The sequence below is a fragment of the Ochlerotatus camptorhynchus genome, unplaced genomic scaffold (assembly GCF_037179485.1).
Source record: "Ochlerotatus camptorhynchus isolate MF236.1 unplaced genomic scaffold, CSIRO-AGI_Acam_v1.1 ptg000056l, whole genome shotgun sequence".
Taxonomy (NCBI): domain Eukaryota; kingdom Metazoa; phylum Arthropoda; class Insecta; order Diptera; family Culicidae; genus Ochlerotatus; species Ochlerotatus camptorhynchus.
In genome coordinates, this window is record NW_027040546.1 from 1 (window position 1) to 960,425 (window position 960,425).

At 40.2% G+C, this 960,425-nt stretch overlaps 13 protein-coding genes across 16 annotated transcripts; 6 read left to right on the plus strand and 7 right to left on the minus strand.

Annotated features, from left to right (window-relative positions):
* The first annotated feature begins 17 nt into the window (after nucleotides 1-17).
* On the plus strand, nucleotides 18-674,375 carry Dop1R1 (Dopamine 1-like receptor 1). 3 transcript variants are annotated; one of them, XM_065239581.1, is made up of 7 exons: nucleotides 18-706; nucleotides 520,729-520,897; nucleotides 521,043-521,222; nucleotides 522,313-522,442; nucleotides 619,048-619,302; nucleotides 652,226-652,748; nucleotides 674,306-674,375. In XM_065239581.1, the coding sequence occupies exons 1-7, from the start codon at nucleotides 650-652 to the stop codon at nucleotides 674,342-674,344; spliced, it is 1,353 nt and encodes a 450-aa protein (XP_065095653.1). In that variant the 5' UTR covers nucleotides 18-649; the 3' UTR covers nucleotides 674,345-674,375. The 3 variants fall into 3 exon arrangements, with proteins under 3 accessions (XP_065095653.1, XP_065095652.1, XP_065095654.1); XM_065239580.1 differs by lacking the exon at nucleotides 18-706 and adding an exon at nucleotides 459,337-459,499; XM_065239582.1 differs by lacking the exon at nucleotides 18-706 and adding an exon at nucleotides 459,424-459,513.
* Nucleotides 101,416-102,292, minus strand: LOC135717454 (uncharacterized). The gene has a single exon (XM_065239543.1). The coding sequence runs from the start codon at nucleotides 102,229-102,231 to the stop codon at nucleotides 101,416-101,418; it is 816 nt and encodes a 271-aa protein (XP_065095615.1). The 5' UTR covers nucleotides 102,232-102,292.
* LOC135717455 (cystinosin homolog) lies at nucleotides 443,951-445,599 on the plus strand. Its single transcript, XM_065239545.1, has 5 exons — nucleotides 443,951-444,247; nucleotides 444,309-444,744; nucleotides 444,803-445,211; nucleotides 445,263-445,365; nucleotides 445,434-445,599. Exons 1-5 carry the CDS (start codon nucleotides 444,102-444,104, stop codon nucleotides 445,501-445,503), a joined length of 1,164 nt encoding a protein of 387 aa, XP_065095617.1. The 5' UTR covers nucleotides 443,951-444,101; the 3' UTR covers nucleotides 445,504-445,599.
* Nucleotides 674,376-806,253: 131,878 nt separating the features above from the next.
* LOC135717480 (hydroxylysine kinase) lies at nucleotides 806,254-819,033 on the minus strand. Its single transcript, XM_065239585.1, has 3 exons — nucleotides 818,750-819,033; nucleotides 807,008-807,332; nucleotides 806,254-806,945 (listed from the first exon to the last, which is right to left on the minus strand). Exons 1-3 carry the CDS (start codon nucleotides 819,016-819,018, stop codon nucleotides 806,322-806,324), a joined length of 1,218 nt encoding a protein of 405 aa, XP_065095657.1. The 5' UTR covers nucleotides 819,019-819,033; the 3' UTR covers nucleotides 806,254-806,321.
* A 33,431-nt stretch (nucleotides 819,034-852,464) lies between these two features.
* On the plus strand, nucleotides 852,465-903,766 carry JhI-21 (Juvenile hormone Inducible-21). The gene is made up of 6 exons (XM_065239566.1): nucleotides 852,465-852,912; nucleotides 864,259-864,454; nucleotides 902,421-902,791; nucleotides 902,857-903,181; nucleotides 903,245-903,369; nucleotides 903,426-903,766. Exons 1-6 carry the CDS (start codon nucleotides 852,734-852,736, stop codon nucleotides 903,763-903,765), a joined length of 1,536 nt encoding a protein of 511 aa, XP_065095638.1. The 5' UTR covers nucleotides 852,465-852,733; the 3' UTR covers nucleotide 903,766.
* Nucleotides 903,767-903,931: 165 nt separating this feature from the next.
* Nucleotides 903,932-911,153, minus strand: MetRS-m (Methionyl-tRNA synthetase, mitochondrial). The gene is made up of 4 exons (XM_065239564.1): nucleotides 910,996-911,153; nucleotides 905,017-905,985; nucleotides 904,765-904,959; nucleotides 903,932-904,704 (listed from the first exon to the last, which is right to left on the minus strand). The coding sequence occupies exons 1-4, from the start codon at nucleotides 911,084-911,086 to the stop codon at nucleotides 904,298-904,300; spliced, it is 1,662 nt and encodes a 553-aa protein (XP_065095636.1). The 5' UTR covers nucleotides 911,087-911,153; the 3' UTR covers nucleotides 903,932-904,297.
* A 264-nt stretch (nucleotides 911,154-911,417) lies between these two features.
* Tace (ADAM 17-like protease Tace) lies at nucleotides 911,418-917,494 on the plus strand. The gene is made up of 7 exons (XM_065239557.1): nucleotides 911,418-911,561; nucleotides 911,646-912,400; nucleotides 912,458-912,652; nucleotides 915,976-916,114; nucleotides 916,197-917,102; nucleotides 917,169-917,328; nucleotides 917,391-917,494. Exons 1-7 carry the CDS (start codon nucleotides 911,450-911,452, stop codon nucleotides 917,425-917,427), a joined length of 2,304 nt encoding a protein of 767 aa, XP_065095629.1. The 5' UTR covers nucleotides 911,418-911,449; the 3' UTR covers nucleotides 917,428-917,494.
* A 9-nt stretch (nucleotides 917,495-917,503) lies between these two features.
* Nucleotides 917,504-919,231, minus strand: LOC135717469 (tRNA (guanine(10)-N2)-methyltransferase homolog). Of its 2 annotated transcripts, none has more exons than XM_065239558.1 (4): nucleotides 919,127-919,231; nucleotides 918,208-919,069; nucleotides 917,946-918,144; nucleotides 917,504-917,881 (listed from the first exon to the last, which is right to left on the minus strand). In XM_065239558.1, exons 1-4 carry the CDS (start codon nucleotides 919,190-919,192, stop codon nucleotides 917,533-917,535), a joined length of 1,476 nt encoding a protein of 491 aa, XP_065095630.1. In that variant the 5' UTR covers nucleotides 919,193-919,231; the 3' UTR covers nucleotides 917,504-917,532. The 2 variants fall into 2 exon arrangements, with proteins under 2 accessions (XP_065095630.1, XP_065095631.1); XM_065239559.1 differs by having other exon boundaries at nucleotides 918,208-919,080; nucleotides 919,127-919,208.
* Nucleotides 919,232-919,350: 119 nt separating this feature from the next.
* Trs33 (trafficking protein particle complex subunit Trs33) lies at nucleotides 919,351-920,098 on the minus strand. Its single transcript, XM_065239588.1, has 3 exons — nucleotides 919,934-920,098; nucleotides 919,595-919,858; nucleotides 919,351-919,539 (listed from the first exon to the last, which is right to left on the minus strand). The coding sequence occupies exons 1-3, from the start codon at nucleotides 920,006-920,008 to the stop codon at nucleotides 919,414-919,416; spliced, it is 465 nt and encodes a 154-aa protein (XP_065095660.1). The 5' UTR covers nucleotides 920,009-920,098; the 3' UTR covers nucleotides 919,351-919,413.
* An 8,290-nt stretch (nucleotides 920,099-928,388) lies between these two features.
* LOC135717470 (uncharacterized protein DDB_G0283357) lies at nucleotides 928,389-932,537 on the minus strand. Its single transcript, XM_065239560.1, has 5 exons — nucleotides 932,067-932,537; nucleotides 929,538-932,003; nucleotides 929,368-929,470; nucleotides 929,051-929,301; nucleotides 928,389-928,988 (listed from the first exon to the last, which is right to left on the minus strand). Exons 2-5 carry the CDS (start codon nucleotides 931,988-931,990, stop codon nucleotides 928,880-928,882), a joined length of 2,916 nt encoding a protein of 971 aa, XP_065095632.1. The 5' UTR covers nucleotides 931,991-932,003; nucleotides 932,067-932,537; the 3' UTR covers nucleotides 928,389-928,879.
* Nucleotides 932,538-943,543: 11,006 nt separating this feature from the next.
* On the plus strand, nucleotides 943,544-952,318 carry Acph-1 (Acid phosphatase 1). Its single transcript, XM_065239584.1, has 3 exons — nucleotides 943,544-943,815; nucleotides 943,885-943,983; nucleotides 950,946-952,318. The coding sequence occupies exons 1-3, from the start codon at nucleotides 943,690-943,692 to the stop codon at nucleotides 952,017-952,019; spliced, it is 1,299 nt and encodes a 432-aa protein (XP_065095656.1). The 5' UTR covers nucleotides 943,544-943,689; the 3' UTR covers nucleotides 952,020-952,318.
* Nucleotides 952,319-953,454: 1,136 nt separating this feature from the next.
* Nucleotides 953,455-955,860, minus strand: Nthl1 (Nth-like DNA glycosylase 1). The gene is made up of 3 exons (XM_065239586.1): nucleotides 955,765-955,860; nucleotides 954,999-955,703; nucleotides 953,455-953,960 (listed from the first exon to the last, which is right to left on the minus strand). Exons 1-3 carry the CDS (start codon nucleotides 955,807-955,809, stop codon nucleotides 953,529-953,531), a joined length of 1,182 nt encoding a protein of 393 aa, XP_065095658.1. The 5' UTR covers nucleotides 955,810-955,860; the 3' UTR covers nucleotides 953,455-953,528.
* On the plus strand, nucleotides 954,409-955,007 carry LOC135717484 (ubiquitin-like protein 4A). The gene is made up of 2 exons (XM_065239589.1): nucleotides 954,409-954,523; nucleotides 954,598-955,007. The coding sequence occupies exons 1-2, from the start codon at nucleotides 954,476-954,478 to the stop codon at nucleotides 954,949-954,951; spliced, it is 402 nt and encodes a 133-aa protein (XP_065095661.1). The 5' UTR covers nucleotides 954,409-954,475; the 3' UTR covers nucleotides 954,952-955,007.
* Nucleotides 955,861-960,425: the final 4,565 nt, after the last annotated feature.

The window sequence follows — 960,425 nt, forward strand, 5'->3', positions numbered from 1 at the left end:
TGAACATCGTTGTCCATTCCCACTGGAAACACCGAATCGAATCCCAATGGCCAAAGAGCTCAACATGGAAGAAAAGTTTTAATTGAGGAAAGGAAAATTTATCCTTCCGACAGTTACCTTGGCAGTGGACAAGTGGTGAAAAGTGAAGTGATATTAAAAAAAAAATTGAAAAAAATGAACTCCCGTACTTGAAGAAGCAGAATTCAAAGTGATAACGATCATCATTCGGTAGAATATTTGCAGCATAAAGAAGTTTCACCCGTTTCTCAGAACGTTTTCGGAGCGAAGGCGAAGAAGGCGAAAAGTTGACAGTCGAGATTTGCTCAAGTGAAACTGGAGACTGGCTGGGTATGATTCTTTCGCTCCAATAAATTTGGCTAGGTGTACCATTCGAGAAGGGAACGAGGGTGGTTTGGAGGATTGAATCGAAGAAGTGAACCGAAAATCTGCCGTTTCCAGCTGCAAGGACACACGGACTGTCTACGGAGCAGAAAAGAACTGAACTACTGATTTGCATCGACTGCTTAGGGTTGGTCCTTGCGACAACAGCTGGGCGGACTACCGTTGGAGTGGAAAATCGATCCGCAGTAGGTGGTGAAAGTTTTTCTTTTCGATTTTGGACCCACAAGCAGGACGGACCGGCATCAGCATGGACATCGATATCATCGACATTCGGACGCTCGGATATCTCTCCAGCACAAGCACGGTAAGTGATATTGTGATTTTTTTTTTCTAATAACACTCCACGTGTCCACAAAATGGAGAGCTGTTTTTCCTATGTGAATCAAAGCTACGAATTGAGGTTGTGTATTCATGAAAACCTACAGCCTGGGCAAGGCCAACCAACGGTGGCTCCATTTTGATTAACCACAATTTCTCTTCTAACCCTATCGATCACAATTATTACCATCGCGGTGACAAACGTATTTTTCCCTCCCTCTTTGACCGTCATCGGTGACCAAATCCCTCCTGGCCAATTTATGGCTCAATTCATTTTGGTCATTCTGTAAATGAGGGACAACAACCAGTGCCCGAGTACAAATCATACATCACGCACACGCTCGTTTATCCAAAACATGTTCTCGTATCACTACCAACAAAGATTCATTCACAAAATTTAGCTACGTGGTCTAATCAAATTACTAACCCCGCCCCATAACCATCAATTACAACCGGGAGTAATATGTTGTAGCTTGCGGAGGTGTTTTCATCCCTCACGCCCTCGTACCTCTGCTGGCTAGTACTACTTGACGCCGAGAACATCATCACAGAATATTATGGCAGTTTTGGACACCCACTCGCCACATTTCGGGGAAATCTGTCCCACGTTGGACGAACGGTTGGGTTGCGAACCTCGGTCTGACCGTGAATAATCAATCTGGTGGAAAACTAATTGCCTCTTTTAGGGCAGCGTTCTTGCAGTGAGCGCCGGCTACGTCACGACACAGTCAGACAGTTTCGGATTCTACAGCTTTACTGTTCGTGCCCTATGTCTTTAGAACCTGTGTCACAGCATAGACTGTGGGGCGTCGTAATGGGGGTGGAGTATCGATCTGCCTGGACTCAGAAGGCACCTTTGTGTTTCAGGCGAAACACGGAACATAAGTGTTGAAAATTTTACAAGCTTTATTCCCGTGACTTATTATCAAGCGACTTCTTCTTCATTCTTTATTCGGAACAGGGAACTACCCATTTCAGTAGAGCTTACATCAAAGCATTTTTTTTTCTTAAATAGGCATAATACCTCCTCCTCTTTTAGCATCAACAGATTCAGATCTAAATTATTAAATTTTTCTTAAAACTAGACAAAAATTCTTACCATTCAAAATTGAACAACTATCTCTGCAATCCTACCGGAGCAATTCACGGAACTTACTTTCATTAATAGGACGGAACAAGTGAAAGTCGAAAACATGATAACAATGATTGACAAACGACACATAGGGTAAATGTTGGCTTCGGCACCCATTGACTGTTTTCGGCAACCAAAATTTAAACGTTAATTTCACTATGTTTTCCCATCAACGCACTTCCCTGAATGTGTCCAAACGATTGTTTAGCCTTTCAGCTTCAATCTGATTATATTTGAACGATCGAGCAATCCAGTAATGCTACATTTTTCTTCAAATAAAGCATACGCACTACAAAATGAGGTTGATTTCGAGTTGCCGATAATAGAACAGCTGGTTAACACGCAGTTCTAATGGGAAGGTTGCCGAAGAAAAAGAGACTGCCGACAATAGTCACACTCACCTGAGAAGTTTGGAGCGTTGTAAAAACGCTTTCAAAACGTTTTGAAAAATTCTGTCGATTAGAATGGATAGAGAAGCAAGCAGCAGATGAATGTAAACAAACAGACACATCATATATATGCATGACGCTGAGAAAATGCTAGTAGAAGTGCAGACGCTGCTTAGATTGACGAGAATACGTAAATTCCCCTACTACTAATAGGCTCATTTTGTTTTTTTTTTTTTATTATGTGAGCGGAGGGTATGACGACGAATATCGAAATTCAACTCAACTAATTGGCAACCGTGCAAAATTTTAAAACCATCATCACTCTCATAGTTTTTCTATTATTTGATTTGCCAATACAGCAGGGCAATCGACACACTTAGAAAAAGTCATGTAAATTTCGGTGCTCTGAGACTGACATAGACAAGCGTCAATTTTGACATAATATTGAGTCATAATAGGCGCGAAATTCAGCTCAATCAAATGTACTTTTCGTCGAATAACGAACTTTTCAGTCTCGGAGCACTTCATTTTACATGACATGTTTGTTTACGTCTCATCCTTTATGTCAAAGATGGATTCCGTCACGTGTAAAATTAGGTATTTCTAAGTGTGTATGTGAGACTGTAAAACGTCAGATACGAAAGAAGCCTTAGTTATGTTCCTACGGCTCTCGAGAAGATCGATCTTCATTACTAGGGAGGTTGAAAAGATCGTTCAAAGGCAACAGTCGAAGAGTGGACAAACTTGCGTTGAAATGCCTCCAAACACCGAGGGGTTTCTACCAGCGTTATTTACCAGTCAGTGCCAGATGAGATTAATTTAAATTACTTTCTTACTTTTAAAGGGTGTCCACGATGAAATTGCCACACTATGAAATTGCTCTAACTTTTTAACCGTTGGGTAGAATTTAATGAAAATTTGGGTGGATTTAGTTCATAGTGCATTATTTACATCCTGCAAGTTTTAAAGTACTGTGATCAAAACTCGCGGAAATGGAGTCGAAAGAACAGCTCGTGCGTGATAAAATCTTGCGCATTCATCACGAGAACAAGGATCTCTCGCATCGTTCCATCGCTAAAACGTTGGGAATCGCGAATTCCACGGTGTCGCGAGTGATTAAGCGGTTCGAGGAACGGTTGACCACCGATCGGAAGCCCAGAAGTGAAGGAAAAAGTATTCCGTACAACACCAAAAATCACAACCGCGTAGTTGGGGCCTTCAACCGAAATCCGAACGCCTCCGTTAGGGATGTGGCTAAGAAGCTGCACCTAAGCCGAAGTTTTGTCCAGAAGGCCAAAACTAAGGCTGGGCTTCGAACGTTCAAGGTACAAAAGGCCCCTAATCGCGACGAGAAGCAGAACAAGTCCGCCAAAACCCGTGCCAGGAAGCTGTACCTCAACATGCTGACGAAAGTTGAATGCTGCATCATGGACGACGAAACATATGTGAAGGCCGACTTCAAACAGATCCCCGGCAACCTGTTTTTCACGGCCAAGGATAAGTTCAGCGTTCCGGAGCATGTCCGCACTCAGAAGATGTCCAAATTTGCGAAGAAATTTCTGGTTTGGCAAGCCATCTGCACGTGCGGGAAGCGGAGTGCACTTTTCGTGACCCAGGACACGATGAACGGACAGGTGTACATAAAAGAGTGCCTCCAGAAGCGGCTGCTTCCTCTCCTGAAGGCCCACAACGTCCCAACAATCTTCTGGCCGGATTTGGCCTCATGCCACTACTCCAAGGACGTGCTGAAGTGGTATGCGGACAATAAGGTCAATTTCGTGCCGAAAATGTTCAACCCTCCCAACACTCCGGAGCTCCGCCCCATCGAGAAGTACTGGGCGATTATGAAGCAGCACCTTCTTAAACGACCTAAGGTAGTGAAGACAGTCGAGGAACTGAAGAAAGTATGGGTTTACATGCAAAAAACGGTTGATTCACAGGTTGTGCAGAATCTTATGGCCGGGGTTAAGGCCAAGGTGCGGGCATTTGCGTATGGACTGTAAATAAAATACGAGTAAAATGGTAAAATGAAGTTAAATAGTTATTTCTCAATCCCTGAAAATTTGATGGCAATCGGATGAAAACTCGAATTTTGCGAATCAATTTTGTGTGTGGCAATTTCATCGTGGACACCCTTTAAACTACTTTTATTACTCTCGATTACCGAAATTACTACGATTACTTGAATAATTTTAGGAATTACTTTGGAATTACTCAATTATTCAAGAATTAACAATATTTCCAACGATGGAATTGCTGGAGAAATACGAAAACATACATACATACATTTAATTGTACAACATCACATTTAAGATAAGATATAATCAACAATAGTACGCCACAATACTCGGTTTGCGGCTGCCGCTCTCCATCCTTGGTCATGCCCAATGCTCGCTAGATCACGCTCTACCTATTCCGCCCATCGTGCTCTCTGCGCTCCACGCCTTCTTGTGCCAACCGGATCAGTAGCGAACACCAACTTTGCAGGGTTGTTGTCTGGCATTCTTGCAACATGCCCTGCCCACCGCATCCTTCCGGCTTTGGCCACCTTCTGGATGCTGGGTTCGCCGTAGAGTGCAGCGAGCTCGTGGTTCATTCTTCGCCGCCACTCACAGTTCTCCTGCACACCGCCGAAGATCGTCCTTAGCACACGTCGCTCGAAAACTCCGAGTGCTTGCAGGTCCTCCTCGAGCATAGTCCATGTCTCGTGTCAATAGAAGACCACCGGTGTTATTACCGTTCTGTACATGGTAAATTTGGTGCGAGGGTGAAACTTTTTTGACCGTAGTTTCTTCTGGAGCCCGTAGTAGGCACGACTTCCACTGATGATGCGCCTTCGTATTTCACGACTCACATTGTTGTCAGCCGTCAGTAAGGATCCTAGGTAAACTAATTCCTTCACTACCTTGAAAGTATCCCCGTCTATCGTGACATTACTTCCTAGACGAATCCTGTCATGTTCGGTTCCGCCTACTATCATGTACTTTGTTTTTGACACACTCACCACCAGTCCGACCTTTGCTGCTTCGTGTTTCAGGCGGGCGTATAGTTCTGCCACCGTTCCAAATGTTCTTGTTCCGCAAAGCACACAAATTAACCGGATTTCGTGAAAATCGTACCCCAGCTGTTGAGCCCGGCTCGTCGCATTACACCTTCTAGGGCGATGTTGAAGAGTAGGCATGAGAGTCCCTCACATTGTCGCAGTACCCGGCGAGATTCGAATGAACTGGATAGTTCACCCGAAACCCTTGCGCAGTTTTGCAGACCGTTCATCGTTGCTTTGATCAGTCTGATCAGCTTCCCAGGAACGCCGTTCTCGTCCATGATTTTCCATAGCTCTGTGCGGTCGATACTGTCGTATGCCGCCTTAAAGTTGATGAACAAATAATGCATTGGGACTTGGTATTCACGGCATTTCTGGAGGATTTGCCGTACGGTGAAGATCTGACCGAAGATGATCTGGGATAGCACTTTGTAGGCGGCATTCAAAATGGTGATCGCTCTGATAGTCGCCTTTCTTGTGAATGGGGCAGATTACATCCTCCTTCCACTCCTCCGGTAGCTGTTCTGTTTCCCTGATCTTGACTATCATCCGGTGCAGGCAGGTGACCAACTTTTCTGGGCCCATTTTGATGAGTTCGGCTGCGATACCATCCTTACCAGCTGCTTTGTTGTTTTTGAGCTGCTGAACGGCATCCTTAACCTCCTTCAGCGTGGCAGTTGGGTCAGTTCCGTCCTCTGCTGCACTGACGTAGTCGTTTCCTCCATTGCGCTGGTCTCCCGTGCCTACGTTCTCCTCGCCATTCAGGTGCGCATCGAAGTGCTACTTCCACCTTTCAATCACCTCACGTCCGTCCGTCAAGAGGCTCCCGTCCTTATCCTTGCACATTTCGGCTCGCGGCACGAAGCCGTTGCGGTATGCGTTTAGCTTCTAGTAGAACTTCCGTGTTTCTTGGGAACGACACAGCAGTTCCATTTCCTCGCACTCCGCTTCTTCCAGGCGGCGTTTTTTTTTCTCCCGAAAGATGCGGGTTTGCTGTTTCCGCTTCTGTTTATACCGTTCCACGTTCTGTCGGGTTCCATGCTGCAGCATTACCGCCCGCGCTGCGTTCTTCTCCTCCAAAATCGCTCTGCACTCCTCGTCGAACCATTCATTCCGTCGACTGCTTTACACGTACCCGATGGTGCTTTCGGCTGCGTCGGTGATGGCTGCTTTTACTGTACTCCAGCAGTCCTCTACAGGGGCCACATTGAGCTCGCCCTCCTCTAGCAACGCTGCCTCGAGATTCTGCGCGTATGCTAAGGCGACATCCAGTTGCTTCAGTCGGTCTAGGTTGTATATTGTTGATGACGGAAAGTTTTGGGCGCAGTTTGACCATCACCAGGTAGTGGTCAGAGTCGATGTTAGCGCCACGATAGGTCCTGACGTCGATAATGTCGGAGAAGTGCCGTCCATCAATCAGAACGTGGTCGATTTGCGATTCCGTCTGCTGTGGTGATCTGCAGGTGTAACGATAAGGGAGGCTGTGTTGGAAAAAGGTGCTACGTATGGCCATGTTCTTGGAGGCGGCGAAATCGATGAGTCGTAGGCAGTTCCCGTTCGTCAGCTGGTGGGCGCTGAACTTTCCAATCGTCGGTCTGAATTCTTCCTCCTGGCCTACCTGAGCGTATAGGTCTCCTATGATGATCTTGACGTCGTGGCTTGGGCAGCGATCGTACTCGCAGTCGAGCTGCGCGTAAAATGTGTCCTTGTCGTGGTCAGTGCTTCCGGAGTGAGGGCTACCAAGTAACAATTTTGGTTTTATAAGGGTTCTAAAGACCGTGATTTAGACTTGTAGCATGCTTTAAAACCTCGATAAAACTTGCAATGTTACTTTTGCTGTGCACGTTGATTATGCTAAAGTTGAAGAATCGGCCCTTGATCCTCAACCTGCACATTCTTTCGTCGATCGGCCACCAAGCGATCACGCGCTTCTGCATTTCGCCCATCACGATGAAAGCTGTGCCCAGCTCGCGTGTGTTGCCACAACTCTAGTAGATGGTATGATTAGGGTAACTGATGATGGTTGGACCTATTTAGGCCGGTTTCACACGACGTCAATATTAATGTCGTATTTTTTTTTAAGGATTCAACATATAATTATGAAAAATGCGTGATTAGGGGGAAGATCAACCTTTCTTGTTTCTAATAATAACATAAAAAGTTAAATATTATGAACAAATAATTTTATAAAACGTTTTTATTCAGCAAAGAATTATGATGTTGGTTGGACCTAAAAAATGATGATGGTTATTTTTGCAAATGCTAGTTTAGCCCATATTTGTTCAAAAACTTTGTTGAAAGCTTATTGGTATAATGAAAAAAAAACCCTTTTTAAACAGTTTTTATGAATTTGCTATTTAAAAAAATCAAGAAATCTGAGTTTAACTTCGTTTTTAAAAAAGTTCACTTTCCACGCATTAGCTATTCATCATGGCTCATTTTATCGGAAATCATTGAACCGATTTGGAAATTTTTTAGCGTCAAACTATAGGTATTGTGGTCCCATTGTAAGCTATTGAATATTTTTAGAATCGGTCAATTGGTTCCAGAGATATGGCCGGAACAAGTTCCAGGGTATATTGAAAATGGACCTAATTTTGACATGGAAGGAATAAAACCTATCATGCGACACTTTACATTACTTCCAAATTCGAGAACAAGATCAATAACAAAATTGAGTGCCTTGGACCACATTGGCCACTTCTGGGCCTGTTCTGGGTACCCCGGGGAATTTAGGCGCTTAATATGACAGAATATCAGAACATAATTCCGGTTTTATAGTTTTTTTTTCTACTAGGAGTTTTTTTTTTCGGAAATAAGTTTCAGTTAGCAATTTTTAGTTTGTTAACATTTTATTTCAAGTTAATTCACACACAGAAGGTGTATGTGAAGTGCTTAATGTAAATTCATATTAACAGATTCTTTCGGCGCTTCCGTGGTAGTTCGGAAATCGGTGATTACCCTTTCAACCAACCTGACGATGGAATTCCTCCTTCAAATTTACGCCCAACTAGTGACGCAAGGTCTTTAGCAGCTTCCAAGATCTTTTTGGCTGTCTTGGGACTGCCAGAAGCAGCGCACATTCAAACCCAATCCGCTAGCTGGTTCTACAAATCAACACTCAACACTATTTCCCTTCCATATTTCTTGCCGTGGCTTCCCTTAATTTTTGCGTCGTTTTCGGAATATTGTACCTTTTCTGTGCCTGATACGCGGTAAGTGATTTATTTCTTACTAGAAGAAAAGCCTCTTGAAGATTTTCGACCGTATAACTCTTTTCTTTAGCCATTTTTTCAATCGAAAAAACTGATCACTCGGAAAAAAAACGAAATCGAATTTCAAATCAGCTGCGCATGAAGGATGTAGACAAACCGAAGCGCACCTAGCGGCCGTCTTAGGAAACACATAGGTCAAACCATCATCATGCGTAGGTCCAACCATGATCATATTTATCTATTCGAATTTCGTCAATTATTCAAACATTTTAGTGAAACCAATCGATAAATGGCGTACTAACGTGCTGTTTACACCTTAAAGCAGTATTTTACTGCATGATACTAAAAATATATGTGAAAAATATTCCCTTTTGTATGTTTGAAAGTAAGGCATGATGACGAGCTAATGCGTGAAAAGTGAACTGTTTTGAAAACACATTGAAACTCAATTGTTTTGAAGTTTTTTCAATAAAACACCCATGCAAATTGAAGAAAAAGAGTTTTTTTTTTATGATAGTAAAGTGATCTTTGAAAATAAAAACTTAGCGAAGATTGACTAAACTAGCGATTGAAAAATAGGTCCAAGCATCATCGGTTTTTGGATAGGTCCAACCAGAATCAATTACCCTACCTATAAACGTTCGCACCATGGATCCTGTCCAACACAACTCCTGCAGCGCTACGATGCCGAATCCGCGGTCCTTCAGTAGATTGGCGAGTATTCGGGTGCTCCCGATGAAATTGAGAGATCGACAGTTCCACGTGCCAAGTTTCCAATCGCAAGTCCTATTTCGTCGCTGGGGTCGTTGCCGTTGGTCTCGGTTTGTATTCCTCTGTTGCTGATTTTCCGTTGCAATGCTTTTTTACGGCTGGCTCGCAGAGCCTGACACCAACCCCCTAACTTTCCGGAGAACTAGGGTGCACAGTTGAGCTTAGAGTCCTTCACTGACACTCGGACGTAGATCAGCTGCCCCTAACATGGGGAACAGACGCTGTTGTGAGCAGCTCCTCCTGGAGAACAGACGCTCAGGCTTGCCGAAGCAAATCCCCCCTATGACCAAAGTTCCCACCGGGGTTGGTTTCCCGATCTTCCCTAAGGTTGCTCACAGTTCCCGGCCGGTACCACGGGGAGGTAGGGATAGGAGTTGCTGGGAAGAGGCTAGTGATCTCAATGGGATCTGTATTGCGCATTACCCAGCATTTACCAACCAAATACGACAACATCCAAGCTCGATTAATAAAAATGAGCTGCACAGCAAAAAAAAATCTGCACTCATGTTAAACTAATTCATTCATTACGTTTAAAACACGTTCCATTGAAAAATCGGAATTTGAAATTTTACTGTAAATACTGTATTTCAATGCAGCGAGACTCGTCTGTTCCTTTTGTTTTGATTTGGATTTGGACATTTACGCCTGCGGGGAGACGTGCTGTCAAATCATCATACTGATCATGCTTTTAGAAGCTGGTTCCAAACGTAAACATCATGTAGGTTTCTTATGGCTTGTTTACGTTTGAAACCAGTTATACCTAAGGGTTGATGCATATATTATGTCACGCTCTAAGGGAGGGGGGGGGTCTAAGATTTTGTGACAAGCAATGCATTAGGTATAGGGAAAACGTCACGATAAGGGAGGAGGGGGTAATTGTTTGCTCGATTTAGCGTGACTAAATTATTTATGGGCCCTAAGAGGAAGAGGAGACAATACGGGGTCAACGGTCCCAACCAATAGAAGAGCACTTTTCTTATGTAAAAATGTGCAGGGAATCGATTGCGCTAGGTGTCGTAGACTGCAGATCACAGAAAATTCCCGTTTTACCCCTATTTCCCTATGATTTGTGAGTATAACCAGACAGTTTCCATTATTTTTCGTAACTAATCCAGGTCTAGATGGATCTTCAGGAATGTTCAGATATCTAAGCAATAGTCCCAATAAGTTCAGTGAAGTACAGACCTTCGGGGAAGTTTAAATATCATTAAAACACCGACAAACCGACATGACACATAATTCTGACTTATGCCCGGCCTATTTAAATGCGCAGTGATCCGAACTGTCAAAACCATAGGATATTTTTATCTAGATAAAAATAGTTTCTCCAGAATATATCAGACACGAACCAATTAATAACTTTTGCAAGCGGGTTCATGGCTTAGCTAAATATTTCCAGCGAACACGGAGCCAGATGTCAGTAGTGTGCTTTGGACAGAAATGTTTTTGTTTTTGCTATGGTCATTCATGTCGGTTTGTCGGTGATTAAAGGTTAGTTCAGGAACATTTATAGAATCTTTAAGGAACTTCAGACAAATTGCGAACCACACAGCATGATCAGCAGGATTTGGTGATTTACATTTTTCCTTTTATTATCGTGTTAAAATACCATAAATTTATAAAAAATTAGAAAATATTGTTAGCAAAAAAATAAAAACACAAGTCAATCAAACAAAAATCTCATTTAATAATGGTAGTTTAGAAAAAAATAATACTAAAATTTAGTGTAACGACAAAACAAAATTAATTACAAATTTTATAGGGTAAAAACTACGTGAAAATGGGGAAATCAAATTCGAAAAGTGCTCACCAAGCAGGTGACACTAATATAAGTATCATGTAACATTTAGAACAGTATGACAATCGCCATGATAATCATGAAATTAAACTTTGGCTAATATTAGCAATTGTTATCCTACAATTAATGTTGGTCCTTAACAAAACACTTAAGAAAAAGTGGAAGCGACAAGGATTTGGAAAAGGACGTGCAATGTCGTCAGCTAACATTGCAGAAGTATAAACTTTTACAATATTATTAAAGTAAACCAATGTCTAATTTACAGGGTGATGTTGGAATACTTATAACGCTACAAAAGAATTTAAAGAAATCGATAAACCAACGATTCAAACTTGGAACACTCCAAGCTAAATTAAACTACGCAAATGCGTTGTATAATCAAATCGACTGCACACTGATTGAAGAGGAAGACACTCTATCAAGTTCGGAACTAACATTTCTAGCTAAAGCAGCCAGAAATGCAATAACTGACATTCGAAACATACTCAAATTAAAAATAGATCAGACACCACCACTAGCAATGGCGAATGATCCTACTTTTGACTTTAAAACCGCAACAGCAATCGTACATCAGTATGATGGAAATGCTGACGGTTTGGATGCATTTTTGGATTCTGCAAACTTGTTGAAAGATATGACCGTAGGACCTCTGCAATTAATTACAGTTAGGTTTTTGAAAACACGACTTACTGGTAAAGCCAGATTAGGCCTACCAGACGGGTTAGCAACAATTGACGAAATTATACAGAATGTCAAAACAAGGTGTGCAGCAACAACCACACCTGAAAACATCATTGCTAAATTGAAAGCAATTAAGCAAAAAGAGACTGTAGATAAATTTTGTGACGAGGTAGAAAACCTCACAAATAAACTGAAAGCAGTTTATTTAAACAATGGAATACCAGAACCAGTGTCAAAAACAATGGCAACAAAAGCCGGAGTAGACACATTAATAAGCGGCATCCACTGTGCCGAGGCAAAGATAATTTTAAAAGCAGGTACATTTAATGATATAAGGGAAGCTACACAAAAGGTGCAGAGCATTTCCAGCCCAAAACGCAAACCGGTTGGTCATGAGTGTTTCCGATTTGAATGAAACATTTCTCACGTGTTCGCTGCTACTAATGGTTGCATTTCTCATTTAAATATGATTTTTTCCTCCAGAGTAACTTTTGAAAAGGGCGTATAAAAAAATGGATTATTTTTTTTTCAAAAAACCATAACTTGAAAACTATTGATCTGATCAAAATGGCATATGAGAAGAAGTTTTAGGTAGTTAAATTATCTTTGCGGAAAAAAATACACTGAAAGAAAAACTTAGTAAATTAGTATTTAAAAAATGTAAAACGATGATTATCTCAAAACACCCCCCCTTCGATCTTTATAAATTTTTTTTTCAAGAAAACTGAAAAAATGCCCTAATATTTGGTGAAGAGTGTATACTGGTAACTTTCTTAAAAAAAAAATTATGATTTTTGAAATTTTTGTTGGTTTTTACAAGTTGGTGAAATTGCATATGTTTTAGTAAAATAGTAATTTATTTGGATTTTACGCATAATTTTCAAAAACATTGCATATAAAAATATTTTTCCTAAGTCCAGCCGTTCTCAAGTTAATGCAATTTAAAAAAAATAATTATAATAATTTTCTACATTTTGGGTCATTTTCAAATGTTAGTCGTGATGTCCAGCAACGAAATGTTTTTCCATGAATATATATTAAAAAACAGACAATTTATTCTCAAATATGGTAGCTGTCAGACTTACCCGTTTCTATTTAGACGCAGCGGAAAAGAAACAAGTTTATAAATAAATACTCTCAAATATACCCAAATAATCAACAAACCCACTCATGTGCCTTTTTTCTGTCCTCTATTAGTTGTATACTTGGATAGAATTGTGTATGTCATAACATAGGCTCAAAACATAACCAGGTAAACAAATATGTTATTAAACCTGTAATTGAGATAAATTCTCTAGGTACTTCTCTGACGTATACCATATTGTGCCTTAAGAGCTCATCCCGCGATATCACAACTACATAAAAAGGCACCCCGTGGAGGCTTCTTACACTCACACTTAAAAAAGTTTGCTATAATCAATTGTACCTAATGAAGATAGGTATAATGTCAACATTGTAATTATTCTGCTACATACATATATATATACATATATATATATATTGGGACGATCTTCACCTGTTCCATTCAGTTCATCTCTCTTAGTGTTTCAAGTTAAAAAGCAAGTAGTTTTTTACGATGGATAACAATTTCAAGTGTTGTAAACCTCCACCTAAATCAATTTCAAAGCATGACACAGTAGCAGTTCAGTTGTTTATCTCAAAATGATTAGAATTTTTAAAGTTGCAAATAACAGTCCAAAAGTGTATTTTTATGTCAGATGGAGCAGCATCACAGTACAAAAACATAAAATTTTTTGCTAGCATTTGTGATAAGCAAGATAAGCATAATGTAGAAATTGAATGGCATTTTTTTGCAACTTCACACGGCAAAGGTCATTGTGATGCGATTGGCGGTACCCTTAAGAGAATGGCAATCAGAGCAAGTTTAGCTAAGCAACACGAGCACCCTATAACGAACCCTTAACAACTGTACGACTGGGCAAATAGTCGTAAAGAAGATCTTCAAACAAAAATGTCATTTTGTTATGTTTCTACGGAAGAATACAAAAAGGCTGACACGGAATTTGATCCAATTTTTAAGAAAGTGAAACCAATTCCTGGAACTCGAAAATATCATTGCTATATTCAGGGTGCCTTCCATTCATTTTGACTAAAAAAATGTTTTAAGAAATTATGGAATAATAAGACATAATGAAAATATTTTGATTATGTAAACAACAAGAAAAGATTGTTAAGTTTGTGTTTGACACATAATACCTGCCAATTTTGCCACATGAGAGTCGCAATAAGCGATTTTGTAATTTATCTCACCCACTCTTCGCTCTTCACTCTTCGCGAAGAGGCGATCAGAAAAACGCTCATTGTGACTCTGTAAAAGCTAAATTTGCTGGTTTGATGTGTGAAACACAAACTTTACAATCTTTTCTTATTACTTACACATACAAAATATCATCATGATATCCTATTATTCTATAATTTCATAAAACATTTTTTTAGTCAAAATGAATGGAAGGCACCCTGGCTATATTCCAGTTTCAAACAACCAAATTGCAGTAAAAATATTCTCTAATTCAAACGATACACCCAAATTATTCAATGTATTCAAATAATATGAGTTGTAAAATAAAATAATAAATATATACTGTTTTTTATCTCAACAAATCTTTCATTTGACCACATCAACGTGCTTCACTTCCGCTGCCTCTAGATAGAAACGGGTAAGTCTGACAGCTACCATATCTGAGAATGAATTGTTTGGTTTTTAATATACAATCATGAAATAAAATCTCGTTGCTGGACATCTCGACGAACATTTGAAAATGGCCTAAAATGTTGAAAATTGTTATAATTATATTTTTTTAATTTGCATTAACTTGAGAACGGCTGGACTTAGGAAAAAAGTTCCTATATGCAAAGTTATCGAAAATTATGCGTAAAATCCAAATAAATTGTTATTTTTCAAAAAAATATGCATTTTCATCAACTTGTAAAAATCAACAAAAATTAAAAAAATTATAGATTTCTTTTTAAGGAAGTTACCAGCATACACTTTTCACCAAATTCAAGGGTATTCCATCAATTTTCTTGAAAAAAAAAATTATAAAGATCGAAGGGGGGGTGTTTTGAGATAATCATCGTTTTACGTTTTTTAAATACTAATTTACGAATTTTTTTCTTTCAGTGTATTTTTTTCGCAAAGATAATTTAATTACCTAAAACTTCTTGTCATATGCCGTTTTGATCAGATCAATAGTTTTCAAGTTATGATTTTTTGAATAAAAAATAATCAATTTTTTTATACGCCCTTTTCAAAAGTTACTCTGGAGGAAAAAATCATATTTAAATGAAAAATGCAACCATTAGTAGCAGCGAACACGTGAGCAATGTTTCATTCAAATCAGAAGGGGTCGAGACAAAATTGACATTTTTTTTAACGATTTGAGCTAGAAATGCTCTGCAAGAAAATGCTTCTAATGTACCCCCGCAAAATGCGCAAATATTGGCATTTAAAGGAAAGAAGCCAAATAAACAATACCAACAAAACCACTTCAGTCGTAACAATGACAACCGTACTGACCGATACCAAAATAATGGTAGGAATAATCTCCAAAGAAATCCAAACCATCATACACAACATGGAAACTTTTCTCAGCAGCGAAATAATTTTTCCCATAATAGGAATAATTATTACCAAAATAGAGATAGAAACGGAAGATACAATACAAATTTTCAACGTCGAATTTATACTAGCAACGCAGTGCAAGTACAGAATGTACCTCCACAAATGCATACATCAGAGTATGTACCTGTACAACTAAATCCATTCCACCAGCAAGCACAGCAAGAATTTGTACAAAATAATAATAATAATAACAATAATACTAGCAATTTTTTAGATCAAATCAGCACCATCAACATTAATTTATTTAAAAAATTTAAACGCTGTAAATTTTATTACCATAGATGTACATATGACTAATTCTAAGTGTACATTAATAATAGACAGCGGAGCTGATATTTCACTGTTTAAATGTGGAAAAATATCGTATTATCAACCTGTAAACATGAATAAAAGATATAGAATTTCAGGAATAACTAATGGTCTTACTGAAACTATTGCAGAGACTACCACTAATTTAAGATTTAACGACTGCGTAAATGTCAGTCATGCGTTTCAAATTGTTAATGATGATTTTCCAATACCAACAGATGGTATATTGGGACGTGATTTTTTTTACTAAATATAAGTGCAATATTAATTACGAGTATTGGTTACTAAACTTCAACTTTCAAACCCATACAATTACAATACCGATTGAAGATAGTCTTCAAAATAAAATAATTCTCCCACCACGATGTGAAGTACTTCTAACTACTACCAAATTTTAATATAACTAAAGACTCTATCGTGCTCTCGCAAGAGATTCAACCTGGAATATTTTGTGGAAATACGATAGTATCTCCATCAAACACCTTTGTTAAATTCATAAACACTACGAATAGTCAGGTTTTATTACAAAATTTCAAACCTACTACGGAAGAACTAGAAAATTACCAGCAAATCCCATTAAATAATGATAATTCTAACGGAAGTTGTAAACGTAAACAAGAATTATTATCTCAAAACGATTTTTCTAGCATGGCTTCATATGTACATAAACCGTTACAAAAATTGATTGAACAAAATGCAGATATTTTCTGTATGCCAGATGAAAAGCTAACCACTAACAATTTTTACAGTCAAAATATTCAATTAAATGACCAAATTCCAGTTTATATCCCAAACTATAAAAATATTCACTCACAAAACAATGAAATTCAAAATCAAGTAAAAAAGATGTTGGATGATGATATAATAGAACCATCAATATCTTCATACAACAACCCAATTTTGTTGGTGCCGAAAAAATCCGACGGCGGAAGTAAAAAATGGAGACTGGTAGTTGACTTTCGCCAGTTAAATAAAAAGATCTTGGCAGATAGATTTCCTTTGCCAAGAATAGATACAATTCTGGATCAGTTAAGAAGAGCAAAGTATTTTTCAACTTTGGACCTGATGGCTGGATTTCACCAGATTCTATTAGATCCAGAAGCAAGAAAATATACAGCTTTTTCTACATCACTTGGACATTTCAACTTCAAACGATTACCATTTGGCTTAAATATAAGTCCAAATAGTTTTCAGCGAATGATGAACATCGCTATGGCAGGATTAAATCCTGAATGTGCTTTTATATATATTGACGACATCATCATTATTGGATGTTCCGTCAATCACCATTTAAAGAATTTACAAAAAGTGTTTGAGCGCTTAAGATACTATAATCTCAAGCTCAACCCTGCTAAATGCAAATTTTTCCGTACAGAAGTTGTTTACCTAGGGCATCGAATTACAGACAAAGGAATTTTACCTGATAGTAATAAATTCCAAGTAATTAAGGACTTCCCTGTACCCACAAATGCAGATGAGGTACGACGTTTCGTAGCCTTCTGTAATTATTATAGGAAATTTGTTCCAAACTTTGCACATATCGCAAAGCCTCTGAACGAATTACTGAGAAAAAATGTGAAATTTATTTGGACCGATATACATCAAACCGCTTTTAACAGATTGAAACAAATACTGATATCTCCAACTATTTTACAATATCCCGACTTCACAAAAGAATTTATCGTTGCTACAGATGCTTCTGACGTAGCATCCGGAGCAATCTTATCACAACGATATGGAAATGATGATTTACCTGTCGCCTACGCTAGCAAAAGTTTCACGAAAGGTGAACGTAATAAACCAACCATTGAAAAAGAATTGACAGCCATACATTGGGCTATCAATCATTTTAAAAGTTATCTATATGGAAAAAGATTCACAGTTCGTACGGATCATAAACCATTAGTCTACCTATTTAGCATGAAAAATCCCACAAGTAAATTAACTCGAATGCGTCTTGATCTAGAGGAATTCGATTTTAACATTGAATTCTTACCTGGAAAAAGTAATGTAGGAGCAGATGCGCTCTCACGCATTCCAACAAAATCAGAAGAATTAAAGAGTTTATCAATATTAGCAATAAATACCAGGGCAATGACCAGAAAAAAACACAATATGCAATCAAATAATACCAAAAAACACAGGAACCAAGCGATAAGATTGATCACCTTAACGTTTGGCAAACCGAAAATCCATCTGAAACATCAAAACTTCTTAAACTAGGTTGCGAAGTGCACCGGAACCAGTTAAGACTTAACCTGTACAACCATAGTTACACAAAATTGTTAGGAAATGTTGAAATATCGATTAATAATGGAAGTCATCCACTAGAGTATGCTCTTCTAAAAATCGAAGAAATGCTACGAAAATATAAAAGAAATAAATTGGCCATGTCACTTGAGGATAAAATTTTCAACCTAATAAGCGCTAATACATTTTAGGAAATCGCTAACAGAGCCATTTCCATGTATGAAATCATTTTATTCAATCCTCCAAAGATACTGACAGCAAAAGAAAAAATTAAAGAAGTAATAGAAAATTTCCATATGAACCCGACGTCAGGTCATATTGGTCAGCATAGAATGTATCTTAAAATACAAGAACTGTACAAGTGGAAAAATATGAAAACAGATATTTCAAATGTTGTAAAACTTTGTAAACTATGTAAAATAAACAAAGTACACAGACATACTAGAGAAAAACAAGTAATTACAACTACACCTTCGAAACCTTTCGAAGTACTTTCAACCGATACAGTTGGACCTTTTATGAGAACAAGTAACGGCAATAGATACATACTTACTTTACAATGCAATTTAACCAAGTATGTAATTTGTATTCCGATACCAACAAAATATGCTCACGTAATAGCAAAAGCACTTTTTGAAAATTTCATACTAATTTATGGAAATTTCACAGAACTCCGAACAGACCAAGGTACTGAGTACAATAACGAAGTCCTTGGAAAAATTTGTCAACTTTTATCAATCAAACAAACTTTTTCGACCGCTTATCACCCACAGTCTATCGGAGCATTGGAGAGAATTCACAGATGCTTAAACGAGTATCTGCGATGTTTCAGCGATGCACATCAGAATGACTGGGATGATTGGATTAAGTTTTACACATTCAATTTCAATACAACACCCCACGTAGAACATAGTTATACACCATTCGAACTTATATTTGGTCACAAAGCAAAATTACCACATGATTTTCAGAAGAATACAAACCATGAACCAATTTATAACATCGAGCAATACTACAACGAGGTTAAATTTAAATTCATAAAGCAAACGAAATTGCCAGGGAAAATTTGTTATCCAAAAAAGAAGCGAGACAAAATACAAATTGTGATAAACTCAACCCAATACATTTGAAAATAGGTGATAACATTTATATAACAAATGAAAACAGGAAAAAACTAAATCCATTCTACATAGGACCATACATTATAAAGGAAATAAACGATCCAAATTGTACAATAGTAAATGAAAAATCAAACAAACAATCAATTGTTCACAAAAATCGAATTATTGAAGCATAATTTCAAGCTAGAATGCAAAAAAAAAACAAAAACAAAAACAAAAAAAAAAGAAAAAAAAATCAAAATTTTGTAACAGATTGAATAACTTTATTCCATTTCATTACATTACATTATTCATTTTGAAAAGGGAGGTGTCAAATGTAGCTTAAATCATTTACACCACTGTAAGAATTGAACTTACTAAATTTGCCGATAAGACAGAAAAATGCATATCATGCAATTGCACTCACGTCAGTAGCGTTCACTTCTACCATAGCCATACCATAACAGAATTATTCATTTACCTTTCCTACACCTAGAACAGTGAACCCGAATGCGCGGATCATGTTACATCTTTCAATACGCTAATAGCCTAGCAAGCACATTGACACCAATGAAACAAACATAGAATTGTCACACCGTTATAGGCATCTCACTTTGCCTACAGTAATTAAATATAAATCACACCATGCCAATGCAACAAATTATAAAATGTATTATGACAATAACTCCGTATATAAACCCCAGCAGTTGATTAATAAAGACAGATACTTTCGATCAAAGAATCACTTTGGATTGCGATCCTCTCCTGCCCAACTTGGGATACACAGGTTTGGACACCGCTAAACGGAAAAGAAATTCCCCAAGGTTCTGCGATCCTCTTCTGCCCGCTGGGATAAACAGATGAGGATACCGCATCCATTCTTTGATTATGCCGCGAGCCTGCATACTGTAAAAAGGCATAATAATATTTTTTTAAAAATAGTCCTATTCATTGCAGGGCAGTTCCAAGAGCTTAAAACCATACGAGAACTTCAGGTTGGCTTAAAGTGCATCATTGGAGATCAGAGATCCTCTGGGCAGTTTAAATTTTCTAGAAGTTTCCAGAAAGTCAATGAATTTTTCGAAATTTTTTGCAAAGCTCCGAGATGTTCAGGGAAGAATGATCAAAGAATTTCTGACCGGTTCCATCAGTTGGTTGCATGAACTTTGGTCCGAAGAATAATGAAAAATTCCAAGAATTTCAGATATTTTCCATAAATTCAGGAAAATTGCTGGAATGAAGCTAAAAAAAAATCAGAGTACTTTCTTAAAATGTAGGGAATTTAAGAAAGGAACGGAACCGTCGGGTAAATCTATAGAAGGTCAGGAAAGTTAAGATATTTTAGTGAATGTTCCATGAATGAGTTTTGAAAGCTTTCCGGATAATGCATAGTTAAACAAAAGACTGTCTGGGGGAGCAAATGCCCCGAAAATTGATTTTTACTGAAATACACTTCACTGTACACTACCAAAAAACAATTTCAGCTGAATAAAGGCTGAATAAGCTATGTTTTACCTGACGAAGCATATCTTTACATGAATAAGCTTTTTATTGAGATTTCAATGTTGGTTAGGTTGTCCCTAACGTCGGTCAAAAATGTCCTTTATCCGTATCCTATCGCGTTACGAAAAGTGGTCTGGTGTTGACCACTTATAACTCTGTCTGTAGCGGATGGATATTAATTATAAACAAGCCAATCGATTGGAATGTCATCCATGAATCTGCTTAAATGAACACTTTATAAAATTGATAAAAGGTCACTATTGAAATTTGCACGAATGTGCAACTGTTGTTATAATAAGGAAAACTATTACCGATTGATTGCGAAAAGCGAAATCACTCCGATCTCACCGGACGGTGTTTATTCAATCACCGCGTGTGGTGAGTGGTGGAGTCCAGTGGTCATCAACAGCACCAGCAGTAGTGCTTTCGGCGCGTGGCGTTTTAAATTGTTCTCCAGTACACGACGAAATGCTGCCCGCAAGCGTCGAAGAAGGAGGAAGAAGTTGCACCGCTACTGGTCGGATTTCAGTTGCTCGTCGTGATCCGCTGTGGGTCATCTATGCCAAGCGTGCCATTCGTGTGAAAAGAACATGGTGACAAGTAATTAACGGTCTTCACATTCCAAAACACGTTCCATTCAGCGTCATTTTTTTTTGAGTGCATTAGCGTTTACCGGTATAAACAATCAGATCGAGGTTCACAAATATCCAGAAGAAAGATGTTAACAAGAAGTTCAAACCATTTTCACTGTCGAATTGTGTGGCTGTGTAGAAATTTACAAATCATGTCTGACGCAGTTTTCTCCTGGGAAACGTCATACATGTAGTGAAAACCAGAAACTTCAGAATCTCTCCGAACCGGCTGACGAAATTAAGGATCACTTTGTTGCCAAAAGCATTAGAGCAGCGTTTCTCAATCTATGAGTCGCGACCCATCAGTGGATACAGGCTACCCTCAGGTAGTTCGCATAAATTCATAAGTTTTTTTTAACTTGCATGTAGAATAAATCCGATTTTAAAATTATGCAGGGGTAATCAATTTAAAAGCCGTTTTGGCATTATACAGCCAGTTTGGAAATTCTAGGCCATTTTGACTTATTTGAACCATTTTTGGGTATTTTAGGACCATTTTAACGTGTCATGATTATTATAGGAGTTGTCATTTTTAGACTGTTGATAAGATTTGCCGATTTTACCGATTTACCATAAATTTGTCGATTCTAATCATTTTATCTTGTTATGCATGTTTGGGGTGTTTTGGCGTTTCAAGCCGTTAAAAAATCACGGATTTTCAACATCATTTTGGCCTAATAACATCTCCATCTAATATTGGTGGGTCGCAAGCTCATACAATTCCTAAAAGTGGGTCGCAATCGAAAAAGGTCAAGAATGATCCCAATAATGCTTCAAATGGGGTGACTGCCGCAAATGCGAAATATAGTATTTTGTTTGACTACTTTAATCTCTTTTGAATCATTTTCAGCAGAATTTGTTTCGATACGTAACAGTTGTGTATAGTCAATAGTCCATATACGCCTTCATAAACGGCTAAGTGTACTTCAAAACACTTTTTCTCAAAAAACCCAGGATGAAATATTTTAAAACCTTCACAGATTTGATCGTTAGGATCAATACTAAATTCCTGTGAAGAAAAAACTTAGGTACATAAAAGTTGCAAAAAAAGTGCTTTCAGACATAGCGTGAGTGGTCATCAACAGCACCAGTAGTAGTGCTTTTTTATTTTTTATTTTTTTTTCTTTATTAAAGAGACTTTCAGCCTTGGGCCTAAGTAGTAGTGCTTTCGGCGCGTGGCGTTGTAAATTGTTCTCCAGTACACGACGAAAGGCTGCCCGCAAGCGTGAGCTGCAGTCCACTGAGCGGTCCATGCGTCGAAGAAGGAGGAAGAAGTTGCACCGCTACTGATCGGATTTCAGTTGCTCGTCGTGATCCACTGTGGGCCATCTAAGCCAAGCGCGTCACCATTTTAAGCAACATACAGCTCACCAGCCTTATCTGTGTAAAAAATCTTAATAGCTCAGCCTTACTCAACCATCACGGCAAAACGGTCCTTTTCAGGACCACCAACAATTTGTTAAAAAGTATTCTCTGGACACTTCTCGCGTTACCTTTCAAATAGACTAATCTACATCGATCGATTCTCTTCATCGACTCCCTCTTTCGTTAATAACTAGGTTCCAAAAACTTGCTCAGCTGTTATTATCGTGTAATAAGCTTAATAAAAGTTTCTTTTAATAGACTATGTATGTTTTGTATTTGGCCGTGAACACTACGACGATATAGGCTGAACAGTGGACTGGGAGATACGGACAGCACAAGGTTCACCACCGGGTACCACTGGTGGCACTGGTTGACTTTCAATTTTATTCTGAACATCCTCGGTTTACGGGTCTCATATTTATACCAAGTCTGGCTTTCTTCGAGAACATTCGAAACAGGCCTGTTACTAACGACGTTGTTACTGTTATTAACCTACGTTGTTTGTTCGTTGTTGTTCTCAAAGGCGTTGCTGACTTGGATCGCTTTAGGAAGTGCTCGTCTCGTACAATGTAGAAAGATTAGCCCGAAATATTAATGCAGCTAAGTAATCAACGAAAGAGAGAGTCGATGAAGAGAATCGATCAATGTAGATTGGTCTGTTTGAAAAGTGACGCGAGACTTGTAAAGGTTATCAATCGGATGTCAGTTCCCATATGCATAAATCTAACATACCATGTATTTTTAAGGCAACATTGCATCGGTCCTTTTCAGGAACACAAATAAAAGAGTTAAGTAAAGAGTTTAAGTAAAAGCTTGGTTTCCAAGACATTTCGTCCAGGATTGGCTTCATGGACACCGACAGAGCACCTCAAAAACAAAACTCTCCAATTGCTTCCGAATTTCAACCTATCGAATTGAAGTGATAACTTACCCCAGCAGGTCTGGGTTCAATCCCAGCTGTCGCCGCCGGGATGTTCTGAGCCATAACATCTGGGATCACGCCTTCCTTCGGAAGAGAAGTAGAGCCGTTGGTCCCCGGTTCATCAGTTGTTGGGTCGATAGGTAGAGTCCAGCTGTGGGAAACAAGATCGGTGGAAAACAATTCAAGGAAAAAACAAAGATATGAGAAATCTATTTAATATTTACTATACTTTTGCTGCGTGTGCGTGTGTGTATTCCCTCTAACCCCCACTGACCGGCAGTGTTATTATTGGAAAATTCTTTCAACAATGTCGCATTTATGGTAATTGTAGACAGCTTTAGTCCGGGAATTAGAAAGTGATAGCTCTATTGCAGATCCAGCAACCCATTTCCGAATGTCTGGAGAGTCACGTCCATTCCTAGGTTACTTTTACTTACAATAAGCCCCGTATGTATGCATCACTGTTATCAAATGGATTTTTGTATTACATGCACGCTTCCAGGTTCGAAATAATCTTTTCAAATCTGGCACGTATTTAGTATATGTTTTTTAAATTGTAAAATGTATTTGGACTGGTCTCACCATGTTAATTTGATCCTCCAATCCATGGGTTCCGTAATTTTGGAGAAATGCTTTGCATCTCATTTCGTGATGCACCTTTGTCGTAATGCTTCCTCTAACGAACACAAACACAAACTGTTCCCCAGGAACAGTTCGCGACCACCAACTGCCACCCGTCCAGCCTTGGGCGTATCCAGCGAGGCATCTTTCATATTGCTCGCAATCTCCGACATCGGCGAGGGAACAGCAGCCGAGCACTTTTGCAAGCGGAAAACTTACTGATTCACGGCAACGTTGGCCACCGAATCCCCACCAAAACTCGCGACGGACACATTATCAACACGTTCCCGGTTAATTCACCAACGCCGAAAGTGTAGCATCCGAACTTTGAGAATCTGCCTCCCGGGAGGCAATGAAAATCGACACCGAACAATAGAACACATGCAAAACACGATATATTACTAAATGATATCTTTATGAATACTTGAAACTAAATTTTAGCACACAAATTAACAAATTTAAAGCCAAAATGTGTTTAATTCGCTTAGGAAAAATACGCAGCAAAAGAAAGACATGTCAGCTTTCAAGCGCGGCCTACTGCAATCCTCATTTACTATACTTTTGCTGTGACATCAAAATTGCCTTTCGTAATCCTACGTCAACGGTTTGTCTAGGATATAACCTCTTACTTTTAAAAGATTTACAGATTTTAAAGATAGGTCCAATCTTTAGATCGATTGGTCCAAATTAGAGCCCCAACTTATTTAAAAAAAAATGAAACTGCCTTCGCAAGGCGGTAAGGTTGGCTCCATTTATCAATTTGTAAATTTTTAAAATTTGAATTCATCTGAGGCAGCTATCAACAAGTTGCACCGGATTGCTGCTCTATTTTAAGCCCATCCTTTTTCCAAAACGTAAAACCTGTTTCCGAAGATTAATTTCGAGCTGTACCTACAACATAGGATTCCCACAAGACAACAAAACCCGCACACGAAAACAACAACATCGTCATCAAAATTTATTTACTTATGTCTGTGGCAATGTGGTGTTCGGGTGGGCTGCAGTCGACCTAACCGTTCTCTTGCAATGGAATTTAAGAGCGTACATATACTAGGACGACGACGACGACGAAATGAACGAACATGTAGGGAAAGGTTGGTGAAGGGGTCAGCCCATAAATAACTTTACATGGTACATGAAGAGAGATGGAGAGCTGTAAATCCAGCGCCCATATTCGTACCCTTGTGAGGAACATCATGACCAACAAGCCGGGTTATGAGCATTCTAGCCATGGATAGTGGCCAGGTTGGGGCTTTTGGGTGACATATGAACGAGGTGGTCTCTACATATGCATATATCCTTTCGAATGCATTTGTCGAGGACAGGTGACAAGCAGTGAAGGTTTTAATTTTCTACTCGTTACACGGAAATAAATCTGTCATGTGAGTTGTGTCCATTTTGTCATAGAGGGACCTTAAAGAGAGATGATGCATGGATGATCCAGTTGAAAGCTGGTGCTGAGGTGCGTTTGAGTATTCCTCAAAAATTGGTTTGATGAATTTGCTTTTAGAAACAATGACTTCAGCCCTCAATTAGTCGAAATTTCGTGCTCGCCCAACCCCGCACCACCAACCAACACCGCCATCAGGTTGGGAATGCTTTGCCTGCATAACTCTAAATTATTGTTTGTAGGCGTTGGAAGTAAATATTGATGCCCACCATTTTTCGACTCCTACGACTGTCACTAATGGGTGATGAAAACGTGCTGTCACACACACATGAAGGAAAAATCCAATGCCACTCTCAAGAGCTGAAGAGGCTGTAGGTTTGTTTGGCATGCCATGTCAAATGAAATATGGCAACTAGCAAAGCAGAAGGCGAACGAGCAAACGATTCATAAATGCACTTTTACTGCACTGGAATGGCGCGTGGATCAATGGGGGTGGTGGTAGAACGGCAGGACCATATGCCAACCGTCATGATGGGCTATGGAATGCTTGCAGCATCTCACTGGAAAAAGCAGATTTTTATGCGACTGTCGGCAACAGAAAGACACCCACCGTCGTAGGTTGTTTGTGTCCGTTTGTCGTCGCTTAATGCAACATGACAGTCTTCGAGTTTTTCCAATGAAAAAAAAAAAGAAATAAAGAAAGCCAATCGGTTTCCCAGTGCACGTGTGCAGCTATGCATTATTCGAAGAGTGTTTGTGCTTTTTTTCCTGTCGAATAAGTGGGAAGAAAACAGTTTTGTATTTTTTTTTGTGGCGTAGTTGTCGATTTGTGATGAGAATGGTCTTTGTGGCGCCTTGGTAAAGAACCGAATCGGTTCGTTTGTCTGGAAACTATGATTGATACACGGGGTACGTGACGTTGGATGTGGCAGGAGAATGACAGTCAATTTTTGAGATGTGTTCTTGGTTTTGATTTGAGGTGATTTGATATTTTCATCGATATAAGCAATGATATTTTTTGATTAATTTATTTGTTACGCATTCAACATTCCATTTGACGTTTTCTTCATTTTCATCTTTTGTCTATTAGACCTAGATTTCTAATCCAATCGATTTTAAGTTCATTTACCTTTTGTATTTCTCATTTTGTCCAATTCATCTTTCGTCTTACAAGCTGGATGAACGATGGTAAGACTTCTGTTCATGAAGTGATAATTCAAATAAATGATTTTGATTCTGGAAAATGTAGCAGCCCGAATTGAATCTCCGCATCTTTTATCAAAAATCACCGCTGCATATAGTGCTTTTTTGTTTTGAGAACAAAGCGTGTTCGTTTTGAGTTTAGCTCCATTGACAGTACTCATATTCAAAAACTGGGCCAACTGGTTGAAAACACGCCGAGAAAAAGCGCTGCGTAAAACTCGGGAGGTAACGCGTTCTTTAAATGGTGAGTTGACAACCTGGGAAGAGCGTTTTACTTAGCTCTGATCCTCAAAGGTTCCTACCTCACACCTCCCCGCGGAGTAGCCTGGACAATGTTGTCCTTCCGACATTAGAAAAGTGAGGGGGTGTGACGCGACTGACAGTCGTGCTATTCTGCTCCCTGAGTAAAGAAGGATGACACCTTCTTGAAATGGCGAGTGGGCTAATAGCAACAATCAATACGAAACTAACGATTTTAAATTGGCTCACTACTTGACTAGCCTATTGGTCCCAAGCAAACCGATTAACGTACCTCATTCTAGTATAAATTCCAGTACTACACTATGTTTGTTTTGATTCGCTTTGAAAGTTTGACAGATAAAATGAGGGGCTCGTGGATTTTCCTGTGTTTCGAGGGGTGCATCGATTAGCTTGGGACCGAAGAGAGTATCAGAGCTAAGCCAAAAAGTAGAGCTCGTTTCTTCGGGACTTTCTGGTCTTAGAGTTACCTCTATGCTAATAGTGTGGCTGCACCCGTCCCGGTAAAACCTTGGCAGGCCTCCAGATACGTTTAAAACTCGTCACCAATTGATGGTTGATGAGTAGTAGGCTCAGATGTAACATTCCTGACTTACGCCGATCTGGCACTTAATACGGCCCCCATAAAGGATCGTGTCAACCCTAGCATAGTCTCCCTGCTTGCATAGATAACCATGGGATCACGATAGGCGACTACATACAACGAGTGAAGATAGCGGCCCGAAGAGAGGACTCAATAGAGAAAAACCAAAAAAGAAGAAAATGAAAAAGCCCAAACAAATATGAAGAACGACGGCAACACGCTAGACAGTGAAAACGTAGGAGCAAACGTGTTCGCAAGAAGTGGGCTATTGCAGGGATCACCAGTGTTTAACCTGGTGGCTACAGCAAGTTCCACCAGCAGCAGTAAGCCCAAATGTGTGCAGCAAAGACTCCAAGCAGAGCTAGCCCAAGTAACCAAAAGTTCCGATAAAAGGCTATTTGTGGCTTAAGCAGCTTGGTTGGTGTTGGTCTATAGAAATCTAAGCAGCCTCATTTTCAAGTCGTTATAAGAACTTGAAAGTTCCGGTATCATAATTGAAGAGCATTCTAAGCAGCTTCTGGCGGAACTTGAACGGAACTTTTAGAAAATATTAAAAAAGGTTTTTGTTCTCTACACCAATTCTATATTTAGTTCGCTTTTTTATGAAAGTTATTTTCTTAAGGCTGGTATTAATGTGTATTGATTTATCAGTATTAGTAGTAGAGAACTGGAGCTGTTTGAAGAGCTAAAACCCAGTTCTTCTGCGTGAGAGTTCCAGCATGAACCGCTGCGTCATCTGAGATATAATAATGTGAGCTGTTGTCCCGCCTACTGTTGGAGTTTTCAGTCCAGCTGACTGACTTGAATACGAAGCACAAGACCTTGATGAATTTTAAATTGGTGTTTGACCGCATTTGTGGCGCAGTGGTTAGCGTTCGTAGATCGCATGCCGAAAACACGGGTTCGAATTCAGGAAATTACTTTTTATTTTTTTTACGTTTGGATAGCATGTTGATGCATTGCATAAATATAAGAATTATGATTTATTCGGGCCACTGATCATTTCATAATTACGTACATTAAATTTTGTTACTAATAAAGACTTGTGCGGATTGCTTCATGTGGCTTGAAAGTTCTGTCAGAAATTTATTTGAACTTTATGGAACTTGAAAGTTCTGTCGGAACTTTATTTGAACTTTATGGAACTTGAAAGTTCTGTCGGAACTTTATTTGAACTTTATGGAACTTGAAGGTTCCGTCGGAACTTTATTTGAACTTTATGGAACTTGGAAGTGATTTTAATCGTTGAATGCGGAACTTTTGGTAACTTGGGAGGTCTTGTGCTAAGCCAGATGTTCACACCGACATCCAGCAATAGCACACCCCAAGAAGGACTGCAGTTTTGTAAGACCAATTATGGAGGTCAGGAGGAAGATCAATGAACTCCATGACTTCGTCAAGAGCAGTGTCCACAAGGCAATAAAAGAAACGGCGACGGGTATCAAATCCGCCATGATTGCTGCCGAACGTGAACAGGATGCGCTGAGGACGAAGACGAGAGCCGAAAGGGTACTGATTGACGCCAAGGTGAAAGCAGCAGCTAAAGAACGGGAGACGCCGAAGAGACCCCGAAATCCACGCTCGGAGAATAGGAAAAGGGAAGCGCCAGGAGAAGAAGAGGAGTTGAAAAAACTCAAGAACGACAAAGACGACAACAAGGAAGAAGGATGGCGTACCGTCGAGAAGCCGAAGGAAAAGTGGAAAAAACTGAAGGAAAAAGAAGTGCAGAAGAAAAGAAAATAGAAGAAGGAGATACCCAGGACTCTTTGGAAGCGAAGTAAGGGCGATGCTCTGATCGGCGAAGCAAAAGACAAAACGACGTATGCAGCACTCCTTCGTAAGGTTCGAGAGGATCCGGAGTTGAAGGAACTAGGAGAGAACGTTGTCAAAACCAGGCGTACCCAAAAAGGCGATCAAAACTCGTCAAAAAGCCTCTTGGCGAAGGAGCGAGTGTAATAGCTCTATCCCAGGAGACAATGGTCGAGTACAGGGATCTGGATGAGATCACTTTACAAGAGGAGCTGTGAAATGCGTTTAGAGTGCACTGCGATCTGAGAGATGTGCCGATGTCTTTTTTTTTTCCTTGATTTGTTTTCCGTCGATCTTGTTTTCCGTGCTGAGCACCAATGCTACCGACGCCAGGGAGGCAGCTCCCCCACCTGGGACCAACGGATTTACTTACCTGCCGAAGGAGGCGTGATCAGAGATGTTATGCCTCAGAACATACCGGCGGCGCCGACTGAGATTGAATCCAGGTCTGCTGGGGTGAGAGGAAATCACGCTTACCACTACACCACTGGATGTGCCGATGTCAATCTGGAAGAGGAAGGCGTACGGCGAACGGTGATACGTCTTTCGACAGTTGCAGCGAACAAGCTGTTGTAGACGGACAAGATCAAGGTTGAGTGGTCAGTGTACTCGCTGAAAGTCACTCCTCGGATTACCAAGCAACTGGAGCGATGCTTCAAGTGCATGGGTTTTGGTCTCTAGGCGAGGATCTGAAATGGCCATGACAGATCCGATATGTGCAGGAAATGCGGGGAGAAGGGTCACATTGGAAGAGGCTCAACCGAGGTGCATGCTCTGCAAAAAAGAGGACGGAAGGGACTATATGACAGGAGGCTCCATACATAGGAGGGACCATATGACAGTAGGCTATGACAGGCCAACAGTAATTGAGGTAACCCAAATAATTGGCTGACAAATGTCATTTGGAATGAAAGATCTCACGCGATATTTACAGAGATACTTCTGTCACTGTCATCGTATGAGAAAACAATGATAGAGATTTTCTTCAAAATATCATCGAATTTTTTGTCATAACAGAACGTGACAGTGTTGTGATCATCGTAATTACTAGCTCATTTATTGCTATTAAGGTTACTTGTACCAAGGAAATCTTAAAAATACATTCACTCTACCGATTACACACGGTTACTTGCTTAAATTAATCTAAATCAGTTAGAAATATTGATGTCAACACCGCATAAGCATTATCCTCATGAGTGCTTGATCATTGTAAAATGACAAGATATCTAATGATAGATATTTTCGTCTCGTGATAGTGAGAGGACCTGTTTTCTCATTGTCACATGACGGTCGTGATATTTACCAGCTTTGGTTGTGGCAGTCGACAACAGAATCAAAGTGCGACGTTGCAATCATCGAGGAACCGTATCGAGTCCCTCTCGATAACGGTAACTGGGTGGCGGATAGAGCTAGGATGGCGGCAATACAAGCTATGGCAGATACCCCATTCAATAATTGTTAAAATCAATGGAATCTTTATATGTAGTTGTTACGCATCCCCCAGATGGACAAAGGAGCCATGAGATGCTGGATGAACTTTCCGAAGAGCTGATCTGACGACGACCGGTAGTCATCGGAGGAGACTTCAATGCTTGGGCAGTGGAGTGGGGAAGCAGATGTTCTAGTGCAAGAGGGCACAGTCTGCTGGAAGCTCTGGCAAAGCTTGAAGCTATGCTGTCCAACGATGGCACCAGTAGCACGTCACTTACTGCAGTCCACCACTGGTGACAAACATGATTTGGAGAGTGTACAAAGGATATACCCATAGCGACCATCAGGCGATCCGATGATGCCAACGGAATACTGTGGCAGTACGGAGGACGAGAACTTGTGACCAGAAGTGGAAGACGAAGGCTTTCAACAAGGATCTTTTAATTGAAGCTCTCACTGTGGACAGAGGCCCCGCGAATCTGAACGCGGATGAGCTGACAGAAACGTTAGTGAGAGCATGTGACACGACCATGCCAAGGAAACTGGATCCAAATAATAGACGACGTCCAGCTTACTGGTGGAACGAGGCACTTCCCAACAAACAATTTTAGCTGCAGCTTAGCTTATACAGGCAAAAATTAGCTGCATAAGGCAAATTTTGGCTGTATAAGCTAATCTGCAGCTTAAATTGTTTGCTGGGTTAGCACTCTCCGCGCTAGTTGTTGCAGAGCCAGAAGACGTGTTTAGAGAGCAAGGTCAAAAACAGAAAGAGAGCAAGTCAAACTGTGTTAAGAAGCTAAACGACGCATATCGAGTCGTGATGGCGAAGATCAGAGGTCCAACGATGCCCGCTGAAATGTATCCAGAGAAGTCATCGTGGAAGGACTTTTCCCAAAGCACGACCCAACGATCTGGCCACCTACACCGTACGGCAGGAAGGTGCTGCAGAAATGCCTGGACGAGCTAGTGTTGCTGCCGAAACCAAGAAACCACCGGGGGATGCTGGATACACTTGGAAAGCTCTTGGAGAGGATCATCCCAAACAGGCTGACGAAATGCACGGAGAGTGAGCACTGGAGATCGTCGGTGGATGTAATTCGGACAGTGGTCAAGAGAGCCGATTAGGCAACCAAACAGAAGCGGAGAGGAAATCGATATTGCGTCGTGATAACGATCGACATCTAGAATGCGTTCAAAAGCGCCAGCTTGGAGGGCATCGCCTAAGCGCTGCAAAGAATGAGGGTCCTTGACTACCTGTGCAGGATCCTCGCAGAGACTGGCATCCCAAGTAACATTACAAGTTTTATAGTGGTTTTAAAGCATGCTACAAGTCTAAATCATGGTCTACAGAACCCTCATTAAAACAAAATTGTTACTTGGGATGGGACAGATATCGATTAGGATCACAGCGTGAGTTCCACAAGGCTCCATTCTTGGTACAACGCTCTGGAACGGTATGTACAACGGCGTGCTAACGCTGAAGCTGCCCAAAAGAGTTAAGATCTTTGGCTTTGCGTACGACGTCGTCTTAACGATAACAGGTGAGACGCTCGAAGAGGTGGAAGTGTTGACGACCGAGGCGATCTTGTAACCGGCCAGCCTAACGAGTTTCTTGGGATTTAAGTAAGATGGCGTATGCGCCACTCCTTCCGGAGACCACCTACCAGTTGACGGTTTGCCCGGCCGTTGAGACCCTCAGGGAAGGGTCTAATTACTCCCGAAAGTGGGAAGGGAAACGATCTGGCTAGCGCAAAGTCTCGGCAAAGGCCTCATTGGTTATACGACCTGAAAGTCGTGGAAAAGGAAAGTCTACGTGATAGCAAAAAAAAATCCAGCTGACAACGGAAACCATCGACTTCTCATCACTGGAAGACTTAGACGACCACCTCTTCCAACAGTACAAGATTTGAGAGTGGTCTTGGTTCATCTCGGGGCAACCTCCGAATAAAACGAATAAAGTAAAGAAGAGAATTACGACGCGATTAACAGGTATCCCCTCTCAGTGTCTTTCTTATCGGTTCGAACTTATCAAGGGGAATTTGGGTTTCAAATTAACTTCTCCTGTATTTATTTCTCCTGCATTACCATTATCGACTAACACATTTGGAAGGAGCAAAACAGTTTATTTTTTCATTTTAGAGTACCCATATATTGTTCTTCTCTCTATTGCCTAGGCCTACGTACTACGGGCTTTCCCTCTCTCTCTACCTAACATTCTTCATTGTTCATTTTGGGAGTGTGGTGCGTGCGCGCGATGTGTTCATTCTACAGTGTGTGTGTGTGCTCAGGGTGGCATTCGGCGCAAGCGCGATTCGAATGAATGTCACTAGAATTCTGCGGTCGTAACCACGCTACCTACTTGTAGTCATTCGGTAGCGGGAAGAACTGAGCCATGCGCATGGTCTTATATTATATCAGGCCTGATAGTACTCACGGTTTTACAGCGTACCTACGCTCTGAGGCGTGGCGCGAAATATCGCCGTCGGTATCACAACGGTCACTACTACGCAAGTAAGTGCACCGCTGATCGAAGTCGCGTCGATGGATGACGATGACGTTGATGTCGATGCCTGATGAACTTCCACCAGATTGTGTCTCCACGTTGATTGGCGCACGAACTGGCGAACGGATGTCTTGCCAACCTGCCTAGGGCGTGATATTGGCGAACGCAACCCTCTTCCGGTCACCGTACGTCTGGAAACTCCGTAGCAAGCAGGTGGAGTCAGAAGCGATCGATACTATAGGTGTGATGTGCTGGTTGCGCAAGACTGCCACAAATCTATAGAAACACGTGATGCCGTTTGGCAGCGGAATAATCACACGCACAAAAAACACAATTTGATCGCACTGTTACCTGTTTTTCCAAAACCACTCGCACACAATTTTCCAGCAACGCACAAACTTGTTCGAGAAGCCTACTAACTGCTAAAGGGAAAGCCTAAGTTAGTCACAGAAAGGTAACACATGTCAATTTTAAATCACCTCCAATTACACAGCACGGTGCGAACTAAAACTGATCACTCCTGCCTCTTCCACAAGCCAGAACGAAGTGATCGAACCAAGTCCCAAATCCTCAGATAAGGCGCGAGATTCAAATCATCTCCACTATCAGTTTGCGTCATATCCCGAGAAAAATGACGAAGCTCTAGATTCGTTTATTATCACGAAACGTGACAGGATAAGGGGAAGTGGGGTATCCTTTAAGGTGTATTCAGATCTGAGCGATATTTCACGCGCGGAGAAAGATTTTGCGAAGGTACGAGAGGGAGAAAAGTACTAGTTGTCTCTCTTATTCCAACGCAAATTTTGCTCCGCTCCGCTAATGTACGCTTAGATCTGAATACACCTTTATCGAGCAACTTTGCATTATCCAATCTCTCGTTTCCCTCCCAAATCCGAAGAGAGACAAAGGCTACGACCGGGTCAAGGAAATCTGAATACGTTTTGCTTGGGTCAACGGTCAGAAGCAAGCGCGCAATTTTTGGTGATTTTTCCTATCGTTCTACTTTTTAGGCGGCGGATTACATGTGCGCTATAGGCTTAGGTAGGGAACTCATTATCTACATTTTAAGTGGTTGTGTTGCTCCTGAACCGAGTGATTGAAGTGAACTCTATCTGATTGATCGTGCTTTAGGCTGGTTCATAAATATTTATTTGAATATTAATTAATTATTTAACAAGAAAACAAATATCTAACAATTAACAACATTCATGTTCATTACAATCTACATGATTGGTAACTGGATTCATAGAGCAAAGCTGCAGATAGCCCACCACAAAACGGAAGCGCTATTGGTCAATAACTGTAAAGCGGTACAGCGGGCAGAAATCACCATCGAGGAGCACGCCATAGCCTCGAAGCGTGTGTTGGAATACTGGGGAGTGATGATCGATGATCGGCTATACTTCAACAGCCACGTCGAATATGCCTGTGAGAAGGCTTCGAAGGGTATCAGCGCGATAGGTAGAATCATGTTGAACAAGTAGCAGTAGCAAGAGGCGTCTTCTGGCTAGTGTGTCGTCGTCGATGCCTAGGTATGGAGGTCCAGCCTGGGTTGCAGCGCTGGAAACGAAGCAGAACCAAAGTAAACTGAGCAGTACGTTCCGGCTCATGGCCATGCGAGTCGTGAGTGCTTACGGAACCATCTCATTGGAAGCAGTTTGCGTTAAGCCGGAATGATCCTTATCGGCATCACCCTTGCGGAGGACAGCGAGTGCTACATGCGGAGAGTAGTCGCAAGAGTACCGAAAGTTGTTAGAGCGGAGTCGTTGGCTAAGTGGCAACAGCAGTGGAACACGGTGGAGAACGATAGATGGACACATAGACTAATACCAATTCTTTCTGTCCGGAGTGTGGGAACGTGGAAAAAATGCCAGAGCATGTGGTCTTCGACTGTCCAAGGTTCGAGGCAGTGCGAAGGGAGATACCCGTCCTTAACGTGGAGAATGTCGTCGATGAAATGTAGCTAGAGGAGAGCATTTGGAATGCCGTCAGCAGGACTGTCACTCAAATAATGTCGGAGCTGCAGCGTAAATGGAGAGAGGAGCAGTGATCTAGTAACGCTGCTGTCTTTGGGTGGCCCACAAAAATCTCTTCATACTCACGTCCTGTGAATGTTCATGTATTATGGAAGTCCTTTCAATTTTACCCCAAGCGATTTTTGGTTTCCTTAAGCTCCCAAGTAACATTGAAAGTTTTATCGAAGTTTTAAAACATGCTACAACTCTAAATCATGGTCTACAGAACCCTTATAATCTCATCTAATCTAATCTAATCTTTCACAAACGCAGCCAGTACGAGAAAGAATCCTGGAAAATGATTAGGTTAGATGAGGTATAATCATTTTTCTTGTCTAATTGATGTTTACAGCATATCTGAGATATGATATAAACATCAATACGGCCAGGCCTACTGCGTTGTATTTGCCGCAAAGATGATTCTTGGAAATGAATGGGAACATTTTTCGAATCTGCAGGGGTGGAAGGATGCGTGGACATACCGTACCAAACGCTCCGAGTTACTATGTGTAGTTGTGTGTAATGTGTAAATATTTGTACAATATTGAATAATCATAAAATAATGCAATGGAAGGATCTTTCCGAATTTTTTCCTATGTTGGTAATGATTCTTTTGTGCTTAAAAGTTTAATTACCGTGTGGGACCGAAGTCCGTACAGCACCGAAATCCGTACACCCTGTTGAATTTGTTTATTTATATGCATCATAACAATGTACATATTATACATGAATACATATTCATGTTCATTCATGCATTAGCTTAATGTTTACGTCAACAATTAAGCAGAATGTCATGCAATTAAAATAAGAAAAATAAAAACCTCAACACGTGTCGGGAATTTCTGTCAATCGGTTGTGTTCTTAACGATTTTCTAAGAAAATTTCTCGGATTTACTTCAGTTCGTTAAGCGTATTTCAGTGATGTTTGCAAGTAGTTTCCTGAAGGTCGATCGAAAAGGTTAGTGTTTATCGTTTTATATCTCAATTCTTAGCAATGGATCGTTCATATAGTATTTATTTATCAAAATTAGTACTGTACGGATTTCGATCCATATATAACAGCTGATTCTAAATCCGTACACTTGTGCATCACTAATGACGATTCTACTTTATCCAATGTTTTTCAGCAGATCATGGAAACTAAATACACGCTGGAGGATTTGGAGAAGACTGTGGCAATGATGCGTGCGGAGAAATCTTACCGAGAAGCATCCAGGGATTTTGCCGTTCAATTCACCACCATAAGAGATGCCGTATTGAATCGCTACTCTCTTATTTTATTCGTATTGTAAACGTTATATTATTAATATCTTTTAATGAAGAGCGTCAAGAACCGGCCGAAAAGTAAAACAACGCAGCTCCCCTACAGGATATCACCAACACGCATATACAAATTAGGGACCATGCATAAATGACGTAGCATTTGAGGGGGGAGGTGAGGGTTTCAGAATTTGTGACCGGCCATGTATTGGATATAGCCAAATACGCTACGATGGGGGGGGAGTATAAAATTGATCAAAAATATGCTACGTCATTTTTGGATGCTCCCTTACAGAGAGCAGACAGAAATGGGCCAGAGAGCATTCCCAGCAGTAGCTACCAGCGAGGAATGACCGGAAATACACATGAAAGTAGTGCGGGCGAAAATTGATAAAGAGAACGCAAAGAAACAAAGGATTGAGGAACGACAAAAGAAAAAGGTTGAGCGAAAGAGGAAGAGGAGGAAGAAAAGGAAGAAGAGCAAAGAAAGTTCCCTAATAAACAAATACCATGAACGAACTTTATCCCGGATGGGTTAAGCTTTCTATTATGGTTATTTTGATTAGGGTTGGAAGCAAGAAAGCATTATAACTTGCAAAGGCAATGGTAACAATGGAGAAGAAGCAGAAGAAAGCTGTGGAAAAGAAGCAATGACAGATCTGTATTTTTATGATTATTACTCTCTTGACGTATTAAATTAAATTTAGTTATAGTCGTTATTTTACCAATTTTAATTTTCATGCACAAAACGAAAAACTAATCCTTGATGTCAGTTCATTGTCTTTTTTTGTTGGTTTCTAAGATGGTTGTATTTTTCTTTTCCTTATCCGCCATTATAGGGCTACCATCTTAGGAACCGGTTAATTTATCGCTTGATGCCAGTGGGTTGGTGGAGCGTTTCCATTATCGTTGTATTAAAGATGTTTCGACAGTCTTCTCTTCAGTTTGCTATTATTGATTCGACAACATTGTCCAGGCTACACCGCCCAGTTTAGTCCCGGTTAATAATGTTTTATAGCGTTGATCTGGAGCACCCCCAAGTTCCAAAGTATGGCGCATCTTGCACGTTATCACATGTCAAATTTCAAAAACCTCGAGGTTGTGATCGGAGGAAAACTCCAGTAAGAATATTTAACCCAACACACCAAAAATCTGAATCAAGTTCCAGCAAAATAGATTGCTGATCTGCTTCCAGCAAAAGTAGTTTTTACTGACTAACCAGCAATCTAAACATTTTTACTGGAAGCTCAGTAATATGCATGATCTGTCAAATATGGGATCATTTTTATGTTTCACATTCCCACGGCATTTTTTTTAGGATCAAGAAGTGCTTTTTTAAGCATTATATTGCTCATGCTTGTGAAATTCACTACGAACCAGTAAGTAAGTGCATTAAGATTATCACTACGTGAATTTAACTAGGTTTATTATTTTGATTTCAGCTAAAATCCTTGCGAGAAGTGCTTCTGAATCTTTGAGATGTGTTATGGCAATGTGAAAAAAAAACACATGGATTATTGTTCTATCAAGCAATTAAGATAAAAATTGGATTCACCTAATAAACGAACTTTACATATACTTAGAATATATTTATATTTAACTCTTAATTTGACACAATCTATATAGAAAAACAAATTAAATTGCTGGTGATTCAGTAAAATATTTATTATGCGTTTTGCTGGTTTTGTAGCAATGAGCTGTCAAATGAGCTGCAAGATGTTTTGCTGGTCGTTCAGTAATAATATTTTGCTGGAAGGATTGCTGGATTTCCAGCTCGGCAAAATCCAGCAAAATTTTGCTGGTTTACGGCAATAAAAAATGGGTGTGAAGGCACTGATATAGAATAAAATTTGGAAGAAATTAATCCTTAAACATGATATTAGTTAGCATGAAAATCCAGAACAGTTACCTTCTTAAATAAAAAGAAATCAGTTACCTCTCCTTTGAATCGATTGGAGCATCAATTAATCTAACGCTGATATCATTAGTTAAAAAAGTAAAAGTAAAAAAAATGAACTTGAACCTTCTTATGTAAAATCGTACACTAAATTCAACAATGTAGTCGAAAAAAATGTCAGTAGGATAGTTTTTGAGATACAGCTAAAAATGAAAATTCACTTTAAACAAGTTTGATTACTATAATACAAATATCTCGGGTTGTAATGAGATTATATCAATTATTTTAACGCTAAATTAGAGGTAAGAAATTTTTTCGTTCGATCAATTGAACATCAATTGTCAGTGAAATTGATGGTATTGTTGTTAGTTAATAGTTTGTTTTTTAAGTTTTCCTAAGAAAAATTGAATTTCTGCTAAGTTTTAAGCATTGTAAATTAAAATGTTTATGGTGGTTCTACCATTACTCTCACGGAAAAATAGTGTTAGAACGATCGAAATAAAATTTTATCACGTTTAATTTGGCGTTAAAATAATTAATATCACTTCATTGCAGCCAGAGATATTTGTGTTTTAGTTTTTTTAACGTGAGATTTCATTTTTTAGCTAGGTGAAGGAGGGGCATAGTGAACAGGCGGGGTATAGTGAGCATCCCGTACTTTGGCTCTGGATCTCCAACTGCATGAAACAAATCAACTGGTAGTAGGATCAATATCATTAAGATATTGATCCTACAGCCAACAAATTTGTTCTGAACGGCCGGAAGTCCAAGCTGGAGCACGCGCGATGCTCACTATGCCCCACCTGTTCACTATGCCTCTCTTACCCCTATATCTCCAAAACTATCCTACCTAGATTTTTTTGGACTACATTTTTGGATTCAGCGCACGATTTTACATGGGAAATGACAATCAGCGTACAAAGTTCAAATATGCTGTAAACTAGTGTATTTAAACGAATATAGCTGTTTTGGACTCTTAGCCAAGCAACTAAAAAAAAAAATACTTTATTCAAAATAGCAACACGTTTTTTTTTTCATTGATTTGGATCGATTTACATTCATGTACGGATTTTGATTCATGACTGTACGGATTTTGATTCATCCTCAACACAGTGTACGGATTTCGATTCAAAACTGTACGGATTTTGATTCAATCGTAAAACGCTGTACGGATTTTGATTCAAGATATGTGCAATTTAAATCCTTTTTTCTAATAATTAAAGGTAATTTTAAGACCTGGTGTTTGCAAATATTGGAAAAATAAAGATAAATGTAAAGGAAAAAGATGTGATACAGAGCATAATGTGATAGCATTATTTAGTATTGACCGTTAATGATTCTCTCGTGCTTAGGTGTATGGATTTCGGTCCCGCACGGTAGATGCATCCGCTCCTTGTTTATCATGGGGATTGGGATGCAGTTCCTCGTCATTGCTCGTGGTTATGTTTAGTGATGTGTTGGAGATCATTTCTTTCACTAGAAACTACTACTCCTGGCTGATCCGCCAGCCTTGCATCGAGCTGGAACCACAAGAAAGCAAATCAATTGCCTCCTCGCTCGAATCCTTCGTTGAGTGGTCCCGATAGATAAGCGCCCATTTTGGCTTGCAGGCAGCAGCACTTTGCAGGACAAAATTTGTTCGATATTATATCTTCCGGTTTCCGGATCGTTATGCACTTGTAACCAAACGGACACGATTCAACAGCGTACATTAGAACATTCAGCGGAGATCTGCTTTTTCGCAACGTTTCACGGCGGTGGCAAAGGAAGTAAAAACCCGGTTTGTTTATTCGCGGTAATCTTAAAAACTCTTTCGATCCTCGACACAGCACGTATAAACACACGCGAAATTATTGAAAAAGTTTGGTGTCCAAAATGCATCAGCTAAAGGACTTATTGCACTAAATTTTCAATAAAAATCTCGGAAAATAAAGCAGCAGCAAATTCAAAACACGTCAGTTTCAATGCACGGCCTACCTCGATCCTTCTCATGGTCTACAGAACCCTTGTAAAACCAAAATTGTTATTTGAGCTGGCTTCTGGCTATGGAGGTTCTTTGAATTTTCACCCCAAGGAATTTATTGTTTTCTTCAGCTGCCTTATGTTCACCCCAGGAATCATGGTAATACGATAAATCGATTTTTAAGGGATTATCGAGTTATTGGAATATCGACTTGTAGAATTAATCAATTAAATTTTATCGTCTATAATTTCAGTAAATATACCGAAATTATCTTTTTACTGTAATATCAAGCATTATTTACTGATCTGAATTCGAAAAATTATTCAAGGATCAATTTATCGATGTTCTGAGTAGTTAATATAGTGACTATAGTAAGCACGTGAATGGTTGATTGCGTCCAAAACGTTAATATTTTACAAATGATAAACCAATAAATGATTGAAACTAAACGAATCTTACATCAAATTTGAATCAAATGGTGTGAAAATAAAAGAAATTCAACCATAAGTGGCCAAGATATAAGCGTTTGAAACCTGACACTATTTCGTCACATTTTTTTTTAATTGCTCCATAGTATAGTCCACAAAGACGTAGTACCAACAATCAATACGAAACTAACGATTTTAAATTGGCTCACCACTTTAGTAGCCTATTGGTCCCAAGCAAACGATTAACGTACCCTATTCTAGTTGAAATTCTATTACTACACTATGTTTGTTTTGATTCGCTATGAAAGTTTGACAGATAACATCAGGGGTGTGTGGATTCATGTAGAACATGCAGGGGTGAGTGAAATAGCTTGGGACTGCTTGGGACCGTTGTTCTGGTACTGAGTGAGCCAAAAATAATAATGATTTTCTTCGGGACCCAGTGGTCTTAGAGTTACCTCTATGGTAGTACTATGTCAAAAACAAATCAGCTATCGGAGATGGTACTCACGGAGTAACCATGCATGACCATTATGACAGACAGACAGATGGGTATGTTTGGAATAAGAAGTCCGATCATGTCTTGAAGCACATGAAATTCCAGCAGTTGAAAAACGATCGGTTTATAAGGCACAGTTACAAACATTTTACTTATTTGGTAATTTATGATCATCAAAACTCTAAAGCGGCATGTTAGTGACGTCGTTGAACGCAAAGAGTGAATGTACGTATACAATTCAAGAACTAAGCAAGCCAATTGAAAGCTGACACTTTTTCCTATAAGATGCATATCAAATAGCGATAGATCACTTCGTTTTCCGTAAGGAAACAGAAAAAAAAGGAATCGAATCATAAGAAACTGTATGGAATTATCTTACCTCTTTTTTTATTTTTCTGCTGGTTGCTTACGATGAATAAATTCCTCCATCATAACGTGATATGTTGAGGAAATGGCTCTAATGTTGGCCTATGGATCTAAAGATTGGGGCCATCGATAAAAAGCTCCTGTGATTCAATTTTTCTTAGAACAATGCGTCATCTGAATTGTAATTGTAAAAATGTTTTATTAGGATCACGTGGGCTAACATTGGGGATAATAACCCTATTTTATGGGAAAAAGTCTCAGCTTTCAAACTGCATGCATATTTTTTACACTGGTGGGAGAATAACAAGTTTCTTCGAAAAACTCAAATATGGCGACAAATTTCAATATGGCTGCCAAATATTCTAATAATGTCAATTGAAAGTCCAGACGTTCATCTTTCGAATTGTAACCTCGAAAAATTAGTGGGCCTATTTAATCGAGAATTGCTCAAAGTAAGCAAATGTGTTTGCCGTCATTTTATCAAAATGAGGATTTTCAAATAGGCACTGATCTGTTAGAATAAGCTGTGTGCTGTTCAAAGTTAACTTTATCAATTTTCACTTACCTAAGTGTGAAGAGCGATCATTTGCCCTAGGATTGAAATTCGCGGATCTTTCGGTGAAAAACGAGACTTTCAAGTTACGAATTTAGATTTCCATGTACCTATATCGGAATGTTGTCTTTATACTTATGCGACTTCTTGCAGTTCCAGCTATGTTTAATATCATTGTTGAAATAGCAGAGCATTTTTCTTTTGCAATGCCATTTCCTGCTGTCTTTTCGCATTCTGATGCACTGTCAAAAATATGTTCTAGCAGTTTTTTAAATTGAAAATCACGATCAATAAGTTTTCATTTATTTTAATATGCAGCCATCTTTAATATGCTAACCTTTTTTCCAAATTGGAACCAGTAAATTTCTTCCGTTTTGAGAAAATATGTTTTACAGTGCCCTCCCAGCATCCGGTATCCTTTCAACCGCACTATTATTGTGATTGATGTCGTCATTTTCATCCCTTTCTATCCCAACGGCGTCTCAGGGGTCGTACAATAATAACGTTAGCACTTTTTGTGATTGTTGAACCCTTCTCCCCCCATTGTAAGACTTAGCTATATTTAAGAAAAAGCCCCCTTTCGCCTTTGAATTTCAATGGGTACTTGCTTACGTACGATATTTCATCGGAAAAGTAAGACAAAGTGCCAACGTAATCATTGAATGACCCCTCAGCGGCAACATCTTCCGTCGAGCTTCGCCGGATTGTCGGATTCCCACACGAACATTATAAATAGCACTACAAGATTACCCACTAAGACGTGCTTGTAACGGTTCGTCGTTGGACCCCTTCAGGACTACTTTTCGTATCATTTTTCTCCCATTCATTTTCCGGAAGAAAATGTGTGCCGCACCACTTAGACGTCCAATATATGCAACACACAAACACCCGCTCACTCGCTGGTACCTAGTGCGGTGCTTGTACTACCAAGATACACTATGTACTCCCACTCGTGTGGGAAGAGCTCTAGCTTTCCTACACGGCCGATTAAACCAACTTAAATTTGAGTTTCGTTCAATGACAATTTTCTCGATTTTCCTGGAAAGAGATTTCACTCAGTCTATTAGTATGCTCCTCGACTGAGTAAAGTTTTCGACGATTTTCCTCGTATTCGAGCAGATTTGAGTCTATGAGCAACCTACGGTTTTTGCGATTTTGAGTTGTTCTCATCGACCGTGTAGCTCGTACAAGTCGTTTGTTATCATTAGGGCAGTTCAGTTGATTTGAATAGAATGGACTTTGCTGATGTTGTTCAACACACATTCCCACACATATATTCGCTGCTCAGGGAGTGTGCCGGAGCGAACAGCTGGCTGCAGAGTTTGGTGCAAATGTGCTTACAAAAGGGGTGATAATTTGCTTATCTAGCTCCTATAGGACACGAGAAAGGCGATGCTGGCCCTTCGGTTGTTTCTTTGTTCTTATTTGTGTAGGCGAAAGCGTATGGTTGCCGACGAGAGGAATAAAAAGTTTTGTTGGATTGTTGGCAGGTCTGAGAGCGTCAGAGGTGTGAAGTGTGAGGATCTTTTCAGCTTTGATGTGTCCTCGAGCGGAGACAGCAGAAAGCAAACTTTGAACGGGGGGTGCTATATATGTGATGGGACTGATTGTGGAGCATTGTGTTGCATGCCTGCTGGTGATTTGATGATTGTAATTTGCTTCAATTTCAACATCAAATAGAAAATCCGGTCTCCATACCGTAAAAACATGTGCGTAGAAATCAATCGCATTTATTTTAAATGTGTTAGGCAGGAAAACAGATAACAATTTTTACTTTTGTCACCCAATATAAAACATTTATGGAAATCATTAGCAATCTATTTTTACACTTCACTATTTTTGCATGTTCACGGCTGATAATTGGCCTTCACCTTTTATTTATTTTTTTTTTTCATACCGTCGAATACCGTGAACGCACTCGTCCACTGAAAGTTCTGGACGGCAGCTGAAGATATCGACAGTGAGCATGCATAAGGGCCTATACGCGATGATCGATTCTCTTCGTCGATTTTCTCTTTTGTTAATAACTCGCTAGATTTAACATTTCTCGGTGCGGTTGCTGTTGCTTTTGATAGCCAATACAACCTGTTACTACTCTGCATTGAACAAATTCTAGAAAATTGTTTCGCTTAGCTGTAGCAATGCAAAGAGAAAGTCGATGAAGAGAATCGATCATCGCGTATTCGCCCTTATGCATGCTCACTGTCGATATGCCAATATTTGACTTATGACTTAGATTATGTGGCTATGTTAGCTATGTATCAATGGAGACGCATGGTAGTGTAGTCGCATAGGAGCGTATTGAGCGAAAACCCAAAACTTAAAAAAATATAACTCAAAATCGAAAAAACGCATCTCTGAATTTTTTATATGTTGTGTAAAACAGCTAATATTTTCATGGAAAATGTTAAATTATATTGCACCCTCTCTCTATAAACCATGAAAACAATAAAAAAAAACATATACAATCAATGTTTTTCAATATAGAATCGCAATTTTAATATCATTATATTTTTCCTTAAACATATTTTTAATTTCTTTTCATTTGATATTTTGGTCATTGATATTTGGTTTTCCATAGTAATTTTCATATAAACTTCAAATGGTTTGTGTCAAGTCAGTTTCTTAACAAATTAGTTCGCTTTGGAATCATTTGAACGAAAATTAAAAAAAAAATTGAATCAGTCTAATGTACATAAATAGCGGTAAGCTCCATCGAGGATAATATTGGATTTTATCCAGATTATCAAAAATGTTCATTCTTTACTTGCACTATAACTTGAGTAGACGTTTCTATCAGGGTATGGGCCCAGGGAAGTTTCCATGGTTACGGCCGTTGTTACCGGCCGAAAGTGAATTTATTTTTCTCTTAGTCACCAAAGAAGCGAAGTCATGGGAAGAACTTGGCGTTCCGGAGATAACTTAGAGCCTTCTAGAAACCAGACTGCAGGCCAAACTGGTGGCCAGGTTTGGGAAAATATCAAAAAATCAAATCTCACCAACGCCCAAGATCACGCCGTATTTTCGTAGACAAAAATCAACAAGCAAACAAATGCGGTTGATTTTGCAAGCTGTGATATCGCAGCTCGGAATATCAAACTAACAAAACTCACCAGTTGCAAATCTCAACAAGCTGTGGTGAGATTGAGCTTCATGATTTTTGCTTTACCACCCGAACGCAACCGAAACATCCACAACGGCTGGCAGCATTCACCGAGGCAGTCACTTCGTGTCTGCCATCGGTGAAGAGTAAAAAGAGATAGCAAACTATACTTTCTATTTCTAAGAAAACGACGTGCAACTGAATCATTTTTGTGTCCAGTCAACTCTCAGCTTGATTTTTGCACGTTGTGAATAGGCTCGCAATATCAAAGGAGCTTGTAAAATCAATGTCAAGCATGATATTTTGTTAAAGTATCACGCGTGATATTGCGAGCGCATGAGAGCGGAAAAATATCAATTGATTGCTGATTTTGCCAACACTGCTGGTGGCACTTCAAGTCAGAATGCACCAGTGGTGAGCGATGAAAGGATTCCAAGCGGCAGGATTTCGCTTCCGGTGGTGCAGCAACTCAAAGGACGGGAGAATTACGTGACCAGGACCTTTCCGATGCGGATGGTGATGATCCGCGAGAGAACCTGGTGCGCAGTAGGTTCCCCGAAAGGTGTTCAAGTCGACCAGGATTAGTCGGACAGGGCGTTGGTAATCTGCTTACTCGGAGACGAACCAGCCCAGAGCTGAAAGTCTCCTTAATAAAGATAAAAAAAAAAAAAAAAAACCATCTGCTTTAGTGTTGAACCGTACAACTACAGCCCTGTCCAGCGGGGCAAGACTGCGAAGGAGGCCTGGAACAGTATGAAAACGGTGTTTCAAGACTGCGGACGATACTGGAAGATTAGTTTGCAGAGGAAGTTGACCAGGCTGAAGCTGAAAGATTGTTCATCCGTCGAGGAGTACGTCGACGAAATCATGACCACGAGCCACAAGCTGGGAGAAATTGGTTTTGTGTTGGATGATGACTGGTTGTCCCTGATCCTACTCATGGGCCTCCCAAAGAACTACGAGCCCATGATCATGAGACTGGATGCCTCAGGTATCAAGCTCACGGCGGATATGGTGAAATCAAAAATTCTTCAAGACGTCGCCATGGATACCAATGTCAAGTCAAGCGGTGCTGTCGGAGCGCTAGCCCCTCGTGAAAGGAAGTTCCAGAACAAGAAAGATAAGACTGGTGTAAGATGTTTCAAATGCAACAAGCTTGGGCACTACGCGTCCGAGTGCCAGGTGAAGCTGAAGTCGAAGCCCGAGAAAGGATTCCATGGAAAGCAAACGGATTTGATGGCGTGCAAGGAATCGAAGCTGGAGACGGAAGACTGGATTTTGGATTCAGGAGCAGGACGGCACATGTGTAAATCCGAGCAAGCGCTTATCAAGAAGATAGACTACATTCTTACAGTGTGAACTTCATCTTCAGGAGATCTACATGGAACTACGGGAAGGGTTCCGGGACGCGCGGGCACCGACGAAGGTGTGCTGACTCAAGAAGGCCCTGTACGTGTTGAAGCAGGTGAGCCGTATCTGGAACCAGAAGGACGGCGATGGAAATGTGATAATCATTTCTGTCTATTGGACGACTTTCTACTGTTCTCCAACGATCAAGTCCTGGTGGACGAAATCAAGCAACAACTGTGTTCAGAGTTCCAAAGGAAGAACCTGGGGGACGTCAAGCACATCTTAGGGCTGCGGGTTAACCGATCCGATGGCATGATAGCCATAGACCAGGAACATTACAATGACAAACCTCTGCAGCGATTCCGGATGGAGGGATCCAACTCCGTATCGACACCCCTGGACGTGAACCAAAAGTTGACGAAAGTGATGCAACCCGAATCTGTGGAAGAGAAAGAGAAAATGAGAAGCACTCCGTTCAAGGAACTCGTCGGTGGTTTGCAGTGCACTCGGCCAGATATCAGCCACGCGGTGAGTGTCGTCAGCAGCCTCTTCAACACAAAGCTGTTTGAAGATAGAAAAAAATGTTAGGAATTCAGGATGTCCCGCTTTTTTTTTTCCTTGATTTGTTTTCCATCGATCTTGTTTTCCGTGCTGAGCACCAATGCTACCGACGCCAGGGAGGCAGCTCCCACACCTGGACTCTGCCTATCGACCCATCAACTCATGAACCGGGTACCAACGGGTTTACTTCCCTTCCGAAGGAAGGCGTGATCAGAGATGTTATGCCTCAGAACATCCCGGCGGCGCCAACTGGGATTGAACCCAGGCCTCCTGGGGTGAGAGGTTATCACGCTTACCACTACACCACCGGCGCCAGGAAATCTTCGAGAACACAGGAGCCCAGAGAACTTTGGGAACTTCATATAAGTTCAGAAAATTTCAGGGGAGGTCCGAGATATCTCTTCGGCAGTTTCGAGAGTTGAACGAACTTCAGGGAAGATGATTGCAGTTCCATTAATTACAAGTAAATATTGAGAGGTTTTAATAAGCCCCTGGCACTTTCACCACCAATCCCGAACATACACTCCAATCAGCCAAAGTCCAAACTCAAACACTGCATGAGCGAACTTGTTCTTGTTTTTTTTTTTTTTTTTTCGTTTTGGAAAACACTACACTCTTTGTTCACTTGAGCCAACACATACTCGAATGGCTCATCACACCAATCGAACAAAAGATCACGCATGATCGAAGCCATACCGGGTAACAAAGAGAATTGCCGGCGCCGGTGGTGTAGTGGTAAGCGTGACTGCCTTCTAACACCCCAATGGGTATGGGTTCAATCCCAGCCGAGGTCGGTGGGATTTTTCTGAGGCATAAAAATCTCTGGTCACGTCTTCCTTCGGAAGGGCAGTAAGCCGTTGGTCCCGGCCCATGTGTGTTGAAGGGGTGCTATATCCTACGCAGATGTTGAAGCTGCCTTTCTGCACATTCGATTGCCGTCAATGGATGGCAATCGATGTCCGTCGGTGATTGGCACTAGATTGCGGAACAGAGTTACCTTACCTTACCAATCAGGCTAAGGCCTTGTTGTCCTCTGCTGTCCGAAGAAGTCGTCTCCACTCTACTCGATCCATGGCCACAGTTCGCCAGCCTCGTAGTCTGCGAAGGGTCCGCAGGTCACCTTCTACTTGGTCGATCCACCTTGCCCGCTGCGCGCCTCTTCTTCTTGTTCCTGTTGGGTCGCTTTCTAGAACCATTTTCACTGGGTCGTCGTGCGGCATTCTTACGACGTGCCCAGCCCACCGTAGTCGCCCAATTTTTGCAATGTGGACGATGGATGGTTCTCCCAGCAGCTGGTGCAATTCGTGGTTCATTCGCCTCCTCCACGTTCCGTCATCCATCTGCACTCCACCGTAGATGGTACGCAACACCTTCCGTTCGAAAACACCAAGGGCGCGTTGGTCCTCCACGAGCATAGTCCAGGTCTCGTGGCCGTAAAGGACCACCGGTCTAATCCGCGTCTTATAGACAGTCAACTTCGTGCGGCGGCGAATTTTATTCGACCGGAGCGTCCTCCGGAGTCCAAAGTAGGCACGATTCCCTGACATAATGCGTCTTTGAATTTCTCTGCTGGTATCATTTTCGGCGGTCACCAGTGAGCCCAAATCACCCCGGGAGCAACTGAACAGCTCCAGTGTAATGCTAATGTACCCCGAAAATTCTGGTACTCTGGTTCTGTCAAATCGAATAATGGTGGAGTAAATTTACAATTGGTCTTATTTTTTATCAACTTTTTTTTTCCCCGTTTTTAAGTTTTTTGTTTTTTTTAACTTTTTATAAAAACATTGATATTTTTTTCTAACAGTCTTCCAATCGACTCAGCATGACGGGATCGGAAAATGTCTGTCTATTTATGTGTGTGAGAGAGCGCGTAAGACAATTTTCTTATATGTATTTCTCGGCAACCACTCTACCGAATTGAACGCAACAACAACCAAATGAAAGCTACCATGATTCTATAGAATGTTAATTAATAGACTTTCAATCGATTAACTGGTTCCGGATATATGGACGGAACAACACCCTAAAATCCGGGAACTAAGTGATGTTTGTCGGCAACCACATAACCGAAATAAACGAAACCCTTTAATCGGGTTACTGCCCAAGCGATGATGATGAATTTTGATATAATTAAATCGATTGAATTCCAAGATACAATACAACACCAGTAATACGTCTCACTCAAAATTTATTCTTGGTTTGCTTTCGACGTCCACATGAAGTGAAACAAAAACATGTTTTCTGATGTGAAAAAAGTTGTGCCACCAACGATGGCTGACCCCATTGTTTACGTACGGTGGAGACATCTACAATTTGCAAGTGGGTACGTGAAACTAAGGTTTTCTGTCTAGATGCTCGGGGGGTGGCCCAAATACACGAACTCATCGACCACCTCGATTTCGTCACCGTCAATCTGAACTCGGGGTGGGAGGCTTACATTGTCTTTCCTAGAACCTCTTGCTTTCATGTATTTTGTCTTTGATGCGTTGATGGCAAGCCCAATCCGTCTAGCTCCAGCCTTCAGTCTGATGTACGTTTCCGCCATCATCTCAAAGTTCCGTGCCATAATGTCAATGTCATCGGCGAAACCAAGGAGCTGGATGGACTTCCTGAATATCGTGCCACTCGTGTCTATCCCAGCTCTTCTGATCACACCTTCTAACGCGATGTTGAACAACAGACACGAAAGTCCATCACCCTGCCGTAACCCCCTTCGAGATTCAAAGGAACTCGAGAGTGTCCCCGATACTCGAACAACGCACATCACTCGATCCATCGTCGCCTTGATCAATCGCGTCAGTTTATCCGGAAATCCGTACTCGTGCATAATCTGCCATAGCTGATCTCGATCGATTGTGTCGTATGCGGATTTGAAATCGATGAACAAATGATGAGTGGGTACGTTGTATTCGCGGCATTTCTGCAGAACCTGCCGAATCGCGAAAATTTGGTCCGTGGTAGCGCGGGCACCCATGAATCCCGCCTGGTATTGCCCCACGAACTCTCTTGCATATGGTGACAGACGGCGGCATAGAATTTGGGAGAGTACCTTGTAGGCGGCGCTCAACAGTGTGATCGCGCGGTAGTTGCAGCAATCCAACTTGTCACCCTTTTTGTAGATTGGGCATACGACACCTTCCATCCACTCCTCCGGTAACATCTCCTCCTCCCAAATCGTGGCAATTACCCAGTGCAGCGCTCTAGCCAGTGCTTCATCACCGTATTTCAATAGCTCACTTGGTAGTTGATCTACACCAGTTGCTTTGTTGTTCTTCAGCCGACCGATCTCCTCCTCAACTTCTTGAAGATCAGGGGCCGGTAGCCTGTCGTCTTCTGCGCGTGCTCCAAGGTCTGTTGCCGTGCCACCTTCGTTTTCTGCTGCTTCACCGTTGAGGTGCTCGTCATAGTACTGCTTCCACCTCTCAATCACCTCACACTCGTTCGTGAGAAGGTTACCGTCCAAGTCCTTGCACATATCGGCTTGTGGCACGTAGCCTTTGCACAAACTATTTAGCATCTCGTAGAACTTCCGTGTGTCGTTTACGCGGTACAGAATTTCCATCGCCTCGCGATCTCGGTCTTCCTGCTGACGCTTCTTCCTTCGGAAAACCGAGTTTTGTCTGTTCCGCGCTTGTCTGTATCGCTCCACATTCAATCTCGTGCGGTGTTGCAGTATTCTCGCCCGTGCTGCATTCTTCTCCTCTACTAACAGTTTGCATTCGCCGTCAAACCAGTCATTTCTTCGGTCCGGGATTGCAGTACCTAGTGCCGCTGCAGCAGTACTACCTATAGGTGAACGGATGTCCCTCCAGCCATCTTCAAGAGAAGCTGCGCCAAGCTGCTCTTCCGTGGGTAGTGCAACTTCCAGCTGCTGCGCGTAGTCCTGGGCAACTCCGGTGTCCCGTAGTTGCTCAATGTTGGGTCGTGGCGTTCGACTTCGATGTGTGTTATGCACCGTCGAGAGTATTGAGCGCATGCATACTGCAACAAGGTAGTGGTACGAATCTATGTTCGCACTGCGGTACGTGCGGACGTTGATAATGTCGAAGAAGAATTTCCCGTCGATTAGAACGTGATCGATTTGGTTTTCTGTGTGTTGGTCAGGTGATCTCCAGGTGGCTTTGTGGATATCCTTGCGGGGGAAAAAGGTACTTCGAACTACCATACCCCGGGAGGCTGCAAAGTTCACGCATCGTTGGCCGTTGTCGTTCGATACGGCATGCAGGCTGTTTGGCCCGATTGCCGGTCTATACATTGCCTCCCGTCCTACCTGAGCGTTCATGTCGCCGATGACGATTTTGACGTCCCGTTGCGAACAGCCGTCGTACACCTGCTCCAGCTGCGCATAGAACGCTTCTTTCTCGTCGTCGGGTCTCCCTTCGTGTGGGCAGTGCACGTTGATGATGCTGTAGTTGAAGAAACGGCCCTTAATCCTCAACTTGCACATCCTCGCGTTGATCGGCTGCCAACCAATCACGCGTTGGCGCATCTTACCCAGCACTACAAAGTCGGTTCCCAGCTCATTGGTGGTGCCACAGCTCTGGTAGAAAGAAGCCGCTCGATACCCGCTTTTCCATACCTTTTGTCCCGTTCAGCAAAGTTCCTGCAGTGCTACGACTTCGAAGTTGCGTGGTTGAAGTTCGTCATAGATTAACCTATCGCAACCCGGGAAGCCGAGCGATTTGCAGTTCCATGTTCCGAGTTTCCAATCGTAGTCCTTATTTCGTCGCGTAGGTCTGTGCCGATTGTTCCGATCCGTATTTCTTTCTTCGGTATTTGCAACTTTGTTTTTTTTTCCAGGGCGGCTTGTTGGGCCTGCCCCAACCCCCTGTCTCGCCGGGGGACCATCGTGCACAGCTCTGTTTAGAGTCCCACGCTGGCACTAGGACGGTGATCAGCCGCTCCTAACATGGAGAACAGACGCCGTTTTGAGCCGCACCTCCATGGTGAGCAGACGCTCAGGTTTGGTGAAGCATTTCCTCTAGCACCGTACTATGGTTACCGCGCTAGTGTTCGCGTCGCACCTCTTCACTTTGCTATTGCCGGACTGGCAACATTGCCCAGGCTACGCCAACCAGCTGTGTCCATGTTTCAGCTGGTAGTCTTTTGTTATCATATGACTCGAGGAGGCGTGAAGTAGGAACTTGTGAGGACCAGGGCTAGGCATTCCGCTCCTTCCAGGTTGTCAACTCACCATTTTGTATTCCACATAACCCACTGCGGAGCAGAGACCGACGTTAAATAAAGGAAAGAAGAAGAACAAAGAGAATTGCAAGTGTACACCAAGCCTCTTTGCATCAGCAACACGAGAACTAACAAAATGCTATCACCGTTCCATAATAACACAGCAGAAAAATTCCAACCACTTGAGAACAAAACGGATGCGAAAAAATACGCGCTTAGAAAGATTCATGTAAATTGAGGTGCTCCAAGGCTGACATACAATCATCAATTTTGACATAGCATTGAGTCAAAACAGACACGAAATTCAGCTTATACTCGTTGTGGAGTAATTATAAGATCAATTCAGTTTAAGAGCACTTAATTGTACAGAACATAGAGTAGAGAACTACTTCGGCCTAAGCGCCCATTTTGGACCTATCAAGCAGAAAACATCAAATAAATCAATAATTTCGGCGTTAACAGGTAAATTATGCGTTTGGTACTATACTTTAGTTCAAATGCTACCGAACGAAGTCAATAAGAACGCGTGATATGAATGTTTGCCCCCAATATTCTCAAATACAAATAAAGCGCTTCGACCAAATCAATCTTTATCTTCATCCGATAGGCCGAAGTAAATTAATTGGCGTTTCAATGCGTTAGACCGAGTTTAGAATCCGTAGGCCGAGTTTCGCGTCAAGAAGCAGTGTTAGACTTTTGACAATATCTCAACGATTGGTTTTCTTTATCAAATCTTACGGTACGTACGGAAAGGTAAATAAATTTGGAAGCCATCAGTAATAATAACATTCCGTTTGGTGCTAAAATGCGCTAGATTAAGATAGACTAAGTGCGGGTTATGCTTAGTAGGCCGGAAATGGGGTAGTTAACCCTATGTCATCACGCCTCATCCTTTGTGTCAAAAGTGGATTTCGTTATTTATAAGTGTGTAATTTAATCAAATTGTCAAGTGTTAGGGCAAAACGCGACTCGAGAACAAAACGTATGCGAAAATTTAGTTTAATCAAATTGCCTCTAACATCCGCACAATCATTAGGAATCAGAGCAAAATTTTAGCCATACAGCATAGAAAAGATTAACTATGCATATGTTTTTTTTAATTCGCCCCTCATAGTTTTCAGAAATTCAGAAAGGCTTACATAGTAAACATTTCCATTTGTTCCGGTCTAATTCAACCATTACAAAGACTACGAAATTTGAACCATACAGATATCTCTATAAATGGATTTGTAAGTAGTTCATTACCAATAGAACGCCTGCGGAGCGACAAAATTTGAAATGCAAATAAGTTTTATCCAAATGTAGTTCAACTAATTCGTCACCCTTGTTCCACACTATGAGGAAGGGATACCAGTTTGAACAATGAATCCATTAACCCTTCGTTGGATGCAAATTAGCATTTTTTTCTTCCTGATGGATGTGTTGCCTTTGATAATTTTTCGCAGAACTTTTGGCGCCCCTCCGGACCTCTAAGGGAATGCTTTTATTAATTAATATTAGTGCGAAGTGTGATTCCTCCTCACCCTCCTGGAAACAGCTGCCATTGGAGTTTCGAACGGCTCGTGTGTTCGGTTAGAAAACTTCCTGGCAAAGGTACCTTCTGTGTGTGTGTGTGTGTGTGTGTGTGTGTGTGTGTGTGCAGGAAAGAACAAACTTTGTGATACGAAGCTGCTTCGCTCAACTGCTGAGGATTGCCTTAATTCCCTATACCACCAGCCTCGGTAAGAGATTAGCCCAGAGTGGGATGAGGAAAAGTTGGGAAATATATTAGCAAAACTTTTGATGTTTGCTTAAAGTGGATGTTCTTTTTCGCTTGTTCCCGGTAACGGAAGAATGATAGCAGTCAGATCAAACAAATAAATTTCGAACAACAAGCAAAATTTTCCCAGATTTTTGTACAAACATTGATTCACCTTGTCCCGGTCGCAAAATTAATGGCACTCATGACTGTAGAAGCGAAGAATGATTTCTTCCCAGGAGAACCTTCGTTTCCGCCACTACCAAAGGCTGCAATTAATCATTCCGAAAGGTTTTCCAACCACGACGGAACGTATTTCTCTCGCAGTTTGTCTCCCCGCCCCAAGACCTCATGGGAAACAGAAACCAACCGCGATGAGTTTGAGATTCGTCCGAAAGAAAATGGACACAAATTCCTCCATCAAATGTCAGCAAATTTGCAAGCACCTTGTGAAATTAGTTTTTTTTTTCATTTAACCTTACCGAAAAAAAAAACGATGGCGGAAAGAAAAGTACCGTGACTATAGTCGCATCAGCCAGATTAATTGAAAGTAATTTGTTCCGGGGCACAGAACAACCACCGCCCACTCACGGCTGAAGCGCGTTTGATAAAGCCTTCGGGAAAAAAGATTGCCAACAAAATGCTCTCTTTTTGCCAGCGAATGAAGAGAGCTTCCGTACAAAAGATAACGCATTTTTTCCCGCCTATTGCTGTCACTTTGACGGCGGTGGAGGTTATGACTCCTGATTTTTAGGAGCGCGTTTTTACATCACCGTATCGCTCAAATGAGTAATGATAATGATGTCATGAGTTTTTTTTGTAGTATTTTTCTTCAAGAGATACCGTAATCCGAGGGCAATTGATCACTTAATAATAAAAATATGTGTGTTAATTTCTAGTCTAGTCTAGTCTAGTCTACACATACACAGCCAGTACTTGAAAGAATCCTGGAAAATGATACATCTAGGATGTGAAACAAACAATATAGCGGCCAGGCCTACTGTGTAGCGTTTAGTTAATTTTTGTGGAAGTGAATGTTTACCATGTCTACTTAATAAGTATAGACAGTGGTTAACATTTAATCCACAGGTAATCAAAGAGCGGGGACATACCGTACCAACCGCTCCGTATGCAGGATTTGAAAATAGGCTATATAAATCGTTGGGAGTGACAGAGCTAAGAAAGTTAATGTACACTCCTTGGTTGTCCGATCTCCTGGGATGGAACACAGGTATTTACCCCTTGTGTTCGAGCGTACAGTCCTCCCTCCGTACAAGCGTGGACGGCACCGCCAACCCACTGCCACCCCTCTATCGATCCAGCCGACCTCAGTCGAAGGACAACATAGAGCGGTGTGCGGACGTAACCTATACGGAGGGAATGCTGTATTCGCCTAGGTTATAGCGCCCTTGCTCGCTACCATTTTCTTCTAGCGGTTGGGACCTGAGCACTAACTCTTGTCCTAGCCCTATATGACATATGGTTATAGCGCCATTACTCGTTTTCTGAAAAGAGAAGAAGGGAAGGGAAGGAGAGGAAAAGGACTTGGGAAAAGGAAATGCGGAATTCCTTTCCTCATTAGTATTTGTATCGTCAACTTTTATGAAAACTATATAAATCATTTTTCCTTGGTCAGAGGTATTATTACGACATTATTACGATTATTTGAATAAGATTGTCTTATCATTTGTTATTCAAAATTTTATGTTATAATGATCAACATAGCTTTGGATTATCCAATATAAATCGGTAACACTGTCCTGCAACCGATGATTTTTCTAATCCGAAAACTAAAAGTTACGAAAAAGCACTGATGCCTTCATTAAGTTCCACTTTCACGCGACGTTCAATGGTTAAACAAGTAAACAAGTTATTAAAATGAAATCACGTTCCCGAAAGGAGTCAACAATGTATCTTAAACCGGATCAAGCGTGCGCCCTATTTTTCTAAATATTCCGACGCATTCCGCCCACTATCTATCAATTACGCTTTTCTACAATAGTAGCCTGGGATAAATCCTAATTCGACCGACACGTTTTTGTTGAAAAATTATATTCTGCCTAATATCAGTAGTCAGTAGTCATTAGGAAACCTGTTACTATATTACCACATATGTATCCTTCTTTCATGAATTTGTTTTACGAACATGATCTAACACAACCTTTTTCTATGACAAAACTATATTCTGATAAAATTGGATCATTGCCTAGACCAACTATTGAAACTAAAGAACAAAACAATTGGCCACGTGTCTGGAATAATATTAACTTAAAGAACCTGAACTCAAATGAAAAATCTATTCTTTATTTACTTTATAATAGGAAAATTGATCACAGAGCTCATTTGTATCGCATAGGTATTGCTGACAACCCTAATTGCTTATCATGCGGATTCCTCGAAGATCTTGAGCATATATTTTGTAAACGTTTTTCGGTCAATCAGTCATGGAACTATTTTATTAGACATTTACTAAACAGATTTGATCCTCGTTTAATGCGCTTCTTAACCTTTTCCAGTTTGATAGCTCCAACCTTAGAAGAGTTTAGCAGGGATGACAAAATTATGATTCTAAGAAAATTTGTTCAGTTTAGTCAATATATTTTGGAAACAGAACGACATATGATCTCCTTGCCTAGCTTCAAATTCTTCTTAGAAATAAATGCCTGTAATAAGTTTAGAATAGCTTAGCTTGTAAGACATGTTTATATGTTAGGAAGACAGAATAAAAATTTTATAAAAAAAAAACAGACTAATTTTGACACATTTGACTGATGCAATTTTTCATTCGTTCATTTATTGTATGTACTGTATGTATCTACAATCACACTCCTGTCTGGTAGTGGTCTGGCAGTGGTATTATGTATAAAATCTACCTGTAACCATTTTTTTATGACTGCAAAAAGTTTGAACTCTGGAGTTCGAAGGTGATAGCTTTACCGTATACCCATTAGCCCATTTCAAGATCGCATGCTTCCAAAGATTTTGCTTACAATAAGCCCCGCTCCGGTACAGTATCGATGCTGATAATGTACTGAAACTTTCTATAAAACAGTAGCGCAAAATTTGATTAACGCGTATTTAATGATTTAAAAAAAATATTTACGATAGAATTACCACAAAAATTAAGGAACGAGCTCACCAAATTAGTATCCAGAAAAGAACGGCACGGCTTAACAGGGTTTAACCAATGGGAATCTTTTCTTTCCATGCTGATTTCACGGTCTAAATCACTAACACTGGCACAACACGGTTACTGAATACGTAAAAACTGAACTGGACTATACATTTGGAAATAATTCAACCGAAAATTCTTCCGGATGGCGTAGCGCCACCAGCCAAAACGCTGACAGAAGATTATCGCAAAAATCCCGACAATAGAAAACAAACCATAAAAATATGTGTGTTAATTTCTACATTAAACTAAATTGACAATCTTATGGTATTAAAATCAATATCTATGAGGTTTCTATCGTTCTACTAGATTGTCTATCATATTGAGTGTAATGTTTATTTTTATAACATTTTTGAAATCTAAAATTTTAACATATCGGTATGGGTTGAAATTGATCAACTCCTAAAATGACTTTTGAGTTAATTTTAAGTAACAGTATTACTGAATTTGGCTTCCCTGAATCCAAATCAGATGCTTAAAGGGTGTCCACGATGAAATTTCCACACTATGAAATTGCTCTAACTTTTTAACCGTTGGGTAGAATTTAATGAAAATTTGGGTGGATTTAGTTCATAGTGCATTATTTACATCCTGCAAGTTTTAAAGTCCTGTGATCAAAACTCGCGGAAATGGAGTCGAAAGAACAGCTCGTGCGTGATAAAATCTTGCGCATTCATCACGAGAACAAGGATCTCTCGCATCGTTCCATCGCTAAAACGTTGGGAATCGCGAATTCCACGGTGTCGCGAGTGATTAAGCGGTTCGAGGAACGGTTGACCACCGATCGGAAGCCCAGAAGTGAAGGAAAAAGTATTCCGTACAACACCAAAAATCACAACCGCGTAGTTGGGGCCTTCAACCGAAATCCGAACGCCTCCGTTAGGGATGTGGCTAAGAAGCTGCACCTAAGCCGAAGTTTTGTCCAGAAGGCCAAAACTAAGGCTGGGCTTCGAACGTTCAAGGTACAAAAGGCCCCTAATCGCGACGAGAAGCAGAACAAGTCCGCCCAAACCCGTGCCAGGAAGTTGTACCTCAACATGCAACAACGAAAGTTGAATGCTGCATCATGGACGACGAAACATATGTGAAGGCCGACTTCAAACAGATCCCCGGCAACCTGTTTTTCACGGCCAAGGATAAGTTCAGCGTTCCGGAGCAAGTCCGCACTCAGAAGATGTCCAAATTTGCGAAGAAATTCCTGGTTTGGCAAGCCATCTGCACGTGCGGGAAGCGGAGTGCACCTTTCGTGACCCAGGACACGATGAACGGACAGGTGTACATAAAAGAGTGCCTCCAGAAGCGGCTGCTTCCTCTCCTGAAGGCCCACAACGTCCCAACAATCTTCTGGCCGGATTTGGCCTCATGCCACTACTCCAAGGACGTGCTGAAGTGGTATGCGGACAATAAGGTCAATTTCGTGCCGAAAATGTTCAACCCTCCCAACACTCCGGAGCTCCGCCCCATCGAGAAGTACTGGGCGATTATGAAGCAGCACCTTCTTAAACGACCTAAGGTAGTGAAGACAGTCGAGGAACTGAAGAAAGTATGGGTTTACATGCAAAAAACGGTTGGTTCACAGGTTGTGCAGAATCTTATGGCCGGGGTTAAGGCCAAGGTGCGGGCATTTGCGTATGGACTGTAAATAAAATACGAGTAAAATGGTAAAATGAAGTTTAATAGTTATTTCTCAATCCCTGAAAATTTGATGGCAATCGGATGCAAACTCGAATTTTGCGAATCAATTTTGTGTGTGGCAATTTCATCGTGGACACCCTTTAAATTCATGCGCAAAGTGTATTTTCAGCAGAAATACAAAACATATTTATATAAATGCAGTTCTTTTTTTTTTTTTTTTCCTTGGTTTGTTTTTTTCCGTTGATTTTGTTTTCCGTGCTGAGCACCAATGCTACCGACGTGCCAGGAAGGCAGCTCCCACACCTGGACCCTACCTATCGACCCATCAACTCATGAACCGGGGACCAACGGCTTTACTTCCCTTCCGAAGGAAGGCGTGATCAGAGATGTTATGCCTCAGAACATCCCGGCGGCGCCGACTGGGATTGAACTCAGGCCTGCTGGGGTGAGAGGTAATCACGCTTACCACTACACCACCAGCGCCGTTGCACAGGTGCGGCTATATGCAGGAAATTTATTTAATTTTTTTGTTTAAGTTTGCACAGAAAACCTTTGATTTATCAATCTTTAAACATTGTGACGTACCATTCAAATTAATGAGAACAATCGTTGCAACCCTATGACCATTTGTTTGAATAAACGTCAGTTGAATATAATTTAAATTTGTGCAGTACAATATGTTTTTTGTTATGAGACATTCGTCAAAGTAATACGTGTGGAGACGAACCAGCTGAAAGTCTCCTTAATAAAGATATAAAAAAAGCAATACAGGGCGGACTCGATTATCCGGAGTCTTGAAAAAAATTTCACTCCGGATAATCGAGCCCTCCGGATAATCGAGCCAACAAAAAAAATATTTTTTTTGGTCTTATGTGGTCTCATTTAATGTTTTTAGTGGTCCCATTGGACGCTATTGAAGGATTATGTAATCGGACCACTGGTTTTGTAGATATGGCCGGAACAAGTTCCGGCGTTTATGGGCCATGAGGATAAATTTGACTTTAAAGGAACAAAACCCATTAAGCGAAACATCAAATTAAATCAAAATTTGATATCAAGATCAATGGTGGCAAAAATTAATTACCTTGGACCATATTGGCCACTTCCGGGCAAGTTCCAGATGCCTCCGGAAAAGTGGCCAGAACCAAACTTGAATAATAACCTATCATGCGACACATCAGATTATATCAAAATTCGATAACCAGATCAATGGTGGAAAAAATTAAGTACCTTGGACCATATTGGCCACTTCCGGACAAGTTCCAAGTGCCCCGGGAAAGTGACCAGAATCGGACTTGGATAATAACCTATCATGAGGCACATTAAAATACATCAAAATTCGATAAGAAGATCAATGGAATTGAACCCATGGACCATCCGCTTGAGAAGCGAACGTGTAGCCAACCACGCCATAGGACCCCTCAACTTGAGAAAAATCGTGGTTTGTTTCGAGATCCTGACCAGATAGAAAGTTACTGTCTTCGACAAAGTTGTTCACGAGGACAAAGAATTTTTGGCTGGTAAACAGTAGTTAAGAATTTTCTCACCACGTGGCATAGATGTACACTTCTCGCATATGCTATATCTCGAGATCCTAATCAGATAGAAAGTTACTGTCTACAACAAAGTTATTCAGGAGATCAAAGTCTTTTGGCTGGTATAGTTAATAGTTTAGAATTTTCTCATAAATTCTAGGCTTTAAGCTCCTGAACAACTTTGTTCAAGACAGTAACTTTCTATCTGGTCAAGAACGTGAGATATTTTATATGCGAGAATTTCACATGTATACTAGCATCATGAACTACTGTCCACCAGCCAAAAGACCTTGACCTCCTGAACAACTTTCTATCTGATCAGGATCTCGAGATATAGCATATGCGAGAAGTGTACATGTATACTAACGCCACGTGGTGAGAAAATTCTTAACTACTGTTTAACAGCCAAAAAGTCTTGACCCCCTAAACAACTTTGCCGAAGACAGCAACTTTCTAGATGATCAAGATCTCGAGCTATTGAATATGGGAAGAAGGCACGTATATACTAGCTACGCATAGTGAGAAATTTTCTAAACTATTGCCACCCAACAAAAAGATCTTGACTTCCTGAAAAACTTTGCCGAATACATTTATTTTCTATCTGGTCATGATCTAGAGATATTTTATATGCAAGAGTTTCACATCTATAGTAGCGCCGCAAAGTGAGAAAACTCTGAACTACTGTCCACCTGCGAAAAAGCCTTGACATCCTGAACAACTATGCCGAAGACAGTACCTTTCTATCTGGTTGGAAACTCGAGATATTTTATATGAAAGTTTCACGTGTATACTAGCGTCGCGTAGTGAGCAAATTCTGAACTATTGAGCACCAAGCAATAGGCTTTGATCTCCTGAAAAACTTTGTGAAAGACAGTAACTTTTTATCTGGTCAGGATCTCGAGATATATCACATGCGAGAATTTCACATGTATACTAGCGCTACGTAGTGAGAAAATTCTGAACTACTGTCCGCCAGCGACAAGGCTATGATCTCCTGAACAACTTTGTCAGAGACAGTAACTTTCTATCTTGTCAGAATCTTAATATATTCCATGTTGTAATCAATTAAGTCAAATCCCACGTAGTATGGTCACAGTTTTCGCGGTTTCCATTTACATTTTCCCTATTATCCGCATTTTTTAGGTTTAACTTGTTTACATCAAAACAAGTTTTTAGAGGAATACTCATTGGTTTCAGATCGATTGGTAACTCAGCAACAAAATGGCAATGGAAAACTCATGTGTGTTGTACAAAGTACAACAGCGCGAGTAACGGAGGGTTAAAGGCCCTTTGGTACATATTTTTTACGGATCATCAAAAAGTTTGTTCGGTTGCCATTCCCCCCCCCCCCTGAAACGTGACGTAATTAGTGAACGGACCATCATGGGATTCAGTTTTTGTATGTTGTTGTGGCACATGATATGTTTGATTCCTTTCAGGTCAAAGTTAATCCAAAACCCCTAACGCCGGATTTTGTAACAAAGGCACACAAACACTTAAATATAGTCATTTCCCGATCTTGTCAGACTGAGTCGAACGATGTGTGTTACTCGTCCTCGGATCAAAAGTCGGTTTACCAAGCGGTTTATGAAAAATAATTTGCAAGATAGGTAAAAAAAAATATGACTCCGGATAATCGAGCCATTTTCTCCGGATAATCGAGCCCCGGATAATCGAGCCTCCGGTTAATCGAGCCTCCGGATAATCGAGTCCGGCCTGTACGTAGAATCTCACGATGAAATTTTATCAAGATTTATCTTGATATCTATTACCGATAATTTTCTACATGACAACTTAAGACGCATTCGATAATGATCAATTTCTATAATATTAATATTTGTTTCTTGTTCTCCCATAAATCCAGATGATAGGGGTAGAGTTGCCATGATTCTGGTGGAGTGCACTAACATTTTGTGAAGTGTACCTGGCATGGGATACCATTCGTACATACATCTGGTATGTTGCATTGCACAATTGGTCGAAGTCGTCCAGGTTTACCCTATCTAGACTGTTTATTATCAGCAAGATCGCGGATAGGTTCTTAACTAGGTTCTCTTCTAGACCGAGTATGCAAGTTTACATGGCTCCGATAAAAGCCCACGGCATAATGCTCTGATCGGGGGCTCGCTCTTCCCCCATCGGCCAGTGCACAAAGTCACGTGGGTTTCCCGTGATGGACATACCGAAAATCAGATCGACCACACCTGCATCAGCCGAAAATGGAGACGGAGTCTTATTGATGTCCGGAATAAACGCAGCGCCGACATCTCGTCTGACCATCACCTTCTAATCGGCGAAATCTGCCTACGCATGGCGCGGATCCAGCGACGGGAGGAGAGACTCGGGCGGCGGTTCAACACACGCCGACTTGAAGATCCAGCGGTAAAAAGGTCTTTTGTTGAAGAACTAGAGACTCGAGCTGCGGACGTTCCAGAAGGTGGCAGCGTGGAAGAACAATGGACGGCCATCAAGAACGCCTTTATAGAAACAAGCGAGAACAACTTGGGTGAGCTGCGCACCCAGAGGAAAGAGTGGATCTCAGATGAAACCTGGCGGAAGATTGAGGAGCTTAGGGAAGCAAAAGCCGCGATAGAGCGAGCGAGAACCAGAGGAGCCAAGAACGAAGCCCGTCAACGGTACTCGGCACTAGAGAAGGAAGTCAAGCGCCATTGCAGACGGGACAAGCGAGCGTGGGTGAACTCCCTGGCCGACGAAGGGGAGAAAGCCGCAAACACTGGCGATATACGCCTCCTCTACGATATCTCACGACGCCTGAGTGGAGCAATGATGAACCCGAGGATACCAGTGAAGGACACGACTGGACAATTGCTTACCGACCCCACTGGCCAGCTGAAACGCTGGTTTGAGCACTTCGAACAGCTTCTTCAAGTTTCGACGGCCAACCAGCCATCAACATCTCGGCATGATCCGCCTAGGGTGCGGCGCATCACTCGCGTCAATTCCGAGGCCCCATCACTGCAGGAGATTGAAGCAGCTATCCGAAGCATGAAATCCAACAAGGCTCCAGGGGTCGATCGCATATCAGCAGAGATGCTCAACATTTGTGCGGATAGCATGGGATCCGCACAAATGTTGCATCAACTATTCTGTAATATCTGGGACACCGGGACTTTTCCGGCCTTTAGTGAAGGTCACAAAGAAGGGGGATCTGACTGTGTGTGACAATTGGCGAGGCATCATGTTACTGTGCATTGTTCTCAAAGTTCTGTGCAAAGTTATCCTGAATCGGATACAGGAGAAGATCGACGCGACTCTCCGACGGCAACAGGCAGGATTCCATGCCGGAAGATCTTGTGTCGACCATATTGTCACGCTCCGCATCATCTTGGAGCAGGTCAATGAATTCCAAGAGTCCCTTTATTTGGTATTCATTGACTACGAAAAAGCTTTCGACCGACTCAATCACGAGAATCTGTGGGGCACCCTGAGACGCAAGGGAGTCCTGGATAAAATCGACAACCTCATCGAAGCGCAGTATGAGGCTTTCACGTGCAGAGTTCTGCATAACGGAGCCTTGTCCAACCCTATCCGGGTAGTCGGTGGTGTGAGACAAGGATGTATACTATCACCGCTACTGTTTCTCATCGTAATCGATGAGATCATGGTAGGTGCAATTGACCGTGTACCGAACCATGGGTTGCTTTGGCAGCCTATCACCATTGAGCATCTCAAAGACTTCGATTTGGCACAACGGCGCTCTGAGTAAGCAGAGTAAGCTCAATGACCTAGCCGAACGCTCCTCTGCGGCGGGTCTCACCATCAACGTCAACAAGACCAAATCGTTGGATATCAACACGGGCAACCCTTCCAACTTTACGGTAGTGGGGCAAGCAGTGGAGAAGGTCGAAAGTTTCCAATATCTTGGCAGCCAAATAGCGTCGGACAGCGGGACCAAGAGCGACATAGGTGCACGAATCAAGAAGGCTAGGGCTGCCTTTGCGAGTTTATGAAACGTATGGAGATCCAACCAGATAAGTCAACGCACCAAAATCCGACTGTTCAACTCGAACGTGACATCTGTGTTGTTATTCGCCAGCGAGACGTGGGGTGTATCAGCGGAGAACACTCAAAAGCTGCAGGTCTTCATCAACCGAACCCTGCAGTATATAATTCGTGCCTGGTGGTTTCACAACTGAATCTCGAATGCCAAGCTCCATCGTCGATGTCATCAGTAGCCGGTAGCAACAAGTCTTTCACATTGCATCTTTGCACCGCTGGTGGTGCACAGGACCCTTAAGTAAGCATAATCCTCTTGTTGTTGTCGATCCAGCTCCTTGCTTAGAAATATCAACGTGTGCTTTAAACTCTTCGAGTAGAATCTTTTGAATATCCGCTTTTCGTTGTTTGAAGTAATCCTTTTCATCAGGTTTCCTGATTTGATAAACACGAATTCCTATTCTGTATGAAATGCGCAGCAAACAATTGAAAATACTGTGCTCACGGTGCACACGATGAACGAATATAAGAGACATGAAGCGAATATCAGTAGCCTTGCGTTTAACGACTTTTCAGTCAATTGTTAGTTATAAAATACTGACAGGTACGAGTTGTGAGAAATTTCCGAAAAAATTTCCGGGCACCGGTGGGATTCGAACCCACAATTTCCCATTCAGCACACGAGCACATGACCATTTATGCAATGGTGGATCTGATTGTCTACGGATTTATTTGGCTAATTACATTTGATTTGAGTGGTGTTGAGTACTTGGCTCTGATGAAATCTGCAAGTAGTAGACGACATACGCGTATCTGTCAAAAGATAAGCAATTATAACGGAATTTAAAGGAAATAAACCAACACACTCAAAGCTCTTCATAAAGGGATTCCGTTAAGAGGTTCGACAAATTTAAAGGATTAACTGTATTTGATTTTGCGTTGAAAAAAATGAAGTGAGAAATGCTCGCTGCACATCTCAGACTTGATGTGTAAAAATTCATTGGTGTTGATTCAAATGTTAAGGTTTACCTACTCTTTGCATGTCTATAGTAAACTATGATTCTAATCTATCAATTACTTTAAAGAAAAATAAATGTCTAAAACTTATAGAAAAGTTATTAACAAATGATCAGTTGGTGTGTACAACTGTGCATGCCAAACATACCTTTAAACAACATTTCCCATAGTTGCCGTCATACAAAAGTTTGTTTGTAACGCCCTAAGCAATTTGGAGGATGAGCCTCCAGATTTCATGACAAAATGCTATTTTGGGGCTCCCTTCTACACATTGTAGTCGAAATGGGTATGTGTCATGGATACAAAATTCTAAGTGAAATTAAATGGAAAATAATCATCTTTTTTGCTCCGGTGAATATTCCACTAACAACCCAATTCATAACTTTTATTAATCCTATGATGGTTTATAGGTGTAACCTGACATGTTTTCCATTTCTTCCGCAATGCTACGTCTTTACAAAGCAGTGCAATGGTTTTCCTCAGTCTGCTGAATTGGTTGGACTCCAACGGCTTGGGTGCCTTGATGAAAAAGGTTTATCGTGAAACAATATTCCAAAATATGGCACTATTCAGTTTTTGAATCAAGCTTCTCTCATGCAGGCTGCCCATTCTGCAAAACACCTCACATTTCATCATATGGCCAGGAATGATAGAGAAATGGCCGAGTAGCAAACACATAACCTTCCTACTGAGCTCCCGATTCTTCGGTTTTAGAAATCCAATACCCTCCTCGTACTCGATGGAACGCACTGCATACTAAACGTAACAGCGGGACGCATGGCCATACGATATGCCGTAGAGTCCGTCGCAATCCTTTTGGGAGTGACACGAATGACGATATGTATAATGTAGTGCCATACCTGACATGCAGGATAGGATGTGTCTGAGCACAGTCAGTCACAAACCTGCTTCATTTCGTATGCACACCGAGATAGATGCCGGGCCAAGTACCTACATTCGAGAATCGGTAGCCGAAAGAATCCTTTCGTATCACCAACAGGCAGCACGCACTAGCCAGAGGCACAAAAATGGAACGGTTTCTGGCCGAATAGCCATACCATTAGGAGTGTTGTGTCGTTTCGCAGAATCTCATCGTGCTGCACTGTTGTTTGTCGTCCTAGTGCGGCTTTACGAAGAATCGATTGAATTGTTGTCATTCACAAGGATTGCGTTATTTTGACTTTGCGTTCGCTGGACAATGGGGAAATATTGTTGCAAGTGGACGAGAATGGCCAAGCCAGCCTCCCAGTCGGTGGTTGTGCATTGACAGAAGAAGATGGTTTGAATACTTTCCCATTCAGAAGTGGAAGCAACGAAAAATTTAATCCTCTTTCTGAGGAGGGGGCAACTGCGGCAGCTGAAGATAGAGTTTTTCAATGGAGCTCGAGTTTTGCTCAGAAGCATCAAAAAAATTAAATTCTTAACTCCTCCACACTATTCACTGCTTATGCCGATGATGGTTTGCAAGTGCAGGATGATGCAGATTTAAGTGCAGCTTGAAGAAACTCATAATCAGAGTTTTTGCATGCAATTTGTGTACTTTCCAAGGGATGGTTTCGGTGTAATGCGAGTGTAAACTGGGTTATTAAGGAGATTAAAGAGCAGCGTCTTCTTTTTTTTTTGCTGCAGAAAGTTTGATGGTCTGTTTTGCTGGTAAAACTTTTGCCTTTTACATGTTTTCCCTTTTTCTGAAGATAGTCATACAAGAAATGCCTTGACCCATGGCATAATAAACAAAAACTAGCCTTGCAAACAGTGCAGTGGTAGTGGGTGGACTACCCATTGACTTCTTAACCAATAAAAATCAACCCAATAAAAAAATACCTCAGACGTTCCACGACATAATGATCATTAAACTGTCTTGTTTCAAAAATAATAACAAAGCAGCTCGCAATCCCTTCATAACACTGTTCTGCAATTCAATCACAAACTTCATTATCAATTATTTATTAAGTTCGTGATAAAATACTCTATACACGTGTTTTTAGGTTGTTTAAAGTGTATCAAAAAATCGACAATTACTCGGCTTACAAATTGTACTTAAAATATGGATCCTCATAGTGAATAACAATCAAATTTACGGAGGATAGTAGTCACACGAAGGATTTATTACTAACCCTGTTAGTAAGGGATGTCAATGAATAAATTTAGCTATAATGGCAAATACAGCTCCTATTCATTAAACATAATGGAAATGAGCAACAACAAAATATGTATCACGTAAAACAATATCAATTGAAGAATAAGCAAGAAAAAATCCTGTTAATCTTTCAACTTTAAATAAAAATCAAATTCTTATGATCAATGTAAAGCAGGGCTATCAATAATTAAACTTTTGCATACCACCACGGCACTTGCGACAGAGACATGAACTAATACAAAGTTGCATGAATTTAAGTGAACTAGTGTTTAAGATTATCAATGTAACAAAAACATGGTTGACGATAAAAAATAAATAAATATATATCTTCATGTCACTCTTTGGACCCTTATCCATGATATTTCATATTCTGTTGACTGTAAAAAAAATCCTTTGTCAGCTCGGAAATATCTGATGGCACATAATATATCATTTTAGTTCACGTCAGATTCTGGACACTTCCCTTATAGTCCGCACAATGTGACCAATGCCTCATCTGTTCGGGATTTTGAATATGCTTTCAAAATATGCGACCAGGTGGCAAGGGCGAAGCCTGGTTTTGAGCTAGAGAGGGGCGAAAAAAATTTACTATGGAAAATTTGACCGAATGCCATTTCTCCGAACGCCATTTCCCCAAAAGCCTTTGTGTTTCTGAGTTTAGGGGGGAAGTCAACCTGGCTACGCCTATGCCAGGTGGATTACGCCCTGGGTGAAAGTCTTTCAATTGATGTGCTATTTTCATGTCGGTCTGTTGCAATTTAATGTCCACGTTCAGTGTTCTTGTTCGCAGCGATTTTCAAAGAAATACAAAGAATAAAATCACCACGAGTGTGGGAAAGTATTCTGTAAGTGAAAATTGTTCACTGTTTCTACATATAAGGACGGCCACCATGCTGAAAAATTAAAAGGTTTTTTTTATATTAGAGACGACCGTACCGAAAAAGCTAAGGAAAAAATCAAAGATATTTAAAACTCAAAATAATAGTAACCTCACAATGTATTTAAAAACATATGCGATCATTTGAACTGTGAAATAAAAAACGCATACGAACGGTATAACACTCAGATTGAAGACAACATTAAATCAGACCCAAAATCATTTTTTAACTTTGTTAGAGACAAACAGAAGTTAAATAATTATTCTTCGAAAATTTACCTAGACAACAAAACAGGAAAAACGACTAGCGAGATCAGTAACTTATTTGCTGAGTTTTTTTCAGGATATTTACACAAATCATGATGACCAATACCGGGATTATCAGTATTTCTCATACCTTCCTGAGCCAATGAGAGATATTGTAGTTAATAATGTTACCCTCAATGAAATCTTACATTCTCTAAATACATTGAATGCATCAAAGGGTGGAGGACCAGATGGATTGCCACCAGTATTCTTGAAATCAGTATCGCAGGAGATAGTGAAGCCATTGTTCTGGCTGTTCAACTCTTCTCTCGAATCCTGCTTTCTACCGAGGGGGGCGACTCTATCTTCGATACAGAAACGATTTTGTTTTGCTGTGCTTAGCAGCACGTACGATGAGTAGATTTTAAGAAGATTGATGAAGATTTTGAAGATTTCCTGCAAAAAGATGGAAGTCGATGCGAGTAGATGGATTTAGATGCTTAAAATGGCAAGAAGATTTTTCGTAGATTTATTCGCTGGCGTGAGATTTTTCGAGCATCTATGATTGATATTTATATGTGTCGCCCCCCTCGCTTTCTACCGTCAATTTGGAAGGAATCGTATTTCCTCATTTTCCGGCAGATTTTTTAGGTTTTCCACAGGAAAACATGAGACGAATTTAGTACCTGCACTTTTGGCGATTATGAGTGAACTAAACTCAAATTTGGGTCGTTCTCATTCGCCGTGTACTTGAGAAGAGAAACGTCATTTTTCACCTGCTAGGAGAAATAGAAGAGAATGCGAGAAGCGAGAGAATATTATACGCTCCCAGCAGTTCTCGCGAGAAAAGCAACAGCGATTTATTTTTTTCGGAAAGCATGAGCGGCAGATCAATCGTTTCTTTTTCAGTGAATTCTTGATGCCGATAATGATTTTTCACTTCTTTCATACACCTGACAATTATTCACTTTCCGCACGCAAACGATGATCGAAAATTAAGAGCCAAAACAACAGTTAGGGCACATTTCTGGATCAACAATAGAAAAGGGCCCATTAGCATTTGTAAACAAACCGTTCCAAAGCCCTTTACTCACAAAGCGAAGGCTACCCACGGAAACCAACACCATAATCGGATAGGGGAAACTTCTATCTACGCGATGATGGTGTTGGTTTGTATGGGCGGCCTTCGATTTATGATGAATGGGCTTTGGAACGGTTTGTTTACAAATGCTGATGGGCCCTTTTCTATTGTTGATCCAGATTTGTAACGGACCATGCATATGGTATAGAAAAAACGCCACGAAGGGGGAGGGGAAGGTCTAAAATTGGTAAGAAAATTGCATCGTCATTTATGGATGACCCTTATGATTTGGCAGAAGGTATAAAAAGGAAAACTAAAAAAAAATCTACCGGACTGGTTAAAACTAATGAAATGCAAACAGGTGAGGCTATGTGAAATCGTTGTCCCTTTCGTTCTGCCGCTGTTTAAATGGATAACACAGTATGACGTCATACTCCGTCAACCATTTAATCAGCGGAAGAACAAAAGAGACGGCGAATTCCCAAGCCTCAACTGTTTACATCACATTGGGTTGGAACCGAACAATTTGGGGTGGTATTTTTTTCGCTCTTGGTAGTTTTCAGAGCCAAATGGGCGATGAAAAAATATGTTCGTTGGGTTTTGAAAAGAGATATTTTCGGATTATGTATGAGGGAGGATAATGAATTATCGATGCAAAAGAAGAACGGTGAAAATGTGAACGGTTCACAACTCACCGAAAAGTAGCTTGAGGGAGGAAATGCTTATCGTGCAGCTGGGTGAGAATTTCTATCTCTGGTTATGATGTTTTGGAATCATAAATTCCAACGCTAATTTTTATCTACTAGCAGAATAAGTACAAAGTAAAACTACACAAATCAGTAAGTTTATTACAAACCAATAACTTTATGAGATCTTATCTTAACTTTCTTTATTAAAGAGACCTTCAGCCGTCGTCTTTACGAGATATAATTTGCTCTGATTTTTGCTATTTTTTATGTTGAAAATTTACCATCAAAAATACTTTAGCTATAGCAACAGTTGACCTTGCTATTACTCATTTATGGTCTTACAGATTTTATGATATCATTTTTGATATTTGACCTCTTATATAGATCAAAATAAAAGCAACTGTTGATGTTCTGTTCCCCAATAGTAATAGAGCATTTCCAGCCCAAAACGCAAACCGGTTGGTCATGAGTGTTTCCGATTTGAATGAAACATTTCTCACGTGTTCGCTGCTACTAATGGTTGCATTTTTCATTTAAATATGATTTTTTCCTCCAGAGTAACTTTTGAAAAGGGCTTATAAAAAAATTGATTTTTTTTTTCAAAAAATCATAACTTGAAAACAATTGATCTGATCAAAATGGCATATGAGAAGAAGTTTTAGGTAGTTAAATTATCTTTGCGGAAAAAAATACACTGAAAGAAAAACTTAGTAAATTAGTATTTAAAAAACGTAAAACGATGATTATCTCAAAACACCCCCCCTTCGATCTTTATAAATTTTTTTTTTCAAGAAAACTGAAAAAATGCCCTAATATTTGGTGAAGAGTGTATGCTGGTAACTTTCTTTAAAAAAAATTTATAATTTTTGAAATTTTTGTTGGTTTTTACAAGTTGGTGAAATTGCATATTTTTTAGTAAAATAGTAATTTATTTGGATTCTAAGCATAATTTTCAAAAACATTGCATATAGAAACTTTTTTCCTCAGTCCAGCCGTTCTCAAGTTAATGCAATTAAAAAAAAAATTATAATAATTTTCTACATTTTGGGCCATTTTCAAATGTTAGTCGTGATGTCCAGCAACGAGATGTTTTTCCATGAATATATATTAAAAAACAGACAATTCATTCTCAAATATGGTAGCTGTCAGACTTACCCGTTTCTATTTAGACGCAGCGGAAGAATAGGAAAGCTGACACTGCTTAATTTTTATTAAAGAAAAAAATATACTTTTAACCTTTTGTCCAAAGTTGACGAAATAAATAAATAAATTTAAGAAAACAAAACTGTATTCTAATATGTACTAGTCTACGTTGGTTGACAAAATAAATAAATAAATAAATAAAAAGAAACAAGTTTATAAGTAAATACTCTCAAATATACCCAAATAATCAACAAACCCACTCATGTGCCTTTTTTCTGTCCTCTATTAGTTGTATACCTGGATAGAATTGTGTATGTCATAACAGAGGCTCAAAACATAAACAGGTAAACAAATATGTTATTAAACCTGTAATTGAGATAAATTCTCTAGGTACTTCTCTGACGTATACCATATTGTGCCTTAAGAGCTCATCCCGCGATATCACAACTACATAAAAAGGCACCCCGTGGAGGCTTCTTACACTCACACTTAAAAAAGTTTGCTATAATCAATTGTACCTAATGAAGATAGGTATAATGTCAACATTGTAATTATTCTGCTACATACATATATATATATCTTCACCTGTTCCATTCAGTTCATCTCTCTTAGCGTTTCAAGTTAAAAAGCAAGTAGTTTTTTATGATGGATAACAATTTCAAGTGTTGTAAACCTCCACCTAAATCAATTTCAAAGCATGACACAGTAGCAGTTCAGTTGTTTATCTCAAAATTATTAGAATTTTTAAAGTTGCAAATAACAGTCCAAAAGTGTATTTTTATGTCAGATGGAGCAGCATCACAATACAAAAACATAAAAATTTTTGCTAGCATTTGTGGATTTAAAGATAAGCATAATGTAGAAATTGAATGGCATTTTTTTGCAACTTCACACGGCAAAGGTCATTGTGATGCGATTGGCGGTACCCTTAAGAGAATGGCAACCAGAGCAAGTTTAGCTAAGCAACACGAGCACCCTATAACGAACCCTAAACAACTGTACGACTGGGCAAATAGTCGTAAAGAAGATCTTCAAACAAAAATGTCATTTTGTTATGTTTCTACGGAAGAATACAAAAAGGCTGACACGGAATTTGATCCAATTTTTAAGAAAGTGAAACCAATTCCTGGAACTCGAAAATATCATTGCTATATTCCAGTTTCAAACAACCAAATTGCAGTAAAAATATTCTCTAATTCAAACGATACACCCAAATTATTCAATGTACACTGGAGTCGCTTTTTACGCGGTTTTTTTACACGGTTTTTTTTAAAAGGTTTTTTTTACACGGATTTCGGAATTTACGCGGTTTTTTTTACGCGGATTCCGGAATTTACGCGGTTTTTTTTACGCGGATTTTGGTTTTTTTTTACGCGGATTTCAGAATTGACGCGGTATCGCTTTTTACGCGGTTTTTTCTTACACGGTCTTTTTTTACGCGGTTTTTTTACGCGGATTTCGGAATTTACGCGGTTTTTTTTACGTGGATTCCGGAATTTACGCGGTTTTTTTACGCGGTTTTTTTTTACGCGGAACGTATCACCCGCGTAAAAAGCGACTCCAGTGTATTCAAATAATATGAGTTGTAAAATAAAATAATAAATATATACTGTTTTTTATCTCAACAAATATTTCATTTGACCACATCAACGTGCTTCTCTTCCGCTGCCTCTAGATAGAAACGGGTAAGTCTGACAGCTACCATATCTGAGAATGAATTGTTTGTTTTTTAATATACAATCATGAAATAAAATCTCGTTGCTGGACATCTCGACGAACATTTGAAAATGGCCTAAAATGTTGAAAATTGTTATAATTATATTTTTTTAATTTGCATTAACTTGAGAACGGCTGGACTTAGGAAAAAAGTTTCTATATGCAAAGTTATCGAAAATTGTGCGTAGAATCCAAATAAATTATTTTTTTTCAAAAAAATATGCATTTTCATCAACTTGTAAAAATCAACAAAAATTTAAAAAATTATAGATTTCTTTTTAAGGAAGTTACCAGCATACACTTTTCACGAAATTTAAGGGTATTCTATCAATTTTTTTGAAAAAAAAAATTATAAAGATCGAAGGGGGGGTGTTTTGAGATAATCATCGTTTTACGTTTTTTAAATATTAATTTACGAATTTTTTTCTTTCAGTGTATTTTTTCCGCAAAGATAATTTAATTACCTAAAACTTTTTCTCATCTGCCGTTTTGATCAGATCAATTGTTTTCAAGTTATGATTTTTTGAAAAAAAAATAATCAATTTTTTATACGCCCTTTTCAAAAGTTACTCTGGAGGAAAAAATCATATTTAAATGAAAAATGCAACCATTAGTACCAGCGAACACGTGAGCAATGTTTCATTCAAATCAGAAGGGGTCGAGACAAAATTGACATTTTTTTTAACGATTTGAGCTAGAAATGCTCAATAGTAAAACTAGCTATTGATTTGATATTCTCGTCTGCTCGGGTATCTTACAAAACATATCTATACTTCAGTAATCGTTGCCACAAAATCATACACCGTGTGGATGACAAAAAGCGATCCCATTATACACGACGCGGCTAGAAATTTTACGAGCGACGCAAGGCAATCCATCTGAGCATCAGCGTCGTGAGAGCCCTACGTGCGTTCGCAATTTTACACGTACAGCATCCGACCAACGACACCCGTCAATAAGCTTGAAAACAGCGGTCCCACCACATAGCCTATTTACTGCGGGTGGAAAATCATCTCATCACTGGGGCGTGTAATTCAATTGAAAAGCTATTTTTCACACCCAACGCAACAGCACCCGATGGGAAATATGGAGGGTGAGGAGGATTGAGGGGGCTGCTCGGTTGCTTTGAAGCTTGTGCTGTATCACGCACCGCATGCCACGCTTGGAGCCGTTGGATCCGGTTGCAATCTACAAACTTCCTACGTTCCAATGCATGAATTTCCGTTTGGCCGAACAAACCCAACATTTGGTCGATGGAGGGACCTCATTGGGGAAGTCGAAACGAACCGTTTTACGTATGAACGCTTGTACGAAAACATTCGTTTCGACTGGGTTCCATAATGTGACCCCCGGGTAACAAGAGTGTGCGACTCTTGCAACTCTGGGAGTTCAAACCACGTGTGCGTTCCGTTGCGTTCCGTTGTGGGTTACCCACCCAGTTCATCGGTGGACGGAAGCGAAAAATCATTCCAGTGTGAAATTGTCCCGATTCCTCCCCTCGAGTGCGTTTCGCGCAGCCAATCAACAGGCTCTAATCGAAAAATTTCAATATCCAAAGCATTTACCATAGACCACCGCCACCAAGCGAGCACCGGACGGATCTCAAACCAATCAGAAAAGGTAATCGGCAGGGTTCGGTTAAATACATGCGATTCTCGTGACGGATGGAAATTGGCCGGCATTTTCCAGAATGGTGTTTTTCCTCGAAATATCGTTAATGTGATTCGTGATTTGACAGTAGCAGTAGAAGCATGTTGAAGGCTTAGAAACAGCAATGAATATGTGAATGAACGGCGTGAGGGTGTGGATTTTAGTCGGAATATGTTACACCTGACGGTTGCTGTCGTATTTTGATGGGTTCGATGTAGGTACAGTATTATGGAATCATTACCGTGATTGCCCGGGGATTTGTTTCAGCATCATGTGCTATTTGTTTCTGCAACAGCTACACACTTTTGTGTTGTTCTGTTCGGGACATAACACCACTGGGACTAGTCATTTGATATATTGTAGTATATCCCGGGTCCATAGCTTAGTGCATGTCGTGTTACTCCAGCACTATGGAGAAATGGCGAAGTATTCGGTTTTGATACAGTTGTCATTCTTGTTTTCATCACAAGGAACCGATTCTGATTGAAAGGTCCTGCTATTTACACCCTTCAAAGACGCACCTCTTTGTCAGTCAAAATTGGATTCCTTAGCAACAAAAATAAGTAATGACACCAATAATGACCACACATTAGAACCCTACACACTTTTACACGTGACGGAATCCATCTTTGACATAAAGGATGATACGTAAACAAACATGTCATGTAAAGTTAAGTGCTCCGATACTGAAAAGTTCGAAAGTACCTTTGATTGAGCTGAATTTTGCGTCTAATATGACTCAATTTTATGTCAAAATTTACGCTCGTATATGTCAGTTTCAGTGCACATAAATTTACATGATTTTTTTTTCTAAGTGTGTATTCTTAACCACTTTAAACTAGAGAACAACGAAGAGAAGATTACACACTACGAAAAAGACGTGTAAATGTCAGTGCCCTGAGGCCGACACATGCAAGCGGTCCTTTTGACATAAGAATCAGTTGAAAAGGATGAGAAAATCAATTCAATCAAACGCACTTTTCGTCGAGCTGCATATGTTTCAGTCTCAGGACACTTAATTTTACATGCCATGTTTGTTTACGTTCCATAATTTACGTCAAAGCTGAATTACGCCTCATGTAAAAATAATAATTTATAAGTGTGTGAGAATCACATAGATGAAGACTAACTAACTAATGTTTGTCCTTGTTTCAAGATCATCCGTGCTGGAATAACCTGACTCTCGTCACTATTAACAAGATATGAACAGTAACAAGAACTATTATGTGTTACTTTGATTACTGAAAAATCCTGTATCCTAGTTTGAAGTTGTCAGAACTAGGGTTCAGTAGTAGATCGCAGTAATGCACTACGAAAAGCGTTGCTGGTTAGCTACACACTTAGCTGCGTTTTCGTTGTTCGGTAATTTTTAAACGGCGGAAAAGGTTAAACATATCGATAAATTAAATAAAAATAGGTTATCGATTCCGAACCTGTTCAGGCTATGTTTTGATAAATGTGTTTTTACCTCAGCTATTTTTATCAAAACCATCATCCCTAGCAGCACACTTGTCACTGAGCAATTGTGGTTACTTGTGTGCAACTCATTCCAGTCACAATCAAGTGACACTTAGTGACACAGTCACAATCAAGTGACAGTTGTGAACCATCGGGTCTGTATTTCCGCGAACGTGGTAAATCGGTTCCACTTGTTTCAAACAAGTGTATGAGTCTCGTCCACAATATCCGTTCACCAGAGTGCCGACTGATCTTACTTATTGGTAAGGCAACAAACACACTGTAAGCAAGCCGGTGGACTTGCATCAAAAATAATCCATACAAAAACGACAGTGCGTGGTCGCGTGTACAGTCTGCGATCATATCCTTTCCGTGAGTGACCTGTGCTATTTTCGCGTAGTTATCACGTACTTCTCACTCAATATGTTTTTATGACAGGCAGGAACTCACGATCTCCCAGTGTTGGTGAGTTCTTTGCCGTTTAATGTTCACGAAAAGTTCACTATTTTGCCATACAGAAAATCAAAATAAAAATATTTATGGGTGGATTTGGACAGTTTTTGACCTGTTTCATACGACCAAAAGGTGTATGCTGGATACAAATGCCGTGCCAAACTGATTTCCTACGCAATTAATCAATCATTGATGTGAATTTCGCTAATAAACACGAGGAGCATTTCTTTTAGCAACACTTGCCATAACGAAATGGGCATAGTTCATTTTAGTAAACAAACTAACACTTGTTCCTACTGTGTCACCTATGTATTAGGCGCCTAGCTTTTCGCTCGCAACGAAGAGAACAATCAAAACAAAAACTGGCGAACTTTAAACAATAGCGGCGCCGGTGGTGTAGTGGTCGGTGCCACCGGGATTTTCTGTGGCACAAAATCTCTGATCACGTCTTCAGAAGTAAAGCCGTTGGTCTATGAGTTGATGTGTCGATAGGTAGGGTCCAGGTGTGGGAGCTGCCTCCCTGGCGTCGGTAGCATTGGTACTCAGTACGGAAAACAATGTCGACGGAAAACAAATCAAAGAAAAAAATAAATATTTAAACAAAGTGGGTGAAGTAAAATCGGCGCTGTGTAGAATCAATCCTGATTCTACCTGTCGTACACTTTCCGGAGATACCTATATTGTGGGCTATGTTAGAGTTTTTCTTGAGTCAGGGATCGGGAGCTACTCCTTTTTATGCGAGTAAAACACACGCTGTTGCGAGACTTCACTTTCATTTCCAAAGAGACGTGAAAGAGCATTTTAAATCATGCAGCACATTTCTCGATGAACATTTCAAATGGTCCTATCTGCTTTGATCGATTCTCTTCATCGACTTTCTTTTTTTCATAACCACTCCTATGCAAATAGATTTCGCGCTAATTCTACCACATAGTTTGATAAAGGAGGTTCTTATCTAGCGTCCAAAACGTCAAATACAACAGGGAAAGGTTTTGCAGCTGAGTTATTAACGAAAGAGAAAGTCGATGAAGAGAATCGATCAAAGCAGATAGGACCATTTGAAATGTTCATCGAGATTTCATTCTTCTTGTGTTCGAGAGCTGCCGCTCCAACGGTGTTAAGTCTCTTTCTCTCTATCTCTTTGTTTCTCCGACAGTGTACTTTCTCTATAACTGTAGCGTTGTAGGATAGCTAGCATCAGTGCTGTTAGTTTTTATATCATTCGATTGAAGACGAACCAATACAACTCTTTAATCGATTCTGTGAAAAAGAATTATCTCGTACCCATAATTTGAAAAGCCACTTTCTCATTCGAACCCTATCGTCACTGTCAGTTGAGTCACTCACCTTCATTTGATATTCGACAGTGGAGTATGAAAGAAACCCAGCAAAATGATCCCGAACAGACATTTCGACCCGATGTTGGAGCAATGTAAGGCAAATTTAAGGTAGATATCGACTCAATGTCGGGTCAATTTTGGGTGTATGTCAGGTCAATGTTAGGTCAACATCGGATTGGGTTTGATACCAGAGATAACCCTCCTTGTGAAGAAAATTACACATCGATCTTTAAAAAATCTCTTTAAGAAAAGCATCAAAATTTACGTTTTCCTACGCTTTTGAATATCATACAGTCACTGCAACGTATATTATATGAGTGTCAAACTAATATGCACCCAGCCTAAAATATGCAGCCATTCTTGTAAATCTCTAAGCCACGTCTTTCCCGATTGAAGGTCAAGGTTTTGAGACAAGCAATGCATTAGGTATAGGAAAAATGCCACGATAGGGGGGAGGGGGTAAATTTCTCCTCGATTTAGCGTGACATAATTAATGCATGGGCTCTCACACCTGAGTTGTCCAATTACTCTCTCCTAAATATGAAATCTAACTCTCCTTAGTCTCTTTCTCCTTCCAAATATAAGGGACGCGATTCCTTATTTTAGAGTAGCACCAATGTTTTTTGCGCCACTATGAGTTTTTAGTCGATCCCTTCTCATTACCGCCATTTTGGTTTCCAAAATGGTTCCTGGCATCGATTTCTGGCCTCTACACGTCAACCGCTTTCCGGAAATACCATTATTGTAGGGTATTTGACAGTTTTTCTTGAACTGATGACCACCATTTTGGTTTCCAAAATGGTGCCTGGCATCGATTTCTGGCCTCTACACGTCGTTCCCTTTCTGGAACTACCAATATTGTAGGATATTTGACAGCTTTTCTTGAATAGATAAACGCCATCTTGGATTTAAAAATGGCGTCCGAAATAGCTTTGCAGTCGCTCTACACGTCATCCCTATTCCGTTTCATGTCCTCACATTGCACAGCAACATCTTATATGGACAAGATTTCCAGACATAACATATAAGGAAAGTTCATGTGCACACTAGCGCCGCGTAAAGAGAGAATTCTGAAATAGTACGACCACTATCCGAAAGGACTTGTTTACCTCAGCAACTTTGCTCGAGACAGCAACTTCCTATATGGCCAGGTTTTCAAGATACAGTTTATGTAGTAAGTTCACATGCACACTAGCGCCGCGTAGTGAGAGAGTTCTGAACTAACATGTACACCATACGAAAGGCCATGATCACCTGAACAACTTTGCGCAAGACTGTAACCTTCTATATGACCAGGATTTTTAGATACAGCTTATATACGTAGCTCATGTGCATACTAGCGCTCTGAAGTGAGAGAGTTATGAACTAATATGGCGACCATTCGAAAGGACTTGGTCACTTGAACAACTTTGCTGAAGACAGGATCACGAAATATTCTATGTTGGACCTAAGATCCATATATATAGCGCCCGTCATAAGCAACATAAAAGTGATGCGCCTCTAACGGCCTAGTTCCCAATTAAACCTGAATCCAATGACACAGACTTGTTGGTCTATCACAGTACAACAACTTTGTCTAAGATAGTATAGCTCTATATATTGAAACAAATGAGATAATGCACTACAGCCCCTATTAGTGCACATCCCATGCGCTATGGGTATCCTTATTCGTGGATAGCCCGGCAATAAGGGATACTGGCCATAAGGAATCCGGCAATAAGAATTCCTGGCTGTATGTTCAAGTTTCTTGGAGCTCTCATGATGGTGTTGACATCACTCGGCATATTTAAATCAAGGTTGAAGATGAGAATCCCTACAAGACAATTCAATTCATTGAGTAATGTGGAACTCAGCAGACGAAAATAAACGTGATTTTAAGCCGTGATTTTTCATCACGTAGGACTCGATAAAATATATAAATAAAGTTTGTCTTCTTGATAATTCATTGTGTCTCTTTCATTACATAGTCCATAAATGATAAAAAAAATTCTTTAAGAAAAATCCTAGCTTGACGGTTTCTAAAAGTGAGTATTTTGTACCCATTAGTACCGTTTTAGTTTTGCAATGAATGAATGAATTGAATAAATTCAACGTTTAGGTATTTTGTTTAATGAATCAACAAAATTGGCGAACACGTGACCTCAGACATTAAAGAGTTACTCCACATAACAGGTTAGGCTTTAAAGCGGCGTCTCCATAGGAATTCAGAATCCCAAGAATTCATGGATTTATGAGACTTGATATTAGATAAACTACTGTAAGCATTCAGGGCATAACAGGTTTTTATTTAATTTATTGCTTCAGAGTGTGATCAAATACAAAGGACAAACATCTTACTGCAAACGACTTAATTCAAGTTCCAGGATTCTCTGTTTGACTTTAAGTTTATCCAGCGTGATTTTTTCCAAGGCCATGTTGTGTCTTCTTTGTTCTTTGACATTTTCATTAAAAAATTTGTGAATGTCAGTCAATCGCTTAGAGATCTGCATGTTGTAGTGTACTAAATCACCCGACCTTTTGCTGTACGATTTCAATGCATCTGTAACAGAATCATGAAATTTTCTTTGATTGTCCACCTGCGCGTCCAGCAAACTGTGAATGAAAATCCGCTTCTTATGTGGTGTAGAATCTTCGTTGGGGTCGTTATCGTCAGCCGGGATTTCGTTTTCTTCATTTTCGACATTGTTGTTGGAGGATGCATCCCGATTTTGCTGCTCCGAAGCAGACCCGAGCCCAAAGCTGCCCTCAACTGCTGGTACCAGACTCTCCAGTGCGAAAACATGCTCCTCCAGTCCACTAAGCTGAATTAGCTTACTAGGACCGCCTCCTGTAGCTAGCTGCTCACGGCGGTTGTGAGCTAGCTTGCGCTAGGTATTCGATTTGAAATCGAACCAAACGTAAAGTAAAAACATTAGAAGCACTAGGGGAATTTACGTATTCTCGGCAACCTAAGCAGCGACCTTCTTTCTATAGCCTTTTTCTCTAAGGAACGCACATAGTATTGGTTTGTTTACAATCTTTTGCTGCCAGCTGCTCTAACAATTTCAGTCGAAAGAATTGCCAAAAACTGTTTTGAAACGCTTTTACAAAGCTCCAATCTTCTCTAGTGAGAGCGAGTATTGTCGGCAACCAGTTTTTCTTCGGCAACCGTTCCATTTGAACTGCATGTAAATCTGCTGTTCTATTATCGGCAATTCGAAATCAGCTACAATTTGTAGTGCGTGTGTTGCATTTCAAGAAAACCTTGCTAGATTGCTTTTTCTCAGTGATAAAAATATAGTCAAATTGAAGCTGAATGCATAAAGAATCGTTTGCATGCATTCAGCTAAGTGTTTTCGTAAGAAAATCCAGTGAAAATAGTGTTTCAATTTGGGTTGCCGAAAATAGTCTGTCATGCCAAAGCCGTCATTTCCCCTATTTCATATTTATCGATACTTAATGAAATTATTCAGTGAATAAATTTTTCCAAGCCGTTGAATCCCAGTCGATGGCACAATACTATTGAGTTCTGATGCCACGGCTCCCCAAAACGGTGTAGTATTAAATTTGGTGAACCCTTTAGCAATATCCGGTTGGTCTTCCAATAGCTCAAGAAGTGTATTAAACTGCTCCTTATTAGTACTTTTACTTTTTGACTGCTTTGCCCTAAGTGAAAAAGAAATTTGTTTGAGAATGGAATTAGTGAATAAATCTATTTCATTAAATTTTTTGTACTTACATCGTTGCAAAATTGCGGCTACGCACAGGGAAATTCACGGAATGTGAATCACAAAATGGAGCTGGTTTCCCTGCTTTTTCCTTTTTTACAGGTGCAGCGACGAAGATGGTCACGACGAATGACGGTAACTGAATTCTTACTATTCTCAGGCTACTTCGTAGAGTCCGGTGCGAATCTGGTGATTCCGACTGCAGCACTAACCGAAATTTTGGAAACTTTCTTCTTAGCTGAAACGTAAAACACACCGAATAACCACTTTCGATTATGCGATTCGCGAGTTCCGAGTGACGTTTCTCTGGTTGACAAAAAAACACGTTCGAACGAAAATGGGAATTGGAAAATTCGTTCGAACGAACAATGTTCGAAGATATTAATGGTTCGAATTGATTGGGGGGGGGGGGGCGACCCCGGCGTAGTGGTTAATATCCATACCTCTCACGCCAAAGTCACGAGTTCAAATCTCACCCCGGACAAGTCACGAATGACCCCAGAGTGTTAAAGTGACTATAATTTAAAAAAAATTGGTTCGAACGAAAACAGGAAAACGAATATAGGATACTTTCGTACGTTTTCAATTCGAACGAAAGCAATAATAAGGGTGAATGACAACCAACTGAATTTATGATTGTAAATTTAAACACGTTTAAGCTTACGGATTCCAGCCTGAATTTTAGGTAGAAATTCATCCGGATGCTCTATGGCACGTTCTATCTGCTCACTAGGATCTGGGTTGTTGTTCCTAGAAAGATTCCACTTCTTTCCATATCGCTGAAGCAGTTGGCTATAGGTTCCGCTCTTTCGAGCCTTGACTATTCTCCTTGTTGTAAAATAATCACGCATATTTTATTAAAACTTACTGATCGTAATGCACACACTCAACCTTTTATAATTTTGATAGTGTGCTTTACGAGTCAAATTTAGTCATTTAGTCATTCATCGTTGTGTGAAATATTTACGAATTTCCACACACACAACATAGGTTCATGCGTAAGAGGGTCAACATTTTTCCCAGTGTGCCGATTGTGCCGGCAGTGCCTGGCATAGAGCAAGCTGCGATTTTTTGTAAAATACGAACATTATGGTAGATTTGGCAACCCGGTTTTCTGACAGCTTGAATGTTTTGGTTTGCAATCGCAAGGATAACATCGGTCTAGCGACAACCAAGGAAGAATGCTGGCAAGATGCACCGTGAGCGGTTTCAGCCATTCAACAGGACACAACAAAGAAAAAAAGCCGGAGAGCAACCGGAAGTGTCTACGCATCGAAAATAACGGGATGCGACAATTGAACGGCCTCAAAAATGTCGAATAAACCGCCTCTACGCCAAATGGAAGGAACCAGAGTTTTCCCATGTTGACGCAGAATGAGGATTGTATTCTGACGGCGGTCGGCGAAAAGTACATCTTTTTCCTGATCAGCAAGAAGAAGATCGACTTCTTGAAGCAAATCGAGAAGCACGGTGAGGAGGGCATTCCATCGGAGAAGCTGTTGGTTCAGGATAACAAAGGATGATAAAGATAAGGCCAATTTAGTAAAGCTCCTGGAGGCAACCAAGGGATTCAAGGAAGGCAAAACGTTGGGTGTCTTCTCCAAGGTCAACTTCCCGGGTGAATTCTGTGGGTCAAGGACAAGAGGTTCGACACGGTGGACATCAGCGTCCCAATCGGGTACATCATATGCTCCAACGAGGACTCCGAGGTTATCACCATCAAGAAGGTCTGCCTGGTACAACAAGTACCTCCATGATCCCATCATGGAGATTATCGATGCTGATTAGAAAGTACATGCCAAACTGTGTCGAGCAGGCTCTGACGGACAAAATGTACGTCTCTGGTGTGGATACCAACTATTTGCACATGTGCTACCCGGCAACTATCCAGTCGGACAGCTTGATGTTCAGTGCATTCAACGACAAGACATATCTGCACTTCGGATCGATCATCTGTACATGGGTACGCGTTACAAGTCCTACTGCTCCAATGTCGTCCGAACGTTGCTGCTCAATACGACTGAAACGATTCAGAAACACTACACCTTTCTGCACAATCTGGAAGAGGAACTGCTGAAGGTGATGATTCCGGGCAAGAAGCTCTCGAAGGTTTTCGACGTCGGAATGGATTATTCCAAGAAGGAGGATTCCATGCTAAGAAGTTCAGTTTTGCCATCGGGTTGAAGTTCCGAAATGAAAATTGGTTAAATTTAAAGTTAATTAGGTTGAGTGGAAGTAATAAAAATTCATAAACTTTTATGTTGAGATAACGGCCCGGGAGTGGCAAGATGTGGTCTTTTCAGCAGCACTTGGTCAATTGGACATCTACCAAACCTAACTCACTTAAACAATACCGAACTACTTTTTACGGCACAATCACATGAAATCTATATTTGCTTCCATTCAACATTAACTTACATTTTTTTTTATTTTTTGACGTAGGACTACGTCTTTGTTTTCTATATGGGGGTACACTTTGTGAAAACCGAAAATGGAACATGTAACAAAATTATGAAAGATTTTGAACGTTAATAACTCAGCTGCCCCTGGGCAAGTTTCAATTAATTTTATCACCAATCGATCAGAAATATATCTACGCATCTGTTAAATTTAACACTTTATCATTTTTCAAAATTTCACTATTGAAAGTTGCATGAATGTGCAACTGTTGCTATGATAAATAAAATTATCACCGATTGCCTGCGAAAAGTTATTTCCCTAACACAGATTTCAAAGTTGAATTCCATCCGGTCTCACCAAACGGTGTTTATTGAATTACAATGTTGAGTGGTGGTGTTCTCCAATACACAACGAAAGGCTCCCCGAAAGCAGCTAACCATCAAAGCTGCCCCTCAACCGCTGATCGGATTCAGCCCAATCACCATGTGAAAGACTGCCTGCAATCAGTGAGCTGCAGTCCACATGAATATCCATAGAAGAAGGAAGAAGCCGTACCGCTATTGATCGGAATCAGGAGCTCTTCGTGAGTCGCTGTGGGCCATCTTTGCCAAGCGCGTCACCCTCATTCCAAACAACATACAACTCATCAGCATCATCTGTGTTTAAAACCCTAATAGCTCAGCATTACTCAACCATCACGACGAAACGGTCCTTTTCAGGTCCACCATAAATTAGTAAAAGAGTATTTTTTGTCATTTATCAAGGTCATCAATTGGACGTCAGTTCCCATATCAAGGTAGAGCTGGAATTAGGGCTTAACAGATTTTGTAAACAATGACTTATTTCGATAGTTTATAAAAAAATGTTGTGGTTAATTCCAGCTAGATATGTTTAAATCTAACATACCATGTTTAAATCTAACATACCATGTTTAAATCTAACATACCATGTTTAAATCTAACATACCATGTTCTTGAAGACAACATTGGGAGTGCAATTTCAAAAACCAAAGTCGGTCACAGCATGAAAATGGTCTGATTTTGATCCAGAGATGATGGATTTTAATTCTTAATACGCCAATCGATAGAAATTTCTTCTACGAATCTGTTTAAATTAAATTAAAAAATGTCACTATTGAAAATTGCACGAATGTGTAATTGTTGCTATGATAGTTAAATTTTCACCGATTGCCAGCGAAAAGCGATTTCCCTAACACAGATTTCAAAGTTGAATTCCATCCGGTCTTACCAAACGGTGTTTATTAAACACCGCGTGATGAGTGAGGATGTTCTCCAGTACACAACGAAAGGCTGCCTGCAAGCAGCGAGCTGCAGCTCAGATGAGCATCCATAGAAGGAGGAAGAAGCCGCACCGCTATTGATAAAAATCAGAAGCTCTTCGTGAGTCGCTGTGGGCCATCTATGTCAAGCTCGTCATACTAAAGACCATAAACAGAGAGAACCCCTCTCAAATTCCTATTCCTACACAGAACACAAGCTCCCGCTGCAGTTAACAAATAAGATTTATTATGTAAGACCACGTAGTCCTACGTCACCATTGCGTACAACCCCATAGGGCTGTCCCTTGCAGTTTTTGTTACAAAAATCGAAAACCATTTATTCCATCTCGTATAAGATGACACGTATCCGAAAATAAAGCTACTCTGTTACTTAATTTTAAATTAAACAGAAATCTCACTTCAAATTTACATTATCCTTCACCGCCATCATATTGAAGATGCTATTATAGCATATCCAACCTTGCCCCAGTAGTTTATTATTATTAATTTATTTAATAAGGCTCAACCGACTTAACTTTACAGAGCCGAGGATTCTTGTTCACTATACAATACATCTTAAAACTGCAGTCAAAAGGTTCAACACAATAAACATTTTATCTACCGTTATCCAATAAGCCTTCTCTACCAGAACGGGAGCCGCTTCCAGTGGTTTACTTGTATGACAGATTCGCCAACGAGGGTTAGAGCGCTTCCATTGTAGCAATGGACGCAAAACGTGGTCAGCACTCACACATTCATCACGAAACGGTTGCTTTGCAAAGTTTACGACGCATCGACTGAAAGAACTGCTGATGAAGAACAATGAGGAGGACCAGACAATGGTTGCTGCCGAGTAAACAGACGATCGCGTGACATACATTGAGAGTGGTCTGCTTCTGTCGACAGCCGAGTGAACACTGACCCCAGTAGTTGAACCCCGAGCTCTTGATTAGCCAGTAATCTTCTTCTTTAAGTATTCCGTATCCAATCTATGCAAATTGTTCTTGCATTCCGGTTCGTAGTACACTCGATTTGCGTAGTAGCTGAAAGACTTGTGACCGGCATCGATAGCAATCGACAGCCCTCGGAAGCGTACATTTAGAATTTAAATGTGAACCGAGAATTGAATAACTGGTCTGAGTTCCTCTAGTATAATAAATTAGAGTATGTTTCTGAAATACACAGTAAAACAGCACGTAATGTTGCGAACAACTTCAATGACAGCTGTCCAGCAGTGCTCCAATTTTATTTAATGGACAATCCAATGCCTACGAGCTTGTACCGAAGGTGTGCCGATGGATGTGCCCAACCTGTGCCGAATCTACTGTGTTGAGTGATTTACCCCTTGTTCGTGCGTGTATTTCTAGATAGAGCTGGAATTAGCGCGTAACAGCCTTTGTAAACAATGATTTCTCTCGTTGATTTCTAGGAATTCAAGGCACGCCTACACAAACCAACACATCCAACGGGTAGGGGAAGTCTTCTCCTACTCGATGGTGATGTCGATTTGCCAGCCGGAGGCATGACTTTCAAGAAATCATCGGGAGAAGTCATTGTTTACAAAAGCTGTTACTCCATCATTTCAGCTCCATCGAGATTTATGCGAGTCTTAATTATTCATCGTGATAAGTTCGTAACAAGTCATAATAGGTATGCGATAAATTTTACACATCGACCATACGTAAAATTGTGATTTAAATTAACATTTTAAACGATGTAATCTACACAAGCTAATACGACTTCTGGGCTGGCTGGGTTGTATATAGTGATTGACAAAATTAATAAAAGTTTCCAAGTGACGAGCTTAGTCAACCACGACATGTCGGGTACTCCATCAATCGCAACCCCGGAATGGTACTAACAATGATCGATAGGAAAGTGCACTGCACACTCTTTCTGCGTCCTTCCGTCCCTTATCTGTCAACCGGGTTCGATGAAGATGCCATTTCCAAACACCGGTTGCTCTGAAGGACTCACGTTTCTCCTTTTCGAGGTTAAGCAAGCACACGGAATGTTGAATGGCATTTGCATTCCTTTCTCGAGTGCACATACATCAGGAAGCTCTAAGCTTGCTGTCACATGTCATCATATCGAAATCGCTCGATGAAATCGCTATCAGCAGCAGCTTAGAGAGATAGAGAGAGAGAGCGCAGTACCGAAAACCACAATCAACTCAGAGTATGCATATTGCATTCTGGAGCAGAATAAACATAGCTGACTTTGTCACTCACGACCACAACTTATGTCAAACCTCAACATGACAATTTGAATCCAGTGAGAATTATGCATGTTTGGGGGCTTAGTGTGGTCGGTGGTTAGCAAATGCTGCATGCATGAAGATCTAGATGCAGTCCGTTAGTGACACACAATTACGCCTTGTGGGTGGTGGCTCTTATCCTAGCAAAAATTATGTTCAGTTTATGAAAGGTATCAGGACCACTCGAATTTCTCCGTCCGTCCGTCCGTCCAACGAGGGGCTGTTGTTAACTGTGCGAATTTTCGAATTTACACAACACTTCCACATCCCAGATGGTCGAAACCACTAAATCCCTCTTCATTAAACCTCTATTGTATCGTTCAATTAGACACGACCGCCGTGATCCAAGATGCCGCTGTATGGCTAGATCCATCCAGGCTTCCCCTGTGCGTGTGGGTTCGAATATTGAACCGACACAATTCCCCATGACTTGCTGGGAGCACATAGATGCCTTTTTCGTTCCGATGCGTTGTACGATGTGTGCTACCCTCTGCTGACTACTACCTACAGAAGCTTATTGTTGTCGACGTTCGCCTGTGCAGGAACGAGTTCACAAGGTCCTAGCCATAGACAAAAACGCTTCGTTCAGAGACCTGCTCAAGAATGTGCAATAAATTGATAAAACTGCATTGATCCGAACAAACGAGCATAAACCCTCCACCATCGACGGAAGGGCACCAGTGACGATGTCGACGATGAGGAGACTCATCGTGCTGCCGATGCTGATGAAGCAGATTCCAGCTTTAGGATTGTACGGGGATGAAGCACTTCCGGCGGGGAAAACTTTTCAAATTTATCTTCTTTTTTTTTTTGATCCCACGATAATGCTTCCGAACTATGTGGAGTGCAAGTTAGACGTGTTAACATTCCTTCCAATATTGGCAATAGGGGAGACTTGACCCTTTGGTTGGGACGGTAGTAATAAGTTATTAGCGCTTTGAAATGGGACAACGATTTCCCACTCAAAATACAGTCAATTCTCCCCAATTCGATGTCCACTAACTGGATACCGAGTTATATAACCATAGTAAAACTGAAGAGATTTTTAAATAGGATTGGTGATCTATAACTCGAAAATTCTGTAGCCTGATGATTACTTCAAGATCTAAATTAAGAGAGCTCACTGCATAAGTTTTCCTAACGAATGTTAAAGACAACTAGAAGTCGTATAAAAATGTGTAGACAGTATCGTAAGTTGCTGCAGTTCGCATAAAAGAATGATATGCATCGAATTATGTTTAAGTTCAATCGTATGAAAGCAATTTTTTAACTTAAATTCAAGGAGTCATTTTTCCATCGTTAGACTTTTCAATTTGAATTTGTTATTACAGATTAAATCGTATATGATGCCAAAGTAACTCATTGAAATATAAATTAAAAATTTTGACGTATATGAACACCACTTTTGCAATTTTTAGATTGTATATTGTAAATAAATCACAGAAAAATCTTTGAATATACGTGAATTCCCCCCACTGCACTATCAATTCGTCTGCTAATTTTTGGAAGCCTGATGAATAGTTTGAAGCCCCAAAAATGCAGCAGCTTGTTCAGCTTTTCCAGAAACAAGCAGGATGCATTGTGAATGAACGTTGGATTTCATTGACTGACAATCAATTCGAACATAAACTTGTTCTCGTTCATTCCTAGCGTTCAGAATCATAAGGGCCCAACAGCAGCGATCGATTCTCTTGATCGGGTTTTTTCTTTTGCTAATAACTCGGCTTGATTTACATTTTCCGGTGCCCTTATAAACGGGTACGATACACGAACGATATCATAGATGGTGTGACCATACCGCATATAGTTGGGATGAAATCTTGGGTTGGTGGTTAGGCGCTTCCTATGGTTATTGTTTGTTTGCTCTCTAAACTGTACGAATTCAAATCAAAAATCGATGAACAGTTACAGTTAGGCCTAAATGATTCTGAAAGCTTGATTTAATACCAGTTGGCATATTGAGTGAGATAATGTACCCGCAGCAGGATGAAAGTTGCATCAAGCTTACGTTGCAGAATGCATATCTATAATCGAATTTTGGGGCTTTCGGTTTGCTTTCGGCAACACCGACCATGTGCTATGAAAGTTATTGCTTGGAGCAGCTACAAGGATGCTCGAATATCTACGGTAGCATTTTGGACATGCCACTCTTTAGAACTTGTAATAATACACAGTGTCCCGGTGGCGGTGACCGTTATCATTGCAGCGAAGGTGTAGACCATGATGTTTCTATAGACAAATGCGCGTTCTGAAATTAACCTCATTTTGCCTTAAGCATTTAACAGAATTCTGTGGATATGAAGGGGTGATGGGTGTTCGGATTTGCGACTAACACTACGCGGTGAAACCTGGGGCTTTGAAAACGGTCGCTTGAACTTTTATTACTCGCCTGTTGTTTTGTAAAAATAGCACGGTAGATGCGTTCGATTTGAAGATATATTTTTCACTGACTGTATTGATTTCTGGCTATCTTATATATCTATACGATCAGTATCAGAGAGAGTGTGTAGAGAACCGAAGGAACGCGATTTCAATAGGCCTTTTGGATCATCTGCGATACCTACTCTAGCTGATAAGATTGATAAGCAACGAAAGTGTTGCATTGGAGAAAAAGAGAGAAATCTATTCTAGCTACATAATGTCAATAGGGTTCACTATCCAACTCATTCTTCAACAATGGGGGTAGGGAAATTTAGACTAGAACCAGGTCGTGCACTTGGATCGTTGAAAAACCGACGCACGTGAAAGTAAAATCTCATGTTTCCCAGGTAACAATTTGATGCTTAACAAGTGTTGTTAAATTGATTTTAATTCAGCCGTAGTTTGAATATTTGTTGTACATATACCACTTTAACCTTTGTTCAGCTTTTATACATCTAAATCTAATGATTTTAATTAGCCGAAAGCTTGACAGTAATAGTTAAATTATAGGCTTTTAATGGCATTAAATAACAGTCTTTTCCAACCCTTGTTCAGCCGTCTAGTTTTAATAAAAAAAATGGAAGACATATCTGACTAATTGGATTAACATATTTATTTCGGGATTCGAACCCGCAGTCGCTGATTCATAGGCATCAATCATACCTACTGGACCATTTAAGTATATGTGTGACAAAAAGTGTGATCATTCACTTGAAACACGTCAAATTTAAGTTGAACAGCAACCGGAAGAGTATTATACAGCAATGCTGAATTTTAAACAATAACTGGTGACAGTATAAACATTCCTCTCATTTTCAAGAGTAGTTGTCACAATGTGGACACAAGTGCGCGATTTATTTCGAAGGTCATGTGGAAGCTAATTAAGTGCCATATTTGAGTTATATTTTTTGAATGCTGTCTGAAAATTCAGCGCAATATAGTAGTCAAAACACATAAATAGAAATGTTAATACTTCCGACGTTGTCGGAGCCCACTTCTACCTGCAGCTATTCCTAAAAAGCTCCTCTACTTTGTCTGTACTGCTGCCGCTGCTTGCGATTAGAAAGGTAGGCAGTGAATTTAGAAGAACTAAAATAACGGAAATGCAACGAGTACCACTGACTACATTTAACAAATCAGGCTATCAAAATATTTGTAGTGCATTGTTGATTTGTGGGGTAGTGTTAGGCTAAAATAAGGCTTGTTCAATCTTTAGATCAGCTAACATATTGAGGTTGAAACAATTAGCTTCATGCACTTGTAATCAACAATATATTGAACCTGCTGTTAATCAGCTTTGCACATCTTAAATCAACCAATAATCAGCTTCTGTTCTTACTGTTCAGCTTGAATTGTAACTTGGGTTGTACAAAAAGCTATTCTCTAAATGTGCTGTGATCCGATCTTTCAACCTTCATTTAACTTTGAATGTTTGCATTAAAATACTTTTTAAATAGAAGAAAAGCAGCTTGCGTTTCAATAAATAGTAGACTAGCTCCAGAAATGTGAATCAATTCGACTTTTTGTATTTGAATACTTAGCTTCTTCACATTTATATCGCTGTGAAGCAACCGTAAACTCCAGAAGGAATTTATATCTGTCACTGTAAAAAGTTTGTTTTTGTTTGCTACCTCCTCCTCAATCAGGCTAAGGCCTTGTTGTCCTCTGCCGAAGAAGTCGTCTCCACTCTAATAGATCCATGGCCACACTTCGCCAGCCTCGTAGTCTGCGAAGGGTTCGCAGATCGCCTTCTACTTGGTCGATCCACCTTGCCCGCTGTGCGCCTCTTCTTTTAATTCCTGTTGTGTCGCTTTTGAGAACCATATTCACTGGGTCGTCGTACGGCATTCTTACAACGTGCCCAGCCCACCGTAGTCGCCCAATTTTTGCAATGTGAACGATTGATGGATCTCCCAGCAGCTGATACAATTCGTGTGGTTCATTCGAGTTTTTTTTGTGATTTTGGGAAACTGGGATATACTGTGAAATACCCCACAAAATGGGTCTTGTTGGAATCGGAGTGACGTGTAGGGACCGGAAATCGATGAGTGACGCCATTTTGAAATATAATATGGCGGCTTCCGGTTACAGGAAAGCATGGAAATTCTGTCAAATACCCCTCAATATGGGTATTTTTGGAATCGGAAATCGGTCTCTGACGCCATTTTGAAATCCAAGATGACGACTTCCGGTTGCATAAAAACATGGAAATTCTGCCAAATACCGCACAATATGGGTATTTTTGGAATCGGAGTGACGTATAAAGACCGGAAATCAATGTCTGACGCCATTTTTAAATCCAAGCTGGCAACTTCCGGTTACATAAAAACTTGGAAATTCTGCCAAATACCCAACAATATGGGTATTTTTCGAATCGGAGTGACGTGTAGAGACCGGAAATCAATGTCTGATGCTATTTTTAAATTCAAGATGGCGACTTCCGGTTACATAAAACTTGGAAATTCTGCCAAATACCCCACAATATGGGTATTTTTGGAATCGGAGTGACGTGTGTAGACCGGAAATCAATGTCTGATGCCATTTTTAAATCCAAGATGGCGACTTCCGGTTACATAAAAACTTGGAAATTCTGCCAAATACCCCACAATATGGGTATTTTTGGAATCGAAATGACGTTAAGAGACCGGAAATCGATGTCTGACGCCATTTTGAAATCCAAGATGGCGGTTTCCGGTTAAAGAAAAATTGGCAAATACCACCACATCACCCCGATTCTTAAGATACCCATATTGTAGGTTATATAACATTATTTTTATGTTTTTATGTAACCGGAAGTCGCCATATTGAATTTCAAAATGGTGTCAGGCATGGGTTGTCAGTCCTAATAAGTCATCCAGATTCCAAAAAACCCATATTGTGGAGTATTTGACAGTATTTTCCAGTGTTTCTGTAACCGGATGTCACCATCTTGGATTTCGAAATGGCGTCAGACATGGATTCCCGGCTCTCACAGGTCACCCCGATTCCAAAAATATCAATATTGGTGTGTATTTAACGGTATTTTTCTTTTTTCCTGCAACCGGAAGCCGCCACCTTGTATTTCAAAATGGCGCCAGACATAGATTTCCGGTCCCTACGCGTCACACCGATTCTCAAGATATCATGGGTTATTTAACATTATTTTTCTGTTTTTATGTAACCGGAAGCCGCCATATTGGATTTTGAAATGGCGTTACACATCGATTTCCAGTGCCTACACGGCATTCCGATTCCAAAAATACCCATATTGTGGGGTATTTGACAGATTTTCCATGTTTTCCTGTAACCGGAAGCCACCATCTTGGATTTAAAAATGGCGTTAGACATCGATTTCCGGTCCTTACACGTCATTCCGATTCCAAAAATACCCATATTGTGGGGTATTTGACAATATTGGCAGAAACCTCTTTTTACGAAGTAAATCCCAAATAACGAGTTTTCTTTTTACGAAGTAAATCCCAAATAACGAGGTTTTTACGAACTAATTCGATTTACGAACCCCCATTTTGGTTCGTAAATGGAGGTTCCAGTGTATTAGTATTACACACACACACTTCCAGTTTGCTTATTTTTTAAATTGTGAAAAAGTATTTGGACTGGTCTCACTGATGGGTTCCGTAGATTTGTTTTTCTCAACGCTTTGCATCTCATTTCGTGATTCACCATGTCGTAATAACTCCTTCAAAGAACAGGATGGATTGTCATGGTCATCTGGGGGTCTAGTGCTTTCCACAGGCACTGTTCGCGGTCACCAGCTACCACCCATCCAGTCTTGAGCGTATCCAGTGAGGCATCATTCAGATTGCTCGCAATCTCCGACACCGGCGAGAGACCAGCACTCGAGCTTATTTGCAAGCGGAAAACTTTCTGATTCACGGCAACGACGGCCACCGAATCACCACCAAAACTCGCGACGGACACATTATCAGCACGTTCCGGGCTAAAAAAATCTAGAGTCGGATAAAGGCTGGAGATAACACTGCAGCGCTGAAGAGAACAGTAGCCGAACTGTCGGACTACCCGACCCATGCCCATGGTTGGAATTGAAGTAGCCGAAATTACAGCACCGATGAGTAGCAGCCTACCGCCACAATGTTCGATTTTCTCCGCCAAAGCTGCGGCCATCTTTGTTGCCGTTACAACACCCTCGGACCGGCCCATACTGGTGCTATCCGATTCGTACAGCGTGCTACAAGCCCTTACATCTGAGACCCCGGCTCACCCCTGGATACAGGGTATCGTGGAGGCCACACCTCCGAACATGGTGTTTTCCTGGATCCCTGGGCACTGCGGTATTCCAAGAAATAGCGAAGCCGACAGCATGGCAGGGTCTGGACCAGCTTGCCCCCGTTACACCGACGAAACGCCACTACATCTAATCTAATCTAATCTAATCTAATCTAATACAATCGCAGCCAGTACAAGAAAGCATCCTGGAAAATCATTAGGTTAGGTAAGACCTAATCATTGTTCTTGTCAACATTATGTTTGCAGCATATCTGTGATATGACTCAAACATCAAATCGGCCAGGCTTACTGCGTTGCATTTGCCGCAAAGATGATTCTGTGAAAGGATTCGAGTTCAAATAAACCGTGGAGGCGCCGTATTCGAAGCAGTTCCTAAAACGAAGCACTCCATAATGTTCGACTATTTTAAATAATTAAAATTTGAAATGTTACTTCTGCAAATATTAGTCTCAGTGCTCTAGGGATGATGGTGTTACAAGGTTTTAAAAAATATCTTGTCAAAATAGACGAGTGCGTCATCGTTAGGAACGCGTCAAATATGGTGCTGGCACGGTATATCCTAAACAGCGATGCATTTCGTGAATCTTCAGGGGTGGAAGGATGCATGGACATACCATACCAATCGCTCCGAGCTAGGTTATGAGTGAATGTAACAGTAATATGCAATGTAATGAATGGTATATAAAGTACAGTGTAATGGAAGGATCTCACCAAATGCCTCCAATGTTAACCAAATTCCCGTTTCCATTTGACGTTTGTCAGCTGTATGCTTCTCTCTGGCACTTGAAAGTCCTACCTCGGCAACATGATCGCGCTGAAGGATGGGACGTTGGGTGTTTGCTGGCTTGATAGCGGCTTCAGGAACAAGCTGGGGGATATTGTAGGTCCTGCAGACCGTCGATGTACGTGCACTAACGGTGTTCCGAATGGAAGATGTTCCGTTGCTGATGATTCGCCAATTGCGCCAGGAATTGAACTGTTCGTGAAAATAACTTCTTGAATCTCGGCTTTGGTGGCGACCCAGAACCGGGCAATCGAATCCAGGTCCATCTATGGTAGTTGTTGACCGGATCAGCACCCAAGTATAAATATAACACAGGTCATCACTGGGATTTCGAATCGCGGAAAATGTGCTCCAATTACGAGACAAACTATCTCACATAAATTATTAATTTTAAATTTTTCCAAATTTTCAAACGCGACAAAGAAAACAAACATCATGGCCGTACGGACGCACAGCCTACTCTTCTACACACACCGACGAAGTACCACTGCAGGACATAAAGTGATGGATATTTAGTCAGCAAAATGTGGAAAGCCTGGGAAGCAGAGTGGTGCCAATCCAAGGGGTAAGTCACTCAGCACATTATGCCGAAATTAGATTCGGCACTGCTTGGGCACATCCATCGGCAGACCTTCGGCACAATCTCGTAGGCATTGGATTGTTGCAAATAAAATGGGAGCACTGCTGGACAATTGTCATTGAAATTGTTCACAACATTACGTGCTGTTTAACTGTATGTTCAAGAACATCCTTTAGTTGAATTTACCAAAGGAACTCAGACCAGCAGTTCACTTATAGATCTAAATACGAAATGTAGGTTCTAGAGTGAGCTCAAGTGGACTTAATCAGACCCCATTTGTACCCTTTATTCAAATAATGCTGCAACTCACACTAAACCAACTTCAGAAGTCATATTCATCATCCTCTATAGTCGGTCTCCAACAATGTTCCCCACCGGTTTCGGCCGCTGATAAACCGTTGTTTTTCACATCACAAAAGGTTAGGCTTCTGGTCTACCTTTGAGGGCATTATAATACCCTATAACACAGGACTTTTATTATCCTATGAACACAAAACACCAACATTTTCCACTCCTGCCACTTCCCGCGTCATCCTCAATCCGATTTATGCTTGCGATTTCAAACCAAAACATTCAAGGTGTCAAAAATACCGGGTTGCCGGGATGGGTATTTTACAAACAATCGCAGCTTGCTCTATGACCGGCAACATCAGCACACATGCGGTACACTGACAAAAGATTGGTGTGCGGAGTGACCTACCCCTTGTGCCAATCCCAATCCCAAAGAATCAAAGGAACGACGAGCAAGTGGACGGATATGTCGAAATTCCGGGACCAGAAGGTGGTTTCTCGTCTTAGGACAGGCCATACAAGGATCTCACATAGTGTTGGTGGGACGCAGTTCCACAGAATGTGCTACGTTTCTGGAACCACTACATCGGTGGAACACATCCTGTGCCTGTGTCCGCAATACCAACATCTACGGGAACAGTACGCACTTCCCAACAGCATTAGGGCGACGAACCTTCCACTTTAGCGACAGTTAGTTATTTCCACAAGGACGCTGGGCTATACAACAACATTTAGGTCCTTTTAACTTTCTTTTGGCTAACGGGACATCTCTGCCGGATAACCTGCTACGATCTCTTTCAGAACCCTACATAACTTTGATGTACCAGATTGTAAGCCAACTCTTTAACACAATTTACAGGCAGATCCCCCCTCTGGGGTCTCCTATTTTATAGAGATGAACTAACCAACGGCTAAAAATCTCTCTAATAAAGACAAAAAATGGGCACTCATACATAGGATTTCCAGGGAAAACTAGATGTATGAGTGCTCATTGCAAGACAGCCTACATGATATAAGCCATAACATTGTCTTTCCTAGAACCTCTTCCTTTAATGTATTTTGTCTTAGATGCGTTGATGGCTGATCCGTTTCCGCCATCGTCTCAAAGTTCCGTGCCAATCAGGTGTGATGATTATCGAGCTTTGGTACAGACGATGATCGGTCCATAGCTAGGGGTAAGACACTGTACTCAGAGTTAATATATTTGCAGTGAGTAAATTTGAGATACTCATATTTAATCAAAAACAAACAAAGTAGTCTAATATTTTTCATTAAATAATGTTCAAACAATCCCCGTCTGACAGAATATTTTGATATTAAGGTTTAGTTTTCATTCATTAAAAGATCCAAGTTAGATGGCTCTTGTCCAAGCCAAGGGATGTTTAGGTCTCATTTGCTTTCAATGATGGATGGCTAAAGTGTAATATCTTTGTAGTTTTTGGTGATATGGTGGTGTTAATGTTTCCATATCCCAGCCATTTATAATTACCCGGGAATCTTAAAATAGCTGAAGAATCTTCCCGAAAATCGGAAAATATTGTCGGTAGCTATTTATTCAAACTTGAACTTCGTCAGGATTTCTCCCGGAAGATTTTTCCGACAATTTCTGGAAGTTTCTTCCAACTTCCCCTTAAAGATTTCGATCAGCTTCTTCGGAAGGATTCTTATGATTGCTCTGGGAGGTTTCGTCTGACTTTGCACGAAAGTTTCTTCAAACATCCCCTGAAAGTTTTTTTTTAAACTTGCCCTGGAAGAATCTTCCACCTTCGTCCATTGTTCAACGGAAGTTTCATCATCTTTTCATTCCAACAGTATCAGATTGCAATCAGAAGTCCTAGATAACAATCAAAAGTCCAACCGCAGGAAGTGGAAACTATTTCTCATTTCATCCGGGCTTCCAAAACTTTCCTGAATTATTCTGAAAGTTTCATCCGGCTGCCTAAATTTAAATGTAAGTCTCTTCTAACTTCGTCCGGGAGTTTCCCACAGATTGTGTCAGAAGCGTCTACCGATTTCGTTTGAAAGATTCTTCGCCAGGAAGCTTTCCTGACTTCGCACTAAAGATTCGTCAAACTTTCTCCGGAAATTTCTATCAATTTTCCCCAAAAGTTGTGTGGTAATTTTTAATATAACATATGTTTAACATGTACAAAAAAACTACTTCTTGGGAAGCCAAACTAGTTTTCTGGGAATCGGGAAATGATAATTCTGGTAAATTGCCCGGGAAGGAAACACTAGCTGGTGTGATTTCAAGACTAAGGAAGTAAGAATTTGGTCAAATGTTTTCAGAAGATTAATTTAGCTCATGAAAATTAATACTCAGTCTCACAAAATCGGTCAGAGGTTTCATATTTTGTTGCACTACATGCCTGAAATGAGGAAACTCTTTCGTGATAAGCAACATTTTATTTACCAGCATTCATTAAGGAAGAGGGGTTTAAATCTCTGAGAATATTTAGCTAGAAAATGTCAGAGTTAGGGTCAACTATCTTCAGAAGGGTTCGTTGTTTTCCCTGACACTCCTTTTTGCAGGCATCAATAGACACGAGTTGAAAAGTTTGAACAGGAACGGATTGAATTTTCATCGTCTGGTGTTGTTGTGTTTATCGATATTTAACACAAAAGGAGCATTGTTGAATGCAGTCATTTATTTAATTCTTTATTCTAGGTCCAAATAGGTTAGTTCTGGCCAACTTCATAGTTGATTCTATTCTGAAACTTATATGAAATTTGTCAATGAGCGATCGTCGAAAGGATGCAGGAACCATCGCATTACATTTTTTAATGCTGGGACTGTCCAGACTCTACATTTGGATTGACTGGATTATTTGGAATTCCCCCTGGATAGTCATGAATCCCCCTTAATATTAAGTGCGATTCTTCCTGTGATTGTCCGGAATCCTCCCTGGGATAGTTCTTATTCCTTCTTTGGATTTTCCGAAGTTATCTTTGATATTGTTGGGAAACCGAATTGGGATTGTCTAAAATTCCCCCTAGGCTTGTTCGGAATCTCTACTGAGACTGTCATAAATCCCCTTTGCGATTGAATGAAACTCTCCTAGAGATTGTACAAAATCCCCCTGTAATAGAACGTTATCGGCATGGCAGTAAAGCCAGACAGCTCTGACTGTTCCGTAATGTCACCATAGAAATCTTCCATCGATTTTGAGGGGACAGCTTGTAGTTCCTTTCATACACGTGCAGTTGCCCTTTCATTGCTGAAAGATCTCTCCAGTAAAGTATTGCAAGCGCACCGTTTAAAATGTTGTTGCTTTGCTTTGCTTGACAGTGTCGGTTGCTATGTGTATTTTATGTTGAGCAACACGTGTTACTCAGAGTTACTCAAAGTTAACTACGATTTTACTCATGATCAAAAGCTGTCTTGCCCCAAGGTCCATAGAGCTCCTACTTCTACGAATATAAGAACTTTTGAAATCCAGGAACATTAAGAAATGCAAGAACTAAAGGATGGAGCTGTACTAAACCTTAGAAATCTTGATAATTTCATACTGCTATCGATACTGCTAAAACACCACAATTTCTGCGACTGCACAGCTTAAAAACTCCTTGCATTATTTAGAACCACAAAAATTCTCAGATTTTAGGAAACTTTATCCAGAAACATATATATATATATATATAAAACTCCTTAAAATTCTGATAGGGTTAACTACCCCATTTTCGGCCTATTAAGCACAACCCGCACTTAGTCTTTCTTAATCTAGCGCAGTTTAGCACCAAACGGAATGTTAGAATTACTTATGGCTTCCAAATTTATTTACCTTTCCGGTACGTATGTAAGATTTGATAAAGAGAAACCAATCGTTGAGATATTGTCAAAAGTCTAACACTGCTTCTTGACGCCAAACTCGGCCTACGGATTCTAAACTCGGCCTAACGGATTAAAACGCCATTGAAACGCCAAAGAATTCACTTCGGCCTATCGGATGAAGATAAAAATTGATTCGGTCGGAGCGCTTCTTTTGTTTTTGCAAATAATGGGTACAAACCTTCATATCACGCGTTCTCATTGACTTCGTTCGGTAACCTATGAACTAAAGTATCGTACCAAACGCATAATTGACTTGTTAACTCTGAAATCATGGATTTATTTAAAGTTTTCTGCTCGATAAGCCAAAAATGGGCGATTAAGCCGAAGTAGTTCTCTACCCTACTCAGCAACTCTCAGTGCCCCATGATCTTCTTAATCTCCAGCAAACCTTTCGAACTCTTGGAGCTACGACTGCAAGGGCTGAAGATCTCCTGGATCATTTAGATCTGCAAGAACTCCTTAAACTCTAACAAATATTTCTCAAGAATTTGGAGGAATTCTGGTTTTGTATGTTCAACATTTTCATCGCTATGGAACAAGTAAATTTCGGAGTCACCAAGTAGATCCACTAAACGGCGCCGGTGGTGTAGTGGTAAGCGTGATTACCTCTCACCCCAGCAGGCCTGGGTTCAATCCCAGTCGGCGCCGCCGGGATGTTCTGAGGCATAACATCTCTGATCACGCCTTCCTTCGGATGGGAAGTAAAGCCGTTGGTCCCCGGTTCATGAGTTGATGGGTCGATAGGTAGGGTCCAGGTGTGGGAGCTGCCTTCCTGGCACGTCGGTAGCATTGGTGCTCAGCACGGAAAACAAGATCGACGGAAAAAACAAACCATAGGAAGTAGATCCACTCGGAAACTACGGAATTTAGTAGCAGTAGTTTTTTTTTTTTTTTTCTTTGAGGCTTCTTACGGATGTCACTTCACGGTGGAAATTTGTCACTTGTCGTCACGGTGAAGTGATTCCCATTTGATTTGTACGGCAATCACAGCTCTTATTCTGAGTATCACTTCCTTATCACCGTGTAGTGACACCCGTAATAAGGCTCAAAAGTTCTGCTGAGTCAATACGCTCTGAAACGATATCTGATAATTAAATATCTGGTTCCATCGCAGGGGGTGCAAAGGGAGCTCTATAGGGCGCATAGCACCTGCTGTACCACCGTTCCTACGACAATGAAGCTTCGCGAAAATAAAGTAAAGCATGCTGGAAGTGCTGGGCTTTCAATCGCACCCAAAACATCTAGAAAAAAACCTGATGCACACGAATTTAGTATATTGAATCGGTTATCAAAATAAAAACAAGAATAAACACTTCAAATCACAACGCATACTTCCTGACATCGATGCACTTCTGCTGGGATCGTTTCTGTTTCCTTCGCTCTTCAAAGTAATTCGTCCTGTTGATGATCTCTTCGTCTTCACTGACATCCCCATCTAGGGGATTAACCTTCATTCCGACTGCATCATTCTCGGCAAATGATCCTTCGTTCCGGTGGTTCTCGATAGATTCTCGCAAGCGATGGTTTTCGGAAATCAGCTTCTCGATAACTCCTTTCAACTTCCTTCGGGCCGCACGATACTTCTTCAGATTCCGTTCCAGATGTTCAATCGTCGGGTTGGGTTGATTCGGTTCAAAATCCTCTTCCAAGCACAGAATATCTTCGCTCTGCTGTTTCCGAAACGTTTCGTTCTCTTTCCTCAAGGAGGCGTTTTCCGTAATCAGGTTCTCAACTTGACGCCTCAGCTCATCTCGGTTACGATGTAGTTCGGCGATGCTCTCCGTGCCAGCGATTTCACTTCTCATTCGATCCATTTTCTCGGTCATCTGTTGCAGAGTGATCTCCAGCTGCTTATTCCTCTGACTCTCTGTTTCAATTATCTTCAGCCGCGACGCCGATTCTTCCTGGAGCCACTGATTCTGTGCCAGGAGCATTTGCTTCTCTTCGGTCAAGTCCCTCAACGTATCTTCTAGCTGCTTCTCAACATCGGTAGGAACAATTTCTCCTTTGTCGTCATCCTTTCGGTTGAATGTGCCTTCCCTTTGCAATCGTTTCTCAGTATGACCAATTTCACTGGGAACAAGTGGCGGTGGAGCTTCATCTTCAAGCCGGTCTTCAGTTTTCCCTTGATTCATGGGCTTCCCAAGTGATGCTTGGGAATGCTTCTTCTTTATGTACGAAGGAATATGGCCCAATTTCCGATTAATCACAGGATTTGGATCATGCTTCTCGCTATGCCCGGTGGAAGCTTTCCGATCAACGAAAACGCTACTGGACCATGGACGGCGCTCAGGTGGATTCGTTGCCCCACAGCAATGAGTTGCACTTTTCGGGCGCACCGGAATACGGCTACGGCTGCAACATGGCGATGGTTTGCCTCTGGATAAGTTCGACGCTTTCCGCTCTTGGACTGGCTTCAAAATTGCGGAATCAGTTTTCGGGACAACCGGTTTACGCTGCATCCTAACCGAAGACAGTATGACAGAAAGTGACCGGAAACAGCAGATGGCTACTGTGGTTTGTGTGTAGTTAATGACACGAGCAGTCCGCATCGTGCTCAATCCTCTGCCAAGAAAGAGGGTTGCTGAAGCCAGCACCATTGGTGGTGTCAGCACTGTAGCCTACAGTTTTTATGTTAAGTACGTTCAGACTACAGAGTTATAACATGTTATAGCGCTTTCTTGATGGTGGTTTCTGTGTTGCAATTATTTGACAACCGTTATAACATGTTATTACTCTCCAGTCTGTACAGATCCCTTCATGAAATGCACTAGGAACAACTGATCACGGAAGCTGGTGTTGTGGTTGGTGCGCTGGTTCATCGGGTACACTGCCTCAGGCTTGAGCCCAAACCCCGAGCTGTCACCTCGAACGACGGTAATCCACGCAAAACCACCTTCAGTGGCTTACTAGATGGCAGAACATGCGTGAAGAAGTCCACGTTGTTGTCCTTCCTTGTACTCCTCCCGGCTGTAGCACATGATTTTGGTTCCGATGCTGCAAAGCTTGAAGCGAGGCAGCAGCTTGTGTTTTGTCAGTTCGGCACCCAGCTTGGCAACATCCTTCATCGGCGTGAAAAGCGGGGGAATCCGCTCTCTTCTTGCAATGGGAACGGCGTCACCATTGCCATTTTCTTCCGGGAGTACTGCATACTGGTTGGCTTGCAGTACTCCGACTGCGACGCACTGGACTTGATTAGCACCTTCTTTGATGGGCCCGCTGCTGACTCATTGGCACGTTTACGCACCATTCGTTTCGTGTTTGCAAGTTCAAGTAAACTTGCCAGAACGCGGGAAGGTGGCGACACTTCCACGGCGCAACCGGACGGCACAAAACGAAACTGAACAGCTTGACAGTCGAGCAGAGGCACGACAGCAGCGCTGTTTCATATCTTTTCAGGTTCAAGCAGAATGATGTGCAACCAATTGGTATTCGTTTATGATGACTGGGTTTGGGAAAAACGTTTAGTTCATGAAAACAGTGATAAAAATAGCATTTGTGCATTTTTCAAAAGTTTTTTGATTGAAAATTGGAAAAGTATCTATTTTAGCAGATTTGTTAAGTAATATCCTATCGATTGGCGTATTTGGATTTTAATTTCATCAATAAATGACAAAGTTGCAAGCGTTCAAAACCTAACACTACTTCACCACACATATCTTTTGATTTGCACCCCAGTATAGCCGACAAAGACGTAGTTCTACGTCAAAAAAAAATATAGAGTTAAAATTATAGATCTTGAACAATTTGGAGCATCAAACCCCAAAAACTAATGCACCGACCAATGCGGTCCTAAAGACTGGAATGCGCAAAAATTAGTCGACACAAAAATCGTTTCTTTCAGTCAAAATTCGTAACACAAAACTCTTCTTATTTTTCTTTTGGTAGTTCAATTCATATATTTAAAGGAAAAAATGTTCGTTTATTTTTTTGGTTTGCCAAATCCGAACTGCCGTGCCTTTCGCTTTACCCCTTCCATTAAATTTTACACAGTGGTCTCATCGAACTTATTCGCCACCGAACGCCAGTTAGATTTAAACTGCTGCTCGTTTTCCATGGATTTATTATTATTATTTTTTTTTTTTTAGATTCCGTTTGACCAAGGCCCAATACCGTTTGATAGGGCGGAGTTCTGGGCTGTTGGGAGGGTTGTGGTCTTTGGGTACCACAACCACGTTATTCGCATCGTACCACTCGATTACCTTTTCCCCATAGTGGCAGCTCGCCAAGTCCGGCCAGAACAGCACAGGTCTATTATGTTGCTTTAGGAATGGTAGCAGCCGCTTTTCCAGGCACTCGTGGACGTAAATCTCTTGATTGATGGTTCCCGTAGTAATGAAAATGCCGCTTTTTAGACCACACGTGCATATGGCCTGCCAGACGAGATATTTTTTTCGGAAACTTCGATAGTTTGATGTTTTTTTTTTTAATTTCAGCCACCTTCCCTTTTCCTGATGCGGTATCAAACTCCTGTCCCGGAAGCTGCTTGAAATCCGCCTTTACACAAGATACAGTCGAACTTTGTGAGCAGATTCGTATACAGCTTTCGGGACCGCTGCCTTGCCGACGTGTTTTGTTTGTAATCTCGGTTCGCCACCTTCACCTTCTTAAATGTCGACAACCCGGCTTGTTTCTTGGCCCGCTGCACAGTAGTATGGGAGACATTGAGCTTGCCAGTGACTTCCCGGATGGGGAGGTTAGGATTCCGATTATATTTCACCGCCACCTTCTTCGTCGTCGCTGCCACGTCCGGATTACGATTGTCACCGCTTCCAGTCTTCCTGGTGGTCAACAGACGCTCTCCGAACACTTTTAAAACGTTTGTCACGGTCAATTTGGCCACATCCAGCCATTTTGCCAACTTGGCGTTTGAGAACGTCGGATTCTCTTGCTGCGCGAGCAAAATTTTGACACGCTGCTCCTCTTGCTTGGAAGTCATTTTGAAAACTGGAGAGCAAACGGTGAAAACTCATCATAGCCACCATTGTATATACACTCAACTTTCAAATGCAGCATTTCAGGTTTTTTTTATGCATTTTTAACAGAAATACACCAATTGGAAGCTGACCAATTTTTGCGCGTTCCAGACTTTACGTCAAGTTTCCGTTCGTGCCCCGAGGCACAGACTCTACTTTTTTGACGTAAGAATACGTCTGTGATATCTATATGGGGGTACACTTTGTGAAAACCGAAAATGGAACATGGAACGAAATTATGAAAGATTTTGAACGTTAATAACTCAGCTGCCCCTGGAGCAATTTCAATAATTTTATCACCAATCGATCAGAAATATGTCTACGTTCAATGCTTTTGACTGTTATTTGTTTACAAAAAAACTATTAAAAAAGTGGTAAATGTAAACCATTGTCCAAAAGTATCTAAATAACTAACAAATCCACCAATTACCTACGCTGTCCAGTAGCACTCTTTTGGATAGTATGGATTATTTGTGCCTTGGCCAAAGGAATCTTGTACGCAATCCGGTTTTTTGTTTGCCTGATTGTGCGGCTAATGTGAATAGCTGCTCAGCTCCGTTGCTACCCGTTGACTCTCACCACCCCCGCTTGAGATCTCTCTACCAGCGCTTGTGGTGTGTGACGAACCTATTGAAAGACATGAGGAGCGACCTCTAAACTTTCGAATGATTGATTTTGCGGCCCTTTCGAACTTTTTGCTAAACGTTGACTGGAATGCGATATCTACTATCATAGATGTCGATGAAATGGCGGAAATGTTTTGTTCCATTTTGAACGATTGGCTTGTTTCGAATGTTCCATGAATTCGGCCGTCAGTTTCGCCTGCCTGGAACACTCTCCATTTACGGGATTTAAAACGCACTCGCAATGCTTGTCAACGGAAACTACGTCGTCAACGAACGCCTGGCAACAAACGAAGTTTTCAACAAGCCAGCAATGCGTACCGGTTTTTGAATGCCACTCTCTACAAATCTTACGTATTGCGTGTGCAAATTGGTCTGAGAATAATTCCATGTGGTTTTTGGCGCTTTGTTAACTCCAAACGGAAAAGTGCAGTGATCTCAACGAATGTCTACCTGAACGAAACGACTGCAGCGTCAGCTACAGAGTCATGCCAGTTGTTTGCCAAGCATTTTGCATCCGTATTCGCGACGAATCCCGCCTCAAACTTGGAAATCGATGAAGCCACCAGTGATGTTCCCGCTGATTTTGTTGAGTTTGGACTATTTGCTGTAAATCCAGAAATAGTTTCATTGGCTGCAAATAAACTGAAACGTTCGTTTGTCCCTGGTCCTGATGGTTTGCCTGCAGTTATAATATGCCGTTGTATTGCCGCTTTAGCACAACCGTTGTGTGATATCTTCAATCGCTCACTTCAGCAAGCAAAATTCCCTCGCATTTGGAAGCAATCGTTTATGACACCCATTTTCAAACGTGGTGATCGTTACAATGTTGTTAACTACACTAGTTTACAAAACAACATAAAAAGTGTGAACTTTAGTGGTTGACCAACGTTTCTAATGCAAAATCCTACGCTGAATTCAATGCCGTGGTCAGAAAAAAAATTAAAGTAGAGCCATTTGTGAGATATACAATAATTTTGATTTTTTGAATTTTGGACAAAAGTACGATTACTAAAATGTCAATATCTTTGGAACTAGTGCACCAATTTTAAATCTTTTTTTATGAAAGTGAAGCTAAATAAATTTGCTATCGTTCGCTAGAGTATTATGTCTTAAGTAATTTAAAAATTTACAGCATTTTTTTTTTATTTTTCCTTCGAATTTTCCATAAAAATCTTGTTTTAATCAACATTTTAAATGAGATAAAAAGATTCAAAAAATCATTCCATAATTTATTCTTAAAGTCCATTAAAAACTGGAGAAAATGAGCCTTTAATGGATTCAATCGGTTGGAAATTGTCGAAGTTATGAGCATTTTTGTAAAACACTTAAAAATGTTGCTGAAATACAACAGCTTTAGAGTTCCTTTTCTAGGTGTCGTTGTAAGCATCCAAATCGCATGTAAAGTTTTCATGGGAGATTCTTTTCTCTACATATCAATTTGATTAAGGCATATCAGGATTTAAAACCGAGTTGATACAAAAGAAATTTATTTAGGTTTTATTAAAAATGATTGAGAATCGAATGACTTTGTCTTCGATGTTTTGAACTTGTTTCTCGAATAAGAAACCAACAATAGTCACCCATCATTGCTTCATCCCAAAACCCTTGGTAACGACGTTCCATCATCTTCATTTGTTGGTGAAAACGTTCGCCGTGCTCATCACTCTCGTCACCAAGATTTTCCGGGAAAAAATCCATGTGAGAATGTAGGAAATGTATCTTCAAAGACATATTCACACCTGTGTTCAGTGAAATAAAAGGATTTGAAATTAATTATATGTAACAAACACAATATTTTTGATTTATACCTATTTTCTCATATTTTTGAGCAATTCATCGACGGCTTCCTCATAATCTGGGCTTCTGAAATTTCCTAAAAAGGTTGTGACACCACGCTGGAACGATTTCCACGCTTCTTCCTCATCTGGTGTCAAAACTGTATTGAATGCGGAATCATTGAGCAGTTTTTTGATCTGTGGGCCAACAAATACACCTTCCTTTATCTTTGCGTCAGATAAATTTGGAAATACTGATTTCAAGTACTGGAATGCCGGCCCTTCTTTTTGCAACGCTTTGACGAAATTTTTGAATAGCCCAAGTTTTATATGTAGTGGTGGAAGTATTATGCGTTCTTTTACCACAAGAGGATCATTTTTAACGTTGTCTTTACCAATTGTGAAATTATCCCGTTTTGGCCAATCTTTTCGGACGTAGTGTTCCTTACGAGCTCGACTGTCCCATTTACACAAAAAACACATATATTTTGTGTATCCCTGTTGCAATCCAGTCAACATGGCAACAACTTAAAGATCGGAACAAATTTTCGATAATAAATTTATTTAGCTTCATTTTCATAAAAAAAGATTTAAAATTGGTGCACTAGTTCCAAAGATATTGACATTTTAGTAATCGTACTTTTGTCCAAAATTCAAAAAATCAAAATTTTTGTACATCTCAAAAATGGCTCTACTTTAATTTTTTCTAACCACGGCATTGAATTCAGCGTAGGATTTTGCATTGGAAATGATCATCACCTTACCGAGTTCAAAAATGCTGTAAACTAGTGCTATCAGGGAATCACGAGTCTCTCAGCTGTCTCGAAATTGTTTGAGATTATAGTGGGTGGAGTTATTCTCGATGCCACAAAAAGCTACATATCCACTGATCAACACGGATTCATGCCCGGACGATCGGTTACCACCAATTTGTTGAATTTTACGTCGAAGTGCATAAAAAGTATGGAGGAAAAAGCGCAAGTCGATGTAATTTATATCGACCTGAAGGCGGCGTTCGATAAAATTGATCATAACATACTGCTACACAAGTTATCTCGTCTTGGAGTTTCTATGCAATTGGTTTTTTGGTTGGAATCCTACCTTACAGAGCGTGTGCTTCGAGTGAAGGTTGAGGGTTTTGTATCTTCGCCGTTTTCAAACAAGTCTGGAGTTCCACAAGGTAGTAATCTCGGACCGTTGCTGTTTATTCTGTTCTTCAACGATGCTGCTTTGGTTTTGGGTGAAGGATTCAAACTGGTCTATGCAGATGATTTAAAGCTGTACATTGTGGTGCGCACACAAGAAGATTGTTGGCTTCTGCAAAACTCGCTGACTTTGTTTGCCGATTGGTGCCAGAGAAACAAACTGACTTAGTGTGGAAAAATGTCAGATAATCTCGTTTCACCGCATGGTACATCCATTTTTGTTTGACTATCATATCGACGGCGATACTCTTACCAGAGTTACCAGTGTGACTGATCTAGGGGTTCAACTAGACACAAAAATGACTTTTGATTTACACCGTTCAGCGCACATATCGAAAGCAACGCGACAGTTGGGTTTTATTTCCAAAGTTGCGAAGGATTTTTCGGATCCACATTGTTGGAAGTCATTGTACTGTGCACTTGTCCGTCCAATTTTGGAAAATGTGTCCGTCGTTTGGCATCCTCACCATGTCACGTGGTGCCTAAGGATCGAACGGGTTCAGAAACGGTTCATTCGTCTGGCACTGAGAAACTTGCCGTGGAGTGATCCTGACAATTTGCCGCCGTATCCTGATAGATGCCGACTGTTGGGCTTAGACACACTGGAACAACGACGGAAAGTACAGCAATCGTTGCTTATTGCTAAGCTGTTGAATGGTGAAACTGATGCCCCCGACCTGCTTGCGATGTTGAACTTTCGTGTGCCGAGCAGATCTCTTCGGAATACAACGCTACTGCAACCAAGTTTTCACCGAACCATGTTGGGGAACAACGAACCAATCTCAGCGTGTATTCGTGCGTTTACGGTTGTCGAGGAGTTTTTCGAGTTCAATGAACCAACCGAACGTTTTGCAAATCGGATTAGGTCTGTGTTAAATTAGCTCTAATATATTCATGAAGACTAAATTGTCAGATGAATTATTTTAAAAACAAATACAAATACAAATACAAATACATGCATATGCTACTTCCCCAACACAGCCATCAGAGAGTTGTTGGTAGACGAATCAAGTCGAAGTAGCATTCGCCGTCGATCTTCGGGCGTGTGCGAATAGGGAGGATGCAATTGCGTAACATTTTGCACACTCATCGCCATATTCAGAACCCCACGCCCCCAACGACCACACAAAATGCTCTCCAAAGATGTAATCTTGTAACCAAACTTGGAAGCAGGGGTGCAAGTGATTTTGATCGATTTTCTTCATCGACTTTCTGTTTCGTTAATAACTCGGCGGCAAATACATTTATTGATACGTTTGTTGTGCTAGATGATAGAAGAGCATAGCAGAAATAGTGCGAAATAGTTTAGTGAAGCCATGGTCATCAAAAGGGGAAATCGATGAAGAGAATTGACTTTGACCTTCTAAGGGGCTTTTTCAGTCGCCGTCACAGCAATGAAAACTATCATCGTAGCGCTTTTGGTTCTTGGGTTACACTTGCTGCTTGCAATTCTTTTGTTTGACATTTTCGAAGAAACACCAAAAACCATGAAATTACACTATTTTCTAGGGATGCCTACAAGCTCAATTAACGAAAAATTGTCTTGCAATCGTACAGATTTTTCCAGTAGAGAAAATAAATAAAAGTACTAATTTATTTGAACAGGCATAGAGAAGAACCATGTCGTGAAACAGGATCATATATTCGCCGAAAAAAGTGTTAAACGTCTTTCTGCTTAAGGCTAAGATTTACCAACTTGTTGAGAGAAGGAGTTTAACGAGAAAAATTAAAAAGGGAAGGAACTTTAGCTGGGTGGACACTGATATTCTGCGGCCTTTCGACTTGTCGCAGACACCAGTCCAACTCCTGTCCAGCAGCAGACGGGCCGAGACTCTTGCGAGTGCCCGAAGAATATAGGATTGTCCGATTTGCTGATCCAGCTGCCGACACGTCAACATCATCTTCCAAAGGTTTTAAGCCTGTACTACCATCGGCCCTTTTCAGGGTGTTGCGGCCCAGAACTTATAGTACTAACATTAAAGCACTAAATTACCAGCAAATTATACATACAAAATGAATTATAAATTAACTTAAAAATACCCACCACCCAGAACACCGCTTCTACACTTCTACATATATATACATCCCAAATGGATTACCCTCCACCTCACACTGAACACGACAAATAAATCAGTTACCTAAGAACTACAAAGCAACACAGACCAGTTTTTGCACTCTCGTCCGAAAACTATCTCGGTTCGCGCCAGTCCGCCCAGTGATTGAAACCACAATTTCGCCGTTGTTCACAGGTTCGCCTTTGTCGTCGTGCCGGCCAGATTCCGGCACTCAAGCAAGAACATTTGGGCCGAAACCCGGGATCACATCCCGGACAGTGATTGCGTTCCATTGGAACAATCAATTCGTCGCGAAAATTTGTAACCATTCGAACCGTCCCGCGTGGGCTTTCACTGCGTGTATCTGCCCAGTACAATAGAAGCTACCGTTTAGTGATTGTTTCTCCTCACGCTGAGGTTCTACATTGTTAGTGCGACTATTGTGAGAAAGATTGCCACGCCGCTCCCGCAAAGAGTGTTGTGCTGTTGGAGATACTTAATTACCGGTTGCTGCTGTAGCTGTTTTGGACTGCATAGGATTTGGACCGCCCCAGAGTGCCGTCGTCAAAGTACCCGTTCGGCCAACCATCGTCGCAGTATCGCCGAGAAGATTTCCTCCAACAAGTCCACGTCGTAACGATCGAAAGGTTAAGTACGGTCGAAGCAGGTGAGTGACCTCTTTTTCTTTGTTGAGGCAGAATGGCTACCGCCACGCGGAGCAAAAAGGCCAAGCAGCTGAAACAACTGGGTGCCAAGCGGGGCAATCTACTGCAATCAGCGCAATTTATTCGCGAATTTGACCAAAATTATGATGTTTCGCAAGCAGCCGAGATTTTATTTCGGCTTGATCGTTTGGACAAGTTATGGGATGAGCTGGAACACGTTGATATGGAGCTTGAAGCACTTTGCGGTGAAGACCCTGGCGCCGCTGAAACTCGTGCCGAGTTTCAGAACTTGTACTATCGATTGAAGGGTTCACTTACGAGAAAGCTTCCAGCTCCTACCCAAGCCAATCCGCCTGCTCCCGTACAACAACATCAGATTATGCTCCCTTCCTCTGGTGTGCGCCTCCCAGAGCTAAAAATCCCAGAATTTGATGGGAACCCTGAAGATTGGTCTGGCTTTCATGACTTGTTTAAATCCATGATCCATGACAACTACCAATTAACAAACATTCAGAAGCTACATTATCTTCGAGGATGCTGCTCGTATCATCTCATCTCTTGTCGTTTCTACGTACAGCTACACTGTTGCGTGGAAGTTGATAACAGATCGTTACGAGGACAAAAATTTGTTGATCAAGCAACACATCTCTGCGCTTTTTTCGGTTTCTCCGCTGCGGAAAGAGTCCGCTTCTGGCCTTTCTGAACTGGCAGATGAGTTCGAGAAACTCGTGAAAATCTTGGACACTCTAGAAACCAAGGCGCAGCATTGGGATTCTGTGTTGGTGGAGCTCCTTTTCAGTCGTATGGATGCCACCTCACAGAAACAGTGGGAAAATAACCGTGACAAAACCCAGCGTCCTTCGTACGACGATCTCATAAAGTTTATCCATGATCACTCACGCACACTGCAGTCCCTCAAGCTCTCCCAATTAGTTTGTACACCGTCGATGGAGGCCAAGCCTACGAAGTCACGACAAGTGTTGGCCCATTCGGCCATAGAACAAAATCCTAAATGCGCTGCGTGCAAACAAGCGCATTTTCTGTTCCAATGCGAGGTCTTTCGTGATCAAACTCCGCATCAACGTTTCGATTTAGTTAAACAGAACAACCTATGCATCAATTGCATCAAAGCATCCCACCAAGCAAGAAACTGCACCAGTGGGTGCTGCAAGTATTGTCGAAAGAAGCACCACACTTTGCTTCGTCGCCCGTCGTCCGCCTCCTTGATGACGGGTGGAGCTCCACCACACAGTCAACACACTGAATTCCCAATGCATGAAACAAATCCCAATCTGTCGCATTCTCCTCTGGTTCCGTTCAATAGTGGCCCGGATGTCACTTCGGTCAATCGTGCGTACCCGCTCTCGTCGCCGTCGGTATTTGCGGAAATAGTCACACCTCCTTTCACCGCCTGTCAAACCGTCGCACCAGCAAATGTTGGTGAAAATACAGTGATTTTGTACACCGCACTAGTGAATATCCACGATAACCTCGGGCACAGTCAAATCGCTCGTGCACTCCTAGACAGCGGCTCGCAGTCAAGTTTCGTTTCCGAGTCGTTGTGCCAACGTTTATCGCTCAACCGAGTGAAGATCAACATGCCTGTAAGCGGCATTGGGCAAGCAATTGTCAACGTACGTTACGTAGTCTCGGTGAGCATCTCATCCCGATTTGGGTCACAACAATTCCCATTGCATTGCCTGGTGTTGCCGAAACTAACGGTGAACCTTCCAACGAAGACGGTGGATATTAACACGTGGAAAATTCCCAAGCATCTACCGTTAGCAGACCCACACTTCTATCAAAGTCACGGTATCGATTTAATTATCGGTGCCGAGCTCATCCCGTTCATTCTGCAATCCGAGCAGATTCCGTTCGATGACCAGCTACCACCACTCCAGAAGACAAGCTTCGGATACGTATTCTCGGGAAAGGTTCCCACTTCGATGACCACTCCACTTACCTGCTTGGTCTCCGTGTAACGGGAGTAGGAGAAGGAAAGGGTAGGTGCCGAATACAGCCTTCACTTAAGCGCCAGGCAAGTGTTTTTTTCTTGCCGTGAAGGAGCGTGGTTTGTATCTCTCTTTGTATCCCGTGCCCAGCTGGGAGACCTCAAGGCGAGTCCTGGTCCTCAACCTACGACCCACGACCGAAACGTTCCACACCAAACTCACGGAAGGAGTTATCGAAAAGAACAAATCGGAACTTCCAACAACTTCAGGGTGGACCCGGTTTCCTTTGAAGGTTTTCCAAGTCCAGAGCCTATTCTAAAATGGCGAAACAAAAACCGAATCTGCATAAACCGATCTCACACATTTAACCTAGGGAATTGCTTTGTGAACAATAAAAACTGGCATAAGCTGCTATTCTAACTCATAGTGCTGTTGCTGTTTATTCGGCCTTCAATGGCAATTTAGAAACGAAGGATATGAGCAACTAATGCATTTTGTATAAAAGCTTGTGTCTTAACGTAAGGGTTAGTTATGTACATTTTGTTTTCATAGTCGTTTTCCATGGTTTTACTTGCCCTACTGCAACGCGACGGTGGAGGCGTCCCTCGTGATCCCTCGTAGTCCAACGTTGCGTCGACGGAGTGCACTTGGTGGTGGGTGGCTTGCGGGGCGATACACCCAAAACACGTGTAGGATTTTGCCACGGGAGGCCCTTCTCACACAAGCGGGGGGTATTGTCACGGATCAATACGAACGGTCAGTCACTTCACTGATAGGTTCGTTGCATGCAAGTGGGTGGTATACCCTATAGTTTTTCCAACGGCGTTATTGGTTCGGCAGTGGTGGCCCTCTAGAGACGAGCGCGGGCACTATCACGGAGATAGCAAACGAACTTCTTCGCTCGGTGGTTCGTCACACGGCTAACGGCATCGATCGACTGCTCCCACCCTTGGCGCACACGTGTCCCACGGTTTCGGGTGATGTCGCACACGGCCAAAACGGTCTGTTTCTTTGGGTCTGCAGTCGTCGCACGTGGACGTCACTACGACGAGTTCCGTTGACGGGTTAACCTAGGGGTGGCACCTTCGTTCGAAGGAGTTCTTCGAGCGAAATTCAAAGCGAAATTAGGTTTCTGCTAAGCACTGTCGCAGACTGGTTATAGTTACCTCTTTCTCACAACTATTTTATTTTATTTTAGTTTTTTTTTTTTTTCTTCACACAGCTATCAGCCGACTATTGGGGAGACAATGGTTGAAAATTAATTGTTCACACAATGCAACAATGGCGCCTACTTTTGAGATCTAACGCGTGGTCTCCTTTAGTCTGTTTTTCACCGGTAGCCTTTGATAATTGGCTTCTGCTTGACCCTGAATTCTAATAACTGTTTCTGGCTGATCACTACTTTTAAATTTATTTCAATTTACTCCTAATTTTAAATAATCGCGGATCGGCAGTGTGCACTGTTTGCTAGTCAAACTCTTAGAGAACGGCTCATGCAGATGAGGGTATGCTTTAACCCCCGAGAACGAACCCGACGACCACTCCTTCGGTACTTTTCGTGTGTTTAATTCCGAGAGGAGTCGTTTATGGACGACCCCCCCTTTTATCGAAAATCGAAAATCGCTGACCGAACCCCTTTGGCGTTTCGCAGCTTGGATGGATTAGAGACTAAGAACGCGGACTATTGCATGCAAGTGAAGGTTGTTTTCCAATTAGATATTTTTTTGGGTAATTTCGGAAATCTGTAACCACGTTACATCCGCTTTCGACAACCTGGACGCACAGGTGAAAAAGTTCTGGGAAGTGGAAAACTTTGATGTCGGGAAATGCCTGACTGCCGAAGAACAACAGTGTGAAGCCCACTTCGCATCTACACACAGTCGCAATACCGACGGTCGTTATGTAGTGCGTCTACCAGTTAGGCAAGAACTTCTACCGTCTATTGGATACACGTGGAACATAGCAGCTCGTCAATTTTCTGCCCTTGAAAGACGGTTCCGCTTCGATGAAACACTATACAAGAGCTACACCGATTTCATGGAGGAGTACGAACGGTTAGGCCACATGGAGGAGGTGAAGACTCGCGTCGCGTTACCCCAGTATTTCCTGCCCCATCACGCAGTCCATCGTCCCGACTCGTCAACAACCAAAATAAGAGTCGTGTTCGACGGCTCGGCTAAAAGCAGCAACCAGCTCTCCTTGAACGACCTTCTTCTCACAGGACCAACAGTTCAGCCTTCCATGTTGTGCATCGTTGTCAACTCTCGTTTCCACCGATTCGTCATGAAAGCAGACGTGGAGAAAATGTTTCGACAGGCCTTGGTTCATCCGGACGATCTCCTACTACAGCAAGTTGCGTGGCGCTGAAACGAATCAGAACCACTGAAAACCTATTCCTTGAACACTGTCACCTACGGCACATCTTGTGCTCCGTATCTAGCAACCAGAGTCCTAAACCAGCTGGTGGACGATTTTCCACTTGCGGCCCTCATTGTCAATTTTTATGTAGACGATGTTTTAACTGGAGCTGAGAGCATCGGAGCTCTAGTTGAAACCAGCACACAGCTGACCGAATTACTAAAGCGAGGTGGTTTCAATCTGCGGAAGTGGAGCGCGAATCACCTCATTATTCTGGAACATTTTCCAGAGGAACTAAAGGAGCATCAGTTGCCACTAGAACTCGACCGATCTGCATCGATCAAGGCACTGGGCCTACTATGGTTTCCAAAGGAGGACGTATTTGGATTCAGGGTCCCTGATTTTCCAGCCCTGCCACACGTTACGAAGCGCCTCGTACTATCGGAGATGTCGCAGTTATTTGACCCCTTGGGTCTGGTCGGTCCATTGGTGGCCAGTGCGAAGATGTTTGTGCAGCGATTGTGGCAGGAGAAACTTAGCTGCCAGACGTTCTGCAATCATGGTGGCTGTCCTTCCGAGCAGCAATTGGTATCGTTCGGAATCTTCGAGTCCCTCGGTGGGTGTTCGAAGAGAGTGCAAAGAGCTACGAGTTGCACTGTTTTGTCGACGCTTCTTCCAAAGGGTATGCGGCGTGCATCTACACAGTATCAACAGGACCTTCCACTAAACGAACAAGCCATGTGCTCATAGCAAAATCACGTGTTGCTCCAGTATGTGGTTATTCCATCCCACGGTTGGAAATCTGTGCAGCCGTACTGGGAAGCCAGTTGGCTGATACTATTCGTAGAACAACCAAGTTTGACTCTACGGTCACGTTCTGGTCAGATTCATCGATCGTTTTGCACTGGATTAATTCACCACCTTCGTCCTGGAAGATATTCGTGTCCAACCGAGTATCGGAAGTCCATAAACTCACCCAAGGATCCCAGTGGCGGCACGTTCCAACCCTAGAAAATCCCGCCGATCGTATATCTCGCGGGGTACAACCAGATGATATCAAGAACGATGCACCAAAAGACCTTGATGTGTGCTGAGTGCTGATATCAATACTGTTTGTTGACAATCGTTTACAGTTTTCTGCTCGATACTTTTAACCGTTTTATTGAGTATAAATAGTGTTTTTATTCGTCCGACGTGTTTCGTTCATTTGTTTACCTGTTCTATTTTATTCCGCCGGTGGAGTCTCGTCAGTTTTCTGACTCGGAAGATTGATATTTCGTTATATAAAAGTGAAGTGAAGTTCCTCTTGTTTTTCGTGTTGCGATAATATCATCTGCCTACCACCTCCCCACGCCGATTTTTTCTTTCGAAGCGACATCTGCTGTTGAGTCGTGGTACTAAAGTTGCGTTCAACATCCTGCTACAACTTAAAAGCACACGGACCATACCACACAGTTCTGCGTGTAGTCTACTGAGAGGCGAAAATTAATTTAAATCGTGTTTTTCACCACTTGTGCATACACTGCTTGCGAGTGTTCAACGAGATGGCAAAAACCTGCAACAAATGCTCAGATGCAATTACAGGTATTGACTTCGCCACTTGTCGTGGTTACTGTGGATCCACTTTTCACATGACGTGCGCCGGAATGAGTCGCGCTTTGCTGTCGTATTTCACATCCAACAAAAAGAACTTGTTCTGGATGTGTGATGGATGTGCGGAACTGTTCGAAAACTCACATTTTCGGACAATGACTATGCCAACCAACAATGCAGGGCCGATTTGTTCATTAACAAATGCTATCACGGAGCTACGCAACGAAATACAGCAGATGGCCGTTAAGTCCACTGCTCCGACAACGCCATCGAGGAAAAGGTGGCCTACAGTAGGTCCTTTCGTGACATCCAAACGCCAACGAGATGTTGATGGTGAAACACGTGCTCCTGATGCATGTCAGGTGGGTAGCAAACAACCAGCTGACAATGTAGTTGTTGTTCCCACAAGTACTGACCAGAGAGAACTAAAATTCTGGCTGTACTTATCTCATATTCATCCGGAAGTTACCAATGAAGCGGTGTCTGCCATGGTGAAAGCTAATTTGGAAACAGATGACAACCCTGTTGTCATAAAACTTGTACCCAAGGGAAAGGACATCAGCACACTGTCATTCGTATCCTTCAAAGTTGGCATCGACAAAAGATTGAAGACTAAGGCACTGGATGCTGCAACCTGGCCCGAGGGCATCATGTTCCGCGAGTTCGAAAATTTTGGTGCGCAAAAATCTCAACATCCAACGAAGCTGGCAAAACTGGATCCAAATACGCAAACACCCATAACGGAAACCCCTACAATGGACCAGACATAGTGAAGTTAAAAAACATTCTGGGACGCACCGATGTTAGCACCATGGAAGCCACCAATTCTCTCACCACAGTCGAGCCATTCGTGCCAGCGTTCTACAGTCGTCCCGGCCCTGTGTGTGAGTTGAAAAGGTGGTCTTCCAGTCTGTTACGTCAGGCAAGTATCATCTGTTTCTCGACCAGTACCACTCCTGATTCGTTCATTGGTTCCAGCGCATTATCAGTCATCAACCATCCATCGCCCGCCTGTCACCTGAACACTCTGGGACGCATTGAAGTTTGCACTACGGAAGCCCCTTCTTCTCCCGCCACAGTCGAGTTAATCCAGTTATCGTCCTGCAGTCGTCCTGGACCTGTGTGTGGGCTTGGAGAAGGGGTCTTCCAACCTACAATTCAAGGCAAGTATGTTCGTGTCATCACCAGTTCCGCTCCTGATTCGTTCGTTGCTTCCAGCGCCTCACCGCATCAAGAGCAACAACCGGCTGGTTCGACTGAAACACGACGATTGACTAACGGAGTAATCCATGATGGACTAAGGACCCCGCGACGCATGTTAGATAGCATTTTGGAGGCCTCTTCTCAGCCCGACACAGTCCCGTCTCTTGCTGCCAGCGATCATCTTAGTCGTCGCGGTCCTGTTGTCGAGTCTGCAGTTGAGGTCCTCCAGCCTGCTCTTCCAGGCAAGTACGTTCAATATCATATGCTTTCACTACCTGATCGACATTCCGTTTCCAGCGTGTGTCTCGTCGAGCACACTATTGGCTACAATACACCGACACTTAGTCCTCCACGACTTGTCTACGCTTCCTCTTCACACCATTCTCCAACGCAACCAAGATCACCGCCATCGAACCCGGGACGCCTGACACAAAGCAGTACGGAAGCCCCTGACCCGCCTAGCTCAGTCGCGCCTCCAGCCATCATCGAAAACCTGTCGCAGTTCTCTCGTTCCTGCCATCCAAGTCGTCCCGGCCCTGAGTCTAGCGCTGGCGATGGGGTCTTCCAAGCTGCCTGTCATGGCAAGTATGCTATTAGTAACGGCAATCCCCGCTCTAACGAATATTCAATTCCTAGAACTGCGCCCTTAGCAAGTAATGCTGCACCTGCTTCTTCGAATGTCCTGATGTACTACCAAAATGTTGGTGGGATCAACAGCTCTCTCTCCGAGTACCAATTGGCCTTCAGCGACGGTTCCTATGATGTTTACGCACTTTCTGAAACTTGGCTCAATGGACATACCTCAACGAATCAGTTGATTGGCGAATCATATTCCGTTTATCGCCAAGACCGGTCGCCTTCGAATAGCAACAAAACCACTGGAGGTGGTGTTTTGCTGGCTGTTCGCTCGAGTTTTAAATCCCGTACGCTCGACCCACCTGATGGCTCGGCGGTTGAGCAAATATGGATCGCAATTGCCACTGTCGATGCAACACTCTACCTATGCGTTGTGTATATTCCCCCTGATCGAGTAAACGATGAATCTTTGATCGAAAAGCATATCGATTCGCTTAACTGGGTGATTTCGCAGTTAGGACCAAGAGACAACGTTATCATCCTAGGCGATTTCAACTTGAGCTCGATCTCTTGGCAGCGTAGTCCACATGGTTCCCTGTACCCGATTACATCACGATCCTCGATTAGCTTGGCATCACGGAAGCTGCTTGATGCGTATAGCACCGCTGGACTCCGACAAATGAGTGGAATTGCAAATGAAAACAATCGTACGCTTGATCTATGCTTCGTCAGTGAGGAACTTTGCGAGCACAGCACAGTTATGCAAGCTCCATCACCGCTCGTTAAAATCTGCAGGCATCATCCTCCTGTACTGATGGAATTAAAGATAAGTCCACAGCAACGCTTCCAAGATACCTCTGAAAGCATCGCCTATGATTTCAGAAAGGCTGACTTCAACAGCATGAACGAGTTCCTCGCACATGTCGATTGGGACGAGGTGCTTCAAAATTGTGATGCCAACCTCGCTGCGTCGACCATATCTGGTATCCTGTGGTATGCCATCGATCAGTTCGTTCCCGTGAAGTCTAGACACGAACCGGCTAAGCCAGCCTGGTCAAATGCTGACCTCAAGCATCTTAGGACTGTGAAGCGGGCAGCTCTCAGACGACATAGCAAGTATCACACGGACTCCACGAGAATGAGATATATGGCGGCGAGCACTGAATACAACCAACTTAATAATCGTTTGTACAACGCATATCAGGACCATTTGCAAAGGCGCTTCAAGACAAATCCCAGAAGTTTTTGGCGTTACGTCCATGACCAACGGATGGAATCCGGACTGCCCTCTACGATGACCAACGGATTGTTCGAAGCTGATTCCACCACTGACATCGCCGACCTGTTCCGTTCTCAATTCAGCAATGTTTTCACTAATGAACACATCGACCCGCAGGATGTAGCCGTCGCCACCAGAAATGTTCCTCAACTTTCGGCCTCTGGGCTACAGTTCGTGATCACGAACGATATGGTTATATCAGCCGGAAAGGATTTAAAATCCTCCACGGGATGTGGTCCGGATGGGATTCCATCGCTTGTCCTCAAATGCTGCTCGGATACACTTGCAACACCACTAGCAAGAGTATTCAACCTATCTTTGGCTACTGGTGTATTCCCAAACTGCTGGAAGCAGTCGTATGTTTTCCCAGTTTTCAAGAAAGGCTGCAAGCGGATTGTTTCGAACTATCGGGGCATAGCTGCGTTGAGCGCCACTTCTAAGCTGTTTGAGGTGATCGTTCTGCATAAGCTGGTTCAGAACTACGCACACTACATTTCGATTGATCAGCACGGATTTATGCCTAACCGTTCGACGACAACTAATTTGACTTGTTTCACTTCGTTCGTGATCCGCCAAATAGAAAATGGTCAACAAGTAGACGCTATTTACACAGACTTATCCGCGGCGTTTGATAAAATGAATCATCAAATCGCAGTTGCTAAATTCGACAAGCTGGGAATGAACAGTAACTTGCTTTCCTGGCTTCGATCCTACCTAACCGGTCGAATTATGTCCGTCAAAATTGGAGACCACGTTTCCCCCTCCTTTCCGGTTTGGTCCGGTGTTCCCCAAGGAAGTCACTTGGGGCCGTTTCTATTCTTGCTGTATATGAACGATGTCAATTTCATCTTGAAATGCCTAAAACTCTCGTATGCCGATGACTTGAAGCTTTACTACACGATTAAGCAACCACAAGACGCGTTTTTTCTGCAACAACAACTGGAAGCCTTCGCTGAATGGTGTCATATTAATCGAATGTCGCTGAACGTGTCCAAATGTTCGGTTATTTCATTTGGCCGCAAGCAATCACTCTTCCATTTTAGCTATGCTTTGGGAGGCGTGAATCTACAACGTGATTCGACAGTCAAGGACCTGGGGATTCTGGTTGATACAAAATTAACCTTCAAGGATCACGTTGCGTACGTTGTGTCTAAAGCCTCATCGCAACTAGGATTTTTATTTCGCTTTGCAAAAAAGTTCAAGGACGTTTACTGCCTAAAAGTTTTATATTGCTCAATTGTGCGCCCTATCTTGGAGTATTCGTCTATCGTCTGGTCTCCTTATTACCAGAATGAAACTCAACGCATCGAAGCTGTTCAGCGAAAATTCGTCCGGTTCACTCTACGTCATCTTAGGTGGAGAGATCCATTCAACCTGCCCAGTTATGAAAGCCGTTGTCTACTTATAAATCTGGAATTACTAGAAGCAAGACGCCACGTGGCAAAAGCGTGCTTTGTTGGGGATCTTCTGCAAGGCAACATTGACAGTCCTACGCTGCTTAGTTTCTTGGACATCAACACACGTCGTCGTAATCTTCGGTCGCACTCGTTTATCACCATCCCTCCGGCAAGAACTAATTATGGCTTTCACGAACCTTTGCGAAGTATGTCCCGTGTACTCAACCGGTGTTCTTATGTGTACGATTTCAACGTGTCACGAGAAACAAACAAGCGTAGTTTTAAACAAATTTTATGTTAATTTATGTTATTCGTTAGTTTTGTATTTAGTTGTAGAACAGGTGTCATTGGGGTAAACATTTTACCTGTTGACTCATAAACAATAAACAATGTGTGGATCGATGAACTACCAGTTCATGGCTCCACTACCATCAAGCCGTGTCACTGCAGCGAAAGTATTCGAGCATACGGGGCTGGATTACTGTGGGCCGTTTTTCGTTCGACCATTGGCAGGTAGAGGCGCGTCGGTAAAGGTCTGGATCGCAGTGTACGTCTGTTTCGCCTTAAAAGCCGACGGACGGAGTCGTGCGTCAATTCGTTGAGGCGCTTCGCGAGTCGTGTCGGGCGTGTTCGTACAATACACTGCGACAACAGCACTACGTTCGTCGGAGCGCGTCGAGAAGCTATGGAGATGCGACAAGCTTTGGTTGATCAACTCAACGGCACTGCATGGACCACCGAATGTTTGGAGAAGGGCATCGAGTTCCAGTTTATTCCACCACGTGCGCCGCATTTCGGCGGCCTATGGGAGGCTGCAGTAAAGGCCTTCAAGCGGCATTTCTGGAAGAACATCGGAGCAGCTCCACACCACTACGACGATATGCGCACAGTTGTTTCCCAAGCTGAATGTATACTGAACTCCAGACCATTGACGCCTCTTTCCAACGACCCGCAGGATCTCTCTGTCCTGACACCATGTTCTTGGTGAAGAAAGATAACGTCCCTTCGATGCAATGGCCCCTTGGCAGAGTTGTGGCCATCTATCCCGGAAGTGACAACATCGTGCGCGTAATGGATGTGCGCACGCAACTAGGTATTCGACACCGTGCAACATCTGAACTATGCGTCCTTCCCATCGAAGATCAGGATCCAACGAAGGCACACGATTGTGAAACCGTAACCACCAACTCTTCTTGAATGCTGCGCTTCAACGGGGCCCGGTGATGTTGCGGCCCAGAACTTATAGTACTAACATTAAAGCACTAAATTACCAGCAAATTATACGTACAAAATGAATTATAAATTAACTTAAAAATACCCACCACCCAGAACACCGCTTCTACACTTCTACATCTATATACATCCCAAATGGATTACCCTCCACCTCACACTGAACACGACAAATAAATCAGTACCTAAGAACTACAAAGCAACACAGACCAGTTTCTGCACTCTCGTCCGAAAACTATCTCGGTTCGCGCCAGTCCGCCCAGTGATTGAAACCACAATTTCGCCGTTGTTCACAGGTTCACCTTTGTCGTCGTGCCGGCCAGATTCCGGCACTCAAGCAAGAACACAGGGCCACCGAGATTTTCCATAAGAGTTAAATGTCTGAACATGTCCCAGCTAAAATGTGTATAGAAAGGTTCTTTTCAGGGCAATCATAGTCATACTAAAGATTATAAACAGCGAGAATCCCGCTCAAATTCCTATTCCTACACAAAACACAAGTTCCTGCTGCAGTTAACAAATAACATTTATTATATAAGACCACGTAGTCCTACCTCACCATTGCGTACAACCCCATAGGGCTTTAGTTTTTTGGCACATACGAAGGGTTAAACCACAGAAACTCATGGAGGTACCACAACTCAGCGTCTGCATCTCAAATCGTGCTACGTCCGAAGGCCATAAAATCTGTTCCTAATGTATTCATAAATCGTTTATTCAAAAGGTAATTACGTCTTGTGTGCAAACGATTCACAAGTCATTATTGGAAAAGCCATTAAAATGTTCACCCCATCTCATCAGAATCATCCATGTTCTGCTTTCACACTTCCTAATTCATAAACAGGTAAAAACGTCACTGCTTATGATTGATTATTTTTATGTAGCCTACAAAAACATCCATCGACAAGAAATGGCATCATTAAAGGCCAAAAGAAACGGCATTAAGCCATTCGGTAAAAAAAAACTGGGGCCTTCAACGATGATGATGATGAACAGTTCACTCGAACGGCTCGTGTATGGTGAAGGCTCTCTCTCTTACCCTGGTTAAAATTTCACGTGCGCCTTCAATGACGACGGTCACAAACAGAAGAAGCGTTGGCGTCGGTCTTAAAACAACTAAAGTAAAAAGTAAATTTTCCCATCACATGTGAAACCATTTCAGTTTAACACGACTGACGGGCGTGACTGTTGCTGAACGACTTGAACCGCTCGCATTCGATCAAAACTGGCAAAAAGCGCTCCGGAAATGAGGAATGCTGTGTGCATGTGGTTACTTACTCGTATTAAGGTACCACCACAACTCTGAAAATTATGATGGAATGCGATGGGGCGTTTATATTCCTTGCTGCGGGGATGGAACCGCGGCGAGGCGTGAAATTTGCTCAGTCATTTTAAAATGAGTCAAGAATGTTTGGGGGTGGGTGGAGGAAAAGGCTTTCCAGGCAAAGTGCGATCGACTCGATCTAAAAATAATCGACTAATTCGCTATGAAACTCAGCTGGTTGTGAATCATTGGCTTAGCTAATGGGAGTGCCTAGAGGGCCAAAATTGGTTGTATAATTTAAATCAAACCAACAAGAAACATCTGGAGGGGCCTGGCTCATTCTGGAGGAGGTCAGACACCCTAGGAACCCCCGCTAGCTCCGTCAATGGTTTTGATGCAAACACTTTAATCAATATTTATAAGCACCATGTGGCCCATGTAAGTCCAAACTAGGCCAAAATTCACCTCACTTCGATACCGCCTCGGGCCATTTCCGCCATTGCCGTCGGTGGGTAAAGTGAGCTGCAGCACCTAATAATGTACAACTTTTCGCCCAAGTGTGCTAATGAAGAGGAGAAAACTTTTCCCAACTCCACCCACCTTTTTTCAAATGCACGCTGCCCGCCCGCACTGCCCACAGCACGAGACTTCCAGAGAACAGCAAACCCCAGCCCAAGGCAAGGCATCCGAGAACAAAAGAAAATTATGTATTTATCAGCAACAAACTTTCTTCCAGTCGGATATTTTGCATCCTGCTTTTGGTGGTTGATTTTCTGGGCTGGGCTGGCCTGGCCTGGCACTAAGCCGTTGGGGTTGGTTGGCTGGCTTGCTGGAACTTAATCAAACAATTCGCGCAGAAGGTGAACCTAAATGTTTGCAAATATTTTAAAAGCCACCCACCCTTTCCAGCTTATACCTGCCCAAGTGAAAGACAAGGTCAAGGAAAGCTGCAAACTTCTTGTGCACTAATTCCTATCGAAATGTTGCTGGGGTGCCGAAGTTTTTCATGTTATGAACAAAACAGACATACGCCCAGCATAGAGAGAGAGTAATCATCCAGCCAGACCTTGCTAAGGAACGTTTACCAGCTGGTGTAGGATCCGGTAGCAGCTGTTCGAGGGAATCAAACATGGAAAATCCCTCCGGCTAGCATTCTACAAGCACTGAAACTCTCTTGTTCAAACAAACAATGCATCTCAAGAATCATGCTCAAGTTCTCGATTCCTGATTGCTTCTGGCTTGGTTTTGGAACAGGAACATCGGGAGAAATATTCATATGTAGGTACGTTGATGATGGGTGCCTTTGTGGTCCGGTTGTTGGTAAAGGAATAAGGGAGCTCGAAAATGTGTTCAAAAGTAATGTTATCGAAAAATGCCAAGTATGTTGCATGCAGGTGGAGAGCTTTGAGGAGTTTGTGCTGGGAAGTTTTATCAAGGGTGATCTTCTCAGCATTTGGAAGAAGATTGCAAAAAGGTGAAGCTGATGAAAGGAAAGCCGTATGTAAGCTATGTTTGTTGGGATTTCGAGACTAAAAATTATTGTTAGTTTTTCACATTTCGTTAATCGATATTGAATTTGTGCTTCTCCGAGGCAGGAACTAACGTCGAATTCTTTTAGTGGAATCAGATAAACGTGGTAGTAATGAAACAGGTTTTACACTTCCCAATGCCCAATTTATTTTATCCAAGCTTACATACACAAAGTCACAGTCTAATTACAGCATTAATCTACGGAAGAGCTTTACGTTCTAAAACCTTAACTAGCCCTGATTTGAATATAATTAAATATATAATCACGAGTGTCTGGCCGTGATAACCTTTTTAAAAAAGGACAATTCAACTAACTAACATTTATTCACCTTCACACAGAATTATGCACTTCACACGTAATTCACCTAACTCACAATACTAACTGACGACGTTCCTGTCATGCTTAGTCCTACTTATAAGCTAAATCTGCTGACCGTGCTCCTCGATGAAATCGATGAGGCTGGCCGTATCAAAGTCCGTTGCCAGGTTGACGATCCGCTGACTCAGGTGGTGCCTCGCTGTGGCAAAGTCCGCTGCTGGGTTAACGACCTGCTGACTCGGGTAGATGTTCCAACGTAACTATATCTCCTAATGACAAAATGACAAACGATCAACGAGCCGAATGATAATGCCATGTCAGAAAAGGAATGCAATAATGATATTATCTTCTTTCCTGTTTTTCATGACAAACTGTCTTTGGAGTATAGCTCGCACGGACCGGTAGAAGGAAACGACCAAATTGTTGACAAGTTGCTTCACGAAGTAACGCCGAAGATGATACACGTGTGATAATGGAAAAATCGACCGCGTTACGAAAAGTGGTCAGGCTTCGACCACTTATAACTCTGTCAATAGCGGATGGATTTTAATTCTAAACAAGCCGATCTATTGGAAATTTTCACTTGCATGAGTTTATGTTCCTATTTACATGCAGTTCGCTTTAATTTCAAGAAGTTCTCGAATTTTCAGCAGTAGTAAAATTACGTTTGTTTTCTATTGTTTATGATTTTACTTCGTTCGTACATTCCAATTGACTAGCCTAAAGGGCTTTTCATCTTTGTTTCTGTTGGCACCACGGATCAGCACGTTCAGTACCACCCGCGAAAAGTTACCAAAGGGACGTAGATGAGTGACTTGCGAAGCGTTTACTCCGATAGGGCAGAGAAAGGTAAAACTTATTCCGATAGGGTCGCTCAATTGTATTCAAAAAGTAAACAGTGACAAGAGATAATCACGACTTGTTGGATAAAAAATGTATTGAAATTTCATGAATTTGTGCTAAGTTAATTAATAGAACCTACTGTAAGTACCCTGAATATGATTCCGTAGCATACTTAACATCTAAATATTAAACTATACAGCAGATACACAAATCGGAACAAAAAGCTGTTTAAGTACGGTGGATTCACTAAAGTAGAGGACAATAATTGTAAGTTAACCTAAGAATGTAAAATTTATCAACAAAAAAGTAAAACATAAAATTGAATTTCAGCTTAAAGCTAACTCACAACAACAATAACGAGTTTGACTCGAAGAGGTCCGAAAACAGAATCCACTGCTGCAACAACAAACTTTAAGAATTATTTCTTGAAAGTAATTTCGACTTCTCAACACTGAACTATTATGCCTGGAGTTCCACCGATGCCGGATGAAGTCCCAGCCGATGCTCAATTCATTTTATGCAAGCAACCGAATACGGCGGATGCGAAGATGGTCCAGTGCGATGGATGCAGCCGATGGTACCACTTTTCGTGCGCTGTTGTCGGTGATAGCATCGAGGCTGATGACCAAAGCTACCAATGTGTGTTATGCCGGCCAAGGGGTTCCCGTGCACCGTCGTTGGTAGGATCAACACCATCGACGACTGCAAGTGCAAGAGAGGCAAAACTTCAATTGGAAATGCAGCAATTGGCTGAGGAAAAGGAACTTCAAGCCAGGAAAAGGCTTTGAAATTGGGAAAGGACAGGAGGGAAAAGATGATGGAGGATCTGATGAAACTGGAGAAGGAGTTCCTGGAACGGAAATTCAAGTTGCTTCACGCGCGATTGGATTTGGATGCTAAGGCAAGTTCAAGAGCGAGCATGTGTAGCGGTGACAGTGCAGCCGATAGCGTCGATAAAGTTCGATGCTGGATCGACAACCACCAAGTGATCCTGAGTGCCAAATCTGGAAAAGTTATTTCCACTGGGCTCACATCGCAAGCGGGTGGCCACATCGTGCCAACGGAATCGATGCCGGTAGCAAGCACAGCGCAAAACAGCTGGAATGTAGTTCCAGTTTCAGCAGTTACCAGCAACGAAGTGGGATCGAAACAGGTTAGCACACAAGGAGGTGTGTTTTCGAAAAACTTTGATGACGTCATCTCATCGACCATACACCAGGGAAGTTTCACTAGTGTCGCAGATCCAGTTCTATCACTTCCAACATTGCTTCAATCAACGCCCCGGGCAGCACCTGTGTCGCTGACGAGTATTCCAGCTGTGCAGCCGACAGTAACGTTGCAGGCGAATACCAATCTGATTCCGCCTGCAGTCAACCAGCTGGTTCCGGATTTAGGAACAACAGTCGGTGGCAGTACGATGTTTCCTCAGATCCCTGTTCCCGTATCATACGGCGGATACAATCAACCACGAGAGGACCGACGTTATTGGATGGATCCTCGAGTTGGTCAGTACAATCCGTATGTAGTACCTACTTCGAACATGGTGAGTACTACCAGCTCAGAAGTTTTCGCAAGAAGAACTGCAGAACCAACCAATCAAAACTATGTCCAACCATCACATACTTTCCAGCCAAGGCAGTTAGGGCACTCCGAAATACTTAGAAACGTATCGCACTTAGATTCCGATAGCTATTTCTTAAATAGCTATACCAGCTATACCAGCTGTACCAAACCCACAGTTGCAGTATGGGGTGTTTCAGCCATCGTACGGCCCGAATGCGCAGCAGTTGGCAGCACGCCACGTTGTTCCCAAAGACCTTCCATGTTTTACTGGGAATCCAACAGAGTGGCCGATGTTCTGGAGCAGTTATGATACGTCCACGCAGATGTGTGAGTACTACGATTCGGAGAACCTGATGCGACTACAACGAAGCTTGAAAGGGGACGAGAAGAAAGCAGTGGGCAGTTTTCTTCTTCATCCGTCAAACGTTCAGGAGATGATCAACACGTTGCGAGTTCTGTATGGACGACCGGAAGCAATCATCAACTCTCTTGTGGCTGAGGTGAGAGCAACACCGACACCACGAGCAGAAAAACTGGGGACTATAATCAGTTTCGGCCTGGCTGTTCGCAATTTCTGTACGCATCTACTTTCGACTGGACAACAGGTACATTTGACTAACCCGATCTTGATCGATGAGCTGGTCGAAAAGCTTCAAGCCAACATTAAGCTGGATTGGGCTATGGATAAGCAACGAGTGCAGAACGTGGACTTGAGGACATTTTCGGATTACATGAACGTGATCGTAACGGCAGCTAGTAGTGTTACACCAGTCACTGCCAAATCCGAAAAGTCGAAAGGGAAAGCCGAGATACACACGGTGAACGTCCGGAACGACAAGTCAACCAACAAGAAACCAGAAGCTTTCATCCAAACGGGAAGCGAACGTCCTTGTGTGGTTTGTCAAACAGCCGGCCATAAACCAAAAGACTGCAGCAGCTTCAAGTCGAAAACGTTGGAAGACAAATGGAAGGTGGCCCAAGAAGTTCATCTGTATAGACGCTGCTTGTATCCGCATGGTGAATGGCCGTGCAAAGCTTCAAACTGCGGGGTCAACGGTTGCCAACAACGCCATCACCGATTGCTCCATCCGGGCGATCCACGAGAATGCAAAGCAAAGGGTTCGACTCCGCTTTCTGGCGTAATCTCCGTTCATCAGCAACATCACCAAATTCTCTTCCGTATTGTCCCTGTAGTTCTTCACGCTAATGGTCGATCGGTTCAAACCTTCGCTTTCCCGGATGGTGGTTCCGATTCCACTTAAATGGAGCGGTCTTTGGCAGAGCAGTTGGGTGTACAAGGTCCGACTTCTCCTCTGTGTATGCAGTGAACTAACGGGGTCAAGCGTGTGGAAGAAAAATCCCAGCAAATTCAGCTGAATATTTCTGGAGTTACCACAGGCAAGCAGTTCACCCTACAAAAAGTGCAAACCATCGATGGGCTAGAACTACCGCGACAGTCTATACATTTTGAAGAGCTGAGGATCAAATATCCGTACATGAGAGGTTTACCTGTTCGAAGCTACAACGACGCTGTTCCAGGTATCCTGATAGGTTTGGACAACACAAGGTTGAAGACAACGCTAAAGTTGCGAGAGGGCCGTGAACACGAGCCAGTAGTCGCCAAAACTAGGCTAGGCTGGGTTCTATATGGTCACTCTGGAAATGAAGTCAGAAGTTTATCACAGAGAGTTCTTCATATTCGTACCAAGTCCCAAGACAACGAATTACACGAGCTAGTGAAGAGTTTCTTCTCTATGGAGAGCATTGGGGTTTCGGTGACACAGGCGAAGGACGACAAGATTCTACAAGCAACCACAACCAGGACTGAAACCGGCAGATTCGAAACCGGACTTCTGTGGAAGTTCGACAACGTTGAGTTTCCCAACAGTAGGTCCATGACCGAGCAGAGACTGAAGTGTTTAGAACGTCGTCTTCATAAATCACCAACCTTGTACGACAACGTTAGGCAGCAAATCGCAGACTACGTATCCAAGGGCTATGCACACAAGGCAACTCCACGAAAACTGGATGAGATGGATCCGAAGCGGACGTGGTTTTTACCTCTGGGTGTCGTAGTGAATCCCAAAAAGCCCGATAAAGTTAGGGTCGTCTGGGATGCCGCTGCATCGGTGGAAGGCGTTTCCTTGAACTCCGTTCTTCTAAAAGGACCTGACCTGCTGACAGTCTTATGTCGTTATCGACAGAAGGAGACCGCCATCAGCGAAGACATAATGTAAATGTTCCATCAAGTACTCATTATACTCCAAGATCGTACAACTCAGTGGTTCCTGTGGCAGGACAATCCATCCGATCCGTTTCAAGTATACGTCATGGACGTCGCTATTTTCGGATCAACGTGTTCTCCTAGTTCAACGCAATTTGTGAAGAACCTGAATGCGGATGAGTATGCAGCGGAATTCCCAGAGGCGTCGGAGGCGATAAAGAAAAATCACTATGTGGACGATTATCTTGACAGCGTTGATTCTGTCGAAGAAGCAGTTCAGCTGGCATTGGAAGTTAAGGAAGTGCACGAAAAAGCAGGATTCCTTATTCGGATTGGGGAGAAGAACACGAAGTCGGTGAGGAGTTTCACCATGAACAAGGGTAGCAATCTGGAACGGGTATTGGGGATGGTGTGGTGACCACAAGAGGATGTATTCGTATTCTCGATGACTTTCCGGGAGGATCTGCAACGTCTAATGGATGGATCCGTTGTGCCGACCAAACGCCAAGTCCTGAGCTTAGTCATGAGTGTGTTCGATGCATTAGGGATGATCGCTCCCTTTGTAGTTCATGGAAAGACGATAGTTCAGGAAGCGTGGCGATCCGGAATTGGCTGGGATGAGCAGCTACCTGCAGATATCGTACCCCGGTGGGAACAGTATGTAAAATTACTTGGAACACTGGATATGGTGAAGATACCCAGATGCTACTTTCCCGGCTACAGCGCTGGAGGCTACGATTCGCTCGAATTGCACGTTTTCGTTGATGCTAGCAGTACTGCATACGCCGCCGCAGCCTACTTCCGGATAGTAGATGGTGGTAAAATACGCTGCAGTCTCGTGTCTGCAAAAACCAAGGTGGTGCCGATTAAGTTACTTTCAGTGCCACGGTTGGAGCTACAAGCAGCCGTAATTGGAACACGACTTATGAAGTCCTTCATAGCAAATCACACGTTGCAGATCAAGCGCAAAGTATTGTGGAGCGATTCTTCCACGGTCTTGAACTGGCTTCGGTCAGACCCGCGAAAGTACAAGCAGTATGTAGCGTTCCGGGTAACAGACATTCTGGATGAAACGGAGGTCAGCGATTGGAAGAAAGTGCCCACGAGAATGAACGTAGCCGATGAAGCCACCAAGTGGGGTCATGGACCACGTTTCGAAGAACAGAGCAGGTGGTTCAAGGCCCCAGAGTTCCTGTATAAGCCGGAGTGTAGCTGGCCAGAGGAAGCGGTCGAGTCGACAACAGCCGAACAATTAAGGATGGTCCATGTGCACCAGCTGCCACCGACGCAGCCAGTCATCGAGTTCAAGCGGTTTTCAAAGTGGGAAAGGTTTTAACCCGCACAGTAGCATTCGTTCTACGGTTTGGCTGCAGGCGGAAGGGCAAGGACGAATCAAAGAAGGACGGAGATGTAACCTTGAGCAGTGAGGAGTGTAAACTAGCGGAGTCGACCGTGTTTAAGCTGATCCAAGCGAGTGAATACCCGGACGAATGCAAAATTCTGCGGAAAAATCACCAAGTGCAGCTAGAGCAACGTAAGCGAATCCAGAAGAGCAGTCGGATATTCAAACTATCTCCGTTTCTAGACCCAGCCGGAGTCATGCGAATGGGATCACGCATCGCTGCCGCGGAGTGCGTTTCTGATGAAGCCAAGTTTCCCGTGATCTTGCCGAAGGATCACTACGTCACGCAGCTAGTGATTAACTGGTATCATAAGAAGTATGGACACGTGAACAACGAAACGGTGGTGAACGAAATGCGAGACTTCCACGTTTCAGAATTGCGAACAGCCGTCAAGAAGGTGGAAAGTTGCTGTAACTGGTGTAGAGTCTATAAATCGAAACCATAAGTCCCACCGATGGCTCCACTGCCTTCGGCTCGTCTTACACTGTATGTCAGGGCTTTCACCTTTACGGGACTGGACTATTTCGGTCCGATCACTGTTCGCTTTGGCCGTGGTGGTTTCAAAAGGTGGGTAGCGCTCTTCACCTGTCTAGGAACCCGAGCCTAGAAGTCGCCTACACTCTGTCTTCCGAATCCTGCAAGATGGCGATACGTAGGTTCATTGCCCATCGAGGTGCACCACAAGAAATCTACTCAGATCAAGGAACCAATTTCCAAGGTGCTAGTACGGAGCTAAGGCAGCAGATCAGTGCCATCAATCGAGATCTAGCGGGGACGTTCACGAACGTAGACACGCAGTGGAAGCTCAACCCTCCTTACGCACCCCAATAATATGGCATTGCGGTCGAACTGGAAGCAGGTTCAGGTAATGCTGGATCGATTTTGGGTGCGGTGGATCAGGGAGTACCTGCCTGTCATCTCCCGACAACCAAAGTGGTTTGGAGAGGCACTTCAATCAACATTGGAGATTTGGTTGTCGTTGTGAACGAGAGTGTAAGGAACAGCTGGATCAGAGGAAGAGTCCCTCGGGTGTATCCTGGGCGAGATGGACGAGTCCGCAGCGCGGATGTTAAGACATCAGCGGGTATCATGATATAACCTACGAATAATTTGACCTAATTAACAAGATCACGTATAATCTCGTGATTTGATCTTAGACAAGCGTCTTTGATCCTTTCGAGGATGATCGTACTCTGTTCCTCTAGTGCCTGAAGACCAGCCAGGCGGTGGATGTCAGAATTCGAGTCCGCGGGGGACTGTTGAGGATCATGCTAAGGATCTTGTTCTGGACCCTTTGAAGTTTGAGGTGATGGCACTTAGCGCAGCTCTTCCAGACTGGCGTTCAGTACTCAATGGCGATTTGTTTGTGGACGTCAAGCTTGTTTTTTAAGGGATAGGGTGCATTAGAGCGTAGAGGGGGGTAGAGCGACCTAATCAAGATGTTGCACTTGGTGGATGTTTTGTCCACATGAGAACGGAACAGCAACTTGCTATCAAGGGTGAGACCAAGGTAGACGACTTCACTCGACCGTTAAATGGGAGTATTATCAAGGTGGGACAAGCCGAGGTGAATTGGAGTGCGGATACAAATCTTCCAATTTTTGAAATAGTCGGACAGAACATCCAGGCCTGATTGGAGTTTTCTCGTCAGACCACGTATCACTCTACCCTCATAGATGATGACAGTGTCATCCACAAACATTGACAAAATACCACCCGGAAGGGGAGGCCCCAGCATCAACGTTGAAGAATGATCTTTCCGACAAGTAGTTTTTGATGATCTTAACAAAGAAGATCGGGAAGCTGTATCGATACAGCTTAGCCATCGAGGCCATTGTCGAACGCGTTCTCAACGTCCAACAATGCCATGGCAGATGTATTGGACATGGACTTCTTCCGCTTGATGATGTGTGAGTTGGTGGATGATAGAGTGGACTTTGCTAAGCCTGAATTACTCTTTGAGAAAGATGTTATTATCATTTGAAAACACCAGCAGATGGCTGAGTATCAACCTTTCGACTAGCTTCGTGATGGATGACAAGAGGCTGATGGGGCGATAGCTTTTGGCACTTGGTCTCTGCCAGGCTTGTGGATTGGAATGACTTTGGCTAACTTCCAGCATGCAGGGAAGTAGCCAAGCACCAAACACTTATTGAAGACCGCTGAAAGGAGCTCGAAGAAGTCAACACTCAAGTTTTCCAACTCGATGTTGACCAGCGGCCTTCATATTATGATTGATTTAATGGCTGCTATCACCTCATCAGCTGATATTGTACTTTCGTCTGGGACCACTTTGGGGGTTGCCTCCGATACTGCAGGCTTATTATAGCTTGGCCAAGGTTATGTGAATTCACAAAGTGTTGATCAAGAGCACTGGCCTTTTCAACTGGGATTATGAGTAAGTAAGAATGCATTATATATTTAAGAGAGGAAAGGGTTTCAACTTTTGACGTAGGACTACGTCTTTCATTTCTATACTGGGGGTACACTTTGTGATAACCAAAAATGGAACATGAAACAAAATTATGAAAGATTTTGAACATTAATAACTTAGCTGCTCCGGGACCAATTTCAATAGTTTTATCACCAATCGATCAGAAATCTTTCTACGCATTTTAGAATTGCTTTCGAGTGATAATTTTTAACGTGAAGCTATTGAAAAAGTGGTAATGTCATGCAAGAGCGCTGCTGTATGGCATTAGCTCATTTTCGCTTCGGACGGCGTGGTGAACAGCAATAGCAGCAGTAGGAAGGTGGTGGCTAGTCCACTCCTTCACACCCAACAAGCAACAATTGACTGGTCGTGGCAAAGGAGGAAAAGGTCTGGTAAAGGAGGTGCCAAGCGTCATCGCAAAGTTCTTCTAGATAACCACCATCCGTCGTCTGGCTCGCCGTGACGGTGTCAAACGTATCTCCGGTCTGATACGAGGTGTGCTGAAGGTGTTCCTGGAAAATGAGGTCCGTGATGCTGTCACCTAAACTAAACACGCCAAGCGTAAGCGGCCATGGATGTCCTCTACAATAAAACGGCCCTTTTCAGGGCCATCAAGCTTATAACAGTAACGAGTTGGCATAGAATTTATCTGTGCCTGTTTGTCCATAATAAGAACCACAGGCCCCCAAAGACCACAAAAATCGATACGACGATACTGACAAAACAACTTTCGTCACTCACTTGAGCTAACAATCATCTCCAAGGAAAATCATGCCAATTTTCCGTGACAATGAAGTCTGTCACAAACATGTGCAGTTTTTCGTATTGCCTAAATTTGTTACGCAACTAAATGAAATAATCAAAATAAAGCCATGTCTCCTTAAAAGTGTTCAAGCATCTGCGTCCGTTAACAGGTGAATAATTGTCATTGAATGAGATTTTGATGCAGGTTTATGTGAGAGTCCATTCTTGCAGTAACAATGTAATAAATAAATCTCTGGAGACGAACCAGCCCAGGGCTGAAAGTCCCCTTAATAAAGATATAAAAAAATATAAATCTGTCGATATCGCGTGAAACCTTTCAATGACAATGAAAATTATCAGCACTGCTGAGAACACCTCTAATGGAAGATTTTTCCCTCCACTCATTATGCTTTCCAACCCATTAGGGAATGACAATCAGAATCGATTAAAAAAGAAAAAAAAAAATATTAAACTCCACCAGACCATGAAGAGGAATAAGTCGATTAACGAGCATTCCACACTACTAAACTGGTCTATGGATACCTTTATCTCTCGAAGTCTCTTAGACAGCGACTCTGACGACAGTCATTTTGCCTCTAAAATCCATTAACATAAAACGATGATGTCTTCTCCTTTGTGGTGCTTCTGTCACATCATCATTTCCCTCTACATACCTTTGCCCCGTGCTACCTATTTCCTGTTGAGATCAAACAGATTTTTCTATTCGTCTTTTGGGGAATTTATCAAATGGCTATTTTTAATAGCAACCGTAGCCTGGTGTAAAAATGCCATTCTACATGCCTCTTTGATGATCACCATCAATTATGCGAAATTCCTAGCGGGTGGCTTCTTTGTTGAGGAACACATTCCGTCTCATTCAAAAGTTTGAAGAATTTCCAGTCGTCAGCGCAAGCAGGCATTTTAACACGAATGCCGATCATCCCGACAACCGAGCGAGCAAGCATTACAGTTTCCTTTATTGCCACAATCCAATCAAGTCGGAGAGCATGTTTCCGAACTATGCAAAGTGCTCTGCTTGCAGTATCCGCAAACACTTTCCATCTATCCGTCCAATGCAATGGTGGCAGTAGCTGAAGCAACAACAGCACCACTTGGCAACATTCCAACAGAGGCTAATGCTGAGCTGAACGGCAAAACTAAATTGCATTGCTCATCGATACGTGCGCATTAGTGGTGTGCTACCGGAATTGCAAATGTTGTAATATTTTCCCCCCATTTCCCACCGGGTGAACCCGCAAAGTTTGTCAGCGTCCTAGTGTGTTTGTGCGGTGTGTGAGACTTTGTGAAACGAAATAAATATTGCGGTTACACTTTATTGATCGTAGAATACCGATACCTAACCTTATAGGGATTTTGATTTTGGCAGTCCTTCATCCAATTGAGCTGATTTTTTGTATATTATTAGGGTCGACCATAAACTTATCTTCTTATTATTATTATTCTTCTTCGCATTTAAAGTTTAATGCTTATCGCATTTTAGTTTATTGCGTTCTCTCAAATTAGTGTTCTAAATGCACTTCCACAGTTATTAAAGGCTGACTAAAAGTAAATTGTTACGCACAAAAAGACCTGTAATTCGTGATTCAATAAGTTTAAAAAGGCCATTAATGGTTGCTTTACAGTACTTTTATTAAAACTTCATAGCGACAGTATTAGATGGTTACATTTCTCCAGGTCGAACGAAATCTCGAACCTTCCTCTTGATGGAGCCCATCAGCGCCCGTACAGTGGAAACGGACCCAGAATCAGCGCATTCCTTCCATTTTGCCCGCATTTGCTGGATGTCCTTGACTGCCCCGCCGCTTCGTCGAAGTCGCCTTTGAAATTGCCTAGTATTTTTCGAATGGTTGAAATTCCGGGAAATTCGGTGGATTCATTAGCTTGGGGACAAAATCGATCTTTTGTTGGCAGCATACCACTCCAGAACCACCTTGGAGTAGTGGCAGCTGGCCAAATCGGGCCAAAAGATGACTCTGGCATTCTTCGATGTAAAATTGGGATGTCATCGTCGAGGATGTGACCGATGGTTCATGTAGTAATGAAGAAACCAATATTTATTGTAATCGAAATTCACGTTTATTATCCCCCCGTGCACAGGGTGGGGCATTTGTCCCTCCTTTTATATATAAAATGTTTATTTCCACATTTCTAAATTATCATATAAAATAAATTGATTCCTTGATAACTTGATTTGAAGGAAAATAACTTTATTTCTTACCATAAGGGCACTGAAAACCTTTTATTGCGTCAATTCCTTTGAGATGGTGTCTGAAAATTGAACCACAAGGGTGCATGAATGGACAAACTTCAATGAATTTTTTTTGGTCAAATTCTTTTGTAATTTATTTTTTAATTGAGTAATTCTGGTGTAAATATCATCAATTAATAATTCTGGTGTAAAAAATTGAATTACGCAAACGAGTAGATGCTGTCCCTCCGGAAATGGTCCAAGGTAATCGATAGCGATGTCTTCCCAGGTTGCATTAGGCAGTTCCTTGCGAATCAGCATCAACATCGTGAGCCAATACTAAAATGCATCCTCTGCAGCCTGTTACGAAAGACTCCACATCAGCGTCAAGCTTCGGCCACCACACAGATGTACGAAGATGCGATTTCATCATGTTCACGCCAGGATGACCATCATGGGCAGTGTCGAGAACACGTTGGCGTAAATAATCCAGTACCACGATGCGATCTCCCCGCAACAGCACTCCTCCAACGTTGCAAAGCTCTACAGAAACAATACGATATGCAATAGGCAGTAAGTCTAGAGAAGCGTTATCCAAATAGTTGAAAACAGTTGCAATATCTGCATCATCTCGCGAAGCATCGACCAGTTTCGAACACGAAACTGCAACAGCAGAGGCATTAAGAGAAGCAATATGTTTCACAATAATTTCTTCCGCTGAATCAAATGGTTCAGGGACTTGTGCTTGAAAGTCGTGAAAGAGCATCAGCAGCATTTTGGTCACCGCGAATGTGAGTACGCTAGTAAGGGAACATCAGACTCTCCTTATCCAAAACGCCCTCCAGCTAGAGTGACCTCAGAGATCATCTGCTTTAATTGTGGCAAGCACGGTCATTATTCGTTTTCAGAAGCATTTCCTGCAAAAGGAAAGCAGTGTAGATTTTTAAACGTATTGGACACTTCGAGTTTAAATGCAAATCTTCACGCAGCGCGAGGAATCCGTCTCTGACCCTAAACCTTGCTGACCTTTTCCTCAGCAGGAAAATGCATACTGTCGAAGAAACCAACGATAAACCCAAGGATAAACCATCAGATGACAACAATGTACACTACGCGTTCTTTTCCGGGAGTCAATCCAACGTTCTCAAGTTTGAAGTTGGAGGTGTCCCGTTGGAAATGCTCGTTGATTCAGAGGCAGACGACAATATGGTAACCGTGGATGCTTGGGAACAACTGAAACAAGCTGAAATTCGGGTTATGTCATCTACAAAGGATACAAATCGTACATTCCTCGCATATGGCAACGATACACCTTTGAATATTCGGAGGAAATTCACGGCAGAAATCGGAATTGACGGTAGATCTGCGGTAGCCGATTTCTATGTGGTTCAAAAAGGACAAAAATGCTTACTCGGTGACAAAACTGCAAAACAGCTGGAGGTGCTCAAAGTGGGAACGGATGTAAACCAAGTGGAAAAGTTGGAGTCTTTCGCCTGCATTAAGGATGTTGCAGCCACACATCAAGCCCGTTGTTCAACCTGTTCGACGATATGCTGAGCCGTGACATAATTGAGCCAAAGACCGGTCCAACAACGTGGGTTTCCCCATTGGTTGTGGTCGCCAAAGCCAGTGGAGGGCTGCGTCTATGCGTAGACTTTCGAAGAGTGAATCAAGGCGTCTTGCGGGAGCATCACCCAATGCCGGTGATCGAGCAGATACTCGCTCGTCTGGGTGGTGGCACCATTTGGAGTAAGTTGGATATTAAGGATTCTTTTCTTCAGGCAGTGGTTGATGCGGAGTCTCGCGACATTCTTACTTTCATAACAACGAAAGGGTTGTGTAGGTTTAAACGGCTTCTGTTTGGCCTCGTAACTGCACCAGAAATATTTCAAAAGGTGGTTGATGAGATCCTGTGTGGTTGCGACATTGGTATCTAGACGACATTTTTGTAGTAGGCAGAAATCTTGAGGAGCACTAGACTTAAACAAGTTATCGATAGGCTGGAGCAGAGAGGGGTTCAGCTTAACTGCGACAAGTGATTGTTTAAAGCTAAGGAAGTTGAGTTTCTTGGTCACCAAATCACAAAATCTGGAATAGCATCATCTGAAATAAAAGTAGCAACAATCTTAGCTTTCCGTCGACCTACTAGCGATAGCGACGGGACTCGGGGCAATGCTAGTGCAGACGGATAACTTTGGGGTGGAAAGGGTCATCAGCTTCGCTTCCAAGTCTTTAACGGAGACTGAAAAGCGCTACTGTCAGACCGAGAAAGAAGTTTTGGCTTTGGTGTGGGCCGTTGAAAAGTTTCAATTTTACCTTCTTGGGAAGAAGTTTGACCTTGTCACAGATTGCAAGGCTCTGTTACACTTGTTTATACCTCGGTCACGCCCATGTCCCAGAATAGAAAGGTGGGTTCTAAGGTTACAGTGCTTTGACTATGAAGTTGTATCGACCGATAACCCTGCAGAGCTGCATGGGAAAAACACTCGAGCGGATGGTTAATCGTCGTCTGTCAACCGAGCTGGAGAGGCAAGGACGGATCCATCCACAGCAACACGCATTTCGATGCGGCTATGGATCGGAGACGTTCTTCTCTGAGCTCGATCATTTATTGGACAAGGCCTCGTCGGAAGATTTGCATGTAGATGTAGTCTCCCTCGATTTGTCCAAGGCATATGATATGACATGGAAGCTTCCTATCTTGACTTCCCTCAAGAACTGGGACTTCCAAGGATGTATGTTTAACTACGTAGAAAACTTTCTACAGAACCGTAGGTTCCGAGTTTTGAACGCTGGCGAAACCTCTTCATCGAAGTTTCTGGAAAATGGCATCCCACAAGGGTCTGTCACCTCGGTTACACTGTTTCTCATTGCGATGAACTCAGTGTTTGAACGCATTCCTACATTATTGTGTACACCGATGATCTTACGTGTTAGGTAAATACGGTAGGGTGGTTAGGCATAAAATGCAGGATGCAGTGCAGTCTGTTGTTGACTGGGCAGATAGTGTTGGGTTTGTGATTTCCCCCGAGAAGTCCAAACTGTTGCACGTCTGCTTTGGTCATCATCACAGACCGAGTCTTCCATTTGTTCATGCGGTCAAGGCCGTGCGCGAGATGAAACTGCTTGGTGTGACTATTGATAGCAAACTCCGATTTGTTAAGCACGCCAAGTTGGTGAAGGATATCGTCAACAACAAGTTGAATATCCTTTGGACCCTAAATGGTCGTTTCTCTGAAGCCTCTCGTAGCACGTTGACCAAGGTTGCCAGGGCTCTGGTTGTCCCTAGCATCCTTTACGGAGCGGAATTGTGGAGCAGGGGTGGTGTCTCTCTGCTCAAGATTCTGGAACCTCAGTACAATGAGGCATACAGAATTTGTAGTGGAACGCTGAGGTCTTCACCAATAGCTTCCCTATTGGTGGAGAATGGAAAGGTACCTTTGGTGAATGTTGTCACCGAAGGCCTGGCCACTAAGGCGCTGAGGTTGTTAGAAAGGGATCCCATCCTCAATGACAGGCCCACAGTTGCGAGGGCGAGAGCGCGAGAGGATGGTGGAGCGACTTGACGGGAGTAGATTTTCCCACGTTAGCTCAGCGAGTTAGGATGTGGCAACGGGCATGGGATGCTACTGCCCCGAAAGTTGATTGGAGGGTTACAGCTATGTGCGGGCAGGGGGCAGCTCTGGTGTGGCGAAAGCTGCATTCAGGGAGGTTGCTGCTTCATACGAGGGAAGGCCCATGCTATATACTATGCTATTAGCCGCTGCGGCCGGATATCCGGTCTCTGTGGTATCTTCTCAGCTGAGACCTATGCTCTCCTGCAAGCTTGCAGGCTAGCAAACGGGTCTCAGGCCGTTGTATTCACAGACTCTGTGAGCTGTCTTCCTGCCCTTGAGCATGGGTGGGTTGGACACCCGTGGTTGTTGGAGGTGCAACGGTACGCTAACATAACCTTTGTATGGGTACCTGAGCACGCAGGTATACCAGGGAATGAGGCTGCTGATAAACTAGCTAACCAGGGTCATCTTGCTCAACTACAGGCCACTTCGGTGCCCTATAGTGACGCTACCCGCTAGGTGAAGCAGACCTCGCGATACGCATGGAATGTGTCTTGGCATAACAACCGTGATGCATTCCTGCGTAGAATCAAGAACACTACACAAGAGTGGAAAGATGTACCCAATTCTCGAGATCAGAAAGTTTTGACTCGGCTGAGGATTGGTCATACACGGCTCACTCATGGACCTCGTTTTAGTGGCAGTGTGGTCTACTGCCAGGGATGCGGTGCGGTTTTAGATGTAAATCATCTATTAGTGGAGTGCCCGGCTCGAGCACAATTGAGGGAAGATATGGGTGTCGTTGGTTCAATCCGTGAGGTATTGTACAACGACAGGAGTACAGAACAAATTGTACTCAATTTCTTGCGGGCGGTTGACTTGTACGATATGATATAAGCATAAGTAGGTTGAAGTGGTATTAGAAAGAAAATGATTTGTATAGTCACTTCAGTTCTTTTTGATAAGAGGGTAGTCTTGAGTCCTAAGGACAATGGTGTGTGAGGGTAAGTGACATTGGGAAGCTATTTGAAGCTCGGAAAGGTGAAGCCTTATGCCGTCTCGAATGAACTTAGTTCTCCTCTACCAGGGGAACAGTTAAAAGAGACGTAAATAGACGGAAGCACGGAAGCGCTGTCAAAGATTTTCTATTCCCAGATGCGTGCTAGTGGCGCGCGAGGGGCGTACCAATTAACTTTTAGTCAGCCTTTAATTGAGAGCTTTCGATGTCTGCACTATTTTTGCATTAGTATAATTGATCATTTTAGATGGTCAAGTTTTGAACCCACCACAGCATGCTTTTGGCGCTACTGTATATAAACAATCAAATGTAAAATACTGTGGTAGCCACGCCACAGCATAGTTATGTCAAAACCTCAGCATTTGCATTGATCCATTGTTTGACAAGTACAATCATACTCTATGCCCAGAGAAGTCGAGAAATTTTCTAACCCGAAAAATTTCTAGACCGGACCGGGAATGGAACACAGCTACCTCCAGCATGATCTTGCTTTGTAGCTGCGGCTTTACCAACTGAGCTAAACTTGTCCCGTACAGAACATCAGCTCAATTGGTTGGAAGACTGTGGTGGGTGGACGGCACAACCCACCACGCTATTCGGAGAATTCCTGTAAGTGTGCACTAACAATTCTTTCTATCCCCACAAGTTGCAAGGACGTGGTCAGGACAGTTCTCGATCGTTGGAGGTTGTAGCAGTTACATCTAAGAGTCTTTTTCATCGTCTTCAAGTAGGTCAAACTTGAGTGATCACAGTAGACGGTAAAGTGCGTGCCTTCGAGACTTCTATATCGACCGAATTACTGCGAGGCACACTCGCTGCGTTACCCAATACTTCCGTTCGGAAAACACTCGCATCCAACCATGGGAAAATTCATTCACTCGCGCGAGCACCACAGAATCAAAATATCCATCATCGCCTACAAACAGATTGCCGAGCGAGTGTAAATTCTTCCTACCAAGTGACTCTGCAGCTCGACTCAGAACTGACAGCAGTAGAAGGAAATAAGAATAAACTGAAAGGCAGCCGAACAATTTTCTCTAGCGAGGGAGAACCAGATTGAATGCGTAAAATCCGAATGCTAACGATTTAAATAGCCGAGTCAGATAGTTTTTGGCTCACTGATTTAAATCAGTTGAATTGGCCACAGCAGTGTTGAGTTATTTGCGTGACGCTTATGTTTATGTGTTACAGTATAACAGTTTTCTCGTTATTAATAGCGATATCAATGTGTCAATGTATGTTTAAAGCTAGAAAATAAAAGGTGATTCTTTCTGCAAAACTCTCATTCAGCTCACTCAGCAGAATGCAATCGTAAAAGGCTCAGCATGGAAAAAATAATAAGAGAGGAATCATCCACACTACTACACTCAGAATCATTCATGTTACACTCAGCTGTCTGTTTTGCTCAATTCTGCATTCATCGAAGAAAATAGAAGCAATGCGAATACGAACGATATCAGTGCGGCTCGCACAAGCTGCTGTTCGTTTCTGATGTTGATGCGTGTGAGTGAGTTGAGAATGCAAAATGGAACGATTTTTCCCATGCTTGCTCGCATCACTTAAAATAATCCGGAGTTGCAAGAATCGGTGCCGAGACGAGATAAGTCTTGACAGTCTGGAACGCTTTCTTGCATTCTTCCGTCCACCGAAATTTCGTTTTGGCTTTCGCTAGTTCTGTGAGCGGAGCAGCGGTTCACAAGAAATATTTAACACATCCCAAGGGGTTAGTCACAGTGTGCCAACAATACAGATGGGCACACTTGGGCACTTTCATTGGCACCCCTGCTTAGACATTTTCATCATATTTAAAGTTAGTGGCAACACTGTACCATATCTGCACCTGCTCGAGTGCATGTGTTAAAATGTTGACACAATCCAATTTTTGGTTTCATAACTTCAACCGCGAATTTCCGGCAAAGTTCTGCCATGGATTCCTCACAGCGCACATATTTTCTGAACATAAGTTGAAAACCGGTCAAAAGTCAACGCGGTATGCTTGCGAGATGATGGAGGTCATCAAGGCAATGATGGTTGCCAAGTACAACTGTAATCCGGGGGTGATACTGGAATTTTTCCGGATGGTGCTGGAGTCGCTACCGGAAGACTTCGAGATCGGAGAACCTCCACTCAAGACGATCGAACTGTTTGAGGATATGGTGCTGAAGGCTTTGTTGTTTAAGAACAGTGTGATCGAAGTTGGGAGGGGAGGAATCGTTCCGGAAGCTGATTGAAAAGATGACCATGAAGGGACTGCTAGTTACCTATATGCTGCTACTGGTCATAATGTCGATTGAAAATGTTATTAGTGAGTTGGTTAGTGGGGAGAACAAGACCCTAAAGGAGGAAGTGAGGGGAACGTTGAAGATGTTGGTAGATCGATTTGGGGCCGGGAGATTCGTGGCGGAGCTGAAATCGCAGTCGAAGGAGGTTAAGTGGAATTGTAAGATGTTGATTGGACAGTTGTTGGGCTTGAAGGTGAGCTCCAGAAAGTCGACATCGGTGAGTTGGTTGAAGGATAGGTTTAGCTCTCGGACACGACCCTGGCAGCCCAGCGCTTGAAATAGAATATTTATAGGCTTGGCGTAGAAGAAGTCCAGGAGAAGTGTAAAGTGACTGGTGTTTTTCATGGTGAACTCTATGAGGTACGAATTGATAATGGAATCCGAGCCACACAGAAGGTCGTAAGGGAATCGGTGTCCACGCAAAGGCCACCATCTGGTCGTAGTAGTTTTATTAGTGGTCGTTTATCATGTTTGATTCTGTATCGCTTCACCACATCTTTGATCAGCCAACGGACATTCAGTTCCATGATTCGTTCCTCATCGTAACTGACATCGATGAATTCGCCTTCGATGATCATTAGGACCATGTTCGGAGATAGAATCTTCACCGGTGTTTGCCACCAGTGACAGCGCACCCGCTTTCACAGGTGTGCTCTGGCCGGCACTGCTTTTCGCCAGAGACATCATACTTCTCTCCATTTGTCCGATCGTGTGGACATATTAAACTCCACCTCCACCAGGGAAGTCTGATTCCGGTCGAAACTCCCACTAGAACGCTGGCGACGCATCTTTGACTGAGTCGATGGCTTTCGGGAGAAACTCCTCCCGGAAGCGTTTATCAGAATCTGAAGAGCATCTGGACCAGTTTCCTCTGATGATGCACGCTCGCTTTGTATACTTACCACCGCGACCTGTGGTTCATTGTGCATTTGCACATTTTTCTATACGGTGATTACACCTTTGCTCAATCGCAGCGTAATTGTATTTGTTCATTGGATTCTGATAAAGCTGCCAGACTTCTTGAAATGATGTCTTCATCTTGATCCAATTTAGTCCTTGTGAAAAACAAAGATGATTTCTCTCCAATATTGCTGACTCTAACATAGCATTTCTACTTTCTATTTACAGGTAATTAACCCAATCAAGGCGAAGTTGAGGTTTGTAAAATTTATCGACATAACTCTACAGGAAACTTCACGAAGAGCCCTCGCTCATAAGCAACGCAATCAATTTTGTTTGCAATTACAAAAAAAAATCCAAACCACCCATCGGCGCCAAAAAAAAAATAAAATCGGATATCCGCTTCAATTTCTACCTTTCCAATGGATTCTGGACTCGCCGAAACTGTAGAATCAATCGACACCCGCACTCAAACGAGCTGCACTGCACAACATCACAACAACAAATCGAATCACCCTCACCAAAGTGCACTAGCTGCACCTACAAATGTGCGATCTCATCAATCTTCATCGCTTCGCGCTCAACCATCAGAGAGTAGCGGGACATCGTGATGCGAAAGGTAGTTAGCTAGGTAGTTTGTCAGTCAACTTACACCAAACGCCACGACGGACGATATGGTATGGAGTGCACACAAGAGGAAGTCAGAATCACTCGTCCTGCTGCTGCTGATGCTGAAACACTACTCGTTGTTACTTTCATGGTGGAAAAACACACACACACGGATGCGCAATTTTCACTAAATGAACGAGAAATGCTTCCGGTGAAAAAGCTACGACTGCAGTTGGGAAGTAGAAGCGATGAAAAATCGTTAGGATCGTTACGGAGCGAAAGAACCCGACCATGTGGGATGTGAGATATTTATTTCAATTTACGTTTGGATTGGTTGTGCTCGTTTCAGACGCAGTCCTTCCCTCTCACAGCTGAGAAGATATCAATTTTCCGTTTAATGTCTTGATTCGTTGGGATTTCCAAGAGCTGATAAGTTCCGTAGTTAGCAAATAAATCATTCCATTCAAGGTGTGCTGGCTCAGCCAGGTCAGCACTGAGGTAAACATGTTCCGTCATATGTGTTTACGGTTGTACATTTTCCTTCGACGATGGAAAACGTTGGTCACTGCCATAGTTACTAGCTGTCAGTCACGTTTTGATAAATGGATAAAGTTATTTAGCACTTTGATTGTACTGTACCGGACAGATATTATTGTATTTTACAGAGCAGAGAATTTTAGATGTCTCATACAGAACGCAGATGGAAGAAACACTTTCTAAAATATGCTTACCATAATTTACATCGGAAGGGATTAAACTTTGCGAAAACTGAAAATGGAACACGTAACGAAATTATGAAAGATTTTGAATGTTAATATATTAGCTGCCTCTGGATCAAATTCAATTATTTTATCACCAATCGATAAGAAATATTTCCACGTATCGATAGCAATGTTTACAGCTATTGATTTTCAACGAAAAACTATTTAAAAAGTGGTACATGTCATGCATTGTCCAAAAGCGTTAAAGTAACTAACAAATCCACCAATTACGTACATGCATAAGCTACTTCCCCAACACAGCCATCAGAGAGTTGTTGGTAGACGAATCAAGACGAAGTGGCATTTGCCGTCGATCTTCGGGCGTGTGCGAATAGGGAGGATGCAATTGCGTAACATTTTGCACACTCATCGCCATATTTAGAACCCCACGCCCCCATCGACCACACAAAATGCTCTCCAGAGTTGTAGTCTTGTAACCCAACTTGGAAGCAGGGGTGCAGTGATTTTGATCGATTCTCTTCATCGACTTTCTGTTTCATTAGCAATTCTGGATGATAAAAGAGCATAGCAGAAATAGTGCGAATTAGGATAATGAAGCCATGGTCATCAAAAAAGGAAATTGATGAACAGAATTGACTTTCACCCCTCTGCTTCTAAGTCCCTTAATTGAGTCGTCATCACAGCAATGCATGGAAACTAGCATCGCACCGCTTCTGGTTCTTGGGATACACTTGCTGGTTGCAATTCTGCTGTTCGACATTTTCGATGGAAGTTGATGGTGAATCCCCCTCTGCGGTCGATTTTGAAGCAGCAGAACGAAACACACCACACACACACACAATTTATCTACCATAAGTACACCCATAGCTCAAAATTCATCGTCAGAGTTGTTTCTGGCCAACATAAGCCACCAACCATCATCAACGGCACAGGTCGTCATCATCATCTTTGTCGTCAGCCGTCAGTAACAGTCCACTCACGATATGTTTTGCCCTCCAGTGGAATATACGTGCTCTACGTGGTAACATCAACGAGCTCAAGCTGCTCATCAGCCAGCATGAACCGTCCGTTATAGCGTTACAAGAGACGAAAGTGGACAACCGAGTCATTGCGCTAGACTTTGTCGACAAGAACTATACCTTGCTTCTTCAAACCGGTAATCGTCTGTACTGGCAGCAGGGAGCGGGCCTTGCCATCCGTGAACGAGTTCCATTCAAGCGCATCGACTTCGCAGCCTTCCGTCCCCTATGCCGGTGGTGTCGATATATATCCCTCCGAATTCCCAGCAACAATGCCAAACTGGACTGAATGACTTTTTCGAGCGACTGCCAGCGCCACTGCTGCTGCTTGGCGACTTCAATGCACACCATCCCGCCTAGGGATCCACGATGTCAAATGCACTCGGCCGCTACATCGCCGAGAAAACGCTAACTAAGCAGCTGATGATCTTGAACGACGGATTGCACACACGAATGGACCCTGCAATCTTCAGCTATAGATTTCTCGATCGGTTTGGAGGTGCTAGCTCCCAGATTAATCTGGTGAACTCTTCCGGACACCCACAGCAGCGACCACTTTCCGATCATCGTCTCTTCACCTGAATACTCACAGGTCACAACGAAGCGGAAAAGACGGCTCTACGACCAAGCGGATTGGACAAGGCTGACTTCCCGCGGCATCAAATCAGACGACGAGCTTGGCGTTTATAAGTTCGTCGATCGGGTACTATCAGCAGCAACAGCAAGCAACCCTCGAACATGAGGACGAGTTGGTCCCAATTCGGTACCATGGTGGTGCCCGGAAGTGAAAATGGTGATTAAGCAGCGCCGAAAACTTCTGAGAGCATTGAAACGCAGCAGAGAAGCGGGATAAGACACGGCGGATGTATTGGAGCAGTTCCAGAAAGCGATGGCAGCGGCTAAGAAGGCAATGAAGAAAGCTAAGGAACGTTCATGGGAGGACTTTTTCGTAAAAATATCTCCGAGCAGCACAACGGTAGAAATGTGGCAGACGATGAACACCCCGAGAGGTAAGCGACAGCACAGCAAGGTGGTTATCAAACGACCCGACGTTTACACAGATAAGGCAGAAGAAGTAGCGGAAGAACTGGCGAAACACTACTGCGAGAGATCGGTGACCTCTAGCTATTCCCCACTGTTCCAAGCAGCGAAGGAAAGAGCGGAACGGGATCGCGTGGACTCTCTTCCAAACACCAACGACATCTATAATTCGGACTTCACCCTGGAAGAGCTTCTGTGGGCACTGAACAAAGGACGTAGTGTCTCTACAGGTCCTGATTCGGTATGCGTCAAGATAGCGTTACTGGAGCTTCTAAACAGAGTCTGTTGTAGTGGCGTGTACCCTATCAGCTGGCGAACCGGAATAATAGTGCCGATTCCGAAGCCACATTCATCTGAGTCTGGTCCTGCAGCTTTCCGACCTATCACTCTGACCAACTGTATCGCGAAGGTGTTCGAGCGCATGGTGAATCGTAGATTGACGACGGAGTTGGCGTCAAAAGGACGATTAGACAAAAGGCGGCACACTTTTAGAGCTGGACGCGGGGTTGAAACTGCTTGATAGCATCACTCGACATATTGAAGGCATATGATACCACCTGGAGATACGGCATTTTACGCACTCTGCGGAAGTGGCAGATAGGTGGGCGGATGTTCTATGTGTTGAACAGTTTCCTCGCCGACAGAACATTCCGAGTGAACGTGGAAGAACATTTATCGAGTGAAATGCCATTGGAAAAAAGGAGTTCCCCAAGGGTCAGTGCTGTCGGTCACGTTGTTCCTCGTCGCGATACAGCCAATCTTCAGAGCGGTGCCACATACTGTCACCGTGCTCTTATATGCGGACGATATTTTGCTGGTGGTATGGAGACATAAGGAACGACCGCTCTATCGCGATCTGCAAGCCGCGGTGAAAGCTTTCGATAAGAGGGCGAAGTGCGTGTTTCTTCTTCGATCTAGTCACTGGTGAAATAGCACTGGTTTGAGGGGAGCACAACTCAGAAGCACATTGTATTTTGAACTGATTTTATCGTTACTGATCGCCAGTATCATGCCTATCGGTTGCTCTTTAGATTATAATTTCGATCTGCAGGATGCTGCGAGAGTGAGAGTGAGTTCTCGCAATCATCATTGAAGCTGATGATTGTTGTAGAGTGGGTTTGATATCATTAAGGATGATTTAAATTAAAGAAATAATTTACATAACCGGCCGCCTTGAAATATGCGGAATTTCAATTTGACTATCTAAATTATCTAATCTTAACTTGATTTTAACTATCTACTACGAATCATTAATAAACATTTAGAAACTTAATGATTATCACAAGACTACTAAAAGTGTACATAACAACGGGGCTGGTGCTCTGGATATAATCAGTGATATGGTGTGTACGGAATACTTATGCAGGCGATACCGATGGGGTCCAACCACTCGGTGTTGATTGAAGTCGTCAATCGGTTAGCATCTGACTCATACCGGCTGGCTTCATAACGACATCGTCTCGTAGATCGTTTGTAGCGGACCTCTAACGCGGATTCTCCTTCGGCTGCGCACTCTGTCAGAGCGCCGTGATTGAGGTGAGCGACTGAAAAAGATGAAGGGCAATTTTTTACAAGTCAAAATCAAGATTTAAACGCCTTCCCTATCGCTCCTGCGCTGATGATGATGTATTCACCAGGTTGAACGTGTCCGGTTGGATAGTTGCTGTTCCTTGGAGCTAACTGGTGTAGTGATTCTTAACTCGGATGCTGGGTGAACTTCATGGATGGTAGATTGTGGTGGCTGGTCTTTACTGGATGCTCGTGCAGTGGCTCTTTCCCTGGATTGCTGCAGGTGGCTTGCTGTACCGTAGATGATAGGGGCAAGCAAGATGAACGTACACAGGCACGAAATCGTGCCGGATTCCATGATTTGGCCACAATCAAGGAATCGAACCGGGTATTGGAATTCAGCAAGTGTATCTGAGTAATCGGGGTGAGCGGTTGACGTTGCCTAGCAAGACACAGATTTCGTGGATGATTTCGCAGGAAAGCCAGTGGCCTTCGGCGATCAGCGGCTATGAAGACAAAACATTCCATAAGATTGTTGAAATTTTTGTAAAACATAAACACTTAACTGGCACTCCAGCGCCTTTGATGAGGGAAGGTCTAGTTCTCCCCAAGTGTTGGTGGTGGGTCGTTATCGCTGATGGGCAATTTGCAGATTTTGGAGATTGCCCGAACGAAACTTCCATCCTTCGTCTTAATGCCTACGACCCTGATGTTTCCGTCTGCTCCCGGGTAGATATGCGTTACCCTTCCCAAAAGCCACTTCAGGGGTGGGAGATTATCCTCCTTGATAAGAACCATTGTCCCTACAAACATGTTGCTCCTGTGCCTGGTCCACTTAGTCCTTTTATGCAGGTCAGACAAATATTGCATCGACCATCTGGACCAAATGCGCTGAACGAAGTCTTGAGCCTGCTGCCACCCAGAGAGACGATCTTGAGGAATATCCTGCAGCCACGGTTCTGCGACAGCCATTAGCGGTCGCTGGATAAGAAAGTTTGGGTCTGTGTGAGTGGCCTGGAGTTCAGACACGCTTCATTTTGTGCTAGGACAGTGCGTAGTTCATCAGGCGTAACAATCTTCAATCCAATGGTCTTCCTCAGGTGCTGCTTCATTGATTTAACTGCAGCCTCTCACAAGCCGCCAAAGTTTGGGGATTTGGCAGGAATGAACTTAAATTCAATTCCGATGTCAGCAGCGCGTGCAGCTATGGATTGCTGGGATTGTTGGTCTTCAAATAGTACGGCGAGCTCATTTAACTCCCGTTTTGCACCCACGAAATTGGAACCGTTATCGCACATGATCAAGGTGGGCTTTCCTCGCCTAGCCACGAACCTTTTCAATGCAGCCAAAAATCCTTGCATGGTGAGATCGGCTACCATTTCCATGTGTACCGCCTTAGTCACCAAGCAAACGAAGATAGCAGCGTAGTACTTGACGGAGGTCCTTTTCCGGAAGGGATAGTTTATCAAAAAAGGACCGCAATAGTCTACACCGACCCGTAGAAATGGCGGAGCTGGTGTTACCCGTTCAGCCGGGAGATCAGCCATCAGTTGATCCTGCACGGTTGGTTTGTTTCTGAAGCAGGTTATACATCTATGCACAATCTTCCGAGCAAGACTTCGAGCACTGAGTGGCCAAAACCGTTCGCGAACACTTGCTATCAACAGTTGAGGACCAGCGTGAAGATTTTCGTAGTGGTATCGACGCATGATCATGGATGTTAGCGGATGATCTTTATCCAATACAATGGATGCTTCCGGCTCTGCGAGATTAGTGCATTCTCCAACCGGCCGCCAACTCGGAGTACACCTTCGACCAGCATCGGATTTAATGCATTGATGCGAGAAGTTGGCTTAACCTCCCCATTCCTTTCGAGATCTGCGATTTCCTGAGCAAAGCATTCCTGTTGTGATAGCTTCACTAGATGCAACAAAGCGCCTTCTCGTTCCGCAAATGTCAGTAGACCCGTCTTCTTAGATATTGATCTACGAGCCTGCAGTGCGTTGTACTTGAATCTGAGCAATTATGCAACGGAACGCTTGCATATTTCCGACGAACTCCATTGCGACACCTTGAATCGAAAAACGTCTAGCCTAGGTTCCCAGATCAGCCCTAGTGTTTTTTTGGTAGCGCTTGAATCGTCCAGCTCGAAAGAAGTGCGGTCATTCCTGAGTTCCTCGGGTATTTTTTCCAAGACAGCTGAACAGTTACTGCTCCATTTCCGTAGGTTGAATCCTCCACCTTTCAACAGATGCTGAATGTCACTGCACAGCTTGATTCCTTCTTGTACGTTGTCAACGCCGGACATCATGTCGTCAACGTAGAAATCCTAGCTGAGGATTGTAGCTGCTTTGCGATATTTGTGTCCATCAAGCTCTGCGAGCCGCTTAAGGCATTTGGTGGCCAAATATGGCGCTGATGCCGTTCCGTATGTAACGGCATTTAGCTGGAAGACATGGATCATTTAATTCTGGTTGTCCCACCAGAAGATTTTGTGCAACTTCCGGTCTGCCCACTGTTGCAGCACCATACGGTACATTTTTTCAGCATCTGCAACGATGGCGATCCAATGGAACCTGAATCGAAGGACGATCGCGATGATATCATCTTGGACAGTCGGACCAACCATCAACGCATTGTTGAGAGAGATTCCGGACGATGTAGGGCATGACGCATCAAACATTACCCGCAACTTGGTAGTTGTGCTGTCGGGCTTGATAACACAGTGATGTGGAATGAAGTACTGTGGCATAGCAGCGTCCTCTTCGTTTTCCAGCACCTCCTCCATATGTCCCATACGCAGATATTCGTGAATGAAGTCACTGTACATCTGCTTCAATTCGGCATTACCATCCAGACGACGCTCGAGAGAAAGGAAGCGTTTCAATGCCGTGGACTTTGAATCTCCGAGTTGTTGAATGAGGTAATCCTTCTTTGGAACCGTTACAATGAACCTTCCAGATGCTTATCGGACTGTAGTACGGTCGAACAGCTTCTCGCAGGCATATTCCTCTAACGATAGTACGCTGTTCGTTTTACACGACTCCAATTCCCAGAAACGAGTGAGTAACTCGTCCAAGTTCTCCGTACACGTGTTGGCAACGTGTGGTCTCAGCACGTTTGACTCGTCAGGAAGATTTCCACAAACTATCCAGCCAAGGAAAGTGTTTTGTACAATAGGTCCATTATCCCCGAGCTTGATTTTTTGGTTGCGCAGCAGGTTAAAGAAAAGTCCTGCTGAAAAGTGGATCGGCGAGTACGAAATCCTCCGGAAGATCCAACCTTGATGAATCAATCTTCCGAATGGGCAAATTCAACGTAACTTGTGGAAGTACGTATAATACTTCCTCCCCAGTGAAGGAAGTGATACGAGAGCGAACCCGAGCGAAGATAGATTGCTTGCACTTTTTTGCAGCTTGACCAAAACCACTAATAGAAAGTGCTTCGCGTGACCGTTTGAACTTCCTTCCGGTTCGAAAGACCAATTTATGTTTCTTCTTCGATCTAGTCACTAGTGAAATAGCACTGGTTTGGGGGGAACATAACTGGTCAGAAGCACATTGTATTTTGAACTGATTTTATCGTTACTGATCGCCAGATCATGCCTGTCGGTTGCTCTTTAGATTATAATTTCGATCTGCAGGATGCTGCGAGAGTGAGAGTGAGTTCTCCCAATCATCAGTGAAGCTGATGATTGTTGTAGAGTGGGTTTGATATCATTAAGAATGATTTAAATTAAAGAAATAATTTACAGAGCGTTGGGTTCAAAATATCAGCTACGGAATCGAACATCTACCGCAGTTTCAACGCTCGTCGAGAACCTAGCAGCAATATCAGCATCGACCGTGTAGTTGTACCGAAGACGAATCGTTTGAAAGTCATCGGTGTCACCCTCGACCGGTCACTGACTTTCAAACAGAATTGTAAGACTGTGAAAACTACATGCGACTCAAGGCTGCGAATTCTTAAAATGATTGGGGCTAAACTTCCACGAGGGCAACGCGAATTTCTTTTGTGCATAGGATCGGCAGTTGTTACGTAATGCATTCTTTGCGGCATCGGACTTGTCAGCAGAGCGAAGGATAAGGCTGCCCAAACTCTCGCACCCATCTACAACCGGATGGTGCGGTTCGCCTCAGGAGCATACGTCACCAGCCCGATTCCAGCGATCATGGCTGAAGCGGGCACATTACCGTTCGATCTCCTGGTTTTTAAGCTACAGCTCGAGTTGCCATTCGCTTGCTGGAAAAGAATCACAGAAATGTCGATCTTCCAACGTATATCCGATCGTCTGGCGGCGGTTGATATAAATTTTCCGACCATCGCTGTACGGACACGTTTCGCCAATCGAGTGTGGCATGCTCCCAAGCCACGCATTGTTTGGGACAATGAAACGACAGGTGAAAGCGGGAGATCCCCCAGATACAGTGCGTCCCATCATTCTGGAGTTGCTGGCAAACCGGTTTCACCGTGCTACAGCTATCTATACCGACGGTTCTAGGTGTGAAGACAGAGTAGGAGCAGAGAGCAATAGGCATTCCGTCACAATGTAGCGGTTTTTCGGCGGAGGCCTATGCGATCAAATCGGCTGTCATCGAGGCGAGTACAATAATTAACGCGATCATTCTGTCCGATTCGGCTAGCTGTCTTTCAACAATAGAGAGTGGCAAATCGCAGCATCCCTGGATCCAAGAAATTGAATGCCTGCTTCGAAACCGTCCGATTCACTTGTGTTGGGTTCCCGGCCACGCCGGCATCCGTTGCAACGAAGAAGCGGACCGACTCGCCAGCAAAGAACGAAATAATCCGCCAATCAATATCTGTATTCCAGGAAAAGATGCCATTAAGGCAATGAACCAAGCCGTCCGTCAACAGTGCGAGGCACGATGGGCGCAACTTACAGAAGTCAAGCTGAAGGACACGAAAAAGTGGATCGATCAGAAAAGTTCTGCCGACCAGCTAGTACTCACTCGTTTGTGCATCGGCCATACCAGGCTGACACACGAATTTTTATTAAAGAAATCATCGCCACCGACATGCGAATGCTGTGGAACGGTTATCGATGTCCAGCACGTAATTCTACTCTGCAGGACGAAACATGAAATCTATCCAACTAGTCTTTATACGGCTCTATGCAACGATGACAGTAAAAAGCGGTTACTGAAGTTCCTGCATGAATCTAATATCTATCAAACATTGCGAAAACGAGGAAAAGAGAGAAGCGGATTCAGAGGACGTTAAGGACAACAGAAGAAAACAGAAGATGTTGGAGAAGAAACATACAAAGTGGGAGCAGAAGAAGACATTAATGGAGAACAAGATGAAGAAAGCGGGGCAGAAAATCATGCGAAGAACGAAGGAACATAAAGAAGACGAAGGAGTAGAGTTGCCGCTACCTAAGGGCAAAAATGGAAGCTGATGAAGATGACAGAAGATGATGTGAAGAAAGTAGAAGAAGATGATTATGCAGAGGATGAAGTAGAGCACGAAGAAAAACGAAAAGGGGTGAAAGGTGAATACAGGCACAATCACGGATGAAGAAGATGGCGATAAAGAAGGTGAAACCGGGTATCAAAAGAAGATTAAAGCGGATGGAAATCCAAGAAGCAGTGATGAATATGTAGTGGAACGAAGCAAGGAAAAAAGATGAAGCGATGAAATCTGGACCGGAGCTGTAAAGAAGCTAAGAGTGAACTTAACAACTAACACTAACACCACACAAAATACACTGTACACTAACATTTTTTTAAAGACACGAATGCAACAACAACAACAACAACCTCTATTTTCTAGGAATGCATAAAAGTCCAATTATTCAATTAACGATTAATCGAAAATATTTTTCCAGCTAATCTATTAAATATTTACCTAATTTTCAATTAAGTAACCGACGTAGCTTCTTATTACACTCGTTTGATTTAGCGCAGTAGAGAATAAATAAAAGTACTAATTTATCTGAACAGGCATAAAGAAGAACCATGACGTGAAACAGGATCATAAATTCACCGAAAAAAGTGTTAAGCGTATTTCTGCTAAAGGCTAAGATTTACCAACTTGTTGAGAGAAGGAGTTTAACGAGAAAAACTAAAAAGGGTAGGAGCTTTAGCTGGTTGGACACTGATATTCTGCGGCCTTCCAACCTGTTGCAGACACCAGTTTAACCCTGTCCAGCAGCAGACGGGCCGAGACTCTTGCGAGTGCCCAATCATTGAACCGAAGAATATGGGATTGTCCGGTCCGATTTGCTGATCCAGTTGCCTACACGTCACCATCATCATCTTCCAAAAGTTTTAAGCCTGTGCTACCAAGATTTTCCAAAAGAGTTACATTTCTGAGTCCCAACTAAAATTCAAATCAAAAGGTTCTTTCCAGGGCAATCATAGTCATACTAAAGAGTATAAAAAGAGGAATCCCGCTCACATTCCTATTCCTACACAAAACACAAGCTTCTGCTGAAGTTAACAAATAACATTTATTATACAAGACCACGTAGTCCTACGTCACCATTTCCTACAGCCCCATAGCGCTGTCCCTTGTAGTTTTTTGTTTTTTATTTAATTGCGACTATTGGGTCCATCTAGATTTTTAAATCAAGATTTAAAGCAAATAAACCTCTTCACTTTTTGGGACAAAACTAACAAATTGGCAGGTCGCTTCCATACAAAGTACCCCCAAGGGGCGCTCAGATGAAGTTTTTTGCTAATGTAATCACACTTATTTACCACAGTTCCAGTGCAATTGATGAAATTTTACCAATATGCAATAACCTCAATACCCCTGAAGAAACCAATTGACAGCTGTGAAACTTGCTAAGTAGAGTAACTCATTTAAATACTTGGATTGCTCATCAGTATTGTATTTATATTAAGCCCGATTTCGTAGAAATGCAAAGGGGGCGTTTTGCACCTTCCAACCCTATATGTATTCTAGATATTTGTTTCAGAAAATGCCAAACAAATCCAACAAGCGAACCCAACGTTCATCTGGAGAAGATTCCTTCGACTTGCATCTCACAACACGGTCTGTAAAAAGTACACCTTCGTCGTTAATACCTGTCGGAAAACGTTGTTGCTTTACGACTATCATGATGATGATGATGATGATGAGATATCATTTGCAGACGCATCATTTCACACAGGAAGATGCCAGCAATTTTGCCCCTCGACAGTGATTGACTGACAGTTGCTTTCTTTGATCGTTCCTCAGCTTCTTGGCACTGGAACACATTCTGAGAAATGCGTCGTTTCCAGGAGCGCAAAATAAGCCATTTTGAAATGTTTACTTGAAGCAAAGCTAGATGAACATTCCAAAAAGTCCTATCTGCATTGATCGGTTTTCTCTTTCGCTACTAACTAGGCTGCAAAAACGTTCCCTGTTGTGGTTATCAAAAGAGAAGGTCGATGAAGAGAATCGATCAATGCAGCAGCTAGGACCTTTTGAAATGGTCATTTAAAAACGATGGCTTTGCAGTAATATCCCATTGACCAAGTGGCAACATGTACCCATTCCAAACTTGCGGGATAAACATAATTAATTTACGATGCACGCGTTGAAATTAAATCGTTTCGTTAAATTAATTCGCCAAACAGGACGAGGAATTCAAACTGAGGAAATTGTATTTAATTTCCGCAGAAGTACCATTGACCTACTGTTGTTGTTGTTGTTAACCAAAATTGTCTGGCGACAATTTAATGTTCGCAATTAAAATTAAAAATAATATTTATGACAATGGATCTTTGAGGCAGTATATTTCCAGGATGCAGTTATCAGCAATGCAGCAATTGAATTGCGGTTCTCGGCTATTTTGCGTGTTTTCTTACTTTTGAGCAGCTGAAAACATTTATATCCGATAGTAGGCAACATAGTGATCATATTTTGTGTGAAAACGCAATTAAAAACTCCAATAATTTATGTTAAGTAAATTGGTAAGCATGTTTGGGCTTACCGATTCAGTGCAATCAATGGCGTGAGTCGCGGATAAAAGATTGAGCAAAGACCTCAGATAGCCAAGTCAGAAAGGGAACGGTATTACCAAATCGGAGGTGGCAGGTTGAGGAAATCTTTCGGGTTGGACATTTTAAAAACTTCCCTGGGCAAAGAGTGTCATTGGGCTTTGTAACGTCGTGCGTTTATTTCATTTCAATTTTAAGTTTAGTTTAGAATAACTATGGTTAGTAATTGAATCCCGTAATTAATTAAGAATTTCGATGCTTAAAAAAAAAGAGTGATTCGTTTTCAATTTCAAAACTGTCTTGGCAACGTGCACTTTTCGGGATTGTATAGCATGATTCGTGTCCAATGTATTCGTGATACGTATATTTGTCGGTGGCAAGATAAAAGTGAGCTTTGTAAATATGAAGGTTTTACAGCAAGTTAGCAGAGGTAGCTTTTCTCTATAGTTTGGTAAATAAGTGAAAGAGATAGAATTCAAATGAACACCTGAGTAAAATGGCTTAGCCGAACATTGATTTTTCGCGCCAGTTCCGATCCCAGGGCTGATAGCGGGTCAATTTTTAGTGACTTTGTCACTTTTTTGAAGGTGGTCACTAAAAAGTCCTTATTTTCGACAAAAAGGCACACTTTTATTCGCGATTTCGCACCTTTAAGGCATCCAGTTGCAACTGCAAAATTAAATAATCAGGGAAATCGGGATAATCAAAAAATACCGGAAATTCGTTGTCACTGGGATAAACTCGTAAACGTCGATGCCAAATTGAAAAAAAATATTGTGCCTCTACCTCTCTTTAAAACATCACAAGACCCTTGAAATGGACTAGATTTTCAGGATACAGTTTTTTTGAAGAACTATTAAAAGATCTTTTTTCCAAAGCAGTTTTGAACAGATTTTAGATTAGATTCTAGAGATATGAAATACCAAGGTACTTTGGACAAAAAGTTCTAGGGAGTTTTGGATGAACTATACGAGGGTTATGACTAAAGCTCCAAATCAATTGTGTGCGATCAGGGTTTTTTTAAGTAGTCGCCATGTGAACAATTTCTTGGGTACAACTTATACTAGGAACTACTTGGAAAGCATTTCCAGATAATTTTAAGGAGAACTCCATGTGAATTTTCAGTAGAGCTTAGAAGAGAACTCCAAGACAATTCAGATTAAATATTTATATGAACTCAGTGGTAAACAGCATGGACATTTCTAAAGAGGTGAATTCGTTAAAAACAATTATAATTCAAAGAGAATCTAAGGACGAATTTCATGATTTTATTAGTGTTCTGCAGATAATTTCTGCACTGTTATAAAGAAAATTCAAGGCACTTCCAGAGATAGACTCGAATTTATTGTAGAAGAACTCTTTAAAAAGAAATTCTTTTGAAATAAATACTTGAACTTATATATAGTGCTGCTAAGCTCTGTATTGCTTCTCTGGAACTTTAAAAACGGCAAGTTGGAATTTATTTTTTTTTCTTGATCTGTATTTCGTCGACCTTGTTTTCCGAGCTGAGCACCAATGTTACCGACGCCAGGGAAGCAGCTCCCACACCTGGACCCTACCTATCGACCCATCAACTCATGAACCAGGGACCAAGGGCTTTACTTCCCTTCCGAAGGAAGGCGTGATCAGAGATGTTATGCCTCAAGAACATCCCGGCGGCGCCTACTGGGATTGAACTCAGGCTTCTGGGGTGAGAGGTTATCACGCTTACCACTACACCACCGGCACTATTAATGAAATTTTAATTGTTACCCATAACTGAAGAATCTCAATTATCCCTGTCATATATTTATTTCGTTACAATATATATGAACCTTATTGTAACTAAAATCAAACACTTCATCAATAAGTAGCTTTTGGTTTTTATATAGTTAATCTTCTGAATGGTTTAGGTTAAATTTCAATCCACATATCTAAAATTTCATTAAGTTCATGTATCTGAAGATTTTAAATATTTATTTTTGTCAATGTCTACAAAATTGAATTCTTTGATCATTTTCGTTAATGAACAAGAACTCTTGTTTTGTAGATAATTCTGAGTTGGAATACGATCAACCTTGAATGGAATTCAAAACAAATTTTAATGAAAATTCATAACAGCTTTTGACGTTCATTCTTGAGGAATTATGAGAAAAATTGAACGAGAAGGAGGATTACACCATGATCATTGTGAGGAGAACTTCAAAATAATACAAAAGAGAAATCGAAGGATTTTTTGAGGATAATTTGAAAAAGACTCTGGGACAAAAGGAATCCGGAGCATATTTCGATGTGATTTTTTGGAGAAAACATAGGATTACAATTGAATATGAGTATAATTTCTATCGAACCTCAAATGAATTCGGTCAAAAATTTCATGAGGGTTCTGACAAATTTTGTGCATAAATCTAAGAAGAACTGCAAGTTCGGATTTGCGGATTTCTTATGAATATCCTTAGAAAATTCTTAGCTAAATTTCAAGTGGATTTCCGATGTTTTTGACGTAGACTACGTCTTACGGGAAGGTACTGGGGGTAAATCGAAAATCTAAAATTGCAACCGTCACGAAAAGGTGTAATTTTTTGAACACTATAAGCTTTGTCATTTATCGATGAAATTAAAATCCGAATACACCAATCGATAGAAAATACCTTTCGTAAGCTTTTTTCTCATTTTGTCATAAAAACTGTTTTAAAAATGGACAAATACAAGTGATAATTTCATCACTGTTTTCATGAAATAAACATTCTCCCCAAACCCAGTCCTCATAATCAAGTACAATTTGGTTGCACATCATGCTGCTTGAATCAGAAAAGTTTTAAAACAGCGCTGCTAATGTGCCTCAACTCATTTTCGCTTCGGACGTCGGGTTGCCTGAATGATAACTACAAATCTCGATTACTTTTCGGAAGGGGACATATCAGCTTCTGTAAACAACATATTTTATCGTCGGTTTGGCATAACTTATAGCTCGCCCCACATACTAACACCGCTAACAGGTTGGGAAAATTTTCTCCTATCTGATGGTAGTACTAGCATGCGTGAGCGAGCTACCAGTTACGCCAAATCGACGATCAAATACGCTGTTTACAAAAGTTGATACGTTCCTTCGAAAAAGTAATCGAGAAATAGGGGAATTTACGTATTCTCGGCAACCTAAGCAGCGACCTTCTTTCTATAGCCTTTTTTTTTGAGGAACGCACACATATGCAGTATTGGTTTGTTTACAATCTTTTGCTCCCAGCTGCTCTAACAATTTCAGTCGAAAGAATTGTCAAAAACTGTTTTGAAACGCTTTTACAAAGCTCCAATCTTCTCTAGTGAGAGCGAGTATTGTCGGCAACCAGTTTTTCTTCGGCAACCGTTCCATTTGAACTGCATGTAAATCTGCTGTTCTATTATCGGCAACTCGAAATCAGCTACAATTTGTAGTGCGTGTGTTTCATTTCAAGAAAACCTTGCTAGATTGCTTTTTCTCAGTGGTGAAAATATAGTCAAATTGAAGCTGAAAGCATAAAGAATCGTTTGCATGCATTCAGCGAAGTGTTTTCGTAAGAAAATCTAGTGAAAATAGTGTTTCAATTTGGGTTGCCGAAAATAGTCTGTCATGCCGAAGCCGTCATTTCCCCTACTTCTTGGGCTGTGTACCAATTGCCGAGTTAAAATTCAACTCGTGGTTAAACGTGACATTTCGAAAATGCCGGAAATTGATCAGTCTTCACACAACCTTGGAAGTAAAATTAGAGCCATCCATAAATTACGTATATTGTTGATCCCTTCCCCCTCGGAGCGTGTTTTGCAATACACCTAATACATGGCCGGTCCCAACTTCTGAAACCCCTCTCCTCCCTCAACTACTACGTTATTTATGAATGTTCCCTAATCATTGGGCAACACTGAAAGACAGCAGCACACACCAGACAAAATGGGTTGGACATTTATGCGAAATTTCGGTATTGATAGTCAATATTTCGCGATCAGAACATTTTAGCTTGAAATCCCTCCATTTAATTCTCGGTACATCTTTGATCTATTGATTGAATTAAATTAAAATCTTAATATGTTTTTTTTTTTAAGATTTCGTTCGTTTTGTGAACGCACATTCATTTTGCATAAAAAAAACGGGAACGGAGTGTTTCTGTGGTGATAAAAAGGATTTTCCTACACAGATTACAGTTTTCTGTACCAAGCACTGAAATTATCAGACGGTACCTCTATTAATGCTTTCAGATTAGCTATGAAAGTCCCTCCTACTTGGAAAATTATGCTATAGAACGGTTTATACAACCGCAGTTTTATTTTGCTGATGGGGGCGAGGCATAGCAAGCCGTTCGATTGCATAATTTTTCAAATAGGAGGGACTTGCAATGCTTATCTCTTAGCATAAATAGAGGTACCGTCGATTTTTTTTCAGTGCTACACTGAACCAATTTGACATATTCCTGTTATGTGGAAGTCTAATAAATTTGCGCCATAAGATGATCCATTGAAAATTATATGATTGAAAATGATATGATTGAAAATGTGTCAGGTAAATTATATATGAATATCTGAAACATTTACAATGCTGATAATTTGGTAACTTTTAAATGATCGTCATATGATAAATGAAAATCGGTCAAATTATAATAATTAACTGAAATGGATTTGAAACCCATAAGCATAAGCTTTACTTTTCACCACAATATAATATATGTGTCATAAATCAATCGAAGTAAAGTTTATGTGAAAATCACATGAAATTTACTTCTTCTTTTGACACATATATTTAATCGATTTTTAAAAATAAATCGAAAAATGAACATCAGGCAGCTTTCACAGTTGTGTCTTTTTTTATTGTAGCTGATTTGGGATTCGATCCAGAACAGTTGAGGTGTGATGCTTTCGGTGTCTGTGCTCGATTCCATTGGGCCACGGCTGACTTTAAGATTGAGCTCGTTCAATTAGCATGAAGTAAGAACAGCTCTTCCGACATGGAATGTAGTGCAACGTTATGCTCGTTTTGCTAGAGTGAAGAAAAATAACACTGACAAATTTATGCTCCGCTTCGGTGCTGTCGTGTATTCAAATCTTTCTTAATGCTCCTGTGTGCAATAAAACAACGACTACATTATATGAGTTCATGGAACTGGTTCATGAAGTTCGAGTATTAGTGCTGGAATCCGAATTAGCCGTACACACTAAGATTTTGTTTTCGTGTTCGGTAAATTTTACCGAAATCAGAACAACTGAACATTCGGTAAAACTTTGACCTTCATTTTAAAGGCAATTGAATTTGATAATAGTTTCAAAACATGTTCAACCTTGTTTAAATGATCAAATCTTGTCATTTTAGTAGATATTTAGTTTCAAAGTAGCTTTTATCGAAAGGTTCAGCTATTCAGATTTCGATAAAAATTACAGAAGTCGGCGATAATTTCTAAGTGTGTGTAGAAGGCTTATAATTAGAATCTTAGCAAAGTAAATATTCCAGTAGAATCATTTTTTTTTCAATCTCAATACATTCTTTTCTGGAACCCCTTATCTTATAGAACAATAACAAACAAGGATTATTCAATACAGTATCATTGTTGTTAGCTATATATAGTTCGACTAATAATTTTAATGAGTCAATGATAACATCGTTGAAAATTGTTTCAATAATTTATGAAGAACAATCATGTAAGATGTATTTTATTAGGAGTGATATTCATCCTAGAAAACCATGCCAAAACAAATGTTTGCTGTTGGATTTCATAAAAGGCAAATTTATATGACTATATAAATAGATCTGCTTACAATCTTTAAACGTCAAAAATCAAAGGAAGCTATTACAATGAGGTATACATGTTTTCCTATACTGCAAAGTTAAATGACTATCCAATAGTTTCTACATGTCTGTTTACACGCGACATATCAACACACGTCAAAATCGTTAAAAGCAACTCCAATAAAATAAACATAATTATATTATAAGCAAGGAATCAAAAATATCTCCAAATGAAAAAATGACAAGCGATCAACGAACCGAATAATAACGCTATGTCAGAAGTGGAAAGCAATAATGATATAATCTTCTTTGTACTTTTTCATGACAAGCAGCCCGTGCGACACAACTCATTCGGGGCGGTAGAAGGAAACGAGCAAATTGTTGGCAAGCTGCTTCACGAAGTAAAGCCGAAGATGATACACGTGTTCTAATGGGAATTTTTTTGTTATGTCTTTTCCCGATTCATATCAAGCTATGTCCTCATCCGTGTATATTGCAACAAAGCAGGCAAGCAATATATCATTATCCTTCTATCACTCGGATCGAGCTTTGTTACAGAGCGAGTTTGTCATGGTAGTCGTAGCAACCGTTTTGTCTGTATCGTTGGTTGCTTTATGTGTTTGGATTCGCTGATTATAAGATATGTCTTAGTAAGCAATATATATCATGAAAACAGGTATATTTTACTGAATTTTCTAATAGTGCAAACTTATATGGTTTTCCATTAGTTTCTAGATGTCTGTTCCCACCCATTACATATCACTAGTTTTTCACCATGAAATATATCAGACAATATTCATATACATCTTGTCTAACGCTAACAACGCTCGAAGCAAAGTATTGTCAAGTACTAAGTATGTGAAATTATGATAGAAATCATTCCATATATTCAATCTATCAATCATCACATAGAATGAATAAATCTGCGGACATTGCTATGTTATAAGATGGATCCAATAAACGGTACTTGTCGATTTATTTCAGTGTAGGTTCTGAAATTCGACAGTGAGTGTTCAAAAGGGCCTATCGATTCTCTTCATCGATTTTCTGTTTACAGCTAAGCGAAACAATTCAAGCTGAATATGGCATTAGGTCCTAAGTAACATTGACAAGATTCTCTTCGTCGACTTTCTCCTTGAATCCACTCGGCCCAGGTATTTTCAGCACACATATCGATAAAAGAAGTTTTTATCTAGCAGCTAATACGACAAAAAACAACAAGAAACGATTCTGTGCTCAAGTAAGCCTTAATACTGTGTTCCATTTGGTGAATTTTTACTTAAATTTGACAGATGGAAAATTTTCAAATAAACCTGCTATTCCAGCAGACTTATTTCTGACAGACAAGTAATCAATTTGACAGACGCTTTCTCGAAAATCGGCCGATGTACAACAGAGGTATTTTCGAACATCTTAATTGATTTTCGAAGTGTCAAATCTAAGTGAAAATTTTTCAAATGGAACACAGCCTTAGATTTTTTTTTATTTGTTCAATCGGTAGATAAAAGATGTACCGAGAACTTATTGGAGGGATTCATGGCTAATTGATATCATCTCGATCAACTATGAAATGTTGCATAACATTGATGCAAAATTGTGCACTCCGTTTTTGTGTGTGCATTTATTTTTAGCGTTTTGAAGTTGAATCGCTGAGGATCAATCTCATTACCATAGAAAAATTTCAAGAGTAATAATAAAGAAACTGGAACTTCACGTTTGTTGCAGTCCAGTACACAAGGAGTTTCAATTTCATGAGTGATGTCACAACCGTCCAAGATTTGTGTCCTAGAAATCTTGAAGTGATAGGGAATATCAGCCATCATGACGGTCATTGTTGGACGCTTCAATGAATCACTTGAAGAAAGCCTTACTCATATCTGATTGTAATTTAGAAACCAAAGAAATTGAATATGTATTCGCATTTTTATGAGGTCCTGAAATTAACCAAGTTTTACTTAGAAGGAAATCCAAAATATGTACATGGGACTGCATTTTAAATCAATATCTAGGAAAACGCACGATAATTTCATTACACAGCTTAACGTAGTCTACGTCAACTATGCGGTCGTGTCTTGTACACAACCCCACCAATTTTTTTTCTTCAGGAGAATCCCAGTTGCATTTTGAAGAATTTTTGGGATTTCCTAGCAGAACTAAAAAAAATATTCCTTAGATAATTCATAATAATAAAACCTACAAATGTATAGCTATTACATTGAACTATGAAAAATAAAACATATTTTAAGCCCTCAACAAGATTTTCATATCCGGATTTTTTCGTATTTAACCTTTATAATGGTGCTTTCGCACAGTCAACCTAATGACTCATTCAGCCTTGTTCGGCCCAGTAGAATAAATAGCAACTCCTGTTGTAGAAGAATTATCCTTTCTTTCAGTATTTCAAAAAATAGTTCTGGGTATTTATCTATATCATTTGTGTGGAATATTTTATAACACTATCTCAACGTTACATTCATTTTTATCCGAATGCGCGAACCTTGGCCTTAACCCCAGCCATAAGGATCTGCACGACCACAGACAGTTGTTTGCATATTAACTCATTCTTTCATCATCTCTTCTACATTCTTCACCACTTTAGGTCGTTTTAGAAGAAGCTCCTTCATAATGGCCCAGTATTTTTCTATAGAGCACATTCAAAGTGTTTTTATGTTACTTCATACGCGAAGTTAACGATTTTCAGAGTTGGTTGGAAATGCTAACATGAAGCTTTAGTGTGATGATTTATTAGCTAGAGAATGATCTTTAGAAGAGGGTAGGTGGATAGTTCCGTTAGAGTACGGCAGTATGAAAATTGAATAGAAGTTGAAAATGAGCGAAGGGCCATTAATGCGACAGTTTTAAGATCGACGCACATTTTTGCCTAACCCGTACGATGTACGCGGGGACTTGAAGTATGTCTCCAAGTCCACAGTCCATAGAGCACAGTTCCGGAGTGTTTGGGGGATTCAGATCTTTCGGCACGAAATAGACATCATTCGCTTTATACCCCTCTAGCACGTTCTTCGTTCATGATACCATGATACCAAATCCGGCCAGAGGATCGTCGGACCGTCGTGAGCCTTCAGGAGAGGGAGAAGCCGCTTTTGAAGACACTCTTCCAAATTCACCTGTCCATTCAAGGGGCTTGCGGTAGCAAAAGGTGTACTCCGCTTTCTGCAAGTACAAATCGCTTGCCAAATTAAGAACTTCTTAGTGAACTTTGACATTTTCTGCGTCCAGAGGTTCTCGGGAACATCACACTTATCCTTGGCAGTCACATACAGGTTTTCTGGAATATGGTTTAAGGCCACCTTCACATATGTTTCGTCACCCATTACGCAGCAGTGTGGTTTCGCTAACTTCTGGTCGTACAACTTCCGAGCACGGATTTCTACGACCGTATTCTGTTTCTCGTCACGGTTTGGGGACTTCTGAACCTTAAACGTAGGTAGTCCAGCTCGAGTTTTGGTATTCTGCATGAAAGTATTGCTCAAATGCAACTTGTTAGCCACATTTCGAACTGAGGCGTTCGGTTTCCGTTTAAAGCCCTCAACCATGCGTTTGTGATCGTTCTCGTTGACCTGACGGCATTATTTTCGGCTCTTCGCTTCCGATCAACAGTCAGACTAATCGTTTTATGATACCAGACAACGTGGAATTCGCGATTTCCAACTTTTCTTTCCGAGGGCACGATGCGACAGATCTTTATTCTCAAGGTACTCGTGCAAAAATTTTTCGCGCACGCACTGTTCTTTCGTCGCCATTTTGAAAATTTTTGCACACCCGATAAAATCAGCTCACAGAGTGTAAACAATACACATTAAACTGTCTACGCAAAAGTTCAATTAATTTTACCCAACGGATCAAAAGTTCAACGGATTTTAAACGGTACACCCTTTAATCTTTCAGAAGTTCTTGGAACTTCACTGAAGTTCTCGTTATTTTTCTGAGGATGTTTCGGGTATAGCCCATAAAATAATGAAACTGCCCTGAAGATCTCTGATCTTCCCGACGTTTTGTGCACTTACTTGGCTGCTGGACTTACTTCTGTAAAGTTTCCGGAGTTTTTTTAACTTCACCGATCTTCTCTATAATATCTGTGATCGCGCACGGGCAGAATTTCCCTACGTTGTGTGAATAGATGGTGAAAATAAAACACGATCGTTTATCGGGCCATCCAAGCCGTTGTTTCCCGGTTCAAGAGTTGATGGATCGATAGTTAGGGTCCAGGTGTGAGAGCTGCTTCTCTGGCGTCGGTAACATTGGTGCTCAGCACGGACAACAAGATCGACAAGTTTCAGAAATTCCCCTTAAGTTTACACAATTTTTCAGATGTTCTTGGAACTCTTTAAGCTTACTAGAAGTTCTATTGAATTTCTTGAAAGATCCTGAAATGTTCTTAAAGCTATTAGAACTGTCATGAAGTTCTGCAACCTTCATCAAGTTCACTTTATTTTCTTGGAGTTCATGGAACTGCATTGACGTACTCAGAAATTGCCCTTGTAGATCTTTAAACTTCTCCAAAGTTCTGGACCTCCTGTAGTTCTTGGAACTTCCGTGAAGTTGTTGATACTTCTCTGGATATTTAGAATTTTGTTCAAAGATCTTGGAGCATCCTAAGATCAAAGTAATGGTCACGGTCCCCAACCTAGGAAAAATCATCCTAAGCCGATATTTCCACGCCCAATAATAAACAAATCGGATATTAAAGCTGGTAACTCTTGGAGTAACAAGAGATTTAAATTTTTGACGATCTTTTGGGACACTTTCATTCAAACTTTAAAGAATTTGTTAATTAGATTTATTTTTCCACGTATACATTAATTAATTGTTTATCCTTATATTTCATTGACAAGTTCAACAAACTAACAGAACATTTTCGACTTCATCAATTGAATTATCACATCGTATATTGGTGAAATTTTCTAGTGAAAATAGTTTGATTACATAATACTAATGAATGGATATTTTGTCACAGTGAATTGCATCCGTATCAAGTTTTTAAGTTTTAACAAAAGTTATGTAAAACTGATCGGAGCGTAAGCTTTATGGTCAACTAACAAGGTGGAAGAACTTTCATTCATTCATTTGTTGAATATATTATTTTCAAAAGTCTATTAGAAATGATGAATACAGTATAATCTGAAACACTAAAACCAGTTTGAATATTTTTTTTTCATAATTATGAAAGTCTACGTAAATTTTACGGGAGTCGGGAGGGGTTTCAGAAAAGTACTATTTTCTACGAGGGGGGGAGGAAGGTATTCAAAAGTATCAAATTTTAGTCTACGTGGATTATGAACGGCACCTAAATGCAAAATGCAACGATTTTTCCCCATGTTTACTCTTGTCCATACTAATTGTGCTTGATCGCTAGATTCAAACAGCTTGTGGTGAAGTTTGATCAAATCATACTTCACAGGCCTACCACCGTAAATCGGGCGGATGATGGAACATATTATTTTTATCAAAATACCATTCTACTTAAACCTTAAACCAACCTTCAATCAAAAACTGAATAAAAATAAATCTCAAAACCAATTTTCCACGAAAAACGTCCACACCTCTCTGGTGGCTCGCCATTGCAGCGGAAATTGCCATTGAACCATGAAAAAAAAAGACTCCAAAACATAACAACTGACTGAAAGAGAAACTTTTTAATTACACTTTCTTCCGGACTGCTTTCGTTCGCTTCCGACCCCCCGCGATGGCGCGCGTGTCCTGGCTGTCTTTCTTCCTCCCACCTTCGTTTTATGATTATTTCCATCTTCCAATGACAGGCGCTTACAGATTCAAGCGAGGAAGGTCACATTTATCAGACCTCCCGACGTTTTGCCCGCTCACCACGCTTTCAGAAGCCAACAAATGGTCCCAGATGAATGGGGTCCCTGCATGAATGCTGCGCTGCCGTGTCTTTCATATTTTCACCGTTGCTTTTTTAATCCTTTAATTAAGAATTTCCGCACACCCTTTTCATCGACCTTGAGGAGGTAGCCGTCGAATGAGTGGTTGAGGAAAGAAGAAAATTTTGTTGCTTTATCAAACATCAGCAATCCTTTTCAGCCGGGAGGGTTAATTAGGTGAAAAGAGGAAAATGTTCACCCTTTCATGCAGAAAGTGACCGGAAGCAGCACGTCGTCCCATGGGATACGATCCCGACAATTTGTTAAATGGATTTACTCTGATTTTCGACGCATTCACAAGTCGTGCTTCTGGGGTAGGAAGAGGGATTAAGTTATTGTTAGTTAGTTTGTGTCATGTCATGGATCAATTTTTTTTTTCGTATGCCAATAACTGGTTTTCATCTTTTTGGTTAAGGAAAATGATGCCGTCAGAGAGTGACTTTTGAATTCCCCCAAGGCCCAAGCTCCTAAGTTCCTATCAGAGGTGTGTTGGGAACTTGGCGGCGTCGACTGATATAGAACCCAGGCCTGCTGGGAAGAGAGGTAATCACGCTTACCACTACACGACCAACGCCGCTAACTTTCAAGGTGTTGACATTGGCAAACTACGCAAAAGGAAAGGAGTCAGTGTCGCTACTTGATAGCAAACTACTCATGATGGGAGGAGTCTTTGTAGCTTACCGGCGTCGTCATAATCGAGTACCACTTGGTTGCACATTATTCTAGATAGAGCTAGAATTAGAGCGTAACAGCCTTTGTTAACAATGACTTCTCTCGTTTATTTCTCGAAATTCAAGGTACATCTACATAAACCAACATATCCGTCGGATAGGAGAAGTCAGTGCTAACATTTGAAAACGGCGCAAAAGCCATTTGTAAACAAATGGTTTGTGGGCCCTTTACTCGCTACCCGAAGAACGCCCACGCAAATCAACAGCATCGTCAGGAAGGGGAAAATTTCCCCTACCCGATGTTGCTGTTGTGTCGCGTGGGTGTACTTCAAGTAGTGAGTAAAGGGCCCACAAACCATTTGTTTACAAATGGCTTTTGTGCCGTTTTCAAATGTTAGCACTGAAGTCTTCCTTTACTCGATGGTGATGTTGATTTGCTTCCGAGAAATCATCGAGAGAAGTTAATGTTTACAAAAGCTTTTACGCCCTAATTCAAGCTCTATCTAGCATTCTGCTTTAACCTGAAAAGATATAAAGGAGCGCTGCTGTCTAGGCTCAACAAACTACCTTGGTCTCACCCTCGATAGCAAATTGCTATTCCGATCCCATGTGGACAAGACATCCACAAAGTGTAACCCTCTGATAAACAGGAAGTCCACCATGTCCCTCAAAAACAAGCTTGCTGTCCACAAGCTGATCATTCTGCCGGCTATTGAGTATGGTATCCCAATCTAGGAGAGTTGTACTAAGTGCCACCACTTAAAGCTTCAGAGGATCCAAAACAAGATCTTCAGAATGATCCTTAACAGTCCACTCCAAACTCGTAATTCTGAGATTCACCAGCTGGCCGGTCTTCAAACACTCGAGGAGCGAAAGACTTCCACGCTGGAAAGGTTCAGAGGTTCACATTTGTTCCGTCCACTAGCAGTCCTACGTTAAGCTTCTGTTCGTACCCCTAGACACAGACTCTTTAAACACATCTTATCGAACTTGTTCCACTCAAATTGGTCCAGCCATTTCTTCAGCGAAAATTGAGTGAGATACACGCATGCGAACTTACATACATACATTCATACACACATTCATACATACATACATACATACAGAAACATTTTACGATCCCATTGAGATGAGTCTATTGGTATATGCCATTCGTCTCTCCGGGTCTTGGAACGAAATTGTGTTTTTCAAGTGATATTATAGCCCTTCGGTAAACCTTAGTTTACGAGAAAGGCAAAAAGGTTGGTATCATTAAATTGTATTTTATTTAGTCAAGTTTTTCTCCCCCAGGTGTGCAATTATTTTGCAAAATGTAATTAATATGTTGCCTGATATATTTTATACTTTATTTGTAAAATCGTTACAACAGAGCTAGTGTTTAGCGTCAATTCATCGTACTTGGCTTCGTTGTACAGTACTCTCCATTTCTCGATGATCTTTATTTGATATTCCTTCCTATCTGAGTCGTTTCAGCAACCCTGATCCTGATTCATCGACACTTTTTGAGCGCGAAGTGCTTAGAATCGTATTAATAAGCTTATAGATTGCTCTTTTGATTGTCGATTTCGCCATGTTTAGGTGGTGGAAAGTTGAATCTCTCACTAAGATGTGCTCGTTTTCCCGCTGCTGGCGTGCAAAAGGACCAGTTCTTAGTAACTAACGGATTTGCACACTACATGGCATATAAGATCGACTCAAATTTAAATTTAAATTACTCAAACTCTAGAAAACGTATTTTACTTGTAGACTGAGTAAAATTTAATAAGTCTTTTCGAATGTGACAAAACTCGACGAAAAATCTACTCGTTCTAAAAATATACACTCAAAGAATAAATCGTATATCCAATTGAAAATATTCATTAGAATTTCACATAACTTTCATGTGATATGATAAAAGGGATTTGCACGAAAAAATCATATGAACCTTATGTATTAAATGAAATTCAAGTGATTTATCATGTGATCACATGAATGGTATGTGAAATTGTTCGGGTGTTAAAAATAGAGACACTATTCTGAAATACGTTTCGTCTGTATGAGAGGATTTAAAGCGTCACGCGCAGTATTCAAATATTCAAAAAGGAGACCGTCTCCTGTTGCAGAATCTCGTCTCAGCCGGAAAATTTACTCCAACTATTGGAAGACATGAATAGAAACGGAGTGAAGATTCAAGATCCTGCGGTGGGCAGTGTTCTAGAAAGAAACACCGCTCACCTCAAGGAAATCTCCTGCTCTTGTACTATATCTATTGAAGAAACACCGTCGAACTCTGAAGACAATGTCATAAATCCTAATCAACATGCGGAACCATTACAGGCAGCTCGTCCTTCTTGCTTGGTGCGCATACCATCATGGCATTTCCAACTCCAATTAAGTTCAATTCGTTAAAAGCAGGTCTTTTTTGCTCAAACATGACTTCGCATCTATTTCATGACCCCCTCCCCTGCAAAACTTCTGCTAATTTAATGCATGAGCATGAGCATTAGACTGATGCAAATTTTGACATTTTCGCTCCACAGTGCTCATACGGTTCAAAATCGGATTCTGACTAGCCTCCCAAAATTTGAACTCATTCGATAAGAAACTGACTTGGCACAAACCATTTGAAGTTTATATGGAAATTACTATGGGAAAACAGAATGTTTTGTTCATATCCGTCTAACAATTAATCATATCCCTCTGCTTTAAAAAATGATAACTGAGCTCGCAGCAAATTTTCTCAGCTACAACTTTGTCCAAAACCACTTTTAAATATAATGTAAGTATCAAAAGCTATCAATAATTCAAGCCACTAATGTCTTATAATTATGCTCAATCAACTGTTCAGCAGGCAACATTGGTGTTTCTGGCGCTTAGAATACAGTACAAAAATCATGGCTACTATGTCACACTGCAGAATACAGTGTTGCCCACAAAACAGCTGCTTGATCATGTCATAAGATTATCAATCTCTTAAACAATTAATAACTATTTTATTTGACGTTTGGCTCAACAACTATATTCTACTAAGTTGTAGCTGAGAAAATTTTATATAAGTATAGCTTTTGAATTTTTGAACAGTGCAGTATGGAAAAAGGTAAGAAGACAATGAACAAAAAGTTTGGATTTCCCATAGCAATTTCCATATAAACTTCAAATGGTCTGTGCCAAGTCAGTTTCTTATCAAATGAGTTTAAACTTTCGGAGGCTAATCAGGATCCGATTTGAAACCGTTTGAGCACTGTGGAGCGAAAATGTCAAAATTTGCATCAGTCTAATGAGCATGACCATGATTGACCGCCCACGGTTGCTACTCTGTTATTGCCAGACCTGCTGTAATTACACAGAGAACCAATAGACGATGTTTGGGACTAGCAATCATCCTCAATGTGTAAAAACTAGTGATCTCGAATTAGGAAATAGCAGCGCCAGCCGCACCTGAACGCAGGTCAAGAAAGGAATGGGTAGGAATGTGTTGACGTGACACTCGCTTTGATGGAAGCCGATGAGTCCTCTGCACTTCCACGAGGAATCACAGGGATGTTGGGTAAGAGGGTTGGGTTTGAAGCAGGGTTCGTTTTGGTAAACAGCTGAATTGATTTCCTAACGATCGTATAACGCGAAGGAGCTTGGGATTGAACCCATGGTCTTCTGCTCAGTAAGCAAAAACGGTTGCTCTAAGGCCACCGAGCCTCTCAAATCACATTATAGCGTTACTCAAGTTTTTATAACTATTCAAACCCGGCACCGACGACAACGAAAAGTTTTACAAAATACACGATAAACAAGTGATCGATGCATTTTTAATATGAAAGGATCTGGAACTGCGTTTTTCTCCTCAGTAAGCAAGCCACTGCAACCGAGGATCTTTTAAATCCTATAACTAAAAGCTACGAAAGAGTACTTAGGCCTTCATTAAGATCCACTTTCACGCGACGTTCAATGTTTCGATTTTTTCTTTATGCATGGTTCAGACAATCATAACAAGCTATGACCGACGTGACGATTGTTTAAGACCTGGTTGAACAAGCTATTCAAATGAAATTACGTTCTCTAATTTTACTAGGAATGTAATGAACAACAGAAATACGCGATAATTCATATTTTCAGCGGTTGCTGGTTAATTTTAAATATACTAACGGTACTGCCTACGACTACGACGGCGATTACGACAGCGACTACGACGGCGCCTAAGACAACGACAACAGCGAATTTGTAACTTACCATTTGTCTAGGATAAACACCTTTGCTCGGCACCTCCACTGGTTCTTCATGTCTGCTATCTGTCACTGTTTGCAAAATATCTAATAGCAATTACCTTTGTTGTAATACTACCTATATTGCCATGGTGATCTGGGAGGAGGTTTGCATCTAGTGCTTTCCTCAAGAACCGTTCACGGCCACCAGCTACCGCCCGTCCAGCCTTGGGCGTATCCAGCGAGACATCCTTCAGCTTACTCACAATGTCCGTCACTCGATGCAAATCGCAGGCACACTTACGCTAGTTACAAAAAAAAACATCCGTGCAAAGAAACGGATCCAATAAACGTTACTCTTGCGAAAGCACACTCGTCGTCGTCGAACGGCAAAAAAAGGAATCGGTGGGCAATTTTGTGATACGGATTTCCAAAACCAAACGGGAATGCACGAATTTCATCACACCAAACTGCGAAACACGTTCAGAAGCACTTAGGGTACACTTTCATTCGAAAACACTTAATTTTTTCAAAAATAGTTGCGAGTAAACCCACATCATCACCGCATAAATAAACTAAAATTAAAATTATAACTCGCGATGCCAAAAATTTCTGGACCGGGAGAAAAAATCAAACAACGCAGATAGCGTTAAATCTTCTGTTGCTTGCAAACATGATGAATCATGTTTTCTTTCTCGATTCTACAACTTCTCGCAAAGCGAGAAAACCACCACTCACACACGTATAACCGTCCGGGAGGCAGAGTACCAGCGCTAATTCGGCAAATGCAGCCAAAAACTATGAAAGCGAATGCACGCACAAAACAGAGAACACACTTAATACACACAACCGTATCCAAAGGCGTTCGAAACTCGACTCGGTCTTGTTTCGAGGTGAATCTTTGTCATTGACTAAAAAAATGAATGATATTTTGACGAAGGTTTTTTTGAGGATCAAGTCTGTCAGTGACTATGTGAAGAACAATTTTGTCAATATCGCGCGAACGTCCGTCAATGACAATGCCAAATCGCAGCACTGCTTCTTGCACCTAATAAAGATATGCAAGTCCAAAATATGAGGAAAATAGAAGAAAATTTATCAATAACTCATCATGTTCTAAAAAGCTGTGTATTTTAGTATACCAATCAACTTTGTTGAAAACAATGAAGACCTAAAATTAAAGAAAATATGTGTTTTGGTGAAAAACGTGTTTTTGGGGGTCCATCCTCAAACAACGCTCCCTATCTCGATTTGAGTGAAATTTAGGACTTTTATGTCTTCAGCAAAGTTGTTTGTCATCATTTTTGCTACAACTTTGTTGAAGACGACATTGTGAAAAAATATTTTTTTCATTTCACTTTTAGGGGGATTCAAAATATGAAGCATGTCATACTTAGAGTCGGTGTATAATGAGTCACGCCAAGAGAAAAACAGTTGAACTTGCATCACGGTTTTCGAAACATTCCCTTTCTTTTCACTTGGCAACAGAGGACTTCTACATCAACTTCAAATGACTTCTAGCGAGAAAAAAAAATAGCGGCTGTAGTAAATTATTATATCAGTGATTTTGTCAAATTATCTTATCAAAAAATAGTAGAAATTCTCATTACTGATCATTACCAAACGTATCCCATGACAATTTAATGCTCACTGCGTGTTCATGATCATTTCTTCAATTGTATTTTATATTTTATTGCAATACCTTTCATGGACCTTTCATAGCATCGTAATGTTTGTTTACTTTGCACGATAGGTAGCCGGTTTGACAGTTCAATAGGTAGACTTGGATTCACTCTTGGCGTGACTCATTATACACCGACTCTAGTCATACTCATCAACTTTGCTGAAGACGTCCAATCCGCTCTCCATGGTGCTATTAATTAAGAGCGTCAAAATGGAATTTTCATCCAATGTGCGCCGCCGGGATGTTCTGAGGCATAAAACGCCTAATCACGCCTTCCTTCGGAAGGGAAGTAAAACCGTTGGTCCCCGGTTCATGAGTTGATGGGTCGATAGGTAGGCTCCAGGTGTGGGAGCTGCCTCCCTGGCGTCGTTAGCATTGGTGCTCAGCACGGAAAACAAGATCGACGGAAAACAAATCAAGGAAAAAAATCAGCTTAAAGTCATATTAAGCTATTTTGCACCAAAGTATGTCAGTCTATTTCTGTGTTGGAAATAATCCCTCAAAATTATTTTTACTCATAGAAATAAAAAAAAAACAATATTTTAAAATTTGAGTCCTTTCACCGCTAGCATGTTTTTTTTTTAAATAAATGTAGTAGTAAATTAGAGACAAGCAGCCACACACCGAGTTAGTTGCAGCAACATTGTGAGCAGGAGCAATCTTGAGGGATGAAGGACCAGGAAAAGTAAGAAAGTAACGTACACGGTAAACATAATTATCAACTAGAGAAACGACATCAATATACAATTTAACCTTGTAACATGTTATAACTGAGTAGTTTGCACATTATATTACGGTAACGGTCAAATTGCATTCCCAGGTTATTCACTAGTACATGCCGAACAAACCTGAAATAATGATGCGCTGATGCACTTCCTGTATGCGCATTTCCAAACTGTGTACATTATTATTTTACCAAATTTTTTAAAATAATTGACTACATAGGGGAATTTACGTATTCTCGGCAACCTAAGCAGCGACCTTCTTTCTATAGCCTTTTTCTCTGAGGAACGCACACATATACAGTATTGGTTTGTTTACAATCTTTTGCTGCCAGCTGCTCTAACAATTTCAGTCGAAAGAATTGTCAAAAACTGTTTTGAAACGCTTTTACAAAGCTCCAATCTTCTCTAGTGAGAGCGAGTATTGTCGGCAACCAGTTTTTCTTCGGCAACCGTTCCATTTGAACTGCATGTAAATCTGCTGTTCTATTATCGGCAACTCGAAATCAGCTTCAATTTGTAGTGCGTGTGTTTCATTTCAAGAGAACCTTGCTAGATTGCTCTTTCTCAGTGGTAAAAATATAGTCAAATTGAAGCTGAAAGCATAAAGAATCGTTTGCATGCATTAGCGAAGTGTTTTCGTAAGAAAATCCAGTGAAAATAGTGTTTCAAGTTGGGTTGCCGAAAATAGTCTGGCATGCCGAAGCCGTCATTTCTCCTACCTACTGTACGTTAATTGAAAAAGTAACCCCTCAAAAATCTTTGTATGCCACAAACACAACCAAAGTCTGGGGTGATTCTCTCTGGTGAAGCAATCGAACTCTCTACGGTGCTCCCTAGTGATCACTCATACGCTCCGGTGTGTTGGATTGGTGGAGGTGCGAACGACAAAAAATGTGTTTATTTGCGAAGTGGGAGAAACGGTAGAAAGTGAAAACAAAATAGGGTTTTAGATCTAATTTCCGTCCTACTAAGCACAACCCGCGCTTTACCTCTCTTTTCTGAACGAGTTTAAACAAAAAAATGTAATATTCTTATCAAAAATGACTTGCAAATTTATTCACCTTTTCATACGTACCGTTGGATTTGTTAAAGAGTCACAAATTGTTGAGATATTGTCTAAAATCTAACACTGCTCTTGATTCTAAATTGGTTCTACGAGTTTCAATTCCGTCCTAACGCATTGAAACGCCATTAGATTTTCTTCGTCCTATGGATAAACGTAGAAAAAGGGGATTCGCTAGGAGCGCTTCTTTTGTTTTGAGAACAATGAGCGTAAATATTCATACAATGCGCTCTAACAGAATTTATGTTGTAGCTAATGAACTAATGCATCGGAACAAACCTATTATTGATTTGTGCACGGTGAAATCATTGATATTATTGATCTTTTCTGATCGATAGAACGGAAATGGGCGATTACGACGAAGTGAGTGAGTTATCGGGTGAGTTATCTTTTGGCATAGTGCGAGGTGTCTTTTCAGCTCATCACCCTGCTTACACTGGAGGGAATGGCATCCCTTTCTGAGGATGCAATCTTTGCTATCAAATTCGTTCGAAGCATTTACCTTTGAGCGGTAGATGACGCGATTGTACCTGTCTCATAGCGTTCGTATGAGAAAATGGAAGAGTTGCCAGTCTTCTTTATTTGATGTCTTTGATATTAGGTAGATATAGAGATTTTTCTTTGATGAAATGCATGCCCGGAACTCCGCTGCAGATTATAAAATTTATATTTTTTCCCATGCCTGTGTTTGTCATAGACAATTTCATCACAAATTTTTTGAGGTTTCGATCAAAACTCCTGGCTTTTATATTTTTATATTATATTATATTTCAAACATCCTGGCTTTTATATTTCTCAACCTTGAGCCTTAAATTTCGAAAAATGGTGTCAATGATGTCATGTTGGATAAAAAGCTAATATACACTCGCCACTTCTCAACCACGATCGACAAAGCAAATCGTCAGCTTGGATTTATGTTCAAGATCTCTAAGGAATTCCGTGATCTTCTATTTTTTAAAGCCCTTTACTGTTCATTGGTACGATCACTACTGAAATTCGCGATTGTTGTCTGGAATCCCTACCAAGCAGTATGGAGTGGACGATTGGAAGCTGTTCAACACAAATTCGTCAGATACGCACTGCGCTATCTTCCTTGGAGTGACCCGCTGAATTTACCACCGTATGCTGACCGCTGTCGTTTGCTGGGTTTGGATACTCTTGCTGAGCGACGAAACATATCGTTGCTGAAGTCTTGCTAGCAGATTATGATGTTCCTGAGGTATTGACCAAAATTAATCTGTATGCTCCTGCCCGAACATTTCGTCCGAGAGCCTTGCTACATGAAGAGGTACATGCAACCAACTATGCTGGAAACAGTTTCTTTGTCACCATGATTCATCAATTCAACGAAGTATCTGATCTGATCTACTTGACTTTGACATCCATGCCTCCAGATTTCATCATCGTTTGCTGACGGGCAATTTTTAATTTTTAATGAGTGACTACATTTAGACTTTCATAGCGCCTCTCGAATGCTTCAAACTCCCTGTTCCGTGTATATTGCTGAGGTGGTGGCTATATACTATACGCTAGAAACTATCGCCTTACTTCCACCAGATCACTATTTCATTTTTACGGGTAGTCTTAGTTCTGTCGAGGCTATTCGCTCTATGAGGCCGGTAAAGCACTCCTCGTATTTTCTCATGAAAATACGAGAGCTTCTAAGTGCTTTATCTTTATCTCGATTCCGGGCAATGAGATGGCGGACTCACTTGCTAAGGTGGGCGCTACGAAAGGCGATATTTACGATCGACAAATCGCCTACGATGAATTTTTCTTCATTTATCGTCAACAGTTACTCGTCAGCTGGCAGAATAAATTGAACGAAGGAAGTTTGAGACGATGGCTATATTCGATCATCCCTAAGGTGTCAAAGAGTCCTTGGTTCAAGGGGTTGGATGTGGGTCGAGACTTCATTCGTATGATGTTTCGCCTCTTGTCCGTGTTGGGCAGATCACATTATTTGGTCTTGTGCTGAGCATCGGGGAGTCAAATCCGAGTTGTATGATTCCCTTCGGGCTCGAGGTAGACAACCTAATATCCCAGTTCGGGATATTTTGGGTTGACGCGATCTGGAGTTTATGAAACTTATATATGTTTTCTTAAAGAATATTAACCTTGGATTGTAAGTTTGACTAACCTTGTTTTTAGTTTTTGTTTTGTTCGTGTGGTTTTTTTTTTTATGTTTGTTTATGTAATAATTGTATACTTACACGGCGGATACCAAATTGAATAGGAATAAGTTCATGTTTTAGGAATAATGAAATATTTGTATCGTAAATCATAGCTCAAACCTCCTTCTCCCTCTCCCCATCCATAAAACTGTAAATCTCTACCAACCTCGAGACGACCGCGAGTAATCGGTTCAATTCCTTTAACTCTAGATTTAAGACATTAATTATGTATAACTCAAATGATAACTTGGCTCTGTAAAGTTTATTCGATTGAGCCTGTACAGATAAATGAATACAAAAAAAACATTTAGATTTAAGTGTTTCATTGAGACTAGACTACTCGTCATATGGAGTATAATAATAAATAAATAAACAAAAAATTAAATGACATGGTATCCGTTGAAGATCATTTTCGTTTCGTGATAGTGACGAAAGCTGCTTTGTCATTATCGTCGTGTACAATCGATATTTTACAACGCCGCGACGAGAGAGATAGCCCAAGCGAATGATGAAGTTTTCATGACTTCATAAGCACCATTCGTTGTCGTGATTCAACGGTCCATCATCACGACGTCGTCGTCGTCGCCATCATCGTCGTTTGACCGTAGGAAGTCACGTACTGGTTCGTGTTCCGGTAAACCAATGCCGCGAAGAACTCAGGACATTATCGTTGTTGAATTTTGAATGGATGGAGCAGCGAAGCGTTGAAAGTGCTGCAAACAAACCGCCTCTTAATTAGAAACGGTGATTTATATTTGATGCACGAGTCGTTTCAAGGAGTTTGCCTGATTGTGCACCAACCTTTAGCAAAACCAGAATGAGCTTCAAGATTTAAAGTTCGTTTAAGTCTTCATCCTTACCCCCTTAATGAAATCAATAATATTCCGCTGCTGCATTCTTCCATTGCCAGAAGCGTGCCCGATCATCCCTTTGAGACTTTCAAACATCGATAAAAAGAAGTTGATAAATTCTAATTTCATCTCGACACCCAGAGTCGACAAGAAGGGGACAATACCACCCACCAGAGAAGCTGTCCGTGATTCCGAGAAGCTCGTTCACTGGAGCATGTTTCCGATTATGACGACTGCTTTGCGTTTCTGCAAAACGGCTACAAAGCTTGCCAAGGCGTCGCGACACGTCGGGTGCAATGCCGGGGGAGGTTTGAAGACGTTAAATGGGAGGAAAAGTGCCGCGTGATAAGAAAATTATTTACAGCTTGGTTTGTCCCACGGCCTCGATCGTTGGCGCCTTGCAAGGCGCAACCAACGCTTTCATACGACAACGACCGATGACAGCCTGTGCAAAGTGCCATCCATTTCCGGCTTTTCTTTTCTTATGGTAGCTGTTGCAATATTAAAACCATGGCTAAAGGTAAAGTGCAAGCTTTGTCGGAGGGGGGGGGGGGGGGGGATTGAAAATCGAGCAGTGAGATTTTTTTTTCCAGTTGTCAGTGACTGCAGGGAAGTGACAGGCAGTCTCCTGACAAAGGCGTTTCCTCTACTCTGCTCTACTGTTCACAGCGGACAAGGAAACAGATGTTTCCTCCGTAAATTGTTCCATCCGGCGCCCTACTGACGATGTAAAATTAATGTAAGCCAAAAGGGATATTTTTTAATGTCTCGCTACATTGCCGCTGGCAATAAAATTTCCATTTCCGGATTGATAATGGAAGAATTGAACTGAACATTTAAACCCTTCACTGGTAATTAACGAGCCTCAACCGATTGGCATATTCATGGTGATACACTCTACAAGAGCGATACTCTCGACAGTTTGGTTTGAATTTTTTCCTTTTTAAATTGATAGCTAATTAATTCCATCAATTTGTTGGTGCCACAATGTATGGCGAGTCTTTTCAATGAAAAAACAACCACAATATGTGACCCCATAAATTTTTCAACCGATTGCCACAAGCGTGGGTTATGTGGGTATGATTGTTCGTTTAATGTGAATATACAAATACCAATTGCTGATTTCGATGGGGAACCTATGAGTTGATAAGTTATTTATGACTTTTGATTTTCAATAATTGAGTATACTAGCGGTACAGCTGCCTAAGAAAGCCAAATAGCTATCCCAACCGGGAGTTGAAAGATTCGTATCAGTTGTGTAGAAATTTACCAACGAGATCTGTTAACTAACTATCGAGATCTGAAGGCTAAATCATTTGGAGAGATTCTGTTTGGATATCATCTTGCTAAGGAGCTACTGTACTTTTTTTTTTGCATACTGCAGAGACTGAGACAGAGACGTCCAAAGCGAAAATGAGTTGAGGCTAGACAGCAGCGCTCTTTTATATTTTGTCTGGCTAAAGCAGAATAATGTGCAACCAAGTGGTACTCGATTATGACGACTGGGTTTGGGAAGAAGGTTTATTTCATGAAAAAAGTGATAAAATTATCACTTCTTATTTGTACATTGGACAATGCTTTACATTACCACTTTTTAAATAGGTTTTTGTTGAAAATTATCAGTTGGAGGCATTGCTGCGTAGAAATATTTCTGATCGATTATAAAATTATTAAAATTGGTTCAGGGGCAGCTGAGGTATTAATATTCAAAATCTTTCACAATTTTGTTACATGTTCCATTTTCGGATTTCACAAAGTGTACCCCCATATAGAAATCACAGACGTAATCCTAAGTCAAAATTAAATGTACATAAATATGAAATGATCACTGGCCCGACTTAATCATAATTCTTATATTTATGCAGTGCATTAACATTCTATGCAAACAAAAAAAAAATAAAGAGTAATTTCCTGGATTCGAACCCGTGTATTCGGCATGCGATCTACAATTGCAACCCACTGCGCCATAAGTGTGTTCGAATACCATGCAAGCAAACACCAATTTAAAATTCATCAAGTCAGTCAGCTGGCACTTAATATATCTCAGATGACGTAGCGGTTCGTGCTGGGGCTCTCACGCAGAAGGACTGGGTTAAATTTTTCAAACAGCTCCAATTCTACTTCTAATGCTGATAAATCAATATACATCAATACCTGCCTTAAGAAATAACTTCCATACAAATATAGAATTCGTGTCGAGAAAAAAAAACCTTTTCTAATTTATTTTCTTAAAGTTCCGTTCAAGTTCCGCCAGAAGCTGTTTATAATGCTCTTCAATTATGGTACTTTCAAGTTCTTATAACGACTTAAAAGTGGGCTTCGTGGTCGTGCGGTTAGCGGCGTCACCCGTCGTTCAGGCGTATTGTGAGTGCCACGAAGTGAGGGTTCGATTCCCGCTCCAGCCGGTGGAACTTTTCGCAACCCGGAAATTTCCCTACTGGTCTACTGGGTGTTGAGTGTTGTCCGTTGTCTAGTGTTAAGTATTCAGTCTGTACAACCTCTGGTTGAAGACGGTGTCAATTGTCTTTAAAAAAAAGTAGAAGGGTCTGTGCCTAGGGGCACGAACGGAAGCTTGACGTAGAGGACCGCTAGTGGACGGAATAAATGTGAAGAGCATTTAGTTCTTTTAATTGATCAATTATCTATTATCTCAACTCTTTCCGTTTCTGAATTGTAGGCGTACCAAATTTGTAGTATTTTTTTTTCAAATAGAAAGTTGATTAAGAGAATCAATCGAAATCACTTGCACCCCTGCTTCCAAGTTTGGTTACAAGATTAAAACTCTGGAGAGCATTTTGTGTGGTCGTTGGAGGCTTGTGGTTCTGAATATGGACAAAGCACAGATAAATTCTATTCCAACTCTTTACTGATGTAAGCTTGATGGCCCTGAAAAGGGCCGTTTTATTGAAGAGGACATCCATGGCCACTTACGCTTGGCGTGTTTAGTGAGGTGACAGCATCACGGACCTCATTTTCCAGAAACACCTTCAGCACACCTCGTAGATCAGACCGGAGATACGTTTGACACCACCACGGCGAGCCAGACGACCGATGGCGGTTATCTCTAAGAAGTTTGCGATGACGCTTGGTATAAAAGCTACAAAGACTCCTCCCATTATCAAGTAGCAACATTGGCTCTTTTCCTTTTGCGTACACGGCGAATGAGAACGACCCAAATTTGAGTTTAGTTCACTCATAATCGCCAAAAGTGCAGCAACTCAGCGATGAGTAAATGTGTCGCATGGGTTCCTGTGGAAAACCTAAAAAATATGCCAGAAAATGAGGAAATTGACGAAAATTTTATTCAGTTTCGGAGTAGTACCAATAGACTGAGTGGCTTCAATCTTTACTTTTCTCAAATTCGGGATTTTTTCCCTGGAAAATCCTGGAAAAATTTTTTATTTCTGAGATAACTAAACTCAAATTTGGGTCGTTCTCATTCGCCGTGATATCACCTTGAAAGATATCGGCGCCGGTGGTTAGCGTGATTACCTCTCACCCCAGCAGGCCTGGGTCCAATCTCAGTCGGCGCCACCGGCATGTTCTAAGACATAACATCTCTGATCACGCCTTCCTTCGGGAAGTAAAGCCGTTGGTCGCCGGTTGAGTTGATGGGTCGATTGGTAGGGTTCAGGTGTGGGAGCTGCTTCCCTGGCGTCGGTAGCATTGGAGCTCAGTACGGAAAACAAATTTCGCGTCACTTTTCAATAGGTCCTATCTACACTGATCGATTCTCTTCATCGACACTCTCTTTCGTAAATAACTCGACTTCATAAATGTTTCCTGCCGTCTTCGTTGAATTAGATGCTAGATTGTTGCTTCTTCCATCGAAAATATCCGGCCGTGGCGATTCAAAGTTGATCAAGGTTGATCAAAATAATTTGTACCCCTGCTTCCAGTTTGATTACATGAGCATTTTGTGTGATCGTTGGTTCTGAATATGGACAAACAGGCAGATGAATTCTATTCCTCCTCTTTACTGTAATAAGCTTGGTGGCCCTGAAAAGAGCCGTTTTGTTGCCAAAGTTGGTGATGATTTAACCTCCGAAATCAAACGGAATGCTCTGCCACTTCAAAACGTAGATGACATCCATGGCCGCTTACGCTTGGTGTGTTTAGTGTAGGTGACAGCATCACGGATCTCGTTTTTCAGGAACACCTTCAGCACGCCTCGTAAATCAGACCGGAGATACGTCAGACACCGCCAAGGCGAGTCAGACGACGGATGGTGGTTATCTCGAAGAATTTGCGTTTGGTTCTGAATAAAGCGATGAGTGTGCAAAATATTACGCAATTCCATCCTCCCTATTCGCACGCGCCCATCCTCCCTATTCGCACGCACCAGTTTTTCAATAGTTTCTTGTTGAAAATCAACATTCGGAAACATTGTTATCGATGCGTAGCCATATTTCTGATCGTTTGGTGATAAAATGATTGAAATTGGACCAGGGGCAGCTGAGTTATTAACGTTCAAAATCTTTCTTAATTTGTTACATGTTCCATTTTCGGTTTTCACAAAATGTACCCCCATACAGAAATCAAAGACGTAGTCCTACGTCAAAAATGAGGCTGCTTAGTATTCTATAGACCACCTTCAACCAAACTGCAGCCACCAATAGCCTTTTATCAGAACTTTTGGTAACTTGGGCATTTTTGACTGACTTGTATTGATTTCTGGCTATCGTATATATCTATACGATCAGTATCAGAGAGAGTGTGTAGATAACCGAAGGAACACGATTTAAATAGGTCTTTTTCCTCATCTGCGATACCTACTCTAACTAATAAGATTGATAAGCAACGAAAGTGTTGCATTTGGAGAAAAAGAGAGAAATCTATTCTAGTTGCATAATTTCAATAGGGTTCACTATCCAACTAATTCTTCAACATACGCTGGCCACCGTTAAAAACCCTAGGTTTTAACCTATCTACCCTATTTAATTCTAATTGGTTAACTAATCAATTCGGGTATCTTCGTCTCCTACCATGTGACTCTTAGGTTTACTATTTACGTTTGAGAATGCCGAACTTGCGATCAGTTGTGGTTGCGGTTAGCGACCCTGATCATCAGCAGCTTGCATCGGGTCAACGGTCGTCTGCTGTTCTTCGATCTTCTCGTCCGTCGATCTTCTGCCTCGTTCGTTCATCCTTCCTTTAATACCTTCATCAATCGTCATCCATCATTACCTGCGCTGTGGTTGTTGGTCGTAGCGCTTGTGCTCGTACGTCCGAGCACGAGTCCGTCAGCCGGGCATGGTGGGAGACAAAATTTTCTTAAGTTTTTTGAAAATTAATTTACTAAACGTACTTAAAAGGTCCGGAGGCCCGCGGGCCCCCGGTTGGTGCGCAGTGTTAACACTGCGATGGAAGAGACGAAGTACATCAAAGGTCACCAGCGGCTTCGCTTGGGGCGAGTGGCAATGACTGGTCGATGGGCAGCACGCAAATTTTGAAAATTGTGCGCCTGTACTCTCCGTCCTTGGTCTTCACTACGACGACACGGATGTTTCCGTCGTCTCCCCTGAAGTTGTGAACCACTCTGTCATAGCGCCATTTAAGAGGTGGTAGTTCATCGTCTTTCACCAGAACTAAAGTTCCGATAGCTGTCCTTTTCGCGGGTCCATTTCGTTCTTGACTGCAGCCCGGACAGGTATTCCATGGCCTCGCGCTTCCAGAGCCGACGAAGGAATTCTTGAACTTCCTGCCAACGATCAAATCGATTGGGAGGTAGCTCTTCTAGCAAAGGTTCCGCAATGGCTGTGAGCAGGCGATGCATTAGGAAGTGTCCTGGCGTCAGGGCATCGAGGTCAGTCGATAAGTCGGGTTAGAGGCCGAGAATTCATGCAACTCTCGATTTGTGCTAGAAGTTTCGTAAGTTGTTCGACCGTTAGGATCGAGTTTCCAAGAGTGGCTTAAAGATGGGTTTTGAACGATTTGATGGTTGCTTACCACAAACCACCAAAGTTCGGGGAACGAGGAGGAATAAATTTGAATTCTTTGCCGAGTGACAACGTTCTGCAACTGCTGGTCTTTAAGCTGCTTGGCAAGTTCTGCTACTTCCCGAGAAGCACCACAAAAATTCTGCGCGTTGTCGCACTCGATGAGCTTTGGTTTGTCTCGACGTGCGATGAAGCGCCTGAGGGCAGCAAGGAACGATCCCGTTGAGAGATCTCCCACGAGCTCTGCCTTTATCAAACGTAATCCTTGATCGGCTGCGACTTACGTTGAGGATAGCGAAAGTTGATCGGACCACACAGATTTGCTGTTGGATTATTGGACGACATCGGAAGCAGTTGACACAGGAATGCACGATTCTTCGCGCAAGGTTCCGAACGCGAAAAGATCAGAATTTCTGCCTGATGCTTGCGATGAGTAATTGCGGTCCTGGATGTAGCATTTTCTGGTGTGTTGGTCAACGAAGCGAAGTCTTCTCGAAAGGTTTCATGATGAGTTATTCGAACGAGATATCTGTTGGCTTCTTCGAAGTCTATTGCAGTCAGAAAACCCATACGACGTTGTGTTCGGTTAGCAGGATTCGAATTGAAGGAAAATCTTCGAACCCACGCAACTAAACACTGGAGTGCTGTATACGATGACCGTAGAACGAATATTGGATTTGGTGAAACAATCTGGATTGCTAAGGCAACTGGTCGTTCTTCGAGGTCTTCAACGACGAAATCTTCATCCGATATATGCACGAAAGTAGGCCAAAAGCAAGAGGGATGCGCTAACCAGTCGGGTCCGTGCCACCAACGTCGATGAGAGTAGCTCGGAATCCATTCCACGAACAGCAGGAGCAGCAGCAGCAGCAGCACGAACAGCAGGAACAGCAGCAGCAACAAGAATAGCAGCAGCAACAGGAACAGCAGCAACAACAGGAACAGCAGTGGAAGCTTAGCATCCGAGATTCGTGTAGCCGTGACCGAGGTTGGAAACCTCGGTCCGGTCACGACAATTATAACTGCAGGGTTCTCTGTGCCAGAAACATGAGCCCATAATCCACCAGCCGTTGCATGTTGTATCTCCGAGACCCGGTTTGCCATAAACGTCTTCCACCGGGACGGAGTAGAGGCTAGTCAATGGAGGACAATAGTGGAATCTGACCAGAAAAACGACTTAGTATCGAGACTGATGGCGTTTAGCATTTTGTGGAACAAGTGTGCGAGGAACAGTGCTGCCGAAAGTTCCAGCCGAGGAAATCAGACCCGTTTCTGCTTTCGAGAGTCTCCAAGGGGTGCTACTTTTGATTTTGCGACGAGGAGGTTTACTTTGACTGATCCATCATTAGCTACGACACGAAGGTAAATGCATGCACCATAGGCCTTTTCTGGTGCATCGCAAAATCCATGCATTTCAATCAATAATGGTTTGATAACAGGTATAGCCCATCGAGGAACAGAAAGATTCCGGAGAGCGTTGAGGTTTTCCCGGAATTCAAGCCAACGTTGCTGAAGTTTATCGGCAAGAGGTTCATCCCATTGCTTCTGGCACCGCCACAAGTCTTGGAGGTAGATTTTGGCTTGTAAAATTACCGGACCGACCAGTCCCAGAGGATCAATAAGTTTGGCAGCATCCGATAGAGCGATTCTTTTAATGATTGTAGCTGTATCGTTCCATTTGGGTACGTCTGCCATTTCAGTCCTAGCGTTTTGATCGGAGCGGAGGATGAATTAAGGTCGAAAACTGTTCGTTCGTCTCGTAGATCTGCTGGAAGGTGTTCGAGGACCTCCTGACAATTCGAAGACCATTTCCGAAGACAAAATTCAGCAGACTGAAGCAGGTTCAACAACTGGGAACAAAGCTGCTGCCCTTCACTGGCGTCATCAACGCCAGTTAAAAGGCCATCAATGTAGAAGTCATTGGATACGACTTTAGATGCTTCTGGATGTGCGGTTTCTCCAATTCTAGCAATTTTCTCGAGGCACCTGGTTGCCAGGTGGGAGCGCACGAAGTACCGTAAGTCACGGTCGTAAGTTGGAAGGTTCGCAAAGGTTCCGATGGAGAATTTCACCAGAGAATCTTGAGATAACGCCCATCGAGCAGGAAAAGTAGGATTTGCCGGTACATGTATTCAATATCCAACACAATCACGTACCGAGGGATCCGGAACCGTAAACTGATCGACACCAGATCGTCTTGAACGACGGGACCGACCATCAATCCGTCGTTGAGGGATACTCCGGTATCCGTAGCGTACGAAGCATCAAATACTTCCCGAAGTTTGGTAGTCCGGCTGTCAGGTCTAACGACACAATGGTGGGACCATAATACGCTTTTTTCAGCAATGGATTAGCGTTCAGGCGTCGCTCCAGAGCGAGAAAACGACGAGTGGCAATCTCTTTTAGTTTCCGGGTGTTGAGAGGACTGTCGATCTTTTCGGAAATTGAACTACGAAACGTCCTGTATTATCCCGAGTAGTTGTAGCTACAAAATACGCTTTGCAACGCGTTTCTTCGATGGATAGAGTACTGCTAGATTGGCACGACTCTAGTTCCCAATAGCGTACCAGTTGATCTTCGAGCAAACTGATTGTGGGTGACGGAGATGTGTCAACCTTGTCGGAAACGACTCATCCGAGTACGGTTTTCTGCAACTCTGACCAAGACGTAAGAAACCTTCTTCGACGAGTTCATAGTAGACCTCCATCCCAAGTATCATGTTGATGGTACCAGGTTGATGGAAGGTAGGATCAGCGAGAACGAGACTAACTGGTATGCTCCCCTATTGGGTGCTTAATGCCCTTGCAGGATGATCGCGAGTGATCCCCGGTAATACACGGAAAGCATGAAATCAAGGGCATATTTTCATTACGTCGAATGTAACAAAGGTAAACAAAGTCGAGCTATCAGTGTCAAAAGATGCTCCTGCTATTACACTATATACTCGCCGAATATAGAATCGCATCCCATTTTTAAATTTATTTGCCAGTCAAATTACTTTTTGACGTAATTAACTTCCGATCAAAATATTTTACGATGCTACTTAAGCCACCCGATTTCTATGGAGATTCCGTTTGTCTTAAGTAACAGCGCGGAGAAACCCGTGAAAAGTGTACGTTCGTCCTTCAGAAAAAAATCAACAAAAACAAAAAAGGGCATCAAACGAATGTAATTTTTTTTGGCAGTGCTGCCAGAAAAGATTGAGAAATTGGTTCTTATGGTGGTTGAAGGGTGGTTGAACGGTGTTTGAGTGTATCGAAGAGTGTCGAAGAGTGTTGTTGATGTGTTCAACACAAGGTGTCAAAGAGACTTACCCCCTGAATAGAACACACCATTTTCCACTCGGTATTTGCAAACTTGTAATGAACTGGACAGATGTGCCCGAGATGTTTAAAAAATAGACGCCTAATATATGAAAAAAAAATTAAATCAAAAATGTCATGTTTTGGTCCCATATTTAACATTTGTATTTTGATTTATGGCTGACCATAAAAAGTTATTTTGGCAATCCTGTACCAAAAAAATCTAGATTTAAGTCCGTTGTACACTTATCTTCTAAAAACATTAAAAGTAATAGGTATGGATATTATTTCCATTGCTTTAGACAATGCGTTCTTTTTTTTTCCAAAATGTTACATCGCGTTGAACTTTGTTTTAATCAGTCTATCTTATGTAAAAATGCTGTGGGACACGATGGTGTAATCAAACCAAATATTTAGATGCATCAACTTAAAAAAAAATCAAGTTTAAAGGTTTTAGTCGCTAAATTATATTTAAATTTGGCAACACTGTATTGAAATCTGTTCTTGATAATGCAATCGATTTTTTTTTTCTTAAAATATTATTTCACAAAATAAGTCATGAGAATAAATCCACCTATTAAGAGGAAATGGAAAAAAATTAAAAAAAAAGTTTTACACTCATAATTTATTAATTTCGTTCATTCAAAATGCAATATCTCACGGACTACGCAAATAACTTTTTGTCGTTTGGTTTTTCTTATGTATAAAAGGATGTAGATGGTGTCCTCAAACTGAAAATTAAACGACACATTTTATGAGAAAACTGCATTTAAAGTTTTCAAACAAACATCAACAAATATTTGGCAACACTGTACAGAAACAAAAGTTTCATATTTGGATATAAGACAAGAAATTTCATTATTAAAATAATACCTAATGTAATTTATAGCTTCATTTGTTCCGGAGATATGAAGAAAGTGAGTAATGGCGCTATAGCTATGTGTCATAAAAGGCTAGGACAAGAGTTAGTGCTCATGTCCCAACCGTCAGAAGAAAATGGAGCATCACTTAACCTTTCTAGCTTTGATGTTTCCAACAACCAGCCAATCATATAATTACCAAAATCGGAACGTACGGTACGAGATGTCCACGTTTAATCCATTCATTTGATTCTGAAGCATCGTGTTTTAATCTTCGATTTGAACAGGCCCGATGTTTTCTGAATCATCTTTCCCCTTAAATGCTGCACAGTAGGCCTGGCCGTTTTGATATGTGTAACGCATCTTCGATGTGAAACATACATCAAATAAACAAGAAAAATGATGTAGGTATATCCATCATTTTCCAGGATGCTTTTAAGAGCTTGCTCTGTTGGTGTAAGATTACATTAGATTAGGCTACTTTTTTTGCTGTTTATAGTCATAAGATACAACACAATAAACACTTTATGGTCTACTTTCCAATAACCCGGAAAAAATTACAATAAAATTACCATAAAATAAAATACAATCACATCAAAATCTATTGCCAAAAATCGATCAGATTGTATCGATCAAACAAGTAAATATAACATTTTGTTATCATAATAGATCTTCAATACGTCCTATATAATATGAATTTTAAACAATAGAAAAACAATAAAATTTATTATGAATGACTCAAGTTTGTTAGGGGAAAAGGCGATTTTCTGTACGGTTAAGATATATAACAACCCTCTTGTTCTATTGGTGATTTCCACATTTACCATTACTTACTAACTTACTTACTTACTTACTTACTTACTTACTTACTTACTTACTTACTTACTTACTTACTAACTTACTTACTTACTTACTTACTTACTTACTTACTTACTTACTTACTTACTTACTTACTTACTTACTTACTTACTTACTTACTTACTTACTTACTTACTTACTTACTTACTTAGTTACTTACTTACTTACTTACTTACTTACTTACTTACTTACTTACCTACTTACTTACTTACTTACTTACTTACTCACTTACTTACTTACTTACTTACTTATTCCAGGGTTCTTTCAAGTACTGGCTGTGTATGTGTAGACTAGACTAGACTAGACTACTTACTTACTTACTTACTTACTTACTTACTTACTTACTTACTTACTTAGTTACTTACTTACTTACTTCCTTACTTACTTACTTACTTACTTCCTTACTTACTTACTTACTTACTTACTTACTTACTTACTTACTTACTTACTTACTTACTTACTTACTTACTTACTTACTTACTTACTTACTTACTTACTTACTTACTTACTTACTTACTTACTTACTTACTTACTTACTTACTTACTTACTTACTTACTTACTTACTTACTTACTTACTTACTTACTTACTTACTTACTTACTTACTTACTTACTTACTTACTTACTTACTTACTTACTTACTTACTTACTTACTTACTTACTTACTTACTTACTTATTTACTTACTTAAGGGTCTTGTACACCACCGGAGGTGCAAAAGGCCAACGTGAACCTGTTCCACCTTCTGGAACGGCCGCAGCTCGAGTCTCAGGCTCATCAACGAAAGACGTTTTTACCGCTGGATCTTCAAGTCGGCGTGTGTTGAACCGCCGTCCGAGTTTCTCCTCCCGTCGCTGGATCCACGCCATGCGTAGGCTTGCTTCAACCTTGCTTCAAACTCAATCAATAACTAATTATATTGACGCTCAATCAAAAAGTGGTCTTGAAACATTTTGGCAAAAGGCTTGGATGAGGAGAACAAAAAGTTTCTTTTTCCCACCTTATAACCTTCAAAGGGCCAGGCAGTATGAGTTCGCCACCAAAGGACCTCAAATCTTGGGAGAATGATCAGGACCTGTTATGAAATCGATATAGCTTGGTGGAGCAAAATAGATATTCTAAACCACCTTAAGGCTGAAAGCCTCTTTAATAAAGAATGTTAACTAACCACCCTTATATCTTAGGGTAAAATCTGCATTACTTGACTTACTGCCATGCAAATCTTGCCTCTTATGAAAAACACTTCTCTGTTACAAGGTTGCAAATAATCATTTCAGCTAAAATAATGTTTTTCGGAATAATAAAACCAAATGATGGTATGATGACATGTTTTACTTATAACTTACAAGAAGAGGTTACACAGTATGCGTTTGAAACATAAAACCTGTAAATTTTGCTTTCTATCAGTCACAATCAGCGATTTGCTGATCGCTGAGTGATTGAGTGAGTGTGTGAAAAATCGCTGATTGTGACTCTCAAGAAGTGAAATAAACAGGTTTAATATGTCAAACACGTTCTTTGCAACCTCTTCTTGTATCTTACCAATTCAAAATATGATGAGTATTTGCAACCTTGCTCTGATAAAAACAGTGAATATTTTAGTTACAGTAAATTGAGACCTTAGATACAATACAAAAAAACAAAACAGGGTAATCTGTTAGCATAAAAAGCATGAGCTTCCATTTTATACGGGATAATACATTTCTGAGTCGATGTTTGCAGACTCCTATTTATATTCGCAGAAAAAAAAAATTTCGTTCCAGTATTCGTAAACGGGAGTCGTGAACTATAGTTCACGGCTACCATTCACGAATGTGGAAACGGATGTTTTTTCCGAGTCCAAACATGATAATCTACCCCCATTCAATCCATTATAAAGATCACTCCCATCTATTCCAAGAAACCAAACCTACAGAGGAAAACTTTCCTACCACATCGTTCCCAGCATGCTATCCGCTTTAAATCAATCGCCCATTGCTGCAGCTGCCATTCCACCTTCGCCGAAGAGAGTGTAAAAGTTTTATCAAAACCTTATCACTTTCACCAATCCTCCCACCAAGGAAGAAAGCGAGCGAGTGTGCAAAAGAGCCATTCGCTTCCCTGCTGCTGATGTCTAGATATCTAGCACTGCGTCCCAATTTTAGCATTCCAGAACGTGTCTGCCTGTCTGCTGAAGTTAACATTTACTGCCACCAACCACACAAGCCTCACTCATACACGTGTTGCTGAACGCTCTTGCAGGAGGCTCCATCTTCCATATTCGCTTCGCATCGATCTTGCTGTTAATATTAAATTTATTTTCTTCGCCTTATTTCCAATTTCCGATGGCAGCAGCAAACTGGGAGATATGGAAAACACACACAGTCAGGAAAAAAGGTGAAGAGTTGTAAGGGCCCGAACTGGTAGGTGGGGTGGGGCGTTTTGATGCCACGGAACGTTTGGTGTATATACAAAATATAAAAAAAGTTAGGCAAATGAATTTAGCAGAGCATCAATTTGATTTCATCAGTTTATGGATGATGTTGAATGATTTGATCTATGGGTAGAAATAACGAGGTGAATAGATTCTCGTTTCATGGAACTTTGTCGACTATAGAGTAAACGCTCCTTGCTGTGACTACCAACGGAAGGATCAGAAAGTTTGGCGAAATCGAAATGGAGATTCAGCATCAATCCATCCCTGAGTGGCAATGAATCACAATTTTTCCTAATGTGTGACATTTGTCATTCCTAAACCGACATCAACAACTATAGCACAATATTTTCAATTTTCCTCGTTCGCCTTGGATTTCGTGAGGCAATACGATTCAGACTGGAAGTGAACGAGCACTGGTAACAATGATGGTAGCATATATCATAAAATATGCCATGGCTAACAAAGGACGTGTTCGGATGAGATAAAAAAAAAGGTTTTCTTCAAAACCCAACCGTAAAGAGACTGCATTAGGTATCACCACATAAACTATGATAAATAGGCTTTCTTTGATATTTCTATGTTTAGGCAAAATGTCGAAAGCCCAAGCTAGAGCTACTTCGACATTCAATGAGTAAATCAATTCTTAAATTGCTTTCCTCGGTACCAGAACTTCGTGGCCCTGAGCCTAATGGTCCGAAACAAATCGGATCAGAAATCTTAAATCAAGTAGAATTAAACATCTTTTCCCCAGACGAATGCCATTGCCTTCTGCTCGGTCCAATTAGTTAGGCATACATTTTTAACGACTCGAAATGACTTTTGTATTGCTTTCCATTTTTTGCTGTATCAAACGAGTTTGACGTGCCAAACAGTGAGTCGAATCTTCTCCTGTCCATTCCGATTTCATTCACATACAGGAGGCTAGGAAAATCGCATAACTTTAGTCCTTTCCTGGCATCGTCGTCGATTCGACACTGACAGGACGAGAAACTCTGACCATTCAGTGGACATTCCCATTCTCTCGTCGTTCTCAGTCTGTTGTCGGTTCGTACAGGTCAGCTTCACCGAGGGCTACAAAATGTTTATGAAAGCACACTCTGACTCACCTAGATGCCAGAGTCCGATGAAACAAGTGGACCAACTTTTCTCCATGCACCAACAATTTCTGCAACTGTAGGTCCCGGTTCTGATTTGCATGTGAAGTACATTGGGTCAACCATTCACAGCTAGTTCTTGGGATGGACCCGGATGTACGGGTGTCAAAAGTTGTTTATTCAGGAAATGCCCTAACTAGATGACACACACACCCACCCCGACCAGGCTGGATGGTGAGGCACAGGGACCGGACGGTGCCGCTGCCTGCCTCAAAGTCATTATTCATTTTACTAATTATTTGAAGTTGAACACGATGGAAGTGTCCGGCGGGAAATCCTCCTGGGACGTTCGAGGGTGATCCATTTTGAATAGGTGGAACACGTGAACGGGAGCATGTGAAAAAATGCGCATTAGGAATTAGGACAAATGCTCTACTAGCAGTAACCTTGCCACGGTGTGGAATGCATAATGAGTTAAACCTTTCTGGTTGGTAGAGTCAGTCATATAGGGATCCCTTCTATTTAATAAAAGGTAGTAGATAGCTACATACTTTATGGATAAATATGATAAAGTATGAAAGTCCAGGTTTAAAGCTTGATTGTTGACCTACAACTCCAAGATCTTATGGAAGTTTGGTGTCTAAAAAATTTGGATTTTATTTGCATACATTAACCATCTTTTTCTCTATGTGCAGTACCCGTTTGATTTCAACACGGATTCATTTTGGCACTGTCCTTTAAATAAGGTCAAGACAACCAGGCTTATTGGTATTTACGAAATGTGCATTTGTTTAGTGGTAGTCGAATCTCATTTCAATTTTGTTTTTTTACGTAGACTACATCTGACGGGAAGGAACAGGGGGTCAATCAAAAATCTAAAATTTGCGACCGTCATGAAAATGTGATAGGTTTTGAACGCTAATAACTGTGTCATTGATTGATGAAAATAAAATCCAAATACACCAATTGATAGGAAATAACTCTACAAATCTTCATAAATATTTTTTCAATTTTCCATTAAAATAAACTTTTTTTTTAAATGTACAAATAAAAAGTGATAAATTTATCAACTTTTTCACTAATTCAGTCGTCTTAATAGAGCAGCACTCGGTTGCACATCGTTCGTATCGGACGACGTGGTGAGCAGGTCGCTCCAGGTACCATCACTAGCAATTGTAGCATCATCGCCACCGGTAAGAGATAGAAGTTTTTCTTAGATATCGCTGCCGTAGAAAAACTTCCCCGCAGCGGATGGGCGTGATGAGTTATATCACCTTGACAACAAGTGGTGGGGTGGAAGGAGACTAACCTTTGCAACGAGCTATTTTTGCATTAAGCTCAATTTGCATCTACTCGATATCATCCGGTCCGACTTCCGACTTACTTTGTATATATCTCGCTCTTAGAGATATAGGGATGTTTTAACTTTAACACCATGAATTTTTAAGTAGCTCTGGGGAAAATTCAACGTTGGATGCTTCAAAGAAAATCTATGGATGCGTTTTCATATTGATCTGTAGATAATTTTTAGACAGTTATAAATACATTTTGGTTTTGAACTCCTACCCGGGTCGTTCTTGGTTTCAGTGAATTCGGTTCGTTTTCTAGGGAATTAGTTATTTTTTTTTATCACAATAGACATTCTGGTAAATTTGGTTTATATTTCCGGAGGAAGTCTGAAGAAACGTTCGGGATATTGGGAGTAGTGAGTATAAATTTGGATGGAACTTTCGAGGGAAATTGAAATAAAATTCTGGTACAAGTCACAGCGTGAAATGTTTTTTTCCTTTATTTAACGTCGGTCTCTGTTCCGCAATCTAGTGCCAATCACCGACGGACATCGATCGCCATCCATTGACGGCAATCGAATGTGCAGGAAGGCAGTTTCCACACCTGCGTAGGCTATCGCACCCATTCACAACAACACACATGGGCGTGGACCAACGGCTTTACTTCCCTTCCAAAGGAAGACGTGACCAGAGATTTTTATGCCTCAGAAAAATCCCACCGACCTCGGCTGGGATTGAACCCAGACCCATCGGGGTGTTAGAAAGCAGTCACGCTTACCACTACACCACCGGCACCGGCCTACACCGTGAAATTATCGGGGTTCGTCTGAAAAAGCTTTTGAAGAATTTTCTCTTTGCTAGAATTATCTTCTATTTTTTCCTTGATTTGTTTTCAGTCGATCTTGTTTTCTGTGCTGAGCACCAATGCTACCGACGCCAGGGAGGCAACTCCCACACCTGAACCCTACCTATCGATCCATCAACTCATGAACCGGCGACCAACAGCTTTACTTCCCTTGCGAAGGAAGGCGTGATCAGATATGTTATGCCTCAGAACATCCCGGTGGCGCCGACTGGGATTGAACCCAGGCCTGCTGGGGTGAGAGGCAATCACGCTTACCGCTACAGCACCGGTGCCGCTATTCTTTCTTTAATCATGACTAGTTCTTTGGGAGTATTTTTGTGAAGATTTTTAAACTATGAGGGCAAATTTTCCAAACAATATTTTGTCGATTATGATGTTGGTTTTAGAAATTTTTGTCTATTTCGATTTTTTGTCCATTTGCACCTTTTGTCCATCAGAAGTTTTGTCCACTTCGACCTTGTTAGAACCATGTTCTTTTAAACTCCGAACGCATTGTTTTCCATTCGAACTTATGTACATTTTGACCTTCAGTCATCTTCGACGTTGTTAAAACCTTGTGAGCATGACCATGAGCATGAGCATGAGCATAATTGACCGCCCACGGTTGCTACTCAGTTATTGCCAGACCAGCTGTAATTACACAGAGAACCAATAGACGATACTTGGGACTAGCAACCATCCTCAATGTGTAAAAACTGGTGATCTCAAACTAGGCAATACCAGCGCCGGCCGCGCCCGAACACAGGTCAAGAAAGGAAGGGGTAGGAATGTGTTGACGTGACACTCGCTTTGATGGAAGCCGAGAGCACCTCTGCACTTCCACGAGGAATCACTGGGATATTGGGTAATAGGGTTGGATTTGCAGCAGGGTTTGTTTTGGTAAACGATAAGCTGAATTGATGACCTTACAATCATATAACGCGAAGGAGCTTGGGATAGAACCCACGGTCTTCTGCTCAGTAAGCAAAAACGTTTGCCACTAGGCAGACGAGCTCCTCTTAAATCATCGAGTTGCTGTTATTACCATGTAGTCATGTTAACAAATAAAACGATTGACAAATCTTGAATGTGGATGGGTTTGAGATTAGACTCATGATGTTCTGTTCAGTAAGCAAAACCGGTTGCTCTAAGGCCACCAAGCCCCTAATATCATATTAAAGCGTTACTCAAGTTTTTATAACTATTCAAACACGGCACCGACGACAACGAATTTTTTTACAAAATACACGATAAACAAGCAATCTTACCAAACATATTTAATATGAAAGGACCTGGGACCGCGTTTTCCGCTCGGTAAGCAAGCCATTGCAACCGAAGACCTTTGAAGTCCTAAAACTAAAAGCTACGAAAGAGTACTTAGGCCTTCATTAAGATCCACTTTCACGCGACGTTCAATGTTTCGATTTTCTCTTTACGCATGGTTCAGGCAATCATAACAAGCTATGACCGTCGTGACGATTGTTTAAGACCTGGTTAAACAAGCTATTCAAATGAAATTACGTTCTCGAATTTTACTTGGCATGTAATGAACAACAGAAATACGCGATAATTCATATTTTCAGCGGTTGATGGTTAATTTTAAATATACTAATGGTACTGCCTACGACAACGACAACAGCGAATTTGTAACTTACCATTTGTCTAGAATATAACACCTTTGCCCGTTACCTCCACTGGTTCTTCATGTCCGCTACCTGTCACTGTTTGCAAAAATATCTAATTGCAATTACCTTTGTTGTAATACTTCCTGCCATGACAATCATGGTCATCTGGGAGGAGGGTTGCATCTAGTGCTTTCCCCAGGAACCGTTCACGGCCACCAGCTACCGCCCGTCCAGTCTTGGGCGTTTCCAGAAGGGCATCCTTCAGCTTACTCACAATCTCCGACACTCAATGCAAATCGTAGGTACACTTACGCTAGTTACATCAAAAAAACACCCGTGCAAAGAAACGGATCCAATAAACGTCACTCTCGCGAAAGCACAGCCGTCGTCATCGAACAGCAAAAAAAAAAGGAATCGGTGGGCAATTTTGTGATACGGAGTTCCACAATCAACCGGGAATGCACGAATTTCACCACACCCAACTGCGAAAATCGTTCAGAAGCACTTTTGGGACACTTTCGTCCGAAAACACTTAATTTTTTTCATCACCGCGTAAATAAACTAAAATTAAAATTATCACTCACGATGCCACAAATTTCTGGTCCGGGAGAAATGATCAAACAACGCAGATAGCGTCAAATCTTCTGTTGCTTGCAAACATGATGAATCATGTTTTCTTTCTCCTCTTCGACCTTGTTAAAACCTTGTTCTTTTAAACTGGGCGCAAATTTTCTAATTAATATTTTGTCAATTTTGATGTTATTGTTTTGAAATTTTGTCCGCTTCGACTTTTTGTCCATTTTGACCTTTTATCCATTTCGATCTTTTGTCCACTTTGAATATATTCCTTCTTTAATCTTGACTAGTACTTTGGTAGTATTTTTTTTTAATTTTTTTTCAACTCTGAGGGCAATATTTTGTCGATTCTGATGTTGGTTTTTCAAATTTATGTCTACTTCGACTTTTATTCCATTTAGATCTTTTGTCCATTCCTACCTTTTTTCCATTTTGACTTCTCGTCCACTTGTTAAAACCATGTTCTTTTAAACTCCGAGCGCAAATTTTCTAAGCAATATTTAGTCTATTTTGATGTGTTTGTAAATGTTTGTTCAATTCGACTTTTTGTCCATTTGACATTTTTGCGATCGAATTTTTGTCCATTCGTCATTTTTTCCATTCGACCTTATGTCCATTTTGATCTTCCGTCTCTTCGAACCTTGTTCTGACCGCAAATTTTCTTATGAATATTTGATCAATTTTGATGTTGGTATTTTGAACTTTTGTCCACTTCGACTTTTTTTTCAATTTTGACATTTTATCTATTTCAATATTTTGTACGTTTTGAATAAATTCGATTTTTATTGATGAGAAGTTCTTTGGGAGTATTTTTTTAAAGTTCTTTAAAACTCTTCTTTTTTTTTAATTTTGTCCACTTCTACTTTTTGTTAATTTCGACCTTTTGTCCACTTCTATCTTTTGTCCATTTCTATATTTTTTTTCCATTTCGTCCTTTCGTCTACTTTGACCTAGTTAAAACCATTCAATATTTTGTTGATTAGGATGTTGGTTTTTTTTTTAATTTTTTGTGAACTTCTACTCTTTGTCCATTTCGTTCTTTTGTCCATTCCACCTTTTGTCCATTTCTAATTTTTTTTTTCCATTTTTACTTTTTGTTCACTTCAACCTTGTTTAAAACCCTGTTCTGAGATTTTAAAACTGAGCGAGAATTTTCAAAACAATATTTTGTCAATTTTGAAGTTATTTTAAATTTTTTGTCCACTGTGTCTTTTTGTCCGTTAGATTGTTCACCCATTCGACCTTTTGTCCATTCGATCTTTTGTTCATTTTGATCTTTTGTTCACTTTGAATCTATTCCTTCTTTAATCTTGACTAGTTCTTTGGTAGTATTTTTATTTTTTATTTTTTTTAACTCTGAGGGCAATATTTTGTCGATTCTGATGTTGGTTTTTATAATTTTCGTCTACTTCGACTTTTTGTCCATTTCGATCTTTTGTCCATTGGACCTTTTGTCCATTTCTACCTTTTTTCCATTTTGACCTCTCTTCCACTTGTTATAACCATGTTCTTTTAAACTCTGAGTGCAAATTTTCTAAGCAATATTTAGTCTATTTTGAAGTTTTTGTAAATGTTTGTTCAATTCGACTTTTTGACCATTTGACATTTTTCCATTCGAATTTTTGTCCATTCGTCATTTTTTCCATTCGACCTTATGTCCATTTTGACCTTACGTCTCTTCGAATTAGTTAAAACCTTGTTCTGACCGCAAATTCTCTAATGAATATTTGGTCAATTTTGATGTTGGTATTTTGAACTTTTGTCCACTTCGACTTTTTTTCCATTTTGACATTTTATCCATTTCAATATTTTGTACGCTTTGAATATATTCGTTCTTTAATGATGAGAAGTTCTTTGGGAGTGTTTTTTTTAAAGTTCTATAAAACTCTGATATTAATTTTTTTTTTAAGTTTTGTCAACTTCTACTTTTTAATGTTAATTTTGACCTTTTGTCCACTTCTACCTTTTGTCCATTTCTATATTTTTTTCCATTTCGTCCTTTCGTCCACTTTGACCTAGTTAAAACCTTTCAATATTTTGTTGATTAGGATGTTGTTTTTTTTTAATTTTTGTCAACTTCTACTTTTTGTCCATTTTGTTTTTTTGTCCATTCCACCTTTTGTCCATTTCTAACCTTTTTTTTTCCATTTTAACTTTTTGTTCACTTTGACCTTGTTTAAAACCATGTTCTGAGATTTTAAAACTGAGCGAAAATTTTCAAAACAATATTTTTTTGGTATTTTAAATTTTTTGTCCACTTTGTCTTTTTGTCCGTTTCGATTTTTCACCCAATCGACCTGTTGTCCATTCGATCTTTTGTTCATTTCGAGCTTTTGTCCTCTTAGACCTTGTTAAAACCTTGTTCGTTTAAACTCTGAGCGCAAATTTTCTAATCAATATGTTGTCAATTTTAGTATTGGTATTTTGAAGATTTGTTTACTTCGACTTTTTGTCCATTACGACCTTTTCTTTATTTGGACCTTTTCATTTCGGCCTTTTGTTCACGTGAACCATTTATCCATTCGACCTTTTGTCTCTCTATTTTCAATTTGACCTTCCTATTTGACGTTTTTTAACATTCGACCTTGTCCATTTGGATCTTTTTTCCATTCGACCTTTTGCCATAGATTTTTACTTAAGCTCCAGGACGAATTGGATTACCTGGAATATTTGATAAACATAAGAATGGATTGCAAATGATGCGCATTGGCATTGGCTCTATGAATCTGCTTGCACACTAAGATTAATTTACCGAAATCTGTGAAATTTTACCGAAATCTCAACAGCTGAACGTTCGGTTAACAGTTCGGTGATTTTTCACAGATTTTCTGTGATTTTTCGCAGATATTCGTTGAAAAATTACAGGAAATCTGTGAAAAATCACCGAACTGTTTACCGAACGTTCAGCTGTTGAGATTTCGGTAAAATTTCACAGATTTCGGTGAAATAATCTTAGTGTGTGAGCATATGCTCAATTCTGTTTTTACGCAATTTTTCTTTCACCTCTAGTTTTGATCGTGTGATCTTAAATTTCAACCAAAGTTAATGCACATTGATTCAAAATTCACAAAAAAATAAAAGAAAATACGCTGGAATTCAACATCCTGGATTCTGCATGAGGGCAAACTAGAAAAAAAAATAATATCGCTAAACACAGAATTGAGTTTATTTCGTTACATCAGAAGTCTTGGTTGCTCTAGTAGATCAGTTGAAGTGAACTTCCACCATGATATGGAGATCTTGCAACATTTTACTTACATTGAAATGCATTGCAATTAATGCACATTGACTCATCCTCTCGATCATGGCTCCGGAGTTTTAACGATATAGTCAATAATTAGTACTCCAGGATAGTTTAGATGGACGTACTGAATCTTTTCCTAGTATCTTACTTGCGAAAATCGGTTGAGGAAACTTCTATACGACTTATTTCAGTTATAAACAGGTTACTTCAACTTTTCGCGATGCAAGCGTGCTTCTTGGGATTGTTGATGTGTTTGCTTCTTGTATGCTCTGTGCAGGGATGGAAAATCATTTGCATTCATTTAGTGCATTCATTTACATTTATTTGCCTCTAACTTTTTTCATCAACAGAACTCCGTAAAGTAGTCTTTAAAGCTTTTGTAGGCTTTGATATTAGCTACATCTTTTGTAAACAACTCAAATCTGTGTCTCTTATGCATAATGAATCAAAGCGATAAGAACCCACCATTTTTTTCAGTGAATGTAATTTGCATTCACTGAAAAACAATAACATGTTCTGCCAGTTCTATTTCGTCATGCATAAGAGATTCAGATTTTATTTATTCACAAAAGTTGTAGTTAATATCAAAAGCTACAAAACTTTCATACGTCATTTTACGGTAGTATGTTGATGAAAAAAGTTAGAGGCAAGTGAATGTAAATGAATGCACGAAATGAATGCAAATGATTTTCCATCCCTGGCTCTGTGACAAAAGAAAATCGAGAAAAGCAAATTCAAGATAAAATCGTCCCAGTTAATGGTAGCTCAAAATAACGCTCTCTTTAGAAATTGAAAATTGAACGGTGACGAACTGAACATTGACCATCTGAGAATTGACGAATTCATCGACCAACCATTTGAAGATTTTTATTTAAACATTCACCAATTGAAAATTGACTAATTGAAAATTGACCAATTGAAAATTTACCTATTAAAATTCCACAAATTAAACATTGACCGATTGTAAATTGACCATTAGTTTTTATTTTTAATTGAACGTGGACCAATTGACCAGTCAAATATCTACAAATCTGATTTCATTAACTGAAAAGTGCCCATTTGAAATTTTTCAATTGGACATAAACCAATAGAAAATAGATCAATTGAAAATTCACCAATTGAACATTGACCAATTGGAAATTAACCTTTTAAAATTTCACAAATCAGCCATTGACCTATTGGAAGTTGTATAATTATTTTTTTTTCAATTTAACGTTCACCAATAGAAAATAGACCATTTGAACATTGACCAATTAACCATTAATTAACTGAACATTGACCAATTAAATATTGACCACCCAAGCAACTCAACTAGTTTACATAACTTATATATGACAATCTCAGATGTGAAAATTAACGTTTAGTCACTTATATTGAATTCATTAATAGCGAAAAAAGCGCAAGAGGTGGGGTCTATATATAAAATATGTCAAGTTATATATGATTGACTTGCAAAACTTATGTATGACTATAACGTAACTACTGTTTTGATAATGTTCTAAATGAATTTAATCCTTCCAACGAATGGCATTTGTTCATTTTTCCATCATCATTGTGGGGAGGAATTATATTGTGCGAATAAAGTATGTACGCGCCACGCACTAATTTCCGGGCATACGCAGGCTTTCTTGACGGCACTGGTGGCCTCTGGGCCCAAAAGCGTATTTGCGGCACGTTGAAACAAAAAACGTCACGATGGAATTGAACGAAGGCGTTCGCTTCCCACACACGCGGCGATGGGGTTTTCCTAACCCAGAACTTGATCGTTGCTCGCCCTCTTTTTCACTAAAGATCGGCTGACGCACATATGGTCAAGTTCTCACCATCAACGGCTAAGTCCCCCGTTAATTTGGGACTTAGTAGAAAAATCTTCTTCGACCACACAACCGAAGTGACATAGTGTCTTGCTAAAACGGCACTTAGCAAAAACCACACGGCGGACACCGACCTCGGTCAACCAAGAGGAAATCTTTCGGATCACTTTGAAAAAATAGCGTTTCTCGTTGGAACGTTAATATTTCCCGAACTTCTGATGGCAACTAACTCTACGTACAAAAATGATCGCAGTTTTAAACTGCTTTTGCTTTCTGCTCTGCATGTATGTATGTGTTTGAAAGGAAAAAGATCGGGATCGAGTAGTATAATCGCGATCGGTGTATTTGCATGTTTGCATTGTGTGATTTGTTCGTAGTTCGTAGGTACTAGTATATAAGAAATTAGATCTGTTTCGTAGTTTGTAAGGTAGACAGCAAATAATGTCTCTAGGTTAAGTTAGATGTAAGAAATTCAATTTACTTCTAGGAACAAATTCTACTTTTAAGCTATTAGATAAGTTTAGGTTTAGATCAGTACCTAACAAAGTGTATAAACTGAAATTCCGTACTCAAAAAAAATTTCTGCGGATGAAAATTTATGGGGAATCATTACATTCTACTTCTAACAAATTCATTAGCTTTTTTCTAAGGTTGATACAATAAATTGTATTTTTAGCAAAACAAACAGAATTTCAACCTGAACCAATCTGCTTTGCAACCGGGACGCATCGTGGAAAGCTTTATGGAAGCCCCCGGTTCCTCTAACTCAGTCGTGCTAATTCCTGTCAGCGTTCATCATAGTCGTCCTGGCCCTGATTTTAGATGTGGATTGGGGGTCTTCCAACTTGCTAGAACAGGCGAGTACATAATTAATAGCGCAAATACGATGTCTGATGCCGATCCAAATTTCAGCACCTTGAATGCCGCCGAATCAACTCTCGTACCTCGGAGCCCGGAACGCGCCGTAGAAAGCCTCGTGGAAGCCCCTGATCCTTCCGTCTCAGTCCAGCCATTTGCTGCCGCCGCTCACCTTAGTCGTTCCGGACCTGTAGTCGGATGTGGAGAGGGGGTCTTCCAACCCAGTCATAATGGCGAGTATCCGCATGGTATTGTTAATGTTCATTCGCTGCCTGATGCTTCCGTGATTTCTAGGGAGAACAGACGTTCGATTGTAAGCCGCAAGCAGGACATCGTGATTTTCTTCCAAAACGCCGGCGGAATGAATTCTGATGTTGACGACTACCGGCTTGCTGTATCGGATCGTTGCTATGATGTGATTGTCCTATGCGAGACGTGGCTCGATTCGCGAACGCTTTCCAGCCAGGTGTTCGGATCCGATTATGAGGTTTTTCGTTGCGATCAGAATCCAAACAACAGCCGAAAATCTACTGGTGGTGGCGTTCTTGTGGCTGTCCGTTCCGGATTGGAGGCGAGAGCAATCGAAAATGAATCGTGGAACAGTGTGGAACAGGTTTGGACAGCCATTAAACTGGGCGATCGCACATTATTTTTGTGCGCATTGTACATGCCACCAGATCGAGTTCGTGATCTTGAACTCATCGAGACTCACTGTCAATCAGTCTTCACAGTAATGGAAAGAGTGACTCCAATTGATGAGCTATTCATTTTTGGGGACTTTAACCTAGCAGGCGTTTCGTGGAGACCATCCCATAGCGGCTTCCTCTATCCAGATCCAGAACGTTCTGTTTTTCATGCAGGAGCTATCGGCCTTCTCGATAACTATAGCGTAGCAACGCTTTCTCAAATTAACTACGTAGTCAACGAGAACAACCGTAGTTTGGACCTCTGCTTCGTGAGCACTCAGGACAATGCTCCGTTCATTTCCACAGCACCTTGTCCACTAGTTAAGCTTGTTCCGCACCACCCTCCTCTGATTGTCACTGTTGAGGACAATCTCGTTCGTGATTTCGATAGTCTTCCTGCTGCGGTTTCTTATGACTTTCGAAAGGCCGACCATCGAAGCATTGTAGATGTGTTGTCAAACATGGACTGGGAGAACATTCTCGATCATGACGACGTTGAGGCCGCTGCGCAAACTTTTTCTCATGTCTTGGCATATGTCATTGACAGACACGTCCCGAAAAGAATTCAACGCAAAGACTCTCACCCTCCCTGGCAGACGATTGAGCTGCGTAGGTTGAAGTCGATCAAGAGAGCAGCATTGAGAAGATTTACGAAGTATCGCACGCTTCCTCTGAAACATCACTACGTGAGGCTTAATCACGAGTATCAGCGAGCCAGTCGTCGATGCTTTCTGCGATTTCAACGAGGTATTCAGCGTAACCTTAAACTTCACCCGAAATCCTTCTGGAACTACGTGAACGAGCAACGCAGAGAATCTGGCCTCCCATCGTCAATGGAATTGAACAGTGAAGTCGCTTCCACTCCGCAGGATATTTGTCGCCTTTTTTCTGTCAATTTTGCCAGTGTGTTCACTGATGAGAGACTAAGTGACGACCATGTTTCCCTCGCAGCCAGCAACATCCCACTAAATGGTCAAACGCTGAGTGCAATTGATGTCAACGTTGAGATGATTTCTAACGCTGCAACGCAGCTCAAATCGTCCTTCAACCCTGGACCCGATGGAGTTCCGTCCGTGTTTTTGAAGAAACACCCAGACAACCAGAATGCACATATATTCAAAGTTGTTTTTGTGATATACAAACATATATACAAACAAACAATTCGTATAGAATGCAAAGAAATGGCTTATACGTACAAAAGTGGAGGCCATATACGTGCATATTTTAATTTAATTTTAAACGGGTTGATTTAACATCATATACGATTTAATCTGTAATAACAAATTCATTTTGAAAAGTCTTAAGATGTAATCTGATGTGATTGTGATTCAGTACGACGGAAAAATGAGTCATCGCATATAAGTCGGAAAAATGCATTCTATACGATTTAACTTATACATAATGCGAAGTATGTCATTCTTATATGCGATTTTGACTTAAACTGCAGCAATTTACGATACTGTCTGTACATTGTTATACGACTTCTGGTTGTCTGGGCATATTGCTTGCTTGTTAACTCCACTTCACCGTCTATTCCGGATGTCTCTCTCCAGTGGTATATTTCCATCCTTCTGGAAATGTGCACACATGTTTCCTGTCCACAAAAAGGGAAGCAAACGAGCCGTGGATAACTATCGTGGAATTACATCGCTGAGTGCTGTTTCGAAACTATTCGAGCTTGTTATTATGGAACCGTTGCTCTCTCACAGCAAGCAGTATCTGAGTGCTGATCAACACGGGTTTACTGGCGGTCGCTCTACAACCACCAATCTGCTATGTCTCACATCCTACATTACCGATAGTATGACTGAACGGGTACAGACGGACGTTATATATACCGATCTATCCGCGGCATTCGATAAGTTGAATCATGACATTGCGATTGCTAAACTTGACAGGCTTGGGGTGAGCGGTAATCTCTTGAGTTGGTTCCGTTCGTATCTTACTGGTCGCCAACTTATGGTTGCTATAGGAGATTGCAAATCAGCTAGCTTCTTTGCCACATCAGGTATACCGCAGGGAAGCCATCTGGGACCGTTGATTTTTCTACTCTACTTCAACGACGTGAACCTGGTTATGCAGACGACCTCAAAATATTTTTACGAATTTGCTCGATCGCTGACTGCCACAATCTTCAACATCAGCTTAATGTCTTTGCCAGTTGGTGTACTTTAAATCGAATGGTAGTGAACCCAGCAAAGTGCTCTGCCATAACGTTCTCACGAAAAAAGCAACCGATTGTATTCAGCTATGACCTGCTTGGAACGACACTCGAACGCGTGAATCAGGTGAAAGACCTGGGTGTGGTGTTGGATTCACAGCTAACATTCAGGCAACACATTTCTTATGTCATCAATAAGTCGTCTAGGACTTTAGGATTCATCTTCAGGATAGCTAAGAATTTCACCGATGTCTACTGCTTAAAATCTCTTTACTGCTCCCTCGTACGATCGACGCTTGAGTATTGTTCTGCGGTTTGGAATCCGAATTACAACAATGGTGCCGAGAGAATCGAATCTGTTCAACGTCGCTTTCTTCGTTTTGCGCTTCGTAGACTGCCCTGGAGAGATCCGCTTCGGCTGCCCAGCTACGAGAGTCGCTGCCAACTGATAAACCTTGAACCTCTCCGGATTAGAAGGGACACCAACAGAGCTTTGATTATCGCCGACACTCTACAGGGACGAATAGATTGTGAGGCTATCCTAAGGCAAATTGACCTAAACGTGCAACCCCGACCACTCCGTAACAACCTCATGCTGAGACTGCCACTGCGTCGCACGAACTACGGGGCATATGGTGCGATTTGCGGACTACAGCGTGTGTTCAATAGAGTCGCATCTGTATTCGACTTTCACCTCACACGTGATGCGCTTCGTCGGAGATTCTCATCTGTTTTCGCCGGCCGCAGTGACTGACAGAGAAAATTAGTGTATTTCCATTTATGTTTTTTTTTACATTCTGACCATGTTGCTTTGTTTTTCTTTCTGTGATTATTTGACATGTAATTTTACTATTATTATTTTTATGATTAGGATTATTAACATCATTTGGGCTACAGCCAGCCTGTTGATGTATGGCAACAATAAACCTTTTTTTGATTATCATACTTTTCTCTTCTACATAATTCGGTATTGTAACTCTCAATTACTTGTTTATAAAACATTTATAACTGATTGTATTTGATGAAAACTTCCTAGCCTTATATAAAACATGTTTTCATATGTTATTTTTTGGAAACATGAGTAGAACTGAAATATAGCTTATTAACACATGTTATAAATAAGTAACATTCAAGATGTATTCATGTTTGCTCATGGTTCTAAAACTGACATATGAAAACATGTTGTATATAAGGCTAGCAAGTTATACATGTGTTATGAACAGGTAATTGAATCATGCAATACCGAATTATAACTTCAAGATAACAAGTGCCTTTCAGAAAGGTTGAATACATCACAAACAACAATATACTGAGTTTAAAACAAGATGTTTTTCAAGCAATCAATATATAACTTATTTACAACTAGGATTTGTTACATTTTTCATAAACGATGTAGCAAGTGTTACTTGGGCAATTCATTGATCAATTGAAAAGTTACCATTTGAAATTTTTTAAATTAAACATTCACCAATAGAAACTATATCAATTGTAAATTGACCAATTGAACATTGACCATTTGAAAACGGGCATATTGAAGAACTCCATTCTCAAAAGCCAATAAACCGTCGTCATTATCGTGAAGCAGAGCTGCACGAAACGATAAAGTTCCTGGAACTAAATGTTATGCACAATCGGATAGTCACGGCTTCTATGTGGAGTAACTTTTTCTACGAGCCACAGTTTACAGTGGATTATTTCGGTCAGTTTAGTGTGGCTGGTGCTTCAAAATTCATAAACTTTTAGTAAACTGAGCAATTATCAAAGTTTTTCAACTGGAAATTAGGAATGAATCGGTCATTTTTCCGAAACAAAATTCAACACTTTCCCATAACACCCACCGACCGTAATTGTGCTATCGTTGTTTCTGTTTGCGCAACATCGGAAGCAGGTGTCAGATTGTTAAAATGGGGCAATGCACTCTGATTTTTATTCCGTGAATCCATTTAACCACTCGACCAGCCACCGTCGCAGGCAGACAACGGAGATGAAAGAATTTTATAATATGCATATTTTTGCCGGAGCCCACTCTGCTGCATCGGTGATTCTTGGCATGGAACAAACCAGGCTGCTGCAACTGCTACCACTTCCTCTAAATGCGTACTTCAATCATGCACTCCAAACAGCCAGCACTCCAGAGCGGGAGGAAAGCTCTAGGTGCAATCTTCTCAAGTATCGAAACGACCAACCAACAACGGTAACGAAGACGACGCCACAGTGGGACGAATTCAAAAAAAGTGGGACATGGCTATTTGCGACGAAACTATTGAGTATAGCTTTTTGTTGTCTTCTAGAATGTTTCTTTATTTTTTAAGTACTTTATTTAAGCAGTGAACATGTTTGATTAAGGAGGGTATACACTAAGATAAAAAAAAAAAAAATTTTATGTCTTGTTAAATTTGATGAACACCTATGGAAACATTAAAGATGAAGTCTTTTTAAGAAACTTTGTCCAAGGTGTAAACTTTCTATCTCTCAAGTGGACGAAGTTATAGGGTGAAAATGGACTACAAACGGTAGTACCCCCTTAAAAAACGTTTTTTCACCATAACTTTTTTCTTTGAATTTTCTCGTTTATTAAGTTTTCTACAAAGCTGTAAGTGCTTAAGAAATTGCACATTTTTGCAGAAGACAATAAATCGTTATCTCTTTGTTGAAAAGATTTACGCCAGTTTTAACAATTTTTTTAAACTAACTTTAAGGAGGTGTACCTTGCAGGTTAGCAGGTATTAGCAGCTAAAAACAACGTCATTTCATTCAGCAACTTATACCCTACTGTTTCATATACAATTCATAGGGGGATCAAAGGGGATGCTTAATAAATTTTCAAAAAATGTACATCAATGTTTTGTTACGTTTTGCTGTTTTCATGAAGATTTTTCCAAGTATGTACATATATGAAGACAAAAAACGTGTTGTTTACTGTTAATTATGACAAAAGAAATCATTATGGTGCACATTTGCTCTAGCTATCAAAAGTAAACGGAAATTAAGCAGGTGATAAAACATTTATTCAAACTCTTTTGATTCTTGTTTGGTTACAATTTTTATTACAGTTGATAATTCTCTTTCCAATCTTCATCGCTGCATAAACATGGCATCTCGTTCTTTAAAATACTCGGTTCGTTCAAAAACTTCAATACCATCTCCTCTGAATGGAATGCTTTTCCTTCTTGGAATCTTTCGCATTGATGAAATCAATGGGTCTGAAGACATCATCAGTCGGCTTAAAATGTCTTGATTTGTGGCTACACTGTTGAATACAATAACAAAACATAAAGCTTAATTATGATTAGAAAATATAAAAAAGCACACACACTAATCCAGGCCTCCGTCGTTCGGTAAATTTTGAACTACAGAACTGTTCGGTAAAAGTTTAAAAATCAGTGAAAAATCCAATTATTTAAAAATTTATCCCGAACTTGTATAGAAGTTGTTCCGTTTACCCCATTTATTGATGAAAAATAAAATTTATAAATTTTCTTGATTTCTTACGTGTAACGGTCATTTGAAAATTTTACCGAGTTCTTCTGCTGTTCAAAAACCCGGTAAATTCCTACCGACTTCGGTGATCTGAATTAAGTGTGCATATCTGTACCGTTAACATTTCTTTGCCCGATGTTCTCGAAAGTTTTTGATGTCATTATATCGGCATTATTAAGGTTCTTCTGATAGAGTACCAACAGGAAGAATAGAAGCTCTTATAATGTCTGCGCCGTGAATCATGAAAATTCCAGAATTCGTTAGTGTCAACATCAATTACGGGATTAAACCCAAATAAGTTCAAATAAATGTGTTACCACCTGTTGTATTGTCATTTAATATTGATAGCTAGTGCAAATGTTCACCATAGTGATTTCTTTTATAATTAACAGTAAGCAACACGTTTTTTGCCTAAATATATGTACATACCTACTTAGAAAAATCTTCATGAAAACAGCAAAACGTAACAAAGCATTGAGGTACATTTTTTGAAAATTTATTAAGCATCCCCTTGGATCCCCCTATGAATTGTATATGAAACAGTAGGGTATAAGTTGCTGAATAAAATGATGTTGTCATAAGCTGCTAATACCTGCTAACCTGCAAGGTACACCCCCTTAAAGATAGTGTAAAAAAATTGTTAAAACTGGCGTAAATCCTTTAAACAAAGAGGTAGCGATTTACTGTCTTCTGCAAAAATGTGCATTTTTGAAGCACTTATAACTTTGTAGAATATTTAATAAACGATAAAATTCAAAGAAAAAAGTTATGGGAAAAAAAACGTTTTTTAAGGGGGTACTACCGTTTGTAGTCCATTTTCACCCTATAACTTCGTCCACTTGAGAGATAGAAAGTTTACAATCTGGACAAAGTTTCTTAAAAAGACTTCATCTTCAATGTTTTCATAGGTGTTCATCAAATATAACAAGACATAAAAAAGTTATTTTATTTTATCTGAGTGTATACCCTCCTTAACCAAAAATTTTCACTACTAAAATAAAGTACTTAAAAATAAAGAAACATTCTAGAAGACAACAAAAAGCTATACTCAAATGTTTCGTCGCAAATAGCCATGTCCCACTTTTTTTTGAATTCGTCCCACTGTGCGACGGTACAATGATGATGATGATGATGATTATGTTGATGTTGATGATGCAGGGGGTAGTGCTGCATGATTATGCAATTTTAAGCTAATATTTTTCTTACAAGCAATTTGCATTTAAATGCTTGCATTTGGATCGTTTCCCGCTTCGTGCAGAGAGTGAGGTTCGTGGTTGAAGAAGGAAGCGAATCAAAGCTTTCTGTTCGTGCGACAGGATGTTGATAGCAGCGTTGGCTGCAGTTGCTACTAATTTGAGAAGGTTGCATTCAATTTGCGTGGCCCACAAGGTTGAATAGATTGCTAGAATTTGAGGCAACGGTGTACGTTTGGAAAAAAAAAAATAGCTGGGTTTTCATTATTTGCATCCAACGAGTGGCACTGCTCTGTCCTCAGAACCATTCAAGCATTGAAGTGCGACTACAATTAACAGATGAGACATACACACACAAAAAAGCTTGAACGCGATACAGTTGAACTGATGATTGTCCTACTCGTATTTCTGCTAGTTTCACTTAAGCCAGTGTAGTTAGCTGTGTAGATGATTGTTATGTCGTTGTCGTTTTTGCGGTATACCTACACCGGTGCTACACACGGCAGTACACCGAAATATTTTAGGGTGTAGATATAGGATGCATCTTTGTTTACAAACAAATGATGTTGGGCTGTCAAAGACTCGCGCTTATTACTGCTTACACTACACCAGTGCTACACGAAAACGACATTAGTGTGACTGGTAGGGTAGGGCAGGCCAAAACGCACACATGGGGTAAAATGTTCCCACGTGGTTTTTCATAGCTCTCCCATAATCAATACGAGAATTCAACGTGCTGCCAGGGTCGTATTTACGATTATGGGACCCCGGAGCCAAACATGTATCGGGGCGCCAAAGTCAATTTTTACAGTCATTAATTTTCATAATCTTTAAACAAAACTTGTTAATCTGTGTTTCAATATCAACGCCATTTATTTATTTTTTTGAGTCAACAAATGGACTAAAAGCTCAAAATTGAGATCCACCTTTATTTATTTATTGTTAAGTCAATGTTACTCAAATTCACAAATCCCAACTACTCATGATTTGACGTTTCAAAAGTAGTTATGAAAATAAGTACGTCTGACTCATTTTTGAGTAACCTCAAAGAAGCATGTATGAGGCAGCGATTGTCATTTAGTTTTTTGACGTTAGTTCGCACTTTCTCTATCGAGCACACAGATGAATCATTGTTCGAGAATGTGTTTTGGTGCGCTGATCAAACGTCAAAGATCTCAGTTTAGTGGTTTCGTCTCGATCAGCGAACACCGGATGAATGAAACAGTGGACTAGAGTTTCCTTCTGCCTCACCTATAGATCCTGCGCATTACGTCATACCCGAACAACGTTGTAGATGGAGATATTCTATGCTTTTGGAAAATTAGAAAGCTGCAGTATCCTTGGTTGGCAGTTTTGGTTCGCAAGGTATTGTGTGTGCCCGCCACCAGCACGCTAAGTGAACGAGTTTTTAACAAAGCACGTCAGTCAGGCATCCACCCTAACAATGTGGATAAAACAATTTTCATTCATGATAATTACAGCGTTGCAAAAATAGAGTTTTGCAGTAAGCAGTGGCTTACTGACGAGGATCGGATTTACATAAAGGTGAATAAGTGACTATTATTAACAACACGTTGATATTTGACCTTTTTTGACTTATTTGACCGAAAGGCATCATCTTCAAATACATAAACAAAAAGTTATATGACTACAATATGTGAAAATTCAAATATGTATCAGAGTAATAAAAGCATTCAGTTTATCGCTATCAACATATTAATAACATAGAGGTAACTCTAAGACCAGAATATCCTGAAGAAACGTGCTAAATTGTTTTGCTTAGCTCTGGTACTCTCTTCGGTCCCAAACTAATCGATGCACCCCTCGAAACATAGGAAAATCCACAAACCCCTCATTTTATCTGTCACACTTTCATAGCGAATCAAAACAAGCATATTGTAGTACTAGAAGTTTGACTAGAATGGGGTACGTTAATCGATTTGCTTGAGACCAATAAGGCTAGTAGTGAGCCAATTTATAATCGTTAGTTAATAACGTGTAAAGCTCAATAAATGAAAGAATTCTAAGGGCCAATTAAAATGTTACGTAATGCAACAGATTGCTCTTAAATACTATCCTCCCCTACTTAACACACTAAACCCCCTGCAATTTTAACAACCACTTGACAAACTTTTCTAAACAAATTCCGCTTGCACGGTCAATGTAACTGACTCAAAATTGAGTAAGAGTTACTCATATTTGAGTTCAGGTTACTCAAATTCGCGAAAACGTAGGTCACTCATAGAATGAGTAAATTTTCCGACACTTTTCCGAGGAAAACTTCTCGAATATGAGGAAAAATGATTGTGGTTTTAGTCTGTCATTTAGTACACTAACATGTGTACAATTTTCTGAAATTTTCCCCATTTTCGAGAATTTTTCCCCGGGAAAGTGTCGAAAATTTTACTCAAACTTTGAGTGACTTACGTTTTAACGATTTTGAGTAATCCTAACTCAACTATGGGTAGCATTTTTTGTCCATGTGCGATTAGTTTGTACAGTATTTTTTTCTAAATCATTAAAAATAAACTCACGCCAACCCACGCTGCCACGCCGCCGCCGCCGAAAGCAAACGGCGTGATGCCGTCACGCCGCCGCAACTGCCGGCAGAAAACAACATATCACGTCGCCGCCGAAAATATTTTGATCGGCGTACAGGTCTACTGGCAATAGTTAAATCGTTTTTCAGTCGACATAGAATTCCATACTTCTTGGCAATTTTCTTGATGAAAATGTCAAATTGAGAGTTGAACTTAAGTTTGTCATCAATAATCAAGCGATCGATAGTCTCATCATCAATTACAACAGAGACGTTCTCATTTACTCGATTCAGCGAAATTACCATAAATTTAGTTTTACTTGCATTCAATTTCAACTGCTTATACTTCAACCATTTACTTAGAGAACGCAAATCTTTATTCAAGTATAAAACGGCATCATCTAAATCCTTAACTGCAATGAATAACACAGTATCATCTGCTAAAAGATTAATGTCGCAAAATCTTAAGACACGTCGCAAGTCATTAATATACATAATAAATAACAGGGGCCCTAATACACTTCCCTGGGGCACTCCAAGGGTATTCCCCACGGGACTGAAACAGAATCAGTAAAAACAGTCCGTTGAGTTCTGTCAGACAAATAGCTTTCAAACCATTTATATGCAGTACTCGTAATTCCAAAGCGCTTGATTGATCTTAACAATAAGGGCCTAGAAATTGTTTCAAAAGCGCGTTTAAGATCCAAAAAACAGCAACAATCGTATCTTTACACTCCAAGTTATTTTTCCACTTTGCTAATACCAAATTCAACGCGGTTTCACAAGAATGACAAACTATTACTATTTAAATACTCCAACAGCTGACCTTTAACAACAAGTTCTAAAATTTTCTCAAATGTGTGCTACATGTTGGTGGGACAAAACTCTTTGGCTTTAATCGTTCCACCACTAAGTATTCCTTCCACATTTGTGGCACTTGTCCAGTTTGGAATGATTCATTAATAAGGTCCAGCAAGATGTGGCCAATGACATGAAAGCAATCTTGAATAACTCTAGCATTAACATTATCTACTCCAGCCGATTTTCCTAATGAAAAACAAATAACTCTAAGTTCATCTAATGTGATTGGGTGAAAAACTTTAAATCCACAACTACTATTAACTGGCTGTTTTATTTCGTCAGGTTCATCGACCAATTCAATAGATTGATTAATTAATGAAATGCTATCTACGAAATAATCATTAAACTTAGCTGCAATTACTTGTTCTGACTGTTCTTATGTGCCATTAAAAGTTATGGACCGCGGATTTTAATTACTAGGTTTTAATAAAGATTTCAAAATTTTCCATAACTCTTTGCTGTTGTTTTGATGCTGATCAATCTTCCTTTCAACATATTCACAACGAGTTTTCTTTATCGAATGTGAATACTGATTACGCGCGATAGTGTACCTATTCCAATGATTGTCATTATTTTATATACAAAACTTTTTGTGCCATTTGTCCCTTTTCCGTTTAAGACGCAAAAGATCCAAATTGTACCAGCTGTTCGAGTTTTTCAAAGAAACAAACTTTTGCTCAACTAGTTGATTGGTACACGTTTTCAAAGCGTTATTAAAAACAGCTGTAGATTCACCTAAGTTACCGGCCGCGAATGGAAAATCCAGGCTTCTCTCAAACAGCTTGCTTTGAATATTTCCTCCAGCACTTCAATTTTACAAAATTATCGTTATCGTTAACATGGTCTAAGACATTAATAAGTAAGATCTCATGATCGGTTATTTTCAAATCAGTATCCGTAACTGAACAAATGGAATCAAAATTGGTATAAACGTGGTCAATTAAAGTTCTACTGTGCCTGGAAATACGCGTATATTCATTTACCGTTTGCTTTAATTTGCTTGCTAAACGCTTCAAATGATTCGAATTATGGTTATCACGCCATTTAATATTAAAATCACCAGCCAATATATTTAATTTACTAGAATCAAGGAATGTCTCAAACCAGTTCTCTAAAACTTCAACAAAACGCTGGTCACTAGAACTGGGAGAATGATACAAAACACCATAATTACCCATCTTCATGCCACGTACAACTGTAATGCCCAAGAACCAGTTGCCATCAATAACTTCGTTGGTACGAAGGTTGAATTGAACTGATTCTTTGACATAAATAGCAACACCGCCAGTGTGTCTAGAATGTGATAAACAAGCAGCAACAATATATCCTGGAATACTATACTGATCAAAAGCTTCAGATTCTACAATATGATCTAAAAGTCTTTTATAGAACAAACATTCAGAGCTAAATGATGCATGGTTGACGTCCAAGTTGAACTAAATGAACTAAAACAATTATATGGAGATCATCCTAGTTTAGATTTCACTTCCCAAAGATCGCTAGAGCTTAACTTTGTTTATAGTTTTTGTTTCATTTGACATTTTAACTAATTAAAATAACGCTCTCTTCAGCATTCCTGGTCAGAAAAACATAATCCATTAGACGCCAGCCCTGTTCAGAAGATTCGTGTCATCCACATTTCGAAAAAAATACGCAATTCAATTTAAGCATCCATTTATTTAAAAAAATCTCAAAAATAAGATACGGTTCATATAATCAATATCATCAATAGTCTAGTCCATCTGAACAACTTTACCGAAGAAGGAAATCTTCTGTCTAGTCCGTATGCTAAGTAAGGGCACACAATTCAAAATGAATGTCACACTAGCGCTGCCTGGTGTGTGAATTCTGAACTAAAATCTACACCACAAAATAGGTCATATCCACCTGAACAACTTAACTGCAGACGGAAACCTCCTATCTAGTCCATATGTTAAGTTAGAGCAAACAATTAAAAATCAATGTCCCACTAGCGCTTCCTGGTGAGAGGATTCTGAACATTTTTTTTTTCCTTACAATAAGTCTTGCCTATTTCGACAACTTTACCAAAGATGGAAACTTTCTATCTGATCCGTATACTAAGTTAGGGTCAGTGCTGAGATTTGTCATTGTCATTGACAGACTTTTGCGCGATATTGACAAAATTGTTTTTCACATAGTCAATGATAGACTTGATCCTCAAAAAAATCTTTGTCAAAATCTCATTCATTTTTTCGTCAATGACAAAGATTCACCTGGTAACAGAAAGTGTAATTTCTTGCATTCTGAGACACATTATTGTTATCCAAGCGGTTCAGGACGTAGATGCTTATTCACTTTAATGGCTCCATGTAATTGTTTTGCTCAAGCCATTTAATTTCATTTCAAATTTAGCTAATAAACAAATCAGCACATGTTCGTCACTGACTAAAATGCTACTGACAATTGACATGGTTTGCCTTGACGATGACTGTTAGCTCAAACGAGTGACCAAAGCAGAATTTTGAGTATCACCGTGTATTGTCGAAATTTTGCAGCACTGGTTAGGGTTAAAAGTTCAAAATGAATGTTACACCAGCGCTGCCTGGTGACTGAATTCTGAACTAAACTCTTGTATGTGTGTAAGGTAGTCACCATCCCTTCGAAGATCGTGTCTTGTTTGCGGCTCCACTTAATAGCAAGATCGAATTGAGTTACCGGTCCGAATTCACAATAACGCTGTGGTAGCCACCATCCCTTCGAAGATCTTGTCTTGTTTGCGGCTCCACTTAACAGCAAGATCGAATTGAGTTACCGGTCCGAATTCACAATAACGCCGTATGACAGGCTAAAAACGGAGGAGTGGACCCATAAGCATAGTCAATAACGCGAAACCCGTGGGAAAATGAGAGTCTCCTTCTAAAGATACGATCCAACAAACCGAATAACACCATTCGCAATAAAATTCTGAACTAAACTCTATACAACAACATAAACAAAATAGGTCATGTCCATCTGAACGGTGTCCGGCCATTTGGTCGAATACCGTTTTGCCTAATGCCATTTGGCCGAATGCCATTTGGCAGAATGCCGTTTGACCAAATGCCGTTTGACTGAACGTCATTTGGCCAAATTCCGTTTGGTCAAATGGGTCGTTTGGCCGAACGCCGTTTGGCCGAATACTTGAAAAGAGATTTCCTATTTTTTAACATTACTAGATTCCTAAATGGCAGTCCTGTGGAATTTATTTTTACTTTCCACAATTCTGGTTTTTTTACATTAATAATATGGGATTTTTTTTTTGTAAAATTGTATGCTGTATTAAACTAACATTTTATATTGTCGATGGATTCATAAGTTTTTTAAACATAAGTCACGCTTTTTAAAATTAAAAGTTGCTTGGAGTTTTGATGATCTTTTAATTTTTTGCACAATAAATGCAGCTTGTTGTAAAATTAAGACCAATCAGAATTTAAAAAAATTGAAATAATTGCTTTTTTCCAACATGAGCAGTTCTTCGGAATTTTAATATTCTAAAGGGTGTCCACGATGAAATTGCCACACTATGAAATTGCTCTAACTTTTTAACCGTTGGGTAGAATTTAATGAAAATTTGGGTGGATTTAGTTCATAGTGCATTATTTACATCCTGCAAGTTTTAAAGTCCTGTGATCAAAACTCGCGGAAATGGAGTCAAAAGAACAGCTCGTGCGTGATAAAATCTTGCGCATTCATCACGAGAACAAGGATCTCTCGCATCGTTCCATCGCTAAAACGTTGGGAATCGTGAATTCCACGGTGTCGCGAGTGATTAAGCGGCTCGAGGAACGGTTGACCACCAATCGGAAGCCCAGAAGTGAAGGAAAAAGTATTCCGTACAACACCAAAAATCACAACCGCGTAGTTGGGGCCTTCAACCGAAATCCGAACGCCTACGTTAGGGATGTGGCTAAGAAGCTGCACCTAAGCCGAAGTTTTGTTCAGAAGGCCAAAACTAAGGCTGGGCTTCGAACGTTCAAGGTACAAAAGGCCCCTAATCGCGACGAGAAGCAGAACAAGTCCGCCAAAACCCGTGCCAGGAAGTTGTACCTCAACATGCTGACGAAAGTTGAATGCTGCATCATGGACGACGAAACATAAAGGGTGATACGGTCAAAATTTGGTCAATATCAACTTGACGTATTTCTTTCAATTTTGCATTTAAAAAACCTGAACACCCCTCATTTTGAAGGTGTGTGTGTGTAGAATGTTGCTCCTATTTTGATTTTGGAATTCACTCTTCAGTTGTCAAAATGCCGTCCAAGCAAGAAGAGCAGCGTATCAAAATTTTGCTTTGCGATGCGAAAATCCGAGCTACTCGCACGCAAAGTTGGCAAAATCACTAAAAGTTGCCAAATCAACCGTTACAAATGTAATTAAAGTGTTTGGGGAACGTTTGTCGACAGCCAGGAAGTCTGGATCGGGGGAAAATCGAAAACCGGAAGCCGCTGAGACGACAACCGTGCATCGAGCCAAAAAACGAGCCGGACTATCGACTTACAAGAAGGTAGTGACTCCAAATCGCGATGATAAACAAAATACGACGGCCAAAGCGCGATCCCGGAGGCTGTACACGACGATGCTGACGAAGTTTGACTGCGTGGTAATGGACGACGAAACCTACGTCAAAGCCGACTACAAGCAGCTTCCGGGACAGGAGTTTTATACGGCAAAAGGAAGGGGAAAGGTAGCAGATGTTTTCAAGCACATGAAACTGTCAAAGTTCGCAAAGAAATATCTGGTTTGGCAAGCCATCTGTACCTGTGGCTTGAAAAGCAGCATTTTCATAGCTTCCGGGACTGTCAACCAAGAAATTTACGTGAAAGAGTGTTTGAATAAACGTCTGCTGCCTTTCCTGAAGAAACACGGTTGTTCCGTACTGTTTTGGCCGGATTTGGCATCTTGCCATTACGGTAAAAAGGCCATGGAGTGGTACGCCGCCAACAACGTGCAGGTGGTTCCCAAAGACAAGAACCCTCTCAACACGCCAGAGCTCCGCCCAATTGAGAAATACTGGGCTATTGTCAAGCGGAACCTAAAGAAGACCAAAAAAACTGCTAAGGGCGAGCAGCAGTTCAAGGCAAACTGGCTTTCTGCGGCGAAGAAGGTGGACAAGTGGCTGTACAAAATCTGATGGCAGGGGTCAAGCGTAAGGCCCGGCAATTCGTATTTGGAAAAGCGGAAGCCTAACTGAATATTTTTCCTGAATTTTATACTAATTGAACTTGAAAAGGAATTTAATTTGATTTTTTAAATAAACGATTTCACCGATTTACACGCGTTTTCCCTTGACCAAATTTTGACCGTATCACCCTTTATGTGAAGGCCGACTTCAAACAGATCCCCGGCAACCTGTTTTTCACGGCCAAGGATAAGTTCAGCGTTCCGCAGCATATCCGCACTCAGAAGATGTCAAAATTTGCGAAGAAATTCCTGGTTTGGCAAGCCATCTGCACGTGCGGGAAGCGGAGTGCACCTTTCGTGACCCAGGACACGATGAACGGACAGGTGTACATAAAAGAGTGCCTCCAGAAGCAGCTGCTTCCTCTCCTGAAGGCCCACAACGTCCCAACAATCTTCTGGCCCGATTTGGCCTCATGCCACTACTCCAAGGACGTGCTGAAGTGGTATGCGGACAATAAGGTCAATTTCGTGCCGAAAATGTTCAACCCTCCCAACACTCCGGAGCTCCGCCCCATCGAGAAGTACTGGGCGATTATGAAGCAGCACCTTCTTAAACGACCTAAGGTAGTGAAGACAGTCGAGGAACTGAAGAAAGTATGGGTTTACATGCAAAAAACGGTTGATTCACAGGTTGTGCAGAATCTTATGGCTGGGGTTAAGGCCAAGGTGCGGGCATTTGCGTATGGACTGTAAATAAAATACGAGTAAAATGGTAAAATGAAGTTTAAGGCTCCACCGGAATGAGAAAATTGGTGAATTTGTAAAAAAATCATCTGGCATCAAGGAAATGTATTGCGACATGTAGTGCGATTCTCTACATGTTGCACTAACATATTTGCATATACATTCGGGGGTAAAACATATATTGGGAATTTAGTGATGGGTGAATATTATGGCTGGAGGAAGTGATCGGTCTGTATATTTCAGAAAACCATGTTAACAATAACTAGTTGGCTTTGTAGTAACATATTGGCTAAGGTTTTTGTTATTAATTTACTATAAAAAAAATTGTGAAATCATTAAATCTTCAGAAGATATTTTGCACTTGTCAGTTAAAAGAAGAGATTGTATAATAAGTGGTTGACACATGAAACCTGTCAGTTTCACTTTCAGAGAGGCACAATTTTATGATCGTTGAACATTCATTCTTCATGAAGAGAGTATATTTACCAGGGTTGTGGCCATTCGTTTTCTATAAAAACTGGTTTTTCAGCATTGTGAAATCAATTGATTTTATACTTGTAATTAACAAGAAGAAGTTGTAATTTATATATTTGGCACATGAATATTTTCAATTATGCTTTTAGAGAGTCACAATCAGCAATTTTATGATCGGTGAAAATTCACTCTTCATGAATAATTAATAATCATTGATTATCAAATTATGAATCTCTGAAAGCAAAATTGACAGGTTTCATGTGTAAAACACATACTTTACAAACTCATCTTGTTTCTCATATGTGCAAAATATCATCATATCATGTCATCATACATCATATCATATGATGTAATGACTCCATAAATCCGAAAAACATTTGTTTTATAGCAAACGAATGGCTGCAAGCCTGAATGATATGCAAGGATAAAGGTTGATTAACAAGTTTTTTTAAAGAACTTCAGATTATCATAAACCTGCATTCTGATTAATTACTTATTATTTTGAAGATATCTAATTGTTCAATAAATAAAATCTTGTCTCTTAGTAATTCTCGGAAGAGAAGATTGAAACGCAATTTGTACATTATATTTTGGAGCTTTTTCTATATGATCGATAATTATTCTGACATTATGGCTCTTAGATAAGAACTTTTCATATTATAAAACGGTTACCAAAAATAGTCTGTAAATTTTTAATCTTTCTCTGCATCCGTATTCTTTTAATCAGTATTTGTTTAGATTATGATAAAAACATATATTCATTGCATAAAGTAATGATATTGATATTCTAAAAAAATGCATTTTCAAAATACAAAAAATATTCCACTCTTTTTTTTTAAATAATTAACAAATATTTCACCCTTTTTGTTTTTTGCGTAAATGAACAAGGTTATTTTTCATTTTTTTTTTTTTCAATGAGATCCACTTTATACACTTTAGGTACAAAATAATAACCATTACATTTGTCAGATCATTTAATTAGAACAAAATGTGATAAAAGGTATGTTGACAAAGTTTATAATCAGAACGAAATTTATTGTATGTGTTTCAAATGTTCTGCTTCAAAAATATAGTATATTATTGTTGCTATGTTGCTTATAAGAAGAGTTTAAAACTTGCCAATGAAAGCATTAAACTAAGTAGTCAAATAAAAAAAATGGGACTGGTGTTGTGTGTTCGTTCTATAACTTGAACAATCCTTAGCCTCGCAAGAAAGTAGGTTGATCCGCAATTATTATTACAATGAACATCAGAAGATCATAAACATGTACTAGGTCTCTGGTTATTTCTGGTTAGTAACTTATGATTATGAAGACCTCTAATTTTTCAATAAATCCAGTCATGTCTCTTGGAAATTCTCGCAAGAGTAGGTTTATCTGTAAGGAAGGAAATGCATCTAAAGACCTTCAAAAGATCATACACCTGCTCATCCTGGTTGATGAATTGATGATTCCTCCTTATATCTGGAATAAATTGAACAGGAATTGTTTCAAAGACCTTGAGAAAATCATGGACCTGGATGTTTCGGTATATATTCTCGAGCTCTCTTATTGTTCAATAAATAAAATGTTGACTCTTAGATATACTAGCATGAAAGTAGATTGATCAAAATTATTACAAAGAACTTCCTGATCTGTATCCATCTGCACTAAGGTCTATGGATATTCCAAGTGTTATTAATTATTCTGAAAACCTCTAATTTCTCAATAAATCACACCAGGACTGTAAGAAAATCTCCCAAGAGAAGGTTGAACAGGATTTTTCCCAAAGACCTTCAGAAATTCATTGGCCTGCAGTATGGTCTCTGGATATTTTGAAAATTATTCTGGCTGATTGATATTTTTTTCTTAAATCTCTTATTGTTCAATAAATCAAATCATGCTTCTTAGACATTCTCGCAAAAAGGAAGGTTCATCAGAAATTATTTCAAATACCTTCAGAAGACTAGACCAGCATTATGTTTTCTTAATATGTTGGCATTTTTTTATGATTGATTATTAATTGTTTTGAAGATCTCTAATTGTTAAATATATCAAATCATATCTCTTAAATATTCTTGCTAGAAAAAGGATGATCCGAAATTATTTCAAAGAAGATCAGTAGATCATAGATCTGCTCTGGATGTTTGTTTGTGTCTGGATATTTCTGGTTATTTTTTTTTCCTTGATTTGTTTTCCGTCGATCTTGTTTTCCGTGCTGGGCACCAATGCTACCGACGCCAGGAAGGCAGCTTCCACACCTGGACCCTACCTATCGACTCATCAACTCATGAACCGGGGTCCAACGGCTTTACTTCCCTCAGATCATCCCGGCGGTGCCGACTGGGATTGAACCCAGGCCTGCTTGGGTGAGAGGTAATCACGCTTACCACTACACCACCGGCGCCGCTAATATTTCTGGTTCGTCACTTATTATTCTGAAGACCTCTAATTGTTCAATAAATCAAATAATAAATCTTAGATATTTTCGCAAGAGTAGGTTGATCGGGAATTATAGCAAAGACCTTCAGGAAATCATAGACTTGCACTATGGCAGTTCTTCTGATCTATTGGTAATTATTTTGGAGATCTCTTATCGTCCAATAAATGAAATCATGTCTTTTAGACATTCACGCAAGTAAGTAGGTTGATAATTTTTTTTTCTATATACCTTCAGAAGATCATAGACCTGCACTAAGGTCTCTCGGTATTTTAGAAATTCTTCTGGCTGAATGATAGTTATTCGGAAGATCTCTAAATGTTCAATAAATCCAATCATGACTATACGATACTCTCGGAAAATAGTAAGTTGATCAGAAATTATTCATAAACCAGAAGATCATAGACCAGCATAATTTTCTGTGAATATTTTAGGAAATCTTCAAGTTGATAAGTACTTATTCTGATAATCTCTAATTGATCAATAAATCCAATCAATCATCTTAGACATTATCGTAGAATAGGTTGATAATGAATTTGACCAAATTTCTTCAGAAGATCATAGACCTGAAAGATGGTCTCTGAATATTTTGGCAATTTTTCTGGTTATTTGGTTTTCATTCCATAGATCTTCAATAAATCAAATAATGACACTAAGATATTCTCGAAACGGGCCTCCCTTAGCTCAGACAGTAAAAGTGCAACTACAAAGCAAGACCATGCTGGAGGTGGCTGGGTTCCATTTCCCAGTCCGATCTAGGAATGTTTCGGGTTGAAAAATTTCTTGACTTCCCTTGGCATAGAGTATGATGCTACAATATACACAAAATTATACTAATGCAAAAATGGTACAGGCATCGAAAGCTCTCAATTAATAACTGTGGAAGTGCATCTAGAAAACTAAGTTGAGAGAACGCAATAAGCTAATATGCAATATGCAATAAGCTTAAAATGCGAAGAAAAAGAACATTCTCACAAGAAAGAAGGTTAATCAACATTATTCTAAAGAACTTTAGAAGATCATAGACCTGCACCACAGACAAACAGACGTAACTCTTTGATAAACTTGTTATTGAAAACATAGTATCTCAAAACATATAACCTCAGTAGCGACATCTATCTGGCTTCTCGCGGAAAACAAGCTTGTTCGATAACTCGTAAACAATATTGCATAAAAGTTATATACATTAAACGTCAAAGTGATCCGATGCCAGCGCTGCGGCGAGTAGTTCGCGGAACTGATAATATTCAAATCAACCGTTAAATGCATGAACGAAGATACAAAATGAAGAGTTACGTCTGTTTGTCTGTGCCTGCACTATGGTATTTTTTATATTTCTGGTTATTTACTTATTTTTCTTAAGACCTCTAATCTAATCTAATATCTCTCTCACTCTCTCGCAAAAGTTGGTTGATCAAGAATGTTTCCAAAGACTTTCAGAATATCATAGACTAGCACCAAGCCGAAGAAGTGTTCCACCCTAATTATTCTGAAGATCTCTAATTGTTCAATAAATATCCTCTTAAATATTCTCGCATGCAAGTAGGTTATTTATAAATTATGAAATTCTACCAAAAGTTGATGATCATAAAATTTACAAAGACCTTTAAAAGACCATAGACCAGCGTTATGTTCTCTTATTATCATGGTAATTCAATGGTTGATTAGTAATTACTCTAAACATCTCTAATTGCTCAATAAATCAAATCTTGTATCTTAATCTTATTTTCTATTCTCGCAAGAAAGTAGGTTGTCAGAAATTGTTCCAAAGAACTTAAGAAGGTTATAGACCTGCACTATGGCGTCTTGATTTTTATGGTTAGTTACTTAATAGTCGGAAGACCTCTAATTGTTCAATAAATCAATCAATGTATGTTAGAAAGTCTCCCAAGAGTAGGTTGATCAGGATTTTTTTTACAAAGACCTTCAGCACTATGGTCTCTGATTATTTTGGTTGATTTGTAATCATTCCGATGATTTCTAATTGTTCAATAAATGAAATCATGACTCTTAGATATTCTCGCAAGAAAGAAGGATTAGGATTTTTTCCAAAAAATTTAGAACATCATAGACCTGCACTGTGGTATCTGGATATGTTTAATTAGTTAATTATAATTCTGAAGACCCCTAAAAAAATCCAACCATGTATCTTAGAAATTCCAGCAAGTGTACGTTTATCAGGGATGTTTCCAAAGACCTTTCGAAGATCATATACCTGCTCTATGGTACATGGATACTTTAGAAATTCTTTTGGTTGATGGGTGCGGCTCCATTTCAGTATACCTTATTTCATACAGTTTTTCTCTACAGCATTCATAATTTAATTCGTGAGAAATTTTTTTTTCTTGGATTTATTTTACGCCGATTTTGTTTTCCGTGCTGAGCACAAAAAAATGTCAAAAGCAGTTTTTTTTTCATTCAAAACCGAATTTCTGTTCATGAAAATGTTTCCCTTCAGTTCTACTTGTCAAGAAGATATTAGAAAACCTTTTCATAAATAGAATTTGGATTTTGATCAGAAAAGCCAGTAAATTTGTAGAAAACATGTCTGCGTCCCCTTGCATCTAAATAAAAAAAAATAAATTTGATTCCAAACCGCAGCAACTTTTGAATTGTGCTACCACAATTTGCAAAATGCTAACACCCACAATTTCAAAACTTCCGCAGTCTGATATTAAATTTATTTCATCCCAAATATAAGTGCAGATGGTCCATTAAAATTTCAGTAAAAATTAAACTTTTGTAGCTCTCAGAAAAAGCCATATGAACCATCTTTCAAGGTTCTGTACCGGGAGGATTCTGTTGGTCATAAAAATACTGACTACTACATATATTCCAACCCAAATATCACTGAAGGAGAGCACCAGCTAATGTTTAAAAATTTAACATTTTGCTACATTATTAATTACATAGAGACGAATTGTGGTGTACATACTACAATCCAATACAATAAGTATTTAATTTTCAGGATGATCCGGATCTTCCAGGAGACCATCCGGTGACCACTCAGTATGACCAGGTCAAAAATCAACATACTTTTCAGTTACAGATACAAATCAACGCATACTACAATCTAATCTATCACTCAGAGTCTAATACCAGCTGATGAATATAAATTCAGTGCTTTACTACATTGCATAATGATCACAACCAAATACAGGAAGTATTTAATTTTATGGATGTTCCTAGGACCATTCGGTGAGTCTTTGACTACCTGATATTTTAACAATCAGTATTTTGCTACATAAAAATATTGATATATAGACAAATCAAGGCATACTACAATTAAACTATAAAGTAATAAGTTTTACGGATTAGAGATGAACTAGTCTTGGGCTAAAAATCTCTAAAATAAAGATTAAAACACTTTTCTTATCATTTTCAATTGATCAACGAATCAGTATCTAAGGATAAAAGGAAAATAGTGCCGAAAGTAACAAACAGTCCTTCCGAAACGCCTGCATGTATGTTTTTTAGTTTAGTTTTGCATATACATGTCCGAGTGACATATTTGTGTATTGTGAACACTACAAATGTTTTGTCTAACCGTGAAGCAGCAAAGTGTGCTCATTATATAATCGGATAAATGAATGGTCGTAATGATACTAGATTTGAGTATTCAAAAAATATTTCAATGGAAAGGGCATCAAATCTTCATGAATATGTGCAGCGTATTGTTCAAACTGAGAATAAAGTTAAATTTTGTTTCTTGTGGTTATCACATTGTGCAAGCAACAAATCATATTTTGATATATACATCCAGTGATAAATTTTTACGTATGTATGAATTTAAAACGATTTGATTTTAAAAGGTGTTGTTCACTCCTGAAAGCGGTATTATTTAAAATTATGCCAAAAATTCATGATTATAATGTTGATCAAGTAGAAAATGGACCACTGCATCGTCAATAGGGAAGTTATATGGAGTGAAATCAAGAAATATAATAAAAATATAATATAATATAATAAAAAAAAAAAACATTAAATTAATCTATTAAATCGTGTTTATGATTTTGGAGCATTATCAAAGTAACCCCAAGTCAAAATATTGAGGTCGGTCACAAGACTAAAACAATAGTGCAAATGCAATAATTTCCGTTAAACATATTACTAACGAATTGACTCTAGACCTGAGAACATGTTTTAAAAATATAAAATTTGGAAAAAACTATCAATGTTACCATGTTTTACGGTACTTTTGCCAGCAATAAATTGGACTATATTTGAGAGAACGGTGAGAAACAACTTGTTAGGTGTGTGTCCTTTGTTGTTTTTGTGTGGATCATGGAAGATAATTTGTTTTATTTTTTATTTTCGTTTTTGTTTTCCCCATTTTTGGGTATACGCTAATACTGGATTATCAATCTGATCAATACATAAAAGTGCCACAATAAAATGTGTATGGTTATTTAGCTTAACGACATCTTCAGAGTACCATTTATGGAATAATTCTATTATTTGGGATATGGGGGTATTTCGGTAATATAACTATAAAGCAAGACGATGCTGTATGAGGCTGGTTACAAGCCGGATACAAAACTTGATACAGTTTATGGGCTAAATTGTTAACGTATTATAAAACGTACAGCTAACAATCAATTAATTGTAAATTTATAGAGCCGGGAAACTTTTGAAAACTGTTTCTACCATACATACAGTAACTCAAAAATATAATTTTATCAATGAAACTTCTATTCATTTTATGCGATTCATTGGCAAATATTGATCTAAATTTATATGTTATTTCGTAACATTTATATGAAATTATTTGATAGCTAAAATGTATAAAAAATTCATTTTATAATGCAAGAGACCAATACGAAGCATTTGTTGTAGATAATCGGACATTTCACTCGTACGATATGCATATATATATAAACAATAAGTTTTATGGTAATATATTAATACAATAAAACTTATAGTAACACAATGTAAAAACAATATAATTAATAAAGAAACACTAAAAACTATAATGGATTTTCTTTCCAAAGGGTATCAGAATCTTATGAAATTTTTCCAACAGTTACAGTTTATGATTATTAAAACAAAAAATAACATATAACACGAACTTTGAAAATTCATACTTTTGGAACTAAACATCGTAGGAAGAAACTGTTGTAGTGAAATTATAAGTTATTTATCACAGCAATTCAGAAAAAAACATGAAAATTAGTTTTTTAACGATGATCACACAGAAAAACAGGAATAACCTTTTTTTTAGCAATTCAAATTCTTAAAAATTAATTTAAATGCTCTCTAACGGCTTGCAAACTTTCAGTTCAATTTTTCCGATTTATGATTCTCTTCTTTGGCTTTTTTATTGCGTCCCTACTGGGACATTACGCCGTGTTCTTTGAGCACATCCACAATTGTTAATTGAGAACTATCGAGGTCTGTACCATTTTTGCATTAATATAATTGTGTGGCAAGTACAATCATGCTCTATGCCCAGGGAAGTCGAGAAATGTTTTAACCCGAAACATACCAAGAACATCCCAGGAATTGAACCCAGCAGCCTCCTTGATCTTGCTTTATAACTGCGTCATTATGAAAAGGAAATTGCGTCAGATGAAAAGGAAATTATTTCAGCAATAAATAAAAATACTAATTTCCCATACAAATTTTTACTATGGAGGAAACATGATAAAAACTCACTCCATGTTTGATGCTATTCAAACTGGAGTTAAATTTACAAACAATATTTTCATGACATTTCAATTCAGTAATGGATTTTAAATTATGAAATATATTAAATTGGAATGCTCGATCTCTTAAAGATAATGAAGACGAGCTATTTAACTTTTTGAGAGTTCATAACGTGCATATCGCCGTTATAACTGAAACGTTCCTTAAACCTGACCATAAGGTTAAAAGGAACGCAAATTATTTCATTTATAGAAATGATCGTCTTGACGGAGCCAGTGGTGGCGTTGCTATCATTGTTCATAGACGTATCAAACATAAAATTCTTTCTTCATTTGAAACCAAAGTTTTTGAAACTTTGGGGGTTTCTGTCGAAACAAAATTTGGACAACTTACGTTTATAGCTGCCTATTTGCCATTTCAATGGGTAGGCCAGCAAAAGAATGTGCTCAAGGGTGACCTTCAGAAACTTACCCGTCATAGGTCTAAATTCTTAATTATTGGTGGTTTTAATGCAAAACACCGCTCATGGAATAATGCTCAAAGCAATTCCAATGGTAATATCCTGTTTGATGATTGTTCTGCAGGTATTACACTATTCAATATTCAAACAGCCCAACATGCTTTTCTTCAGGAAGAAATCCCTGTACTATTGATTTGGTCTTAACTGATTCATGTCAACTTTGTAGCCAATTGGTTACCCATGCTGACCTCGGTTCTGTAACTTTTGAAATATCCCAAGAAATAATTTCTAATCCCAACAGCTCTACTTTCAGTTACCATAGAGCTGATTGGGACCTCTATCGAACATTTATGGAATATAACTTTGATACAAATATGCCTTTGCGAACCAAATTTGGTATTAATAATGCTCTTGAATCTTTGACTACTTCTATAGTTGATATCAAAGAACACGCGATCCGCCATGAAAGTTATATGGCGGGATTTGCAAAAACAAATTAAAAAGCGATTCTCTACCCTGAGGAACAAAACTTTGAAAATAATGTTTTGAAATTAGACCCGAGTTCCAAATTCTTTTGGAAGCTCACAAACATTTTGAAAAAACCTCAAAAGCCTATTCTAGTGCTTAAAGAAGGTGGTAAAATTTTGATCACAAATTCGGAAAAACTCAGAAACTTGCTAAGCAATTCGAGAGCTTCCATAATTTCAGTTTGGGTCTTACTAGTCCTATTTAGAATCAGTTTACTCGGAATGATCTGAATATTTTCTTTCGGGAAAATATTTTTGATGATTCCTGGGGGACGGTTTTCCTGATTTGGACGAAATAAGATCTATAACTAAAAAGTTTCAAAATATGAAAGCTCCAGGTGATGATGGAATTTTTTAAATCCTCACCAAAAAAACTGTCTTTCTTGGTAAAATTATTTAACAGATGTTTTCATTTGGCATACTTTCCTGCTAAATGGAAAAATGCAAAAGTTGTTCCAATTTTGAAGCCGGATAAAAATCCAGCTGAAGCTTCTAGATATCGTCCAATAAGTTTACTTTCTTCAATAAGTAAACTTTTTGAAAAGATAATTTTGAATAGAATGATGCTTCACATCAAAACGAACTTATTTTTTTGGAAATGAGCAGTTTGGATTTCGCCATGGGCATTCCACTACTCATCAACTCTTAAGAGTTACCAATTTAATTCGTTCAAACAAATCTGAAGGCTGCTCAACTGGAGTTGCTCTTCTAGACATAGAAAAAGCATTCGACAGTGTTTGGCATGAAGGTTTGATTGCTAAATTGAAAAAAGTTTAATTTTCTACTTTATATTATGAATTTAGTTAAAAATTATTTAACTGACAGAACTCTGCAGGTAAATCATCAAAATTCCAAATCTAATCGACTACCTGTTTGAGCAGGAGTTTCTCAGGGTAGCATTCTTGGGCCTATATTGTATAACATTTTCACTTCGGACCTCCCTGATTTGTCTCAGGGTTGCCACAAATCTTTGTTCGCTGATGACACAGGCATTTCCGCTAAAGGAAGAAGTCTTCGTGTTATTTGCAGCAGACTGCAGAAAAGTTTAGATATTCTCTCTTCTTATTAACAAAAATGTAAGATTTCTCTCAACGCTTCCAAAACTCAACTTATATTATTCCCACATAAGCCTAGAGCTTTCTTTTTGAAACCTAATAGTGGATTTTAATTTTAAGATGACAATTGTTAGAGTTACATACAGGTACAAGAAACCTGTTTAAAATAATGAATGTCCAAAGCAGGAACAATGTAAACACACTTTGATATATATCATAATAATTAAGGTTGGTAACTTACTGTAGTAGCTGAAGCACCTAGATTAAACTGAAATGTAATTATATTTGAATTTGAAACAATAAAAATTTAAAAAAGGCATACTCTAATAAAAAATAAGAAATATTTAATTTACCGATGTTCCGGTTCTTCCAAGGGACCATCCGGTGACCACTCAGAGTTTATGACTAGCTTATAAATCAAAAATCTTCATTTTGCTACATTTCTAGAAGCAAATGAAGGCGTACCACAATCTAATATAAAATTCCGGTGACCAATCAGAGTCAATGACCAGCTACTATATGGAAAATCAGCATTTTGCTACATTACATTTTGATATAGAAACTAATTCTGGCATACTATAATAAAACTATAAAGTAATACTTTTTCCGGATGATCCGGATCATCCACAGGGTGAGGTGACCACTGAATCGATGCCCTCCTGAAATATTAAAAATCAGTATTTTGTTGCATATTGATATAGAGACAAATCAAGGCATACTATAATCACTTTTCTTATCATTCATTCAACTGATCAACGAGTTAGTATCTAAGGATAAAAGGAAAATAGTGCCGAAAGTAACAAACAGTCCTTCCGAAACGCCTGCATGTATGTTTTTTAGTTTAGTTTTGCATATACATGTTCGAGTGACATATTTGTGTATTGTGAACACTACAAATGTTTTGTCTAACGGTGAAGCAACAAAATGTGCACATTACATAATCGGATAAATGAATGGTCAAAATTATTACGTTTCAATAAGAAACATTACTTCGACTTTTCATTCATACATAATGTTTCTAAAATTAGTTTTGAGTATTCGAACAGTATTTCAATAGAAAGGGTATCAAATATATATGAATATGTGCAGCGTATTTTTCAAACTAGGAATAAATATTGATTTCGACCTTAATCTTATGGATAGCACATTGTGCAAGCAACAAATCTATGTTGCCGCATGGTTGCCATTATGGCTATGATTTTTATAAATTCATATTTGAAATTCATTGGTGAGTTTCTCAAAATTCTTTGAGAATATGCTCGAACATTTAATAATCGATTAAAACTTATGGTATAGAATAGGGAATAGACTCATTTATAAGTTGATCCTTTTAGCCATTATGGTTTTATAATCGTTACAAGGAAGCGTGGTATGGTTTCCCCATCTAAAATAAAAAAATAATAACTTTCACTAGTTTTCTCCAGAGAGTTTCTTTTGCATGAGTGGGCAGATAGCCATGAATTTGGGCTCAAATTAACCTTAGGTATCAATTTAGGGAATAGACTATATCTGATTACAATGAAAATCATGATTTTTGAAATTCATGCACAAACGTGCAATGAAGTCAGGTTTCAGATTTTTTCATTCCGGTGGGTCCTTAACAGTTATTTCTCAATCCCTGAAAATTTGATGGCAATCGGATGAAAACTCGAATTTTGCGAATCAATTTTGTGTGTGGCAATTTCATCGTGGACACCCTTTAATTATTATTTTTTGCAAAGTAGACGCAGCTTGTTCTAAAATTCAATGAAAAAAATTAAACAATTTTAAGAGTTTTTTTTTCTAATATGAGAAGTTCTTTGGTCATAAAATTAAAACACATCTGAATATATAAAATAATATGAGATTTTTCCTTCTTTCAAACAAAAGTTTGGAGTTTTGTTGTACGGCATTTAGGAAAACGGAATGTCGCATCTTATACGACAAAAACGACAGGAAAAGTTTTTGTAGCCAAGTTATATACGAAAGAGAGAGTCTATGAAGAGAATACATTGATCATAAAAATATCATACATCCAGCTTTCTATATTTCGATAATCTCTCTATCTCAATCGATCTCTATGTCGATGGTCGTTAGAAAACATTCTTTCATTTTCCGATTCTAAGTATTTGCGTAGTTGGAACTTTATAGGCATTAAAACACCCTTTACATCATCTTCGAACATTTCTAAGTTTTGATGTATTACAGCTGGTTTTAGTTCGTTACTTATTCTAAAAATACACCGGTTCTTCGTACCGTATGCGTGATAATGTTTGCACCATCGTACAAATAAGGTTCCCGTTTCACCTGTGCATACAATGCCTTGGTTTTCTTTGCATGCACGTAACCTATAGTTCATACCGTAGTAGGCTGTGTATAAAAGAAAATGATTTACTTAGTTTGACAGTTGCACCTTGACGAAGTGGCAGCGTATTCGTGATTTGTCCCACGCGCAAATGTCGCAAAAATACATTTCAATCACCGTGGGAGTGACCCGGTGGACCGTCAAAAGGGTTTTAGACCGAGAAAAGAAAGGACAACTATCCGCGAAGGTGGCCACAGGTCGTCCGAGGTCAGCTCGGGTTCCGAGGGTTATCGCTGCTATCAAAAGGAAGATTCGGGTGAATCCAGTGCGTTCAATAAGGAAAATGGCAAAGGAACACGGGATCAGTGACTTTACAGCACGGAAGATCGTAAAGGAAGATTGCGGGGCGAATTCGAAGGCACGGAAAAATAATCACATGGTTACCAACCGCAGCAGGGAGCTACGAGTCGAACGATGCAAGAAAATCTTGAACTTCCTTAATAGAAAAAAAAAAAAACGATAATATTGTTCACCGACGAAAGCACGAAGCAAATTCCAGAACCGACCGGTATATTAGTTCTCTTCTGGTAGAAGACGTGGCCGACGAGCACACGTGAACGTGTATCTGACCAAGCATCCTGCTAGCGTTATGGTGTTTGGATTGGTGGCTTCCGATGGTAAAAATATTGACCCGGTGTTCATTCCAGAAGACAACAAGGTCAACACGGAGGTCTACATCGGGATTTTAAGTAAGTATGCTCTTCCGTGGATCAAAGAACAGTACGGTCCTAAGCCAAATGTTGTATTTCAACAAGATGCCGTGCCACACCTCGAACCGCACTCACAAGTGGTTACAGGAACATCTTCCGTTCTGGGCGAAGGATATGTGGCCGCCATCCAGCCCCGATCTTAATCCGCTGGATTACTCAATATGGCGTGCCATCCGCCACCCGAGTACAGCAAGCCTCAGACAAACATTGACCTGTACCTGGAGAGAAATGGATCCAGACTAAATTATTAGAACTTGCTATGCATTCCGGAAGCGTGTGGAGGCCGTAATTGTAGCAAGTGGAAACTCGGTCGATGTGTAACATAGTTTAAGACTCTGAGAAACATCCTCCCTTTGAATAAATAAAAAAAAAATCGAAAACGAAATTTTTGAGAATTTTTTAAAATGTTGACATGGCTAAATGGTGCAAACATTATCACGCATACAGTACATGCCTATTTCTTTGAGGTCTCGTTTAAATTTGTACTCGGTCCGTGAATTGTTCATCACTGAAAATAATGATTTTAATACGGTACTACCAGAACGTGAAATTTAACCGGCATCAGTCATTACTCCTACAATTTCATTAATGGGATTCAGTACATTTGTTCGTACATCATCTTGAAACTGAAATACCAACTTCCGAGGTACCGTATCTTTATTTAACCACTTTAAGTTAAAACCAATTCTTAAACGACTAATTTCTAAAGATATTCTCCTTAGGTTGATAAACTGTTGTGCTTCAATGTTTTTAACTTGGATAAACTGATCATCTTCAACGTTTGCTATGCTTTCTCTATGTACTTCTATACTACCGTTTTTATTTGATAATCTGTGCTATGGTACGGATGGTAACACATGATCTTCCGAATCAAACCTATCTTCGTTACAAAGGTTATCTGCAGCATGGTTGTTTCGAATGTGTTTCTTGATATGAGATGAGGTGAGTTCCGAAAAGCGATGGGCATTTAGTCTTCCATCGGCAACCGGAAATGAAGCACACACTCATTGTTACACTTGTTACGCTGAGTTGCAGCTTGAGTTAAGATCCTTGGTTTGTTTCCGTCTTTTGGCGGCTCGAAGTGGTACAATGAATGTGCAATGAAATTCTACGAGTTGATTCGCTGGGGAAATCTATCTCGTATGCCTTGTAAATTTTGAATGTAGCGGCAAGTGCTTTGAGGAAAGTTTCCGCTTTATAAGCTATGTCTTTATATTTTATTCGGTTTTGATACAGTAGTCATTCCTGCCTTCATGGCAAGGAATCGATTCTAGTTGAAAGGTCCCGCTATTTACCCCTTTGTCAGTCAAAATTGAATTCCTTAGCAACAAAAATAAGCAATGACACCGATAATGACCATGCATCAGAACCCTAGTCTTAACCACTCCAAACTATGGAACAACGAATAAAAGATTAGGAATCACATAGGTGAAGCCTAACTAACTCATTTTTTCCTTGTTTCATTATCATCCTCGGTCTAGGCAACCCGAGGACTTATTACTATCAACAAGGCATAAAAAGTAACAAGGACTAAGATGTGTTCCTTCGATTACTGAAAAATCCTGTTCCCCTAGTTTGAAGTAGTCAGGACTAGGAATTGGTGGTAGATCTTACGTATCACGAAAAGTTGTATTACCTGTGTATTACGTGTTACCTGTAGAGCGTGAACGTAAAGAAACATAATTTATCAGTACGATGATTAAATTAAATATTACATAGAAATACTTACTAACAAATTGCTTGATTGCTGCATCAGTTAACTCAAACGATTTATAAATCTCCAGCAATTCATCGTCCACCACAAACTCAGCAACAAATTCTTCCTGATGTGTTTCCTCTTGGGACGCCATGATGAAAATGAACGCAAAATATCAGGTTGTTGTTTTGACATTTTGTATAGCTAGATCAAGCATAAACACTGGTTGGAATAATAACATTTTTGGTTTGCTTTAACCCAATGAAAGATGTGCAAAAATGATAGCAATTTTAACTTTAAAATATGTTTGACTCAATTAAGAGCTGGTTTTAAAATAACATATATTTGTAATTGAATCAAGCATATTTTTATTGAAGATATCAATTATCGAAAACGTTATTTCAATAACCCACCATTTATTTCCGTGCACTAGTGCTGTCTGTTGAATGAATTCTGAACTTAATTCTTTACCAAAAAATAGCTCTTGCCCTTCTGACCAACTTTACCGAAGACGCTTATGCTAAGCTAGTGCAAACCATTCAGCGCTGGCTGGTGAGTGGATTATGAACCAAAGTTTTACCTTAGGATATGTCTTGTCCATTTGAACAACTTTACCGAAGATGGAAACTTTCTATCTGATCCGTAAGCTAAGTTAGGGTAAACAATTAAAACTGAATGCCACACTAGCGCTGCCTGATGAGTTAAAGACCTTATATTCCTGAATATCTTTGCTCAAGGAAGCAATATCCTATTTAGTTGAGATCTCGTGATATAAGCATCTCTAACAACAAAATATACCACTTCAGGGGTTCCTTTGAACAATGACCCCTAAATTTGAATATTACTTCTAAAAGGATGCACTTCAATCATGTCGAAAATCTCATGTAATTTTTATGGCCACAGAAATAAACAAATGCAGTAAAAGCAGCGTAATGACAGTTCATGCACTCTATTAATGATAATTTTGACCTTTTTGGTAAGTAATATTACACAATATTTTTGACACGATTGAAGTGCATTCACTTTGATGTGATATCAAAATTATTTTTTTGCTGTGTATAATACAAAACATGTGAAATTTCAAAAATCCGGTGAACCTTCGCTGAGATATATGACACTTTGAATTTGAGGTCAAATTGACATCAAGGTACAGACAAATTAATTTTTTTTTTGCACATACGAAGGGTTAAACATCAGATTCATGAAAAAATCACACATTTAAGTGAACCGCGACAAAAAACTGTCTGTCACAGCCTCGGTTCACTACCCAAGACTGCTTGGAAATGGTCGTCCAATAGCCTAAAGATAAATTAAAAGTAAACCTCCCTTAAAATACCATTACCATCTCAGCTTGCCTCATCACATCGCGTCACAAAGTTCACAAAGTGAAAAAGTCATGGGAATTCCTCAAAGTTCCCCACAATTTCAACCACACCGAAAACAACGTCAAGAATTCCATTTTCATGGGACACCTGCCGGTGTTTTTTTCTGTACTGTCGTGGTGTCTACGTAGCTTCTTATGCCATTTCGCCATGTTTACGTGCGAGTGATAAGCGAATTTCCCATTCTCCGGCAAGCCACAACCAGCATCAAGATGTTTAAAGCGTGTGCGCTCCTCTCCGAAAATAGATTCACTCGTGTTCAGCTTCCAGCTCGCTCCAGTGAGCATTCTGAATTCACTTATTGATGAAAATCGTTCCTAAATCAAAAGAAATATATTTACGGTTCGGATGACGAAGCTGGAAATAAACATCCACCCAGTCTTCGGTGCGGTTGGTCCTAGCTGTGCCGAAGGTGAAACGTTTTGCTATGCAGCATTGGGCCACTAGCTTCAACCCCGTTCGCTGCCAAAGATGGAGGAGACACCCACATCCGATTATGGAGCGGAAAACGATTACGGACAAGATAAATTTATCTTTCAGAGCTCGTGTGTCTGCTACTACCCGGTACGTGGTGCGGTGCGATGGCTGGTGGGTGTCATCGGCGGGCCCCCCAATCGAATAGATTCCCGGAACGGGGTACGCTTTGATGAACTTTGGTTTGATTATGAAGATGTGATTGCTTGGTTTGGTGCGGTGATACGGCCGGCTGAACCGAACATACACGTGGAAGAATTTCATCAAAACGGTTGCCTTGCACGTTTCGGCATCCAGCAGGGCGAACTGAACTCGGTTCATCCACCACCGGTGCGGAAGAGATGAATACATAATAAAGCGGAACTTGCGGGATCAATGAGATTATAATAATATTCGTGTTTGAAGGGTTTGGGGAGGCGGGAAATTCTTCATAGAGTTCTTAACTTACTGGGTAGGAAAAAACAGAGGTAGGTTTAGTGACAGCACAGCTTCACACAACTCGATCCTTTCGAAATGGAAATGCGGTCAATTTGAAGAAGAAAAAAATCAGACGATCCTGTGAATGAGGACGTCTATAGTGGAATACCTGTGTAGAGAAATAGAGAAGGATTAGTAATTTCCGTTATATTCCACTACCGTCATTGCTTATCCTTACCAGATACGCGTATTTCGTCTACAATGAGCAGACTTTTTCAGTGTCTGGTACTAATTCAAGTCGAGACACTGAAGAAGTCTGCATACACAGGAATCCTTCGAAACTGTGACGAGCCATACAAAAAAAAATTAAGGTCCATACAAAAAATGTGAAAAAGGGGGGTGGGGGTGAGTTGAAAATGGGCCAAATTTGGCTGAAATAATTAATGGACCTTCAGTGTTCACTCGGCTGTCGACATAAGCAGGCCACTCTCGATGTGTGCTACGCGATCGTCTGTTTTCTCGGCAGCAACCATTGTGTGGTCCTCCTCATTGTTCTTCATCAGCAGTTCTTTCGGTCGATGCGTCGTCGACTTTGGAAAGCAACCGTTTCGTGATGAGTGTGTGAGTGCTGACCACGTTTTGCGTCCATTGTTGCAATGGACGCGCTCTGACCCTCGTTGGCGTACAACAATTTGCCATACAATGAAACTACTGGAAGCGGCTCCAGTTCTGATGAAGAAGGCTTTTTTGATAGCGGAAGATAAAGTGTTTATTGTGTTGTACCTTTTGACTATAGTTTTAAGATGTATTGTAAAGTGACCAAGAATCCTCGGCACTGTAAAGTTAATTCGGTTGAGCCTTATCAAATAAATTAATAAAAAAAAAAAATTAATGGACCTTCCCTTAACTGAAATTTACAATATTTTGAAATATTGGAAGGGCCGGAAGAAAGAAATACTGGAAGGGCCTTCTTCCGAGATGGAACATCCAGAAATCATTGATCAGTCAATAGAACAACCCAGAAAGGTAACAGTAAAATTAACAGATGTTGGCGGTACACGGTCCATGAAAACAACTCTAAATTGAGTAAGATTCACTTTTTATACAGCTATTCTGATTCTACCCAGAGACTGGGTAGATGATACCCATTCTTATGTGCAGTAAGGAGTTGTCAAAATCTGGGTAAACCAGTTTTGTTATGATGAGTATAATCCACCCAGATTCTAAGGAAATATGGCGCCGGCATGAAAGGGAGATTTTTGCGCTGTCTAATTATCCTATAATACCGTGGACCCCCGTTAATCTGAACGACACTTCATGCATATTACGGGGTTCATTTTTAATTTGAACTTCTAGTAACCCTATGATCATCAGAAATTTATGTATTTGGTAGCCTTTGGCCAATGTTTGTTGTTGATTGTGAACCAATTCACAATAGACGATATCCTGACTATTTTTATTAAGGGGTTATTGTAAAAAATTCTGGTAAATTATGTGGAATTGGCAACCTTATTTCCATTTTGGAACTTCGTTGAAGCTATGGAAATCTTGAAAAGTTTTAAGAAACTTAATAAAATTATTAATAAGACGTCTTAAATGCTTAAGACTTCTTAAGGCTTCTTAAATTCTTTAGACGTCTTAACTTCTTAAGACTTCTTAACTTCTTAAGACTTCTTAACTTCTTAAGACTTCTTAACTTCTTAAGACTTCTTAAATTCTTAAGACTTCTTAACTTCTTAAGACTTCTTAACTTCTTAAGACTTCTTAACTTCTTAAGACTTCTTAACTTCTTAAGACTTCTTAACTTCTTAAGACTTCTTAACTTCTTAAGACCTCTTAACTTCTTAAGACTTCATAACTTCTGAAGACTTCTTAACTTCTTAAAACTTCTTAACTGCTTAAGACTTCTTAACTTCTTAAGACTTCTTAACTTCTTAAGACTTCTTAACTTCTTAAGACTTCTTAACTGCTTAAGACTTCTTAACTTCTTAAGACTTCTTAACTTCTTAAGACTTCATAACTTCTGAAGACTTCTTAACTTCTTAATACTTCTTAACTTCTTACAAAATCTTAACTTCTTACGAAATCTTAACTTATAACGAAAACTTAAATTTTTAAGACTTTTAAAGTTTTGTTTAGCATCTAAAGACTTCTTATCTTCTTAAGACTTGTTAACTTCTTAAGACATCATAACTTCTGAAGACTTTTTAACTTATAAAAATTTCTTGATTTCTTAAGACTTCTTAACTTCTTACGAAATCTTATCCTTTTAATACTGTTAAGGACTTCTTAACGGCTTAAGACTTCTTAATTTCTAGAACCTTATTCAAATTTGGAACTTCGTTGAATCCATGTGAACTTAATAAAATATCTTAAGTTAGCTTCATGGCACTTCTTAGAATTTGAAATAACTTAATAAGACGTCTTAAACGCTTAAGACTTCTAACCTTCTTAAGACTTCCTTACTTCTTAAGACTTCTTAACTTATTGCAAAATCTTAACATTTTAAGACTTCTGAACTTCTTACAAAATCTTATCCTTTTAAAACTGTTAAAGACTTCTTAACTGCTTAAGACTTCTTTACTTTTAAGCCCTTCTTAACTTCAATATAATTATGTTGAATTGGAAACCTTATTCAAATTTGAGAACTTGGTTGAATTCATGAGAACTTAATAAAAGAAATTCTTTTAGCTTCATGGTACTTCTTAAAACATGAAATAACTTAATAAGACGTCTTGCTTAAGACTTCTAAAATTCTTAAGACTTCTTAACTTCTTAAGACTTCTTAACTTCTTAAAACATCTTAACTCCTTAAACCTTCTTCTTTCCTTTATTTAACGTTGGTCTCTGTTCCGCAATCTAGTGCCGACGGACATCGATTGCCATCCATTGACGGCAATCGAATGTGCAGGAAGGCAGCTTCCACACCTGCGTTGGATATCGCACCCATTCACAACACACATGGGCCGGGACCAACGGCTTTACTTCCTTTCCGAAGGAAGACGTGACCAGGGATTTTTATGCCTCAGAAAAATCCCACCGACCTCGACTGGGATTGAACCCATGCCCATTGGGGTGTTAGAAAGCAGTCACGCTTACCACTACACCACCGGCGCCGGCTCTTAAGACTTCTTAACTTCTTACAAAATCATAACCTTTTAATACTGTTAAAGGCTTCTTAACTTCTTAAGACTTCTTTACTTCTTAAGATTTTTTAACTTTTTAACCCTTCTTAACTTCAAATAGATCAGGAAATTCCATTGAAACTTTGTTTAATTTCAGGAAAAACAACTAAATTCGAAAAAAAAAATTCAGGGAACTTTGAAGGAGTGCAGCTAACTTAATTAAAATTATAAGAACTTTGAAGAACTCAAGCAAATTAGATAGCAGCTTCGAAAAACTTCATAGACTTCTTATCTTATTAAGACGTCTTAAATTTTTAAGACTGCTAAACGACTTAAAACTTATCCTAAACTTCTTAAGACTTTTCTGTTTTCCTTTGTTCGGGACATCAAACCACAGTAATTTGATCTATTGCAGTATATGCCGTGTCTTTAGTTTAGTGCATGTCGTATTACTCCATCACTATTGAGAAATGATGAAGAATGTGATTTTGATACAGTTGTCATTCTTGCCTACATCACAAGGCAACGATTCTAATTGAAAGGTCCCGCTATTTATACCTTTCGGTGTGTTGGAACACCCTCCAAAGGCGCGCCCCTATGTCAGTCAAGATTAGTCAGAACCCTAGTCTTAACCACTTCAAGCTAGAGAACAGCGAATAGAATATTAGGATCACTTAGATAAAGTCTAACTAACTAATTTTTTCCTTGTTTCAAGATCATCCACGGTGGACAAATCCGAGTCTTATCACTATCAACAAGGCATAGAAAGCAACAAGAACTAAGATGTGTTCCTTTGATTACTGAAAAATCCTGTTCCGCTAGTTGGAAGTAGTCAGGACTAGGAATCGGTTGTCGATCTTAACATTCCGTATCGTAGCACGAAAAGGTTATCGCACGTTACGGAGCACTTCTAAACTTCTTAAGGCTTCATAACTTCTTAGGACTTCTTAACTTCTTAAGACTTCTTAACTCATTAAGACTTCTGATCGCAGATTCAGAAGTTCCTATAGTATCTAAAGTGTATGATATTCTGAGCTCAGGAAATGTCTTAAGTTGTCGGTGAGTGTCCTTTGCTGTCGATCGCTGGCCGCATATCACATGGCTTAAACCTGGTCGATCAACCTGTGCGACAAATTCAACTCCAAGGGTGAGCAGTGACTTGTGTAAATATTTAGTTAAAGGGTGATACGGTCAAAATTTGGTCAATATCAACTTGACGTATTTCTTTCAATTTTGCATTTTAAAAACCTGAACACCCCTCATTTTGAAGGTGTGTGTGTGTAGAATGTTGCTCCTATTTTGATTTTGGAATTCACTCTTCAGTTGTCAAAATGCCGTCCAAGCAAGAAGAGCAGCGTATCAAAATTTTGCTCGCGCATCGCGAAAATCCGAGCTACTCGCACGCAAAGTTGGCAAAATCGCTAAAAGTTGCAAATCAACCATTACAAATGTAATTAAAGTGTTTGGGGAACGTTTGTCGACAACCAGGAAGTCTGGATCGGGGGGAAATCGAAAACCGGAAGCCGCTGAGACGACAAAGAGAGTTTCCGGTAGTTTCAAGCGAAACCCTAACCTCTCTCTCCGAGATGCCGCAAATAAGCTGGGTGTATCGTCTACAACCGTGCATCGAGCCAAAAAACGAGCCGGACTATCGACTTACAAGAAGGTAGTGACTCCAAATCGCGATGATAAACAAAATACGACGGCCAAAGCGCGATCCCGGAGGCTGTACACGACGATGCTGACGAAGTTTGACTGCGTGGTAATGGACGACGAAACCTACGTCAAAGCCGACTACAAGCAGCTTCCGGGACAGGAGTTTTATACGGCAAAAGGAAGGGGAAAGGTAGCAGATGTTTTCAAGCACATGAAACTGTCAAAGTTCGCAAAGAAATATCTGGTTTGGCAAGCCATCTGTACCTGTGGCTTGAAAAGCAGCATTTTCATAGCTTCCGGGACTGTCAACCAAGAAATTTACGTGAAAGAGTGTTTGAATAAACGTCTGCTGCCTTTCCTGAAGAAACACGGTTGTTCCGTACTGTTTTGGCCGGATTTGGCATCTTGCCATTACGGTAAAAAGGCCATGGAGTGGTACGCCGCCAACAACGTGCAGGTGGTTCCCAAGGACAAGAACCCTCCCAACACGCCAGAGCTCCGCCCAATTGAGAAATACTGGGCTATTGTCAAGCGGAACCTAAAAAAGACCAAAAAAACTGCTAAGGGCGAGCAGCAGTTCAAGGCAAACTGGCTTTCTGCGGCGAAGAAGGTGGACAAGGTGGCTGTACAAAATCTGATGGCAGGGGTAAGCGTAAGGCCCGGCAATTCGGATTTGGAAAAGCGGAAGCCTAACTGAATATTTTTCCTGAATTTTATACTAATTGAACTTGAAAAAGAAATTTAATTTGATTTTTTAAATAAACGATTTCACCGATTTACACGCGTTTTCCCTTGACCAAATTTTGACCGTATCACCCTTTATATCGATCAATAGCTTTTGTCTGTCCAAAAACTGCCCATTTACTAGAGAAGAAGTCAACTTTAAGAGCGATAAATGACTTTTGTACATTTCAGTTGGTTTTTTCAAATTGGCTATTTACAAAACTCAATAAATCGCGATTTTGATCACTTGTCGATTCAACCTATTGTCTTTCTGCCTAGTGGCCTAATGAGACCTGTTGCTTTTTTGTTTTGACCTTTTGTCTTACAACTTTTAGAATGATTATGTAGTAGGTTTGTTTTTTTACTGATTTCTCATGGGCTGTCATAAAAAAAAGTGGGATGATTTCAGATTGAAATTTAAGAAGCAACTTTGCCTTCCCATATTTCCATTGCACCATTTCGTTTAGGTTTCTATTTTTAATTGCTTAATTATATCTAACCATTTACAACATTATCTTTCTTTCCAGGTACGGACCACTTTTTGACATTCTGCTTTCAACATAATTGTCGCCTCTGGCGGTAAGCTAAGTATAACAATAAAGCTACAAGAGAATGTCACTAGACCGAACGCCATTTGGCCGAATGGGTCGTTGGACCGTTTTTTTTTTTTAATAAATGTTCCCTTCTCGTAATCTTTGATCTTATTGATAAATGCTCATGAAGCGAGCAGAAGATCAAGAGCCCACTGGGAAATTTTTAAACTTTGCTAAATTGCCAATAACGGTTACCAAACTTATCATATGAATTATCATTTCTACTAACAAACAGCCAGTGTTCACTCGGCTGTCGACAAAAGCAAGCCACTCTTGTTGTGTGCCACGCGATCGTCTGTTTTCTCGGCAGCAACCATTGTCCGGTCCTCCTCATTGTTCTTCATCAGCAGTTCCTTCGGTCGATGCGTCGTCGACTTTGGAAAGCAACCGTTTAGTGGTCAGTGTGTGAGTGCTGACCACGTTTTGCGTCCATTGCAGCAATGAAATCGCTCTGACCCACGTTGGCAATACTGCCATACAATGAAATCACTGGAAGCGGCTCCCGTACTGGTGGAGGAGGCTTATTGGATAGCGGAAGGTAAAGTGTTTATTGTGCTGTACCTTTTGACTATAGTTTTAAGATGTATTGTATAGTGACCAAGAATCCTCGGCTCTGTAAAGTTAATTAGTTTAAGCCTTATCAAATAAATTAATAAGCAACTGACTAACAGCCATCCCATGACACTTGGAAAAGGTCGTAGAGGCAGTTCCAATAACTTTAAGAATATGACAGGATCTTAATAGAAGTTCTTTGAAATTTATGGAAGTCCAGAAATAATCAGAGATCTTTAAGGAAGTGTGCGTGTGTGTGTATTTACAATCTAACTCCCACTGACTGGCAGTGGCATTATGGATAGAATGCTCCTGCAACCAGTTTTTTATATAAATAATTGCAAAAAGCTTAAATCCGGGAGTTAGAAGGTGACATCTCTATCGCAACTTGAAAAACCCTTTTAAAAAACGCAAGCATTCAGAAGCCATTTTCGTATACGATATGCCCCGCTTCAATTTATTTCAATGTGGGAATCATTAATAATGTACTGAAACTTTCAATCAAGCTGTATTACTTGATTTACGCGTATTTAATGAGTTGGAAATGTTTGTAGTATCACTTGTACTCGGAAATTAATTATGAAAATATTATAAAGGCAAAAAGGAACGAACTCACCAAACCTGGCCAAGTGAACCCAACAAGCTGGCCTGATGTATCAAAAGGGAAGTCGCAATTGTAGACGGTTAGCTTCACGGGGTAATCCGATTTGTGGTAAAGCTTGCATGGAATGTCCCGAATATAGTCTTGAAACACTTCTTGGCCGTTCGACACAATCCGCACACTGTGGAACTCGATTCAGGAAATTCAAGTATCCGTTCGTCACCAATGAAGCCTAACTAACTCTTTTTTTTTTTTCATTGTTTCAAGATCATCCTCGGTGGACAAATCCGAGTCTTGTCAGCATCAACAAGGCATAAAAAGCAACAAGGACTAAGATGTGTTCCTTTGATAACTGAAAAATCCTGTACCGCTAGTTTGAAGTAGTCAGGACTAAGAATCGGTTGTCGATCTTAACATCCCGTATCGTAGCACTAAAAGGTGATCCCACGTTACGGAGCACTTCTAAACTTCTTAAGGCTTCATAACTTCTTAAGACCTCCAAACACATTAAGACTTCTGAACTTCCGAATTTCTAAAGACTTGTTTCACCCCGATGTTTAGGAAAATTCGTAGAAAAGTTGACAAGCATTTCCTGTCGTTTGGAGACGGTCATGGATGTTTCCTAAACACCCATGCTGAACAGCCAGGAACGTCGAAAGATCACTCGTACGGTACAGGAGTGCCAAAAACAAAAGGGGAGATGAAAAAAGCGAACGCTCACTCTTGTATTGTTTGTAAAGGGGCTTGTAATTCGCTTGCCAAATGTGCACGCTTCCTGCAGCTATCATACGATGGAAGATGGGCGACGATACGCGAGGCGAGGACTTGTCGCAAATGCCTCAAGCAGCACAAAGGTGGATGTGTCTCGAAGGAATGTGGAGTGAAAGGATGCACCTTCAAACACCATCCCTTGCTGCACAAGGAGCTGAACGCCGAGTCATCGGTGGTCAAAGATAGCCTGAAGCTGGAGGAACGATCATGCAACACCCATCAATCAGGGTCAGGCGCTATCCTGTTTCGTTATGTTCCAGTAGTTGTGTACGGTAGTTGTGGTGCACTGCTACGCTTTCCTAGATGATGAATCTTCTCTGACACTCATGGATGAGAAGTTGGCTGAAGAACTAGACCTCACTGGAGAGCCACGTCCGCTATGCTTGAAGTGGACTGGAGGATCTCACCGATCGGAGGACAATTCACAAAGTGTTAACGTTAACGTTAACGTTAACGGAATAAAAGGGAAGCGGTTCTTTCTTAGCGACGTTCGAACTGTAAAGGAACTTCAGCTGCCGTGTCAATCGCTCGAAGTGGAGCACCTTCAGAAGGAAAACTATTATTTGAATGGTCTCCCTATTCAATCGTATCAAAATGTCCGCTCACGCCTTTTGATCGGAGTGCAACATGCCCACGTAATGGTTGTGAGGAAGAGCCGTGAGGGAAAGCCTGGACAACCAATCGCGATTAAAACATACCTTGGCTGGTCGATTTACGGAGGAACACCAGTGGGACAAACCATGAGTATGGTTCACTACACAAACCACGTCTGCCGGTGTGACCACGAAAGTGATAGAACTTTAGAAAGCGCGGTGAAACAATATTTTTCTCTCGACAGTCTTGGTGTTATGTCACCAGTCAATGCTGTCCGTTCTCAGGAAGATGATCGGGCCATGAAGCTGCTGCGTGAACTCACCCATTTCAACGGAGAGAGGTATGAAACGGGCTTGATATGGAGACATGACGACGTACGGACAACAAGTCTATGGCTTTGAAGCGGTTCTACAATCTTGAAAAACGTATGGAAAAGGACCCAAATCTTTCGCGGGTAGTAAAGGACAAATTGGCGGAATACGCATCGAAAGGCTATGTGCGTAAGCTGACTGCCGAAGAACTGGAGGAAGACCACGAACGTGTCTGGTACTTGCCAGTGTTCCCAGTCACGAATCCCAACAAACCGGGAAAGGTGAGGCTGGTATGGGACGCTGCTGCGAGGACAAACGGAGTATCGCTTAATTCAGCTCTACTCGCCGGACCCGATCTACTAACGCCGTTGGTATCCGTCCTTCTCCAATTTCGTGAATTCCATTTCGCCGTGGCAGGAGACTTACGTGAAATGTTCCAGCAAGTCGGTATGCGGAAAGAGGACCAACATAGTCAGCGATATTTCCAACGGGACGATGAGAACGAGCTCAGTACCTATATAGTTCAGGTGATGACGTTCGGGGCATGCTGTTCCCCAACAAGTGCGCAGTTCGTGAAAAATCTAAATGCAGAACGCTTCAGCGAACAGTACCCAACGGCCACGAGAGCGATCGTACGATGTACGTACGTAGATGACATGCTGTGCAGTACGGAGACAGAGCGGGAGGCTATCGAACTAGCAAAATCCGTCTGGTTCGTCCATAATCAAGGTGGGTTCGAGATCCGTAATTGGATGTCCAATTCGGCTGTTGTTCTTTCGGCGCTTCGCGAGGATTCAGGTGCGGAGAAAAGTCTCGACTTATCGTCCAGTCTTGCAACCGAAAAGGTGTTGGGCATGTGGTGGTGCACCCAAACCGATTGCTTTACCTACAAGGTAAACTGGAAAAGATTAGGAAGAGACCTGCTGAAGGGCAATCGTATACCCACGAAGCGTGAAGTTTGACCATGATGACCATCTACGATCCCTTGGGCTTCATAGCACACTACAAGTTTTACCTTAAGGTGCTATTGCAGGAGATTTGGCGCACGGGCGTAGGCTGGGATGATACAGTGAATCAACAAAGTTTTGAAAAGTGGCAGACATGGTTGAAACTTCTTCCGGAGATTGAGAACCTGAAGATACCGCGATGCTACAGACGTCTAACGCCAGCTGGTAGTCAAACGGAAATACAGCTGCATATCTTTGTAGACGCTAGTGAAAACAGCAGTGCAGCAGTAGCATATCACCGATTTGCTGAAAAAGGGATAATCGAACGCTGGCTTGTCAGCGCAAAAACTCGTGTAGCTCCGTTCAAGTACCTCACAATCCCAAGGATCCCAAGTAACATTTTAAGTTTTATGAAATACTACAAAGCAACTATAAAACAACATTCATAAAACCCTGGTCAAGGCTATTTTGTCATTAATGCATCCACCAAAACCTCATTAAGACTAGAATATGTCTAGTTGGCCCACCCTGGAGAAGGTTCTGAAGGGTGTATTCTCGAAGCTCTTCAAGATTGATCTACTGCAAAAGGTTGTATGACGAACGCATTGATAACCATTTGAAAGCTACAATAAAAGCTATTTAGCAACAATAAAAACCCTTTCCGAGCCATGTCCCCTAGCCGCATGCTGAATCCACTAGGAAAGCATCAATCAAGATAGAAAAGGATGTATGAATCCGATCTTATCAAAATAATGAAAATAGAAACTGATGGTATAAAAATCTTGTTGAATATCCAAATTTATTACAATAGTTCTCATTAAGTGGCCTAGTTTAAAGTGCCATATTAAATTTTATGTGAAATGTACGTGAAAAAATCGAAAAAATTAAGTCCACCCTCGTAAAACGTCGATTTGACTAATTATTTAACATAGAAAAAAAAAATATATTCTTCAGATCGAGCTTGGCCGAGACTTTCTTTTTATTATTTTCGCATTTAAATGTTTGCTCATTGCTAAATTTACCAAAATATAGTTATATCTAAGAAAATATTGATTTAAAATCGAAGATTGTAAAAAACAAGCAAACTAATTGTAACATGGCGGGGGCATAAAAGTTGATTTTCATGGGTCATTTGTGAAAAAGTTGTTTTGCTTTCAAGAATTCCTTGACAAATTAATAGGGGTTTAAAATGGCTTTTATGAAGAAAACTTGCAGGCTGAATTGTATTTATCTAAAGCCATTTTGCTTGATCCTAACCCGTTCCGATTTATGGCAGCATTTATGGAGGCAAAGTTGCCTGCAAAAAGTTAAACGACAAAGTTTGTTTATCTTTCGATAGTTGCGCTGTGAGATCCAGGATTCTTCCAGGCGGTTTTCTTCCGATGGATTGGAAGCAGTTACTCAGATAGTTTGCGATACTGTTTTACAACATTTCGCATGTCGAACAGCTGGAAGTGCAATCGTTCCCGAAAAAGATCCCCTTCTTCCGGATGGTTACAGAAGTGCACCATCCAACGATGCAGGGATGTACGCTCGAATGAAATTTTCGAAGATTTGATTCTAAAATCGCTCCTATGGATCGGAAACCAGCTTATCTCCGCTAACGAACAGTTTCAGTGGTTTGCTGTCGGTTGATACTTCGCAAGATCTGGAGAAGGCTGGTATGTGTTTTAACTTTCGACAATGTTTTATGGCACCGCTCAGTTTACTCTTCTCCGCCAGATGGTCAGTCGTTGATGGTGTGCTGATTCTTCTAAGGAAGTAAATTTTTCTGAAATCGACTTGAATTTTTCATCCTACTTCGTCTATTCTATGAGATTTCCTTGTCATAAAATTGGCATTTATTAATTATGAGGAGCCATCTATTAAGCTCAATTTGTAAACAGAGTAATTGGGGAGTTAATGGTGCACTTTAAAAAGCCTAAAAAGTAACAATAAATGCTTTTTGCTCTAATGCAAAACCAAATGATTTTATGGTTGCTTTTATAATGATAGAACACGTTTATAAAGTATTTAATTAAGACATTAATAAACAATTGCTAATGACGTTTATGCTTGAATTACAGAACAGTTTTAAGGAGGGATTGATAACTGTTTTAAATTTATTTTTAAAACAAGACAGTTTTTGACTTTCTTGCAAGACTATAAAAGATTTTTACAACAACAAAAAGCTGAATTACTAAGCAGGAATGTTTTACACTTTTAAATGCTATATTTAAACTAATTGGATTGTTCATTGTCGTTATAAAACCATCATAAATCAGAGTGGATGCTAAATGGTTACTGGATTGTTACTTGGGATGGAACTGCAGGCTGCGCTCATCGGTGCCAGATTAGCACATTCTATCGTTCAAGGATTATCCATCAGGGTGTCTCGGTGTGTTTTTTGGTCAGACTCTAGGAACGCGCTTTCTTGGATTCGTGCTGATCATCGTCGATACAGTCAATTCGTTGCCGCTAGAGTCAGCGAAATTCTGGACTTCTCAAGAACGCTCGTCCAACTAAGTATACTCGGAACAGTGGAGGCATCACGAGTGAAGAGTACCGCCATACTGAACATTTTCAACTTTGCACAGCACAGCAAGACAGGTTGCACGAAGAACGTACGGTCTTGACACAAAAAGAGAACTATGCAGTGCTACCAAAACGAAGTCCTCTCTACAAGCTGAACCCTTTCATCGACGAGCATGGATTACTGCGTATGAAGGGAAGAACAGGAGCGTGCGAATCAGTGCTGATAAAAATCCTTTCTTCTACACTCAATTTAGCTGAAAATGAAGAAAACCTTAACAGATAGACCAACTACCTGCATGAATTTCAATTTTGATATAAACAAATTCCCTTGATCTAGGCAACCTCTGAGTATCAAAAATAACATTTGTTTTTCTTCATTCGTGGCTGGATTCTCATTATCGCTTCTGTTGTTGTAAATATTGATATTCGTCTTCATCTTGGTCGGGATGATATTGAGGATCAAATGAAAAATGATTATTTTCATTTTAAACAAATATAGCGCTGAAGAACGTGGTTTTTAGACATAAGTCGACGGTAAATTATTGCCTCAAGCTGATCTGATGATAATATCGATGATTTAGGCAGTGTGGTCGACAATATTCAAAATAATCATTTTGCCCAAAATGTCGTTGATTATTTTGCTTTTGAGGATCACTTCTGATTTTGACAATTTTGGGTTTGATAATTGAGCTCTGGTGATTATCAATAAACGCGTATTCGTTGATGTATAATAAACTCATTTGTTCATTTCGCTCGTTTCGTAACTACGAAGATGTTCAAAACAAACACAATTCATCGACACTGGGTGGAAGCGATACTCCTTGCATGTGATAGTAAATGATAGAAACAGACACTGGTGCGAATAACTCCCGGCAGACGCCATCAACCCGATTATTCTTCCGAGTGACCACCCGGTTACGCAACTCATCGTCAAAAGCTATCATGAGAGATACCATCATCAGAACCATGAGTCAGTCATTAACGAACTCCAACAAAGGATCTGTATCAGTAAACTACGCAGGGTGTATGCAAAGATCAGATCAGACTGCCAACGTTGCAAGTTGCGTTATGCTCGACCACGCCCTCCAGCGATGACGGATTTACCCCGAAGCAGATTAGCAGCATTCGTCCGTCCGTTTACTCACACCGGTGTTGACTACTTCGGGCCAAAAGAAGTAGCTATCGGGAGAAGGGTTGAGAAAATATGGGGGGTTCTTTTAACATGTCATATTGAATTAGCTAGCTCTTTAACCACAAATTCTTGTATAATGGCACTACGCAATTTCATTGCACGGCGTGGAACGCCAGCTGTATTCTACAGTGACAGGGGAACAAATTTTATTGGCGCTGAGCGTGAGCTGAAACAAGTATTGCTAGCGGTTGACCAAAACAAAATGGCCCAAGAATTTGTATCTTCGAACACTTCCTTGCGTTTTAACCCTCCTGCCGCTCCCCATATGGGTGGAAGCTGGGAACGACTGATTCAATCCGTTAAGCGAGCCTTGTAAGAAATCACGCCCTCTCCTCGTCCAACTGACGAAGAACTTCGGAATGCACTAATTGAGGTTGAAGGAATCCTTAACGCACGACCACTAACACATGTGCCTATCGAGGATGAAGCAGCTCCTGTACTTACTCCAAACCACTGGCTGCTGGGCAGCTCCGATGGGTCCAAACCTTGGTCCCTTTTGGACGATAACTCAATTGCTTTGAGGCGAGGCTGGCACCAATCTCAAGCGATGGCAAACCACTTCTGGAGGAGATGGCTTCGGGAGTACCTGCCGGAAATAACACGGCGTTCCAAATAGTTCCAGAAGGCTCCACCAATCAAAGAAGGCGATATAGTTCTGATCGTTGATCCAGATCATCCGAGAAATTGTTGGCCAAAGGGTCGTGTCATCGGCACAGTCAACCGAGATGGGCAGGTACGTACGGTGACCATCCGAACAGCGAATGGTGTGTACGAGAGACCAGCTGTTAAGGTCGCGGTGCTGGACGTCAAGGGCAATGGAGAGTTAGCTAACTCAGAGGCGGAGTCACCCAACCAGGGGGGAGTGTCACTAGACCCCTCGACGTCGATCGCTCCCCATCAGCTGCTACAACAACCCTGCAAGCGGGCGCGTTCTGTCCGGTTTGACAACGAACGTCATAGTGAAAGCGAGAAGCACGAAAACGTCAAACCAAATGATATTGCATAAAGAAGTGAAATGGTCAGTAAAAGAGGAATTACAGTTAAGCTCATTATAATACCTAATCTAATTTTTCTTAAATCTAAGGTTGGAAACTAAATTTATGAGAGTTGTGCTTATAATTATAACCCTATATTTTTCATTCAGATATTTGCGTATTCTATTAAATTTACTTATGCTAATAGTACGGAGGAGGAATTTCACATTACGGTCGATTGAAGCGAGGTGAGCAATTAAACTAAACTTACCTAAAATACATACTAAAATAATCGGCACATAGTATAGGATCACGTTTAGGACAGGAATCAAGCGAGGCGTTGTTTGGAACGAATGTTGACGTACAGGGAATGCACTAAAACGTAAGCTATTAAAACTTAACCTTAAACTAGTCCTAAATCTGAATCTGTTTATGCAGGAATTTAAAACGATCCTTTACACTTCGGACGAATAAAGGACGATAAAAATTTGGAACAGCATTTACCCTCTCTTTTGTTACCGCGGCCCGTAACGTAACAAAGACCTTTAAGGTTAAGTTCCGATAGCTTCAGGGCAGTTGTATAGATTGCAAGAACATTTCTAAAAATGCAGTGGAGATCAAAAATCTTCGGGGCAGTTTCATTAATTTCGGAAAAAATACAGAAGCTTTACAGAAGTTTCTAAAGCTTCAGTTAAGTTTAAATATCTTAAGGGAAGCTGAGTAGCTTCAGGAAGTTCTGCGAACTCATGAGGGCAGTTCCATGATTATCAAGAAAATTTCGAGAAGTTTTAATATCTAAAGATATTCCAGAGAACATGAGGGATGTTTAGGGAAGATAAGGAAAAACTTTGAAACTTCCAGAAGTTGCGAGAAAATCATGGAAGCTCAGAAAACGTCGAGGGACATCAATTTCAGGAAAATTCCAGGAAAATCAGGAACCAGGAAAGATTAGAGATCTTTAAGGTGGTTCTATAAAAATGTAGTAAGAAGGTCCAATGAATGAAAGGAAATACTGTGAATTTCAAGTAAGTTTTAGGAACAGACTACATCATAATGAGAGATCTTCTGTAAAATTTCAGGCATTTCAGGGAAGCTTTTAAAGCTTCAAGGTGGCCACATCAGGAGAAGAAGTTCCATGAACTTCAGGGATACCCAAAACAACATTAGAGACGTCAAGAAAACATCCGAGAGGTTAAAAAAACTAGAGAAAAATGATGAATACTTTAAAGAAGTTTCCAGAACCTCATTGAAGCTATGTCTAGAACCTTCAGGAAAGCTCATAGATCTTCAGGGCATTTTGGAGTTAATTCAGACTTTCTGGTTAATTTAAAGCTCTGTTAAGGTTAGTTTCTACATATTCAAGACAACACCATGTGTTTCAGGCAAATTTAAGAAGTTCCATCTGTGAGATCCGAAGAACTCACAAAAATTTAAGCAATCTTCAGACATATTTTGGAACAGAAGTCCAGAGGCTGTTCATGCCAATTCGATTTATTTCAGGACAGTACCAAAAGCTTCAGGAGAATTTTGAGAACTTCAGGAACGATCAGAAAACCTCAGGGCAGTTCAATTTACTTCGAAGAAATTACAGGAACTTTTCAGAAGTTCCGAAACATTCAGCAAATTTCCAAATACCTCAGCAATGTTCTAGGAATTTTAGGGCAGTTTAATTACTATCGAGGATGATTCAAGCATTTTTAGTAATATTGGAGAACTGCAGAGCTGTTCCAAGAATTTCAGGAATGATCCAAAAAGTAATGTCCAAAATGGGTGATTAGGCCGAAATAAATAGTTCTCTACTCTACTTTGCGTTAATGAATGATCGTTTGCTAGAAATCGCCGACAGTAGTGACAAATGTCAATTACCGGTAATCGAGTTTGGTCTGCACCCATTTGATGATTGAAGCTGTTTTACGACTCTGAAGTAATGCTTAAAGCTGCCTACGATATTCCACAGTTGGGTAAGGTTAGTATATGAATCATTTACACAAAACGGAAACCAAATCAAATTAAAATAAACTCCCTTTCCGGAATCAAAAAAATTGGCACCAACTGAAAATGGTACGAATGTCGTCCTAGCACATGTGCTTTTATTAGGTTTCTAAAAAAGATCTTCCAATCCTCTCTAGAGATACATGTTGACAAAACTCTTCGAAATTAACTTAGCTTTACGCTTCCAGGCCGTGTGCGGGATTCTTCATTCATTTTACTACCGGTTTCAAACCTCAACTCACCACAAAGTTTCCCAGCAAAATGTGCAATTCTGTCGACCGCTTTGAATATTTAACTAGCAGTCGAAAATCTGCTCCAAGAAATCACGTTAGGATCCGAACAAAGCGATAAAATTCATTCCACCTATGTGTACCCTACCTTCGTCTAGTTATACTTTAAGGTGTCATGAGACGACGATTTCAATCGAACGAAGAAGAGCATCTCGTTTGAAGATTCAACGAAACGTAAAAAAAAAAAAACACGATTGCTACTAGAAGGCTCAAGTATGATTAGCCGGTGTCTGTGGTGAGGCGCAGCGGCGTGGCTCTTTTTTCATTTAATCTCGGTCGTCATTTTGAATGCGGCGTGCAGGCAACAAGGCCTCTTCAAACGAGATGATGACGACGACGACGACGACGACGCCGACGACCGACGGTGCTGACGACAATGAGAATGGAGACTCTTCTAAACTCAAGTTCACGGGAGATTGCCGCTAAGGACGGGCGAAGAATATGGCCTATTCTAGAGCCGCAGTGGAGGATGAAATAGGCGACGCCTTCCAAGCTTATACAGGTAGTGAAGGGCTGACAAGTTCAAGTTGACAGGTTCAATACAGTGGAGGGTGAATTCACGTTTAAAGTAGATCAGAATTCGATACTGATGAAGGGAACCATTGTAAGCTTTCTGATTTGATGATTCAATTGCAATCTGTTTAAGTTCAAAGTTTTTATGTTGCCTTGGAATTTGTGGGAAGCCTCGAATACTTGAATCTCATCCTGAAATGTTTAAAGCCACTGCGGGCTAATCGATTTTTTTCATATGAGATGAATTTCAAGTCACGAAAGAGTTTCCCATGGGTGAAATCCAACGGGAAACTCCCCCAGACAGATAATTGTTTCTACACTAATTACGCGCTCGTTCTCGGTTGTGTGTTTCCTCCAGGATGAGCATTTGGTAGCAGCAGGAAGCGGATCTTTTTCCAGTGCAACATCACCCCATTTTAGTTCCAGCAGAAAAAGTAGATCATAATCTTCTTCATCTTGAACTCGGTGAGCGCTCGTCTGCTAATCGCGCTGGGGTCGTCTGCCGATCGGTACCTTCTCACGTCCCAAGTGTTGACCTCGTCATCATCGTTGTCGTCGTCGCCTTCATGATGCCATACGACGAGAAGGGAGATATTCTCACTTTGCCACCAAGCGGCGTTAAGGCGTCGTTGAGAGGCAGATAGCTTTAAGATGTTCCATTCCCAAGGCGGTCCGGGAAAACATTTTGCCAACCATTTGTTGCTCTCCTTTGTTTTCCGGCAGGGTAAGCCCGTAATTTAGACCCTCATTCATTTTAGTCCGTCTTCTAATAAGGTTAAGGCTGTTCTTTAATGAAAAGTTTTCTGTTTTTGTTGGGATCTGGTCTGGATAAATTGGTGTTAATCTTTGCCCCTTGGAGGTGAAAAAAGGTTTTTTTTTTCTCAAGAACATGGGAACAGTGGTTCTCATCAACGTTATAGATGATGAGTTTTGTTCTTTTTAACCATATTAATCCACTAATCCGGATGGTGCGGCACTCGAATAACACCTGTCCCGCAATACTCATCTCCTCGCTCTGCTCCAAAATTCCACGACCAATTCCCACATCGAATTTTTCCAAACGTGCATTTTGTTTTTGTGTGACAAACACAATAACGAGATTGCATCTTCCTTCGCTCCTGTAGGGCAGCACAATGTATATGGCATATGCAGTGACATATGACCATTTGTTTGCTCCTACATGCTTCTCCCTCTCCAGCCACAGGATGACAATCGGAACTGCTAGCATTCTTCTGCTAACTATCCATCCATACCGATGTGTACCAAACTACATTTTAATCTGACGTGAGACAAAATGGATTCTGCAGATTCGCTGTTGCACAAGCACTGGAATGGAAGCGCCCTCTTAAGAGCAAGAGAGGGAGGGAGGAATTGATGGCAGACATTGTCTATTGTGAGCTTTTCGGTTTTGATGCACTTGTAAATGAGCATCTGATGCAACGGAATGAGCATCTCATTCATGTAAGTGAAGTGCGTGAGAAGTTTTGCTCAAGCATACGAAACTTGTGCAACACTCAGAAATTATTGTCATTACAAAAAGCGCACAAGCAAGTTTTTCCAGAATGTACATTTTTGTAAAAAAAAAACCTTTCGAGATAATTTTTTAGACGAAATGCAGCGACCACATCACTGAATCTGTCAAAACATGGCATATTCGGCATACTATCCATGTGCCCAACCAGAGGATGTAAGATTTGCTTACAATAATGTGGGATTCATCATCGCAGGATGTTAGTTGAGACCGCATGAACCAAGGATAAGCTACGGTCCAATGCAAAAAAATTAAAATAGTAACATATGGAGTGCATTAGTGGGTGAAATTAATCATGACGAAAAAAATAGCACAAAAGTTGCTGGACTGGACACGAACCACGAACGTTTGCGATTATTAGACCTGTGCTTTATCCACTCCATGCTTCGGAATATAAATCGGCTAAAAGCGAATAAGAAGCGCTCATTTCCTCTCATATGCTTTTTCCGCTGCATGGGAATTGAAAAGAATCGTGGCAAGTGTGTGCGTCACTTTACAATGTTATAAATATAATGCTTGCTGGTATAGTCGAAAGCGTAGACCGACCACGAACAGATAAAAGTTAAGGGTTGTGTCAAAAGCACGACCGCATTGATGACTTAGGACTACGAGATTATTGTTGCTGCTCTTTTCAATAATATTTATTTACTTATTTATTTATTTCAATCCATCGGACAAGAAGTTTAAGACTTTATATTCTTTAAAGTCAACAAACAAAATGTATCTTACGCAGACAAGTTGAAGACTTTAAAGCGACTTTTAAAAATACTAGCAGAATGGGAAAAATCAAACATATGATACCTAAAATTAAATTCCCGATACATATCTTGAACTGGCTCATTATTCCCGTAGACCGTTCTCTTAAAACAAAGTCTTAACAATTATCTCGATTTTAGGAACACTGCTGGCAATCAGTAAAGAAAAATATATAGAGATAATTGATAAACATGGTAGTCAAAAATATCAACTATTTGGGACATCCTGTGCTAGATTACTGATTATTTCATAAATTTACAAGCAGTATAGATAGAGGGAACATTGTGGAAAAACAAGGAAGTTTTTCTACTCCTCAGGATTTTTGTTGGTTGCAATTGCTTGCTTAGTATAGTCTATGGTTGCCCTAGGGGAAGTTGCCATTGTACAAATACAAAAAAAATAAAAAAAAAAAATAATTAAATTGATAGGGGAAATGGGTCTAAAGACTGGAACGCGCAACAATTGGTCAACTTCAAATTGGTGTATTTCTGTTAAAATCGCATAAAAAACTGAAATGCTGCATTTGGAAGTTGAGTGTACATACAATGGTTGCTATGATGAGTTTTCACCGTTTGCTTTCCAGTTTTCAAAATGTCGGCACCGTCGGGATTTTCAGAGGCATAACATCTCTGATCACGGGAAGTAAAGCCGTTGGTCCCCGGTCCATGAGTTGGTGGGTCGAAAGGTACACAGTTCGAAAAAGTAGAGTAAATTTCTGTTCAATATGATGCACATAAATGGAGCGTAACATATCATATACGTTTACATTATATATCATGTAATGTTCTGACACATTTCATGCAATGTAGCAAATATTGTATACAAAACCCCATCTTTGTAAACAACATTGTTTACAACTTGCTCAGTTGCGTGAAATGAAATACAAGTTTACGTGAATGAATGTTTAGATCATAATTAAAATTCAGAATTTTTATCTGTGTACGGTACAGGTTTGAGAGCTAGCGGCGCCGGTGGTGTAGTGGTAAGCGTGATTGCCTCTCACCCCAGCAGGCCTGGGTTCAATCCCAGTCTGCGCCACCGGGATGTTCTGAGGCATAACATCTCTGATCACGCCTTCCTTCGGATGGGAAGTAAAGCTGTTGGTCCCCGGTTCATGAGTTGATGGGTCGATAGGTAGGGTCCAGGTGTTGGAGCTGCCTTCCTGGCGTCGGTAGCATTGGTTCTCAGCACGGAAAACAAGATCGACGGAAAACAAATCCAAGGAAGAACAAAAAGGTTTGGAAGCTGCCATTCTGGCGTCGGTAGTAATGGTACTCAGTACGGAAAACAAGATCGACGGAAAACAAATCAAGGAGAAAAAAAACTCTATGGAGAATATCAAGGGAGAGGTAGTTCTGAACATAATTTGAACGTAAAAACTTACAAAACCAGGTAAAAATTACAAATAATAAACTTTCATTGAAAATTTCAAATAATAAGATTAAACTGAATAGAGACCTTCTAAAAGATCTTGCATCATACCTAAGCATATATTAGATTTTATAAAAAAATGTAGCAGATCAAATTTAAAAATAATCCAGTAATGCTTGATACCAAGGGATTTTCAGGAAGCGATTAAAACTAAATTCCAGCAAAATTTACGCATCCCAAATCCCAGGAAATTGGTGTGACGAACTAAGGAAAAGCTTTACTATACAGATGATATGCGAATCAAACATTTATGGAGGATATTAAGAAAACCCCCAAAAAACATTTTTTAGGGAGAAACTATAAGCGAGTCAGAAGAAAGTTCAAAGGGATGCTGGAAGAGTGTTTCAGGAGAAGTAAGGTGAACTTTTCCACAGAATCAAGAAGAATCTTCCAAGACAAATCGATAGAATGTTCTGTGGAAAAACTGATAAAAATTTCCGTTGGATGTTTGAAACTTCAGGGAATTCGGAGGAATTCCCGTTGGACCTCTGAATAAATAGCAGTAGTCAAGAAAGTCAGAACTACTAGTATCTGTTCTTTTATATCTGGGGTAGTTTGAACAAACCATCAAAAGAAGTAAGAAGAGAAATCCGTAAAAAAGTCAGAAGGATTTTCCGTGTGAAATAGGATACCCTTTTCACTTCCACAGGAATTCAGAAGGACTTCTAAAAGATACTTTAGAGGAAAATTTTGATGAAAATTCCCACAACCTTTGACCGAAATTTCTTCAGAGAGTAGGAAGAAATTTCTGCTATATTATAAATAGGAGGAAACTTCCGAGAGAAATCACAAGCATATTTTTCCGAACAAGCTCGAAAAAACTTCTAAATGATGTCGGGAAAATGTTCCGGGATAGTTTGCAAAACCATCAGAGTAAAATATATTCTCATCTTAATAGTCAAAATTGGCGAAACATATGTAATGCTTCATGAATCAAACGACATGTAGAATCAAATGAATAACTATCAAAACATAGTTGAAGATGCTAAGTGTCAGATAACAGACTTAAAGTGGCCATTTTATACGATAGATGAGGGGATGAGAGTATAGAGTTGATAGTTCCGTTTGAGTGCGGCAGTGTTAAAATTGTATATAGAGAGTAGAAAGTGAGCAAGGACAACTTTGAGGATTGATCATCTTTCTTTAAAATCGTTTTCTTCTCGCAGAAGTAATACAAAACAAAATAGTTAAAGTATCAAAACATATCCCAGGTCACAACACAAATAAATTTCCCGATTCTCAGGAATTTTTGGTATCCAAAAATGACTGGTAAATTGAAACTCTACTTTGAAGCTTAAGATAACCATGTAGAAAAAGAGTTTTCAGGCGTATTCCAGCCAGAGTTTTATCTGATGGATCTTAAGAAATTTTCTGATTATTTGGATAACTTTGAAGTAGCAAGATGGCATAAAGCATGACTAAATATTTTGAAATAGCAGGAGGACGTTCTAAGTGACTATTGAACTTATAAACGGTGCACCGTTTAAAATCCGCACACACACTTTTGAATCCTGGCCCGTATTTAGGTTATGTTTTTTTTTTTCATTGTAAAATGTATTTGGACTGGTCTCACCATGTTAATTTGATCCTTCAATCCATGGGTTCCGTAGTTTTCTCTAAGTTTTACATCTTATTTCGTGATTGACCTTTGTCGTAATAGTTACTTCAACGAACACAAATTGTCTTGCATTGCCATGGTCATCTTGGAGAAGGTTCACGTCTGGTGCTTTCCCCAGTAACCTTTCGCGGCCGCCATCTACCACCCGTCCAGTCTTGGGCCTATGCACTGAGGCATCTTTCATATTGCTCGCAATCTCCGACACCGGCGAGAGACCAGCAGCCGAGTACTTTTGTAAGCGGAAAACTTGCTGATTCACGGCAACGACAGCCACCGAATTACCAGCAACACTCGCGCTGGACACATTATCAGCACGTTCCAGGGCTAATTCACCAACCGACTGGGTTCAAAATCGCCCACGGTGACGATCTCTCAATAGAACATAACTAAACGTCGATAATGTGGCATCCGAACTCGGAGAACCGGGCAATTTTCGACACCGAACAATTAAACTGAAGCTACGTCGTAAATTTTGGAGGTTAGATTCAAGGGCAATCGAGTAACTCAAGACAAACATAGGCAAAACACGATAAATCACTAAATGATAACTTTATGAACACTTGAAACTAAATTTCAGCACACAAATCAACAAATTTAAAGAAAAAAGTGTTTAATTCGCTGACGAAAAATACGCAGCAAAAGAAAAACACGACAGCTTTCAAGCGCGGCCTACTGTGATCAACGATCACAAACGCGTGGTTTGGGCCTTTAAACGGAAACCAAACGTCTCAGTTCTAGATGTGGCTAAAAGTTTTTTTTTTATATCTTTATTAAGGAGACTTTCAGCCCTGGGCTGGTTCGTCTCCTGCTAAAAGTTGCATGTGAGCAAGACTTTTGTGCAGAATACCAATACTCGAGCTGGACTACGTACGTTTAAGGTTCAGAAGTTCCCAAACCGTGACGAGAAACAGAATTCGACCGCAAAAAGCCGTGCCCGGAAGTTGTACGACCAGAAGTTAACGAAACCACACTGCTGCGAAATGGATGACGAGACATATGTGAAGGCGAGCTTCAACCAGATTCCAGGAAACCTGGAAGGATAAGTGTGATGTTCCCGAGAACCTCCGGATAGAAGATGTCGAAGTTCGCCAAGAAGTTCGATTTGTACTTGCGGAAAGCGGAGTACACCTTTCGTTACCGCAAGCACCATTAATGGACAAGTGTATTTGGAAGAGTGGATTTGGCATCATGCCACTACACGAAGGACGTGCTAGAGTGGTATAAGGTGAATGATGTCGATTTCGTGCCGAAAGGTCTGAACCACCCAAACACTCCGGAACTGAACCCAAGAGAAAAATACTGGGCCATTATGAAGGAGCTAGAAGGTGCTCCTAACGTGATGAATAATGTAGAACAAATAAAGAAAGCATGGGTTAATATGCAAAAAACTGTTGATTATGAGGTCGTGAAGAAGCTTACAACTGGGGTTAAGGCCAAGATTCACACATTCGGATATAAAGGAGAAATAAATAAAATGAATGATGCCAAAACTAACTTTAATTGATTCTTTTTACTCCCTGAAAATTTGGTGATAATCGAATTTTGGGAATGATTTTTGTGTGTGCGGATTTAAAACGGTACACCCTTTACCAATATTTTGAGAGGTTTAACCGCAACAACAGGGATTTTTTGGATGACTTCGAAGTAGCAGAAGTACGTTAAGGATGACCACAGATTTCCTACCAAATTTGATGGAGGATGATCTGCAAATGGCGTAAACGGTGGCGATAGAAAATTTCTGATTTTTGTTTTTGATAATTTTCAAATAACAGGAGGACGTTCTAAGTAACTATTGATTACCTTTGAATATTTCAGGAGGCTGAACTGCACCAACAAGGCGTGTGTCTTTAGAAATTTGAATATTTTTTTATTCACTACTATTTCAAGCAAAATAGCTTGCAGGATGACTACATGTTACCGAAAAAAAAATAGTTTGATCTGCAACAGCAGAGCATTTGAGGTTTCTATAGAAACTAAAAGACGTTCGAGACCATCAAACAGGAAAATTTACATGAACGAGTGTCTGAAAAAAAAAAAGTCTGCTGCCTTTTCTGAAGCAATACGATTGTTCCGTGCTATTTTGGCCAGATTTGGCATCCTGTCATTACGGAAAAAAGGCCATGGAGTGGTATGCCACCAACATCGTGCAAGACAAGAACCCTCCCAACACGCCAGAGCTCAGCCCAAGCGAAAAATATTGGACCATCGTCAAGCGGAACCTGAAGAAGACCCAAAAGACTGTTGGAAGCGAGAAGCAGTTGAAGGCAATTTGGCGTTCTGCGGCGAACAAAGTGAACGATATGGCTGTACAGAATCTAATGGCAGGAGTTAAATGAATGAGAAATTCGGATTCGGTCAACTGGAAGCTTAGCCGGAAAATAATTTGATTTTTTTTAAATAAAAAATTTAATTAATTTTCACTGATGATCAAACAAAGACAAATTCTGAGCAGAAGTGCAAGGAAATATGGAAAATAATCTTATTATTAATGTAGCTCAAAAAACTATATGCACAATTTGAATCTATTTTAGGATATAATTCATATGAGAAATCATAAGAATTATGAAGAAATTTTAAGAAGTTTTCAGGAGGGTTTGGCTAGAAATTTTGAGCATATTTTAAAAGAAATTTTAAGAGAGAGTTCCAAGAGATTCTGGAGAAATGTCCAAGGAAATACTAAGGAGATTTTCAAAATAATTCAAACGATAATTTATGAGAAGAATTCCAAGGAAGTTCTGAGATAAATTTCCATATAATTTCAACGAATTTGGAGAGAATACATTTCTAAACTCTAAATAGCATACCAAGAGGTTTCCGAGGAACATTCAAAGCAAAATTTAAAGAAAATTATAGAGAGAAATTAAAAAGTTCTCGCAATAATTATTAAGAATGTGAAGATACATTAAGAAAGAATTTCAAGAGTTTCCAGGAAGGAACTGCTTGAGCGTTCTAAAAAGATTTCTTAGACTGTTATGGTGAAAATCTCCAGGGAACACCGGACAGAATCATTAGATTATTGAGGGGAATCCTGAAGACTTTTTGGAATGATGCTGAGCAAATCCTTGACAAATTTTCAAAGGCATACTAGGATGAGTTCCTAAGAAATAATTAAGTTAAATCAAACACTGAATTTGTTTTAAGATTCCATGCACAGAAATTCATGATCAAGAATTGCTTAGTAAATCAGATTTTGTTGCCCAAATACCAACTCTCGAAATCATTTTCAAAGGGAAATATCTGTTTTTGTAAACAAAGATTCAAACGTCAATTTGTCGAAAATCTTAGCACTCCCTCGCAATTTAACACATCAGAAAGCGTAATGTTTCCTCAACAAGATGGTGTTGTTAGTTTGCGTGGGAGTGTTAAGAGTTTCGACAAATCCAAGGTGTTGCCGCAAGTCTACCGATCTACCACAGGGATGGTGATACTGGTAACCCGATGGCTCGAGGCGACGCGTCCAACAAAAACGTCATGCGCTGTCACCGATGATCAGCCAGGCTGAGGGACGATCGATCTGTCAAACGGACACATCACCACAACTTATATGAGCATCCACCGTGACTTGATATATAGTGGAGTGACTGTAAATTTATTAAATTAATTGATTTCTACCTAAGAGTACTGAACATTGTAAGAATGCATATGATTGCCTAGTATTAAACTATAAAAGTGTAGTGAACTAACTATAATTTGTTATTCTAGAATTTGAAACACACTGTTCGTGGACAAAGCTAATGTTGTGAAGGTTACTAACCTTAAACTTGAAGTAATGCACTAAATTGTAAGATTGAATTATCCGCAATGTATGACTATAATTTCTAACTAATCCTATGATTTACAGCTTTGAAGCTGATATAATATACTGCTATCGAAAGTTAGTGCGAGGGGTTTCATTCCGGCAACACAAGGTTTAATCTTTGTTTACAAAAGCAGATACGTCCGGGTCTGCCATAGTGGTTTCTCATGGTTACTCCAAGAGTAACCAGCTTCACAATCCGATTGGATATTGTTTTACTGGGCACAGTAATATTGACCTAGGATGTACCAAGAACTTTAGAGAATATCCAAAAAAGTTTCAAAAACTTCAAAAAAAAATCACGGTTGCTGCTCTGTTATTACCAGATCAGCTGCAATTACACAGAGAACCAACAGATGATGTTTGGGACTAACATTCATCCTCAATGTGTAAGAACTGGAGATCTAATATTTTGCAATACCAGCGCCGGCCGTGTCCGAATGCAGGTCAACTAGGGAATGGGAAGGAATGTGTTGACGTGGTACTCGCTGTGAAGGAAACCGAAAAATTCTCTGCGCTTCCACTAGAAATCACTGGGATGTTGGATGTGGGGAAAGGTTGCACACGCACACGACGCAGGGATTGTTTTTTGGAGGAGCGATTATAATACAAAAACACACACACACACACACACACACACACACACACACACACACACACACACACACACACACACACACACACACACACACACGCGCGCACTCATCCAAATTCTATTTTTAGATCAGGACCCACACTGTGGTAAGTGATGCGATCGGTGTTAAAGAAGAATTTGTTTTCATTAAAATCTAGTGGGTATAGAATAAGGCAAAGTGAAAAATTGCAAGGAAGGGGACGGGCCTGGGATTGAACTCGCGACCTTCTGCTCAGTAAGCAGAAATGGTAACTACTGAGCTACCGAGCCTCGTACCAAAAAAGTTTCAAAAACTTCAGGCAAGTTGAAAATTCTACAGGAAGTCTAGAACTTTGGGGAAGTTTAAAGATCTTTAAGGGTAATTTCTCAGTACAACAGGGCAGTTCCAAAAAGAAAATTTCGTGAACTGGATGAAAATTGCTGAACTACCTGACAGTTCCAATAACTTTAAGAACACTACAGGATCTTTAATAGAGCTTCAAGAAAACTTCTGGTAACTAAGGAGCCTTGAGTGTAAAATTGAACGCATTCTCGTCTTTGACTGTCTTCTTGCTCTTCCGAAGTTCCCGCTTCATTATTGCCCAGTACTGCTACACCGGGTGCAGCTCCGGACAGTTTGGCGGATTCATGTCCTTTGGAACAAAATGGACAGAATTGGCCTCATACCACTCCAGGACACTTTTAGAATAGTGGCATGACGCCAAATCTGGCCAAAATAGCGGAGCTTCGTCGTGCTGCTGCAAGAACGGCAAAAGGCGCTTCTCGAGGCACTCAGATTTGTAGATCTCGCCATTTACTGTGCCCTTTGTCACGAAAGGCTCACTCCTCAGTCCGCAAGAGCAGATGGCCTGCCAAATGAGATATTTGGAGGCGAACTTCGACATTTTCTTCTTCTTAAATTTGTCCTCCACATCGAACTTGCTCTTGCCGGTGAAAAACTCCAACCCCGGAATTTGCTTAAAATCGGTTTTTATATATTCACACAGCAGCCATATTTTGTCAGCATCTTCTCGTAGAGCTTCCGTGCCCGAGTTTTAGCCGTCGATTGTTGCCGCTCATCGCGGTTTGGGAAGTTCTGTACCTTGTATGTATGTAGTCCAGCTCTCTTCTTTGCATTCTGGACGTAGCTCTGCGACATGCCGATCTTTTTAGCCAAATCACGGCTTGAGACGTTGGGATTTGCTTTAATCATCCGCTTCACCTTTTCCTCCGTCTTTTTGTTCTCCGGTCCCGGTTTTCTTCCAGCTCCTTTGCCGTGGTCCAACGTCAACCGCTCCTGGAACCGCTTCAACACTCTGGAGACGGTTGAATGGTTAATGTTCAACATTTTTCCCAACTGCCGGTGCGACAGGTCAGGAAATTCCAGGTGTTTGGGAAGAATTTGTTCTCTCAACTCGCGTTGGTTCACCTCCATTTTCGTTGAATCGAAAAACACGACTTCGAGTTTGACAGCATGTACACAATACACATCAATGAGAAAGTTTGCAAAATTTGGTTGATTTTTACCCAATGGTAAAAAAGTTATGCCCTGTTGAATGTGTCGCAATAATTTCGTGTTCGCCCTTTATTTGCAACTTTGTTTTTTTTTTCCAGGGCGGCTTGTTGGGCCTGCCCCAACCCCCTGTCTCGCCGGGGGACCATCGTGCACAGCTCTGTTTAGAGTCCCACGCTGGCACTAGGACGGTGATCAGCCGCTCCTAACATAGAGAACAGACGCCGTTTTGAGCCGCACCTCCATGGTGAACAGACGCTCGGGTTTGGTGAAGCATTTCCTCTATCACCGTACTATGATTACCGCGCCAGTGTTCGCTCTGGTCTGTTGGAGGGAGACACATCCTGTATCTACACCCAACCGGGGGATGTAAGATTCTTTTACAATTATGTGTGATTCATCATCAGAGGATGTTAGTAGAGACCGCATGAACCGAGGATGCGATATACCTAGCTGCGGTCCGATGTAAGAAAATTGGAGACTGAAAAGTGTGGAGTGTATTAGTGAGTGAAATTAATTACGTCGAAAAAAATAGACAAAAGGTTGCCGCCGACTGGACTCGAACCACGGACGTTGCGATTATCAGACCTGTGCTTTCTTCACTGCTCTCTACATGCTTCTGAAAATGGTTAGCCTAAAAGCAAACATGAAGCGCTCATTTTCTCGCATGCTCGACTTCGTATGCTTTTTCTGCTGGAGAGATTCGAGACAAGTGTGTGCGTCGTTCTACAAGCTTACTGGTATAGTCGAAAGCGTAGATGGAACACGAAATAAAAAAAGACAAAAAACCATTACATCGCCTGTATGGTCAATTTCTAACATTCGTTGCGATGTTCATGAACAGAGGATGATAGGAAACGGAACTAACATTCATTGTAATAGATTTTTGATTTGCGTGTAGTAATTAATCACAGGTAGTAATTAATCACAAATTACTATCTGACAGCAACGGATGAAGGTGGGTCTCCTTCTTAACAACAGTTGGGAGCTCGTACCACGTACGACATTGTGCAACCTGGTTTATGCTATGCTATGCTATGCTAACTCAGGGGTGGCTGACATGATTGCAAACATTTCTGCCAAAATGATAACCATGACATACATTCAGCTTATCTAATTCATTCGCGGATACTTAAAAAAAATATTCATCTGATGAACCACCACAGACTGTAAAAAAAACTGGAAGGAAATTGAATAAATTCCTACGTTTGCATTCCACGTGAATATCAGGAAGGCACACTACCACTCACAGCTGGAAGTCTTCCTATATTGCTACCCTTTGGTCGTTTCATCACGACACCACCCACAGCCACTACTAGGCTATACCTAAACCTAGGTGTGCTACGTGACTACGAGTCTGTTTTCGCTTTGTGGGAACACGCCAGAAAATGCAATTTCGCTTCCATCGCTGACTTATTGAATTGAGTTTTCGCCATCTCTCGCCAGGTGGTAGAATTATTATTGCTATTATGTTGGAGAGTTTGGTCCTGTTTCCGCACTACAATATGGGTGCGCTTTTGTTTCTTCCTGGATATACGGGAGAAACAGAAAATCCCAAACAATCCCGGAGATGGGAAATTGAATTAGCCGAGCCGAGATGAGGTTGAACTTTTTTCGCTGTTTTTCGGGAGGGAGGAATCATGAATCAAGTTGGGGCTGCGATGATGAGATTGTTATGATTTGTTTTTGATTGTAGTAGTCGAATGGAAATTCCTGCATAGCGGATTCAACTCATGGCTGTAAATTGAGGGAGTTGCTACGCGTATTAAAAACTCAGTCAGTAATTCATTTTTATTGCTCTGGGCAGCATGTACAAGGAATTCCAACAACCGTGTTAGTCACCACAGGGAGTGCTTCTGCTTTTATGAAGCATTAGAGAAAGCAAGAAAAATTAGACCTACCCCGGGTACTTGAGGAGAAAGTTTAACAGCTTTCGCTAGAAAGTAGCTACATTTTATTGCAGTTTAGGAGGATCAGAAGAAGAGAAACTGTTGCGCTGAATGGTAATCCCAGCGGAAAATTGTCCTACCTCAGCAAGTTCAAGTTTGCTCAAGCCATGGCCGCCGGCTGATGATGAATTATGATGAGCTGTAAAAGCTCCTGGCTTCTTGTTCTGAGGCTGTAGAAACAGATACTCATAGATTAACACCTTCAAGATTGCTTTGGTTTACATAATCGCTGCTGTAAGCAAAATAAACATCGCTTCTGGAAATCCGTTCCAAGCAACACTGATGTACCACAACACAACATAGTATATAACCAATCGACCCACTGAGAACATCAGTTTAAAATGCTCCGAAGCTCCTTGTTTGTTGTTTACCACAATAAACTGGTACACGACTTGTAAAGTCCAGCATTTACAATCCGTTGGCTGCTGGTTAACCGAAGGTAGGGTGACCAGCATGCAATCGAAAGATCTCATCTCAACTGCTGGTAACTCATCTAGACCGAGAAAGAACGTATCACCATGGGCGAACGAGTGCAAACGTGTGAGAATGGTTCACCATTTCACGGCTCGGTTTTCCGGTCAAATGTCGTCTTTCTGTTGGCGAGTTGGCTGCTGAGAATGATGGCCGGCTATGGCTGGAAGGAAAAAGCTTGCTCCGGAAAACGACCGAACGTAATCGACCACGGAAAGCACACGAGGCACGAGAGAACCGCTACTGAATAAAACATGAAGACTCCCTTCTGCTGAGTGCCACAGAGTTTTTTTTTCACATTCTCTCTCGACGAGCATGAGAAGAAGAGTTCTTCCGATGCTGGATGAAATTTTTCCCTTGTTGAATGCATTATTTATTCGTGTTTTTGTGTGCTAAGGGGATTTCTAAAATATCGGATCCGATGGTCGTTTGGCCCACTGGGAATCTGCTGTCGTTGAACGGAAGAATCAACCGAACCGCTTCTGATTGCGATCTTAAAGTTTAGAAATTTAAAAATGATATCGTCATAATGCACTCCTCTGTCCGATTATCAACTTCCCCTCAAAGTCATTAGCATAAAGAAAAGCTCATTTGACGCAAATAGTCTTGTTTCAACAAGAAGACGACAAGCAAAAGACTATCGTCTTGTTACTTGCCCTGGTCCGCATGTTTCCGACAAGAAGCGATGAGTGCTAATATTTAATGAGCCTCGTCAGACTCATTATGCGAGTGTCATTTTCATTATCACTTGGTAGCAGCAGCAGCAGCCAGGTTAAGCGCGCCGCCCCTTCTATCCTAGGGCGGTTAGAACACGGAAAAGTCTAGGTCCAAACAGACTGTCAAGTCATCATCAACTGGCTGGTGACTGGTGATTCCCTGTGGACTAACCGCACTCTGACCACACCAACGCGTCGAACTGGCTGAAGGAAGGAGATGAGCGGAGTGAGCCATGGGATGTCATTATCATTAACACTCATTAATGCGACCGGCAACACGCTGTTCGTGGTAGTGGCGTTGGTAGTGGCTTTGGTGAAGGGAAGGACCGGAAACGGAACGTGACATCGAAGCTGATTCAGTGCACTAACCTTTGCTTTTCGATGCCGGATTGGCTATTGGCAAAATCATTCTGAAACTGTCAGTTTTAGCATTGAGGCTTCTCAGAACCGGTATTGAATCTAAACAGCGAAAGCTAACAGTTTGCTCCGAGATTTTTTATTCTAATTTACTCTGGATATCTTCAATGTTATCTAATATCTCGGTTGATTGGTTGGTTGGTTATCTTTATTAACGAGCAGAGATGGATCGCTATTTAGGAACTTTTTCGTTACTTTTTAATATTGAATGCCTACCTTAAATCCACTTGAATTTTCAGTTAACGCATCTTAAAATAGATGGTTCGGTGCTATTAATCTCCCTATCAAAGTTCAAATTATGAGCACCGTAGAGCCACACTTTACACTCAAGTCTTTTTTTACACGGGGGATACGTACCGCGTAAAAAAAACCGTGTAAAAAAAACCGCGTTGTTTCAAAAAACCGTGTAAAAAACCGCGATATTTAAAAAAACCAGCTGCTCCCGTAGCTGAGTAATCAACAGTAAAACGTTGTAGGTACATACATATGTGTATGAATTAAATATCTACGTGGTGCAAATGTGCATACCGTGGTGCATCCTAATTTCAATTCATAGTGATAGCAATGTTTAACATATTAAGCAGGGGTTTAATCATACAAAGCAGATCACTAGCTTTCATGCTAAAAAGTACTGGTTTTCGAGTCAAAAGTTATTATACGTCGTTTAGTGACCCCCTAAGGTTACTTAAGTCAAAGTTTTTTTTACCAGGATATTCGGGAGAATTATCAATCACGTCTCCTTACGTGCAGCCCATTCATCATTTTAGGACCACCGAAATCATCTTAGCAACAAACAGTTCGATTTATTCACTTTAATATTGAGAAAGCAAAACGACGAGGGCAAACATACTTTTGAATATAAAAACTAATTGCTTTGTAATGGAAGTTTGCTCTTGAAATATGGTACATTACGGTACACATAAACTTGCTGATTATGGTGATCCTCAAAATTTCGCCAAATAGCGAAAAATTAAACGATTTTCAGATTTTACCTATCAGAATTACATTAAGCTGAGGGGTCAGAAGGAAAGGGTGTAAGTGACTTTGATCGATTCTCCTCATCGACTTTCTCTTTTGATAGCAGCTTTATAAACAGATTTCGCGCTATTTCTGCCACATAGTTTGATAAAGAAGCTTCTAATCTAGCATCCAGAATGGCACACGCATCAAGGCATGTGTTTGCAGCTGAATTATTAACGAAAGAGATGAAGAGAATCGATCAAAGTCACTTACACCCCTTTCCTTCTAACTCCCACAATTGTAATTGTTCGGTAGAGACAATGAACCAGGTTTGTGTTGGAATTCATCCATTTGACCCATTTCACTCTTGCATGGTATAATCTAGACGTATAGAGGCCGGAAATCGATGATTCATGCCATTTTGGAATCCAAGATGGCGGCTTCCGGTTTTGTGAAAAACTGTCAAATAGCCAACGATATGGATATTTTCGTAACCGAGACGACATGCAGAGGCCGGAAATCGATGATTCATGCCATTTTGGAATCCAAGATGGCGGCTTCCGGTATTGTGAAAAACTGTCAAATAACCAACAATATGGATATTTTTGGAGCCGAGACGACATACAGAGGTAGGAAATTGATTGATGATGAATTAACTTTTTTTTTTTCGATAATCTGTAATTAATCTTCTTACATTTACAAGAACTTCATATCTTCAATGTTGAACTACATGTGATACCAGTGACTTGGTTGTGGAATGCATGTAGCACTAGAGGTTATACAGGTACAAGTGGTAATGGCCTGCCGAGATTTGCTCAGCCGAGCTCGGTAGAAAAAACTAAGATGTCTTATTGGCTAAATATCGATTTCAGTGACAAGGATTCTTCGTTCACTGTGTTTCATGACTTTGACTATTCGGTCAGCGACAACTTCAACCCCAGTTCCTGTTATGTTAAGTACTATCCACACACTTAGTTTTTTTTTCTACCGAGCTCGGCTGAGCAAATCTCGGCAGGCCATTACCACTTGTACCTGTATAACCTCTAGTGCTACATGCATTCCACAACCAAGTCACTGGTATCAAATGTTGTTCAACATTGAATTTATGAAGTTCTTGTAAATGTAAGAAGATTAATTACAGATTATCGAAAAAAAAAGTTAATTAAAATTTGTTGCATAACATTTTTTTGAAACATTCACAAACCGTAAGCCACCATTTTGGATTCCAAAATTGCGTGAATCATCGATTTCTGGCCTCTACACGTCGTTCCCGTTCCGAAAATATCCATATTGTTGGCTATTTGACAGTTTTTCACAATACCGGAAGCCGCCATCTTGGATTCCAAAATGGCATGAATCATCGATTTCCGGCCTCTGCATGTCGTCTCGATTCCGAAAATATCCATATTGTTGGCTATTTGACAGTTTTTCATAAAACCGGAAGCCGCCATCTTGGATTCCAAAATGGCGTGAATCATCGATTTCCGGGCTCTACGCGTCGTTCCCGTTCTGAAAATAACCATATAGTTGGCTATTTGACAGTTTTTCACAATACCGGAAGCCACCATCTTTGATTCAAAAATGGCATGAATCATAGATTTCCAGCCTCTTCATGTCGTCTCGGTTCCAAAAATATCCATATTGTTGGCTATTTTACAGTTTTTCACAAAACCGGAAGCCGCCATCTTGAATTCCAAAATGGCGTGAATCATCGATTTCCGGCCTCTACACGTCGTTCCCGTTCCGAAAATATGTATGTACCCAGGTTGTCCGGTGAATCCACTCGAATTACACTTCCAAGTTTGTTTTTTTGGCTAAGTCCATTCCTCAGAAAACACTTAGAATGTTTTAACTATTTAACCGCATTATTTCAAAAAACCGTGTAAAAAAAAACCGCGTTATTTCAAAAATCGTCGTAAAAAAACCGTGTAAAAAAAGACTCCAGTGTATTTTTTCACTGAAAGCACACTTGAGAGCGCTCTCGAGTGTAGCTTCAGTGAAAACACAGAGTGTGGCTCTACGGTGCTCATAATTTGAATTTTGATAGGGAGATTAATAGCACTACACTAACGTAGGCAGTCTATATTAAACAGTAATTAAAAAGCCTCAAAATAGCGATCCATGTCTATTCACGAGACCTGCAGCCAAGGGTCAAATCTCTAGTGTTATTGTTTTTTATCAAATTATTTATATGAAGCAGCATATATATATAAGGGTGGTTAAAATATTCCAAATCAGGTTCTGATCATTCTCCAAGCAATTATAACTCATTTGATTGCGATTTCATACTACACTGGCCCATTCAAGTGTATAGTTTAGCTTAGACTGACTGCACATATCAATTCACAGTGGGGATTATAGGGACCAAAAGGATTAAAAATGCCATCCGCAGGAATCCATACATGAAATATTTTATCATTTAGGTAAATAGATAAAGGAATCTTTTTCGCATAATTTCATACAACGTATGCTAAGAAATGAACCAGCCTATGGCTTGAGCATGAGCATGAGCATGAAAATGATTGACCGCCCACGGTTCAGCTGTAATTACACGAAGAACCAATAGACGATGCTTGGAACTAGCAATCAGCCTCTATCATATCTAATCTATTCTTGTCTAATTGATGTTTACAGCATATCTGAGATATGACGACTCCTGCAAGAATTATATTTCTACGGATCAGCACGGTTTCTACCCCAAAAGATCAACATCTACCAATCTCGTCCAGTTTACTTCGTTTTGCATACGCAACATTGATGCTGGTGCTCAGATCGACACCGCATACACTGATTTGAAATCAGCTTTCGATAGAGTTGACCACGGAATATTACTGAAACGTCTAGGAAGAATGCGGATCTTGTTAGCTGGTTTGGATCATACCCTACGGACCATAGTCTCACCGTTAATATCGGATTTGAATCTTCGGAACAATTTTCAAACTTATCTGGCGTGCCACAGGGTAGCAACCTGGGTCCTTTGTTATTATCACTCTTCATCAACGAGCTTTCTCTCGTACTACCATCTAGCTGCCGTGTCAAAATATACATGATCATTAAAGGTATCGAGGACTGCTATGTTCTACAATTGCTGCTGAATAGTTTTGCTGATTGGTGCACCCGGAACATGCGGACGTTGAGCATCCACAAATGTAACGTTATATCGTTTCATCGCAAGCTCAACCCAATTACGTATGATTATTCAATTAATGGTCAGTCCCTTGAGCGTTGTCTTCAAGTTCGTGATCTTGGTGTCATCCTGGATTCAGCGCTGACCTTCCGATCGCACTACAACGATATTATCTGTAGAACCAACCGACAGCTGGGATTTATGTTCAAAATATCCTGCGAATATACCGATCCTCTCTGCCTCCGGTCTCTGTACTGCGCACTGGTGCGATCGATTCTGGAATCCAACTCTATAGTATGGTGCCCGTACCAGTCAACCTGGACTGGTAGGATCGAAGCAATTCAGAGAAAATTTGTGAGATATGCCCTACGACGCCTTCCGTGGCGAGATCCGTTAAACCTTCCACAATATGGAGATCGATGCAGATTATTGGGACTGCAGACGCTTGAGCAGAGACGGAATGATGCCCAAGCGGTGTTTGTAGCTAAACTTCTCACAGTAGAAACTGATGCACCGGAGTTACTAGGTCAACTTAACCTTTACGTTCCTGAACGATTACTTCGCCAACGGAACTTTTTGCTGCTTGAGCCCCGCAACTCCTTGTACGTCCTTCATGATCCTGTCCGCTTTATGTCGACTAGGTTCAACGAAGTCTACATCCTCTTCGACTTCAACTCTACTGTGGCAACATTTAAGCGTTGACTGACTGAATTGCATTAATGGATCGAGTGAGATTCGTTATTGTGAAAGGGGAGTAATATTCCATTGCTCCTAAATTGTAACGATTATGCTACCTGTATCCTTTTTTTTCTCGATTCGCCACTGCCGACGAGGATTGCTTCGGATGATGGATGTCCAATGGAGCTGATAGAATAATATTTTTTTTTTATGTTTTTGACTACAGTTGATATTTGAAGCCATGTTCACTTTATGTTATGTTCACGGATGTGCTTGTTTTGTAATGTTTGTACTGTATTGTGAAAAGATATGGGGTTTTTACGCCATTTAAATTGGCTTTTCCCCATCACATTCATTAAGACGACAAAAGGTCAGATGAATGAATAAATAAATAAATGATATAAATATCAATACGGCCAGGCCTACTGCATTGTATTTGCCGCAAAGATGATTCTTGGAAATGAATGGGAACAGTTCTTGAATCTACAGGGGTGGAAGAATGTGTGGACATACCGTACCAAATCCTCCGAGTTACTATGTGTAGTTGTGTGTAATGTGTATATATTTGTACAATATTGAAGAATCATACAATAATCCCTCCCCTTGGCTAGTTTTTGCACCTTGCTGTTGGTGGGCGGGCTTAATTTCATGCTAGTGGAGTGTTGGAGACGGTGGGTTTGTGGCCGACGTTGCTGGCTCATGCCGCGATAGAATGGCGCCATGGGCAGGCAATGAGGATTACTGAGCTTCCCCTCTCTGATAAACCACTGCATGAGAGAACAAAAGATCTAGTCCAGCAGTGATAGTATCACACTTGTTACTCCTTTTATTGAGAGCCGCGTCGTGGTACGCTTACGTATAGGCACTGACGTTGGGTGTGATACTGGCGGGTTTTGCCGCAAATCACTCTTATTTTATTTATTTTTACGCAGATAGATTTATTTGGGTTTGCAAGGGAATTATACTATTGAAATATTTCAGAAAGTGCCCAACGGTGCTCCTTCTATTTGCGTGACAAGCTTTCATTGTTGTTTTCATTGAAGTATTACTCAGGGAACAATGTTAAACATCATTTTTGTACATGGTATTGTAACTAATCTTATATGTGCTTCATTTTGATTTGGGATAAATGTTTGAACTATGGCTCGGGATTTCCACTGTTGCGTGCTTCTATTGTGATATATCCATACGTAATTTTGTGGGACGACATAGTGGAAACGTGTGAGCGTAGTTGGAGCATATACCCTATATAATTTAAAATCAGCTAGGAAACTAACTTCAAAATGAAGCATTTTAGTCACTTGAGGGTGTCACCTGGGTCCAACTAAGATATAATAAATAGGTATAGGTCAAAATCAAAAGTACTTGAAACACGTTTAATTTTAGATTACAAGCACAAGTGCAGGTACTTAATAAAGCATGGGTTATGATTGATTAGGTGACTTAGAGCTTTTAATAATTTATTAATTTAGACTAATGAGATATCATAACCATCAAATGAATTTAAATAATAAACTTCAGAAAGTTTAATGACATTAAGTAGATTAACAAAAGAATTAGGATGCGGGTGGTCCGCTTAGGGAGGCAACTAACCTTTATAGTTGTAGAATAAATCTTCTTATTTAGTATTGAATTTAAAAAAAAGAAAACGCAGGCAGACCAATAGCATTTAGCAGATTAACAAGGAAAGGAATAGTTTAGGAAAAAAGTAAAAGTAGAGTTATGTGACAGTTATTAGCTTTTAAACTTTTGGAGGTATTGTATTCCCCTGAGTTTGTTGTACTCGATTACTATATAATTCTCTCAATACGCGAAATCTCTTATATATGCGATTAAAGCATTTGAGTTAACTTATTTCTTAGTGTTCAAGTACTTACATTTGTAAACAGCAATCAATGTTAATCTATGAACTAAACCATACGTAAAATCGATCTTTCCTTATGTGGTATTGATGCATGTTTAACTTTTCGCGGCTTTCGGAATCAACGCGCCTACGTCTACGGAGCTTACGCAGAAGTGATTTGCAATGCGGTAGAGCTCACCAAAAGTTTTTTTTTTTTTTTTTTTTTTTTTTTTTTTTTTTTTTTTTTTTTTTTTTTTTTTTTTTTGAGCTTCTGTAGTATAGAATTTGTTCGGTACGGTCGCGAAATCTTGAAATGATTGATACGTGCGGTAAAATAACTAAATTGAAACAAAGCTCAACAGTAAAATAAGTAGAATATTTAGGGAGGAAACCAAAATTTATCAACTTGCCAACATAGGCTATCACATTTATTTTGGTGGCACTCTTTAAGTGATAATAAGTTGTTTTTTTTTCTCTACGGTTGTTTCGCGTGGCGTTCACAATTTGCGCGATTTTCGTATCTTACGTAATTTAGATGTTTAACTATAAACGGTTTCACTGACTCGAGGTCGTTCCTTAAGCGGTGTTGGTACAGGTTAAACCTTTGCCGACTGTCGGATTCAACGCGCCTACGTCTACGGAGCTTACGCAGAAGTGATACGCAATTCGGTAGAGCTTGTCAAACGCTTTTGAGCTTATAGAATTTGTTCGATGCGGTCGCGAAATCTTGAAATGATTGATACGTTCTTTAAATTAACTAATTTGATACAAAGCTCAGTAGTAAATAAGTAGAATATCTAAGGAGGAAACCAAAATTAATCAACTTGCCAACATAGGCTATCACATTTATTTTGGTGGCACTCTTTAAATGATAATAAGCCTTTTTTTTTCTCGCTTCGGTTGTCTCGCACGGCTTTCGGAATTCGCGCGGTTTTCGTAACTTACATAATTTAGATATTTCGTTCGAAACGGATTTACTTATTCAATCGGTTTACTACGCGGATGTATCTACGCGCTCACGTCACAGCATTTTTTCTATAACTATCTTGAAACAATACATACGGAATCCAGTGTTCAAGCGGCCAACATAGGCTAGTCCTTCTGCTGTATTGTCAAAGATAGAAGCAAAATTTATTCAAATGGGTCAAGTCTTGAAAATTAAGCTGTCACGCAGCTCCAGCTTGATACCAAAAAAAAAAAAAAAAAAAAAAAAAAAAAAAAAAAAAAAAAAAAAAAAAAAAAAAAAAATATTGAAGAATCATACAATAATGCAATGGAAGAATCTTACCGAAATTTCTCCTATGCTGGTAATGATTCTTTTGCGCTTAACAGTTTCGTTGGATGCATCCGCTACTTGTTTATCATGGGGTTTCCTCCAATCCATGGGCTCCGTAGTTCCGAGCACAAATTTTCTTGCACTGCCATGGCATTTGGGAGGAGGTTCGCATATAAATGCTTTCCCCAGGAACCGTTTGCGGCCACCAGTTACACCCCGTCCAGTCTTGGGCGTATCCAACGAGGCGGAAAACTTGCTGATTCACGGCAACGTCTGCCACCGAATCACCACCAAAACTTGCGACGAACACATTATCAGCACTTTCCCGGGCTAATTCACCAACCGGACCGGGTTAAAACTCGTCCACGGTGACGAATCCCTCAATAGAACTACACGCCGAGGGACTAGCAATCAGCCTAAATGTGTAAAAACTGCTGATCTCAAACTAGGCAATACCAGTGCCGACCGCGCCCGAACACAGGTCAGGAAAGGAATGCGTAGGAATGTGTTGACGTGACACTCGCTTTGATGGAAGCCGAGAGCGCCTCTGCACTTCCACGTGGAATCACTGGGATGTTGGATAAGAGAGTTGGGTTTGCAGCAGGGTTCGTTTTGGTAAACGATAAGCTATATTGATGTCCTAACGATCATATAACGCGAAGGAGATTGGGATTGAACCCACGGCCTTCTGCTCAGTAAGCAAAAACGTTTGACACTAGGCAAAGGAGCTCCGTTTTAATCATCGAGTTGCTGTTATTTACATGCAGTCATAATAACAAATAAAATTATTGACAAATATCTAACGTACGTCATATATTATCTCAACTAATTTTTGTCCGTACAGTTCAGCCCGAATTATATCAGTAATGGTTTTTTACAATAAAGGCCCGGGATAGATTAGACTTGGGTGCTAACCCATGATCTTCTGCTCAGTAAGCAAAAACGGTTGCTCTAAAGCCACCGTGCCATTTACATCCAAGCTACTACCGACAACTGGAACGCGCAAAAATTGTTCGACACAAAAATCGTTTCTGTCAGTCAAAATTCATATCACAAAAATCTTCTTATTTTTCTTTTGGTAGTTCAATTCATATATTTAAAGGAAAAAATGTTCGTTTATTCTTTTGGTTTGCCAAATCCGAACTGCCGTGCCTTCCGCTTAACCAATTCTATTAAATTTTGCACAGTGGTCTCATCGACCTTATTCGCCGCGAACGCCAGTTAGATTTAAACTGCTGCTCGTTACCATGGATTTATTAGTTTTTTTTTAGATTCCGTTTGACCAAGGCCCAATACCGTTCTGGGCTGTTGGGAGGGTTGTGGTCTTTGGGTACCACAACCACGTTGTTCACATCGTACCACTCGGTTGCCTTTTTCCCATAGTGGCAGCTCGCCAAGTCCGGCCAGAACAGCACAGGTCTATTATGTTGATTTAGGAATGGTAGCAGCCACTTTTCCAGACACTCCTGGACGTAAATCTCTTGATTGATGGTTCCCGTAGTAATGAAAATGCCGCTTTTTAGACCACACGTGCATGTGACCTGCCAGACGAGATATTTTTTCGGGAACTTCGATAGTTTGATGGTTTTGAAAATTTCAGCCACCTTCCCTTTTCCTGATGCGGTATAAAACTCCTGTCCCGGAAACTGCTTGAAATCCACCTTCACATAAGTTTCATCGTCGCTCACAGGTGATCTTTTTGAGCAGATTCGTATACAGCTTTCGGGCTTTGCCGACGTGTTTTGTTTGTAATCTCGGTTCGCCACCTTCACCTTCTTAAACTTCGACAATTCGGCTCGTTTCTTGGCTCACTGCACAGTAGTATGGGAGACATTGAGCTTGCCAGCGACGTCCCGGATGGAGAGGTTAGAATTCCGCTTATATTTCGCTGCCACCTTCTTCGTCATCGCTGCCACGTCCGCTTCCAGGCTTCCTGGTGGTCGACAGACGCTCCCCGAACACTTTAAAAACATTTGTCACGATCGATTTGGCCGCATCCAGCAATTTTGCCAACTTGGCGTGTGAGAACGTTGGATTCTCTTGCTGCGCGAGCAAAATTTTGACACACTGCTCCTCTTGCTTGAACGTCATTTTGAAAACTGGAGAGCAAACGGTGAACGCTCATCATAGCAACCATTGTATATACACTCAACTTCCAAATGCAGCATTTCAAGTTTTTTATGCATTTTTAACAGAAATACACCAATTTGAAGGTGACCAATTTTTGCGCGTTCCAGACTTTACCAAGCCCGGGTAAAAATCAATGCAAATAAAATGACGCTCCTGAAAGCAGTTAATAAAGTTTTTCAAACCGGATCAAGCAATTATAATATACTTATTCCTTTTTCCGTACCGTCACACCCGAGTTCTATCTGATACTATCTTCTACAATAGTTGCCTGGGATAGATCTTAACATCCTTTCCCAGCAAGACTCAAGCATGTGTTTGAACCTAGGTCGAGCAAAAGTCAAATTCTAACCGAAAATAATGCTCTTGTATTTAAAAATGCTCTAATAATTTGCCCGCACATTCGGAAGCAATAATAATACAATAATACATTTTAAATAAAACTTCAAACTAAACCTTAATACAAATAAAGCGTAGCACACGGATCACACGCGACTGAAAAATATACAAAAAATGAAACTAGCGCACACCTACATACAATGCATCGAAACCTAATCAACCGAGTGCCAAACCGGCATGTCCGATACACTCCGGTGGCAGAAACGTCATCTGGTCAACAAGTACGTAAATGTAGAAATTAAACATTTATTATTTAAATTTTTCAATCAGGCAAGCTAATCATGAAAAATTCAATTTTCATTAATGATTATTCACATAAGATTTTTTAACGCATACGTGTCGTTAATGCACATATAAACATAGCATAAACACTATAGGCTACAGTGCTGACACCACCGATGGTGGTGGCTTCAGCAACCCCCCTTCTTGGCATAGGATTGGTCCGATGGCGGCGATCACGACATCACACACATCAGACCTTACAAACCGATCAAACGCGCCGGGAAGCAAACGAAAATCATGATACAAATCTCAACTGGAACACACTCACCAAATCAATACATGTATGTATCCCGACCACATACTGTCCGGGAGCGTATTCCAGAAAAGCTTCCATGCTTTCCTCCAACCAAATTCACAGCTGCATGGCAACTGGCACGCACATCTTTTCCAGCACGCAGCACCGACAAATCTTTATCGTTGTCCTCAAAATTGTGACCAAGCAGTGTTTTTTTTTTCAATTGAATATCATGAAATGATTGAATTAGCTTCTGAATGAAGCTTATGGACGAAAGAAGCTCTCCTGGATGAAGTTCGACAAAAGCTGAAAAAACCTCCGGGAAACTTCCAAGACACGAATTGAGAAACTTGTGGCGAAAATATAAATAAACTATCGGAAAAAAAATCGGATGTCACATCCAAAGGAAGCCAGAAAAGTTTCGGAAACCGGAGGGAAATTTCCAGAAGTAGCCATTTCCGAAGAAAGCCAGAAGAAGCTCGGAAAAACCTTCCAATAGAAGTCGAACAAAAAAAAAAAACCTTTGACTTATGGCGAAGACAACAAATCAAGAAGACTGGCTACTCTTCCATTTTCTCATACGAACGCTATGAGACAGGTACAATCGCGTCATCTGTTGCACAAAGGTACATGCTTCGAACGAATTTGATAGCAAAGATTACGTCCTTAGAAGCAAGGTTTGTATATTTGCTCATTTTTCTATGCGTTGCTTCCACCTTGATTTGATGTCTTCGCTTATGGTCAAACTTCCAGAAGAAGACGATTAAAATTTCCGAAAGAATTAATTGAACTTCCTGGAGAAGACGAAAAAAAACTTCCTCGAGACGCTGACAGAAACATCCTAAGGTAGACTGGAAGAAACATCTGAAGAAAGTTGGAAGCCAGAGCGCTTTCGGAACAGTCGAAAGAAACAAAGACATACTTCCAGGAAAAAGAGATTCCTGCGGGATGTTCAAATGATCCCGATTTTTTTCCTGATATTCATAAAACTGATTCCCTGATTATAATAAGACTACCGGAATATCTCTAATCATCTTTGACGGTCTCTGGATTTTCTTGAAGATTACGAAATCTTCAAGGTGTTCTCACAATATTCTTTACATCAGCATTGAAGTTCTCTGGTCTTCACGATTTTTTTTTAATTTTTAAAAGTCGACACTGCCATTAAAAAGCATAGAACTTCCCATAACATGTTCTCACAATGTTCTAATGTTCATGTAACTACCCTTACGTTTCCTAAATTTGCATGAGCTCCGCAGGACATTGCTGAAGTTTTCGGAAATTGCCTGAGTTTCTCGGAACTCCTTTATAATTTCAGCAATTTAATTGAAATTAATTGACCTGTTCTGATGTTCTCTGAGCTTCATTAAAGTTCCTGAAGACCTTAAATTTGCCTAAAGTTCTTTGGACTTGGACTATTTGGACTTTGAGTATTAACAGAAGTTAATAAAACCAACAATCAATACGAAACTATCAATTTTAAATTGGCTCACTACTTGACTACCCGAGCAAAGTCGGTTAACAAAATGAAAGCAAATCGACATTAAAGTATGCAGTTTCTATCATAATGAAAACTCATTTTTATTTCAATTGTCGCGACAGAAGTCTGATATCATATTGTGCTTTCATTATGCAGTCATGACTTTTTAAATCAAAGCAACTTAGCTTGAAGTTCTGCTGTTAATTTCTTCTTTAAATTTGATTTAAGTTCATCTGCCGTTGAGCTAACGATTATTGTTTATTTGTTTTGTTTAACACATTTGAGGTCATTCGTTACTAGCCCGAGGTGACATTTGTGCTCAAATCTTTCAGCGTGAGAAGCATGGATGCTAACCATTTACGACAGGCCCGTATTCAGTCAAACATTATGAATGCAAAATCAGTTATCAAATTGATTTCATTGAAAGCAGAATTAGTTATCCGTTTGATTCAACAGTGTAAAATTTTGCTCTTATATTTGCTGTGTTAACCGTTAAGTCAACCAAAATGAGATCAAATGGAGTATTCGAAATAAGTTACATCATAACAGCAAATTCTGATTTCAATTTGATCTCTAACTTTGCTCGGGTAGCCTATTGGTTCCAAGCAAATCGATTAACGTACCCCATTCTAGTTGAAATTTTAGTACTACACTTTGTTTGTTTTGATTTGCCATAAAAGTTTAACAGATAAAATGAGAGGTTCGTGGATTCGCGGGGTGCATCGATTAGCTTGGGACCGAAGATAGTATCAGAGGTGAGCCAAAAAGTTGAGCACTTTTCTTCGGAACCTACCATCCAACAAACATTGAAAGCTGAATAAGAGCTTATTCAGGTAACAATTTGCTTCTTCAGCTAAAAAGTGGCTTATTCAGCTTTTATTCAGCTCAAATTGTTTGTTGGGTAGTATTAGAGTTACCTCTATGATAAAACTGTCTTTTATTTATCGAAACTTACACAAAAATCTGGATTTTTCTGAAGTTTCAGAACTTCTTAAATGTTCCTGCAGCTAGTGTGGACCCGCAAGAAAAATCTGATAGCATCCTTGAAGTTCCGGGAAAGTTGAAAAAACTGGCGGGAGAAGATTAAAGAATCATTCAAGCGAAGGCTGAAGAAGCTTTCATGGTAAGGTGGAAGAAAATTCCAGGGAAAGTTGGATGAAACTTCAGGAAGTTTAAAAATGAATAAAACTTCCGGAAGTTAAATAATGTTTAAAAAATATTTCTCGATTCCTAGGAATTACCGAGGGAATTACCGGAAAGAGCCATCGACTATTTTTTGATTGATGGGTAGCCAAAAACGGTGAGGAAATGCAAACATTAGTCGCAAGAGTATCAAGCATAAGGCATCTTTAGAGATGATTGTTTAGAATTTTAAAAGTTCAAAAAATATGAGGTATTCAAAAAGATACAAGTCTCTATCAAAAATTTTCTCCAAAACTCGAGCGCGGGCAGGCAATAATAATTTTGATTATTAAAAAAAATCGGTATGAATCGGTATAAATCACAAAAATTAGTATTCTGAGGAACCATATCTGTACATATATGTATATCGGTATTGAATTTTGGAGAAATTTTTTGTTAGAGACTTGTATCGACGAAAATCAATTATTTTATCAATGTGTTTCACTTATACATTTTTGCCAAAACATCAGCTTTATCCATTCCATAAGTCAAACCACAAAGGTCCTATAATAATGCATAAAAGGTATGTGTGACCGCTTATACATTTTATTTGACTCATGATCTTTATTAACTTTTTGCAAGGCGTCTGCTTAGGGTGCACGACGTTAGGCATACGGTCGTTAGGCATACGGACGTTAGGCATACGTACGTTAGGCATAATGTATGATAGGCATAATGGACGTTGGGCATAAAGGACGTTAGGCATAATGGACGTTAGACATAATCTACCTAATCGGTGACAATAATGAAAGAGCCTTAATTTTTGGAACTCATGAACGACGTCTTGGACAGGCAAAGTATTGGGTTACAGATGGTACGTTTGCCACAGTTCCTTGTTTGTTTCGGCAACTCGTCACTGTTCATGGAAGTATCGCTCCCTCACATCAGCAGACGGTTCCGCTAGTTTTTATTCTGATGACAACAAAATCAGAATCGTTGTATCGAAAAGTATGGCAGGAAATCCTGGAAGCAGCAGGTATGTTTTTTTGATATTGAATGAAAAACCACAGAATGAACCATTCTTGATTTCATGAGCTGTTCTTTGGCATCATATTTTATTCAACCTTGGCTGTTTTTTTGTTATTGAATGAAAAATCACAGAATTCACCATTCTTTATTTCATGAGCTGTTCTTTGAGGAAAACCTTTTCTTCTTTGACTTTTGCAATATGTGTGTAAGAATATATTACAACAAATGTGTGATTTTTTTTATTTCTAGATGCGATTGATTTCAAGATATACTTCAAAACTAAGCTGAGTTTTCATTGTAAGATTACTTAACCACTATCGCTACTAATCATGGATCTAAGTTAATATTTAGATACGTCACTTATGATATGATAAATAATGGATCCCAAACTGTGCTTATTAAATAAACTATGTTTGTTTAACTTGTATCATTTTTTATTCAACGCTAAGCCTAATTTAAGCATTGTTTACAGGTTTACAGGTTAAGCAGGTTTCTAGAGTTGCACAGCAGCAAGGTATTTTATGCCTAACGTCCATTATGCCTAACGTATATTATGCCTAACGTCCATTATGCCTAATGACTTTATGCCTAACGTCCATTATGCCTAACGTCCGTATGCCTAACGTATTTATGCCTAATGGGGTACACTCGTCTGCTTATTAGTTGACTTATACATTTTATAAAATGGGGCCTCCCTTAGCTCAGTCGGTAAAGGCGCAGCTACAAAGCAAGACCATGCTGGAGGTGGCTGGGTTCGATTCCCGAGCCAGTCTAGGAATTTTTCGGGTTGGAAAATGTCTCGACTTCCCTGGGCATAGAAGTATGTTTGGACTTGCCACACAATTATACCAATGCAAAAATGGTACAGGCATCCAAAGCTCTCAATTAATAACTGTGGAAGTGCATCTAGAACACTAAGTTGAGAGCACGCAATAAGCTAATATGCGATTAGCAATAAGCTTTAAATGCGAAGAAGAAGAAGAAGAAGACATTTTATGAATAAGCAGCAATAGAAATTTGCTAAAAGGTATAAGGAGATTTCTATCCGTGTAGTTCGGAAATTGGTATAAATACCGATAAATAGGTATATCTGGCAACGCTGGATCTAATAACAAACTGAATAAGTGTAATCTGCACATGGATTGATACTTTTATTCGACTGTTTTCAATTGATTTTATAACATGCTTTATTAGACGTCTAATAAATGATTTCTAGCTCCATTGTTAGATTTCATTGCATTGATTTACAATATTGCTGAATAAAGGTGAATAGAGTTAACGTATTAGCTCTTATACTGGCCATAATCGCATATCAGTCCCATCTTTGCTTGATTTCCTATCCATATGGGTCTGATATGCGATTATGGGCAGTATACGGTTTACCATTATGCGTTCATATTTTAATCGCATGCTTTGTAAATGCTTTATAAACGACGTATAAGACTCATTATTCTGCAACACTGGTTCAGCCTAACAACAAGACGAAATCAGTAGAGTAGTGGTCACCGTTTCCGCTTTCCAAGTAGAAGATCGTTAGTTCAATCCCAAGCTCGACCCTTTTTTATTTATTTAAATAGTAATCATCGATCACATGACTCTTGACAATGAATGCATTGATCTAGTTTGAAAAATAACCGAGCATCCATTCCTTGGAATTGGAAGGGGTGAAGAGGTAACATTGGTCTCATGTAAAACAACGATGAATATACTAATCATTCCCACAGGGGCTCGAAGAAGCTAGAATTGCGATCGGGAGTGCTGATAGGTATTCACTTTAAAGCAAGCTTATATTGATTATTGAGCTGCCCATATGATGAATTATATCACTCAAAAAATTTGTCACATAAATTTCATTGGAAAAAACACGTAACCTTCAGATGTTAAAAGTTATCTAAAAAGTACATGACGTTAAAAAAATTCAGCAATGTGATTAATTTTGAAACTAAGATGATTTATGTATAAATTTCAAGTGGATTACACGTAAGATAATTTCACCTAGATTCTATATGAATTTCTAGTGTGAAAATTTCTGAGTGGTGATGGCACAAACAAAACCTAACATGGAGTCCGAACGGTGCATTGCTGGCGATCTGTTGCTAGATGTGCAACCATTGGATTTGATGAATTTTCTGACAAGTAAGCTGTTTTATTTTCGTCATCATACACCATTTACTAATCATATATTTTTGTAGAACGAGGAATCGCTTACCATCTCACCCGAAAAATTTGCAGAGGAAATGCAGCTGGCCAAGGCGGCTGGAATACGCAAGGAATTTACAGTCAACTTTCTGCCTGGAGAGCTTCCAGGTTGCATTCCATTGAATTGACAATAAGTTTTTTTTGCGTGTGAAAAATAACTTAAGCGTTTAAATAGATATAAGAAACCATCGGTATTAAGCTGAACAATAAAATAAATAAATTAATATTTATCCAATTATTTTAATCATTCCGAAAAATCATTTTCGAGCGCCTAACAACAGTTTGGATGCTACGAAGAAAATTGCTAAAATTTAAGTGAAAGTGTAATAAAATTTACTTGAAAGTACTTTAAAATCTATGTTGCTTTCTAGTGGATTGGGGGAAGATCTTTTCACTTAGATGTTACATGAAATAAAGTGAAATTTACTTCAAAAGCCTATACTACCTATTACAGTTTTACGTGGATTGAAATGAAAACTTTCAAACCGATCTTCATATGACAAACGTAAAATTTACGTGAAAAACTAGATTGAAAAAATCTATATATGATTTCATGCAACATCTAAGTGAAAATTTTTCTGAGTGTAGGATAGCTCAGATGGCAAGGCAAGCGGCTGGTGATCGGAAGATACATGGTTCGAATCCCATGCAATCTCTGTGCGTGGTGTAATGCGTGTTAGTCAGAAATAATGATAACAAACACTAAAGAAACACACCCTTCCCCTATTCCCGTTTCTCTTATTTTCGGTTTAATTTCCCCACCGATAAATAATCGTTTAATAAATGTATAATAATGTCTCATTAAACGTTACTTCACATGAGAATCAAGCGTATACAGAGCATCACTGAAGCAGTGATGTCTAAGAAACGCTGAATAATCAAAATGTTATCGAATAAGCTCTGTTATAACTCATATAAGTCGAATAAATGCTTCTCGACATACCAAGTAGATCAATGTTGTGGTTGAATAAATTCTCCAGATTTGTGTGAACAAAGCCTGAACGAAGTTATTATTGAAAATAATACAAGCTTAATAATCATGCAGTTGAATAAAATCGTCAAGAAGTCGTTTCTTCAATAGACGATTGTTTGTTGGGAATAGATCAGCGCGGTCGAGTCACACCGGCAACAAAGGGAAGCGAGAGCACACCAATCCCCCAAGACACAGGGGGAAAACAAATCTCCGCGCCCGGGATACAAAACCATCAAAATGCGAGCACCGAAAAACTCCACTTGCATTTTTGAACACCCCCTTTAAAAAACGACGTATAATGTGAAGCTAGCTTATTTCCAACACGCTCTTGCGTTATGCAAAATCCGAACGGGTCCATGTCAACAACAACAATAACAACAATATAAACAACCTGCAGAGGCCAATAGTGGTAGAAAAGCGCGCTCGCAGTCGCAGCGCGATGAGTGTTTGATGTGGCTGCTATTCTACTATGGTTTTGCTTCAACCAACAACGGCTCCAGACTTGTCTACATACTCTCCGGGGTTCATCGCATGAAGTCTGAAACCATAAAGAGAAACCTCATGCCGCGGCTGACTTGGTGAATGTTATCAGAATGCTTCGTCCCTTTCCTTTGCTGGTGATGAACTGCCATGAATGCTACTGGAAAACGATTTTTTTTTCTTCAGAGTAGTTTACAATCATAGAGAGTGAAGGATGTAACAATCAAGCAAAGTAGCAGACTTTTGTGAACGAACATCCATGGAAATGGGACAGAAGAGCCCCTTCAAAGCACAAAGCTTGATTGCCCGAATGCCAATCAAAGCCCGCAAAGGCATAATTTGATTTACTGGTGCTGGGAATTTAATTTCAATTTCAAGAGCTTCATCGAGTTTGATTAGCCATCCTCGATTTTTCTTTCTCGGTAAAGAATAAAAAAAAAAACATCCACCAACCCAAATTCAATCGTTTTACCATCACAAGAATGCCTTTACCAGGGTGCTTGTCCGGTTAACGAAGCGCAAAACATCCACTCCGTCAGCCTCCCCCTGTACCAGCATCGGATTCCGCTAGGATCGTACCTCAGAAACCCGAAATGGGTGGCGTAATTTAAATTTATGCAGCTCAGTGCATTCACAATTACCCACTGGCGTTGAATTGGGTTGCAGTCAGCACTGCAACGACGTTGGGGGAGAAAACGTCGGACGCATAAGGGAAGTAGGTACAAGCTCGGCAAAACGCAACCGAGAGTGCTTTTACCCTCGCCATCCATCGTTGGTCGCCGGTTGTCGGTCGGTTGGCCAAGTGTAAAACTGAAAGAGCACTCTTTCTGCTGGTAGGAATCAAGCAGGAAAAAAGCGCCCATCGGATCACGTTTGCTGCTTACGTTTCGTAAGAGTTACTTCTGAAGATGATTGAAAGATTATCGCCCGGAAATAGAACAACTGAAGTTGAAAACCGCTGATCTGAACATTGCAAATTGAAAATGATGATTGCATGAGAAAGGTTGAAAAAGGGCAACTAGGTGGATCTATCCGTGTTTTAAAATCCGTCGTCTCTTTGGTATGGATTGTTTCACAAGTTGGATTTCCTTCCTACTTTGGTTCAAAGCTTTCGCTGAAGCCACCGGCTCCTGTCGATGGCTGTGTCTCTAGCAGCACGGAATGTCAGATTTGGTCACATACATTCATATTGTTCTTTTCTGTAGACAAAGTTACAGGTTGTGGAGTTGGTGCTACATAGCGGCACTCGGCTTGGATGGGTTTTGAACAGGGTTATAAAAACAGCGAAATTAATGAATAGTGGTGGACTTTTCCCAATGTGACCAACCGGTGAAACTGCTAACAGGATTTGGAGTGGATGTTTTCAGAAAAGCGCAACATAAATACACGGTTCTGTTTCAATTCATCCCAATGAAACTTTAATCCAATGCATTGGGTGGATAAGGGACTCAAACTGTGATCATTTCCTAAAACGAACTGACAGCTGGTGCATCTGTTCTCCGAGGTTTGGTCCCGTTTCCTGTTTTTCATTTTTATTTCAAAGAAGTAAAAAAGAGTTCCTGCTTCGTTGTTGCTGGGTGCTTCCATTTTTTCCACCGTTATGGATGCACGGCAGGAACGTGTAATAAAATTGTAAAATCTGTGACCGGAAAATTATATCATGATTCATTATGCACCCTCGAGCGTACTGTTCGTTCGGAGAATGCCTTATCGCTGCACTGCATAGCTTTCCCGTTAGTTACATACGTTTTATTTTTTCTATGATCAATAATGCTTGCGTCGAATTTTGATCCATGTCTACTAAAATATTACAGCCAAAAATACATGTAAGCTCTACCATTTTCCAGTATTTATTAGAGGGTATTTCCTCAATTACACTGAAAATAAAATTTCGTTTATGCTACAAATGCGTTCGTTTACCCCACGAAACCAGTTTTCTTCTACGAAATAAATTCGTACCATATAAGTAGCGTTTCGTTCAAATTGGCAAAATTATGCAGCTCGTAACATTCTTGTATTTAACGAAACGTTGCAACACTTGCTATGAAATTAATACGGTTTATTCGTATTAAAAAGCTTCATAATTGTAAAAAGTATGAAACATTCGATCAAGTAATAATAATATAGAAGTTCCTATTGAAAAAATTTACAATCATTTTTACATCGTTCCTTCCCGTTGCGAAGTTATAAAAAAAACCTACATCTACACTGTGTAGTCAGGTCGAAAAAGCTTCTTCCAGGGGTACATGTAGCAAATTGTATAATAAATAAAGATAACCCTATCAACTAGGTAATGTAAAGGGGCTTGGGTTCTAACCCACGATCTTCTGCTCAGTAAGCAAAACCGGTCGCTCTAAGGCTACCGTACCAAGTTACGACCGACGCACATAAGGTTATTTGATAAATCTAGCAGGTCAAAACTGTTTTTACGTTGTATCTATTTCAGATATCATTTTAATATCTCTATAACGGTACGACGGTATAAACATGGAATATGTTCAGACTAAAAACCAATTACCAGTAACGTTCATGGGTGTAACATTCGATAATGACCGTAACTTTCCACCACTTTTTCCTCCTCTTTGTTACACTGAAAAATATGCTTAAAACTGCTACGAAAGGTATGTTGACACCTTTTAAACAGTACTATGGCCTATACATGGTACATTTTAAGATTTATACCAGTTCACAGTTCCGTAAATGGGAGTAGCTTTGTTTTGCTAGAGTAACTGTCCATCATTTTTCCCCCTTTTTTACACTAAAAAATAATGTTAAAACTGTTACCGAACATGTGTTGACACCTTCATAATGGTACTAAGACCATGGCATATTTTCATTCAAAAACTCAACTATCAGCACCGTGCATGGGTGTAACTTTGAATATTGAGATCAACTTTTCACCACTTTTTTCTCCTTTTTGATACACCGAAAAAAGTCCTTAAACTGCTACTTATGATGTTTTGCCACCTATCTATACTATGACCACATGCCGAGGGGCACGCACTAGTCTTTCAATACTACGCAGCCTACTGACCAGATATCTAAAATCTTGTCATTACTGCTTTCATTACTTTAAATACACTCTAAATTGCAATAAATACTTTAACTACTGACAATATTTGATTCTTAAATTATTTTCAAAATATTTAAATTATTTGCCATTAATTTAATTATCGTTAGTTATATGTTGATGACTTTCAATACCGATTAAAGTATTTAAAATCAAATGATTACTGTCGTCAAAGTATTTAAATTACTACGATGTATTTCCGTAGTTCGGTTTTCCGCAACTCGACTGTAATTATATTAAGCTTTAGTTCAACACTCTGGCATAACAATTATTAGACTTACAAATTAGTTTTCTAACAGTAACAATTCGGTTCGTGAGAATTCCAAGCCAATTATTTAGTTTTGAGGTTAGGTTATCTAATGATGATATGGGTCAAATTATTTATCAAGTATTTTAATAGTTGCAGTTAAGTTTAAACTAATTCTATCGGTGCTTCCATAGAAATATTTTATCTGTAATTGCACGCGTTATTCTGTTTACATCGGTTCGCTATCAAAAATATTCGACGTTGCGAGTCGACATTCGTCCGAGCTGAGTAGATGCTGAATCGATCAAAAGGGACTATCGTCCAAATTCCGCAACACCCCCACCCGTAATGCTTTACCCTTGATTGGCCTTAGTGCTATCTAGGACGTCCAGAAGGGCTACTTTGATCGCTGGCCTTTGTAGAACTCCCGACGAAGTTTGAACATCGACCTTTCTCACCTGACCGTCCGTTCCCGGGTATGTCTTAACGACCCGACCTCGCAACCATCCGTTGCGAACCGTTTCGTCCACAATGACGACTGGATCTCCATCCTGTAGTGGACGAACGTCGTTGAACCACTTGGTCCTCCTGGCTATTTTGAGTAAATACGCCTGAATCCACCGTTTCCAAAATTGATTTAGTAGATTCTCCATCAATTTCCAGTTTGTTCTTAAAGAAACCTCGTCATCGATGGGAATTCTTGCTGGGGCATTCGCGCCACTTGAGCTCATGAGGAGAAAGTTGTTCGGAGTAATCGCTTCTTCCGTCGAATCCTCCAACGGAACGAATGTAAGAGGATGAGAGTTCACTATCATCTCTGCTTCCGCTAAGAAGGGCACCAACTCTTCATCGTCTAGTCGATTATTGTGGCAAAGAGACTTCAAAGAGACGTACTTTCCGCTCCCATACTCCACCATATATTGTGGAGCGGAAGGAGGATTGAAAATCCACTCAGTTTCTGCATTGGTAAACGTTACTGCAATGTCATGATTGATGACCTTGATTTCATTCGCTAACTCACGGGCAGCTCCTCGAAAATTGGTGCCATTATCACTGTAAATTTTATGTGGAGCGCCTCTTCGTGCCACAAAACGACGAATAGCCATCTTACATGAAACGATGAAACTGTTGACAAAGAGTGCACCACCTCAACATGTACCGCGCGAACGGTTAAGCAGGTAAATAGCGCCACCCACCGTTTTTCGTTGCTCCGTCCTCACTTGACGATCATGGGTCCAAAATAGTCCAGACCCGTGAATGTAAATGGCCGAACATAGGGCTTAACTCTCGGATGTGGAAGGGCAGCCATCCTCGGCTCCTCCGGCTTCGTGTGGTAAACTTTACACCACATACATTGTTTAACCACCTTCCTAACGACGAAGCGTATTTTGGGTATGTAATACCGTTGTCGTAGCTCATTAACAACAGTGTCCGCATTGGGATGACCATAACGTTGATGATACTTGTGGATCAGTAGCTTGGTAACGTGGTTATTCTTTGGAACGATCACCGGGTTCCGAATATCGAACGAATAATAAGCCGTAGCTGCGTTAATCCGACTTTGCATACGCAGCACACCTTCTTCATTTATGAATGGCGATAGCTTGGCAAGTGGATTGGATTTGTTCAGGAACTTCTGCTGATCCCCCTGCAATTCTGAGTTCTTCTTCTGTATAATGGCGAGTTCTTCCGGATACTCTTGGCTTTGAACCATACGCCACAGACTTGCTTCAGCGGCTGAGTAGTCTTCCAGCTCTAACGATGTAACTCTACCATGTGTCAGCTTTCTTTCTTTCACTCTGCAGTGGTTAACAAAATGGTACACGTAACCTATGCTTCTCAGTAGATCTTCCCAACGGGAGAATTCCGTTGAACGGTACTTGAAGTGCCGCTCTATGGGGGTGAACAGCCCTGACTTCCTCTTGAGGTTTCGACAACGTGATCTTCTGATTTGGCCATTCGCTTTCCGGTCGACTCAAAAATTCCGGACCATTGAACCATGGACTTTCAGGATCGAAACATGGACCGCTTCCCCATTTGGTGCCTTTGTCTGCAATGTTCAATCCCGAGGGGACATAATTCCACTCATCGATACTAGTCTCCGATAGGATCTCTGCTACACTGAAGGCTACATATGGTTTGTATTTTCGTGGATCCGCTATCAACAAAGACAAAACAGTAGTTGAATCGGTCCAGATGTACCGTTTTCTAATTGGTATTGAATGATTCTCCTCGGCGCTCTTCAGAAGTCTTACTCCAATCACCCCGGCATTCAGTTCGTTGCGTGAAATCAACTGAGGTTTCAGTGGAGTCACTTTCGTTTTTGCAGCCACGAGTGCACAACGTGGCATCCCACCGTCGACAATTCTAAAGTACGCTACTGCACAATACGCCATCAAACTCGCGTCAACGAAAATATGAACTTCGATGGATTTGTAACTTTCCACACTATAGTTTGGAAAGTAGCACCTCGGTATTTGAACCTCCGATAGGTTCGACACCAACTTTACCCAGCGCTTCCAGTTTGTGAAATCCTCATCCGTAATCGGGTCGTCCCATTTCACACCTGATCTCCACACGTCCTGGATCAAAATTTTGCCATGTACTGTGTAGGTTGCCACTATACTAAGCGGATCAAAGTGGCTCATGACCACTCGGAGAACTTGCCTTTTTGTTGGCACAATTTCCCCCGATAGTAGAGAAAGCAGGTCGTCACGGAACTGTGCAGTAAATATAAACATGTCATCTACAGGATTCCACGTCATTCCCAGAACTCGTTCCGCTATCGTTAACTTTTCCACAGAAGAACGTTTCGCTGCGTCGTTGGCGTCTAGTCCGACCCGTCGCAGAATTTCTTCGGAGTTAGATTGCCAATTCCGGATTTTAAATCCAGCCTTGCCGTATATTATGCGTACCTCTTCAACTATCTTGACTGCCTCGTCGATCGTATCTCTGCTGTCCAAGAAGTCATCGACATATGTATTGTTGATGATCGCTGCCGCCGCTTGTGGATAGGGATGCTCAAATTCACTAGCGTTCAAGTTTTTTACGTACTGTGCCAGGCAAGGGGAGCATGGGCCTCCAAAGATTACGACGTCCATTACATAGATAGTTGGATTCTGAGCTGCGTCTTGTCGATATAGGAAACGCAAAGCCTGAAGGTCAGCTTCCTTGACAAGCATCTGGTGGAACATTTGACGGACATCGCCTACTGATACATACTGCCGCTGACGGAATCCACACATGACTTTCAGCAGTGGAGTTAGTAAATCCGGTCCTGCTAGAAGCATGGAGTTGAGCGTGCTGCCGCGTCCCAGGCAATGCGCACTTTGCCAGGTTTACGTGGATTTTGTACTACGCCTAATGGAAGATACCACACACGATGAGGATCCGAATTTCGCAGTTCATCGTCTGTAATCTTGTGAGCGCAACCGCGCTCGGCATCTTTTTTTAAGTTTTCTCTCCAAACAAACCAATCGCCGTTCAGCCATCGCGTAGCTGTTGGGAAACTAAAATTTGTCACTCTTGCATAATGATCTGCACTCGAACCTACCAGTTTCAGTACGCTTGGTGGTTTGCTGCAGGATCAGCCTAGCACGTTGATCTTCTGATGACTCCAGAGTTAGAGTAGGATTTACAGCTTATTGAGCACTTTTTTATACGATTTTCTAGAAAAAATCCTGGCGAAATTCTCACGGTATGATCTAATAAGCTTGTTCATCGTCTCTACTCTGCTTACGCTCACTTGGCCTGTAGTACTCGTAGTCCACAGACTGAGGAGTAACACAATTTAGTGTACTTAGCTATGTTATTCCATATGGAGTTTTATACAATTAAGGCTTCCATAACTTCTTCTTATCCTTTCATTAAAATTTAGCCTGATGATTTAGTTACCTTCAATAATATTTTTAAGAGATAGAAAAAAACAACATTTCTCAGTTAATCTCTGGCATTTTAATATTTATTTTGGATCAGTATAATTACAGCAATGGGCTATGGATACGGTTTGTCTATTTTCAGTGTGCTCAGAATTGTTGTTGGTTTACTAGATATCCAAGAAGAAATTAAGTTTTTTTCCCGTACAGTAAGTAACCTTCAAACTGCGACCAATAAAATAAATAGCACGATTTCAATACAAATTAGCCAACTTTGACATGTTGTAACATAGTTATGTTATTACCAATTGAGCTGAAATATTGTCACAGAACTACACATATATTCTTTAAACAAACGAGATTACTATGAAATTAAAAATGTACAGTTGTGGTGCTGTTAAATATAAATTTCCTCAAAATATTACAGAATTGAGCTGAAAAAATGCATCTATCGTACTCGGAGGCAGTTAAGGGCAGGGTTTTTTGTGGCAACAATAACCGAAGACAGTTTGCATCAACTTCAACTGATTCACATCGCCCGAATCTACCCGAAAACAAAACACATTTATCTATTTTTGCATTGTTTTTTGCCACTTATTTACAACACCGTTAATAACTCATGCTTGATTCAAATTAATATGTTCTTAATTACCTGCCTGAATAGAGTGCATCTTAGATGCCTCTTCATCAAAATAACTTGAGTTGACTAACAGAACAGAATCCTCAACGACGCGAAACAAAATTGCACGTAATAACACGACCAACTCGAAAGTCAACTTTGAACTGCTACAGCAAGCGAACAGATACGTAAAAGATAAAACAAGTATAGGGTATTGTTCACCTTTTATTAACGTGTTCAATGTACTACTTCATTTACAGTTAGCTACTAAAATGAAATGAAATCCCCGAAGGCAGTTTACAATGTCTTCCGAACCGGCTAAAACATACGTCACTTTTGTCTTAACATATGAATTACTTGCCGACGCCGGTGGTTTAGTGGTAAGCGTTACTGCTTTCTCACCCCAATGGGTCTGGTTCAATCCCAGCCGAGGTCGGTGGGATTTTTCTGAGGCAAACAATCTCTGGTCACGTCTTCCTTCGGAAGGGAAGTAAGGCCGTTGGTCCCGGCCCATGTGTGTTGTTGAATGGGTTGCGATATCCTACGCAGGTGTGGAAGCTGCCTTCCTGGCAATCGATGTCCGTCGGTGATTGGCGGAAGATTGCGGAACAGAGACCGACGTTAAATAAAGGAAAAAAAGAAAATATGAATTACTTTCCTGAATCGTTCCACCGAGTTCTGTTATTGGAGATCTGGCAACCATGCCCAGTGAAAGTGGTGGAGAATATCGGGCTCAATGAAATTCGGCTTTATAGTGCTTTATAATTGTTAAAAATATGTACCAGTGTTTTTTAGTACGCACTATGGTTGAGTGTAATGCTACATTTAAAATTCTGAGAATTAGCTGGAGCATGGATCTATTTTAAAATGGCGTGTAATGGGCAACAATAAGCATAACGCCTGAGGGTAACACGATGGGACCAACGTATCGCATATCCAACATGGCCGTGTGGATTTCGCACAATCATGGAAGAGAACAGAAATTCTGGGTGATACCGATGGAGCACGAGGAGTAATTATCAGATAAGTAGCAAAATTGGTTCAAATGAGTTTGAGTGGGTGGGAATCGGGTGTGAGTTGGGTTCATTTGCCGTGTATCTTTTTACTGATCGAAGACAACATCTCGTGTAACACGCTTACCACTGGGACCTTTGTCGCCACTTATTGGCAAGTTTTACCAAAATGTGTAAATTATTATGTGCCACACACGGAATGTTTGGCAGTGAATCCAGATGATTATTTTTAAGCTATAAGAGCATCTCCACCGCTAGTTCTCATTTAGGTCGTTAAATGAAGCCCCGAATGGGTCTCTATTTAGTTAAGAAACCCAACAAAACTCGATTTTCCACCACTGGGTTGGTATAATTATAGAAACTCAAATTCCCACCGCGGGTTGCCAAATCATATCTTCATCTTGGTTATGATTCGTTTTGTTGAGGTTTTGTTTTGTTTTGGTTTTGGTGCTTTTGGGCAGCTAAGGGAGATAGCCAAAATAACTGGAACGGGTTCGATGGACAAGATTCAATCGATGTTCGTGGTAAGTAGGCATTCGGAGGATCGATTCGTCATTCGTTCGCTTGCTGGGAAGCTTTGGATAGGTCTTGCGGAACAATCACTGCTGCAAGCACTGGCTCAAGCATGTGTCATGACTACACCTAATCAGAAGGACGCCAATGAACCCATCATCAACGCGCTGAACAAGTCAACTATAGTCAACAATTTTGGAACAATTATCCGGTTAAGAACTTCAACTTCGCCGATTTCACTGGAGAAGTACTGTACACAGCAAAACAATAATTTTGATATCACGTCAAAGTGGATGCACTACAATCATGTCGAAAATATGGTGTAATATTACTTGCTAAAAAGGACAAAATTATCATTAATACAATGCATGAACTGACATTACGCTGCTTTTACTGCATTTGTTTATTTATGTGGTCATAAAAATTACATGAAATTTTGCATCCACTTTGATGTGATATCAAAATTATTTTTTTGCTGTGTACCGAATCGGGTTGTGTCCTCCGATGGGCGTCAAAAGTAAGGAGAAATTTACTGCGGCAGGATGACTGGATACGAATCTCGGTGAACCGATACCGAAAGCGTTGATGAACTATGGATTGGCGTTGCAGGAATCTCAAACAGAACCGGTCATCGAGTGGTGAATTATACATTTTTGGTGCTGTTTACCGCTCTTCGAAATGTTCGGAAATTGAAAAATAAAAATGAACCCATATGCGAATCCGTGTTCCACTTCATTTGTTGAAATTAAATAAAAACATTCAAATATGCTTACTACAATAAATAGCCTTCCTTTCCCGGGAACCTGCCATCTCTGGGAGAAGTTTCTGCGTTTGCTGCACAGTTAATCTTCCTTCTTCTACAAACAACACACAACAAAATCAAAACAAAATACTTTGACGCACTTTTCTTTTTTCTGCTGTCAAATAAAATAGCTACACATCTCGGGTTGCAACTCGAGATTCAAATTTGAAGACCCGCTACTACCCAGGAGTGCGTTCACGGTAATGTTTTTATTTTACACACCCATTTAGCACCCCGCGGTGGGAGTCGTTACTACCCATGGGTTGCGAAATTGGATATTAAACCCCGTTTAGCACCCCCCCCAGCGGTGGAGATGCTCTAAACTAATCAAATTTCATCGTTCATCTAGGGGAAATGGCTCTAATGTTGGCCTATGGATCTAAGATTGGACCCATTGCTAAAAATCTATCTTTATTATGCAATCTATCTAGCTTGGGACGGTACTAATGGATAATTTTGTTTCTATTGAAAATTTAGTCAATTGCTGAATTTATGCATGGGCCCAAATTAGGAGCATTTAGGCCGGCATTACATCCATTTCCCCTATGCATCAAACCTCTTTTTTTCAAATATTTGTAGATCAGCCCTAGAAAATTTAATTGAGAAGCTCGGCTAGCTTGACGGCCGCCGTTTTTGCATATTGAGTAGAAAATCGTGGGTTTACTCCCAAACTCCTCCTAAATACAAACATTAGAATGATCGCATCGCCTGCTTAAGTGAATCCTGACCCATATCCTACCCTACCATCTAACTCCGTAGCATCTATGCGGGCGTCGGTGAGTCGATGGCCTCCTATTAAGTAGATTAATCACGTCGAAGTGCTCCAAAATTGATGATTGTTCTGATTTCGGTTCCATCTTTAATGCTGATTACGAATATAAATTTACCTTACTAACCAATTACTTAAGGCCTTGATGTCTTCTGCTGTCCGAAGAAGTCGTTTCCACTCTAGTCTACGAAGGGTTCGCAGGTCGCCTTCTATTCAACTCCGTAGCATCTATGGGGGCGTCGGCCAGTTGCTGGTCTCCCGTTAAGTAGATGTTACATCAACAATATCCTTCATTTCCCTGTAACGGAGAATGGTAACTGTCATGCTTTTCCTGTTCTGAACTTAGATTGGAGAACTATTTACTCCCAAATAGTTTTCCTTAAGCAAGCAGAATAAGAGCTTTAAAGTAGACACATGCTGGTCTACATTTGATTGACAACGAAAAAATAAATATAGGGTAGAGCGCTACTTCGTCGTAATCGTAATATCAATGATTTCACCGTTCTCAAATCAAAAATAGGTTTGTTCCGATGCTTTAGTTCATTAGCTACAACATAAATCCTGCTAGAGCGCATTGTATGAATAATTACGCTCATTGTTCTCAAAACAAAAGAAGCGCTCCTAGCGAATCCCCTTTTTTTACGTTTATCCGTAGGACGAAGAAAATCTAATGGCGTTTCAATGCGTTTGGACGGAATTGAAACTCGTAGAACGAATTTAAAATCAAGAAGCAGTATTAGATTTAAAACAATATCTCAACAATTTGTGACTCTTTATCCAATCTAACGGTACTTATGGAAAGGTGAATAAATTTAGAAGTCATCTATGACAGAAATATTCCATTTTTAGTTAAAACTCGATCAGAAAAGAGAGGTAAAGTGCGTGTTGTGCTTAGTAGGACGGAAATTAGATCAAAAACCCTATGACATTTGCCAGCATGCAATAAACGAATTACTCTGTTACAAACGAAACGCAACGCAACGCAAAGCATTGCACCACTTCCTACAGTGCATTTTAGCAATTCTTAGTTAGCTTGTAGCAAATACCAAAATTTCAATCAATTTAGGAACCACTGCCAGCTCCGGACGGAAGATGCGATCAGCTACATGCATGCATACATGGCGAATGTAAACATTCGTGTTAGCTATAAATGGCAGAGTTATTTACTCACTGACTGTTTTGTATTTCTTCTCCTACGGACATGGAATTTTCCCGCAAAGATTGACTATGGGATTTATCGGTAGAGCGACCGAATAAGAAAAAAGTCGCCATGTTTCACGCATCGAATGACGTTTGCTTATTGCATTTCCTCCATAGGAGTAAAGAGTTACCAAAGACGCATTTCGCGCCAAATCGAATCGAAGCTGGCAACACCCTCTCAGATTTCAATGAAATTTTCTGGATGTGTAGACCTTGACTAAATAAAGCACTTTTGCATACTAAGCTTTTCGAAAATTTATCTAGACTAACATTTGAGAAGGGCCAAACTTTTTCTGCCGTTTTTTTTCAAAAACATATTATGGAAAAATGATCACTTTTAGGAAATTGTCCAAATTTCCTAAAAAAAAATACTGAAAAAAAATCCAATTGGAAGCCACACTGAAAAACCAATCGATTTTAAAAATTTAAAATCGTTTAAAAACTGGACACGTTTAATTTGGGTGAAACTTTGACTCACTTTTAAGGAAAAAATGTTTTTCTTACAAAAATTGTTTCATGTCTGAATTGATTTTTTTTAACGTACCATTTTCACACAAAACTAACCAGTGAAGGTCAAAATCATCTCAGAACCCAATGAAGCTCAATTTGTGATTCAATTTTGCCTAATCGCTCCGTTGGTTTATCTTCATTATCCATTGGTTCAGACGACTTGTAGAACATGAACATGTCTTTCTTTGGATCCCACAGAAGTCCCAAAGCCTTGGCGCTGGAGTCCTGAATGGGCGCTAGAGTCCTGAATGGCCACGGAGAAAAAAGTAGTACGATGCTGTACAGGTCACTTTGGCTGCTGGTTCCAATCATTAGTACGTCATTCAGGGACAGTTCATTCGCTTTGGCTATCGTGTCAAACACAACACGAAGCTTCATGGTGCTACTGGATGCCTTGAGGACACAGTGTTGCCTGGAGACCAGGAGGATCTTTTTCCTCCCAACGATTGGTATTCGTCGATGAACTCCGCATACTGAGCCTTCAGGTCAGGGGCCGGGCCAATCTTTTCTACAACAACAGGAATCGTTTCAACGCCAGGGACAAGGTTGCAAAGACTCATTTCAGCTAAAATAATGTTTTTCGGAATAATAAAACCAAAAGATGGTATGATGGTTTGTTTTACTTGTAACTTACAAGAAGAGGTTACAAAGTATGCGTTGGAAACATAAAACCTGTAAATTTTGCTTTCTATGAGTCACAATCAGCGATTTGCTGATCGCTGAGTGAGTGAGTGAGTGAGTGAGTGAGTTTGTGAAAAATCGCTGATTGTGACTCTCATGAAGTGAAATAAACAGGTTTAATATGTCAAACACATTCTTTGCAACCTCTTCTTGTATTCTACCAATTCAAAATTTGATCATGGCATCTAATTATTTCATAATTTAGAAAAACATTGTTTTAGCTGAAATGAGTCTTTGCAACCTTGGCCAGGGATATGGAACTTTTCAACTGGTTCACTGATGCAGTATGCAAAAGGGCTTATTTAGTCAAAGTCTACACATCTCGGAAGTTTCATTGAAATCTGAGAGGGTGTTGCCAGCTTCGATTCGATTTGGCGCGAAATGCGTCTATAATAGCACAAAGATAAACTCCACAGTGTTGTGCCTCTAACTGGTGACCAAGTAGCGGCAAAAAGACATTCTAATTCAGAAGGTGAACCAAAAATATTTAACTTGATTGGGAAAGAAAATAGCATGTATGAAAAAAGGTTTAAACATTGAAAATATATAAATAAATGATATATGAAAAATCTTGTCTTTTCTCACCCACATATAATCAGATTTGGCCTCAGCAGTAGACAACAGAATAAGGGAATGATATTTGTTTTGACAAGGTCTACATGTCCAGAAAGTTTTATTGAACTCTGAGAGCGTGCTGCCAATTCCGAATACGATTTGGCGAGAAAAGCATCATGAGCCCTTTCATATGAAATTCTCGATTATTCAAAGTGAACTTAAGTGCTGATTGGACAAAATTGAATCGAAAATTGAGCTTCATTGGATTCTGAGATGATTTTGAGCTTCACTGGTTTAGTTTTGTGTGAAAATGAAAAAGTTTTTGTTAGAAAAACTTTTTTTCCTTATAAGTGTCCATCTCGCGATGTATGGACGGTTGGTAGTAAACATAATAACCTATCTTGAGACAAAGTTTCATCTAAATCAAACATGGCCATTTATTTTAAATCGACTTCAAATTTTGAAAATCAATTTTTTTCAATGTAGGTCTCTAATAGAATTTTTTTTTCAGTATTTTTTTTTCGATAATTTGGACAATTTTCTAAGAGCCATCCATACAACACATTTTTGTAGGAGTTGCCATTTTTCCATAATATTTTTTTTTTAAATCGCAAAAAAAGTTTGGCCCTCTTCAAATGTTAGTCTAGATAAATTTTGGAAAAACTAAGTGTATGCAAAGTGGCTTATTTAGTCAAGGTCCACACATCCAGAAAGTTTCAATGAAATCTGAGAGAGTGCTGCCAGCTCCGAATACGATTGGGCGCGAAATGCGTCAGAAGCTTTGTAGGTACGTGAATTGACATACCGTTTGGAACCGTTTTGCCTTCGGGATTTTTCAGTGGAGTGAAAAGATAAAAAAAAAACCAAACCGCTGTGTTCTCGAAACGCTCGGAACTGACAATTAATTATGGGATTTTCCCACAGGAGTAAAGAGGTTCAAACTCGTCGTCTACCCAAATGGTTTCACCAATCCCAATATAAAGTCATGATATAAATTTCGTGGGTTATAATTAAAAGAACGTCTCAAAATATCGTCCCTAAAGTTCAGCCCATAGTTTTAAAGTGAAAATTGTATTGAATCTTACAATGAAAATACAATGTTACAAAAAGGTAAGTCCTTTCAATTCATGAAATCATCAGGTGTTTTGATGACCATCTCTATGTAGAATTTTGTTAGTGGAAGATCATGGCGGCTAGAAATCGAAAAATATGAAAATTTCACTGAAAAAAATTCTTTAGAAAAGAGCAATAAACGTACAAAATGTGTCCCAAAAATAGGCAATTAATTTACGGATTACAATTTTACAGCAGATGTGATATTAGTTTTTCATTACTTTTATGTAGGGTCAACTACCCCATTTCCGGCCTATTAAGCACAACCCGCACTTAGTCTTTCTTAATCTAGCGCAGTTTAACACCAAACGGAACGTTATTATTACTGATGGCTTCCAAATTTATTTACCTTTCCGGTACGTAAGATTTGATAAAGAGAAACAAATTATTGAGATATTGTTAAAAGTCTAACATTGCTTCTTGACCCCAAACTCGACCTACGGATTTTAAATTCGACCTAACGCATTGAAACGCCAATGAATTCACTTCGGCCTACCGGATAAAGATAAAAATTGATTCGGTCGGAGAACTTCTTTTGTTTTTGGGAATTATGGGTGCAAACCTTCATATTACGCATTCTCATTGACTTCATTCGGTTGCTTAAAGGGTGATACGGTCAAAATTTGGTCAAGGGAAAACGCGTGTAAATCGGTGAAATCGTTTATTTAAAAAATCAAATTAAATTTCTTTTTCAAGTTCAATTAGTATAAAATTCAGGAAAAATATTCAGTTAGGCTTCCGCTTTTCCAAATCCGAATTGCCGGGCCTTACGCTTGACCCCTGCCATCAGATTTTGTACAGCCACCTTGTCCACCTTCTTCGCCGCAGAAAGCCAGTTTGCCTTGAACTGCTGCTCGCCCTTAGCAGTTTTTTTTGGTCTTCTTTAGGTTCCGCTTGACAATAGCCCAGTATTTCTCAATTGGGTGGAGCTCTGGCGTGTTGGGAGGGTTCTTGTCCTTGGGAACCACCTGCACGTTGTTGGCGGCGTACCACTCCATGGCCTTTTTACCGTAATGGCAAGATGCCAAATCCGGCCAAAACAGTACGGAACAACCGTGTTTCTTCAGGAAAGGCAGCAGACGTTTATTCAAACACTCTTTCACGTAAATTTCTTGGTTGACAGTCCCGGAAGCTATGAAAATGCTGCTTTTCAAGCCACAGGTACAGATGGCTTGCCAAACCAGATATTTCTTTGCGAACTTTGACAGTTTCATGTGCTTGAAAACATCTGCTATCTTTCCCCTTCCTTTTGCCGTATAAAACTCCTGTCCCGGAAGCTGCTTGTAGTCGGCTTTGACGTAGGTTTCGTCGTCCATTACCACGCAGTCAAACTTCGACAGCATCGTCGTGTACAGCCTCCGGGATCGCGCTTTGGCCGTCGTATTTTGTTTATCATCGCGATTTGGAGTCACTACCTTCTTGTAAGTCGATAGTCCGGCTCGTTTTTTTGGCTCGATGCACGGTTGTAGACGATACACCCAGCCTATTTGCGGCATCTCGGAGACAGAGGTTAGGGTTTCGCTTGAAACTACCGGCAACTCTCTTTGTCGTCTCAGCGGCTTCCGGTTTTCGATTTCCCCCCGATCCAGACTTCCTGGCTGTCGACAAACGTTTCCCAAACACTTTAATTACATTTGTAACGGTTGATTTGGCAACTTTTAGCGATTTTGCCAACTTTGCGTGCGAGTAGCTCGGATTTTCGCGATGCGCGAGCAAAATTTTGATACGCTGCTCTTCTTGCTTGGACGGCATTTTGACAACTGAAGAGTGAATTCCAAAATCAAAATAGAAGCAACATTCTACACACACACACCTTCAAAATGAGGGGTGTTCAGGTTTTTTAAATGCAAAATTGAAAGAAATACGTCAAGTTGATATTGACCAAATTTTGACCGTATCACCCTTTATTAACTAAATTATCGTACCAAACGCCTAATTGACTTGTTAACTCTGAAATCATGGATTTATTTGAAGTTTTCTGCTCGATAGGCCCAAAATCGGCGATTAGGCCGAAGTAGTTCTCTACCCTATTATTGCTGAATAAATTAGTTATTTGCTTGATAGGCCGAAGTGAGGGCTAGGCTAACAATACATCCCATAACCCTATCATGCTATTTCAACAATAATCCAACTGGATATCTTTTTCGAGGATCGATCAAATTCTTAATTTATCCAATTAAATTAAATCGATGGCCCTGAATTTCTATTAGGAAAAATTTGGAACACTTCAAACGAATCTCTTCCATCCTTAGCCCAACCATGCTTAAGCTTACTACAAAACTGACCCGCACTAAAACACCCCTCGTTCCAGGATCCGAGCAGATTGAATCAACGACCGAAACCGCCTCCAACCACGACTGACTGTGGGATATTAGCTACAGCAACCACTTCACTTCGACCGGTGCGGTGTAGAGCTCAATCTCGGTCAGTTGATCAGCAACGTTGCTCCTTGCACTCGTCCCGTGAGCTTGAACCCGTTTGTATTACACTGACTGTCCATCGTCGTCATCGTCGACGGTCCGACGGTCGTCAGCCATTCGTCAGTTTCAAAGACTTTTACCGTGTTTTCTTCCTCCGTCCATCTCATCAGATGTTGTATGTGTGCGGTTTCGATCCACTTCACGCCATCAATGTATCGATTTTCAAATCTTGTTGCGGTGTTTCTGTGTGTCCTGTGTAGTATGCCGGTTGAGCGAAAATTCTTCGAAGCGTAACCGCTAATGTGCCCCGAAGCGACGACGGTAGCCAGCAGCCAATGTGTTTCCACATGACCCGATCCCGGCCCCGGCACATCCATCGGTAGTACCGGATACAGCTGCCTGTTCTTGTTTGGGAAGTAATGTTTATGTACGATGTTCTTTTGAGTAGCAATGGCAGCAGTCTTCCTCCGTGGATACAATGATGATGATGACGATGGATGTAGCAGTTGGTAGGAGAAGGTGCAAAATTTATTACACTAACATATACATTTATTCCCTGCACGATGCCAACGACGAGGATGACGACAACCGGCGGGACGAGACTTTGATGGACCACATAAAACGTCGACCATACGTACATACACGGTCGATGAGAGTTACCCAAAATTGAGTCAAATTCAACTCAAAAGTGCAAAAAGTGGAGCAACTGCTCAGTGAGTGGGAAAAAATTTCTTCGTATGTGATGAAAATCAAGATTCTAAAAGTGGAACTTTCGTTGATTTGGAAAAAAAATACCCACCTACTGAGTTATTCTCATTCGCCGTGTACGGGTGAAAGCAGAGCGGAAACCCGTAGCGTTCGAGAGCGGAAAACTTTATGCACATTTCAAAGTTGGCTGGCTCTGCCGGTTGCGGTTACGATTAGTGCTTCGGTTAGGGGGAAAAAATATGGTCGAGGAAAACCTACTTTCTAACTACACAACATCAAAGAACCACACGGAATCCACATGGCAAGTGGTGAACTTTGAAGATCAAGATGTTTGTCCCGGTCCCGGTCCTGGGGTGTGTGCCATAATTGCAACCATAGTTGAAGCTCATGAATCATTCTGCAAACTAGCCATCCTCAATAAGTTGTATGAAATTATTTAAATTGGTTTGTCGGAGCTACGCCTTAGGTTACACCCACACCTTCGATAATTGCAGGTTATAATGGTTGCAAAGTGTATATTGCTACATAAATCAACCTGATCGGTGAAATTATTCCACGCCTTGGAGCACTGGTCGTAAGAACATGGAGAATTCATTCTTTTTCACATATGCAGAAAGTTTTGATTTCTTAAAATAAGCCAATTTTGACGTCTAACTTGAAGCATTTTATGGACAGGACTTCGAGAATGGGTTTGAAAGATGTTGAGAGCAGCACCGTAGCATTTCACCCCGTGGTCGCATTTGCCACCAAAAAATCCTGAGGAGCGGATGTTCTAATGTTTCTTAATGATCTACAAAGTTCCCTTATCCTCACTTCTTAAAAATTTATATCTATTTTGACCAATATCTCAGAACCTTCTCCAAGCTTCACGGAAGACCTTGAACCTTTTCTAAGTATTTTCCCAAACATCTGAGCGAAACAAAGTTCCCAAAAATTTCAGTAAGTTCCCCAAGTAAACCCTGAAGTTCTAAGAAGGATGTTGAACATCTACAACCTTATACAATTTTGGTAGGACTTCTACAAAATTCCTTGAAGTTTTAAATAAAATCCCAGAACTCTGCTATTAATAAATTTTATCTAGATGAACGCGTCGTTGGGACAGCACTAATGGATATTTTTGGTCGCTATTGAAAATTTAGTCGATTGCTGAATTTATATATGGCATTCAGGCCGACATTACATCCATTTCCCCTGCTATAAATTTCAATGATTTTTATGGAATTTCCTGAAATTCTACGAAATTTCCGGATCTATGCTCTTAAGCTTAAATAATTTATATGAAGCTTCTTAAAATTCCCTAAACTTGAACTTTCAACTTAATCAATTTTAAATTCAATATATGTTCCATGGAAGATGAGTTCCATGGAAAATATATAGAGTAAGCAGTAAGGTGATTGTTGCGTGCTGTACCATCATCAGCATTGTTGACGGTTAGTCCCGCCTTGAGTTTTAACATGCATGATGTTTTTATTTTACTTCATTCCTTTATTTAACGTCGGTCTCTGTTCCGCAATCTAGTGCCAATCACCGACGGACATCGATTGCCATCCATTGACGGCAACCGAATGTGCAGGAAGGCAGCTTCCACACCTGCGTAGGATATCGCACTCATTCAACACACATGGGCCGGGGCCAACGGCTTTACTTCCCTTCCGAAGGAAGACGTGACCAGAGATTTTTATGCCTTAAAAAAATCCCACCGACCTCGGCTGGGATTGAACCCAGACCCATTGGGGTGTTAGAAAGCAGTCACGCTTGCCACTACACCACCGACGCCGGCTCCTTTTTTTATTTTACGTGAAGTTTACGAGTGGGTTGGAAATGCTATCAAACATGAAGCTTTAGTGTGATAATTTATTGGCTAGAGAAAGGTCTGAAGAGGGTAGGTTGCACATGACGAGAGGAGCAGCACAATAGTTGGGTAAAGGAGAATTTGCTTTATAGCACACCATGGACTGGAAATGGTTTCGTTAACGTGGTGTTTTAGGTAGAACAAACATACTTTTGTATATAAATCCAATTCAAAAATCAAATCAGATTGATCGCCCACGGTTGCTGCTCTGTTATTACCAGATCAGCTGCAATTACACAGAGAACCAACAGATGATGTTTGGGACTAACATTCATCCTCAATGTGTAAGAACTGGAGATCTAATATTTAGCAATACCAGCGCCGGCCGTGTCCGAATGCAGGTCAACTAGGGAATGGGAAGGAATGTGTTGACGTGGTACTCGCTGTGAAGGAAACCGAGAAATCCTCTGCGCTTCCACGAGAAATCACTGGGATGTTGGATGTGGGGGGAAAGGTTGCACGCACACGCAGGGAACGTTTTTTGGTAGAGCGATAATAATACACAAACACACACACACACACACACACACACACACACACACACACACACACACACACACACACACACACACACACACACACACACACACACACACACACACACACACACACACACACACACACACACACGCGCGCGCGCAATCATCCAATTTCTATTTTTAGATCAGGACTCACACTGAAGTGATGCGATCGGTGTTAAAGAAGAATTTGTTTTCATTAAAATCTAGTGGGTATAGAATAAGGCAAAGTGAAAAATTACAAGGAAGGGGACGGGCCTGGGATTAAACTCCCGACCTTCTGCTTAGTAAGCAGAAACGGTAACCACTGAGCTACCGAGCCTCGTCTACTTTTGTATATAAATCCAATTAATGATAAAAAAATATAAAAAAAATGAGAATGTTCCTTAAAAACATCCAAATGATCCATGAAACACCGGAAAAATCCCTAAAAATGTGTGAGTGATCCATAAAAAATGTCAACGTGATCCATATTTTATGTAAAATTAAGCAACTTAATTATAAAAATGTACCGCAAAATTTCTAAAGAATGAGCATTTAAATTGTACGAATTAACCATAACCAATGAAACTTAAACTAAAGAAAGTTTTCCATAGAAAATCAAATTCAAGCAAATACAAATATAGGCATGATCTTTAAATAAGACATATAATGTTTTGAACACTATTTTTTTTTTATTTTGGTCCATAAACCTTGAAAAGTTGTTCCATTATTGCGTAGCTACTTAGATTTACTGTCCTAACCGTTTTTAATTTAAAAGTGCGTAGCGACGGGCAAGCGTCTGGAATTAGCTTCCAAAAGAATATTCTATAATAATCTTCTGTAGAATCTTCCTATGGATGCTTCTTGTAGAATCTTCTTAAGAAGATTTTAAGGAAGCTTCTTTTTTTTTCCTTGATTTGTTTTCCATACTGAGTGCCAAAGCTACCGATGCCAAGGAGGCAGCTCCCACATCTGGGTGGTACCTATCAACTCATGGACCAGGGACCAAGGGCTTTACCGAAGGCATGATCAGAGATTTTATGCCTCAGAAACTCCCAACGGCGCCGACTGGGATTGAATCGACACAGCAAAAAATAAATTTTAATATTACATACAATGTACATACATGTTCAACGGCGCCGGTGGTGTACTGGTAAGCGGGATTACCTCTCACCCCAGCAGGCTTGGGTTCAATCCCAGTCGGCACCGCTGGGATGTTCTGAGGCATAACATCTCTGATTACGCCCTCCTTCGGAAGGGAAGTAAAGCCGTTGGTCCCCGGTTCATGAGTTGATGGGTCGATAGGTAGGGTCCAGATGTGGAAGCTGCCTTCCTGGCACGTCGGTAGCATTGGTGCTCAGCACGGAAAACAAGATCAACGAAAAAAACAAACCAAAGGAAATGTACATACATGTCTAAAATCTCATGTAATTTTTATGGCCATAAAAAAATAAATGCAGTAAATCAGCGTAATGTCTGTTCATGCACTGTGTATTTTGTCCTTTTTGTCACCATATTTTTGACACGATTGAAGTGTATCCACTTTGATGTGATAGGGGAAATGTCTCTAATGTTGGCCTATGGATCTAAGATTGGGCCCATCGCTAAAAATCTGCTATTTATCAATTTTGTCTAGATGAACGCGTTATTGGGACGTTACAAATTGATATTTTTGGTTGCTATTGAAAATTTAGTCGATTGCTGAATTTATGTATGGGCCCAAATTAGGGACACTTAGGCCGACATTACCTGCCTTTCCCCTATCAAAAATTTTTTTTTTCTGTGTAGGCCTTTTGGAGTGAGAGGCAGTCACTCTTAGCACTACACCACCGGCGCCGCTAGAAGCTTCTTTTATGCCTTGTTTAGACTACAGAGTTCTAACATGTCATAGCGCTATGGTGATTTCTGTGCTGCAATTTTTTGATAACCGTTATAACATTTTATAACCAGTGATGCAAAATATCATGACACTCACGTGACACTCGTCTTCGCATCAACCAACTATTGTTGACAGATCGTTTTGTCACGCAGTGAGAGTTAGAGCCATGACAAACAACAATCACCAGTAATGGTCGCTGCTCACAAGCAAAATGTTACACTCGCTGCTGATGATGAAAAGCACAACGAAAACAGTGAAGACTTCTGCAGTACGAAAAAGCGAAACGACAGAAGAAAATGAAAACAATGCCTCCGCATTCCAAATTCGTCTCGGCAGGCGCGACTGTGTGAGTTACAAACAAAGCAGGAAACATTAAACGGAAGCTGTTGGGCTCACTCATCAACACATTCACATAAGCAAGCAAAGCAGCAACAGCTTCAAAACGAGCACAGACGACCCTAATAAAAATAACCATATAAGAGAGCTTAACGACGTGTCCGGGGTATCATCCAAACCATTTGTGGGATAGTTTACCCATCCGGGATATAGTCCGTTTATGGTATTTGTTTATTAGGGGAGTGTCGTGATTATCGGGAATGACCAGATCGGTGATGGATCACAGCAGAAGACGACATTCACCAGTTGCTTTTTACTTCTTTCGTCAATTTGATGGATGGTCATGGAGAGAGCTTCAACGTGCACATTGATAGGAATGTACAAAGCGTTACTACCATCAGCTGTTTGGCGATCGTGATTGTGATATGTCGCAGCTCTGGTTATAACTGCTCAGTCTGTACAGCGCTTTAGAAGCTTCTTTAATAAGCTTATTCTGAACGCTCGCTTATCACTCTGCTCTGCTCACCCACAAAAACACAAGCAGGGCAGTAAACCTGCGTAGCTACGCAGTAATGAAGAAAGTTTTCAAGGTTTATGAATCAAATTTTTAAAAAACAGTTTCTAAAACAAAAACAATAGAGGAAACGGCTCTAATGTTGGCCTATGAATCTAAGATTGGGCCCATCGCTAAAAATCTGCTATTTATCAATTTTATGTAGATGAACGCGTCATTGGGACGGTACTAATGGATATTTTTGGTCACTATTGAAAATTTAGTCGATTGCATAGGCCCAAATTAGGGGCATGTAGGCCGCCATTACATCCATTTCCCCTATATGTCTAATGTATGGATTGAGCCTTTAATACATTTCCGGATAACTTCGAGATTAGGGCGTAATTGTTTTTGTAAACAAACACTTCATTTGACTATTTCTCGCGAATTAAAGCTCAATCTCAAAAACTAACACAACAAGGAGGTAGATGAATGGTTCCTCTATCATTCGGTATAGTTTGTTCACGAGACTGTTCTTTTATTCGCGAGAAATCAGCGATTGATATGTTTGTTTACAAATGCAATTACGCCCAAATCTCAAAGTTCTACGGATTTTTCTAATCTAAACTAATCCAACACCAACACAGCCAGTTTTTTAAAGCATCCTGGAAAATGATGGATATATCTCCATCATTTTTCTTGTCTATTTGATATATGTTTCACATCGAAGTTGTGTCACACAAACCAAAACGGCCAGGCCTACTGTGCGGTATTTATTTATTTATTTATTAATTAATTTATTCACCCACTTCAGACGGACCATCCCCTTCTCAAGTGGGCGGAAAACATCCTTTTTTCGTATCAACAGATAACATTAAATCCTACAGATACATATATACTTAAACTAATCTAATGTAATCTAATCTAATCTCACACTAACGCAGCCAATACTTTGAAAGCATCCTGGAAAATGACGGCTTCATTTTTCTTGTCAACGGCCAGGCCAACTGCGCAGCATGTGCCGCAGAGAGGATTTCAAGGAGTCAAGTGATGTCAGAAATGAATATCTGAAACCACTCCACAATGCTCCTGATGTCTTTGGATGAACTTTTGGCATTTGAACCAAAAGCCAGGCTATTTCTGGGTTAACATTTGAAACAAGCGGAACAACCATCCGTAAACGACAGCTCCAAACACAAACCCTTCAACCATCAAAAACACACCCACGAAACATAACACCAGCATCTGATAAAGCAAACTTTCTTTATCGAAAGGCCCCGACAGTCCGCGTGGGCTCCATCTAAATTCAAAGAAACCCGCGTCAAAAGCCACTGCCCTCAAACGGTCGTTCCGCCCACTTCAAACTCAACCCAGATTCAGGGCTGTTACAAAGTTTTCTAAATTTAATCCGCGAAATCCGCGATTTCTCAAAAGAAATCCGCGACTTCAAATACTAATCCGCGACAAAAAAAAAATGTTTTCATTGCCTAGACATACCATTTGTATACTACTACATGGCATTTCAAGCTTATTGCTTATAGCATATTAGATTTTTGCTTGCTCTCAGTGTTGGGAAAATATCAAAAAATCAAATCTCACCAACGCCCAAGATCACGCTTGATTTTCGTAGACAGAAATCAACAAACAAACAACTGCGGTTGATTTTGCAAGCTGTGATATCGAAGCTCGGAATATCAAGCTAACAAAACTCACCAACTGCAAATCTCACCAAACTGTGGTAAGTTTGAGTTGAATGAATTTTGCTTTAAGCTGGGTTTAGACTAGGCAAGTGAAATGATCAACTCAGTTGAATTCAATTGGCTTGAAAAGTTGAGAATGGATCAACTTTTTTTCAATTCAAGTGAGTTGATCAAGTCAGTTGAACGGCATGGTTTACACGTTCAATTCGCGTTCAAGTCAGTTGAAATTGTTGACTTGCCCTGTCTAAACCCAGCTTTACATCCGAATGCAACCGAAACTTCCATAACGGCTGACAGCAGTCCCTTCGTGTCTGCCATCGGTGAAGAGTAAAAAGAGATAGCAAACTATGCTTTCTCTTTCTAAGAAAACGATGTGCAATGGAATCATTTTTGTGTCAAGTCAACTCTCAGCATGATGTTTGCACGTTGTGAATAGTCTCGCAATATCAAAGGAGCTGGTAAAATCAATATCAAGCATGATATTTTGTTCCAATATCACGCGTGATATTGCGAGCCCATGAGAGCGTAAAAATATCAATTGATTTCTGATTTTGCCAACACTGCTTGCTGTCAACTAAGTGTTCTTTTAAGTACTTTCACATTTTAATTGTGAGCTTTCTATGCCTGTACCATCCTATCCCCAATTTTCCAACCCGAAAAATGTATAGACCGAACGGGAATGGAACTCAGTCGCCTCCATCATGGACTTGCTCTGTATCTGCGCCTTTACCGACTGAGCTAAAGGAGTATCGTTTGTACCTTTGAAAAAAAATACTATCTTCAGTTATTTATGTATAGTATAAATTCTAAGTAATTAGTGAACATAATAAAATAACCATACATTATGAAGTTATATTGATAATTCCAGCCTAGATTTGATGAAACATCATTTAAAAAAAATTAAAGCATTTTAATTTGAAATACAAATTTTCTTAACCTTTGCGTCTCTGACGTATTTTGTTGTCCTAAATGTTGTAGTTAATTTGGCTCTAGTTTTCTCAATTTTTACCGATTCAAACCGAACACCCTGCACATAATCGAGAAATTACCAGAGTTTCATAAGATACACTTTTCTAATTTATAATATAAACCTTTTCGTTGTCAAATTACCGAATCGTATGTATGTGACTTTTTGGATCATGCACGACTTATTACTATGTATACTGGAAATTATTGGTTTTCAACCGAGATTGGGACAATGTCTTTAGTATCGAAATATTTCCAGACAGATGCACAGTGTTTATGTGGATCATGCATGAACTTTTGTCATGTATACCAGATGTTTTAAATTCTCCAAATCGTTCTGGAGTTCAGCTGATTTATTCTACTAGATCAACCATGACTGGGATAAAGTCTGTAGTATCGAAACATATCCAAACAGATTCATATTGTCTATATGGATAATGATTAATTATTTCCACGTTTACCAGATGATCTAGGTTCTCCAAATCGTTCTGCAGTTCAGATGATTTGTTTTACTAGATCAACAAAGACTAGGATAATATCTGTAGTATCGAAATATTGATTTGGAAATCCTAGAACATTTGGCATACGCGGAAATAGGTTGCCATGATCCACATAGACACTGCAAATTTGTTTGGGTATATTTCGATACTACACATATTAAATTAGTCTTGGGTGATCTAGAAGGAAAATAATCTGATCTCCAGAATGATTTCAGAACCTATAACATCTTGTATACGCAACAATAGGTCGGGTACAATCCACATAGACATTATTGCAGTCTTGGTTGATATAGTAGAACAAATCAACTGAACTCCAGGACGATTTGGAGAACCTAGAATATCCGGTATACATGGCAATTACTTGCATATATACGATTCGTTTATGATTTGACCACGAAAAATGCTATGTTCATATTGGAAAAAAAGGAAAATGTCTCAGATTGGACAGACCTAGGGAATTTCCTTGTAAATCCGGCGTGACTTATGGAATTGAGATAATTTCTCGATTATTTGTTAAACATAGTTTATTTAACAAGCACAGTTTGGAATCCATTATTTATCATATCATAAGTGCCGTATCTACATATTTACTTAGATCCATGATTAGTAGCGATAGTGGTTAAGTAATCTTACAATGAAAACTCAGCTTAGTTTTGAACTATATCTTGAAATCAATCGCATCTAGAAATAAAAAAATCACACATTTGTTGTAATACATTCTTACACACATATTGCAAAAGTCAAAGAAGAAAAGGTTTTCCTCAAAGAACAGCTCATGAAATAAAGAATGGTGAATTCTGTAATTTTTCATTCAATAACAAAAAAACAGCCAAGGTTGAATAAAATATGATGCCAAATAACAGCTCATGAAATCAAGAATGGTTAATTCTGTGGTTTTTCATTCAATAACAAAAAAACATACCTGCTACTTCCAGGATTTCCTGCCATACTTTTCGATACAACGATTCTGATTTTGTTGTCATCAGAATGAAAACTAGCGGAACCGTCTGCTGATGTGAGGGAGCGATACTTCCATGAACAGTGACGAGTTGCCGAAACAAACTGTGGCAAACGTACCATCTGTAACCCAATACTTTGCCTGTCCAAGACGTCGTTCATGAGTTCCAAAAATTAAGGCTCTTTCATTATTGTCACCGAAGTCAGCAATCAATAGACTGTCTCCATTATCATCCTTCTGGAATTCATCCTGTAGATTATGCCTAACGTCCATTATGCCTAACGTCCTTTATGCCCAACGTCCATTATGCCTATCGTACATTATGCCTAACGTCCGTATGCCTAACGTAGGTATGCCTAACGTCCGTATGCCTATCGACCGTATGCCTATCGACCGTATGCCTATCGACCGTATGCCTAACGTCGTGCACCCGTCAGAGAGTGTAAGTAGACGAAACTAGAGTCGGTGTATAATGAGTCACGCCAAGAGTGAAGCCAAGTCTACCTATTGAACTGTCAAATCGGCTACCTATCGTGCAAAGTAAACAAGCATTACGATGCTATGAAAGGTCCACGAAAGGTATTGCAATTAAATATTAAATATAACCGAAGAAATGATCATATACACGCAGTGAGCATTACATTTGTCATGGGATACGTTTTGTAATGATCAGTAATGACAATTTCTACTATTTTTCCTTAAGATAATTCGACAAAATCACTGATATAATGATTTACTACAGCCGTTAATTTTTTTCCTCGCTAGAAGTCATTTGAAGTTGATGCAGAAGTCCTCTGTTGCCAAGTTAAAAGAAAGGGAATCTTTCGAAAACCGTGATGCGAGTTCAACTGTTTTTCTCTTGGCGTGACTCATTATACACCGACTCTAGACGAAACAAGTCGAAGTGGCATTCGCCTCCGATCCTCGTGCGCGTGCGAATAGGCAGGATGGAATTGCGTAATATTTTGCACCCTCATCGCCATACTCAGAACCACACGCTCCCAACGACTACACCACTGTGTGGTGGTGTTCGGTCGTCGAAATTAGTAGCAGCAGTAGCTATGCTATGAATCGGAATCAGTAGCTCTTCGTGAGTCGCTGTGGGTCGGTCATCTATGCCAAGCGTGTCACCCTCGCTCCAAACGACATACAGCTCGACAGCCTCATCCGTGTTGAACACCCAGCTCAGAATTACTCAACCATTACTACAAAACGGTCCTTTTCAGGACCACCATAAATTTGTTAAGAGTATTATTTGGACATTTGTCAAGGTCATCAGTTCCCGCAAGTAGCTAGCTATCGAGGCTCAACCTGGTCGCTATAGAAGGTGTGGAATTGTAAATAGGCCCGAATGTATTGGTGAGATTAATCATCGTCCGACCATTTTCCAGAACACGCTGGTAGAAAGTGTTAAAAATCCATATAGAATTTGAGAGAAGTGGGAATAATTTGCTTTGGGTGTATATTCAGTCTCCAGAAAGCCAATAAAATCAAATTTGTGAGGAAATCAGCTCTCATGAGTTCAATCTCTTGAAGTCCCTCCTTTTTTACATATTCTGCACAAACAATACTTTCCGCCCCGCCCCATTCATATAATTTGGAAGGAAATCCTGTGAGGGGTGGATTTAATACACTTTAATACCAAAATGCACTAAACTTAAAAATTCATAATAACAAAAAAATCAATTATACCTTTTAAAGTCGGGTAGATGAATCGAAAATACTCTAGTTGACAGTCCCTTGGATTCTCTTCATCAACTTTCTCTTTGAAAAAAATACTACAAATTTGACACGCTAACAAATAAAAAACGGAAAGAGTTAAGATAATTGATGATTGATCAATTAATCATTTTGTCAAGCTTCTGCATTCATGTTCCACCAGATGTCACTGCTGTTGTTTGCGGTGACATCTCTCGGAAACTACACACAATCTGTTTTCCTATGATTGTTCACAGAGGACACTGCAGTGCAAAACATGTCTGGTACCTCTATGTATGCATTTACATTATTATTCGAAGTCCCTTCTTTTTTACACATTCTGCACACAAAATAGCTCACCCCTCACAGAATTTCCCGTCGAATTTTATGTATGGGATTTTGTGCAGAATATGTAAAAAAGGAGGGACTTCAAATGTTAAAGCAAATGCATATATAGAGGTACCAGACATGTTTTGTAGTGTCAGGTACTATATTTTGTAATCTGTGAAAGGAAAATCACAAATCGAGTGTCATCAACATACATGGCATGTTGAGGGATTGAGCTCGTGAGAGAGAATTTTCTCTCTCAAATTTGAATTTTTTGGCTCTCTGGGGACTGGTAGGAAATCAGGTAAAACTGTATGGGGAAAAATCATTTTTATTTTATTGTAGCTTATTTAATAATTATTTCCGGGAAAAAACTGAACGGAAAAGTCCCTGATTAATTTCTTTCTGTTTACTTTTTTTGACCTGAATATGCACTGAAAACGAATTATTCCCACTTCTCTCAGTTTTTATATGGGGATTTTTATCACTTCCTACCAGCGGAACAGCACCATCTCTGTTGAAAATGGTAGAACAAAATGCTTTATTAAAAGAACTAAATGTTCACATTTGTTCCGTCCACTAGCGGTCCTACGTCAAGCTTCCGTTCGTGCCCCTAGGCACAGACCCTTTTACTTTTTATGTAACAAATATTTCATTCAAATTTAATGCTCCGGGATTGAAAAGTTCGTTATTCGACGAAAAGTACGTTTTATTGAGTTGAACTTCACGTCTGTTATGACTCAATTTCATGTCAAAATTTACGCTCTTATATGTCAGTCTTAGAGCACCTATATTAACATAATTTTTTATTCTAAGTGCACAGCAAAAAAATAATGTTGATATCACGTCAAAGTGGATGCACTTCAATCGTGTCAAAAATATCGTGTAATATTACTTGCCAAAAAGGATAAAATTATCAGTAATACAGTACATGAACTGAAATTACGGTGATTTTACTGCATTTATTTATTATTGTGGCCATAAAAAATACATGAGATTTTCGACATGATTGAGGTGCATCCTCTTGAATGTAATATTAAAATTTATTTTTTGCTGTGTGTGTGGTTTATAATTCTATGACTAGCACTTCTGAACTTATGTCTTTGTTAATCGTTAACTATTTACGTCCTATAGCTGGATCCAACAAATTCATCACCTTGCTTCACACAGGAAGACGTATTTAAACGTTTGCATTTAAAAAAAGTATGCATTTTTACTGATATTTCAGGCATAACATTTGATAACGACACAAAAGCATTTGTAAACAAACTTTCTAAAGCCCACTAGCGTGCACAGGAATCTTGTTAAGGAGGGGCATTTTTTTCTTTGGTGCATTTAATCTGGGGATGGGGAGTACTCCAAAGTACGTCTTAGATGGTGCTGTTCTTCTCCCACTTTTTCCATACTGTTCAATTTAGCTAATTTTACTTATTTTTTGCTCCGGTGGTGGTTCATCTTCTTCAATGCAAACTGCTTTCAGACAGCCAATGGAAATTGGCAATTTAATTCCATCGCGATGTCGATGATGATCGGTTCGTCACATGGTTGCGATAGTAGGGCTTTATCCGAAATTATACATTTGCTGCAATGTTGTTGCCTTGGTGGTTGAATTCAGCTGAAGTCACGTCAGATGGTGGTGATAGCATCGACAAACCGAGATGAATGTCCAATAAGAATCGCATTCTCCTTTCGCATGCACACTGCGTCGACAAGTACAAGGTTCAAACAGTGCACATAGCAGTGAACAAACAGTATATTGCTCTTGATCAAGATAAGCAATTATAACGGAATTAAAAGGAAATAAACTAACACACTCAAAGCTGTTCATTGACATTTTCAGTGAAGATTCTTCGACGATTTTTTAGTAAGACAACAATCGACCAAGGTTCAATGGCAAACTAATACCCACTTTTCAATTAGGGAATCCAAAAGTTTTTTTTTTTAGAACTCTATGAGCTCTTTTGAAATTCTTCTCAGAAGTCCTCTGAAATTATTTTTAGAACTCTCCTTGACTTTTACTCTAAACACCTTGGAACTGAAATTCCCTTAGAGTTTCAGAAGAATTTCCCCAGTATTATCCAGAAATTATTCCCGGAATGAGCTAGAAATTATCGGTACTCCCTTGAAATTTTCCTCAAAATCTCTTTGGAATTTCACTCAAAATTTAATTTTCTCGGTATTCTTTTCGGAATTATCTTGGAAATAAAACAGGATTCACTAGAAATTATTCGCAGATTTTTTTTTTGGAATAATCACCAGAAATTCTTTGGGACTGTCCTCAGAATTCAATATCCTTGAGGATCTTCTCGGATTTTTTTAGAACTCTCCTAAGAGCTCTTTTGAAATTCTTCTCAGAAGTCCACTGGAGTTATATTAAGAACTCTTTATGATTTTTTTCTCAGAACACTATGGAACTGAATGCGCTAGAAATTTTCCTCGGATTCACTTGAAATTTTGCTTAAAATACCTTTGGAATTTCACTCAAAATTTGATTTTCGCGGTATTCTGTTCAAAATTATATTGAAACTATCTGCAGGATGTACTGGAAATTATCCGCAGAATTTTCTTTGAATTTTCTCCAGAAATATTTTGGAACTGTCCTAGGAATTCATTATCATTGAATTCTTTTCGAAATTATCTTGGAAAATTTTCATGGAATCATCCTCAGAAATCATTTCTTTTGGAACTTGTCTTCAGAATTCAATACGCTTGAGGTTCTTCTCGTAAGTCAAGTTTAAGCTGTCCGACCATTCACCAAAACGTTGAAGTTTTTTCTACCAGAAATGTTCAATAAAGCTTGCCCCTCCATTCACCAGAACTGTGCAATGTTTACATCAGGAATTTTCAATTCAGCTATCGCCTCCATGCAGCAGATTGTTGCAAATCTTGCACCAGAAATTTTCAATACAACTTGCCCCCAGAAAATTTTACACCAGAAAATTTCAATTGACTAGAACGATGCAAATTTTTCACCATTAATGTACAATAAAAATTGTTCTCCAACCTTCTTATTGGTGCAGATATCCTTTTTTTCACCAGACATTTTCAATATAGCTTGCTTCTCCTATCATCAGAATGTTGCAGGTTTTGCACTAAATAAAGCTTGCTCCTATTTTCAGATTTTTCAGCATAAATTTTCAGTAAAGCAGCTTCCCTCCAATGCTCCAATCATCAGAATGGTGCAAATTTTACACCAGAAATTATTATTAAAGTTTATTCCTCTATTGAGCAAAAGGATGTAAATTTGAGACCAAACATTTTCCGAAGAGCTTGCACATCTGCTCACCAGAACGGTACAGATTTTCCTCCAGTAGTTTTCAATATAGCTTAATTTAAATAAAGCTGGTGCCTTCATTTACCAGACCAGTGCAAGTTTTCCACCAGAAATTTTCTGTTCATTTCATTTATCAGTGAGACACAAATTTTTCACCAGAAATTTTCAATAAAGCATGTTCCTCCATTCACCAGAACGGAGCACCAAAAATTGTCAGTTAAGTTTGTTTCACCATGCACCTTTGTGGTGCAATTTTCAGGCTTTGTCTCTTCATGCACCAGAATGGTGCAAATTTTCCACCATAAATTTTCAATGAACGATGCAAATTATGCACCAGAAACATGAATAACCTTTGCTTCTACATTCACCACAGTGTTGCGAACGTTCCACCAGAAATTTTCAGTTAAATGTAGACCTCCAATTTTTTTGCGTGATTCAATTTTTCCACCAGAATTATTCATTGATGATATTTTTAAACCAGAATTATTCAATAAAAAGCTTTTTCTACAATTTACCACCACGAAGGTGAATTTTGTTCAACCTTAAATTTACCCTCTTCTTTTAACTCTCCATGAACACCTTTGAAAAAAAAAATTACACCAGAATTTTTTTATATACACCATTGTGGTGCAATTTTTTGACCAAAAATTTTTATTGAATTTTGTCCATTTATGCACCTTTGTGGTGCAATTTTCAGACACCATCTTAAAGGAATTGACGTAATAAAAGGTTTTCAGTGCCCTTATATTATGAAATGAAGTTATCAAGAAATCAAATTATTTTATATTAATGTGGAAATAAACATCTTATATATAAAAGGAGGGGCAATTGCCCCCACCTTGCCCCACCCTGTGCACGCCAGTGCTAAAGCCCTTTACATGCGAACCAAAGTACGCCAACGCAAACCAATACCAATTACGGAAAGGTGATAGTTGCTCCTATCCGATGATGTTTTTGGTTTTCATGAGCGTACTTTGTACTGCTTACAGCTAAATTTTGAAAGCGATACGTATTGTTTTTTCTGTAGCTTTGGCAAAAATGTGGGGAAACTCCACGCGAATACTTGTTTAATTCTTCTAATTCTAAATTTGCGCGGATATACTTTTCTATTTTATTTACTTAGAAGAAGAATGTGTGTATCAGTTTTTTTAAATCTCGAAAATCCAAGGTTGTGCCCAGTCGGATCTAAGCACTTAAGAGGAAACGCGTTTTTCAAAGTTTGGTTCAAACCGGTGACATCGACCGCAGGTGGTGTATATACTTGACCCACATGTATACTAGCGCTGCGAAATGAGATAACTCTGAACTACTGGCCACCAGCCAAAAGGCCTTGAGCTCCTGAACAACTGTGCCGAATACAGTAACTTTCTATCTGGTCAGGATCTCTAGATATTTTATATGCGACATTTTCACGTGTATACTAGCACTGCGTAGTGAGAAAATTTTGAACTATTGTGCACCAAGCAATAGGCTCTGACCCCCTGAACAACTTTGTCTAATACAGTAACTTTCTATCTGGTCAGGATCTCGAGATATATCACATGCGTTGATTTCACATGTATGCTAGCGCTACGTAGTGAGAAAATTCTGAACTACTGTCCACAAGCAAAAAAGTTATGATCTCCTGAACAACTTTTTCGGAAACAGTAACTTTCTACCTGGTCAGGATCTGGAGATATTCCATGTTGTAACCAATTCAGTTAAATCCCACATAGTATGAACACCGTTTCCATTTACATTTTCCCTTATTGTTAAATCCAGCGGGGGACAAAACAACCGAGGGGAGAGGTACCAACGGGGTATCACTTGAAATGAGAGAACTTTATCGAGATATTTTCTTTATACAGACTGTAAAAACACTTGTGTTTAGTTTGCTATCAGATTGCCAAAAGAGACTTCTCTATGGCCACTTTAATCTTTTATATCTTTTTCATGCGTTACGGTCTTTGACAAACTCATAGTAGTTGTAATCAATACATTATTATTTTATAGCAGATGTACACTGAACAAGAAACATCCATCAAAATCAGAACATTACAACTCCTCCACCTTTTAGACCTATCTTTAATTTAAAAATGATAATTATCTACTCGAAATCTATTTCAATATGATTGTTTTCCGTTATAAACTCCAATATAAAAAATAACATTCTGAGAGGAACTAGCTTCCCTACATGCAAGAATTCACTCTGGTTTCGAAAGCGAATTACTTCACTAAATGTATACGAATTCATTATCTCTTTTCTCTTTTCCGAACACCGAAGTGGTTGATCCACCCAGTCGGCTGGTGTTTTCCTTTTGATAGAGGTTCTTTTTGTTTGATTATATTCTTCACTATTAAATTCACTTGTTTCGACACTATTGGTGTCCCCTACTCGATCGGTCAGCCTTTCCATACGTTCAGTCGGTCTTTGATGGGGTACCATTAGGTTGGGTTGCATCTCTTTATACTTGCCTCCGGAGTTTTTAATCTGAGCCCTGTGTACTGTTGCTACAACGTTTCCAATTAGCACCTGGAATAAGTTCGGAGAGATTTGTTTTAAGTATGTAGCTCTCACCCATTTGGCTGGATGAGTGGGTTTATGATTCTGGTACCAAATAAAATCACCCTCCATCAGATCATCTAAGGGATCTTTTCGTTTCATCTTGGAAACGATCTCTAGTTGATTATCTTCATAGGAAGGTTTAACTGGATTTAATAATTGTTGTTTGTAATGTTTTTTGGGGTTTAAAAGATCAATCAAGGTTTTAGGAAAATAAGCAAACACTTTTTCGGATGGAAAATGTCCATCAGCCGTCAATGAATTATTCCTGTAATTGATTAAAAATAAATTGATCTGATCCTCCAAATCTAGTTCTCTATTCTCTGGATCCATTAGGAATTTTTTCAACACATCCTTAACCGTTCTTACAAATCGTTCCGCCTGACCATTACTTGCTGGATGGTATGGAGGGCTTTTGAATACTTTGATGCCTTGTCGTTCTAAAAAATTAACAAATGCAAACGAATTAAATGGAGGACCACCGTCTGAAACTAAGACATCTGGGAGACCAAACCTAGCAAAAAATCCAACCAATTTCTTAATGGTCTTTCCGCAATCAGTACCCTTTTTCATCCATTCCACTTCCACCCACTTTGAAAAGGTATGAGTGGAAAAGTGGAAAAAATCTACATGAATTCTACTGAATGGTCTTTTTGTAGGAATCCATTCTGATTCTACCTTACGATTTTGGACAACCGCCATACTGTTGCACGCATCACATTTTCTGACGAATTCCTCGATCTGAGAATTTATACCAAACCAGTATACGGCTTGCCTTGCCAACCTTTTCATTTTCACTATTCCTGCGTGATTACCATGCAAGAGTTTCAAAACGGCATTTTGTAAAACAAGTGGTATAATCACCCGGTCTTGATACAACAAGCATTCGTCAACTATCTCCAAGTCATGTTGATTAGAAAACACATCGGCAAAACATTTATCTACCTTTGTAGGCCAACCATTTTTTATGAAAGAAATAACCTTCAGCAAAAATTCATCCTTTTTTGTTGCATCAGCAACTTTAGCGTGATCTATTGGAAAATCCTTGCTAAAATTGATATTTCGCACGAAGTCTGTATGAATTTCATTGGGGATCAGTTGTGGCAAAGGAAAGCGAGAGCAGAAATCTGCATTCCCCATTCTAGCAGAAGGTCTATAATGGATTTCAAAATCATAGATAGATAAATCCAAAACAAACCTTTGCAGCCTGGTAACAAAAATAGAGTTTTTTCCTTCTTACCGAAAATTCCCACTAAAGGTTTGTGGTCCGTAAAAACTAGAAACTTTTTCCCATACAGATATTTATGAAATTTTTTTATGGTGCATACTAAAGCAAGAGCCTCCAAATGTAGAATAGGGTATGATTTTTGACACTTATCAAGAGAAAATGAAGTAAAGCAAATTGGTTTTTCTACTCCTTCTACTATGTGAGCAATGACACCACCAAGTCCATATCCAGACGCATCAGAAACAACTACTAATGGTTTGTTTGGATCGTAGAATTCGAGTAAATCTGTTGCCAAAAGTGCATTTTTAGAATCTTCAAAGGCCTTATTACACCTATCGTCCCATACAAACTTCACGTCTTTTTTCAATAAATTATATAGATAAAATAATTTTGTGGACAGCTTGGGTATGAATTTTTGATAATAATTAATCAGCCCTAAATATGACTTTAATTCAGTTACATTTTGTGGAATCTTTGCATTTTTTATTGTAGAAATCTTGTCAGGGCATGGACGTAAACCTTCTTCACTTATTATGTGACCAAGATAATTTAATTGATTTTCAAAGAATTTACACTTCTCTAAATTAACTTTTATGTTCGCTTTTGACAACCTATTTAAAACTTCATACAATTTGGATACACAATCATCAAAGTCTTTTCCGGCGATAAGCACGTCGTCCAGGTAACAATAAACTCCAATAATTCCATGCAATACTTGATCCATAACCTGTTGAAATATAGAGGCACTTGACGAAGCGCCCTGTGGTAATCTGTTATAAGTATATAAACCTTTAGGGGTATTAATAACCATAAACTTTTTTGAACGATCAGTTATTTCTAACTGGGTATAAGCACCCTCTAAGTCAAGAGCACAGAACATTCTACATCCTGCTAACCTTGCAAACAAATCTTGTGCAACTGGCAGCGGATAAGTATTAGGTATGATCATTTTGTTTATCGATACTTTGCAATCTATTACAAGTCTAATTTGATTATTCTTTTTCATAACGATTATTATTGGAGACGCCCACTCACTAGTTTTAATATGAGTTATAACTTTTTCTTTTTCCAATTTATCCAAATAAGCGTCAACTTTGTCTCTTAGCCTGTATGGAACATCATATGCTTTTTTAAAGATTGGCACGTCAGTTTTTAAAACTAATTCAGCTTTAAAACCAACAATGGGACATGAAAAATCTTTTATAAATACTTTAGAAAACCGTTGTTTAACGTCATTTACTATTGTATTTTTTTGTCATTCATCATATTTATCACAGTAGAATTAGAAAAAAATGTTCGCCAATCTGGAAAAAGCACATCAAGCCATGTACGACCCAATAACGGAATAAAATTATATTCGCAATCCAGGACCAACAACTTTAAATTTGCTTCCTTTCCCCTAAATTTTACCAAAAGAACTGCTTCTCCCAGAACAACCAACTTCGAGCCATTCACTACCGCCAAATGTTTATTGCACTTTTGCAGAGATTTGTTAAAAATGGAAAAATATTGGCATTTATTAATTACTGTCACTGCAGACCCACACTCAACCTCCATGCTAAGTAATTTGCCTTCAATATCAAGATCCAGTAAGCAAGGGTTGTTTATTTTGTTGATTGAGGTAATATTCATGCATTCGTATTCATTACTCATGTTCTCACCTTCGTCCATATCCTCTTCTTCGGTATCCGAATCCTTTGTGGTCATCCTGTTGATTAAGTTATGTAGCTCGTCATCTACTGAAGGACCTGGTGTTAGGGTTTCCACTAAGTTGACTGCATCTTTCTTCAAGTTCATTAACTTGAAGCATCGCTTCTTGATGTGACCTTTTACACCACAGTAGTCACAAATGAAGTTTGCGAAACGTGACCGTTTGGTTTGCTCTTGGTTACGCCAATCCCCAGCCTGGAACGACCTTGGTATGTTCCAATCATTCTGTTGTCGTTGGTAATGCCCTTGTCGTACTGGTCGTTGCCTGTATCCTAAACGGCTCTTCACAGGTCCTCTTGCATGTTCCTCCTGCTTAGCCAATTCAAAAGTTGAGGCTAATTTTCTCATGGCTGTGCCAATCGTTTTAGGATCCGAAGTTTTCAAAGACGCTATTTGATCCCAGCTATGTTCCCTACTTCGTAAAGCTTTAGCATTAGCTTCAGCTATTTGCCATGTCGTAATTATTTTTTCAGCTATCTCCAACGTTAGTTTTTCTTCGTTTAATAACCTCTGTTGGAGAGCTTTGCCATTTACACCAGCCACTATGCGATCTCTTATCGCCATGTTCTTAAAATCGCCGAAATTACAAAATTCGGCTTAAAGTTTCAGTGCCAAAACAAAATCTTCAAGTGTTTCACCCGGTTGCCTTATACGGGAATTGAATTGGGCGCGTTGGATAACGTCTGGCTCGACCTTGTCTAGCCTAGCTTTTAATTTAGATACAATATCCGCATAATCAGCAGCTTCTAAAGTACTATTTGGATAAAGTAGTTTAAGTTCAGAGTACATGACGGGACCACCCAAAGTGATTAAATGTGCCTTTTTCATTGCATCTGTTACGACATTAGCCTGAAAGCAATATGCCAGACGATCTACCCAATCACAAAATGATGTACCTTTGCGAAAAGGTTCAATCATGGTTGCCATTCCAGGAAAAGCCATTGTACAAATTACAATGCTTATTATTTCACAAACAATCACCGCAAAAATCACAAAAGGTCGTTTAGACAATTGTTCGTTACAAAAAAATGGTTTCGTGTTACACAACGATGGTGTTTTTTTTTTCAGTATGGGCGATTTTAAAACCAAAAAAGAACAATAAACACGCTTGTTACAAAAAAAATCATGCGATAAGTTTATCGTAAATGACTCACCAATTTTCTGCTCACGCTCAAATCAAGCGATTGACTCACCGGTTGAGGTCAATCACCCCCAGGAAGTGTTGTATTGTTCTGCTGGTCCTTTGGTTTCCCGGAACAGCAGCGCTAGGACAAAAGCCAATTTTAATTCCACAAAGGATCCGATACTACAGCCCCCGGAGTCTTTCCGGATTATTGCCGCAATTGTACGAAACGTGCAGCACTTTCTGCGGACCCCTGCTTGCACTAGTTGGAAGCAGAGCCTGTAAGACTTTTCAGAAGCACGGTTGTTGGATTTTCGTGTCGGTTTAGATCTTCACACCACGGAGCTTGAACTCTTCCGCAAACAGGATGCACCGAAGAAAACTCACTGTATGACACCAGCTCAACTAAATAAGTAAAAAAAATAAATAACACTCTTAAAAATTTACTCCTTACAATGTCTTCAAAAACGTGTCGAATTTTTGGAATTAGATGAGAACCTTTTGTGTAGATAGTTCAATGCTCTAGTCTGAACAAAAAAAAATCTGACGCCAGCAAACAAAATGGCTGCGTGAAAAAAATTTTGTGATAAATTAGTGTAAAAATCACCGGTACCATGAAACGCAACTGGATATGTATTCCACTTTTCTCCACTGAATTATAAAATGTCACTGTTTTTTACTGATTTTGCGTAAATCAATATCGCACAAAACCTTCTAGAGGCTCTTATTTTTTTTTTTGATACTTTTTACCGTTTTTTACTGCCGATAGCACGCCGTTTCACACCGTCCGTGTAGCCGTCCGCACTTGAACTGATGACTGCAGCTGCCAGGACTGACAGCATAGACTTACGGATATGGTGCGCTGATCTACTATTGTCTAAATTAATCCAGCGTTAAATCCAGCGGGGGACAAAACAACCGAGGGGAGAGGTACCAACGGGGTATCACTTGAAATGAGAGAACTTTATCGAGATATTTTCTTTATACAGACTGTAAAAACACTTGTGTTTAGTTTGCTATCAGATTGCCAAAAGAGACTTCTCTATGGCCACTTTAATCTTTTATATCTTTTTCATGCGTTACGGTCTTTGACAAACTCATAGTAGTTGTAATCAATACATTATTATTTTATAGCAGATGTACACTGAACAAGAAACATCCATCAAAATCAGAACATTACACTTATAACCGCATTTTCAAGGGTTAACTGCAATCAAAGTTTCGCTTGTTTAGTTTAAAAAAAGTTTTTGAGAAATACACGTTGGTTACAGATCGATTGGAGCTCACCAATAAGATGGCAATTGAAAACTCATATGTGTTGTACAAAGTACAACAGCGCGAGTAACGGAGGGTTAAGCATCAAATTGTTGCTTGGGTAGTATCCAGCCAAGAAGACACATGGCTCGCAACCAAAGGAAGAGCATCGTTCCCCGACTGTGCCAGTGATACTGGCGTACCTACACACAATTGAAGTGCACCAAAGACCAACCCCGTTATCACTGACTTCTACCCGGAAGTCACGTCCCCGGGGAGCCCTTTTGCTCTCTAACTGCATTGAATTTAGCACGAGCTTCTACAAGCATGATAAAACTGTTTGTACACGAAGGCGTGGCAGCGGCACCAAACAATTCTGTCATGACCCACTGCCGCAAGGCAGGATGATGACTTTGTATGAGCCATTTCCGCGAGGTAGACACTGTCAATGGGTATTGTGCTGCTGTGCTACCTGCGGCATATTTCGTGGAAAGTGTGCATCGGAATGGAAAATAAAAATAATCCCTTACTGCGGGCAGGGAACGGAACTGGGACCCACCACCCGCCATCAGCTTTCGAGATTTAAAGGAAACGGTTTGAAGGGTGCTGGTGGTTGCGTTGAATGTGTTTGCGAAAGAGACTGTAATTAACGTGGTGGGAATGAATTAATGATGCCTACCCACTTCTGTCTTCGGGAAACATCCCCTAGGGGTAAGTTTTATCCGAGCTGCTACAACGCACCGCGCGTTGCCGTCGTTGTCGTACCACGCCAGTTAAACTAATAGTACAATCACTTAACTTGCTACTCCGTACATCGGAGGACGAAGACGGTGCCGCGTCCTGATGGAGCTTCTTTGCACTGCTACAAGGGAAACTTTCTCTTGCCTAAGAGTTCGCGCTTCCTCAGGATGGTGGCGCTGCTTCTGCTGTAAGCATGCTGTGTGGGGAATTAAATCGCGTTAAATAAATAATGGCATAATGCACTTCCTGGTCCTCTTCGTCGGTGCAACTTAAGACGTTAAGAGATTTTGTGTTTGTTTTGTTGTTTTCGAAAGGGTGTTGGTTGAGTAGGATACAAGTTTTTTTAAAGGAAGCTACATTTGTTGAACAAAGAAAGTGTTCGTTATTCTAAGATTGAGAATTATTTAAGGAAATTTATACAGGATTTGATTCTCCTCCCAGACGCGCTAGTGACTGAACAGCTTCTGAGGTACCAGTATATACATGCCAATCGATCGAAAACAAACAAATCATCCCACGAACACAATGCCACACTACCCGAGAAAGTCAAAATCGATTCAACGATGTCATCATGCATTTCCGTGCCAGCTGCTGGTGCTGCTAGTTCAAGGACAAGCTTTTCCCATGGCGGCGGGGAAATCGCGTGCACCGTTGTGTGCTAGCTCCATTTCCTTTTCCATCAATAACGGTCACGCACACTTGCATCAAACCGACCCAAGCTAAGTGCGAATCATTCCAAGAATAAAGTAAAAGGATACGCATTCCTATCTCCAGAAGGGAAACGTACGCGTACGCCAAGAAATAACTCCGCAGTCATCCAAGGTCTCTACGGTCGAAGGTTGTTGGTGGTGGTGGTAGAATTTGACACCACGTCATCTTCACCAACGATAAAATTATTGCCGTCATCGTTGTCGTCGTCGTCGTCGACGTCATCTACTGCGGTTGAATTCAATCCGATGAATGCCATTGCCGACTCACTAGCAGGTGTACCAGGTAGGTGAATATGAATAATGTATTATGTTTAGGCAGCCTGACCTCGACGCCATGCTAAGGATGACGTCTGTGTAAATGAATTGTGGTTGAGTGGCAAAAGTATGTTCAAATAAATCCAAATCTGTCAGCACATTCCGACGCATAATGTGGAATAAATCACACCACCTATCGACCCGGTTAATTGGCTCAATTTTCGGCTTCCCCCTATTAGTGTTGACCGTGTTGACTGAGCGTCGCACAGAGGGATATTTTTTTCTAATCTAGCTGGCCATAAGTCGATTTTCAAAATTAACCAAAAGGTATTTTTTAATTGTTGCATTGCATACCTAAAAAATAGAACAAAGCTCTATTCTTTTCGATTTTCATTCAAAGCTCACAAAGTGGTGGTATCAATCGAAATTTGGCTGTTTTTTGCATCTGCAAAATTGCTCGAAATGATCTTTGTGTTTTTCTTGGGTTTATTGAATCTGTTTTTAACAAATGTACATTCATCAAACAGGTATTGAAGTGTTTGTTCCACATTTTTTTTCCCTTGATTTGTTTTCCGTCGATCTTGTTTTCCTTGCTGAGCACCAATGCTACCGACGCCAGGGCCTTCACTACCATCGCGGCGAGGGGCATTTGTTTGTGGTCGCTTTCAAATTCAAATCTTGCAGAGCCCGGCACCGATGGTGCGATCCAACATACTGCCCCCCAAAAACGATTTTTTTTTTCAAATAATTTTACAATGCGAAAATTTTAACAATTATCTTTCGTTTCGATGATGCAACGGCTTGAAAATGGGCGCTTCGGTCCAAGTAAATGACGCTACGGTCGAAAAGTGAACGTACATTTCTGGCAAGTAGATGCAGGGATCCAACTTGTGGACGCTACGGTCCGACGGGGGGACGCTACGGCCCGACGAGAGGACGCTACGGTCCGACGGGAGGATGCTACGGTCCAAAGGTAATCCATTAAAACTACTTTCCACAGGTTGAAGATGAATTGTATCGGGAACTGACGAATGGCGCCTAACGGTCTTATTACGATGACGCCGAACTGGATTTTATTGAAATGCAATGGCTTACATCTGATGAAATTGAATCTTCGAGCAATGGCGAACACTCCTTCATACGGTATCCTGGTCACGGCACCAATGTTTGGCCATGATACGACTAGGACCTACGTTGTGTTGATGACTGGAGGAGATTAACCATAGGGCGATTAGTGTTCGGCGGATTCAATTCCGTAGACAAACACTAGAAATTTTCTTTTATTCACTTTTTATTACCTCCGCCAGGCATCAGGCCTGGCCGTTAGAACGTTACTTATATTTAATTACAAATAATATTTCCACTTATATACTAACATGAAACAATCAAAACTAATCACAGAACAATATTGTTTCAGTACGTAAATATAAACAAAACATACAAAAACACTATCACAGAAGCAAGGAGTAGCACAGCTGTCATTGTTTGCTCATTAGTGCTCATGTCCGGACCACTAAAGGAAGATGGAGCATCCCTTAACATTTTTAGACTAGATGCTTCCAACGACCAATCATTTATAAATAGCAATACAACGGAACGTACGGTACGAGATGTCCACGTTGCATCCATTTATTGGATTCTGAAGCATTGTGTTTAAATCTTTGACTTAAAAAGGCCCGATGTTTCTGAATCATCTTGCGTCTTAAATGCTGCACAGTAGGCCTGGCCGTTTTGATATATTTTGCGCATCCCTACAACATCCAAATAGACAAGAAAAACGATGGAGGTATATTTATCATTTTCCATGATGCTTTCATGAACTGGCTGTGTTGGTGTTAGATTAGATTAGATTAGATTAGATATAATATTTTTGCCCCGCTAGAATGGAAAAATACGCCACTGTGCGTCGTCCGTTTAGCGCTTCGTGTCGATCCGTTATCAAGCGACACAATTGCCAGTTTATTGCTTTTTGTTTTCTTTCTTTCTGTTGTCGGTTAATGTGTTCCGTAAAGGTGCGAATAGCGACGGCAGCCGGCTGATTAGTTAAGCTCTTTTGGGTGGAAATTCATATAATTAAAATAATTGGTTCAGAAACGACGGCACGCTTGCAGTGTGACGGAAAACGATTATGCTTTTCTGGAAAATTGAGTTCCATTAACGACGACGGCGAAAGAAGAATGTGTGCATGTAAGGAAAATCGAAAGCGGAAACTCAGGGTTACTTCCCCTCACTTACTATAAAAAATGTTTTTCCAAATTACGAAAACATTAGATGTTATCTTGATAATTAGTACTTGTAAGTAACAAGAAGAGGTTGTGAAGTATGTGTTTGACACATTTTTTTTTTAATCTTTATTTTAGAGATTTTTAGCCTAAGGCTAGTTCATCTCTTTGTTTGACACATAAAACCTGTCAATATTGCTTTCAGTGCGTCACAATCAGCGATTCAACGATTCGTGAGCGCTCACTCTGAGTGCACACTCTCGAATCATAAGATCGCTGATTGTGACGCTCTGATAGCGAAATTGACAGGTTTTATGAGTCAAACACATATTTTAAACGCTCTTTTTGTTACTTACAAGTACAACATACCTTTATATCATAGAATGATTTCATAATTTACATATTTTTATCATATTTATCATATTTATGTTTACAATAAATTATTTTTTATCAGAGTTTTGAACAATACAATAAAAAATCAAAATCTATTGTTATGAGGACAAATTTGTTGGAAAATTTTGTTTTATAGTTACGGGAACTAACAACCCCTTTTATCTATTGTAAATTTTTCATTAACTAAAGATTGTATTGTGCAGAATAATGAGTTCATTTGTATTTTTATTGTTTTTGACAATAAAATGTATGGTAGCTACAAAAGGTTTAATTGCATTTACAATCTTTTGATTTTGAATGGTAAATTTTTATTCGGAAAGTGGCACGCTGATTAGTGCCCTAGTAATCATTTTCCACATGGGAAAACTTAGCCCCACCCTTCAAGGGCTATTCGTCAAATTCATGATTATAATCGTAATGTAACTCAAAACGAAGAAAGTTTCCAGAATCTTATTGTAAACGTAAACTTCCACAAGAAAAACCTAACTGACTTGAAGGAAAGTACTATTTTTGATAAGTATTCGTCAAAGTGAGATCATATTCGAGAATTGGATTTTATGGATTAATAAAATTTAACACAAATATAATGAACACATTTCTAGATAAACATTTCAAAATGTCCTATCTGCATTGATTGATTGGAAGTTGACCAATTTTTGCGCGTTCCAGAATTTATTTCGTCTACAATGTGCAGACTTCTTCAGTGTCTTGTACAAATACTCGACTGACAGTCAAGAATTTTTTTTCGAGTATCTGTGTTGCTGTGGTGTCTCGTCGGTCGGTTATTCTTTTCGCATGTTTTTGGTGCTTTGCCTCCCTCTCAAGAAGGGTTTTATTGGGTTTTTTTTCTTGGTGCTGGCGTTCTACCTCCCGGAGGATGCCAGCGAATGAGCAGTAAGACAAAAATTCCGTCCAAATGATGTAATTAAAAATGTTGTGTTCGGTTATACAAACGGAAGAGTGCGGACCGAAATGGTTGTAGGCCTACGTCTGTGATTTCTATATGGGGGCACACTTTGTGAAAACCGAAAATGGACCAAAATTATAAAGATTTTGAACGTTAATAACTCAGCTGCCCCTGAACCAATTTCAATAATTTTATCACCAAGTGATCAGAAATATTTCCACGCATCTGTTCAATTTAATCATTTTCCAAAATGTCACTATTGAAAATTGCACATATGTCCTATGATAATTAAAATTATCACCGATTGCCTGCGAAAATCGATTTCCCTACCACAGATTTCAAAGTTGAATTCCATCCGGTTTATTCAATCACCGCGTGGTGAGCGGTGGTGTTCTCCTGTACACAACGAGCTGCGAGCTTTTTGCTGAAGGAAGTGTTACTACTACCTAAAGCTACAACAAATTTAAACAGCACTTTTCAGTGCTCAACCTGTAAAAATTTGCTACCTTGTTCAACTCTTATTCCTCTTCAATCCTTGTTTGGACCCTACCCGAGGTAATCCTTCTTGGATATCGATTTGGAAAATTCCGCTTCGATCCTTCAGATTCTTATAGTAATCTGCTTGGAAGTCGATTTGGATAAAAATTTACTGCCGCCATGGCGCCCGAAATTAATTTGATTTGCTCACGGATGATGAGAATGATCTATCATCCAAGAAAAATTCTAGTAAACTTTCCCGGCTTAATGCCAAGAAGGAAAAGATTCCCCCTATTGTGAAAACCACTACCGATTTCCATGCTCTTCGCATGGAACTTTTGAATTTCGTGAAAGTTAAGTTTTCACTACAAATTGGACGTCGGGGTGAATGCCGTGTATTGGCTGAAACCTTGGACGTATTTAAATGTCTTCTCAAGTATCTTCCTGAGAAGCAGCATAAATTGTTTACTTACGGCACCAAAACTGAACGTGTGTTCAAGGTTGTCATGAAAGGACTGCCCAGTGGTGAATCCCTGGATCAGATCATAGATGAACTGGCAAAATTACTTGGAGTTGTGCCACTCCAAGTAATCAAAATGAAAATGAAATCCCGTCCTGGCGATTCGCGCAACGGGATTTCTAATAAATTTTATTTAGTTCACTTCAAGTCTAGTGAACTAAACAACCTTAAGGCCATAGAAAAAGCTAGCCTTATGCTCCATGTCCGAGTGAAGTGGGAACACTTCAGGAAGACTGGAGGAAATTACCAAAACCTCACTCAGTGCCGTAAGTGCCAGGGATGGGGTCACGGAACTAAAAATTGCTACATGCCAGCCAAATGCATGAATTGTGGTGATTCCTCTCAGACTGTCCTGTGAAGGAAGATCCTAAGAAACTTAAATGTTCAAATTGTGGTGAGAACCACAAACGGCGCCGGTGCTGTAGTGGTAAGCGTAATTACCTCTCACCCCAGCAGGCCTGGGTTCAATCCCAGTCAGCGCCGCCGGGATGTTCTGAGGCATAACATCTCTGATCACGCCTTCCTTCGGATGGGAAGTAAAGCAGTTGGTCCCCGGTTCATGAGTTGATGGGTCGATAGGTAGGGTCCAGGTGTGGGAGCTGCCTTCCTGGCACGTCGGTAGCATTGGTGCTCAGCACAGAAAACAAGATCGACGGAAAAAACAAACCAAAGGAAAAAAAAATGGTGAAAACCACAAATCCAATTTTTGGGAATATAAGACTCGCAAAGCGATCCTACAATCTCGTTCTAACCGACAGGTAGGAAACGCTGCACGTTTCCGAATAGGTACAAATTCTACATTCGGACCCGTAGGTACAAATATCACCCCTGCTTCAAATTTGTCATCTGTACCTACTCCCCTCGCTGCTAACAATGTTCAGCGAGTTAATGGAGCTACCTATGCTGCTATTGCAGCGGGTAGAAATCAAAATACTAACCAACAAAATACTATCTAACGGAATTTTTGACAATTTTGACTTAGGAAGCATTAATGCCCCTAAAATGGAATTTTACAGAAATCATTAATTGACATGATTTCTGATATGCTTAAATCTAACTCCATGTTTGATGCTATTCAAACTGGAGTAAAATTTGCAAATAATATTGTCATGACTTTAAAATTCAGTAATGGATTTTAAAGCATTAAATATTGTTAATTGGAATGCTCGATCTCTTAAAGATAATGAAGACGAGCTATTTAACTTTTTGAGAGTTCATAACGTGCATATTGCCGTTATAACTGAAACGTTCCTTAAACCTGACCATAAGGTTAAGAAGGACTCAAATTATTTAATTTATAGAATTGATTGATGGACCCTGTGGTGGCGTTGCCGTCATTGTTCATAGAAGAATCAAACATAAAATTCTTTCTTCATTTAAAACCAAAGTGTTTGAAACTTTGGGAGTTTCTGTTGAAACAAAATTTGGACAACTTACGTTTATAGCTGCTTATTTGCCATTCCAATGCGTAGGCCAGCAAAAGAATTTTCACAAGGGTGACCTCCAGAAACTTACCCGTCATAGGTCTAAATTCTTCATTATTGGTGATTTTAATGCAAAACACCGCTCATGGAATAATGCTCAAAGCAATTCCAAGGGTAATATTCTGTTTGATGATTGTTCTGCAGGTTATTACACTATTCAATATCCAAACAGCCCAACATGCTTTTCTTCTGCAATAAATCCCTCCACTATTGATTTGGTCTTAACTGATTCATGTCAACTTTGTAGCCAATTGGTTACCCATGCTGATTGGTTACCCATGCTGATCACCTTCCAGTAACTTTTGAAATATCCCAAGAAATAATTTCTAATCCCAACAGCTTTACTTTCAATTACCATAGGACTGATTGGGAGCAATATCGAACATTTATGGAATATAACTTCGATCCAAACATTCCTTTGCAAACCAAAGATGAAATTAATTATGCTCTTGAATCTCTGACTACTTCTATAGTTGAAGCAAGAGTTGCCTCAGTACCAAAATGCGAGGTTAAATTCGATACAATTATAATAGACGACGATCTTCAGCTCTTGATCCGTCTTAAAAATGTCCGTAGGAGACAATATCAAAGAACACGCGATCCTGCCACGAAAGTTATCTGGCGGGATTTACAAAAACAAATTAAAATACGATTTTCTGCCCTGAGGAACAATACTTTTGAAAATAATGTTTCTAAATTAGGCCCGAGTTCCAAACCCTTTTGGAAACTCACAAAAATTTTGAAAAAACCTCAAAAGCCAATTCCAGCGCTTAAAGAAGGTGGTAAAATTTTGATCACAAATTTGGAAAAAGCTCAGAAACTTGCTAAGCAATTCGAGAGTTCCCATAATTTCAGTTTGGGTCTTACTAGTCCTATTGAGAATCAGGTTGCTCGGGATTATCTGAATATTTTCTCTCGGGAAAATATTTTTGATGATTCCTGGGGGACTGATTTGGACGAAGTAAGGTCTATAACTAAAAAGTTTCATAATATGAAAGCTCCTGGTGATGATGGAATTTTCTATATCCTCATCAAAAAACTCCCAGAGAGTAGCTTGTCTTTCTTGGTAAAATTATTTAACAGATGTTTCCATTTGGCATACTTTGCTGATAAATGGAAAAATGCAAAAGTTGTTCCAATTTTGAAGCCGGATAAAAATCCAGCTGAAGCTTCTAGCTACCGCCCAATAAGTTTGCTTTCTTCAATAAGTAAACTTTTTGAAAAGATAATTTTAAATAGAATGATGCTTCACATCAATACGAACTCAATTTTTGCAGATGAGCAGTTTGGATTTCGCCATGGGCATTCAACTACTCATCAACTCTTAAGAGTTACCAATTTAATTCGTTCAAACAAATCTGAAGGCCACTCAACTGGAGTTGCTCTTCTAGACATAGAAAAAGCATTCGACAGTGTTTGGCATGAAGGTTTGATTACTAAATTGAAAAAGTTTAATTTTTCACTTTATATTATGAAATTAGTTCAAAATTATTTAACTGACAGAACTCTGCAGGTATATTATCAAAATTCCAAATCTAATCGACTACCTGTTAGAGCAGGAGTTCCTCAGGGTAGCATTCTTGGGCCTATATTGTATAACATTTTCACTTCGGACCTCCCTGATTTGCCTCAGGGTTGCCACAAATCTTTGTTCGCTGATGACACAGGCATTTCCGCTAAAGGAAGAAGTCTTCGTGTTATTTGCAGCAGACTGCAGAAAAGTTTAGATATTTTCTCTTCTTATTTACAAAAATGGAAGATTTCTCCCAACGCTTCCAAAACTCAACTTATAATATTTCCACACAAGCCTAGAGCTTCGTTTTTGAAACCTAGTAGTAGCCACATAGTCACTATGAACGGAGTTCCAATTTCCTGGTCAAACCAAGTGAAATATCTTGGATTAATACTTGACCAAAAATTAACTTTTAAAGATCACATTGAGGGCATTCAAGCTAAATGTAACAAATATATAAAATGTTTGTATCCTCTTATAAACAGGAAATCCAAACTTTGCCTGACGAATAAACTTCTAATATTTAAACAAGTTTTTAGACCGGCCATGCTTTACGCTGTGCCAATATGGTCTAGTTGTTGCACTACCAGGAAAAAAGCACTTCAAAGGATTCAGAACAAAGTTGCCTCCCTGGTACAGTACTTCCGAGGTACATAGAATTTCGAATGATGAGACTTTAGAAGAAATGTCCAACAAAATAATTAATAATTTCAGGCAAAAATCGTTGCAATCCTCAATTGAAACGATTAATTCCCTTTATACTTAGATAAGATTTAGTTTTAGTTTTTAGTTTTAAGATATCAATTGTTAAACTGACATGCAGGTTTAAAAAACCTGTTTAAAATACTGAATTGCCAAGACAGGAACAATGGAAAAACACTTAGTTATATATCATAACAATTAAGGCTGGTAAGTTACTGCAGTAACTGGAGCACCTATATAGGTTAAAATGAAATGTAATTTATTTTGAATTTGGAACAAATAAAGAGTTTAAAAAACGAGCTACAGCCCACATGAGCATCCATAAAAGGAGGAAGAAGCCACACCGCTATTGATAGGAATCAGTAGCTCTTCTTGAGTCGCTGTGGGCCATCTATGTCAAGCGCGTCATACTAAGGAGTATAAACAGAGAGTACCTCGCTCAAATTCCTATTCCTACACAAAACACAAGCTCCTGCTGCAGTTAACAAATAAGATTTATTTTTATAGGACCACGTAGTCCTACGTCACCATTGCGAACAACCCCACCCCTTGTAGTTTTTTCGATTGCCGCGAGTGAAAAAACCAGTAATTTTTTTGGAGGCAGAATTTGATGAGACCCATCTGATTTTAAATCAATTATAAATGAATATTTCTATATATTGCTAAATACGCGCCAGATTTCGAAACATCACATTTCGAAATCTGAAAATGTGTTTTCAGTAGTGCTTACATGCGAAGCCTCTACGCTACGTATCGTTGAATTTGCTAAAGAGTCACAAACTGTGGAAGTATTGTTTAAAATGTAACACTGCTTCTTGATTCAAATTCCATCAAATGAGTTTTAATTCCGGCCAAACACTTTATAACGTCATTGGATTCAGGTGGGCAATTGCGGACGGGCTCGGCGTAGTGATAAACAGCCATACCTCTCATCCCGGGCAAGCCATATTGTGCGTTCTTATTAGGGTCCAACAAAGTCACTTTCAATCGAAAATCGTCAAGTGACGACGAAGCTGTCAACCATCACTTTCAATTGAAAGTCATTCTGTCTTCTCTTCGAGCAGATCCCCTTCAACATCAACAGATCCACTTTCGCTCAGTTTTCATGCTGTTTGTTTTGGCTCGTCTCGTCTTTCATTGTCAAATGAACTTACGTTCGCATTGAAGCGAAGTTGTTCGATCCAAAGTCGCGCAGTTTTCTGACTTGTGTTGATTGTTCACTCGATTCATGCGCATAGAGCGGTACACGTGATGTCAAATGTATCATTGTCGGGCGGTTTGTTTACCTATCAATATGGGTATTTTTGAAATCCGGGTGACGTCTAGAGGCTGAAAATCGATGACCGACGCCATTTTGAAATCCAATGAGGTGGCTTTCGACTTCAGAAAAAAGTGGGAAATTGGGGTGACGTCTAAAGATCGAAAATCGATAAGTGGCGCCATTTTAAAATCCAGTATGGCGGCTTCCAATTTAAGAAGAAGTGGAATATACTGTCAAATATCCATCAATATAGGTATTTATGAATCGGGACGATAGATAAAGAAAATCGATACTCGACACCATTTTTAAATCCAAGATGAAGGCTTCCGTTTTCAGAAAAAGGAGGTCATACTTATGCCAACCCATCAATATGAGTATTTTTGAAACCGGGGTGAGGTCTAGGGATTGGAAATCAATATTTGACGCCAAATCCATATCTTAGGATATTTGACACGTTTTCCGAAAACCTATGGCCGCCATCTTGGATTCCAAAATGACGTTGAATATCGATTTTCGGCATCTACGCGTCATTCCGTTCCGAAAATACCCATATTGTAGGGTATTCAACACTTTATCTGAAAACCGATGGCCGTCATCTTGGATTCCAAAATCGAATAACGATTTCTACGTTCCGAAAATTCCCATTTTCCGAATTTGTTTATTATTCATTTCCAACCCGGATCCGGTATCAAGATCGGCTCTGCTTGGTTTCCAACAGACGTCAGTTTGCTCGTTTGTTTTTAAAACCTACCTCAGGTTTTACCCGATAGTAAAAAAATCCGCTATTAGGGTTTTTGAAACGTTTTCAAAAACCGATGGCCACCATCTTGGATTCTAAAATGGCGTTGAATATCGATTTACGGCATCTACGCGTCGTTCAAGTTCGGAAAATACCAATTTTAGACATTTCCTGAGCCCGATAGTCACCATCTTGGATTTCAAAATAGCGTCGGACATCGATTTTCGGCACCTTCGCGTCGTCCCCGTTCCAAAAATATCCATCTTGGACTTCAGAATGGCCTCGTCAATTTATTTTTCGTTCAATATAAAATAACAATTTATTACTACATATAATCCATATACCATCCCTATCGGCAATAGATATTGTTTGGATACTATCCAGCTACTATATTTTGATGCCCGATTACGCGACGCGTTACAAGTCAAATGAGTCCCGAATTGAAGTGGAAGTGGAAGAAACGAAGGAAGCTGTTTTCGAGTCATCAATTGCGTCAATTGAAAGAAGTCTTTGCTTCAAATGAAATGAACTGATGATCTTGACGAACGAAACAAGCGATAGCCATGTCATGTATGACAGGAGAAATGTTCACCGTAACTCGATATCAAGAGACACAATGACTTACACGAAAATGATAATGCTCGAAATGAAGCGATTCTGCGAAACTTCATTTACTTTTCCTTGTTTTGAAAATGCATAACCCTGGTTCTTATAGACTTTGATTTGATACCTTTTGAACAAACTCCACGTGTCAAAAATCAATGCTCAATCCTTGTTGTTCTCGGCTATAATACAAATTGAATGTTGAACTAAAATTCCACAATATTTGTTCGTGTAAATATTAACCAGCGCATGGAGTCAGCGACATCAAATTCAGAAGTGAATCCGCAATTTGCTAATTGCAATTCTCGGAAGCATGTCACGCTGCTACGGAAAATGATGCTTTCGCGTCAATCGTGCTATTCAACTAGGAGAATTTACGTATTCTCGTCAATCTAAGCAGTGTTCGTGCTTCTATTGGCCTTGTCTCGACGTTTCGCAAACATAAAGGGTGATACGGTCAAAATTTGGTCAATATCAACTTGACGTATTTCTTTCAATTTTGCATTTAAAAAACCTGAACACCCCTCATTTTGAAGGTGTGTGTGTGTAGAATGTTGCTCCTATTTTGATTTTGGAATTCACTCTTCAGTTGTCAAAATGCCGTCCAAGCAAGAAGAGCAGCGTATCAAAATTTTGCTCGCGCATCGCGAAAATCCGAGCTACTCGCACGCAAAGTTGGCAAAATCGCTAAAAGTTGCCAAATCAACCGTTACAAATGTAATTAAAGTGTTTGGGGAACGTTTGTCGACAGCCAGAAAGTCTGGATCGGGGGGAAATCGAAAACCGGAAGCCGCTGAGACGACAAAGAGAGTTGCCGGTAGTTTCAAGCGAAACCCTAACCTCTCTCTCCGAGATGCCGCAAATAAGCTGGGTGTATCGTCTACAACCGTGCATCGAGCCAAAAAAACGAGCCGGACTATCGACTTACAAGAAGGTAGTGACTCCAAATCGCGATGATAAACAAAATACGACAGCCAAAGCGCGATCCCGGAGGCTGTACACGACGATGCTGACGAAGTTTGACTGCGTGGTAATGGACGACGAAACCTACGTCAAAGCCGACTACAAGCAGCTTCCGGGACAGGAGTTTTATACGGCAAAAGGAAGGGGAAAGGTAGCAGATGTTTTCAAGCACATGAAACTGCCAAAGTTCGCAAAGAAATATCAGGTTTGGCAAGCCATCTGTACCTGTGGCTTGAAAAGCAGCATTTTCATAGCTTCCGGGACTGTCAACCAAGAAATTTACGTGAAAGAGTGTTTGAATAAACGTCTGCTGCCTTTCCTAAAGAAACACGGTTGTTCCGTACTGTTTTGGCCGGATTTGGCATCTTGCCATTACGGTAAAAAGGCCATGGAGTGGTACGCCGCCAACAACGTGCAGGTGGTTCCCAAGGACAAGAACCCTCCCAACACGCCAGAGCTCCGCCCAATTGAGAAATACTGGGCTATTGTCAAGCGGAACCTAAAGAAGACCAAAAAACTGCTAAGGACGAGCAGCAGTTCAAGGCAAACTGGCTTTCTGCGGCGAAGAAGGTGGACAAGGTGGCTGTACAAAATCTGATGGCAGGGGTCAAGCGTAAGGCCCGGCAATTTGGATTTGGAAAAGTGGAAGCCTAACTGAATATTTTTCCTGAATTTTATACTAATTGAACTTGAAAAAGAAATTTAATTTGATTTTTTAAATAAACGATTTCACCGATTTACACGCGTTTTTCCTTGACCAAATTTTGACCGTATCACCCTTTATGTAGTGTTTGTTTGTTTACATTCATATGCTGCCTGCTGCTCTATTTATTCCAGTCGAAAGAATGGTCCAAAACTGTTCTAAAACGCTTTTAAAACGTTCCAAACTTCTCAGGTGAGTGTGACTATTGTCAGCAATTATATTTTCTTAGGAAACCTTTCCATATGAACTGCATGTTAACCTGCTGTTCTATGATTGGCAACTCAAAATCAGCTGCATCTTGTAGTATGTGTGTTTCATTTAAAATAAACCCGGGCAAAATGTGCCTACTTAGTCGTACAAATGTAATCATATTGAAACTGAAAGACTAGGGAATCGTTGAAATAGGTACATAAAGCGAATTGTTTTGGTGACAAAATGCATTGAAGTTTTGGTTGCCCAAAACAGTTAATGGGTGCCGAAGCCGACATTTACCCTTAAAAGAAAGAGTTGAATCAGTGTTGGTTCCTCGGGCAAATAAGGGAAGTCATTATTTCAGCCAGCCAGCGAATAACCGATTTTTGCAACACGCTAAGCCATATCGCGTTGCTGTTCAAACTCTTCTCGAAAAAGGTGCTCATCCAACAGAGATGACTGCTTCCCTACGTTCTGAATATTTCATCGCTTTCTGAGCATTGTAACGCCATTATCGGCTCCCGTCTTCGTTGGATGATGATCCAGGCTGTCTAATGAAGTTATTATCATCCATGCCAACAACAGCTCCGCTGACTCGTACTCAAAGGCAGGTACGGAGAATATTTCCAACTCGTGAGCGTAGTTACTGAAATATTGATTGTATCGTTTCCATACGTGGAATTTTTCTAATCCCCCCACCTAAGGATTGTTGGGCGTTGGTCCAGTTTGCTGCTCCACGTTGCACATAAACCGGCCAACTAACCGCCGGCAGTAATGTACTCTAGTCGGTGTCGGAGTTGGGATGTTTAGGAATTTAAAATGAATATTTAACCAACTGTTCCAACCATCGATTCCATAATAAATACCTTCGTACAGGACCCAGACCAAAGTTCTGCGCTCGCCTCCCGGTTGTTACAGTTTCAGTTTTTTTTTCTAATAGAACACGCGAATGAGGTGGCACAAAAGTTGTTGAACCGTTGCAAATTGAAAAGTCCCGTACACATGTATGTGGTTGTATGGCTCGGTCGGACGGTTGAAAGGTAAAAGAATGAATGCTACAATTACACGGGGTTGAATTGAAAATTTAATTGGAATTGAATTTCATTGAAACTGGTAACGAATTCATCCTAACATTATGCAAGTCGTGACTTAGTTTGGTTTCCGTTGAGATTTCATAAAGGTGCCATCTGGTTCCTAATTCGAAAATGACAACTCGTTCAACAATAAATTCCCGGATGAGAAGAGACTGGTGGTTCAAGGCACAAGCCCCCTCCACCACAGCCCACGTCGGTTGTTTTCGAGTGTCCTTTTTCCAGTCGAAAAGCTACGACCTTTCTAATTTATTACACCTCATTTGTTACCGTCCTTTGAGGGTGGTACGCCTGGTGCCATAAATTCAGATTCAGCGGGAGCTGCTCGTGGCTTTTGCTACACGTCCCCCTTCTTGTTTTACGTTTCTTGGCCTTCCTGTCGGACTAGGAACATCTTAACTGGAACAGATGCCTGCCCTCAACAAAGAGTTTTTTTTTTTTGAGCTGTCATTTGACACTTTGTATATTACCGAACTAGGAATCGAACCCCACACCACCAGCATCGTATAACGCTCACGACGACTACTGGCGTGATGCTCCTACAAAAGCGATTGAAGATTTATGATAACCGGAGAGGCGCGAACGACGGGCTCTGGGTGTTTGGTTAACCACAGGTAACAGCTTTACAACTCCGTTTGAAAGTTGGGAAATAACGATTTAATGCCATTTGTTGATGTTGGCCGGAACACGAGTGGTTTCGATTTTTCCTTTTTACTTCCCGGAACATTGTTTGAAGATGACTCCACGTGGCGAAGGTTACGTCATTTCGCACACGTTTTCATTCAGCTCTATTAATTATGCAAATCTGCCATCGCCGAGGGAACGTGGGAACTGAATCGGATCTTCCCATGGTGCTTCTTCGTAGACTTTGTTGGAACTGTTAAATTTTCCGAACTCCCAATGTATCAAAGCTCCAATAACACCGGATAAAGTACAAGTGAATCACTTAAATAGAATCACAGTTCATCAAGCGAGCGACATTTACTGTAAGCACGAGTGCACCTGCTTTTGCTCGTGGAATAGATAATGTGAAAACTAAGTGAAAAGGAACTGAGAGGCGAGAGCTCAGTCAAAAGTTAATATGCACGGCAAGAGCGAAGCTTAATAACATGCTGAGTGAATCTAATTAGAGAGGCAGAACGGAATGCTTTGAAGTACTGTGAGGTTGCATTTTTTTTAAATCTACAAGTACGCGAGAATCATGGAAACATATGTGATTAAAATTTAGCTAATTAGGTCACTGCATGACATGTTCTGATCTTTTGAAAATGGTTTCCTGGGAAAGTATGGCTTTTACGGCTAAAGTTTCAAAGGAGTCTCCATGTGTTTGGACGGAATTGACATTTATGTGACGGAATTAGAATCAAGAAGCAGAGTTACATTTTTAGCAATATCTCATCAATTCTATCTTAGCAATATCTCAATCCAAAGGTATCTATGGAAAAGTATATAAATTAAGAAGTCATCTCTGGTAGAAACATTCCATTTTCTGTTCAAACCCGTTCGAAAAAGAAAGCTTAGTATGACGGAATTAAGATGTTAACTCTATCAACATTTCCGATAGAAGAACGGCATTCTCGCGCTACACGAGAAAAGGGCCTATCATTGTTGATCGATTCTCTTCATAGATTATCTCTTTCGAGAATAGCCCGACTGCAAATGAATTTCCCATTGAGTGTGTTGTTTCAGGCGCAAGCTAACATCATCTTCTGTCGAACTGTGCTGCGAGCTTAACGAGAAATTCGTTTATGTTACCGTGGTAAACCAAAGAGAAAATCGATGAAGAGAATTGATCAAAGAGGATAGGCCCTTTTCAAATTATACGCGAGCGTTCTGCACCACGAAATACAGAGTTATCAGATTCCGATTGTTCTTCTTCACGTGTTCAGTGTTGTTCGCGTAACGAACTATTGCCGGCCACCGAAGGGCTTTCTTCACTGCTATTAGGCAGCCACCGAAAAATGCCTTTTAATGCCACCGCACGGCAACGTTCACGACCAAGTCCCTTTTGTTGCGGGGAACTAGTACTATTCTCACTTGAGAGATAGTACACCAAGGAGACGGTGATATGATTGACACAGAGATACCGACCGCACGTCCGTTTCGTAGAACTTGTTAGCGAGCGTTGGACAGAGGCTAGTTGCGCATGCGCTCTCTTGTTACCCACTCTCTCGCCTATATGTAGGGTATTGTGTGGTAGGTTTAAGGTAGGGTCAGTCTATCTGGTTTTGCTCCATCTCCAACATTCCGGCCACCTTGAAACACGGAGGTTTTTCAATCATCAACCACGAATTAACAGGTGCAGATGATGATCGCTCCGGGGTATATCCTCGCCATCGACCGGGAACAAAAAAGAAGACCAGGTAGATCGAACGACTCGACTTGATAGGAATGGAACCGCAATTACCTGAATGCAGAACGGGTGCGCTTCGAGCAAGTTCTCCCTTTCGGGTTGCTCTACCTGGAACACTGATGACTTCAGATGCTTGGGTTCGGTGATGGTAACAGCGCTAGCTTGGCAACAGCTCGTACGATGTCCTTCCCTGGTGCAGTCCGTAGAGTCACGACTCGAACAACACCATCCTTCCCCGGATGCAGCTTGATGATCTTACCGAGCGGCCAATATGCAGGCGGGACATTATCCTCTTTGATGACCGACCTCAACGGTCACCGGTGGTTTGCAGCCTTTGGTAGCCCGTGATTGCAGTTGCTGCAAGTACTCAGGATACCAGCGAGCCCAAATGTTTTGGATGTGCTTTTGGGTCTGCTCGTACAACTGTAAACGGTTATCAGGAACTCCACGCAGATCAACTTCTGGAACGGCTTGCATGTTGGACCCGATGAGAAAATGTCCCGGGGTAAGGACCTCCAGATCAGACGGCTCACTTGACATCGGCGTCAGCGGCCGGGAATTCAGGCACATCTCGACCTGGGCCAACAGCGTGACCATTTGTTCGTAGGCGATGTTGGTGTTGCCTACAGTTTACAGGAGGTGCTTTTTCGTAGACTTCACCGCAGCCTCCCACAGACCTCCAAAGTGTGGTGCTCGTGGTGGAATGAACTTCCAACGGATTTCATTCTCGGAACACCAGTTGAAGATCCTGTCACGATCAGCTTGGCCCGTCTTAAGCATCCGATAGATGCGGTTGAGTGCGTGCGAAGCACCCTTGAATGTAGTAGCGTTATCCGAGTGCAATTCTGCGATCCTTCCTCTGCGGGCAACCACTCGACGAAGAGCTGCTAGGAATGCCGCTGTGGTAAGGTTACTTACTAGCTCGATGTGTACAGCCTTCGTTGCGAAACAGACAAATACTGCTACGTACGCCTTCGTTGGTGAACGATTACGGACAGTTGACTTGATGAAGAACGGTCCACAGTAGTCCACTCCGCAAATGAAAAAGGGGCGAGTTGGTGAGACTCGGGATGCCGGTAGATCTGCTGTGCTCTGCTGAACTAGTGTGGGCTTGCTACGAAAGCAAGTGTGGCAATGGTGGAAGACGGATTTTGATAGATTTCTACCACGCAGAATCCAGAATTTCTGGCGGAGAGTTGCTAGCAGGAGTTGCGGCCCTGCGTGCAGTAGCTTTAAGTGAAAGAAACTAGTCAGCAGAGTCGACAGCGGATGTTTGGCAGATAGCACGACGGGGTGTTTGACGTAGTCGGAGAGCGCAGCGTTTCGTAACCGGCCACCGACACGAAGAATATTGTCCTGGTCGATGAATGGACTCAGCCACTTTAAAGCGGAAGACTTGGCCACTCTTTCCCCGTTGACTAAATCGGCAATTTCTTCGGGAAACGATTGCTGTTGTGCCAGGCGACAAAGTCGAAGTTCAGCACGTTGAAGCTCTACGGTTTTCAATGCTGATAGTGGTGTACTTTACCGGATCACAACGGCGCAGCGATGCACGTTCTCGTAAAGAACGAACGTAGCGTAAGCAGACAGCTGTAACACGACGAAGCTTGGAGAAATCAGAGTAACGAGCAAACAAATCATCGCAGAAGTCCACCTGAACAACGGTCATCGCAACGAGTGTTGCCTTACGAACTTGTTCATCAGTCGCTCCCGTTTCTTCTTCGGATGGAATTGGTTTCGGCCAGGCTTCCGGAGCACGTGACAGCCACTCAGGACCGTTCCACCAGCGCTTGCATTGCAGAAGGTCCACTGGATTCAGTCCTCGCGAGATATCTTCAGGGCAGCATTCACCTTCTTGTAGAGCTGCGTCGATAATCGTGCAGCGCAGAGTTCTAGCCGGGCTATCGAATGCCGACTGGATAACGGCGCAACCTTGGATTTGGCCGTCAGAAGTTGAATTGAAACACCGTCACTAGAGTTGGTTGGAAATGCTAACATGAAGCTTTAGTGTGATGATTTATTAGCTAGAGAATGATCTTTAGAAGAGGGTAGGTGGATAGTTCCGTTAGAGTACGGCAGTATGAAAATTGAATAGAAGTTGAAAATGAGCGAAGGGCCATTAATGCGACAGTTTTTCAAGATAGACGCACATTTTTGCCTAACCCGTACGATGTACGCGGGGACTTGAAGTATGTCTCCAAGTCCACAGATAGTTGGGTAAAGAAGAACTGCATTATAACACACCATCGACTGGAAATGCTCTCGCAAACGTGGGGCTTTAGGTAGTGATGAAAACGTCGCTAGAACTATTCCACAGCCGCAGTCAGTTTATGAGCAACAAGAGGGACGCACATTTTTGCCTGTGGACTTGGAGACATACTTCAAGTCCCCGCGTACATCGTACGGGCTAGGCAAAAATGTGCGTCTATCTTGTAAACTGTCGCTTTAATGGCCCTTCGCTCATTTTCAACTTCTATTCAATTTTCATACTGCCGTACTCTAACGGAACTATCCACCTACCCTCTTCTAAAGATCATTCTCTAGCTAATAAATCATCACACTAAAGCTTCATGTTAGCATTTCCAACCAACTCTGAAAATCGTTAACTTCGCGTATGAAGTAACATAAAAAACACTTTGAATGCACCGTCACTAGTTTCGGCCCGCACGTAACAGCAGGTCCCATACGCTCCCTTGGAGGCGTCGGCGAAGAAGTGAAGCTGAATGCTAATAGCGTTAGGCAGCGAGACGAATCGTGGAGCACGAACTTCACTCAATAAATGGTGAGTAGCATGGAAATCCTTCCATTCTTCTTGCAGCTTGCGGGGGAGTGCAGTATCCCATTCGCAATCTTCACCATTCTGCTTCAAGGCCCACAAACGCTGCATGAACAGTTTGGCGACAACGATCGTAGGACCCACGAGACCAAGCGGGTCGAAGATTTGAGCGATGTAAGACATCACCTTACGCTTCGTCAGGATCGCAGCAGGAAGTGGTAGCTGGACCTTGAAACGAAGTACGTCGTTAGATGGTTCCCAGACGAGACCGAGAGTTGAAACTGCTGGCTCATCTTGTAGGTCGTGTAGAGGTTTAAGCGCCAGATCTTCCGGTGGAACGTCCTGGAGAATCTCAGGAATATTTGATGCCCACTTCTTGATAGGAAATCCAGCAGCACTGAGCATCTATGTTACCTGCTTGTGAAGCTGGATGGCAGATTCTACATCGTCGGCACCAGACAGAAAATCGTCGACGTAGAAATCGTGGATCACCGCTTCTACAGCAGCTGGAAATTGGTCTCCATTATCTAAAGCGATTTGTTGCAGAGTCCTCGTGGCCAATAACGGAGCAGACGCAGTACCGTAGGTGACTGTCTGCAGTTCGTAGGTGGAAATCGGATCGGTGGGGCTCTTCCTGAAGCGGATTCGTAGGAATCTTCGGTCGCTGGCGAAATGAAGCATTTGGCGATACATTTTCTCCACGTCGGCAGCCATAGCAACGAAGCGAATGCGAAACCTCAGCACTAGTGCTTGAAGATCTTCCTGAATGACTGGACCAACCAATAACGTGTCGTTCAGTGAATATCCCGACGACGTCTTGCACGACGCGTCGAATACGACCCTGACCTTCGTTGTTGTACTCGACTCCTTGAAGACGAGTCGCCGCTCGATGCTTCGCAGACGACGATCTGCGATTTCTCGGGAGCTTCCTAGGACAACTTCGGGATTGTCGGTTTGAGGAAGACTGACGATGTACCTCCCAGATGAATCACGAGTAGTGGTCGCCGCGTAGTGTTGCTCACAGCGATTTTCTTCCACAGATAGTGGTGGACCATCGGAGCTGGTTTCGATTTCCCAGAACTTCAGGAGTGCGGTTTCTAGCGGATCGTCCTTTGTCGAAAAATTGCAGATCCGAGGAATGCATTTTGACTGACTGGATGCAGTCCCAGCGACAGCCCATCCGAATGGTGTTTCAGTCAACCATGGAAGATCATTTCCTAATGACATCTTCCGACCAGTATGGAATTCCCAGAAAGCTTCACTGCCGATGACGAGGTCTATCCTTCCTGGGACGTGGAACTGTGGATCTGCAAGTGCAACTTCCGGTAAATTCCATGACGAAATGCTGATCGGCATTGTCGGTAGCTCCGCTGACGGATTCTTGAGGACTAGGAACTGAAGCTTCGTGGAGAATTCCTGCGTTCTCGATTGAACCGTTGCCGTGACAGCACTTTTTACGTTCTGCGTCGAGAGACCGATTCCTGCTATCGATATGTCCACCTTCGACCGAGGGTTGAATAACAGCTTCGCCAGCGGTTTCGAAATGAAGTTGGACATTGAGGCTGAGTCCAGTAAGGCCCTTGCCTGCTTCCATGCTAACGTTCGGTGGACCGGAGCTCACACCGGAAGAACCCACACTTGTGGATGGAATCGATTGCTGTACAGAAGAGGATAAAGATCCTGTAGAACTCGACGATATCTTGGAGGGACCAGAATCATGCAGCAGAGAATGATGCCGGTCGTGACACGTTCGACACGTGAACTTTGAGACACACTTCTTCGATTGATGTCCGCTTCCCAGACAGTTCCAGCACAACCGTTTCTGCGTCACGAATTCTCGGCGAAGGCGTACATCCTTCCCGAGGAATACTGGGCAGTTGCGAAGGACGTGGTTGTCAGAACAGGACAGTGGACAAGAAGAATTCGAACTGGAGGATGCAGCGGCGTATGATGCGAACTTGAACTTGGAGGGCTTCGGTGTGCTACCGGCCACCTTTGAAGATGCCGGTTGCTGCTGTTGATCGTAGCCAACGGAGTTTAACACTCGAACACGCTGGCGGAGGAATTCTACCAGTTCGTCATACTTGATGTCGTCCTTTTTGCTCGTCTTCTCTTCCCAGGCTCGCAAAGTGGATTGATCCAGCTTGTACACGCAAACCAAAAATCTATTACAATGAATGTTTGTTCCGTTTCCTATCATCCTCTGTGCATGAACATCGCAACGAATGTTAGAAATTGACCATGCAGGCGATGTAATGGTTTTTTGTCTTTTTTTATTTCGTGTTCCATCTACGCTTTCGACTATACCAGTAAGCTTGTAGAACGACGTACATTGTAGAACATTGTAGAACGACGCACACACTTGTCTTGAATCTCTCCAGCAGAAAAAGCATACGAAGTCGAGCATTTTTATTTCGTGTTGCATCTACGCTTTCGACTATACCAGTAAGCTTGTAGAACGACGCACATTGTAGAACATTGTAGAACGACACACACACTTATCTCGAATCTCTCCAGCAGAAAAAGCATACGAAGTCGAGCATGCGAGAAAATGAGCGCTTCATGTTTGCTTTTAGGCTGTCCATTATCAGAAGCATAGAGAGAGCAGTGGAGAAAGCACAGGTCTGATAGTCGCAATGTCCGTGGTTCGAGTCCAGTCGGCAACCTTTTTTCTATTTTTTTCGACATAATTAATTTCACTCACTAATACAACTCCACATTTTTCGGTCTCCAATTTTCTTACATCGGACCGCAGCTAGGTATATCGCATCCTCGGTTCATGCGGTCTCCACTTACATCCTCTGATGATGAATCCCACATAATTGTAAGCGAATCTTACATCCACCGGTTGGGTGTACGACAGGAGATTTACCAACGGAGTATCCCAATGCTCCACAGGTTCGTTCAATTTCGCGAGCGCCCGTACATGGCGCTGGAAATCATCGACTAGGTTGTGGATGCGTTTAGCAGACTCCTGCTTCACCGCCGGCAAATCGTAGAGTGTCCGGAGAAGCTGACGTTTGAGGAAACGGCGATTATCGTACCTCTTGATGAGAGCATCCCACGTAGAGACGTAATTGTCGGCTTCAATATCGATGGACTCGAAAGGCTTCTTTGAATCCCCTTCGAGCGACTGCAAGAGGTATTGCAGCTTGGCGACCGTTGGTATGTCAGCATTGGAGTGAACCATGGACGAGAAGGCGTCTCGGAATGACAACCAACGTGAGAAGTCGCCATTAAAACGTGGCATGTCGATCTGCGGTAAACGTAGGTGGAAGGTGGTTGGAGGAGCGGCAAATGAGTTGTTCAGCTGTGCCTGATTAGCATCAACCGGACGTTTCGACAGGAGGAAACCTTTCGCCGTGCAGTAACTGTGCTCAAAATTCACTCTTTCTACAAGATGTTCCTCTAGATTTTCGGAGTCTAGTCGTTCGATAGTGTCCTGAACCTCCAAATACGCATGGTTCACTCGGTCTAGAGACTCGATTCTCACTTGCACTTGGTATCCGTCCCGCAGTGCTTCGAAGTCTTTGATGAATTTCTCCACAGCGTTACGGGTAGCGATCAGCGACTCACGCTGTATCATTTTTTCGGCGAGCACTTTCTCCTCCTTGGACGGCATCGTAACCGAACACACGACCAGAAAACGTACGGAAACGGTAGAAAATCAATAACGGAGCTCCTTCCCGACGCGAACTACACGTTTCTTCGCGAAACCGAACCGGCGAGGCGAACACATAAATCGATCGATTCAAATCCTTCCCGTCGCGGTGTATTGCCTTCACGGCGAAATATACGAACGGGAAAGGGCAGTTTTATCTCGAAAACGATTACTCCTTCCCGTCGCGAACAAACCCAATCCTACGCGGTATCGCAATCAGGGGCGCGAACGGTTTTCAACCTGAGTTGCGTACCGTCTTCCACCAATTGCCACAATGACTATAAAAATGCGAAAAAGTCACCCAACTTTCGTCAACCAAATGAAGTTGAATTCAATTAGGTTGGAATAGTCTTTCAATTTTGAATGCTACTGCTAGCAACATGCATAGAGATAATATGGAACGGACTCACCAGGTCACCCTATCGGCTATCAGTTGCTTGAAGATGATCGAAGCCAATTCCAGTAGTGATATCTACACCACCGAAAACAGCAAGTAGCGTGGAGCCAGCAGCCTTTGTTCTGGGAGGGCGCTACGATGGCCTCGAAAATGGTTTGATAATGGCGCCGATCAGGAGTTCAGTCACCTCCTGGAATGACCACACACTGCAAAATGGCCACAAAAAATCTTCTCCACAATTGCACAGAGTAACATCCGCCTTGATGCACGCACAAATAGAAAAGGTTTTTTCCACTACAATTCACTGAACACAGTGACGATTATTATTCAATCACGGGCTAATTAATTTGCACCACCGTGATGATATCGCGCACGCGGCATTTGCTAATAATTCTTCTACACTATAGCACTGAGGTGTACCCGCCTTGGTAGCAACCTCTGAGCGCGATGGCGCTTTTCTGCCAATGACAATGGCCACACTAGGCCAGTGCGTCTGGTCGTAAATTCAGGTCAAGCCACTGACACTTTAAAGCACTTTCCGGCCGCGGAATGGCCTTCGATCCGGCTCGAAGGACCAAATGTTCGCGTAACGAACTATTGCCCGCCACCGAAGGGCTTTCTTCACTGCTATTAGGCAGCCACCGAAAAATGCCTTTTAATGCCACCGCACGGCAACGTTCACGACCAAGTCCCTTTGTCGCGGGGAACTAGTACTATTCTCACTTGAGAGATAGTACACCAAGGAGACGGTGATATGATTGACACAGAGATACCGACCGCACGTCCGTTTCGTAGAACTTGTTATTATCAACTCTTGTTTGGGGTTATTTACAATATGTACACTGGATTGGATCTTCTGTTCGGTCCACGATCGGTTATAGGCGAGCGTTGGACAGAGGCTAGTTGCGCAAGCGCTCTCTTGTTACCCACTCTCTCGCCTATATGTAGGGTATTGTGTGGTAGGTTTAAGGTAGGGTCAGTCTATCTGGTTTTGCTCCATCTCCAACAAGTGTTGTAAGCAGTCACAGTAGTGGACTTATTGCTGTGATAATCTGTTGCCTTTCCTTCTCACTCTCGCAACGCAAGCTATCAAAATGCAGTACCAAACTAAAATGTCATATGATACGGCTCTCAAACGACTGTGCCGCCGAAGAACGTTACGTGTTTGTTTTTTCTTCTCATTCTGAGATCTGATCATGCCGTGCTTGTGTCAATTCTCAATATAATATGCAACGATGTCCGAGTGGAAACATTTCAGATCAGAAATAGTTGAAATATACACAGAGTAGGAGAATCACAACGAAGTGACGCAATATGATAGTTATTTTACAGTTTTCCTTTTACGCGAATGTTGTTCTACCGTTCGTGCTGTGTGAGTTGTAAATGTATGAATTTAGTAAAAATCATTCACCATTTCAACCACTTCGCGTGCCACAACCAGACGATCGCCAAATTGCCTGCAATCGAGATGTCTTATTAACAAAACTCCACTGACAGTGACTATTCCCCAGGAGGAAAATTGTCACAACAAATTACCGACCCATACGCCATATCCCCATCGAAAATTCATGAATAGCCGCCCAGCTGGTAACAGCGATCGAACAACCAGAAAAAGCTCCCCCAACAGAGACCCGACTCTGTAGCCACCAAAATTTGATTACAAATCAATATTGTTTCCGGAGATTTCGTACGGATTGTCTGCTTTTTTCCCTATCCCTATTGAATTCATCTGCGGTATAGCCCACATTTGCGGACACCGACAGACACGCAATTTTCCATCGAAATGGCATAATCCCATATGAGCGGCGCTGGAGTTTTTTTTTGCGTGTTGCCCCGACCAACCCCGGCACACGCAGTAGATTCATTGTTTTTCCCCACGCTCGTTTGTTTACCGAGCCGGGAAAATGTGGCGAGTGAATGATACTTTTGCCTACATACGGGGGCGCACTTTATTTGGCACTGAGAGTCACTAAACAGATGGCACTTTTACAATTTCATGCCTATCAGCTACTGCTACTGATGGTGCGAGGAATAAAAAAACAGAAAGCGTAGCAATTTGACGTGATGATGCTTGAGAGTCCTAAAAGGGTAAGCGCATTACCTACCAGGGCCAGGGGAGAGGCTTAACGAATTGTGTGTTTTGGGGCAATGGCGGAACCATTTTTCATGTTCCCTTGTGAAATGCGAGTTTTTATCTTGCTACTGGAATCTCGGAATGTGAGTAATACAGTTGAATTATGCAATATGAGCTACAGGTACATCATTCTTTTGTTCATGAGTTTGCCTCAAACAAATCTTGAAAATATCTGCGCTGTGAAGTATGAAGAGTGAGTGGCGAGAAAAACTATGAAAATGATTCTTTTCGTGAATAATTTCCTACTGGCGTTTCTACACTTCGGCGTCAATGGCAAAAGAAAAATTATATCGCAACAAGAAGGCAGTCTTGAGTGAGCTGCTATTCATTAGTTGGTTCCGGTTGTGCTCTTGATCATTTGCTGTGCATTCCGTTGGCGACTGAAAGTATAGCATTTGTTTTATTATTTTTACACAATTAAAAATTACCCCTAGTATCCGATTCATCAAGTAGAATCTTGAAACTGCATGAAGACAAACTGAAACTGGTTCATTTTCTTTCTGGCAGTTGAGTCGAGATGTTGATTCTGATTCTAATTAAAATTAGGTATAATAAATTAATCGTCTGAAGAAAAAATATCAATCAATACAGTAAATCAAAATTGAAGATAGGGACTTCCTTTTTAACACAAAATGGCGTATTAAAAAAAAACAAACGTTTGTGTAGAATATACTAATGTAAAAAAAAAATTGCCTCCTGGAGAGTTATTTGCAAAAAAAAATTGATTTTCTGAAGGCTTTTACAAAAAAAAAATACAAATGGGCCCAATCTTAGATCCATAAGCCAACATTAGAGCCAATTCCCTTATCTCTGTTAATATAAGAGATTTTTTGTAACTAGTTCGTTTATTTACTAGGCTCAGTCGTGTGTGACACTTTGCGGAGCCAAAATCAGTAATGCTTGATTTACATTTTAAATAGCAGTATTTCTAGGTTAGTATTGGGTACCAATTACTCGTGGCGGGCTCGAGGTTAATGGGTAACAATTTCAATTGGAAGGATCTAGGTAGGAAACTGGTTTCTGAAGCCTCCTTCAGATACTACTCTCGGACGGTTGACCAAATCCTGACTGGGCAGGGGCAAGTAGCACTGGAACAGGAGGATAATAAGACTGGGACACAATGGCGGGAAATTGTTTGGAAAGGAGGGGATAGTCACATCAAACTCTAACATCAGAAAAACAAAGGAATTCGTAGATCGCTTGCATGTAGGGAAGATCACGTGTTCCCAATACATCTCTTACTTCACGGAAGGGTTGTCTACCTCGGGCCACTAGGGTATCCAATAGTCGTGCTCTGGAGGCGTCATTACCCGGGCAATACCAAACTGCGTGATCGATGTCATCATAACCGGTTCTGCACCTACATATATTGCTGTCAACGAGGTTTATTCTATAGAGATGTGCGACCAGCGAGTAGTGGTTGGACATAAGTCTTGACATCACTCGAATGAATCCCCGACTTACATCCAGACCTTTGAACCACGCTCTCGAAGAAACATTTGGAATAATGGAATGTAACCACGGCCCAAGAGAATTACTTGTCCAATCGTTTAGCCAACTTTTTTTTTTTTTCCTTTGGTTTGTTTTTTTCCGTCGATCTTGTTTTCCGTGCTGAGCACCAATGCTACCGACGTGCCAGGAAGGCAGCTCCCACACCTGGACCCTACCTATCGACCCATCAACTCATGAACCGGGGACCAACGGCTTTACTTCCCATCCGAAGGAAGGCGTGATCAGAGATGTTATGCCTCAGAACATCCCGGCGGCGCCGACTGGGATTGAACCCAGGCCTGCTGGGGTGAGAGGTAATCACGCTTACCACTACACCACCGGCGCCGTTGTTTAGCCAACTTAAAAGAGAACTCTGACGTACTAATGGGAAAAATTCATCATGTGAAATTCTTCTATCATAAATCTCGCCTTGTTGTGCGCCCACCTTTGCGAGAGAGTCTGCCTTCTCATTGCCTGGGATTGAGCAATGTGAGGGGACCCTTACAATGGTAATCATATATGATCTTTCGACCAGCAAACTCATCTGCTCCCTTACCTTTGAAAGGAAATAAGATGAGTGCCTACCTTGTTTCATCGACCGAATAGCCTCAATCGAACTGAGACTATCCGAGAAGATGAAGTAATGGTCTATGGGCATATCGGAAATCATCCCCAATGCGAAGTTGATTGCTGCCAGCTGAGCAACAAAAACGGAACAAGGTTCCTGAAGCTTCCGAAAGGCGGTTGAGTATTCTTTGAAGGCACCGAAGCCAGTGGATCCATCAATGCGTGATGAATCAGTGAAAAATCTTCTATTGCAATTGACTTGTTGGTACTTTTCAGCAAAAATGCGGGGAATTGAGATAGGTCGAAGTTGATCTGGAACTCCTTGAATAGCCTGTTTCATGGAGAGATCATAGTCAATGGGGGAACTGTAGTTAGTAAAGCATACACGAGAGGGGTTATAGCAAGGAAGGCTAATATCCGATGACATATAATTAAGATAGATTCACACGAATCTAGACTGGATGCTCAATTCGAGCATTTCTTCGAAGTTTTCAATCACAAGGTTGTTACTGACACTACATTTAATCAATATTCTTAATGAGAGCTCCCAGAAACGGTTCTGCAGGGGTTTTACGCCCGCTAGGACCTCTAGGCTCATATTGTGTGTTGAACGCATACAGCCAAGGGCAATACGTAAACAACGATATTGAATACGTTCCAATTTGATTAGGTGGCTTTTTCTTGCCGAGAGGAAGCAAAAAGAGCCATACTCAAGAACTGAAAGAATAGTGGTTTTATATAGTTTAATGAGGTCTTCCGGGTGAGCACCCCACCATGTCCCGGAAATTGATCGTAGAAAGTTGATCCTTTGTTGACACTTTTGTTTCAAATACGTAATGTGGGTACCCCAAGTGCATTTTGAATCAAACCAGACTCCAAGGTATTTGAAGGTTAAAGATTGGGTAATGTCTCTGCCCAAAATATTTAGACGCAGTTGGGCTGGAAACCGCTTCCTTGTAAACACTACCAATTCAGTTTTTTGCGGTGAAAACTCGATCCCTAAATGTCTTGCCCAGAGAGACAGATTATTTAGGGAATTTTGCAATGGTCTTTGCAAGATTTCTGCACGTGGACCTCTCATGGAAACCACGGCATCATCTGCAAGCTGTCTAAGCGTGCATTGATTATCTAAGCAGTTATCAATATCTTTGACATAGAAATTATAAAGTAAGGGACTTAAACATGAACCTTGGGGTAAGCCCATGTAGCTAATTCTAGAAGTTGTCAGTTGACCTAGATTGAAGGTCATTTGTTTTTCTGACAGCAAATTATACAAAAAATTATTCAAAATACCGGGTAATCCACTACTGTGCAAATTGTCTGACAGTATGTCTATGGAAACCGAATCAAATGCGCCCTTAATATCCAAAAAGACTGAAGCCAATTGCTCCTTGTGCGCAAAGGCCAGTTGAATATCAGATGAAAGCATCGCTAGACAATCGTTTGTTCCTTTACTCTTTCGGAAACCAAATTGCGTATTTGAAAGTAGATTGTTTGATTCACCCCAATGGTCAAGTCTTAATAGGATCATTTTTTCTAATAATTTCCTCAGGCATGATAACATAGAGATCGGACGGTAAGAATTGTGATCAGACGCTGGTTTCCCAGGCTTTTGAATAGCTATTACTTTAACCTGTCTCCATGCTGGTGGAACTACATTTAATTCCATAAATGAATTATATAGGTTAAGTAATCGTCTTTTAGCGATATCGGGGAGGTTTTTTTAGAAGGTCAAATTTGATCATATCGCTTCCCGGAGCAGAGTTAATCGATGAAAGAAGTGCCATTGAAAATTCCAGCATTGTGAATGGTTCATCCAGAGAACCGTTACTTCGGGCTGTATCCCGTAAAGTTGGTTGTGCTGGAACAGAATCTGGACAAACCTTTTTAGCGAAGTCGAATATCCATTGGGAGGAGTATTCTTCACTCTCATTGGAAGATGAGCGGTTTCGCATATAGCGAGCCTTTTTCCAAAGCGTTGTCATCGAGGTTTCTCTAGAAAGTCCCTCGATAAAAGTACGCCAAAAATTTCGTTTCTTTGCTTTTAGTTAGTTTTTAAGCTTTTTTTCATGTCTACGATAATCTTTAAAGGCATCGGATTTCTCAAGATACAACTTTGTGCATTCGTCATCCCATGCAGGGGTGGCGGGTCTTCTTTTGAGGGATGCACTTGGAACACGTCGTTTCTGAGCTTCTAATGCGCTTTTGTAGATTAGTTCGGTAAAGAAACGATACTCTTCCAGTAGTGGTAGAGGATCGGTAGAATCAATTCCAAGAGTTACCGCCGATACAAATATTTTTGCCAATCAATGTTCCTCGTGAGGTCCTTTTGGTTTGTTTTTTTCCGTCGATCTTGTTTTCCGTGCTGAGCACCAATGCTACCGACGTGCCAGGAAGGCAGCTCCCACACCTGGACCCTACCTATCGACCCATCAACTCATGAACCGGGGACCAACGGCTTTACTTCCCATCCGAAGGAAGGCGTGATCAGAGATGTTATGCCTCAGAACATCCCGGCGGCGCCGACTGGGATTGAACCCAGGCCTGCTGGAGTGAGAGGTAATCACGCTTACCACTACACCACCGGCGCCGTTGTCGTGAGGTCAAAAGGAACTTGAATTGCCTGATCTGTTTTTAGACGATCACTTTTGATTGAAATAATAATTGGCAAGTGATCACTACCATGGGGATCATTGATAACATTCCACAGACAATCTAATGATAGTGAGTTAGAGCACAAAGAAATGTCAAGACGGCTCTCTCGAGCAGGAGGGTTTGCTATACGTGTTGCTTCACCAGTGTTCAAGATAGTCAAGTTGAAATCGTCGCACAAATCATAGAAAATACCCGCCCTATATATCATCGTATGATTCGCCCCAACCAGTACCGTGTGAGTTCATATAGCCCAAGTATTAGAACTGGAGATGGAAGGATATTAACTGAACTCCAAAGCTGACGGCGGTTTATGGAAGTCCTAGGAGGGACATATACAGAAGCTTGTAGCGTGCAAAATGCGGCTAACGGTTTTCCGTCTTCTGGATCGTTCCCTGGCTCGATAAACGGACGGCTTAAGCGCCACCTCCAGGGAGGACCGTCCGTCGAGTCTTGTTTGCCCGGCTAGAAACCCGACCTCAGGGCGGGTTTGTTCAATCAGAACCAAAATTTAAGTTGAAACGATACAGAAGACTCAAAAGGTACGATGGATCGAGATTCTCCACACAAAGAGGTCGCCTCAATCGCGACAAGAGAATAGTTGATGCTACTGGTCGTTCTACCTACTCACGAAAACAACACTCACCAGTATCATCACCGGAGGAACTCACTTATTCAAAAATCCCCGCCGATCGAGACACGTGAGTGGAGAGACTGATTTCCCAGGCAGTCTAACCTGGCGTACAAGAACATAAAAACAAAAAAAGTAGAACGACGCGAAATGTGAGAATTCTCGAAACCAAAAATAAGTTACATGGGAAACTTTTACATTTAACGGAAAAACATTTATTGGGGTAAACTACTATAAATATTTAGATAAGTTTATTTTATTGCATAACCTAGGTTTTCATCATTCGTGTTTCTGCCTCTCTAGTTTCCCTACTGTGTGCGGATTTTGATCTAGTGATCGCTAGCTAGCTTTGCTCATCGAGCTCTTCTTTCGTGGAGTGTGTGTGTGTGGTGTCGTTAACGCATGCGCATGGTTAAATAATTGTTGGTTTACTCACGGTACCGAAATAGCTGCCTGATGAATTGGTCGGCAAAGCAGATACCGGCTGATTTGCGGCGGTATTGTGGCTATCGCCCGAAATGCGGCGATTGGCGATGATGCTGCGGAAATTCCCAGTCGATGGATGGTCTCGAAGCTGGTACTGAACTCGCGCCGAAATGGATTGGCGCTGTAGACGACGTTGGGGACGTCGGTGTTTTTTTTACGTGTTGACCACGTGTGGCGGAAATGGCGAAATGACCGCTCTGTCGAAACGGTTTGTTTCCTTCCGGCTTTCCCCTCAAACCGGGACTTTTGACGCCGAAGCGTGGGGTCGAGAGTCGCGTTTTTACTCGAGATGCGGTGTGCCGAGCTTCGGCCGTATATCGCTAGAAGCGAATCCTATATAAAAAGCCGTCGAACGGCTGTTCGACGCGTTAACAATAAAATTTCCACACAAAACAATTATCCACGAATTACCTTTTCTCTACACGTACGCACACACAAAAATTGACCGCACGTCAACTTTGACCTAACTGCTGAACTTTAGGCTACACGAAGGAAACAAAAAGTAACATTAAATTCGATCACTAGACTTCTCACATTTTTTATAGGTACCAATTAAAACACACCGCGACACAAGAAAACTGTTTCACGCACTCTCGCCTCTTCCACGGTCCAGGTCAAAATGGACGAGTGGACGTTCCGAAAACCCTCAGATCAAATCGTGAACATAGTCTTCGTGGCCGGAAGTACGTCAATTACCGAAGTAATTAACGACCTTTTCAAACGACAAGTCTCATCAACTACGATCTTGAGCCGATTGAACACTCTATCTCTTTCTCGCTCATACCGTTTGATTAAACTGTCTCGCTTCATTCTAATTCTGGCTCGATTGATTTTTTTACGAGAGAGAATGTTCGGATTCGAACCTTGGACTTTACGACGAGTCTCACAAACCAGAGAACGTTTCCAGTGGCCGATAAAATGAATTTGGAAGGCAGCTTGTATGCAAGCGTTACGGTTTTATGCGGATTTACAATAAGTTTCATTTGTAATGGTGATTTCAATTTAATTTAAGTGAGCATGTAGTTATTATGTAATGAATATAAATAATAAATACATAACGTGAACGATAATTATTAATGGAATTCAAAAATAGATGGCAGAACAAAATATAAATTCAAATAAATACATGGAAATCCTTAAATAAGTTAAATTATATTTACATAAAAGTGACCATGCTACAAGCTATGCAAAGATCTTTGTTCTTCACATTTAGTTGGCAAGCGACAATTTCAATGCCTGAAATTATTGGGATCGAGATTTTATAGAAGGAGTAGCACTTTTTGATCCCCAAAAGTACGCCACCATATGAATCATCTCGGTCCAGGCGGATAATGTTAATATCGTGGAAGTTTAGTTCATCTTCAGAAGAAAGCCAAGTTTCACAGAGTGCATATATATTACAATCAGAATTGTGAATCAAATACTTGAACGAGTCTAATTTAGGTATTAAACTACGACAGGGGCCTCCCTTAGCTCAGTCGGTAAAGGCGCAGCTACAAAGCAAGACCATGCTGGAGGTGGCTGGGTTCGATTCCCGGTCCGGTCTAGGAATTTTTCGGGTTGGAAAATTTCTCGACTTCCCTGGGCATAGAAGTATGATTGGACTTGCCACACAATTATACCAATGCAAAAATGGTACAGGCATCGAAAGCTCTCAATTAATAACTGTGGAAGTGCATCTAGAACACTAAATTGAGAGCACGCAATAAGCTAATATGCGATATGCAATAAGCTTGAAATGCGAAGAAGAAGAAGAAGAAGAAACTACGACAGTTCCATTGTAATAAAGTGATCATATCTTGATCCTCACTCGACGAATTATCCATCGAACGATATGAATTCACCAATGAAGGGCCATGATGCAGTCAATTGCTTGAAGTAGTTTCCTACTATAGGAACAAGCAGGTCAATAAGCCCTCGAAGTAGCGATTCGTCGAGAAAGCCGAGGGCATTCAAAATATTATCCACAATGTCCTTAAATAATATAAGAGATAAAGGGTTGACGTCTTGAGCAAAAATGTTTGTTTTAATCTTGTCTAAAACTTTGACAAACAAAAAAAATAAATTTTTCATCTCCCTGTTAGGTGGATTAATCATGAAATGGATAAGCTTAAAAGAAGAGGCTTTTTAAGTGCAAAAACTTCTCCTAACACACTATATGGCTAAAATGGACCGTTTTCGCATAAACTAAAAAACGCACGTTTTGGCATTTTTAGACCTCTGCCAGTCAAACTGCATGCAGATTCAGTTAGTCAATCTCAAAATGATACGTCTTGAATAACAAGCAGCAGCCATGATTTCACAAAATCTAATAATCATCCGAAAAATAACCAGCTCTTTGTAAAAGTGTGATGGGAAAAAATTGCACACTGATGACCGGTACTGTACTTTGCCCTCTGGTTTATTTCAATAAAAACAAGAGGAGCTAACTACAACCTAGTATCTAACGGAATTAGTTTCCGTCAGCACTTTGAATCAATCATGAAATCAAATATTTGATGCCCCCACAAAACCTCATTCATCGCATTGCATCGCATTTGCCAGTCTACCACCCTCCCGCGCCGCCGGTTTTATGTGGTTGAAGTGGAAAAATTTATTCCCTTTTCATTGTCTATCCCCATGAACCGCAGCGAGGCAAAAGCTCCGGAAACAAATGTGCTAGGATAAAAAGTTTGCTCCTAGACCGAGCGGAATAATGAAAATCACTAGAATAAATTTGCACAACCTATTACTCGGATTTTTAATCCATCAGAGCGCTTCTGGTGCCTGCCCTGGTTCAGAAACGAGTTTCCCTTTGGGATAGATTCACAAAAATCGCACCTTGTGACAAGTGAGTCAGAGCTATCCGTCGGACGTTTCCGAATGGCGGACAGCTCTTTTTGTCATTGAAATAAAAAAAATCTGTTATTGGATGATAGGGTATATTTGCCATTTATGGTCCCTTTTCGCACAGTGGACCACTTACGGGTTAATTCAGTTTTACATAAAAATTTAAGCGATTGACTAATAGATTCCATCCTTTTACGAGTCATCTGATTCGGTCAAATTCTATTAAAAAAGAAGAAAATACATTTTAATGAACAGCACGGCAAGAGAGCTGTCAAATGAACAAAGTTTTTTTTTTTTTCCTTTATTATAGAGATTTTTAGCCATAGGCTAGTTCATCTCTTAAAAAATGAACAAAGGTTCCAAATTAGGAATTTACTTGGCCATTTGATGTTGATGGCAATTTGACAAAAAACAAACATGATTCATTTTTGCCTGTTTTCAGTTTGAAGTAAATGTAATTCAAACCCATTTATTTTCTATCTTGAATATAAGCCAAATTATTATGCTTCATTCAAATTTATTCTATAAGACGGTCTATCATACAAACACTCCTACACTCAAAAAATTCCACACGTCATTTTCATGTGTCTCAAACTTAATTTTGCGCTTATTGTGAAACACATCCATTTCATGTGTGACTCTTATGCTATGAATCATGCCTGAACACTATGGATTTGAATTGTGACACACTTGGATTCTATGTGCCTCATATGGTTTTATCAATAGCTTTACACATCATAGTTCAATATTCTACTTAATCGACTTCTACTTTACCTCCTCTAAAATGAATCGAAAAATACATCAACAAAACTTCCAGAGGCCAGAACTTTCACATATATTTTTAATGCATGGGACTGATTTGAGATTCGATCATGGACTGTTGGGGTGTGCTGCTGCTGGAGTCTTCGTTCGATCTCACTGTGCCACGGTTGTTCTCATATATGAGGCAGGTTGATAGGATAAAGTCACAACTCTTGTTTTCGATGTTTACCTTTCTGAGCAAGCAATTCACATCGTATTGAAATGCAAAACACTTTAAATCCATCTGTTTTGAACGGTAGTGCGATTCAATGTGCAATACACTTGAATAGATAGTGAAAGATTTTCAACATTTCAAAGTTTGAAACACTAGAAATAAACGTGTATAACACATTGAACCAAGGTGAAATACACTTAAAGTAATTGTGATTGTGCATTTAAAAAATCAAGTGTTTAAACACTTCAATCAAACGTGTGGAATTTTTTGAGTGTATAATGGGCCCCTGGTGGTCCATTAAAGCACACACAAACAGACATAACTCTTAAAAGAAAATTCTTCGGAAATATTTTCAAGAATATTATGCATTCACGCTAGCACCCTCTATATTCTACATTCCCAACCGGAGCGTTGATGTGCAACCGGAGTATCCCTCGTTCATGCCATTTTTGACGTAGAACTACGTCTTTGTCGACTATACTGGGGTGCAAATCAAAAAATATGTGTGGTGTAGTAGTGTTAGGTTTTGAACTCTTGTAACTTTGTCATTTACATATGCAATTAAAATACAAATACGCCAATCGATAGGATATTGCATTACAAACTTGCTGAAATATTTTTTTCTCTATTTTTCTGTTATAAAACTTTTGAAAAATGTTCGTATGATAATTTTATCACTGCTTCTGCTCATTACCGCTTTGGACGGCGTGGTGCTTGGCCCTGCAGTAAGCAGGAGCAAGTCAGTGGTTAAAGGTGACTCGGGTCCCGTTCAACTAAGAGACTGTTCATTAACTACGAGGGGGGAGGGAGGGGCAAGAATCCCAAAAAATTGTCTACGCAGTTAATGAACAGCCCCTAATACGAAACGATGATATGTTATTTATGCAAAACACAACCCCTCCCCCCCCCCCTTTAACGGCCACCTAAAAAACAAAGGCTTTAACGATCACTTTTTTTTCCGGGAAATAATTGTTAAGCAAACTACAATGTAGTAAAAAAAGTTATTTCCGTTAATTTTTTTACCCTACTACTGACCAGAGAGCCTCGAATTTGAGAAAAAAATCGCTCACTTTTTATGTTATTCTGTGGGCGATTTACCATCAACTGACTGTAAAATTAGTTTAGTTAGTTAGTTTAAATGATCTTTATTTCAGTTTAACTTGGACCATATAATTTTTTTTTACTAAGTGATTTAATTGCTTTCTTCATCTTTAGGTATGGGCAAAATTCAAAATTTGTTTTACAGAATTAGTCCTAGACTTAGTACACGGTCGACCACCTTGGTAGGATTGGTTTGTTTTGTTTTTAGAATTTGAAGAGAAACTACTTAATACTACTATTGACAGCTTAAAACTAACCTACTCTACTATATACACTTAACCTACTATGTACAAATTGCTTATTAAAGCATGTTCAGAAAGATTGCATTTTTGAATAAATTTAGTTGTCATATCATCAATTTTGGAATCTACTTTGGGAATTTCTGCCTCTTGATGGAGGTCTGCTATTCTTGTGTCGAATGGACGATCTAGGATCATCCTCAACACTCTATTCTGTGCAACCTGGATTTTGTTCCTGTGGGTCTGAGCGCACGATTCCCACACCGGGGCGGCATAGAAGATCGCGGGGGCTATGATCTGTTTGTAAACAGCCAGTTTGTTTTGCCTTGAGAGGCGGGATCTGCGGCAAATGAGCGGATACAAACACCTAACCAAGGCGGAGCACTTAACTAGGGTTTTCTCTATGTGCGAGCGGAACAGGAGCTTCTCATCGAACAACATCCCGAGATAAGTAACATCAGTGGACCACTCGACCCTTGTACCATCCATTATTACGGTACAGGAGGGAGACGGTTTAAGTTTTGGTGATTGTCTGTGAAGGAACATGATCGCTTGGGTTTTCGAGGCGTTGATTTTGATTTTCCACGTGGTGGCATAATCAGTAAAGGTGTCAAGGCATCGTTGGAGCTTGTTCGTAATTTCACGAGGCATCCTACCCTTGACGGCTATCGCGGTGTCATCTGCGAACAGAAAGAACACGCAACCGTCTCCTAGAGGAGGGATGTCCGACGTGTAGATGCTGTAAAGCAGTGGTCCCAGCAGACTCCCTTGCGGAACACCTGCTGGGATCGGAAATTGTCCCGAAAGGGAACTATTCAACGACACCCTGAACGACCTTTGCTGGAGATAGTTACGGGTGATTTTCACAAGGTATGGTGGAAAGTTGGAGCTACAAAGCTTGTATATAAGTCCGTCGTGCCAGACATTGTCAAACGCCTTTTCGACGTCTAACAAGGCCATGGCTGTGGACTTGGATACAGCTTTGTTACTTCGGATGTTATTCATCACCCGCACTAGCTGATGATTGGTGGAATGCCGCTTGCGGAACCCGAACTGTTCCGGAAGAAGAATGTCATGTTCCTCCACAAACTTGTTTAGTCGGCTGAGGATCAATTTTTCGAACAGCTTGCTCAGCGCTGAGAGCAGGCTAATCGGTCTGTAGCTTGACGGTAGTGAAGGGTCTTTCCCAGGTTTGCGGATCGGGATGATTTTTGCCACCTTCCAGATGCTTGGAAAGTAGTGCAGCTCCAAGCATCTGTTGAGGATGGCAGCCAGCAGCGAGTGGACCCTCGGGCTGAGATTTTTCAACGCTGACTGTAAAACATATCTGGAACATCTATATATGCTATTAGATAAACATTCGAAGTCCATCCTTTTTTACATATTCTGCACAAAAGATACTTTCTGCCCCACCCCATTCATAAAAAAAACGGTGGGAAATCCTGTCGGGGCCAGGGCTTAGAAAGTATTTTTTGTGCAGAATATGTAAAGAAGGAGGGGCGTCGGATGTTAACCCAAATGCATACACCGTGCATCATGGAGAAATAAGCTAATGTTTACAATTGGGTTGGGAAATCCAAAATTTAATCAAAATTGGAGCACTGGAACTATTTTAAATAAGTGCGATTACATAAGCAAATATCACCATCTTAGCGCCCCTCAGTGGGAATTTGTATGGGAGCGAGCTGTCAATTTGTTAGTTTAGTGTCAAACAGTGGAGTTAATATTTTGCTTTAAACTTTGGTTTAAAAATCGAGATGCAAGTCTACGGTTTCGAAAAAAATATCTAGTCTAGTCTAGTCTAGTCTAGTCTAGTCTAGTCTAGTCTAGTCTACACATACACAGCCAGTACTTGAAAGAATCCTGGAAAATGATACATCTATCATTTTTCTTGTCATTATTACTGCCTGCTGCACATCAAGGATGTGAAACAAACAATAAAGCGGCCAGGCCTACTGTGTAGCGTTTAGTTAATTTTTGTGGAAGTGAATGTTTACCATGTCTACTTAATAAGTATAGACATTGGTTAACATTTAATCCACAGGTAATCAAAGAGCGGGGACATACTGTACCAACCGCTGCGTATGCAGGATTTGAAAATAGGCTATATAAATCGTTGGGAGTGACAGAGCTAAGAAAGTTAATGTACACCCCTTGGTTGTCCGATCTCCTGGGATGGAACACAGGTATTTACCCCTTGTGTTCGAGCGTACAGTCCTCCCTCCGTACAAGCTTGGACGGCACCGCCAACCCACTGCCATCCCTCAATCGATCCAGCCGACCTCAGTCGAAGGACAACAGAGAGCGGTGTGCGGACGTAACCTATACGGAGGGAATGCTGTATTCGCCTAGGTTATAGCGCCCTTGCTCGCTACCATTTTCTTCTAGCGGTTGGGACCTGAGCACTAACTCTTGTCCTAGCCCTATATGGCATATGGTTATAGCGCCAATACTCGCTTTCTGAAAAAAGAAGAAGGGAAGGGAAGGAGAGGAAAAGGACTTGGGAAAAGGAAATGCGGAATTCCTTTCCTCATTAGTATTTGTATCGTCAACTTTTATGAAAACTATATAAATCATTTTTCGTTGGTCAGAGGTATTATTACGACATTTGAATAAGATTGTCTTATCATTTGTTATTCAAAATTTAATGTTATAATGATCAACATAGCTTTGGATTATCCAATATAAATCGGTAACACTGTCCTGCAACCGATGATTTTTCTAATCGGAAAACTAAAAGTTACGAAAAAGCACTGATGCCTTCATTAAGTTCCACTTTCACGCGACGTTCAATGGTTAAACAAGTAAACAAGTTATTAAAATGAAATCACGTTCCCGAAAGCAGTCAACAATGTATCTTATACCGGATCAAGCGTGCGCCCTATTTTTCTAAACATTCCGACGCGTTCCACCCAATATCTATCAATTACGTTTTTCTACAATAGTAGCCTGGGATAAATCCTAATTCGACCGACACGTGTTTGTTGAAAAATTATATTCTGCCTAATATCAGTAGTCAGTAGTCATTAGGAAACCTGTCACTATATTACCACATATGTATCCTTCTTTTATGAATTTGTTTTACGAACATGATCTAACACAACCTTTTTCTATGACAAAACTATATTCTGATAAAATTGGATCATTGCCTAGACCAACTATTGAAACTAAAGAACAAAACAATTGGCCACGTGTCTGGAATAATATTAACTTAAAGAACCTGCACTCAAATGAAAAATCTATTCTTTATTTACTTTATAATAGGAAAATTGATCACAGAGCTCATTTGTATCGCATAGGTATTGCTGACAACCCTAATTGCTTATCATGCGGATTCCTCGAAGATCTTGAGCATATATTTTGTAAACGTTTTTCGGTCAATTAGTCATGGAACTATTTTATTAGACATTTACTAAACAGATTTGATCCTCGTTTAATGCGCTTCTTAACCTTTTCCAGTTTGATAGCTCCAACCTTAGAAGAGTTTAGCAGGGATGACAAAATTATGATTCTAAGAAAATTTGTTCAGTTTAGTCAATATATTTTGGAAACAGAACGACATATGATCTCCTTGCCTAGCTTCAAATTCTTCTTAGAAATAAATGCCTGTAATTAGTTTAGAATAGCTTAGCTTGTAAGACATATGTATATGTTAGGAAGACAGAATAAAGATTTTATAAAAAAAAAACAGACTAATTTTGACACATTTGACTGATGCAATTTTTCATTCGTTCATTTATTGTATGTACTGTATGTATCTACACTACGGTTTCGAAAAAAATATCATTGGGCTCAAAAAACGAAATCTTTTTTTAAAATTAAAGAACCCAATTAGCGCAATTACTCAGGAGTGCTTGTGTGATTACGAGCCCGCGTTTCAATAAAATCCTATTTTGAGAAAATTGTTCGTTTTTTAGTATTATTAGAAACTAGAAAGTTAGACTTTTTCACCAAACACGCATTTTTCATGTCCATATGTAATATTCATAGCAAAAACACGGCATACATTTAGACGCAGAGCGAAAGTGACATGAATAGGTCCAACCAAAATCCATTACCCTACACCGGGGCAAGTAGAAAAGCGTGCGGAAGTTTAAACGGTAGATGTAGCTCAGCTCTTAGGGGAAGTGAATAATCACTGAGATTATTTCTAATATAGTTTGCGGTAGTACACAATGCCTCTCAAAAATAATTACAGTGAATATTCACTACCAAAGAGATAGACGTACTGTTTGAACGTGCACCGGTGTACCTTAACTATGATGTTTACTATCAGAACATTAAACAGGTGGAGAACCTGTATACAAGCTTTTGCTCTGACTTTGAAATTCAATAGCTGAATTCCTTAATTTTCAATTAATGTTGTACTAAGCTCCTACTTATTGGAAACCAAAAGTTTAATTTGAGAAAAATCACAGTATTCCATTTTGCAATCATTCTACGAACACGCACTTTACACATAATGATGATGCATGGTAATTTTATGTTAGGGTTGTCCTCCAAATTGGAGAACATAGAGGTGCTTAAGCCCCGTATGATCGTTATACCCCTTCCTCTCCTACTTCGTTGACATATGAACCAACATTTTGTTCAGTATTTAAAGTACCGTCTTCTGACAGGTAAAACAACTGCCTGTTGCGTTATAATTAAATGCAATCTTCACTTTCTTCTCTTCTTCAGAAACCTAACTTAAAACTAATGATGGAGGTACTGAAAAAAAAATAATGTGTTTTTTGGAAATTGTTTTATCCCACAACATGCATGGCGTTTTTGTGTACTATACTGAGGTGCAAATCCACAAAACATTTGTGATGATTCTTAACCATTACATTAAGATTAAATACATTATCTCATGCGTAAGATGAACTGTGGGCTGATTATGCCAACATGAATTGTCGCGAGTTTTGAACCATAACCAAAACATTGAAATACTTTAAAAATTTAAGATAAAGTATAATAATCACAATTGCATGCATGGAATCAAGAAAATGCTATCTTCCGATGCTTACCGACGATAAAAATACTAGTAAACGGAATCATGATCAGTGTAGAGTAAGATCATGGATTATCATTTGTGCAACACATCATGATCAGCAACAAAAACGATAATCTACTGATATTATAACAATCACTTTGTAATGTATCTCAAAATCTAGGAACTTGCTGTCTTCGCAAAAGTTGTTCTAGAGGTCAAATACCCTACAATATGGATATTTTTGGAATCGGGATGACACATATATGTTGAAAATCAATGCAGGGCACCATTTTGAAATCCGTCATCTCACCCGTTGGTTTCGGAAAAAAAAACTGTCATATACCCTATAATATGGGTATTTCTGGAACTGGAATAACGTGTAGATATCGAAAATCGATGTCCACCGCCATTTTGGAATCCAATTTGGCGGCTTTTGGTTTTAGATAAAATTGTCAAATAAACTAGTCAAAATGGCGGCGAACATAAATTTTCGACAGTTTTTTTTTTTTTTAATGGAATGCCCCCATATTGGACTTCAAAATGGCGGCAAACATCGATTTTTGATCTCTATACGTCATCCCCATTCCGAAAATACCCATATTATAGGGTATTTGAGCCTTGTCCTACATGGGGAATTTTCAGTGACGACAGCTGATAATGATGATCAGAGATTATCGCTATTTTATATGATCATGATCTGTTACACAAATGATAATCGCATTCGTTTCCAGAACTGTTCATTGTGCGGATCCAACGTGGTAATGAATCACTAATTCGTGCCCTTTCTACCACCGCTCATCACTTTAATGAGTACACAGCAATCAAATATAATATGTATCAATCAATGCTACTCATAATGATGTTTTGTAACTGGTAATGTTCAGACTACAGTGTTATAATAATTACCAACAAGTAAAACGTCATCAAAATAGCCTTGTAATAATCATACACCAAGTGGAATGACTAATGTGCAGTTGTTTGGTTGTAATACTCATCAACTCTGTATTCGTCCGATTAGTAAGTGGTTTGTGTCTCCAGTAAAAGCCTTGGCTCTTTTATCATTTTGAAAAGCTGACATCTAAAGTCTGGAACGCGCAAAAATTGGTCAACTTCAAATTGGCGTATTTTTGTTAAAAATGCATAACAATCCTGAAATGCTGCATTTGGAAGTTGAGTGTACAATGGTTGCTATGATGAGTTTTCATCATTTGCTCTCCAGTTTTCAAAATGACGTCCAAGCAACAGGAGCTGCGTGTCAAAATTTTGCTCGCGCAGCAAGCGAATCCGACGTTCTCACACGCCAAGTTGGCAAAATTGCTGGATGTGGCCGAATCGGCCGTTACAAACGTTTTAAAAGTGTTTGGGGAGCGTCTGTCGACCACCAGGAAGCCTGGAAACGGCGGCAATCGTAATCCAGACGAAGAAGGTGGCGGTGAAATATAAGCGGAATCATAACCTCTCCATTCGAGAAGTCGCTGGCAAGCTCAATGTCTCCCATACTACTGTGCAGCGGGCCAAGAAACGAGCCGGGTTGTTGCCGTTTAAGAAGGTGAAGGTGGCGAAGCAGCGGTCCCGAAAGCTGTATCTGCTCACAAAGTTCGACTGTGTCGTCATGGACGACGAAACTTATGTGGAGGCGGATTTCAAGCACCTTCCGGGACAGGAGTTTTATACCGCATCAGGAAAAGGAAGGTGGCTGAAATTTTCAAAACCTTCAAACTATCGAAGTCCCCGAAAAAATATCTCGTCTGGCAGGCCATATGCACGTGTGGTCTAAAAAGCGGCATTTTCATTACCACGGGAACCATCAATCAAGAGATCTACGTCCAGGAGTGCCTGGAAAAGCGGCTGCTACCATTCCTAAAGCAGCATAATAGACCTGTGCTGTTCTGGTCGAACTTGGCGAGCTGCCACTATGGGATAAAGGCAATCGAGTGGTACGATGCGAACAACGTGGTTGTGGTACCCAAAGACCACAACCCTCCCAACAGCCCAGAACTCCGCCCTATCGAACGGTATTGGGCCTTGGTCAAACAGAATCTAAAAAAATAATAAATCCCTGGAAAACGAGCAGAAGTTTAAATCTAACTGGCGTTCGGCGGCAAATAAGGTCGATGAGACGACTGTGCAAAATTTAATGGAGGAGTTAAGCGGAAGGCACGGCAGCTCGGATTTGGCAAACCAAAAGAATAAACGAACATATTTTCCTTTAGGCCGGCGCCGGTGGTGTTGTGGTAAGCGTGACTGCTTTCTAACACCCCAATGGGTCTGGGTTCAATCCCAGCCGAGGTCGGTGGGATTTTTCTGAGGCATACAAATCTCTGGTCACGTCTTCCTTCGAAGGGAATTAAAGCCGTTGGTCCCGGCCCATGTGTGTTGTGGATGGAAGCGATATCCTACGCAGGTGTGGAAGCTGCCTTCCTGCACATTCGATTGCCGTCAATGGATGGCAATCGATGTCCGTCGGTGATTGGCACTAGATTGCGGAACAGAGACCAACGTTTAATAAAGGAAAGAAGAAGATATTTTCCTTTAAATATATGAATTGAACTAAAAAAAGAAAAATATGTAACCGTTTGGTCACAAATTCATAGGTTTTTGTCATTTATGTTATATATTCAGAACCTTCACGTTTCTTGTGCAAGAACAGCAGTATACCACAGAAGTGATAGGGTTCTGTACCGCTGTGAAAATGTTGTGCCGTTACGTTATGTCCACAATGTAACTACAAACAACCATAGAAAACTAGGATGACGGGATGAAAGAAAATTGGGGAGAAGAACGGCCATTGCCCAAAATCAGGCGTCCGTGTGCTAAGACGCAATTTAATAAGCTAAGTGCAGTGGTTGGTGTTTTATAACGTGAACCATGACCCCCCCTAGCAGCAGCTAGGTGCGCTAGGCCAAGCTAACGTTCAGGACCTCTTTTTTATATTGGACCTTAAAAAGGTCATCCGTCAGCACACGGCCGGCTCGAGAAATATTGACCAAGGTGGCCTTTCCACGGTCGGCCGATCGTGGCAACGAAGGACGACGCCTGCCATCCCATCGTCCAGCAACGCCCGCTGGCCTGTCATCCGCTCGCTTCGCCAATCTGGCGAGAGTTCCGGCCGCACAGTAGGACAGGAGTCACTGTGTCGGCCATCCCGATTCACCATCAACGGCAGCAGCGGTATGTACCGGTACAGCGAACAACGCGATTAGGCTACACGACACATATTACACGAAATTATGAACACAGAACAACACGCACATAATACAGAAAGTGGCGAATAAATGCGTTTAAAGAAAAGTGAAAGTTCCTCGTTTTTGTATCGCGAAACCCTCTGATTACCCGGTAGCTAGCCGACCCTAGGTGTTCTGGAGCTTGCTCTCGTCGCCTGAGTCGACCGGGTGCTGTATGTTTGATCTCCGAGTAGGTAGTTGGTGAGTGCTGAGTTCTTACATCAGTTATAAATAAGAAGATTTTTGTGATATGAATTATGACTGAAAGAAACGATTTTTTTGTCGACCAATTTTGCGAGTTCCAGTCTTTACTCAAATGACTTGAAAAAGAACTGACATCCTTGATAAGTTCGAAATAAGGTGGCTTGCCTAACGCTTCAGTGGTGCCACCAAGAAAAGTGCCAGCACATTCCTTACTAAAACCTTATTTGTGAAGTATGTGATTGTGAGTCTGTTTGTCTGTGATTAAAGATTAATGATGACCCAATGTGTAACGCAGATTTTCGTGACTAAAATAAAATTACTTATTTATATTACGTATTAGTCATACTTGCATCTAATTGAAAAACATTGCTAGAGCAATAATTAAACGGTCATACATTTAGCGTAAATGGCTATAAAAAGCTACTAGGGCTTCCATAATAGCCCAATCTACCCTAGATTATTCTCCCCTCGTACCCAAGACCATTCCGAGCAGAAGAGATTGTCCCAAGCAGAGATTAAACAATAAAAATAAACCACGTAAGCCACTTTTCCGGATCGAGCCGGGTCGCTCCGCGGCAGCATTCATAAAATCAGTCTTCTCACAAGAGCCAAGACGGCCGGCGTACCCATAAAGGGCATATGTTGTACTTACTTCTACATCGCTCCGGGCTGGGAAATCTCCCTAATCCGGAAAACCGTTTTGCCGACAGTAAACATTCCCATTATCGTGCTTACTTCCTACTTCTCGATTGCTTCCGATGTTGTTGAGGAGAGCGATTGTGTCGAGTATATAATACCTGCTATGTTGCCAGAGGATGCATGGTAGGTGCCCAGCCTAGGATGGTTCTCGTGCGTTTACGAGATGTGTTTAATTTTAGGAAAGCAACTAAAGTGGGCTTGGTTTTCTCTCGAAACTATCAGTCTAGGAATGGAGTGACTTTAGATCAATTTCAGACAAATACGAAAAAACTTTTTCAGACTCCATCATCTCCTATGTGCATGCAAAAAATTACCATCTCAATATTATTTTTCAGTAAAAATATCATGAAAAATGCTATCTTCTGTGCAAATTTCAAGATGGACGGTTAAAAAATTAACGAAAAACAATAAAAACAACATGTGGCAACTTTTTGGACTATTTTTTAATTTTTTAATTCTTATTTGAAATTTATTGCACCGAAAATGATTTTGAAAGTCTGAAAATGGTTTTCTGTGCACAATTTCACAATCAAACTGGTTAATCAAATGCATTAAGAATTGCATAAAAGTTGCTGTTTAATGATTTTTGTTAAGTTTTGAGAATTCAACTTGAAAACTTCACAGAAGTTATCATTTTTCATAAGCTTGTTATTCCAAAAAATATTGATGAGTTTCGGTTTTTGCCATTTATGTCTTAGGGACCATGGGCTTACTACGTAAAATTAAAAAAAATAAATGTTCTTCCGCTTTCTTACAAGGGAAGCAGGGAATCTCATAAATACCTTAAAAAATCATGAAGAATAGCATGTAGAATACAGAACATGTTAATATTCGATGTTAGATCGTACGAAGGAGGAAAAATCTTACGTAATAAGTGAATAGTCCCTCAAACACTTTTTTGAATTTTTTGCAAAAATTACTAGAAATTGTTTACCATGTATATTTTTACCCTTCTTACAAAGAAGGGTATAGATATCACTTGAAAAACCGACTATCGATCCGAGGCCCGGAGGGCCGAGTGTCATATACCATTCGACTCAGCTCAACGAGATCGGAACATGTCTGTGTGTGTGTGTGTGTGTGTATGTGTGTGTGTATGTAACGAAATGAATGCGCTCACGTTTCTCAGCAACCGCTCAACCGATTTGAACAAACTTGGCGCCAAATGATAGATCTTGGAGTCCCATTGAACGTTATTGAACGGTTTTGGAATCGGTGAACTGGTTCCGGAGATATGGCTGGAATAAGATCCGGTGAATATGGACCTTCACGCTGGATTTAACGGAAAACGTATCAAAACCATCATATACCATTCGACTCAGCTCGACGAGATCGGAACCATGTATGTGTGTGTGTGTGTGTACGTGTGTATGTGTGTATGTGTGTATGTGTGTATGTGTGTGTGTATGTAACGAAATGAATGCGCTCACGTTTCTCAGCAACCGCTCAACCGATTTGAACAAACTTGGCGCCAAATGATAGATCTTGGAGTCCCATTGAACGTTATTGAACGGTTTTGGAATCAGTGAACCGGTTCCGGAGATATGGCTGGAATAAGATCCGGTGAATATGGACCTTCACGCTGGATTTAACGGAAAACGTATCAAAACCATCATATACCATTCGACTCAGCTCGACGAGATCGGAACATGTCTGTGTGTGTGTGTGTTTGTGTGTGTGTATGTACGTGTGTATGTGTGTATGTGTGTATGTGTGTATGTGTGTGTGTGTAACGAAATGAATGCGCTCACGTTTCTCAGCAACCGCTCAACCGATTTGGACAAACTCGGCGCCAAATGATAGGTCTTGGGGTTCCATTGAACGCTATTGAACGGTTTTGGAATCGGTGAACCGGTTCCGGAGATATGGCCGGAATAAAATCCGGTGAATATGGGCCTTCACGCTGGATTTAACGGAAAACGTATCAAAACCATCATGCGACACATCAAATTACTACAGAATTCAAAAATAAGATCAATGCAAGTCGTGTTAAGTGTTCCAGACCACATTGGACACACTTGGACATGTTCTGGGTACCCCGGGGAAGTTGCTTGAATATGAATTGAATTAAAACCCATTAAATCACATTAAAATACGATGATAAGGTGATTGGTAGCCTCACCAAATAGACTACATCCGGATATATTCCGGGTACCCCCAGGCAGTGGCGTAGCGTCACTGGATGACACGGGGGTGGGGGGCTTGATCACTGATAATGACAATAAAATAAATAAACTTGAATAAGTAAGAAGGGTCTGATCACACCATAGGTGGATAAATTCGGGTTTTTCAGAAAGGAATTACCTTTTACTCCAAGCAAGTATCGACTAAAACTCAGAGTAGTGCAAAAAACACGGGTGCTACTTTCAAATACGGGAGCGTGCCATTTATATTTGGAAGGAGAAGAGACAAAGCAGAGAGAGATTTCATACCTAGGAGAGAGTAGTAGGGCTGCACAGGTGCTACTTGCGTACAGCACAATAGAGATGAGCACGGTGTTATGACCAGAGAAGCACTTTTCAATCGGGGGAGACGTGGCATAAAGATTTATAGGAATGACTTCAAGCGTTAGGCTGGGTTCATAATATTTTGAAACTCATATAATATTTGTTGCAGTGACTGTTTGGTGTTCAATGAAGTGGGAAAATACAAATTGTGATGCTTTTCTTAATGCAGATTTGTTAACTTCGATGTCTAATATTCTTTAAATTGTTGGGTCAGTATGGGATGACAAATTGTAGAGAACTTGAATCCATTGAATTTTTGCATGAAAAACAGTCCACTAGATTTTCAAGTATCAATCTTTAAACTAGGCAGTTTGCTTCACACGTGCACGCTGTGCCCGAAGTGACGGAACCATCAAGTTTGGGTGCTAACAGTTCTAAATTGATTGGCTTTAAAATATGTTTTAGTACTACACTTCGCTTTGTGTTGTTTTCATGGTTTTAGCACCTTGATCGGAAACGACGAAGTAGGAGAGTAGGCTCTGCGTGCGTACCTACGGCCGTGACGTTTGTTTTCTTTGCCGCGTTTCAAAATTTGGAAAAATTTAAAATTTATGATTGGAGCACATTTTCCGCGATCCGAATTGCCAGTGATTACCTATGATTACCTGTTAAAATGAAATAGTGCTGTTCCGTGTTGTATTTATACATCGGTGCTGATCCGGTCATCAACTACCATAGAAATGGACCTGGATTCGATTGCCCGATTCTGGGTTGCCACCAACGCCGAGATTCAAGATGTCAATTGCACGAGCAGTTCAATTCCTGGTGCAAATGGCCAATCATCAGTTACGGAAGATCATCCATTCGGAACTCAACGAGTGCACGTACGTCAATGGTGTGCAGGACCTACAAGCTCTACGTCTCTGCAATATCCCCCAGCTCGTTCCTGGAGCCGCTGTCAAGCCACCAAACCCTCAACGTCCCATCGTTCGGTGCGATCATGTTGCTGAGGAAGTACTACGATAGTCTCGGAGAAGCAACAGAGAGAGGGAAAGAGATTTAACACCGTTGAAGCGGCAGCTCTCCGTCACATGAAGAAAGAAATGTACTGCACATTGCTAAAATGCTTCTTCACGTCTCTTTGGAAATGAAAGCGAAGGTTCGCAACAGCGTGTGTTTTACTCGCAGAAAATTGAGTAGCAGCCGATCCCTGCCTACAAGCATGTCTCAATCATTATTTCTATTGAAAGTCACATTTTCAAATCCTGATGAATGTGGAATAACTGTATAAAGAGAGAGAGAAGGATTAGTAATTTCCATTTAATTCCACTACCTTATTTGCTTATCCTTATTCGCGTATTTCGTCTCCAATGTGCAGATTTCTTCAGTGTCTTGTACTAATACTCGACTGGTGCATACTTGTTAGTACAAGACACTGAAGAAGTCTGCACATTGTAGACGAAATGCGCGTATCTGTCAAGGATAAGCAAATAAGGTAGTGGAATTAAATAAAAATTACTAATCCTTCTCTCTCTCTTTACACATTTTCGAGTTAAATCAAGCTGAACATTGCATTAGGTCCTAAGTAACATTGATCGATTCTCTTCGTCGACTTTCTCTTTGGTTAATAACTTGAGCACGTAACCGTTTCTTGTTGTGCTTCTCGTATTAGATGCTAGATAAAAGGTTCTTTTATCGATCTGTGTGCTGAAAATACCTGGGAATGTCTTAACATGGTCGTGGGGATACAGAGAGAATCTGTCAATGTTACTTAGGACCTAATGCAATGTTCAGCTTGATATGTGATGAAAAAATATCGAATATGCCATTTTGAAGTTTTCTTTTTTGCCAGATTCAAAATGGCCGAATTTTAACTCAAATTTGAGTGATTGACAACATAACAAACACTGATGCAAAGTTTCACGCAAATCCGACAAGGTCGCATCAAATCGATGCTTGAAACTGGCCTTTACCCATTCATACGCCGTTAGGCTATATTGCAGATAGATTTTTCCTTTTAATTCGACTACTATTGTATCACTTTCACTTTCACTAATTTACTTTCACTCTTTACCTTCACTATCACTTTGAACTATAACATATACGTTTTTCGTTTACTACTTGCAAACCTCTTCAGTGTCTAGTCATAGACTTAAAGAAAAAGCTTTGCTTCTATTCCTTATAAAAGTGTATAGGTACCCTAATAAAAAATACCACAAACTAATGATAACCCAGATGATTGAACTATTCCACAAATGGTTTGGATGATACCCCGAACACGTCGGTAAGCAAATTAACCACAACATTTTTTATTAGAATAGCATGCATGTATGTGTATTGTATTTTCAGGTATGGTGTTTGCCGTTAGGGATGTTAGGTAGTCAGTAGAACCGGTGGAAACTAACGATTTTAAATTGACTCACTACTTGACTAGCCCATTGGTCCCAAGCAAATCAATTAACGTACCCCATTCTAGTCGGAATTCTAGTACTACACTATGTTTGTTTTGATACGCTATGAAAGTTTGACAGATAAAATGGGTTCGTGGATTTTCCTATGTTCCGAGGGGTGCATCGATTGGCTTGGGACCGAAGATAGTACCAGAGCTGAACAAAAAAGTTGAACACGTTTCTTCGGGACCTTCTAGTCTTCGAGTTACCTCTACGGTAGTACATAGTACAGGTACGCAGTTTTGTTTATTGAAGCACGTAATTTGTCATTTGGGATGGTTGTCTACGATGCCTCAATCATAGTTCAAATGCCTGAATCATAGTTCAGAAAACTTCAGTATTTCTCCACCAGTCTAGCAGGGGCTCTGCTTACGGAGCTACTTGAAGCAAATTCCTCACAGGCAGACACCCCCAGCCAGCAGTGGAGTGAGCGTGCAACGTGAGGATTTATGACGTCGATATCCTTACAGCAGTTTCCCATTCGCATTTACTTCAGATTCTGCCAGCTGTTTGCTCGTCGGCTGTTTTCCGTAAAGTAATACCGGATGGAAAGTTCTATACGAGGGATAACAACCGATTCGCAGCTCGGTTTCAGCTTTGCAGAGGTAAGTATTAGGGGTATTCGGGGTAGGACGGACAGTTGATTGTTTGGGGGCCTTACCATTACATAATAGGTTTTATGTGACATCCACTCTTAATATATTCAGTGCACCCCAAAATATCTTACTTGTAACGAGAGCTTCTTCAGTTCCGCAATCTAGTGCCAATCACCGACGGACATAGATTGCCATTCATTGGCGGGCAATCGAATGTGCAGGAAGGCAGCTTCCACACCTGCGTAGGATATCGCATCCATTCATTCAACGCACATGGGCCAACTGCTTTACTTCCAAAGGAAGACGTGACCAGAGATTTGTATGCCTCAGAAAAATCCCACCGACCTCAGTTGGGATTGATCCCCGATCCATTTGAGTGAGAAATTAGTCACGCTGTCAAATTAAATTTATAATCAAATGCAAAAGGAAATTCATTCACCGGGCGAAATAATGTAAATTTAAAGTACAATTCCTACTGTTGTAAAGCACCGAAACAATAAAAATGACTTCTACATTGTTTACTATCCTGTTTCTAGTTCAATTTTAGAATGTTTGTTGAAATAAGTATAATTCAATTGATGAATCAACGTTACGGTCGGCCAGTAGATGGAAATGATGTGAAAATGATAATGACGTTTTGCTAGCTGTCAAATCGTATGGAATATTTTTTAGCACATCATCACTTTTGTGGTTTTGGATTTCAAACCTAGGTGTCGCATGCACTGGTGCAGTTTTGCGTAGATTCATCAATTCTGTTTTACAAAAAAAAAACGCTCAGAAATAGTTTCCCGACCAGAAAGGAATAACTAAATTATAACTTCAACTCCTGTTATTAATAACAAAACTTGATATAATTTTGATTCGGCATCCCGATGTGGAAAAATTCATCCAAAAAATTTAAACAAAATAAAAACTTTTTTAGACTTAATTTGATGTGTTATAATTTTGTTAGATTTGTTGTGTTCAATAAAAAATGAGAATGATTTAAGTGCCGTCCAGCGCTCTTGTGAGAGCTTCGTGACTAAGTTGCGTCGTACGGCTGACCAGGGCCCTTTCTCCAATATTCATTGACGTTTTTTTGAAGAATAAACATTATTTTTTTTAATAAAAAATACTGAATTCGTTGAAAAAAAAATGTTACTAGCTATATGACTGAAAATTTTTAATTTTTTTTGAACACCCGTTAGAAGGAAAAAATAAAATTAAATAAATAAAGTAATGTTTACCCATGGAATAATGTTGAGTAAATGTCTTTACAATAAAAACGAGTGATACAACGGCTACATAAACTGTTATAGAACTTCTGTGTGGTAAGTGTGGGAAAGGCGCAGCTACAAAGCAAGACCATGCTGGAGGTGGCTGAGTTCGATTCCCGGTCCGGTCTAGGAATTTTTCAGGTTGGAAAATTTCTCGATTTCCCTGAGCATATAGAGTATGATTGTACTTGCCACACAATTATACTAATGCAAAAATGGTACAGGCATCGGAAACGCTCAATTAATAACTGTGGAAGTGCATCTAGAACACTAAGTTGAGCGCACGCAATAAGCTTATACGCGATATGCAATAAGCTTGAAATGCGAAGAAGAAGAAGAAAGTGTGGTAAGTGGTAAGATGCTAAATAAATTGGCATAAGTAACATTCCATTAGCATGAGTAGAACATACAGAATACTGATATTATTATCAGCAATGCTGTATTTATTTCCGATAACATAATAACAACCCTTAAGATGTCCGTCTTACCCCAATTTCCCCAACGCATTTACATCGAAGAAGGAGATAAAAAACGATGACGGTGGAGATTGAAGGGAGAATCCCGTGGAAGAGAAAGCATCGTCTCGTTATGATGAGATGTGAGAAGTTTTATGAGCTTCCCGTAGTAGATTACTTCTGTGAGCTTTGTTTTCGGCTCTATAAAAAAACAAAAGAAAGAAGGTTGATGTGCTTTTTGCTCGAGAATGTACTTTTTCACTTACGGTGTTCGAAATTTGCTCGCATGACATATTGGATTGGGCAGCAAGACGAATGTAATGCTCATATGAGATTGCGAAGCAATAAATTATTCAAAAGCATGTTGAACTAAGATGACTTTTAATATGTTTTAAGCATTTTTGAACGGATGAAGTAAAGAAAATAGAAATAAATATTAACACACAAATCGCTAGAGGCACGCGATAAGAAATATGTTCTACCCACCGCTATTATTTGGCTGTTTTCAAACCATTCGATCTGATTTTTGATAATATAGGGCTTTCATTATCCAAATACAAAATAGAGCCACACACGGTTGGAGAATTCGTTTTGTTTACTGCGATGCATAGCGCACACGTAAATAACGCTAGATTTGGCGTAAATTTATACGATATTTCATGTAAATTTAAGCGCAATATTTCAGCATTAGCGGAATGCCCTTCCCTTGGCTAGTTTTTGCACCTTTCTGTTGGAGACGGTAGGTTTATCATGCCGCGATAGAATGGTGCCATGAGCAGTAGACTGATGCAAAATTTGACTTTTTCGCTCCACAGTGCTTAAATGGTTTCAAATCGGGTCCTGATTAGCCTCCCAAAGTTACAACTCATTTGGTTAGAAACACACTTCGCACAAGCCATTTGAAGTTTACATGTAAATTACTATGGGAAATCTCAACTTTTTGTTCATTGCCTTCTAGTCTTTTTCCATGTTGAGCTGCGAAACAGATCGATAGCCATGATTAAAGAAAATTTTCTCAGCTACAACTTTGCTCAAGATCGTTTCTATGTAAAACGAGACAGGAAAAAGTTATTAATTATTCAAGAGATTGGTAAACTTATGACATGATCAAGCAGCTGCTCTGTAGGCAACACTGTATTTTGCAGTGTGACATAGTAGCCATGATTTTTGTGTCCTATTCAACGCCCCAAAAACACCAATGTTGCCTGCTGAGCAGATGATTGAGCATGATCATTAGACATCAGCGCATTGAACCATTGATAACTTTCGATCCTTGCATTTAATCAAAAAGTGGTATTGGGCAAAGTTGTAGCTGGGAAAATTTCCTATAAGTACAGTTGGTTTTTGAAGCAGACCTAAATTTCCTATAAGTACAGTTAAGTTTTTGAAGCAGACCGATATGGTGAATTATTAGATACACATGAACAAAAATCTTGGTTTTACCATAGTAATTCCCATACAAACTCCAAATGGTTTGTGCCATCTCAGTTTCTCACCAAAGGAGTTCAAATTTTGAGAGGTTAGTCAGGATCCGATTTGGAATCGTTTAAGTATTGTGGAGCGAAAAAGTTCAATTTTGCATCAATCTAATGAGCAGGCTATGGGGATTACTACGCCTCCCCTCTCTGATGAACCACTGCATGAGAAAACCAAAGATCTAGTTCAGCAGTGATAGTATCACACTTGTTACTCCTTTGTTGAGAGCCGCGTCGTAGAACGCTTACGTATAGGCACTGACGTTGGGTGCGATACTGGCGAGTTTCTCCGCAAATCACTCTTATTTTATTTATTTTACGGAGATAGATTTATTTGAGTTTGCAAGGGAATTATACTATTGAAGTATATTTCAGAGGGTGCCCAACGGTGCTCCTTCTATTTGCGTGACAAGCTTTCTTTGTTGTTTTCATTGAAGTGTTACTCAGGGAACAGTGTTAAACATCATTTGTGTGCATGGTATTGTAACTAATCTTATATGTACTTCATTTTAATTTGGGATAAGTTTTTGAACTATGGCTCGGGATTTCCACTGTGGCGTGCTTCTATTGTGACATACCCATACGCATTTTTGTGGTGCGACATAGTGGAAGCGTAGGAGCGTAGTTGGAGCATATACCCTATATAAATTAAAAATCAGCTAGGAAACTAACTTCTAAATGAAGCATTTTAGTCACATGAAGGTGTTACCTGGGTCGAACTAAGATATAATAAATATAGGTCAAAGTCGGAAGTGCTTGAAACGCGTTTAATTTTAGATTACAAGCACATGTGCAGGTACTTATTAAGGCATGGGTTATGATTGATTAGGTGAATTAGAGATTTCAATAATTTATTAAATTAGACTAATGAGATATCATAGTCATCAAATGAACTTAAATAAGAAACTTCAGTGGGTCTTATAACATTAAGTAGATTAACGAAAGAATTACGATGCGGGGTCCACTTAGCGATGCAACTAACCTTTAAAGTTGTGGAATGGATCTTCCTATTTAGTCTTGAACTTCAATAAGAAGGCGTAAGCAGACCACTAGCATTAAACAGAATAACAAGGAGAGGGGTGGTTTAGGAAATGAGTAGGGGTAGAGGTATGTGACAGTTAATAACTTTTAATCTTTTGTAGGTGTTGTTTTCCCCTGAGTTTATTGTACTATATTATTTTCTCAATACGTGAAATCTCTGATATATGCGGTTAAAGCATTTGAGTTAACTTATTTTTTAGTGTTCAAGTACTTACATTTGTAAACAGCGGTCAATGTTCATCTATGTACTAAACCCTACGTGACTGTAAAAGCGATCTTTCCTTATGTGGTGTTCATGCAGGTTTAACTTTTTGCGGCTGTCGGAATCAACGGGCCTACGTCTACGGAGGTGATTCGCAATTCGTAGGAGCTTACGAAAAGTTTTTTTTTTTTTGAGATTATGTAGTTTAGAATTTGTTCGGTAAGGTCGCGAAATTTTGAAACGATTGATACGTGCGGTAAAATAACTAAATTGAAACAAAGCTCAGTAGTGAAATAAGTAGAATATCTAGGGAGGAAACCAAAATTAATCAAATTGCCAAAAAGGCTATCACATATGTTTTGGTGGCACTCTTTAAATGATAATTAGCCTTTTTTCCTCGCTTCGGTTGTCTCGCATGGCTTTCGGAATTTACGTGTTTGTGGTTGTGTTTGCCAGTACACATTGAAAGGCTCCCCGCAAACAGCTACCGTCTCGAATGAACTAAATTCTCCTCTACCAGGGGAACAGTTTAAAGAGACGTTAATAAACTAAGCCTAAGCCCGCAAGCAGCTAGCTACCAAGGCTGGTGTCCGGTCATCGGCAACAGCAGTAGTGCTTTCGGCGTGTGGCGTTGAACATTATTCTCCAGTACACAACAAAAGGCTGCCTGCAAGCAGCGAGCTGCAGCACACATGAGCATCCATAGATTTTCCGGCTTGAGGGCCGGCGTTAAGTTATAGTAGGGACGTACTAAAACCAAATAATAATAAAAACAAGATGGTAATACTTGACGATCGATAAAAAGAGTAACTACATTTGTTGGCTCTGAGTGTTCATGCGGCTGTCGACAGAAGCTGGCCACTCTCGACGTGTGTCACGCGATCGTCTGTTTATTCGGCAGCAGCCATTGTGTGGTCCTCCTCATCGTTCTTCATCAGCAGTTCTTTCGGTCGTTGCGTCGTCGACTTTGGAAAGCAACCGTTTCGTGATGAGTGTGTGAGTGCTGATTAGCCTCCCAAAATTTGAGCTTTGGCACGAACCATTTGAAGTTTATATGGAAAAACCAAACTTTTTGATCATTGTCTTCTAGCCTATAGTTCTATAGTTATAGAACTTTTTACTAGATCAATATGGAAGATCTAGTAAAAAGTTCTATAACTATACTTATACGAAATTTTCTCAGCATCAACTTTGCACAAGATTGATTTTCAGTCAAACGTCAATTTAAATAGTTAATAATTGTTTAAGAGTCTGATAATATTATGTTATGATCAAGCAGCTGTTTTGTGGCCAAAACTGTATTCTGCCGTGTGACATAGTAGCCATGATTTGGGAGCTCTATTCTACGCGCCAGAAACATCAATGTTGCCTACTGAATAGTTGATTGAGCGTAATCATAAGACATTGATGACTTGAATCATTAATAACTTTTGTTCCTTACATTTAATCGAAAAGTAATTTTTATTAAAGTTTTAGCTGATAAATTTCCTACAAGCGTAGTTATATTTTTTAAAAGCAGAGCGATATGGTGAATGGTTAGATAGATATGAACAAATTTTGAATTTCGCACTAGATGTTTGACGACTGTGGTAGTTCATTATATGGACGGTTTTCGGCTCAAGCAGTCTCAAAAAACAGCAAAAATGTTTATTGCTTCAATATCCGACGGTTTTGGTTATATATTTAAGCTTTTTCAAGGATTCTAAAAAGTTTTACAATAATCCGTTACAATATTTTCTTCCCTTATTCTTGACTTACTTACAGAGGCAACGTTTCATTGTTACAATATGTAGTGCCCTACATTTTGTTGTCCAACATAGTATGGCGCCAACATTGGCTGTGAGCAGTAAAATGTTTAATTGAAAAATATTGGTCAACGACTAGTATTTTACTCACTGCAATAGTTTCGATTTGTGTGTGCCGCACTGTACATTTGACCAGAAACTTTTTCCTTTAGATAAAAGCTTTTTTGTATCGTTCTACAATAGTTGATCTATAGATTTTGAGTGCGGGCGTTTTATCGACACCTTTTCTGACTATTACTATTCTAGATGCTATTGTGTGAGTGTGATTGATAGCTAGTGTCTTCATAGCGTGTGTGTTGGTATTGGTGTGTTTGTTGTGTCATTAGTTTCATCATTTTCCCTGTACTCGTTTTGTATTTTGTTGATGTTCTTGATTTTGTGCAAGATACCGGCATAGATTGAGTGTAGGCCATTGGTATCTGTACGACGGTTAACACAATTTCTGCTGTTTGTTATATGACACATCTCTAGGAATTGTAGTGTTTGTGTTTTGTTGTTTGTGTCTAAAACTTTGGCTTTGTTCAGATGAAACCGGTGGTTTTCGGTGATGCTGTGGTGCATTAGGGCAGTTTTTTCACCGAGTGCAACGATTCTGTGATCGGTGTTGTTGGCTCCTTCCTTCATCAGTCTGTCCATTGCGTTGTAGTGAGTTTGGTGTCCGTTCATCCGTGTTTTGAGGCGGTTAGTTGTCATACCAACATAGCAGGCTTCGCAGTTTCTGCACTGAATGTTGTAAACAACGTTTTTTTTGGTGTTCTGGTGGTACAGGATCTTTCAATTTAGTGAAGAGACTACATACTTTTTGACATTATGTTTAGCTAATTTTTTGTTGTTGTAGTCCCGGCGGAGTTCGTTGTCAACCAAGTTTGACAGGTTTGAGGTATGAATGGTATCGAACGGTAAATATAAATATTCCAGGTTTCCTTGTTCTGGTCTTGTTTTGTTTTGGTTTGGTCGTTCATTCATACGATGAATGAGTCTGTTCCTGAGCGGTTTAGGGTAATCGTTCAGACTAAGTTGTTCGTCGATGATTTTGGCCTTCGTTTGATCATCAATGTTAGAAGAGAGCTGGTTAACTCTACTAACAAAATTCTTGGCCATGTTCAACTTTTGACTCATCGGATGGAACGATTGGTATGGGTTTCTGATACCATTGTGTTTTTATCTTCTGATCGCTCTGTCGTATTAGAAGCATATCCAAGAAGGGTAATTTGTTATCCACTTCTAACTCATGGGTGAATTGGATGTGGATGTCATAGCTGTTGAAGGTGTCAAGTACACCCTAGTAGCAGGCATGTCAAAAATCAATTGTAGAAACTTATATACGACTTATTTCAGTCATAAACAAGTTGCTGTAACTTATTGTGATGGAATTGTGCTACTCGGGCATGTTGCAGTTGATCGAGTGGAATAGCCGTGATCAGATCATCGACGTATTTACGTATGAACGGTAGTGGAATGTTCAACATACGGATGACTGTGTCTAGCAGTGTTTCCATCACCCAATCTACAATAGCCGGTGAGATGGGGTTACCCATGGCCGTTCCGAAAATTTGTTCGTAGTGTTGGCCGTCGAATTTAAAATAGCTAGAATCAATACAAAATTCTACTATCTCTAAAAACAGATCCAAACATATGTTGGTGTTTAGACTGATTTCGTTCCATCTCATAATAATCGTATTGGACAGTAACGACTTAGGTATCGACGTGAAAAGTGCTTTCATGTCCAGTGAAATAAGCACATGGTTTGGCGGGAGGGTAACACTGTTTATAAAGTCACAGAAGGTGAACGAATTGCTAATGTTGTACGAGCTTAGTGATTGTTGGATGATTTTGCCCACGTATTTCGAGAGTTGGTATGAAGGCGCGGTCATGTTTGGTACAACAGGCCTTAGCGGTAATGTTGGTTTGTACGCTTTGGGTTGGCCATATATTCTCGGACATACCGCGCTGTACGTGGTTAGCTGTCTTGCCGCCCGCTTGTCGATTAGTTCCAAGTCACGGAGTCTTCTTACTAAGTTGTTGTTTCGCCTTTCGAATCTCGACGTGGGATCTGTTGCGATTGGGTTGTACGTGTTTCTATCCTCCAGCATTTCTAGCATCTTCCATCAAAACCGTTTTGTTGCCTTTGTCCGATTTGAGCACGTAGACGTTAGGATTCTCTTTTAGAAATCTTCGGGTGATGGCTTCCGCTTTGTTGCAAAATTTCGTGGAAGGTTATTCTTGTTGATTCTGGTTCTCACTTCGATGTATGTAGTTGAGTACTACGTTGGCGACGGCGGATCTAGTTCGATCTTGAATTTCTGTATCAGGATTGGCTGTGATCACACATTCTACGTCCGCCAGCAGGTGGTAGAATGGGACTTGTTGTGTACTCGTGATTGGGAGTGCGAACTTTGGTCCTAAGCTAAGTAGGGTCTCCGCTTCTGGTGGCCCATCTACTTGTGTTCTGTTGTAGACGGCTTTGGGGTTGTAGGAGGGTAGGCCTTCCATAGTGGGTTGCCCCGATTGTTCGGCGATACGATAAAACTTTTTCTTCGTCCTGTTGGTCCTCACCCGGATGTTCTCTTGGTTAAACCTGGTTTGGCTTTTGAAAAAAACCGTGGGGACCGTTGTCAGCTGTTTTATTTTGTGGAACGTGTGTTGTATCTCGATGTTCAAAGTAGACTTCTTGAACTTAGTAATACTTACTTGAATTTTGTTACTGTAAGGACCATTTTCTTCAAGTAACGGGAAGATGCAACGGAAATTGCTCGATATGTGCGCCGGAAATACCCCAAGTAACCAAAAGTTCTGATAAAAGGCCATTTGTGGCTTAAGCAGCTTAGTTAGTGATGGTCTTTAGAATTCTAAGCAGCCTCATTTTTAAGTCGTTATAAGAACTTGAAAGTTCCGGTATCATAATTGAAGAGAATTCTAAGCAGCTTCTGGCGGAACTTGAACGGAACTTTTAGAAAATAAATTAAAAAAGGTTTTTGCCCTCTAAACCAATTCTATGTTTAGTTCGCACTTTTATGAAAGTTATTTCTAAGGGCAGGTATTTTTGTTTATTGATTTATCAGCATTAGTAGTTTTGGAGCTGTTTGAAGAATTAAACCCAGTCCTTCTGCGTGAGAGCCCCAGCACGAACCGCTGCGTCATCTGAAATATATTAAAGCGAGCTGTTGTTCCGCCTACTGTTGGAGTTTTCAGTGCCAGCTGACTGACTTGCATACGAAACACAATACCTTGATGAATTTGAAATTGGTATTTGCCCGCATGGTATTCCAACCCATTTGTGGCGCAGTGGTTAGCGTTAGTAGATCGCATGCCGAATACACGGGTTCGAATCCAGGAAATTACTTTTTAATTTTTTTTTTATGTTTTAACAGAATGTTGATGCACTGCATAAATATAAGAATTATGATTTATTCGGGCCACTGATCATTTAATATTTACGTACATTAAATTTTGTTACTAATAAAGACTTGTGCGGATTGCTTCATGTGACTTGAAAGTTCTGTCGGAACTTTATTTGAACTTTATGGAACTTGAAAGTTCTGTCGGAACTTTATTTGAACTTTATGGAACTTCTGTCGGAACTTTATTTAAACTTTATGGAACTTGAAAGTTCTGTTGGAACTATATGTGAACTTTATGGAACTTGAAAGTTCGGTCGGAAGTTTATTTGAACTTTATGGAACTGGAAGGTTTGGTTGGAACTTTATTTGAACTTTATGAAACTTGAAAGTTCTGCCGGAACTTTATTTGAACTTTATGGAACTTCTGTCGGAACTTTATTTGAACTTTATGGAACTTGAAAGTTCTGTTGGAACTATATGTGAACTTTATGGAACTTGAAAGTTCAGTCGGAACTTTATTTGAACTTTATGGAACTTGATGGTTCGGTTGGAACTTTATTTGAACTTTATGGAACTTGAAAGTTCTGTCGGAACTTTATTTGAACTTTATGGAACTTGAAGGTTCGGTCGGAACTTTATTTGAACTTTACGGAACTTGAAAGTGATTTTAATCGTTGAATGCGGAACTTTTGGTTACTTGGGACTCCTCTTCTTCGGCATCTTATCAGGAACGATTTTCTACTGATCATGTTGCCCAGTTTTCTAGTGGTGAGCATCAATAGTCCTTGAATATACGTTTTGCTTGTGCGCCATAGTTGCTCGCTATATTATCATAGAAGTGGGCGCGGGGGGTGTTGGTCATTTTGAATTTCGCAGTGGGTGTTTGACGACTGTGGTAATTGAATATATGGACGGTTTTCGGCTCAAGCAGTCTCAAAAAACAGCAAAGACGTTTATTGCTCCAATATCCGACGGTTTCCGTTATATATTTAAAATTTTTCAAGGATTCTTAAAACTGCCCTAATGCACCACAGCATCACCGAAAACCACCGGTTTCATCTGAACAAAGCCAAAGTTTTAGACACAAACAACAAAACACAAACACTACAATTCCTAGAGATGTGTCATATAACAAACAGCAGAAATTGTGTTAACCGTCGTACAGATACCAATGGCCTACACTCAATCTATGCCGGTATCTTGCACAAAATCAAGAACATCAACAAAATACAAAACGAGTACAGGGAAAATGATGAAACTAATGACACAACAAACACACCAATACCAACACACACGCTATGAAGACACTAGCTATCAATCACACTCACACAATAGCATCTAGAATAGTAATAGTCAGAAAAGGTGTCGATAAAACGCCCGCACTCAAAATCTATAGATCAACTATTGTAGAACGATACAAAAAAGCTTTTATCTAAAGGAAAAAGTTTCTGGTCAAATGTACAGTGCGGCACACACAAATCGAAACTATTGCAGTGAGTAAAATACTAGTCGTTGACCAATATTTTTCAATTAAACATTTTACTGCTCACAGCCAATGTTGGCGCCATACTATGTTGGACAACAAAATGTAGGGCACTACATATTGTAACAATGAAACGTTGCCTCTGTAAGTAAGTCAAGAATAAGGGAAGAAAATATTGTAACGGATTATTGTAAAACTTTTTAGAATCCTTGAAAAAGGTTAAATATACATATAACCGAAACCGTCGGATATTGAAGCAATAAACGTTTTGCTGTTTTTTTAGACTGCTTGAGCCGAAAACCGTCCATATGTTATGAACAAAAATATTGGTTTTCCCATATTGATTTCCATATAAACTTCAAATGGTTTATGCCAAATCAGTTTCTTACTAAATGAGTTCAAATTTTGGAAGGCTGATCAGGATCCAATTTGGAACCGTTTGAGCACAGTGGAGCGAAAATTTAAATTTTTGCATCCGTCTACTGACCACGTTTTGCGTCAATTGCTGCAATAGAAGCGCTCTGCCCCCCCGTTGGTGATACTGCCATACAATGAAACCACTGGAAGCGGCTCCCGTTCTGATGGAGGAGGCTTATTGGATAGCGGAAAATAAAGTGTTTTTTGTGTTGTACCTGTTGTATTGTAAAGTTAATTCTATTGAGCCAAAAATTTGTGGTCTCTGAATGTTTGGCTCCGGCTTGACATTTCACATTGGTTCCCAGTTGACAAGCATATTGAGTGCGTCCGCCGTGCCCAGTTTTTGATAATTAGTATCGAAAACACCGATGTCATAAATCTATTGATTAGTTTTCAGGTATGCCAATATTTACCATCATTTTGATATTTTTCATATACCATTTAGTTCTCATTATTGATCTTCAATCCGATAGCTGGACCACAGAGCTTTCAAGTGAACAATTATCTATTATATCAGAATATGTCATCGCTTTATTTTCATTCTCTACTCAGGTCCAGAAACAGTTTCAGGTCAAAATGCGTCCTAAGCCACATTCCCATCGAAACAAATATTGGAAATCCCTAAGCAAACCAAGCTTGCCCAAATTAGCATAAAATAAGCTTTTCCAAATCAACCGTACGACGGGTGGTTTGTTCGATAACATATTTCCCCCCAAACGGGCATCCATCAAACCTTCAAGATTTCTTCCTCATTCGATACACGGATGGGCGATAGTCGCAAGGAGGAATGAAAAAAGTCAATCAGAAAGGAATTATTTCTTGATCCTCTTTTGGGGAACGTGAGAGAAGTATTCTAAGAATCTTCACCCGCACCCACCACACTTCCGGAACACGGAGATATATGAGCGCATGCGAAAAAAAAAGACAATATTGTTGTAAGAGGTTTTGCTTTTTCTTTTCAACAATGTTATTGTTGCTGTTACTGTTGTCGGGGAAGTTGTTTTGTCCGGCCTCCGCCGTCACCTTTATTCTCAATTTCATCCATTTGACTTTTTTTTTGTATGTGGCTCATGTCTTCCTGCCGGTCGTCATATCTGTATCAATCGGCCCAGCGGGGATCATATCATTGTGTTGTTCACTTCTAGGAACATGGTACCAGCTTGCTGACCATAGGTGTTCGCAAATCGGGGCCAATTGTTGAGCCCACGTGAACTAGACACCTACGGACACCTCTGCTAACCTGTGCACAAGGCATCAACATCCTAACGATGTCATTCTAAAACGACATGGCGACGACGACGACGACGACGGTAGCTTGCAATAATATTAAGCGGTAATAATATAGAAACACAAAACGGGCCACTTGCCGTCACTGACGACACTGGGTGGGCACTGTTGTACAACCCACGTGTGATTTTTTTTTCGGCTGGAATTCCAATGGGGATCATTGCCGAACATTGGTCAATAAAAAAGGAACCCACCGAGGAACCTTTCGAAATTGCAGGCTTCGAAGAAGGCACCCACTTTACTTGCTAGCCGGATGAGAGGCCGGACGAAAATTCGATCAATGTGTGCTGCAGTATTCTTCTTTGTAAACGTCGGTTGTTGGTGGTGAGATTTATTGCCCGAATTGGACGGCGACGGTTGGGATCGAAGAAATTTGGCCGAAGACAAATTGAGCTTTATAATGGAATTGCTTCGGAGGACGAGACGCTTTTATTGGACGGAACAAGAGGCTGTTTTTGGGGAATATTAAATTTCTATATAATCGAAGCTATGATGAGGTAAAATTGAGTGGCATCCATCCGTAAAGCTGCTTTACAGATTGCAACGCAATCTCGGCTGGGTAGACTCTGATAGAATAAATTTAGAAAGGAAATAAAAATGTCGACGCTCCTTGCCCGAATGAGATGAAATTGAACCATTATGTTGATTGAAATCAGCCATTCCGGAACAAGCAGTTCATGCCGTCTTGATTTCTCCAGTGATTAAAACCTGTTAATGGAATTCGTTTCCATAACCATCGTAAGGTCCGAGAAACATTAATCAAACACCATTTCCCATCCACACGACGGCCGAGGTGGTTCGCTTCCGAGTAATCACGAAATTAATTATACAAAACTCTGACAGTTGGAGCGGAAGACCAGACCAGCCACGCAGCCAAATCACACTCCATCATCATCTTGATTTTACGCCCAAGTATTTTCCGCGGAAAAATCGCGTCACCCCCGACTTTCCTCCCTCCTACATTTTCCGCTTTGTCGAAATTCCGAAAGAAAAACTTACGAAGCACCAAGTCCAAAAATAAACAACAACCATTTAGCTTTGCTTCGTGAAGCGAAAGTTCTGTTCATCTCATGCGCACGGAATGAAGCTGTATCGTAATGCACCGAATTACGGACTGTCTTTTAATTAGGACAATTAATTTTAAATGATATGTCAGATGAACGAGGACGACACTATTGGATCATCATAACACATACGTGGCATTTAAATCATATATCCGGATTTATGAACTAACAGTCCGTATTTCGGTGCATTACGGTACCAGTGTAAGCAGCATTGGCGTTAAGCTTAAATCGACCGGGTTATTAATAATTATGAATATTTCAACTCCACTTTTCCTTCCATCAGCATCATCTAACTAGACAGTTTAAAAGTTGACGAAATTTTCTTCGTAGTTTGTCAATCCAAGGTTAGGGTTAGAGATAAGAAGTAGAGTGGCAAGCGGAGGCGGGGGAGGGTGGGGGTTTTTAACTTTTTCGATCAGAGCGTTAATTAGGAAGCACTCACTTAGCCCGAAGGCGACGAAGGCCAGTCCTGTGACGATAGATCTAATCACTGTTGACAGTCAGAAGGATGGAAAGATGTTTCTTTGCTGTTGCGGGGAGTGTTGGTACAAGTGCCGAACAAGTGTTTAGTCCGAAGGCGGTGAGAATCGGTTCAGCGAAGGGGTTTTTACGGTTCCTGGGGAAGGGGCTGTGTCAAGGAGTAGCTATTCGGATGAGATTTTGATAGCGCTGGGTGTGACGGTTAGGCTTTATCCTTAACTCGTTAAATTGGATTAAATAAGCTAGGTCAAGCTTTGGTTCGCTGTAATTAAGAGTGATTGAGGATGACAGACGTTCCCGTTCCGAGGCGCTGAAAATGTTCGGTTTCTACTCAGCTTTGAGAAAATATTCCAATTATTATTTCGTTTGCTTTCATATACCTCACGTAAACATGAAGCATTCAGAACATGTAGGGTAGAAGTATTATATTTCGCCACTGTGTTAGTTTTCGCCTTTAGGTCAAACAATGCCCGATTTTTTTAAAGAACAATAATTTTATAACCCTAACCACATTACAAAACGATGCACAAAATTGTTATAGATACCTCAATGTATTCAAATTATACGGTAGTTGATATTATTGTCGAAAAACTCTGTGTCTAAAAAATAGTGATTCAATATTGCATTATTTTTCGATCCATTGGAAAAATGGCAATTTAGAAATTTGTAACCAGTTGGTTACAATCCGTGGATTTTCTTTTGTATGAGTTGTTGTTGTTTGGAAAATTCACGTATTTTAATATAAAAGACAGAAGGCAACACACAGCAGCGAGAGGGTTAGTACCGCTGCAAAAACACTCGAACGATACTAAAGGGAGGACAATTAAGCTAAAAATGGAGAATGATCGGCAAAAGGCATGCGAGTGACCATGTTGTAAAATAAAAAACCTTCTAATTGGCAGAAGTAATCAGGCGTCTGTGTAGACCGGTATCGTGAAGTGTAGTGCATATATAATACAACCCCCCCCCCCCCCCCTCTTGTGGGGTTTGGGCTGGATAGCCTACCTCCGTTCAGGACCTCTTGTGCTTTTGTACAACATGTACACCTCGTACCGTAAACAAAACGGTTTTACACGGCTCGGCTCGGAAGTCAAGATGGCTTCCGAGCCTAATAGTAAATGATCCTCGATCGTCCGTCAGGGACGATTCCCTCAGGCCGGTGGCCTTAATTGCCAAGGAGGGTCCCGTCTCGCCCAGACAACCAGAATGCACGTATATTCAAAGTTGTTTTCGTGATATACACACATATATACAAACAAACAATTCATATAGAATGCAAAGAAATGGCTTATACGTACAAAAGTGGAGGCCATATACGTGCATATTTTAATTTAATTTTAAACGAGTTGATTCAACATCATATAGGATTTAATCTGTAAAAACAAATTCATTTTGAAAAATCTTACGATGTAATCCGATTTAATTTGCGATGCAGTACGACGGAAAAATGAGTCATCGCATATAAGTCGGAAATTTGCATTCTATACGATTTAACTTAAACATAATGCGAGGTTTGCCATTATTATATGCGATTTTGACTTAAACTGCAGCAATTTACGATACTGTCTGTACATTGTTATACGACTTCTGGTTGTCTGGGCGGTTCGACCAAGGTGGCCATGCCACGGTCAGCCGATTTTGTCAACGACGGAAGACGCCTGCCAGCCAAACGAGCCAGCAACGCCTGCTGAGCCGTATGTGGCTGATGAACGCCACCAGATCCGCCATTCTCCCAAAGCGGCAACTACACTGTCTGTAGCCCGCGCCGCAAGTTTCCGGCCACATGGTAGTGCAGGAGCAGCCGTGTGGGCCAACGCCAGCGTCGCGACGCCGAAGGAGAATCTGCTGCAACAGTGAGTACCGTACCGTTTATAAACTCTCGCATACACGCCACATATATGTGAAAACCCACTCCCAGGCATGGAAAATCATTTGCATTCATTTCATACATTCATTTACATTCATTTGCCTCTAACTTTTTTCATCAACAACATTCTGCAAAATGATGTATACAGCTTTTGTAGGTTTTGTTATTAACTACAAGTTTTGCTCATAACTCAAATCTGCATCTCTTATGCATCACGAACTAGAGTGGGCAGAACGTGTTACTGTTTTTCAGTGAATGTAAAATACATTCACTGAAAAACAGTAGCGTCTTCTGTTCACTCTGCTTCGTCATGCATAAGAGATACGGAATTGACTTGTTAACAAAAGTTGTAGTTAATAATAAAACCTACAAAAGCTCTATACATCGTTTTGCGGAATGCTGTTGAAGAAAAAAGTTAGAGGCAAATGAATGTAAATGAATGTATGAAATGAATGCAAATGATTTTCCATGCCTGCCCACACCCACACGCCACAGAAAAGGGCAAATAAATGTTTTAGAAAATGTGAATATTCCTGTGTTTCATACTTTGTCCGTGTAGCCCCTCCGAATACCCAGTAACATGCCGGCCCTGCGACACAGTTCAGGGGTCTCATGCTACTGAGCTAGTTACCCGGGAGTGTCTGGTCATGCCATAGTCACAAATTAATGGGAAAGTTCTGCAAACCAATCATATTGGAAGTAAAGTGCACATACATTATCTTTTTTACATCATTTACTATACAAATTCAGTTACGGTTGGTGCAAAGACTATTTATTTTAAAGATAATTTAGAAAATAAAAGGTGGCGAAATATAGCACACAAAATTCACACGATTCTAATTATCGACCCTGGCGAAATCTCTTTGTTCGAATTGAAACCCTGCCTAGTGCTAATTTTCGCCTCCTTTGGGTGAACTATAACAATTATTTGTAATCAAAAAGTTTGAGTCAAGTGTTGAGTTGCACCTTTCCGCTGCTGTGTAAAAATGGTAATTATTATCAAATTTTGTTTATAAACTCTAAATTTGTTAAGTTGTTAAGTTATTCACTATACATCAGACTCAGAAGCCGAAACTTTACCGGAACACATATTCTGAGGCTGAGATTGCGGCTTCGGTTGATAAAATTCGGCGCAAGGAGATGAGCTTGCTTGAGGCATCCAAACATTACGGAATCCCACGATCGACAATTCGACGCGGCTTGCGAAGAAATCTCAAACAGTGTTCCGTCCAGGTCCAGCTACAGTTTTGACCCAAGAGGAAGAACTCGAGCTTGAAAAATGGATCTTTGATATGCAGAACCGGGTTTTTCCCGTAACAAAACAGATGCTGCTGGACAAAGTGAAAAAAAAAATACTTGAGTGCCAACCCCAGAGCAACGAAATTTCCAAAAATCTCTCCAGGTAAAATGAATTATTTTTGGCTTCTTCATGAGATTATCACTAATTTATTATTTGTTATTTTTGGTCGAACATGGATGCAGCTGTTCTTGAAACGGCATCCAAAAATTTCTTTGAGGACTCCGGAATTCGTAACAAAAGCTAGTGCCGCTGTATCTCCATCTGATATACATTCATGGTTCGATAAGATTGAAGCTTTCTTGACTGCGAAAGGACTTACGGAAATACTTCAAGATCCACAGCGCATCATAAATGGAGATGAAACTTCATTTGAATTGAACCCCAAAACAAAAACCGTTCTCGCTTTACGTGGGAGTCGCAATGTTTACGATGTTGAGCGATGCTCCAGTAAACTCAACATAACGACAATGTTTCCGTTCTTCGCTTCTGGGGAAACTATTCCTCCCACTATCATTTATTCCTATAAAACAATACCAAAATCTGTGGTGGATTCAGTTCCCCCGAAATGGGGCATCGCCAAGTCGCCAAGTCTGATGGGTAGATGACTGCTAATGTCTTTCGTGACTACATTCGAAATGTCTTGGATCCCCATCTGGTGGCTAAACAGATGAAAAAACCTGCCATTTTCATCATTGACGGCCACCCCGAGCAAAGCTGAAGATCAAATTGAAATCAAAATTTGCTGTTATGATGTAACTTATTTTCAATACTCCAGTTGATCTCATTTTGGTTGACTTAACGGTTAACACAGCAAAAATGAGAGCAAAATTTTACACTGTTGAAGCAAACGGAACACTAATCCTGCTTTCAATGAAATCAATTTGATTACTGATTTTGCATTCATAATGTTTAACTGAATACGGGCCTAGAGTAAATGGTTACCATTCATGTTTCTCAAGCTGAAAGACTTAGGCTCCAATCTCACCGCGGGCTAATCACGAATGACCTAAAATGTGTTAAACAAATCAGATAAACGATAATCATTAGTTCAACGACAGATGAATTTCAATTAAATTTTAAACAAGACGTAAGCAGTTCATTTAAAACGTCTGGACTGCATAATGAAAGCACAATATGATATCAGACTTATGTCGCAACATTTGAAATCAAAATGAGTTTTCATTATGAGAGGAACTGCACACTTTAATATCGATTTACTTTCATTTTGTTAACCGACTTTGCTCGGGACAGTAGCCATATAAATGTAGAGACTTCACAAATGTGTCGAGAGCTGAATATCATTTTGATTGCGTTGTATCCTAATGTTACCAGGATAATGCAGACGGCAGATGTCGCTGCATTTAAACCATTGAAAAATGGTTGGCCAAATTAAGTTCAACGGTTTCGCGATGGAAATCCTGAAAGTTCTGTGAATGCGCAGAATTTTTCCACAGTATTGCAAGATTGTCTACGGAATTCACTTACTGTGAAATCCATTCAGAACGGATTCAAAGTATGTGGACTTTATCCGTGGAATCGAAATGCAATTGATTCATCCAAGTACTGAAAAAAGGCTGCCGTTCATGATGAGTCTTCAGAACCGCCGTTTGATCCTAGGCAACGTGGGTCGACTCTAGAACCTACAGAGATGTCTCGTCAGCTACAACAAGCGAAAAGAACACTCGAAGAATGCGCCGTAGCTATTGGTGGGGCAAGGATGAAAAAGTACAGAGCAGATTTTGTTTGTCTGATGGACAGCGACGAAGATACGGCATTGTATAGAATATTTTCAGTCATAGAGCAAAACTACCCGGACATAATGAAAACAGATAGAGAGAGCGTCGGAGGCAATAGACAACTATGTGACTTTGATTATGTTGAGGTAGTTGAAGCTCCTCCAGGTGAGAAAGACACACCTGAAGAGTCAGGAACACCACAAACTAGTCTTGACCAAACACCAATGTTGACTCCTGATAATGCAGTTCCAGGACCTTCCAGAACACCATTGAAAATTTTTCTCAATACACCGCTATCTCCAAAACGGTCTTCTAAGCGAAAATATAAATCTGGAGAACTTTGAGATTAGGGCGTAATTGCTTTTGTAAACAAACACGTTAATCGCCGATTTCTCGCAAAGTAAAGCTCAATCTCAAAAATTAACGGCACAAATACGAAGAGAAATGATTCCTCTATAATTTAGTATGGTTTGTACGCGAGATTGAGTTTCAATTCACAAAAAATCGACGATAGACGTGTTTGTTCTCCGGAAATCAAAACGCTATCACGTGTTGACTTCCGATGAATTTGTTCAAGAATTCACGCAAAAGGAAGAAGAGAAAAGGCGAACTGAGGAAGATAAGGAGAACAGGAAACTCATTCGAATGCAGAAAAAAATTGAAGCAGAAGCGGAAAAGAAAAAGAAGCAAAAAGAAAAAGTCTTGAAGCAAAATCTGAAGAATAAAGCACGCAGAAGGAAAGCTTCATTGTAACTAGTTCTACTCACTCAATAGCTGTATTGATTATCTATACTTCAACTAATGCAGCTAGCAATATGTTGCTCATTTTTGTTGTCATTTATGTTTAAATAAACGGTACTTTGGCTTATTAGCTATTTTTGTTCATTATTTTCGTGACTGAGTAGTTAAACGATGAAACATTAGACTAGGATCATGCATTTCCTGATTGAGGCGAAAGTTAGATCTCAAAGGTGACGAAAAAAAACCTAGGGCGAAAACTGAAACAAATATTTGTTTCAATAAAAGTACTCAAACAGCCAGATAGTGGCAATTTGTTAATGAAAAGGCATTTTAATTTGAAAAAGAAGTCCAGCTCTCGATATTATGTTAATTTATTCATTATTGTTTTGCCAAATTATCTCTTATTACGTGTTTTCATTGCAAAAATACGTTTAGTATGGCGAAATATAGAACATCTAACCTAAATGTTGGATGTGAAATGTTATTAAGGAGGAGCTGGGATATAAAAGCCCCCAAGGTCCCACGAACACGAAAAAAATGCCGCCATTAGGATTACTGTTCACTTTATGGTGGCCAAACATATTTCTCAATTTTATGTATTGATAGACTAATATTCTTAATAGTAAGGCTAGAGTGCCAATTTTGGTACTAGTGCTCTAGTTATTGGCCCTACGACCTAAATCAAACTTTATATATAACTGAATATGATTTTTCCCCATACAGTTTTACCCTCTTTACTACCAGTCCCCAGAGAGCCAAAAATTCAAATTTGAGATAGAAAATTCTCTCTCACGAGCTCAATCTCTCAACATGCCATGTATTTTCATGACACTCTATTTGTGATTTTCCTTACACAGACTAAAAAATAGAGTACCTGACACTGCAAAACATGTCTGGTATCTGCATTTAGAACGACATGTAAGTAGTAAAATTTGCGTTTTTTTATGTTTCAACATTTGGTTTAATATTTAAATTGGTTAGCCTTTGGCTCTTCACTTTTGTTCTAGTTAATTGGTTATCCTAATGCAATGATTGCGTTTAGCGTTAATTTACAGGATATCCTTTTATGGGATTGTTTTCGTTTGAATTTGAAAATTTGATAATGTACCTACTTGAGCACAGGAACTTACCTAACTACTCACAACACCTAACAAATCAAGAATGATCTGGTGGTTTGATCGCAGACAGACGACTCTGAATTCGAGTGTGGAAACAGAATGGTTTGTGTTTTAGCTGCATTGATACAAATCTTCCAGCTCTTGAAATAGTCGGACAGAACATCCAGGCCTGATTGTAGTTTACTCGCCAGAGCACGGATCACTCGACTAGATGATTTATTTATTTATTTATTCGTCAATCAATCAAATCGTAGACTACATATTATCATTAGGACTTATGTTCTATGACTTCGCAGGGTTCTGAAAAATATTTTTAATTCTGTTGAGGGCATATTTAGGTCAATCATTTCACAATGATGATTATAAACAGTCATCATCTGAGCGTAATTGGTCCGATGGCGAACAACTGTCGATTGCGTAATTGTCGGGAAGGTGCATACAAATTTAACCTTGACTATAGATAAGTTGAGTCAATGCGTTGCAAAATGATATTGTTTAATAAAGAAATCTTTGCGTAATCCCGACGTTCTTTCAATGTTTGAATGCTGATCAGCAAACAACGTGCTTCATATGACGGGAGAGGAAAAGCCGGCCAACCTAACTTACGTAGTGCATATAATAAAAATTGCTTTTGGATTGACTCTATTCGTTCATCATGCTTTTTCATATAGGGTGACAAAACAACGCTACAATATTCTAAAATTGACCTCACATAAGCAACGTAAAGTGATTTAATTGTATAAGGATCTTTAAAGTGGAGACCGAAACGTTTAATAAAATTAAGCATATTGCCTGCTCTATGTATTATTGTGTTATAATGGTCCACAAATGTCAATTTAGAATCTAGAATAACACCTAAATCTCTTACATTTTCACATTTTTGAACATTTTCATTATCTGATGTAATGTAAAGATTTTGTTTGTTTAGTTTTCAACTGTACGTTATAAGATTACATTTTTTGATATTTACTTTCAATAAACTTTTACTACACCATCTGTAAAAAACATGTATTTCATTCTGAAACACATTCATATCGTTATCGCTTCCTATTTCTAAAAATACTTCATGTCATCAGCGTATATAAGCACGGGTGCGCGACGTTAGGCATACGGTCGTTAGGCATACAGACGTTAGGCATACGTACGTTAGGCATACGGACGTTAGGCATAATGTACGATAGGCATAATGGACGTTGGGCATAAAGGACGTTAGGCATAATGGACGTTAGGCATAATCTACCGGATGAATTCCAAAAGGATGATAATGGAGACCGTCTATTGATTGCTGACTTCGGTGACAATAATGAAAGAGCCTTAATTTTTGGAACTAATGAACGACGTCTTGGTCAGGCAAAGAATTGGGTTACAGATGGTACGTTTGCCACATTTCCTTGTTTGTTTCGGCAACTCGTCACTGTTCATGGAAGTATCGCTCCCTCACATCAGCAGACGATTCCGCTAGTTTTCATTCTGATGACAACAAAATCAGAATCGTTGTATCGAAAAGTATGGCAGGAAATCCTGGAAGCATCAGGTATGTTTTTTTGTTATTGAATGAAAAACCACAGAATTAACCATTCTTGATTTCATGAGCTGTTCTTTGGCATCATATTTTATTGAACCTTGGCTGTTTTTTTTTTGTTATTGAATGATAAATCACAGAATTCACCATTCTTTATTTCATGAGCTGTTCTTTGAGGAAAACCTTTTCTTCTTTGACTTTTGCAATATGTGTGTAAGAATATATTACAACAAATGTGTGATTTTTTTTATTTCTAGATGCGATTGATTTCAAGATATAGTTCAAAACTAAGCTGAGTTTTCATTGTAAGATTACTTAACCACTATCGCTACTAATCATGGATCTAAGTAAATATGTAGATACGTCACTTATGATTTGATAAATAATGGATTCCAAACTGTGCTTATTAAATAAACTATGTTTGTTTAACTTGTATCATTTTTTATTCAACGCTAAGCCTAATATAAGCACTGTTTACAGGTTTACAGGTTAAGCAGGTTTCTAGAGTTGCACAGCAGCAAGGTATTTTATGCCTAACGTCCATTATGCCTAACGTATATTATGCCTAACGTCCATTATGCCTAATGACTTTATGCCTAACGTCCATTATGCCTAACGTCCGTATGCCTAACGTCCGTATGCCTAACGTATTTATGCCTAATGGGGTACACTCTATAAGCACCCTGATATTTTTTTTAACTAAGAGAGACGGCATTAATGTACAAAATAAAAAGAAGGGGACCTAGGTGCGAGCCCTGGGGAACCCCTGACGTGACATGAATTGGCTTAGATGTTTTCTCGTTGAATCTTACAATTTGCTGGCGATCAACTAAATACGATTTAATCCAGGTGAGGAGCTCAATCTCAATTCCCATTTTTTCTAATTTAAAAATCAGCATTGGGATATCAATTCTGTCAAACGCTTTGCTAAAGTCTGTATATAGAGCTTCTACTTGGTTACCTCTGTCCATTGCATTTAATACAAAGTCCACAAATTCCAAAAGGTTTGTGGTGGTTGAACGGCCTTTAAAAAAGCCGTGTTGTGCACTAGTTATCAAAAATGTTTTTATTTATAATTGATTCGAAGATTTTTTGTTAATAATTCGTTTATTTTTCCAGGCTCATTTTCGGTAGCTTTGCGGAGCCGATATTCATTGTTTAGATAACAAAATTACCTAAAACTAACGTTATTCGAAGAGTTTTGGAATGCACGAAATGATAGCAATCCCACGATAATTTTGAATATCGGATGTTTTACCTGATTTATATATAGGTATTAAGTAAGATTTTTTTTTCATTCCTTCGGGAATATACCGGATTCAAGCAACAAATTAAACAGCCAGAATAAAGGGGTTGTGAGTTCAGTTGCTAAGTTTTTCATAAAAATAGGTGGGATTTCATCTGGTCCTGAACCTTTAGTGGCGTTCAAAATGTCTTAGACCATTCCAAATATCAAGAAGCGAAATGTTATTAACGCCAAGAGTAGTTGAAAAGTCAGGAAAATAAGAAAAATATTCATAATCACGATCATTATCTGAAAATTTCGTGTATGTTTCTTGAAAAAAAAGTGGCGAAAAGATTACATATATCATCAAAATTATTACCTTCCTTTTCATCCAATGTCATTTTTGATGGAAAGCTGCACGATTTCATTTTAGTTTTAACGTAATTGAAGAAGTTTCTTGGACATGATTTAATTTCATTCTCAGTTTTTATGTTATACTCAGACAGTGCCAAAGATATTGCATCACTAAGTTGATCACAAATACTTAAATATTTTTCGAGATTATCACGATTTTTATGTTTTCTGTATATTTTGTGAGCTTTTTGTTTACGATTTTTCAAGTTAATGATATGATTATTGAACCAAACCGGATATTTGGAGGAAAAATTGCGTCGTCTCCTTTTTAATGGAATTTCCTCGTGAATTACGTCAAACAGAATTTTATAAAAAACCTCCACTGCTTATTCAACATTTACCTGATCCTTCAAAATGGTTTTCCAATTTAGTCCATTGAATTTATTTTTAATATTATCATAATTAGCATTTTTGTAGTCGAACACATTTTCATACCCACTATCGTTGGGGTGTTGACAAATATGGAATACTCAATTGCTGTGTGCAATGCTTCATTCTTCCATAAAGGAGAAATAGATTTACTTACACAGAAATCTTCATGTATATTCGTTAACAAGAAATCTAGAAAACAATTCTGTTGGTTTCTTACAAGAAAACTCTCATTATCTGAATCAGGAATAAAATCAGCATTGCGTTGATTCAAATCTCCATAAATATGAATTTTGAATTCAGGGGGAAATTAAAATACGATTTCATTAATTTCATTAATCATTTCCAAAAGTTTCCTCACTTTTAATGTTCTCGTTCCAACTAGTTTCAGTGCCCAAAATAACTGAAAAAGAGGAGCTCAGTATAAATTTTATAAATTTCATTCATTTTTGTTGCGCTTTTCATACGATTAAAATTCTGACAATATACCACAATTTCCGTAGAATGTGTTTCAGATGAAATTTTTGTTTGTTCGTTAGAGCTGAATTGGAGGTGTAATCTGCGAACATTGACAGGATACCACTACCTGGCAGGGGAGGAACGTCTGACATGAAAATGTTGAACAGGGTAGGCCCTGCAGGCTACCCTGAGGGACCCCTGCATCAACGTTGAACGTATCAGAGGGGCCATTGTTCAAGTAGACCTGGAATTATCTGCCCGACAAGTAGTTTTTGATGATCTTCACGAGGTAAATCGGAAAGTTGTATCGATGCAGCTTGTACACTAGACCATCATCACAGAACAGATAGGTAACATGGGAATTAGAAACGGTGGTCTTTAAATTTCAATTGGTAGTGACACCTAGCGGTGGAGAGAACGCTTTTTACACTCAAAATTTATTTACACTTATACTACCTTTTACCATTTATACCAGCTTTACTGGTATGTACAATTCAAACATACCTAAGATTCATATATTGAAAGGTGTGTACACTTCTATTGGTGCTTATCTGTAGGAAACATCTTATTCACAGATTTCATTAATGCTTCCTTCAAAAGCAAAGGGTAAGTAAAATGCTAATTGTGGAGTGAGACGATCACATCAAAGAAAAACTGTATTCTGCTAATTCTAGTGCTCTTATCATAATTCCATACACTTTGATACTCAAAAACACATTTGGAATAAAACATATTCTAAGTTTAACGATAGAAAATAGGGGAAATGTCGGATTCAGCACTTCTTTACCTATTATCATCAGCGGGTATTTATTTGCATCATGTTCCAATGAATTGTTCTGCAAAAAAATAACACTCTAAGTCTGTGCTCTAAGACAGCATTTGGTCCCCTGTCGATAAAAGGGAAAGAAGTGCCGAAGCCGACATTTCCCCTAATTAAAAAATATCCAATGTTTCATTCATCCTGAATTCTCAAAACTTATATTCAATACACACACAGATTGCTTTACCTGTAGGATTTGAACATATCTTGGGTTGTCAGAGGATACCAAGAGCAAATTTTCATTACGTCGAAAGTAACAAAGGTAAACAAAGTCGAGCTATCAGTGTCAATCGATGCTCCTGCTATTACATTATATAATAGTCTGAATATAGGATCTCACCACATTTTTGAATTTATTTACCAGTCAAATTGCTTTTTGACGTAATCACCTTCCGATCGAAATATTTTTCAATGTCACCCAATTTCTATGGAGATGCCGTTTGTCTTAAGTAAGAGCGAAGAGAAACCCGTGAAAAGTGTACGTTTGTCGTTTCACTTTCTCATTATTAAAGTGAATAAATCGAACTGTTTGTTGCCTCCAAAACTTTTAATGGCCCATTAGAACAGTCAGAACAAGTAATTTCAGCTAAGTTTAATGATTATTTTGTAGACAGTGTTTCATTTATTAGTCAATCCATTGAATTGGTCGATGAACCTGACGAAATAAAACAGCCAGTTAATAGTAGTTGTAGATTTGAAGTTTTTCACCCAATTACATTAGATGAACTTAGAGTTATTTGGTTTTTATTAGGAAAATCGGCTGGAGTAGATAATGTTAATGCTAGAGTTGTTCAAGATTGCTTTCATGTCCTTGGCCACATCTTGCTGTACCTTATAAATGAATCATTACAAACAGGACATGTGCCACAAATTTGGAAGGAATCCTTAGTGGTCCCTATTCAAAAAGTTGCTGGAACGATTAAAGCCGAAGAGTGAAGAGAAAATTTTAGAACTTGTTGTTAAAGGCCAGCTGTTGGAGTATTTAAATAGTAATAGTTTGTTGATACCAGAACAATCGCGATATCGGAAAGGTAATTCTTGTGAAACCGCGTTGAATTTGGTATTAGGGAAGTGGAACAATAACTTGGAGTGTAAAGATACGATTGTTGCTGTTTTTTTTTTTTTTTGATCTTAAACGCGCTTTTGAAACAATTTCTAGGCCCTTATTGTTAAGATCAATCAAGCGCTTTGGAATTACGAGTAATGCATATAAATGATTTGAAAGCTATTTGTCTGACAGAACTCAACGGACTGTTTCTAATGATTCTGTTTCCAGTCCCGTGGGGAATAACCTTGGAGTGCCCCAGGGAAGTGTATTAGGGCCCCTGTTATTTATTATGTATATTAATGACTTGCAACGTGTTTTACGATTTTGCGACATTAATCTTTTTGCAGATGATACTGTGTTATTCATTGCAGCTAAGGATTTAAATGATGCCGTTTTACACTTGAATGAAGATTTGCGTTCTCTAAGTAGATGGTTTGAAGTATAAGCCGTTAAAATTGAATACAATTAAAACTAAATTTATGGTAATTTCGCGGAATCGAGTAAATGAGAACGTCTCTGTTGTAATTGATGATGAGACTATTGATCGCGTTCGGGGATTAAATATCTTGGCGTGATTATTGATGACACACTTAAGTTCAACTCTCACATTGACAATGTCATCAAGAAAATTGCCAAGAAGTATGGAATTCTGTGTCGACTGAAAAACGATTTAACTATTGCCAGTAAAATACAGCTATACAAATCAATCATCTCTCCTCATCTTGACTTTTGCCCTTCCATTTTATTTCTGACCAATGCAACACAAATATCGAGATTACAGCGCTTGCAGAATAAAATAATGCGTTTGATTTTGAGATGTAATAGATTCACTTCCTCAACTTTGATGTTTGACGCCTTACAATGGTTGTCGGTGAAGCAAAGAATTGTATATTTGACTATGGTGTTCATTTTTAAAGTAGTTAACGGTTTGCTGCCTCGATATTTGTGTGATCGAATTGAAAGAGGAAGTGACTTTCATAGATATAATACTAGAAACGCGGTTGAAATAGGAACACCACATTTCTTGACTTGTGCTTCACAAAATTCGTTATATTATAAAGGAATTTTTTTTTCAATTCGATGCCTAGACATATCAAGCGTTCAGCAACACTTACAGAATTTAAAAGACACTGCATTTCACACGTTAAAACTGTCTTTTGAACAGTTATCCTGTGATTTTTTTTTATGAATTGACAAATTATGTATCTTGACGAAGTTATCTCTAACGGATTATTTTATATGGATAGCTGTCATAACGACTTTTTAATAATTATTGTAGCACTGCAAAAACTATTTCTGTTCGCCACGAGGGTGATGATGGATTTTTAATATTTGATTTAATAATAGATTAATAAAAAAAAAACGCAGTCTACAAAGGTTTGAGCCTCGCGCGCGTATTACGGATATAGAGGACTAAATTTAACATTTGATAAAAAAAAAATGCAATTTTGAAGATTATTTGAAACATACCTTGAGTTAGTAGTAAGTTTTTTGGCAAATGTTAGGGGCTCGTGAGCATTCCTGACATTGCTGAAAATTATGATAGCATCAGATTGCGGGGTTGCTAGTGTAATAGGATGCTTTGTTGATTGTTCATTAACTCTTGATGCTTGTAATACTTGTGAATATTTTAGGTGGACAAAAAGGCAAACTAAGAGGTGGACGCCTCAGCTTTTCCACATTTATATCGCTGTGAAGCAACTGTAAACTCTAGAGGGAATATATATCTGTAACTGAAACCAGTTCGATTTTGTTTGCCAACCTGGTTAAAATGTCATATTTAATTATCTTAGAGACAAATCGTCCAGCTCAAACCTTTGTAGGGCTAAGAGGTGGGACCATCATCATCATCATCATCATCATCATCATCATCATCACCATCATAATGATTTCGGTGGTCCTAAAATGATCAATGGGCTGCACGTAAGGAGATGCGATTGATAATTCTCTGGAATATCCTGCTAAATACACTTTGACTCTGTGCCATCATGCCAGCCATTGTCGAACACCTTCTCGACGTCCAACAATGCCATGGCAGATGTATTGGAAACGGACTTATTCCGCTTGATGATGTTAGTAACCCGTGCGAGTTGGTAGATGGTAGAGTGGCCTTTCCTAAACCCAAATTGCTCTTTGAGAAAGATATTATTATCATTTGAAAACACCAGCAGACGGCTGAGTATCAACTTTTCGAATAGCTTCGAGATGGAGGAGAAGAGGCTGAAGGGGCGATAGCTTTTGGCACTGGTAGGATCTTTGCCAGGCTCGTGTATTGGAATCACTTTGGCTAACTTCCAGCATGCAGGGTAGAAGCCAAGCTCCAAACATTTGTTGAAGATAACGGTAAGATGGTTGAAGAAGTCAATACTCAAGTTTTCAACTCGACGTTGACTACACCATCCATACCCGCAGCCTTCATGTTTTTAGTGCTTCTAATAGCTGCTATCACCTCATCAGCCGATATTCTACTATCATCATGCACTACTACGGGGGTGTTAGCGACTCTAGTCATTGCCTCCAGTACGGCAGGCCCATGGGGGCTCACTATGGTTAGGCTAAGATTATGTGAAATCTCAAAATGTTGACCAAGAGCATTGGCATTTCAACTGGGGTTATGAGTAGAAATCGGTCCAAGTTCTAGTCAACAGAGGAAAGCGGAGGGATCGGTGTCGACTTATTTTTCAAAATGTTGGTCATCTTCCAAAATGGTTTTGCACAATCTGGGAGTGAGCGAATCTTGTTGGCCACGATAATTTTGGTTAGCCTATTGACATTGGTTTTCAAGTGGGGCAGCACAGAACGCTGGAACTGCCTACGAATGGTGTTATGGAGCCTGATAAGATCTTTGGTTGGGCTATCAAGGTTCAGAGTATGACTCACCTGTCTGGATGCTGGTACGTGTTGCTCCCTGGAACGGGATATCGCCTCTTGGATGGTTTGCAGACACTGATCGACTTCTTCGAACGACTTCGGTAGGACGTCGTAATCAATTGCTGTGTCCACACAGCGCTGATACTGCTGCCAGTTAACACGATGGTAATTTCGCCCGGAAACTTGAAACCTACTGGCCGAGGAACCTACTTCGGCCACCACCGGATAGTGGTCCGAGCTCAGTTCTTGATATGCGATAGGTTGAGAGATGTTATCGCCAATGTTGCTGATGAAGATGTCGATGGTGGCATGAGCTCTGGCTCCTGCAGATCGTTGTATAAGATTGAGCCGTTCTGGTTTCGCCGACTATTGCCCCAAGCTTGATGATTGGCGTTCAGGTCGCCAGCGATGACGAAATTTTGCCACCGTCGTATTAGCCTGATGATGTCTCTTCGTAGGTCTGCGGCCGAGCCGTCCCTAATGTTAGTTTGCTTGGGCCAGTAGTAGTTTGCTTGTAATTGTAAGTAATTGCCAGAACGCGAGAAGGTGGCGACACTTCCTCGGCGCAACGCGACAGCACAAAACGAAGTAAAATCGTTCTGCTTGAGCCTTTAAACAATGAGCGGCGCCGGTGATGTAGTGGTAAGCGTGATTGTCTCTCACCCCAAAAGGCCTGGGTTCAATCCCAGTCGGCACCGTCCGTCGGAAGATAAGTAAAGTCGTTGGTCCCCGGTTCATGAGTTGATGTGTCGATAGGTAGGGTTCAGATGTGGCTGCAGCCTCCCTGGCGTCGGTAGCATTGGTACTCAGTATGGAAAATACGATCGACGGAAAACAAATCATGAATAAGATTTTGACGAAGGTTTTTTTTTTTTTAGGATCTAGTCTGTCAGTGACCATGTGAAAAAACAATATCGCGCAAAAGTATGCCAATGACAAAGACAAATTTCAGCACTGAACACAATAAACACTTTATCTTCCGCTATCCAATAAGCCTCCTCCATCAGAATGGGAGCCGCTTCCAGTGGTTTCATTGTATGATAGTATCGCCAACGGGAGGCAGAGCGCTTCAATTGCAGCAATAGGCGCAAAACGTGGTCAGCTCTCACACACTCATCTCATATGTTGTGTATTTAGATAAGCGAAATATATTTTTAGCTCTGGATTATAATTATTCATTCCGATGAATAATCGTTTCTTCCTTTTGATCAGCTACGAGCACCTTACCCAAATAGCATTTTTTCACGAAATAATACATTTTTTTATTATCATCGTTAATTTTGAACGGATTTCTGATGTTCAGATGTTCTGATTTCTGATTTCTCGTTAGAAGAAATGTTAGTTTTCCCTTATTGTTTAATTTACTATATCACAGGGTGCCAGGTAAATAAAGTTGATTTGGTCAGTAGAATTTGAAAAAATGAAATATCGAACATTAACATTTAACAAGTAATACTTCATAAACTTTTAAAGCACGATTTTTCATTTTTTTTGTTGAATTGAAAAAACGCATGACCAGGCAAAAGTTTTCGTAATTGCGTGCGGTACCAACAACCCTAATTCTCGCTTTTGCCATTTTTTCAAGCATTTATCCAGATATTTCAGTAATGTTGTAATGTATTGTATCATTATGGTAAAAACTAATAAACATTTTCTCTTTCAATTTCAGGTAATATCATCAAAACCAAAAACACCAACATACTGGAATCAAAATTCTGAGAGTCAGAGTGTCTCCTATAAAATTGTGGTGATATGAAGATTGTACTGATAAATTCGCTGAATTCGAGTCTACATATAAAGAAGAGTGAAGGCTCTTGCAGAATCGAACAGAAAAATATAGCAGCGTTGCACTCGAGCAATAATTTAAGCAGTGGCCATCATAAACAAAACAATACCTAAGGACCTACGGATTTTCATGTGTTGGTACAGTAGAATATATACCAAATGCTAGGCTGATCGATACAGCATAATGACTACAGCATAATGAGATTTGAAAGATATTTTATCAAAGACTATACCAAATTCTGGACTTAATTGGGGATATCATTCCGTATCAAATGAAGAAATCATTTGTAAAAATTTCCATTCCTTTGATGATAATGTTTCACAATTACTGAATTATATTACAAATATCACTGTGACCCGCATGAAATTCCAGAAGAATCCCATTTGGATTACATCCAAATTCAGATATTAGGTAATAGTCTAGAACAAAAAAAAAAACTCCAAGGGTTTGGGACGGCGGTTGACATTCATACTTCTAAAGCAAAAGTAACGAGTTCAAATCTCACCCCCGGACATATCGCGAATAACCTCAAACGTGACTTTATACTCCATACAGACTATGGCTTAATAAATGTAATAGAGGCTATCTTGCAAAGAGCACTCATACATCTAGTTTTCACCGGAAATCCTATGTATGAGTGCTCATTTCAATACAGCCTATATTACATGATATAAGCCATAGTCTGTACGGGGTATTAACATGCAACAAAAACAAAAATTTATTTGAATTCAAGTTGAATATTTTTAACGCCTTCGTCGTAATCACCCAGTTCTGTTCTATCGATAAGAAATTATGAATAATATCAATGATTTTACCGTGCACAAATCAATAATAGATTTATTCCGATGCGTTAGTTCATTAGCTACAACATAAATCCAATTAGAGCGCATAATTTTAATATTTACGCTCATTGTTCTCAAACCAAAAGAAGCGCTCCTACAGAATCCCCTTTATCTTCGTTTATCCGTAGGACGAAGAAAATCTAATAGCCTTTCAATTCGTTAGGACGGAATTGAAACTCGTAGGACGAATTTAGAATCAAGAAGCCGTATTTGATTTTAAACAATATCTCAACAATTTGTGACTCTTTATCAAATCCAGGGGTATGTTTGGAAAGGTGAATAAATTTAGAAGTCACCTTTGACAGAAATATTTTTTTTTTCAAACCCGTTCAAAAAAGATAGGTAAAGCACGGGTTGTGCTTAGTAGGACGGAAATTTGATCAAAAACCCTATTTACACATCAGTTCATACACCAATACAAAATTACCAGGACACATTCTGACAACCTCTTTGGATTAGTTATGTATTGCTGATTAAAAAAAATCCAATCAAAGCTCATTTCAGCCCATTTGACATTCACGCCCCATTTGCGCCACAATCACGATCGTAATATTTTTTTTTTTCAAACAACGATTGACGGACATATTGTTCTAACTTTTCATCTGATTAGGCACGCTGACAGCGTGCAAACGAATCGGAAATGAAATTTATCGAAAGCGATGGAACGTGATGCTGACGTCCACCACACCTTCTGCGCGAAAACACACCGCCGACACGCTGATGTTGAACATCCTAATCATAAACCACGCCATCTGTCCGGAACAATTGTAACAAGCAAGCGTGCTTCGTCAATCGCATCATCGTAGTACATAGCAGTACCTGGAGCCCAGAGGTAGAACCTTAATATACTGATAGATTTGTGGCCCTGTCAATTCCTTCGATATGGATTACTACGCCCAGTGGCTGATGTAGTTATTTATCATCACAGGTTCGGGATGCGAAATGGGATCACACTAGGCGATTCATTTATCATTTAGTTAGGTAGGTACCTATCGGAAGCATATGAGAGTGAGAATACAACAGCAGGCAGCCTGATTGATGGCGAATGCCACGATGGAGCAGCTGCTTCACTGCTTCATGAAGCGCTGTTTTTTTGGAAGTAATTTGGGGAATGGACATTCGCTGCCGGATCCAGCTTTTGGATGTTCAATCGAATTTCGCAATAGTTTTTTTTTTTTATGAAGATGGATCGACGAGTGATAGGCGGATGTGATGAGGTAGTAATTTTCAGCGAATTAATTAACGTAGCGAAGCTGAAGTAAGATTGATTGCGTTTCTGATTACAGCTTAGTTGGAAAATGTAGGCCAATATTAAGTTTATTTTAATCGAAGTACGTGCATTTTGAAAAAAAAATCAGTAAACTAATCAATTATTCAAATAGAAAGCAGAATATTGTGGGGAATAATGTCGGTACATGGTACGGTGGTACCATTTTTTCAGCAAAATGTACATTTACCACCTCTGAGCAGATTTCCATACCGTTATTCTTTTGAATGAAAAAAAAATCAATCATTATTGCAATCAAGCACACAGGTACTTCATTAGTGTTGATCCGAAATCGAAATCACCACATAAAATATGTAGGCACAGACAGTTCGATCCACCGACTAGTCATAAATTTATTTTACCCGATTCGAAATTTCACATTTCTCACCGCAAACAGTTTGGGACCGGGGGGTGAATTCTGACAAACATCGATACACATCCAACAATTTGTTTCAATCTGCGGTACTGACTTTTTTCCCGTCATGCTATCGAAACGATTCCTGATATCGCAACATTCCGTGTGTGGCAGGATCGAATGTGTCTGAATACATAAACATTTATGGATCACGCGTTACCAATCACTACCCCCATCAAAAAACTCAATGATATCAGGCGAGTCAGTCCAGGAAAAAAAAGCGAAGAAGCAACAAGACCGATTCCGATGACGATGATGATGATGATGATGGCATTTTTATCGATGATGCTTTCAGTTGCTTTTCGGCAACCGACCGGCAAAATTGTTTGCGCGCAGAACGAATGATGAAATTTTGACGATTTCCGTCACCCGATCCCCCAGTCATGAATGCGTTTCTAACCAATCACCCCTCGTACAGTGTCAAATTTAGTTATTTGTTTTATTTGTTGTTCGGTGAGTTTTTTTTATTACTCTCGTTTCGCTACCCCACAAATTGCTCAATCGACTGGATGAATGGGAGTTACTTGTTTTTGGATTGGTGACATGTTTTGAAAACAAATTTTTGATGCTTAGCTTGTTGAGGTTGGTGCTTCTGGGACAACTTAATACCCCGTTTACACTACGGCCAATATAACATGATGTAGAGTATCTTGATATCAAACGTCAGGCATATTATATTTCCAGTGGAAATTTAATGTATCGATTCTATCTAGGTAGGCTATATCACGTAATATAGGCAGAAGTGTAAACAGGGTATGCAAGGGTTATGATCTTTTCTATGGAAATATGATATGAAAACGCTTGCTTTGCTCTTCTGGTAGCTTCAAGATTATAGTAGACATATGAAATTTATATTTAGTACCATGATTACACCCAAAAGAGAAATGTAAGATTCTATTACAGTATTGCATGAGAAGTATGTAGATTTATCAATTCTCCGCGACAAGAGCATGTTCTGAAATGTGGTCGCCGGTAGGATTTTAGATTAATTTTATAATTATTATGTTAGCTAACTTTTCGTACAAAGTTTGTTTCCCCAAAAATGAGCAGTAATCGTCAAGATTCGATTTTACATCGCGGTATCTACGTCAAATTTGCAACCCCCAAGTAACAATTCAAGCTGAACATTAAGAACAGAAGCTGATTTTTGGTTGATCTAGGGAGTACGAAGCTGATTAACACCAGACTGAATATGAAGTTGATTAGTAGTGCATAAAGCGAATTGTGTTCCCATAATTCAACCTCAGTAAGAAAGCTGATCTAAAGACTGAACAAGACTTATTTAAGCTTAACTCTACTGGACAAATCAGCAATGCGCTACACATATTTTGATAACCTGATAGAATAATATGGATCTATTGCACAATAGTGTTAAATGTCGTCAGTGTCACTTGTTGCATTTCCGACATGTAAGTTCTTCTGAATTCACTGCCCAAGTAACCAAAAGTTCTGATAAAAGGCTATTTGTGGCTTAAGCAGCTTTGTTGAAGGTGGTCTATAGATTTCTAAGCAGCCTCATTTTAAGTCGTTATAAGAAATTGAAAGTTCCGATACCATAATTGACGAGCATTTGAAATTTGAACGGAACTTTAAGAAAATAAATTATAAAATTTTTGACCTCTACACCAATTCTATATTTAAGTTCGCACTTTTATGAAAGTTAATTCTAAAGGCAGGCATAAATGTGTATTGAATTATCAGCATTAGTAGTAGAAATAGAGCTGTTGAAAGAATTAAACTCAGTCCTTCAGCGTGCGAGCCCCAGCACGAACCGCTACGTCATCTGAGATATATTAATGTGAGCTGTTGTCCCGCCTACTGTTGAAGTTGACAGTGCTGACTGACTTGAATACGAAACACAACACCTTGATTTTGGTGTTTGCCCGCATGGTATTCCAACACACTTGTGGTGCAGTGAATAGCAATCGTAGATCGCCTGCCTAATACATGGGTTTGAATCCAGGAAATTACTCTTTAATTTTTTTTTATGCATGGATAGAATGTTAATGCACTGCAAAAATATAAGAATTATGATTTATTCGGGCCACTGATCATTTCATATTTACGTAAATTAAATTTTGTTACTAATAAAGACTTGTGCGGATTGCTTCATGTGGCTTGAAACGTCTGTCGGAACTTTATTTGAACTTTATGGAACTTGGAAGTGATTTCAGGGTTGGTAGCCACCACTGCTATCAAAAATAGTGATTTTAGTGACCTTGTTGAAGAAATAAGTGACTAAATAGTGACTTATAGTTGTAAAAATAGTGACCCTGAATTGAATTAAAAGTAGATTTTATTGAAAACTCTAAGAATTTCTGATGAACACAACTCCTGAGAACTTCAAAGGAAAATTCCAAGGGTGGATAATTTCATAAAGTTATGTTATGTTATGTTATGTTATGTTAAAGTTATAAAGTTTGTGGGAAAAAAACAAATTCGGATCATAAGTCCTTGGATTTTTTAAAAGATACTAAAAGAAGGATTACAATTAAATATTAGAATAACTCCAGGACATCTTCAAAGGAATTCGGAAAATAAATTCAGGAGAGTTTGCCAAACAAATTATGAGAAGTTATATAAGGAATTTGTGAATAGAAATGCGAATGATTCTTAGGAGACTTTCATTGTGAGTAGAATTCCAAGGGAAGGAGTGAGATTCAAAAGGAAATCTGAAATGAATTCAACGAATATTCTGATAATCTTTCCAAAGGGTGTCTTATTGTGGAGAATTTCAAGATAATTTCGAGGAAAACTAAAATAAAATTGAATGCGGAGGATAGTTTCATCGCAATTTCCATTGAATATGGAATGGACTATTCTGAGAACATCCCAAATTTTTCCTGAAGTGAATGAATCTGCCTTGAAGTTCTTTTGTAGTTTGAGAAACTAGCCTGATGCTCACAATACTACTCATCAAATACTTAAACTTGCCTGAACTTTAAAGGACTTCCTAAAGTTTCATTAATTTTTCTAACGATCATGAATCTCTTCTAAAGGTTTAACTATTCGCTGAAGTTCTTTAAACTTTATGTGACTCCTCTAATGTTAACGGAACTGCTCTGAGGTTCTCTGTTCTTTTCTGAAATTCTCAAAACTGCTGCAGTTCTCATGAAGCTTGTTGTACTGCAGTTAGTAACAACGCAACCCGCTCCATTATTTAGCAGATTCCCACAATCACACTAGATCCCAACAATAAACACTTATATCAATTAGCCAAGTCAGCTAATTGTATGTCAAGTCAGACGATAGCCAGATTGGATCACTTTCGCTGGAATCACGACGATCATCGATAGCATGATGTCACCAGCAGGAGAATCACCAGAACGAAACATATAAACACCCGCATTGTTCCCACACTAACCAAGAACTAACTTCGTAGCATAAGTTGAATTTGTAAATTAGTCTTAATCGATCAGTGAATAAAAGAGGAGCATAGCACCTAAACATATTTTTTGAGTTTCTCTCCGAAGAAGTTCTTAACTCTGCGCTGAATTTAATTGAACCGTCCTTAAAATTTTTAAGCTTCAGTGAACTTCTGAACTTATGCGAAGGCCTCAATTAAAATTTTAACGTCTCTGAAGTTATCTGAAAATCTGGGAACTGCTTTGAATTTCCCACTAATTTTCTGAAACTAATGGAACTGACCTCTCCCTGAAATTCCTTTAATTTTTGGAGCTTACTAAACTTCTATCAAATGCTCCCGCATTTTGCTAATGTTCATAAAGATTCCAGAAGTTCGCGGATCTCCCCTTAAGCTCCATAAATTTGTATGAAGTTCTCGAAATGTTTCTGAAGACCACTGTCCTTCTGTGAAGTTTTCGAAGTTTTTCTAAATTTCTGGAACTTTTGTGCTTCCGCAATTGTCGTGAAACTAGAACAATGTAATTAATATAGTTTTATGATTTACAGTGAAGTTCTCATGATTTTTCTGAAGTTCATGAAATTTTCATTAAATTATCGACACTTATTTAAAACTTCTTCAATAGTCTAGACTTTCCTGGTGTACTTAAAACTACCTAAACGATTATTGATTTTCTTTAAAGTTCTCTACACATTTAATGAAATTAATTGATTTGCCTTGAAGTTTCGACAATTTTCCTTAAGTATTCTAACTGTTAAAAACGCTCTCTTATTTTCCCTATCTATGTTTACCTGTAGTTCTTTATATTTGAATAATCCGGCAAATTTTCTGATATATATATATATATATATTCAAAATTCCATGACGATTTTGGATCAATCATAGAATTTTTCGAATAACCCATAATTCCACGGAATTCCTTGTAAGTCTCTGCAAATTTGCTTAAGTTAATGGGATTATTCTGAAGCTATCTGATCGTCTTGAAGATAATTATCGCTGCTTGCTAAAAGTTCTCGCATTTTTTTAAATTGATGGAACTTTGTTGATATTATCTAATCAACTTAGCTAAATTTTTCCATTTTTTAATGTTCTTAAAATCTCCATGATATAACACCCTTAATAAACTAATTTTTATCACGTTCCACAAGCTCTATCGGAGTTTTGCTGAAGTTTCCGGAACTTGTTTAATGTTTCTACAATTTTCTTGAAATTATTTGAACTGCCCTTTGATTCTCTGATCTTGATGTTCTCGAAGCTTCCCTAAAGCTCTCAATTCTATTGAAGATAAATTTCCCTGAAATTCTATGGCAAATATTTCACAGATTTCGGTGAAATAATCTTAATGTGTTGTAATAAATTCACGCTAAAAAAGTTGAAAATAGTGACGTATTAGAAGAAAAAGTGACTTTAGTGACTTGACATTAAAAAAGAGACTAGTTAGTGACTGGCTTGGAAAAAGTGACAAAGTCACTAAAAAGTGACTCACTACCAGACCTGTGATTTTAATCGTTGAATGTGGAATGTTTGGTTACTTGGGTGCCTACCTTTCTAATCCCAAGCAGCGCCAGCAGTATAGACAAGGAAGAGGAGCTTTTAATTTTAACCCGTAAAAGCCCGGGACAATTTTTTTTATTTTCAAAAATTTGTATCTAAAAAAAATTGTATATTCAAAAAAAATATTTTTTTTAACATCATTCCGGAGAGTGGTTCTTATATTTGTTGGGTGGTACTCCCCCCCAGGACCCTCTTTTTTTTCTATATATTCAAGAGTGTGTTAACACGCGGGTGTTTTTTTCAATCTTATCATATATCTTACACATCATCGCGACAACATATTGATTTTTTTCGTGGAACTCCCGGAAATGATAGAGAACATTCATAAGATCACATGCCTACCATGAAATCGGTTTCGGATGTTCCGGATTATGGTTCCATATGGTCAAATTTATTGTCTGTCATAACAATATCAAGCAACATATAAAATCACATCTACTTGACGAAATATGACCAATGGCACTAAAAACGACGTCCACAGAGCCATATGGCCACCGTAAAACCGGTCCAGATATTCCGGATTATGGTTCCACATGGTCAAATTTTAAATCTCACTTAATTATATCAAGCGACACATCAAATCACATCTACTCGATGAAATATGACCAACGGCACTAAAAACGACGTCCACAGAGCCATATGACAACCGTAAAACCGGTTCCGGATATTCCGGATTATGGTTCAGTATGATCAAATTTTGTATCCTTTGGAATCATATCATGTAGCATTTCAAATCACATCTACTCGACGAAATATGACCAATGGCACTCAAAACAACAACTATAGAGCCATACCCAAGTAACAATCTAAATGCTTGGAAGATTTATTCTTATTTTATCATTGTTTTATCATAGCATCCCTTCCAGCCTGTGGTTGTATTACGGTTTTGTGTGCTTGTCATAAAATCAGGCCGTCAAGTCGTCTATAAAACTGTTTTATGACTACTAAATTAAAACTCAGACTTCATAGTTTTAACGGTAGCTGTAAGGTGGTTCTGCATCACTACTTATAACTGAAGAATAAAACCAAAACAAAACATACAATTATGTTATATGGTACACTTTTTATGACCTATATAAAACTTGAAGCAGTCTTAGACCTTCATTAAAGCTTCATTACAACTATCATCTTTATCAGAGGCCTAAGATTCACAGATAAGAAATATACTGCTACAACAAAAAATACTCTGAAATTTTTTGTCATTATAAAAAAACAAATCTATTCAGATATATGAAATGAAAACCCCTTCAGTGCTTCTGAACACGATGAAGATGAGACGATCGACAATATGAAACTCCTGGAGGAACTACAGTTATACGATCCCTACATAAGGCACAGTGCGGTGAAGGAGCTCTTAAAAATATTGAACAAGCGGCTTTCCGATACACTTCCGAAAGATCCACGAACCCTTCTTAATGCAACGCCGACAGTTTCACTAAATCCGTTTGGAGATGGCCAGTATTGGCATCACGGCTTTAAACCTTGTATTGAAAAAGCTTTTAGTGGATCCAATTAGCATTTCTAACATCTTGATTACAAGCGAAAATAGGAGGATCGCTTGGAATGTTGACTTTTTGACAGGTGGTCATGGTTTTTGTTTTGTTTTGATTCGCTGTACCGAATAAAACCAGCAAGCTAGTTATATAGCTTAAATATAACTTAACGCTCTCAATTTGGACTACGAAATGCTAAGATACAACCATTAGGTTTATGTTATGCTATAGAATTCCAATCTAGGAGAATATGTTATATTGAGGTATTTTTAAGGAGTAGCAAGTTATAACGAAAAAAAATGTCGCCGTATGAACAAATTTCACACAGTATGAATAATTACGCTTTAATTGATAGGCAATAAAACACTTTCATAAATCTATGTATAATTAAATAATATGTGACTGTTTATTGCTCAACAGTACTAACAGTTTTGTACTAAATAGATAATCTTTGAATGACTCTTTAATGCATGGTGCTAATGCAGACAAATTAAAAATATCCCTATATTTTAGTATTCATATGGCCAAGGTTGCAAAGACTCATTTCAGCTAAAGCAATGTTTTTCTAAATTATGAAATAATTAGATGCCATGATCAAATTTTGAATTGGTAGGATACAAGAAGAGGTTGCAAAGAATGTGTTTGACATATTAAACCTGTTTATTTCACTTCATGAGAGTCACAATCAGCGATTTTTCACAAACTCACTCACTCACTCACTCACTCACTCAGCGATCAGCAAATCGCTGATTGTGACTCATTGAAAGCAAAATTTACAGGTTTTATGTTTCCAACGCATACTTTGTAACCTCTTCTTGTAAGTTACAAGTAAAACATGCCATCATACCATCTTTTGGTTTTATTATTCCGAAAAACATTATTTTAGCTGAAATGAGTCTTTGCAACCTTGCATATGGCGCACTAAATTTATGCTCCTATTTGGTATAATAATCACCATAAATATTGCACGGCATGCTGTGAAGCATATACAGATTGGTTTAAAATTATAATAAAGTCGTCTTATTTTCAATGTACAATAATATCAGCCATTATGACCAACTGACAAGGATCATGATTTCACATCAAACATCGGAAGAATAAAACCACAATAAAATATTTCTCAATATTAACTATCATCCAAAAACCCCAACTTAAAACCTTCAAAGTTGTCAAAATGTTTTGCGTATCATGTTTTATCAACTTCTTCAGGAGCGATTTATGCGGTTGTAATATAGTTTTATGGTAGTCATTAGAAGGCTGTTAAAACTTTCTGGCCTGGAGGAGGTTTTATGTTTTCATTTTTAACAATCACGTCTAGAGTGTGATAAAACTGACATAAATCCTATGCTCCTAAAGTAGTTCGCATATCAAGTTTTAATGACTGCATTAAAACTGGGCCAATTGGCCATGACATGGCTGTATTGCGGTTCTCAGGAGATTGTTAAAGCAATGTGAAGTTTTTATAATTTGGTTATATCAACTGCTATAAAACTTAAATAAAACAAAAATTGTTGCTTGGGTAGGGCCACCGAATTCCGATTTTTTAAAAAATAAGTTGAAAGAACAAAAAAGGATTTTCTTTCGGAATCGTTTGCACATCTCGTCTGCGTAGCCGGCGCCGGTGGTGTATTGGAAAGCGTGACTGATTTCTCACCCCAATGGGTCTGGGTTCAATCCTAGCCGAGGTCGATGGGATTTTTCTGAGGCATAAAAATCTCTGGTCCCTTCGGAAGGGAAGTAAAGCCGTTGGTCCCGGCCCATGTGTGTTGAATGGGTGCGATATCCTACGCAGGTGTGGAAGCTGCCTTCCTGCACATTCGATTGCCGTCAAAGGATGGCAATCGATATCCGTCGGTGATTGGCACTAGATTGCGGAACAGAGAGTGACGTTAAATAATGGAAAGAATCTCGTCTGCGTATGGTATGGCCATATAGCTCTGTTGACGTCGTTTTAAGTGCCGTTGGTCATATTTCGTCGAGTAGATGTGATTTGAAATGTTACGTTATATGATTCCAAAGGATACAAAATTCGATCATACGGAACCATAATTCGGAATATCTGTAACCGGTTGCACGGTGGCCCTATGGCTCTATTGTTGTTGTTTTGAGTGCCATTGGTCATATTTCGTCGAGTAGATGTGATTTGATATGTCGCTTGGTATGGTTATGAGTGAAATCAAATTTGACCATTCAGAACCATAATCCGAAATATCCGAAACCGGTTTTACGGTGACATATTGCTCTATTGTTGTCGTTTTTAGTGCCATTGGTCATATTTCGTCAAGTAGATGTGATTTTATATGTTGCATGATATTGTTACGGCAGACAATAAATTTGACCATATGGAACCATAATCCGGAACATCCGGAACCGATTCCATGCTAGGCATGTGATCTTATGAATGTTCTCTATCATTTCCGGGAGTTTCACGAAAAAAATAAATATGTTGTCGCGATGATGTGTAAGATATATGATAAAGATTGAAAAAAAAAAACACCCCCGGGCCAACACATTCTTGAATATATAGAAAAGAGGGAGGGTCCTGGGGGGATACCACCCAACAAATATAAGAACCACTATCCGGAATGATGTTGAAAAAAAGTAATTTTAATCGGCCATGGCATCTCTGAGATACAAATTTTTGAAAATAAAAAGTTTGTCCCGGGCTTTTACGGGTTAACTGGACTTGAAAATGAGAGGAATGTTTTACTGTGCTGTTTACAATTCTGCATTGCTGTATAATACTCTTCCGGTTGCTATTATTCAACTTAAATTTGACGTGCTTCAAGTTAATGATCATACCTTATTCCACACATATGCTTAAGGGGAAGCAGACCGCTCCGAAAAAAAAAATTACGTTTTGATTTTTCTAAAAATATTGAAAAGAATATCAAAAATCTAAAAAAATCACATTTTTTCTAATTTTTTAAAGAAAATTCACGTGCAAAAACATGTTTTATAAGTCATTATGGCATAAAGTTGGACTCAAAAAACCACAAAACATCAACTTTTCGGTTTTTCTGAGAGTCCTATTTTTTTTCATGATGGGATAGAAAAATTTTTTTTGCATGCAATTTTTGACAAAAATCTAAGGAAGAAACTGATTTTCTTGGATTTTTGATAATTTTTCCCAATATTTTTAGAAAAATAAAAACGTCCTGAAAATATTTTTTTATTTTTGGGCCGGTGAGCTTCCCCTTAAGTGATCCATTAGGTATAGTTGACGCCTGTGAAGCAGCGAGTGCCGGTTAGAATCCCGAAATGCAAAGGTAATTTTTAGGCATATAATAACAATATACATTAGGGTGTCCCAAAATTGCACTATGTCTGGAAATCTGGGGGCTCAACCTCCAAATGATAGCTAAGGCTGTTAAAAACAAACTTTTGTAGGGCGGCAACTCTGGGAAATGTTGTTTAGAGGTCGCTCCGACGATATTTTTGAAAAAAGTTCATTTTTCATAGCTATTATCCAATACATATTTTTAGTTCTTTAAATTTCAGTGAAATCTCACCCTTTTATATTTTTCGCAGATTACCAAGGGTCAAAACTATAAGAGAAAAAAATTGCTACGGCATGTTCTGTGTCCAATTTGTTAGTTACAATTTTTCAAATTCTCTAAAATGATGTTTTTTGTTGTACATCACTGCATTCAATCATCAAAAGTGGGTATCAAACATAGCAGAAATTTTATAAGCAAAAACTTTGCCCAAGACACTTTAACCTCATTTTTAACCGTTAAAAAGTTATTTGTTATATTTGTTGTCACCTACTTTGTTGCAAATCACTTGAAACATTTGTTTCGAAGTTTTTAGAATTCAATAGGAGGATATATGAGCGGTGAGGGATCAGACAATTTATTAGTTTCCATTTGATTGCCGTAGCAAGCAGAACCAAAAAAGTAAATCATGTCACCAAAAACCAAGCTCAAGTCGAATCTCATCACCGGTATTGCGAAGAAGCATTTGCCGAGAAACCGTTTGACATCGGAGTTGGACACCATCAGGTACTTTCGAACCAAGCATGAAACCCAACAACTTTCAATCGGACAAAGCATTCAAGTTGTGGCTACCGAAGCTGCTTGCATATCAATGGTACAGTGCTGAGAAGCTTTTTGGAAACTCAATCGGAACTTTGTTTGTCACCTGCTGGCTCCAGAATTCTGCACGGACAGTATCGTTTCGTAGCTCTTCATCGATGTGGTTCATGCTTATGTTGAAGAAGTAACTCAACCGCATCCTACACATCTTCAAAGCTGGCAACAGCTCTGATTTTTCTTCTTGAAGGCCTTACTTTGGCGTTGCCATGTCACAACGAGCTTCCCAAGCAACACGGCTTGTCATAAAGAAGTTGAAAATACTTTGTAATGACTAACGCAAAGAATCACTAATACTTTAATATACATCATTTAATACATTTATACAACCTAAAAAGCGCAAGACGCGGAGCTTATACAACCAAATACTGGTCTTATAACATGTATTTTGGAAACATCATAAAAACCAGCGACAAAAAAAAAAACAATAAAAAAATCTTGAGCATGGGATTCGATCACTGGTCCTTGGCGTGGTAGACTTGTTTCTACCTAACTAGACCAACACCGCTTGATGAAAGGTTTGTTATAAGTATCTATCATGTTCTTGCCAATGGCATGAAAATTATTTTCTCGTTCAACACGCCTTCGATCCGTCATGAAGACGTTTTGTTAGTAGCAAAGCGTACATCTAATAGCCAGAATGTTATTAAAACGTATTTTCAACTTCTTATAAGACAACCTGCACATTTTCAGTTGTATTAATTTATGAGATGTCATAAAAAAGTATTTTCAACTTTCTTTATAACAAACCTCCGAATACCTCATAAGAAACTGTCAATCACGGCATGAAGAGACAGTCCGGCTCAATGGCACCGTCAATGTTTACGTCAATCTGGATTGATTTTGTATACGACAAGTTTTAAAGTGGTATTAAAACAGTAAGATGCACGTTCAAATAACATTTTAAGATAAAAGCAAAAGAAAACTATTTTGGAAAATGTTGAATCGAAGAAGTATGAAGAAAACATCTTTAAACCTCATATATAACGTAGGATGTTTTCTGCATCTCTTATAATACATTTATACAACAATCCGTTCTAATTCTTTTTCAAAAGATGTTTTATGTGTTACTTGGGTTGGCAACCCTCCTAACAACGTTCCGCTTGAGCTGGTGCGAAAGTTCGGCTTGATTCCAAATTTCCACAGCTTCGGTAGCCACAACTTGAATGATTTGTCCGATTGAAAGTTGTTGGGTTTCATGCTTGAATCGAAAGTACCTGATGATGTCCAACTCCGACGTCAAACGGTTTCTCGGCAAATGCTTCTTCGCAATACCGGTGATGAGATTCGACTTGAGCTTGGTTTTTGGTGACATGATTTTCTTTTTTGGTTCTGCTTGCTACGGCAATCAAATGGAAACTAATAAATTGTCTGATCCCTCTCCGCTCATATATCCTCCTATTGAATTCTAAAAACATCGAAACAAATGTTATCAAGGGATTTGCAACAAAGTAGGTGATTTGTATTTATCGATTTCAATGATAGTTTGATTTGCTGGTGGACATACTGCAAGTATTGAAATTCTGAACTTGTCTTTCCACAGTAAATAACATAACAGTTAAGCTTTCGGTTGATTAATAAACAATATTTAATAAGCCTCGTCAGACTCATTATGCAAGAGTCATTTTCTTTATCATTTGGTTGCAGCAGCAGCAGCAGCAGCCAGGTTAAGCGCACCGCCCCTTCTATCCTATGGTGGTTAGAACACGAAAAAGTCTAGGTCTAAACAGGCTGTCAAGTCATCATCAACTGGCTGGTGACTGGTGCTTCCCTGTGGACTAACCGCATTCTGACCACACCAACGCGTTGAGCTGGCCGAAGGAAGGAGATGAGCGGAGTAAGCCATGGGATGTCATTATCATTAACACTCATTAATGCTACCGGCAACACGCTGTTCGTGGTAACGGCGTTGATAGTGGCTTTGGTGAAGGGAAGGACCGGAAACGGAACGTGACATCGAAGCTGATTCAGTGCACTAACCTTTGCTTTTCGATGCCGGATTGGCTATTGGCTGAATCATTCTGAAACCATCAGTTTTAGCATTTAGGCTTCTCATAACCGGTATAGAATCTAAACAGCGATAGCTAACAGTTTGCTTCGAGATTTTTTATCCCAAAATAAATACTCTGACTATTTTCGATGTTATCGAATATCTCGGTTGATTGGTCGGTTGCCCAGATAACCAGAAGTCGTATAACAATGTACAGACAGTATCGACAATTGCTACAGTTTAAGTCAACATCGCATATAAGAATGACATACATCACATTATGTTTAAGTTAAATCGTTTAGAATGCTAATTTCCGACTTATATACAGTGAATCATTTTTCCGTCGTAATGTATCACAAATTAAATCGAAACATAGTAAGACTTTTCAAATTAAATTTGTTATTACAGATTAAATCGTATAACAAGAGCCGCATGTGAAAAGGGCATACAAGCTTTTTGTAAACAACCCGAGTAGCACACTTTCATCACAATAAGTTACAGCAACTTGTTTATGACTGAAATAGGTCGTATATAAGTTTCTACAATTGATTTGTGACAAGTGTGCTACTAGAGAAACCTTTGTAGGCCCTTTTCTTACCAACTGATGGTCGCCCATGCAAACCAACAACATCATCGAGAAGGGGAAAGCTTCCCCTAGCCGCTAATGTTCATGATTTGCGTTGGTGTCATATGGGTGGCGAGAAAAGAAGGTTTGTTTACAAAAAGCGTGTATGCCCTTTTCACATGTTGTTCTTGTTATAATGTTGAATCTACTCGTTTGAAAAGAAATTAAAATGTGCACGTATATGGCCTCCACTTCTGTACATATAAGCCATTTTGACGTAGAATTACGTCTTTCGGCAGCATATTGGGGGTGCAATTTAAAAAAAAAAACAAAATCGACCGCGTTACGAAAAGTGGTCAGGTTTTGACCCCTGATAACTCTGTCAATAATGGATGGATTTTAATTCTAAATAAACCAATCGATTGGAAATTGTGCTACAAATAAAATGAACACTAAGTCACATTGAACTATTGTCCAACTATTGCAATGGTGATAAAAATTATCATCGAATGCCTGCAAAATGCGCTTTCCCTTACACAAATTTCAAAATCGAATTCCATCTGGTCTCGCCGAACGGTGCTTATTCAACATCCGCATGTGGTGAGTGGTGGTATCCGGTCATCATCAGCAGCAGCAGTAGCAGCAACAATCAATACGAAACTAACGATTTTAAATTGGCTCACCACTTTAGTAGCCTATTGGTCCCAAGCAAACGATTAACGTACCCTATTCTAGTTGAAATTCTATTACTACACTATGTTTGTTTTGATTCGCTATGAAAGTTTGACAGATAACATCAGGGGTGTGTGGATTCATGCAGAACATGCAGGGGTGAGTGAAACAGCTTGGGACTGCTTGGGACCGTTGTTCTGGTACTGAGTGAGCCAAAAATAATAATGATTTTCTTCGGGACCCAGCGGTCTTAGAGTTACCTCTATGGTAGCAGTGCTTTCGGTGCGTGGCGTTGTACATTTTTCTCCAGTACACAACGAAAGGCTCCCCGAAAGCAGCTAGCGATCATCAAGGCTGCCCTCAAGAGCCCTCGATTCACCGAAGAAGGAGGAAGGATCGGATTCACTGGCTCATCGTGATCCGCTGGGGGCCATCTATGCCAAGCACGTCACCCTCGTTCCAAACAGCTGTATGTTGCCAGTCTCTTCCGTGTTGAACACCCTAATAGATCAGCATTACTCAACTATTACGACAAAACGGTTGTTGATGATGCTGTTAACCTAGAACCTGAAATGAGAAGAAAAAAGATTAATTTGTGAATTCGATTAAATTACTAGAACAAAATTTATAAACACTATACTTACCCATCCTTGAATTCTACCTACCTACTTGAACTACTTACCTTGTATACCACTACACACAACAATCGATGTGAACCACTACACTCTACACGATGCGCCACAGGCAGCACGATACCCGAGACACGAAGAGGAGAATAAAATTATTTAGTTTGCATTCGATAGTCGCACAGAAAAGTTCGGTAGATAACATTCCTAATCGCTCCTCCAGAGAAAGTCTCTACTAGGGAAAAGTGCAGTGTGTCTTTCCTTTGTGTCCTTCGCCGTCGTCAAAAAAAAAAAACCCCAAAGGCTCTCCCAATAGTGCACCTGTCGCCGTTCGATAACATCAAGGCTACCTACGGCTGAAGAATCCAGCACGGTAAGTGCGCTCCCCAACAACGGTTCTTTTCAGGACCTACATAAATTATTGTTATTTAAGAGTTAATTTTCATTGAACGTTCGCTCGCCTACAGCCTCATGACCCCCAATGCTCTTTCATAATGTACTCAGCAACCAAACGTTTGTGTTTAAATGTGTAACAGTATTGAAGTGATACATAATAATTCTCGCAATGACCGAATACCACATGACCTTGTCAATTAACCAGAAACACTTCGAATTAAGGTAAGGTGTTATGTACTCAATTTCTCTTGGGGTAGATTCATTGCCCTCACCACAACAGCACAGACGAAAACCTACCTTGTGATCGAGCCACCGACAGCTATGCACTTCACAGCCACCAGCGTATGGATCGAAGAGTCACCGTTAGCTGTACACGCTACAGCCACCAGCGACGGATGCCTCTCTCGAACGAAGGACCACGACACAACTCGTGATCAAGCCACCGACAGCTGTGCACCTCACAGCCACCAGTAGTGGGACGATGAGCCACTGACAGCTGTGGACACCACAGCTACCAGCGAAGGAACGATGCAGCGTTGGTTGCACACACCACAGCGGACAGCGTAAGAACGATGGGTCGCCGATAACTCTTCAGCCACCAGTCGTCGAGCAGCCAACAGCTGTAACCACTACTGCCACCAGCGAAGTAAACCTCTCTCTCTCTCTCTCGAAGGACCATTGCAAAACTGCCGATGAGCAGGGAACAGGAAAGTTCAACTCTTTTAAAAGTGTCTACTAGGTGGAACTTATGGAAGATGAATCGATCACCACATGCAACCAGTGGATGAACGAACAGGAACTGGACGAAGCACGAATGCTCGGGTAATCTCCGTTCTCGGACGAAAAGAATGAGACACTGTTCTCAATTCTGCCTTTATTTATTCGCTGCTTCCTCTTCAATGGTTGAATGCAGGATACAGAATGAAACATGAATTACAATGTTGTTTGCTTTTATACTCTTTCTTCGGCTGCGTTGAAAAAATTGAAATTGAAGTAATCCTACGTCAAATCTACGTGTCTATCCCAGCTCTTCTGATCACACCTTCTAACGCGATGTTGAATAGCAGACACGAAAGTCCATCATCTTGCCGTAACCCCCTTCGAGATTCAAAGGGACTCGAGAGTGTCCCCGATACCCGAACAATGCACATCCCTCGATTCATCGTCGCCTTGACCAATCGCGTCAGTTTATCCGAAACTGCGTAGTCGTGCATAATCTGCCATAGCTGATCCAGATCAATTGTGTATGCGGATTTGAAATCGATGAACAAATGATGTGTGGGCTTATTATAATCGCGGCATTTCTGCAGAACCTGCCGAATCGCGAAAATTTGGTCCGTGGTAGCGCGGGCACCCATGAATCCCATGGTCCGTGGTAGCGCGGGCACCCATGAAACCCGCCTGGTATTGGCCTACGAACTCCTTGCAAATGGCGACAGGCGGCGGCATACGATTTGGGAGTGTACCTTGTAGGCGGCGCTCAGCAGTGTGATCGCGCGGTAGTTGCAGCAATCCAACTTGTCGCCCTTTTTGTAGATTGGGCATACAACCTTCCATCCACTCCTCCGGTAATATCTCCTCCTCCCAAATATTGGCAATTACCCACACCCAGTGCAGCGCTCTAGCCAGTGCTTCACCACCGTATTTTAATAGCCCACTTGGAGGTTGATCTACACCAGTTTCTTTGTTGTTCTTCAGCCGACCGATCTCCTCCTCAACTTCTTGAAGATCAGGGGCCGGTGGCCTGTCGTCTTCTGCGTGTGCTCCAAGGTCTGTTGCCGTGCCACCTTCGTTTTCTGCTGCATCACCGTTGAGGTGCTCGTCATAGTACAGCCTCCACCTCTCAATCACCTCACACTCGTTCGTAAGAACGAGTCATTTTTTCGGTCCGGGATCGCAGTACCTAGTGCCGCTGCATCAGTACTACCTTTGGCGGAACGGATGTCCCTCCAGCCATCTCCAAGAGAAGCTGCGCCAAGCTGCTCTTCCGTGGGTAGTGCAACTTCTAACTGCTGCGCGTAGACCTGGGCAACTCCGGCGTCCCGTAATTGCTCAATGTTGGGTTGCGGCGTTCGACTTCGATGGGTGTTATGCACCGTCGCGGGTTTTGAGCGCATGTATACTGTAACTAGGTAGTGGTCCGAATCTATATTCGCACTGCAGTACGTGCGGACGTTGATGATGTCGGAGAAGAATTTCCCGTCGATTAGAACTTGATCGATTTGGTTGTCTGTGTGTTGGTGAGGTGATATCCAGGTGGCTTTGTGGATATTCTTGCGGGGGAAAAAGGTACTTCGAACTACCATACCCCAAAAGACTGCAAAGTTCACGCATCGTTGGCCGTTGTCGTTCGATACGGCATGCAGGCTGTTTGGCCCGATTGCCAGCCTATACATTGCCTCCCGTCCTACCTGAGTGTTCATGTCGCCGATGACGATTTTGACGACCCGTTGCGAACAGCCGTCGTACATCTGCTCCAGCTACGCATAGGTAGAACGCTTCTTTCTTGTCGTCGGTTCTCCCTTCGTGTGGGCAGTGCACGTTGATGATACTGTAGTTGAAGAAACGGCCCTTAATCCTCAACTTGCACATCCTCGCGTTGATCGGCTGCCAACCAATCACGCGTTGGCGCATCTTACCCAGCACTACAAAGCCGGTTTCCAGCTCGTTGGTGGTGCCACAGCTCTGGTAGAAAGTAGCCGCTCGATGCCCACTTTTCCATTCCTTTTGTCCCGTCCAGCAAAGTTCCTGCAGTGCTACGACTTTGAAGTTGCGTGTTTGAAGTTCGTTATAGATTAACGTATCGTAGCCTGGGAAGCCGAGCGATTTGCAGTTCCATGTTCCGAGTTTCCAATCGTAGTCCTGTGCCGAGTGTTCTGATCCGTATTTCTTTCTTCAACTTTGCAACTTTATGTTTTGTCCAACCCCCAGTCTTGCCGGGGACCATCGTGCACAGCTCTGTTTAGAGTCTCACGCTGGCACTAGGACGGTGATCAGCTGCTCCTAGCATGGAGAACAGACGCCGTTTTGAGCCGCACCTCCATGGTGAACAGACGCTCGGGTTTGGTGAAGCATTTCCTCTATCACCGTACTATGGTTACCGCGCCAGTGTTTGCGTCGGACCTCTTCACTTTGCTATTGCCGGACTGGTAGCATTGCCCAGGCTACGCCACCCAACTGTGTCCATGTTTCAGCTGGTAGTCTTTTGTTATCATATGACTCGGGGAGGCATGAATTAGGAACTTGTGAGGACCAGAGCTAAGTATTTCGCTCCTTCCAGGCAGGGTAGCTAATTATAGCTCCGTACCACTCAAATTCGTTCAATGTTCCCAGAAGAAGTCAAAACAGATGCAACAAAGCATGTACTCTCGAATGAATCAAACGCTGTCAATGCGATGCGTCTCGGTGAGTGACCTGGGCGAGATAAATTTTCGTGCTGTTCGTGCTATCTCCATTTTAGACTCGATTCGGCCCACTCATGAAAAGTCGAAGAAGAAGTTTCATTCGTTACCGTTCGTATCGTTCGTATCGCTCGTATCATTCGCTTCATTTGCATTTGTATCATTCGCATTAAGGTGTATTCAGATCTGAGCGATATTTCACGCGCGGAGAGAGATTTTGCGAAGGTACGAGAGGGAGAAAAGTACTAGTTGTCTCTCTCATTCCAACGCAAATTTTGCTCCGCTCCGCTAATGTACGCTCAGATCCGAATACACCTTTATTCGTTCGCGCCGATAACGGACCATTGTACATAGTTAGTACTCGACACGGAAAATAAAAATCGCAATGAACCGAGGTACTTTGAAACAAAAATTAAGGGACGTGGTGGAGGTAAAAACTGATGCGGAAGTAGTGACCAAATACCGGTGTCTGGCCGACGTTGATGCTGAGCGGCAGTGTAGTTACGAGCAGGTTAATTTTGTTCCGGGGAACTTCAAGCGCCATCTCATCTCGTGCCATAAAGATGTCGCCCACCAGTTGGATTTGATAGTGGAAGGCAGTGGAGGCGAGCAAAGTACGGCAAAGCGTCCTCGCCCGTCGTCGGCGTCCAAAATTGCCGCAGAAACTGATCGAAAACAAGTGCTTCTTGGAACGCTTCTGCTAGCTACGAAACATAACCTACCAATCAGGTTTCCCCAGTGGCAGGGTATGCAGATGCTCGCGGGTCCCTCATGAAGGCTTGCGGTCTTACCATTACAAGGAATACGTTACCGACTTACTTAGCTCGTGCTGCTGAAATAATGCGGAAACTCATGTCCGATCTGTTCTGGAACAAACTCGTATGTCTGAAAGTTGATTCAGCTACGCGTCAAGGGAAATCGATATTTGGAATCAACTTAACTCTAGCGGATGATGACGGAAATATTCAGATTTTGCATCTTGGTAAATATAGTAAATAGTGTATGTAGTTGCGTAAATGCCATGTAAAATTTATCCCTATTTTCCTGTTAAAACATGTCTTGAATAAATAAGCTTAAAATTTTGCACGAGCCGCACATTTTTTAAAGCCCCTTGCCCCAAAAAACTTGAGGAATATTAGGTAATGAATGGCTCCGTGTCTTTTGTAACAAAATAATGCCCTGCAGATTTGGGTTTTAATTCACTGATATTCTATGTTACGGACCCCAAGAAAAGGTCCAGGGAACTTTAAGGTGGATCCGGTGGATATCCTCGAAGAACCTACACGACTTTTAACCTCCTGAATAAGAAAGCCCCTAGAAAAGTGTTGGAACGCTAGGGTGCCCAAAAAAAGACCGTTCCTGCGTCATGATGCCACTTATTCCTCATGCCACCCTTAGGCTCTGGTCCGAATTTGAGCCAAATCGGTCAACAATTACCTATTTCTAAAGCGGGTTGAAGTTTGTATGGGAAAAATCATCAAAACCTACAGAGAAACATTGTGAACGTGTCAATTACCATCAAGTCTAAGATTTTCATAGGAAATTTTATGCACAACAACTTTGTCGAAGACCGCAAGACGATTCGAGTTTATCCAAAGTTATTACCATTTCATTGAAGGTTGTCTGACTGATACTGGCGAAGGGCTAAAACAGTAACGAACAAATCCATTATGCATTTTTAGTTCCTAGTGTGACAAGTGTTAGGGTTAGGTGTTGGTATTGTAACGTTCACAACGCCATCTACATACCTACTGAAGTCATGGTATTACTCCATACGTTTTGATGATTTTTTAAATATGTACAAACTTCAACCCGCTTTTAGAAATGGGTAAATGTTGACCGATTTCGCTCAAATTTGGACCAGAGGGAGCATGGGAAAAGAGTGGCTCCGTGATGCGGAAGCTTGTCGAAAAAATGCCAAAATCCTGGCGAGAGAAATCTCAGGTTTAGAAATTTAGACACCCTCTCCCTCTCATAGCGTATTTTGCCATACCTAGTACATGGTCAGAGACAAATTTTGAAAACCCTCCCTCCCCTCTACCCCAATGGGTCATGAGTCAAATATTTTTCAAAATTTATTAATAGTAGATGGAGATTTTTTACCGTAGGATAAAGATGCAATCCGTAGGAACACATCGAATATGCCCCGTAACGTGGGTAGATCACCTTTTCGTGGTACGTTACGGGATGTAAGATCTACACCGAATCTTAGTCTTGACTACTTCAAACTAGGGGTACAGGATTTTTTTCAGTAATCAAAGGAACACATCTTAGTCCTTGTTACTTTTTATGCCTTGTTGATAGTGATAAGTCCTCGGGTTGCCTGTACCGAGGATGATCTTGAAACAAGGAAAAATGAGTTAGTTAGTCTTCATCTATGTGTTTCCTAATCTTCTATTCATTGTTCTCTAGTTTGAAGTGGTTAAGACTAGGGTTCTGATGCATGGCCATTATCGGTGTCATTGCTTATTTTTTATTGCTAAGGAATCCCATTTCGACTGACAAAGGGGCGCGCCTTTGGAGGGTATTCCAACACTCCGAAGGGTATAAATAGCGGGACATTTCATTTAGAATCGATTCCTTGCGATGAAGGCAAGAATGACAACTGTTTCAACACCGAATACTTCATCATTTCTCAATAGTGATGGAGTAATACGACATGCACTAAACTAAGGACACGGGCTATACTACAATAGATCAAATTAATGGTCGCAGTACACAGCAAAAAAATAATGTTGATATCACGTCAAAGTGGATGCACTACAATCATGTCCAAAATATGGTGTAATATTACTTTCTAAAAAGGACAAAATTATCATTAATACAATGCATGAACTGCCATTACGCTGCTTTTACTGCATTTGTTTATTTATGTGGTCATAAAAATTACATGAAATTTTCGACATGATTGTAGTGCATCCACTTTGATGTGATATCAAAATTATTTTTTTGCTGTGTAGTGTTATGTCCCGAACAAAGGAAAAAAAAACACATCGAATATATCTATTAATTTGGCAGTAGCTTCGGCATAATCGCCTATTTACGTAACACTGAGTAGAAACATCAAATATATCAATGATTTTGACGTGAACGAATCAATCTTTCGATTAATACGATACTTTTGTTGAAAAGCTGCAACAAAAAGCCTAAAGTCTACAAGAATACAAAGGATGAATATTTACACCATTAGGGGTGATGTACAAATTATGTCTTGCTTCTAGGGAGAGGAGGATGTAAAAATCTGTGACAAATCTTTGTATTTGGTATAGGAAAGAGGTAACGAAAGAGGGGAAGGGTGTTAATTTTGCCTAAATCTAACACCGTGACATAATTAAAGTACGATCCCTTGCCCATACAGTTGAACCTGGCTCAGGGCTTAAGGTGATTCCCAGTAGAGACCACTTCAAGTCACATTATTGTAACAACGTCCATGAAATCGGATCTTTTTGCTTGTTGCACTGATTGAAGTTAATGTGGAGTTCTTGTTTCAATGTTTGTGAAAAACGACATTTGTGCTCTTGAACTTTCGAGGTGATATTACTCTCAATCAGGAGCAAGGATTCCACAACGATTCACCTTAAGATGAAAGTAAATCCGGCGAATTTCTGAAATTCTAAAAATGGTTTACTCTGACAAACACTTTAGATTGAAAAAAGATCTCGTTGACTTGTTCGAAACAGTAAAATGAATGGATCCACGAGAGCTTTTTGCAATCAGAAGTGTTGTGTCATAGTAAACCAATTTTGAATTTTTGGAAATTCGCCGGATTCACTTTTCCCTTAAGTGGGGCTGAAGAAGTCGGTTCTAAAGTTACTTCTTTCAAGTAAATCATTTTTAATTTTTTTTTGCGAAAGTGAAATTATTCTTTGCACTTTTAAGTTGTGTAAAATGTGCAACAGAAACTTAAAAAAAAAAACAATTTGTTTGCATTCAATACGTAAGATAAATTTATTATATGCATTATCCAGTCGTTTACCAAGGCCTTCAAGTTTAGAGTAAATGTAGTAATTGTTGGCCTAACACTGGTTTTCGACCCTTCCCTACAAGTTGAACTGTTCCAAACTTAATGCTGATTTATCATTATTGCCAAGTGCATCCAAAATAGTGGAATTTTAATTTAACTGAATGAAACTGCAAATAGGTCGAAAATTAGAGCACATTCGAAAACTAGTACACTTACTCTACTGTAAGTGTACTAAAACTAATTTCTCCAATGCGAATTCAATAATGCGTACTGCGGTGGACGGTATTTCCGGCGAGTAATTGGATTTCACTATCACAATTCTTGTACTGCTTAATGGGATGCATCGCGTGACCGTGTGTCCAGAACCCCGCCGATGAAGATGGATACTCATGGATGGAGTTGCGCAAAAGATGCCGTAGTACAAGTGCTTGGACCCCACACATAAACGGATCCCGGACGGACGTAAAGATGATTTGCTTGAATCGGTTGTTTAAGACCGTCTATATATCCATCTCCTCTCGGCTTGAAATTATATTCAATACAGTGGTGGACCTGCATTTCATCGGTGCGATTCGCTTCCGTGTCGATGATGATCCGTAGAAACTGTGGTGGATTCCGGAAATCGTAACTACAGCACGAAGTGATGCGATGCGAGCACTGCTCAATGCAAAAGAATGTAGTCAACTGTCAATCTATCAGATAACAATCATTTGCACTTACCATTATCAGCCAGGTGTAGAAGATCAATAGTCGAAAATCAGAAACTCGTCCATCAGTTCAAATTTGAGGAATGGGACATGCTTCGAAAATTGTGTCTTTTCACAGCTACCTACAATGAACTTCCTCCTCCTCGTCATCGTTCTTGGTGCAAGCGATCTTACACTTTCAACGAGAAGGCACTTATAGCTTGTTGTTGTTGGAATGCTGCCCAGCCGGTGACGCGGATCTACACAACAAAAGAACAAAGTATCAATCCTTGAAAAAAAAGATTCACTTACAGAATACTTCCCGTCATTCGTCTTCAGCAAAATGTACATTTCCATGCGAAAAACTCTTTTTAGGACCACAACAAAACAACTCTTTTCGTATCGAACCGCGACTCGTAGCTTATGAATTCGTTGCGAATTAAAATCAGCTGTGAATCAAGTTGCAGTTGAATTGCTCAAGTCAGTTTTCGTGCAGTAATGAACGGGTGGTGAGTGACTCTTGCTCAGTTGGAAAAGGTGGTAACTCAGCGAATGACAGATAGCAAAAGAGGAAGGACAAAAACAAAATAGCTCGAGTCATTCACTGAGCACCAACATTCGTGCATGAAGAGGGGAGCGTCTACAGCGACAGCGTCTTATCGTTTGTGAGCAGGTGAACGGACGAGACACGATTCGTTGCGAAAATCAGCAACCTTGCTTCCAGGTTGTCAACTCACCATCCACCGCCAAACATGACCCAAAAGTATCAAAATGACCTAGACGTCCCAAACTGGCCTTGAACTCACAGAAATGGCCTGAAATCGCCTGAATAGTCTTGAAGTTAATGACGGATCAGCCCTGAAAACATAACAAAATAATGCCCAAATAATCCATTGCATGTTTATTGGATTGAAATTGCTAAATAATTTTGAAATTCCAAAATGCTAAGATTCTATCAATAAATTGAAAATTTGCATTGATTTTCGAAAATTTAAAATAATAGGGCATTCAAACCGTTTTGAATAGCTAAAAATTAAAACCAATGGATTTTTATTCAAAATTTAAAATGCTATACTAATATCAACATGAAGCTTTTAGTGTGATGATTTATTAACTAGAGAAAGTTCTGAAGAGGATAGGTTGATAGTTCCGCTAGAGTACGGCAGTATGAAAATTGAATAGACGTTGAAATTGGCCATCAATACGACAGGACTTTTATTGTTTTTGGATTTTGATTATAATCCCAACATAATTGGAAGATTGCCGCAAAAGCTCAACGCAGATGTCGCCACTGCATGAGGATGATAATGTTGACAGACTGCATATAAAATTCGTGAAAATTAGCATTAAATCATAATTTTCATCAAGCCCGCGTCAAATCCTTCCAATATAACATTCGAATTGAAGAAGAAAACGTTTTTACGATTAGACTGATGTGCATCTTTGACTTTTCCTGGTGAACTTTCATAAGATATATTCATTTCATTTCACGGCTCCATCAATGCTGCATCGTAAATATGATGGTAAACAGAAGTAAATTGCTCAATTACTCAAAATAAAGATGATTTGTCATCTTGTTATCACTTTGAAGACCATCTAGCACCATTTTATAGTATGGTGCGTGTTGCGTAAATCAAGTTCCGGTGCGTTTTCCGTCGAAAATTGTGAGTATCAATATGTTTGCTTGAAAAAGGCCAAAATGAACATTTATTGAATATTGGCGTCCTATACAACCAATTCTCCATTACCACCAGCATGATACAACCATTCCTAAGTAAATTAAATTAATTTCCACTTTCATCTTAGTGGAAATCGCACATATTCACCATTTTCCGAAAAATGCAGCTGCGCAGGAGGTAACCTCTCGCTGGGGGTGCAAACTTGTTATGCATTATTTTCCATGAAAACCTCTCCGATCCATACCGAAATAATAACAATTAGTTTTCAAACCCGTTTTCTTACACGATTCAAGCAAAAGTTTCCACGGGAAATTATTAGTTTTTCTTTATGGACCGATTTGCCCCAAAAATCGTCTGTTTTACTTGGAAAATTTGGAAACTATCCTCCTTCTAGTAGTCTCACTTCGAAATGTTGGAGGCAAAAGCTTGGAAAAGTTTCACTGCAAGACGCCAAATAAAAAAAATCGATAAATTTTGCACGAAATTATAAAAAGACCGATTTGTCTGAATGCCTGCGATAGGTGGGTCGCGACCCATAGATTGAGAAACGCTGACATAGACACAAAATGCTAAACAAAACAAACCCCAACCTCCTAACCGTCCAATAAACACGATGTCACCGCCAGAGTTGGAAAGGAAACTTTTCCCATCCGAATTTCCGTCGTTCCATCTCTTCATTAACTCAAGAGTCATAGCACTCGAGCCGGAGGAGATCTCTCGAGAGTTCTCCCATGGGTAATGGGATATGACGGTCGCTCCTGCTGCTACCGCACTTGAGATATTGGAGCGCAACAATCGGATCGTTACTAGATACGATTACCGCCGCTGCCGCTTCTGTACTGCAGAGGATGCTTTCAATTAGTTTAGCATGCTATTGAAATTGATATCAGCAAACTGCTCTCCACTTCTGTGCTAGTAGCCTACTCGGTTCGTCTTCTTCATCATCATCTAGGTTTTACGCATCTGTAGCAAACGTTTTGCCGGATCTCAACCTAGTGCTCTACACAGATAAACATATTTTGTAATTTTCAGTTACCAACTGGAACAGGTTTTCAAATACATAATTCGATTTCAATTGAAATGACAATTTACAAAGCTTTCACTGTGTACATGTACTTCCATAGTTATTAATTGTGACCTTGCTATGCCAACCAATGCATTAATTTGTATAATTTTACAGCAGGGAAATCAATGAAAATGTCCCACCCGAAAGAATCGAACCCGCCCCGCCTCCGGCTTGGTAATACCGTACCTTTACTGACTAGGCTGTCTGCGGTCCTAGCTACCTACTGACGGAGAACTTATTTACATATCTAAGCAAACCGGCTCAAGTGGATGTAGGTAATTTAAAGCTTGTGAAAGGAACGAGTAGGTATCGCTTCTTGATTTCTGTCAAAGCCGTGCGTGTAGCCTCTCGATCTGGATTGGTGTCGGGACAGATTGAGATTGAAGAGCGCAAATATTGGTTTGGCTGTCCGTACCTTCGCTGCGATGGTGCCTAAAGGGAAACAGGCGAAACCGGATCATCAAATCAAACTCGTTGCGAAGACGGGTGGATTTTTCCCTCTTTGGACTTTTCAGCGGAAATATTGAATCAATCCTTCCATGGGGACTCAGGGGATATTGGCTTGGATGTATAGGACCCAGTAGCCCAGGATGAGTGGTTTCTATATGTCGCAGTCGGTTAAAGTGAAATCCAGAATCAATATTAGGTTCCACGGGAGCAGTGTTGGCAGTGTTTTCGGAATAACATTAGATTACTGGAGGTACTCAATAATCTCTTGCGCTCACCAAACTTAACGAGATAATTGTGAGCGATGTAATCTGTTGCTACTCAATCCACTGGGTCGTCTATTATAATGTGACTTATCTTATTTAACTCTCACTCTGCGTCTGATTTTTTTCCGAGATTTACGATCCATCTTGGTGACATTTTTCACCAGCTGATAACCACTGATAGTGCGACATTCGCGGTCTCGTTGCTTACAATGCCGTAGATCAGTTTCTTTCAGTACATGCTGGTGTACGATGTACGATGTGCACACTATCAGCTTCCGCAATTGTTTTCCTATTGAGTTAGAAGCCGGTCAGTGAAAGGCTCAGTTGCTCAGTGAGAAAGTGCAGTTCCAGTAGACAAATGGCCTTTTCCAATGTTCTGCTACCGGTGTTGATTTGTGCCGTCGTTGGGGCTCTCGATTTCGATGATCAACTTCACGTGCAGTTTGAGCAACAGGACTGTACCAGCACATTTGGAGAACCGGCTGAGCTGATCTTGTGGATAGAGTTTGTACAATGATTGGTATGTTACTTTATAACGTTATCAAATTGAAAATTTTCCTTACAGTGGAGTGACCAGCAGAAATGCAACGGTGAAATTCAACACTGTGGACGGAGTGAGTCATGTGAACGTCACTCCGGCAGATATATGGATCAACGGGGATGTGATTTACACTCGCAGTCCAATCATACTGACAGCCACGGCGCTTCGCCAAGGAAGATTCATCGTCAAGGCCAACGTCGAACCGGAAGGAATCGTTGATGATCGGCGACTGTTTGTACGGTTGAAGGTTGCCCTGAATCAACCGTTGATCTACATATCCCTGCTGGTGGGTTGGACTTACACCGCCTGCTGGTCTTCCGGCTACTACCCACAAATATTTCTCAACCATCGCCGAAAGAATGTCGTTGGACTGAGTTTCGATTTCTTGCACATCAACATCGTTGGACACATTTCCTATGCCATTTTCAACTCCTTCCTGTACTGGAACAAGTACATAGAGGTAACGAACGACTTTTTGAATAAATGATACCTTCACCACCTACAAACATCTATTCCAGCAAGAGTACTTCAACCGACATCCGCATGGATTGAACCCGGTAATTGGAAACGACGTGGGCTTTGCCGTCCACGCTTCATTCGCTACCGGGTACACCATTCTGCAGTGCTATTGTTTTGAGAATGGCGGAAATACAGTTTCCCGTACGGCTAAGGTCATCATAGGGACCTACCTGACGATCATTGTAATATCGGCTAGTCAGGCTGTGTTCGGAGCCATCCACTGGTTGGACTTTCTGTACATACTGAGCTACATCAAGCTGTCCACGACGTTGGTAAAGTACTTCCCTCAGGCGTACCTAAACTACCAAAGGCAAAGTACGGAAGGTTTTGCCATTATGAACCGACTGCTGGACATTGCCGGTGGACTGTTTGGAATTCTGCAGATGGTAATAAATGCTTGGAATTTTGGTAAGTTCGGGAAATTGGCAAAATTGGACCGATCTAACGCTACAATTACAGATGACTGGCAGTCAATTTTGGGCGATCCCGTAAAACTTGGACTAGGTGTATTTTCTATATTATTCGACATAGTTTTCATAGTTCAGCATTACGTTTTATACAGGTTCGGAATTCTGCGAATTTACTCATGCGATGCTTGAGTAATTTGTAACATTTTCATCTATGTTTTAGGAAACCATCACAAACGGAGGCAGTTTACAAAACGGGAAAGCAAATGGACCAGCACACGACTCAATTTTAATGGGTGTTCTGTTCAGATACGACTCACGATTCACAATGGGAGCCAGAAAAAATCCATCCTTGAAAGACGTGTAAAGTTCAGTTTCACTTATCTTAAGATTTTTTTATGTGAAAAAGACGTAAATATAATTTAAAATCTGCTATGTTTGTTAAACAATGTTGATTGATTTGATTGACATTTTGCCATACTCATGGAACCATACGCAATAATCCAAAGCCTTAAATCAGTTATAATCCAGCACCGTTATTGCTATTAAGCGTTTAATCAGCACAGCTAATGCTTAGAAACCTTTGATCAAGCAATGGACACATTGTCGGAAGCTTGATAGGAAGACCTGTTGACTGTTTTATCATTTCCCATCGAACGCGAGGAGTAGCGCTTCCTCCCAGTTTAGATGTATTGCGTTTGCTTTGCTTATCTTCGCTGTCACGTACGCGCGAAATGAACAAGAGTTCATTAAACATCAGTGAATACGCGCTTTTTTGATATTGAGAAGTGCTTGATAATCCAACCCAAAATTTTCGAAATCAGAAGCGATCCTCGAAAGCAAAATAATCAAATGCATTTTGGGCAATATGATTATTTTGAATATTGCCGACCCCAGAGTTTAAGACCTCGATATTATTATGAATTCAGCATGAGGCAAAAATTTTCCATCACTCTGTGTGTAAAAACCACTACAACACGTTTTACATATTGCACTGTGTAAAATGAGAATTAGGGCGTAACAGCTTTTGTAAACAATGACTTCAATCGATGATTTCTAGAAATTCAAGGCACGCCCACGCATACCAACATAACCATCGGATAAGGATAGGGATTTTTTTTTTGCCAGCAACCAATTTTTAGTTATGTTGAAGAATTTCAGTGGCATATGCACATGCATATCCGGAATACGCATTTAATCCAATCGATCCTATTTACGCCGTATTTTACGACTGCTTGTTTCCCAAATGCAAATCCCGATACAATCATTTCAAGTCTTTGAAGCGTCATATAGTACAACAGCATCCTGTTGACCTTTTTTGTTTCCACGGAAACTTCAGATCACGGTTTTGAAGATGTTCCATTGCTTGATTCAGAAGCTGAACTTTTAGAGGAACTTTGTGTTAAAAAATCAATTGTCGGAAATATGAATAATTCCCCGAGTACTTCCCAACGCATCCCAATGATTCCAGAAGCCGACGGCTGTTCGTCGAACCGGATAATGGGATGTGTATCGCTTGGTATTTGTAGTCTTTCAAAGGACGTTTCCCTTCCTCATGAGATGATTGAATTTTGCGAAACATTGGTTCACATGGTAGGTGAATATTTCCAAGGCAATATCAATACATCAAAATCTAACCCCCTTAAGTACTCATCCCTAGGTATAAAAGTCAAGATCACAGGTATAAAAATGAAACTACAATGTGTTGAATCGGAACCTACCTAATTAATAAAATCCAAAGATTTAAGTAAACTAAAGGATAAAAATCTATTCAACTCTCTAATAAGGAAAATCCCAAAGGCTTGGTAGCCATAATAATGAAGTAATGAAATTGGGTTGTTAGCGGAATGCTTAAATAAAACAGCAAAAAAAGGTTATCTTCCATTAATTAATTTTTGGGTTTTATTAGTTAGGTAGGTTCCGATTCAACACATTGTAGTTTCATTTTTATACCTGTGATCTTGACTTTTATACCTAGGGATGAGTAGTTAAGGGGGTTAGATATTGATAAGTTCTTTAGTGGGAATGACACTGATGAAGACTGCGCATTGTAGTCGAAATACGTATCTGTCATGGATACCAAAATTAATTAAGTGGAATTAAATGGAAGATAACCTTTTTTTGCTGTTTTATTTAAGCATTCCGCTAACAACCCAATTTCATTACTTCAAACACAATTCCTGAAAAAAAAAACTATTTTTCACAATAAAATCTTTTTGTTTTTTCTTATTCTTTAAAGCTTGGAATGCTTTTTCCAAGTAATCCGTTGTTTTTTTACTGAGATTTTCGGCAAAAATTGACAACCGTGAATTTTATGATTATCGAGATCCTCGGTAATTTTGCTGTTTGCCGAGCACTCAGTGGTGCCCATCTCGGCAATTGTTTTGCTGCTCAGATTTACCACCTGCCCGTGTTTTAGTCAGAGAAGTGGAGCGACGGGCAAGCGTCTAGAATAAGATACTTTTCAAAGTAGCTTAAAAAAGCTTCTTAATAATATTTTAAAAGATGCTCTGCAGAAGATTCAGTTATGTTTATGTTTAATGGAATTTTGCCAGGATGATGGATCATTATCATCATCCGTGAGCATATCAAACATGTAAAAAAGTAAGAGGTTGTATCCAAGATACGACCGTAGATTTTACGTAGGATTACGAAAGTTAGTTTTGATGTCACAGCAAGAGTATAGTAAATATTAAATTGATTTCTTAACTCGTTATCAGTGAAAAAGTTCGATAGGTTGAAATTCGGAAACAATTTGTGAATTCTGTTTGTGAGCTGCTTGTCGATGTCCATGTAGTACAAGCCAATCCAGGAAGACATGTCTTGGATACAAGCTCTTACTCTTTACTTAACTCTTTTATCAGTCATTTGTGGTCCTGAAAAGGACCGATGGGTTGAAAGCTTGGAAGCCAGTTTAGGGAAAAAACCTCGATCACAAAATCTGGGCCTACTTTTTTGACTTTAAATGATCTTTATTTCTTGTATTTGTGTGGTTTACATGTATTACTTATCAAGTGACACAGATGCGTCTTTTCAACTTTAGTTCTTTTGAAATTTCAATTATTATTAATTAGAGTTCCTAGTCCTATCAGGCCTGTTTCCAGAATGACCATCTGGGCCTACCGGACGGTACCTACGTTTATGCTTTTTGATGCAAATTTTAAGCCCCTTCTATTAAAATAAATCGGCAAGGTTTGCTTGTTTGTTTTTTTTTTTTTACATAATTCTCTCAATAGGAGGGGCTTAAAATTTGCATCAAAAGGTATAAACATAGGTACGGTCTGGCATGTTCAGTGCTTGATATCAATATTCGGCGACTGTGTTAAGGAAACCACTTTTCGCATCACGGAAACGCCTCGTTTTCTGATGTAAAATTATGCATTTTCGTGTACAAAACTCACGGAACTTTTGGTTTATTCAATAGGTAATAAAAAAGCAAAAATTCGTTGGAGGAATTTCTTGCTAAAAAATTTCCAATCGCGAGATATTCGCGATCAATCATATGTATTTTTTTGCTTTTTCTATCGTCCTGGAGAAAACTTTACGAAGTATAATGAGAGAGAGAAGGATTAGTAATTTCCATTTAATTCCACTACCTTAAATATTTGCTTATCCTTGACAGATACGCGTATTTCGTCTACAGTGTGCAGACTTCGAGTATTACTACAAGACACTGAAGAAGTCTGCACATTGTTGACGAAATACGCGTATCTGTCAAGGATAAGCAAATAAGGTAGTGGAATTAAATGGAAATTACTAATCCTTCTCTCTCTCATTAAACAGGTATTCCTCTAAGACGCCCACATTCATCAGGGCCTTACGAAGTGTTTCTGGTTATTTTAAATGTTCATGTAGTATTCGATCATTGCGAGAATTTGTATGTACCACTTCAATACTTGATGCATATGACCACAAACGTTTGGTTGATGGGTACATTATCAAAGAGCTTTGCAGGTGATGTGACTGGCAGCAGGGCGAGCGAACGTTCAATGAAAATATATGGTGGTCCTGAAAAGAACCGTTTTGTCGTGATGGTTGAGTAGTGTTGAGCTGTGTACTGGAGAACACCAGCTCTCACCACACGCGGTGATTGAATGAACAGCATTCGGTGTGACCGGATAGAATTCAACTTTGAAATCTATGTTAGTGAAAGTGCTTTTCGCAGGTAATCGGTGGCCATTTTAATTATCATAGCAACAGTTGCACATTCGATAAATTCTTAATTTCAACAGATTCGTAGAAAAATTTCCTATCGATTTGCGTATTCTCGCGTCGCTTTTCAAATACACCAATGTAACATATCCGCCATTGTCAGAAAATCGTGGTTGAAGTTCGACCGCTTATTATTTTAACTGTTTAAAAACAATACATTTAGCAATACTATTTTTAATGCAGCCAGTAAATAATAACGTTGAAAATTCTGTAGAAACGGTAAAATTACAATTTTACTTTGAATTTTTTTTTTGTTTCCTTTATTTAACGTCACTCTCTGTTCCGCAATCTAGTGCCAATCACCGACGGACATCGATTGCCATCCATTGACGGCAATCGAATGTGCGAAGGCAGCTTCCACACCTGCGTAAGATATCGCACCCATTCAACACACATGGGCCGGGACCAACGGCTTTACTTCCCCTCCGAAGGAAGACGTAACCAGAGATTTGTATGCCTCAGAAAAATCCCACCGACCTCGGCTGGGATTGAACTCAGACCCATCGGGGTGTTAGAAAGCAGTCACACTTACCACTACACCACCGGCGCCGGCTCATTTTTACTTTGAATTGCATGCTACAATATAGAAATAACCTGATGACCTTGAAAAATGTCCAAAACATACTCTTTAACAAATGTATGGTGGTCCTGAAAAGGACCGTTTAGTCGTGATGGTTGAGTAATGCTGAACTATTAGGAACAAGGATGAGGCTGAATGTTGTTTGGAACGAGGGTGACTCGCTTGGCATAGATGGCCCACAGCGACCCACGAAGATGGATCCTGATCGGTAGTGGTGAAGCTTCTTTCTCCTTCTTCGGTAAATGGCCACTCATGTGAGCTGCAGCTCGCTGCTTTCGTGCAGCTTTTCGTTGTGTACAAAGTTCAACGCCACGCTCCGAAAGCACTGCAACTGACGACCGATCGGACACCACCACACACGGTGATTGAATGAGCACCGTTCAGGGAGACAGGATCGAATTCGATTTTTAATTCTGTATTAGGGAATGCACTGTTTGCAGGTAATCGGTGATAATATTGATCCCTTTTGAAACAGTTGGACATTTGTGTGATTTTAAGTAGTGACCTATTGAAAATTAATAAAGTGTTCAATTAAGCTGATTTGTAGCAAAATTTCTAATCGATTGGCTTGTTTAGAATTAAAATCCATTCGCTATTGGTAAAGCTATATGTGGTCAAAACCTGACCACTTTTCGTAATGCGGACAATTTTGGTTTTTTGAAATTGCACCCCCAATTCGTAGCGAAAGACGTAATCCTACGTCAAAATCAACAAAACGCGAGACCTTTTATTTACAAATTGTACCGAATACTTCTGTGTGTATACATCATTATTACCTTTATGGAAAAATTAAGTCTTTCACACAGAAATTGAATATTCAATCGTCGTTCATAATTCTTCTTCCCCCAGTGACTGGGAATACGATGAAGTTCCTGAATACCATAAAGTAAATTACGAAGAAGCCAAACGTAGACTATGTACAATAAATTGGCAAAATTTAATAAGTTTGGAAGAAAATGTCGACACTCAATTCCCTCAATTCTTCAAAGCCTAATTTTAGGAACTGTACTAACAAAATAATGAAGAAGAACACAAAACAATAAACTAAAAGCGTGGATCAAATCACAGCTGAAAAAATTGAAGAATAAAAAACAGAAAGTTCACAAACTATTTAAAAATGAAATACTAAAACCAATTTGCAAAACTATCATAGCTTATGCAACTAACTAAGTTCAGCCATCAACTTTGCATATGAGGAATACCCTAAGAACTTTTTAGAATTAAAAATTAAATTAAAAGGTAGCAATTTTCCTTCGTGAATGAATTTGGATGCAAATCAGGCACATAGACATGGGGAAGCTATGGGGCTGAAGCCTCTCCCCCTCCCCCCCCCCTCGAAATTATTAGCATCATGTGAAAAAAAAAATCTGACCCAAGATAATGTATATATGTTACCAGTACTGTACAGGTAATAGTTTTCAATTATCTGGGAAAGTTTTTTTATTTTCCACATTATATTGAATAATTTATAGACGAGGCTTCAGGCCTATAGCCCCCTCTGGCAATGGGACTCGGGCTGTACCTATATGTTGTGCATCAACAATTTATGTTTGCAGCAATTCTGTTAGAGATCATGGGACCATCGAGTTTTTATAAAAGATCATCCTCGTTTCACATTCGTAGGAACTAGGGTGTAGACCCAATTTGTAGCCTTCTAAACACAATCCGCACTTTACCCCTCTTTTTTAAGCAGGATTTCATACAAAATAGAATGTTTCTACAACAAATGACATTTTAATTTATTTACCTTTCCATATGTACTATTGGATTTAATAATGAGTCACACATTGTTTCTAATTTGCTTTTAACTCTTTATTTGTTCCAAATTCAAAATAAATTACTTTTCATTTTAACATACGTGCTCCAGCCATCTGGTAACTTACCTGCTATAATTTTTATGATATATTTCTAAGTGTTTTAACATTGTTCCTGCCTTGGCAATTCAGTATTTTAAACAGGTTTTCTAAACCTGCATGTCAGTATAACAATTGACATCAAAACTAAAATCTAAAACTATATCATATCTATGTATAAAGGGTATTAATCGTTGCAATTGAAGATTGCAAGGATTCTTCCCTGTAATTATTAATTATTTTGTTGGACATTTCCTGGAATAAGGGCATAACAGCTTTGAAAACAATGGCTTCTCTCGATGATTTCTCGAAAGACATGACCCTCCCGGGCAAATCCACATTACCATCGAATAGGGGAAGACTTCCCCTACCCGATGGATATGTAGATTTGGGTAGGCGTGCCATGAGTTGCAAGAAATCGACGAGAGAAGTCATTGTTTACAAAAGTTGTTATGCCCTAACTCCAGCTCTATCTAGATTTGTTCTAAAGTCTCAACATTTAAAATTCTAAGTGCTTCGGTAGTACTGTACCAGGGCGGCAACTTCAAAATCGTCTTCAAAACTTTGTTCTTAATCCTTTGAGGTGATTTTTTGCTGGTAGTGCAAGATCTATACCATACTGGCACAGCATAAAGCGGGTCCGGTCTAAAAACTTATTTAAATATTAGAAGTTTATTCTTCAGGCAATGTATGGATTTTCTGTTTATAAGAGGTTACACACATTTTATATATTTGTTACATTTGGCTAGAATGCCCTCAATGGGATCTTTAAACACTACCACTTTCAATAGGATTACAATCTAAATCTGTGGATCTCATATCGGCTCTTAATCATGCGAGCAGTATAATGCAGGTTTTTAAGGAGCGATGAGTTGACGCTGAAGCGAAATTTGCTGAAATTTTCAATGCAGCCTCAAAGCTGCATATGTCTGTTTTCAATAGCGCAATTACGACTCCACATGCATCCAAGCTAACAATACGTGCAAATCAACCAGTAGAAACACCAGAGGAATACTATCGAAGAGCAGTTTTCATTCCATGTCTCGATGGATTGATCTAAAACATGATGGGACGTTTCACACAAAATGATAACATCCTTCCGGTGTGCAACGCCCCATTTTCCATAAACCCAAGATTCACTGACTCAGCGTAAACGTAAGCATAGAAAAGATTAGCAAATGAATAACCACCACACGCCAAACAGGTGGAAATGTTTTCATTCGGTTATGTAAACAAATAAACATTGAAGGGCAGCGTAACGTTCATAGTGGCGCTCCAAATGGGAACAAATAACAGGGCCATGCAGAGTAGCAAAATTAAATATCAATATAAACAAATGAAGACGCCAGAGTATGTCGCTACGTTCGAACAGGGGACATGACTCATGAAAGAGACTAGAATATATGCTAATGAATTAATGAATGAACACTATGTACTAAGAATTAAGAGGCGGTGACTTAAGAGAGGCGGTTTGGCCCGCTGAGAGCATGAGAGTACACATAGAGAGAGAGGAGTTGCACACAAGTTATGGCAAGAATTATGGCTTGCTAGGAAGGTTCTAGAAAGTAGAAGAAATAAAGAGAGTATAAGTAGTAAATGGTTAAGTACATGTGAGAAAAAGGAACCACTGTATCGTTGATTTTTATATTGTATATAATCTGAGTAGAAATCTATGTAGTAAAAAAACAAAGACCCGAAGTTTATATACCAAGAACGGTTTTAGAAGAACTAAGAGGAAGGGGTTAATAACTGAGAGGGAACATGATATTATAGACTGAGACAATACTATCTCTACCACTAGGTAACCGAATCCAAAATAATATGTAAAGGGAAAGTCAAGTAAATCCGAGTGGGGGTAAACCCCATAGTTAATATGTATTAAAGTAGATAAGGTGGGTATAGTATAAAAAGGGTTAGTTCTTGAATAAAGATGGCAGTTGTTCTGATGAGTTTATTATCCGAGGTTTGCTAGGTGCGGACGAGCACAGTTCCAACCTCAGGATAACTGATTCATCAAAGAGCTTTTTCCATACAGTAGAAATGGAATTGCACTGTCTTTCATTTTACGGAGAAAGAAAGACCACGCGAGTTGTTGCTCTACGTGGGCACTTCAACACGGGAGTGAAACATGGATGCGCAACGGAGTATGGGCGCTTCACGGTGTTCCAATTATTGTTGTCTGGTTTCACAGATATTGGAGAGTCATCTCAACTGGACAAACTTAACTGTTATTTCGGTAATTTCACCGGCGTGGTTGCAGTACTATAAAGGTGGAATACGAGCTCTGGTGCTGGACATCCATAAATATTAACAAGAATTTTGAGGCATTCGGGCTGCTTGATAAATGTGACTCGACGAATTTTCTAACAATCAATCTTTTGTTGAAGATTTTGGTGACACACACTATTGGGAAACCAGCGACTTTCGGCACAATACATATGTGGAACTCGATCATCAAAAATCGACCCCATTTCAGTAATGTCAAGTGGTATAGTAGGCTATCGATCTGTCAAATTAATTATACCAGCTGTAAAATGAGATGTGGGGCCCTTTATCCCTATTCTATTATTTTTAATTTTTTTAGCACTTCTGAACTTATGTCTTTATTTTTCCTTGACTATTTATGTACTTTATTTATAACTATATAGCTAGCATTAACAAATTCATCACCTTGCTTCACAGCAAAAAATAAATTAACGTTTGCATAAAACAGTAGACGATTTTTGCCGATTTTTTATGCAAAGACCTGCAACCCAACGATTAATCCATATGTGAACTGTATACAGTCTTCTAACTCTATGTTTGAGCGGTTATATTTTTCAATTTTCTTTCTTTCTATAAACATGGAAGAAAAATGTACGTACCATTTTTTTCGTACACTTTTTCCCGTTGTTTGCAACTAATGGCATCAACCTTTAATCTAATTTGGATTCATAGGGGGAACAATTCGAACGCGTAAATTAGGAGTTAACTGAACAAAGCAGCAACATTTTGCGGTTTATGCGGAAAATATGCTGATCATCGTTCCATTTACAAGAATTTTGACCTGTAATACCCACGGATATGTTTCTCAACTGCGGCCAAATGAAGATTTTTGCTCAAATCCCAACACAAAGATGTACTTCAATGACTTTGTACTAAAAAACGTGGAAAAGTTGATCGAAAAGCCAAAAGGCGATCCTAACAAGCTTTTTTTGACCACTATGACTACACACTAAGATTATTTTACCGAAATCTGTGAAATTTTACCGAAATCTCAACAGCTGAACGTTCGGTAAACAGTTCGGTGATTGTTCACAGATTTCCTGTAATTTTTCAACGAATATCTATATCACCGAACTGTTTACCGAACGTTCAGCTGTTGAGATTTCGGTAAAATTTCACAGATTTCGGTAAAATAATCTTAGTGTGTAAGGTCCCAGTCTGGGACTTCCAGCTAGCAGTCTCAAAGCTACCAGGAACTGCTAACACTAGTAACATTGCAAGTTTTATAGTGGTTTTAAAGCATGCTACAAGTCTAAATCTTGATCTACAAAACTCTCATATAATCAAAATTGTTACATTGGAAAGGACCAACAACTGGAACACTTACCCTTGTTTTATTCCTAGCCTTTAAAGAAAAAAATCAACTTTTTTTTTAATACAAACGTTAACATCCATCAACAGAATATTTCGTGATGTAATCATAACTTTCACGAGTTGAATTACTAAAAGAAGAGTGAAAAAATCTTAAAATTGGTTACAGTAAATTACATTCAATTAACGTAATTTCCATAATGAATGCAATGCAATTCAACCAGATCAAAGAGATGAAGAAATATTACATCTGTAAATAGGCAATATTACTGGTTAAAAGTTCTCTTGATTGGCTTTTGACCGACTTGAAAATACTAGTTAAAAAAATCCTTTGATAAGCCCCCCGTAGAGCTAGTCGAAAAAAGAATGGCCGCATTACCCTGACAATTTATAATTCACCTTTTCCACCACTATGTTACTCTTTACTCCTATGGTAAAATCCCATCAGTGTTTGGTTCGTTGTCCTTGTAGCCAGTGGTAGCCTGGGGTAGCCAGTGTCGCGGATTGTGGTACTTTTCAGTTTTGACACCATCGCGTAGTCGGAGGGTTTTTTTTTATCAAGTTCGTTTATTTGTAAGGTTCAATCGCGTTAGCTTTACGGAGCCGATAATTCATTGTTCTTTGTTTGTAACAAAATTCACTTAATTCTATGCCTAGTAGGAGTGGGCCCGAATACTCGCGGCTTACCGGGATCAGGGGAAGAGCTTGGGGGTAGGGTTTCATTGTCTCATCAGAGCGATGTCGCAAATATGAACGGTAGTCTGGTTCTAGATTCGTCTGGAGTTCGACCGACTATGGTGACCAGTGGACGACGATGAGACTCATCGAGACGGGGGACAAGACAAACAAAAACTAATAAGGAGATACAAAAGACAAACGAATTAAACTCTTATACTAGTGCCCACCACGTATCTGATGGGAACATATGGTTGTCTTCCTTGGGCCTCGAGGGTATTCAAAAGTTGCTCTCTGACGGCATCATTATCCGTACATTGCCAAACTGCGTGATCGATGTCATCGTAACCGTTTCCACACCGACAGATATTGCTGTCCTCGAAGTTTATTCTATTGAGATGTGCATCTAGCGAATAGTGGTGGGACATAAGTCTACTAATCACGTGAATGAAGTCACGACTTAAGTCCAAGCCTTTAAACGACGCTCTCGAAGAAACATTAAACATAATTGATCGGTTTGCAAACTCTAAAGGGTACTCTGACGTACTAAATTATAAAATTCATCGTGTGAAATTTGCCTATCATACAAGTCCGCCTTCTCATTTCCTGGGATTGAGCAATGTAAGGGGACCCATACAAAGGTAATCCTATATGATCTTCCAACCAGCACACTCATCAGCTCCCTTACCTTGGAAAGGAAATAAGATGAGTGCCTACCTGGTTTCATCGACCGAATAGCCTCGATCGAACTGAGGCTATCCGAGAAGATGAAGAAATGGTCTGTGGGCATGTCGGAAATCATCCCCAATGCGAAGTTGATTGCTGCCCGCTCAGCAACAAAAACGGAACAAGGCTCCTGGAGTTTGCAAAAGGCGCTAGAGTTTTCATTGAAGACACCGAAGCCAGTAGATCCATTGAGACGTGACCCGTCTGTAAAATATCTGTTCACGCAATTGACGTGTTGGTACTTTTCAGTAAAAAATACGTGGAATAAAAATAGTTAGAAGTTGATCTGGAATCCCATGAATCACTTGTTTCATGGACAGATCATATTCAATTGAGGAACTTCTAATGGCGCAGTGAGCATGGTCTGGACACATATCCGAAGATAAGTAGTTAAGGTAGATTCCTATAAATCGAGATTATGTGTTCAGCCCAAGAATTTCTTTAAAATTTGCACACGCAAACCAAAAATCTATTACAATGAATGTTAGTTCCGTTTCCTATCATCCTCTGTTCATGAACATCGCAGCGAATGCTAGAAGTTGACCTTACAGGCGTTGTAATGGTTTTTTGTCTTTTTCATTTCGTGTTCTATCTACGCTTTCGACTATACCAGTAAGCTTGTAAAACGACGCACATTGTAGAACATTGTAGAACGACGCACACACTTGCCTCGAATCTCTCCAGCAGAAAAAGCATACGAAGTCGAGTATGCGAGAAAATGAGCGCTTCATGTTTGCTTTTAGGCTATCCATATTAAGGAGCATGGAGAGAGCAGTGGAGAAAGCACAGGTCTGATAATCGAAGCGTTCTTGGCTCGAGTCCAGTCGGCAATCGGATTCCTATTTTATTCGACATAACTAATTTACCTCACTAATACACTCTACATTTTTCGGTCTCCAATTTTCTTGCATTGGACCGCAGCTAGGTATATCGCATCCTCGGTTCATGCGGTCTCCACTAACATCCTCTGATGATGAATCCCCACATAATTGTAAGCGAATCTTACATCCCTCGGTTGGGTGCAATTATAAGTGTATTCGTCACTCCGCATTTGATTATTATTCTGAGAGAGAGCTCCCAGAAACGATTCTGGAGAGAGAGGTGTTACTCCTGCCAGAACCTCAAAACTCATGTTATGCGCTGAGTGCATACAGCCGAGAGCAATACGTAGACAACGATAATGAATTCGTTCCAATGTATTAAGGTGACATATTCTAGCCGAGAGAAAGCAGAAAGAGCCGTACTCTATAACAGAGAATTGTTGTACAGCATTATGAGGTCTCTCGCATGAGTACCCCACCATGTGCCGCAAATTGAACGGAGAAAGTTGATCCTCTGCTGACATTTTTGCTTCAACTTGAACAACTTTTCCGCTCGAATTTGACAGGTCAACATATTCGTAAATTTTCGGTCGCTATTGTGTGGCAACTCAGTTACAGTTCAACCAATTGATAACATTAGATCGCCACAAAAAGGTTACACTGTGTCATCATTGAGACCAGATAAGTCGCATTTCATCTCAACATCGTGACAATCTGACTATGAAGCTACCAATGACCGTTGTGTCACATTAATGGGTCCTGTTACTTAGAAAGTCATGACGTAACTTCATGTTGACTTGATATGTAACTGCATATATTGCATGGTTACTTTTATGTAATAATTGTGTAACATGCTTTTCTTTCTCCACCTGATGGACCACAAGATATGCAAACAAATTATGCAAAAAAATCGACCAATTCGGCAACCTTTCTGCCTCGCCCGTCTGCATAGCAGAGGACAAACAGAAACGAACCAATTTTGGCAGCTTATTCCACTCGAATAGGCTGCCACTTTTTCGCTCCGCTTTGGCTTACTCGACATTTTCCATTTGCTCCTTTTGGTGTTCCCAGCAGCATCAGCAACATAGAGCGCGGATGTCCTTTCCACTCAACCAACCAACAGCGGGCATCCATCGAAAAGATGATGCTCCCGTATGTTGCCTAGAGTAGCAGTACCTACAACCGAGAGGTAGGTAAAGCATTCGCATCTCAAAGGAATTGAATGGCAAACTGTCAGGTATCATTACAAAATAGCTACGGTGGCTCCGTAGCCGTCATCTATAGCAGATATGGCCCTTCCAGGGGTAATCCCTGGCCGGACATGACAAATCTCTCACGTTTGTCGAAACGTTTTTCGAAGCACATTTTTTTTTCACCAAGCAAACAAGTAGGTACTTGATAAGCAGCGGTCAGCTACCAAATGAGAATCACATCGCAACTGATAACCTCGTTATCCAATTGAACCGAGAACGGGTGAAGCGCAATCCACTTATCCAATTGAATGCCGGGAGCATCGGTGTACTACACTACGGGATAAGATCCGGATCGTGCCGCCAGTTTTGCAAAGCGGGAAAGAGACGCATACAAAGATTCGCGGGCCATTCGATGCCGCACAGGTTTGACCCAGAAGTGTCTCGGTGCCGGGTGACAGTTTTATCGAATCGGTGGCAAGATAAGCGTCGGGACGGTTCGCGGAAGTGGTCTCATTTTTTTTCGGTTGTCGGTAAGGGTGATGGTTAATTGAATGCGGTGTGATGGTGGGTTTTTCATTCTTCCGTTCGTGGGAAAAGTGATTCATGCCTGTGATAGCGGCGAGGTGACGATGAAAAGACAGTTGTTGGAAAAGGTATGAATTGTCTGGTAAGTTGTGTTTGAATCCGGATAAGAATTTCTATCGTTTGATGATCCTCCATTCAATGTTATTATCAATTATCTTTAACAACGGGTCAAAATGGATCCGAACTTGAACGCTAAGTTGAGAGCCGGTAAATCGCTCGCAAGAGAAACGTAAAAGTCTAGAAGAAGAAGGGGCAAAATGATCTAAATACATGGTCTGCACAGAGTTTGATTATTTAAGATTGATTTCTTTGGCTTTCTACTATCTATATAATACACGGCATTAAATGGCTCTGGATCACCGGCAGTCAGTTATAAAGTCAGTATCTGTAAATGTTGCTATAAAATGGAGATAAATGGGCAAAATGCGGCACTTCTGGTAGTCTTTACAAGGCAAAACCAGTGGCATTCGGTTCGTATCGCTTTCCCAAATTTGTAGGCGGTACTAGGCTTAGATTATTGGACGAGTGATGTAGAACGGTTATCTGTTATCTCATTGGCAGCAAATTGGGGTTAATCACTGCCGCTTCGATAGAAGTGATACAACATACTAAGATCGAGAACTGTTCTGGTTACGTACTTGCAACTGGTGGGGATAGGAAGTATTGTTAGTTGGACACTAACTTAAGCGAGATGGAGAGAACTCCACGCGGTAAGGGTGGAATTTGTTTTGTTAGTAGGGAGGGTAAGGCCATGCGTTTGATAAACGTTGTTGACAATTTATCAACCATACCAATTTTCCAAGTGGACGGGCACGGGATTGAACCAATTAACTTCTGTTTGCTAAACAGACACAGAACCGGTAATCGCGTCCCGCATGTATGGTATTGGATCAGTCAGAAACTAGTCACTGCAGCCGTACCTTAACATCTAACATCCAGCGTTCACTCTGCTGTCGACAGAAGCACGCCACTCTCTATGTATGTCACGCGATCGTCTGTTTACTCGCCAGCAACCATTGTGTGGTCTTCCTCATTGTTCTTCATCAGCAGTTCTTTCGGTCGTTGTGTCATTGACTTTGAAAAGCAACCGTTTCTTGATGAGTGTGTTAGTTCTGAACACGTTTTGCTTCCATTGCTGCAATGCAAGCACTCTGCCTCCCGTTGGCAATACTGCAATACAATTAAACCACTGGAAGCGACTCCCGTTCGGATGGAGGAGGATTATTGGATAAAGGAAGATAAAGTGTTTATTGTGTTGTACCCTTTGACTATAGTTTTAAGATGCATTGTATAGTGAACAAGAATTCTCGGCTCTGTAAAGCTAATTTAATTAAGCCTTATCAAATAAATTTATGGAGAAACAAAAATCAAACATCCCTGATGATTTGCAAAGTTTAAGCCCAAAATCCGAGCCAATCCTGATCCTGATGTGTGCTCACGAGGTCAAAGTCACCTTGCTCTTCTGGTCGATGGTAGAACAGAAGCCGTCCAAGGTGATGTTCACGGCAACATAAATCGTACTACGAATCTGTATACCGTCGTCCAAAAATCCTGTCTCGCCGTGGGTGCCATTGCTGCTTCAACTCAACACTCTGCATGTACTATTCAAGCTACAGGACGCAACGAGGTTAGCTCTAAGGAAGCCCCTAATCCTTCCTCCACAGTCGAGCAGACTCCGTCATCGGCCAACAGCTGCCCTGACCCTGTGTGTAGTTATGGAGGTCTTCCAACCGGTCATTCAAGGCGAGTACGATGCAATTCCAAGCAGTATTTTGTTTGATTCACCAACTGATTCCAGAGCGACGACTGGTAGTCATTCCAGTGGTGTTAACCAAACTTTGGAATGTACTGACATCCCCGAGCCGAACGCTTCGGTACGAATTGATGATAAAGAGATGGAGCACCTCTCGGATTCAGTTTCTTCTATCTACTATTAACATGTTGGGGGTTTACGTACGAAGACCCAAGAGCTCCGTTTGAGACTGTCGAGCTGTGACTACGACGCAGTGGTATTAACAGAAGCCTGCCTTCGACCGGACTTATCCGCCTGTGATCTTTCGACGGACTACCAAATTTTCCGTTGTGATCACAATGAATCTTCCAGTCAATTATCCAGGGGAGGTGGTGCACTCATAGCAGTCAAATCTGTGCACCATTGCTCCTTGGTTTTGTTGGAAAACTGTGAGCAGCTCAAGCAGAGCATTGTCCGAATATTTTTTGGAGAACTACGCACTGTTCATTTCCGGAATGAACGTTCGCCCTTTATCAGGTTCGGAGCTCCACAAGTTACATGCCGTATCTATACGGAATATTTCAGAGACGTCCTTGAGGGATGATATCATCATGGTGCTGGATACCCTCATTTACTCTGGAATTTCTGCCTGGTATCTGCATTCAAACTCATCAACGGAGCAGGAAGTGGCTCTTAACGAAGAAGTGCTTGCTAATGGTTTAATTTAGGGCAACCCATGTGTAAACACAAATGGAAATCTTCTTGATTTGGTATTCACTACCAATCCAGACGTTTTTGATCTCCTTGAACCAGCGTGGTTCCACTGCTTAATGTTGACATCCATCACAGGACATTCATTCTGAACCTCGATGCGCACTTCAATCTGTCCGATCGTCATGATGCCATTGTCATTGGTCTTAAAAACTACAAGGGACAGCCCTATGGAGTTGTATGCAATGGTGACGTAGAACTACGTGGTCTTGTATAATAAATCTTATTTGTTAACTGCAGCAGGAGCTTGTGTTTTGTGTAGGAATAGGCATTTGAGCGAGGTTCTCTCTGTTTATACTCTTGAGTATGACGCGCTTGGCATAGTTGGCCCACAGAGCTACTGATTCCGATCAATAGCGGTGCGGCTTTTTCTTCTTTCTTTGGATGCTCATAGGGGCTACAACTCGTTGCTTCCAGACATCCCTTCGTTGTATACTGGAGAACACCACCACTCACCACGCTGTGATTGAATAAACACCGTTTGGTGAGACCGGATGGAATTCAACTTTGAAATCTGTGCTAGGGAAATCACTTTTCACAGGCAATCGGTGCTCAAAGCGACAGTTGCACATTCGTGCAATTTTCAATAGTGACATTTTGAAAAATTATAAAGTTTTAAATTTTACAGATGCGAAGAAATATATCTGATCGATTAGTGATAAAATTATTGAAATTGGTCCAGGGGAAGTTGATTTATTAGCGTTCTAAATATTTCATAATTTTGTTGCATGTTCCATTTTCGGTTTTCACAAAGTGTACCTACGTTCGCTACGTTTGACTTCCCGCTTCCAGTGTCACGATTGTCCAACGATCGACATGAATATGACTTGAATTTCCTCTTCCTGAGCTTCACGCCAGATGATGTCAATACAGTTTTGACCAATCTTAATGCATTAAAAAGCCACGGAATGGACGGAATTACTCCGTACTTTCCCGATTTGCTGTATATTCAACCGCTCGCTGTCTGAGAGGAAGTTTCCAGCATATGGAAAGCTGCTGCTATCGTAACAATGCCACCGAATCCAAACACATAAAGCAACCAACGATACAGACAGAACGGTTGCTACGATTACCATCACAAACTCGCTCTGTGACATAGCTCGATCGGAGTGGTAAAAGGATAATGATATATTGCTTGCCTGATTTTTGCAATATGCTCGGATGAAGACATAGCTTGATCTAAATCGATAAAAGACATATCATCTTCGGCTTTACCTCGTGAATCAGCTTGCCAACAATTTGCTCGTTTCCTTCTACCGCCCAGAGCGAGCTGTGTCGCACGGCCTGCGTCGCACGGGCTGCTTGTCATGACAAAAAGGAAGAAGATTATATCATTATTGCTTTCCACTTCTGACATAGCGTTATCATTCGGTTCGTTGATCGCTTGTCATTTTGTCATTTGGAGATATTTTTGATTCCTTGAACAATTCACTCATCCGGTAACCGTAACCACGTTCACAGCTATCGTGATATTTCGCTTCTATGCTGCATTAGGAAGGCTTTCGAAACCCTAGTGCACGGAGCACTTTACAGTGTTGGTCAGCCTTCAATATCGGAGTATCAACATTTGTTGTTCCTTGATTTGTTTTCCGTCGATATTGTTTTCCGTGCTGAGCACCAATGCTACTGACGCCAGGAAGGCAGTTCCCATACATGGACCCTACCTATCGACCCATCAACTCATGAACCGGGGACCAAAGGCTTTACTTCCCTTGCGAAGGAAGGCGTGATCAGAGATGTTATGCCTCAGAACATCCCGGTGGGCCTGCTGGGGTGAGAGGTAATCACGCTTACCACTACACCACTGGCGCCGCTTGGTCATGAGTTTGTTCAACATCGTTCTACATCCACGAATCTGGTTCTCATCGTACCAACAAAAAGGCCGATCCTAAGTACAGTGATGGTGATCTACGACCCGCTAGAACTACTGGCGCACTTCCTTATGTTCCTGAAAATACTATTTCAGGAAATTTGGCGTAGCGGTGTTAATTGGGACACCCAATCAAGAATGAGCAGTGGGAGAAATGACCAACATGGTTACAAGTTCTTCCGCAAGTAGAGACTTTCAGTGTGCCTGTGCCAGTTACCGGATGAAGACGAGCTCAGGTGAACGAAATGGAGTAGTTGAATGTTGCGCTCGACGGCGCTAAGACAAGAGTAGCTCCGTTGCGATTCGTGTCAATTCCCAGACTAGAACTACATCCTAGAATCACATAGGCTGGAATCTGTAGAATAATTCTTTTGGTCAGATTCACGCAACGTTCTTTGCTGGCTGAACTCAAGTCACCGAAAAAATAGCCAGTTAGTAGCGGTGCGAATAAGCCAAAAGAATGGAACGGGATCTCGTCAAAGCTGAACGCTACTGACGATGCAGTGAAATTGCCGGAACTTTTACCTGCAAGCCGCTGGTATCGTGGTCCTGAATTCCTCTGGGGATTGAGAGAGCAAGGGCCCGTTGCTGTGTCAAGATTCGATAGCACCGCGGTAGAAAAGCGTTCGCATGTACTCCGTCGAACGTGCACTGTTCTACGCTACGTGGCCTTCGTAAAGCGATATCCATCGATTCTACGCAAAAGGCTAATGAAGGAGCCCATTGTCACCGGTCCGCTAACTCATAAGGAGCTGAAGGAGGCGGAACGATTGATTCTGAAGTCGGTGCAAGATGCTGCGTTCGCCGCAGAACCCGACCCCAGTGCCATAAAAAAACGCGTTGTCGAGGAGTAGGTCACTGTATGGGACTGGTTTACTTTCAAGAAAGGACCATTTTCCCGGTGTTCTCGTTCCGACTGGCCAACCCCAAGCCCAATTGGTTCCCTGTCTTTTTCGTTCGTTAGTACATAGTCATAGCTTTCAAATATTTTTTTTTATATATCTTTATTGAGGAGACTTTCAGCCGTTGGCTGGCTCGTCTCCGACTGCTTTCAAATAGTGACTCCATCTTAAAATTTTGAATCCAAATTTCCGAGAATAAGTCATGTCAACCTGAATCAACACGCATTTTCCTCGGGACTCTTCCGGGGTTTTTTTTTTTCGTTCCAGCTGGCCAACCACAGGTCCAACCGGGTTTCTACTTATTCCAAATGAAAATAGATAGCCATGCCTTTCGAAAAGTGACTACATCATAACGATTGATCTGGAATTATTTTGATTTCCGTTGGGGTCATTCTGGGACGGCATTCGGCTTAACTGTTCTGCAATAATTATACACACCGTAAATATAATAATTACTCACTCAAACGATGTGATAAAACCGATGGCGGCTATACCAATGGTTCATGATCACATTGGTCACCCCGGAAAAGTTCCGGTGCCCACAGGAAAGTGGCCAATTCTTAACAGTAACCAAAACCCGTCGTACGACATATCAAACTTCATGATTTTATTAAGCTTGGCTGGTAATGGCCTTATTGACAAACCACAGTCACACTTGCCCTCCCAGGCATGTTTCGGTGCCCCAGGAAAAGTGGCTAATTCTTTACACTAACCAAAATCTGTCGGGCGATACATCAAATTTCAATATTTTACAAAACATGGACGGTAATGACCTTATTGACAGTACATTTTTACACTAGCATGTTCCGGTGCCCCGTGGGAAGTGGCCAATCCTCGACAAGAACCAAAACCCGTCGTGCGATACATCAAACTTCATGCTCTTAAAAAACTTGGCTGGTAAATGCCTTATTGAGAATCCACGGTCACACTAAAGGCCCAACCGCAATGCCAGTGGCAGCGGAAAAGCCCGATATGAGTAAACCTACTAGTCGGATTGAAAACTAGTTAGAACCAAATAGACTTCGGTTAGGCATCTTGCTGTCATTTGTGACAACTGTCAAACTTTCCGTTTCCGTTCCGCTTTTGCTCATATTGCGTATGGGCCTTAACCCTCCCGGGCATGTTCTGGTGCCCTCGAGGAAATGGCCAATACTCGACAAGAACCAAAACTTGTCGTGCAATACATCAAACTGCATGATTTTACAAAACTCGGCCGGTAATGATCTTATTGACAGTCTATACCCTGCGTATGGCATAAATCTTTCTCTATCTCGAAAACATCACCCTTTTGATCAATTTGCTGGTGACCAATATTGAATTTCTGACCAAAACAGTACCACAGAAGGTTTTGATCTATTTTATTTTATGATAAAGCTACGCTCACCATTATTGACGTGCTGCACTCCTTAGGGATCCTTAGAGGACATGCCTTTCTCCAACTACATTCTGAAACTAGTGATAGACGCTCAAAAGGTTGAACACGAAAAAAATCCGGACACGAAAATCTTGTTGGGGTTTCAAAATGCGTTATATTGTCTATAGTTGAATGTAACAGGTATACAGTAGTAGCTATTATGCTTATTGTAAGACCATTGTTTCAGTCTTCCTTCTTACCGTTGGCCATTGCTCAAACTTTTCTTCGTACACGGCCCATCATCTTTTGCACGAGCTCTGTTCCAACTTGTTTGGCTGCCAAATTCCATTTCCTCTTGAAATCCTTGCAGTTCCCCCCAAGGGGTAGATCACTCCGCACATCAATCTTGGGTCAACATTTTTCTCAGTGTTCCGCAGGTGTGCCGATGGTGTGCCGTAGGTGTGCCAATTGGGCAAGCTGCAATTTTTTTTTTTTTTTTTGTAAGATACGAATATTATGGTATATTTGGCAACCCGGTATTTCTGACAGCTTGAATGTTTTGGTTTGGTGAAAATGTAGAATATCGTGCTCGATAAGGATTCCTTCTACCGACGAATAAAATGCCTCTTCGCCAACTGGAAGGAACCAGAGTTTTCCTCGGAGTTTTCCATGATGATTCGCTGCAGAAAGTGGATTGCATTCTGGCGGCAGTCGGCGTAGACGAGGAAACCATCTAACAGCAAATCCACCTCGCTGCAGACTGATACGGTGATGTGCGAAAAGTCCATCTTTTTCCTGACCAGCAAGAAGAAGATCAACTTCTTGAAGCAGATCGAGAAGGACGGTGAGGAGGGCATTCCGTCGGTGAAGCTGTTGGTTCGGGATAAGAACGACAAAGACAAGTCCAATTTTGAAAACTACTGGAGGCGATCAAGGGATCCAAGGATGGCAAAACGTTAGGCGTCTTCTCCAAGGACAACTTCCCGGGTGAATTCTGTGAATAGTGGCGAGCCTTCGTCAAGGACGAGAGCTTCGACACGGTGGACATCAGCATCCCAATCGGGTACATTATGTGCTCCAACGAGGACTCCGGGGCTATCACCATCAAGAAGGCCTGCCTGGTGATGGTAGACGTATTCAACAAGTACCTCAAGGATCACATCATGGATATTATCGATGTTAATAAGTAAAACATGCCAAACTGTCGGAGGGTGTCGGGCAGGCTCTGACGGACAAAAGATACGTCTCCGGTGTGGATACCAACTAGTTGAACATGAGCTACCCGGTGATTATCCAGTTGGGTGGCAATTACAGCTTGAAGTTCATTGCATAAAGCGACAAGAACTATCTGCACTTCGGATTGATCATCTGGGTGCGCGTTACAAGTCCTACTGCTCCAATGTCGTCCGAACGTTGCTGATCAATCCGACGGAAACGATTCAGAAGCACTACACCTTTCTGCTCAATCTGGAAGAGTAACTGCTGAAGGTGCTAATTCCTGGTAATAAGTTCTCGGAGTTTTTTGACGTCGGAATGGATTATGCCAAGAAGGAATAACACAAGCTCAGACGTTCGTTTTTGCCATCGGGTTGGAGATCCGGGGGAATTCGATCAAAAAAAAATTATGTTGAGTCAACGGCTCGGGAGTGGCAGGATGTAGCCTTGTAAGGGTTCTACATTCAGCAGCAAATCACCAGCACTTGGTCAATTGGTCATCTGCCAAACCAAACTCACTTGAATAATACCTAACAATCACGGCAAAAATCAAAAAACCATTTATTCCATCTCGTATAAGATGACACATATCCGAAAATAAAAACAACTCTTTTACTTAATTCTAATTTATAATTTATAAATCTCGCTTCAAATTAACATACTTCGCATCGGTGGTTAGATTTTATACCCTTCACCGCCATCAAAGCATATCCATCGTTGCCCCAGTTGTTGGACTAGGAGTTCTTGATAAGCCAGTAATCTTCTCCTTTGAGTTTTCCATATCCAAACGCCACCACTGCATGATCCAATCCATCCAAATTGTTCTTGCATTCCGGTTTGTAGTACACTCCATTTGTGTAGAAGCTGAAATGTTTCTGAAATACACACTGAATGTTGTGAAAAACTTCAATGACAGCTGTCCAGCAGTGCTCCCATTTTATGAAATGATCAATCCAATGCTTAAGAGATTGTGCCAAAGATGTGCCGATGGATTTGCCCGAATCTACTTTCGGCACACTGTACTGAGTGACTTACCCCTTGGTTCCTCCCTTTTTATTCAGTATCTGCTTCACAATTGACTTTAGTTCCGGAGTATTGGCCGAAATCATCTCCTTGGAAACCACTGTGACGCCATTTTCACTGTACCACTGTTTGGTGGAAATTGAGTAGTGGCAGCTTGCCAAGTCTGTAGGCACTCCTCCTGGTAAATTTGCTGGTTCATGGTCCCAGAAGTAACGAAAGATTCGCTTTTCAGCCCGCAACTGTAGATTGCTTGCCAGATAAGGAACTTTTTGGGAAATTTCGGCTTCTTTTTGATTTGACATTCTTCCGAGGCACTCTTCCGGTTAACCGAGGTATAAAATTCCTGCCCAGGGATTTGATCGAAAACTGCCAAGAGCGGATAGACCGGCAATGATCGAATCGCGACGTGCTTGCTCCGGTGAAGCCATGATGTAAACAAATGAACTTATCCTGATAAAGAATGCCTACTGTGATTCTATACACTCTTAGCTTGATGCAGTGAAATTGTGAAAAAAAAAAACAATTACTCACAAATGCCTTTATGGCAGCGTTTTAATTGTGTCCGGATTGTTTCGTGTTCATGCTTTAGTACCGAGTTCCTATGCGGTCTAGCAAATTTTATTATTCCAGTTAGTCACAACCAAGGGCGGTCCTTTATACCTGACTGCATATATAGCTCGCTCCATTTGTTCATAATATTTATAGCAATACCACATGGTGCGATGCGAGGGGCAACCATGGCAGCGTAGTTTACAGCTTGGAATTAAAGCTTGTTGCACCAGTGTCTCTCGCGGAATGGAGTTCATGCAGTGTGAGATCAACCAGCTGGATTCATGTCTTGTTTTCATTTTGTATGATTATAGTAACTTCAACACTCTCGATCATTCTTGACTTGTCCGGGGATGAAATTTGTTTCTCGTGACTTTGTCGTGAGAGGTATGGATGTTAACCACTACGCCGGGGCCGTCCCCGGATTGATGTCACTGCTGCATGTTTACTTTTCTACACTGAAAACGAAACTAACTCGGAGAGTGAGTCGCTTCTACCCATTCGTATGAAGAATTATTTAAAAGCGTAAAGGCCGGCGCACAATGGATAAGTTTTCTGGTTTTTTGACAGTTTGCCCATGCATTATCTGTCAAAAAACCCGGAAACTTATGCATTGTGCGCCAGCCTTAAGCTGCTCATGCACTGAGTGACCTACACACCAAATTCAAATCACTGAAAATTAGTAAAATCTTGCTGGTTTCAGGCTTGATGAAAAATCTGTCTATACACCAAATATCTGAATCGAGTTCCAGCAAAATGGATTGCTGAACTTATTCCAGCAAAAACACTTTATACTGAATAATCAGCTTGCCAGAAAATGTTGCTAACAACATGATCGGTCAAAACAAGTATTTGTTTGGAGATTCACATTCCCGCGTTTAAAACAATAAACGCGCTTTTTTACAAATTCATCGTGCGATTACTAGCTGAATTGACCAGGAAGAGAGCCGAAGTAAGAGAATCAAATAATTCATTTGAATAAGTAAGCAATATTTCCATATAATTTTAGCACTCCTCGCAAGGTGTTCTAGCTGGAATCGCAATCCAAATGAGTCAGTATTAAATGCCAGATCGCATGGCGATCTGACAACGAAAAGTTGTCACCGTATCAATTGTTTATAATCTACTTGGATTTATTCAAATAAGGATGATTGAATACAGCGAATTGCATTAATTTATACTTATTACGGAAGCGAAAATATTACTGATACTTCAGCAAACGTAGCAAACAAAAATATTGCTGGCCATCCAGCAAAGTACTGTCAAAAGACATTTGCTGCAGCATCAGCAAAATATAACAGATTTACTGAAATTCAGTCAAATATTTTCAGGCTTTATTTTGCTGGAAAGATTGCTGATCTTTCAACAAGTCCAAAATCAGCAAAATTTTGCTGATTTTCAGCGATTTAAATTTGGTGCTTACAAAATTACAGCATTTTACTGAATAGCAGTAAATATTTCAGATTTCATTTTTACTAATTTTTTCAGCAATCCCAAATTCTGTCATTCAGCAGCATTTTGCTGAATGGACTTTGTTATTTGAATTTGTTTTCACCAAAAGCATGCAGTTTGTGAAGAACATTGTTGCTACCAATACACAAATAATAAAGAATCACCAACTAGATTACCAGGCTCTTTGCCATATATATTTTATTAGATATAATCAGTGTATTTACAAACATAATTTTAATTATTTACTCCTCCTCCGCCTCCTCCTGAACGGTGGTGTGTACGTTTTCAAAGATACTTGCGACTGTGACGCTAACAGTTTGACAGCTCATTACAGGGTGTCCAGCAAACCGTTTATGTTAGCTGAATTTTTCAGCAAAGCATTCCTTTGCTAATCATGATCCAGCAATCCGTATAACTGAAATCTAAATCTCAAATTTGGTGTGTACGCTTTTATAAATGTCTCCATCTGATTGAGTACAAGTGGCTCACAACTGATTAAAAGTGGCTCACTCTCTGAGTTAGTTTCGTTTTCAATGTGTGCACTTCCGTTCGTACGAAATCAATTCGAGAGGAAGGTTGGGCACACACGTAGAATTTGAATTTGAGCCCCAAGCGCAGTGCCAATCGATATCCGAAGACCATCAATCAACCAGAAGCCAAACGGGGGATGGAGGAAGATTCGTGTAATGGCGTGGTTTCAAGAATGTAAGAAGGGCCTTAATGTTGTTGGCTGTTGTGATGGCTGTTGCCTCGGGGGGTGAAGTACTCGGCACGCTAAGTGATTGATTTATTGACAAATCGGCTATGGGAAGGAAGGAAGCTACACTGGTTCCTGGATTATGGTTGGGGAAGTACTTCTGATTAGGGGTTCGACAGGGAGAGCGCTTGAGAAGTGCAGGAATGGGCGGCGAAGTTCAACGGGAAGGAGGGCTTAATTTTCGATTTGTAGAGTTGATGAAGCGTGTTTGCTTGGTAAATCAATCTTATGTCGAAGAAGATTACTCGTCTGAAATCGAATTTGTGTTCGTAACTGGATTTCGTTCGGTTATCGATAGAAAATCATGCATTAAACTGAATTGTTGTTAAGCGCCATGTGTGAAGATTAGCCCGGGGAAAAATGTTAATTGTTTGTCTTGCCCTAAAGTCTTGTTGTGGTAAAACTGTCTATCTAATTACTTGAAGCAATCGCTCGTTGGGAATCGTTGGAAATCTCTCAGAAGTATACGAATCTTCTCAACAACAATCCAAAACATTATAATGCATGACGAACTCAGATACTTCACTCAAACACACTTCAAGAGCAGCCGCAAGTTGTTTTGGCATTGGTTTCCAGCTATTCCAACTTCCTATTGTCTGTCTGCTATTGTTGCCAATTTTGTGTCACATTTTACGCTACAGCACGTATGTTAAGACGAAGACGAAGCCACTTTTCTTCCACAGTTTCCATGTACTCTTCCCCCCACTACCCACCCCCTCCAGTAAATGCACACAATGATGCTGCACAAAGCAGTGGAAAATAATGAAATATTACATTCATTTGGCTTCCCATTTCCAATCTTCTGCTGGAAAATTGGAAAAAGTTCTTGCCATGCTCAATCTTTTGTGCGAAAGCACAGCGTTCGAGCAGTAAGCTTAGAAATCAATTCCACCCAGACAACAATATTGGGCATCATAAAGCTTCCTAATTGCATCGATTATGCGAAATCTTTCTCCAGCTTCCAACCAGTCCAACATCTGCAAAAGTCTCATCAATTTTAAAGCGAGACCAGTTCGCTTGGCCACTGACTGCGGGCAGCAACCACTGACTCGTGACCGTCAAAAGTGGTGCTTATTCTTGTTCGCTATTTTTTGCCCGGCCACTTCACCACGACCCTTGAAAAACCACCCACCACAATAAACAGCTCATCTCCCAGCACTTGTGCGGTGTGTGGGTGAGGGTGGTCGCTCATTCAGTTAGCGCGCGAGTAGCTTAGCAGGAAGTTTACTGACTTTCGCTTCCCATTCGGTGTGGCCTGGATTCTACTTTTTTTATGAATGCTGTATTTTAGCTTTATTTGGAATCGTACCGTGGGAAAATTTGCCCCACGGCGGCCCAAAGATTAATGTTGAAGTGTGGAAAAAGCACTTGGCTAATAAAATCTCACTTTCTTTGCGCCGGCATCATCATCATCATCATCGTCGCCGTCATCGTCAGCGTCGTCTGTTCATTTGATGGATATCTTTCGCCCGAGGTTGAATTTTGTGCTCCGTTCGCACTTTCTCACTCTAGTAGGTGGGTAAGCAAAGCGTAGGCGGGAGGAAGAGAAATAACCTAGATCATGGCGATGATTTTTATTATTGTTTCAAGCTGGCTAGGATTTTCGAGGAGGAATCCTTTTGAATTTTCTTCTTTAAGGTGTTGGGTTGGGTAGAGCTTTGCAGAATCGATTTTTGCTTTGACGTTGAAAATGGACATTATTAAGATTGAGAAAAGCTAGTCTTATTGAATTTCAATATTCGGAAAGTGTCAGGTCGTTAGGGCTAATGCTATTTGATCAAATTTCAGTACTAAGACTATCAACGTTTACATCAAGTCCACAGTTAAATTGCATCACTTTTAAAAAGCTGTAACATTTGTGTCTTTTGGGTTAATTTTAATTAAATTTTTGGTGAGTTGGCCTCAGCGTGCATTGTTTACAATGCGTGAGTTCCATTTAGCTTTCGTACCGAGTCATCGGAAAGATGTTGGAAATCCAACAATCTACTCTTTATCGTGTCATAAAACGTTTCGGAGAACGTTTAACTGTCGATCGGAAGCAAGTAAGTGCAAGAAAAAGTGTTTCAAACTGCGTTGAAAATCACAAGCGAGTGATTGCTGCCTTCAAACGCAAACCCAACTATTCCTTTCGGAATGTCGCGAAAAAAACTGCACCTGACAAAAAAGTATCGCTCAAAAGCCAAGAAACGGTCAGGACTACGTTCATTCAAGCACCAAACCGCAATTGCATCATGGAAAAAACTCTGTAAAAAATTACCCATTGGGAATTTTCTCTTGAAAATTTGGGTAGTTGTAGTTTAGAGTGTATTTTTTACACTGTATTTTTATCGCTGTCCGTTTTTCAAAAGTTGAAAAAATTGCGTCACCCGAAAAGAAACGTCGTGAATTGATTTTGCGCAAGCAGCTGAAAAATCCTCAACTCTCTCATCGGGACAACGGAAAACAACTCGGAATCGTGCAGTCAACGGTGACCAGGATCACAAGCGTATTGTGAAAGCTTTTAAGTGGAATCCCAATGCTTCGGTCAGGGATGTGGCCAATAAGTTGAATCCGTCCAAGTCTTTCGTTCAGAGAGCCAAGGACCGGGAGGGACTGCAAACGTACAAAGTGCAGAAGGCTCCAAATCGAGCCTCATTGTCTCATCATGGATGATGAGAGTTACGTCAAGGCGGACTTCCGGCAGCTTCCGGGGCTACTGTTCTTCACCGCTCAGCACAAGTTTGATGTTCCGGAGGAAGTAAGGAAGCAGAAACTTTCAAAGTTTGCCAAGAAATACATGATTTGGCAAGCGATCTGCTCATGTGGCAAACGGAGTGAGCCGTTTGTGACTACCGGGACTGTAAACGGGCAGATCTACCTCAAGGAGTGTCTAAAGAAGCGTCTGCTTCCTCTGTTGAAGCAAAACAAAGCCTTATGATCTTCTGGCCGGATCTAGCTTCGTGCCACTATTCACGTATTGTCCTGAAGTGGTACGAAGCCAACCCACCACCCAACGCGCCGGAACTAAAGCACATCGAAAATACTGGGCTATTATGAAGAAGGCACTACGGTAGCATCCCAAGGAGGTCAAATCTGAGGAAGACAGAACCTAATGAATGGAGTTAAGCATAAGGTGCGAGCGTACGGTTATGGTATTGAAGTTGAATGAAATAAATTTGCCAAAAGCTTACTAATGGATTATATTTTATTGTCTGAATGTTTGAAAGAGATCAGTCAACTAGGTAATCTTCTACAGCGTTTTTTTCCGTGATGCAATTTGATGTGGGACACCCTTTAGAACGTGGGCACGTAAGCTGTGCACACAAATGTTGACAAAACCACACTGCTGTATCATGGACGATGAAACATACGTAAAAGTGGACCTCAAACAAATTCCGGGAAACCAGTATGACCTGCAAAATACAAGTTCAATGTTTCAGTCTCTCAGGAAACAGCAAGTGTCGAAATTCCCCAAGAAATTCATAATTTGGCAGACGATTTGTTCGTACGGAAAACGGAGCAAGCCTTTCGTAACAACTACAACCGTAAATGGCCAAGTCTACATAAATGAGTGCCTGAAGAAACGACTGCTTCCGTTTCTCAAATCACACAACGATCCTACATTTTTTGACCAGATCTAGCTCCTTGTCACTACTCCAAGGAAGTTCTGTAGTGGTAAAAGAGAATGGGGTCGATTGCGTGTCGAAGATTCTCAATCCCTGAAACACACCGGCCGCGCGTAGGGGCAGGATGCCAAATCCGGCCAAAACAGCGTCTCGCCTCCGGCCTCCGAAGGCCCTCGTCCCGGTAGATTGGCCCGTTGATGGTACCCGTCGTAATGTACGGCTGGCTTATCTTGCCGCACCAACAGAACTAGAACTTTTTGGCGAACTTGTTCACCTTCTTCTTCCTTACCTCCTCAGGAATGGCCAACCCTGATGTGGCAACGTATAACTCCTACCCCGGCAACTGTTTTGTGTCCGCCTTGATGTAAGGCTCGTCGTCCATCACGACACACCTCGGTTTCATCAGCAACTCCTGGTACAGCATCCTGGCGCGGGGTTTGGCCACCGTGTTTTGTTTGTCTTTCCGGTTCTGTGCCTTCCGGACCTTGTGACGTCGATGGAAACTTTTTTTCCTTGATTTGTTTTCCGTCGATCTTGTTTCCCGTGCTGTGCACCAATGCTACCGACGCCAGGAAGGCAGCTCCCACATCTGAACCCTACCTATTGAACCATCAACTCATGAACCGGGGACCAACGGCTTTACTTACAGAACATCCCGGCGGCGCCGACTGGGATTGAACCCAGGTCTGCTGGGGTAAGATGTAACATGCTAACCACTTGGGATGGATGATGATGATGATGATGGTCCCACCTCTTACCCCTACAAAGGTTTGAGCTGGACGATTTATCTTTAAGATAATTGAATATGACATTTTAACCAGGTTGGCAAACAAAATCGAACTGGTTTCAGTTACAGATATAGATTCCCTCTAAAGTTTACAGTTGCTTCACAGCGATATAAATGTGGAAAAGCTCAGGCGTCCACCTCTTAGTTCGCCTTTTTGTCCACCTAAAATATTCATAAGTATTACAAGCAATCAAGAGTTAATGAACAATCAACAAAGCATCCTATTACACTAGTAACCCCGCAATCTGATGCTATCATAATTTTCAGCAATGTCAGGAATGCTCACGAACCCCTAACATTTGCCAGAAAACTTACTACTAACTCAAGGTATCTTTCAAATAAGCTTCAAAATTGCATTTTTTTTATCAAATGTTAAATTCAGTCCTCTATATCCGTAATACGCGCGCGAGGCTCAAACCTTTGTAGACTACTTTTTTTTAAATTAATCTACTATAAAATCAAATATTAAAAATCCATCATCACCCTCGTGGCGAACAGAAATAGTTTTTGCAGTGCTACAATAATTATTAAAAAGTCGTTATGACAGCTATCCGTATAAAATAATCCGTTAGAGATAACTTCGTCAAGATACATAATTTGTCAATTCATAAAAAATCACTGGATAACTGTTCAAAAGACAGTTTTAACGTGTGAAATGCAGTGTCTTTTAAATTCTGTAAGTGTTGCTAAACGTTTGATATGTCTAGGCATCGAATTGAAAACATTTATTCCTTTATAATATAATGAATTTTGTGAAGCACAAGTCAAGAAATGTGGTGTTCTTATTTCAACCGCGTTTCTAGTATTATATCTATGAAGCCTTATGACAGATGGAAAATGAAACCTTCTTCATCGCATTGTGGATCGAAAGATTCGGCCGACGCTTGAACAGACTCAACACTTTCCTGGCCTTCACTGGGTCAGCTGTCTTCGATCGAATGATAAATTCCAAGGTGTTTTCCGATTCTCTTGCTCCGATACTATCTCGATAATCACTTGACAGATTGAGATGAAATTCTGCCAGTGATAACATTACACTCTAATCAATGTGTCTCACATTTTTCGAGCACAGTCTTTATGTTTTTTTCGATGAACTGTATCCATGGGTATTAGATTCGACCTCCACTTATTGCATCGAGACAACTAGTGGAGTCGGTTAGGATAATGTTTTTTTTTTCAGATACAGCTGATCTTAGGGCGAATGCTTATTGTTTAAAAAATATTGAAAATTCTTATGGTAAGTAATTCGCCTTAGCTCTCTCGGTAAAGGCGCAGCTGCAAAGCACGACCATGCTGGAAGTGGTCTGATTTGATTCTCGGTCTGGTCTAGGAATTTTACGGTTTGGAACATTTATCAACTTCCTTGGGAAATAAATTATGATTGTACTTAACACACAATTATACTAATGCAAACATGGTACAGGCATCAAAAGCTCTCGATTAATAACTGTGGAACTCAACAAACAATTTGAGTTGATCAACAGCTGAATAAGCTATTTTTTAGCTGAAGAAGCTTACGTTTGCCTGAATAAGCTCTTATTCAACATTCAATGTTTGTTGGGAAGTGCATCTACAACACTAAGTTGATAGCACGCGATAAGCTTAATAATTTAATGGTATTAAGTTGTTTTGATACTACACAAACTGTTCCGATATTCGTGAACAAAAAATCACGATAAGCTACACTACTAGTTCTTTCGAATTCATGATTCAGCTCCCCTAAACGTGATCGAGTCAATCAAATTGTTATGAATTTAATCTCAAATCCGTGAACTTAAAACTTCAGGGTGGTCCGCAAGCAATACAGAAAGAAGATCCAAGCAATGAAAAGAAATATCGTGTATTTCGGGAAAGATTTATGAACTGCGGGATACTAAGAAAACTTCTCTAAAATATCAAACATTTCAGGGAAGCACCTAGAACTTTAACCCGGTCCCATCAGCTTCAGAGAAACTGCAGAAATATTAAGAAGTTTTATGATAATACCAATTAATAATTATTGCTTAAAATTCTCTAAATTAACAACTGTGGAAGTGTTCAAATAACACTAAGTTGAGAGCCAGTGTTAAGTCCCAGAGGGGTCACAATAAAGTCAAAGAAAAAGATGATGAACTTCAGGGATCTTCAAAAAATTTTGGAGAAGATAAAGAAATGCTGCCGACGCCAGGGAGGCAGCTCCCACACCCACCTGGACCCTACCTATCGACCCATCAACTCATGAACCGGGGACCAACGGCTTAGGAAGGCGTGATCAGAGATGTTAGACTAAGGGACTAACCTTGCCTTGCTGTCAAAAAAAAAAAGTCTCGTTGACGGCATTCTCATGACGGACTTTGGAGAGAGCGGACGATCGGCCAAGGATACCAGCAGAACGAATAGCAGCAGTAGCGGACCAAGCACCAAGGGAGCAGCAGATTCATGGAACCGTGACTGAGGCTGGAAACCTCGGTCCGGTTACGACATCGGACCACCAGCTGAGCAGCAGATTCGTGGAACCGTGACCGAGGCTGGAAACCTCGGTCCACTCACGACAATGGAGCAACTCGGTAAGCGAGAACCAGATAAAGCTTTCTTGCGAGGGTATATGAAATTCCCCCGAAAGGGTAGATGGAATTTCCCCGAGAGGGTAGAGCAAATTCCCTCGAGAGGTTGGATGAAATTCCCCAAAGAGGGTAGATGGAATTCCCCCAAGGGTTGATAAAATGCCCCCGATCTTCAATAAAGGAGTGTAGGAGAGGGTAAGTTTTTTTTTCTTTATTAGAGAGATTTTTAGCCTAAGGCTAGTTCATCTCTTAGGAGAGGGTAAGAATGTAGTAGATGTGGAATAGAAATGAGTAGAATCGAGTGAGCGTGAAGCGTGATAGACCGTATGTGAACGGGATCTCATTGGTTCAGAAATTTTGATACAGCTAGAGATATAAATATAAGGTACCTTAGCTCGTTGACGGCATTCTTATGACGGACTTTGGAGAGAGCGGACGATCGGTAAAGGATACCAGCAGTTGCGGACCAACAGAGGGATCAGCAGATTAATGGAACCGTGACTGAGGCTGAAAACCTCGGTCCAGTCACGACAAAGCTCAGGGAAGTTTAGCGATTTCGATAGAAGTTCAATGAATTTTAAAGAAGCGGAGCAGTTCCACGTCAACGAATGAATCTATTTTATTTTTTCACTCCGAATTCCATGAAACTTCACAAAATTGTTCACTGAACCAAGTGTGTGTCGGAATTTGACCAATTTGACTCACGCCTAAATTTTCAAGATGGTGGAGTCTTAATGTTTCAATAAATCATAGCACGAAAATGGTTCATCGAATCGAATTGGCGTCTGACATAAAGCCTTTTTGCCAATTCAGAAAAAACTTCCCAACAATGTCACTATTGAACATTACACAAATGTCCAACTGATCAAAAATTTCTACAAATCAGCTAAGAAGAAAACTTTCATCATTTTTCAATAGGTCACTATTGAACATTACACAAATGTCCAACTGTTGCAATGGTGATCAAAATTATCGCTTTTCCTAACACAGATTTCAAAATCAAATTCCATCCGGTTTCGTCGAACATATATGCCTAGCACGTCACCCTCGTTCCAAACAACATACAGCTTCATCTGTGTTCAACAGCCTTATAGCTCAGCATTACTCAACCATCACGACAAAACAGTCCTTTTCAGGACCACCATAGATTATTGTTGTTTAAGAGTTAATTTTCATTGAACGTTCGCTCGCCATGCTCCCAGCACATCACCCTCAAAGCACTTTGATAATGTACCCAGCAATCAAACGTTTGCGATCAAATGCGTAATAGTATTGAAGTGGTGCATAGAAAACCTCGCAATGACCTTAACAAATAACCAGAAGCACTTCGAATTAACGTAAGGTTGTTATTTATTTATTTATTTATATTGTCAAGCAAAAGTAGACTGCCAGCGCCGGTGGTGTAGTGGTAAGCGTGACTGCTTTCCAACACCCCAATGGGTCTGGGTTCAATTCCAGCCGAGGTCGGTGGGATTTTTCTGAGGCATAAAAATCTCTGGTCACGTCTTCCTTCGGAAGGGAAGTAAAGCCGTTGGTCCCGGCCCATGTGTGTGTTGAATGGGTGCGATATCCTACGCAGGTGTGGAAGCTGCCTTCCTGCACATTCGATTGCCGTCAATGGATGGCAATCGATGTCCGTCGGTGATTGGCACTAGATTGCGGAACAGAGACCGACGTTAAATAAAGGAAAGGACAAAAGTAGACTACACACAATGGTTACAATGTTTTACTTACATGCTATGCCTTATTTCTATTATGTTTTAGTCGGGTAAAAACATAGTGATGCTATTGACTTTTTAGTGTAGATTATACGGTCGCATCATTCGATTGAAGGGGCCATTTTTTGCGTACTTGCTACTGTGTGATTTTTCTGAGAATAATTTTCGTATTCTTAGATGCCGACAGGGTGTGTAGAAGTTTAATAGTCAAAGTATTTCAGATGATTTTATGCGATGTGGAATAATGTCATTGATGAAGAAAAGCATTGCAAATTCGCGGCGTTTCTAAGTTTATGAGCATGCAGCGTGCTTCATATGATGGAAGAGAAAATGCGGTACAATGCAATTTGCGAAGGGCATATAAAAGGAATTGTTTTTGGACGGATTCTATGCGTTCCTCATTTACGGCAATGTTCGGATTCCATACTATGTTACAGCACAGACAAACAGACATAACACTCGTAAGTTGTTCATCGAACAAGCATTTAACGGTCAATTTAAAAGTATCATAGTTGGTAGTACCGCCACCTGTGACGCGCATAGTCAATTCCCTTGCGTTTGACGTTAACACACTACCGCCATCTGTTCAGCGTACTACCCACCACAGTGTACTCAACAGATGGCGGTAATGTTTTAGCGACGATGTTTTACAGTGAGAAATATTCAATGTGTTATGTCTGTTTGTCTGTGGTTACAGTATTCCAGAAATTCCTCCAATCAATTTTCACTTTTTTATTATAAACCGTATGCGTGATAATCAGGCCGGTGACAAGGCCTATACTAACAACTATGTTTGACAGTAGACAGCATGTCCAAGGCCCAAATCGTTTGTTTTGCTGTACTGGGCCCGCTGTCACCGTATACAATGTTGCCTATGAGCCAGCAGTTTACACCATCGTACAAACAAGGTTCCCGTTTCACCTGTGCATACAATGCCTTGGTTTTCTTTGCATGCACGTGACTTATAGCTCATACCGTAGTAGGCTGTGTATAAAAGAAAATGATTTACTTAGTTTGACAGTTGCACCATGACGAAGTTGCAGCGTATTCGTGATTTGTCCCACGCGCAAATGTCGTAAAAAGACATTTCAATCGCCGTGGGAGTGTCCCGGTGGACCGTCAAAAGGGTTTTACACCGAGAAAAGAAAGGACAACTATCCGCGAAGGTGGCCACAGGTCATCCGAGGTCAGCTCGGGTTCCGAGGGTTATCGCTGCCATCAAAAGGAAGATTCGGGTGAATCCAGTGCGTTCAATAAGGAAAATGGCAAAGGAACATGGGATCAGTGACTTTACGGCACGGAAAGATCGTAAAGGAAAATTGCGGGGCGAAGTCGAGGGCACGGAAAAAAAAACTCACATGATTACCAACCGCATCCGGGAGCTACGAGTCGAACGATGCAAGAAAATCTTGAACTTCCTTAAGCGAAAAAATCCGGTAATCCTGTTCACCGACGAGAGCATGTTTACCATCGATCCCGTATCAAATTCCAGAACCGACCGGTATATTAGTTCTCTTCCGGTAAAAGACGTGGCCGACGAGCACAAGAACGTGTATCTGACCAAGCATCCTGCTAGTGTTATGGTGTTTGGATTGGTGGCTTCCGATGGCAAAAAAAAATGGACCCGGTGTTCGTTCCAGAAGGCGACAAGGTCAACACGGAGTTCTACATCGGGATTTTAAGTAAGTATGTTCTTCCGTGGATCAAAGAACAGTACGGTCCGAAGCCAAATGTTGTATTTCAACAAGATGGGGCTCCGTGCCACACCTCGAACCGCACTCAGAAGTGGTTGCAGAAACATCTTCCGTTCTGGGCGAAGGATATGTGGCCGCGATCCAGCCCCGATCTTAATCCGCTGGATTAATCAATATGGCGCGTCATGAAGGCCAAGGCCTGTTCTAAACGCCATCCGAACACAAAATTTTTGAGTTTTTTTTTTAATTTTGAGATTGCTCAATGGTGCAAACATTATCACGCATACGGTATTGATCAAACCTAGGGGCATCCCACTCTTAATTTTGTATTTCTATCGATATACCTATGGATACCTGGGAATATTTATAAATACTTAAGAAATACTTAAGAAATATCTAGCGATAGTTTGTTTGCTCGGTTGCTATAGTCTATAGACAAATTTCATTTGTTTGTTGATCTGACGTTAAGATTCAAATCTTATCTGATTTTGTAGTCGATAGCCAGTCATCTATACATTTCGTGACGGGTGGCGATTGGACTCCCATAATGAAGAGGACCACGATGGAACAGCGGATAGAGCAAAACGCATAAGGAAAGGGAGTTGCTGGGTGGTGGATAAGCTACGATGAAGAGGCGAGAAGGTCAGTGAGTCTGGAGCTGTGAAACAAAATGGATCTGGTGAAATTTGGATAGGATTCAGAGACGTGGTCACGTTGTCAGAGAGCACTTTTGGAAGGTAGCGTGTGAAGAGCGATGATACTGTGCCTTTCGGAGACCGAGATTTCAACCTCTGGGACATCTAACGTCCGTGGTCTCGCAGGATCTGAGATCAGTCCACACTACAGCCGCCGAGGATCGGTAGCTTGACATCGACCGTGGCCGGATTCCCTATTGCAGCACAGTAAGTGTTTCACCTATCGCCCACCATTGGATCAATAAAACCATTTTAAAACCTAAATTAACCATTTTTGTCAAGCTTCTCATAATTCCGAAAACTCTCCCTACCTCGCCAACGCCCGGAGACCCGGGAGCAAAAGAGGCCTTTGGTGCCCACCCCAACAACTGCCGACTGGCTTAGACCAGCAGCCCTTCAGAAACGGCGCAGAATCTCCCTGTGTCAAACAGTTGTGAGTTTCAATATTAATAGAATTAACTGCACGTCACTGACCGTATCATACGTGACTCATTGATCCAGTCTCGAGAGTAAGCTATACTGATGACCATTGGAACATTTCGACTATTGCCCGTTTAAATGTATCGTTCAAAATACAGATATGGAAATGACTATCGTGTTATAAGTATAGTTTTCATGGAGATTTTCACCGAGGTTTTAGTCCACTAGGACCTAGATCCTGTGAAAATGACTACGGACATTTTAGCTGATGGGAGCTGAATCAGAACTTGTGGCATCTGGAGAGCCGAGTCTCATAGCTTCCGTAGCATTATGGGCTTCAGAAATAAACAACATTCCCATGGATTTCCCCCCATACGATGCCCATCTATTTGAAGCTCATAGAGGTCGCCAGGTTGGACAAGTTCAAATCGAAAAATCGGTTCAGAACCAAATTTAAAACGGTTATTAAAATTGACTATCAACATAACATTCAATTCACCTGATATTTTTCTTACAGACGCTTACTTTGAACATTTCTATGAGGATATTATGGTCCTTCAGGTTTAGTTTGAAGAAAATCTTTTATTTCATCCTAAAGAAACCAATAGAGTTGGAGCCATTGAGTTGGAGAGCATTCATTAAGTACTCCTCGCAAAAATTAGAGAAAATGTAACCCCCCTTCCCATTCATCACGGTGTTCCAATACCTAATACATTAGTTGTCACATATTTGTAAATCCCCCTCCCCCCTAAGATCATGACGTACTTAATGGACGCTCCCTTAGAGGCTTCAACTAACCTCTAGTGGAAAGTTATAATGATTTTACGTTACGAATATTTATTATAAAAATATGTGGTGATATTGGGGGCATGCTCATTAAATGGGTTAATGAGCTAAACGATAACCTTTCAAAAATGCTCCATTGTCCATTTTTCACATTGTAATTTTCAAATTATTGTTATATATAAATTTGGTGGTTCGTTAAACTATGATTAGTCTGTTAAATTTTTAGTAGTCTTGAGAATAAACAGTTTCATTGTGTTCAGCTTTTATTTTATAATACATACAGTCAACAACAACATACATTCTTCCACAAATATGGAACACTTTCATATGATGAACACACTTGACTGACTGTACAGTAATAAAATGTTCTTTAATTGTAGGGGACTGTACACATTTTATATTTAGATCACTGAAAAACATACATTATGTTCTATTCTTTTGTAAGCAGATTTGAAATACGCACCCCTTACAATGAACTTCATTTCAAATAAACTCATTTTATACTCTTAAAAATTATCAGATCACGCGACTAAAATTATCGAACTGATGGAGCAAAAAACAAGAAACAGCACTAGCAACCGGTCACAAAACAAACGTTACTACGATGAAAATAAAACCAAGAATTTAAATACTTAAAAATAATTAGCGATACTTACGAGATATTTAGAAATATTTAATAAATGTTGGAACTAAAGTTAAGAGAGGGATGCCCCTAGGATCAAATCAAAAAATCCGTGCGTTTTGTGCACGAAAATGTGTAGTTTTGTCATCAGGAAACGAAGCGCTTCCGTGATGGAAGAAAGTGGTTTCCCTATCACAGTTGCCGAATATTGATACCACACACGTAATACTACGTCAAAGCTACGGTCGTGTCTTGGATACAACCATGGTGGGTATATAAATGGTGATACAGCTTTGTCACTATATAGGCGAGGAGGTCGCGGGGGGGAAAAGTGCGGTTTCAGAGCAAATTGTAAACAAACTCGGTCGCTGTCCCATACAAAAATCCAACATGGCAGAATCATGAATTTGACACATTAGAACACCTATATGTAGTCACCTTGGATACAACCATAGAGGTAACTTTAAGACCAGAAGGTCTCGAAGAAACGTGCTCAACTTTTTGGCTCAGCTCTGGTACTTGCAATCGTAGCACATCGTACGGGTTAGGCAAAGAGTGTGCGTTTGACTTGCCCTGTCGCATTAATAACCCTTCGCTCATTTTAAACTTCTATTCAAATTTCATACTGCCGTACTCTAAAGGAACTATCTACCTACCCTCTTCAAAGATCATTCTCTAGATAATAAATTAACACACTAAAGCTTCATGTTAGAAAATATTTCCAACCAACTCTGAAAATCGCAAACTTCGCGTATGAAGTAACATAAAAACACTTTCAATGTATCCAACGAAAAATATCACATTGTTTCGTCAAAAACATAAAAAGTGAGAAGACTCAATGAACCCTTCAAAATTAACCAAAATCGTTAAATATTGACAAATATTGAACTTTTTTTCCACAAATAATTCTTTTTGTTTTCTAGGCAGAAAACATATGTTAAAGTCCAGAAGATCATTTCCTATGCACAAATAACATAGGTAAATATTGCGCAAAACAAAAGTTCAACAAATCTACTAAAAGTTGATGTTTTGCGATTCTGGTCAATTTTAAATAGTGCATATTTTCTTTGTTATTGAAGCTTTTGACGAAAATTTCTTATTTTTTTCGGTGCGTATTTTTTTCTGAAAAAGAGAATTGAGAGATAAATTTGTCGCAAACGTCACTGAGAATAGATGAGCTGTTTTCATGCAATGAGGTGAAATCTAAATTCGTTCATATTTTCTCCATTTGGCATGAAAAGATCAGAAAAACGCCGAGAGGTTTTTTTATGCTTTATTACAGTGATTTTATGGATCAGATCAATGATTTTCAGGGCAGTTCATTTAACTTCAGCAAAACTTCAAGAAACTTATAAACAGTTATGAGAAATTCAAGAAAATCTAGGGAACTTTATTGAGGTTCAAAGATCTTTACGATAGTTTCAATAACTCTAATGAAGATACGAAAACTTCTGAAATTCTAGGTTTTTCATTAATTAATAGTTTTGTTTCGGTTATTGACGTAGACTACGTCTTACGGGAAGGTACTGGGGTAAATCGAAAATCTAAAATTGCGACCGCCACGAAAAGGTGTAAGATATTGAACGCTTATAACTTTGACATTTATAGATGAAATTAAAATCCAAATACATCAATCGATTGGAAATACCTTTCGTTAGCTGTTGCAATAAACGTTTTTTTTTTCAATTTTTCATTAAAAAAACTGTTTTTAAAATAGACAAATAAAAACTGATAATTTTATCACTGTTTTCATGAAATATACGTTCTCCCCAAACCCAGTCCTCATAATCAAGTACAATTTGGTTGCACATCGTGCTGCTTGAATCTGAAAAGCTATAATACAGCGCTGCTAATGTGCCTCAACTCATTTTCGCTTCCGACGGCGGGTAAGCAGGTAGCAACAGGTAAGCAGCAGCAGCAGCAGCAGCAGCAGTAGCAGCAGCAGCAGTAGCAGCAGTAGGAAGGCGGTTCCTGTCAAGCGCGCAGCGTTCGAGTTTTGCACCTCGAACTTTGCGCGTCGTTCCCGTCGAGATCACTGGCTGCTGGTAGCAGCGCCGCCTCGATGGCGCAAGCACTCCTTGGCTGAATGATAACTGCAAATCTCGATTACTTTTCGAAAGCACATATCGTCGGTTTGGCATAACTAATAACTAATAGCACATACTAACACCACTATATCAGGTAGGGAAAAAAATTCCTCTATCTCATGGTAGTGTTAGCATGTGTGGGTGAGCTACCATTACGCCAAATCGACGATTAAATGCGTTGTTTACAAAAGCTGATACGATCCTTCGAAAAAGCAATCAAAAAATACTTCGTGGGCTGTGTACCGAGTTGTGCCGAGTTTTTTTTATCGTGACATTTCGAAAGTTATTTTCAATGTTCAAAAATACCGGAAATTGATCAGTCATTTTTAACTTCTAGTCGATCCGAAATAACCACGCTCGTATAGCAGAGTTATTCGATAACTCATCTGTCACTTTTAACCACGAGATAAATTTAACTCGCCCATTGCGACACAGCCTTGGAAGTAAAATTAGGGCCATCCCCCATCGGAGCGTGTTTTGCAATACACCTAATACATGGCCGGTCCCAACTTCTGAAACCCCTCTCCTCCCTCAACTACTACGTTATTTATGAAAGTTCCCACTGAGCAACACTGAAAATCAGCAGCACACCACACAAAACGGGTTGAACAATTTCGGTATTGATCATCAATATTTCACGATCAGAACAGTGTAGCTTGAAATCCCTCCATTTAATTCTCGGTACATCTTTAATCTATTGATTTAATAAAAAAAATACTAAATATGGTGTTTTTTAAGATTTCGTTCGTTTTCTGAAAGCACATCCATTATTTTGCATAAGAAAACGGGGTGTTTCTGTGGTGAAAAAAAGGATTTCCCTACACAGACTACAGACTCTTGTACCAAGCACTGAAATTATCAGACGGTACCTCTATTTATGCTTTTAGATTAGCTATAAAAAGTCCATCCTACTTGGAAAATTATGCCATAGAACGGTTTATAAAATCTCAGATTTTTTTGCTGATTGAGGCGAGGCATAGCAAGCCGTTCGATTGCATAATTTGCCAAGTAGGAGGGACTTACAATGCTTATCTCTTAGCAGTACCGTCGAGTTTTTTCAGTGCTAGGTAGGCAGTGCACGCTAAGAAAAAAGTATGCATTAATGTTTAAACTTTAACCAGTTTCGAGAAAACCCGCACATATTCATAAAATGAATAAACGCTGTTTACTCATCGGATGAATAAACACGTTTTTCTCGAAAGTGATTAAATTTTAATCATTAATGAATAAAGACGTTTTTCTCAAAAGTGGTTAAATTGTATACACTGGAAGGAATTTAAATGGCTGATTTCGTTTATTTGAAACATATATTATTGTAAATAACAATCGAATAAAATCCAATAAAAAGTAACGTTTATTTCTTGATTCTGGTTCGTGTTGCTGTTTGGTCCACCGCCTTAGTGACCTTGTACACGGGGACCGGGGAATACTCCGTACTTCTGCTGCCGGCTGGTCCCCTTGGTTTCAACGCAGAATCCATCATGTGCTTCGCGAGGCTGTTCATGTCGCCAATGGTCAGGAGGATACTCTGGTGTGGTGGTGTTGTTTCTGCCATTGATGGTGATTCAATGTTGGGAACATGCTGCTCCTGGCGGAATCTATCCTAATTGCGTACAAAGCAGTGTAGTCCGATCACGGAAACCTTCGCACAATCCGGAATCGGATGTTTCTTTCTTTTCGCGATCCTTTCGTCGACCTTCCCGTTCCGTTGCCCGGCGAACTCGATCCGGATCGTTGTGCTGCCGTTTGAAGCCCTCTGTAATGGGAATCAAAAGTTTTAAAATAACAAAACAATGTACCGTGTTAGATATACTTACTATTATCATCGGCCATCTCTTTGGCCTGATCCCGCACATTATGTCCTGTTTCCAAAGTCGGAAACAGAATCGGAAGAAAACTTTATTTTCGTTCCGGCACTTGATTGCGAAGGAAGCCGCACTTCCTGATTCTCACTCGACGATGATGACTTTTTCTTGGAGTTCTCACCGCACTCTGGAAATGAAAACAAAATTATAAGTTATTTTTAAATTGTAGGTATGTATATTATAATAATACTATAAACAATCTATCTACCTGCGAAAAGTTGATGAATGATGGCCGCTGCGGTTTCGGAAAATAATTGTTGCCAAGTTTTTTTTCAGCCACTAGTGAATATAATTTAGACACTTATACCCTGGACAGACTATGGCTTATATCACGTAATATAGGCTGTCTTGCAATGAGCACTCATACATAGGATTTCCAGTGAAAACTAGATGTATGAGTGCTCATTGCAAGACAGCCTATATTACATGATATAAGCCATAGTCTGTCCGGGGTATTATGTTGCAAAATGGTTTTCTCTGGAAATGTCTAAATTGTATACACTTTTTTGCTATAAATTTCAACCACTCTATGACAGCTCGAACAAGCTCCCAAAAGTGGTTAAAAAATATTCATCAATGCATAAACTCGTTTTTCCGTGTGAGCGTTAAAAAGGGCCTACTTTTAATGGTCGATTCTCTTCATCGATTTTCTCTCTACATTGCTACAGCTAAGCGAAACAATTCAAGCTGAATATTGCATTAGGTCCTATGTAACATTGACACGATTCTCTTCGTCAACTTTCTCCTTGAATCCACTCGGCCCAGGTATTTTCAGCACACATATCGATAAAAGAAGTTTTTATCTCGCATCTAATACAACAAACACAGCAAGAAACGATTCTGTGCTCAATTTATTAAGGCTGTGTTCCATTTGGTGAATGTTTACCTAAATTTGACAGATAAAAATTTTTAAAATAAACCTGCTTATCCAGCAGACTTATTTCTGACCGACAAGGAATCAATTTTGACAGACGCTTTCTCGAAAATCGGCCGATCAACAGCAGGGATTTTCGAACATTTTAATTTATTTTCGAAGTGTCAAATCTAAGTTAAAATTTTCCAAATGGAATACAGCCTTAGTATTTTTTTATTTGTTCAATCGGTAGATAAAAGATGTACCGAGAACTTATTGGAGTGATTCATGGCTAATTGATTTCATCCCGATCAACTATGAAATGTTGCATAACATTGGTGCAAAATTGTGCAGTCCGTTTAGCGCTTTGAAGTTGAATCGCTCAGGAAACCTTATTTCTGATCAATCTCATTACCACATAAAAATGTCAAGAGTACAGATATCAACTCTCACAAAACTTATAACAAAGGAACTGGAACTTCACGTTTGTTGCAGTCCAGTACACAAGGAGTTTCAATTTCATGAGTGATGTCACAACCGTCCAAGATATGTGTCCTAGAAATCTTGAAGTGATGGGAATATCAGCCATCCTGAAGGTCATTGTTGGACGCTTCAATGAATCACCCGAAGAAAGCCTTACTCATATCTGATTGTTATTTAGGAACCAAATTTAATAGAATATGTATTCGCATTTTTATGAGGTCCTGAATTTAACCAAGTTTTACTAAGTAGGAAATCCAAAATAGCAATTGAGCCTTCCAAATTAACAAACTAGATAATAAAACGTTTCGATCCAGCGGGAGGTTTTAGTTTAAAACAGTCCAAGTCCAGAGACCTCAGTTTGCTCCCAGCTGAAATCAGTAGCAGTCGCGATGTCGATCACACCATCGGCAGTTGTTTACTTCTTTTGGTGTGCTGGTAAATTTCGAAAATAATGGTAAAAATGGCACCCTTTTTGTGCCTATCCAAATGGAAGTGCGAAGCCTACAATGGGCGAGATTGCCAAGTTTGTGAAATCACTGGATGCAAATCCAGTTGAGATGGATGCAACATACCTGATAGCGGAGGAGAAGGTGACCTTCATCAAGTTTAAATCTGAAACAAGTCTGCATTATGCCTCGATGCATAACCCCGAGCAATTATTTTAAAGTTATGCGAATGGAAAGACAGTGGAGGTATGGATATTGCTTGCAGGGGGAAACGTTCAATACGTACGAATGTACAATTTACCACCAGAGGTGCCAGATAACAATGTAGGGGAAACGCTTCTATAGTTGCGATACGTTAGAAGCTTTAGGTTCCTATAGTTGGGCATGGAGACTCAATGCACAACTATAGGAACCTAACGCTTCTAACGTACCGCAACTATAGGAGCATTTACCCTTTTCGTTTATTTAAAGCTTCGATGCAAAATCCTTCATTCTTTGACCGTTATAAAAACAAAGTACTAAACATGCTCATGCACTTCAGCATACACATCGTGTCACGATCAAACCATACGTAATATTCGGTTTCCGTTTTACTTTTCGGAAACTACACATCCTGATCGATGTTGAAACTGCAAAAGAAAACATGAAATGCTTTTCTTGGGATTTCCGCTCCCTGGAAGCAACGAGTCGCTTCATGGGAAAATAATAATGCAGCAATGCTTCGATGGAACGACTGGTGCACCGTGCATTGAAGCGGACCATTGATTGGAAAATACAGAAACTGGATAATGCACAGCTTGTGTGCCGAAGCCGAAAGCAGCTTGTGTTACATTGCATGACGATTTTCTATACCTTTCTAAAAATACAGAGTTCTTCAGAGCCCTTCATTCCTCTTTGGATGCGTGTCCCGCTGGGATTCTATCAGAAGAAAAGATGTATTACCGGATAAATAGATAAATCATAATTTTCAATGTAATACTCAGATTACCATCCTCGACTGGATCCAATAGTAACTGCAAACAGATGTAAGCAATCTTGCCGTTGTCGGATAGTGTTAAGCCCCCGCTAAGAACGAGACCAGATTGAATCTCGTCTCCCTTTGTTCCGACGGCAGATGCAAGATGCAATTTGTCTTCACACTTCTTCGATGCTGGACCCGGACACGGTTGCAAATTGAATCCAGATTCTCTCCGCCCCCTCGGAAACATCTCGTGTTTCTTTGTGCTTCGTTCTGTTTCAATTCCGTGCTTTTATTGAATAGTTTTGTTGCATTTATAGCACCAGCATGGAACAAATTTATTCCGATTCTCCGCCGGCAAACTTGTTCAAACTTTCCAACCACCCTGACCTGCCGTCGTACACAAGCAATTCCGGTCGCACTTTCACCCTTCTTGTGGTATCAACATCCGAATGGATGAAGAATGAAAAATAAATACAAATAAAGCACGGGTGATGGATATGCAAATCCCAGCTCGAGCTTTCCCCAGAACCTCAGCTCACCATCTCTCACTCTACTGCAATACGGACAAACTTTCCCGGAATGGAAATTCTGCTCCTTCTGCCCAATCCGCGTCCTTCGCTGTCTGTCGGGAAGCACAGCGAAACTTTACACCAAAGCAATCCTGCTCTTTAAAATTGAAAGATGGGAAAGTTTTCTCCCTCGCCAACAACGGCCGTCGGAACCGTTTACGATCACAACTCCACCGAACGAACGGTAAATGAGGCGCCAGAACACGTGTTGTTTGAACTTGAAAGTGTCTGAGAAAGATTGTGTGGTGAGATGAAACGAAATTCATTGAATTTCAGAATGATGAGAAAGAGGGAAAAGTTTGGGGCCAATTACCTAAACTGGACTAAATTGCTTCAAAAGAACAGTTTGAGGTAATTTCCTGAAACTTTGAACGGAGATGATAATGTGTTCCACTAGAAACTCTAACGACCCGTTACCCGTGAACAATGGCATGGTCAATAAACCCTCCATTTCCATCAACTATCAATATCTACTTTTGACATCGAGACGCGAGATTAGCATTGCTTACAGCATTGTTTAGTAAGCACCCTCATATCCTTTCCACTCGCACTCGCAAAATGTTCTCTTATGGCTGAACCGCGCCGTACATCCTTATCAATTCCATCGGCAGCCTGCCAGCCTCAACTCTCCACTGGGTCTCATGGGATTGAATTCCTCGAACTGACTTCGAAGCCAAATTGATTAATTACAGATTTATGCCTCGCCATTCTCAGGCCCTCGACTCCACCCCACACACCGCCACATCCTAACGCAGGAGTAAATTGATTGATACATTCAGCATTATCTAAATCGAGTCCAGATTCAGCCGCTCGGCTGTTCGGAGTCCCTCTGAGCGGTCTGTGCCGATGAATGTATTGAGTTTTACACCAACCAAACCAATCCACCAGGACGGGTCGAACCGTGCCAAGTGTGAGGATCGGTAAAAGGCGAGCCCAAGCTGCTAATGACTTGCTGCTTTCTGGCAGATTTTCTCACAACCGACCTATTCATTTGTTCACCACTATACCGATGGCTTATGTGGACTGGATTTATTAACGATCCCATTCAAGCTCGTGGGGATTTTGCTGCGGTAGGCCGTGATGAAATCTGGCCAGCAATTAGTGAGTAATGTTTTTGGCTTGTTTATTTGGCAGTGAATCGTAATCTGTGGTTGAATGGGTTGGTCTTCTTAACCTTGGCGGAGAACATGGCTAGGGCCGTACATACGGAAGAGTGATACTTTGCCTGCACCGGAACTCATTTCGATTGTGATTTAACCCGGAAACAGAAGGAAATCATGCTTTATGACGTCGCCCCTCTTTCGTTTGAGGCTAGTTTCCAAATGTTATAAAGGGGGTCATTTGTGCGCTTTAATGGTCGAGAGAGTTAATTTTTAGACGTTATTTACACTGATTTATCCTACCTCCCCACCCACCCATAGAACATAATCCAATATGAAAGGATTTTTTGCGTGTGAGTAGTGTCAATGGAGAACTAGTCACTCGCATAAAATCAGAGCACTTGGTTGAAAACCCACCGAGAAAAAGCGGTGGGTAGAACTCAGTGGGTAACGCGTTCTTCGAGGGAAAGTTCAAGAATATTCTACATTGAGTGGAAAACCACTCAATTTCATTAAAACTGGATCTAGCTCAATTATAGTAATTTAGTCAGGACTAAATTTTGAGTGAAAAGGCATATATTTATGTTCGAGTAATTCTATTAGATCAAAAATGTAGTAAAATAGATGAAAAATAAGCATATTTGTAAAAATTATTTCTTTTTTCTCTATTGTGTTTGTGAAGTAAAAACGAAAAACATCCTGTTAAAATAAAAAAAAGAATCAAGTAACTGTGATGTGATACGACAGGTCACAGAAACGAAAACTCATCTCATTCTTGATCTTCAGCATGTGCTGCTTCTTTGAATGAGGCGGCGAGTCTGTTGACCGTCATTCGTGTTCTGTGATTAAGCAAAAAATCGATGGCGTAAATGGACGATTTCGCTTCCAGGTAAACTTGATTCAAATCACCAAGTAAAGCTTTCCAGCCCTCATAGGATTGGGAATGCATACGATATGCGGTTGGGGGACACTATTGAGTGAGGCAATGCGTTTTCTGAAGGCTGAAATGTCGTCAAGTAAATGTTCATTAAATTTTACAAATGCAATGAATATCTGAATGTTTCTTACCGCTTCCCAATAGACCAAAGGATGAATAGCTCGTTCCTCGTCCATCGAAGGATTCAATTTTACTGTGCAGTGGTTTCCACGAACTGGCATCTTGTCATTTATTCTCAGTAATGTCCGGATGTGTACTAACCATCCTAAACCTGAGCGAATTCATTAGAATTATATAAGAGGCATTTGGATAAAATTCCTGTATAATCAGGTTTTGGGTCACAATCGGAAATAGCATTGAAAATGTTTGGTCAATCTGAAATGAAGTCTGTAACGCGCAAAAATTGGTCAACTTCAAATTGGTGTATTTCTGTTAAAAATGCATAAAACCCCTGAAATGCTGCATTTAGATGTTGAGTGTATATGCTGGTTGAGTGGTTGCTAAGATGAGTTTTCACCGTTTGCTCTCCAGTTTTCAAAATGACGTCCAAGCAAGAGCAGCAGCGTGTCAAAATTTTTGCTCGCGCAGCAAGAGAATCCGACGTTCTCACACGCCAAGTTGGAAAAATTGCTGGATGTGGCCAAATCGACCGTGACAAACGTTTTAAAAGTTTTCGGGGAGCGTAGACCGCCAGGAAGCCTGGAAGCGGCGGCAATCGTAATCCGAACATGACAGCGACGACGAAGAAGGTGGCGGTTAAATATAAGGGGGATCCTAACCGTTCCATCCGGGACGTCGCTGGCAAGCTCAATGTCTATCATACTACTGTGCAGCGGACCAAGAAATGAGCCGGGTTGTCGACGTTTAAGAAGGTAAAGGTGGCGAACCGAGATTACAAACAAAACACGTTGACAAAGCAGCCGTCCCGAAAGCTGTATACGAATCGACTTTCGGCGGATTTCAAGCACCTTCCGGGACAGGAGTTTTATACCGCATCAGGAAAAGGGAAGGTGGCTGAAATTTTCAAAACCATCATACTGTCGAAGTTCCCGAAAAAATATCTCGTCTGGCAGGCCATATGCACGTGTGGTCTGAAAAGCGGCATTTTTATTACTACGGGAACCATCAATCAAGAGATCTACGTCCAGGAGTGCCTGGAAAAGCAGCTGCTACCATTCCTAAAGCAACATAATAGACCTGGGGTATTCTGGCCGCACTTGGGGAGCTGCCACTATGGGAAAAAGGCAATCGAGTGGTACGATGCGAACAACGTGGTTGTGGTACCCAAAGACCACAACCCTCCCAACAGCCCAGAACTCCACCCTATCGAACGGTATTGGGCCTTGGTCAAACGGAATCTCAAAAACACTAATAAATCCATGGAAAACGAGCAGCAGTTTAAATCTAACTGGCGTTCGGCGGCGAATACGGTCGCAAAATTTAATGGAAGGGATTAAAGGGTTACGCCTACCTGCAAACTTTAAAAAAATCGATTTTTTTACTGTCCTAATCGAAAGTATATAAAGTCAAGAATATTTCCTCAAAAGATCAAGTTGATCCGATGAAAATTGTGAAAGTAATGCGACGTACAAAAATATTCACTTATAGTGGACTAAACCCAACTTGAAACTTTAAACGCGATTATCTCGGAATCATATTTTCAAAACCGGTGCCAAAAATTTCTCGAAATGTATACATTCGATTCGTCCGATTCGTTTTGATTTCTGTTCAGTACTATTTTGTGCAGTCCACGATCGTTCGGATTTCGTCTATCATTTAATTTCGATTTTTTACAGCCAATCAAAGACAAATTTTAAGGATCAAAAATCGGCACTTCAACTTTGCAAGGCCGCCATTTTGTCACAAAAATTAAAAAAAAACCGAACGATCAAGGACTAGTATAACACATGCTTAACGATTTGGCATGGTTCTTTTTTTTTTTAATTTCAGATGATTACATCACAAACCGCAGTTGGCACCGCAAAAAGCGTTTTTTAGAACATCGTCCACGCAGCCGTGCGGGGCACCAGGACCTCGTTTTTACAGCATCGACTGATAAATGTACCATTTAATGTGTGTTCAATTAACGGCAGAAAACCGATTTTCAATATGTTGCGTCGTTTTCGAGAAAAAAATCCAAACTTTCGCTTTTTTTCGGTCTTGCAGGTAGGCGTAACCCCTTAAGCGAAAGGCACGGCAGTTCGGATTTGGCAAACCAAAATAATAAGAAAACATTTTTTCCTTTAAATACATGAATTGAACTACCAAAAAAATAAGAAGATTTTTGTGAAATGAATTTTGACTGAAAGAAACGATTTTTTTCTGTTGATCAATTTTTGCGCGTTCCAGTCTTTAATGAATAAAAAACCGTACATTATAATCAATATTAATGGCACACGAATTAATTTATTACCGGGAAGACCCTTGAATCCAATTAAATGTGGGAACATTTCCAAAATTTCCGCAATGCTCTTCTTTTCTAGCAAGAGCATTTTGTGTAGAGTAAAGCAGGCCTTCATTTCACTGCAGATTTTTGATTTTTCGATTGGATCAATTTCTCGAAGAGCTTGAGCTCGAGACATATTCTCAGACGACACTGATGTCTGCTTACACGGTATGCATCGTTTGAATTTGCGTATTTCACTTAGCAAATCTTTTATTGTATTTCAAATATGATGGTATGTCAGACCATTATGAGCACCTTAGTCCAATAAATATAAAGCTTTATGAACTAAATTACCTCATCAGGTGCACCTGGTTAACACGTCAACTGTGGAACTAATTAAACACTTTCTTGGCCCAAGAGTTCTTACTCACGTGCTGTAGGAAAGCTTAAAACACAAATTTTCTTAAATATTAATAGGTGTAAGCCTAGGTACAAACATAATACTTAAAATAAGCAAATCAAAACTTTAATACAAACAATATTTTAACTCACATGTGACTTTCACGGAGACGCTTATGCATAACTTTACAAGCAATCCTTTAATAAAGCTGAGGCCATTCTTATCTGGGAGTCTTCCTTGGTCCATCTTTGGTAGCAGAATATTGAAACGAATTTTGAAATCTGCCTCAAATATTTGACAACATATCTAAAAAATAAATAAAATAAACTGATCTTGAAACTTGGTGCTAGGTGTTATTGCTAGTTTTATTTTTATAAATCACGTGACATAAATAATGGACAATTATTAATGATACGCAAAATAATAAAAAAAAAACAAACAAACCTGCTGTGAAGGACCTGCCTCTGCCTTGTTTTTGTCTTCAACGGACGTCCTCAATATCTCTGCAATTTTTAATATAAATACTCTTGGTCCTTTTTCGGTTATCTCCATATCGATGAGATCGTGCTCCTCTAAAAACACCAGGGATGCATCGTTGATTTTTTTTTATGAAAAAACAAATCAAACAGATCAAATTTTAGACCATACGAATAAAAGATAATTACATCAGAGACTGTCCACATTCCACGTGGACAGTTTTTGAGAGATTTTAGAGCCCCTTTACCCCTGCATTTGACAACCATTCATATAATGTTTTACGTATGGTCCGTGGAAATTTCCTCCTTCCCCTTTCTCCTTGACTGTCCGCGTGGTATATGGATAACCCTTATATACAAACATCACAAAATGTAATATCTAAATGAATATAATACAAATATTGAATCTTTGAATTTGAAACATTCTTTTGAGTATTTCAAATTTATAGTACACAAACTATGGATAGTTTGTGTTTAAAGTTTTATTAGTCTTTCTAATATAACTTTCATAAGAAACAAGCTCTGTGTAGCAAAAATTTGCGCCTCTAAAAGATCTAAAAGTTACTGCAAGACATCTTTGCTGAGAAATTTGAAACAAGAAAACTAGAGCAAAACAACTGTTCTTTTTTCAGAGACAGCCTAACTAAATTCAAAACAAATTTCGAGGAACTTACGTCCAGACAACTCCTAAAAAATTTAGAAAACTTCATGCATATTTTGAAATCATTAGAGAAGTCCACAAATGCTCAGGGAAAATCTTCAGGTGTAGAACTTCATCAGAATTGCACAAACTTCCGGGTAGCTTCAAAAACATCAAAGAAGATCAGAAAACATCAGTGCAGTTCAATCAAAGTAGCGAGAAACTCAGTAAAGGGTGATACGGTCAAAATTTGGTCAATATCAACTTGACGTATTTCTTTCAATTTTGCATTTAAAAAACCTGAACACCCCTCATTTTGAAGGTGTGTGTGTGTAGAATGTTGCTCCTATTTTGATTTTGGAATTCACTCTTCAGTTGTCAAAATGCCGTCCAAGCAACCCAAGTAACAATTTTGGTTTTATAAGGGTTCTGTAGACCATGAATTGGACTTGTAGAACGCTTTAAAACCTTGATAAAACTTGCAATGTTACTTGGGAAGAAGAGCAGCGTATCAAAATTTTGCTCGCGCATCGCGAAAATCCGAGCTACTCGCACGCAAAGTTGGCAAAATCGCTAAAAGTTGCCAAATCAACCGTTACAAATGTAATTAAAGTGTTTGGGGAACGTTTGTCGACAGCCAGGAAGTCTGGATCGGGGGGAAATCGAAAACCGGAAGCCGCTGAGACGACAAAGAGAGTTGCCGGTAGTTTCAAGCGAAACCCTAACCTCTCTCTCCGAGTTGCCGCAAATAAGCTGGGTGTATCGTCTACAACCGTGCATCGAGCCAAAAAACGAGCCGGACTATCGACTTACAAGAAGGTAGTGACTCCAAATCGCGATGATAAACAAAATACGACGGCCAAAGCGCGATCCCGGAGGCTGTACACGACGATGCTGACGAAGTTTGACTGCGTGGTAATGGACGACGAAACCTACGTCAAAGCCGACTACAAGCAGCTTCCGGGACAGGAGTTTTATACGGCAAAAGGAAGGGGAAAGGTAGCAGATGTTTTCAAGCACATGAAACTGTCAAAGTTCGCAAAGAAATATCTGGTTTGGCAAGCCATCTGTACCTGTAGCTTGAAAAGCAGCATTTTCATAGCTTCCGGGACTGTCAACCAAGAAATTTACGTGAAAGAGTGTTTGAATAAACGTCTGCTGCCTTTCCTGAAGAAACACGGTTGTTCCGTACTGTTTTGGCCGGATTTGGCATCTTGCCATTACGGTAAAAAGGCCATGGAGTGGTACGCCGCCAACAACGTGCAGGTGGTTCCCAAGGACAAGAACCCTCCCAACACGCCAGAGCTCCGCCCAATTGAGAAATACTGGGCTATTGTCAAGCGGAACCTAAAGAAGACCAAAAAAACTGCTAAGGACGAGCAGCAGTTCAAGGCAAACTGGCTTTCTGCGGCGAAGAAGGTGGACAAGGTGGCTGTACAAAATCTGATGGCAGGGGTCAAGCGTAAGGCCCGGCAATTCGGATTTGGAAAAGCGGAAGCCTAACTGAATATTTTTCCTGAATTTTATACTAATTGAACTTGAAAAAGAAATTTAATTTGATTTTTTAAATAAACGATTTCACTGATTTACACGCGTTTTCCCTTGACCAAATTTTGACCGTATCACCCTTTAAATTTCCTAAAACTTCAGCAAAGTTCTCATACCTTCAGAGAAGTCCTGAGAACATAAGGTGACAAGCATTGCAAATTGGAAAAATGGGATGTATTGAAATTTTGAACATATTCGTAAACACAATATTATTGTATAATTATAATAATTCTACTACTGAAATGACAGCTTCAATTCCAAGATTCCAAGTTCAGGGTAGTCCTATTAATGCTTAGAGAAGTCTTGCCGTAGTTCAGGGAAGGCCTGCCGAACTTCAGCGAAGTCCTCATGAAGTTCAGGGAAGCCCTGCCGAAGTTCAGGAAAGTCCTTCCGAACTTCAGGGAAGCCTTGCCGAAGTTCAGGGAAGTCTTGCTGAAGTTCAGGGAAGTTCTGCGGAAATTCAGAGAAGTTCTGTTGAAGTTCAGGGAAGTTCTGCCGATGTTCAGAGAAGTTTTTCCGAACTATAGGGAAGTCCTACCAATGTTCAGAGAACTCCTGCCGAAGCTCAGAGAAGTTCTACCGAAGTTCAGGGAAGGCTTGTCAAAGTTCAGGGAACTCCTGCTGAATTTCAGCGAAGTCTTGCTGAAGTTCAGAGAAGTTCTGCTGTAGTTAAGGGAAGTTCTGCCGATGTTCAGAGAAGTTTTTCCCAACTGTAGGGAAGTCCTACCAATGTTCAGAGAACTCCTGCCGAAGTTCATAGAAGTTCTACCGAAATTCAGGGAAGTCCTGCTGAAGTTCAGGGAAGTCCTGCCGAAGTTCAGAGAAGTTTTGCCGAAGTTCAGGTAAGTTTTGCCAAAGTTCAGGGAAGGGCTGCTGAACTTCAGGGAAGTCCTTTCATTTCAATACTTGGAAATCAGGGAAGTCCTGATGAAGTTCAGGGAACTCATGCCAAAGTTCAGGGAAGGCCTGCCGTAGATCAGGGAAGGCCTGTCAAAGTTCAGGGAACTCCTGGTGAAGTTCAGCAAACTCTTGCTGAAGTTCAGCGAATTCCTGTCGAAGTTCAGAGAAGTTCTGCTGAAGTTCAGGGAAGTTCTGCCGAAGTTCAGGGAAGTTATGCCGAAGTTCGTGGAAGTATCTCATTATCTATAAAAAAAAATACCAATATATATCCGAACACCTTCATAAAAAAAGCTGATTTTTTTTCAAAATGTACTCAAATACTTGTAATACAACTTGATAAATTTAAAGATCAAACTGGTTTAAAAAATTTGTTATTGTTCAATTTATCTAATTGTCTTTAAAAATACCAAGATATAACAGAATACCTTCATCAAATAGGCTGAAATTTTCGCAGAATATCCTCAAATACTAGTTAAACAACATATGAAAATTGAGGAACCTTTTGATTTGAAAAATATTTCATTAAGCAATGGCAAACGTTGGTGATTTGTAAAATAAATAGTTCCATTTATCTTTCTAAAATATTCAGATATAGTTATCAGAAAACCTCCATCAAATAGGCTGAAACATTAACAGAGTATCCTCCAATTAGCATACACATACACACACTAGAATTGTTTTATTATTTCACAAATACACGCGTTTCCAACACGACTTAGAAATACTCTTAATTTAGAAATATGTTTACTATTTATTTTCAAGCACTTTCATAATAGAGTTCTTGCGATACCGCATAGATGACATTGCCGAATAGCATACGTTTTCAATTATCGATAATTTTCGCAAATATTTCGAATTGAAATACCAATCTTACTACGTGCTGAGTTGCTTAAATTGCTAGCTGTATTGCTTTGTTGCTCTTGATTTACCGTTGACAACTGTTGTTTAAGAAAGAGGAAAATTAAAGAAATATCATTACGTAATTCTGCTAGTGCTTCTTTCGCATGTTCAAGCCGTTGGATTTGCTAATATCATCATACATCGCCAAGAAATAAACATCAACCATCAGAAATCGGAAGATTGTTATACCATCGCTTTCGAACTGAGGATTCCATTGTCATTAAATCAAAACATGCCGTGCAAAAAGTGCTTTTATCCTATGTATTGACGCAAAAAAACGATATATTCACTGTCTGTCAAGGAAGATACAGTAAAGCTTTTCACGCACACTGCGTAGGTCTCACGACAGATACAGTACATGCTCTTTGCAGAAACGTCATTTGGCTTTGCGATGATTGTTTGTTAGAATTTGGATCGTTCTGCTACGAGATACAAATAAATGTATGCAACAACAGCAACCACTGCAGATTATCAAGGAGGTGACGGAATTGAAGGCTCAAGTGGCTGAAATCTTCAAAATGTTGTGTGGAGGTAATCAGATGCTGGCCACAGAAATTTCATTCTTGATGCAAAGTTCAACTCCAGTGTCGTCGTCTAAGCCTTCAGATTCAACAAACATGTCCAGCCATGGTTGTGGCGTCAGCCCGAGAAGAAAGGATGATAACTTCACTATTAGTAGGGATAACTCGTTTTCATTTGTGCTCTCAAATATCGATAACCGAGTAAAAGAGCATGACATCGACCTGCTGGTGTCTCAATCGCTTGGTTTAAAAGAAACGGATAGTGTTAGGGTGACCAACCTTGTGCCTACATGGAAGGTTTGTGAAGATATGGACTACGTTTCGTTTAAAGCTGTTCTTGATAAAAAGTGGAAGCACGCAGCTTTGAGCACTTCTACATGGCCTCATCAAATTAAATATCATTTTTCGCTTCTCTGTAGCGAACCCCACACGTATCAATATATTGACGTGAAGGGGAATTATTGACAATAATATTGATGATGTGAATACAGAAATATTGTCAATACCGATGTATTGACGTAAATATTATGATTATGATTATGATTATTGTAAATAAAAGCAATCGTGTAGGGTCCACTTGTTTTGTGCGAGGGTTCCAAATCACATTGTTCTTTAACCTGGAGCATCCTTACGCAAAGATACTTACATGCAAAAGCCAGTTGATTGCTTAGGAAAACGAAATCTAAAGCTGGGCTTAGACTAGGCAAGTCATTTGATCAACTCAGTTGAATTCAATTGGCGTGCAAAGTTGGCCTGCCTCAACATTTTTCAATTAATTTTCAATTGAATAGCATGGTTTACACGTTTGGTTGAATTCAACTGACTTGGTCAATTGAGTTGCCCTGTCTAAACCCAGCTAAATGCTTGGAATTGTGTTACAAAAAAAATGTTTGCATTGAAATAAGGCATTTTACAGGTATGTTTTCTTGGGAGGAAGTGTTCCTAACAATATTTTGAAACGATCAACGGGAGTGACACATGACCTTTCATACAAAATACTTGAGTAATTGATGAGCAAAGTTAGCGACCACTATGATTGTGGTCCTAAAAATAAACTTAGAAAATGGTTTACAGAAAATTTAAACAATAAATCAATCTTGTAAAAAATGCTAGAGATAGCAATTTTAGTTCTTTAATTTTGCACGGAAGAGTTTTTTTTTCGATTGAGCGCTGTGTTATTTTGTAAAAAAATCGATGAAGTGAGCCATTCTAAGCCGATCCACTTTCACATTAAAAGTAGTTTACAGATTTAAAGACCCATTCATCATTTCTTTGAATTTTCAGAGTTTCAACAGAGGTATTCAAAGTAGGTTTTTTATATAGTTTCTGGAACTTTCAAGAATTGCCGAAAAAATCTCAGGAATGTTTCAAAAATTTTAGGAATATTTCAGGGTTCGTGATAATTTGGGGAACATTTTCATGGAGGATCGTAACACTTCAGCTTAGTCCAGAGATGTTCTGGGAAGATTAGAGGTTTTGAGGAATGTTCCATAACCTTAAGTTTCGAAACCATTTGGAAAATTTAGAATCTTCTGGATAGATCAATGAACTTTAGGAAAATTGTGGGAACTTTTAAAATGTTCTGAGAAATTGAGAGAAGTCTTGAGAAATTTGTTTGAGTTTTGAGGGCAGTACCGATAACTTCAGAGATGCATCGAAAACTTCTGAAGGGTCTAGACTTTTAAAGAATTATTAATCAAATTTGAGTTTCGATCCAGGGGTTGGGATCTTCATGAGGGCTAGTTTTAGCAGATTGATTTTTTTTTGCGCTGAACGGAAGATGGTTCAACTTTATATCCCATGAAGAAGGTTAAGTTCAAAGATTGAAACGTCCAATATAAAATATCGTAGCGTTTTGATGCGTTAAACTGAAAATCTAATATCCAGAAAAATTATATTTTTAAGTTTTGCTGATTGTACTGATTACAGAAAAATTCTACCCTTACTCTAGTTTTGTGTGTACTTCCCTCAAATACGATTACGAACGCTCCTAAGGGAACGCATAGCGAATCAATCTACAAAAAATTGTCTCTCATGTCTAGCTTCTACTTGCATCGTGCATCATCTTTTTGCAGGAAATCTTCAGAATCGTTATCAATCTTCTTTATATCTACTCAGCGTGCGCGCTAAACAAAATCTTTCATGCATCATAGATAGGGTCACGCCCCCCCCCCCTCGTTTTTTTCCTTACCAGACAATCCAGGAATCCTACAACTTTGTCTCAGACGTAATTTCAATTTGATAAACCGTTTTCACTCACTAATTTATTGAAAAACATCGTAAATTCAATTTTGAAAAATTTGGCGTTAGTCAAAATGGGTGAATTCCAGCACAAAGTTGGTGAATTGTCCCTAGAGAACCATTTCATGGGTTTATGAGCGGTAAAAGCAAAAATGTTACGCTATTGAGCCGGGAACTGCTCAATAGTGTTAGCTTAGATCCAAGCAAAATCCTAAATTGTTAGCTGAATCTCAGCAATTTGTTAACTGAGTTAACGACTGTTGAAAGAATCCATATGATAAATCTCGTCTAATTTGCTTTTTGTCATGGGAAACTACAGCACATTCAATTATTAGGCAGAAGTGGAAAAAAATATTCCATCTTACTATCTCAGTATCGATAGTTACACCTGGGAACCAAGAAGTTTACCACCATATGTACAAGAAAACGATAATGATAATCCCCTTGGAGAATGAATTAACTCAGGCGAGGTTGCTGCTCTCTTCAACTTTTATTTCCCTGTGTAAACATACATAGTTCCTACTTCCACAGCCTTGCATAGTCGACGCCAAGGCAGATCGGATTCTACGGACCGGACGACGAGATAGGAATTTCAATTTTCTCTGGTTGTTTTGTTTCTTTCGCTTTCTTCCACGGGGCGGAGGGGGGGGGGGTATACATTCCGGTAGAGCCGGGTCGGACTGGGTGATAATGGAACCATTTTCTCCTGGCCAGCAGCGGTGACTGCCAAGGTGAAAATGATTCTCGTCTCTGCTGCCATGAAAAGGCAATTCCTAATTGTTAGCTTTCCGGTCAGGTAATCGATCGGTTCCGAAGGGAGCCATTTGCTGCTCTCTTGCCCGCTTCGGTTTATGACCTGATGCTCGTGGAACATGTTGATTCAGTGCAGCAAGCTTGAAATAATTAATTCTTAGTATTGCATGTTGTGTTTCTCAATCAGTTTGTATAGTGGTTTTGAAACAGGGGCAAATTAAACCTATTGTGGGCCTCCATTATTAGGGTCTTGGAAAAGGGTAAATGGGGTAAGTGTTTCAAATAGGGCTATATTCCAAAACTGCGATAATTAAGCCCATAAGAACACTAACCATTATGCCATACAAACTATATCTGCTGCAGTTGCGCGCCTACAAAACATTTTCGAATTTCGTAGAATCACCATAAATAGAGTGTGCTGGAATTATAGATTTATATTAGGGTGGTTCAAAATATCGTTTTCGCAAGACCAAGCTCAATCGATTTAAAATCAGATCCTGATAATTCTTCCCAAATTTTCGCTCATTTGGATGCGACTCATACTCATACCTTTGAAGTTTTACAGAGCCGAGTATTCTTAGTCAATACATCTTAAAACTATAGTCAAAAGGTAGAACACAATAAACACTTTATCTTCCGTTATCCAAAAAGCCTCCTCCATCAGAACGGGAGCCGCTTCTAGTGGTTTCGTTGTATGACAGTATCGCCAACAGGGGGCAGAGCGCATCCATTTCAGCAATGGACGCAAAACGTGGTCGGCACTCACACACTCATTACTAAACGGTTCCGTTCCAAAGTCGACGAAGCATCGACCAAATTGATGAAGAACAATGAGGAGAACCACACAATGATTGCTGCCGAATAAACGGGTGATCGCGTGACAAACATCAAGAGTGACCTGCTTCTGTCGATAGCCTAGTGAACACTGGGAATGTGTTTGGGAAAAGTGAACTTTTTGTTCGCATCGTAATACGGAAAAGCTTGCTATCTGCACTAATGTGAAATTTTCCCAGCTTCAACTTTGCTCAAGACCACATTTTAATTGTACGTCAGGATTAACTGATTACGAAGATGATGTTCTGCTGGCATGCTCCATCAACTGCTGAGCAGGCAACATTGGTGTACTTGGCGGGGAGAATAGAGCAAAAAATCCAGGCTACTATGTCATTATTGCAAGATATAGTGTTGCCCAAGGGGCAAGCCAGCAGTTCTCAAAGCACATTGTTTCGCAGCGAGTAAATTAGAGCAACTCATAAATACTCAAAATTGATCAGAGAAGTCTCGCTTTTTTTTCAACAAATACAAACCTGCAATGAAAAATCTATACAGACGTCATCTACCCACCCGAGATTTAATTTATTTGAGATGAAATCATGCATCTTTTTTTTAAATTAGTAACCATTAATATTGACGGCTCATATCTCATAACAGATTGGTCGGTGCTATGTGACATCAATCCGTATTAGTCGTCAAGATACCATAAACATGATCAGTGGCGATATGTGGTTCCAAAACTAGTCGCTAGCATTGGAAGTACGAGGCCAGAGATGCCTTCAAGTTCAAGAATGAATTGGCTAGAATTCGTCAAGAGGAGGCTATAAGGAACTGTAACCTTGTGCTAGAAGTGGTAGGGTACGTACGATATTTAGACCAGAATGGGTTTACAGTAGCACTAAAAATGTTCGCTGAAAGTGAAATACCTATAGACAAGGTTTGTATTGTTGAACTAATTAAACCAAGACTTACATTAAAAATGTATTGATCTAAATGCTCTTTAAACTTTATAAAACACTCCAATCAACAAAACTATTGAAACGAAGGTAGATTCAACGCATTTTCATTCTTTCATGATTGTCTGTCCTATACTGTTAGATTTAGTTGCATAGGCGCTCGCGATTCCACGCAGGCTACGATTTACGATATCTTACAGGCCATAGAAGGAGTGGTTTGTAGCGCTCCTCGATCCGGACGGATTGTTAGTCAGCAGTTGATTAAAAGTGACAAATATCTCATCGATAATAGCTTTTTGAACTGCTGCTGGGGTTGCGACACATCTAAATCTTAATTTTAAATGGTCGAAAAATCTCATGTTAGCAAATCAATCTCAATCTCAGGTGGATTTAAACACCTACTCGCATCGCTTTCCAACATTGTGCAGGAAATCTTCAAAATCTTCATCAATCTTGTTTCTATCTACTAATCGTGCACGCATCTCACAACAACAAAGCGATATTTTTCCTGCATCGTTGATAGAGTCGGCCCTCGAACCGCTGTTGTTGTAGCAGGACATGGTCGTGAATCTTCTGAGTAGTTCGCAACGCCATTACTTCCATCTGAAACGAAGAGTGGTCTTAATCAGGCTTCTCTATGTGTTGATAAAGATAGCTCATAGATTTATTTCACATTTCTGTTCGTTCTGGATACTTCGAGACGACGTTCCTTATGATTTTGGATGTTACTTCTGTTGGCATCACCCATTTCTTTCTCGTAATTTGTGAATAATTAGAAGGCAATTAAATGCTAATGTATGAGCCAACGATGTCAGCTTGAACAATAGTTCCGGGAAATGTCATTTTTGTCAGCTGCAGATCCTTCTTGGTGGACTCATTCCTCATGCTACTCATAGCAAAGTGTTCCTCTCACCTTTGCTAACTACTGAGAGAAGCAGAAACAAACGGTACCACAAGCCACAACATTAAAACAGCTACAATTTGTTCTACAAATAAATCCGCCCGGTCGGTGATGGTATCGGTTGACTCAGACCTGGTGGTGGTCTTGAATCATCGTTACCATCCATGCATTCTGTAACACCGATATCCCGGATAGAATTATTCAATCCAGCAATTTCCTCAAGTACCACAATCGGAAGAACTTCAGCGCCAATTTTCAGTTGCTTATGAAATTACTGTTGAAAAGTATGTCAATCTGCTTCAGCCCACCAGGTTGCTATGTATATTTGATGTTGATCAACGTGAGTTACTTATGGACGGCAATCGAATGTGCAGGAAGGCAGCTTCCACACGTGCGTAGGATATGGCACTCATTCAACACACATGGGCCGGGACCAACGGCTGTACTTCCCTTCCGAAGGAAGACGTGACCAGGGATTTTGATGCCTCAGAAAAATTCTATCAGACTCATTGAGGTGAGAAAGCAGTCACATTTATCACTACACCACCGGCGCCGGCTAATGAGCAAAGTTGTAGCCAGGGGCCTGGCGGGCGGTCATGTTTATGTTTTTTTTTTTTTTTTTTTATTCTATCATCCGCTGTTGTCTTTCTGCTTACAACATGATTTTCCGTCCCTTTCCACCATATATACGTTAGGCGGGCCATATTAAAATAAGACCCGTGATCTTGCGTGACTGTCAAACGTATTTGATAGGGTTGCCATTCTCCTGGTTGCAGCTGATAAAATTCACATAAGAAAATAAAACAAACATACCCGGAAACCTTTATGGCTTTTATCATAATAACTAAAGTCTGTTCCAGTTAGTATTTAGCCACATCTTTTGACGTACGACTACGTCTTTGATTTCTATATGGGGGTACACTATGTGCAAACCAAAAATGGAACATGTAACAAAATTATGAAAGATTTTGAACGTTAATAACTCAGCTGCCCCTGGGCCGATTTCAATCAGAAATATTCCTACGCATCTGCTAAAATTAAGACTTTATCATTTTAAAAATGTCACTATTGAAAAATGCACGAATGTGCAACTGTTGCTATGACAATTAAAATTGTCACTGATTGCCTGCGAAAAGCGATTTCCCTAACACAGATTTCAAAATTGAATTCCATCCGGTCTCACCAAACGGTGTTTATTCAATCACCGCGTGGTGAGTGGTGGTGTTCCCTGGTACACAACTAGGAATGGGCGTTTTGGAAAAAAAAATCGATGTTGCTGAATCGATTCTAAAACTGAATATAAAATCGGTCATCAAAAATATCGAAAGAAAAAAAATCGATTCGAGGAAAATCGATTCTTTTTTATATTTAAATTACGCTTTATAATCTACTATTAGACGAAATATTCCTCTTCCTGTTATTTTAGTGCATGTGTGAGTATTTATTTGCATAAAGCCAGTTCACAAAAGCAATTGCACTCAGTTTAAATATTGACACCGAATTATTAGGAATTATTGCGAATATTTAGATTATTCGACCTCAACTGTATAGCTGAGCTTTCAAAATCATCTGCAGGTATTAAAACTCACCTTTTCAATGTTTTTTTTTTTGCATCAAAGAGTGCGTGGTTTTTTCGCAGACAAAATCAGCTGGATGAATTAGAAAGAATTTGTCCAAAGTATACACAATATTATATTGTGTATACTTTGGACAAATTCTTTCTAATTCATCCAGCTGATTTTGTCTGCGAAAAAACCACACACTCCTTGACGCAAAAAACAAAACATTGAAAAAAAAAACAAATAAATAATGCCCAAGATTGAAAGGGTGTTCAGCAAAATTTGAGAACGATGAAATTAATATCGCTTTAATTGAAATAAAGACGTATTTTTGGGATAGTGAAATATCATTTTGTTTATCATTTTTTAATCTTTTTGATTAATTTTTTAATTCATGATAATATTACATGATAATATTTACCGGTACGGTCATCAAAAAGACCAAACGTGGTCGTCAAGCGATCCCATGAAGGTCAGGCGTGCCATGCGCGTTGGGTTCAGCTTCCATCTGTTGTCCGTGACTGCGCCCGTCTTAGAAAAAAGCCTCTCAGATGGCACTGAGGTCACCATTCTAGATAAGAAGTCCCGCGCAATCGGGTAAACATGAGGGTATTCGCTCTTAATAACTTCCCACACTTCCAATGGGTTCGACGTTCTGCAAACGACCGGCTGGTGGAGGAAATTTCTTAACTCTCCAGAAATTCCACCGGGAGTATCCGGTTCCATTGATGCGATCGATTCAACAATCTGTGAAAATAGGTAAATATTGATTTTGAGACCATGAAGCTTATTATATATTAATTACCAATTTTTCGTGTACATCCCACAAGTTATCCGAGGATGGGGAAGGAGATGGACTGTGTGTCGGTCTAACGTCCTTGTTGAATTTTAAAACCATGTCTGAAACGGTCTTGAGCACCCTGGAGTGGGCAAGTGGGCTGAAATACATAGCTTTAAAGCGGGGGTCGAGGAGAGTTGCGATCGAGAAAGAATTGACCATTTCGACATCTTTGAAACGTTTGTTGTACTGCATCAACAGCATTGTTTTTAGTTGTTGTACTTGGTGAGTTTCACACGAGAATGTTTCGATTTTCTACGAAAATTGAGCATATTAAAAACTAACTTTTTTAAGAAAATTAACTTTTAGTAGCCACTTACCCTTTTCATAAGATTCAGTAGGGGAATTACTTTCCCTGACAGCGATGATTTTTCGCCCTCAAGCTCTGTGATTACATGCGAAACTGGCTGGAGTAAATCTCGGCCTTCCTTTGCTGCACACAGCTCGGATCCCGTCAGCATTTCTATGCTGGTGTTACGTAGAAGGATCATGCCGATCAGGTTAGCGAGCTCGACAAATCTATCAAGCATATCGTATGTGCTGCCCCACCTTGTGGGTTCATCTTTTTTTAGTTTCAAAATTTCACCATCGGTCTTCCGCTCGCGGGTCTGCAGTTTTCGTAGCTCGTCAGCAGCGTTCACTGATCTATTGAAAAAAGATACTATTACCCGTACCTTGGCCAATAGTTCTTCGAACTGTGGCGATGATTCGAAAGCCACTGTTGTCATCCTGCTGAGCGAGTGGTCCACGCACACCAAGTGTCTTCCCTCACCCACGACTTGCTTGGCCGCAGCAACTATGTTTGCACCACCATCAGTAACAAGGACAGCGATCTGCACAAATGGATATCAGAAAATGTTACAATGTTTTTAATAGAAACAAATAAAATATTGTAATTACCTTATGTGATGAACTAGCCTACGGCTAAAAATCACAAAAATAAAGAAAAAAAAAAAAAAAAATTACCTTGTGTGTTTGAATATTCCATTCATGGCATACATCTTTAATTCGCTCAGCGAGGTACGCAGCAGTATGGGATTCGTCGACAGGTAGTACGGCAAGGGCAACAGATCTCATTGATGTTCCTTCCAAGAAATGAACAGTCATCCCCAAGTAGCTTTTGACATTGCATGTGTCAGTCCAAACATCGGCCGTCATTGCGCATCGGTCGATGGCTCCAAGTGTTCGCTTAACAACCTCACTTAGAACATCATATTTGTTGTCCATCATCTTTGTGAATGTTCTTCTACTGGGTAACTTATATAGAGGTACAGCCGTTTTGCAGAATTTCATGAAACCTTTATTCTCGACAATGCTAAGCGGCTGATTGTCTGAGGCCACCATGTACATTAGCGCTTCGTTCAGTTGGGTTGATGAAGAACCGTTACCTAAAATAATATTATTTATATAACACTATCTGAAGTTTTAAAATCCAAACTCGAAAAGACTTGTATGATTGTAAATGGGATTTTCAGAGCAAGTAGTACTTTCCAATTCAGTCACTTAAGTCACTTTTTCGTCATAAACTGAGTAAAATAAATAATGTAATTAGATAGATATGTAAAAATTAAATTAGATCGATCACTTATAGTTAATTTTTACAACAAATGATAATATGTAGTGATGAGCACATACAGCATACAGCATTCCAAGAAAAAAATACCACCGAAAAAAAAATACTAAAATTTTGCTCAATTCTTGTGCTTGTATATAAAGAGGCTGGATTAGGTAAAGAGGCAACATCTTTAACAGGTCATCCGATTGGAATGACTCAACCTACGACTTTGACAGATAATCAATAACTATTTATTATTGTTCCAATTTCGACATGTCGCTTTGCTACCCTTCACAGGCTCTCTACTTGTTAACGATTCTCTGACGTTTTCTGTTGTTTATAGATGTTTCGGGCACTAATATGTCTATAAATGATATATAGCCCCATATATTTTATTGTGCCCATATGGTTCACCTTCCTAAATTAGGGTGGTCCGTAAAATCAATATTTTTGGCAATATTTATACCGAACTTTGAAAACCTATTACTTTTTACTGTACCGATTTTAATCTTTTATGTATCTAGGAAAAATGCTGAAATGCAGATTAAATTCAATATAGTAATCAAGACCAATTAGTCCCTCTTTTTATATTTTTTTAGAATGCATATACATTTCTTCTAAACCTAGTTCTAAACATATAACAAATTTAGAGGGGTGTTTTTTGTTGTTTTCGAAATAAATTTATTTTAAATTTTTATGTCCTATCATAGGACTCCTATGTTTTGCCTACCATGGAGATGCATGGTAGATTTGAGACAAAAATTGACAAAGGAATTGATATTTTCATCGAAATATATATTGAAAACAAAAAAAATATTTCTTAAAAATTTTGGCATTTAAAAAAGGTACGCTTTTTGGTGTTGAGACTGTCATGTTCATGAATACAATTTTTTTGTTTTAATATACATAACCTTTTGATCTGTAGTTTAGTATTTTCTATAAACAGCCCATGCAAATACAGTCAACTCTCCACATCTCGATATTTTATAAGTCGATATCGATTTATAGAACCATAGTAAAAATGTGTTTCGTGGCATTCTGATTTCCTATGGGATTTTACCTCCATGAGTTGATATTTTTATAAGTCGATGGTCCCTTCAATAACGAGATGTTGAGAGTTCACTGTACCTTTATTTTATAGTTCTGTGTATACGCAAAAATTTTCAACATTACAGACTACCAGAAAGGTGCACCCATAGATAAAATAAAAAATACGGGTCTAAAATGTTTCGATAAAGTTTGAGTGGAATCGGAGCTTTTTAGATAGTACTGTTTTCGTGCAATCCTCAGAATTGGCTTACCAATTTTCAACACATGCAATTTTTTAAAACTTATTCAGAATACTTTGGAAACTACTCATAAAATGTTTTGCTCTTGATTTTTTTTTATTTGCGATCTACTCCGAATTCCATTTCAAGTATCGTCTAAATGTTATATCGTTGGAAATTTAGTTACACTTCCTGATACATATCTTGATAGAGCTGGAACATGGGCGAATGTGCTTTAGTAATCAATGGCTTCTCTCGATGATTTTTCGGAATTCAGGTTTAGCACGCACAAATCAATACACTCATCGGCTAGGAGAGTTCCTACCCTATCCGATGAGTGTATTGATTTGTGTGAGCGAACTTTGAATTCAGAGAAATTAACGAGAGAAGTTATTGTTTACAAAAGTACATTCGCCCTTGTTTCAGCTCTATTAAGATGTATCAAAATACAATAGAATATCACAACCAATCGATACAATCTATTGTATGTAAGACAATATATTGTAAACGTGCTGTTCTGATCAGAGGGTCTCATTGTTATCATAAAAAATTTACAATACGTTCAATGCGATCAAATTTTTTGGCAAAAAAAAACTTAGTTGGAGATGCTTAACGCCAAATATCAGACTTAAAGTCGACATTTTATACGATAGATGAGAAGATGAAAGTATAGAGTTGATAGGCCGTTGGAGTACGGCAGTATGAAAATAAAGTTGTCCTTGCTCACTTTCTACTATTCCTTAGAATTCCCTTAAGTAATTCATAATCATTTTTTTTTTAGAATGCTCATAACAATTGCTTCAAAATTCTACTGAACTCAGCTTTGAAAATCATCTTTTAATGACAACAGATATCCTCAAATCACCTCAGAATTATTTCTAAAAATCAATTTGAACTCTGCCCAGAATACCCTATAAAGTTCCTCAAATATCTCTAAAGCAGTCCCTAATACTACTCCGAAAATTCCTACGAAATTTTCCTCAGAATACTTTCGGAATTTTTATAGAAATGGAACTATGCTTTGAGATCTATTATGTACAATAGATTTGAGTTGCAGTACTTACTAGGTTTTCTTTCATATTCTCATCTTAATTTTTTTGGAATCCTTATTATATTTATCATGGAATTCCTTTCAGGATCCTTATTGAATTCTTTCTCAAAATTACTATGAATTGCTATTCAATACTAAAAAGTATGTTAACGGAGTTTTTTTTTCTATAATTGTTGTATTGACCTTAGAATTGCTTGAGAAATTTTGTTAGAACTTTACTGAAATCCTGCAAAAAACAATTTATGTTCTCCTTGACCTTGAATGTTTTCTAACCCAGTATCTACGATTTACACATCTAAAGAATGTTTAGTGTTCCTAAGAATGTTCCTCAGAATCGCTGAACCGACCTCATTCGAACGTAGGCAACATTCCACATGGTGACAGCGGGCTATACACAGCTACAAACGATTCGGGATAGGTTGATGGAAGCTACTATCAAACTTTATTGTTGATAACGCGATGCCAGTGGTCGTCTCATCTGTAATCCATACTCCTACTCCTTACTACTTTTTATACCGCCTGGAGCCGCCAGTAGTCACTATTCTCATTATTATAATCACTCACCAATAATGTCACTTTTATTATGTTTTATCCACCACTAGCCATGGAATTTCAGTTTTCATGTCACAAAACTTTCATTTGGGTTTTTTTTTTTTTTATTGAATATCAAACAGTTAACCCTCAAGGTAGGAAAGTTAAAGATCGTTGTTGACAAATCTCGACTAGATGCATTTTTTCATAAGTACAAGAGTTCCATCCCGTTGTATAAGTAAGCTTTACAAAACACGGCATTCTACGGTGGGCTAAGCTTGTAGCACGAATACCAAAAGATCAAGAAACGAGAATAATATTTAGTAGAAAACCTGAAACAGTAGGCCAACTTCGGAGAACGCCTCGTATGCGTTAGTTTTTTGCAGTTAATGAGGACATTAGATCCGCTAAGCGTTCCTGGCGACCGGATGCGATTGGCTCAGGACCGATGCCAGTCCAGAAAGTACTGTTTAGGCCCCTGAATTTGTTACCCATCAAGTATCAAGCAAGCAATTGAAACTCATTCAGAGTTCAAAATCTCTTCAGAGTTACCGAAACACGCAGAGACTGCAAATAATTGAAGCTTAAGCTGATAACGAGAAGATTCAAGATTGCTTCTTATTATCATTTTAAACATTTTCACATGTTCTTTAATCTTAACAATTAAATAGCATAAAATACTTTGAATTTGGACATAACTTACCATTAAATGATGAAACTCGAGCGAATGAATCTTGAATCGTCAAATGGAATTTAGCTCGTTTGGCTTCCGGACCAGGGGATCCTCCTACTTTACTTTTTGAAGTTGAAGGTATTGGGGATCGTTTTGCTTCCGGGGATTGTATTTTACTTGTTGAAGGTGATGGTTCCGAATCTATTGACTACAAAGTACAGAAATTCATGTAAATGCTACAAAAAAATAGAGCTGCAACTCCATCAGATAAATCGGTATATTACCTGCTGTTGGGATGACGTATAACCGGTGGTGGCCATATAAACATCCTTGTGGTGTCTTTTAAGATGGCCCCACAAGTTTGCGGTATTTCCTGCCGTTTTTACTACTGTTCCGCAGCTTTTGCACTTGCTAGCAGAGGGGCTTTTGACGAAAAACTTCCATATTTCACTTTTCCCGACCATTTTCGGGCTTAACACAGCAAATAATGGCAACCGACAACGAATAAATCAAATAGCGGAAACGTTGAACAAAACACAGAACCGCCAAAATTTTCTGTTGTACTGGACTGACAGGTGCACTCAGCAGTCAGCAAGCGTATATAGGGCAGAGCGGCAGCGCTTAAAGCCCTCTAGTCAAAGTATGGACGTCTGTCAAAAGTAGTTCCAATGAACTGTCAAAATGCACTGCGTTGCTCCTCGCGTTGCTCGATTGGAACAACTTTTTTCAGTTTTGTGGTGACAGTCGTCCACACTTTTACTAGAGTGCTTTAGCAGCGCTGGGTTAAGGCTGGCGCACAATGGATAAGTTTTCGGGTTTTTTGACAGAGTGGGCGATTTTTTTCTCCTTTGGTAATGTAGGCGTTTTGTTTTTTTTTAAACGCCTTTAAAAAATTTTTTTAATCAATAAAAAATCGATATCATCTTTGAAAAATCGATTCTGTCAAATATCGAACAGAAAAAGATCGGATGAAAAAAATCGATTTTTCGTGGCAAAAAAATCGATTCTGTAAAAATCGCATCGACATCGCCCATTTCTATACACAACGATAGGCTCCCCACAAGCTGCTAGCGATCAAGGCTGCCCTCAACCGCTGATCGGATTCAGTTCCAATCACCGTGTGTGGTGGTGTCCGGTTGTCGGAATCATCATCATCAGCAGCAGCAGTACTTTCGGCGCGTGGAGTTGAACATTGCTCAGCAACGAGCTGCAGCCCACATAAGCATCCATAGAAGGAAGAAGAAGCCGCACCGCTATTGATCGAAATCAGTAGCTCTTCGTGAGTTTTTTGTGGGCCATCTATGTCAAGCGCGTCATACTAAAGAGTATAAACAGCGAGAACCCCGCTCAAATTCCTATTCCTACACAAAACACAAGCTCCTGCTGCAGTTAACAAATAAGATTTATTATATATGACCACTAGACTGATGCAAATTTTGAAATTTTCGCTCCACAGTGTTCAAACGGTTTCAAATCGGGTCCTGATTTGCCTCCGAAAGTTTTAACTCATTTGAAAAGAAACTGACTTGGCACAAACCATTTGAAGTTAATATGGAAATTACTATGGGAAATCCAAACTTTTTGTTCATTGTCTTCTTAACTTTTTCCATATGGCACTGTTCAAAAATTCAAAAGCTATACTTATGGAAAATTTTCTCAGCTTCAACTTAGCAGAATATAGTTGTTGAGCCAAACGTCAAATAAAATAGTTATTAATTGTTTAAGAGATTGATAGTCTTATGGCATGATCAAGCAGCTGTTTTGTGAGCAACACTGTATCTTGCAGTGTGACATAGTAGCCATGATTTTTGTACTGTATTCTAAGCGCCAGAAACACCAATGTTGCCTGCTGAACAGTTGACTGAGCATAATCGTAAGACATTAGTGGCTTGAAGTATTGATAACTTTTGATGCTTACATTATATTGAAAAGTGGTTTGCGACAAAGTTGTAGCTGAGAAAATTTTCTACGAGCTCAGTTATCATTTTTTAAAGCAGAGCGATATGGTAAATTGTTAGATGGATATGAACAAAACATTTGGTTTTCCTATAGTAATTCCCATATGAACTTCAAATGGTTTGTGCCAAGTCAATTTTTTTTCAAATGAGGTCAAATTTTGGGAGACTAATCAAGACCCGATTTGGAACCGTTTGAGCACTGTGGAGCGAAAATGTCAAAATTTGCATCAGTCTAATGACCACGAAGTCCTACGTCGCCATTGCGTACAACCCCATAGGGCTGTCCCTTGTAGTCTTTCATTACTGTAGCGTTTCTAGTTGTTGAAGCAAGAAACTGTTGACAGCGTTTGATCTGGAAGGATTGTTTATTTAATGGTGAAAATTTCACAAGGATTCAAACTTACGAATGTAAGTTACGTAAAAATGGACTGTAACTTACGTAAAAATGGACTTTGGACAAATTCCGGGTCTAAAATTTTACCTTTCCAAATGTTAGGGGGATGCTCCGGATAAGTTCAAACTTTTCTTTGCAGATAAATTCGCTCGCAATTTGATTGTTTGGCAAGAAATCTGCAGTTGTAGAAAGAAAAAAAAAACGTTTTCATCGCTGGAGCGACTATGAATGGACAACTTTACCAGGAGGAATATCTCCAGAAGAGAATTGTGCCATTCATTCAGTCACACGAAGGTCCCGTAAAGTTCTTAGCCAGGTGCCATTACAGCAGGGATGTCATTGAGTGGTATAAGCGCCGGCGCCGTTGGTGTAGTGGTAAGCGTGCCTGCTTTCTAACACCCCAATGGATCTGGGTTCAATCCCAGCCGAGGTCGGTGGGATTTTTCTGAGGCATAAAAATCTCTGGTCACGTCTTCCTTCGGAAGGGAAGTAAAGCCGTTGGTCCCGGCCCATGTATGTTGTGAATGGGTACGATATCCTACGCGGGTACACGACGTTAGGCATACGGTCGTTAGGCATACGGACGTTAGGCATACGAACGTTAGGCATAAGGTACGATAGTCATAATGGACGTTAGGCATAAAGGATGTTAGGCATAATGGATGTTAGGCATAATGGATGTTAGGCATAATATACCCGATGAATTCCAGAAGGATGATAATGTGGACCATCTAATGATTGCTGAAATCAGTGACAATAATGAAAGAGCCTTAATTTTTGGGACTCATGAAAACTTGCGACGTCTTGGACAGGCAAAGTATTTGATTGCAGATGGTACGTTTGCCACAATTTCTTGTTTGTTTCGGCAACTCGTCACTGTTAATGGAAGTACCGCTCTCTCACATCAGCAGACGGTTCCACTAGTTTTTATTCTGATGACAACACAAACAGAATTTATCGGAAAGTATGGCAGGAAATCCTGGAAGCAGCAGGTATGTTTTTTGTTATTGAATAAAAAACCACAAACTGTTCTTTGGGATCATATTTTATTCAACCTTAGCTGTTGTTTTGTTATTGAATGAAAAATCATAGAATTCACCATTCTTAATTCATTACCTGTTCTTTGAGGAAAACCTTTTCTTCTTAGACAATTGCAATATGTGTTTAAGTATATATTACAACAAATGTGTTATTGTTTTATTTCTAGATGTTATTAATTTCAAGATATAGTTCAAAACTATGCTGAGTTTTATAGCCAGATTACTTAACCGCTATCGCTACTAATCTTGGATCTAAGTAAATATGTAGCTACGTCACTTATGCTATGATAAACAATGGATTCCAACCTGTGCTTATTAAGTAAACTATGTTTGTATAACTTGTATCAGCTTTTATTCAACGCTTAGCCTCATTTAAGCATTGTTTACAATGCTCGAAACAAGTTTCTAGAGTTACACAGCAGCAAGGTATTTTATGCCTAACGTATATTATGCCTAACGTCCATTATGCCTAATGACTGTATGCCTAACGTCCGTATGCCTAACGTATTTATGCTTAATGGGGTACACTCATCCTACGCAGGTATGGAAGCTGCCTTCCTGCATATTCGGTTGCCGTCAATGGATGGCAATCGATGTCCGTCGGTGATTGGCACTAGATTGCGGAACAGAGACCGACGAAGAAAAAAAGAAGAGTGGTATAAGCAGACTAATGTAACGGCGCCGGTGGTGTAGGGGTAAGCGTGATTACCTCTCACCCCAGCAGGCCTGGGTTCAATCCCAGTCGACGCCGCCGGGATGTTCTGAGGCATAACATCTCTGATCACGCCTTCCTTCGGAAGGGAAGTAAAGCCGTTGGTCCCCGGTTCATGAGTTGATGGGTCAATAGGTAGGGTCCAGGTGTGGGAGCTGCCTTCCTGGCGCGTAGGTAGCATTGGTGCTCAGCACGTAAAACAAGATCGACAGAAAACAAACCAAAGGAAAAAAAAGCGGACTAATGTCGATTTTATTGAAAATAGGATCAATCCACCAAATCGTCCAGATTTTCGTCCCATCGAAAAATTTAGGCAATTATCAAGCGTATATTGAAGAAATGAGGCAAAACAATCAAAACACCATCTGATTTGAAGAAGTAGTGGAAAAAGATGATAGATAAGGTTGACAGTACTATTGTGCAGGACATAATGAGAGATGTTCAGCGAAAAATTCGAAAATTCATCCGAAAACCTGACGAATAATTTGCCGTTTTTGTATGTTCTTTCCTTTTGAAGAAATGACCCATTTTGTGCGACCAAATTCTAAATTGAATAGACCAATCCTTGTCGTTTTTGAAGACCTTCCCTGTTTTCCGGAGCTTGCCCTTCATAATCACCCAGAATTTTTCTATTGGGCGAAGTTCTGGCGAGTTTGGTGAATTTGCCACCTTCGACACAAAAACAACATCCTTCACCGGTTTCGCGTAATGGCACGATGTCAGATCCGGCCAAAACAGAGTGTCACCTTCGTGAGACCAGAGGAAGGACAGCAGGTGCTTCTTGATGCATTCTTCTTTATATAGTTGGCCGTTGATGGTGCCGGTCGTAACGTACTAGTTGCTGAATTTGCCGCAACCACAGATCGTCTACCACACTAAGTACTTCTTGGCAAATTTGTCGACCTTCTTCTTCCGGAACTTCTCCGGAACATCCAGGCGGGACTTGCCGACGAAAAACTCCAAACCCGGGATCTGCTTGGCGTCCGCTTTAATGTTCGTCTCGTCGGCTGCACCAACCACTCGCGGTACAGCTTCCTGCCGCGGGATTTGGCTACCGTATTCTGTTTATCGGTTCAGTTAGGCGCCTTCCTTACCTTGAAGACATGAAGTCCGGCCCGCTTTATTGTTTGCTGGACGAACCAAATGGAATAATTGACCTTCTTGGCCACGTCCCGGATCGTTGGTCGGCTTCACTTTTCTTCCACTGCCAGTTCGCCGCTGGTTCGTCTGAGTCTCCTTGAACGATTTTACCACAAAGGATACGGTTGAATTGTCGATGCCAAACTGTTCCGCGATCCACCTGTGGGACTGGCCACGACCTCTCCCATAATTTTTTGTCGACGCACTTCTTGCTTGGAAGCCACCTCGATAACCACTTGACAGATTATGATGAGATTTTGTACATGTAAACATTTCACTCTAAACTAGTTTTACTCAACATTTCAAGAATTTTTACCCATGCAATAAGGGGCTGTTCATTAACTACGTTGACAGTTTTTTTTTGGATTCTTGCAACCCCCCCCCCCAGTTTTTTTTTGGCCCCCCCCTGACAGTTGTCCTTACAAAATTTTAAAAATGTGTATGGACCGTGGATAACTGCCATAACAGGATTACGAGAAGCGAAAATAATTTTTACTTGGAAATGCGCAATCAAATTGGGATTACGATAAGTGAAGTCAAATAGACTTGAAAAATTGCCTTCGAATTTGGATTCTAGTCAGCGAAGTCAAATTTTACTTGGAGAAGCGACAACTAATTTTACTTGGAAAATTGCAAACGAATCTGGATTACGAGAAGCAAAGTCAAATTTTACTTGGAAATGTGCAATCATATTACGATTACGAGAAGTGAAGTCAAATTTTACTTGGGAAATTGCATTCAAATTTGGTTTACGAGAAGCGAAGTCAAAATTTACCTGGAGAGGCGAAAACAAATTTTACTTGGAAATGCGCAATCAAATTAAGATTACGAGAAGTGAAGTCAAATAGACTTGAAAAATTGCCTTCGAATTTGGATTACGAGAAGCGAAGTCAAATTTTACTTGGAAAAATGCAATCAAATTTGACTTACGAGAAGCGAAGTCAACATACTTGGAAAATTGCAATCGAATCTGGATTACGAGAAGTGTTCTCTTTTTTTCATGGAAAATCGCAATCGAATTTGGATCACGAGAAGCTGAGTTATATTTCCTTCCACCATCATGATGAAAACCATTTTAAGGTTTTTTTGATATTTTAAGATACTTTTTTATTAATTCTTAATTTAGCAAACTCCAACTCAGGTTTGGTTCCATATAATTTTAAAAATTTAATTCCTGTGACCCATTTATGGGCAGCTTGCGACCCACCATATATTGAGAAACGCTGGACTATACCATATAAACTGCAAAGGGCCAGTGCAGTATGAGTTCGCATCAAAATAAGCTCACATTTTGCGAGAATGATCAGCGCCCGATTTGATTGATTTTGATCGACTGATATTTTGAACCACCCTAATATACATGTTCTCTTGTTTTCAATTTTCCAGGTAGTATCTGCGACTACAATATGTAACCTAACGGCGGTGGCCAACCAAACCGACGGGTCCGGCGATGGCGGAGGGAGCGGTGGGGGAGGAGGAGGCGGTGGCACTGGACCCGACGACGGCGACGATGACGACGTGGACGCTTTATCGCCTCTATCGATGTCGTTTCTCGGTAAGTGGCGTTTATATGCATAGGAAATCATCTTGGTCTCGAATTTCAAAGGTGAACCTTCCAAATTGTCAATACCGAGATTCCTTACGTTTGCAGTTCAGGATTACATTCGCCGAATAAAACCGGCCATCATCTCTCGTTACAGGTGTTTTCCTATCGATTGTGATATTTCTGTCCGTAGCTGGTAACATCCTAGTGTGCATAGCAATCTACACCGAGCGGAGCCTGCGGCGGATCGGGAATCTCTTCCTGGCGTCGCTTGCCATCGCCGATCTGTTCGTGGCATCGCTGGTGATGACGTTCGCCGGTGTCAATGATTTATTAGGTAAGCAGCGGCCTCACGACGACGACGACGACGATGATGACGAACGCAACCGTATTGTAATCGATTTCGCTGGAGGGGAAATGAATCTGAGAACAGACGGCGCTAATGGGGGAGCGATCAATCAATCAGTCGAGTTTTGGGGAATCCTCCATCTACCGACACCGGTAGTGTCTCTCTGAATCCTCCGGTTTTTCCCCATAGGCTTCATAGACAGCAAAGCGTGGCTGACATTGATGGACATTGAATATGAATGGGGATGAACCTTAAAAAATAATCAACAGTTTAGAAGCGAAAACGTGTCCAGGTTGAAAGCTTTCGTTGATTCTGTGGCTTAAGGAAATTGCGGAAAAAGGGATTTGGGGCTTAGTGATGGAATGTGAGATGAAATAAAGCTTTTTGACTTTAACACAGATACCATTATCAGAATCGTTTCGCTCTTGAGGCACCGTTGAATTGCTTGTATAAATGGACACCATCCGCTAAATATTCCAGTTACAGCTACGAGATGCGCTCAACGATCATTAACAACTAATCCATTTTCATTTATCCTCCTACATGCGCCATCATTCGAGATAACTGATCAAATTACGAAATTGCATTTCACTCCTTCGCCCAATGCGGATAGCAAGCAAGTGCCCTCTTTGGCAGTCCGCAATGCTAAACTTTTCCCCAACCAGTATGAAACAAGCTTGACACGATTCTTGTTTCAGCCGATGGACTTCGCACCTGTCCGGAGCAGGACGACGGTCATTTGAAATTTCCATCAACTCTTAAGAATCCATTTTCATCATTTCATCATGGCAGGATAGCCCTCGGCGTTCCATCAACGACATGGAAAACTCACCGTGGTGTACCTTAGTGGGCACCGGGAAAGCTTTTTCGCTTGTAATTATCGAAGTGATTTTGATTGTATGAACGCTCCCTCGCCAAGTGCTATCATTATGGCAATCTGGATCAGTTTTGGCGAAAGGCTTGCAGCAAAGTTGATTTTGGTTGCCGTCGTCGTCGTCGTCGTTGATGATTAAACCATCCGCAGCCATACCGAAATACCAACCACTGTGCCACATTCTCATCGCATTTTTTCTCGCAGGCTACTGGATATTCGGGGCCCAGTTCTGCGACACCTGGGTGGCGTTCGATGTTATGTGTTCAACCGCTTCCATCCTGAATCTGTGCGCCATCTCGCTGGACCGGTACATCCACATCAAGGATCCGCTCAGGTAAGCTCAGTCTCTCCGTAAAAGCATTAATCTTCGTTCTGTCTGAAGCAATTTTGCGGCAGCCGGTTGTGGAATGCGGCCCAGATGAAAGTGAGCGGGTTAGGGGGATACGCAGGAAAAAAAATCCGGAATTCCGATTCTGTCTGGGAAACGTTAGAAACATGGACCTTGTTTAAGGTTGTTGCTTCGCCGTTTTGCTTCTACCGTGCCTGAGTGGAGCTGACCGGCAAAGGTGTTGAATAGGAAAATTAATTGGGCTGACGTGCGGATGAGATATCATGTTATTTCTTTTGGCGTTTCCTTGCGGCGTTATGGAGGATTAGTATCGAAGAACTGATTTAATTTTATTAAATGGAAGCAGTGGTCCAGAATAGGAATGGAGCAGGAATGATACATTTAGAGCCTGAAAATTGAACATTAGAAAAAACAAGTTGCTTCTCCAAGTTAAATCTAACCGTTAAGCCCTCATTTTGGTGGCTATTAATACTACTTTACTTCTTGATTTGTTTTCCGTCGATCTTGTTTTCCTTGCTGAGCACCAATGCTACCGACGCCTAGGAGGCATGCTTCCACACCTGGACCCTACCTATCAACTCATGAACCAGAAACCAACGGCTTTATTCCCCTTCCGAAGGAAGGCGTGATCAGAGATGTTATGCCTCAGAACATCCCGGTGGTGCCGACTGGGATTGAACCCAGGCCTGCGGGGTGAAACGCAATCACGCTTACCACTACACCACCGGCACCGCTAATCATCGAATGCTGTTATTACCATGCAGTCATATTAACAAATAAAACGATTGACGAATCTTGAATGTGGACGGGCCTCAGATTAGAATCATGATGTTATGCTCAGTAAACAAAAATTGTCGCTCTAAGGCCACGGAGCTCCTCATATCACATCTTATCGTTACTTGAGTTTTTTTTTTTTTATCTAGTTCGTTTATTTGGAAGGCTCAATCGCGTTAGCTTTACGGAGCCGATAATTCATTGTTCACTGTGTGCAACAAAATTCACTTAATTCTATGTCTAGTAGGAGTTGGGCCGATTACTCGCGGCTTACTCGAGGTTAGAAGGGTACATTTTCGAAGGATAGGATCAGGGGAGGAGCTTGGGGTAGGGTTTCGTTGTCTCATCAGAGCGTTGTCGCCAGTATGAACGGTAGTGCTGTTCTAGCTTCGTCCGGAGTTCGACCGGCTATGGTGGGTGACCAGTGGGCGACGATGAGACTCATCGAGACGGGGGGACAAGACAAACAAAAACTAATAAAGAGAGACAAAAGACAAAAGAAATTAAATTCTTATACTAGACATTTGAAGAAAAACATAAACGGACTGCATATAGCAGAGATCACGGGTTGCCAACACGTCTCTGATAGGAACATAGGGTTGTCTTCCTTGGGCCTCGAGGGTATTCAAAAGTCGCTCTCTGGCGGCATCATTATCCGTACATTGCCAAACTGCGTGTTCGATGTCATCGTAACCGTTTCCACACCGACAGATGTTGCTGTCCACGAGGTTTATTCTATTGAGATGAGCATCTAGCGAGTAGTAGTGGGACATAAGTCTACTCATCACGCGAATGAAGTCACGACTTAAGCCCAAGCCTTTAAACCACGCTCTCGAAGAAACATTAGGAATAATTGAATGTAACCACCGTCCAAGATTTCCAGTGTCATAATCGGTTTGCCAACTCGAAAAGGTACTCTGACGCACTAAATGGTAAAATTCATCGTGTGAAATTTACCTGTCATACAATTCGCCTTCCTGCGCGCCCACCTTTGCGAGAGAGTCCGCCTTCTCATTGCCTGGGATTGAGCAATGTGAGGGGACCCATACAAAGGTAATCATATATGATCTTTCGACCAGCACACACATCTGCTCCCTTACCTTTGAAAGGAAATAAGATGAGTGCCTACCTTGTTTCATCGACCGAATAGCCTCAATCGAACTGAGACTATCCGTGAAGATGAAGTAATGGTCTGCGGGCATGTTGGAAATCATCCCCAATGCGAAGTTGATTGCTGCCAGCTCAGCAACATAAACAGAACAAGGTTCCTGAAGTTTGCGGAAGGCGCTAGAGTTTTCATTGAAGACACCGAAGCCAGTGGATCCATTGAGACGTGACCCGTCTGTAAAATATCTGTTTACGCAATTGACGTGTTGGTACTTTTCAGTAAAAATACGTGGGATAATAATAGGTCGAAGTTAATCGGGAATCCCATGAGTTACTTGTTTCATGGTCAGATGATATTCAATTGAGGAACTGCGATTGGTGAATATGTAGTGGTGGTAGATTCTCATAAATCGAGATTGTGTGTTCAGCCCAAGAATTTCTTCAAAATTAGCAATTATAAGTGTGTTCGTCACTCCGCATTTGATTAGTATTCTGAGAGAGAGCTCCCAGAAACGGTTCTGGAGGGGTGTTACTCCTGCCAGAACCTCGAGACTCATGTTATGCGTTGAGTGCATACAGCCTAGAGCAATACGCAGACAACGATATTGAATTCGTTCCAATTTTATTAGGTGACTTTTTCTTGCCGAAAGAAAGCAGAAAGAGCCGTACTCTAGAACAGAGAGAATAGTTGTTTTATAAAGCGTTATGAGGTCTCCTGGATGAGCACCCCACCATGTGCCGCAAATTGAACGGAGAAAGTTGATCCTCTGCTGATATTTTTGCTTCAAATACCTAATATGGGTATTCCAAGTGCACTTTGAATCAAACCAGACCCCAAGGTACTTGAAAGACAATGATTGGGTAATGTTTCTGCCCAAAAGATTAAGATGCATTTGGGCTGGGTACCGCTTTCGAGTAAACACTACCAGTTCAGTTTTCTGCGGCGAGAATTCGATCCCTAGATTCCTAGCCCAAGAAGACAAGTTATCTAAGGAACTTTGCAATGGTCCTTGCAAGTCCACGGCATGTGGACCTCTTATGGAAACCACACCGTCATCTGCAAGTTGTCTTAGCGTGCATTGTTCTGCCAAACATTTGTTGATATCTTTGACATAAAAGTTATAAAGAAGAGGGCTGAGACATGAGCCTTGGGGCAGGCCCATGTAGCTAATTCTGGAAGTTGTCAGTTGTCCAAGGGAAAAGTTCATTTGCTTTTCTGACAACAAATTGTACAAGAAATTATTTAAAATTCCGGAAAGTCCACATCTGTGCAGATTGTCTGACAGAATTTCAATGGAAACTGAATCAAAAGCCCCCTTAATGTCCGAGAATACTGAAGCCAATTGCTCCTTGTGCGCAAAGGCCAGTTGAATATCTGTGGTAAGCAGCGCTAGACAATCGTTTGTTCCTTTGCTCTTGCGGAACCCAAACTGTGTATTTGATAGCATGTTATTTGATTCGACCCAGTGATCGAGTCTCCGAAGGATCATTTTCTCCAACAATTTCCTAATGCACGAAAGCATAGCAATCGGACGGTATGAGTTATGATCAGACGCTGATTTGCCAGGTTTTTTAATGGCTATTACTTTGACCTGTCTCCATTCAGGCGGTACAATGTTGTTTTCTAGCAAGGAATTGAATAAATCTAGCAAGCGTCTTTTAGCGATATCTGGGAGATTTTTCAGAAGATTGAATTTAATCATATCGCTTCCCGGTGAGGAGTTGTTCGATGAAAGAAGAGCCATAGAGAAGTCCAGCATTGGGAATGGTCTATCCAGAGAGCCGCCGCTAGGAGACGCTTCTCGAAGAATATTTTGTGCTGGAACTGAGTCCGGACAGACCTTTTTAGCGAAATCGAATATCCATCGGTTGGAGTATTCTTCACTCTCATTGAAAGATGAGCGGTTACGCATGTTGCGAGCCACCCTCCACAAGGTGTTCATTGAGGTTTCTCGTGAGAGTCCCTCGACGAAATTGCGCCAATAACCGCGTTTTTTTGCTTTGATTAATTGTTTCAGCTTTGTCTCAAGCTTTGAATATTCTTCGAAGTAAGTGGAGGTATTGTGTCTACGAAAAACTTTGAAAGCATCAGATTTCTCTACATACAATTTTGTGCATTCTTCGTCCCAACCAGGTGTAGCTGGTCTCCTTTTAAAGGGTGCACTTGGAACTTTTCTTTTTTGTGCTTCCAGTGAGCTTTTGTAAATCAAATCGGCTAGGAATCGATATTCTTCCAATGGTGGAAGCGCATCTATTGATTCGACACCGATTGTCACCGCCGTTGCATATTTCTGCCAGTCGATGTTCCTTGTAAGATCAAATGGAACCCGAGATGGTTCTGCAGAGTGAGGGCCACACTTTATTGAAATGATGATTGGCAAATGATCGCTACCATGGGGATCATTGATAACCTTCCACTGACAATCCAATGATAGCGATCTTGAACACAAAGATAGGTCGAGTCGGCTTTCTCGAGCCGGAGGTTTTGCTATACGTGTCGCTTCACCAGTGTTCAAAATAGTTAAATTGAAATCGTCACATAAATCGTAAAAAATAGCCGCTCTATTGTCGTCATATAGATCGCCCCACCCAGTACCATGGGAGTTCATATCACCCAGAATTAATACTGGGGATGGAAGAATCGAAACTAGATTCCAGAGTTGACTACGGCTAATGGAGGTTCTTGGTGGAACGTATACTGAAGCTATGCAAAGATCTTTGTTCTTCACATTTATTTGGCAAGCGACGATTTCGACGCCTGATAGAGCAGGAAGGGAAATTTTGTAGAAAGGGTAGCACTTTTTGATCCCTAAAAGTACTCCTCCATAAGAATCGTCTCTATCCAGGCGTATAATGTTAAAATCGTGGAAGTTGAGTTCTTTATCGGAAGAAAGCCATGTTTCACAGAGAGCAAATATATCACAATCAGAATTGTGAAGTAAAAATTTGAACGAGTCTAGTTTAGGCACTAGACTACGGCAGTTCCACTGTAGCACAGTGATCATATCTTCAACCTCGTTCGACGAATTATCCATCGAAAGATATGATTGATGCAAGGAGGGGCCATGAAACAGTCAATTGCTTAAGATATGATTCTAATGTTGGAAGCAAGGCAGAAACTAAGCTTCTAAGAGGGTCTTGTATGTTGAACATATTTAATATGAATTCCACAATGTCCGAAAAAGCTAGCAAACCGCGTTCGGACTTGGATTTCTTTTGAGAAGTTTGAGGAGCAGCTTTTTTGTTTTTCTTTTCTTTGTTGGGTAATGGCGGAAAATCCTTACTGCAGCCAGGAAGTGGAGCAGTAGGAGCCTTCGATTTAATTTTTTCATCCCCATTACCCTGGGAATTTTGCAATCCTCTGGGAGTGACTTTAGTTTTCTTACGGCGCACTTTCGGGGAGGAGCATTTTCGTTTTGAGTATCCGTTCGTTTTCAAAGGTGCGTGTACCACCGTAGAGTCACCCTCATCGGATGAGTCAGAGTCCGATTCTTCAGCTGACAAAATCGAAAATTGATTTTCATCTTGGACGGCTGATGCAGCCTTCACCATTTGTGCATATGACTGCTTGGAGCGTCCAGAGATTGAACGCTGCACTTTATCGGAGTGCTGCTTGTACATCGGGCACTCCTGCAAGGGGTGAGGATTCTCGCCACATAAGCGCATTTTACTGATTCTTTGTGGCAAGAATCCTCTTTGTGGTTTTCATCACATTTGCCACAACGAGTTTTGTTGCCGCAATGGCTGGCCGAGTGTCCCAGCCTTTTGCAGTTGGTACAATTATATACCCTCTGTACAAACAACCGCACCGGAAAAAAAGCACCATCATCTTTGACAAAGTTTGGGAGAACTGAACCAGCGAAAGTCACCCGAAACGAGTCTGAATGCTGATAAACTTTCTTGCCATCTTGCAAAGATACTGAATGCAGTTGCCTAACATCCAGTATCTGTTCCTGCTGACCGATTTTCGAGTTTTTGAAGCAACCCGATGCTCGTTTCAAATCCTCGACACTCAGACTCGCGTCGGAGACCACACCTTCTATCTCCACATCTCGAGAAGGGATGTAGATGTTGTACTCAACACTAAACAGCTCATGTTCAGCAATTTTATTTGCCACATCATAAGTCGGTGCTTCTACACGCAGTTTATTGAATCTCTCCTTATGTACCAAGATTCCCGGATACTTCCGCAGTAAGTCTCTCGAAATGTCGAGAGTTTTCAAAGGTTTATTTTTAGGCCGAAAAAAGACAACTCATGGTCCTTTCGAAGACGGTTGGTAGTATCTAGTTCGCGCAACGTAGGTTTCCGAAGACGCCATGAGTGTTGCGCAAAAGCGGTGCACAACCGCTTAAAAAGGAAAGGAAAAAAAAAAACTAAAACAAAAAACCCTTCACCAATTAAACTACTTAACTACTAGATGTTAATATTTTGTTGCCCAGTGTATAAACAACCAAGCAAAACAAAAACAAAATTATCAAAAAAAAAAAAAAAAAAAAAAAAAACTTTTCACTAGTTGCAAGAAGTTGCACCACTATAGCCCTCACAACCCTATCAGGGGAGAGGGCAAAGCCACGCGCAAAATTTTATAACAAAAGCGTGGCAATGGGCTAGAGAAGACTATTGTATAGTATACTTAACACCGGCCGGTGCCGGCTGTGTGAGCTGGTGCAGCCACTCCGTTTGCTGCTTTGTTGTTGTTGCTTGCTGCTTTGGAGTGGTGATGAGACGATGACGGTGAGATGATAGTCCACCTATAGCGTCGCTAAAGGTGGCTACTTCCTCTGCTGACTGCGGTTGCCTTGGGCACTGAACTTCGTCCACGGTAGGAATAACGCGCGATATAAAAAACCACTATGGTGGGAAAAAAAAACTCCACCGGCTACGAAACCAATACCCGCAACGGAGACACGAACAAACTACGTCCGGCTACTTCAAGCTATCGGCGAGGAATGATTACTTGAGTTGTTGTAACCATTTAAACCCGGCACCGACTACGACGACGACGACAAGTTTTGCAAAATATACGATAAACAAACGATTTGACCATAAATCTCTTTAATATTAATTAACCAGGGACCACGTTTTCCTCCTCAGTAAGCAAGCCACTGCAACTGACGGTCTTTCAAATCCGAAAACTAGAATCTACTAAAAAGCAATTAGGCCTTCATTAACTTCCACGTGACGTTCAATGTTTCGATTAGCTCTTTACGCATTATTCAATCTGTCATAACAAGCTATGACCAACGTAATGATTGTTTAAGCCCTGGTTATACAAGCTTTTCAAAGCAAGCTATTCTCGAAGCAGGAATTTACATTTCATTTTAACGTAGGTGCTCCAGTTACTACAGTAACTTACCAGCCTTAAGGGGGGAAATACAAGTAACACGTCAAAAACTCGACGATTTTCGGAATTTTTTGTGAGCAAATGAAACAACGCAAACGTTTGGGGTTTTTTTTTGCATTAAATTGCTTAAATCTTCCTCTACATTTGAGATTTCTTTCATTGGTATGTGACCTCTGTGGCTCCTTGGGGTCACATCGGAAGGAGGTCGCCTCCAGTGGGATTTGGTTATTGGCGGGCGTTCTAGAGACCTGAAATATGGACAAACTTACTTTTATCAATTGGACCTTATTTGGAAATGATTTTTGTTCTATGTGAACCTCTACAACCCATAAAAAAACGATTTAAAAATTTAGAAAAAAATGTCTGAAAAAAGGTGATTTTTCACTGTTTTTTTTTCACTTTAGGCAGACATGAAAATTATTTATTGTTAATTGATATCAGTGGTTCACATAGAGTAAAAATCTGTTTCCTTTAAGATGCGCCAGGTTTCAAGTCTTTTGGATGAGAACTTTTTGAGTTATCTTTCCCGCCAATTTGGAAAACACCGTTTTGAGAAAAACGCGTTTGATTTCTGGAACTTACGGTTAATCAGCGATACCGGGGCCATAGATCACTCCTTCCTCGGGCTCGTAGCATTTTTTAAAAAATTTTAAAGTAAAATATAAAAAAAAAATATAATTCATTTATTCGTTAGCTTTGCGGAGCCGAATATTTTTTACATGATGATCATTTCTTACAACTAATGTTAGTAGAACGGGAGCCGATTACTCGCGGTTTACTCGAGATTAGGGATTGCATTTATTGATCATTTGGAGGGAGGACAAGGGAAAGCATTTTGAACTAATTTAAAACTTAAACGTAAAGGATGACTAAAACACAAAACATTAAACACATACATCAACAGCTTTAAGAAAGTCGTAAATACGCTTCATAAAGTCGATATCACGGCAAGCCAAGACGTCTCTAATTGGCATAAAGGGTTGTTTTCCTCGGACCCTAAGGGAATCACACAGAACGGATCTCGCCTCATGATGCAAGAAGCAGGACCAAACCACATGCTCGATGTCGTGATAACCATTTCCACAGGTGCACAAGTTGCTGTCGGCAAGCGTACTACGGAAGAGGTGGGCGTTTAACGAACAGTGATTGGACATGAGCCTGGACATTGCACGAATAAAATCACGACTCATATCCAACCCTTTGAACCAGGGTTTGATCGACACCTGTGGGACAATAGAATGTAGCCATCTTCCCAGATCACTTTTGTTGCCAGTTGGCGAGGACTTGCTGACGAGAAATCGTGAAAAATTCGTGGTAGGCGATTTGTCGCTCGTAAATATCGCCTTCCATAGCGCCCACCTTGGCCAGCGAGTCCGCTTTCTCAATGCCCGGGATAGAGCAATGAGAAGGGACCCATACCAAGGTGATGATATGCGAGCTGTTTGATAAAGCACTCAATGAGGATCGTAAATCCTGGAGGAAATACGCCGAGTGCTTCATCGGCCTCATTGAACGCATAGCCTCCAGGGAGCTTAGGCTATCCGTAAAAATGAAATAATGGTCAGGTGGAAAAGAGGCAATACGCTCTAACGTGTACGATATAGCTGCTAATTCAGCAACGTATACCGAACACGGCTTTTGAAGCTTGTATGAGGCGCTATGAAGATCGTGGAATACTCCAAAACCAGTAGAAGCATTTATCACCGACCCATCTGTGAAAAATCTCTTCTTGTTGGGGACGTGGCGGTATTTGCTCGCAAAAATAGTTGGGACAATCAGGGAACGGTGAGGCTCTGGAATTCCTTGAATCTCCTGCCTCATTGTGATATCGAATCTCATGGAAGAACAACTGAAATGACGGGAGACAGCGCGATTGGGGTTGAACGAGGAGGGGCCGATATCCAGAGTCATGTACTCGTAGTACAAGCTCATGAATCGTGTTTGAGGATTCCGCTCTAGCAGCTTCTCAAAGTTTTCAATCACCAGCGGGTTCATGACTTCACAGCGGATGATGAACCGGAACGATAAATGCGCAAAACGATTTGTTAAGGGGAGGACGCCCGCAAGAACTTCAAGACTCATGGTATGCGTCGATTGCATACAACCTAGCGCGATTAGAATGCAACGATATTGAATCCTTTGGAGCTTCAATATGTGCGTCCCCGCCGCCGATTGAAAACAAAAGCTACCGTACTCCAAAATCGAGAGAATGGTAGTCTTGTAGAGTCTTATCAGATCTTCCGGATGGGCTCTCCATGAAGTGCCGGTAATGGAACGAAGGAAATTGATTCGCTGTTGGCATCTCTGCCTCAGATACGCTATGTGTTTTCCCCAAGTGCACTTGGAATCGAACCAGACACCTAAATACTTAAACGACATGCTGTGAGTGATTGTTCTACCCATAAGTTGAAGCTGAAACTGTGCTGGATAAAGCTTCCTAGGAAAAACAACCATCTCTGTTTTCTCCGGAGAGAATTCGATACCCACATTCATTGCCCGAGTAGACAAATTATCCAAGGTATCTTGCAATGGTCCTTGCAGGTCCGGTGCTGTTGGTATAACCATGGAAACCACGCCGTCATCTGCAAGCTGCCTTAGCGTGCAATTTTCGGCCAGACATTCATCAATGTCTTTGACATAGAAATTGTACAGGAGGGGACTTAAACATGAGCCTTGTGCCATGTAGCTGATTCGTGCAATTTCCGAGTTGCCATCAGAGAAGCTCGTTCGTTTCTCGGGCAACAAATTAAACAGGAAATTGTTGATAATCGGAGAAAGCCCACTAGCATGGAGTTTGTCCGAAACGATGTCGATGCAAACAGAATCAAACGCCCTTTTAATGTCCAAGAAAACTGAACCCATCTGCTGTTTTTCAGCATAGGCTAATTGGATTTCAGTTGAAAGCAACGCAAGGCAGTCGTTCGTCCCTTTGCCCCTACGGAATCCAAATTGCGTATCGGAGAGTATGCCATTCGCCGCGACTCACTTGTCCAGACGAAGAAGAATCATTTTTTCTAACAGCTTCCGAATGCAAGGACAACATCGCGATGGGACGGTACGAATTATGATCCGACGCGGGTTTACCGGGCTTCTGGATGGCGATAACTCTCACTTGTCTCCAATCATCCGGAACAACGTTGAGCTCCAGGAATCGATTGAACAAGTTCAACAATCGCCTCTTTGTGACGTCTGGGAGGTTCTTGAGCAGGTTGAACTTGATTCGATCCATTCCCGGAGCCGAGTTATTGCATGAAAGAAGAGCAATTGAGAATTCTACCATCGAAAACGGGGAGTCCATGTCATCCTTTTCCAGCGGCGGATCGCGAACCGGAACCGAATCGGGACAAACCTTACACGTGAAGTCGAAAATCCACTTGTTAGAGTACTCCTTGTCCTCGTTGACCGACGATGCCGCGTTACGCATTCTCCTGCCGACATTCCAGAGCGTTTGCATGGAAGTCTCTCGTGATAGCCCTTCGACGAACCAACGCCAGTAACCGTGTTTTTTGGCTCTGTCCAAGTTCTTAAACTTTTCCTCTTGCTCCGTATAGCGCTCAAAGTATTCGCGGGAACCGTATTTACGAAATTGTTTAAACGCGGTAGACTTCTCGTTATTCACGTCGGTGCATTCCTGGTCCCACCACACAGTGGGAGGACGTTTGCGAATGGTAGTGCCAGGAACAGGCTTCATTTTTGCTTGAAGCGTGCAATCCACTATGAGCCGCGATAGGAAGGAGTACTCATCCAACGGAGAGAGAACGTCGACCGATTCTGAACCGTCACGGACCGCGTTCGCGTATTCTTCCCAATTGATGTTTCTCGTGAGATCGTACGCGATGTTGATTGGACACTGTGAAGATGAACCGTTGGAAATCGAAATTTTGATAGGCAAATGATCACTACCATAAGGGTCTTGGATTACCTCCCACATGCAATCCAATGATAGTGAGTTCGAACAGAGTGACAAGTCTAGTCTGCTCTCTCTTGCTGGAGGTTTGGCTATTCGAGTTACTTCACCGGTGTTTAGAATGGTCATATTGAAATCGTCGCATAGGTCATAGATGATGGTTGAGCGGTTGTCATCGTACAGCTCTCCCCAGCCTGTACCGTGGGAATTAAAATCCCCTAAGATCAACCGCGGCTCAGGTAGCACTGAGCAGATGTCAGATAGCGCTCGCCGAGAAACAGCCGTTCTAGGAGGGATGTATAACGAGCCAATACTGAAGGTTTTACCTCTAATATTCACCTGACATGCGAAAATTTCAATACCTGACACTGGAGGAAGGTCGATTATGTAGAATGAGTGTTGTTTGTTGACCCCTAGGAGCACCCCACCGTACGAATCTGCACGATCGAGACGGATAATGTTGTACTCGTGAAGAGAAAGGTTAACATCTGGAGAGAGCCATGTTTCGCAGAGAGCAAACGCATCACAGTGTATGTTATGCAGTAAAAATTTGAATATGTCTAGTTTTGGTAAAATGCTTCTACAATTCCATTGAAGGAGAGATACCGTATCATTTTTTGGAAAATTATCCATCGAGGGATACGAATGAAGCAAGGAGGGGCCACTTGGAAGCAAATTGCTTCAGAAAAGGTTTCACGATTGGAAGCATAATGTTGATGATGCTCCGTAGAGGGTCAGTGATGATCGAGAATGCTGTCCACAATTCCAGAAAGCGTGAACATGGCGCTCTGCTGTTCTGGTTGCGAAACTGGGACATCTGGGGTTTTAGATGTTCCCGGAAGCCCCGGAAATTCTTTGCCATAATCGACAGGCTTAAAACCCGGTGGATTGGGTTTCGGTTTATTTCCGTGACCTCTTGATTTATCACCCTTGGTACAAACAACCGCACAGGAAGTCGAATCCTCCCAATTCGGACGTAATCCGGCAGAGCCGATCCGGAGAAAGTCACTCGAAACGAGTCAGTCAGCGAGTAATTTTTTTTTTCTCCCGTCGAGGGATGCTGACTGCATTTGGGTGCAGTCAAGAATCTTGACTTCTGGAAGAACGGGGTTCTTGAAGACACCAACCCCCCTCTTCAAGAAGTCATCACAGGTCAAACTCGCTGTCCACTCCACTTCGAAAACAAAGGGGCCATAAAACGTATTCGCTACTTAACTACACCGGCACAAAGCGTGTGTGTGGGAACGCTGCTATCACGTGGTGCGTTGGTGTTGGTCCACGCTGCTATCCGGTGGTGATGGTTGGTGTTGGTGGGTCGGCACGATGATGATACGACACGCTTCACTATCACTTGCACACCCACGCGACGGCGTGAAAAAATGATGGACTTGACGACGACGTTACCTCCGATGATGGATTACCGGGATGAATTAAAGATGGATGGCAACTCCAAGGGGCTCTGGCGATGGATTTCCACTTCCTCTGTTGGACACTGGTCACTTGGGGCACCCGATGGGGGGTGAAAAAAAACGGTCGGGCGGATAAAACACCGAAAAAAAACTAGATGCCGCGCGACTGAGACCGGGACGATGTTAACCGACTAAATGCTCAACTAGGAATGATTTCCCCCCTTAATTGTTACAATATATATCTAAGTGTTTTTACAATGTTCCTGCCTTGGCAATTTAGTATTTTAAACAGATTTTTTTTAAACTTGCATGTCAACGCGACAGTACAATACGAAACAAAATCGAAACGAGAACTCGAGCGAAAATACGGACTGAACAGCTCAACGGTTGAGCAAAGAAAGAGCAGAGGCAGTAGTAGTAGTAAAATTATGTTTATTTCTGTTGATCATGGTAGTACATTGATTTATCATTTTAATTGATTAGCCTACTTGGCTCTTCATCTTTGTTTAATTTGATATTCTAATTTAATATTTGCGTTTTTGACTAGTTTACAGAATATCCCTTTGGGGATGTGTTTTATTAGAATTAAAAAAAGTGATAACCTACCTAACTACGAGTATAACTTAACCTAACGTGCTAGATCACGTATGATCTGATGATTTGATCTCAGACAGGTGTCTCTGAACCTTTCCAGGATGAATACTCTCCGTTCTTCTAATGTTTGAATTCCAGCCAGGAAGTGGATCTCAGAATTTCTAGTCCGCGGGGGACTGTTTAGGACCATCCTAAGGATCTTGTTCTAGATCCTTTGGAGTTTAAGGTGATGCCATTTTGCGCAACTCTCCCAGATTGGCATACCATACTCGATTACAGGAAGGATGATTTGTTTGTAGACAACAAGCTTATTTTTCAGGGACAGGGATGCTATGATGCTAAGTATTTCTCATAATCGTATTATCTCACTAACTAACTTTATTTCAGGCTTCAGCAGTGTGGATCAGATTTTGGGAACACGTATCCAATGTATTTTTGTTGTTGGTGCTCGGTACCTAGCGCTCTATATATTTTTCTTTCAATGTCATATTCTAAATGCTACTATATAATATTAAATCATATGACATATGTCTATTCCGTATTCCATGCTGTTGACTCTTTCGATTGAATTATCAAATTACAGGATTTAGATTCATGACTTGCCCTAAATGTGGATCCAGACTCTTACTACATACTTCAACTTAATCTATATTAGTTGGAATATTCATATTCATATATTATTTTGCATTACTTATGATGTCGGTATTGATAATATTTTTTACATTATTAAATTATATACAAAATATTTATATGTTTTACATTGTTGAAGTATGCAAATCTTTGATGTAATACTTCAGGTCCAGTTGCGGTTATTGATGCACCAGTTTAATGTATAATTCTAATGTTAGGTTAAACCACTCTTCTAAATTGGTGGTGGCATGCGGGATGTATGGATTTTAATTATTTATGTTTGCTTTCAGCTCTTCGATGATGAAACACCTCTAGGATTGTATTATAATATTTCATTTGTATTATTGAATTTTGCATTTATATTATAAATATTCACTTTTTCAGCTAAGAGATGAACTAGCCTACAGAAGTTAAAGTAAAGTTAATGTAAAGTTAAAGTAAAGTTAAAAAAAATTAAAGTTAAGTTAAAGTTAAGTTGAGTTAAAGTTAAGTTGAGTCAAAGTTAAGTTAAAGTTAAGTTAAAGTTAAGTTAAAGTTAAGTTAAAGATAAGTTAAAGTTAAGTTAAAGTTAAGCTAACTTCAAGTTAAAGTTAAGCTAAAGTTAAGCTAAAGTTAAGCTAAAGTTAAGTTAAAGTTAAGTTAAAGTTAAGTTAAAGTTTAGTTAAAGTTAAGTTAAAGTTAAGCTTAATTCAAGTTAAAGTTAAGCTAAAGTTAAGTTAAAGTTATGTTAAAGTTATGTTAAAGTTAAGTTAAAGTTAAGTTGAATTTAAGTTAAATTTAAGTTAAAGTTAAGTTGAAGTAAGGTTAAAGTTATGTTAAAGTTAAGTTAAAGTTAAGTTAAAGTTATGGTAAAGTTAAGTAAAAGTTAAGCTATAGTTAAGTTAAAGTTATGTTAAAGTTAAGTCAAAGTTAAGTTAAAGTTAAGTTAAAATTAAGTTAAAGCTAAGTTAAAGTTATGTTAAAGTTAAGTTAAAATAAAGTTTAAGTTCAATTAAATATCATTTTATATTCTGTTTATACTCACGAGTGCGTGTGTGTGCGTGTGTATGCGTGCGTGTGTATGCGTGCGTTTTTGTGTTTGTGTACCTATTATAAATCACTACAATCAGCATTAGTTTACCAAAAACGATCCCTGCTGCTGCCAACCTTTCCCCACATCCAACATCCCAGTGATTTCTCGTGGAAGCGCAGAGGATTTCTCGGTTTCCTTCACAGCGAGTATCACGTCAACACATTCCTTCCCATTCCCTATTGGACCTGCATTCGGACACGGCCGGCGATGGTATTGCTAAATATTAGATCTTCAGTTTTTACACATTGAGGATGAATGTTAGTCCCAAACATCATCTGTTGGTTCTCTGTGTAATTGCAGCTGATCTGGTAATAACAGAGTAGCAACCGTGGGCGGTCAATAATGCTAATGCTAATGCTAACAAGCTTATTTTTCAGGGACAGGGTTGACTTCCTGTTGATAAGTGGATACAACGATCTTATCAAGATGTTGCACTTGGTTTTTGTTTTGTCAACGTGCTCCCTGAAAAGAAGCTTGCTGTCTAGTGTTAGCCCAAGGTACACGGCCTCTTTGGACCATTTCACCACTGTGCCGTTCAGGCAGATCTTGTTATTCTCCGACGGAACATGTCTAGGAGATTTAGAGTGTGGAAAGATTATGACCTGGGTCTTTGCCGCGTTGATACGGATCTTCCAGCTCTTGAAATATTCAGACAGGACGTCCAGGCCTCTCTGAAGTTTGGCAGTCAGAGCTCCGATGACCCTACCCTTGTAGACGATGGATGTGTCATCTGCGAACAGAGACAACGATCCACCATCAGGGAGAGCCGGCATATCGGAGGTGAACAGGTTGATGGGGCCAAGGATGCTTCCTTGTGGAACCCCGGCACCGATGTTGAAAGCATCCGATGTGATGCCATTCAGAGAGACTCGGAACGTTCTGTCTAATAGATAGTTGTTTATTATCTTCACTAGGAAGATTGGAAGACCGTACTGCTGCAATTTGAACACCAGGCCATCATGCCAGACATTGTCGAACGCTTTTTCAACGTCCAACAACGCCATGGCAGATGTTTTCGAAACAGAATTGTTCCGTCTGAGAATGTTTGTTACTCGAGTCAGCTGGTGGACGGTCGAACGACCTTTCCGAAAACCAAACTGTTCCTCGAGTAACAAGTTGTTTTCATCGGCAGATGTTAGGAGCCGGTGGTACACTGCTCTTTCGAACAGTTTTGATAACCCTGAGAGAAGCTTGATTGGTCGATAACTTGAAGGAGAGGACGGAACCTTCCCAGGTTTCCGGATGGGTATGACTTTAGCTGACTTCCAACACGAGGGGAAGTAGCCAAGTCTGAGGCACTGATTAAAAATCAGTGCCAGGTGGTTGTAGAAACTGGAACTCAAGTGTTTAAGTTCCAGATTCAGGATGTTGTCGAAACCTGGGGCCTTCATGTTTTTAGATGATTTAATATAGGCCAACAGTTCATCAGCCGTAATCTCGGATTCCTCTGGAAAAATGATAGGAATCTGAAGAAGATTGGTTGCATTTTCAGCAACCTCAGATTCATGAGGGCTGATGATGTTTTGTCCGAGATTATGGGAGCTGACGAAGTGTTGACCTATCGCGGCAGCCTTCTCTTCAGGAGTTATCAGATGAACCACTGGGTCGCCGGGACGATCCAGTGGGGTCAGTGGGGGAATGAGCCTAGGCTTGTTTTTAAGAATTTTTGTAAGTTTCCAGAAGGGCTTAGCACAATCTGGGAGAGAGTGGATCTTACTAGCAAAATCGTTATTTCTGAGATCCACCAACCTGGCCTGAATAATCTTTGTTAATCGATTAGAATTGGTCTTCAAGTTAGGCAGGCCAGTACGCTGGTACTGCCTACGAATGGTGTTACGGAGTCTAATGAGATCTTTGGTAGGGCTGTCAAAGTTCAGAGTGTTACTCACCTGTCTGGATACTGGCACGTGTTGTTCCCTGGCCCGGGAAATCGCCTCCTGGATGGTTTGCAGACACCGGTCAACATCTACCGACGTCCTCGGTTGGACATCGTAGTCGATGGTTGTGTCGACGCAGTGTTGATATTGCGCCCAGTTGACTCGGGAAGCTTCAAATCGGTTAACCGAGGATCCAACTTCGGCCACCACAGGGTAGTGGTCCGAGCTCAGCTCCTGGAATGCCACAGGTTGCGAGATGTTGTGTCCCATGTTGCTTACGAAGATGTCGATGGTCGCATGGACCCCAGACCGACTCAACCGGGTGGGAGAGTCCGGGCCAAGATGGTATAGTGGCCCTCTTGCAGGTCTTCATTGAGGATGATGCCGTTTCTATTGCTCCGACCGTTGCCCCAAGCTTGGTGTTTTGCGTTCAGATCGCCAGCGATAATGAAGTTCCCGCTCCTCCGGGTGAGTTTGATGATGTCTTTCCGGAGGGCCACTGACGACCCGTCCCTGATGTTGGTTTGCTTGGGGCAGTAGACCGCGATGATGGTGATTGGGCCAAGTGATGTGCTCACCTCCACTCCGATGGCTTCAATTGTTTTCAGCTGGAAGTTTGGTAGCAGCCGGCAACTGATGTTACGTCTTGCAGCGATGGCCACTCCTCCACCTCCAGAGCAGGTGCGATCAAGTCTGACAAGCCGAAAGTCGGGAAGGAATATGTTCAGTTCGGGTTTCAAATGCGTCTCGGTGATGACAGCAATGTCGACCTCCTTGGTGTTGAGGAAATCGAGTAGCTCTCTATGCTTGTTCGTTAGTGAGCAAGCGTTCCAATTTGCAATTTTTATAGCTTCACAGTCCATATTTGGTGACGAGTGACAAGGCAGCATGAAGCTGTTCAGATCGATTCTTGCAGGTGCGCATGATGATGATGACCTCGGCCACGAGCGTCACAAGTTCCTCCGAGGTGAACGGAGAATCGTCGGCAGATTCACCTGAGACAGCACCAGCGTATGATAAACCAGGGGCGGTGGATGAACCAGGAATTGGCTGGGCCGCGGCAGCAGCGAGACGATGCTGAACTGTCCGACTGTTAGGAACCATCTGGATACTCGCAGGATTGGCTTGTTGGTTGTTGAGCGGAAGCGGTGCTAGGTTCGGAACATGTCGACGGGGCTGGAGAGCTGGGTACTGGACTTCCGTGAGTACAGGAGGCGAACGATGATTACGAAGGCGACCAAGCTGGTTGTTGATTGTGGCCTTCCGACGGATATTAATGAACTTCACTCGCTTGGGACATCCGCGATTGGAGGCTTGGTGGTTTCCACCGCAGTTGACACACGTTGGCTCGATGTCATCGACTTGCTCACAGGACGCAGTTGAGTGAGTTCCAGCACACTTGTCGCAGTTTGTCTTCATGTGGCAGTTTTTGGTGCCATGGCCATATGAGAGGCAGTTCATACACTGCGTTACATCACGATGTTGGGGTTTGTAATGCTCCCAACTGATGATGACCTGAAACAGGTCCCGGATATTGGATTTCAGAGCCGCAAGACTGGTGGATCCCTTCGTGAAATGCACCAGGAACAACTGATCACGGAAGCTGGTGTTTTGGTTGGGACGCCGGTTCATCGGGTACACTGCCTCAGGCTTGAGCCCGAACTGCTCCAGCTCGGATTTCACCGCAGTCGCCTCGAACAACGGTAATCCACGCAAAACCACCTTCAGTGGCTTGCTCGATGGCAGATCATGTGAGAAGAAGTCCACGTTGTTGTTCTTCAGGAAACTTCCTATTTGTTTGTACTCCTCCAGGTTGGAGCACATGATTTTGGTACCGATGCTGCAAAGCTTGAAGCGAGGCAGCAGCTTGTGTTTTGCCAGTTCAGCACCCAGCTTGGCAACATCCTTCACCGGCGTGAAAAGCGGGGGAATCCGCTATCGTCTTGCAATGGGAACGGCGTCACCATCGCCATTTTCTTCCGGGAGTACTGCATACTGGTTGGCTTGCAGTACTCGTTTTCCGGCGTCATCCTGCGACGCGCTGGGCTTGATTAGCACCTTCTTTGAAGGGCCCGCTGCTGGCTCATTGGCACGTTTACGCACCATTTGTTTCGTGTTTGCAAGTTCAATTAAACTTGCCAGAACGCGAGAAGGTGGCGACACTTCCACGGCGCAACGTGACAGCACAAAACGAAACCAAATCGAATCGAGAACTCGAGCGAAAATACGGACTGAACAGCTCGACAGTCGAGCAAAGAATGATGAGAGCAGAGGCACGACAGCAGTGCTGTTTTATATATTTTCAGGTTCAAGCAGAACGATGTGCAACCAAAAGGAACTCGATTATGACGACCGGGTTTGGGAAAAACGGTAATTTCATGCAAACAGTGATAAAAATATCATTTGTGTATTCTGAAAAAAAAAAACTGTATGGAAAATTGGAAAAGTATTTATTTCAACAGATTTGTGAAGTAATATCCTACCGATTGACGTATTTGTATTTTAATTTATTCAATAAATGACAAAGCTAGAAGCGTCCAAAACCTAACACTTTTTAACCATACTTATTTTTTTGATTTGCACCCCAGTATAGCCTACAAAGACGTAGTTGTAAGTCAAAAAATCTTCGATTAAGTGAGTGATGGTTTTTTTTTTGTATCTTAATAATGAAAAACAAACCTAAAATTATTCCTCAAGGGACTGAAATCATGTTAAATTTAATTCCTCTTATGAGGTTTGGGACAGTGCATTTTCGTTTTTTTTTAACGCATCGTTGCAGTATATTTTTGACTATTTATAGGTTTTAGAACTCTTAATATGCTTATGAAGATGGTCTTTACAGTTGCCATTCAGCATCAGCAATCGGCATTAAATAGGTAGTAGTTGCGAACAAGTTTCATTGGGTCACTCTCTGTCACTTTTTCAGCAAGAATGACGTTCAGAATTGATTTCAAATTAGGCCAAAACAGTTTTTTGATGAAAGTAAAAAAAAACCTGTTTTTTACACTGTTTAAAATTTATAAAAAAAAATAAGATCATTGAAGTACATTAATTAATTGTTATTTTTTTTTTTAGTGATGGGGGAGTTTGTGGAGACAAACATAATTGAAGAATATTTTTTCATATTTTTATGGATTTGGAATGAAAAAAATGTTAACAACCCATTTATCGTCGTTATCAACAGAAACTCATTAAATTCTCAACCATTATTTTAAAAATGTTACAGGTGACCAACCTCGCCACCCCCACTTCGCCATAATACCACAGATTTTGTTGCGTCGAATTCTACTCTGAATTGTACAATTTGTAACACACTTATATTGAATAAAAACTAAACTACCAAGCAATCAGCTTACTCGGCATTAAATTATTATAACAGGATTAACGTCTGCTGACTACATAGTACGATTCCAATCATCTGCAATTAACCTAATTAGCCACTAATCTCTTGTTCCTCCGGCAAGCCACAACCATCAATTCGATTCCCCATATCGAGTGATTCTCGCAAAGTTTACAAACCGATCCAAGTCAAAGGTCGGGCACATGTCACACGTTTTCTTATCTGTCCCCTACCGTACGTACGTACGTACTGCATACTTTGGAACTGGGTTAAAAGTTATCTCCAAACCTAGCGAACCGAAACCACATGCCCTTTCGAAGTAGAAATCTTGCCAGAACCACACAAACTTCTTCCTAGCTGTCAAAAGCCATACGTCTTAATCTGAGCTGCTCTGCTATCTTTCTAACTCGATAATGCCCAACTTTTCTCCACTGCGCGCTTTAGGTTCCACCTAGTTGAATCGAATGACAAAAAGAAAAATTGGGTGAAACTAAGTCAGCAGAAGGAATAGAGACGAAGTGAGATTTTCACTTTTTCCGAAAGCCATAAAGAATTGAACTTTGATACCCGCTGTCGAATGTCTGCGTGTCTGTCTTTTGTTGAACCGACTGTGTCGGTGAGGAAGTAGCTGTAATAGCACTAGCAGTAGAGACAGCTGCCATACACTTCTGAAACACATCCTCCTGAACGTTAGAACCAATTGAATACTTTTTTATCGCTTTGGCTTCATCTACCAGTTCAAGGAGAAGCCCGTTGTGGAGTGACTAGAAGAAAGTTTTAATTAATTCAATTGTTTCCCACGGAGGCGAGGGATTTCGATTTGAAGCTCTAAGTGGCTGAAGAGAAAATTTTGAAGTGTTCCAATATAAGCAGCATCGATCGGTGTCTTCCAGTGGGAGCAAGTTGCAGTGATAGTTTGTTGAAACTTGGAAATGCTTGGGGACATTGAGCAGGAATCAAATGGCATAGTCTGATGAGAATTGCATTTGCATGCGATATAACAAACTGATGGGTTTAACATTCATCCAATCGTTATCATCATTTGAACAAATGTTACATCATGAAGATTTGTCAACACTGTTTTCTTAAAAATCTAGGTTAGCTCCTTGAGCAGAGCCTACAGGATGCAGTTTGCCTAGTCTAGTCACACATGCCAGCCGTAAAAGATTTATGTGAAACAGTAAAGCTGGAATTGAAATTCCATGATGCACAATCCTCATCGGAATCTAATCAGTGATTTACAACCACCACAGGCTCACCATCACCCATCAATGGAAATTTCATTACATCAGGATTCATTACACATGTGAAATCCTACGTCCATCATCCCAAACGGGATTGCTCAAACTAGCTCGGAATCGAAAACAATCCCTTCCGTCTTCTTGTTAGCACCAACCCTATTGGCTGAAAGGTCTCCATCCTAACACTAGTCACGTTTCCCTGCTCAATTCCACATCATCGACACGACACAAATAATCAAGGGCAGAATCGTCGGAGCACATGCCAGCCGCCCACGCCTTATTCCAAGCTAAATTCGTTAAAATCAAGCACCGCCATAAAAATGCGAATTCTTCGGGCGACAAGTGAGCTGAAAGCTGATCCCTCTTCAAGCCTAGATAAAGCCTAATTTATGCAAATTGGGATAATTTCTTTCAATCAGCCATTGTAATGGTTAAACTAGTGGCATAATTTTGATGGCCTGGGGGGACGAAATTGAAGGGAAAATTTCCCTGGCTTAACAAAAATGGTGATAGCGAGACACCATTTTTGTTTCTATTCAAGCATTCTCTCTAAACTGCAGATTTTCAACTCAAGTCGCAAATAGACGCAGACAGAGTCTAACTGGTTTATCCGTGTGCTTTATTTATTTAAAAAATTGAGATGCATGGGATTTATAGGTACCATTTGGAATGACTCAAATGTTCAAAAAGTCTCTTTATCATGCTCTTTGTAGGATTAATAAAACAAACTGGTTGAAACTATGGCAATATTTAAAGTTTAAAAATAAATTAGAGAATCAAAGAATAGTGATCTTTGGGTGGTTCCAGAAATTACCCTTCAAATTCAAATATAGTTGCTTATCACGAGGCTTATAATTTGTTATATAAACACGTATTTGGCCATTTCAAATGGACATCCTCAAGGCTCAAGAACTCAAGTTCTTTGAGCTCTACATAGGAGTTTCCGTTAAGAGGTTTGATATTAAAGGTACTTTATTTTGTAATTGTTCTCGTTCTTATTCGCTTTTTTCTACATTTGAATTTTAAAAACCAATCCTCCTATGGTGAGACCTGATCCTTCTTACAATTATAAATTCCAGCAAAACTGCTCATTTGATGTGATATGACAGGAAAAATCTCACATGATTTGAGGTATCACATGACGGATTTGAACCCTAGTAATAAACTGACCACTTCCTCGGAGGTACACGGAACATTTTAGACCATATCTCCAGAACCAGTTCCCAAAATATTCAGAAGCGTTTGATGTGACTTTTAATTTGGTGGTTATTGCATCCAATTCGGTTCAGTGGTTGCCGAAAAACAAGACGTAGAAAATGTTCGATAACACACTAGGGTGGTTGAAAATTTTGTTTTTCCTCGACCAAGCTCAATAGGCGCTAAATCAAGTCCTGTTTATTCTACCAAAATGTGAGCTCATTTGGATGCGAACTCATACTGCTCATCAGCGGATCCAAACACATAAAGCAACCAACGGTACAGACAAAAGGCTTGCTACGACTACCACGACAAACACTCTCTGCAACACAGCTTGATCGGAAAAGAGAAAAGACGTAACGAAAGAATTCCCATTAATACACGTGTATCATCTTCGGCTTTACTTCGTGAAGCAGGTTGCCAACAATTTTGTCGTTTCGTTCTACCGACCCGAGCAAGCTGTGTTGCAGAAATTGTTTGTCATGAAGAAAAAGGAAGAAGATCAAATCATTATTGCTTTCCATTTCTGACTGAGCGTTAAGCTGGGTTTAGACAGGGCAAGTCAATTGATCAAGTCAGTTGAATTCAACTGACTTGAATGCGAATTGAACGTGTAAACCATGCCATCCAACTGACTTGATCAAATCACTTGAACTGAAAAAAGTTGGACCGGGCTCAACTTTTCAAGCCAATTGAATTCAACTGAGTTGATCATTTGACTTGCTAAGTATAAACCCAGCATTAGCGTTTGGCGATCGCTTGTCATTTTGTCATTTGGAGATATTTTTGATTCCTTGCTGCTCATACATTATTACAGCAAAGCGCTAGAACGATGAGAGTATAAAGATCACTTTTCTCATAGTAGTTCCCATATGAACTTCAGAAGGCAAGTGCAGTATGAGATCGTATCCAAATGAGCTAAAATTTTGGGAGAATTGTCAGGACCTTATTTGAAAACGATTGAGTTTGGTGGAGCAAAATCGACAAAATCGACACACACAAAATATGAAGGACAACGGCAAGACGCCGGACAGTGAAAATGGGGAAGCGAACGTCACCAGTGTCAAACCTGGTGGCCACAGCGAGTTCCAACAGTAGCTATCCCCAAGAAGAGCAGCAATTACTCCAAGGAGAGCTAGGGCTTGTGCTAAGCCAGATGCTAACACCGAAATCCAGCACACCCCAAGAAGGGCTGTAGCTTGAGAATACCAAAATGATGGAGTTTAGGACGAGGATCAATGAACTCCATGACTTCTTCAAGCATAAGAGCAACATCCATCAGGCAATAAAGTAAATGGTGCCGGATCAAATCCGCTAAGAATGCTGTCGAACGTGAGAAAGGATGCGCTGAGGATAAAAGCTGGGACTGCCGAAAGGGCACTGATCGAGGCCAAGGAGAAAGCAACAACTGAAGCACAGAAGACGCCAAAGGGACCCCGAATTTGACGCTCGCAGAAGAGAAAAATGGAAACGCCAGGCAAGGAAAAGGAGTTGAAAACCCCCAAGAACGACAAGGAGAAAGGATGGCGTACCATCGATAAGCGCTAGGAGAAGTGGAAAAAACAGAAAGAATAAAATGAAGAAGAAAGAAGAACAGAAGAAGAAGAAACCCAGACCTCGTACGGAACGAAGTAGGGGCGACGCACAGTGGTTCATGGCTGGCCAAAACCTCACAAATTCAAGTTGATATTTTTTATTTCAATATTTTTTATCATTTTTACCAGTTAAGAGTATCTTAAATTGAATGATTTGTGCAGTTATGTTGATTACATTTTTTTATGGTTGTTATAGTGTAGCGATATCACACATTTAAAAAAATCGTATTGTTTATTGTTACTGTTTTGCTCAAATATAGCAAAAAATAATTTGGTTATCATGTTTGAAATATTTGAAAATCCGTTTACTACATTTTGAGATATTTACAATTGAAAAGAGCATTTTTTTCGAAGAAAATGGCATTTAAAATCAAAAAAGATAGTAACCTTGTTGCTTGAGCAAAAATATGCATCATCAAAAGTTCTACATGTAATCAGAACAATGTTGTTACGAAAAATTAACGCATGAAAAGATATTCAAAGAAAACCGATTTTAGTGGCCACCCTAACCTGCTAGTTTAAAAAAATCATAACTCATGAACCATAAGAGATAAAAACGTTGTACCTTGAACAAAGTTGCTTTGAATTGAATGCTCTACAACTGTTTAGAACACTACTTTGGTCTACATCAAATAATAAAAAAATTGTATTTTTCATTCACCAATTTAATGGACCACCCTAATTTTACGAACATAAAAAGATAGAACAAAAAATTCAGCAACTTTCCCTAAGAAACTATATACCTTACACTGACGGTTTGGGCGTAAACAGTTTTGTCTTCCGAAATACGGCTTTGGGACCATTTTGCATTGGTTTTGGTTCTACTATACTCCATTTTGTGACGTCTTGATTGTCAAGTTTTCTTCTTACACCTAAAAAACATCTATTTCAACTGTTTTTTTTTGCGTATTTGCAACAATTTTGAGATTTTGGCCAACTTCTGTTCTAAGGGGAACCACTGTGCGACGCTCTGATCGTCGAACCTAAGGACAAAACGGCGTACGCAGCACTCCTCCGGAAGGTTCGAGAGGATCTGGAGTTAAAGGAACTAGGAGAGAACGTTGTGAAAACCAGGCGCACCCAGAAAGGTGAGATGCTCTTTGAGCTGAAGAAGGATCCTTCGATCAAGAGCTCAGCCTTCTAGGAGCTCGTCAAAAAGTCTATTGGGTGAATGGGCGAACGTAAGAGCTCTATACCAGGAGATAGTGGTCGAGTGCAGGAATCTGGACGAGATCACCCCAAAATAGGTGCTGATAAGTGCGTTGAAAGTGCACTGTGATCTGGGAGATGCCCCGATGTCAATCCGGATGAGGAAGGCGTACGGTGGCATGCAAACGGTGTTGATACGGCTGCCAACAGTTGCAACGAACAAGTTGTTGAAGACGGACAAGGTCAAGGTTGGGTGGTCAATGTGCTCGCTGAAAGCCACTCCTCGGGTTACCAAGCAACTGGAGCGATGGTTCAAGTGCATGCGTTTCGGTCACCACGTGAGGAACTGCAATGGCCCTGACAGATCTGATCTGTGAAGAAAATACGGAGAGAAGGGTTACATTGCAAGAGGCGACAATCATACGACGGGAAGCTTCAAATGCCAAGCATGAAAAAAGGCGATGGTCGGCCAACGGCAATGGAGGTACCCAAATAAACCTCAATCATTGCGACACTGCACAGCAACTGTTATGGCAGTCAACAACAGGAACAAAGTGCGACGTTGAAATCATTGCGGAGCCGTATCGAGTCCCTCCCGATAACGGTTACTGGGTGGTGGATAGAGCTAGGATGGCGGCTATACAAGTTATGAGCAGATACCCCATTCAAGAAGTTTTTGCGAGCTCATACGAAGGTTTCATGATCGCAAAAATTAACGGATCTTCATATGCAGTTGTTACGCACCCCCCCAGATGGACGATGAAGCAGTTTCACGAGATACTGGATGGACTTACCGAAGAGCTGATCGGACGAAAACCGGTAGTCATCGGAGAAGACTTCAATGCTTGGGCAGTGAAGTGGGGAGGCAGATGTTCCAATGGAAGAGGGCACAGTCTGCTGGAAGCTCTGGCAAAGCTGGAAGTCACTTTCTGCAGTCTGTCGCTGGTGGCAAACATGAATTGGAGAGTGTGCGAAGGCTAGTACGAGTACGAGAACTTGCGACCGGAAGTGGAAGGCACAGGCTTTCGACAAGGATCATTTCATTTAAACACTCCGTGTGGACAGGGGTTCTGGGGATCTGAACCTGGACGAGTTGACAGAAATGTTAGTTAGAGTATGTGACACGAACATGCCGAGGAAACTGGAGCTGACGGTGTTTTACTTACTGGTGGAACGAGGCACCCAAGAACATAAGCAGACAGAGAGGAACGTTGAGAAGTGTTCCGAGCGGCCAGGGCCACACTTAAACGAGAGATAAAGCAGAGCAAGTCAAACTATTTTAAGGAGCTGTGCCGAGAAGCTGAGGCCAATCCCTGGTGCAACGCAAACCGTGTCGTGATGACGAAGATCAGAGGTCTAACGATGCCCGCTGACATGTGCCCAGAGATGCTGAAAGTCACCGTGGAAGGACTTTTCCTGAAGCACGACCCAACGACCTGGCCACCTACACCGTCCGGAGAGCGAGAGGGAGATAACGTTGAAGTCACGAACGAGGAACTCGTAGCAGTGGCGAAAGTATTGAAGGTGAAGAAGGCTCCCGGTCAGGATGGAATCCCCAACGTGGCGTTGAAATTGGTGATCCAGGCGTCTCCGGACATGTTCAGGATGGTGCTGCAGATATGCTTGGACAAGGGTCACTTCCCTGATAGGTGGAAGATACAGAAACTAGTGGGATCCAGCATTGTATAGACCTATATGCCTGCTGGATAACTCTAGGAGAGGATCATCCTAAACAGGCTGACAAAATGAACGGAGAGTGCGCACGGACTGTCGGAAAGTTAGTTCGAATTCCGGAAAGGGAGATCAATGGTGGATGCAATTCGGACAGTGGTCGAGAGAGCCGAGAAGGCGTTTAAACAGAAGCGGGGATGAGATCGGTATTGCGCCCTGATAACGATCGACGTCAAGAATGCATTCATCGTCGAAGCGCTGCATATTTAGAATGATGGTCCCTGACTACCTGTGCAGGACCGTGAGGAGTTACGATCACACCCGGGATCTGGTCTACGAGATGGACATGGGACAGAGATCGACAGGATCAAAGTGGGAGTTCCACAAAGCTCCATCCTTGATTCAACGCTTTGCTAACGCTGAAGCTGCCCAAATAAGTTGAGATCGACGTCGTCTTGACGGTAACAGGCGAGACGCTGGAAGAGGTGAAAATGTTGGCGACATCGACATGATTGGTAACTGGATGCAAGGAGCGAAACTGCAGAGAGCCTACCACAAAACGGAAGTGCTATTGGTCAGTAACTGCATAGTGGTGCAGCGTGCAAAAATCATCGTCGGGAAGCACGCCATAGCCTCGAAGCGCGTGTTGAAATATCTGGGAGTGATATTGGATGACCGATTGTGAGAAGGCTTCGAAAGCCATCAAAACGATAGCTGGAATCATGCCGAACAACTCTGGCCTGTGCATCGTCGTCGATACTGAGGTATGGAGGTCCAGCCTGGGTTGAAGCACTGGAAATCAGGCAGATCCAAAGGAAACTGAGCAGTACGTTCCGGCTAATGGCCATGCGAGTCGTGAGTGCGTACAGAACCATCTCAAGTCCGTACAGAACCAACCAGCAGTATGAGTTATTGCCCTGGTGGAGGACAGCGAGTGCTACGGCGGAGAGAAGCCGGAAGAATACGGAAATTTGTGACCTGAGTGAACAGAAAACACGGAGAAGTCAACTTCCACCTGACGCAGTTCCTGTCTGGTCACGGCTGCTTCAATAAGTACCTGCATCGGTTCGCACACGCAACATCACCCCTCCGGCCGGAATGTGGCTTCGTGGACGAAACACCGGAGCATGTGGTTTTAAATTGTCCAAGATTCGAGGCAGTGCGAAGGGAGATGCACGTCCTTAAAGTAGAGAAGATCTTCGATGAAATATGTCGAAAGGAGGGCATTTTGAACGCCGTCAACAGAGCAGTCACGCAGATTATGTCGGAGCTGCAGCGCAAATGGAGAGAGGAGCAGCGATCTAGCAACGCCAGCTAGCGCTGCGAGTATGAGAAGTGCATGAGATACATAATTTTTTTGAAGTCAAGATAGCAGAATGTGGGCTTGTGTAAAGTTTTAGATAATATTAAAACAAGTATTTTTGTACAAGACATCATATGACATGAATGGTTTTTGTAAAGAGTTATTGACCAAACTTTGATTTTTAAAAGTAATCAATGTTTTTTTCATGCAATTGAAGGCCGCTCGCCCTCTAGTGATGAGTGCTGTCCGAAGCAGCATGAAACGTCTAATTGAACGTGGCGATCGAAAATGTCAACCAGATGTGACAGCCCTACCACAGTTTTCCTTTCCAAGGGGTTGCAATATTGACAGGATCAAATTTGGATTCTCATATCGATCCTTCAAAAGATTTCACGCAACTTGGTAGCCGGCAAAAATATCAAATGCCGAAACTTTACGAGCTTCCTCGTGTGAAAATGATTCTGACAAGTAATACATCTTCTGTGCCGTCAGTCATCTGTTGGTTGGAGTAAATCGCTAAACGAACAGAACCGGAGTATTGATTTACGAAAGTTGAACATGAGTGACAGATTTAGCAGGCTCAGTGTGGTCGGTGTTGTCTGTTGTTTTACAAAACAATATGTAAGTAGAGTTCTCGTTGTCTCTTTTTCGATTCGCTATTGATAGTGATAAAATCAAAATTTCGTTTCCATTTTTCGAACTTTAACCCAGAATTAGTTTTCCAATGCATTCATTAGTAGCAGATGAGTGATCGTATGGTATAGAAATATGTCCTCTAACTGTTAACATAACTCCAAATTAAGAAATGGTATTGATGAGGAAGTAATATTTTTAGCAGATTAATGTAAAAGTACACTCTAATAATCAAAAACATCAAACAAACATTCCAATTAGTCACTGAGCCGAAAAAAGACACTCTAAATGTGTTGCGTTTAAATTCTTCGAATACAATTGGGTCTGCATTTGTCAGATTATTTGTTTCACATTTTTTCAGTTTCTCACATACTGTTGTCAGTTAACGTTAACGTGCCAACTCACTGTCTTGACTGCATTTTTCGACGAATGCCGCAATCTTTATCATTCAAGAATTTCACTTTTATTTCTGAAGTGCCCATGTGAGTGAATTACTTTTCTCGTGCTTCACTAAATCTCCAAGTTAGATCATCTTCTCATACACGTACGGTTACCCTACTCATCTCCTACGGAAGCTTGTTGTCATCCAGTAAAGCCCATACAATACTGCCTTCATTGTTGCCTGCCTTGATTCCATGTGGGTGGAGTGCTGTTGACGGTTTATTCTCATCGGAACTTTGCATAAATAATGGTACAGCTTTTTCCTAGTCCGACACTCGATTGAACATGGTGAATATACGATAATCCCGCACACACAAATATCCACATGCGAGAGCAAGCTGAATTTTCCCCCAGCGGAACGTCGAACCAGATGAATAGGCTTCCCGATATGTGCGTGTAGGAGGACGGTAAGATATTTCCAAATCAGAAAGCACAATCACAAGTTGACTGGCCTGAATCACTAAACATACTCCACAAGGAACGGGTTTTCCTGGTGGAATCCTACATTTCAGTCAGTAAAATCATGGTTTCAGGCTATTTGCTTCGTCTTTCAACAGATCAAGGAGGGCGGGATGGTATGTTGAAGGTAATCCAATCAATCCGGAATCAATTGAGAGGGATTATTCGTTTCACACTCTCCATCCGCCCCTCTGGGTGTGATTGTGTAACGCACTGCTGGATTTCCAAGCTTCTCAGGGCAATGGGAAGAGGTAGTTGCTCTTTTCAATGTATCTTGAGCGGCTGATGGGCAGTACACATCGAATCGTAACTGCGAGCTCTTATTTCGTATTGTATCCAATTGCAGTGTCTGGCGTTGAAGTTCAGAAAAGAGCCTTTGTTAGACGTTAAGTAGTTTAGCAACAATATGTTCCATGCACGATACCAAATTTCAACTGAATGTCTACAACTCAACCGAATTGCAGAATTATTCATGGTAACAACGTTTCACAACGTTCTTCCACAGACAAACAGACGTAACACTTCATTGTGTATCTTCGTTCATGCATTTAACGGTTGATATGAATATTATCAGTTCCGCGAACTACTCGCCGCAGCGCTTGCAGCGGATCACTTTGACGTTTCTATCCTTTCTATAGAACTTTTATGCAATGTTGTTTGCGAGCTAGCGAGCAAGCTTGTTTTCCGCGAGAAGCCCGAGAGATGTCGTTACTGAGGTCATATGTTTTGAGATACTATGTTTTTAAGAAAAACTTTTTCAAAGAGTTACGTCTGTTTGTCTGTGGTTCTTCATTTTCCCATACACGGCAAATGATTCTTACCCACAAAATGTTCGACTTGACAGTGTATGTGAATGCTCGAATTTCTTGTAAACAAGATAAAAACTGTCAAACTGGCCATCCCTGAATAAAGCCCTCTAGTTAAAGTATGGACGACTGTCACCACAAAACTGAAAAAAAGCTGTTCCAATCGAGCAAAGCATTTTGACGGTTCGATTGGAACAACTTTTGACAGACGCCCGTAATTTTACTATAGGGCTTTATCCCTGAAGGGTATCGGCATAAGTGTCACTGATGTATTGAGCAATTTGAAGAGTTTTGAATTATTTAGGCATCAGCTATTATAGCTGGATAAGCGGACTGGATCTCGCCGAGTAAGTGCGGAAGCAGATGGAGCGACATTGTACAAATTCGAACCTTACCATTCCATTCTGATAGTGCGGATACAAAAATGGCAGACCTGACTAAAGGGTGTCCTCGTTAAAAATAGACCACCTACAAATGAGTATATCATTTGGTGATCGATTTGCAAAAAATCATGTGTGGGACACGTAAAAACAATATATACAATTTTATTAGTGTACCAAGCTTAAAGAATATATAATTGTATAATGATTAAATTTTGAAAGTCTGGTTAAACAAAAAGTCATCAAAATAATCTGTTATAATTTAAGGCTATTTTCAGTAACTTATGCTGATTCTCAAATAAACCGATAGTAATGTAAATAATTTAACAGTAATTCAGTGAATACTAAGGCTCAAAAATGTACAGTTCGTACTTAAGAATTCACTCATTGACTCGCTTTGACAATTAAACTTTGGGTATTATTCAATTATGCAAAATATTTCAATACTTTTAGATTACTTTTGCTGCTTTTGATAACTGGGATTATTAAGTTTACTTGAATTACATATAGAATTACAATTAATCAAATGGTTCAAAACAAAGATTACAGTCGAGTTTCGTTATCATGAAAATTAATTATTGACAGTGAAACCTACAAATTTTGATTTTGCTATGACCATTTTTTTTAATGCGGTGCAAAGATAAACATTATTTGTTTTTTTTTTATGGTCATGCGTGTTTTTGTAATTTTTGTCATAAAATCCATCTTTTGTGAATATTAGCGTAACACGACTATAATTCCTCATTTTATTCAAGTAATCGTAGTAATTCCAGCAATCGAAATCAGTGTTGTTCCAATCATGATAAAATAAAATATCAATTTGCTCTCACAATAGATCCGCTATCACTATTGATATGCAATGGTAGCTCACTCAACACATCAATCCTAGCGGCATCCCACTCTAAACTTTATATTTCTCGCGTTATACTCAGAAAGTTTTTACAAATACATAAGATACCCGAAAATACTTAAAAATACTTAACCTATTGTATTGTTATTGTTTACGTTTATATATAGTCAATTGTTTTTGTATCTTTGTGATTTGGAATTTAATTGTTGGTGCTATATTATTTAAGAGAAGACGATTTGTATATTATTGAAGTAATACGTTAATACTCCGAGCAGGCATTATGCCTCTCGGAGGCAATAAAAAGTAAATTAAGTGTCCAACAGTGTGTTTCTTTGTTGTGCTCCGAAGCTATGCCCTTTTCCATCCATCTCCAATTTGAAAGTCACAACGTAGGGCAACATCCTGGACGAAACACCTATTTTTTGCATTAGGTTGTTACCACCGTTGCTAAACACATTTTAGTTGTTTATTTATCGGATGTCGTCAAGGATTTTGTGTGAATATTTGAAAACTGCAGTATTAATATTTTAAGCTTTAACAGCTATTTTAAATGTTTCTTTTTGTTTTGTAGGCATCAAGATATGGTCTTGGAATAAGAAAAGATCATTGCAAAAATGATTCACCTATAAATTAATGTCGTCAACGGTGGAAAAAACAGCCGCTGATTATTTCTCCAATGTAGAAACCGATTCCATCATTTTCGCATTATACCTGCACTATTAATTATGTCACACTTTGATGCGCATTTAGGATGATTCGTTCGACATGTTACAGGAAGTCAGATTGACAATCATGGAACCTTTCCCTTCGTTGTTTGTTTGGTTTTATCGATCGTTGCGTTATAAGATTTAGTGCTTTTCGACCGTTATAATTAGGCCATGTAACACTAACTTAAGACTCTTAGGGCTATCGAATCTGAACAAGAAGTTGTGAAAGTTTTCCAAACCATTCGCATTGTACTTGTTGCCGAGCTTGTGGCATCTGTTTCATCTTGTAGCTTCCCACCGAACGTGTTTATTCTGCCTTAAAATGCCTGTTTTGAAAATTTCAAAAATAAATTGAAATTGTATATAATTTGAATTGAATTGAACATGATGGTAGGTATTAGCCACTTGTGCATGGTAAAAATATAAATTAAGATAAAACTGTAAAACACTGCAACATTTTGGCGAAATGCGCAGAATTATGGCGCACATAGTAAACATGTTGTAAATATGAACTACATTTCCTCGGATTTGGAACCGTCAATTCTCATCTGTTAAACACTTATTAAAGCTGGACATGATTGATAACCCATATCTGCTATGTGTTGAAGTAGAATTCATTTTTTCATTGATTGTCCCACCACTTTTCATTTACCCCAATGTACCTTTCATTTTTAACTACCGCTTCGATTCAACCGGGATAATCTATTTGCCACTACGGATCAGAATGATAGCGATGCTAGTGTTTTTGAAATCCTCAATCACCAGCACCTTGTCGTTGGTGGTTCCAATTACTTAAACTGGGAAATTTATGTTCAAATGAAAACATCGACTGCAAAATGTCAATTAAACTACTTCACCAGTCTAAAGTAACACTGTTTTCCAACCCGAAAAGCGTAATGCAATCAGCACAATTTCCTACTGTAAAAGGTTCGTTTCATCGTCGTAGTTCGACAGTAAATGCGCAGCGTAACCCTGATATCGTTGACTTGTATAGGTATAGCCAAGATTTTTTTTTCTTCTCCATACCTTATTCCTTGTTCCTTATTTTCTTAGGAATCTGGAACAGCTCTGTAAAGGAGTCCAAATTCATGATAGCGCACTGGAAAGTCTGCCCGAAACTAGAGAGGTTCTAGAACCTCTCTGCTCTAAAGCATCAGTAATTTGAATAACACGATTTTTTTACACTATTAGATAAACATAATTGAAATACATATACCAATTATCATGATTTTATTGCAATTAAAATAGATTAAAACAGGAATTAATTTCATTTCATAAGTGACGAAAACTATAAAATTGACGGGGCTTACAACAACAACCAACGACACTAGCAACCGGTAACTACGATGGGAATTATGCTAGTTTAAAATACTTAAAAATATTTAAGAATACCTATGAGAGATTTAAACGTATTTAATGTATACTAGTACTAAAGTTTAGAGTGGGATACCCCTAGCATCAATCGTTACAATCTCAAATGGTAGAAAAACTCGCTTGAGTCATATCATGTCACTCTACTTATAACACTCACATCCGCACGGTCTTTGAATCAACCGTGAGTTCTTCTGCTATGCTTTCATTATGTCATTAATGGCGGTAAGCTCCAAGTCGAATTAACTTATAATCCCGTCCCTGTTTGGATGATCTGCAAAGTGTTTGCTTAGAATCGTGTTGATTAACTCTGATGTCGACATCAAAGCAGCCGGACAGCCTTGATCGTGATTTAATCCGAGGATAATACCAGTTGGAGCTTACCACCATAAGATAGTTTCAGTGTTCTCATGTATATCTACTTGTGTGCTACGGGTGTGTGTTAATTTGGAGAAAAAACTGAAAATGTAGCAACGCGCAACGTATCTTGCCAGGAAGAGAGGAAAAACAGGTGGTGCAACATGAATTTGAAATGTCTTTTTTTTCATTGTAACTCTTATGGAACTTTGTTGTGATATCACGCAAACGTTCCCTAAGAACAACTTAGGAAAGAGTCGGAAAATTTAGAACGCACGATTTGTTTATCTGTTCATAGGCGCTAGGTTCCCTTTATGGAGCTTTTTGACGTTTAATCAGCGCACACTACTGCACCATCTAAATCGAAAAAGTGCAAGTAAGACGAAAACAGATTAGTGGGAAAACAATCAATCCATTCATCTCCGTGTGCTAGATAGAGAAATACTATTAAACGTCAAAAAGGTATCCAGCTTTCCATGCTCGGTAATGACGACCTGTTTGTATGAATAAATGTGTCCTTCACTGTGCTTTTTGACACTATCTGGATGTTCAGATTTTGTTAAAATAATTATCAACTTTGGAAATCTTCAACCGAGTTGTTAAATCAGGCATAACATTTGATAACGGCACAAAAGCATTTGTAAACAAACTTACTAAGGCCCTTAACACGCGAACCAAAGTACGCCCACGCAAACCAACATCATCATCGGATAGTGGCCACTATCACCTTTCCGAAAGGGGTATTGGTTTGCGAGGGCGTACTTTGGTTCGCGTGTAAAGGGCCTTAGAAAGTTTGTTTACAAATGCTTTTGTGCCGTTATCAAATGTTATGCCTGAAATATTCAATTAGATTCAATTCCGAAATCTCCGACTAATGTATCTAACATGAATCCAAACTTAAAAGAGAAGTCTTTATGATACGCAGGACTTTGGCATTACCTTTAATAGTAAGTGAGATGGTTTTAACAAATGTTGTCGAAGACTCGACCGTATATTCTCACTATTTCTCAGTACATGGAATAAACAATATGACACCAACTTTCTCTTCTCTTTCCTACTCTACCGGGTCCAAGTCGATACATACGTGACAAACTGTTTTTCTGTTTATGTTCTGCATTCATTCTCTTCTCTCATTCTCACTCGGCTCTCCTCTTCTAAGCCCTTTCAAATCCAGCACACCCAGTGCAAAAACAATGTGTCCTATAGTTTTACACTCTCGTAAATTGTCACTTTCAATATCCTTTTCCCTCTCCCAGGAACAGAAGAAAATGGAACAACATACGCCCTCGAGTTAGTGTCAAAAAACACATTGAAGGATACATTTATTCATACAAACCCGGGACGGGACTTGACAATCGAGCTTCTCACTCTTCTTAATGTTTTTGAAGAATACTCTTCGGAAAGTTGTGCGTGGTGTTTGACGGAGTTGACCAATGATGCCAGGAATGTAAAATAATATTTTATATTTTTATTTGGATTTTATTCGGAGTTTCTACCGCAGTTTATTAGCTTACAAACAACCATAAGCAAACAACAAAATCCAACGCTTAAAACACGCAGTGCACTCAATTGTTCAACTTTCCTTTAGCTAATATAAACAATTAACAACGCCATTGACGTAAACATTGATACCGGCATCACTGCCAACCAGATTCATGCGATCCTTCTTTCCTTTTTATTCCACAATTGCTACTGTCAAACCGACCAATCAGAAACTGGCTCGTATTTGACAGCAAATTGGCTCGAAATCGCTACCCGATTGTCAAGTCCCGTCCCAGATACAAACAGGCCGCCATTACCGAGCATGGACAACTGGATATAGCTGCTTGCTGCTGGTCGTTTTGACAGTTGGTTTTTCATTTACCTTTCTAACGTTTTTAACACGCACACTTGAGTAATCCAATTTTCAAATGAGAAGTTTGTTATCCTCACTTTCGCTCCAGCCAAAAATATTGGTTTGTTATTGTTATCCTTACTTTCCGAACATCAATACTCGCGCATATAGAATGTACTATTGGCTGAGTACTAGCTGACGCACAGTGATTGCACTCAAAGGAGTTGTACTCAAAACGAAACGTTTGTGTATTTCATTTCATTGAATGTAAGTGCATGGGTATAAACATTTGAGGATGAAAAAATACAATAATAAGTGACCCAGACAACCAGAAGTCGTATAACAATGTACAGACGGTATCGTAAATTGCTACAGTTTAAGTCAAAATCGCATATAAGAATGGCATATCTCGCATTATGTTTAAGTTAAATCGTATGAAATGCAAATTTCCGACTTATATGCGATGAATCATTTTTCCCTCGTACTGTATCACAAATTAAATCGGATTACATCGTAAGACTTTTCAAAATAAATATGTTATTACAGATTAAATCGTATATGATGTTAAATCAACTCGTTAAAAATTAAATTAAAATATGCACGTATATGGCCTCCACTTTTGTACGTATAAGCCATTTCTTTGCATTCTATACGAGTTGTTTGTTTTTATATATGTTTGTATATCACGAAAACAACTTTGAATATACGTGCATTCTGGTTGTCTGGGGAGTGCTGAGTTGTAATGTTGCATTGCTTGGATTGTCAATAACTCAAATGAGTGGTGTATTTACAAATATCAAATGAGTTGCAATCAGTGCTGATATTTGGGTGGCGTGACATTTGTGATAGATACAAGTGATTTTCAGAACACTGATCGAAAGTAACAGAACACTGACCGGAGACCGCCATATTGAATTTTGGGCCGTCATAATGGCGGCGGATGTATATTTTCCACTTCTACTCATCAAGCCCATTCCATAGATGGGTTTAGATGTATATACGTTCTACGGAGGCCACCATATTGGATTTTGGTTCACCATATTTAAACCCAAAATGGCAGCGGATGTCATTTTCCCACTTCTACTCATCGAGCCCATTCCGTAGATACCCATATTACATGGGTTTAGATGAATGTTCGCTGTCCGGAGACCACCATATTGAATTTTCGTCCGCCATCTCGAATCCCAAAATTCCAGCGGAAATCGATTTTCTCCTTCTACTCATCGAGCCTTTTCCATAGATACCCATATTGCATGGGTTTAGATGCATATTCGCTGTCCGGAGGCCGCCATATTGAATTTTGACACGTCATAGTGAATTCCAAAATGGCAGCAGATGTCAATTTTCCACTTCTACTAGATACCCTTATTGCATGCGTTTAGATGCGTATGCACTGCTTAGAGGCCGCCATATTGGATTTTGGATCACCATAGTGAATTCCAAAATGGCAGTGGATGTTGATTTTCCTCTTCTGCTCATCATACCTATTGCGTAGATACCCATATTCCATGGTTTTAGATGCATATTCGCTGTCCTGAGGCTGCCACATTGAATTCCAAAATGGTGGCGGATGTAAATTTTCCACTTCTACTCATCGAACCCATTTCATAGATACCTATGTTGCATGGGCTTAGATGCGTATTATCTGTCCGGAAGCCGCCATATTGGATTTAGATCCGTCACCTTGGATTTGTGGAAACCATCTTGGGTTGAAATCCACAATTTTAATTTTATCCGGAATGCTGAGGGGCTGTCCATAAACTACGAAGACATGTTATGGTTGGGAATTATCCATAGCCCCCCATACGCAGGGGGAGGTGGGGTCAAGAATCCCAAAACACTGTCTACGTAGTTAATGAACAGTCCCTGAATTGAATTTCGGAATGTCCTAGACTGTAGAATTTAACATATTTTTAGTGACATTGATCTTGGTTAATATTGTTGCTGGTTGATTTTGGAAATTGAAAATCATAGCTGATATTGGTGGAAAATCACGGGTGATTTTCATGGTGATGATGGCTTGTGATATTGGAGTCTGTGATTTTAGTTCGATTTTCTGCTCTGGATTTTAGACAACACTGCTAGGAACACACCTCACTATTCCTTAAGTATTCTGTCTAAATTCGGAAGAAATTCTCTAATGTTTAATCATTTCAATCAGCATCTTTTCAAAAGAATCCTGGAAACATTTCCAGGAGATCTTTGAAATTCTCCTAAGGCAGCATCCATTAAATACTTCACGCAAAAATTGGCCAAAATTAACCCCCCTTTACCTTCTTGTCACAAATTGTTACATTTTCCTCGACATTACAAAAATAAATAACCGTGTATATTTTTCCTAGGACGGCTTTATTTGCCCTTACATCTGTGTCTAAAATGTCATTTAGATTAGATGTTTCCATGTTACAATATATTTAAAAATTTCGGAAATGCCATTTTGAAAAAAAGGAGCAAGATTCAAAATGGCTGAATTTAAGCAGGAACGTGAACGATTGCCCATTAGAAAGAATTACGCAAAGTTTTATGTAAATGTAGGTCGAGTAAAAGTCAAAGTAATGTACTAAAGCATGGCCTACTTAGTAATGGAACAACATCATTTGGGCCTAAGGCCTGTACTCGAAAAAAATGCACCAGACAAAAGTTTTCGCCAAAAATTTATTTTAAGTCGGATTTTCTTGAAACTTTCAGGGAATGAACTAATACATATGGATTAAATTTCAGCATAATTACTTTATTCAATTTCCTTTCCATCGCTGAAAGCCCGCACCTTTCCCTTAAGACCCCTCATTATATTTTGTGCAATGGTGGAGCCGGCCTTTTTGGTCACTTTCATCCATCATTTCTTCAACTCCAGCTCGTTCTTAAACACCTTGGACGATTTTCAAACTTTGGCCTTCATTATCGTCCAACATCTTTCCACCGGACGAATCTCTGGTGAATTTGGGGGGTTGGCGGTTTTTGGTACAAAAAACAACGATATTGTCTCTGTACCAATCCAACTTCGATCGCGTGTAATGGCATGATGCCAGGTCCGGCCAAAATAATGTCTCGCCTCCGTGGGGCCACAGGTAGGGCAACAGACGCTTCTGTAGGCACTCCGTGCGGTAAATTTCGCTGTTGATGGTACCCATTGTGATGTACGGTTTACTCAGTTTACCGCATTGGCATATGTATTTTTTGGCGAATTTGTCCACTTTCTTCTTCCTTATGTCTTCCGAAAGATCAAACCGTGATTTGACAACGTAGAACTCCAGCCCCGGTATCTGCTTTGCGTCTGCCTTGATGTAGGTTTCGTCATCCATAACTATACACATCGGTTTCGTTACCCACTCTCGATACAGCTTCCTTGCGCGGGATTTGGCCGCCGTGTTTTGTTGATCACGCCGGTTCGGTGCCTTCCGGACCTTGAATACACGAAGCCCAGCTCGTTTCATGGTTTGTTGAACGAACCAGGCGGAACACTTTGCCTTCAGAGCCGCGTCGCGAATCGAAAGGTTCGGATTACGCTTGAAATAATCCAACACCTTCCGGGCCTTCACAAGGTCAGCTGTCTTTGATTTTCTTCCACTTCCAGCCCGCCGCTCGATCGCCTGGGACTCCTTAAACGATTTTATCACCCGAGACACAGTTGTATGGGTGATTCCCAGTTGTCTTCCGATCCATTTCATGGTCGCAGTCGGATTTTCCATGACGGCGCGCAAAATTCTCCGGCGATTTTCTTCTTGTTTCGATGACATCTCAATAACCACTGAACCGATTGTTATTAAATTTTGCACATGTAAACAATTCACTCCAAACCAGTTATACCCAGATTTTCATCAATTTTCACCCACTCAAGTGCTTACTATTCTTTATATTTTAGGAAAAAACAAATTTTCCCTTAATATGACCCATCAAGTGGCGCACAACGGTCTCGTCCACTGTTAAGGCGATTTTATAGCACCAATATTTCATCTGAGCTGCCGTTTGGATGACTGTACGTTTTACGTTCAGTTTCCACTTCATAATTGCCCAGTAGTTTTCAATGGACCATCATGTAGCTGGATGAAGGGCAGAATTTGCTTCTGAAGACATTCGGTTTTGTAAACCTCCGAGTTCATCATTTTCTCAGTGATGAAAACCTTTGCCTTCTGGCCGCAGCTGCAAATGGCCTGCCAGATCATATATTTGCGTGCGAATTTATCCGCAAAAACAAATTTGAATCTGCCAAGGACACCTCCTTGAGCCTTCGCCTTGTAAAACTTTGGTCCTGGAAGCTGTCCGAAGTCGGCCTTTACATAGGTTTCATCATCCATAAGTATGCATCCACCGGACTTGGTCAGCAGGTTGTCATGCAACTTTCGAGCACGGGTTCTAAATAGCTGCAGCATTCTGCTTGAGTGATCAATTTGGTTGCCTACTGGCGCGGTATGCCTGTAAACCTTTGTGGTAGCTAATTCGCTGCACTGTACTACGGGCGGCATCATACTTTTTACTCAAATCGCGATCGGACATACCTGGGTTGCTTCTGACGGACCTCACGACCTTTTAATGGAGCTGACAGTTGCACTCCGGCGTATATTTTGAGGCTTCCGATTCGTGGTCAAAGTTTCCCTGTACGTTTTGAGCAGTTTCTAGGAAAATTCAACACTTTAGCCAGCTTGGACGCGGACCACAATAGATTTTCCAGGTGACTGTGCACGATTTTTCTTTACGCGCCTCTTGCATGGTCACTGTCTCCAAAACAAGAGTGTTTGATGGACTGAATAATGCACTGTAATTTTTCTTCTTCTTGTCAACAAATAGACGACAAAAGCTTCCAAAAACGTCCACTAGGAGCGCTGTTTTAAGCAAAAGTGTTTGTTCCATTACTAAGGGGGCCATGCACTTTTTAAAAGGGCTTATAATATTCAAAGATACTATGTTTGAACTGCATCGCATAAATCTCATCATCCATGGTTGGAAACTGAATGAATGAATGCCTATGGGCTGAAATAACTCTTAAACTAAAACTGAAAACATCCTGCCCTACATCTCTCCCACAGGTAGTACCTTTTGACATTGGAAAAGAAAAAGTTTACTAAGCACAACAGGTTGCCAAAACTTATCCTTTGAAAATGCAAATCTTTCTCTATTTATCCTACTTCGTTTTAAGGCCAATGTCCAATTCCAGTTGAGAAAAAATACTAAAGAGACATGTATCCAAACGCTTGAATGGAGAAAGGGAAAAAAGTTTCACGTTAAAGTAAGTTCTAGGGAAAAAGAGGAAAAGGAGCTCTCTGCTCTTCTCGTGTTCAAAATGCAAGGAACAGATATTCCATTTCGTTGAGTGACTGCAAACTTATGATAATGTAACCCTCCTAGCTGCAAGTAGTCTTTCAGAAGTGCACAGCACAGCTTCCAAAAGACACAACATTAACTTTTTTTTTTGCTTGTGAAGCTGGAATGGGGAAAGCATGCATTTTTGGCGATAATCCAAAACTTAGAATCCTGCTGCCTGTGGGAATTGTGACGTGGGAGATAGTGAGAAAGCCACGTGGGAAAGATAAAGTGACTTGGTTGGAAAGTTGTGTGCTATGATGAGAAATGAGTTTCCAACTGTGTCAGTAGATATGAATGCACTTCCTACGGAAATCTCGGGATCGAGTATTTCCGTAATTACTTTCTGTAACAATGTACGGTTTATTTTCGCCTCAAGTAACACAGACATGTGACAAGCCTGTGTTTGAGTAATCATTGCTCAACCTCGGATAAATTTTCACAAACCAAACGGCGTGACGGCACTCCGAATCCATCAATTGACCTGAAATCAAATAGCAACGTTTCCGAATGTCAATACCGCAATTGAACACAATTTTAATCACCACCATTGCCAGCGCCATCACCGGCCACGAGACAAGGTGCACAGGATCCTTCATTTTATGGAAAACCATAAGCACTCCCGGATGCCATCTGACTCCCAGCGGTGGTGCGGAAACCGCCCCACGCGGAAATACATTCATAGTTCGGACCCATTCATACCATCATCATACCGCGCGGAATGCTGATAATTCCAATGATGATGGTGATGAGAATGGCATAAATGACGATCGTTGTCGAGCGATGTGATACAATTCAACTTTAACTCTTCGTCAATGATGATAATTACGCTCTACCGCAGTCGTTGTGGTGGCGGGTGCTCTCATCGTGGACCTCGCCTTGACATTACCAGCTGCCATTCACTCGAGAGACATAAAATTTGACGAGAACCGCATATCGGTTTGTATTACTGTTACACGTAGCTCTTCAGCGCAGGGTGCGTCCGTTTATGTGGAAATTGAATTTTTAGTCGAATTTCGGTCGGAACAGGTGGACCTCCTTACTAAGCCTTCGATCAACATCCAGCAAGACAATCTTCGTAACCGTCCTTTGCATAGTACCTTCTTTAGTGTGCACGAGAGCTTTACCTACCATCATAACGTCGAGTACCTTGCTCCACACGGTTCAGTAGTTGTAAAATTTACGTTTATTTGCTGGTTTTTTTCAACATTCGTTTAACGTTTCAATTGGTTAGCCTTGGCTCTTCATCTTTGTTCTAGTTAATTGGTTATTCTAATGTGATGATTGCGTTTAGTGTTAATTTACAGGATACCCTTTTAAGGGCTTGTTTTCGTTTGAATTTTAAAATTTGTCAACCTAACTAGTTAATCTAAAGCTTAACCTAACGTGCCAGATTCCTAATGATCAGCTGATCGGATTGCCTACAGCAATATCTGAACCTTTGGATGGTAGCCAGCCATGCAGTGGACCTAAGAGTTTCTCATTCATGGAGGACTGTTGATCATCCTCAAAAACTTGTTTTGGACCCTTTGCACCCCGTATTCTATTACAGGAAGGATTACATTGTGTGTTACCTGAAAAGCAGCTTGCTGTCAAGTGTAAGGCCGAGTTACACTACCTCTTCAAGTTGATGTTATCATTCTCAGACGGAACAAGTCTGGGTGATTTGGAATGAGGAAAGGGTCTTTGCCGCGTTGATACGGATCTTTCAGCTGTTGAAATATTCTGACAGGAAATTTAGGCCTCTCTGAAGTTTGGTGGTCAGGGCTCCGATGACCCTTCCCATGAAGATGATGGATGTATCATCTGCGAACAGAAACAGCGATCCATCATCAGGGATAGCAAGCATATCGGAGGTGAACAGGTAGAATAAGATGGGACCAAGAATGCTTCCCTGTGGGACACCCGCACCGATGTGGATTGGAAGACCGTATCGCTGCAATTTGTAGACCAGGCCACCATGCCAAAAATTGTCGAACGCATTTTCAACGTCCAACAATGCCATGGCAGATGTTTTAGATACAGACTTGTTCCGTCTGAGAATGTTTGTTACTCGAGTCAGCTGGTGAACAGTCGAGTCACCTTTACGGAAGCCAAACTGCTCATCGAGCAATTAGTTGTTTTCCTTGGCAGATGCCAGGAGTCGATGGTAGATTGCTCTCTCAACTTGGAGAACTCCGATAGAAGGCTGATGGGTAAGTAGCTTGAAGGAGAGTGTTCGGATCGAATAAAACAAACCGTTCTTTAATGAATCTTTTCTTGCAGGTAGATGAAACTGCAATTTTTATGAGAAAGTCATTGAAATTAATACAGTGTTTTCATGAGTTTAGTATTAGTATTACTTACAATTTTAGTTTGTTTTCCTCCTCTAAACTTTCCTTGTCTTTCCAATCTCGCTTCTAATACTATGCTCAATACAATTAAGCGTATTAATCTTATTTATTTTCAACGTTTTCTGCATGTTTTACCTTGTCGATCCGTCTATCATCGAATAACCTCCTTTTTGTTTCGTAAAAAACTGTAATTTATTTATTTCGTTCTAAATGTGTTTCAATCTTTGTTTGTTGAACTAGCCTGGTGTATTAAACTGCGGTCGTTTAATTATTTTAACTTCCAAAAAAACGCACCGAAATTTTACCTTTTTCCAACAAAACACGCTCTTAATCTCAATCTACAAAAACTAAACTTCAGCCAATTTGTTTACTTTTCCTCTGCACGACTTCTATCAGATCGACATCTAACTATCCTTTCTCTCTCTTTCTCACCCTTCACTTCTACTTCACATATCAACTTGTCACGCCTCATCGACCAAACCGCTTCTCACCTCATCGGCCGATCGCGAGGTGGAACGGTTCGTGTTGCCTGAACAGAGAAGATGGATCTTTTCCAAGTTTTCCGGATGGGGATGACTTTAGCAGACTTCCACGAAGGGAAGTAGCCAAGTTTGAGGCACTGATTAAAAATCAGTGCCAGATGGTTGAAGAATCTGGACCTCAGGTGTTTGAGCTCCAGATTCAAAATTTGGTTGAAACCTGGAGCCTTCAAATTTTTAGATGATAAAGTATAGGCCAACAATTCGTCGGCCGTAATCTCGGATTCCACAGGAAAGTTGTTGGGAATTCGAAGGACGTTGGTTGCATTTACCGCAACTGCAGTATTGGACTAGGCATGTTCAGCCCAAGATTATGCGAGCTGAAGAAGTGTTTTCTTCAGGGGTTATCAGATGGGTGACTGAGCCATTGGGTTGATTCAACGGCACAAGTGATGGAATGGAGCTTGGCTTATTTTGAAGGATTTTGGTTAGCTTCCAAAAGGGCTTTGCACAATCTGGGAGAGAGCTCATCTTGTTACTAAAGTCTTTATTTCTGAGGTCCTCCATCCTGGCTTGGATAATTTTTGTTAGACGGTTGCAATGGGTCTTCAAGGCAGGCAGGCCAGTGCGTTGGTATTGCCTACGCATGGTGTTACGGAGTCTGATAATGTTTTTAGTGGGACTATCAAGGTGCAGAGTATTGCTCACCTGTCTGGATACTGGCACGTGTTGTTCCCTGGATTTGGATGTACTTCATAGTCGACGGTGGTGTCGACACAGTGCTGAAACCGATGCTTGAAATCTGTTAGCCGAGACGCCTACATTGGCCACCACCGGGAGCTTAGCTCCTGGAAGGCCACAAGTTACGAGATGTCGATGGTCGCATGGACCCCAGACCGACTAAACCGGGTGCAGATCTTCATTCAGGATGGTGTTTTGCGTTCAAGTCGCCAGCGATGATGAAGTTCCCGCACCTCGGGATATGTTTGATGTCTTTCCGGAGGGCCACTGACGACCCGTCCCTGATGTTGGTTTGCTTGGGGCAGTAGGCTCGATTGTTTTCAGCTGGAAGTTTGGTAGCAGCTGGCAACTGATGTTCCATCTTGCAGCGGTTGCCACTCCCCCACCCCCGGAGCAGGTGCGGTCAGGTCTTAAGTCGGGAAGGAAAACGTTCAGTTCGGGCTTCAAGTGCGCTTCGGTGATGATACCAATGTCGACCTCCTTGGTGTTGTGGAAATCGAGTAGCTCTCTAAGCTTATTCGTCAGCGAGCAAGCGTTCCATTCTTGGTGACGCGTGATAAGGCAGCATGAAACTGTTCAGATCGAGTCTTGTAGGTGCGCAGGATAACGGTCACCTCTGTAACGAGTATTACTAGTTCCTCCGATGTAAACGGAGATTCGTCAACTGAATCGCCTGAGGCAACACTGGCATACGATCAGGCACCGAGGCAGAAACTTGATTTGGCAGGGCCGCTGCAGCAGTGACGCGATTCTGAGCTGAGGGAGTGGCTCGTTGATTGTTGAGGGGTAGGTGGTGGGAGATTTGGGACCAGGCGACGAGGCTGGATTGCCGGGTATTGTTCATCCGTGCTGGCTGGTAGTGTACGTTTGGTTCGATGCCAGCCTGGCTGGTTGCTGGTGGTACGGTGAGTGTGGTGTGGTGTCATCAACTTGAGCACAGGTCGCCGTCGAGTGGGCCACAGCACACTTGTTGCAGCGCGGTTTCATATGACAGTTCTTGGTACTATGGCCGAAGGACTTGTGCATTGGATCACACCACGGTGTGCTGCATGAATTCCTAGAACATTTCGACAAACCCTAATGGTGGTTAACTCCAACTCGAATCAACTTTTAATACCGACCCTGATTGAAGAATCTGCCAAATGTTTGTTAAGGATCGTATTGATTAACATCGTCTTCGACACCATGACAGCCTGACATGCATGAGCAGGACATGCAGGATTTAATCCGAGGATAATACCGATTAGAGCTTTCCACCAGAAGAGTTCACAGAGAATTCAGAGAAATCTAGACAATTCCTGACAAAATTAGAAAACTGCATACATATTTTGGAAACCTTACAGAAGTCCAGTAATAACGGCGCCGGTGGTGTAGTGGTAAGCGTGATTACCTCTCACCCCAGCAGGCCTGGGTTCAATCCCAGTCGGCGCCGCCGGGATGTTCTGAGGCATAACATCTCTGATCACGCCTTCCTTCGGATGGGAAGTAAAGCCGTTGGTCCCCGGTTCATGAGTTGATGGGTCGATAGGTAGGGTCCAGGTGTGGGAGCTGCCTTCCTGGCACGTCGGTAGCATTGGTGCTCAGCACGGAAAACAAGATCGACGGAAAAAACAAACCAAAGGAAAAAAAAAAAAGAAGTCCAGTAATTTTCAGGGAAAATCTTCAGGCAAAGAACTTCATGAGAATTGCACGAACTTTCGGGTAACTTTGAGAACATCAGAGAAGATTACTGAACCACAGTTCTGTTCAATAAGTTCATTCTGGTTTCGAAAACTTAAGATCCGAGATCTTCAAGGAAGTCCAGAGAACGGACAGTTTCATAATTTTAGGGATGTTCCGATTACTTGATGGATGATCAGAGAACTTCAGAGCAGTTCCATTCATTCTACAGCAACATTTAAAAAGGGACTATGTGCCAAATGTTTACAATGTCATTCAACGTGGATTTCTCACGGATAAGGACTCATTCCGGCAAACTGATATCAGCATCTGGTTGAGGAAGTTTACCTACCAGATGGAATAGTTATTTTGAGTGGACGTGTTGTGATTTGCGAGCAATCGACGTTCAAAGTTATTTACGTTTGGGTTGTATTCCCTTTTCATATGTTGCTCGAAAATTAATTGCAGGATCTTCCAAGAAGTTCAGACGAATTCGTAGGTGCTGGTTTGTAGGATTACCAGTAGATAATGATCTGAAACAAGTCACGTATGTTGCTCTTCAGCGCGTCAAAGGTGGTGGAGCCCTTCGTGAAGTGGATCAGAAACAGTTGGTCAAGATAGTTGGTATTGGGCATAGGCTGTCGAATCGACAGTGTCGATTCATTGGGTGAACAGCCTCTGTTTTCAAGCCGAGCCTCACCAGTTCATCTTTAACGGCAGCAGTCCCCGTAAAACAAATTTCAATAGTTTTACCGAAGACAAATCGTGGGTGTAAAATTTCACCGTGCTGTTCTTCAACAGGTCACCGACCGACTTGTACTACTGTAGGCTGGAGCATATGATCTTTGTTCCAACGCTACAGATCTTGAATCGCGGAAGAAATTTGAGTTTTACCAGCTCATCCAAAGCTGCGCGACGTACTTCATCGGGGTGAACAACGGGGGAATCCGCACTTTTTTTTGGCAATTTCAGCGGTGTCACGGCGAAACCAATTAATTTATATATGAGTAATTCTCGTTGAAACCAGGCAGCCATTGACACACGGTCTTTAAATATTTAAATATATTCGCTAAATTAATAAATAAATAAATATAAAACTACAGCCATTCCATTGTAAAACAATATTGTGGTTCACAAAATTTCGTAAAAGTTGGTAGTTTTGTTACTTATCGCAACATATTAGACCCTTATTTTTGGACGTAGGACTACGTCTGTGATTTCTATATGGGGGTACACTTTGTGAAAACCGAAAATGGAAGATGTAACAAAATTATGAAAGATTTTGAACGTTAATAACTCAGTTGCCCCTCGATCAATTTCAATAATTCTATCACCAATCGATCAGCAATAATTCTACGCATCTGTTGAATGTAATACTTTATAATTTTTTTTTCTTCAAAATGTCACTATTGATAATTGCACGAATGTACAACTGTTGCTACGATACTTAAAATTATCACCGATTGCTTGCGAAAAGCGATTTCCTTAACACAGATTTCAAAGTTGAATTCCATCCGGTCTCACCAACGGTGTTTATTCAATCACCGCGTGGCGAGTCGTGGTGTTCTCCATTACACAACAAATGGCTCCCCGCCAGCAGCTAGCTATCAACGCTGGCCTCAACCGCTGATCGGATTCAGTATGTGGTGATATCCGGTCGCCGGCATCATCAGCAATAGCAGCAGTGCTTTCGGCGCGTGGCGTTGAACATTGTTCTCCGGTACACAACGAATGGCTGCTTGCAAGGAGCGAGCTGCAGCTCACATGGGCATCCATAGAAGAAGGAAGAAGCCGCACCGCTATTGATCGGAATCAGTAGCTCTTCGTGAGTCAGTGTGGGCCATCTATGTCAAGCGCGTATAAACAGAGAGAACCCCGCTCAAATTCTTATTCATACACAAAACACAAGCTCCTGCTACAGTTAACTAATAAGATGTATTATATAAGACCACGTAGTCCTACGTCACCATTCCGTACAACCCCATAGGCAGCGTTGCCAGGTCATTTTCAGAAAAATCTGGACCAGTTAAAATATAAAATCTGGAATAATCTGGAATGCTCCAGAAAATCCTGTTTTAACATAATGCTATTGAAATCAAAGTGATGTGCCAATCTCCCGTAAAACTCGGTCAGCATGATCATCTAGAATTTATTTAAAGTACTAGAATGGTTATGAATTACATGTTTAAATAAATTATACTAAGCAAATAACTTGCTTAATCATCCAAAAGTGGTAAGGTATTGACACAGTGTGCCCAAAAAGTTTAAATATCCATTTAACAGCAGTTCAAAAATTGAATTAAATGTAGGTAAAATACTGCAGAAAATAGCAAAGAATTAAGCAAATTTGATGAGATGGATTTCTTTTAACTAAATGTCGATGTAATCCCATTGGCGTAGCTAATGGGGGTGCCAGGGGGGCCAGGCTCCCTCCAGAATTATCTAGGCCCCCTTCAGATAAATCGTTTAGCTACGCCAAGGTGTAATCTTTACTATTTGATGCAGTACCAGAATATAAAGATTTTATTAGTTCTAAATAATTTTAATATTACCCTTAGGTTGATCAGATTTACAATTTAATTCTTGATGTCATACAACACATATCACATAGGCAATTTTATTTTGAAGCAAAACTCACCTGGCTGAAATGGGAATCAAAACTCAACATCGTGGTACTCACATAAAGTTTACCTAAACTACGGGTTACTCCATTCGCATGACCATTACGAATAATTTTATGCCAAAGAATTGCTAAAATAAAAGTCTGATATCGATGTTTTTGAAGTATTAGGATCTTGAAATGATTATAAATTCCGGAATTTCTATTTTTCCTGGGTCCCAGATCATGACAATTTTTGTTTGTATGAATTTTCTTGGAACTCTTCACAGGATATCTTCGCCCTTTTTTTCGAGTTCCATTGGAATGATCCTAGAATTTCATCATACTTATTTTGTGGATTCCCCTAAACAAATCTTGATAATATCCAAACTTTTCCAGTAACATTCTAGGAGTTCATAGCATTACCTCTTGTAATCTCTTATACATTACTCTCCAATTCCGCAATTCCCTCAAACTGGTAATAATTCCCAAGAATTGGCATAATTTTGCACCCATTTTTCCCTATGAAATTCTAAAAATATTCTTAATAATTAACTTGGTGCACTCTTCAGAATTACCATCAACGCTTTTCAGACTTATCCGATAATTACCTTTGAACTGCTTTTTAAGGAAAGCTCAGAATTATTTTGAAATCTTCTTCAGCATTTCCTAAGTACTCAATTACTTTGCTAAAATGGCCTTGAAAGTCTTCCAGAAATTGTGCATAATCTCAAAAAAAAAATATTCAAATGTATCTCCATAGAAACATTGGACAGAATTCCATTGAAATTATTCTCACGATTCACATACTCCTTAAGTTTCATGATCAATTGGGTTCTTTAATTTTGAAAAATATATCGGTTTTTATATATCATCTGAAAGAGTTTCATTTTATGAGCAAAGCGATATTTTTTCGAACCCACACACTTTCATCTCGATTTTTAATAATAGCTTCACTGTTTGATACTAAACTGATAATCTGACAGCTCGCTTCCATACAAAATGACACTGAGGGGCGCTAATAAGGTTATTTTTGCAAATGTAATCGTACTTATTTAAAATACTTCCAGTGTATCAAAGTTGATGAAATTTTGGGTTTGGATTCCATTTTTAATGCAGATTACGAATATGTATTTACCTCAATACCTTTGAAGAACCCAATTTGTTTCTATGATTTCTCTTCCGGATTGTATTACCTACCTGCACAAAATCTCCAAGCAATTGTCATCAGAGTTGACAAGACAATTGACATCGTCTTCAACCAGAGGTTGCACAGACTGAATATTTAACACTAGACAACGGACATCACCCAGTAGACCAGTAGGGAAATTTTTAGATTGCCAATATTTGCACCGGCTGGAGCGGGAATCGAACCCTCACTTCGTAGCACTCACAGTACGCCTGAACGACGAGTGACGCCGCACGTTCGGGTGACGCCCACAAAGATGGATGGAACTCTACTCAGAATTGGCTTGAAGTTCTCCTTTGATTTCCCAAGGATTCACCTCACACTTCACTGTGAACTATTTTCAGAATTACCTTAAAATTCCAATAATGTCCAACGTTGATGGTCTTTAATAATAAAAGTAGCAACATATTTTAAAAATCTGGAAACATACGTGGTCTGTCTGTGTATCTGGCAAGACGACCGATAAATCTAGAATACTGGCAGCGCTGCCCATAGGGCGGTCCCTATTAGTTTTACATTTTTTTTAATGCATAGCTTTTGAACCACTGGGTCGATTTTAAAGATCGATGTATCAAATGGAAGATAATTAAAAAAAAATTATGCTTTTATGGTTTGTAGACAGAGGGCGCAATACGTTTATATATTTATCCTTTAAAATGTAGGCTTTTTACACAACATGTCAAAAAATCAGCGATGTTATTATTTTTTTTTTTTTCGTTTTTGAGTTAGATTATATGAATTTATCTTCACAGCCCTGGTTTTAACTTAAATTGCACTTAATTTACTTTGCAAAACATTTGCAATTTAAAAAAAAATCATTGAAACATCGCTGAGATACAGACACCGTGTGTTTTATTTTTTAACACAGAGATCGACGATGGGTTAAATTTGCTGCTTTTCCCTGACACACGCCCAATTCCACCAGGAATTACAACCATCACATTGGCGAGTATCTACGGTTCATACAAATTTTTAAACACGTCTGGCGGGGAGGGTCTGATCCAGCTCACTTCAAGAATCTAGACTGTATACTAATGAGCTTTATTTCTGTCAAAACCCACACCAACTGAAACTGCGGCATCATTCTCGGTCGCCCCCAACACACTGCATATGCCCATAAGTACCCGCATGACTGACTGTGAATCATACACCGTACTCCCACGACCGACAGACGAACACGGAGAATACGTGTCATCCGTAATCATCATTATCGCACAGACAGACAGACAAAAGTGGGTTTTATCGAGCTGTGGGTGGAATGCACAGGAGGATAAATATGATATTCTCATGCCCAAAGGATTGAATCAAGCGATGGAGTTGAAATTCACCGCCACCAGAATCCAAAATCATCACTCGTCATACAGGACGCCGCAAATGATGATGGTGGCAACCAATGATGAAGGGTTACATCTCCGCACTTTTCCGGTAACGGCACTTGCTCCGTTGCTCACCTGACGGAAATGGGTGGTCTGCCTCAAACGGATAATTATCATAACCGTCAGTAGTCATTGCGTTGTCGGGTTGGATGTCGTGCCATTCAGAAAATTTTGATGAATGATGGATGTGGGAAACTGTGGGATTACATGGCCCCATCGCCCATACGGATATCCAAATTAGGGTCTAATGCCTTTGGATCATCAAGTAGCAACAAAAAAAAAAGTTGAAATTCCAGCAAGAAGGACGACAAAAAAGTAATTCGCCTTTTATCTTCAACATGACAAACGACAAGCATGGATAGCAACAGCGACACACGGCGCTTGACGGCAAGCGACACAGAGACGATACTGCGTGTTTCGTGGAAAGTAACCACTTAATGCCTCAAATTGAGTCTTCTTTCCAGGTAATGCGTTTAGCTTCTTCTGCTACCGCCACCGGCTTCCATCAAGGAATAAACGCGATTTCATCGGAATCGCGATGTGCTGTTCTAAATAAGTAACCGCAAGTAAGATTTTTTTTTTGGCATGAGAGAATACATTTTGTAGTTACTACTCTGTGATTGATTAGGTCTAGCGAAATTCACAAAGAACCATATGAATAGGGCTTGGGATTAGCAATCCATTCTCAATGTGCAAAATCCAACGGCGCCGGTCACTTCCGTACGATCATCGGAGAGGGAAAGGATTATTAGTTCGACACCCGTTGTTACTATTTAGAGACCGAGAACACCGCTGAATCTCCGCGGTTATCACGAGAAGGACGGTTTTGTTAGTAGGAAGGGTTGATTAGATCTGGATTCAGTTTGGAAAATGTTGCAATCTTTTAAAGCATAGTAAGCAAATAATGCGTGCAGCGGGCTAGGTGGATCACCCAAGTAACAATTCACGTTTTATGAGGGTTCTGTAGACCACAATGTAGACTTGTAGCTTGCTATAAAACCTCTATAAAGCTTGCAATGTTACTTGGGCAACCAAGTGCAAGACGAGCTACGGAGCCTTCGCAGGCTGCTAGGCTGTTGATGTACAGTCAGGGATCGAGATGAATGGAGACGACTTCTATGTATAGCAAAGAACACTCGAGAACAAAATGTAGATGAAAAACTATAAGCGATGCCTTTCGCCTTTTCCTGGTTCGACGTCTCTCAGGATTGCACCTGCGTCACAATGTTACGCCTACTAACTCGGTTCGTGGCTGCTTGTCTCCAATTTCTTGACCGTCCCACACTGCCTAGATCTTGCTCCAGTTGGTCTAACCACCTTGCTCGCTGTGCTCCTCTGCGTCTTGTACCGGCCGGATTCGAGGCAAACATCATTTTGCGGGATTGTTGTAAGGCATTCTTAAACATGCCCCACCTATCGTACCCGTAAAGCTTTCGCAACTTTCTGGATGCTGGGTTCGCCATAGAGTTGCACCTTCTCCTCCATACACCGTTCTCACATACCCCGCCAAAGATGGTCCTAAGCACTCGTCGTTCAATGTCGAAGTTCGCCTCCAAATATCTCATTTGGCAGGCCATCTGTTCTTGCGGACTGAGGAGTGAGCCTTTCGTGACAAAGGGCACAGTAAATGGCGAGATCTACAAATCTGAGTGCCTCGAGAAGCGCCTTTTGCCGTTCTTGCAGCAGCACGACGAAGCTCCGCTATTTTGGAAAGATTTGGCATCATACCACTATTTTAAAAGTGTCCTGGAGTGGTATGAGGCCAATTCTGTCCATTTTGTTCCAAAGGACATGAATCCGCCAAACTGTCCGGAGCTGCGCCCGGTGGAGCAGTACTGGGCAATAATGAAGCGGGAACTTCAGAAGAGCAAGAAGACAGTCAAAGACGAGAAGGACATGTTAAGAAAATGGAAAAAAAAAAACTGAGAAACTGGTACCGGATGACACTGTAAAGACTTTGATGGAGGGCATCAAGCGAAAATGCGTTCAATTTTACACTCAAGGCCCCATCGATTAACTTTTCTTTTGATTTTTGTAGTAAATATATGTATAAAACTACCCTAAAATTTTGGTTTGATTCTAAACATTATAAGAAAATTGGCATGACATTTTCGGTATCGCAATAATTTCGTGTTCGCCCTTTAATAACCGTTCGACTTAATGACCATTCAGCCCACTGACCTTCAACCTAACAACCAGTCTGATATATCTCATGATAGCTCCTGGTATAAATTAAAGGTACGGCCCATTTCCCCGAAATGCCAGGAACATGTTCTAATGTGGTCGATGGGTTCTGAGTATTCAATATTATCACCAGTTATCATGTTTTAAAAGTTCCCCAGCCCCTACCTTTGACATATCGAGTTATAGAATCTAAATAACACTACCTAGATCATCGACCAAAGGAGGCATCGACGCAGAATCCATCGAGTTAGAGAAAAGTATCGAGTTATAGAATATAGAGTTGTGGAGAGTTGACTGTATTCAGCTCGTTTTCATTCTGGAAGCAAAACTTTGACTACGGCGGTAGAACTCTACGATACCCACCAGGTGGAATTTTTGTTTTGAAACAAATTCTCATGAGAAGAAAATTATAAAATCTGCAATTAGTTTACGTTTAGTTAGCTTACGCACCCAAATCCGGATTTTCAATTCAAACGTGAAATCTGTTCTGATATTCGACAGCGAACCTCAACAGCTGAAAATCTTCATCAAACGATGCCAGTGGTATGTAATTCGTGCCTTCCCAAGTAACATTGTAAGTTTTATAGTGGTTTTAAAGCATGCTACAAGTCTAAATCATGGTCTACAGAACCCTCATAAAACCAAAAGTGTTATTTGGGTTGGTTTCCTCATAGCTGGATTCTGATCGCCGAGCACCATCGTCGCTATCATCAGAAGTCAATATCAAAAGAAATACGAGAACGGAGGTTGGTCGACCACACACTACGTCTGACATCGATTTTCGGTTTCTACACGTCGTTCCTTATCCGGAAATACCCATATGGTAGGGTATTTGACAGTTTTTCTTGACCCGATGGTCACCATCTTGGATTCCAAAATGGCGTCTGGCATCGATTTCTGGCCTCTACACGTCGTCCCCTTTCCAAAAATATCCATATTGTAGGGTATTTGACAGTTTTTCTTGAGCCGATGACCGCCATCTTGGATTCCAAAATGGCATCTGACATCGATTTCCGGCCTCTACCCGTCATCCCTTTTCCGGTTCCTGTTCTCACATTGCACAGCAACATCTTATATGGACAAGCTTTGGAGACATAACATATTAAGGAAGTTCATGTGTACACTAGCGCCGCGTAGTGTGAGAGTTCTGAAATAATATGACGATCATCCGAAAGGACTTAGTCATCTGAACAACTTTGCTGAAGACAGTAACCTTCTATATGGCCAGGTTCTCGAGATACAGCTTATACAGGAAATTTACTTGCTCACTAGCGCTGCGTAGTGAGCGTGTTTTGAACTAAAATGACCATCATCCGAAAGGACTTGATCACCTGCACAACTTTGCTTAAAACAGCAACTTTCTATATGGCCAGGCTCTCGAGATACAGTTTATATAAGAATTGCACATGCACACTAGCGCTGCGTAGTGAGAGAGTTCTGAACTAATATGGCCACCATCCAAAAGGACTTGATCACCTGCCCAACTTTGCTGAAAACAGCAACTTTCTATATGGCCAGGCTCTCGAGATACAGTTTATATAGGAATTGCACATGCACACTAGCGCTGCGTAGTGAGAGAGTTCTGAACTAATATGGCCACCATCCAAAAGGACTTGATCACCTGCCCAACTTTGCTGAAAACAGCAACTTTCTATATCGTCAGGATCACGAAATATTCTATGTTGGAAATATGATCCATATATTATAGCGCCCGTCATAAGTAACATAATAGTGAAGCGCCTCTAGCGGCGTAGTTCCCAATTTAACCTGAATCCAATGGCACAGGCTTGTTGGTCTAACCCAGTACATCAACTTTGTCGAAGACAGTATAGCTTTATGTATTGAAACAAATGAGATAATCCACTACAGCCCCCATTAGTGAAAATCCCATGAGCTGTGGGTATCCTATTCGCGGATAGCCCGGCAATAAGGATCCGGCAATAAGAGATACCGGCAATAAGGAATCCGGCAATAAGGATTCCTGACTGTACAAAGATATGGAAACGAAATCTGGATCCAGACGGTTGATTGGTATCCAGCAGGAGTAGAGGCAGTTCATAATGCAGAAACTCAACAAATAGAAATCAAGCAAGTCGACTAAAATCAACCACTGCTAAGAACAATATAAAGGGTGATACGGTCAAAATTTGGTCAAGGGAAAACGCATGTAAATCGGTGAAATCGTTTATTTAAAAAATCAAATTAAATTTCTTTTTCAAGTTCAATTAGTATAAAATTCAGGAAAAATATTCAGTTAGGCTTCCGCTTTTCCAAATCCGAATTGCCGGGCCTTACGCTTGACCCCTGCCATCAGATTTTGTACAGCCACCTTGTCCACCTTCTTCGCCGCAGAAAGCCAGTTTGCCTTGAACTGCTGCTCGCCCTTAGCAGTTTTTTTGGTCTTCTTTAGGTTCCGCTTGACAATAGCCCAGTATTTCTCAATTGGGCGGAGCTCTGGCGTGTTGGGAGGGTTCTTGTCCTTGGGAACCACCTGCACGTTGTTGGCGGCGTACCACTCCATGGCCTTTTTACCGTAATGGCAAGATGCCAAATCCGGCCAAAACAGTACGGAACAACCGTGTTTCTTCAGGAAAGGCAGCAGACGTTTATTCAAACACTCTTTCACGTAAATTTCTTGGTTGACAGTCCCGGAAGCTATGAAAATGCTGCTTTTCAAGCCACAGGTACAGATGGCTTGCCAAACCAGATATTTCTTTGCGAACTTTGACAGTTTCATGTGCTTGAAAACATCTGCTACCTTTCCCCTTCCTTTTGCCGTATAAAACTCCTGTCCCGGAAGCTGCTTGTAGTCGGCTTTGACGTAGGTTTCGTCGTCCATTACCACGCAGTCAAACTTCGTCAGCATCGTCGTGTACAGCCTCCGGGATCGCGCTTTGGCCGTCGTATTTTGTTTATCATCGCGATTTGGAGTCACTACCTTCTTGTAAGTCGAAAGTCCGGCTCGTTTTTTGGCTCGATGCACGGTTGTAGACGATACACCCAGCTTATTTGCGGCATCTCGGAGAGAGAGGTTAGGGTTTCACTTGAAACTACCGGCAACTCTCTTTGTCGTCTCAGCGGCTTCCGGTTTTCGATTTCCCCCCGATCCAGACTTCCTGGCTGTCGACAAACGTTCTCCAAACACTTTAATTACATTTGTAACGGTTGATTTGGCAACTTTTAGCGATTTTGCCAACTTTGCGTGCGAGTAGCTCGGATTTTCGCGATGCGCGAGCAAAATTTTGATACGCTGCTCTTCTTGCTTGGACGGCATTTTGACAACTGAAGAGTGAATTCCAAAATCAAAATAGGAGCAACATTCTACACACACACACCTTCAAAATGAGGGGTGTTCAGGTTTTTTAAATGCAAAATTGAAATAAATACGTCAAGTTGATATTGACCAAATTTTGACCGTATCACCCTTTAAAGGAATGCATTTTTGAACCCAAAAACTCATCGGTGATTTTCGCTCTGCTGAAATTCGCAAGAAAACTCATAGGAGAATAATCTCACGCGTGAGATTTGAGTTTTTGAGTTTTTCCGAACATGATGAAGATGATGATGATGACATCGTGGAACATACATTTTCGCAGGGCCTTTCGAAGTTGATGGAATCCAAGCTCTGAAATCCGTGCACATAAGCAATTCGTACAATTCGCACCTGATGGAATACGCTTAGTTGAACGGATTTAGGTCCCGCACGGTACATACTGTGAGAACTCTTCTCCCTGGAATGGAAATTTTGGAGTTGGCCCGAGGCGCCCTCATAAGCTACGCCAACGATGTTATCGTCAAATCAACCAATCCTAAATAAACTTCACTGTTTCATATTCCAATTCCACATCTTAGGCGAAACGTGACAACCAGACGTGGCCGCAGCTTTCGTCGTTCGCACTCAGCTGCTCCATCAGAAACGACAATATCGCCTCATTTCCTGCTCCAACCTGACAACCAGTGAAGGAAATGCGCGTGTTAGGAAAACATAAACCCCAGGGGATAATGCGAGAGCAATGGAAAAAAAACTTTTCCACTTCCACCCCCACCCCTAAGGCTGCAAGATCAACTTTCTACTGGAGCAAAGAAATGCACCAAGACAGAGCTCGAAAATGAGAAAACTTGTGCTCAAGCCACACTTCTCCAGTCTTCAGAGTGCAAGTGGTGGTGGCTCTTCAGCTGTCACCCACTCTACCTCACTCGACTTGGAACCGAACAAAATCCGCAAAAGTAACAACAGTGTCAACAAAAGTGGGTGACACTGCCGACGAGATCCTGAAGGAATTTTGGATGCACGAGCGCCAAGCAAACTGAATCAAAAACAAAACTGTCACTATCGCGCGATGATGGTGACACGGAGAGAGGAAGGGCAGGAGCGGAGAAACCTCAGGGACACAGCAACATTTATTTGATGTGGCAGGCAAAAGGTCTGCACTCCGGAACTAATGCAACTTGATAACAACAGTTATATTTCCAATTTCAAACGGGAAAACGCTGCAAACGAAGTCCAAATCAATATAAAGTGTTTCCGAGAGTGGGTTTCGAACGAATTTAATTAAAATGACAGCAATGCCGAGCTCCGCCGGGAAGCAATTTGATTCGTTCGAAAAAGTTGCATGCATGCGTGTGCCCAACAGTCGAATTCGTGTGAAATGCATTGCACATTGCTGAGTGTATTTTCCTGTCACACACGGTTTGCTATTTGCCATATTGGTCATCTGTCCTGCCCCGGGCCGGGAGTCACAATCTGGACCTTGTCTGTGTGTGTGATACGGGGTGATGCAAATTTTACCAACTGCCCGGTATTGTTGTGAAAATCAATTAACGGGTGTGGCCGGTTTAAGCCGAACGATGCCCCATCGCATCGCTTCGAATCGGAACCAGCGATGCCAACCTATCAGATTTATCTGGAACATCCAGATTTTGACAACATTTTTAGAAAAATCTGCAAGTCTCCATGTTAAGCCAGATTTTTTCAAGACAAATTATTGAGATTGTTCCAGAATTTTCGGAAAAAAAAGTACTGACAACCCTGATCGAAACTGGAACTGACTAAATCCGATTGTTTCACCTTTCTGCGGTTGGTTGTGTGATGTGATGTAAATTCAATTATTTAATTTAATAGTGGCCGGATTTTTTTCCGCTGAATCAGCATCCATTGGATTCCCTATGGCGGTAGGTGTATTTGGGTTTTTTTGTGATCGTCAGGCAAATCTGGATTATACGCTTATAGTTTTATGTTTCTGCTGTTAAAGTGAAGTTGGTATTTTAAACAAGATGTGAGATCACAGACCGTTGAATGGTAACATTGGTCCTGTTAGTTGATGAATTTGGATCAAAGTCATATCACCGACTCGGAGGGTTCACCGCCAGCAGGAAGCAGACATGTACGAGCGAAGAATATCAATGGTTTGACGATCATTTGCGGAAGTATTCCAAATCAGTCCAGACTGGTTGTAGTCACCAAATAACAGAGTAAGTTCAATGTGATCACGGCATCAACCAAACTAAATATGGATTCCTTACGTAGTTTAAATCAGATTTTCGGTCTGAAGTACAGTGGGGTGAAATAAAAAACTGGTACATGGCCATTTACGACGAAACTATTGAGTGTAGCATTTTGATGTCTTGAGTACTTTATTTGAGTGGTGAACATTTTTGATTAAGGGGGGTATACACTCAGATAAAAAAAAAAACTTTTTATGCCTTGTTAAAATTGATGAATATATATGGAAACATTGTAGATGAAGTCATTTTAAGAAACTTTGTCAAAGACAAGTAGTGTAAGAAGTTATAGGATGAAAATGGAGTACAAACGGTAGTCCCGTTTTTTTACCATAACTTTTTTGTTTGAATTTTAATTTTTGTTTTTTCCCCTTGATTTGTTTTCCGTCGATCTTGTTTTCCGTGCTGAACACCAATGCTACCGACGCCAGGGAGGCAGCTCCCACACCTGAACCCTACCTATCGACCCATCAACTCATGAATAGGTGACCAACGGCTTTACTTCAGTGCCAGTGAACCATTGCCGTAGCCTAGTGAGTTGTATTCATGTCAGTTTACCGCCCAGGGACCTAAAATTATACGTTCGTAAATTAGGTAATTGCGTTAACACGGCCCATCTATTTTAATTTTCCGATTTTGCAAAACTGTCTGAGACTTCTAGAACTTTTGATTAAGTCGAAAGTCAAACGGTTTCTTTGACAAGATCTTGAATCAAAATGAAATCCGAAAATAACAAATCTCATGAAAAACTGTATGATCTTTCAGAAGCTGCAGAATTGAAAATTGTTTGATGAATTCCATGACAGGTCTGTTTGATTAACAATGATGTTTTAAACAACCTTTAAATGAAGCTGCAAGCTGTTTTATTTTGAAAAAGTGATAAAACTCCGTTCACATCGTGCTCTCTTGCCGTGCGGAACATTTTTTTTAAAAGGATGTGTCAATAAATTTAAACAGTCATTCTCAGTGCTAAATATGACCTGTAAAATTTTCCACTTTGCCGATTCTTATTCTTCTTCGATCCTTATTTGGACCCAACCCAAGGTAATCCTGCTTTGTCGTGAATTTGGAAAGTTCCTCTTAGATCCATTGGATTCTTATAGTCATCGGCAAGGAAGTCGATGTGGAGAAACTTTCTTCTGCCACCTAAAACCAAAAGAAAAGGGCAATCTCTCTTGAACCCCCTCTGATTGAGCAATCGTATATGCTCACGGATAATGAAAATAATCCATCATCCTGGAAAAATTCCGTTAAACTTTTCCGACTTAATGCCAAGAAAAAAAAGGTCCCCCCCTATTGTCATAAACACTTCCAATCCCTGCTCTTAACACGGAGCTTTTGATCTTCGTATAATTGAAGTTTTAATTTCAAATTGACCGTCGGGTGAATGCCGTGTAATGGCTGAAAACTTTGATGGATTCAAACGTCTTCTCCAGTATCTACTGAGAAGCAGCACAAAATTTTCACTGGATCAGATCAAAAATGAATTGACCACATTGCTTGGAATTTTGCCAGTCCAAGTAATCAAAATTAAAATAAAATCCCGTCCTGGCAACTCGCGCAACGGGATGTTTAATAATTTTTATTTAGTTCACTTCAAGTCTAGTGAATTAAACAACCTTAAGGCTTTAGAGAAAGCTAGCCTTATGCTCTATGCCCGAGTGAAGTGAGAACACTTCAGGAAGACTGTAAGAAATGTCCAAAACCTCACCCAGTGCCGTAAGTGCCAGGGATGGGGTCACGGAACAAAAAATTGCTACATGCCAGCTAAATGCATGAATTGTGGTGACTCCTTTCACGCAAAGGACGACTGCCCTGTGAAGGAAGATCCTAAGAAATTTAAATGTTCAAATTGCGGTGAAAACCACAAATCCAATTTTTGGGAATGTAAATCTCACAATGCGGTTCTACAATCTTGTTCTACGTGACAGGTAGGAAACGCTCCACGGTGCCGACCAGGGAGAGATTAATCTGCTGTTAACAACGGTCAGCGGGGAACAAATTTTACATTCGTACCCATAGGTACAAACATCACCTCTGTTTCAAATTCTTCATCTATACCTGCTCTCCTCATTGCTAACAATATTCAGCAAGTAAATGGCGCTACCTATGCTGCTATTGCAACGGGTAAAAGTCAAAATTCTAACCAACATAATTCTAACGGAAATTTTGAAAATTTTGACTGCTACTAAAATTGAGTTTTTACAGAAATCATTAATTGACATGATTACTGATATGCTTAAAACTTACTCCATGTTTGATGCTATTCAAATTGGAGTAAAATTTGCGAACAATATCGTCATGACTTTAAAATTCAGTAATGGGTGTTAAATCATTAAATAATTTGAATTGGAACGCTCGATCTCTTAAAAATAATGAAGACAAGCTATCTAACTTTTTGAGAGTTCACAACGTGGATATCGCCGTTATAACTGAAATGTTCCTTAAACCTGATCAAGAGGTTAAAAGGGACGCAAATTATTTCATTTATCGAAATGATCGTCTTGATGGACCATGTGGTGGCGTTGCCATCATTGTTCATCGACGAATCAAACATCAAATTCTTTGTTCATTTGAAACCAAAGTTTTGAAAGTTGAAACAAACTTTGAACATCTGACTTTTATAGCTGCCTATTTGCCATTCCAATGCGTAGGCCAACAAAAAAATCTCAAAAGGGACCTACATAAGCTTACCCGTCATAGGTCTAAATTTTTTATTATTGGTGATTTTAATGCACCGCTCATGGAATAATGCTCAAAGCAATTCCAATGGTAATATTCCGTTTCATGTTTGTTCTGCAGATTATTACACTATCCAGTATCCAAACAGCCCAACATGCTTTTCTTCAGTAAGAAATCCCTCAACTATTGTTTGGTCTTAACTGATTCATGTAAACTTTGTAGCCAATTGGTTACGTATGCTGACTTCGGTTCTGATCCCCTTCCAGTAACTTTTGAAATATCCCAAGAAATAATTTCTAATCCCAACAGCTCTACTTTCAAATACCATAGAGCTGATTGGGAGCAATATCGAACATTTATGGAATATAACTTTGATCCAAACATTCCTTTTCAAACCATTGATGTCAAAGATGATGTTAATTATGCTCTTGAATCTCTGACTACTTCTAAGGTTGAAGCAAGAGCTACCTCAGTACCAAAATGCGAGGTAAAATTTAATTCAATTATAATAGACGACGATCTTCAGCTCTTGATCCATCGGAAAAATGTCCGTAGGAGACAATATCAAAGCACACGCGATCCTGCCATGAAAGTTATCTGGTGGGATTTGCAAAAACAAATTAAAAAGCGATTCTCTACCCTGATCAACAAAACTTTTGAAAATAATGTTTTTAAATTAGATCCGAGCTCCAAGTTGACAAAAATTTAGAACAAAAAACCTCAAAAGCCTAGTCCAGCGCTTAAAAAGGCGGTAAAATTTTGATCACAAATTCGGGAAAAGCTCAGAAACTTGCTAAGCAATTCGAGAGTTCCATATTTTCAGTTTGGGTCTTATTAGTCCTATCGAGAATCAGATTGCTCTCTCGTGAAAATATTTTTGATGATTCCTGGGGGACTGATTTGGACGAAGTAAGGTCTATAACTAAAAAGTTTCAAAATATGAAAGCTCCAGGTGATGATGAAATTTTCTGTATCCTCACCAAAAAACTCCCAGAGAGTACCTTGTCTTTCTTGGTAAAATTATTTAACAGATGTTTCCATTTGGCATACTTTCCTGATAAATGGAAAAATGCAAAAGTTGTTCCAATTTTGAAGCCGGATAAAAATCCAGCTGAAGCTTCCAGCTACCGTCCAATAAGTTTGCTTTCTTCAATAAGTAAACTTTTTGAACAGATAATTTTAAATAGAATGATGCTTCACATCAATACGAACTCAATTTTTGCAGATGAGCAGTTTGGATTTCGCCATGGGCATTCAACTACTCATCAACTCTTAAGAGTTACCAATTTAATTCGTTCAAACAAATGTGAAGGCCACTCAACTGGAGTTGCTCTTATATACATAGAAAAAGCATTCGACAATGTTTGGCATGAAGGTTTGATTGCTAAATTGAAAAAGTTTAATTTTCCACTCTATATTACGAAATTAGTTCAAAATTATTTAACTGACAGAACTCTGCAGGTAAATTATCAAAATTCCAAATCCAATCGACTACCTGTTAGAGCAGGAGTTCCTCGGGTAGCATTCTTGGGCCTATATTGTATAACATTTTCACTTCAGACCTCCCTGATTTGCCTCAGGGTTGCCACAAGTCTTTGTTCGTTGATGACACAGGCATTTCCGCTATAGGAAGAAGTCTCATCTTATTTACAGAAATGGAAGATTTCGCCCAACGCTTCCAAAACTCAACTTTTAATATTTCCACATAAGCCTAGAGCTTCCTTTGTGAAACTTAGTAGTAGTTACATAATCACTTTGACCGGAGTTTCAATTTCCTGGCCAAACCAAATGAAATATCTTGGATTAGTACTTGACCAAACATTAACTTTTAAAGATCATATTGAGGGCATTCAAGCCAGATATAACAAATATATAAAATGTTTGTATCCTCTTATAAACAGGAAATCCAAACTTTGCCTGACGAATAAACTTCTAATATTTAAACAAGTTTTTAGACCGGCCATGCTTTACGCTGTGCCAATATGGTATAGTTGTTGCACTACCAGGAAAAAAGTACTTGCAGTTGCCTCCCTGGTACAGTACTACCGAGGATCATAGATTATTAATTTCAGGTAAAAATCGTTGCAATTCTCTTTTAATTTTGATAAGATTAATTTTAGTTTTTAGCTTTAAGATGACAATTGTTAATTCCTGTTAATGACCTGTTTTAAATTCTGAATTCCAAAGCAGGAACAATGCAAACACACTTCGGTATATATGATAACAATAATGTCTGGTAAGTTACTATAGAAACTCGAGCACCTAGGTTAAAATGAAATGTAATTTAATTTGAATTTGATCATACACGCTATTTCAAAACTACCCAAATTTGGGTAGAATCCACCCAGATAGGTCAAAGCTGAACATACCCAAAAATGGGTAAACCAGCATTTACCCAAATCTGGGTAAACGCACCTGCGACAGAAACTGGGTAACAGTCACTCATATGTTGATATTTGATAACAGGGTAAACTTTACACATATTAATAGAAATTAGTTGATATGACCGCTGCAGTAGCTCTATCAAACATAACCTCACCCGACTAGCTCCTTTAGCCTGTTATTGATTGTAGAGTTTGTATGGTCGAAAAAATATATAACTACGGAATACGACATTAAAATACCCAGAAAACGATACCGTTACAAATGCTAACCATTTATTGAGATTCGATTTTAAATGAGTTCTATACATTAGGAACAACAACAATGGCATCAAAAAAAGCGTCGCAGAATATCTCGATAACCTAGAATTGCAGTTCACGATCTGATTTTCTAGTAGAAAGACGCTTTGTTTGCTTGCTTCGTTGTTATAATAATTCGTGTACAGAAAAATGTCGAGTGGTATTTCGGTTACAAACACCCTTGGTTTCCTTTTTCCGGATAATGCTGCACAGCCAAAACAAGCTGAGATGGTCCGCTTTGTAAAATGACTTGCGGGTAACCAGGGAACGATGGATACAGCCTACAAAAATGCAAAGAAGAGGATGGTTGATATATAATACAACTCTGAGGAGGGCATGTGAGAAGCCCTTGCGCTCAATGAAAATAAGCTGCCGTTCCATTATTCTAATGGAAAAAAGTGAATGTTTACATGTCGGTAGCTGGTAGTATATGTACGAGTGTTTGACCTACCGCCGGAGGTATCCGAGCATGATCTGTCGCTGGTGCTTATCAAGTTTGGAAAAAATCAAACGCTGTGTTCGAGAGAAGTATCCCCCAGAATATCAGCTTGATTGATCTACTGGTGTCCGTGGAATCTACATGGATGTAGAAAATGAAATCCCATCGGAGTTGTACTTCCACAATAGACGGGGGAGATTTTTTTTTATAATGGAAACAAACTGAAATGTTTCGCTTGTGGACAGGAGGGGCACCAAAAAATGCATGCGGAAAGAGGAAGAACAAATCGACACGAGAAACAGAAGAAAGTGCTGGGCAAAAAACCAACACATTAACTGCCGTTCTCGCAGGAACGAGTACTTTGGACAAGCAGACAGTAGAACTCGAAATAGAGCTGCTAGAAGAAGAAGAAGAAGAAGAAAAGGATGCAGTTGTAGCTCAAACTACGACCCTGGACTTAGAAGTGGATAACGGAGGGCAGCAGAATAATCAGCAGAAACAGACGGTTCTACACTGCCAGCAACGACACAAACAAACAGTTGGAAGTTGGACAGAGCACGTGAAAATACACACCAAACCTAGGGGCAAGACAGCGTTCAATCATGAGTAATGTTTGAGCAAATCTTGAGTAGCTCAGAGTTACTCGCGTTAATGAATATCGTTGCCAACATGTCAATAATAATGAATATCGTTGCCAACATGTCAATTTGTATCGGAGCAACTTAGTCAATGAGAGAAAACTGTTGATCAAATTATTTGTCTCCGCAGAAGTTCAAAACAATTTAGTACCTTGTTGCAATTTTCTATTGTTCTAGTGTATCCGTTGATTACTTTGGTTAGCCATATTTAAGTCGCTTCAACCATGGATTATTTCCACACATCACAGCCTGTCTCTTCAGTGGTAGTGGGACATAATGTTAGTACATAATCATTTTTGTATTTGCGGATCTTAAAAGTAGCTACCGCACGGCCAGTTTTTTATTTTATTTATTTATTTTATTTGATAAGGCTCAACCGAATTAACTTTACAGAGCCGAGGATTCTTGGTCACTATACAATACATCTTAAAACTATAGTCAAAAGGTACAACACAATAAACACTTTATCTTCCGCTATCCAAAAAGCCTCATCCATCAGAACGGGATCCGCTTCCAGTAGTTTCATTGTATGGCAAATTGTTGTACGCCAACGAGGGTCAGAGCGCGTCCATTGTAGCAATGGACGCAAAACGTGGTCAGCACTCACACACTCATCACGAAACGGTTGCTTTCCAAAGTCGACGACGCATCGACCGAAAGAACTGCTGATGAAGAACAATGAGGAGGACCACACAATGGTTGCTGCCGAGAAAACAGACGATCGCGTAGCACACATCGAGAGTGGCCTGCTTTTGTCGACAGCCGAGTGAACACTGCATGGCCAGTTTTGGCTTTGCTTTGATTCGCCAATTATCTTAACTCTTTCTGTTTTTGAATTGTTGGCCCTGAAAAGGGCGAGTTGTTTTTTTAATGGTGGCTCTGAGAAGGGCCGTTGTTTTTTTCTTTTGGTGTCTTTTTGATCGTTTGGGATGACTACCGTGTAGCTGATGAAAAAATAGTGACTATTGATACCTGTAATTTTAAAAAGCTTGCTTGTGACATTAAATTCTGAATGATGATATTACTATTTACCTATATCCGTAAGTATAGGCCGACGGTAAGAAAAATAGGTGATGAATACTTTACATCTAAGATCTGGAATATGTAGCGCAAAGTCCGTGAGTGGTCGGAACAAACGTGTTTGCTCTTAGTTCTTGAATTGGTGGCCCTGAAAAGGCAAATCCACTCACCCTGAGCGGTCAACTGAGCGTTGAGCCTGCTCATGTGAGCATGCGCAATGTGTCGTGTGTTCGATTTGCGCTCTATCGTTACGTCCGTGTTTGGGATTTTTCGTTACATGTCTGAATTTTAGAAAGAAAGTATAGAAGTATAGAAATTAAAGACGTAGTCCTACGTCAAAATATGATTTATTTCCTCATGAAGTACAAAGTTTTCGACAATTTCAACATAATGAACACATTCGAAAGATGAAGTGATGTGTATACATAAGTTAGTTTATTTGCAAAATTCGTTTCAAATTCTGAGGTTGCACTGGAACTGTTTCGATAGGTGATTATTTCATAGGGGTGTGCAGGTGGTTCGAACGGCTTCAGAGCCATAACTACATGTACATAGGAACAACAAAGTTGAACAGGTTTCTTTCCTTATTTACATATTTGTGTTGCTGCTCACGCAAATGAAAATAACATATTAGTTCTGGATAATCTGGTAATAAGAATACGGGATTTGATCAGGGTAAAACTTAACGACAGTATACGTCTAGGGGCATCCCACTCTAAACTTCATACCAAATACCAATCAAATATTTTTAAGTTTCCCGCAAGTATTCTTAAGTATTTTTAAGTATTTTTAACCTTGGCTAGATTTCCATCGTAGTAACACTTATTTTTTTATGACCTGTTGCTAGTGCAGTTGTTTGTTGTCAGTCGTCTTGTATTTATAAGAAAATCATATGAGTGTAAAGGGGTAAGTATTTCTATCGTTTTATTATGTGTATACAATAGTATTATTTCAATTTTTCAGCAATTCAGATTTCAAAAATGCATAGCTTCAAGAGCTAGTTACAAAAAACGATGTTTGGAGTACAAATATAACTGTATCTTCCGATCGAGTGATATTTTAAATTGTTTAATGGCTCACATATAAGATCCAGCTGATGAATGAGTATTAAATTTTCTACACAAGTTAACTATTTACCAGCGAGCAGCGGATCATCTGACTACGTATATTTTCTTTTGCAGAATATTCTGATTCCAAGCAGACCAAGAGAATACTGCGTGGAGGAAGCGCTGATAAATTTTTAGGAGCGCAAAAATGCCTGAGAAAATTTAGGAAGGGAAGTTTGTTGATCCACTGGGTGTGATTCGTTTCTTGCCGGAAGCTTTTGGCCATGTGTATTATTGAATCAACTACCAGAATGTTAATTTTTTTAAAGTCATGAAATTATAGCATCACATTGAACATATCATATTGTTTGTTTTTATTATACGTATGAAAAAATAAAGAAAACTAATTAAAATCATTCTGTATATGTTTATCAACTGTGTTCAGTTCACTGGCCTTTTTGATATATTCTCTACTATAATAAACATGTTCTGCGTTTAGAAGCTGCGAAGCTAAGAGATCTGGGTACGAGTAATACACCCATATTCTCGTTTAAAAAACTGTTCGAACGAGAACGAGAATATGGGTGATAGTATGGTCGCATGGTTTCGTCTCATCTAATTATTCGTTTAATAGGCGGGCGTTGTCATCGTCACATAGCCAAGAACGTAGCGGACTAAAAGAACAACACAAAATTCACTACCTATGACAATAATAAAACTTAAATCTAACGAATGACAACAAAAGGTTCACATGTCTTTCAGAATTAATTCCTTTTGGTACATGACACATGATTACACCGGAAATAATCCGAAACACCTAGCTGTTCACGCTCTTAATCAAATAAATGTTAGTTTCTTAACAAACTGACCAATATAAACATAAAACACCTGACATTTTATAAACAAGTTAATTTGAATTGGTATAGCAACCAAGAAAATAAACTAACGCTTGATATATCTTAAGTATTTTTAAGTATTTTTAGGTATCTTAGATATCACTAAGATCTTTATATGTATATTGGTAAAAATACAAAGTTTAGAGTGGGATGCCCCTAGGTATACGTCATAACACTATTCTTCTCGTTACTAACAAATGTCCAAATAAAAGGATGTCGATGTTTGAACATAGACAAACGTTTTCAGCTTGCATCAGCATCTAAACATGAAAAATAATGGTTTTACCTAGAGGTTTTAATAAAGAAAAATACCTTACTTGCAATTTAAAAAATCTGTTCAGAATGGCTGACGTTTGTGTGTTTGTAAATATAAAAGTTTGAAAAAGTAAAATTGAGGCTGCTTCGTTATTTTTTGAGTAAATACGAGTAACTCACAGATACTCAATGTAAATATATTAGCTCAGAGTACAGCTGACTTGCCCCTAGCACCAAACTTATCAAAGAACAACAAAAACTACAGAAGCACGCCAATGAAAATTCACCACCGAGAAAAACTTTACGCCCCAACTCTCCACGCTCCGGCCCTGAATCCGAATAAATTTTAATTCTAATGAATTGTAAACTTATTCCCTAGACTATTGGCTCAGTAGAGTTGATTTCGACAGTTGAGCCTTACAAATAAATAAAATGAATAAAAAAATAAATATAGAATTAGGACAATATTCTAAGTCCAGAAACTTACAATATACTTACAAACTATAGCTACTGGTAGCATTCGCCATGAAAACAGTTCCATATCTGTAGATTTATATATTTTGAGCATTACAACTTTCACTGGCAGCGCATCAATCTCCCTTTTATAGCTGCACCATTTTTTACTTTGGAAAAATTTCGATTAGAACTATTTCTATTCTAATCTAATCTAATCTAATCTAATCTAATCTAATACAAACGCAGTACGAGAAAGCATCCTGGAAAATGATTAGGTTAGATGAGGTCTAATTATTTTCCTTGTCTAATTGATGTTTACTGCATATCTGTGATATGATATAAACATCCCTCCCCATGGACATGGAGGTTGACGGTACTGAAGCAAAGGGTTATGTTTAATTTCTTTATATTTGTAACGATGATGATTTCCTATAGTGGCACATATCACCTTCTTAATGCTTCAATATGCCTCAAACGATTAATTCTTGGTTGTTAATAGAACTTCCTTGATGAAATCGGCTGCTTCATGCAGACTGAGCAATTCTGATTATAGTATCAGATTTGTTCTGTATACAGAGGAACTGGGAAGACTTATTAGAAACTTCTTGTTGACGATACTCGCCTTGCCGTACTCGAAGGTCTTTCTTCACTAGCCAAGTGAACTAGCACCGAAAAATGCACTCTCTAGAAATGCTTCACTAACCACACAAAATTCTTCCAAGTCCCTTTTTACGGGAGGACTTTGTCGTTCAAACACACCGATTCAGTCATCGAAGGACCAAAGAAAAAATGAGACACCAAACCGGCCGTACTGTGCTCTTCAACGTGTATATTGTTACTGGATTATTTACAAATTGTGCAGACCCCTTATCTACCTATCCAAATGTTGACCATCGGCAATCGTCGTTATAATACACTCTCCCTCTCTGTGCTCACAAATTCAATTAAAACTACAATCCATGTCATTTGAAACTGTTACTATGTATAAATTCAAATTTCTAATGTATTAACTCTAACACTTCTTACCAATAAAATAATGATCTTCTAGTAAATTTTGCTTTTAATTTTATTAAAGCATATTATTTTTGTTACAGTCAATAAGCATTAGCATACGATACACGAGATTTAATATTACTTGCTCGTTTTTGAGTAAAATAATCAATATTTATTTTACTTGTAAATACCTTTGAAAGTTTTTTTTTTAATTTTTTTTTATGTAGAATGGTTGCATCTCAGGTTGCATGCAGGGTTGTTTCCACTCACTTGCTATAGATGAGTGATTTTCGGAGTTTTGAATTCGTTAGATGTTGTAATGGAGATTTGTGTTGTTGGATGCGGTAGGCGATTGGAAGGCGGGTGTTTGACGTATAGAGCCTGTCAATTTCACTTTCAGAGTGTCGCAGTCAGCGGTTTTCTGATTCGTGAGCACTCGCGATTCGTAAAATCGTTGATTGTGACTGCATGTGGATTTGGCGGGTTTTGTGTGTCGGATGCTTGCTTTTTGGCCTCTTCTTGTGCCTAACATGTGCAGAGTATCATTATAGCGTCTAATGGTTTTGAGATTCCTGGTTTCGTGAAATATATTTGTGAGAATATCTTTTGAGATTTTAGAAGTCACGTTTTGTTTGTAGTTTATATTTTATTTTTTTAATGTAATTATCGTTAATGATAGTTATTTAATAATAGATAGTTCATCAATATATTCGTACTTTGACGCGAAGCGCTGTGGATTATGAGATGCTCGATGACCCTGGAGGGATCGATTTTGCTTACTGAGCAGAAAATCATGGATTTAACCCCAAGCTCTTCCACAGCACAATAAATCGCCACTATCATTTATATATTTGATATTGAACATGAACCTCTGAAACTATTTGCAAATCAAGCGAAAACGTAGTCCTCTATTGTCGCGAAGCGTTATGGTTCTGAGATGCTCGATGACCCTGGAGGGATCGTTTTTGCTTACTGAGCACAAAATCATGGGTTTAATCCCAAGCTCTCCGTCATGACTCTTAAAATTCATTATCACTAAACAAAATTAATATGTTCTTTCGATAGCCGGCTATCGAGAGATTAAATAAACAACAAATAAACAATACATACTTTTGGTTGCATCGCCAGCTCGAGGTGAATCCTAACCGAATATCCTACCCAACCCTCCAACTCCGTAGCACTTATGAGGGTGTCGCTAAGTCGGTGGCCTCTCGTTAAGTAAGTACTACATCAACATTTCCTTCCCTATCCCTAGTTATGGTAAAGATGGGCGTGGCCGGGAATAGCGACAGTCATGCTTCTGTTACTCTTGTCTAGATTGGAATCAATGTTTACTCCCCAGCATTATTCCTGAAAGTAGTCGAATTGAGAATTTCAGAAGAGACGTGAGTGTCGCTAGTATCCAATCTACGAAATATATCATAACAACATTAACGCTAACGCTATCTGTGATATGATATAAACATCAATACGGCCAGGCCTTCTGCGTTGTATTTGCCACAAAGATGATTCTTGGAAATGAAGGGGAACATTTCTTGAATCTACAGGGGTGGAAGGATGCGTGGACATACCAAACGCTCCGATGCGTAGTTGTGTGTAATGTGTAAATATTGGTACAATATTGAAGAATCATAAAATAAGTCAATGGAAGGATCTTACCAAATTTTCTCCTTTGTACCTCAACACATTGCTTGTTGAGCAGAAAAACGAACCACTTTTTAGATTTACCGATTTGTTTGCACTTTCCCTTCTGTTCTGTGATTTCGAGGCTCACGCGGAAATTTCCTTCAGTAGATCGTCCTTGGTTGGTTTGGAACTTTTCTTTAGTATGTCCTGATTATAGCACTTTTTGCTCGTTTTCACGCTGTTAAAACGACAATAATCAGATTCAGATCCTCCACATTTATGGTCTGCCAGATTCTCTCCAACTTCTACCAGTGATCGATGTTGTCTAAAACACCAGAACTATTCGCAAACTTTATCAATTTAATGAGACCACCGCTAAAAATGTTCATTTTTCAAGTATTACACAACCGAAAAAGAGTTTTTAGACGGAAAACACACAGACAAGCTAGTAAAAATCGTGACAGGAGCTCAAGAAACTCAACCGTTCACAAGCAGAACCTACTTCGATCTCCTAATCGCCCATTCCCGGCCTATCGAGCACAAAACATCAAATATATCTATGATTTCGGCGTGAACGTGTCCGAAAAAATTTCGATTAGAACTACCCAGAGTCTGGGTAGATTCTACTCATGATGACAAAACTACTTTACCCATATTTTGACAACTCCTTACTGGATACAAGAATGGGTGCCATCCACCCAGTCACTAATTAGATTCAGAATAGCGTGTAGGGCCAGAACGACTATGAGAGCAAAAATCGACAAGCCCGACCACGATGAGTGGATTAGAGGCTTCCATGCAGCCAACTATAACTAACTTCCCACAAATTCACATAGCAGGCATATTCTTTTATATTTGGCTCAGCTCTGGCAGACCTCACTACAAACCGAAAGAGCAGTAACGAGCAGAGGTTTGTGTTCCACCATACTGATTTTCCCCACCCTAATGCTAATTCATCATTTGTTTGGATAAATCGTGGTATCCCAGATATTATGGAATACCTGATACAAAATTTTTTTTTACGGAAAGCATGTGGTTAGCTTTGAGTTAGCTAATACGTGATCTTACAGCAAATAATTTAATCAAAATCATTTAAAATTACCGCCATGATTTGTGTAACAATTGATGATCTTGAAGTTTCTATTAGGAAAACTTATGAACACCCCACTTATCTCAGTCCAGCTACCAACCAACTTTTGAAACTGGCAATTCCCCCTGACAAGGTTTTTTTTATCCTGTCCCAAGTAGATAACCAACAAAATGAGCATAAAATTGCATTGTTTATGTCTTGTCCTTCTTTCCGGGGATTCCTGTACAACAATGTTCCCTTGCGGGCATTGCAAAGCGAGATGCTCTGTTGCTTCCTGATGGAAAAACGTGTGTGTGGACTACCAGTACTTGTTTCGTATGTGTGCCAAAGAACTGTGTAGCGATTGCCTGTAGGAGCTTATTTCCACTTTTCCAAGGCACTCCACCGGGACACCTGACTTGACATTACACTTTTGCAATGCCAACCGACTGACTGATGATAGCAATTTGTTGTTTTCTGGTGTGTCTTGTCGTATTTATGTAACTACATAAGTAAACGTAATGCGGAAAGCAAAGTTCTAAGAGGAATAAAAAAATGGGCCAACAATGCCGCTGCTTTAATTAAACTTCATCAACTACTGCCGCTCCGAACAATATTGACAATTCATCATATTTCGATCCACAATAATCAAAGTCCGGTCCAGTGCCAAGTGAAAACATCCGAAAAATTTATCATTTCGATTCCGAGACCGGATTGATCCTTTCTCACTTCATAAAATTTACCCTTCATTGTTGGAACTTGATTTCCGCTATCCCTTCCGTTGTTATTGCTATGTAGGTGGGTACATATTTGCATCAATTTTTGTCGTGTTTGATGGTTGGACGCAATCCTTCCTCTCATTTTTCCGACTTCCGTCGTCGTTGGTCGTCGGTCGTTGCCATCGTCGACCGGTGTCATTTTTGGTGCTTCCTTTCTTCTTTATGTTGACTTTCGGAATTTCGTTTGGAATTTTCCGACTCCTTCGACGGCATCGACCTGTAATGACGCATCCCGTCTACCTGCTGAGACCCATCAATTGAAGGGAAGGTGAGTTTTGTGTGACATTTAATGGAGGTTATTTTGGCCTGTGTTTGGTTGCGTGGAGTGAAAGTAGATGGACGGGAAAGTTTTCCAATTCCTGAGGAAATTATTTTTGTCTCTGAGGAGGATAAGAGTGGAAAAAGTTTTTGCTGTTGACGAAAGATAGCGTAGCGAGTGCTGATAAGAATAAACCGCAGTGCTACTTTGAAAGCAAATGTTTGTGTTTGTGCCGTTTAAAGAGACGATATGATAAGCAATTATTGATCTTTCGATCGTGTTGGTAGGGATGAAATTATTCTAGCTGAAGCTCTATGATAATTTGATTTCAAATAAGTTGGCATCTATGGAATTAAGATCTTAGTATTAAGCTAGGCAAACAGGTTTTAGATTCAATGACTGATCGTAGCGTAGCAGTAAATTTAAGTGTTAAATCAATAAAGTGCTAACTAGAAACCTAACCTAGAATATGTAATGTTTATGTTATCTTAGGTATTTAATAGGAAATATTAATTTTATTCATCCTCTGAACTTGCGAAATGCTAAATTCAGTTTTTTAACAACTATTAGGGTTTAGCGACGCCCGGTAGTGTAGTGGTAAGCGTGATTTCCTCCCACCCCAAAAGGCCTGGGTTCAATCTCAGTCGGCACCACCGAGATTTTCTGGGGCATAAAATCCCTGATCACGCCTTCCTTCGGAAGGGAAGTAAAGCCGTTGGTCCCCGGTTCAGGATTTTATGAGTCGATAGGTAGGGTCCAGGTGTGGGAGCTGCCTCCCTGATGTCGGTAGCATTGGTGCTCAGCAACTAGATCGACGTAAAACATATAAAGGAAAAAAAAACACGGGCGCTTGAAAATGGACAAAAATCGTAGAGCAAGAACTGTGGAGAAAATCTTTTTTTCATTTTGCTAGATCCAAAACGGCAAAATTTTTGCAAAAATGTGAATGATTGCCCATAGCACACAATTATTTCAACAGTAACAGGACCAATTTCATCACAACAGCAACAATCTTGTTAATCATTGTCATTACAGCTACTTACCATTTGTTTCTTCGTTTGAACAAATATCACCAAAAGTAGAGCAATGTTAGTGAAACTCAATAATTTCGCATAGTAATTCACAGAAATCTCCAAAAAAATTTCACTTTTCCGAAGTTTCCTGAGTTTCCAAAGAAGGATCCAATACTTTCACAAAGTTTCTTACGCATATTCTTCTTTTTTTGCATGTCAAGCTTAGTGTTTATCGTATATTAGCTTATTGCATGCTGTCAACTTAGTGTTCTTGATTGACTTCCATAGTTATTAATTGAGAGTTTTCGATGCCTGTACCTTTTTTGCATTAGTATAATTGTGTGGCAAGTACAATCATACTCCCCGAGTAGCACACTTCCGTTGAGAAAAGTTGCAGAAACTTGTTTATGACTGAAATAAGTCGCAAAGAAGTTTCTACAACCGATATGTGACAAGCGGGCTACTAGGGTCAATGCCCAAGGAAGTTAAGAAATTTTCCAACCCGAAACGAACCGGGAATAGAACTCAGCCACCTCCAGCATGGTCTTGCTTTGTAGCTGCGCCTTTACCGACGGATCTAAGGGAGGCCATACAGCATTGAGCATATACTCAGTTCTATGAATTCAAACGAAATTCACTGAACTTATTTCCAATCCCATCAGCCTATTCAAAATTTCCTTAGCTTCTGTGAAGTTCTCTGAACTTGTTAATAGCTCCATAAATTGATGGAAGTTTCTACGCAGTTTCCCAAATTTCTACGATTTATCCATGGTCCATAGTCCATACAAAGTTTCCTAAACCTCTAGAAAGTTCACTATCTTTCTAGCAAGAGCATCTACAAAATTCTATCAACATCTAGAAAATTTCATCGACTTCCCTGAACTTGTTCTAAGTTACAGAATTATTATTTTCCAAGCTCTCTTAATTATAAAAAGATCTTAGGACATCTATGAGCTTCTCAAATTTTCCGGGAAGATCTTCAACCTTGTCTACAATTATTCCTGAATTTAAATGAAGTTCCCAAAACTTCCAGGAAGTTCATTGAGCTTTTTTTAAATAAGATCTCTGTCAAATTGCTAAGAAGTTCCTTAACCTCATACGAAGATGCCTGAAATGTTTACTGAATGTTTGCTGAATGTTTACGGAATATTTTGAGCTCCATCAAGGTTTACCGAACTTGTACGAGGATCGCTGATCTTCCTTTTCGATATTTCCTGAACCTCTACGAAGCTCTTGAAGGTTAACGAAGGTCCATAAAGTTAGAGAAAATGCCCTGAAGTTCAACGAAGCTCCCCGAATCACTTCAAAATTTACTTTATTTCTCTAAAGATTGATACAACGGTGGTGTAGTGGTAAGCGTGATTACCTCTCACCCCAGCAGGTCTGGGTTCAATCCCAGTCGGCGCCGCCGGGATGTTCTGAGGCATAACATCTCTGATCACGCCTTCCTTCGGAAGGGAAGTAAAGCCGTTGGTCCCCGGTTCATGAGTTGATGAGTCGATAGGTAGGGTCCAGGTGTGGGAGCTGCCTTCCTGGCGTCGGTAGCATTGGTGCTCAGCACGGAAAACAAGACCAACGGAAAACAAACCAAAGGAAAAAAAAAGAACAAAAAATACAGAACGCTATTATACCGTATGGATAACTTAGTTGATCATCGTTTAACCGAAACTGAGTTTTCAGTCATACTTCGGCATATGTCATCGGTATTTATGAATTTGTATAAAAATATAACATGTTTATAAATCATTTATCCAGGGTACCAGAACCTTTCAAAACTCTACGGATTGTCTTCAAGTTTCAAGTTTTTTCTAGTTGTATTAAAATGATGTTAGTTTTAAGTCTAACAAAGCTCTGATTTTCCAATCCTGGATCTTTTTAATTTCCGTCACAACATTTTTTTTTATTTTCCCAAGAATTTTCTTAGAAACAAATTTCAAGATTAAAGTTAACTCATTCAAATTATTGATAAAGATGACGAGAATCAGGCTCCATAACATTAGGAAGAAAACCAGAATTAATAATCAACCAGGTTGGAAAAGCAATAAATTGGGTTTACACATTGTTTAAGGAATCTAAAGCTTGCAAGAAATGAAGATCCAAAGGTTAGGTTTTTAAGGCTACGAACTCATTGTTTGCTCGATATCTGAATTTTATTTTCACCGGACAGTGACAGATTTTTGAAATTCGGAGCCTGATATAATTTTAAAATTGTCCAACTTCGGTTAACGTTGAAAATTTCGAACATATTTTTTTGTTTTTAAACCAAGACTAATAAAAGGATCATAACCTTACAATAATAGTCCTTTTAATGTTGAACATAAAATCAACGTTTTAAAATAAACGATTAGCATTTAGAAAATTTTACAATTCTTTGTGACTCTGACAATTGAGCAAAGGAAAATGATAACTTCTTTATGATCCCTAATTAAATAAAATGTTCAAAAAAAGTATAATTATAAAGATGTTGCGCGTTTATTTTTTGCATGAAAATGATTTTAATATTCTACAATTTGGTGACCGTTCAATACTGACAATTTTTATCGAAAACATTCCTAATTCCTCATCTCATCTCGTGTATTTATCTTTAACAACTTACAAAATTACGTTTGGAAACTTAGTCTTGGTAGAGATCTACCATTTTATTCGATAATAGTTTTTCAGTAGTCATCATTATAATTAACTTGAACATAAAGAGATGAACCAGCTAAAGGCTGAAAGTCTCTATAATAGCAAAAAAACTTAAACATTTGTTAGAAACATTTAATTTTAAGTTTTTTAAAAATATGAGTTAGGAATTAAATTTAAAATAATGGCACTCATGATTATTTTTGACCATCCGAGAATAAAGTTTAACACAAAAGTCGCAAACATCAACAATTTTATTATGTTTTCCAGCCAATTGTGATGATTTAAAAAATATAATAAAATGTCTGACACACTAGAAACAATTTGAATTCTAATTGGAATACCCTTCAAACTTTCATCATCTGTTTTTTTTTTTTTTTTAATTCACTTACAGTATTGTTGGTTCTCTCATGAAACATCGCATTTCATGTTATTCTATGTATAACATAGTCTTGTTACATTTATTACAATTACTTTGGTGATTTCTTCACATTTACCTACAAGCATTTTTCAGAAACCTTTTGAAATTCCCCTCCGACCTGCATTTGAAGTTCGCTAATAATTTTCTTGAAACCTTCCACAGAACACTCCTGAAAATTTCCTCAGAATTTTGTTAAAATTCTTCTTATAATGTTGCAAGCTTCTCCTTAAAATTTCTTAAGATTTATTAAGAACCCATTGAAATTATCTCTCGAGCTAAAAATTTCTTTAAAATTCTAGCCAACATTGTCAATCTTTGAAGTGCCAGACTGTTGAAAAACACGCTTATTATAAGAACTTTTAAAATGTTTCAAAATGTCATATTTTTGGGAAAGTTTTAGATTCATTGAAGTTTCATGAAAGAGAAAAAAAAACAAAATTACAAAAGGAATTTAAAGAACAAAATATTTTAAAATTTTAAAATCTGAATCAAAATTCTCAGTTTTTCAACAAAACAAAGAATCATGAAGATTTTCGTAGTCTGTAATTATCAAGAAAAAAAAATTATTATTGCTTTTTCGTCGAGTTTTTTTTTTTTTTTTTTGAAATAATGCATCTTACTTCAATCTGATTCGGTGGAATCAGATGTGGAAGTTATACATTTAAAAACATTGACATTGGCTAGTTAAACTTAAAATTTTAACTTTTTTCTAGATGCTTGAATTCTAAAGCAAATATATTTTTTGAGTTGCGGGGGGCAGGGTGTGCGACTGGCTACACCTATGCTAAACTTCTACAAAATTAACTGCACTTCATAACTTTACCTCTCAAATGAGCTAGCAATTGACAATCCACGCCACAGGTGGCGGTACAACCAACTAAAAAACATTAAAATTGACCGTTAAATGCGTGTTCGATTAACAACCTACTAGTGTTATGTCTGTTTGTCTGTGGCTTCATGTTGATATTAGTATAGCATTTTTCCACAAAAAAAGTTGGTACTCAAGCAACACACATGTTCTATAACAGGTTATATAACCTTTGTATGGAGGAATTTGATTGTAAATCAGTTTACTCAACATAATTCTATGAATTTGTGTTATTTGGGTGAGGTGACCGAAGCCTTCCAAATGGTGATGGTGAACACCTTAATTTTGCATTATCTCACTACGAAGCGCTAGTGTGTGTGTGAAAAAAAAAAACATTCAGGTTCAATGAGCCATTTTCATATGAATTTGAACAGCCATCCGCCTCATCATTCACTGCCTCGTGAGGGTATGAATGATTGGGAAGTAAACGAGTCATTGACAGCAGAGCACTCAGTCAGTAGCTCAGTCAGCTCAGCACGTTTATTCTTCCGTGATGGTACCCAATTCTTGTTTTGAATGACATACATTTTCTATGGAAAAATGCCTCAATTACATGCTGTGTGAGCGAAGGCAAGCGGTATGAGTCACCTGTTTGTGAGTGACTGAATGTTTTTGTTGGCTCTTTCATTGCCTCGTCCTATACCGTTTTACACATACGGTCTGGATAGAGCAATGAATTCAATAGAGCAGTGCTTTCACACTCAGCCTAGGCAGTCAATATTTTTACGCTCTGGAACTTTCTGTAGCTACCTATATGCTATATCTTGAAATCCTGACCATCTAGGAAGTTGCTGTATTCGGCAAACTTGTTCAAATGATCACCGCTTTTTGAATGGTAGACACATTCGGTCACTAAATTGTCACTATGCGGTGCAAGTGTGTATGTGAGCTTTCAGGATGTGCTTAATCTCGAAAGCATTACCATCTTTTCTTCTTCTTCTTCTTCTTCTTCTTCTTTTTTCATTTATTTAACGTCGTTCTCTGTTCCACAATCTAGTGCCAATCACCGACGGACATCGATTGCCATCCATTGAGGGCAATCGAATGTGCAGGAAGGCAGCTTCCACACCTGCGTAGGATATCGCACCCATTCACAACACACATGGGCCGGGACCAACGGCTTTACTTCCCTTCCGAAGGAAGACGTGACCAGAGATTTTTATGCCTCAGAAAAATCCTACCGACCTCGACTGGGATTGAACCCATACCCATTGGGGTGTTAGAAAGCAGTCACGCTTACCACTACACCACCGGCGTCGGCCATGACCATCTCGGGAGATACTGTTTTCTGCATAGTTGGTCAAGTGATTAATGCTTTCCTAATGATAGAAATACAAGCACCCTGTAGTGGAAAAAATTGTGAACTAATCTGTCCTCCATCCAGAATTGAAACCTGATCAAATTTTCCGAAACTACAATTTTTGTTTGTTTTTTTTTAACTAGTTCGTTCATTTACTAGGCTCAGTCGTGTGTGACACTTTGCGGAGCCAAAAATCAGTAGTGTTTAAATTTACATTTTAAACAGCAGTAAATCTCGGTTAGTATTGGGTACCAATTACTCGTGGCGGGCTCGAGGTTAATGGCTAACAATTTCGATTGGAAGGAGATAGGTAGGAAACAGGATTCTGGAGCCTCCTTCAGATACTATTCTCGGACGGTTGACCAAATCCTGGCTCAACAGAGGCAAGTAGCACAGAAATAGGAGGATAATAAGACTGGGACACAATGGCTGGAAATTGTTTGGAAAGGAGGGGAAGGTTATCAAACTCTAACATCAGACAAACAAAGGAATTCGTAGATCACCTGCATGTAGGGAAGATCACGGGTTCCCAATATATCTCTTACTTCAGTCTGCTCCCTTACCTTTGAAAGGAAATAAGATGAGTTCCTACCTTGTTTCATCGACCGAATAGCCTCAATCGAACTGAGAACATGAAGTAATGGTCTATGGGCATGTCGGAAATCATCCCCAATGCGAAGTTGATTGCAGCTAGCTCAGCAACATAAACGTTACAAGGTTCCTGAAGTTTCCGAAAGGCGGTTGAGAATTCATTGAAGACGCCAAAGCCAGTAGATCCATCAATGCGTGATCCATCAGTGAAAAATCTTCTATTGCAATTGACTAGTTGGTACTTAAAACAACAATTTCTTAGATCCTTAGTTTTTGTCAAGAAATTTTCAGCCTCGGGCAACTTCTTAGATGATTAGGACATTATACTAGCGTCACGTAGTGAGAGAATTCTGAACTACCCTGGCCACAATTTTGAAGATATTTATCAGCTGAATAACTTTCCCGAAGACGGAAATTGACTTGCATGGTGATAAAATGTTGAACTACTGAGCTACAATCAGTTTTGACCCACTATACAACCTACTATATGGCCAGGATCATATAATATTCCATGTACCCGTCTTACCCCTATGGGTAGCCAACCTTACCGCGTATATATATATATTTTTTTTGTATCATGAGGTTCTCAGAAAATGTGTGAACTATCCTGAATTTCTACGATTCTTCCTGAACCTCTACGAAGTCCTTGAAAGTTTACGACGTTCGCTGAAAACCCTGTACTTCAACGAAGCTTTCCGAATCTCTACTAAATTCACTGTAATATTGATATCACTAAAGTACTAAATTCACTATATTTATCTAAAGTGCGCTGAATTTCTCAAAAGTTCACTGAATGGCAAAGAAGCTTGCTAGGCTTTTACTAAATTAGTTCAACTTCTGATTTAGTTGACTGCCCTTCATGAATGTTCCCTGAACATCACTCAGTTTCCATGAAGTTCCCTGAAGCTCTATGAAGTTTCCTGAACATCGACGAAGTTCCTTGAAGCACTACTACTTTTCTTTACATCCCCCTCTACCACCGCCTCCCCACTTCCCGGTCGCAAAATATAAAAACAGTAGGCCATCTCGTTGAAGATTTTTTCTAAATAGACGCGGCATCCCTGGCCACGACCACGATCAAGTCAATCGAAGAGCAGGCTAAGACGGGCGAGGAGATTTCCCAGGCACATCTGCAGGAAGGCGTCTCCCGTTGTTCCTCGAGCTTGATCAGGCGGTTCCGGTAGCAAACTACGGTAGTTAGAAGGACAGATTTCTATAGATCCTTACATTGGTTGTGCTCTTCGACAATGTACGACGGCGTACAGGAAATGGGAAAATTGGTGATGCCACAATATCCTATAATGCCTGCTCTGGATAAAAAAAAACCAATCAATTAACCCGCTGTTCTCGGGTGCGGTAGTGACCCCAATGTTTTCAATTAATCTCCGCTTTTTTATAAATTCCTGCCCTGTTGTCCGTTTTACACTTGTTCCTTTTATTAACCTTAAATGGCCGTGTAGATGGTGCTGTGGCACTCGCATAATATGACTGGTGATAATGTGGCTCTGCGGATAAGTGGGAAATGGGTTGTATGTTAAGGCCCCCGTCTGGAAGTATTATTGATATTATTCCCTTGCTGGAATTTTTTAGAACATCTAGGAAAACCCGCAAAAATGAGCTGGAAAAATAAGCTAATCGAAAAATCGAAGCACACTACGTTCTAGCATAACTTTCTGGCAAGATGATAGTTGGAAAATTTTTGGGAAAATCCAACCCACAAAAAAACTGGGTTGTTTTTCCGACATGAAGACCACCCAATTCCGGCCACGTGATTGCATAGGTGTAGACACCATGTTCTATCTTTCCCCTCTGATAGCTCGTGATCTTTATTCTAAAGTACCAGATAATTATATACTAGAAGATTCGTGAGAATGTCAGGAATCTTTTGGTGTAATCCAAAGTACAATTTTCCGACTTTCCTCGCATCGTTTTTCCATTTTCATTTCATGCATACCATTTTCCCGATATACCGGTACATGGCGAACAAGGCATGGGAAAGAAAAAAAACTGTACTAAACACGAATGCGCGCGAGGAGCTTTCGGCTCACATGATTTTTGCGGACGGCTGACTGAAGCATGCGAATAGTGGTGTCGTATGTTTAGCAAAATATAATTCAAGTTGTTGATAATGAAAAAGGTCATCAAGAAATAAAATGCCTTTCCCTACATCCTCCATTTCACATAGTGTTCTCTGCAGGTCGATGAAACTAGCTAGGTTACTTGTGTTTTCTTTGTTTGGAGTAAACATATAAATATTGTTTGGGAAGCAATACAAGCAATAAGCAAAATATCCTCCCACTTTGATATTGACTATATAATCTACACATAAGGTATTATTGATTTCCGTATCTAGGAATCACATTCAAAACTTCATATGGTATAATTGCCAATACCTCAAAAAGCTCCGCGATGCGGATAGAGTCCCCATTGACGGTGTGATTTGTTGTAAGATGTAGATCTCACCGAGCTGATTCAATTAATAATTACGATATTACAGCCGATAATGACAAGACTTTGCTATGATGAGTTCTGAAACTTTGCATAACTTATATCAGCAGAAAAAAATGCATCAGTTAGTTACAACATAGGCAATTGCTTTATTCCAAATGTCAGTAACATTTATTGATAAAGTGAAAACATTTCTCAACTGTTGTAAAAAGGTAATGCTTTGTTCAGAGTTGGGCACATTTTAGTTAATCCACAAGGAACATTTTCGATAGCGATTATCGCTTCCGCTAATTTTTTAAGTGATATAAAAAATCAGAGCAACCTGTTTTTTGAGACATTCATGATTATAATTTATAATTTTTACACTAAAAGACTCCTGAAATAATGTTGTTTAGCTATTATCGAATTATACTGACGTATTATCTGTAATAGAAGTAATAGTAATAGTTTTTGGTTAGTTTGACAAACCTCGGCAACTTTATATAGATAGTCAAGTCAATTTCCGGCAGATATGAAAAGCCACAATTACTTGCGACTACGATACATATCATTCTCATTAGATGTGATCATCCCTACTTTCAGAAGAAAGAAATATTTATTTGCTTCGCGAAGAACGTCGTCAGCTTAGCGTACACTACTGTTTATAAATGTGGGGTTCCCTAGATGTTTCACTATCATGTATCTATCATATCTAACATCAGCAAAAAGGTACTTTACAAAATTATTCTAGAAAGTTGCAAAGAATATCAGGCGTAACATTTGATAACGGCACAAACACTTTTGTAAACAAAAGTTGTAAGGCCCTTTACACGCGAACCGAAGTACGCCCACGCAAACCAATACAATTATCGGAAAGGAGAAAGTGTCCCCCAGCCGATGATGTTGTTGGATTACGTGGGCGTACTTCGGTTCACGTGTAAAGGGCCTTACAAACTTGTGTTTACAAAAATTTTTGTGCCGTTATCAAATGTTACGCCTGATATCATCAACATTTATGCACCATATCATTTTATCCTTCATATCCAAATCAAGGTCAGATAGGCTAGGTGATGTAGAATTTAATTTTTCATTTATGTGTTCCCGAACTTATCCTTGGTAGTGTACGAACAGAAACAGTGCAATGACGTGTACTAAAACCGAATATGAGCAACAGTTGTTCGTATTTTCGATTTTCATAAACCGGACCGACGCATCGATCAGTTTCAGTCTACAGCATGATGTGCTCCTCTCTACACATGTCGGTCGGGAGTACGTAGACTTGGAAATATGATGGTCAGCATTCTTATGTTGAACCGGCCTTCCCCGATACTGCGCCTTGAAGGATGTTTCTTATGGCCATTTCTGAGATCAGAAAATATTTTCCAGGTTTCCGAGAACGCCAACTAACCAACTCCAGTGATATGTAAGAAAATAAAATCCGTGATTTCAGTACCTTCATGTGGTGTTCAGCATTTTCGCGGAGAAGCTACCTCCCCAATACTTGAAAAATTGTTCCTGTGAACATTCCATAGATTCAGATTTTTTTTTTTACGAGTTTTTCGAAATGCCAAGCAGGCTTGCTTCCACTCACTTGCTATAAAAAATTGTTTTTCGAAATTATGAAATCATTAGATATTATAATGATAGTAAATAGTTGTAAGTCACAAGATAAGGTTGTAAACTAGGTGTTTGAGACATAAAACCTTTCATTATTGCTTTCAGTGCGTCACAATCCGCGATTTTACGATTCGTGAGCGCTCACTCTGAGTGAACGCTCACGAGTCATAAATTCGCTGATTGTGACGCACTGAAAGCGAAATTGACAGGTTTTATGTGTCAAATACATACCTTCCAACCTCTTCTTGCTTCTGACAAGTACAAACTTTCATAAAAGCATCCAATGATTTCATAATCACGAAAAAAAAAAAAATTATAGCGAAGTGAGTGGAAGTAACCCTGGCCAAGTGACCATATTCTTTGATATTTATGTTCAACTGCCGGTGATTTCAGTGAGAGAAAATTAACCTCCATGTGGGTTCAGCATTTTTAACAGAGAACCAGCCTTCCCTGATAGTGAACCTTGAATAATAGGTCCTAAGGTCATTCATGAGATCCTGAAGTATTTTTCCGAGTTATCAAGGGACCATTCAATGATATTTGAGTTCCCACACCGCTGTTTTCAATAAGAGGAAATTATCCTAAATGTGGGTTCAATTTTTTCATGGAAAACTGACCTTCTCCGATACTGAACCATGAAATAGTTGGCCATTTCAGAGATCCGGAAATATTTTTACAAGTTTCTTGAAATGCTAAGAAACCAACTTCATTGATATTTGACTTCAAATACCGGTGATTTTAGTAAGAGGAAATTTACCTATATTTGTATGGAGAATAAGTCTTCCCCTATACTGAACCTTATAGAAAAGTTCTTATGACCAGTCCTTGGATCCGCAAATATGTTTCCAAGATTTTTGAAATGTCACCAATTGCAATGATATATAAGGTTAAATGCCAGCTATTTCTACACAGGGGAATCAAATAAGTAGAGATCAATATTTTTATGAAGTTCCTCCTTTGTACACCTTGAAGTTATATTTCCTGTGGCCATTCCTGACCGCTGGATTTTTTTTTTTTTCAAGGCTATTGAAATGCCAAGGGACCAAGTTCAATGACACTTGAAATCAAATACCACTGATTTCAGTGAGAGGAAGTTAATTTAAATGTGGGTTCTGTATTTTCATGGTGAATAGGTCTTCCCCGATACTATACTTTGAAGGATAGTGCCTATGACTATTCCGGAGATCAGGAAATATTTTTCAGAGTTTTTTTTAATTCCAAGGGACTAACATCAATGCTAATTATATAAGTTCAAACACTGGTGTGTTCCGTAAGATAAAATCAACCAAAATGTGGGTTCTGCATTTCCATGGAATGCCGGCATTCCCTGATACTGTACCTTGACGAATAGTTCCTGGGATTCAGATATATTTTTTGAGTTTCTTGAAACACCAAGAGACCAATTGCAATAATATTTGAGCTCAAACACTGCTATTTGCTATAACAGGAAATCATCCTAATTTTGGGTGCAGCATTTTATGTAGGCCTCGCTTAACTCAGTCGGTAAAGGCGCAGCTACAAAGCAAGACCATGCCTGGACGTCACTGGGTTCGATTCTCGGTCTGGTCTAGTTTTTTTTTTAAGTTGGAAAATATATCGAGTACCCTGAGCATAGAGTATCATATTGTACTTCCTACTAAATTATACAATGCAAAAATAGTACCGGCTTCGAAAGCTCTCAAGTGTGGAAGTGCATATAGAAATCTAAGTTGAGAGCACGCAATAAGCTTGAAATGCGAACAATAAGAAGAAGATTTTTATAGAGAACCGGCCTTTCCTGATACTGGACGTTGAAAAATAGTTTCACGGCCATTTCTGAGATTTTCGAGTGTTGTGAAATGACACGTGATAATCTTCAATGATAGATGAATTCAAATAAACACAGAAAAATATTCTGAATTTTACTGGTGATGTAAACATCCATGCATGCAAACATTCATGCATGTAAACTTCCATTTCACGTAAACTAGCAACTTGCAAGAAATGTTGTTTACAAATATGGACAGTTGCGTAGAACAAGTGGAATATTTCATGTCTCATGCATGTCTCATAAATTTACACGATCTATAATGTAAACTTGTATGATATATGACACTCCATTTATGTGCATCATAGTAACGGTTATTTTCACTACTTTTTTTAACTGTGAAGGCAATTTACATACACGTTACTTTACCGAATTGTAGAGTTTAGCATATTCATGGAGATAATACTACGGAACCTTTCTTAGATCAGTCCGTTTTAGCATAGATCCATTCTGGAGGCGGCTGGGTCCGATTCCTAGTTCATTTCGGTGGTTATTCATCTATGCAAACATTGTATACATTTACGATATTTGACAAATCTCAGCTAATCATGACATTCACTTATTGCAAACAAAATTAATGAAGAAAACAATAGTACTGCAGTCCTGATTATCACCTGTGCATCGAATAACTGAGTATGATTGTACAGCTTTCTCCCGAAGAACGCATTGCCGACTGTGTTTTACCCACCGCTTTAACTCGGTGGATTTTCAACCAACCGCTCTGATTTTCTGCGAGTGGCTAGTTCTCTATGGACACTACTAACATGCAAAAAATCATACCAACTGGTTGAAAACCTGCAGAAAAAGACGTGACGTTTTTCCCCATATCATTTCCATGACATTTACTCTGGTTATGACACTATTTATTAACAAAATTGACAGACAATGTTTATAGTGTTTATCAAGTTTATCTAGTGAATATATCATGATCATCTATAATATAATGAGCAGATGTACCTTATCAACAACAGAAAATCACCTACTTGTTAAATAAAAGCTAATTATGATCCAAAACTGCAAAGCAGGGAAACATATTTATAAATAATTTTTTTTTTTCCTTCGGTTTGTTTTTTCCGTCGATCTTGTTTTCCGTGCTGAGCACCAATACTACCGACGTACCAGGAAGGCAGCTCCCACACCTGGACCCTACCTATTGACCCATCAACTCATGAACCGGGGACCAACGGCTTTACTTCTCTTCCGAAGGAAGGCGTGATCAGAGATGTTATGCCTCAGAACATCCCGGCGGCGCCGACTGGGATTGAACCCAGGCCTGCTGGGGTGAGAGGTAATCACGCTTACCACTACACCACCGGCGCTGTTATAAATAATTATTGATTTAAATTATTAACAACGATGGAATAGAATGGTGGGCTCGAGTCCCGCCAACAATATTTTGTTTTTTACTATTTTCTCATGCATACATTCATGCCCTGCTCATCATATGTTTCACACTGCCGTACTCTAACAGAACTATTTATCAACTCTATGTTTTCATCTTCTCATCTATCGTATAAAAAAGGCACTTTAGTCTGTTATTTGAAACTAGCATCTTCAACTATGTATATGTAACATGTGTTTTAATATAATATGTAACAACAGCAATCAGGAAAATGTTTTATCTTATATACGAGATTTGTTTGGAATAATTTCTTTCGTTCGATAACTATGGGAATTTGAAACACTTTTATTCCATCAATAATTTGAAAAATATAATATATTGGTAAATAATTGTTAATACTTAAAATATATCTGTTATATAGTTTTTATATGAAACACTGTGATAAATTATCCATTTACGAATCTCAATTGTCAAAACGTTATTGTTTACTAGGCATTAGGTCGTAAGTTCAATCGTAGGCCCGTACCGTACCTTTGTCACTATTTTCTCTTAAATAAAAATAAAAAAATCGAATCAATCTCTAGCGATTGCATAATTTCCATGTTTCTTAAGTTAATGATTATGATTATGATCAATCATTATTCTAACGATAGTTCAATTACTTCGGAGTAAGTCAAAGTATTTGCTTTCAAGAGTCTTTACAGACACATATGATGAGCAGGGTATGAATGTGTGCATAAGACAATAGTAAAAAAAAGGTATTGTTGACGGGACTCGAGCCCACAAATCACATTCTGTCCTTGGGCGTATTACCAATTCCATTCCATCGTTGTTAATAATTTAAATCAATAATTATTTATAAATATTTTTCCCTGCTTTGCAGTTTTGGATCATAGTTAGCTTTTATTTAACAAGTAGGTGATTTTCTGTTGTTGATAAGGTACATCTGCTCACTATATTATAGATGATCATGATATATTCACTAGATAAACTTGATAAACACTATAAACATTGTCTGTCAATTTTGTTAATAAATAGTGTCATAACCAGAGTAAATGTCATGGAAATGATATGGGGAAAAACGTCACGTCTTTTTCTGCAGGTTTTCAACCAGTTGGTATGATTTTTTGCATGTTAGTAGTGTCAATAGAGAACTAGCCACTCGCAGAAAATCAGAGCGGTTGGTTGAAAATCCGCCGAGTAAAAGCGGTGGGTAAAACACAGTCGGCAATGCGTTCTTCGGGAGAAAGCTGTACAATCATACTCAGTTATTCGATGCACAGGTGATAATCAGGACTGCAGTACTATTGTTTTCTTCATTAATTTTGTTTGTAATAAGTGAATGTCATGATTAGCTGAGATTTGTCAAATATCGTAAATGTATACAATGTTTGCATAGATGAATAACCACCGAACTGAACTAGGAATCGGACCCAGCCGCCTCCAGAATGGAACTATGCTAAAACGGACTGATCTAAAGAAGGCTCCGTAGTATTATCTCTATGAATATGCTAAACTCTACAATTCGGTAAATTAACGTGAATGTAAATTGCCTTCACAGTTAAAAAAAGTAGTGAAAATAACCGTTACTATGATGCACATAAATGGAGTGTCATATATCATACAAGTTTACATTATAGATCGTGTAAATTTATGAGACATGCATGAGACATGAAATATTCCACTTGTTCTACGCAACTGTCCATATTTGTAAACAACATTTCTTGCAAGTTGCTAGTTTACGTGAAATGGAAGTTTACATGCATGAATGTTTGCATGCATGGATGTTTACATCGCCAGTAAAATTCAGAATGTTTTGCTGTGTTCATTCATAATCATTGAAGATTATCACGTTTCATTTCACAACACTAGGAAATATATTTCCGGATCTCAAAAATGGCCTTGAAATTATTTTTCAAGGTCCAGTATCAGGAAAGGGTGGTTTCCCATGTGAATCTTCTTCTTATTGTTCGCATTTCAAGCTTATTGCGTGCTCTCAACTTAGTTTTCTATATGCACTTCCACAGTTGAGAGTTTCGATGCCTGTACTATTTTTGCATTGTATAATTGAGTAGCAAGTACAATCATACTCTATGCTCAGGGTACTCGATATATTTCCTAACCCAAAAAACCTAGACCGGACCGAGAATCGAACCCAGTGACGTTCAGGAATGGTCTTATTTTGTAGCTGCGCCTTTACCGACTGAGCAAAGGGAGGCCTACATGAAAATGCTGCACCCATATTAAGGATGATTTCCTGTTATTGCAAATAGCGGTATTTGAGCTCAAATATCATTGCAGTTGGTTTCATGGTGTTTAAAGAAACTCAAAAAATATATCTGAATCCCAGGAACTATTCGTCAAGGTACAGTATCGGAGAATGCCGGCATTCCATGAACATGCAGAACCCACATTTAGGTTGATTTTATCTTACGGAACACACCAGTATTTGAACTCATACAATTAGCATTGATGTTAGTCCCTTGACATTTCAAAACCTCTGAAAAATATTTCCGGATCTCAGGAATAGTCATAGGTACTATCTTTCAAAGTACAGTATCGGGGAAGACCTATTCACCATGAAAATGCAGAACACACATTTAGATTAACTTCCTCTCACTGAAATCAATGGTATTTGATTTCAAATGTCATTGCACTTGGTCCCTTGGCATTTCAATAACTTTGAAAAAAAATCCAGCACTCAGGAATGGCCACAGGAAATATAACTTCAAGGTGCACTACCGGGGAAGGGAGGAACTTCATAAAAAATATTGATCACTACTTATTTGATTCCGCTGTGTAGAAATAGCTGGTATATTCAAGAATCTTGGAGAAAAATTGCGGATCCCAGGACTGGTCGTAGGAACTTTTCTTCAAGGTTCAGTTTAGGGGAAGACCTATTCTCCATACAAATATAAATTACCACATTTAGGTAAATTTCCTCTCACTGAAATCACCGGTATTTGAAGTTTTTTTTTTTTTTTTTTTTCCTTTATTTACAAGGCTTTCAGCCATTGGCTGGTTCGCCTTGGGGATATATTTGAAGTCAAATATCAATAAAGTTGATCATCCGTTAACATTTCAAAAAAACTAAAAATATTTCCGGATTTCCGGTTTTCCATGAAAAAGTTGAACCCACATAAAGGATAATTTCCTCTTACTGATAACAGCGATGTGGGGGAATCAAATATCATTGAAGATGGTCCCTTGACAACTCGGAAAAATATTTCAGGATCTCAGGAATGGCCGCAGGAACTATTCTTCAAGGTCCATTATAAGGAAAGAATTATACTCCATACAAATATTGATCACCACATTTAGGTTCATTCTCTCTCACTAAAATCACCGGTATATGAAGTCAAATATTAATGCAGTTGGTCCTTCGGCATTTCAAGATCACCACATTTAGGTAAATTTCCTCCCACTGAAATCACCGGTATTTGAAATGAAATATCAATGAAGTTGGCCCCTTAGCATTTCAAGAAACTTTTAAAAATATTTCGTGAGCTCAGGAATGGCCATAAGAACTTCATGGTTCAGTATCTAGGAAGGTCGGTTCTCCATAAAAATGCTGAACCCACATTTAGGATAAATTCCTCTTACTGAAAACACCGGTAGTTGAATGAATGAAGATGGTCACTTGGCATTTTGAAAAACTCGTAAAAATATAACCGAATCTAAGGAATGTTCACAGGAACAATTTTTCAAGTATCGGGGAGGTAGCTTCTCCGTGAAAATGCTGAACACCACATGTAGGTATTGAAACCACGGGTTTTTTTTTCTTACATATCACTGGAGTTGGTTAGTTGGCGTTCTCGGAAACCTGGAAAATATTTTCTGATCTCAGAAATGGCCATAAGAAACATCCTTCAAGGCGCAGTATCGGGGAAGGCCGGTTCAACATAAGAATGCTGACCATCATACTTCCAAGTCTACGTACTCCCGACTGACGAGGAGCACATCATGCTGTAGACTGAAACTGATCGATGTGTCGGTCCGGTTTATGAAAATCAAAAATACGAACAACTGTTGCTCATATTCGGTTTTAGTACACGTCATTGCACTGTTTCTGTTCGTACACTACCAAGGATAAGTTCGGGAACACATAAATGAAAAATTAAGGTCTACATCACCTAGCCTATCTGACCTTGATGTGGAAATGAAGGATAAAATGATATGATGAATAAATGTTTTTTTTTTTTTTTGTTTGCTGTTGTCTGATGACGGCTAAGACCATGGTTGGTCCATCTTGCCATGAATAAATGTTGATGATAATCTTTGCAACTTTCTAGAATAATGTTGTAAAGTACCTTTTCGCTGATGTTAGATATGAGAGATACATGATAGTGAAACATCAAGGGAACCCCACATTTATGAACAGTAGTGTACGCTAAGCTGAGGACGTTCTTCGCGAAGCAAATAAATATTTCTTTCTTCTGAAAGTAGGGATGATCACTTCTCATGAGAATGATATGCATCGTAGTCGCAAGTAATTGTCGCTTTTCATATCTGCCGGAAGTTGACTGTTACACTATCTATATAAAGTTACCGAGGTTTGTCAAACAAACCAAAAACTATTACTATTACTTCTATGACAGATAATGCGTCAGTATAATTCGATAATCGCTAAACAATAAAATGATAATGTGATTATCGGGAGGTAACGATAACCGATAGTTGCTAACCATTTTCATTCCAACATTATTTCAAGAGCAAATTTTCATTACGTCGAATGTAACAAAGGTAAACAAAGTCGAGCTATCAGTGTCAATCGATTCTCCTGCTATTACACTATATACTGTCCGAATATAGGATCAAATCCCATTTTTAAATTTATTTACCAGTCAAATTGCTTTTTGACGTAATCACCTTCCGATCAAAATAGTTTTCGATGTTACTTAAGTCACCCAATTTCTATGGATATGCAGTTTGACTTAAGTAACAGCTCTGAGAAACCCGTGAAAAGTGTACGTTCGTCGTTTCGCTTTCTCATTATTAAAGTGAATAAATCGAACTGTTTGTTGCTAAGATGATTTCGGTGGTCCTAAAATGATGAATGGGCTGCACGTAAGGAGACGTAATTGATAATTCTCCCGAATATCCTGGTAAATACACTTTGACTTAAGTAGCAATAGGGGCCACCAAACGACGTATAATAACTTTTGACTCAAAAACCAGTATTTCTTAGCATGGAAGCTAGCGATTTGCCTTTGTATGATTAAAACCCGGCTGAATATGTTAAACATTGCTATCACTATGAGATTATATGTGTTTAATTGGAAATAGGAATAACTTTTCGGTCATCAAAACAAAACTTTATTTTTCTCGGATCGGTGCGAATGTTACTTACGACATAATGAAAATTTGCTCTTGATTTCAGGAGTCTTTTAGTGTAAAATTTATAAATTATAATCATGAATGTCTCAAAATACAGGTTGCTCTGATTTTTTTATATCGGTTAAAAAATTAGCGGAAGCGATAATTGCTATCGAAAATATTCCTAGTGGATTAACTAAACTGTGCCCAACTCTGAACGAAGCATTAATTTTTTACAACAGTTGAGTATAGTATATAATTATCACGTTTTCACTTTATCAATAAATGTTACTGACATTTGGAATAAAGCAATTGCCTATGTTGTAACTAACTGATGCATTTTTTTCTGCTGATATAAGTTATGCAAAGTTTCAGAACTCATCATAGCAAAGTCTTGTCATTATCGGCTGTAATATCGTAATTATTAATTGAATCAGCTCGGTGAGATCTACATCTTACAACAAATCACACCGTCAATGGGGACTCTATCCGCATCGCGGAGCTTTTTGAGGTATTGGCAATTATACCATATGAAGTTTTGAATGTGATTCCTAGATACGGAAATCAATAATACCTTATGTGTAGATTATATAGTCAATATCAAAGTGGGAGGATATTTTGCTTATTGCTTGTATTGCTTCCCAAACAATATTTATATGTTTACTCCAAACAAAGAAAACACAAGTAACCTAGCTAGTTTCATCGACCTGCAGAGAACACTATGTGAAATGGAGGATGTAGGGAAAGGCATTTTATTTCTTGATGACCTTTTTCATTATCAACAACTTGAATTATATTTTGCTAAACATACGACACCACTATTCGCATGCTTCAGTCAGCCGTCCGCAAAAATCATGTGAGCCGAAAGCTCCTCGCGCGCATTCGTGTTTAGTACAGTTTTTTTTCTTTCCCATGCCTTGTTCGCCATGTACCGGTATATCGGGAAAATGGTATGCATGAAATGAAAATGGAAAAACGATGCGAGGAAAGTCGGAAAATTGTACTTTGGATTACACCAAAAGATTCCTGACATTCTCACGAATCTTCTAGTATATAATTATCTGGTACTTTAGAATAAAGATCACGAGCTATCAGAGGGGAAAGATAGAACATGGTGTCTACACCTATGCAATCACGTGGCCGGAATTGGGTGGTCTTCATGTCGGAAAAACAACCCAGTTTTTTTGTGGGTTGGATTTTCCCAAAAATTTTCCAACTATCATCTTGCCAGAAAGTTATGCTAGAACGTAGTGTGCTTCGATTTTTCGATTAGCTTATTTTTCCAGCTCATTTTTGCGGGTTTTCCTAGATGTTCTAAAAAATTCCAGCAAGGGAATAATATCAATAATACTTCCAGACGGGGGCCTTAATGAAGTGATTGAATGGAAACATAACAAAACGGGTCAGTCGGTGACAGGGAGGACGCGATGTTGTTTTTAATACCACACAAAAAGGACCTTTATGGAGTCGCATTCAATTCCGAAACGACAATGGGGTGTGTAATGATCTGCGTTCTATTAACTTTTCATTAAGGGTGCAGAGTAGGAGAATTGCAATCAGTTTTCCCAGGTGTTTCATCCACGTCTCTTTTTTCGCTTGCACGGTGGACAATTTTTATTCCGCGGTTTTTCTCCAAGTACCCACACCCCAGCGGACGCGGTATCGATTGAATTGTTCTACGGGTGTCAATTTTACCATGTGGAAAACTGTTTCTAGCCTTCCGGCCTCCAGGGGGCTCCGTTGCTCGTTGTTTAAAAATAGATGTTTCAAACGTATGCACACATCTATCGTGGCAAAATACGATAAGTGACGGCACCCGGTGGGTGATGATGACAAAGTTTTTCCATTCCCGGATGCCATTCTATGGAGACTATGTAATCGTTGCTTCGCCAATGCAAGTTGTGTTCGGATACGTTTCTACCACCTACGTATATCAAGCTAAACAATGAATTAGGTCCTAAGTAACATTGATCGATTCTCTTCATCGACTTTCTCTTTCGTTGATAACTTGGGTACAGAACCGTTTCTTGTCGTATTAGAAGCTAGATAATAGCACATGGCCGTGAGGAGAAAAAGAAAGTCGACGAAAAGAATCTGTCAATGTTACTTAGGACCTGATGCATTGTTCAGCTTGATATACTCAATGTGGGAGCTTTGATTACTGGGGCGATCGATAAGCCCTGCATCAGTATTCAGCAAAATGAGGTCGTGGTTTGCTGACAGTTTTTCAGGAGCCGGATGAGCTTAGGGGGTGAAGTTCAATGGGAATCGCTATCATGATAGCTTTCAAAAAATGCGACTGATTATTGCACTTGAATCAATTTTCGGGAGTAATCATTTGACTTTCTCTAGCTTTTCCGTGAAGATGGAAAGAACCCGAAATCCTAATTTGTAATTTCTTTTTTTTCGGAATTCAATATTCAAAACCCTCCGAAAATGGAGTAACCAAAAATTGTACTTATGAATTAAACAATCGAGCAATCGAAAATTGAACAATTGAATAGTAGAATCATTGACAACTGAAAAATTTAAATAGCAGCTGAAAGTGGATTTAAATCTATGCGTGAAGCTGTGCAGGCAAATAAATCGATGTGTAATAAATAAGAATAAATACTGCAAAACAAGACCTGATTTCAGCAATATCGTCGTATACATCGTTGGATAATGTTCTAGGAACCCATAGCGGATCATTTGGCAATTGAATGCTATTAGTGATAAAAAAAACGTTAACATGGTACACCATTCATAGCAGCAGAAAACCATGTTGATAAAATTAACAACCGAAAAAAAACAACAACACCTCAATCAATTCGTACCCAAATCCCATTCCACAGCCGGCCATGTTGCTCAGTTTAATGGATTCGAAGAAGCGGAAATGAATTTATAAATCCCTCCTCGTTTACTCATTAAAAAGTAATTGCAATCTGAAATTTATCCCCAGTTAATAATTACCTTTTTTTTTCTCGTTTGCGTATGTTTTCATTTTCCATGTCATTTTCTCTCCCGTTCCCGCAGATACGGCCGCTGGGTAACGCGGCGGGTTGCCATCGGGACGATTGTCGTCATCTGGCTGCTGGCGGCGCTGGTCTCGTTCGTGCCGATCTCGCTCGATCTCCACCGGGACAAGCGAGACGAAACGGACACCTCGCTCATCATCAACGGCGTCAAGTACGAAACGTGCGCCCTGGACCTGACGCCCACCTATGCCGTCGTTTCTAGTTGTATAAGTTTCTACGTACCTTGTATAGTAATGATCGGTATCTACTGCAGGTGAGTGTCCATCAGCTCGAATTCCGGGATGATTTATTGCTACCAGTTAGGATAATAGCTGCTTCCGCTCCAGCAGACTGACTCGACATTTTCTAATTCCAGTAATTTCCACTATCACGCATTTGCTTCACAGTTGTTCACAGTTTGTGTAGTGATCCCATTATTAATACTACTATAATGAAAGTTTGTAGGCAGATAATTGGCAACCTGACCCGGTTGATGTTCCCGTTATTATTGTTGCCCCTGCTCATCTTGAGCTGCCGGAGATTAGTTGCTATAAATCTAATCTTCCAATTACGGACCATTCATTGTTTGCCAACCATAGCCGGACCTAGTCTCACAGTTTCATTCCGGAGCCAACAGACAAGTTTAATCATCGAGATTTTCCCGTCCTTTCGAATCTTCTGCTCCGGACCGGGAGGATGATGCCTTGATTTAAAACCCTTGTCTTCGGGATTTCAGATCTCGCCTCACGTCTCCCCATTTAGCATACTCCGACACGCCTGCCGATAAGCTTACAAGGGTCCTACATGAGCCGAAGCCGAACCAGAGCCTTGCAAAGGCGTGTTGTAGTGGAAAATTTACATCCCACCTCCATCATCGACCTCGTAAGTCCTCGGATTCAGAAACAAGGAGTGAGCATGACGGCAGCATCAGCAGCAGAGCAAAGTGAAATGGTCGTAAATTTAAAACATAACGACTATCGGGGATGCTTTACGGCGCGTCGTTGAGTTGATTGGGATCTAACCCCCGAGGGCTGCTGTATCGTCTCATCACTTCCGCACTTGTGGGTTGTCAAAATTTTACGGTGCTGATTATCAATTTGTTTAATATGCTTGCTAACAACTAGATCTACTCAAGTTGATAGCATGGATGAAAATGTGATACATACTTATAGAAGCGGGTCAGGACTACTTTCCGTGATTAACTTGTGACCGTGAATTTGGGCTTGTTTTGGTGTAAAAAAGCCATTATTCACACTTGAGTGAAAATAGATCTGGCTTGATGGAAAGAGTACTTCCCAGTGTTACATATGCTTTCAACTAAATATTATAGATGTGTCTCTTTAATAGCACATTATGAGATATAATTTCATGGCATATAATGTCATGTTAACCACACTGTGATTGACTAGCATGAGTGAAATGTAGGATTATGAGAATGAGCATGATTGACCACCCGCGGTTGCTTCTCCCTAATTAATCATTTTGTCAAGCTTCGGCATTCATGTTCCATCAGATGTCACTACTGTTGTTTACGGCGACCGCCTTCCATTCATTTTGACTAAACATGTTTTATGAAATTATTGAATAATAAGATATTATGATGATATTTTGTATGTGTAAGTAATATGAATTGTAAAGTTTGTGTTTCACACAACAAAACTGCAAATTTAGCTTTGACAGAGTCACAATGAGCGTTTTTCTGATCGCCTCTTCGCGAAGAGTGAAGAGCGAAGAGTGGGTGAGATAAATTACAAAATCGCTTATTGCGACTCTCATGTAGCAAAATTGGCAGGTAATATGTGTCAAACACAAACTTAACAATCTTTTCTTGTTGTTTACATAATCAAAATATTTTCATAATATCTTATTATTCCATAATTTCTTAAAACATTTTTTTAGTCAAAATGAATGGAAGGCACCCTGACGGTGACATCTATCGAAAATTACGTATAATCTGTTTTACGTTGATTGTTCACAAAGGATTTTGCAGTCATGTCTGGTATGCATTTAGATTAATTATCGAAGTCCCTCCTTTTTTACAAATTCTGCACACAAAATAGCACACCCCCAAGAGGTAATCAACTCGGTTCTGAAGCAGTCTGACAACAATAGCAACTGCGAGGCGGCGGTGAAATTTTTCAATCAACTGCAAGCGGAGGGCGGCTATTTGAAGACTAGTGGGGATTTTGCAAAAAAAATAAAAAATTGGGTTTACTTCAGGTGAACAACTTTTGAGGTGCCGAATGTGGTTCTGTTGTATGCCAAGGGAAAAGTTTGAAGGGCTAAGGATCGGGTTCAGGTTGTCAAAATGTGCATAATTTGTTTTACAGAAAGCCTAATCTAATAAATTGTCTAAGAATGTTCAATTGGGTATCATAATATTTATTGAAATAATTCAGATTATTTAACCAAGGTGAGTGACTAGTGGTGCCGTAGATCGCTCATCCGGGAGGAAGGTACCTGATTTGTATGACGCTATGTATCTGGCCACCCTGTGTCATTGACCCATGCGAACCGTGATTACCGATATTGGAAGCTACAGCGGAAACGCCAAGCAAGTGTTCGTTGCTAAAGTGGATGACCCTGAGAGTGACCTAGCTATTGCTGTTGCTGGTGATGATCTTGGCGCTGGTATTTATTTATTTGACAACTCTTGCAGGGAATTGGAAATCCGAGCAAAGTATTTGTTTTTCTGCTAATCCGAAAACCAATCCTTTAGTCCGATGGTGTGTCAATTTCATCCTGAAGTGAAGTTCGACGACTGTCAGCAAAAAGCGAAACCTTAGCAATTATTGGAACGACGATAGCAAACAACCGTTGTATATTATATTTTGTGTCATACTTGTTAAAGTGTGCCCTAACCGTGTGTCGTGATGTGTTTCGGCACAGTGTTCAGAGTTGATTACCCCTTGCTCATGGCATGTTGACAGATTGAGGTCGTGAGAGCAAATGTTCTCTCTCAAATTTGAATTTATTGGCTCTTTCTCTTTGGCTCATGGTAGTAAAGCAGGTAAAACTGTATGGTGAAAAAACATTTTTTTTAATTGTACTTGTTTAACAATTATCTCCGGGAAAAACTCAACGACAAAGTCCCTGACTTACTTATTTAAGATGGCGTTCACTTTTTTGACCTGAATATGCACCGAAAGCGAATTATTTCCACTTCTCTCGATTTCTATATGATTATAACGAGGGGGACAGTGACAAATTTAGAGCAATCTTGAGTTACTCTGACAAATTCTCTTACTCTCTGAGCGAACCTTCTCATTGCTAGTGGATTTTTGCAAAAGGTCTTATTAATTTCTGGACATCAATTTGAGCTTAAGGTTCGCTTAAGACATTTTGAAATGTTCATAACAAACAACAGCCGATGACTTATATTTCACAGTGGATGATTTTAACAGTCTTGAATACTAAAATCCGAATCGAGATGCAGAATAATTTATCCTCAATATCGGAGGACCGATGGGAACAGGTCAAATAAACCAGGAGGCTGGCAATCCCATATCAATCCTATACGTTTGACAGTAGGCAAGATCACGGTCCTTCTTTAAATACGGCCCGCCTGACGTATACATGATGGAAATGGACAGATAATCGTGTTATAAGCAAAGATACAAGAGCAGATGATAGCATCAAAAATATGGCCGCTTAAAGGGCCATCCACATTAGATCCGTTTGCGTTCCGTTGACGTAAATTTGAGAGTAAGACAATAGATTTAGCTGACAAAAAGTTCGGTTTCACGATAATAAACAAATTCGCAATACACGCTATTTCAAAACTACCTAAATTGGAGTAGAATCGATCCAGATCGATCAAAACTGAACATACCCAAAAATGGGTAAACTGTGTTGGGAGTGACAATTTGCCAAATGAACAACATTGACATGAATCCGTTCGACGTTTTTTATTTGTCAAGCATGTAAGCGGAAGAGGAAACAGAAGGGGGCGACTCTATCTACGATGCAGGAAACATTGTGTTTTGCTGTGGTTAGCTACGCGCACGCTGAGTAGATAGAAAGAAGATTGATGGCGATTCTGAAGATTTCCTTCAAAAAATATGATGCGCGAGGCAAATAGATGCGAGAAATCAAACAAAATTTTTCGAAGATTGATTCGCTAGTGTGAGATTTTTTGAGTATCTATAATTGACATTTAGATATGTCACCCCCCTCGGAGGAAACCACAAACGACAATATCTCGCGTAACATTTGAAAAGGGTCTTCAACCAAAATGTTAACAAACCAGAAAATGGATTACCTAGTTAAATAATCTCTGTCTTTTTATTGGCCTTTAAGGTGATACTCTAAGGAAGCCTTAGCGTGAAAATTTAAAGGCACAAATGTCAGCTTGCACAAAACATACAAATTTGAAATTGCTACTCCTTGTTTGCTGTGCTACTACAAACAGAGAGTAGCAATTTCAAATTTGTATGTTTTGTGGAAGCTGAAATTTGTGCCTTTGAAGTTTCACGCTACACGCTAACTTGAAAGTACCCAATAAATGAGAACCTTGTACTCATTTTTCAATTTATTCTAAGCTGTCAAAAAAGGGGTATTTTTACAAAATGAAAAATGTATACTTTTTATTCATTTTTGAGAATATCCGCTTGAAATAGAAATGGGTAAAAAATTCATTAATATTTCAATGCAAAAAAGAGACGCCATTTTTGCATATCAGGAGTAATTTTAACGTATTCGGGAGTTATCGTGAGTTTTCCAACTATGGAAAGAGCGGCACAGCTAGTTGTTACAAGGTAGGGATTATATAGAAGTACGATATTCATAACAATCGTTCTAATAATGTGTTTCGTTTCAGGTTTGCAGAGATCTTCGAAGAAGTTCACTATCACAAGGTACCGGACCCATTCGATGGCATCATCCATTACGAAAACTGTCAGAACATTCATTTGTTGCTGATCATCCTGAGAAAACTGCATGAGCTGCAACCGACACATCGGAATCGTGATCGGATGGTGCAGGCCATTGAGCACAATATTTCAATTAATTTTTCAGGGAGAAGCTTCCGCCAGGTGAATTTTTTCAGCTACGGTATTAAGAACGTGGATGGAACTCTGGAGAGGTTTTCCGCCCTTTTAGTCGTAAATTCAACAAACAAAATTTAATTGCAATCGTTGATGATCAATATACAATGTAAAGAGTTTCAATCCTTTAAATTTGTTTTTTTTTCACAATGTATCTCTTGGTTATATCTCTGTTGACAGGGTGCCCTATGAAGCAAAATTTTAAATAAAATGGGTACTTTCTACTCATGTATAGAATAAACATTAAGGGTCAAAAGTACTCATTTTTTGAAGTATTCCTTGAATACTCATTAATGAGTAAAGCCGGTTTTACACATTAAATGAGTTAAGCCACTTTTCTATAAAATTGATAAATTTGTACTCATTAATGGGTACTTTCAAGCTAGCGTGTAAGGCTTCCTTAGAGTATCACCTTAAAATCATTTGAAATTATTTTAATTTTCTTAAATGGATTGTAAATAATCTGTCTATTTCTATTTCCATATAAGAAAATCGAAGTTTTTTTTATCATTTGAACAGTTCAGTATGACAATAATATCGGTATCTCAGGACACAACACCCAAATAATACATGGTTGGCCAAATTTAGCGTGCGGGCCTTGGTGCGGGCCAATGAATGATTCGTAAAATTTCTTTATTCGACCGATTTGAAAAATGAGTTATTCATTCTTCATTTTCAACATTCCTTCACGATTAGCAAGCGGTGCTGTTGTATGGTATTAAAAACCGATTTGGTTACATTTTGATTATAAGCCCTTTTCAAATGTACGATATGCCATGTTCTTTCCTTTTTTCCGATGCAGCTCAGAGCAAATCAGAGTTACTCTGAGTAAATCTCAGCTAAAGAGACACTCGCATTAAAGCCGTCATCCCCCTTGGATTATAATTGGCGTCTTGCAGTGAAACTTTTCCAAGCTTTCGCCACCTACATTTCGAAGTGAGAACTACTAGAAGGAGGATAGTTTTCAAATTCTCCAAGTAAAGCAGACGATGTTTAGGGCAAATCGGTCCATAAAGAAAAACTAATAATTTCCCGTGGAAACTTTTGCTTGAATCGTGTAAGAAAACGTGTTTGCAAACTAACTGTTATTATTTCGGTATGGATCGGAGATGTTTTCATGGAAAATTATGCATAACAAGTTTGCACCCACAGGGAGAGGTTACCTCCTGCGCAGCTGTATTTTTCTTAAAATGGTAAATATGTGTGATTTTCACTAAGATGAAAGTGCAAATTAAGTTAATTTTCTTAGGAATGGTTGTATCATGCTGTTGGTAATAGAGAATTAGTTGTTAAGGACGCCAATATTCAATAAATGTGCATTTTGGCCTTTTTTAGGTAAACATATTGATACTCACAATTTTCGACGGAAAATGCAACGGAACTTGATTTACTCGACACGCATCATACTATAAAATGGTGCTAGATGGTTTATAAATTGTTAACAAGATGACAAATCATCTTTATTTTGGGTAATTGAGCAATTTCCTTCTGTTTACCATCATATTTATGATGCAACATTGATGGAGCTGTGAAATGAAATGAATATATCGTATGAAAGTTCACCTGGAAAAGTCAAAGATGCACATCAGTCTGATCGTAAAAACGTTTTCTTCTTCAATTCGAATGTTATATTGGAAGGATTTCACGCAGGCTTGATGAAAATTATGATTTAATGCTAATTTTCACGAATTTTATATGCAGTCTGTCAACATTATCATCATCATGCAGTGGCGACATCAACGTTGAGTTTTTACGGAAATCTTCCAATCATCCTCAGAGTATACACGGAACCGAAAAATTACCCAAAATTAAGTTCTTTTCACTTCCATGTTCCGTTAAATAAGCTAATTTTCAGAAAACCGCTCATAGTAGTTTATAGTACGTTCAGGCTAGAGAGTTATAACATGTTATAGCGCTATCTTGATGGTGGTTTATGTGTTGCAATTAGTTGACAACCGTTGTAACCAGGGTGGCCAGATTATTTGTTTCATTATCGGTAGCTTCTCAAAACTTTTATCGGTAGTTATCGGTAGGCCATCTGAAGAAGGCTTTCCCGATACTTGAAACCTTTGTGAGCGGGGGGTACTGTCCTTCAGTTCTTCTGCTTTAAACGTGTTGAAATCAATATTTCTAATTCAAATGCTTATTCTGACTACAAGGAAAACAGCACATAAGTATTGAATATTTTTCAAGATTACTAAAAATCTGTGATTCTCGGTAGGAATAGTGAAAAATCGGTAGTTTTTAACCTTTTGTCTGTGAATCGGTAGGCATCCCGAAAATCGGTAGGACTACCTATAAATCGGTAGGTCTGGCCACCCTGGTTATAACATGTTATAACTCTCCAGTCTGAACAAAGCATTACATTTGACTACGGCAAAAATAATTACATACTCGTGAGTATTTTCTACCAAAAATTAAGTTCAATTGACTCAAATTTGAGAATATCTCATATACTCACTAGCTTATTGAACTATAGTCATAAGAAAATCGAATCTCTCGTTCCGTTTTTGACAACAACAAAAAGTGAGAGTGGGATGCAAAACTCAAAATTAAGTAAAAATAACTTAAATTAGGGTATTTTTTCTCTGTGTAGCAACTGTAACTGGTGATCTGAAACTTTATAATAGGCTAGCGCCTCAGTTTGCTTTCAGATGTAGAAGCTGTAGCAGCTGTATCCAGGGATCGGGTGCTACTCAATTTTCTTCGAGTAAAACACATAAAAAGATACACGACCATTCACGATATTCACTCAGACTTGATCCGAGTTTGACTCAAATTTGCAAAAAAGAGCGGTTCCTCAAAGAATGAGTATATGAATATGAATATGAGGGAAACCGAGAGATATATCACGCAGTCTATTAGTATACTTCTAGATTGAGTAAAATGTTGGTATTTTGTCCTCATATACAAGCAGTTTTTCCCGGAAAAGTGAGGGAAACTGTACTCACTCACTGAGAAACCTCACTTGTTGCAATTTTGAGTTGAATTCAACTCAGTTGTTACTGAGTTACTCTCATCGGCCGTGTAACCTCGATGCATTCTTTCCGTTCACCTTCCCTTGAGCATGGAATGAACATAACAGATATACCAAAGAGACAATAAAGCCATTTCATGCATTCCTGTACCTTTTCTTTGTTTATTGCGATCCGCTACTCTATAGCAACCGACGCAGTTTGATTGTTCGGCAGTAAACCTATCCAAAAGTCCGTCGCTTCCTCTCTGATGTGCACGCATGCATGATGGATCGTTCCGGGCCAACTGCTCGATAAGTTTTACATTTCATCAGGTGTGTGTGTGAAAATTAACTGCGAGAATGTTTATTGTTATGGTATACTGTTCCTCGCTCGAGTGGAGGGAAGGAAACCCCAAGGGCAACATGCCAATGCCGGACGTGGTGAGCTTCGAGAAATTTGATCATTTTTTTTTATTGGATAGACCCTTTTTCCAAGCGATATACTATTACCGAAAATTCAGTTGGGAGCTTCCTGATGCTGCAGCATAGCCACCATGGCATGTTTGATTTATTGTACTGAGGCAAATGAAATTTCATGGTTTCCTTGGAAACCGAAGAAGAAGCTATATTTACAGATATTTGCGCAGCTATGCTACAATTAATGAGATCTAACTCGCAATCGAGTGATACAGGGACTTTACATACCAGTGATTAGATTACCAGAGTCGGTAAAATTTGATTGCGTTTTTAAACCGCTGAGTTTTCAGTAAAGGGTGTCCCACATCGAATTGAATCACGGAAAAACGCTGCAGAAAATTATTTAGTTGACCGATCCTTTGCAAACTTTCAGACAATAAAATATAACCCATTAGTAAGCTTTTGCCATATTTATTTCATTCAACTTCAATACCATAACCGTACACTCGCACCTTACGCTTAACTCCACTCATTAGGTTCTGTAGAACATCTGGCTGCAGCTTCTTCTGTACGGAAACCCACTGTTTCTTCATATCTTCCTCAGATTTGACCTCCTTGGGAAGCTTCCGTAGTGCCTGCTTCATAATAGCCCAGTAATGTTGTGATGGCCATTAGTTCCGGTGCGTTGAGGGGGGGGGGGGGGGGTTCATGTCCTTGGGAACGAAATTGACCCCGTTGGTGTCATACTACTCCAGACACGAAGCTAGATCCGGCCAGAAGATCGAAGGGCCCTCGTGTTGCTTCAACAGAGGAAGCAGTCGCTTCTGTAGACACTCCTTGATGTAGATCTCCCCGTTTACAGTCCCGGTAGTCCCGAAAGGGGCACCCCATTTGGCACATGCGCAGATCACTTGACACGCAGGCTTATCAGATATTAATCTTAAGATCTTCAACAGTTCAACAACTTATGTCTCCGATATATTTCAAGGTATCAGGTTGAGCAGGAAATGTCCAGTGATTTAATGATCTTTTATCTTACCAAATTTTCTGGAGTTTGTAGGTATCGGAACCTTCCTGAAGTTTTTGAAATTTCTCTGATCGCTTCGATTATTCCGTTAGGTTCTTGGAACATCACTGAAGTATTCGAAATTAGTCTAAAGTGCACGGAACTTTACTGATTTTTATGGAGTTCTCTGAATTTCTCTTCTTCTTCTTATTCTTCTTCTTCTTCTTCTTCTTCTTCTTCTTCTTCGCATTTAAAGCTTATTGCATATCGCATATTAGCTTATTGCGTGCTGTCAACTTAGTGTTCTAGATGCTCTTCCACAGTTATTAATTGAGAGCTTTCGATGCCTGTACCATTTTTGCATTGGTATAATTGTGTGGCAAGTCCAATCATACTTCTATGCCCAGGGAAGTCGAGAAATTTTCCAACCCGAAAAATTCCTAGACCGGACCGGGAATTGAACCCAGCCACCTCCAGCATGGTCTTGCTTTGTAGCTGCGCCTTTACCGACTGAGCTAAGGGAATGAATTTCTCAGAACGTCTATAAATTTTCTGTAATTTTCCAGAAATTAATGGAATTGTTCCTCATTTTCTGAGCAGTCATAAGGTGGCCTAAAGAAAATCAAACTATTTGTATCTGATGAGCACAATAAATCTAATGGGCGCAAACATTTTTGTGTTACACTTGTAGGTGACAATGTTTTCATACGTTTTTTTTAACCAAGGGCGGAGCCAGTGTTGGGAAAATATCAAAATATCAAATCTCACCAAAGAAAAACATCGGGCTTGATTTTCGCAGACAAAAATCAACATGCAAATAACTGCGGTTGATATTGCAAGCTGTGATATCGCAGCTCAAAATAACAAGCTAACAAAACTCAACAGCTGCAAAAGCTCACCAAACTGTGGTGAGATTAAGTTTCATGATTTTTGATTTACACCCGAACGCAACCGAGACTTCCATAACGTCTGGCAGCAGTTGCTTCGTGTCTGCCATCGGTGAAGAGAAAAAATTATAGCATAGTTACTCAACAAACAGTTCAAAGTCACAAACAAGCATACACATTGAATAAATGCTGTATAACAGTGTACAATGCTGAATAAAACAGGATGTCGAATTATGTGCTGAAAAAAGGTCATTGAGATCGATAGATGCGTCTTTATTCCGCCGTTTGCTCTGATATGATTAATTTCCTTATTAAAAGCTTTAGAAACGTTGACTGTCTTCCTTATTCAGAACCAGAAGTTTGATCTAATAACAAACTGAATAAGTGTAATTTGCACATACATTGTCGCTTTTATTCGACTGTTTTCAATTGATTGAATAAAATGCTTTATTAAACGTCTTATAAATGTTTTCTAGCTCCATTATTAGATTTCATTGCATTGCTTTACAATATTGCTGTATAAAGGTGAATACACTCAGCAAAATAGCTCTTATACCACCCAACAAACAATTCAAAGTCACAAATAAGCATATATATTGAATAAATGCTGTATAACAGTATACTGCTGAATAAAAAGAGTTGTCGAATTATGTGCTGAAAAAGCTCATTGAGATCGATAGATGCCCATTTATTCCACTATTTGCTCTGATCTGATTAATTTACTTATTAAAAGCTGTAAAAGTGTTTAAGGTCTTCCCAATTCAACGCCAGAAGTTCGATCTAATAACAAACTGAATAAGTGTAATTTGTACATACATTGACACGTTAATTCGGCTGTTTGCAATTGATTTAATAACATGCTTTATTAGAAGTCTAATAAATGTTCTCCAGCTCCTTTATAAGATTTCATTGCATTACTTAACAATATTGTTGAATAAAGGTGAATACAGTCAGCATAATAGCTCTTATACCACTATGCAGCCATGTTGTAATCACATGACTTGTAAATGCTTTATACACGACGTATTAGATTCATTATTCGACAACACTGATTCAGTCTTACAATAAGGCGAAATCAGTTGAGTAGTGGTTACCGTTTCCACTTTCCAATTAGAAGGTCATGAGTTCAATCCCAAGCTCAACCCTTTTTTAACATAAATAATTTAAATAGTAATCATCGATCACATGACTCACGATAATGAATGAATTGATCTTGTTTAAAATATAACCGAGCATCCTTTCTTTCGACTTGGAGATGTGAAGAGGCAACATTATTGTTCTCATTCAAAACAACGATGAATGAATTAATCATTCCCACAGGAACTTGAAGGAGCTAGAGTTGCGATCGGGAGTGCTGATAAGTATTTACTTTCATGCAAGCTTTTATAGATTATTGAGTTGCCCATGTGATGAATTCTAGGATAGCTCAGATGACAAGGCAAGCGGCTGGTGATCGGAAGGTACATGGTTCGAATCCCATACCACACAACGATATGTATAAGTATTTAATAAATTTTCTAATATCTGTGTGGTGCGAGCCACGTCAGAAATAATGAAATACAATACACTTAAGAAAAACACACCACAGCCAAAGATGAATACTAAGATGAAACTGTCGGAAGAAAAACTTTCTATTTTAGTGTCCCTTTCATCCAATGAATACCCCCCGTATTCAAGGTAATTTTGTGGTTTTGCTGCCCCCTCGGTAGAGATGAAATTTTGCGCTCATTTTTATCAAAACAATCACACCAAAATCAGAGATGTCCCATTTTTTAATTACTCGATTAACAACTAATCGATTATTTTTTGATCGCTGTGTTGCCATTTTTCCACTAATGAGAGTGCAACCCATGTTTGAAACGATCGGTGATGATCCTCTAGAGATGTTAATGCTTATTTCGGCATGATATAACCGATTACAAATATTTTACTTTTCGGTTCGTTAATCGATTAATCGATTATTCGAATGAAAATTGGCCACCACTAGATGAATGTGAAATGTCATTTCAAATATAAGGGCCGTACGCAAATAATGATACAATTTGAAAGGGACCGGAGCTAATCACAAATTACGTCCCCATGGTAACTGAAATAAACACGAGTGTTCACCGGTTGCCACACCCTTCCCTGTCCCCGTTCATCTTATTTTCGGGTTAATTTTCCCACAGTTGAATAATCGTTTAATAAATGTATAATATGTCCACTTAAACGTTACTTCACATGAGAATCAAGCGTATACAGAGCATCACTGTTTTAAGGAAGCAGTGATGTCTAATAAACACTGAATAATCAAAAATTTTATCGTATAAACTCTGTTACAACTCAATATAAATCGAATAAAAGCTTCTCGACATACCTTATTCAACACCAAATATTTCGATGTTGTGGTTGAATAAATTCTCCAGATTTGTGTGAACAAAGCCTGAACAGAAGTTATTATTAAAAATAGTACAAGTACTATTAAGCATGCAGTTGAATAAAATGGCCAAGAAGTCGTTTCTTTAATAGACGATTGTTTGTTGGGTATACCTTTTCTTTCTAAAAAACGAGGTACAACAAAATCATTTTTGCGTCGATTCTATTTTCAGCTTCAAATTTGCACGTAGTGAATAGTCTCGCAATATCAAAGGAGCTTGTTAAATCAAAAACAAACATGATAGTTTGATCCAATATTACACGTGATATTTAGCGCGTATGAGAGCTGAAAAATATCAATTTGTTAGTGATTTTGCCATCACTGGGCGGAGCAATATTTGTTCACCTTCAAGAGCTCATAATATATGTAACATAAGTCCTGGGAAAAAAATCAAAAGCATGCCATTTGAAATCAAACAATCAATAATTTAAAATCTTCAGGGTATTTTATTCTATTTATAAACTGTTGAAAAATGTATTTACAGCACACGATTTTTCGCAGTGTGCAGTGAAATTGTTGAATCAGGGTTTGGACGGTGTCTTTGACGATTTCTTCTAAATTTTGCTTGATTCGATCAACCAATTGTTGCTCAATTTGCCGTACACCGTAACCTTGAGTACACCCGATTGGACGAGCCTGAGGCACGTTTGATGGATTGTCCTTTTTCGGTACAAATAGTATTTTTTGCTCAGTTCCAAAATGATGCATTTTCCATTCGCAAAGGTTCGCGACGAAGTGCACGGCAACATTTTGGTATTTTTCGAGTTGTTGCTGTGTATATTTTGGAGCACGATGACGTTTCCGATATATTACGTTGTATTTTTTTTAATCCGATGGATTTACATGTTTGAAACAAGAAATTTTCGTGCTTATTTGCTTGTTGATTGACCAAATTTGTTTTCAGCACTTGACAACATTTTTTGGTTGTTCTGGCACTCAATTTTGTTGGGCGACCGTATTTCTTTTTATATTCCGGTTCTTTACCATCACGACAATCCTTCAAAACACGATAAATAGTTGATTTTGATATTGGCTTGTCTTTGAACACGCTTAGAATTTCACTTGTACTGAGCTGTCCAAAAAGGTTGGCGACGTGTGCACATAAATCCAGCTTGTACGACATTTTAAATGGAAACTACTGCGCAATTTGAGTTTGACAGTTCAGTAGCAGTATAGATAAGCGTGACAAGTGCATTGGTTGACATATGTGTGTTTGTTCATGCCGTCAAATAAACACCTGATAGTATTCCCAGGACTTATGTTACATATGTTATGTGAAAAAGGGGGCCCAAATAGAATCAATGTATTTATTAACTTGAACCTGACGGGTGCAAACAAATTTACACATGATGAGTGCAGAATATTTTTCATAGTACATTTGTATACAAAATATTCTTCAAACGCTTGTTCTTGAATTTGTAATATATTAGTTCTATGTTTAAGGGCGCTGCTGATTAAACTAATGTTATTTTAAGCACGATTTCAGTGACAAGACTGACTAGAACTAGATTTCCTCGATTTGAAATATTACCAGTTTAGTCAAAAAATTTGCACTCCGCTATTTCAAAACCTCCTCATGAAATTATATTCTTCTTCATCCTCACATTTCAAGCTTATTGCTTATCGCATATTAGCTTATTGCGTGCTTTCAACTTAGTGTTCTAGATGCACTTCTACAGAGCTTTTGATGCCTGTACCATTTTTGCATTAGTATAATTGTGTGGCAAGTACAATCATACTGCAGCCCGAAAAATTCCTAGGACGGACCAGGAATCGAACCCAGTCACCTCCAGCATGGTGTTGCTTTATAACTGCTCCTTTACCGACTGTATTAGGAGAGTAAAATGTTGCTATGAGAATTAAATATCACATGAAGAAGAAAAAACGTAATACATTAATAGATCTTTTGTTGTAAGAGTTCCCAGCAATTCTGTTAAAAATTGATGCATTCCAAATTTAATAATTACGAAATAAAGTATCATTTATTTAAATTATGTTTATTCAATTAGTGACCCATTTACAATTCCATCTGTATGAGCATTTTTTTCCATAAATCTAGCATCTATAATGAAAATACATTATGCAAATAATGTAAAGCATAGGTAATTAAATTTGTTAAGCAAATGTTATCTTTTTCTTTTGATAACTTTGATTACAAAGCTGTACCTGTAAAACTGTTTATAACATTTAAATTTAAGTTATTGTCGCGCCTCCACTAAACTAAATTTCGTGAGTCTGAGTTGAGTCTTCCAACGTCAAAATCTCCACTGGTGGCATAGGAAATTCAAGAGTTACCAGCAAAAACGTCGCATCAGCAGTCAGTCGTTTAGTTATTGTTTTTCCAAAAATAGCATAATTTTTAGTTTAAAAAAAAATTTCTCCAGTAAATTTTCCGTTAAAGTCCTGAACAAACTAAGGCAATTTTATTTAGCAAAATTAGTGATGTGAAGCGATATAATATTTAATCATTTTGAATCAATATTAAATATGAGAGTTGGTTATGATATTTTTCACTGGTCAAGGGGTAAGGTGCCGTTGCACCTTCACCACAGGAATAGTTTAATAGTTAATCAATTGAAAAAATCGATTCCTGTTCTCACAAACCATGCATTGAAACAGCCCCCTTTTAAATTAGAACGATAAATAAGCTTTTTCAAGCTTCTCCATTCACAGGAATAAATTCACCTTCCTTTGTTTCGTTAACACCTTACCCAAGTACAAAGCCCCAACGCAAATAAACAAAAGACTCATCGCTCTGTGTGTATTGGCTTCTGTAGCTAGCCGATAGTAGGTATCTATAGCTACTCAGTGGCTACACAGAACCATCATCGGTGAAGTTTATTTTCCCATCACAGACGAGAGTCCTTTCCGGGGGAGGGAGCTTTGCTATGGCCTACCGTAACGGCCATAATAGGTTCGGTAAATAGAGCGTATCGGCTCTCGCCTTCCTCTTTGCATGGCCGTACGCTGTCAACCCTTTTCACGTGGTGGCAGCTCATCCACCTGTCCCACATCAAGCTGGGAAAGGAAACATTTTTACCCCTAATTAGGCACATGCCACACCACACTTCGTCTCTGCGGGTGGCAACTCTACCGGAAGAGAATTGATTTGTTACGATTTGGGATCGTTGATATAGCAAGTGTGGGAAGGAAAACAAACGATTAATCGATGCAACGCAGGTTTGGGGTTCTGGTATCTAGCTTGAACTTTCACAAACTTCTCAACAATTCACTAAAAAAGCAACCCCCACAAGAATATCGGTGCATTCCAACATGTTCCGAAGGGGTTTCCGTCGTATGTCTCCCACAGACCAAACAGGCCTTGCGAGGAAAAATATCATCTCTGTCTCGCACAAAATACGATTAACTTGATATATAATGCGGTAAAATGCTGCGTAGTGTGGGCGGATTCTCTCACCTCGTTTTCTCTTCGGGTCTTACATTGTCTGTCTGCCAGTCTATCTGGCTGGGTGTGAAAATCTAAATCACAAGCGCCTCCACTGGAAGGACGGAAGCAATTCAGTCTTATCGCACCTTGAGCTTTTTTTCCCTCTCCTCGCTCGTTTATTTACTCACTAACAGGATTTAGAATGAGTGCTGTGGGAACCCGAAGCAACCTACTTAGTTCTTAACTGCGATGCCGAGGGAGAATGGATTACGGACGATTTTCTACCGCTTCCTTCCAGACTTCCGCTTCCGCTAGGTACGGTTCTCGCTTTGATGGCAAAATGCGGGGAAGGCATAGATAGGCAGATATCAGGAGGGCAGAGCGATTTCAATTAAAAAGGTAAAAAGAGCCTTCTCTGGCTGGGTGCGCTTTTTCCTGCCGGATTGTTAGCACCCGGAAGATTAGAGGGTAAATAGAAGTGATTTAGGTCCCTCCGGGAGGATTACATTTCGATGCTATCTGTTGGTGGGGAATGAATGATAGAGTTGTAGTAGCTTTTGGAATTACAAGCATTAAGCATTTCAATGAGACAAAAAAGGCAGTGGTTGTCAGTTGATTGCGAGTGAGAATGGAAAGTATCTTCAATATTTTTGGATACCTCTGCATTGCGGTTCGTGGCATGATGGATCTTATTCAACTGTTTTTCGTATACTCAACGTTTATCATTGCTGGTGCCAGAGAAATGCGATTCCTATGAAGGACAATTTCCGAAACAAAACCCATCATCCAGAAGCCGATCAGATCTGGAATACTCGATGCTTCGAAATTTAACTCGGTGTAACAAACATCGAGTAGAATTTTCTGGAATCAAAAATATCTTTATCATGACAAAATGACATAGGACAAACGAGCCAAATAATAATGGGTGATCAGTAACTGCAAGCACCATAGATAAAAGTCATAGCAAATTTGTCTACAACAAACTCAGTTGATGAAATAGCTTGATCGGAATGGTAGAAAAAAAATTCTCCTATATTTAAACACCCTTCAAATCGCGATTAGAAACACATTTCCGGAGATAAACGGGTACAAATATTTGAAAAATCCAAATCATGATTCAGACTAAATTTACGGAGAAAAACAGATGTAAACAAATCTAACAACTAAGCACCCCTTAAATCTCAATAAAGGCCATATTTACAGAGATAAGCAGGTGTAAAGATTTGTTTAGGAAGTTAGGACCAAATTTGTTGTTTTGGATTAAGGACAATTTTTTTGTTTAGAATATAGACCAAATTTACGGAAAATCGTGTATTAAAAATTTGAACACCTAAACACCGGGATTAAGGACATATTTACGGAGATTTAGTACGAGAATTTCAACCAAAAAACAACAACCGCCCAGGCTACGTCTAACCTCCAGTTCAGTAAATGACACCAATATGGTAATTATTTTCACTTACGATGATTCTTTTTTGCCAATAATTGATACACCAGTTAAATCTTTTAATATTTCCGATGCGATAAGATTATACAGAAATCTGACAGAAATTTTGTAGAGGTAGCGTACCATAATGTACGTAGCTTACTCAAAAATATTGATAACTATCGAACATTCAAAGCTTATTGCTATTGGTGTAGCTGAGTCCAGGTTGAAAACTTCTCATACAAACAAATCTGTTGAGTTACCTGGCTATAAAATCATTCGTTCTGATCGATCGGTCGGAAAGAAAAAAATAACGTGGAGATGGAGTTGCATTTTATATAAGATGCAAAATCAAATACGAGATGCTTTCTAAATCAAATATAGGCGGTGAAGTTATCGTTTTATTAAACTTACAAATAGTAACATACCTAGTATATGGAGTGGTTTATAAACCACCAGATGTTTGTTTTAGTGTTTTGAATAAAGTTTTTGAATTGCAGCTATTGAACCGATTGTTGTTCTCATATGGAATTTCAACATAAATCTCCTGAGCACTCCGAACAAGATGCCTCCGGCAAAATGTGTAACGGAAAATTGGCGATGTTTAAAAAATCATAGCTCATCCATTTATTGACGAATTTCAAATCAATTGGCACCACTTGAAACTACAGACTTCAAAAATTTGTTTGGTATCAATAGATTTAAAGTTTATTTACAAATTGCTGAGTAATGATTTTCCAAATATTGCCAATTAACCGTTACACATTTTAACGGATACATCGTGCTCGGAGTGTTAATCGTGATTTTTTTTTTCTACTAAAGCTTTAGATCAAGTAAATTAAATATCAATTAAAATATTACCTATTTCTACTACTTAGCACAAAATGGGCTGCAACTCATCTTTCATCGATTATGTTATTGATAATTGTACCGCTAACGTGAACAACACTTATCAATATTCTGTATCGGGAATCAGCGATCCTGATCTTGTACATATGTTTTTAGTACTAAACCCCCTAATCAAACATCTGAAACGTATTACAGAAGAGAATAAGGGCTATTCATTAGCTACGTAAACGGTTTTTTTAAAGTATTATTGCCCCCCCCCCCTCTCCAATTGTCCGTTCATTTTTTTAAATTTGTATGGGCCGTGGATAATTGTCAACCCCCCCCCCCTAAATGTCTACGTAGTTTATGAACAGCTCCTTACTTGGAACTATGAAACTATGAAATATTAGAACGGTATTTTTTTTTATTTTTAAGATGCAAAACGAGAAGGTAAGGGCCTGTTCATAAACTACGTAGACAGCTTTTTTGGGATTCTTGACCCCCCCCCCCCTCCCCCTGCGTAGACAATTGTCCATACAAAATTTTGAAAATTTGTATGGGCCGTGGATAATTGTCAACCCCCCCCCCCCCTAAACTGTCTACGTAGTTTATGGACAGCCCCTAAAGTTTGTATATGACTCATAAAGCCTGTCAAAAAAACTCGCCTCAAGAATGTCACAATGAGCGTTTTGCTAAACGATGAGCGCTCACTTATCGCGATTGCTCATTACAGCTAAAATCGATAATTGTGACCCTCCGAGGGCAAAATTGACTTACTCTTCTGTTTCAAACCGTAATTTGATTGTGATTTACTTGTAGTTTAATGTATTAACGTACGTCAGCTGGTGTGTTACAACCTGTACTACAGTCACCCCAGTATTATGCACCAGCTAGTCACTATTATGGGTCAGTCAGTTCTGCGTGTCAATCAAATGGAAGTGGCCCATAATTGTGATTGGCCCATAATACTGGGGTGACTGTATAATACACTATTCGAATCCTGTCCGAACAGTGATTCTGATAAATTTTATAAGCAAAGTTAAATAACAAAATCTTCGCGTATATAGTGTTTTGTTGTTATCTGATGCCCTTTGTAGGGCGAATTGTTGGAACAATGACATATGTTCTGTGCAGTGCATGCACTCTCAATATAACATCGGAGAATGATCGGATTTATTGCTTCGGTGGATGTGATCAGATTCTTCATAAGAAATGTGTGTTTCAGCTGTCGTAAAAACAAATTTGCTTAAATGACGTGCTCAACAAATGCAGTGAGATACTTTCAAACGTATCGATATTCAAAGGCACACAAGCAAACTTTGCTTCAATACTGAACGATTAAGCAAAGATAATCGATCGAAAATTCTATAGCTACACACTTAGAAATAACTATTTTTACAAGAGACGTAATCCATATTGGACGTAAATCATAGAACGTAAACAAACATTTCATGTAAAATTAAGTGTTCTCAAACCGAAACATCAGCTAGTTGACGAAGAGAACGTTTTATTGAATTGATTTTCACGTTTCTTTCAACTGATTCCTATGTCAAAAGGCCCGCTTACATGGTCTCAGGGAACCGAAAATTACATGACTTTTTAGTAGTGTGTAATCGTATTTTGGTTAACATCAAGAACTGGCTACAGAACGAGTTACCGATCTCCTTATACAGTACTTCCATAGAGGTAACATTAAGGGGAAGCTCACCGCTCCGAAAAAAATAATTACGTTTTGATTTTTCTAAAAATATTGGAAAAAGATATCAAAATTTTAAGAAAATCACATATTTTTTAATTTTTCAAAGAAAATTCACGTGCAAAAACATTTTTTATAAGTCATTATGGCATAAAGTTGGACTCAAAAAACCACAAAACATCGACTTTTCGGTTTTGCTGAGGGTAATTTTTTTTTTTTCATGATGAGATAGAAAAAAATTTTACATGTAATTTTTGAAAAAAATCTAAGGAACAAACTGATTTTCTTTGATTTTTGATATTTTTTCCTAATATTTTTAAAGAAATAAAAATGTACCGAAAATATTTTTTTTTTCGGGCCGGCAAGCTTCCCCTTAACACTAGAAGGTCCCGACATAACGTGCTCAACTTTTTGGCTCAGCTCTGGTACCAAGCAAATCGATTCACCCCTCAAAACATAGGAAAATCTACTAACCCCTCATTTCATCTGTCAAACTTTCATAGCGAATCAAAACAAACATTTCGTAGTACTAGAATTTCGACTAGAATGGGGTACGTTAATCGTTTGCTTGCGACCAATAGGCTAGTTAACTAGTGAGCCTATTTAAAATCGTCAGTTTCGTATTGATTGTTGGTACTTCTGCACAGAACAAAAATGATGAACGCTCGTATGCTGACGTCACTGCTTCTGATAAGCACGAAGAGGGAAGTCTCCTGAGATCTGGAAAAAGACAGGTGTCAAACAACGGGAAATCCAGCACCAAAAATAAGAACTGCCAGTGTGAGCATACTTGATCAGGTAATGTGACACCGCTGGCAAAACCTAGGTCTCCGTTCAAACCAAAAACACCGACTAAACAGAAGACACCGGCTAAATCGAAGACACCGCCTTAACCGAAGACACCTATCAAACTGGAAACATCTGCTAAAACGAAGATGATTTCTAAGCTCGAACAGACGGTTTCAATTAAATCAAAAGTTAACCAAGATGGAGATATGACCAAAAATGATGTCCGCGATAAACTGTATCCTGTTCAGTTTGGCGTGAAGGATGTTTTTTTAACGGTGAAGCGCTAACCCAGTGTAGTTCTCAATCCCTTGCGTCGAACCTGCTGAAATCAGCTAAAACACAATTTTCACAATTAGGAAAACTTTTGAAAACTGATTGGTTTAAAACGAATCAATCTGGGTTGGGCAGGAAGGCATAACAAAATTATAACAACTGGAGCTATTTAATTAACAAAAAAAATGTAACAGAACGTGTTATAAACATTGGCTGGTAAGTTGTTAAAATAACAAAAATTCGTCTAGTAGTAACAAAACTATAACAAACTTTGATATGATTATACCAAAATTATCACAAAATTAGATATTGTCTATTGCATTAAAAAATATACATATAGGGTAGAGAACTACTTCGGCATAAGCGCCCATTTTGGGCCTATCAAGCAGAAAACATCAAATAATTCCATGATTTCGGCATTAACAGGTAAATTATGCGTTTGGAACGATATTTTAGTTCAAACGCCACCGAACAAAGTCAATAAGAACGCGTGATAGGAATGTTTGCACCCAATATTCTCAAAGCACTCTGACCGATTCAATCTTTATCTTCATGAATTCATTGGCGTTTCAATGCGTTAGGCAAAGTTTAGAATCCATAGGCCAAGTTTGGCGTCAATAAGCAGTCTTAGACTTTTAACAAAATCTCAACAATTTGTTTGTCGTTTTTAAATCTTACGCGGAAAGATAAATAAATTTGGAAACCATCAATAATAATAACATTCCGTTTGGTGCTAAACTACGTTAGATTAAGAAAGACTAAGTGCGGGTTGTGCTTAATAGGCTGGAAATGGGGAAGTTAACCCTACAACAACCGTTGTTATAAATTAGATAAAAAATTTGCCATGTCTCTGGCAAAGGTTATGCCATTTATTTTTAACTTTTGTTGAATCTAAGTCAAATAATTAATTGGAATTCATCAACTGTAGGTCATTTTAAATAATTAAGAGTCTTTTCCAGGCTTCTTTTTTCCATAATATGCCAGAATTCGCTTCATAACGTGTGTTGCTTCATCAGCGAAAGATTTTGCAGCAGCTGGTTTGTCTCCCCGATAAAGTCGGAGTTCTAACTGTTGAAACCACTGATGGGCACAGACACCGACACTGGTTCACCTTTTGCTCGAGTGCCACATGGGCACAGACACCGACACTGGTTCACCTTTTGCTCGAGTGCCACTCACGGTGTTTCGCGAAAACCCATTAATGGGTATAAAAACACCCATTTTAGCTAAAAGTGCCCCTCCTCATTTAATGCAGTAAACTATGGTTTACTCATTAATGGGTAAATGGGGGATCTGTCAATAAATGGGTGTTTTTTTAACCATCTTTTTGAATTGTATTTTTCGTAAAATGGGTAAAAAAATACCCATGTCCTCCGAGGGGGACGACTCTATCTACGATGCAAAAAAGATTGTGTTTTGCTGTGGCTAGTTGCGCGCACGCTGAGTAGATAGAAAGAAGATTTATGACGTTTCTGAAGATTTCCTGCAAAAAATTGATGAGCGATGCAAGTAGATGCGACAAATGAAAGAAGATTGTTCGAAGATTGATTCGCTAGTGTGAGATTTGTTGAGCATCTAAACTTGAGATTTAGATGTGTCGCCCCCCTCGATGTCCTCGTTGACATAGAAAACTTTCTAATACATTGGAAATAAATGCAGGTGTTCCGATCAAATTGTATTACACGAAATATTATGATACCATATTGGATAAAATTGTATTTACTCATCCGTAAGCCTCTCCAATGTTCGGGATTCTAACCTTTTCCTGAGATCGTCCATTTTCGCTAAAAAAAAAAGCTGCTGACAGTAGCTGTTTGCATTCCCAATGAATCCGTGACAGAAATGAGACGATAAAATTTCAAAGTGTTTTTTCACCCATTAGTGGGTAAAAAATATACCCATTATTCAACCGGGAACTGATTCTTTAAATGGGTATTTTTTCACCCATTTTATGATTTCGAAATTCCCCCATTTTTTGACAGCTGCATACATGGTTTGAAAATGGGTATTTTTATACCCATTAATGGGTTTTTGCGAAACACCGTGCTGGTGGAGAACTGACAGTTCAACTAAGGCAGAAACGGTAATTGTTTTTGATCAGTCATTGTCTTCCCTTGACAATTTACCTACAAACCTTACTTACGCAGCAGAAAGCATAGGCAGAAGTAATTGTACGTCCGGAGCGCATTTTTCGCAGAGCAAGAGCAGAAACTAAATCTCTAAATATGCTTTAGTTATCTACCCAGACAGCCAGAAGTCGTTTAACAATGTACAGATAGTATCGTAAATTTCTACAGTTTAAGCCAAAATCGCATATAAGAATGCCATACCATAAGCCATTTCTTTGCATTATATACGAATTGTTTGTTTGTATATATGTTTTTTTTTTATCACGAAAACAACTTTGCATATACGTGCATTCTGGTTGTCTGGGTAATTTCCTTACTGAATAAAATTAATTAATTTCTAGTTTGAGCTGATTCAAACAAGCTGCTACGAAAGGCGTTTCTTTTTTCCAATACCAACAACCGATCTGAGAGAAGAATTGGTTGTTTTAGTAATTCTGAATGAATGAATGAAAAATTAAGATTACCTCGCACATATTTCTCTTTTCCCGGCTCAAGTGGAATGCGTTTAATTGTGTGTTGTGGCAGTTGAGCCAGATGCTAGGTTGCCGTCGTTCGTGGTCTTCCACATGGATTGTTAGAGGATCTTCCATCAAATCATGAAATTCCTATGGTGATGGAAATTCATTCATCATCTGGTTCAGAAGCAGTAGGCAGCCAATCTATTTCGTATCGCGGTCGGTAGAGTTTTCCGATGACGAATCAGAAAAAAATCGGAAGATTTTATATAAGCAGAACTCTTCGAAGGATACGATGAACGATGTTCCGGATCGGTATTTATTCTCTTATTTATTCAAGGTAGACAAGACTGAGAACATCCTATATTTTTTTCAGGAGCCTTCGAGTTAAGGTCAATCGGCAAAATTTCATGACAACATTCGTATCAAAGACATATTGTTTATGGTACTGATGTTTTACATAAGGCACAAGCTTACCCATGGAGGTTTGGAAGACTTTATGAAAATGTTGAATGTTTTCCCGAAAGCTTGACCACTTTTACTAATACTTTCCTAGCTCCAAAAAGGCTTATTTTTGTATGAATTGTCATTATACCCATACTTCTTGTTCAACAATGACAACCCTCAACAACCTATTTTATTTTAAGATATGAAGCTGCTCCACAACCTGAACCTCTCTGCCCTGTAAAAAACTGTGGATCAATTAAAACGAACTTTTTTGTTACTTTTCCCATAGAGCAGCAAATCAGATAATATTTTTTGAAATACTCCAAAGAGACACCGGTTATTACTGAAGAAATTCGCGATATAGGCCGTTTATAAATTAAACAATCTCTGACAATCATTCGAATATTTATCACAGCACTGCGAAATAAACTATAACGTTCGCCATTACCAATACCAACACCACCGGCGCCGCTATATTTTATGTATTGATAATAATTATAACTGACTATTATAATTGTGATATGATGAGAAACTGCGCACAAACCACTTTTCACTACCCAAGTAACATTGCAGATTTTATCGAGGTTTTATAGCATCCTCCAGGTCTAAATGATGGTCTACAGAACCCTCATAAAACCAAAATTGTTACTTGGGTAATAACGGGTGTTGAATAAAAAATGAGAATGATTTCAATACCATCCAGCGCTCTTGTGAGAGCATCGCGACTAAGCTTAGTCGTACGGCTGACCAGAGGGCCCCTTCTCCAATATTCATTGATTTTTTTTTGATGAATAAACATTATGTTTTTATTAAAAAAAAAAGACTGAATTCGTTGAAAAAATGTTTTTTTACTAGCTATATGACTGAAAAAATACTCATTGAACTCCCGTTATATCAAAATATAACACACGTTGATATGAATATCAACCATTGATATAATTATGTTATAATTTTATTATGCCCTTCTGATCGGGGAACGTTGTCCCGTCATTGTATCTCTCAACGTACTCCGGTGTTTTAGTTGTTCTGAATATGGTCACAAGGCAGCGAACTTCTCAAAGTCTGCTTGCTGTCCAAAGTGCGCTGAAGTCCACGAAATCAGTGATTGCTCCTCGGACTTCGAAAAGTGTATCAACTGTACCATCGCGAACGAAGAGAAAAACCTTCCTGCTGATACCAATTGGATGTCTGCCATTCCTCGTGGAGTTCAGAATGCCCTTGTACCAGAATCGGATAAAAAAAAATTCCGAAAATAATCGATTACTCTTCCTAGCAATCAACGCAAGTCAATGAGTTAGTTGCTGCTCTTGCTTGCCCAGGTAGTTGTGATAACTGTATATGTTTGGTTTTAGTATTTTCACTATGGAGCCGAATCTGTATGAACAAGATGTGGCATCCCGTTGGTTGTTATTAAAAGAGTCCCGACTCGTTTGGAAGTTAGACTAAGAGTGAATTTATTCCGATTTTTGATACATTGATTTTATTTACTTGATGTGTGTTATTGGGCGCAGCGCCATCTTACGCTGCGTCGTCGTCTGGGTTCGAATTTTTTCCGCACCCGGTCAAGTCGAACTGACTCCGTCCAGCTCGTGTCGTTCAACGCTGCGTTCTACCTGACGCAAGCGGTTTGAGTTTACCCGCCATTGGTAAACCAGGATCGCTACCAATGCAACGCTGATGAATACTAAGGAGGATCTAAGGAGTACGATATCACGTCGTGGGATGAAAGATCATTCTTGATGACTTCTCCGCTTTCTTCTCCGCTCCCAAAAGAACACATTGTATTTGGATTGCTACTTTGATACTGGCTTCAGTCTGTCGAGTCGAGTGTTTATACGATTCGTGATGCAGGTTTTGAGATCGGACCATATTTGCTGCTGGTGATGTGTATCTAGCAACTTCGGTCGTTTATTGGCGACGCTTTGAGTCACAATTCATAGGGTTGTCACCCATTCTGGCTTCCAATGTTCAACCGAAGGGAAGGAAGACACTGTACCTTTTAGTAATGAGTTCGTATGATCATGCCAAAATCCGTACGACGGAGAAACATTTCTCGGGTTGACCTTAACAGATCGCCTCTGCCAACCGTGTTATCCCAGCGTTGCTCCACTGGACTCTATAAAGCAATTGATATTCCTGCTTTGTCAGGTAATTTGCAGAATAGTATATGTTCCGTCGGAGCTAGGCATGGTACCGCACCATTTTTAAGCCCCTGCAAATTCCATATGAATGATTTCCTAACCTGCGAAACTGTTGAAATTACCGAACCAGTAATCGATTATTCTACTCGACAAACGCCCAACGCAAGGAAGATGATCTCAAGCGCAACCCAAAAGTTTTTGGTGTTTTTTGAACGAAAAACGCAAAACTGGCCTCCTTTGTGCCGAAATTGCTTATTGTCATGAAGACATTTGCATCCTGTTTGCAAACCACTTCTCCAGAGTATTCGAAACTGTCACAGATCACAGATCATATGGTGAGCCTGACATTGAGAACTGTAACCAGAGATATATTGGAGATTGCTTAATGCTATTCAGAATCTGAAATCTTCCCCAGCTGCTGGACCAGATGGAATACCTTCAATTGTACTGAAGAGATGTGCCTTACTCCATTCTTGCTCCGTTGACAATTATTATAAATAAGTCACTATCACAGGCAAAGCTTACAGAACTGTGGAAAGAATTCATAATGTTTCCTATCCACAAATTATCGTGGTATTACCTCATTAAGCCTAGTATACAAATCGAAGCGAAACGAAAATTGAAGCACGCCAAAAAGTCATGAAATTTCGCTAGCGAAAAAGGTTGTGAAAAAATGTTTGTGGAACATTTTCCAGTTTCCTTTTTTCGCAGTTGTGAAACGAAATCGATCAGTTTACACCTCCGGTGAAGGAAAAATCTGACAGATACGCTCTTTCTCGAAACGTCAACTTTTCGCTTAGCTGCTGCTCTTTTCGCTAGCGCTGCGTGCACGAAAAAAAAAATAAACGTAAGCGAAAAAGATACGGTCCACAAAATTAGATGTCGCTGGATCGTATCTGTTCAAATTTGCCAATTGCTTTTTTCACGCAGGGGAAAAATTTAGTATTTTGTCTATACAGGCCTTCATGTGCTAGCTCCAAACTTTTGGAAATCTTAGTGGGCGGTGTGTTTTTTTATGCAGTAAAATCAATCCTTTCATTCATCAAGGCTATTGAGAATGGGGCTCAAATTGACACAGTCTACACAGACCTCAAAGCAGCTTTTGACACTGTAGCTCATCATCTACTGCTGGCTAAGATCAATCGACTAGGAGCTTGTTCACTTTTGACTGGTTGGCTGGAGTCTTATTTGATGAACAGACGACTGACTGTCAAGCTTGGATCATCGCAGTCCTACATCTTCTCTAACAAGGCATGTGTTTCCAACGGAAGTAATCTAGGACCATTATTGTTCTCACTAAATTTTCAACAATGTTTGTCTAAAGGATGACGAAAAGTAAATTGGTACGCCCAAAAAGATCTGTCATTCGTGAATCAATAAGTTTAAAAAGTCCATTAATGGTGGCTTTACAGTACTTTTATTAAAACTTCAAAGTTACAGCATTAGATAGTGACATTTCTCCAGTTCGAACGAAATCTTCAACCTTCCTCTTGATGAAGCGCATCAGCACCCGCATTTTTCTGGACTACCCCGCCGCTTTGTCGAAGTCGCTGGCGCTGCTTTGAAACTGCCGAGTATTTTTCGATTGGTCGAAATTCCGGGCAATTCGGAGGATTCATTAGCTTGGAGACAAAATCGATCTTGTTGGTAGCATACTACTCCAGAACCACCTTGGAGTAGTAGCAGCTGGCCAAATCAGGCCAAAAGATGACTTTGCCCCTATGCTTGCGGAAGAACGGCAACACACGCTTTTTCAGGCATTCTCGATGTAAACTTGGGATGTCATCGTCGAGGATTTGACGAATGGTTCCGTTTTCAGGCCACAACCATCGCTTGCCAAATCATGCCCTTGAACACGAACTTGAATCCTACCAGCACATCCTCACATCCAGTCGCGATGTAAAACTTTGGACCGGGAAGCTGCTTAAAATCGGGTTTGACGTATGTTTTGTCATCGATCAAAGTGCAGCCCTTGTGTTTAGTCAAAACACGGTCGTACAAGAGCCTTGCACGCTTTTTGGCCACGGAATTCAGCTTCATGTGCCGGTTTGGATGTTTACTGGCTTTGAACGACTTGTATCGTTCACTGGCAAGGATGTTACGCACCGTTTGAAAGTTGGCGTTGTACCTTCTGGCCACATCTTGGATCGAAAGACGATCCGTGGTCCCAGTGTTTTCGTAGATCCACTGATTTCTTTCCAAACTCAGGGTTTCCTTGTAGGTTTTGAGCACTCGACAAACTGTTGTTTTCGGCATATTCAGCACTTTAGCCAGGTCCGGATTTTTCCAGGTGTTTGTTCACATTATTTTTTCTTCTTTCGAGTTCCATTTGACGTTATTTCTGAACGCAATCGACTACTTTGATCAAACTTGCACCAGTTGTTCTCTATAGTTTTCGATTCCCAACACTAAAGGCGTGCTAGCGGCGTGCGAGGGGCGTGCCAATTTACTTTTAGTCAGTCTTTACTCATACCACCGGAGTGTAGACTATGCGGACGACCTGAAGATCTTTATTATCGTCAAATCCATTGAGGATTGCCTGGAACTAGAGACGTTAATTAAGCTGTTTGAGAGCTGGTGCTCTGTGAATCAACTGACAATCAGCGTACAAAAGTGTAGTGTCATCTTCTTCGCACGAAAGAAATCTCCAATCCACTGGATTTATGAGATTTGCGGTTCCACGATCGAGAGAGTATGCTTGGTGAAGGATCTTGGAGTTCTGCTAGACTCGCAGCTTTCATTCAGAGATCATTACTCGAACATGATTGCCAAAGGTAATAGGAATTTGAGCTTTGTAAAAAGAGCTGCCAACGGGTTTTCGATCTCTGTATTACGATCTAGTTCGTTCGGTTCTGGAAGCTGCTTCAATCGTATCGAGCTTGTATGCACGCACCTGGATCAACAGGATTGAAGCAATCCGATCCCGGTTTATTAAATTTGCGCTGAGATATCTTCCTTGGCGAAACCCTACCTGCTTGACGCCGTATAAAGATTGCTGTAGGTTGCTCGGAATGAAAACGCTTCAACAACGACGAGACTCCGCCAGAGCTTTGTTTGTTGCCAAGCTGCTACTTCGAGACGCGGATTCATCCCAAATTCTTGGACAGGTCAAAGGTGCCAAAAATGACCTAAGATCGAGAGAATTTTTAAAACTTTGTTTTAGGAGAACGAACTACGGGCATAATGAGCCGGTTCAAGCTATGTGTCGGGAATTCAACTTTATGAATCATATGTTCGATTTTTCCCATTCTGCTAGTGTTTTTAAAAGTTGTTTGAAAGTCTTCAACTTGTCTGCGTAAGATGTATTTTGTTTGTTGACTGTTTAGGATTAGTTAAGTTTATTCATGTAGACTTCTTGTTAGATGGATTAAAACATAATTCAATATAATAAACGTCTTGATCTCATTTCGAGCAGAAGCGCCGTTTCCATGCTACATTTTTTTGAAAAATTTCAAATGCGTCATTTTGAAAATTTAGCAAGATCCAAAATGGTCAAATTTTGCAAAAATGTCAATCATTGCCCCTAAGCCACAAACCTAAATTCCAATTTAAAAATAAATGTTTTCCAAATAACAATCAGGTAAAGCAAAACCGTGCTGGAGGCAGTTGGGTTCGAGTTCGGGTTGGTAAATTTATCGACTTCCCTGGGCATAGAGTATGATTGTACTAGCCACACAATCTGTACTATAGGGTGTCCCAGAAAGTATAAGCAAAAATCAAATCGTCAAAATGAGAGGCGTTTCCCTGGAAAAACGCAAACAGATCGTGCACAAATGGTGCACTATTTCCAACCTATCAGTAAGTAAGTTGGCGAAAATGGAGGAAGAAAGTAAGGTGGACCGAAAATCACACCAGAAGATCACCGAGCTTTCGTCAAAATGAAAAGTGCCTCTGTTCGAAAAAAAACTGAGAGCGTCCAACGTGTCAAGGCAAGAAACGGACTGAAAACGTTCAAGAAGCAGAAGAAGCCAAAACGGAGTCAGAAACAAGCCGCATCCATCAAACCGAGGGCTCGGAAGCTACACACTACGAAAAAGTCATGTATATTTACATGCCCTGAGACCGACACATGCAAGCGGCCCAAATGACATAAGAATCAGTTGAAAGAAACGACATAATCAATTCAAGCGTACTTTTCGTCGAGTTACGTATCCCAAGTAACAATTTAGGTTTTAGGAGGGTTCTGTAGACCATAATTTAGACTTGTAGAGTGCTTTAAAACCGCAATAAAACTTGCAATGTTACTTGGGATGTTTCGGTTTGGGAACACTTAATTTTACATGACATGTTTGTTCACGTTCCATAATTTACGTCAAAGATAGATTACATCTCGTGTAAAAATAGTTATTTTTAAGTGTGTATATGATAGCCTGCTGTTTGGACAATTTGCGTGTGTTATCATGGACGATCAAACATACGTCAAATCTGACTACAAGATGCTTCCAGGGCCATCCGTGACACAATCCGTGATGGTCAAGAAGTAGACGATGCCGATAAGTAAATATTTACCGAAAAATTTGGTAAGAAGGCTATGGTTTGGCAAGCGATATGTGAGTGTGGAAAGTCAATTGTGACGAAGGAGACGATAAACACTGAAATTTTTGTTCGGGAGTGTTTGAATCGGCGTCTGCGGCACATAATCCGTCAACATGATATCCCATTCCTTTTTTGGTCCGATTTGATTTCAATGCACTACTCGAAAGACACGGTAGCTTGGTACAAAGCAAACAATGTACAATACGTGTCAAAAGAGATGAATCCTCCCAATTATCCGGAGGCACGGTCAATCGAAACTTTTTGGGCACTTTCCAAGGGATACCTAAGGAAACACTTTAAGACAGTGAATTCAATCGAAGAATTTGAAAAAGACTGGTAAAAAGTTGCCAAAATGATCGCCAAAGAATCTGTGCTGAAGCTCATGGATAGTGTCAGATCAAAAGTTCAAAAGAGAACACTATAGAGAACATATATAAGAAATCAAAATTTTAGTTAATTATCATAACATTGTTTATTTTCAATAATAAACTGCGTTTATACTTTCTGGGACACCCTATAATGCAAAAATGGTATAGGTTTAGAATGCTCTCAATTAATAACTGTGGAAATACTCAAAGAACGCTTGGATGAGAGCTGGCTTTAAGTCCCAGTAGGAACGTCATAAAGCCAAAATAGAGGATATTCAAATTCTAGCAAAGCTTTTCTATTCTTGTGAGTACTTGAGATTTAAGCGATAGTAACGCGATGTATCACAGGAAGGTGTGCCATAGCAGTAAGCATTCACGTTGTTAACTTTCATTCTCCTAAATTGTAAAACATTCCAAGTAGCTTCCCCTGGGTAATCCTTTTGTGTGCATATGAGTGAAAGCAACGAATTTTTGGGAAAGTTTACTAGCGCACATATACGATAGCTACTATAGAGTTCACAGATGGTAAAAAAGCATGGAATGTCTTTATTGCCTCACCGGCATCTATTGTAATAGTACCCTCAAGGATGGATCAAAGGAAGGTGAAAAATATGGTATTTGTATGGAGAAAAGTGACCTTCGCATTCTGCTCTATAGGAACCTATTGATAGTAAAATCAAACGACTGAAATCAATTGACGATCGTAAAAGCAAGCTATTTCTGAGTGAATGGTGATACGTAAATTCAATAAGCACTTACACTTTACGTAAAGGCTCATTTGGAATTATGATACTTGCAATAATAACCGTATCCAAGTTACTTTAGATTAAAATGTTACGTGACTAATAGAATCCATCTGCCAAATCATGTGGTGATTTCAATCACGACCCCAAACTCAACAGAAAGTGCGGAACTTTTTCAGGACAAATAGATTGATTATTTGCTAAATATTGAAATACCATGGGCAGGGCACGTATTCCATTAGAAAAATTGGAAACACAGGAAATCAAAAATAAATTGAATACCTCCAATCATTTTTTACCCAGCACAGTTGACAGACTAACATCACAACAGGAAATGAAAAGAAAAACAATACAAAGCATGCCGCATTGTATGCATCTCCTATGATGAGTACTACAAACGTAACCATTGCTCCACACACCAGGACTCACAAAGAATGTCGAAATGAGCTCAAATTCCTAACGCATCTCATAAATCCTGTATTCACAATTCCTGTCACGAAGACCATCAACGTGCTGGTTGAGGAAGGGGTTCGATTACATACGAGAACCTCCTTGCAAGCTACCTTCAGAATGTGTCACATTTGTGTTCCGTGCCTAATAACAGACACGCACACATCCTTCATCATTGCGTTGCCGAACTGGTTTGAGAATAAGAGGTGCTAGGGTTTTCGACCGTATTTCCGTCCTACTAAGCACAACCCGCGCTTTGCCTCGAATATTTAAAAAATATTATGGTTCTACTAGATTCTACTATAGATGACACACCTAGTCTCACATTATTAAGATACTGTGTCTTGATTCCAAATTCGTCCTACGAGTTTCAATTCCGTGCAAACGCATAGAATCGCCATCGGATTTTCTCCATCCTACGTATGAAGGCAGAAAAATCGGATTCGCTCAGAGCGCTTCTTTCCGGTGAATTCCTTAATATTATTGATGTTTTCTGCTCAATTGAACGGAAATGGGCGAACACGACGAAGTAGCGCTCTACCATACTACCAACCGTGTTGCTGCACGGTTTCAATCGCAATTCTTGTATTCCCTTGTATGCTATATTGCCACCCCAGTTACATACGAGTGCAAGGGAAATTTAAGGAAAATCACGTTCCACTTCGCCGAACGTTAACAGGATGCATGCAAAGATTCGAAGAATTGATTACATAGAAATTGGATCCCAAAATAGCAGCATTCCATAATGAATCAATCAAATTTCATAACCAATTATTTTCTCTGTCTCTCTCTCCCGCCCAGGCTCTACTGCTACGCCCAGAAGCACGTCAAGTCGATACGAGCGGTGACACGGCCGGGTGAGATCAGCGAGAAACGCTACCGCAGCATACGGAGGCCCAAAGCGAGCAAGAGCAAGCTGAAACTTCGACAGCTGGCGCAGCAGGCGTCCTCCCCGTACCACGTGTCGGACCACAAGGCGGCCATTACCGTGGGCGTCATCATGGGCGTCTTTCTCGTCTGCTGGGTGCCGTTCTTCTGTGTAAATATTATTGCCGCGTTCTGCAAGACCTGCATCGGGCCGCAGACGTTCAAGGTGCTCTCCTGGCTGGGTTACTCCAACTCGGCCTTCAATCCGATCATCTACTCCATCTTCAACACGGAGTTCCGCGAGGCATTCAAGCGAATCCTGACGACGCGGAGCTCCTGGTGCTGCGGGCAGGAGATGGGTAACATCTACCCGCGGCACAGCGACCGGTACGTGACGGACTACGCGGCCAAGAATGTCGTCATGAACTCTGGTCGATCGTCGGCCGACCTCGAACAGGTATCCGCCATCTGACCTTACTAGAACAACATCAACAACACCGAGGTTTAGGATTGAGGGGCTGTACTCTTAGCGAGTCGGCTCGTGCCAGCTGCTCACCGCACACACTCACAAAATGCACTTTTTTTTTGTAGAGGGTTACTTTTGTATAACTATGTTGGGTCACGTTTGAGGGATTCTCCCTTAAGTTCGTGGGTTATCTGCGAGGGAAGTAATGGTTGATGATACATGATTGCACTGCTAGTAGTACTAACAAGTTGATATGGATGATTTGCCGAAATGTGTGACTCACTCAATGTTTATTTAAAACTCGATTTGCAATACCTTAGGAGTAGGTTAGAAACCACTAACAATTTTGTCGGCACTTATCATGGAAATAATCATTGAACTCAACAAAATATTCGATAAGTACCAACAATCGCATCGAATGGCTCAGCTAACACTATTTATATGTTTCACGATTTTCTGGAATATTTGAAATATCTTTCACAATTCATTTGAAATCACACATCGCTGGCCACCCTGATTAAGGTTTCTTGAGCATCATTATTATTTGCTGATTTTTTCTTTAGATCATTAATCTTATTTACAATTAAGAAAATATCTCTAAAAATTTACCAGACTTCCCTTAAGTTCACTAAACATCTCAGAAAATCAATCGGACATCCTGAGCCTGTCTGAAGCCTTGTGAAACTTTTTTAATTCAGCACATCTTCCCTGGAGTGTACTAAACTTCAATCATGCTCTATGAACTTCTCTGAGGTTCTCAGAGAAATTCTGAGATAATCAGGGAGCTAATCAAAAGACGAAGCAGCAAAGCCTAATACAGAACTTCTGAAAGGTATGACGAACTACAGATAGGCTCAGTGATCTTCGAAGATCATAAAAGTGCTTAAGTCAAGATCGACTAACTTCAGAGATGTTCGGATAGGTTCAGAGAGCTTCGGAAACGAGCTTCAAACGAGTACATACATCTTAAATGATGTTAAGAGAACTGATAAGGTCTTGGAAGCTCTGAGAGGTTGTAGGGATTTCAGAGTTTCTAAGGGTTCCAAATACGTTTATTGAACTACAGCAATGGTTTGAAAACTTTAGGAACCTTCGGCGAATTCCATCAAACATTGTGACATTATAAACTCAGAGCATTCTATGAATGATTTCATTTATGGAAAACTTCATTAAATGTTTCCTTGAAGTGATCGAAGTTCCTTCTGAGCGCCCATCCTTAGGAATATCTCGTTTGGCAAAATCATGTTTTCTCAGCAAATTGCTATGCCAAGTGTAGTGCAAATTGCTATGCCAAATGTAGATGTAGTGATGTAGAAGTGTGCATAAAAGCAGCACTGAATTAGGATATTATGAGGTGCCTGCCATCGGAATTCGATATAATATTTAAGGAAATTTCAAGGAGATATTCAGAGAAAATTTATTTTGAAATGAATTTCGGAAAGTTCTGAAGAAATCCAGAGAAGAGTTGCAAGTAGTGTATCCAATTCCCCGGGCTACCCGGAATTGGGAAACAGCTGATGATTCTTGCTGAAATTTCCCAGGAACCGCATACATTTAGTTTGTGGACAGAAACAAAGTAAGAAGTGTTTCAAATCATCAGAAAACAATGTCTTTTTTTAAACTTTTGGACAGTAACCTTAGTAAAAAGTGGTTCAAATCATATGGAGAACTTATTTTTATAAAAAAATTATTTTTTAAACAATAACCAAAGTAAGAAATGTGGAAAATCACTAGAAAAATGTGTATTTTTAAAGCTTTTGGACAGTAACCAAAGTATTATGCCGGTTGCTTGCTGTGCTCTTTTGGACGGTTTTAACTTTTACGGGTTCACACAAGCGAATACTTCTCCGAACCGAAATGGACGTTTGCAAGATCTTGTCCTGGCAAATGATTCCGCATTACCGGAAAATTCTGTTTCCTTGCCGGTCGAGCCACTGATTGATCTAGATGCCAATCATCCCGCTCCCGCCGCTCCCGATTATGTTGCATTAAACAATGCGCTTGCGGAAATTGATTGGCAATTTATCGAAACAGCCGGTAGCGTGAATGATGCTGTGAATTTTTCAGTGCTGCACTGGAAGATGCTACTCGTGCTAAAACGTCTACGTACTGCCGTCCTCCGAAAGTATTATGACTAAAAGTTAATTGGTACGCCCCTCTCGAGCCGCTAGCACGCCTCTAGTGTTGGGAAGCGAACATCTTTGACAGTGGTTTGTTTACACTTCTATAGAGAACAACTGGTGCAAGTTTGATCAAAGTAGTCGATCGCGTTCAGAGATAACGTCAAGTGGAAATCGAAAGAAGACAAAATATTGTGTACAAACACCTGGAAAATCCGGGGTGGTCTGGTTCCAATCAGGCTAAAGTGTTGAAGATTCCGAAAACAACAGTTTTTAGAGAGCTCAAAACCTACAAGGAAACCCTGAGTGTGGAAAGAAATCAGCGGCCTTACGCAAAACTGGAACCACTGGAACTGCAGTTCACGGTGCAGGTGTTAAATCCAACCCCGGTCTTTCGATCTGAGATGCGACCAGAAGGTACAACGCCAACTTTCAAACGGTGCGTAATATTCTTTTAAGGGAAGGATACAAGTCGTACAAAGCCAGTAAACATCGGAAACGGGACATGAAGCAGAATTCCGTGGCCAAAAAGCGTGCAAGGCTTTTGTACGACCGTGTTTTGACGAAACACAAGGGCTGCACTTCGATGACGAAACTAACGCCAAACTCGATTTTAAGCATGTTCTATGTCAAAAGTTTTACATCACGACTGGACCTGGGGATGTCCCGGGAAGATTCAAGTTCGTGTTTGCCGACAAATTCGCGAAGAAGGCCATGATTTGACAAGCGATTTGCAGTTGTGGCCTGATAACGGAACCACTCGTCACATCCTCGACGATGACATCCCAAGTTTACATCGAAGAATGCCTGAAAAAACTTGTATTGCCGTTCAAGCATATGGGCAAAGCCATCTTTTGGCTCGATTCGGCCAGTTGACACTACTCCAAGGTGATTCTGGAGCACGGCTGGCAAATTTCATTTTCAATGAAAGATCTCACGCGATATTTACAGAGATACTTCTGTCACTATCATTGGATGAGAAAGCGATGATAGAGATTTTCTTCAAAATCTCATCGAATTTTTTGTCATGACAGAACGTGACAGTGCTGTGATCATCGTGATTACTAGCTCATTTAATGCCATTAAAGTTACATGTACCGAGGAAATCTTAATAATGTATTCGCTCTACCGATTACATACGGTTGTTTGCTTAAATTCATCTGAATCAGTTAGAAATGATGATGTCAAAACCACATAAGAATTATTCTCATAAGAGCTTGATCATTGAAAAATGACAAGAAAGCTAATGATAGGTAGTTTCGTCTCGTGATAGTGAGAGGACCTGTTTTCTCATCGTCACATGACGGTCGTGATATTTACCTGCTCTGTTCTGGAGTAGTATGCTGCCAACAAGATCGATTTTTTCCCCAAGCTAATGAATCCTCCGAATTGCCCGGAATTTCAAACAATCGAAAACACTGGCCAGCAACTTCGACGAAGCGGCAGGGCAGTCAAGAACATCCAGCAAATGCGGGCAAAATGGAAGAAATGCGCTGATTCCGTGTCCGTTTCCACTGAGCGGGCGCTGATGGGTTCCATCAAGCGGAATGTTCGAGATTTAGTTTGAAAAGGAGAAATGTAACCATCAAATGCTGTAGCTTTGAAGTTTCAATAAAAGTACTAGGCTCAAGAAATTTGCACATAAAGGATCTCGGCGTTACCTTTGGATTGCAAATTCACTTTTTGGGCTTTATTTTCAAAATTGCCGACGAGCTCCGTGACTCGCTATGCCTCAGGTCACTTTACTTCTCGCTTGTACGATCCTTATTGGAGTCAAGTTTATTTGTTTGGTGCCCTTTCCATGCTAGCTGGATCACTAGAAGGATCGCTTGTCTCCTGCGAATCGAACCATTAGAGGTGAGACGGAAGGTCGCTCAAGCTATGTTCAACTATGTTCGCACAACACTAGCCAATTCAAGCAATCAGTCGGCAAATCAATAACTTCTTTTATATGATCGACTTCAATGTATCAGCTGAGGTGTTTCGTCATCGGTTACTTGGCCTTTTCCATACCGTTGACCGTAACTATTTAGTTTAAGTTTTATTTATTTAGACAAAAATTCTTCATCATTAGAATAATGTGTGTTTTTAAACTAAAAACTACAAGGGACAGCCAGGAGCTTGTGTTTTGTGTAAGAATAGGAGTTTGAGCGGGGTTCTCTCGCGCTTGACATAGATGGCCCATAGCGACTCATGAAGAGCTACTGATTCCAATCAATAGCGGTGCGGCTTCTTCCTCGTTCTATGGATGCTCATGTGGGCTGCAGCTTGCTGCTTGCAGACAGCCTTTCGTTGTGTACTGGAGAACAATGTTCAACGCCACACGCCGAAAACACTGCTGCTGATGATGATGATGTCGACGACCGGACACCACCACACACGGTGATTGGAACTGAATCCGATCAGCGGTTGAGGCCAGCCTTGATAGCTAGCTGCTTGCGGGGAGCCTTTCGGAGAATTACGGAGAACACCACCACCACGTTTGGTGAGACCGGATGGAATTCAACTTTGAAATCTGTGCTAGAGAAATCGCATTTCACAGGCAATCGGTGATAATTTTAATTATCATAGCAACAGTTGCACATACGTGCAATTTTCAATAGTGACATTTTAAAAATGATAAAGTCTTAAATTGTACAGATGCGTGGGAATATTTCTGATCGAAGCTGAGTTATTAACGTTCAAAATCTTTCATAATTTTGTTACATTTTCCATTATCGGTTTTCACAAAGTGTAGCGAGTTATCTCTGATTTTGGTGTGATTGTTTTGATCAAAATGAGCGCAAAATTTCATCTCTACCGAGGGGGCAGCAAAACCACAAAATTACCTTGAATACGGGGATATTCATTGGATGAAAGAGACCGTGAAAGAGGACACTAAAATAGAAAGATTTTCTTCCAACAGTTTCATCTTAGCATTCATCTTTGGTGTAGCCCCGTATAGAAATCACAGACGTAGTCCAACGTCAAAAAATACACAATAAATATTCTAATGACCAGATAAGATTCAATGAAGCCTTACTTTGATACAGAACATTTGACAGATGTTGAATTCATCGCAAATGAGTTTTCTCAAGTATATCGAAACACACGTTCCATTTAAATCATGCATTCTTATTTTATTTTACACCTTTCCCACTAAAGAAAAGACTACTTATTCTAAACATAATTCTGAAGTGTTAACAAACCTTATAAGTTTCATAAATTTGGTTTTACTAGCATTAATACAATCTTAATTAAGACTACAGCTCGTTTAACTAAGATTACATCATAATTCACTTTTGGACGCTTCTTTACACGTGCAGATCTTCTAAATCCGCAATTACCTTCTGCTGAATTCCATGATCATTCATTGCTTCTGAGTGCATTGGACTGAAGTTCATCTTTGTCAGGATGGGGTTACGTTTATTGTGGATCGAAACCATATAATGGATCATCGTCCTCGAGATCATCAATGCGTTTCTTCTTGCCTCTTGCTTCCTGTGTTTTTTTTTTCTGGGTTAGAAAAAGACACTTTCTTCTAATGATTTGAAACACTTCTTACTTTGATTACTGTCCACAAACTAAGTAAAGTAGCACCAGCTACTGGGAAATACCAGCAAGAATCATCAGCTGTTTCACAATTCCCGGGTAGACATAAAAGGTTGGGTAAAAACTACCAGCCACTAGATAGGTTTATTATAATGTATAACAAATAATTCATGAACTTTACAGGAAAGTTTATCCTACGTCTCTTGGAAGTTCCCTCTGACACAAGTTTATCCTACTTTCCCCAAGAGTTTCTCACAATTTTGTTCGGATTTTTTTCCAATTTTTTTCCTTAAATGAAATAAATTTGAAAAGTCTTTGAGAGTTCCCCTGGAAAGATTTTACAACTTCCTCCGAAATTTTTCATCCGTGTTCTGTCGGATTTTTTTTTAATCTGACCTCTTTTCGGAAGATTCCTCCGGCTTCGCCTAGAAGTTTCTAGTACCTCACCTCGAAAATAAAACCCTTCTGGCTTACGCTGGAAGATAGATCTGATATTCTTCTGAAGTTTGCTACAATTTAAACCAAGAGGATTCTTCCAGCTTCCGCCTTCTCCAGCAACTTGAACAGAAAGCTTCTCCGAGTTTCGACTTCATGTGAAAGCTTCTCCAGACCAATACCTATGAAAGTTAATCCAGGCATCCTCGAATGTTTCTTCGAACTAATACTGGAATACCCAATTTCCACGGAAGATCCGCACAAAAGCAAATAACCAAAAAGCAAAATATCCAGAGAATAGTGAGAGCAATTCTCCTGGAGAAATAATATCAGCAATAAAATCTCTAAGTAGATTAGATTGTATAGCATGAGGAAAAATGTAAAATCATGTGACACGATGTCAATCATATCATCACGTGTGATATAGGTGTAGCTCTCTTGCATGCAATTTGGGCTTTTATTGATGATGTTTTTGCCAAAATATTGCGCACATTTTGGTTTACCCGGTGGTTGTTCACTGTGTCCGTTAGTGCCGTTTTCAATTGAAAAATAGAGCCATGTTGTAAGCTACGGATTTAATGGTTTAGCCTGCTTTTAAGATGTTTATGCAGGTTTAATCTTTTATAGCTCTATTGGTTTAGGGTCACCAAAACCATTTGTTTCTCTTCTGTTTTTTCATATTGAATTTGTGTCAAAATTTCCATGATTTCAATGTGTGCTGAAGAGCTGTTAAAAAGAATCGGCTCCTCTTAGGACAATGAACGGGTCAGATCCGCTCAGCCAGATAAGTTGTTTTACCTACCACTAACAATGGCGTGAAGTAGGAAGGAACCCAACTAACAATTTTAGCTGCAGATAAGATTATACAGCCAAAAACTGGCTTATAAAGCAAATGTTTACCTGTATAAGCTAGTCTGCAGCTGAAATTGTTTGTTGGGATGTTAGAATTCTACCAAAAAAAGGAAACACAACCAAATCGTTAACTACTTCGTCCCTTGCAGATAACCCAATTTGATCTTTTTTTCAGAAATCTTAAATAATAGGTAAAGCACTCGTACTCCCCAAGACAAAAAAAAATTAAAAAGCAATCTTATAACTAAGCTAGTAAAATTTTGAGTGGAACGAACATTATAATGCACATATTAAGAATACAGAAGCCAGTTGGATCCACTCTATACAGTATAGGTTAAAATAGCTAGGGAAACTATTTTACAGAATGAGCACTCAGCTCTTTTCATGTTCTGTGTATTTGAACACCAAGAAAAATGTACGACTCTTCTCTATTTGTAAATAGTATCACCTACCGACCAACCAACCAACTGAAGTTATGCACCAAATTCTAGCTAAGAGTTGAATACTTTAATTTAGGTAATCAATTTACTTTACGTGTTGAGTTTGCCTAACCAAACTACATCGTTTACTTTTACTACGGTTAAACGATTTGTAAGTCAAGTATTTTTTTGTTTTTGGACAAATTAGAAGATACTGAGAAGCAATACATTCTACAGTTGACCAGATTTTACACAAAGTGTTAACTTTACCTGGATTAGGGTATCCCTCTCTTAGCGTGAATGAAAATCCCTCACCCTGCGAGAACGAGTAGCTGACAGATATATAATGTGAAATGGGGTTACAAAATGACAAATAGAAACAACCGGAAACTCCCCATCAGATGAAAAGTTTAATGTAATCGCTGTTGTTGATGTTGAACCGCGTGATCGACGCGGAAAGGAAAACCAAAAAAAAAACGATCAAACAATCAAATGAAATCTACCAATTCCGCTCATAGGTGATAGTGATAAGGAATCAAATTTCCCCCTCTTAATTCCTACGATTCCGTAGCGAAATGTGACACACTCCACATATCCTTAGCTAGTAGGGCCGTTTCTTTCCTTGATGAATGTGTGAAACCAAACGCTTAGTGTTAGAAGCAAACCAAACAAACATGACAATTCCAATTGTTAGGAACCATAGCAGAGGTATATATATAATAGTGAAAATGCAACTGATAATAGTTATCAGTTTAGAGTGCTACTACGTTTAGGTGTTAAGTTTTAAGTAACGATTGAAACCAAGCAAACCAAATCAACTATATTCAAAGATGTCGTTCTCAAGAAATTGTAAGAGATACACTATAGTAAATGCGAAAATAAGACTGATTATTGTTTATTTAAAATGCGTGACGGAAATCGTAGGGCGACAGCTCAAACTCGTATGGATGTATGCCGGTAAAAAAAACTGTTATGGCACAAATGTAAGAATCGTTTTTCGGTGGTATGTGTAGATGGTAAGCGAGAAAACCAAAAGCAAATAATTTATTTATAAAACCAAAGCAAAACCAAACACTCTTATCTTATGCTCACACACACACAATCCGTGAACAATCCTAATAATACAGATTTACTGTTACTATTTAATTACTCTATTTTCGCTGTTGGAAGGCAGCACTACGGTGAAGGAACAATCTCTCTGAAACAGAAAACAAAAAATACGGTACATGGAAGCAACCAGGAACGGATCAAAACAGTGACCATAGTCTAGTGAATCTCTATTTTGTACAGAACCTACCGAAAACCAAAGAATTAAGCGAAACGAGAGTAGACAGGTAATACTCTTAAACCATAGCAGAATTATAGTGAAACAACCTGAAACGCATCACATATAAACAACAGTAGAGGTCTATGATTGTTCTTCGTTGTGAATAGTTTAACTAAATGAAATGAAATGACAAACAAACAAACAAACTAAAAAAATAACAAGAACCTAAAATGCTGAAAATACAACTCGATTTGAAAAACTTGATTAGGCATTTCGTCGTTTTTTTTATTAGAGAATTCAACCCCTTTTCCTAAAATCAAGCTTCTAAAACGCGATGTATGAATTCACCTTTTTTTCACAGATGGGGTAAAAGCTTTCAGAAAAAAAATAACAAACCCTCCGAGTTGCTGTCCCATTTTCCAACCTGTCACCTGTCCATCATCCGGTTTGTTGGATTTTCTTCGAGCCTGCTATCACTTACAAACCTACGTCACATCCCACAGGGGATTTGAAATGTTCACCAAATTTGGTTCATCATCTAGTCTAGACAAATCGTGCGTTGGTTGTATGAAAAAAAATTCAGATTCGCTAACTGGCGAAACCTGTTCCAGATGCTTTTTGTCGTTTTGTTCGAAATTGTCGGAAAACGGATGTTTTGCATACGACACACATTGAAATGCGTCTAACAAAATCTCATGAAACCATTCACTAACGATGAAAAACGTCACCTCTAACTATATCCACAGCACAAATTACCCAGAAACTAATCCCATTTCCCAGCAGATTCAACCATCTTTCCACTCTCACAATATACCAACAATATATATAGGGGTGTAGTAAATGACACGTCACACAGCTCTAGAGCTGTCAGAACAATTAGTCTTGCCTGTCACTTTCGAAGACGAAACGCTGACCCAGATTATTCTGATCCGAATTCAGTGCTTATATTTTACATCTTCCCCGCCATGCATTGCACCAGCAGAACACGACCGGGATGGCCATTATTGCCCGGAGACAGTGATGAATAGAGGATATTTGGTTCAGTTGGCCAAGGGTAATCTGTTAGCGAGCAGAGTTCGTCCAAGCGCAAATAAGCTAACACTATCGTTAAGGACATGCATCGCAGACGTACGCCTATTAAGCGGTAAGCAACCGTTCCTAATGCAGGATTCGTCTTCTTCTTCTTAGCATTTCAAGCTTATTGCTTATCGCATATTAGCTTATTGTGGGCTCTCAACTTAGTGTCATCTTCATCTAGACTTCCACAGTTGAGAGCTCTCGATGCCTGTACCATTTTTGCATTAGTAGGGTTAACCACCCCATTTCCGGCCTATTAAGCATAACCCGCAATTAGTCTTTCTTAATCTAGTTCAGTTTAGCACCAAACGGAATGTTATTATTACTGATGGCTTCCAAATTTATTTAGCTTTCTGTACGTACCGTAAGATTTGAAAACGAGAAACCACTCGTTGAGATATTGTACACGGATTTTAAACTCGGCCTAACGCATTGAAACGCAATTGAAACGCCAATGAATTCACTTCGGCCTATCGGATGAAAATTGATTCGGTTGGAGCGCTTCTTTTGTTTTTGGGAATAATGGGTGCAAACCTTCATACCACGCGTTCTCATTGACTTCGTTCGGTAGCTTATTAATTAAAGTATCGTACCAAACGCATAATTGATCTGTTAACTCTGAAATCATAGATTTATTTGAAGTTTTCTGCTCGATAGACCCAAAATAGGTGATTAGGCCGAAGTAGTTCTCTACCCTATAATTGTGAGGCAACAATTATTTTCTATGCACAGGGAAGTCGAGACATTTTCCAACCCGATAAATTCCTAGACCGGACCGGGAATCGAACCCAACCACATCCAGCAAGGTCTTGCTTTGAAGCTGCACCTCTACCGACTGAGTTAAGGGAGGCTAATGCAGGGGTGGAAGATTCCATTTCCGCATTGGTCGATAATCTTTTGCAATACATTAAGCTAACTCACAAACTTGTACAATTACTTGTTACTTGTTTATATTTCCGTTATTCAAAACGCTTGCGATTAGCATTGGTGCTTATGAAATACCTGTGTTGAAATTATGCTAAGCAAAAATGCACAGCACAAATTGATTAAAATTGTATGTGTACATCCAACATGGAAATGCAAGATTCTATTACAGATTAGTGTGAAAAATATGTAAAATTCGCAACCAATTATCGGAGCCGATAATCTTTAAAACAATTCATATTTTTTACTGACACTATTCCGAACCGGTGTTCTGTATCTCTCGGATCGTTGAATACCAGTGGCTGCTGTTTCTGGGTATCGCGTGTTTTAACTTCACAGTTCTTCTCGGCTTCTGTGGTCACCACGTTCATTTCCACTACTTCTTTCTCAAAGCACTTCTAAAAACCTTTTCTTCTGTTTCCTTGTATTTGTTGCCCAGGTACATCTCTGCTGCTTCCAAGCCTTCCACTTGGGGCAGGAATACATCTGGTACCCCTTCATCTTGCATAAAAAACATTTGTTTTTTATGCCGTCGAATAAAATGTTCACCTTCCCATTGAGGAAATAAAGTGTTGGTATAATTTCCTTCTCCACGTCTATAAAGACACACTCCGTACACATGAGTACATGTCAAGGCTCAGCTTTTCAGGGAGCTTCTTCCTGCGACACACTTTACTATACCGTATTTCCCACCAGCGCTAATTTGTGGTCTGGTATCTCCAGTAGTAGATCGTACGCTCACACGTTTTAAGCCAGGTGGCATGCGCACCTCAACCGCTATTTTGCCATAAACAGTCGTCAAATTTACCCCAGACAAAGGAATTAATTTATTAATTTACAACAACAGGCTGAGTGTAGCCCCAATGATGTTTAAGTGAATAATATTAAAAAACATGGTACAGCTTACTAAAATACACAATACAATAAAATACATGGTCATTCAACGGTCTACTGCGTCAGAGGAAATACGGGAAAAGCGCCGGCGTAGCATCTCTCGTGTCAGGTTGAAATCGAACACTGAAGAAACTCGATTGAACACACGTTGAAGTCCGTCTATAGCACCGTTCGATGCTATAGTTAGTGCGATGGTGAGGCAATCTTAACATAGCGTTATTTCGCAGTGCTCGGGGTTGGACGTTCACGTTGATCTTCTCCAGGATTGTAGAGCAATCAATTCTACCCTGTAAACTATCCGCGATGAGCAGGGCCCGCGAAGTATCTCTCCGAGTACGTAGAAGCTCCAGATCAATCAGTTGACATCGACTTTCATAACTGGGAAGACGAAAAGGGTTTCTCCAAGACAGCTTCCTCAGAGCAAATCGAAGAAATCGACGCTGAACGGACTCAACTCTTCAGCACCATTGTTATGGCTTGGGTTCCATACTGCAGAGCAATATTCCAGCGTGGACCACACCAGGGAACAGTATAGCGATTTGAGACAATATATATCGGACAAATTCTTTGCAATCCTGAAAATGAATCCCAAAGATCTTGACGCCTTGTTGACAATAAACGAGATGTGTTGCTTATACGTTAACTGGGAATCCAGACTAACTCCCATGTCTTTTACGTGGTTGACACGGCTGATAATTGTTTCCTGAAGTACATAATTGAACATGATCGGTTCCTTCTTGCGAAAGAACGTGACCTCCATTCGGTTCAAGTTGCACCAGTTAGCAAACGCTTCGAGCTGGCATTGGAGGAAGTGACAGTAATCGATAGAACGGATCCGGATATAGATTTTAAGTTCATCTGCATACGATAGACGAGGGCCTTCGAGGACCAGATTCACGTCGTTAAAGTACAACAGGAAAATCAACGGGCCTAGGTGACTTCCTTGAGGTATCCCTGACGTGGCTGGGTAAGTAGCAGACTGACATTCACCAACGGTTACCATCAGCTGACGATCACTGAGATAAGAGCGAAACCATGGCAGGAGGTTGCCATTTACCCCGAGTCTATCTAACTTAGCAATCGCAATTGCATGGTTCAGTTTATCGAATGCAGCCGACAAGTCGGTGTAAATTACGTCTGTTTGAGCCCGTCCTGTCATGCTTTCCGTGACATACGATGTCAGACAAAGTAGATTAGTGGTAGTAGAACGACCGGAAACGAAGCCGTGTTGATCACTACTTAGATACTGCTTACAATGAGAGAGCAGGGGCTCCATGATGAGTAACTCGAATAACTTCGAAACTGAGCTCAACGATGTAATTCCACGGTAATTATCCACGTCCCGTTTGTTTCCCTTTTGGTGAACAGGAAACATATGAGCAAATTTCCAACAAGATGAAAATATACCACTCGAAATAGATGCTGCAACGGTGTCAGCAAGCTGGCGATATGCTTCTTCAGAAATACTGATGGGACACCATCGGGTCCTGGGTTGAAGGACGACTTAAGTTGTTGTGCGGTAGTGTAAATCATCTCGACGTCGATGTCAATTGCACCCAACGCTTGACCGGAGAGTTGAACATTACTAGCTGCTAGGGTAACGTGGTCGTCGGTTAATATCTCATCAGAGAATACGCTGGCAAACTTGTCTGAAAACAAGCGACAGATCTCCTGAAAGGTGGAAGCAACTTCTCCGTTGACCATCATTGACGATGGTAGGCCAGACTCTTTGCGCTGCTCGTTAACGTAATTCCAGAAGGACTTCGGGTGTGACTTGAGTTTTCTCTGAATCCCACGTTGATATCGCGAATAGCATCGATGGCTAACTCGCTTGAACTCATGATTGAGCCTATCGTAATGATATTTCAGCGACAGCGTACGATACTTGGTGAATTCCCTTAGTGCCGCTCGCTTGGTCGATTTCAACTTTTTCAATTGGCTCGTCTGTCAAGGAAGGTGTAACTCTTTTCGGTGAACCCTCTTTGGAACGTGTCTGTCAATGATATACGCCAAGACATGTGAAAAAATTTGCGCAGCGGTTTCAACGTTATCAGGGTCCAGTACGCTTCCTTAGTCTATGCTAGACAGCACGTCAATGATACTACTATGATCAGCTTTCCGAAAATCGTATGACACGTTTGTGGAAATGTCTTCAAAATCCCGAACGTGACTATGGACAGTTACAACCAAAGGAGGATGATGAGGAACTTGCTTTACTAGTGGAGAAGGTGCCGTGGAGATAACTGGAGCAGTGTCCTGGGCGCTAACGAAACAGAGGTCTAAGCTTTGATTGTTCTCGTCAACTACGTCATTAATTTGAGACAGCAATGCTGCACTATAGCTATCGAGAAGACTAACTGATCCTGTATGAAATACAGAGCGTGCCGGGTCTGGGTAGTGAAAGCCACTGTGAGATGGTTTCCACGAAACACCAGCTAGATTGAAGTCACCCAGAACAATTATCTCATCAACTGGAGTTGCGGTTTCCATTACGGCGAAAACGGACCGACAATGGGTTTCGATAAGTTCGTTGTCACGAACAAGGTCAGGAACAATGTACACCGCACATAAGTACAGTGTGCGATCACTCAGTTCAACGGCAACCCATGCTCTAAAGCTCTCGTCTTCAAACCGGAACGGACTGCCACAAGAACACCACCTCCATTAGATTTCCGACTGTTTTTAGGATTTCGGTCGCAGCGAAAGACTTCATACTCGCGTCCAAACGCCTAGCTGGAGAGCGTTCGAGAATCGAGCCAAGTCTCGGTTAGAACGATGACATCATAGCAACGGTCCGATACAGCTAAGCAGTAGTCGTTAACATCAGAATTCATTCCACCGATGTTCTGGTAATAAATGATGACGTCTTGTTTATGACCTATGGTAGCACGTTGTTGGACGTTATTCATGGAAATCACGGAAACATCAGGCAGCGAACGAACATTAACATTACCATGCGGATACTCGCCATAGTGAGTGGGTTGGAAGACCCCTGCTCCACATCCAACCACAGGCCCAGAACAACTATGAAGATCGTAGGTGGCAGACGGCAGGACTGGGTCGGAGGAATTGGGGGCTTCCACAATGCTTTCTACGGCGCGTTCCGGGTTCCAAGTAAAGTGCCAAAACAAACAATTTTACGGGTGGATTAAGACAGATTTGGACCTGTTTCAGACGACCAGAAGGTGTATGCCGTGTCAATGTTATTTCCTACGCAATTGATGTGAATTTCGCGAATCTACACGAAGAGTGTTGTTTATAGCAAAACTTGCCAAATACAATCGTCAGAGTTCATTTAGTAAACAAACTAACATTTCTTTCTTCTGTGGCACCAGTATATAAGGCGCCTAGATATTCACCCATCTTTTAGGTCATTCGGGGTAATGAATACAAACACGACGGAAGAAAATTAAAGAAAATTCTAGAATGAGCTGGATTCGATTATTGCTAGAAAGGTAAGGCTCACCAAAGCAATTCAACAACACCGTCGGGTAGGGGACGACTTCCCCTACCCGACGGTTATGAAGGTTTTCGTGGGCATGCCTTGAGTTGCTAAAAATCATCGATAAAAGTCATTGTTTACAAAGGCTGTTACGCCCTAATTCCAGCTCTATCTAGAATTTTAAGAAAAACGTTCGCAACGGGCGCTAACAATACCTTATGAGGACGATCCACGAATTTCTAAGAAATTAGAGTGTTTTAAGACTGAGCAAGCCGTTGAACAAAGCAATTACCTTCAAGTCCTAGTCGTCACCATTATTAATTCAATAGTGGTTGATATACAACAAGGTTTCTTTACACAAATTAAAAAATTTTATGGTCACAGTGCTACACAACACCTCAAATATCATGCCTTGCTCAACAGCAAGCTTTGCAACAAGATAAAGACTGCTCTCGAAAAAAAAAATGCAACACACAAAAATGATCACCAAAATTTCATTTGAAATCGGATATTTTTGAATTTCTTAGGGAATAAATAAACACATATTAATTATGTTTTTGCAAAGCTGGTTTATTCAACCTCCTTTCCTACGGTAAATACCCGAACCTTGAACTTGACGCTACCCATCAAATCCTGTGCAACACTTCCGCCATCTTGCTTACACCCTTTCATCCACTCTTGCTTCAAATCCTTGTCGTTTTTGAAGACCTTCCCTGTTTTCCGAAGCTTGCTTTTCATAACCACCCGATTTATTTTCTATTGGGCGAAGTTCTGGCGAGTTTGGTGGATTTGCCTCCTTCGGCACAAACACAATATCGTTGGCTTCGTATCACTCCATCACCGGTTTCGCGTAATGGCACGATGCCAGATCCGGCCAAAACAGAGTGTCACCTTCGAGGGACCGAAGGAAGGACAGCAGGCGCTTCTGGAGGCATTCTTTTTTATATATTTTGTGTTGATGGTGCCGGTCGTTATGTAGGGCTTGCTGAATTTGCCACACCCACTAAATACTTCTTGGCAAATTTGTCGACCTTCTTCTTCCGGAACATCTCCAGCCCATCAAGGCGGGACTTGTCGACGAAAAACTCCAGGCCCGGGGTCTGCTTGGCGTCCGCTTTAATGTTCGTCTCGTCATCCCTTACGATGCATTTCGGTTGCACCAACCACTCGCGGTACAGCTTCCTGGCGCGGGATTTGGCCACCGTATTCTGTTTATGGGTTTAGCTAGGCGCCTTCCTTACCTTGAAAATATGAAGTCCGGCCCCCTTCATTGTCTGCTGGACGAACGTCTGGGAAGAATTGACTTTCTTGGCCACTTCCCGAATCTAAAGGTTCGGATTGCGCTTGACCTCACCTTCCTTGCGTTCACGGAGTCGGTGGTCTTCGCTTTTCGTTCGCTGCCAACTCGCTGCTGGGTCGTCTGGGACTCTTTGAATGATTTTACCATACAGGACACGATCGAATTGTTGTTCGCGATCCACCTGTGGGACTGGCCTGGATTTTCCCAGACCGCTCCCATAATTGTTTTGTCGAAGCACTTCTTGCTTGGAAGCCATCTCGATAACGACTTGACAGATTGTGACGAAATTTTGCACATGTAAACATTACACTCTAAACTAGTTTTACTCAAAATCTCATCAATTTTTACAGATGCAATAAAAAATCATGCACAAAATAAAGTGTTGCATTTTTTCGAGTACAATATTTAGTACTAAGAATTCCGTTAAAACATGCAAATAAATCTTTTCTTAATTCATCGCTCACAAATTTAATGACTTAAAAATGTGTTCGACTAAGTAAAAAATGGTTTTAGGTATGCTTTATATCTAACAAAATAAAAACATTTCGACAAATAAACTTGTATGATTAATTTTTTTTTGTTTATTAATTAATTTGATAAGACTCAACCGAATTAACTTTACAGAGCCGAGGATTCTTGTTCACTATACAATACATCTTAAAACTATAGTCAAAAGGTACAACCCAATAAACATTTTATTTTCCGTTATCCAAAAAGCCTCCTCCACCAGAACGGGAGCCACTTCGAGCGGTTTCATTGTATGGCAGATTCGCCAACGGGGGTCAGAGTGCTTCCATTGCAGCAATGGACGCAAAACGTGGTCATCAATCACACATTCATCGCGAAATGGTTGCTTTCCAGAGGCGACGACGCAACGACTGAAAGAACTGCTGATGAAGAACAATGAGGAGGACCACACATTGAGAGTGGTCTGCTTCTGTTGACAGCCGAGTGAACACTTACTTGTTTGATTCTGAAACAGTTGAGTTTTATGGAACTTGTGGAATGACTTCAACAACATTGTCGACTGTCGGGTCTCAGCTTATTCATTAACACTCCGAACACGATGTGTAGTAAGATGTGTAAAGGGTGATACGGTCAAAATTTGGTCAAGGGAAAACGCGTGTAAATCGGTGAAATCGTTTATTTAAAAAATCAAATTAAATTTCTTTTTCAAGTTCAATTAGTATAAAATTCAGGAAAAATATTCAGTTAGGCTTCCGCTTTTCCAAATCCGAATTGCCGGGCCTTACGCTTGACCCCTGCCATCAGATTTTGTACAGCCACCTTGTCCACCTTCTTCGCCGCAGAAAGCCAGTTTGCCTTGAACTGCTGCTCGCCCTTAGCAGTTTTTTTGGTCTTCTTTAGGTTCCGCTTGACAATAGCCCAGTATTTCTCAATTGGGCGGAGCACTGGCGTGTTGGGAGGGTTCTTGTCCTTGGGAACCACCTGCACGTTGTTGGCGGCGTACCACTCCATGGCCTTTTTACCGTAATGGCAAGATGCCAAATCCGGCCAAAACAGTACGGAACAACCGTGTTTCTTCAGGAAAGGCAGCAGACGTTTATTCAAACACTCTTTCACGTAAATTTCTTGGTTGACAGTCCTGGAAGCTATGAAAATGCTGCTTTTCAAGCCACAGGTACAGATGGCTTGCCAAACCAGATATTTCTTTGCGAACTTTGACAGTTTCATGTGCTTGAAAACATCTGCTACCTTTCCCCTTCCTTTTGCCGTATAAAACTCCTGTCCCGGAAGCTGCTTGTAGTCGGCTTTGACGTAGGTTTCGTCGTCCATTACCACGCAGTCAAACTTCGTCAGCATCGTCGTGTACAGCCTCTGGGATCGCGCTTTGGCCGTCGTATTTTGTTTATCATCGCGATTTGGAGTCACTACCTTCTTGTAAGTCGATAGTCCGGCTCGTTTTTTGGCTCGATGCACGGTTGTAGACGATACACCCAGCTTATTTGCGGCATCTCGGAGAGAGAGGTTAGGGTTTCGCTTGAAACTACCGGCAACTCTCTTTGTCGTCTCAGCGGCTTCCGGCTTTCGATTTCCCCCCGATCCAGACTTCCTGGCTGTCGACAAACGTTCCCCAAACACTTTAATTACATTTGTAACGGTTGATTTGGCAACTTTTAGCGATTTTGCCAACTTTGCGTGCGAGTACACTGAACGAATTTGACATATTCCTGTTATGTGGAAGTCTAATAAATTTGCGCTATAAGATAATCCATTGAAAATGATATGATTGAAAATGTGTCAGGTAAATTCTATATGAATATCTGATACATTTACAATGCTGATAATTTGGTAACTTTTATATGATCGTCATATGATAAATGAAAATCGATTAAATTATAATAATTAACTGAAATGGATTTGAAACCCATAAGCATAAGCTATACTTTTCACCACAATATAATATATGTGTCATAAATCAATCGAAGTAAAGTTTATGTGAAAATAACATGAAATTTACTTCTTCTTTTGACACATATATTTAATCGATTTCTAAAAATAAATTCGAAAAATAAACATCAGGCAGTGGGAGCTTTCACAGTTGTGCCTTTTTTTTTATTGTAGCTGATTTGGGATTCGATCAAGATCTGTTGAGGTGTGATGCTTTCGGTGTCTGTGCTCGATTCCACTGGGCCACGGCTGACTTCAAGATTGAGCTCGTTCAAATAGCATGAAGAAGAACAGCTCTCCCGACATGGAATGTAATGCAACTTTATGCTCGATTTGCTAGAGTGAAGACAAATAGCACTGACAAATTTATGTTCCGTTTCGGTGGTGTGGTTTGTTCAAATCTTTCTTAATGCACCTGTGAGCAATAAATCAACGACTAAATTATATGATTTGATAGAACTGGCTCATGAAGTTCGAGTACTACTTAGGGCTGGAATCTGAATTAGCCGTGTAGAAGGCTTACAATTAGAATCATAGCAAAGTAAATATTACAGTAGAATCATTTTTTTTTTTCAATCTCAATACATTCTTTTCTGGAACCAATAATCATATGAATGAGTGTACGTTAACATCGTTGAAAATTGTTTCAATAATTTATAAAGAACAATCATGTAAGATGTATTTTATTGGGAGCGATATTCATCCCAGAAAAACATGCAATAACAAATGCTTGCTGTTGGATTTCTTAAAAGGCATTTCTATATGACTATTTAATGATTGGTATAGATCTGTTTACAATATTTAAACGTCAAAAATCAAAGCAAGCTATTACAATGAGATATACATGTTTTCCTATACTGCAAAGTTAAATGACAGTCCAATAGTTTCTACATGTCTATTTACACGCGACATATCAACAAACGTCAAAAATCAGTAAAAGCAACTCCAATAAAATATACATGATTATCTTATAAGATATATATTTTAGTGAGCAATATTCATCATGAAAACAGGTATATTTTACTGAATTTTCTCATAGTGCAAACTTATATGATTTTCCATTAGTTTCTAGATGTCTGTTCCCACTCATGACATATCAACAGTTTTTCACCATGAAATATATCAGACAATATTCATATACTTCTTACCTTCGCTAACCACGTTCGAAGCAAAGTATTATCAAGTACTAAGTATGTGAAATTACGATAGAAATCATTCCATATCGCAGTCATAGTTTTTAAGTGATAATCCAATAGAATCTATCAATCATCACATAGAATGAATAAATATGCTGACATTGCTATGTTATAAGATGGATCCAATAAACGGTACATGTCGATTTGTTTCAGTGTAGCTCGGATTTTCGCGATGCGCGAGCAAAATTTTGATACGCTGCTCTTCTTGCTTGGACGGCATTTTGACAACTGAAGAGTGAATTCCAAAATCAAAATAGGAGCAACATTCTACACACACACACCTTCAAAATGAGGGGTGTTCAGGTTTTTTAAATGCAAAATTGAAAGAAATACGTCAAGTTGATATTGACCAAATTTTGACCGTATCACCCTTTAACGGAAAACTTGCAATGTTTGACTTATCAAAACTCAACCATTTATTGACAAATTTTAAATCTATTGGTGCCATTTGAAACTACAAGCTTAAAAGATTTATACGGTTTGATTAGAATTAAAATTAATATAATTATGAATAATTATACATAAAATATTGCCAATTTGTCGTTACACATTTTACCAAAGGTATCGTGTTCAAAATGTTAAAGGAACGATATTTCAAAGCCAGAAGTGGCTGGTCCGATTTACGGTCTTGTCGAGAGAGTCTATAGGGTTGGAAATTTTCTCCACATCCCTGCGCATAGAGTATCATTGTGCTTGCCAAAAATCACACAAACTCATGCATTGGTTGGCATAGAAAGCTCTCAATTAATCACAGTGTTTAAAACAACACGAAGTTGAGAGGAATTGAAGACCTATGCAAGAGTGTCAAAGCTAGGAATAATAAGAAGAAGCATAGTTGACATTCAAATTTTAAGCCACAACCCTCGCCGAGATCAGCGCAAAAAATTCCATGAAAACAATTCAGAAAATATAATAAATTGATTAATCAAGGTTCTCCCGTTTCAAACTGTAAACATGTCTATGCTCAAACAAGTAAAGCACCGAAGAACCCAGAGGGAAAAATTATTCCAGTCAAATTTTTAATGAGTGCCATTGTGTATGGTCCTCTAGACAATCTCGAAATAAAAACCTACCCTATAAGAAATAGCAACAATTTCCAGCACCGCTGCCTCCACCACCAAAGCTCATATTTCGTTCTATCCAACATAATTTTAATCAAAACCATCGCACGGAACGTCGATGCTCCCGACAGTACGGCCTATGTCTACACGACGAAGTACATGAATAGACGCTCTTAATTATGACGGATCACACGCAATCTACTTCAGCAGAGCAGGACCTCGCACACTGTCTTACCATACCTACCTCTCTTCGCAGTCGGCACGACAAACAGATTGAAAATGAGCAAACTTTTCCCAACACCCACTTTTCACCATTTTCTTCTCTGGAACTTTTTCCATGGAACCTTGATGCCATGGAATTCCGTTGCTCGTAGGGAAGAATTTATTTCAAACGCCAAATTAGAGCAACTGTCTCCCGGTTGTAAAATGATGACGAAGGCACAGGAGGCAAGGGGGCCGGCCAGATTTAGTGAATAATTAAATTTGTCAATCAGTTGGAAATTTTAATATCAACATTCAGTCTCCCAGGGTGTAGTGTAAAAGTAACTAATGTTGGTGAAGGGAATCCTGAATTATGAACTTATGATTTTAAATTGTTTTTATTTTCTTTCTTCACAGGATGACGAGGATGATCAGGAGTACTTTTCCATCTTCTAACCGACCATTTAAGTTGATATTTTTGTTGGGCTATAACTTGGGCTAATTAAGGTGAGGTCATAATTTTAAAATTTTCGATATATGGTACTGGATCTAATGTAAAATATTGCAAAATACACATTCTATTAATAAATAATACAACTACAATGCTAACTAATTGTCCTTAGTCCATTCGCGTAATTCAACCTGATAACCAATCCATTGAAAAAAATCTCAATTAGAGCAATGATTTTCATCAACAACAGAGAAACTAAATTGCGAAACATAAATACTCGCATCCCAAATCTTCCTGGTAATCTGCGACTTCAAATGAGGCAAAGAAGTCCGGTTTTCAAAGGAAATTAACCCCATTTCCAGCAGCTAAATAAACCACTTTCAATTCCCATTAACCCCCTTGCTCCCGCAACGCCCTCGAAAAACCGTTGGCCAAGGCGCCGAGCTGAGTCAACATCCGAACCCGTTGTTTTTGTTACGATTGCTTTTGATTTTGGATTTAATTAATTTTCCCATCACCGTCAATCTCGTGGTGATTCCGATTCGCTGTCTGGACTGGAGCCTTCCGGGGAACATTTTTGTCCACTTGTTGATTGAAAATTCCGAGACAAGGAATGAAATGGAGGGTCGGGAAACGGAGGAAATCGAAATTAAAACTTTTTGTTGCTGTTGACGTTATCCAAGAAGGATTCGTCAAGTCCAAGCAGATTCTTCCAATATTGATCTGGGGGTGATTGAATGAAGTGGAAATAATGGACTAATGGTTCTCGCTACTAGGCGAAGCTTAGCTGATTTGAATAGGCCAGTTATTGACTGGAACGGTTCTATTATTTTATTTGATGTAGAAGTGGAAATCGATCTAAAATGAAATCGTAGCAACATTGATAGGAGAATACAATCGTGAAACAATTTGCAAGTAATTTAACTTATTGTCCAAATGTTGATTTCCATCCTTGCAGCGAAAAACAAGTAAATAACTCTTCACTAAAATTAACTGCATTAACCATAAAACCGTAAATTTACCTGACCACGAACAATGGAAACAACAGCTTTCACATTAATGTCGAAACTTTGCACAGGGTACAGACAGCCGGAACCGGTTCCAGATTACAACCCAAGGATGGCGGTAAGAATGGACCAACTTCAGCGTATGGTCGCGACTTCACACCAACTTTCGGCTCGCAGGGAGGCAGCAAACATTATCATATATTTCCAGACTTGTGTTATGGTTTTGAGAAATTATGTTTTCTTTTTCGTGGAGATAATGTTGATTTAAAAGCAACTCAGATTGCTTGCTTTAGGCTGTAGCATGTTTAATTTAAGATTTTTACATGTGTTGTTTCATTTCTATTGATCAAATCCTACACAGCTCTTGATCTTTGCTTAGCTCGATTTGGTGTCAACCATGTGTTTCTTGTTTAATTATAATGAAACTTCAAATTAATAAAAATACATATTCAGAATCCGGGATCAAAATCAAAGATGAGTCCTGGGACCATTTCCAATCTCTTTTTTTAATTTAGATGAGTGAGTGTCGAGGCATTTGTTTTTTGATTTGATTTGTGTTGAAAAGTTTGTAGAAAATCACTATTAATGGAACCCTGGTGGAATGGAACGGACAAAAGTGATATTTTAGGAAAACTATGATGTATACTTGATCATAAATCGAAAACAAAATGTTGACTGCTTTCGGGGACATCATTTCAGTTGAATAGCTTCATGATTCAGTGCTTGAAAGATCTTCAGTCAAAGTGGTTTGCTGTGCTGTAAGAGGCTCGGTAACCTAGAGGCGACCGTATTTGCTTACTGATATTGTTGGTGCAATTTCAGGCGTCTTAACATTACTGAGTTGATACGGTCACATCCTCGCATCATATGATCATATCACTTTCCAACAGGCTTCAACGTAAGAAAAGATTTGCGGAATGTTTATTATTCATGTTGGTGGTGGTTATTGTGGAGGATGATTCGAGGCCTGTTTGCGTTCAGAGTCGTGGAGAGTGGGTCCGGTGGTTGCCTTCTGTTTCGTTCTCCCGCTCTTCTTGTGACTTTGAACTCGTCGCTGCATGGGTGCAGCGGGGGAGTCGGGAAGGTGGATCTGTTCTCCATGACATTGATTTGCCTTATGCAGAAAGTATACATTTTAGATATGTTGGATGGGTTTCGGTTCGTTTTCTACCATATATGAATCAGGTAAGCGCACAGGTGGAGCAGTTTAGGTTCAAAGTGTGTTAGTCCACACCATTGCATATCGATCATGGTGAGTTTGTTCCAGTTTAAAAACAATATTGTATACTTTTCACAAGGGGTTGGTCACTCCGCACAGTGTGCCAAAAACAAGATTATACACACCTGGGCATGAAGTAGTTCGCCTACTCGTGGTGTGCCCTGGAAATGTTAATTATCGAACCCAAGGGAGAGATATTGCGGCTAAACGAACTACAGCAGAGTAAGGACGCTGGAGCCCCATCCAGCTCGTCCCAGGAGGTCGATAAGCCCTGCACAAACCCTCGTTGTGCAAAGGCAGGAGTGACACCGGGTTCTTAGAGTGCTAAGCACACGCAGCTGGTAAGCGGTCACATCTGTCCTGTGCTGCCGTGGACAGTTGGCTGGCTATCACGTCTGCTCTAGAACTCAGGCGAACAATTAACAGCGAACAATAAGAGGAAGGCCCTGCACAGCTGCTCACTGCATCACCACCACAACCGGCCCCCTCCCATGATGTAATGCTTTCGGGTCGTTCCGGTGAGGGCAAGGGCCAAGAGCACAGGGTAAGGTTTAGTGGGTCGGGAGCGCTACTTCTCCCATCCCCACACCCTGAGTTATCTTCTCAGGTGTCTGGGAGCAGATTCCACCCTATGTAAAAAAAAAAAAAAAAAAAAACACACACACACACCTGGGCACAGTCATTGGCACTGTTTGGCACCCATGGTTACATTTTTTCTGATATTTAAAGTTACTGACAACACTTATCTTTTTCTACGCCTGCGCAGTGTGCATGTGTTAAAATTTATTATTGATGGTGCCAGAAGATAATCAATTTTTTTTTTTCCAATCACAACCGTGAATCTCTCACAAGTCTCGCCATGGTTTCTCCTAGATTGAATTGTCTACGCACATCCTGGCCTGGTCGAAGAAGTAGGTACATCATTTCGCACCGGACTGCATACAATCATTCCGACCACCCAGAAAGAAGAAATCAGAGCAATCGTATGCATAGCAACACTCCACAATCCCATCATTTCGGCGAAAAATGGTCATGTTTATCACCCAAAATTATCATCCCTCCCGAGTTCATAATATCCTCCAGCTCCGTTATGAAAATCATTACACAGACTCCCGTAATGCCCGCCCACATTTCCTCCTATCTGGGCTCTATGCGTTCAGATGATGAGAAGACAAAGAACAGCTGACAGTGGTGTCGTGACCGGGTCAAGGTTACCAGTCTCGGCCACGGCTACACGAATTAGCGATGCAGCTCCCACATGGGAGCGGCTGCTACTACTGCTGCTGCTACACCAACCAGGACCATCTTGGCAAAATCCACCCGCATAGTCCGAATCTCGGAATAGAAATGTTGTACCTACTCCATCTCAGGTTTCGATCAACAAAACAAAAAACAAGCGCTGTCAAAATACCGGGTTACCATACAAATCATTATTCAGGCAAACAAAAGTCAGTTCAATGACATTTCGGCACTGCCATCACAGCTGCGGCATACTGAGGCACACTGAAAAAAAAATTGACACAAAATAAGTGTGTAGAATAACCACCGTATTTTCCCGGTGAGATGACCTCGATCGCGCGTGATTTATTGTTCGGTGAGTATAGCCTTTGCTAATTTTGAAACATAATTTTTAATTCCGGAAAGCATGTTCCGCATAGTTCATTTTTAGATCAAGTGAAGTATGCCGCTCACGGAAACGTTTGAGAACACTGCACACGGTCAATTTCAACAACTTCGTGATTTTTGAACCTGACCGCGTTGGATTTTCCAAGTGGGTGTCCAAAACTAATTTTCAAATCACGGCTTCCATCACGTACCTACAACTTCTTTTAAACAAAATGAATTGTGACGAACTTTTCGGCACAGAAAGAGGAAACATTTCAAAACAAACTGCTTTCAAAACCAGTACTGATAAAATTCATTTCTTCTATACGGAAAGATGAAACAACTCAAAATTAAGTAATTTGTACTCATCTTGACTATAGTCGCTATATTCATAGTCTGGCGGATAGAATCTCGGGAACCAATTGAGCTGTCAAATAGCGGAACCAATCGAACAAATCACGACCAACAACAGAAAAGAGCACATCAGCTATTGCGAACAAAACTTCGGAAACCCTTTTCTCGTGACTCGCCTACGCAAACTAACACCATCTTCGGATTGGGGAAAGTTTCCCCTATCCGATGATGCTGGTAATTATCGTTCGATCGTCGAGGAAAGAATAATCAACGGTTTGTTTATAAAAGTTGATAGTACCTTTTCAGTTGTTGGCCTAAAATACATTGAATTGGTTCCGCTTTTTGATAGATCGAAATTCTATCCGCCAGACTATGAATATAGCGACTTTAATCTTGACTAGCTAAGTGCAACCACTCAAAATTTAGTTCTATGCAAAGTATCAAATTTTAATTATTATGCTTGGACATCGTTTTGAGTCAAATTCAACTGTTTCATTAAGAGTGAATGTTTGGGTAAATCTACTCAAAACCGGGTTTTCATTTTAATAAATTATACTGGAAATTTGATTCTTTTCCTGAATCCTGATGAATGTGGGCGTCTTAGTGGAATACCTGTATAATGAGAGAGAGAAGGATTAGTATTTTCCATTTAATTCCACTACTTTATTTGCTTATCCTTGACAGATACGCGTATTTCGTCTACAATGTGCAGACTTCTTCAGTGTCTTGTACTAATACTCGACTGTATTAGTACAAGACACTGAAGAAGTCTGCACATTGTAGACGAAATACGCGTATCTGTCAAGGATAAGCAAATAAAGTAGTGGAATTAAATGGAAAATACTAATCCTTGATTCTTTTAATTTTAATTCTTAAAATGAGCATTATATCACCTTTTTTTTATTCGTATGAAACAGTATAACAATTTTCAAATAATCAAACAATATTGTTCTTCATTACTATTGAATACTGCGCCAACGCAACGACGTCCAATCACCACAACGACAATCCAATCACGACATGAATCTGTTAGCTCTGGTATCAGTCCAACTCGCAAGTGAACTTCAAATGCTGGCTGTTCGTCTGCATGGCCTCGTTGGCTTATTCGTTCGTCTTCTTGACTTTCTTGAGATTCTGAAAAGTTTTTAATTGATGTCATTTACAGAGTGTTTATAAAAGCATTATTTTTAAACATAACGGGTAGTGAATTTATGTTGCTGGCCAACACCGACAGATTGTCTGATGAGAATGGTACCTTTCTTTCGGCAAACTGATGATCCCATATCCTTATCAGACAACCCAAAGGATGTTGAAATCGTGTTGATTTCCATCTATTGGTCCCCATGTGCGGATATCCGGTTTTGGCTCTCAGGATGGTCTTCCGCAGCGGAAAACTTCTATCCCCGAAACCAGTGTTGGAAAAATCATTATCAAAAAAAGTTCTATCACAGCTCATTGCAGAGATAAATCCCAAGGGAACTTCTCACAAAAAGTTCGTGAACGAGAGATGATAAAAAGTTCATGAAAGCGTAGAGCGAGAGAAATTTTCATTTCGTATCGCGAAAGATCTTTCTTCTCTCCATCTCACATCATTAGGTTCTGCAGCGTGACGTCACAAATGAACTCAGTGTTAAACGGCTGAACCTTTTTGACAGTTCAGTGGTACTGTTTACAAGCACTTAGTCGTTTTTTCGAAAAAAAATTTCTGAAGTTTCTGAATTTTAACTTGAAAATTGTCGAAGAACAGCGCGTTGCAAGGATGTTGCTCGTGAACATTGCAGAAATGCTGTTTACATCTCACTGCAGTCTAAAAAATTATCGAGAAAATCCACCCAAGAAAAAATCGACTAAGTCCACGTAAACAGTACCACTGAACTGTCATCAGATTGAGGTTAACCCCGACGTTGCAAAACCTAATTTCACACGTACTCGTGATTCGAACCAACCAAATATCCCCTCAGCTTTGTTCTTTTTTTCCAGCGAGTAAAGGTAGGCGATGATCACGCGAGAGCGTCTATTTGTTTTCTTCTCGTTCTCCGATATTTTTCGCATCCTTCACATTAAATACCATTTCCAGAGAACTTTGAGATTTGGGCGTAAAAGCTTTTGTAAACAAACACGTCATTCAACGATTTCTCACGACCCAAAGCACAATCTACCGAACTATACTATACCAAATGAATCATTCCTCTACCTGTCTGTGTTGTTAGTTTTTTAGATCGAACTTTAATTCACGAGAAATCGGCGAATTAAGTGTGTGTTTACAAAAGAAATTACGCCCTAATCTCAAAGTTTTCCGAATTTATTTATAGTTTTAGTTCTCAATGCAACCAGCTAATAGTAGATACTTGTATCTATTCACCAAGAGTCTATTCTTTGCTGACCAAATCATCATTTGTGGCTGTACTCTTCGACAAGAAGAACTATGCTATTAGTGCGAAGTACAGTTAGACCACTGAGATTGGCGCTTGTAACCCAGTAGCTCGCCCGGTAGCTTGAATTTCCACACAACCTTGAATGAAAATATCAAATTTGCTGGTCACTGGTGCCATAAAGTTACTGTAACTTTTTTAATGGATCTCAAACTGCAAAAAAAATCTATTAAACATCGGTTCTAAAAAAATAGTTTACTTGATAATTTTTATTCAGCAGGTGTATTCACTTGGGAATCCATCACTTCGCAAGTTGAAAGTATTTTGAGATTGTCTGTTAATTTCAAGTCTTGCAATACTTGTAGATGAAAAATTTAGATCGTTCTCAATCTGTCACTATATCAAAAGCTCAAGGTACATGGTTACTTTGGTTAATTTTGTGTTCATTTCCAGCCAACTGATAACAATTTTTCGTTTTCTTCTTTTTCTGCCTATATTTTTTACAGTTTTAATGGACATTGAATAACCTGTTTAAATTTTTTATCCTCCTAAAATGCACACTAAAAAGATGTTTTTGTCAGATCCTTGTTCAGCAAATTAAGCGTTTTGAAGTTCAGCAGTGCAGCAGTCCCGCATACCTTATGGTTTTTTATAGGGAGGGTCTAGACTCTTTCTAGTTTTACATTGTTTTACAAGGATTCCCAGTCATGGGAGAGGACAGTAATAGCACAGTGAAAAAGTTCACCACCACCTATATTCCCAACCATCCAACCCCCCCCCCCCCTGTATAAAATTATTGCATAAGAGCTTACAGGAACGATATTACGAACACTTGTGATGAGAGGAGCCATTCATTAACTGTATTTCGCGAAACTGAGCATACATTAGGCACTCCACATTCCGCACCCCCCCCCCCCCCCCCCATCCTGAGGAACGGTTTTCATATAAAAATTGCTAGTCACAAAATCTTACACTACCCTCCCCGTTCCTCGTTAATGCCGCGTTGACACTTGTGCTGATTCATTCATTTTTTTTTGCCAGAAACCAATACACCAATCAATCAGCTGCACAAAACTTTTCACATCATCCTGATAACGGTTACTTTAAACAACAGACGCCAGTAGACAGCCAGCTACCAGACTTATCAGGCTTTAGAGATTGTATTGATTTACTCGGGATAGCTTTCTGACCATAATCTTTCATTTGTGAAATGTGCAGTGCAATTTTCAAGAACGAATGTGGTGTAAAGAGATAGATAGAAAAAATGATCTGATATTTTTCGTATCCTCGCGTTGGTGATTCTAGTTAAAAAAGTTCGCGATATCTCATTCTCTCATCCCAGAAAGTTCGCTCAGGAAATATTGGAGTGTGAAACTAGTGAGGGAAAGTTCCCAAGAGAAAACGTTTCGCAAGCGAAAATGATATCTTGGTGAGAATTCCATCACTGCCCGAAACTGCACATCTCAATCTCATGGCCCGTATCAGATCATGCCTAAAATAAATGAAAATTCTTTTCATTTTCAATGCCTTCAAGTTCTCATGGATAACATAAACTTACCACATCGAATAGTCCGTTGGTTCCTAGGTTGGTCCAATAGTCATCACCTCAAGAATCTTGACGTCATCCAGTGTATAGGAAATTAACAAAACTGTTGCTTCCAACAGACGACAAAGCCAGAATAAAATAAACATGGCGCAGGCTACGATTTTTAATCCAAAATTAAATGCCATCGTTACACTTGATTTTGGATACTTTCATAGCGTGGAAGACAAAACAACTCAAAATTTATATACAATGTACTCAAAAATAAGAACTCTTTCAAGGCTACTGGTTGAGTACAATTCACAAAAAGTAAGAGTTCTGGTTGTACTTCAGGATTAACTTAAAAGTACTCATCAATGAGAACAAATTTTCATCCCAAACTGTGGTGATAACGGAGTATTTATTTTTAAGTACTTTATATCTCGGTTTTGAGTTGTTTCGTCTTTCCATGTACACTCAACTCAGCTGAAAATAAAGACCAACTACCTGCATGAATTTGAATTTTGGCATAACAGCATCAATGACATTTATATAAGGTCTGGGCCAACAGGCAGCTTGCTGGTGTTAGAAGCAAAAATGTTGTAAACATTGCTGAACATCTACGAACACATAGAAATACGTCAACATACTGAGAACCAGTGATGGGCAAAACACCGGTACAGCACCGGTACGGTTTTCTAAAGCATAACCAATGTGCTGATCTGTTGTACCGAGTGTATGGTGCTGCTGTCGGTTTAGTTTGGTAGTTGCAAGTAACACCGCACCGTGTTCACCAGTTCGCTGCACACGGTGCGGTTCTGATTTTCCAGTACCGGTGTTCTGTGTTCACAAGGATGATGTTTTGAATTCAAGAACCGATCCGGTACTGTTGTTTTTGAATACAGAAAAACTGTGAATTCAAATGATGTATTACGCAATGTGGGTATTTCCAGAATCGGTGTGACGTGGAGATCGGAAATCGTCAACCACCGCCACCTTGAAATCCAAGATAGCGGCTTCCGGTTATAGAAAAAAAATTAAACACCTTTAAACACCTGTCAAATACCTTTCAAAATGGATATTTCCGGAATCAAGGTGACGTCTTGAGACCTGAAATCAATGTCTGCCACCATTTTGAAATCCAAGATGGCGGCTTCCGGTTATATTAAAACTGGGAAATAATGCCAAATATCCTTCAATATGGGTATTTTTGGAATCTGGATGACGTATAAATACCGGAAATCAAGGTCTGACGCCATTTTAAAATCCAAGATGGCGGCTTCCGGTTATATAAAAACATTAAAAGCTGGGAAATAATGCCAAATATAATTCAATATGGGTATTTTTGGAATCAGGATGACGCGTATATACCGGAAATCAATGTCTGACGCCATTTTGAAATCCAAGATGGCGGCTTCTGGTTAGATTAAAACTGGGAAATAATGCCAAATATCCTTCACTATGAGTATTTTTGAAATCAGGATGACGTATAAATACCGGAAATCAAGGTCTGACGCCATTTTAAAATCCAAGATGGCGGCTTCCGGTTACATAAAAACATTAAAAGCTGGGAAATAATGCCAAATATAATTCAATATAGGTATTTTTGGAATCAGGATGACGCATATATACTGGAAATCAATGTCTGACGCCATTTTTAAATCCAAGATGGTGGCTTCTCGTTAGATAAAAACTGGGAAATAATGCCAAATATCCTCCAAAACTTCAGACATTGATTTTCGGTCTTTATACGTCATCCCGATGCCAAAACTACCCATATTGAAGGATATTTGACATTATTTCCCAGTTTTTAAATAACCAGAAGCCGCCATCTTGGATTTCAAAATGGCGTCAGACATTGATTTCCGGTCTTTATACGTCATCCCGATTCCAAAAATACCCATATTGAAGGGTATTTGCTAGTATTTCCCAGTTTTTCTACAACCAGAAGCCACCATCTTGGATTTCAAAATGGCGTCAGACATTGATTTCCAGTCTCTATACGTCATCCCGATTCCAAAAATACCTATATTGAAGGATATTTGACATTATTTCCCAGTTTTTATATAACCGGAAGCCGCCATATTGGATTTCAAGATGGCGTCAGACATTGATTTCGGTCTTTATACGTCATTTCGATTCCAAAAATACTCATATTGAAGGATATTTGACATTATTTCCCAGTTTTTCTACAACCGGAAGCTGCCATATTGGATTTCAAAATGGCGTCAGACATTGATTTCCGGTCTTTATACGTCATCCTGATTCCAAAATTACCCATATTGAAGGATATTTGACATTATTTTCCAGTTTTTCTATAACCGGAAGCCGCCATCTTGGATTTCAAGATGCCGTCAGACATTGATTTCGGGTATGTATACGTCATCCTGATTCAAAAAATACCCATAGTGAAGGATATTTGGCATTATTTCCCAGTTTTTCTAAAACCGGAAGCCGCTATATTGGATTTCAAAATGGCGTCTGACATTGATTTTCACTCTCTAGACATCACCCCGATTCCAAAAATACCCATATTGAAAGATATTTGACGGAAGCCGCCATCTTGGATTTCAAGATGGTGTCTGACATTGATATCCGGTCTATAAACCTCATCCTGATTCCAAAAATACCCATATTGAAGGGTATTTGCTACTATTTCTCAGTTTTCCTATAACCGGAAGTTGCCATATTGGATTTCAAGATGGTGTCTGACATTGATATCGGGCCTAAATTGGTCATCCCCATTCCGAAAATACCTATATTGAAGCGTATTTGCTAGTATTTTCCAGTTTTCCTACAACCGGAAGCCGCCATCTTGGATTTCAAGATGGCGTCAGAAATTGATTTCCGGTATTTATACGTCACCCCGATTCCAGAAATACCCATATCGAAGGGTATTTGACAGGATTTCTCAGTTTATCTGCAACAGGATGCCGCCTTCTGGATTTCAAGAAGGTATCGGTTATCGATTTCCAGACTATAGGCGTCACGCGGACTCCAAAAATACCCATATCGAAGGGTATTTGTCAGACTTCAAAATGATTTCTAGTTCCTTCGCTACCAATATTGTCTATCAAAATATTTGGCAATTGAATTAATAACTGTCGCTTGGTACAAATATTTTACTCACCTTTTTGGGAGCACTGCTATTTAATTCTTGCCAATGTTCCGAACCAAGAACGGTATACCCGGTTTTGGTAACATATAATTGAACCCTGCATACGGTTTATATCTCGTGTACCAAAACCAAAATTCTAGCATACCGGTTTTCGGTTTTCAAGCTGCGATTCTGAACATCAACTCGAAAACCGGCACACGGTTTTGATTTATAACACACTGGTACACTAAAACTCAACCGAACCAGGGTACACGCTTACATAAACACAGGAGTATTTTTTGAACACGAACCAGCACACGGTGCGCACCGGTTGGTTCAGTTGTAGGAATGGGCGATGTCGATGCGATTTTTACAGAATCGATTTTTTTGCCTCGAAAAATCGATTTTTTTCATCCGATCTTTTTCTGTTCGATGTTTGACAGAATCGATTTTTCAAAGTTGATATCGATTTTTTACTCATTTAAACTTTTTTATAAAGCATTAAAATAAAACAAAACGCCTAAATTACCAAAGAGAAAATAAAATCGCCGAACTCTTTTTATGTTGTTGTTGATTATGTTGAATCAAATGTAATCATTGAATTCTTGAAAAAAATGATAAACAAAATGGTATTTCACTATCCCAAAAATATGTTTTTATTTAAAATCAAGCGATTTTAATTTCATCGTCCTCAAATTTTGCTTAACACCCTTTCAATCTTCGGCTTCATTTATTTGTTACTTTTTATGTTGTGTGTACTTTGGACCCATTCTTTCTAATTCATCCAGCTGATTTTGTTTGCAAAAAAAAAACACACACTCCTTGATGCAAAAAAACATTGGAAAGGTGAGTTTTAATACCTACACACTAAGATTATTTAACAGATTTCTGTAAAATTTTACCGAAATCTCAACAGCTGAACGTTCGGTAAACAATTTTACAGTTTTCCTGTAATTATTTACAGATATCTGTGAAAAATTCACAGATAATTGTGAAACATTACAGGAAATCTGCGAAACAGTTTACCGAACGTTCAGCTGTTGAGATTTCGGTAAAATTTTACAGATTTCTTTAAAAATTTCTAAGTGTGTACAGAAGATTTTGAAAGCTCAGATATAGAGTTGAAGTTGAATAACACACTTAGAAAAAATCATGTAAATTTAGGTGTGTCATAATCAGCGTTGCCAGTATTCCAGATTTATCTGGATTTTCCAGATTTTCAGTCATCTTGCCAGATACACAGACATATCACGTATATTTCCAGATTTTTTAAATATACTCCAGATTTTCCCAGATTTTTTTAAATATGTTGCTTTAAAAATATCATTGCAATTGAAAGACCGTCTAACCAAGAAATAAAAGAAAGTAAAAAGTTTAACTTTATTTATTAAAGGCCATCAACGTTGGACATTATTGCAACATCGTACATGGAATTGTTACAACAGGTTTGCAATAGGTTGCAGAACCATGAAAATTGAAACATTTTCTAAAGATTATTGGCTGAAAAAGATCTTCGTGGTCGTGCGGCGTCACCCGTCGTTCAGGCTTATTGTGATTCCCGCTCCAGCCGGTGTAACTTCTTGCAACCTGAAAATTTCAGTTTCAGTCAGTTGTCTACTGTTAGGTATGCAGTCTGTGCAACCTCTGGTTGAAAACGGTGTCAATTGTCTTTTAAAAGCTCTGATGACAATTGCATGGAAATTTTGTGAATAAAGGAAATAGTTAGAATTCGGAATTGAAATCATAGAAAATTCTTAAGATGAAATTTAAGGAGTATGCTTATACGAATCGTGAGAATAATTCCAATGGAATTCTATCCAACATTGCTATGGAGGTTCATATTCATCAAATCATAAAAAAATTTAAACCGAATTATGCGAAAAGAACATCAGGCAATTTCTGGGAGAGTTTCAAGTCCATTTTGACAAAGTACTTGAATACATAGAAACTGAGGTGGTTTTCAAAACAATTCTGACCTTACCTATAAAGCAGTTCAAAGGTAATTATCGGATAAGTCTGAGAAGAGTGTGACGGTCATTCTGAAGATTGTATCAAGGAAATTATTAAGAATATTCTAAGGGAATTTCATACAGAAAGACTAGTTCATATAGAAAAAATATTACCAGTTGTTGAATCTGAGAATAATTTATAAAAGATTACAAGAGATAATGCTAAGAACTAATTTCTGACTGTGAAGCTAAATAATTTCTAACTGTGAAGCTAAATATTCGCAATATTTCTTAATAATTCGGTTTCAATATTTAAATAGAGTGCAATTGCTTTTGTGAATTGGTTTTATACAAATAAATGCTCACACACATACACTAAAACAACAGGAAGAGGAATATTTCGTCTAATAGAAGATTATAAAGCAAAATTCAAATATTAAAAAAAAATCGATTTTACTCGAATCGATTTTTTTTCTTTCGATATTTTAGAGGATCGATTTTATAGTCAGTTTTAGAATCGATTCGACAACATCGATTTTTTGTTTCAAAACGCCCATTCCTATTCAGTTGCCCATCACTGCGAGAACAGATAGAAATACGTCACTGCTAACAGCTGTTTCGTGTAAAAAGATAAACATTGCAATAAAATACGAACACCACTAAACATTTGCACATTTCACTAACACTTTGGCCCAGACCTTATATAAATGTCATTGTAGCAGCATAGAGTTCTCTGACGTTTGTGAATTGCACAAGTGGTAGTGCAGAACTTTGGGTAAATTCAAAGGATTTCTTGCACTGATACTTATAATTTACCCAAAGTTCTGCACTAATACTTGTGTGTTTCACAAACGTAAGAGAAGTCTATTCTCTTGATCAAGGCAACCTCTGTGAAGTTTTTTTTTCCCAAAGAAAACATTTTGCGTATACGTATACGTATACGTGACGTAGTGTGCGTACGTTAAACGTCAGCAATCTATATTTGTTTATCTTCACAGCGAATGAGAACGACCCAAATTTGAGTTTAGTTTACTCATAATCGCCAAAAGTGCAGGAACTCAGCGATGAGTAAATTTTCCTCATGTTTTCGCAGGTTTTTCCAGGGAAAAATTCGCTATTTGAGAAAAGTAAAGATTGAATTCACTCAGTCTATTGGTACTACTCCGAGACTGAATAAAATTTTCGTCAATTTCCTCATTTCCCGGCAGATTTTTTAGGTTTTCCACAGGAAACCATGAGACAAATTTTACTCATCACTGAGCTCCTCCACTTTTGGCGATTATGAGTGAACTAAACTCAAATTTGGGTCGTTCTCATTCGCCGTGTTTATTCGTGGCTGACTGTTCATTATCACCTCTGTTGTTGTCAATAATCGTCGGTGAGGATGATTTTGATGATCAATTGCAAAATAATTATTTTCATTTTACACAAATATAGCACTGAAGAACGTGTCGTGTTGGTTTTTAAACACAGATCGATCACAAATTATTGCCTCATGCTGAATGATGACAAAATCTGGGGTCCAAAATATTCAATGAGGATCGCTTCTGATTTTGACAATTTTGGGGTGGATAATTAAGCACTGTTGAAAATCAACAAACGCGTTTTCATTTATGTTCTATAATGAAGTCATTTGTCTATTTTGCTCGTACGTAACAGCGAGGATTTTCAAAACAAACGCAATTCATCTATACTGAGTTGAAGCGCTACACCTTGCTTGTGATGGTAAATAATAAAAACAGACACTGGTCAAAACGTTCCAGATCCGACCGCTAGGAGCACTGCAGTAAAACAAACAGTACGTCCAGATATTAAATGACTCAAGCTTGCACAAAATGTCGTTTTCGTTTTTGCTACACTACACCGGTGTAGTGTAAGCAGCAATTAGCACGAGTCATTGATAGCTCATCATCATTTCTTTGTAAACAAAGGTGCAACCGATAGCTACAGCCTGAATTCGGTGTTCGGTGGTGTAGCTACACCGTAAAAACGAAAACGACTTAAATGTTAATGCTCTACAAAATAACCAGCACAACCAATTCAAAAGAAGGTACGAAGAATGTTGATAAACTGGTGAAATTAGTATTAGGGTTGATGCATATATTATGTCACGCTCTAGGGGGGGGGGGGGTCTAAGATTTTGTGACATTTTGTTTCACTGAATGTATCTATGGACAAGGTCAATCGTGGAGAAGCAACTTTGAATTGTACAGTCATCAAGGCTCATGCTTATGCTCTATAGTCGTTTCCGTTTAATAAGCTCGTAAACTTTCTCCACCGGTTACTATTTAAAAAATATTTAGTTTTAGAGACAGTAAGTAGGTGGATGACAAAGCTTGCCCGAATGAAAAATTATTATTCAGCAGCGTTGGATGCCAGCAAGCCACAGTTTTGAGGCGCAACTTCTTGCTGGACTGACCCTGGGCTTGGCGAAGCATTTAAGCAGTTCCACGCCAAATTGCAAAATCGTGAAAACTCGACCTTCTCCGATTTGTATGAAACTTTGCATAATTGTTTGTTATGGGTAATGATTCACATTTTTGCTAAAATTGGTCCATTTTGGATCTTGTAAAATTTTAAAAATGAGGTTTCTGATTTTTTTCAATATTAATGCACGGAAACGGCACTTCTGACCGAAATGACGTCTGAGCCAAAGTTTTAGAAAAAAATTGTTTTTCTGTGAAAATATACATTTTTTATAAGTCATTTCAAGTCAAAATTAAAAAAAGAAGTTAAATAACTAAATATCTCAAAACCTCCATGTCTGATTTTATTTTTATTTAATACTCATGAAAAATGAAAACTTTTGAAACATTAAAAATCACTGACATTTGAAAATTAACAAAAATCGTAGAACAACAACTGTTGGTCAAATTGTTGAACTTTTTATTGTAATTTACACTCAGAAAACAATGTATGAGACATTTTAAATCATTTTTCATTAATCAATACACAAAAAAGTGAAGACACAAAAACTTTTAAAAAAAATTACCAAAAGTTCTTGTTCTATGATTTTTGTCAGTTTTCAAGTATCCATGATTTTGAACACTCCAAAAAATTGCATTCTTCAGAAGATTCTTTTGTATTTTTTTTTTTTCAAAAATCGAACAAGGACATTTTGATAAATTAGGTATCCAACATTGTTTTTTTTTAAATTTTTACTTAGCTTCAATATTTTTTTCCCAGAGAGTCATTATTTGTCTCAGAAGTTATTACGATCAGACATGCCGTTTCTGCGCCCCATTTTTTTTTTAAATAAAAAATAAGGGCGCCGTTTTGAAAATTGTACAAGATCCAAAATGGCTGAATGTTAGCGAAAATGTGAATCATTGCCCATAATAAACAATAACGCAATTTTTTATACAAATCGGAGAAGGTCGATTCAAAAAAATTTGTTTGCTATTTTGCCTGGAACTTCTCATTTCTTCCATTTCAGTTTAAGTTTATTCGTAAAGCAATATGGCGCATGAATATGACGAGCTCATTTACCTTCCATAGTGATTTCCATATAAACTTCAAACAGCCAGCACAGTTTCAGAGTGCAACCAAATAAGCTAATATCTTGCGAAGAAGATCAGAAGCTAATATGTAAACTACTTCGCAGTGTGGAACAACGTCCATAATTTGATCCACCCTTAAAAAACATGCATCAATTTCCTCGCAAAACCAGATAGGATTCGATAGCAAAATAAATCTTTCACCATTCAGTCAACAGGGTCCCTCTCCCGGTTCAAAAGAGTATGATTAATGGACTGTTAGACACACACATTCCACGTTCTAACTTCGTTCTTCTTTCCAAATTCTACCCCCTTTAGAATTATGACGTTGCGGAAAAATTCCAACTCCTGTCTTAGATCCTGAGGGGACTGTCGACTTTGCCTGCCTTGACAACTACGCTGACAAATTGATTCCAAATTGGAACCAACGGTCTATTTTTACCTCGTTAGATTCTCGAAGATTGGGTACGCTCCAAGCATGACATAAATAAAGACCGACCACCTACACACGCCCAGGCAAAGGTTACGGCTTGATGAATGGCGGTCAATTTTCATCTGCAGGGGGTGTGGATGGGTCGGGGTGCGTTTGTCAGTGAAAATAAGGGTTATTCTGAATTTGGAGCTGCCTCTATTTAGGGCGAGCGAACGGGGTATGCAAGGGTTATTTGATCAATCCAGACTCAATAACGGAATGGAGAGCCCTGGAAAGGTGCGGTATGTTCCGTTTGAAGTGGTTGAATGATGGGAACAGGTCTATTGGACCGGCAAATGTGGTCAGCGCACGATGGTCATTTTTTTTTCGGTTTGCCATAGTGACAGTATTGACTTATTGGTTTTTCTGTTCGACGGTTGTTTTTTCTGACATGTTTACGTTGGTTATCGACGAACAAGCCGATATTGGAATGCGTTTTTAGTTATGGTCATAAAGTCATCGAAAATAACTGTGTGATGGCTTTGCACGGTCCGCTTGACTTGTGTCGTTGGTTTTGATGTATCTGACTTGATATGTGAATAGTATTCAGAAGCTTTTTGGAACCGAATCCTACCTGATAAAATTTTAGGAAGATATAACATGCACACTAGACTGATGCAAATTTTGACATTTTCGCTCCACAGTGCTCAAACAGTTCCAAATCGGGTCCTTATTAGTCTCCCAACATTTGAACTCCGTTGATAAGAAACTGACTTGGCACAAACCATTTGAAGTTTATATGGAAATTACTATGGGAAATCCAAACTTGTTATTCATTGTCTTCTTACCTTTTTCCATATTGCACTGTTCAAAAATTCAAATGCTATACTGATGGAAAATTTTCTCAGCTACAACTTAGCAGAATATAGTTGTTGGGCCAAACGTCAAATAAAATAGTTATTAATTGTTTAAGAGATTTATAATCTTATGGCATGATCAAGCAGCTGTTTTGTGAGCAACACTGTATCTTGCAGTGTGACATAGTAGCCATGATTTTTGTGTTCTATTCTAAGCGCTAGAAACACCAATGTTGCCTGCTGAACAGTTGATTGAGCATAATCATGAGACATTAGTGGTTTGAATTATTGATAACTTTTGATGCTTACATTATATTGAAAAGTGGTCTTGGACAAAGTTGTAGCTGAGAAAATTTGCTACGAGCACAGTTATCATTTTTCAAAGCAGAGCGATATGGTTAATTGTTAGATGGATATGAACAAAACATTTGGTTTTCCCATAGTAATTTCCATATAAACTTCAAATGGTTTGTGCCAAGTCAGTTTCTTATCGAATGAGTTCAAATTTTGGGAGGCTAATAAGGACCCGATTTGGAACTGTTTGAGCACTGTGGAGTGAAAATGTTAAAATTTGCATCAGTCTAATGCACACTCATTCGCACATTCATATGTACAACGTAAAGATGATTATTCAAGCTTGTCTTACTCTCACAGGTAGGTATGTTAATACGAGCAATCATCCTTCTTTAGAGCTGCGGAGTATTCAACGAACAGCTCCAACATTAGCCTATTATCAAGGCATCCGTTATTGTTCCATTGTCAAACTTTTTCCTGTCAGCTAGATTGAAATCTATTGTCAGCTCCTGTTGGTAGAACGAAGAAGCACACATAAAATATGCTGATTTGCCGAAAACCACATCCTCCTATTCACAAGTCAAACCAAATATTCATACGTTTGGTTGAATTCTCGCACCGCACCGGTCCGACACGACCAGTTAAACTCCTGTAATGGAACTTCCTCCTCATCATAATGTACGTACATTCATACATACATAGATGTGTATGGAAAACCGACCGCATAAATGTATAAAATTTAACGTGCGCCACAAACCATTTGCGGTGAAAAGCATGCTCAACGAACATCACGCGAATGCTAACGTGGCAAATTTCCCGAAAAACGGTACCCGGCACCGTTTCCCATGCACGCACTGATCCGGTTCGACCACCGTCATCTTCACCACCGTGAGTACGAAATATTTAGTTTTGATGTTCCAACGCTACGGGGTCTTTAGGTAGGTTGGTGTGACGGTTCTTCCCTGGAACTGGGAATGACACTCGCCAACACCATGGATGAGGTCCCGTGGGGAAAATTATGCAGGAAATTTTGATGTTTCGGATGGTTGGTTGGTTGAGAGATATAAACACATGAAACGCACATGAGTGTTCACCGAAATTGTGACAAAAGCTAATATGGTAAATGCTTGTGTTAAAAGATAGGCAATGGGATTTGTCATGGAATGTGTTTTGGTGTGTTTTCAGCAAAGTGGTTATCAGCGAATATTTTAAGCGCTGTCGAAGACGTTCTGGTATGGAAATAGCAAATGCTGGTTCATGATAGGATCTAGTTACTTCCCTAGGGCAGTACTGCAATGGTGTTTTTAGAGCTGGTTACTTGCTAATTTTTCATTTGTTAAGGGTTGTAATTTAGGAATGTACACACAATTGAGTTCCCTCCAATCAAAACTGGGGCATTTCAGTGAACGGCGGATCAAAACGCTACGATGTTTTATGATGGACCTTTCAGTCTGTTGCGATAGTTTGGAAGCAAAACATTGAAATTCTGCTAGCCGTTACTTACAGCTTCAAAGCTGCAATTTGATTTAGGTTTTAATTTTATCGATATATAGGTATCAAATGTTCTTACATTTCAGTATTAGAATAACGAATTTAGATTCCAATTATCTTATTTTCAACTTTAGATTTAGGTAGTTGTGAATCAAGGTTAGGAAACTAATTAGATCAAATTCTGAATGTAATAATTTAAATGAATTACGGATTTATAATATTTAGATTTTTCTAATCCAGACCACTATTCTAGTACTAATTTAAGGCAATTAGGCTTATATCAATATTAAATAATTCCACAAGCAGATGCATTTCACTTTGTGTTAACGTGGTTCTTAGAAAAACACGATTTCAACGGTTATCATTCCTGATACGATATGTCATTCGACCAAGTCGAGGGAGCGCCCGGTCACACAATCGCCCGGTGACGACCCAGTGGTTGTCGCAACCTTCCCCGACCCGTGTGGTCCGGGACTACCGAAGACGTCCAGGACAGCAATCTTCGCTGATGGTCGCAAGATGATCCTTTCGCCGTTAGAATCATAGCCTTCCTGACCTGTCCATCTTGAGCAACGCAAACCTCCGTGATCCTCCCTCTAATCCAGTGATTCCTCGCTGTATCATCAACCACGATTACAATGTCGCCTACCTGGAGTGGCTTCACCGGCTCGAACCATTTGGACCGACTCGCCACCACCGGTAAGTACTCACGAGTCCATCGGTGCCAGAATTCGTCGATCATCCATTGACCTAACTTCCAACTATCTCTCAGCACGCTACGATGGTCTACTGGCTGCACTGCTGGTTGATTTACTCCCTGTGTCCCATAGAACAGGAAGCGATTCGGCGTAAGTGCTTCTTGATCCGCCGAATCGATAGCGATGTAGGTTAGTGGACGTGAGTTGACGACTGATTCGGCTTCTAGAACAGTGGTTTCGAAAGTTTCCCCGTTCGGTTATCGCAGTCCGTTCCCAATGGCAAACATGGCTGTTTTTACGGATCGTACCATCCGTTCCACCCATGTGTGGTGCTGCAGGTGGATTGAAAATCCATTTTGTGCGCGCGTTGGTGAAGCCCAGTTTTCATTGATCTTCTTCATTTCCATCTTTAGTTGTCGATTCGCTCTAACCTGTTTACCGTTATCGCTGTATACTTCTAGAGGCACCCCGCGTCGTGCCACGACGCGCCAATTATGCACGATTGCGCCGATAGAGTGTGGACCACTTCCATATGCACCCATAAAGCCACCCAGCGCTTGACTTGGCTTCTTCCCACTTTGACCAACATCGGCCCGAAATAGTCAATACCAACGTACGAAAACGGCTTCACGAACGGAGTCAGCCGAGCTCTTGGTAACGGTGCCATCCGAGGGATCCGAGGAATCGCTTTGGAGTTCTTGCAACGCTGACTTTCGGCAGCTACTTTTCTCACCAGCCGTCGCAAAGCAGGAACGTTGAACCTTTGCCTCATGTCATTGAAGACCGTCTCGTTGTTGGCGTGAAGCAGACGTTGATGGTAGCTGTCAGTAAGAAGGAAGGTTATCGGATGCTTTTTCGGCAAGATAATGGGGTACTAAGCTGCGTATGGGGCGAATGGAGCAGCCCCAATACGACTGCCCATTAGACTGATGCAAAATTCGAAACTGTTGCTCCACAGTGCTCAAACGGCTTCAAATCAGGTCCTGATTAGCCTCTCAAAATTTAAACTCATTTGGTAAGAAACTGACTTGGCACAAATCATTTGAAGTTTATATGGAAATTACGATGGGAAAACCAAACTTTTTGTTCATTGTCTTCTGCTCATTTTCCATACTGCTTTTTCGAGAAGTTCTACAACTATTCTTTTGTGAATTTGTCTAAGCTACAACTTTGCGGAATATCGTTTTTCAGCTAAATGTCAAATGAAATAGTTATTAATTGTTTAAGAGATTGATAATCTTATGGCATGATCAAGCAGCTGTTCTGTTAGCAACACTGTATTCTGTAGTGTGACATAGTAGCCATGATATTTGAGCTCTATTATTCGCACCAGAAACACCAATGTTGCCTGCTGAACAGTTGAATGAGCATAATCATAAGACATCAGTGACTTGAATCATTAATAACTTTTGTTCCATGCATTTGATTGAAAATTGATTGCATCTGAGAAAATTTGCAACAATCACTGTTATCATTTTTAAAATCTGGGTATGTGGTGAATTGTTAGATAGATATAAACATAAACTTACGTTTTCCTATAGTAATTCCCATATAAACTTGAAATGGTTTATGCCAAGCCAGTTTCTTACTAAAGTAGTTCAAATTTTGGGAGGCTTAGCAGGACCCAATTTGGAACCGTTTAAGCACTGTGGAGCGAAAATTTCAAATTTTGCATCAGTCTACTGCCCATTCTAATGACTCCCAATTGATCCATGAACGGCGACAGCTTATAAAGTGGACTCGATTTTTCCACCATCGGTTCGTTCTCTCCATCTCCTTTTGTCTTCAGTAGCAGATATTCCAGTAAAAACGCTTCCTCCTGCGCTTGCCGCCATAATAAGTTTTCCGCTTCAGCAAACTCTTTCGAAGACAGCTCTCTTCGGATTTTATAATTCCCAGCTCGTTCCTTAAACAGTCTGGCAGCTTTACATACGTACGCAACTGTCCTGTGCAAGCGAAGCCAATTGGAGAAGCGGCTCATATCGACAACCGGGTCATGTACTACTTCCTGATAAAGGGTGATACGGTCAAAATTTGGTCAAGGAAAAACGCGTGTAAATCGGTGAAATCGTTTATTTAAAAAATCAAAATAAATTTCTTTTTCAAGTTCAATTAGTATAAAATTCAGGAAAAATATTCAGTTAGGCTTCCACTTTTCCAAATCCGAATTGCCGGGCCTTACGCTTGACCCCTACCATCAGATTTTGTACAGCCACCTTGTCCACCTTCTTCGCCGCAGAAAGCCAGTTTGCCTTGAACTGCTGCTCGCCCTTAGCAGTTTTTTTGGTCTTCTTTAGGTTCCGCTTGACAATAGCCCAGTATTTCTCAATTGGGCGGAGCTCTGGCGTGTTGGGAGGGTTCTTGTCCTTGGGAACCACCTGCACGTTGTTGGCGGCCTACCACTCCATGGCCTTTTTACCGTAATGGCAAGATGCCAAATCCGGCCAAAACAGTACGGAACAACCGTGTTTCTTCAGGAAAGGCAGCAGACGTTTATTCAAACACTCTTTCACGTAAATTTCTTGGTTGACAGTCCCGGAAGCTATGAAAATGCTGCTTTTCAAGCCACAGGTACAGATGGCTTACCAAACCAGATATTTCTTTGCGAACTTTGACAGTTTCATGTGCTTGAAAACACCTGCTACCTTTCCCCTTCATTTTGCCGTATAAAACTCCTGTCCCAGAAGCTGCTTGTAGTCGGCTTTGACGTAGGTTTCGTCGTCCATTACCACGCAGTCAAACTTCGTCAGCATCGTCGTGTACAGCCTCCGGGATCGCGCTTTGGCCGTCGTATTTTGTTTATCATCGCGATTTGGAGTCACTACCTTCTTGTAAGTCGATAATCCGGCTCGTTTTTTTGGCTCGATGCACGGTTGTAGACGATACACCCAGCTTATTTGCGGCATCTCGGAGAGAGAGGTTAGGGTTTCGCTTGAAACTACCGGCAACTCTCTTTGTCGTCTCAGCGGCTTCCGGTTTTCGATTTCCCCCCGATCCAGACTTCCTGGCTGTCGACAAACGTTCCCCAAACACTTTAATTACATTTGTAACGGTTGATTTGGCAACTTTTAGCGATTTTGCCAACTTTGCGTGCGAGTAGCTCGGATTTTCGCGATGCGCGAGCAAAATTTTGATACGCTGCTCTTCTTGCTTGGACGGCATTTTGACAACTGAAGAGTGAATTCCAAAATCAAAATAGGAGCAACATTCTACACACACACCTTCAAAATGAGGGGTGTTCAGGTTTTTTAAATGCAAAATTGAAAGAAATACGTCAAGTTGATATTGACCAAATTTTGGGTGGAGAGAATTTCTCCAATACGGAATGCCACATATTGATGATAACGGACGGCATCCGAATTTAACCAGGAAAGCACTGTCGATGAATCTGACCAGAATACCCTCCGGTTAGTTCAAAGTTGGAAGCGTTAGATGCTGGCAAACATTTTCCATCAAGCGGGCTCCAATCAACGCCGCCTGCAATTCCAGTCCAGGTATGGATACGGATTTCAAAGGGGAGGCATTCCACGAAGGTTCGCAAATCGATCCTGACCGATCATTTCCAATTACGCTGAAACTTTGCACAGTTGTTCCTTTTTAGTAAAGGCGCCATTTTGTGCTCTCAGTTTTTCATATTGAATCACGACTACTTTTTGAAAAGGGCCTGTGTAAAAATAGTACTAATGAGTTTAAAAATATATATTGCTGAAACGATTTGTTCGATTGATTTGGTGTCTTGAGCAAAGTTGTAGATATTATTTTATCAATTGTGTAAAAAATATACACTGTAAAAAATTTCGTTTGTATCAATGAAAAAAATTATATTTATTATTAACAAATGATAATTTTTAAAAATTGCATTTTTGAAAATTTTTGTTTTAAGCCTCATTGAAGGCCATAATGTTTGCTACTAACTGGCGAAGTTTGGTGATGTTAAACTAAAAAATAAAAAAAAATATGGTTTTTTTTTTTTTAATTTCACGATTTTTACATTTTTATTGAAAACACATGTTTTTTAACCGTGTATATTTTTTCAAGAATTGCATTTTAATTTTGCACAACTTTCCTGAAGACACCATAGCAATCAAGCAAGTCGTTTTTGCAATGTATTAAAATGTTTATTTTATAAGCGCTTTTCTACACAGGCCCTATTGAAAAGTTAGGATTCATTACATCTGATACCATGAAAAGGTATCGTTACTAACAAAACTAAAAAATTCATTTGATGAATATTGAGCTAGAACTAAATAAAAGTGATATGATGTTCAAACTAGCGACCCTTACTGAAGGAGCAATTCCATTCAAATTGACGATTTTTTAATTTTCTTTTTTATTCATTGTCTTCAATTTTGCATAGTTGTATCAGTGATCTTAACGTTAATAAGTCAAATACTCAACACTGTAGTAGTGAACACCAAAAACATCTTCTTCTTTTTTCTTTTCCATTATTTAATGTCGGTCTCTGTTCCGCAATCTAGTGCCAATCACCGACGGACATCGATTGCCATTCATTGACGGCAATCGAATGTGCAGGAAGGCAGCTTCCACACCTGCGTAGGATATGGCACCCATTCACAACACATATGAGCCGGGACCAACGGCTTTACTTCCCTTCCGAAGGAAGACGTGACCAGAGATTTTTATGCCTCAGAAAAATCCCACCAACCTCGGCTGGGATTGAACCTAGACCCATTGGGGTATTAGAAAGCAGTCACGCTTACCACTACACCACCGGCCCAACCAAAAACATCTGTCTGTACCTAATGTAGAAATTGTACCTATCGATCTGATACTTAAATGAGTTTGAATGGTGAAAACAAGCAGTTGATCACAATGATTGCTTTTTAACGCATACATCTTAAAAAGTTATCATAGGAAATAAGTGTAACACCATTTGGTTAAAAGGTAAGCATAACCTTCAGTTGTATTTCAATGAAATCATTTTTAAAGATTATTATTTTCATTTTTTTTTTAATACAGGAAGCAACATGAGTGAACGAGCATGTTTTATCAGGTGCATTCTGAGGAATATTTTGAATATTACCATCCAGAAATTGCGATTGCGATTCTTGAAAAAATATACACGGTTGAAAAACATGTGTTTTTAATAAAAATGTAAAAATCGTGAAATTTTCAAAAAATCATAACTTTTTGTTTTTGAGTTTACCATCACCAAACTTTGCCAGTTTGTAGCAAACATTATGAGCTTCAATGAGGCTTAAAACTGAGAAATTAACTTTTTTAAATTCAAATATTTTTTTTTCATTTAAACAAACGAAATTTTTTACAGTGTATATTGTTAACATTATTGCCAAAATAATATCTACAACTTTGCTGAGGACACAAAATCAATCCAACAAACCGTTTCAGCAATATATATTTTTTAACTCATTAGTACTATTTTTACGCAGGCCCTGTTAGAAAAGTAGTCATGATTCAATTTTTTTTTTTGGTAAATACAAAGATTTAAGGAGAAAGGTGTGAGTTTAAACCAAGAGAAATGCAAATTTCGTGTAATTCAGCTAGATTTTCTTGGATACAAAATCAGCCAACAAGGTATTCTTCCTTCAGATTCAAAACGAGACACAGTAATGGGATTTAGAACACCTGAGAACGAGAGCGAAGTGTGATCGTTTTTAGGGCTAGCCAATTACATGAGAAAATTCATACCCAATTTGGCTACCATTGACGAACCTCTTAGGAGATTAACGCAAAAAGGAGTTGTGTTTGTTTGGGGAGAATCAGAACAATCAGCGTTTCTAGAGATAAAGCCTAGAATAGCAAAAGCGAGTTGTCTAGAATTCTACAGGTTGGAAGACGAAACCTCACTAATAGCTGACGCTAGTCCTTATGCTCTCGGAGCAGTTCTCATACAGACCAACAACCAAAATGAGTCACGCGTGATCGGATTTGCTTCTAAATCGTTGACCGATACTGAGAGAAGGTATTGTCACTCTGAAAAAGAAGCACTAGCTCTAGTGTGGGGAGTGGAACGTTTTCAAGTATTCTTGATCGGATGAGTTTTCAATCTTGTAACTGATTGCAAGGCCCTAATTTATCTTTTTACGCCAACTTCACGGCCATGTGCCCGTATTGAGAGGTGGGTCCTGCGGCTTCAAAGTTGTCAGTACCGGATTACGTTCATATCTGGTCAACTAAACATAGCTGATGTCTTGTCGCTACTCTCAACTCTCCAGCCCAAACCATTTGATAAAAGTGAGGAGCTACTGGTGCATGAGATCTCAACGACTGCTGCAACTGCAGTTGCTTTGAAATGGGAGGACTTCAAAACAGCTAACCGGGGAGACACAGATAAAGAGCATAATTGATGCTCTTGAAACTCGATGCAGCGATGAACTACCGTTAGTATACAGGTCCACGTTCAACGAGTTGTGCAGAATAGAAGATGTTCTACTCAGAGGTGATCGCATCGTAGTGCCAGAAACGCTACAGGATCGTGTGATGCAGATAGCACATGAAGGGCATCCAGGAGTTAGAATCATGAAAGCTCATTTGCGTACGCATGTTTGGTGGCCCAAAATGGGCAATCAAGTGGAAAATTTCGAGAAGGCTTGTCGTGGATGCATGTAAGTGTCCACGCCGAATCCGCCTTAACCGATGTGTAGAAAAGAACCCCCAATTCAGCCTTGGCATCAAATCGCAATCGATTTTTAGGGCCATTACCGGAAGGAGAAAATCTATTAGTAGTAGTAGATTATTATAGCAGGTACCTAGAAGTCGTTGAAATGGACAGCATCACAACACAATCTACCTACCTGAGTACCTGATGGGCGACGACTCGTTGAATTCAAATCTGCGCCGAACGAAGTAACCGTCTCCATTAGTCTTGGTCCTGAGCCAATCGCTTCCAGTCGCCTTGGACAAAGCCAACGCTCAACTGCACAAAGCCAACGCGTGCGTGGCCTACCCCGAAGCCGACGTCCTCTTCCGGGTTCCCTGCTGAATATTGACTTCACTTGACGCTCTTCCGGCATTCGTGCCACATGCCCAGCCCACTGTAGCCTGCCGTGTTTTATAAGCTTCACAATATCCATGCCGTTATATACTTGGTACAACTCGTGATTCATGCGACGCCGCCAGATGCCATTTTTCAGTTTACCGCCGAGTATTGTTCGCAGCACTTTACGCTCGAAGACACCGAAAGCTCTCCGATCGGCCTCTTTCAATGCCCACGATTCGTGGCCATAAAGGGCTACCGGCAGAATCAACGTCTTGTACAGCGTGAATTTCGTTTTCGTACGCCAGCTGCGGGACTTCAGCTGGCTTCGCAACCCGTAGAAAGTCCTGTTCGCGGCTGCAATACGCCTTTTCACCTCGCGGGTAACATCATTATCGCACGTCACTAAAGTACCAAGATAAACAAATTCGTCCACAACTTCAAATTTTTCGCCATCTAGCACCACTTCACTACCAACACCACTATTGCTCCCACGCTTTCTACCGGCGACCATGTACTTCGTTTTGGTAGAATTTATCGTGAGACCAATCCTGATTGTCTGTCTCTTAAAAGGCGCGAACGCCTCTTCCACTGCTCTACGGTCGATTCCGATGATGTCGATGTCGTCCGCAAAACCAAGGAGCATGTGCGATGTGATGATGGTACCGTTCCTCTGCACACCAGCTCTCCTAATTGCTCCTTCGAGAGCGATGTTGAATAGCATAGTTCGAAAGAGCATCTCCCTGCTTCAACCAATCTAAGGTCACGAACTAGGCCGAAATCTCGTCTGCAACCCGTACACATGAAAACCGTTTTCTTGCATTATCTGCCATAGCTCGTTTCTCTTTACTGAATCGTACGCTGCCTTGAAATCTATGAACAGATGATGAGTCTGCAAGTTGTATTCCCGGAACTTCTCAAGGGTTTGACGCAGGGTAAACATTTGATCCGTCGTTGATCGACCCTCACGAAAACCAACCTGGTATTCGCCGACGAAGGATTCCTCAAGCGGTCTCAATCTGTTGAACAGAACACGTGATAATATTTTGTACGCCGAATTCAGAAGCGTGATTGGCGTACTCCAGTCTGTGTCCCTTTTTGTAGAGGGGACAAACGAGACCATCCAACAAACTAGCGGGCAATTCTTCCTCCTCCCATATCTTGAGCAGTATACGGTGGATTATCTGGTGCAGCTGCTCACTTCCGTGTTTGAAATGTTCGGCCGGGAGCTCGTCCTTCCCCGCAGCCTTACTGTTTTTCAGCTCTCGTATCGCCTTTTTCACCTCTTCTAGCGTTGGTGGTTCCACAGCTTGACCATCGTCGTCGATCTGTGTTCTGTTTGTAGATGCTCTCTCGTTCTCTCCGTTCAGCAACGTCTCGAAGTACTCCTTCCACCTGGCAGCCACCATCGTTTTATCTGTCAGCAGATTACCTTCACGGTCATAGCACATGGCGGGAGACGGCGCTGTCTTACTCCTTACGCCATTGACAGTTGCGTAAAACCTTCGCATATCATTCTGCTCCATACTTTCTTGCGCCTCAGCAATCACGCGTTCCTCGTACTACCTTTTTTTTCCTCCGATGGGTTCGTTTCTCGGCTGACCTTGCTACCCTGTACCGCTCTCTGTTCTGACGGGTACCAGACACCAACATCCGGCTTCTGGCGACGTTCTTCTCCTCTGTCACTCGCTGGCACTCCTCGTTGGCTTCGTTTGGCCTCGACTCGCTGGCACTCCACTCCCCGTTCCGGGGGCGCCTCTGAGCTGTACTTATCACCTCTCGTGCTGTTGTGCTCACCACTCCGTGGACAGCTTCCCACAGATTGTTGAGATTCTCGTTCACGTTGATTTCCGCTATCCGCTCATTCAGCTTCTGGTGGTACTCTGCAGTTGAAACGCATCGATCTCTGGTTTCTCGAACTCGTAACGGTCGATAGACGCACTCGAATTTTCGCGACAACGAGGTAGTGATCCGAGTCGATATTAGGACCCCTAAAGGTCCTGACATCTACGACATCCGAGAAATGCCAACCATCCACCAACACGTGGTCGATCTGGGAGTAAGTTTCGTCATTAGGGTGTCTCCAGGTGTGCTTTCGGGTATCCTTGCGTGCAAAGTGGGTGCTACTGATGGCCATATCACGAGCAGCAGCGAAGTTTATCAGCTTCAGGCAATTATCATTCGTTGCAGAGTGAAGGCTCTCTGTTCCAATGATTGGGCGAAAGAATTCCTCTCTTCCGACCTGCGCGTTTGCATCTCCGATGACAATCTTCACGTCGTGTTTAGGACACTCATCATAGGTTTCATCCAGGCTTTCATAAAACGCGTCCTTCACGTAATCGGATTTATCGTTAGTCGGTGCGTAGATGTTGATCAGGCTGTAATTGAAGAATTTGCCACGAATCCTCAAAACGCAGATGCGCTTGCTAACCGGTTTCCACAGCATAACCCGCTTCATCTGTTTCCCAATCACTACGAAACCAACTCCGTGTTCTGCTCTATCGCCACCGCTGTAGTAGATATGGTATTTGAACGATGCGCTGGCGATAGGATCTACCGGCCTGAATTCACGTTCTCCAGATCTAAGCCACCGTACTTCTTGAATAGCAGCCACACTCACATTCACCTTTTGCAGTTCACGGGCCAGAAGGCCCACTCGTCCAGGTTCATTTAACGTTCTGACATTCCAAGAACCGAGTTTCCATTCATTGTCCTTATTTCGTTGCCGTTGGGTCAGTTGCCAATAATTCCGTTCGTTTTTTTCTTCTTCTTACTTCATTTTTCTGAGTATTTTTATAATTCAGTATGCTACCGTACCAGGGTCGCGATACCTACATCGTGTTGATGGGACTGCCGTCTTAGGTTTAGTTGACACGATTCAACATTTCTTGTTTCAGCCGCTGGATGCCAGACAGACGCTGTTTGAGCCGCACCTCCTGGTGGACAGACGCTCGGGTTATTGTGTAGATGGGGCTGCCATCTTGGATTTAGCTGACACAATACAGCATTTCTTTTTTCGGCCACTGGATCCCAGACAGACGCTGTTCGAGCCGCACCTCCTGGTGGACAGACGTTCGACGATTCGCACCTCCTCAGCCTTGCTATCATCACGATATGGGTTAATCGTGATGACATTGCCCACACCCCGCTACCAGCACATATATGGGCATATACTGGCTGTCATCATCCGACACGTGGAAGCGTGAGGTAGGAGCTTGTGAAGACCAGAGCTATGTTGGACGCTCTTTCCCCTGTGGTCCTCACCATTAGAGAGTTATTGACTGTATTTTCTCGTTATGGTGTCCCGGAAACACTTCGTGCCGACAACGGCCCTCAATTCAGTTCAGAAGAGTTTCGAGTATTCTGCACAGAATTTGGTATTAATCTAGTGAGTACTTTACCTTATTGGCCTCAAATGAACGGCGAAGTCGAGCGCCAAAACCGTTCAATTTTGAAAAGGCTACGTATAGCTCAAGAGCTGGGACAAGATTGGCGGGTTGAGCTTCGAAAATACTTAATGATGTATCATGCTGCCGCTCACTCAACGGCTGGAAAAACAGCTATGGATGTTTGGCAGGAAGATGCGCACAAAACTTCCTATAGTTCCAAGCATTTCGGCTGAATATGAAGAGGTGAAGGATAGAGATACAGTCGAAAAGGAGAAAGATAAGCATTATGCGGATAAGAAACGTCGAGCTAAGCCAAGCGATAATGAAGCTGGAGATCAGGTTTTGGCTAAAAGGCCGAAGAAAGACCATAAACTGAACTCAGATTATTCACCAGAGGTGTTCGATGTACTCAGGAAAGAAGGAACTGGTGTCACTATACGTTCTACTTCATCGCGCAAACAGTTCCGCAGAAGCGCAGCTCATCTCAAGGTGATTTCCCGAGACCAGCGAAATGCTGGAGCTTCACTGCAGAATCAGGATCTAGATGGAGAAACCTCTGAAAGCGAAGCTATACAAAATGCAGATCCTGCTCAAGAAGACAAAGTTCCCGTAGAACCCAAGTCAAAAAGAGTTAGGATGGAGCCTTCACGAATAATGGATTATTTGTCGTATTGAACGATTCATTTAAAGAAGGGTAGGGATGTAGGGTATAACACATTATTACATTTGACAATTTAGGTAAATTATAACATAGTTTATATTATTCCAGATGAGCGTACACATGACAGAAGAACGACAGCGGGAGAGGGAAGACCGACAAGGAAGAGGAAAACGTAAGAAAAGAGGATGGTTGTGTAAATCTCGAGTAGTGATCTTAATCTGGAAATAAACCGTAATACTAAAATATATCCCGGTATTATTTACTATACGGAAAACAAATCAATAAAAAAAGGTAAGTAATCATAACGGCATTCAAGGACTACTCAACCTACTCCAAAAGTTCTTCAATCACCAATCACCCTATTTTATGATTGGCACTAATTATCTTCCCGTCTTGCTTTTTTACCGTCTTGACATTTCAATCTTAACGACATTTTGACCAACTGACTTGCTAACTTCTTTCCTTCTATTCATAGAAGCGTTTTTGCCATCCATCTGCCAGTATGAAGTTTCCTAACTGCATCTATTTTCTGCAACGGATTTCACATCTACATCAATATACCGCCGAACATACTTCATAGAAGATTTCCACCCGTGGAACCGGAAATTTTCTCCACCTGCAGCACACATATGTATCCATCGAAACTATTCCCATAGGTAGGAAATTTCTGTCCGTAAATCGATCCCGGGGAAAAAAAGTTTATCGCGTCTACAAAAAAAACAGTAAGTACGAAGACAACTTTCCGTCCAACGCTCGCTCGGAAAGCGTTGCCGCCAGTCTTTCAATTTCACTCTCCTCCCATTTCCTGCTCTCTTTCGAAATGTGTTAAGAATCCCATGCTGCTGCACCAAAAGAGCAGTTCCATGCAATTTCCAGATCAATACCTACTCGCTGAACCGATTTTCTGACTTGTATGCTCACGTTAATCCGGCGAGCAAAGAAAAAAGAAGTCCTGCAAAAAGGATTAAACCATCGGGATTGCCATTTCCTTGCAGTATCGATTGATTGAGTTCGAGGATGTATCCTGTAGGTGTTCTTCGACGATTGAAACGACACACAGCTGGGAGAACTTTTCTCCCCCTTCCGATGGGTTTCAAATTGTTTTAGGAAATGAGCAGTTTAGTCCGTTATTCGGAACGAAAAGCCGAATGTCGATAAGCTACGCGAGTGCTAATTAGAAAAACTTTTCCGATTTGGCTTCAATCTAATTATTAGGTGAACAACAAAATCCCTGCCAGTATCAGTTTCACTTAGCAGATTGTTACTTTTAATTAAAATTTTATACTTAGACATCGGCGTCTGTGGTGAACCTTGAACCTACCTTCAGAGAACCACCAATGAATATTCCAGCTTTCAGGATTATCCGTTCCATTAGCAAGCTGGGTGCATGACGGTGAAACCACTAGATGGTTATTTTAAAAATTTCAATTATGACTATCCCGGTCCATTCCCGAGTGCTGGGAATCGTTTCTTGATGCAGATTTTCTGAATCCGAGTAGTGAAAATGTGTTACCTCATGCTGCCATTTCAAGCTCCTCGGTGGAATCTCCAGAAGTGCAATGAAAACAGCAGCGGGAAGGTGGGTTAGAGTGGGTCCCTTAATGGCAGCGTAAATATTTACTCCTGCTGGACTGGTAGTGCAATCGGAATCTGCATCGAGTGGAGGGATGCTGTGCATCCGATTCTTGCGAAGCGGTTCGCTGAAATTCAGCTGCGCAAATAAAAGTGGATTTCCGATTTTACTCAAAGCAACAGACGATGACATAGTCGTCCTGCAAAAACAGGACGAGAAGTTTAAAATAAGTAGATAAAAATGTGTAAATGGGTAGAGTGTTAACAGTGTGTATCAGAACAATAAAACCTGTTAAAATCATACCGTCACTAGTGTCCCATAACTATCCGAGCAGGAGAAAATAACTATCCGAGCAGGAGAAAAATAAATTAATTCTAAATTCAGGTATGAAAACAGCATAACTGGCAACCTAAATATGGTATTGATGAGTTTAACAGAAGAGGAAAAGTACCAAATATCATAGATCAAAAAATTTCTACGATTAACGATCTAGTAAATAATTTAGTTATAATGATAACTGACGGATACTCAACGCTTTGTTTGATGCCAGAATACGTTATTTTTTTTTTATTTAGAAGGTTTTCTAATACCAATCCAATAACTCTTCTAGGTGTTGTTGTATGTATGTAAAGGAAACAACTCATTTTAGCAGGGCACAGCCATTAGACAGTGATCAAGTTCTACACCAGCCTGCATTCAATATGAAGAGCGAAAATGGAGGGGTGGACCCGTAAGCAGAGACACTTACGCGAAACCTGCGGAATTCATGAGAATCTCCTTCAAAAAAAGTAGAAGGGTCTGTGTCTAGGGGCACGAACGGGAGCTTGACGTAGGAACGCTAGGGCACGAAACTGTACAGAGTTCGTCTGTCGCTTCAAAGCATCGATGGCCGTGGCGTGTTCAGTACAGGTGACATTTTCAAGAACACCATGAGCACACCTCGTGTTTTCTCGTAGATCAGACTGGAGACACGTTTGACACCGCCACGGCGAGCCAGACGACTGCTTTTGCTGTCTGCTCACCACGACGTCCGAAGCGAAAATGAGTTGAGGCAGTTCTTGCAGTTTAAATAATCTTTATTTCAGTTCAACTTGGATGATTACCATATACATTTTTTCTAAGTGATTTTATTGCTTTCTTCATCTTTAGGTATGGGCAAAATTCAAAATTTGTTTTACAGAGTTAGTCCTAGACTTAGTACACGGTCGACCACCTTGGTGGGATTGGTTCGTTTTGTTTTTAGAATTTGAAGAGAAACTACTTAATACTACTATTTACAGCTTAAAACTAACCTACTCTACTATATACACTTAACCTACTATGTACAAATTGCTTATTAAAGCATGTTCAGAAAGATTGCATTTTTGGATAAATTTGGATGTCATATCCTCAATTTTGGAATCTACTTTGGGAATTTCTGCCTCTTGATGGAGGTCTGCTATTCTTGTGTCGAATGGACGATCTAGGATCATCCTCAACACTCTATTCTGTGCAACCTGGATTTTGTTCCTGTGGGTCTGAGCGCACGATTCCCACACCGGGGCAGCATAGAAGATCGCGGGGGCTATGATCTGTTTGTAAACAGCCAGTTTGTTTTGCCTTGAGAGGCGGGATCTGCGGCAAATGAGCGGATACAAACACCTAACCAAGGCGGAGCACTTAACTAGGGTTTTCTCTATGTGCGAGCGGAACAGGAGTTTCTCATCGAACAACATCCCGAGATAAGTAATATCAGTGGACCACTCGACCCTTGTACCATCCATTATTACGGTACAGGAGGGAGACGGTTTAAGTTTTGGCGATTGTCTGTGAAGGAACATGATCGCTTGGGTTTTCGAGGCGTTGATTTTGATTTTCCACGTGGTGGAATAATCAGTAAAGGTGTCAAGCCATCGTTAGAGCTTGTTCGTAATTTCACGAGGCATCCTACCCTTGACGGCTATCGCGGTGTCATCTGCGAACAGGAAGAACACGCAACCGTCTCCTAGAGGAGGGATGTCCGACGTGTAGATGCTGTAAAGCAGTGATCTCAGCAAACTCCCTTGCGGAACACCTGCTGGGATCGGAAATTGTCCCGAAAGGGAACTATTCAACGACACCCTGAACGACCTTTTCTGGAGGTAGTTACGAGTGATTTTCACAAGGTATGGTGGAAAGTTGGAGTTACAAAGCTTGTATATAAGTCCGTCGTGCCAGACATTATCAAACGCCTTTTCGACGTCTAACAAGGCCATGGCTATGGACTTGGATACAGCTTTGTTACTTCGGATGTTATTCATCACCCGCACTAGCTGATGATTGGTGGAATGCCCCTTGCGGAACCCAAACTGTTCCGGAAGAAGAATGTCATGTTCCTCCACAAACTTGTTCAGTCGGCTGAGGATCAATTTTTCGAACAGCTTGCTCAGCGCAGAGAGCAGGCTAATCGGTATGTAGCTTGACGGTAGTGAAGGGTCTTTCCCAGGTTTGCGGATCGGGATGACTTTTGCCACCTTCCAGATGCTTGGAAAGTAGTGCAGCTCCAAGCATCTGTTGAGGATGGCAGCCAGCAGCGAGTGCACCCTCGGGCTGAGATTTTTCAACTCTAGGTTGAATATTCCGTCAAACCCGGGAGCCTTCATGTTCTTACTGTGTTTCAGCGCTTAGCAAATTTGTTCCTCTGTAATCCGTTCTTCTGGAGGGACGGCACAAGGGGAGGCATCTAACGTCTGGACGCACTGCGCAACCTGGTTCTCGAGTGGACTGGGGATTTTGGAGCCAAGCAAATGCGACTGGGCAATGTGCTCCCCAATTGCATTGGCCTTCTCTTCGTTGGTGATAAGCCGTTCGTCATTGACTCTAAGTGGTGGAATGGGCTTAGGGTGAGACTTCAGCACCTTGGCAACCTTCCAGAATGGTCTGGAACGGTCCTCCAGGTTCTGAACGAGCCGCCCGAAACTCTCGTTCCGGATTGAGCCCATTCTGGAAGCGATCTGCCGATTCAGATCGACCATTTCGTATTTACGCTGCAGACCCCAGTCCGCTGAAACTGACGTCTACGAACATTTCTGAGCCGAATCAAGAGTTTGGTGTGGGAATCAATTGCTTGAAACTTACCCCTCACAGGAACTCGTCGAACGCACTCTTTGTCAACCACGGATATGGCTTGATGGAGACCCTCCAGGTCGATGTCCTCCACTGTGTCGAGCCGTGGGTTGTCGACGATGTGGCGGTCGACCACGCGCCGAAACTGGACCCAGTTGACTCGATGGTAGTCTTTCCGCAGGCACGGTGCAGGGGCCACGTTGCAGCCCAGCTCGGTCAGCACCGGTTGGTGGTCCGAACTCAGGTCGTTGACGGCAACCGGCTTGACTAATCCGGTGTTTGCCAAGGTGATGTGAAGGTTGGTTCGTCTGGAAACCAGACAGAATAGAGACCATGCTGGGAATGGTCGAATAGTAGGCGGCCGTTCTGGTTCTGCTGGTAGTTCCGCCAGGCCTCGTGCCGGGCGTTCAGGTCCCCTCCAATTACGAAGCGGGCATTGGTGCGGGTTATGTTGGCAAGGTCGTTCTTGAACTGCTGTGCTGTACCATTGCTAACGGTACATTGCCGGGGGCAGTAGGCGGCGATGAACCGGACGTTTCCGGTCGATGTTTCCACCTCTACGCCGACGGCCTCGATGATGGAAGTGCGGTAGTGGGGTAGGATGCAGTACTTGATGCCTTTTTTGATGATGACCGTGACACCCCCCCTCCCCCCTGGAGCTGGTGCGATCAAGCCGGACAATGCTGTGGTCGGGCAGCCAGAAGCTGTCACCGGTCTTGAGGTGGGTCTCGGTGAGAAGGCCCACGTCGATGTCGTGCTTGCGGAGGAAGTCTGCAAGCTCAATGTTTTTCGCCCCTACGGAGCGAGCGTTCCAGTTGGCGATCTTTATGGCTTCACGGTCCATAATTAGCGACGAAGGAGATGATAGCTTGAAGCTGTTGAGTTCTTGTAGCGCAGGTGCGCTTGATGATGATGGCCAGGGCCAGCAGTGTGACGATCTCATCAGTTGACAGCGGCGAATCGTCTGAAGCTTCGCTGGTTGTACCGGCCAATCCCGGAGCAGGGGGATCCGTCGATGGCCCGGAGGCTTGCCCGGGTACTGCAGCGGCAGGCGACTGGGCAGCAGCCAACTGTTGGTTGAGCGGGAGCGGCGGCAACACTGGAATTGGCCGTGATAACGGAGGAAAGTTCTGCGCGTTGTTTTCCGGAACCTTCTTGCGACCGGGCTGGTTGTTGGACGAGGCCTTCTTCCGAATCTCGGCGTATTCGGCCCGCTTCGGACAGGCCTTACTCGTGGCCTTGTGGGCGGCACCGCAGTTGGCGCATGTGGGAGCGGCTTCCTCGATGATGTCGCAGTCGTCGATCGTGTGGTTTTTACCGCATTTGATGCAGCGCTAACGCGTTAAAGCGTTAACGATAGGATGTTGGCAATTCCACTCTCCCTCTCCAAATCACTTCAATCGAATGCCCTGATGGTCTCTATAAACCCCCGTTATGTAATAGGTTAAGTTAAATGAGAAGTATGCATGTTCGTTTCTTAAAGATTCTTAAATGAATGTTGCATGGCCATGAAAATAAATTAAATCATTCGTTATTCTTTGGTCAATTACATTTTATTGACCATGATTTAATACAATCCCAAGTAACAATTTAACAGCTTTTTGGCTTTCTTTCTAATTTATTGTGGATTTATAACGGCAATAAGCAATCTTTTTAGTTTAAATACAGCATTTAACAGTGCAAAACATTCTTGATTAGTAGTTCAGCTTTAAGCTGTTTTAAAAACCTTTTGAAGTCTGACGAGAAAATCAGAAAATGCCTTTGGCAAGGTTTTAAACATGAATTCAATGAAGCACTCTATCCCTTTATAAAACTGTTTAGTAAATCAATTGGTATTTGTTTTATTGATGTCATGGCAAAATTCTCCATAAAGGTGTTTTATTATTATAAAAGCAATTATGAAACCGTTCGGTTTCAAACCGGATCAAAAGGCATATATTAATACGTTTTGGTGTCAATGAAGTGTATCACAAAACCTCCCACTGTTTACAAATAAAACAAAAAAGATGGATTCGCCTAGAGACAGAGAAAAACATAATCGAGTGGGGCATTCAAACGCAGAGTCACAAGGCAATGGCAAAGGCTAATCGAGTAATAATTCTAGCAATACTGTCGATGGAAGAGAAAAAGAATCCAATTACAGAACTTCCTGGAAGGGCAGCTCCGACAAAATCGGTCAACAGCAACAGAGCAGAGGAGCAGACTGAGAGGAGCGGAGTGAAAGTGAAGCACTGGAAGCCGTCAAATTAGACACTTAACATTGATGGGCATACACAACACAGCATATTGTCAATGGCAGCCTTCTCCAGAAATAACTTTGCGATGATGATCCGAATAGCATCAGTGCCAAACTGGGACTGCGGAAAACTGTTGACAGGACACTCATCCGGAAAAGGAAAACTTTTCGGAGACGATTAAGTTTCCACCTGTTCCAAGTTACGTAGACTCACTTCCTGAGTAACTGATTCCAATAGATGCATGGCCCCTTATCAAGGATGTCACGCAACTTGATAATCCAACGCTGGAGTAGAATTTATTAGCTAGAGAATGGTGTTAGAAAAGTGTTGGTAGATAGTTCCGTTAGAGTACGGCAGTATGAAAATTGAATAGAAGTTGAAAATAAGCGAAGGGTCATTAATGCGACAGTACAAGTCAAACGCACACTTCTTTACCTAACTCGTACGATGTGCTAAGAGATTTGAAGTATGTCTTCAAATCTTCAGTCAAAAAAGTGCGCGTTTGACTAGCTCATATACTGTCTGTGGCTGTACAATAGGTCTAGCGATGTTTCATCACTACTTAAAGCCCCACGTTGCCGACTCTAACAGAGTCTCTAGCGGAGACTGGAGGTTGGAGCAGGCCCAACAAGCCGCCCTGGAAAAAAAAAACATAAAGTTGAAAATACTGAAGAAAGAAATACGGATAGGAACAATCGGCACAGACCTACGCGCGCGACGAAATAAGGACTACGATTGTAAACTCGGAACATGGAACTGCAAATCGCTCGGCTTCCCTGGCTGCGATAGGTTAATCTATGACGAACTTCAACCACGCAACTTCGAAGTCGTAGCACGAGACAAAAGGTATGGAAAAGCGGGCATCGAGCGACTACTTCCTGCCAGAACTGTGGCACCACCAACGAGCTGGGAACCGGCTTTGTAGTGCTGGGTAAGATGCGCCAACGCGTGATTGGTTGGCAGCCGATCAACGCGAGGATGTGCAAGTTGAGGATTAAGGGCCGTTTTTTCAACTACAGTATCATCAATGCACACGAAGGTTTTCCGAAGTAAGAAGCGTCAGCAGGAAGACCGAGATCGCGAGGCGATGGAAAATCTGTACCGCGTAAACAACACATGGAAGTTCTACGAGAAGCTAAATAGTTCGCGCAAAGGATATGTGCCGCAAGCCGATATGTGCAAGGACTTGGATGGTAACCTTCTCACGAACGAGTGTGAGGTGATTGAAGGTGGAAGCAGTACTATGACGAGCACATCAACGGTGAAGCAGCAGAAAACGAAGGTGGCACGGCAACGTACCTTGGAGCACGCGCAGAAGACTCTGATCTTCAAGAAGTTGAGGAGGAGATCGGTCGGCTGAAGAACAACAAAGCAACTGGTGTAGATCAACTACCAGTTGAGTTATTAAAACACGGTGGTAAAGCACTGGCTAAAACGCTGCACTGGGTAATTGCCAAGATTTGGGAGGAGGAGATATTACCGGAGGAGTGGATGGAAGGTGTCGTATGCCCAATCTACAAAAAGGGCGACAAGTTGGATTGCTGCAACTACCGCGCGATCACACTGCTGAGCGCCGCCTACAAGGTACACTCCCAAATCCTATGCCGCCGCCTGTCACCATTTGCAAGGAGTTCGTAGGCCAATGCTAGGCGGGATTCATGGGTGCCCGCGCTACCACGGACCAAATTTTCGCGATTCGGCAGGTTCTGCAGAACTGCCGCGATTATAATGTGCCCACACATCATTTGTTCATCGATTTCAAATCCGCATACGACACAATCGACCGAGATCAGCTATGGCAGATTATGCACGAGTACGGATTTCCGGATAAACTGACGCGGATTGGTCAAGGCGACGATGGATCGAGTGATGTGCGTTGTTCGAGTATCGGGGACACTCTCGAGTCCCTTTGAATCTCGAAGGGGGTTACGGCAAGGTGATGAACTTTCGTGTCTGCTATTCAACATCGCGTTAGAAGGTGTGGTCAGAAGAACTGGGATAGACACGAGTGGCACGATCTTCAGGAAGTCCAGCTACTTGGCTTCGCCGATGACATTGACATCATGGCACGGAACTTTGAGACGATGGTGGAAACGTACATCAGACTGAAGGCTGAAGCTAGGCGGATTGGACTTGCCATCAACGTATCAAAGACAAAATACTTGAAAGGAAGAGGTTCTTGAGAAAACAATGTTAGCCTTCTACCCCGAGTTCAGATTGTCGGTGACGAAATCGAGGTGGTCGATGAGCTCGTGTATTTGGGCTCACTGGTGACCGCCGGAAATGATACCAGCAGAGAAATTCAAAGACGCATTATGGCAGGGAATCGTGCCTACTTTGGACTCCGGAGGACGCTCCAGTCGAATAAAATTCACCGCCACACGAAGTTGACTCTCTACAAGACGCTGATTAGACCGGTGGTCCTCTACGGCCACGAGACCTGGACTATGCTCGTGGAGGACGAACGGAAGGTGTTGCGTACCATCTACGGTGGAGTGCAGATGGATGACGGAACGTGGAGGAGGCGAATGAACCACGAATTGCACCAGCTGCTGGGAGAACCATCCATCGTCCACATTGCAAAAATTGGGTGACTACGGTGGGCTGGGCACGTCGTAAGAATGCCGCACGACGACCCAGTGAAAATGGTTCTAGAAAGTGACCCAACAGGAACAAGAAGAAAAGGCGCGCAGCGGGCAAGGTGGATCGGCTTCGGCAATACCTTAACCTATTATCGTCAAGGGGTAAGAAAAGTCCTAGAGCACTCAAGTTTGGCCAATAGATGCTCTGAAACACAATGTATCCACATGCCAAAATTGAGCTCTCGAGGACGTTGTTCACCCCCTGACTATAATAGGTTAAGATATTACCGAAGCCGACTTTTCCCCTACCAAGATTATTTCCCACGGGACTGGAAACTGAATCATTAAAAACAGTCCGTTGAGTTCTGTTAGACAAATAGCTTTCAAACCATTTATATGCAGTACTCATAATTCCAAAGCGCTTGTACTTAACAGTAAGAGCCTAGAAATTGTTTCAAAAGCGCGTTTAAGATCAAAAAAAAAATAGCAACAATCGTATATTTACACTCCAAGTTATTTTTCCACTTCGCTAATACCTAATTTAACGCGGTTTAACAAGAATGACCTTCCCGACATCCCGATTGTTCTGGTATCAACAAACTATTACTATTTAAACACTCCAACAGCTGGCCTTTAACAACAAGTTTTAAAAATATTTCTATAGAATGCAATAAAGGGTGATACGGTCAAAATTTGGTCAAGGGAAAACGCGTGTAAATCGGTGAAATCGTTTATTTAAAAAATCAAATTAAATTTCTTTTTCAAGTTCAATTAGTATAAAATTCAGGAAAAATATTCAGTTAGGCTTCCGCTTTTCCAAATCCGAATTGCCGGGCCTTACGCTTGACCCCTGCCATCAGATTTTGTACAGCCACCTTGTCCACCTTCTTCGCCGCAGAAAGCCAGTTTGCCTTGAACTGCTGCTCGCCCTTAGCAGTTTTTTTGGTCTTCTTTAGGTTCCGCTTGACAATAGCCCAGTATTTCTCAATTGGGCGGAGCTCTGGCGTGTTGGGAGGGTTCTTGTCCTTGGGAACCACCTGCACGTTGTTGGCGGCGTACCACTCCATGGCCTTTTTACCGTAATGGCAAGATGCCAAATCCGGCCAAAACAGTACGGAACAACCGTGTTTCTTCAGGAAAGGCAGCAGACGTTTATTCAAACACTCTTTCACGTAAATTTCTTGGTTGACAGTCCCGGAAGCTATGAAAATGCTGCTTTTCAAGCCACAGGTACAGATGGCTTGCCAAACCAGATATTTCTTTGCGAACTTTGACAGTTTCATGTGCTTGAAAACATCTGCTACCTTTCCCCTTTCTTTTGCCGTATAAAACTCCTGTCCCGGAAGCTGCTTGTAGTCGGCTTTGACGTAGGTTTCGTCGTCCATTACCACGCAGTCAAACTTCGTCAGCATCGTCGTGTACAGCCTCCGGGATCGCGCTTTGGCCGTCGTATTTTGTTTATCATCGCGATTTGGAGTCACTACTTTCTTGTAAGTCGATAGTCCGGCTCGTTTTTTGGCTCGATGCACGGTTGTAGACGATACACCCAGCTTATTTGGGGCATCTCGGAGAGAGAGGTTAGGGTTTCGCTTGAAACTACCGGCAACTCTCTTTGTCGTCTCAGTGGCTTCCGGTTTTCGATTTCCCCCCGATCCAGACTTTCTGGCTGTCGACAAACGTTCCCCAAACACTAATTACATTTGTAACGGTTGATTTGGCAACTTTTAGCGATTTTGCCAACTTTGTGTGCGAGTAGCTCGGATTTTCGCGATGCGCGAGCAAAATTTTGATACGCTGCTCTTCTTGCTTGGACGGCATTTTGACAACTGAAGAGTGAATTCCAAAATCAAAATAGGAGCAACATTCTACACACACACACCTTCAAAATGAGGAGTGTTCAGGTTTTTTAAGTGCAAAATTGAAAGAAATACGTCAAATTGATATTGACCAAATTTTGACCGTATCACCCTTGAATGTGTGCAACATGTTGATGGAACGGAACTCTTCGGCTTTAATCGTTCCAGCAACTTTTTGAATAGCCGGCGCCGATGGAGTAGTGGTAAGCGCAGGCCCGGATTTAGGGAGGGCAAAGGGGGCCCCCGACCGCAGAGGCTGGGCAGATATTTTCTGTAATTATAAAATTATCATATTTTTATGCTAATACAAATTATTTATTTACTTTCACGTTTTACGTTCACATTAACATATGTACGTAAACATTAAGGTTTTTTTAAGTTCAGTTCATAATGAATTTTATTTAAGAATATTGAACGTACCTACATTGAACATCACTACTTTCGAATGAACCGTCTAAATGATGGCATTGCAATGAACTTGAATGAAAAATGTACATCTGCGCCACCTCTCTATGTACCTCATTGATTAGGTTGAACACAAAATAAATACAAATGAACATCCTCTACAGCTTTTTGACAAAGTGTGAGCAAGAGGGAAATAGATCAATGGAAAAATAATGAATCCATTCATCCTCGTGTGCTAGTGAAAGAAGGTTAAACGTCAGAAATCTTTTTACATGCAAAAAGAAACCCGCTCTCAAAATCACAACAAAGCATCGCAAGGGTTGGTTTAATTGCAAGCTGAATATTTTCCTGTGAGGTCGTGTTAAGTGTACTCGAAATAGCTGGCGCCGGTGGTGTAGTGGTAAGCGTGACTGCTTTCTCACCCCAATGGGTCTGGGTTCAATCACAGCCGAGGTCAGTGGGATTTTTCTGAGGCATAAAAATCTCTGGCCACGTCTTCCTTCCGAAGGGAAGTAAAGCCGTTGGTCCCGGCCCATGTGTGTTTGAATGGGTACGATATGCTACGCAGGTGTGGAAGCTGCCTTCCTGCACATTCGATTGCCGTCAATGAATGGCAATCGATGTCCGTCGGTGATTAGCACTAGATTGCGGTACAGAGACCGAAGTTAAATAAAGGAAAAAAGAAGAAGAAGAAGTGTACTCGAAATACTCTTTCAAAAAACTGCTTTTTGCAACCACTCTTAGGAAGGAAACATGAAAACGTAAGTTTAATATGCGTCATCCAGAGAATCTGGTTTATTGTTTTTAACGAAATAATATTATTATTTCAGCTGTTTTTGAATAATGCCTCGAATCATTCAGCCTTCTGGTGCTCAGAAGAGGACAGCTTCGAAGCAGAAGGCAGAGAAAGATGCAGCAGTGCTGGCTAAAACTCCTCGTCTCTCGGAGTTTTTCAGTAGTGAATCAAGAACTGCAAAAGATCCCGTTGTTCCTACTTCACCCGATACACCAGCTGAAACACCTAAACAAGGTTTAGAATCTTCTGAGGTGGTTGCTGCCTTTCCAAAGTGTACTGAAAATGCTGATCAAATTGAAACTGGGTCTTCGAAAACATATGATGGAACAATGTCCAGCGATCCTTCTACCTGGTTCCCAATTACAGAAAACCGTGTTTTTTTATTGGCTAAATCTGCAGTGAACCAAAATAAAAAGGAATCTGACTCGTACCCGGAATCTCAACGCTGCTATCAACCGACCGACGGTTGTACTGGCAGCATTAATCGCTTTTTCAAAAACTCGATGTTTTACACCAGACACGACAACGGAGAACAGCGTTTGAGGAAATGGCTCATCTACAGTTTATCAAAAGGTATGATTTTGTCATTTTTTATCAATTTAGTTTAATAATTCATCACTGGCTCATCAGAGTCCGTTTACTGCTTCTACTGCACACTCATGACAACAAACCACGATGCGTTTTCCAGAGAAGAAGGTTTCAATCATTGGAAGAAATCGGAGGAAAAAATGAAAACACATGAGCAAGGTCAGCCACATCGAGAAGCGGTACTGAAGTACAATTTGTTCAGAATCGAGTCACGTAGATAAGGAACTGGAAGCTCAGGTAAAAGAAAAACGGTTGTACTGGCGAGAAATTCTGCATCGTACTATTTCTGTCTTTATCTTTTTGGCGGAGAGAGGTCTAGCGTTCAGAGGAAGTGACGAGATTATTGGCTCCAAACACAATGGCAACTTTTTGGGAATAATGGAACTCATTGTTCAATTTGATCCGCTTTTTATGAGTGGTTTTGGGAATCCTGGAAGTGGTCGAGAATCGTATTTATCATCCACTGTTTATGAAGAAATTTTGCTACTAATGGCAAAGAAGGTTCAAAGTTTCATCGTAATGGAACTGAAAGCATCCAAATACTTTTCTGTATCAGTGGACTCAACACTAGATCTCACTCATACTGATCATCTCACAGTAATCTTGCGATATGTTGTTTCTGGCAGACCAGTGGAAAGATTCTTGACTTTCTTGCAGCCCAACTCTCCTAAAGCAGGTTACCTTTCATACAATACACTTTGCTAGAATTTCTTAAAAATCAAGGAATTAATTTCGATGACTGTCGTGGACAGTCATATGACAACGCGTCTAACATGGCTGGTTCCTCGACTTCTTGAGAAGAATCTATCTGCTGTTTTCGTTCCCTGTGCAGCTCATTCGTTGAACCTAGTAGGTCATGCGGCTGTCTCTAGCTGTGTAGAAGCTGTTAGTTACTTCAGCTTCGTTCAAAAACTGTATACATTCCTTTCTGCATCTACCTGGCGATGGAATATTTTAAACGAATTTTTGAAAGGCAATGAAAGGAAATTAACGGTTAAATCTCTCTCCGATACTCGTTGGTCAGCACGTGCCGATGCAACTGAAGCTCTCCTTGGAGGATATGGAAGCATTAGGAAGGCGTTGAGACATATTGAAGCTGCGAATGACCAATCTCCTGCAACAAGATATGAATCGCGTTCACTAGCTGATAGAATGGATCTCCTCGAAACTGCTTTGATGACCAAGATCTGGTGTCGCATTCTGTTACACTTTAACGAGACAAGCAAAGCAATGCAGGGCATCGATGTCGATTTGAAGAAGGTGGTTGATTTGTATGATTCACTGGATTCATTTTTGCAAGGAGAGTGAAACCGTTTTGACGAAGTAGAAGGTGAAGTTGTCGCTCTTTGTGACACTGCGGAATACAGACCCACCAAAGGAAGACCACGGAAATATCAACCCGAAACATCCAGTACATGCAAGGAGAACTTCAAGCGTCTTACATTTGGTCTCATACTTAATCAACTTTCACAAGCATTACAAACAAGGCGAGCAGCATATCAAGTGGTTCACGATAGGTTCAAGGGCATTGTTGATCTATGCAGTCTGTCGGAAGCAGAACTACGGTTTGAAGCTGAAAAGTTAGTTGGCATGTATCCGCATGATCTGACAAGGCTACTTGCTGATGAAATCGTACAGCTTGTAGCATTTGCCAAGATTAGGGCATGTCTAACAGCATCTGCACAGGCTATACTACTGAACGATGAAGAGTTAGCTGATACGTTTCCGAACGTATACATTGGTCTGCGAATGTATCTGAGTTTGGTGGGTACGAATTGCTCAGGTGAAAGATCGTTCAGCAAATTAGCTTTGATAAAAAGCAAACTGAGGACAGCGATGGGTGACGAAAGACTCAGCTCTCTTTGTTTACTGAACATCGAAAGCGATGTTCTAAGGACGATCGATTTTGTAGAATATATTAAAGATTTTTCATAAGCTAAATGTAGACGTCAGTGCTTCCTTTTAATTATCTGCATTGTTTGATGTACATTGAAACAAAGAGAATAAACGCAACTCCAAGGAACTATTTATTTTAATTTTTTTTAACTTAGAAAGGTTTTGGGGGCACCGTATCTTTTATCAATTAACTTCTGATTTTTTTAATACTAATTAAACCCGCATATTTGAAATTAAAACATCGAAAACAGTTAACATTGGGGCCCCCTAAAGATATTTGCCCCGGGCCCCCCAAGTCCTAAATCCGGCACTGGGTGCCCAAGTAACAATTTTGGTTTTATGAGGGTTCTGTAGATCATGATTTAGACTTATAGAATGCTATAAAACCGCGATAAAACCTGCAATGTTACTTGGGTGCTTTCTGCTGCAGGAAAAGTGATGTTTGGCATTTAATGCGAAACATCGATCTTCGAAAAGTAACATTAACTTTTTTTAGAGATATTCTAGCACCGATAATCTTTCAAAAAAGTTGTTGGACACTTTTTGGACTATACTTTAACATAATTAGTTGCATAGTTCAAGTAAAATTGGTGTCCCTAGGAATGAAAATACAAAAAGTAGTTTTTCCCATACAAATTTCAAATGTAATGTGGAACACCTGGTTACAACCAATCGTTGCCAAATTTTGTACAGTTGATTGGGACCCAAAATGGAACTAAATAAACATAGTTCTGAAAAAAATTATCTTGATGACCCACCCTAACATAGGTGTCAACGAAAATTCGCATACTTTGTTTTGATGTTCACATCTCCCTGAATGGTAAGCAAACGATGGAATATAAATGCATTTTTTTAAATTTATTGCATATTCCATGGCATTCTGAAAATGAGACGCCCCCAGATTGAAAATGAAGAAACATTGAATTGAAATTGAATTTAAATTGAATTGATATTGTAATTAAATTGAATTGAAATTGAATTGAAATTGAAAAATTACCAATTTAAAATATGATAATTGATCTACAGTGTCTTTGAAAAATAAATTTAAAACAAAACAATTGACGTTCGCGAAACCTTCTTCATTTCCATCGACATTATTATTATTGGAACATTTTTTTTTTTCAATTTTTTTTTCATACAAAAATACTTGGAAAAAAAGTTACACATAGAGATAAACGCACAATTAGGCAAGATGAAAAATTTAAGTAATACTGTCAAAATGACCAGAAAATTTGCCTGGTGAATGCCGTTTTTTTTTATTTTAAGTTATTCTAACGTTATTCTATTCGTATGACCAATTGAAATGTAAAAGCTGAAAATGAAAAATGCTCTGAAATTGGAACCAGAAAACAAACCAAAGCAAAACATGCAACTCGTTTTCCCAAAATCAATTAAACTTCCATGCCTTTTAACTTACAGTTAGTTTCCTCACTATCTACCATAATAAAAAATGGTATGGTTACTTTGCTTAACGACGTGTTCGGGGTATCATCCAAACCATTAGTGGAAAAGTTCGGGTTATCGCTCGTTTATGGTATTTGTTTATAATGGTATAGGTCAGGCAAACGCATTGCTTCCGTTTTACTTCCTGGCGAAGAAATTTCTTCACTTTCAATTTATTCCCGTCAGCACGAATTGCCCTCCGACACGTAACAAAACCGATTGTTTTCCAACTCACCCAAGCGGTTTGCCCCTCTGGTAATTAAGATATATGATACGATGTGTCAAAAAGCGCCGGCAAGTCGGATGCAAGCAAACAAAATCCATTCTCACTCACAGGGCGCCAAAGCTGCAAACAATTTTTAATCAACAATTAATTTTAGAGTGAGTTCCCCAAGTCAAAGAGACTCCTGCAGAGAGTAAATTTGTCACTCCTGAGGTTCGTAGTAGGACACAGGCAGGAAGGAAGAAAAAATGCCGCACGAAAAGTTCCATAATTAATCGTGGTAAGTTTTCGGTTCAACTTCATTTGCATAGTTAAAATATGCAATGAAATCTGCTGCTCTCGGGACTGCATTTGGAACCCTGCTACTGCAGGAAATGTGAGCTAGCACTGCCTGCAGCAATCGGGTGACGATGAGGAAGCTAGAATTAATTGGAAACTTTCCTGCGCAATAGAGAACGGAGAACTGTCATAAAGGGGACAGTAGCCAGAAGAAGCACGGCAAGTTGCCTTAGTTCCTGTTTTGTACCACAGAATGGGAGCAAATTCTTCGGAATAATTATGCTTCAAATTTGTTAGAATCTGCCACAAACAAGCTCGATCTGAATTCAATAGCTTGATATTGTTATTACCACTTGATAGTTGAAAGCACCCCATGAAGATTCTCGAGCGTCGTTAGCAGAATGTCACCTATAACTTATATACTATACTTATAGGCTTTAGGTATCCAAGTGTGGAACGATAATTGATGGTGACTGCAGCACTTACTGCTAACTTAGTAATCCAACCATGACAGTGCATTCTCGCTAGCGTAAGAATATTGATTCATTTGCTGCTAATTTCATTCCATGCTTTCCTGGAAAGTTTCCCATCAAGTACTCTTGAAAGTTGCGCTCCCGAAAAATTATCTGCTCGTAATTCCAATTACCACGCTGACTCCCGTTCCTTCTAATTGAACTTCAACGCTGCTCTTCAGTAAAGCAAAATTAATTTTCTATTATTAATGGAACTGCATTAAGCGGCAATCTTGAGGCACCAATCAAAGCCAGTTAGTGGCAGCAAAACTTTATGCCACCGCACTGTGACTTTGCTAGGACTGTAATTGGATTAGGCATGGTCTAATGAAGAACCGGTGGCAGTCAAGCCGGATGATGGTATCTGGAAACCTCTTCCAGCTCTGCCGACAGAGGTTTTCTACTGGATGGTCATCGAAAACTTCTTTCGGTTTCATTTGGACAAGCCTCCGTTGTGTTTCGATATTGGCTTTCAAGTTCTTATGTAGAATTTCTCTTCTCATAATGCAATTCATCTCAAGTATTATTGAAAGCAATGCAAAAGTTTTCGTTTCGATGGGTAGCTAAGCAAAACTCAAGAACTGGCCAAGCAATCAGTACAACCTGAGACCATGACCGTTACTCTGAATAATAGAGCATGGAGTGTTTCAATAATGGTCAGTAGATGAGGAAATTGATGTTGAGCGAACGCTCTGCTCCAATAGAGAAGTCTCATAGCAAAATCACAAAATTGATAAATGGCACGAAAGCAGCAATGAAAGTTAATTCAATGCATGCAATTCAAACGAAGCCCATGTGGCACACTACCAAAATTCTTCTTGTAAATTCAAGGTTACACTCGAGACCAGCTGGCAAGGACTGGCCGATTCAGTTATTTCTGTCGAACAGCCAGCACCAGCTGGAGGCTCTTTCTATTGCCGGTACGTGTGACGCCATAAATCAGCAATATTTTACTGGCTGGGGTAGGTTCTGTACCGAAACGCAGCCAAAAGCATTGTAGAGCAGACTATTTATGCTTGGAGAGACAATCTAAGCATCTTGATACAAATGTCGATGCCAAAACGATGAGCATGATTGGGGTTTTATGATGGTCGGATTTAGCTCGCATTTGGAATGACAATCAGGTTCATTACACTGCTCTGGATTAGCTTTTGCAACCACAGTGGGGTAAGCAGCCTATTAATGTTTTAACTGTAGGAAAATCGAATCCCCGAATGCACTACGGCTAAGAATGCATCTCGTGAAGGTTTTATACGAAAACATTATTTCTGGATAAACTTTCTTGTACGCTACAGAACCACCAATGCGACCATTGAATATTCCAGCTTTCAGGATAATCCGTTCCATAAGCAAGCTGGGTGCATGACGTTGAAACCACTAGATGGTTATTTAAAAAATTTCAATTATGTCTATCCCGGTCCATTCCCGAGTGCTGGGAATCGTTTCTTGATGCAGATTTTCTGAATACGAGTAGTGAAAATGTATTACCTCATGCTGCCATTTCAAGCTCCTCGGTGGAATCTCCAGAAGTGCAATGAAAACAGCAGCGGGAAGGTGGGTTAGAGTGGGTCCCTTAATGGCAGCGTAAATATTTACTCCTGCTGGACTGGTAGTGCAATCGGAATCTGCATCCAGTGGAGGGATGTTTTGTATCCGATTTAACAACGTGGCTTGCGAAAAGGTTCGTTGAAATTCAGCTGCGCAAATAAAAGTGGTGTTACAATATTGCTCAAAGTAACAACCCAAATTCTTTGAATTTTTTGTGTTTTGTTTTGACGCAGACTACGTCTTACGGGAAGATGAATCAAAAATCTTAAAATTGCGACCGTCACAAAAAGGTGTTAGGTTTTGAACGCTTATAACTTTGTAATTTATATAGTAAATTAAAATCCAAATACACCAATCGATAGGAAATAATTCTAAAAATTTGCTGAAATATTTTTTTCCAATTTTTCATACAAAAAAACTTTTGAAAAATGAACAAACAAAAGTGATAATTTTATCACTGAAAAGCTATGAAACAGCGCTGCTGTCGTGCGTCCGCTCAGTTTTGTTTCGGACGGCGTGGTGAGTGGTACCAGCAGCAAGTCAGAGGTAATGGGTTGTATACTCTTATACTAGTTCACTAGCTCAACCAGCTCCAGCAACAAGCACGAGTTTCAGTTGAAATTCCATGCTGGTAGATGCTGATGCCCTGTTTGCATTATGCTGACTACTTTTTAGTACAGTTCTAGTACACTAGCGCTAGCAAATCAGCACTGGTGTAAACACCACAACAGGGAAAAAATAGTTTGTTGGATCGAATCGGTGCCAGACTCTACCATATATATTGTCGCAAATGCCCCCCGGCAAAATGGTAGCGATGCAATCCACAGCACAATTGATACTGTTAACCTAATACATTTGTGTATGCTTTATCTTAATGTTTACGTTTTGTAGAGCTGAGTATTTTGATATTACAATTGTAATTTAATTTTATTGTCCTGGTTTAATATTTAATGGAAGCACATTCGATGTAATTTAAAAGTATTTCGTCAATCTTCCGGGCAAATAGAATGCCTCTTGGAGGCAATAAATAGTGAATCATGTGAAGATTATTGATTATTTGTGCTCCAAAAACTTCTACATTCCTGGCGAGTTCCACTGTTTCATCCCACTCTAAACATTGTATTTCTCTCGACATACCATAAATTAACATGGCACAGTACCCGGGCAGGAGAAAATAGCCTGTAAATACCTAATTATGTTCCTAATACTAAAACTTGGTGTTGTTGAGCTTGACATATGAGGTATAGTACCAACAAAATTGCATGAAAAAACTTTGTAAATATCAACAATTTATATTTTAATTCCAAAAAAATACCTGTGTATTTCAGAGGCATTTTACCTCTTATGTCAGACTACTAACTTACCAATCAGGCTAAGGCCTTGTTGGCCTCTGCTGTCCGAAGAAGTCGTCTCCACCTCGCCTCGTAGACTGCGAAGGGTCCGCAGGTCACCTTCTACTTGGTCGGTCCACCTTGCCCGCTGCGCGCCTCTTCTTCTTGTTCCTGTTGGTTCGCTTTCTAGAACCATTTTCACTGAATTTGGGAGAGTTCCTTGTAGGCGGCGCTCAGCAGTGTGATCGCGCGGTAGTTGCAGCAATCCAACTTGTCACCCTTTTTGTAGATTGGGCATACGATACCTTCCATCCACTCCTCCGGTAATATCTCCTCCTCCCAAATCTTGGCAATTACCCAGTTTAGCGCTCTAGCCAGTGCTTCACCACCGTATTTTAATAGCTCACTTGGTAGTTAATCTACACCAGTTGCGTTGTTGTTCTTCAACCGACCGATCTCCTCCTCAACTTCTTGAAGATCAGGGGCCGGCAGCCTGTCGTCTTCTGCGCGTGCTCCAAGGTATGTTGCCGTGCCACCTTCGTTTTCTGCTGCTTCACCGTTGATGTGCTCGTCATAGTACTGCTTCCACCTCTCAATCACCTCACACTCGTTCGTGAGCTTACCGTCCAAGTCCTTGCACATATCGGCTTGCGGCACGTAGCCTTTGTGCGAACTATTTAGCTTCTCGTAGAACTTCCGTGTGTCGTTTACGCGGTACAAATTTTCCATCGCCTCTCGATCTCGGTCTTCCTGCTGACGCTTCTTCCTTCGGAAAACCGAGTTTTGTCTGTTCCGCGCTTGTCTGTATCATTCCACATTCAATTTCGTGCGGTGTTGCAGCATTCTTCTCCTCTGCTAACAGTTTGCATTCGCCGTCAAACCAATCATTTCTTCGGTCCGGGATTGCAGTACCTAGGCCGCTGCAGCAGTACTATCTATGGCGGAACGGATATCCCTCCAGTCATCTTCAAGAGAAGCTGCGCCAAGCTGCTCTTCCGTGGGTAGTGCAACTTCCAGCTGCTGCGCGTAGTCCTGGGCAACTCCAGCGTCCCGTAGTTGCTCAATGTTGGGTCGCGGCGTTCGACTTCTACGGGTGTTATGCACCGTCGAGAGTTTTGTGCGCATGCATACTGCAACTAGGTAGTGGTCCGAATCTATGTTCGCACTGCTGTACGTGCGGAAGTTGATAATCTTGTAGAAGAATTTCCCGTCGATTAGAACGTGATCGATTTGGTTCTCTGTGTGTTGGTCAGGTGATCTCCAGGTGGCTTTGTGGATATCCTTGCGAGGGAAAAAGGTACTTCGAACGACCATCCCTCGAGAGGCTGCAAAGTTCACGCATCGTTGGCCTTTCTCGTTCGATACGGCATGCAGGCTGTTTAACCCGATTGCTGGTCTATACATTGCCTTAGGACGGGAGCGTTCATGTCGCCGATGACGATTTTGACGTCCCGTTGCGAACAGCCGTCGTACACCTGCTCCAGCTGCGCATAGAACGTTTCTTTCTCGTCGTCGAGTCTCTCTTCGTGTGGGCAGTGCACGTTGATGATGCTGTTGAAGAAACGAATCTTAAAACTCAACTTGCACATCCTCGCGTTGATCGGCTGCCAACCAGTCACGCGTTGGCGCATCTTACATTACGCGTTGGCGCATCGCAGCCCGGGAAGCCGAGCGATTTGGCTGGTAGTCTTGTTATCATATGACTTGGGAGGCGTGAAGTAGGAACTTGTGAGGACCAGGACTAGGTATTCCGCTCCTTCCAGGTTGTCAACTCACCATTTTTTAGCCCATGTCAGACTAATCCATACGAATTTAAGGAATCGATACATTCGTTCTTGCTCAGGTAGCAATTTCTTGTGAATATCTATTCTACACTGTACAAAAATGTCATCCTCTGATCGAATGAAACTTCAGCCATTCTAATCGATACATCGAAATCACTTTTTCGACTGATAACTGCGTCATATCTAAATCTCAATTCTAGATGCTCGAAAAATCTCACACTAGCAAATCAATCTACGAAAAATCTTCTTTCATTTCTCGCATCCACTTGCATCGTGCATCATCTTTTTGAAGGAAATCTTCAGAATCGTCATCAATCTTCTTTCTATCAATAGAGTCGTCAGATCAGATGATTTTTCCCTCGAATACAGGTTGAAGAAAGGATAGGACCATAAGTTGAAAAGCATAATGCTCTCTGCAGAATGATTGAAATGATTCAATCAAAGCTCATTTGCTGATCTGAGCTGACAAACGAGGTGGAAGCATAGCCATCGCTAGCAGAGCTGGTACGAACATGGGTAAAGCGTGGAAACCAAAGGTTGTACATTTCGTCGTAATGGAGTACGGTATGCCAATCTGGGAGAGTTGCGTCAAATGCCATCACCTCAAACTCCAAAGGATCCAGAACAAGATTCTTAGGATGATCCTAAACAATCCCCAGTGAACTAGTAATCCTGAGATCCACCTGGCTGGAATTCAGACATTAGAAGAACGGAGAGTTTTTATCCTGGAATGGTTCAGAGATACCTGTCTGAGATCAACTCATCAGATCATACGTGATCTAGCACGTTATTTAAAGTTATACTCGTAGCTAGGTAGGTTATCACTTTTTTCAACTCAAACATAACACAACCCTGTAGACTAGTAGTAAAACGTGAATACGTAAATTAGAATAACAAATTAAACAAAGATTAAGAACCTTGTAACGCTGTGCGGTTTTTTGTTTGTTTTTCCTTTCTGTAAATATTTTATCGATTAAGTTCAACTAAATTTAAAATAAAATTTATTTCATTATTTAAATTTTCATTTAGATTTCATTCAGTAGTGAAATATTTCGTGCGTTTCATATCGAAGCTACGCGTTATTTATGGTTAGGTGTAAATAAAACTTTTGCTATAAAAAGCTCATCTTTATAGAAAGTAGCTTTTATTGCACATGCTTTCGGAAGGCGCCATGAAATACTTCGCCATTCGATTAGTTTGGCGCAATTTTTAAATAAAAGAATCGTTTTTTAAAAGACAACCTTAATTTCTAAAGAAGAATGTCGTTAGGAACTTTCTTCCCCGCGAAAGGTACTCTGACTCGTCCATTTCGCTTTCGAATCGGCTGGTGAACAGAAGTGCGCGAATTAAGTTCTCGTTAAAAGTCGTTTGTGCATTTAGCCTTGCCTTAAAAGGTAGTTAAAATTTAGTGAGTGAGTTTTATTTTCAGAAGTTTTACTAAGACGTTTCCTTTATTTGTACAGTGTAGCTAAGGTAGTTTTGAATTCCGCGTAGTCTGTTCGTTTTGTTTCAGTGAATTTTGTACAAAAAAGGTAATAATTGATTTTAGTTTGTAATTATTTAATTAATGTGAGTTCGCGTTGGATTTCCAGCGCTTTGCGCTTTTTTTTTGTACGGGCTGGATGTTTATCTTCGGTTCGGCTATCGCAAGGCCGGACAAGGGGTTCTGTTAAGTGGCATCTATTTCGTCGTCCGTGTGAAACGGATCATCAGACTCGTGCGCCAAGCGAAGGCCCACCTGTTCAAAGGTAGCTAAACGGAGAAGAGTGAATTTCGCTATTCCTCGGAGATACAACCTCTTGTGGACCATTCTTTCCGAGAGCGCGGACCGTTTGAGTGCGTACGGATTCAATCCAAGAAGAAGGGTGGGTTTCATTCCATCCCGGGCGGTCATAGCGGAAGCTTAGTACGCGAAGCCGTGCGGCGGTAAGTTGGCCCTCTTTTCTCTGAGGGGCGAATCTCCCGGGAAAGCACGACTACGGTCGATGCTCAGCTCTCGATGTATTAAATCAGAAGACTTCCGTCCAGCCGCCACTCTCTCCGCAACTCTAGTTCGGCCATACTGCGCACGGGTGACCTTCATCGCTGCTCGCCATACTGCAGCTCATGTGCGGCGCCATCACGCCTCGCCGCCATCGCCACGCTAACTGGAAGGTCGCCTTCCGTCGCCATCATCGAGTCGTCGAGTCCCCACCGTCAGCCATCATCGAGCCGTCGTTCTTCGCGTCGAAAAACCTGCGCAGGTATGTTAGAGCATGTTTTTATTCATGGGCTTGATTTGCTCTTTTTCCGTACACTCATCCAGAGGTCCAACCAGAATAAACGAACTCAATAGTAGTGTTTAATGAAAATTGAAGATTAGTTTTTTATGCTTTAGAATGTTTTTTTTTCCCTGGAATAAAAGACACTCGCTATCTTACGTTCAGTTTTTCCTTCGATTACCGCTCAGTTGAGTAAAAATTCCTTCTTTCTCTTTCCGTTTCGTTCATGTTCTGGGTAAGTCAGAGTAATTCTTTCGTTCCGATAATATCTGCGGTTATACGGGAATTGGCGTTTTACTTTTGATATTAAAGCTAGTTGTGCCATTAGTAATCGGAAACCGTTCAAGAGGTTCTCTGAGATAAAGTCTCATAAATCGGGCAAAATTCGAACATGACCAGTGGTCTCTCCTAATTGAAAGTGGCACTTAAGCCATTGAGTTTTACGAAAACCTCAACGAAAATTCGTGAACGGTTACAACCTGATAGGCTAATCAATTTAAATGTTAAATCAATGTTAAATCATTATTAACAGATATAAACGTAATTTTACTGCTTTAAAAAGTTTTACTGCCAGAAAAAGTCCATTACGAGAAGTTGTAGAAGGTTTGTATCCATAATGGAATGGCTGATCATGACTATTCCGTATGGAAATGTAAACACATTTATATTTTGCTAGGGTAGTAGAATCTCCATCCGTTGTGATAGTCGTTAGTCAAATTCAATCTAAAGCCATGTCAATCTAAATGGCTGGCTCCATTCCACCGGGCGATCCTGACTAATTTTTAAAGCAGTGATGAGATGGAGTTTTTTGAGGCGAGTCGCACGGTTGCACACTGAACGTTTGTTTTTATATCCAGCATACAAAATCTTTTCCGATTTTTCCCCGATTATAATACCCCACAACCAGAACCTGAATTGAACCGCTTACCGTAGCTCCAAGCGCCCCAACTTTCATCTAAAGCCACACTGGTGCACATGGATTTTCCGGAATGGATCTTGAACGCCATACGTGGCTTCTTCTTCCTCCTGGATGACTCAAACAAGTGAATTCTCCAATGTTTCTTTAAAAAAAGAACAAAATGTTAATATTTTGTGCATTTCTCGATGTTCATCTATGCATCTGATGAACTGGAATTATTTCTTCAACTTCCTTGGTGGCCTTACAAGTATTTTGAACCGCATCCACGTTTTCACACATGTTCATACTGTTAATATCTCCAAGGGGTATTGCAAAATTTTGCACCTCACTCCTGGTACATGCATTGAACGTGTCCCATACATTCTCGGTTTTAGCCATGCTGCATTTCTAATCAGTTTCGATGTACTGAAATCCATTTTTCTCGTTAATATCGAAATTAAAGGGTATGTATTCATATTGACTATCTCTGTCACTATTATACGAATACAACGATAACAATTCCAAAAGATCCTCGAACTCTAAATCACTATCTGCTTCTGAACCGGAAATATCTCTAAAACGACCAATTTTCACTGATGTTGCGTTCACCGGAATCACGCTTTTCCATGTCAGGGCTTCTCGCTTCGAAGTTGCCTTTCTAACTTTAGATACAAACGGCATTTTTCCCAATTGGCAACAAATCGTTTGATTTGTACACAACACATGAGAAAGTCACGCACAAAATGTTGCATTATTTTTGTTTATTTAAACAAGAAGGCAGTGCTCGCGAAAGTAATGACACTTTCGAGGTATAAACTTCATTAATGTTCTAATCTGCTATTGTTGGAATTATCTTTACGACGCTCCGATTTGCTATTTTTTTTAGAAAATAAGCTAGGTATTTGAATTGAACGATAAATTCCATTGAAATTTGAATTTTAAACGTTCTTTAATTTTGATTTCTTAGTAACCATGTTAGCAACACTGCAACGAAGCGAAATATAAAAACCAAAACACGCACTACACGGTAAATGAGTGAAAAGACTACCCATTTATGAGCATTTGTTACTCACAAATGAATACTTACTACTTATTTTTGTAGTTGTAAATACTCATAAATGGGTAAAAATTTACTCATTCAAAAATTTAGTTTCCCTCAAAAATGTTTTTTTTTTGTAGTCATTATTGGGTATTTTGCGGTTACCGTGTACGGAAGCCCTGCCAACGGAGCAGGTTTGGCAACATGTTTTTTTGACTTCCTTTATCTTGCACTGTCCTTTTGCAGCAGTCACACCGTCAGACCTGTTATCTGTTCATTGCTGATGAGAGAGGGTGTTGGTACAGTGCCGGGATAAAAATAAAAGTTTGTAGTTCCTAAAGTGATATTTTTGTTGACAAAACCATCGAAATTCTTCAGTATGCAGGATGTGTTTGTGTATGTGATGGGAGGAAAAATTTGTGCGCGGGGAAAGTTTAGAGGTGGCGTCTTAAAAAGACAGTTTTTCCGTAGAGATGACTCCGAAAATCGAAGATTTTGACATAGGACTACGTCTTTTGGAAAGGATGCCAATCCAGGCAAATGCAACGAAAATTTGTCAAATTTTAAATGCTAATAACTTGGCCAATAATGAATGGATTTTGATGATTTGTATGTCGATCGATTCTGCAGTTTTATAAAATTTGTGTGGCATGTGACACATTATAAATGTAAAATATTTAAATAGCTAAAAATTAAGAAATACGAAAGAATTCAAATTTCTCATTCATTTTCTTTGACCGCAAGGTGCTCACCCCTAACACAGTCATCAGAAAGTTTGTCCCTAACAACACAAGCCGAAGCCGCATAATCATTCAGTGTTGCACGTTGGACGGTTCGACCTCGAACTTGTTCGCTGCAGCGTGGACATCGCAGCATTTTATTTATTCATTCACCTTTATCAGCTAAATACAGAAAAAAGGAGGGGCATAATCGAAATGGTTAAGTAAGCGAAACGTAGAAAGTTTTACTACAGCTATCGTTTGGCTGCCGAGTGATAAACAGGGGTGTTCGTTGCGTTGCACACTGAAAACGAAACTAACTCAGAGAGTGAATAACTTTTAATAAGTTGTGAGTCACTTTTACTCATTCGTATGGAAATTTTTCTTCAAGCGTAGGTTATTCAACGCATGAGTAACCTACGTAAAAAAAATCTCCATACGAATCAGTAAAAGAGACTCATTCTCTGAGTAATATTCGTTTTCAATGTATTTAGCTTGCCATCTCGGTTAGAAATTGGATATTTGATAGTCAAGCTCTGTGTACAATTCGCATCAAATTCCATGTTTATACTTGACAACACGGCCAGTGTATTCAGTGTTCAGTATTCAGTGAAGTTATTCGGATGGACAATACCTATCGCATGATTGGCCTCTTAGTTCAGAATTCATTCACCATGCAGCGCTAGTAACATTTGATTCAAAAGGCTTGCTTAAGCAGTCTAAAATTACTGAAAACGAATCTTATTCAGAGAGTGAGTCACACGTACAGCGTATCTCAAAATTGAGCGTACAGATGTCCTTAAATTTTAGAAAAACAGCTGTAAAATCCAAATTTAAAGAGATACGTTTGTGAATTTCTGGTTGCAGAATAATCATACATTTATCAATTATTGGAACAGTAGTGGGCTTTTTTTTCCTTTGGTTCGTTTTCCGTCGATCTTGTTTTCCGTGCTGTGCACCAATGCTACCGACGCCAGGGAGGCAGCTCCCACACCTGGGCCCTACCTATCGACCCATCAACTTATGAACCGGGGACCAACGGCTTTACTTCCCTTCCGAAGGAAAGCGTGATCAGAGATGTTATGCCTCAGAACATCCCGGCAGCGCCGACTGGGATTGAACCCAGGCCTGCTGGGGTGAGAGGTAATCACGCTTACCACTACACCACCGGCGCCGCTCAGTAGTGGGCTTATTTGGTTGCGTTTATTAAAAGTAAGAGCTATATGAGAAAAACGCTTTTTTCTTGAAATGCCTTAATGTCTTAAAATACAATGAACTAAATTTCTTGAAATTTTGCTCATTTTTAGTCATAATAAAGATCATTAATATTTCACTATTTTTTCTCAAATTCGATCAATAGGTAAAAAGTCAAAAATCGAGCATTTTACTAAAATAAATCTAACTTCCTACAGGTTCTTCCAATAAAGTCCAAAACTATAGCGAAAAATCAAAAAAATACCTGTTAACCAACAGCCAAGATTTAAAAAAAAATATATCTAATTACAATGTTTACAAAAATCCACTAGGGTGACGCTCAATTTTGCGATACACTGTAGGTTACTCATGCGCTGAGCGACGAACGCTTGACATTGGAACGCCGTATCCTTACGAATGAGCAAAAGTTACTCACACTCTGAGATAATTTCGTTTTCTGCGTTTCGACTAGATATGAGATTGCTATCTCTAGTAAAGGGTGATACGGTCAAAATTTGGTCAGTATCAACTTGACGTATTTCTTTCAATTTTGCATTTAAAAAACCTGAACACCCCTCATTTTGAAGGTGTGTGTGTGTGTGTAGAATGTTGCTCCTATTTTGATTTTGGAATTCACTCTTCAGTTGTCAAAATGCCGTCCAAGCAAGAAGAGCAGCGTATGAAAATTTTGCTCGTGCATCGCGAAAATCCGAGCTACTCGCACGCAAAGTTGGCAAAATCGCTAAAAGTTGCCAAATCAACCGTTACAAATGTAATTAAAGTGTTTGGGGAACGTTTGTCGACAGCCAGGAAGTCTGGATCGGGGGGAAATCGAAAACCGGAAGCCGCTGAGACGACAAAGAGAGTTGCCGGTAGTTTCAAGCGAAACCCTAACCTCTCTCTCTCCGAGATGCCGCAAATAAGCTGGGTGTATCGTCTACAACCGTGCATCGAGCCAAAAAACGAGCCGGACTATCGACTTACAAGAAGGTAGTGACTCCAAATCGCGATGATAAACAAAATACGACGGCCAAAGCGCGATCCCGGAGGCTGTACACGACGATGCTGACGAAGTTTGACTGCGTGGTAATGGACGACGAAACCTACGTCAAAGCCGACTACAAGCAGCTTCCTGGACAGGAGTTTTATACGGCAAAAGGAAGGGGAAAGGTAGCAGATGTTTTCAAGCACATGAAACTGTCAAAGTTCGCAAAGAAATATCTGGTTTGGCAAGCCATCTGTACCTGTGGCTTGAAAAGTAGCATTTTCATAGCTTCCGGGATTGTCAACCAAGAAATTTACGTGAAAGAGTGTTTGAATAAACGTCTGCTGCCTTTCCTGAAGAAACGCGGTTGTTCCGTACTGTTTTGGCCGGATTTGGCATCTTGCCATTACGGTAAAAAGGCCATGGAGTGGTACGCCGCCAACAACGTGCAGGTGGTTCCCAAGGACAAGAACCCTCCCAACACGCCAGAGCTCCGCCCAATTGAGAAATACTGGGCTATTGTCAAGCGGAACCTAAAGAAGACCAAAAAAACTGCTAAGGGCGAGCAGCAGTTCAAGGCAAACTGGCTTTCTGCAGCGAAGAAGGTGGACAAGGTGGCTGTACAAAATCTGATGGCAGGGGTCAAGCGTAAGGCCCGGCAATTCGGATTTGGAAAAGCGGAAGCCTAACTGAATATTTTTCCTGAATTTTATACTAATTGAACTTGAAAAAGAAATTTAATTTGATTTTTTTAATAAACGATTTCACCGATTTACACGCGTTTTCCCTTGACCAAATTTTGACCGTATCACCCTTTAATGTTATTCAGATGGATAAGAACTATTGAATACTGGACACAGTGTGACCAGTGATCTTAATTGGAATTTGTACCTTACATACCTTATTATCTCTACAATTCATTCTAAAATATCCTCTCAATTCCTTAGGAATTTTCCTCAAAATTATCGAATAAGCTCTTTAAAGTGCTTTGACTATATGTTTTTAGTATTACTTCTACGTGAAGTCAACGATTTACATAGTTGAAGATGCTAATTTCAAATAACAGACTGTAGTGGTAATAATTTTTATACGATAGATGGAGTAGATGAAAGCATAGAGTTGATAGTTCCGTTAGAGTACGGCAGTGTGAAGATTGCATATAGATATTAGAATAGCGAGCTAGGACAACTTTTAAGGAAGGTACAAATCGGTTTTTTCATCTCTCTTTACCAAACTCCCCCTTTGGAGAGGGATGGTGAGGGGTGCTCCCCCCCCCCCGCCACCACTGGCAAAAAGAGATGAAAACCGACCCGCTCATGTACTAACTGTGTGTTTGAAACAGTTCTGCCGATTTTTTACCGCACTTCAGTTGTTATTTGAAGGAAGGCATCCAGTCGTAGGTTTGGAAATTGCAACTATTGTTTACCCCTACCACGATATGTGCTCCTGTCATCGTCGACTTGACGATCTCAAGGGGACACGGGTGGGGTAGGTGTTGCTACTGTACCTTTCGACCATTGACAGTAATTGATGGTATGCTCCCATCCAGAGTTATGTACTTTGACTATATGTTTTAAGTATTACTTCTACGTGAAGTCAACGATTTACATAGTTGAAGATGCTGGATGCCTTCCTTCAAATAACAATTGAAGTGCGGTAAAAATCGGTAGAACTGTTTCAAACACACAGTTGGTACTTGAACGGGTCGGTTTTCATCTCTTTTTGCCAGTGGTGGCGGGGGGGGGACACCCCTCACCATCCCTCTCCAAAGGGGGAGTTTGGTAAAGAGAGATGAAAAAACCGATTTGTACCTTCCTTAAAAGTTGTCCTAGTTCGCTATTCTAATATCTATATACAATCTTCACACTGCCGTACTCTAACGGAACTATCAACTCTATGCTTTCATCTACTCCATCTATCGTATAAAAATTACCACTACAGTCTGTTATTTGAAATTAGCATCTTCAACTATGTAAATCGTTGACTTCACGTAGAAGTAATACTAAAAACATATAGTCAAAGCACTTTAAAGAGCTTATTCGATAATTTTGAGGAAAATTCCTAAGGAATTGAGAGGATATTTTAGAATGAATTGTAGAGATAATAAGGTATGTAAGGTACAAATTCCAATTAAGTTTTTGGAAGTATTTTTATATAGTTTTGACCACAACGCCAAGTCAATTGTTTAAGTTAAAAGTAGAATTATTAGGGGGTTAAAGAGCAGCAAAAAAACTGTTTTTTTTTAAGAGCCACTCTAACCCAATTCAAGAAAATAGCTCTAAATCGGCTATTAGATACAAAAAAGTTATTTCCAACAAAGTTGCTTGAAATTAGCCCATCTATAACTTTGCTGAAGAATGTATACCTTAATTTATACAAACAAAAAAGTTAGATTTTTGATTTTAATGATAATAGGAACCACCCTAGAATTCATTGTCATAAAAATGAGGGCCTAACTATAAGGAACAACTTTGTAGAAGAGACTTTTAGTCTTAAGTTTCAAGTTGCCAGGCTCAAAACATATCATTCCACCTAAATCTGCATTCTGGACCACTGTGCAATGGTTGCATTTTTCATTCAAATATGATCTTTTTTCTACACAGTAACTTTTAAAAAGGGCGTATTAAAAATTTGATTATATTTTTTTCAAAAAATCATAACATGAAAACGATTGATCTGATCAAAATGATATGTGAAAAGAAGTTGTAGTTAGTTGAATTATCTTTAAGGAAAAAATACACTTAAATAAAATACTTAGTAAATTTATATTAAAAAGAAACGAAAACCTTGATTATCTTACAAAATAACCCCCATCATTCTTTACATTTTTTATCAAGAAAAGTGAAGAAAGGTTATAAAATTTGGTAAAAAATTTAAACTGCTTACTAACTTAAAAAAATCTGTAATATTTTTTTTTATTTTTTGTAGTAAAATAATAATTTATTTGAGTTTTGCGTCTAGTTTTCAATAAATTAGCTTCTACAATTTTTTTCCTTAGTCCAGTCGTTCTCAAGTTAATGCGAATTAATATTAATTTTCAACATTTTATACCTCTTTCAAATGTTAGTCGGGTTGTCCAGAAAATGCGAATTACTTTTAATTTTTCCTTTATGGTGTTTAAAATTTTTATAAATCTTACCTGTGCTACAGTATATCTGTTGGCACCAAATTCATCCAAGATTCTTTGTACAGACCAAGATTTGGGTAATACTGATGTCGAGTGCATTCCGAATCCGCGTATTTTTCCTTCAGCTGGCTCATCACTTCATCGTAATCCTTCGCCTTGGCATTGAAGATTCCTTGGTCATCATCTTCCGAAAGGTCGAATATGTGTCGTTTAACCCCATCCATTATTTCCTTGGTTCTCTGGTTGAGTATAACACGCACTTCTCAGCCTCCTTGTCGTAATCGGTGATACATGGACACCCATGATGCCTTGGTTGAATGTCTCAATATTATGGGACAAACTGATTCTATTGACAACAGAATCTGCTGAAGTCGATGAAGTCAGAGACGTAGCCGATGGGATGATATTCACAATTGTTTCACTCTCGATATCTACGGGTGCTATTGAGCGTAAGTACACCACTGGTAGAAGGTTGTTCCTCATCTTGCTGCATTCCGTCATTCGAAGGCATTTTGTTTGAAGGCGGTATCTACAACAAATTTTCAAAGAATTATCCAGAGATATTTTACCAAAAAACATATTTTTCTATAACTCCGTCTACAAGTTTTTTGCTTCTGAATAACACTTCTTTGATTTAGGTAGAGGTTTACAACACTTGAAATTATTATCCATGGTCAAAACATAACTTGCTTTTTAACTTGAAACGCTAAGAGAGATGAACTGAATGGAACTGGTGAAGGTTGTTCCTCATATATATATATATATATATATATATATATATATATATATATATATATATTCCTCATATATATATATATATATATATATATATGTGTGTAGCAGAATAATTACAATGTTGACATTATACCTATCTTTATCAGGTACAATTGATTATAACAAACTTTTTTATGTGTAAGTGTAAGAAGTCTCCACGGGGTGCCTTTTTAAGTAGTTGTGATATCGCGATACCTTTTTGGTTTTTCTTCTTCTTCATTTTTATATATGGATGATTAGTGTTCGTGAGATTGTGCTTGGTGATCGCACAGGTGCATCGCCGTGTAAAGTTGTTCATTATTTTCCTCTGACTAACCTAAAAATGTATGAAATTAGATCTGTCAAAGTGAGTTTGACAGCAATTTGTTATGTATTTTCCTCGAATTTTAACTAACACGCTCTCACATATTGCACTAATACAACCGAACGTGAAATTCTCTATTGGAGGACCTAGAATCAAGTGACTCACGGAAGAAAAACAAAGTGGCAATACATTAATTTACCTATTTACAATACCGTCGTTCTAGGAAACAGCATCGGAAATGTAGTAAGAATTCAGATGGGCTTTTTTCCCACCATGTTATCAAATGGGAGCTGGGTACCAAGCCACGTACATAACGGTTAAAAAATAAAAACAAGGAACACCAATGGTGATTCACCATCCAGCGAAGCATTTCATGAGTGAAGACAAAAATAATGAAAATTGCATCAGTAGACAATATCTATGATCCCCATGAAATACCGCTGAAAGCATTCATCAGGTGGTCGATTAATAGAATTAATTCCTCTACCATCGTCATCGTCGTTGGCGACCAGCGACCAATCGAACGTGACCTATTATATCCATGGACTGTCATGGTAGCAACCGGTCTCCGGATGCCCATGTCGTCCAGGTGAGAACATCCGAAACGACGCGCAGCGTATCGATATGACTGTCCCAGTGGCACCTATTGAAAGGCGACATCCAGCGAGTGCCTCTCAACTCACTCGGATAATGATGTGTGCATGTGTCTACATTATGTCCTATCTAAACGTTTGTCACCGGCAAACCCGGACCGGGACCCGGCCCACGACAAATGAACCACTGAACCAAATGAACGACAGCCATTCTCGAGAAAATATATGCGATTTTACCTCGCTGTCTCTCTACAAAGCGCATCAATTATTCAATGTGATCATTGAGGCGCCAGGACAAACAAGGCTGTTTAGTTCGTAAATTTTGCGATTTTCACGATGGAGTGCGGGGGAATTTATTCGGATTAGTGTGTATGCTTTACGCTCGAACAAGTGGCCCCTGTGCTGGCTAATAATAATTATCCCGGACAAATTATTTGCCAATTTGCGCAGAAATGGGTACCCCTCTAGCACCCCACTTTTCCCCCACAATGACGACAGTTTCACTAATCTAATCCATTGGCTTTTAATTCCTATGTGTGAGTGCAAAAGTGATACCGAAATTGATTATTTTAACTCCTGCTGTCACTTTCTGGTTTCAGCATACGCGGATTAGTTATGGAAAGTTGTATTAGTTCCACGGATGTTTGCTGCTATTTTTTCCCTTCCGAAACATCAAACCAAACAAAGTTGCACGCCATACTAGATAGCATTTCAGTTAAACTGTTATTTTTTTGTGACCATCGTCAATTGGTTCGCATTTTTCGTTTTGCAGCATATGGAATTAAATAGTTCTCTGGCTGGCAGTATTCTAGTGAAGTGGCCTGTGCTTTACGATGAAGGTAGGTACCAACGAACGATTCCGAAAGTTGATTTCATCCACTCCGCACAATGCAGCAAGCAGCGAGATTGTGGAAAATATGTTTTTTGAAATGGTGAGCGCAGTGAATGGCCGGCAAAAAAATATATAGGATCAGCCCCAGCGGCAAACGGGGAAAGTTTTATCCTATTGAATTTCATCCGGCTAAAGAGTGAGTTTTTGTAAAGTGATTTATGCTTTCACGATTACGAGTAACCGATTTTGATTGTACGAAAGTGTAGCGCAATTTACTGGATAGATAGTTGATTATGTTTCAAGTATGCTTGCCTCTACAATTGTGGGAATCGCGAAATGGAGTCAATTTGATCACTAAAGTTTAACTTTTAATTGTTAGAAGAGAGAAGCGTGCAAGTTATGGCACTAGTGTTTCAGTTTTTGGCCCTAGGGCCTAACTCAGATTCTAAATCCGTTTCCATATTCGTGAACGAGAGCCGTTTCTATAGTTCAGGGTGTGAATTTCTTTCTACGCGTGGACCGTGAACTATCACGAATATGGAAACGGATTTTTTTTTCGAGTATGATATTTTCTATGTCGAATAATGTAGAAATAGGATTTGTTCATACAACATGAAATAATAAAAATATTGTACTTGAAAAAAAAAATGATGGGAAAAACCAGCGATCAAGTACACCTCTTTTATCGACTCGACCCTGAAATGAGGGAACATTTAAATTTAACACGATTTAAAGTATTTCAAGTAACGTTGCATCATTTTTTGGCAATATGTTATCTTAACTATTTTCTGAAAGCTTTTGCTTTATACAAATAGTATCAATGTTCCGTCATATCGTCTTGGCAAGCGCCACATTTCATTAAGGCTATTTGGAACTGCATGTGGTGAAATATTAAAAATATCTTTTCAAGTAAATTGCACATCCCGTCAAACAAGTTTCGCAATGTAAACGCTTAACTCATTTGATATATACAGCCTCAAGCTTTATTCAAATGTTATACGATATTAGGAAACCTTTACTCAACCTATATACAAGCAGATCTGGCGAACTTAGTCAGTTACTTATGGCTGTTGTGTCGCTTGGGACAAGCTCTTAATGCATATCTATTCACACTTCTTTACAGCTGTTATTCTGCTTTTTAGTTGTATGTGAACTTGAAAGGCGCTTATTCAACCTTTACCCGGTTATTCAATAGTCACTACACAGTAGAAGGCTACAAAATGGTGAGTGACAATCTGGAAGGAGCGATATACCTAGCTCCGGTCCTCACAAGTTCCTACCTCATGCCTCCACGAGTCATATGATCACAAAAGACTGCCAGCTGAAACATGGACACAGCTGGTTGGCGTAGCCTGGGCAATGTTGTCAATCCGACAATAGCAGAGTGAGGAGGTGCGACGCGAACACTGGCGCGGTAACCATAGCACGGTGATAGAGGAAATGCTTCGCCAACTCGAGCGTCTGTTCACCATTGAGGTGCGGCTCAAACAGCGTCTGACTGGCATCCAGCGGCTGAATAAGAAATGCTCTTCCCCGGAAGCTACACCTAAGATGGCAGCCCCATCACGGCGGATAGGAGACCTTAGGCCAACCACCTACTGTCTCTGAAACCTTTACAATTGTTACAGAAACCAACAGAGAAAGACATCGAACTGATTTAACGGCAAAGACTTTTAGCGCAAAACAACGGACACGAATTGGATCATGGAATGTATTGACGTTAGCCCAGCAGGGTAAACTGGCACAACTCGCCAACGAGGCGCGACGCATGAAGCTAGAAATCCTGGGACTGAGTGAAGTTCGTTGGCCAAACTTTGGAGAACACAAACTGCCGTCGAGACAGGTACTACTATACTCTGGTATTCGAGGTGAAAACGCTCCCCGCCATCGTGTAGTTGGTCTCCTACTTAGCGTCCAGGCAAGTGCTGCGCTCATCAAGTGGGAGCCTGCGAATGAGAGGATAATCGTTGCCAGATTTAGAACACGGGTTCGTAACCTTACCATAATCCAATGTTATGCGCCAACCGATGCTGCCGAGCTACAGGACAAGGAGAATTTTTACAGTCAACTGAATGCCGTCGTGGATAAAGTTCCAAAGGGTGACATCAAGATCTACACTGGCGACTTCAATGCGAAGATCGGCTCCGACAACACGGACTATGAGCGTGTCATGGGACGCCATGGTCTCGGCGAAATGAGCGAGAACGGTGAGCTGTTTGCAGAATTTTGTGGCAATAACGACATGGTGATCGGGGGCTCGCTCTTCCCCTATCGGCCAGTGCACAAAGTCACGTGGGTTTCCCGTGATGGACATACCGAGAAGCCGAAAATGGAGACGGAGCCTTCTTGATGTCCGGAATAAACGCAGCGCCGACATCGCGTCTGACCATCACCTTCTAATCGGTGAAATCCGCCTACGCATGGTGCGGATCCAGCGACGGGAGGAGAGACTCGGGCGGCGGTTCAACACACGCCGACTTGAAGATCCAGCGGTGAAAAGGTCTTTTGTTCATGAACTTGAGACTCGAGCTGCGGACGTTCCAGAAGTTGGCAGCGTAGAAGAACAATGGACGGCCATCAAGAATGCCTTTATAGAAACAAGCGAGAACAACTTGGGTGAGCTGCGCACCCAGAGGAAAGAGTGGATCACAGATGAAACCTGGTGGAAGATTGAGGAGCGTAGAGAAGCAAAAGCCGCGATAGAGCGGGCGAGAACCAGAGGAGCCAAGAACGAAGCCCGTCAACCGTACTCGGCTCTAGAGAAGGAAGTCAATAGCTCTTGCAGACGGGACAAGCGAGCGTGGATGAACTCCCTGGCCGACGAAGGGGAGAAAGCCGCAAACACTGGCGATGTACGCCTCCTCTACGATATCTCCCGAGGATGCCAGTGAAGGACACGACTGGACAATTGCTTACCGACCCCACTGACCAGCTGAAACGCTGGTTTGAGCACTTCGAACAACTTCTTCAAGTTTCGACGGCCAACCAGCCATCAACATCTCGGCATGATCCGCCTAGGGTGCGGCGCATCACTCGCGTCAATTCCGAGGCCCCATCACTGCAGGAGATAGAAGCAGCTATCCGAAGCATAAAATCCAACAAGGCTCCAGGGGTCGATCGCATATCAGCAGAGATGCTCAAAGCTGACCCCATGCTATCCGCAGTTGCATCAACTATTCTGTAATATCTGGGACACCGCGACTTTTCCGGCCGACTGGATGCAGGGCATCTTAGTGAAGGTCCCAAATAAGGGGGATCTGACTGTGTGCGACAATTGGCGAGGCATCATGTTACTGTGTATTGTTCTCAAAGTTCTGTGCAAAGTTATCCTGAATCGGATACAGGAGAAGATCGACGCTACTCTCCGACGGCAGCAGGCAGGATTCCGTGCCGGAAGATCTTGTGTGGACCATATTGTCACGCTCCGCATCATCCTGGAGCAGGTCAATGAATTCCAAGAGTCCCTTTATTTGGTATTCATTGACTACGAAAAAGCTTTCGACCGTCTCAATCACGAGAATCTGTGGGGCGCCCTGAGACGCAAGGGAGTCCCGGATAAAATCGTCAACCTCATCGAAGCGCAGTATGAGGCTTTCACGTGCAGAGTTCTGCATAACGGAGCCTTGTCCGACCCTATCCGGGTAGTCGCTGGTGTGAGACAAGGATGTATACTATCACCGCTACTGTTTCTCATCGTAATCGACGAGATCATGGTAGGTGCAATTGACCGTGTACCGAACCGTGGGCTGCTTTGGCAGCCTATCACCATGGAGCATCTCAACGACTTCGATTTGGCTGATGATGTTGCTCTACTAGCACAACGGCGCTCTGATATGCAGAGTAAGCTCAATGACCTAGCCGAACGCTCCATCAACGTCAACAAGACCAAATCGTTGGATATCAACACGGGCAACCCTTCCAACTTTACGGTAGCGGGGCAAGCAGTGGAGAAGGTCGAAAGTTTCCAATATCTTGGCAGCCAAATAGCCTCGGACGGCGGGACCAAGAGCGACATAGGTGCACGAATCAAGAAGGCTAGGGCTGCCTTTGCGAGTTTACGAAACGTATGGAGATCCAACCAGATAAGTCAACGCACCAAAATCCGAATTTTCAACTCGAACGTGAAATCTGTGTTGTTATACGCCAGCGAGACGTGGTGTGTATCAGCGGAGAACACTCAAAAGCTGCAGGTCTTCATCAACCGATGCCTGCGGTATATAATTCGTGCCTGGTGGCCTCACAACTGGATCTCGAATGCCGAGCTCCATCGTCGATGTCATCAGAAGCCGATAGCAACAGAAATTCGAGAGCGAAAGTGGAAGTGGGTCGGCCACACACTTCGACGGGGCGGAAACGAAATCTGCAAGCAAGCGCTGGAGTGGAATCCAGCAGGACATTGCAGCAGAGGCAGACCCAGGGGCTCATGGTGGCGGAGCCTCAATAAGGAAATTAAGCAAGTCGATAGAAATCTGACCTGGGCCCAGGTCAAGGCAAAAGCGAGCAGCCGCCCAGGATGGAAGTCTTTCACGTTGGCCCTTTGCACCGCTGGTGGTGCACTGGACCCTTAACTAACTAACTACACAGTAGACTGATGCAAAATTTGAAATTTTCGCTCTACAGTGCTCAAAAGGCTTCAAATAAGGTCCTGATTAGCCTCCCAAAATTTAAACTCATTTGGTAAGAAACTGACTTGGCACAAATCATTCGAAGTTTATATGGAAATTACTATGGGAAAACCAAATTTTTTGTTCATTGTCTTCTACCCATTTTCCATATTGCTTTTTCGAAAAGCTCTATAACTATTCTAACGGGAATTTTTCTAAGCTACAACTTTGCCGAATATCGTTTTTCAGCCAAATGTCAAATTAAATAGTTATTAATTTAGTTGAAGATGCTAATTTCAAATAACAGACTGTAGTGGTAATTTTTATACGATAGATGGAGTAGATGAAAGCATAGAGTTGATAGTTCCGTTAGAGTACGGCAGTGTGAAGATTGCATATAGATATTAGAATAGCGAGCTAGGACAACTTTTAAGGAAGGTACAAATCGGTTTTTTCATCTCTCTTTACCAAACTCCCCCTTTGGAGAAGGATGGTGAGGGGTGTCCCCCCCGCCACCACTGGCAAAAAGAGATGAAAACCGACCCGCTCAAGTACCAACTGTGTGTTTGAAACAGTTCTACCGATTTTTTACCGCACTTCAGTTGTTATTTGAAGGAAGGCATCCAGTCGTAGGTTTGGAAATTGCAACTATTGTTTACCCCTACCACGATATGTGCTCCTGTCATCGTCGACTTGACGATCTCGAGGGGACACGGGTGGGGTAGGTGCTGCTACTGTACCTTTCGACCATTGACAGTAATTGATGGTATGCTCCCATCCAGAGTTATGTACTTTGACTATCTGAAAATCTACGCAAAACAAAGTTCCCAAAACTTCCAGAAAGCTGCCAAATCAAACACTGGAGCTCTAAGAAGTATGCTGAACTTGGAAAAAATCACCGACTTCGGTAATTCATTTACCGAATTCTCAACAGCTGAACGGTCGGTAATGTTTTCGGTAATCGAGAACATTACCGAAAAATCTATAAATTGGATCAGCAAAATTAGCTGTCAAATTTACCGAACGATCGGTAACGTTTACCGATGTGCATTGCTTGATTGGTAGTCGACTTTACCGGAGAACTGTAATTTTGAGGACGATATGCAAATCGAAAATTACCGAGAGATCTGTAATTTAAAAAAAAAAAAAAAAGGTCACTGACTCAACTGTAATTTGCTTTAATATTGTTTCAAGGTGGCGGTCACTGCAACCCATGCAAAAACAGTCGTGATCAATAAGTTAGTGTTGCAAATTGCACCACCAATGAACAAAACCGTTGGCGACGATCTGAAAACCTAAGTTTTTGTCGGAAAGATTCGGCGTAACACTGAAAACAAGGAAGCATTGGAAGAAGATTCCATATGCTGTTTTTAGATCGTCGCCAACGGGAATGGAACTTGGACCGACAGAAAAAAAAAACAAGCAAATATCGGCCATCTGTAATGGGTATTTATTTAGATAACGAAAATTAATTATTTACAGAAAATATCTACGATCATGTTGCATGACAGCCTCCATAATTTCTCTTTTTTTATTTTTCACAAGCACGAACGCTTTTAATGTCGATTGAAAATAACAATATGGTGGATTTTACATTTACCTAGACCGTTGCCGAACTCAGTAATGGAACGCTTTGTTTACCGAAACTTCAGTAAAATATTTCACCGAAGTCAGTGATGAAGCTGATTTACAGACCTGCCGGTAAAAATGTTTACCGTTTTCGGTAAATTAAAATAAAACTACCGAATTTCGGTCATTTCATTTACAGTTTTCAGCAATAAACTGAGAAAATACCGAAACATCTGTAATTTTTACGATTACCGATCTAAGACGGTAATTTTTTTTTTTACCGAACTCAGGATCTCTGTTTGAGTGTGTATATTTATATTACCTGAACTTCTACGAAATTTCCTGAACTTCTAGGAAGTTTGCTGAACTTCTTATATTTTGGCTAAACAAGTACGAAATTCCTTGAATTAAAACAAAATCCAACCAGCTGTATGAAGTTTTATGAAACTTCCTCGAATTGATACAGAAGTTGCATGACTTCTAAAAAATCCCTCAAAATACATAGGAAATTCAATGCACTTCTACAAAGTTCGTTGAACTTATAATGTTCCCTGACGTTATAAAAAGTTTCCTGAATTTTTACTGATATTTCTGATCTTTTTTAAGATTTAACGAAGAGCCCTTAAATTTAAAGCAGAACTTTTATTATGTTTCTTAAAATTAAACAAAAACTTCAACGAAGTTTCCCAAACTTGTATAAAGTTCCCAATTCTACAAAGTTTTTCCGAATTTTTACAAAGCACCCTAAATTTCTTCCAAATTTTCTGCGAAGTTCCCCGTATTTATATAAAATTTCCTGAATTTCTAGGCCATAAAACCTTTATAAAGCTTGCAATGTTCCCTGTTACCAATGTCCCCTAAATATCTACAAAGTTCCTGAAGCTTCAAAAAGACCAACGAAGCCAAAAAATCCCTGCACTTCAACGAAGTTCCCCAAATTTCTACAACATTTGCCAAATTTCTCTAAAGATCTCAAATTTCTACCATGTTTGATGAAGTTTCGCACACTTTTCTGAACTTTTACTAAACTTGCTGAAGTTTTATGAAGTTCAATAAGCTTCTACAAAGTTTGCTAAGCTTTCACAAAGTCTGCTGAACTTATTTAAAATTTGCTGCACGTCTAGAAGGTTTCCAGAACTTCTACTCAGTTCAATGTATGTTAACGAGGCTTTCAAAAGTTCTAGGATGATTCTTTAAAATCTATGAAGTTCTATGAAGTCAAATGATGTTCTCTTAACTTTTACGAATTGCCCTTGACTTCTAAGAAGGTCCCTGAACTGCAGGGAAAACTCAGTTTTATAAATCAGAAATATTGAACATCTTCCCCCGCTCGCGCTTAAGCCATCTCGTTGATATCGTTGAATATTGTTTTCTAAATACACCTGGCATCCCTAAGCGAATAACTCCCACTCATGTCCGGGAAAACAGTTGTTGCGATATCTCTTTCTGTTTTACGCTAACCTGATGGAATGTTTTTTTTTTTTTCTTTATTTGAGAGATTTTTAGCCATAGGCTAGTTTATCTCTTCTGATGGAATGTGATGAGAGCACCGAGAAAATGAAAAATTCAGGGGGAGAGACACAAAACTGAGAATTGGCCACCGAAGCAAAAATTGTGAGTACGGTTCTGGTTCAGAGTAATTCTAGATAGAGCTGGGATTAAAGCGTAACAGCTTTTGTAAACAATGACTTTTCTCGATGATTTCTAGGAACGCAAGGCATACTCATGCAAACCAACATAACCATCGGGAAGGAGAAGTCTTCCTCGACCCGATGGTGATGTTGATTTGCGTGGGTGAGCCTTGGCTTTCTGGAAATCATCGAGAGAGGTCATTGTTTACAAACGCTGTTACGTCCTAATTCTAGCTCTATCTGGAATTGTTTTAAGAAGCTCTTTGAAAAATTCAATGGCGATTGTGAAACGGATTCCAAGATCGATGAAAAATACCAAGGAAATTGAATTTTGAAGGTAAATTCCAAAAGAAATGAGCGAAGAGTTTTAAAGAAATTCCGATGACAATTTCAAAAGCATATCGAAATGAATTTTTAGATAATTTTAATGGGAGTTCCTAGTGAAAATTCGGAAGCATTTAGAGGAGAATTCAATCGCATTTATACAAAAATAGCAAGAAACTTAAGTGAATGGGAAACTTTACTAAATTCCAGGAAAACCTATATTGCTGGTCATCATGAGAAATGGAAACGAACCATTTCAATCAACAGTAGGTGTGCTCATTTGGTATCTCGATCCAACCCAATCCAATTTGCTATATGGAGAAACGAAGCAAAACAAATAGATACTGGTTTTTGTAACATTAAAACGATGAAATGCTCCATAAAACTTGGAAACTTGCTCCTTTACTGCGGAGCTACTCAGATTTACTGTCCTACCCGTTTTTTAGTCAAAGTAGCGGTGCAACAGGCAAGCGTCTAGAATAAGCTTTTAAAGGAGGGTTCTAAAGAAAAAGTTTCTAAAAGAAGCTTCCAACGAAGATTCTAAAACAAGCTTCTACGCATAAACATATTTTATAATCTTCAATTACAATCTGAAGCAAGTTTTTCAATAACAAATAACACGTTACATGTAAAATTCAATAAAAATCAATAAAATTGATAGTTGCATTGCTATATGTTCAACTAAGCCCAGAAAATACATCAAATTGCTAAATGAAATGTCATTCAAATCGTTAACTGTTTAAAGAAGATTTGAAAAGTTACTTGTAAGTTTTAACTTTGCTGAAATTCTCGGAGCTTATCTGAGGTTCTTCAAACTTCACTTCGCTTAATTTCTTGGAACTTTGCTAAAGATAACTGAACTGTGGTTAAGATAACACAACTTTGGTAAAGATATACAAACTTTAGAAAAGTAAGAAAATTCGCTGAAATTTTTAGGACTTCACTGAATTTTATGATATTTCTCTGATATTCTTTGAACTTCACTAGAATTTATGAAACTTCCCTGAATTTTTTGAAACTTTACCGATATTTTTGGTACTTTACTGGAGATCTTATACCATCGCTAAATTTATTGCAGCTTGGCTTAAAATATTTGATCTTCGCTGAAACTTATTACAAGGGGTACACAATAACCTTTAACTTTGACGCTGGCAATAACTACTTTAACTACTTCTTTATGTATTTTAATAATACACTGCAGTATGTTAATTACTTTTTACGTTCCACAATTATAGTCATAATTTTATTATTAAATAGCATCACACATGCAATTTACACAGCATGGGTGAATATAATGGTCAACTAATACATTTGGAAGAAGATACCGTACGTTTCCGTGAAAAGTACGTGAGATTAGTGATTTTCCCAACACATACAGCATTGCATAAAGACCATTGCATTAAACACCGGACTAAGTCCTTACGATCTCAGGGATAGGATGGAAAATAAGTCCAACATCTACCTAAAAAGATGCAATGAACCCATACTATCTTCATAGCCGTCACGAGATGTGACAATTTTAGTTAGTAGAAAGGGGTGTATGATTAGAAAACTCTATTCGACAATAGTATATTGTGAAGCCTATGTGTAAAAATATTAAATACATATAAAAGGAAAGTTTTCCCCGCGAATGATCCTTGCCAGCCTTAGTTAACCTTTTCATATTTTCCAAGCAAAATAACGATTGTTTTAAAACCGATAAGCTTGAAAACAATCTGGTAACGCTGGTCACTGGTGCCCCAGAGATTTTCATAGTTTATAGTCAATCAAAAGTGTAAACGAAGGTTTATAATAACATTCCAAATGCTGCTGTCAACGTTTTTCATTAGGTAGTCACCGGATGACGGAAGTAACGTTGCTCTGAAATTGAATACCTACCAGCATTTACCATGCGAATCACGCCGAAACGATGCTGGATAAACACAGTGAATAGCATCCGGTAAAAGCATCAATGTGTGGAAAACAAGCGAACCGAGTCTACAGGAAAACATAGTAAACCCAACCCACTCCTTACCTGGGCACGACCATTAGTTGTGACGGGTGAAACATCTAGCTGATGGTATTCCACCCGATGGTAGAAATGGATCTATGTGAGCTGGCAGAGTTTTTAGCAATGGATTCTCATCAAAACATGGAAGCGAGGAAAACGAAGTTAAAATTGAATATAATTTGTATAAAAAGATAAAGCTTTTCCACTCATGTACACACGGTCGATCAGACCGTTTCAAAACTGAGTTGAGTCCACTCAATTTCGTCAAAAGTGTGGAATTTTGAAACCAGGAAAAGCTTCTCGATTAGTAGGAAAATACATGAAAATTTTACTCAGTCTAGGAGTATACTATCAGACTATTATCGATTTCCTTCATATTCGAGAAGTGTTCCAGGCTTTCCCGAAAAATTCCACTAACTTTTGAAAAAAATGTACTTTTGATGTTATTGAGGTGACTCGACTCAATTTTGAATCGGTTTGATCGACCGTGTGGTGCGGTAAGCAGCTGCAATTGGAAAAGACGAAAGTGGATGTTTCGAATGGTTTCGAAGCATTTGCATGCCGGGTCCGTATATCGATGTTGATGGAAAGCTGCCCGGCGAGAAAGGTAAGAGGATTAGTGGAAAAAAAAGTAGAATCACTTCATCTCCAGCTCCTCGGTGGCGGTCGGTGTTCGGCGAATGAAGCGGTGGAAAAGGGATCAGCTTAGCTCAGTGGTGTTCACGTGCACGGGCCACAATTCGTTTTCCTTACTCGATGGGAATCCAGCTAGAAGGATTAATTTTTGAATAGGTCCTACACTACACATTTCGTAAAAATGGGTTTCGATGATAATTTTTTTTTATCAATTGTACAAAAAATTCGTATTGCATGTCAGCAGGAACAATGCATACATTACGCAAAATTCGTACAATATATAAACTGAATTTCATAGGACGTGAGGACAGTCGTCGAATAAAATACGATACTCATTCGTAAAAACTACGAAAGTTTCGTAACGAAACTATTCGTTCATAGTTCGAATTACACTGATAAACAAGAGCGAAGAATTATGTGAATTGTGAATTATGTTATACATATGCGAATACGTACTGTGTGAGTGTATCCTTGTATGCTAGGAGCGTATTAAGACACATTAAAACAAAATCGAGCGAACACTCACCACCGAGAGTTGCATCAAATAGCAAAAAGAGGCAGTAATTTCCCTTCATGGAATTGAAACGCTTCCGTGATAAGATTCGTGGTAAATAATTGTGAAAAATGTCGGAAAATTCGTGTGATTCAAACTCTGTAAACAGCAAGTTCAAGTACGCTTAAGGCCCACGCACATTAGATCCGGATCGGACGCGTTGCGGCAAAGTGACAGCTAAATCTATTGTCTAACTGCCAAATTTACGTCAACGCAACGCAAACGGATCTAATGTGGATGGCCCTTTACGGTCTGCCAAAACGTTCAATTTTTTTCACGATACGGCACTGTAGTTTTCATCAAACTGTGTCCCAGGCGAGTAGCAACGCCCGGCCAGACCACTGAAGCTGTCTTCCTATCATATGTCAACTGCATCCTTGGAACATGCGAAATACTGCAGAATGTAGGATGCGGTTCTCCCAGCAGCTGGTGCAATTCGTGGTTCATTCGTCTCCTCCACGTTCCGTCATCCATCTGCACTCCACCGTAGATGGTACGCAACAGATTCCGTTCGAAAATACCAAGGGCGCGTTGGTCCTCCACGAGCATAGTCCAGGTCTCGTGGCCGTAGATGACCACCGGTCTAATCTGCGTCTTGAAAACAGTCAACTTCGTGCGGCGGCGAATTTTATTCTACTGGAGCGTCCTCCGGAGTCCAAAGTAGGCACGATTCCCTGCCATAATGCGTCTTTGAATTTCTCTTTTGGTATCACTTTCGGCGGTCACCAGTGAGCCCAAATACACGAACTCATCGACCACCTAAATTTCGTCACCGTCAATCTGAAATCGCGGTGGGAGGCTAACATTGTCTTCCCTAGAACCTCTTCCTCTCATGTATTTTGTCTTTGATGCGTTGATGGCAAGTCCAATCCACCTAGCTTCAGCCTTCCGTCTGATGTACGTTTCCGTCATCGTCTCAAAGTTCCGTGCCATGATGTCAATGTCATCGGCGAAGCCAAGAAGCTTGATGAACTTCCTGAAGATCGTGCCACTCGTGTCTATCCCAGCTCTTCTGATCACACCTTCTAACGCGATGTTGAGTAGCAGACACGAAAGTCCATCACCTTGCCGTAACCCCCTTCGAGATTCAAAGGGACTCGAGAGTGTCCCCGATACTCGAACACGCATATCACTCGATCCATCGTCGCCTTGACCAATCGCGTCAGTTTATCCGGAAATCCGTACTCGTGCATAATCTGCCATCTCGATCGATTGTGTGGTATGCGGATTTGAGATCGATGAACAAATGATGTGTCGGCACGTTGTATTCGCGGCATTTCTGCAGAATCAGCCGAATCGCAAAAATTTGGTCCGTGGTAGCGCGGGCACCCATGAATCCCGCCTTGTATTGCCCCACAAATTATATTGCAAATGGTGACAGGCGGCGGATAGAATTTGGGAGAGTACCTTGTAGGCGGCGCTCAGCAGTAGTAGCAGCAATCCAACTTGTCCCCCTTTTTGTAGATTGGGCATACGACACCTTCCATCCACTCCTCCGGTAATATCTCCTCCTCCTAAATCTTGGAAATTACCCAGTGCAGCGCTCTAGCCAGTACAGCCGACCGATCTCCTCCTCTACTTCTTGAAGATTAGGGTCCTGTCCCTCCAGCCATCTTCAAGAGAAGCTGCGCCAAGCTGCTCTTCCGTGAGTAGTGCAACTTCCAGCTGCTGCGCGTAGTCCTGCACTGCACAGTGCACAGTGGTCCAGAATGCAGATTTAGGTGGAATGATATGTTTTGAGCCTGAAACTGAAACTTTAGACTAAAAATCTCTTCTACAAAGTTATTCCTTATAGTTAGGCCCTCATTTTTATGACAATGAATTCTAGGGTGGTTCCTATTATCATTAAAATCAAAAATCTAACTTTTTTGTTTGAATAAATTAAGGTATACATTCTTCGGCAAAGTTATAGCTGAGTAAATTTCAAGCAACTGGCCGATTTAGAGCTATTTTCTTGAATTGAGTTAGGGTGGCTCCTGAAAAAACAGTTTTTTTGCTTTAGTTTTCTTATTTCAAATTTCTCAGCAAAGGTGTCTTCAGATAACTTTTAGATCTTAAGAAGGCGCAAGTTTTGCTGCACAAAATTTGTCAATATCTTTCGCCGATCAAGAATTATCAATATGCACTTTTCAAATGTTAATATCTCGGGTTGGGGCAAATAAAAAAAAAGTTTTTTTACGGCATTTGAAAGCTCGTATGTTATTCTCAATAATATGACAAAATTGGAGATAAGTTATTTTTTGAACTCGTAAAAAATCAATTTGAATTTAGTCATATTTTTTACTATATTAGGGTATATCTTTTTTATTAGAAGAGATACAGGCAACAAATTCAGGTATAAAACATTCGTCTAAAAGAGTTTTAAAATTCTCTACAAGATAACTTTCATGAAAAATTTCAAATAAAAAAGTTATTGGCAAAAAATGGATTTCATAGGACCACTCTAATGACAAATTTATATAAAATGTGCTAGTACATTTGTTTCAATATTTGGACATTTAGTGTCTTCGAAGAAGTTTTTGTTCTTAAAAATTCCCTTCTTTTGGTGTTTGCAAACGTCAGGGTGGTCCTCAAATTAGGGAAGTTTTAAAACTAACTTTTTTGTTTTACAAAATAAAAACATGTGTTGTTTAAAAAAATTGTAGCTAAGTTAATTGCAAGCAACTTTGTCAAAGAATTTTTTTTTCTATCTCTTAACGTTCTCATTTTGGAGTATTTTTTCGGAGTTGACTTAGGGTGTTCCTGGAAAAAATATTTTTTTAGCAATAACTTTTTTATTTGAAATTTCTCATGAAAGTTATCTTGTAGAGAATTTTAAAACTTTTTTAGATGAATGTTTTATACCTGAATTTGTTGCCTGTATCTCTTCTAATAAAAAAGATATACCAAAATATAGTAAAAAATAAGAATAAATTCAAATTTATTTTATACGAGTTTAAAAAATAATATACCTCCAACTTTGTCATAATATTGAGAATTACATACGCCCTTTCAAATGCCGTAAAAAAACTTTTTTTTTGTTTGCCCCAACCAGAGATATTAACATTTGAAGAGTGCATATTTTTAGTATAAAAACGTCAATAACTCTTGATCAGCGAAAGATATTGACAAGCTTTGTGAAGCAAAAACTTGCGCCTTTTTAAGATCTAAAAGTTATCTGAAGACACCTTTGCTAAAAAATTTGAAATAAGAAAACTAGAGCAAAAAAACTGTTTTTTCAAGAGCCACCCTAATTCAATTTAAGAAAATAGCTCTAAATCGGCCAATTTAAGAGATACAAAAAAATTATCTTCAATAAAGTTGCTTAAAATTAGCTCAGCTATAACTTTGCCGAAGAATGTATATCTTAATTTATTCAAACAAAAAAGTTAGATTTTTGATTTTAATGATAATAGGAACCACCCTAGAATTCATTGACATAAAAATGAGGGCCTAACTATAAGGAACAAGTTTGTAGAAGAGACTTTTAGTCTAAAGCTTCAATTTCAGGCTCAAAACATATCATTCCACCTAAATCTGCATTCTGGACCACTGTGCACTGAAAAAAGTTTTCACTTAGTTTCTATTAGGAACGCACATAGTATTTTTCCAAAAACAAAAACAATGATTTTTACTTGAATATCACATAGCATTAGAAATTCTATATGAGAAATCATATAGATTTCATTGGACACATAACGTTCATGTGATTTAGTGGTGCAATTTCCAATTATAGGATCACATAAAAGTTATGTGAAATTCACATGGATATTTTCCACTGGTTATGTGATTTATTTTATGAGTGTGGGCAACTCCGGCGTCCCGTAGTTGCTCAATGTTGTTTCGCGGCGTTCGACTTGAGAATTTTGAGCGCATGCATACTGCAACTAGGTTGATAATATCGGAGAAGAATTTCCGGTCGATTAGAACGTGATGATATGGTTTTCTGTGTGTTGGTCAGGTGATCTCCAGGTGGCTTTGTGGATATCCTTACGGGGGAAAAAGGTACTTTTAACTACCATACCCCGAGAGGCTGCAAAGTTCACGCATCGTTGGCCGTTGTCGTTGGCCTCAGGACAGTTGGCTCCACTTTATGGCCTACTTTAACCCATGTCTGGAATTGATCCATCAAATTCTTACTCCCAGGAGCAGGTTTCTAATACATCACATCTGAGAAAACGTTTGTTTCTTGTTCAGGTTACGTTGTAACTACACTCCTGGATCAAACCATTTTTGTTTGTAGTAGGCAAGTAAAGCTTTTCTCGTGCCACTTTTCAAATAGACCAATGTAACATATCCACCATTTTGAGAATATCGAACTGTTCAGAAACAATACATTTTGCAATACTATTTTCAATGTAGTCAGTGAATAATATCGTTGAAAATTTAGTAGAAACGGTAAAATCACCATTTCACTTTGAATTTCATGCTACAATATAGAAAAAAAAATCTACAAGGGACAGCCCTATTAGGTTGTACGCAATGGTGACGTAGGACTACGTGGTCTTATATAATAAATCTTATTTGTTAACTGCAACAAGAGCTTGTGTTTTGTGTAAGAATAGAAATTTGAGAGGGGTTCTCTCTGTTTATACTCTTTAGTATGACGCGCTTGACATTGATGGCCAACAGCGACTCACGAAGAGCTACTGATTCCGATCCATAGCGGTGCGGCTTCTTCCTTCTTCTATGGATGCTCATCTGGGATGCAGCTCACTGCAAGCAGGCAGCCTTTCGTTGTGTACTGGATAACACCACCACTCACCTCGCCCCACCTGATTGAATAAACACCGTTTGGTGAGACCAGATGGAATTCAATTTTGAAATCTGTGTTAGGGAAATCGCTTTTCGCAGGCAATGGGTCATAATTTTAATTATCACAGCAACAGCTGCTCATTCGTGCAATTTTCAATACTGATATTTTTGAAAATGATAAAGTTTTAAATTCAACAGATGCATAGGAATATTTCTGATCGATTGATGATAAAATTATTGAAATTGGTCCAGGGGCAACTGAGATATTTACGTTAAAAATCTTTCATAATTTTGTTACACGTTCCATTTTCGGTTTTCACAAAGTGTACCTCCATATAGAAATCACAGACGTAGTTCTACGTCAAAAAAAAACCCATAGGACGTTTTGACTAGTCAAGTTGTGCATCGGACATGTTATATTGGACGATATTTCTCAATGCCATAATCAATGAGTGTTACATTGGACGTTTTGTTCTACATGACACTAGATTCCCTTTCACAGATTTCAGAGTAGAGTACCTAGCTTTAGATTGGCCCTGCCTTTAGAAAATGAGCACCAATCATGTTAGGCAGTCCGAATGACCGAAGTAACAATCATGTACCCATCATTTCAAACTGTACATTGGAAAATTTTTGAACTATGATTATCTTAAATAAATGAAAGTAAATTTGGATGGATGTTTTTGTATAATATACAATGATAGAAGAGCAATAGTTTGTATAGTTTTACTCGATTTGTTTACATTTGTTATTTAGGACCTTTTGAAAAGTGACGCGAGTTTTGTGGTGAATTTAGACAATTTGATAAGGAGAAAGAATACATGCACAAGGGGCTATCACCGACACATGCGCAAGTAGACATTTCGAATACATCAACACATATATACGTTACTCTACACTACAAACACATGCAATTCCAACGCTCACTCAAACGTGTTTTATTCCTTACGAATAGTTCGTACTTATTTATGAAGCATAAGGGACCAAATACGAAATACAATCAGTAGCGAATGCTGCCATTTAACGTAACTTGATTCATATAAAGTAGGTACTTATCTTTTCATTGCTGAAAACAACGAATGGATTCGTAGAAAAACGAGCGATTTCGTTGTATACATGAACCTTTATTTTCAGTGTACAGTCAGGAATCCTTATTGCCGGATTCCTTATTGCCGGTATCTCTTATTGCCGGATCCTTATTGCCGGGCTATCCGCAAATAAGGATACCCACAGCTTATGGGATTTTCACTAATGGGGGCTGTAGTTGATTATCTCATTTGTTTCAATACATAAAGCTATACTGTCTTCGACAAAGTTGCTGTACTAGGTTAGACCAACAAGCCTGTGCCATTGGACTCGGGTTAAATTGAGAACTACGCCGCTAGAGGCGCTTCACTTTTATGTTACTTATGACGGGCGCTATAATATATGGATCATATTTCCAACATAGAATATTTCGTGATCCTGGCCATATAGAAAGTTACTGTCTTCAGCAAAGTTGTGCAGGTGAGCAAGTCCTTTCGGATGATGGTCATATTATTTTAGAACACGCTCACTACGCGGCGCTAGTGTGCAAGTGAATTTCCTGTATAAGCTGTATCTCGAGAACCTGGCCATATAGAAGGTTACTGTCTTGAGAAAAGTTGTTCAGGTCACTAAGTCCTTTCGGATGATGGTCATATTATTTCAGAACACGCTCACTACGCGGCACTAGTGAGCAAGTAAATTTCCTGTATAAGCTGTATCTCGAGAACCTGGCCTTATAGAAGGTTACTGTCTTCAGCAAAGTTGTTCAGATGACTAAGTCCTTTCGGATGATCGTCATATTATTTCAGAACCCTCACACTACGCGGCGCTAGTGTGCACATGAACTTCCTTAATATGTTATGACTCCAAAGCTTGTCCATATAAGATGTTGCTGTGGGTTCAATCCCAGTCGGCGCCGCCGGGATGTTCTGAGGCAAAACATCTCTGATCACGCCTTCCTTCGGATGGGAAGTAAAGCCGTTGGTCCCCAGTTCATGAGTTGATGGGTCGATAGGTAGGGTCCAGGTGTGGGAGCTGCCTTCCTGGCACGTCGGTAGCATTGGTGCTCAGCACGGAAAACAAGATCGACGGAAAAAAACAAACCAAAGGAAAAAAAAAAAGATGTTGCTGTGTAATGTGAGATCTGGAACCGGAAAAGGGATGACGTGTAGAGGCCGGAAATCGATGTCAGATGCCATTTTGGAATCCAAGATGGCGGCCATCGGTTCAAGAAAAACTGTCAAATACCCTACAATATGGATATTTTTGGAAAGGGGACGACGTGTAGAGACCGGAAATCGTTGCCAGACGTCATTTTGGAATCCAAGATGGCGGCCATAGGGTCAAGAAAAACTGTCAAATACCATATAATACGGGTATTTCCAGAGAGGGAACGACGTGTAGAGGCCGGAAATCGACACAAGATGCCATTTTGGAATCCAAGATGGCGGCCATCAGTTTAAGAAAAACTGTCAAATACACTACAATGTGGGAATTTCCGAAAATGGACGACGTGTAGAGGCCAGATATAGATTCCAGACGCTATTTTGGAATCCAAGATGGCGGCCATAGGGTCAAGAAAAACTGTCAAATACCCTATAATACGGGTATTTCCAGAGAGGGAACGACGTGTAGGGGCCGGAAATCGATGCCAGACGCCATTTTGGAATCCAAGATGGCGACCATCGGGTCAAGAAAAACTGTCAAATACCCTACCATATGGGTATTCCGGATAAGGAACGACGTGTAGAGACCGAAAATCGATGTCAGACGCCATTTTGGAATCCAAGATGGTTGCCATCGTTTCAAGAAAAACTGTCAAATACCCAACTACATGGGTATTTTCGGATAGGAGATGACGTGTAGAGACCGGAAATCGATGTCAGATGCCATTTTGTAATCCAAGATGGTGACCATAGGTTCAAGAAAATCTGTCAAATACCCTACAATATGGATATTTTTGGAAGGAGACGACGTGTAGAGGCCGAAAATAGATGCCAGACGACATTTTGGGATCCAAGATGGTGGCCATCGGGTCAAGAAAAACTGTCAAATACTCTACAATATGAGTATTTCCCGAAAGGAAACGACGTGTAGAGGCCGGAAATCGACGCAAGATGCCATATTGGAATCCAAGATGGCGGCCATCAGTTTAAGAAAAACTGTCAAATACACTACAATGTGGGAATTTCCGAAAATGGACGACGTGTAGAGGCCAGATATAGATTCCAGACGCTATTTTGGAATCCAATATGGCGGCAACATGTTTTCCATAAATAAGGCTTACCAAGCATATTGCGTATAATTTATTGTGTATAGCGTATCATTGAGCAAGATCGCAACGTAACGTGGAAAATTCCTCAAAACAATAAAATGCTTTGATTTGTTATTATTTTTTTTAAAGGTCAGATGACCTTTACACGTCGTCCCTTTTCGGAAATTCCTACATTGTAGGATATTTGACAGTTTTTCTTAAAACCGATGGCCGCCATCTTGGTTTTTAAAATGGCTTCTGGCATCGGTTTCCGGCCTCTACACGTCCGGAAATACCCATATTGTTAGGTATTTGACAGTTTTTATTGAACCAATGGCCGTCATCTTGAATTTCAAAATGGCATCTGGCATTGATTTTCGGCCTCTACACGTCGTTTTCTTTCCGGAAATACTCATATTGTAGAGTATTTGACAATTTTTCTTGACCCGATGGCCGCCATCTTGGATTACAAAATGGCATCTGAAATCGATTTCCGGTCTCTACATGTCATCTCCTATCCGAAAATACCCATGTTGTAGGGTTTTTGACAGTTTTTCTTGAATCGATGGCAACCATCTTGGATTCCAAAATGGCATCTGACATCGATTTCCGGCCTCTACACGTCGTTCCCTATCCGGAAATACCCTTATTGTAGGGTATTTGACAGTTTTTCTTGACCCGATGGTCTCCATCTTGGATTCCAAAATGGCGTCTGGCATCGATTTCTGGCCTCTACACGTCGTTCCCTTTCCGGAAATACCCGTATTATAGGGTATTTGACAGTTTTTCTTGACCCGATGGCCGCCATCTTGGATTCCAAAATGACGTCTGGCAACGATTTCCGGCCTCTACACGTCATCCCCTTTCCAAAAATATCCATATTGTACGGTATTTGACAGTTTTTCTTGAACCGATGGCCGCCATCTTGGATTCCAAAATGGCATCTGACATCGATTTCCGGCCTCTACACGTCATCCCTTTTCCGGTTCATGGTCTCACATTACACAGCAACATCTTATATGGACAAGCTTTGGAGTCATAACATATTAAGGAAGTTCATGTGCACACTAGCGCCGCGTAGTGTGAGGGTTCTGAAATAATATGACCATCATCCGAAAGGACTTAGTGACCTGAACAACTTTTCTCAAGACAGTAACCTTCTATATGGCCAGGTTCTCGAGATACAGCTTATACAGGAAATTCACTTGCACACTAGCGCCGCGTAGTGAGCGTGTTCTGAAATAATATGACCATCATCCGAAAGGACTTAGTGACCTGAACAACTTTTCTCAAGACAGTAACCTTCTATATGGCCAGGTTCTCGAGATACAGCTTATTCATGAAATTCACTTGCACACTAGCGCCGCGTAGTGAGCGTGTTCTGAACTAATATGACCATCATCCGAAAGGACTTGCTCACCTGCACAACTTTGCTGAAAACAGCAACTTTCTATATGACCAGGCTCTCGAGATACAGTTTATATAGGAATTGCACATGCACACTAGCGCTGCGTAGTGAGAGAGTTCTGAACTAATATGGCCACCATCCGAAAGGACTTTGTCACCTGAACAACTTTGCTGAAGACAGTAACTTTCTATATGGCCAGGATCACGAAATATTCTATGTTGGAAATATGATCCATATATTATAGCGCCCGTCATAAGTAACATAAAAGTGAAGCGCCTCTAGCGGCGTAGTTCTCAATTTAACCCGAATCCAATGGCACAGGCTTGTTGGTCTAACCCAGTACAGCAACTTTGTCGAAGATAGTATAGCTTTATGTATTGAAACAAATGAGATAATCCACTACAGCCCCCATTAGTGAAAATCCCATAAGCTGTGGGTATCCTTATTCGCGGTTCCTTATTCACGCCCCCGTTACCCCGGCAATAAGGATTCCTGACTGTATGTCCATTTGCTTTGTGTTGCGTTGCTTTTGGAACGGAGTAATTCGTAGATTGTATTCCGGCAACTGCCATGTATCTACTTTGACGTTATTATTCTGATTGGTGAGTGATTAGTGATGAAAAAAGTGGGGTGATTAAGAGCCGATAATCATCATATTCATCTCTGAGGGGTTTAGGATGCGTTTTCAAGACCTTGGTTATCTTCCAAAATGGTGCGGAGCGGTCGTCATTTCTTCATTTCATTTCGGAATGAGTCCATTCTGGGAGCAATCTGCCTGTGTGAGAATAAATAGCAACCAACTTACCGCTCACAGGAACTTGTCGAACACATGCCTCGTCAGCCACAGATTTGGCCTGTTGGAGTCTTTTCAACGCCCATTGGTGGCGGCACACTACCGTGGTAGTAAACAGCGATGAACCCACCCCCCGAGTATCTAGACAGAAAACCTTAGTTTCACGTACCCACCTACAAATTGTAGATGTCTCCACCGTACGTAAACAATGGGGTCAGCCATCGTTGGTGGCACAACTTTTTTCACATCAGAAAACATGTTTTTGTTTCACTTCATGTGGACGTCGAAAGCAAGCCAAGAATAAATTTTGAGTGAGACGTATAACTGATGTTGCATTGTTTTCGGAATTTAATCGATTTTATGAAATCAAAATTCATTATTTGGCATGATGGGTTTTAATTCAAGTCTGGTCTGGTTAATTCCCCGAAGGCATCTGGGACATGCCCGGAACCGACCAATGTGGTCCGCGGCGCTCGAAATGGCCAACATTGATTTGGTTGTCATATTTTGAAGTAATTTGTTTTGTCACATGATAGGTTTTACCACAGACAAACAGACATAACACTCGCTAGTTGTTCATCGAACAAGCATTTAACGGTCAATTTTAAAGTATTGTAGTTGGTAGTACCGCCACCTGTGGCGCGCATAGTCAATTCCCTTGCGTTTGACGTTTACACACTACCGCCATCTGTTCAGTGTAGTGCCCACCACAGTGTACTCAACAGATGGCGGTAATGTTTTAGCGACGATGTTTTACAGTGAGAAATATTCAATGTGTTATGTCTGTTTGTCTGTGGTTTTACTCCTTACCGGTCAAATTTAGTATCATGGCCCCGAAATATGTTCTTGACACAATTCCTGCACCAGTTGACCGATGCTGAATCTGTTCAATAATGTTCTATGGGCGAGGCTATGGGAGCATGATACTTTTCATTTGGTGGTTGTTGCGTGCAATTCACATTAGTTATTACCGATAAATACGACTTAGTTCCAAAAATCCATGTTTATCGGATGCCAATATCTCTGGAAATAGTTGACCGATTCTTAATTTGATCAACAGCATTCAATGTGACCATAATACCTTTTATTTGCTGGTTGTTCCGTTTATTCGGTTATGTGGTTGCTGAAAAACAACACTTAGTTCCCGAATTCCGCGATTTTTGGGTCTTGTTCCGTCCATATCTCCGCAACCAGTTGATCGATTGAAAATCTATTAATTAACACCAGCATAAACAATAACCATACGAAGCGCCTAACCATAAATTCGGGTTATCATCCCTACTTTACAGTGTTGGGAAAATATCAAAATATCAAATCTCACCAACGCCCAAGATCACGCTTGATTTTCGTAGACAAAAATCAACAAGCAAACAACTGCAGTTGATTTTGCAAGCTGTGATATCACAGCTCGGAATATCAAGCTAACAAAACTCATCAACTGCAAATCTCACCAAACTGTGGTGAGATTGAGTTTAATAATTGTTGCTTTACACCCGAACGCAACCGAAACATCCATAACGACTTGCAGCAGTCCCTTCGCGTCTGCCATCGGTGAAGATTAAAAACAGATAGCAAACTATGCTTTCTCTTTCTAAGAAAACGATGTGCAATGGAATCATTTTTGTGTCGAGGCAACTCTCAGCTTTTTTTATTTTTATTAAGCCTTTAATAGAATAATGGTACCTTTCATTTGGTGGCTATTGCATTCAATTCGGTAGAGTGGTTGTCGAGAAATACGTTTAAGAAAAATGTGTTACGTGCTCTCACACACACATACACTGACAGACATTTCCAGATACCGTCAAGATGAGTCGATAGGAAGACTATTAGAAAAATATCAATATTTTTACAAAAAAAAACTCCAGAACGTTTAAAAAAGAGTTAATCAAAAATAAGACCAATTGTAAATTTACTCCACTATTATTCGATTTGACAGAACCAGAGTACCAGAATTTTCGGGGTACATTGACATAACACTGGAGCTGTCAAATAGCTCCCGGGTTGGATGAACCAGACATTTCTAGTTGGCGATTCCACCTCCACACTAAGAGCCTCGATGATAGAATGGATCATTGAAGATGCTGAGGTTTTGACAGCACCGTACTGTGGCTACCACAGTATTTTACATTGGTTCGTCCGTATACAGTAGCGCCAAATGAAAGCTGTGGTGGGTTCAAAACTCAGCCATCTAAAATGATCCATTGTGGATGTGAGGCAGGGTGTAGAACTAGATTTCTTTCTTGACGAAGACCGTAACCCACCCCCTCTGAAGCTGGTGCGATCAAGAATTCAGCAGAATTTGCTTGCCTTTGGTGAGGAGCACTAAGAGGCGAGAAATCCTCCGTCCTGAAATCTGCAGCCTTTCCTTTCTCCTTCCTGGTTGGTTGTTCGTTCATGTCTGCTTTCGGATACGTTTAAAGTCCTCGCGTTTGGAGCACTGTATGTCGGTACCTTGATGAGCACTGTCACAGTGGCGTGTTCTTGAGCGCAGTTGCTGCAGCGTGGCATCATGTTACAGTTTCGGGTACCGTGTCCAGAGTTGAGTCACCGCTAGCCCTATGTTATGTCACGATGGTCGCCACGGTATGGCTCCCAGCGCACGATGATGGAATAAATCGAACGGATGGCTTGCAGCGGAAAACAGCGATTGAGGTCAGCTTGTACCGGTCCTTGATTTGGTCTTCGATCGCCTTGGGGTCGAAGTTCGGTAGGCTCCTGATTACCACCTTGAAGGGTTTCTCACCAGGGATGTCATTCGTGAAGTATTCCGGCTTGAAATGCTTCAGGTAATTGACGGCCACTTCATACTCCGCTTTTGTATGGAGCATCACCTTGGTGCCGATCCTTCACGGTTTGTACTCGGCTGCGACCCGCAGTGATGCGAAATCGCCAATCAGCTTTTTGAGTGACACTTTCTTCACCACCAGTGGAGAAAGCTTCACTTTTGCCGCACTCGCGTTGGCAGAATACTTGCTATCGACGGCATCGCCGAAATCACCGATGTCGCTGGCTACCTCATCTTGGTCCGCTTCATCACTGCTTGTGTTGTATTCCCAAAACGCCCATTACACATGATAATATATTGACAATGAATTGACACACTGGCAATATTATTGAAAAAGGTGATATTGGTGACGATGATTGAGGACAAGTATTGTTAATTTTGATTTCATTTAGTCAATACTCAGAATATATTGACAAAAGATGTCAATGTTGCCATCAATTTCATCAATATACATTAATGGCACATCAATATACAAGTTGAGAATGAGCGAAGAGCCATTAATGCGACAGTAATTGTCAAACGCACACTCCTTTATGAAATCACTATGTTTATGACATTGCTCTTGTCGAAAATTAAAATATTATGTTATAACTCTGTAGTTTGAACAAAGTCAATCGGCGGCCGGCTTGTAGCCCGTAGGTCACTGAGTGAGCACCACTGGGCTAGCTCATCCATATAGCTCACACAAACGGAACACTTGAATGAAAAATTTGGTTCTAAGCAGCGCTGCCATTTATACAGATTTATCTGTATTATACAGATTTTTTAATCTTAATACAGACCCGATACAGAATACAGATTTATCACAGATTTTTAAATTACAATACAGATTTATACAGATTTTTATAAAATGCTTGAGAAAAAAAAATTCAAAATTTATAAAAACAAAATAACTTTTTTGATTGTATGGGGATTGACAGTATTAATTGAATATTTCCAATATAAGCATGTATGTTAAATACAAGAAAAGTGCCCGAGCACATTGAAATGGTACAAATACAAGTACTCGTAAACATTTTACTTGCATTGAAAATGTATTTCGTAAGAAATTGCGGATTTTCTGATATTCTCCATACTGCAAAAATGATTTTACCAGCACTGGCGAGGCGACATCTCTCGACTTTTCGGTGTAACTACCACACACATGATGTAATTAATTGTATTCATCTATATTAAAAATATCAAATAGTAATGAACTCGTGCACTTTTTTGCATTTAAAACTGCTTATCAGGAAGATAATGAATAGAAACTAAAATCTCCATACATTTTCAAACGGCTTCATCACTCTTATAAATAAGTAAGGACGATATCACAAATGGCGCAATTATATCCCGTATGGTTAGTACGATAGCCCGAATAGGTGGTTAAGCCCTTTTTATGGTTATTTTCTATGCACTGTATTTGTAAAACAACAAAACATGATTAATTAAGAAAAAAATCGTCAATACAGAAAATACAGATTTTTTAATAGAGTGGATACAGATTTTTATAAAACCCCCTGGCAGCTCTGGTTCTAAGCGTATGAAATGGGAATCGTTCGTTTCGTCTCGACAAGCATCGTGGAAGGAACGAAAGACGATGAACGGCAGAGATTAGGAAGATTTGCATATATTCGACCGGGAAAGAGGGAGGGGGGACATAGGATATTATTGTGGATGCTATTCGTGTCTAAATGAAATTTCCTCGGAACGGTAATAATAGAATTAGGCAGAAAGAAGGTTGGTGTGGGAAGTGATTCGGCTGAGAAATGGATGCCCGTGTTTCTTCTATTCTTTGGGAATCAATCATTCTCTAACAATGGAGTATTAAATTTGTGGGGATGGTGTGGTTATTTTGTAGCAGAATTTCAATTAAGTAGCAGTGACTTATTGATTATATTGTCATTATTTCATGAGGAAGAGTAAATCAAAGCGATTAATTTCAAAGGACAATAGATACCGGTAGAAGAAAAAAAATCCATAACAAGAATACACAAAGTGTCATAAACTCAGTTGAACGTCTGCAATCAGAAGATCTGCGAGCGGTTTGGCTATACATACATCATCACAATCATCATTGTCTGCGGGGGTTCGACAGCTCCTATGGAGCAGCAAATGTGACCGTACTCCTCTATCGCATTCATATGCGATGTTTGAGTGTTTTCTCATTCCACCCACACTCGTCGGTATATGAAGTAGGAAATGGCTCAATAAAAATTGAATTAGCCATTACATACACTTATGTGTGTGTGATGTTTTTGTTGTGGAAAGCGATGATGTCAAGATGGAAGCTGTGTGCACCATTCATCCCGTTCTTCGTTTCCCCGGATACTTACATACATATTTTGGGTTGGCTGAGAAACAATGGAAACGGCAAACAAACAAGCACTTCCAGTATGTTGCTACCATTTACTTCTGTTTGAGTCAGATACACATAGGATGGAGGCGCACGGAATGATTTGGAAATAAAAGTAGAATGTTTCGCTAAAGTCTGCAAGCAATTGATGTAGTACTTTGAGGCGAATTCTACAGAACACGAATTCTTCAGACCAGTTTGTGATGCTAATAGAGGCAACAGCACCATGTAACACATGCAAGCAGACTTATGTATCGATTTGACTGTGCCCTGAAGGGCATTTAGATGGGATGGCAGCTCTTAAGCTAGGCGGCCCACAGTACGTTGACGCTTAGACAAAAATCGATTTTTAAGTATTCAGGTATATTGACTACATTGTTACATTTGGCTACATTTGGCTTGAATGCCCTCAATGTGATCTTTAAAAGTTAATTTTTGATCAAGTACTAATCCAAGATATTTCACTTGACTTGACTAAGAATTTGGAACTCCGTTCATAGTGACTATGTGACAAAACTAGTTTTCAGAAAGAAGGCTCTTTATTCCATTAATGTGGAAATATTATAAATAGAGCTTTGGAAGCGTTGGGAGAAATCTTCAAGTTTTGTAAATAAGAAGAGATAATATCTAAACTTTTCAACATGCTGCTGCAAATAATACGAAGACTTCTACCTTTAGCAGAAATGCCTGTGTCATCGGCGAACAAAGATTTGTGGCAGCCCTGAGGCAAATCAGGGAAGTCCGAAGTGAAAATGTTATACAATATAGGTCCAAGAATACCCTGAGGAGCTTCTGCCCTTAAAATTTGTCGTTTAGGTTTGGAATTTTGATGATTTACCTGCAGAGTTCTGTTAGTTGAATAATTTTGAACTAGTTTCATAATACAGAGGGGAAAAATTAATTTGTTCAATTTAGCAATCAAACCTTCATACCAAACACTGTCGCATGTCTTTTCTGTGTCTAGAATATCAACTCCAGTTGAGCAGCCTTCAGTTTTGTGTGGAAGAATTAAATTAGTAACATCTTAAGAGCAGGGGGCCGTCCATTCATTTTGGCTAAAATAATGCCTTATGAAATTATGGAATAACAAGAAATTGTGACGATGCTTTGTATGTCTAAGTAACAAGAAAAGATGTAGCTAGGAGCTTCAGCTGGATTTTTATCCTGCATCCAAATTGGAGCAACTTTTGCATTTTTCCATTTATCAGGAAAGTATGCCAAATGAAAACATCTGTTAAATAAAAAATTATGGGAACTCTCGAATTGCTTAGCAAATTTTTTAGCTTATTCCGAATTTGTGATCAAAATTTGGACACCTTCTTTAAGCACTGGAATAGACTTTAAAGCTTTTTAAAAAAATATATATAATTTGTCTTTGCAAATCCCGCCTCCTACGGACATTTTTCCGATGGATCAAGAGCTGAAGATCGTCGTCTATTATAATTGAATCGAATTTAACTTCGCATTTTGGTACTGGGTCTGCTCTTTTTTCAACTATTGTAGTAGTAAGAGGTTCAAGAGCATTATTAATATCATCTTTGGTCTACAAAAGAATATTTATATCAAAGTTATATTCCATTAATGTTCGATATTGCTCCCAATCAGCTCTATGGTAATTGAACGTAGAGCTGTTGGGATTAGAAAATATTTCTTGAAATTTCAATAGTTACTGGAAGGTAATCGGAACCGAATTCAGCATGGGTAACCAATTGGCTACAACTTTGACATGAATTAGACCAAATCAATAGTTGAGGGATTTCTTGCTGAAGAAAAGCATTTTGGACTATAAAGAGAGAGAGGAATGGTCAGTAATTTCCATTTAATTCCACTACCTTACTTGCTTCTCCTTGACAGATACGATTCACGTCCGGCATACACCAGGGTAGTCACATGGAACCGCTGATTTTCGTGATTTACTTAAACGTCGTGAATCTGGTAATTGAGGGACCACGATTATCTTACGCAGATGACCTTAAACTTTTCCTTCGAATTCACTCAATTGAAGACTGTTGCTTCCTTCAACGTCAGCTGAATGCTTCTGCTTAAATATTGGTGTATTCTGAATCGTATGGAGGTTAACCCGTTCAAATGCTCGATTATCTCTTTTTCGCGCAAAAAAGATACTATTATGTTCAAGAATGTTTTGTTAGGCACTGAAATTGAGCGCGTCAGCCAAATTAAGGACCTAGGTGTGATTTTGGATACACAACTCTCTTTCAAGCAACACATCGCGCATGCCGTCGATTGCCAAAGACTTCACGGATATGTACTGCCTTAAATCGTTGTACTGCTCCTTGTCTCGCTCCATATTAGAATACTGCTCGGTTGTCTGGACTCCTCACTACAACAATGGTGTCGAAAGAGTTTAGTCTGTTCAGCGACGGTTCCTGAGATACACGCTACGTAAACTGCCGTGGACGGATCCCTTCCGATTGCCTAGCTACGAAAGTCGTTTGCAACAGATCCATCTGGAGCTCCTGTCAGTCCGAAGAGATACAGCAAGGGCATTGCTAATTGCAGATATTTTGCAAGGACGCACCAATTAACCTGATTTCCTTGAGAAAATTGACATCATGAGCCCTACTGTAGCATCCCAAATTGTAGCATTTCTAATATTTCCAAATTATCATAAATTATCATGAACGCCAGTGACATGAAACATGCATGCCACACATTATCCTCAAGCCTTCATTAGCTCATGCTTCAAGGTTCCAAACATTCCCACAGTTCATAAAATCCTTACATTGACACAATTGACAAAACCCAGACATTCCCACAATCCAAACCAAAAGTTCTCATACTTCAAACCATCAGCTCGGTGGAGGTTTACAATTGATTGCTTAGTTGCACAAGTGTAAAACACCACTTCAAATTAAATTATTGCGAACGCATTTTCCCATGCAGCACTAAACGATGACCCATGTTTTCGTCACCTCAAAACATTCCCAGATAGCGAACCGTAAATTGACTCTTCCTTCTCCGAACCACATTTGTTCCCATACACGACACTTATAGCCAATCGATAATTCTTGCTTATGCACCAATAAGCCTGACAGACGCCAAGCGCATCATGTTACAAGTCACAGCGCCGAACTCTCTTTCCCATTTGTTTTAGCGTCGACTTCTCTCTTGTTGACAAATTTCTAATTGAACTCTTATTGGATAAAACGGCAACTCCAAGCGCCTCCCCACCTAATTGTTATTTGTGTAGAATTATGAAGATGTGTAGAGTTTAAGTAAGATGTAACCAAACTGATACAAGAATAAACATTCATTATGTGAACCCTCACGGCGACTAGTCGATGTCTAAGAAAGATATCACATGGCCTATTACACTACACAGAGATGTAAGATTTACAGACATGGCTGTGAATTTACAGACTTTTATTTTTTTCACATACATTTTTTTCGTTACAAAAATTTACAGACCTTTTAGTTTTTTTCACAGATATTTACATACTTTTATAATCGAGGGAAAATTTTAAAATTTATTTGGTTACACTGTTTAACATCTTTAATCATATTATTTACACGCGCGATGCATTTTGCAACACGCATTAGAAATTCGCGCGTTTTCAAATCCCCTCATGAACGAGTTGTCACCAGTGCTGTAAATTCTCAAAATCATTTGAACATTTTTGATGAAAATGAGAAAAGTAGCTATTCGCTATCAAAGGGGACCTCCTCCGAATGGGTGATATCAGTTGTTTAGTCATTTGACGAAGACATGGATCATTCTCATTTGAGAAACGCTATATATCATTCGATTGAGTGTAACCTACACACAAACGGAGCTCTGGTCGACATTCCGGCGAAAAAGCTAAGCCAACCCGACACCAACCTGACTTCTATCAAACCCCAACCCGATGTTGACCCGACATTGACCCGACATAAACCCAAAATTGACCCGACATTAACACGACATTGGGTCGACATCGACCTTAAATTAGCCTTACATTGATCCGACATCGGGTCGACTTGTCTGTTCGGGACCATTTTCCTGGATTTCTTCCATACTCCACTGTCGTATATCAAATGATACTGAGTGACTGAATTGACAGTGACAATGAGCTTCGAATGAGAAAAGGGCTCTTCAAATTATGGTCATGTGAGAATTCGTTTACACAGAATTGATTGAATGGTTGTAGTGGTTCATCTTCAGTCGAATGATATGAAAATTTACAGCACTGGTTGTCACTGTTATAGACGATCATAGTTATAGACTTGTCAATGTGCTGCCATGTTGTATCCAAAACGAACATTTTCCATACGATTTGACGGTCGGATGAAAGTCCCAAATTTATTAAAATTTGGCCAAAAATTACTCTAACGATTGATTTATTGATTTAAAGTAGGAGAAATCCATTTCATCGGATTCATCCGATATAATCGAGCTTAAATCTGAAAAACAAATAATATCGAATTTTATCGGTCAAATCTCTTATATAGGGTCACATCTCTATAAGTATCATGACAGGTAACGATGACAGCAGTTTGTTTATAAGAAAGGACCGTCGTGAAATCTCAACCATTCATTTTCCATCAGATGTCACTGCTGTTGTTGGTGGTGACATCTATTAGAAACTACCCATAATCTTTTTCCGTTAATTGTTCACAGAGGACAGTGTTGTGCAAAACATGTCTGGTACCTCTAACATCCAAAGTCCCTCCTTTTTTACACATTCGGCACACACAATAGCTCACCCCTCAAAGCAATTTCTATGATTGTGGCGGGGCAGAATGTTTGTTTTGTGCAGAATATGTAATAAAGGAGGGACTTCAGATGTTAATCTAAATGCATAAATATAGGTACCAGACATGTTTTGCAGTGTCAGGTACTCTATTTTGTAGTCTGTGACAGGAAAATCACAAATAGAGTGACATCGAAATACATGGTGTGTTGAGAAATTAAACTAGTGAGAGCAAATTTTCTTAAATTTTGAATTTTTTGGCTCTCTGGAGACTGGTAGTAAAACAGGTAAAGCTGTATGGAGAAAATTCATTTTTATTCAATTTTAGCTTGTTTAACAATAATTTTCGGGAAAAAACTGCACGACAAAGTCCCTGACTAATTTCTTCAGGTTGTCGTTTGCTTTTTTTGACCTAAATATGCACCGAATGCGAATAATTCCCACTTCTCAAAATTTCTACATGGGGATTTTTATCACTTCCTACCAGCGGAACAGCGCCATCTCTGTGGAAAATGGCCGGACGATATGATTAATTCAAAAAAGCGGATCAGCTTTTGTAATCAAACTTGTGATGCTCTTTTCTCGCAAATCAAAGCTCGTCTTAGCAAATCAACAACACCGTCGGCTAGGGAAAATTCTCTCCTAAGTGTGCTTCAGTTTACAAGTTAGGGTCATTACCCATTTACTGATCCACCCTTTAGTATTGTTGGTTGATAAATCTGTTCGAAAATTGTATGTTCAAAAATCATTTATGGTTATTCCTTGACGAGTCCACAAATTTCCTGATGATAGCTGAGATGCCCTATCACTTTAAGTGTTCTAGAGCACAAATTTCGGACCCAGTTGTGACATCACTCATAAACTCCCTGTTTGCTGCATCAAATGTAAAGTTCCAGTTTCATTGTTATATGTTTTATGGCAGCTGTGCTCTTGAAATTTTGAGGTGATGGTATAGCGCATTACACACATTGTAGGAAGTGCGGAAACACATGTCACGAATGGGAATTCTCGGATATTTCCAAGGTCATTACTGATTTCCATGACTACCTCAACAGACTTCCCTAATCTAAGGCATCCGGTGAAGATCAGCATCGATGGCACCTATGGTTTGATCTTGGGTTTGATCACGTTTGGTCATCAATGCTGAAAATTCTCTTTCGTTGCTTCCAGAGTTTGAACATGTAACAATCACAAAACACACAAAAAACAACATCAGCATAATGCTCGATAATTCTACCACATCCAAGATTGTCGATGAATAGTGTATGAAATCGGATAATATCATCAAGTGCTTGTTATTATTCATAACGACTCGAATTTATCTTTAAAAAATCGAAAATTTGAAGCAAATTTAATAGAAATCCTTTATATGAAATGTAAAGCGAACAACTTTCGTCCCCCTTGAATGAAACGGACAGTGTTTTTCCATCCTTTTCCGTCTTTAAATTCGATAGCACCCACCCCGGATGCAGTTTTAGTGCTGAAGCCGCCATTTTCGCCGTTTTATATCTGAAAAGAGTCGTAAAAACGTGGAGAAAATCAAGAAAAATCAAAGGGAATTCGAAAGGAAACCCCATAACGAACAAATGATCTCGTTGAGATGAGCACAGAGATGAGTCTATTGGTATATGCTATTAGTCTCTCCGGGTCTTGGAACGAAATTATGTTTTCAAGTGATATCATAGCCTTTCGGTACACCTTAATGTACGATAAAGGCAAAAAGGTTGGTATCAGCAAATTGTGTTATATTTAGCCAAGTTTTTAATAAGCTTATAAATTGCTCTTTTGATTGTCGATTTCTCCATATTTAGGTGGTGGAGTTGAATCTCTCACTAAGATGAGCTCGTTTCCCAGCTGCTGGCGTGCAAAAGGACCAGTACTATGTAACTAAATTTTCCACACTACATGGCATATAAGATCGACTCAAATTTAAGTTTGAATTACTCTAACTCTAGAACGAGGGGGACGACTCTATCTACGATGCAAAAAAGATTGTGTTTTGCTGTGGCTAGCTGCGCGCACGCTGAGTAGATAGAAAGAAGATTGATGACGGTTCTGAAGATTTCCTGCAAAAATATGATGAGCGATGCAAGTAGATGCGACAAATGAAAGAAGATTTTTCGAAGATTGATTCGCTAGTGTGAGCTTTGTTGAGCATCTAAACTTGAGATTTAGATGTGTCGCCCCCCTCGCTCTAGAAAACGTATTTTAACGTCATTTCCGAGTCTCATAAATCTTTTCGAATATGACAAAAAAATTACTCATTCTAGAAGTATACAAATTTCATATGAACTTCGAGTTGTTGTTTATATTAGAAAACAAATTCCTGTAAAAGTTCGGGAAATTTTACTCAGTCTATGAGTCAACCCAAGGGGTAAGTAACTCAGCACATTGTGCTGAAATTAGACTCGGCACAACTTAGGCAGATCCATCGGCACACCTTCGGTACAATCTTGTATGAATTGGATGAAAATGGGAGCACTGCTGGACAACTGTCATTGAAGTTGTTCACAACATTACGTGCAGTTTGACTGTATATTCAGGAACATCCTGAATAGAATATACCAGAGGAACTCCGACCAGCAGTTCACTTATAGATCTAAATACGAAATGTGAGTTCTAGAGTGGGCTCAAGAAAAAGAGGCAGTTAATCAGATCCCATTAATACCCTTAACTCAAATAATGCTGCAACTCACACAAAACAAACTACAGAAGTATATTCTTCATCCTCTATAGTCGGTCTCCAACAATGTTCCCCACCGGTTCCATTTTTTTCCGGCTGCTGATAGACTGTTGCTTTTCACATAACGAAAGGCTAGATTTCTGATCTGCCTTTGAGGGCAATATAAAACCCTAAAACTTAGGACTTCTATTATCCTATGAACACAAAACACCAAAATTTCAAACACCCACCACTTCCCGCGTCATCCTCAATCTGATTTATCCTTGCGACTTCAAACCAAAACATTCAAGGTGTCAGAAATACCGGGTTGCCGTGATGGATATTTTACAAACAATCGCAGCTTGCTCTATGACCGACACAATCGGCATACTTGCGGCACACTGACAAAAAAGATGACCCAAGATTGGTGTGCGAAGTGACCTACCCCTTGAGTCAACCTCATTTGTCGTTCAATCGTAATTTATCTTTTTATTTATTGTTTTTAACGTATACGGCGTAAATGGATGCATTCCCAACTCCAATGAGGTTCAATTCGATAAAAGCAGGTATGTTTTGCTCGAACATGACTTTTACAGACATTTCCAATTTTTTATATATTTCATGAACCCCAAACGCAAACCTTCTGCTAATTTTAGGCAGCCCAATTACAGACATTACTGAAACTCACAGACATTTTTCGCAGACTTCTGAAAAAAACGGGCATCTCTGGCCCTACGGAATAGCTCAATGCTGCGCCTGCCCATACAGTGAACTAATTATAGCATGTTCAGCGCAATCGGTGGTTTACAGATATTCTTCAATAGGGGTGTTCAACTCTGCGCATCCCAATCTGTGCCGAATACTGTATCTGTGTCGAAAACCAGATCAAGCGTTGTGCCGAACGTGAGGAAGCATGGCAATCAAGCTATCAGTCTCAGTAGCCGATGAGTTTGGCAACCCTGCACTTATGACTTTTGAGATTGTGTGTTTACATTTTCAAGTCAAGGACGGAAAAAAGTCGTGAAACTTAATTCCAATATCATATTCAACGAGCTGGTTGCCAGTCATCCGCTTCAAGAAAATGGCACTCGAAGATTAGCCCCTCCGCGAGAAGGAGAAGGGTGTCTGATGGCAGAAGCTGTCCATCCAGGAGAAGACAGTTCTCTACCATGCGTCAATCTGGCAGACGTTTACCGAAACCAAGTACCCAAACGGCAAGTGAAAGATGAATCTTGTCTGCAATATCATCATGCTACTCGGGCAATGCTACAACAATCTGAAAAAATAGGAAGGACTCGACTTAAAATGCCCACCGGCGGTAGTAGTAGCAGCAATAGACCTGCAGTAGCTTCCCAGTGTCAGCAGCCGTGGTTAGGTACTAAATTCGTCTGACTGCCCCCTATTCAAATGTCGGTCCAGAATCTCGATACTGGTTGCAGTCGTTTGATGACTACCTCCTCCTGAAACTGCTGCCGGTTCCGATTTCGTTCATTAAGACCGCGATTCAGATTGGCTCTGTTACCTCCGGTGTGGTTACCTTCACAATTCTGTTAGCAGCATCTTTCTTAATGTTGCTGTTGCCGTCGGTAATACGAATAGTTGCGAAAGAGCGTAGAGAGACCTCCACAGTAAATCGAATCCGAGTTCAGTCCATATAATGAGGTGTACGGCTGACTGATTGGTGAACCATCAATTGTACCGGAGTCTTCTGCGGGAGAAACAGCTGCGATTGCAGATACATCTGAAGAATGGTAGGATCGTTCGGCACCGGGATGTCACTGCAATGCTCCTTACCCATACAATTGACTCTCGGTCCGGATCCTATGGCTATCTAGTTAATACATACTTAATTCTAGTTAGTTCTGGCCTATTCTGCGGGGCGTGGTGACTCTGACTAGTTCGTTTGGACTTCCCTGAAACTATGTACATCTCTCAAAAGCCGTGTGGGCTTTCTGTAGAGGTTCATCCCCCAAAGAACGCATAAGGACAAAGAGAGTCTCGTCAATTATACAATCTCTTATTATGATTAGGGACGATTTCGCTGGAAAATGGCACTGGCAAAAAAAATCCCTTTCCCCTTACTTTGAAGTAAACCTTAGCAACGATTGGCAAAATGTCAACACAAAACAGTGAAGCCATTTTAAATTATATTTTGTGTCATACTTGTCATCGTGTCCAAGACCCACCGATCAGTGTGCCACGATGTATTTCGGCACAATGTGCAGAGTTGATTACCCCTTGGTCTCCGCACTGTTTGACTTTGACCTGACTCGTCAGCTGCTTCAACGTAGATTTAGTTCGTTCTTTTAAAGATCAGTTTAGTTTGTATAGCAATGTTCCTTTTTTACGAGATGACTAACGTTTGCATTTAAAAAATCGACAAAAATTGTCGATTTTTCATGGGTTTACCTTCACCTCGAGGGGGGCGACACATCTAAATCTCAAGTTTAGATGCTCAACAAATCTCACACTAGCGAATCAATCTTCGAAAAATCTTCTTTCATTTGTCGCATCTACTTGCATCGTGCATCATCTTTTTGCAGGAAATCTTCAGAATCGTCATCAATCTTCTTTATATCTACTCAGCGTGCGTGCACTAGCCACAGCAAAACACAATCTTTTTTGCATCGTAGATAGAGTCGTCCCCAGGGCTGAAAAAATCACTAAAATTCATCAAAGTTCACTATGGATGAAAAATTCATTTCATAGTGAATGCTGGTGATTTTTTCATGATTTTTTCAACTCTGGTCGTCCCCCTCGCTTCACTGACCGCACTGACAAAACTAAGCCCATGCAGCATCAATCATAGTAATCCATGAGTCAGCAGACAAAATTTGACAGCTCTATTAGTCAAACTCTAACCGTGATGGCAAAAACAGTGAAGCAACTCCGTTTAGAAGTGTACGCGTTCAAAGAACGGCAGCCCACCGCGTCGAAAACGGACATCGTGTGGAACTTTGTGGACGCCAGATACGCCCGTTCCGGCATCTACAACATCTTGGCACTATTAGACAACAATCAGAGCATCGACAGAAAGCCCGGTTAAGGACGGCCGACGACCCTGAGCGACTAGAAGCTCCAAAGGATGTTGAAGAGGAAGACCGAGGGAAAAGTGGCTACATCGCTGCGTGCGCTTGGCCGGGAGGTCGGTACAACCGGCCAAACAGTGAAAAAGTAGCTGGCGAATATGAACATACATGTCAGGAAGCGGAAGTCACGTCCACTGGTTTCGGAGCTGCAGACGATGACGCAGCGGCAGTGGCTTAATAAGATGGTCTACTCGTTTTTCCTGGCGAATCGCAACGTGGCGGTGGTGATGGATGAAGAGACCTATCTCACCCTGGATGGTAACGACTGGCAGGGCACTTCGTATTTTACTTCCCCCACGAAGGAAGTGAGCTCCGAGGTGAAGTTCATTTCACACACCAAGTTCCCCAAGAAGGTGCTGCTGTGGCTGACAATCAGCGAGAAGGGGATGTCAAAGCCACCAATGACGCCTGTTTATGTTTAGTTATAAATAAATAAATAAATGAGCAGTGTTTTGTAATATACTTACCAATAATGAAGAATTTAGACCTATGATGGGTAAGATTCTGGAGGTCACCCTTTAGAAAATTCTTTTGGAATGGCAAATAGGCAGCTATAAATGAAATTCGGTTTCGACAGAAATTTCAAAGATAATTGAAATAATTTGCGTCCCTTTTAACAGTATGGTCAGGTTTTAGAAACGTTTCAGTTACAATGGTGATATGCACGTTATGAACTCTCAAAACGTTGAATAGCTCGTCTTCATTATCGAGCAGAGATCGAGCATTCCAGTTCAAAATATTTAATGATTTATTATCCATTACTGAATTTCAAAGTCATGACTACCCAACAAACAATTGAGAGCTCTTATAAAACACCTGAGTTGATCAAACGTTGAATAATAGCTTCCAGAGTTGAACAAGAATGTAGTTGTATTGCCATTTGGTTAAAAGCTTTAAAAGCTGTTGGAGCACTCTTAAATGATTGTTTACGTTCGGTTTAACTATATGCTTTATAAGACCTACGATAACTTTTATAGCACCTTAGTTAAACTGATTGACAAGAGCTATATAGAACGTGAAATAAACGCATCAAAACAAACCATTGGGAGCTCTTATACAACACCTGAGTTGATCAAACGTTGAATAATAGCTTCCAGAGTTGTACAAGAACGTAGTTGTATTGCCATTTGGTTAAAAGCTTCAAAAACTGCTTGGAGCACTCTTAAATGATTGTTTACGTTCGGTTAAACTGTTTGACAGGAGCCATATAGCATGTGGAATAAACGCATCAAAACAAACCATTGGGAGCTCTTATACAACACCTGAGTTGATCAAACGTTGAATAATAGCTTCCAGAGTTGTACAAGAATGTAGTTGTATTGCCATTTGGTTAAAAGCTTCAAAAACTACTTGGAGCACTCTTAAATGATTGTTTACGTTCGGTTAAACTGTTTGACAGGAGCCATATAGCATGTGGAATAAACGCATCAAAACAAACCATTGGGAGCTCTTATACAACACCTGAGTTGATCAAACGTTGAATAATAGCTTCCAGAGTTGTACAAGAACGTAGTTGTATTGCCATTTGGTTAAAAGCTTCAAAAACTGCTTGGAGCACTCTTAAATGATTGTTTACGTTCGGTTAAACTGTTTGACAGGAGCCATATAGCATGTGGAATAAACGCATCAAAACAAACCATTGGGAGCTCTTATACAACACCTGAGTTGATCAAACGTTGAATAATAGCTTCCAGAGTTGTACAAGAATGTAGTTGTATTGCCATTTGGTTAAAAGCTTCAAAAACTACTTGGAGCACTCTTAAATGATTGTTTACGTTCGGTTAAACTGTTTGACAGGAGCCATATAGCATGTGGAATAAACGCATCAAAACAAACCATTGGGAGCTCTTATACAACACCTGAGTTGATCAAACGTTGAATAATAGCTTCCAGAGTTGTACAAGAACGTAGTTGTATTGCCATTTGGTTAAAAGCTTCAAAAACTGCTTGGAGCACTCTTAAATGATTGTTTACGTTCGGTTAAACTGTTTGACAGGAGCCATATAGCATGTGGAATAAACGCATCAAAACAAACCATTGGGAGCTCTTATACAACACCTGAGTTGATCAAACGTTGAATAATAGCTTCCAGAGTTGTACAAGAATGTAGTTGTATTGCCATTTGGTTAAAAGCTTCAAAAACTGCTTGGAGCACTCTTAAATGATTGTTTACGTTCGGTTAAACTGTTTGACAGGAGCCATATAGGATGTGGAATAAACGCATCAAAACAAACCATTGGGAGCTCTTATACAACACCTGAGTTGATCAAACGTTGAATAATAGCTTCCAGAGTTGTACAAGAATGTAGTTGTATTGCCATTTGGTTAAAAGCTTCAAAAACTGCTTGGAGCACTCTTAAATGATTGTTTACGTTCGGTTAAACTGTTTGACAGGAGCCATATAGCATGTGGAATAAACGCATCAAAACAAACCATTGGGAGCTCTTATACAACACCTGAGTTGATCAAACGTTGAATAATAGCTTCCAGAGTTGTACAAGAATGTAGTTGTATTGCCATTTGGTTAAAAGCTTCAAAAACTGCTTGGAGCACTCTTAAATGATTGTTTACGTTCGGTTAAACTGTTTGACAGGAGCCATATAGGATGTGGAATAAACGCATCAAAACAAACCATTGGGAGCTCTTATACAACACCTGAGTTGATCAAACGTTGAATAATAGCTTCCAGAGTTGTACAAGAATGTAGTTGTATTGCCATTTGGTTAAAAGCTTCAAAAACTGCTTGGAGCACTCTTAAATGATTGTTTACGTTCGGTTAAACTGTTTGACAGGAGCCATATAGCATGTGGAATAAACGCATCAAAACAAATCATTGGGAGCTCTTATACAACACCTGAGTTGATCAAACGTTGAATAATAGCTTCCAGAGTTGTACAAGAATGTAGTTTTATTGCCATTTGGTTAAAAGCTTCAAAAACTGCTTGGAGCACTCTTAAATGATTGTTTACGTTCGGTTAAACTGTTTGACAGGAGCCATATAGGATGTGGAATAAACGCATCAAAACAAACCATTGGGAGCTCTTATTCAACACCTGAGTTGATCAAACGTTGAATAATAGCTTCCAGAGTTGTACAAGAATGTAGTTGTATTGCCTTTTTGGTTAGAAGCTTCAAAAGCTGCTTGGAGCACTCTTAAATGATTGTTTACGTTCGACCAACCACAATTTTGTTGCTAAAAATAGCACAAGTGATAGGCATGTTTATATAACCATAAGGCAATGATTATTCGACTGCAAGAGAAGTCACTCATGATGAGCTTGATATACTTCTCTCATATGATCAAAATATGTATTCAAGAATAGAGCAGATGGAAACAGAAGCGGCTGGCAATCCGGGATCATGAGTTCGAATCTTGCATCGAGAAACCCTCGGTGGAGTAGAGGTAAATTATATATAGGTGTTATTAATAAATGCAAACATTAATTTAAGACATATATCATATAATCAACATTTCTAGATAAATTCTCTCAATTAATGATTACAGAGATTAATTGAAAGAATATCAATCAAAGATTAAACAGATGATTGTTACTAATTCCTCCATGATCACAGAATGTGAATTTTGGCATAATTACATATTTTTTCAATGTGCACAAATAAATTTAATTAATAAAAACTGTACAAGCAATTATTTTGGCGTACCACGACAATTGTTAAACTAATTTTAATCTGTGAATATTGTGAGTACTTACACAACGGTTATTAAGGAGTCATTAAAAAGTGCTATAAACGCTTTTCACCGCTTGCTGTATAGTAATTATTTAGGAGTCATAAAAGAGGGTAACAAACGCCTCTCAGGTTCAATCTCTAATACATTTCGAAGCAGCTGTTAGGAGGTGTCTACAAACGTTGTATTAGAGCTTTCACCAAAACAATAAAGCTTGAGTTTAAATATGTATCTATAAACGTTGTATAAAAGTTGCTTCTATCCGGTTGTTAAGGAGTCATTGAAAAGTGTTATAAACGCTTTTCACCGCTTGCTGTACAATTATTATTTAGGAGTCATAAAAGAGTGTAAAAAACGCCTCTCAGGTTTCCTCTCTACTAAATTTCAAAGCAGCTGTCAGGAAGTGTCTACAAACGTTGTATAAGAGCTTTCACCAAAACAATAAAGCTTGACTTTAAATATGTATCTATAAACGTTGTATAAAAGTTGCTTCTATCCGGTTGTTAAGGAGTCATTGAAAAGTGTTATAAACGCTTTTCACCGCTTGCTGTACAATGATTATTTAGGAGTCATAAAAGAGTGTAACAAACGCCTCTCAGGTTTCCTCTCTTCTAAATTTCAAAGCAGCTGTCAGGAAGTGTCTACAAACGTTGTATAAGAGCTTTCACCAAAATAATAAAGCTTGAGTTTAATATGTATCTATAAACGTTGTATAAAAGTTGCTTCTACTCCTATACCGCGTATACATATAATGCTGTAGTTGAACAGGTTCTCCAAACCAGTGTAAACAAGAGTTTTACAGAAGTTGTAATAAACAAATTGTACAGTTATTATTCAGCATGCAGTTGAATAAAATCACAATGGAAGCGTTTCTTCAACAAGAAATTGATTTTGGATAAACGTTTTACTGAATACGTTAGACAACACCTTTGTGTTGCAGTTGTATAGGTTCTCCAAACCAGTGTAAACAAGGGTTTTATAAAAGTTGTGGTGAACACATTGTGCAATTATTATTCAACATGCAGCTGAACAAAATCAAAACGAAAGCGTTTCTTCAACTAGAAATTGTTACTTGGGTATGTTATTAGCAAATAGTTTGAATAGCGTGGAGTTAGTTTTCAGCATATGAGCAATGATGTGGGTTAACGGTTTCTGTAAAAATTTTATATTAGGAGCAGTAATGCTACCTAACAAAATCATTACAATTTCGGTTAGAATTATTTGTTTATTTGTTTATTTGTTCATCTTATGCTATGTTTTTAAACCTATGTTTGAAATATTTTTTGGACAAATTCAAATCGAAAAAGTCACAGACATTGCTGAAGGCTCTGAGGCCGGAACTGACCGTATTGTTATAACCATACCACGTTCTATGTCCTGGAACAGCAATAAGTGTAGAGTGCCGCATATAAGCTTGTAGGTATGCACGGAACACTAGCCCAAGAGTAAAAAATAATATCTTTTTGCGATCTTCGACAAAGTTGTTTTGAATAATTTTCTCAATCTAAGATCCAGGTTTGGTAAAAGTCGAGCGATTTTTTTAAATTCTGACAAGCAAAGGAATAGTTTTGTTTCGTTTCCCAAGCATTTTCCCATGCAAACTAAAAATATCTCCCACGTCCCACAAATCTAGATCGAAACCGGATTCGTTCAAATTTGACACAGTTGCTGGGGACCTGAATACGAGTTGAAAGAGTTGTCGTGACCAGGGGTTCGTGATCTGCCACATAAACTTAACCCACTCTAATGTATACCTTCACTGCTTTTCCATCCGCATAATGGCAAATTATCTCATCGATGTTTTTACTTAAGACGCATAGCACAGACTTCTCCAACTTGAACTAAATGAAAATGACTTTCTCCTCCGACACCCGGTAAGTTGCTTCCATCTCAGCAGCAGTCGCATTCAACGTCTTGACGAAATTTGAAATTTCACCCGAGGTCGGTCTCGCACTTCCATTTTGGAAGTCATAGGGCAAACGGTGTTGTCCTCAATTCCAGGCATCATCAAATTTTACTAATTGCCATCCACCAAACCTTTATCACGGTACCTCTGAATCTCAACCAATTGAGCAGGTTTTGGGAGTCAGTATTTATTTCATCCCAAGGGGTAAGTCATTCAGCACAGTGTGCCAAAAGTAGATTCAGCTTGGGTACATCCATCGGCACACCTTCGGCACAATCTCGTAGGTATTGGGTTGTTCATTACATAAAAGGGGAACACTGCTGGACAGATGTCATGGAAGCGGTTCACAATATTACGTGCTGTTTGACTGTGTATTTCAGAAACATACTATAATTGAATACACTAGACGAACTCACACCAGCAATTCACTTCTCAGTTCCGAGAGCTGTCGATACGAACCGGAATGCAATAACAATGTGGGTGAATTGGATCATGCAGTGGTGGCGGTTTTAATTCGGAAAATTGGCGGTGAAGGGTAACATCTGTGGCCTTACCACCGATGCAACGTATGTAAATTTGAAGTGAGATTTTGGTTTAAATTTGAATTAAGTAAAAAAGTAGTTTTATTTTCGGATATGTGTCATCTTATAAGAGATGAAATAAATGGTTTTAGATTTTTTTACAGAAATAAAAGTTAATTAAGTTTGATTGGAAGCAATAAAAATTCCGTGTGATTGTGCCGTGAAAAGTAGTCGTTCAATTGGTCGTCTACCAAACCAAACTCATTTGAACAATACCGAACTAATTATCACGGCACAACCACGCGGAATTGCTATTGCTTCAACTTACAATTTGTAAACCGAATTTCACTGGTTGAGGTACTACGATCGAATTCTCCCGGAACTCGAACCCGATGGTAAAATCGAACGTCTTAGCTTGGAATCCATCTTCTTGGCATAAGCCATTCCGATGTCGATAACCTCCGAGAGCTTCTTGACCGGGATCATCATGCTCAGCAGTTACTCTGCCATATTGAGCAGTAAGGTAGTGCTTCTGAATCGGTTCCGTCGGATTGACCAGCAACGTTCGGGCGACATTGGAGTAGTAGGACTTGTAACGCGCACCCAGAGCACAGATGATCGATCCAAAGTTCAGGCAGTTCTTGTCGCTGAATGCACTGAACTTCAATCTGTAATTGCCAACCCGACTGAATGCACATGTCCAACTAGTTGCTATCCACACCGGAGACGTGTGGATCGTTGAGGTATTTGTTGAATACGTCTACCGTCTGATGATGATAACTTCGGAGTCCTCCTTGGAGGATATGATGTACACAATTGGGACGTTGATGTTCACCGTGTCGAAGCTCTTGTCCTTGATGAAGGCTTGCCACGATTCACAGAATTCACCCGGGTAGTTTTCCTTGGAGAAGACGCTCAACGTTTTGCCATCCTTGGATCCCTTGATCACCTCCAGCAGCTTTTCAAAATTGGCCTTGTCTTTGTCGTTCTTATCCCGAACCAAGAGCTTCACCGACGGAATGCCCTCCTCACCGTGCTTCTCGATCTGGTCAGGAATAAGATTAACTTTTCGCACAGTACTGTAATCGTATCGGTTAGCTCGTATCCCAGCAGCCAGGTCTGCTGCGAGGTTGATTTGCTGTAGATGGTTTCTTCGTTTACGCCAACCGCCGTCAGAATGCAATCCACGTTCTGCAGCGATTCATCATGGGAAAACTATTGTTCCTTCCAGTTGGCGTAGAAGCGTTTTATTCGTCTGTAGAAGGAATCCTTATCGAGCACGATATTCGACATTTTCGGGGCCGTTGCGATTGCAAACGTAAACATTCAAGCTGTCAGAAATACCGGGTTGCCAAATATACCATACTATTCGCATTTTTTTTAACTCGCTGCTATGCCTGGCATTTCCGGCACAATCGGCACACCAGTGGTACACTTGCGGCTGAAAAAATGTTGATCCAAGATTGGTGTGCGGAGTGACCTACCCCTTGTTTCATCCAGTAAAATAATATGGGAGCAAGCTGGCCATATTTAATAAGATGTAGATCTTCTGAATACCCTTTGGCATTAGGTTCCAAAATATTTATTTAAACCTAATGACGTCCTATGGACGTTAATTCATTATTAACTGATGACTTAAAACAGGTGTACTTTCTTAGCTTCAGGAAAAGTAGACGACAAATGCTTTCAATTGTGCAATTGTATGTGAAAAATCTACACACAATAAACACTCCATTAATGAATCTATAGAAAACAGTTATAAAGCGACTGCCGAGGTTTGAGCGTGCAAAATGTTCAGTCCTTCCTTTTTCGGATCACAAGACCGTTAGCAAATCGCTACCGACCAATCATTATGTTTGATTCCGAAGACATCCCATTAGATCCAGAAGGACAGATTCCCACCATGACCAACATCATATTGATTTGTTTACAATTTCTCGCTGATCATTCTCCGTTGGTCGTCGAGATGACATGCAAGGTTAAGCATTCGTGCTTTCACTGAATACGGCTATAGCACCTACACACAGGTATTTCACCAATTCCACCAGCACATGACTGCACAAAATTGAACAGGACTTCCCACTGCACTTCTTACTGCTAGATCCCTACGACAACGATGCGATGGTGGGTGGCCATTGAGAAAATGGAAAATCTGTTACCGATATTCCCCACTTAACCCCAGCCCTCTTTCCCCGGGCCCCTTTCTATCCACCAGCTTGACCATTTTGTATGAAAGGATACCTCTTTTTTTTCGGAAGGATACAGTGAGTTGTATACAATTTCTGCTTTCAATTTATCTCCGTCCTGACCGGAGGGCAATTTTCACAGGACAAAACTCGTATCCAACCGAGTTGGCTTCACAGTTGCCAACAACTTGCCCCGCACAGTTGGAGTGGTCGCCGGAGAGATTGAGGTGGGGGGGGGGGGGGGAGTTACCTACCAAGCGAACAGTACATAAGTCAAGCCACATTGTGTACAGCGGGAAATGAGGTGATTTTTCATGGATCCACAGAAGTTGAAGTGGAAAGTTTAAGCGGAATGCTTTGTTGGGATTTGAATTGCTAGGCATCGCATTTCGAGGCTAAGCTGATTCCTGGCATGAATTATTGATTCGATATCCGATGAACTTTGATTAATCCGTCCAAACCATGAATACAAATGGCTTTCAATTTGCTTCAGCTTATGTTTCGATTTGCAATGGTAATGTCTGTTGGATTGTAATTTCCGTAGCAATGGAATCTTATTTTCTTTTCTTCCCCATCTTCTTGATGAATATAGCTGTATTCTTCTAAGTTGAATGAAGCTTGAACATAATTGTAAACCTACCCTTCCACTCGAAACAATTTCTCAACCAAAAATAGAATGGCAAACGTTGTAGGAAACTTCTCAACAGCATCGCTTTATGTGAATGCCTGGTAATCAAAATTCAATGGAAGCTTTTTCTCCAGGAAAAAAAACTCCATCTGAAAGGTGAAGAAGAAAACGAAAAACTTTTTAATAAGCCTCTTTGGGCTGATTCTTAATATTCCCTAATTTTTCTCAATTTCCCATTAACGAGTCTACAAAAGCACGAACGGAAAAAAGTTCACCCATTCCCAAAAGCAATTATCATGTGTATCTACAAAAAATCCATCCTTTTCGGATTCCATTTTGCTGCCACTGCTGGGGATTGGGAAATTCTCACATTCACATGTCTGACGAATTTTCATGAATATAATTCAATTTCCCAGTCCCCGTGTATGGCTGGGATGTTCCTACCTGTACCTACCGAACCGTACTAGGGTGAAGCGCTACTTCGTCGAAATTGCCCATTTCCGTTAAATCGAGTAGAAAACATGAATAGTATCAATGATTTCACCGTGCGTAGTAGTAACATTCCATTTTGTGAAAAAAAAATCCGTTAGAAAACGGAGGCAAAGCGCACGCTTAGTAGGACGGAAATTAGATCAAAACCCCTACTTACATGTTATAGTAATAAAAGCAGATTTAAAAACTGATCCCTTTTTAGCCGTAAGCAGTCAATTGTGGGAACTAAAAGAGAAGAGCTGCATCAATCCACCTCTAAAGAGAAGCAACTTTTTTTAAGAATTTAAATTTCAAAGGAGAAATAACGGCTTCAACCCTTCGGAGCTACCTATCGTCAGGGAAGGTCCTCGAGCGCTGATTTTTTGTATGAATGTGCATCATATTCTAGAACATCGTATTGAAAAAAAAATGAGCGCTCTAAGACTTCATTTACCCCCTGACGACAATAGGCAAAGAAGTCCCGCTGCTGTCATGTTCCCTTCTTCTCCTGAGTTTGCAAAAGAGATTTGCTTCTTCATCATGTCTAGACCTGACGTTCCTCTGGAACACACCAATCGACATGATTTCCTAGAAAATATACAAACGAATACCAGTCATGCGGCTGCTATAAGAAGGGTAAAAAAATGATGTGCAAAAAAGAATGATACTCAGCCAAGGTGATTTTCGCAGAAATTTCACTCGTTCCACACTCAATCCTTGGGGAAAATCTGGACTGGGACTTGGTCATTTCGGGAAGCGGGTTTGGCCTGCTGGCAAAGTAAGGATAATTGAATTTGCTTCAAAAGTTTCACGGTGCTACGGATACGGCATGATAATGTTGTGAATGCTCTTTTTTTTTTAGTAGATTAGTATGATGAAATTGAAACATTTCCATAGCTCCAAGGAATTCCCACACAAAAATGCCCGTTAGACGGTTTTATTACTCACGGTGTCTTTGATAGAATAACTTTAAAACGTAAAATTTAGCATTCCTTCTTCTTCGTCTTCTCTGTGTATAGAGTGGTACCGTGGTACTCTACTAGTTGGACCGTTGACAGATGACCATATGTCCAGCAATCCGTTTACGTCAGTTGATGGCACATTCCATCGTATTTTTCTCATCTTTTTGTTGTGTGTCTTATATGTATTCGTATAGCTGATTGACTCGATGTTTTTATTAACCTATCTTGAAATTATATTTTATTTTTTTTTTGTTTCAGAAGTTTACCAATTCCTTTAGTATTGTTATATTTTTGTTTTTTAACAGATCTACTAAGCTTCTGAATCTTCAGTCGAAACTGTAGTTTGGTCTAGATAAATTGTACCTTAGACAAAACAATACAACGTGTTCCGTTGTTTCCGGTTCATCGCATAGTTCTCAACTTGAATCGTCTTGAACTTTCATCTTAGGTTTGCATCCTTCAGAAAAATCCGTGCTGCTGTGGATTGTTCCTAATTTTGCAACCTCGTCGGCGGTATCGTTTCCGGCAATGTCTATGTGACTAGGAATCCATTGAATGCTTAAATCGAATTCACTGCATGTTTTGACAATGTTGTCTTCAATTGATGCTCGGAAGATTGTTTGCTGGCTATTCTTCAATAGTTCACACGATTATAGAGCATTAGTAAGTATAACGGCTTCTTTCATGTTTCCATTTTGGCTTCTTCAACCGCCAGGTTGATGGCTGTCATTTCCGCCGACATAATTCAAATTTTAGTTTCTGCATTATCCGTTTATTTGTGCTCTCCACAAATATACCAACTCCGCATACATCAGCCAATTTTGACGCATTCGTATACATTCGTTTTTTTGTTTTTGTAGTAAGCAGGACCATCTCACTATGGGGCATTTTCATACAACCAGGCGGCCAAAAATATTTCTATAATTATTTTTCACAATTTCTGCTATTATTCTTGCTTTGTTTCATCAATATAAGGTGTGCGTTATCACTTTTCAACATTTTCACGATCAACTTTTGAAAAGGGCCTAACTTTTGATTAATTAAAATTTAATTTTTACGATTTTATAACGGTTACAGTTTCAAGCTTGTTTTCAAAGAATAAAATCTATTGAACAAAGACAACCTACCATGGTTTTATTGGGGGGAACACCGTAAAAAATAAAAAAAAACCTTTTTTGTTGGAAATATGTTTATTTTTTTCAACAAATCAAAAAAATACAAAAAGCCATGATACAATAATCAAAATCAAATATGTTTCAACGAATTTCTTTTTATTCCTCTGATACAATATCATCATGAACAAATTCTTCTTCAATTTCATCGACTGTTTTCATAAGTTCCTCCAAGGCATTGAAGTTATTAGTATCGACTAATGAATCACTTACATCTTTTTTTTTTTTCTTTTTTTCTATTATAGTCACTTTAACGCTCTTAGGTCATTCGTGACTTGTCTGGGGGTGAGATTTGAACTCGTGACTTTGGCGTGAGAGGTATGGATGTTAACCACTACGCCGGGGTCGCCCCCTGAATCACTTACAGAATTTTCAAATATCATGAAACTTTTCACGATGTCGGGATAATCCAGGGATACTTTTTTCTGTCGTCTTTTTGCCATCCAAATGGAACTGATCAGTGGGTCCGATTCATTAATGGCACGAATAAAGACATCATGTAAATTGTCTACTCTTGATCGTTTTCTTGCATGATGGGTTCGATATTTTTTCAATTGTTTATGTTGACTTTCTGCTGCCTCTTCCGCTAATGAACCAAGTGGTGCTGGTGAATGTATGATTATTTCTCCGGCATGAGCGAGAACTTTATGCACGGTTGCAGGAATTTTGTACCAATCATACAATTTAAGATAGAGCTTATATGTTTCCTTGCAATATGCATAAAATTTTTCCGGGTTTATTGGTTCTTGGCAGTTAATAGCAATTAATATATTCCGGAATCTGAAAATTAACTCTTCATCAATGTTCAGCACGGAGCTTAAGAGCTTGGGATTTCCAAATGCTCTTCGACAAACGTTTCCTGTAGTACTGGTACCTGCTCCACCCGATCGTGGTTGATCTACTCTTACTCCAAATTTTTCGTAAAGCTGTGTCGTCACATGTTTTTTTCTTTGTTCATATAGTTCTTTGAACGGTTTCGTTACCTTCCATTTTTTGATATCCATTCTGTATGCAATATGCAAAAGACATTCGAAAAATCTTATCCAAGCATAAAGAGGAGATATGCCGTAAGGCAAGGCTTCTTCGTTTGATATAAATCCTTCCTCGAATTTCTCTGCATCATTCATTACATTTGGTGTTGCCCCACATATTGGACAATTCTGCATCGACGAATTTCCAGTGATATAAGTTAAGACTTTTCCGTCTATCATACTGAGGACAAAATCAAAATCAACAAGTATAAACTTGTCGTTTGAGAGTTCAATTTTCACTGGCGTTAGTTCACTCATTTCTTTTTCTACATCCTGTTTTGTAGCCAGAATAACTTCTTTACTCTCTTTTATAAGGAAAGTGATAGTGCGATTTTGGATGGAGTTAGTCATCATCAAAAGGTAACGGGAAAGGAGACGTGAACATCAAGGTACGATGGAGACTCACTCATCACATTGGAACAACCAGATAAGTACACTTGCTTTTTATTTTATTCTACACATATATCCCAATCATTTTATAACTAAATACGTGCCAGAATAAAAAGTTTTTTTTTATTCTGGAAGTGAGAATACACTTGTGTATTTTTGCGGGGCTTATTGTATCAGAAAATGACCTCAGAATGTACGTGCAGAAACAGGCATTCTTGAAATGGGTCGTTTGATGTACGATAGAGCTGTCACCTTCCATCTCCAGGGCTAAAAATATTTGCACATTCGACATACAGAAAATGCAGATAAGTTTCTTCCATAAAAACTCTGCCGGTACAGAGGGCGATGGATTGTACTCTCACACACACACACAGAATAACTTCTTTACTCTCTTTAATGAATTCAAGGATGAATGGCCTACAAAATCGAATACTTTGAGGCATGGGATTAAACCACATAATTTCCTTTCGATCATTATACATGAACAACTGAATTGGTGTTAAAGTGGACGAAAATACATCTGAATCGTCCTGACATCCTTCTGGTAGCACTTGATGATGTTGCGAATATCCAGTTGATCCGTCCATACCCCAGCTACATAGAAGAATCAGTTCCGTAGAAACTAGATCGTTGCTATCCATATACTCGTTGAGCTCTGCATCAATTATTTGGACGATTCGTTTCACTATATTTTCCATCAGCGCCTGGAGTTTCACTCTTATTTTCAATGCACTTTCTTCGATGAATTCACTAGGAGGGGCGCATATTTTTTTTCACTGCTCCAATCACATAGTAAGGGGGAAATCTTGAAGGTGATTTACTATGTATTACTTCGTATTGAAATCTACTCAATCCAGCCTCGATAAGTACACTGAAAGCCTCTTCTGGTGACATCATTCCTCGTTGATCAGTTAGTTGAGCCAGCATGGTTTTAAAGCTTTTTTGGTTTTTTTTTTTTAAATATGCCCAATAACTTTAACTAAATTAAAATCCTTTCGATTATAAGCGGTCTGTCTTGCAAATAACAAAGCTTTCTCGATGGTATCGAATTTCGGATCAACTGCTTCTTTATCGATGACGCGACGTTTTCCTCTTTCACTCAAATCCAAGAAAGGTTTTGAAGGTCGTCCACGTTTTGTTCTCGAGGCCCAGGTTGATGCAACACATTGCTCCTGTTCGATTAATTCCTCGATGCCAAATCCTCCATCAAGCCAATTCCGAAAATACGACTCAAATCGCTCTTTCGTGCGATTAGCTTCATGCCATTTATTGATGTATTTAGTAACGATTTTATGGATCTTTTCATCGAGACGTTTACGTTTTTCCACCGAGATGTTATAATTATCACAAATGAATTCAATGGCTCTGTGAACATTGTCACTATGGCTTAATTTTGCGTCTAATAGATTAAGGGGGTATTCCCAATCTTTTGCCTTTTTTCGGCCTGTTTTTCAATTAATTTTTTTTCAAGGAAAATGAATAGTAATGCGCCTAACTCTTTGGGATTCTTGTTTATTGAACATTAAAGTTAACAAATAAATTTTTTTCGACATAAAAAAAGACATTATTAACGTCACAAAATGGCGGCAAACAGACCCCTGTTCGCCGCAAACACCTGGACGGGCGAAGACTTTTCTCTGGAACGGCTTCATCTGAAACAGATTTCGTGATGAAATTAATAATCTGCATAAGATTCTCTGGAGCTTCTCCCGTTGGCAGCAAAAAATCTTGCAAATTAACAAAATGGCGGCCATATGAAAAAACAGGCGATTTTTAGCCCGCTTTTTTGCAGCTTTAAGGTGCTTCAAACAATGTTAAATGTTAATATTTTTGGCTGAAAGTGGGAGAAGCTCCAAAGAATTTAATAAGGAACAAAATGCGCAAAGATTCAAGTCAATATCTCTTATAGTTTCTGAGAAAAATCTTCGCCCGATAAAAAAAATGTGGTTTCGAGAAAAACGCGTTTAAAGTTTTGACTTTAGTTAAAACCATTTGGGGGTTCTTACCATTAGTCAGCTATGCCTGGACACCGAATTCGCTGATCGGAAAACGGCTTGGGGGGATGAAAGTATATAGTCTAAAGTACAAAAAAAAGTGAAAAAAAAAATTTGATTTTTTGAAAAAAAAAGATCGGGAATACCCCCTTAATAATGGTTCTATTATCCATGCTCACACTTGGTCTCAACCGTAAATTTGAATTACACTGTAGTAGTTTAAATAAAAGCTACACAAAATACACTATGGCTTCAAATTGACACTACAGTAGGTTAAGTAGGTTAAGTACAGATGCGTAGGTACATACTTACGCATATGCTTCTATAATCGTCATAACCCAGGTATTTACTTTAGAATAAAGCATAAACGAATGTAGTTTTACGTTCATCCAACAGTGAACTTTATGATAATCATGACTTCTTTTTGTACAAAAGCTTAAGCCCTTTTTAAAAGTTGATCATGAAATATTAGAAAATGTTCTTTAACAATATATTTCGACTATACCAACCGAATATAACCTCAAAAGTTCCAAAATAATTGTTGAAAAAGTTTGTTTCCAAGCCGGCTCTTGTACAATTTGAAATCTCCCATAATAACCGAAAATTTTCAAATCGCTTATATTTCCAATTGGGCAGGTTGGGGCAGGCAAACACTTCAGTACTTGTTAGAGTACACTCAAAACTTCATCCAGAGCTGAGGATTAGCCTGGGAATGTGCGAGACTCGAAAGTTTGTGATCAATAAAGTTCAATTTTCATTAATTTTCGATTATTTTTTTTTTCTATTTTTATTTTTAAATTTTTTTGTCTCCATCAAATTTCCAAATGGATTTTATTTTCGGAAAGCTTATTAAATTACCTTTCCAACGATGTATAATGATGTGGTAGTTATATGATAAATAGTGGATGAAATTTTATTTGAGTGGTAGTGTATTTTTGCGGCAAAATTTGTACTTTTCTTACTCTTTTTTGACTTCGACATCCGATATCTCAGAAACTAAAACTGCTAGAAGCTTGAAACTTTCAGATTCTCTTAGTTGAAATGTTTTACTATCGATCAAAAATAACGAAATAAGGATTAGTGAAAGTCGATTTTTTGATTTTTGACCGCCTGATATCTGATAGTGCATCTGCTTTAGTGCTATGGGATTCGTATGTTCTTTTTTGAATTTCGGTTCGATACTGGGATACAAGGATACATCCTTGGGGGTCCGTTGCATTGGATATATATTGTTAAATATTTCCTGATTTTTAACATATATGTTTTCTATGTAGGTGAGTTGTTCTGTGTCTCCATGGAAATCCTGTAGCTGTCTTTGAAGTTGTTGTCCTAATGGAATTGCATATGCAATGTTTTTGGCGATTTCTTTGGATGCTATATACTCGCTGCAAATCGTCCTATGCTCCTGACCTGCCATGGCCAGTAGGGTATTTAATGACGTTGTCTTGCTGCAACCCGTAACTTTCAGTAGGCATCGGTTAACAATTGTTTGTACATTTTCCTTATTTATTTTGCTTGCATTATTGCTGATCGAGCATCCATTATCAATACAATTTCCAATCAATGCGTTGGATAGCATGACCATCGTCTGGGAATGTCCACCTCCTTTGATGCTGCAGATAACCTTCAAAATTTTAATTGTTTCCTTAGTTTTCTGTTTGGACTACACAAAATTTAAAAATCTGGTAAAAATTAAAAATGTAGATCCCTAGATACCTATTAGGATGGGTCATTATGATCATTTTTACAATGTTTTTTTGGTTCCATTTGGGATCCCAAACAACTGTGCAAAATTTGGGGACGATTGGTTGTAACCCGGCTTTCCGCATTGCGTTTGAAATTTGTATGGAAATTAGTATGGGAAAACCTACTTTTTTGCATCTTTATTACTAGGGACCACAATCTAATAATGTTAAAATATAGCCCAGAAAGTGCCTAACAACTTTGCTAAAGGATGTATGGTGCTAGAATGTATCTAGAAAAAGTTATAGCTGTTCAAAGATCAATGGATCGAATTAAATGCCAAAAATCCCTTTTTCTGCCAACACTGCCGGTGTACCAACGAAAGTCAGACTCCAAACTGAAATAACTTCGGAGTTTCTTATCTTATCGTTCAGATGAATTATTCATAAACAATTTTTCAATCTCATAGGCATATTAAGTGATGAGGGGGGCTAACTATACCCCCGCCCCTCACTAATTTAAATGGAAGTAAAGCTCCAATAAGTCCGGTGTGCTCCATTTAATAGGCGTAGTTAGATATGGAGGGGGGGGGGGGTTATGTATCCTTTCCGCCCCTCACTTATACCAATGAAAGTAAAGATAAAGACTTAAATAACTTCGGAGCTTCCGGAGTTTCCCATCTCTCGAGTTGGATGGGTTATTCAAAAACATTTGCTCAATCTCATAAGAGTAGTTGTAAAGCGAGTACCCCCAGTTCCTTCCCTACTCTTTTGGTGTAATGTACAACGTTAGATATATTCACACAAATGTCATTGGATTGTTATCAGGGTTGCTTCCACTCACTTGCTATAAAAACATATTTTTCGGAATTCTGCAATCATTAGATGATATAATGATATGCTGTACTAGAGAGTAGCAAGACGAGGGTTTAAAGTATGTGTTTGACTCATAAAACCTGTCAAATTTGCTTTCAGCGCGTCACAATAAGCGATCTTATGATTCGTGAGTGTGCACTCACGAGTCGTAAAATTGCTGATTGTGACGCACCGAAATCAATATTGACAGATTGTATGTGTCAAACACATACTTCACGTCCTCATCTTGTAACTTACAAAGACTAATTATCACTATACCATTAGACTGATGCAAAATATGACTTTTTCGCTCCACAGTGCTTAAATGGTTTCCAATCGGGTCCTGATTAGCCTCTCAAAGTTACAACTCATTTGGTTAGAAACAGACTTCGCACAAGTCATTTGAAGTTTACATGTAAATTACTATGGGAAATCTCAACTTTTTGTTCATTACCTTCTAGTCTTTTTCCATATTGAGCTGCGAAACAGTTCGATAGCCATTCTTATAGGAAAATTTCTCAGCTACAACTTCGCTGAAGATTGTTTCTATGTAAAACGAGACAGGAAAAAGTTATTAATTATTTAAGAGACTGGTAAACTTATGACATGATCAAGCAGCTGCTCTGTAGGCAACACTGTATTTTGCAGTGTGACATAGTAGCCATGATTTGTGTGTCTTATTCAACGCCCCAGAAACACCAATTTTGCCTGCTGAGCAGATGATTGAGCATGATCATAAGACATCAGCGCATTGAACCATTGATACCTTTAATAATAATCCGTCCGCATCGTGCTCTCTTGCCGTGCGGATCTATTTCCTTTTTGCTGAAGGAAGTGTTACTACTACCTAAAGCTACAACAAATTTAAACAGCACTTTTCAGTGCTCAACCTGTAAAAAAAATGTCTACCTTGTTCAACTCTTATTCCTCTTCGATCCTTGTTTGGACCCTACCCGAGGTAATCCTTCTTGGATATCGATTTGGAAAATTCCTCTTCGATCCTTCAGATTCTTATAGTAATCTGCTTGGAACTCGATTTGGATAAAAATTTACTGCCGCCATGGCGCCTAAACGCAAAAGAAAGGGGCAAACTCTTGACCCCCCTTCTGAAGAAATGAATTTGAGTAATCAATTTGATTTGCTCACGGATGATGAGAATGATCCATCATCCAAGAAAAATTCTAGTAAACTTTCCCGGCTTAATGCCAAGAAGGAAAAGATTCCCCCTATTGTGATAACCACTACCGATTTCCATGCTCTTCGCATGGAACTTTTGAATTTCGTGAAAGTTAAGTTTGCACTACAAATTGGACGTCGGGGACTTCCTTTAGCAAAGTTGTTAGGCACTACCTCGACTACATTTTTACATACTTAGTTGCACTGATCATGCTAAATTGTGGTCTATAGGGATAAAAATGCAAAAATGTTGGTTTTCCCATACTAATTTTTATACAAATTGCAAACGCAATGCGGAAAGCCGAGCTACAACCAATCGTCCCCAAATTTTCCACAGTTGTTTGGGACTTCAAATTGAACCAAAAAAGGGTTGTTCTCGATTGATGAGGTAAAGTTTGCGTTTTTCCATATAACGATGACCCACTCTAATACCTATGTACCTTGACTCCTTCTACTTTTTTATTATTGATAGATATGTTCAGATCATAGTTACCTCCTTTTGTCTATCAGGATTGATTCCCATATTAAGTTGTTTTGCTTTTTCGACATATCTTGTTAGCTGTCTCTGTGTCTTAGTCTGCACGTCCTGTACTGTTTTCCCCCTTACCATCAAATCGTCTGCAAATTGTACGATCATGACATCTTCATCTTCATTATCGTGCAGATCTATGGTGTATATGTTGAATAGCGATGGCGACATTACGTTACCTTGAGGTAATCCATTGCTTTCAATTCGCGATATTTCTTGTGTGCCCACTTGCATACTTATCTTACGATATCTTCAAGTTTATGACTGCGTTATAAGCGTGTTCAGTGTTCACTCGGCTGTCGACAAAAGCAGGCCAGTCTCAATGTGTGCCACGCGATCGTCTGTTTTCTCGGCAGCAACCATTGTGTGGTCCTCCTCATTGTTCTTCATCAGCAGTTCTTTCGGTCGATGCGTCGTCGACTTTGGAAAGCAACCGTTTAGTGATGAGTGTGTGCGTGCTGACCACGTTTTGCGTCCATTGCTGCAATGGAAGCGCTCTGACCCCTGTTGGCCTAACTGGTATACAATGAAACCACTGGAAGCGGCTCCAGTTCTGATGGAGGAGGAGGCTTTTTGGATAGCGGAAGATAAAGTGTTTATTGTGTTGTACCTTTTGACCGTTATTTTTAGTATGTTTTGTATAGTGACCAAGAATCCTCGGCTCTGTAAAGTTAATTCGGTATTTATCCATATGTGCCTGTATTTTCTCAAGTACAGCACTGTTAATGATTTTGGTTATAGTTGGTACCAATGAACCATGAGAAGAAGAAGAAGAAGAAGAGGGTTTGGGCACGTTCTGCCAGGTTGTTCTAGGCAGATTTCATGTGTGAGTAAGTGAAGATACTGGTCATTGTTATGTGCAATTCGATTTGCTTCTAAAAGTGCGTTTCATATTCAACCACAAAAGCGGCGCCGGTGGTGTTGTGGTAAGCGTGATTACCTATCACCCCAGTAGGCCTGGGTTCAATCCCATTCGGCACCGCCGGGATGTTCTGCCCAACAAACAATTTGAGCTGAATAAAAGCTGAAAAAGCTATTTTTTTAGCTGCAGAAGCATATTTTTGCCTTTACAAGCTCTTATTCACTTGTCACTAGAGTTGGAAACCGAAATAACCCACTCGCGAAAATCGATTTTACTCTCGTTATGTACGTTAAACATAACGTCGCATCAAGTGCGCTGCATTCTTTGAATTATGCACTATAATGCGCACTAGATGCGAAATGATGTTTAACGTACAGAACGAGAGTAAAATCGATTGTCGTGAGTGAGTTATTTCGGTTTCCAACTCTAGCGACAATATTCAGCTTACAATGTTTGTTGGGTGAGGCATAACATCTCTGATCACGTCCTCGTTCGGAAGGGAAGTAAAGCCGTTGGTCCCCGGTTCATGACTTGATGGGTCGATAGGTAGGGTCCAGGTGTGGGAGCTGTCTCCCTGGCGTCGGTAGCAATGGTGCTCAGCACGGAAAACAAGATCGACAGAAAACAAACAAATAATCAGAACTCCACATGAATATGACTAGGATTCTGATACACGGTCATTATCGGTTTTATTGCTTAATTTTGTTGCTAAGGAATCCAATTTTGACTGACAATAGGGCGCGCCTTTGGAGGTGGTTCTCACTCTTCGAAGGGTATAAATAGCGGGACCTTTCAATTACAATCGATGACAACTGCATCAAAACCGAATACTTCATCATTTCTCAATAGTGATGAATTAATAAAGGGTGATACGGTCAAAATTTGGTCAAGGGAAAACGCGTGTAAATCGGTGAAATCGTTTATTTAAAAAATCAAATTAAATTTCTTTTTCAAGTTCAATTAGTATAAAATTCAGGAAAAATATTCAGTTAGGCTTCCGCTTTTCCAAATCCGAATTGCCGGGCCTTACGCTTGACCCCTGCCATCAGATTTTGTACAGCCACCTTGTCCACCTTCTTCGCCGCAGAAAGCCAGTTTGCCTTGAACTGCTGCTCGCCCTTAGCAGTTTTTTTGGTCTTCTTTAAGTTCCGCTTGACAATAGCCCAGTATTTCTCAATTGGGCGGAGCTCTGGCGTGTTGGGAGGGTTCTTGTCCTTGGGAACCACCTGCACGTTGTTGGCGGCGTACCACTCCATGACCTTTTCACCGTAATGGCAAGATGCCAAATCCGGCCAAAACAGTACGGAACAACCGTGTTTCTTCAGGAAAGGCAGCAGACGTTTATTCAAACACTCTTTCACGTAAATTTCTTGGTTGACAGTCCCGGAAGCTATGAAAATGCTGCTTTTCAAGCCACAGGTACAGATGGCTTGCCAAACCAGATATTTCTTTGCGAACTTTGACAGTTTCATGTGCTTGAAAACATCTGCTACCTTTCCCCTTCCTTTTGCCGTATAAAACTCCTGTCCCGGAAGCTGCTTGTAGTCGGCTTTGACGTAGGTTTCGTCGTCCATTACCACGCAGTCAAACTTCGTCAGCATCGTCGTGTACAGCCTCCGGGATCGTGCTTTGGCCGTCGTATTTTGTTTATCATCGCGATTTGGAGTCACTACCTTCTTGTAAGTCGATAGTCCGGCTCGTTTTTTGGCTCGATGCACGGTTGTAGACGATACACCCAGCTTATTTGCGGCATCTCGGAGAGAGAGGTTAGGGTTTCGCTTGAAACTACCGGCAACTCTCTTTGTCGTCTCAGCGGCTTCCGGGTTTCGATTTCCTCCCGATCCAGACTTCCTGGCTGTCGACAAACGTTCCCCAAACACTTTAATTACATTTGTAACGGTTGATTTGGCAACTTTTAGCGATTTTGCCAACTTTGCGTGCGAGTAGCTCGGATTTTCGCGATGCGCGAGCAAAATTTTGATACGCTGCTCTTCTTGCTTGGACGGCATTTTGACAACTGAAGAGTGAATTCCAAAATCAAAATAGGAGCAACATTCTACACACACACACCTTCAAAATGAGGGGTGTTCAGGTTTTTTAAATGCAAAATTGAAAGAAATACGTCAAGTTGATATTGACCAAATTTTGACCGTATCACCCTTTATGACATGCACTAAACTAAGGAAATGGTGTATCCCACAATAGATCAAATTGCTGCTCGCAGTAGTTTTATGTCCCGAACAGAGGAAAAAACGACTATTTAGTGCGGCGAAAGAACTCCAGTGATGATGGCTTCTGCCTTAGTACGAGCGCAGCTAATCTTTGGCAGTGTCGGAGTCGTCGAACATCATACGCAACAAATCGGGCGTACAACCCATCGATTTGAAGCTGCCGCCCAAATTTTCATTGCCCCTTGAAAAGACTTTTGCACCGCAAATTTCAGAATGGACTTCCAAAGTCGATGCCATCTGAACATTTTTAGAATGCTTGTTTTGTTTGGATATGCTTTTCCAAATCTGATTTACCTGAGGAGGTTTATGATTTATTTGAGTGTATTATTCCTATAAAATGGAAATATTACGTACACTGATGGACATAAGTATTCGTCGTGCACATGTATCATGTTTTCGTGATATTTTTCTAGGCGGTGTGATTTTATTTCGTAACAAAGTGTACTTCAAATAAAACAACCAAGGTTCATTCGCAGTTCCCTTTATTAAAAATCCAACAAAACGAATGTAAGCTGATGATATTGAGAAAACATTAACAATTACTCTAAATTCAGCTGGACAAAAGTATTCGTCATTAAGAAAATCTCTCTGGAAAATCATCATTGGGGAAATTATTCAAATTATTAATAACTTGTATTTAATCCTCTTTGTCTGATGACCTCTTTCAATCGGTTTTGCATCGAGTGAACCAGTTTTTCACAGACCGAGGGTTCGATCTTATACCATTCTTCACGAAGGATTTCTCTCAACTGTTTTTGTGAGGTTATGTGATGTTGTCGAACGCGCCGATCAAGAACATCCCACAGATGTTCGATTGGATTCATATCCGGTGACTGGGGTGGTGTTTTGAGCTGGTGAGGAGTATTATAAAGAAGCCAAAGACGTACAACTTCCGCGGTGTGCTTCGGGTCGTTGTCTTGTTGGAAATATAATTCGTCCCCTATGCCCAACTTTACAGCACTTTGCTTCATATTTTGTTTCAAAATATTCAAATACTCCTCTTTTTTCATGATTCCATCAATAAACACCAATTCCCCAACACCAGATGCAGCCATACAACCCCAGACCATCACTGATGAACCCCCATGTTTGACGGTAGTTTGGATGTTCTTCTTCTGCAGCTCAGTGCCTGGTCTCCGCCATACCAGAACTCGTCCATCTGATCTATAAACATTAAATTTACTTTCATCGGAGAATAGCACTTTGTTCCAGAAGCTGGTTGGGTGATTCTGGTACTCTTTTGCGAAGTTCAATCTCTTAGCCTGATTAACCTTACTTATTAAAGGTTTTTTACGGCACACACGCGCATTATACTGGGCTTTATTCAACACTCTGCGCACTGTTCTGGAGTTAACTTCTTTTCCACTGAACTCCAGTAACTCCGCTCGCACTTTTGATGAAGATACTTTCGGTTCTTTCCCAATAATTTGTACAATTTTTCGCTTTTCTCTGTCCGTCAACCTGCAGGGACGTCCTGTTCTAGCCTTATTGCTGAGGTTTTCGCCATTTTTGTATCGTTTGATTATGTCCTGAACCGTTGTTCTGGGCCTACCAACACTCTCAGCTATTTCGGAAACAGTTTTTCCCAACTTAAACAAATTCAAGATGATTTTTCTGTCTTCCACCGTAGTTTCTTTGCCTTTTCTACCCATTTTTTTTGAAATCGGATAAAGATCGCGCAAGAGCAGTCGAATTTGACAAAAAGTAAACATTTGTGAATGGAAAATGTCAAATTCATTAATTTGCAGTGTTCCCAGATTTTTGGCTTGGATATTAAAATAATCTCAATTCCGTGACGAATACTTTTGTCCACCCAAAAAAAGGATACTGAAGTATTTTATGGCCAGTATCTACGAAAAATCGAATGGTTCTTTTATAACTTCGACTCATCAGTTAAAGAACAATGCGGAGAGTCTTTTTCACTCGAATTATTACGTTGATAGTAAATACAATTTCCGTAAAGTAACATGAACAATGATAATGAGCGTGTGACGAATACTTATGTCCACCAGTGTACGAATCACACACACAACATTTAGCCTCAAAATCCCTTCGTCCCTGAATGAAGCAACGATACTTCCGGCGTAGTTCATGTGATGTGTTATGTAACTGGCACACAAACTTAACGAACTGAAACTCGGAATTTACACCGTGATTAACAAAAGTGGTCTCAAATTATAAACAATCAAAGAGAACGGTCACATTGTACACGCTCACAAAATTTAAGTCATAAATGAATGAGTTTTTTTACGAGAAATTCACTTTCTTTAAATCAATCGATTTATTCTCTGAAACTAAAATTGTTAAATCTTGTAAAATATACAATTATTGTGGGGCAAACAAGAAAATCAGGACAAATCTTAAAATTTTATAAATAAATCAGGACTCCCCAAAACGACCTTTTCACATAAGAAAGGACAACGGCGCCGGTGGTGTAGTGGTAAGCGTGATTACCTCTCACCCCAGCAGGCCTGGGTTCAATCCCAGTCGGCGCCGCCGGGATGTTCTGAGGCATAACATCTCTGATCACGCCTTCCTTCGGATGGGAAGTAAAGCCGTTGGTCTCCGGTTCATGAGTTGATGGGTCGATAGGTAGGGTCCAGGTGTAGGAGCTGCCTTCCTGGCACGTCGGTAGCATTGGTGCTCAGCACGGAAAACAAGATCGACGGAAAAAACAAACCAAAGGAAAAAAAAAAAAAAAAAACATAAGAAAGGAGGTATTCGTCATGAACCGCAAGCTCCTTGGATGCATGGAAGCAATTCATCACTGAAAGCAGTATAATTTATTTGCAGCGATTTTGTACGAGGTTGCTAGCACAGCGTCACTTTTTGTTGCAAGGTTCGTGTCACTGCTCTGTGGCAAAACGGTTTGCATGCACGGTTATTTAATTTCAATCAGAGAAAGAGTAACTTCTACTCAGATGAAAGAGTAATTCGACAGTGAGCATACATAAGGGCGAATACGCGATGATCGATTCTCTTTATCGATTTTCTCTATGTATTGTTACAGCTAAGTGAAACAAATTTCTAGAATTTGCTCAATGCAGAGTTGTAACAGGTTGTATTGGCTATCAAAAGCAACAACAAATGAACCGAGAAACGTTAATTCTAGCGAGTTATTAACAAAAGAGAAAATCAAATTGACGAAGAGAATTGATCATCGCGTTTACGCCCTTATGCATGAAAACGAATATTCTTCAGAGAGTGAGTCACTTTTACTCCTTCGTTTGGAGGAAATTATAAAAGCGTAGGTTACCTACGCCTTTAGAAATGTCTCTATACGAACGAGTAAAAGTAACTCAACTAAGTAAAAGAGCCTCAGTCTCTGAGTTAGTTTAATTTTCAGTATGCTACTCAGTCCTTTTGAGTGAGACTGAACGGCCGTGTAGTCGATGAGATCAACTCAAAATTTATTTCACGACCAATGAGAACAATACAAATTTGAGTTCAGTTAGCTCATAAAACGCAAAAAGTGCAGAAACTCAGTGATGAGGCAATTGGCGTCTTGCAGTGAAACTTTTCCAAGCTTTCGCCACCTACATTTCGAAGTGAGAACTACTAGAAGGAGGATAGTTTTCAAATTTTCCAAGCAAAACAGACGCTTTTTGGGGCAAATCGGTCCATAAAGAAAAACTAATAATTTCCCGTGGAAACTTTTGCTTGAATCGTGTAAGAAAACGTGTTTGAAAACTATTTGTTATTATTTCGGTATGGATCAGAGATGTTTTCATGGCAAATTATGCATAACAAGTTTGCACCCACAGGGAGAGGTTACCTCCTGCGCAGCTGCATTTTCCAGAAAATGGTTAATATGTGCGATTTTCACTAAGATGAAAGTGGAAATCAAGTGAATTTGCTTAGGAAATGTTGTATCATGCTAGTGGTAATAGAGAATTGGTTGTATGGGACGCCAAATTCAATAAATGCTCATTTTAGCCTTTTTTAAGCAAACATATTGATACTCACAATTTTTGACGAAAAACGCTCCGGAGCTTGATTTACTCAACACGCACCATACTATAAAATGGTGCTAGATGGTCTTCAAAGTGATAACAAGATGACAAATCATCTTTATTTTGAGTAATTGAGCAATTTACTTTTGTTTACCATCATATTTACGATGCAGCATTGATGGAGCCGTGAAATGAAATGAATATATCTTATGAAAGTTCACCTGGAAAAGTCAAAGCTGCACATCAGTCTGATCGTAAAAACGTTTTCTTCTTCAATTCGAATGTTATATTGGAAGGATTTCACGCAGGCTTGATGAAAATTATGATTTAACGCTAATTTTCACGAATTTTATATGCAGTCTGTCAACATTATCATCATCATGCAGTGGTGACATCTGCGTTGAGCTTTTGCGGCAATCTTCCAATTAACCTCATGTTTTTCCAGGTTTTTCCAGTAATTTTTTTTTTCGAATATGATAAATCTAGACCAACAATTGAAATAGGTGGAACAACTAAACGTTAACAATGGCTTTAATCGCAAATTTCTCGAGAATCAAAACACATCCACGATATGTAAAGATTGGATTCTCTTAGTCTAAATTGACACTACTCATAGACCGAGTAAAATTTTCGTTAATTTTCCTCATTTTCCGGCAGATTATAGAAGTTTTACACAGGAAACCATGTTGGCAAGTTTATTGATCGCTGCACACTTAAATTTTTGCCGAGATTCCAACAGCCGAGTAGTACTGCAATTTATTTACCTGATATTCAGTAAAACAATTGCCGAGGCTCAGCTAACAAATAACATTTTGCTGAGATATCAGCTAACTAACAGATATTTTGCAGAGATATCAGCAAAAGTAAATGCCGTGGAAATCGGCTGTTGAACATTTTACCGAGCTAGAATAAGTCTGTGAGTTCCTGTATTTTTGACGATTATGAGTAAACTCAAATTTGGGTCGTTCTCAATCGCAGTGTAGGTCACAAATTTTCCAAGATTTTTCAGGAAAAACTTTTCGAACATGCGGAAAATCGAGAGAGAGGTTTCGCTCCGGCTACACGGCGAATGAAAACGACCCAAATTTGAGTTTAGTTCACTCATAATCGCCAAAAGTGCAGGCACCCAGCGATGCGTAAATTTGTCTCATGGTTTAGAAACCTCAAAAATCTGCCGGAAAATAAGGAGAATTTTACTTAATCTATGAGTAAACCAGTAGTACCAATAGACTGAGAGAGTCAAATCTTTACTTTTCTCATATTCGGGACGCTTTACCTGGAAAAACCTGGAAAAACATAAGGCAAATTTACTCAACGCAAATTTGGGTTGTTCTCATTCGCCGTGACTGAATGAAATTTTCGTTAATTTTAATCATATTCGAGCAGATTTTTGAGGAAAAGCCAAAAGACCAAATTTGATGCGATTTACAATGAAAAACCACTCAATTTTGAGTCGATCTCATCGGCCGTGAGCTTGTAGAGTGAACTGTAATGAATATTTTTAAATTGATGGTTCACAGAATCTTTGAATTTCATTTAAATTAAAATTATATTTACTTTACTTTACATTACTTTACTTTACTGTAGTTCTTTTCTTTCCTTTATTTAACGTCGGTCTCTGTTCCGCAATCTAGTGCCAATCACCGACGGACATCGATTGCCATCCATTGACGGCAATCTAATGTGCAGGAAGGCAGCTTTCACACCTGCGTAGGATATCGCACCCATTCACAACAACACACATGGGCCGGGACCAACGGCTTTACTTCCCTTCCGAAGGAAGACGTGACAAGAGATTTTTATGCCTCAGAAAAATCACACCGACCTCGGCTGGGATTGAACCCAGACCCATTGGGGTGAGAAAGCAGTCACGCTTACCACTACACCACCGGCGCCGGCGCTTTACTATAGTTATTGGTGACCTTTTTAAAACGAAACATAAATGGTGCCATACCAGCTTCTGAATCAACCAACATTTTCACAAGTTCCACTTGAATGCATAATCGAGTCTACCGTAATACAGCCCTTACATATGCTTTACTGCAAATAAGCTCTGAGAGACATTATCCTTGATGGATAAAAAATCTAATGTGCATTGTTCTTAAATGGCGGATGAACTTGATCAATCGAATCGAGCTATAAAGAATAACTCAACTTCCTTGTTCTTTGGCTAAACAAATCGAGCTTTATTGATATGTTACTTGCTTATACAAACGGTAAAACCCTACACTGCAAGTCGGAATGAAATTTAAACATACATAAAAATATCAGTAAAGCTAATGCATTCTAACGCTAAATACTAGTCTATAATAATTGATTTCGTTTCAATCTGCCACACTACTACTAACTTATTGCAGTTTCAATTGCTTCGTCCATAAGGGCACTTGTTATTGCTGTGCGTAAAAACATTAACAAATCATTGTTCGCTTCGAGTCAGATACTGCTCGGCCACCTTCTCCCACCGTTCCAGTATGTCTTTGTCCTTCTCGCTCCACAAAGCCTCCAGTAGCTTCCAACCACGAGCCTGGGTCGACAGAATGTACTGATTTTTCGCGTCCACCGTGGAAGTGTACAATCCCAGTACCAAACTCTGACACAGACGGGCCGCAATTGCTACCCTCAGCACTTCCTTCTCATGCGGTGGGATCACCCTTAGCATGCTGTACCCGGCCATGACCAAACCACCCGTATCCAGATCGTTAGCTTCCAGCATCAAGTAGGTCATAGCGATTGCCAGCTCAAACACATACAGCGAGTAGCAGGAATCTCCAAAGTCGATTATTCCGGCAATATCGTACTCTTTGGGATGATCCTCTTTTCGGCTTACGATGATGTTGTGCTCGTTGAAGTCACCGTAGATTACGCCATGTTCGAATTCATCCAGCTTCGGTACGATCCTTTTATCGAAAGCCTCCAAAACCTGCTCAATGATGTCCTTGTGATGTTCATCTTTGATGACGTATAGGAAATCCTTCAACTGCGGAACATTGTCCAGCATCCATATGGACTGGCGCTTCAGAATACCTTCATGGGTGATGCTCTGAAAATAGTTTGAGATTGAAATATCATTCCGTAGCAACCATTCCGTAATGATGTTCGTACCTTCAAAGCCGAATCAATCCTACCGATGAACGTACCGGCATCGTAGAAGAGCCGGTCTGGATGCGGAATGCCATGGAACACCTTTCCAGGGACATATTCCAGCAACCGGACGACATGTTTGCCATCACCGAGCTTCTCCACTGAGTGGTACTTTCCGAAGATATTCTCAATCGGTGTCGGACATGTGATGTGATGGGCCTGCAGTAGCAGCATAATTTCCGCTTGACCTTCGAAAAATGCCTCATTCTGTGAGTCCAGCGAGTTGGCAATCTTCAGAACGTATCCGTTGGAGCTCACCGTCTTCAAAATGGGGTTTTTGATCAAGCTGAAAAAAAAACGAGATATAGAGGGTAGAGTAATGCATTATATGTGTTCATTTGCATCTCTTTTGCGGTGCAATTAACGCTGATTTGCATCAATTTGGAGCATGCCTCCAAACGACCAACACAAAAATAGCTTGCCGTAAAACCGCATGATAGGTGAAGCTAAACGGATTAATGAAAACCTTGTCAACAATATTTTGAAACTGATGTCATAAATCCCACTAGATATGTTTCAGTAAACAGCAGCACGTGATAACCGAATAATTCCATGCATCACATGACCCCTCTCCCCGCTACAATCAACAACAATGAAACTAAATGCCTCAAGGTTTAGTAGGTCAACATTAACATCAACACAGTCATCGAAACGAGTGGGATTGCTCGTAAACAGGTGAGAACGTTTCAGAAACCATGTAATCGCGGGTAAATAGTAAACAGAGCAGATAGGTGGTACCTGTAGCCACCGGCTATCTAATCGACGGCGACGGCGAGATGAATCAAGGTTACATCGATAGACGAAAAAAAACTTCTTGAACGTGATTGAAAAGGTGAATCACGCTGGAACGGTGTCAGCAAGACGAGGATCCAGTTAAGATAATTCCGATCTATGTTCGGGTCGTCAAGAATGTTAACTCGGTGAAATTGACACTATCAAGCAATTTCAGCCCGTACCTACTTTGTATTAACTGGACGGGGACCTGATTGCAGTAATGATTCAATTTGTAGCGCAGTTTCAGCATGCTTGGATGCACAGATGATAGTGAAGATAGGATAATAACAATGGTAAAGCGCCGTAACTTTCCATCGTAGGTACTGAATCATGCACAAGCCGATTTTTAAAAAAAACCTCGAACTTTAGCAGGTAAATCCAATATAATGCTTAGATTTAAATGAACATTTGGTAAACGTGATGAAACGTTCTTTGAATAGCTTCCTCCTACCTGTATGTTATGTTTTGTATCAATCATCATTCTACTGGAAAATTCCGTTATGATTTCTACACGGCGAAGGAGAACGACCCAAATTTGAGTTTAATTAACTCATAAATCACATAAAGTACAGGAACTCAGCACTGAGTAAATTTGCCTCATGTTTTCTCAGGTTTTTCCAGCAAAAATCCCGATTATGAGAAAAGTAAAGGTTGGATTCACTCAGTCTGTTGGTACTACTCCTAGACTGAATGAAAATTTTGTCAATTTCCTTATTTTCCGGCAGATTTTTGAGGTTTTCCTACACTTTCGGCGATTATGAGTGAACTAAACTCAAATTTGGGTCGTTCTCATTCGCCGTGTAGTTAGAACAAAATTCTGTTTTTACATTCCAGTGAAACAAGACTTTGAATGTTGATCAGATTGATGCTCAGTAAACACAATGCAGCAAACGCTCGCTAGACAAACAATGATTAATCCTTACTGTGGATTAACTCATGCCCATACAACTCAGTGTTTCAAAAGTAGGACAGCCGCGCAGCTTCCCATTAATAATGAATATCTTCCCATTCTTATCAGTCTGATGTATAATTTCTTTATCAAAGTTACTTTCAGTATTTGACTTTAACAGGCAAAGATCCTAGAAGAACGTTCTTCGTTTTCGTCAGTATTGATGCAAATCGTCCAAGTCAGACCTTTGTAGGAGTAAGAGGTACACACTTAGAAATAACTCATTTTACACGTGACGGAATCCGTCCTTCTTCTTCTTCTTATTCTTCTTCTTCTTCTTTTTCTTCTTCTTCTTCTTCTTCTTCTTCTTCATTCCTTTATTTAAAGACGGTCTCTGTTCTGCAATCTAGTGCCAATCACCGACGAACATCGATTGCCATCCATTGACGGCAATCAAATGTGAAGGTGCAGGAAGGCAGCTTCCACACCTGCGTGGGATATCGCACCCAGGTTTGCTTCCACTCACTTGCTATAAAAACAAATTTTTCGGAATTTTGCAATCATTAGATGATATAATGATATGCTGTACTTGTAAGTAACAAGAAGATTGTTTAAAGTATGTGTTTGACTCATAAAACCTGGCAATTTTGTTTTCAGAGCGTCACAATAAGCGATCTTATGATTCATGAGCGTTCACTCAGAGTGAGCACTCACGAGTCGTAAAATTGCTGATTGTGAAGCACTGAAAGCAATATTGACATATTTTATGTGTCAAACACATGCTTCACGTCCTCATCTTGTGACTTACAATTACTAATTATCACTATCTCATGATTTCATAATTCTGAAAAACATTTTTTTATAGCGAGTGAGTGGAAGTAACCCTGATCGCACGCATTCAACATACATGGGCCGGGACCAACGGCTTTACTTCTCTTCCGAAGGAAGACGTGACCAGAGATTTTTATGCCTCAGAAAAATCCCACCGACCTCGGCTGGGATGAATCCGTCTTTGACATAAAAGATGAGACGTAAACAAACATGTCATGTAATATTAGGTGCTCCGAGACTGAAAAATTCGTTGCTTGACGAAAAGTACGATTGGGCTATATTTTGCGTCCATTATAACTCAAATTTATGTCAAAATTGACGCTCGTATATGTCACTCTCAGAGCACCTAAATTTACATAATAAATTTACTAAGTGTGTAGGACCATCATCATCATCTACATGGCCAATTAGAATAACTCAGAGAGAGAGTCACTTCTACTCTGTTGTATGAGAAATTTATGCAGTTAGTCAGCGCTGAGTTCCTGCAGTTTTTAGACATTTCTCCATACAACTGAGCAGAAGTGACTCTCTCTTTGAGTTATTCTCATTGGCCGTGTACCCCTTCTGTGACGATATTATGTAAAGCCGTAACTCCCACTAGCTGAAATTCTATAAAATTTCAAAAGTACAGCAAAAAAGTTCTACAACCGAGAAGCAACTCAACAATGCAATTCAGGATTAACATTAGAAAAGGGCCCATCAGCATTTATAAACAAACCGTTCTAAAGCCCTTTCCTCACAAAGCGAAGGCCGGTCGCGCAACACCTTCATTGTGTAGGGGAAACTTTCCTCTATCCGATGATGGTGTTGGCTTGCGTGGGCGGCTTTCACTTTGTGAGGAAAGGGCTTTGAAACACTTTGTTTACAAATGCTGATGGGCCCTTTTCTATTGTTGATCCAGAATTTATTTTCAATTCACATATCGTTACTCCACACTGTCATGACAGGTACAATTAAGTAACGCACGTAGTACACATCTGGGGAGGGGAGGGTGGTAGGTGACTGCCAAATACGAACAATCGTCGCCTACCTCGCATAACTGCTTCCAAACGACAACAAAGCCGTCAGCAACGATGGTTTGTTGATATTTGGAACCAAATTCACATATGGAACATCAATGAGCGTAAACAGGTGCGGCTCAGTAAATTTATCGTCGCTTTCGTTCTCCGGCTGATTAAATGGATGACGGAGTTTGACGTCACACTCCTTCAACCGTTTAAACAGCGGGAGAACGAAAGAGATGACAAACGCAATGAGTCTTACACATTTATATCTCATTGATGGATTTTCAGTAGGCCGATTTGACTGCACATCCCGCCCTGCTTAGGGTCCGTTCAACACTTTTAACGTCCACACGCGTTATCTATGTGTACCAGGCAAAATTTGAAAAAAAAAACCGCGACTAAATTGAATATCTCGGTTGTCAAACGATTTCAGTCAACATGTTATACATATTCTCAAAGGAAAAACTCTGCTGAATCGATTGGTGGTCTCTTTTGCGTACCGAGATACACGGATAGAAATCTCCTTATACCTTTTGTCAAATTTCTATTCCTGATTATTCATAAAATGTATAAGTCAACTAATAAGCAGACGCCTTGCAAAAAGTTAATGAAGATCATGTGTCAAATGAAATGAATAAGCGGTCACACATACCTTTTATGCATTCTTATAGGACCTATGTGGTTTGTCTTATGCAATGTATAAGGGTAATGTTTTGTCAGAAATGTATAAGTGAAACCCATGAATAAAATAATTGATTTTCATTTCGTGTAGAGGGCCAGGATCAGCTCGAGTTTCCGGCATATAACTTGGAATAAATATTTTGGAATAAAGTGGCCATATTCTGGTTCTCCGGATAATCTGGATTGACCGATAAAGTGGCCATATTATAAAAATTGTCCTAGAACTTTGCGATTTTTTCTATGTTTGTTCAGAATCATGAGATCAAAGCGAATTTCTATATTAAATACGCTTTGATCTGTTGATTCTAAACAACATAGAAAAAATCACAAGGTTCTAGGATATTTTTATAATGTAGCCACTTTATCGGTCGTTCCGGATCCTCCTTTAGGCCAGTAGAGTTTTCCTGAGGGCATATATGGTGTCTTTACACCATATACACTTTGTACTATTTCCAGTAATATACGTTAGGTAAAGTGCAAAATTATGTCGATAAATAGTGGCATTTCCTACTTTACCGGGAACTTGGGTTGATCCTGGCCCTCTATCTAAATACACAAAAATCTCCGGCCAGTGAGACTACCACCAATCGATTCAGCAGAGCTTTACCTTTGAGAATATGTATAATATGTTGACTGAAACCGTTTGGCAGCCGAGATATTCAATTTAGTCGCGGGTTTGTCAATTTTTGGCCACTGTGCAGGGGTGTGATTTAGTAAACAATCACTTCAATCGACGATTTGTGGCAACTGCTAGCTCAATCACTAACTAACAACACCAGCTAGTAGGGGAAAGATTCCCCTGCCTGATGATGGTATTTGATTGCGGGAGTGAGCTAGCAGTTAAGACAAATCGTCGATTGAAATGATTGTTTACAAAAGCAGATACGTCGATTTGAATAGTTACACTTGATTTGGCTGGAAGTGAATCAGACTTCAGAGTTAATTGAAAGGGCCCTTGCATTAATTATGTCACGCTAAATCGAACAAAAAATTACCCCCTCCCCCTCCCCCCTACTGTGACGTTTTTCCTATACCTAATGCATTGCTTGTCAAAAAATCTTAGACCCCCCCTACCCCCTTAGAGCGTGACATAATATATGCATCAACAAGCATTGTTTAGGTAGAAAGTTTGTTTGTTAAATACGAGCGCGGTAACAAATCAAAATATACAAACAAATGATTCTAAATCGTGATTCCAGCAGTCGGCAGTCCGGCTGTGAAAAAAAAGTGTACTAAATGGCGGGAAGGATAATTTACAAGCTTGTAAGTGGGTAGAGCGACCTAATCAAGATGTTGCAGTTGGTGGATGTTTTGTCCTCATGGGAACGGAACAGCAACTTACTATCAAGGGTGATAGTAAGGTAGACGACTTCACTCGACCATGAATGGACTTTCAAGTTACCAAGCGGCACAAGCCGAGGGGATTTGAAGTGCGGAAATAGTATGGTCTGTGTTTTACCTCTATTGATACAAATCTTCCAGCTTTTGAAATAGTCGGACAGAACATCCAGGCCTGATTGGAGTTTTCTCGTCAGAGCACGGAACCCTCGACCCTTATAGATGATGGCAGTGTCATCCGAGGGGGACGACTCTATCTACGATGCAGAAAAGATTATGTTTTGCTGTGGCTAGCTGCGCGCACGCTGAGTAGACAGAAAAAAGATTGATGACGATTTTGAAGATTTCCTGCAAAAAGATGATGCACGATGCAAGTAGATGTGCCAAATGAAATAAGATTTTTCGAAGATTGATTCGCTAGTGTGAGATTTGTTGAGCATCTAAACTTGAGATTTAGATGTGTCGCCCCCCTCGGTGTCATCCGCAAACCTTGACAAAATACCACCAAACAGAAGAGAAGAAACATCTGACGAGAAGATGTTGAAGAGACTAGGACCAAGGAAGCTACCCTGGGGAACCCCAGCATCAACGTTGAACGTATTAGAAGGTGAGCTGTTCAAGAAGACCTGGAAATATCTGTTCGAAAAGTAGTTTTTGATCATCTTAACAAGGAATATCCGGAAGTTGTATCGATGCAACTTGTACACGAGACCATCATGCCAGACATTGTTGAACGCCTTCTCAACATCCAACAATGCCATGGCAGATGTCTTGGAAACGGACTTGTTTTGCTTGATGGTGTTAGTAATCCGTGCGAGTTGGTGGATGGTTTAAGAAAGATATTAGGTATTATCTTTTGAAAACACCAGCAGACGGCTGAGTATCAACTTTCCGAATAGCTTCGAGATGGAGGACAACAGGCTGATGGGGCGATAGCTTTTGGCAATGGTAGGGTCTTTACCAGGCTTGGACTGACTTTGGCTAACTTCCAGCATGCAGGGATATAGCCAAGCAGTAAACACTTATTGAAAACTCACCGTAGCTTGGCCAAGGTAATGTGAATTCACAAAATGTTGGCCAAGAGCATTGGGCTTCTCAACTGGGGCTATGAGTAAGGATGGATCCAAATTCTGATTAAGAGGGGAAAGGAGAGGGATGGGCCTCGGTTTATTTTTTGAAATATTTGCCATTTTCACAATCAATCGTTATTTCTGAGATCCACCATCCTGGCTCAGATGATTTTGTTTAAACGCACCGGACCTACTCAGCCGGGTGGAAGTGTCCGGACTCAACATGTTGTACTTTCATACAGGTCATTGTACAGGATGGTGTCATATTGATTGCACCCCAAGCTTGATGTTTTAGCTTGACAATATCTCGTCGCAGGTCTGCTACCGGTCCCTGAAGTTGACTTGTTTGATGATGAAGCAGAGAGAAGTAGAAACTTCTACCCCTACGGCTTCGATTATATTCAGCTGGAAGCTTGGCAGCAGCCGACACAAGATGTTCCTCCTTAAGCTGGGTTTAGACTAGGCAAGTCAAATGATCAACTCAGTTGAATTCAATTGGCTTGAAAAGTTGAGCCTGGTTGAACTTTTTTCAATTCAAGTGAGTTGATCAAGTCAGTTGAATGGCATAGTTTACACGTTCATTTCGCGTTCAAGTCAGTTGAATTCAACTGACTTGATCAATTGACTTGCCCTGTCTAAACCCAGCTTTAAAGTTCGGTTTTTACACATTCAATCGGGTTCTCCACAGTGATGCCACATATCATTTATCATTAGCATGAGCATAAGCATGATTGACCGCCCACGGTTGCTACTCTGTTATTGCCGGACCAGCTGTAATTACACAGAGAACCAATAGACGATGCTTGGAACTAGCAATCATCCTCAATGTGTAAAAACAAGTGATCTCGAATTAGGCAATACCAGCGCCAGCCGCGCCTGAACGCAGGTCAAGAAAGGAATGGGTAGGAATTTTTTGACGTGACACTCGCTTTGATGGAAGCCGAGGAGTCCTCTGCACTTCCACGAGGAATCACAGGGATGTGGGTAAGAGGGTTGGGTTAGCAGCAGGATTCGTTTTGGTAAACGATAAGCTGAATTGATGTCCTAACGATCGTATAACGCAAAGGTGCTTGGGATTGAACCCACCATTGACCATTGACGAATCTTGAATGTTGATGTGCTTGAGATTAGACTCATGATGTTCTGCTCAGTAAGCAAAAACGGTTGCTCTAAGGCCACCGAGCCTCTCATATCACATTATAGCGTTAACACATTTATCTTTAACCATACAGAAACTGGTTCTTCCTCGATAGAGAAAATTGTTCGGCTGCCTTTCAGTTTATCCTTCATTCCTTCTACGGCTTTCAGTTCCGAGTCTACCTTGGAATAATTAACACTCGTTCGGCAATCTGTTTGTAGGTGAGGATGATTATTTTTTGACGTAGGATTACGTCTTTCGGCAACATATTGGGGGTGCAATTTCAAAAAACCAAAATTGACCGCGTTACGAAAATTGATCAGGTTTTGACCCTTTTATAACTCTGTCAATAGCGGGTGAATATTAATTCTAAACATGCCAATCGATTGGAATGTCATCTACGAATCTACTGAAATGAATACTTTATCAATTATCCAAAGGTCACTATTGAAAATTGCACGAATGTGCAACTGTTGCTATAATAATGAAAATTATCACCGATGGGCTGCGAAAAGCGCTTTCCCTATCACAAATTTAAAAATCTAATTCACTTAGATTTCACTGCACGTGTGGTGAGGGGTGGTGTCCAGTGGTCATCATCGCTACTGATCGGATTTCAGTTGCTCGTCGTGAGCCACTGTGGGCCATCTCTGCCAAGCGCGTCATTGTTCCAAACAACAACATGATAGCTCAGCATTAGTCAACCATCACGACAAAACGGTCCTTTTCAGGACGAGTTATAACGAAAGAGATAGTCGATGAAGATAATCGATCAAGGTAGATTGGTCTATTGGCAAAGTGACGCGAGACTTGTCAATGTCAGCAATCGGATGTCAGTTCCAATAAGTTTAAATCTAACAAACCATTTATTTTTAACGCAACTAATTTCAAAACCACAAGGTCGGTTGTGGCATGAAAGTGATCTGCTTTTGATCCAGAGATGATGGATTTTGATTCTTAATACTCCAATCGATAGAAAATTTTTCTACAAATCTTTTAAAATTAAGACTTTATCATTTTTCAAAATGTCACTATTGAAAATTTGCACGAATGTGCAACTGTTGCTATGATAATTAAAATCATCATCTATAGCCTTTTTGATGCAATAAAAATCTTCCCGAATGTTCTTAAAATTTGCATCAAAAAGCATAAAAGTAGGTACCGTCCGGTATGCTCAGATTCTATGATTGATGTGTTTTCCCTAACACAGACTTAATTTCAGAATACCATTTCCGGTGTGAATTCCACAGAATTGTTCTTAACTGAATTCCAATCCAACTACATTTCGTAATTCTACGTCAAATCCATGGTCGTGCCTTGGATACAACCTCTTACTTTTTTTCTGTGGTGGTCACGCGAGAAACGAAATTATTTTTTTTCTTAGATAAATATGTGGATGGGAAATAAATTATACATATTACGAGTAATCTTCAAGTGTTTTCACGTGAAAAATGCTTTAAAAATATGTTTTCATTTTCCGTCATATACGTCATTGGCACCTCGGTTGATGTGTTTCATGAAAAACGAAACTAGCAAAATCGAGCGCTCTTTCGCTCGTCCGTTTCACCGAAGCTTGAAAGAAAGACCAATGGAGCGACAGGAGAACGAGAGACAAGCGATTGCACATTTTTGTTTGTGCACGCCGACTGAGCCAGCAGTCTCTTCGTCGCACCTATTCAGTCGATTGAAGCTGATATTGTGACTACGATGTGTCTTCGCCAGACCTAACGTATAATGTATGAATGTCGTCTGTTTTGTAGTATTTTCAATAGTTGGTTTATTGACATGAGTAATCCGTATTTATTTTAAGTAGCTAGTTATACGAAACGAAACTAGTTTCATGCAAAGTGCGAATTTATTTCGTTGCTTAAAACAACGTATGAATTCGTGGCTATAACGGACTACATTCAGGTATTTTTTACACGGGGGATATGTACCGTGTTATAATAACCATGTAAAAAAAACCAAACAAGATTTTGATTTTCCCATGCTAAAAAAAAAAACATTTAATTTGATGCCATTCGTAATGATACACTCAGACAATTTTTCACTTAGATGTTACATGAAAACATACATAGATTGTTTCCATCTAGTTCTTTGCGTAAATTTTAAGTTTTTCATATGTAGATCGGTTTGAAAGTTCTGATTTCAATCCACATACAACTCTAATAGCTAGTATAGGCTTTGGAAGTAAATTTCACTTTATTTTCATGTAACATCTAAGTGAAAATTACTCACAGTGAAAAGATCTTTGCCCAATCCACTAGAAAGCTACATAGATTTTATGGTACTTTCTAAGTAAATTTTATTATGTTCTCACTTTAATTTCAGTAAATTTCTTCGTAGCATCATCCATTGTTAGGATTTTAAAATTATTTTTCGAAATAATGAAAATTGTATTGTTTAGAAAGCTGATCATATATGTCTTATGTGTTCCAGCAGCCTCCGGCCAGCTGAACTTCTTCTGCCAATCTTTCGGGTGAGATCATTCCTCGTCCATCGATTCCTCGTTCTAAAAACATACCATAAATAAATGATGTATCATGACAAAAATAAAACATCATACTTATCAGAAAATTGAATAAATTCAATGTTATTTGTAAATCCAGCAATGCACCGTTCAGACGCCATGTTACGTTTTGATTGTGCCATCACCACTCGTAAATTTTCACACTATAAATTCATGTAGAATCTAAGTGAAATTATCTTACATGAAATTCACTTGAATTTATATATTTCATCTAAGTTTCAAAGCTTATCACAATGCTTTTAATATGATTTGTAATAAATTTTATTAACGTCATGTACTTATCATATGATTTATAATATCTGAAGGTTACGTGTTTTTTCCAGTGAAATTTATGTGAGAATTTTTTTGAGTGTAGAATTTTGTGGTCCAAATAGACATATTTTGGAAATTTCTGTATTTACATAAAAAATTGTGATTTTTTTTTAAGTATGCCATTCGATTACCTTCGGCTTGAAACGGATAATGTATTTCGAATCGAGTCGCTAGGATGTAAAGCTATCGATAAATCGTTAAAAATGTACCGTGTAAATTGCGACTCAGAAAAAACCGTGTAAAAATAGACTTGCGTGTATTTCGTTACACAGTCAACTCTCCATATCTCGATATTGGAGGGACTAGAGAGGGTCTAGTATAAGAGAAGAGCGGATTTAAAACAAACTGCCATGGCAGCCTATGTCTAGGTGATTTCTAGCAACACTGCTAATGCAATTAGGCGCAGCTCGATTGGCTCTGGCTTTGACAGTTCATTTTGCTCAAAACCTGCCAGTTCGCTCCTTTTTTATTCTAGACCCTAGGAAGGACCATCAAGATATGGAGATATTGAGGTATAGATTTAGATTAGCCTACTAGACCGTTTGAAGGGACCGAGAAAACATCGAAATATATAGAAAAAAGTGGTCATAGATATAGAACATCGAGATATGGATAGTTGATTGTATAAACCAAATTATACTTCCAGTGTATACTCCAAACAACTTAATCTACAGTCCATTCAAGGTCATCCATATTCAAATCAATGAAAATCTGTCACTCACAAATGTAAAACAACCTTCGCCAGAACCGAATTTAATTACGAAAAATAACCCAATAAACATCAATTTAACAAATTGACACACTCCAGCCTGTCAGCCGGCTATCACGAAATTGCACTTACTCACGGCCCTAATTTTAACGCGAGAGCCACACGCCGCCGTTGCGCCGCATAGATAACACAAAAATATCACCCGGAGGAGAGGTAGAAGCAAGTGCAATCGCTTCGTTCTGTACTGGAATCTTCGAACGGCGTTGGATGTCCCAACACCAACAACACACATACTTTCGCTCACTCACATCACGTGGCCTGCAGAGAAAAATGTTGTCACTTTTTACCTGCTAGTGCACAGGTCTAGTACAGGTAGTTAGCCGAGCCGATCCCGCAAACGAATCCACCCAAAAACCAGTAAACTTACGTATCGGCCTGAATCAGAAAGTTCTTATCATCGTACGAATCCATCTCGCCCATCTCCAGCACGATGATACCGTACAACCGTTCGGCCAGCTTCCGGACGTCCTCCTCGGTGACGACGGGGCGAATCTTCGAGCCCGGTTTCAGAGTCTCCGGGACACACTCTCCGCTTTCACAACCATTTTTTCTCAGATGGTCATCACCATTCGCGGCGGTGGCGGCCGCCGACAGGTCCGTCGAGGCCCGCTTCTTGTGGATAGATTTCATTTCCATGTTGGACACTCAATCTCCCTATCTCTATGCGTATCGTTTGTTATGTTTTTTTGATTTGATTGACTTTCACGACGCGAACCTTCCTCGGGATCGAGCTGAATACGACTGAATGCCAAGTGCAAGAGTCGCGACACTAATAACTTCGCCCAGTCAGCGGCGCGGCGCAACGTCCAAGTCGCACACGCTACATACTTACTAGCTACGGCGTATGTAGGTATGAATTGTACGTGTTTTAGGTCTCGTGTGCCGAGAAGAAGATAGTCCCCAGTCCAGTTCAGATCAGTTGGGACTGGGAGCGCCGAGTTTGTTGTATCTGATAATGGCAAACGACGACGATAAATGAAACTGCCGATGGATGGGATTCTCTCCGACTATGCGCCCTATTCGAGATTGAACGAAGGATGGAATTCAGATTGAAAATGAATTATAAAACAAACAAATAAACATTATGTTCGGTAGGAATGAATAACGAGGAATGATATATACGTCAGCCGTCAGTCGTACTAATCGCAGTGAGGAATTTCAGACGTTTATAAAAAAAAGTTGAATTAGATGTGGACGGATTTTGAAATCGAATATTATACTTCAATATTTCTAATTAAGGTTAGTCAGTAACTATGGTGCTGGAGCTCCTATGTTAAAATTAATTGATCGTTATTGAAGAGCTTTCAGAATGTTGAGGGCATTCCTGGTAGGCTTTGTGAAATTCGGCTAAAGGTTGGTAGTCTGCAGGGTCATGAATTCTGAACTTTGAAGACCGAACCGGTGAACTTCATGAGAGGGTTTTCACGACAAGGCCAATGTTGAATGCAAGATTGGAAAGATGCAAAGGTTGTTCTTGTAAATGTTCATGATTAGTCCCGGGAGCTTATGAGTAAATATGATAAATAAATGCATATGGTTGTGAATTATATAGGAGACTTTAAAGCTGTATTCAATCCTAAGCGGTATTGGCACGCGCGGGCAGGATTTAGATTAGTAAGAGATATAAAAGTATTAGTTGATTTATTTCACGCCAACTCGACAAATGCTTCGCAGCACCTTCATAGATTTCAAAGAAACATTGTGGATGTAAAGATGTATTCTAGTTTAGAAACTTTGCATATTTATTTTATTCAAAACAATCTTGACTGCCATTTGAAAAAAAGGCCGAACTTTTTGGCAACTATTTACTACAAAAAATATAACTCAAAATTGATAAGTCCTACAAAAATGTTCTCCGAGGTTGATTTGTTGCTGTTGAAAGAGTGTGACGTCAAAATCTGTCACCCATTTCAACAGATGGAGAACGAAAGAGACGACAAATTCACTGGGCCTAATCTGCTTACACTCATGGATTTTCCATACGTGAATTTGGCTCCAAATATCAACAAACCATCGTTGCTTGTTGTCGTTTGGAACCAGTTATGCGAGGTAGGCGAAGATTTTTCGTATTTGACAAGTGACCGGTAGTCACTTAACTGCTCTTCAAACATTAACTCAGCCGGAGAAACCTCAACTTAAGGTCACAAATTGTAAGCTACTTCATTTCTCAATCAGTTCAGCAGGATGCAATTCCGTGAGCACTGTGAATCAACTTCACTCTGCACGTTTCAGCTAAGGTTAAGATCAACATATCGTTGAAGCACATAGTTTGAAAAGTAACATTTTGAACCTCATAATTGTAAGGATGAGCTGCTTAATCTCTCGAATAGTGTCTAAATCTACCTAGACAGTTCTTAAGATTAAAATTAATATTAACTCACTCGGATTACAAACTCATTTCAAAAACTTTACAAATATCAAATCTATTTCGAACTGAAAACGGCTACGTGCTTTCATAATGAATAAGTGATAACCATGGGGTTGGTCACTCCACACAGTGTGCCAAAATCAAGCTTGGGCACACCTGAGAAAACTCTTTGGCACTCATGATTACAATTTATCTGATGTTTAAAGTTACTGGCAACACTGATCTATTATTGAACCTGCGCATTCTGAATGTGTCTAAATATGTTAATGTTGTTATCACAATCCAATTTTCACAAACCACAACCGTGAAACCACAAACGAAGTGACAGACGGAGCGGCTCGAAATTTGATTTGACGCACTTACATTTAAAATTTTCGAGTGTACCTCACGGCAACACTATCTACTCATATGTACTAGATTAAAGTAGGGGGTACCACCTGTTATCTCTTTTTCTCTAACGAAAATTGAAAGGGAGAGCCTGTTGTCAAACAGTATGTCATTATGTCGTCTGCACTTCTTTTGTATAATGAAAGACCATAGGCCAAAATGATTAGGGGTGAACACAAAGGGTTAACATTTGCTTACAAGTACACGATGTTGAGCAGTCAATGACTTGCGCTTGTTGCACCCAAGCTGCCTGTTGCGATATCAGTTTTGTCTGCTTCGGCTTCTTCTTTTCTTCTGCAGAACCAGACAGTGCGAGTACTGGTTGTGTTTTATCATGTCAAACCCTCGGCCAAACCAACCGATGGAATACTAATCCGAGAGACGATTTCTTAGGCACATTGCATTTACCGCAGTAGATCGTCACTTGCCGGTGCATTTTCATGGTTACAATCACCGTGACAGTAGTGTCGTACAGATCGACCACTGGATCGATATCAACCCGATAGGTAAGGCCGGCATGCTTCGCGTAGTGGCGCTCCCTCATGTCGCGGGGAATCCTTTCCAAACAGGCGGCGCATTGAAACGAATATGCGAATCGATCGGCTTCCAATTACTGCTGTGTGTGGCGTTTTCGTTTGGCAACTCGAACCGGTTCCGGAGAGGTAAAACATTTTCCGGTACGGGTGCGGGTAGTGGAGCTAACATTCGTTTCGGAGTGGATGTCCCTGTCAAATTGATTAATTGAACGAGATCATCGTCATCGACAAGTACCAGTTATCAAACTATCCAGTCATCATGCAGAAGAAGTTTTCAACGGAGTAATCTTTTCCACCTATGCAGCACAAGTTCGGTTAACAAGCTAAGGTTCAACTCGTGCCGTATGACTCAAAATTTCTAGTTTGAAGAGTTTTCCTAGACTCGGATCTTAATTATTTTGTAAGCATGAAATCTTAACAGCTGTTCGAAGTCTCAGAATTTTGAAAGTTATTTCTTCTTCTTCTTCTTCTTCTTCTTCTTCTTCTTCGCATTTCAAGCTTATTGCTTATGGCATATTAGCTTATTGCGTGCTCTCAAGCGTGTTCTAGATGCACTTCCACAGTTATTAATTGAGAGCTTTCGATGTCTGCTACCATTTTTGCATTTGTATAATTGTGTGGCAAGTACAATCATACTCTATGCCCAGGGATTCGAGAAATTTTACAACCCGAAAAATTCCTAGACCGGACTGGGAATCGAACCCAGTCACCTCCAGCATGGTCTTTCTTTGTAGCTGCGCCTTTACCGACTGAGCTAAGGGAGGCCCAGAAAGCTATTTGCTCAATCCTGAATGTTGAATTTCTTGAAAGGAGCCTGAACAAATGTTTAATCTCTGTATTACCTATGTAGATAATTTCTATATTCCTAGAAAACATTAGATATCTTTTTATATTTTTTTTAGATTGAATTTGGGTTTTATCATGCGATATTGCCTGTGATCTTACTTGAGGTATTTTATCATATTTATCTATTTCAATTAATCCGGGAAAACTAGGTTAACAACCGGAAATAACCGAAAACAGGTATTTAAGTTCTTGAATAGAAAGACCAGAGTGTATTTGTTTCAAGCCCGTTAACTTAAAAAAATAGATTATACAATTTGCCTTTTTCCTTTGTCTATGATATCGAGATAACATAAATTTTCTGAAGTAACGAAAAAATTAAACTACGTTTCCAATAGCTTGGCTTTTTTGCTTCGCCATCTTGAAAGTTTTCCAAGTCTAAGATGTTGAAAAATGGTCTAAGAAACTTTCGAAGCGTAAGAGATTTTTAAAAAACCTGAAGACCTGGCCGGTAGCTTTAGTATCTGTCCAAACATCGAAAAATTATGTAGTAGAACCTTTTTTTCAAAAGTTCTTTTCCTAGTCCATCAAATTGTATTTTTTACAAGTCCGGAATCAAGAAATTTCCAAGCCCAGATTTTAGAGAAATTCTATGTCAAAATCATGAAATCTTTTCTATATTTTAGAAACATTTAAATTTTTCTAGGACTGTAAATTATTCTAGGTTTTCTTAATTTGTTTGTAATAGAGATCGCGAATTACTAAGTCCCAGCATTAAACAAAAATGTCCGATATCTCTAAAATGTATACCAGAATCATGCTTGGCATACGCAGTTTTGGCTTATTTGCTAACAACTTTGCACACAGTTGACGAAACATAGTTCTTTTTGAAGCAGTCGATAGAATTGAATTCAAGCTTGTTATAGATACGTAAAAAAGTAGATTTTAATTCTAGTAATACACTGTAGTTGTTTTTGCGTTGTAAAACTGAAGTGAGAAATTCTCGCTGCACATCTCGGACTTTAAGTGTAAAAATTCATTGGTGTTGATTCAAATGTTAAGCTTTACCTACTCCTTGCATATCTATAGTTAACGATGATCCTAATCTATCAATTACTTTAAAAAAAAACTAATTTCAACAACTGAGTGAAAAGTTATTAACAAATGAGCAGTTGGTGTGTACACCTGTGCATGCCAAGGATGACCAGAATCTTACAACTATTTTCAAGATCAAGATTTTAAAACATAAACGCATGTAATATTGTCTTTCTAAGTGAGACAATTTGTCTCGTTCCAGAATAATGATAATTTTTCTTGGACTACAATCTAGAACAGTTATCTAGGTTCCAGAGATATGAACATTTGTCTATGTTCGAAGTTTTACAGAAGTTTCTATATTTGAGATCTTTAAGATTGCTTGTCTCAAAATTGACAAATTTGTCCTAGACTTTGAGCTTTTCTCTCTGCACCTCAATTTTTCTCAATTTCAAGATTTCCTAATTAATGACTATGTTCAATCGTTCACATCCCGAGATTCATTCATAACCAATTCGCGTTCGGAATCTAAATTCAACTTAAATGTAAGGGGGGCGACAAATCTAAATCTCAATTCTAGATGCTCAACATATCTCACACTAACGAATCAATTTTCGAAAAAAAAAATCTGTCATTTCTCGCATCTACTTGCATCGCGCATCATCTTTTTGCAAGAAATCTTCAGAATCATCATCAATCTTCTTTCTGCGTGCGCGCAGCTAACCACAGCAAAATACAATTTTTCCTATATCGTAGATAGAGTCGCCCCCCTCGCTTAAATGTTTGGTTTCCCAAAAATAGAGACAAGAAAATGAGTACTGAGTGAGGAAATGGAGGTTAGAAATTAACGTATTGAAAAATGCTGGTTTGTGAGTTTATAATATTTCTCAAAGTGGGTCGCATTCAACGACAGATCGGAACCACATCTTTCATTTCTTTCCGATCAATAAATGTCACTATTGGTCATTTTTGTCTGTTTTAATCTCACTATTTGGTCACTTTTTTCGTTATTTTAGACACTACAGCCACTACTATTGCATAAAATACCCACTACCAGCCCCGCAAAGTAGACGTATTGTAAAGCAATTCTGCTGACAAAATTATATCATTATCTTTAAAGGGTTAATTTTGAACGCCTTTTTTGTTTAAGGCAGATTTTTTTTAAATAACCGGGAAAATACCGGGAATTCAAAAATGGGATTTGAATTGACACCCTGGTGAGCGACGGGTGACGCTGCTAAAACTGGACCACGAAGCCCACAAATGTTGTCGAAAGAAGGAATATTTACGGAAAAATAGGACAACGCAAACATTCCAGAAATTCTATATGTAACTGCAAAACTGGTTTACACACCACTTGTTAGATATTGAAAAGTATTGCAGATCTTAATCATTCCGAGCAATCGGGACACACAAGGGTCGCTGGAAGGATAACAGTAATATGTTTGCTTACCAACAAAGAATGCCGGGCAGCATGATGCCAATAAATGGTCCGCACAGCAATGTCCAAAAGCATGGCCGGAATACGTATCAACGTTCCCTGTCGGATCGTCACAGCAGCGAAATATTCTGCAACCGCTACACTCAACCAAATATACGCCTTAATCATATGTGTTAAACTTCATAGATTGTTGCAATCGACGTTCACAATTAAGATTTATGAAGCTTCTTGGTCCATATTGATAATGTCGATGACTATCTTGCTAGATCGGTTAAAACCACAAACACTTAACATCCTGCATCATATCCGTAAGTTCAGAAATTGAATCACCATTGGAAATGCGTTTCTCGATTACTGCTCGATTATCATGCATAAGCCTTATGGCAATATTTTCCAACAGGGACACACTTAATGATCCATCGAGCATGGCTGTATATGATTGCTTCGAATCTTCTGCACAGTTGACGATCATCCAAACTTTCGGCAGGACCTCCTTCGCCAGATAACTGCAGTTGAGTGACGTCAAAATCGTAAAAATTTGACATCTTTCCTAGTCTACAGTAAACTTCATTGGTCCTTCTCTGGATTACAGTTCCGTGTTTCTAAAAATGAACATGAAATGAAATTCCAAAATTAACAAACTAATGCAACATTTACCTGCTTCACTGCAAATGCTCGAAAACTTGTTCTAATGGGCCGGTTATCTGTTTTTCCAGTTCAAGTATGAGAACGTTCCACTCGTCTGCAGAAAAAAAAACAGCATATTAGGAATATAAATAGGTAGGTATAAGCCATTTCTGTTCGTACAACTGATTTTTTTTTCGAAAATCTTCCTTGAAATCTCCAATTTATCGTGCAATTGCCAACGCTTGATAGAGCGCAACCGTAATTCAACAAACCACACAGAGTTTTTCCGAGTGCATCTGGTTCCGGTGGTTTCTACCGGTAGGCAAATCTTCGAGAAAAAAAACCTATCATGGTCACCACAAATAACATGAGAAAAGCAAATCTTACCACAATCAAGTGCAAGTGTTCTGCTAAGTATCTCCCAACTTCCAGACCAGTTTCACATGAGCCAGATATCGGCAGTCGAAATTCCTCCTCTTTCTTTGGGTACCTGACGTAGCTCGGCCAAATGTTTGTGCATCCGTATGTACGTTCAACGGGTCGTAGTCAACGTTTATTTTTTATCTCACAAAGTTGTGATTGAAACTGAATTATAGTTTAATTTTAACTAAAGCATACACTACTTCACAACATTGCAACCTGAATGAACAGAACAAAATGCAAGGACAATGTGATTGGTGAGGCAGAAGGAAACAAGACAGCTCTTTTATTATCACGACGTTCTTATGCATAATCTAGTGTGACGTAACGTTGGATCATGCGTAAGAACACCGTGAGAACGAAAGAGTTGTCTACATTCCTTCTGACGCACCTATAGTAATGCACACGATTCCCACGCTGACTGTTCCTTACTTTCTCACTCTAATCAAATAGCGAATTCGTTTATTATCGGGGTTAACACCAGTTCCAACCCAGTGCGAAACCGAACTTTTTGTCAGTGTGAACCTCAACCTGAGCTAGGTTTTAAAAACAAACGAGCAAACTGATGTTTGTCAGAAAACAAGCAGATCCAATCTTGATACCCGATCCAGGTTGGAACTGAATAATAAACAAATTCGCTAAAAGTTTCCTTCGATGAGTGAGAAAACAGCACATAGTCAACGCGAGCAAGAACGCGGGTTGCCAGATCATTGCACACAAAACCAACTTGAATTAATTCAAAGCAAAAATACTAGCGAACCTGGCAGTGAGGGGCGAAAGGTGGACTAAAATTCTATTACAGAAAACCACATTATTTTAATTAATTTCTTCGGAGAAAGTCGTCTGTCACTTCGTTTGTGGTGAAACTCCACCAAGTCCCGCCATGCATTCTCCAAAATCGAATTGAATTCCTCAAAACTGTCAGCACACATCCTAATACCTGTCCGAAGCAGTTCATCATACCGCGTGAGACTACATTCACTCATTCCGATCACCCAGCATGAACAAATCAGGGCAATCGCGATACAGCAGCGCTGAAAATCATCACAATCGCATGCATAACAACACCCCTCCCTCAACCTCAATCAATCCCAATACTACCGCTTGTGATATTCCTCAATAACCCTTCCGAGTTCATGATATCCTCCAAAACGTAATCAAAATCGATACACAGACTCCCGAGATCCGTCCACATTTCCTTTGGACTCTATCCGTTCATTAGATGTTAAGCACAGCTGATAGCGAAGTTTGATATTTAGTCGGCAAGTCAACAGCCAACCCAAAACAATATCATCTGCCTGGAACTGCTAAAAAAAATACCAAGTATTTTTCACCTGATTACGTCCCTCCACGATGGCTGCTACTTTTGTTTCTACTGCTAAACCAACCATATTTTGCTCAGCACATTAGGCAAGATTGTTGAGATGGTTGAGATAAAGTAAAACGTTTATTTCGAATGGTTTGTAGAATGATCCTATCGAATTAAATAATAATAATATTATATTATATTGACTCACACACCTTCTGAATGTGAAATCAAGTAATGGAACAGTCTTCGAAGAAATAGCAAATAGTGGCTGAAAAATACCTGCTTCTTCTTGGATTCATCTATCAAAGCGAAAAGTCCCGGAAGCTGCTCTCGATGTTCCCATCAAAGAATATTCCTGCATTCAAAATGCACAACGGTTTTCGTTTGAACCTGATGATTTCGCTGGTATTGCTTCAACAGTCGGTTGAGAATTATGCATGAGTCTTAAATCGTAAATAGTAATATGCGAGGTAATGTGTTGTTTACTTACAATATTCGGCGCATTATCTAATTTCAGAACGTTTCCGCATACTCATAGCAGTTCCTCGCGGTTGGTGCGCTGTCCTTTTTCGGTGTCGAACAACAATCTCAAACTGAAGGCACGTCCGATCGACATCGAGGTTCCGGCTGAGAAGACAAGTTGCTAAAATCTAGTTGGAGATGGAGATTTGCGTGGCATCAATTTGACCGTGGAGACGTGAGCCGAACGCTTCGTTGCCTACCAGGTACACACTTTTAGGCAATCCGATCGGATATACAATCCGGTACACTCCCGGCCCGGGTCATCTTGAGTTCACGGGAAACATGTCAGAAGGGTATAACTCAAAACGTAAACAATGACTTTGAACGACGATTTCTCTTGAATGACCACACACCCACGGAATCTGATTACACCAGCTCATAGAACAAACTTTTCTCTGTCAGACTATTTAGTTAGTTTGTGTGGGTATGTAATCATTCGTAAGAAACCGACGATCCAAGTCATTGTTTACGTTTCGAGTTAGACCCTTCTGACATGTTTCCCCTGAGTTTCAAAAAATAAAACAAAAACAAGAGTCAATGTCAACATACCGGGTTGCCAAAAAGCCAATATTCACAAGCAAACAAACGTCAGTTAAATGACTTGCTCCTCAGCACTGCAGGCACAGCTGAGGCACACACACAGAAAAAAGTTGGCGCAAAATAAGTGTGCAGAGTGATCACCCCTTGGTGATAACAAAGTAGTCGTTGTCTTACTGACCTGGTAGCTGCAGGCCAGTTTAAAATTACGTTTCCTACCACTCGAACTTAATCACGGAGCAATATTACAAGAATCTTACTTCTAGAACCTAGAGAAAACCAGTTTTTAATGCTGAGCCTGAAAAATCACAACCTGATACTAACAATTTTCTTGAAATCTCTGGTAGAGGTCGTTCCAAAGCTGCTCGATTATATGATCAAATTGAAGGTTGTACAGAATCAATTTGTGAATAAAAACCAAGATAAAGCAGCGTAGGGAAAGCATATATTTTTTTAAAGGAGCCTTACAATACATTTTGTTCATTTAAATCCAAAATGAACCATAAAGTCAAGGCTATTTCACACAGATGGCGCTATTCTATTGATAGTAAGTCATGAAAATCTCCATATATAAATTTGGAAAAGTTTAGAATCGTTCATGAACTTTGTCGATCACTTTTTTCCTGGAAATGATAGTTAAACAAGCTACAAATAAATAAAAAAAAAGATTATTCCCGTGCATTTATAACCAACTTTACTATCACTCCCCAGAGAGTAAAAAATTCAAATTAGAGAGAGGAATTCTCTCACGAGCGAGGGGGGCGACACATCTAAAATCACAATCAGATGACAATCAAGATGCAACTGCTTTTTTTGGATCAGTGTACTTTTATCGCTTTTGTCCGCTTATGTCGGATTTCACTCCCTGCACCGTTCGCTGCATCTACTTTTTCGAATACGCTGAAGATGGAAGTAGATGTCAATACAATTATTATTCAGATTTTGTTGAGAAAAACAATTGAGCGCAGAAGATTTGGAGAAAATGGTAATGTTTTGCTTTTAAAATCATGTTGGACAGACATGTTGTGATATTTTATTACATTAAGTTATTGTGAACGAGGTATTTGTGATTGTTAGTAGTGATATTGCCGAGGATATTGCAGTGTTTTTAAATAATATAAATGAAATATTTTATCGTTTCTATCGGTACGAGCGGAATCAAAACTGTTATATTGGAATAGCAAATAATGTTTTCTGGATGGTACGATACGATTGTTCTCTATGGACACTTGATCCGACGGCAAAAGAAAGGTAAGTGATTGCTGCTAGATTAAAGTGTGTTCAGCTCTGAGAAATCTGTGTTTATTTTATTTAGTATCGCATGAGCATCACCGAATAGGAAACGAACATCAGAGAAGAGCATCAAAATCGTCGTCGTACTTGATGCACCAGAAAATCAAACAAATGATTATCCGAAGGGTTCTGATCGAGCATCATCCCTAGTGTCCGTCGCCGAATACTAATAATACTAATGAAAAAACGTTGTCAACAATCATTTCTAGCTGCCTTTCCATGTTGGACGTAGGATGCGAATAGTGGGAATATGATGTCAGTAACTTTGGTGACCATTGGTAAATTGAAAATAATCTGAAGTAATCGGATCTGATTCTGAATTTTTTTTCATCTTCAGATTTTATACGAACGATACATGGAAGATTTGCAACGCTGACTGTTGACTACTGCTTGGAAACCGAAAGACTCAAGAAAAACAAGAATAACTTCGGTGGGTCAATATCTCTAAACTAAACAAGACACCAAGTTATAATCAATTTTTGAACCTGATGACGAAAATGTTCTGACATCCAACGACCTCCAGCTCGAGTTTGATTTCTTCGATGTTTTAGAAGCGCTTTTGGTTCGAGGTTCCCCGAAGAAGCGAATAATATGGACACTTAAAGTATGCAAACGGTCCTTAAAGATCTACATTCGATCGAATCTCAAGTGTGACTGTAATAGTAAGCAAAAGCATGTCTAAGTTTTGAAACGATTCTAAAGAATAAAGTAAGAATTGTGTATTTATATATTAAGTAACAACTGTAGCCACTGGGCAAGATAGGTTAGCTTTGAAAAAGTAAACCATCATTGGTGGTACATTGAGCCTGTTGATGCTAACAAATAAATAAATTAATAATCATGATCCATCTTTCTCCATGACCCATCTTTCCTACCCTACCTTACACAAGGATCAGGTTCCTTTATGAAAGAGACTTTGAGCCTTTGACTGGTTTATCTCTAAAGGCACAAACACACCCACACAATGCATCCGGATTTGATACGTTGCGGATAATCTGATAGCACTGATAGTAAGATAAATCTAGTTGTAATTTTCCATTAACGCATCCAATTCGGGTACATTTAATGTTCATCATAAGAGTTTGATCGAGTGTGATGTTTTTATTTTATTTTATGCTATGCTGCGGATACACTTGCATGATCGTGAGCATTATTTGTATAATAATTGTGAGCACTATGCAACAACTATACACAAACTGTACAAGTGTGACAATGGATGTGCTTATAATTTATTATACAAGTTTTTAAGTTGATAGGGAAAACCCTACTAATGTACTTTTGATAATTACAATTTATTTATTAAACTAGTGATTTTGATTTCATATCCATCCAGCTTGTCTTGAGTCTTCAATAATTAATTAAGAGTGGCCTATAAACAATGATAACCCTTATCTTGTGTGACCTGCTCAAATGGTCTCGCTCACACATACTCACGTCTTTTTTTTTTACATAACAAGACTTACTGATAGGGAACTGGCCCAGGGGGTAAGATTTCATAGCTTTATTTTAGCATCGAAACAAATTTAAGCTCGATTGAAAATCTGTTTATATAATGGGTAACTTCCCATTTGGTTTTGCCTGGAGCTGCAGGGTATGATGCAACAATCGAAGGCTGTTATCGGACTTGTAAAATACGATACTATCGTTCATGTGGTCCACGGTTCGTTGGAAGAATTCGGCGATCGTAAATGCACCACCCGACTTCTTTTTGAGCAGTTTTACGGCTCACAATGTCGATGTTGGTGTATCATCCAAACAACGAGATTTACTTCGACTGCTTCAGTCTTCCACTGCAGATGAATTGGGATAGGTTTCGGAATCGCTGATGTCTAGCCTGGTATCTAGTTGATTCCGATGCCTTTGTCAAGACTGACTGATCATGCGATGCTGTCGTTTTCCAGATCCAATTCTTCCGTTTCCATGGCGAGCTTCGAACTGAAAATTGGATATCAAATATAAATACAATTACCTTGCATATGTATAGACAGAACTGCTAGGTACTAACGAATGTTGAGTGATGTTATTCATCCATCTCGTGTTGTTTTTTATTAATAAACCTTGCTAGTTCTCCAGGCCCTCCCGCAAATGCCCAAGGAGACTTTTTACCATTTTTACCGATGTAGTATTATCAATTTCTATATTTTACTTTTATAACATAATTTGCCAAAATTATCTACACATGAAAAGTTTGAACTTGAGTAGGATAAAAACTGACGGAGTAAAATGTAAACAAAAAACATGGTTTGCTGTTTTTTTTTCGTTAGGTGGTTGGTTCGTTTATGAAGGATACGAGCGAAGTAGATGTCATAGATGGAAACATCTAGCGCACAGTAACTAGATCAATAAAAGCTGAGTGTGATTTATGGTTAAATGAAGATAATCTGGATGTGTCGCCCCCCTCGCTCACGAGCTCAATCTCTCAACATGCCATGTATTTTGATGACACTCGATTTGTGATTTCCCTCTCACAGACTATAAAATAGAGTACCTGATACTGTAAAACATGTCAAAATTTCTGGTATCTCTATACCGTAGACCCTGTTAATCTAAACGCCACATTTTGCATATTATCGGGGTTTATTTTTAATTAGAACATCTAAAGAATGCACTCATTCGGATATTTTTGAAACTATCATTATTCCCTGAAAATAAATGCATATTTGTTTTTGCAAAGTTGGTTTATTCAACCTCCTCTCCTACTGTGTTACCTGACTTATAACGAATATACGTTGTATAGTAGTACCCCAAATACAACGTATAGTTCATCTAATTTTACATTGCAAATGATATGCAAAATTAGACGAGCCATACGTTGTGTTCGGAGTACTCGTATATAACGTATATTCGTTATAAGTCAGGTAGGCTAAATGCCCACACCTTTGACCTAACGATACCCATCAAATCCTGTGCAACACTTGCGCCATCTTTCTTACACACATTGATCCACTCTTTTTTCAAATCCTTGTCATTTTTGAAGACTTTCCCTACTTTCCGGAAGTTGCCCTTCATAATCGCCCAGAATTTTTCTATTGGGCGAAGTTCTGGCGAGTTTGGCGGATTTGCCTCCTTCGGCATAAAAACAACATCAATGGCTTCGTCCCAATCCATCACCGGTTTTGCGTAATGGCACGATGCCATATCCGGACAAAACAGAGTGTCACCTTCGTGGGACCGGAGGAAGGACAGCAGGCGCTTCCGGAGGCACTCTACTTTATATATTTGGCCGTGGGTGGTGCCGGTCATTATGTTCGGCTTGCTGAATTTGCCACACCCACAGATAGCCTGTCGTACTAAGTACTTCTTGGCAAATTTGTTGACCTTCTTCTTCCGGAACTACTCCGGAATATCAAGGCGGGACTTGCCGACGAAAAACTACAAGCCGGAGATCTGCTTGGCGTCCACTTTAATATACGTCATCCATTACTATGCATTTCGGCTGCACCAACCACTCGCGGTACAGCTTCTTGACGCGGGATTTGGCCACCGTATTCTGTTTATCGGTTCGGTTAGGCGTCTTCCTTACCTTGAAGACATGAAGTCCGGTTCGCTTCATTATCTGCTGGACGAACCAGACGAAAAAATTGACCTTCTTGGCCACGTCCTGAATCGAATGGTTCGGATTGCGCTTGAAGTAATTCCTCACATGGTAACCTAATTTGCTGTTTTGTTCTTATTATGTGTTAAATGACTTTTGAGCAATTTTTAATGTGCGGGAATCAAACTAAAAATTCTACAGATTAAAAACGGTCAGATTACCGGGGGTCCAAAGCGGCGAGAAATACTGTTAGGAGCGAAACTCAGAATGTGCAGTACCTACATGTAAAAAAGAAGAGACTTCGGATATTAATCTTAATGCATATATAGAAGTACCAGACATATTATGCACTGCACTGTCCTCTGCGAACAACCACAAACAAGAGCAGTGACATCTGATGGAAAATGAATGCAGAAACTTGACTAAATGGTTAATTGGAGAACAATGCTCGACTGAATGGTCGACTCATAACGACTCTTATACAGTTTGTTTACATTCTTGTTTCACCAGAGTATGTTTTATTGGAATTAAAAACCCAGCTGAGTCATCAAAACTGTACTGCAAGCAAAAAAACCGTTCCGGTATTCGTGAACAACAAATCACGAAAGCATGAACTGCTAGTTCGTTTGAATTCATGACATAGTCCCCATAAACATGATCGAGTAAATAACATTTTCATGAAATAAATCCCAAATCCATGAACTTAAGTCACGCCTGTTAAGCTCGACCATCGATTTCATAACGCTACAGAAAACACAAAATAAAATCATGATTTCGTGATCCATGCACCCATTAGTGTGATTTTCGTTCCTGAAATAGTGAACTTAGATCACATGCAATGCTGTAGCTGTCATTTTCAGTTGTTGTTGATTTTATCCTTAGAGTGCTCGGATCCGTCGAGAATAGCGTCTCGATTATTAGTGAGTGAGCTGAGCCGTATCATCAGAATGGTGGTCCGGCACAATGGCAGTGCCTGGTACATGTCATCATACTGGCCGTCCTCGAAGAAAAAGAATCCCCGAACGCATCAGGTGTTCTTGTTCCCGCCGCTCCGATGGAAGTCGAAGGTGGTGTTGATTTTTTGAGCTGAAAACTCGGCTGAAAGTGTGTTCATTCCATCTGCTGGACAGATACCTGCTGCCAGTTTGGGATTCGGGTAAAACCTGCATCAAGGCTTCCATTGTTTTCAGTCCACTTCCTCAGTCCATTTAAAATATTGCCAATTATAATTAAGTTGACATTTTACAGTCAATGAACCATGTTCCCGTTTTCGAGAACAAGGTTCACGGTATCAATCACAACGCATGAACATAAATCACGTTTGCCAGAACTAGATCATGATTTTCCGAACAGAGTTCACGATTCTATGATTTTTGTTGCCATTGCAGGCGTTACGTTTATGTTGTGGAACAATGTTCACGATTTCATGATTTTTATTCATGGTGTACTTTCGTAAACGAAAAATTTACTTGTTCCAAAAATCGTGAGTGGTGGTTGACGAATTTCGGAAACTGATTTTTTCCCGTGATGCATAATATTCTTTCTTCACTGAGCCTGTTGGTTTCTGCCATTGAGCCTACAATTAAAAATGTGCTACGAAAAAGTATGGTTTGATTCTATGAGATAACAATATGTACTTGAAGATAGATAACAAGAGTATCTATATTGTGTGAGTTCGCAGTATCCAGGTAACTCTTGTCCACGTAGTTAATAAAAAATAAAATAATTCAAATATTTTACCATAAAAGTCAATACATGATACACTTTTTTTAATTTTTTAATTAAAATCTTAACACTGTTTAGCTCTTACGTCAACATACTATAAATGTTGCAATGCAGATATTTTGTATGTACTTTAAATAAAACAAGTATAATAATATTCATATTATGAACAAGAAAAAAATCAGCTTGCATCCAACTCTCAACTTTATTACACAGATTCACAACGTACCGCACTAATCAAAGCAAATCCAATCTACTGCGCTTTTAATTTTACGAGAGATTAACTTGGAAAGTCTCTTCGTTTGCATTCAATCAGTTTGAATCCATACAAAGCTATCAAAACGGACAACTTGCTGCACTAATCGACCGTATATGTATAAGGCATCAAAAACCTATCATAGCAGAGCGCGCAACAATAAAAACACATCTCGTTCGTCTTATGATTTATTTCACCACTCGTTTCCGTTCAACAAAATGCCGTGTATGACTCGAAAAAAAAAGATGTATAGTTCTTAACATACAAAAAACTTAACCGAAGAACTGAACGCCATCTTCACGCTTCGAAATCCTGCTCCTGGTCTTCGCCGTTCGCTGCGTCCCCATCGCGGAATCGGCTCAGATCGGTCTCGTTCAGCCGCTGCAGAAAAGAGTTCAGCAGAAACTTGTTGATCTTGTCGTTCTGTGTGAATTCACGCACAGTGGGCAGGTCGATGGGTGCGGCGGCATCTTCCACGTGTTCGATTCGATCGGCTGGAATCAGATGACGATCCGGGTCAGACACTTCGGATGGGCCTCCGTTGGCGGTGGTACTCTCTTGGCTCTGGTCCTGTTGTTGCTGCGGTTCTCCATTGTGGGCGTCGTTTTCCTGGCGTGATGAGGATTGTTCGGGTTGTTCACTTGCTTTGGCCGTTGGTTCGACGGAAGGCATCGTCTCTGTGTTTGGTTTGATCGAGAAGATTAATCACGCTAATTGATATTGATTCGAGACTTAATTCTATTGAGGTGGATGACAAATTCACAACACGCTCTCTGTGTATATGGAATGTTGTTTTTGTTGTTCCGTCTTTTACGACTGAGATTTTTGCTTTGCTTGTTTTGCGTTTCAGTGGATGTCCAGCTGACGGCTGGCCAGAGTTGGAAGCGTTTGTTTGCGAGAGAGCTTTCATGCACATGCGCACTGAGCAACCACGAGGGACTGTTCATGGAGTGAATAACTTTTCAAAATGGAGTACGCTAACGAAGTTAGGAAGCCATGAGTTGAAATTAAAATGCTATGTCAAACATTGTCCAGACTGAGCAGATGTTACATATTAGAGGGCTTTGTAGATGTCATTTTTTGTCGATAATTATTATAACATGTCTGTAGTCTGAACGTGGTAATAAATAACGCTTTGAAAGCCGACTTTTGATCCGACGCCCTGAGGGCAGAGTGTCATATACGTCATATACCATACGACTCAGTTTCGAAAAATTTACTTAACAAATTTTTAACAGAATTCCAAAAGAGTGTTAAGGAGAATTGATAAGCAATTCAAACTATCAATAAAAAAGCAATCTACGGGAATTTTGAGCACCGGTGGGAGACATTCTGGTGCATTTTTCGGAGAATTTCAACATAGTTCTGAAAAGAGAACTCCAAGTGAATTCTTACAAAAATATCTACAATATTCAACACAATCCTGAACTAAATCTTCACTGTCCATATCTTTTTCCTAGCAGTAGTAGCCAAACAAATTAGTATAAGCACGAATAAGCACACAATTGCTTGCAGAATTTTACTACCATAAGTAGCTGACAATAATCTGGTTGTTGAATAAAATCATAAAAAAAGAAATGTTTATAAGAATATCCTAAATATTAATCCAAAGTTATTCTAAGTAGATTTTTAAAGGAATCCAGAGAAGAATTCCAAGGGAAAAACAATGAGAATGTTTCTAGGAAAATCATAAGAAGGAATTTTTAAAAAGTATTTCGGAATATAAATTTAAGACAATCTCTAGGAGCTTTCCGAGAAAATTCTGCTAAGAATTAATTGGATAGGGAAAATGGATGTAATGTCGGCCTAAATGCCCCTAATTTGGGTCCATACATAAATTCAGCAATCGATTAAATTTTCAATAGCGACCAAAAATATTCATTAGTACTGTCTCAATGACGCTTTCATCTACATAAAATTGATAAATAGCTGATTTTCAGCGATGGGCCCAACCTTAGATACATAGGCCAACATTAGAGCCATTTCCCCTATTTCTTTTTTTTTCCTTGTTTTTTTTCCGTTGATCTCGTTTTCAGTGCGTGCAATGCTACCGGCGCCAGGGAGGTAGAAGAATTTCAAAAAAATATGAAAGGAGAATTTAAAGGAAATACCAAAGACAATCCCATTTTTTCTATGGCAGTGGTTTACAGACTGGGCTTAGCGATGCACTTAGTGCTCCGACAAGCCTCTATTAGTGCTTCGTGATGCTACTTCCAACACACATTGAAAGCAGAATCAAATTGTTGCCTGGGTAAAACATCAAATCAAATGTAGGAAGAGTTTCAAGGTAGTTGTTAGAAGGTAGTTGATAAAAGGTGGTTATTAGAAGGTGAATTCTATCCTCATTGATTCAAAATTGAATTCTTTGGTTCATCCGAGGAAAATAATTCAATGATGATTGTGAAAAGAATTCCTGGTCCATTTCAAATGAATATTCCAAATAAGTTCTGTGAAGAATTTCTTGAGAGTTCTGATGATAATTCCAAGGAAATTCCGAAGGTATTGAATTCTGAGGAGGGTTCCAAATAATCTAGGGCAAATGCCAAGGCATTTATTAAAATAATTGTAAGTGGATTCTGAAGGGAATTGAATTTTAAGGCATCAATTTCAAGGAAATTTTGAGAGATTTTTAAGCAAATTTGCAAAGATGCATTTCGAGAACATTTCGAGAAGATTATAGATAATTCTGTGCAGAATTTCAAGACCTTTCTGAGGTGCATCGCATGAAAATTCTATGGAGAATTCAAGCGAATTTTAAATAAATTCGCTGCCAATATTAGGATGAGATTTGTTTGAAGTGATGCGTATAGAATTTAAGAACAGTTATAAAGAAAATTCCAAGGGTTTTTCTTATTTATTTTAGAGGAATGATGAAAATTTATGGAAGCATTTCAAAAGAATTATGTAAAGAGATCTATGAAAATTTTCAAGGTAATTGAAACAGAAATATTTTGCTGTACAGTACTGGCAATAATAAATTAATCAGCGTCATTTGTTATTGTCAATGTAAAAACTTTAAAGTGCTGTAACTTTCCAGTATGTGCCTCAAAATTGGCAACCGTTCAAGTTTGCAAGAAGTTAGAGTTCCTATACTATAACGATTCCTGTTTGACTACTTTTTTTCAAATTGTTATTTCATGTAAAACAATGATCCAAATGAACTGTAATTGTCTTTATATGTAGTCAAAAAAGTAAGAGGTTGTATCCAAGGCACGACCGTAGATTTGACGTAGGATTACGAAAGGTAGTTTTGCTGTCACAGCAAAAGTATATTAAATATTAAATTGATTTCCTAAATCATTATCACTGAAAAAGCTCGATAGGTTGAAATTCGGAAGCAATTCGAGAGTTCTGTGTCGATGTTGTACTACAATCCTGGACGATAGGTCGTAGATACAAGCTATTACATAAACTCTTTAGTTAACTCTATTATCAGTCATTTGTGGTCCTGAAAAGGACCGATGGGTTGGAAGCTTGGAAGCCATTTTAGATCAATACTGTGGAATTATTTCCTCGATATTCTTTGAGATGATAGCGATGCTCATGCGTTGCACCTGAATTGATTGGTGAAGGACGTTATAGTAGTTCTCAATTGATGTTCTTGGCGAATTAATACGTTACAAACAATGTACATATTTGTGTCAAAGGGATATAGTCAAATGTTCTACCTTGTCTTGAAGACCCTTCTCCAGGATCCCAACCAGTAGATAAAGCAATGTTGTCTCTAGCCGTTCTGATCCTGTCTCGGTAACATTGATTTCGTTCAGCATCAGTTTTCGGCTGCTTCTTCGGAGTGTTGTCCTTTGCGTGCATGCGTGATTCGGGCTTGTATTGTGTAGCCAAATGTTGCGGCATGGCTTTAACGATAAACTCGCAAACAATTTCTCAAATATCATTTACTTCGCACTAAAATTATAGAAATTTGAAGAGATTGAGCTGCCCATTAATTTTGGTATTCGAAAATTAAATCTGTGTTAGGGAAAACACATCAATCACAGAATCTGAGCATACTGGACGGTACCTACACACTTAGATTGTTTTACCTAGATGGGCACCACCGAGCAGCTCGGCAATCTATTTTGCTGGATCTTAGTGAAAAAATTGCCGAGATTCAGTTTCTATTTAAACGAGGATTTTTCCGAGATATCGGCTAACAAACATAAATTTTGCTGAGATCTCAGTAAAAATAAATGCCGAGCCTGCTCGGTGGTGCCAATCTTGGCAAAGAAAGCTAAGTGTGTACGTTTATGCTTTTTGATGAAAATGTTAAGCCCCTCTTATTAAGAAAATTCTGGAAGAATTTTATTGCATCAAAAATTCAATCGATGATAATTTTAATTATCATAACAACAGTTGCACAGTCGTGCAATTTTCAATAGTGACCTTTTGAAAATTGATAGTCTTAATTTTAACAGATTTGTAGAAACATTTCCTATCGATTGGCGTTTTAAGAATTAAAATCCATCATCTCTGGATTAAAATCAGACCACTTCCATGCCGCGACCGACTTTGGTTTTTCTTCATCGACTCTATCGTAGATGACATTCCAATCGATTGGCTTGTTTAGAATTAATATTCATCCGCTATTGACAGCAGGCTTGCAATTGCTCATTACAGCTAAAATGCTATTTTTCGTTATTATGAAACAATGGGATACTATAATGATAATTTTTATTTGTAAGATGCAAGAAGAGGTGGTAAAGATTGTATATGACATATAAAATTTGTCAATTTTACTTTCAGAAGGTCACAACTAGCGATTAGCTGTAACGATGAGCAACGCGATGAGCGAGCAATCAGCGATCATAATCCTTCTTCAAAAAAAAATATTCTGTGCAAAGTTTACTAAAATCTTGTCACCACGAAAAAATAGTTACATAAGTTTGATGTTATTTTTAAAAACATATAAATTGGGTAATTTTGTGAACAAGCCGTGTTGGTATTTTTTATTTCGCGGCCAACAGTTCCAACTTCCTGAGGAAAAATACTCGTGAGATGGTATTTTGAAAACCGGAAGTCCTCATCCTGCATCGAAAATGATGTTATCCGTTGGCCATAAATTATGGGTTTTTTTTTAAATGAGTGGCAATCTATACTCATGCACCTCTTATAATCCTCTATCGTTAGCTAGCATTGATAGCACACTGATCGTTTCTCCACTTACGTTGCAGCTCAGACAGTATTTGACTGCATTCTAGGTGCCCTCCTTTCAACACATTTCCTCGACGACATTCTCTTTGTCTCCTCCACGTTTGCACATTCCGCATAGAGGGGCGACCTTGCATGTCCGAACCGATGCCGATACTTCCTGATGTAACCATGACCAGATAGGAATTGCCTCAGATGGAAGTTTACCTCTCTGTGCTTCCTGTTCACCCAGGTTGAAAGAATCGGTATTAACCGATGAGTCCATCTACCAGAGTTGCAAAATATCATGACACTCACTCGACACTCGTGAACGCATCAACTGACTATCGCTGACATAACGTTTTGTCAAGCAGTGAGAGGTAGAGCCATGGCAAACAACCAGTAATGGTCGCTACCCACAGGCAAAACGTAACACTCACTGCTGCTGATGTAAAGCATAACGAAAACAGTGAAGACTTCTGCAGTACGATGATGAGAAAAAGGGAAACGACAGAAGAAAATGAAAACAATGCCCACGCATTCCAAGTTCGAATCGGCACGCGTGATTGTGTGAGTTACAAACAAAGCTGGCAAAATTAAACGGAAGCTGTTGGGCTCACTCACCAACACACTCACATAAGCAAGCAAAGCAGCTATTGCTTCAAAACGAGCACAAATGAGAGTGTCGTGATTGTCGGGAATGACCAGATCGGTGATGGATCAACACCGAAGATGATATTCACCAGTTGCTTTTTACTTCTTTCGTCAACTTGATGGTCATGGAGAGTGCTTCGTTTATAGGAATGTACTAAGCGTTACTACCATCAGCTGTTTGACGATCGTGATTATGATAGGTCGCAACTCTGCCATCTACCGTTTTGCGCTCCTGTTGCCACTTGGCCATCAACTCCGCTCTCACCAGTTTTCCGAACTCCTCTGGTTTCCTTCCGCTTACAGTACTTGCTTTCCTGCACCAGGGAGATGCCGGTTCTGAATGCACTCATGACTCGCATGGCGTACGTAAAGTTTAGTTTCCTTATATCTATGACAGACTTGATTGTAGTACCGTTGTACTCCTTTAATCAAGTATGTCGATTGTGGTACTGGTTTAAATGAGTATAACGGTACTTTAATCATGTCTGTTTAAGGTATAAGATTCTGCTGTGTTTCCAGCGCTACAACCCAGACTGGACCTCTATATCTCAGTATCCATAACTTACACGAAATTACGTGTGGAACTATGGAAAGTACTGATTTGTTCTCTAAATTTATAACATTATTTGATGATAAAAAATAAAATATTTAAAAAATCGATGCATTTCGTGAGACGGTTATTTTTGGATCCCAGTAAACAAATATTTGTGTTCAACGAGTTTAATCGTACCACAAAAATTGTATTCGAATAATTTTGTAGCGAGCTTTAAAGAAAACTGTTGAATTTTGAGGCCCCAATTTCCCCAGTGTACCGTAATCAAGAGATAATTTTAGCACCTCAAAATTTATCTTTAAATCATAGACAAACAGACGTAAGTCTTTCTCCTTAATCGTCGTTCACGCATTTAACGTTTAATTTTAAATATTATTAGTTGCACGCAAGGATTAATTCACCTCAGAGCAGAAAAAGAGAAAAATGATTAATTCAAATCTCTCATCCTTTACAGTTCAGTTTCGAATGCCTTTGGATACGGTTGTGTTTTAAATTTGTTCTCTGTTTTGTGCGTGCGTTCGCATTCATAGTTTTCGGTTGCATTTGTCGGATTAGCGCTGGCACTCTGCCTCCCGGACGGTTATACGGTTATACGTTCTCGCTTTCCCAGAAGTTTTAGAATCGAGAAAGAAAACATGATTCATCAGAATCAACAGAAGATTTGACGCTATCTGCGTTGTTTGATCTTTTCTCCCGGACCAGAAATTTGTGCCATCGCGAGTGATAATTTTAATTTTACTTTATTTACGCGGTGATGATGTTGGTTCACTAGCAACTATTCTTGAAAAAAAAATTAAGTGTTTTCGATCGAAAGTGTACCAAAAGTGCTCCTAAACGTGCTTCGCAGTTGGATGTGGTGAAATTCGTGCATTCCCGGTTTATTGTGGAAATTCCGTATCACAAAATGGCCCACCGATTCCTTTTTTTGCCGTTCGACGACGACGGGTGTGCTTTCGCGAGAGTGACGTTTATTGGATCCGTTTCTTTGCACAGATTTTTTTTTGTAACTAGCGTAAGTGTGCTTTCGATTGCCTCCCGGGAGGCCGGTTTACCGTGTTCGGATGTCACGCTTTCATCGTGTAGTTCTATTGAGAGTCTCGTCACCGGGTGCGAGTTTGAACACGGTCCGGTTGGAAAATTGGCCGGACAAAGTGCTGATAATGTGTCCGTCGCGAGTTTTGGTGGTAATTGGGTGGTCGACGTTGCCGTGAATCAGCGAGTTTATGGCTTACAAAAGTGATCGTCTGCTGGTCAGTGTAATGCCGCGGATACACTTGTATGACAAACTTTAAACATGAGCATTATTTATATAATAAATTATGAACACATCCCTGGTTTGGTTCTGATTTCGGTGTTGGTCGCGAGTTGATTCGGCCGGTGAGGAGCTGGCGTCGCGAGTGATTGGTGACGGAAAGTGTATGCAGTCCTTTTTTTCTCTGCTGAGATCCCTCTAGAGTGTATTTCGTGGTTGATGGGGTTTGCTCTGCTGTGTGAGAACCGAAAGGCGAGAGTGCTATTTTTAACATCGGTTGAAGAAGTAGCGGCGGCATATCTATTGGAGCTCTTCGAAATCATCGTGATGTCATGGATTCCTTTGCAACATAAAGGGTGATACCATAGAGGTAACTCTAAGACCACTGGGTCCCGAAGAAAATCATTATTATTTTTGGCTCACTCAGTACCAGAACAACGGTCCCAAGCAGTCCCAAGCTATTTCACTCACCCCTGCATGTTCTGCATGAATCCACACACCCCTGATGTTATCTGTCAAACTTTCATAGTGAATCAAAACAAACATAGTGTAGTAATAGAATTTCAACTAGAATAGGGTACGTTAATCGTTTGCTTGGGACCAATAGGCTACTAAAGTGGTGAGCCAATTTAAAATCGTTAGTTTCGTATTGATTGTTGGTGATACGGTCAAAATTTGGTCAATATCAACTTGACGTATTTCTTTCAATTTTGCATTTAAAAAACCTGAACACCCCTCATTTTGAAGGTGTGTGTGTGTAGAATGTTGCTCCTATTTTGATTTTGGAATTCACTCTTCAGTTGTCAAAATGCCGTCCAAGCAAGAAGAGCAGCGTATCAAAATTTTGCTCGCGCATCGCGAAAATCCGAGCTACTCGCACGCAAAGTTGGCAAAATCGCTAAAAGTTGCCAAATCAACCGTTTCAAATGTAATTAAAGTGTTTGGGGAACGTTTGTCGACAGCCAGGAAGTCTGGATCGGGGGGAAATCGAAAACCGGAAGCCGCTGAGACGACAAAGAGAGTTGCCGGTAGTTTCAAGCGAAACCCTAACCTCTCTCTCCGAGATGCCGCAAATAAGCTGGGTGTATCGTCTACAACCGTGCATCGAGCCAAAAAACGAGCCGGACTATCGACTTACAAGAAGGTAGTGACTCCAAATCGCGATGATAAACAAAATACGACGGCCAAAGCGCGATCCCGGAGGCTGTACACGACGATGCTGACGAAGTTTGACTGCGTGGTAATGGACGACGAAACCTACGTCAAAGCCGACTACAAGCAGCTTCCGGGACAGGAGTTTTATACGGCAAAAGAAAGGGGAAAGGTAGCAGATGTTTTCAAGCACATGAAACTGTCAAAGTTCGCAAAGAAATATCTGGTTTGGCAAGCCATCTGTACCTGTGGCTTGAAAAGCAGCATTTTCATAGCTTCCGGGACTGTCAACCAAGAAATTTACGTGAAAGAGTGTTTGAATAAACGTCTGCTGCCTTTCCTGAAGAAACACGGTTGTTCCGTACTGTTTTGGCCGGATTTGGCATCTTGCCATTACGGTAAAAAGGCTATGGAGTGTTACGCCGCCAACAACGTGCAGGTGGTTCCCAAGGACAAGAACCCTCCCAACACGCCAGAGCTCCGCCCAATTGAGAAATACTGGGCTATTGTCAAGCGTAACCTAAAGAAGACCAAAAAAACTGCTAAGGGCGAGCAGCAGTTCAAGGCAAACTGGCTTTCTGCGGCGAAGAAGGTGGACAAGGTGGCTGTACAAAATCTGATGGCAGGGGTCAAGCGTAAGGCCCGGCAATTCAGATTTGGATAAGCGGAAGCCTAACTGAATATTTTTCCTGAATTTTATACTAATTGAACTTGAAAAAGAAATTTAATTTGATTTTTTAAATAAACGATTTCACCGATTTACACGCGTTTTCCCTTGACCAAATTTTGACCGTATCACCCTTTATCGGATGAGATCTTTCCTTTATTTTTTTCGTAATCCCATTTTATTGTTAGTCATGTTAGTTATACAACACACTTTACACTTTACATTTACATCCTTACATTATTAGTAATTAGAGATAAAAATATATATTTGCTTAATATAACCTTGAAATTTCAGTGTTACATCCACTTGATATTGTGAGCTGAGGAAACATAGAGCTGCATATTATTATATGTAAAATAATTATTATTTTCATTACAGAATATCATAAATTTATATTCATTATCTCATATTTAATGTTTTGATATATTTTATTTCTCCATTACATATATTTTCATTATATACATAAATACTGGGTTAGGAGGGAGCATCAGGGTATCATTTGACCTGGGACATGACGATGGAGTGGTATGACAACCGGAGTTTAGGAGGGAATAAACACTATCATTTTCTTTATCCTACCGATTCGATTGTGGTGGTGTGAATTCTACTTCAACAGTTTCAGTGAGATTGACGCGCCCTTCTTTACAAACCATCCTGTAGGAAGCTTAATAAGTATTGCGAATTGTGTTATTCGATTTGTTGGATCGTATCGTTGGAAGGAGATTCTTAAATTCCCGTGGATTTCGTGTAAGTGTCTCTGCTTACGGGTCCGCACCTCCGTTGTTGGCCCTTCATACAGCGATATTGTGAATTCAGATCGGTAGCTCATAATTGATCTTGCTATTAAGTGACAAGAGAAGATCTTTGAAGGGATGGTGGCTACCTTACATACAATTCAAATCTCTCATCCTTTACCATTAATTACCAGCCACATTTGTCACAAAAATTAACGTTTTAGTTCCAGCACTTTTTGAGTCCTGGCGATGCATCTAACACGTTGCATGGTTGCTTTTTACTCCTATAATGATGCAAAAAATAAATGTTTCATTCTTTCGAAGAGATTTCAGTTACTAAAAGACTGTATACAGATTTATGACATGCTCCATTTTCTCGTCCATGGCTGCTTGAAATCGAAAACGAATGAAATTTCAAATCCTACTATAAAGGAACTGAAAAAAACATCCAGAGAAAGACGAAAGAAGCTCTCCTGGATGAAGTTCGAGAAAAGCTGAAAAAACCTCCGGGAAACTTCCAAGACACGAATTGAGAAACTTGTGGCGAAAATTTAAATAAACTATCGGAAAAAATCGGATGTCACATCCAAAGGGAGCCAGAAAAGTTTCGGAAACCGGAAGTAAATTTCCAGAAGTAGCCATTTCCAGGGAAAGCCAGAGGAAGCTCGGAAAAACCTTCCAATAGAAGTCGAACAAAAAAACTTTTGGCTTATGGTCAAACTTCCAGAAGAAGACGAAAGAAATTTCTGGGAGAATTGATTGAACTTCCTAGAGAAGACGAAAGAAACTTCCTGGAGACGCTGGTAGAAACTTCCTGAAGAAAGTCAGAAGCCAGAGCGCTTACGGAACAGTCGAAAGAAACAAGGACATAATTCCGAATGAAAGGGATTCCTGGGGGATGTTCTAATGATCCAGAAAATTTTCCTGATATTCAAAAAACATCCCTGAAGATCCGAAATTTCCCTGAAGTTAAGTCATTCCTGAAATGCAGTAATGGAATATTCCATAATTCATCGCAATTCCTTAAAAGTTCTTGTAATTTCCTGAACTGTTTTGGAGTTCTCTGGGCATCCTCAAAGCGCTAGGAATTTCTCTGATTATAATAAGACTACACACTAAAAAAATCTGAATTTTACTGGTGATGTAAACATCCATGCATGCAAACATTCATGCATGTAAACTTCCTTTTCACGTAAACTTGCAGCTTGCAAGAAATGTTGCAAACAAAGGTGGAAAGTTGCATACAATATATGGAATATTGCATGACATGTCTCATAAATTTACACGATTTATAATGTAAATTTGTATGATTTATGACGCTCCATTTATGTGCATCATAGCAACGGAAATTTACTCTACTTTTTTTTAGCTGTGTACCGGAATATCTTTAATCATCTTAGAAGGTCTCTGGACTTTCTTGAAGATTACGAAATCTCTTAAGTGCTCTCACAATTTTCTTGAATTTATTGTAACATCAGCATTGAAGATCTCTGATTTTCTCGATTTTTTAATTTTAAAAAGGTTATCGACACTGCCATTAAAAAGCATAGAACTTACCAAAAAATGTTCTCACAATGATCTAATTTTCATGTAACTTCCCTTACGTTTCCTAAATTTGCATGAACATTGTTGAAGTTTTCGGAAATTGTCTGAGTTTCTCGGAACTCCTTTATTTCATTGAAGTTCCTGAAAACCATTAAATTTCCCTGAAGTTCTTTGGACTTGTGAAGTTTCCAAAATATTTATATTTTTTCCTTAAGTTCACTGGAGTTCACTGGACTTTTCTGAAATTTCCGGTTTTTTTTTTTAAATTTTAACAGAGGTTAATGAAACTGTCTTTAATTTATCGAAACTCACCCAAAAGTCTGGACTTTTGTGAAGTTTCAGAACTTCTTAAATGTGCCTGCAGCTAATGTGGATTCGCAATAAAATCTGATAGCATCCTTGAAGCTCCGGGAAAGTTAAAAAAAACTGGCGGGAGAAGATGAAAGAATCATTCGAGCGAAGGCTGAAGAAGCTTCCAAGGTAAGGTGGAAGACAATTCCAGGGAAAGTTGGACAAAACTTCAGGAAGTTTTAAAAATGAATAAAAACTGCCGGAAGTTAAATGATGTTAAAAAAAATATTTCTCGATTGCCTAGGAATTACCGGAAAGAGTTATCGACTATTTCTCGATTGATGGGTAGCCAAAAACGGTGAGGAAATGCAAACATTAGTCGAAAGAGTATCTAGCATAAGGCATCTTTAGAGATGATTTCTTAGAATTTTGAAGGCTAAAAAAATATGAGATATTCAAAAAGATACTCACAAAAATTGTCTCCAAAATTCGAACGTGGGCAGGCAATAATAGTTTTGATTATTTAAAAAAAAAACGGTATAAATCGGTATAAAATTTTAAAAATCGGTATTCTGAGGAACCTTATCTGTATATCGGTATCTAGTTTGGAAATCGTTAAAAATATGTATATCTGGCAACGTTGCACAGCATGTATGTAATTGAGGCAGTTTTCCATAGAAAATGTACGCTCAGTCATTAAAAACAAGGATTGGGTACCATCACGGAAGAATAAACGTGCTGACTGAGCTACTGATTGAGTGCTCTGCTGCCAATGGCTCGTTTACTTCCCAATCATTCATACTTTCACGAGGCAGTGAATGATGAGCCGGATGGCAGTTCCTATTCATATGCAAATGACTCATTGAACCTGACTGTTTTGCGCACTGCTTCTATCTAAGCGCACCACTTTTTCTCTGTTTTTTTTTTGTGTTTGCCCGCAAAGTAAATGTGTTTTCATAAAGCCGTGCAATAGTTCTTCTCAATGTGATAAGCTGTAAAGTTAGCTCTTTGTGCGCAATGTGTGAGGAAATAACAAGTCTGGTTGCATGAATCTCCCATCACAGCCCAGCCCTAATAAACAAATACAATAAACAAACTGTATCCCGGATAGGTAAACTATCCCACAAATTGTTTGGATGATACCCCATTAAGCTCCCTTTTATGGTTATTTTTATAAGGGTGGCATCGGATCTCTTTGACATTTCTGTACAGTCCACAGTGGTGCAAAAGGCCAAATTTTATAAACTTTTTTCATTAGCATCTTTGACAGAGGTTTTTTCAATAGGGTGTCTTCAGAAGAGTTTTTATAAATGACAAGACCCATTGAATGAAGTTTAGTTTTAGTTTGAAACTTCTCCACAGGTGGCACTGCAGAATCTAAAATTTTAGTTTGACTAAAAAGAGATATAAAGACTTCAGTTAAGTTGTAGATTGCTTCATAACTAAAAACTTTGTAGAAGACGCCATGTCTCTATCTGCTTGCAATTTTGAGTTATGAAACGTTTTTTATAGAAAGGCCGTTTTTTTGTAAATATTTCCGAAATTATTTGTTTTAGATGACTATAATGTTCTGCAACTTTTTAATAATCAATCAAATACACAATTTTACTCACGACAAAAATGTTCCATCTGCAAAACAAAAAAATATATAGGCAATATCAGCTCAAAAATAGCCAAATTTCAATCATCCACAAACTTTAAAGAGGCAAAAAGGGGCAGACGACTCATCAATATGATGAAACTATAGTGAAAATACTATCATTTCATCTAGTAGTCATTTGTATTCATATGCTACTCAAATGAAACTAAGAGAGGAGGGTAAACACCATTCCGCGACTATTGTGCATGATATTACACGAAGGAGTTCATCAATAAATAAATAGTAATAAAGACTTAAAGAGGTAGATATTTTCTATTAATATTGCGTTTAATCAACTAATATAAACATATTTTAAAGCTACTGAAACGATCATACCGGAAAGATATCTAGGACGACAGTGAATGAAGATTTGATCCATCGGCTCCTAGAATCGTCAGATCCATTCATTTCTAGTTTAAGAGATGTTAGCAACAAGTGATAGATGGATTGGGTTGAGGATGCTAGAAATATGCTGGATCTACAATCAATTCACCAGCTGGACGACACTGATTTGCAGTCAAACGAAAATAGTGATTCCAATTGAACAAGGCTGATATTAAAATAATTAATTCAACGGGAAATTCTTATATAAATAAATAAATAAAATATAATAATAATCAATGGAATAAAATATATAAATTATATAATTTTATCTAGGGCCTGTGGGTAGAACGGGATACAGATGACTACCAAATAAAATGATAGTATTTTCACTATAGTTTCATCATATTGAGGAGCCGTCTGCCCCTTTTTGCTTTTATAAGAAGTTTGTTGATGCTTGAAATTAGGCTATTTTTGAGCTGATATTGCCTATAACGTTTTCTGTTTTGCAGATAGAACCTTTTTGTCTTCAGTTAGGTTGTGTATTTATAGTCATTATAGTACATTAGTACATTATAGTCATCTAAAACAAATAATTTCAGAAATATTTACAAAAAACAAAATATTTTTGAGGCTCTTCTATAAAAAACGCTTCATAACTCAAAATCACAATCAGATAGAAACATGGCGTCTTCTACAAAGTTTTTAGTTATGAAGCAACCTACAACTTAGCTAAAGTCTTCATATCTCTATCTAGTCAAACTAAAAATTTAGATTCTGTAGTGCCACCTGTGGTGAAGTTCCGAACTAAAACTTAACTTCAATCAATGGGTCTTGTCATCTCTTCTGAAGAAACCCTATTGAAAAAAAACCACTGTGAAAGATGCTAATGAAAAAAGTTCATGGATTTGACCTTTTGCACCACTGTGCAGTCTATTGAAATTGTATGCAACATTGTTTGAGGCTTGGCAAGCAAGCTTATTTCCGTGAATAGCCGTTAGAGAGCTACATGACGACATATTTAAGTAAAATTTATTTAATGCACTACGTCTGTTTGTCTGTGATTAAATACAACCCCGTTGATTCACATGCACCTATACAAGAACAAAATGCCACTGAGAGAACAACCAACGGAAATCTCTCTCACACGTGACCCGATACCAGAAACCATCTACCTCTCCTGTGTCTACACTGTCTGTAGGGGAAGACAGCCTAAAATGCACTCCGGGCGAAACGCCCGATGCGGTTTTTCACAGCTTTCCCGTTTTAAATCCAAGAACTTATTAAGCAGCATTGCTAGTTTAATTCTTAAACAAGCATTTCTGCGTCAGAAATCCTACAATTTGTAATGGAAAAGCAACAAAAACCACAATGGGCTTTTTCCCCCGGGGTGCATTTTGGCCTGTTCTACCCTACATATAGACTTCGCTACACGGTACAATTCCAAACCAAAGAAATTAAATCTCCTAACATCCAGCAAAACGAAAACATACCAGAAACTCCATAGAGTTGTCGGAGAGAGGGAGAAAATCGAAAATGCGCCCGGAATATCCTAAATGCGAGAAAACGAGAGAAAAATGCGAGAATGTGCCATATCAGACATATTATATGCTATGACAAGTTGAGTTACCTACAATAATTATTTATACGGTTGGTTTCCCTTCGCTGCCGCTGCTGCAACCGTAGAACCCACGAACAATTGTATGAATCAAAATATTCACTACCTCGACGGAAAGCAAACCGACGCGACGCGTGGCGTGTTTTTTCGGATAAACACATTTAGGATAGAGTAGAGTAGTTTTATTGTACGAGTGATATCTCTCGACGTTGGCAGCAGTAAACATTTGAAGCGTTCGTAGTCGTCAGTCAGTCAGTGCCGGATCGATAAACAGGCGACAATCGGACAATCTGTGGATGTCCAGGAGCAACAAACAAGCGGTAGGCTTGGCCAATTTGTATTGTTTCAGTGCCAATTTCCGGGATGTGGGACTGTCTCCTACGGTGAATGGCGGAGTTCAACTTGGTAAAAGTGTGCGATTCGGCTGTGTTTAGGTGGTTTTTCATTGAAAACTCGTTCGGTACAAATGGCGAGCTATAGACAGTGTTTACGTTATTGCCTACGTTTTTAGTAATGCCGCGTACGAATGTACCGAGGGTGCACACGTGGATGTGTGCGTTTGTTTCGTTCGTTGGTGGCAAAAATGGCGTATGTTTTGCGTTTTAATTAGATATCAGTGCAGCTTGTGCGTGACTGTGACTAAATATGCCTTTCGGGAACAGAATGGGAAGAGTAGTGCATGAATTCAACGCGATTCAAAGTCCACAAAGTTTTATAAAAAAATGTAATTGGAACAACCAAGTGCACAGTCGAAAAATACAACAAGCTTAATAGTTACTTTTGCACTCGAAAGTGTGTCGAAAAGTAGTATTTTTCGGCACAGATGCTTTAGTTAGGAAAAGTAGGCCGTTATGTTATTCTAAAGTGTGTCGAAAAGTAGCACTTTTCGGTTTAGTATGCCAACAAATATATTATAGCCTTATACCGCATGAACTTGACCCGCTGGGCTTTGGATTGATCCATCTATTACATCCGTTAGAGCTTCGTTACGGCAAAAATACTGCTAAATCTATTGTTCTACTGTCAAATTTATCGAAACGTGTCATTAACGGATGCAATGTGTGTGAGTCTTTTCTCTCTTAAAATTGAATTCATCGATAGATAGGCTTGGTGTTGCAAATTTAACAAATATTGGTTTGAAAACGATAATTAAGGATGCAACCATGCGTCACTTTTGCCGCAACGATCAGAAGTGAAAGTAAGAATGCTAGGATTTGCGTCATATTTTTTCACCAATAAACGGCACATCTGCTCTTCCATACCCCTTATACTCAGAGAATACCCCAGACACTACTAAGGAAACGGTGAACACAATGTGAGAAATCCATATTCTCTATATACGCTCATACGAAAGAGAACAATCTCCGGAATCACCCCTCGTTCGACGCAGGAAGAAAAATCCAAAGCCCCAGAGGATTGTTCTGATGTCCCCTCAATGTACGAATCAGATCCAATATGCATCTTTAGTGATAAGTTGGACTCCGTCGCGAACGGTCGCATTTCTAGAGAAGTGAATCCCCTTTTACCGCTCGCTCCCCAACTGCGGGAGTATAGGGAGAAGTGATCACCGCAGCAGCAACTTCAGTCGCGGGACTTGAGTGACTTGAGACGGAAAAGTTAGGAACCGTTGTGACATATTTTTATATTTATAGTATTTCGAATATTTCACTTTTCGCATTACCGAGTGGTGCTTTTTTGGCACACATCAGAGTAAAAGCAGCAAGTGATCATATAGAAGAAGGTTGACCGTGAAACGACGCCGCCGTCGTCGTGAGTGAGTGAATCAGAGTGCGTGCGTAAATCGTGCGGAGAGCACGAGAAGCGATAAAAGGAAACGGCACACTGAACAAACCGTTGGTGAACGACAAAAACGTGCCGGCGAAGTAATTTAGCTAATTGTGTGTGGGTATAACGTCTACAAATCGGATTATAAAAGTCGGCTACCGTAGCGTGATTGTGTGCAAGGGGAGAAGGGGCTATTACCACGAATCCAAGGGAAAGCTTGTGGTGGACAGTGTGAACTAACGATGGTTAACGAGGCGGAAAATCAGCTGACTCAGAAGGATGGTGATGGAGGTGGAGGAGCAGGCGAGAAGGTCGTCCTGAAGCGCAAGATTACGCTGATCAATGGAATAACGATTATCGTTGGAACGATCATCGGGTCCGGCATCTTCGTATCACCTGCTGGAGTGTTCATGTATACCAAGTGAGTATAATGATGAACCAGGTATCGGAGTTCACGTTGGGGATTCTGAAGATTGCTAGGGTGGTGCTGGTATTCGAGTTGAAATGTGACATAACAAATAACGCGTGTGATTTACTGGCTACTCATTTCTCTTTTTTTTTGTTTTGCGCATAACGACTACGTTTGGTGTGGAAGGTTCCACTCAAATTGACGTATTGTTTTGCTCGAGGATACACGTTTTAAATGTAGTTCATGGTCAAGTAACCGACCGCTTGAAATCGTCAATGAGTACATATTTCGGAACTGTTCGTCACAATATTCAAAAATTCAAAACGGTTTTGGAGGAAATTCAAAAATTGCAACGAACTTTATTTTTTCATGCATAGCTATCAATAACCGTTGAATGGTTAAGTCGTTCAAACAAATCTGAAGGCTGCTCAACTGGAGTTAGTCCACTAAGCCATAGAAAAAGCATTCGGTTGAAGGTTTGATTGCTAAATTGAAAAAGCTTAATTTTCCACTCTGAAACTAGTACAAAATTAATCAACTGACAAAACTCTACAGGTAAAATATCAGAATTCCAAAACTGATCGACTACCTGTTAGAGCTGCAGTTTCTCAGGGTACTATTCTAGGGGCTATATTGTATAAAATTTTCAGTTCGGACGTCACTGATTTGTCTCAGAGTTGCGACAAATCTTTGCTCGCCGATGACACAGGCATTTCCGCTAAAGGAAAAAGTCTTCGTGTTATTTGCAGCACGCTGCATAAAAGTTTAGATATCTTCACTTCTTATTTTCAAACTGGAATATTTCTCCCGCCGAAACTCAACTTATAATATTCCCGCATAAGCCTGAAGCTTCCATTTTGAAACCTAGTAGTAGTCACATAGTCATTATGAACGGTCAAGTCAAGTGAAATATCTAAGACTAGTACTTTAAATTAACTTTCAAAGATCACATTGAGGGCATCTAACCAAATGTAACAAATAGGGGAAATGGATGTATTGTCGGCCTAAATGCTCCTAGTTTGGGCCCATACATAAATTCAGCAATCTACTAAATTTTCAATAGCGACCTAAAATATCCATTAGTAAGCATCTGTACTGGTAATCATACTTCAAAATATTTTGCAAATAATAGTGGAAATTCTATTATTAAAAAAAAAACTAGAAAAATTCAGTTTAAACTGAAATGTTGACATCACCTAGGGCATCACTGCTCTTGTGTACATCATAATACACGATAAATGGAAAATCGTGGTTATTATTCCCTAAAACAATTCGTGCCTTCACAATGAATTTAGCCATTTTTTCGCTACAAATCCGCAAAAATCGTGATATCCACAAAATTCACGAAATCCGCACCGCCTTGTATGTACGATGAATTTGGTTCAAGTTTCATTGTGTTTATTTCCATTGATAAAATTAGTTTAGAAAGTTTGTGTAAGCTTGAAGTGGAGCATAGAAAACATGGATTGAAACAACAAAATACTTCTCCATATGATGTTGATCAATAAACCATTAAACGATAGGTTCAATCTATTTTATCAGTTGGTAGTGTGACCATCGGCGGCGCGCATGGTCAGCTAGTACGGAGTTTGACGTTTGAACAGTACCGCCATCTGTTGCGTGCGCTGACCTCCATAGTGTAATCAACAGATGACGATAGTATTTTATGAGCGATGTTTCAATATCAAAAACTATTGGGATTCGGTTACCGGAACGGGACTCGAAAGAAAAACGGGAGAACTACTTGTGCTAAACTAAATTAGAGCTTTATTGAAGCACGTCTTGTTCGTACGGTTTACACGTTAGGAATGATGAAAAATTAGTCCTCAAACAAATTCGTTGCTAGGGAAAACACGTTGCTAGGCAGGGTGGTCTGAGCAACCAGAATATCCGATTGCTACTTCGATAACAAAAACATCCCAACTAACAATTTTCGCAATGTAAACGCTTTACTCATTTAATTTATAAAGCCTCATGCTGTATTCAAATGTTATACGATATGAGGCTGCCTTTACTCAACCTCTATACACGCAAATCTGGCGAACTTAATATGCTACTTATGACTGTTGGGACGGTTTGAACAAGCTCTTATTGCATTTCCATTTACGCTTCTATAAGCTGTTATCCTGCTGTTTAGTTGTGTGCGAACTTGAAAGGCGCTTATTCAATTTTTTCTGGTTATCCAATAATAACTACACAGCTTTCTGTTGAAGCCGGGTTAAATATTGTTTACGCTTTTTTGTTGGAGGAATTGATTGAGTTTATTTTGCTGTGAGAATCAAATTAATCGAAATTAGTTCAAGCACACCACCAAATTATTTAACCTGCACCGGAACCTGGAATCGAATACGAGACGACCGTATTGGCAAACCTTGACACTACCAACTTCGCTACGCCAACACTTTGAACTGACGTAAACAAATATACATGACTTTCTACAATAATTTCGTTGAGTAGAGGCTTTATAATAGTGCACATGAATCACTTTTCTCGACAAGTTACTTCAGCTTTGTAAAGGAGCAGATTAAAAGCTTTAAAACTGCACATGTCTAAAAATAAACCTAGTTGACTGTGAAAATGCTTCCGAAATAGCGCTAACACAGTTTATTAGCTGAGTACAGGTTGTTTAGTTGTTGAAAAAGCACTTTTGATGTTTATGTTATTCAGCAAGAGTGGTTGGTTGTATAGAAGCCATCAAATGAGTAATATATTCACTTTATTAGCTTTGTTTTGCAGCTACCAGTTGAAAGTTGATTAATATTTGCATAGAAGTGACATAAGCGTTTATTGGCTGCTGTTATTCAGTGCGACGACAAATTGAATAATGGTTGTGACAAAGTTGAGTAAACGCTCTTCAAACATATTTTGCTAGCTTCTGCTTGTAGCTGTATCTGCAGCTTTGTTTCAGCTACTTTACGGCACAACGCTGGAAAAGTAGGCTTATAAAGCTGAAAATGTTAGTTAGGATATCACTCAGGTGGAGTACGTTGGACGATGGGTCTCTACAGCCTCTAATGGCTGTAAGTTCAACCGCTCAACGCATTTTTGACGTAGAACTACGTCTTTCTGGACTATACAAATAAATAAAAAAAAAATGTGTTACAAAATAGTGTTAGGTTTTGAACGTTTGTAACTTTATCATTTACATATGAAATTAAAATCCAAATACATCAATCGATAGGAAATAACTCTACTAATCATCTGCAATACTTTCATTTCCAATTTCCCAACAAAAACTTTTGAAAAATGTACGAATGATCATTTTATCACTGTTTTCATGAAATAAACGTTTTACTCAAACCCAGTCGTCATAATCGAGTACCACTTGGTTGCACATCGTTCTGCTTGACTCTGCTCATCTTCGCATCGGACGGCGTGGTACCAGCAGCAAAGTAGTGGTTGATCGGCCTTTGAAAAAAACGTGTTGCATACAAGTTATTTTGTTATTAATTTGAACAAATAGTTTTTCATTAATGATTTTCTCAACGTTGGAATGCAGGAGATAATGGCAATACCGTGATGATTCTGTATGGCAGATTTTAAACGGCTTAAACAATAGGCTATATGAAGATTTTCTAAATTTTAGAAAATATTCCAGATTCCAAAGATTTATTGAAGAGCAAACACAGTGGTGTCGTTAGTTCAACTGCTAGATTTTTTTATGAAAGCAGGGGGAATGCCATCAGGACCACATCCTTTTGAAGTATCTATATCATGTAAGCCCTCTATAATGTCCTGAACGTCTATATGTCTGACATTTACGTCGCATGAAAAATATTCATTTTATCGCAGCGTGATGGTGTCCTTCCCGAAGCGTAGAAGCTTGCGTCGATAAGTCCTATTTTTAAAATAGGCAACATGCTCAGTGTAGATAACTACCGTCCGATATCCAATCTGAACTGTTTGGCCAAAGTTTTTGAGAGTTTGATTCACGACTCATTGTATCCGATTGTGCAGTCTGTGATCTCGGAGTTTCAGCACGGATTCGTGAAAAAACGCTCGACTACCTCGAATCTTATGTCGTATACCAATAAGCTCATCAACAGAATCGAAAAACGGCAACAAGTGGACGCTATTTATGTGCCCCACGAACTCGCTAAAAATGGATCGCCTTGGTCAACCATCTTGGATCATAAATTGACTGGACTCGAATCGATCGTCCCGTAAAGCTTTCGATGAGGTTCGTGGTGCTAAATCCGTTGAGTTTGCAATTCCATCGAGTGTGCCACAAGGTCCCTTGATCATTATGTGATTCGTAAATGACCGTTGCAATTTTCTGTGCTTCGAAAAGATATTATATGCGGATGACCTGAACATTAGAGTGATGCACAATACTTAAACGATTCCAAATCGAATCCTGACTAGCCTCTCAAAATTTGAACCCATTTGGTGAGAAACTTAGATGGCACAAACCATTTGAAGTTTGTATGGGAATTACTATGGTAAAACCAAGATTTTTATTCATGTCTATCTAATAATTCACCATATCTGTCTGCTTCAAAAGCTTTCAACTGTACTTGTAGGAAATTTTTGAAGCTACAACTTTGCTCAAGACCACTTTTTGATTAAATGCAAGGATCGAAAGTTATCAATGGTTCAATGCACTGATGTCTTATGATCATGCTCAATCAACTGCTCAGCAGGCAACATTGGTGTTTCTGGGGCGTTGAATAGAACACAAAAATTATGGCTACTATGTCACACTGCAAAATACAGTGTTGCCTACAGAGCAGCTGCTTGATCATGTCATAAGTTTACCAATCTCTTAAATAATTAATAACTTTTTCCTGTCTCGTTTTACATAGAAACGGTCTTCAGCAAAGTTGTTGCTGAGAAAATTTTCTATAAGACTGGCTATCGAACTGTTTTACAGCTCAATATGAAAAAAAGACTAGAAGGCAATGAACAAAAAGTTGAGATTTTCCATAGTAATTTACATGTAAACTTCAAATGGCTTGTGCGAAGTCTGTTTCTAACCAAATGAGTTGTAACTTTGGGAGGTTAGTCAGGACCCGATTTGAAACCATTTAAGCAATGTGGAGCGAAAAAGTCAAATTTTGCATCAGTCTACTGAACATCTTTCGAGCGATACAATCACCTCTGAACTGTTGTGCGATGCAAGCTGACATTGAGCGGTTGTCTATATGGTGCCAGGAAAATGGAATGCATACGAACGTTGATAAATGTAAAGTCATCACATTTACGCGTACTCAGTCTCCAATTGTGAACGACAGTTGCTAAAGCGTATGCGATGCCATATCACAATGTTCATGTCCAACGAATCGAACGAGTTCAGAAACGCTTCATCAGGTACGCTTTACGGGGTCTACCTTGGAATGATCCCTTCAACCTACCACCTTACGATCAGCGGTGTGCACTTATTGGAATGCAAACTTTAGAGAACAGATGTTAGCAGATGCTCCAGAGGTTGTACATTTTCGACATTTTAACCGGATAAATCGACTGTAACAGTATACTTCCGCATGTGTGCTTGCATGTACCTGTCTGCGAGCTACGAAATCAGAAAACCTTGTTGATTCCTAGTCACCGAACCAACTACGGCCAACATAATCCATTAAACGTGTGCTGCAGAGCCTTCAATGAAGTCTGCCATGTCTATAAGAATAGGAATAAGTCATTTTAAGCAGTCTGTACGACCGTGTGGTCGAAGGCGCTGAACTATAGATAAATTAATAAATCTGGGAAGTACGAAAAATATTCCCTATAAATTTCTTGAGAAAAAGTTGAAAACAGATTGTTTCAGTATTACTACTTTCAGTTTCATCCAACTGTAACAACGACGGAAAATTATCAGATTTCAATGATGTCCTTACATATCCATCCATCTTCAGAACTTTTTTTTTCTTAATCCGTTGAAGTGCTTTTTTCCTGGTAGTGCAACAACTTGTCCATATTGGCATAGCGTAAAGCATGGCCGGTCCAAAAACATGATTAAATATGAGAAGTTTATTCTTCAGGCGGAGTTTGGATTTCCGGTTTATAAGAGGATTCAAACATTCTATATATAGGGTAAATAGCTCTAATGTTGGCCTATGGATCTAAGATTGGGCCCATCGCTAAGAATCTGCTATTTATGAATTTTATCTAGATGAACGCGTCATTGAGACGGTAGAAGAAAATGCAGTGGATAAATCCAAGGGCATCACGAAACAAATTTCTAGATAATTTTAAGGATACTTCTAAGCAAAATTGCAGAAGAATTTAGAGAAGAAGTCCAAGATAATTCTGAACAAAATTGTTTGGGAACTTAAAAGAGAATCACAACAAATTAGGAATAGATTTATAGTAGGAATCTTCAGCGAATTCCTAGAATAATCTTAAAAATTCGAAGAAAATCTGAAGATGAATTTCATGTTTTTTTTAGGATGGATCTGGAGAGAATTTCTAGAATATTATAAATATTTGTTCTATGGACTCTCAGAGAGAATCTCAATCTTATTTTAGGAGAATTCTGAAATAAACGCTGGGAAAAGATTCAAAAGGAAAATGGAAATGTTTGAGAATATTCCTTGGGGCAAGGCAGCTTTCGATCATGAGTATAATCAGAGTTAATTTTGAGTAACTCTGAGTAACTCGCATTGCTCAACAACATTTACACATAGCAACCTGGTTGTTGTGCTGAAACCGATGCTGTCAAGCAAAGATAATTCAGTGGCAACATTTCAATGGGGCTTAATTGCATTTGTAAATTTGTTATACGTATTTTATCATTTTAAGCGGCGCCCTTTCAATCTTAACCGAGAAGATATTTCGGCAATGGAGAGGCAATTGCACTTCCGTATAGCACGCTGCGAAACATTATCAACCACATAATAGGGATTCTGATGGACAATCACAAGAAGGATTCAGGACAGTCCCAGAGGGATTCTGGACAATCCCTAGAAGACTTCGAACAATCTCTGGAAGGATTCCAGTCAATCGAAAAGGGGATTTATGACGGAGGGACTCTGAACTAGCCTAGGGGTGATTTCAGACAATTATCATATACTCTCAGTACGGCTTCCGGACAATATCAGACGGGACTTCGGGCAAACCCAACAGGGATTCTGCACAGTCAAAAGGACGATTTCAGTAAAAATTGAGGGGCATTCATGACAGTCCAGAGAGGATCCCAAACAATCCCAGCAAATTATTCAGTACAATTCTAGGGAGATTCCAGACAATCTCAGGGAGGACTACTGTCATCCCAAATGGAGGATTCTGAACAATTCTAAGTAGCATGACAAAAAAGAAATGCAGGAATTCCTGCATCCCTTCGACGATCGCTCATGTAAGTGTCGCAATAGAATCAACTATGAAGTTGGCCAAAACTAATCTATTGTGACTTGGGATGAACAGCTACATTAAAGACCACATTCGCCAATGTTCCATTTGTGCTAAATGTGGATCATCACAACAACAACAGGCGATGAACATTTAACCCGTTTCTGATCACAATTTTCAATTGTCTTTTTCTAAGAGTATCAGGGGAACAACGGAAGTTTCTAGTGACAGTTGACCATCACTCTGACTATTTCTACCGAAAATTTCCGAAGATTTATCGATCGTCCATTATAGAAGCTTGTAAATTTATTTTGCTGGTCATTGTACACCTTAATTAACTAGGGGAATTTACGTATTCTCGGCAACCTAAGCAGCGACCTTCTTTCTAGAGCCTTTTTCTCTAAGGAACGCACACATATGCAGTATTGGTTTGTTTACAATCTTTTGCTGCCAGCTGCTCTAACAATTTCAGTCGAAAGAATTGTCAAAAACTGTTTTGAAACGCTTTTACAAAGCTCCAATCTTCTCTAGTGAGAGCGAGTATTGTCGGCAACCAGTTTTTCTTCGGCAACCGTTCCATTTGAACTGCATGTAAATCTGCTGTTCTATTATCGGCAACTCGAAATCAGCTACAATTTGTAGAGCGTGTGTTTCATTTCAAGAAAACCCTGCTAGATTGCTTTTTCTCAGTGGTAAAAATATAGTCAAATTGAAGCTGAAAGCATAAAGAATTGTTTGCATGCATTCAGCGAAGTGTTTTCGTAAGAAAATCCAGTGAAAATAGTGTTTCAATTTGGGTTTGCTTAAAATATTCTGGCATGCCGAACCCGTCATTTCCCCTAAATAATAAACCAGAAACTAATTCCACAGAACAAAAAGTCTCTTAGATCGATTTTGAGAGGTTGAGTATTAATTTTAACTTCTTTGGTCTTGAAATCACACCACCACATCACGAAAAACTTCGACGGTCATCAATCCCTAGAAAGCAAAAGAGACCCCTGGCCTGGACAAAAGCAATGTAACTTGGATCTTTTGATACAATAAAACTAAATATTGCCGTTTCATGGACATCATGCTATATTCAAGTTGATAATCTGACGCCAAATGCTAAATTTGCTCTTAATCGAACATATTTAAAGAAAACATTCTATCAGACGGTGGTTGTTTCCATAACTTCTTATGTTGAAAAATATGAGACTTCTTTGATCATTTTTGAGTAAATATAAGCAACTGAAATTTGCTCGCAGCAAATATATTTACTTTGAGTACAGCTGTCTTGCCCCTTGGAATATTCTGATAAAATCCTGTACAGATTTTCGATTAAACTTTCCGGGAAGTGAAAATATAGACCAATTTTGAAAAATCGATCACAGGTCCGAATTCAGGAAAAATTCTGCTCTCTTAGTAATGACCCATTTTACCAAGTGATTCTATCGGCTTTCGGTTTTATGCTTAATTTTAATGTATATAGCAAAAATGAAAAAAAAATCAAAAATACGGGCAAACATCGGGAAAAAACCGAAAAATTGCTAATCGGAATTCACTGGTCACCATGAGATCTAGAAACATTTCCAATTTCCAAAATCCCAGAATTAGAAGAATGAAGTCTCAGCCATTTGATTAATATCAAGTTCGCCATTTTAAATTTCAAAGTTCGGCGTTTCAACTATTTTTGCTAGTTTTGGAACATGAAAACTTCTGACGTCCCCTAATCTTCTCCATAATCCATAATTTTAAATAAAACACCTTAAACCATGAAGATTTTCCAAACCCAGAATCATATAATTTTCAAATATTTAAAAATCTAAACTTCAGGATTTCCATTTTTCCCAAACCTTTTCTTCACACTACGAATAAGTCATGTAAATTTCAGTTCCCTGAGATCGACACATGTAAGCGGCCCTTTTGACATGAGAATCAGTTGAATGAAACGAGAAAATCAATTCAATCAAACGTTTTCTTCGTTGACTTGCTTATGTTTCGGTTTGAGAACACCTAATCTTACATGAAATGTTTGTTTACGTTCCATGATTTACGTCCAATATGGATTACGTCTCGGGTTAAATTATTTATGACTAATCGTGTGTGTCCAATTTTGGAAAAAAAATAGTTCTATTATAATTTCCTCCATAGTCTGCAATGCTACCCGTATTATTAATAATTCTAGCAATTTCCTCAAAAATGATTCTGAAAAAAGAACTTACCATTTGCTGCTCAGAATTCCCATTAATTCTTTGACATACTCCTCATAGTTTCCTTGGAAATCTCTTTTAAATTTGCTGAAAATTATCACCGGAATATCCTTGGAATACTCCTCAGAAGTCATTAGAAATTATCCTCAAAATTATATTTGAACTATCCTCGGAATTCCAAAATAAATTTTCTTTGAATTTTCGTTAGAATAACCTTCAAAATTTCCTCAAAAATTTTTTGAAATAGGAAGAATTATTGTTAGTATTATTATTTCGGAATCACTAAATAGTCAGAACTACTACCAAAACCATAAATAACTGAAGATGATACATTTTTATTTGTTTAATTCTTTTTGCAAAGGGTACAAACGATACTCCCTTAGCTCAGTTGGGTGCTGCTACGAAGTAAGTCTATGCTGAATGAAGCTGGGTTCGACTCCCGTCCGATCTATTCATTTTTCGAGATGGAAAATTTCTCGACTTTCTAGGGTATAGGATTGTACAGGCGTAGAAAGCTTTCAGTTAAAATGTGGAAACGCTTCATGAACACTAAGTTGAGAGCAAGCAAACAACTAATATGCTATAAGCAGTAAGCTTGAAATTCCATGTACACACTTAGTTTTTTCTACCGAGCTCGGCTGTGCAAATCTCGGCAAAAAAAGTTTCACTGAGATCTCAGCAAACATTTCATTTGTTTGCTGAGATTCAGCTAAGCATTATCCGAGACTCAGCAATCAAATGTCACGTTTGCTGAGATCTCAGTGAAACTTATTTTTGCCGAGCTCGGTAGAAAAACTTAGTGTATAGTAGTAATACAAATGGTAATTTTAAGCACATCTTCGGCTTATTCCTCCTTCTATGGATGCTCATGTGGGCTGCAGTTCGCTGCTTGCAGGCAGCCTTTCGTTGTGTACTGGAGAACACCACCACTCACCACTTGGTGATGGAATTCAACTTGAAAGTCTGTGTTGGGGAAAACGCTTTTCGCAGGCAATCGGTGATGATTTTAACTATCATAGCAACAGTTGCAAATTTGTGCAATTTTCAATAGTTTCATTTTGAAAAAATGACATAGTCTTGAATTTTACCGATTCGCGTTAGAATATTTCTGATCAATTGGTAATCTAATTATTGAAATTGGTCCAGCGGCAGCTGAGTTATTAACGTTCAAAATCTTTCATAATTTTGTTACATGTTCCATTTTTGGTTTTCACAAAGTGTACCCCTATATAGAAATCACAGATGTTGTCCTACGTCAAAAAACAAAACTGACTATCCGCACCACCCTACCCGTCAGATCGTAAATCAGACTTTTAACATTCATTCAATTCATCTTCTTAATGCATTCTTCCACTCCGAAATGTATTGCCGCACCGCATTGAATCACGTTCTTTCGTTTTGTACCTACGAATGAAAATTGTTCGACACAGTAAAGAACAACCAAAATCGAAATAACTCTGTTCTCTGCATCTTCTCACTTCCAAACGTTCCAAACTCAACTCATGTACATCTTCTTGTTCTATCATTGTGCTCTTACTTCCTTCCTCTTTAATTCTAGTTAAAGCATGCGCTTTGCGCATAACAACATTTCCGAACTGGTCAAACCAGTTCATCCCGTAAGCTGTTGCTCAAACCAAACAGACTGCAATCAAAGAAACATGTCTACAGTATTCCCCCGTTTTGAAACTAGTAAAAAAAATATAATTAATTTCTGCACGCAAGTGGAATTGATCAATTTCAGCTTATTTTGAAACTCCATTCGCGACTCCACTAACAGGGGAAATACTGTATATTTCAACCAACCGCATCATCAACAGCATTTTCTGCGAGAAGTTTTTAATTACATTTGTCACCTACCCCATACTATCCATCCATCTTCCAGATCCGTCGGTTCATCCCTTGTCATTTGGTGTCTCAGTGGTATCCTGTCGACGCTGGGAGCCTTGTGCTACGCCGAACTTGGCACCTGTATCACCCGATCCGGCGGCGACTATGCGTACCTACTTGTTGCATTCGGACCACTTGTTGGCTTCCTCCGGCTCTGGATGGCCCTTCTCATCATACGACCCACCACCCAGGTTTGTATTTCCTATACACACGTAGATATCTCCCTCAGTGTAGAACCGCAAGCAGAACGAGCAAACGAACGATCTCGGGAATAATGTTTATTCAATCAAGTGCCTACTCCAATTCTGTGCGTGGGTACATCTCACATCCATTCATGCGATGATGCCTTCGCATTAGTTACAACAATGAAGCAGACTCGAAATGCGGGTGTAGATATATCGCACTCATGGGTCTTCCGCTGACGCCAGCTTGGAAAAAGTGGGAAAACTTGCTCCGCATGACCCTACTTGTAGCTCCAGTTCTTGCCCAGCGACCGACGATGGCATATGCGCAGTATGCGATTCATTTTCCGCTCCTCTCCGCGTGCTGTAAATCGTTCCGTTGCACCATTGTATGGTTCCCGAAGTTGTAGTGTACCGAAAGGATAATGGCAAAAACTTATCGGAGCTGGTACCAGTAAAGAGGATCCAACTTGTTGCTGACGGCTGATGAAGGTGAAGTGTCCCCGAGCAAAGTCGGTTAACAAAATGAAAGCAAATCGATATTAAAGTTTGCAGTTCCTATCATAATTGAAAAACTCGTTTTGATTTCAATTGTCGCGACATAAGTCTGATATCATATTGTGCTTTCATTATGCAGTCAAGAGTTTTTTAATTGAAAACAACTTAACTACAAGTTCTGCTAATAACGTCTTGTTGAAAATGTAATTTAAGTTCATATGTCGTTGAACTACCGATCATTGATGAACACATTTTAGTTAATTCGTGACTTGTCCGGGGTGAAATTTGAACTCAAGTCTTTCAGCGTGAGAAGCATGGATGCTAACCATTTCAAATTTAGTAATCAAACTGATTTCATTGAAAGCATGATTAGTTTTCCGTTTGATTCAACAGTGTAAAATTTTGCTCTCATTTTTTACTGTGTTAACCGTTAAGTCAACCGTTAAGTGAGATCAAGCTACATCATGACAGCAAATTTTGATTTCAATTTGATCTCCAGCTTTGCTCGGGTCGGTATCCTACATTTATTGTAGGTTGTAGGGATACAAAGCATTATTCTATGTGAACATATAGTCCCTTTATGGGAAATGCGTTCAACCGAAGACAATTCATCAGTTGCATGTGAACTGTTTTATCTTCGGATTACGGTTAAAGATTTGTCACCACTATAGTTGTTAACTTTGTTATAGATTTGATAAGACTGACCTCAACCGTTTATAATAGAATGCTATTATACATGATTTGGTCACTCATTTTGTAACGAGGTTACAGACTTCCATCTAATAAAATATAAAGATCCCTTAATTTGTTGACACCCTTCCAATCCTATTCAAAAAGAAAAAAAAAATAATTAATTAAAAATTATTTCTTTTTTAAATTTGAACAGTTATCAAAACTAGCCTTCGCTATTATCAAAAAAACGTTCTCTATCTCTGATCCCTATTCGCAATGAAACACCAGATGGGTCTAAGTTGGCGGTTTTCGAACTATGACAGAACGGATGTAGGCCACGTTCACTAACACAACGACTTCGGGAAACGTTCGCACATAAGGGGGATAATAGATCCCAATCTTTTGTAAGGCTGCCTCTTAAAGTTTGACCACGATAGAGACAAGTTCGATAGTGCTCATCGGAAAGTAGACGAAAACGTACATTGTGCGAGAATTATAACTCGAGTAAAACTTAAGTAAAAGTAAAAGTTAAGTCGTGAAAAAGTTGTTAACGAATATTAGTGAAAGCTAGAGAAGATATTTACGGAAAAAAAGTGGTCATAGAAGCCGCTGACAAGGAGACTGAGTGTCCCATAGGACGCAGCGTTGCTGCCCGAATGAACGTAAGTGAAGTGTAAAACCGTATAAATTATAAAAAAAATAAAAAATAAATAGGGTTATAAATCAGCTCTTGCTAGGTGGAACCACTTGCACGAAATCCTAAACGCACGGGACCACCAGCACGTTAAACCTACGGTTCTGTAGTGACAGGTAAAGATAATAGATATGATTCGAGGTTAGTTTTTTTTTGTAAAACCGTTTGAAGATTTCCCTTCAAACGAAGGTGTACCCCCCCAGGACCAGTCTAGCGGAACCGTGCACAGTGACACCCCGTGGAAACCTTCACTGTATGTCAGTTGTTTTGGGCCGATAAGGCACACGGCGTGGTGAAATTCGTGACTGACACGTGGAACGGTATTAGCTGACGTGACAGCAAACGTTTGGAAGCTTTTTCCACTGACATCGTAAGCTCACCACCATCGTCCCCGGTGTTCTCGGCCACAAGCTCACCACCATCCTTACCGTTACGTCGCACGGTCGTCGAGGACACGAACCGTCACGTATGTACGCTACCGCCGGAGAGCGAGTGAGTGGCGAGTAGATGAACTACCCAGCAAGTGCACTTGTCCTGCGTCGTGTGACCACGTAGGAATGCGCGCGCGCGAAGAGAATTGGCAAGTAATTCTGAGCAAATGAAAATTGTTAAAACTTACTAACCCTAGTCGTTAAGCTATAGCAATGAATAGATAGAAGAGCTAGGAAAGGAAGTTGGGTTTCGTTAATGTCTCGACAGAATAAAATGGAAGTAGCATGACAAGATTGTAGATTCTTTTCTAGAAAGCTGAAAGCGTGGTCTTCAAAGAGGTAGTTTTACAGGGTACATTCGGTTCGGGTCGCAGTAGTATAGGCTCTGGATTGGCAAACCTACAAAGGACACCAATCTACCCTGAAGTTGTTCCGTTTTTGTTCTATAAGTTGTTGCTTAGCACCGCGGTGTTCAGAAGTTCGGTTTTGGGTTGGAGGTCAAAGACAAGGACTCGCCCTGAGGTCTCAGCCGGGTACGGGATTTTGAGATTTAGCACGCTCCTTCGCGGCAGGTTTCGACTTGTCTGGCGCTTAAGCGGAGGCTGTTTTGTTCCTTCCTTTTGCCACCCTCCTATATCCCGTTACAATTTAAATCATCGGGTATCTCACAATAGTTTTGAATATCATTCGTCCTACTTCGTATGATATATCGGCAGAGGGTTTCCTCTGCCTGGTCAAAACAGACATATCAGCATGGTCATTTGTTGAAAGCTGAAAAGTTCAGCTCATATGATTAACCTTAACATTTCAACCCGAATAATGCAAACGGTTTTCGTCATCGACATTCTTAATAATTTGGCTACAAAAACATAAACATACTTTCGTTGAAATATGGGTTGAAAGTTTCAGGAAATCTCTTTTGTGGCGCTGGTAATGCAAATAGAAAATAACTCTAATCCACTGTTCATTGGATTCATTTATTGGAATTATACCGTGAATATTTTTTGGAGTCCCCTGAAAGTTCTTTAGTAATTTAAATCAGAATTCATCCAAATTTCGATGTAGATAATTCTCAATAAAATCATATAAAATTTCACTCAGGGAACTAGCAGAAAATCATACGATAAGTATTACGAAGCATTGAGCAAACGAACAAAATTAATTCCATAAAAATGTCCATTGAAGTTACTGAACAATGCATAAGGTCCTAACTTACATTGACAGGTTATAATCGTCGATTTTCTCTTTGCATCCCACGGCCATGAAAAGATATATCCATCCGTTTTCAATACACAGTTCGATAAAAGAAGCTATTGTATTTTGCAGTCCAAATTGGACTTCTGAAAAATGCGGAATCGCTAATAAATGTACGCTTTTACGTTGTATCGTATTGGTGTCTTCCGGATACTTATCAGTTATGAACCATGGAATTAGTACGCCGAAAACACCAAAACTATTAAACGTAAAAGCGCACTTGTATTAGCACTTCTGCACTTATAATGTGTGCAATGCGCAATTGTCACAATTGTCGATATTGTCAGCGTATCAGAGTTATATCTTTCAATAATTTCACATACGCGTAATTCCAAATATTTCACATTCATCTTCAAGATGGATGCTTAAGGTATACTTTGCAGGGTTGCAAGTGAACCAAGAAAACCTGTAAAACTGGGGAAAAGTCGGGATTTTATTTTCATCAGGAAAAAACCGGGGAGAAGTCCGTTAAATCTACCCAGAAAATAATCTTGTTTCTATCATTTAAATAGGGTTACGGGATGTAATCCCTAGGCCCTCACTTCGGCCTGAAGGGTATCCCACATCAAATTGCATCACGGAAAAAGCGCTGTAGAAAATACCCATTGGGTATTTTCCCTCGAAAAGTTGGGTAGAAGTAGTTTAGAGTGTATTGTTTACACTGTATTTTTATCGCTGTCAGTTTTTCGAAAGTCGGAAAAAATGTCGTCACCCGAAAAGCAACGTCGCGAACTGATATTGCGCAAGCACCTGAAAAATCCTCAACTCTCTCATCGGGACATCGAAAAACAACTCGGAATCGTGCAGTCAACGGTGAGTCGTGTGATTAAACGTTACTACGAAACTCTGAGCATCCAACAGAAGGAGAAATGCGGTCAGAATTGATGTTCTATTAGTGATCAGGATCACAAGTGTGTCGTGACAGCGTTTAAACGAAATCCCAATGCTTCGGTCAGGGATGTGGCCAAAAAGTTGAATTTGTCCAAGTATTTCGTTCAGAGAGCCAAGGACCGGGAGAGACTGCATACGTACAAAGTGCAGAAGGCTCCAAATCGTTACGAACGGCAAAATACGATGGGAAAGTCATGGGCTCGGAAACTGTGCACCCACTTACGTCAAGGCGGACTTCCGTCAGCTTCCGGGGCTACTGTTCTTCACCGTCCAGCACAAGTTTGATGTTCTGGAGGAAGTAAGGAAGCAAAAACTTTCAAATTTTGCCAAAAAATACATGATTTGGCAAGAGATCTGCTCATGTGGCAAATGGAGTGCGCCGTTCGTGACTACCGGGACTGTAAACGGGGAGATCTACCTCAAGAAGTGTCTACAGAAGCCTCTGCTTCCTCTGTTGAAGCTGATTTTAGACTTGATGAAAATCATCAAACGTTCCAGCAAAGTAATGCTGCTGAATTTTTCAGCAATTTCAACTTCTGTCAAAATGACAACCTTTTACTGAAAATCAGCAATATTTCTTTACTGATCTTTCAGCACTTCAAAATTCTGGCATTTGGCAGCATTTTGCTGATTAAACTATTAAATTCAGTAAATTGAATTTGTTTTCACTATATGAGCTTCCAGCTTCTGTAAAAGATCGTTGATACAAATATACGAATAATACAGATGAAATCGCCAGACTCTTTTCCAAGTATCATTTATTAAATATAACCAGCGTCCGAGCTAGTGTCCTTACCTACACAATTCTATTTATTTGTAGTTTTTTTACCTCTTCCTCCTTCTGCGGTTTGACCGGTGGTGTACGAATGCAAAAATACTTGCGACTGTGATGCTAACAGTTTGAAAGTTCTTTGACTGGGTGTTAGTTTATGTTAGCTGATTTTTTCGGTAAAAATATCGTTTGCTGTTTTTCAGTAAAGCATTGGATCGTTGATCATGATCCAGCAATTCGTTTTGCTGATAATGAAAACTTTAACACTAATTTTTTACTGCTGGAAACCAGCAAAATTTTGCTGGATTTTACCGAGCTGGAAGTTCAGCAATTTTTACAGCAAAATATTTTTGCTGGATGACCAGCAATGTGCATTGAAGTCAAAGTGACAACACATTGCTGAAAAATCAGCAATCTATACTGTATGTACAGTAAAGTTGAGTAACAAACTTTTTGCTGGAATCTCAGCTAGTTTTATGTACCTATGGTCTTTTCATATTAGCAGCAAAATAAATAGATTACTGAATTTCATACACTGGATAGCATTAATTTATTACACCGTTATGTTGATTAAATATCCCTTTTAACGCTGATTATGAACCATCAATCATAAGTACGGTCATTTATGATAGGCAGATAGGATCGTTGGCAGGCACTCACTCGCTATAAAAAAATGTTTTTCGGAATAATGAAATCATGAGATGGAATAAAGATAATTAGAATTTGTAAGCTACAAGAAGAGGTCGTGAAGTATGTGTTTGACACATCCAATCTGTCAATATTGCTTTTAGTGCGTCACAATCAGCGATTTTACGACTCGTGAGCGCTCACTCTGAGTGAACGCTCACGAATCATAAGATCGCTGATTGTGACGCCCTGGAAGTAAAATTGACAGGTTTTATGAATCAAACACATAATTTACACCCTCTTCTTGTTACTTACAAGTCCAACAAATCATTATATCATATAATGAGTGCTAAGTTCCGAAAAATATTTTTTTATAGCATGTGAGTGGAAGCAACCCTGCTTGCAGTATGTACAACATGGAGTTCGCAACGAAAATCAATAAACAGTTTGACAGTTCATGAAATTCACTGAGCTTCCAGCAAAATAAGCATATTTGCTGAATGTACAGTAAAATTTGCTTTTGCTGAAAACAAACCAGCAAAACATTTAGCTGAAACTCGATTTCAAAATTTGATGTGTAAATTTGGTGTGTAGGCAAAATTTTAATCTGCGTGAAAGAAGGGGCGACACGGTACACACGCTATTTCCAAACAATCCAAATTTGAGATGGATCTACTCATACGCGTCAAAAGTAGTGGATCCCAAATTGAGTAAACAAAGTTTAGACTAACAATATTACGAATGGAAAACATCGACCTGAATCCGAAAGATGTTGTTCACGAGGTTGTTCATTTGCCATCTTGTCAGTTCCAACTTTGTTTGCTCAATTTAGGGTAGCCATACTTTTGACGGATATGAGTAGATCCTACTCAAATTTCGGTTGTTTAGAAAGAGCGTGCAGTCAATCTTCCCGTCAAAACAAACTTCACGGCAAATGAGACTAACTCATATTTGAGTACTGTTCACTCAAACTAGACTCAATACTAGACTAGAACATAGATCACTCGTAGAATGAGTAAATTTTCATCAAATATGAGTAGATATAACTCATATTTGAGTGCCATTTACTCATATATGAGAGACAGTTACATGAGCTTAAAATTTACTCATTCTATGGGTGACCTACGTTTATTGCGAATATAGTTCTCCAGATGCACAAAAGTGTGCGTGAGGACAGAGACGAACCAGCCCAAGGCTAAAAGTCTCTGTAATAAAGAAAAAAAAAAAAAAAAGTGTGCGTGAAACCGCGTACTACCTTTTTAAGCAGTTGTGATATCGCGATAAATGTTTGGTTCTTCTTCTTCTTATTTTTCTTCTTCTTCTTCTTCTTCTTCTTCTTCATTTTTATATCTGGATGTTGGATTTTAGTGTTCGTGAGATTGCGCTTGGAGATCCCTATGTGAGAGAACGGAATACAAATCTCACGTCACTTTTCAAATAGACCAATGTAACATATTCACCATTTTGAGAAAATCGAAGTTGAAGTTCGACAGATTATTATTTTAACTGTTTAAAAACAATACATTTTGCAAAACTATTTTTAATGTAGTCATTGTATAGTAACGTTAAAAATTCAGAAAAAACGGTAAAATCACAATTTTACTTAGAATGTCATGCTACAACATAGAAAAAAAAACACATAGGACGTTTTGTCAAGTCGAGTTGTACATCAGACATTTTACATTGGACGATTTTTCTCAATGACATAATCAATGAGTGTTATACCCCGTTCACATTACAGCCTATATCACGTAATATAGACTGTCTTGCAATGAGCACTCATACATAGGATTTCCAGTGAAAACTAGATGTATGAGTGCTCATTGCAAGACAGCGTTTATCACGTGATATACGCTGTAATGTGAACGGGGTATTACATTGGAAGTTTTGTCTACATGATACTAGATTCCCTTTCACAGATTTCAGAGTATAGTACCTAACTTTAGATTGGCCCCTCCTTTGGAAAATGAGCACCAATCTTGTTAGGCAGTCCGAATGACCGAAGTAACAATCATGTACCCAACATTTCAAACTGTACATTGGACAATTTTTGATCAATAATTCTTAAATAAATGAAAGTAAATTTGGATGGATGTTTTTGTATCACATACAATGATAGAAGAGCAATAGTTTGTATCGCTTAACTCGATTTGTTTACATTTGTTACTTAGGACCTTTTGAAAAGTGACGCGAAACCCAGACAACCAGAAGTCGTATAATAATGTACAGACAGTATCGTAAATTGCTACAGTTTAAGTAAAAATCGCATATTAGAATGGCATACCTCGCATTATTTTTAAGTTAAATCGTATAGAATGCAAATTTCCGACTTATATGCGATGACTCATTTTTCCGTCGTACTGTGTCACAAATTTAATCGGATTACATCGTAAGACTTTTCAAAATGGATTTGTTATTACAGATCAAATCGCATATGATGTTAAATCAACTCGTTTAAAATTAAACGAAAATATGCACGTATATGGCCTCCACTTTTGTACGTATAAGCCATTTCTTTGCATTCTATACGACTTGTTTGTTTGTATATATGTTTGTATATCACGTAAACAACTTTGAATATACGTGCATTCTGGTTGTCTGGGAAAATATGAGTCGGATTAATTTACCGTATTGACAAATCCATGTTTCAATCGACCACCGTGACGCTGCAATCGCAGCGGTGATAACTTCGAAATAATGTGTCAAAATGAATACATTTTTGAAATTTCAACCAAAAAACTATTATTTTTTATTTATTCTAGCGAGTTTCTGTGGAAGTCAAAACATGATCCGAGCAAAAAAGTAGTACTCGTAATAATGGTATATAATGCTGAATTTTATCGTGCTTTGTTTCGAAAATATCTTCCAAATAAACAAACATCATCCAAATCACCCGAATCGTCCACCGACTAAATCTATTGTCACTTAAAAATTAATTTCAGTCGGTGTATTAATCAGCAGATTAAATAGTTTTTCGTCTGGTGCTACACCGAGCAATCGGCCTATTTAATAGTTTTTCGTCGATTGATTTAGTCGGCCAACTTTGTCTGTTGTTTAATCGGCAGAAGATTTCAAACCTTAACATGTTTTCAGTAATTTATAAGTCTTGAAGTAGCTTTTTATTTAAGAACAATGCATTACAAAATAGTTTTATGCATTTTGTACAAGATTCATCCATGCTGACAAGAAATTTTCATGAAATTACATTGAAATTAAATAATTTTGCAAACAATCAATGAAAATTTCAAGGGCTGTCACAGACTTATCACCGTCGGTTAGTGCTTATTCCTGCCACCAGGCGCGCATGAGTTTAAGTTGGATTTCTCAAAAGGCCCGTGGAAAAACTATCAAGCCGAACAATGCCCTAAGTAACATTGATCGATTCTCCTCGACGACTTTCTCTTTCGTTCATAACTTGGCTACAAAACCGTTTCAGTGGCGCCGGTGGTGTAGTGGTAAGCGTGATTACCTTTCACCCCAGCAGGCCTGGGTTCAATCCCAGTCGGCGCCGCCGAGATGTTCTGAGGCATAACATCTCTGATCACGGGAAGTAATGCCATTGGTTCTCGGTTCATGAGTTGATGGGTCGATAGGTACGGTCCATGTGTGGGAGCTGCCTCCCTGACGTCGGTAGCATTGGTTCTCAGCACGGCAAACAAGATCGACAGAAAACAAATCAAGGAAAAAAATACAAACCCGTTTCTTGCCGTGTTTGCCGTATTAGCTACTAGATAACTGAGTAGGGTAGAGAACTACTTCGGCCTAATCGCCCATTTTGGGCCTATCGAGCAGAAAACTTGAAATAAATCCATGATTTCAGAGTTAACAAGTCAATTATGCATTTGGTACGATACTTTAGTTAATAAGCTACCGAACGAAGTCAATGAGAACGCGTGATATGAAGGTTTGCACCCATTATTCCCAAAAACAAAAGACGCGCTCCGAGCGAATCATGTTTTATCTTCATCCGATAGGCCGAAGTGAATTCATTGGCGTTTCAATAGCGTTTCAATGCGTTAGGCCAAGTTTAGAATCCGTAGGCCGAGTTTGGCGTCAAGAAGCAGTGTTAGACTTTTGACAATATTTCAACGATTGGTTTCTCTTTATCAAATCTTATGGTACGTACGGAAAGGTAAATAAATTTGAAAGCCATCAGTAATAATAACATTCCGCTTGGTGCTAAACTGTGCTAGATTTAGAAATACTAAGTGCGGGTTGTGCTTAATAGGCCGGAAATGGGGTATTTAACCCTACTGCGAACTAACTCAAAATGCTTGTCATCTGGGAGCCGAGTCAAACTGTCAAACGGGAGCCAAACATTCAAAAGAGCTCAGAAGTCACGTAGGTAGTTACTGTTTGAACCTCGGTTTGAACCACAAGTAAAGGTGTTGCCACCTACTGAAAACAAATTATGAAATATAATTATGAAACTGTCAAAACATCAACCGTAGTAGGCGGATAATGTAGATCATCGAGCGTGATGCTCGAAAAAGTGTTTTTATTTGATATTAATAATGCCAAAACTGGGTTGCTGAAACAAGAATGTAATCAAACTTTATAAGAGTCATGTGAGCTTTGTGGGCAGGTGCACTCCCATTCTGGAGCAGGGAGGAGGAGCCAAGAGTTCATTTGACAGCATGTATATACAATTTCGTGAGCTGTTTCATCAAAACAATTTGAAAATGCAGAAGATTTTCAAGATGTTTTATAGCTCATTTAAAAAAATAAAATCGGCTGAGTTCGCAGTACTCAGCTAGATAATAGCTTCTTTTTTGGAACCATGTGTTGAAAATAGCTGTTATTATCTATACAGGGCGATAAAACCTACAAAGAGAATCTGTAACTGTTACTTAGGAGCTAATGCATTGTTCGGCTTGCTAATACTTGACAGTTCGTTACATGTATGGTCGTGAGATGATCTTTGTGGCTTCTATATATCAGTGCACGGTCCTTATACCTCGTTCATATTACAACCTATATCATGTAAAATAGGCTGTCTTGCAATTAGCACTCATACATAGGCCTTCAGTGAAAACTAGATGTATGAGTGCTCATTGCAAGACAGCGTATATCCAATCCTCTGCCAAGAAGGAGGGTTGCTGAAGCCACCACCATCGGTGGTGTCAGCACTGTAGCCAACAGTTTTTATGCTAAGTTTATATGTGCATTGACGACACGTCTGCGTTAAAAAATCTTGTGTGAATAATCATTAATGAAACTTGAATTTTTCATGATTAGCTTGCCTATTTTAAAAATTAATATAATAGATATTTAATTCCTACAAGTATGCGCTTGTTGAACATTTATCACGATTATTTTGCCAGGCAACAAATCAAACATCTATGTGAACGGAGCGTAATTTCTCAATATTTGCATCAGCTGTCTTAGATTGGCAGATAATCGAACCAACAACAGCGAAGACTACAAATCAAGAAGACTGGCAACTGTTCCCTTCTCCCATACAAATGTCAAACGTCACTGATAACAGCGCCTCTGTCAATTAAAGGTGGAACTTTGAAGCACAAGTGTTAGTGAGACTGCTCATTTACAGTGACTGTGTGTGTGACCTAATGTCACCGAAACGAATAATCATAACACGGTACTCGTTGTTGTTTTTGTTTTGCTCTACAAAATTTCACGGCAATTTGTATCCTAATCCTAGCAAGCCGGTGATTTTGACTCCAAACCGAAAAACTTGTCATGGTGGATCAAGTAGAGGATTGAAACTCGGATCGATACCTAGTGAAAGTAACTTTTACTTGTGATCGAGGAGCCGAAATATTGTTTATTTTGGCTGTTGGAAGCAATCAATAATAAGGAGGCAGCTTCCACCACCATTGAGTGAACTACAAGCATTCTACAGAAGAAAGATCCGATACCTACATCACGATCCAACGGAAGGGCTCTAATGTTGGAGAAAATGAAAATGAAAAGGTTGAAGGACTACAATCCCAAACGGTTCGTATTGATAAAGAATATATTTTCATTTTAGATGTTGTCAGAACATGAAACCACCAGATATTGATCCTCTGTATGCTTTTACAATTCTTGGAATCGATCGACCCCAGTGTCAGATTGGCCAGCGACATGCAAATGGTCAGCGAGTACTGTGCCAAGTTGCCGAGCGTCACAACTTAACACCCCCCGCTGTGGCCAGGTGCCAAAGCCGTGCGGGCATGCATTTTACGTAATATATTACAATATATTACGCAAAAACTCTTTCCCAAATTGCTTTTTGCACAGAAGTCTTATCGATTTGTGGTCTTGGACGATGTCGCTCTGTATAGTTTTCTCAATCCAAGTCCCATATTTGGTGAATATTGAGTATTTTTTTAAAGCTTTGTCAAGCAAATGAATAGTTTTGTTTCCCATACAAATTTTGATCGCAAATCCAGATCGTAGCCGAATTCATCTGAATTTGAGGATGAGAAATATCCATGAAATTCTGAGAGCATGGAAATCTTATGGAGAATTTAAAGATTATTATGAGGAATACTGTAAGCGAATCCTTTCGAGAATGACCTAGAATGGGAAGTTAATTGTATAGTGGATTAAATTTCAAACCCGAGGTGGTAATGACAAATCTTAGCACTGCTCATAATAACTCACATATCACGTTTCATCTGCCGCATCAAATACGGATCACCTTCTCTGAAATATATACATAATTACCTCATCCATCTTGTGAAGTATCCTAGCAAACTTTTCCAACGAACATAACGATCCATCATCTTCAATGAACAAAAAAGTCTCCAGTAGCAATACTCGATAACAACGGCCTTTCCTCGAATAACCATAATCGTCGGTCATGATGATACTGTTGCGTTTGCCGAATAAACCAAAACAAGCGCGGAGCCGTGATTTGTCATCCCCTAGACCTATTACTGCGGTCAATATGAACAGTTGCGGCTGACGACTCACGACCAGGAGTAAGGCAAAACCGTAATTAATTATCCGTCTACCTATCCGATGATAACTATTGGGGTTGAGTTGGGTTGCGGAGACCGGAAAAAGGACACGCAATTTCAACAGAGCTTGAGGGGGTCTACTTCAACTTTAAGGAGAGGCTTGATGATTCATGAAGATGTGGTATGGCAATAGGCGACAAGCGACGACAAACGGTTTGCTAATAGGAAAGCAAGTGGGTCTCTGTGAAGTCATGAAATTGAATGGAGATGGAGACGAGCGTACTATGATAAAGTACAATTCGAATTAGATTTCCTATAGCATTTTCCTTCCTCCGCACAACGGCACTTCAATCCAAGTCTCAGACAGAATTTAATATTTAATCTGATTCAGATAGCATACTACCCGACCTGCGCCGCAGCTGGTTCTTGCCTTTGAGAGATAAGCGGACGAACAGTGCTTTGGTTAGCCTGGAAAGTTCCTTCCAATTTTTCTTCGCTTTCCATCAAGCACAAAACCGACTACAAGGATGACACTTATTTTACCATGTAGGCAGAATAAATAGGACCTGAGTAGGAAAGGTTCGTCCGTGTTTAGAAAGCGGTATTTGATTATCACCCTCTTGTTGCTAACGAATTTCCAAGACCGGTTTAGAAAAATGTAAATCTCGCTTTGCCAGGGATTGAAACCCGTACGCTTGCGACTGGATCCTATCGCTATTTGTCAATCTTTGTCACGTTACAATACTCGCTACCTACACACCAAAACCGGAAAGCTCCGATGACACCAAACCTGGTGAAAGAGGGACACCGTAGTGCGAGGATCAGATTTTCTTCCAGGACGGAGATTTTCCAGCAAATAAGATTACCTTCCGTTGCGCTCCGCTCATGGTGTAAGTAAGGTGTACAAAGGAATATGTTCAACATAACGGCATTCAACAGCATATGGTATGCACTAGCCAAGGAAGTAAGAGTAGGACGAATGCACATCTGTCGAGAGAACGCAACAGGTGGAATTATACCACGTGTGTGTGTGCGGTGTGCACATGGATTTATACAAATGGGTGGATATTATCTTCACTGTTCGTCGTAATTGGAAAACATGGTCTTTGTGTACTGTACATACCATCTCTCTCTATCTCTCTTTTTCGATTTAACTTTCTACGCTAATGTCCAGTCCAGTGCATATTCATAATTCAATATTATATAGGGAAATCAGCTCATATTCAGTTTCATTAGATTGATCTCTGAAAATTAAATCAGAAATAACTTTGTTTTTTGGTAGACGTATTATCAAACCATATGAGTTAGTGTTATTCTATCAACACATTACATACACGCTAGTAAATAAATCAGATATTTACACAGCGGCAATTCTCCAATAAATGTCGTCAGCTCTGTCAACAAAGTGCGGCTTCGACCTGATGCAACCCATCCGCATTCGATCATAAGTAAGTTAAACTTTCCACAGAATTACGAACGGCACTCAGTTGCTTCATTGATTTCAATAAAGACATCAATTTGCGTCGATGTCGTGCAACAACAAACAAATTGCCCATCAATGATTCTCGGATTTTCAACCCGGCACATAGTTGTCAGATGATTCCGTCTTCCTTTATCGGAGGTTGGCCCTTGCCCTTGGCTCTCTGTGCCGGGATGTCCGACGACGGGTATTCGATTACCCTGTAGGGATCACTTTCCCGCACGTGACGACCGCAGAAACCGCATCGAAGCGATGCGATGCGACGCCGGTAACCATCCAATCCGGTTATGTTGCCGACGCGTGTGCAGGTGTTGGATGTCGTCATTAGTCTAAGCGCCCCTGGTACCGGTATGCATGGTGTGTAGTGTAAGGTGGGGCAAAAGATCGAATTTAGATGAAAAATGGATGCAGATTTCTCTTTCATCCAATGTAAGGTTGGATTTATTACATCCTCTGCATATGTTTCATACAACAAACATGTAATGACAGTTCTTGCAATGGACTGCAGCGTGCAAGTAAGTTTTTCCAGAATTCATATTTTTGTACAAATCTTCACGAGATGATTTTCTAGACGCAATGCAAACAAACTTTGTTCGAAAAATAAGCTAAAATAAAAATTCCAAAATTATTTTAAAAAGCTTCCGGCAACCACATAACAAAATCTGTTCATGTCGCGAAACAATGCAAATTCTGCATACTTTTCATGCATTTCTCGGTTGGGTGAACTTTCTCGCACAGATCTTTGATGAATTTACAGTTAATTAGAAACTAGAACCTTTTTATTTTCTTTATTATAGAGATTTTTAGCCGAAGGCTAGTTCATGTCTAAAAAGAAACTAGCACGATTAATTCTGAAAAAGTCTCGTGTGGCAAAAAATCACAAACTGTATGAAAATTTTTGAGTAGTTTTAACATGGGAAATCTTTCAATACTCTTTTGATGTATAAGACATGAAGAAATAACAAATTTGTGCTCAGATATTGTCGGAACTCGGTGAACAACGAAATCGACGAGATAATAGTAATTTCCCGCCATTAATGCAATAGCACTGCAATTTGTGTTAGAGCTGTTGGCACATTCTGCTCCATTTATGTGTGCTTAGCTTGGCCCCACAAAGTCACTTTCAATCGAAAATCTTCAAGTGACGATGAAGCTCTCAACCATCACTTTCAATTGAAAGTCATTCTGTCTTCTCTTCGAGCAGATCCCCGTCAACATCAGCAAAACCACTTTCGATCGGTTTTCAAGCTGTTTGTTTTGGGCTTGACTCGTGTTCATTTCTTCTTTCATTGTCAAATGAACTTACTTTTGCATTGAAGCGAAGCTGTTTGATCCAAATCCGCGCAGTTTTTATGACTTTTGTTGATTGTTCACTCGGTTCATTTACTTTTTTAATCGGGATGACGTCTAGAGATCGAAAATTGATATGCGACGCCATTTTTAAATCCAGTTTAAGGAAAAGTGGGAAATGCTGTCAAATACTTATCAATAAAGGTATTTTGAAATCGGGATAATGTCTAGAGGATGAAAATCGATATCCGACGCCATTTTGAAATCGAAAATGGTGGCTTCCAATTTACGAAAAAGTGGAAATACAGTCAAATACTAATCAATATTGATATTTCTGTAATCGGTATGAAGTCTACACACAGAAAAAAAAAGTTGTTGAATATTACATTCAAACTGCTGCAACCAAGTCAATCCATCGGTTGTGTAATATAACGTTGTACGATGTACATCGTTTTTGCGAACAAAATTACATCCATTGATGTAATATTGTATCTGCTTTTTGCTATTACATCATTATTCCATAAATCAGCTTGAATAACATTGATCGATATTACATTTTTTTGCTGTGCAGATCGAAAATTGATATGCGACGCCAATTCGAAATCCAAGATGGCGGCTTCCGATTTCAGAACAAGTGGGAAATATTGTCAAATACCCATCAATATAGGTATTTTTGGAATCGCGATGACGTCTAGAGGCCGGAAATCGATATCCGACGCCATTTTGAAATCCAATATGACGGCTTCCTATTTCAGAAAAAATGGGAAATGCTGATGCCGTCCCATCAATATGGGTATTTTTGGAATCGGGGTGACGTCTGGAGATTGGAAATCAGTATCCAACGCCATTTTGTAATCCATCAAATACCCATACAAACGGTTTTTTTTTAAGAATCCGGGTAACGTCTAGAAGCCGGGAATCGATATCCGACACCATTTTGTAATCCAAACGGCGGCTTCCGATTTGCGGAAAAGTGTCAAATACCCTAAAATATGGGTATTTTCAGGATGGGGATGAGACATAGATGCCGAAAATTGATGTCACGCCGTCTTTTTTGAAATCGGGCTGAGATCTAGAAGCCAGAAATAGATGTGCGACGCCATCTTGAAATTCAATTTAAGAAGAAGTGTCAAATAGCCTACAAATGGCATCGAATATCGATTTTCAGCATCTACGCGTGGTCCCCGTTCCGAAAATACTCAGATCTTAGGGTAGTTGACACTTTTGTGAAACCCGATGGCCGCCATATTGGATTCCAAAGTGGTATCTGATATCGATTTTCGGCATGTACGCGTTGTCCCTGTTCTGAAAATAACCATATTGTAGGGTATTTGACACTTTTTCTGAAACCCTATGGACGCCATATTGTAGTCCAACATAGCATCGGATATCGATTTTCGGCAACCACGCGTTGTCTCCGTTCCGAAAATACCCATATCTTAGGGTATTTGACACGTTTTAGGAAACTTGATGGCCGCTATTTTGGATTCCAAAATAACGTCGAATATCGGTTTTCCGCCCCTTCATGTCGTCCTCGTTCCGAAAATACCCATATTGTGGGGTATTTGAGACTTTCCTTGACCCCGATGGCCGCCATCTTGGAGTCCAGAATGGCCTCGTTAATTTAAATTTGGTTCAATATAAAATAATACATTATTACTACACCTTATCTGGATGCCTTCCCTATCGGCAATCTTTATTGCCGGGAAACTATCCGGATACTATATGCCTGCCTCGTCGTCAGGTCGTGACAAGTCGAATGAGCCCCGAATTGAAGTGAAAGTGGAAAAATCGAAGGAAGCAGTTTTCGAGTCATTCATTGCGTCAATTGAAACAAGTCTAGGCTTCAAATGAAATGAACTGAAGCACTCGACGAACGAAACAAGTGATAGTCCTGTCATGTTTGAAAAGATAACAGATGAAAGATCGTGACTCGATAACAAGAAACACGATGACTTACACGAAAATGATATTGCTCGAATTGAAGCGATTTGGGGAGAGTTCATTTTCTTTTCTTTGTTTCGAAAATGCAGAACCCTGGTGCTTAGGGTAAATACACACATTTCAAACATTTATATGCTCATAAGGATTTGAGACACGACTTAAGTTTTTCAAAAGGCCTTCCAAACAACTGTCGAAACATGGATATTTATTTTGCACAGGCTTCGAAAACCTCAAAACCGAACCTTTGGCCCCACCTTTCCCTACACGTAATGTGATAATGTTATCCTCTTTGATCCGGCGCTTATTAATAGTATGGAAAGCCACAATTAGGAAGAGTATCATTAGTGTCTAGTTGGGATTCAAATATCAACGTTCTTGCCCAAGTGGAACAAATTTATTTTTTTATCCTTGTCGGTTGTTTTCATCACTGCGACCCTATTCAGCCATTCCATAGCAAAACGATATAGTGGTTCTCAGAATTTCGTAACAATTGGTAGTTTTGTTGCTTTTCGAAAAATATTAGACAAGTTTTTTTTTATGGTGACCATTTCCATGTTAGGGTGGTCCAAAAAATCAATTTTTTTTTTCCAAGAATGAATGAAAGAATGAATTATAAAAAGTTTTAAAAGTTGGAGTTTTTCTATAGAAAAACATTGATTGTATTTGTTTTTTTTATGGTTTTCTTATAAACAATGGGCGTAACACGTTTTTATATTTTCTTTGAAAATTTAGACTTTTCTACACAACATGTCAAAAAATCAGCGATGTATTTTTCTTCGTTTTTGAGTTACGATTTTTTCAAATTATCATGTTTAGAAATTCTAGTCTAGGATCAGAAATTAAAATAAGTAAGTAATGTAACCATGTTACATTCGATATGTACCAATGGAGACGCAGTTTAATCTAGTCGTATTGGAGTAATTAGTGAAATTTCTAAACATGATAATTTTAAAAAAAATCGTAACTCAAGAATGAAGAAAAATACATCGCTGATTTTTTATCTTTAATGTGTAGAAAAGCCTAAATTTCCAGAGAAAAATATAAAAACGTTTTACGCCCGTTGTCTACAAACCATGAAAACCATACACAACAAATACAATCAAAGTTCTTCTATACAAAACTCAAATTTTTTAAGCATTTTATATTTTTTTCTGAAATGTATTTTAAATAACCTTTCATGTGATTTTTTGATCATTCAAATCGGCCCAGTGGTTCAAAAGTTATGGTTTAAAAAAAAAATCATTTTTGGACCACCCTAAAATGGAAATGGTCACCCTAATGAGAAAATAAAAAAAAAATGCGACTAATATTTTTTAATAAGGAACAAAACTACCATTTGTTACGAAATTCTGAGAACCACTATATCGTTTTGCTATGGAATGGCTGTATTATTAGGAGTGATCGACTAATAGCATTACCCCAGCAAGGCATTACACTTCAAATAAAGTGCACTGCCGTACTGGAAGTTGTTCTCCAAATGTCAAAGGGTTCTATCAGCCTCTTGTCGAAAAACTTACACCTTTTATTGAAAACTGCCGGACAGTGCCACAGCAAATGTTCCAAGTCTTCCTTTTAACAAATCCATATGTTATCTGCAAAGATTCTCTCCTACGTAACGGACAACACATCCCACGCATTCATCCCACGTTTACTCTGACGTCTCCTAAAATATTCATTCACGACAACAATGCGCATCCCGAATTATGCGAAATATCTTCTCTTTGTTTGAGTTTTACACTACAACTGACCTCTTACCCCTGCAACCAACTTGACATTTTTTAGCACTTCCAAAGATGCCAATTCTGAGTTTTTTGAACCCGTTACCTCCGCCATGGTATGTCACAGCTTTACTAACCAGTCCACCAGGAGGCCCCCCAATCTCAGCATGAGAAAATACGCAAATGATCAATCACCACAGCGGCGCTGGTGGACGGCGGAAACAGTGCAAACATGATTGACAAGGTTCGACGAAACTTGACGTCGTTTGTCTTTACATTACACGCTTCTACTGATTTACTTTATGTGGTATTGTTTTTCTACTTAGTATGGATGAGGCAAGTGGAGAAATGGCGCGGCCTTCGTTGAGTATCCGCAAAGATAAACATTGATAGCTACTCAACTGTTCAACGGTGTATAGTGGAAATTGTCATACCGACTAAATACCTAACCTCGAGTATGTGTATAACAGTCACGTCAAGAGAAAAAAACAGGGAACATGCATCACGGTTTTCGAAAGATTCCCTTCCCTTTCACTTGGCAACAGAGGGCTTCCAATAACTTCTAGCGGGAAAACAAATTAGCGGCTGTAGTAAATCATTATACCACAGACAAACAGACGTAACTCTTTGAAAAACTTGTTCTTGAAAACATAGTATCTCAAAACATATAACCTCAGTAACGACATCTATCTGGCTTCTCGCGGAAAACAAGCTTGCTCGCTAACTCGTAAACAATATTGCATAAAATTTCTATAGAATATATAGAAACGTCAAAGTGATCCGATGCCAGCGCTGCGGCGAGTAGTTCGCGGAACTGATAATATTCAAATCAACCGTTAAATGCATGAACGAAGATACACAATGAAGAGTTACGTCTGTTTGTCTGTGATTATACTATATCCGCAGACAAACATACATAACACTCACAAGTTGTTCATCGAACAAGCATTTAACGGACAATTTAAAAGTATCTCACTGCCACATGTGGCGCGCATAGTCAATTCCCTTGCGTTTGACGTTTACACACTACCACCATCTGTTCAGCGTACTTCCCACCACAGCGTACTCAACAGATGGCGTAATGATTTAGCAACGATGTTTTACAATGAGAAATATTCAATGAGTTATGTCTGTTTGTCTGTGATATTAGTATAGCTTTTCCTCCCAACTCTGAAAATCGCAAACTTCTCGTATGAAGTAACAAAACACTTTCTCATAAAATCTCAGTGGAGCCTTATTAGGGGGACAAAAGTGCCTCAATTCCCTCCCCTCCCTTAGTTGGCAGCTATGCATCCGACAGGCCTTCTTCATTACAATAAAATTCTCGAACACAGATGGTTTGAATTTCAAGATATAGCTTCTACATCTAGTAAACATGCTCGCAACGGTTCATGTAGTCTTCAATAGTGAATTTATTTTAACTGCTCTTACAAGTTCATCCGATTTAAATGGTATTATATTACGGTAAACACACCTAGTCACATTAATAAATATGGAACTTTGCAGTCTGTACGATTTCTTATTGATAACTTGGAGCTCATGAAAGCATAGTCAGTCATGGCACAGTATTACCACAGACAAACAGACATAACTCATTGAATATTTTTCACTATAAAACATCGTCGCAAAAACACTACCGCCATCTGTTGAGTATACGGTGATGGTACGCTGCACAGATGGCGTTAGTGAGTAAACGTCGAACGCAAGCGAATTGACTATTTGCTCCACTGGTGGCGGTCCTATCAAGTAAAAAACATATAAATTGACAGTTAAACGAATGTTCGATTCAAAACTAGCGAGAAGTATGTCTGTTTGTCTGTGGTTACCAAGTTTCAGGTGCCCGGTTCAACCAACATCAATACGAAACTAACGATTTTAAATTGGCTCACTACTTGACTAGCCTATTGGTCCCAAGCAAATCGATTAACGTACAATGTTTGTTTTTATTCGCTGTTGAAAGTTTGACAGATAAAATGAGGGGTTAGTAGATTTTCCTATGTTTCGAGGGGTGAATCGATTAGCTTGGGACCGAAGATAGTACCAGAGCTGAGCCAAAAAGTTGAGCATGATTCTTCGGGACCTACTAGTCTTAGAGTTACCTCTATGGTTCAACTCCCTGTCCGTAATATTTCGAGTTGTAAATTTTCTCCAGCTCCCTAGGCAACAGTGCTTGCCACAAAATATGCAAACTCTTGCATTGGCTGTAGAGCTTTCCTCCTAATTAATTGCTGTAGAAGTGCTTTTCATGATTTATTCATAGAAGTTTTTCATCCAGTTGAGCAGTTCTTACGAGTGCCAGTGGGGCGAAGGAGTACCCATGGGGTGGAAGCGCCTGTTGGGTGGGAGCGCCACTGATGTAGGAGCATCAGGAAGGCGGAAATGTCTTTGGGCAGGTGCAACATCAGATATCGATTAATAGCATCTACAAGTTGCCACCATGTAACGGCGCCGGTGGTGTAGTGGTAAGCGTGATTACCTCTCACCCCAGCAGGCCTGGGTTCAATCCCAGTTGGTGCCGCCGGGATGTTCTGAGGCATAACATCTCTGATCACGCCTTCCTTCGGATGGGAAGTAAAGCCGTTGGTCCCCGGTTCATGAGTTGATGGGTCGATAGGTAGGGTCCAGGTGTGGGAGCTGCCTTCCTGGCACGTCGGTAGCATTGGTGCTCAGCACGGAAAACAAGATCGACGGAAAAAACAAACCAAAGGAAAAAAAAAAAAAAAAAAAAAGTTGCCACCATTCCGAAAATACCAATATTTTAACGTGTTTTGCGTTATCCACAAATCGGAAGTCGCCATATCTTGAATTTAAAAATAGCGTCAGAAATCTATTTAAGGCCTCTACACGACTTCTTCGATCGGAGAATATCCAAACTGTAAGTTGTTATCTTGAATTCCAAATGGACGTGTGATCTTTACACGTGGTCCCCCTTCTAAAAGCACTCATATTATATGGTATATTACGGTGTTTCGGATACCGGAAAAAGTGAATTCCTGTCATTCCAGCATGGTGTTAGATATTTATTTTCGGCACCTACACGTCATTCCTGATCCGAAAATACTCATATTGACTTCCTGAAGAACTCTTCCGAAGACAGAATCTTTCAGCTGTTCATACCCTTCACCTTCAGATCAGATATTTGTGTTGGTGGCGACTCTGTAGCTCTTTACTCATTATCAGACTGTGCGTGACACATAGCGGACTTCGTACTATCCTTTCACTCCTCCGAAAATTCCTATGAGAAACTGTAAATTTTTGCACGAAGAGGCGATTTTTCAATGGTGCCACAAACGTCAATATCACTTACAGGAAATTCACATGAACACACGCCGCGTAGTGAACGAATTCTAAGCTAATCAGCTCACCATCGAGGTGGCTTTGGTCACCTACAAAACGCTGTCGAAGACAATTACTTGTTAGATGCTCAGGATATGAAGATATAGCTTTTACAGGAACTCCACAAGAACACTAATTTGCCCATATTCAGGAAGGACTGATCTCGAGTTATAGCTTATACAGGAAGTTCACATGTATACTATCACCACAGACAAACAGACATAACACATTGAATATTTCTCACTGTAAAACATCGTCGCTAAAACATTACCGCCATCTGTTGAGTACACTATGGTCGGTAGTACGCAGAACAGATGGCGGTAGTGTGTAAACGTCAAATGCAAGGTAATTGACTATGCGCGCCACAGGTGGTGGTACTACCAACTACGATAATTATAAATTTACCGTTAAATGCTTGTTCGATGCACAACTTGCGAGTGTTATGTCTGTTTGTCTGTGCTATCACCGCACAGTGAAAGAATTCTGAACTAACGTTTACCCCCGTTAATATGATGGACACTTTGTACATATTACCAGGGTTCATTTTTAACACAGAGAACAGACGTTGAGGCTCAAACAAAATATCCTTTAAAACTAGTGTAAAGATTTCTATTTGACTTAAGCGCCACCAACGCCGACTTTCCCACTTAAAAGCCCTCTTGGACAACATGATGGCGCTGGCGTTGCACAACTTACACTAGACACTAAGTGCTGGTAGCGCCGAGTGGTAATTTTTTTTTGATTGAGGAAAACAGGAGATGCTAGCGCCTCGTAACGGCGATGTTCCCATTTATCTTTACACAAGTTTCTGACCGAAGCTGAACGTCTGTTCTCTGTGCTTCTAGTTGAACCCTATGACCATCAGCAGTGTTTTGAATCACTTCGGAAAGTACTTAATCACTTTAGAAAAGTATTCGGAAAGTACTGAATCACTTAAGGAAATAATTGAATAACTTCGGAGAGTAGTTAACCACTTCAGTAATGTTCGAAAAACACTGAATAACTTCAGGAGTGTTCGAAATTGCTTCGAAAAAGACTGAACCGCTTCCTCGACCGCTTCATAAAAGTTCGGAATCACTTCGGAAAGTACTGAATAATTTCAGAAAGTACTACCAACAATCAATACGAAACTAACGATTTTAAATTGGCTCACCACTTTAGTAGCCTATTGGTCCCAAGCAAACGATTAACGTACCCTATTCTAGTTGAAATTCTATTACTACACTATGTTTGTTTTGATTCGCTATGAAAGTTTGACAGATAACATCAGGGGTGTGTGGATTCATGCAGAACATGCAGGGGTGAGTGAAATAGCTTGGGACTGCTTGGGACCGTTGTTCTGGTACTGAGTGAGCCAAAAATAATAATGATTTTCTTCGGGACCCAGTGGTCTTAGACCTCTATGATACTACCATAGAGGTAACTCTAAGACCACTGGGTCCCGAAGAAAATCATTATTATTTTTGGCTCACTCAGTACCAGAACAACGGTCCCAAGCAGTCCCAAGCTATTTCACTCACCCCTGCATGTTCTGCATGAATCCACACACCCCTGATGTTATCTGTCAAACTTTCATAGCGAATCAAAACAAACATAGTGTAGGAATAGAATTTCAACTAGAATAGGGTACGTTAATCGTTTGCTTGGGACCAATAGGCTACTAAAGTGGTGAGCCAATTTAAAATCGTTAGTTTCGTATTGATTGTTGATACTACTACTTCAGTGTTCACTCGGCTGTCGACAGAAGCAGGCCACTCTCGATGTGTGTCACGCGATCGTCTGTTTACTCGGCAGCAACCATTGTGTGGTCCTCCTCATTGTTCTTCATCAGCAGTTCTTTCGGTCGATGCGTTGTCGACTTTTGAACGCAACCGTTTCGTGATGAGTGTGTGAGTGCTGACCACGTTTTGCGTCCATTGCTGCAATGGAAACGCTCTGCCCCCCGTTGACGATGCTGTCATACAATAAAACCACTAGAAGCGCCTTCCGTTCTGATGGAGAAGTCATTTTGGATAGCGGAAGATAAAGTGTTTATTGGGTTGTACCTTTTGACTATAGTTTTGAGATATATTGTATAGTGAACAAGAATCCTCGGCTCTGTAAAGTTAACTCGATTGAGACTGATCAAATAAATTAATAAATAAAAAAGAAAGTACTATCAACAATCAATACGAAACTAACGATTTTAAATTGGCTCACCACTTTAGTAGCCTATTGGTCCCAAGCAAACGATTAACGTACCCTATTCTAGTTGAAATTCTATTACTACACTATGTTTGTTTTGATTCGCTATGAAAGTTTGACAGATAACATCAGGGGTGTGTGGATTCATGCAGAACATGCAGGGGTGAGTGAAATAGCTTGGGACTGCTTGGGACCGTTGTTCTGGTACTGAGTGAGCCAAAAATAATAATGATTTTCTTCGGGACCCAGTAGTCTTAGAGTTACCTCTATGGTACTATAGTATAGTTCCGAAGTGATTCAGTAGTTTCCGAAGTGATTTCGAAGTTTCCATAAGTATACTTATGAAAACTTCGAAATCACTTCAGAAAGTACTGAATCACTTGAGAAAAGTTTGAAATCACTTCGGAAACTACTGAATCACTTCGGAATGTATTGTATCACTTTAGAAATGTTCGGAATCACTTCTGAATGTACTGAATTGATTCAGAAAAGTTTGGAATCACTTCATAAAGTACTGAATCACTTTATTCATATTCTGAGTCACTTCGGAACTTACTGAATCACGTCAGAAGGGCTTAGAATAACTTCGGAAAGTACTGAACAACTTCAAACAATTTTGGATTTACTTCGGAAAGTACTGAATCACTCCGGAATAGATTGAAATCACTTTCGCAAGTACTGAATCACTTCGAAAAGAACTGAATCATTTTAGAAAAGTTTGGTAATCACTTCACAAAGTACTGAACAACTTCATAAAAGATCGGATCCACTTTAAATAAAAAGTCGGAATCACTTTGGAAATTACTGAATCACGTTGGAAAATACTGAATCACTTTAGTAATGTTCGGAGTCACCTCGGAAAGTACTGCATCACTTCAAAAAAGTTTGAAATTGCTTCAGAATTTGCTGAATCACGTCAGAAGGGTTTAGAATCACTTTGGACAGTACTGAAAAACTTCAGAACATGTTGGATTCACTTCGGAAAGTACTGAATCACTCCGGAAAAGTTTGAAATCACTTCTGCAAGCACTGAATCACTTCGAAAAGAACTGAATCATTTTAGAAAAGTTTGCAATCACTTCAGAATAACTTCAGAAAAGATCGGAATCACTTTGCACAAACTTGCAATCACTTTGGAAAGTTATGCATCAATTTAGAAACGTTTGAAGTCACATTGGAAAGTACTGTATCGCTTCAGAAAAGTTTGGAATTACTTCAGAATTTGCTGAATCACGTCAGAAGAGTTTAGAATCACTTTTGAAAGTACAGAAAAACTTCAGAACATTTTGGATTCACTTCGGAAAATACTTAATGGATCATATCATTCGAGCAGTTTAAAATGACGTTTTCTACCACTCGAACTTTAACGTGGAACAATATTTTGATATTTTTTTCTTATACAACCTCGAGAAAATAGGGTCTTATTTGCAATATGCTTAAAAAATCTGGAATTATTGTTTCATTTCCTTAAAATCGCTGGTAGAAGGTCGTCTCAAAACTGCTCGACAATATGATTAATTACTCCGGAAAAGTTTGAAATCACTTCCGCAAGCACTAAATAACTTCGAAAAGAGCTGAATCACTTTATAATGCACTGAATAACTTCAGAAATGTTCGGAATTACTTCGAGAAATGCTGAATAACTTCACGAATGTGCCGAATCACAGTGGAAGTACTAAATCCAGAAAACATCATAATCACTTCGGAAAGTACTGCATCATTTCAGGAAGTACCGAATCACTTCAACTTGAACAACATTCGGAATCACTTTCGAAAGCACTGAATCATTTCAGAAAAGTTTGAAATCATCCTGAAAAGAACTGAATCAATGCGAAAAGAATGTAATCACTTCGGAATTACGGAATATTTCAGAAGTGATTCAGTACTTTCCGAAGTGATTCCGAATTTTTCAAAAATAATTCTTTCTTTCAGAAGTGGGTTGGAATTTTTCTGAATTGATTCAGTGCCTTTCGAAGTGATTCCAAACGTTTATGAAGTGATTCAGTTCTTTTAGAAGGGATTCCGATCATTTCTTAAATAATGCAAAAAATTCCGGAGTTATTTTGATTTTTTCAAAATTAAGTTAGGACTTTCCGAGGTGATTTAGAACTTTTTTGAAGTGAATCCTTACTTTTGTACACAGCAAAAATTCTGAATTTTAATAGTGATGTAAACACCGACAAACCGACATGAACTACCTTAGGAAAAACAATAAAATTTCTGACCAAAGCACTCTACTGACATCTGGCTCCGTGTTCGCAGGAAATATTTAGCTAAGCCATGAACCCGCATGCAAAAGATATGAATTGGTCCGTGTCTGATCTGAAACTAATGTTCTGCCCGACAACAACTCAGCAGCACGAGACTCCTTGAACTGTGTCTCAGAGTCGGCGCACTGCTGGGCAAACTGGAGGGGCTACGCGGACGAAAAGGCACTCAAGCTTTCAATTAAACTGAAACACAGCGCGGATCAACTTAAACACTGTATTTTCTCCAATTATCGATAGTGTGGATTGTGTGGTGTTGTGTTCGATTTTCTTGGCACATACCCTTGATGACGATGGCGACTACGACGACTGCAGACCAGCGAGCGCTCGCTGTGGTTCCGGAATGATCCTTAAAGGTCGATCTTGTCTGCAAGATGGCGGTACCACCGCTCGATGAAATTCCGGTACAATTCCGACAATGGCGGACGAAGCGAGGCTGACCGAACGTCGGCTGTAGTGCTACGGCGGCTTGGTTTAACCGGGGCTGGTATAGCGGTTTGTGGAGATGGTTCCGATGCACAGGCGCTTCCTTCTGACTAAGCCGGTCGACGACGGCAAAGCCGCCCTCTGTCGAACCGGGAAGGGAAATTCTCCTTGGCGTTTAGGGCCTTCAGCCCGAGAACGATGTCCTTTACGTTTAGGTCAAGGTAACTAAATGTCACCTAGACCGTAGCGTCCTTGACTCGCCAACCAGAAAACTATTTGATTGGTTGAAAAGCAAGGTCCTGAATCAGCTGAATTAATTATATAATGATGATTTTGTACACATAATCCTTCAGAGGGCGCTGCTAGGCACAGTAGTGACATCTGTTGCGAATGAACCACACCATAAATAAAGCAACAGATGGCGTTACTGAGCATAACGAGAAGTACCGTAGTGGATGAGGGTTGGATCTTATTTGAATTATAATGTTAAATCCTCTAAAACATCATTCTTGCTAGGCAAATGCTTGCTTGGTATATAAAAACATTTCATATGAGCGATTCAAATTTTAAATTTGTACAGAAAGCATTGTTCATCCTGTTTTCAGATACATTTTCATCTTTATTTTTAATCATACTATCCGGCAATCAGACCCTTACCATTGACTGTGATTGTTTACATTACGCATCAAAACATTCGGTGTTCGATCAATAAAAACAAAAACAATTGGTTGATTGAGCAAGTTCATTCGATTACTTTTATCATGCCTACGAGTTGTTGTGCATTCGGATGCAAAAGTGTTAGCCTTAAATCATCAAGTGTTTCGTTTCATCGCTTTCCATCCGAGGGGGACGACTCTATCTACGATGCAGAAAAGATTGTGTTTTGCTGTGGCTAGCTGCACGCACGCTGAGTAGATAGAAGGAAGATTTATGTTGATTTTGAAGATTTCCTGCAAAAAGATGAAGCACGATGCAAGTAGATGCGAGAAATGAAAGATGATTTTTCGAAGATTGGTTCGCTAGTGTGAGATTTTTTGAGCATCTAGAATTGAGATTTAGATGTGTCGCCCCCCTCGTTTCCATCTCCTGATTATCGTTTAAGGAAGTGGTTGTGGGCGCTGCGAATAGGAGGAAAATTTAAATACCGATCAGCTCGTGTGTGCTCACTGCATTTCTCGGATCGGCAATATTTGGTTTAGTTAAGAGAAATAGAATTTTAGCTCAAAAAGTTCCTCATAGTCTTTTTGAGCTTATGCCGTGGATTTTTAAGTTGTTATTTTGGTTAGTTAATATTAAAAAATCTATTTGTAAATCAGTTGATGGAAATTGTAAGTGTTGTGTGTGAGCAAAATAAAAAAAAATATCGTGAAGTAATCGAAAACGAATTAATGCATATGTATATTACTATGACACGTAAAATACATGAACAATTAACCCATGGCCCCACAAAACCTGACGGTCATCATGGAACGCCTTCAAAGAACAAAATTGAACACTTTTATATTTAACAAGTGTGTTGATAGGTTTAGATGGTTTCTCATATTTTTTTCGTACATTTGATTTTTTAGTATTTTTATTTTAAGTGTTTTCGTTGTACCGATATTTAACTATATCTAACAAGTTGAAAGTTTGACAACTAAATAAAATTACATCTATTATTAACCATCTCTTACTTAGAAAAACCGAACTCGGTACAATATTCCATACAAAATACATGTAGCTCAGGCAACATTGCATCAACAATTTTTTTATCGTATTCAATTAGTTGACAATGAATACCTTTTAGCGTATATACTATAAAATGGCAAATCTGTGCTCTCACTACATGTAATTGAAATTGTATTTGATAGTAGTATTCATGCGATTTCAATAAAACTCCTTCTTTATCCAAATATTTCACTCTAGTTGGTACGTCGAACCTAATACTATAAGGACATTTAATTTCTAAAATTTCTTCTCCACAACAACAAATACCATCTGGTGATGCCGCTAGGTAGTTACTGGTTATATCAACGTGGATTCCACTTTTCCGAAAGGTGTTGTCACCTTTATACATTTGAACAAATTCCTCAAAAGCCATACTTTCGTGAGACTGGCCCCAGGCAATTTGAGGAACCTTAGACAAATCTGTCTTATAGAAATTGAATCTGCATGGAGCTGTATTACACGGAATATTTTTGGCTTTACTAGTTTTTACTGCAGTTAGTATGCTTTTAATTTTAGATGCCGTTATCCTAGATTTCCTTACTTCAAACCATAAATTTGAAGAGTTTTGTTCTCTTGTGTTTAGTTCAATATCAATTGCCTTTGAAGGCGCAATATTATTAATTGTCTCCATAGTCATATCGTATATGGACTTTTCAGCATAATCGTGTGTTCATAGTGCTGCTCAACCCAGCATTTAAAGTTATATTTATGAGTTCATCAGTTGTTTGCTTGCATAGAGCATTATCTTCAAGAACAGGCACAGCACAGTTGATTCTCAATGTTTTCTGCTTTCTTTTTGACATAATATTTTTGATGGATTCATTTATAAGATCCTTTGGGGCGTTTTTCGGAGGTTTGTGCCAAGCCTGCAGAGCGTTCGTACATCCTGGGTTTTGAATTACTTGTCCTAAGAGTAAAAACATGTTATCAATTAAATTTAGACACTAAAACAAACAATTGTGAAAAGTTTCATGCAAACAATAGAAGGTCGAGTTTGAATGTTTTTTTTTTTTGCTTTTGACCTGGAACATTAATATTAACATTTTCATATCTTAAATGGATAACCTTTAGTAGAAAATCTCTTTAATAACGACAATCAAACCAAACCTGTAGTTACAAATTCTTCCACACAACAAAGCAGCGCTGCAACGTGCTTGCATGTAGAGGAATTTCCTGCGCCTGCCACACATTCACAATTTGATTTTGCTATCTGTTGTCTCTTGCTGCATATCTCAAACTTTACTTAATAAAGCTGTGTTTTTTTCATGGTCGCGCTACAATAAGCACGTACCTGGAAAACATCATCTGCAATCTGAATTCCATACGTATAAACATCAATACTGAAACATTCAACACAATTATGTCTACCAGAGGATAAACAAAATAATTAAGAAGAAATTACAGTTGAATTCATGTTCTGAAATATCCTTTCTAATGTTTAAACATAGTTTCTGTTATTACAGGTGTTTATCTTCTTAATCGACACATCGACAGGCTCAATGAAGCCCAATGATTATTCAACTTACCTGAGCAAAACATACATTTTTTAGAAAATTATCTTTCAGCAGCTCTCTTCCATGTTTGTATCCAGCTAGTGCTTGTCGAATTTCAAAATAATTGTATACTATTGTAGCTACAAACCATTGTACATCAATCCTGGTCATCTCATGTAGTAATTTATAAGGCGGTAGATCTTCAAAATTCGTTAGATCAAGTGCTGGTATGAGCTTAACGGGTGAAATCAAGGTGGTGTTCAGATTCTTGTCTCTCTAAAGCTCTATCCTGTTAAAATATGAAAAAAATATATAATCCAACAGTATATCATCAATCGTATGCGCTGCAAAGGATAGCGAAAATTAGTTATATAATAGTAACTATTATCCTATATTACAACTAGTGCTAGGCCAAAAATTAGTGCACTTACCGTATAAAAACTAACTAGTTTTCGTTGCGGGAAAAGTACATTGAGAAAAGCTAGTATACGCTAGAATAAAAGTCTCCGATAACCGCGCATGTACAGTAAAGAAACAAGTTGCTTAGTCGGTGGAATCACATTCTAACTTGTGATAAAATAGTATTTTTAGAAGAAGCTTTCCTATGGCAATAAGTGATGCATAGATAATAGTGTGGGACGTTCACGTTTCCGTTGAATCGTTTTGGTTTCATCGGCACACTTATTGTTGCTTCATAAAAAGTTTAATGCAAACACCAAGACGTAAGATGCAAACTCGCACTTCTACAAATAACAAACGGACTTGTTTTCCAGTTTGATGGGAAATGTGTATTATCACATCAAATTTGGTTGATTTAATGACCAATTATCGCTATCCCGGGACTAAGTGATTTTCCTACGCAGCACTAACATACGTCCTGTCTTACCTTCTTTCCAATTCCGCTTTGGTCCCTTTTGTTGGAATTGGTTACAAGCTTCTTTCCGTAATGCTGCCGCTGTTTTCTTGGCACTTGTAGTTTTCAAAGCTGGCATCTACAAAATGATTCATGTTTTGTTAGCTAATACAAACTATGGCAACACATTTAAAGGTTACATGTGGAACCGGCAGGTTGGATGGATTCCTGGAGTTTTCGTTTTCGAAGTCCAACCATCGTGTAATAAAATAGAATTCTGCTATCTAATTTCCAGATTATTATTTACTTTTATTGAGGAGGAAAAACAGCAGCGAGCCAAACCAAAATGAAACTGACGGAAAGCTGACGGATGACAGGTATTTTTGACAGTTCTGACTACAGAGAAAGACAGAGAGAGAGGACTTGAACCTTCTCTCGCGCTCAATTTGTGCTGGTAGGAAAAGTTGTTCATTATGTATGGGAAAGATCAGTTTTAATTAATTATATTCACATAGTTTCAATATTACGAAATTCTATCTCACCGCATAGAAGCGGAAAATCAAGCTCTATGTTCTCGGTGATTTTTTTCCATGATAATCTTGACAAAAAGTAAATGAAAATCGTTTTTTTATTTTCTCTCATACTGATTCCTGAGGTTTCCTACCAGCAGATTAGCGCCATCTGTTAGAAAATGAGCGGCAATCGTATAATTAATTGGTGATTTACACTTCACCTTAAGTCACTACACGCACTGTATTCTGTTAAAGTGTATTCCACAGACACTTCTGGTCTACACGCTCGCCTGAGATAAAGTCGACGATGGCCGTTTCCTAAGCATCGCAGAACCCTTCAGCTCATCACCCGTGACTCCGTGTCACCATTTTGCCGTGGCCATGCGCGCCTTATTCAGCAGTCGGCCGTTAAGCATGGCCGTATCGTCTGCCCAGTGGGTTTGACCGCAAGTGTTACACAAATTTATTTGAATGCTCGATCACATGGTGTATATTTGAAATATTGTATTGGACCTTTGTAACAGAACGGTTACAGATCAATTCCGGATAAATTATTTTTATCTAGATCAAAAACTCCTATGGGTTTGACAGTTCGGATCACTGCACATTTAGATCGGCCGTTTACGATTTTCGGGCATACATAAGTCAGTATTAAGTGTCATGTCGGTTTGTCGTGATGTAAACATCCATGCATGCAAATATTCATGCGTGTAAACCTGAGTACTGCGAACTAACTCAAAATGCTTGTCATCTGGGAGCCGAGTCAAACTGTCAAACGGGAGCCAAACATTGAAAAGAGCTCAAAAGTCACGTATGTAGGTAGTTACTGTTTGAACCACAAGTAAAGGTGTTGCCACCTACTGAAAACAAATTAATAATTATCATTATGAAACTGTGGAAACATTAACCTTAGTTGGTGGATAATGTAAATCATCGAGCGGAATGCTCGAAAAAGTATTTTTATTTGATATTAATAATGCCAAAACTGGGTTGCTGAACAAGAATGTAATCAAACTTTATAAGAGTCATGTAAGCTTTGTGCGCAGGTGCACTCCCATCACCATGTATATGTTATTTCTGGAGCAGAGGAGGAGGAGCCAAGAGTTCATTTGACAGCATGTATATACAATTTCGTGAGCTGTTTCAGCAAAACAATTTGAAACTTCGGAAGATTTTCAAGATGTTTTCTAGCTCACTTGAAAAATAAAATCGGCTGAGTTCGCAGTACTCAGGTGTAAACTTTCTTTTCACGTAAACCGGCAACTTGCAAAAAATATTTCTTGCAAAAATTGACGATTGCATACAATATTTCTAGATAAACATTTCAAAACGTCCTACACAGCAAAAAAAATGTAATATCGATCAACGTAATTCAAGCTGATGTATGGAATAAAGATGTAATTGGCGTCTTGCAGTGAAACTTTTCCAAGCTTTCGCCTCATACATTTCGAAGTGAGAACTACTAGAAGGAGGATAGTTTCCAAATTTTTCAAGTAAAACAGACGATTTTTGGGGCAAATCGGTCCATAAAGAAAAACTAATAATTTCCCGTGGAAACTTTTGCTTGAATCGTGTAAGAAAACGTGTTTGAAAACTAATTGTTATTATTTCGGTATGGATCGGAGAGGTTTCCATTGAAAATAATGCATAAAAGTTTGCACCCACAGCGAGAGGTTACCTCCTGCGCAGCTGCATTTTTCGGAAAATGGTGAATATGTGCGATTTCCACTAAGCTGAAAGTGGAAATTAAGTTAATTTACTTAGGAAAGGTTGTATCATGCTGGTGGTAATGGAGAATCGGTTGTATAGGACGCCAATATTCAATAAATTCAATAAATTCCTTTTGGCCTTTTCTAAGCAAACATATTGATACTCACAATAGCTCACAATTTTCGACGGAACTTGCTTTACTCAACACGCACCATACTATAAAATGGTGCTAGATGGTCTTCAAAGTGATAACAAGATGACAAATCATCTTTATTTCGAGTGATTGAGCAATTTACTTCTGTTTACATCATATTTACGATGCAGCATTGATGGAGCCGCGAAATGAAATGAATATATCTTATGAAAGTTCAACTGGAAAAGTCAAAGATGCACATCAGTCTGATCGTAAACACGTTTTCTTCTTCAATTCGAATGTTATATTGGAAGGATTTTACACAGGTTTGATGAAAATTATGATTTAACGCTAATTTTCACGAATTTTATATGCAGTCTGTCAACATTATCATCATCATGCAGTGGCGACATCTGCGTTGAGCTTTTACGGCAATCTTCCAATAGCAAAGAGCAAATACAATATTACATCAATGAATGTAATTTTGTTCGCAAAATCGATGTACATCGTACAATGTGATATTACACAGCCGATGGATTGACCTGGTTGCAGCAGTTTCGATGTAATATTCAACAACTTTTTTTGCTGTGTATCTGCATGGATGGATTCTCTTCGTTGACTTTCTCTTTCGTTGATAACTCAGCTGCAAAACCTATCCCGGTTGTATTTGAAGTTTTGGACGCTAGATAAGAACCTCCTTTATCAAACCATTTGGCAAAAATAGCGTGAAATCTGATTGCATCGAGAATCGATCAAAGCAGATTGGACCTTTTGAAATGTTCATAGAGATTCGGAATATTTCATGAAATGTCTCATAGCTTTACACGATCTATAATGTAAATTTGTATGATATAAGCTGCTCCATTTATGAGCATCATAGTAACAGAAATGTACACTACTTTTTCAAACTTTGTAAGCGATACCGAACATATCTGTGATGATTCAGTTATTTTAGAAGTGAATTCGATTTTGTATGAAGTGATTCAGAACATTTCCAAAGTTATTCAGTATTTCCGAAGTAACTCCGAATATCTCTAAAGTGGTCTAGTACTTTCCGAAGTAATTTAGAACTTTTCTTAAGTGATTCCGATCATTTCCTAAGTGTGATCAGTATTTTCTTAAGTTCCACAGACGCAAATTATATCTTCCCGAAGCGTATTCAGCAAGTTTTTTTTTTAGGTTTTTCAACATTTTTAATGTGTTGCTAAACTTTGTGGGGTGTGATGCAACATTCAACTGAGTGTTGCAATACTTTTCTATGCGAGTCCATACTTATGACGGCTACTGCCCAGACAAAGAAACGTATCTGTTTCTCCTCAATGGTCGTACACGTATTTAACGTTTAATTTAAATATTATTAGATTCGCGAATCCCCCACCACAGCGCTGGAATCGGATCACTTTGACGTTTCTATACATTCGATTGAACTTGTATGCAACGTTATTTGGGGGAAAATTTGCCAATCTTTTTTCGTGAATAGCTCGCGAGATGTCATTAGTGAGTTCCGTGACGATATTTGTAACACAGACAAGCAGACGTAACACTTCGTTCTGGGTCATCGTTCACGCATTTTAACATTTTTTGAGTGCGTAACCTCCTCTAAATTTACCGTTACAGGACTGCTTTAAATGTCAGACGCAATTCACTGAATTTTTACTACATCATGTAAACAACCCTTACAATTCCACAGCATAATCCTTAGTCTACTCTAGAAGATCGCCTGTTTGTGATTCCCTCGGAAAAACTGATTGGCTTCAAATATTGTAGCTGAAAAGTTCAGAGGACTTTCGGGCTATGTTCTAAGCACCACTAGGAGAAAGTTTTGCAGATTCTTAACACGAACTGGTACGTGAACCAGAATAATTCCTTGTGTATCGTGGCATTGATGAGGCGATTATAGTTGCCACTGTTGCTCATGATGACCTGCTGCAAAAGATTCGTACAATACTGTATGTACGAGTGTATACATATACCAAAGCCGCCATCGGGCGCTCCCTGTTTTCCCTGTTGGCAATCAATCAATCTCCACTGAGGGTAAACAGTATACGCTGAGTATAACAAGCGGCGTGAATAGAAAAGCGAGCATAAAAGACTCACAGAGGAAAAACATCGCAAATAAAACCGATGATTGCGCCCGTACTGGAATGGTTCCGTTCGGCTAATATGGTGCCCATGGAAATAGTTTCCCAATGTCACGCTAGGGAGTACCAACTTAAAGAAAAAGCGAACCGCACCGCTCCAAGGTTCTGTAGCATTTGAATCAGACTGTAATCAACGGCAGAATCTGTGTCTACATTATTGGACTGTTGCTCGCTGTTGGTTGGTTGACCGGTTGCTAGTGGTGGACACACCCACCAGTTTCCGGCAAATTAAAGACTGTACTCGAAAAAAGTGAGACACACAAAAATGGTCGCACTAAAATTCATTTTAAGTCGGATTTGCTTCAAGCTTTCAGGGAATAAACTACAACAATATGGTTAGGTTTCTACTTTATTGCATAGCCGCATGCCCGCACCTTGCCCTTGACACTATTTATAAGGTTTTGGGCAATGGTGGGGTCGACTTCTTTTGATACTTTTACTCACTATTTCTTCAAAGCCAGCTCGTTCTCCAACACCTTAGGTGTTTTAAGAAGTCTGGCCTTCATGTTGGCCGAAAACTTCTCAATCGGGTGAAGTTCCGGAGAGTTCGATGGGTTGACGTATTTTAGTACAAAAACAACATTGTTGTTTTGCCAAATCCGGCCACAGATGGCCTGCCAAATCAAGAACTTTTTGGCGAATCAGTCCACTTGCTTCTTCCTTACTTTACGGCCAACCGTGATGTGGTAACGTAAGACTCCTGCCCCAGCAACTGCTTTGTGGGGTCTCCTTGAATGACTTCACCACCGAAGAAATCGTTGAATGATGGATTACCAGGTGTTTCCCGATCTATCTGTGGAACGCAGTCGGATTTTACACGACAGCGCACAAGATTTTTTAGCGGATGCCATGTCAATAACCACTTGACAGATTGTGATGAAATTCTGCCAGCGTAAACATTACACTCTTAGCTAGTTTCAGTCAAAATTTCATCAATTCGCAAAAATGTTACAAACTAATCAATGTGTCTCACTTTTTTCGAGTACAGTCTTTAACTGCTCGCATATAAAGTGTATAGCTACTGTCCCCTAGTTATTACTCGGTTTAGAAATGCAGCAGCATTGTTTGACGCGTTTAACGCTGTTATATTATTTCCATTACTTCGTCTCGCATTGATGATTTAAAACAGAAATTTGCAAACAGCAACAACAGCAAGAGCCATTAACAGTTTATTTGAAAAGTAGAAACAGGAGAATTCGAGTTGCTGGAGCGATTTGAACACATGGGCGTTTGATAGACGAGATGTGATATACATTTGCATTAGATGCCGGTTCCTGTATGAATAATGCAAGTTTGTTGACTGAGAGGTTCGAATACGAAACACGTTTAATAGTTCTGGCTACCCCGAGATGCTAGGTCGAAATAGAAAACATTGTATGGGTTGCCGTGATTTAAATCAACATCATTGCCTTATTATTTATTGGTTCAGCATTACGCTCTTAGAAAATTCCTCAAAACGAGTAAGAAATTTGCAACTAGGTAAAAAAAGGGTTTTCATTCAGTGTCTATAAATCATATCTATTTCGTTGTGCGGTTGTGCTGTGATAATGGCCTTTGCTGAATGAATTTGTTATTGAAATTAAATTCGAACTTATTATATTATGCATGCAACGTGGGGGAATAAAACAAATTAACCGCAGACAGGTTTGAGAGAAAATGAAGACAGACGAGTTTCACTAACTATATACTTCTCTAGGCAGCTGCCAACCCCGCTTGTAAAAGTAAACAAATTATTATTCTCTAACAAGAACGACGATCTCCTGAACCTAACTGCACATTCCTACAACTTCTAGTCGCGGAACAATGTCACCCATTCGCTAGCCATACCTATAGATATACATAGATTTACACATTCCCATTCACACCGACACCAGTCAGCAATGCCACCAATCGAGTTGGCTTTAATTAACAACAATTTACTAATTTACTCGCTTGAAGGACCATCCGCGATGGCCGTTCTCGATTGACCCTATTAATAATCGCCAAACTCCGCGGTTAATTGATGATTCCAATCCATTTCGTCTTATTTTGCAGGCCATCGTAGCGCTAACGTTTGCCCAGTATGCCGTGAAACCGTTCTTCCCGGACTGTGAAGCCCCAGACAATTCGGTGCGCCTCCTGGCGGCCGTATGTCTGTGCTTCCTGACGGCGATCAACTGCATCTCGACCAAGTGGGCCATGAAGATCCAGAATGTGTTTACGATGGCCAAGCTGACGGCTCTGGTGTCCATCATTCTGGCCGGAGTTTGGTTCATGGCAACGGAGAAATCGGACAACTTCGAAAACGCCTGGGAAGGTGACTACGCAATATCCAGCCTGGCGTATGCCTTTTACTCCGGACTGTTTGCCTTTGGCGGTTGGAACTATCTGAACTTTGTCACCGAGGAGCTGGAGAATCCCTACAAGTGAGTGTTGAGGGTAGATTTTGGGCATCATTACCTATCGAATAATGAACTCGTGTTATTCCCAGGAACCTTCCCCGTGCCATCTGGATTGCTATGCCCATGGTGACCGGTATCTACGTGCTCGTCAACCTGGCCTACTTTGCCGTCGTTCCCCGAAACGACATGCTTGCTTCGATCGCGGTTGCAGTCAATTTCGGTAATCAGGTGTTTGGCCCGGTCGCTTGGTTGATTCCGATCTTCGTTGCCTTGAGCTGCTTCGGTGGAGTCAACGGTATTCTGTTCACTTCGGCTCGGCTATTTTCGACCGGCGCTCAAGAAGGCCACCTACCGGCTTGGTTTTCGTTGGTGCATGTCAATCGACAGACGCCCATTCCGGCTTTGATCTTTACGGTAAGTTTCGCTTAAAACGTTCAAAATCAGAGGAATGTTTTAAATGAGTGTTTTTTTTTCCAGTGTATAACGTCGATTCTCATGCTTATGACTCCCAATGTAGTTGCCTTGATCAACTACTTCAGCCAGATTTTGTGGCTCTCGGTTGCAGCCTGCATAGCTGGCCTTCTGTGGCTACGTGTGACCAAGTAAGTCCTAGCTGATCGTCCACGTCGACAATTTCTAATGATCGTTTCTTCCACAGACCCAATATGCCACGACCGATTCGAGTAAACCTAGCTCTTCCAATCACCTTCCTAACGTGCTGCCTGGTCCTGGTCCTGGTACCATCCTTCTCGGAACCCATGAATCTCATCATCGGTGTCTGTATCACCCTGTCCGGAGTTCCCGTGTACTACGTATGTGTAGTATGGAATAAGAACAAAAATAGCCGATCGAGGAACGTCCTTATGGAATGGATCGAACGTGGATGTCAGATTATGTTCAACGCAGCATTCGTCGATTGTCACCACGATCGGAAGAACGATAGGGAGATGTCGGATATGCAGACCAGCATCGTCGACGAGAAGAATGTCTCCAACTAAAGCAGTTGAGCATTTTGTGGTTGCTTTAGGATCTGATTTCAGTTTTTATAGAACGATGTTTTACAAACGGGAGAAGGAAAGCGATTGCATTTATGGGCGATATTGTGCACCTGGTGGCCAAGAATCGAAACTATTGATTAGTGCTTAGTGATTTTTTTTTTCGTGAATTTAAGGGTAGCTTAGGCGTTTTGTCTAATAAGAGAGAATTTATTTTGCTACAGCGCGCAGTCACTGCACCCGGAAGGCAGCGAAGTTGTGGAACTGTTTACCATATATCAATATTGATGTCCTAAGATCTGAACATGAACAAATATTATACACATGCAAACAGCTTCATAAGGCTGCAAAAACTAATAAAACTTTATAGTTGTACAATAGCATCAGTGTACTTAATAAAACTATAGGAACGACATGCTCGTGCATTTAAAAGTTCATTTGATTTGGAAGAAAACCAGGATATTTTCTCAACTTCAAGGAATCGTTTGATTACACACCGTGCAGTAGTTCATCTCTATTCAAGTCTCCTCCACATTCAATTCTTCCTTTTCACTTTTTTCGCTTTCGGCTCTTGGACCACTGGTTCCTCTTTCGGCGGAATTATTCTCCTAAACAGCACCGCATCCGTATCCGCTAGAGGTCGCTCCACTTTTGCAAAATCCAATCTCAAATCCGTCCACGACCTACGACTCCGTTCAACGTTCAACTTATCCAACAATCTACCGCTCATGGTGGGAACGATCGGCTGCAGAATGATGCCAACATGGCGCAAAACTTCCATTGTCATGCCGAGAATGGTTTGCAGCTGAGCCTTCTCCTCCGGCTTCTTCAGCTTCCAGGGAGCAGTCGTTTCGAAAAAGTTATTCGACGCGTGTAGAACCTGCATCACGCTGTCCACTACCAGATAGAAATTGTACTGTTGATAGTGGAAGAGGCATTTTGCTGAAAATAAAACCGTCAAGATCAATTAGTAAATCTGAACGTTGTGCAACCTTAACCAACCTGGAAGATCGTTCAGCAGTTCCAGCATCTTTTTCGTGACGTCAAGCTTGTTTAACGTGTCAAACAAATCCTGGTGAACAACTGGAATTACCGCTTCCGGATTGAGGACCTTCCCGCAGCACCTTGAAAGTAGATTACCGAACGTATCCGCCAGCTCCGCGTTGAGAATGCGCATAATCTTCGTGTCACTATAGTCTACAAGAAGGTTCGTTTCAAAATTTCATCTGATTCAAGATTAAAAGCGTAACTCACTTCCATCGCTATGAGCCACACCTTCCCTCAGTAGAAAGTAGCGGATTCCCTCATGTGTATACAACGTTGCCCGTTCATTGGGATCCACTACGTTTCCCTTACTTTTGGACATTTTTTGACTATCCACCGTCCAATGGGAATGCACCAGCAGCTGCCGTGGAGGCTCCAGCCCTGCTGCAATCAAAAATGCTGGCCAGTAGATTCCATGAAATTTGAGAATATCCTTCCCAAGAACCTGAACCGTTGGTGGCCATCGCCGCGCGAATTCCGGCTGAGGATAACCACTCACCGTTAGGTAGTTCACCAAGGCATCTAACCACACGTACACTGTATGAGAGGGATCGGAGGGAACGTCAATCCCCCACGAAACTCTAGATTTAGGTCGCGAAATAGAAATATCTGGAAGCCGTTCCTGTAAAAAGTCCAGCAGAATCTTTCGGAACTTGATCGGCACTATACGATCTTCGCAACCTTTGATCCAGTACAGTACATCGTCCTGATGTCGATCCAATCGGAACATGAAATTCGTTTCCTCCGTCCATTCGACCGGATGTCCGGATTCGACCGAAACCTTAACGCCCTGATCATTCTCTTTCAGTTGACTATCGGTTAGGAATGTCTCGTCTGGGACGCAGTACCAGCCGGAGTACTGAGCCGAATAGATGCTGCCACTTCGATCCAATGCTTTCCAGAAGCTTTGAACTGCATACGAGTGATCCTGATCGGTCGTTCGGATGTACCGGGTGTGGGAGATATTGAAATTCTCGAACAGATTACGATACTGATCGGATATTTGCTGGCAGTACGTGGCTACGGGAACGGAATGGCTGGCGGCAGCTTGCTGGATCTTTGTTCCATGTTCATCGGTGCCGGTGCAGAAAATCGACTGAACGCCAGGGTTCAGGAGACTGTTGAATCGATGGATGGTATCGGTGATGACTGCCGAGTAGAGATGGCCGATGTGAGGAGCTAGAAGGTTCGAATCATGAGTGAGATTTCTTCGCGAAACCGGTTTGCGTGCTGTCAGCATTTAAGAACTAAGTGAGGTTGCATTAATTTAGGAAAAAAATACTTCTTCTCCCCCCTATCGTTACGTTTTCGTAAACCTGATACATTGCTTGCCACAAAATCTTAGACCCCCCTCCCCCTTAAAGCGTGACATAATATATGCATCAACCGACGTCATCGCTTTCACTGAGACTTGGCACATTGTCGCACATTGTCAAATCAAGTGTTTGGTTCCCAATACGAGGTTTTTCGATGCGATCGGAATCCGCACAACAGCCGCAAATCTACTGGTGAAGGCGTTCTCATAGCGGTCGGCTCTGGACTGTAGGCAAAAGTTATCGAAAACGATTTATGGAGTTGTGTGGAACAAGTTTGCATTGCCATTAAGCTCGCTGACCGCACTTTGTTTTTGTGTGTAGTTTACTTTCCTCCGGATCGAACTCGCGCCTCTACGCCTCTACGCTGATTGAATCCCACAGTCAGTCTATTCGAGCTATAATGGAGATCGCTACAGCTGCTGACGAGATGATAATCATTGGCGACTTCAATCTACCGGCAATTTCTTGGCGATCATCTTACGGTGGATTCCTGTATCCGGACCACGACCGTTCTACATTTCACTCTGGAGCTGTAAGCCTTTTGGATCATTACAGTATCGCCACTCTGAAGCAAATCAACCACGTGGTTAGTGAGAACAATCGTAGCTTAGACCTTTGCTTCGTCACCGCTCAGGATACTGCTCCGCATTTGTCTATGGCTGTTTCTCCGTTGATAAAGACTGTTCCACACCATCCTCCTTTAGTTATTGCACTTGAAGGCAACCAAATTCCTGAGGTCATTCCGCCCCCTAGTAGAGATCTCCTACGATTTCCGAAATGCTTACCACGACAGAATCGGGGAACTTCTTTCGAATTTGGACTGGCACTGATGTCAATGCAGCTGCCCAAACGCTCTCGCATATTTTGGCTTACGTCATTGAGCGACACGTTCCGAAAAAAAGTTCCTAAACAAGGCAATCATCATCCTTGGCAAACAAGTGAACTCCGTATGTTAAAGTCTTCCAAAAGAGCCGCGCTAAGAAAATACCCCAAGTTTCACACCCTACAACTCAAGGACCATTATGCGAGGATCAATCATGCGTATCAACGAACCAGTCGCCAATGTTATCGGCGTTATCAACGAGATGTTCAACGGAAGCTTCGATCGAGGCTTCGATCTAACTCGAAAACTTTTTGGAATTTTGTGAATGAGCAACAAAAGGAGTCTGGCCTTCCATCGACTATGGTACTGAACGGCGAAGAAGCTTCATCCCCTCAGGACATTTACCGTCTGTTCTCAACCAAGTTTGCGAGTGTATTCTCGGATGAGAACCTACCTGTCGAGCACGTTTCTCTAGCAGCCAGTAATGTTCCAATGTCTGGTCAATCTGGCAGCTATCAACATCGACCTCGCTATGATACCTAAGGCGGCTTCGCAACTGAAGTCTTCATTTAAGCCTGGACCTGACGGAGTTCCTTCCGTCTTTCTCAAGCTACACATCGATAGCCTGGTGGCTCATCTCTGCCTTCTGTTCGAAATGTCCCTCTCCAGTGGGGTGTTTCCTTCCTGCTGGAAATCAGCTGAGATGTTTCCAGTGCATAAGAAGGGATGCACAAGAAACATCGACAACTATCGCGGCATCACATCGTTGTGTGCCATATCTAAACTGTTCGAATTGGTCGTTATGGAACCATTAGTCTCTCACTTCAAGCAGCACTTGAGCGAAGACCTGCGTGGTTTTAATGGCAGGGCGGTCGACTACTTCCAACCTTCTGGCAAGTTCGTTGGGTAACGCCAGTTGAGGAAACGAAGAGCATATCTTACATACTTGCGTTGAACGGATTCAATTCTAGTGATCCAGCTAGCATGAAAAGGGCACCAAACAACTAAACTTGACTCCAATAAGGATCGCACAAGCGAGCAGTAGAGTGACCTGAGACATAGCGGGTCACGGAACTCGTCGGCAATTTTGAAAATAAAGCCCAATTGTTGATTAGCTCTGGAGATGTAGTGGATTCTGAAAGTGAGTCTGCAGTCCAAGGTAACGCCGAGATCCTTTATGTGTTCTTCACGAGCAAGACAGCGTCCGTAGAGAACATGGCCAAACATGATTGGTTCATTTTTCGGTGATAGGAAATAATGTAACATTTAGATTCATCAAATTTCTTGAGCACCAGTCAACAAAAATACCTAACATATTCTGGAGATTCCAACAGTCCGAGAGACTTTTAATAATTTTGTAGATTTTCGTATCGACTGCAAAGAAAACGCGACATCGTTTAATAAGATCGAAAACAGTAGCGGTCCTAGGTTACTGCCTTGCACACTTAAATTTTTTCGCCGAGATTCCAACAGCCGAGTAGTTCTGCAATTTATTTTACTGAGATTCGGTAAAACAATTGCCGAGACTCAGCTAACAAATAAAATTTTGCTGAGATTTCAGCTAACACGCATATATTTTGCAGAGATATCAGCAAAAGTAAATGCCGAGGTAATCGGCTGTTGGAGATTTTACCGAGCTAGATTAAGTGTGTGCGGAACTCCCGAGTTGTACATAGCGATTCACCAAGTAAGATCTGAACCAATCCACAGCCGTTGACGAGACGCCAAGTATCTCCAGCTTGGCAAACAGATGTCATCTACACTGACCTATCAGCCGCCTTCGACAAGTTGAACCATCCTATAGCGATCGCCAAACTGGATAGGCTCGGTATAAGCGGCAATCTCCTACGATTTTTTCCTCTGTTCGGGACCTAACACTACTGCGACCAGTAATTTGATCTATTGTAGTTTGTCCTTAGTTTAGTGCATGTCGTAGTTTAGTGCATGTCGTATTACTTCATCACTATTGAGAAATGATGAAGTATTCGATTTTTTTACAGTTGCCACTCTTGCATTTATCGCAAGGATCCAACTCTAATTGAAAGGTCCCGCTATTTATACCCTTCGGAGTGTTGAAGCACCCTCCAAAGGCGCGCCCCTTTGTCAGTCAAAATTGGATTCCTTAGCAACAACATTAAGGTATGACACCGATAATGACCATGCATCAGAACCCTAGTCTTACCCACTTCAAACTAGGGAACAACGAATAGAAGATTAGGAATCACATAGATGAAGACTAACTAACTCATTTTTTCCTTGTTTCAAGATCATCCTCGGTCCAGGCATAAAAAGTAACAAGGACTAAGATGTGTTCCTTGGATTACTGAAAAATCCTGTTCCCCTAGTTTGAAGTAGTCAGGATAAGGAATCGGTGGTAGATCTTACATCCCGTACGTTACGGGGCATCTCCTACGATGGTTCGCATCCTATCTATCTGATCGTCAGTTGGAAGTTGCAACCGATGACTGCCGATCTCCTTCGTTCCCTGCCACTTCGGGTATTCCGCAAGGTAGCCATCTCGGCCCGTTGACATTTCTTGTGTATTTCAACGACGTCAATTTCGTCCTTGACGGTCCACGACTGTCGTTCGCAGACATGAAAATCGCTCACTGCCACCTTCTCCAACTCCAACTCAACGCTTTTGCAAATTGGTGCCAACTGACCGGCATGGTTGTAAATCCAACAAAATGTTCAGTAATCACGTTCTCACGGAAGAAATATCCAATTACATTCAGTTATATCCTAGAAGGCGTTGATGTACATCGTGTGAATCACATTAAGAATCTGGTAGTCAGCATATCTCGTACGTGATCGACAAGGCATCCAGAACGCTCGGCTTCATTTTCAGGATAGCTAAAAGTTTCACGGACATCTACTGTTTGAAGTCGCTTTACTGCTCCCTCGTCCGGTCGGTGTTAGAATACTGCTGCCCTGTATGGAATCCCAATTACCAAAACAGTGTACAAAGAGTAGAGTCTATTCAACGACGAGTCATCTGGTTTGCCCTTCGACGATTGCCTTCGAGGGATCCTCATCGCCTTCCAAGCTACGATAGTCGGGGCCAGTTAATTCACCTGGATCCTTTGTGAAGTCGAAGAGATACGACAAGGGCCCTGTTTGTGGCAGACATTCTACTTGGCACGCGAGACGCTGCGTCAGAGATTCCGTTATATATTTTTAAGAATTAGGAATGAAGCTGGACTTCACGGCCTTTGTAGCGTGTTACTTCTTGACTATATTGTATTTCCTAGAATTGCTAAATCCATCATTATGACTAAACCCAGTATGTTGATGTAGGACCAAATTAAACAAATAAACTTCAAACAGGATTGGAAAATATGATTTGAAAGTTGTGACCAAGTTCGGTAAAAGTTGCCAACAAATGCCAACAAAAATGTTATCAAATTTCACCTTTTTCCAAGTGTTAAAGAGTAAACCGATGAAGAGAATCGATCATCGCAGTGAGGCCGTATTCGACAGTGAGCATGCATAAGGGCCTATACGCGATGATCGATTCTCTTCGTCGATTTTCTCTTTTGTTAATAACTCGCTAGATTTAACGTTTCTCGGTGCGTTTGCTGTTGCTTTTTATAGCCAATACAAACTGTTACTACTCTGCATTGAACAAATTCTAGAAAATTGTTTCGCTTAGCTGTAGCAATGCAAAGAGAAAATCGATGAAGAGAATCGATCATCGCGGATTCGCCCTTATGCAAGCTCACTGTCGGTATGATTCTGAATTTTAGAATATAACAGAAAAGCCGAAAGCTTTCCTGAAGTAGGTATGGATTCTCGGAAAATGAATTACAAATTTAACAATATATTATGACCGTGGTATATAATGCTTTGAAATTTGGCGCGTTCGACTAAACCTTCGAAGTTATCAATACCTGCTGTAGTTAGTTGCACAGAAAGATAAAGCATGGGAATAACATCCATGAATAATGGATGGGAATCAGATCAACACAAAACTTATTACTCAATCAACAAAGAACATATTTGCCTCGATGTAATGTTGATAAATAAATGTCACAGTTCTTCCTTACTTACCTGCATTCACGTAGAAAATGGGCGTTGTTACAAAGGAAAAATTATTGCTTTTGCTACAAAACCACCGAATTTGGTGGATATTCTTCCACATTTCGAAGTTAAACTTGGTTCAATCAAATCGTATCACATCAACAAAAACAATCAGCTTCGCACTGCTGGCTCACACGGGCACATTTTGCTTGCAGCGGATCGCAATTTTTGCACAGCAGATGTCAACAAACCCCGCAAGCCGGTCAGCTGTCGATCAGCTGGCGTGGGCTGGCTGTGACAGCCGAAACAGCTGATCGTCGGGGTTTGCTTACAGCCGTACGCTCACATTGCAGCGGCACGTTTGTTTGGCTTCCACCGTTGACAGTTCCACGAATATTCGTACCAAACGCTCAAAGTAGGAAAAACAAATATGGTGGTCTAGTGAAAATTTCCTTGTTTGTGCGTGAAAATTGCTTATTTCTTGATGAAAACTCAAGCAAATATGGATCAAAAGTGGAGGAATCGCTTCCCTAGTGTAAAACTCGCATCAATAGGCATAATTTTATCAGTTCTTTGCTCGTTCCAAGCGGCAAATGGTAAGTGAAAATGTTCGCCCCTGATGGGTATGCAAAATTGAGTCCATTATCGATCCGTTTTTATCTCTGGTCTGTTTGTTGCAGCACAACTTCACAAAAACCTAAAACACTACGAAACGCTGCACGCGGACGATCTTACGCATCGGATCACGAAACGGGGCACCAAGCACAGCAGCCACCCGTACAACACGATCAAGGAGGTGGAATTCAAGGTGCTGGGCCGGAACTTCCGCCTGATTCTGCATCCGCACAAGGAAGTACTCCACAGTAACTTCCGGGCGTACTCAGTTGACGGAAGCGGAACGGAATCGATTGTCCATTTGGATCATGATAGCTTCTTCAAGGGGAGGGTTTTCGGCGAGACGAACTCCCACGTGAACGCACAACTGGAGAACGGAGTCCTGACGGCTTCAGTGATGGTTCCAGGCGAGACCTACCACATCGAACCATCGTGGAGACATCTGGATCAGTTGACCGATAGGCATATGATTGCCTATAAGGCTTCGGATATCATGTTCAGCTGGGATGATGTGGAGGCTGTAGGTGGGGAAATGGGAGGCGTGCCGAAGACGTGTGGATACATCAAGGAAGGTGCGGAACTGGAAGGCAGTGGCGACGATGGGGAGGACGGGATAGAGGGGTTTGAGAATATACCATCGGTGTGGACGGCGGAGGCTGAAGGAGAAGACAAAGAGGTGAAGCAAATTCGTAGGAAGCGCCAGGCGGATCAGTATGAGTACACCCCGACGAAGACCCGATGTCCGTTGCTGCTGGTGGCCGATTACCGGTTCTTCCAGGAAATGGGCGGGAGCAACACGAAAACGACCATCAATTATTTGGTGAGTTGTGGTCGACTAATTATGCTCAAGTTGTTTCTAACAAGTTTATATTTTCAGATAAGCTTGATCGATCGTGTTCACAAAATCTACAACGATACCATCTGGCAGGATCGTTCCGATCAGGAAGGCTTCAAGGGGATGGGCTTCGTCATCAAAAAGATTGTGGTTCATTCGGAGCCCACGAGGGTGCGTGGCGGCGAGGCACACTACAATATGGTCCGCGAAAAGTGGGACGTACGCAACCTGCTGGAGGTGAGTGAATGAATTTGAGAGGTTATGCGTTTTTTGGCGTAGGACTACGTCTGTGTGGACTATCGCAGTATTACTGGGGTGCAAATCAAAAAATTGTGTAACGAAATAGTGTTAGGTTTCAAACGCTTATAACATGGCAATTTATTGATGGATTTCAATTCTTTTCACACCCTTTGATTCAGAATTGATATAAGATTTGTTTGGTACAAAAATTATAGTTATTTATCATTAGTAAACTAATGAAAATGGATCTAACTTTAAGTTAAGTCTACGAGTACACTAGTACACGTCCAATGAGATTAACTCATTGGGTTACTTAGTGAATGAGTATATTTTTCCTCTATTTTCTAGGAAAAACTTCTTGAATACCGTAGAATCCCGTTGAATAGCTAAAATTGTATTTAAACGGCGCTCACTTTGAATTTGTTTAACGGGTATCCCTACAGTGGCCAATGGCGCTACACAATCTAATGCAATTGTAAGTTGAATTCAACTCAAGTATTGAGTTACTTTTATCGGCCGTGTAGACAGGTAATTTTTTCTCGAATTTCGTCATATTCGAGCATATTTTGAGGATAATTTGACTCACTCAGAGTAACCCCACTTTCACGATTTTAAGTGAAATGCGAGGAGAAATGTTTAGTGATGTCATGGTGGTTAGAATTAGTAACCTTCAAAGGTAAACAGTTATTGAAAAAATATTTATCTTTATTTCCTACAAGGCCGTAACGGGTAATTCTAAATGAGTAATCAGTTCCAAATTCACCATGAGTTCACTCTTCATCAAAGCTGTTTCAGATGCATAAGGCATATTGGAAGGTGAATAGTTTAGTTGAGAATTCGTCTTCCAGGTGGCACTAATAAATTATTCGCTTAACTTGACATCTTGACTAGATGGTTCTGTCTTTGGAAAACTTGTTTAAGTGAAAGAGACTTATTGGATGGTGTACATCACAATAGTATACTTTTTAACTTCTCATTGCTAGTATACCATTTCACTTCTTATTGGTTTAACTTGCGACTTCGACTAGATAGAAATTAGCGCTCTTGGATAAAGTTGTTCTGATGAATACGACATATTGGATGATGGAGTGATCAGTTCAGAATTCGCTCCGCATGTGACGCTAGTGTGCAATTTGACACCTTATTACTTGCTTTAACATGACAGTACGACTAGATGGAAGTTTGTTTGTTCATATATTTTGCTATGTGGCTTACAAATAGAGCTTCATACTTGCCGAAGAAAGCATCCAGCTAAGTAGACAAACAAAAAACTTGTGGCCTAAAATGACTTGTCACGACCTGACGACGCAGGCATCAAAATATAGTATCCGGATAGTATCCGCACAATATAGGCTGCCGATAGGGATGGCATCCAGATTATATGTAGTAAAAATATATTATTTTATATTAAACGAAAATTAAATTGACGAGGCCATTCTAGGCCATCGAGGCCATCGATATTCGACGTTATTTTGGAATCCAAAATGGCGGCCATCGGGTTTCAGAATAAGTATCAAATACCATACAATAGGGTATTTTCGGAACGAGGATGCCGCGTAGATGGTAAAAATCGATATCCGACGATATGTTGGAATGCAATATGGCGGCCATCAGGATTCAGAAAGTGTCAAATATCCTACAATATGGGTATTTTCGGAACGGAGACGACCCGTAGATGCCGAAAATCGATATTCGACGCCATTTTGGAATCCAAGATGATGGCCATCAAGTTTCCTAAAACATGTCAAATACCCTAAGATATGGGTATTTCGGCACGGTGACAACGCGTAGCTGCCGAAAATCGATATCCGATGCTATTTCAGAAAAGGCGTCAAATACCCTACAATATGGTTATTTTCAGAACAGGGACAACGCGTAGATGCCGAAAATCGATATCAGATACCACTTTGGAATCCAATATGGCGGCCATTAGTGTTCAGAAAGTTTTAAAATATCCTACAATTTGGGTATTTTCGGAATGGGGACAACGTGTAGATGCCGAAAATCGATATTCGATGCCATTTTGAAATCCAATATGGCGGCCATCGGGTTTCACAAAAAGTGTCAAATGCCCTAAGATCTGGGTATTTTCGGAACGGAGACCACGCGTAGATGCTGAAAATCGACATTTGTAGGCTATTTGACACTTCTTCTGAAATTGGAAGCTAACATCTTGAATTTCAAGATGGCGTCGCACATCTATTTCTGACTTTTTGATGTCAGCCCGATTCCAAAAAAACTCACATTGATCGGTTTTGGACAGTATTTCACAGTTTTTTTTTCTGAACCAAAGCCGTCATCTTGGGTTTAAAGACGGCGTGAATTTACAACTTTTTCTTAAACCGGATGCCGCCATCATGGATTTCAAAATGGCGTCGGATATTGATATCCAATCCCCAGACGTCACTCCGATTCCAAAAATACCCATGTTGATGGGACGGCATCAGCATTTCCCATTTTTTTTTCTGAAATAGGAGGTCGCCATATTGTAATGGCGTCGGATATCGATTTCCGGCCTCTAGACGCCATCATGATTCCAAAAATACCTATATTGATGGGTATTTGACAATATTTCCCACTTGTTATGAAATCGGAAGCTGCCATCTTGGATTCCGAATTGGCGTCGCATATCAATTTTCGATCTGTAGACTTCATACCGATTGCAAAAATATCAATATTGATGTGTATTTGACTGTATTCCCACTTTTTATTAAGTCGGAAGCCGCCATCTTCGATTTCAAAATGGCGTCGGATATCGATTTTCATCCCGATTCCAAAAATACCTTTATTGTTGATACGTATTTGACAGCATTTCCCACTTTTTCTTAAACTGGAAGCTGCCATCTTGGATTTAAAAATGGCGTCGCATATCAATTTTCGATCACTATACGTCACCCCGATAAAAAAATACCCATATTGATGGGTAAACCAACCACCCAATAATGATAAATTTTACAACCATGATCTATGCGCACACGCTTAAATGAACCGAGTGAACAATCAACAAAAGTCACAAAAACTGCGCGAATTTGGATCGAACAGCTTTGCTTCAATGCAAAAGTAAGTTCATTTGACAATGAAAGAAGAAATGAACACGAGTCAAGCTAAAACAATGAAAACCGATCAAAAGTGGTTCTGTTGATGTTGACGGGGATCTGCTCGAAGGGGGAGCTGTGATAACGTGACCTAATTGTCACGAGACAGAGGGGAGAGGGGGTTAATTTTGAGCAAAAATTTGCGTAACACAATTAATGAACGCTCCCTCAACCGTTCTCTCCTAAATGCTGCATTGGATTCGCGGAAAACCGTTCGATCTTAAGATCTTCTCCCGCGAGTACAGCCACAAAGACTTCTGCCTGGCTCACCTGTTCACGGACCTTAAGTTCGAAGGCGGCATTCTAGGTCTGGCATACGTCGGATCGCCCCGGCGTAACTCCGTCGGTGGTATCTGTACACCAGGTGCTTCTTTATCTTAACTTCTGACCTCGTATTTTTCCCGCAGCATTTTGAACTAACATTCTAATCGTTCCTTTCCCCGCAGAGTACTTCAAAAACGGTTACACACTATATTTGAACTCCGGGTTGAGCAGCTCCCGGAACCACTACGGTCAACGGGTTATAACGCGCGAAGCGGACCTCGTCACAGCGCACGAGTTCGGGCACAACTGGGGCTCAGAGCATGATCCGGATATTCCGGAATGCTCGCCGAGTGCCTCCCAGGGTGGCAGCTTCCTGATGTACACCTACTCGGTCAGTGGGTACGATGTGAATAATAAAAAGTTCTCGCCATGTTCGTTGCGATCGATCCGCAAGGTACTGCAGGCCAAATCCGGTCGGTGCTTCTCCGAACCGGAGGAATCGTTCTGCGGCAATTTGCGGGTAGAAGGTGATGAGCAGTGCGATGCCGGGCTGCTGGGTACGGAGGATAACGACGGTTGCTGCGACAAGAACTGCAAGCTAAGGCGGAGTCAAGGGGCAGTTTGCAGTGATAAAAATTCACCGTGCTGCCAGAACTGCCAGTACATGATGGCCGGGGTGAAGTGTCGGGAAGCCCAGTACGCAACATGCGAACAGGAAGCCCGATGCACTGGAAGCCATGCTGATTGTCCCAAAAGTCCCCCGATGGGAGACGGTACCATGTGCCAGGAGCGAGGACAATGTCGCAACGGAAAATGTGTACCGTACTGTGAGACGCAGGGATTACAGAGCTGTATGTGCGATACGATGGCCGACGCTTGTAAGCGGTGCTGTCGGCAGAGCATCAACGAGACGTGCTTCCCGGTGGAGCCACCGGATGTGCTGCCCGACGGAACGCCCTGCATTCAAGGATTCTGCAACAAGGGGATGTGCGAGAAAACGATCCAGGATGTGGTGGAACGGTTCTGGGATATCATCGAGGAGATCAACATCAATAAGGTGCTACGATTTTTGCGGGACAACATAGTCAGTAAGTGGTGAATGTTTGGACTGATTGAAAAGAAATTTACTTATCAAATGATTTTCAAACTTTCAGTGGCCGTGGTGATGCTGACAGCGCTGTTCTGGATACCCGTCAGTTGCATTATATCTTACTTTGATCGAAAAAAGCGCAAGGAAGATTGGAAGGAATACGAATGGAGCCAGAAGTTGGATTTGATTCATCCCAGCGATCGCAGACGCGTGATCCACATTAGGTTCGTGTAAAGGTAACGATCTTCTTCTGTATATCGATTCTAACCACTCATATCATATTCAGGGTTCCACGCCAGAAGATAACCGTCGCACGAATGTAAGTAATCGTCTACATTTAGATACTTTCCTTCCCACACCCCAAGCTCTAGTCCCCATTGCATTTAAGATCAACACGAATTCAGTTGTCATCGAGCGCTTGGCTCCCTTTATTGCTCCGTGGTTTTATCACCTTCCTCCTCTTTGGGAAACTTCCACTTCCCGTCGATGCCCAGCAACTTGCCTCGTTTCAGTGCCTCATCGCGACCGACGTTTCGCAACGCTAGCCGTCGTTCCTTACGGGTGCCACTGTTCTGCAGTACCGTCTTCATATATCGCTGCCGGAAGTTGTCAATCATCACCTGAGACAGCTCATAGGAGTCCATATCCTCCTCACGGTCGGAAACCTTCTCGTAGGTTAGTAACCGGCGCGCACTGTACACCGTAAGCGGTTGTTCCGAGTTGGCAACGAGCTGTAGGCACTTGTGACGAGGCAACATATCCAAAGTGGAGTCCTTTCTGCAATGAGAGTGATAGGCACGATTCGGCTAATTCAAAGTGAATCTAAAAGAGAGCTACCCACCGTAAAATGGGAAACCAGCAGACCAATCGACCTCCCAGTTTGAGGTACCGCGCAGAAACGTTCATCAGGTCCCGATAAAGCTGATCGAACTGATACGGCGAGGTAGATGGATAGTGAACACTGTCTTCGTTCAAACAAGTTGCTCGTTTCTGCGTCTTGAACTCAATCCGTTCGGTTGATTCTCGAATGCCATATGGCGCTGAAAATATCCAACAAGGATGATAAAGAATACTCATTCCCGTCAAGCCAGAGCAAAACTTACGATCCGTGATAATACTATCAAATTGAATGCTGTCCTTCCAAATGCTCCTGGAAAAATCCGACACAAGAACGTCCAGAAAGTACCGCTCACATCCATACTGCTTCAAATTGGCATATATGCTCTCATCCGCATCCCGCACCTTTTGGTTCACCCTGGTCGGCTTAGACTTTCCATGAACCGTCATATAGTCGATATCTGCCCCCAACACGTACGCGCCAAATTTTGCCGCCGCCACCAGTAGCGATCCGGACCCCACAAACGGATCGTATACCAAATCACCTTCCTTTGCCAGACCTTGATTGGCCATAAGCAGCGACAGCTGCGGATCCATCGAAGTATTCCCAATGAACTTCCGCTTCTTCAGAGATATCTCATTAATCATATCCCTCCGGCCATCGACCACCCACTTTCCGAATAACACATCCAACGGCTGCCCCGGAACATCCATCGGATCCAGTCCCCAAAACTCAATGTACCAGAAATGCACATCCGGTGTTTTCAAATTGACTGGCCCTTGCGCGGGTAGATAGTTCAGCGTTTCGATTTTCGCCACCTTCTCGGTTTGCGAGAAATGTTTGTTGAACGTTTCGACAGTGATCTTAAAGCTACGATCCTTTTCAAACACTGGGCTCAACGTGGCTTGGTTGGTCTTGATGAATCCTTTCAACTGGTCGTGGAATGTACTGTGGAAATTGGAATGCGTCCACAGTTCAAAAATGCACCGCAAGGACATCGAACGGGATGCCAACTTCCGAGCCGCCTCGTCATCCGGGAGTTCTACAATCCAGAAGGGATTTTCCGGTTTGTGATTTACGGCGGTGTTCATCTTGAGGTTCCATAGCCGAAGCAGCGAAGCGATTTCCTAACAGAAAACTAACCTGATTCAAGCTGCTATTGTTATGATAGTACGAATACTCACTGCCTGCCGGAAATCCACGTGTTCTTGGGCGAACCAGAGGACGTACTTTTTCCACGTCGTGGACATTTTTATTGAAAATTTTTTTCAGTAATTTCACCCGCCTGATTGTGCTATGCTTAAAAGCTATAGAATGTTTACCAATAACTGCACGTGTTTGACGTTTCTTTCGCTATATATAGACGTCAACATAATTTGACAGATTAGTCGATTTGTCTTGCTAGGCTTTATTTATGTTTCCGTTATTATTTTTATATGATAAATAATTTTAATTTTACGATAACATGGAATTATCCTCGATTAACTTGAATATGAAATTTGCACGAAGGCATGGTCTGCACCTCTGCAGTCACGGTACTCGTAATGCCCAGATTCGCCAAACTACCACGCACCAATCCGCACGTAAAGGCAACGAACTACAAATGAAAATAATGGTTACCGTTTCATAAATTTATCCCGACCCAAACCTACCTTGGGAGCGTGTTCCAAGTACTGCGAGCTCGACGACAGCCGGGTCAAAAACCGGAATGCATTGTCCTGCAGGACGTAAACGCCCTGATGGTTCGTCCGGAGGTTGTCGATCTGTTTCTTGTAGATGGAGCTCCAAAAATCAGTGCAGATGAACTTCATGGTGTCCAGTTCGTCCTTGAACCTGGGCCACTCGCGGGTTAGGCGTTCGATGATTCGATACCCGGTCGAGTAGCCGATGTACTCCAGTGCTGAGAGGTCATTTTCCTGGAAAGATTTCGGGTGGTTTTCGATGTCAGTACACCATCGGGGGGTGTTTCTTTCAGCAGAACTTCAACAAACCTTGTTACTTTCCTTTGTCAGTGTGTAGCTAACGATTTCGGAATGTAAGTATTCGAATATTGCCTCTTCTGCCATTCTCGTTTTAAGAAATAGTTTTAAATTTTAATTTTGAAAAATTTATACTGCGTTGGATGATTTTGTTTTTGTCTTGAAACTGGCTTTTCCTTCACGCAGAGAGATACTCTAGATAGAGCTGGAATTAGGGCGTAACAGCTTTTGTAAACAATGACTTCTCTCGATGATCTCTAGAAAGCCAAGGCTCGCCCACTCAAATCAACGTCACCATCTGGTGGGGGAAGACTTCCACTTCCCGTTGGTTATGTTGGTTTGCGTGGGCGTGCCTTGAGTTTCGAGAAATCATCGATAGAAGACATTGTTTACAAAAGCTGTTACGCCCTAATTCCAGCTCTATCAAGTACTGTTCTTATCATCGTAATGACACAACAAACTTTTGCATTTTTCTTTTTTACTTTCCTCGTGGTGAATTTTAGAGTCATGAAATTACACTCTCAAATAAAAGTGTACCTCTTTACGGTTCACGTAGGGCAAATGAACTAATGTTCGAAGTTCGATCCTCCAATACACATTAAAATAAATTAAGGTGAAAGGGGACGTCAATAATTTTTGGAGTCTCAAAAGCAGTTTTTTCGCTCAAAATCAAAATTGGCGTTGACGGCGACTCTGTAGCTCTTTACTCCTATGGAAAATCCCGTAAACAAACGTCAAACTGTGCGTGAAACAGGGTGGCCTTTTTTGTACTATCGTCTAGGAATGTTTCGGTCCTGCGGCATTCTTACGACGTGCTCAGCCCACCGTAGTCGCCCAATTTTTGCAATGTGGACGATAGATGGTTCTCCCAGCAGCTGGTGCAATTCGTGGTTCATTCGTCTCCTCCACGTTCTGTCATCCTTTTTCCCTCCACCGTAGAAGGTACGCAACACCTTCCGTTCGAAAACACGAAGTTGGTCCTCGAACCAAGGCGCGTTGGTCCTCCACGAGCATAGTCCAGGTCTCGTGGCGGTAGACGACCACCGGTCTAATCAGCGTCTTGTAGGCAGTCAACTTCGTGCGGCGGCGAATTTTATTCGACCGGAGCGTCCTTCGGAGTCCAAAGTAGGCACGATTCCCTGCCATAATGCGTCTTTGAATTTCTCTGCTGGTTTCATTTTCGGCGGTCACCAGTGAGCCCAAATACACGAACTCGTCGACCACCTCGATTTCGTCACCGTCAATCTGAACTCGGGGTGGGAGGCTAACACTGTCTTCCGTAGAACCTCTTCCTTTCATGTATTCTGTCTTTGATGCGTTGATGGCAAGTCCAATCCGCCTAGCTTCAGCCTTCAGCCTGATGTACGTTTCCGCCATCGTTCCAAAGTTCCGTGCCATGATGTCGATGGCATCGCCGAAGCCAAGAAGCTGGATGAACTTCCTGAAGATCGTGTCACTCGTGTCTATCCCTGCTCTTCTGATCACACCTTCTAACGCGATGTTGAATAGCAGGCTCAAAAGTTCATCACCTAGCCGTAACCCCCTTCGAGATTCAAAGGGACTCGAGAATTTCCCCGATACTCGAACAACGCACATCACTCGATCCATCGTCGCCTTGACCAATCGCGTCAGTTTATCCGAAAATCCGTACTCGTGCATAATCTGCCATAGCTGATCTCGATCGATTGTGTAGTATGCGGATTTGAAATCGATGAACAAATGATGTGTGGACAGGTTGTATTCGCGGCATTTCTGCAGAACCTGCTGAATCGCGAAAATTTGGTCCATGGTGGCGCGGGCACCCATGAATTTATTGCCTGGTATTGCCCCACGAACTCTCTTGAAAATGGTGACAGGCGGCGGCATAGAATTTGCGAGAGTACCTTGTAGGTAGCGCTCAGCAGTGTGATCGCGCGGTAGATGCAGCAGTCCAACTTGTCGCCCTTTTTGTAGATTGGGCATACGACACCTTCCATCCACTCCTCCGGTAATATCTCCTCCTCCCAAATCTTGGAAATTACCCAGTGCAGCGCTCTAGCCAGTGCTTCACCACCGTATTTTAATAGCTCACTTGGTAGTTGATCTACACCAGTTGCTTTGTTGTTCTTCAGCCGACCGATCTCCTCCTCAACTTCTTGAAGATCAGGGGTCGGTAGCCTGTCGTCTTCTGCGTGTGCTCCAAGGTCTGTTGCCGTGCCACCTTCGTTTTCTGCTGCATCACAGTTGAGGTGCTCGTCATAGTACCATAGAGGTAACTCTAAGACTAGTAGGTCCCGAAGAAACGTGCTCAACTTTTTGGCTCAGCTCTGGTACTATCTTCGGTCCAAAGCTAATCGATTAACCCCTCGAAACATAGGAAAATCGAATAACTCCTCATTTTATCTGTCAAACTTTCATAGCGAATCAAAACAAACATAGTGTAGTACTAGAATTTTGACTAGAATGGGGTACACGTAATCGATTTGCTTTGGACCAATAGGCTAGTCAAGTAGTGAGCCAATTTAAAATCGTAAGTTTCGTATAGATTGTTGATAGTACTGCTTCCACCTCTCAATCACGTCACACTCGTTCGTGAGAAGGTTACCGTCCACGTCCTTGCACATATCCAGAACAACATGTGAAAAGGGCATACAAGCTTTTTGTAAACAAACCTTCTTATGCCCTTTTCTCGCCACCCATATGACACCAACGCAAACCTTTAACATCACCGGGTAGGGGACACTTTCCCCTTCCCGATTATATTGCTGGTTTCCGTAGTCGACCCTCGGTTGGTGAGAAAAAGGCCTACAAAGGTTTGTTTACAAAAAGCTTGTATGCCCTTTTCACATGTTGTTCTGGATATCGGCTTGCGGCACGTAGACTTTGCGAGAACTATTTAGCTTCTCATAGAACTTCCGTGTGTCGTTTACGCGGTACAGATTTTCCATCGTCTCGCGATCTCGGTCTTCCTGCTATTTGTCTGTTCCGCGCTTGTCTGTATCACTCCACATTCAGTCTCGTGCGGTGCTGCATTCTTCTCCTCTACTAACAGTTTGCATTCGCCGTCAAACCAGTCATTTCTTCGGTCCGGGATTACAGTACCTAGTGCCGCTGCAGCAGTACTACCTATGGCGGAACGGCCAGCCATTTTCAAGAGAAGCTGCGCCAAGCTGCTCTTCCGTGGGTAGTGCAACTTCCAGCTGCTGCGCGTAGTCCTGAGCAACTCCGGCGTCCCGTAATTGCTCAATTTTGGGTCGCGGCGTTCGACTTCGACGGATGTTATGAACCGTCGAGAGTTTTGAGCGCATGCATACTGCAACTAGGTAGTGGTCCGAATCTATGTTCGCACTGCGGTACGTGCGGACGTTGATAATGTCGGAGAAGAATTTCCCGTCGATTAGAACGTGATCGATTTGGTTTTCTGTGTGTTGGTCAGGTGATCTCCAGGTGGCTTTGTGGATATCCTTGCGGGGTGGGGGGGGGGGGGGGGAAAGGTACTTCGAACTACCACACACCGAGAGGCTGCAAAGTTTACGCATCGTTGGTCGTTGTCGTTCGATACGGCATGCAGGCTGTTTGGCCCGATTGCCGGTCTATACATTACCTCCCGTCCTACCTGCGCGTTCATGTCGCCGATGACGATTTTGACGTCCCGTTGCGAACAGCCGTCGTACAGCGGCGCATAGAACGCTTCTTTCTCGTCGTCGGGTCCCCCTTCGTGTGGGCAGTGCACGTTAATGATGCTGTAGTTGAAGAAACGGCCCTTAATTCTCAACTTGGACATCCTCGCGTTGATCGGCTGCCAACCAATCACGCGTTGGCGCATCTTACCCAGCACTACAAAGCCGGTTCCCAGCTCGTTGGTAGTGCCACAGCTCTGGTAGAAAGTAGCCGCTCGATGCCCGCTTTTCCATACCTTTTGTCCCGTCCAAAATTTCGAAGTTGCGTGATTGAAGTTCGTCATAGATTAACCTATCGCAGCCCGGGAAGCCGAGCGATTTGCAGTTCCATATTCGGAGTTTCCAATCCGGTTCCGATCCGGATTTCTTTCTTCAGTATTTGCAACTTTATGTTTTTTCGGGCAGTTTGTTGGACCTGCCCCAACCCCCTGTCTCACCGGGGGACCATCTTGCACAGCTCTGTTTAGAGTCCCACGCTGGTACTAGGACGATGATCAGCCGCATCAGCTGGTGAACAGACGCTCGGATTTGATGAAGCATTTCCTCTTTTACCGTACTATGGTTAACGCTTCAGTGTGTGCGTCGCACCTCTTCACTTTGCTATTGCCGGACTGGCAACATTGCCCAGGCTACGCCACCCAGCTGTGTCCATGTTTCAGCTGGTAGTCTTTTGTTATCATATGATTCGGGGAGGCGTGAAGTAGAGACTTGTGAGGACCAGAGCTAGGTATTCCGCTCCTTCCAGGTTGTCAACTCACCATTTTGTAGCCCAAAATGCTCTGCCAGGAGGTTGCGTTTTTCTAAAGAAGTGTTGGCTTTTGTATCGCTTAGATGAATCTCAACCCGTAGCCTACCCTCTTTCCTTTTTGTCTTCACAAACGTCCAAGATAGCTTAGGATTACGCCGGAGATTGATCTGCTTACGTGAGATGAACTAGCCTTCGGCTAAAAATCTCTTAAATAAAGATTTAAAAAAAAAATTATCTGCTTAAGTCTTGAGTACTTCTTGTATAGAAAACGGGTGTACATTCGATAGTCATTACTAGCTAAGGAAAATAAGCGTTTGGTGAATGGATTACGGGACTGGCCATATGTGCGAAGAGCCTTCGAACTCACACGATTCAAGTGTCTTAATCGAGCATTACACCATGCAGGTTTTGAGGCAGGTCTCCTCAGAGACACAACCCATTAATAATCGACTAAGTCAAGCGAATGCCAATCTACCTGTACCAGTGCGTGATTCAATGCAACGAAGTCAGTTCTACGGAAGTTCATGCTTTGTACAACAACGGTGTCTTCATAGAGAACAGAAGCTGAAAGATTGATGAATGCTTCCAACGCTGGATGATCGGCGTCTAGATATATCAGAGGCTCGGATGCCTCGACTACACTGCACTCTAGTGTGGCGACTTCGTTCAAGCAGCCGAGAGTTTCTGTTTGGTACAGAATTAATTTGCGTTAAAATATGCAGACTGAAACCAACAATCAATACGATTTCAAATTGACTCACTACTTGACTAGCCTATTGGTCCCAAGCAAATCGATTAACGTATCCCATTCTAGTATAAATTCCAGTACTAAACTATGTTTGTTTTGATTCGCTATGAAAGTTTGACAGATAAAATGAGGGGTTCGTGGATTTTCCTATGTTTCGAGGGGTGCAGCGATTAGCTTGAGACCGAAGATAGTCACCCATATTCTTGTTTTCGTTTGAACCGTATTTTCAATACAAATTTTTTTTTATATGGGAAATACGGTTCGAACGAAAACGAGAATATGGGTGAGTACCAGAGCTGAGCCAAAAAGTTGAGCTCGTTTCTTCGGGACCTTCTGGTCTTAGAGTTACCTCTATGCTGAAACCATCCAAAAGAGCACGGCAGGAAGCAGGCATGAACGACCGAAGAATGATCATTCGCGGAAATATTCCAAACAACCCCAGGCTTGTTGTAGTCGCCAAATAGCAGAGCTAGATCGTTGTGATGTAATCGGGACAATACAGCACCAATGGAACTGGTATGGTTCTCAACGCAGCTCAAATTAGATTTACGGTCAGGCGGAAGGTACACACCGCCGATGTTTATAATGTTGTGTGATGTCGTAAACTTCACCCATAACCGCTCCACAGAAGTGCTGACCGGAGCAGGATCGAAGCAGCAGTTCAGTCGTTTGGAAACCGCAATCAAGATGTCATCACTACTTGATTTGGCACTGTTCATCCGGCTACGGTCATTGCGAAAAACTGAGAACATGCTGCCAACATAATTGTACTGAGTGAATAAGATCATCTAGCCAGTCGGTAAGAACTATTGCATCGTAGTTGGACGCAACAGCAGTCAAGAATACCTAAGTCGTCAATCTCAGTTCGCAGGCCACGAACAGTTTGATAATACACCACAAGTCCATCGGATAACATAGGCGAGGTTCAGTCGGTGGTGAAGAAGACGTTGCGCTCAAACGTAGAGGCTGATCAGGTGCCTAAAATCGAAGGTTGTATGACCCCTTCACCGTTCGCAACCACAGGGCCAGAACGACAACGGTGGCAGGAATCAGTCAACACGACTGCGTTGAGACGCTTAGGGGCTTCCATGAGGCGGCAGGCAATGCGTTCTGGGCTGACAGTTTCAGAAACGTGGCTGCGATGATTCGGTGCAGTGTATTCAGAATCTGCGTTGTAAAGTATGTCGTCATCGGTGGACTGCAGACCATGTTGTTCAGGAGTGGAATAAGCAATTGTCTTGCTAACATGTGTGACCTGTTGAAGCAAGCTGGAAGACCCCTGATCCACATCCAGTCATAGGTCCGGGACGAATATGATGAGCGCTGGCAGGAATAGTCCCGCTGAACTAGAGAAACCAGGAGCTTCTAAAATGCAGTCCCGAGCGTGAAGTTTGATGACACAGGCTGTACAGCAGTTGTTCAATGCCGTTGACAACAGAAATGCTAATCAACTGGAGGAAGTCGGTGAAGGAGCCGGTATCTAGAGCCGTAACACTGGAACTCGAAAACTGATCAGACCTGTTGCTAATGGAAGCATACTTCAAGCTGAACATTGCATTAGGTCCTAAGTAACATTGACAGATTATCTTCGTCGACTTTCTCTTTGCATCCCCACGGTCATGTAAAGACATTCCCAGGTATTTTCAGCACATAAATCGATCAAAGAAGCTTTTATCTAGCATCCAATACGACAAACACATCAAGAAACGGTTCTGTGAATAAGTTATTAACGAAAGAGAAAGTCGACGAAGAGAATCGATCAATGTTACTTAGGACCTAATGCAAAGTTCAGCTTGACTTGTCTGAACATGATGGTTGGGGGACCTCACCGCCATACTGGACCGCAGTGGGAGAACGATTATGATGACAGGAAACAGCGTGCGCGACTACGAAATATGCTTCTTCAACTCAAAAATAGCTTATTCAGCTCTTAATCAGCACTAATTGTGTGTTGGGTATGAGGTTGATGGTTAGTTTTAGACATTATAGTTTGACGTGATCACCATGTTCCACTCACGTTCTGGTATGTGACCTTGAGACTTGCCCTTCATAAGACCCTTTTCTGTTTCGCAAAATCAAAATAAAAACAAATTCAAACATTTGTTCTGATGAACTCCAGACTCCAGGTGAAACGTAAGGAGAATTTACAGGTAGTTTTGAGTAGCATTTCAACGAAATCCTGATCTTGAATAGGATTAAAAGTAAATTTACATTGTGGTGCATTCCAAGGCAATTTCAAGAGATTTCAAAGAGCGTTCTGACTTAAACTTTTGATGAGTCTTTTTAAGGGATTTGTAAGGAAAACATCGGAAATTCCATCGAAAAAAAAAGCAGAATGCAAAGAGAATTCTGAAATAAAAGTAAAATTAAGTGCTCCGAGACTGAGAAGTTCGCTACTTGACGAAAAGTACGTTTTATTGAGCGGAATTTCGCGTTTCGCTCAATGACTCAATTTTATGTCAAAATTAACGCTCGTATGTCAGTCTCAAACGCCTAAATTTATATGATTTTCGACGAAGTTTTGAAGTAAATTTCAAAGGAATACTATGGAGAATTTCAAGGTTATTCCTGTAATCATCTTTAAAGATCTCAAAGAAGAGATCTTAGGAAATTCTGCAGTCTGTTTCAAGGAATTCACGTTTAAAAAAAATCTCCAAAAACCTCCGTTTAAGTCCTGAAAAAAACTGGGAAACTCAAGCAAAATGAGTAGACACCCTGATAGAAAGGTTCTAGATGGTCTGTATGGGACCTATTTCTTCCTGGAGGCAAGCTATTGCTGTTACTTTTTGCTTTCTATCGTGCCCACACTGTCCTTAATCCTTGTTTGTTGTATCCAGAACCTGCCACACGACGTGTTTTTTGTCCTGCTGTTGCTCTTACTCCGTGTAGTTTACCATTACGAACTTGTATAGTAGTACTAGTACCTATTGTTCAGCTACTTTAACACAAGCGGCTGGTGAACTTTGCAATCGTTTGCTTGTCCTCTTTCTTCGGTCTCCGGCGTCGACACGTCTATTTTCCTTGTTGTTGTCCAAGGGTGCACCTCCAGTTAACGTATTTCTATCGCTCTGTTCTTCGTCCTGTGGTTGATTTTCTTGCTGCTTCTCGGCGTTCCGTTTGGGGCAGGAATGCATCCGGTGCCCCTCCATCTTGCATACGAAGCATTGGTTTTCCATTTCCGATTAAGAAAGTTAAACGAGCAGGAACTTTCCTTTTTCAGGTCCAACCATTTCAAATTCCAAATTTACTCGTCACAAAGGCATCTATCACGATCAGAAATAAACAACAACTCAGCTTTCCATTCATCATTATTAGATATATTTCAGCATTTGAAGATAGGATTACAGCGATATTATGATTTAAATCGATATCGAACAAACGGCTCTCCCTTCGTGTTGCCTTACTAGTTTGAGAATAGTTTGATAAATATCTCAACGCCTAAATCTACTACTACTGCTACTACTACTACACGGCTAGTGGTTGTTCTATACTGCATAAATATATACTTCTCTTCCCTCATCGGTACAGTTTAATCTTTCTATCCAGAGTATCGATAGCAAATGGGAAATATATCATCATCTCGGGGGTCCAATAACCGCTTTGTACTGGCTTCTATTGTTCTTCAATTTAGCGAATTCTTCATTAGATTATAAGCAGATGTACGAAGATGCTTCAGGAAGGAAATACACTCTATGCAAAATTAAAAACTATTAAACACTGGTTGATAATCTCTACTGCGTTGGCTACTACGCGTAGGTTCTAGTTCTAAACGGAGCGGAGAGATGCGCGAGAACGAAGGAGTTTCAATTGCGACGGTGCCGCCGTCGTGAGCCACTCTGGGACTGTTGCTGCTGCTGCTGTTGATTCTGACCGCCGTAGATATTGTTCAGGAAGTCGTCCAAGTTATGTTCACTACAGTGGATGGAATATAGATTTAAACTTCAAACTCATGAGCAACTCGGAGCACATCTTACCTTGCCGGAGGATCCTTCCGAGAACGGCTCGGATCTTTGTCGCTTTGCTGCTGGTTGCCCTGCTGTTGCTGTTGTTGCGAATTCCCACCGAGCACTATCCGATACTGAACGATGTGCGAGTTGGGTTGCAGGTGCGATAAAGCTCCCTTTTGGCAGTTGGCCCACTCAGTAATGTCGTACACGTTGCCCTCCATCATGGCCAGATACTTCCAGCGCAGTCCAAAGAAACTCGTCTCGGCCCAGATGTCACCCTATTTGGGGAAGAAACAATCATAGATTTCAAAATGAAAAGCAAAGTTTATAACAATTTCTCTTACCTCGCGAGCGGAATGTCGAATCTTGCACGAATTACACTCCCTGGCAGCGTAGTGGGGTCGACCGGTCGGCTTGCGTGGATGTCTGAGGCAGCAGCTGCTACATCTGAAATTCAACCAAATTCAATGTTGAACCGCAAAATAAAACATCAATTCCAGTCCTCTAAACTCACCTTATAGTATTAGCGGCTTCTGAGATTTTCGTGTGCAACTGCGTCAGCAAATCGTTAATCTCCGACCATGCCTTTTCGGCGTTGAGAGCTTCTGCGAGACTCTGGTCGTAGGATTTCCGATTTTCCGGTTCTCCAATTAACTCGAACGAACGCTGCAACACTTTAAATGCCTCCTCCGCGCCTGGCTGTTTGTTCTTGTCCGGATGAACCAGCACAGCAATCTTCTTGTAGTGCTTCCGAATTTGCTCCTGCGAGCAGTCCGGACTTACACCGAGAATACTGTACGCATCCTTGCCCTTACAGTTCAACAGCGAAGACATCGCCTCGTCCGCAGTCGATGGCAGCCTACCGTCTTTGTAGTAGTTTTTACCGGCATTCGCTTGATCTTCAACGGGAGCCGGCTTCTTCTTACCACGCCAGAAAGCCCATTTGGAGTCCTTGGCGAAACGATTGTCGAAAGATTGCCACACGCCTTTGAACCACGCTCCCGGTCGATTCTGTTGGAACTCCTGTTTCATACTGACAACATGCTGCTCGCAGTACTGATATCCAGCTACAAGATAATCCCAGCAAAGCCTCAAGCTAAGATAAACCACATCGCTTACCAATGACCATAGCCAAGTCACGACAAATACCATAAATTCGAACCAAGTGTTCAGAATCTTCTGAACCATCACATACTTTTGGTTCTTCCGTGGTCGTTGTCCTCGTTTTCCACTAGCTTGCTGGTACGACTTATCCACCTTAACGCGACCCACTCCGGAGCCTCGTCCTCCACGTTTATATGCCGCTCGTGAACCAGAGATCTTCTCGATATGAGTATCGTTGGGGTTGTTATTCTTCTTAACGTTATACATGAACGATTGTTGCTGTTGCGGGGACTCATCTTCATACTCTTCAAAGTCTTCGTCATCCTCTTCATCATCATCATCATCGTCGTCGTCTTCGTCATCTTCCATATCTTCCGTATCTTCTCGTGTAGGTTCCTTGTTCGATGATCCACCTCCTTGAACGTCCTGAATTGTGTACTCATCGCTAAAGTTCCGCGAGCGATTCTTGCGACCTGCGCCGTTTGAACCGACCGATTCATTAGACCTTGCCTTTGTAACCTTTCCAGCTGGTTTGTCCATTTTCCTAGCAGTCTTCTCAGTGCCATTTTGTGTCGCCATATTTTGCTTATAACCAGTCAAATTTTCCGCATAATGATAGCTAGCGGACGAGTTCGAGCCGTTCAAATTGGCCACCTTCTTCTGAACACCAGAACCGGCATTCCGCTCAAGCTTCCTACCGGATTTATCATCCGGCATCGACGATCCTGGCTGTTGCATCGAAGTCTTCTTATTCTGTCCTTTATCTCCCTTGCTAGATTTACTTCCGCCACCGGAGGAATGGCCATTGCCACCGGAATACATTGCATTGCTTGACGGGTTCATCTTGCTAGAGGAAATGTTGCTATTGTTGGCAGTACTACTGGTAGTGCTACCACCGTTCATATTTGAGTTCGCAGAAGACGAGGACGACGAGTGAGTAGTCGATGCAGATGCAACATTCTTGCTCAGCACATCGGAATAGGACATTCGCATCGGTTTCACTTCGGCCACGATGCGTTGCTTCTTCACATTCTGGTTGAGTTTAGCACTGTTGTCATCATTCAGCTGGCTGTTGTAGCTAGCCGTCGCAGACACATTAGCCGACGAGGATTGCTGCTGTTGAGGCTGCGGTTGAGAAAGATTCGCTGAGGAGTTGGAGGTACCACTGACGGCGCCAGTTGGTTGATCCTCGGGAGATGGTTGTTGTTGTTGCTGTTGCTGTAGATGAACGTGCTGTTGCTGCGAGGGTTGTGCAGTTTGCTGCTGCTGTTGTGGTTGAACGTAAACTTCGGAAGACCTAGGAAGCCCTTCAGCAAGCAAGGATGGCCCTCCTCCACCAAAGGGAGAGTATGTTCCGGAGATGGTAGGAGCCCAGTTTCCGACCAACTGATTGATCAACATACTGGTGTTGGTTCCGGTTGTTTCCGATTGGGCATTCTGCTGTGCATGGGAAGCATTCGAAGATTGCGGAACTGACGGTTGCGGTTGCTGTTGCTGTTGGGGTTGGAACAAAAATCCAAACCCTGGAGCAGGACGCATGAAGCTGTTATTGCTCGAAAACAGCTCATATTCGTACTTCCCAGCAGGGTTATTCAAATTAACCACATCCTCGCTTGGTTGATGGTAGACTTTGATGAAGTTACCGAAACCATCCGACAGAACGGTGAAATTATCTCCCGCTGGTGGATGACCATAGCTCATCCCGTGGGGATCACCGGTTGCATTCGGATGGTAGTAACTATTGGAAGCAGCTGGAACGGAACCATCCTGTACGATAAACTGCTGCTGATGCTGGTTCTGCGGTGGATGGCCATGTTCCGCTGTCCAGAAAGCATCATTCTTTTCATTCCCGGCACTGGACATGGTTGCTTCACATCTAAAACGAAGCAAACCGAAATCAGCAAACCCATCGTACTTTGTGGACACCTCACCCACTTACCACTCTTACTCAACAGAGAAGCTTCGATCTACTTTTCGGCCACGAACAATGTTTATTTCCTGCTGTTTTGATGGCGAAGCACATTCACATTACAAACATGAATAATAACGCACTGAAGAGTGTTGTACATTCATTCCATAAAGCACATCAATCGCGCACTCACTAACTCGCACACATACACACGTACACTTCGACCCTCGAGAAGGAATCTTCTTGGTGGAAGAGATTTTGATGTGGAACTTTTTCCTCTCGTCGTCGTCTCGGGACCCGAAAAAGCCTAAACACTAGAAAATGATCACCGATTGCCGCACGTACGCATTCCCGCGGTGGTCCAACACTGTCTTCGCTACTCGGCGGAAGTATTCAGGATTCCGTTGGTGCAGATATTGTCCACCCAGGGTACCGAATTTGTGCAGAAAATTTATGATTAAAATGCTTCACCGTCCGACTAGCACCCAATCGCTGTCCAGTTTTTACACAGGCAGTGAGCTGCTGATGTGACAGGACAGCACCGTGCACGAAGGCAGACGGGACAGAGTTGACTTGCGCGTCAACAGATGTCTCTGCGGTCCTCCTATGGACGGGGGATAAGAACTCACGAATCGCGATGGGGCTGTCTAATGGTTGAAATTCAATCAAACATGAAATTTATTTCTTAAATTAGGTCGGAATAACCCGCATAAACAATAACCATAAGATGCGCCTAACCACCAATTCGGGTTATCATCCCAACTTTATGTGGTATGGTCGCACCATCTAAGATATCGTCGGTATATGGTACCCGTTTATTAGGGAAATCTTAATTTTTCACTACTTCGAAAGAGTAATAGAATTGACTTCAAGGAGAAACGTTGGATGGAGCACCCACGGTGACTGGCAGCTTGACGGTACCCTTAAAATTTACTCGACAATTTTTAGGCATTTTTATTTTAACTTTTTATTTGTTACATTTACATTTTACATTAAATTACATTTAATTTTAACCTAGGTGCTCCAGTTACTACAGTCACTAATCAGCCTTAATTGGTATGATATATATCGAAGTGTTTTTACATTTTTCCTGCCTTATACCCCAGACAGACTATGGCTTATATCATGTAATATAGGCTGTCTTGCAATGAGCACTCATACATCTAGTTTTCACTGGAAATCCTATATATGAGTGCTCATTGCAAGACAGCCTATATTACATGATATAAGCCATAGTCTGTACGGGGTATTAAACAGGTTTTTTAAACCAGCATGCCAGTATAACAATTTACATCTTAAAACTAAAAACTAAAACTAAATCTTATCTAAATATAAAGGGAATTAATCGTTGCAATTGAGGATTTTTTGCCTGAAATTATTAATTATTTTGTTGGACATTTATTCTAAAGTCTCAACATTCGAAATTCTATGTACCTCAGTAGTACCAACAATCAATACGAAACTAACGATTTTAAATTGGCTCACCACTTTAGTAGCCTATTGGTCCCAAGCAAACGATTAACGTACCCTATTCTAGTTGAAATTCTATTACTACACTATGTTTGTTTTGATTCGCTATGAAAGTTTGACAGATAACATCAGGGGTGTGTGGATTCATGCATAACATGCAGGGGTGAGTGAAATAGCTTGGGACTGCTTGGGACCGTTGTTCTGGTACTGAGTGAGCCAAAAATAATAATGATTTTCTTCGGGACCCAGTGGTCTTAGAGTTACCTCTATGGTAGTACTTCGTTTGTGGTAGTAGTGTTGCCATGTGGTTCAATCCAGTAGTAGTGGTGTTGCCATGTGGTACACTGAAAAATTGCAATTGCAATTGCAGGTTATACCCCGGACAGATTATGGCTTATATCATGTAATATAGGCTGGCTTGCAATGAGCACTCATACATCTAGTTTTCACTGGAAATCCTATATATGAGTGCTCATTGCAAGCCAGCCTATATTACATGATATAAGCCATAGTCTGTCCGGGGTATTAGTCACCAAAGTTTTCGAGCCGCTCCGTCTGTCACTTTGTTTGTGGTGACAGTAAACATAAACACACTAAAACATATTAGAGTAAACAGATAGATAATTCTAACTCATTCAAGATTATCGAAGAATAGTGGATGAAATTGGATGATATCGGCAGGCGCGTGTTATTATTCATTATGAATTAAGTTTATCCAAAAAAACATGAATTATTTAGCAAATTTTATTTAAATCTGTTAAATGTAATGTACAATGGATTACTTTCGTCCCTCTCGTATTACTTAGGATTTCTCAAATAATTCTCCTGAATATTCAGCACGCATTCTCCCGAAATTCTCTTGAAACTCTCTAAGTATTTCTTTGCAATTTTTCTCAAAATTTTGTTCAAACTATCCTCAGAATTGAGATAAAAGAAGGAATAGTAACTTACCTATATTTAATGTCATTACCTCAATTGCTTATCCTTTTTTTCCTTGATTTGTTTTCCGTCGATCTTGTTTTCCGTACTGAGTACCAATACTATCGACGCCAGGAAGGCAGCTTACAGATCTGGACCCTACCTATCGACGCATCAACTCATTAAGGTTCTACAAAGGGTAAGTAATTTTGTGTTCTTCTTCTTTTTTAAATATCATAAAATCATCATCATTAGTTTACACATACATTCATATATTATGAATACGAAAATTTAAAACATGTATTTAGTGATCTTAGATCGAAAATTTCCTGGGTAAAACACATTCACTGTATTTCCTTACTTGTGTGCTTCGAAGTATAGCACAATTAAACACAATCGAATACACGAAACTCAAAACGACTGCTTCACAAAACTCTTGGTGAACAAAATGTATCACAAAGAAAACCATTTCTACTTTACTGCTTTGCTGGCAATCGTAAATTATCATTGAAACAGCGGTGTCAGATGTATTGCCTCTTGCAATGAATTTAAGTTTATTTAAACAATTAATTGCGAAGTCTGCCTTATTAACATAGATGAGTGGATGTATAAAATGGTGGATAAATATCAAAAACTGATTAAATAAAACATAAATGACCATTTAAGACATTTTACCGATCCAATTAAAAAGTCACATAAGATTGAATTCAACACTAACAGGGTTGATGGCAGCAGTGCAAGTAGCCTGGTATACACTTTCCCGCTCAGGGGTGTAAACAAACTTGCATTCAGCGCAGTCTGGCAGTGCGAATGTTTTGTCTGCTACATTTTTATCCACTAGATAGTGTGACATCACATTTGCTGTTGTATTGAAATGAAGGAAGAAAAGAGATGGTTAAGTTTTCCTCACCATACCAGTTGATATTTATGAAAAATGGGCAGTTTTGGCGCGGGGACATGCACTTCCAATGAATTTTACCAATACATTTAGAAAATGATGATCGAAGAATATTTCAAAAAGAAGAAGTAAACAAAATAATGACCCTTTGTAGAACCTTAACCGGGGTCCAACGGCTTTACTTCCCTTTCGAAGGAAAGCGTGATCAGAGATGTTATGCCTCAGAAAATCCCGGCGACGCCGACTGGGATTGAACCCAGGCCTGCTGGGGTGAGAGGTAATCACGCTTACCACGCACACTTAACAGATACGCTTATTTTGTCAACAATATGCAAATTTCTTCAGTTTGCATTGCAGCTTCTGAGTTTTGTATTGTAAATGAAAGCTAATTGGAAAACAGCCAAACAGATTGTCCCATCGCATAAGAAGCAATGTTACGAAGCAAAAATAAAATTCGTTTTTTGCTATGGGACGGACTTGCCATGAGTGGCAGTGTACTAGTAGAGTAGTTTCACTATATAGACACACCAGAATTCATCAGCATTTTCTTGGGAATTAAATTCCCTTGGAATTCTCCTCGCAGTTCCTTTCATATTTCATCCAAATCTCATCGATTTTTTTTGTCATGACAGAACGTGACAGTGTTGGGATCATTGCATCATTTATTGATATTAGTGTTACATGAACCGCGACAATCTTAAGAATATATTCACTCTACCCCGGCAAGAGCGTGCGCTGCCATATATGTACCACCAGGCATCGCAACAACGGACAGCCCATGATGATTAAACAACAAGCAATACCGATCTTATCCTTTGAGTCGCACTTCCAACAAGTAAAGAAGGACTGTCGCAGTCGGTCCAACCTGATAAAGACCATCTCCCGCCCCCCACCGATCCAACAATCGCGAAATCCGCTTCCACGTAGCTCGAGCCATCATCGACAGTCGCCTACTGTACGGTGTAGAGATTACATGCTTTGCCGCCGAGAAAGCCGTCCAGATTCTGGAACCGGTGTACAACGGCTAAGTTCGAACAGTCTCCGGTCTCCTGCCCTCTACCCCGGCCGACGCTCCATGCGTTGAAGCCGGTATCCTACCTTTTCGGCTCGTTTTCACCGCAGCTACTGCTACCAAAGCCGCTGCCTTTCTCGCTAAAACGTCGGGAAACAACAGGATCGTTCTCCTCGACGAGGCGAACCGACTCCTCCGCACGGCCGCCGACGTAGATCTCCCTCCAGTGGCCAGGGTCCACTGGCACGGAGACAAAAGTTGGCTATCGCACAAGAACAAAATTGACAGCCGAATCAAGGACCGCTTCAGGGCAGGAGACTACTTGCTGGCTTTACGCCGGACAGTTGTCGAAACTCCCGAGCACACTACCAAGGTTATGAAGTTAGGTACACCGACGGCTCTCTCTCCAGGAGCGGAGTGGGAATGGGGGTCTCCGGAGATGGTCTGTTTGTGAATCTCTGACTACTTCTATAGTTGAAGCAAGAGCTTCCTCAGTACCAAAATGCGAGCTTGAATTCGATTCAATTATAATAGACGACGATCTTCCTTGATCCGTCTTAAAAATATTCGTAGGAGACAATATCAAAGAACACGCGATCCTGCCATGAAAGTTATCTGGCGGGATTGGCAAAAACAAATTAAAAGGCGATTCTCTGCCGTGATGAACAAAACTTTTGAAAATAATGTTTCTAAATTAGACCCGAGTTCCAAACCCTTTTGGAAACTCACAAAAATTTTGATAAAAAAAACCTCAAAAGCAGCCTATTCCAGCGTTAAGAAATTAGTAAAATTTTGATCACAAATTTGGAAAAAGCTCAGAAACTTGCTAAGCAATTCGAAAGTTCCCATAATTTCAGTTTGGGTCTTACTAGTCCTATTGAGAATCAGGTTGCTCGGGATTATCTGAATATTATCTCTCGGGAAAATATTTTTGATGATTCCTGGGGGACTGATTTGGACGAAGTAAGGTCTATAACTAAAAAGTTTCAAAATATGAAAGCTCCAGGTGATGATGGAATTTTCTATATCCTCATCAAAAAACTCTCAGAGAGTACCTTGTCTTTCCTGGTAAAATTATTTAACAGATGTTTCCATTTAGCATACTTTCCTGATAAATGGAAAAATGCAAAAGTTTCTAGATCCCTTCAGTAAGTTTGCTTTCTTCAATAAGTAAACTTTTTAAAAGATAATTTTAAATAGAATGATGCTTTACATCAATACGAACTCAATTTTTGCACCATGGGCATCAACTCTTAAGAGTTACCAATTTACTTCGTTCAAGCAAATGTGAAGGCTGCTCAACTGGAGTTGCTCTTCTAGACATAGAAAAAGTATTCGACAGTGTTTGGCATGAAGGTTTGATTGTTAAATTGAAAAAGTTTAATTTTCTTCTCTGGTTTATGAAATTAGTTCAAAATTATTAAACTGACAGAACTCTGCAGGTAAATTATCAAAATTCCAAATCTGATTGACTAAATATTAGAGCAGGAGTTCCTCAGGGTAGCATTCTTGGGCCTATATTGTATAACATTTTCACTTCGGACCTCCCTGATTTGCCTCAGGGTTGCCACGAATCTTTGTTCGCTGATGACACAGGCATTTCCGCTAAAGGAAGAAGTCTTCGTGTTATTTGCAGAAGACTGCAGAAAAGTTTAGATATTGGAAATGGAAAATGGAAGCTTTCTCCCAACGCTTACAAAACTCAACTTAGAATATTTCCACATAAGCCTAGAGCTTCGTTTTTGAAACCTAGTAGTAGTCACATAGTCACTATGAACGGAGTTCCAATTTCCTGGTCAAACCAAGTGAAATATCTTGGATTAGTACTTGACCAAAACTTAACTTTTAAAGATCACATTGAGGGCATTCAAGCCAAATGTAACAAATATATAAAATGTTTTTATCCTCTTATAAACAGGAAATCCAAACTTTGCCTGGCGAATAAACTTCTAATATTTAAACAAGTTTTTATACCGGCCATGCTTTACGCTGTGCCAATATGGCCTAGTTGTTGCACTACCAGGAAAAAAGCACTTCAAACGATTCAGAACAATGTTCTGAAGATGATTTTGAAGTTGCCTCCCTGGTACAGTACTACCAACAATCAATACGAAACTAACGATTTTAAATTGGCTCACCACTTTAGTAGCCTATTGGTCCCAAGCAAACGATTAACGTACCCTATTCTAGTCGAAATTCTAGTACTACGCAATGTTTGTTATAAAAGTTTGACAGATAAAATGAGGGGTTATTGGTTTTTCCTATGTTTCGAGGGGTGAATCATTTAGCTTGGGACCGAAGAGAGTACCAGAGCTGTGCCAAAAAGTTGAGCACGTTTCTGCGGGACCTTCTACACGGAAAAACGAGTCTATGCATTAATGACTTTTTTTTAACCACTTTTAGAAGTTGTTCGAGCTGTCATAAAGTGGTTAAAATCTATAGCAGGAAAGTGTATACAATTTAGACATTTTCTGAGAAAACCATTATTCAACAGGTGTCTTAATTTTATTCACTAGTGGCTGAAAAAAACACTTGTCAATTTATTTTCTGCAAGCATGGCGGCTATCATTGACAAACTTCGTCACAGGTTAGTTCAATGGTAAAATACATGTATAGTAATTATAGACAAATAATGTTAATAAACAATTTAGAATTATAATTTTCTTTCTATTTACAGCATTTTCATGGTGCGGTAGCCCACCAACAACAATTATAAACGTAAGCATTTCCCTTTTGTTTTGTATTTTACTATGTAGATAATGAAAATGTCGCAATCAGCAGTTCACCAGTTCCTTACGGACAAGTGCAGGTCGTGCCGGTGATTGACACCAAGAACTACATCGAGTACACGAAGAATACGAAGTTTATCGGTTGGTTCCGGAGATGCTCCGCTGTCAATCAATCGACTTGTTGGACCGGAAGATGATGGCGAAAAGTAAGATGGTAGGTATATCTATAGATTGTTCAAGTCCTGTAAATAATCCAACCTCTTCCACAGCAGCCCGCAGACGCCTCCGGAATCACACAACCAACGAGATACATCCTCATCGCAATCGATGAATCAGCTCTTACAACACAGGTTAACAGCAATCCGACGTGACCAACATCCGATATGGCTAACATCCTGTCGGCATTCATCAACAATCTTGCCCAGCGCTTGTCAATGAAATCGGATGTAATATTTATTAATTTTTTTTTTTTTTATTTTTTCTTAGTTTAAGATATTGAAAATAAAAGAAAAACACACAAAACATAAGTGGTATAAGTACTAACCACTTTCGAGAAAAACGTCTTTATTCATTAATGATTAAAATATAACCATTACCAAGAAAAACGCGTTTATTCATCCGATGAGTAAACAGCGTTTATTCATTTTATGAATATGTGCGGGTTTTCTCGAAACTGTTTAAAATTTAAACATTATTGCATACTTTTTTCTTAGCGTGTAGTCTTAGAGTTACCTCTATGGTATTGGTTTGTTTACAATCTTTTGCTGCCAGCTGCTCTAACAATTTCAGTTGAAAGAATTGTCAAAAACTGTTTTGAAACGATTTTACAAAGCTCCAATCTTCTCTAGTGAGAGCGAGTATTATCGGCAACCAGTTTTTCTTCGGCAACCGTTCCATTTGAACTGCATGTAAATCTGCTGTTCTATTATCGGCAACTCGAAATCAGCTACAATTTGTAGTGCGTGTGTTTCATTTCAAGAAAGCCTTGCTAGATTGCTTTTTCACAGTGGTAAAATATAGTCAAATTGAAGCTGAAAGCATAAAGAATCGTTTGAATGAATTCAGCGAAGTGTTTTCGTAAGAAAATCCAGTGAAAATAGTGTTTCAATTTGGGTTGCCGAAAATAGTCTGGCATGCCGAAGCCGTCATTTCCCCTATATCAATGAAATTAGTCATGACAGAGTAACAGATGGGGAAGGACAATAAACACAAGTTGACACAATAAACAAGACAAGTGGGGGTTAATACACAAGACAAAATGACAAAATAAGTGACGACAGAAGACAAGACTGGGACAAAATCAACCTTAAAAAAAAAGAATGCGCAATTATATTATCAAAACTAGAGTCGGTGTATAATGAGTCACGCCAAGAGAAAAACAGTTGAACTCGCATCACGGTTTTCGAAAGATTCCCTTTCTTTTCACTTGGCAACAGAGGACTTCTGCATCAACTTCAAATGACTTCTAGCGAGGAAAAAAAGTAACGGCTGTAGTAAATAAATAAATTAGTGATTTTGTCAATTTATCTTAACGAAAAATAGTAGAAATTCTCACTAATGACCATTACAAAACGTATCGCATGACAAATGTAATGCTCACTGCGTGTTTATGATCATTTGTTCGATTATATTTACATTTAATTGCAATACCTTTCGTGGACCTTTCATAGCATCGTAATGCTTGTTTACTTTGCACGATAGGTAGCCGGTTTGACAGTTCAATAGGTAGACTTGACTTCACTCTTGGCGTGACTCATTATACACCGACTCTAATCAAAACTATTTGGATCATCACAAAAACAACAGTGACCAAACGGGCACCATAGCCTAGGAACGTCTGTGTGTTGATTTAAAATAGAGGCTCATAGAAGCAAAATTTATCAATAAAAGGGGTCCAGTGTAGAGTTTAAGCAAGTGCTGCCACTGGATCACTAAAAAAAAAAAAAAAAAAACTTTATGTGGTATGGTCGTACCATCTATGATATTGTTAGTGTATGGTACCCGTTTATTAGGGATTTTACGTTGAGTCCTGGAAGAAACCTGAAACACTCAGGTAAATATATGAAGTCAAATGAGGAGGCACCCTGATACCGCATTAATAAAAGTTGGTTCTATTGCTTCTAGAATTTAAAGTAAGCAAGTAGAACACATTCAAAAGCTTTTGAATCTCAAAAATGTTTATTCCACAATGGATTTGAAGAAAAAAACGTAACAGAATTTCAAAATCATCAGGATCTCGGTTCTAGATATTTTTTCCCCGGAACCTGAACTAATAGCACCAACAAACTGACATGGCACTCAGTTTCCAATGTCGGCAAAAGTCGTGTACAGCTGGATTGCAACCGCTTCTGTGGTGCTAATAGAATAGAATTTTTAGGAAATAGAACTTGCAAAGTTTTAAAAAATTCTGAACTTAGAGCAGAATTTAAAATCTTGACTGTAAACAAAGATCATCAAATAAGGAAAAAAAATCCATACGATCTCAGATAAAGAATAAATTTAAAGATCCTGAACCGTGTTCTGAACAAAGAATGTTGGTAATGATCTTGTATTTGAAAAAAATATATACAGGGTGCGTGACGAATTTTTGCAGTAAATGGCATATTTGAGAAAAAATACACCAGTTAGTTATTCTAGCAATGAATTTTGTGCGATTTATTTTCTTTCGCAACATATGGAAGTTGTAAGTAAATTTATTCAAAAAAATTGCCTTCCCTTTCGACGACTGTAGTTAGACGCTTCCGGAAACTGCAGTATGCACGTTTTAAAATGTTTCGATCCATAGATGTCATCACTGCCTTGATTTTAGCTTTTAGCGACTTAAGTGTGGTGTGAGGGGTTCTATTGGTATAACGTTGGACGACGCCCTATACAAAATAATCCAACGGATTGATATCGGGACTGCTTGGGGGCCAAATTTCTTCCTCCCAAATTTACGAAATATTTTCCGTAAGCCATTTCTGTGCTTTATTAGCAGTATGAGCAGGTGCTCCGTCTTATCACTTTCCCAAGCCTTTTTTAATATTATACACTGTTCTTTCAGACACATTTACCGACCGAATTATTTCTTTCATGCATACTCCGGCGCGCAACAAAGCGACAACGGCTGACAGATTGCTCTCTTGTTTCGACATCTTTACGTTTACTCAACATTGTTTGTTTAAATCTTACACCTAACAGTATAAGCTATCCAGTGCTGCCAAATATATCTAAATCAAGATGCACAAGCATGAGAAATTACTATTTGAAATTTACTGCAAAAATTCGTCACGCACCCTGTACTCTACCTATATTTTTTTTTTAAATAAGTTTTTGAAAATCTCTGAACTTAGATTTTACATATTGGAGATTTTTTCTAAGAACTTAGGCAACCATTTATGATTCTTAATTTTTTTTTTTGTGGAATCTCGGAATCGAAAAAAAACTCAAACTATTTAGAAACATAACATAACTAGGTACATGACAATTTACACAAAATCGGGTGGTCTACTAGCACCGTCACTTATAACGGAATGTTACAATAGGGTAAATATTATTAATAGGGTCTATTACAATTGGGTAAATCATGCGGAGATCTCCCATACCACAATGTGAACACATGGCCGTAACAGGAACACTCACCCTATCGACTGGCATGACAAAGCAGACCAGTAGACGTACATCGAAACAAATCGAACATCGTAGTCACGATTAATGGGTGCTAGTATGTATAACAATAACACCAAAAGCATCCAAACGATCCGAACGAAAAGAGTTTCAGTGTGAGTAGTTGAAGTCATTCACTTTTGCCATCCTCCGTGCTCGGTTCGTGTGTAGTTGTAGGTAGGTCTGCTAGTGTAAAATTTGCTTGTTTTCAACGCCTACTTCTTCGGTGTCGGTATAGTCTCTTATCAAGCAAGAAAGCTTATCAACTTTGAGTTTGGTTTGTTTTTGCAAACTATACTGTCGCTGTCCTCTATCGCTTCCAATATGTTGAAGTAGACAAAGCGAATCCGTCGAAGACCGAACCATTTTGTGTCTGGCAGTGCTGTATTTGTTATTAACATTCAACTGGTGCCACAGGCAGCCATCGTTCGTACCTCTGGTGACACCTTAAACTAGATAGGATTACATAAAAACATAAAGAGCATCATCTTCCGACCGCAATCGGTACGTGCCTGTGTCTTGAAGGTTGAACGAGTGAAAGTGATTGAGTCATTTTCTCCTTTATGCTATCGAATATTGTTATGTTTAATTTGAGTTGATAAGTTGAGTGGAATTTTTTTTTAGAAGAATTTTGTTTAATTTAAAATAGCGAAAGTAGTCGAAAGAAGAGGTCCTAAAAATAAGACTGCATTTCGATGTTGGTGGTAGGGTTCCGTACTCTACCTGCGTATTATTATCATCACTGTTTGCACTGCTTGTCAAAACAAAGTAATCATAGTTTTCGTCTGCTTGACTTATTTTCTAAACTATGGTATAGATGTCCATTCTTACTATCGGATGATGCGTTAAAAGGCAACGGAGATATATCACTTCGATCCAGTAGTGCGCGGTGATCCGAAGCCATAGCAACAAATCTTCAACAGCTGCTGCTGCTGTCCAGAGCCTGTGTGTGTGTGACGAAAGAAAAAAGTGGTGCACAGAATGCTGGTATCCCGCAGCAGCAGTCGCCTGCTGTTAGTGCTAATTGTAGCTTCATTGTACGTCTCCCATGTGCAATCGCAGCAGGGGGTCCCGACCGAAGAGGGGAAACTTCTCTTCGCACATGTGGTAAGTGATTCGATTGATGTGACATTTCGTGTCCGGGAAAGTTGGTGATAGCCAATCCGTACATTCTAGATCTACCGGCATGGCGATCGGACCCCGATCGAACCCTACCCCAACGATCCATGGAAGGACCCCAGCCACTGGACTACTGGATGGGGACAGCTCACCAACGTAAGTACTGCGCGCCAACCAGCCAATGTGTATTAATTATGTCGGTTAGTGCCCTCCGCGTATTAGGAAGCGTATTGAGCGTAGACAGCTACTAATCACAACCGGCGAACTGACCTAGACAATGAAACTCTATCATTTCCACGCGCCTAGCGTAATACAAGCTATTAGAAGCATGCACACGCTTCATTGCATAGCACGAATCACTGCACAGCAGAGAACGCGCAGTTAGAACAGCTGTTCTGGCTTGATCTCCCTCTGACTTCGGTGATAGGTAGCTACTTAGCATCACCTAACGTGCGCAGTAGGGGTGGCAACCAACTTCCAAACAAGCACCGTCAGTCTTATTGTTCTGTTGAGTGCTGCTTTTGAGACACCTTAAATGGACAAAAGGGACCGTTATTTTTAAGCTATCTACAGCATGTTTGTTACCCCCCCCCCCTCTACTGAGCACGCTAGCGCTTAGCGTCGATCTGAAATAGGAGCCCTAGTGCGGGACGTAAATTAAACACGTTAGCACGTTAGGTAAGAACTTGTGTAGATCAATGGATGCATTAATGCAAGGTTGTCGTTAGTCAGAGTTTCTGTATCCCTCTATCCAACGCAAATATTACAAATGAACAAATTTTAATAAGTTTTCATAGATCGTACAAACAAATCTTGAATTGAATGTTATTCGGAAATTACTACTGTAGCTTTACTTTAATTCTTGGACTCGAGCATAATTCAATCGTTTCCAAAAGTCATGGCCGTAAGCTGAGTGGATGCGTCTTCTACAACTACCAAAAACCAACGTTTGCGAGGTTTCTTTGTGGTGGTCGACGAGCTCGTCCAGGTTCTCTGCTGAATGTTTGTTTTCGCGTGTTGCTCTTCCGGCATCCGTGTTGCAAGCTCAGCATCCATAGTCTGCCGTTTCTGATTAGCTTCACAATGTCCATTGCGTTGTATACCAGATACAACTAACGAGATTCATGCGATGCCGCCAGACGTCACAGGGCTGGTAATGGATATTTGAATAGTAGCGACATTAGTGACATAAGTGACTAACATAACGAAAATAATGACCAAACAGTTAAGTGACTTTGAAAACCTATGGATCCAACCTTTCGTTGATTGCGACCCACATTGAGAAATATTATAAACTTACAACCCACCATGAGCATTTTTCAAGCTTCTTTAAAATAAAACAAATAATGTTTGAAGGATCTCATAAATTTGTAATTCTTCTTCTTCTTTCTTTTGCTTTATTATAGAGACTTTCAGTCTTTAGATGGTTCGTCTCTTTGAAGGGAAGGGACTCCTGAGGGGGTCCCGGAGAGAAAAAATAAATAATTTCATAGCGTTTGTTACAGAGTTTAAGGATCTCAGAGTTCTGAGTCGATTGTTGTAACAGTAAGGAAGGTGAACGAAGTTGTGGTTAATTTCCGAGAGAGAGAGAGTTAATGTCCGTAGCCTGCGGGGTTGTCGTCGTTGTTCTTCCGTTTGTCGTGTCATTGTTCGTTGCGGGGTTCTACGTAGATTGATAATAGCCGGTGTCTTTAAGGAAGTCGAGAAGTGATCTTTCCCTGTCTGGGTCATTGGATAATGCATCTCTGATGCTGAGACCGATACCGTTTTGATCTCGAAGGTTTTGATGTGCAGGATAATTTATTATGAGATGCTTAACTGACAATATGGTTGAGCACCCCTCACATTGTTTGTGGAATCCATCACGGGATCCGATATCGTGTGAGAATCTGGTGTAGCCGCAGCGTAATCTGGACGGTACTCTCTGGTCCTCTGGTTCCTCGTCTCGGGTATTAGCCCATTCCTTGTCCCATGCCGAAGCGATGATCGTTTTGATCCAGATTTTTAAATCAGCTGCAGATACTTCCGGTTCCGCTGGGGCTTTCGATCTGCCGATCGCTGCCAGCTTATCCGCAGCCTCGTTTCCACTGATATCGCAGTGACTGGGAACCCAGACATATACGGTGTTACTGTTCGAAACCATTCTAATTGCTTGCACCAACGGGTGTCGATTCTTCGGGCCGAATCGATAATGATGGCCTTCCAGGAAAAACTGGACTCCGTAACGGCTGAGTAGATGGCAGCTGCCTCAGCCGAGAAGATCGATCGTAGGCTTAGGAAAGCCTCTGCTGGTATCTAGGTTGGGGCCGATCGGAAAGACTTACGCAATCCCAGCATTATCATCGGTAATTGATCACACCAGTGCTTCGAATCAACAGCCATTATTGCAGCCTTCAAGGTTCGATGAAATCGCTCCACCATTTGACAGTGGGTGGTATGCCGTTGTTCGGATGTGTTTGGAAGCCATCGCTTTAGCCAATTCACGAAACAGCTCAGATTCGAATTGCCTTCCTTGATCCGTGGTTACTGTTTCTGGTACGCCGAAACGAGAAATCCAGATAACGCACATATCCCGAGCGACAGTCTCAGCAGTCATGTCTTGAAGTGGTACGGCTTCAGGCCATCGATAAAAACGGTCGATGATTGTTAGTAGACATCTTCATCTCTGTCCGCTCTCGGCAAAACGTTGAATATTTCACCTGAGCCGGCGAGAACTTTTCCGAATAGAAGCCCAGTGGAACCCAGTCGCTGCCGTTGAACTGCTGTAGCACAGTGCCTGCTACAGTATTTGATGCATCGATAAGTAAACTCAACGGTTTCGAGGAATCGGGGTAATGCAAAAGTGCAGTTTTCGCTAGAGAGATTTTGCATTGATCGAACGCTTTTCTGGCATTATCGGACCAAGCTATTTTCCGACAATCGTTCTTTTTATTTCCAGGAATTAGGTTTCGGAGATCAGCCTGTAGATCAGACGCGTGCGCGACAAACCTCTTGTAACAGTTCAGTAATGCAAGGAATCGTCTCAATTCTTTCACGGTGGAAGGGATTGGAAAGTCTGTAACTGTCTTGACTCTATCCGGCAAGGGGAGGATTCCATCCTTGTTCACCACGTATCCAAGAAAGTTGACACTTTTGGCCACGTTTATAACAAGACCGTAGGATTTTAATCGTTGAAATACGACCCGCACATGATTATAATGCTCTTCGGGTGTGTGTGACGCGATACAAATGTCGTCCACAAAGCCACCACAAAATCCATATCGCTGAAAACCCTGTGCATGAACCTCTGGATTGTTTGGCTAGCCCAAACTTCAGTCTTGGGTATGTCGTCCTCCTCCACAGGAATTTGATGATATGCTCTTTCCAAATCCAGGGTTGTGAATATGTTTTTTTTTCCCTGGAAGGCGTTAAGCAAGTCGTGAATATGAGGCACAGTCACTTTATTTAGCGCTCGATAATCTCCCACAGACCTCAATTCACCGGTCTATTTCGGAACGCAGTGAAGTGGGTTCGACCAACAACTGCTGGAGGGACGACAAATGCCGAGATCGATCATAACCTGAAACTCTTTCTTGGCAGCACTCACCTTGTCCGGAGCCATTCGACGACACTTGTTTGCGACCGGTGGCCCTTTCGTCTGTATGTGAGATTCTAGTTTTTTGGATTGTACTTACATGGCTCACGGCATTTCAAAGCACGCCCCCCAAACTTCCGGTGGAACCAGCATATTTCGTCGTCTGTCACTCGGCTTGATCTCGATGTGGATCGACTTCTGGAAGCACCTCTCGAGGATTTGAGGTTACGTATTTCTGCTGTCAATGCCGCAATTTGGCTTTGAAGCTCGGCGACAGCATTTGCTCCGAAGGAGCTGGTGGAGGCTGCGGCGACGGGTGACGATGGAGACTCAAGCATTTTGTCTGCCATCTCGGCGAGTTTCCCGATGATACCAACACTGATAGCGAGAACGGCTTTGAAACTCGGTGGCATCCGCTGGAGGAACAGTATTTTCAGCAAATCATCCGTAACATTCAGGCCCGCAGCAAGTTCCGGCATTTTCGCCAGAAGATGTGTAGGACGCATGTCTCCGAGGTCGCAAGCGCCCAAAAGTCGCTCCAATCTTCCTTGCGCTGACACTTGGAATCGGGAAATCAAACGCTGCTTGATGCTTTCGTATTTGTTTTCCTCCTGCGGGGTTGTGACCAAGTCCGCTACATGGCATATGACAGACTGGTCAATGTTCGCGACGATATGATAGAACTTGGTGTGATCCCGTACCACGTTAGCCAGAGCAAACTGTGCTTCGGCCTGCGCGAACCACATCACGGGATCATTCTTCCAGAAATCTGAAAGTTTTACTGCAACTCCAGCGGTAACAGCAGCGTTTTCCTCCGTCATTTTCGAATCTGCGATGATAGCGATCGGCTTTCGGGTTTCGTTGTTTTCCGCGTCGCGATATCACGTCGGGGTCACCAATGCGGGGTCCGGAAGCAGAATTCCGCGATAGAATAAATCGAAAACGTTTGTGACTTTACAACGTGTTTATTTCTCCCTTGTCCCAAATTTACTAACTAAAATCAACATGGTCGCTTTTGATGCAGGGGTGAATCCAGGTGCGCGCTGTTGTCCAGTATTGGCAGTGCACACCACAAGCTCATTGAAGTTTAGTGGGGCTTCAGGTTTTCTTTGGTTGGTTTATTTAATCTTATGTGGAGAGTAGTCCTTCGCTTCGAAAACTTGAAGGATCTTGTTTGCCTCTTTGAGGAGCAACACTCCCTCGTCATCACCGGTTGTCTTCTCTGGTGGCTTTGGAACATACGGCTTTTGCGGTTATGTATCGGAAGGGGAGGATTCCAGCCTCGACGGAGGATGCATCGGTTGAAAGTTGGTGCGAGTTTATCGGTTACATTATCGAAATTTCTACACAGTAGCTCGGCGCCGTAGAGCAGTTCGCTACAAATGATTGCCTTCGCGATACGCAGCCCAACGTCACGGTTGTACCAACAGTTGTACGGTCGCAGTGAAACTGAAAACTCAGGTGACGGTCTAGATATACTCCGAGAACGCAAATCGTGGCCTCGAAAGGTATTTCTTCTCCGTCGATTTTGGGGGGATTCTTTTTCGCGTGGTGTTTTCCTACACAGCAAAAAAAATGTAATATCGATCAACGTAATTCAAGCTGATGTATGAAATAATTATGTAATAGCAAAAAGCAGATACAATATTACATCAATCGATGTAATTTTGTTCGCAGAATCGATGTACATCGTACAATGTGATATTACGCAACCGATGGATTGACCTGGTTGCAGCAGTTTCGATGTAATATTCAACAACTTTTTTTGCTGTGTAAGCATAGGTGGGAGAGTTGACTCTTGGATGGCGCCCTAGCATGCACTGCTTAGATAACGCTTTGGAGTTTCCTGCGGATCAGGGTGGGTCTCTATCAGGGTTGTGGGTACCTGTTGGTGGAAACTAACGATTTAAAAATGGCTCACTACTTGACTAGCCTATTGGTCCCAAGCAAATCGTTTAACGTACCCCATTCTAGTCGAAATTCTAGTACTACACTTGTCTGTTTTGATTCGCTATGAAAGTTTGACAGATAAAATGAGGGGTTCGTGGATTTTCCTATGTTTCGAGGGGTGCAGAGCTGAGCCAAAAAGTTGAGCACGTTTCTTCGGGTCTTAGAGTTACCTCTATGAAGTATAGCCGCTATATTCATAGTCTGGCGGATAGAATCTCGGGAACCAATTGAGCTGTCAAATAGCGGAACTAATCGAGCAAATCACGACCAACAACAGAAAAGAAGAAACCAAAGTATTTTTATTGCCATTCGATAATATAAGAAGATGAGACTCGGGTCAATTTGTATGGCATTTATTTCAATTCACCACGAAAATCATAAATTAGCTCTTTTCATATGGCATTCTTGCCTGTTGTGTGGCATCCACACGTGGTGAAACAAAATGTTGGTTTCATACAGAAATACCGTTGCGGAGGTGAAGGAAAATGCCTTTGTTTACGTCGTGTGGCGACATCTACTATTTGCAAGTGGGTACGTGAAACTAATACCATGGACAGACTATGGCTTACATCATGTAATATAGGCTGTCTTGCAATGAACACTCATACATTGGATTTCCAGTGAAAACTAGATGTATGAGTGCTCATTGCAAGACAGCCTATATTACATGATATAAGCCATAGTCTGTCCAGGGTATAAGGTTATCTGTCACCTTGCCGGGGACTTGGTTATAACCTAAGAGGAAGAGGTGACAATTGGCTTCTTCCTCTTTTATTTCTATCTCTATCTCTATCTTTATCTATCTCTATCTCTATCGTACGCACATGAAATCGGCCAATCAGGAGCTGGTTCACGTTTGACAAAAAAGTGGTTCATTTTCGCCCCCGTATTGTCATCTCTTCTCTTAGGTTATAACCACCGACACACCGACACGAATGACCATAGAAATTACCACGAAATTTCTGCTCAAAGTACACTACCGACATCTGTCTCCGTGTTCGCGGAAAACGTTTATCTAAGCCATGAACACGAGTTTAAAATGTATGGATTGGTTCGTGTCTGATCTATTCTGGACAAGTTAATTTTATCTAGATGAAAAGTTTCTATGGTTTTGATGGTATCGCTGAACATTGATCAACTGGAGTATTCCAGCTTTGCTCGGGTAGCATCTATGCTTCTCACGATGAAAGGTACCACAAGAAAAATAGCCAAATTCATAAACCAATTGTACACACTTAGATTTTTTTGCCGAGATGGGCACCACCGAGCAGCTCGGCATTTTATTTTGCTGGAAATTCAGCAAAAAATATGTTTGTTAGCTGAGATCTCGGCAAAATTCCCGTTTGTTAGCTGAATCTCGGCAAGTTTTTCACTGAGATCCAGCAAAATAAAATGCCGAGCTGCTCGGTGGTGCCCATCTCGGCGAAAAAATCTAAGTGTGTAATTTGTTGGTCCAGTTCCTATAAAATTGCACGCCAAAACTGTTTGACAATGTGTTCGGTTCCTAAATTTCGATAAACCAGTCGATCCTCAATAGCACAGTCCTCAAATGCCATTTAACATCAATTAAAATATGCCCTTTCTTCCCACACAGGCCGGCAAATTGCGCCACCTAGCACTAGGACACTGGCTACGGCAACGCTACTCGAGCCTCCTCGGTGCCACCTACGCGAACAACGAAATCTACGTCCGGTCCACTGACGTCGACCGAACGCTGATGAGTGCCGAATCGAACCTAGCTGGTCTGTATCCACCGGTCGGAACGGACCGTTGGGATCCGGACATCCAGTGGCAACCGATTCCAGTGCACACCGTGCCGGAATGCTTGGACGAAGTGCTGGCCGCTAAGAAATCCTGTCCTGCCTTTGACTATGCCCTGAAAAAGTACAAACAATCGGACGAATTTCAGGCGTACAACAAATCACTGGTACCACTGTACCAATACGTAAGTGCCCACGCAGGGCGAAGGATCGACTCGCTGACGTCGGCACAGAACATCTACAGCTGCCTGCACATCGAGGAATTGAACAACTTCACACTGCCAGAGTGGACCAAACAGGTGTACCCGGAACCTTTGCGATCCGTATCCGCTAGATCGTTTAGCACCAAAACGAACACTCCCATGCTAGCACGCCTCAAGACCGGTCCCCTAATCCAGGAAATGCTCCAGCGATTCAGCAAGAAAGCAGCCAACACCCTTAAACCCAACAGAACGGTTTGGATCTACAGTGCTCACGACACAACCGTAGCAAATGTCCTCAACAGCCTTCGCCTGTTCGACCTTCACAACCCGCCATTTTCGGCATGCATCATGCTGGAACTTCGCAAATCAACCTCTGGAGGCGAACCGTACGTTTCGGTGTACTACAAAAATACTACCGACGAACCGGAACCGATGACCATTCCGAACTGTGGCAAACGCTGTCCACTGAGTCAGATGTTCACCGTCTACAGTGCGATCCTGCCGGAAAACTGGAAGCGTGAGTGCCAGGTTTCGATCCTATCGTTGACCTACGTCGAGGCGGATATAAGCTCGTCGACCAGTGTGATCGGTATCGTGTTCCTGGCGATGGTCGGCGTGCTGGTGGTCGCCCTGACCATGGGTGCCTACCTCCGTCGACGTCGCAGCTATTACAACGATAAATGGTACCTGCGGATCGATGGATAATGGCACGGGAACGGAGTGGCGGCGGCGGTCGTTCTGGAGGAGGACGATACCTACGAGGAGGTGGACGTCTGACGTCAAGTGTTTGGAAATTTGCGCATTTATTCTTACAACAATTTGAGGAGATATCATGTGTTATGTGATTTTTCGGAGAGTATTTTAAGGTGTACGAAATTTTAACTGCTAGAGTGTTGTTTATGAAATTATCTGTGTAGAGGTGGGGAAGTGTTTATATTGTGGAAATCTGCTGCTGTGAGCTTACCAGTTCCAGGATTTGCAAATAAATGGTAATATTTAACGGAGACGGCTTGATGCAGCCTCCTTCCCGAAGAAATCCCTGTAGCACACGGCAAAGCACGTTGCTACTTCGCTGTAACTAAAGTCCATGGAAAGTAGTTTTGCTTCACTAGGTAATCACGGCATGACAATTTCCGTTCGTTGTGAGTTGTCGATGAAGGTTCTTCCTTAAAGATCAAACGATAATCAGTCAACCGTTTGCGTGGGAACACAATCAGGCGTTCGAACGTTTTCAGGTATAGCCGATCCAACCAAGGTTGCAAATGCCGATTGCGCATGAAAAAATGTTTTTCGGAAATTGAAATGAATAGATAGAGTGAAAATTGATAAAATCGCTAATTTAGACTCTCATCAGGCAGCGAAATCGACAGTTTTTATGTGTCAAAAGTCCAGTGCTGAGATTTGTCATTGTCATTGACAGACTTTTGCACGATATTGACAAAATTGTTTTTCACATAGTCAATGATAGACTTGATCCTCAAAAAAATCTTTGTCAAAATCTCATTCATTTTTTCGTCAATGACAAAGATTCACCTGGTAACAGAAAGTGTAATTTCTTGCATTCTGAGTCACATTATTGTTATCCAAGCAGTTCAGGACGTAGATGCTTATTCACTTTAATGGCTCCATATAATTGTATTGCTCTTGCCATTTAATTTCATTTCAAATTTAGCTAATAAACAAATCAGCACATGTTCGTCACTGACAAAAATGCTACTGACAATTGACATGGTTTGCCTTGACGATGACTGTTAGCTCAAACGAGTGACCAAAGCAGAATTTTGAGTATCACCGTGTATTGTCGAAATTTTGCGGCACTGGTCAAAACACATACTTTGCAGCCTCTTCTTGTATCTTACTGCATATGATCCAAACATCTAATGATTTCATAATTAAAAAAAAACAAAATTGAAATGAAACTTTGAAAGCTTGGATCTGTTTCTGTTCGATCGCCATACGTTTTCGTTTACTACAAGGTCAACAGCGCCAATCAGAATGGTCAAACTCTACCAAACTGTCATGCCCGAAAATAATTATTAAGTACGAGAATGCGAGTTTTCAGTCTTAGTTGGCTTTCTTTTGTGTTCTCATGAAAGTCGAAACCTCTTATTTACAGCGATAACATAATCAAATAAATTTGTACTGAGGTGATAATACATATAGAAAGTAATATTTAAAAAAAAAACAGATCTCGACTTACCCCGACTTGGGCTTTTAAAACTCCAACTTCTCCTTTTTGATGGGCGTCTTGCGAATGCCATGCTTTCCCTTCGCCGGGCAAATATCCGCATTGAGACAGTCGTTGCAGTGCGGATACGTGGCCGGACAGATGGTTTGTCCGAATCCCACCAACAGCTGGTTGACTTCCTCCCACTGTTCAAAGGGCAGCCACTTCTCCAGGGCAACGCGGGTATCCTCCGGTGTTTTGGTTTCCTTCGGAACCCATTGGAGCCAGTTGCAAATCCGATGCACGTGGGTGTCTACGCCAATACCAGTGACCACATTCCACGCAGAGCGCATACACAGGTGGGCCATCTTTTTGCCCACTCCGGGAAGCTTCAAGAGGCCCTCGATAGTTTCCGGGATATCGCCGCCGTAATCGGTGATCAGGATCTGCGATGCTTGTCGGATGAACTTGGCTTTGTTCTGTAGGAGAGGAAGAGACGGACAATTTATTCTCGTTTACGTTCAAAACGTATTGCTAACAAAAGATTTTTTTTGTCTAATAACGTTTATCCTGAAATTTATGAGCTTAGATTGGAATCGCCATGTTGTTCCCTTCTTTTTTTTCGATTGATGCTTTCCGAAATTTATCATCCATCCATATAAAAATTCATTAAAAATTATTTCGCGTTTCCTATCGCAAACGAGCTTGAAAACGAAATTATGGAATTATTTCGTTTTTCCTAAAAAAAACAAATGGGTTGCCAACACAAAGCTCATTTACCTTATCTGCGCAAAGGGAACAAGCTGCACTAAAACTCACCACATGGGCATCAACCAACTCTTTGAGTTGTCATGTCATCGCATTTTGTTTTGCTCTTCTCCTTTTCACCAAAAGCCGAACACATTTTGACGCAAAAACAAGCTAAATTTAAAAAATTTAGCAAAGGTGTAAATATCCACTTTCCCATCGCAATAAATTCACATTTCCGACAAACATGCAACTAACAATCAAAATTCTCAAAGGAGACGAGTATGTCGTTGAGGTAAGCATCCCTGAAGATATTTTAACCAGTTAGGAAAACCATTCAGCCCCCCCCCCCCCCCCCCTCACATACAGACGTCGGAAGAATCCACCATCCTGGCTATCAAGCAGGACCTCGAGCGGAAGAGCATGATCCCGGTGGAACACCAAAAGTTGCTCCTGGTGGGCAAAACCCTTTCCGATGAGAAAACCGTCGGCTCCTACGGAAACATCAAGGACGGAACCAAGCTGACTCTGGTCGTGAAGAAGCCCGATCCCCTGAGGGAGGTCATTTTCCGACAGTTCAAGAAATACCTCCAGGAAGAGCAATCCCAGCGTCTCACGAACGAATTCATGAAGGATTTCGACGGCAAAATACAGCAGCTCAGCTTGGACGATTTGGAAAAGATAGCAAGCGACATTCTCGCAAAGAAGGGTCAAAATGTGTGATACGGTCGATCCGCGGCTGCGGCTAGGTTGTTAAAATAAATGCTTACCTTGTAAAAGCTCACCGGATAAATAAGTTTCTCCAAGACAGCCGGCTCCGTAGCCACCACGTTCTCCGGCGTTAGTCCATGTTTCCGCAAACGTTGCATGCACTCAAAGTTGACCTGATCCTTGGTTTGACTGGATAACATCAGCGAAACCAACGTGTGGAACCGTCTGAGCTCGACGGGGACATTTACATCGTCTTTGAACTGATCGCATCCCATCGTGTCCACCGGAGCCGGCACCATCTGTCTCATTTGGCGGATGTTTTCCAACGTCAGGCGCCAATTCTTCGGTTCCCATTTTGATTGCTTAGCGTCTTCGTCTGCTGTGGGCTCTTCTTTAACCGGCGTTCGCTTCTGTGGAGACGGTGAAAGCGGTTCCCGTTTGACGGGGGTTCGTTCTCCAGGGAAATAGGGCGACCTGTTGGTTCCCGATCGATCCGGGCTGGTTTCAACTTTGATTGGCTGCTTCCGTTGGCGACGTTTGTTGTTCGTAATTTCCGTAATTGCCGGTTCCAGTTTAATTTGTGGAACGGTCAGTTCGACGAGCTTTGTGATGGCAGAAACAGTACCACTGCATGTGGCTTTATTATCAATTCCTGCAGATTCGGTGGACTTTTGCAGCAGAGTTGCTTTAAGGCCGGCGGGGTGCTGCTGTTTTTTGATGAAGTTGCGCGTTTTCTTCGGAGAGAAGTACGGGGATTTTGTTTCCTATTGGTTGTAGGATTTATATATTTTTTATTTAGTTTCGCTTAAACTTTATAGAACTTACCATTTTGCGAATTATGTCACGAAAAGTGTGATTATATTTAAACATGCACACTCCTAATAAGAAACACTTGCTAATCTTTGCATTCCAGTCGTATAGCTTCCAGATTCAGCACGGAATGCAAACAAAACTGAGGTTATGTTTATGTTTCTTTGTTTTGTACTCACAATATAGGGGAAGCTGTGGCGCATTATAAATCAGTTAGTCGAGCAGTTTTGGGATGACCTCCACAAGCCCTCTAGTAGAAGTAGTTAAAGCCCTACAGTAAAAGTATGGACGTCTGTCAAAAGTTGTTCCAATCGAACCGTCAAAATGCACCGCATTGCTCGATTGGAACAGCTTTTTTTCAGTTTTGTGGTGACAGTCGTCCATACTTTTACTGTAGGGCTTTAGAAGTAGTATCCCTAATAAAAATGTTATGGTTAATTTGCTTAACGACGTGTTCGGGGTATCATCCAAACCATTTGTGGAATAGTTCAATCATTTGGGTTATCGTTCGCTTATGGTATTTTTTTTATTAGGGATGGAATAGAGTCGTTGTATACCCGCATAGAAAAATACAATTTCTAGAACAGTTCAAACTTCACTGACACCTTACTAGCTATGTTAACTTTTCACAAAATAGTTATGTTATGGTTTATGGAATGTAATAAACATTAAAGAAACACTACTTTCAACTGTTACAGTTTCTGGTATGTTTCAGCTAAATTTTGTTACGGTTGATCAACTACACACTAAGATTTTTTTACAGTATACTGTAATTTTTTACCGAATATGGAACAGCTGAACATTCGGTAATCTATTCGGTATTTTTTGTTTTACAGTGCGTTCTGTAAATTTGACTTCGGTCATATGAGCTGTCAAAATTTGCTGAAACGCATTGCAAATTTAACTGAATGATTGGTAAAATGAACAAAAAAGCGTTCTGTCAGATTTTTACCGAAATTCAGTAAAAACTACCGATTGAATTGTAGCTGGTTTTTATCGATTTTCCTTTCTTTTCTTTTTCAAATTTGAGGTGAATAATAATATGGTTCATTTGAATTGTTTTTTTTTAACATTTATTAATCCATGATGATTTTAATCAGTTTTTAAACTTTATTAGTTTCAAAATTTCTTCATTGTTTCGATCAATTGATGCTTCTCATAAATTTCTCCCCCGTGGTAGTAAGGTTTCCTACGCCTTGAAAAATTACAGAGAGAAACAAGAAAAATTGCTTGTCTTCTGGCTTGCAGCTTATATTGAAAGCAGCGAAGCACTCACACAGCACTGGGAAACAATACTTGGCATCTTTCTTGATGGATGCAGACCATCCATTCCACGCAATTCATCCCTCCGAAGTATTAAATTTCCTTTTAGGTATAAAAGTGGGACTTCACCGTTTGGCACCGTGTTGAAATCATTCTGAAGATCCATCTACAAAGTACAATGAAAAAAAATGTTTTTTTTATTTTTACTTGCGGAAAAGATCTCTTGCTCCTCCATCAAGAGCTCCAATTTGTTTTAATATGTCTTCCATTTTTTAACACTTACTATAACCACAAACGAAGTGACAGACGGAGCGGCTCGAAAACTTTGGTGACTAACCTGCTATTGCAATTTTTCAGTGTACCACACGGCAACACCACTACTACTGACTGTACCACATGGCAACACTACTATTATACCCCGGACAGACTATGACTTATATCATGTAATATAGGCTGTCTTGCAATGAACACTCATATATCTAGTTTTCACTGGAAATCCAATGTATGAGTGCTCATTGCAAGACAGCCTATATTACATGATATAAGCCATAGTCTGTCCAGGGTATTAGATTGAACTAGCATTTTCACCAAATGTACTAGAATGTTTTGGTTCTATCTCATTCACTCTACTCAAAACTGAAATGCATAAAAAAATGACAAAATAATACGCACTCTTTGCACTCTGTCAAAGAATCATTGTACACAAAATCAACTTTGTTCAAATCAAAACAAAAAAACTAACCCATCTGGTGGATGATGGCACAAGCTTCCAAGAAAATTCTATTACAGTGAACCACATTATTTTAATGGATTTCTTCGCCAGTTAGTCGTCTGTAACTTCGTTTGTGCTATAACTGCGCACTTTAACTACGGAGAACTGCGCAATATTCAATTTTAAAATGGCGGAAAAATGTTGAGTTTGGCAGTATAGACAATTTACAAACCGTTCGGTACTTTGTACAGTCTGGTTTGTAAAAGACTTTTTTTTACAGTACATTCGTCAATTTTTGACAGTATTGCGGGATTTCAGGCATTTACAGTTTCGATCAGTAATGTTTATATACAGTTTTCGGTAATTTTCTGCAAATTACAGAAATGCAGTTTTTTTTATTGCTGGAAAGTGGTAAAACATCAAATTTTACCAAACATTCGGTAAAAATTACATTTTACAGACCAAATTCAGCAAAAAAAAGTACCGAACAAAATTTAAGAATTTTGGTGTGTATACTGAACTGTTACAAAACATTACGAATAAAAGTTGTAAACAACTTGTACAACGCTACGTGTTTCGATTATGGTTGCTTTATGTTTTTACAATTGGTACAAACAGAAGAAAACGCTTTTGATTGAAACGGTGCTCGTGAGTACATTGTGTTGTTTTGTTCGTTATTTTATTTTTAAAACCCTCGGTAATATTAGTTTAGAGTATAAAATATTTCTTAAAAGCGCATGCATTTTCTACACAAATATTCAGGGCTAACAGCGGTTTGCATGTGAAGGAGATTTCGATGCTGGTGGCTCACATCATCCAAAAAGGAAATCGAAGCAGGTTTGTTATGCCGGGGCCTTTTTATCTTCCAGAAATGGAATGGAGTTTGTTTTGCAGGGCAAATTCATTTATTTATTCATTTTATATTAAGATCAATAAACATGTTACCAAGAGCAAGGGAGGTGTCCACAAAAAGAAATCTTGTAAATCACATTAAAATTAAAGAACAACCCATGACGGCTGTATTCCGGATAAGCTACGACAGTATTTATTATAACGTTAATAAGTATGGTAATTTATACCATTTCATAGTATATCATGAAGTTAACAACAATGGTTGGTTCTAAACCGTACTACCTTATTCGAAAATTAATGGAAATAGTTTCACATATCCAACTAGAACCTTTTCTGATGTGGTAAGGCTATAGTTGTTTTGCTAAAAATGTATGGGAAAAAGCGAGATTCCGTATGGTGAACGTTCTTAACCACCCATTGTTCATATGGTTGGGTCTTCGAAAACCTTAATCAATATGGTCAAAACTTTATCTAGGTATGGTTTGATTAAAGTTGACTGAACCTTTCTCATTATGGTTTTCAGAGGAAGATAAACCATTTTTAATGTGGTAATCGTATGGTTGTGATTTATGCGGGTAATGAGTCACGCCAAGAGAAAAACAGTTGAACTCGCATCACGGTTTTCGAAAGATTCCCATTCTTTTCACTTGGCAACAGAAGACTTCTACAACAACTTCAAATGACTTCTAGCGAGAGAAAATATACTGCGGCTGTAGTAAATCATAATATCAGTGATTTTGTCAAATTATCTTAACAAAAAAGAGTAGAAATTCTCATTACTAATCATTACCGAGCGTATCCCATGACAATTTAACGCTCACTGCGTGTTTATGCTCATTTCTTCGATTATATTTTATATTTTATTGCAATACCTTTCGTGAACCTTTCATAGCATCGTAATGTTTATTTACTTTGCACGATAGGTAGCCGTTTTGACAGTTCAATAGGTAGACGTGGCTTCACTCTTGGCGTGACTCATTATACACCGACTCTAGTATGGAAGATGTCCCTATACACTAATAAAAATTCAATTATTATTTTTATGTGTCCCACACATGAATTTTTGCAATCTGATAATCTAATGATATATATGTGTCGGACACATAGTTCTTATGTGTACACATAAAATTCAAATGTGGATTCTGTTTATGTTTGGACACATGAAAGTCATGTGGAATTTTGCATGGAAATTCACCAATAAAAATGTGTCGAATTTTATGAGTGTATAATATTATTAAAGCGTACACAGCAAAAAATTAATTTTGATATCACATCAAAGTGGATGCACTTCAATTCAATCGAGTCAAAAATATGGTGTAATACGTGTAATATTACTTGCCAAAAAGGACAAAATTATCATTAATACAGTGCATGAACTGACATTACGCTGCTTTTACAGCATTTGTTTATTTCGATGGCCAAAAAAATACATGAGATTTTCGACATGATTGAAGTGCATCCTCTTGAATGTAATATTAAAATTTATTTTTTGCTGTGTACACAGAAAAAAAAGTTGTTGAATATTACATCCAAACAGCTGCACAGAGCCCTAATAAACAGGTACCATACACTAACGATATCATAGATGGTACAACCATGCCACATAAAGTTTAGATTATACCCCGAAGTGGTGGTTAGGCGCTTTTTATGGTTATTGTTTATGCGGGAGGTCATTCCGCCGGTTGTGTAATATTACTTTGTACGATGTACATCGATTTTGCGAACAAAATTACACCTATTGATGTAATATTGTATCTGCTTTTTGCTATTACATCATTATTTCATACATCAGCTTGAATTACGTTGATCGATATTACATTATTTTTTTGCTGTGTACCCATCCAAAAAA

Bases quoted from the DNA above. Each gene is read 5' to 3' on its own strand.
- LOC135717454 (XM_065239543.1), bottom strand. From the start codon at position 102,231: ATGAATCAAGGGAAAACTGAAGACCGGCTTGAAGATGAAGCTCCACCG.
- LOC135717455 (XM_065239545.1), top strand. From the start codon at position 444,102: ATGGCCTTTTCCAATGTTCTGCTACCGGTGTTGATTTGTGCCGTCGTT. The intron at 444,745-444,802 runs GTAACGAACGAC...CATCTATTCCAG, and splicing joins ACTGGAACAAGTACATAGAG to CAAGAGTACTTCAACCGACA. The intron at 445,212-445,262 runs GTAAGTTCGGGA...CTACAATTACAG, and splicing joins AATAAATGCTTGGAATTTTG to ATGACTGGCAGTCAATTTTG.
- Dop1R1 (XM_065239580.1), top strand. From the start codon at position 459,398: ATGCGGTGTGATGGTGGGTTTTTCATTCTTCCGTTCGTGGGAAAAGTG. The intron at 521,223-522,312 runs GTAAGCAGCGGC...TTTTTCTCGCAG, and splicing joins CGGTGTCAATGATTTATTAG to GCTACTGGATATTCGGGGCC. The intron at 652,749-674,305 runs GTATCCGCCATC...CTTTCTTCACAG, and splicing joins CGTCGGCCGACCTCGAACAG to GATGACGAGGATGATCAGGA.
- LOC135717480 (XM_065239585.1), bottom strand. From the start codon at position 819,018: ATGGAAATGAAATCTATCCACAAGAAGCGGGCCTCGACGGACCTGTCG. The intron at 807,333-818,749 runs GTAAGTTTACTG...TTTTTTTTTCAG, and splicing joins TTTCTGATTCAGGCCGATAC to CTTGATCAAAAACCCCATTT. The intron at 806,946-807,007 runs GTACGAACATCA...AACTATTTTCAG, and splicing joins GGATTGATTCGGCTTTGAAG to AGCATCACCCATGAAGGTAT.
- JhI-21 (XM_065239566.1), top strand. From the start codon at position 852,734: ATGGTTAACGAGGCGGAAAATCAGCTGACTCAGAAGGATGGTGATGGA. The intron at 852,913-864,258 runs GTGAGTATAATG...TCCATCTTCCAG, and splicing joins GGAGTGTTCATGTATACCAA to ATCCGTCGGTTCATCCCTTG. The intron at 903,370-903,425 runs GTAAGTCCTAGC...TTTCTTCCACAG, and splicing joins CTGTGGCTACGTGTGACCAA to ACCCAATATGCCACGACCGA.
- MetRS-m (XM_065239564.1), bottom strand. From the start codon at position 911,086: ATGTGGAAGAATATCCACCAAATTCGGTGGTTTTGTAGCAAAAGCAAT. The intron at 905,986-910,995 runs GTAAGTAAGGAA...CGAACCTTCTAG, and splicing joins CATTTTCTACGTGAATGCAG to CTCCTCACATCGGCCATCTC. The intron at 904,960-905,016 runs GTGAGTTACGCT...ACCTTCTTGTAG, and splicing joins TGTGGCTCATAGCGATGGAA to ACTATAGTGACACGAAGATT.
- Tace (XM_065239557.1), top strand. From the start codon at position 911,450: ATGAAAACTCAAGCAAATATGGATCAAAAGTGGAGGAATCGCTTCCCT. The intron at 912,653-915,975 runs GTGAGTGAATGA...TTCGATCTTAAG, and splicing joins ACGTACGCAACCTGCTGGAG to ATCTTCTCCCGCGAGTACAG. The intron at 917,329-917,390 runs GTTCGTGTAAAG...TATCATATTCAG, and splicing joins AGACGCGTGATCCACATTAG to GGTTCCACGCCAGAAGATAA.
- LOC135717469 (XM_065239558.1), bottom strand. From the start codon at position 919,192: ATGTCCACGACGTGGAAAAAGTACGTCCTCTGGTTCGCCCAAGAACAC. The intron at 918,145-918,207 runs GTAAGTTTTGCT...GGATATTTTCAG, and splicing joins TGATAGTATTATCACGGATC to CGCCATATGGCATTCGAGAA. The intron at 917,882-917,945 runs GTGGGTAGCTCT...CTCTCATTGCAG, and splicing joins TGCTGGTTTCCCATTTTACG to AAAGGACTCCACTTTGGATA.
- Trs33 (XM_065239588.1), bottom strand. From the start codon at position 920,008: ATGGCAGAAGAGGCAATATTCGAATACTTACATTCCGAAATCGTTAGC. The intron at 919,859-919,933 runs GTTTGTTGAAGT...AAATCTTTCCAG, and splicing joins TGACAAAGGAAAGTAACAAG to GAAAATGACCTCTCAGCACT. The intron at 919,540-919,594 runs GTAGGTTTGGGT...TTTCATTTGTAG, and splicing joins ACTTGGAACACGCTCCCAAG to TTCGTTGCCTTTACGTGCGG.
- LOC135717470 (XM_065239560.1), bottom strand. From the start codon at position 931,990: ATGTCCAGTGCCGGGAATGAAAAGAATGATGCTTTCTGGACAGCGGAA. The intron at 929,471-929,537 runs GTGAGTTTAGAG...GTTGAATTTCAG, and splicing joins GAAGCCGCTAATACTATAAG to ATGTAGCAGCTGCTGCCTCA. The intron at 929,302-929,367 runs GTAAGAGAAATT...TTCCCCAAATAG, and splicing joins TTCGACATTCCGCTCGCGAG to GGTGACATCTGGGCCGAGAC.
- Acph-1 (XM_065239584.1), top strand. From the start codon at position 943,690: ATGCTGGTATCCCGCAGCAGCAGTCGCCTGCTGTTAGTGCTAATTGTA. The intron at 943,816-943,884 runs GTAAGTGATTCG...CGTACATTCTAG, and splicing joins AACTTCTCTTCGCACATGTG to ATCTACCGGCATGGCGATCG. The intron at 943,984-950,945 runs GTAAGTACTGCG...CTTCCCACACAG, and splicing joins GATGGGGACAGCTCACCAAC to GCCGGCAAATTGCGCCACCT.
- LOC135717484 (XM_065239589.1), top strand. From the start codon at position 954,476: ATGCAACTAACAATCAAAATTCTCAAAGGAGACGAGTATGTCGTTGAG. The intron at 954,524-954,597 runs GTAAGCATCCCT...CCTCACATACAG, and splicing joins GAGACGAGTATGTCGTTGAG to ACGTCGGAAGAATCCACCAT.
- Nthl1 (XM_065239586.1), bottom strand. From the start codon at position 955,809: ATGTTTAAATATAATCACACTTTTCGTGACATAATTCGCAAAATG. The intron at 955,704-955,764 runs GTAAGTTCTATA...TACAACCAATAG, and splicing joins GTGACATAATTCGCAAAATG to GAAACAAAATCCCCGTACTT. The intron at 953,961-954,998 runs GTAAGCATTTAT...CCTCTCCTACAG, and splicing joins ATCCGGTGAGCTTTTACAAG to AACAAAGCCAAGTTCATCCG.